At 44.4% G+C, this 1,076,619-nt stretch overlaps 1 protein-coding gene and 2 long non-coding RNA genes across 4 annotated transcripts; 2 read left to right on the forward strand and 1 right to left on the reverse strand.

Moving 5' to 3' along the window:
- Positions 1-219,092: 219,092 nt before the first annotated feature.
- Positions 219,093-223,364, reverse strand: LOC130685074 (uncharacterized). The gene is made up of 3 exons (XR_008999509.1): positions 223,205-223,364; positions 219,958-220,431; positions 219,093-219,259 (listed from the first exon to the last, which is right to left on the reverse strand). It is a non-coding gene; the product is annotated as an uncharacterized LOC130685074 (long non-coding RNA).
- A 220,660-nt stretch (positions 223,365-444,024) lies between these two features.
- Positions 444,025-974,086, forward strand: LARGE1 (LARGE xylosyl- and glucuronyltransferase 1). 2 transcript variants are annotated; one of them, XM_036902848.2, is made up of 15 exons: positions 444,025-445,037; positions 581,906-582,093; positions 693,419-693,720; positions 711,038-711,120; positions 737,513-737,636; positions 766,591-766,762; positions 871,160-871,264; positions 900,276-900,388; positions 902,223-902,348; positions 924,611-924,766; positions 940,967-941,130; positions 950,875-951,153; positions 964,837-964,983; positions 970,026-970,221; positions 972,606-974,086. In XM_036902848.2, the coding sequence occupies exons 2-15, from the start codon at positions 581,988-581,990 to the stop codon at positions 972,801-972,803; spliced, it is 2,271 nt and encodes a 756-aa protein (XP_036758743.1). In that variant the 5' UTR covers positions 444,025-445,037; positions 581,906-581,987; the 3' UTR covers positions 972,804-974,086. The 2 variants fall into 2 exon arrangements, with proteins under 2 accessions (XP_036758743.1, XP_036758744.1); XM_036902849.2 differs by lacking the exon at positions 444,025-445,037 and adding an exon at positions 493,651-493,807.
- Positions 902,940-920,322, forward strand: LOC130678944 (uncharacterized). The gene is made up of 2 exons (XR_008991913.1): positions 902,940-906,550; positions 906,591-920,322. It is a non-coding gene; the product is annotated as an uncharacterized LOC130678944 (long non-coding RNA).
- Positions 974,087-1,076,619: the final 102,533 nt, after the last annotated feature.

Below are 1,076,619 nucleotides of genomic sequence, written 5' to 3' on the forward strand. Positions count from 1 at the left end.
GTAAATCACTGGCCATTGGCTGAGTCACCCTCCAGCCCTCACCCTCGGGTGGGGTCCAAAAATCTCTCATTAACATAATAAGACACCTGTTTCACCTTTATGGCTCTGAAGCATTTTCAGAAACTGTGGATGAAGATCAAATACACCTGAGAAATGTATTTTGGCCATTGAATGATCAAATATGTATTTCTTATAACTCACTATATTGTATCACCTTGAAAAAAAATGAAAGGAAGAAAAAGCATCACAAAATTCAACATTCATTCCTGATAAAAACTCTCGACAAACTAGGAATAAAAAGAAACTTCCTTAACCTGATAACAGGTATCTACGGAAAACTACAATAAACATTTAATAGTGAAAAACAAAATGATTTTCCCTTAAGATCAAAAACAAGATAAAGCTGCCCACTGTCAACACTTCTACTCAATATTGTACTGAAAATTCTAGCCAGTGTAAGGTGAGAAAAAAAAATATATAAGGAATCCCAGTCAGATTCTTGGCTGTATCCTTAACATGTAAAGAACTACTACAAAGTACTAAGAAAAGGATAAATAGCACAATTTTTTAAATGGGCAAGATATTTTAAGTCACTTCACAGAAGAGGATATACAAATAACATTAAACTATGAATGATAAGATGTGCAATCTTGTTAGCAATTAAGCCAATATAAATCAAAACACAGGAAAATATCACTACTTACCCACCAGAATGCTTAAAATTAAAAAAAATCTGACAATATCAAATGTTGACAAGGAACTTGAACTCTCATACACAGCTGGAAGAAATGTAAATAGTACAACAGCTTTAGAAAACTCTTTGGAAATAACGACCAAAACTGAATATAGACATTCCCTATGAATCAACAATTCTACTCAATAGAAATGCATATATAAACAAAACAAAAAAAAACTGGAAAGAACCCAAATATCCATCAATAGTAAATTGGATAAATCAATTGCGATATATCTACACAATGATATAAAGTCACAAGAAAGAACAAACAAACTGACTGCATGCAGCAATGTGGCTGAATCTCACCAACATAATGTTAAGAAGAATAAAATGCAGACACTGCGGTGTATATTCTGAACAATTCAATTTAGCTAAAATAAAGACAAAATCCATCTATGGTCACATAAGCCAGACTGTGATTACCTTGGCTGGGGACAACTTGTGAGAGGTTGTGGCACAGTCTGGCTTCTTGGGCGATGGTGAAGTTTTATTTTTTAATCTGGATAGAGCTACAAGTGTGTATTTGCATTGTGAAAATTCACTCCATTTATGAAGTGTACACTTTTCTATGTGTCTGTTATTCTCCAGCATAACTTAATATCAAAAGAATAAGGAATTTGTTAATATGACAGATGACAAATATTTCCAAGCTGTTTTACATAAAATTAATGCTATAAAAGAATTCCATAAAAACAGAAAGGCAATATGTGTCTGTTCACTTATAAATGAATACAAATTCTGAGAAAGAATAAACCAGGAAAGCCTGTGAGGGTGGGGGAAGGAATGAGAACTGAATGGGAATAGATGAGACAAAGTTGGGAGAGACAATCTTCAAGGTTTTGAAAAACTGAAAATATATCTGAAACCGACAAAAAGCAAATATAAATGGAAGAAAGGAAGAAAGAAAAGGAGGGAGGTGGGGGTAAGGAACCAAAACCGGAACCAGTGGAAAGATGGTTGTCTATCCTGAAGATCAAACACAGACTGTGTGCCTGCTGGGGAGGATGCCAAGGAGGGGATTTAAACATTACGAGAAGAACGGAGAGTCGTGCTGGGGATGAAACTGAGTACGTTCGTGGGTACCGAGGGCCTTTGTGCCAGGCAGGAACTCCTGAGTTATATATTGTTTATACTTTCAGAAGTTAGTTTTTTTCACAACCAAGAAATCTAGAGTAGATGGATGCCGGTATAGGGCCAACGATTCAAGGATGTCCAGATGGTGTCTCTGGATTCTCTTGTCTTTCCGCATTTGCTTATTGTCTCATGGTCTCAAGGTGGCTGCAGTACATTAGGGTTTCATGTCTGACATCCGGGGAGGAAGAAGGGAGAAAGACAAAGGGTCTAATGTCTATATGTTGGCCAAGTTTGTCCTTTCTAAATGTCTTTCTAGGGCTTCTCTCATGACCTGAGTGTGTAGCTCTTTGGCCTGAGCTCTGTCACGTGGCCACACCAAGCTTAATGGTAACCAAGGAGATGGGGATTCTGGGTAGCACTGTGTTAACTAGCAGTCTGCCACTGCACTAAATGCAAGATCTCATCAGTGACCTTAATCTCTTCTGGTCTTTTTGGACTGGAATGCATGCTTGCTTAAAGCTTTCTATGGTCCCATAGCCTTAAAATAAAATTAATCTCCTAAGTATGACATCAAAGGCTTTCATGATCTGGATTCTGTCTAGTTTTTTGTCCTCACTCTAATATGCTCTGATTGGCACATAGAACCCCTCTCTTGAACAATCTGCTATTTCCTCTGCTTGCTAGGCGATTTCACATCCTGTGTGCCTTCTCACTTGTAGTTCCATCTACATTCCTACCTACTGTGCACATCTGGATTCCTACCTACTGTGCATACTTCCTTTCAGAGCAGCAACCACTCTTTATTTATCTATTTATTTATGCACTCATTTGTTTGTTTGTTTGCTTGTTTATTTATTTATAAGTCTGCTTAATTGCTCTATAACCCTTATTAGGTTGGGAGTCTTAGTGGCAGAAACTACACTGCTTATCTTTGCAATCAGTCCCTGAGATAGGGGTTGCTAAATTAATGTTCATAGAATTAATAAAAGAAAAGAGGAAGGGAAAGAATACACCAGCTCTATAATTTTACCAAGCATAAACCTCAAAACACTTGGAGGAGGCATTCCTTTCCCACAAGATAAAGCAATATCTGCCAGGCATCTGCCAAGTCCCCTTCTGCTGAGAAGCTTCTGGGAAATCAGAAATGCATGTAATAACAGGTCTGGGCTTTTTTCTTCCATAGCGTGTTCCCTGAGTCCCATGGAGAGCTACGGGGAGGGGCTGAGGATAGCAGCCAAGCAGAACCTGATTATAGATCAGCTGTCAGGTTGCAAAAGAAATCTTTCTCCTGCTGGACAGATTGCTTGCTGAGGATCATTAACCATTTAGGACACATGACATTTTTTTCCTTTTTAAATTGCTTTCCAACCTAGCAATATGAAAATGGAACCTCATTATGACAAAATCATCTTTCATTCATTGTCAGAATCTCATCCTTCCAGTGTGATTAGGAGGACATGAAGTTGTCTCTCACTCCTTGAATTAGCCCAGAATAAAAAGGAGATTCTCTTTGAGAGGGAGTGAAGATTATGTGTAGAAGAGGTGGCCTCTGTCTAACTTATATATACTGTGCCCCTGAATGTGCAAAAAACTTTACAAATGTTATTACATTTATTCTTAACATGCTGAGGTCATTGCTATTGTAATGAGAAAAATGAGTCTCAAAGGTGTAAATAAATGGTGCAAACTCACACGCAGTGTCAGAGCTAGGATCTGACATTAATTTATTCATCCAATAAGTCAGTAATTATTGACTACTTACTATAAGTTTATCCCAGGGCTACGGCAGTGAGAAAAACAGTCACAAGCCGAAGGACCACACAACCCCCATCTCCAAAAAAAGATAGTCCGTAAAGCATTTGTTATAATATGGCAACACAAAGCCAAGAACTCTTACAGCTGCCTTGTGTAAGCCCTGGGCAGAGGCTGGGCACCGTGCTGACCCCGTGGGAAGCTGTCGAGGAGTTTCAGTCGAGAGTACAGCCTGGATAGTATCTAAGGACAATGCCCTGTGGCCGGTGCACCAGGCACCTTCCAAGCAGTATGCAGTTTAGTTGGAGTTGCTGCTGTACAAGCCTGGCTGTTGGCTTTTCTCTTTGTAATGCAAGTGCCTGACCTAAACTTTGGTTGCCAAGGCATCCACATTAGAGAGGGCCATCTGAATAACCACACTGCCAGCCAGGCAACTAGATAACAGCACACCAGGCTGCCACCCCCAGCTGACACTCCTTTGCTTACACATCTGGGTTAATTTCATAAATGAAATTTGGGCTGTTTTTTTTCTCTTCCTGTCAAATTCCCACTGTTACGTTTTAAATTCACCAATAAAGAGTGAACCTGAGAAGTCTTGGACCCCCATAAAGTTTGAAGCCCAGGCCCGTGCAGGTTTGTTCTCTCTGTGACCTTGCTGTGTGGCCCCAGGTGTGCCATGTGATTTCCAGGACTTGTAAGTAATAAAGGTCCCCCCTCCACACTCAGAGTTCCCTGATGGCTCCTGCTGAGGGCACCTTACAATCATAACAAGAACCCTAAGGGCTGGTCCAGCCACAGCACTGGTCATGGACAGGCTAGGATTGGCACAAAAGAGTATCCTCATGATGTATCAGACAAACCAGGACACCTGAGAGTGAAATGGGATTATTAATAACCAGGCTGGAAACACAGGCAAAATTGTTCCAAGCCATTCAGAGAATCTGGTCACCTTACACTGACTCCCCTGACAAACCCAGGCAGTAGGCACCATTATTATGTCCATCTTGCAGACAAGGAAACTGTGGAGTCCAGAGGCCAAGCAACTTAACCAAAGGCACAAAAGCCTCTCCGATAAGTGACATTTCCGATTCACCTCTTTTGAAAGGGTTTTTTCATTGATGCCCCAAATACTGATTGTTTTTCTATTTTGTGCCAGATACTTGGGACAGAGCGGTGAACAAGAGGGGCGTAACGTCTACCTGTACGGGGCTGCATTCTAGTGGAATGGAGATAATGGAATCACAGAACTTATGCGTCTACAGACAGACCAAGTAAACAAACATGAAACACAGAAGTCATGCAGTGATCACTGCTAAGCAGGGTCAGAGACCTAGCAGCTGTCACCAACCAGAACTGATGCTGCTCCCTGCAGGGAACATCTGGCAGTATCTGAAGACATTTGTAGTTGCGATGACTGAGGGGGGTGGCACTGGCATCTAGTGAGTAGAGGGCAGAGATGCTTCTCAACACCCTACAGGGCACAGGACAGGCTGCCTCCCCAACGAAGAATTACCAGGTTCCAAATGTTGACAGGGCTGAGGCCGAGAGACCCTGATCACACACACACCCTTCACCAGCACTGCCACCATCGCCATCACCGCCGACCCTCCCTCTCACCCACCGCTTTATAAATACTTCAGAGCTGAAGAATGTTTACTCAAAGGTCAGAAAATCCAATGTTATTGGAACCATCCAGATTATGGCACTGCATAGATGCATGTTATGACAGAAGAAGCAAATCAAGAGTAGATAAAAGCTGAGATTTATAAGATTGAATTGGTTTTATTAATTTGACCTGCTAAAGATACTCTAAGCAATTCCTCATGCCTTTAGTAATGACATTACATAGTTGAAGGCTGCAATGTAGGAAGTGAGTAACTTAGTGGTAGGGTCTTAAGCTTCTCTGAGATGATTTGGTTTGAAATGAGGAACCCAAATGTTCCCTACGGAAATCCCAGAAGATACCAAGACATTCTTATTTATGGGAATAGGGAGCAAAACTCCTTTGCTTATTTTGTAATAAATAATGACAACAGCAAGAACACAATCTGACCTTACTCCCTCATCCTAAAACCTGAGGATGTCCCATAAGAGAAAGAAAATACAAAGAGAACCCAAAGAACCTGGGAAAAAAATCATAGATACTGAAACAATTAAAAACTGAGGGTTTCCAAAAATCCAAAGAGATGCACTCATGACATGCATGCATAATGATTATACGTAAGCAGCCTCATCAAAGATCACCCCAAACTCTCCATTCCCTCCTTCTGTGCCTGATGCACTTTCTAGGAGATGAGACAGGAAGGAATTAAAAAAGACTTCTGGAACGAAGAAGGAATCTTAGACCAAAGTCCTTGAGGTTACATTCCCACTCCTTGCACAAAAATGCAGGATAGTGGCAGAGAATAAAGGCCTTGGAGTTACACAGCCCAGGGTCAGATCTTAGCTCAACCACTTAGTAACTGTGTGACCTTGGACTAGTCACTAGCCTGTGTGTGCCTCACTGTCCACCTCTGTAAATGGAGTAAGAAGAGAATCCGCCTCAGACTTTTAAATAGTTAATGTAAGTAAAGCACCTAGAAGAGTGCTTAGCTCATACTGGAAGCTACATAAATATCAGGGGCTGTTCTGTTGTTGTTAGAGATAGCATTATTATTTTCAAGAGCTGGGATCATTATGAAGAGGTGGAGGGCAAAGCAAAGGATCAGGATTGTGTAAGACTGAAGACCCATTTGAATTCGTCGCATTCGATCGGACCCATTCACCTTCACAAATTAGTGGTCACTTCACCTTCATTTTTGTAGATGCAAAAGCCTAACGAGTGTCTGTAAGCTGTATGTCTCTCCCCTGCCTCTTAATGAGACTCTGTTTTCACACTTGACACTCAGTCCCAGTTTCTACACTGAAGCAACAGGGATCCTTTCTAAGGAGATGTTAGACTGTGTCACTCCTTGGCTTAAGACCCCACAGAGCGTCCTCATTTCTGCAGAGTGACAGCCAACATCCTTATGATGACCCTCTAGGTACTCCATGGTCCAGTACTTCTCACTTCTCTGCCCCCCCCTTACTGTCCCCTCTGCTGGCCCGCTCCAGCCCCTCAGGCCATCTTGCTGCTTCTCAAACACACTGACATGCTCCTGCAGCAGGACCTTTGCCTCAGCTCTTCTCTCTGCCTAGGGTGCTCTTCCCATATTCACCCGCTTACCTAACTCTTTACCTACTTCACATCTTTGCTCAAGTCCCTTCTCAAGGCAGCCTATGCCAGCCACCCTATTTAAAAAAGCTACCTGCCTCCCCCACTCCAACCCCTTGGCCCTCCTGACCCTGCTTCCCCTGCCTTCCTGTTACCACCATTACCATTCTCCTGCATCACCCCACAGCATCCTAACAGGGTGCTGTTTGCCACCTAGTCTATTCCCTGCAGCAGCCATGGTGTGTGTGTATATTTGTGCAATAATAAATGTATGTGTATGTGTGCATCTGGGGGTGTGGTGTGTGTAGATGGGTCTGAGTGCATGTACCTGGGTATGCACCAGCACATAGCAGGTGGCCTCAAAGTCCTTATGCACTCCAGTTAACAGTATCTGTATCTTCCCTTTCATTCTCCATATAGATTTCAAAAGCTACTAGGCCCATCTTCTTCTAGGTCAACAGTCCCTGAGAGCTGGTCTTAGGTTTCTCCTGGTGTTAGGGGGAGTCACATGCACAGGGACTTTGTAAATGTGTACATATACATGTGTAAATATAAGAGTGAGAAAGAGCAAGTATACATCAGGGGGTATGTGAGATCGTGGTGTGTGTCTGTGTTTGCATCTGCATGTAAGTGGTCTGTGAGGGCTGACATCGCTTCTTTCAGGAAGTGTTTATAGAGCAAATTCTATGTGTCAAGCTTCACTCCAGATAGTGGAAAACAAGAGTAAACAGAAAAGCCAGTTGCTGCTCTCCTAAAGCCTACCTCCTAGTGAGGTGTGACAGCCCATACATTAATAAGCTGCTATGTAACACGTCAATGGTGAGAGGTACTAAGAAGACAAAGAAAGCAGATAAGGGGGATGGACAGTGGCAAAAGGGACTCTTTTATGTAAGATGGTCCAGGAAGTCCTCTCTGGGAGGCCACATCTGAGCAGAGGCTGGTCTGGGGTGATGATGATGAAGCAAAGCAGGAAGCAGCTGGGGAAAGCGTTCCTAACAAAGGGGGGACAGGAGCCCCGAGGGACGAGGGCAGGTGGTGTGTTCAGGAGGAGGCCAGGGTGGCTGGAGCTGTGTGCGCAGGGAGAGTGGGGGAGAAGGAGTGAGGGATGGGCCAGATGTCACGGGGTGATGGCTTTCGAAGCCACTGCCAGGACACGGGACCTAATTCACTATGGGATGTCAGGGGGAAGTTTTATTAGAGAAGTGCCATGAACCAACAAAAATTTTAAAAGACTGCTCCATCTGCTGCGTAGAGCTGAGACTCGAAGAAAGCAAGAATAGAAGCAGAGAGACCGCTCAGGAGGAGGCCATAGCCTGCGTCCAGAGGGAGTGGAGAGGGTGGGAGGTGGTCGGATGACGGACACAGTTGGAAGGTAGAGCAGACAGGACTTGAGATGCAGTGGAGTGCAGTGTGAGCAAAAAAAGCAGTCAGTGGGACCCCCAGGTTTCTGGCGTACGCGACTGGAAAGAGGAAGGCATCATGCACAAAGACAGGGAACAACACAGAAATGTAGGATTAGGGATGGAATCAAGACTAGGCTACTGGGCGTGCTGATTTGAGACGCCTGTTAGATTTCCGAGAGGACATTCAAGTAAACATTGCCCATGTGCAACAGCAGTTTGGAAAAATGATGGTACAAGAGAGAGAACAAGAAAGTGAAGAGGAAGCCTTCAGCCTCCAGACAATACTGGAAGCTGGGAGAGAGCAGCTAGAATGGAGGCTGGAGTCAGGGAGGCACCCCAACCCATAGGGCTCAAGAAGTGGCCAAAGGACACTGAGAAGATGCATTTTGAACAGTCGCAGGAGAACCATTTGATTCTGCTGTCCTAGGGCCCAAGTAAAGAGAATATCTCAGTGCAGAGTGAGTCATCATTTGTGTCAAATGCTGCTGATAAACAGTTTAGATGAAGACTGAGCACCGGCCACTGGATTTGGCCACGTGGAAGTTATTAGTGACTTGGATTTGATCAGCTCTGGGCAGAGGTGGGGACAGGAGCCTGGCTGGAGGCTTCCATATCCAGCAAAGAAGGCAGTCACGGCTGAAGGGTGCAGAGTGCTGGTGCTGGGCTTTGGGACAGACTCCTCCCAGCCCGTTAAAACAAGAGCCCTAAGGGGCCAAGAGCAGGAAAGCTGTCCTTCAGTCACTCTACAAAATGCAAGTCTGATCATGTCACTCCCTTAAAATCCATCAGTGAAGGATGCTCACTGTCTCTGAGAAAGAATCCAAAGTCCTCAACACCACATACAAAAGTACAGTATGTCGACCTCAAGTTCACCTCTGGGGTCTCATTTCTTTCCTTACCTGTTGCCTCTTCGCTTCCCCCAAATGCATCTCTCCCAGGAGCAGAAAAGGAGACTCAGTTTTCTCTTCCATTTCAGTTCATTAACTGAATCTCATTTCTTCCCCAATGCCTTGCTTTGCAGGTGTTGAATAAGTGACTGAACTTTAAAATAGATGACTAGGGCCAGAAGGGGAGTGAGCCAGAAGATGCCCTGGGTTCTGCGATACGTGACCCCTTCTTGATGGAACTCAAGCCCCGCGGTTCATCTGGAGCGTGGATTTGGCTTGAAACCCCCGCAGCCTGCTCGAGTTCCTTTTGACTTTCTGATGTTCATTTCTATGTCCCAGCTCCTCAGTACTGTCACCCCCTCCCTCTGACACTCCCACACGGCCCCAGTCAGTTGGGTGTGACACCAGCAGGGGATTGTCCCAGTGCAAACCGGACGAGGACCTCTTCAGCTCAGGCTGCTCTGTCTTCCTTCCTGCAGCTCCCCGGCTGGAGCTGTGAGCAGTGGTCAGAGGGACCTTAGGACCCCATGGTCAAGGGTTTGACACCCCAGGGAAGCTAGGGAAACAGGCCAAATTCATGGCGGGCACCCTTTACATAAGGGGAGCTCTGGAAACTGAGTCTGAAGAAAGGAAACCCTATTTTCTGTCCAGCTGTCTGGAATGTCTGGGGAAGTTTATTTCCATTCATTATTAACCTTCTATTTAGGTTTATGTTGAAGAGTAAAATCCATCTCAGGGAGTCGTTGAAAAGATTAGATGTGAGAGTGCATGGACAGCACCAAGACTTCACACCTGCCCTGGGGTGGGTGTGCAGCAGGGTCCAGCTGAATCTGAACCCCTAGAGGCAGATTATGTCTCTGCTATCTTCTGAGAGGGGTTGACCATGGGCAGCGTTTGGAGAGGAAGTAGCAATTTCAAAAACCAATGGCCCTGATTGCCTTCCTTGCTGGATATGAAGTATTTTCCTTGAAGAGTAAAGTAATGAATCTGGCACACGATTGTCTCCTTACGGTTCCTGTGAGAAGGAGGACAATGGGAGGTCAGGAGCAGGGTGACCTCCAGAGCTGAGAATGCCCTTGAGAGGACAGCCCCCTTGTGTCCACCCCCCACACTTCCATTTCTTTTTTCCTTCCCACCTGTCCCTTCAAGGTGGATTATGTCTCCCTTGACAGGTTCTGGAGATAAATTTTTCTCGGAACTGGGGAAGCGTATCTATTAGAGAGCAGCAGCTGCTCGTCTCAGCCTGGGCACCACCGCGTCTCACCACGCTTCTTGCCCCCTTGTCACTCCCGGGCTCTTCCAGGTCCCCAACTCATCACATTTGTCTTAATTTCTTTCTTCTTCTTCTCCCTCCTCTCTCTTTTTTTTTTCTTCTCCACCCTGACTTCTAGGGATTGCTTTGCAAGATTAAAAGGGAGTGAATTTCCTGCCTTAAGCCTGAATCCGGCATTTGGGTCTCCTCTTTCTTTTCAAGGAAGTGAGCTCTTTCCTGCTGTCTTCCAACCATGATGGCAGCTTCAGATGCCAGGGATGGACAGTTCTATATTCTACCCACTGCAAAAGTGGTGCGTTTTTGGACAAGTCAAACTACCACACCTCTTGGAAGCCTCTCTGGGACATCCCTTCTTCCAGGGGAAATTAAGTCAGGAGATACACTTGAGGGACGTAGCACAACTCCGGGAGTGGACCAGCCATTCAATCGATGTTTCTTCTCGTCTTTGTCTTCCTTTAGTTTTCTTCCCTCCACTCCTAACTCTTCCATGACTACAAAGGCTGTAGAGCTTCCCCACTGAAAGTTCAAGTCCCAGCAACTCACCACTAGGACTAGGAAAAGAGATGAATGTCGAGGCAAATAACTCGAGGTTATTGAATATCTCTCATGGGCCAGGTCATTTTTTTTATACCATTTTCAAATTTATGAAGACACTTAAAATCTTCCCAGGAGTCCTGGAAATCAGGTACCTCATCACTGGCTTGATGTTGCAGACCTTGCCCGAAGTCACGCTGATAAAAAAGGCAGAAGTTGCACCTGATCCCCAGTATCTTTTGTGACTAAGGGGAATATACTTCCCACAGTCTCGTGCTGCCTTTTTCATTCTGGGGGGAGGTAACGCATCAGTCTGGCTTTGTCAGGATCCCGGGTACTTAAAGCACAGGAAGTTTAATACAGGGAATTGGTTACAGAGGTGACAGAAGAGCTGACAGACCAGTCAGGGTCCAACGGTAAAAAGCTGCAGGCAACTCAGAGGTTACAGCAGTGAAAAGCTGCCACCCTCCTTAGGGTTTTAGCGTCACGGGGAAATGATGGTGCTACCGGAGCCCCAAGGTGGAGAACCGCACGTACGATACTCCAGTGGGAACCATACTGAGAACTGCCCTGCAGGAACGGAATCCATGGAGAGATGGTGCTGGAGCTGGAGGTGCTTCCAGAAGCTCAGAGAAAGAGGGACAGAAATACCCAGCTTCTCTCCTCTCCAGTCTTCTGCCAGTGAATCCCGTTGGCAGAGATCACTTGGAAGCCAAAGAGCAAAGGATCCTGGGGGATGTAGTTCCCTGCAGTGATCAGCACAATAGATGACATTGGAGTGGACATCTGAGGACAGACAAGCAAAAGGTCCACTAAGGTAGCAGTGAGGGAACAGAAAGGGCGTTTAAAAGAGGGACAAATTGACATGATACATGTGCACTTAGAGAGAGGTATGAAGCAAAGGTGTTTGATAAACGAAGAACTCCATCTGAGCTGATACTCAGCCCGTCGGGTTTGACCGAGAGCCTAGGATTAGCAGTGTCTTTCCAGGGAGGTGGGGAGAAAGCACACCTCCGGGGAAGAAAACAGCCCAAAGAAAACTGTCATAGGAAAACACCTGCACCTGCAGGTAAACTGTACCCAGGGCATGGGTATTTGAAGAGAGGTTTGTTAACAGGTGATGGTTGCCTCTGTAGGATGTTGAGGAAGGGAGGGCTGCCAGCGCTGTGAAGAAGACCAGTTTCAGGACTGCAGTTGGGGGTGGTATGGTCTGGATCCTCTTATGTTCACTGTAGCTTGGAATGGAAAGGGCTTGCCAAACCTTAACAAGACCTTGCCAGGTTCCAGAACATCCAGAGGGAAGGGCATGCTGTGCAGACCCTGCCCCCTTCTTCCCTCCAGGAATTGGATATCTGCAACCTACTTACAGAAGCTCTCCTGGACAGCCTGAGGGCTTCAGGTCCATCCAGTGGGAGTCGGGCTATAGACAACAACTTCCCTGTTTGCCTTCAAAGCCAGGGAGGCAATGTTGATTCTGTGCTAGAGATGAAATATGTATTTGTTTGCTGCTGACAGCACAGGAGGGGGAGAAACACCCATTGCGTTCTTCCCTGTTTCCTTTGGTTGCTATTTGTCCCTCTAGGTCTGACACCTGCCTTTTGCTGCCTACCAGGGTGACCGTATCCTTGGGCAACCTTCTATTCTGGCTCCTCACTGGGTTCAGCCAATGGGAGGTTCAGCACCAGGTGGAGTCTGGGAGTAGAGGAGAGAGACCTGCAGGCATTTATTCCCCACTCCTTCCCTGCCAGCCTCGGGTGGCTCCCTACCTGAGGGGAAGGCAGTCGCTGCCCACAGGTGCTCGTCTCTGGCTGCTTCACCATGCCTACCAGTCCTCCCAGCTCCACCCAAGCCTCTGTAGCCAATGCTTTCAGTCAACTTTCTCAGCAAACCCTTGGAGTGGGCCATTCATTTCCTGCCAGGACCATGACAGATCCAGCATCCTGAGGATGCCTGCAGTGACAAAATCTCTACCAACTGGAGATGATAGAAAACCTACATGTTGTCAGCAATGAGGACCTTGGATATCGTTAGGTCTAACTTCATCATTTTGTAGGTGAGGGAACTGAAGCCCACATAGCAGCTGAGCTGTGGCTAGATGAGAACAGACTCTCAAACCCTAGTATTTTCTACAACGTTACACCAATTTTTTGCCTTAAGTCAAAATACCTTTTTTCCATATCCAGTTACCTCTTGCAAAACAAACAAAAAAAACCTGTTTCATGATAGCAGCACTAGCTTACATGACACAGAGATTCAATAAACTATATTAAGCATAATATGCATTGCAGATAACAGTAATTTACATTACACATATCGCCTTGTTTATGCTGACACAGAATCAAACATTCCCTTTCTATATCCCACATCTGTGGAGTCAACCCTTCTTGTCAGCGAAATTTAAAAGAGCATCTAGTATTATAAATTGCAACCATCTGCTGGGGACACAAAATGGTGAGATCTTGACCAGACCCGGCACCTGCCAGCCATCAGCAGCCTGGTTCTTGCAGTAGTGAAGTCTAGAGATTTCTTTCCCATCTTTATCAAAATGAACATCTGTGATGAACTAGGTCTGCCTGGTTCCTAAGAGCTCCCTAAACTATCCTCTCACCCCAGGGATGGTCTCCAGGAAGTTATAAAGTGATCGTGTGTCTTTGGCCATCAATGATTAGATCAAGAGATAGGAGGTACCTGCCTCAAGTCAGCCAACCAGATTCTCTTCCGTGGGATTTGGACATAGTAGAGAAAGACTGCAAAGGGTACAAAACCATGTGGCCAGAACACTCCAGAGCCGTGGGTGGCTGTTTTACCTCAGGTATTCAGGAGAATGGATAAATCAGACTCACAAGACCAGAGTGGTAACCTGGTCACTGTTAGAAAGGACTTGACCTCCTTTCTGCCCAGGGATCATGGTCCACATCCTGTAGCAGAATACTTTCTACTTTTATTTTGCTTGAAGCATAAATTAGTTCCTGCTATATATTTAAAAAATGCCCTTTTCTCACACACTCCAAAGAATTTCTAGTCATCTATGACAAGAAAGAGCTTCCTTGGGAGACAAACTCACTTTAGGGCTGAAATCAGAGTCAGAATCTGTCGTGTGGGTTGGAGCACCACTGATGTGCCGGGTTCCTTAGGCCTGACCTTCATGAGTTGGCTCAGAAAAATCCCGTGTCACCCAGATAAAGGGAGAGTTTCCTTCAAAAAAATTTCACATTTTGCCATAAGGATGGAGATGCAGATTGCTTGAGGAGCCGCTTATCCAGGGCCTACTGCATGCCAGCTACTTCTGGCAAGGTGCATCACTCAATTCCCAGAAAATTTAGGAGGTTGATGCCTTTGCTTGCTACCACCCCTTGCAGATGAGAAAATGAGAGTGAGACGTTAAGAAGTCTGAAGCAAGATAAAATACAAGCGTGTGCTGGAGGCAGAACGCTCTACACACAGGGTGCTGATCCATTGACAAGCCTCCTCCCTTGAGGAACTGCCCCGATCATTCCCTTAGTTTCAGCCTCACCCACTTCTCTGGGGCTGACATCAGACCTACCAGAATTTCTGCTAGATGCAGAGTCCTTAGCACTCGGCCGGCCCAGTGGTTCTCCAGTCTTACTGTGGTCAGAACCTCCTGAAGAGCTTATCAAAGCCCAGATTATTGGACTCCATTTTCAAGGCATCTGATTCACTAGGCCTGGGGTGGGGCCTGATGTTAGCATTTCTAATAAGTTCTGTGTGATGTTGATGCTTCCCGGGGACAACAGTTATAGAAACTGGTCCAACTCTTTCATTTGACAGGTGAAGACACTGGGGTTCAAGAGGGGCAAGCACCTTCCCAAGGCCTCGCAGCAAATAATGGAATCTTACAGCTCCTGTGCCATCCTTAATTTTTCATCCTGCTCATGTACCTTTCAGGGTGGCCATAAAGGTAAAGCTAAGTATAGCGGGTGATTTTTCCAGTTCCTCTAGGAAAGAAGGATTTAGGATGCAGTTTAGAGGTTGTAAGATAAATTTTAGCCAAAATAAGTAGGTGAAGAGAGGCAACAAAGGGCCAGGTAGTTTATTTGAGTGCCACTCCTGGGTGATGTGCCGCAGTCTGGGTATCACAGGCCGGGGAGTCACACCCAGTCAGGGAGGTGGGGGCTTTTAAGGGTTTAGGAGGGGGAGGAGTGGGCAAGCTATCCTAGGGGGCGTGGAGGGGCATGATTGGCTAAAGGTGACATAATAGACAACTAGAAACTTTTTTCCTTCCAAGAGGGAGGAGGCTGACATCTGGGTCTTAGTTGGCACATCAGAGGGATGGATATTCAGGAAGAGCTGTCCCCTATCCATATAAGGCACTGACCTTGGGGTCTGTTCTGTTCTCCCCCTATGGCATCTCTCTGTTCTGTTTGCATGTCCTTATTTTTCCTTCCTCCAGCCTAACAGAAGTAAAGGCTAGAAGTTTGGTTTTCTAACTCTTGGGATTATGTTCGCTTTCTTGGTGTCATGATGAGAGTCCTGAGCTGTGTCAGGGACTCTTCTTGGAGTAGTAGGACAGGCATCTCCTTCCACAAGACCATTCTTCATCTAAATTAGGAAGTTCTGCCGATTACCAGCCATGAGTGATGAGGCCAATTTATTCATCTCCACGACCTTCTCCATCTTTCTGTGAGAAAGGAGGACTCATAACTCCCTCAGACTGGTAGTGAGCACAAATGATGCTACACAGAGTAGCCACTAGAGCCCTTGAGAGGTCCTCTAGGCTGTTAGTCCCCCCTTACCTCTCCTTCAATAACAGAATAAAAATAGCTGCAAACTCCTGTAAGAACCATAGACGAGAGTAATAATAGATGTAAGACCTTAGAGACCATGTCGTTTAAAGTAGAATTTGGTAAACAGAGAGACCAAACTGTGAATAGTGCAAGTTGGGTAGAACAGAGAACTTCAAGGATCAGGTTGCACAATCTCCTCTACAGTTTTTTTTTTCTTTCTAGTGTATCGTGTAGTTACACATGCCATGGTCCTGCCTAAAAGCTGAAAATTAGATCAAATGAATCCTGGGTGTCATTAGACAATATTTTAAAAAAACCTTGTAAACTGAAAAATTAAAGAAGATAACTTACATTTCTGAGCACCCTTTACATGTCAAGCGCTATATTCCCTTCACTTGTTTTATCCTAACAACAACCCTGTGGGAAGGACATTACTTCTCTGGTTTGCAATTATGGGGGGAAAATGAGGCCCAGGGGATAGAGTTCTGGGCCTAAGGGCATAAGAGATAAGTGGTAGCAGCAGGATGTGAACCAGATCTGTCTGGTTCCACTGTTCTTAATCTTGTATGTTGACCACTCTATCTCTCCTTCTCAGATGAGTATAAAATCTTCTTACTCGCCGTGATATAAAAAGCACTGTCTTTGTGTGTATACATTGATCGCCCCAGATATACCAAGGACCAGTTGACTATCTGGCACCTAAACAAGGGTGCCATTTGCATGAAAACTTCACATTCAGTGAATCTTAGGATCATTGGGTATCAAAGTCATGTCTCCTTTAAGGCCCTGAGAATGGGGTATTTCGTTACAAGTGAGATGGAGATTTCCAGGGGCCATGGCTTTCATCCACAGTCATAACCTGTACCCTAGGTGTTACACTCCATTTGGCTGTGTACACAGAGGGGATCTCAGATCAGCAGATCCACAGTGGCTTGTCTGCACTGAGCACTGAGCAGAAAAGTCAATTACAGAGAAACAGCTAACACATGGGAGTATCTCCTTCCCGCAGGTTATCAGACCTTGACATAACTAGAGGGAATTATACTCAAGTTGAAGAGCTGATACACTAAAAAGAAATAGGCTTGTTAAATTTGTTCCATGTTGGCCCTGAGGGATAGAAATAAGGCCATAAGACTGAAATTGTTGGGGGTCAGACTTGGCTTGACACACAAAGAAACTGTTTATTCATCAGAAGTGTGTAAAGATGGAAAGAGTGGCTTTGTAATGTAAAGAGGTCCCTGTCATTGAAAGTGTATAAACACAGCATGCAGGAATGTTTTCAGGAGATGTTGATGACAACAATCAAGCAATAGATAAATGGTTGTAAAATAGAAATTCTTTCCTTAAAGTGGGACAAGGTTCTGATAGAATTTTAGCCGAGAGAGCTGGGAATACCCAAACAATAGCCTCTTCCTAGTGACCCCTTGTGTATTTCTTGAGGAAAATGGACTTACAAGGAACAGTGGCAAGTGAAAAACAAAATGACTTATTGGATCAGTGTGTTTTATCCCAAAGAAAAAATATGGTGTCTCTATGGTAGCAAAATCCTCACCTATATACCTATTTGGATTTCCATCTTTCTTTAAACTCCAGCAAATCTTAAAATCACGAGTTCTCTGACTTGCTGTGCTCATCTTGGAAATGAAATGATGGCATGCTTGTCATATAGTCAGATATATATGCAAGGATAAAAGGAGAGGAGATCACAATAGCTGGACTTTAGGTGGGCTGTATCTCAGCTTGCAATCCAGCTGAATGGTGGAGGCATGTAGGGAAGACCCATGTGCATTTATGTAATGTTTTTATGTTCAGTGATACTGGACATTAGCATTTGTGGTATGATGTGTACTCTAGATTTTGACCCATCTGATTGGTAACTCCTCTGTCCTTCTGGAGGACTGGCAGGGTCAAGGGAGAGGAAATTCCTTCTACCTAAACCTTCTCCATGTGCCACTTAATGAATATATTAGACTATGGAAAGGTCAATCAGTAGAAGCTGCAGTGAGTTATATTTCTGAATCAATTTTAGGAAGGAGTTTCTAATGGAGCCACTCCAAAATGAATAGGCAATTAAAGCACAATTTTCTTAGAGCTCAGACACTTTCTTTCTTATCTCTATTTCCTCCAGAATATCTAGCACAGGGATTGTTGTGGAGAAACAAACAAAAAAAATATGTTGTTGGGGGAATTGTTCATTGAATTTGAGCTGAGTACAACACCACAAAGGCCAGAAGGCTCAGGGGAGCTTTGCACATGAAATTGGTCAATAGATTAAAACAGAATAAAATAAACCAGTTAAGAAATGGGCAAGAGGCTTGAACATACATATCTCCAAAGAAGACATACAAAAGGCCATCAGGTATATGAAAAGATGTTCAACATCCTAATGATCAAGGAAATGTAATCAAAACCACAATGAGTTATTATCTTGCATCTGTTAGGATAGTTACTATAAAAAAGAATAAAGAAAATAGGTGTTGGTGAGCATGTGGAGAAATTGCAACACAGGTTCTAAATCACCCATATTGAAAAGTCAGTGGCTCAAACTTTGGTGTTTATTTGTGCATTTCAAACGAGGTCAGGAATATTGTGAGCCCTGGGAAGAGTTAAACCATAAAATTGATATTTTTTAAGGCACAGATACAGTTTTTATTGGTGGGGGATGTTGAAGTTATCTGGAGTGGTAGAAAGAGTTTGGATTGGGAATCAGAGAGACCTTGGTTGTGGTAATGATTAGATGAGATAATACAAGGTGATAGATTGTAATGGAAACTTGCACAGGTTGGTGTGTTACACAGGCATGGGTCTGAAGACTAGCCACAGGAGAAGTAGATTCCAGAGTCACAACTTTGGAATTCCCAAGTGATAACTTCCTTCTCTTTAATGGATGAGCAGCCATAGAGGTAGCTTTTAAAAATTATATCTAGACTGCTTTGGGCAGTGTGAACATTTAATACTAGTAAGTCTTCTGATCTATAAACATGGGATGTCTTTCCATTTACTTGTGTCTATCTTTAATTTCTTTCCTCAATGTTAAGTAGTTTTCAGTGTTCACCTCCTTAGTTATATTTATTCCTAAGTAATTTATTATTTTTGATGCTTTTGTAAAATGGGACTGTTTTCTTTATTTCCTTTTCAGATGGTTTGTTGTTAGTATATAGAAATGCAGCTGATTTATTATGTTGATTTTGCATCTTACTACTTTACTGAATTTGTTTTTAGTTCTATCAGTGGTGTGTGTGTGTGTGTGTGTGTGTGTATGTGTGTCTGTGTCATCTTTAGGGTTTTCTATACATATGATCATGTCATCTGCAAACAGAGACATTTTTACTTCTTCATTTTTGATTTGGGTGCCTTTTATTTCTTTTTCTTATCTAATTGCTCTGGCTAGGACTTCTAGTACTATGTTGAATAGAAGTGAGGAGAGTGGGCATCCATTTTGCTCCTCATCTTAGAAGAAAACCTTTTAATTTTTCACTATTAATTATGATGTTAGCCATGGCCTTGTTATTTATGGTCTTTAATATGGTGAGGTACATTCCTTCTTTACCTACTTAGTTGAGGGTTTTGTCATTAAAGAGTGCTGAAGTTTGTCCAATGCTTTTTTTGTATCTATTTAAGTGAGCACGTAGTATTTATCCTTCATTCTGTTAATGTGATGGATTTATTGATTCGTGTATATTAAACCATCCTTGCATTCCATGGAAAAATCCCATTTGATCATGGTGTATCATCCTTTTAATGTGTTGTTAAATTTGGCGAGCCTAGTATTTTTTTGAGGGCTCTTGCACCTGTGTTGATCAGGGATATTGGCATGTAATTTTCTACTCTGGTAGTATCTTTGCCTGGCTGTGGTATCAGGGTACTGCTGGCCTCATAAAATGAGTCCCAGTGACTTTTTTAAGGAATTAGAAAATAATCCTAAAATTCAAAAAAAGGCTCAGAATAGGAAAAGTGATCTTGAGAAAGAAGAACAAAGATGGCGGCATCAAACTTCCTGATTTCAAAATATATTTCAAAGCTACAGTAACTAAAACAATATGGTACTGGTATAAGGACAGACATATAGACCAATGTAACAGAATGCAGAGCCCAGAAATAAACCCCACATATAAGGTCACCTGATCTTTGAAAAAGATTCCAAGAATACACAATGGGAAATGGATAGTATCTTCAACCAATGGTGCTGTGAAAACTGGAAATCAGTGTGCCTAAAAAAAAAGAGAGAGAGATTGGACCCCTATTTTACAGTATACACAAAAATCAACTCAAAGTGATTACAAACCTAAGTGTAAGACCTGAAACTGTAAAACTCCTGGAAGAAAACATAAGAGAAAACCTTGACATTTGGGCTTGGCAATGATTTCTTGGCTATGACACCAAAAGCACAGGCAACAAAAGCAAAAATAGACAAGTAGATCTACATCAAACTGAAAAGCTTCTGCACAGAAAAAGAAACAATCAGCAGAATGAAAAGACGACATATAGAATGGGAAGAAATATGTAAACAATATACCTGGTAAAGAATTAGTGTCCAAAATTTATAAGAAACTCCTGAAACTGAATAGCAATAGAATAAAATAACCCAGTTAAGAAAAGGGCAAGAGGCTTGAACAGACATCTCTCCAAAGAAGACATACAAAAGGCCAACAGGTATATGAAAAGATGTTCAACATCCTAATGATCGAGGAAATGCAATCAAAACCACAGTGAATTATCATCTTGCATCTGTTAGGGTAGTTACTATAAAAAAACAATAAAAGAAAATCAGTGTTGGTGAGCATGTGGAGAAATAGCAACACTTGTACATTGTTGATGGGGATGTCAAATAGTGCAGCAGCAAGAGAAAAAAGTATGGAAGTGCCTCAAAAAACTAAAAATAGCACTACCATATGATCCAGTAAACCCAATTCTGGGTATATTTCCAAAAGAATTGAAATCAGGACCTCGAAGAGGTGTCTGCACTCTGGGATTCCTTGAAGCATTACTCAAAGTAGCCAAGAGAAGGGAACAACCCAAGTGTACACTGACAGAAGAATAGATAAAGAAAATGAAATATATATATTATCTGTAATGGTATATTATTCAGCCTATAAAAAGAATGAAATCCTGCCATTTGTGACTACATGAATGAACCTAGAGGACATGATGCCAGTGAAGTGATCCAGTCACAGAAGGATAAATACTACATGATTCCACTATATGAAGTACCCCAAATAGTCAAACTCATGGACATAGAGAATACAGTAGTTGTTAGCAGAGGCTAGGAGCTGGGGAAATGGGGAGTTATCACTCAATGATGTAAAATTTCAGTTATGCTAGATGAATAAGTTCTAAGGATGTGCGGCACAATATAGAGCTTACAGTTAACAATATGGAATAGTGTACTTTAAAATCTGTTAAAGGGGTGGATGTCAATTCAAGTGTTCTTGCCACAAAACAAAAATAAAGGGACACAAGGGAACTTTCAGAGGTGTTGGATACCTCTATTTCCTTAATCATGGTGATGGTATCACGGGCGTTTGCATATGTCTAACTCATCAAACTGTATGCATTAACTATGTGCAGTTCCTTGTACATCAATTACACCTTGACAAAACTGTTCTGTATATTTCCTTTTTCCCCCACACTTCTCTGTATTTTCCATTCTTTCCACACTGAGCATGACTGACTCCCAAATTTATATCACCAGTCCATACTTCTTCTGTGAACTTCAGACTCACATATCCAACTGCATCCTTGACATGTGCACTTGGATGTTTAATGAGTAATGGCACTCTTCCCCTCAAAACTTTCCAATGGCTTCTCTTCTCATGCTAAGGTTGACATTCTTATGCAATTGCTCACAAGGCCCTACAGGGCTTTGTAAGGTCCCTTTCCTCCACTTCCATGCCTAGTACCACTATCTTTCGACCTCATAACATTCTCCTCTTCCCTCATCCACTACAGTCACACCTGTAGTGCTGGCTGCTGTTCCCCAAAAATGCTAAGTACGATCATGCCTCTTGATCTTTGCACTTGCTGCTCCACTGCCTAGTTGCTGTTCCCTCAGAATCCCCAGGTCTCTATCACTTCCTTCTGATTAGTGCAGAGTTACTATAGCCCATGATTTACCTTCAACACTCCATTTCTTGCTACTATCCTTTATTTTTCCCCAAATGTATATCATCATCTCATACACCATACATTTATACTCACTGTCCATCTCTCCCATCTAAAATGAAAGCTTCAAGAGGGCAGGAACTTTGTTTTGTTACAAGCTATATTCCCCAGTGCCTTGACTTATGCCCAGCATGTGAATCAAGAAATGCTTACTGAGTGAATGAACTATTTTATAACCAAAAAGAGTAAATAAAAACAAAAAAGTGGTAGAGAAGAAAGTGTTCTTTTGAAAAAGCAACTTAGCAGGTGTGGAGATAGAATCTTGCATACAGGCATGTCACAAATTTCAGGACTATATTAATGAATGCTGCGATTTGAGTGGCATCTCTGGTCTCCTAGGCTTCTCACTGTGAATTCAATGGGAACCCTCTGTAGTTGGCACCGATTTACTTGTTTCTCACTTAAAAGTAAAATTTAAAAAACTGTCCCTGTTTTGCTGATAACAGCAATAAAAAATCAACTAAGAAAAAGCTGAAGTACAAAATTACCATATTTTATATTTTGGTACAACTTTATGGTTTTCAAATATTGTTTACATTCTTTGATCTTAGCAATCATATCAGGGGGCCTTGTTCTTCCCCGTTTTATAGATGGGGAAACAAAGGCTCATAACAGTGAAGTGACTTCCCCAAAGTCATAGCAGAATAGAAGTAGCCATGCCAAGGCCCCCTGATGCCAGGGCTGGTGATTGTTTTCTGACTCTCCAAGCTATCGCATTCTATATCAGGTACCATGTGAAATGAAATCACATGAATGAAAATCTTTTGCAAATAGCAAAGCATCTGACATAGGTTTTTATTATATTATTACTAAGACTACACCATTCACATAACTTATCTTGAAAACTGACCTCATCTGGAAGTGATGTGTTTGGACAAAAGCATCTCCCAGGGTCTTTTTCAGCCTCAGTGGTCAATGACTTATTTCCCTGCAAGACCCTCTGGCATTACTAAATGGGGGTCTCGGCAAGTCCTTCCAGAAAAGATCAAAGAAAACGATGTCAGGGAGGAGAGACAAAGCTGAGAGAGTCCAGCGCCTCAAAAAAAGGAATTATTTCAGAGCAGGAGAAGCCAGCCAAACAAAAACCCCACACTTGAGGGTTTCAAATCAAAGTGTCTTTTCAACCATAGCTTTACTGGAAACCACTAATGAATCAGGGCACCCGGTAAGGAATAAATAACAGCCTTAAAGGGGTGAAGGATTGTAGAGGCTGATCTACGAGAGTTAAACAGGACATGGAAGGTTGGCTTTATGGTGCTGGAAGGCAGTAGTATCAGGTGTGTTCATTATTCATTGATTCATTTCAGCAAATGCTTATTGAATGCCTACTGTGTGCTAGGCATTGCTCTAAGAGGTAATTCACTTTATAGTTGTGATAAAAATTAAGGGAGCAAACAGAAAACAGTGAAGAGTGTGTGAGATCTCAGTGACATCAACATTCAGCTTCTCTCTTAAATATCAAAGACTTGGAAGGAGCTCTGTAAGCAGCTCAACATCTGGGTAAACTGAAAAAGTACATCTGTCAGTGGGGATATTCCCTGTATTAGTTTGCTAGCGCTGCTGTTACAAAGTACCACAATCTGGGTGCTTAAACAACAGAAATTTACTGCCCCACAGTTTGGAGGCTAGAAGTCCAAGATCAAGGTTGATTTCTTCTGAAGCTGAGAGAAGGATCTGTTCCAGGCCTCCGTCCTTGGCTGATGCACGGACATCTTCTTTTTGGGTCACTTCACATTGTCTTCCCTCCCTCTATCTCTCTGTGTCCAAATTCTCCCTTTTTCTGAGGACACTAATCATATTAGATTAGGGTCCACCCTGACGACTTCATTTTAACTTGATTATTTTGATAAAGACCCTATTACCAGGTAAAGTCACTTTCTGAGGGGTTAGGTCTTCAATATATGAATTTGGTGGGGGGCATAATTCGATCCTTAACACACCCCTTCTCAGGGACAGCCACTGATTGGGGGTGGACAATGCAGTAGTTCAGTTCAATTCAACTAAAATTCAGTGAAAGTCTAGCAAACCGTCAGGCACTAGGTATATTCAGAGATGAGTGGGACATACCCTGAGCAGAAATTGTGTTCATGTCATAATCTTGCTCAGTGAGTTTTCTACTAGAGGCCAGAATCACTGCTAGGCACTAGGCATATAAATATGAATAAGAAGCTTTACCCTAATTCTCCAGAAATATAGAGAAACAATTGTTACGTAATGAGAAAATGCATCTAACCCAAGGTTGAGACACCAGAGAAACACCATTTTGGAGGCGACCCCTGGAGGTGACTAAATCGTGAAGGAGCAATGTGAGTTATCCAAATGGGACTGAGATGTCTATTCCCCTCTACATTAGTCAGGGTTCCCCAGAGAAACAGAACCAGTAGAATGTGCTTGTATGTATGTGGATGGATCTACCTATATCCATCTATTTACCTACCTATCTATCTAGAGATTTGTTAGAGCAGGAAGTTGGACATAAGCAGGAGAAAGGAGCCAGCCCATTACCAAGACCCTGCCCTGACCAACCCCTAGTCTTCTTAGTTCCCAGTTTGACAGTCAAGGACATCTAGCTTTTCAGGAGGTCCAGGACCACAGGGGCTTTCCTAATAACAGAGCATGAGCAAAGTCCAAAGACCTTCTCCAAAAGTAACCCTACCTCACCTAAATTTAATTAGCATTGTGGTTTTGGACCCCAGTGGGCTTTGCTTATGTACTTATGGGTAAAATGCCTGCACACTGATAAAAAGGTTATATAACCTAGAGCTGTCAACCTGTCAATCAAAGGATGTGAGATGCAGGGCAGGACTTTCTACCATCTTAGGAAAAAATAAAAGCTAACCTAACCCTAACAGCAGGGCTGCTTCTGGTTTCCAGATAGTCTGCTCTCCTGTCTTGAGAGTATACTTTTTGCTTTAACCCAATACATTCCTCACTGCTTTTTCTTGCTATCTGGCCTCTTGAATGAATTCTTTCCTCTGAGAAGACAAGAACTGGGGAAACACAATGCATTCAACTGGTAACAGATTGATTTATTTTAAGGAATTGGCTCACACAATTGTGGAGGCTGGAAAGTCCAAAATCTGCAAAGTGGGCTAGCAGGCTGGAAACCCAGAAAGAGTTGATGTTGCAGCTTGAGTCCAACTGCAGATTACAAGGGAAACCCTGCGCATCCCACTTGGCATCTGGTGGCCCTCTAGAATCGCTTGCCAACGATCTGGGTGTCACTGGGAGGCATCGTCAAGTAGAAGCTGGTCACCTGGTATGTATAGGTTTTTAGCACATGCAGTGACGTAGTTGACAGACAAGGTCCCAGAACCCAGGGAGAGGCTCCCTGTCCTGTGATCACCAGGTGCTCCATGTGCGAGATCTGAGAGCAAAGGGTGCTACTGCTCTGGGGGATGAGACTAGCCTAGAGAGACATCCCTTGGGCTATACCGCAGGGGTGGTTTTCCCATCTTGGACAGCTCCTGGATAGTCCCATGCTGCCGCTCACAGTGGACCTGTCCCCCCACTGGCCTAGCACTTTCTTTATCCCTACCAATATTAGGACCAGTCCCAGGAAACAAATCCCACATCCAATTTGTCCAATTTCTTTGCAGCAGACAACACTATCGGGCATTAAAGTAGTGCATTTCTGTATCTGCTTCACTAGAATATAAGGACCCCAAAGGCACACCTTTAATTGTTTTGTTTTGTTCACTGTAATTTCCATGGTATCTAGAAGAGTGTGTGACACGTGGAAGGCACTCAATAAATAATTATTGAAGGAAAGGAAGAAGTAAGAAAAGGAGGAAGATAAGAAGGGAAGGCCGGAAAGTCCTTTGTCCCTTTCTCCCTGACTCTTTCCTTCCCAGTATTTTCCTTAGGGCACTGTTGGGAAGGAAAACTTTCTGCTACCCTTCAATGTTCTTCTAGTTGATCTACGCATTAAAATGGCATGAGACAGATTAATAGGAGAAAATTAAATTAAGTACATATGGTGAATCCACACAGACAGGAGATTCCAAAGACTGGCAAAATGATGTATTTGTGTCATTCTGAGCTAAGAAGGGAACAGGAAGATGAAAAAGCGTAAATGCTGAGCAAACAATTATTTGCTGGGTCATCTGAAAACGATGGGACACAAAGGAATTTTAACAGACTTTGCTAAATCCCTCCCTGTCTATCATCATGGACCTTAGTAATAGTAATCACAATACTTTTCAGTATCATCTTTACAAAGAAACTTAGGCACAGGGAGATGATGAAACTTGCAGAGTTTGCAGGACTAATATGTGGGGTAAAGCTTGGATTTCAGTTTAGCAGACTGGATGTCTGTTATTTTAACCACTGCATTATTTACACACACACACACACACACACACACTATAAAATCACTTGTTTTCTCTTCCCTTGCAGGTAAAGCAGGTAGCTTTGTAGAAATATGCTTCTATGCTGAGTTACCCCAACTCCAAAAAGGTTGACACAAGGACTTGCTGCAGCTCTTAATATCTACAAAGTGATTTCTCACTGGGGCACTGGGTCACACCTCCCTCTGTGTTCTCTGGGCAATCTGCCTTACCTAGTCAACCACTATTGGAAACACCAGCCAATACACATAATTATGTTATAAATTGTACTGACATTGTGGAAGGAGGTTAGGACTCCCAGTTCTTTTATTCTTGTACAGTTGAGTCACATATGCTGGTCTTATCTCCCAATAAAATTTATTTTTGTTAAAGTATCATCATTCCTACCCTGGAGCCTATATTTGGCAAGCTGCAAATGTACATAATAGAAACATTAAAAAAAATTTTTCTCATATTACTCATCATGGCTAAAATCAGGCTAAATAAAGTAATAAATAATTGTCCTGTGACTCATTAGGGTAATTCTATCAACTCAGCTCATCAGGCTTTTGGAAGCTAAGTGTGTTTATGTTGAATCGTTGAATCATCTAACCCAGTTCCTGCACTATGCTGCCACTGGAATTAGCCAACATTTCCCATTTCCTTCAGAAATCAAACTATACATTCCTCAACACAACATTCAAATACTCTCCCAGTCTGGCCCATCCTACTTTTCCAGCCATATATATATATTTTACTAGTTTTGGGATAGAGCTGGGACATGGAACAAGGGTCATGCCATTGTAAAATCTACTTAGCTGGAGAAAAAGGCCCAGTTTATTCTTTAACTTAATCTATGTGCTGTTCTTCTTCTTCCAGTGCCTTGATTCAGTAACTCTGTAACCAGGAGGAGGGACAGACCTCTGGCGTGTAGACAAATCAACTTGCATAAAGAACAGGGAGATCCTGTTCAACACAGTCACCGGAATAGTCCTTTTTAAGACAAAACGGCAAAGGAATTATTAACCACATGTAGACATCATGCCTTTTACTTACGCCTACCCAAAAGGCCCTATAAAACCCCAAACCCCAAACCCCAAACCCCTGAGCACACCTTCTCTCTGAGGTCGTCTGCACTCCCGTCTGAGTGTGTATTTGTCCCTTGAAAGAAACTTTCTGTTTTGTGGCAGACACGAACTCTCTGCCCTCCACCTCTGGCGGTGTCTTTGTCTCTCCACTAGTTCATTCCGCTTTCTAGTTTTTACGCACCATCTTTTCCTCTCTCTCCGTTCTATTTCCGCCAAGTAGAGAAGCAGCTGAGGGAACCTCCGAGGAGGGAGGGGCTTGCACATTCCTGTCGCCTGGGAGACCACGACGAACTGAAACTACGGCAGGTGGATCACCTTCTTTAGCCTGAAAGCTTTCATCACATAAACGCACCTCATCCAGTGCTCCAAGGTTCCCCCAGATTCTGCGATGGCAGGGATGTAGGCCCCTTGCTCTGCAGATCCAGAGGACACTGGATGCCAGGTGACCCTGGCTTTAGGAGCTGGCAGGGGACTTGCCCGACACCGAGCAGCAGGTCATTGAACTTTCCTTTTCTCCCTTGCTTTCTGCCACCTGTATGGCTGGGCATACAAAAGGGTCACTTTTCCTGGCACCATGCACCTCTGACATTCCTCCTACTCTCGCTTTAAAGAATTCCCTTCATACACTCTTCTCATGCTTTCTTCAACTCATTCAACCTGTTCAGGAATTCTTTCCTGGCAAGGTAAAGGGTCCCTCCTTCCCCATCACGGCTGAGTTTTCACCGAGCTGGCATGAGGGAGCTGCCGGGCAACCGTTGTACATACTGTCTTAATGCATCACGTATCTTCACAACTCTGTACTTTTGCTTATATAACTGCCTCTTCTTAGAGTGACCACCTCCCATTTTTCTCAGTCTAGTTAACTCCTATTTATCCTTCAAAACCCAGTTCAATGATTTCATCCCTACAATAGTTATTGCATTGCCAACCCTAGAGTTGGTTATTTCACCCTGTACTCCCATAACTCTTGGTATTGTCAATGAAACATTCATTAAAATCACCTTGAAATAAAACCAGAGTTTTATTTGAGCCAAACTGGGAACTTATAAGCTGCGGAAGATGTAACTCCTATAGGGTGGTTGGAGATATTTTCCAAAGGGCCCAAGTCATACGGACGTTTTCTATTGAGGAGACAGGCAAGAGTGACAGAGCTTTAAAGGGGTCATTTCATTTACATTAGATATACCGAGCAAAGAGCTGGGGGCTGATGTACATCCTGGTGCCCAGAGAAATTAAGAGCAAGGGCAAACTGTCTTGTTTATCTTTTAGGAGGACTGCAGAGGTCAGCTGTTCAGCTTTTAACTTAGTAGATGGTATTACAGAATTAGAAAGTTAACTTCGGTAGCCGTCTTGAGACTCCCAGAGCTAATAAAACCTTCAATATTTAGGCCCTAGACATTTTTGGGTGGTTCCTAGTGAGGTGGGCAGCTCTTTTTTTTTTTAGTTCACACTACATAAGGTAATGACACCACATAATGTAATACACTGTAATTTTTAAAAAGAGACATTCATCCCTGTCTCCTAAGGCAGTACCTGGCATGAGCTATGTATTCATGAAATCTTTTTAAAATAATTGCACTGTTTGCATTTCCTTTCAAAAACATCAAGCTGGTAAAAAATGGCACATAGGAAATCCTAATAGTGATGAGAACGTTCTGGTGCTTTGGATAAGTAGCCGTTCCATACCATGAGCTACAAACTGCCAAGCCAGCACAAAACACCTGACATACTGAGCAGACATTGAATCCAAGCAACAGGACAAGAATTGCTCATAACACCCTAAAAGCTCTACTGAGTTGGATTGTAAGACCCAAAAATGTGCTTTACTGGCAACCTAAAAAAAAACACGAATAATGGACAGTATCATTTTTAAATAATTGTTTTTCTTGATAATATAAATACTTCTCACCATGTGCACAAAACTTGAAAAAATATAATAATGTATGAAGAAAAAATAACAATAAAACATACAGCCCTACATTCCCCAAAATAGCCATTGTGATGTATTTTATTCTAGTCTTTTTCCTAGTAGTGTTTTAGAAATTAGTGAAAAAAGTCCATGGAAGTGCGTGTTATTCTATTCTTTTCACTTAATATATTTTGATCTATTTTCCATGCTGTTAAGTTTTATTTGAAAACATGATTTTTATGGCAGAATACCATTCACTGACATTTATTGAGCTGTTCTCCTTGTTGCACATTAAGATCATTCCTTTGTTATTTTGCTTCTCTGAGCAATGCTGTGCAGTGCACCCTGGAACATAGTTTTCTCCAGTACTAGCTTGCATGAGTAGCCTGATAATGTTTTAAGGTTATTACTCTCATGTTCAGAGACCCTGTGGGTATAAACGTATAGACCGTGCTTACTGTCCAGACCTGTTTGGAAGAGTGTGGACCTGGGAACAAGGATGAGACTGGTCACCGGCCATTTCCTGACCTGGGTGAAAAACCCCACAGGGGATGGGGTTGTATGAGTGGATATGTGGGGGTGGGGGGGCTTGATCATGAAAGGAGGAGCTCTGGTCCTAGAAGAATATCACATAGTGTCCCCAAGGAGAAAATGCCATGGGGTCACACAGGCATTTTAACCTCCTCCTGGACGAGTGGAACCCCACTGACTGCCCATTCAGGAGAATGGAGAATGCAGGGGCTAAACCTTTTCCCTGTTGAACAAGGAACAGGGGAATCCCTCCAAGGCAGTTTAGCTTAAGACTCCATAGCCACGAGGAGTGCCAGCTCAAGCCCAAAGAAAGATGGAGTTCGCATCCCAAAGGGCAGCCCCAAGGAAGGCCAGTGCAATGAGCAGGGTGCCTCTGGCTTTGAATTCTCCTATGCATCCAGGTTCTCATCCTGGCTTTGCCTCTTGCTAGCTCTTTGATCTTGGGTGGGCAGATAAAGGACTCAAAGGCTCAGTCTCCTTGTTTTAAGACAGTAATACCGGCCTTGAGTTACAGCTGTAAGGCCCGTATGTAAGACACAGTGCATAGTCTGCAACAGCAAGGAGAGGAGGGAGGAAAGGGGGAAAGAGGAAGCCGTGATGTAGCAACAGGGGACTTGCCCCCAAGGGGATGCCAAAGCTGAGGTGGCCTTTTAGAGTGTCTTGGATGTGGCCAAGGAGCCAGGCCCTGCTCTGGAACGATGACTAATCATCAAAGGCAGCCTGGCCCCTGAGAGATGAGACCTTGGGTGAGGCTGCCCCCCTCTGCTGACGTGCCCACCCTCTGGGGGAATGAGTGTGCCTGCCCAAGGACGGAGAGGGGATCTAGATGGTAAACCACTGCATCCATTGCATGGAGAAAATGTGTCAATCACTGAATGCTTCCACTGTGTTCCAGACACCTCATCACAATGAAATCAAATACTTGCAGTATTTACTCTGTCCCAGGCACAGTTCCAACTTTTAAATATTAACTCATTTATTTCTTAAAATAGTCTGGTAGGAAGTTTTATTGATGAGGACACTCAGAATGATTAAAAGATTGACCCACCCAGGGGAACACATCAGAGGCAGGATGTGAACCCAGGAGGTCCAGCTTTGGAATCTGTGCCCTTAGTTTCATGGATGATAAAATACAACTGTCTGTTCTGGAGGAAATCACTGTCTCATCAGATGTGAGACAAATTCTTGTTAAAGCAGGGATTAGTTTTCTATTGCTGCCCTAACAAATGAGCAGGTTTAGCAGTTGAAAACAACACCCCCTTATCATCTCACAGTCCTGCGGGTCAAAGCGCTGGTGCCACGTGGCTCCACTGGGTGTTCTGCTTAGTCTCACGAGGATGAAATCACAGTGTCAGCAAGGCTGGCTCCTTTCTGGAGGCTCTGGGGACCCATCTGCCTCCCAGCTCACCCAGGTTGCTGGCCAAACTCAGTTCCTTCTGTTGAAGACTGAGTCCTGTTTCCCAGCTGGCTGTCATCCGGGCCAAGCCTTGGACCTAGAGGCTGTCCCTGGCTGTCACCAGGCTTTCCCATTGTCCTTCCTCCACTAACAGCATGTTGAGCCCCTCCTACTTCAAATTTCCCCGACTCCTTCTGCCACCAGTGTCCTGCTCCAGCTCTTTCTCTGCTTTTAAGGGCTCATGTGATTAGGTAGGGTCCACCCAATATCTGGGATAATCTCCCTTTGGTAAGGACCATAAACTTAATTACAACTGCCAAGTCCCTTTTGTCATGTAACATCCTTACTTGGAGGCTCCAAAGATTAGGGCACGGATCTCTTTGGGGAGCCATTCTGCCTTCCACAGGAAGTTTAGGGGAACAGAACCTGCAGCCCATCATCACACTATTGACCATGCCCTTTACCTCTCTATCAGGCAGACCTGCCGCTTATCCATGCAACTGGACCCAGAGAAGATGAGGGTGGGGCTCCACAATTCAACCACTGCTATGATTTTAGATCTTTCCCCTTTAATATTTGCTCCCCACTTCATTCTTGAATTTGCCTGGATTTTGGTCTTCTTGATTTTATCTTCCCCTTCTAATTCCATCCTTGTGTCTGGTTTTCACCATGTCACCTGCCAGAACGAGGCTCCTTTCTGTGCTTGGCCAGGCCAGCAAGCCTCTCCACCTGCCAGATGCCTTCTTGTCCTTCTCCAAGACCTCCACTGCCCAGCCTCTGCCTCCCTGCATTTCCCTCTGCCCCTAACCCCCCGGGAGGGAGGGACAGTGTCTTACTCATACCAGTAGTCACAGCTTCCAGAAGAGTGGCTGGCATCAGGTAAGCAATCAATATAAGCTTGTTAAATTTTGAACAGAAGGCAAGTGGGTGAATGAATTAAATGAATAAAAGAACTCAATTAATTATGGAACAAGAAGCATTGTCTTTTCCTAAGTGTGACAATTCATGAGTTAGGCCAGCAGAGTGAAGCCCAAATGTATTTTCCTTTATAGTTTATTTGTTAAACAAATATTTACTGAGTGCCTACTATAAATTGGATTCTATAATAGGTTCGGTTGGCGATGAATGCGACGTGCTCCTTGACCTGAGAGTTTACTTTCCATCAGGGAGTGCGGCTGTGTTCAAGTTGGTTTCTGCTTCTCTCCCTCGGTTGTCTTCTTACCCATTTCTTCCTCATCAGTGACTCTGCCATTCTGCCTCCCCCCCACCCCAAATCACTCCCAACCCCCTGACCCGTGCCAGACGTTCTTTAAAGAAATTCCTCATCCTAGGTTAAGCTTGCAAACTTAAGTACAAGGAAGCCTTCAGGAGCTGGTAAATGTCTTTAGCAGCAAGAAAGAGAATAAAAGAGAATTTCAAATAATTTTGTTATCTGTGTTGTTTCATAGTCACTCTTGAAGTGATTTTGCATTTGATTTCCATTCCTGCTGGTGCAGAGAGACTCATTTCGGTGCTGGTCCCGTGATGAGGGAAGCACCACGGCCACAGCAACACGGGTGGGCTGCCGGCTCTGTGACCAGGCTGGCTGGGGTCGTCTTCTTCTCTTTGCATCTTATTGAGGTGAAATCCACATGACCTAAGATTACCCATTTTAAAGTGAATGGTTCAGTGATATTTAGTATATTCACAATACCGTGCAACCACCAACTCTCTCTAGTGCCCAAACATTTTCATCCTCTACAAGGAAACCCCATACCCATCAAACACGTCTTCCCCATTCTCCTTCCCCATGGCCCCCGGGGAGTCCCCATTCTGCTCGGCCTCTGTTTCTATGGATCTCGCTTCTCTGGATATTTCACATAAATGGAATCATGTAGTCTGGGACAGTGTTTCTGAGGTTCATACACACACACTGTAGCATGTATCAGCGCTTCATTGCTTTTTATGATTGAATAATAATTATGTGTATATTATACCATAATTTGTGTATCCATTCACCCACTGAGGGGTGTTAGGCTTCTTCCTACCTTTTGGGTACTGTGAGTTACGCCGCTATGACCAGGCACGTACATGTACTTGTTTGAGTATCTGTTATCCATTCTCTTGGGTACATTACTGGGCCACAAGGCAACTCTGCGTTTAGTTTTTTGAGGAACTGCCAAACAGCTCTCCACAGTGGCTGTACCATTTCATGTTCACGCCAGCAAGGTACCGGATGTATGTGTGTATGTGGCAGTGGGTGGGGGTTCCAGTTTCTGCACATCCCTGCCAACACTAATTCTCTTTATGTTTTAATATTAGCACTATGCTTGTGGGTGTGAAGAGCATCTCCCCCCTTCCCCACTGTTCTCCTACACCTTCCTTCTCACCTTCCCTCCGGCTGGAAAGGGTTAACTCCTCAGAGTAGTTGCTTCTTTCCTGCCCACCTGGGCCTTGTCATCCCCAGGAGGCCCTGCAGCCCCGACACACTGCAGACGAAGCCCTTTTATTTTCCAGGGGTATCTTGTGGGTTCGTATGAGGCGTGAGCAGATCCGCGGTCCAGCCTCTGCCTGCAGCATACGCCCTGGGTGATCTGGAAGCTGTGGCTCACCTGGCAGAGCCTCGGTTCCTCATTTGTTTAATACATGATGATTAACCAACCTTGACAGGGTTGATGTGGGACTCAAGTAGGCCTGTGTGTTGTAAGTGTTTGGTTGTGTTGCTGTTATTGATCAGAAGGACTGTGTCAATTTTGTGTTTCCCCTGCACGGTATCTGGCCAACAATAGAGGATCCGTGATGAATGAATGGATGCCCATGTTCACCATTATGATTTCCCTGGGGGAATGCTATGGAGATGGAGAAGCTGTTCCTGTGTTTCATGCAACAGAGAGGCCTAGTAGAGTGAGGAATGTGCAAGCTGGAAAGTGCATAAATCAGGTCTTGCAAGTGGATGCCTCCTTCCTGTATCATACAATCCTAGGTGCCCTTGCAAAACAAGGTCCAGGCTCGAAAGGAGACACACTTTCCATCGGCTGCATCTTGCAGGCATGATCCTGGCCACGGTGTGGGGAGCAGAGCTATGGTCCGCTCCGTTCAGGAGATGCACTTGGTCCCCATTGCCATCTGGGGAAAGGGTCCCCAACCCCAGCAACCTGTACCTGATCCAAACTCCCACCGTTCATGATAGGTTAGCTTCAGGCTTACGACTCTGTTTCTCCATTACGTGTTTTTTTTTTCTCCCTATGCTTTGGAACACAGCCATGTTTTTCTTATTATTACATAAAATATGTTATTTATAATTTCTATGCAGTTGGATCAGAGAGAAGTTTCATGGAAGCCTCCCCTCTCCGTATTGTCCTGATCTTCCCACCTCTTACCCAGTTCCATTAATCAGTCCTGTCTGGTTCACACCACACTTCCTCCACTTACAAATGAATAAAAAAGTATCAGAGAGTAAGTTATATAAGGCTTAGCATGCTTGGTATTCCTACCAACCCTGCGTGGCATCTTCATTTTACCATGGAGGCACTGATTTGATGTGTTTAGGACACCCTCATGAAATCACATCCTGTTCTACTCTGACTTTCACTACCATTAACTGTGGTGTCTATGCACTGCATCAGTGTGAGGAAGAGAAAATGCACACAACCATGCACACACATGTTCATGCACACACGTACACATATGAGTATATATACATGTTATAGATACATTTTTTGGTCAATGCTGTTAATCAAATGTTGAAAGGACCTTTGCTTAGAGCTTGTCAACACTATCATTTACTTTTCAGCTATTTAAATAGCAACAGAATTGTTCACTTGGATTGATAGGAGAAATCAAGGTCTTTTCAGTGCACCCAGCCTGTTAGCAGGCTACAGAAGTGGGTGTCATTTGTCCCTTTCCACCCCTTTCTTCAGAAGCCCAGGGATGTGAAGAGACAGGAGCCCTGGATCCGACAGTAATGGACTATAATTGAGTTCTCAGTTTATTTTAACTGCTCGGGTGTGATTGCCTGTGAAAATGGGTTTGATTTTATGCTCTTTGGGAAGCGGCGTCAAGCCCCATTTGAAATAACAAGGGCCTTCCTTTCTCTTGCTTCTGCTCAGGGTGACGATGAGTGGAATGGGGAGGAGAAGGGAGGGTAGGCCTCCGGGAGACCTTGTGGGGAAGAACACTGTGTGGTCAGGTGCAGAAGTGAATGGGCAGACCCAGGAAGCAGGACTGTAAACGTGCCCTCAGGCAACTGGCAGCCGTGGCAGATAGCAGGGGGAATACTACCTGGTACCTTCTCAACTTCCCCTCCCATCAGCAGCTGTTCTGTGAGGCCTGGCCAGGCAGGCACTTGATGAGATGTGCTCCATTTCCACGTACAATCCAGGAGAAGGCGAGGTCAGAGGTCAGACATATAACCAGGGCCCAGAGAACCCCTGGGGAAGTCCACACTGCCTTGTGCTGGCTGTTCCTCACAGAGCCGGAGCTGTGCTGTCCAGTGTTTAGACACTATCCACCTGTAGCTACTGAGCACTTGGAACATAGCTGAACCAATAAGTGTTGCAAAAGTAAACTACACAATGTGATAAAAGAATGTAAAATTCCTCATTAATGATACTTTATGCTGATTCCCTGCCAAAATGATAATATTTTGGATCTACTGGGTGAAATAATATATATTATTAAAATGAATGTTTCCTGTTTGTGTTTTATTAATGGGGCTATGGGAAAATGAGAAATGTATGGGTCATATAATATTTCTATAGGAAAGTGCTGGTCCAAAGACTTTTCCAAATCCAGCATCCTCCTTTAGGCTGCAGTACAGACCGAATGGCTGGAGATTAGGCACGGTGTCACCGACTGGCACCACCCTGCCCAAGGAAGCATCTTGGAATGTGAAGGTAGTGAGCCCTACATTATCATAGACGTTACACTGAAATGAGCCTAATGTTTCAGAAAAGTGACTCATTTGACACTGTCATATTTGTGTTGTTTTAATTAAGAGTGATTTCCTTATGTGACACAGGGATCAGTGAGGCCTCCCCCTAGCTGTTGAGACTTAATTTTGCCTTCATGACTTCCAGCCCCATGGTCTTCAGAAGTGCCCGATTCCTGCTAACAGGGCAGGTGATCCAGGGAGGAGCTTTGTTCTTTGGGTCCCTGTGCCTGCCGGGCCCTGGTGTCCTCATCTTTTTAACACCAACCAGCATGTGGAATGTCCCCATTGGGGTTTCCTCCACAAGGCACCCCCATGCCACGTGCTCACAACTTTAGCCTGTTGTGGAGGTCGGGGCAGAGGGGCTTCCTGGGGAAAAGTCGCACAAAGCTGTGCAGAGCCTTCTGCCATTTGGCTGGTGTGCTGATCAGGATTTGCTAGGCCATCTTGGGACCCCTAAGGTCTTGGAGGCCTGCGAGAGTGAAGGCTTCTCTCACTAGTGCTTCAGGGCTCTGGGATAGGTTGCAGGTAGAATGTGGCTCTGCTTTCATTCTAGTTCAGGCTAAAGGAACGCCTCTAAGTGGGATGTGCCATTATCCTTGCAGAGGGAAGAGACAGAGGACCCGACAACATAAAGGCTTCCTGCCTGAATGTGCCACGCTGATCTCTTCTGCTCACATTCCACTGGCCGAGGCTTCTCTGGGGTGCAGAAAGGAACTTCTCTAGATGGAGGTACTGCAAGTCACACAGCAGGTCACATAGCCTAGAGTCACATTTGCTCACAGTCCATCAGCCACCACTAGTCACATATAGGGGAGCACATGGCCTTTGGTGAAAGCTGTCTCTGCCATAGTCTTCAGCTTATTCTCTCTCTGGTGGCATCCCACAGCAGAACCCTGTGACCAGGGCCGACTCAGGTGGTCATTCCAAGACCTGAGCAGAGGTTTCCAAAATATCGCATGGTGGTCTGGCTTACATTTCTGGCTAAAAATATCACACTATTAAGCTTTAAGAGTTGCTTAGAAAGGACACTGAATTCCCAGGACTTCTATCATATGCTCTCCATCCTCAGGTTATCTGCTGTACCTCATAAATGTGTCCTGACAGCAGCTGGGACTGTTGCCTTAGAGATTACCCAATTTCATCTCCCACCCACGAAGAACCTACAATGGATGGTTGACTGGGGTCAGCCTGTCTACCTACCGAGGGTGGGCAGCCACAGGGACAATAGCAGGCGTGAACATGCCTGGAGGGTGTACCTGCTCCGCCACTTAGATCCTGAGTAATCCAAGAGAAGTCCCTTCTCCTCGCCGTGCCTTAGTTTCCTTGTCTGTAATATGGTGACATCAGGCTTTGCCAGGTCAGCCTCCTCAAGGTGTTGGGAGGTGTGTGTAAGGAACGTAGAAGCTGTAAAAGCCGTACAAACCTAAGGTGGTAGCACAGGATTGGCTGGGGAGAGAAGGGTTATGTTTCTAAGCTGTGATGGAAGCTCTCAAGTGCCCAGAATATGCCAGAAATGCATTAGAAACTGTGATGAGATACCAATTTGCAAGGTACCTAACCTTGCACTTGAGAAGCCTGAAAACTAACAGGGATGTGGTATTTCATCACCACCGAATGGCCATTAGGCATAATCAGGCTACAGAGGGAAAGCTGTCTTGGGAGCATCAGATCTGGGCTGTTGAGTTAGAAGGCTCACGGTCTTCTAACAAGATCTAGAATTTTTAGATGAAGAAATGAGGAAGAGGAGGAGGAGGGGGGAGGGGAAAGACAGAGGCTGGAACTGTGCAAGCTCGCAGCTCATGACTAGCAGTATGTAAACTTAAACCTTGTGACTCTCCAAAACATGTCGGGCATAAACTGGCATATTGTAGGTGTTTTAATTAGTCAGGATATTTTACACTAGTTGCTGTAACAACAAACCCCAAAATAAATCTCAGTGGCTCCACACAACAGAAGTCTATTTCTCACTCCTCCACAGTCCCGTAAATGTCAAACAGATCAAGTGGGTAGCTCTTCAGGAATTCACTTGGGAGTCAGGCCTCCTGGCACTGCATGGCGCTGCTATCTCAGAATTCTTCCCTAGCTCCATGTGGACACGGGAGACAGAATGATGCTTAAAGCAAAGGACCACGTGTCTTCCCACTTCCTGTCTTTCTTTTCCTTTGTCCCTCCTTTCTCCCTCCCACCCTCCTTCCTTTCTCCCCTACTTCCGTCCTCCCTCCCGCCCTCCTATCTAGCAAACAGGTCCTGAATATCCTAGCAGACATAATGCCTTATGAGTACATGATAAGAGGGAAGGACAATAGCCTCAGTGAGGGATGAACATGGACCTAGCCCAGCACAAGAGTCTCCTTGGGGTGCTGGTATCAGAGTGGGGTGGGGAGAAGCCAGCATACGAAGGGGAGTGGAGGGGTCCCTAGGCTTCGGTTGACTTTAGAGATGAGGTCACACAATGTTAGAACAGAAATGAATGTTTTATGTGAGTAGATGTTGTGAGTCAGAGAAATAAAGCCGTCCCTGACGGAGCTGATGAGGCCAGAACCAGACCTCCCGGCACAGTGCGGAGCTCCACGCCAGCCCCTGCCTGCCGGTATCCCTTCTGGGTCCGCACTGCCCCCAGCCCAGTTGGAGAGAGTTACGGCCACAGCACATTCCTCACATCTGCTGCCTTCAGTGTCCCCTTTCCAGTGGTCGCACTGAGTTCCCCACATGGCCTTCTCACTTTGGCAACCCCAAATGTAGCTCAATTCATTATACGCTTGTATGTATGGCTTCATGAGCCCTAAATTGCTGCAGTCCAGGCTAAAAATGTTTAGTATTCCAAATCTGAGCATAGTCAGAGCAGCAGGAAATCATGTGGGCAGGAAAGGGGAAAACACTTAAGACAATAAATGCAGAGGCACCATCCCCGGGAAGGCGTTTGCCACCTTTTGCCATCCGCACTGTCCCCTTCTTTTTCTTCCCACCCTTTATATATCACCCCCTTTCTTGCTTTGCTTTTTTTTCCTTGTTTTCCTCAATGCTGGAGGATCAAAGCTCATATTGACTGAGTAGCTACCATGCACCAGGTACATGCTATGATCACCACATTCCTGTGAGGTGGGTACTGTTGCCTCTACTTGCAAAATGAGGAAACTAAGGCTCGGAGCTGAGGGCAATGGCCTGAGGTCACTTGGTCAGCAAGCAGCAAAACTGGACCCAAAGTCCAGGCAGGTCTGACTCCAGTGCCAGTGCTAATTCTATTGCTCAACTGCCACTCTAGCTCCCATTTTGCTAAACCCAATCTCTGGCTGTTACTTTCCATTCCCTCACCCCCACTTAGTCCATGAAGCCCTGGGCTTCATGCTTCACAGAAAGCAGAAGTACAGGACCAGGAGGGAGGCAGGTTCGTCTTACCTTCCATAACAGATATACTGTTTTGACTTCTTTTTTTGATTAGTTGGTTTTCCACCTTCCTACTAAGGATCTTGTCTACTGTGCAGAACAATCTGTGAAACATATAAGCGGAAGCAAGGGGCTCCTGCAGCCTGGATGCCCACCTCCAACCTCACTGGCTTGCTCACCCTTCGTCCTGTGCATTGTATTCTTGCAGGTGTGACCCGTCACTTTCTGTCCCAAAGCCTGGAAAGCCCAGTGCCACCTCACTTCATCTCTGAGACCCAATTTAAATGCACCCTGCTGTTGGAAGCGCTCCCTGATCCTGCTTACCCAGACATGAGCTCCCCCTGTACCTATCCTCTGTCGTCCAGTTGGCCCTTTCCAACCTTGTTTTGCAGTGATAAGGCATGCTGCTTGTCTCTCCCACAAGGTTTTGAAGGAGAAACAGGCTTTGTGGTAATTACATGGACTGGGGAGGCAGAGAGCCTTGGGTTCATATGCTGGTTCTGCCACTTCCTAGCTCTGTGACCCTAGGGAAGTTATGGACATTCTCCAACTCTCAGCTTCGCCATGTCCCACATGGGTACTAACATCCACGTCACAGATGTTGTGGGCACTAAAATAAGGTGTGGAAAACCTTCAGTGCAGTGTCTGGCACACTACAGGCTAGTAAATACCAAGTATTATTACCTTTGTAATTAAATAAGCATGGATTTGAATCCTGCCTCCTCCTCTTACTAATCACTGGATTTTATGTATCTCCTGGAGCCTCAGTTTCTTTATCCGGAGAATAGAGATAATAACGCTTCTCTGATAGGGTTTGAGATTAAAAGATATCATTTGTAAAATGTACAGCACAGTAAAATAGGACCCATAGTAGGTATTCATGAAATGTTTATGAATGAATGAATTAATTAATAAATGGACATAATAGTGCAAAGGCCAGGGGTACACCACAGATGGAATCAGAGTTAATTTTGGCTTATTAAAAGGCTACATGACCACTTACTGAAGATCTAACATAAATGTTAAAGGATAATAATAAGAACCATTTAGTATCTTCTATTTAACAGCAGCATCTGATAACTTTATGAGACAATAATTATTACCTTAACAAAATTCTGATTCAGAATTCAAGCTCCTAACTGCTATGTGAGATGCCCCTCATCAGATGGGGGAATCCAGGTTTTTTTTTTTTGAGAGTCAAGACACCGTTAGCCCAAGTGATAGGAAGGCAGCTCCAAAGAGCTGAAGCCAAAGGGGGACTGATGGTTCACATAGCTGGGAAGGGTACCGGCTCTCTCTGAGAACTGAGAGAACTCGCGGAACCCTGGGTTCTCCAAGAGCCGAACTCTACTCACCTAATTTCCACCTGTTAAAATTTGCATATTATCAAGTGCTATTTGTCTTCATGATTTTCCCCCTTCTCTTCCTCATGAAACACTGCTGCTCCATTCTTAGATTCCCCTGAATACTTGGTTCACGTGAAAGTACTTGCCACGTTTGGCCTTATACTGCAGTAGCCCTTATTGTTATATTCACATACAGACCAATTCAGCATCTTGTACATATCGGGTGCTCCAAAATATTTTTGAATAGATTGATGGATGCATCCGGAGATAGACTGATAGGTGCATGGATAAATGGGCACAAGTAAGGTAAAAATACAGATGAATGGATAGGTGGGTAAAAAAATGGGTGGATGGAAAAATTTATGGACAGATGGAAATCGTGGTTGGATGAATGGACTGAAGGATAGATGGATACAAATAAGTGAATGGAGGATGAAAATTGTATGGATGATAGACTGATGGATAGATGGTTTACTGAACTGGTGGACATACAGGTGAATGAGTTAATGGGCAATGAGAGAGATAGATGTATGACTCAATCTATGCATTTGAGGGGCACCGTTCCCTTCCAGGTATGTATAGAACTTTAGTTCCACCCTGTGTAAATAAAATAGGCAGCTAGGACAATTTTCCTTAGTTTTATTTTTCCATGGTAATCCTCTTAGAAGACATCAGGAGAAAGTTGGTGCCTACTTTAGATGGAGTCTGAAGAAATGCAAGTAAAAGGTTTTTATATTATACATCATAACGTGTCTGAGTATCTCACTGAACTGGAAAAGAAAAATCCCGACTTTATATAAATAGGTGACAGTCCATTAATCTTGACTGTCTTCCTCTTGGGTTTTGATGCCACCCACACTGACTAGGGAGGGAAGAAAGAGGCTGGAGACGAATGGAGCAGGAAGATGAACTAGTTAATCACTTACCACTCATGGGTTAAAACACACTCAGAGGAGCAAATCCTGCTTGCTCCCTTTAACCCAACCCCCCCCCCCCCTTGCTCTCCTGTCACCAGGCTCAGCTGCTTTCTCTGCTTTGGAATGAACAGCAACAAGGTTGTATTCTGGTACTAAGTCATGAAGAAAAGCCATCTAAGTTCTTAGAATTAAATGTAGCGCTGATGTTACAATTTTGTTTGATGTCCAACAAAATTGGAATAGAGTGGAACCTAACTCCCCTGGCATTAGATGGAATATGGTTCAGAAGCTACACAATGGAATTATTATGGGTCCTTGGAGACAGGCAGGTTTGGGTTTTGTTCAAATTCTTTCTCTTAAGGAGTGAGAGTTTCCTGTTTCTAGCACTGTGGTAAACCAGATGTCTCTTACCAACAGCTTTCCAACCTTCCTGCTGAGAACCACTGTCAATGTTGGATAAAACATTTGTATATCTTTTTGAATGCTCCTTTGAACTGGCAAGAAGTTAGCTGATGTTCATGATAAGGACCTAGGCCACCTTGTGCCTGGAGGGCATTTTCTGATCTTAGTGAAATTTACATTTAAGTTTTTGCAGCCTTACGGGGCTTAGAGGTCGAAAACAAATCCCCGAGTTCACTCAAGACAAGGGGATGCCTAACATAGCATCTCCCCAATAAAGCCAGGCTCTATGGAGCTTTAGTACACTTTAGTGCACAGAAGAATTAGAAATACGCATCCTAGAGGAATGCAAAATAAACTTGTGATAAAAGTTTGCCCAAGAAACCTTAGCAATGAAGGGAGAGGAAACACCTCCCATGAGAAGTTGTAAACACATACCAGTCAGCATACAGGTTGCATTCAGGATTCACTCTATCTGTTGAATGTCTGGTTAAGAATTTAGTTTAAAATGGTCCTATCTCAGAGACCCAGTCCCCTGGCAGTTGACAGAAACCTAGACAACCCTTCTCTGCAATAACCCATCTCAACTTATCTCCAGAAGTAAAGTTTCAAGGAAAATGTACATGTATCAGTAAAATAAAACACTGATTTTATATAGCTTTTTATAAGCTAGATCAACCCTATAGTTGTCACCTTTCAAAATGGCAAGCTCTTGTTTGAGTCTTAGATAATACAGCTTTCTTTAAAAGAAGAAAATAGAATGGAGGATAAAATAAGTGTAAGGAGGAGGAGAAAGATGAAAATGTACAGGAAGAAACATAATTCACATACATGACTGTATTGCTGGACAGACAGACTCGGACCAATTTCAATTCACAAAAAAAATGCTGAAAGAGTATCTTTGCACTCAAATACTTGACTAGATTTTTATTTACTTGGAATAATTTCTTGAAAGTACAATTACTAAATTGAAGCAAATGAACCTTTTTACGTCTTCTAATTCCCAATAGGGTAATTTATCCAATTTATTTTAGAATAATAAAATATAATCTTTAAACTATTTTTATATAATTTATTTTTTACCTCACTTATGAACCTCAGTGAGGTAAAAAATAAGGGACTTAACACTATTTTTATGAAAAAGTAGGGATGAATGAAGAGTTAAAAGACACTGCATTTAATGTGCGTAATTCACCAAATATCTCTTAAGCTCATGCTTTTTATAAAGGAAATCCTAGGTGCTGGGGATACAACCACGCCCCCTGGGAAACTAAGTAAATAAAAGGAGATGGATAATAAATTGTACATGTATACTTGGAATTATGCCATCACATAACAGATGTTCAATTACTATTTGCTGAATTAAATAAACAGGTAGTTAGAGTGTAATGGTGCCAAAATAAGGATGTAGGAGGCATTTTTCAGTTGAGCCTAAGCAGTCACCGGATGTGGGTTTGATAGAGAATTTAATCAGCCTTAATAATAAGGCAGTTTCCTGAAACAAGATGTGAAAGGTGAAATTCTAACTTCTACTGGGAGCTTTCTTGCAGAGATGTGAAAAGTGAATGCCAGCAGGCTGGAGAGGTGGCAGAAAGCGGATGCTCATGGCATGAGTTTAAGTCCCACAGACAAATCCTCAAGATGCAAGCCCAAGTTCTGAGTTACTAAACACTGCTTGTTTCAGGAACTTGGAATTTGGTGCTTTCCATGCCTGGCCCACTCTTCTCCAAGATAGTCTCATGGCTCACTCCCATCCTTCATGTGGATCAAATGTCACCTTCTCAGAGACAATTTTCATGATCTTCTTTGTACTCCATACCACCCTTTTCCTGCCTTAATGATCTCTATTTCACTACCAGCTGACTACTAGTCTGATTTGTTAGATGTCAACTCCCTACACTAAAAGGTAAAAGAGAAGCATCTTTGTCTTTTGTTCATACTGTAACCACAGCGTTCAGAACAGGTGCACCGCAGAAGCTCTGCATAGTGTCTGTGGTTAATGGTACTCGCGTTAAATGTTTAGTGTTCTGACCACACACACCCACAAAAGGGACTCAAGGTCTCTTTGGAAGTAATGAATATGTCTAACACCTTGACCGTGGTGATGGTTGCATGAGTGTATACACATGTCCATATCATCAAATTATATACCTTAACTATGTACAGTTTTTGCATATGGATTATACCTCCATCAAGCTGGTAAAAAAGAAGCTCAATTAAGATTTCTCGAGTGAACAAGCAAATAAAAGCTATTTTGCTTGGAAAATCATCTTCATTACCTACTTAAGTTCTTGTAATAACTGTCATTCACTGAGTGCTTATGATTTTCAGGTACCATGTTGACTTTTCTTTGTACTTTATCTCACTTAACCACCCAAGAAACTTATGCAATGGGTCCTACTTATGTTATAGATGCAGAGATTTTATAAGATGGAGAGGTTATAAAATGGCATAGTGGCTTTCATTTATTGTTTTTTCTGTGTTTTTTTTTTTTGCTTTATTTGACATCGAAAGTGCTTTGTGTGTCATCTTAATTATATCATGTAAGAACTAACATAGCAATAGCAGAGTGAGGCCATGGAAGGAATGTGGAATTTGGAATCAGGTGACCTGAATTTTAGCCCGAGCTCCACTCTGTGAACTACGTGACTTAGGTGGGGCCCTGCTTTCCCCATCCATAAAAGGGAAACGCCTCCCTGTTTCCCCTACTTCCCAGTGTTCCTGTGAGCATAATGCAAATAAATAAATGTGAAGGTTCTTAGCAAGCTATAATTTGTTATACAAATCTGGCTATATTTTTACAGTCAAATCCTCATGGAACTAAGTCTGAAAGACCTGATGTCTCTAAGCTTCCAAGTTTATCTTCCTTTGCATATTTCATTTGCCTGACTTTGGTGGATGGGATCATTAATATTAATGTTCAGGCTTCATGAATTATGTACCTGAACCAAGAAATTTTTCTTCTACCTTTCTCATCTTTTACTTCATCTCACGGGCCCAGGTGCGCTTTAGCCAGTAACAAAGACCCCACAGAAAATGAAGACAAGACGTGTCCTTGGGACAGGAGAACATGAGGCCATCCCCAAACCAGGCACCATTGGCTGCCAGCAGAAAGTTGAGGCTCATGCGTATGCCAGCATGTGCTTAAATTTCCAAGTTTTGACCTCAGTCTTCATAAAAGCCCCATTGATTCATTTGCCACCTATTGACTCAGAACCCGTGGCTGGAAACACCTGTAGTGGAAGCCTGCTAACACAGGCAGGGAATGTGTGACTTTCAAGGGAGAGAGGGAAGAGCATAGATATTTGGTAAATAATGTTACCACAACATTTCCACATCAACAAGGTGCCAAGGGAGGTAGAGGCAAGGGGCCTGTGGTAGGTGGAATGATGCCCTCCACCCCAAACACGTCCACATCCTAATACCCTGCAAATGCATTGCCATACGGGGCAAAGAACTAAAGTTGCAGGTAGAATTAAGGTTGCTGATCAGCTGATTTTGAGATTATCCTGGATTATCCAGGGGAACCTAAAGTCATCACATGAGTTTTTAAATGGAGAAGAGGTAGGCAGAAGAAAGAGCATGTCAGGGTGGTGCAGTGTAAGAAAGACTGAGCTCCCCGTGTTGGCTTTTGATGGAAGGGTGCCAAGAGCCAAGGAATGTGCGCAGCCTTTAGAAACTGGAGAAAGAGGAAATAAAATTTCCCCTAGAGCCTACAGAAACGAATTCAGCTCTGCTAACACCTTGATTTTTTTAGACCAATGTGACTTATTTCGGACTTCTAACCTCCAGAACTATAATATAATAAATTTGTGCTATTTTAAACCACTGAGTTGGTGGTTATTTGTTACAGGATCAATAGGAAAATAATAGGGTGACAACACTGAATATCACCCAGAAGTTTCTGATCAGAGATTCTGGCTCATTGCCCTGGAAGCTAGATTTTAACAATGCTCAGATGCTGAATCAATCTGGGAGTTACAAGACCAAAGATATTATCCCTACAATAAAACCAGTGAGCTAAAGGATTTACTTCTTCTTCTCTCCACTTACTCATCTCTGAGAGGGCTGGACATTGGTCTCAAGGGTTCTTCTAGATCTGTAACCAAAGGCTTGAGGAATGTTTTGTTTCTGTGGGTGGTGACTACTATCCTGATAGGAACAGACCCTCTCATGTGGCTGCAGAAGACTGATGTACAAACACCAAGACTCTTTTTAGAGACAATTCACAAACACATGAGACATTGCATAATGTTGCTGTACTAGGTATTCATGGATGCACAAAAATTTGCCCCAACACTTGCAGCTTAGGACAAGAAACATTTGTTATTTCACATTTGCTGTGGGTGAGGTCTGTGGGCACACCTTAGCCAGGTGCCTCTGCCTTGGTGGTCACAGGGCCACAGTCCAGGTGTTAGCCAGGACCACACTCAAGAGTTCACTGGAGGAGGATATGCTTCCAAGCTCACTCATGTACTCCTGCGGCTGCTGGTGGATTCTGCCTGGAGGTGTTTGTTCCATGCCACGTGCTCTTCCACGGAACAGCTCACAACAGGGCGGCCGGCTTCCCTCAGAGCGAGCAAGCCACATCTTTATGGGATCTAGTATCTGAAGTGACACATGATCCTTCTCCTGTATTCTGTTCATTAGAAGAGAATGAACAGGTCTGGCTCACACTTAGTTGTGGTGGGGGGATGACACAATGGCATGAATCCCCAAAGGCGTGGCTCACTGGGGCCATCTTAGAGACCACATCCCTCAGATGCCCTCTATTATATGTGGAATAATGAATTGGTGAATATCCCCAAATAATACAAAGGATAATGAATTTGATTCTTGCATGAGGGAAAACATCATATTTTACTATGGCTGGTTTGACGAAAAGTTGGGAGATTGATCTAATGAGCCCGTCACATCTTCAGACCTCTTCTGGGCCTACCACCTTCAGCCTGCTCTGAACCTGCTGAGGATGAAGGATGGGAACATTTCTGGGGCACCTTCAGTACAAGCTGTCATCATTTCATACTTAGATGATTGCAATAGGCCCTTAATGGTCTCTGCCTTTTAATCTTGCTGCTCTTGATGCATTTTCTACAAAGTAGCAAGAATATCTTTAAAATAAATTATGCTACTCCTCTGCTTAAGATCTTTCCATGGTTCTCCTTTGTTTAGGATAAAGCCTGAAATTGTTCCCAGCCTACAAGACCAGCCTAATCTGGCAGCTGCCTCTCTCCGGTCTCGTCTCGTGCTTCTGTTCCCCCTTGCTCACTGCTTTCTAACCACCATAGCCTTCTTTTAGCCCACAAGCCTATCAAGTTGTTTCTTGCCCCAGAGCCTTTACACATGCTGTTGCTTCTGTGTGGTACATGCTTCTCTGAATTCTACCCAGCTTATTTCTATTTGGTTTAAATGTCTTATCTTCAAGTGATGGAATTTGTCATTATACACATGGTTTTCTTATTTAAGGCCCATCTCCTTCGTTTGACTCTAAGTTTCAGGGGAGAAAAACCATACCTCATATGTTCACCACTATATATCAGCATCTTTAACAATTGCCTAGCACATAGGAGCTGGATAAATAGTTACTGAGTAAATGAAGGGAGCCCAGGAATATTCAAAGCCTAGCTTGGACCAGTATATGTCCTTCCTATAGATGTGAACAACTGTTATTGGAATAAAACGGTTCCTGTGTATGTGAAAAACAGAGGAACTATCTCAGGCAGTTGATTTTTTCCTTTTAGATAGCACTTCATAAAGTCTGAAAAGTGATTTTACATTTATGATCTTATTTGATCCCTTAGCCCTTCACCAACATTGGTTGGAATACAGGACTTTAATCCTATTTGAAAGATGAAGCAACAGACTTAGGTCAATTTTACACATGTGAAAACATTGCCTGCATGAAAATATTTTGAGGTAGCTCTTTTTAAGGTTTATGATTTTCTTGGAAATAACCCTTATCAAAGTATCAGAGGATCTGGCATTTTTATTAATTTATGCACATATTTGTGAAAACACTGTTTGGCTGTTAAAAATAAATTTTTTCCTGAAACATTTCTCCATTCTTCTTCATCCCCTCTTCTTCCTCGCCCCCCTCCCTTTGCTTCCTCTTTCTTTGCTGAATAATTCAGTGCTTAGTCTGTTAGGTGGGACAGAAGAGGGTGGGCATCTTCACTCACAGGGGAGGGAGCCACAGTGACTCAAAAGGTGGGGGGAAGCAAACCCAGGGAGCGTGGGGGGCCACAGCTGAGAGCTCTCCTGAGCAGAGTGCCTTGGGCCTGCATGCAAAGGGCAGCCTGATGTGAAGTGTCAGGGTGTAAGGGCCTAGAGCATCTGGGGAGGTTGTCCAGGAGCGTGTAAGGAGGGCATCCACAAAGAGGGGCAGCCTTCAGGGCCCAACTAGGGTGAGTGGTGTCTATTCAGGTGGGAGGAGCACTTGCCCAGCCTGTGAAGACAGCACCTGAGCAGGACAAAGAGCATGTCCCCAGGAAGGGCAGTCTGTAGGTGGTGACATGTGGGGTGGGATGGGGGCATTGGCTTAGAGTGGAGAGTCTGAGCATGGCTAAGGTGAGGAGGGATGCCTAGCAGGAGGTGCCAAACCCCGAGCATGACCCTCAACAGTACACCTATGTGGGGGGCAGCCCAGGGCAACGGTATCCAAGACCCAGCAGGGTTAAGAGGATCTCCACATTGTGTGGTGGTCCCCATGGGATGTTGGAATTCAAATAGAGCGAGGGGCAACCTGCTCTGGGCAGTTAGTGGCAGCAGAGATGGGAGATTAGTTGCTTATTGGAGATTGATCATATAAGTAAATAAACCAGAAGAGTGGAAACCATTTGGAGAAGGGAGATACAAATATGGAAAGGCAGAAAATTATAATGAAAATTGCAGTGTTGCATCACAATTGGAGCCAATTCCTGTTTTTTAATACAGATAGGCAGAAATAAGTGTAAACATGTGCATGTATGTACATACATTCCACGGTTCTATCCACTGAGAAGATCTGAGAACAGCAGCACAGCACCCCGCTAGCAATGCACACCTCTAGAACTCATATTTTGGTTTGTTTGTTTTTTTTTTATAGATAATAATTTTTTTATTGAAGGGTAGTTGACACACAGTATTACATTACATTAGTTTCAGGTGTACAACATAGTGATTCAACATTTATATACATGACAATTCTAGGTACCAGCTATCACCATACCAAGCTGTTACAATATCTTGACTATATTCATTACATCCCGGTTACTTATTATTTTACCATTGGAAGTGTGTACTTTTTTTATTTTTTTGGTGAGGGCATCTCTCATATTTATTGATCAAATGGTTGTTAACAACAATAAAATTCTGTATAGGGGAGTCAATGCTCAATGCACAATCATTAATCCACCCCAAGCCTAATTTTCGTCAGTCTCCAATCTTCTGAGGCATAACAAACAAGTTCTTACATGGAGAACAAATTCTTACATAGTGAATAAGTTCTTACATGGTGAACAGTACAAGGGCAGCCATCACAGAAACCTTAGGTTTTGCTCATGCATTATGAACTCTAAACAGTCAGTTCAAATATGAATACTCATTTGGTTTTTATACTTGATTTATATGTGGATACCACATTTCTCTCTTTATTATTATTATTTTTAATAAAATGCCGAAGTGGTAGGTAGATGCAAGATAAAGGTAGAAAACATAGTTTAGTGTTGTAAGAGAGCAAATGTAGATGATCAGGTGTGTGCCTGTAGACTATGTGTTAATCCAAGCTAGACAAGGGCAATAAAACATCCACGTATGCAGAAGATTTCTCTCAGAATGGGGGGGTGAGGTTCTAAGCCTCACCTCTGTTGATCCCCAATTTCTCACCTGATGACCCCCCTGCGACTGTGCCTGTCTTAGGTTGTTCCTCCCTTGAGGAATCTTACCCGTCTCTGGCTAACCAGTCATCTTCCGGGGCCATACAGGGAAATGTAAAGTTGGTAAGTGAGAGAGAAGCCTTATTGTTTGAAAAGGTTAGCTTTTTACTTCTTTGCATATTTATGCCCTGTGGCTTCTATGCCCAGCATTTGTCTTGAGGTATCTTTACCACTTGGAAGAATTATGATACTCGGTAAATTTGATATGAGGCACGAATTCTATTTAAGGGTTGTAATTAGGAAGGAAGAAGAAAAGCTATAGAAGTAGCAGGTGGCAGAAAACATGGGAAGATTGATTATTTCTTTGACATATCTTCTTGTAGAGTAACTTCAGCATGTATAGGTTTTAAGCTACTACTTAAATTGCGCACACACATTAACATAATAGGAGTATAGTTACATAACCAAAGCATACCTGTAAGTACCAGCCATCTCCAGTGAAACCAAGAAAACCAGTTAGGCACCTTAGGCATTTGTGAAAACTTATCTATGATATGGTGGATATTGTCCAACTGAACTTGAACAGTCTGAGAGAAATCAGACAAATTAAAACAACCCATTCCTGGGGAATGTTCACATCCCTTATGTTCTTTTAACAGTAAATAGTCTGTAGTTGTAAGATTTTGGAGCGCTACAATTTGCACTTCTCCTAATTTTTGATTGAGTTCCAACAGTATAGATCCAGTCAAATTTGTTGTTTTACTGTATGCACAGGTCAGCTTAGATATCTCCTTCCTCATTCCCATGGCAAGTCCAGGAACTGGTGGGATGAGTGCATCTACAGCTGTAGCAGTGCGTGGATCTTTGTTGGGGTTTTTTGACGATCATCTTCTGGCATGAGTCTTCCAGAGAGTGCTGATGTTGGAAGTTCTTTTTCATATCGTATCTTAGTTCATTTTCGGGGTAGCCCAATTAGGCTTTGATCCTCTGTATAAACACAAACAGACCCTTTGCCTACACTTTTATATGCCCTTCATACTCTTGTGTAGAACTCATTGGAGGTTACCACACAGGAACTGCCCTTTTTTTTTTTTTTGGTATCACTAATCTACACTTAAATGACGAATATTATGTTTACTAGGCTCTCCCCTATACCAGGTCTCCCCTATAAACCCCTTTACAGTCACTGTCCATCAGCATAGCAAAATGTTGTACAATCCCTACTTGCCTTCTCTGTGTTGTACAGCCCTCACTTTTCTCCTACCCCCCATGCATGCTAATCTTAATACCCCAATTCTTCTTCTCCCCCCTTATCCCTCCCTACCCACCCATCCTCCCCAGTCCCTTTACCTTTGGTACCTGTTAGTCCATTCTTGAGTTCTGTGATTCTGCTGCTGTTTTGTTCCTTCAGTTTTTCCTTTGTTCTTATATTCCACAGATAAGTGAAATCATTTGGTATTTCTCTTTCTCCGCTTGGCTTGTTTCACTGAGCATAATACCCTCCAGCTCCATCCATGTTGCTGCAAATGGTTGGATTTGCCCTTTTCTTATGGCTGAGTAGTATCCCATTGTTTATATGTACCACATCTTCTTTATCCATTCATCTATCGATGGACATTTAGGTTGCTTCAAATTCTTGGCTATTGTAAATAGTGCTGCGATAAACATAGGGGTGCACTAATCTTTCTCATACTTGATTGCTGCATTCTTAGGATAAATTCCTAGGAGTGCAATTCCTGGGTCAAATGGTAGGTCTGTTTTGAGCATTTTGAGGAACCTCCATACTGCTTTCCACAATGGTTGAACTAACTTACATTCCCACCAGCAGTGTAGGAGGGTTCCCCTTTCTCCTCCACAGCCTCGCCAACATTTGTTGTTGTTTGTCTTTTGGATGGCAGCCATCCTTACTGGTGTGAGGTGATACCTCATTGTAGTTTTAATTTGCATTTCTCTGATAATTAGCGATGTGGAGCATCTTTTCATGTGTCTGTTGGCCATCTGTATTTCTTTTTTGGAGAACTGTCTGTTCAGTTCCTCTGCCCATTTTTTAATTGGGTTATTTGTTTTTTGCTTGTTGAGGCGTGTGAGCTCTTTACATATTCTGGACGTCAAGCCTTTATCGGATGTGTCATTTTCAAATATATTCTCCCATACTGTAGGGATCCTTTTTGTTCTATTGATGGTGTCTTTTGCTGTACAGAAGCTTTTCAGCTTAATATAGTCCCACTTATTCATTTTTGCTGTTGTTTTCCTTGCCCAGGGAGATATGTTCAAGAAGAGGTCACTCATGTTTATGTCTAAGAGGTTTTTGCCTATGTTTTCTTCCAAGAGTTTAATGGTTTCATGACTTACATTCAGGTCTTTGATCCATTTTGAGTTTACTTTTGTATATGGGGTTAGACAATGGTCCAGTTTCATTCTCCTACATGTAGCTGTCCAGTTTTGCCAGCACCACCTGTTGAAGAGACTGTCATTTCGCCATTGTATGTCCATGGCTCCTTTATCAAATATTAATTGACCATATATGTCTGGGTTAATGTCTGGATTGTCTAGTCTGTTCCATTGGTCTGTGGCTCTGCTCTTGTGCCAGTACCAAATTGTCTTGATTACTATGGCTTTGTAGTAGAGCTTGAAGTTGGGAAGTGAGATCCCCCCTACTTTATTCTTCTTTCTCAGGATTGCTTTGGCTATTCGGGGTCTTTGGTGTTTCCATATGAATTTTTGAATTAATTGTTCCAGTTCATTGAAGAATGTTGCTGGTAGTTTCATGGGGATTGCATTAAATCTGTATATTGCTTTGGGCAGGATGGCCATTTTGATGATATTAATTCTTCCTAGCCACGAGCATGGGATGAGTTTCCATCTGTTAGTGTCCCCTTTAATTTCTCTTAAGAGTGACTTGTAGTTTTCAGAGTATAAGTCTTTCACTTCCTTGGTTAGGTTTATTCCTAGGTATTTTATTTTTTTTGATGCAATTGTGAATGGAGTTGTTTTCCTGATTTCTCTTTCTGTTGGTTCATTGTTAATGTTTAGGAAAGCCACAGATTTTTGTGTGTAGATTTTGTATCCTACAACTTTGCTGTATTCCGATATCAGTTCTAGTAGTTTTGGGGTGGAGTCTTTAGGGTTTTTTATGTACAGTATCATGTCATTTGCAGATAGTGACAGTTTAACTTCTTCTTTACCAATCTGGATTCCTTGTATTTCTTTGTTTTGTCTGATTGCCGTGGCTAGGACCTCCAGTACTATGTTAAATTACAGTGGGGAGAGTGGGCATCCCTGTCTAGTTCCCGATCTCAGAGGAAATGCTTTCAGCTTCTCGCTGTTCAATATAATGTTGGCTGTGGGTTTATCATAGATGACCTTTATTATGTTGAGGTACTTGCCCTCTATTCCCATTTGGCTGAGAGTTTTTATCATGAATGGATGTTGAACTTTGTCAAATGCTTTTTCAGCATCTATGGAGATGATCATGTGGTTTTTGTCTTTCTTTTTGTTGATGTGGTGGATGATGTTGATGGACTTTCGAATGTTGTACCATCCTTGCATCCCTGGGATGAATCCCACTTGGTCATGGTGTATGATCCTTTTGATGTATTTTTGAATTCGGTTTGCTAATATTTTATTGAGTATTTTTGCATCTACATTCATCAGGGATATTGGTCTGTAGTTTTCTTTTTTGGTGGGGTCTTTGCCTGGTTTTGGTATTAGGGTGATGTTAGCTTCATAGAATGAGTTTGGGAGTATCCCCTCCTCCTCTATTTTTTGGAAAACTCTAAGGAGAATGGGTATTATGTCTTCCCTGTATGTGTGATAAAACTCCGAGGTAAATCCATCTGGCCCGGGGGTTTTGTTCTTTGGTAGTTTTTTGATTACCGCTTCAATTTCGTTGCTGGTAATTGGTCTGTTTAGATTTTCTGTTTCTTTCTGGGTCAATTGTGGAAGGTTGTATTTTTGTAGGAAGTTGTCCATTTCTCCTAGGTTTCCCAGCTTGTTAGCATATAGGTTTTCATAGTATTCTCTAATAATTCTTTGTATTTCTGTAGGGTCCGTCGTGATTTTTCCTTTCTCGTTTCTGATAGTGTTGATTTGTGTTGACTCTCTTTTCTTCTTAATAAGTCTGGCTAGAGGCTTATCTATTTTGTTTATTTTCTCGAAGAACCAGCTCTTGGTTTCATTGATTTTTGCTATTGTTTTATTCTTCTCAATTTCATTTATTTCTTCTCTGACCTTTATTATGTCCCTCCTTCTGCTGACCTTAGGCCTCATTTGTTCTTCTTTTTCCAATTTTGATAATTGTGACATTAGATCATTCATTTGAGATTGTTCTTCCTTTTTTAAATATGCTTGGATTGCTATATACTTTCCTCTTAAGACTGCTTTTGCTGCGTCCCACATAAGTTGGGGCTTAGTGTTGTTGTTGTCATTTGTTTCCATATATTGCTGGATCTCCATTTTGATTTGGTCATTGATCCATTGATTATTTAGGAGCGTGTTGTTAAGCCTCCATGTGTTTGTGAGCCTCTTTGCTTTCTTTGTACAGTTTATTTCTAGTTTTATGCCTTTGTGGTCTGAAAAGTTGGTTGGTAGGATTTCAATCTTTTGGAATTTTCTGAGGCTCTTTTTGTGGCCTAGTATGTGGTCTATTCTGGAGAATGTTCCATGTGCACTTGAGAAGAATGTATATCCTGTTGCTTTTGGATGTAGAGTTCTATAGATGTCTATTAGGTCCATCTCCTCTACTGTGTTGTTCAGTGCTTCCGTGTCCTTACTTATTTTCTGCCCAGTGGATCTATCCTTTGGAGTGAGTGGTGTGTTGAAGTCTCCTAGAATGAATGCATTGCAGTCTATTTCCTCCTTTAGTTCTGTTAGTATTTGTTTCACATATGCTGGGGCTCCTGTGTTGGGTGCATATATATTTAGAATGGTTATATCCTCTTGTTGGACTGAGCCCTTTATCATTATGTAGTGTCCTTCTTCATCTCTTGTTACTTTCTTTGTTTTGAAGTCTATTTTGTCTGATATTAGTACTGCAACCCCTGCTTTCTTCTCGCTGTTGTTTACTTGAAATATGTTTTTCCATCCCTTGACTTTTAGTCTCTACATGTCTTTGGGTTTGAGGTGAGTTTCTTGTAAGCACCATATAGATGGATCTTGCTTTTTTATCCATTCTGTTACTCTATGTCTTTTGATTGGTGCATTCAGCCCATTAACATTTAGGGTGACTATTGAAAGATATGTACTTATTGCCATTGCAGGCTTTAAATTTGTGGTTACCAAAGGTTCAAGGTTAGCCTCTTTAGTATCTTACTGCCTAACTTGGCTCGCTTATTGAGCTTTTATATACACTGTCTGGAGATTCTTTTCTTCTCTCCCTTCTTATTATTCCTCCTCGATTCTTCATATGTTGGGTGTTTTGTGCTGTGCTCTTTCTAGGAGTGCTCCCATCTAGAGCAGTTCCTGTAAGATGTTCTGTGGAGGTGGTTTGTGGGAAGCAAATTCCCTCAGGTTTTTTTTGTCTGGGAATTGTTTAATCCCACCGTCATATTTGAATTATAGTCGTGTTGGATACAGTATCCTTGGTTCAAGGCCCTTCTGTTTCATTGTATTAAATATATCATGCCATTCTCTTCTGGCCTGTAGGGTTTCTGTCGAGAAGTCTGATGTTAGCCTGATGGGTTTTCCTTTATAGGTGACCTTTTTCTCTCTAGCTGCCTTTAAAACTCTTTCCTTGTCCTTGATCTTTGCCATTTTAATTATTATGTGTCTTGGTGTTTCCTCCTTGGATCCTTTCTGTTGGGGGTTCTATGTATTTCCGTGGTCTGTTCGATTATTTCCTCCCCCAGTTTGGGGAAGTTTTCAGCAATTATTTCTTCCAAGATACTTTCCATCCCTTTTCCTCTCTCTTCTTCTTCTGGTACCCCTATAATACAGATATTGTTCCTTTTGGATTGGTCACACATTTCTCTTAACATTGTTTCAGTCGTGGAGATCGTTTTATCTCTCTCTATGTCAGCTTCTATGCGTTCCTGTTCTCTGGTTTCAATTCCATCAATGGCCTCTTGCATTCTATCCATTCTGCTTATAAACCCTTCCAGACTTTGTTTCATTTCTGCGATCTCCTTTCTGGCATCTGTGATCTCCCTCCGGACTTCATCCAATTTCTCTTGCGTATTTCTCTGCATCTCTGTCAGCATGTTTATGATTCTTATTTTGAATTCTTTGTCAGGAAGACTGGTTAGGTCTGTCTCCTTCTCTGGTGTTGTCTCTGTGATCTTTGTCTGCCTGTAGCTTTGCCTTTTCATGGTGATAGGAATAGTTTGCAGAGCTGGGACGAGTGACGGCTGGAGGAACTTCCCTTCTTGTTGGTTTGTGGCCCTCCTCTCCTGGGAGAACAGCGGCCTCTAGTGGCTTGTGCTGCGCAGCTGCGCGCAGACAGGGTTTCTGCTTCCTGCCCGGCTGCTATGGAGTTAATCTCCGCTGTTGCTGTGGGCGTGGCCTGGTTTGGGACTCTGCTCCAAAGTGGTGGAGTGGCGGTGGAGCGGCCTGGAAGCTTTTTATCTCTATAAGGGGCCTTCCTGCTCCCTGCAGCCCAGGGGATTAGGGTGCCCAGTGATCCCCGGATTCCCTACCTCGGGATTAAGTGTCCCACCCTGCCCCTTTAAGACTTCCAAAAAGCCCTCGCCAAAACAAAACAACGACCACAAAAAAAAAAAAAATGGTCACGCGCTTTTTTTATGTCCTCCAGCACCCGGCCTCCGGTGCCCGCTCACTGTTCTTGCTGCCCTGTTTCCCTAGTATCCAGGGCCCCCTGGGCACGTACTGTGTCTGCGCTCTGGCCCGGATGGCTGGGGCTGGGTGTTCGGCAGCCCTGGGCTCCGTCTCCCTCCCGCTCTGCCTGCTCTTCTCCCGCCGGGAGCTGGGGGGAGGGGAGCTCGGCTCCCGCCGGGCTGGGACTTGTATCTTACCCCCTTTGCGAGGCACTGGGTTCTCTCAGGTGTGGATGTGGTCTGGATATTGTCCTGTGTCCTCTGGTATTTATTCTAGGATGGGTTGTCTTTGTTATATTTTCATAGATATATGTGGTTTTGGGAGGAGATTTCCGCTGCTCTAATCACGCCACCATCTTCCGCCCCTCCCCATATTTTGGTTTCTAAATACCACTCTCCCTAAAAGAAACAAGAACTCCTTGGAAAATAGCTAATGGGTAGGAGGCAGGAAAAATATAAGATGAGACTGAAACATCTTGTGAGAGAGAAATAATAGGAACATGATAAAAGGTCACAAAACCCAGCTTGAATGGAACCCCACTGGCCAAATTGGGGACAGTATTAGTAACCAAATAAGTAATGACAGCAATAAATTATAACACACAGAGCAAAACAGGAAACCACAAATCCATACTGAGAAACATAACTTAAAAGTTTGATGACCATGGCATATTTACACAGGATTAAACTACTTTGTCATAAAATACTTGTTATAAAAGGAAGGGGAATGACTTTACAGTGGGGAAGCCTGACAAACACCACTTTAATCAAGGGATCAAAGTAAACAAATGGGATCATCCACCACTCACTGGGATGCAATGAGAAGAACACGGCACTGCTTCTGTGATATTTCTGCCAAGGATGGGTAACCGAATCTGATCATAAGGAAACAATATAAAACCATTCAAGAGGCATTCTACAAAATAAATGACCTGTACACTTTAAAAGTGTCAAGGTCAAAAAGTCAAAGAAGGATTGAGAAATGACTGAAGGAGACAAAAATTACACAAAATTAGGTGCAATGTGTGATGAATAACTGGGTCCTCTAGCTACAAGGGACATTTGGGGAACAACTGGGGAAACTTGAATGGGTCTTGGATGGAGATGATGTATTAATGCTGATTTCCTGATCTGATGTGTTGTGGTATGTAGGAGAATATCACTGTATGTAGGAAATAAAAACTAAAGTATTCTGGGGTAAGTGGACATCAGATTGCCACCTTACTCCCAAATGGTCTAGGAAAAATAGTTTCTGTACTGTTTTTTTTTTCTTTAAATATGTCTGGATTGCTATATACTTTCCTCTTAAGACTGCTTTTGCTGTATCCCACAGTAGTTGGGGCTTTGTGTTGTTGTTGTCATTTGTTTCCATATATTGCTGGATCTCCATTTTGATTTGGTCATTGATCCATTGATTATTTAGGAGTGTGTTGTTAAGCCTCCATGTGTTTGTGAGCCTCTTTGCTTTCTTTGTACAGTTTATTTCTAGTTTTATGCCTTTGTGGTCTGAAAAGTTGGTTGGTAGGATTTCAATCTTTTGGAATTTACTGAGACTCTTTTTGTGGCCTAGTATGTAGTCTATTCTGGAGAATGTTCCATGTGCACTTGAGAAGAATGTGTATCCTGTTGCTTTTGGATGTAGAGTTCCATACATGTCTATTAGGTCCATCTGTTCTAGTGTGTTGTTCAGTGCCTCTGTGTCCTTACTTATTTTCTGTCTGGTGGATCTGTCCTTTGGAGTGAGTGGTGTGTTGAAGTCTCCCAAAATGAATGCACTGCATTCTATTTCCTCCTTTAATTCTGTTAGTATTTGTTTCACATATGTAGGTGCCCCTGTATTGGGTACATATACTTATAATGGTTATATCCTCTTGTTGGACTGAGCCCTTTATCATTATGTAGTGTCCTTCTTTATCTCTTGTTACTTTCTTTATTTTGAAGTCTATTTTGTCTGATACTAGTACTGCAACACCTGCTTTTTTCTCCCTATTGTTTGCATGAAATATCTTTTTCCATCCCTTGACTTTTAGTCTGTGCACGTCTTTGGGTTTTAGGTGAGTCTCTTGTAAGCAGCATATAGATGGGTCTTGTTTTTTTATCCATTCAGTGACTCTATGTCTTTTGATTGGTGCATTCAGTCCATATACATTTAGGGTGATTATCGATAGGTATGTACTTATTGCCATTTCAGGCTTTAGATTCGTGGTTACCAAAGGTTCCAGGTTACTTTCCTTACTATCTAAGAGTCTAACTTAACACACTTAGTATGCTGTTACAAACACAATCTAAAGGTTCTTTTCTATTTATCCTCCTTTTTCTTCCTCCTTCATTCTTTATATATTGGGTATCAGTTTCTATACTTTTTCTCTATCTCTTGATTGGCTTTGGGGATAGTCAATTTAATTTTGCATTTGCCTCACAATCAGTGCTCCACCCTCCCTACCATGATTTTACTACCTCTGGTGACAGCTATCCAACCCTAGGAACACTTCCATGTATAGCAGTCCCTCCAAAATAGACTGCAGAGATTGTTTGTGGGAGGTAAAGTCTCTCAGCTTTTGCTTATCTGGAAATTATTTAATCCCCCCTTCAAATTTAAATGATAATCTCGCTAGATAAAGTAATCTTGGTTCCAGGCCCTTCTGCTTCATGGCATTAAATACATCATGCCACTCCCTTCTGGCCTGTAAGGTTTCTGCTGAGAAGTCTGATGTTAGCCTGATGGGCTTTCCTTTGTATGTGATCTTATTTCTGCCTCTGGCTGCTTTTAACAGTCTGTCCTTATCGTTGATCTTTCCCATTTATTTACTATGTGTCTTGGTGTTGTCTTCCTTGGGTCCCTTGTGTAGGGGGATCTGTGGATCTCCATGGCCTGAGAGACTATCTCCTTCTCCATATTGGGGAAGTTTTCAGCAACTATCTCCTCAAAGACACTTTCTATCCCTTTTTCTCTCTCTTCTTCTTCTTCTGGTATCCGTATAATGTGAATATTGTTCTGCTTGGATTGGTCACACAGTTCTCTCAATATTCTTTCATTTTTAGAGATCCTTTTTTCTCTCTGTGCCTCAGCTTCTTTGTAGTCCTCTTCTCTAGTTTTCTATTTCATTTATTGTCTCCTCCACCGTATCCAACCTGCTTTTAATATCCTCCATTGTGTTCTTTAATGATTGGATCTCTGACCTGAATTCATTCCTGAGTTCTTGGATGTCTTTCCGTACCTCCATTAGGATGTTGATTATTTTTATTTGAACTCCCTTTCAGGAAGAGTCACGAGGTCCATATCATTTGAACTTTTCTTGGGAGTTGTATTAACAATTTTACTCTGGACCAGGTTCCTTTGGCGTTTCATGTTTGTATATGGCGCCCTCTAGTGTCCAGAAGCTCTATTCTGGAGCTGCCCAGTCCCTGAAGCAATGTCAGGGGTCGCAGGGGAGAGGTACTGGTGCCTGGGGGGAGGAAAGAGCTGTTCCCGGCCTCCTGGCTGCTGTGCCTGTGTCCACTGCCTGAGCCAGTGGGCCGGTCACACAGGTATAAGTTTTTGTCCCAGAGCAGCCGGATATGGATCCCTGCTTTCCACAAGCAGCCAGAATCCCAGTCTCCCCAGGAACTCTGCCTGTATTAACTTTCCAACCCAGTAGTCATGCGAGTCTCATGAAAGCACCATGAAATGTAGGTTTGTGCTCCCAGCGCAGATCTCTGGAGCTAGGTATTCAGCAGTCCCAGGCCTTCCACTCCCTCCCTGCTCCATTTCTCTTCCTTCTGCCAGTGAGCTGCAGTGGGGAAAGGGCTCAGGTCCCGTGGAGCCACAGCTCTGGTACGTTACCCCGTTCGCTGAGGTCTGCTCTTTTCTCCAGGTGTGTGCAGTCTGACGCGTCCTCTTTCCTGTTGCTCTCTCAACATTAGTTGCACCAATTAAATTTTCTAATTGTATCCAGTTTTAGGAGGAAGCCTCTGTCTCTCCTCTCATGCCACCATCTTTCAGTTTCTGTACTGTTTTTGTAAATGTTTTGTAAGCTTAAGGTCATTTCAAAAATTTCAAAAAAGTAACTGGAGACATAATGCTTCACTGGTTCACAAAAATGCCACAGTCTTTGCTTTGACAGAAATTAGTCTAATAACACTGCTGGGGTAGTATTCCCCACCTTCTAACCAGAAGTCCTAATTTGCAGTCATGAATGTCTTTGACCCATTTTAATGAAAGGGTGGGAAGGGGAAGAAATTAGCATTCCTTACATGATTTGAATAGATCACATTTTCTGATCTATGGAATTTCTGGGGAGAAAGCCTCCAGAGAGGGCCTTGGTAACAATAGTAACAGTTAACAATTCCTGAGTCTTCAAGTTTTAGGTGTCATTTCCATATGTTTTACATTTATTAACTCAGGTTAAAAGTTTCTACAACTCTGTGAGACAGGCTTTATTAATGCCACATTTTATGGACAAGGCTACATAGCTGGTAAGTAGTAGACTTAGGATTCACACCCAAATAGTCTGACTCTTGGGCCCACAGTTACTGTGTTGGTAATAACAGCTACTTTGGTGATAACAGTTAACATATATTAAGCATTTAATATGACCAAGGCACAGCTCTGATAACTTACCTTGTTTAATGTTCACATAAACCCTATAAACCAGGGATTCTAGATGAGGAAAATTTGACCAATGACACCCAGTTAGTAAGTGGGGAGCAGAAATTCAAACTGGGGTTTGTTTGACCCCAAAACTGGGGCCCTCAACAATAATACTACATTGCCTATCTGCTGGTAGAAAAGCCAGGAATCCTAGAACTTTACGGTGCCCTTCACTGTTCCTCATGAGGCCTGATTCTTTGTGCAATATCACTACAAAAAAAAAAAAACAGTTGTGAGGTTCGATCTTTGTCAAACTCTAAGCAGCTGCCATGTTTTGAGGATCTGGTCCTGTGAGTGGTCGGTCAGTTAGTCAATATGTTTTTAAGTAACCTTTCTTATCAGAAAACTGACTTTGAAGGTCTCCCTCTCAGCAGTGATCACACACTGCTTGTATAATCCATCTTTTTCAAAGGCCAAGCTGATCAAAACCTAACAGGCAGCCTAGTTGTTCCCTGAGTCTTCATCTAATGGACTCAGAAGCAGCTGTACTTATACACATGCCTGGACATGCCTGGACTGTGCTGTCATTTCTGAGCTACAATGACTGGGAAGGCGGGACTTGATCAACAACTGGATGTAAACGTCCCAGGTCACTCTCCCTGTTGTCTCATGGTTTCACCAGAGGTTGAAGCTTAAAAACAAAGCTAAAAGAGCCTAAGAAAGCAAAGCCTAAAGAGAGATGAAAGCCTAGAATGGATAATAGGTGACGGGTGCCCCCATATCCTAAAATGAGATACCAGATATCTGATAGGGCACATGGAAAGGACATGATAAAACTGGTTCTGCCAGCAAGATCACTTACCTCCAGCCTGTAAGAATGTTGGGTTGGGGATACTTGGAGACTAGAGCCCTTTGGAGAGGGCTGGTGGGGGGGCTGTAAGGGCCTCTCTTTCCCCACGACGGAGAGGGAAGGGGCTGTACCTCTTGGTTAATGGTACCATATGGAGAACCTGGCCTGGTGTCCCTCAAGATTGAGTGAGTATTAGAGTTTGCAAGAGAGTCTGTGGGTGGACTACGAGTGAGTTGTACTGAGTGGAAGCTATTCTTTTGCTATTGATGGGGCGGAGGTGTGCATTATCTTGGATCAGATATCAGTCACAACTAACGGAGCTTGCCTGGAGCATCTCGGGATTCTAACCATGAGGATGCCTGGAGGCACCTGTCGGAGGATGGACTACCAGCAGACCAAGGGCTGATGGGAAACACAAGGCTGTCCCCGAGAGATTGCATTGATTTCAGCAAAGGAATTGCCCTCCTGGAAGATCCCAAGGAAAATTCCCAAAAGTAGTCCAAGAAAGGAAAGTCAGTTTTCTGTTAACAGTCAGTTAACTGTCCACCAAGCCTAGACTCCCAACACCAGCTTCCTACGGTGTCAGCCACATAAAACTATTCCCCTTCCTCCTAAACCCCTGACCCTACAGGTGACAGAAGCAGTAAGCTGCCAGTGGAGTAGAGGTAATCAAGAGAAAGACAAGAAGTCAACCACGCCCTTATCTCCACTGGGGGGTCAGTTTCTAAGCAGAGAAAGGGGATGTGTTAAAATCTGAATTATGTTTGACTTTTCACTAGGTAGTTTGAACTGTATGACATTGTGGCATTTACATAAATCAAAATGATCAAATATTGGTAATTTCTCATGGTTCAACCTAAAACACTAGTTGGATTAGATAGTTTAATTGCCAAAATAATTACTCTCGAGAACGAAAGGAACTCGAAGAGCTATGGAACCTGTATGAGATTCCCTCCAGGGTCAGGGTGAGAACAAACCCACAGGGGAGGCTTGGAGACCAGTGGGAAAAAGAATTAAGCTCTATTGCTGTTGCTCCGATCAAGTCCTGCTCCTCTCATATCATGGGAACAGGTGTGATATACTTTTAGGTTGGAAAGAAAATAACTGTTAGGTTCTTGAGTTAATGTGCTTGGCAAAGGGTAATTCTTTAATAAATTGATTTATTAAGTAAATGCTTATTGAGATATTAGCACTGTTAAGGTTCTAAGAATACATAATGAGGTGAGCAAGAGATGGGATCCTTGCCCTTAAGGAGCGTATGCTCTCTGGGAGGGTTAGAGGGCTAGTTACTGCTGCGAAGCAAAAAATAGACACGCATCTTTCCAAAGCCGTCCAGTAAGTGTAACAAAGCAAACAGCATGTGACCAAGATTATCTGGGGATCAGGCAAGGTCTGTCTAGCAGATGACCTGTGAACTGAGGTTTGAAGGAAAAGGGAGTCAGCCACTCAAAGAGCAAAATGATTATTCCAGACAGACGGAAGAGCAAATGCAAAGGCACCAGATGAGAAGGACAGAAAGGAGGCCAACATCAAGGTGACAATCATACTCTTCCCTGGGCCAACGTGATGGCTGAACCATGTACCCTTCATGTCAATTTCTCCTGTGCCCAGCATGGCACAGAACTGGTGCATGATTCAAATTTCCTGTATGACTCTTACTTGTTCTGTTTGAGGGGACTCTGCCTGGGCTTCAAGTATAAACCAACTTCTAAGCAAATTTGCTGTTGGATGTGAGTTTGTCTAGAAAGAAGGTACAAGGCCCAGCTCCTTACTCAAAGCCCTGGTTCTTCTGGCTGTGAGTGAGTGGGTGACCTTTGGGCAGAAAGGAAAGTGGCACACAGAGTGTGTGGAGAAAGATGAAGGGACATTTTCAGTAGGAAACACATGACATTTGGCCTTTCACTTTCGTATGGCCCTTCTGATTTCATCACTCAGAACTGCTACTGAAAGTAGATGCTGTCACTCTTTATCATAAGGGAACTGAGGTTCAAAGAAGGCAGCTCCTTGCATAGCATTCTACAGCTAAAAATTGGCAAAGCCAGAATTTGAAACCAAAGCCAGAGGACTTCAAATCTGGTGCCCCTTTTACTAAATGTATTCCTCTAAGGTGCGTGGAAAAGTGAGCTCTAGATAAAATAGACTGGCATATGTTGTCCACCCACTAGACACCTGCTGTTTTGTATCATTTAACTCCCTTTCAAAACTCACTGAGTTGGCATTATGATACTTTGTCAGTTAGATTTCCCTGGGAAGCAGTAGCCAAGATAGAATTAGAAGCGCAAGACATTCGCTGGGGTAAGTGTCTATGGAGGTAAAAAGGGAGAGAGCAGAGAAGATGAGAATTTCAGATCAAGTGGCTGGTCTAACACCAGTGAAGAGAGGGAGGAGAGTTGCAGGACTGGAAGAGCATCAGGCCGAGGTGCAGCTACGACGGCCTGGTAGAGGGGTGCCAGCTATGGTGCCCCCATGTGCAGGGACAGTGACCTCAACATATATTCTGCCATGAGTCCTGAAGATGTGACCGTGGGGGACTGCCAACTCTACCCCATAGCAGGTTCTTCCTGAAGGGAGAGCTGAGTGGGACAGTCCCAGTGCCCAGCGCTGTATACAGAAAGCTCTTTTACCCACGGGGTAGTTGAGGTCTGGGAAAACTGAGGACCCTGCCAGAAGTCACTCAGTCACTGAGGGCTTTGATGTTCTCACCCAAGGCCAGCCAAAGCCAATGTGTTTTCCGCCACAACAGAAAGACACACAGAAAGCAATGTGAATGAAAGAAAGGGGGCCCCTGACGTTCACTGCTTCCCTCAAAGTTTTCACCCCCTGATCTTTACCTTCATGGCCCACCCGGCCTTCTCTTCCTACCTGTTCTTTCTGTCACACAGAGCTCCAGCCATACAAAATCCCAGACGTGAGCACCCTAAGCTGTGTCCTGTCTCCATGGCATCACATATGCTAACCCCCCATCTGAAAAATACCCTCTGCTCTTGCCCTCAACTGGCATTTGTGGCTGTTTATTTTCATTATCCATTGATGTCTCTGCCTTCTGCACTTGACCAACGTCCTGAAGTTCCATACCCATGTCTGACTCAACTCTGTTTCTTTGTTCCCTGTTCAGGGCCAGTCTCACAGCAAGGGCTCAGAGAGTATTTTTAGAATGAATGAATGAATACATGAATGAGTGGCTGTTCCCTCTCCCAAGAATCACTCCTGGGCCTTTGGCTTCCCTTCTTATCTGCCTTCTGTGCAACCAGGTGAAGATGAAGACGCCCTGCAAGCAGTCCCACTAGGTCATGGCACTAGGCATTTCTACTGCTTACTAATACTCGATTCATCACCACTTTTGGGACACAGGGGGATGATTGGCCTTTTTGTCCCCTCTATGTTAGGACCAGCCCCTAGGGCTTACTTTAAATAGTGTGATATAAGCAGAAGCAGGGTGGTGTCACTCTGGAGTGGAAGCAGTCCATTGCCAGGGCCCTCCTTCTTGGCCAGGGGGCACCACAGAAGCACATGCCGCCATGATGGTGCCACAGGTCAATGCAGCCTGAGCTCAGGGCTACCATACAGGGGACAGCTGCTCTGGGGAGGCACCCACACTGACAACAGACATTATAGGAGTGGAAAGTCCTGTAAAGTCATGCAACAAAATTTGGGATTTGTTTGTGACTGCTCTTATCTGCCACACCTGACTACCATGGGCACGGCCTGGTAGAATGTAAGAGCTGCAGAACCAGCAGTCTGCACGTTTTCCCGTGTGTCAGACGTGAGTGTGCTCAACGCCAGATACCCAGATCCCTCCACAGAGACCTGGGATGCTCTGGGCTTGGATTAAGGTTTAGGAATCTGTTCTCCTCAAGTTTCTGGTGGTGAGTCAGATGTGTGGAAATGTTTGGGAATAACTACATCACAGAATATTAAATATAAAGTTCTTTTTCATATCAAAGGTTTTGCTATTTGGTAGACAGAATTTGCTCAAGGATACGCCATCAGTTTGGGCAGAGTTCTGGGCTAATATCACGGTGTCCTGCCTCTTCCCACGCTGCCACACTGCTTTGAGCCCAGGCTGCATTGCACATCAACTGTGCGGCCTTGGACAAATCACTTCACCTCTCTTGCTGCTCCTGTGCACAGGAAATGGATAATAAACCTTTCTCTGTTGGATTGTTAGACGAATTAGGATGGGCCTGAATTAAATGCATGAAATACGTCCGATAAATGGTGCTTATTACAGTGATCTAGAGAATCACATGAACTCACCCAGGATCACACAGCAAGTTTATGGCAGAGGAAGGAAGAGACTGCAGGATTACCTCTGCCTCCCCAACTGCCCCTCTGTGTAACTGAGCCAGGGGGAGAACCTTCAGGTAGGAAAAGGACCTGAGCAGGGTCAGGGCGAACAGCAGGCCAGCTCTGCTCCGTGGGGCACAGGGACACGCTGGCTGCCTGCCTGGCACGTCAGTTCCCAGGTACCTGGTGCTAAGTGAGAGCCTGCAGCCAGGCAGCGGGAGCGCAATCTCTCTGCAATTAAAAAGTGAACAGCTTTTAAATGGAGCTGCTTCTTAAACTGGCAGAAGCCAAGTTGCCTCCAGGTTGTAGTAGAAGATGGAGAGAGAAGGTGGAGCTTTTAAGCCCAATCCAAGAGCATTCATTTTAAACTACCCTGACTCTTCCTTTCTTCCAGCGCACAGATAATGTGTTCCCCGAAGGGTGGATTAGCAGTGCTGTGGGTGGGGAACACAGACCACAGGCCACCAGGATTTGGATCAGTTTAGCTATTGTCCTTCCAGACCCAGCCAGTATTTCTGGAGCCTCCGGCTGGAGTCAGAAGTCAGCCCGTTTCTTGACAAACACATAGGGAGCTGTCAGTCAAGGGCTGGGCTGGGGTCTGTGGGGAGACCAAGAAGGGGCTGGATGTTGTCAACAAAGCGCTGGCTGGGACACACATTCTGGTCCCAGCTCTATCACTAGCTAGCTGTGCAACCTTAGAAAGGTCACTTCCCCTCTCTGTGCCTCTTCATCTATCAAACTGTAGAGACTTCGTACTTAGCACTTCTCAGGCATTGTTCTAAAGGCCTTCCACTTGTGAACTTCTTTAGTTCTGGCAACAAGCCTATTTCATCATTCCCATTTTCCAGATGAGTAACCTGAAGCCAGGAAATTTACCCAACTCAGTGCTTGCCATCTCAGTGCTTGCGGTCTGGCTTTGGGAATGCGCTCTTCAGCGCTGCACTGGTCTGGCTCTCTAGACTGCCTCATTCTGACCAGGTTACGGTTCCAAAGAGAACAACTGGACCTCCCGCCCTCAGAGTGTCCTTCCTTAGAGAAATAAAACCACCACCAGAAAAAGTCACATTGGGCCTCATGGTCTGGAACAGACTGAGGGGTTAGGGAGGAGAGAGGATGGGTCCTAGTGGCCTGGGAAGGCTTCACAGCAAAGCTGAGATTAGATATAGTCCCTGCAGGGTAGGCAGGACTTGGGGGGACATGGAAGGGAAGAGGAGGCAGACATTTCTAGCACTAGAAACGCATCAGCAAAGGCCTGGAGGTTAGAACGTGGGTGACGTCTAAGCCAGAGGGCATGGCTGAGGACACCGTCCTTTCTGTCACCACATCTCTTCTGGGACTGCGCCTGCAACTCACCTCCAAGGCTGAGCTCTAAGAGTGCCTTTCCTCAACCCTTTCATGACCATCTTCACCCAAAGAGGTCTGGCTGCTGTCATGGCTACCACATCCTGCCTCCCCACTGGGCGGTGAGCTCCTTGAGGCCAGAGACAGAGCTCCGTACCTCTTTCCCACCTCTGTTTCCCAGTTTGCAGAGCCTGGCACGGCGTGGTACCCACTAGATGATGAACTCATACTGGGGATAATCACACCCCCTCCAGGCACAAATGAGGCCACGGTGAGCCCTGACTGGCTATCAGGAGGCTCGGCTTTGATCTCAGTTTACTCTGGGAGTTGAATGATGCTGGGCAGAGGTGCGGCCCCGTAAAATCTGCATTCTGTGAGACCCACATTGGATGGGCCAAGCCTTAGGGTGGGCCAGTCATCTGTTCCCTTTCTATATGGATTTAAGATCTGAAGGAGAGACCAGTGGCCCACATTCTGTGAACTTCATGGGTCAGGTCAGGAGGAGGCTGACGGCCATGGCGATGCTGATGGTGGCCGCGGCCCAGCTGTGTCCTCTGGGTGCTGCCCTTTCATGGATATTTTTTATTCATTTCTCTCGAATTTCTCTCTACCACCTCTCCTTCCACTTTCAGGTTCTCAGACAATGCCTTTGAAATGACAGGTTAAAAAGTTGAGGACAGGGAAGATGCCTTTTACAGTGCCTGGCACTTCAGGAAATGTAGATTTCCAGGAAAATATATTTTTTTCTTCAAATTCCTCATGTAGCCTATTCCAGCGTCATGCTACCCTTGAAACTTGGTGGTTCTTTGTCGTTAATCAGTGGCCCTCCGGCTGCTTCAGAGACACAGGAGGAGGAAAAAGGAAAATGGCTCCCAAACCTAGAAGCTCAGAAATGCCCCCAGCACTTTTTTTCTGAAAATGGGAAATAGGTGGAACTCAAGAACGATGGGATGGAGGCTTTGAGGTCATTCAGACAAGGAGGAAGGGGCCCCAAGCAGCTCTGACGTCAGAGCTCGGCAAGTGAATCGGTGGACACTTAGCAAAACTGGAAAAGATGAGCAAGAGAGTAATTCCTCAGAAGTAACTGGAAGAAAGGTGAGTCTCTCTGGTTGAGGAAACAAGGGACTGAGCTTACAGGGACACTGAAGCCTTCAGAGTATGATTGGTCCCATCTTAGTGTCTCTAGGACCCGAGAGCTAAAGCCTTGGCTCTTTGAAAGAACACACATACATGCACACACAAGCACACACGTGCATGCACACACACACACATGCACACACACAGACACACATGCACACACACATACATGTACACGTGCAGTCATAGCCACAGCACACGATTCCTGCAAATAAATGGAGCCAACTGGACTTCAGGCTGTCAGGTTTTATGGCCACACCTTACAGGTATCCAAGAAGACCTGCCTCTCATCTGAGGAACCATTTAGGATGAGAGAATTCTATCCTCCCTTAACCTGTCTGTGTCTTACTGGGCAGCTGTGGTCCTGAGACCCAGCTGTCAAGACAGGCCTCCTCACTAGGAAGACACAATACAGCTTCAGGTGCCTGGAACCTGGGGGACTCGGCGCTGGGCAAGATCCACCCCAGTGAGTCAACGCAGATCACACTGACATCCACTCCAACCTAAATACATCCTCCCCTCCACCCACCTCCCTCCACATCACCACCAACCACGTGCCCTTCAAATGCCTCACCACACACTCACGTGCACACAGTACACAATCACACATAAAGTCTGCCACCTCCACCCAAGCTATTGTCACCTCGTCACTAATTCTCAGATAAGGAGCTCCCTGATTTCATCCCCACTACCACTTCGCCATCACTGACCATCACCATCTTCCCCACGCCTGAATGCACAGACACCCCACGCTCACGTCAGCCCCCATGCCCATGTGTTCATTCATACGCCATGGGCTCTTCTAAAACGTGATGTTCCATCAGAAAATATGATAGGCATGGGCTCTGCTCTCATGGAGCTTACATCCCAGGGAACAGATAAACAAATAATGTAAATAAAATAGATTTAGACAGCCCCAAGTGCAGAGAGGAAGTTTAAACAAGGTCATGTCCTAGAGACAGAGAATCAGAGTGTCAGAGCAGGATCCAGGAGCTCACACCCCTGCCACTCCCACGCATCACACTCAGACCCCTCTATTGCGAACAGTCCCACAAACACAGCCTACACACTAGCTCACGGATACATTTCCTCTGCCACTCCTTGTCACCACCCTCGCACTCCCACACCCCTCACTCCTGCAGACAAATAGCCACACACATGGCCCTTCACTACAATGAGCTACCACACAGCAGCCTCGCACACACTTACCGGCTCATGTACAGACATACAAGTCACAGGCTCACACACACCTCTCCCTCCTTCACCACACACCACACACTCTTACACAGGGATACGCCCATGTGTAACTCCCCACAACCACAATTTAACTTCACCGACATGAAACGTGATTCCATCGGTACCACACATCACACCACTCTGGTACCCACAGATCAAACATCCTGTCTCCACACAGACACATGCTTCATTTACACACACAACAGGTCTTGGGTGTAGCCTCACTCTGCTGCACAGGGGAGCGCACGTGGTCTTGTTTCCAACAACTTACTTTAAGAAATGCCACAGTTTCTATTATTCCTCCCACCAGCCCCAAGGATCATGCCATCTCTTGTTCTGTTAGAATGGACAGAGCCCACTCTGATCTCAGACTAGGAGATATCTGTAAACAACACACCCAATTAGTTAGACACAAGAGAGCTTCAGGTCCCTGGAGCCCAGGGGTGTCAGCACCTGACAAGATAGGGAACCGTGATCGGAGAAAAGAAGCAACAACTTCATTTGGTTGAGACCCAGCCAGGCACTTGTTTGCCATTTCTCCTGAAGTCAAAGCGACACGGACCCTGCCTCTTCCTTCCGTCAGCCTCTGCTTCTGCAGCGTAGCTGACACTGGCTGCATTTTGTTGGAAACAAAGGTTGCTCCGAACAGAGATTCTATGAGAGCCAACAGCATGGGAACGTGGCTGATGCCACAATGAAGGAAATATTCACTGGCACCTCTGCCCACCAAGCTGGAGGGATGCAGGGCTGAGGGGGGATGGTGGCACCTATTGGCTTTCTATTGTTTAGTGGTTTCAAACAGCATCCGTTTGGCATCTCACAGACCTGCAGGTCAGAGGCCTTGGCGTGGTTCTGTGATTAGGGTCTTGAAGGCTGAAATCAGGGTACCGGCCAAGCGGAGCTCACATCTGGAGGCTCTGTGGAAGAATCCTTTTCCCAGCTTATCAGGGCTTGGAATCCAGTTCCTTGCAGTTATGGGACAGAGGCTGCCATTTCTTGGTTGGCTGTCAGCCAGGAGCTGCTCCTGGAAGCCCCACACTCCATGCCACCTGAGCTCTTCCATCCATCCCTCTCATGTCTCTCTCTCTCACACGTGGTATCTCTAACCTCCAGGCCCAGATGTGAAAGGCTCAGGTGATGAGGTCTGGCCCACCAGGGTACTCTCTCTATCCCAAGGTTATCTGATTTGGGACCTTAACTACGTCTGCAGAATCTCTCCCTGGAATACCTAGTGCCTGAATAGTGGGAGACGGTGTGTGTGCCCATGGGCTGGGAATCTTGGGGCCGCCATGGAGGTCTGCCTGCAACACCAGGCAGCTGGTATCTGGCCTGTACAAACAGCTCCCTTCTCTGGGGTTTCCCCTGGCCCTTACTTAGCCAAGCATTTCCATTTCTCCTTTGATGTTAGCTCCTGGCTTTATTCCATTCTTAGCTAATCACTGTGCTGAGCCCCAAAAGTGCATTCTCCATTATACATCCAGCCTTCAGACAGTGGCCAACAATCAGGCACCCCTCTCCGTCATCATTTTGTGTCAGCGCACAAAATCAGGGCCTTTCATTTTTCCCCATAAGACACTCTTAACAGTCTTCCTTCTCCCACCCCTGGTCCGCATGCTCTAAGAACCATGAAATGTCGTCCCTGAAATGGCTTTAAAAGTCACAAAGTCCAAGTCTCTCATCCTGCTGTTAGGGGAGCTCAGGTTCTTTCTCGGAGAGACGGCCCAAAGTCACACATCAAGGAGGTGCTGGAACATGGCACCCTTAGCTACTTCTGACCCATGTGCCCCGGTGGGGAGACATCAACCTTCCCACCCAGCAGGCCAGAGCAATTCTAGTGCCAGGGACAGGAAGGGAGAAGGAAACCAATACTTGCCACTCCAGGTGCCAGATACCAGTCTGGGCATTTAACATACCACCTCGTAACTTCTCAAAATAACTCTTTGAGGCAGTGCTTCTCAACGGGGACAGCTGTGGCCCCTGAGGACAGCTGGCAGTGTCTGGAGCGATTTCTGGTAGTCACAACTAGGGGAGCAGGGTGGGGTGTGGAGGTAGGTGCTACTGGCACCTAGTAGGTAGAGGCCCGGGGTGCTTTGAACATCCTACAGTGTACATGATACCCCCCGTGACAAAGAATTATCTGGCTCCAAATGCCAATAGGGTCAAGGTGGAGAAACCCTGCTTTGAATGAAAGGTGACTAGCCCATTTGTATGTCCCCACAATTCCCAGATGGCACCAGACTGTCAGGCCAGCCGATTAGAACAGTAAGCATCTCTGTTGTGCTGGCTGTCACCCACCCTTTCCCCAGGCTGAAGAGACTCAGAACTGCCCTCCACATTATCTCCTGTGCACTCATGAAGCTTTCTCTGCATCTCAATGCACCTGCCAAGCTCTCCTTCTACTTCAGATCTCCCAGGAATGTCTCCTGGCCAGGACAGCAAATACCTTGTGTTGCTCATTGCAGGTGCCTCATCCCTGCCTTTGATGCTCACTGCCAAGCTCCCCTCTGCTGGGCGATGCCCCGCGACCCTTCCAGTTCCAAAACGGTGCTGCTTCTTAGGAGCTCACCCAGGGCTGCACTGGGAGGTGCTCCCTACAGGAAAGCGACCCTCTCCTCTCCCCAGGCTGGCCCCTCACTTGGTCCTCCCAGTCCCCAACAGGGCTGCCTGAGCACCACTGTCTCCAGGAGATTGTTAGATGACAACGGCAGAAAAATTGTCTTCAGTTTCTGTCCGCCTCGTTTCTTTTACTAGGATCTGGATGCTGGGTTGGGCATCTGGATCAAAGGATGAAATCTGTGAGCTAAACAGCTTACTTCTCCGAACTCTCTCTTCCCCTCTGCTTGGGCCCTAATTGTGTTCCTTCCACCAAACCCCTCGAGCAAGTTGACCTGTGAAAATTGCATCCTGGGTATCTATCCTGTAGTCCTTGATAACGGTCCACACTAGACACACTCGAGACAAATCTGGGACATCTGCTATGTACCAGAGAAGATCCTGAGACTCAGAAAGATCAAGAAATGTGCCTAAAAGTATACAACAGTTAAATATTGGAGCCAAGAGTCTTTTGGGCTTCAAAAACCTGTCTTGGGGTGCCTACATTTTTCTGCAGAGATGGAATCCACTGGCTGCCTTCGCCCTGAATGTGAGAGAATAGCATGCCCGTATCTCCCTCATCAGCCCCGACTCAGCCCCCTCAGGCCGTGTTCTGTCAAACAGCTAAGACAATTCTCGCCTCTCCTTCTCTATGTCTTTTAATTAACATTTCTTCCTATCACTTATACTAAAGTGTGACTCACCTAAAAAGGTCATTCGGCTTCAGTGTGACCAGTGACAGGGCAAGCCCACGTCCGCACGTGTATTAATTAGCCCGGGACGTTCCAGCCGACTTTTCTCAAGTTCATTCATGTTGTTTGTTCCCAGAATTTGGGGTCAGTTTCCTCCCTCAGAAGAGCTGTGGTTCTCATGTAGCTGGAGCCCACGCAGCCCCTCCTTCTCTGGAGGTTCAAACCGCCACTGCACTGTCTCCCCGGCCTCCTGGTTGAGGCAAGCCTGGCTACTCCTTCCTCCCAAGGTTCTCTGGGCTTCTGCTCTCTGTTCAGAGAAACCTTCCTGGCCCAGTTCCCATGGGAACAGAGGTTCACCCTGCTGAGGCCTCATGTGGCCAGAGCATCAAGATTCCTCTGTGAGAACACAGTGGGCTCGGTCCCAGTGCCCTGGCCTCCTCCGTCTTGCTCTAACTCTGTGCCTGCTGAGCCTGGCTGTGCTCTGGAAGCACCTAAAGGGAATCAGGTTCAGTGGGTCTGGAGTGGGACCTGGGAACTGGCATTCCTAGTGATTTTAATTATCCAGGTGAGCCTGGTGTTCAGTCATGTTCGGGAACAACTATTCTAACCAATTAGCAAGCCTGCCAAGATATCTCTGGACCCAAGAGGTTCTTGATTTCATTTTGCAACCAAAGCCTCCGAATAACGAGTACTGGGGCCAAGCAGAATGGGGCCACTGGCAAATCCAGTATCTTGCTCTTTTCAATCATTTATCCAATCACAGGTGATTATTAAGGACCTGTCACAAGCCAGACGCTCCTCTGAAGTTGACACGGTCCTCATTAAGGAAGCCCCTTTGAGAGCTCGCTGCACCTGTGCCCACTCACTCTGGGTGGTACAGCCCTGCCCCCCTGGCTCTCGTGCTCGGGCTAGGTCTGCCCACCAAGGTATCAAAAGGCAAAAGCACAGAGGGGGTTTGGATTTTCAATGGTGTGTGTGTGTGGTGAGGAGAGGGTACAGTCAGTCAGGACACAGGAGCAGCCCGTGTGTAGATGAAAATTAGAGCCTTAAATATAGTGTTCAAGTGGAGGCTCAGGCGTAGTTACACTGAGGAAAAGGTAGACCCCGAGCCACGCACAGACCAGTGACGTTGCTGCATTGCGCCCAAAAGATGACGATTCCTCTGATTCTGATCAACTATGGTATCAGGGAGAAACAATCGTAACTCTTCTGACAATTACAAAGGGTCTGTTGGGAATCACTAGATTCACACTTTAGGATGAGAACAAAATGCAGTTTATCCTATAACCTTGTATATTATAAACCACAAAGGTCAGGTGGTGGTGTGTCTAAAGTCCTCTTCTTAAGAGTCCTTACATTTTTTATTAGTATCACATATTTTTAGTAGTGAGTTTGTCCCACAAATGATTGTATAAAATATAGAAAAAGCAGAAGGCAAAAAGAGGAATATTAAAATGAGCTTTGATGCTGCTATCTAGCTATAATCTTGTCAAAATTTTGGTGTGTATATTTTCCTCTCTCTCTCCATCTCTTTCTCTCTGTCCAGATAGAAAAATAGAGTTATATATAAATAAACCTGTATCTATATATGTATGTATGTGTATGTGTGAAGATTTTATGGATTCTGTTTTCTCACTTAACATTCTATTGTGAGTTGTTTCTCCAACCATTAAATACCTTTGAAATCACCTGCGTATGTATTTTATTTTTGAGTGCCAGTTTTGTGCCAGGCTTTGTTCTTTAGATCTGAAGGTGACAAACACAGATAGCTCTTGTTCTTCTGGAACTTACAATCCAGTAGGAAATAATCACACAATCACATGGATAAATGTAAAGTGGCAACTCTCATAAAAGCTAGGAAGCCAAAATGCATGGTCCCAGCAGAGCACATCTCAAGAGGGTAAGATCCGTGGGTGTACTTGGAGGAATGGTGGGTGGGGCTGGAAGGCGGGGCATCATGGACAGTGTAGTGGGCTGAACTGAGTCCCCCCCCCCCCACCAAAAGATGTGTCCAAGTCCTAACCCCAGTACCTGTGAATATGACTTTATGGGGAAATAAGGTCTCTGCAGATATAATTAAGTCAAGGACCTTGAGGTGAGATCATCCTGGATTTAGGGTGAGCCCTACATCTAATGACTGGTGCTCTTATAAAAGAAAGGAGAAGAGATTTAAAACATAGGCACAGAGAATAGAACCATGTAAAGATGCAAACCTAGATTGGAATTAGGGAGCCCCAAGCCAAGGAATGTCGAGAATTGCCTGCAGCCACCAAAAGCTGGAAGAGAGGCATGCGTGGATTCTCCCTGAGAGCCCCTAGAGGAAACCAGCCCTACTGTGCCTTGATTTTGGACTTCTGGTCTCCAAAACTGGGCAAGAAGAAATTCTGTTTCTTCTAAGCCACCAGGCCTGGGGTGGTTTGCCATGGTGGTTCCAGAAGTCAAAGTCAGGGGCTTTCGGGAGGAAATGACCTAGAAGCAGGCATCTGAAAAAAGGGAAGGAGTTATTGAGGTATTCCAGCAAAGGAACTAGTTTGCTCAAGGATGGTGAAGGGGACGGTGGGTGTGTGGATGTGAGTAGCTCAGAGAAATCCAGTGTGGCCGAAGAACAGCGTGTGAGAGACCAGACAGGAGTCTGACCACCCCTAGATACGTCTCCTGCCCTCATTAAGGGCCGTGGTGTATATGCAAAGAGCCATAAGTAGTGCCTGGAAAGTTTTAGCAGGGCAGCCAGTGGGGAGGCTGGAGTATGGAGAACAAATGGTGGGTCAGAGTGCATGCACAATGCCAATCAGGAGGCAGAGCCCAGGGAAGAGAGGAGGGCATGGCTGTCGGGGCAGGTCACTCCGCTCTGAACAGGTTACATATATTAATCCTCACAACAACCTTAAGCAGCAGGTACCCTTATTGTCCTCATTTTACACCTGGGAAAATGAAGATGCCAAGATATGCACTGCTTTTCAAAATGTCATGATGACAGTAGAGCTGAAGTTTGAACACATGGTGTCTGACCCCAGAGCTCACCTCCTTAAGCATTAGCACAAGTAAGATGACTGGAAAGATGAGGATGAGTGGCCAGAATGCAGAAAGGCTGCTCTGAAGGGTTGGAATATAAAACTATGAAGCCAAAGTGCATGGCGCCAGCAGAGCACATCTCAAGAGGGTAAGATCCGTGGGTGTATTTGGAGGAATGGTGGGTGGGGCTGGAAGGCGGGGCATCATGGACAGTGTAATGGGCTGAACTGAGTCCCCCCCCCCACCAAAAGATGTGTCCAAGTCCTAACCCCAGTACCTGTGAATATGACTTTATGGGGAAATAAGGTCTCTGCAGATATAATTAAGTCAAGGACCTTGAGGTGAGATCATCCTGGATTTAGGGTGAGCCCTACATCTAATGACTGGTGCTCTTATAAAAGAAAGGAGATGGAATTTGGTGGGAGGAGAACCTATGGGAGAACATTCCAGGGGGCAGAAAGAACATGTGTATAAAAAGGAGAGGTATGGCATAGTCATGCCACGATGAGGCCACTTTGCCTGGATCAGAGACCGGGAGCCAGTCATATCACTAAAAAAAAGTTAGTTGCAAAGAGTCTCTCTGGGAGAGCTCACTAGGCTTTACACTCTGGATGATTCCATGGAGCATTTGAGGCCAGTGCAGGATGCAAACAGAAGGAAAATGAGAGTGAACTGAGATGCAGAAGAGGAAGACAGGGCGATGGTTACACCCTCCTCTTCTCCCACGCCAGCTCTCTCTTCTCCATTTCTTTCTTTATTCTGTGTCATTTAAGAAAAGAGCCAGGAGATTTATGCAGCTGCAGAGGTGGAGTCAGGAAAGCCCTTTTACCCAGCAGAAGCCCTTTAACTCCCAGTAAATCACAAAGCTCCAGTTGGTCCGCTGGAAGTCTTCCACCAGGGTCTGCCCAGGGCATGTTTGTGCTCATGTGTCAGCCACTTTCCAAGGTTTATTCAGAGCCTCGTCCCCTGAAAGTCTTCCCCTTGTGGTCCTGGGACAGCTTGTTCAGTGGGTGCTTCAGTCAGGGAGAGGAGGGTGGTGGAATGAAAGCACTGATCAGGCTCCAGGATGTGCAACGGACGGGTCTCCTGAAGGGCAACTCTTAGAGCCAAAGGGCTGGAAGGGACTCCCAGGTCCTGTGCTCCCAACCCTCTGTGAACAGATGCGGGAGCTGAGGCTTAGTGGAAAGAGATTCTCCTATGACCTTTCCATGGATGGAAGGAGTGATTTGCTCAAGGTCACCTAGCAAGACAGCGTGAGAGCGAAGGCTAATCTTGACCAGATTCCTTTGAGTTCTACTAGAGAGTATGTATACGTGAAGCGGTGATGTTTACCTATGTTGTACAATTATAAATTATATGACTTCCTGTTAATATGAGAATTTCTGGAGGTCAGAGGCTTCCTTTCAATCCCCATATCTTAATACCTGGCATGGAATGGGGACTATGTGAGCAATAAATGAGTGGATGGATGGATGGATGGATGGATGGATGGATGGATGGATGGATGGATGGATGGATGGATGGACTCAGGCAGAAGCTTTCCCCATCTTAGCTCTTTCTTGAAATTGACTTCCCATTGGGATTACTCTAGTGTTTCCAGAGGTGCTCAGTCGTCCCTAGGGCTGAACTAAGGAAACTTGTAAAATTGAATGAATTTCTTTTGACAACCTTTTCCCTGGTGAGCTGGTGTCTCTCATAGAACTTACATCCCTCCTACCTGTAGAGACGTTAAGAAACTTCTCACAAGGCTGCATCCCCTGGGCCTCTTCTCCTCATCTGTTGCCTATGTTCTGCATCTTTGAACATCTGTTTTTCATCAAAACTTACCTTTCCTGTCTCCCACTCCCTCATCTCTTCATTAATTCCACCTCCACAAAAAGAGACTTGATAATCATCAATACCTTTCTCCTCTCCACTGTCTAGATGCAAAATCTTAGGGTCACCTTTGACTCTTAAATTCAACAGCCATGTTGTCATTAAATCCACCTGCTCCTCCCTCCATGGCATCTCTATTCATTTGCTGCCTCCTGTCCCTGGTATCCTGAGCCCAGTTCAGACCCTCGCCCCCTTTCTCCTTGCCCACTACCACCACAGCCCACTGCCATCGCCCTCTCGCACTGGTTTGCGTGGTTGAGAACTGAGGTGGTTGTTTTCTGGCCCTACCACTCACACTGTCACAACTCACACACACCCTCTCACACACTCACATTCATGCTCACACATGCTCTCACACATGTTCACACACACACACTCACATAGGTGCTCATGCACAAATTTCTTCCCCTAGCCTCTTTTCACCATTTGGGAAACAGGGTCCATGCTGTTTCTCATGATTTGAGTGCCATTGAAATGAGAACACAGTAACAGCACTGCCATCGATCAGGGACCTGAGGTGAGTGAGGCTCTGCACCATGCTATTGGCAGTATTAGCCCATCGATTTCTCATGACTATCCTAGACGACAGGTATTGTTCACCTTCATTTCATAAATGAGGACCCAGAGGCTTACGGCAGTTAGATAAGTTGCCCAAGTTCAAGTAATACATTCTGAATCGAAACCCAAGCAGCCTCTCCTGAGAGCCATTGCACTCAACCACTGAAGAATGCCCGCTCACATTTTATATAAAGTGCCTAGCAAACTGCCTGACCACATTAGGTGCTCATTTAATGCTTTCACTTCTATCCCCCACAGGAACACTGATAGCACTGAAGTGGACACTTAATATGTTGGATTAATGCAATTGAAGCTGGAACTCCCTATTTTATCTAAGTTGGTGCAGCTTGTATCAGACCAATCCTCTTGCTAAGAACAACTATAGAAGCTGAATCAACAATGACAACAACAACTAGAGAAACAACTGTTTTGAGGGCACTGGAGAGACCGAGGTGGCCCGGCAGGAGAGAAGGAGCTTGTGATTTGTTTGCCATAGTGTGTGTGTGCATGTGTGTGTTTGTGTGCACAAGTACATTGGGGTGGGGGCAGCAATAGGCTAAGCTTTGAGCAGTCTAAGGGGACTGGGGTGACAGACATTGGTGTTCACGACTGCTAAATCAGCCAGGACTTGAGAGGCCAATATTCTCTGACCATTCTTATCTCAAGGAGTTTGTTGAATTTGGACCCTTTGCTTCCAGTTCAGGGCTGACTTGTCACTGATAAAAGCAACCTGGGGGAGAGGTTTTCCTCCCGTCCCCTCCGAGTCCTCGGCTTCTGCCCCTTCAGCAGCTGTCTAACCCTCCCTTCTCTTCCACCCCCCAGAGCCAAGGTCACGCTGCTGGAATTGCTCAGTCCTCATCAGCCCCTCTCCTGGATTATCAAGCCAGCTCCCTGCCCCCAGCCCTCCCTGCTCTCATCTGTTCTTGGCGCAGATGCTAAGCCCATCTTCCTAAAGCACATACCCTATCAACCAACTGCTTGATTGAAAATGCCACAGATCCCCACTGCTGTCAGAAAAGAAAGAAATCCCAATCTTCTTAGCATGATCCAGAACCCTATTTATGCCCCGGCCCCTGCAACCCTCTCTGAGGCTTCCTTCTCGTTTCCTCCCCTCACCTTCTGATCTGTCACCGCAACTTACTGCAGAGCTCCAAACCCAGCCCCACATTTTCATAGATTATCCCCAGTTCAAGAAAGGGTCTCACCCTTTGCCTTATGCCTTCACCTGGCTAGTGGCTATTAGCGTCAGATGTGGCACACAGAGTTCCAGCAGGAGACCTTCCCTAGGTGGCCCCTCCCTCCCACCCTTGGGGCCGGAGTTCATGACCTTTCCTGTTCTGTCACAGCACTTCATGTATCCCAGCACCACAGTGTTTACCGTGCCAGAGAGAACTGGCTAGCTGCTCACTTCTTGCCACCCTTCATCGTGAATTCACCAAGGGTGGAGGCCACAGGGTTTGTCTTTACGTCTGAAATGCACCGGGCAGCTCTTGCCCACCACAGCCAATATGTTTTGAATGAATAAAAAGAAAAGGGGAATGGAAAGAAATGATGCATATGATGCCAACTTCATTCAAACTAAGCTAGACTGGGCTTACACCAGAAGCAACCCAACAGGTAAGACCTTTCCCACAGCTCAGGGGAGATGGTTTACCATGGAAGAAGGTTTCACTCAGGACCATTTGGTTGCAAGTGACAGAGGCCCACCTCAAAATAGCCTAGGCAAATACAGGGCATTACTGACTCACACACCAGGTCCACAGCAAGGTCAGGGGAGGCTGGCAGCAAGGGCTCTAAGCTCACCCACAGGGTCACCATCTTGTGAGTCAGCTTCTGTCTTCCAGCTTCATTCATTCTCCTAGATCAGCCTCCCCACTTGACAAGGGAGTTAGGCAGAGATGTCAGGCTGACATCTTTGCAGTCCTTTTTCTAGTTTTGGAAAGAAGCTTCTCTTGCTCAGCTTCAGTTCTCTGGTTGGGAAGTTCCACGCAGCACACGGATGGCCCTGTTTGGTTCACATGCCCTGCCCACACTGGACTCATTACTGTTGTTTGGGAGTAAGGCATTCTGATTTTGTCTAAATGGGGCCATTTGCTCTTCTCTGACCCAGGAAGAAGGTGGGGTCACTAAGAGGATGGTAGCTCTCCCTTTGGACCATGTGGCTCATGAAAGAGTAGGAGGAGGAGCAGGTCCCCTGACCGCCACAGCCATGGTTGCTGGGGGCATCACTGGAGCTAGAAAGGCAGGCCACTTTGTGGCAATGAGAGATGGTTCTAGAGAAGAACTGGGAGGTATATCAATTTAGCTATTGCTACAGAAAAACACCCCCCAAACTTAGTCAGCTCACAGTTCTAAAGGTTGACAGCTGGTCTTGGCTCAGCTGTATGGTTATCCTGGTTGGGGCACATTCCTGAATCGACAGTCAGCTGCTAGTCAATGAGTGGCTTGCCTTTGCAGGTTGACTGGCTCAGCTAGGGTGCCATCGGTGGTAGGACTGGGCATCCCTCCTCATCCAGCCGGAAAGCCCGGGGTTGCTGACATAGTGGCTCGGCATGGCTGCAAGAGGATGGACAGACATGCACAAGGCCTCCCCCGTCCTTGGCTTGGAATAGCACAAGGTCACTTTTGCTATATTCTATTCATCAGAGAAAGTCCCAGGACAGCCCAGAATCAAGGGGAGGGGAAACAGAGTCTTCTTTTCAGTAGGAGGAATTGGAAAGTACAGGGAGAAGTGAGGAGTTGCAGCCATTTTTGCCAACAATCTGTCATAGGAGGAGAGAAGTGGGAGAGCAAGAGGAAGCAGAGTGAGTGAAGGCTCGGCAGCAGGGAACATACAGGGGGCGGAGCGATGAGCAGGGTCCTGGGATGCCAGGGAGTCCAGCCTGCAGGGATCAGAGGGCCACAGAGTCAGGCTCAGGGTGGTCATCGTCGAGGGAACTTGATGGGAGAGGCGGGAGGACAGATGGGTCGGGTCGTAGTTTCACGGGACCAGCTCCAGCACTGCATCTGTGACTTTCCATCAAGTCTGCATTTTAATTGGCTATCTTGAGTACAACAGTGAGACGCTGCCTTGGCCAGGACTTGCCAGGGACAAGAACAAGCAGCGAGGACCGCAAGGCATTTCTAAGGCAGATCTAAGTTTGGTTCTCCCCTGTTGTTGATGCCTTTTGCTTTATAAAAATTAAAAAGATAAAAGGGAGGCAGCCCCTGTGTTCCACTAAACTGGTGGTTAGGGGACTCCAGAGGCGAGTTAGCAATTGTGTGTTATGATGATAGCATCTAGTTAAGCTGGCAAAATGGCTCCTCTGACTCCATCAGAGGAACTGGTGGGTGGGAACTCACAGTATCTGAGAAAGCCAAGCCTTTGTTCCTACCGGGCAAGTTAGAAGCTGCAGCCGAGAGAAGCTCCTTACTCAGGAGTTTCTGCCTGGGGCAGATGTTCCAGGAACTGCCAAAGGAGGTGGGTGGGCAGGGGGAAGACTGAGGACAGAGCCCTGGAAAGAGCTCATGGTTTGGCAGCAGAAAAGCTGCATTTGTGAAAAAGTCCTTTCAAGCTGGGTGATCCTGTGCAAGTCCATCTCTGAACCACTGTCTCCACATCTGCCTGCTAAAATAATAACAACACCGGCCTCAATGGAAAATGTTAATGAGTCAGTGATATAAGCTGTCGTAATGCAAAGGGTCTAAACACCACGCACAGTTCTTGCTATTCTGAGGAAGCTGAGTTCTGCTAGTCAGAGGCAAGATGCAGAATGAATGATAACATTTCTTCCCTGAGCTGGAAAAGTCCCCCTTCCCCTTTCAGAGTTGCAGATACATGGAACCTCTCTAACCCACAACTTAAAGGAAAAGAGCTCACCTATAAATGTTACCCTGGATCAGTAATTCCAGAGCCATTTCCCCCCCCCACATAATTATTCAACATGTGTGGCAACATGCATTGGGCTTGGGTTGAACTGGGACCCCTGGACCCACGACGAGTAGAGACCACTACCCAGGCTCGGGTCTCCAGAGCTCCCTCCCCATCACTGAGTCCCTGGAAAAGATTCCTTGGCTGGAGGGATCATGCATTAAGGGTGGGCATACACATCTGCATGAAAACCGCTATGATAAATATAAAAATAAATATCATCCACATTTGAAATATGCATCTTTTAAAAATATGACATCAGGAAATACAACCAGTGCAGCTGTACCAAAGAGCTGCTTACTGTTTCTTTGTCAGCAAAGTCAGGGTGTTTGCTTGACTAAAACATGTCAGTAAGCATGGCATTGCACACATTGCACCATTTGACTATAATACACATGCATTCTTGAGCAAATTTCATGTGCATTGAAGCTTACAAATGCTGGATAGAGAGAGGTATGAGGAACTGGAGGGGAAGGCAGTGAAACAGTACCAAATAGCTTGGCACAGAGGGGGGTGAGAGAGAGAAAGGATGCAAGGAGGCCAAAGTGCCCATAAGGTGGGGCTGTGGAAATGGTACATTCCAGGGAGGACTGGGTATTTTCCTTTGTTTCTTTTTTGCCTTCTCATCACTTCCTGAGGGCCTTACCAAACGTAGGCACATAATATGTTCTCAATAAATATTTTCGGAAGGAATGAATTAAAAGTAAATGAAGAGCAGACTGCAAATCAAGTGGCATCCCAACCATGGCAGAATATGAATTAAAACAATACTCTTTGAAAGGCTGGGTTTTTTTTCTCCTAGGCCTAATCTGTAAACCCTCTAGATGCAAACAGACAACCTTTCCTTCAAGGAGGAAGGCTTTCTCCTCTCTTCCTGGGGATGTGTATCTCTCACACTCATCTGGGACTGTATCATACGCCATGTGTCTGAAATTCCACGTGCCGCTCGCCTGTCAGCATCCAGGAGCCTACATCTGTGACTGTGGGAGCAGCAGCCTCCTGGGTCTGAGTTCAGAAGCAGCACAAGGGCTGGTTGGGCTGCTCAGCCTGCTGAGTGCGTTCAGTGCAGGGCAGCATCCCCATGAGTGAGCAACATGAGTAAGCTGCTCAGAAGGTCTATCTATTTATTTCTGTCGTTTTCTTCTGCACTTAAACTGAGGCATATGACAAAGGAGGTGAGCCACATTTATTTAACAAGTATTTATCAAGCTCCTACTGTTTTCCAGGATCAGTTCTAGGCTCTGAGGATATAGAATAACATTACCAAAACAGAGAAAAAATCATATACTGATGCAGAGGCCCACTGGAGAATGAAAAATAAGAAATAAATATGTAAAAAGTTATGTAATGAGTGCTCTGGAGAAAAATCAAGCCAGATAAGGGAGTGGGGACATGCTCTAAGAAGAGGGTGTCCAGGGAAAGGTTGCTATGCTGAGGACTCCAGCTTGGGGAGAACAGAGAACACACACACCTGGGATGATCATCTCCTTTCAAGAAGGAGAAAGGGGAAAGGACTGAGCTAATTGTGCACAGTTTCTCCTTCCCAAGTCACCAAAGGGAAAAATGCAACATCTGCAGAAACAAAAATAAGAGGTGAGGGGTCACACTGACCTCTGTTCCTCCATGGGGAAGGGAACAGCAGAGCAGAAAGGACATGTTCTGTCCTCACAAATAATCGAGAGGTCCCACGGAAAACACACAGCAGTGTTTGACCCACGGCAGACACTCAGAAATAGTAACAGCAAAATTAATAGCAATGATCATCATGACCATTCCTGAGTGGGTGGCACATGCCGGACAGGAGGCTAGGCATTCCCTGAGTGCATTCCCACTTCCTCCTCTGGTCAGCTCCAGGAGGCAGGCAAGATTATTAGGTTGAGCCAAATTAAATTGCCCGTATTTTACTGTTCAATGTACTATGGAAGATAGTAGATTGGAAGATAGCAGATTGGAAGATAATTTTTGGTTCTTGTTACCACTGTGGTTGCTGTTAACGTATGCTGTCAATTTTTGAACTCATGGAAACCCATAGAAAACAGAATGCAGTGTAGGACAGGCGCAGTGGTTTTCCTTCAACCGGGCTGAACCTGCAATAAGTTATAAGGTAATTGTTACACCAGTAATAATTACCAACTGTGACAAGTGCTCTGACATAGGATGAACTAGAGCAGAGGTAGGTGGAAAGGGGCTCATCAGAGGTTTGTGGTTGGTGAAGGATGTGCACCATAAGGAGGCAGTCATGAGAAACTGCGGGAGTGGGCAGAGCATTCCCAGCCGAGGCAATACCTTGTACCAGATTCCCGAGCTCAGAAGGGCCTTGGTGAGTTGTAGGAATTAGAAGCCAGAGGGTCGGGAGTGGAAGGATGGAGAAGAGGAGAGTGGCAGGATGTAAGATGTAAGCGGGGTCCAGACTGCACAGGACCTCGGTAAGGAAGTGGGCTTTATTTCTTGTGATTAAATACTAATCCTCTCAGGCTTAAAAATTACCTGCTCCAATACAGGGAGGGAGTGAGGGGGCACTGGGAGAGTCTGTGAACTGGCTTAAGGGCTTAATGACCCCACTGTGCCACGAGTCGGCACAGCAACAGCAGGACGTGCACCTGGAGAGCGAAGGCAGACCGGCACTGTATTCACAGAGCGGTGGTGCTCCTCACAAAGGAGGCGAGCAGCCCGATCCCTCGGGGGTACTCAGTACGGCTTCGGCCCCATCTGCAGACCTGAGCACTGCACTTGCCAGACAGTATCAACCCATGAAGCACATCGAGAAGACGGAAAGCAAACTCCTGCAGGGTCTGCAAATCACGTCATTTGCACAGCCACTGAGGAAAACGTGGCTTCCTAGACGGAAGGAAAGGAGGTTTGGGATGACCCAGGAACCATGTACTTTAAAGTCATTGTCTTACAGAATCCGTCCAATGAGCCCAGGAAAGCTCGCAGCTTTGTCCCTACTTTTACTTTCCACGTGAGGAAACTGGAACAGAGGAAGATCCCTTACCTAGGATTCCTAGTTAGTGATGAGGGGGGACTTGAACTCAGGACCAAGCTGGTGTTCTTTCTATTACATCCCACTGCCCTCGAGAGAATGATTCATCATTTAGTCTTCATGAGCCCAAAGAAGAGAGAAAGGGAGAAGTTACACAGAGGCAGAGCTGGTCTCCAGAGGAGGAGGAACTTCCTAGGATCACGTGGGCTGCGTAACAGTGGAGTCACACAGCAGCATCACGGGAGGTATTTGACCCCAGGCTGGGGAACTTTGTGTAGGAAGCTGTGGTGGGAACCCACACGTGTGGGGAGAATGAACTTGAGTCTGAAGGCCCAGCATTCACAAGAGTCTCTGGTTATGTCTCTGGGACAGTTTCCATCTATGCAGAACTAGTATGCTCAAAATACTAAGGGAGGCATATAGACCAATGGAATAGAATTGAGAATCCAGAAATAAACCTATATATCTATGGTCTGCTGGTTTTTGACAAGGGTGCCAAAGAAAGAGGATGTATGATAAGCTCCCTCCCTTCTCCTTGGCCAGCTTGTCGAGATGAGCCCCCTGCTGCCTCATCCCTGATTGTTCTGCTCAAGGCCATCGAAGGCTGAGTAGAACGAGTCCCTGGACTCTGATTTGACTCCTGGCTCTGTTCCCATCTTGGATAAAGGGTCCTAGCTCAGGAAGCTGGCTCAGGGATACCGCATAAACCTGTCTTCAGACAGGACTCAAATCCATTTCATGGACCCATGTAGCCCAGACGAAAGGCTGAACTCACTCTAGACCTAAGTTCCTCAAAAAAAGGGAGGCCAAGAGAGTGGCCTTTTTTCCTGAAGAAGTAAGTATCTAAAACTAGAAGGTAAATCCCTATGCTTAGATTGATAAAAGCGTGACCACACTTCATGCAGAAACACTGTTTATCATTCTTGTTAAATGAGCAAGAACTGACACCCCCCACACAAGGACACACAGACACAAAACCACAGCATGTGACAGTCATCTCATATACATGGATGCACACCTTCCTACATCCCTGAAAGCCCCGATCTCCTTCACAATCACATATATTTTGATGTATGTGCACTTTCAAATTCCCTCCCACAGAAATGCATAAAAGTGCATGCACACACATGATACAGTTGTAGTCATAAGTGTGCAGACACACCTGAAACTATCCTTAGCCTGCCTGATTTTTCTTCAGATTCCAAGTCAGACCTTGTCCCTCCTCCCTAGCATCTTATACTTGGGAGCAGATGGGAAAAATGCCTGTGTCTGTCTGAGGAAACACACTCCCTGTGTTCATACAGCCCCTTCTATAAATAAAGGTAACACTGGACCCCTGGGACTGGGGATTAGTTAGGAGCAAGGGTTGGTAATCTCTAGACAAACAAGCACTCACATCCCTCAAATTGGAAAGTGGGTGATCTCGGCCAGCTGGAAAAGCATGAAAAGGCCTCCCCCCCTTTGTCTTGAACAAAACGAACTCTCTTCAAATACCCTTTAGCAGAAAAGCAGGAGATAAGAAGCAAATGAAAGCCTACTAATCTCTCTTTTCTTTCATAAGAACAATGTCTTTTTTTTTTTTTTTTTTAGTTTTGTCATTCCACAGAAAGTGCCAATGGAATTGTAAACGAGTCTAAAACTTCATGGAAATGGAGAGAAATCAAGCTGTAGGCAGAGATTCCAGCCTTACAGCACAGTCTCCTCTTCCCCCATCTCAGTTTCCCCATCAATGGAAGGAACTGGACTCATATGAGAAGTCTCTTGGCTGTATGCCATGTCTAATGTCCTATGCAAGCTAGTTTCATTTCAAAATGAATGTCAACCTGACCTGGATTCAAATTCAACTATGCTGCTGACTGAGACTTCAAATAAACCAGTCAGTTTCATTAAACTTCAGATATCTCTTCTGCAAAACAGGGAACTAATGCCCACCTTACAGCATTACTGGAGAATTCAATGAAATGGTGATCGTGAAAATGCTGTGTCAAACATAATGAATGTAGGAGCATCAGTTATTCATTGACTTGAGGAAGCCATCTCAGTAACTCATTTTCCACATTTGTAAAAATTGAAAATCGTAGAGAATAAATGTATGCCAAGGGCAGTATGTGGCACAGAAGATAAAAAGGGCCAAATTGTATGAATTTCTTCTATTACAGTAAGATTAGGGTATTATTATAGAGCTAATATCACACACATAGGATTTTTATGGTCTCATCATCTTTTGTAGGGCCTTCATCCTACATCTACATGTATGTTATAAGCTCTCCAAGGACCTTGGGCAGCAAATGCTACACACTGTCTTGAAAGTTAGTGCAATATGCTGAACCCAGGGAACATGAGGTCAGAGATATAGTCTTGGATTGGCACCTACATGCTACATAGTTCCCAGGAATCATCATTAGGGCTGCCAGGTTCTCATTTTTCTCATTTATACAGTAAGGGTGCTATTGATCTATTACTGCTCCGCATAATATGGCTGTTATGAGAATCAAAATGGTGACCAATGTGAAAGAACTCCAAAAAGTATTTGGTTATTAATCAGATCCTTGTCTGCATCATCAGATACTGCCTAAGTAGATTCTCAGCCAAAGGGCTTGGCTAGTCCTTCAAATCTCTCAGCCGTGACCTCTTGGTCAGTGGACCATCCAGACCCAGGTTGGCAAGTTTTTCCATACAGGGCCAGATAACAAATATTTTATGTTCACTCACCTCAGTCTCCATGAAAAGGGGGAAGATGTCACAATTACTCAGCTCTGCTGTGGTGGCCCAAAGGGAGCCGTAGACAATATATAAAATGAATGGAAGTGGCTATGTTTCAATGTAACATTATTTACAAAGACAGAAGGTAGAACTTTTGGTCCAGATGAGATGACATTGGCCTGATTTTCCCGACTCCTCCCATTAAATACAAGTGTAAACAACTAGACAATGAGAAGCAAAGGAGAACCCTGGCATGTAGTGAGGAAAACACAGCAGGTTTGGGACCCCAGGACTGGAGGAAGAGGACAGTGGCTGGGCATCTTGTACCTCCTCTCACCCAGAGCTAATGTTTTTTGCTCTGTGACCTAATAACAGAAGGCATCTCACGTAGATTCATTCCTCTGCAGTATCAAACAGGAGACCCTCTGACAACATCAGGCAAGACCTGTATCACCAGGGGTGAAATACTCTCCTTTTTCACTGGGCCAGAGACTCCTGTGTTCTGCTGAGTGAGAGCAGGGTGGACAGGCAGAACTGGCAGGGGAGACTTAGCTACAGCAGGGGCCTGGTCCAGAGAGCCTCTTGGTACCCATGAGCTTGCAGCTCTGCTCCCTGCCCAGAGACACCAGAGCAACTGAGGGGCATCTGCAGGAGGTGTCATCTCAGCTCTCCCCGCAAAGAGAGCCCAGCAACACCCTTCCCCATCCTGCATAAATGCCTCTTGGCCCCTCAGGCAGCCCAGCAGGGACTCAGTGGGAACCCTGACAGCACCAGATAAACCAAGCGGTCCAAAAATAACACTGCAAAGCCTCTGAGAATCAAACTGCCTTCAGAGCCATAATCCACAAAAGAAGGCCAAGACCTCCATGCAAAGCCAAAATGAGGTGACTGTCTGCTAAAATCAAAGATTAAAGAAAACTATTGTCTCCCAAAATAATAGATACAAGGGATATAATTTTAAAAAATCACCCATCTTACCAAGAACCAAGAAAGTCACAACTTGAAGAGAAGACAATTAACTGATGCCAACACTGATTTGAATCCAAAAGTGGCCTCATCTGACATGGATTTTTAAAGGAGTGGTTATAAAAGTATTTCAATAATCAGTTACAAATTATCCTGAAACAAATTTTTAAAAATTTCAGCACAGAAAGAGAAGTTATTAAAAAAAAGAACCACACAGAGATTATATAACTGAAAAATTCAATAATAGAAATTTAAAAAAATCTTCACAGGATGGGCTCAATAATAGAGCGGAGATGACAGAGGATAGAATCAATGAACTGAAGGATAGAACAATAGAATTCACCCAATCTGAACAACATATACACTCAAAAACACTGTAAATAAATTAAGATGTAATCCTAAAACATGTCAAATAACCCTCAAGAAGATAAGAACAGAGAAACAGAGGAAATGAATAGAAAACAAATAATTAAAATGACAGACTTAAGCACCAAGATATCAATGACTACCTTAAGTGTAAATGATCTAAATATACCAGTTAAAACACAAATTGGCAATGTGGATAAAAAAATAACACCCAGCTATATATTGCTTACAAGAAACACTTCAAATTCAATAATGTAGGTAGGCTGAAAATGAAAGAACAGAAAACATGCACCATACAAAGATCAAAAAAAGAAATCAAGAGTAGACATATTAGGATCTGTTTAAGTAGGTTTCAGAGAAAAGAAAATTACTAGAGAGCAAGAGGGATATTATATCATAATGATAAAAGTATAAGTTTACTGGAAAGATATAATGATCCTAACTATGTATACATCAAGCATCAGAGCCCCAAAATACATGAAACAAAAATTGATAGCTGAAAAGAGAAACAGTCAAATCCAGTTGAAACTGGAGACTCCAGCATCCCTTTCTCAGCAACTAAAAGAACTACTAGATTGGAAATCAGTTAAGTATATAGAAGATTTGAACAATGTAATCAAACTGCAGGATCTGACATATACAGAACACTTCACCCAACCATAGCAGGATACATATTTTTTTCAAGTAGCCATGGAACTTTCATGAAGATGTCATGACTAAATCATAAGACAAATCTTAACAAGTTTAGAAGAACTTAAACCATACAAAGTGTATTCTCTGGCCATGATGCAACTTGCCTAGAAATCAATAGCAGAAGTCAATGGAAAATTTTCTAAATGTGGAAATTAAACAACATACATCTAAATAATCTATGGGCAAGGGAGGAAGTCTCAAAATAAATCTTAAAAATATAAAGAACTGCATTCAAATGAAAATGTAGTATATCTGTATATGTGGAATGCAGCTAAAGTGTTCTGAGAGGGAAATTAATAGCACTAAATGCTTACATTAGAAATTACATTAGAAATTAGAAATCAAATCAATAACCTAAATTCCTAACTCAAAAAACTACAAAAAGGAAGAGTAAAATAAGCCCAAAGCAAGCAAAAGGGAAGAAATAATAAAGATGAAAGTAGAATTCAATAAAATTAAAAAATAGGAAAATAATAGAAATGAATGACACAAAAAGTTGTTTATTTGAAAAAGAAATCAATAGAATTCATAAACCTCTGGAAAAACTGACAAAAACAAAAAGAGAGAAGACACAAATGACCAATATCAGGAAAAAAATGGAACATTACTGCAGGTCCTGAAGCTATTAAAAGGATAATAAAAGAATATTACAAAAAACTTTATGCTCATGAATTTGACAACTTAGAATAAAGGGACCAATTCCTCAGAAACCACAAACTACTAAAACACATAAAAGATGAAACTGACAATCTGAGTAGTCTTAAAACCATTAAAGAAATTGAATTTGTAATTAAAAGCTTCCAAAAAACAAATACATAGGACCAGATAGTTCATCAGAGAATCCTACCAAACTTTTAAATATGAGTTAATAATTTTATGAAATGTCTTCCCAAAAAATATAAGAAAAAGGAATACTTACAAACTCATTTTATGAGGCCAATATTACCCTGATACCAAAACCACACAAAAACAGTTCAGGAAAAGTACAATCACTATCTCTCATGAATGTGAACACAAACATCTTCAACATAATATCAGTAAACTGAATGCAACAATGTATAAAAATAATTTAATTCACCATAAAGAAGGGATATTTATTCCAGCAGGGCTGGTCTGAAAATTAATCCAATGGAACCTACCATATCAACAAACGAAAGAAGAAAAATCACATGATCATTTCAATTTTTGCAGAAAAAAACATTTGACAAAATCCAACAGACTTTCGTGATAAAAAACCCTCAGCAAATTAAGAATTGAGGCAAGTAACTTCAACTCAATAAACAGTACCTACAAAAGTTCAACATCTAATATCATATTTAATGGTGAAAGACTGAATGTTCTCCATCAAAGATCAGGAACAAGGCAAGAAAGCTCTCATACCATCTTCCTGCGGGTCCACCCCAAACCCCATTACACAGGGTTTATATAACAGGTAGCTACTGAGTGTCTGGCAGAGAGCTTAGAATATAAAATATAGATCATAAAATTTTAAATTTGTTGAATTATAGAACATAGAACATTAAATTAAAAATTTTTTAATGGCGTCAAGGCACCTGTTAGAACCCTAATCCTGCTACTCATCCTTGAGTCTTGGTTTAAACATTGCCTTCAGGAAGCCTTTCCTGAGGTGCACAGATGAGGTATGATGCCCTCAGCTATTCACCCAATAGCACCATACTTTTTCTACTATAGTACTCACCACATTTTCTTTTCAATGATTTAACTGTCTGTGTTTCCTACAGGCTATAAACTCCATGAGATAGAGTTCTGGATCTTTGTAGCTCACTGCTTTAGATCTAGTGCCTAGAACGGAGTAGATGCTCAATAAACAGTGGTTTCATGAATGAATGAATGGATGAGCTTTGTCTAGTGATCTCTCTTAGTACATGAATAATCTCTCTTCTTTGCTTCTTGTAGAACTACAGCTTCACTGTCCCAACATCATTTCTTAGCAATGGGATATACTATCTCCAAGCCAAACTGATGAGACATCTGTACTCCCCTGACTTGGGAATGTCTTTGCTGCCCAAGTGGTGCAGAGGTGACAACACATGACCAATCTGCTTTGTCAGGTCTTGGATGTGACATCACTCTGCCTGCTGAGCCTACAATAGTCAACAATTCCAATGGGCTTTAGGACCTGTTTACACTAATTACAGAACATCCTTTTGTATAGGGAACAGTAAGATTTGAACTGAATATGAGGGATCCCAGGAGGGCAGGCAGCTTTGAAAAATGTGATGTTATCAGCTGTGCTATGCAAATTGAGTTTGGGTTGAAATATGAGTTCTGTTTGCCTAACTCAAAAGCGCCTGGTGATAACATTAGTGTTACTGTAAAATATGGTGACACGCTGGAGCTCACACATTATGCCGAGAGGCCTCCGATAAGATGATTCAGCACAAGCAGTTCTCCTTTATTCTTTTATTCAGTGTTTGAGGGAGTTGCTGATCTAATAATAAATGTTTTTCTTGGGATGAGGGCACCACATGAGTACAAAACGGCATTTTTGATTTAAAAGAAAAGCACACATGTTGCGGGAGGAAATCACTTTGCATTTTTCAGCTTCTTCTATAGAAGGAGGTGGTGCTGGAAAAACACACACTCATTTATTGTCCCAGCAGCAGAGCAGCAGGGATTCCACCCTGTCAGTTTTTGTAAGGAAGGAAAATGGAGCCACAGGAGAGTTTCTGAGAACTAATAGCAAGATGGAACAGGGACTGGAATGTAAAAATGGGTCTGTCTGGGAACAGTAAGTTTCTAGGAGACAACATCATCTGAAAAGACAGGAGTGTCCAGTCTGATGGCTAAGACATATGCTGGGTTTGTATAGTATAGGATGAACTTCATCATGATACATAGAAAGCCTACATGAATGTCTTCTAAATTTTTAAAATTACTCCATAAATTAAAAAAATTGTTGGGCATGCATCACCAATATATTTGTTCTTGTCCCTCCCTCAGTTTCCACAAGGAATAAGCTCCATGAGGACAAAGATTTTGTCTTATTCAACACTGCATCTGAAGCCTAGAGCAGTGCCTGGGGCATAGTGAGTGGTCAATATTTGTTGAATGAAATAAACACATGAATAAACGCATGTATATTTATGTATGAATTATAGTCACACACTGAAACAAACTAATATATATTCATGTAGTGAAATATTTGGCAAATTTTAATGCACACCAGAGAAGGGAAAAATGTTAAGAAAAGAGACATAAATAAATATGCATATAGTAGTTCTAGTGATTTTTTTTTTTACCCATCTCCCCCCAGATCTATCTACTCCACTTTGGATTGGATATAAAATTATTGTTAAACTTCAGGGTGAATATGAATCACCCAGGAAACTTTTCAAAAAGGAACATTTTTATCCAACCTCGCCTTTTTCATCTCCCCCAAACTTTGCCTTAGATTCTTATTTAATAGGTCTGGTTAGGCAAGACTTGGAAATTGCACTTTTACAAGTCCTGGGAAATTATGTTGTAGATATGCTTGGAACTCCACTTTGTGAAGCCTGTTGTGAAGAAAGTGTTGACTACATGGGGCTTAAACAAATAGGAACACACACACACACACAATGTACTGCGCACAGTGCTTGGTACCTTAAGGGTCATATCCAATTTATAACCAACATGGGGTGGAATCTAAGATGACCTACAGAAATGGCCAGGTTGCTCACGAGAGACATCCCAGAACCATGGACAGCTCCTGGGAACCTACCAGCTGCCCAACTTGTAGGAGCCTCCTATACATCATTCTTAGTTGTCTGCTGCCCCCTACCTGGAGAGTGCAGAGCAGTACACATGCCCGTAAGAAGCTGGAGCTGGGCCTCTGCTCCCTAAGCGCCCGCCAGTAACTGTACTGTGCCTGGACACCGCAGTGGCCTCTCAATCCCCATACACACCTGTTTCTTCTCTAGTGCTTCCTCTTCCAGAGGCTCATGGCTCTCACCAGGAGTTCACATCAACATCAAATAATTCATGACCGCATATGACGTTATAAAATAAACCAGGAAGTGTGGGGATGAGAGAACAGCACCCCATGTGGGGGAAACTGATTGATCAAGGATATGGTGGCAAAACAATTCTACAAGCGTATATTAAATTTCTACTGTTTGCCAGGCATTATAAAGGAAGTAACCAGATTAAGAATGTTTATTCCCCCTTCTTTTAAACTTTATATTAAAAAAAAATAATTTTAGACTTAACAGAAAAGGTACAAAATAGCACAGGGTGCTTACATTTCTCATGTTAAAAGCTTACTTAACCACACTTCTTCAATGATCAAAATTGGGAAGTTAATACCATAGACTATTCAAGTCTGACCACCTTTTCTCTAATGCCCTTCTCCTGTTCCAGAGTCTAACCTAAAATCCCACACTGCACATATGAAGTATTAGCCATATTTTCTTAGTATCATCAAATCTGTGACAGTTCCTCATTCTTTCCTTGTTTTTCGTGACTGATATTCTTGGTGGGTACTGATCAGTTATTTTATAGAATGTCTCTCAATATGGGTTTGTCTGATGCCTCTCATGATTAGTTTGAGGTCAAGGACATTGCTTATGTTATCTCAGGGGCCAGAGCTAGAAGATATATACATATATACATATATATCTTATTTACTTCTCTATGCATCTATCTGCATGCACTTCAGAGCCATAAGTTCTTACTGATACCTCCAATTCCAATCCAATGCCACTAAGTTCATTCTAGCTTTTCTCCCTTTCTTATTTGGAACTTCTTTCTCTGACAAACTATCTGGCTCTCATTATCTATAATTTATTCACTTGTTTGTGCAACAAATATTCACATGCAATAACAGAACTGTAGTGCATACCCTCTGAGAAAATGGTATTTGTGCACAGTCCCTTTGGTTTTAACCTTAACCATCCTGCAAAAAGGAAACAAACCTCCTTTCCATATGTTGAATATCTTTGATATCAATTCACGGTGTGCATTTGTATGTTTGTGAGTGTATATATTTTATTCAGTACTTTCCATGATTTAAGTGCTTCTACTAGCCACATGTCTCAAATGTAAACTGAAATTAAGCCAGTAGAGACAGCTGCTAATATACCAGATGACTACAGTAGGTGAGGGAACAATGTAAGTCTTACAGAAGGTGTTCTCGCTCAGATATTAGCTCCTCCCTGCTCTAACTGCCTTGATGTGTATCCAGACCTGCTCCACAAAGCTTAGGATTAATCACTGGTCAGAGTTCTACACAAGCAACAGCCAAACCTTCCCTGACCACCATTTTCCAAAGTCTGTGCTTCCACAGACACCTACGCTTGCTTCTGCCATAGCATTTATTGTCCTCCATTATAAACTACGTTTTTATTATTCTTCCCCCATACCTCCCCTACCCCTGACTCCAAGTCTTTGAGAATATTGGTTTTGCCTTACTTACATCTCTGCCTTCATTGCCTTCTCTTGGTGCCCAGGGCGGAACTGGCTCTCTATCAATGTTTCTTGAATGACTGAATGAAGGTGAGTCTGGTTGTAGTAACTTTGTTTAAACTGTGTCCTTAGGTTGCTGTAGAAGATCACCTAAAAATGTCAACTCAGGGCCCTTCCCAGAAGTCCTAAGTTTCAGTAGATGTTGGTGGGGGGGGAGGGGGCACTTCCCAAGAATGCATTTTTGCAAGATGCCTGGGAAGTCTTACTCACTTGTAGTTTGCTAACACATGCACGCTGGCTAATGCAATATTGACAAGAAGAGTCTGATGGAATGGAGTTATCAGGGGAGGCTTCTGAAAGAGGACTTACTGTTTGATGTTTTAAAGATGCATCTGACCGTGCTGAAGAAAGGCCAACATGTCCGGATAATGAGGGCTGACAGAAGCTATTTCATTTCCCCTTCAGTGGTCCAGGAGAGTGAAGAAGCCTTTAGAAATTTTTCTCAGAAACCCCAATCTTTCCCTACAGAATGGCTACATTTTAAAAGAAAATGCAGAAGACATGCTCTGAGACCAGCTCTGCCACTAAGTCTCTGAATGACTTTAGGAAATACAATAATAATAATTACTACTATAGTAATATTATTATCATTATTACTTACCAAACTTACGGAATATTTGAAATATTCCATATACTGTGCTAAGCATTCCCCTGTATATTGTGCATTATCTCAGTATATGCACATTAGACCTAATTATATTATAATTTGTATATTTCATGAGGATGTATAGATTCAGATAGGTTCAGCAACCTTCCCAAATTTTCTCAATGACCACTTTCCTCATCTGTAAAATGTGAATAATATCACCTTCCTCACAGAGCTGTGCTGAGTTTACATTATAAGAGTGGCTGGGAAGTTTTCCTGATGAAATGCGAAAAACTGTCGACAGTGCCAACTCTGAGGAAAAAGACTGGGAGTTGTGATGAGAGGGAGATTAGCATTCCTTGAGAATTATTCAGTACTTTGTGAAATCTGTGTGAGCTTTCATTATGATAAATACATGAAGTAAAAATTAAAAAAAATAGGAGATAGTAAGACAAAGTAGAAATTGGAAAAAAGCAGAAAGCCGCTACCAGCTCTGGGCTGGAGGGACAAACGGGCGGGGCAGCATTACAGGGCATGAGGGTCAGAGACATCATCAGAAGCTGGAACCCAAACATGCCTGTCTGGGGAAGCTGGAGTCATTAAGGAGATGCAGCCACACGCAGAGACAAGGCAGAGAGTAAAGGAAGAAACACTCCAGTGTGACAGATCACTTAATAACCAAAGAAAGTCCCTGTCCCTACCACCATGTGAAAAAGTAAACTTTTCCACTCTACTGCCGTTGGGGCTGACCATGTAACTTGATCTGGCCAAGAGATATTAGCAGACATGACAGAAGCAGAGGCTTCAAATGTGCATGCCTAGTCAGACTTGCTCACTGGCACTTTTGTTACTGCCAAAGAACATGGCCTGGGTAGCCAACCAGTCCTTGCAGAATAAGAGACACGTGGAGTAGAGGTGCCCCGAATAATGTGTAGAGTTGAAGCATGAAGCACATGCCTTTCAACCACTACGACTCAAAGCAGAGCTACCCTAACCGATCCACTGGCACGGGACCCGAAGTAAATGCTTACCCGAATGTGCCACTGAATTTTGCTATCACAAAGCAATAGCTGATGGAGGCACCGGCTTCTGCCTTCCTCCTGCCCTCCAGGTTCGCATCCCTGCCTCCCATTGGCTACACCCAGCCAGAAGCCAGTTGATGCAGGATCTTGGGAAATACAACCTCCTTGTGAGGGATTTTGAGCAAAGGATGGATTAGGGAATGGGGGAGCAGAAACAGACGCAGATCTGTTACAGTGCCTGACATAAAATAGGTTGCTCAATAAATGAAAATCATTGCTATGTGGGGGTGGGAGGAACTCCCTGGGAAGAGTAAGGCCCACCCTTGGGCTCATGCTCACCTTCCAGGACATGTGGCCCAGGCTTCTAGCTGAAGAAGTTCTCCTGAGAAGCGGACATACTCGGAAACGAGGTGTAATAATGTGATGACAGTGATGATAAGGATGTGATAAAACAATAAACACTTATTGAGCATTTAATATGCTATAGGCATATGTTTTCAAGTTCTTTACATGTGGTAATTCAATCCTCAGAACAACCCTATGGGATTGGTATTAACATACAGATGGTCCCCAACTCATGATGTTTTAACTTACGATTTTTCAACTTGACAATAGTGCAAAAGTGATACACATTCAGTGGAAACAGCACTTCAAATTTTGAATTTGGACTGTTTCCTGGGGTAGTGAAATTCAGTAGGACATTCTCCCACTGTGCTGGGCAGGGCAGCGAGCTGCAGTTTCCAGCCAGCCCCCACCAGCACGAGGGTCGACAACGGATTCCCTGACAACCACTCTGTACCCAGACAACCATTTTATTTCCCACTTTCAGCACAGTATCCAATAACTTATATGAGACATTCAGCATGTAATTATAAAATAGGCTTTGTGTCAGGTGTTTTGCCATACTGTAGGCTAATGTGAGTGTTCTGAGCATACCGAAGGTAGGCTAGGTTAGCTGTGTTAAATGCATTTTAAACTTTTGGTATTTTCAAATTATGATGGGTTTATGGGGATATAACCCCACTGTAAGAGGAGGAAGATCTCTCTATATATTTTGCCAGTAAGAAAAATTAAAGCATAGAAAGGGGACCAAAGATCACATTGCTAGTAAACTTTAGGGACAGTATTTGATCCCAGATAGTCTAGCTACTGACTCCATAGCTTTGGTGAGAAAAACTGTGTGTTTACATAGCTGTCATTAGGAAATAAGAGTATGGGTGCCTGTGAGAGTGTGTGCATGTGTGTGCATGTGTGTGTGAGAGAGAGAGAGAGAGAGAGAGATGTTGAAGGGACTGGCTCCTAAAGCTTAATATTAAGCAGTGTGAATTTACAAGCTTCGTTCACCTTGACGAAGATGAATGGGGAAGACATGGTCGCGTGGAGCACTGCACCTTGGAGCCGGCTTGATGAAGCAGACGCTGTAAATCCTCCTTCTGGGAACGAACCCTCCTTCTTGGGAGATTGCAGCTGAGAGCAGGAGAGAGGGCCTGTCACCTGGACCGTGGACGTGACTGACGGGCCTTCTCTGGGAGCCCAGGCAGCTCAGGGACACAGCAATGTCTGTGTGACAAGAGGGGCCCAGGTGGAAGAGGAACCACCCAGGGATGGCTCTAGAAGCTCCCTGGGTAATGGGCCTTGGAATTAGGGAAACCTTGGTCTCAGTCTGGCTTCTTCCTCTTACCAGCTACATGACCCTGAGGAGGTCATTTAATGCCTTTCAGCCTACCCACTGACAGGGGCTATTCCCCACGTGAAAACTGGATGACAATTTCTCCCTCAGAAGGTTGTCAAGGATATTCAGTAAAATAATGTTTAATAAAATACTAGCTTGATGCCTGGCATCTCGTAGCATCCAGTGCTTGTTGGAGACAATGCCTTTCCCTTCTTAACTGATGGTAACAAGTCTACAAATGGTAGCAAATGACGAACCTACATTGGGCCCCAAGTGTCATGGCAGCACTCTGCAAGAAACAAAAGGAAAGGCCTCCCCTGGGGTTAGGACGCTGTAGCCACGGGACTCTGTGCATGGGCTTTGGCATAAATTATCTGGATTCTGAGTCAACCAATCATTGACTTGCGTAGGGCTTTGCAGCAAGTTAGTTAATGTCTTGAAGGCTTAGTTTCCTCATCTGTGAAATAGGTGATAATAAATGTCTCTACCCATTGGGGGGTTATGAGAGCTCCCTGAGCTAATGCACTTCACACACTTGACTGAGTCCCTGGTACACAGTAAACTCCTGGTGCACGCCACTTGTAATTATGGTGCATGTAGATAAGATGCACTGTTCAAGGGTATGGGGTCTAGAACCAAAGTTAATTAACTCAAAACCTGTCACTACTGGATTGTAAGCAACCTTGGGCAATAGCTCAGTTTTCCTGTGTCCCAACTTGGCCACCTGAGATATGGTGATAATAATCTTCTTCATGGAGGTTGCTGTGAAGATCAATTGAGTGAGTACATGCAAAATGCTCAAGATAATATCTCACCTCAATAAGGATCCAGTAACTATTACATTGTCTTTATTTCTAAAAGTATCTACTTCTTTTGTGCAAAGGGCATTTTATCAGGTCATCAGATCGCTGCATATATCAAAACTCATTCCACTGGGGACATGACACAGAGATGAGCAAATTGATGCCAGTGAATTTCCTAGGTAAAAGGGGTCAAAAACAGGCAAGGGTTATTGATTGGGCAGGAAATGAAGTTAGCCCATGGTTTAAACTCTGTTAATTGGAGAAATCACACAATTGTGTCTATAATACAGAAGAGGTCCTTACAATGTTTATAGGTACATAATTTGCATTTTTTATATTTATATATTTTACATGTGTGTGTGTACACACACACACACACACACACACACACACACATAATGGAATATATAAATATAAAAATGTGGCAAGAAGATAAAGGATTCCCTCTGCATACTATCTGGGAAAATTAACCTGGGCTAGAGTTATGGGAAGCAGGGTGGTCTATGACAGATGTTCAGTGATGTTGCACTGAATGAATGAATGAGTATGGGAGGTATACTCAAAATTATTAATTGATAGTATGCATGATCAGGAGAGCATGGAGACCACTGGTCTGCAGGCTATTTTCCAATCCTGGCTCAGGAATCCACACTCCTCCCATCCTAACCCCTCCTCCTTGTCCTTTCTCTTGGTCCTCCATCCATCCCCCATCTTCTTGCAATTGCTTCTCATCCCCCAAACACGAGCTGCCTTGCTCTCCTCTTCCTTCTGCTTGAGATGTTCCTCCTTTTCTCTTGATTAATCTTTAGCTCATTCTTTCAAACCCTGTTAATATGCCGCATCCCACGTGAAATCTGTCCTAACTCTCCAACTGCCTCTTTTCTCCTTGCTTCCATATCATCTCGTACAAATGCCTATTACAGCTCTAATCACAATGTGTTTTGATAATCCATTTTTGAGTCCGTTTTCCCCTTTCCCTGCCAGGCACAGAGTGGATGCTTAATTTTTATTTGTGAACAGACAGATGGATGGATGAATGACTGAATGTGTGAATATTTTCAATTCTTGGATAGACTCTTCCCCTCTCCTTCCTTGCCCTTCCTGCAGAGACGTCCCTCTCCTCTGACTGTCCCTGGAGGACTGAGTGTGTCATTCTCTTTCCCTTCTTAATCATCTGTCCTTGCACACCTTGTCTCCTCTTAACCTAATTTCTTACATCTCTCTTGCTACCCCAGCCCTTCCCCCACTGCCCTCCATCCCTAATTTTCTGACCTTCGTGTTGTTCCCCAAATGCCTTTTTTGCATCCAAGTCTCTGACTGGTCCCTATGATCTCAAAAGTCTTCTAAACCATCTTCTTGGCTCCTTCCTACTCAACATTCAGAATTCTAGTCTGGCATCACCACTGCCTCCAGCAAGTCTTCTTATACAAGCAACCCAGACTCTTTAAACGAGCTATTCAGGATTCAAGCCGAGCCGTACTAGGACTCCCAAACCGGGAGGGACCACCCTCGTCCTCCCCATCCTTGCGGAACATCCACTTCCGCTTGATGCACTTGCAATGTGCCTGGAAATCTGCCCGCTGTTCTGGCTCAGCTTCCAGCCTGCCTGCTGCGACACAGGGAGTGCTGTGTCAAACTTGCAATTAACTAACTACTGTACTTAAGCTAATCTCAGCCTAATTAATGGCTGCTCGAGCCATGGGTGCTGATAAAGCAGGACTGTTCCTGCTCAGCGAGCTTTGCTTCCTCTAGACTCAACCGTGTCAGAACAAGAATGTGGCACCCATCCAGCCTCCTTCAGAGCCAGGGATTTCTTAGCTCAACCACAGGGGGACTGAGCCTGGAGATGAATTTGCATTTTCTAGCTTTCTAGGATGCTTGGGAGGTGCTGAGCAGCAGTCACAGTGAGCTATTTGCCAGACAGATTTGCTTACACTTAGTCAAACAAACACTTTGCTGGCAAAAACTTTTCCAAATTTTCTATTCATTTCCTTTAAGGATTCAGGTGATACAATCACACAATTTTTTAAAGTATGCAAAATTAAAATTTCCTCATTAATAAAATATTACATGCTGATCACAGAAGATTTAGCAAATACAGAAAGGTGAAAAGAAATTCTTGCTTCTAAAGGCAACCTCTTAAATAATTTTGATAGATTTCCCTTCAGTCTTTTTCTATTTTCATTCTCAATGTTTGCATAGTTTCGATCATTGCATGGATGCAATTTTAAACCTTGATTTTTTAATTAATATTTCCTAAGACCCTCCTTTACCTGTTGCAGATGTCAATATGCATCTTGAATATAATAAAATAGTAAGAGCTCAGATGGAACATTTGTTTACTATAGTCTGTGTCCATATTCCTATGTCATATGTATTTTTCAAACTTGAATTCGTATACCAATCCTATGAGGAAGACACTATTATACCCATTTACCCACTCATACACTGAGGCTCAGAGAAATGAAATAACTACCTAAGTTCACAGGGCTTGGAAACAGCACAGGTGCAGTTTAAATTCAGATCTTCTTAGATCCTAAAGCCTGTTCTCCTAACCACCAGGCCTACTGCAGCCTAAAAGCACTTTGACCAGTTCTCTCTACACAAGAGGATTTTTCACATATTCATGCACATGTGAGAGAAAAATTAACAGATTTTAATAGATAAATATCTACTTAGAGTTCAAGCATTTTGGGGGATTCATTTTTACTTCTCAGTAGGTGGTTTCCAGTCAATTTCTTTATGGGATGGATAAGGCAGAAGCAAAATAAAATGGGAGAGTAGGGATGACTGCCATCAATTTAAAACCTCACCTTCACATTCACATTATCCTTTCTCTGATTTTATGATGATGATAATATAATCCTTAATGGCTATCGATAGAACAAGGGCTTGGGAAACACAGACTTAATTTGAGTCTTAACTGCCACTGGCTGTTCCATCAGTCTTGACCAAGTTCCATACACTCTTAGTTTCCTCATCCACAAAATAGGAATAATCATGCCCATCCTACAGAGATAATTGCTTTAAGTCTTAAATGAACTTAAATGGGTCAATAGATGTCAAGTGTTTCAGACTGTCATAATTAGCAGAGTGCTGTAAATGGTAGGTATTTCTTTATGTAAGACTCTGTACATTTGGGGTCTTAGCTTTTCTACCATTCGTTCAGTTAAAACTTTCTGTTTTTACTAAGTACCTATTCTGAGCCTGTCTTTGAGCTAAGTTAGAGAGTTGTGAAGATGAGAAGTTTTGACTCAACTTTGTAGTTCTCTCCCTTCTGAGAGGTCCAGATACTGCGAGAAAAAATAAGCCCCAGGCCACAGCAAGTGCTCCCGTCCCAAGTAACTTCATGGACCGTGAGAAGGAGTTCCTCCAGCCTAACGTTCCTGCATGCAGCCGTGGTGCTGGGTGAAGCATTTGGGGCTTGAGAACTCCCCAAACATTTATTTCCTTATTTGCACTAATTACAACTATAGCCAGCAGTTTACCCAAGAAGAGTCTGAAACCATTGGCCCCATGTAACTCCCTTTACACTTAGCTCAAGTTCTTATCAGCCCTTCTCTGTGCATAAATCCTTGCTGAAAACCTCCCTGGACCTGCTTCCAAAACAGAACTAGGCAGAACGTTGGCTGCTTGTATTTGGTACTGATTTATTTCATTACTGTGTGGATGGGCTCCTTATTTCAATATTGTTATCATGGGGTGGTTCCAACACCAGGAAACAGCTGCCTTATACCTACCTTCTGATTCCTCCAGACGAACTGCACACAAGTATGGCTGATCTCACTTTGTGATCACAAGGGCATAAACATACAGCAGTTCCCCTTCCTTATTTTCTCATGTTCTGTCTATCTATATACTGTTTTTCTACATTCATTCATGTATCTTATTCTACTTCCATTAGCCAATATTGATCATTTTCCCTCATTGATATAAAGCATTTCCATGGTGATATAACTGCCTATTCAGCAGAGTTCACCATGTAATAGGGCAGACAGGCATAAAATCAAATACAGAAAACATCAGTAGGTAAAACAGTCTTATATATGACCAGTATGCCCTCAGCAGAATAGTGACATGGAGAGTAATAGTTAATTCTGCTTGGAGCAATCAGGAAAGGCTTTTGGGGGAGGTAAAATTTGAATAGTTCTTTATGATACAGTATGAGACTTCCCATCACCCCTACAAACAACGGAAAACAAAACAAAACAGGTCTGCAAGAAGGTTAGCCCAAGGCCAAAACATGTGCAGAGACGTGGAGAGCTGAACCATCATGGTGGACCAAGTGACTACTAGGCCCTTCGGTATGGTTAGAACAGGAGGGGTGGGGCTGATGGATGGAAGATGGGAGAGAAACACAGGTTTGAAGCCAGATCACAAAAGGCTGTGGGACTTTCTAAAGCCTCAAACTATAGGTGATTAGGGCCCTTAAATAAGAAACTAGCAAAACAAAAATCTGTAATTAAGACAGCAATCACTTACTGAACCCAAACTAATGTGCCAGGCTCTGTGCCACGTGCTCTACCTACATTTCATGTAATTTCACTGTTGGAGATTAAAGGGAATTGTTGGGGGATACCATACGGGATTACAGTTAGGGGCCCAGGAATGCCTGGAGCATCCCAAGGAAATCTCCCCACCCTACTGAGACCTCCTAATATATATGATGCACACTCCAAATTCTATACTCTCCTCCACATTTTAGAAGGATTGCTGGTGACTAGGTATGGACAAGCTTGGAGGAGGTAGAAAGGGAAGCAGAATACTTTTGCATGAGTCAGGGTAAGAAGCACCTGGATGAGAGAAGTGACCATGGAAGGAAGGGAAGGAAACAGACTGGTCAGATATTTAGGAGACGTCATGCAAGACATTTATGAATCCAAAGTGAATAGTGGGCAAGAGGGAAAAGAAGCCTGGGCTGCTGACTGAGCTCCCAGGGCAACGGGACAGCTCTGAGAACTCTGAAGCTCTCTTTCAGAGAACCTCCAGAAGCCCGGCTTATCTCAGCTCGCCCCTCTTTGAAAGCTTCCTCCAAATGCCAGGACCCACACTGCGCCCTCAGCCCTCCCCCGTAACTCCCGCCAACCCCGAGGCGATGAAGCTGCTCTCTCACAAGCTTCTCGTCACCTTTGATTTCCCAGCCAACTCCTTGTCCTCCACTAATCATTCTTCTAGACGCAGCTCAAGCTCTGCCATTTGTAGCCTAGCCAGCTGCAGCCCAACCCAGAGCCGATGCCTCCTGAACTCCTGTGGCACCATTTGTAGAATGAAGGTGGGTTGATTTTTACTTTACTTTCGAATCTCTGGTGCCTGGTACAGTATGTGATACATAGAAGGCAAACGAATGAATGAACCTTGTATTTAAGTTTTCCTGCACTTAAGTTTCCTCGCATGTGAACAGATGATGGGAAGTCCTATATTGGTGCCTGGTTTTGATGATATGATGTGATTTTTTAAGAAAAGGTTGAAGTGTCTTGCAGGTCACATTGTGCAATGTGCACAGAAAGGAGTATTTCTGGCCTCATCACCATACACATGCACATGGCTAATTTTATGTGTGAGCTCAGTTGGGTCATGGGGTGTCCAGACACTTAGTCAAACATTACTCTGGGTGTGTCTGTGAGGGTGTTTCTGGATGAGGTTCACATTTGAATCAGCAGGCTGAATAAAGCAGATGGGCCTCCCCGGTGCAGGTGGGCCCCATTGCATCAACTGAAGGCCTGAGGAGAACAGAGGGCTGACCCTCCCCTGGATAAGAGGGAAGTCCTGCCTGAGTGCCTGTAAGCTGGGGCTTTGGTTCTTTTCTTGCCTTCAGACTTGACCTGAAAAACCAGCCCTTCTTGGGTCTGGAACCTGCAGCTTTCAGATCGGAACTTTGGCCTCAGAATGGAACTACACCGCTGGCTCCCCTGGGTCCCCCTTGCTAAATGCAGATCTTGGGACTTCTCAGTCTCCATGATCATATGACCCAATTCCTTATAATCTCTCTCATATATGTATACACACACTTACACACATACAAACACATACATGCATACATGCATACATCCCTATTTCTTTGGAGAACCCTGGACCAATACGTGGCTATTCCTAAAGCAAATATTCAGCAATTCTTCCCCAGTCGGAAGCTCATGCTGAGAACCAAGCCATGGTGAACAAAATAAACACTATTCTGGGGAACTTGGCCTAAAACAGGGAACAGGGATTGCCATGGACCGGGCATGGCAGGGCTGGGCAGGGAGAACACCAAGACCAGAAGCACAACCCGAATTTCTACCAAGGGAAAAAACTCAGAACTGTCCTCAAAACCAAGCCAGCAGCAACCACTGGAACAGCAACCACGGAAATGAGATATCGGCAACTGTGCGAAGACAAACCACAGGGCCACAGCTGAGGGCTCTAGCTTGTCACTCTGTGGCGCATTTTATCAGGATGCTCTCAGATTCTTACATCATAGCATGAGAGGTGGACACTAAAAAGGCTGGCAAGCAGCACAGTGATGGGCATCTGTCAGATACCAGGGAAATCAGGAAAAGGTTCCAAGATGTAGGGCGAGTTTTGGCAAGTGGCTCACTGCTAGAGCAGTAAGAACAGTCAGGGTGTCTGGAGCCAATTTTTAACTGCTAGCTCCTACATGGTGAAACAGCAGGAGGGACATAATGTCTTATAGAAGTCAGAGAAACTAAGGACTCTGAAGGAAGGTCTGATTTTTATCTCCATTTAAAAAAACATTTGAGCCTATACACCCACTTTCCAAAATAGTTTTTCTCTAGAAACCTGTGCAAGAATAGCCGTGGACTTGATATGGAAGTGGGTGCTCCCAACACAGCTTCAGACGTATTTGTCAGCCCACAGCCTGCCCCGAAACAAAATACCTGTGAAGCCGTGAAACCACCCATCCCTTGGCCTACAAGGGCCCGGGGAGTCATGTCCACAGACGGCAGATGTGCAGGGGAAACGGGAGCAGACTGCCTGACCTGAGGGGAGGCTCTGAGCAATGGGCCCTTGCACACGCAGGAAGGACCACGTATACACAGTATCAGCCTTGCTGTGAAAGGGTGTGCAGAGCTGACAGAACAGCTGCCTGACCTTGAACCAATCATAAAAGGCACGGATATGACCAAGGACAGGCTAGGGGACCAATGTTGGGTCTGGGCCAAACCGCCTGGTGGAGCCAGATGAGAATTACTCAGTTTCAAGGTCACCTGTCTGTCAAGAAAGGTTACACATAATACATTAGGCAAAGTGCGTAGTTCAGTGCTCTGCGTTGACCTTCATGAATATATCTTCTTGCTGGGGTACCTGTGCTTTAGCAGAAGGAGATACTATCTTCTAAAAGAAGAATTTTTTGCAGCATCATGTATACCACTGTCAGCTATGAAATCTTTACAGATTTATATAACCTCTCTGATTTCTGTGAAGTAGAAATTAAAGTACTTTGGGAATTGGTGAGAAAAATCCCAATTTAATCAAGATTAAGGAAAAAGGAATGTGTTGATTCATTAATTTATATCATTAAAAAGGCCAGAAAAATATAAAAGTCAGGCAAGGCCAGATCCTAGGGCTCAGTCAAAATAGGTAAGATTCTGTTGTTCTTTTCAGTTCTCAGCGTTTTTCCATGTGAAGAAAAGACCCCACATCCATAGTTTATTTCCAATGAGAAATAAGTCTTTCCAAAAATTCCTGCAGAAGCTTCCAGGGAAGACAGACTGGTCTGGTGTAGACCGTACTTCTATATCCCTAAACAAATCCCGTTGGCAAGGAGCGCAGGATATTCTTATGAAAAGAGAGATAGAAGAAGAGGAGGGCAGTGCAGAATGGGTGCCATGCAGAGAAAAGGGACAGATGCTTTCTTTTCTCTGTTTTCAGGACCAGATGAAATAACGACTTGAAAATTGAGTTGCAAAGTGAAAATTCTTATAAAAATTCAGAGACATCTAGCACTTCACTTAGTGTAGTAAATGTTAATGTTTTATTTGCCAGTGTCCACAAATAGCTAAGAGATGAATGTGGCATCTCTTCTTGAATTTTCTCCCCACGTTGAATAATTGAAAGATACAACTTCTGGAATAATGAGGTCTGAGCTCAAACAGGAGCTTCGCTCTGTTAGCAGATACACCATCTAGGGCATGATATACTAGTTCACAGGACTACAAGGGGGATTAGAAAAACACAGTATGTGGAAGCACTTTGTAGCCAGAGAGCTGTATGCAAACATAAGAGGAAATAATAAGAGTTATGAAGCCAGGCTGCTGGAGAAATGGGCAAAGAGCAAACATCTAGGATCTGAAACTTCCCCCCAAAAAACCTGCAAGGCAGCTTCAAGGCCTGAGGTGGAAAGATCGGTGGGTCAGTGAGACAGAACTCTCCAGAGTGGTCAGTCCCAGAGGCAGGGGCAACCAGGGCAGTCACGGGTGCCAGGGTCTGCAGTAGAGACTCTTGAAGCAGAGAGAAGACCAGGCTTGAGAATTCTCAGCCTTGCCAGCTTCTCTCCATCCTCCTCCATCACTCTGGCCCTACAGCCCCCACTTGGCTTCCTTTGGGGAAAGTTCGGGAATGAAAGGGCTCCAACAAAACAAGGGCTTTCTGGAAAGCAGAGCATATTGTTAGCACCTCAATACCCAAGAGCCCCAGAAGGGATTCTGGGTAGTCCTGCTCCATCCAGACCTGCCTTTAGGGCAGCTGGGAAGGCCAGAAGGAGAGAGATTCAGGGGGGCAGGGGCAGAGCTGAGTGAACTGGCTACATCAGACTTGGATTAATCTTACCTGCTGGATAGAAAGAAAGAGAAGCCCTATTTCTGGCCACACGTCACTTAATTCACTGATTCAATTGAAATATTGCATTCTTACACTCTAAACATTCCATTGTGTTGCTCAGTGCTGTTCTGTTAAAATACATTGGGTCCCTACTCTGTGCCAGGTCCTGTGCAAGGACTGGCACTGCAGCCTGTCTGGTGGCACGTTCCAGATGCCTCCTGAAGGAGGTAGTCACTATGCAGAGTCGCATTATCCAAAGGATGTGGGAAGGCCATCTTGTGGTAAAGAAATATGACCAGCAGAGCACCATGTGTAGAGATAGCTTAGCAGTTAAAAGCATGGAGCCAGATTGCTTAGGTGTGAATCCTGGCTTCTCCCCTGACTAGTCATGGGACCTAAAATGTGGGTGCGTTTTATGTCTCAGTTTCCTCTTCTGTAAAATGGGGGATAATATAATTGCCTACCTTAAAGTGTTGTTGAATTAAAGGAATATACTATGTATCATTATTTATCTTTATTTTAGCAATTAGATTATAGCCTTAAAGGTACTATCCTATATCCAAGGGATTTCTCAAGCGCTGGAGGATTTTGTCTAGTGTTAATCAAGGAGATCTAAATGTGTAGATTCAAATCCCAGTTCTGGCCCTCAGCGTCCATTTCATCTTCAGCAAACAGCAATACTCTGTTAGCCTCAATCTTTCTCATTTATAATATAAGGGTGATGATATGCACCTCTGAGGGTCCTTGTGAGGGCTTAACACAATAATGCTTGGAAACAGTCCATCACACAAAAGAGAGGCAATAATTTCCTTTTCTTTCCATAAGGAATCAGCCAACACTGATTCTTCCCTATGTCCTGAATAAGGATGTGAACCCAACAAGAAAGAGCCAGAGAGTATTTGTCAAATAGGTTCCTGAGACAAAACCTGAAATAAGAACTGACGTTGAATTTGTCATGAAAGCCCAGTGAATAGATTTGTCATGATTTATCCAGACACTGATTTGCCTGGGCCGATCTGAAAATGGTGAAAATCGTCTTCTTCCACATTGACCATACACTTAAGTCACTGGCACAACCAACACAGGTCCCTTTTGTGTAGATATCTGGTGCTGAAGTTGCTCCAACTGTGGTCACTCACCTCGAGCACAGCCTTGGGATCCCTGTACCAGCTGCAAGAAGTCCCAGGGTGTGTATCTCTCTGCCCAAAGAGGTGTCAGTTTGAAGATGACTTTGAATTAGTCTAGCCTCTCTGCAGAGATACTCAAACATCCCCCCAGTTGTAGACTCACCTGAAGCAAACATCCATTTACAAACAATTTACCCAATTGGACAGCCAATTTCTCACTTGTAAAATGCAGAGTTTAGACTATCAGAGATTCTTAATGAAAATATACATGGGATAGAAGGAGGATTTGGGAGCCGTCAGTATTTTCAGGGAGGGCAAGCCTCCTGGGGATTCTGTTAGCTGCTTTCCTACAGGAAGGAAAGAAGAGGAACATGGTGTGACTCTCCCTCCCCCGTTTCAGTCACAGAGAAGCACATGTAATGAGAGCTGTTTTTTATAGGAATATGAATAGCATGGGGGAGGAGGAAATGTTGAGAATTATTGGATCACAGTATTTCTGAGAGCTTTGGCAAGATCCCAGAAGTGAGTCAATTGAAAGGATGCGAGTTCAGATGCTGGGGAGCTGACACTCAAATATTCATTATATCCTTTACAGTAAGAGTGAAAGGTTGGTCAAGTTGGCATAGCCTCGATTTCTCCATCTGTAAAATGGGAATTATGATAACTATCTCAAAGAAGAGACGGATAACTATCTCACAATTTACTGAGTTGTGTCTATAAATCACAAGTTTTTGTATTAACAAAGATTAAGTGCTCATGAATGTTAGATTTCTTTTCCCTAACATCCCAGATTTGTGATTCAGTGAGTGAGGTTACAGGCATGCATATTTTCCCTCCATATTAGGAAGGACTTTCTAGTATTCAGGGTCTCCCAGCAATGGACTAGACTGCTTCACAGGAGGCTGAGAACCCCAAACCCTGTTGTCTCCTGTCATTGCTGGAAATATTCAGACATGACTCATACTCTACTTTTATGGCTGTTTTAAAAGATGATGAGATACGAATTTGGATTAAATGCCATTTAAACTCAAAGACTCTAAGATTCTTTGAAAGTCTCCTAATTTTCAAAATTTCCTAACAGATAAATTAGTTGCTTCTGAAGCTTTCACAGGAGTCCATAGTGAGACACCCCTGTGACCCAGACAAAGAAGAAGACCCTCAAATATGAGCATGATCATGGCAAAGAGGTTCTACTGACATTATTTAACCTCAAGGGCATCCATCCCCTGGAGGCACCATTGAATTAATTTCTTTAGTGTGTAAAAATGGAGATTACACAGTGTCATGACTGTCAGCTGAAAAAAATTAACAGAAAAAAGTATTCAATGAAACGGTTGCTCATTTACATGACCCCAAAACAACCAGTTTGACCTCTGGTTCTCTGTGAATTGACTAAAACACACTTCAGTATTCATAAGAGTGAGGGAAAATAATCCAAGGAGTCTCTGAGGTCGATGTTGTCTCTTTTACTCTGAAGGAAAGAAGGCTTCATAATGAAGTCCCAGCCTTCAGCCCCATCCCCGCCCCCTCACACCTGTATGTCCTTTGGTTAGTCATGTCCTAGAATTTCAATTTCCTCATCTCTAAAAGAAAGACAGACTTTTAAACACCTTGTAGAGCTGTTGCATTCCTTGCAAAATGGTACAGCCACTTGGGAAGAGTGTTTGCAAGTTTCTTACAAAACTAAACATTCTTATCAGATAATCCAGCAATTGTACGGGCCTGGTATTAACCCAAAGTTGTAGAAAACTTATGTCCACATAAAAGTCTGCACAGGGATGTTTATAGCAGGATGTTTATTCATAATTGCCAAAACTTGGAAGCAACCAAGGTGGTGAATGGAAAAATAAGTGGTGGTAAATTCATCTACTGGAGTATTACTGGTGCTAAAGAGAAATGAGCTATCAAGTCTTGAAGACATAGAAGCACATTAGTAAGTAAAAGAGGCCACACTAAAGATGCTACATACTGTATGATTCCAACTATATGACATTCTAGAAGAGGTAAAACTATAGAGACAGTAAAAAGATCAGTGATTGCCAGGCATTGGTTGTAGGGGGAGAGGGAATGAGTTGATGAAGCACAGAGGATTTTTAAGGCCCTGAAATTACTCTGTATGATTACAATGACGGATCCATATCATTATGCATTTGTCCAAGCCCATAGAATGTACAACACCAAGAGTGAACTCCAAGGACTCTGGGTGATTTGATGTGTCAATGTAGGTTCAACAATCATAACAAATGTCCCAATGTGGTAGGAGATTATGATAATAGGGGAGGCTGTGCATGTGTGGGGGCAGTAGCATGGGAAAGATTTGCACCTTCCTCTTATTTTGCTGTGAACCTGAAACTGCTATAAAAATAAGTGTCTCTTGAGTCCCTACAGTTCTACCAAGGAAGGGAGCTCAAAGAAGCCGAGCAGCAGACATCTGGGACTTCTCACTCTGCAATGTCCAAAGCAGCTCCACATTGGTTTGGGATTCCTTTTCAAGAAAGGGCCCCAAGATTTCAAAAGTTGGAAACCTTTAAACTCTTTTATTTATCTATTCCAGGTATTCACAAAGTTTATTCTATCTTGATAAATGACAGGCACTGATTTAGACCCTGAGGATATACCAGTGACCAAGACAGACAAAGTCCTGGCCTTCACGGGGTGACGTTCTAATGGATAATGCTGACAGGACTGTGGAGGAAATAGAAGGGACAATGCTCATTATGTTATTAGAGGATTAGCTCCAAGAAACCAGTAAGTGGGGTTGCCATTGGGAGAACATGTGAAATCTGAGGAGAAGCCAAATCTCTTTGTCAGGTTTCTCAGGAACGTGTGCCCATCTGGCCAAAAACGCTTTTGCTTTGGGGAAAGAGAGTCGCCACATGGCCCGGTGGGCTCCAGTGGGCCAGTCCAGGAGTCCCTGCCCAGGCTGGGACAAGAGTCCCACCGCCCAGTTACTTGCCAAACATCCTCTGTAATATGCAAAATTCACTCTTGATTCTCTCAGTGTTTAATCTGCAAACAAAGCCTGTCCAAGAATTGCCTTGAGGCAGTTTTTCCTATGTTTGGGGCACTTCCATTCCATGCCCAAGATTATTTTTTCTCCTTTTTGCCATACCCGTATTCTTTTGTCATTATTTACTCACTATCTAGGTTTAAATCTACTCACATTTTACTCAAATTAATTTACTTGGACAGGACTCTCTAGTAAATACAAAACCAGAACCACTTTCCACAAACCAGAAGGCAGGCATAGGGAATAAATACTACACAGAGAGAATAATGTTATTAAACTCTCAAGTGCTGCCTGCTAAAGATTCTGAACCTGAGGCCACCTTGCTGTTTGTTAAAATGTGTGAAGGCAAAGGTTCAAATGCTGCTAAAGCTATGCGGACACTAACCCAGGGCCTTCTGCTTACCTTAGTCAGAAATACAGAAATTGAAAAAGGATGGTCTGTCTCCGGATGTTCCTCGATGGCATCTAATTCCATGGCTGTCTCCACCTAAACTCACCTCCAGTCCCACCAGCGCTGGGTGCCCCCCTCCTGGACAACCATTTCCAGGGAGCTTGCCTTTTGTAGACCTTAACATGAGGCTCTGTCTGTGAATGTTAGATCCTTAGATCCAGGAGACAAGCCCTGTTTAGGCTCCCACACATCATCCAGCCGGGAGCCAGGGATGAAGTCCCCGTGTCTCAGCTCCAACCCACGCTTCCCATGCTTCTGCGCTTGGCTTCTGATGTTGAGGCCTGGGCTCTGCAAACCACACGGCTCCCTTACCAGAAGGGTTCTTCTTAGGTCAGGCATTTGGGGGATCCTGCTTGGAAGGAGGAGGGAGAAGGGACCACTCCTGCTCACCTGCAGTTTTTGTCAGTTGTGCCCAGCAAAGGCCTCTTCCCTGCAGGGCCTTAGTTCTGCTCTCCAGCTTTTTTATGCATGTCCGGGATCAGCCTCATCCCCGACCTCAGGGACGCCCTGGGCAGCCAGTCCGTGCCCTCCCCTTGGGCCATATGCATATCTGCACCCCACCTTTCTGGGGATCTTCAACTTCTGATGGGCCATCATCGACTGGGCAGCACTCTCTCTCCTCTGAAGGCTGAGTCCCTGCTGCTCACAGGCCCTCCTCCAATTTCTTCGGTTCTGGTGACCCCAGCGTCAGCAACTGCTTCCTACGGTTACTATCTCTGTAACACTTCGGTGCTCCTGTCAGGCTTTGTCATTTCTCCAACATCTGTGTAACCAATTCCTTTGACCAAATTCTCCTGGTTGAGATACCTAGTCATTTCTGTTTCCTGACTGGACCCTGACAGACAGGCTTTTATTTATGTCCTTTTCACCAGCAGGAGCGCAGCAAGGACAGAGACCATTGTTAGGCACTCAACTGACGTCTTCTGAGAGTTTCCTTTGTAGAAGGAATCAATTCTGCCCATTCATTACCAGTGCTGATCACCCCTTCCTAACTCCACCCCCCTGAAGGCAGAGAGCTGTCAGCCTGATTGACGGGCAGCCCAGACGCTGCGTCTGCATCCTTCTCTAGTGGTCAGGGTACCAGGAGCTACGCCCTCTTCCGCATCCCCACCTCCAGCAGTGTTGAATCAGGATCTAGCCATCGTTCTTCCTCCCCCACAGACAACTGCAAACATGTGGCTCCTACAATTTTGATTCAGAGGAAAACAGGAGCCTCACTTGGACCTCCAGGGCTCAGCTGGAGAGCTTAATACAACATTTATCGTGAATCCACACATTGGGGTTTACCAGGGGCTCTATCTGCTGACGATCGAGTGGAGCTGTGACATATCCTCCTATTGGTTTTTACATGTTTTGCTTCCTTAGGAACCTGATGAAAATGGGAATTGTGCTATTTTCTATTACTGCATGACAAACCACCCCAAAACCTAGTAGCTTGAAACAACCACTTATTTGCTCACTGCTCTGTGGGCTGGCAATTTGGACAGGGCTCAGCTGGGATGGCTCATTTCTATGCCACATGGGGTCAGCTGGGCTCATTCATGTGTCTGTGTTCAGTTGGCTGGGGTGATGGGGGCCTCCAGCTAGTTAGTCTGAACATCTTCATATGGTGGCCCAATCCCAGAAGCACCAAGAGAAAGAGAGCAAGCCCTAATATGAAAGCAATTTTCATGCCTTGGCTACCACTCCATCGGCCCAAGCAAACCAAGTCACATGGCCCAGCCCCGAGCCAGTGTGCGAAAGGACATAGGTGGTAAGGCCTTGTGTGACTTGGGCCATGCTTCTCTCCCTGGTTTTATCACTAACTAGCCTCCCTAAGCCCAACCAAATCTCCTCCCTCCTGCCTCCTACCTGCCACACTCCAATCCTATCTTAAAATCTAGGCTTGTGGAACTCACTGCTTTCCCTGTCTTCTCCATGTTTATTTATACCTCCAGGTCTTTTCCCCCACCTCGGGGTCCCATTTTTCACTACCACCCACCTCTCCTCTGCTTCCTGTGACTTACTGCTGGTCATCTTTCAGCATTAAATGGAACTTCCTGCTGGAGCTTTCTGCCAATCCCACGGGACCATGCAAACTCTTCCTAAAATGTGTTCCAATGGCACCAGCTCCTGTCCCATATGCAATGTGGAACTTGTTGGTCTGCTTATCTGTATCTCCCCCAGACTATAAGCTTTATATGGATTGAAATCATGCACATTGGATAAGGAGAGGGCTCCTTTTCTGTGAACAAAGCCCACCAAATTTATTCTCCCTAAACTTCCTGAGTAAAGAGTCCCCTAGAATAAAAGAAACTAGTCTGTTTCTCCCTTGCATTAAGATGGGGTGAGAGATGGGCAAGCCCAAGAAATTGAGATGTGGCACTTTTCCATCCTCTCTGAGCTCATGTTTGGTTAGTGAATGCGCCCTGCAACTTGTTTCCTGAATTTCAACTGTTCTCTTTAGAAAGCAGTTTACCTGCCATAAACAATTACTCTAATATGCTCCCTGAGGGTGTAACTAGCATGGAGAGAAGAACATTTAACTGCTAAGATATTAATATTTTTTCCCACCTTGCAATGATCTTATACTTATAGACATAAATGGGGAAAAATTGGTCCACATGGTACAGTAGTAGGAAGATAACTCAGACATGAAGACTAGAATTTAACAGCTCAAGAGTCATACGCAACAGAATCCTCAGTATTTCCACTTACAGGACACATGCTGTGGGGCAAATCCAGGAGAACTTTAGTGGATAACCGTTGTCTGACCTTCAAGAGTTGGGAGAACATCTTGCTTTTGATCATCAGGAGCCCCTCACACGCTGTCCCACCACCCCAAACACAGAGTGGAAACAATAGAAAAATTGTTAAATAATTAGGTAATCTAAAATAAGATTAAAGATAAGCAATCTAAAAAGGGACACCTACAAATCCATCCCCTCCACACCAAGTGGCTATTAAATTTGGGTGCCATATCTTGCTTACAATGTACACATGTGACCTTGTGCATAAAAGATACTTAATGTATACGTGATGAATAAACCACTGATGTTGGCCAGCAGTAACACGGAGTCCATATTCAAGCCTGTGTCTAGTGTGTAAAATTACAGACATGAGGCATATCTTGTGGAAGGTGCTTACCAAATATTTGTTGAATGAATGAAAGCATCTTAGGCCCTAGGGAAGGCAGTAACTTCCAATAAAGTCAGTTAGCCCAGGGGTCAGCCTCTTCCTCTTGACATTTTCTCCAAAGCCAAAGTCAATTATCCTTGAAACCTGACCCAACACTGTGCCTCTGATGATCCCTAAATATATTAACAAAGGAAAAAAATAAGAAGGTCACCCAGGGAAATAAATCTTATGATGGTATGTTTTGAGACAGAGATTTGATTCAATCTGGCACGTCCAAGATAGAAACTTAATACACAGCAATGGAAAACCAGGGGAAATGCCTCTGGGCAGTGACATGAGTCCTGCCTACTGCTTCTCACTCCAAACCCCCAACCTGGGAAGATACGAGGTCATTAGAACATCAAGGCTGGATCTGAATAGAGAACAACTAGGCTTTGCCTCTTCTACTGCATTAAACCACAAATTCAACTCAAGATGGTTAGGGTGGGCAGCCCATGGCACAAAGCAAAGAAGTCCTGTGCTATAGGTTGATAAGCCTGGGTTCAAATTCAGGCTCTCCAGATTACAAACTCTAGGAACTGCATAAAATTATTTCCCCTTTCCAGGCTTTTGTGTCCACATCTGTAGAGAGCTACAATAATGCCTAAGGTTGTGGTAAATAGTGAAAGAGAAACCGGTTTCTAAGGAGCAGTGCCTCAGGGGGCAAGCTGCAATTATCGTTACTATGAAGACAGAGCTCTCAACTGTAGGAAGTCAAGATCTAATCAGAGAGACAGACCCATTTTTAAGCTGTAATTCCTGGAAATCTATATTTCTAATCCATCTGTCCCTTGAGTGATTTTCTACTGTTATTTGTTCATTGGACAAATATTTCTTGAGTACCTACAATTGGTCAGATAATGTGCTAGGCCTTGAGGGGTTGTGGGAGGCAGAAGGAAGACCATCACCCTCCTCGTGGTCCTTCTAACTGGCCGGGCACTGACCTGCAGACTCACACGCACTGGATGTCGAGAGCTTTTGGAAACAAATCCCATTTGACCACCACCTATTTCTTTCTCGAGTCTTAGGATCACTCTGGTTATCTTAACTGACTCATCTTTGAAGGCATAGAGTTGGCAACACCTGGGCAAACTCTTTGACTTTTCTTGTACTGCAGAGGTTATATGAGCCAAGGGGAAGATGAAAACACACCTGACCGTGGGCTACGGAGAGGCTGGGCTCTGGAAGGACAAAAAGCCTCAATGATACGGGGTATTCTTAGTCTGAAAGTTTTAAGAGGCATTAAAAATCCAGTTTAGATGAAGGAGCTCCCATCTTTAACCTGGACTGGGTCATTAGACTGAGGTTTTAGGAAGAAGACCTTGGTAGAGGAAGGCGTGGGTCAATGTGGCCCCCCCTTCTCTAAAGTCAAGACTGAAAGGAAAGAGAATTGGTGACCTCTTGGCTCAGAAATATAGGCAAAGAGCTGAAATCATCATCTCAGCAAGAAAGTCACAAACAACTCTGGGAAACAGAAACGTGGGAGAGGTGAAATTCTGACTTTTTTTTTCCATTGGCTTTTTCATACAGATCAGCAGTGGAAAACTTTAAAAACAAACAGAAAAGAAGAGACCACTTCCTTGGGAGAATCTGAGAAAAGAGAGTATGAGTACATGGTGTTTGACTTTGCAGCCAGAGCAGATACCAGGCAGAAGCCCGGCAGCGCTGCTGGGAGGAGGGGAGGACTCGCGCCCTGGGGGCTGGCCTGGCCCAGCAGACACCCTGGGCGGAGCCTCGGGACGACCCCGAAGGCTCTCACGCCAAACCAGCAAAAGCCATCGAGGGCTGCACCCGCGCTCCACAGAGGACGCTGAAACCCAGCAGTCAGAGCTGCTGTCCACTGACAAACACTGTCTCCTGGACCCAACTTCCAGGCTCCTATGAGCCCCCTTCCTGAATAACTTCGAAAGTGGTACCCATCCTCTCTTAAAACAGGCCTGCAGAGCCCACTTTTAGCCAGAATCCCAAGTCAGTGTGGCAAGAATCCTCTAACTGTGATGCTCTGATCACTTGCCATATCCTATCAAATTTTTCATCCCTGGCCTTTGACAATCCTTGGCTGCTTCCAGCAAGAATCCTGTAAAGTTGGTTTAGCAAGAATCTCCCTACGTTTGATGTCCAGCCACCGATCCCCCTACTCTGCTCATTGGCCATAAATCCCCAGGGTCTTTCTTGTACTTGAAATTGAGCCAGATCCCTCTCCCCTATTGTGAGAGTCTTGGCATCTATCACAACAGTTCAGAATGAAATCTTCCTGAATGTTTTACAAGTGTCAGAATAAAATTTTTCTTTGACACAAACTCTAGTGACCCTGCAGGATAAGAACCAGAGCCTGGGACTCTTCCACCCAAACACTCAGGTTCACAGGTTGGTTACACCATTCTGCCCACTGTCTGATACGGGTGCTGTCTTGTGGCTCCCAGATGAGCCTTCTGGCGGGCATCCCTACCTGAACGTTCCCCCATTGCAATCCACCGTCCACAGTGCAGTCCATGCGGTGTCCCTAGAGCATCCATGACAGGGTACACTGAGGTTCCAAGAACAGGCTCTGGAAGGCTGAGCTAACTCAGCTCACATCCTGGAGGGCCACATGCAACCAGACGCAGCTTGCAGATGTGCTTGTTTGGCCCACAAAGATTAAGTTAACGGGCAACATTAACAGGGAGAATCCACTTGGAGAGGTAGCTAAAGTCTACATTTCTTCCATGGGGAGAAAAGTGGAACATCTGGCAATCGTGGGCCAGCATTTCCAAAAGTAACAGTCCAGTGTAGCACAGTAGCTCTCCTAGATGACGCATGTGCTCCCCAGTTTGTCCCAGTCCCTGCCATTCCCTATTGTTTCACACCCACCCCACTCTACTGGGTTATTGTAACTGACTAAATGGTGAAGGCATGTGAGTTGACAACAGCTGGGAGAATTGGCCCTTTCTGCACTGTGTGGGGTATGCAAGTTAGAGGGAAGAGTCGAAATGCACCCAGCAATGGAAGAGAGGTGAAAAGCTTGGGTCAAGAAGAAAGAAGCTGGTTCTGTACAGCAAAAGACACCATCAATAGAACAAAAAGGAACCCAACAGTATGGGAGAATATATTTGAAAATGACACATCCGATAAAGGCTTGACGTCCAGAATATGTAAAGAGCTCACATGCCTCAACAAACAAAAAACAAATAACCCAATTATAAAATGGGCAGAGGAACTGAACAGACAGTTCTCCAAAAAAGAAATACAGATGGCCAACAGACACATGAAAAGATGCTCCACATCGCTGATTATCAGAGAAATGCAAATTAAAACTACAATGAGGTATCACCTCACACCAGTAAGGATGGCTGCCAACCAAAAGACAGAGAACAACAAATGTTGGCGAGGCTGTGGAGAAAGGGGAACCCTCCTACACTGCTGGTGGGAATGTAAGTTAGTTCAACCATTGTGGAAAGCAGTATGGAGGTACATCAAAATGCTCAAAACAGACCTACCATTTGACCCAGGAATTGCACTCCTAGGAATTTACCCTAAGAATGCGGCAATCAAGTATGAGAAAGATCAGTGCACCCCTATGTTTATCGCAGCACTATTTACAATAGCCAAGAATTGGAAGCAACCTAAATGTCCATCGATAGATGAATGGATAAAGAAGAAGTGGTACATATACACAATGGAATACTACTCAGCCATAAGAAAAGGGCAAATCCAACCATTTGCAGCAACATGGATGGAGCTGGAGGGTATTATGCTCAGTGAAACAAGCCAAGAGGAGAAAGAGAAATACCAAATGACTTCACTTACCTGTGGAATATAAGAACAAAGGAAAAACTGAAGGAACAAAACAGCAGCAGAATCACAGAACTCAAGAATGGACTAACAGGTACCAAAGGGAAAGGGACTGGGGAGGATGGGTGGGTAGGGAGGGATAAGGGGGGCGGAGAAGTAGGGGGGTATTAAGATTAGCATGCATGGGGGGGTAGGAGAAAAGGGAGGGCTGTACAACACAGAGAAGGCAAGTAGTGATTCTACAACATTTGCTATGCTGATGGACAGTGACTGTAAAGGGGTTTATAGGGGGGACCTGGTATAGAGGAGAGCCTAGTAAACATAATATTTGTCATGTAAGTGTAGATTAGTGATACCAAAAAAAAAAAAAAAGGGCAGTTCCTGTGTGGTAACCTCCAACGAGTTCTACACAAGGGTATAAAGGGCATATAAAAGTGTAGGCAAAGGGTCTGTTTGTGTTTATACAGAGGATCAAAGCCTAATTGGGCTACCCCGAAAATGAACTAAGATACGATATGAAAAAGAACTTCCAACATCAGCACTCTCTGGAAGACTCATGCCAGAAGATGATCATCAAAAAACCCCAACAAAGATCCACGCACTGCTACAGCTGTAGATGCACTCATCCCACCAGCTCCTGGACTTGCCATGGGAATGAGGAAGGAGATATCTAAGCTGGCCTGTGCATACAGTAAAACAACAAATTTGACTGGATCTATACTGTTGGAACTCAACCAAGAATTAGGAGAAGTGCAAATTGTAGCGCTCCAAAATCTTACAACTACAGACTATTTACTGTTAAAAGAACATAAGGGATGTGAACATTCCCCAGGAATGGGTTGTTTTAATATGTCTGATTTCTCTCAGACTGTTCAAGTTCAGTTGGACAATATCCACCATATCATTGATAAGTTTTCACAAATGCCTAAGGTGCCTAACTGGTTTTCTTGGTTTCACTGGAGATGGCTGGTAATTACAGGTATGCTTTGGTTATGTAACTATACTCCTATTATGTTAATGTGTGTGCGCAATTTAAGTAGTAGCTTAAAACCTATACATGCTGAAGTTACTCTACAAGAAGATATGTCAAAGAAATAATCAATCTTCCCATGTTTTCTTCCGCCTGCTACTTCTATAGCTTTTCTTCTTCCTTCCTAATTACAACCCTTAAATAGAATTCGTGCCTCATATCAAATTTACCGAGTATCATAATTCTTCCAAGTGGTAAAGATACCTCAAGACAAATGCTGGGCATAGAAGCCACAGGGCATAAATATGCAAAGAAGTAAAAAGCTAACCTTTTCAAACAATAAGGCTTCCCTCTCACTTACCAACTTCACATTTCCCTGTATGGCCCCGGAAGATGACTGGTTAGCCAGAGACGGGTAAGATTCCTCAAGGGAGGAACAACCTAAGACAGGCACAGTCACAGGGGGGCCATCAGGTGAGAAATTGGGGATCAACAGAGGTGAGGCTTAGAACCTCACCCCCCCTGTTCTGAGAGAAATCTTCTGCATACGTGGATGTTTTATTGCCCTGGTCTAGCTTGGATTAACACATAGTCTACAGGCACACACCTGATCATCTACATTTGCTCTCTTACAACACTAAACTATGTTTTCTACCTTTATCTTGTATCTACCTACCACTTCAACATTTTATTACAAATAATAATAATAAAGAGAGAAATGTGGTATCCACATATAAATCAAGTATAAAAATCAAATGAGTATTCATATTTGAACTGACTGTTTATAGTTCATAATGCATGAGCAAAACCTAAGGTTTCTGTGATGACTGCCCTTGTACTGTTCACCATGTAAGAACTTATTCACTATGTAAGAATTTGTTCTCCATGTAAGAACTTGTTTGTTATGCCTCAGAAGATTGGAGACTGACGAAAATTAGGCTTGGCGTGGATTAATGATTGTGCATTGAGCATTGACTCCCCTATACAGAATTTTATTGTCGTTAACAACCATTTGTTCAATAAATATGAGAGATGCCCTCAAAAAAAAAAAAAAAAGTATACACTTCCAATGGTAAAATAATAAGTAACCGGGATGTAATGTATAGCATAAGGAATATAGTCAAGATATTGTAACAGCTTGGTATGGTGATAGCTGGTACCTAGAATTGTCATGTATATAAATGTTGAATCACTATGTTGTACACCTGAAACTAATGCAATGTAATACCGTGTGTCAACTACCCTCAATGAAAAAATAATTATCTACAAAAAATAAATAAATAAATAAATAAATAAATAAATAAATTGTTAAAAAAAGAAGAAAGAAGCTGGGAAAAAGTATCAGAAATGGCTAATGGAAAAGTCTGAGGAAGCTTTTCATGCCAGGTGCAGCTCCTAACACCTTCCCTAAAATCTCTACTTTTGAAGGCTTTTGCCATTTGACTTGAGAGTTATAGAAAAGCAGTGAGAGTCAGGCTAAAGATGGGCACAGCTCAAGAGCAGAGATGGCCTGTGGGGTTGGCCCAGCAACACATGGCCTGTGGGTCTTCCTGGTCACATCACTTTCCTGCATAGAATCTGTGTCCCTCTCCTGCTCAGCTGTGGGCCTCTCAGCAGCAGGGACCATTCTATTTTCTTTGCATCCTTCGTATCTTTCGATCACATTCCTGATTAAATCCAAGTTCCTCAAACTAGAACACAGGGCCCCCAAGATTTTATTTCTAATTCTTTTTTCTCTCTATTTCCCCCAAAGCATTGTAAATTCCATCATTACCAAAATGTTTACAGTTTCTTCAGATACCTTACTCTTTATACCATGTCACACTCGATGTTTCTGCTGCCTACCATGTCAAATTCATCAAACAAATGTAAAGGTTTCCTTCAAGCCTGAGCTTAAGTACCTCCTTATCTTTGAATTAATCCCAAATTCTCATTTTTCCACAAGCAAAATGAGTCATTCCATCTCCTTTGTACATTGTACATGGATGCACTATAACATCCATCACTGTGGGGTATAGTTACCTCTTTACAAGATTAGCATCCCAAAAATATTCGGAGCAAAAGACAGTAACATATTATTCCCTCATCTGCTAATGTTCTACAGACAGACCACTGTCCCCATCTATGTACCTCTCTCTGACCTTCTCCCAGTACACTCCCTACTGAATGGATGAATGTAAATGGGTGATTGTGTACATGGCTTAAGAATGGAACAATGACTCCTCAGGCACCCCAAAGAAGACTGCTCCCCTCTATGCCCATGTTCTCTTGGCTCTCGTACACTGAGGCTGAATCCCCCCACGCCCAAACTACCTGCAGACTTACCAACCTTACCACTGCCTGATGGAGCCTAGAAGCAGCGGTGTTGAAGATGCCACTGCTGGGCCTCCATAGACTCTAAGTCTCTGTCTCTGGGCCCCAGAACCCCAAGGAAGAGGCCAAATTAAGCCTCAGGCATGATTCTTCAAAAATGCTCCTTGACTGGAACCAAGATGTTCTTTAGCACTGGCCTATGATTTCTTCTCACAGTGTGGGAAAGCCTTCCAAAAGGGACAGTTGTCATTTCTCAGATGCTTGCACCATCTCTGGATGATTTTTCCTAGCTCCATGGAGCAAATTCCACACCTTCTACAGGGGAAGGCACCCCTCCCGAGAGCTCGCCCCAACCTCCACACCCCTCCTTAGCTTTCTGCTTCCTCCTCCCATTTCTGGTCATTTCTCCTTCAGCAGGTGGGGCTTAACCCTTGTGGTTCTCTAGGGTGATCTTGCCACACACGGAGGTCTACTCCTTTCACTAGGCAGGGGCTTCTCAAGAGTAGGGACCATCTTTTCTCATTTTTATGGGACCCAGCACAGTCCTGGCAAAAAGCAGTTGCTCAAAAATTATTTTTTAATAACTGTCTTAAAACCTGGCATTCAGTCATAATAACTACAATATTAATGATACTTACAATTTATCGAGCATGGACATACGTGAATTATGTCATTTAATTCTGTCCCAAATCCTGAGTGGTCATATTATTTCTTTCTGTTTTCCAAACCAAGGCTCTGAAAGGGTATGTGACTTGCCCACAGTCACACACTTTAAAAGTGGTATCCGGTTAAGATTCAAATGAAAACCTGACTCCAAAACACAGCCACAGAATGAAAGCAAGAGTAAATATGTGTATGTTTGCCTTCAGAAGTAAATAAACAAATAAGTGGAGCCTGCATGTGCAGTGCAGATGTGATTGTGTCGTGCCCACAAATGCCACAAGACTGCAGAGCCCTTGGGAGCTTCAGGGCCCTGGGGTCTGAGAAGCAAGAAGCTCAGGTGCCCTTCAGTCTCTAAATTGTTCCCTGGCTGATGAAAAAGACTGAGGAATTGGGGTGGGGGAGGAGGAAAGAGGGAAGGAGGGGGAAGCTGACAGTCTTGCTCTGTGCTGTTCATCCTTTCTTTGTCTCAACACGTATTTTTTTCCAATTCAGAAAGAAAACAGAGACCTCTTTGGTCTCCCCTGCTCTTCTGAAACCCTTAAGCTCTTTCCCACAGGTCCACGAAACCATCAAGTGTCCACTGAGGTGGAAAAAACAAGAGGTTCTCTGTACTTCAACTCACAACCTTGGGAGCTGCTCTGGGGACGGCTCTTTCAAAGAGAAGACGGGATCTGTCACCTCAGTGATGACACTGTCATCCGCAAGTGTCTCTGGAGCCTCCAGCAGACCTCACTGTCCCTGGAAGAGGCGATGGGGGCCTGGGAGAGCGCCATCTTATTGATGCAGGTGAGGGGGACCCAGTGCCCTCTCCTTGGACTGGATTTTGCTTATAGGATCAAGACTAGGGCTGAGAGGGGTGTGGTGCCTTCTTACTGAGCACACCGTGGGGTTCTCCCAAAGAGCCGGTGTCAGGCGCCTGGAGGCAGCTGGGCAGAGTGCAGTGGGCAGCAGGGCCCCGAGCCTCGTGGACTCCCCCCAGGGGCTCAGACGTGCTGGGCTGTCTGGTCTCAGGAGCTTTCATACCTTCTGCTCTCTCATCTCAAAATGCGCTCCTCTGGTCTCTTCACCTAAGTAAGCCATTCCACCCAACACTTGTGGTCACAGCCAAAATATCATCTCCTCCAGGAAGTCTCCCCTGCCCCTCAGATCTTGTCAGACTAATGGACTGGTTAAGAGTGTGGGCTGGAATCCCGAGGCCTGGGGTGATCCCCAGAGCCACCACTTACTAGCTGTGGTCTTTGACTGAGTGATTTCACCCATCTGTGTTTCAATGCCCCCTTTCAGTATTAAATTAGGAGGCTAATGTTGTAAGCATGAACTCAGTTCGAGCATATAAATCACACAGCACAGTCCCTGCCATATCATAAGAATTCTACAACTGTCAGTTATTGTCATTACTGTAATGATTTTCCTTTATTACACTCTGAACGCTTGGAGCTATTTGTTCAATATCAGCATTTGCCACTAGACTTCAAGAACCATGAGGTTCAGTGTATCTGTCTTGTTTACTGCTAAATTATGACTGCTGAGCATAGCACATCAAAGACAGAACAGATTTTGAATAATGAGCGAAATCCATTGATGAATTGAAAATCTTCAACAGAAGTGACACCAGACCCCTCCAAGAATATCTGTCATGTTTTCTTTTAAATCCTCAGGGCCGAGCACAATTTCAGGATTCTAATAGACAGGAAATAAATATATTTTGGATGAACAAATGACGCCTTTTTGGGGGAGATGGATGAATAGCAGAGATAGGAATGAGATTGCCAAATATGTGCAAAAATGCCAGGAAATGTTTGCAATGAAAAACATTTAACATTCAGTGGAAATCATCTATGATAAAGGATCTTGCCATGTAGCTACCTATGGAAAACATAGAAAAGAAATACAGTATGGCTACCAAGCGATACGTTCCAGACAGGTTAGGCCAGGTCGTGATGTGGGGGAGAGAGCAAAAATAAACACCACACTGCTTAAATCAATGAAGTTTTGTTTCTGCTCCTGCTATCTGTGCAGTGCTGGTCTGTGGGGAGTCTCTGCTCCCTGAAATCCCCCAGGCACCAGCTAATAGAGGCTCTCTCATCTTACACTATTGCCATCTCAACATACGGCTGCAGGATTTGCAGCAGCAGTGAGAGGAGCATGGGGAATCACACACCCAGCAGTTCAGGCAAAAAAAATAGAGCCCTGGGTTATTTGGGCTCTGATTTTGAGTCAGCGCCACTGGATCCCAATCTTTTGTGCAATTCCTAGCAGACAAAGTCTTTGGAAGTAGACTGGGAGTGAAAATGCATTATTTTAACAGCTGGTACCAGAATTTTTCTTGTGCAGGAAATTGTCTTTTTTTTATTTTTAAGGGAAATACCTTAGTAGGTTGCTTGAGGTAAAAGGTGGGACTCTGAAAGCATGAATGTTGGCAGGAGCTCTGGCAACAAAGAAAAAAAATCAGCCATTCTCCATGAGATAATAGAGAAGAATATAAAGGACAGTACATCTCTCTTGTTCCTGTGAAGGGCAAGGTGGTTAGGAGAGTGAAGCAATGTGCTTGAGATATAAACTGTGCCCCAACTTCCTTCTCTAACATACACATCTTCAGTAAAGTCAACCAGCACAAAGATGGCTTACTCTGAGCCGATTGCGTGTGAGCGTGTGGGTAGGAGGCTGAGTTCCTATTGGGGCTGAGCATGTATGTGACAGAGACACCATGCAGGAGAGGCTGAGATACCCTGTAATGTAAGGAAGCCAAAGACTGTGCCAAAGGCAGTGATGGGAAATGTTAAGCCCTTGGGAATTGTTAGAAATCCTGAAGAATACTTTGAATTTCTGGACACTAGGATAGAGGCCAAAACCCACCCCAGGTAGATCACAGAGGTGGGATGACTTTGGCTGGAACACTTCTAAGTTAAACACTCATAAAGACATTCCTGCTATAAAGCCTTGTGCTCATCGGAACTGCACATTAAAAATAAAAATGTTCATGGGAAAGAATGGGTTGGGGAAGACCGTCCAAAACTGCTTGTAATCAGAGCTCTCAGAAAACAGTCACAGTACAAACGCTAACAGAGTTAACTTAGCACCAGCTCATGAACCTAGAACACAGTCTGCCCTCAGGAGCTTCACACCGCGGGCCTTTTGTCTCCTCTGACTAACCATTTCAACAAAATTAAAAATAAGACCTTCTTTCCGAATCCACCACTTAAATGTGGGGGAAATGTCTTTCCAGATGCTTTAAAAGCTTAGCAGAAAGCATAGGAGTTTTGAAGCCTTCAAACCATCCATTCCATGTACTGAAGAAAGAGTTTGTCATCTGTTGCAAGATCTTCTTTCATTAGTGGAAAACTTGTTCCTGATCACATCAAAGCATTAATATACCAGGAAAAACTATCAATAAGCTAACATGACTTCTGCCTTACACAGACATCGTCCCTCTTCATCAGTCACATATGAGATGATTCATTCAATGAAACATACTGTGGCAAAGCAGACCCCACTGACCACCTGCTTTTCCCCCATCCCTAATTTGGCTTTTTGCAGGGCAAGGTGGAGACTTTAGGGCATCTTGGAAACCAATGAATCACCCATCCAGACCTACTTTACTCCAGGGAGCACCCTTGGCAACAGAGCTGCAGTGATCTTGGGCAGAAAGCCAGAGAAAAGTCATGAAAACCGTGAAAAGACTCTTATCAGAGCTCCTGGCTCTTATTCTGTGACTCTTTCAAGATTGAGTTTTGTCACAGAAATTTAATTATATCTTCAGAAACTTTCCGTTGTTATATATTCATTTTTATAGCTTTCATTTATTCACTTTTTCATTAAATATATATTAAGTGGCTGCTGTGTTTAAGTGTGTAGGATACAAGACAAGAATATATATGAAAATACATTTGTTTTCTAGGCTATCCCCATCTCTAGATGTTGAAGTCATTTAAATCAAATGTTCATCTCCCATTCCTTATGGTCTAAATCATAGCCTGGCATAAAACAGGTCTTCATAAATCCTGCTGAATGAATGAATGAATGAATGAAACTATAACTTACTCATCAGTTAAAAGCACAGGCTCTGCATCTAGAGAAGCCAAATTTGATTCCCTGTTCTACTACACAGCTCTAACATTAGACATTTTACTTAACCCTACTAGCTCCAGTTTTTTAATATGTGCAATGGGAACAATGATAGTTATTATGACATATAGTTATTAAATATATCTATTTAATTATAAATCTTATAGTTATTAAATGAGATAATGTGTGTTAAATATTGAGCACAGTGATACAATTCATGTGCTTGATAAATGTTAGTTATTATTACTATTACTATTTTTAAAATATATGAATAAGACATGCATCTTGCCCTCAGTTTATATATTGAGAGATCTAAATGATTCTGGATATTATTTAGTGATCATTGTACAGATGGTGAGACTGACTCCGAGATTTACAGTGATTTGAAGGCGGATTTAATAAACTCAGTGAAATAAATGACAGCACCATGACTAGATGAGTGTTCTGAATCCTAGACTGTTTATTGCTCAGTCCTTTTCTGAATCTATCTTTGCCCCCTTCACTCCCACCCAAGGTCTGGAGAAAAGAAATAGATGCTACACTTAATCAAAGGCGTGCAATTTCCCACTTTCTTCCATGTGTGTTATTGGTGTTACTTTGGAGCCTCACAGTGCCCCATGAAAAAGATATGACAAATATTATTCTCTCCATCAAGCAGTAAGGATTCTTTAAATTGGCAAGGAATAGAAGACAATATAAACTAGAATAAACAGTAGAGGTGACTGTTGGCTCATATGAAAGGAAAGAGTGATACATGTCAGGTTTCAGTGTGGGCTCAGCCAGTGGCTCGATGATATAACATCAAAGATCTTGTTTGGTTCTGCCATTGCTCTGCTCTCCGGTGTCAGCTGCATCCCAGCGCAGGGCCCCAGCATGGTCACGGAATGGTGACAAGCAGCAGTCTTGTGTCCAGTGGAAAGCAGAGAGCTCCTTCTCGCAAGCATCAATACCTTGAATCTGTGATGAGTGGGCAAACTCTGATAGTCCAGATGAGCAGGGAAATTCCATGTGCCAATTGGCTTCAACCTATGATATTCTCAAGAAATCACTGCAGAAAGCAAGGTGGAATTAACCTGACTGGCTTGGACCAATCAGAGCCGGCATCCCGTAGCTGTGTGTGTGGACAAAGCCTCCCAAAACAGATGTCTATTGCACAATGGGAAAGAGAATGAAGAGCTGATGAGCTACCCCTTGGTTACCAATGAGGACGACTAAAACAGAAGCCCGTCAGAGCTGTATGTAAAATAGGGCTTTCCCAAAGACCTGGTGCTGTCCAGCTGCTGACCCTCCTTTTGTCCAGTCCTAAAGCCCATCCTGTTACCATCACTGAAGGGCTCCAACCTGGTCAGAGTTCGCATGTTCTGAGTCCTGGGGGATGGCTCAGGACATCTCATCACCCAGGCTGCAAGAATGACAGCACTTCCAGGACCCCGTGTTTCTGAAAATTTGTCCCAGAGAATATGAATGGAGCCCACAACTGGCAGAGCGCTGAGCACTGACTCAGGGATAATTTTGCCTTTTAAACTTGGAAGTCATAGGGGAGGAAGCCTCATAAAATAGAAAGAGTCCTAGACTTTGAATAGAAAGTCCTGTTTTGAAAGTTTGCTTTGCCACGTGAGATTTGCTTTGCCTAAGCTCCTGCCCAGCATATTCATCCGGCCTATTGCCAAACTTCCATTTTAAAAACACAAACCTTTTCTTAATTCCATACCATTCTCACCCTACCCCACTAATCTCTCCTTCCCTCCTTATCCAAAATTTCCAAAAAAGTTAACTACATTTCTCTGCTTCCTCAACTGTATTAAATCTTTACTGAAATAGTTTTATTGAGATATAATTCATATATTATTCATCATCCACTTAAAGCCTCCTACTCAATGGCTTAGTATATTCAGTTATGCCAATATCCCTATAATGACTTAAGAACATTTTCACCACCCCTAAAATAACCCTGCACCCCTTAACCATTCCTCTATGTCTTCATTAACTCTTCTCAAAATTTGTTATTGAGAAAAATGCCATAGAGGCAGAGGAGTTATTTAATATATACGTAAAGTTTAAACAAGAAAAAGAAAACAAATGAAAAATAAGCATTTTTTTGAATATAGAACTAATGAGCAGAAGACAATGTTAAAAAGTGAAAAGAAAACAAATCTCATGTACTCACTCCCCAAATTGAAAAATAAAATTTTGCTAATACTTCCGATGCTCCCAATGCTCTTCAGTGATTTTCATCACCTTGCTTCTCCTCTTAGAGGCACCCAATGCCCTGAATTCTTAAAAATCAAGTTGATTGCTTTTCTTGATAATTTTACTAGAAAAGTATGTGTTCCTAAATTATGGATTATTGAGTCTTAGCTGTTTTTGAAGTTGAATAAACTACATCGAATCGAACATATTCTTCTGCAAGTTGCTTGTTTCCCCCTCAATGCTGTGGTTTTTGAGATTTATCTACGGTGATGCTCCTAGCCATAGTTATTTTCACTACTTGAATGAGAGAAGCATAATTTATTTATCCATTTCATAGCAGACATTTTAGCCATTGTTTTTGCAATTGTAAAAGCAATGCAGCAATGAGCCTTCTTTACATGCTTCTTTGTCTTCATAAATAGGCATTTGTAAAGAGTATACACCTAGTTGTGGAATGCTGGGACATTCTACATGGCTCGCCCATGCCTGGCTTTACTAAGTATCGCCAAGTTGTTTATCAAAATAGTTGTTCCAATTTCCACTCCCTCTGTGAACAAATGAGGATTCTGATTGTTTCCCACCTTCGGTATTGTTAGGCTTTTAATTAATCTTTTTATTTTTAATATGTTTATTTTGCCTCCCCCAATTAATAATGAGGTTAAGAACTTTCTGTCATATTTATGGACCGACCATAGTTCCCATTTTGGGCAATGCCTGATTTTGTCTTTCGTGTATTCCCTATCTTACAGTTTGTCTTTTCATATTGTTTCATAGACATGCATATACATTTGGGATATGAATCCTTCCTTGGTCATGTATATGGACCAATTTTTTTTTTTTTTTTTTTTTTTTGTGTGTGTGTGTGTGTGTGTGTGTGTGTGGCCTGTTTCTGTGGTGTCACTTGATGAGTAAAAATTCTTAAATTTAATGTAGTCAAAATTATCAAACTTTTCCTTATAGGTTGTACTTTTTTGTATCTTGTTAAAAAATATCCTACCCTTTCTGAGATCAACGTTCTCTGACATTGTCTTCTAAGAATTCTGAGTTTTCTTTTACATTTAAATCTTAGTTTAGGTCCATCTGGAAGTGATATTTATGTGTCGTGTGCAGAAAAGATCCATTATCATTTTTCCATATGAATAACCACCTATCAACATATATTGAAAATAGGCCATCATGTCCACTGATGTGACACATTAGCCTCATCACAGATCATGAGCCCATGTAGGGGCGGGTATGTCTGTGGCACTTCATTGTGTTCTCTTGCTGTGTTTGAATCTTTTGGAACCAGTATGACAGATTACTTCTGGTCATACAGGAATTAATTATAATTACAGATTATACTGGGTCTTGATATCTGCCAGGGTGTCTCTTTGCCTGGAGTGCCTTGACTATTCATTGGCTCCTGGTTCTCCTTTAGAATTAGTTTATCAAATTCCATAAAAATTCTTCTTAGGATATTGATTAGAATTTTGGTGAATTTAGAGATGAATTTGGAAGGAATTGGCATACTCATGACATAGAGTGTCCCTGTCCATGAGCAGAGTATCTCTTTCCTAGTATTTGGATCTTCTTTAATGACTTTCATATAACATTTTATACTCTTCACCATAAAAGCCTTGAGGATTTTGCAAATGTATAGAAATGCAATTGAGTTTTGTATATTGATCTTTTATCTGAAAAATCTGCTAAATTTGCTAATGCACTATGCTAATTTACTGTATTTTTGAAATTTTTTGTATAGTAAATTTCATCTTCAAGTAATGACACTTTGATTCTTGGTTTTCAGTGCATTTATCTTTTCTTTCCTTTTCTTGCTTTATTTTGCTGACTAGAAATTTCCAATAAAATACTGAAAAAAACTGATGAAATAAAGGGTATGCATGAAATATTTTATGTCTGAGTATGATGTTCGCTTCAGGGTTTTGGGTATATGTAGGAATAACATGTTTTCAATTCCAAGTCAGAAGAATTTTAATGTCATCGTGAATGGGTGTGAAATTTTGCTAAATTCATTTTTGTATCTATTCAGGTGATTATTTATTAATAATTTCTCTTGAACTTGGAATGTAGTAGTTATGATAATGAATTATCTAATTTTGAGCCAATCAAGAATTCTTGGAAGAAACTCAACTTATCTTATGTATTGTTAGATTTGGAGCATAATGTGTATATTCAGGAGTGAGATTGCACTATAATTTTCTGTTGTTATTATAATATCATGATACAGGTTTGCTATCTAGGTTATAGAAGTTTTGAAGAATGAATTGTGAAAGTTTCCATCATTTAATTTACTTGTAAAAAAATTTTTAAATTTACATGTAATAAAATTCATTCTTTTTTATGCACATTGGTATGGTCTATTTTTTGTGTTTCAGCTGCCATATGAATAAGTATACAGTGGTTTCTCAAATTTAACTAAAGAAGCTACAAATAGAATAAGTGCAAAAACCCAAAGCAAAAAGAAGGAAGGAAATAATAACGAAGAGAACAGGAAGAGATGAAATGGAATGCGAATGTACAAAAAAGAAAATAAAGTGACTAGTGGTACTGAATATCTTTCCATATGCCATCCATGTATCTTCTTTGGTGAAGTGTCTGTTCAGATCTTTCGGTCATTTAAAAAAATTGTGTTATTTGTTGTCTTTTTATTGAATTTTAAAAACTCTTTATATATTCCTGACACAAGTGCTTTCTCAGATACATGATTTACAAATATATTCTCACTTTGCAGTCCTGGTCATTCTTGATGTTTGATTTACACCTCAACCGTCCTGTTATTAATTATTTTTCAGACTCCTCAGGCAGTTGATTTTTTTGGTCTAGAGTGTTTAGTTGTGATCAGTGGGAAGGATAGCCTATGAAGAATTAATTCCATTTCAGCTTGCACCAAAATTCAGTCACTTTTTATTCTCAAAAGGTTTTTTTGAAAGATTGGGATAAACAGTCCCTTTATGTTCTGTAGAATTCCACACAAGAGCATTTGAGCCTCTATGGGTAAATGTGAACTACCTACAGGTTTTGGAATGGTCATAAGATTGATTTTTCTAGGGGGTTTGGTAATATACTTTTTTGGGGAGAATTTGTGATTGCACCCGTTTTAAAATTTATCAACATGAAGTTATTCATAACATTATTTTTTAACTCATTGTTTTATTTCCAGTCGTAGCCCTCCTTTGTTACAGTACAGTCAGTTTATCTCTGCTCCTCTCTTTTGGGAGGGCCGTATCAACCTTGCCAGAGGACTACAATTACTTTATTGTTTACAGAGCATGACTTTCTTTTCTTTTTCATACATTTGCATTCCATTTCATCTCTTCCTGTTCTCTTCTTTATTATTTTCTTTCTCCCTCTTTCTTTGGGCTTTTGTACTTATTCTATTTTAGCTTTTTTAGTTGGTTGCTTGTTTCATTTATTTCCATTGATTCTGGGCTATAAGCATTAAAAGCTATGCTTTTTGTTGCAATGCATAGTTTTATTCCACATGAGTGTAGGTTTGTGGTTGAAAATTCTTAGGATAGCTTCTTGTGCTTCTGTGAGTTGTCTATTTCTAATACTCTCTCCTGTGGGGAAACTTAGCCTTTCTTGTGAGGGTTCCCCCTTTGCAGTCCATTGCACCAGCTCTGCCCACCGAGAACATGCTCTGTTGGTCTCTTCCCCAGGGGAGCCCATCTGTGTATGCCCTGACTGATTCTCAGCTGTAGCTAGAGTGTCCAAAACAGTAGGTAGTAGATAGTAGAGTGTTCAAAATTGAACTCACACACTGTCTCCCATACTGGCTTGATCCTCTCATGTTCCTGCCTCGGTTGATGGCACCCCCATCTCTCCAGTTATCCACACTGTTTCCATACGCACTTTTCACAACACATGGTTCTAATGTGAATTGCTACCTATTTGCCATATATTTGTAAACACAAAGACTGGTTAGTGGGAAAAAACTTGACTCAGGATGAACCAGTCACAATGCTCCCCTGGGAATTTCATGTCTAGACATGGAACAAGAGGACTTTTCCCATATGGACAGACAATTGCCTGTAGCTATTTGAGACCAAGGTTCCAGGCTCATGGGGAAGGAAGAACTGAGAAAGTAATATTGACATGAAGAGAGTAGCAAAGATGACAGCCAGAGGCCAAATCCTATTGGCATGTGTGTTCATTGTTCAAGCCATTCATGATCTTCCCTAGGCTGGGAAATCACCATAGTCTCAGCTGGTACAAGTTAGGTTTCTGTCATATACAACCAACTGAGTCTAAGAAATGATTCAACAAATCATTAACTTCAGAGGAGGGTGTGAAGCTAATAGCGAAGGGGGTTAAAAGGGAGAATATCCTCAGAAGCATGTTAAATGTGGCAGAGAAGGAAGACCTACAGCAAAGATGATCATTCTGTGAATCTACCAACAGTAAGTACCGCCTGTGCCAGAAAGGGGAGACATCATTCTGCCTGGGGTCATCTATGGAGGCATCACGGGAGGCGGAAAGAAACAATATCCTGGGAGGCAACAAAGGACAGAAACAACGATCGCTCACGTTAACTGAGTACTCACGATATGTCCGGCTCTGTTCTTAGTGTCCTGCATGAATCAACCATTTAAATCTTTACAGTAACATTATGAGGCGGGCGTTATTATTCTCCCCATTACACAGATGAGAAACCGAGGCACAAAGGAACTTAAGCAATGGCCAAGATGGCACTGGTAATCAGTGCCAGCTCTTAGTCCCTAAATTCTCTTAGCTGCTACGCTAACCTGCCCCCTGACGGTCAGTCAGGCATTGCGGCTGAGGCACATCACATGCAGCATGATCACATGCAATTCATGTTAACAAGAATTCTCATCTGTGTGGAGTAAACGTTCCTATGGAAAAGAAGTGGGAGATAAGGCTGGAAGAACTAGCTTGTAGGTCACATCCTAAGAGCCTTTCAATGCCACGGGAGTCTAGACTCATTTCTATTTTCCTGCTATCAATGCAGCTATACCATGATCAGACCACAATGCAGAGATTAGTCTTCAGAGTCACCAGGCACAACTGCTGAAGGTGTGCACTGCACACGGGCACCAGGCTGCAGGGCACGGTGGGCGCTGAGATCCAGCCTGCGCATCTCTCCAAGCCAGTGACCCTGGCCCCAGGGGAACCCCTTGGAGGTAGCCCCTTTCGTACTTTGCACAAAGTACTGTATTCGCTGGCAGCATTCTGCCCATCTTTGCTGCCAGGTTGTTTGCCATTAAGAAACTGAGAGACCTTTTGCAGGGGCCACTGTTGAGAGCATCCCAGTGCCAGGCAATGAACTGTATGCTTAAATAACTCTGTCTCTTCTAATCCTTACACAATCCAGCACTGCAGGTTATAACGTTCCATTACCGAGAAGAAGACTTGAATTCATATATTCAACTGCCCTGAGACCCATCAACCTGAATGGGGAAAGAGAAGGCACATCACTGGATCAAGGCAGTAGAGCCAACCTTGAAATCCAGGTCCGACTCCAAACATCAGTGTGACCTTTCCCCTTCCATCCCACCTCAACATCCAAAATGGCACAAAATGCCTACCTTCTGACTCCATGCCACTAACATGCCAGTGCCAGGGGGAAGCTAGCCAGCTGGTTCCTGCTCAGCCACACCTAAGACCAAAGACAGCCGTGAAACAACATCCCAGCAGACAACAAGGGGTTAAGGAAGTCAGCCGCTGAGATGGAGAAGCAGTTGCACACAGAGTGGACTGCCGAGTGCTATGAATCCCACGAGGAAATACAGCTCGGAAGGCAGGTGAGCCGTGTTCCTGGCGGCAGACGGGAGTGAAAATGAAATCTATTCTAAGCTGCCACCTCACACTTCTTCTTCAGTTTAACAAGTGTATTACTGTCGAATTTGCAGCTTTGGACCTGCCAGTTACGGTTCAAAACCCTTTCTGTTTTAGCCCCAACTCAGTCAGTCAGAATTGGCAGAGAAGGATTTTTTTTTTAAAGATACTTTTCAGCCATTGTTCTCCAAAGTGAATCTTAAATTACTGAGACTTGTGTGAGGATGGTGAGGGAAGTCCCCAGAGGTTTTTCTCAGGTCAGTGAGGAGGGCGTTTTGCCCCACTCCTTCCCCCTGATATTTTAACTGGTATTGTTTTCAAGCAGAAATTTTCCCCCCAGAATTGTTTAAAATTTCAAACATTAAAAACAGCCTTCAGGGTATCCTGGTTGAGAGCATAGGATCCTGGCTGAGCCAAAGGATAAAAAGAAGTGATTTTGAATTTTTACAAGCAGTGATTTACAATTTTATAAGGCACAGGCAACATGCTACAGTGCACATGGGGAGAAGCTGGAGCAGGTGGGAAATTAGGGGTCACTTCACGGGGTGTGTAAATTTGGGCAGGGTCTTGAGATGCTACATGGCGACCTGCAGATGGCTAAGGGGTCAGAGAACCAAGAGATTGATTTTAAGAAATAAGACCAGAAAGGGTGCTCTGCCTTCCCTGCATGCTATGTGCCAGGTGCTGCACTAAGAAATTTACACTTACTAATTCATTAAGACATCACAGCAACCCGATTGGTCAAATACCATGATTTTCATCCCGGTTTACAGATGAGGAAATGGAGTCACTGAAAAGGGTTAAATAAATCACCCAACGTCAAATACATTGGTAGGACTCTGGTGAGCCCAGGCGGTCTGGACCATGAGGCTGTGCTCACACCCACAGCACCCTTCAGCTTCTTGGTTCAGGCTCTGTTTCAAGGAATATTGGGGAAGACAATTCTCACACAGATGAATGAAGGAGAATTTTACAAGGCACAAGCAATGTGCTACAGTGCACATGGGGAGAAGCTGAACCAGGTGGGAAATTCGGGGTCACTTCACAGAGTGGGTCAATTTGGGCAGGGTCTTGAGACCCAGGTAGGATTTTGAAGGGTTACAAATAAGAGGGGAGAGGCTTCCAGATGGTTCTTCTCTTTTGAGCTCAGGTACTCAACTTCCCGTCAAGCCCTCCAACTTGGCCATCCACTGTGATTTCAACTCAACATACCTAAAACTGAACTCACATCATCCCCCTCAAACCTGCTTTCCTTGGACTCTGTCTGCCTTAAAAGGTGGCTCCTCCATTCACCCAACCACCCAACTTAGAAATCAACTTTGATTTCAACAACCCCCCACCCAACCCCACCTCATCAAAGATTAGGCTGTTCCTCGTGATCTTAGCTTGAGAAGAAACCCAATGTCATAGGCAGGCTTGGCCTAAGGGACACACAGGAGAGACTCTGAGAAGGTTTCCAGGGGGAAATACTCCAAAGTCAGTCCATGAAAAGCACCTGTAGGAACAATTCTAGAAAGTTGATTTCTTAGAATTGACAGAAAGTTGATGGACTAAATTATTTCTAAGTTCCCTGTGAGCACAAACATTCTCTCATTCTTTGCTGGACGTCACTTCCAGGCTTAAGAATCAGCAATAGACCCCATCTGTGCTGCATCAAGTTTTATTTAATCCTCTCCTCATTCTTCATAAATTCTGAAGCCAGACAGAAGTTAACGTTCCTGTGAACTCTGTTTCCTATGAGGTCAGAAGGCCCCAGGAATCTACCTCACTGAGGGGTTCAGGTCTCCATCCTAGTTACCAGGTTAGCCCATCAGCCCCTCTGAGACCAGAGGGCAGGTCTAAAGGGCCTGAACAGAGCCTCCTCTTTTATCAGTCACGCTCTGTTCCTGCATGGGCCCCTCAAGAAGAGGCATCCGTTGTCCCATCTTATCAAGCCAGCCACGTGGGAAGGAAAAAAAGAGGGAAGTTCAAGAGAGAGACAGGAAAGGGCAAAGAGCCCCATGAACCCCTTAAATTTGAAAGGAGAAATCCCCCAGTGGAAAGATCCCCCAACACACTAAGAAGTTGATTTTTCCATCCAAAGTTTTCACCTACACCCCAAGATTACAGCTTAAGACTGTGTGTTTAGAGTCAAGACCAGGTCTTCAGCTCCCTTAGAAGTCGAATCGTGTCACTATTGCACAGTCTTCCAGATGAACAGTAGGTGCACAATTGAGATCTGTCGAGTGAAGAATGCCTGCATTAACATCCTAATGTCTTTTCAACAATATTCTCAATAACAAAATCCAATTCAGGCCATCGTAACTACTTGATTAAATGAAGCAAGATTTCTCTTCTTCTTCTTTTTTTTTTTTAAATTACTTGGCCTTGGGGCCTCTGTTAATTTTGTTTAAGAAATGTCTCAATTTCAAATATACTATTATCATTACATTCATTTCATCGATGAGGAAACAGGTTCCTAGACAGTCTAGGTGCTGACTGCCAAGTAACCATCAGTTGGGAGGAGCCCCAGGATTCAAACCCAGTTCTCCCTCACTTCCCAGCTTCCGGGCACTGACAGGGAGAAGTGTGAGTGAAATCCAAGACAAAAAGGTACAAGTTTTATCACCTCCCTATCCTCTAGCTTCCTGAAAAAGGCAGAACTTGGCTTTGCTGCTTGCCTCTTCAATACGTGCCTCTTAGAAGCATGTCAAGCAGGGGATCATGTTTCTTTAAGGGGTGTTCCTTTTCCATTTCTAGAAATGATGATTTTACCACAAGGCTAACATTGCATTACTATGGATTTTTTTATACTTAATTGAAATTAATGAGTTTTTCAGCTGGACTCCCTCTTCCTAAGACTGCCTTAAATGCTGGGAGCATTACCAGGTGTAGTTGGTTATTCCTTTTCATTCCAAAGAATACGGACAAAACAGCCTTGCCCTTCTTTGTGGGGCATGAGATGATGGAGGGGAGGGGACAGTGCCCTCCTTGTGCCCTGCTCATCTCTGTCACTATAACCCAATACACCCCACTTGTACTTTAACTGATTTTTCACACCCTTGTTGATTTTTATGGCTTCCACTGGTCTCTCTGCAAAAGATCCGTGCCGACAATACAAAAGCCAAGGTCAGACTCTTAGAGACATCAACAGGAGCAGGCTTATCTACATATTAGTTCAACTGAATGTGGGCTGATGCTAAACCTTGAAGAAAAAATAAAGAGGGAATGATTATATACTCCAAAGGCTTTGGTCTTCCAAAGGACATGTCTACATGCTTGTAGTTTTAAGAGTTTTGGTTCTTTCAGGATAATTTTTTTGATAGTTCAATTTCTGTGTCTTCTCAAAGTAAAATGTTAATGAAAATCCTGCTTGGATAGTGCCAGTATCGGTATTGATAGAATTAGTATTGATGGAGGTGCCCATTCACGTCGTGTACCTGTGTGCAAGCGCGTACAACTCTTGCTCCTGTGACCCCATGTTTCCTTGCATGGGAATTCCTGCCCACTGGCATGATGTCCCTGCCTCACTGGGGCAGCTGACGTCTCACTCGCTCCTCCTCCAGGTCTGGGCGGTGCTCGCTCTGAAGGTGAGTTTGAGAAGAAGAACCAGGTGTGCGTAGATCAACCTCTTCTAGTCCTGCTACCTTTGGGACTGACCTGCCCTCAACCTCGTGCTAAGTGCATCTGTGAAGTCCCCTGTCCCGTTGGCGGAACCTTTCCCAACGCTGCCTGTGTCTTAGGTGGATGATAAATCTGTGTCCCTCTGAAGGTCAGCGTCAGGAAGCCGACAACGGCAACGTCAGAGCCACGGGACTGGTGGAGCCTGACAGTGGTGACGCCTCGCTCACCGTTCGCTGGACTCCTTTTTCTCTCTCGGTCGGCGCAGAGCACAGGCAGGGGAAAGGGAAATACGTGTGGATTTACACCGATCCTCGGCAATTACAACTATTTCTATTTTCTGGCTGTGAGCAGACGCGGCTAAAGGAAGGCATCAAATACAGGCAACCATGATAGATCACAAAGGACACCCCTAGGAACCAGCTATCAGAGAAACATCCCTTCCTTTTAATGTCGGGGGTAGGAAGGGAATCCTGGCTTCCTCTCGGGACTTGGCCATGAACCCGGCGCGATTCCATTACCGCCAACCAGGCATGAAGACCTTTCCACACCCGCTCACGCGCACAGCCACTCGGGCTGAGCCACCTCCAGGTTAGATGCCTCCATGGCTGCACGCCTCTTCTGTGCAGCAGGGTAGCAGGAGATGGTCTTGCCCACCTCATGGGCTCACTGGAGGATAAAATGAGATAATAGCTTCTGGCCCTCGAAAGGGCTCGGTAAAGTTTCCCAAAATTTGTTATTTCTTTCCTTCTGTTTGTATCTCATGTTATCTTTGCTTCTGTGATAATGACAGTGAGGCCTCGTGCGGTGACATCTGTGCAAACACTCGTTTCATAACTGGGCATCAGTTTAGCTTGACAGCCTGCCCACCTTTCATCTGGTCGTTGGTATAACGTCAAACTAGCCTAAGTGGACAGGTCTCCCTTTATGTGAGTGTCGTTTGAGTCCTAATCATTTTTTCAAAGCGATCACCTTTAATCAAGAGAGGACCTCCGGGTGCCAAGAGCCCTTGCTCAGCCCTGCACTGACTGGTGAGGGTAGTTGTGGCACCTGCCTGCAATTAATCACGAGCCTCAAAGGTCAGCGTTTCCATTATTTCAGCCCCGTCACTATTGCATCGAGGGGGGAAGGGTGCAAGGAAGGGCCCACCATGCCCTTCAAGGCAGTTACCCTGCTGTGAGGCCACGGGGGCCTCGTGTGCGGGAAGAGTGGATCAGGTCAGGCAGAAGCAGCGATTTTAAGAGAATGCATGCCAGTTCAGAGAGCTGGCTACTCTGGTGGAAAGGGGATTAATTGGTCTCTAAGTCAGGAGTTCTGGGTTCAAGTCACCTATCTGCGGGTAAATCCTGACCACAGAAGGGAACTAACACTGTGGGATGTTTATCCTGCCAGACCCCAAAGTATCTGATTCTCATTCACCTCTTTAATGTCACCATGAAGGAGATGTTACTCCCCTCCAATTTATAAGGAGTAAAAATTAAGCTCACACCACTGAACGCTCCCTTGAGGGCACACAGCTAGGACATTACAAATCCGGGCTTTAAGCCTTGGAGACTGGCTTGTTGCACTGTATCCTTCTGTCTCCAAGATACCTTGCTTCTGAACCGCAAGGGGAGCTCCAGGCACAGTCTGTTCACATCCTGCTCATCAACCCAGGGCAGCCCTGTGCTGCCTCCTTCATAATACCACAGCTAGCGGTGACCTCTCTTTACCCTTTACATGCCAGGGTTACGGTCAGTTAGAGGAATCTTGTCATTCCCCTACTTCAGATATACTAGCTCTTTTTAAGGCATTTTGTTCATGCCTATAATGGACACTTGGTCTTTCCTGAATTCCTCCCTTTCACTGGGAGCAGCCCCTTCTTTTCCTGGAGGTTCTCTCCTCCTGCAGTTCCAGCCATTATGTTCAAAAGGGTGCTGCTACCTTCCTACAAACCTTATCTCCCTGACGACACCAGGTTCAAGCCAGCCAATCACGATACCACATCTCCCTTCCTTTCTCCACTCTCAGTTGATTGGCCCAGGAGTGAAACAAGCAAGAGATACTGTGAAAGTGGGAGCAACAAGATTCAAAATGCAGAACCCACTGGTGGCTGTGTCCCGTGCCACATGGAGGAAGCAGTGTGGGCTGCAACAGACTAAAGCAGAGACTAGAGACTAAGGCAGAGCGAACGCTCGCGGTGCTCAAATCCTCCACGTTCAGTTTAGCTGCACTTACACTGCCTGCCATGCTGTAGTGCCGCTGATACTAGGGAAGCCTTGCAGCAAATTCTACTTTTTGCCTTCCTAAGTTCAGTTACTGGTAACTGGACTATCCTAGTACAAAATCTATCCATCCACTTTGTGACATATGTGTGTGTGTGTGTGTGTGTGTGTGTGGGTATGTATATTCAAATCTCATTATCCACAGATCCCATATTTGCAAATTTGCCTATTTGTTGAAGCTTATTTGTAATCCAAAATCAATACTCCAAACCCCTGCACAGTCATTGGCAGATGTGCACAGATGAAAAATTTGTCTCCTGATGTGTGTGTTTCCAGCTGAGGTCAACCAAGACAACACTCTGCTTTTCACAGTCTATTTAGTGCTACGTTTTTCACACTTTCACATGTATTGTTGTTAATTGTGCTGTTTAAAGTGGCCCCACAAGTAGTGCTGAAGTGCCATCCAGTGTCCTAAGCACAAGAAAGCAGTGACGTGCCTTGAGGAGAAAATAGATATGTTAGATAAGCTTTGTTCAGGCATGAGTAATCACTGCTGGTCGGGAGTTCAATATTAATGAATTAACAATATATATTAAATAAGGAGTCTTTAATCAGGAACACACACAAAAAATAGGATGATCTATTGATCAGTTGATGAAAAAGTTGTGACCAGAGGCTTGCAGGAAACTAACCCTGTATTTCCTCTAGGAGCAATGGTTGGACTAATTTTGCTAATTGGGTGTTTGCAGTGATTTTATAGAACATGGTTGCAAATAACAAGAATCAACTGTGGAGATATACATATGCATATATATATATATATATATATATATATATATATATAAATAAAATAGCATATATAGTATATATTATCACATGTAGTATATATCATATGTGTATATGTATATATGTATGTATGTGTATATGTATATATAACTACTGTGAATAATGAGAATCGACTGTGCATAAATACATATGCATCAATTTTCATTCCATGTCACATACATATACATAAATGTGTATGTGTAAGTATGTATATACAGAGAACATAACTATTAGTATGTATTTATATACACATACTTATATTTACACATACACATATACATATAGAGTGTGTGTGTGTGTCTGTGTGTGTCTGTGTGTATAAGAGAGAGACAGAGACAGAGATTTACCATATTTCCCAACAATCCTTTGGAGGGCAGAGGCAATTTCTCACACCTCTTGACTTCTTTCCTCAGTACTCTGCTTTACTCTTAATATTGAGTAAATAAATGTTTGCTGAGTGAAAAGATGATCATCTCATCTACCTGATCAGATGCTGATTATCAAGCACCTGTTCTATCACTGAAGAACATGTCTTATAGTTCATCTGCTCATCAATCCTGCACAGGGGCTAATACTCACTCCTCCGGGAAAGAGAGCTGCTTATCCTAGGTTTGCCTATAGTTAGGGGCACCCTGACTGAGGGTGTGTGGACCCCAATCTCTACACCAAATCATAGGCCTGGAGAGTAACCTCAGTAAGAGGAAGATGAGAAGTAGAGAATATAGGGATTGGGAGCCTAAATACCTAGTTCACTTCTCGGCCACACACCCGTCAGCTATCAGCCTTTGGTTAGGCACTGAATATTCACTCCACAAAATGTTCTTCTCACTATGAGAAGGCTTTTCAGATTCGCTGTTGCCCAGAAACACTCTTCTATGTGCCAGTGGGATGTTTTTGTAGTCACTCTGAGGATGGGGTGGTTCTAGTGAAAAACACACTCTCAGTGCCTCCTCTGATATCTAGTAAGATGAGAGTCTTCTGTGTAAGGCAACCCTGTGCAGCCACACAAAATGGCTTGGAGAGGACTTGAGCCTACAGCTGGGTGCTCAAACCAGTGGAAATAAGCAGCCAGACACAATGTTAAAGATGCTGGTGGGATGAGAGGAGGCTGAGGAATTAGAAACCCCAGTGAGGATTCTGTGATAAGGAGAAAGGTGAATTGTGGCAAGGGTGGGCAAAAGCTATCCTAAGGCTACTTTCAAATTAGAAGAACAGACAAGCCCCTGGGGAACCTTCAGGGATCTGGAGAGCCAGGCATCCTAGCCAAGCCTGCATGTATGCATGCAAGCTGCTGACTAGTCAAATTCATTGCATAAAAGGGAATAACTGCTTACACATGGCCTGAACACTTATTAGTTGTCAAAGCACTTTCCTTATATTGTCACGCACGATTCTCTCAAATACCCTAGAAAGTAAGTAGTTGGGATTTTACCGAAAAGGAAATAAAGCACAAAAGTTAGGTAAACTGCAGGAGGTCACATTGGCAGTGCAAGGCTGGGACTAGAATTCAGGTCATCCGATTCTCAACCCAGAGCCCTTTCTGCCCACCATCACTGTCCCTACTAGACTTAAGGACACTGAGGACTCTTGGGAGAATGTTCGGGCTCCTTCATAGGAGACAAGCCATGATAAGCCTAACTGCCTATACAGAGAGCAAAGAAACTGGACACCTACGAAGGTACCAGTATCAAGCTGGACTGAGACATCTCATGGAATAGTGGAACGTGCTTTTAAATATTTCCCAGGCAATTCCGATGTGCAGCCGAGGTTGAGAACCACTGCATTAGAATAGTGTTTCTCAAACGTTGGCATGCAGCAGACTCACTTGAAGTATTTGTTAAAATACAGATTGCTGGGCACAACCCCCCAGGTTTCTGCTTCAATAGGTCTGAACGGGGCCCACTAATTCTTACTCTTAATAATAATTCTTGTTGATACAGTTGGTCCAGGGACCACACTTTTAGAACCACTAGGTTAGAGCACGTGGGCTCAGTCTTGCCCTGCTCCCCTTTTCAGAACAGGTCGCAGAGACATTTTCTAGTCAGCTCCCCTTCTCAGTGGTAAGCTCTGTGGGACAGACTCCAACTCCTCTGTGGGTATGCAATTCTTTCAGGGGACCCCAAAAAAGCCTAGATTAAAGCCATATTTTCCAATCCAGCTGTGCTTGAAATGAAGCTAGTATTTCTGATTCCTTGCATACTTTTTCAATTGATTCTGCACTCAGAAGAGAAAGACAAAGGTGTTATTAGGGGCACTCTTCAAGTTCCAATAATACAGAACACAATTTTCTGAACTTTGAACCGGATGCCAGATTGGAATGAAACTCCGGAAGTCTCGGGGTGAGAGTGAGTGTATTTTGCCCGTGTGAACAAGAAGACCGGCTGTGATAGGTGGAAACAGCAGCTCAAACGCCTCGCTACCCTGCGGGAGGGATGCATCCACATTTTTGCCAAGGCATCCAGGTGGATGGGTGGTGCTTCCCTATGCCTTGACTTGACTTTGTTCAGTGGGATACTAATGCATGTGACATGGCCAAGATTTAAAATATGCTGGCCTCTTCGAATTTTCCCTCTTGTTCTCCTGAACCCCATCACTATAAACAGCACATGTCTTAGGAAGCCCAGGCCCCTCTGACCTAAGCCCTAAAAAGGGAAATGTTGATCTGACCGACACTCAGACCCGAAGTCCCGAGCAGAACTAGCCCGGCTGATTTGTGGGAACTTGAGTGAGAAACACATGCTTATTATTAAATGCCACTGCATTTGGGGTGGACTATTACAGCATTAATACAATAATCATTGACTAGTACAAGAGGGAAAATAGACATCCCAGAATGTGATGAAGAAAGAAATAGCAGAATGGGATACTTGGAGAAATTGTGAGTGTATTAGTTAAGGTTTTCCAGAGAAAGAGAAACAATAGGAGATATGTGTACTTCTAAAATATATAGCACAGTGGTCGAACTCAAGCCCCCTTTTGACTCTAGTCGGAGTCAAATCCAGCTGGACCGATTACTAGCAACGTATCATTAGACCAGCTACTTGACTTGTCTGTGTCTCAGTTACCTTTTTGATAAAAAAGGCTAATAATAATAATACCCACTTTATGAATGTCTTAATGAGCAGTGAATTTGATTAATATACGTTGAATGCCTAGAATAATACAGGGCACAGAGGACGTGATATGTACTTATTGCTGTTACATATATCAGAATTCTTACATTTGCACCAGGGACTAGAAAATAATGACATAATATTTTTAAGTGTTCTATGATGAGATTTTGAACTTATATTTTATATTCCATAAAACTATAATTTTAAATAACAGAAAATATCTTCTTGGATGTTTGAGGTATTACAATGTTTACCTTTAAAAGGTCCTTTATGAAATACTCATGGAAAGGAACCAGAGAAACATGAGACTAATGGCTGGCACTAATTGTTAGCAAGTCAATAATAGTTGATGTTGTTTAAATAAACAGTAATGAAGAAATACAAGGAAAGCGAAGGGCTTATCTGTGACAGCACAGAGTGAAACTTCTTGACTAAAACAATATAATAGGGGTGCATGGCTGGATCAGTATAGGCTATGAAAAATGAAATCATATTTTCATGCAGAAATCTGTATACAAATGTTCATAGCAGCATAGTCAAAAAGCAGAAACTCAAATGTCCATTTACCAATGAATGGATAAGTAAAATATGGTATCTATATAGTGGAATATTATTCAGCAATAAAAAGTAATGAATGCTGATACATTCTATAGCATGGATGAACCTTGAAAATATTGTGTGAAATAAAAGAAGTCAGTCACAAAAGACCACATATTGTACAACTCAGTTTATATGATATGTTCAGAATGAGCAAATTGACAGAGACAGAGAGTAGATAAGTGATTATCTGGGCTTAGGTGGAGCGTGGAGAAAGATATGAGAGAAACTGCTAGTGGGTGTGGCGCTTCTTTTTTGGGTTAATGAACAAATTCTAAAATAGATTACAGTAATGGTTATACAATTCTGTGAATATGCTGAAACTACTGAATTGTACACTTTAGGTAAATTAAATGGTATATAAATTATGTCTCAAAAAGATGAAAGTTTGAACAAATTTAAACAAATATGCTTCAAGAATAATAATATTAGAAAAATAATTCAAGGCAAAAATCATTTCCAAAAAGCCATTTTAAGTTGATAAAATATTAATAGCAGAGTTAAAAGAGTCACACATTTTAAAGGTTTAAAATAAGACAAAAATATGACACAACTTTCATATATTATATGAAAATTAATAAACACTATTCTTGTGAAAGACTTGAATACACTTTTTTCCAGCTCTTGACAGAATAGGATGTGAAAAGAATGACAGAAGATACAATAATGTAAACAGTATGATGAAATTAATAAAATATATGTACAATTATATTAACATCAAACAGAAAATACACTTTGTAAGCATTCATGTGATGTTTACAGAATTTAATTATATAGTTGAAATTGTAAAGGCCATATTCTCTGGCAGCACTGCATTAAAGCTAGAAATTAGGCACAAAGTGTAATCAAAACACATGAGGAAAACACTTGAAATTAAACAACAGTCTATTAAATAAGGATTGGTTTAAAGAAGAAATAAAAATTATAATTACATGTTTAGAAAATAGCAAAAATGAGAACAATATTTATCAAAACCAATAAGAAAAGGTTACCCTTTACCTAAAGTCAAATCCCTTAAAAGCTTTCATTATTAAATAGAAAATAATGTTATTACAGTAACTAAACATTTAATTTTTAAAAATGAACTAAAATAACCCCATGACATCACTAAAGGAGGAAATGATCATGTTGAAATCAGATATTTGTGAATTACAAATAAATAATAGAGAATTCTTAATTCAACTCTGGAAATAATTCCTGGACTTATGATAGTGAGACTATGACAACACTAGAAGTCCAGAGTAACATAAAATTCTGGATAAAGTATGGAGCATGAATTTTTAAGTGCATGATTCAGCTGGCTTGGAAGCAACACAAGTCTTAAAAGTCCAAAAACAAAGGAAAGAATAAATGCAGAGAGATAAGTGAGCCTTTCAGCACCATTTGCCCTCAGGAATCATACCATCCCTAGTGGCCTAGAGAGAGTTTTAAAGGATCCCATGTATTATGGGGATAAGACATATAATCAGCAGACAAAATTTGGAACACACAGATGGGAAGCAGGGCCTTGCTTAAAGCCAAACTTCTCTAAGGGCCCCACCATCCTTGGTGAACTAAAATTACACACACTCACCCTCAGAGATAGGCAATATGGATTCTGGTCTCTCTTGGACTTGGCTCAGGCTTATGTGAAAAATAATAATAAAAACAAAGCAAAAGGCAAAAGATTTCACCCAGGGAATCCTTAATAACAAGTTTACACCTGCATGAGGTTAACTATCTTGACCATTGCCCTCAAAAAATAAAATAATAAAATAAAAAATACAGCTTCAAGTTTCCTGAATGATAATCCTCCCTGAGACACTAGCAGTGGAAAATGTATTCCTCTTTGAGAAAATGCACCTTAAATTCACACCTCAAAAGTTCCCACAGATACTGTTTCACAAAACATCATCTCATGATTATACATCACAGGACATATGTGAGGAATTAAACAACCATAATATACAATGCAGAAAAAAATAATCATACCCACAATGACTGTAGATACAGAGCTTATCAGATAGATAATATATAATTGGCATATAATTTACCTGAAATAAAAGGAAGCAAAGTGATCTACAGTTCAATGCAATCCTTGTCAAAATTCCAATTACTTTTTTTTCAAAACTAGAAAAATCCTTCCTGAAATTTGTCTGGAATCTCAAGGGACCCTGACTAACCAAAACAATCTTGAACAGGGAAAACAAAGTTGTAGGATGTATACTTCCTGATTTCAAAACATAATGCAAATCTATAGTAATCAAAAAAGTGGTACTGGCATAAAGGCAGACATATAGATCAATGGAATAGAATAGAGAGTCCATAAACAAATTCTTGTATATCTGGTCAAATGATTTTCAACAAGGGTATCAAGACTGTTCAGTGGGGAATTACAGTACTTTCAACAAATGGTGCTGGGAAAATTGTATATCCACCTGCAAAATAAGTATTTGGAGCTTTATCTTACACCATATGCAAAAATTAACCAAAATAGATCAAAGATTTAAATACAAAAGCTAAAACTCTAAACCTTGTAGGAGAAAACATAAGGGGAAAGCTTCATAAAACTGCATTGGGCAATGACATAAAAAATTTGATAAACCAGACTTTATCAAAATTTAAAACTCTTGTACATTAAAGGACATTATCAACAGAGTGAAAAAAGCAATCCACAGTATGAAAGAAAATATTTGCAAATCAAATATCTGATAAGGGATTAATATTCAGAATATATAAAGAACTCCTACAACTCAACAACAACAAGAAACAATTAAAAGATTGGCAAAGGATTTAAATAGGCATTTCTCCAAATAAGATATATGGATAGTCAATAAACACATAAAAAGGTGCTCAACATCAGTTCTTCATTAAGAAAATGCAAATCAAAACCATGATGATGAAATTATCAATTCACATGCATTAGTGCAGCTATTAAACAAATAAAAAAACAGAAAATAGCAAATGTCAAGAAAGGAAGAGAAATTGGAGCCATTGTGCATTGCTGGTGGGAATGAAAAATGGTATAGTGGCTACAGAAAACAATACAGTGATTCCTCAAATAATTAAACATAGAATTACCATGTGATCCCACAATTCTACTTTTCAGTATTATATCCAAAAGAACTGAAAGCAGGGACTTGAACAATATATTTTTAGGGACTTGAACAATATATATATATATATATATATATTTTTTTTTTTTTTAAATTAAGGCATCATTGATATACACTCTTATGAAGGTTTCACAAGAAAAACAATGTGATTACTACATTCACCCTTATTATCAAGTCCCCCCCATACCCCATTGCAGTTACTGTCCATCAGTGTAGTAAGATGCCACAGAGTCCCTACTTGTCTTCTCTGTGCTACACTGTCTTCCCCATGACCCCCCACACACCATGTGCACTAATCATCATACCCCACAATCCCCTTCTCCCTTCCTCCCCACCCACCCTCCTCTACGTCTTCCCTTTGGTAACTGCTAGTCCCTTCTTGGACTCTGTGAGTCTACTGCTGTTTAGTTCCTTCAGTTTTGCTTCATTGTTATATTCTACAAATGAGGGATATCATTTGGTATTTGTCTTTCTCTGCCTGACTTATTTCACTGAGCATAATACCCTCTAGCTCCATCCATGTTGTTGCAAATGGTAGGAGTTCTTTCTTTCTTATGGTTGAATTGATCAATGTATTTTTATACCAATGTTCAGAGCAGCCTAATTCACAATAGTCACATGTGGAACACTACACAAATGTCCATCAAATGGAATTATAATGATAATGACATATGAATGATAAATGGGACAAATGCATGCTACACATGCATGGACCTTGAAGACATTAAGCTAAATTAAATAAGCCAGACACAAAAGGGCAAATATTGTATGATTCCATTTATATGAGGTACCTAGAGTGGTCAAATTCATAGAGACAGAGAAAAGTGGTGATTGTCAAGGGCTGCAGGGAGGGAAAAATGGAGAGTTTAATTGGTAGAGAGCTTCAGTTTGGGTTGATTAAAACATTCTGGAGATGAATGGTAGTGATGGTTGCACAATAATGTTAATGTACTTAATGCCACTTAAATACTTACATAATGGCAAATTTTATGCTGTATTTTACCACCATAAAAATATTGATTAAATATACACATATTTTGTCCCATTTTTAGTACTAATTAGAAACGTTATGAATACTGAAAAAAAAAACTCACTTAACTGAATGTATGATACAGGAAAATAAGACCACTGTCACTAATAACCAAGTGAATCTGAAAAAGAACCAAAAAGAGCTTCTAGAAAACAAAAGTCTATGTAATCATAAAAAGTAGAAACTCAGACACCTTAAAGAGCAGATCAACACGTCTGAACAGATGGTTAGTAAATAAAGATAGAACTCAAGAAATTATGTAAAATTATGTAAAATGTAGCACAGAGAGACAAAAAGACAAAAAAAATGTGAAAAAGACATTATGAGGCTAGAGGAACGAATGAGAATGTTTATTACATGTCTCATCAGAGTTCACAGGAAGTTAATAAAGACAGTGGGGAAGATAACAGTATTTATAGAGGTAATAGCTGAATCAAATAAATGTAAAACCCTAATGCTCAGATTTAGAAAGCCCAGTGAAACATGAGCAGGATCAATAAAATGAAACACCTAAACTGGTCTTAATCAAAGTGCACAACACCATAGAAGGAAAATATCTCAAATACCAAAAGAGAGAGAAAACAAATTGCACGGAAAATAACAACTAGGGTGACAGCTGATGTCTCCCAGTAAAAGTGGAAGTCATGAGACTGTGGAAGAGCATGTTCAAATCTCTGACAGCGAAGTAATGACAACTTAGGACAGGTACCCAGGAAAACTATCACTTCAGCACTCTGGCAAAATTGAGACATTTTCACGGAAACATATTTTTTTACACATAGACTCTGGTTGCAATTTTTAAAGGATTATTTTCAGGAAGAAGTAAAATATCTCACAACACACCTACATCCAAACAACCGCTGGTTAAACAAAAATAATGTCTACATTTTAGACTTTAAGGGCACAAATAAGTATCGGGAGAAGCGTTCAGGGTTAAAAGGCATCATTCACAAGGAAAGTAATGATACTGATTAACTTCTGATTTTGTTGTAAATACTTCCATTAGAAGTTTAGAGTAATCACGAAAAGAAGAGAAAACAGAATACAGAATTTGCAAATTATTAGAAGGAAAAAATGGAATGGTGACGAGTATAATGAATCTAAAGGCTGGCAAGCAAGGTTAGGCCATGGTACATAGAAAACATATGATAGAAATAAATCAAAGTGTAGTAATCTCCACATACAAAAACCAACCCTCACAATACAGGAGCTGTTAGACTGAATTATAAAGACACACCCTAGAGGCTTTTGGTGCGACCAGAACATATGCCATTGGGCCTTGAACTTTGCTGTCTGAGTCAAAGTCACATAAACTGTGACCTTGCAGTTTATAGAGGCTGGTATGGGGCCAGCTTCTGACTGCTAAGGCCTGGGCCTTCAAGCCTCAGAGCACATGGTGTCTGATGCTGGTTAGTAAATTTGATGAGGAAATATACAGAAAGTTCTCAAATCCCTCCCGCCCCTCCAGGTTTGGTAGGAAGCCAGGAAAGCTAAGAAAGTCAAGGAAACAAAGTTTCTCTTATGGCTTCCAGAAATAGAGAGGAATCACAAGGTGCTTGGGTGCTTGGTTTTGGAACATGTAACAATGTATTCCCCCCAACCAGGACTCAGTGGTATGGAACAGCTTGTTAATCATAGTCATGGAAGCCCATTAGTTTATAATATGGTATCCAGGTAACCTTTATAGAAATGGATTAAAATATAACTAGCGTCCTGAATACACCTACAGTGACCTAATAGCTCCCACTGCAGTGGTTCCTGGGTGCTGACTCCCCCCTTAGCTTTGTAGTAAATGTATAAAAGGCATGGCCCCGCTGTACTCAGGGCTCAGACCTTTGGAGATCACTCTCCTCTGAGCCCACTGGCATAAAATAAACCTCCACCCTCCAAGAACTCTGAGTGCCGCTTGGTTCTTCCATCAGTGATCCAGTCCAGGTTTTCTAGTTTTCTGTAACAAATTCAGTTTAGGGCAGCTTTCTCCATAGGCAAGTGGCTCTTTCTATAGAGGCAACACTACTTGCCTTGGGCCGTAAGCAAAGGTCAAGGGGCCACCCAGACCTCATAAAGGATAATGTGACAGTGACTTCAGTAAACATCTACTGTGCAGGCAGGCTGGCAAACGAAGTCATTGGTTTTATGTTCTCAGCATGTGCAGGGTCTACAGTACTGTCTTCCATAGAGTGGTGGCCAGACCAGCCTGGAAATCTATTATCAGTGCAAATTCTTGGGCCCCACCCTCGATCTCCTGACTCAGAATCTCTGGGAGTAGGGCCAGCAATCTGGGTTTCAACAAGCCCTCCAGGGGATTCAGATGCTCGCTGAAGTCTGACAACCACTGGCCCACCGCAAGCTTCTGGACTGCACGAGCTGCTAGCGGTACGGTGGATCCCGGATGCAAGCTGCTCCAGTTTATGCCACAGCACAGCTTTTCCTAGGCATCTGTGGCTGTGAAAAATAGTCCATGATAGAGTCAACAGCATCTTTATCAAACTTGGAGGCATTTGGAAGAGGAACTAGTATTTGCTGGATTTAAACTGGACAGCTTTGTTCTATGTGTGCCTCTGAATCCTGTTGGAATTTCTCACTTTAAATGACTGGAATCAAACCTAGGTATAAAGAGCTGGGCAACGTCCCAATTTTCATTTGATATTCTTACTCTCAAAGTGGACTGGGAGTTTAAATTTTGGAAAGGGTAAACAGAGGTGTTTAAACTGACAAAAGTTGGAAAGAAGACAAGTGTGCTCATAATCACCACGACTACTCAACATTGCATTGAAGATGTTGGATGCCACAGTTTAACAAAAAGAAATGGAAATGGGAGAAAGTAAAATAATCATTATTTTTAGATTATATTATTGCAATCAAGAAAAAATCAAGCAGAAACTACTAAAAATAAGGAATTGCAAGAAGGTAGCTTGGTACAGTGGTCACGAAAATGTGCCTCTCCGATCTCTGACTGTATCATTGACTCTAATAAATGGCCTATGGTCCCAGCTGCTGTGCTCTGAAATTCGTCGCCTTATTTATATAAAGATGCTGAGGCCACGCTTTCCAGAAAATAGCTTAGTGTGGCAGAAATATTAAGACAGGCCCATTCCCAGGAGATGGAGCCCTCTGGAATATCGGATCCACAGGAAAGGAATCCCACACAAAATAGCACCTGGCCAGGGTGCCCACCTCAAAGGGAAGGAGGCCCACAAGCCTGGGCTCCATTGCTGGTATCCTGTTCTGAACCATCTAGGGGGTCTGCCTCGCAGAACGCTGCAAAGGCCTTCGAAAGCTCAGTTCAAACACCAGCTTGAAGGTAACACTGTGAAGGGGATGGGGTGCCATTTTCAGGGTGCAATATATGCATTAAAACTGAGAACTCTGCAGCACTGTACCCCAGAATAGAAGAGGCGGCGTGGCATGGAAGAAGAGGTGGAAGCATGGCTGCCCTTGGTGTCACTCACTCCTGACATCCCTCAGTTCTGGACCCTGGAGGGTTGGGAGGCCTGGTCTCCAGGAGAGGTGCCTCCTTGCCAGGGGATGCGGCAAGAGTGCCATGGAGCTACAAGCTATGGCTACCACCATTGTTTGGACCCCTTGTGAGCAGGGACCAGGGGCAGGGGAGTTATCACTGGCAGGGTATTTGGCCCGTGAGCCTGAGGAGGTGGGGGGCTTTTACCCAAGGAGGACAGGGAGGAATAGTGGGGAACTAGGCCCGTCCTGAGATGCCCTTGCCTCACCAAAACTCACCAAGATGGATATGATTACCAAGAGTTCACAAGCTCATCACTGAAGGCTGGGGCCACACTACTAGCCAAGCAGCCGTGACTTGCCAAGAGGAGTGTAGGGAACATAGAATGGAGGCACAAGGAGGCAGCCCTGGGATTAATGGCTGGGACAAGCCCCACTCACCTCTGCCTTCCATGTTCCCCTCAGGAAGAAGGTGCACAGGCGCCAGGGAGGAGCCCCTCCCAACCCCACATGGACAAGGAGCTCTATGCCGTGCAAGTGGTGGACTGTGGTGGACAAATGGACATGCCCCTGGACCTCAGGGTGCCTATGAAATTCATCCTAACAGGCTGGCAGAGACCACACTTCCCACAGGCTGCTCCTACCAAGCACTGGGTGCATCAGGTAACTTGGAGCACAGGTCTGATGGGCACTTTAGGACCCCCAGTGGTCTTGCTGAACTTGCCTTAGATCTGCACTGCTGGTAACTGTGTTTCAACCCCAGCCTTCCTCTGCTTGGTGTCATACCTGCATCTCCCAGCCTCCCTTGCTCCCACCTTATCTTATCCCAAGCATTTCTACTAATCCATCCCTGGCATCTACTTCTTGGAGGGCCTAAACTAAGATACTTAATGGAAAGTTAACATATCTGTCCTATACTCCTAAAACAAAGTCTTTGTATGTTTCAGCATCAGCAGTTAAGACCACATTTACAGTCATCATATAAGAAAAAGCAAAAATAGGAAATAGAATAACAAAAATTATTCAAAATGTACATTTAAAAAGACTTATAGAAATTGAATTATTGTGTTTTTGGTATTTAAATTCATATCCTAAAGATTTCAATTCTTCTTGCATAGTTTAGAACCTTACCATAATCAATAGAAAGAATGGCTCTTTTTTTTTTTTAAGTGGACTTACTGATTGTAAAGTTTAGATGGAAAATTTCAAATGCCAGCAGTCCCAACTTGGTAAAATGACCTCTAAATATAGTAGGTTATTGTAGCATTGTTTATAATAGCTAAAGACTGGAAACAGTGAAACATCTCTCACTCGTGGGCTGGGTAAGTAGAATATGGTGAATCCATACAGTGGAATTGACTACACTGCTCAAAAAAAAGGAAAAAGAAAAGAAAAAGAATAAAGAAGTTATCTACAAACTGGTTTGCAAAGGTCTCCCAGTACATAGTTCAGGGAAGAAAGCAAAGCAGGGATCAGAGTACATAATATGTTGTATTTCATGTATAAGAGAAAAATAAAAATACATAATCATATCTTTCTGCATTTGAATACAGAAGGTCTGGAAGTTATGGAAACTAACAAAAAACTACCAAGAAACAAAAAGTTATGGAAAAACTCCTGTGCCAGATAGTTTTTAGACTTAGTCCTTCCAGACTTTCAAGGGACTAACATCTCTATGCTCTTAAGACTATTCTAGGCTTAGAAAAATATGAATACATGCTTCATTTTGCAAAGCCAACATAAGCTGATTCCTAAAAAACTATAGAAACACTAAAGAGAATTCGTATTAAAACTAGAGACAAAAGCAAGGAAACAAGATGCTCACTGTCATTATTATATTTTGTACTGTTCTGAAAATTCTCAGCAAGGCAATTAGCATGAATCAAAAAGAAGACATAAGATTATTGAAAAGATGACAAAATTATCACTTGGCACATTAATGCAACTGTGAACTTATAAAATTCCAGAGAATCAATTTTTAAACCTTGCCTTTTAAGTTTTGCAAAGTAACTTCGTAGAAGGTATTTTTAATTTGTATATTTCATATAGATCAATAATAACCCAAGAGACTGGCAAAAAAGATGTTTTACAATGGTAACCAAAACATAAAATTCTGACGTGAAAGAACTTTTTGAGGAATATGTAGGATCTATGGGGTAGGGTATACCCAAAAGTTTGTTGAAAAGTAACAGTAAACATTTTTAATATAAGGGCAGAAAACATTCACATATGAGATATCTATACATTAATTCATCTGAAATTAATTTATGGGCTTAATAAAATCCCAGTTACATTCCTAATGGAAATTAATGATTACATTCTTAAATTCACTTGGGGGGAAAGTGACACTACAAGCAAAATAGATTAATGAGAAATAGGCTGAGAACTTTTTTAAAGACAGAGATTGAGAGAATTTTCCTGCAAAAAACGAAAGACTCAAAACATATAATCATCGAAATTGTGTGATAAAAGCAAAGGTAGGAAAGTCATTGGAACGGGGTGGTTGGGAAATAGGACAGGTTCCTAGCTAGGATGCAAAACCTCCCAAATCAGTAAGGAAGTGAGAGATTAGTCGGGATATTTTAATGGAGATATTCACTCTTGGGTGTGGAGAATAAAATCGTAGCCTCAACTGAACCATTCAAAACAAACTCTGTGCTGATGAAGGGCAAAAAGTGAAAATAAACAAATGTACAAGCCTAGAAATCAGAAATCTAGGGGGAAGCATACGGGAGTCCGCAGCCGTCATCCGTGGGCGGGGACTTCCTCACCAAGCCCCGCCCCCCGGCTCACCCCCCGCCCCATATCCAGCCCATCATCCAATCCCATGGAACCAAGCGCTAAAGCCTGCCTCCAGCGCCTCCCATCCTCAGCCCCTTCCCTCCTCTCTCCACACCGTTTCAGACCACTTACACTTGAAGATGCTTTCTAGTGAGCAAGCCTGTAAACTAGATTTTGGGCTTTTTACATCAACAACTGCCTGATTAGAGGCACAATTTGCAGTCCAGTGATGTGTCCACCGGCCTAATGTGCCTCGTGGAGCTGTGCTTCTGCCAGAAATTACCTCTAACTTCCAGTTAATAGAAGGACAAGAACACCTGCACCAAGGGTGATGAGAAAGCCTGGCCCGGGGTCCTCTGAGCTGGGACAGAAAGCAGGGGGCCAGCAAGAACGCTGATTAGCAGGGCTGTCTTTTCCTTACTCTCTGACAGCAGCTCAGCTCCTCCTGACGCCTGCCTCTCTTGCCCAAGGGAGATGACCTGGTGTGTGCTTCTGCAGCTAAGTCTTTGTCCAGTGTTTATTATTTAAATGGGAGAACAGGGAAAAAGTGCCACACGGAGCAGATTCTTAAACATAGGCATGTTGACCCTGAGGTATGCTGCAAAGTTCGTTGGTTCCTAATCATGAAAGGACCAAGTGACTCCCTTTGCCAACAGAAAGAAGACGCAAGTCTTTCCCAACAATAACAGTCTGCTCATTTGCTGTTCAATGACATGCATTTAGCTCTCTCTTCAGCACCTACTGTATGCCAGGCAGTGGGGATTCACTATGTGCTAATCAAGTAATCATTCAAATCTTTAGTAACTGTTTCATGTTAGGAAGGAACATAGAGAGGATGAAGGAGCCACTGGAGCTTATTACAAGGGTCTTGAAGGCAGTGGGCAGGTATGTGAGCAGAATATCAGAGGTAGGTGCAGGTTTATACCAGTTTCATTTATTGGGGCAGAAAAAAAAAGAGAAATGCAGCCTAGCAGCTACTGTTTTTTGAGTGTTTATTATATCCCAGGCACTAAAGAAAGGTATCTTCTCATTTAATCCTCACACTCATCTTCTGAGGTTGGCCCTCCTATCATCCCTATTGTGCAGAGGTGGAAACTGAGGCATAGAGTGTCCAGCGAACTTCACAAGGTAACTGTAAAGTGTTAAAAAAACAAAATTCAACTGAGTCCATTTTTAAGGATCTTATTGGCTTTATTCAATGATTCATGAATCAGGCAGCATCCCAGGAGAGCAGGCAGAAAGGAGCTCCAAATGCTAAACAAAATGAAAGACTTTTATAGGCAGACTTGGGTGGGACAAGGAAGTTACTAGCCAAGAGTGGATTGTTGCAGACAAGGTCACCTTCCTTTGGGGTACAGCAAGGGTCCATCAGGCAGATCACCCGCTAGTGCTGACCAGGTAATTCCAGATTGACTGGCTTAAGATCCCACTCTTGGAGGGGCGGAAGATGGCGGTGTGAGCAGAGGAGCGGAAATCTCCTCCCAAAACCACATATATCTATGAAAATATAACAAAGACAACCCTTCCTAGAAAAAAGACCAGAGGACACAGGACAATATCCAGACCACATCGGCACCTGAGAGAACCCAGCGCCTCGCGAAGGGGGTAAGATACAAGCCCTGGCCCCGCGGAAGCCGAGCGCCCCTCCCCCCAGCTCCCGGCGGGAGAAGAATAGGCAGAGCGGGAGGGAGACGGAGCACAGGGCTGCCGAGCACCCAGCCCCCGCCATCTGGGCCAGAGCGCAGACACAGTACGTGCCCAGGGGGCCCTGGATGCTAGGGAAACAGGGCAGCAAGAACAGTGAGCAGGCACTGGAGGCCTGGCGCCGGAGGACATAAGAAAAGCGCGCGACCAATTTTTTTTTCTTTTTTGCTGTTTTGTTTTGGCGAGCGCTTTTTGGAAGTCTTAAAAGGATAGGGACCCCAATACTAGGGAAACAGGGCAGAAAGACCGGTGAGCAGAGGCCTGAGGCTGGCACCGGAGAATAAAGAAAAACGAGCGACCACCTTTTTTTTTTAATTAAAAAAAAATTTTTTTTCTTTTTTTTTTTTTTTGGTGGTTGTTGTTTTGTTTTGGCGGGTGCTTTTTGGAAGTCTTAAAGGGGCAGGGCGGGTCACTTAATCCAGCGGCAGGGAATCCGGGATCTCTGGGCACCCTAACCCCTGGGCTGCAGGGAGCAGGGAGGCCCCTTACGGAGATAAATAGCCTCCCAGCAGCTCCTGCTCCAACGCGACTCCACCACTTTGGAGTAGCTGCCCGAGCCAGGCCACGCCCACAGCAACAGCGGAGATTAACTCCATAGCAGCCGGGCAGGAAGCAGAAACCCTGTCTGCGCACAGCTGCGCAGCACAAGCCACTAGAGGCCGCTGTTCTCCCAGGAGAGGAGGGCCACAAACCAACAAGAAAGGAAGTCCTTCCAGCCGTCACTCGTCCCAGTTCTGCAGACTATTCCTATCACCATGAAAAGGCAAAGCTACAGGCAGACAAAGATCACAGAGACAACACCAGAGAAGGAGACAGACCTAACCAGTCTCCCTGAAAAAGAATTCAAAATAAGAATCATAAACATGCTGACAGAGATGCAGAGAAATACGCAAGAGAAATGGGATGAAGTGCGGAGGGAGATCACAGATGCCAGAAAGGAGATTGCAGAAATGAAACAAACTCTGGAAGGGTTTATAAGCAGAATGGATAGAATGCAAGAGGCCATTATGGAATTGAAATCAGAGAACAGGAATGCATGGAAGCTGACATAGAGAGAGACAAAAGGATCTCCAGGAATGAAACAATATTAAGAGAACTGTGTGACCAATCCAAAAGGAACAATATCCGTATTATAGGGGTCCCAGAAGAAGAAGAGAGAGGAAAAGAGATGGAAAGTATCTTAGAAGAAATAATTGCTGAAAACTTCCCCAAACTGGGGGAGGTAATAATCGAACAGACCACGGAAATACACAGAACCCCCAACAGAAAGGATCCAAGAAGGACAACACCAAGACACATAATAATTAAAATGGCAAAGATCAAGGACAAGGAAAGAGTGTTAAAGGCAGCTAGAGAGAAAAAGGTCACCTATAAAGGGAAACCCATCAGGCTAACATCAGATTTCTCAACAGAAACCCTACAGGCAAGAAGAGAATGGCATGATATATTTAATACAATGAAACAGAAGGGCCTTGAACCAAGGATACTGTATCCAGCACGACTATCATTCAAATATGATGGTGGGATTAAACAATTCCCAGACAAGCAAAAGCTGAGGGAATTTGCTTTCCACAAACCACCTCTACAGAACATCTTACAGGGACTGCTCTAGATGGGAGCACTCCTAGAAAGAGCACAGCACAAAACACCCAACATATGAAGAACTGAGGAGGAGGAACAAGAAGGGAGAGAAGAAAAGAATCTCCAGACAGTGGATATAATAGCTCAATAAGCGAGCTAAGTTAGGCAGTAAGATACTAAAGAGGCTAACCTTGAACCTTTGGTAACCACGAATTTAAAGCCTGCAATGGCAATAAGTACATATCTTTCAATAGTCACCCTAAATATTAATGGGTTGAATGCACCAATCAACAGACACAGACTAACAGAATGGATAAAAAAGCAAGACCCATCTATATGCTGCTTACAAGAAACTCACCTCAAACCCAAAGACATGTATAGACTAAAAGTCAAGGGATGGAAAAACATATTTCAAGCAAACAACAGTGAGAAGAAAGCAGGGGTTGCAGTACTAATATCAGACAAAATAGACTTCAAAACAAACAAAGTAACAAGAGATAAAGAAGGACACTACATAATGATAAAGGGCTCAGTCAAACAAGAGGATATAACCATTCTAAATATATATGCACCGAACACAGGAGCACCAGCATATGTGAAACAAATACTAACAGAACTAAAGGGGGATATAGACTGCAATGCATTCATTCTAGGAGACTTCAACACAACACTCACCCCAAAGGATAGATCCACTGGGCAGAAAATAAGTAAGGACACGGAAGCACTGAACAACACAGTAGAGCAGATGGACCTAATAGACATCTATAGAACTCTACATCCAAAAGCAGCGGGATATACATTCTTCTCAAGTGCACATGGAACATTCTCCAGAATAGACCACATACTAGGCCACAAAAAGAGCCTGAGAAAATTCCAAAAGATTGAAATCCTACCAACCAACTTTTCAGACCACAAAGGCATAAAACTAGAAATAAACTGTACAAAGAAAGCAAAGAGGCGCACAAACACATGGAGGCATAACAACACGCTCCTAAATAATCAATGGATCAATGACCAAATCAAAATGGAGATCCAGCAATATATGGAAACAAATGACAACAACAACACTAAGCCCCAACTTCTGTGGGACACAGCAAAAGCAGTCTTAAGAGGAAAGTATATAGCAATCGAAGCATATTTAAAAAAGGAAGAACAATCCCAAATGAATCGTCTAATGTCACAATTATCGAAATTGGAAAAAGAAGAACAGATGAGGCCTAAGGTCAGCAGAAGGAGGGACATAATAAAGATCAGAGAAGAAATAAATAAAATTGAGAAGAATAAAACAATAGCAAAAATCAATGAAGCCAGGAGCTGGTTCTTCGAGAAAATAAACAAAATAGATAAGCCTCTAGCCAGACTTATTAAGAAGAAAAGAGAGTCAACACAAATTAACAGTATCAGAAACGAGAAAGGAAAAATCACGACGGACCCCACGGAAATGCAAAGAATTACTGGAGAATACTATGAAAACCTATATGCTAACAAGCTGGGAAACCTAGGAGTAATGGACAACTTCCTAGAAAAATACAACCTTCCAAAACTGACCCAGGAAGAAACAGAAAATCTAAACAGACCAATTACCAGCAACGAAATTGAAGCGGTAATCAAAAAACTACCAAAGAACAAAACCCCCGGGCCAGATGGATTTACCTCGGAATTTTATCAGACATACAGGGAAGACATAATACCCATTCTCCTTAAAGTTTTCCAAAAAATAGAGGAGGAGGGGATACTCCCAAACTCATTCTATGAAGCTAACATCACCCTAATACCAAAACCAGGCAAAGACCCCACCAAAAAAGAAAACTACAGACCAATATCCCTGATGAACGTAGATGCAAAAATACTCAACAAAATATTAGCAAACCGAATTCAAAAATACATCAAAAGGATCATACACCATGACCAAGTGGGATTCATCCCAGGGATGCAAGGATGGTACAACATTCGAAAGTCCATCAACATCATCCACCACATCAACAAAAAGAAAGACAAAAACCACATGATCATCTCCATAGATGCTGAAAAAGCATTTGACAAAGTTCAACATCCATTCATGTTAAAAACTCTCAGCAAAATGGGAATAGAGGGCAAGTACCTCAACATAATAAAGGCCATCTATGATAAACCGACAGCCAACATTATATTGAACAGCGAGAAGCTGAAAGCTTTTCCTCTGAGATCGGGAACTAGACAGTGATGCCCACTCTCTCCACTGTTATTTAACATAGTACTGGAGGTCCTAGCCACGGCAATCAGACAAAATAAATACAAGGAATCCAGATTGGTAAAGAAGAAGTTAAACTGTCACTATTTGCAGATGACATGATACTGTACATAAAAAACCCTAAAGACTCCACCCCAAAACTACTAGAACTGATATCGGAATACAGCAAAGTTGCAGGATACAAAATCAACACACAGAAATCTGTGGCTTTCCTATATACTAACAATGAACCAACAGAAAGAGAAATCAGGAAAACAACTCCATTCACAATTGCATCAAAAAAAAAAAAAATACCTAGGAATAAACCTAACCAAAGAAGTGAAAGACTTATACTCTGAGAACTACAAATCACTCTTAAGAGAAATTAAAGGGGACACTAACAGATGGAAACTCATCCCATGCTCGTGGCTAGGAAGAATTAGTATCGTCAAAATGGCCATCCTGCCCAAAGCAATATACAGATTTGATGCAATCCCTATGAGACTACCAGCAACATTCTTCAATGAACTGGAACAAATAATTCAAAAATTCATATGGAAACACCAAAGACCCCGAATAGCCAAAGCAATCCTGAGAAAGAAGAATAAAGTAGGGGGGATCTCACTCCCCAACTTCAAGCTCTACTATAAAGCCATAGTAATCAAGACACTTTGGTACTGGCACAAGAGCAGAGCCACAGACCAATGGAACAGACTAGAGAATCCAGACATTAACCCAGACATATATGGTCAATTAATATTTGATAAAGGAGCCATGGACATACAATGGCGAAATGACAGTCTCTTCAACAGATGGTGCTGGCAAAACTGGACAGCTACATGTAGGAGAATGAAACTGGACCATTGTCTAATCCCATATACAAAAGTAAACTCAAAATGGATCAAAGACCTGAATGTAAGCCATGAAACCATTAAACTCTTGGAAGAAAACATAGGCAAAAACCTCTTAGACATAAACATGAGTGACCTCTTCTTGAACATATCTCCCCGGGCAAGGAAAACAACAGCAAAAATGAGTAAGTGGGACTATATTAAGCTGAAAAGCTTCTGTACAGCAAAAGACACCATCAATAGAACAAGAAGGATCCCTACAGTATGGGAGAATATATTTGAAAATGACACATCCGATAAAGGCTTGACGTCCAGAATATATAAAGAGCTCACATGCCTCAACAAACAGAAAACAAATAACCCAATTAAAAAATGGGCAGAGGAACTGAACAGACGGTTCTCCAAAAAAGAAATACAGATGGCCAACAGACACATGAAAAGATGCTCCACATCGCTAATTATCAGAGAAATGCAAATTAAAACTACAATGAGGTATCACCTCACACCAGTAAGGATGGCTGCCATCCAAAAGACAAACAACAACAAATGTTGGCGAGGCTGTGGAGAAAAGGGAACCCTCCTACACTGCTGGTGGGAATGTAAGTTAGTTCAACCATTGTGGAAAGCAGTATGGAGGTACATCAAAATGCTCAAAACAGACTTACCATTTGACCCAGGAATTGCACTACTAGGAATTTACCCTAAGAATGCAGCAATCAAGTATTAGAAAGATCAGTGCACCCCTATGTTTATCACAGCACTATTTACGATAGCCAAGAATTGGAAGCAACCTAAATGTCCATCGATAGATGAATGGATAAAGAAGATGTGGTACATATACACAATGAGATACTACTCAGCCATAAGAAAAGGGCAAATCCAATCATTTGCAGCAACATGGATGGAGCTGGAGGGTATTATGCTCAGTGAAACAAGCCAAGCGGAGAAAGAGAAATACCAAATGATTTCACTTATCTGTGGAATATAAGAACAAAGGAAAAACTGAAGGAACAAAACAGCACCAGAATCACAGAACTCAAGAATGGACTAACAGGCACCAAAGGGAAAGGGACTGGGGAGGATGGGTGGGTAGGGAGGGATAAAGGGGGGGAGAAGTAGGGAGGTATTAAGATTAACATGCATGGGAGGGTAGGAGAAAAGGGAGGGCTGTGCAACAGAGAGAAGGCAAATAGTGATTCTACAACATTTTGCTATACTGATGGACAGTGACTGTAAAGGGGTTTATAGGGGAGACCTGGTATAGGGGAGAGCCTAGTAAACATAATATTCGTCATGTAAGTGTAGATTAGTGATACCAAAAACAAAACAAAACAAACAAAAAAAAAAGTGCAGTTCCTGTGTGGTAACTTCCAATGAGTTCTACACAAGGGTATAAAGGGCATATAAAAGTGTAGGCAAAGGGTCTGTTTGCATTTATACAGAAGATCAAAGCCTAACTGGGCTACCCCGAAAATGAACTAAGATACGATATGAAAGAGAACTTCCAACATCAGCACTCTCTGGAAGACTCATGCCAGAAGATGATCATCAAAAAACCCCAACAAAGATCCACGCACTGCTACAGCAGTAGATGCACTCATCCCACCAGCTCCTGGACTTGCCATGGGAATGAAGGAGATATCTAAGCTGGCCTGTGCATACAGTAAAACAACAAATTTGACTGGATCTATACTGTTGGAACTCAACCAAGAATTAGGAGAAGTGCAAATTGTAGCGCTCCAAAATCTTACAACTACAGACTATTTACTGTTAAAAGAACATAAGGGATGTGAACAGTCCCCAGGAATGGGTTGTTTTAATTTGTCTTATTTCTCTCAGACTGTTCAAGTTCAGTTGGACAATATCCACCATATCATAGATAAGTTTTCACAAATGCCTAAGGTGCCTAACTGGTTTTCTTGGTTTCACTGGAGATGGCTGGTAATTACAGGTATGCTTTGGTTATGTAACTATACTCCTATTATGTTAATGTGTGTGCGCAATTTAAGTAGTAGCTTAAAACCTATACATGCTGAAGTTACTCTACAAGAAGATATGTCAAGGAAATAATCAATCTTCCCATGTTTTCTGCCACCTGCTACTTCTATAGCTTTTCTTCTTCCTTCCTAATTACAACCCTTAAATAGAATTCGTGCCTCATATCAAATTTACCGAGTATCATAATTCTTCCAAGTGGTAAAGATACCTCAAGACAAATGCTGGGCATAGAAGCCACAGGGCATAAATATGCAAAGAAATAAAAAGCTAACCATTTCAAACAATGAGGCTTCTCTCTCACTTACCAACTTTACATTTCCCTGTATGGCCCCGGAAGATCACTGGTTAGCCAGAGACGGGTAAGATTCCTCAAGGGAGGAACAACCTAAGACAGGCACAGTCGCAGGGGGGCCATCAGGTGAGAAATTGGGGATCAACAGAGGTGAGGCTTAGAACCTCAACCCCTGTTCTGAGAGAAATCTTCTGCATACGTGGATGTTTTATTGCCCTTGTCTAGCTTGGATTAACACATAGTCTACAGGCACACACCTGATCACCTACATTTGCTCTCTTACAACACTAAACTATGTTTTCTACCTTTATCTTGTATCTACCTACCACTTCAGCATTTTATTAAAAATAATAATAGAGAAATGTGGTATCCACATATAAATCAAGTATAAAAACCAAATGAGTATTCATATTTGAACTGACTGTTTATAGTTCATAATGCATGAGCAAAACCGAAGGTTTCTGTGATGGCTGCCCTTGTACTGTTCACTATGTAACTTATTCATTATGTAAGAATTTGTTCTCCATGTAAGAACTTGTTTGTTATGCCTCAGAAGATTGGAGACTGACGAAAATTAGGCTTGGGGTGGATTAATGATTGTGCATTGAGCATTGACTCCCCTATACAGAATTTTATTGTCGTTAACAACCATTTGATCAATAAATATGAGAGATGCCCTCCAAAAAAAAAAAGGACAGACTTCCAATGGTAAAATAAATAAGTAACCAGGGTGTAATGTATAGCATAAGGAATTTAGTCAAGATATTGTAACAGCTTGGTAGGGTGATAGCTGGAACCTAGCATTATGTATATAATTGTTTTATCACTGTGTTGTACACTTGAAAGTAATGTAATGTAATACTGTGCGTCAACTACCCTTCAATAAAAAATAATTATCTAAAAAAAAAAAAAAAAAAAAAAGATCCCACTCTTGGGAGAGGTTGAAACCAAAATTAACTTAGGTATTAAGTCTTGGTTTGGCAACATGGAGCTTAGCACAAGGGACTCCATTCCAGGCCTGTTGTCTCTTGCTAACAGAACCAAATATACAGAGGATTCCTGAGTTTAGCAGGAGCCATCTTCAGTCTTTGGCCTTCTGTCCAGCAGCAAATCTACTGTTAGGTCAGAGGATTATCATCAGAACTTAGTGTAGCCGTGGGACTTTCGAGACATGTCCACCCTAGGAATCCGGAGAAGCCCAGGAATGGTGTGAGGAAGCATGCACTGGTGCACGTCAGGGAGACCAGCACAGCATGGCCCTGACTGTTTACCACGAGGCCACCCAGCACGAGCATTCAGCGCAGCGAGCATGAATGAACCCCATACACGTCAGGTTAAAAAATACTTCAGAATGCATTCTTATTCTGAGCCAAAGGGAATCTGGCCTCTAAGGCCAGTGGTGGGTACACTGTTCTCTTCCTAAGGTAACCTGAGAACTCAGAGTGACAGAATCAGTCCAGAAAATGCTACAGTAGTGCTGTTCGTTCCTCCCTCCAGGCCCATTCTTCTCAGCTCCCTTTACCCGGCTTGGACCTCTCTGCTTCCCAGGACTTCCAGCCCTAAAGCCCACCCTTGGGGGAAAAAGTGTTTATCATTCCCTGTTGGGCTAAGTGCAGTTCAGCCCTCCCTTTGCTAGGAGGCAGAAGGAAAATAGCACACCATGTGGCATTTCCTAAAGAGCCTAGGGGAAAGTCAAGTTATCCTGTGTGTGTGTGTGTGTGTGTGTGTGTGTGTGTGTGTGAGAGAGAGAGAGAGAGAGAGAGACAGAGACAGAGACAGAGACAGAGACAGAGACAGAGAGAGGAGAGGGGGACAAAAACATAACTTGAAAATACTTCAAATATGAATAACAATAACCTCAGCATATCAGCATTTGGAATGATTTTTATTTCTTCCTTTATACTTTTCCCTATTTTCTAAATTTTCTGAAACTGAATTTTATTACAGCCACGATCAAAAAGGGAACAGTGGAAGTCTTTTCTTCCTGTGCCCTCCCTCCTTCTCTCTCTTTCTCTCTCTCTCTGGCTCTTGCTTTTATTTGGTCTGGATAATTGCAGGACGCCGTCACTGTACCAGCTCCTGGAATTCCACGGCACTCCCGCTGCAGTTTTCTTTCTTCTGTGTAACTGCCCTGAGCAGCCACTATTACTATCACCAGCTTTCCTGCTGCCTCCCCATCCAGAGAAACAAGAGCTCAGAAGCCTAACCGTGGATAAAATGAAGGTTCCTGTGGCCAGGATTCTCACCTGGCCCTGGTTGGCTAGCTCACTACACACATGTGGGCAATACGTTGCTATTGACTCTATAGAAAGAGCTCCACCCAGTGCTCTGGGCGACACAGTGGAACAGCTGCAAGGCTGGAGGAGAGCAGAGCAAAGGCTGGAGAGGTGGCAGCACTGAGGACAGAGGCCCAGAGGATGGCTGTGCAGGCAGAGAGGCCCAGAGTCCCAGAGAGGCCCAGAGGCAGAGACCAGCTTGCTGAGTGCAGACTCGCTCTGAGTGGAGGAGATTTTAGTGACTGACCTGCCACCATGGAAATAAAGTTGGGTATAACCCTTTCACCCCAAGAACGTTCTGCTGTCATTTCTTTGGTCACACTGAATCCATAGCGAACTTGCTGAAACCCATTGGCAAGGCACCAACCTTCTCATCTTGCATCTGCAAATTAGGGCTAAGGCTGTGGTGATGGTGACCTATGCCTGGAGTCCAGAATCGAGAGGGAATTTCTCGAGGCCACACAGGTCTCAGTTAGGCCAGGAGGAGAGAGAGGACTGTGACAAAGGAATCTGAGATGCCGCAGTGCTGGTTCTGCAGTTTTGTGTGTTTTGACAAGAGTAATTTAGCTCTAATTACTGACTAATTATTTCCCAGCCCACAGTGGGAAGCTGTCAGGCTTGCAGCTATGGTGGATTTCAAGGGTCTCTATTGGGGCTGGGCCTCTGTTGTGAAGCAGACCCTGTGGGCTCTTGGGTGAGAAAGGCTGAGCCTAGAGACGGAGGGAGAGAAAGGGAGGAAGAATTCCAAGCAGGGGGGAAAGAGCCGAAGGAGACCAGGCTGGGGGCCAGAGCACTAGTCCGCGGAAAGAACACGGGCCAGGGAGCCAAGACACCCAGCTCAGCAGCGGACTTGCCTGGCAAACAGGGACCTCTTTAAGTCCTTGCTGTGCAAGTGCAAATCTTGTTAGGCTTTGGTGTTCTCATCTGTCAAATGGCAATAACATCGTGCGCCTTGTTGTGAAGACTGAACAGAAAGTTCTAAAACAGACGGCCTTTGTTGGATTTTGGCCTCCTGGCACTCCTCCTCCTTCCTCGAGTAACTACACGCCCCCCTCCCCACTCTGTTCACATGCTACAGTGGGCACCCCTCACCTGGCTCCACAGGCCCCCAGCCAGTCAGTGTGCACAGCCCCAAGACTTCAGCTTCTCACAGGACGAAAGTGTGTGTGCACAGTTACCAAGGCCAAATGGAAATGTGAAGACACTCGAGCAAACTCCAGTGTCAAGTTTTCTTTTCTTTTCTAAACTTAAGACTCAAATGATATTCATTCAATGTAGGAAAACTGATTATTCATGCCTGTCAGAAGGTCTTTTTGTGGAATGCCTTTGGTTTTAAAAAGCATGGGTACAAATTAATTATTGCTTAACAGATGCACTCTTTCAGACATAGCCCTCTAAAACATTAGATCCTGGGGGGAAAATAGCTACCGGGCTGCTTGGGTGTTAAAAATGATGAGATCCTAATGAATTCCCTTCTGGCTCTAACAATCTATGGGCAACGTGTGGAAATTGTAACCCTCCTGACAGGCAGGGGGAGTATTTTAAGATCTGGAGGGCAGAGCATGCCAAATCTGGAACCACCCTGTATCGTCGGGCAAAGGGAGGGATAACCAAGCCGAGGTGGCACTTTACTGGGCTCTTCCCATGAGTTTTCTCACGGAGATCTCACAAAAGCCTGAGAGGTAGGATTAGTACCCACATTTTACAGGTGGGGAAACTGAGGCTTGGAGAGGCAAAGTAACTTCCACAAGGTCACCGTAAGAGCAGTGCAGTCAAGACCGGAGGGCAGGACGTCAGAACCTTTAAGGCACGCGTGCGCAGCACCGGGCAGAGCTCCTCTGAGCAGGCTCAGAGGCGGCAGCTGCTGCAGCCAGTCCCTGACCCCTGTTGCTGGAGCCGGTAATTCCAGTGTTGGAACTTCCCGATGCCCAGAATTCTTGATAGTGGCAAAGGAAGGGCTCCAAGGGTGGGTTGGTTCAGCAGTGTTATTCTGCAGCATTCTAGGAGCCCCAGGCTGACGGCTACTACTCCCAAACACCCACAGATTTTGAAAGATCCACTGCTCTGTGCAGAAAACGTCCTGCTGAAATTATCCGCCATAGTCTCTGTTACCTGCAACCAATTCCTGGTCAACCCCCAACCTCATTCCATAAACACCATAACTGTTCTTCACTCACTCAGCAACAGGAGGAAAGGAAAGAGCCAGAGTGGGTATTTGCACACAAAGATAGATCTTCCATGAGGTGTATTTTCATCTCTTTTCTGAGTGGTTCTATTTTCTTAGCCTGCAACAGCTATGACTGGAATGAGTTTGGGGCTATTGATTCCATGTTGTTCTGTTTCCTGTGTGCTGCAGCTAGGCTCACAGGACACATTTATCGAAGGAGCAGTGATAAATCTTCTTAGATGCCCTCCAATTATCAATCAGCATTTAGGAAGCCCTTGCACATGTCCAGAGAGTTTAGCAAAAATGTTTCATTAGCTACCCCTTCTGCTGATAGAGCACCCCAGACTCTGCAATAGGGCCTCAGAACTCATGTTGGGGGAGGCTGAAAATTTGTGTGACTGGAGTGAGAATGATCATATCCTGGGAATCTAGTGGTACTTACAGCCCTACTTCCATCTTCCCACTTGAAGGCAGCATGGTCCCCCGAAGCCCCCGGGGCCTAGTGTAAATATTTCGTATTTATCCTGTTTTACCATAATACTTGCAACTGTGAACATCTTTTTTCCATTTGGCATTGTTGCCTTAACTATAAGATTAGGATTTAAACAGTCTGTACTCCATAAGATTGTTGTAAGAATTAAATGAAATAGTGTGTATATTTCACTTAGAACAGGTCCAAGCAAAAATAAGTTCTCTACAAGCATTTACTATTATTGTTGTTTGTGTAATTTACGAGGTGGGCATTATTTCCCCATTTCACATTTGAGGAATGAGGCTCAGAGAAGCGAAGTAACTTACCTTAAGTTTCTCTGCCTCTTTCTTTCTGTCTGACAAAAGGTCATCCTGCCTCCTGGCCCAGCTCACATGTCCCCTTCTCCGTGAAGCTCTCTCACTCATGCATACTTGTACACACACATGTTCCAGGTTAGATGTAATATTTGCTTTCACTATATTTTATACTTCTCATAAGCCTTCACACATTTTGCCATACAGTTAACAGGGCCACTAATATTATCCCCTATTATAAATGGTAAAACTACAAGACAGAGGTTCTATATTCTAGTATCTGAATTCTCCCCAGTGGCTAGCACAGAGCCTTCCACCTAATTTATACTAGTTATCACATGTGTAGTAACCATGACATGTGTATATGGATTTTCAGTTTATGACAGCCTTTCATTTACAACCCATCATTCAGATCTCATTCTCCCCCTATGGACTAGGTATTGCTCTGTATACTTTACAACAGAGAAACACAAGCCGAGAGATTTAACACCACACGCTCCTAAGAGGTCAAGCTGGGGTTTGAGCCTAAGTCTGACATCAAAGCCCATGGTCTTTCTCATGCAGTACTGTTACTTCAGTATGAAGTTGGGTCTGGAACGGTGTGGAAGGGGGTGCATTGGAGTGGAGTAGCATGGAACAGGACGGCCTAGAGTGGACCGGAGGGATGAAACAGAGCGACAGTGTGCAGGCAGAGCAGCGTGCATCAGCAGACTCGGCGTGCATCAGCAGACTCGGCGTGCAGAGAGGCGCAGTGCAGCTTGACCGCACACCACATTTCCACTACAAAACCACCGTCCCTTCCTTTTTTTCAGGGCATTTGTGAGAATGACATAAAGAAAAAAGTAAAACAAAACAAAAAACCAGAGCTGTTGAGCTAAGAACAGTGCTCCCCAGAAACATAAAGGATTGTGGATGTTACCCCAGTGACAAGGCAGATGACAAGGACTCCAGGTGCCTCCTGGTCAGAACACCCTGGCCTGGGGATGCTGACATCAAGGCCATTGTGCTCCCTCTCCTCTTAGCGAGCGCAGTCTCTGTTCCTCCTTCACTCCATGGAGGCTGAGATGTGTCAGAACAGAAGATGAGGACTAAACATACCAGGCTCAGGCGGGCCTGAAAGGAAGCAGGTCCCCAAGATGAGCCTGGGTCAGGCTTCCGGCAGGTCAGCAAGTGGCAGGAGGCCCCATGGAGATGGCACTGGGGTTCAGGGGACCCAGTGCAGCCACTCAGGCCCCTAGGTTAGGGTCAGCATCTAGCCACCCTGAGCAAAGGCAGCAAGGACCCACTTCCCAAGAACAGGTTTTATAATCAGAATTCCATTTTTTTTGGTAAGTTCGGTGCACAAAAAATGATGGGCATCCTTTCCACAGGTAAAGTACTTGCCTCAACTCCAGTGGAGACCAGGGCCTGAGCAAGGCTTGGAGCAAAATTTCTCCAGTGCAGAGTCACTGGGACTCCTCACTCGCTGTTATTTGTACAGGCACTCAGGGTTGACCAGGCTGCTTCTCCAGGTCAAGAGTTTCCATCTTCAGTACTTTTATTTTCTGGATCCTATGCCTGCTTCTGCCCCCACAAAAAAGACAGAGACCTGGCACCATCTGAATTCAAAACAAGTTATATCCCTGCTTGAATAACTGATGGGTTGTATGCATGCTGTGGGATGGAATTTTGGAACCAAGCCTGAGCTATGCACTCACTGCATATTCAGACATTTTCAGACTCTGAGAGTCTACCATACGAGTGTCTGAGCAGCTCATGGGAAGACCAGTGATTAAACACTGGGTGTGATCAGGGACCGAGGTCACATATCAATTCATTAAAAAATTTTTTCATTTATCAAACATGACAAATAAAAGATCGTCCCTGACTTTAAGGAGTGTGCATGAGCCAGACATGTAAATAAATTATTATGTTCTTCAAACAGAGAACCACACTACAGGAAAGCATGTTATTGTGAGGGTTCCAAGGAGCAGAATGCTAATCAGACTTGGAGGGAGTTAGGCAAAGGCTCCCAGGAAGAGATGAGGCTTAGCTTGAATAGTGGGATAAAAAGGGGTCCCCTGGATGATTAAGAGGGAGAAGAACATCTGGGAAAATGTTTAGTTACTCAACATGTATTTGCTGAGACTATATGATGTGCCAGGTCCTCTGCGAGGCATTAATCATATAGCAGAGAATGAAATGAATATAGTTCCCGGCTTCATGGAAATTGCATCTAAGGCCTTCCCATAGATACCATATCAACTCCCGGTTGGCATCCTTGATAGGAAAAGAAATTTGAGAGAGATTTCATAGAAGCTGGTAGAAAGGAATGAATAGAAGCCCAAGGAAAGGTGGAATCAAGCCACATGTGAATATAATTGGTGACTTCTAGCCTAGGACTTGAACCAAAATCCTAGGGAACAGAGTGGTATGGTGGGGTGGCAGGCTGATGCGACACTAAGATGAAATAGCTATCATCTCTGAGTCTTTTGGTAGGAACCAAAGCTTTATAATACAGGGGGAAGAGGCAATATGGGTAAAATGGAAGGTGAATCCCCAGGTATTCAGTTACAATTTTTGGAGCAGAAGGAATTTGTTCAGCTGTCGAGGAGGCAGAGCATTGTGTCTCCTGGGTAACCCTGGGGCAGAGAGAGGATGACCCTGCAGCGAAAGGCTCTCTCTGCAGTCTGCGTCAGGAAGGAAGAACAAGCAGGTGCCCCGGAGTGGAAGGAAATGATGGTGGGGCTGTTGATGTGCCATTGGCACCCTCACGGACTCCTGAAGAGAAGGATAGAAGAACCTAGATGGGGTTGGGTCCTGAGGATTCCATGTGGGAATTGACCCCGAGGGACAGTTTTGGGGTAGCCCCAGGGAAGTCATGATACCCCGACTCGAAGGCCACCACCAAGACTCCCCTTGGGATCAGAGCACCAGACCTCAGGCCAAGGTCCCTGGGAAGTTGGAACGGCCGAGAGAGTAAAGCGAGCCTGACTGGCCAGCACACGCATAGGCAGTAGCGTCTCCCTTTTGAAATGGAGGGAACGAAGTAGGAGGGGACCTGCGGCCTGTGCTGGGGCGAGCAGGGAACTCTGTCAGACTTGCAGAGATAGTGGGCAAGAGGCTAACAGCCCCTCCTGTCTGCAAGGACCCCTTCCCCTCTGACCTCCACTTTCTCCTGCCCTTCTCTTTCAAAACATCTACCTCTCCTTACTACGTGTGGCCCTTCCTTATCTTACCTAACCTCACCCCCAACTGCTCACATGGTGTTAAGCTGGGCTGACCCCAAAAGAAACCCTAAACTGCTCACTGCCTTCTGCTCTGTGTCCTCTTTTCCAGGGGCACAGGCCTTGATTTCCCAGAAAGGAGCCAGGATATGCAAGGAGAGGTCTGGGAGAGGTGCTTAGGTGCTTCACATTCTGGTGTCATCTTATAAGATAGTATTTCCTGAAGACAACGTTTACCTGGAAGGGAAGACAATGGAGAAAGACCCCAAGGGCAGCCTGGGTGGGAGAAAGTGCATGAGGGCCAAAAGGAACATTCAGCCTCATTTTGCAGGTGAGGAGAACGCGGGCCTCGGAGAGGCTCAGTGACTCCGCAAGTACCGCACAGCTCAGAGGGGCAGAACTAAGCTGTGACCTCAGGTTAAATTAGAATTCCAACTCCAAGTTAGAAATCACATCATGTCCACAGTAATAATCCCAGTTAACATTTGTTGACTGTTGGCCATGTGCCATACCCTGCTCTCAGCACATTTTACAACAGACAACTCACCTAATCCTCACAACAAGCCATGAGAAAGCTAATAGTCTATAAAGTAGGTACTCATGCTACACCCATTTTACAGCTGGGTAAAGTGAGTGACAGCATCAGGATTCAAATCTAGACAGTCCAGCTCTAGAACTCACGTCTTGACCTCTGTGTCATACTAACTTTCTAATTTTTGCTCAGGACCAGTGACCACTTCGCTAAGCCCTTGATAGAGAAATATGCACAGGATAATCCCCAGCTAATATGAAGCAAAGTAAACCTGGGATTTGGGCCGAAAATCCCACACATAGACCTCTGGCAAGATGGACCCAGCAAAGCACAGCACCCACCCCCCTAAAACAAGCTGACTTTTAACCCCAATGAGACTCAAAGCCTGCTCTATTTGAACACTGAAGCTGTATGCATCTCTTACCAGCATGAAGTAAGGTCATGGAATGGGTAGAGTCCTTAATCTGCATTCCAGATTGCAGGAGGTAGAACTGAGAGCTTGCAGAGGGATTTGAATTTGGCCAAGGACAAGTTTGGATTCAGGTGAAGAAACATGAGTAAGGAAGGTCAAAATTCGTTGCTTAAGGACCCCATCCCAGAATTGCTAAGATCATATTATGACAACTGCTCAAGGAACCCCATTCTCCAGACAAAGCTAGAAGCCAGTGTCCTGAGACTTGGACTCTGTGCTCATACATGAGAAGGGGGAAGACCTGGTGCTGACTATTGCAGTCAAGCTTGAGGTTGGAGGGGCCCAGCTGTAGGGAACAGAGAGTGGGGAGAACATATTAAAGACATCCTTGGCATACGGTGGTCCAGGAATCGTGCTTAACATCAAATGGGACCATTTTGGAATGACCTGTGTGGTCCCTAAGGAAGGAGAGAAGTGACGTTATTGGCCAGTTTCACTTGTGCGGATGGATTCCTGCTGCTGTCAGGATACTCAGAGGGAGTGTGCCTTTATTCTTCTATTTTAATCATTTCACAGGATGTGAAATCATTTGAATGGGGCGCTGAGTGCCTGGCAGTGAAATGCCCCTTTCTTCCTCTCCACATCCATAGTGTAGAAACGCTTAGGTTCAAGGTCTGCCTTTGCCCTTCTGAGCTGTGCAACATCAGGCATGTTACTTAACCTCTCTGAGCCTCGGAGTTCCATCTGTAAACCTATGAAACATGACAGTGATGGTACCTATTCGCTGGGTAATTACGAGAATTGAATGAAAGGAGGAGGATAAAAGGCTTAGCATCATGCTTGGCACATTGTAAGACCTCAGTGGATGTTTGCTAATGCATTTTTTTCTAGCTTTATTGAGATACAATTGACAAATGAAAATTGTGTATGAGTAAGGTGTGCAATGTGTTGTTTTGATATAAATATACATCGTGAAATGATTGGTCAAGTGATTAACATATCTGTTATTTCCAAGGTGGGAGAGGACCACTGAAACAAATTCCAACTGGCCTCAGCTCAGGGATTTTCATCAGCCCTGTTAGCCAGCAAGGAAGCCCCACAGCCTTCCACTCCAGTGGCTGCCAAGCAGTCAGCTCCCCATCGCGCTGCTACCATGTTCCACAGCAGTGGGGGGCGCATATCGAACGGGCAGAAGCCTGTGGTGCAGAGGGAGGACAGGCACGGGGACCGGTAGAGGCATGGGGACAGGAAGTCAGACCCCAGGATTCTGGGAACAGTGCATGTTGCCATGCTCACTCTGTCCTGGCGAGTTCCAGGACTCGTCTTCCCAGAACGAGAGACAGAGTGCGTGCAAGCATTATTGTAGTGACTTTAAAAGCACTGACCTTTTCATCTGTCCTTGCCAAGAGAAAATGGCTTGTGCTTCACAATTTCTTTGGGGTCAATAATCCCGAATACATCCACTGAAACAGACTCTCTCATACATTTACACACGGGCAAGTTAAAAAGGTAATGATGCACTCTGATTCTGAGAACCAGTAGTCCTCGACAATTAAGACCCCAAATGCATTCACCTCAAACTCTTCTCTTTTTGAATCTAAAGACCTTTCCTCCCTCAATCACTTTCAATAATTCAATCAAAACGATATTACCTGGGCATCATTTTCTTGTCTGCCTCTAAGAAAGCCCTGCAGAGAATACAAAATGAAGAAGAGAATGGGGTCCCTAGTCCCAAAGAACTGGGACCAGGGGCCAGGCCAATTCAACCACTTACCCCACCCACCTATTGTCAGCTGCTAGAGATGTAACAGTGACCCAGACAGACCCAATCCTTAACGATACAGAGGTTAAAATTGAAAAAGCTACTGAAAATAGGAAACGAGTAAACTCAAAGTTAACTCGGGGGCTCAGACAATCAGCGAGGACCGGAAAGGAGCTGAAAGCATTTGCTGAGTGAGTGCCTGCCATGTGGCAACACTGTACCACTGGCTTACACATACTGCATTTGCCCGGACTACATCGCTGAATTCCACAAGAAGCGGGTACAGATCGTGCCACTTGGTAAGGAAATTAACCGACCTGCCCCAGATCACCGAGTGTGATGACAGAACTGACATTTGAACCCAGGGCTCACTGCAAGTATGCATGCTCTTCCAGCCACAGTAGAAACACTCCAGTATGATGACGTGCTGGCTGCTGAAGCCGGAGTACTGACTGGCTCCCCAACTCGCAGTGCACACGACAGCAAATCCCTCATCTGATACACAGGTTCCCTGAAATGAACACAACTGCTCACCGATGGGACGTATGTGCCGCTCTTCCCTTGCCTCAGGCCGAAGCCTCTTGCTCTGGACAGTTCCTGCTCCCAGCTCCCCGTGGAGTGGGTGGGAAGATGCCCCCATGTGTTCCTGGGAAGAGCCAGTTTTCATTTCCTAGGGCTGCCGTAACAAATTACCACAAACCTGGTAGCTTTAAACAACAGAAATGTACTGCCTCCCAGTTTTGGAGGCTAAAAGCCCCAAATCAATGTGTCAGCTGGGCCATGGCCCCTCTGAAGTCTGTAAAGCAGCTTGTTTTCCTCGCCTCTTCCAGCTTATAGTGACTCTTGGCATTCCTTAGTTTGTGGCAGCATAAATCCCATCCTCTGCCTTCACAGGGCCTTCCTCCCTGGGACTCTGGATCCTCTCTTGTTTTTATAGGGCAACACTCATTGGCTGGAGGGCCACCCTATGCCCAGATGATCTCATCTGGATACCTTTGACTAAATATATCTGCAGAGAACCTGTTTCCAAGTAAGGTCATATTCCGAGTGTCTGGATGAACATGGAATTTGGGGGAGATTCTATTCAACCCACTACTGGACTCTTTCATCTAGTTTTTGTTAAAGACAGCTAGAAGTTGGTCAACTCAAAATGATCTTTCTTAAGCTCTCTGAGGGTAGGAGGACAAAGTGGACAGAACATGGTCTACATTGACCTGAAAAGTTTTTATGATGTGTGAGCTGTACTAAAAATACGGAATATGAGCTGTGAGACACTGCTTTTAGTGCCAATTTTTACCAACTGTATGACCTTAGGAAATTTATTTAACCTCTCGAGGAGCTCCATTTCTCAGATGAGGAAATGGAAGCTCAGAGAGGTTTAGAAAGAGCTGATCATCTCCCAAAGATTTTTGTGATCTCTCCAATAATAGCGGTAATAGCTGGAAAGTAGCCACGTAGCCAAAGATTTCATTTCAAGTTCCCCTTTCATAAGCTGGGGCCCTGGGACAAGCTCCTGTGGATGGAATGAGTGTCACTTTCAGGCTGAGCTGGTTACTAAGTGGTTGCACCTTCTCTGTCCTCTATTTCCCTATACGCAGACTGAATGAGGGGGACTCCGAGGGCCTAGGAGAGGGTGTGGCCCCAAGTTGAACAGAGTCTGAGTCCCTGAATCACCACATGGAAGGCTACCCAATAGCAAGGAACACAAAAGTCAGGCTGTTAGGTGATCAGGAAATAAACAACTGTTACATTGTTACTTAGGTCTGGGGCCTTGTCTGTTACAGCAGGTAATGTCCCTCTATGTGCCTCTGTGCCAATACCCTACCCAAAGTCATGGAATGGGAGTGTTGAAATACAGCTAAAATCTTCCTTCATGCCCCATATTCTTCCCACCACGCTTTTCGGTTCCAAAACATGAAAGGGAGTGGGACCTGGGCTCAGGCATCTCCATCCCAGAATCAAGATGAGCATTTGGCTGGAACAAAGCTTATCCCAAATCTCTTAGGTGGATGCGGTACAGAAAAGCAAGCACTAAGGGGGTCACGGAGTAATCCTGCAAAGGTAGACCAAGCCTATCAACACAAAGATGGAGCTGAGGACCAGATCTGGGGGGGACGTCTCCACATGGAAGGGCAATTCCTCAGTGTCTGGAAAGGGAAGCATCTGAGATGCAGAATAATCTCTTTCAGATGTAATGCTTCCTCACTTTCCGTATGAACAACCCAACACAGAACAGCTTCTCAAAGATGTTTTATTGTTCTTTTAATAAACCTAATCTCTCTCTTCTCTCTCCTGCCACAGAAATGTATGGGCTTAATGTAAAGAAATCCCTAACTACAAATTCAAACATCGGATATTAAAAGTCAACTGTTGAAGTTATAAAAAATAAAATAAAAAGAACCCTTCTTGTGTAGTATATTCCTTTGAAAAGCCTTTGTACTTCCCATTACTGAAGTGATGGCATTTTATTCAACCAAACATAAGAAATTTGAAACCATTGTAGAACATCCAGAGGAAGTTTGCAGATGGAATTTTCTGTCTGAGATTAAAGGCATGTTTGAGCAAATGCTTAGCATTTTATTGTGCATAAGAGATCCCATCAGAGCTGAGGCTTTGTTAGGTGGTAGAAAGGCCTTTATTGCTGTATTTAATGCCTTGTGTTATGCTTAGTTTTGTTCATTCAGAGCACTGGATTTGAAGCCTGCAGACGTGATGCTCAGGAATTCATCATACATAAGATTTTGGTCTTTGGAACCCAAAATAATACACATATCCAGCCATCCTGGCTTCACCTCAAGGGAGAAACACTCATAAGGGACAATGACAAGTGGAAAAACTTAGTATAATTTTATTATTAGTTGGGCTTGTGCCCAAAGCCATGCTCGCTGGCAAATTTAACTCAAAAATTTTCACCTGAAGCCTGCAAGGGAAGGATCTACTTCAACTCCATAAGCCAAAATTCCACATTTATCAGGTGACAACATTCAGGTGAGGGAGGAGGACACAGAGAGAGAGACAGAGAAGCAGGGAAGCTATTACCCTGGAGTTTCTTTTGGATGTAGGGCGCCCTGCCCACTATTTTACCAAGCCTTTTCAGGCTCCCCGAATTCGCTTATCAGATGAGGAACTCCCAAGCCAAGAGAGGAAAGGAAAACAGAGTCGGGATGGGGGGCAAACTATCTAGCTGCATCTCACACCCTAAATATCTGCCCTCCCTCAAAGCACAGTCCTCTCTTACCACCTGTGTGCCCTTGGGAAAGTCGTTGGCCCTTCCGCCTGCACGTTCCTCAGGTGGCTGAAGGGGGCAGGGCAAGGAGTGAAAAGCAGGAAGGTCATAAAGCAATGCCTGGGCTCTACGGAGGTGGTACCTTGCCTACTGCAGATCAAAATAGGTCCCAGAGATTAAGGGCGGTGTCTGAGCTGAAGGTGGAGGTCGGTGGCCTCAGCTGGAGAATGGAGGATGGCCAAGTGGGAAGGTGCTACCCGAGAGAGAGTCAGGGGTAGAGTAAGACAAGAACTGGGATTCCTGGGTCAGAAGAAACGAGAGCCTGCTTCCCTCAGGCTGGGGCACACGTCATGATGAGATCCTCAGCCAGGCTACCCATCCAGGAAGGTTTTTTCTCTCTGATTAAGAAGTTGGTTAGTTCCAGAGCCCGAGGCAAGTCAGGCCTGCTCTGGGGACTAAATGGCCTGGGCTGCAGGGGATCAGAGAAACGTGGGGCAGGAAGCTAGGCAGGTTATTATGGATTCCAGGTGCCAACCTACAAAGGAAGTGGAGTCTGGCGGTCACAGGGCAAAGAACTGCCAACACTCCTGACAACTGTCATTTGATTTAATTGTTCAGAGGCGGCACTGCTCAGCAGTAAATATGCTTAGGAAGTTCGAGAGAACTAGGATATTCTGGCAGCCACTGTGGCGTGATGAACAACTGAATAAACTCTATCAAAAGGAGGTAGGCCAGGGCAGCTGTGAAGGGAAATCTGCTGCCCTGTGCTTCTGGCAGGAAAATGTCCAGGACCCGTTGCTCAGCAGTTTCCTCCCCTGGGCCCTGGGCCCTGATCTAGAAGTTTATTCAAGGTTTTTTTTGTTCAGCGCTCTCTGCCCTATGAGGGAGGCCAGGGAGAGCTGGGCATTTGCAAGTCTTCCAAAAACTGCACATGTGCAAGGGGTTTTTCTTAAACAGACCTGTTAAATAAAAGTTATCTAAAGTAATAACAATTACCTAAGGTACTGAACATCACTTACAATTTTCAAAGCTTTGCCTCTGTGTTTTTTCTAGGAATTATCTAATTTAATCCTTTAAATAACCCCATGAATTCAGAACAACTTTGTTTTGATGTGAAAACGAAGGCTCATGTATGTTAAACAGCTTTGTCCAAGAACTCACAGCTGGTCAGCAGCCCAGGAACTCACACCAACGCCCCCACCCCCGACTGCACTGCCATACGGCCAGGAACCTAAGAGCCCATGAGAGTGTAGATCTGTAGGATGCATTGGCTTCAAGTGATAAATTGTCTGACTGAGAGGAGCTGACAGCATAGGAATAGTTCCTATTGCTGAATAAAGTCAGCACGTCATCCGTGTGAGGTCACCTGCCAAAATCTCAGAAGTTTTCTTGACCTTTCCGTCATGGTCGAAAGATACTGCCACAGCTGCAACGATTACATCCTCCCGCAGAGCGATTGCCCCATTTCTCTGCTCCCCTTTACAGTAAGACCTTCAAAGTAAATTTCCATGCTCTCTTTTTCTCCCTCATCAACTTCTGCTCTCTCTGGAACCCAATCCAATCAGGCCAAGTTTTGCACCAGACACACCGAACCGCTCCTGTGAAGGTCACCAATGACCTTCACTATGCCTAATCCAGCAGTCGCTCCTCAGTCCTGACTCACTGAATCTGTCCATGGCATTTAATAACCATGACAAGTCCCTCCTTGGGGAAACACTGTTGTACTCTGCTTCCAGGACACCCCTCGCTTCTTGTCCCCTTCACTTTTCTGGTCACTCCATCTCAGTCCCCGCTGCTGGTTTCTCCTCATCCTTTCCAGCTTCCAAATGTTAGTGTGCCTCAGGGCTCAGGAATTAGACCTCATTTTTCTGTACCTCCCAACAATCCCTAGGTAATATCATACAGGAGGGTTCTAAACATCATTTATAAACTTATCACTCAAAATTTGTGTCTCCAGCACTAAATTCCAGACATAAATATAAAACTAACTTTTTGACATCTCTCTCCACTTAAGATGTCTCCACAGTTTACATGCCCCAAACTGAACTTTTGATTTCACTCCCTTTCTCAAACCTAGTTCTTTCTCAGTCAACCCTTCTCAAATCTATTCTAGCTGCTCAGACCCAACCCATTGGAATCATCCTTGACTTTGACCTTTCTTTATCACCCTATAACCAATCCATTAGAAAAGTCTGGTCTACCTTTGAGATAACTCTGTAATCAGACTACATCTCACCCCTATTCTACCACCTTTCTGGTCCAAGCCACCACCATCTCTTACTGGGCTAGCGTAACAGCCTCTACGCTTTCACCTTTGTCTCACTGTATTACAGTCTCCAAAGTGCAGCCAGAGCAATGTTTTAAAAACATAAGGCATTCTTTAATTCCAAATGTTCCAATAGCCTTCCTACTCACTCAGCCACCTTCTAGAAGCTAAAAACCCCATCCTCTGTCCCCAGCTATCTTAATGTCTATCACTTTGATCTTAATTTCTATCACTCTCATCCTCTCTTAGTATACCTGTAGGTTTTGACCTACTAGTAGGTTATCTGTTTAGTAGGTAATCTAATCTGTTTAGACAGTCATGACCAGAATTGTTTAATAAAATAGAATAGACAATATCAGAGTGCATTGCACATAGTAAAAATGTGCATTCTTTTGTGAAACGCTGAATTCAGTATGTGTGTGCATGTGCAAGTGTACATATGTGGTGTGTGTGTATGTGTGTGTATGTGTGTGTGTGTGTGTGTGTGTACTTGGTCCCAATATAAAGTTTATGTCTCACTGCAGGTCACAGTTCACTCCATTCCAATCACTGATAACTTATTAATTTCTCCAACCTGCCAATCATACTATCACCTGAAGGACTTTGCCCTCTGCCTGGAATTCTCCTGCACCAGGCATTCTTTGAGGTTCACCTGAGGGGTCACGAGTTCATCTGATACTGTACAAAATAGTATCCCATCTCTATCTGCCCTATCTTGCTTAATTTTTTTCATATTGCTTCTCACCACTTGACATACTACAGATGAATTATTTTAGCTAGGTTATTGTCTGCCTTCCTCCACTCTAAGTTCCATCAGGATAGGGATTTATTGTTGTGCTCACTCCTATTTCTTTCGTTTAGTTTAGCCTCCTGTTAGTTTAGTTCCTGGCACAGAGTGGGGACTCAGTAAATATTTTTCAAATGAATGAATGACACAACCCAAGCAGGAAGCAGGGAGGGTAGCGGCAGAAAAGATCCGCTACCCATCACATGTTGTCTGTTATCAGGGGAGTAGTCAGCGAATTTCCTCTTTCATCTCATTGCTCCAAAAAGGGCCCTAGGATCACTTCCAGAGCAATCTTGGTCAAAGAGGTGGAATAGACCAATCACGATTCATTCCAAGGATGGGAGGAAAGAGCTTTGTACCTGATGCCTGAACAAAATTGGGTTGTGTTAGCCAGGAAGAACTGTGGGTGCAAAGGGGATGGCTGTGACTAGGTAACTGGTGGGACCTGCCACAAAGACCTCTTATTAATCAGACATGCCCCAAGGGAGGTGTGGGGCTTTGCTCCTAAGGAGCACGCACAGTGGAGGCAGAGGCGGCGCAGTACCACACAGCCAGCAGGTGGTGAAGCTTTCTTTCTACTTCACGTTGCTCTGGTCCAACGTCCACCCTTCTAAATTCTAGGACCTGGATCTCTTTGTGTCTATGAGTTTCAACTTCCTCAACCTGTAAAAAGGGGGATGTTACTGGCTATTCAGAATAATATAAGGACTTTATAGCAGAAAGAACTCGGGTACAACGTGCGAATCTTAGAATTACTCTGTGATTCTGATTTTTGGAGGCTGAATTTTGTTAGGTAGGTAGGGCTTTCTTGTCTTGAGGTGGAGAAACTATCCTCCACCTGAACCATTTGTCTTTCTTGAAAATCTATGAAGTATATAAAAATATAATATTCCTGGACTTGAAGTGTAGACATTTTAGTTTGAATCTCCGCTCCAGTTGGGTAGCTTTGCGTAAATCACTTAAACCCTCTGAACCTAAGAGTATTTGGCTGTAAAATGGCAATATCTATATTACATCTAGACATTGGTGTGATTGCTAAATGAGAAACATATGTGTGTATATGATTTGGTGTAAAATAGATGAGTAAAAATAATGATGATAATTCAATTAATCTTCAATGCCCACAATAGCCCACCATATAATAACACTTTTGGGAAGAAAAGAGGTTAGTTAACTTCCAGTCTCTCTTTACCACTTCCATGTTATATTCTCTGCCCTAAGGAGTCAAATCTCACCAAATATTATCCTTTCTAGAGCCAGCAATAAGGCATTTCCCCAGGATGTCTGACCCCTTTCTAAGAAGAGGTGGGAGAAGCCTCCTTTCAAATGCTGCATATATTCCAACTTGGAAAGCAGCAGCTAGACACCAGGGGGAAATCATGAGCTGAAGGCTTACAGCTTCTGTAAAATGGGCACAGTTCCTTAGCCACTGCCCCTGAATCCACACTGGGTGCTGGGTCTGGGTTCCCAGATAGGAAGTCTTCTTATCTGCCTTCACCAGTTCCTGGTTCAGACGCACGACAGGCTCTAGCTCCATTTTAAACAGCAATGAGAGTTTAGTTGGTCCATCTCAGGGGATAGCAACCAATTCACATCCCCAAAGGTTTAATGAACATTTTTGTGGGAGGCATGGCTCTAAGTTCTGGGGGTAAAGCTGTGACAGAGTCCCTGTTTTGATGAAGCTTGTGTGGTAATAGATTTTAAAACAATTCAACTAATAAAGCAACTTCAGCTTGATGGAAGTGCTACGGAGAAAATTAAACAGGTTAACGTGATGGGGTAACAAAGGACTGGGGGAGACACGACAACACTAAATAAGGCAGTTTAGGGAAAACTGTTTTAAGAAGGCACATTTAAGCAGAGATAGGAAAAAATAAGTGGTAGGTTGTATTACTGTTCTTCCAAATAAAGGCAGACCTTGTGCATGGCAGTGCAGGATCATAAAATGACCATGCAAGCTGAATAAAGCAGTTTTAACCATGGGGAAAATTATGATTGGTCCATGACCTTGAAAACTGTTTCTCAAAACATTACTCTTATGGTCATTTGTGAATCTATAGAGAAATGAAAAATAAATCTAATACAATACCCTTCCTATATATCCCCTCTTTGTGACAGGATTACATGTTTCTGCCCCAGTCCCTTGAGATGTGCTGAGGACAATGGAAGGTGGATATACGTGATCATGTAACCTCAGAGCAAAGTTTTAAGAGCCAGCTTTTGGTTCACCATGTCTCTCTTTTCGACCCTGGTAAGGGCTGCTCTATATGCTGGCAAAGTAATATGATGTGGAGCAGAGCCACAGACAACCCCCGGTGCTCCTGTAAGGTGAACAAGAAACAAATCTTTATTGTTTTGAACCAACGGTTCTTAAACTTTAATGTGCACCAAAAACACCCAGAGGGCTTGGTAAAGCAAAGGTTGATAGGTTCCATCCTTAGAGCTTCCCATTCAGTACTTCTAGGGCAGAGACCATGTATCTGCATTTCTAACAAGTTTCCAGGTAATACTGATGCCACCGGTCCAGGGACCACACTTTGAGAATCACTGTTGTAAGCCACTAGGATGTGGGAGCACAGATGTTACTGTGGCATGACTTAGCCTATGCTGACTGGTACAGAGCTGAACAAACCAGTTACATACATGTACAGGAAAAGAACAATTCAGGCCCTTTCAGGGCTTTGCAATCAGACAGATCATGATTAAAATCCCCCCAACTACTTATCACGTATCAGACATTGTGCCAAAGTTCATGAAGATGAGCAAGAGTTTCTGCTCTCAAGAAGTGTACACACTTGGGAATGCTTAGATTTTTTTGAAATGGCTCACTAATTACTTCCAGGACCCAGCAGAGTGACACTTAGACCTCCTCTAAGCAACTTCACACTGAATCAAGATGAGCCTGTTGGAGCATTTCTCCCAGGAACTTAAACTTTGGTTGAAGGTATTCTAGTTATTTATTTAATTATTTGCTTTATTTAGTTGTTGATAAAGTGACAAAAGAGCCCAAGGAAAAGAGAGAAATTAGGCATCGAGAGTACTTTGGTCCCATATCAAATAGAACGTGGTCTCAGTTTCCATCTTCTCGAACATCCATGGAGGCTGCTGCCCAAGATCTCTGGGGAGCAGAGAAGCCCAGATCCTCAGTGGCCTTCCTGCAGCCCATTTTTGTTAGGGTAGCAGTTAGAGAGACATGAGCAGGAGGGGACAAAGGACATGAAAGGCCATCGAGTCTGCACCCAGAGAACTCCCTGTCACCCCTGGGTCACTCCTTTTGGGGCTCAGCACAAACTGATAAGCAAAAATACGGCTCACTGGGACCCTTTCAATTCCAGAACCTTTGCTCTTAAGGAAGACCTTGTCACTGGTGTCCCTGAGGCCACCATGATAACATTACATCATTTACATTACGGTTGGGGCCCCACCGTGAGTTTCTCTTAGATGCTCATGAGAAAAATGAGGAGCACAAATTTGCACAAACAAGCTAAAGGGAGGAAACAAGACCATCAAAAGGTAGTGTGAGAATGACAAATAGAAGGGAGGAGCCTAAATAAACCCCCATAAAAGACACAGTGTAAAACCCAGTCAGTGGCTACCCACCCTCAGGGTCAGCCCACTCCTCCGTCTCTGGCGTGCACTCCCCTTTCCCTTTGCTAAATAAAACCCCCCTGCGACAATAACTCTGTGTGGGGGTCTCTGGACTGAATTCTTCCCTTCAGAAGACAGGAACTGAGGGATTCCGCAATCCACCGTGGTAACACTTTGACCCTCTCCCACCTCACGGTTTCTCTTCCCTTCTGTTTGACGCCTTCTCAGCCCTCCGCCACCCCGTACGCATTACTCCGTCCCCATTGTCTCAGGGCTGGCTCTGGAGGTCACAATCTCTGATCTCCGGTGACTTAGGTGATAATAAAGTTAGGCGTCCTGACTGTCAATGACTGCTTGTCACAGTGCTCAGCCTGTACTAACCCTCTTTAACTGTTGGATGGATGTTTGGACGGATGGACGGTAGAATAGTATAATGCTTAAATTTATGAGCTTTAGAATGAGGCAGAACTTATTTGGAATCCAGGCCCGTCACTCACAATCTCAGTGATCATTGGCAGATGATAGATTTTTCTACACCACAGTCCTCTCATCTGTAAGACAGGACCTACTTCATTTGCTGGATGACAGCTAGGGGCTAGGCATGGGGCTGAGAACACTTCACCACATCACCTTATTCAATTTTCACGAAAACACTATCTTAAAAAAGGGCAACAGGACAAGAGAGATTAAATAACTTGCTCACAGCCAGTAAAACTTAGTTCTGTCTGATTTCAGAGCCCTTGCTCCTTCCAAGTAAAAAAGTAAAAGCTGTTCACATCCAGATGTCCAAAGCCAGTGCTCAAACCTGCTCCTTCTCACCTGCGTCTGTGCCGGAGCTCTGTGGCCCACCCGCTGGCTTTGAATGGGGGTTCAATGGAGGGAGACGGGAGCCTCTGGCCTGGGGCCAGCCACTCTGGCTTCAAGGGGATTTACTTTGAGAAAGGGGTTTGAAGTTAACAATGAAAATAACTCCCCCCACCAAGGGAGCTGAAACAGCAGATCTTGAAAGGCTGCCAAGTGAAGACTAGTTTAAGGGAAAGAGAAAAAGAAAAATTCAAAGTGAGTCGTGCCACAACCCACCCCTCCCGAAAAAGGGGACGGAATTCAAGACCCAGTGAACTGTCTGAACTCAATAGTCAGATAAGACCACCAACCCTTTGTTTCAGCTTTACTGAGATATTATTGACACGTAACATGTCCGTTTAAATTGTATACTGTGCTAATTCAATACACCCATATATCGGGAAACGATTATCATAACAAGATGTTGATGCTTCCATTGCCTCACATAATTACCTTGGTGGGGAGCCAATAGCCAATAGCATTTAAGACTTGCTCTCTTACAGCTTTCAAGTATTTAGTACAGTACTAATAATCACAGCTATCGCACTGTGTATTAGGCCCCAGAACTCATCATCTTACAGCTGGGAGTTTGTAGCCTTTGACCAGCATCTCCCCATGTCCCCCAGCCCCAGCGACCATCTGTCTAGTCTCTCTGAGTTTGGCTTTTTCAGATTCCACACAGAAATGGGAGCATACAGTATTTGCCTTTCTGTCACTTGCTTTCCTTAGCGTAATGCCCACAGGTCTGTCCATCCAGATATCTCTCTGAGACAGCAGTTTCGTTTCCTCTGGCTGTATTCCCAGAAGGGAGATTACTGGATCACGGAATAGTTCTAATTTTAATTTTGGGGGGATCCTCCCTACTGTTTCCCAAAGTGGCTACACCAATTCACACTCCCACCAACAGTGCACAAGGGTGGCCTTTTTGCCACATCATCACCAACACTTGTTATTTCTTGCCTTTTGATGATAGATATTCTAACAAGTGTGAGGTAATACCTCACTTTGGTTTTAATTTGCTTTTCCCTGATGATCAGTGATGTGGAACATCTTGTCATGTGCTTATTGGCTATTTGTATTTCTTCTTTGGTAAAATGTCTATTCAAGTAATTTGCCCATTTTTTCATTGGGTTGTATGTTCTTTTGCTATTGAGTGGTATGAATTCCTTATCTGTTTGATATATGTCTAATAGACTTTTTAGCAGGAGCTGCAGCTATTTAGGTTCATCTGTGTATGGGTACCTCTAAGGGGAAAGTAGCAACGAGCTGTGGTTAGTCAAGTTCATGTTAGTATGAATGGGTTTACTACCTTTTTCCTGAGACCTTTCTGAATACAGAAGATAAAATCATCCACTGATGACCAGGGTAAGAAGGAAAAGGGACCACTCTGCTCGCTTTCTATTGCTATTGATTTCTCTTACCGCAGAGCAAAGTATGACAAACACAGTGGCCTGAAACAGCACACCTTTATTCTCTCACAGTGTCCGCACTCTCCTCTAGGGCCGCAAGCTGCAATCAAGGTGTGGGTCGGAGCTGGGTCCTCACTAAGGCTAGAGTTTTTTGCAGCTCATGCAGATTGCTGGTGGCATCCTGCTCCTTGCAGCTGCAAGATTCAGGGTGGCTGGCTTCTTCAAAGCCAGACGCAGAGAGGTGGGAAAGAGAGAAAGGAAGAAAGAGACAGAGTACGAGCAAGTCGGCCAGCACCACAAGCCTTAGCTACCATAATGACATAGGGAGGCGGCAGGGACTACTAACTCCTGACCGGTTAGAGGACAGTGTGGGCCCTGGGAAAGGACAAACTCTCTGAGGCTTCAGGAATGTAGAGAAAAAAACAGGGTGCTTGAGGTTGAAACAATGTAACAATGTACCCCCCACCGGGACCCAGTGATATGGAGCAGCTTGCTGACCATAGTTACTTCGGCCCATTAGTTTACAATTGAGATCGGTTAAAACGTAACTAGCATTCTGGCTGAAACTATAGGAAACTAACAGCTCCCGCTGTAACAGGCATAAAACCCTAGACACGAGCCCCCAAGCGCAGCCTTGCCCCTCCCTGCAACTGCGGGCAGTTCCATACTTTCTCTTACCCTGAAGAAAACCTTCTCTGTCAATCTCCTACCTTGCTCAAGTCCGCGAACAAGAAATCCGCCCCCCGACCCCCACCCCGCGCCTGCATCAGTAATGTTATCAGAGGAGTGGTTAACACTGACATATTTATTGGTTAAAATCAGCTTGACGTATCACCTTGATATATTTATTGATTAAAAGCACGTGAAGGGGCTCATCCACACTGAAGGGGGCATCGCACAGGGTCCAAACACCCAGAGGCGAGGCTCCCAGGGGCTGCCCTAGTCTGGCTGCCTCACCACGGAGGAGTGACAGACGCTGAGAGACCCGCTCCTGCTTTCTGTCTCCCTGTCTTGCCCCTTCACGCCCGCCCTTCTCTCAACTCGACCCCCAGCAACCTTATGGACCTCGCAGCAGCCTCTGCTCTCCTCTCCGAGTCCCGTTTGCCTGGAAACAACAGCGGAAGGTCTTGCTGCTCAGGGCCCTCCTGGCAGGCCCAGGAGCAGAAAAGAAGGCCTTTGAGGGCTCGGTGTGCGCCAGCAGGTGCACCCCAAGGCCCCCACACTAGGGCACATCGGGGGAATGGGGAGGTGGGATTAGCAGGTGATGAGGAGAGGCATTTACTGTGTTTAAACCTTCTCTGCATAATCTCCTATTGACTGAGAGACATCACAAGGCTGTGTCTGGGAGGAATTAACACTAATCCCTTCCCAGATCTTCAGTGGCTTGGCTCACCAACCCCCCTCCTGGTGGACACTCCCCTGGGAGCACGTCAGTCACAGAGCATCCTGGGTAATCAGTGAGGAGGCCAACACGCCACCTTAGAAATGCATCAGCCCTGGTCCCACCAATACATTCTTAAGTAAATCACAAAAGGAGATTGGAGCATCACAAATGAATTAAACGAATGAGGGGAAAGTGGACTAAAACACAGGCATGGCACGGAGTTTCATTTAAATAAGAGAGGAGAGGAGATAAAAGGCAAGGAAAACGAAGGGAACAGAGAGAAGAGGAAAGAACAGAACTGATCATGATCATTTTTCTTTTAAAAGTTTATTCACGTAGTAAACTGGGTCAGGCGAGGCTCCCAGGAGCCTGCTCAGAGTGCAGAGTTAGGCCTGCTAAAAGGTTAGTGAAAATGTAACAAGAGCCCAGTAGTTTGCCATCAAGGTCCTGCTGATTAGAAAAGAACTCTGTCTTTGTCTCTTGGGTCCATATTGCCCAGCACACAGCCTGATACAGAGGAAGTATTCTGGCAGTGTTTGTTACATGAATCTGTCTTTTGTTTTCTGCACCAATGTTTAATCACAGCCTTCCCCTCCAAAGCTCTGGACCCCCCACTTTCATTCACACACCTACTCGAATTATCCATTTGTCAGATATTTTTTTGAGTGCTGCCCAATCTGTTCAAGGCACTGTGATAATAAATGATGATCTAACAGTGAATCAGAGGACGCTGTCACTTTCCCCACACTCGCCTGCTATTGGGCAGAAATGTATAAAAGCTAGTGATCAGTATTAAGTTAGTAGCTATGGGAAAGGCACTTAGCACCAATTTTATGTGATATGGAAGACATCTGGAGCCAATTATATCTTAGGACTAATAGATGCAAGTATGAAAGAGATGGTGAGACAGGGGTCTGCCGTGTAAGAGGAGAACGTGGGCCAAGCCCTGATGTCAGGGCAGCACATCAGAGGAAACCAACGTGGTTCAGAATGACAGGAGAGGGACCAGGTACAAGTTACCAAGTACAGGAAGTGCAAGGGGGTCTAAGTAAGCCTGGAGGCATAAGCATGGTCAGTTTATGTTTGGAATTTTATTCTGAGACAGTGGAGACCTTCTGGAAGGTTTTAGTGGGGAAAATGGCATCATCCAATTTATGTTTAAAAAGTTCTATCCCTAGCACGGGGAACAGGTTAAAGGAAGTAAAACTGAAGGTAATGAAACTAGTTAGGAGGGAGGCTGAGACAGTAGACCAGGTAAGAGATAGAGGTGTTTGAAGGCGGCCAGTATTGGAGGTGATGGGAAGAAATGAAGAGATTTGGGGGAAAAACCTGATGGCACTTCATAACCATTTGGACCTGGAACTGGAATAGCCAGGAATAATTTCCCTCCTGGTATCTCTCTTGCCCAACTGGGTAGTTGGCAGTGCCATTTACTGGACAAGAAGAAGGGAGTTTGATGGGAAGACAGATGACGGGTTTCCTCACAGAGGGGCTCAGTTACCCACGGGGCAGCCAAGCAGAGAGGGATGTCTGGTAGGTTTCGCGACAAGAAGTCTGGGCCAGAGGCTTTGCTATACGGGTGCTAATCAAGGTCCTGCGACCAGATGAGTTCATGCAGGGAGACCCACGTCCGCCCCAGCATCAGACCCTTGACTCCCAGCCCGCACCAGAGGTGTGAACACAGCTGGGCTCCAGCGAAATGAACTTTGTAGCAGCTTCTTGGGGGGAAGAAGACAGCTTCCTCAGCACTAGGTCTGAGCAGCAAGCTTTGTGCTCTTTCCACTGTGAATCTAAGCCTGAGATGTGTATCTGGGAAGTTGGCTATTTTTATACTGCCTGTATTTGCCACAGTTACTTCCTTTCAGTTTCCCTTAGTGTTCAGCCAAAATCTTTCTGAAAATACCAGCCTGTTTCAGTTATGTTGAAGGGATGGAGAAAAAGGGGGTGTATCAAGGTTGAGCTCAACAGTTGAAAGGGCAGCTGTGGCCCTTGGGGGCTTGGCATGGTGCCACAGGAGGAACCAGCCAGAAAGAACCCGGATGGCAGGGAGAACTCTCGGGAATGGAGTTGGGGGCCATTTGTCCATCACTTGCTGTGTGAGATATAGTGGATATTGTGAAAGAAAAAGGGCACTAGAATCAGAAATGACTTTGATCCCTAACACTGCCACTTAACAAACTGAGAGACCTTGGGCAAGTCTCTTAAACATCTTGAGCCTGGGTTTCCTCATACGTCAAACGGAAATAATAACAACAACCAGCCTTGCCATTTTGTTAGACTAGGGTCTGTAAAACCCAACACACAGAGTAAGAAATCAATAAATGGGGACTATTGTCATTGTTATCCCTGTGGGTAGCTCTAAGTAGTGAAAACATCTGAGGATCAGAATTCAGAAACCAAGGATGAGCCTCAAGGAGCTAAATCAAGGTGATCTAAAGGCAAAATCAGATCAGATCAACGTTGGGGTCAATGTCAGGCAATGGTTTCAAACCCAGTAACTGATCAGAAAGAGGGGGCCTGTAGGAAGCAGGAGCGCAGAACAGAGAGGAGAGGCCCCAGCCTTTAAAAGAGACCAGCTTGAGACTAAGTCACACCCCAGCCTTTACTTGCCTGCATTTTCCCCACTGGGATGGAAGCCCACCCCTTGGTTCAGGTCCCCGTGATCTGAGGCTGGCCCAGGGGCCAGCGGGAGCAGGGGGCTGCCGCAGAAGTGGAGGGCGGGCTTCTCCTGTGGGGCTGCAGTGCTCTCTGGGCCAATTCTGAGTCCCTGCTGCATGTCAGTGACCCTGCGCTACCTTCACTGGACCTCAGCCCCCAAGAAACCAAGCAGGGTAAGACCTCAGCTGCATCCCCAGCTACACCTTTTCAAGACTGGGTGAGTGACTACAGACAGAGCCTCCAGCCCATTCCCTCCCACTCGCCGGTGGTCTCCACTCCTCTCCCCGCCTCTCATGGGAGAAGGTGGATGGATCACAGTCACCCCCCAGGAACTACACCTGCAAAGATGACAAGATGGCTCCAGACAACAGGAAGTAGCTGTATCTTGCACAGATTCACCTTTTACCTTTCTTTGTAGGTAGTTATGATGCCAGAGCTGAAAGGGCTCGTTAATCACAAAATCCAGGAGTTGCAGACTCAAACTGCAGTCATCTCAATCCACATTCCCTTGTTCCTGGGCCAGAGCAGCACCTTCTCCGAGGCCTGCGCCAACCAGCCCAGGGCATTCCCTCGAGGGCACAGGACCTATGTCGTCCAAAGTGCATGCGGTTCAAGATTTTTATTCAGCAGCTGGTGGATGAAAAGTCATCTCCCTGCTGCCAGATACCCGCGATGAACCGAGGAGCCCCAGGATCTGTCAGCATCTGTGTCGTTAACATGAGAAGTCAGTCTGAGATCAAAGCCAAACTACAAGGCAGAGCTGATTCAAGAGAGCTGGGGGGAGGGAAATGGCGCTGTGGCCCCCCATCCACTGTGAGCCCCTCCCTGAAGCGAACCCTGAAACACGCTTTATCTGGTTTTCCCGATGAGTGCCAGCAAGCCAGCTTGAGTCAGATTCTCCATTATTTGAAACATCACTGCTTTTTCCTGATTCACTACTTATAGATTTACTATGACTCTTCCCTCCTGCTTTGGATCAAGATGGGCCCCAAACAAGGAAGCCCGTGTCGCCACATTTCTCTCTCCAGCTGCGTGGAGTGCTGACTACCTTTTGACCTAGAAAATTTCTTAACCTCTTTATCTCTGGTTCGTTATCAGTAAAGTGGGATAAACATAGACCCACCACATAAAATGTGCTTAGGCTAGCCCATGAGCGCTCAGTATCCACTGGCAGTGGCCGTAGTACTGTCAGTATTGGTGTTATCACCCTCAACTCTAATTCCAGGCAAATTCTTCCTTCCCCTCCTTGCTCTGTGGCCAGGGGTAAGTCACTGGGGTAAGGTCAGTTAACTTTATATTTAATATCCCCTAAGTCTGTGAAAGAAGAGCCTGGGGCCTAAGAGGGGCCCAGGAGAAGAGACCTAGGCAGGTGGCAGTCAAGTAGAATGTGCTGGGTGACAAGGAATGACAGCCAGACAGAGGTGTCTTATCAGAGGAACTGGGAGAGAAAAACAGCTGAATTGGCAAGTTCAAAGTAAAGCCCTTCCTGCTCATGGTTAGCCAGTCCAAGCAAGCTGACATCAATCAACAGGTGTAAAGATAAGGGGCTGGGTCAAAACTCAGGTACAAATTAGAATAGACCTGGAGCAGGGCAGGAGGGAAGAAAGATTCTAGGGCGATCTTTGGTGAGGTGGACTGCTCCCTCTAGACACTACTGTTACCAAGGGAGATGGCTCGTGTTCTTAGCTCCACCTTATGGGTTGTGTGAGTAAGAGGATGAGGGTGGGGAGACCAGATTAAAGTATCAGGGTCAAGGCGGACTAGAGCTGCTGAGGATTCAATGTCAGTAGTGTGAAACCTCCATAGGTCATGGGATTCTGTGAACCCCTAAAAAATAGGGGCAATCATTTCTGGTATCTATTTTGTGCAATCACCAACCTCAAGTGCCACCCTGAAGTTTTTGTAGGAGGAAGTAGTTACCAGCCTGCCTGGCACCTCCCTGATCAGCCCCTCCTCCTGCTACCAAGCCACGCCAGGTGGACAAAACAGTTTTCCAGGGAAACTGAGACAGATCGCTTTTCTTCCTCCCTAATACAATTTGTCTCTGATAATCCACTTGTCCTATCTGACTGTCCCCCTTCCTGCCAGTGGTGACAGGGGCCCCTCTAGTCACATGGCTTCCAGGCTTGCTCCAGCCTGGCCTGCTGCAGAACTAACTTGTGAGGTCTGCCCCACCATGGGGACCTGTTGGGTGTCAGATCCTCAAGCAGCTGAAACGCTGGAGGGGAAGACGGGCTGCCTGCGTCATTTCCCATCTGCAGCCCCACGGCCCGCTAGTTAAGGAGCGCTGTGGACAGATCTTTGTACAGGGAGGATGGGGTCTTGCTTTTGAACTTGAAGCCATAAGGACACCTGTTTGTAGGTCGTTCCACACCTTCCAAAACTCTTTCTCACATTCTCACATGTGAAGCTGCCCATGGGGAGGTACATATTTCTCCTTCTGCAGAGTGAGTTACCAGGCCGTGGAATAATCTCAGGACTGCGTCAGAAGACCCATTTAAATGACGTCTCTGCTAGTAACCAATCTGTGAATCTGGGCACAGTCACTTAATTTTTTCAATCCTGTTTTCTCAGCTCCAAAATCAAGGTAATAACACCAATACTAAGACGACTTGAGCAGGTGAACATAATTTTAAAGTGCTTTAAAAAAATCAAAGGCCTGTACCATCAACCCATTGTAATGATTCTCTCATGAAACAGCAGCTCAGCCTGAAATGGTGACATGTCAGTGAAGGCAGGAGGGGCAGCAGGGACCCTGGGGCCGGACTCCCCGGGTTCTGCTCTCTACTCCTCCTCTTTCTCACTCTGTGGCCTGGGGTAAGCTGCTCAGCTTCCTTGTGGGTCCATGATTGCAGCTATCCCATGGAAATAGTAAAAGCAACTCTGAGGCTCCTTTTGAAGATTCAGTGTAGGCAAAGTACATAACACAGAGGTTGGAACATCACAAATGTCCAATGACTAGCTGGTATCACCATCATCATTACTAACTTCTAGTTATTAAATTTCAGGATCAGAATCTAGAATCCATGGTCTCTGGTCCAGTGCTGCAAAGCCCCTTGTCAGTTTGATGACCCTAATGACCCTGACCTCAGACCACACAAGGTTAGAGCCGGGGCACTGGCAGCCACAGCCTACCTCTTCGTTATGGCAGACAAGAGACCCAGGATTCAGAGGGGGAACTGAATTGCCCCAGGTCATAGGTGGAGTTAAGGAAAGAGCCCAGACTTCAGTCCAGAGAGCCTCGCACCGCCCTGCTGAGCCAAAAACTCACTGATCGCAGAACTGCAGAGATCGTGAGACGGTGTAGCTCACTCCATCACTCGTGAGGACGCAGGCACCGTGCCAGAAAACAACCCTGCTGCTCTGGGGTCCTCACTCACCTCAAGTCTTAGAAACTTCACACTAAACATCAGTGTTGAAGTGAAAATCTACAAATTCCAAACAAAAAGGAGAAATTGCCTCCAGAGAAACAAAAATGAGAAAGACAACTCACTTATCAACAGATACGAGGAATGCCAGAAAACAAAAGCATGGCCCCTTGAAAGCTCTGAAGGAAACAATGGCCAGAGTAGCACCCCACTCAGAAAAGTCGCCCTTGGAAAATGAAGGGCAATTTAAACACACTGCCAGACAAACACACACTGAGAAAAATCTATGACCAGCAGATTCACACTCCAAAAATACGAAGCTTTTTGGAAGGAAGGAAAATTACCCCAGACGATTGCATGAAAGTTCATGCAGGAATGAACAGAATTGGAGAAGGTAAGTATATAGGTCAATTTAAGAAATATATTGATGGTTTAAAGCAACAGTAATAACAATGCCTTCTGAAAAGTGCAACATATGTGGAGGAAAATATATGACAATAATAGCCAAAAAAAACCCCCAAAAAACAGGGAAGAGGTAAGTGGAGTGTAACTATGGTAAAGATGTAGCAATGATCTGGATGTGATAAAATTATTAATTTTAGGTAGACTACAACAAGCTTAGAATGCATTTTATAATTTCTGGGATAACCACAAAAAATGACATTGAAAGATAGGACAAAAAAATTGAAGGAGATAAAATGGACTAATGGACATACATGATAAATATCAAAGGTAGCAAACAGGGAATAATAGAACAAAGAACAGAAAGGACACATAAAAAAATGGCAAGATGGCAAATTTGATAAACTTATGCTCAATTACATCAGTAGCTACTGATGTAATTGAAGTTAAAAGATTTCAGACTAGAGTAAAAAAAAAAAGAAAGAAAAGAAACCTGCCTATATGCTGACTACAAGAAATGCATTTTAAACATAAAGGACAGGTTGAAAGTGAAAGGATAGAAAATAAATGTCATACAATACACAAACACTAAGCAAAAGAATGAAGATGTGGCTATGTATATATCAAAGAAAGGTCACTTTAAGGAAAGAGTTACTGTGCATGAAAAAGAGGAACATATAATAATGAGGGTCAATTCAACTGGAATATACAGCTATCTTCAAGTTGAAAGTACTTAATAATATACCTTTAATATATATAAACTTAAAGTAGAAAAAGCCAATGGGAGAGAGAGACAAATAGACAATAAAGATTGGAAATTTAAATACACATATCTCAGTAAACCATAGAACGATCAGAAAAAAATAGTGTGGCTATAGATGATCGGAACAATATGACCAAATCTGACCAATCTGGCCAAACTGAATAATCCAATGATGACAAATGTGTATCTGCTCAAAGTACATGTGTAACATTTACCAAAACAGGCTATACTCTGGACTATATATCAAGTCTCAAAAAATCTTCCAAGGAAGGAAATAATGTAATGGGCATACTCTGACAACTGTAGAATTAAATTAAAACTCAATAACAGAAAGATAGCCAGAAAATCCCCAAATGATTGAAAATTCGATAACACACCTCTAAATAAGCTATGTGCAGAATAGAAATCAAAATGGAATTTAGAAGATTGCTTTATCTGAATACTAAATATCTTAATGCCAATATCCAAATTTGAGAAATGAAGTTAAAGCAGGACTTGAAGTGAAAGTATATATTTCTGTGCATATGTGAAATAAAGAAAAGTTGAAAATAAATTATCTAAGCTTCTCGTGCAATAAAGTTGAAAAAAAAAACACTACCAAATTAAACCCAAAGAAAGTTAAAAGAAACAGAACTAGAAGGAGAAAAAAACTGCAAGAGGATAGAGAAATAGAGAATTAACACAGCCAAAATTTGATTCATAAATAGAAGTGTAACAAGACAAAGAGCAAATATAAACTACAAATACTAGGAATAAAAAAGTACATCATTATAGAATTTGCTGAATTTAAAGGTAAGTATACTAGACCAACTTTATGCCAATTAGTTTTTTAAATAGATGAAATGGATAAGTTTCTTAAAAATCAAAATTTACAAGAACTCTTAGTAGAAGAAATAGAAAATGTGAACAAACCTATAATGGAATGGCTTCCCTGTCAGACAGTTTGGAAATAAACAGTACAAATATTTTTGAAATTCTTCCAGAGAACAGTATCTAATTTCCATTATGAATTCAGTATAATCTTGTCCTAAAACCTGACAATAATGTTATTAAGAAACAAAGCTTAGGTCAATATCCTTCATGAACACAGAAGCAACAATCCAAAATAGATTATTAGCAAACAATTTAGCGGCTATTTTGATTTACTCCATGAGCACAATAAAGAAATAAACATTGTAAGAAACATTATAAAAAATTGCATGTCCATCTTTCTGAACACATTTTTATCATGCATAGCAATAACAAAAAATAATAATTTAAAAGAACAAGAAAATCATGCTGTAGGATTTATGCCAGAAAGGCAAAGTTGATTTTATACTTGAAAATCAGTCATATAACTCATCATAATCAGAAAAAAGACAAAACTTAGATGATTATCTCAGAAGGTGAAGAAAAACATTTGATAAAATTCAATATCAATTCATGGTCTTTTCTAATTTTCCTTAAAATAAGGAAAAACTCAGTAACTAGGAATTGCAAAAATGTTTTTTAATATAACAAAAGATACTTAAAAAAATACCTACTGCCAACATACTCAATGGTAAAAAGTGACACTAGGAACAAGACAAAGATTCCCTCTATCATTACCTTTATTCAAATGCATTGAAAGCCTTAGCCAGAGCAATAGGGCAAGAAAATATAAATAAAAGGCAAAAGATTGGAAAAGAAGAAGTAAAATGATCTCTATTCACAGAAAATTATTCACACAATTGCATAGGTAGAAAATCCAAAAGATCTTACAAGGACATTATTAGAATTAAGTGAATTTGATAAAGTCAATGAGTACAAGATCAGTGTATGAGAATCAAGAGTATTTCTAGATTCCACAGCAAACAGTTAAAAAATGAAAATGTTTACAATAGCATTAAAACATCAAATCCTAGAAATGTAACACTTCCATACTGAAACTACAAAACATTTCTGAAATTGGAGTATTTAAATAAATAGTCCATATTTATAATTTAGAAAACTTACTATAATAAAGGTATTAATTTCCCTCAAATTGATCTATAGATCACTGTAATACCCACTAAAATACTAGAAGGGGTGTGTGCGGGTGTACATGTATGTGTAAAGTGACAAGCTAATTCTAAAATTTATATGAAAGTGGAAGAACGTATTGTAGTCAAGAAAATCTTGAAGAACAAATGTTTGGAGAACTTCAACTATGACATTTCTATACTTCCTATTAAGTTACATTAATTACAACTATATGGTATTGACTCAGTGATAGATAAATAAAACAATGGAAGTCAATAGAAATTCAGAAATAAATCTTCACATACATTGAAGCTTAATTTAAGGCATGAGACCCAGTGCAACCCAATGGGGGAAGGATGATCTTTTTAATACATGTTCTGAAGCAACTGGATATTCATTTGAAAAAAAAAAGACCTTGACTCCTATCTCACATCAAAAATTAATTTGAGGTGGTTCATGCTCTAAATGTGAAAGGCAAAAGCATAAAGTTTCTAGACAAAAACATAGGAGAACATTTTTATGACATTGGGGAATGTAAAATTTTCTTAATCAGGACACAGAAAATACTAACTATAAATGAAAAATATAGACAATTTATACCTCTTTTAAATTAAAAACTTCTATTTGTCAAAAGACATGATCAAGAAAGTAAATAGGCAAGGTGTAGACTAGAAGACATTCTCAATATGACAAGGACTCATATCCAGAAAATAAATTTTTTGAAAACTTAAAAGAATCCAAAAATTTGAATAGGCACTTCACAAATGAGGCTATCCAAATGGCCAATAAGCCCATGTAAAGTTGTTCAATATCAGGGAAAGACATATTAAAATTGCAATGGGACGCTAGCCAACACCAGCCAGAATAGCTAAAACCAAAAAGATAATTCCAGATTTTAGCAAGAGTGTAGAGCTTCTGGGTTGTGAGTAACCAAGAAATTCCACTCCCATGTATGTGTGTAAGAAATGAGTGCAGCTGTCCACCATGTACAAATTTTTATAAAAATGTATTCATAATATCCACATCCTAGAAACGATCACAATGTCCAACAATAGGAAAAGTGATAATATTTGGTGTATTTAGCATGAAATACTGCACAGCAATAAAAAAAGGAACAAACTATCCAAACATACAGCAACATGAATGAATCTCACAGGTTTTAGATCAAGCCAAAGAACCCAGTAGTTCTCATCTTCTGGTTGGACCCTATGGATATAGGTACATACTGTATGATCCCATTCATAGATTTTCAAGGACAGACCAAAGTAATCTATGGCAATAGAAGTCAGGAAAAAAGTTACCTCTGGGGTGAAGATATTGACTAGGAAAAGGTAGGAAGGAATCTTCTGAGGTGTTGGAGGTCTCCTATAGTTTAATCAGTATGGCAGCTACACACATGTATACATATGTAAACATTCACTGAATTTTTCACTGTATGTAAGGCAGACTTCAATAAGAGAGAAAAGTATTGAACTGCCCTTTCAAAGCCATTTTCCTATTATATTATCTTTTTTCTTATCAAATTGTAAGCACATTTTTGTTTTATAGATATCACATCTTGATCTATTAGCAATATTAAATGTTTCAGATCTCTTATTTATTGATTCTGTCCATTGATTTTATTTATGGTACCTTTTATCATACTGAATTTAAAATTTTTATATAGACAAATGTGTCTATGTTTTAAGGCTTCTGGGCCTTATCACTATGGTTAGCAAGTTCTCAAGGTCTCAGATTGGACATGTAGTTTCCTGGACATTTTGTATGGCTTTCATTCACTTTTTATATATATGTATATTTAAATCTTTACTCTATGTGGAATTTATTTGTCCATACAGTGTGTTGTATGGACTGAACTGTGTCCTTTCCAAATTCATATGCTGAAGCCCTAATACCCAATATGACTATATTTGTAAACAGGGCCTATATGTAAGTAGTTAAGGTTATATAAGATCATAAGAGTGGGGCCCTGACTCCATAGGATTGGTGCCCTTATAAGAAGCGACACAAGAGACATGATCACTCTCTCTCCACCATGTGGGGGGACAGTGAGAAAGTGGTCATCTATAAGCCAGAAAGAGAATCCCCAGCAGAAACCAAACCTTCCCAGAACCTTGGTCTTGGACATTTTTGGACTCCAGAACTTTAGAAAACAAATTTCTGTCGTTTAAGCCTCCTAGGACATGGTGTTTTGTTATGGTGGCCCAGGGAAACTAAGATAGTCTGTTATGGGCGTCCATTATTTTCTTCCCAGGTACATAACCAATCCCATTTAAATAACCTTTCTTTATTTCACTGATTGAACTCAAATATTTTGGGATTGATGTCTGGATTCTTTATTCTATTACCTTGATAAGTTTGCCATCTCTACAAATTTCAATACTGTATGAAAGAATAAATGCCCAGAAAAAGCCATAAAAATAAGAGGAAGAAAAGGGAGGGGGAAGAGGCAACTAAATATTAGACTGTACTATAAGGTTCCTGACATCAAATTAATGTAGTGTTGCCAGTGGGAATAAACTGAGAAGTATATTTTCATGTATCGCTGGTGGAAATGTGAAGGCTTAGTGTTTGTGTAAAATAATATCCAACATCAACTAAATTTAATAATACATATCCTTCAACCCAGCCATTTCAATTCAGGGCATAAACCTACAGACATAAAATCATAAGTACTTAGAACATGAAACAAGGGCATTTGTTTACTTCAGTATTGTTCTAAGTACAATGTACTGGAAATAAAAGTAAATATCCATCAATAGAGAAATGGCTGAATAAACAAACCGTGGTACATTCACACCATGGAATATTATGTAGTCCATTACAGAAATAAGTTAAAGCTGTCTGAGGACTTGAAAAGATTTCAAAAATGCATCATTGAATGAGAATAGCAAGAAAATGTAGCATTCAGCTACCCAACTAAATGACGACCTTTCTTAACTTTCCATTTTCCTGCCTGGCCACGTGACTAAGTTCTATCTGGTGAACATGAAAGAGGGCAGTTGGCAACTACGTCTTGAAAGTAAGAGGATATGTCTGTCTTTTATCTCCTTTTCCTCCACCCTACTTCCTGAAACATGGATGTGACGGCCGGAATTCAATCAACCATCCTAAATTGAGGATTAGCCCCAAGCATTGTGTCCTAAGACTGGCGTTCACAAAGCTGACGTAATGACCATCAGCAGTGGTCCTCGACATGGCTGCACATTAGAATCACCTGGCAGCGTTAAACTCCCCATGCCCCAAATAATTAAATTAGAACCTCTGTGGGCATCTGTATGTTTTAAAGCCAGGGTTATACTGCATGGCCATATTTTAAGTTCTCTTCAATGCTTCCCAACAATGTCCAGTACGTGACGAGAGTCATTACGCCCGTCCGTGCCCACCCAGTGGGATTTCTAATTCAGTAGGTTTAGGTTGGGGGTTAGGGATTTGGTTTTGTTTTCACCAAACGCTCCAGATGAGGCTTACCTACAGACAGGCTTGGGAAACACGTTTAGGTCTGTGCATTGAAGTCACTGCATCTAAGTTATAATGAGAATCAGAATCACCAGGAGAGCTTGTTTGAGGTTTTTTTTAAACAGCCTTATTGAGGTATATTTTACATATCACAAAAATTCACCCACTTCAAGTATATAATTCAATGATTTTTAGTAACTTCACTGAATGGCAGCATGAATCAGTTTTAGAATATTTTCATCCCCTTAGTAAGCATCCTCATGCCTGTTGACAATTAATTCCCATTCCCACCCCAGCCCCCACTTAACCACAAGTCTACTTTCTGTCTATAAATTTGCCTTTTCTGGACATTGCATATAAATGGAATCACACAACATGTGGTGTCTTGAGTCTGGCTTCTTTCACTTAGCGTCATGTTTTTGCACTTCATCCATGACACAGCATGTTTCTTTCTTTTCTTTTCTGCTGAGTTTCTGGGAGATTCTTATTCTACAGGGTTTGCATTTTTAACATGTTCTCAGGTGGTGCTGAGACCCCCATCTGAGTAGCTACGGTCCAGAAAACACTAAGCTATGACTGCCTCCATTAACACCCATGTCTAGTGAACACCATTCCCCAGCAAGTGACAGAATATCATTATGAAGGTGCTCTGGGCACCTGGGTTCATCCTGAGGGCGCTGTCACCAGAAGTTGCCTTCTATGTCTACTTTGTCATCTACTGTCATCTACTGACATCCACTGCATCACTGCACACAGGTCCCTGCCAAAAGCTCAGAAGCTATTGAGAAAAACAAAAATCAGGTCACTGATGGGCACTACATTTGCCCAATGACTGGAAAGAAAATGTTTAACTTCACTAATAATTCAAAGGGCAAAACTTCAGATCATATTAACCTATTAAATTGTGGATGACATGTTTAAATATCAGGTATGCAATACTGATGAGGGCATAATAAAATAAGTGGTGCCATTTATGGCTGATAGAAGAGTGGCAAAACCATTTTGGAGGGTAACAAAGCAATCTGTCTACATAAGATCTTTAAAGGTTCATGCTCCTTTCTTGTCTTAATTTTATTTTTCCAACTTAATCCTCATAAAACAAATAGAAACACACACCCATCTACAATGCTGTTTGAGACCATGTTATTCTTCATGTTGAAATGCTAATTTCATGCTCATCGTAGGAGGAAGGGGCTAACACGTATTTTAATGCATTCAGCATGGTACAGAGGCCAACAGCAGGAAATGCTGGTCTAACTTAGATGAGTTCAAATCCCAGCTGTGCCAATTTCTGGCCACATGACCATGCGTATACCACTTAAATGTCCTCCCTCAGTTTCCTCAAGGGTAAAATGGATATAATATTACCTTCCTCAAAACATGATGGGTAATTTTATATTGTCAACTTGATTGGGCCACAGGGTGCACCAACATTTGGTCCAACATCATTCTAAGTCTTTCTGTGAGGGTGTTTTTGGGTGAGGTTAGACTTCCTAATGTGCACCTCATCCAATCAATGGAAGGCATGACTAGAACAAAAAAGGCTGACGATGTTACTTATAGATAAGAGAGAATTCCTCTTACCTGACTGCCTGGGTATTAGGTTTTACCTGCCTTCAGATTAAACCAAAATACTGGCTCTCCTAAGTCTCCAGCTTGCTGACTGTATCTCTGGGGACTTGTCAGCCACTGTAATTGTGTGAGCCAGTTCCTTATAATAAATCTCTTTCTTTCTGTCTCCTGGGAGATAGATACACACATAGATAGACAGGAAGGTAAAGTAGGAGGAAGTGGGTAGGTAAGTACATAGGTAAATAGATCCATCTCCTATGGAGTCTGTTTCTCTGGAGAACTCTAATAATACAAAATGACAATATGCCCAATAACTGGGAAGAATGGATTAAAAAGAAATTTTAAAATTATTTTAAAAATCAAAAATAGAAATTACCGTATGATCCTGTAACCCCACAACTGGGTAGACAGCATAAAGATTGAAAGCAGGCTCAGATATCTGCACATCCATGTCTATGGTGGCGTCATGCACCACAGCCAAAAGGCGGAAACAACTCAAGTGCCCATTGATGGGTGAACTGATAAACAAAATGTTATATGTACATAAATGGAATTTTATTCAGTCTTCAAAAGGAAGGAAATTCTGACACATGCTACAGCATGGATGAACCTTGAGGACATTCTGCTGAGGGAAATAGGCCCATTACAAAAGAGCAGATACTGAATGATTCCCCCTCTATGAGGCACCTAGAGGAGTTAAATTCATAGAGACAGAAAGTAGAAGGGGGGGCGGTACCAGGGCCGCAGGGAGAGGAGAACAGAGAGTCAGTGTTCAATAAGTACAGAGCCTTAGTCTGGGGAGGTAAGATGTCTGGAGAAGGACTGTGGCAATGGCTGCATTACACTGTGAATGCCCTTCACGTCACTGAACTGCATGCTTACAGGTGTTTACGATGGTAAATAGTATGTTATGCAGATTCCACGTAATAAAAAAAATGGGGGCGGGTACCTACTTCAGAGTATCTGTGAGAAAGAAATCCATTAATATATGTAAAACAGCACACAATAAGCGTACTTTGGTATTTGTTTTGCAAATAAAGATTCCACGTATTTTCAAAGTATGTTAACATGTAAAAGGACTCATGAGAGAAGGTAAAATGACAATGCAGAATACAAAGCCATGCATTACCAGTATAATTCCAATTTTGCTTGAAATATTTTTAAGATCTATTATATCTATGCATAGAAAAGAAGGAATGTGATCAAGAGCAATAAAATGTTAACCTGATTCATTCTGGGGCATGATATTATACTTGTCTCATGATGCTTGTCTCAGTATTTTCTGATTTCCCCAATTTTGACAAAGGATGTGTATTATTTTTTATAAGCTTCACTCTTAATTGGTGACTTGAGGTGTTTAAGGTGAGCTTAGCTGTAGCCAGTACCCTGTTTGCACTTCCTGCTTAACTTGAAGGGGCCATTCCCGTTCCAGGAGGAGGGGCATGCAATCTCTGTGCATTGTTTATATGTACCAGAAACTTCATCTGTGTGTCCAAGAAGGGTCAAGGGTCCCTTAGAGTGCTTTTTCATATCCTACATTCAGCCAAGACCTGGAGGCTGGAAGTTCAAGGAAATAGGTGTCAGGCAAGAAAGTTGGCTCCTCTCAGATCAGGACGCACTCAGCACTCCTGTGCAGGAACAATCAGTTTCAGCAGTGTCAGGGAACCCCCCTCCCCCACATCCTGGGCACTCAGGGCTCGTTTAGACATTTCCGAGACTGGACTCATCTCTGGGTGCTTTGCTATCAGTCACACCCTCTCTTGCCTTCAGTGTAATTAGAGGGTTTCAGAAGAAAAGCAAAACACCCGAGAATGTCACCCCAGGTCCTTCAAAATTCTACCTCATCTCACTAGCCTGTTCCAGGTATCCTCTATCTATACCATTATCAGGTCACAGCTTTCCCCAGCCCTCGCGGTGAACGTTCACACCATGCCTGTGCCCTTATCTCTGCCTAGACATATTCTTCCTGGCCTTCTGCCCTTGTTAAAATACCCCACTTTTCAAGGCCCAAGGGTTTGGTTTGTCATCGTTGTGCAGCCTTCCCCGATTCTCCGCAGAGCAGAGCCCCCATCCTCTGAGTCACCAGGGCATTTGGCAGCTACCTACCTGATAATCTCATGATGTATCTCCCTAGACAACTAGAATATGAGCTTCCCAAGGGCAAGGAGGGTACTAACTCAGCTCTGTAGCAGGGGCTCAATTAATATGGACCAGATATTAAAATATTTTGTTCAGTTTCACCTTGGCTGTGATAACCCTAATGGAATCCACAACCTCAGTTGTTAAATGCAGAAATGAGACCGTTCTTGTCCACATTGCAAGGCTGGCCAGAGAATGTGAAGATCCAATAGGCTATTTTGGTGCCTGGAGAGGATGAGGTACTGGGGGAGACAACAAAATCTCTTATTCAGAAAGTTTCAAAATCATCCTAAGGGATTGATAATAATCACGAACTTGCCTGACTCTAACTAAGCAAGTTGGGCCCAAAACATTGCCCTGATCACAGCTTTGCTTTTATGGCCAGAAATGGAACTTTTCAGCTGCATTCACCTGAATAATTGAATGGCTCGTTGCATGGGAGAGGAACAATTGAGTATTCAACTGTTGGGAGAGGAACAATTGAGTGCATGCCATTGTTTGGGAGAGGACTGATTGAATGGTTCACTGCCTGAGAGGAGCAATTGCACATGAAACTATTTGGAAGAGAAATAATTAGGCATTCCATTGTTTAAGAGAGGAACAATTTAATATCCCATTCCTTGGGAAAAGAACATGTAAGGACAGACGTTCACTATTTTAGGACCCTGTTCTACCCAAAAGTTAGTTTCTAAGTCATTTATTTATTTGGAACAGAGACACGATATTTATAATGATTTGTAGATTTGTAGGTTTCCAGAGTAGTCCCTTCACCCAATCAGCATCTACCAACTTTCCATTATATTTGAAGTAGAGCACTGGCTTTGATTTCATTGATACCACACCGCCACTTTGGATACTGCATCGGTAAGGAAACACCCCCCCCAATCCAGCTCTGCATGCCAAGAGGTTGCATTACTTGCCTTCACTGCAAACACGTGACCTCTTCCTCCACTGTCCCTGTCACCTGCAGTCCTTCCCAGGTAGACAGGATGGACACTCCAGCCAGGTCGCTGTAACTCTCAATCCCTCTGCTTAAACTGAAATCAGCTCTGTGTCTTTGCATAAGAGAAAATAATTCTCTAGGCCAGTCACTCCCAGGGTGTCCTGAATGGAGCACTGACTCAAATACGTGGCAGCCAAAGGCTGGTGTCAAGTCTCAGGTTACTAGCATTCCATTGCTTTATATATCTAGTCTTCCAAGCGACAGTGAATGGTACCATCAGCTAAGCCATGGGGACAAGATTTCAAAGCATTCAACTCTCTTAAACTGGTTGTCCCCATATAGGTACTGATAAATCTCTGACAGTGACAATACCCGTTAGGTAGGATTTTAAACAAATCCTTTCTTCTTTCCTCCTCTCCATTTTTATATTTATGTCAGACTTTTGCAAAACTGGCTGCCATAGTTACCTTGCCAGAAACCACACCCTTGGGTAGTCCTCTCCAGTGCCAACGAGGGTTTGGCCATATAACTTGGTTGGTTGATCAGCAGGACAACATCAAATGCAATGCAAGCAGATGCTGACACTTGAAATGTACTTATGTATTGGAGGTTGCTCTGTTTTCTTAAAACTTTACTATCATATGAGGAAGCCTGGTCTGGTTTGTCGGATGATGAACGACACATGACCAAGTCACCCCCGTTGCCCCACCTGACAGTCTGCCAACTTCCAAGTGTATGAGTGAGGTCACATACTACTCACTCTGCCACCAGTCTGCCAGTTGATGAGAGGCTCAAGGGTAAGCCCAGCAGAGATCAGCCAGGCTGGCTCAAACCGGAACTGGCTGATCCTTAGAGTCAGAAGTTGACCAAATGGTTGTTTTAAGCCAGTAAATATTAGAGTGGATTATTACACAGCAAAAGGTGGTACAAAAATGGATAACTAAACCTTGGGTGCTGCTGTATCTAAAATCTAATACATGTGGCATTGGCTTTGGGACCAATGCATGGAGCTTAGAGAAGAAGAAAGGAAAATGTTAATGAGGAGTAGGGCAATGGCGAGCAAGCTGTTAGTGGAATCTGGAAAATTAGTGAGGAAACTGCAATAGAAATATGAAAAAATGTTGACCTTGGATAGATAGTGGTGGAACAATTAGCGACTCTGTCATTTGTGCAACATGATAGCAAATGTACTTCAACTTTTGGATCTTGGCAAAATTATTTCCAGGCATAATGTTAGAGTCAGCTGGCTTATTTAGTTGCCTGGGATAAGATACAGGAAAACAGAGGGTAGTTAAAAGAAAAATTGTTCAGATTGCAAGCAGAATTTAGAAGGCCTACCTAGCAGGGTCATGATTTGCTGGATTACCACATAAACCTGTTTCTCAGTCCTAGTCTCTTGAGCCACCAGAAGATTCTCAAAGTAAGTAATTGCCTCAAGGTAAAGATAAACAAAGGAAATAGTTCTAAGAAACTTTGTAAATACCTCTGGAAGATTTAATGAGCTGCCTGTCAGACATTCTCAGCTAGAGAGAATGGCTTTTAAGGATCTTAAAACAATTGTCCCAGAGTAGAGACAGGCTTTTATTAAATAGAGTGAATTTACAATTTGATACATAGATAACCCACAAAATGTTAAGGGACTTGTATCAGTAAAAGGACCATTAGCTTTAGCTGGATAAGACTAATGATGCTCAACTTGCAAAAAGACCGCTAGACATCCAACTTTAAGTGGACATTAAACAAATGGAAAAACCTAATCAGCTGCCAACACAGATCATTTATTATGGAAAAAGAAGTTTGTCTCAAAAGGTAGGGTTGAGAGCCAAAATAATGGTCCCTGGAAAAACAACATACATGGTGTTCCTCTCAAGGAGTTAAACTGGGTCCTGATCAAGGAGCATTTCCTGTCTTCACAGGAGGTGGACAGGGCAACATCTGCCTGGAAGAAATCCAGATTGCTCTGAATCATGATTGCTATGTTCCTCCCATTATTTTCACTTTTATGGTTGTACTTCCCTGTATTGCTATGGTATTTTAGAGATATAAGGGTCAGATATCTCTTTCCTAGTTCAAGGTCTCTAGATCAAGAGGACTCACATTCAAAGAACCATACTCAAAGAAGTCTCATCTTTATCAGGACCTATTATAGATCAGGAGATTCTATATTTTAATCCTGAAATAAATGGAAGATATTTTAGAGGATCCAGAGATGGGACTAGCATATTTTGCATGTGGGTGGAATGTAAGCAATCTTGCAGACGGCGGACTAGTACACTGGAAAGTAGTCACAAATCCTTAAAAGGCTTGCACAGTGAGGTTTCCTTCTCTTGTTTCTCTTAAAACCTGCCATCATTTGAATAAGGCTGGGCTAGTGTGCCATGGGAAAAATCCTGAGCTAGCCTGCTGGATGAGGATGGATATGTGGAGCAGTTGCTACTGCTATTCCTAGCCAGCAAACCACCAAATAACTGAGTGAAACCAACTGGAGCCAGCTAACCTCCAGCTAACCTGCTAGTACCAAACAACCTTCCAAATGAATAACAGAACATGAGCTTGCTGGGATTCACTGAGTCCAGCCAATTCACAAGATGCCACACACCAGAAATGTGAGCAAAAGATGACACACCCTAAATACTCATGAACAATTATTAACCACACTGTCAGAATGGTACCATAATAACTACTGGAATAAATTATACATATTTGAATTTGGAAACCTTAAGACTAGTTAGTTACATATTCCATTCATACTATATACTTACCACTCCCACTCCTCCATTCAAAATAATGTTTGCTCAAATATTTATATACAATGGATAAAAGTCTCCCTTCTCCCCTAATTGGACTGTGAACAACTTTAAGAGGGATAGCGTTTAATACCATAGACTTTGGTGTCAGACGACCTGGGTTCAACTCCCAACTTCACAACTACTTTGAGTCAGTCACATAACCTCACTGTGCTCAGTTTCCTTAGTCCTACAATAGGGATAATAATGGTAATCACTTCAGAGATGTGGGAGAATTACATGAATCAACATGGGTTTTCTGCTTACAACAGTGCCTGACATATACTAATACCAAGTGACATATGTTTCCATTATCTGAGGTCCAAGATGAGTCTTAAGCAATGCTGGATATTCCTCACTTCCTGGTGCTTTGAGTGGTAAATTATAAATAAGCAATCATTTATCAAATATGGGGGGAATTCCAGGGCATTAATTAGCTTACGAGGCAGTGAAGCAGATGTAATATATTCATTACATTACCAGTCTAAAGTATTTGGGCAACACTTCTACTGAGGATCTGGGAGTGTTCCTCAGCCATTACCTCAACCAGCCCCACCACCTGCACTGCTAAGTTCTAAGCTTAAACACTGGCAGATGATTTGTGCACATTGGCTTTTTGCTTTATTATTAGAATCTACCTTTCTGTGCAAAGAAAACAAGAGAACATCTGTTGTATCACCTCAATGGCTGGCCAAGGCTGAGAAGAGCAGCTCCCAGGTTCCCACATCCCACTGTCTTTATAGAATCTGCTGTGTTCTGTGGGCTCTGCTTTTCATGAGACCTTTATACCTTTGAAGCACAGTATCTTTGAAGGCAGAACTACACCACTGATGCATGAGATAAAACCTGAGAATAAGTCCTCTATAAGCCAGCACCAGTGGAATTTCCCTAAAGGAGGAGGAGGAAATGATGAATTAATAATTCCCCAATGAGAGGAAGTGGTCTCGAGGAAAGGAGTCTCCCTCATCTCTTCAGACATGAGGTTTGTCAGCCTCGAGTCTGTCGCTGTCCCACTGAACAAGTCAGGCATGGTTCATTAGCATCAACAAACACCTACACTGATTTCACCTTTCCCTCTTGCATCCTAGGTATTTGCACACTATGGTCTTGACTCTGCATCAGCATCCCCCAGAAGTCAGCTAAAAGTTCTACAACCGAGTGTCAACCCAGACCTATCAGGTCAATGCTGCTTAGGTGGGTGGGGCCTGGGAAGCACCACTCTGCAATCCCCCAAAGGCACTTTGTGCTCACCAGTGTGGAGGTCAGGTGCTGACCTGCACTGTAATAACAGCAAGCACCATTAAGAGAGTTAAAAAGTGAGGTATCAGATATCCATTCTTAGCGGGTTCCTCCAGTGATTCAGGAGAGAGAAAGAAAAAGAAAGAGAGAGAAAGGATGAAGGAGGAGGAGGGAGAGAAGGAGAATGAATGTATAAAACATTTCCTACATCAAGACCTGACACACATATAGCCATAAATTCACATGCTTAACTGAAACAAAAATTTCAGGGAACAATGCTTACTGAAACTTCCTGACACAATTGAAATGTCTTCTATCCTTTTTATTATGTCTTTTAAGAATCCTGGTCATATTTTGCTACCCACTGGTGGGCTGCAAAAGGCATTGGTATAGAGGAACTGGGGGCGGGGGTGGCAGTGGAAATGAAGGTAGACAAGAATTTTTGAAACTTGGGCATTTTCTCTTTGCAATGACAGCCAGTGACCTTTATAGATTAGAAAGAAGACATAATGAGATGCCTTTCCTCCTCCTGTCTCAGCAATGACCATCCTGTCCTTTTCATGAAATGGAAGTCATAAATCCCCTAAGATAACTACAAATCGTGGGGAAGGTGATTGAGAACAAGAATGGTAGTTAGGCAGGAACCAAGGCACACTGACCTGGGAGAAGAGTGTAGAATAAAATGATTTTTGCTATTTGTGGAATCTCTTAGCTTTATGCCAAACAAAGTTGTTTCTCATATAGGAAAAACTGGGCTTAGGTTAATATGAATCTGCAAAGAGTCAGGAGGAATTAAGATGTGCAACCATAAGCAAAACACATAACTTTCTACAACATTCTTTTGTTTATTCAGCATACATGTATTGAGTCCCTAGTAGAACTGGGGAAGGAGCAGTGAACAAAAGAGACAAAACTCCCTGCCTTCACGGAGCTCACATTCCAGTAGAAGAGGGCAGGAAAACTGTATTAATGTTAGACGGAGTGATGGATTGCCAAGAATTGCCAACAACCATGAGAAACTAGGAAGAGGCAAGGAAGAGTCCCCCCCTAGAGCCTGTGGCTAGAGAACAGCCCTTCTGACAATTGCCTTTCATATTTCTAGGCTGCAGAACTGTGAAAGGACAAATTTCTGTCGTTGAAGGCCACTCCGTTTGTTAGGCTTTGTTAAAACAGCCCTAGGAAATGAATACGAAGACATTTGGGGATATTTCTGGAAGCAGTGAGAGAGTGTCCCATGTGGATCTCTGGAGTGAAGAGCATTCCAGGCACAGGGAACAGCCAGTGCAAAGTGTCTGGGAATGGGAGTGCACCTAGGATGCTCAGTGATGAGCAATAGACCAGTGTGGCTGGAACAAAGTGAGCAAGGCAAGTGACAGAAGATGAGTTCAGAGAATCAGTGGGGGCCAGGTCACACAGCACCTTGTTGTTTTATAAAACATTTGGCTTTTACTTTGAGTGAAAAGGAAAGCCACTGCAGAGTTTCAAAAGAGGACTTACTCTGACCTCCATTTAATAGGCTCTCTGTATCTTCTGCATAGAATAAGCTAAAGTAGAGTCAGGGTAGAAAGAGTGAAACAGTTAGAAAGCTATGCAAACAATCCAGAAGGGAGATAATGATGGCTTGGATCAGGATGTAGCAGGGCTGGTTGTGAGAAGGGGCTAGGTCCTGAATATATGTTAAGGTATTGCCAACAGGATTTATCGTCAACTGACCCCAATGCTGTCCCCAACCATCACGAGCAGGCTTTCTATCTCCATAAAGTTTGCATCTAATTCCATTTAAGATAAATGGAATCATATATAGCATGAGCTCTTTCACATCTGGTGTCTTTTGCTCAGCATAAGGTTTTTGAAATTCATCCATGCTGGTGCATGTGTCAGTAGCTATATTATTGCTTAATAGCACCACTGTATGAATATAGGATAATTTATATATCTAGTCATCAGTTGATGAACAGTTGGGTTGTTTCTGGTGTTGAGCTATTATGAATAAAGCTTCCAGGAAAATTCATTTACAAGTCTTTGGGTGGGTATATGTTTTCATTTCTCTTGGAAAAACATCTAGGAATGCTTATGGCTGGGTGAGGTATGTAAATGTATCCTTAATTTTTTTAAGGAACCACCAAACGATTTTCCAAAATGATTGTACCATTTTATAGTCTCACCATCAGTGTATGGTTTCCAGTTGATTCACATCCCTGCCAACACATGGTATGGTCAATGTCTCTGACTTCATGCATTCTGCTAGGTATGTGATAGTGGGTCATTATGATTTTAATTTTTCCGTTCCTCATCACTAATATTGTTGAATGTCTTTTCATGTGACTACTGGCCATTCATTCATCTTCCTTTGAGGAGTATGTGTTTTATTTATAATTTTATAAGCAAAAATCTATGGTTTTATTTAGGTATAAATGTATAATAAAAGGCACATGCTGAAATGTGTAATTTGGTAACACCTAACATATCTATACCTGTGAAATCATCTGTAACCTTCCTTCAAAAAGTGTTGGGATTTTTCCAGCAAGCATTTAAGTTACTGGATGGTCACTCATCCTTTTGAGGTTTATTTTGAAACTTTGCTAGGTTGCTTTTACAGTAGCTTTTCATCTGGGCTAATTTATCCTTATTATAAAGGAAGACTCATCTGGGGTCTCTTCCGAATGCCCAGTGTTCAACAAGACTCCCCACTCAAAGCTGTTCAGAACTCTAATGTCTCCTGCTCTGTGTGGGATCTGGGAATGATTGAATTTACAGCTCCTGAGTGTTCTTCACTCAATCTTGCAGTTGCAACCTGTGCCTTTGTATAAGGTATCAGGGCTTTAGTATTCAGACTCAAGAAAACCTGTGTTCAGATGTCTTGGGCTTTCTCCCTCCCTCCTGGTTCTCTACCCTGCAAATTCCAGCCAATCCCAACTGTTCAAATTCTGAGCTCTGTCTTCTCAACTTGGCAGGACCACCATGCCCTGCTCGAGGTCCTGTCGCCGTGCCAGGGTCTACAGCGTGCCTCCACGAAGGGATCCAGGACACTCACCATCTCCCAGGAATCACTCTGTCTGTCTCTTGTCCAATGTCTGAAAACTGTTTTTGCCCATGTACATTGTCCAGCTTTCTCTGTTTACAGCAGGAGAGCTAGTCTAGTAACAGTTATACCACCATAAACAGAAATAAAAATCTTGTTTGCCTTTAAGTATCTTTATGAATACAGATTTAAATCAAATTTAAATAAAATGTTAGTTATTTTCTTTTCCCTAGTAGGTTTCTCATAAAGGTGGCTTCCAAGTCTTTTGGACACATTCCCGTTAAGTTATAATAGCTTCTTGGGTTCTGGGAAGATGGTTCCAGGCTCATTTTTTAAATTTGGTTTGTCCCACATCCAGAATCAGACATTTCTACAACAGCGCTGGATTATTCTACTGAGAAGTGGTATTTGGAGGTCACTCCGGGCCCTGGGGGTGCTCTCTGCTGCAGAGTTGGCCACTGTATCTAGGCCTTTGCAGCGGGCCAGGCTAGCAAATAAGGCTTTTATTTTCATTTTTTCATAGGAGGAATTGTATGATGAGTCATACTCAAACTTTCAAATCGAATTTGAGGAACTAAGGAATTTTTACTTAATCTCTTCACCCTGACACCATAATTTCTTTTCCTCCACACTAATAATTCTGGTTCTCAGCGACATCAATATGAGTACTCGCTTAATTTATCCCACAGTGTACACACAGAAGTCTCAAAATAACCATATCAACTCTATGTCAACATTATGATTGCTGCAGATGCTCAAGTTTATTGTATAGATATTTTTATCCATACAGTATATGCCACCAGAGAGGTAGTCAGAAATTATTGTTTTAAAGTCAGTTGAAATAATTCTTCTCTATTTGGTTACTTAACACACAGTTAATTTCTCTCACTTAGCTTCTGATATTTAGAGACTGCTATTTTCTAAATTTGATTTTGCTTTGTAATTTGTAAAACATCCTCCTCATTCCAGACTGAGTCTATAAAGCAAGGTATATTTAGAGCTATTTAGCTCACCACCTCCCCTTCATCTTGATTCTTACTCCCCTTCCAGGTATGTGTAACCTTTTGCATTTGTGTTTCTAGTTTATCTTGCCATCATTATTTTAAATATACATATACATATTTAATTTATATCCCCATTTTCCTAAATTATACATGTTTTTCTCCACTTTGCTTAATTTACTTGCGTTAGCCCAAATTATATTCCAGAGATCACGCCATTGCTGTTGATAAACATGTTCCTTGTCACGGCTGTGTGGATAGCAAAGGGTGGTCACCGAGTGCCCTGTTGGTGTACATCTAGGTGTTTCTACTCTTTTGTGCACCTTTCTTTTGGCCCAAGAGTATTTTTAGACCTCCTGTAAATTTTATACAAACATGGGCTATGGGCTATAGAGAACAGGAATCTCCAAAGACCAATTTGGAGGTAACAGATGGAGAGAAATACACACTGTTTATGTCTTATTTCAACTTAACAAGTGTTATTGATCCTACGCTATGCTGAAAGCACTTGGTGTCATGGGGGACGACAAGATAAAGAGGGCCATCCTGCTCTAAAAGGCCCCAACTGAGTAAAAAAAACCCAAAAAACAGTGGACTATTAATTGTGTCATAAAAGGCAGAATAAGATCTGTGTTACAAGAGAATTATAAATGAGAGGATGAGGAAAAACATGAGATGACTTATAGCTAGGATGCATCAGATATGACCTCATGATAGAAGAATATTTGGATTCATTAAAAAAAACTACAAAAATGTTGAATAACATAGGTAGAGAACGATGGGCATGCTAGGAAGAATTTAAAGCATGAACACAGTATGCTCAAGAGATGTGCAAGAGGAAGCCTGCCGTGTTCAAAGGGAAGTTCAAAGGATAGCACAATGGCTAAGGCTTGGGCGTCAGACACCAGAGTCCAAATCTTGGGTATTCACTTACACTTTGGTCTTCAGCAAGCTCACTGAACATGTATGTATTCTTACATGGACCAGGCATTGTGAGCCATCCCATGTCCCACTGAGTCTAAAACAAAACTCCACAGTGCCTGCCATTGCTGATGACCTCCTGTTTAAAACTCTTCACCGTGGACTTGTGAGATGACCTCTGACTTTCTGAGAGAAGCTCCCTATTCTCCTCCCTGCTCACGGGCACCCTTCCTCCCAGGAACACAGGCCGAAGCCACTGCTGCAGAGGAAAGCTGGCCTTTGTTCTTAGCACAGAGCCCTTCTCCCCCAGGTAGCTGCCTCCTCACACAGGGGACTGTGTTGGCTTCCATGGCAACCATCTCTGCACCACACACATCTCCTCCCCCAGGCACCTCAAGAGAACTTTCCCAAGTTGGGATCCTCGTTTGCATCTGCGGCCTCTCAGACATCCTGTGATTTCATCAGTCAGAGGATTTTCCCCAACTTGTCTTTCCCTGTTTCAGCACATTCCTCTTATTGCCTTATCAAACTCTGTCAGACAATGTGATGTAAAATTACCCTTCATCTCTCCTCAGTAATATTAATAATGATAGTTTGCTAGCTGACATTTTAACACACATTCAACAAATGTTTATTGATAGGTAATTTTGTGTCAGGCAGTGTCCTGGGCACTGAGGATTAAAGGCATGAACAAAACACCCAGAGGAGACTGTTACAGAGCATGCGATATATGCTGGGAATTTTGCTAAATATTTTATGTCAATCAGATGGTTGAATCCTTGTAACAAATCTCTGAGATCAATATTTTTGTTAAGTCTATTACATAGTTAAACAAAATGAGTGTTGGTTAACTAACTTGATACCTGAGCTTGTAGCCTACTCTTCTTCTGACTAGTTGTCTAACTTCAGGCAAGTTTCCTATAACTGGTCTCTGCCTCAAGTTCCCTATCTGGGAAATGGGGATTATAATCATAATACTTTATAAGAAATAAATGAGCTCTTACCTGGAAAGAAAGCAGAACAGTGCCTGGCACACTGAAATTATTCGTAAATGCTAGCAATTATTATTATGTTTCCAGTCTTCCATAACATTCAGTGTTTAAGCCATTTGTCCCATTAGACTGTGAGATTCTAAGGATCTCAATTCTGTTTTTTATCTCAAAATCCTCATGTGTAAAATAGGCCTAATAATACTTACCTTGCAGCTGCGTTGCAAGATTAGAGAGAATGTTCTGTGTATATAAATAAAGTACTTAGCCCAGTTCCCAGCCTATAAAAGGTGCTTGATGTATTTCTATTATTACGATTGCTACTATTAGTAATTCTCTAATGATTAACACCGTTCTAGAAATACAGTGTTCAAAATGCATCTTGTGACTCAAATGGAAACAAATGGGGTAGAACTGATTCAGCAGCGCCCCCAACCGCCATGGGGCCTAAGGGATTACCATTGCCTCCCTCCGTTCGTTTCCTGAGTGGTGACTCATCCCTGGCCTTGTTTAACACTGAGAGGTGAGGGCTCACCCCTGCTAACTACTTAAAAACTAATATTGGATTTGCAAAAACTACTTTTTAATGATCTTTAACGCCTTCCAGAAAACCTCATTAGCAGGCACCGGATCACTCAGGGCTGTGCAGGGGAAGGTTTGTGTGCATAGCCAGAGGTCGTTAGCTTCCATTTGTCTCTGAAGGCAGTGCACATGCCTGTACATGCTCTACAAGGGTCCTTCCACCAGGTCTCAGAGTCACCTCTTCCTCCTTTTGTCCACTATGTCTGGGGCCTTGGGCCTTCCAGAAAGACCACTGCTCTCACCTGCCAGCGGGCCCACGGGACTCCAGTCTATTCCTGCACAGATCCCCCCCAGTTTTAATAGGCAGGCATCACTCCTCTGCTCAAATGCCCAGCATAACTCCCTATTGCTTCTCTCACCAACTCAGCTCTTCACCAGGGGCCCCTTGCCCCCTGCCCCTCTTGCTCCTATGACTCCCCCACATCGAGACTGTCCAAACCAAGTGAGTCTGGATATTCTGTCCCAGACTAAAGGTTTGTGTTCTGTTTTCTAAGCTTTTGTACATACTGGTCCCACCATCTGGATTGCTAATGCTCAATCCACATGGGACAATGTGTGGGAGGAGACAGAACTCAGGGTATGGACTCCACAGAGACGGGTTTTTAGTACCTTTGACCCTAAATAATTCTTTGGTTGAAGGCAAATACATCAGCACTCTAGGGTCCACCTGTTCTGCCTCATTATTTAAAACATTACAATAGCGTTTCTAAACCTTGGCACTCCGGACATTTAGGGCAAGAGAATTCTTTGTTGTTGGAGTGGAGGGGCTGCCCTGTGCATTGTGAAATATTTGGGAGCAACCCCGGCCTCGCCCATCTCGGTGCCAGGCGCTCTCCCCTTTCCCGCAGTGATGGCAATCACAAATGTATCTGGGCATTTTCCAGTGCCCCCTGGAGAGCAAAGCCGCTCGCAGTTAAGGAGCACCGACTACACTGTGAGAACCTTCACAATGGTCTACCTAGAGCACAGTAATTGGCCTTTTCACATGTCTATGTCTCTTTTTAACTGAAACAACAATAGCTAATATTTATGTAGCACCCATTATATGCCTAGCATTGTCCTTAAGAGATTCACTTATGTTAGCTGATTTATCATCACCTACCCCATGAACTAAGTATTTTTATTGTCACCAATTTACATATGTGGAAAACGAGACACAGAGAAGTTAAATTACTTACCAGAGTCTCATGGTCAGAATTCACTTCCAGGAAGTGTTATCTCTGGATTTCCTCTTCTGAATCCATAATGCCTCTTGGAATAAGCAGGTACTTTGGAATAAGAAAGACCTAAGTTTATATTCCAGCTCTGACACTTAGGAGTTCCAAAGCTTTGGGAAAGGTGGATCCCCAATTTCTTTAGCAAAATGGAGATGATAATGCCTATACTGCAGGACTGTTTAAGTTTAAAAATAATACATATTTAAAGCTTCTAGAATAGGATCTGACCTATAGAAGATGCTTAATGAAGAGGGCTGGTGGTGTTAGTGATGGAGATAAAACAGAAGGAGCTAAAGAAGTAGGAGAGGAGAAACTTTAAAATCTTAGGAAAAAAAGGGTCAGTGGCTTTCCTTTTCTATGTACTACGAGGATCCAGACATACAGCAGAGAGTAGATGCTCCATCGCTGTCTTTCCGGGACCCTAGAGCATGAGTTGGCAAACTGCACCCCACAGGCTAACTTGGCCCACCATGTATTTTTGTTAACAAAGTTTTATTGAAACGCATCCATGCACATTCACGTAGGCACGGTCTATGGCTGTTTTCACACTACAGTAGCAGAACTGAGTAGTTGCAACATAGACTGATGGCCCACAGCCAAAAAATTTGATATTGGGTCTTTTACAGAAAAGGTCTGCCTACCTCTAATGTATAATTTGAACTAGAAAACACTAAATGTGAAGATCTCTAAGACCCTTTCTTAGTTTGAATGCATTCTGTGATTTTCTGAATTCCCAGCTCCAAACTCACCTCCTCCCTGTTACCTTCTGTCATCGACTCCATCCATCTCAGGCTTTGTTGATTACTCCCACTCACACCATCGGATGAAGGCACTGGGCTATTAATTTTCAGTATCTCTCATGTTGTCAACTTGCAGGTGCCCCAGAATTACTTCCAGCATGTGCTTCTGCAGACAAAGTCCCCAGTGCTTGTTCTGTGTTGCTGCCAAGAGCTGCCCTCTGAAGATTTTTGACAGCCCAACGGCCAGTCTCCAGAGCAGAGAAATGATGCCAGCCTCTCATTCAAAAGGAATAGGGGGAAAGACTCAGGCAGGCCCACAGCTGGGCCCAACACTTTCCATCTTGATCTCTCCTCCATCCTTCCTGGTAGCTCCAGACTTGTTCTCCTTTAGGTGCTACCAGGCCACGCACCAACTGCCAAAGTTCCTCTCTATCTTGGCCAGTTACGGTAGGACAAAGGTCTCTCTTAAGAAGAATTCAGAAACTAGAGTGGGGAATAAAACAAACATAAAAGTATAAAGAAAAAGAAGCTGTGAGTTGATTTTTCTTCCTAGAAACTAATGCTTAATTTCTAAGTTAGCCTCCAACTTAGAAGAAGCTGAGGTACACAGCTCCTCATTATTCCCCGAAGCCATGTCATGATATTAACAGGTGGGTGTTTACCAAGAGATGGGCCACTTACAAGCTGAGTGACACAGTAGCGTCTTTCTCCTTTGGTGAAGAAAATTCTCCCCAGAAACACTCTAAGAGAGGTTTCTAGGCTCTTGACATAGCTGCAAGGGAGCCTATCATATTCAGCTTCTATTATGAAAAGTGGTCTTTTTCAGAAGGAAGAAAAGGGAGACAAATGGCGATTGAGCAGGTGTTTCCTTTAGTGAGTTATTATTGTTACTATTTAAAAATACGTAATTAAAGCATCCTATTCCTATATACAACAATGTATATTGTTGTTTGCAAATGTCAGCTATTCAGAAGACCCACACTGTAAGCCTGTTTTCATTTTTGTTCTCAAAAGGGCAGGGGTCTATTTTTTCTAAAAGGCTTTTTTCCCTTCAAAAAGCTTTAACTTTCTAACAAATTCCTTGGGTCACTTTCCCAGAACTGGTGAGACTGGCACATTGGAGCTGAGAGAGGTGGATAAGAAAGGAGGGTACTGCACATTGACAGTTCTCATATAGCAGGCACTCTGCTCATCCCTTTCTATCCACGATTTTACTTACTTCTCATTGCAACCCTCTGAGGTAGCTGTGATCATCACCAGGGCCCGGGGACTAGGGTGAGGAAGTGGGGTGCCTAGAGCCCAAAATCTACGGAAGCAGTCATTCTCAGGGCTGAGCCAGAAGCATCCCTGCACTGACATAACCTGGAGAGTGAGTGCCTCCTTTAACTTGGCACCCTAGGTGTTTCACTCATCTCAGCCTCATCCTGGCCATGATTATCACTGTACAGATGAGACATCAGGGAGTCTGAAAATCGACAGAGCTCTAATTTAACCCCCACCTGCCTGACTCCAGAGGACTCAACCTTAAACACTGGGTGATGCTATGCTGACTGAGTGATACAGGTGCCATGGAAACAGGATGGAGAGCTGGTAGAAGGGTTGGGCCAACTGGTAGACCTTTGAAGAAACAAGACTCCATTGAGTGCTCATCCATTAAGGGTCACATGTTGACCACCGCTGCCTCACTTCCCTGCCCTGCTGTGCTGTCATTCCCACCCCTGGCTCCAGCCCCTTTTGTTCCACTCCTCCTGTGTGGCACTTGCCATCCCTCCTGGTGGAACACACCTGCAAGTTCCTAGAGTACCCCTGAATCCCACTTCCAGATAATCAACTTAAAATCTAAAATAGAGCATTGTGCAATGCCTCCCTGGTGTCCCTCAGTGAGAGATCATCTGCTGACTGGGTACCTGCTTGTTGGTCACGTCTTACTTTATTTACATTTCCTACAAAGCGAGCATTGAGGAAGCCGAGTGGCAGAGTGTTTGTCCATCCCCAGACAGATTTCACAAGATAGGTTATCTAACTTTGCCCGAGTTCTAGCTGATCACGAGAACATGAGTATAGAAAAAAAATCCTTCTGGTCTCTGGAAAAGAGAAGGTTCAAATGGTATTGAATATTTGATTGGCAACTATTCACTGAGCTGTTATATCAAGTGAAGACCTGACACTGTTTAAGTCTTGGCCAAGGACCCAAGGCCACATGGGCTGTGCTGCTGAGATTCTGCCCTAAGCAATGGGTTCGCACTGAGTAATCAAAACTCCAACCCTGTGCCATGAAGCGTGGAGTCCAAAGTAACATTGTCCACACAGTTAAGGGACCCCAAACTGGGAAATGTGAAAAAACACTGGTCAAGAGGAGCTAAATTCTGGTGGTCCTCTGCAGAGGCAAATGCTAAACTACTCAGTGGGATGTCTTCACACATCAGGACATAAAACACGATTCTCAAAGGAAACTAGCTGCCACTAAACACGAGCTGGTAGTAAAAAAGTACAAAATACATAGGAATAAACATCAGTAGAACTAGCAGAGGTAGCCAATGTCAAACTCACACCCCAAAGACCACAGACAATAATTTAAATAATAATAATAGCACTCTTCTCCAGACATGGAACTCAGTTTTAGTGAAGTTTAGTGGTCTTTCTAACATTCACTATGTTACATTTTACCCAGCACTCTGACATTTTGGTGCTCAGGCCAGACTGGGGATGGGGTTTTTAAGTTAAGTATATTTAAAATATTCAAAGAGAGGAAAGAAGAGAGTCAGTAATATAATAACTATGAAAAAATTACCAATAGATGTGAAAAAGAATCAAATTCAAATTGTGGAAATGGAAAATACAGCAATAGGAAATAAATAAATAAATAAATAAAATAACCTATCCACCAGAGTGGATAGGTTAAATGATAAATCTATAATTGAATTCAATTCTATCACCTACTGATGAACTGTGGTTAGGCAAGTTGTTTTATTTCTCTGAGCCTTAGTTTCCACATTCATAAAATGGTCTATTAATAGCTAACTCATAAAGTTATTATGATATTTAAGTGAATAATATAAATAAAACCTGGCATCTGGTTAAATCTCAACCCGTTCCCTTTTCATCTGTCTGCCTAATTTTTTACCTAGTTATTTTTATACTTGACTTTCTACCACTAGATGGTAAGTTCTTCACAAGCAAGACCAAATGCAAAGTTTGCATAGAGAGGATTCTGGCTGAATAAAAATGTATATAACATACATAATATAAAACCTACCCAACATAAGGAAAGTAAAAATACATTTGAAAATGAAAGTAAAGAGAAAACCAAGGGTCAGTCCAAACACATGAAAAAATTCTGGATGATTGTCCCAAATTTGGATTTCTGGTTCCTGGCATTCATCCACACTTATTAAGGCAGCTCAGAAGTCAGCAAACTTCTTCTGCGAAAGACCAGAGAGTATATATTTTAGGCTTTGCAGATCATGTGGTCTCTGTTACAACAGTCCACTCTGCCACTGTAGTGTAAAAGCAGCCATAGGCAATCTGGAAATAAATGAGCGTGGCTGTGCTCCAAGGAGATTTTATTTATAAACACAGGGAGCAGGCTGGATTTGGCCATAGGTCATAGTTTGTCAAACTCTGAGGGAGGCTACTTTTTTCTATGCCCTTTTCCCACTTGGTTCCTGCCTTTTCTAGCCTTTATCACAATATATGGACATTGTAAGTATATGCATCTGCCTCCACAACTAGACCACGAACTCCTCCAGGTTAGGAGCATGAGCAATTCAGTTTTGCAACCTCCAGGAGTAGCTAGCAAAGGCTTGGTACAAAGCTCTATAAATAATTGTTAGGGAAATGAATGAGAGGCGGGGTCTAATTCCCCTTCCCTTGAATTCATACAGGTCTTGGGAACTCGCTTGACAGACAGAATGTGGCAGACATGACACGGGGGACTTCTGAGGCTACAACATAAGAAGTCTTACAGCTTCAGCATGGGTGTCTTGGAACATTGGTTACACGGCCCTGAGCAGCTACGTAAATGTCAGGCTGCTCTGCAAGACAGGATATTCAGAGAGGCAGGTGCTGAGACGACACAGAAGAGGAGGGTGACCTGGTGCAGACCAGCTTTCCAGCCACCCCGTCGGGACAGCAGGCATGTGAGCGAGCCACACTGGACCCTGCAGCCCTGCCCGGCTGCCAGCTGAACACCTGGCAGGACTCTGGCTGATGCCCTGTGGAGCAGAGGAGTCACCCAACTGAGCCCCGTCTGACTTCCTGACAAAGTCACGAGATACCAAAAAAAGGTGGTTCTTTGGCCACTCCATGTTGGGGTAGTTTCTCATACAGCATCACATCACTGGGCCACTTGGGATGTAATCCGTGAAGTGAGCTCCAATCAGGTCTCTGGGTGTCACTAAGAAGCAATCTCTCCCCAGATGGTCTTAGGATTTTCCTGTCCTGTCCTTTACTTTCCCAGAGGGCTTTCCTGGCTCCCAGTGACCTCTGAAAATTCTGCCTTTAGGACCTAAACCAGGTCTTCCCACCCACTAACACCAAAGAAAGGTCTTTCTCAACTCCTCCAGGCCATGGGCAACACAGCCTTGGGTACTTATCAATAGGGCATATTTCCTGCATTATCCTTTGGAAATTTTTCCTTTACTATTGCCTGAAATTGTCGTGTAAATTTTACCTACGTTTTTACTTTTTCTGTTCCTGTATTTGCGGGGGATTGGGCTGTATGACCTCTGAGTTCTCTTCCAGCTCAGCAATTTCAAGGCTACATCTAAGGTATCTGAGCACTTACTCTAGTGAGGCCTAACTTCCCTTCAGAGATACCTAGCAATAGGGAGGGCCAGGGGCAAACTCCAGGGGCTCGCTTGATGCAGAGGCAGAGGACAGCAGATGTGTCCTCTCCTGTAATCTTTGCATCCTATAGGAAGATATGCTTAGGTCTGGCCACAGCTGGACAACCTGCGGATCTGGGCTCCAGGGAGGGGACCCCACCTGCTCTGCTTTTTTATGGGACGAGCGTGAAAGCATCCTTAAAAAAGGAAATAAACATTTTAGGCTAGAAGACTGAACATCGAGCAGACTGAGCCTAAGGGTTAGATACTTAGAGGAGCCCTGGGGAGGCGCAGGTGCCCAGCCTGTGGAAACCTTGTGAAGTGGGTCTCAGGCATCTCCCCTCCCACTAGGGGGCGGGGCTTAGGCCCAGTTTACTGATTGTCTGGCAACTTGAAGGGAGCTGGAGGGGTCATGCGGCCCTTCCCCTTTCGTTTAACGTCGTCCACCCAACCATGATCTCTCCTGTTTTGCCTCACTGGCCAAAACAATCCCAAACCCCGGCCTTTGGGTGAGCAGGTCCATCCTCTGCGTGGTGCAGTGGAGAACAAACGTCCTCTGTGCCTCTCCCACGCTGTCAAGAATTTCTTTCTCACATTCTGCATCCTTGAGCAGTCCTTCATGAATCCACAGCAGCTGTTTCCTAGTCCTTTCATTTTCTTTTTTCAGAGGAATTGTAATGGGCTGCGCTTTAATTAGGATCTCCCTCAGGAGAGCCAGGCTTTCTTCCACTCCCGGGGGTTTGCAGATTCCCTCTTAGTGCGGCAGGCTGATTAGATTTCTTAATTCCCTAAAATTCGCTGTCTCGAAGCCTAATACCCTTGTTGTGATGAGGTCTGGTTCTCTCCCTCTCCTCTCCTTAGTGTACTAAATCCGGCACCAGTCACCGGTACGGGGCTTATGCTAGACCTTCGTTTGGGTGCCTTTCTGGGATGGGTAAACTGGCCCTGCAGGTGGAGCCTCCCCTGGATGAACGGCTTTGCTGAAGCTGAAAGGCCCCCTCTGTGCAGTGGGTTGCCACTCGCCCCACTGGGGTGGGTCTAACATGGAGTGACCAGAAAAAGCCCCAGCCCCAGGTTTCCTCTTGCTTCTCACTCACTCATACTCCCTTCTTGCGTGAATTTTTATCAGGCTCCTTCTATGTGCAATAGAGACAAAATGATAAACACAGTTCTTAATTTCTCAGAAATTACTATCTAATGGCCGGTAACTGAAAAGGTCATTAAATACTCTGCAATGCTGTGAGGGGGGCTTTGAGCAAAGCAGGACACCTAAGGCTGGCATTTAACCAGCCTTTGGGGGACAGAGAAGGATTTCTGGGCAAACCATCCTCGCAACTGAGACTTGAAGGATAAGTCAGAGTTTCAGGCCACGGAGACTGGGGCTGAGATGAGAAGCGTGGTAGAGAAGAGGAGAGTGTTCTAGGCAAAAGAAGACCCTAGGAGGCAGGGAGGTCTGCCTGGGGGCTGCACGTACAGCAACATGCTGTGGCTGGAAGGCAGTGGGCAGAGTACGGGGGCGCAAGGGGGTTTTGAGGAGTCTTGAGAGCTAGAGATGGGACAGCAGGCAGACGACAGGACGTGCGAGAACTAGTGAGCTGTGTTGAGCCATATGCCCTGCATCTGGTCGGGCTCCCCCCTTTATCTCATCTGCAGTGCAGAGTTCAGGGCCCCGCACATTGTGCTCCCAGGACTTGAGAGAGTCCCTAACTACTCAGGTTCTAGTTCAGGCTGGTCCTGGAAGCAGGTACCACCAGAACCTAAAACACACACCGTTTCTGCTCGCGGAAGCCTGCAAGCCTTCTGGCAAAGGAAGCAGCCCGGAAAGACAAAACAGGTCCAGCAGAGAAGAAGATGGAAAATCCCATCAGCCGCAGTGCCTCAGGGGCTGGGTGTTCTAGGCTGTTGAGGAGGCAGGCAGGGCGATGGGGCAGAAGCTGCTTTCAACTTCTAGTGTCCAGAACCCCCTCACTGCCTCCGAGCACGACCAGTAGCCACTCCAGGGGAGCCCTCTTTTGTTAACGCTTGTCACAGACCTGTGGGTTATCTTTTTTTTTTTTTTTTTAAGTTTTTAAGTTTCAGAGTTTGCCTCCAAAAGTTCTTGTTGGTCTAGAGGGCAGGAGAATGGGGCAGAGAGGGCAGTTGTGTGTATGTTATTTTTTTGGCCCAGATTCAGGACAAAGCAGAGGAATAGAACTCTCCAGGAGGCCCCAAAGGCAGGAGAAATAGGAATTGGTGGAGATCAGAGATCAGAGCAGGCCTGGAGTTGGGGACTAAGATAGGAAAACCCAGATTAAAGAGAAGGAAGACAACAGAAATTGAAGTTGGCTAAAAGACAAGACCACAAAGCCTCAGTAACAGAGTAGACCAACGTATCGGTCATTGACCACTAGTCAGTTAATCAATCAGTAGGTAACACCACTAGCAATGTTAGCTGAGAACAGTGATTATCATTGTAAATAATTGCTATTATCAATTGATTACATCATCAGTGATCACCACTGATCATGAAAACAACATGCAATTATCAGACACTTATTGTCTGCCAGGCACAACCTTTTTTGGAAGATGGATAGATACTTAGATACATACATACAGTTAGACAGCTAGGTAGGGAAGGAGACAGATAGCAGGACCGCCTGTCTTCTCATTCCCTCTGATGAGGAAGTAAAACCTAATGACTTCAAGGACATAATTGGGCAAAGTTCTTCCCAGTTTAATAGAAGAGGTCTATGCAAGAGAGAGACACAGGTACTTTTGTCTGATTAGAAAGTATGCCAGTATGAAAAATGGGATCCTATGCGTAGTCTGGGTGAGGATGATAGGCACGATATTAACCCTTCCAGGATGAGGTATCGTATCTGATTTCTTTGTTTTTACTACTCCAGAGTGCTGAAGAAACAAACACAGGGAGTAAAAAGTCAAGAAAGCCAGAGCAGAGGGCCCTGCCTCACCTCCGTGGTTTTCACGGCAGCAGAAACAGAGGCAAGAATCCGAGATGCCAGAGGAGGTGGAAACTTGGTAATCGCTGAGGACAATGACAGTCTGGGAAAGGAGACGAGGGAGGAAGAGGGGGAGGGGCTTTGCGAGAAAGGCAGGAGGCGGTAGACATTCTTCAGTGGCTGGGAGATGTCTGCAAGGGGCCTGGAGACTGGCAGCTGGTACTCTGGGCCTGTTACCCAGAATGATTAGGACCAGCTTGTTGAAAAGACAGTGAAAGAAGAGAAATCTTTAAAAATGAAAGATGTATACCCTAAAGATTTTGTTTCAACCTAAAACATATTAATGCACATTTGATTGCCTTTTGCCACAGGGCCCAACTCTTTCTTTCGATATGAGTTTACAAGTTGGATATCCCAATCTTCTTGTATAAATGTCCTTTATATTTCAGTTTCTAGTTTCAAATCCTTTAAAATGGGATGAGAATGTAGAGACCCACATGAAGCAATCTGAGCAATGAATCATCCTCCATTTCTACTATTGTTTTCCGACCACTTAACTCTCACCTCATAGATACCTGAACAGCATTTCTAAGTGACTTGGCTTTTCAAGTGTTTTTCAACTAATTTAACATAGCTTTTATGGAAGTATTGCTCTACTTCCTTTCACATGCACATTTTTCAACTTATGTAATTTCTAATTAGGTTAAAGTAATAAGAGCAGCTGGCTATCAAATAGAACTTTATTTTGACCCAGAATTATCTACCAAGACCCAAAGAAAATGGCAAAGTAGCACCCAGTAGCCCACATTCTAAAGGGAACTGAGAATATCGGGAGGCCAGCCCCCTCGGGGTTTCAAGGGGAGGCTCAACCCACAACCTCTCTTCTAGGTAAGCAATGGCTAATGGAGGAGATGGGACTCCAGGACATCAGGAGAATCCTCATGGGGGCATATATGATTTTGCCCCTCCTCCCACTTGGGGGAAGGGAGGGTCACTCCTCTCACCAAGACATGAAAGGGGGTTTCTAAGGGCATCACCAGCAAAGACCTGCGCATGCAAGAAAAAGGGTCTAGCATTTCCTTCTTTGGTGGGATGTTGGTTATGCATCATATTTCTTGATATCTCCCTGTCTCATGCCTATCTGAGCAGAGGGAGATGAGAACTGGAGAGAAATACCAGGGCAAAGAAGGGGCATCAGTAGAAAAGGCTCCCCTCCCACAGCTGTGGCAAGGACAAAGGGTCCTGGCGAGTTGGTGGGCACTGCATAATGCAGCCATGACCTGGGACCAGAGAGCTGGCCACTGGTGAGGGGGCTGCTTTAGCACAGACCCTTAGTGGGAACACAGGGCCTGAGCTGAGGGTAGGTGCTACACCACTGCAGTATGCAGTAGGGGGTCCCTCCAGAGGGCCCACACATATGGCCCCAGAGACAGCATGGAAGTGTCACCATGCAAAGGGCACCTTTGGGACTCAGTGCCAGACACAGTGGGCTTGAGGCAGGATTCACTTCTCCCCATTGCCGGCCTGTGTCCCAGGAGTTAGGAGAGATGTTAGTGATCATTGTAGAGAGAAGAGGAAATACTTTCAGAAACTGTGTCTGTATATGCATCTTAATATACAGATGCCTAAACAATAAAAAAGTTAGCCAATCTTTATAGGCACCAACTAGATAATATGCACTACTCTAAACACTACCTATAACTACTTCATTTCTAAATGTTCATTTTTATATTTATATATAAGAATATACACAATGTAAAAAAAAAATAATATACACAATGTACGTATTTTATCCCATAAAAGTGGAATGGATTTATTCAGAAATAGGAACCTGCAGCAGGTTCTGTTAGTTGTTTACCCAGCCATCCCTCTCCCTTCTTCCTTTCTAACAGAACCCGATTTTATTCTGGGCAGAACATCCCCAAGTGGTGAACTATGATTGTTCTTAGCCTTTTGTCCTTGCTACATGTCTCTATTTCTTCCAGAGGGGTTAAAAAGAAAGCCTGCCAGTAACTTTTCAGGTTTCACTTTTCTGATTAAAGGGACACGTTGCTGAAGTTACTTCTTTCCCCTCCTTACTCCTTGGATGTACATATGATATCTGGAGCTGTGGCAATCATTTTGCATTTATTAGGTAATACATCTGATAATGAAAAGCCAACCTGCTAAGGGTAGTGGAGCAGGAGGATAAAGATTCGTAGTCTTTGATGGCATTACTCGGCAGCTGAACCGGTAACAGCAAACTCGCTAATGGGAGGAAGGTGGGTGTGGTTTAACTGTGGATTAGGTTTTATATCAAGATCTATCCCCAAATAGACTTATACCCAAACTACTACATGTCTATTTTAAAAATCCCTTCTATTTTGTTCAGTTGCATGTTTACGTATATTACATCCTTAATACAAAGTAATATAACTGACTTGAAGTGAGTTCTTAAGAAGAGCAATATATAAATTACTCTATGTATGTAAAGTAACTTCTATATAATTTATCAACCTCAAATAAGAAGGGATTAAATAACTTAAAAACATGGTTCTGATGGGAAAAAGACAGACCATGACAGGGTGTTATCAGACCAAGTGAAGCTATGGCCTCATTACCTTTCTGGACATGTTCTGTTCTGATTCTAAGAGGATACAATGAAAACACGAGAGAGAAGCCGTGTACACCAATAGCAGGGTTCCTGGGCCAGAGAGAAGATGCTGGGGGTGTGGGACGGTTGGTAAGTAAGAAAGCTGCTGCAATACTAATTAGGAATAAGTAATGAAAAAGACATAAAAACTGCATATTGATCCTCACCGACTTTATTGCCCCCAGCTGTGAGGCCAAGCTGCCCAGGGCGGCACAAGGGAACCCGCACTGTGATCCATCAGGCGCCCTGGGTGTTCCTCCCCCATTTGCTGCAGATGTGCATCCAGATGCAGCTGGAAGGGGCCCCAAGTGAATATCAACCACTTGGCCTTCGTGGGCTCCTGAACGGACCACTCCTGACGCAGGTAAATCTGCTCTCAAGAGGGGATTAATAGGACCTTCAGGTGGGACGGGGGCGGAAGATGGCGGCGTGAGTAGAGCAGCGGAAATCTCCTCCCAAAACAACATATATCTATGAAAATATAACAAAGACAACCCTTCCTAGAATAAAGACCAGAGGACACAGGACAATATCCAGACCACATCCACACCTGAGAGAACCCAGCGCCTCGCGAAGGGGGTAAGATACAAGCCCCGGCCCCGCGGGAGCCGAGCGCCCCTCCCCCCAGCTCCCGGCGGGAGAAGAGCAGGCAGAGCGGGAGGGAGACGGAGCCCAGGGCTGCCGAACACCCAGCCCCAGCCATCCGGGCCAGAGTGTAGGGCCCTCGATACTGGGAAAACAGGGCAGTAAGAACAGTGAGCAGGCACTGGAGGCTGGGAGACAGAGGACATAAGAAAAGCGCGCGACCAATTTTTTTTTTTTGGCTTTTTTGTTGCTTTGTTTTGGCGAGCGCTGTTTGGAAGCCTTAAAGGGACAGGGACCCCAATATTAGGGAAACAGGGCAGAAAGACCGGTGAGCAGAGGCCTGAGGCTGGCACCGGAGAATAAAGAAAAACGAACGACCACCTTTTTTTTTTTTTAAATAAAAATTTTTTTTTTTTTTTTTAATTAAAAAAAATTTTTTTTTTTCTTGTTTTTTTTTCTGTGGTCGTTGTTTTGTTTTGGCGGGTGCTTTTTGGAAGTCTTAAAGGGGCAGGGCAGGCCACTTAATCCAGAGGTAGGGAATCCGGGACCTCTGGGCACCCTAACCCCTGGGCTGCAGGGAGCAGGGAGGCCCCTTACGGAGATAAATAGCCTCCCAGCAGCTCCTGCTCCAACGCGACTCCACCATTTTGGAGTAGCTGCCCGAGCCAGGCCACGCCCACAGCAACAGCGGAGATTAACTCCATAGCAGCCGGGCAGGAAGCAGAAACCCTGTCTGCGCGCAGCTGCGCAGCACAAGCCACTAGAGGCCGCTGTTCTCCCAGGAGAGGAGGGCTACAAACCAACAAGAAAGGAAGTCCTTCCAGCCGTCACTCGTCCCAGTTCTGCAGACTATTCCTATCACCATGAAAAGGCAAAGCTACAGGCAGACAAAGATCACAGAGACAACACCAGAGAAGGAGACAGACCTAACCAGTCTTCCTGACAAAGAATTCAAAATAAGAATCATAAACATGCTGACAGAGATGCAGAGAAATACGCAAGAAAAATGGGATGAAGTCCGGAAAGAGATCACAGATGCCAGAAAGGAGATCGCAGAAATGAAACAAACTCTGGAAGGGTTTATAAGCAGAATGGATAGAATGCAAGAGGCCATTGATGGAATTGAAATCAGAGAACAGGAACGCATGGAAGCTGACATAGAGAGAGACAAAAGGATCTCCAGGAATGAAACAATATTAAGAGAACTGTGTGACCAATCTAAAAGGAGCAATATCCGTATTATAGGGGTCCCAGAAGAAGAAGAGAGAGGCAAAGAGATGGAAAGTATCTTAGAAGAAATAATTGCTGAAAACTTCCCCACACTGGGGGAGGAAGTAATCAAACAGACCACGGAAATACACAGAACCCCCAACAGAAAGGATCCAAGAAGGGCAACACCAAGACACATAATAATTAAAATGGCAAAGATCAAGGACAAGGAAAGAGTGTTAAAGGCAGCTAGAGAGAAAAAGGTCACCTATAAAGGGAAACCCATCAGGCTAACGTCAGATTTCTCAACAGAAACCCTACAGGCCAGAAGAGAATGGCATGATATATTTAATACAATGAAACAGAAGGGCCTTGAACCAAGGATACTGTATCCAGCACGACTATCATTCAAATATGACGGTGGGATTAAACAATTCCCAGACAAACAAAAGCTGAGGGAATTTGCTTTCCACAAACCACCTCTACAGAACATCTTACAGGGACTGCTCTAGATGGGAGCACTCCTAGAAAGAGCATAGCACAAAACACCCAACATATGAAGAATCGAGGAGGAGGAACAAGAAGGGAGAGAAGAAAAGAATCTCCAGACAGTGTATATAACAGCTCAATAAGCGAGCTAAGTTAGGCAGTAAGATACTAAAGAGGCTAACCTTGAACCTTTGGTAACCACGAATTTAAAGCCTGCAATGGCAATAAGTACATATCTTTCAATAGTCACCCTAAATGTTAATGGGTTGAATGCACCAATCAAAAGACACAGAGTAACAGAATGGATAAAAAAGCAAGACCCATCTATATGCTGCTTACAAGAAACTCACCTCAAACCCAAAGACATGTACAGACTAAAAGTCAAGGGATGGAAAAACATACTTCAAGCAAACAACAGTGAGAAGAAAGCAGGGGTTGCAGTACTAATATCAGACAAAATAGACTTCAAAACAAAGAAAGTAACAAGAGATAAAGAAGGACACTACATAATGATAAAGGGCTCAGTCAAACAAGAGGATATAACCATTCTAAATATATATGCACCCAACACAGGAGCACCAGCATATGTGAAACAAATACTAACAGAACTAAAGGGGGATATAGACTGCAATGCATTCATTCTAGGAGACTTCAACACACCACTCACCCCAAAGGATAGATCCACTGGGCAGAAAATAAGTAAGGACACGGAAGCACTGAACAACACAGTAGAGCAGATGGACCTAATAGACATCTATAGAACTCTACATCCAAAAGCAGCGGGATATACATTCTTCTCAAGTGCACATGGAACATTCTCCAGAATAGACCACATACTAGGCCACAAAAAGAGCCTCAGAAAATTCCAAAAGATTGAAATCCTACCAACCAACTTTTCAGACCACAAAGGCATAAAACTAGAAATAAACTGTACAAAGAAAGCAAAGAGGCTCACGAACACATGGAGGCTTAACAACACGCTCCTAAATAATCAATGGATCAATGACCAAATCAAAATGGAGATCCAGCAATATATGGAAACAAATGACAACAACAACACTAAGCCCCAACTTCTGTGGGACACAGCAAAAGCAGTCTTAAGAGGAAAGTATATAGCAATCCAAGCATATTTAAAAAAGGAAGAGCAATCCCAAATGAATGGTCTAATGTCACAATTATCAAAATTGGAAAAAGAAGAACAGATGAGGCCTAAGGTCAGCAGAAGGAGGGACATAATAAAGATCAGAGAAGAAATAAATAAAATTGAGAAGAATAAAACAATTGCAAAAATCAATGAAACCAAGAGCTGGTTCTTCGAGAAAATAAACAAAATAGATAAGCCTCTAGCCAGACTTATTAAGAAGAAAAGAGAGTCAACACAAATCAACAGTATCAGAAACGAGAAAGGAAAAATCACGACGGACCCCACGGAAATGCAAAGAATTATTGGAGAATACTATGAAAACCTATATGCTAACAAGCTGGGAAACCTAGGAGAAATGGACAACTTCCTAGAAAAATATAACCTTCCAAGATTGACCCAGGAAGAAACAGAAAATCTAAACAGACCAATTACCAGCAACGAAATTGAAGAGGTAATCAAAAAACTACCAAAGAACAAAACCCCCGGGCCAGATGGATTTACCTCGGAATTTTATCAGACATACAGGGAAGACATAATACCCATTCTCCTTAAAGTCTTCCAAAAAATAGAGGAGGAGGGGATACTCCCAAACTCATTCTATGAAGCTAACATCACCCTAATACCAAAACCAGGCAAAGACCCCACCAAAAAAGAAAACTACAGACCAATATCCCTGATGAACGTAGATGCAAAAATACTCAACAAAATATTAGCAAACCGAATTCAAAAATACATCAAAAGGATCATACACCATGACCAAGTGGGATTCATCCCAGGGATGCAAGGATGGTACAACATTCGAAAGTCCATCAACATCATCCACCACATCAACAAAAAGAAAGACAAAAACCACATGATCATCTCAATAGATGCTGAAAAAGCATTTGATAAAGTTCAACATCCATTCATGTTAAAAACTCTCAGCAAAATGGGAATAGAGGGCAAGTACCTCAACATAATAAAGGCCATCTATGATAAACCCACAGCCAACATTATATTGAACAGCGAGAAGCTGAAAGCATTTCCTCTGAGATCGGGAACTAGACAGGGATGCCCACTCTCTCCACTGTTATTTAACATAGTACTGGAGGTCCTAGCCACGGCAATCAGACAAAATAAAGAAATACAAGGAATCCAGATTGGTAAAGAAGAAGTTAAACTGTCACTATTTGCAGATGACATGATACTGTACATAAAAAACCCTAAAGACTCCACCCCAAAACTACTAGAACTGATATCGGAATACAGCAAAGTTGCAGGATACAAAATCAACACACAGAAATCTGTGGCTTTCCTATATACTAACAATGAACCAACAGAGAGAGAAATCAGGAAAACAACTCCATTCACAATTGCATCAAAAAAAATAAAATACCTAGGAATAAACCTAACCAAAGAAGTGAAAGACTTATACTCTGAAAACTACAAGTCACTCTTAAGAGAAATTAAAGGGGACACTAACAGATGGAAACTCATCCCATGCTCGTGGCTAGGAAGAATTAATATCGTTAAAATGGCCATCCTGCCCAAAGCAATATACAGATTTGATGCAATCCCTATGAAACTACCAGCAACATTCTTCAATGAACTGGAACAAATAATTCAAAAATTCATATGGAAACACCAAAGACCCCGAATAGCCAAAGCAATCCTGAGAAAGAAGAATAAAGTAGGGGGGATCTCACTCCCCAACTTCAAGCTCTACTATAAAGCCATAGTAATCAAGACAATTTGGTACTGGCACAAGAGCAGAGCCACAGACCAATGGAACAGACTAGAGAATCCAGACATTAACCCAGACATATATGGTCAATTAATATTTGATAAAGGAGCCATGGACATACAATGGCGAAATGACAGTCTCTTCAACAGGTGGTGCTGGCAAAACTGGACAGCTACATGTAGGAGAATGAAACTGGACCATTGTCTAACCCCATATACAAAAGTAAACTCAAAATGGATCAAAGACCTGAATGTAAGCCATGAAACCATTAAACTCTTGGAAGAAAACATAGGCGAAAACCTCTTAGACATAAACATGAGTGACCTCTTCTTGAACATATCTCCCCGGGCAAGGAAAACAACAGCAAAAATGAGTAAGTGGGACTATATTAAGCTGAAAAGCTTCTGTACAGCAAAAGACACCATCAATAGAACAAGAAGGATCCCTACAGTATGGGAGAATATATTTGAAAATGACACATCCGATAAAGGCTTGACGTCCAGAATATATAAGGAGCTCTCACGCCTCAACAAACAAAAAACAAATAACCCAATTAAAAAATGGGCAGAGGAACTGAACAGACAGTTCTCCAAAAAAGAAATACAGATGGCCAACAGACACATGAAAAGATGCTCCACATCGCTAATTATCAGAGAAATGCAAATTAAAACTACAATGAGGTATCACCTCACACCAGTAAGGATGGCTGCCATCCAAAAGACAAACAACAACAAATGTTGGCGAGGCTGTGGAGAAAGGGGAACCCTCCTACACTGCTGGTGGGAATGTAAGTTAGTTCAACCATTGTGGAAAGCAGTATGGAGGTACATCAAAATGCTCAAAACAGACTTACCATTTGACCCAGGAATTCCACTCCTAGGAATTTACCCTAAGAATGCAGCAATCAAGTTTGAGAAAGACAGATGCACCCCTATGTTTATTGCAGCACTATTTACAATAGCCAAGAATTGGAAGCAACCTAAATGTCCATCAATAGATGAATGGATAAAGAAGATGTGGTACATATACACAATGGAATACTACTCAGCTATAAGAAAAGGGCAAATCCAATCATTTGCAGCAACATGGATGGAGCTGGAGGGTATTATGCTCAGTGAAACAAGCCAAGCGGAGAAAGAGAAATACCAAATGATTTCACTTATCTGTGGAATATAAGAACAAAGGAAAAACTGAAGGAACAAAACAGCAGCAGAATCACAGAACTCAAGAATGGACTAACAGGTACCAAAGGGAAAGGGACTGGGGAGGATGGGTGGGTAGGGAGGGATAAGGGTGGGAGAAGTAGGGGGTTATTAAGATTAACATGCATGGGGGGGTAGGAGAAAAGGGAGGGCTGTACAACACAGAGAAGGCAAGTAGTGATTCTACAACTTTTTGCTATGCTGATGGACAGTGACTGTAAAGGGGTTTATAGGGGAGACCTGGTATAGAGGAGAGCCTAGTAAACATAATATTCGTCATGTAAGTGTAGATTAGTGATAGCAAAAAAAAAAAAAAAAAAAAAAAAAAAAAAAAAAAAAGGGCAGTTCCTGTGTGGTAACCTCCAACGAGTTCTACACAAGGGTATAAAGGGCATATAAAAGTGTAGGCAAAGGGTCTGTTTGTGTTTATACAGAGGATCAAAGCCTAATTGGGCTACCCCGAAAATGAACTAAGATACGATATGAAAAAGAACTTCCAACATCTGCACCCTCTGGAAGACTCATGCCAGAAGATGATCATCAAAAAACCCCAACAAAGATCCACGCACTGCTACAGCTGTAGATGCACTCATCCCACCAGTTCCTGGACCTGCCATGGGAATGAGGAAGGAGATATCTAAGCTGGCCTGTGCATACAGTAAAACAACAAAATTGGACTGGATCTATACTGTTGGAACTCAACCAAGAATTTGGAGAAGTGCAAATTGTAGCGCTCCAAAGTCTTACAACTACAAACTATTTATTGTTAAAAGAACATATGGCATGTGAACAGTCCCCAGGAATGGGTTGTTTTAATTTGTCTGATTTCTCTCAGACTGTTCAAGTTCATTTGGACAATATCCACCATATCATAGATAAGTTTTCACAAATGCCTAAGGTGCCTAACTGGTTTTCTTGGTTTCACTGCAGATGGCTGGTAATTACAGATATGCTTTGGTTATGTAACTATACTCCTATTATGTTAATGTGTGTGTGCAATTTAAGTAGTAGCTTAAAACCTATACATGCTGAAGTTACTCTACAAGAAGATATATCAAAGAAATAATCAATCTTCCCATGTTTTCTTCCGCCTGCTACTTCTATAGCTTTTCTTCTTCCTTCCTAATTACAACCCTTAAATAGAATTCGTGCCTCATATCAAATTTACCGAGTATCATAATTCTTCCAAGTGGTAAAGATACCTCAAGACAAATGCTGGGCATAGAAGCCACAGGGCATTAATATGCAAAGAAGTAAAAAGCTAACCTTTTCAAACAATAAGGCTTCTCTCTCACTTACCAACTTCACATTTCCCTGTATGGCCCCGGAAGATGACTGGTTAGCCAGAGACGGGTAAGATTCCTCAAGGGAGGAACAACCTAAGACAGGCACAGTCGCAGGGGGGCCATCAGGTGAGAAATTGGGGATCAACAGAGGTGAGGCTTAGAACCTCACCCCCCCGTTCTGAGAGAAATCTTCTGCATACGTGGATGTTTTATTGCCCTGGTCTAGCTTGGATTAACACATAGTCTACAGGCACACACCTGATCATCTACATGTGCTCTCTTACAACACTAAACTATGTTTTCTACCTTTATCTTGTATCTACCTACCACTTCAGCATTTTATTAAAAATAATAATAATAAAGAGAGAAATGTGGTATCCACATATAAATCAAGTATAAAAACCAAATGAGTACTCATATTTGAACTGACTGTTTATAGTTCATAATGCATGAGCAAAACCGAAAGTTTATGTGATGACTGCCCTTGTACTGTTCACTATGTAACTTATTCATTATGTAAGAATTTGTTCTACATGTAAAAACTTGTTTGTTATGCTTCAGAAGATTGGAGACTGACAAAAATTAGGCTTGGGGTGGAATAATGATTGTGCATTGAGCATTGACTCCCCCATACAGAATTTTATTGTCGTTAACAACCATTTGATCAATAAATATGAGAGATGCCCTCACAAAAAAAAAAAAAAAAAAAAAAAAAAAAAAAAAAAAGGACAGACTTCCAATGGTAAAATAAATTGGTAACCGGGATGTAATGTATAGCATAAGGAATATAGTCAAGATATTGTAACAGCCTGGTAGGGTGATAGCTGGAACCTAGAATTATGTATATAAATGTTCTACCACTGTGTTGTACACTTGAAACTCATGTAATGTAATACTGTGTGTCAACTACCCTTCAATAAAAAATAATTATTAAAAAAAAAAAAAAAAAAAAAAAAAAAAAAATAGGACCTTCAATTTTTGAAATGCAGAGGCCATAAAAGTATCTTGGTCAAATTTCTTCTGGTTGCAAATGACAGAAATCCAACTCAAACCACCTTTTAAAAGGGAGGGCAGCTGTGTCTGGCTCATTGACAGGAAAAGTTGGGTATTCTAGCTTTAAGCAAGGCTAGATCCAGCTGGTCAGTGTTGACAGAACTCAGTCTCTCCCTGTTCCTCAACTCTGCTTTCAATCATATAGGCTTAATTTTAAGCCAAGCCTTCTCCTTCCTGGCAGAAGGGGTGAGGATGGAAGGCAGATGCTTGTATGAACTCCATGCTATCTTCAAACCAAATGGAAAGACAGCATCTCCTTTCCAGAAGCCACAGCAAAAGTTCTATAATTGCATCTCCTTGATGCCCAGATTGGGCCACATGCCCATTGCCTTGGTCTGCTCAGATGGCTGTAACAAATATAGACGGGGTGGCTTAAACAACAGGCACTTATTTGTCACTGGTAATGATTTATTTCCAGTCCTGGAGGCTGAAAGTTCAAGATGAAGATGCCAGCATGACAGTGTTCTGGGGAGAGCCATCTCCCTGGCCTGCAGACAGCCACCCTTGTCACCGTGTCCTCCTGTGGTGGAGAGAGCTCTGGTGGCCTCTTTTTCTTATAAGGACACTCATCCCATCGTAGGGTCCCCATCCTCATGACCTCATCGAAACCCAATTACCTCCAAAGGCCCTCCCTACAAATACCATCCACACTGGGGGCTTAGGGCTTCAGCATATGAGCTGGGGGTGTGGGACACAAACCTTCAGTCCATTACCCCATCCTGACCCAACTGCTATCGTGAAAGGGGGGCTACGTAGGAACGACCAAGCTCACAAGAGTTACATCCCCTCCCCTGGGGCTGGGGGCCCCGTCAGCTCTGCCTGAAACACACACACAGTGGCCGAGCAGTGCCGCTGCAGTAAGGAGAAGGGGGATGAATCCCTGGTAGGAAAAAGAAAACAGGTTTCTTCCACAGATAAGGAAGGCTACTGAAGGACCATTCATTGAGCATGTATTGTATGCAGAGAAAGTTACATGCACTCTGCCACTTCCTTTGACACAACTGCTTCCAGAGGGAGATACAATCACCCCTACTTTAGAATACAAGAAACCAAGACCTGGAGCCTTTAGGAGACTTTTCCCAGCATCACTACCAGTAAGGAGAGTTGCAGGGACCCTAACATGAACACATCTCATCCCACAGCATCCGCTGCCCGGGGTCCTACCTTCCACCGTGTCATTTATCAACCCACCGACAGGGCAGGCAAGTTTCTGCTCACCCTCAGTGGGGTAAGGTCTGTGCTTATTTTCTACATGCTTGGGAGCAGCAGGTAACTTCAAAGATGAACAGAGAACGGAATGGGACCTTGAGGTGGAGGCAGAGGTTGTTAATTGTGAAGAAAAGACACAGTCAAAACTGTAAAGACTGAATGTTTCACTGAAAACGTAGCAAAGAAAAAGAAAAGACAACCAGAGTCATACATCCAAAAAGGTTGCAAATAAGGAGATGCTTCAGGCAGGAAAGACTTAAGAAATCATTGTCTTCTTTATACTTTTCTGATCTTTCCAAATTTACTACCATGAGTATGATATATTTTTAATCAGGGAGAAATCTATTTTAAACCACTCCAGAACTATAGGGGGAGAAAAGGTAAAAGACCTCTAAAATATTTGAATCAGGTTGATAAGCTAGAAAAAGCTGTAAAAATCTTGTCAGGTTTCTGTGAATGCATTTTTTAAAACAATGAAGCATTGGCGTTAATAGCAAATTCTCTGCATGAACAGAAGTTAATATTTTCATGTCCCCTGGCATTTGAAGGCCAGCCACGTACAATGCAGGTATATATGGGTTATATATTAACAACCTGGACGTGGGTACAAATGGCAAGGTTGGAAAACTTGCCGACTCAGCCAAGCTCCCAGAGTAAAGCAAGGACAAACCCTGAGAAGCCCTCCTAGAAGATGGGGGGTTTCTAGGACCACAGACAGAAGGAAAGGTGAGCAATGGACCTGGAGGAAGGGAGTAACATTAGCCCTGGAGTGCAGGGCCCCTTCAGTTCTCAGTGGGGGCCCCCTCCTGGTCGCTCCCAACTTTGGGAAAGATTGGCAGACTCCTCAATAGCAATGACTTCTGTGACCTGTTCAGGGTCTCAGAGGATTGTCATTACCACCCTCCCATGGATTAAGTTTCAAAGCCCCCAAGTCAGAGTGGGGGCTACTGCTTATTGCTCAAGCTAACCCAAGGTCTATTTAGAAGAACAGATATCATTTCTGCTTTGAAGATGAGAAAAGCCCAGAGATATTAAAAGCTTTCCCAAAGACACACAGAACCATAGACCTGAAAACTACACATTTTATATTCTCATCATATATTTTACCTAAATCACTTCCAGAACTTGGGATTTCCACATGTATTTCCATCTTTTATGTCCTTGTTCATTAGATGGAAACATTTTGTGGACAATATCTTTGTAGATTCAGGTTTGAATCTACCCCAGTCCTAGAATACCAGTTATGTAGTTAGTGCACAATAAATGTCTGTTGAGGAGATAGGACTGAGCTTGGTAATTATTTAGCCCCATGGTTCTGAAGGTTAAAAAATCCAAATGCCCAGGACCCATCTTAGACTAACTCCAAACACCCAAGGCAGGGACAGGTTCTGTGTTTCTTTAAAGGTCTCCAAGTGGGTCTAACATGCAGCCAGGACTGAAAACACAGATCTAACCAAAATCTCTCACTTTTCAGATGCACAACTACAGAATGTGGAGAGAGGAAGTGAATTTCTTAAAGGTCTTTAAATTATAATAGTACACAGACTAGGATGCCTGTTTCCTGGCTCTCTGCTCTGTGTATTGCCATTCATAGGCTTCTTCTTAATTTAGTCAGATTGTGCAGAATGGAACGAGATGAAATTAAATGGGGTGGAATAGAATGAGAGAAGATGGAGAAAAGAGGTACAAGATGGCACAGTATGGGAAGGGATGACACAGAAAGAGCTGAGATGCAGTGTGATACACTGCAGGGAGATGTGATAGGTATAAAATGGGAAAGATGCTGCCAAGCAGAAAACAGAATGTAGACGAGAGCTCCTAACATTCATGGCATGCAACGACCTTGCACCTGGAGAGTGTTCTCCGCACTCAAAACTCTGGGTGATTTAGTTCCATGTTCTTCTCAGCTGCAGAGAGAAATCTGTAATACAAGCATTGACTTTCCTGTCAGGAAGATCTGGAATATTTTATCCTGGTTCTACCTCTCACCAGCTGGGAAACTACTGGAAAATCCTCCACCTCTAAATCTCAAGCCCTTTGATGGGGAAAACATGCCCGTGTCACAGGGCTTTAGTGAGAAAACAGAAGATATGTGACAAACATCAGAGAGAAGAAAGCTTGGCATGCAGCGGTATGAGATGCTTTTTACTCTGATTTTGTCCATTTTTGCTTTCTCGGCACTTGGCTGCCACCTACACAGTGTCCCAGAGGGACTGCGCTGGGCTGGGCTGCTGGCCCTCCCTCCTGGCAGGTCCTCATTTCACTATGCCTGACATGAGTTTGGGAACTCGTGAACCAACCACCAGGGTTCTTTCCAGAACCTCATCCTCGTACACACCAAGTAAGCATTGGAAGCATCTCTATCCAAAACGGATGAGAAGAACATTAGCGAACTTAATGGAAAATATAATGACATGAATCACTTTATTTCTTAACAAAGCCACAGAAATAAGGTTCCATTATTAATAATGGAAAGTGATACTTCATTGCATGTGGCACAATTTGTGATTTTATGTGTATGCATTTTTTATTTTTACAGAAACTGTAAAACTGTCCCCTGTAGACTAAGCACCAGAGGCCAGGAGCTAAGTCTTGCTCATCATTATCTCCATAGTGCCCCACACAGTATAGAGCACATAGCAAGTGTGAAATAAATGTGTGTTGAATGCATGAATGATGGAAGAATGAATGCCTGGGATTTCCTAGGTCTGCAGGGGCTTCTCAGCAATCACGTGGAACACCCTATGACTTTTGTCTGGCTTACATCCACCTAGCTTCCAATGGCCTATTCAATTCTAAAAATTATCCATGGAGACTTGGAATACGGAATTATTCCATATTCTAGTCTTGCCCAACCTCAGTTCACTGGGACTCATCTTGAGGGCTTTGCCTCCAACCCCCTGGGTACAACTATAATGCAAGACATTCCCTGTATCCTGATTCTCAAAAGAACTGAAGATGAGGCTCCAGGGGCTTGGAGCTGCAGCTGTATCCTGGAGTGACTGTTCACCTGCAGATGCAGAATCAGCTCAGCTTCTAACTACAGGCTAAAGTGGACCAGTAGTAGGCGACTCCAGAAACCAACGGAGACCTGAGGAGGGATGGCCAAAAGTCGAAGCCCATCTGGACAAGAGTCAAGAATGAGTTTCTGCCTCCTGACTACCTGGGTCTGAATCCCAGGTCTGCCCGGTGAGTGCTCTGCGACCTTGGGGAAGTCCCATCAATCACGAGTGCCTAATAGAATATATTTCATAGGCTTCGTGAGCCATAAACATGGTAATACAAGGAAAGAAATTAGAACAGAGCCAGGCACATCGTAAGCTCTCAGGCTTTGCTTGTTTCCATGGTTATCGAGGCTGAAGAATGAGCAGGTGCCCATAAGAGACCAAACAAGAACCTTGAAGAGGAGACATGGGAATTGAGACTTCGCTTCATTGGGCAGAGTGTGGCTGGGACAGTGTGCCCCAAAAGACAGGGATAAAGCCCTCCGGACCATGCCACTGCCATCTGATAGCTTCCAGAAACATCCAACAAAGACCACCGCTGCACGGCGCACAAAAAGCATGGCTGATGGGGGAATGTGTTACTGTACCTCTGCCTGAATTCAGTTTGCTCCATCCTGTCACATCACAGGCTCCTGAAAAGACCAACTTGAAACTCATATCAACATTTAAATTGTCAGGGTATGATTAAGCCTTGAAAATATTAATTACCGACTTTCTTATGCAGCAACCCCCCCCTTCCCAACTCAAGGTCTCTACCCCCACCTAAGCCTCGGAAAGAATCTAACATCGCAAACAAAGATCTAATTAGCAACTTGAATTCAGGCTTGAGATGCTCTGTGAAGGTTTGGTCACAGATGCTGCTTTAATCTCTGAGGACCCCTCTCCAGTATCCACGGAGACTTCAGTTCCTTTCCCGGGCCTGTGAGGAATTTTATCTCGTTTGAGTACTGCTGCCAGCTCCAGGGACCTGCTGAGGAGTGGACCCAAGATTAGCCCGTGCCAGGCTAAAAAGAACTCTCTTTGGTATTAGAGTTTCTTCCCATTCCATTTACATCTTCAGAGGTAAGTCGAGTTTCTCTCAGCTGGGGTGACAAGGCAGATAGGCATCTTCAAATTCTGGCTTCAAGTGGGAACGATACAGCAGAGCTCTGGTTTGCTTGCCAAGCCAAAGCAGCAATTTAGCCCTGGCAGTAGAGGGACTCAGCATCGCCTCCGGGGCTCAGGCTTCTTCCTGCTCCGCCTTCCTGGGGGTCACCAGCGCCTCTCGCCGGGACCGCAGTCTGTCACCACTCCACTCCCTCACTGTCTTCACTCCACAGAGCTTTCACACGAAAGCCAGGTTCATGATCCTCAAAACCTGGAGCGGCTCACAGCTGCCCAGTGACCAAAGGCCAGAGTCCTTGCTCTGGGATTCGAGAGCCTCTCTGCGACCGACCCCAACCACCAGGTCCACCCATCTGCTTCACCCACACTTCCACATCTCTGGTCTACAGTTCAAGCTGCAGGTGATAGCTCATTAAGGAGGTCCTGAAATCAATTCCAGGTATTGTGACAGCATTCTTAATGAGGTTCGTAGCCAAGATAGCTTTTACTATACAGCAGGCTCTGTTCTAAATACTTTACATAGACCCACAGACTTCACACTGACCCCAAGACATAGGCACTGTTGCCATCCATGTTTTGCAGATGCAGACACTGGGGCCCAGTAAGGTCAAATTGCCCGAGGTAGTTAGTTAAGCCAGGCTTGAACCCAGGCAGCCTGGAGTCAATAGCCGTGCTCTTAACCCTAGGCTATCCTGCCTCCATGTCCCTCAGAACTGGCTGGTGTAGAAGGGACAGTTCAGGGTGCAGCTTACACCCGGGGTAACTTCCACTAAGGTCTGTTGCAGGTAAATACAAATGTAGAAAAACTCAAGCATAATAGAAAACCTGCATCATACCATGTGCACAGTGTAAAAAATGTATGAAAGGTGCTGTTGTGTTCAGGCCAAACTGAAGGGCCTCCAGCACCCTTCACAGCTGGTCTGCCTCCACGCCTTCCCCACTCTGATCCTAGTGCCTGGAGTGTCTCTCCCCATCTTTCCACCTGTACCTCTTCAGTCCATGCGTCATCTCCACAGAGCCTTACCGGTTCTTCTCTCCACTCTGCCTTCTCTGTTACAAGCTTCCCCGGGGCTTGGACACGTTAACGGCCCCTTGGGACTCGCTTCCTGACCGAGTCGGCTCATCTCCAGGAGGCTGCCACCCCCGCTCTCCATCGGTTGGACGTTTTTCCAGTATTCACCTTAGTCCTGTGTTGGTTCAGGGCAGCGGGAAGCATGGTCCCCAGACCAGCAGTGCCAGCACCACCTGGGAACTTGGTAGAGGTGCCCATTCTCAGCCCCACCCAAGACCTACTGAATCAGGAACTCTGAGGGGGAGCAACCACAGCCCGTGCCACAACAAGCCCTCCAGGGGACTCCGATGTTTGCTCGCGTTTGAGAACCTCTGGGTGGGTGAAGGAAACTCTTCAATATCAGGGAAGAGTTTTCACCCTGAACCTGGGCCCTCTGATATAATGTGATGCTCAGGAGAACAAGGTCATGAGTTCGACCTCATGCGTCCAGGTCAGTGATATTTCTTATCCATGTGCCAGATCCCTCAGCCCTCGTTTCTGTGCAGATGTAGGCTATTGAGTCCTAAGAGAAACTGAGGAGGTCTCAGGGTAAGTCTGCTTCCTACTCAAGGCTACGCGCAGCTCTAAATCACCACTGTGCAGTCCTGGCTCATTCAGGACACGGGGCTTGGGGCCATGAGCTGTCTGCACCCAGATGGAGGCAGTAAAAGCGAAACCAGCTGTGGATCGGGACACTGTCAGAGGCCAAGAGGACTTGGGCAGAACGACAGTTCTGTAATGCAATAGAAGTCCATGACGGTTTAGAATGGGAGTAAAACTTGACACACTCCAAGGTCACAGAAATAAACCAGGAAGGCTTGGGAACTAGCTATTGGATTCAAAAGCATGTCCATAGACATTTTATATTTGAAGAAACTCCAATTTGCATTCTAACAATGGGAGATAGGATCACACAGCGAGGAAGCGGGAGAGCTAGAATGCAAAGCCGGCAATGGCTGCCCCCAGCCTCCCTGCCTTTAGGGAGCTGCCTCGTCATCTGAGAGCACCCCTCTCCTCTTCTCCTCCTCTCTGCTCTGCCGCCTGGCCCTGAAGTGCCACCGTGCCCAGTCCCAGGACTCGGACTTTCTGTTCCTTCTCCTTGAACTCTTCTTCCCCTGTTAGGTGTTCCCACGCACCACCCCCAGGTCCCGCACCACCCTTCAGGTCTCAGTTCCAGCGCCACTTCCTCTGAGCAGCCTTCCCTGACCACTCACCCCACCTTCTGCCCTGTATCAGTGCCCTGGGGCTGCCAAAATCAGTGACCACAACTGGGTAACATAAAACAACATAAATGCATTCTCTCACAGATCTGAATGCTACAAGTCTCAAATATTTCCAAATCAGCTCACATTTATAGGTACTGGGGGTTAGGACTTCACATCCCTTTTGGTGGGGGTCCTATAGTTCAACCCACAACAGCGCCAGACAGTTCCCACCACAGTACCCTACTTTATCTTCTTCATAGCATTTATCAGTACATGAAAGTATCCTATTTATTTGCAAGTGCGCATATTCATTGCCGGCTCATTCCCACTATCAACTAGAAGGTAAGCTCCTTATAGCCAGGCTGCTGCTGTCTTGTTCACAGATGAATCTCCAGTGCCTGGAATGGAGTCTGGCACAAAGTGGTGTTTAGCAAATATTTATGGGCTGACTAAACTAAGTCTCCCCACTGGAGTCTTTAATTACATGGACCCAACTCACCAGCCACCGGGATGAGTAAATGACTAGAACCGTTTTAAGGATAGACTGAGAGAGCCACGCTCTTTCTTCTGAAGTTACTGGCTATGAGGATGATTCCTTAGGGTTGCCAGATAAAATACAGAATGCCTAATACATTTTGAAGTATAAATATATCCCGACAATTACATGAGCTATACTAAACGTTCTGGTTGTTTAACTGAAATTCAAATCTAACTGGGCCTTCTGTATTTTTAATCTGATAAATCCGACAACTTTGTGATGTCTGCCTCAAACTACCAGCAGCCGTGTGGTCCACCCTGTGAAGAAAGCCTGCCTGAGGAAGAGAACTTTCTAGAAGAAAGCAGAGCCAAGAGACAAAGACTGACTCCTGGACATATTTTCCAAGTGCCTGGATTCAGTCAGGCCTTGGAGCTTCCTTCACCATGGGGACTTTGAAGTAATCAGGTCAATACAGTCCTGTTTTTCATTTCCCTGAACGTTTTTGTTAAGATTTTGCCACTTGCAATTGAAGGAGCTCTGGTGAATGCAGGTCACCTTCCGATGGGTGCCAATTCTCAACTTCATGGACACGTGCAAGTCCACCATCTCCCATCTCCCTGCTCATTTTTCTACCATTTCCCCAAGGGTCCCTATTTCACTCTGATGTGGCCCTTTGTGTTCATGTGAGATGGCTCAGCTGTCACCATGGATCTGGTTCACCAAGTCCCATCAAAGTGGAGAACAAGCAGCGATAAGAAAAAAACCTTCTCATTCTTCTGTTGATCACGTGACAGAGCATACACTCAAGATATCACATTGGGAAAATATGGAAAGGGTCTCCTCTCAATCAGGAGCAAAGAATAAGATGGACAAAACATGTGGAGAAGAAGGCAGGACACCTCATCCTGCTGCAGCAGAAACTTCAACGGAGCCCCTGAACAGCCAGACCCCATCACCAGGCCTGGGCGCTGCAGCTCTGGAGCGGCTGAAGCCCAGCCTTCCACTCCCTTCTCCAACTTCACTGCAGAGGTTCAAGGGAAGGTACAAGAGTGAGAGCAGAGGGCAAAGTGCACAGAGGCAGGAGAGCCCCCCACCCCCGTGATGGTACTGCCCACAGGTGATAGGGCCGTATTCCCTGCTGTAAGACATAATAAATCTTTAGTCTACATCATAAATCTTATTGAAGTGACAGACTGCTGGAATTGCACATTTGGTTCTGGCAGATACTGACTTGATAAAGATCGACTCTTTCATCCCAGGCAGGAGAGAAGGAAGAGACCAAATACAAAGGGGCCAGTCCCTTAGCAACTGGGCAGGCAAAAACTCATGGCCTTACCAAGAGAGCATTCGAGTGGCCATTGGCAGGGACATTGACCTCCATCCAAATTAAACATTCAGCCAAGCATCCACTTTGTAAATCAAGACATCATTTGTCCCGCCAGCAAATACATATTAAGATCCAGCAATATACAGACACTGGGGCACTGGGGAACCGACAGTGCACACATATAAATATAACATGTTCCCTTCACGCCTGCCGCCTCCCTAGCTGGGAACATGGGGCATTGACTGACTGAATACTTAGGTAAATGGAAACTGAAGAGAGAAACACGTAACATGAGAACAAACAGGGAGGCTCAACAGTCTTCATTCAATGTTCATCAAACACATGTTGCGCCCCTGCTACGTGTCAGACGCTGTTGTAGGTGGTGAGCTACAACCATACTTTATTCATCAAAGGTTTGGATCTGTTTATTATCTGGAACTATTTACCCCCAGTGGAGAAGGGCAACTCAGTCCCAGCTTGCGGAATGAATGTCCCCTCCATCCCACTGCCAGGGCCCTGGTCACCTCCTTCCCAGCGTACACATTTGGTGGACGCATAAGTGTAAAACATAGAAGTCCAGGGTCTACAATCAGTCACCTGAGCTCTTGGAAAAGCAGGGTACAGGCAAATGAGAACCTGAATCAGAACAGAGCAGGTTATTTTGTTTTTGAGCTCCATCTGTGTGACTGGTAAAATTTAGAGAATTACAGAGTAGAATTACACTAGTGCCCAATCGGTTAGCATTCAGGAGCTCTACACTGTGCTGATGATTCACGCAGTGGGAAATTTGGGATTTTTAACTGCTAAGTATTGGCCTTCGCATATTTTAAAAATAATCCTGGCTGCCCGATGCTTCTGCAGGCCTGGTGGTCCCTGTGACAGTCGGACTGCAGACCCACCCACTACAGTTAGGTACGGAGAGCCCGGCGGCTGTTACCTCACCATGAACATGCCTTGCTCTTCCCACAGAGTATTCTGGATGTTTGCCCAGGCTCAAAATTCTCAAAAATTTTGTAAACTTGCAAAGCATCCTCCAGCTGCTCAGGACCTCAGCTTCTCATGTGTTAGACAAGAATCTTTTGAGTGAAGGTAAGAACAATCCACTTCAAAAGAACTTAAGCAGGAAAAGTAAAAGATAGGGGGATCTGTTCAGAGGATAGATGGATGACACACAGGGCCCAAGGGAACAGAACTCTGCTGGACCCCACAACGGACTGGAACCAGAAACTGGGAAGCTGACAGGAAGCAAGACAGCCATTAATCAGTTTCCTTTCTGCCCTCAAGGCCTCTCATCTCTGCTGACCTCTGAGTTATCTGGGTCATTCAGCTTCTTTGCAGAAGTGCTGTCTCTGTGCACAGATGGGAGGATGACCACTCTGTGGTTCCTGTATTTCCATGTCCTTGCTTTCTGCCACACCAGCAACTAACCAGCTGTCATTTCCTCTGAAGTCCTAAGCTTCAGCCACTTACTCATTTACCTGCACTTCTGATATACCGACCATGTGCCAGACACCATTCCAAGTGCTCTACAAATACTCACCGAGTTGGGCCCCTCCAAATCCCCAAATCATCATTGCTAGGGTCTTTTGTGAGGATCTAATAAATGGCATCCCCTTGCATGGAAGTGTACACAACAATTTGAGAGCAAGAATATCAAGCCAAAATATCATTTTTATTATAATAAGACTAGGATTGTTGAGTTCTGTTTGTAGATTCTCTAAAGCTGAACCCCAGAATTTTAACAGATTTACTGTCTCAAAGGCAAACCTGCCAGAACAGGTCTGGAGCCCTATGCAGAGATAAGATTCACCACTCCGAGGAACAGCTGAGGATTCATGGACCCCAAAGGCAGCTCACTCCTGGGGGGTAAGCAGGAAGAGCTGAGACATGTGCGATGCGTTACTTCCAAATTTGCCATATAGATAAATCACTTCGCCTCCCCTAGGGCAGAGAGTCAGTCCACAGAAGCAGAGAGAGGTCAGGAGTAGTGGGAGAGACTCTCCGCATGGAAAGACACATTAGGAACAGGAAAAGCACTCTCCATCCCCAAACAATCATATTTAATTATTCTTTGTCATATCGCTTTAGTTTTTAATACAATCTTTCATTAAAGAGTCTGATTTTCTTTGTTAAAAAAAAAACGTGTGGGTATGTTTTTCTGCTGATATTTTGGAAAGTTTGGATTTTTTTCTTGTTATCCTAGTGGTTGTCTTTATAACTATAACTATTTACGATACTTGATTCTCTATTCTTTAGCCAGCCTCTGTCAACCCCTAAGACAAACTATGACAAAAGTATATTTTCTCTTCCTCCTACATCCTCTTCTTTTTCAATGCCACCCAATTTTAGTTGATAATTATGTTTTAAATATATTTCTGTTACATGATTTATCAGCTTTGAATCATATATCTTGACCTCTGGCTATGAAAGATTAGGAAGGCAGCATATAATACATCACCTTCCATGACTTTTCCCTCTTTTTCTTCCAACTTTTCCTAATTAAATCATTTCTACACTGTGAAAGCTTATAAAATTTTATACTGCAATCCTAATCCCTGCATTTATTTTAGTCTTAGTTCCATAGAGAAATGGATGCTCACAATGAGGCCTGTTTCTGTGATTCTTCCTATCATCTTGAAGTTCATCCTCTAGTGGCTTCTTCAAGCAGGACCCTTGGGAAATGCATTCTCAGTTTTTACATGCTCAAGAATATCCGTCTTCTACCTCTATATACAAACAATAATTCAGCTATATGAAAAGAATACATTTTATCAAAATTGTGTTCTTAAGGATTTTGTAAATATCACTTTGCTGCTTTCTAGCTCTGAAAATTGCCAAGGAGAAGATTGATACCTTCCAACTGACTTGACACTTTCCCTAGTTGCCTTACGTATTGGTTTTAAACCTCTAAAGTCTGGTGGCCTAATATGACATGTCTCAGCTTTGCTCATTCTGAGCCAGTGTCTCCAGAATGTGTTTGCTGTCTCTTTTAAAGTGTGTGTGTGTGTGTAAAGTTTCTGAAAACTTTCCATGAATTATGTCTTGATTATTTTTCTCTACTACTATCTAAAAACACATTTACCACTGTTGAAACTAAAAAAAAGTAGACCATTCATTATGTGTATGTTGTATCTCCTTTGCCATTCTCCATTGCTATCATGTCATTTCTAGTCCATTTTCATCTTCTGTCCATGACCACTTTATTTAACTCACTTTTCTTAATCTCTCCTCCACATTTATTGCCTCTTCCAATAGAAAACCTTCATTCCTTTGATGGTTTTATTTTTATCTTTCTCTTTCTTTCCTGAGCTCTGCCAGCTCCCATTTAAAATGTTTTCTTTTACCATATTTCCCCTGACCTATTATGTGTCCATTTTAGACTAATTTTATGGAGCTGTTTTTTTTTGACATAGGGATAAAATATGTCTTTTCAAAAATCTGCTTTGCAATAATGCATTATAGAAAGAATGATGAAACCCCAGGACTTATCTTGATCATAAAATTCATCCAATCCTTTAACCAACCCCCACTCACACACAAAGATACAACTTTACTACCATGAACCGCACTGGAAATGCTCAAGACTAACCTCACCATGCCTATATTCCTGTTTGTCAGAACCATCAGAATTCAAAGACTTTCTGGATATTACTTATCATTTGGACTCTCATTCCCCCATGGCAAAATACATTCTTTAACCACTCACCTGCCTTGCATCATTTCTGGAAAGCTTTCTTCTCTGCCCACTGGAGCATCCCTTCGTCTTCCTCCTCTGGGTGAAGCCTAACTGAGCCCAGTTATCTCCCACAGGGCCTTTCAGAGCTGCGTGATTTCCTCCACATTCCCCTGCACCGTTCGGCATGGAGATGTGGTATTTGCCCCTTTTATTCATCATTGCTTTTTTTCAGACAACATTTGCTTCTTTCTCCTTGAAAAACTTTGGCTTTGAAGCTTATACTATCATATTACATTGATCTTACCTCTCCTTCTTTTAACTGTCCACGGAGACCTGGAACAATCCCCTTCATCCCTCCCAGATTTTAGCCCTGGGGTCACTGCAATTTCCTCTAATACTAGTCTGAACTATTTCAAGATCTTTATATAGGATCCTTCCAATATCATGTTATCTGAGTTTGTCTTCTCTATTTCAATGATCTCATTCTCCACCTACCTTGGTCTCTAATTCTTATAATCACAAGTAGCTCTTATCATTATTACTAACTAACTCCCTCCTAAACCGTTTCAGGCATCCTAAGCTTTACTTCCTTCAAACTATCCTGCTCATTCTTGCTTTTTTCCTAACACCAATAATTATCTCATCTGTTGAGGACCTTCAGCATTACTGATTCTACCACCAACGTACTGTCCCTAACTTCATACCCTTACCTCCCTGCACATCTAGCTGAGATTTCATGTTCCCTTACATACAGCTCCAAATGACTTGCCTTTTTCTCTCTTTAATATGTTGGCCTGGAAAAAAAATGTAATCTAGGTCAAGTCCTTCTTATGCCAACAAGTGAACATGTTCAGAAAACACACACACACACACACACACACACACACACACACACACACACACACACACACACTCACATTTTGCCTGGGCTTACTTTAAACCTATGACCACTAAATTCACACAAGCTCTTTAGGAACACTCAATGACCATACTTTTCCCTAGCTCTCTCATTCTCCCTCTCTCCCAGACAATAATTTTGCATTTTCTCCTTTCTTTTCAAATATCCAACATCTCCTTCCTCACTTTTTACTCTCTGCTGATAATAGTGCTTCTGTTACTTTGAAAAACTTTGAAGCAATGATAAGAGAAGGCCAGTGTGTTCCTCCACCACATACATGAACCTGCCAGATTTGTTCCCATACAGTGTGATCCCTTCTGCAATCAAGCATGAACCACACATGCTCCTATGAATAGTCTAATACTTCTCCTATGCAATGAATCCCATCCTTTCTTTCCTCCACAAGAACATTGCTCTCACATTTGCCTCCCCTTTCTCCTGCCTTATCACTCTCTCTCTTCTAGCATGTTTATCTTCCTTGTATTAGTTAGAGAACTCCAGAGAAGTAGAATCAATCAATCTATCTATTTATTTATTGAGAGATTTATTTTGAAGAATTGGCTCATGCAATTATGGAGACTGAGAAGTCTCACCATCTGCTATTTGCAAGCTGGTAACCCTGCAAGCAGAGTAAGCCAGTGGTCTAGTTCCAGTACAAGTCCAAAGTCCTGAGAACCAAGAGAATCAATGGTGTGAGCTCTAGTCCAAGTTTGAAGGTCTAAGAACAGGGAACACTGATGATGCAAGTACCAGACCAAAAGCAGAAGAAAACTCATGTCTCAGTTCAGTCAGACTGAGAGAACAAATTCTCCCTTCCTCCAGCCTTTTGTTCTATTCAGGCTCTGCACAGGTTAGATGATAGCCACCCACACTGAGGAGGGCAGTCTGCTCTACTCAATGAAGCCAAATACTAGTGTCATCAGGAAACACACCCACAAACCCAGAAATAATGTTTAACCAAATATCTGGGTACCTCATGACCTACTCAAGTTGACATGTAAAATTAACCATCACAGCCCTCAAAATCCAGTAGCTACTACCCCATGACTCTGCTCCCCTTCCTAGCAAGGTTCATGCTGCCCTGCCTTACCTCCCACTCTCTCTTGACCTTATTCACTGGGATTCCAGCTCTGCCACTCCACGTCCCAGTAAAGTCACTCCACTCATCCACTTGCTCAGGCAAAAAACCCTGGGCTGGGCTTTCCCTATTCTACCTTGCCTACAGACTGCTCCCTGGATTTATGATTTGTCTTTGTGAATTTCTCATCCAGTCCTGCCTTCTCTTCTCTTACAGGCCAAACTGGGCCCAGGCAAGCTCCTAACACCCATCCATACACCTGTACCCATTGCTCCAAATAAGGGGGCTGGCTTAGTTTGCCCTCTGCATGTGCTGTGTACTTTGGAGAAATGCATTTGGGCATATTCTCCTGAGATCTGCAATTTCCTATGCATCTTTCCTCACCTTATTTGATCTTTACTGCAATTGGCAGCTCTTCTCTATGTATTGTGTCTTAGGGTTACAGCTGTCTCCTGGTTGCCTCAGAGATGGAACTTTTCCTTTCTCTCCACATAATCTTTCTTGCTTTGAGGGTGATCTCCATGGGGAGAAAGAAGAATCAATATCTCCAGCATTTTAAAACTGGAAATCACAAGGTATGTGATTAGTACTCTGCTTTTAAGAAGATAAATCTGATCACAGCATTTAAGTTGGCCTGAGAATAGGAAATCAACAGGTAGAGACACTATCTGGGAATGGCAAATGCTCCAAAGAGAGATGTCTGGGAGGCTTTGGGAAGTTAGAGCCCAGAAATGTCAGAGAAGGATCGAACAAACGGGAGCCTTCGGTGCCTTTAGGGATGCAGCCACCCCAGTGTGCCAGTCTGGGCTCAACTACAGATAACAAAAAGTAATGCCATTTTAGGTTTTTTAATTTGAGGCAGGGAACCAAATGCTTATAAAATCGTTAGGTGGCCTGGAGAAGTAGGTTCTGGAGAAGTGGAGGATGACTGGGCATGACTCTAGGAAACCCCCTAGGGCAGGTACATCAAGGAAATCTGTGCAACAAAAAGGCTCTTAGGGAGTCAGAAAGCCAGTGTTCTAACTACTGCTTCTGGGCTCACACCACGGTAGCCACAATCCAGCCTCAGGGGCCCAAGGACACAACTGCTGGATCCAGGGACAATTCACCTGGAGAGCACGTGGGGATCAGGAGGCCGCCCTCCCAGTGCTGCCCTCTCTGGAGCCAGAGTGGGTTCTGAATCCAAGTGTCTGGCTGGCATAATCTTACCTCCAAAACTGTACCTTCGACTGAAAATGTTTTTAGATTCGCAAATTGTCCAAGATAGAAAAGCCCGTAAGAAAAAAATTGGAGCAGATGATGAACACAACCACCAACTTTTCCTGCTTCCTCTGAGTTGACTTCAGTTCAACTCCTCAGCTGCTATGAGCGCTCATTCCCTCAACTCCTTTTCTTTAATTCACAGCCATCCCTGTGTCATGCTGTACCACATATTATCGTATCTGCTTATTATGACAGCTCTAGGTATTAATAATCCCCATTTTACAGACAAGGACACTGAGGCTCATGAACGAATGTAGCCAAAGTCACCCAATCAATATTTCTTTAATTCCATTCAATCAAATGATGGAACTGGGACTTGGCCTCATGATCTAAGTCTAAATCCCTTTGTCTTTCCTCTGCCTACTAAGTCCATGAACTTCCTTGACAATGTCTCCTTCAGAACTGAGAAGGGCATCAGGCCCTTCTGAGCAAGTGAAATAAATAGATTTCTTCATCACTGTTTCTGTTTAGCCTGTACGCCTCCCTGCTGCGCGTCCAGATGGTTCAGGCTGAGGGATACACATAACATTACTCTGCCCTTTAGGGGCTACTCTCTTACTGGTTGTTCTATTTTGCCTGTGTGGATCATCAATCAAGTTTTCCCTCATTGGCAAGAGTTACTGAACATCTAAAAGGAACCCTCTGGGCTCTCCAAGTCACAGGCTTGCTCAGTCCATAAACTGATGGGGGCCCTCACTGATCCCAACTTTCCCTGGTAATGATAACTTCCCTCCACAAACCTAGCCAAGTGAAACTTGCCTTTATTCCCGGTCCTGCCTCTGCTTTCATGCTTTTGCTGATATGATTGTCTCTGCCTAGATGTTCCTTCTCTTTTCCAGTGCCTGGGTATCCAACTCTCAGTCATTCTTGCAAGATTTATCTCAATCACTTCCATTCCCACAATAGTTCTCTTGAATCTTTGCCCAGTTCTAAGTGAGTTCTTCTACTTTTGAGCTCTTTTGACATTTTTATCTTTCCTATCAGATCCCTAACTGTGGTATGAAATAAACATGATGTAGGTTGAATTACTGGCTCTAAACTTTGTGTTCCCCTGGTAATATTATATATGTGCACTCCTGGCCTGGCCAGGAGTTATTGGCTTTAGGCTTTGACACGTGACTTGCTTTGGCCAATAGGATTGTTGGAGAATGTGGTACAAGGAGAGGCTTGAAATGAACTTGCACACCTGGACCTGGGTTCTATACTTTCTGCCTTGTACTGGGAGAACATCCTGAGGGTAGATGTTTGTCCAAGGAGGATTAGATGCACATGGAGCAGATTTTCACCCAAACTGTAGCTTGAAACCAAGATCAGCCAAATCAAAACCAATCCAACATCTATGTGAGTGAAAAATGCATGCTTATTTTGCATGCCACTGTAATTTCACTGAAGCTTTTATGTAGCAGTAACAGACTAAAACACCCATCAATGCAATTTCATCTCCTTTCCTAAGTCATGTACTCTGAGAAGGCAAGCTTTCTATCTTACCCTTTGTATAGCTTTGTGACGACATCTAAGCATTATGGGATACTCACCATGTACCCTTGCCGAGGCCCAGCAAGGTTTAATACTTTATCTAAAGTTACATGATGAGGGAGTAGAGTGGAGATGGGGTTTAAGTTCAGGCAGTTTGGCTCTACAGGCTTGATGCAATACATCCATCTACATGAAAGATGTTTAAAAAAAATATTTGTGGATAGAAAGGAGAAAGGAAGAGAGAAGGAGAGCTCTGTGATTTTTGTTGCATTTTTTAAAAAAAATTCTACATTTAAAAATTGTAAAGTATATGAACACACACAGACACACACACACACATATATATACTTTACAATGTATATTTATATTTTAAAGCTTAGTTGTGATGTACACCCTTTAAGAGGATGTTTATCATTTTAACTGTTCAGGAGTCATTCCTTTCCTAAGAGCACCTACTTTTTACCACCTTTTAGGGAACAACTGTACCCACATGTCTATGTGAAATATACATCCTAGCAAAACCCTCTCACTACAGAACGTCCTGCACCTACAGGACCTCCCTCTCCCTGCCACAGAACAGCCAAGGCTTGTGACTCAAGCTGACTCATCTGGCTGCTCCCTCCAGGACTCTGGTGAGTGATCTAAAGAGGACCAGTGGTCATAGGAATGTGTGCACACCAGACCTCCTGGTCAGGTACTGTGGCTGAGGTTCCTACCATGAGTTCTCCTGATCTCTTGACTCCTTCCCATTTCCCTGCCAGTAGCAGCCTCCCTTAGGTCTGTGAGTTCCCTATATTCATCCAATCAATCTCCTTGCACCTAAGAAATCCAGTGCTGGTTTCTGTTGCTTGCAACCAACAACGCTGATTGATTCTATTCTTTTTCCCAAAACAATCCCCATAGTTATGAAACAGTACGCTCCGTCAGCCTGAAGTAATGAATGTTCTAGGTTTTGAAAGAAGTAAGTTCAAGGCCAGTTGCCGCTGATTCCTCTTTTGCCAGCTGTGGTCTGCATGAGAACATCTCTGGGCTCAGTAGACTGTGGTTTGAATACGTCTACTGCCAGGCGAGGAAAATAAACAATGATCTGCTTAATGGCTTCTGTCACCAAATTGCATAAAATTAAAACTACACAGAATTTTAAAGAACATCTAGGCCAATTCCCTCGTGGAAGGAATGAAAATAAATGAGGCCCTGCAAGGGAAGGTGACTTGTCCACAGTTGTACGATTTAATGGCAGTGCTGAGACAAGAATAAGGGTCGCCTGATTCCCACCCAGGGCTCTCTCCCCTTCATCACCTGCTGTCTGTCTGCCAGAATGTTTTGTTCTCTTTTAAGAACTACACAAGTAGCATAGTGGTTAAGGGCACAGTTTGGGGGTACAGAGCACAGGGCTCATGTCTTAGCTAAGCCATTTATCAACTCTCTGACCTTGGGAGAGTCCCTTACTTCTGCATTTCAGTTTACTAATCTGAAAAGTGGGGATAATTAGAGGATCTACCCCCACAAGACTGTTATGAGGAACAAATACCATAAATATATTAGCCTAGCATCGGGCAAATTGGAAGCACTTGATGAATATTAGAAATCGTTATAATTATTCATAAAGGAAGTGACCTTGAGTTTCAATTATTCCTCATTTTAGCATTTTAGCAGAAATAAAGGGACCTGACCAAGATCATGCATCTTGAAAATGGCATGCTATTCCCACACACTACACAGCCTCATCTAAGCCCAGGCCATTTTCGATAGCAATTGACAGGAAACCATTTTTGATAGCAATTGACAAGCAACCTAGTGGGAACTTACTGACTCATGTAACTGAAAAAGTTTGCTGCCATCTGTCGTGTTGGGTCCATCTGCTTACATACTGGAGATCTCAGTCTCTTTCTTTCTCTCTCCCCTCTACCCAACTCCCCCACCACTTGACCTGGCTTCCCAATGGGTTGGCTTCTTCCCTATGTATGCTTTGCTTACCTGGAGATTCTTGCATCTCCAAACTTAAATTATTTATACAGATACTAATCCCTATGAAAAGAAGAACTATTATTTCCCAATTATTCCTGCCAAAGTTCTGGAATTCATACTGATGGGGTCTACTGAAATCAGGAGTTCAAGCCTGAATCAATCACTTTGGCCAGGGGCACTTCAGCGAGCAGCCAGGCTTGACTCACGCTTGCAGGGCTGGATCTAGCAGGAGAGCTTTGCCCCCACTGAGATTGCGTGGATACAGTGTAGGAAGGGGAGCCCACACCAGATGTGAGAACAGGGACAGGCAGGCCATCGCAACCAGAACCAGGGGCCCTGCCCATCCACCTTCTCCTTTACGGAGAGACCCCCAAAGGCCCCCATAGCCCATCACTGCTCTCCCCCTCTGGCCTTTCCCATTCTGTCCATCTCTTTGTTTTGCTTCCATCTCTTAAAAATCTGACTTTAGATTTAAAAACTCTAAACCCTAACTCTTGTGTGTAGACTCCTCAAAGATCTCCAGTCCCAAATCTGAGCTCCGGCCACTAAGTACAACTCCCTGTACCAAGCACAGAAATGTGGGAACCTGTAAGCACAGTTACCTTTGAAGCAGATCTGGGGACTCAGCCAAGACAGTGACCTACTTCTCTTTTCTTTAGCACCTCAGACCCCTCCTGGGTCAGGGACTCATCCCTAAGCAGCAGGGATCCTCTAAAGAAGGAACAGTGGGGGCTCGGACTTGCTGAGGGCCAGCATGGCTTTGAACCCTGCAGGGGAAGTCAGAGTCATCCTCTCCTACTGATCATAGCATTTCAGTCACAGCCGGGCTGCCTACTTGCTTACTCAGAGGCCTTGGCACCATAGAAAAGGACATATGATTCGGAGGTATTGGTTCTACTAACAGACTTGGTGGTCAGCAGTCAATGACCTTGGGTGGACACTTAGCCACGAGAAGTCTCAGTATTCTAAGCTGTAAAATAGGAGCATTAACATTGCTGGGATGGTGAATTAAATGAGATAATGCATGTGCTGGCTTTTAGGGGTTCTCAACACTTTTTGGTCCCCACCCTCCTTGGCCCTTTCGTTCCCCCTCTTTCAGGATGAGTCAGGATCTAGGATGAGTAAGTCCACCTCCTTTAACAGAAGTATGTCAAGCGGGCGAACTTGATTCCAGACACAAATTGAACAACACATTCTAAGGGGTGCACTGTCAAATGGGCAAATGCGGCAGTGTGCAGGCACCATGCTGCTGCTCCTTTTCCTCCACTTCTTTAGGGTGAGCACTGTGGCTGCCTCTGAATGTGCAGGGAACCAGTTCTTTCTGTCTGTCTCTCTGCCTCTCTCCTCACTGATGGCTTCTGGTCCAGATTAAGAAAGACCAGGCCAGGCAGTCCCAGGCTTTGGGGACCATGCTCTTTCCCTCTGTCATCCCAGCTCCATATCCTCCAGCACCCGAGGGGAGCTTCATCTCCCTGCAGTGGCTTGTACCTGTGTGACACTGGGCAAGAAATTTAGACTTTCTTGTCCTCGGTGTTCCCTTCCATAAAACACATATAAATAAAATGGACTTTCAGGTCATTGTGAAGATGACGTCAGTTACAGAAGCAATACAACTAGCACAGTGCTTGGAATATCGTAGGTACTAATTATAAGCCATTCACGCTTTGCTCGCATTCCCCTTCTTGTAAGTATGATGATATCTATCTTTTGCAGCACAGGCTCCTTAGCCCGGTTTCAGGAGGTAGCCTCTGATAAACATGTCCTGCCCAGACAGTGCCCAGGTCCCAGAACTTCCCTCCTGCTCCACAGTTTTGCTTTGTTTTTTTACATTATCCTTACTGGGACATATCTGAACATCGGGTACATCTGGTGTTAGCAAAAAGCATTTGTACATTTGACATTGGTCAAAAGACATGTGACTGATGTCCTGTCTACTCAGAGCTCTCTCCCCTCACACCAGCCAATACATGCTCTGAGAGACTTTCCTTAGATCTCTTTTGTGGCATCCGTCTCATCTTGCTTTGTGGTTACGGAAGGAGTCCTAGACTTGTAGTCACCCTGTGTTTGAGTCTTGGCTCTCCTAAGTACCTGCTTTGTGACTTTGGGCATGTCACTGCCCCTCTGTGCACCTGTTTCCTTCTGTGAGATGAGGGTGGTAATACTTTCCTCACTGGTGTTGTAAGGGATGGATGGTTATGGCACGGTTTAGATGCTCACTGAATACAAGAATGAATTCACACACTGAGGATTTCCAGGCTTCAGGGACCCTTTGGGAGCCTGAAGTAAGGAAAAGAATTCAGACCACAATCTGGCTTGCAGAATCTTACGAGGCTTTACTGGCACCATTCTTTTCAGGGTCTCATGGAAACAGAGCCATGAGATCTCCAGCCTGGCTTACTAGGCAAATTTTAACTGAGGTTTATATAAGCCACAAAGAAAGTTTGCTCCTTCTCTGATGCCTCCTGGATCCCCTACTGTTTTAACTTCACACCCCTCACCCCCATAAGCCGTATCCCATGACAATCAACAGGCCTATCAGACAGAGAGAGAAGAACCAGCCAGGCCAGGCAACTCTGTCCCCATTTCAGAAGGCTTGTCATCAGAGGTCATATCCTAACTGGGTTACTCTCTGCATCTGATTTTCTTTCCCAGGAGTTCTGAAAGGGTTCCACATGGAATCAGATATCAGTCAAAATCTTAGTACCAAATACATGACCTAGAAACTTCTCCCATGCCTCAGAGTATTTTTTCATCAAACTTCCTCCTGGGGCCATATCAACTGGAAGGTCTCTCAGTGGACTGACGCACACCCATAGTGCATCATGGATACCTACCCTGTAGCCATTTGTCCATTTCCGCCCCCTGCTTCCTTCTCCACAAGACGTTAGCCTCAGGAAACCCAGTCCCCTGAGGTCAAGAATAGATCCTCACTGGGATCTATTTCCCTGCCCAGCGACTGATTCAGAAATGAGCAGTACACAGTTCAGGACAACAAAACGTGAGGGGCATTTTGCAGGTGGGCTAGCAAGAACTCAACCAAAGAGAGACAGAGGGAGCGGGGAAGAGGAAGGAGGATGAGAGAAAGAGAGCCATCTTTCTTCTCTGGACACTATTGGGTCTGGATATGACACCTTCAGTCTAAGGATGAAGACAACACCCAGGAGAGTAGAGGAGAGACTGAGAACCAACATGAATCCCTGATAAAAATACTGAACTCTAAAATCAACCAATTCAGAAGCCTGCCATGCTCTTTGGATGTTTCCTGTTATGTGAACTTACAAGTTTTCTTTATTATTTAAGCCAGTCTGAGTTAGTGTCTGATCCTAGCAAAACAACAGCATTTCAACAAACAGGATACCATATATTTTTAAAACAAAATGACAGTACTGAAAATAAAATTCATGTTGCTTTTTCACATATCAGGAGATTTTCCTATGTCAATAGATATTCTTTACAAATTTAATTCCTAGGGACATTATTCTGTTTTGAAAATCTATCACAACTTAGTTAACTATTCATATATATATATAATTTCCATTTTTCACTATTATAAATAACATTGAGGTCAACGTCTATAAACAACCATATTTAGTTCCTTAAGATAGAGGAGAATTTCTTGTTTAAAAAGAAAACTCTGAAGGTTTCTGATATTGCCAAATTGTTTTCTAGAAATACTAAATAAATTTATACTCCCATTAGTGTGGTATAAGAAAACCATTCTTACCACAACATAAATCATAGGAAATTTATTAAGATTAGAGAAGAGTTTTCTCATTTTAATTTAAATATTTTTATTACCACTGATGCTATTTTTCCCTTTGTTTACTGATCACATATATTTTTCCTCAACAAATTACCCATTCATGTCCTTCCTAATTTTTTAATTGAGGTTTTATAGTTGCAGACTTGGAAGAGCCCTCAGACTAATATGTGCAATAAACTTTAAATTCATAATTTATTTTAATCGTCAAAATAATTTTGTTAGGAAGGTTTGATTAAAGCTGTCTTACAGAGGAGAAGATGTAGACTCAAAGAAGTTAAACAACCGTGTAATAGTCATCCAGGTGTGTGTCAAGTGTGAGCACAGGTGTGCACGCACAAATGCCAGCTTGACATTTACCACTGGACGTGAGTCAGCTCTCACTTTATATCTGGGTAATTGTCTGGTTCACCCGGCAAGAGATACTGGTTATTTATTTTAGAAAAATATAAGGATATATTTTTTTCACCAGGTTTGTTTCCTGTTCTTTTGGTGATACATCTACCTTCCACTCCCTGAGGGTGACGTATTTCCCACCATTAGATGCCCCCCAATGTGGCAATGGCACCAGTAAGCACAGATGTTCCTAGTGCATGAAATCCGGCCAATAACAGACTGCACCACCTGCTTCTAGCTTGTTAGCAACTGTAGGGATAATGGAATTGCGAGCTTCAACTGACACGATACAAGTGGTAACGGGACACTGGGAGCTCCCATCTGGGAAGAAATTATAAATGTGATCCAGAGGAGGGAACTGATGGGGTTTATCAGGGGTGGGAACTGCATCTGAGAAGCCCCCGGGACTTTAAAAACCCCTTCGCACACACACTTGAGGCTACACTCCATACCAAGTGAATCAGTGTCTCTAGGAGCGCAACCAAGATATCCGTGTTTTTTAAACTCCCCGGGTGATTTCCAATGTGCAGCCAAGTCTGAGCACAAGAACTATAGAATCACACCTCTGATTTCCTGTCTTGAAAAGAACTTGCACCCAGAGGTCCAAGAGAGAAAAGAAGCAAGGAGGGCGCTCTCAGGGAGAGCCTGGGGCTGGCAGAACCAGCAGGACCGCCCTGGGATGGCACCTTTCTTCCCTGCACGCCTCGACCGGAAGAAGTCCTTGGTTTAAAGGTAAGATATCGCTGCTGGTTTAGGGGACAGATGTTGAGATTCTCCCATCCGCCTTTAAGTAAACTCACCCACCGGAAGGGTAAGCTTGGTTTCTGAAGGGAACGGCATGGGGCAAAGACTGAGGCAGGTCCTAGGCTTAGAGAGAAAGTAACAGGAGCTGAAGCTTATCCGTTTTTAATAGCGATCTCTCTTAAGCCCGTGAAATAGTAGCACACTTGGAGGTGGACGTGGTCTAGGAACCCTCCTCGTGGAGCAGGGCGATGCTAGAGTGCTCCCCAGACTCCAGGCTCCTGCCCCGTCCTTCTGAGGAAGGCAGTCTAGGGAGGATATCCCCCTTCCCACACCAAACACACCAACATAAACAGGCAAACACAGTGAACCCCAGGTCGTCCTTGCCCCTCTGGTTCTTCTGTCTACCTCCACAGCGGCTCTCTCCTGAGGCTAATTAAATGATGGTTATTTATGCACAAATGTACGTCCACATTTCTGTGGTCCTAGAAAAATCTCTCTCTTGCAGGATCACAATTCAAATTATTTTATCTTTCCCTATGGTTATGTGCCTCTTCTGCTCCTCTTTCCATCTGCTCTTCTTACCGTGAGCAACTGTGCTTTAAAATTCTGCCGGTGCAGAGCAGGCACTGTAATTCCCAATTGACATAGGAAGAGGTCAAGAGCACTCTGAGGGCCCCAAGCTACTCAGCAGAAAAGCTGAGAAGCGTTGAGACAGAGATGTGACTAGACGGGAGCTCAAAGATGATCAGAAAGCAGATAGATGCTCAGAGGTTCAAAGGAAGAGAAAGACACGGGAATTCTAGGGAACACAGAGACATAGGGGGAAAAAGATTCAGAGTCAGGAGTAGACAGGACCTACTTCCACTGACCTAGGAGAAAGGAACCTGGGGGCAGTTATTAGCAGCAAAACCTACTAATAGGTGGTGTTGGGTCATTTTCAGTGCTCTGTTTCCCACATGCAATGCCTAGGACTAGATCAGGGATGATGAAGGGGTTTCATTTTGCATGGCAACTTCAGTCAATGGGCAGCCACTTAGGTGCTGTATTGACAAAGATTTGAAGCTACACCTGAGCTCATAGAAGAAGACACAGTGATGGATTAGCCATGTCTGCCATGGCTGGGGGTGGGGGTGAATTAGCAATGTCTGCCATGGGTGTGGGTGAGAAGAATTTTTGCACACAGGCCCGGTGTTCTCCACCTCTGAAGTGGATTTGTTTCTAAATTCAAATTTCAGGTCTAACATCCTATGGTTCAATGCAACTATGGCAAAAAATAATGCAAGATCTGTTCACTAGACCACATTTTTCTCTAAAATTGCTACTATTACCTGCCATCATTGAGTATCAGGGGAAAAAATATGATGCAAGGAATACTTAAAGAGGGAATGTGTGTGGCTTTTTTTCTTTACTCCCAGAGCTTCTAGAAATATGAACATTTTAGAGTGCTAGAGGCTGCTTTTGGCATCCCTTGGAGAGAAGGAAGAAGCAAGACAGCTGGAAAAATTTAGGGCAGTTCTAAATTATTTAAGACCCCTTGCTTTCCTTGTACTTTCCAAAATAACACTGGCATCAAGGTTTCAGCCAAACGCACCCTGCTCACTCAGTAAGAAATATGGGAGCTTAGGCTGCAAAAATGAAATAACCCCAGCGTGTGCTCAGAAACATCTGAAAGCTGGAGTTTAGTGATTTGTGTTTTACAGTGCAGATAATCTGTCCTCCAGGACCTGAAATCTGTAAAGGGGTAGGGATGGTTGGCAAGGAGTCCAGATCCACGGTGCTCAGACGGTGATCTTGGGAAACAGAAGTCTTTGGCTTTGGGTCAAGTACAAGGTTGCCCTCCTTGGGGGGAGTCTATAGCCTTCCACTGGCCTCACAGCAGAGGCCGCTTTATTATGGCATGAGACATCTAGAAACCGATTTTAGATTCTAAGTATTTCAGAAATCCGGTCTCTTTTGACTCCTGCACTGCTGCCCTGGATGAGGTTCTCACCATCTTCCACCTAGACTCCTGTAAGGTCTTTTATTTCCCCTCGATCTCTCATCTTGACCTGCTGTCTATGCTCAACACTGCAGCTAGACTGATCTTTTCAAATGTAAATTTGACCGTATGGCTCCTGTTTAAAACCCTTCCATGAGGCCTTTTAACTTTGGCTAAAACCCAGGTCCTGAAAATGTCCTAAGAGATCTAGGCCCTACAATGACTTGTGATCCCCATTTATAAATATGCCGCTAACGTCACGATTGGGTTTCCCTCGCATCTTGGGCTCTCTTACCTTTTGTCCTTTGCTCGTGTCACTCCATGTGGAGTGGTGAACCCATAGCTGTCTGCCTGGCTAACTCTTTACCCTCCATTTGTCCTCTTCTGCGTATCATGACATTTACCATCTTTTGCTATAATAAATCCATTTGTTTTTCTCCTCTTCCAAACAAGAGAGCTGTGAGAATAAGAAACTCACCAAAGCCCCTACACCTCTCTAGTTCTTGCCATCTGGATATGTGCCAAGCACATACAAATCTTTGTTGAATACAATGAGTTAATGAATACAAAGACAGAAGACTCAGTCCTGTTCTAAATCCTGGATAAAGCAGATTAACCCAAAGGAAATTATAGTGCATCTTTAAAGGATTAAATTAAAGTCAACTTGACATTTAAAATGAGTTATATCAATAGTCTACCTACCCCTTTTCTAATAAAATTTCCCATTTTGACCACCTTCTCAGTGAAACCTTACTAAGCTTCCCATCTCTTCCTGATTGTGTAGAATTATTGTTCCTGTTCCTGATTCCCTGAACACTTAACTTCACATCTTCATTTTGGCACAAAATTAAATTTAATTTTATATATTAATATAAACATCAGTCTCCATGACTAGAATATGAACTCCTCGAAGGCAGGAATCATGGTCAACTTGCCTTTGGAGTTAAAAAAAAAAATCACAGTAGAGATCATCATTATTTGACACTTTTTAAAGTAAGCAAATTATTTAGTTATTATTATAATGCCTTATATTTATTAAGTACATATTAAATTCTCACAAGGACTCTTTGAGGTAGGTACCATTGTTATCCCTATTCTGCAGATGAATAAATTTAGTCTTTTAGATGGTAGGTGATTTATCCAACGTTGGCTCCCAAATAGCTGAGCCAAAACTTGAAGCTAGACCTTCCCTCTATGTGGTGCCTCAGTAGACGGATGGATGGATAGATGGGTTGATGGGTGGATGGATGAATCAATGAATGGGTTTATGGATGGTAGATGGATGGATGGATGGACTGATGGGTACATGGATGAATTGATGGTAGGTTGATGGATAGAGGGATGGTGGGTGGATGGATGAAAGAATGATGGAAAAACTACCTGGGTCCCCAAATCATAAGAAGACATTTGACATTCTTCACCACCATCAGCCCCTGATGTCTTGGTAAGACTAGTAATTCTAGTACTTCTTTACGATAATGATTTTTGCAGGAAGGAAGGGAGAAAATCTGGGATGAGAAGCCTAGACTGATTCACCAAGAGGTGATAGTTCCTTAGTACCTGCGTCCTGTTGGCAAATTTATTTTAAGTTAAAGGATCTAAGTCTTTGTCCAGATTTCTTCATTCTTTTTACTCCTTGAATATTGCTTAACTTGAGTGACTGTTAGAGATGAGAGTCTTTTTCCCTTCTCACAAAGGAAATATTGACATTTCACTTTGTAAAAGAAATGATATGATTGCACTAAAAAGATAAACAGATTTATCCAGTTATTTCCCCCTGATTCTTGACATTTCCAAGAGGAATTCCCACTTGGTGTAATCAGGCTCCCTCTTTCCCTCACTGGGTCTCCATCACTCATTAGTTTCCAGCTGGGTGATGCATTGCAAGGAGTTTTCTAATTACCTTTATTTTGTAGGCATCCTTACCCGCAGGTGGCCAATGAATGCTTGCCTAAACCAGATTGCTCATCTCCACTGACCACTGACCGAACACCTACAGTCTGCTTGTTCTCTCTCTTACCCTATTAGGTAATCAAGAACAGAGCCCCACACTCTACAGTATAAAAAATATCACCAAATATAGGTTACTTAAAGGATCACTGTACTCAAGGAGAAGTAGGGATTCACTTTCAAATTTACCCTTTTCAAAGCCTACAATTTATTTAGCATAAGATTTCTCAGTCAGAACATCCTGGTCTAAAAGCAGCTCTCTATGCTCTTCTGTATGAAACACCTAGCTGGCTGCTACCAACCGCCACTCTCTTGAACACAGCGGCAGTTCACAGAAATTTTCAATAGGGTGACTGTATAATTCATCATCCAAATTAGGGCATTCTTGGAATTCAAAGCGGACACTATCGTAATGACACTAGGAAAACAAATGCAAACTAGGATTGTCCCAATCAATAACCCTACCAGTAACTGACTTAAGTATTTTTATATTCCTCCCCTTAACCTCTGTCCATGGTTTTCAAGTCCATTAGGTTTGGTGATCAAGCCTCTGAGCTATGACTCAGTTCTCAGTATGGCTGTCACCATCTGCTTCCGCCAACTCCTTATAGCCCAGAGATTTCCTTTATCATGATGGTTTGTGTCACTGTGTTCCCTCATAGCCTATGTGCTAGATAATGGCAGGAATGGGTCTCCCTTGTATCCCTAGCTCTTAGCAGTCCCTAGCATTCAGTAGCTCCCTAATAAATACTTGTTTTGTACTTGAATGAAGAGCACCTACCATTTAACTTGGTTCACTTGTCATCCAATAAAGACCTTTGGATCACGGTGATAAAGATGATGCCAGTTCACCCATTCATTCATTTTTCCATCAATTTGAATGAATATTTACTGAGCACCTATTATATACCAACCATCATACTCTCATTTGTGGGCAAAGTAAGGGTATTTGGTATCTATAACTTTGTTTGACATTCTCCTCTGAAGTGAATCAGTTGATGTCATGTAGATCCTATGCCTTTTAATCCTTACATTTTCATTTTCCCTTGGTTGTTTCTGCTGTCTAAACCACTATGCCTAATTCCCAGCTAAGGTGGTATTTTTTTAAAACTGGGCTGGCAGATTTGATCCCGATATACCACAATCGAATAATATGATAGATTAAGCCTAGACAGCCACAATTAATTCCTAAACAGACTTAATTTAATTTCCCTTCTCCAATAAACCCAATTTACCTCAGTGGAGGTGTGACACGTCTGATTAGACACAGCGATGCTGAGAGCAGCCAGCCTTACAGAGAAAGGGTTGTGTGCGCAGAGCGATAAGAGATCAAAGCTGAAAAGGGTTCCTCAGCAGTGTGATTAGTTGTAATTGAGCAGAACCTCCGGTCCCTCCGTTGCTCTTTAATTGCAGAGAGAATTATGCAGGGAGGGGATGGGGAAGGGAGCCCGGTCAACCCTCACTTTAGCATTGGAATTACAGAGAGAGAAGAGCCTAGTTCAAGGAAATAATTTTATAATTTTTAACCCTAACTCAAAGTCAGACTTCAGCACCATGGAGTCCTACTGAGAAGAGAATGGGGTTAATTCCAGGACTTCGGAAACAGCCATTTTTCAAAAGAGTATTCGCAGACGTTCTTTTTAAGTCAACATGCAAAGTATTTTTTTAATTGCACAGGCATTGTTTAGGTACCTAGGAATGCTTGGGGCCTAAACTTTTGGACCACACCGTTTTGACTTCCTCTGGGTATTGAGGGTAATGAAATTAGTAAGACGCATCAATTCTTTCACTGCTCTCAAACACTGTAGAGATAGAGGGTTGCAAACTGGACTTCATCCAGTCATCACTGGTAATTGCTCCTGAAAGCCTTCGGATATTTGAGAACTCATCCCCTCTAAGGGCAGGTTTACCAACCTACCTCTCACTCCTTCAATATTCTTCTCATGACACGATAAAGACAGCTGGCCCTGTGTTTTCAATTCTGGCTCCTGCCATGACAAGCTGTGCAGCCTTAGCCAAGCTCCCTAACCTCTCGGAGCCTCAGTTCCTTCTCAGGATCCATGAGGAGAACATAACCTGCCAAATGGACATCAAATACTAACAGAAAGTACCACTTAATACTTCTCAATAGAACGCAGCGCCTTTCTTCTCTAGGAGCTGCTACAACGACACACTTCCTGGGGAAATATATCAGACAAAGGAGGTATCACTTCAGGGGCCCTAAAATGGTAGCAGGAGAAAGGAAGACAAAACACCGCTTAATTGTGACTCTGTTGAACAGACTGAATTTTAATTAAGCAACTAGATGGGAGACACCATGCATTTCCAGGCAATTTTGGAGCACCGTGGGGGGTGTTGTAAAGTCGGAGGCTGCAGGCTGAGTGACTTTGGAAGTTCACCAGAGAGCCCTCAATGTCTTGTTGCCAATGGGGAGCAGTGTTTAGCAATGAAAATAAGAGAGAACTCTGGTGGCGAGACCAAGAGGGTCATGGGGGGGAGCGGCTGGATTCTTTGGTTGGAACAGCAGGATCCCGAGCTCTTTCTGTCTAGTGCTGAGCACTGAATAAATTCCTGATGGACAGATTTAATATCTTATCCAGAGTCAGCTCCACTCCCATCAGCATGAGCACAGTGAAAGCAGGCCAGGGCACAAGCAAGGAGAGAGGCGAGGCCTGGGAAGCTAAGGCTGTCTGGGAGGCTGTGTATCAGCAGAGGATTTAAAAAAAGAAAAATCAGCATGAGTGAGATAATCCCAAGCAAATCTGGAAGCTGGTGAAGGAAGCCAAGTTAGGAACCCTGCACAAGACCTCAAGTAGGAATACAGATTATATTTCAGTGCTCATCCACTTCTTCAGAGTGATGCCAAGTGCTTTATATAAATAGTGAAGTATTGTTTATTATACCCATTTAATAGAAAAGGAAACTGAGGCTCAGAGAGATTTAATATGCACGTTTGGGAATTTCCCTAAAGTTACATAGCTAGGAGGTCACGACTGAGAATTTCAATCCAAGTGTTTGATTCAAAACCCAGACCCCGGATCGCTATGCACACACGAAATTGAATCAGTGCATTCAACCAGACTCCAAATTCAAGGACACAGTTTCCAAAGGCAGGCAAGCGGAGGTCACGGTGTGTATACTACGAAATGAGTGAAGCTACAACGTAGGTTAGAGTCCCAAAAGATCGGCTAAAATTTGAAGGATCAAATCCCTAAGTAAGGCCAGAGCAGGCAGACGGTCTCGAATGCACAAACATAGTCTGAGTAGCAGGGGTCAAGGTCAGGGCAAGGAGATGAAGCAGCCAGAAGAACTTCAGACTGGGTCGGCCCTCTTGGGAGGGCTTCTGCATACTCCCTGCTGAGAAGGGTCTTATCCTCCCGCTTTTAAATGACTCCCTAGTGTGCTTCTCTGCTTTGTTTACCGGAGAATTTTTATTCACTGATTCAAAGGAAGAGGTTGAAAATGGACAACCCAGAGCTTCTTGTGGATGGGTTTATTTCACAAGCACAATTACAGCTCTTTACAAGGTTAAATCCAAATGCTTTTGGAGAGGACAGGTGTTCTCCACTCACATGATGCCACTCCCCTCCCTACTCTTCTATACCTAATCCCTTTAAGTACTTATTTTATCTCCTTGGTCCCTGGACACACCTGAGTTTGCCAGCCCACGTTAAGGAATCACCTCCTCCATGAAGGTGCCCCTGATTGACCCGCTCAGAACCTCCTCTCTGATCTGGTGGCACCTTGCATCCACTCCGTCACTGAGTTTATCACACGGCCTTAATGCTTGCTTGTTTTTCTCCCATCGTACGCTGGAAGTCCCTGCCAGTTGAGCTCCCAGCCTTGTTCATTTCCCCAGGATTCAGCGTACCGTGAGAACACAGAAGGAAGTTAGTAAATTGTTTAAGTGGATGAGCGGATATCGCGGCCTTGGAGGACTTCCCTGCCCGAGTCCAAAATGTGCAGCCCAGGGACAGGATCACGGATGAGATGGCAACTCACTGGCTGTCCTCATAGAAATCGATACTGCCAGTGCCATTTACAACACAAGAGACTGGGTTTGGGCCTCAGATGGTTGTCCTCCTGCCCTAAACATACTAATGAGTGAAGAGAGGTCCTCACCTGTGGCCGAACTGCTGACAGCGGGAGCCATTGACAGCAGCATGCCAGCTGGTGGCAGCCACCCTTCTCTACTCCCAGCTCCCTCTCTCAGAGTGGGTATGGTTAGTGCTGCTCAATTTACATGATCCTGAGATGAGTACCTCATCACACCACACACACACGTGTACATACACACATTGCACATCACTCCAGAGTCATCAAAAAGTCATCCAAGTTACACCAATACAGAAACGGTGGAAGATAGACATAGTGGCAAGTGGCACAGCCCCAAGGCAGGAAGATGCAGCATAAGGAATGCTGGGCCACCACGGAGGCTTGGAACTGAGCCCAGCTGTGTCACAAATAACTGTGAACATGGGCATGTCAATCATCCTGTGCAGGGTACACTACATGGTAGGGTGGCGGGCACAGCTGCTGGAAATGGGAAATCCAACTTACCCTGGCTTAAATTAAAAAGGGATATTGTTGACCCTTATCAGGAAAAAAACAGGAATGAACTGAGCTTCGTGCATGGCTGGATCCATGTCTTTGGTGATGTGATTGGATTGTTTCTCTCCATCCACTGGCTCTGCTTTCCCTTGTTGGCTGTGATCTCAGATGGGTTCTCTTCAACTGGTGGCCCTCAGATCCCAGGCTTCATGTCCCTGGGCTCAGATTCCAGCCCACAAGAGAACATGTTCCTTCTAATAAGCTCAGAAGTGATGAGATTGGCTCTGATGAATGTTTCAGCTACATGATTCCACCTGGAGCTGCAGGTCAAATCAGCTGACCTTCAACTTCATGGAGGACCTCTGGGCTTTGTCCTTGGTCCCCTTTCTTCTGTCTAAAATTTAACTGATTTCATCTAGTCCCATAGTTTTATATCAGCTCTATGCTGAAGATTCCTGATATATGCCTGTAACTCCTATCTCTCTCCAGAACTCCAGACTCACGTATCCAACTGCCTCCTTCATAGATCTCTACTTAAAACTCTGTTATTCATCTCAAACTTTAGTTTTCAAAATAAAATTGTTCATTTTCTACCCCAAGCCCACTCTTCCCTATTTGTCCCCATTTCATTGAATGGCACTACCACCTACCATGTTGCTCAAGACAGAAAGTCAGGGATCATCCTCGATTCCTCTCTACCTCCACGCTCCACATCCAGTCATCAGCAAGTCCTTCTAGCTCCTCCTTCAAAATACATCCCCTATCTAACCAAGGCCCACATTTTTAGTATCTTCCTAACAGAACTCTTGGCTTCCTCTTTTGCTTCCTACAGTTTATTTTCCACATAGCAGGTCAAGTCATCTTTAAGAGGTATGAATCCCTCTCATACTCAAAACTCTACAGTGGCATGCGTACATTCACTCAGAATAACATCAAAATTCTTTTCTATGACCGACAAGATCCTACATGATACAGTCCCCACCTTCACCCTCAGCTTTCATACCATTCTACTCACCCTTGCTCACTCTACTTGCTGATGTCCCAGGCTGATCTTCTTGCTGTTTCCTGAAAGCACCAAGCTAGTTGCCACCACAGGCCCTTTGCACCTGCTTCTCCCTCTGCCTGGGACACATGCTCCCAAGAACTATCACATGGCTTGCTCCCTCACTTTATTTGGTATTCTACTTCAGTGAACGCCCTCAAAGAAAATTTCCCTGCCATGTATTCTTCTTTTCCCATCTTTCTCAAATTCTATACCCTACCTAATTTTTTTTTCTTGATAACATTTATCTCTTCCATAAATTATATATTTGCTTATTTCCTGCTTTCTCTACTGGAATATAGACACTTTGGGGGCAGGAATCTCATCCATCTGGCTCACTACTATATCCCTAATACTCATAATAATACAAGCATATGGGAAGATATTCAATATTGTTAAAGGAAAGAATGAACTAAGAGTGGAGGGTAGGTAACTATCTAGAAAAAATCAGGGTGAATTCATTGAAATAAGAAGTCAATGTCGGACAGGTACCGATCACAATATATCCCTATATAAAAATACTTGATAAACAGATCAACTCATTTTCTCAGAACTCCCAGTAACTAAGAGGTAGCACACATTGTCACACACATAGGAGGCTCACTTTTTTCTAACTCATCCAAAATACTAGATTCATTAAATACTTTATATTCAAGAAAGACTTTGATATGAGGCAAAGGTTCATGGCCGTACAGACTCTTGGTTAAGAAGTTCAAAAGTGAACAAGGCATTTGTGGAGAAGCAGGCAAGAGCTGCAATAAGTCAAGTTGCACTGTGCCAGCCTGGGCATTGACGTATTTATTCTAGCATCAAAACATGTTGAGTGAAATACACCATTGTGTATTTATTTTCGCATCAAAACATGTTGAGTGAATATTTTCATTTTCCTTTTTATGCAAGAACTATTAAGGATGGGTATTTAAGAAGGTAAAAACAAAGATTCCATCATCCTGAATGGGGCTGATTTGATTTCATACATAAAAGTTGAACTACTTAGAATGCATGAACTAGATCATTCTCTTCCTATAAATACAACAGGGCAGCCTAACCTATTTTCAGATTATATGACACCTCTTTTTTTTCCCTCCGGAACCTTGTATTAAGAGTCTGATTTTAAGAGCAGGTGATCACCAATGTGGCCTCATTTGCCCTGATGAAAGGCTGAAATTGTTTTCTCCCTGTTTTCTTTACTCTCTTTCAATCAATTGCCTTGAGATTTTAGAGATAGCTTCATTGATTCCCCAAATCTCCCCATCCACCCTTCTATCAATACTGAGTTCAAGGTTACAGGAGGTACCATTTGTCTTATTGATGTAATTCCTCATTCTATTTCCACTGGCCTAGCCTGGATCAATTTTATTAATAATACAATTGGTATCTTTCCACACCCTCCCCCTTCAATCCCCAAATACATTTCCACTTTAACTTACCTTACCCTTAAGAGCATTCAGTCTCCCTCAGAACATTCTGAAAAACTGTACTCTCAAGAACGAACCCTCCCTTGCTAATCTCTGAGCTGAGGGTATTCAACTTCCAATGAATGTTTTAAAAACTGCATGGTGTATTTAAGAAGGTACAAGCTTAGGGAGTCTTTATTTCCAATGTTTACATGTTCTTTTCATTGCATAGTGTTCTAAAGTCCAATTTCACTTAATTTATCTTTGCACTATAAGCAATTGTTATTTTTACACATTTCAAACCCCTTTTCCTATTGTAGGCTTCTTGAAGTTAGATATTGTAACCTCCCCTAGGGTTTAGCAAAGAGTTTGGCATATAGGAGGCACTCAGTAAGTATTTGGAGAATGTATAAGTAGGTGAACTATTAAGGTTTCCACAGGGGTGTATATGTTATTCTTTCACAGAGTTTCTAGAAAATAATCTCAAAATGAGTAAACTAACTCCAGTGGGCCAAGCCTCTAAGACCCAGGTGACCCTTATCTCTGTATCCCCAGGAAGAAGCCAGCACAGCTCGGGACACAGAGGAGTAAAGATTTGTTAAATGAAAGAATAGCAATACTTTAAAATGTATGTTTTCTAAAGTGAAAAGTTGTCTAAAAAGCTCCTTGGAGTCCACAGAATGCTTGACTCCTGTTGGGAAGAGAAACTTGGTGAAGGGCACTTTACCAGTTGAATGGTGCCCCCAATTCCCCAGAATATAAGTCCAAGTCCAAATCCATGGAACCTGTTGGTGGGACCTTATTTAGCAAAAGAGTTTTTGAAGATGCAATTAAGGGTCTTGAGATGAGATCATCCTGGATTACGTGGTTGTCCCTAAATCCATTCTCAGGTGTCCTTAAAAGAGACAGAAGAGGAGAATACAGAACAAGCAGAAGAAGGCAATGCGAAGACAGATGCAGAGACTGGAGTGATGGGCCGCAAAGCAAGGAAAGCCCCAGGCCCCACCGGCTCGAAGAGCCAAAGGACCCGCCCCAAGAAAACGCAGCACGCCTGGCTTCCCGCGGTGTGAGAGAACAAATTTCTATCATTTCCAGCCACCAGGTTTGTGGCAGTTTGTTTCAGCAGCCTCCGGAGACCAATCCAGGCCCTTGCACTGAGTTTCAGCCCACCTACTCCTCTCAACTCTCAGTATTTTCATTTTTACCGATGAGGAAGACAGAGCAATAGAAGTGAAGTGACATGGGTCTCAGAGCCAGTCAGGGGCAGAACTGAGATTTAAAACAAGAGTCCAGCAGACCTTCATTGAGACCAGGCTTTTGCTCCCAGCCAGGGTGAGGCTTTGGGTAAATAAGGTGTGAGATCTACCCTGAGGAGCTTTCAGGGAACATACTAGCTTAAGCCAAAGCCCACGTTCTTCCCTCTGTATGTGTTGTGAAAACAGACTTAGAAGTTCAACCATACATACTAGTCTGTTATTTCTTCTACCCTTCACCTTCCAACCTAGAGATCCTGCATGCCATCAAACCATCTAAAATTGTCTAGGGACGATCCTAGATTCAGAGAAGGAAAGCAGGAAGGCAGAGAGAGAAAGCCAATCTACACGGAAGGAGGAACCAGGGACTTGTTCAGTGATTAGAGGACATCAGCTCACCTGATACACACCTGGCTGCCAGTTCAGCTCTCTGGAGTGACAGAGGTTTCCAGAAAGCTCACTCTGTCTTCTCAGGGAATTCCTCCAGATAGTTAAAAATCACCTTACACAATCCTACTTACACATATTCTTTTTCAAGATAAATTTAGCACGTGCCTACTGCTCCAAGAGTTGGTAAAACTCTGCCGCCATGTAGTTCCATGATCAGTCCATCCAACAATCTAATGAGGTAGGAATATTTTTCTTGCTTTTGCAGGAGAAGAAATAGTTTCATGGATGTTAAGTGATTTTTCCAGGACAGATATAGGATCTAAACCCAAGAATTCTGAATATATATTCCCTTACATCTGCACATGAAAAATTAGGGGTATAGACCCTTTGTAACAGGAATGCTAGTCCCCCAGTATCCATTCTTCCTTTAAATTTAAGCTAGGCAAGTGGCCAACCAAAATAAAAACATTTCCTACTCTCCCTGGCAGCTAATTAGGACATGTGACCAAGTTCTAACAAAGAAACACAGGCAGGAAGTTGTGTCCAATTTCTAGAATAAATCTATACATGGAAGAAATGTATTCTTTTCTTTTGTCTTCCCTACTCCTAGCTGGAATGCCGATGTGTTGGCAACACCTGAGCAGCCATTATGGACTATGAGGTGAATGCTGTTTTGAAATGGTGGATTAGCACCTGGAAAGGATCTGGGACCCAGTGATCAAGGAACTGCCCTGTCCACCTTGGATTACCTATATTTACCTATATTTACATCTGGGAGAAATGAATTTCTACCCATTTTGTTTAACTCATTATTATTTTGAGGTTTCTGTTATTTTCACCCAAGCCTAATTTTTAACTGATATGGTTTCTAAACTTAGCATGGGGCCAAATGGTTTGAAATCTCTTGGTTTTAAAGGTTTATGTGACTTGCCAGCCGTGTAAGTTTCCTAAAACTGCTTTCATTGCCTGAAAACTGTGCAAATGGAGGAAAGGTAAAATCAGAATTGTACTAAGCTATGCAATAGCGACGAGGAATTGTTATTTTGTTAAGAGAGAATTCCATCAATGTCAAGGTATTCTATTTCTTCTAAGTCTTGCTACAGATTGAATGATCGACTATTCTAGAGATTGGTTACATAATTGGGTTCCATGCAGTCAACTTGCTTCATCCTTCTTTGTACCAGCTTCATCTGAGACACCGCTCACACACCGTTCCACTCACCCATTTAAAGTGTGTAGTTCATGGCTGTTACATTCACAGAGCTGTTGCAACCATTGCTACCATTGATGACAGCACATTTTTATCATCCCTAAAACCCATGTCCTTTAGCAGCCACACCCCACTCCCCCATCCCTCCTCAGTCTTAAGCAGTCACCAATCCACTTTCTATCTCTCAATGGATTTGCCTATGCTGGATGTTTAATATGAATGGAATCATGCAATGTGAACTTCAATGCCTAGCTTCTTTCACTGAGCATAATGCTTTCGAGATTCATCCGTGTTGTAGCATGTTTAAGTGCTTCCTTTTATTTCCAAATCATATTCCACTGTATGGATATACCACATTTTATGTAGCCAGTCATGGGTTGATGAGCATTGGGTTGATTCCGATTTAGGGCTCTGATGAGCAGTGCTACCATGAACATACCTGCGTTATTTCATCTTTGAAGAGTTCTTACAGTAAACCACATTATAGCACTTCCTAAATGACAACTGTTGGTCTTAATTTCATTCCTCCATAATTATTTTAGGGGACAAACTATGTTCTTATTGGTAAACTTCAGATGCCGTCATAGTGTCAGGGGCCCTAGGGTCAGAGATCAACAACAGCAACAGAGACATCAATAATAATAGCAGCTACCAATCAGTGAGAGTCTCCTATATGTTTATCACTTTCCACTCATTCAGCTGATGCACCTTAATTTATTTAATAATTCTCCTTTTGTTGGTGGATTTGAGTCATTCCCATTTTATAACAAGAAGGTTAATACTTCAACAATCATTCTGTGCAAATTTTTTTTTTCTTTTCTCTAGAACTATTTTCTCAGGATAAATTCATAATACTGGCTAAAAAGGACAAGCCCTCTTATGGTCTTTGTGTTTCATTGCCATATTGATTTATACAGGCAAATAATAAATACTAATTTAAGCACACTTCACCAGCTGTGGGGGCTAACTTTCAAATTTTTTACAAATTTTATCAGCGAAAAACACAAACTCCTCATAATTCCTTAATTTGCATATCTCTGATTACTTCTTTATTGTTTTTTTGAAGACTAGAGCTGGGTTACCTCTTGGAGTCTTTGTGGAAAATTGAATTTAAATGAACACAGACTTTAACCCAATATCCTCATGAAAAGCTGACCAAAGGGATGGTACGTGTTTGAATTAAAGAAGATTACCTGGAACAAGAGCGAGCCTCGGTGGAATTTCCCAGAAATGGCTGCAAAATTCAATTCCATTGAATGTTTTATCTTCATTAATGATTTGGAAGAAAAGAGTAAACAGCACTGAAATTAACTTCACAGATGGGCTCTAAATTGAGAGTACTGTAAATAGCAATGAATAATGAGAAATTATACGGAGCCAGAAAGGTAAGAACTAGCAATATACAAAAACCAATTCATCCTGGAAGCAGGTTTGCCTGGATAGGGAAATGGAGGCTTACATCCAATGCAAAAATAAGGAGGTGCCACATGCGCACATCCACCAGACACCCACCTGGCACATGGCGAGGACCAGGCTGCCCATATCCGCCAAGCAACACACTGTCTCATTGCCCTAACCACTCAGATGTGCTGCTCCTTTTGCTTGAGTATCTTGTTCTCCCTTGTTTACCCAAATGACTCCCTCTGGGGCTCAGTTCAGACAGAAGTCACCTCCTGTAGCCAACTTCCAAACCACTTTCTTCTGCACTTCAGAAGCATCCTGTGCCTACAGCCGTTTTAGCACTTTTAAAACCGTATTTTGGAGTAATGGAAAGAGGGCTCCTGTGGTTTTTAATCCTTTCCTATAGAAACATACAGAGCAATTAGGATAGCAAAATTAAAGTTCCACAGACAACATTTACCACCCAACCAGGTAACAAGATCCCCTCATGAGCACCCTAATAAGACCCAGTGAAGACGAATGATTGCTATTCATACTTCATGGCATCAGCATCTGTGTATAAGTGGGAGAGGGAAACAGGGGAGCATCTGACAGAGACCAGAAGAACCCCCAAAATAGCATCACATGTTCATTAAGTTCAGTAAGTCAACTTGAGAATAACAAGTGACACTCAGAGAAGTTTCCCCAATAATTTATGAGCAAATGCCGGGGCAGGCACACAAATCTGGGAGGGGCTGGAGCAGTCCATACCTTACAAACACTCAAAATCAACTGATCAACCTAGCATACCCTTTCAAAACAAAGTTTCATGCTGAAAAGAACTGCTATGAATAGAGCTGAAACTGAGCAGGACAGAAATAACAGACCCAAAAGACACAAAGTTCCAGATAAAAGTGGAGCAAAGAAAAGGAGCTAGAAGATTTCAGAATTCATAAAGCCTTGAATTTTTACCACCATAAAAATATTAAAAAGAAACAGAAAAGATAATTCTAGAGTTCTAAAGCTTGAAAATCTATTCTGCCTCAGCCCTCTGTCTAAAGGGGACAAGAAAATAAATTTCATGTAAAAATGAGCATCATAAAAAGGTTATATTTAAATCCCATACAAAATTTCTAAGGAAACAGCAAAGAGCAGAATAATCTCCTTACATATGACAAAAGAATGACCAAAAAAAGTTTTAAAGAAGAGATAAAACTGCTCACAACCTAATATTTCCAAATGATCTAAAATAAATTAAAGCAAAAATAGAAGGTATAAACTAATGAATCAGGATAATACTAAAAAATGGCATGATTAAACTCATGAAAGAATTAGAAACAAAAGAAAAGCAGCAATTTAGAAATGAAGACTAAAACAGAAAAACAGAGGAGTAAAGAAACAACAGAAAATCCCTTAAAAGAAATAGAAGATGTAAAGAGGAATTTTTAAATAAAAAGAATTCAAAAGAGAAAGTGACAAATACAGAAGATAGTCAAAGTGATCCAACACATGTATAGAGTACCTGGGAAAAGAAAATCCAAAGAAAAAATAACAGAAAAAATCCTAAAGCTATACAAAAAGGCTATCTTAAAACATTAAAAAATTTTTTTCAAAATGTTAACTGCATTTAAAATGCCACATTATATATCTAGGTATGATCAACTCAGGCTAACCATTATAGAGATGTATTCTAATAAACTGTTTGACTTTAAAGAAAAAAGTCTTAGGGCACCCAAACACCCAAACATAAAAACTAAGTTACTAAAAAGGAAAGAATATCAGATTGCCATCAAATGGTTTGAGAGCAGTACAATATGCCAGTCCCAAAATACATTTGTATGATTCCATTTATAAGAAATGTTTAGAATAAGCAAATCTACAGAGACAAAAGGCAGATTAGCAGTTGCCTGGGGCTGGAGGGACTAGGGAAATAGGGAGTAACTGCTCATGGGTCAGGGTTTCTTTGGGGGATGATGGGAATGTTCTTGAATTAAGACAGCGGTGATGGTTTCACAACCTGGTGAATATACTAAAAGCCAGGGAATCATACAATTCAAAAGGGAAAATGTTTCAATATGTGAATCATAGCTCAATAAAGTGGTTAAATGAAAAAATAAAAGGACAATGTGAACCAGCAATTTTATATCTAGCCAAGGTGACCTTCAGGTATAAAAAGCTCACACACAAAAAAAAAAGCTCACAAATGATTCTTATCAAGAAAATACTCAGATAATATTATTCCCATAAGGCTGGAGTATCCACTTGAGTGTGAGCTGCAGTTAGCCAAAATCAATGGTACATTAAATATATATAAATACACATAATTATATAAATACTTGTATAAATATGAATGTACTTGCAGAGCTGGGACTATTTTAAAGGAGAGTATATGGTGCAATGACTGTATGTTATGACAACTTCCATACAGCATAGCTATCAAAAATGGGTGGGAGATGGGGAGAGTGTGTAAGAATTAAACTAAGCTCGCTGCCTTACAATTATTTACTGGGAATTTGAAAGTATTGTTTCAAAGTGGGTGGGGAGGTGGGAGTGTGAGATGAGTAAAGGAAGAAGAGATTATTCATTAATTTCAATATTGCTAAAAAGCAGAGAACCAAGAGACCATAACCAAAAATGCAGAAATTGAGGGTATTATGTCACACTATTACAATACATCTGGAAAGAAATAAATGAAGCATATTTCTATATACTACTGTGGAATGAGTGCCAAATAAATGTTTACAGATAAAATAAGAAAAAATGGAGACATACATATAGTATGCTCCTGTTAATTAAGAAAGGGATTGTACATATCTATTTCAACTTAAAAAATCAATGAAAGATAAACCATAGATTGTTGAATGATCTATAGAGGAGGAAGGGAGCAAAGTGAAAGGTACAGAGATAAAAGCTAGACTTATATGAATATATGTTGTTAGTAGATTTGATTTAGAATCATTAATTGATTTACAGAATTATAAAATAAAATAAAAAGCAATGACTAAACATTAAAAATTAATAAATTTAACAACAAAATCGCTACAAGTGTGTCCAGTTGGTGGCAGAGCCACACAGAGAGTAATTATTTCAACTAACCTTATAAGACAGTAATTTTAACTATAAATCTTTACTGGCCTAGACACCAAGGGTTTCTTAAAATACAAAATAAAATTTAACTGTTACCAGCCATCACAGTGTGGGAGGTAGTGTCATTTTCCTGTTGTGTGTGTAATGATAAAGCAAATTTTTAATGATATTTTACTTCTATTACTGCCAGTTTTCAGGAGATCAATATGTCTGAACAGAAGAAAGGAGATACAGATGGAATACAGAAGAGATTAAGTGAATACTCTATAATCCTGACATTTCATTGTAAATATCAGCATAAATTGATGACGTATTTTATCTCTTAATATTTCTTAGCCTTATTTATTGAAAAGATCTAAATCAATGAAAACCCCAATAACAATGAACATCCCAAAGCACAGATGATAGTCTTGAAATTTCATTTCCCAGTAGAAGACATCAGAGCTTCTTGGAGAAATGATTGATTCCATATCTGGAGCAGGAAGTGTACAAGGCGAGCCTAAAACACTGCTGTAACAGATTCCTGGTAAACTATCGAACACTATCACTGTAATGTCAGAAAGAACCAGGAATCAATAAGAGACTCCCACTGGCCAAAAATAGGATACTTTGAGCACCAATGGAAAATAACGTCAAAGGGTTAAAATACATCAAATTTATTTACACCCATGAGTGCATAATGATGCTTAAAATAGTTAAACTACTTGGTCACTATTAGAACTATTAGAGAATTCAGTTGACTATTTTCGAGTACCTAACTTCCCTTACTTTTGGGCAACCAAATAGTAGAGGAAAGAAGTTGATTTTTCTATAATCAATAATTCTACATTAAATAAATAACAAATCAAAAGGAGCCATAAAATTAAAATGTCTCCATTGTGTAATCCCTAATTAATTAACAAAATGTAACCATTGACAATCATCACCAGTGTCACAAAGAGAGACACCATGTGCCTCCTGATGGGGGAGTCTTGCCTAAAATCAAAAAAACTGAACCTGAATCTGATGAAGACTTGATATCCAATCGCCAATTTATAGGAAATAGGACAGGGAAACATTAAAAAAAAAAGGGGGAACAGGTGGGTGTAATCATTCAAATCCAGACTACAGGAATCTATAAAGGACAAGAAATACAGTTCTAAGGGAGAAAAAAGAGAGAGATGAAGAAAGGTTGTATACATGAGGTTTGAAAAGTCTTAAAATACATGAGAAACAATCACAAGGTGTGGACCTTATTCAAACATAGTATTAAAAAGTGACAATGAAAAATGGAAATTTGAATAGTATCTTATCATGGGATGGTATTAAAGAATTGTTAGCTTTTTAAGATGTGATAATGACCTTGTGTCATTTTTTAAAGCATCCTTATGTCGCAAAGATATCTAACTAACATTTGTGGAGGCAGTTGTGTGTCTGGGATTTGCTCAAAATAATATGGATGAAACACACATACACACAAATGAATACAAGAATACAGGCAAAACAGGTGAAGTTTCAATCAGATCGGCAGATTGTATTACTGTCAGCATTCTGGTTGTGACATTGTCCTATAGTTTTGCAAGATGTTACTGTTAGGGGAAGTGTACACAGATCTCTGTCATTCCTTACAACTTCTCAATAGGAAGTCCAATAAGAAAGATAATAAGGACGATATTGGCAGAGGTATAGACAAAACAAGTTTGGTGATATTGACAATACTATTGTATTTATACTTGATATGTTCGTGATTTTCTATAATGTAGTTGTTAATGCATTTAATTTTCATGTCTCACCATCTGTGAAATTTCTGAAGACAAGATTTGTGTGTTATGTATCCCTAATTATTTGCACAGGATTTGGATAATAATATGTTGGTTGGTTAATCTCATGGATAAGTGGATGGAAAAATAGTTGTGAATGAGTGCATAAATAAATGGAGAAATATATCGCACAGGGGAAGGTTTTAATCCCAGATCTGATGCCAAAGCTGAGTTCTTATCAATTAATGCCAAGCTCAGAACTGGATAACAGGAGTCTGGTAGACTATCTAACTGCTTACCAACATCTGATTCCCTACCCTGGCATTGGATGATAATTCCATTGAAATCAAGTTTGTCATATGACTTGCTTTGGCCAATTTTAAAAAGTCATCTGTGTCACTTACAGGACAATTTTTAGGAGATAACTCCCCATGTTCCCTCTGTGTCTTGGACAGGAAGACCCCCAGAAAGTGGCTGCTCTACTCCAGTGTGTGGGTCCTGAGTACTGTGGAGCAGTTGATAAGTATGTAGTGTGTGTAAGAAATAAACCTTTGCTGTTGACCACCCCCGAGATCTTGAAATTGTTTATTACACCATGAATAGTTTATTACACCGTAGTAATGTGGCCTAACCTGATAGAGGGATCTACTGGGTTCTGCTTTGTTTTATTTTAGCAGAAGCAAGAGCAGTGAGAGCTGGGCTCACAGTAGCCCAGGAAAGAGTTGATGAGAGCGTCAGCCAGAACAGAGGCCATGGGGAGTGATGGAGCTGAGCAGTGTTGTAGGGGCAGAATCCATGGGAGGGGGAAAGGGAATAGAGGGCATGAGGGACAGAAGGGTGTCTGTGTGATGGTAGTACCCAGAAAGGGACCTTGGAGATGAGGAGAAGGCTGTTAGTGAAGGGGAAGGGGACGATCACTTTGGTTTTAATTTAAAAGGGGTTGAGCAAGACTAAAAATATACTTACACAGTTAGCTGCACAGTAAGCAACACAGACTACAGACACCAGAAGAGTGGTGATGTGAGCAAAGGCCCCTCCCTGGCCTCCCAGCTGGGCTGGGCTTGCAAAATCCCTGACAGATGGGCACAATCCTGCTTCTCAACCATTGCCAGGAAAGGCGATTTCCCTGACTTCCCCAGGACCCCATGGTGTCTGACAAGGCCAGTGGTCAGCAGGTTTTCCCCTTAGTAAGCAGCAGCATTTGCCCCTGGGGTAGGCAAACCACAGAGCATTAATCAATACTCACTATTATCAGAGCTTTCAAGAATTGGCTTTGGAGGTGGGGTTCCAGGATTTTTGGAGTCTTTATGAGCTTCAACCTTGAAAAGACCTCTTTCCAGAAGTCTCTTTTCTTGTCAAAGGTAAAATAAGCCATGAGAGATCCAGCTAATACATCTTTATTTGGTAATGTCCTATAGTAGTGATCTCTTGCTGGTAATAGTAATAATAAAAATGACAACAATAAAAATTATAATTTATGTAGCACTTTTTATATGCCAGACTCTGTGCAAAGAGCTTTATATCCACTACCTCATTCATTCCTGTAGTCCTTACATCAACTGTGTGAAATTATAAAAATAATATGGGAGACAACACAGGCATTACTTACTGAGAAAGGTAAATTCTGGTGACTTCAGGGTGTTCTGTTTGCTGAGCGAGGTGACAGTTGAGGGAATGTAGGCTTGGAAGAATCAGAGGTAAATTATTCTGCATAATGAGAGAAGAGGTGTAATGAAAAGAGAGGGAGGAAGAAGATCTAGGACAGGAGCTGGAAAGCAACTCCTAGAAGTTGGAGGCTAGAGTGAGAGAAAAGAGAAAGAGAAACACACACAGAATCGGTGCAGCATCTGGAAATAATGGGGCAGTTGGTGTTTGTTGCAGAGCATTGCATATAAAACCTTTCTGGACACCCTCGACAAAATCTTAAATAAGATAAACATTGCTCACTAATGCTTTGAATAGAGGATTATATGGGGGGAGGTAGGTTATAAAGTTATGTGAGTCTTGCTTGAATGTTAGGGCAAGGAAAAACCAAGGGTGCTCAAGGCATTAAGCTAAGTGAAAAAACTCACACTTTCCCTTTCCCCCCCAAAACAAGTTGAACTCATAAAAATGAAGAGAAGAATGGTGGTTGCCAGGGGCTGGGGTGGGAGTGGTGTGGGAAAAATGAGGAGATGTGGGTCAAAGGATATAATCTTTTAATTATAAGTTGAATTAACTTCTGGGGATCTAATATATACAGTATGGTGATTATAGTTAATCATACTGTATTTCATACTTGAAAGTTGCAAAGAAAGTAAATCTTAAGCATTCTCACAGCAAATAGAAGGGTAACTATAAGAGGTGATGGATATGTTCATTAGCTTATGTAATTGGGTATATATTCACACATTAATTGTGTATACATTCACAGTGTACATGTATATCAGATCATCACATTGCATGCTTTAAATATATATTTATTGGCTAATGATAAAGCTGTAGGAGAAAAAGGATGCTTTTGAGGTCTTTACAATAATAATGACAACAATATTTTTAAAATCTAAAGCTCTACATAGATCAATAAATGCTGGTGCATCCCTACAATGGAATACTACTCAGCAATAAACAAGAAAAAACTATTGATCTGACAGCAACATAGATGCATCTTAAATATATTTTGCTAAGTGAGAGAAGTCTAGACCCCAAAAACTTCATAATATGATTACATTTAAATGAGGTAATGGAAAAGGCCAAACTATAGGAACAGAAAACAGGTGGCTCATTGCCTAAACCTGGGAGAAGAGGAGGGGCTGTCTATAGGAGAGCATGGGGAATTTTTAAGGCAATAGAACTGATCTGTGTGATTCTGAGGTGGTGGATACATGGCTCTACATTTGTCAAAATGCTTACAGAGTGAACGTTACTACATACAAAATTTTTAAAAAGCAACCAGGTTGTCCAGGGAGGCCAGGTTGCAATACAAGCCATGAGAAATGAAGCTCTCTCTCTGTATTAAAAATACATCACAGTCTCACTGATGGGAGTCAAGAAAAAAAAGGCTTGATCTAGGCAACCCATTGCTTATGGCATTTTGACCACTTACTAAAACAAATAATAAATGGCAAAAAGAGGGAACTAGATTTCTTACTGTCCAAGAATGAAAATAAAACTCAGCAAAGAGGGAAAGCTGGAATAAAGCCTTGAGTGGGGGCTGGACTTGGTGACTCACTTCCAAAGAATAAATAATGAAAAGGGGGAAATATTACCCTCAAAATGGAGAGCCTGGCAGACCCCACAGTTACCAAACAACCAAGGTTATATCCAATAGTAAGTCACAAGGATGTCATGTACCCCCTGATAGGAAGGAAGAAAGACCCCTTACAGCTCAGTAGTAGTCTTCCCCAAAGTCCATCATCCCAGTCTAAAAAATTCAGGAAAACTAAAACCAAGGGACATTTGATAAAATATCTAAACCGTTCTCTTTAAAACTTCCAAGATCATGAACAGCAAGGGAAGAATGAAAAACTATCATAGACCAGAGGAGACTACGGAGACATGATAATTAAATGCCATGTGGAATTCTGGAACATGAAAATGGATATTAGCAGAAAAACAGATGCAATCTGAATGATGTCTACCATTAAGAGTAATGTACTTAATGTCTTAGTTTTGACCATGTGCCACAATTAGGGAAGATGTTTATAGGACTCTGCACTGTCTTTGCAACCTGTCTGTAGTCTAAAATTATTTCAAAATAATTAGCATAGCCTGGGAGTAGATTATATCACATATTATTGGCTAGGACCCAATCACATGTCCCAAACCAACCTGTTAACCTATAATCTGCCTGCAAGCACAGGAAGGGGAAAATGGAACAAGATTTTTGTGAACACCTTGCATCATCTCTACCACTCTAAAGGCACAAGCCAGAGACCATAAGCAAGAAGTTCACCACCCCAAACTTAGCAGCATTTTTGCCCAAATGAAATGTTCTGGGCTCTAGCCTTTAACCACCGACAGAACAGCCAGAAATGTTTTGGGAATAGTCAGGATTTAGACACAGCTGTGGTGTGAGGAGAGTGTGTGTGCAGAGGTGTGAGAAGTGACGCACCAAACTGAATGCCTCTATGCTTCAGATGTATTGCTCCATTTGATCCTTACAACCACGGGCCTGGGTTAAGATGAGGAAACTGAGAGGTTTGGGGGTTCTCACCATACAGACTTACCAAAGGTCCACTTAGTGAAGGTCTAACCGGATGTCTGATGAGCCCATATGGTTAAAAAGCAAAAACAACACAAAACAAAAACCTGCTGGGCCTCTGTTAGGGCCTAAATGGTGTCCCCCTGCCCCAAATTTATATGTTGAAATCCTTATTGCTAGGACCTCAGAATGTGAGTGACTATATTTGGAGATAGGGGCTTTAAAGATATGATTAAGTTAAAATGAAGGCTTTTGGTTTTTTTAGGGTGGTTCCTAATCCAGCGTAAGTAGTGACCTTACAAGCAGAGGAAGTTTGGACACACGTGTACACAGAGAGGTACACATGTGAAGACTGTCTGCGGGCCAGGATGAGACCCGGAGGAAACCAACCCAGCCGGCACCTTGATCTTGGACTTCCAGCCTCCAGAGCTGCGTTTAAGCCGCCCAGGCCGTGGCCCTCAGCGAACTAACACAGTTGCCCTACAGCTTTCCCCAGGCCACTGAGCCTGGCAGGAAGGAGTGGGAAGGGAGCCTTTCTGTTCTCGGCCAGCCTTTTCCAGAGAATCCAAGCTCAGCGAAGCAAGGCGCTATCCCCTCCACAGGGCAGTCCCACGGTGGAGCGGGAGTTTCACCCTGCCCGTCTCCACTTCTACCCCCATCACCTTACCAGAGGCAGGTAGTCTTGTGTGAAAAGCTGAGGCCTTTGCATTTACCAGCTGGGTCACCTTAAGAGACTTAATCTCCCAGAGTCCCACCTGCCCCACCAATTAAATGAGGAAAATGGTCAGTGATTGTTCAACAAGGTGCTCATCAGGCTAACCTGGCCCAGTGTTTGTGGAAGCATTACATTCCAGGCCTGGGACACAATCAGTCACCACGGGCAATAGCATCCCCGCCATCACAACTAGGTGGCGCTTGGGGCTTCCCCGTGAGTCAAGGCCGAGAGTCAGGGCTTGGGAATAAATACCGTGGGGCGCACACCCCTCGATCATCACGAGGTGACTGCAGTGAAGTCAGCTCTCTGAACTCTGCTCATCTGGAAAACGGGAACAATACCAGTGCTTCCCTCCCTGGACTCTTCCCAGCTCCCGAGGAGGTCATACCTGGGAAGCTCAGCACAGGCGCCGGCCATCGTCATGTCCATCCACAAGGTTATCAGAATGGCTGGTTTGATGTGGTTTTCAAATGTCTCTTCTCCCATGCCCCTGTAATATGCCTGCACGAGCACAGCTCACTTGAAGCCACCTGGGAGTCCCGTGTTTAATCACCAGTAGGGCTGGTCTGCGGGCGGGCAGGCTTGGAGCCTCACCGTGTTGTGACAACTCTTAGGGAACATGATGCGGTCCTGGATTGGGTTTTTAAAGCAGCCTTTAACTGGCTTCTGGGGAATGGATACCTCCTCAAAGATCGTTATTTCAGAGATGTCTCTACTTAGAAGGGCAAAAAATGTTCAAGGGAGGAGGATTATGCCCTTGTTCTCAGACACTGTTCTGGAAAAGGAACAGAAAGTGCTCCCAACAGGTCAGCAGCCATACAATTCTATATTTAATAGTGTGGTTTGCTTTTGTGAATTCTTTATTCGCTGGTCATTAAGAGCATAATAGCTGATTGGAATCGGCGCACTGGGAGGGATTTTCTTGCTGCCTGCTTTTGAATCTTAATTGTAAGGCAGATGGAATGAGTTTGCGTACTGACCAGGGAGTGCGCCTGAAGACGTCTTTTTGGAGGAGTCAGAAACAAACAAACCGGCCTGCAAGCAGCCTGGCCCAGAATGCAAACCACCTGGAAGGGCGCAGGGAAGGAGAACGGGACAAATCCCACCTTGGACTGAACTCTGGCTCCAGCACAAAGGGATCTGAAGTTTGGATTGACCCCTGGAGGGACAGAGGCTGCTCAGATAGATGCAAGCTCGCCCGGAGCCCCTGGTAAGCACCCAGCCCTAGATGCTTCACTGCCTACCAACGACACAAGCTGGGAAAGCTCCTTTTACTTCCTGCTGTTCCCTCAGCTGTACACTGGCAATAATGATGCCTGCTTAATAAAGCTGCTGCGAGATTGAGTGAACTCCCAGTTTGGTAAAGGTAACTGTTGAGTATGACTGAAAATAACTGCAGATAATATTAAGTGTTCACTATGTGCCAAGTGCTTCATATGGGCCATCTCACTTAAAACACACACTCCTATAAAGAGTGGTTGTTATTTTTAAAGAAAAGAAAATTTAGACTTATGGAAGTCAAGTAGCTTCCCTTAGTCTCAGGGCCAGCAAGGGTAGGCTAGAACCAGGCTTTAAATTCAGGTTATTTGATCACAGAGTCTCAAGTCTTAATTACCACCATCTCGTGGTCAGTGGCAGAAGCAGGAACATCTGGATCCATCGACCACGAAACTACAATTCTGGTCCCCAAACAGCTTGCAGACTGATGGGAGAGTCAGACATTGCGAACAGATACGCGACTAAACCCTTCATTAAGCAGTGGAATAGAGTCACAGACAAAATGCTGTGAATATATCAAGGAGAAAGGAGCTTATCAGCCTGGTGGTATTAGGAGGAGGAGGTAATAGTGAACCTGGGGGCTCACCAGGCAGCGAAAAAAGGGAGATGTAGGGGACGAGACAAGGAAATGGTACAGCTGGTGCAAATTTGTAAGATTGTGAAAGGTCGTGTTTTGTCCAGGCCACGATGAAGAGTCCAGAGCACCTTTACTGGGTGGAGCAGAGTGGGAGACCAGTAGGAGCTGTGCCTGGAGAAAGGTTCCCTGAGGCCCAATTATAAAGGGCCTTATGTAAGGTAAGTCAGGAGGTTTACGCTGTAGAGATCAAGCCGTGACTGGCAGTTTAAGCAGGGCAAAAACATATCAAATTGTGTTACTTAGGAAAACTCTTCTAGTAGCAATTTGGGGGTGGTGGAGACAGTCCTTGAAAATGTGAAATAGGGTTTGAGAATTAGCTCAAGAACTGATGAGTGACAGACACATTGGGACTGTGACAGCAAACTATAGCTTACGAACTAGGCAGGACAGGCTCTCTGGTCCAAGAATGAAATATACGTTCCGAAGACAGGGAATTGTGTCTGCTTAGAGGTCAGACACAGTGTGGAGGATGCAGATAAAACCCTTTGCCTGGGGAAAATAAGCATACATTCAGACTTCTAGCCAATCTAAGCACTTTTTGAATCACAGGTACTGGGGGCACAAAGGGGAGCAGATCAGCATAGGTCCTGACCTCAAGGAGCGCAGTCAATGCAAAGGACAGGAGCGCAGGTTCCCAGGGGTCACCTGGGAAAGTCCTTGGAGAGCCCATCCAGGGAGTTCCACCTGCCTGTAGAGCAAGCATGGACGGTAAGCAACTTGACCTAGGGGTCATCACCCAGAAGGCGCAGCAATCTGGTAAAATGGGCTTCGATAAAGGATGCCTGCAACACACGAAAATATTCTTTTTCCTTCCAAAATAAGAAGAATGTTTATTGCACTGGCCAAAAACTGGTGACCTAAGTGGCAATGGGGTAGGTCCTCTTATCAGCGTTAAAATAAGACAGCACAGGGTGGCATCATTTTAGGGATGTAGGATTTGGAGTTCTGCCAACCTAGCTTCCATCTCAGGCTCTCCTGTTGACGAGCTGACTGATCTGATTGGTCACGTCCTCTTTCTCCTGCTTCATCTGAAGAGTGTGGACAATTGCACCCTCTGCCTAGGTTTGTGGTGAGGAATACACAAACTAACGGGGGGGATATTATAAAATGCCTATCGAAGGGACTGGACTACAATAGGTGACAGCCAGTCTCTGAGGCATACCCAGTGCATACATCTCTCCTCCCTGCCCAGATTGCTAAACAAGGAGAGAAAAAAAACACAAGAGTAAACACAGAGGTTGGACACCAACTTTACTACTGATTATATACTGCTGCATGACAAGCCACCTTAAAATTTGGTGGCTTAAAAATAATATTTGTTTTGCTCATAAAGCTGCCGTTTGGACAGCCCGTACATTTGCCCAGGCCACTGTCTCCTCCTGGTCACATGGAAGAGGAAGGCAAAGGGGCCCAAGTCAGTCCAGAAGAAAATGTAGATGGATCACCAACCAGAAAAGTAGCTCCACCACTGGAGATAAGGGAAGGGAAGTTCCTATCAAGAAAATGGAGAGATTCCCCCTAACGGGGTTCAAATCACCCTCTTCCTTTGTCTACCTGCCCCCTACCTTCCCCTGTATGAGCGAGTATAAGACAGATTTTTGTTTATATTAAGCAAGCACCATAATCCATCAATTTCGGGCACATCAAACAGACCAGTTTAAAACAAAAGACTTTTCATCGGATTTCTGCATCTCCCATGTACACAAATAATACAAGAGGAGACAAGCGATGCCTGAGCATCTCAATCTTACTCCTTCAATATGCTAACAGAACCTGACATTCTTCAGGGCAACTTTTCAAATAAACAGCCAGGGATGGACAGGAAGCAAATGCTTTGTGCAAACACCAATAATTCTCATTCTATCCTCTTACATATTGACATGTTCTAGTTGTAATCTTTCTTTTTAACCTGTTTTCCTTTGGGAGAAAGTGAAGAGGCTCAGAAGGCAATTTCAATGACAAGAGAGGGACCAAGAGAAAGAAGGCCGGTGTGGGGGATGTAGGCTTGGTGGTGGCCTCCTCAAGGGCCCCACCCCAGACCTCCCAGGCCTGGCTGACCACCTGTGCCTTTCACTCCCCCCACACCGTGAATCATCTGTGGCATTTCTTTCTGCCTGCCTTCTACCTTAAGGGTTGGGGCACCTTCTTACAGGTAGAAGCTATGTCTTCCCACATTTACATAGCTCAGTCCCTGGCTCATTAAACATGCAGTATTTAATAGCATGGAAGAGGGTAGACTTAAGCCCTGAAGGTCATTGTAACACTCTTGCCCTTCTCCAGTGACACCTGCTCGGTGGATGAGACACGTAATATGGCTGTGTAAACCATCATGCCGGCAGTATACTGCACCCAGCTCCATGGTCAGACTAGGACAGATTATTTCAAATCCCAGAAACACGCTATAGTGGTTAAAACCAAGACAGCCTCAGCTCAAATCCCAGCTCAACCTATGACTAGCTGTGTGATTCTGATCTAGTCACGTACCTTCTCTTGCCTTGGTCTCCTCATCTGTAAAATCAGGAGCATAATGGAATCTACTTCTTAGAGTGGCTTGAGAATCCAATGAATCAATATATAAAACTCCAGCCACTGTATCTCTAATGGGTAAGTGGCTGACCACAGAGGGGTTTAACATTTTTCAAGTATCTACTATGCACCGGAACAAGGGCTGAAGTATATCAAACATTTGTCTCAATAAAATTCAGTGAGCTACATGTTACTACTCCCATTTTATAGATGGGGAATTGAAGTTCTAACGAAAGCTGCCTGCCACACAGCCAGGAAGTGGTGGCTTTTGGGTTCCAACTGAGATCTCCATACCCTCAACCATGAATTAGCACTTGGTTAGCTACAGTCTTACTCTGCATTCCAAACATTTGGTGTGAGCTAGCCTTCTCTCTCCAGCCAGACTTCCAGCACCTGCCATTTCCTCCTGCTCAAGCCCCTCCACCCACTCTCGTTTAATAAGTGTAAAAATACTTCCACTGCTACATTTATTCATAATTTCCTGAACACCCACCATGTGCCAGTCACTAGCAATGTGTGTTGTGGGTACAAAGATGAACAGTCCACATTCCTGATCACGGAGCCTACAGGAGTCTAGGGAACCCTGTTTCTAGTTCCAGGTAAATGTCAATTAGGCCATGTGATTAATTGAGACAGAAGAAGAGACAGCTGGCCACAGCAAATGTCTCAGCCTGAGATCTCCTGGAAAGCAGAACCCGAATCAAGGGCTTACATGCAGCTCATCTGGTTTGGAAAGTGAATTTGGACTAGGAGTAGGAGACTGGATAGTGAGACATGGAAAGAGGAGAAGCCATTTCACAGGTCTGATGCATACATAATATTGAGTTGGTCACTACAGGGGGCATCTGGGGCACAATTCCCCTGGGACCTTCTAGAATGCATCTCAGAATTAACTTCCAACATTTAGCTACCAGCTCATGTCTCCTGTGGCTCAAGAATTCACCATGAGGTGTTAACTTTCTTGCACTTCCAGACAGCACATGCTCAAGAGCCCAGCAGTTTCCCTGCCAGCATCCACTGCAGAAAATCCAGAGGTGCCCCAGGGTAGGAAACACTGCAAGTACATCCTCCTGGGCAGAGGAGGTTACAAGGAACACCAGCGACGGGAGCATCAGTACTTCATCGTCGGCACGCATCCCCATGCCCGACCCCAGACCTCCTGAGCCAGACCCTCTGGGAGTGGGCCCTGCAGTCTGTGGTCTACCAAGCCCTGCAGGGGACTCCGAGGCAAACACAGTTTGAGAACCACTGGTCTATAGCCTTGTGAAGAGGATACAAGACGTGTCTAATACAGTTCATATGTTTATCCAGAATTATAACAACTGAAAGGTCCACCAACTTCAGCCTCCAAAGTAGAAATCTATGCGTCACCTTCAACTCTTCCCTTTTCTTCAACTGCCAGGTCCAACACATCCCCACCCATCACAGTGCCTATTGTCTATGGCTACTTTCACACAAAAAAGATGACTTGGCCCAGAAGCTTAAAATTTTTACTATTTAGCCCTTTAAGAAAAGTTTTGCCAGCTTCTAAATTACAGAGTACAGATGTTTACCCACACAAATATGGTCACAACTGATCTTTGACAAAGTTGCAAAGGCAATTAAGTCTGTTTAGTACAATGGTGTTAGAATAACTGGGTATTCATATGAAAGAAAATTAACCTCAACCAATATCTTGCACCTTATACAAAACAACATAGGTAACAAACATAAATGGAAAACAGAATCCTATAAAACTCTTAGAAGAAAATATCAGAGAAAACCACGGTGGCCCTTGGTTAGACAATAAGTTCTTAGACATAGCAAAAGCTTGATCCATAAAAGAATGAATTTGATAAATTATACTTCTTTAAAAACTTTTCATTTGTAGAAAGCAATGTTAAGAGAATAAAAGGCCAAGCTGTAGGCTGGAAGAAAATATTTGCAAATCACGTATCCAACAAAAAATCTGTATTTAGAACTTGAATTTAGAATATTTAGCATGTCAAAAATACAACAACAAGAAAACAAACAACCCAACTTTTAAAATAGGTGAAAGATTTGAATAGATATGGCACCACACAAGATATCTGGATGGCAAATAAGAACACAAAAAGATGTCCAACCTCATAAGTCATTAGGAAAATGCAAATTAAATCATGAGATATCCCTACACACCTATCAGAATCATTAAAATAACTTTTTTTAAATCTGACACTACCAACTGCTGGCAAGGATGAAGAACAACTGTAACTTTTGTGCATTACTACTAGGAATGTAAAATGATATAGCCAATCTAGAAAATATTTTGGCAGTTTCTTCAAAGGTCTTAAGCATATATTGCATAACCAAGAAATCAAACTCTTTATATATATCCCAGAGGAATAAAGATATGTTCATTCAAAATGTTTATAGCAACTCTATTCAAAATCAGCCCCCAAAAACTGGAAATAACAAAAACATCCGTCAGCAGGTGAATGGATAAATAAACTGGGCTACATTCATACAAGGGAAGACTACTCATCAATAAAAGGAATCAACTATTAATAGAGAACTTGGATGAATTTCAAAGGCATTATGCTGAGTGAAGCAAGCCAATCCCCAAAGATTATATACTATATGACACTATCTGATATTCTAGAAAAGACCAAACTGTAGTAGTTGCCAAGGGTCAGGGTACAGGGATGTGAGACTACAGAGAAACAGCATGAGGGAGATGTTCGAAATGGTGGGACTCTTCTTTGTCATGATTATGAAGGTGGTTACAAAACTCTACACGTTTTAAAATTCACAGAATTGGACACCACAAGAAAATGAGTGTTATTGTATATAAATTAAAAACCTACAACCAAAAAAGCAGAAGGTCAGCTCTGGGGTCATTTGTTCTACTTGGCTCTCAGCTGCAGCTCTGCCTGGCTGTGTGACTTCCACTGAGTCACAGAACTGCTCTTCGTCTCCATTTCCCAGTTTGTAAAATGGAGATATTTTCTACCTCATGAAGTTTTGTGAAGATTGAGAAAATCATATAAAGTACCCAGACAGAGCTTGGCGTATAAAATAAATGTAAGAATAGTAAATATTTACTGTCATTGAATTTAGTCCAGTGAGTACATTGAATGACTTTTATATTGTTATGCAAAGGTTGTTCTCTTCATGGAGTTGGTACAGTAATTCTCACCAAATTCAGAATATCCTATTCCTCATAGCGACTTTTTCATCTGTACCCAATTCAGAAGGATTTTATGAATTTTGCAGTTTAGCCTTGTAAGACCATGAGATCGTGCCTACATATCAAACTGTCTGTCTCCCAGGCCTCTAGACTTTTCAAATCAGACAGTTTAAAATAGTTCCTGGGCAGAAGACAGGATGCAAGACTGGAGTCCAGAAATGGTGTCATCTGTTCTACAACTGCATAGTTCGAATTCTTCTCATCTAGTCTTGCATACCATCACTTTGATGTAGTGAATTGTGATTCTTGACACATAACAACAAATGACTCACACCCTATTCCTCAACCATTGGAATTTTCTCAGTTATTCTTTTATTTCCTATCCTGTGGTTCTTGAAATAATCCCGCTTTTGTATTAGGTCCATCCCCCTGCCCACAGCCTCCCACCACCCCTAACACTTGAAAGTAAGATGATGACGGCCTTTGATACGCCATTTCCATTTTCAAAGGACTGAGTTTCTCTATTCCCCTTCACAAATCATTGTTAGCTTTCTTTAGCACACTTTCCACTGGAGATAATTGTTGTGACATGTCCTCAATTTCTTCCTAATGAAAGTAGAGTGTAACTCAAGGCTTTGCAAAATTTGAACAAAAGAGTTTCATCGCAGTCATAGCTAGCTGTCAGCTCAATAGCTTAACAAATGTATATTGGATATCATTTGTTCCATGCATGATAGGAACATGACTAAGAATGGCCTCATGGAACCACAGGGATTCTCATATACTGCTGGTGAGGGTGTGAACTGGAACAACACTTGAGAAAACAGAATGCCATTATTCTTAAAGCTGTAGATATACTCTAGGACCCAGCAATTCCACTGCTAGGTATGTAATGACCCAGAGAAACCCATGTACCTGTGCTCCAAGAGAAATGTATTAAAATGTCTCAGAGCAACGTGCATAACTGCCCCCAAATTACAAGCAGCCCAAGTGCTCATCAGCATTTGAAGGACAAACATGTTGCTGTATTTATACAGTGAAATACAAAAATGAAAATGAATGACAGCTATGCCCAAGGATGAATCTCTCCAACAATGTTGAACAAAGGGAAGTCAGACATAAAAAAATACATAAAGTACTGTTCGATTTATATGAAGTTCAAAAAGCAACAACTAAATCATACTGTGGTATAGATGGCAAACAAAAGGTATGTTTGGAAATGGTTACCGTAAAGTCAGGAGATAATGATTACTTCTAGCAGGAGAAGGAGTGAGTCGTCACTGATGCTTTTGGGACAGTGATAATGTTTGATTCCTAAATCTGGGTGGTTGCTTCCTAAGGGTCCATTTATATTCATTTAACTATATATATATGTATATATATATATATATATACATCTTATGCACTTTCCTTATATATATACATTGCATAATAAAATGGTTTAAAATGGTAAAACTGAAAGAAAAAATGATGGAGAAAGCAGACTCCGCCCTCTTTCTCTCACTGAATGCAGAATGCATGGAGCAGCTATTCAAGGACCCTGAAAAGAAAACAGCAGCAGGTGGATTAGGAAAGATGAGAACTTGAACCACCAAATGGGAGGTGAGTCTACCACTGGTTTTTCTCCAGTTTTGCCCAGCCCCAATGAAACGGGTATTGAGCATCAACTGGAACAGAATGCTCCAGAAGAAGCTTTCAGCTGTGGCTCCACGCACAGGACAGAACACTGCTCACACTCAGAGGGCATGTGGAAACCCCCATTTTCCCCTTCTCTCTGTTCTCTGTGATCCAGGCCCCCGGCTATCCTGTGATGTCAGTGCAGAGGAGGCCCTACAGGAGGCCACAGGGTCTAAAGCTCTCTGGCTCTCTGCTCAGTGCAGCTGGGATGCCATGAAGGTGAGGCAAGTATGGATAGATTTTTTAAATATACTTTTGCATTTTAGATTAGTTTTAAATTTACAGAGAAGTTGTGAAGAGAGCACACAGAATTCCCATATGCCCCACACGTGGTTTCTCCTGTTGTCGGCATCTTATGTCAGTCTCTCTCTGCCCTCCTGTAGCGTGGCCCTGTAAACAGGCACAGCTAAGTGCTTGGCACAGCCAGGTAACTAAAGCCCCAACTTACCAGCCAAAGGAAGAAGGGGAGCCTCAGGCAAATGTAAAATGCCAGAAATGTAGTGAGAGTTACTCAGGGAAGTGACCACAGAAAGTGTTCTATGAATTCTGTGCTCACACCAAGCTGTGCCTGCAGGGGTCTGATCCTAATCAGTGAAGCGAACTCTCAGAACTGGACCAACTGGGGCACCACCACCTATGTCCTTAGACTGACCACTGGGTGGCGCAGACGCAGGGCCTAGCTAAATAGCTGTACTTGGGTTTGGAAACTGAACTGATAATGGAACCAGAGTCCATAGAAGGAGAAATAGATGAACTGCAATTTAACACTCCTCTTTCAGTAATAGCCAGCTGTAATACACAATAAATTAGGAAGGATTATCAAAGAACTGAACAATACATCAGCCAACCAGACCTAATTGATATGGATAGAACATTCCACCAACATCAGAGAACACATTCTCTTTAAGTGCATATGGAATATTTCCCAAAACAGACCGTGTTCTAAGCCATAAGACAAACCTTAACAAGCTTAAATGAATTGAAATCATTCAGTTAACTTGACTAATATGTTACTTGACTAATGGAATTAAATAATAACAGTCTGGAAAATCCCAATGCACTTGTGTATTAACAATATACTCCTAAATAATCAGTGGGCCAAAGAGGAAGTCTAAAGGGAAAAATATATTGAACTGAATAAATATGTAACATATGAAATTTGTCAGCTGCAGCTAACATAGTACACAGAGGAAAAATTATAGTATTAAGTGCTTATTTTATAAAAGAAGAAAGTTTTCAAAATCAAGAACCTAAGCTTCCCCCTTAAAAAAAACTAGATAAAAATAAAAAGTGCAAAATAAACTCAAAGAGGGAAAAAAATAAAGAGCAGAAATTAATAAAATTGGAAGATCAATGAAACCTCTAGTGAGACTGATCATAATAAAGGTACAAATTTACCAATATCAGATATAAAAGAGGGTCATTACAGACATGAAATGGGAGAAAAAAAGAATATTTCATGAATAGCTCTACAACACAAACTTGACAAGTTAGAAGAAATGGACCAGTTCTCTGGAAAACAACACAAACAATAAAACTCATCCAAGCTGAATCAGATAACCTGGATAGACTTTTACCTTTTAGGGGAAATTGTATTCAGAGTTTAAAGCCTTCTGAAAAAGAAATTTCCCAAATGGTTCCACTGGAAAATTCTCCCAAACATTTAAGAAATAAGTAACACCAATTCTATATAATCTCTTACAGAAAATATATATAAGCAGAAGAAGCACTTCCCAACTCACTGTAGGAGACCAATATTACGCTAACACCAGGGGGAGGTCAGGACTGGCGGCAGAGGTTAGGGAGTCAGCAGCACGACAGCAAATAGCAGTGCAGGTAAAATCCATGCAATGAGCTGAAACTGCGTAAAGAGAAATGTCCAGTAGGAGGAACTGGGGGCCAGTGAGAAAAGGCTGGGAAATGATAATGGGCTGCCAGCACTTAGGGGACCAGTGCAAGAGACCAAGAAGTGATCAGAGCTGAAATCGAGAAAAACAACAGTTTCCAAAAGCAGCAAGGGGTCAGTGGTATCTCAGGAAGCGGTACCATTCAAGGCAAGAACGGTGCCTGTGATTATTGCCAAGTAAGAGTAGAGTCTCCCTACAAGGAAACCACTGTGTACTGTGGGCGGGATTGTAAACTGGTGCAGCCACTATGGACAACAGTATGTAGGTTTCTCAAAAAAAATCAAGAGTCATCATATGATACAGCAATTCCATTTCTGGATATATATCCAAAGGAAATGAAAACAGGTTGTCAAAGATACCTATGCATTCCCAGATTTATTGCAGTATTGTTGACAACAGCCAAGATATGAAAACAATCTATGTGACTGTCAAGGAATGCTGGATAAAGGTTTGGTGTATATACACAACGAAATACCATTGAGCCATGAGAAAAAGAAATCCTGCCATTTTCGACGACATGGATGGACCTTTATGGCATTATATTAAGTGAGATAAGTCAGGGAAAGACAAATATTGTACAATACCCCTTTTATCTGGAATCTAAAAAGAACTGAATTTGAAGAAAACAGGGAGTGAAATGGTGGTTACCAGGGGCTGTGGGGAGATATTGAATAGGAGAGATGTTTAAGGGTGCATAGTATATACTTGAGCTAGTAAATAAGTCCTGGAGATGTAATATACAGTACAGCTATTATAGACAAAACTGTTACAAAAATTAACTTGCTAAAAGAATAGATCTTAATTGTTCCCATCACTAGAAGAAATAATTGTGTGAAGCAAAGGTGTTAGCTCACACAACAATGACAGTCATATTGCAATATAAATGTATCCATATGCTGTACCCCTTAAACTTGTAGTGTTATATGTCAATTACATCAAAATAAAAAAAAAAACCCCTACAGACTCCCAAGTCCATCTCCCTGGGCTCAAATCCTGGCATGACTATCCACCTCAGACAAGTTACTTAACCACCCCTTGTGCTTCAGTGTTTTTGTCTATAAAATGGGCTGATAACAGTCCCTGTTCAAAGGTTGCTGTGAAAGAAAAATAAGCCAATGGGAATAAAGTATTTGGCCTATTTGCCTGGCATATAGAAAGTGCTTAACAAATATTAGCTGCTAATACTTCAGTGCCCTTCCTGCCAACTTTCTTGGCAGGAATCAGACCTCACATATACAGAGGCAAAATGAAGCAAGCCACCAATCCCTCACCTCAGCTGATCTCACTGCCTACACATCACGCTTGCCCTCACAGTGAACTCTGGCGTCAATAAAGCCCCAGTTCTTCTCTGCAAATGCTCAGAGTGCCCAGCGAATACCCGGTAATCATGGGTGTGATCTTATTTTCTGATTGTTCCAGGTGAAGAAGCCTCATCTTCTACAGATAATACAAAGCAGCATGGCATTTATATAGAAACAGTAGAGCAGTTCTCCAAAGACAACGGTCCTAAGCCCTCGGTTCTGCCTTCAGTGGACTTGTGTGAATCTGGGCAAGTCCGTCGACTTCTCTGCGCCTCGCTCCCCCAACAACACAGACGCTTCATCTCTCCCATCTCCTAATGGCTGTAAGGGCTTAAGCAGTAACTGAGAGCAGACCCTTCCCCTTCCTGGACAATCCTGAGGCACAAAGATGTGGCTGTGTCTTCAGTCGCCAGCCTGAGACTTACCTCGGAGATTCTGAAGATCAGCAGGCTACGAAGATGGCTGACGGGGCAGCCACGCTGCTCCACAGAATTTCAAATTCCTTCCAAGAGCGAAGAGGCTAAGCTCAGTTTCATCCTGCTAGTGATAGAGGTTATCACTGTTCACCAACACGAAACCCCAAGAGCCTGCTCTGCATTTGAACAGCTGTCACCATCCACGAGTCCCCTTTAGGATGGGGAAGTAGATTCCCCAACCGGGGAGCCAGGAGACCTGGGTGCCGCCCAAGTCCTGACCCCAGTTAATTATGGGATCTTAACATATTTCCTCTGTGGGTTTTCTCATCTGTAAACTGAGAATGCTGGCCTGGCTTCTACCAAGTTCACTGCTGGTTCTAAGATCCTTCATCCTAAAGCGAGAGGTTACAGAGAAACTTTCCTGAACTTCAGGGACAGAAACGTGATGGATGAATCACCTAAGAATGAAAACAGCTGCAGTGTTAACCACCAAGTTCCCAGTCTGTGGGAACCACCCACAAGCAAGCCAGCTGCCAACCAAAATACTCTGCTGCTTTTTAACAGGGAAGTTTTGCCGCCTCCTCTCCATCTCATCCTTAGGGTGGAATTGAATGCCCATAGAAACGTAGGTTTTTAGAGGTATGGTGGCACAAAAGCAAGATGAATGTGAGGAGGGGAACTTACTCTCATCATTGCTTGTGGTTCAGGGCACAGGAGACCAAGCCACCCTCATTTCCCAAGTATTTCTGCTCCTGAAGCTCATTAAGGCTTTCTCAATTCATAATCGATACATTAAAGTCCCTCTATCTTATAAAACAGTTCATCAATATTTTATGGTTTTAATAATTTATGTTTTATTACTGAAGCAGATGGAACCCTACAGCACACACATGTTCTCTAGAGACGACACAGGAGAAAGAAAAAACCTGAGTTGCAGATTCTGGATTAAATCATCAGCCCTTCTGCGCCCCTGCCTCCAATGTGGAATTCTTGGAGTTGCGATGGTGGCTGGGGGCTGACCCACCTGACTACTGACTTCATGAAGGAAGGGCCCCGTCCCAATTATCCCTTGACCATCCACCATGTGTCAGTACTATGCTGAGTACTCAAGAGGCACTACCTCATCCACTCCCCCCAATATCCACAGGAGAGAAGTATTATTGTCCCCACAGCACAGAAGAAGAAACTGAGGCTCAGGGTTCACAAGGAACTTAGCTAAGGCTGCACAGCCAGGAAATGGCAGCACCAGGACGGAAGTGACTCCAGCATCTCCACGTGGTTAACATCTCTGCCATACAGTGGCCAACATTCCTTCGTTTGGGAATGGGAAAGGTGAAAGAAAAATGTAGTCACTTATGTCCAGGGATGTTTTTAAGGAAGCTGGGGGGGCATTAAGGAGATGGGTCTTACGCATATGTCCTTACTGGTGGGACCATGAACTTTTGAACTGGGTCAAAGGGCAAATAATCCAAGCACTCAGCCTGAGCACCTGCACCTTGCTACAGTAAATGCCTTTGCTTACTGACAGCCTTAGCAACCGATGATACTCAGTCAAGATTAGTTTCCTGCTTCCAATGCCAATCAAAATTCTCTGTAAACAATGTATGCAGACATTCCATTTGTCTTTTAAAACCCCTAACTTTTGTGCTTTACTGAGACAGGATTTGGGTTGCTTCTGGAATCTGTGCTCCCCTAATTGTGATTCTGAGACCCCAGATAAATGCTTTTGTTTTATTTCAGTTCTTCCTTTTTTCTCAGTTGACATAAATACTTATTTACTGAGCATCGACTTTCCAAAGCCTTGGGGATACTGAAATGAAGCCCATGGACAAGGACCTGGACCCATGGAGATAATAGCTCGGTGGGATTAGACATATCTCAGTAAAGGTTTTTTTTTTTACTAAGGTATCATTGATATACAGTCTTATGAAGGTTTCACAAGAAAAACATGGTTATTACATTCACCCTTATTATCAAGTCTCCTCCCCTCCATGCCCCACTGCAGTCACTGTCCATCAGTGTAAGATGCCGCAGAGTCTCTATTTGTCTTTTCTGAGCTACACTGTCTTCCCCATGATCCCACACACACTATGTGCACTTATCATGATACCCCACAATCTCCTTCTCCCTCCCTCCCCATCCACCCTCCCCCACACTTCCCCTTTGGTAACTGCTAGTCCCTTCTTGGGAGTCTGTGAGTCTGCTGCTATTTTGTTCCTTCAGTTTTGCTTTTTTGTTATATTCCAGAAATAAGGAAAATTATTTCGTATTTGTCTTTCTCTGCCTGACTTATTTCACTGAGCATAATACCCTCTAGCTCTACCAATGTTGTTGCAAATGGTAGGATTTGTTTCTTTCTTATGGCTGAATAGTATTCCATTGTGTACATGTACCACATCTTCTTTATCCATTCATCTACTGATGGACACTTAGGTTGCTTCCCTATCTTGGCTATTGTAAATAGTACTGTGATAAACATAGGGGTGTATATGTCTTTTTGAATCTGAGAAGTTGTTCTCTTTGGGTAAATGCCTAGGAGTGGAATTCCCAGGTCAAATGGTATTTCTATTTTTAGTTTTTTGAGGAACCTCCACATTGCTTTACACAGTGGTTGAACCAGCTTACATTCCCAACAGCAGTGTTAGGAGGGTTCCCCTTTCTCCGCATCCTTGCCAGCATTTGTTGTTCTTAGTCTTTTCTATGTTGGCCATCCTAACTGGTATGAGGTGATATCTCATTGCGGTTTTAATTTGCATTTCCCTGGTAATTAGGGATGTGGAGCATCTTTTCATGTGCCTGTTGGCCATCTAAATTTCTTCTTTGGAGAAGTATCTGTTCAGATCCTCTGCCCATTTTTTAATAGGGTTATTTGCTTTTTGGGTGTTGAGGCATGTGAGTTATTTATATATTTTGGATGTTAACCCCTTGTCAGATATGTCATTTACAAATGTATTTCCCATACTGTAGGATGCCTTTTTGTTCTGTTGATGGTGTCCTTTGCTGTACAGAAGCTTTTTAGCTTGATGTAGTCCCATTTGTTCATTTTTTATTTTGTTTCCCTTGCCCAAGGAGGTGCATTCAGGAAAAAGTTGCTCATGTTTATATTCAATAGATTTTTGCCTGTGTTTTCTTCTAAGAGTTTTATGGTTTCATGACTTACATTCAGGTCTTTAATCCATTTTGAGTTTACTTTTGTGTATGGGGTTAGACAATAATCAGTAAAGGTTTTTAAAACTCAAAAGAACTCAGAGCTCCCACCAGATCCCATTTAATCCCCCCTTGCAGCCGGGCACCTGCAACAGACTACATTAAGGCGGGTCTTGGTATGGCCTGGCCTGGCCATCTCAGCTGGGCTCACGTGGTCAAGAATGGACAGGGGAGAGCGGCCTCCACACCAGGCTAAATTTCAGATAAGTGGCCCCCAAAGTACATGAGCTGTCTGCTGGGAATGGGGTTCCCAATGCACTTATGAGTGTTCTGTGTGTTAATGTTTTTTCCCACTGGCTGTTAATCCCAAGGGGCCTGTAGTTTCCTGAAGGCCAGGATAATAGCTTCTTTCCTAATCATACAAGAAACTTCTGGCTGGTGGAAACATTTTGCTTACTTTCCAAGGTGGAACAAATGTAGTTTCACAATAATTTCATGTCTGTCTCCCATGTTAGTTTCTTAAAACCTGGGGTTATGTATCATTCAGTGTTAGACCCCATTGCCTAACAGCGCATATTGGTGCTCAATAAATAAATGAAAGAATCATTGCTTGAGTTCAAAGCTGGGGGCTGTCATTTACTTCCTGTGCAACCTTGAGCAAGTTACGTAAAGCTCTGTGCCTCAGTTTCCCATATGGAACGTAGGGCGTAGAATAGCACCTATCTCGCAGAGCTTTTATGAGGAATGAGTGAGTGAATAGACATGAAGCCATTAAAAGAATGCATGACACATGATGGACACAAAATAAATGGTAGTTTCCTACTTTTCACAGTACATATAGCGTCAAAAGCCACTTTCCTGACAAATATAATTTTCTCAGTTAGTATTTATCAAATTGAGGATGTGTGTCCATAACTATTTTTAATACGAGGTGTGAATTTTTTGTCCAGTAGATTCTTTTCCTTGTGCATATTATTTGAGTGGTCATTTCTCCTAGTAAAAATTTTCCTGGTAGGCATTTTTCCTGGAAAGGCTGTTTCTCCAGAGGTTGTCTTTGTTTTGCAATGACTTTTCCAATGGATACCTTTCCTAGTGAATATTTTCATGGTGAGCATTTTCATAATGAACAGTTTCCCCAGAGGATATTTTTCCTAGGGAGCATTTTTAGTGCAACTCCTTCCTGGTGGGTACTTTTGCTAAATAGTGTATGTTTCCCATGAGATAGTTTGCAGAATGAAGTGTATCTTCTGTAGTTATTTTTCAAAACAGGCACTTTTCTCTACAACTTACATGTTTGTCTTGGGTGTTCCCTCCAACAAGTATGATCCCCATTATGGACTGAGTGGTGTACCCCCAAATTCACATATTGAAGTCCTTACCCCCAGTGTGACGGTATTTGCAGAGGGCGTCTTTAAGGAAGTAAACAAGGTTAAATGAGGTCATAAGAGTGGGGACCTGACCCAATAGGATTAGTATCCTTATCAGAAGAGAAACAGACACCAGGAGTTTATGTGCACCAAGGAGAGGCCAGATGAGGACACAGAGAGAAGGTGCAAGCCATGGAGAAAGGTCTCAGAAGAAACCAACCCTTTGATACCTTGATCTGAGACTTCCACTTCCGGAACTGTGAGAAAATAAATTTCTGTTTTTTAAGCCACCAGTATCTTGTTACGTAGCCCAAGCAAAAAAGTACAGTCCCCAGGACTTTATTTTTTTTCTGGCTGAAGCTGAAACAGCGATAACTTCTCTCTTTTAGACCACTTTCTGCTGGTCCTTCAAAGGCATCGCTTGCTCACCCCACACTGAACACTGAGGTCTGACTCAACAGAAGCAGGAAGTCTATACTGGCCAATGACTCCGTTTTGTGCTGGTGAAAAAACATACACTGTCCTTAATCTGATTTATTTCCCAGCCTGCAGTTCTCTCTAACTCTAGCCCTACAAAACCAGCCCAGGATGAGGGCCTTGTTCCCATCGGTGCAGCCCTGAGGTTGCACACAAAGCCCCACAGACACGTACAGATCTGAAGAGAGCACGGAGGTAACTGGAGTCTCTTTCCTGGGAAACCGTATGAGAGGGACAACCCAGGGCCCATCTTTTCCAACCTGAATATGGTTCCATAGACATCGATATGTGTTTGGAGCTGTTTAGACCCTCTTCACTGGAGGGCTTTCAATGGAGAAGCTGAGAAGATCCATCTTTTAAATCTAAATTTAGGCTTTGGACAAACACATATTAATTTCCACGCATATAGGGATAAATGCTGGGCATAACAGACCGGGCCAAACCGGCAGCCAGGTTGGTGAGTAAAGATAATATTTGAAAAAGATCTTTCACCTTCCTCCTCTGAGCATCCCATTTTAGCTAAGTTCCTTTTCTTGAGCTTCTGATCCTACCCAAGCCCAACCCCCCCACACTGCCTGATAGATCCCATCCCCTCCACACAACCGCACACTGCAAGTCCTTTTTCCCCCTTCTTATCTCCATTCAATTTTTTTCAACAACAAAAATAATCAAAAACTGATTTATGCTGAAGTCCAAACAACTGAGAGCAACTAATAAGGTCCCTCCTTGTCTCCCCGCTCCCCATTTCTTTTTCTCACACATTCTTTCAAAAGAATCAAGTCCTTAAATTAAAGGAATAAAGATCTACCCTATAGAATTTTGCTAGATCAGCTATTTGGGGGAGGGATGATTGGCAGATAAAGACACATGTGCTATAGACCTTGCTCTACCCTCCTGCACCTGGGTGGAAGTTCAAGCAACAAAGTCATCTGCAGGGCATTCAGGGCGCCCAGTAGAGACGCTGCAGGTCAAAACAAAGCACAGCTGGATACTCTTCCCCCTCCCCAAGTCAGCACGAGGCATTTCAGAGGGTGAAGACTGCATGAAAAACAGATCCACCATGCACAGTAGAAAGAATAATGTCCTGTCCCCCCGCAAAGATGTTCAAATCCTAATCCCCAGAACCTATAAATACATCACCTTACAAAGCAAAGGGAACTTGGCAGAAATTAGATTAGCCTTAATGATCTGTTCACACACAGCATAGTCAGGAGGGTCCATATAAGAGGGAGGCAAGAGGGTCAGAGTCAAGGAGAGAATTGTAATGCTGCACTGCTGGCTTTGAAGAAGGAATCACAAACCAAAACATTGAGGTGGCTTCTAGGAGCTGGAAAAAGCAAGGAAGTAGGTTCTCTTCTCGAGCTTCCAGAAGGAACACAGCCTTTCTGACACCTTGATTTTTAACCCAGGGAAACCCACTTCAGACTTCTGACCCCAAGAATTGAAAGATAATATATTTGTATTGCTCAAGCCATTAACTTTGCATTGTTACATAAACAGTAGGAAACTAATACACCATGGCCCAAGCCCCTGCCCTGTGAATGCAGAATTTTTCAGTTGGCCCAGAGCTAACCTTCAGATATCCCATTATAGTAAAGGCAAAGATTATCCATTAAGTTGGTGATTGCAGTGGGTTGCATGGTGCTCCCCAAAAGGATATGTTTAAGTCCTAACCTCTGATATCTGGAAATGTGACCTTACATGGAATTAGGGTCTTTGCAGTTATAATTACATTAAGGATCTTGAGATGCTATCATCCTGGATTTAGGGCGGATTTCCTTATAAGCATAAGGAAAAAGACTTATGAAGCAGAGACACAGAGGGGAAAAGGCCATATGAAGGTGTAGTCAGAAATCGGAATTATGCTTTCCCATGCCAGGGCACACCTGGAGCCTCCAGAAGCCGGCCAAGGCAAGAAGAATTCTCCACCATATTGGAGGTCTCAGCTTGGCCAATACCTTGATTTTGGTCTTCTGGCCTCTCCAACGATTAGATCATACATTTCCGTGTGTTAAGCCACCATGTTTGTAGCCTTCTCCACATGACCAGGAGGAAGTTTGCTCCCCCTGCTCTGAGCATCTCTGGCTCCTCTTGAGAAAAGAAGAGGATAGCAGGTATGGAGCAATAACATTTCACAGCAGCCTCTTCAGAAATGCTCATTCTATCCCACCACTGTCCCCTGAAGCGTCTCATTGTCCCCTAGAGCCCTAGAGAGGCTAAGTAGGTCAATGTTGAACAGCCTGCAGGGGGCCCATGGCACTCTCTGAATCCAACCCGGTTGGGTCTTGCTCCTCACCTCACACTTCCCACACTCTCTGCACTGCTCTTGCAGCATTTAGCACTTCTGCCTCGGTTCTAAGGCTTCTGTCTATGTCTCCTCTTGAAGCCAGACCAGAAGGTCCTTCGGGGTCCATGCTAGTTTGGGCTTGACTCTCCCCACACTTCTGGCATCTAGTAGATACTCACCAGGTATCTGTGAAAGAGCAAGTTTCCCAGTGTGGCCATAAAATTGATCCCCAGCCAATGGAATGTAAGCAGATGCCTTTTCCAAATCTAGCCCATAAAAACCTCCTCCGCATGATTCTCATACTCTTTCTCCAGGTGAAAGGAAACAGCTCTGTGGGCTTGTAGCAGGGAGGAGCCACAGGATGGGAGGAACCTGGGATCCCGAGAGACTACATGGAACAGCACCCCCGCTTGCCCATTCTGGACTGTGACGTGGATAAGAATTAAATCTTTACTGCAGTAAGCTAATACAATTTGGGGAGTCTTCACCACAGTAATTAGCCCACCTGGGGCCATTTACTGACCCCTCTCTTAGCCTCAGTTTCCAGATTTGTAAAATAAGGTGATCACATGATATCTAAGCTGATGTGTCATTATAAACTCTGTAAGTCCCTGACTTTCTCCAGAATTTAGTCTTAGGTCTCTGGTGATAAAAAAATAAGTGCATTCATCCACCAGGTGGGCTGTTAGTGTTATGTATGTTACACTCTAAACAGATCCATTTCTTTTAATAATAGAGCAGCAGATCCATTCGTAACTGGCTCATTCCTGAAACATGATTTCGATTGACTGAGCCTCGGAGCGTCTGAATCCCATAACATAAAATCAGTCAGCAATTGACTGACTTTAACTAATTTCAATTTGTGGAGTAGCGCCTGATTTAAACACCCTTTCTAATTTTTTTCCTATCATCCAGCTCCTTGCCAGCTGAGTCTTGCAGAAGAATAATTATTCTACATCTTCCAGCTGAGAGGGCTCTCCGGGAGACTGTCCACCTTGGTGCAGCAAACATGTATCTTGATTTCCTCTGTTGGGAAATCTGGGGCATAAACAGAAGGATGGCAGCTCTCTCTCCGTGGTAACTGTGTCACTGACAGCAGTGAAGTCTTTCCAAGTTCCCATGCTGTTGGCTGTGGACAAGGTGATCCTCCAGGGCAGGTGAGAGAATAAAGGGAAGTTTCATTTGTTTCATGATGATGATTGGTCTTCCTAATGGTTCCACTGACCCCCGGCTTGCCCCCCAAGAATTCACACTCAACACAGCAGCCAATGCAATCGTATTAAAGCCCGACTTGAATCATGTTGCTCCTCTGGGCCCAGTATTCCAAAATAAAAGCCAAAGTCCTTACAAAGGCCTGCAAGGCTCCACATTTCTGGTTTGACTACATTTCCTTCTCATCTTTCATTGCTCCCTCTATCTCAGCCATATATACCTACTTGCTGCAACTCAAACATCCTGAGCAGACTCCTACCTCAGGGCCTTTGCACTTGCTGCTTTCGATTCCTGGAATACTCCTCCCAAGATAACTTTATGTCCTCCCACACTTCCTTCAACTCTGTTTTCCAACGGAGAGCTCCTCCCTGAAAATCCTATTTATAATGGCAATTCTCCTCATCAAGGGCACTGCCCATCTCCCTTCTCTGATCTAATCTTTCTCTGTAGTCCTTTTCTCCTTCTAGCAGACTCTAGCCAGCACACTTAGTTTTATTTTATTGCCTCCCCATCCCTTCCTGAAGAGCCCCAATGGGACGTGTCCTGGTGTTTTGCTGCCATTCCCCTACCACCTGGAAGATCAACCAGCACCTAGTGGGTGCTCGGTAAGTATTTGTTGACTAGAACTGAAATTCTGTTCAGCCCTTGCATTTATCAAATGATAGCAGAGGCCCCTCAAATTTAACATACTTCACTATGTGTCCCAAACAGGTATCAACTGTTTTTACTGTTATTCCTCTGTAATTCCAATTTTGTCACCCAAACTTAGAAAGTGGAAGTTCATTGCCCCATCTGAAAAGCCGGCCTGGGGAGCAAGAAGGCAGCAATGGGAGACGCTGAATTACTGGGGCCTGCCTCGCTCAGGGTTGGGGGTGCCTGAGCTACAGCAGAGGTTTCGAACCCAGGTTGAACGGTTCCACATGTGTCAGAAGTCCTATAAATGCCCTGAAACCACAGGCAAACACGTGAGTGTGTGTGAGTTCACGTGTGTGCGTGTGTGTGTGAAACAGATGTACACTTATTCAGTCTTTTCACAATAGCTGCAAGTGCCAACATGTCCTGGGCTCTAGGGTCACAAAAGCACAAGTTCCTGCTCTTGTGCAGCTTACATTCTAACGAGAGAAGTAACACTAAACAATACATACTTCTGTAAGTAACAAGCTAAGAGCCAGAGAGTGACCAGCCTGGCAGGTGGCCTCTCCAGGATAACATAAGCCAGAAGCTCTCTTTGGGAAAGTGAAGCTTGAGCACAGATCTGGGCAGAGTAAGGGCATCGGCTGTGCAGCCCGAGGACAGCCAGCCCGGCAGAGGGAACGGCAAGCGCAAGGGCCTGAGATGAGAAAGGCTTGGCATGTTCAGGAGATGGGAGGGCCAGAGGGGCTGGCGTGCGGTGCACAGCGGGGAGAGTGGCAGGACAGGAGGACAGGGAGACTGAGGCGGCAGACAGGCTGTATCTTCCAGAGGAATGTGTGGGCTTTACATTTTATTGAGCCGTGAAGATAACGGGATTCCAGCGAAGGGCTGTGAGCAAAGACCTGACATGACGTGCCCTGGGCTTTTAGTCTTTTAAACTGCTGTGTGCAGAACAGACCGAAGGGGCCAGTGTGGAGCAGGGAAGTCCCTGCAGAAGCGAATGCAGTGAGGCACCTGAGTGATGGCTGGGACCAAGCCAGTGGCGAGGGAGGAGGTGAGAGGGGGGCGTGCCAGCTGACCACGTGTGGGTGCACCGGTATAATTCCGGACACATGGTCATTACCAACCACCTCTATCTCCCAGCAGCCCAGCATGAGTTCCTGCCTCTTCTGTCAAAGTATCTCCACTGATGTTTGGTCAACTACCCTGTCTCAATGGACGCAGTAGGCATGGAACTGCCCTTCAGAGTTCCCAAGTGCCCCTGGCCCAGGGGCTGGCCCTGGACCTCCGCTGGGCAAACAAGGCCCTCTTTCCAGGAAAGGATGACATATGTCTGAGATTGGAACACACTCACTCTGACCATGCTCCCCTGCAGGGGCTGCCTGCAAGCTCTGCTCGGGCTGCTTTGGTCCCCTCCTTTCCCAGTGATGGGGGTTCCTACTGTCCCTCTGCACTATCCTGACGATCATATATATTCATGTACATGTGTGAACATATGCATACTACACACATGCGTATATGTATATAAATTCATATGTAGACCATGATACACTATTATATATAATTGATTATATTATGCTACGTAGTCTTATGCTATGTTATGCTATATATTAGTCAAAGTTTCTGTCACCAACCAAATAACCTTCAGCAACCCAGAGTCCACAGCTGTCATGAGGGTCTCAAAGTGGTCCAGTACCTCCAACATTTAAGCACAGTGCTTTAGAGCCTTGCTAATCGGAATGTGGTTTTTGGACCAGCATCAGCATCATGCAGGCACTTAACAGACAGGCAGAATTTTGCATCCCACGCCAGACCCACCCACTCAGACTGTGCCCATTCACAGACTCCCTGGGTGACCCCTGTGCCCACTAAAGCTGAGCAGTACGTGATGTTGCCAGGAATCTCCCTTTCTAATCCTCTGAGTTTAATTTTCTCACCTCTTCCAAAAAATAGGCAAAGTGGATGTGTGACTGGATGTTTGCTCCCGACACACTGCGCACACCCATATTCCATCATTTGGCACTGAATATTATAACTGGTTAAATGTCTGTATCCCCCATTGGCCATAGGAGTGGGCAGCTTTCTTCATTCCCTGAGAAATATTTGTGGAGTCCCTTCTGTGTGACAGGCACTTCTGGGATGATTAACCTGTGTCTGCCTCAGCTCAGTACTCGTGCTCAGTAAATATTTTTAAACAAATGGTTTAATTAAAGGATGCCTTTAGAAATAAATGAATGCACTGAATTGACAGTGTACAGTGGTTTTTAATTATTACTATTATGAGGAGTTTCTCTTTTGAGGTCCCTCTCCAGTTCCAACAGCCTATGGATCTATGGAATGAGTCACTTATCAGTTGAAGGTTAGCAAAGATGGACTGTATCTTCTCGAAGTCCCATACCCTGACCTGATGCTCCTCTGGAAAAGAGGCCATCATCAGGTTACTCTGACCCACTCATAGAGACCTTAGAATACACTAGTAGATAATTCACCTGCCTGGAAAAAATAGGTGCTAACTTCTATTTTATGGAGAAGCTCTATTTGTGTATGTGTCGGGGGGTTGGGATGGGGGGGGGATAAAAAGAACCATTTCCATAGCAACAGAAATGCACAATTTAAAGAACGTCGTGTCTTGCTTAAATCTATTTATAAAGAATGTGTAGGAAATACAATTAAGGAAACTAACAGCAGATGAAATACTCAGGCTCTGGCTTAGTTGTCCATTTCCCATCATTTAGAAAAATGGGCTATGAAAGGGTCAAGGGGCCAGTGACCATGGAGGGTGCGCCCCAAGGACCATGTGACTTTGCTGCACTGATGCAGCGAGCCAAAGCCCTGGCATTCCCAGCCTCAAGGCAGGAGCTCCCACTGCCCCGGCCTAGCTCTGCTCTTGTGGTTTTTAGGGCTGGACAGATATGTGGTTAGAAAGTCGTCACCTTAAGGGCCTGATTTAATTGCCCTCATGGGTTACTAGACTGCAAAAAGCCTATAGTGACCTGAAATTCCCATCGTGAGATTCCCCAGACTGCATTTAGGTCCTATGCCTCCTTTTCCAAAACTCATAGTGCTTCCTGGGTGCTTCAGTGGGGCCCCTAACTCAACATTTCCAAAACAGCTCCTGCTCCTGACTGCTGGCTTCTGTCCCATTGCTCCCTCTGGCAACCAGGATGGACACCTCCCACATGCCTAAGTCTTGCCCACTTTTTCTTCTCATTGTCTCTTGTACCCTGTGCATCATTGTGATCCAACACTGCACAAAACGCAGCAGAGCAGAGCTAGAGGCAGATCTTCTGAGGACAGTTCTGGGCTCTTTCCCTGGCCACATCACCTCTCCCACCACGCGTGCAGCCTGGCCTGGGGCTCTGCACCCTGGGAGTACCCAACTGTCCAAATCCAGTGTGTTGGGCAAAACCTTGACCACACACCTCCTGAACCTGCTCACCAACCCCCCGAGGTTCAGATGCTGGAGCAGCCACGTGTCGATGTTCCCTGGACAGTGCACAGAGCGGGTTTCCGCTTTGGCCCATTCTGCTGGGACCATGCATCTGTGCCCTGGGTCCCCCCACCAACACACACACCTCCATTTTGGGCAGGGCCATACAGGTTGTGCCCCATTGTCAGTGGTGACGGCTCACCTCTCTCTCATGCGCCACAACAACCACACACATTTGTTCACCCTGGAGAGAGGAGAAGACACTCCCCTCTCCTGACATGCATGATTCTCGTTCACTAATGAGGCAAAACTTCTAGGGCCATATGCTATCAGCAGGACTCCTAGGCAGACCAAAATATGCCTCTCCTTGTCACATGAGTTGATAAAAACTCAACATTTCAAAAGAAAGAGAAAATCATAGGTAAAAGCGTAAGAATTCACAGTGTTTTGCTTGTTGAGTGAACTTTCCCGGCCCATTTATCCAGCACCCTCCTTCCTCCCCAAAACAAAACAACTACAGTCTTTTTCTGAATGATTAGAGCTCTGTGACCACAGGTGCACCTGGGGTAACTCACCCTCGGGCCATCTTCCTCCAGCCAGGTCCAGCTCTTTCCCCAGCTCCACTCCTTCCCAGGAGGAGCCAGGCACAGTCCCCTGGGACACCCTCTCCCTGAAACCCTCTCTCCCAAACCATTGTTTGTTTGGCCCCTTCTTAACCCTTCTGTTCTCAGCCAGAGGCCTTCCTGGACCACCCTGTCTGAGGCAGCCTCTCCCAAAGTCATCCTCTGTTAGTCCTATTTCTTCCACGGCAGTCTTCACTGCCTGCAATTATTGTGTTCACTTATGGCTCCACTTACTTATTTTCAATTTCTTCCACTGGAACTGTTTGTTGAAGCTGACACCCTGTCTGTGTTCTATCTGCAGGCTTGCTGTGTGCTCAGGGTCTGGCACATAGTAGGAAGCCAACAACGGAAGTCACAGCCAAGAGGCACCCAAGGAGATGTGAGGAGCTGATGTAATGTGGTGTCCTGGATGGGATCCTGGAACAGAAACAGGACACCAGGGGAAAACGGAGGAAATCTGAAAAAGTATGGACTTATTTAATAATAATGTACCAATAGAGGTTCTTTAATGATAACAAATGTACCATCTAATGTAAGATGTTAATAATAAAGGAAACTGAGGGAGCAGAATATGGGAACTTTCTGTCATATCTTAGCAATAATTCTATAAATCAAAAACTGTTCTAAAATAAAAAATTTATTAAAAACACAAAACAGATGGCATCAGATAATACTCCAGGGCTCTGCATGTCTGTGGAAATATTCTGACCCAAGGCTGAGCAACAATTACTGGTAAGAATCCCAAGGATCTGAGATGAATTCAAAAACCCTGTCTCTTCCTACCACCTCCTCAAGGTCACCCAAGACACCCTCTCCCCTTCACTCAGATTCCAACTTCCAGGGAAACAGGAGAAGGACAGCACTGAAAATCAATTAATTACAAAGGCTAAAAAAAACAAGCTTCCAACCCTGGACTTTGATGACTGGGCTGGACCCAGTGGACTCAGTGGGGTAAGACTCCCACGGATGGTCAGCACTGTCCTGGGGAAATAAAGAAACTCCGTTTACATTGCACAACTGAATGTAGTATGAATAAATGTGCAACTCCTTTATCTATGGGGCATGTCCAGGATCCTTCAGAATCTGTGTGAAGCATGCACCTGCCCCCCACAGGCTGATTACAACTCCCCAGACCAGAAATAGTGTCAGGTCATCCTAAGGATGCCAAAATACAAGTGATGTGAGAAGCCCCGGGCAAGTAAATCTACAGAGGAAAAGGAGGGCATGGGGAGGAAGGTTCCCCTGCTTGGCAGAGCTCCTTGTCGTGCATGGGCTCTACCACTCCGGTTCCCTCCACTCTGGAAGGGCACCTATACTTCAGCCAGCTGGAGGGAAGAAATCCGTACCTGCTGTGAGCCACCTCTCAGCGGACCTCCGATTAGAGAGATTCAGCCCATGCCAGCTGTTCTCGGGGTCACTTTCCTCAGAGCAGAAGAAACTGGAGGGGGTCAGCACTGGGCATTCCTAGTGCATCCTCTAATGCCCTCAGGAATGATGCCATTGGGTTCTCTCTTTACTTTTCCATGTTCAGACGAGAAATTTGACCTTGTTCTGTGCTTTGGGAGATGGTGTTGGGGGTGCCAAGGAGGTGGTAAGAACCCACAGAGCATTACTTAATACGCAGCTAATTTTAGAAAAAGGTTAGCAGGTCCAAACCAACGAATGTTGTGTGGATACAGAGACTCGAATAAGCAAACGCGCAGTACGAGGCTGAGGGGGCAGGGTCTGCAAGGAGGGGATGGGCCACCCGAGAGGCAAAACGCTTCCAGGTCTGAAAGAAATGGTTCAGCTCCCTGAAGCCCTGAAGCTCATCCCCACCCCATTTGGTGTGGGCTAAAGGGGATTTCTAGACAAATGCAAAATCCTGTCAAAGAAGAAACGCAGGGAGAATATGTTTCACCATCCATCCACTCAATAAATATTTAGTGAGTAGCTACTATATGTCAGCATAAAGCAGTGAGAAGGGCACAGGCACGCATTCTGGTGCCCCTCTTTCCCATCTTAGTGATTGTGAGCTCACTCCCTGCTTGTCAGAAGCATCCACATTGCCTAAAGATGGAAGATTGTTCGAGAAAGAAGGAAAAGGACAAAGGTTGTAACCTGTGGGTGGGGGGGATTCAGAACAAAGCCTTCCCCCAGCCTACCCAGTCAGGGTCACTCTGGAAGATTCTGCTCCCAGGCTCTGTCCCCCTGGGTTCACAGATAAGCTTTTACTTAAACTGGTGGATTTAATCAGGGGGCAGGAATCAGACAAGGACTGAGATGGACATACTGGCTGAAAAGTCTGGGTCCCACTGAACAGATGTGAGAGCTTGTTTCCTTCCCCTCCTCTACTCAGGAGGCCAGCCAGCAAGCACGCCCTAACATAAACTGTTCTCGTGGTGCTGGGACTGTGAGCTGCCTTTCAGAACACCCACTTCAGGAGTGGACAACAGTCTCATCTTTATGCATTTCTTCTAAAAGTAGTTGCTTTTCTCCTATGCGCCTGAAATCATGTACTGAACATTTACTACATACTCTGATGTACACTGGGAATAGAGACAAAGGACAAGCCCCTGCCCTTGGCGGCTCACGGTCCAATGAGGAAGAAAGACAAATAAATGGTCTGTGGCAGGACATGTTCATGTGGGCTGTGATAACAGGTATTTGTAGAGAGGGACCTCAGCCCATGCTCAGAGAGCTGGGAGCTTTGTGGAGAAACTGACGTGTGAACCAAGATTTGAAGGACAAGAACAAGTTGGTCTATGTGATGGACAGAATGCGTTCCCCCCAAATTCCCTTGGTGAAGCCCTACCCTTGAATGCGGTGGTCTGTGGAGATGGGGCCTTTGGGAGGTCATGAGGGTTAAATGAGGTCATGAACGAGGGGCCCTCATGACAGGATTAGTGGCTTTATAAACAAGGGGAAGAAAGAGAGATGGCTCTCTCTCCACCATGGGAAGACAGTGAGGAAGCAGCCAGCGCCACGCCGGGGAAGACGGTTCTCACCAGGGAATGAGTGGGCTGGCACTTTGATCTTGGACTTCCCAGCCCCCAGAACTGTGAGAAAACAATGTGTGTTGTTTAAGCCCCCGTTCTATGGTACTTTGTTATAGCAGCCTGAGCAGACTAATACAGACTGATGACAAAGGCATGGGCATTCCCCATAGCAGGAGCAGCATACATAGAGTCCCAGAGGGATGAGGGAGCCACCCGTGTTCTGGGAGCGATTAGCACTTCTGGGTGCATGAAGCACAGATTTCCCATATTGCTGGAGCATCAAGGGAGGTAACAATGACAATAACAATTAGAGAGAAGTTCAAGATAACAGCTCTCCGAGAGCAAACTGCACACTACGAGCTCTAATTAGCATGTGCATTCAAGGAGGGGCTGAGGCAGGGGGCGTAAGGAATTCTTGAAGGGGGTACAGCACCAGCCCAACACCCAGACGGACTCCAATACGTTCCCATTTTGCATTCACTTATAAAATGAGCATGGCCCGCCTCTCTCTTCTCGTCTCCTTTGCAGAAGTTTGCTTCCTGCAGGAAACTGTTTAGAGACGTGTATTTCCTTGAGGCAGCCTGGAGAGGCCTTGGTGGTGGGAAATGGGGGTGGCATTCATTCAAATTAGATGGGTTCGAGCATAGTTTGGCCAAAGGATTCTCATAAGCCTTTGCCAGCCTGGTTACGCAGAGGCAGCTCTGCTGATCACCTCCCTTCCACGGGCTGGGCTGTCATCTACGGCAACGTCTTATGGTACTCAACCAGCAAAATATTAAATGCTGCATTGAGGTAGAGGCGTGATGTGCCAAGAGACAACACTTCTGTGTTCAACCACTTAGCACCACCATCCGCAGCCACTTGGGGCCGGAAAAGATGGTGTGTTTGAAGGGTGGTGTTTAAAAAAAACTCGTTCCAACCACATACAGAAATAGTTTTTTTTCTAACAATTAAGAAACATTTTCAGATACTCTGCTCTGGTGGGGTATTTCAGAAACGTTTGTGTCTTTAAATGCCAGATTCTTCAGACTGGTTATTGCAGAAGTATGAAAAAAAAAAAACGATTCTATTTGAAGAAATTTGTTTCAGAATGCACTCAGAAGTAGCGGTTCAGCATGGGAAATTTTTCATTCTTTTTCAGTCTTTTGAAGGTATCCAGGAGTGCCCTGTGACCTTAAGTGACCTGAGTGACTGGCCCCTTACTTAACTCTATATCCTCTTCTCTTGAAACTCTTCAGTTGACCTACTTTAAAATACTGTTTAAAATGTCAGTAATTAACTGTCCATTTTACACTGGGCACCTTTGTTTCCACGCTGATCCCTCTGCTTAGAATGAATTTTCACCACTGTTTGCCTGGTGAACATCTTCCTATATCCTTTGAAATGGAGACATGACTTTCCTCAGACACCCCAAGATTTTTTAAACAGTTGCTCATTTTCTGTTTTCTGCAACCTTTGAGTCTAGTCCCTACTCCTGGCCATCTGAGCAGGAGAGATGAGCTTCTGCCCCTCTGCTCCCTACCTTCTGAAGATGGAGTCAGAACATGACCCTGTGTTCTTCATCTTCCCAGACACACATCTCCCACAGCTCTGCCCCCGAGGTCTCTCAAGTGTAAGTGCGCATGTTCCTTATGCGGTAAGCATTGGTTCTAGGCATGTGCTCTTGATGGACACCTGGGCACACAGATGCACACAGAATCGTATCTGACCGTTACACAGTGCTTGGCGCCATGAACTTTTCTAGGTACTTCCCATATCTTAATACAGGTTTTTCTTACTCTCAGTCTTTACAGGCCTTAGGAGGACAGAGTGGACAGAGTGAACCTGAGGTTCAGCCTCATATTGGCCAACTGGCCAAGAACGAGGACTGAACTCCAGGCATGCTGATGAGCACTTAACAGAGTTTGCCACCAAGTGCTGTGGGAACACGAGGATGCAGCTGCAGATTGTGCCTGAGGAACAAAGAGGGCTTCACAAAGGAGGTGCCCTGTGCAGTCATCACGTCTATGCCAACACCAGACAGCAATATGGGCCTTATTTGTGATGTTTGTTTTTTTTCATGTGTTCATTTAAAGACAATAAATAGCATAGGTGCAATGTGGATTTGGCAAAAATTCAGTGACCCATGTTTATTACATACTATTCTATTTGCTTAATTAATATACCCTTCTGCCTTTATTGTGAGAGGCTCATAACTTAAGTTTTCAAATATTAATTCATTTGATTCTCATAACAATTCTTTGAAATAGGTACTATGACATTTTTAGGTCCGTAGGACAGAGGACACTAAAACACAGAAACATTAAATAATTTACCCAAGGTCACCGAACTAGCCAGGGGGAGGGTTTGAACCCAGGCAGGATGGAGTGACAACCTGTGCACTTAGATGCTATAGCATGCTATGCAGACAAGTGTGGGAAAACCAGAAGCTCAAGGAGGCTACTGTCCACATCTCTGGGTTTTTTTTGTCACTATGTGATGTGCTTAGCTTGCAGCATGGCACATAATAGGAGCTAAGTATGAAATACTTTTGAAAAAATGGATGGTAGAAATAACAAAAAGAACCCTTCTTGGATTCCAGTAACCAGACAATTGCATATATCTGCTTACATATGTACCTTCCCTTCAGACTGTGAGATTCTCAAAGACAAGCATTGAATCTTATTCATCTCAGGATCTTCCCATGTCCAGCACATTCCTGTGTTTGCTTAGTGAATTCATTCATTCAAAAGGCATTTACTCAGCGCTTCAAAACTAGGCAGCACATAATAGAGGAAGAACCAGAAGTGGTGCTATAATTACGCTGTAAACATTTGGGGGAGAATTCTTTTTAACGAAAGATGATTAGCACATTAATCATAAGTCTATACCTGTGTACACTCAGCATCTTATCAGCAGTTAACTCCCTTTTAGAAAGCCAGATTTTCACAACAGAGAGTTTGACTGAGCAGCCATGTGACATGGGTTATGAAAGGATACAGTAGAATCCCTCCTTTTATTGATTCCCCTGAAATGTACTTCGAAGTTATCCTATTTTCAAAGCTTTAACTTATACTCCCTTTTTCAAAGACAGCTCAGAGATCTAAAGTGAGTGCACCCATAAATCAATCCACCTTCTTAGGCACCTCTATCTCACAGTGATGCCCCTAAGGAAGGGCACGGAGCATCTCATCAGACAGTTCACAATTCTTGGCTACCCTTCCAGTTAGAATCAGGGACGTTAGCCAACAGAGTATGGTACAGAAAAGTGGAGAAGAAATAACATCAGAGTTAGACCCACATGGGTTCAAATTCCTGTTGACCACCTTGAGTTGTAGGCCCTGGAACACGTGACCCTGAGAAAAGGCAGAAATGATAATGTGCATGTGCGTGGGGTGTTGTGAGATAACACATGCCAAGGGCCATATACACAACAGCTCTAAAATAAAAATCGTTTCTCTTCTTTCCCATCACCGTCTGTATTCATAAAAAATTATCATCTCCCTATTATTAATGAGAAATACCTAAGCTGGGAGAAACATGACTTGCCAATGTCTTGACCCTTTGGGTCAACCCCAAGAGAAGTCTGGTTATCCAGGGAACTAAGAGGAAATAGCAACCGAAACGGACAATGAGGAGGGACTGCTCCAAACACTGGGCTTTCACGGGGCTTCTTAGGGAGTTCTTTGAAAACCCAATGAGGGGATTTCCCATTTCACTGTTGCCTAGAGTACATGATGCATACTCCAGAAAATTATATATAAAATATGCATTTATGTACATACTCGGCACGATGGTATAGTTTTCAAGAAAGTGCATCCTAGAGCCAGACTGCTTAAATCAACACTGACATTTCAGCATGTGTTAGTTGTATGACCTTAGGAAATGAACCTAATGTCTTTATGCCTCAACTTTGTCATTCATAAAATGGAGATAAGAATAATACCTACTTCCTAGACTTCTTTGGAGGATTGAATGTAATGGTGCATGTAGAGCACTTAAAAAAGCGTCTGTCATATTGGAAGTGCCCAAGAAATTGTACACGTCCAAGTGTTAGTAGGGCTGTCTGGGTGGTGGATGACTGTCGATTCTCACTGCTTTATATTACGATGTATTTTGCAAATCTCCTACAATATTAGTAATTTATGCTCCTACACACACCCAAAACATTAATGTCTTTTCAGGTGGAGAGACTTTTTTTAATGAGCAGCCTTCAATTCAAAAGCTGGGAGAGAGTTGGAGACGTAGAGAGCCAGTGGGTGAAATCCAGGAACCAATAATTGAAGATCGGGAGATGCCACCTAGAGCGATTCTTAGGGGAAAAGTATCTGTAAGAGCTGTTTAATAGATGGCCTGAAACTGCAGGCCAAGGGGATGAAAAAACTCTTTAAAGTAGGGTCCAAATTCAAATACCTGCAGGGGTTCTTTTAGACCCGTGAATGAGTGAAGGTGAGCAGGTGTAATCCATCGAGAGTGGTGGGAACCCAGGACAATACACACCTCATCTAAAAAGGACGCCCATTACCAGCTCATGCTTGTTGTGGCCATGCATTGTTCCCAGAGCTTGCAATTTTTGAAGAGAACTTCAAAATCCCGAAACTGATGTAAAGTACCCTGAGTTTTGAGTGTTGGAAACAAATTTCAGTTTTTTAAGGTATAGAAAGCTAAACAGACATGCCACGAAACCATCAGTTTACAACCAATGCATTAAATGCTCATCTCCCTCATAAAATATCTGTAGAGGAAGCAGAGAACATTCACTTAAAAACCCACAGGAGGCATGAGCGAATGCGCCCAGTAGATGGCAAAACAGGAGGAGCAGAGAGACCCGCGTTCTTGATGCCATTGTTGAGACAAAAAACCATCCCTGAAACTACCTACCTCCTGTCTTATTAAAAAAACAGTAAGTGTTTAATAGTTGCACCCACCATTGGCCAGATCTTCTTTTACTTGCAGCCAAATGCATCCTTACATATATGCAAAGCAAGAGAAGATTAGGAACAATCTGGGGAGAAAGATGATGTTGGGGACAGGCAATTGCCTCAAAAAAAATCTATTTGCTCACTCAGTCATTTTACAAATATTCACTGGGTAACCACACTGTGCCAAGCACCAGGCCAGATGCTGGGGGTTTCAAGGATACATCAGATTCAACCTCCTGGAGCTCCCAATCCAGGTGGCATTTGTGAGTCACCTTCATGGACCAAAAAGAGAAAAAGAACTGTTTTAAAAGCCCAGGCCATGTGAATGGGCTGCTTACAGGTGCAATCAAGAGGACAGTTTCATGCTAGGCAGGGTGAAGAAATAAATGTGTAGACTGGCCTTTGGCTGGCTGCCAAGAACATGGAGCCCGTGAGCACATGTCAAGGACAGAGTGTTCAGACGGTGGCCCCCATGCCTTGTTTATGACCCATTTTCATCTGGCTGCTGTCTGGGAAGGCCTGGCTCTCATCTCCTTGCCACCTTCTTGTACTGTCCAATTTGATAGTGTAATTTACAGTTCTCCCTTTTTAGATACTCCCTGGGCCCGAGGACAAGCAGATAAGCAGAGTAGGTGGCTCGGGAGAGGACTTAGGAGGCTGGGGCATCTGGGAGGAAGACACTCTGCTTTGCAGAGATGGGCAGGAGGCGGCGGTGCCCTCGGTGCTCTGTCTGGCCTCCTCCCTCGGGCCGCCCCCACCATGCTCTCCCTATGTCGACACAAATGCCAGCTGGGAGGAAAGGCCGAAGCTGCTTCAACAGTCTCAGAAAGCCAAGCACATGGAAAGACGAGGGCTAGTTGTGTCCAGCTGGAAAGAACCTCCTCTCCTGTTTCTAAACCCTTATGCTCAGGAGTGGAAGGTGAACAGGTGGCAAAAGGCAGAAAAGAGAATTTCTTCCTTCAGTGGCCCTCTCCAATTAACCTAAAGGAAGAGATTTTTCTTGCTTTCTTCCTTGACCAGGATTTGCCTGATAGAGTTGTGTCTGCTCAGCATTTAATTAATATAAGCACAGAGAATACCACTGTTAGGCGCCCTTATAAATTTCAAGACTCATCAAGTTTCAGAACTGGAAGTGACTGTAAACACCATCCAGTCCGCCCCTCTGCCAAATCATCCTTTCACTCAACAAACACTTCTTGGATACCTACTGTGTGCTAAACACTGAGAATAGCACAGTGAACAAAACAAGCAAAGACCATTACCCTCACAGAGCTCACACAGATGCCAGTGACTGTCCTGGCTTGGAGCGTGTAAAGAGATCCTGTGACCTCTGGAGCCAGAACATTCTTTCCTGGGACAGACCTGACTTCTACAAAGTTCTTCTCTCCACTGAACCAAAATATCCATCTCAGTCTTTCTCCTCCTTGAACACCTACACTGCTCCAGGGGACTCAACTGGAAACTTTCATCTACTCGGCACTTTATATACCTCATAAGCACTCTATAGGGAAAACGTTTATCATCATCTTACAGATGGGGAGCTGAGTCCTAGAGAGACCATGTGCCTGTCAAATGGCAATGGAAGAGCAGGAACAGGAATACAGACCAACTCCCCGCCCCCACCTGAGATCAGACTCACTGGTCAAAGGCAGCCCAGGACATCCCTGCTGGGTCCTGTCTAGACAAGAGAATAACAACCCTCCTCCCTGGGATGGATTCTTGGGACGAAAGAGGGCTGACCCCGGCTGACTGCAATTAATACACGAAGGGGCAAAGCGCACTTCTCCCTTCGGTAGCCCTGCTTATAACAGAGCCTACAAAGAGCAAAGTCCCGCACTTCATCTTCCTGCTTTGCTCAAAGCTTGCAGAAGCCTGCAGTCTGAAGCCCGCAGACCCACACTTTGCCAGGAAGCCCTGCAGTCATCAGGAATGGTTCTTAACCAAGAACGCCGGAGGGTTGCGGTGGTGAGGGGAAGCTGCTACCCAGGGACGAGCAAGGAATACAAAGGCCCAAAGGCGACTGTGAAGACTCCCGGCAAAGTGCTCAGGCTCGCAGGGCGGGACCAGAGGGCCTTCTCGCTGATGCTCATTTCGTTCCAACAGCCTGTACATCAACACGGGGACTCAGATCTCCCAGCACTCTGGTCCAGACCCCTCATTTTACAGACAGGGAAACTGAGGCTCAGAAGAGTGCAAACTGCAGGCCTAAGGTAATAGCCAGAAGGTGGAAGAGGCAGGAGTTTGTGAAGACAGTCTCAGCATGCTTGGTCTGACGTCGCATCAACTGGGCGTTAACCAGATGCCCAGACGTGACCCCAGGGAGCAGCAGGGTCTTTGTGGCTGTCAAGGAGGGAGGCACTGACAAGAATGCTTTGGGGTGACCTACACCAAGCTGTGTGACCTTCAGAAATTTACTTAACCCCTTTGTTCAGCATCCCTATCTGTAAAACATGGATAATAATGATGGTAATATTACCTGTCATTGAGTTGTGTGGATTAACTGGGATACTCCGAGCAAAGCACTTCACACACAGCAGGGCCCATAGAGAGGGCTCAACAAAGAGAGGCTGGGATGGTGGTAATCGCTGGCACGTACTGAGTAGCTGCAATCCACCAGACAGCGCTAAGCATTTTACATGCATTGTTTCCATTCATCTTATCCATTCATTTTAAACCCTATTCACTACATGACAGAAAACAGGCTACCTTCAGGCATCGGAGGCCAGATGTGAACCCAGGTCTGGTTGGATTACAGAACCTGTGCATTTAACCACCACACCACACGTGGTAGTGCAGAGACAATGCAATTTCCTATGTCAAACACTGCCCAGATGGACCACACCCATCCTCCTGTCCACAAATCCGCCCTCCATGGACTCTCAACTCCCTGAGAGCAGGGATTTACCCATTATGCTCCTTACTCATCCCTAGCACCTAATTCATTCGGGTGCTCAGTGTTTGTTGAGTAACTAATTAAAAGAAACAACGCGTAATGGAGGAAGCTCGGAGGAAGAGAATGAAGGTGAGGGATGGCCATTCATACCTGTTCCTCCTCCTGTCTTCCATGTGACTTCTCTCTCCCTTCTTCTCCTTCCTTGTCCTTACCAAGATCACACAGCCAATGCCTTATGGAACTCATCTCTCCTCCTTAATCTTCCTATGTTATTTCTGCTTCAGGCAAATTGATTTTTGACTAGGTGTCTTATCTCTTCCACACCCCACTCTATAGCTAACAAACTCCTAGTCATCCTTCAATCCCCAACTGAAATGCTACCTGCTCTGTGGAGTCTTCTCCACTCCAGCAGGGAATATCAGTACCCACTCCCCATGCTCCTGAAGGACTTGCGCTATTGTTCACAGCCCTGCTTTTGCACCTACCAGGTTCAGAAACCTCTGCCTGCCAGTAGTGCTATATCTGCCCTTCTCCCCCTAGTAAAAGTTACCCAGGCAAGGCCTGGGTCTTCCTATCTCTATTCATCAAGCACAGAGGTGGGCAGCTAGTGGATGCTCAGGAAATTGATTGATTGAATGAATAAATGACCAGACTGTGCCCAACTGTTTAATAGAAGATTTATCATTATAAGGCAAGCAGCATTCAGGCATTCAAAAGCTATTTGTTAAGTGCCTACTCTACTAGGTATAGTTCGAGGCCCTGGAGTTTAAGTATTGAACACAGCAAGAGAGTTAAGAAGTAAGTGCAGAAGTAAAGAAACAAGATATTTTAGATAGTGATAAGTGTTATAAAGGAAATCATTCAGGAGATGTAAAGCAGAGTCACTGGGGTTTCTAACAGGCAAGGGTTCAGGGTGGCCTTTCTGAAGAGTTGACCTGAATGACCATAGAGCTGGCAAGAAAGATCAGTGGGTAAAGCCATGCCAGGCAGAGTGGGCATTCAGTGGAAGGGCTCTCAGGGAGGACAGGCTTATGGTGCTGGAGGTAAGAGGACCAGGATATCCAGAAGGGAGTGTGGAGGAGGTGAGCTTGGGTACTAGGCAATTGTCAGATTATTCGGGCCTCAGGAGTCATGGTAAGGACATCAGAGGGTTTTAAACAGAACAGTGATGTGATCTGCTTATGTTTTCATGAGATCACTCTGGGGTGGGAAAAGTGGGTTTTGGAAGCTGTATCAGGAGTAGACACAAGAAAATCACTTAGGAGGCCACTGAGTGAGGAGTATAAGTGTGAGTTGATGACAGCTGGTCCAGGAGGTGCTAGTGAGGGTGGAGAGGGGAGACGAGATGCAGCAGCTATTTCAGAAGTGAACCTACAGAACTTGCTGGCATCCTAGGTACAAAAGATGAGCCCAAGATTGGAGTGAAGGGTGGTGGTTGTTTGCATAAGTGTATTTCTAGACGAATACATTTCCATTACTTTGATACCTAGAGAGGAACCTCTCTGCATTTCGCCCCTCCACATCCAGCAGAAGGTGCCCGAGTGTGAAATCTACCCGCACACCCGGCTGCCTCCTTCCAATTGCCCAAGCCGCCTTCGCTTGTCCTACATCTTTCCCTCTTCAAAAGCCCTGCCTGAGCCTACAAGTCATTGCTATTGATTTTTCCAGCAAAATGTAATTTGGGAAAAGCTGGTATACTTTTTCTTTGAAGATTGTTTGTACACAGGAAAGCTCTACAAGGGGAATGGTGGCTTCCCGGGAAAGAGTCCCTTCCTTCTCTGGCAAGGGAAAGCGCTGTGCGGTCACCAGTGCAGGGGAGTGTTGGGGATTGGAGCACTTTAATGAAGTGCTGATTTCAGAGGGCATTTCATGTCTCGGAGGAAACTGGCCTGAGCCAATTGCACGCCTCTTTGCCTTGGGGTTGCCAGAGCCCTTTGAGGAGGTTGAGAATCTCATGACTGCAAGAGCCTATTGTAGACCACATGCCATTGAATCCTAGGCCAGGCTATACAGTTGATTTCTTGAACTTTATTTTCAACAGTTCAAATAACAGATGAGGAGCTGATGGCAGCAGGTTGACCAAAAAGGATGGAAATGCGCTTTTCCTCCTGGCCACCCATTCTTCCTCCCCCTGACCCACTAGTACATATTTGGTGGGCTGAGCCCCACCCCAGACTTTCAGACTGATTTTGCGCTCAGCATACACCTAGCATTCAAACAAAATGCATTTACTGAATGCCTCCAAATGCTCTGGGGTCACAGCCATAAGGAAGATAGAGGCAAAGTCTCTGTTCACATGGCATTTACATCCTAGTAGGGAAGAAGAGACTGAAATAACAAGTAAAATGATTTCATAGAGTAGTGTAATAAGGAAACTAGAACTCATTGCTGTAGAGCGACTTTAGGGCAGGGTCTGGCAAACACTTTCTGTAAAGAGCCAGAGAGTAAATATTTTTGGTTTTGTGGGGTCATGTGGTCTCTGTCATTGCTGCTCAATTCACCTGTTACAGAACAAAAGCAGCTACAGACAACATGCAGAGGAATGAGGAATAAAAGTTCATTCACAGAAACACGTGGCTGGCCTGTGGACTATAGCTTGCCACCCGCTGCTCTAAGGGAAGGTAGGAGGAATATTGAATAGAGTAGACTGAAATAGGTTGACATTTAAACTGAGGTCTGAATAATGAGAAAGAACCCGCCCCCTAAAGATTAAAAGGGAAGGCATTCCAGACAAGGGAACAGCCTGTGAAAAGCTCTGAGTTATGAATATTTCAGGAAGAGAATAGCCCACCCATATGGTGGGGCAGAAGGAGAAAGAAGAGAGAAGGGTGTACATTCAGGTCGAGAGGCAGGCAGGGATCAGGTTGTCATGGGCCTCCTTGTCCATGAGGAGGCCTGGTGCACAGAAGGTATTCAATTCATTAACTATGGCTCTGTTGAAGGAGTGTTACCCAAATAATTTAGATGAAGTTCCATGATCCTTGTTCAACTCCACGTGTACCACTTCTAGCCACAAGAATCTTACTGTTGCTGTGATCTAACTGCCACCTGGAACTTGAGCTCCATGAATTATATTTCAGCCTCATCTACTATTAACCTGCGTCTAAACCCTGCCTCCATAGCCTAGCTTGTGACCCCAGATGTTCCAAAACCAGGCCCTTGTCGACTTAAATCTAAGGGATTCTTGCCTCTGATCCCTTAGAAAGGAGAGCCCTGCTGTGCATTAGCTATGGATGGAAAAAAACGGTTATGGTGGCCATCATGTATATCCACAAATAGTCTAATTCTCCTCCTTCTGGGTTCTTCCTTATCCCCTGAAAGTTTATGTAATCAGTGACTTGCTTTAGCCAATGACTGCAAACACATTTGACACATGTCACTTGCAGGTAGAAGCTTTAAGAGCCAAAGTACAAATCGCCAGGTCTCTCTCTCTGCCACCATGAACGTGGAAGCCCTTGTCAAGTGAGAGCCTCCTTCTCGCCTCTGCGGACATACAGAATCAGCAGAAATACACTTGCGTTGAGGCACTAAGATTTTGTGGTTGTGAATGTAGTGAAACCTACTCCATCCTGACTTATACAGAAGTTAGTACTTAAAAGCAAGGGTCTACCATAACAAAAAATCTAAAATATCCTACACTGACCTAGAAGTTGGACAGTGGGTGACTCGGGACATCCAAAATTAAGGGAGCAAGAGAAGACACCATAGAAACACAGCAAATCTAGGAAACAGGACTACTAGAGCTGCAGACTCTTGGTTCATAGGAGCTACTAGAGGTTCATTCTGGCCTCTGGAGGGCAAAGCCAAGTAAACAGGTAAATACAATACACTGTATGACAAGTGCCCTGGTGCAATTGTGAACAAAGTCATAGGAGTCAAAGAAAGTGACATGGTATTAACAGTACGACTGATTGTACAGTAACGTTAACTGGCCAGACTAAGTTTGGTAGATTATGTAGGCTCTACGAAGGTAGGGATTTGTCTGTCTCCTTCTCTGCCCTCTCCTTAGGCCCCTGATAGGGACTGCTGAGTAGGTGTTCTGATAGATTTCTGCTAAATGAATGAATTTTGAGTTCTGGAAATATGGTGGTGAAAGTCTTTCAGGCAGAGGCAAGAGCATGAGCCAAAGTGTGGAACCTAACTTTATAATCTAAGGATTGCCACTTGCCTGGATGATATGACACACTCAGGATAAGAAGGAAGTGAGAGAGACAAGAGGAAAGGGGTCGGGAGGATCCTGGAGAAGTAACCTGGGACTCTGATTTGTAGATATTTGCATACCACACTGTGTGTGGCTATTAGGTTAGAGACCAGGCTACAGAAGGTTAAATGCCTACAGGGATAAGGGAAAAAAATCTGACTATGGGAAACCATAGGTTGTTAAGACATGTGCTGTAGAAATCTGGCCCACTTGATGAACTGCTGGTGCATGTTCCTCCTAAAGGCTTTCAATTTGGGGTATTGTGGGGGCCAGACACAACATGTCTGCAGGCCATAGGCCAACTGCAAGGCACCAGTTTTCAAATCCTGTTAAAAGAGAATCAGAAGCCAACAGAAGTTTCAAGAAAAAGAGTACAAGTCCACAATCCATAATCCATAATCTTAACATTCTAAAAACTGACAACTCAAGGCTTTCTTAAGTTTGGCACAACCTCATTTGGCAGCAAACACTGAACTTGCACGAGGCTATTCATAGTCTTTATTTGTCCCCCTCATGTAAATATTCACACATTTCACTCTTATGTGCTTGACTATGGGGTGCTGGCCCAGGGTACACTGCCAGGCCTACATAATATACTGTATCTTGTTCTCTTAAATTTCAAAGATCTTGAATTTCTGGAAGACTCAAAATTTAAGCTGAAGGATTATGGACCTCTGACATGACCAGATTTATAATCTTTAGGTAGAAAACTGGCATCAGTGTTAACTATAAACTGGAGGAAGGAGAATAAGAGCTGGCTAAGGAGCTGTGGGAAAACCAGGGGTGAAAAATAGTGAGAGCTGCACCAAGATGGAAATTCTGGATTTGGAGGGGTTTCAGGATATTTCCCAGCCTGATCAACACAACTTGGTGCCTGATTGGAGGTGGGAGGTAAGGGAGGAATCTAGGGTGAGTCTTATGCTTCTAGCTTGTAAGAGTGGGCAGATGGTGAAAGTCAAGAATGCTTAGAATTAAGGAGAAGAGCTATAAATGTCAGTTTGGACATGTACAGTTGAGGCCCTTCTACACCCTGGATTTGGAAATGCAGGGTAGGGAGTGGGAAATGTAGATCTGGAGCCCAGGAGGGAAGGGGGTGACAGAGTACAAATTTGGGAGGGATAGTGGTTTGAATAGGGTCCCCACAATAGATAGTCCAGTTTCTAACCCCCAGTAATGGAGAATGTGAATTTATTTGTACATAGGGTCTTTGCAGATGTAATTAATTCAAGGATCTTGAAATGACATCATCCTGGCTTGGAGTGGACTCTAAATTCAATGACTGTTGTCCAAATAAGAGAAAGGAGAGGGAGATTTGAGACACGGAGAAAACCCAGAGAGAAAGGCGGGTGGAGACGGAGGCAGAGATTAAAGATGATCAGTCTGTAAGTCAAGGATCGTCAGAGCTGTCAGAAGCTGGGAGAGTCAGGCTCTCCCTCAGAACCTCCCGAAGGAGCCCACTGCACTGTCACCTTGATTTTGTACTTCTGGCCTTCAGACCTGTGAGAGAATGCATTTCTGTTCTTTTAAGCTCCCCAGATTGTGGCAATTTGTTATGGCAGTCCTAGGAAATTAATACAGAAGGCTTCAGCCCTGCAAGGCATTTTCAGACCCAGAAGATGGTTAAGGAAGGAGGTGGGCCCAAACCACAAGTCAGGTAACATCAACACCGAACCAAAACCTGAATGGTGACCAAGGAAGGGCAAGGTAAGTAGAGGTAAGATGAGAACTGGGCAAGTGGAAGCCCAGGAAGGCATGAGCTCTGGGCAGGCAGATATGTTCCACAGGGTCAAATTTTGCAGAATTAAGGCTGAGGAATACCAGATTTAGCAATCAAGTCATGGATGACTTTGAGTTGGAGCAGTTTCAGTAACCTAAGCAATAAGTCATTTGTGAGAAAAGTGAAATCAGAAAAGAATTCTTTCAAGAAGTTTGGCAATTGTCCAAGAAGGTGGCCATGTCCATAGCTTGAAAGGGTTGAACATCAACAAAAAGGGTTTGTAGGCTTGGAAGCATGAGAATGTCTACAGGCTGTTTGTGGGAACTAGTGCTGGGCAAGGCAGTCAGGCTAGGAGAGAGCAGAGAAAACAAGAGAGAGGACCATCTGACAGAGACAGTTAAGTACCCATCAATATTCAGGATATGGAGGACAGGGTATTTCTCAGTACAGAACTGTCACTGGGAAGCAGGTACCCAGTGAGAGGTGGCATTTCCCAGCCAGATGGGGACATGTGATCAGTTCTTACCAATGGGATGGAGTGGATATGGTGAGAGACTCTGAGCCAACGTGAGAAGTGAATATGCTTCCTCTACTGTTTTACTTCCCAACTCCAACTGGATGCAGAGGACTTCACAGCCTTTAGAGATGGCAGCTCCACAAGACCAAAAGGGTCTGGGTTCCTGAGTCACCACCTGGAGGAAAGCCTCCCATTCACAGGGAAATCCTCACGAGACTGTTGTATGAGGCAGAAATAAAGATTGCCTTAAGTCACTGAAATATGGAAGTTAATTTCTTTTAGCAGCTAGTCTGGCTCTAACACAGCCTGCATATTATATGTGCCCAGATCTCATACTGCTGGATTCCTGCCGCCTGCCCGAGAGCTCAACTCCTACAAGACTAACCCACTAAAGATCATATGCTGGCAGCACCTGGCACCTGGCCCCTCCGATCTAAGAGCTTTCAACACAAATTTGGTCATCTCCCACTACACAGTACAGTGGGCAGGAGACAGGGATTCGGCCGTACATGTGATGAGTCTCTGCCTCAGGCAGCTTATATTCTCGTGATACACACAGAAACTGAACAGACACATAAACATATAATGAAATGTCAGGTAGGAATATGTGATGTGCTACAAGACATACACAAGGAAGAATAAAGGGGTAGAAAATGATGGGTAGGGTGGGGTGCAATTTTAAATGGGCTAGTCCATTTAAAAGGCAGCCACTGTGGGGATGTAACATTGATGGGGAGACTTCTGTGACGTGACCAAGCAAGCAAGGAAAGAGCTGGAGGAAAGGTAAGTGGACAGAGGAAGCAGCTCATGCAAATGTCCAGAGGAGAGATCAGGCTTGGCATTTTGGGAGCTCAGAAAGGTGGCCAGCATGGCAGGAGCAGAGTGAGCAAGGCAGATGGGGAGCAACAGAGGTAAGGCGCACTGTCAGTAGGGGTCAGACAGTGTGGGGCCACGGTGAGAGCTTTGAGTCCTATTTTACAACCCGCCTAGGCTCCCAGGCCCCGGGACTTCTCCCCCGTCTCCCCCTCAGCCTGCTCCTTGCTTGCAGATCTGTCTAGCTCCCCGGGCCCAGCTGCTGCTCATCTGTTCCCCACCCGGTTAACTTGCTCTGAGGTGCCCTGGGCACGGAGCAGCCAGCCTGCAGGGTGCATTTGCCAAGGATAAGCAAGGAAGTGCAAGTGGCTTTTTCCATGGAGGGACGACTCTGCAAAGAAAATAAAGTTCATGAGCTCACCAGGGGAGAAGCAGCACCCACGAGGCGGTGAGCACTAAGTCTATATTTGAGCTGAAAAACATGCAGACAGGCGGGCGGGAGCCCAAACACAACTGTTTATGCCTTATGCAATCGCAGATGAGTGATTTTGCCTCCTGGAATTTCATGAAGCCCCTGCAGCTCTGAAATGGAGCCATCCCTCAAACTAGAAGGCGGCAAAGATGCACGCAAGGGCTTCTGGGATCTCTGCAGATGGAAACACTTCCAACGGTCCCAATAACTGGCATTTGCCAACTGCACTTCACTCATTCCATGTATATGGCCCCCTGTCCTGGCAACAGTCTATGAGGGGCTTAGCCAATTGCATTTTACAAATGAGGATATTCTGGCCCTGAACGGTAAATTGGCATGCCTACGGTGACATAGCCAGTGGTGGGGTTATTCTTGTGAACCGCATTTGAAAGTAATCGTTGTCCACTGCACGAAATCGTCTGGAAAATCAAATCCTTGCCATGTCCTACAAGATCTTACTCCAGGCATCAGCAAACTGCAGCCAACCACCTGCTTTTGTAAATAAAATTTTGCTGGGGCATGGCCATGTCTGCTCATTTGCATACTGTCTGTGACTACTTTTGCACCGCAATGGGAAAGTTGAGACAGTGCTTAAGAGACTGGTCTGCAAAGCGGAAAATATTCACCATCTGGCCCCTTAGATCAAGTTTGCTGACTGTGCTCTTCATGATCATTCAGGCCTACCTTTCCTCTCTCACCTCTTCTGCTCTCCCTTCTACACATTCTTTTCCAGGCGCATTGGTTTTCCTTCTCTTCCCCAACAAGCCTAGCTTTTCCTGCCTCAGGACCTTTGCACTTGCCATTCTCTCTGTCCAAAACACTTTTCCTCATGATTTTCACATGTGGGCTTCCTTTTGCACTTCAGGTCTCAGATCAAATGCTAATTCCTTAGGAAGGTCTTCTACAATCTCCTTCTCCAAAAGGGCCCCAATCCTACCTCCAATTCACTCCTCTACTTTTTTTTTTTTTGGCATATGTAACCTTCTAAATTATCTTATTTTTGTGCTTATTGTCAGAGTCTCCCACTGGACGAATAGCTCCAGGGGAACAGGAACCCCTCAGGTCTTGGTCATAATTAAATCCCTGATATATAGGTGGTGACTCTCAGGTACTGAATGCCTCCTATCAAGTGCTCAATAACAGAATGAATCAAAAAAAATAATGAGTGAATCATGACTATTCTCAGTCTACATCAGGGTTTCTCAGCCTTGGCCCTACTGACATTTGGGGCTGGGTAATTCTTTGCTGCAGCAGCTGTCCTGTGGTTGTAGAACATCGAGCCACACACACCAGATGCCCCACAGCAACCCCGCCCCTACACCACCACCATCGAACTGTGACAGCTAAAAATGTCTTCGGATGTTGCTAAATGTCCCTTTGAGGGAGAGGCATTCACTCCCAGCTGAGAACCACTAGGCTACACGGCTTAAAGCTGCCCTTGGAGCTTAAAATACCCAGCGAGCTTTTGCACAAGACCACCACACCCTTCCAATTTCTTGTTATTTGTAGCTGTACCTACCAGTGACCTCTATGCTGGGGCCAGCTTCTTGATAAGTTGATGAAATTGCTCCTTGAAGGAAGTATCAGCATTGTTTTGGAAACAAAAGTCCCAAGTCAGAAACCACTTTACTGTTTTCAGTAGGGAATGATTAATAACTGGGGAGCCAGAATGTATAGAGCAACAAGTTATTAGCACATTCCTGACTGGCAGAAACATAAAGAGCTATGTTACAGTGAGGGTGGCAGTGGGGAGGCAATGTGGGGAGGCAGGCCAAGGGGCTCTCTTGGGGATTTGGCCATTTACAGGGAATCAGAATTATTAATGTGAGTGTTTTGTTAAGTCTTTTTCCATGACAAGAAGAAAAATGGATGAGAACAGGGATGGAACAAATGCACCGGCTGGCAAGGGCTGCCAGTGGTCTCTGGGGTACGCAGAAGAAGGGAGGATGTGGAAAGTCATTTCCTGATTTTGTTTTCCACAAGGAAAATGCTGAGTGCAGGGAGCCTGCTATTGCTGCAGTCGTCGGGCTGCCGCTGCCTTTGATGTAAAGGCCGGTCAATGTATTTTGCTCAGTTCCTGGGGGAGGGAGTCTATTTTAACAGCTCTGCAACCCCTGAGGCTTAGCTTAATGTGCCACCCAATGGATACAGCCCTGCCTCACCAGAAGGATGGTTGTCCTCTAGCAGATGACTCGTGGGCACCATGGTGTCAGCAAAGAGGAGGGACTCGGGCCAGGCCAGGCTGCCCTGACCTGCAACCTGCATTTTCTGATGAGAGTGGGAATTGGAGGGCAGAATTTGGGCAACACAGTCAGCATCCAGAAACTGTGCATTTGAGGTAAGTAAATTTCTCTCCAGCTGACTTCCCATGGGTCCTGTTCCCCTTCTGACAGCCTCCAGGGGCTACTCCCCCTTCCCATTTCTCCAGGCTGCCAGAACTGCCTCTATTTCTCAGATTTTGTCTCCCACCAAAGACTGGTTTCAAATTAGGATGCAGTCCTGGCTCCCAGATTTCACTGTGGAAACCAAGAACAGTTTTTTTCTTCCTGGGGTGAATGAAAGTTGCACAAAAAAGGAAAATGAATATAATGGAATCTGCTGTTTTTATTTATTAAGCATCCATTCCCCCTTCTGATGAAAGCACTCACATTTTCTAGGGTGGGGATCCGCCAAGCCCGATTCAGTTCTTGGGATTTGAGTTATGGTTTGACTCAGCCACGCCAGATTCAGGGGTAAGCAGATGACCCCGTCCTGTGCCAATCATGGTATTCATGTAAAGTCTTACAGTAGGAGAAGTGATTCAGGTCAGTCCAATCATATTAAGTCAAAGGCTTATGCTAAAGAGTTTAGGGAAGAGAAATGGTCCTCCTGCCTGGAATGAGGAGGGAGCAAGCATGAAGACCAGGAGCGGCTGGAAGTCATTTCTCCCCCACTGGTAGGGACCCTGCCACTGGGGCCAACAGTGAAAGCAGCACCGTGAGATGGGGACGGCATGACTGCATCCTGACGACCATTTGATACAGCCACGCCTGAAACTGGCCCTATTCAGAACTCATCAATTACAGAAGATATATATTATATAAAATATTCCTTTTGGTTTTTTGCTCAAGTATGTTTCCATTGGGTGTTGTATTTCTTGCAACAAAAGAATCTTTTATTTTAACTGAAGAGTTCCCAGATTCTCACAGATTTCTGAGCCATGGTGTTTGATCAATATTAGTTTCCATTTTTCCCTATAATTCCCAAGCCCCTTTCTTAAACAGTGCATGGGCACGTCCTCTCCTAAGAGTAAAGACTACTCTTTCTTTAATCCCAATGTTGGAAGCTGCTCTGTAAATATTTATTGAGGTCCTGATACGTTCAAGGCACCATGTTTGGTTCTTTACCTAGGTTTTTTTTTTTTCCCCATTAACTGTGGTTGTAGGAATATGTGACAGTCTTACCCCCAACTTAAAATGAACAAGATAGGATGCAGAAAGCAAGGTAAGAGCTGAAAGTTGTACAGACAATAAATGGCAGAGTGAATATCCACACCCAATACACCTTTCCTTCTTATATAAGCTCTTCTTCCATTGAAACCCAAATTACAGTTAGGCAGAATACTTACACTTGGCCATCGGGATTCATAATACAATTTGCCATCCGAGTACTCACTGGAAGCTCCAGCCCTGGGCTAAGTACATTGTCTGTAATATTTCTAAGACACAACACTGAACCATAGGGATTATTTCCTTATCATCACCTCTATTTTATGAATGAAGATACTGAAGCTCAGAAAACATAAAAACACTTCCCCAAGGTTATATAAAGAAGAGATAAGAGTACAAAACCACATAGACTACACAGAAACTCTTTCCAGTGGCCCAATTTCCTCCCAAGTCTCAAGTGAGAAATTAACATTTTAAGAGCTTTGCTTTCTCCCACCCCCATGTATCCCTGATGCATAAAAGAAAGCTCTTCTTAGGATAGTTCGTCAGATGCCATCCACTTAAAGACTTCCTGAAGGAAAAGCTTGACTCTCCAGTTAAAATAAGATACTTAGAGGCTGGGTCCATGACTTACACATCTATACACCCAGAGGCATAGCAGGTGCGTCATACTTCCTGAAGAAATGAGGCAGTCTTACACTGTTCCCACACCTTTAAGGCCTCCATCTGGACCTTTTTGCCAAGTGCAGTCTATGGAGATGTCCCTGGGAATCCTGCTAAAAAGGCAGATACCCAGATCTGAGCCCAGGCCTACTGAATCAGAATGTATGGGATGAATGGATAAAGAAAATGTGGTATATTGGAATTAATTTACATATATATACGTATAATTTAAGAAAAAGTATATAAAATAATAGAATATTATTAAGCTATTAAGCCTTAAAAAGAAGGAAATCCTGTCATGTGTGACAACCTTGAGGACATTATGCTAAGTGAAATGAATCAGTCACAAAAAAGATAAACATTGCATGATCTCACTTATATGAAGAATCTAAAATAGTCAAATTCATAGAAGCAGAGAGAAGAACAGTGGTGCCAGGAACATGGGGGAGAAGGAAATAGTCAAAAGGGTATAAAGTTTCAGTCATGCTAGATGAATAAATTCTAGAGATCTGCTGTACAACATCGTGCCAGTAGTTAACAATAATGTATTGTACACTTAAAATTCTATTACTTCAGCATGCACAGCAATCATTGAAATAACCCCAAGATATTACCAAAAAACACCAAAACTTTCATTAAAAAAAAAATCTGTTAAGAGAATTAATCTCAGGTTAAGTGTTCTTACTATAACAAGATATAAATTTTAATTAAACAAAGAGAATATATGGGGACAAAGCAAAGCAATTCTACATATTAACAAGCACCCAGGTGTGCATCAGAGTGTCTGCTAAATAGCAGCCAACTTGAGGGACACTCCTATACTTCATTCCTTCTTTCAACACAATTCCCAAGTGTCTCCTGTACAAAATGCACCTTCCTAACCATTGGGAATAAACAGTAAGCAAGGTCCCTTTCCTCAAGGGACTGAGCAGAGGAAAGAGATGGTTACAAGTAATTACAAAAGCCATGGTTTACTTACAAGTATGGCAAGTTTTGTTGGACTATCTAAGGGGAGGACTTGATGCGGTCAGTTGTGTGTACATGCTTGTGCGTATGTGCGTGTGTACACAAGGGGAGGGATTATCATGCACTTTGTAAACCAAGTAACATTCTTGCAGGGATCTGAAGGTTGGGTAAGAAATAATCGAGTAAATGGGCAAAATGTCTCAAGCAGAAGAAACAGCATGTGCAAAGACCTTGAGATGGAATGGTGGAAAGAAGATTCTAGAAACTGAAGGAAAAGGGGGAGGCCTATAGCTTTGAGAGAGAGTGTGGGAGTGCTGCCCTGAGGCTGGAGCAGCTCTTCATGGAGAGGTGTGGACACCCAGTCAGATGTGCATTGGTGAAATATCAGCCCAGCTGCTAGAGAAGAGATGGGAAGAAGAGAAAGACAGAAGCAGGAAAAACAATGGGGACATGATTGCTATCCAGACAAGAAAGGAAGATGATGTGTGCTGGGGTCATTGTGGACAGTGGACAGCACGAAATGTATTTGGGAAATAGAAACAGCAGATCTCAGTGATTGATCAGATACAAGAGTAAAGGAGAAGAAAGAGTTGTAAATGAGTAGATGGGGTATCCAGGAGAGAACCAGAGTTCTGTCAGGGAATATGACGAGCTTAGTTTTGCAAATGTTGAATTTCAGTGTCTATCAGTCAAGGCTCAATTACACGCAATGAAATCCACTGTAGCTATTTTAAGCAATAATGGATTTAATTCCCAGAATTAGATGTTCTTCCCATTATCTCTTACTGTGTAACAAACCACTCCAAACTTTGTGGCTTATAACAAGAGCCATTGGCTTAGCTTATGGTTCTGTGGGCTGTTATTTGGGTTGGGCTTAGCTAGGTGGTTCTTCTGGTCTTGGCTGGGCTCACTCTTGTCTGTGGTCAGTTGCCAATCAGTTAGGCAGCTCTGCATCTGGCAGTGGCTGGCTGTTGGCTAAGCATGATGAGGGCCGCTGGGCCATATATTTGTCATCATTTAGCTACCTTGAGCTTTTCACATGGCTGCTAGGAAGACTGTGAAAGAGGAAACACATACAAGGTCTCTCAAGATATAGGCTTAGAGTGGGTACAATGTCACTTTGCCTTATTCTGTTGGTTAAAGCAAGTTACAAATCCAGCTCAAATTCTAGGGTTGGGGAAATAGACCCATCTCTTGGGATGCGGTGCAAAGTCTCATTGCAAAGAGGCCTGGATATTGGAAGGCATAAGGGATTATGGCCATTTTTGCAAGTAATCTACCTCAGGTATTTAGTCATTGAAAGGACTGGAGGAACATGCTCCATGCTCAGCCTCCAAGAATGAGTCTGGGAACTTGCTTCTGCCCCTAAACAGAGCTTGTGTCTCTGCCGCAATCAGGAAGGCCATACCAGACCATTGATTTCAAGAACAGACCACGATCATTGTGGTACAATGATCAGGAAGTCACTCTCGTTGCTGTTTCAGAAGCAACTGCCTTTCCGCATGCAGGAAGGCAGTGACCGGAGCCTAGGGCCTGCTACAGAAGAATCTGACATCCAGCTACTGCAATGGGAAGATGGCCTCCACCCTCAATTTCACGCCAGTGTGTAAAACTGGTAGAACTTGGTTTTCCTCTAGAACTCCAGCTGCAAGGGAGTCTGGGAAATATATCTGCTAGCTTTCCAGCCTCAATAAAGTACTTTAGAAGGATTTGTAAATAAAGGAAATTACTTTAAAATAAAGGAAAGTACTTTAGAAGGATTTGGAATGGATTCTGGGTGCCAGGCTGTGATGTACGTCGCAAAGTGACTGTGAACAAGCCAAGGAGACATCATAAGGAGGCCACTGCAGAGATGCAACTGTGGCTCAGCTAGGGAGCCTGGGCTCATCTGAGATTGGAGCAAAGCTCTTCAGCTTGCATTCTAGAGAGAGAAAGTGAATAGAGTACAAGCCTGTAAACGAACAACATACCTCTAGGGAGCATTAAACGCTGTGAAAAAACCAAATCAGGACAGTGGCAAGTCCAGTGATGGAGACAGTCTGCCCAGTCAAATGACTGACACAGCCGCTCAGGGGCGTCACTGAGAAACCAGCTTAGGTGCTGAGTGCTGAGTGGTGAGAAGCATCATGAGGCAAAACTGTGAGAGCGTCAGTCTCCAGGAAGGTAGCGGAGCAAGTGCAAAGGCCCTGAGTGAGTGACAAGTCTGGGGCATTGAGGGACAGAGAGGTGGCCAGTGTGGCTAAATTCAGTGAGTGAAGTGGACGCCGGTAAGCACTGAGGCCTGGGAGGTCTGCAGGACTTGATGTAGAATTGTATCGGCCACCCAAGGAGTGGGACTTTTATTCTAAGAGCAGAGGGAAGGGATTGGAGGGTTTTCAGCTAGGGAATGGCATAAGCTAATTTAAAAGATCACTGGCTGCTATATAAAGAGTAGGTATGGGGCCAAGAGGAGTAGGAGGGGAATCGATTAAGATTGCTACTGCAGCAGCAGTCTAGGTGGGAGGGGATATGAGGGGGCCCCCACAGTTAGTGGTGGTGGATATGGCTGAGCAGTGCTCAGACTGAAGACAGAGGGTTAGCCCACAGGACTCACTGTTGAAGGGAGTTAAACAAGGAAACCGAGAATGGCTTCTAGTTGTTTTGCTTGAGCTACTGGGTGGATTGCGTGGACATTCACTGAGATTTGGAGAATGAAAGTGGGAAAACCACCCCTGTGAGAGATGAGATGTCCATAAGATGCTGAACTGGACATGGAAAGAGATAATGGGTGTAGGAATCTGGAGCAGAGGAAGGTCAGGACCAGAGGTACTGCCTTCAGCATTATCACCAAGTACGTGGTTTATGAAGGCGTGGGCTGGATGAGGTGGCTCCAGAGGAGACCACACGTGAGAACAGGAAGCAGGAGAGGGTGGGGTCCCGAAACCAAGAGAAAAGCCCAGCACCTGGACAGACAAGAAGGGGAAAGTCCAAATCAATCATTCCTTCTGGAAGGGCAGGCAATCAGTGATGTCATCTCCACAGCAAAGCACTTACCCAGGAAATGATATTGGATAAATAATTATATGATCATCAATAACCACATCAAGCAGAAAAACTATTGGGTTCAAACAGTAATTATAAGCTAAAATCACAGCTCATGATTTGAATTAATTTTGAGGGCTCAGTTTGGAAAGCCCAATCTCAATAATAGGTAGAGACCAACTGGACAGGAAGTCTCCAAAGTGCTCCCTTGCCCCCAAGAAACAAGGTCTCGATATTTTAAGTTGTTTAACTTATAATTGCTTTGCAGTGCTCTTGACTGCAGATAATCAGTTGTAGTTGCAAACTGGAATGAGACGCTTCTGCTACAGGAAGCAGAAGAGCACTGAAGAAGAGAGGATTGAGTCAGATTGTTCTAGATGCTGTGGTTCTTAACCTGGACTCCCTGGGGTGCTGTGCACAGCACACAGGGGTCTATAATTGGGTGGCAAAAAAGAATTAATCTTTATGTTCACTAACCTCTGATTGTTGGTATTTCTTTCAGTACTTAAGAGAATAAACACACTTCTATATCATATTGCAGTTGTTTCTGATATCTTAAAATATTGATTATCCTTCTCTACCACTTCAAAGGAGACTTGCCTCTCGATCCTATTATTTTATGTGTTAATAAAGATGTATATTCATTACTCTATTATAGTTCTTCTTTATTTTGTTTTGCTAATATTTTGATGGCTGAATTTCAGTATAATTCCTTCATATTCATTTGTGTTTTATTTTATGCATTTAAAAGCAGTACTCTGAGAAGGAGTCGATAGGCTTCACCAGACTGCCAAAGGAATCCAAGATAAAAAGAAAAAGACAAAGAGCCTGTGTCTAGAAGAAAGTCTGGCCCCGCTGGAGGAGAATTGCTTCAGGGAAAGTGAAGAACACGGTGACCCCAGCAGGAAACCTGATTTGGAAGAGCAGGTACTCAGGAGGTGAGGTACCACACATGAGAAGAAAGAGCTAAGTGGAAAGTGCTCCTCAGAAAATAAAGAAAACATCAAGTAGTGTGACTCAAACTACTGTAACTCTTAGTGCCCAGGAGCAGCAAAGAAGAAAGCACCCACTTTGAGAACAATCTGAGGCAGAAAAGCCCAAATTTCATAGAAAGCAGCAGTTTCATGGTAAAGGTTAAAGAAGACAATAGTGCAGGTGATAGATTATTACATTAATGGTTTCAAATATAGGGATGCCACATTCTACAAATAAAAATATTGGATGACAGGTTAAATTTGAATTTCAGATAATGAAAAAAATAATTTTTCAGTATAAATATGTTCCAAATAAGGCACAGGACATACTTATATTAAAAAAATTAACAAAGAATAATTTTTAGCCTAAGTATTTCCCAAATATTACATAAGACATTCTTAGACTAAAAAAAATTCCCTACTTATCTGAAATTCAAATGCAACTGGTTGTCCTGTATTTTATCTTGCAATCTTAATAAACCATGCCCCCCAGCAGCCACACTTTTGCATGGTCCAGCCCATATGGATTCTGGCCATGTGACCTGCTTTGGCCAATGAGATGTCAGCAAATGTAACATGTATAGAGACTTAGTAAATGCTGGAGCAAAGAGGTTAATCTTCTCTGAAAGGGGCTGCCACCATATGAGGAAGCCTGGTTTAGCCTCTTTGAGGACGAAAGATGCCAAGGGGAGGAAAGCCCCAGCTGACCCTCGAGCTGAATGCATCTCCACGAGGGACCCAGCTGAGCCCAGAAAAACCACTCAGACTGTGAACGCACAGAGTTATGACAAATAACAAATCATTGCTGTTTCAAGGTGGTTTGTTACAACAACAGATAACTGACATAATACATCTTACTACAATTCACTTAATGAAGATTTCTGGAGCACCTACTATATGTAAGACACCAAATTAAGTCGATAGGCTATGATTCCCTGAGTGCTGTAATCCACCTATGTTAGAGGCACACAGTTTATTTGTTAAAAATCCATATTCATGGGCCAGTCCTAGTGAATCAGAATCTATAGAGGTAGGTGTATGGAAAATGGAAGTTCCATGGCCAGGGTCCTCACCTGACCCTAGCCTACTTGCCCACCGCACACGTGCAGTGTTTGCAGGCACCTGCTTGCACACGTGTTGGCAATGAGCTATTACCCACTCTACATAAAGAGCTCCGTCCAGTGCTCTTTGGCTGTGAGGTGGAGTGCCCCTGGACACCACAGAGATGGTTTGCAGACTTGCCAGAGGCAGATGTGATTCCAGCACTCCAGTACTCCTCCTGCCTGTGACGATAAAGCTTGGTATAAACCCTTTAACCCCCAACATTCTGTTGTTGTTATTCAGTCTCACCAAATCCCGAGTGAACTTGCCAGGGGCAATCACCCTCAGGCGAGACAACAGGACCAGAAATGTCTGCATTTCTGACAAGCTTCCCTGGTGATTTTCCATCCTCTTTAGAGTTTGAAAATTACTGCACTGAAGAGCAAAAAACCAGTAGACACCACTTGGTCCTCAAGCTATACAACCTAGGAGGGGAGACAGAAGGTACACGGGTACCTATAACACAAGGCAGAAGAAATGACTGCCCCAAAAGAGGAAAAAATCCTATGAGGCACAAAGAACAGATTAACCCTGAGGAGGTGGGGGGGACAGAAATCTTCGCAGGAAAGGAGGCTTTAGAGCTGGGCCTTACAGAGTATGGGGCAGCCCCAGGTAATGGAAAAGTGCTGGACTAAGTAAGCATGTGGGTTCCTGGGTTTGGGTCTCAGCTAATAATAGACACCATTTTTTGGGCACTTACTTTTATAAGGGAATGAGTTAGGCTCTCTACTCTTTTGAATCTTCACCACAACTCTGTGAGACAGGTATTATAATCCCATTTTTAAATGAGGTAAGAGGTTCAGAAAGAAGATGTAACTTGCCTGGGGACACACAGCTGAGAGTTGGCAGAGCAAGGATTTAATAGCTGTTTGCCTGACTCAGAACTAGGTACCCTTCACTATGTCCCACTGCCACCCTTAGACCTCCTGTAACCCTAATACCCTCCCCCCCAAAGGCTCCACCTCTTAATACCATTACATTGTGGGGTATGGTTTCAGCATATCGATTTGGGGAGCATGAACAGTCAGCCAATAATTGTACCTACCCCAGAAATGCCAGTCATAAACCATCTGCCTGTCACTTGCAATAAGTATTGCTCTAAAGACTCTGCTTGCTTCTTGTGGGAAATGAGGGATTATCAGACTGGAGGCAGGAAACCAGTTGGGGTATGATCGCTGATCGGGGAAGGGAGAGGCTGCGCTGAACTGGGGCGGAGCTGGGGGCTGCGGAAGCAGCAGTGGTGATGCCGGTAAGAGTAGATGCGAAAGACATTCAAGAGGTGAAAACTGTAGCACAGAACCTGGTGATTGGCTGGCTGTTGAAGGAGAGGATATTCAGGACATGGATGGATGGATGGATGGATGGATGGATGGATGGATGGATGGATGGATGGATGGATTAGGATATAAAGCAGGTCAGCTCTGCTTTAGACAAACCAGAACTCATGTATTTTTTCTTCATGTTCCATGGAGATGCATTATGTCGGCTCCTCAGTGTTCCCCCAAGTAAATGATCCCAGATTTATATCCAGGACATGTGTAATATGCACATTCTAAAATATTTTCTGCTTCAGGTTTACATCTAAATTATTTTCTATGTCGGCCTCTGGAAATACCGATGGGTTATATTATGAGTAGAGGAAGGCCCACTACACTGGGAGATGGGAAACCCCCATCCCCACATCTTACTAACCTGGAAGGGGTGGTCTTGGGTAGATAATGTTTCCTCTCTGCCTCCCCACTTTCTGTTTGTTTTTAAACTACAAAATGAAGTGCCTGAGTCAGATGCTCTGTGAATTTCTGTTTGGAAGTAAATGCCTCCATGATATTATCTGGAACACCAGAAAGTGTGTTTTAGTAAAGGAATTTATAGTAATGAATATATGTTCACCATTTACCTACGTATGTTATCTAATTAGGGTAACTTGCCTCCTAATTTCAACACCTTATTTCAGTTCCTAGATGGCCTGAATTCGAACCCAGCCCTGTCAACTACTAGCTATAGGTCTTTGTTAGTCATGTAGCCTCTCACCATGAAATCTTACTTTTCAGAACAAATTGGAGAGAATAAACAAATGTGTCTCTATTAAAGGTGATAAAACAGGAAATGGTTACTGGGTTGGATTATAGTTCTTCTCAACCCTTTTCTCAACCTGTTCTCTGCTCCTGGAGCTGGGAAAATGGGGGATTTTGACTACATTTTACGCTGGTCTTCAGTTACGTTACTGGAACAAGATAAAAAGAATGTCTTCATTTTCTTACCACTAACATTCCACTTGGAAACCTGGGGTTGGTTCAGTAGCTAGCCAAGACTGGGCAGGCGTTTTCCTTTCACACCTCACTCTGCCCACAACTGGACTCCAGAAACCCTGGCACATTAACCTACCATAAGCTGAAACCATGGTCACTACTGATTCTACAAACATCATATTTACATGTTCAACTTTGATTCATTAAAACAAGTTTCAGTCACTATAGATGGCAGAGCCCGTTCTTCAACTGTTTTTTTTCCCCTTTCACTGCAAATCAAGTCACTGTAATATCTTTTTCCTGACCTGTCATACCAGCTGGAAGTCCACTATAAACATCTTTCTAGTCAAGTCCTACTATAAAGTTAAAGCCTTAAGTTTTTACCAGCTAAAGCCGGAGCGCTTTCTAAATCCACAAGAATGACGGACAAAAGAATGAATGGATGAAGTACAGGACAGAGAGAGACAATAAAAGATCATTCCCACTACAGCAAATTTTCTTTCCAGGGGCTCAGACCAGGTTAAGTAGTACAGAGAATTAGGGGTTCTGCTCTTCAGAATTTATATGAATGCAGAAAGACAATACCAAATGAGCTCAATAATTAATGTAAAAAGGCTCAAGAAAAAGAGTATGAAATCAACCACGTGAATCGAAATCCCTCTTTGGTTTGTTACCTTACAGTTTCTAAACAATTTCCAGTGCAATAGCAATTGAAAAATTACAGCATATATAATGCTGGATGTTACATACCTCTACGAGTATTAAACATATGTTCCAAATGCACTGAGCCAGAGCAGTGAATAGAACCTCTCCCTCCTCACCTTCTCCAAACTTAAAGTTCAACAGACCACACAAGAAAGATCATTTTCCTATTTAAAATCCACATAGGCTGTGTCATCAACTCTTTGTGCTCTGGAAGCTAGACAGAGACATAGCAGTCTTTCAAAGCACAGGGAGGGTCGGTTGGCTGGGAACACTAGCTTGGCTGGGGTTAATCTTCAACATGAGAAATGATATTTCTCTCCCAGCGTGGGGCAAACTCAATTTGAGATGGCTCTTCAGGGCCTCCTCTCTTCAAAAAGCCCCAACATATATGTTCAATGAAAAGGAATGTTCTGCCTCAAACCTTGAAGAATGCCGAGTTTAATCTGAGTGGTTTACCACTTTAGAGTTTGGGGGTGAGAAGGGTTTGAAAGACATAGGACTCTGATTTATCAAGAGTTGATTCTGTTAGTGGGGAATTTTGACATCTCTATGACTGCAACCTGGTGAGTCATTCCATGATGTTTTCCTCTGACTCAGACATTTCCTCAACGTCCACATCCTTCTCTCCAAGCCTGAGACCCAACAGCAGGTCCACTAGGAGCTGCTGCGGGAGAGGCGATGAAAATGCATAGCCCAGTAGCATAAACTGGAACTTAAAAGGAAAATCACGTAGTCATTAAAAGTGCCTGTTCTGGGGTTACAGTAGCAATATGACCTTGGCCAGATTACTTGCCCTTGCGGAAACTTGTTCTCATTTGTAGAATGGAAATCAGAATATTAACTCTGAAGAGCAAATGCAAATCTCAAATGATACTGCGGAACACTTAGCATGGTGCCTGGCATGTGATCAGTGGATGGAAGGTACAATTGTTAGTGCACAACAAGGAAAAGAAATAGAAGAAAGGAGTACTCAGGAAATGGGCACACCAGCCCTGTCCCAAGCCTAGCGCTGTGAAACCTGAAAATGAGAGTGTCTTGCTCCTGGAACGTCTGTGAGCTTGAGAACAAAGAGCCCGGCCTCCTTATCTCTGTACGCTTTATGCCTAGTAGCACGGGGCTTGGCAAATGGAAAATGCTCAATGAATATTTGAATGAATCAGTCCAAAATCAATGAAGTTAAAACCATAACAATAATATCAAACACTTTTGGAGTGTTTACTTAATGCTAACTGTACATAGCAGACACTTTAAAAAGATTAAATCATTTACCCCTCACATTAACTCTGTGCGAAATGTCTACTATTATTTCACTTCTCCTAGAGATGATGACACTGAGACACAGAAGATGGCATTAATTTTCCCAGTGTCACACAGCTAATAAGTAGCAGAGCCAGAATGTAAATCCAGGCAGCTGGGCTTTGATTCTGTGCACTTAAATCTAAATGTATTCCATGCCTCAAAATAAGAAATGTACTAATTAGAAAAAGAAAAAGTTCATGCTTACTTTGGAAAAAGTGGAATGTACAGGATATTAATCTTTTGGGTTACTTCCTTCTAGTTTTTTTCCTATCCTTATTTAAGTAGGGTTATAACTAAAGTTTACATACAAATGTATGGCCTTTTACAAAGACTGGATACATATTTAACTGCTACAAATTTCCATGCAAAGAATTTTTGCAAAGTAAAAATAAGAAAACCTTTTTATTACTTGTTAATAATGGTGCCCAAACGAAAACTTGGGGTCCTTCCCAGCCCTTTGGCCACAGGGACTCTGACGGAGCTTTCTTCCCAGAATTTGAATGTGGAATGTGGAAGCTAATGATATTTAACTGCCACCTATACCCTGAATTTATGTGCTCGGGAACACTCCACTGCTCACTATCTCCAGCATTACTGTTTCCTCCCCAGTCTAATCAATACCTTCTTCCCCCCCGTCCCCCATCCACATTTCCCAGTTAAGAGTCTATGTGGGCAACTTCTACTGAACTTAACAGGGTCAGGAAGTACTTGCTTTTTTGTTTGAGTTCTTGTTAGTTTATTCCTCTGGGGCCTGTGAGTTACAATCTGCAGAAAGGAGAGCCTGCGCTTCTCAGGAGCAGTTAATAAAGTGCTAGAGCTGAACTCTGCACAGCCTCTGCCCATTGCTGCTATCCAAGCACACTATTTTTTAAGCCCTCGTACCTGCTGAATAGAATATACCAGGGTGCAACAGCGGGAACGCCTCATTTTCCCAATACTGAACTGTGATTTCCAAGTAAATCCCCTGTTTCTCAACATTACTTCATTTAGGAATATCTGGGCCAAGGCAGTGATTTCAAATTTGGGTGATTGGTGGTATCACCTGGGTACTTTGGTTTAAATACAAATTCTTGAACTTTCCCCATTCCTACTAGATTGGAAAGTCCAAGGTTAGGACCCAAGATGTCCTATTTTTAAAAGGCTTCCCCAAATATACCTGATGGTCAGTCATATTGGGAATCACCAAACTGTGGAAGGTATAGTCAAACATGCTGGGAAACTGCATTCCAACTGAAATTTTAGCTTTTCACACAGTAAATATTAATCAAGGTACAACTCAATAATAAAAAGACAGATAATCCAATTAAAAACGGGCAAAGGATCTGAATAGGCATTTCTCCAAAGAAGATATACAAATGGACACAATAAACACATGAAAAGGCCTCAGTATCATTAGCGATCAGGGAATTATAAATCAAAACCACAATAAGATACCACTTTGTACCCATTAAGGTGACTGTAATGAAGAAGACATTTAATAATGTGTGTTCGCAAAGATGCAGAGAAATTAGAGCCCTCAGACACTGCTGAAGGAAATGAAGAATGGGGCAGCCACAGCAGAAAGGGGTCTGGCAGTTTGTCAACAGATTAAACAGACTTATATTATGACCAAACAATTCCACTCCTATGCATACACACAGGAGAAATGAAAGCACATGTCCATACAAAAATTTGTACATAAATGGTCATAGCAGCATTCATCATAACAGCCAAAAAGTGGAAACAGCCCAATATCCATCAACTGATGAATGGCCAAATAAAATGTGGTATGTCCATATAATATTATTTGGTAATAAAAAGAAATGAAGTATTGATAGATGGGACAACATGGATAAACCTTGAAGTGAAAGAAGTCAGTCACAAAACAGGACATATTGTATGAGTCCATTTATATGATATTTCCATAACAGGCAAATCTCTATACAGATAGAAAGTAGATTAGAGGTTGTCTAGGACTGGGGGAGGGAGCAATAGGAAGTAAGGAATGACTGATAATGGATACAGGGTTTCCTTGAGGGGCTATAAAAATATTCTAAAATTGTTTGTGGTGATGGTTACAACTCTGAATATGCTAAAAACCATTGCATTACCCAGTAGTCCCCCCTTAGCTGTGGTTTTGCTTTCTGCAGTTTCAGTAACCCACAGGCAAGCTCGGTCTGGGAGCTGATGACCCTCCTTCTAGGGTATGGTCAGAGGGTCAGTAGTTTCTTAACACTCCATCACGGTGTCTACATCATTCACCTAACTTCATCTCATCACGTAGGCATTTTATCATCTCACATCATCAGCAGAAGGAAGGTGAGTACAGTACAATAAGATATGTTGAAAGAGAGAGAGAGAGAGAGACCATATTTACATAACTTTTATTTCAGTATGCTATATAATTTCTCTATTTTATTTTTAGTTGTTGTTGATCTCTTACTGTGCCTAACTGATAAATGTTATCATAGACATATATATATATATATATGAAAAAGCATAGTATATACATTTAGCCCTTGAACAAAATGGGGTTTGGGGGCACCAACCCCCACACCATTGAAAACCTGCATGTAACTTTTGAATCCCCAAAATGTAACTACTCCTAGCCTACTACTGACCAGAAGCCTTACTGATAACATAAACAGTTGATTAATACATATTTTGTAGGTTATATGTATTATATACTGTGTTCTTATGACAAAGTAGGCTAGAGAAAAGAAACTGTTTTTCCAAATTGTCACAAATCTCTAAAAATATTTTATAATATATTTACTGAAATAAATCAATGTATAGTGGACCCATGTTATTTATGGACTGACTATATAGGGTTTAGTACTCTCTGGTTCCAGGTATCCACTGGGCGTCTTGAAATGTATCCCCTTGGATATGGGGAGACTACAGCACACTTTAAATGGATGAATTGTACAGCATGTGAATTACATCTCAACAAGCTATTTTTTAAAAAACCCATCAAAGCAATCAACTAGCTCAGACAATTGCCATTTCATTATCAAGATTGTCAGTCACACTAATCAGACATTTTTGACCCAGTATTTTTCTTTGTTTAGCTACTCTAAGCATTACAAAACATAGTGTCTTATAATGGCAAGCATTTGTTTAGCCCGCAGATCTGTGGGTCTCCTGGGTGGTGTCAATGAGCTGAGCTGAGCTGTACTTGGTTGATCTTGCCTGGGCTTGTTTCTATGTTGCAGTCAGCTGGTCTTTTGGCAAGGGGTTGGCTAGTCTAGGATGGTCTCAACTGGAGTGGTTCATCTCTGCCTCACATGACCTCTCCTTCTCCAATGGGCTAGCCCAGCTTTGTTCACATGGATAGTGGGGTTCTAAGAGAATAAAAGGAAGCCTGCCAGACCCCTTGAGCCCTAGTCTGAAAATGGAAAATGGCACACAGTCACTTCCACACACTCAGATGATCAAAGCAGGCCATACAGCCAGCGGAGAGTCAAGGTGTGTGTGCGGAGCAGGGTAGGAGGTCACTGAAAAATCACACTGCTGAGGGCATGGGTACAGGAAGTGGTAACGAATTAACAGCAATTTTTATAATCAATCTATCCCCGAGTCTTTAGGGCAATAAGTCTAGCTTTTAATTTCATATTAACCACTCATCTTGCAGGTAGCTTTGGACACATTTATTGCTTCTTCTTGCAAAAGAGACAAGACACACTTGACCTTCAATCAGATTTCTTAGTTGAAATTAGATTTAAAACTTCTTTAAGCTACTTATTTCAAAGAAATTTTAAGGTTAAATACAAAGAGAGTTTCTATACTTATTAGCAGCAAGTCTCTTATCATCCATGGATATAAATAAGGCATGGTTCAAACTACTACATCCTAGTGAGACCTGAGATTTCTGAGAATTAAGAACCTATTTAAGTATCTTCCTTGTAATGAAAGCAGAGGAAGAAAATTCTTACATATCCAGTGTGATTCCCCCAGTCTAATCCATTCAATTTATTATGACCCTGTGTAAGACAACAGGGATACAAGAATGAATTAAAACCCTACCCATTCCTTCTAGGAGCAGGTTGAGATAAGGATAGAAGAGAAGCTGTATCCTAGAATCCAGAGTATGAGAGAATTTCAAAAAGGATAGATAGTCAGCAGCAGCAAATGCAGCTGAGAAGACCATTAGAGTGACAACGAGAAGAAGAATCCATTTGATTTGGCAGAGCTCATTCATTCTATAAATGTTAGTTGAGAAGTTACAACATGCAAAGTCCTCTGTTGAATGCTAATCTTCCTGATCTCAAAGAAGAGCCTAGTGGGAGAAAACAGCCATCAAAAATAACGATGCAGTGTGAAAAAAAACGTTTTGATGGAAGTTATTGGGAGTTACTGGACTTATTGGTCTAAAATATGCCTTCAGAGGAAAGAGAAGGCAAAAGCAAGACTGGGCGCTGGATGATGAGTGAAAAATGCAGGCGAATAACAGTAATCGAAGGGAGGAAATCACAGCAGCTTGAGGGAAAGGGTGGATTTGGGAAATTTTTGGTTTGTTTTTATTTTTGTATGGAGACCACCAAAGTATGTTGGAAGGCTACTGGAACAAACCAGTGGAAAAGAACTTGAAAACAGAGGGAGGAAAAAGCAATGGCATTACCTCCTGAAAATACTCTGGATCCCAATCACAGGAGGATTATTTATTTTGGAAGAGTGGGGAACCATCTTCCTCTGAACAGGAAGGGAAACAGTAAATTTGGGTAACTTCCCATCTTTTTTAACCAAATATCTGAACACATTGTCATTAGTGTTACCTATGGTCAAAGAGGGGTAATCCAGGTAGATTCACTTTGGGTCAAAAAAATATTGGCATTTCCAGGTATTTCTAATGTTTACTGGGAAAACAAGACAAACTGAAATTGGGAGCTTCCAGAAAAGCTATGGCATGTGTTTGCTTAGATATCTTTTGTGGAGATAGATTTGAGGGAAGCCAAGAGAAATCACAGCAACAGGCCTTGTTTTCTTGGTGGAGTTGGAATAAGGTTATCTGTTGAGAGTAGCAGGGTAGCATGGAACATGTTTAAGGGGAGAGGAAATGGCTTGGAACAACTGATAGGAAAGGGAGCCAACTGGGAGTCATCTTCCAAATTAGTGGGAACTACTGCAGAGGGATTTATATATTCTGGGCGAAATGCTGAAGGGGTCATGCTGGTTTATGGGAAGCCTAATTAGGAAAGTTAATCAGATGCAAAATTATCCCAATGAATTCCATGCCTTCCAAAGTTAAAGAGTTATGATTTGAGGATTGCCTGCTGTTTTGGATCTTGTATGCTGCCAACTCTCCTCTATTACTGCAGATAATTGTGTTAGCTCCATAGAGTGTCTCTATATATAAATGTGCAAGGCGTGTCACACTTATCTTGGGTGCAACTTGTCTCTAGACCAGCTTGTTGCCTTTAACACTAGTACTTGTGGTTCTGTCTGGAAGAGGGACAGTGCAGCCAGACATGAATTCTGCAAAGCCTTCGACAGTGAGTGATATCTGTGCCATCCTAATTCCTGAAAATACGCACTCTCTATCCCCAAAGCATCAACTCCAATTCCTCTTATTAAAACGCACTTTCTTATTTGCTAGGAGCACAAATGGTTGAGGGAGATAGTTGACACTTCTGTATTTCTCTTTCTTAACAGTAAAAATTTAACTACATTGAAAAAGAATTGCTGACTACTTTTTTTTTTTTGAGAGGTTATCTCTCTCTTTATTGATCAAATGGTTGTTAACAACAATAAAATTCTGTATAGGGGACTCAATGCACAATCATTAATCAACCCCAAGCCTAATTCTCAACAGTCTCCAATCTTCTGAAGCATAACGAACAAGTTCTTACATGGTGAACAAGTTCTTACATAGTGAAATCATAATCCTGATGTGGTAAAAAAAAAAAATCCTAGCACAGGTTTTGTAGTCAGACAGTTCTAGACTTAGAAAATCAGCTCTGTATCTGAAGACTGTTAAGTTCTTTTAGCCTATATTTTGCTCTCTGTATTATTGGGCTAACTATATGCACACAAATTTGTAGATAGAAAATAGAAAGATATGACTGACAGAGGTAGGCAGACAGATAAATAATAGAGATGACGGTGACAATGATGATGATGATGTAGATAAATGATAAATGGATAGAAATAATGACTTTTAGATAGATAGATAGATAATAGTGAAGGAGAGAGAGAAGGAAAATGCACATGTTATTCAAGGTATACTAGTTAATAGCACAGGCTCAGGAGCCAGACTACCTAAATTAAACCCAAGAAGTTGCAGTTACTAGCTATGGGAACTTGGGCAAGGTCTGCTTCATAGGATGGTTGTGGGGATTAAACTCAATAATCCTATAAAATCCCTGGCACACAGCCATATTACTAACCAATAGTTACTGCCCACCCATTGTCAGCTACCAAGCTAAGCAATTTATGCCCACTAACCTACTTAGCTCTCTTGACATTGCATTGAGGAAGATACTGCCCCCACTTTAAGATGAGAGGAGAAGAGTCGAGGTCACCATGTATAGCCAGGAGGTCTATGCACTGCCTAACCCTGGGGCTGCCATCCACAAGAACTGTATGGGGCTGGAGCTTTACAGAAATTAAGGGATTTGTCCAGGGTTGTATGAGAAGCAAAGAGTAGATCAATGACTTAAGTCCAGGCATGTCTGATGTCTAATATGTGCTTTCAACCTCTAAGCCCATTCTATGATAAGTTATTATTATTAGGTTACCCAAATGGGGCTGGTTGAAAATCAATTTAGTGTTCAGGTAGGTAGAGAAGGAAAAAACTGTTGAAAAGATGGTCTTGGCCATCACTTCAGGGCAGGCAGAGGGCAGGCCTGGCCACAATGATTCCAGCAGAAGCACTGCTGCATGGCCCACCAAGGGTTTCTGTTGACAGAAATCAGCAACTTCTGGCAAACAGGCAGAAAGGCAGCTCTGCCCTCAGCTCACCAACAGCAACTGTGGCTCTACTGCAAAGGAGAACTGGGCACAGATGAACAGAGAGTCTTGAGCTTCTAGGCACCCCAGGTTGCCTTCTTCATAAAGCCATTACTCTCTAGACCAAGAGGCATAGCTGATCTATCTAATAAAGAGGAAGAAACACAGAAATGCGGGCAAAGTGAGGAGGCAGAGGAATATGTTCTGAACAAAAGAACAGGAAGACACTAAGAAAGAGGGCTGAATGAAATGGAGATCACCAATCTTTGTAATAAAGATTTCAAAGTAATGGTCATAAATATTCTTCCTGATCTACAGAAAAGTCCTGACGATCTCAAGGAGGACTTCAACAAAGAGACAGAAGAGTTGAAAAAGAGTCACTCAGAGCTGAAGAATACAGTAACTGAAATGAGATATACAATAGAGGGGATGAATAATAGATTGCTGCAAGTAGAGGAGGCAATCAATGAGATGAAAATTAGAGAACAGGAAAACAATGAAGCTGAGGAACAAAGGGAAAAAGAATCTCTAGAATTGAGAGGATGCTAAGAGAGCTATGTGACAAGTCCAAATGAAACAATATTTGAAAAAGAGGGGTACCAGAAGGAGAAGAGAGACAAAGGAGTAGAAAGTCTCTTTGAAGAAATAATTGCTGAAAACTTCCCCAATCTGGGGAAGGATATAGACACCCAGGTCCTGGAAGCACAGATAGCCCCTAACAAAAGGAACCCCAGAGAGGCAACACCAAGAGATATAATAATTAAAATGACAAAGATTAAGGATAAAGAGAGGATATTGAAAGCAGCTAGAAACAGGTAAAAATTTACTGATAAGGGCAACCTCATAAGGCTATCAGCAGATTTCTCTACAGAAGCTTAGCAGGCCAGAAGGAAGTGGCATGAAATACTTAATGTATTGAAACAGAAGGACCATTAACCAAGAATCCTTTACCCAGCAAGGTTATCATTCAGAATTAAAGAAGAGATTAAAAGTTTCCCAGATAAGTGAATTAAAAGAATTCACCACCACTAAAATGGCCTTACAGGATATGTTAAAGAAACTTCTATAGATGGACATGTTCTTAAGCCTAAATATTTTCCATTAGTGAAAATAAACCTACAGTAAAGGTAGTAGACCAATTATTTTCTAAGCAAGTATGAAGTTAAAAAAAAAGTAAAATCAACTACACACAAAATCATTTAAGGGATACACAAAAAAATGCAGATTATGACATCTAATACATAAAGTGTGACGGAAGAAGAATAAGAAAAATGTACTTTTAGACTGTGTTCAAAATAGAGTGACCAAATATAAACTGTTATATATTTAGGAAACTATCTATGAACCTTATGATAGCCACAAGCCTAAAGCCCTTAACAGATACACAAAAAATTTAAAAAGAAATCCAATCACAACACAAAAGAAAACTATCAAATAACAAGAGAAGAGTATAAGAGAGAAAGAAAGGATCAGAGAGACGCTACAAAAACAACCAGAAAACAATTAATACAATGGCAATAAGTACATATTTATCAATAATCACCTTAAGTGGCAATGAACTGAATGCACCAATCAAAAGACATAGGGTGGCAAAATGGATAAAGAAATAAGACACATCTATATGCCACCTACAAGAGACTTATTTCAGACCTAAAGACATACACAGACTAAAAGTGAAGGGATGGAAAAGATATTTCATGAAAATAATAGAAAAATGTAGGAGTAGCAGTACTTAGACAAAATCGACTTCAAATCAAAGAAAGTCACAAGAGACAAAGAAGGACATTATATAATGATAAAGGGGTCAATCCAACAAGAGGATATAATCATCATAAACATCTATGCACCCAATATAGGACCACCTAAATATGTAAAACAAATACTAACAGAATTAAAGGGAGAAATAGACTGCAACTCAATCATATTTGGGGACTTTAACACACTACTTACCTCAATGGGCAGATCAATAAAAAAATGGCAAGGCAGAAAATAAATAAGGAACAGAAGCACTGAACAACACACTAGATCAGATGGATTTAACAGATATAATCAGAACATCCACCCAAAAGCAGCAGGATACATATTTATCTAAAGTACACATGGAATGTTCTCCAGAATAGGTGACATATTAGGATACAGAAAAGAGCCTCAATAAATTAAAAAAGATTGAAATTGTACCAAACATCTTTTCGGATCACAGTGGTATGATGCTAGAAATAAGTTACACAAAGAAAATAAATAAACCTACAAATACCTGGAGGCTAAACAACATGCTTCTAAAAAATGGATCAATGAAGTAATCAAGTAATACATGGGGAAAAACAAAAATACAACAGTCCAAAATTTGTGGGGTGCTGTAAAAGCTGTCCTAAGAGGGAAGTACATAGCAATACAGGCCTACCTCAAGAAACAAGAACAATCCCAAATAAACAGTCTAAACTCAACAATTAAAGAAACTAGAAAAAGAAGAATAAATGAAACCCAAAGTCAGTAAAAGGAGGGACATAACAAAGATCAGAGCAAAAGTAAATAAAATAGAGAAAAATATAGCAACACAAAAAAAAATCAATGAAACCAAGAGCTGGTTCTTCAAGAAGGTAAATAAAATAGACAAACTCCTAGCCAGACTTATCAAGAAAAAGAGAGGACACAAATGAACAAAATCAGAAATGAAAAAGGAATACATACAACTGACACCACAGAAATGCAAAGAATTATTAGAGGACTTCATGAAAAATTACATACCAATACATTGGACAACCTAGAAGGAAAAAAAAGATTATCTTGATATGTCTCCATTTCTTTCCTGTCCCTCTGTCTTGAGCACTGCACAAATTCCATCAGCAAGTGCACAAAGTCAACTTACACTGGATTTAAAATCCTTTTGCCTTTAAACTCTGGTTATTCCCTACCCTTGATTAACTGGGTGTGGCTTGTCTTTTCTTAATCCCTCTGCAAATGCCCCTTATTTCCCAACCATTAGCTACGGGCCACTCTTGCCCCTCTGTCCTAGTGTCTGCTGAGGAAACAAAAGCCAATTTAAACCCTAGCTGTAGGAAATCTTAATTAGGAAGTCAGTGCTCTGTTCTCTTCCTCCCTGCTCTGACACACTCCTCCGCGGCAGGCCCAGCCTCAGCAGAGTCAGAAGAGTGGAGCTGCTCACCAGCATTTCAATGACCCAGGCTGGAATAGACACTGGAGCCTCGAGGACGCAGATTCCATCTCGCTCAAGAGGTGTCAGCATCTGGCCTAGACTGCTCTTCCATCAGTGACTGCAGCCCACTTCTCTTTTCCTTAGTGTCACCACCCCCAGGCCTGGCTCAACTCCAGGGTTTAAGACCAGCAAGATGAAAATATTTGAGGAACCCTCCTGTCCATGGTTCTAAAAAGTAATGCCTTGGAAGCATCCTTCTTCCTTTGTGTTCATACCACTGACGTCTGTCCAATCTCTGTGAGGCATGCAGAGCCCTGTGTTCTGCTTTGCCTGTCTTATAAACATCCCGATGGGGGCAAAGCTTAGCATTAGAAATGCAGTATTTTGACCCGTGCCTGACAATATTTACATAAGAAGGTAAAATATCTGCTTATTTAAAAGTAAATTCTTTTTCATCTCAAGGGATACATTTAAATCACAATGTGGTAATTTTATTTTGAAATGTCAATATTTACGATGCTCTGAAAATTACATCCTTGGGGATTACTTGAACTTCAGATGGAAATTTCCACAGCAATTCAAAAACTTTTGAGGGAGCACATTATTTTCCAAAATTATTATCAGAGATAATCAGCGAAAACATTTGGAGACTGCCGTTAATCCAAAGAAGAGCCTGGCTGAGGGCTGACGGAGCAAGGATGGTTGTCAGCTACGGTGACGAGGATTCCTGGACCATGTATCTCTCGTCATCCAGCATGTGAACCTGGATTGGTTCTCGGGGGTGAGGCCAGTTTCCAAGAGAGCAAATGGAAGGATGCAAGGCCACTTGAGATCTATTCTCTGAACTGGAACAGTATCATCTCTTCTGTATTCTATTAGCCAAAGCAAGTCACAAAACCAGCCCAAATTTGAGAGTTGAGGAAATAGAAGTGAAAGATGCTACAAGGTCACACTGTCGAAGGCATAGCTATAGGGAGGGATGCAGAATGAGGGGGTGTCTCTGCAATCACTGCACCATGGGGAATTTTCAGACACAGCTTTGGCTGGGGCAAAATAATTCCTTTCCCAGCAGTGGCCAAGAGAGAAATTTGCTTGACAATTATGGGGGGCAGCAGGGAGGGGATGATAAAGATAATACTATTGCAAGTTTATCACGACAAATCTATGAGGTAGATACTGCTGTAATCCCCATTTTACAGATATGGAAATTAGTCCTCCAGTAGGGAAGTATCCTACAAAAGTTATCTAGCTACTAAGGGCATAGGTAGCCATCCTAGTCACACACATACAGAGGCACCCTATGGAAGGCTGGGCAGCTGGCGTGGACTCTATCAACAGGAAACATTTGCCAGAGGTTTCCCTCCTCGGCCGGGAGCTGCAGGAGGCTTGTCTTTACATCTAGGTCTCTTTTTCCTATTGTGTCTTTTCTCTTTTCATCCCTCCTGATTATCCCTGTTCCTGTTAAGCCTGCTTTTCAGATTTAGTTCATAATGTTTTATAATAAAAGACTTTTTCGCACTGCTTTATAGAGACATGGAGAGGATTAACGGTTAATTTAATGTTTGCAAAATGCCTTGAGCACCTTGGAATTAAATGTATCGTGTGCAAATAAATAAATACAAGCTTTAAAGTATAGGGACGTTGGTCTTCTGTCAATTACATGCTCAGAGTGTCTAAATGCATGCAGGCACACAGCCAGCTGAAAAGCTGATTCTGCTGGACAAAGACCTGGTGACCCTAGAATTTGCTCTTTCACACGTGGTATTAGAAGGAAGAGGTGCAAGCCAAAATTCTATCACCCACCGCATTTTCTATTTCTATATGGAAGAGAAGAAAAATCCATAAAAATGCTGTTCTTAATGTTTGATAATCCAAGTACACTCACACACACACACACACACACACACACACACACACACACACACACACACACACGCCTTTTTCTATCCTTTCCATCCCCTCCTCTTCTTGTACCTACCCACCCCCCAAATTTCCTCTACTCTTCCAGGATCCAACCAGCTGGCAGGTGACTCAGCAATGAGCAGGAAGGGGAGGGTCTGCTGTAAATAGAGGCAGCAAGCAGCCTGAAAGTAACATGGAGGCAATATCTAGTTTATTAACATGTTTTTATGCTGGTAACCAGTTTACTGGCACTCCCTCTCTGGCTGCTGCAGACGGGCCCTCTACCCATGCTTCCCAAGCCTAGCTTCTTGAATCCCTGCCCAGTCTCCCCCTGAGACTCAGTGCTCACGGAAGCCTGGAGGTCAGGGAACCTCTGGAACTCATAATTTGGCTGAAATTACATGTGGATTTAATATGCCTTTGTGGGTTGCCCTGAAGCCATTTAAAACATCTCTTTGGAAAAGCCATTTCAAGTCCTAAACAACTGACGTGTGAACCGATGTTTAGAGTAACACATACACATTTCAAGTGTGTACATTGATAAGGAGATAAAGTGGATCAGACAAGAAAGTCTCCAATTTCTAGGGCCACCCCTGCAGCTTTCTGGTACATTTTTTAATAGACTTTTTTTTTTTAAGAGCAGTTTCAACAGCAAAATTAAGAGACAAGTACAGAGATTTCCTATGTACTCTCTGTCCCAACCCATGCACAGCCTCCCCCAATAGCCACGTTACTCACCAAAATGGTACATGTTTTACAAGCAGTGAACCTATACTGATATGTTATCCCCCAAAGCCCATAGCTCTCATTGGGGTTCACTCTTGGTGGTGTACATTCTGTGGGGATTGGAAAATTTATAATCACATATATCCATCATTATAGTATCACACACAGTAGTGCTCTAAACCATGGTGCATTTCCGTGAATTGTTTTCCCTTCAAAGCTGTTCTTCCTTTTCACTTTGACCAAATTAAAGGAATGAGTGGGAAACACGTCCTGCGAGAGGCCCTAACCTCTAAACGATGTCACAAGAAACAAGGGATGGAAAGTGGACAAAGAAACAAACACGTACTGAGCATCTCTAGATACTGGTTGGATTTGGTTTTCTGCATTATCTCATTTAATCCCCCATATCCTTCAGCGGCAGATGTTTTTACCTACATTTATGAAATCAACAAGGTTAATACCTTGCCATAGTCCCCTATGCAGCTTTTAAATGGACAGTAAACTCCTGGAGGAGAGGGCAGTACCTAACTCATCTTTTTATCTCCTGGTACCCAGCACAGGACTTGGCAGAAAATAAGCCTTGAGAACGTATCTACTAAAGGCAAACTGAGGAAATGGCAGAGGTGGGATTGAATCTATTCCTGTCAATCTCCATAATCTGTGCCTGTTTACATGTGTAGGAACATGGCAAAAAAAAGTGCCCAAACATGAAAATCTATAAAACCATTTATCTGTTCCTCCCTTCCTTCCTGAAGATGAACTGTCATTGGAATGTATCGTCCTTAATAGTACAGGTGTTTTTTATTCCTCTGTACATTCACTTGTAGTCTCACTGCCTATTCTTACTTGCAGAGATGGGCCCTGAGCTGAGAAACTCCCAGTAGATCCATTCATGTCTCCTATGGAAAGATATTTGAATAAAACCCTTGAATTCTTGGCAAACTACCTATTTAGGTTTGAGAACTATCTGCAGATAAGGAGTTCTTGTTTTATTACCACTTAGGGCTTTGGAGCCAAATCTACACATCTCAGTGTGATATCGCCCCTGGACAGTGCTCAGCCTTATTTCCCACCCTCTCTTCCTTCCCCTTTCTGGGCACCTGCCATGATGGCTCCCTGCTGTTCCTCAGACAAACCCGCACTATGCTTACTGCAGGGCCTTAGCACTTGCTATTTCCTCTGGCTGGACCTCTTTTTCTGTAGAAACTCTTTCTCTCGCTTCCTTCAGGTCACTGCTTAAATATCCCCTTTTCAAAATGCCCTTCCTGACCACATTATCACCAATACCCTCTTCCACCCATCACTCTCTGTGCCCTTTACCTACGTGATCTCTTCACAGTCTCTACACCACCCGATGTATTACAGGAGGACTTGTTTATTGACTCTCTCCCACTAGAATGTAAATGCTTTCCTTGCTCACAGCTCTATCTTCCGTGTCTAAACAATGCCTGAAACTCAATACTTGTGCATGAATGAATGGAATCCCCACATCACAGATGACAAACACTCTTCTCTTTGTGCCCATTTCAGACCTCACTGATTATATAATCATTCATTTTAAACCAAACTAGGGCCTTGGGATCCTTTCTGCATAGCACTCTAGGCAGCAGCTGCTGACCCACTGAAGTCAGCAGTTTCATAGAACCTCATGTGCCCTTCTGAGGCCAGTGCGGTACCCTGGCGAAATGAGCTGGGCCACGCATCAGGCAGGGGGACCCTCATTTGTCCTCTGGCTTCAGACCAAAACCAGACCTAGCCAAGTGGCTCATTCTTTTGCATCTTTATTTACACTGGGCCCATGACCTGGCCCTGTGACTTGACCCAGAGATATACTGGACCTGGCTTGGATGGCTCACAAGAGTAAACTGGGCATATCTCTTCCCAAGTCTGTATTCAGTGACCTCATTTGGAAGCTTAAAATCAGGCACGGTGGAAATATTTACACCCCGGAAATCAGCAAGTCTTGAGTGGGACAGAATGACTTGTTGCGAGTTACAAATTAGGACTTTTTTTTTTTGGTGGGGGTTGACTGTTAAATCAGCAGACCAACTTGCTGGGCCCCCTAAGTTCCAGTAAATAGAGGAAATGTGGGAAACCAGTCTGAAGGGAATGCGTCCTCCCTTACCTACAGCAGAAGGTCTAAGCCACTCATGGGAGGCTTCCATCCCCTGCCCCCACTCTGGGTCCTATTTGACCTTGGGAAAGAGCTAGAGGTACCGGAAGGAGAGCCCCCCAGGCAGGAAGCAGTCTGGGTTACTTACAGGAGAGACAGAGCAGACAGCAGCTTGCCACGTGGAAAAAAGAGGCTTTGTTCCTTCTGCAGAAAACTCCATCCTCATCAGGGGCTGCGGAGGTTATGTGCGCCCCTCCTTCCAAGTGGGGAAGTGAGGTTTGGTGGGTGAAGGGACCTGGGAGACTGAAGAGCAGCCTTGATCTAAGTGTGGCTTCTATACTACCTGCATGGAGTCCCCAGAGATGCTTGTTAAAATTTGCATTCCTATGGCACTACCTTGCATATGCTGGTCTAACTCAGAAAATGGGATTTAGAAAGTACATTTCAATGAGCACAACAAAATGACTCTTATGAGCACAAATGATAATTAGGCTTGCCAGAGTGAATCAGACTCACTCAGGGAGGTCGTTTCAAGTGTCCGTCTGGACCTCACGTCAGGAGATTCTCGTTCCGTAGTCCTAGGGTAGAGTCCTAAAATCTTTCTATGGTTTGATAAAGCTTTCAAGGTGATTTTGATGCTAGTCCAAGTTAGACTTTGCAATAAATACAGATTGTCCCCTTCCTTTTCCTACCAGATGAGCTTTTTAAAGTTTCTTGCTTCTTTGCCAGAAAGCGTTGGGTACTTCCATCAAATAAACACTAAACACATCTTGAACACTTAAGATGAACAATAGTATGCTGAGCCTTTTGCATGGATTGTTTTATTTAATCCACAGGATGAACCCATGAGGTGGACTTTCACTGCAGAGGTAGATGCTATTGTTATCCCCATTTCACAGCTGAGCAAACTGAGGCTTGGGGAAGTGAAGCCATTTGCGCAAGGCCAAAAAGCCGCAAGGGCAAAGGCAGGATTTACGCTCAAGCAATTTGATTCTGGAAGCTACACCTGTGATCATTAGCTGAGTGCCTCCGAAAGACTTCCAGAAATAAAAAGATAAACTGTTTAATCGAAAAACCTCATTGACTGAGTGAAAAGATTTTTAACAAAACTACTCCTGAGCATTTCACCAAAACGTCAAATTCCATTTTCCGGATTTTCCTCCTATAGAAAGTCTGAACCAATTAAAATAGATTTATATGGAAGGAAAGCAATCAGAATAATTGGTGCGAGTGGAGCAAAGTAACCAATAAATTAGCTTGAACATGACCTTTCACAGGTGGCCTTCTATTTTGTTCCTATTCTCTGGCCCTGAATCGTCGCTGCTTAATTGGTAGTTTGTTCTGTAGTCAGCCAGCCTGTTTCTAACACTGGGTAATGCATTATGAGATAATCTACTTTCTGTGACTTCACACAGTTCCCATGGCAACCGTCAATGCCATTTCTCTGCAGAGCGGCTGCTTCATTTTGTTCCAAATGTGTTGCAGGAATGTAAACATCTTCAATAAAAATGTCCAGTAAATTGACAGTCCAAGCAAAGAATGACACATATAATTACAGAAGGGAAACAATCTATAATTACCCCAACTTCCTTCTCTAGATTAAAAAAGGGAGGTGAATGGTGAGTTTCTTTGGTTATTATTTTCTTTAGCTTTTTGGTTTGGGGGAAGAAATAAGGAAAAGGTTTGCTTAACAGGACTTAATTGAAGAGACACAACATTTCTGTGGAAAGACCTTGTTCACTAAAGCTTGAGTTCATTACATCCAAGGTGGAAACACATCCACAAGGAAACAACCATATCCTTCAACCCAAACACCACAAATACAAGGCAAATGCTTGCCCGGAGTATGACCTCAGGTGACCTGCACGTCCTGACATTCAAAACTAATAATCTAAGATGCTCTTGGTCAATAGAGAGTGTTCTTTATTTTTAATTCTTGCTGGCTAGCTTTCTGCATCCTCAAAGTGAGCTCCTCAAGAAATTTCTCTAATCAAAACTTCAAGATGTAACCCCAAAGTAAAGGAAGTCAGCAACTGGAATTTTTTTTGTTGTTTTAAATTTATTGAGGTGTAATTGATATACAAAAATCTGTATGTATTTAATGTATATAATTTCGTGAGTCTGGACATAGCATCTGGACCTTGATGGCATCTATACAACAATCTTTCTTATACATATTGTTCCTTCTGCCTTGTATACTCTCCCTACCTTCTAGATCAGTTCATTCCACTTGACCTTTGGACTAAACTTCAAGGGTCACCTACTCTAGCAAGGTGTAATAGGCAGAATTTTAAGGTGGCCCCAAGATTCCCACCCCAAGTGTATAATCTCCTGTCCTTCAGTGCAGGTGCTACCTATCAATACATGGAATTTGTCTCCCAGGATTAGGTTAATCAAAAAGGGCTTTGTACTGAGGGAGTCTGACCATCAGATGAGCTCTTAAAAGAAGTTAATACAGGGCTATCAGTTTCAACCTGGACACCCAAAGAGCTTGGACATTGTCATTCTCATCCTCCCACCAAGAAAAACTTGGACAACCTTGAAAATCAATGACAAAACTGAAGATGTAAGGCAAAACTGCCACCCTGCCATCTAAAGATACAATGTTGTCCAGAGAGAGACACAGCTAAGATCTGCTTACCAGGAGCAGAAATCTCTGGGATCATAAGCTAGTAGGAAGACTCAAACGGTTAACTGACAAACTGCTGGGCTCAGTGTGGACCAACCAGCATGGCAGTGATGAATTCCGGAAGCCACAGTCCTAGGAGGACGCCCACACTCTTATGAGGTTTACCTCCAAGACTACTACCAGGTTTACATGGAAAAGATCCAAGAAAGACCCCTTCGTGACTGGCTTCAGGAGGGTATGAGCAATCATTTGGAAATATACCAAGAGCCTTCTCTATTACAAAGACCTACTCCTCAGAAGAACTTTTTCAGAGGTACCCAGCCTGAGAGAAGGGAATTCTCCCTATTCCAGCCCACTTCAACATTCCTAGCTCCTAAAGAGAGGAAAAACATGGTCAACATGGATAAGAGCTCAAGGAAATAGATAGGAAACACCATAGCCGTGGAAGGGAGTAGAAGACAGGAAGCAAAAAACTATACTACTGGAGAAAATACCTGTAAAGGTCACAACCCCAAGACAACCCCAGCAAAAGACTGAGATTTCATTGGAAGGTTATAGAAAGTTCCCCATTCCTCATACATACCATCACCCCAACAGGGCTGCAGTTAAATAACAGTGGATCACAGCTGGAAGAGCAGCAAGAGAAAGACTGCCTCTGAGGAAGAGTACCAAAGGAAGCCCAAAGCCAAGAAGAGAGACATGAACAAGGACATAGAACCTGAAGCTTCCGACACCAATAGCTACAACAAGCATTAGCACAGCACGACTTCTAGACAGACTAACCTAAATCCTTATCCCAAAGGCCTGCCTATTTGCCCCAGCTCCTGTGACCTGCTACAACATGCCTGGCTTTCAACAAAAAGTTACCAAGTGAACCAAAAGCAAGCCAAAAGGCAAAACACAACAAAAGAAACAAACCCTCCCACACACAGTGTGAAGACACAAAGCGATCATCACAACTGGACTCATATGTGACAGAGATGTCAGAATTACCTGACAGGGAATTTAAAATAGCTATAATTAATAGGTTAAGAGATCTAAAGGAAAAAGTAGATAACATTCAAGAACAGATGGGTAATGTAAGCAGAGAGCTGGAAGCTCTAAGGAACAGTCAAATGAATGCTCAAAATCAAAACACAGTAACAGAAATTCCAATATTCATACAGTAAGGAAGACCATCGAAGAAGAAATCAATGAAGGTAAAATACAGTCTTTTCTTTTTCTAATTCTTAATATAAAATATAACTAATTTTTTGAAGCAATAATAGTACCAATGTAGTATGTGATTATATCATATAGATAAGTGAACAAATAAAAGTAATATCACAAGGGAGGCATTAGGAATACTCTGTAATGAGATACACACATAACCTGTGAGGTGGCATAGTATTATTTAAAACCAGACTTAGAATATTTGTAAATGTATATTGCAAACTATAAATGGAATGTGGTATCCTGAAAGAGATCTTGGAACAGATAAGGATATTATCACAAACATGAAGAAATATGAATAAAATATGGATTTTGTTTAATAATAATGTATCATTATTGGTTCACTTATTGTGATAAATATGATACCAAGGTTAAATGTTAATAACAAGAGAAAGTAGGTATGAAATATATGGGAACTATCTGTGCTATATTATGATGTTTTCATATATCTGTAACTATTCTAAAGTTAAAGGGAAAACATGTGATACTTAGAGAGATTATCCTGCTAATGTCAAGGAAAGAAACAAACAAAGCTGCCTCTGGAGAAGGGCAGCGTCTAGGAGCTGAGGGCCTCTGTCCTACAGCCACAAGTAACTGAATTCTGCCAACAACCATCGTGAGCTTGGAAGAGGACCCTAAGCCCTAGCTGAGCACAACAGTGTAGCCAACATTTTGATTATGGCCTGGTGAGACTTGAGCCGCTCAGGAATCTGAGCTGTGTCTGCATTCCTGACCCACAAAAACTTAGATAATATATTTATATTGTTTTAATCTGCTGTGTTTGTGGTAATTTGTCGTGTGTAAAGCGATAGCTAATGCACAAGCCTTCCGTAACTATTCTAACCCAGGTGTATGTATTTCCCCTCTAGCTACTCATCCCATGTATTCATTCATTCAACTTATATACATATTAAGACCTGCTATGTGTCATGTACTGTGAGAGATGGTATGTAGAGAGCAGTAAGTGAAATATAATCCTTGCTTTCTTGGAGCTTCAAGTGTAATGAAAGACACAAATACCATGCTAATACTTAAATTATGAACTACAGGGAGTTCTGTACAGGGAAAAAATAGGGTGTGGTGGGAGAAGAAATTTTAAATAATATAGGATCAGAGAAGACTTCTCTGAGGAAATTGCAATTAAGCTGAGGCCTGAAAGATATATGTGCATTGGTCAGACAGCAACTGTGAACAGAGAAGATAGCACATGCTAAGGTCCTGAGAAAGTTATGAGCTGGAGGCTTTGAGGACTTGAAAACTACCAGCATGATGGAAAACCAAAGACAAAGATAAAACAGTGAAGGAAGCCAGAGAAAATGGCCAGCATGGATGTTGCCGGTGATGGAGAGGAGAGAGGCAGGAGGTGAACATGGACAGGTAGGCTGAGGCTGTCTGTGCAGGGTCTCCAAGGCTGCAGTGCAGATATCACTTTGTGTTGAGTATTTTAGGAAGCCCTTGAAAGGTTTGAGCAGGAGGGTGCTCAAATTGCTGCATTAGGAAGTTCATCCTGGCTGATGAAGAACAGATGAGATGGGGCAAGAATGGGCTTGAGTGGCACATGGAGGAGGTGATTCCAGAAGTCCAGGTAGGAGCCTAGCTGGCAAGAATTGTCATCATCGAAGTGGAAAGAAAGAGAAGTCTTGGGAACAACTCTGGGGCTGGGGTAGCTGGCATAAGATGGGTTGATTAGAACATGAAGAAAACAGCAATGCCAAGGAGGTCTCTGAGGTTTCCAGCATCCTGGACTAAAAGCACCATTTCCCCAAATGAGGAAGACAGGGGAGGTGCCTGCTCTTCTCTTTCAGGGCTGCACCTTTTCATTACTAGTCCCTCTGCCTCACGTGCCCTTCCCAGCCAGCAGCCTAGCCACCTCCTACTCTACCTTCAGTACCCAGCTCAGGTGTCCTTCTTCTAGGAAGTGTTCCCTGACCATTCCTGGTGCTCTTCCTCCTGTCCCCAAACACCTGGGCACCACTCTCTCGGCACAGAGTACTGTGTGGCATAAGGGTCCAGGAACCCCCTTGCCCCACAAAAGCAGGAGCTCCCTGGGTGGGAAATGGTACTTCAAAATTCTCTCTTTCTAACTAGAATGTACTTGGCACACAATGAAGGTTTGCTGTGTGGCAAATGGAGTAAAAATATGAGAATGACAGAAACCACTACTCCACAGCACACAGCCCAAATAAGAGGGATCAACAAAGTCCTCGAAACCATAGAAGCAAATGCCTTTAACAGCAGGTCGTGAAGTTCATGCTTTCTACTCCAAGGAGGGACACCCTCACCCACACTGAGGGCCAGTTCACAATTTTAAGGAATTTGACTGTTCTGGTTTCTTGGTCCAGAACAGGGCAGATGAAATTCATGGGTATTGGCACCCTGACAATGAGCACAGAGCAGGAAAATAAAATGCCCTTGACTGTTGAATCTGGGGCATCTTGATGCAAAAATGCAGCAAGTGGGTGTCTAATCTCCATTCCTTAGCAACATGATGATTGCAGATTTAAAAACAAGGCAATTGTATTAATGGACATCTATGTCCCACTGTCGACATACAAGGCTCCTTCAATCTTCTTAGCAACTGTTTGAGGAATTAAGAAGCTTGCTTGCAAGGGATAATATATTTTAAACTTAGGAAGTAACAGGGAAGGAGGGTGGCACAGAGGGAGAGGGAAAAGGAGATGGGCTAGAAGGGGATTCACAGGGGTCTTCAGAGGTACTGGTGATGGTCTGCGGGGAGAAGCACAAGAGGGTTTGCTTGTGATCCCTTACACTCTGTAACTCTATTCTGCATTTTTATTTGCATGTAAGAATTTATAATATCAAAATCTTAAGACACGGCTTGTTTGCCTGGGGTTACAAAATCAGTCTGTGGTAGAGCTGCTGCTTCGATTCAGACATTGTGGTTCTGTATCTGGTGCCACTCCCTCTAGTTTTTGGTGTCACTGTTGCATAGCAAGTATTACCACGAGCTCTGTCGCAAGGCACCCAAACCAGCCTCTGTGTGCGATGGGGGTATCCAGGGAGAAAACGGACGCATCTTCCTTGGTTAATACTACAGAAGTCCAAAAATAATGATGCCATTGTTATTATTACTCTTACAGTCTCTGCAATACATGGATGTGTATTGCTCTGTGATACGTCTGATTTTGTATAAAGAAAATCACTCCGTCACAGCACAACTGCCCTGCAAGACAAGTAGTATTGTTCCCACTAGACAGAAAAGTCAGGTTACGTAGCTCCCATAGTAGATGGGACTGAATCCATTTCTGCCTGATTCCAAAATGTCATTCTGTCCATTAGTCTCTTCTCAAAAGGAGGTATCTACTCTCAATCTCTTAATCATGTTTCTAAGCATAAAGGACGAGGCATGCTGGATGGCTCAGACCCTGACTGGCAACCACCCCTCGTTGCTCACGCTGGGGCCAACCACAGAATGGCCATCAAGGCTTCACTTCAGCCAGAGCTCCCGGGGAGCCTAGCCCATCACTGTGGGGTTCAGTAGATGCTAGCAGGTGGCTGGGAAATGAGGCCTAAGTTTCCTACTGCTTTCTGACCCTGGAGGTGAACACAGTCATGCAGGCACGCAGCAAGAGAGAGAGAGAGAGAGAGACACTGACTCCTCAAGAAGGCCCCTGAGCCAAGAGCCCCCACAGCCACCTGGCTAAGGGGGCAGGGATGTTGGGGTTCATGTCTGTGTACTTACAGTGACCCTGCTTTTCTAGAAAAGCACAACCCAGGATGTCATGGACCTCAAATGATCTGATGAGTAACTCCAGATCCTTTTTCCTTCTTTAAGGCAATTCAGCACCTGAAATATGCTACTGGAAATCGAGAACGTGTTGATCCAAGACTCCAATGGTGCTTTCTGTCTTGCTTCCAACAGGAGCCATAATAAGCCCAGACATCACACTGGCTTTCCTCTCCTCCTCAATGCAAGCTGATTTCCTCATGCAACTGTTCTGTTTGAGATCCAGGCCCGGGTCATCAATGAAAGGGAGAAACCGCTCCTCCCCTCCTTCCATGCGGGTCACGCAGGCTGGCGCCCTCCTGGCATCATACTAGACACCATCTCCTGTGAGTGCCACACTTACACCCTCTCACCTGGACCCCCACAACCTCCCTGAGGGACCCGCTAGCCTTGCCACGTCGTTAGCTGGAATGGCGTAGGGTCATCAGCATCATTAGAGAGACGCCACTGTGAAGAGCATGCGTAGAGTCCTTAACAGCCCGAGATCGCTCACCAATCCTGCTCTTTCAGTGTCTCCCTCAAGAGAAGGGTAACTGCCCTCAGCTTCTGAACACGGAGCTGGTTTCCTAGAGAAGAGCCTTTCTTAGCCATCCTGTGAGTAACTTTGGAACTACATATGCTTTCATATGGAACGAATGTCAGCACTCAGCTCTGCTGCATTTTCCTTCATAGCTCCGGTCCTCCTTTTACCTGTTCTATTAGTTACTCACATGTTTTGTTGACGGTTGTCTTTCCTCTCCCTGCACTAAAATGTGAGTTCCATGCAGCCAGAGCTTTTGGTCTGGTACCACAGTGCTCTATCTCCTGTCCCCACAGACAAGTGTATATCTTGGTAAATATGTGCTGAACAACTGAATGAATTTAGAAGGGGATTTTATTTTAAGTTTCCAGATAGGCCTGGTAACAAGGCCACTTTTTTTCACCCCCTAAAAAAACTATGCCTAAGAAAATAGTCATCTCATATTTAAGTCCTCCCAAAATCTCTGTATTAGGCTGTTCAGTTTTTCCTGAGGTTATTACTTCACATTTGCAAATGTTAGATGCAAGATGTTAAATGTCAAATGTCACACAAGGTCTGAAGCTGGAGTGACCCTTGAACCTCCATTTTGCCCGAGGCCACCGAGTTCAGGCTGCGTCACTCGCACCCAAGATGGCTGACCAGCAGGGTGGAGGCGGAGCAGCTGACCCTGCTCAGCAAAGACTCCTCCTGAAAAACGGCTAAATAATACAGACTAATGTTTAAAAGAGCATGGCTGTGGGCCCACATTGCTCTTCTGTCTGCTTTATGTATATGTCATTTAATTCTCACAACAAACCTGTGACTAGTATTCTGCCCATTTCATAAATGAGAACATTGGGACCCAGCAAGGTGAGTGACCTGCCCAAGACACACAGCTAGCAAGGGGCAGAACTGGGGTGTGAACATTAACAGGCCACATGGTTTATTGCTCTCAGCAATTAAAGTCCATGTGAGGAGATCAGTAGATGGCTTTAATAGAAAAGCCATCCAGAGAAAAGGACTGTCCCCTTTTTGTGCCCTTGGAGACAACTGGAGACACACAGACTGACTGTCTCTAGGGCGATAATACCTGAGGATGCCAGCTCGACAGGCAGGTGGTCCAGACACACACACTGACCAGCTACTGTGCAGGTGAGGGCAGTTTAGCACACGCGTGGCCGGCCGGCTGGACTTCTCACAGTGGCCCCTGCCCGCTATTCCCCACGGCCACACTAGCAGCTTTGACTTCAATCACAAAACCTTTTCCTAATTGAGATGATGGCCTTTTTGGCAACTCTCCGAAGGAAAAGGATTACTGCTTGACCAAAGAAGAGTTCTTACTGGCATGGAGTGTAGGAGCTTGGACTTGGCAGCAAGCACAGTATGGGTGATACGTGGGGAGGGTTGGGCCCCTGACACTCACCTCCCTCTCACCCCAGGGAGCACAGTTGGGGGTAAAAACCAGCAGAATCTGATTAACTGTCAAGAAAGGAAAAGCATAACTGTATTAATTCCCAGCCTTATAGTAGAGGAAGGATAAGAGTTCCGGAGTCCGAACTGAGCATGAGCCAAAAGCAGGCGCAGTGAGTCACCCGGCCTCAGCATGGGTTTTAGGTTGTTCACACCTAATTCAGATGTAAGAGCCAACACAAGCTGCGTGACATTAAGCAAGTTACTTAACTACTCAGAGCTGCTGTGAGATCAGCTCCCACTGTGCTTGGCCAGGCGGTCCACAGACAGTCCCTTTTTTTTAAAAGAGACAGTGGAAGAGAAAGAAACCAATCCGGCAGGGTCTATTTCTAACTGTGACACCACCAATATGCAGCCTTATGTAAATCACTCAACATGCTTGGGCCTCAGTTCTCTTGCCTGTAAAATGACAGCAAAGGAACCAATCTGTTTCATAATATAAATATTGAAAGCTATAAATTTCCCTCTGAGTATAGTTTTAGCTGCATCACACAGATTGCTAGGTTTTCTTTTTCATTTAACTCAAGACAGTTTCTAGTTTTTCTTAGGATTTCTTCTTTGACCCATGGGTTATTTAACAGCATGCTTTGCACTTTCCAAATACTTGGGACTATCACAGAATTGAGTTCTCATTTCACTCCAAAAACATACTGAGACTTGATCCATGCCTCTCTTGGTGAACGTTCCAAGTGCACTTGAAAAGACTGTGCGCTTTGCTACTGACAGATGGAATACTCTATAAATACCAATGATGTCAGGATGACAGAGTTGCTCAGGTTCTTTATATCCTTACTGATTTTCCACTTGTTGTAACAACTACTGAGAGAGGGGTGTTGAATTCTCTAACTATAAAATTATAATTATATAAGATTATATTGTGAATTTGTCTATTTCTCTTTTCAGTTTCATTCAGGTTTTGCTTTGTGTATTTTAAACTGTGCTATTAGATATATAAATAATAAGGATTTTTATGTCTTCTTGATGAATTGACCCTTTTGCCATTATGAAATGTGCCTCTATATTCTTTTACCCCCCAGCGTTATTGGGGTATAACTGACAATCTAAAATTGTATATATTTAAAATGTCCCTGATGATCTATATACATATACATTGTAAAATATTCACCACAACCAAGTCAACCAGCACATCCATCACCTTATAACCTAACCATTTTGCTTTTTTGTGGTGAGAACACTCAAGATCCACCTTTCCTGGAGAACTGGTACCCAGGAAAGTGACTCTAGTTACAAAATATTGTACCTTGTGCCTCACACAGTGAATGCATTCTTCATAACATTCTTCCTTCTAATGTCTGCTTAGCCTGATGTTAATACAGCCACTCCAGCTTTCTAATACTTAGTTATATGGCACACGATTTATCTTCATTTTACTTTTAACATACCTCTGAATTTATAAAGTGAATTTCTTTAAGACAGTATAGAGTTGGATCTTGCTCTTTTTTATCCACTTCGACAATTTCTGCCTTTTGATTGACTATTTATATGTAAAGAAGTTATCAATGAGGCTGATTTTTTATTCATTGTTTTGTTATTTGTTTCCTGCTGTCCCATCTGTCCTTTGCTCATATATTTTTTTCTCCCTTCTTTTTGATTATTTACTAGTATTCCATTTTATCATCACTGTTGGCTTATTGGACAGTTTCTTTGTTTTATTTTTGCAATGGTTTTTGTAGGCTTTATAATGTAAATGCTTAATCTACTACAATCTATCTTCAAATGTTATTATAGTATTACACACATAAGAACCTCATCTTTCCATTTTGTCCATTCTCTGTGCTGCTGTCAAATATTTTTTTCTACATATATTATAAACCCCAGAAAGAATATACTGTTACTAAGTTTTGTTTAAAGTAGTCAAATCTCTCAAAGACAATTTTTAAGAGAAAAGGGAACTCTTATATTTAATCATGTAATTATAATTTCTGGAACTTTTGTGTAGATTTCATCTGCAGTTATTTCTCTTCAGTTATTTCTCCTCAGTTTAAAATAAAATAATAAATCCTGTAGTACAGATTTACTAATGATAAATTCTCTCAGCTTTTGTTTGTCTAAAAATGTCTTTTTTTCCCCCTGTATGAAGGGTATTTTCACCAAGTCCATAATTCTATATTGGCACTTTCTGAGTTTTGGAAGGCATATTAGTCTGCTTGGGCTCCCATAACAAAATGCCATAGACTGGTGGTTTAAAGAACACAAATTGATTTTCTCAGCTCTTGAAGCTAGAAGTCCCAGATCATGGCACAGAAAGTTCAGTTTCTGGTGGGGGCTGTTGCTTATCTTGCACAGAGCCACCATCTTCCTGTGTCCTCACGTAGTGGAGAGAGAGAGAGAGCCCTGCGGTGGCTCTTCTCATAAGGACACATATCCTAATGGATCAGAGCCCCATCCTCACGACCTCATTTAACCTTAATTACTTCCTTACTCAAAGCCACACTGCTGGGGGTTAAGGCTTCAACATATGGACTTGTAGGGAGACACATACATTCACTCCATAACAGTGGAGTTTTTGTGTTCAGCACATTAGAAATGCAATTCCATTATCTCCTGTTTGCCCAGGTGTCACTAAGTCTACAGTCATTCTTATCTTTATTCCTCTGTGCACATGTCCTTTTTCCTGGATGCTTGGGATTTGTTGAGCTTTTTGGACCTGTGAGTTTATACCTTTCAACAACATGTATATTTTCCAATCATTATTTCAACAAATATTTTCTCTATCCTTGCTCCTGTCTGCTGGGGCTCCACTTATACCAATGGTATACCACATGTTGTCTCACAATGTTAAGAGCCACATGTCACCAAAGCTCTGTTCATTCTTCTTCTGTTTTTTGAAATTTCTTTTGATTCAGTGTAGATCATGTCTACTGCTACATCTTCAAGTTCATCTGATTTTTTTTGCAGTGCCTACTCGGTTATATTTCATCTCAGTGGATTTTTCATTTCAGATATTGCATATTTCATTTCCAGAAGTTTCATTTGGTTCATTTGTATGTCTTACTCTACTTATTATGTTCATATTTTCCTATAAATCCATGAGCACAGTTTAAGTAGCTTTTTTCAGGCTCTTGGCAGATGATTCAATCATCTCTGTCTTTTCTAGATCTCTTTAGATTGCCTGATTTTTCTCCTGGCCACATTTCTTCTGTTTCTTTGTATGTGAATTTTTTTTTTTTAACTGGATTAGATTGCATTGCCTTCTCTTAAGAAAGTTGGGTGTTTTCTGCCTAGTAGGCATATTACTTGCAGTTTAGCATCATTCTCTCAAGGCTTATTTTAAGCTGCGTCAGTGCAGATGAGACCTTCCTTCTAGGTCAACACTAGCCTCAGTACTAAGGCATGACCCTTGTGGGTCTCCACAAAGTACGCTGGGTGTTCAAAGAGCACTTCCATTCTGCAGTCAAATGCTCTACGCTTGAACTATATTCCCAAGAGCTCCTCCATTTTGGTCACAATTTGTATGTCCCTAGCCCTGAACTCTAGGAATTCTTAAACTATTATAGTTCACTAGTTGTTTTTTGCCTAGTGTCATGGCATCTCACCCTTCTCACATGGCTTAGTATTCAGCAACTGACTCAAATGGATCCCTGTGTAGATTTCTAGAGCACACCTTCCCCCTTCTTTCTGCACATCCCCTCATCTCTTGCTCTACACACTGTACACATCTCCCACTACAGCCTCCCTGAACTCCAATCCCTGTGTCTTCATCTCAGCAAGGCCACCATGCAACACAGTCAGGAGAGTGCCTCCAAAGAGAAAGCCAGGACAATGAAATAGAGGACATAGTCATGCATAGCCTACTGACCAATGTCAGAAAAGTTTTGTATATTTATCCCGTTTTCCAGTAGTTTATAGTGGGAGGGTAAGTCCAGTTCCAGTTACTCTATCATGACTAGAAACAGGAATTTGGCCTTCTTTAATTTTTTTTCAGCCACAAAATTCCCTTTTGGAATGAAACCTGTCATATAAACACCATGTAACAGAAGGATAAATGTGAGAAATTTGGGCTCTCCCGGAATTCAAATCCACATTGTTGGACACAATGCTTTCATTATTTATGGAACCCTTTATAGCTTCTCTATGGGTATTAAGTTTGATGATAATTATCTAGATTAGTCTCCAAATCTCTGGACCAAAGAAAGGTCAAAATGACTCTTAAGGATGTTGGAAAAAATACTAGAGTTTACCTCTATTTTCAAATCAATTTTGAATGTCTATTTTGAGTAACTGTTTTATGATAAATATATTAGAATGGTAGTACATCTAAATACTTTATAAATTAGCAAATATACATATGTAGATCAGAGGATATATTTTGTTTTGTTTTTAAACTAATAGGAATATATGAGCGAAAGAGCTTGAAGGCCTCTGGACTAGATCAGGGTCAGTAAACTTTTCCTGTAAAGAGCCATATAATAAAATATTTTAGGTTTTAGAGGCCATACAGTATCTGTCAAAACTACCAGACTCTGCTTTAGCAGGAAAGCAGTCATAGGCTATATGTAAACAAATGAGCCTGGATATGTTTCAACAAAATTGTATTTGCAAAAACAAGTGGTAGTCTGGATTTGGTCTGCAAGCCATAGTTTGTTGACCCTTAGTCTGGGTGACTTCTGAAGATCCTTTCTGCAGGAAGTCTTTCAGCTTAATCTCAATCTAAAAACTCTAGTGGGTCACAGTAGAGCATCTCTGTTATCTCTAGCTCCTACATATTCTTAAAGGGTTCACATACTTTATACCACCTAATTCTAACCTTCCCCATACCCACACAACCTTTTCTTTAACCGCATTGAAATACCTAACAAAACCTCTCTAAAACTTAGAGTGGTTAAAACTCAGGCACTGGAATAAGAAGTTAAATTTCAAACTCCACTGGGTAGAGCTAGGCTTGGTTTAATTACTTCTGTGTCCTTCCATCCCCATCACATGTAAAATCAGAACTCTTAACAGCTACCTAGCAGGACTGCTGCACAGATTGAAAGAAATAATATATTTGAAAGTGCCCAGTACAGAACCTGACACATAGTAGGTACTAAAATAAATCCTAGATTCCTCCCCTAGTCTTTACTCTGGAACCATTTTTGCCCTCCAAAGCATAAAATGGAAAGAGAAAAAAATAGAGTAAGAGAAAAAGGGAAAAAGAACAAGAAACAGCTAAAGAAAAAAGAGAGCACAGAGTGTTTTGTTCTCCTTTGCTCCTTCTCCCAAAGGTTTTGCTTCTTGTGCTGGGAGAGATACAGGACTCTCATGTTTCTGTCCCACACCAAGGCACCTCCCTAAGGAGAAGGGGTAGGAACAGGAAGACAGGCGATAGCCAGCTGAATTGGCAATACATCATTTTGGTTAGTGGTCTCCAAAAGGACATGGCTACACCACGGTTTTTATAAAACGATCCATTGAAGCACAAGGAGAAAATGTTAGAACTTCAATTCATATTTACTTTTCATTTCAGAAATTTTTTTTATTTCTAGTTTTGATATGTTTCCTTAAGTATTTAATAAATAACACTATGGCATGTGCATGTAATTTATCAATAATTGTATCTATATATGTTAAAGAATAGGCTCAGAGTGTCCATCAGTAGATGAATGGATAAAGAAGATGTGGTACAAATATATAATGGAATATTATTCAGCCATAAAAAGAACAGAAATCCTGCCATTTGCAGCAACATGGATGGATGTAGAGGGTATTATGCTCAGTGAAATAAGCCAGATGGGAAAAGACTAATACCACATGATTTCACTTATTTGTAGAACATAAAAATAAAGCAAAACAGAAGGAACAAAACAGCAGTAGACTCATAGACACTGAGAAGTGACTAGTGGTTACCAGGGGGCAGGGGCTGAAGGAGGGAGAGGTGGGTAAAGGGGCACAATAATCCACAATCACAATATAAGTTGATCACTGGGACTATTGAACCACCATGATATACATTTGAAAGCAACATGAGATTGTATATTAACGATACCTTAATAAATAAAAATGCATATGTAAAAAAAAGAATAGGCTCAAAATATTTCATCATTAAGGCAATAAAAAGTTGGAGAGACCTCTGTTCTGGGGCTTGACAGGAATATTTAAACACATTGATATGTCAGAAGATATACAAGAATCAGTAGGATAAATTTGGTGCATCTTCTTGGAGTAGCCACGTTGTTCAAAGATTTTTTTCCATTACCATTAAAAGAAACACATATTTTGGAGTTGAATACTAACTCTACATGATTTTTTTTAAGTTTAAAGTTCAACATAAGACTTCAAAGGAATTTTGAAGGAGTGACTGCTTCTTTCAGATATATCCCGGACCACTGTAGAGTATGTGCTATACAATTCGGTCTGGATATTAGAGAACGTTTGAGACACAGTGCTACCGCCAAAGGACCTACTTGAATGAAGTTGCTCATGGCTCTCTGAATCCAACTAGTCCCAAAGTACAGAGCATATCCTGGAGGCTCACATTAGACTCCTACAACGATAAAAGCAGCAGCTTACATTTATTGAGCACTTCTTCCGCGGCAGGCATTTAATCTGTATCATAGCATATAATCCTCATAACAATATTATAAGGTAGATTGTATTGTTACTCTCCTTCTACAGCTATAGAACTATGGTGGGGAGAATTCTCAAATGACCCTCAGTGACCCATGCTTTTGTATAATCCTTCTCCAGGGGTGTGGGTAAGACCAATGGACATGATAGGATGTCATACCTGTGATTATGTTACTATATAGCAAAACAGTTTTTTCACACACGATTAAGCTTCCCAATCAGTTGAATTCATCAAAGGGGGGAGCATCCTAGATGGACCTGACCTTATCAGGTATGCTATCCATAGGGGGTCCAGTAGTCACGAACTAAAAAAAGTCAAAGAGGCCCTCCTGTTGGCCTAGAAGAAAGCAAGAAGTTGTGTCATGAGCTGCATGTATAAGTTGTGCATTAAGAAGCTGCAGACAGTCTCTAGGAGCTAAGAGCATTCCATGGCTAACAGCTAAGAGAAAAACAGGAAACTCAGTCCTACAGCCTCAAGGAAATGATTCCTGCCAATAATTCATAAGCTTGGAAGAGAACCTCAAACCTCAGCTGAGAATTGCACTCATCCAACACCTTGATTTCAGCCTAGGGAGACTCTGAGTGGAGGACCCAGCTAAGGTATCCAAATTCTTAGGCCACAGAAGAGAATACATTTATGTTATTTTAAGCCACTACGTTTGTGGCAATGTGTGATACAGCATGGAAAGCTAATACAGGAAATTGGGAAACTCATTTGAGCTTCCAGCTAATAGAAAGAAGGTGGTGCCAGCATTCAAACCCAAGCAATCTTGTTTTATTAATTCACCCATTCATTCATTCATTCATTCATCCATTCAACACTGCTGGTTCTAGAAATACAATAGTGAATAATAGGTCTTCCTGCTCTCATAGAAATTACACTCCAGTGTCTCTACAACCCCTGTTTTTATACTATGCTACACTGCCTCCCTTAAGCCAAAGAGTCTGTAAGACAAATCTAGTACCCCCAAGTAAGAGAGGGGATTTTAGCTCCTTGTCTGCAACTTTTCAGGCAAGGGTGGTTTTCCCAAATAAAGCAAGTCAAGATGAGATTTCCACACCCAGTAGAATTCCCACATATTCTCCTCTGCTTTGGCTTTCCTTTGGGACTCAGGGGGTCTATTCCACATAGACGAAAGAAATCTGGGGAGGGGGGAGCTTCTGCTCCAATGTGGTTAATGATTGATCTTATTTAATCTGGTTTGTTTCCATGGGTATTTTTTCCTAATCTGATTATGATTTTTTTTAAAGATACTCAAAATAATTTGTATGTCTCCCAATATGATTTTATTTATTTACTTATTTTTAGATTCACTACTTTGATGCCAATGTCTAGAAAGAAAGGCCTGAAAAGTTGATACTAGTCAGGGAGGACTTCAGTTAAGCCACCTCTAGGTATTTATTGCATGTTTCCCACACACCAGTGCCCAGCAATACAGTAAATCAGCAAATGTGAAAGAAGACTATTGCATGGCCATGTCCTCAGAGAAACTGGACAGAAAACACGTACAGATGAAAACCCAACAACATAAACCTTCATGGATGCGGACACCAAGGCACACCAGGAAAGCCCAGGGCTTTGGAATCACACAGGCGTAGGCTCTGTCCCTCTTTACTTTAGATTTCCAGAGTAGTAATAATAATGGCAATAGCCATAATTAGGTGCATACTATGTGCCAGACACAATGCAGAGCCCTATATATATTACATAATAGCAATAGCTGATTCTCATGAATCAGGAAAGATGGTATGGTCTTCACTTTTAGATAAAGCCATAAAGCTCAGAACAGTTAAGCAATCTGTTCCACATAACCCAACTAAATAATCTGATCCTCTCTGAAATGAATTGAGAGATCTTTTTCATTATAGAGTTGATGCTGGCTTGTGGCTCTTGCACGTTAGTGTAAGCAGGATTCACCTGCTGGGGGGTGGGGGGAGGGTAAAATTTCACTCCAGGTCTGTTTGACTCTCAACCTGAACTCTGAGCTTCAATTTCCTCACTTATAAAATGAATTTTATCATCTCCACTTCACCAGGTAGCATGGAGAAATGAATGAGATAACGTCTATAATGTGCCTGGCCAAAGGCGGTTGCTCAGGGTGATAGAATCCGGACAGGAGTACCGCCTTTTTGAATAAGCTTACCCGCCATCTCAGAGAGACCTAGGTTTCATCTTTCTTAGGCTACAAGCATTCTCCTGAAGACACGTCAGCAAGCCACAAGCCCACCTTTCCCCCGACTCCTCCCCTTAAAAAGCCCGCCAAAAAACCTGGCCATAAAAAGACTCTTAGCCTGTAAGAGAAACCTTCTTTGTTCTGCTGGCAATAAGCCAGTTTGGACTGTTGAAGCCACCTCCAGTTCGTCTCTGTAGTCAGGCTGCTGGGTACCATGTAAAAGAAAGAGAAAGGTGTGCCTACTTAGTAATAGCAATGGATTCTCTTTCTTCTCCAGGTAATTGAAATGGGTGAAGGCATCTGTGATTCTGCTCTTGGTGCAAAATGGTCAGGGCTGGGCACCCACCAGGATGCCCAACTCATCCCCTTTTCCTTTCACAGAGCATGTTAGTTTCCCTGCGAAAGCAACTAGTGGGCTGCAGAAATCCCCACAGGCTTCCTGGAGGAGGTGTGGCCTGGAAAGGGTGGATTCAATGCGGAGACTACTTTGAGTTCAAAGTCTTTAGAGCTACTCCAGTTTGTCTCTGGTCAGGCTGCTGGGTACCATGTAAAAGAAAGAGAAAGGTGTGCCTACTTAATAGTAGCAATGGATTCTCTTTCTTCTCCAGGTAATTGAAATGGGTGAAGGCATCTGTGATTCTGCTCTTGGTGCAAAATGGTCAGCGCTGGGCACCCACCAGGATGCCCAACTCATCTGCTTTACAGATGAAGGGAAACAGAATATGTGACCCCCAAATATTTGGCATGTGTATTGTTTTGAACTGAAGGCAGTCGAGACCCAGAAGACTTAAGAAAGACTTTTACCTTTCCCTTAAACTTCCTAAAAGAGTTTAGATAGGGGGCCCAAGCCCAGAAAGGGAGCTATTACCATAGATCACTTCTCATCTGAATGACCTCTCTGTATGGCAGGGCAAACATCTAATTACCAAACATCTGCTCTTCTTATCATCCTGTGAATTATTCTCCTCCCCTTTTGGAGCCCCAGGCCCCACGCTGTTCCTCACCTCAGGACAGTATTTAAGCCTCATTTGCCCCACTTGTCGTTGGGTCTCATATTTTTTTTACAGGGCCCCCATATGTATGTAATTAAATTTGTTTTTCTCCTGCTAATCTGTTTTATGTCCATGTGATTATTGGGCCAGCCAATGATAAAGAGAAGATGGAAACTTTTCCTTCCTTTCACAGAACAGGTTATAAAGAGACAAGGGTGCCCTTCTTGGGAAGCTGTAAGCTCTTTTCCATTTGAATCGACAGAGAAATATTTATCCAGGGTTGCAAAAATCCTCCAGGAGAGCATAACGGGAAAAAAAGACAAGAAACGAGAGAGAAGAAAGAATGAAATTTCTTGCTGTATTAGGGAAGAGCGCTTCCCTTTTGACATTTCATAAGGCATAAATTTGATAGTAACAGAAGCCCCAGAGACACCCTGTTAGCTGAACTGCAGGTGAAGGCATATTGCGGAGGAGCTGGGGGAGCATCATGTCCTTGTCTTTGATATCCTGAGCACACTCGTGTCTGCAGTATCTCTGGAATACATCTTCCTTCCCAAGGAGAACTCACCAGGAATGCCAGCTTCTAGTTCACCTTCTTAAAAAGGCTTCTTCTAATCCATGCCCCCAGCTCCTTTGCAGAACCCATCCTGACAGGTGACAACTCCAGGGTCTGATTTTCAGAAATTTGGCAGAGCTCACTGAGGCCTTCCAAGGGCAGGTTCTCACTGTTTCTGACGGCTTTTTAAGGTCACCCTCTTGCGCTTTGGTGAGGAGTGAAAGTGACTGCCATCCCGGTGGTAACATAGGACCAAGGGGAGGTTTTAGACAAGGGCCTGCCATTTACTCAGTGCACCAGCAACTCATGGTAGGTCTCAGTGAGGCATTTGCTGCAACAGCCTAAAAATAAAAAAATTTTTAAGTAAGAGTTGAGAGGGGTTCAGAATCTGATCCTCTCTGAAATGAATTTAGAGACTTCCTTCATTACAGAAATGATGTTGGCTTGTTGTGGCTCTTGAACGTTAGTGCATGTAGGATTCACCTGCAGGTTTTATGGAAAATGTAGATTCCTGGCCCCCACTCCAGAGTTACTAGGGTAAAACCCTTGACTCTGTGATTCACAAGCCTTTGGTATGATTTTAATGCAAGTGGCTAAAGGAGTCACCTTCTGGGAACTTTGATTCGATGAAGAAAGAAGAAGGGACTCTGGAGTCAGAAAGCAGCATCTGGCTCTGATTCAAATTTCATAGGTCACTTACTTGCTGTGTGACTTTGGGCATGTGAGTTAACCTCTCTGTTCCTTGGTCTCCTCACCTGAAAATAAGCTTCTGTCTCAGCTGGCCTGTAAGGATTTGAATCCTAATCTATTGAGTCTTTGGCTGGATGAGGAAAGAACTACGTTTGCTTGAGCCCCTGCATCATGCCAGGCTTGTGATTGCACCCCCTCCTGAACTATCTCAGCTAAGTATTTCTCCTTTCTAAGTCAAAAAGCCTATGCTAATCTGTTTGGGCTTCTGAAAAATGCCTTCAGGGCAGTGCTTTCTGACCTACATTCTAACAGGAAAGTGTGTGGTGGGTTAATTTGGCTCAACACACCTTGGTTGTTTGTAAAAGGAAAGTCACTTTGCATGGGTTATTTAATGCAATTGAATTCATTCATTCAGCAAGCATCAAGTGAGCTCCTACTGTGTTCCAGAGCCTGTGTCAGAAGCTGGGCATCCCACAGGAAGCAGGCACCAGGCTGCCTTCAAGGCCATAGGCAAACTGGCATTCCTTGCTGGCCAACAAGGTGAGCTGATTAGAACCAGCTGGAGCAGACACAGCCACTCAGCCTGGGTTAGACACAACCAGGGAGGGCCAGGCCAAGCTGAGTCTGAGCTTGGCTGCTCTAAAAGGAAAGAGGCTCAGGCCAGGTGAATTCAAAACACCTGCCTGAGATAAATAGCAAAATAATGATAATGTGATATTTAAACTGGCATCCAGACTTCTTATCAGCTGTGCAGGCTTGTAAGGAGAAGGCCCAGACAATGGAAAGGCCACACACAGCCTCAGACAGGAATACTGGGACACAAACAAGCAGGTTTTCTCCGCATGTGGTCCCCAGGTCACTGGCTACACAACCATCTGGAGAGCTTACTTAAAGTTCAAATTCCTGTCTCCCTTGCAGATGTATTATTCAGAACGCTGAAGGGGAGGCTTGCAAGCTACCTGTATGACAAGCAGCCTCCTCAACCCCAAAAACTAATCTGAGAATTGCTGGTATCTTGCCACATCTAATCTGCATAGCTTTTGTAGGAGATGTGTCTCCCTCCTTTTCAGCATTAGTGGTGATAAAAGTAACAATTGGTAATGTTTACTGAGCACTTTCTATCTGCCACTTTACATATAATTCATTTTATCCTATTGTTAACTCCATTTTATTCGGGGTGGTGCGAATACAAAGGAGTTTCATTTTTGCCTATGTGCCCTCCCTAATCTTTTCTACGATAAGCAGGTACTTATTTTTCGTATGAAAATAGACCTGGGCTCGTATTTGTTATTTTGCATTTATTTGCTCTACAAATTCAGGTAAATATCTTAATCTCATTGAAATTCAAGGTTCTCATCTGTTAAATGGATATAATATTTGTTATTATTGGATTGATCTAAGATATTTTATATTAAACAGCTAGCTCATTGCAGATACATCCCTGGTGCCAAAACATATAGATCTCTTTCCTTTCCTCTACTACTCTCTGCCCCCCAAATGACATCGTTTGACTTGTCAGTAGTGACAGGAGCTGAAGTTGCTGTCTGAACTCCAGAGCCTTCCTGCCCCACGTGTGGTCCTAGACCAACAGCATCCGCACCCCGGGGAAGCGTGTAGACTCTTGGGCCCTCACCCAAGACCTAGCGAATCAGAACAGGCATTTTTATGATCACACGTGATTCTCATGGAAGCATGGGCTAGGAGAGTGTTCTCCAAAAGAAGTGTCTAGGGAATAAAAACAATGATTTACTGGAGGACAGCAAGAAAACACAAAACCTTCTACTTACGTTGGTTTTTAATCTCCTTTTTTAACGTCCAATATTTGTGTATGTTGTAGGATGTACTTAGTTAGAAGTGAGCACATACATATATACAAGTTTATCAGTACACACTGCCATGAATGAAAGGAACTCGGAGTTCTCCACACTCAGATAACATCAGCCCTCTGCGCTGACAACATCCCCCACAACGCCCAGAAAGCTGGTTGGGAAGGCGGATGCCCGCCCCTGCTGCTTCCTTACCTTGAGCAAAGGACTCTCCATGTTGGTAATTCTTCCAACGTCTATTCTCCCTGGGAAGAGAGGAGTGATTTAACCACTTAGTAAATTGGTGGCCCACCCCCTTTCTCTTCCATTTCCACGGGGAGAACACATTTCCCTCTGTCTTCCCGTGATGTGCATGTTAAAGGACCTACTCGCTCCCTATGGGGTACCCCCGTCCATTACCATAGTCATATGCACGCACATTTCATGAAGTCTCTCACCTGCCCTTTCCCCATTTAATGTACCTTGTGAAATCCAATTTCTGATTAACGCCAACACTCAGCCCGCTCAACACCTGCCCCAGGAAGTTGGATACGGTTGGGAGAAACACACTCCCAAGCTGACAGCACTCTCCTGAAACTCAGGTCCATGAAAGTCAGATGAAGCTATGCAAATTAATTAAGGGACACCTCACTGACATGGCCCCCCAGGGAGGCCAAGCAGGGGGAGCAGTGGTGTCCCACCAGCTCAGCAACTGCAGGACCCAACAGAGGAAGCCCACTTTGCTACCCAGCAGAAGAAGGAAGGTTTCCACCTACCCCACTGGCAATAGCTCAGCCAATGAGGGACGGTCACACTCAGCCAATGGGAAGCCACATGGAACTTCTGATTTACTCCAAGGGACTTTTTGCTTAGCGCAGCCCTTCTGACTCCAGTCTTTCCTTGTTCTCTGGAAATACTGTGGTTTTGCAGTAACTTGTCTGTCCAAAGTTACTATTCTCAAATAAACCCATTTTTTGCTGGTAAAAATAACTTATTTTTAAGGTTAACAGACCCTTAGTTCTGCCTGCCCCCTTCCGAGTTTTCCCTCCTCAATTACTCTCTTTATTCCCCAAACCTCCAAAATCTCCAGCCCCTTCCCACCCTCAGCTCAGGACCTTTATCCTATGCTTCAGATTTTGAAAAGCTGCCTGTCCTTTTGCCAGGGGGTGTCTCTCCTGGATTTTGTATTTAGGTATTTCAGTCCTCCGGAATGAAACCAGATCATCTCTAATTTTGTGTTCCTTCCAGCGTACAGCACTGTGGCTCCCTATCAGTGTTGAATCTAAACCCCACGGTTTTAGAAGCTGCCCTTTTTCCAAGCACCTTATTAATCCTCAAAGCATTTGTGAGCTTTAAAAAAGTGTGCTAGCCCGTGTGACGTGGGCGACAGGCCAAGGCCTCCACTCCCCATTTTCCAGATCAGGAAAACTGGAACACCAGGCTAAGTTTCTGTTCTACCACCGTATGGTGAGTCACGGCAGAGTTGGAGGGTTTTATCCCCTTCCTAAAACCCACTGCTGCTTTGGGACTATATTCTAACAAAGGGGAATCAAAAAATAACAAAACACTCAGCCTTCTCCCCTACCCCACAAGTGACTTTGAATAATGCAGTAGGGAAGATATCCACAAATATAGGCTAGTTTCAAGGTCCAGAATCCAGATGGGAGCTGGGGGACTGAGGAGAGGTCAGCGTTTTTATCCAATGAGACCTTTTAAAATAGTAGCACTGACCCCAGTCTGGGCTGGCTGCAGAGAGCTTTCTGTTAAGTGGTTCTCAAATGCCAGGCAGGCTGAGAATGAACTTTGAAGAATCACTTAAGCCTATTAAAAATACACATTTCTAGGCCCTCACCTACACTTACAGAATCAGAATCTCGAGGGCTGGATCAGAAACTTTTCATTTTTAACACACTCCTCAGCTGCTCCTGATGCACAGCCAGGTTTAGGGATCCTTGAGTCCTTGTGACAATGGATCTGTTTATACCCTAAAACACAAAGCTGGAAGGAGCTTAGAGGTAATTTAGTCCAACCCTTCATTTTACAGATAAGAAAGCTAAGTCTCAGAGAGATGTGGCCTGTCCAAGTTCCAAGACCCAGCTGAGTTAACTGTGGCCAATTTAACTTTTGAGTTACAGTCCAAGATCTAATTTCTGGATCAAATTGGCACCACTGAAATACACATGAGTATTAGCTTTTTTAATGGCTAAAAAGCAGAGCCAGGTTTCTCATTTAGATTCTTCTATCCAAAAAAAGTAGGTAATTTAACTCATAAGAACAGGCATCCTCACACCCCGTAAGACTCAATAAAATGATTTCCGTCTTGAATGGGGAGAAGAAAGTGCATCCTGTGAAGCTTTTAATTTTTCTGCATTGGTCTCCAAGTATTGAGCAGAGCTGGCCCTGAAATCAGGTCTCTGGCTCCTGATTCAACCCCAGGAACATTTTTGCTCACTTTCTCTCATCGTCCGACCATGATGGTTGGAGGCCTGCAGCTGGTGGGCTTGAGGCTGTCCAACCCCGAATGATCAGGTGACCTCCTTAGGCAGGCCCTTTGAAAGCCACTCACCTGCGACGAACAAAATGCAAATGCATTCTGCCTGTGCTTCCTTTCTAGGGCAGGGTTTTAGTGGGTGTGAGAACTGGGAGGGCGGCTGTAGCTCTTACTCTCCAAAGTCTCTATCAGAGTCTTTCCCTCCGGGATTTGTCCCTATAGCCTTTGCTTGAGCTGTTGAGCTCAGGACTGTTTATCTTCTGCTAGCAAGCTGGCTGCTTTCCTGGACACCTGCCTCCTTATCCTGACCACACCGGCTGGGAGCCTTGAGCCCAGCATGGTGCCAGGCCCTTGGTGGGCACTCACACAAATATTTGTTGATTCTTTGAACTGGACTTACTCTCTCTGATAGCCATATGGGTCTTGGGCCACTTCCAATCTACTAGCTAATGCCAGAGTGAATTCAGTTGTATTTTCATCCAACAAGCATTGAGTGCCTGCTGTTTTCTGTAGCTGTATTAAGATCAGTGAAATAGATGCCCTCCTCACCAAGAGGCTGAACCAGGGGGAAACGAGACACACATTCACGTCATCCTTACATAAGGCAGCCTGTGATAAGCGCACCTCAAAGAAACGCCAAGAGGCGGGCAGCACAGTGGGAAGAGTCCTGCCTGACTTTCTCTTTTTTTTGTATATATTTTTAACAGCTTTATTGAGATATCACTGACATAAAAAATTGTATGTATTTGAGGTGTGCAATTTGATGTTTTCCTATACAAATAGATTGTAAAACGATTGTCAGTCAAGCTAATTAACCTATCATCCCCTTTACAGAGCTGCCATTTCTGCGTGTGTTGCAAAGATTTAAGATTTACCCTCTCAGCAAACTGCAAGGATATAATACAGTATTTTAACTATCATTACCATGCTGTACATTTGACCTCCAGAACTTATTCATCTTGCATAATTGAAACTTTGACCAATATCACCCGATTTTCCCATCCTCCCAAGCCCCTGGCAACTGCCATTCTTCTCTTTGCTTCGGTGAGATTGACTATTTTAGATTCCACAGGTAAGTGAGATCATGCAGTGTTTCTCTTTCTGTGTCTGGCTTAGTTCACGTGACATAATGCCCTCAAGGGTCATCCATGTTGTTACAAATGGTAGGATTTCCTTCTTTGTTAAGGATAAGTAATATTCCATTGTATGTGCATGTACGGCATCTTCTCTATCCATTCAGAGGCAGACACATAGGCACATGTTTCCATGTCTTGTCACTGTGAATAATGCTGCAATGAACACTGAAATGCAGATGACCTCCCGACCCACTGCAGCTTGTTTACAGCCTGTTGCCTCCTCTCCAGATATAAACTCCTCAAGGGTGAGCATCTTTGCTTTCTGTCCACCCATCTTGCCAAGCAAATGGCTGGCACATAGTAGGTGATTCACAAATATTTCTGAGTGATTTGATTCAGATGGGCTCTGGACTCCAGGCCTCTTGCTGCTGGTGACCAGCTATGGCACCCAGGGCAACTCTTCTTTCAGCTTCAGTTTCCTTGTCAATGAATCTGGACTAATAACAGTTGAGAGAAGCAAAATTAATAAAACATGTAGTTTTCAACCGATGGCATTAATGTTACCATGATCATCATATTGTTTTATTGGTGTTAATATTTTTATTTTAATATTTAATCATATTAGTGTTAATATTTTTTAAAGACACAACACCTTGGGAGAGAAGGTGATGAATTTTAACTGGCACACTGATTCTATCTTTTTAAGTATCCATTAGGTTGCTTTCAGCCACAAGTCACAGAAAACCAATGCAGTGCCTTAAACAAATAGGGATTCATTGTCCCTCATATAACAAGATGTCTGCAAGTGGATCCGCAATGTCAGGGCTGACGACTCTGCAGCTGTCTTCACCAGGGGTTGGCAAACTATGGCCTACTGGCCAAACTTGTCCGCTGCTTTGCAAATGACGTTTTATTGGACCATAGCTATGTTCCCTTGTGACATATTATCTGTGGCTGCTTTTGCACCACAATAGCAGAGCTGAGTGTGACAAAGATCATATGGCTCACAGAGCCTGTAATACTCACTATTTGTCCTTTACAGAGAAAACTTTCCAATCCCTGCTCTATACCGATTCCTAATGGTCACATCTCTGACCATCATGGAACTTAAAAATCTTCCTGGAAAAGTAGTGATGGACCCGGGCCTTGCAGAATAGCATGGACTATGACAGGCAGTGTAGGGTGAGATGAACCGGAGGGCATTCCGGACTGAGGGACGAGAAAGGGAAGGCTTTGGTGGGCTGAGGGTGGCACGATAAGGAAGAAGGTTTCTCTCCTGGCCCTTTTGCCCTCCTCTCTCTGCCACTTCCTACTCCAGGCACCCTCATCTCTCCATTTCCCAAACATGCTGTGTGCATTTCAATCTTGGAGACTTGGCTGACTTCACCGCCCGTCCTGAGGTGTCCTTCTTCATCTGCCTCCCTCATTGTTGGCTCAGTGAAATGCTTTTATATTTGGACGTTCAGCTCATGCACCTCCTCATCCAGGAAGCCTTCCTTGACTCCTGATCCCAGAAAGCTAAGCTCCACTTCCTTTGTGCTCTCATTTAAATAATAGTAATATTGAAGTAATAATAATGAACACCTATTGAGCATTTATTACATATCTAGCACCATGTTAAATAATATATCTGAATTCGACTGCTTGAGTTTCATGACAGCTCATTAAGTAGAATTTGTAGCCCATTTTACAGATGAAAAGAAGGAAGATAGAAAGATTAATGGTTCCATTTTGTGTGACCTGAGCTAAGACTTTAAATGCTAAAAAAAAAAAAAAAGAGTAGCATGCTTCTAGGTGGATTAAGGGCAGAGAGACATTTTAGAAAGAAGGAACAGAGAGATCATGGTATTTGCCAAAGCATGTGCTTCTCAAACAAGAAAGGCAGGTGGGACGGGGGTGCAAGACAGGAAAAGAGGCGGAGGGAGAGGTAAGCAAAGATCAGTTGGGGAAGAACTGGAGCACCACACACAGATGTGCAGATTTTACTCTGCAGATAATTCGGAGCCACAGAAGAAATCTACACAGAGAAAAAGGACATCACCCAGTTTGCATTTTAGAGATAGAAGAACATTTAGGAGGGACCCCATCCATCCAGATGGTAAGCTGTTCAAAAGGATGGTGGCCGCAGTAGCAGAGATTTGGGAGAGCTTCAGGAGGTGTGCTTGACGGTCCTGATGAGTAATTTGCGCGCTGGAATGAGAAGATAAGGCTCACACCCCAGCTTCTGCCATGGCTGTATCTCTCAGTCATTTAACCCCACATCACCTTTTGAATTAGGTGCCAACATTCTTGTTTTTCAGATGAGGACACTGTGGCCCAGAGAAGATAAGTGGCTTTTTCGAGGTCATACCAAGTGTACGATAAAGGCCGAAAGTCTGTCCTTTTCCAAAGCCCAGGATCTTGCTGCGACCCTACATGGCCTCTGACCCTAGGCTAGGGAATGTTTCTCTATCCTCAGCTCTACTTGTTTGTCAGACATTAAATATGGGATGACTTACTCATATATAAAATATTTAAGTTACTCCCTAATCTGCAGAGCATTTTGTAATCTGGATTCTTCGCTAGACTCTCACATTGTTCCCTTTTGGGTAATCCCATGTTGCAGATGGATCCCAGGATTCCAGTCTATGAACACTCATGCCTTTAATGCTAAGGAATTAAGGGCCAGAGAATTCAGTAAGTTGTTCAAGACGCTACTGTCAATAACAAGCAGAACTTAGGTTTGAACTCAGGTCTGTCTGACTCCACGTTCTTGCTCTTAATTGCTGTGCTCCCCAACTTGCCAGATTATGAGATTGGGTCCCGCCTGCAGTGGGGAGAACCAGGGGAAGACACGACAAGGGAGCCATTACTTTTTTTAATTCCCCATTCCCCTTTACACCTCCCCATCTTAATTATTCAATTGCAAAATACAAAGGAGAATAGACCGTGATTCGCAGGGACATTGTAAATGTTAAATGAGGTAATCCATGCGATCATCTCATGTACACAGTAGGTGTTTGATGAAAGGAGACACTACCTTTTATAACTCAAGTACTATCTGTCCCTTAGACTGTACAGGCTGGCTTTGCTCTGGCTTTGGGCCAACCTTCCTGCCAAGGTCGACCCTTCACTCACTCCCATACCAAATTCAATTGTACTGTCTTTTTTGCTGTTTTGGTAAATTGTTTTGTGAGGAGATAGTAAAAAGAGGGTACAATATGCCTGGCAACCAGCTTAGAGTCTCCCATGGACATATCTAAGAAGCAGCCTGACTGGGATGGGCCAAGAATCTATGTCTGCTCACAAATGAAGGTGGAATATTACCCAGCTTTAAAATAGAAGGAAATCCTGTCACATGCTACACCTTAGAGAACCTTCAGGACATTATGATCATTAAAATGAGCTGGTCATGGAAAGGCAAATGCTACTACCTGATTCCACTTAGAGGAGGTATCTAAAGTAGTCAGTCATAGAAGCAGAAAGTAGAATGATGGTTGGAGCCGGGGGTGGGGTGGGGAGGGCAAGGGGAAATGGTTCAGTGTGTACAGTTTCCATCATGCAAGACGAGAAAGTTCTATAGGTCTGCTGTACAACAATGTGCATGCAGTTAATGATACTGTGCTGTGCCCTTAAACATTTGCTAAGAGAGTAGAGCTTGGGTTTTGTGTTTTTCACCACTACAGAATGGAGGGAAGGAGTAGGAGGAGGAATAAAGGAAGGAAGGAGGGAAAGCAGAGAGGATTCTTCCCCAGGGCTTTCAGAAGGAACATCCCTGCTAACACCTTGACTTCAGACTTCCAGACTTCCAACAACATATGTGGCCATTTGTTACAGCAGTCCTAGGAAACTACATAAGACAGAAACTCCAAGCTCAGCAATTAGAAAAACTAATGCCCAAGGACTTACAAAGGCCAAAATATGATAATACTAAAAAGGGAAAAGACTTTTAAAGAAAGAAAAGTAGTTGCCTTCCTAAGGACAAGGGTAGATATCCATAGAATAAGAATAGGCTCTTAGGAAGTAAGGCCAACTGGCCAACAGGATGGACACCCATAGAGAGACGCGTTCCACGCTGGTAGACTGAGCCTGGGAATTGTTCCAGAAGGCCGGGCAAAAGAATAAAGAGGTAGAAATTAAGGTATAGAAATAACTTGAAAAGCACAAAATCTGCAAATAGGAATTCTAGGAGAGCGAATGGAGAAAATAATAAAATGAGTGAGAAGGCATTTCCCAGAGTTAAAGAAAGATTCAAGAGTCAGCCTCAAAGGGCACAAGAATGCTGAGCAGTAAGCATGAAAAAGGAAATATTTTGATGTTACAAGTTGGAGCACCTGGCCCACAAGGTGTTCAGAGGGAGTAGTGGGGCTCCCCACTTTTACCCTAACATTTATACGAAGCTGTCACTATACAGAGGCGGTCAGTCTCCGTGCTCTCCCTTCTCCAATGGAACACCTCCGTTATCTGAAATGCAATAAAGGTATCAGCTCAGAATTCATCCTTGATGCTGGGCCAGTATTTGTGGTGTATGGAATTGAAAGTGCCCATTTCAGAAAAGGCCTGCAGTGTAATTAGAGTTTGTTAGTCTCAGGAGTGTGTGTTCATCCAAAGTTCATCCAGTTTGACACAGTCTTGGCCTGTGACAGGCTGAAGCTTTAATCCCTGCCAAATTAGAGGGGAAATCAAGATAAGGAACCATCTCTGAGATCCTTTATTGCATATAAAATGTGCAAAATGCTGAAAAAAAAATGTCATGTAACAATCTTCTAGGATAATATTTGAATGTGTTTATTGGAGACATTGACATTTAAGAGAGGAGATTATTGTTCATAAAGTAAAGTGGACTGGGGATTATGAGAATCTGGAACCAGAGAGCAAAAATAAAGAGCTACATAAACCAGTCAATTTTTAAAATTAAAACAACATTAATTCGGGATGCGAGATATCCATTTTGTAAGCATGGTCAGAGCTGGTACTTTGTGAAGTTCAGTGTCTCTTGAGGAATCAAGAGTTCACAGGGTTATTTTGTTAATCAACTCTTAGGAGGCAAAATTGGATGAAAACATTTTGCTAGTAAATGAAACATATTTAATTTGGTGTCTCACTCTGTGTCGTTCTGTCATTAGAGGAACCCGTATCAGAACTTACAACAGTAGTTTTCCATCAATACTTGTTTGACAGTTACTATTCTCCTGGGTGTACCTATAAAATGTATAATTAGGAAGACTTGAAAGATGGACATACTGATCAATAACACAGTCGGTTTTCTATTACGGAAATAAATTGATATTTGCACTATCAATTTCCAGTGAATAAAAATATTTCTTTCAGTACCTCCAAACAACACTATTTATTTCCAACAAGAAGGTAACTAAGAGGAAGTACAAAATGTTAGACAAATTATAGAAGGCGTTCACCACTCCTTTCAACTATCCTCCATTTTTAACATCCCTAGATGTCAGGTTTGCTTAGCAACTTCCTAGCCAGAGATTTGTTTTCAGATTTCTGCCTTATGTCAGGAGAACTGGATCCAATGCTTACCTTACTGTTCATCCAACCATGGTCCGTGTTATTGGAGATGGAGTTGGCAGTGGTGCAAAGTGTGATACAGAGAAAAACACATATGGAACACAGATGTGGGACTCAGACAGATCTGCATATAAATTTTAGCCCTGAACTTGAACACATGGCTGACTTTCTCTGAACCTTATATTCACTTATAAATTGGGATCAGCTAGATCTAAATTCAAGTCCTTTTCCTTCTGCTTGCTCACTAGCTGGGTCACTTGAACTGGACTTCTCTTGGTCTTGCTTCCCTCAGTGAACAATCATGAGAGGGAAATGAGGTGAAGGAATACATATCACAGCACCAAGGGCACACTTCACAAGTTTTAGCTCCTTTCCTCTCCCCTATGGTATGTTATATGGACAATGTCCAAGCAAGGCACCAGGGTACAGAAGTTTGAGGCCTGGATATGCAAATGATTCAGTCCTTTTAAATGTCATTTCTTCTAAGCAGATAAATTTACACCCGAATATGAAATCACATTGTTATACCAGCTTGCCTTCTCAATTGCTTAGGGCATCTACTGGGTGAAGTCAATCTCAGATATTTGTTAAGAAGCAATAGACAAGACTTGAGAGTCAATGGTGAAAAGACCATGGCATGATTTCCAGCATCAAGAGGGTTCAATCTGATGGGAAGTCCCCACTCAGAATGAGAACCCTTGGCCTTGACAATAATTCTAATGGCTCCTAGGGTTAAGGGGAGCCCAGACCGTCAGGATCTCAGGAGTTCTCACCACTACCAAATTTCTGATCTAGTCTATCAGAGGAACATTCTATCGGAGTGCTCTATTTCCTGCAGTCTCCCTTTCCCACTAGGCATCTAGCCAGCCCCAGGAGGGAGTGGTAAGCCCTGTTTTGATTACTGATAGTCTCATCACCTCCACCGTCCACCTCAAGGTGAGATATTGTGTGCTCTCTCCAATTGCAGCCATTTGATATTGAAGAATGTTCAGAATCAGAATAAAGTTTGGCCACGTCCTTGGGCCTTGGTTCTCAGAAATCACCTCAAGATGGTCAAGGATGGTACAAGGAAGGCCAGGAAAAGAAAAGGTTTGCTTGTTTGAGAGGAGTGGAAGAAGGGGGGATCAAGAGTTCTGTTTGGCATACATTAAGTTTCATCCCTATTCAACATTCAGGTGTTGATGTTGAGTCGAATTTTGCATACAAATCAGGAACTCAGCGGAGATGTCTGAAATAGTAAACTGATGTTATAAACTGGGAAATCGTTATTATATGCAAGTAAGTAGAGTTATGGAACTACTACAGATTTCTCAGAGCAAGAGTGTAGAGACAAAAAAGTAACAAACCCAGGCGAAGGCCTTTTAGAGAGGGAGGGTTAAAGAATCAACAGAACCTTCATGGATACAGAAGGAGAAATGCCTCCAGGTAGGTTCAAGAGTGCCAACAAAAATACTGCAGGGCAAATTACGGAGTCTTGTCTGTGTGGTGGCTAGTGAAGATGCTACTGACTGAGTACTCAGTTTCCCCTGGGACCCCTGGTGTCCCCAGACCCTTTGAGGGCTCTGCTTGGGGTCCAAAGGAAGCCCAGGCATGTGTGTCTCTAATCCCCCATCGCTGTTTCAATCATAACAGCTCCTTTCCAGTCTCTTTTTATTTTTAATGTAATATTTGCTATAAAGACAGAAGATCAATGGTTTTTAAAGATGCTGATTTCATGGAAGGATCACAGGTCCTAGAATCTCAAGAAATGTCTTATAATCCCTATTCTGGCCCTTACATACTTTGTGACCTCGATCAAGCTTCTTTTGCTATAGAAAGAGGCTAATGCACTTCCAACTTGGTGAATTTGTTGGGAGAATTAAGTAAGAAAATATACATAAAGTACCTAACGGAACATCTAACACCTAGTAGGTCCTCCATTGGTTTCCTTCCTTTCTTGAGGGAGGGCTGACCTGGGAGAATTCATTCCAGACACAGCATTCTCCAGTATTCTCTGGCAGGGCTAGGCTGTCTCAGACACATTTTCATCTCTTTGAGAGTGTCTCTTCTCCTAACCCCACCTTGGACAACCCTGCACATGCAAACATATCCATACACGTGTGAACACGCACATATTCACAATTGCTTTTCCTTTAATTTCTCAGCAATTTTAGATCTTTGCTTTATTCAAGCCTCAACTACTCAGGCTTTGTCCCACTCCTGCAAATTCCCATGCCAGCTGTGCTGGATCGAGGCTTCCCTAGGGTCCAGTGGGATCCCTGGTGCCCTATAAAGCCACCTGGGTCCTCTCTGGAAACCTGCCTCTCTTAGGAGCCAGGCTCAAATGAGAGGCTTCCAGAGTTCGTGAGCCCACTTCACTCCACTGAGGACCAGAAGTGGTGATGCCCAGAAAGGAAGCTAGGGGTCTAGACAAGGGGAAAGGGAGACATTTTAAAGGCTCAGTAGAAAAGCTATAAATTGCTGCTTCCTTCCTGGGGTAGAATCTAATTTCCAAAGACAGTGGTAACATTCTTTCCCATCCCACACGCTCTCCACAATGTGACCTTGACCTCCTCCCCGAGATGTGGGATAGCACTGTCATTTCCTTGAAATCTGAGCAGATCTCATGACTTGCTTGTAACCAGTAGAATGCAGCAGAAATGACTTTGGTAACTTCTAAGATGAGGTCAGCCCAACCAGCTCCCACCTGGCTTTCACAGAGTGCTCGCTGTGGGCATACTCCCTCTGTGAAATCAGTCACCATGCCACATGGAGAGGCCACATGGAGATGCTCTGAATGAGTCATCCCAGCCCCAGCACCAGGTGAAACCTCCAGATGATCCCTGCTCCCAGGTGTCCAAGTCGCCACCAGTCATTTGTTTCCCCAGGTGAATCCCCAGACATTGCAGAACAGACAAAAGCCATCCCTTTTGCTTCCTGTCTGAATTCTGGACCTACATCATCTGTGAATTGAGCAAAATGGCCATCATTTTACATCACTCGGTGTGGGGTTGTTTGTCACGTAGGATTAATGACAGGAATGCTCCCCAAAGCATATAGCAAGTAAGTGTGCACACATCTCACCCATGGTGGGAAATGGGGTGAAAGTTAAAGAGGAAAGATTGACTTGACTCACTAACTTGTTCTATGCCCCAGTTTCCCCATCTATCGAGTGATAGGAAGGTGAGACTGTGCTCCCGAAGGCTCGTCCTGCACTAACATTGTGCTTCTGCCGTCTTCCCTTTGTTCCCTTCTGTGAAAGCCTCCTCTGAAATCCTTAAGTTCCTCTGAGGTGCATGTGACTGACAACTCACCAGCAGCCGTTGCATTTTAGACAGCATCAAAGCCTAAAGGGAAAGGAAGAGAGCTTCAGTGGAGGAATTTCAGAGCCATTGGTTATTCTTTTTAGGGGATGGAGGAAAAGTGGTTATCCTGAGTCTTGACATTTTAACAGTACAGTTGACCCTTGAATAAATACCACAGGGGCTAAGGGCACCAACCCCACGGGCAGTTAAAAATCATCATATAAACTTTGACTCCCCCCAAACTTAACTCCTAATAGTCTACTGTTAGCTGAAATCCTGACTGATAACATAAACAGTTAAGCAGGTGATTAACACAGATTTTGTATGTTATACACTGTATTCTCACAATAAAGTAAGCTTGAGAAAAGAAACCATTTTCAAATTGTTGCTAATCTTCAAAACATGTTCCAATATAGTTATTGAAAAAAATTCGCAGATAGGTTCAAACCCATGCTGTTCAAGGGCCAACTGTATTTGTGTATCATTACATTCTTGCCAGTGGTTGTTGTTAATACATCACGGCTACCACGTGTTGCTGCTCATTCTTTGCTGAGATAATGAGTTAATTCTTCTAGACACTGAACGTTCATTACCCTGTTTAACCCTCCCAGCAGGAACCCCCACTGCCACCCCATAAACAGCCGTACCTGCCCTGAGGTCACCTTAGAGAACACAGTATACCTGTCATGAGCATACCTGAGAATTCTACACTAAATGTTGACCTGTCCAGCCTGAGGTTTTCAGACTTCACTTTAGTGAAACACTTAGGTTTGATTCTCTGAATCAAAGTGCTCCTATAATAACATTGAATAATGTTCATTTCTTCATTTGCAAGGGAAATACACGAATGATGAGAATTTTCAATTTTCCTTCCACAATTTGTTTTTAAACCTTTGGTGTTCACCACCACTTGCTTACTAGGAAAATCGCTCCTGGCTCAAAGAAGAGGAAAATACTGGAGCAATTATGAGAATGGGCTCTCAAATTAGACCTGGGTTCAAATAATGAACAAAATGAATCAGCCACTTACTGCTGTGACCTTGGGCAGTCACAGTTCTAAGGCTTAATCCTGTCACCTATAACACAGAGGTAACTCAACTCCTCCCCCGTAGGGTTGCATTGGGATTAAACAAGATTATGCGTTAGGTAAAGTGGCTAGCACATGTAAATAGTTAATAAAAGTTTGCTTCTCTTAATAAAACAGTCTTATGTTATTGCAGGCAAATTCAAGAGAGAAGGCAATTTTCAAGGTGATTTTGGTTTGCTAGAGAAAGTCTTAGAGAAAAGAGAAGGTGTGTGTGCACGTGCATGCACATCTGAGCTTTGCAAATTAGATAAATTCTTACAATAAAATTCCCAGATTAGTTGTTTGATCTTCCACTCTTCTTTTCTGGCATAAAAATGCCCTAGAGAAAAATAATGTACTGAGGCAGAAAAACACAGCCTTTGGGGTAGAACAAAAATGAATTCTAATCCTCAATTAGTTATCTGTCTGAACCCTAGTGCAGACATGTATTAAATCCTCAGTAAATATTTGTGGAACAAAACTCTAAAAATTATCATACTAATATCTACCTTTCCCTTTTTAAAGATTAAATGAGGTATAATGTGAAAATGCCTAGCTCACAGTTGCTAGTTGGTAAATGTTCGTTTTCTTTATCTGTACACTTTTTTAAGTGTCTGGCATTTTTTATGAGGAAACTCTAAATTTGATTAGTTCTTTCCATTCTGATGTACTTTAATTCTTCTGTCCATCATGCAGATAATAGTATTTCAGCTACGGAGCTGGTTTTACAGAATATAGGCACTCTGTTCTATTCTAGACATTCTCTAACAACATGCTGTGTGGATAAAGTAGTGGTGATTCTCCAAGGAACTCAAGAAGCTGCACACGGATTAATCCTCATCCTTGGGGAGATAGTGGGAAACATAATTTTTCATTTAACTTCAGAGCTGAGTTAGCTTTTATCATGGATACACACACCACACACCACACACACACACACACACACACTGAATACAGTGTGTCCTACTAACCATGAAGTCTGAGATAGTCATGGAATCATTCGACAACCTTCCTCTGGAGATAAATTTGATCTTCGTAACTTCCTGAAAGAAGATCATTTGTTTCATCTTTAAAATTAAGGAGCAGGGGAAGTTTCTGGTGATTCTTTTTTAATGCTCAGCAATTTCTACTCTTCCACTTAGAAGCAACTAAATTCACATCACATGACTCACCTTCCTGCCATAAATCTGGGGATCAATCTAAAAGCCCCATTCTGCCAGCCATTTCCTAGGTAACCAGCCCCAAGTGACTTTAATGGACAGCCCATAATAGTCAGAAAGCAGTAAGAGAAAGGAAAAACCTGTCATTTCGTACTTTTTTCTCAATATGTTTAAATAATTAAAAACACCATCGAGAAACATCCATAGATGAAATATGCAAAATCTGATGGCCTAGTGCTTTCTCTACTTTCATTGATTCACTCGGGAAAGGAAAGAACCATTTACTCAAGGCTTTACTTGTCCTAAAGAAATTTCTTCCAACCTTTGAAATGAAGTTAGAGATATCAGGTCAGATTTTGTTGAGTGGATGAGTCACAAATAGGTGGGAGCTAAATATTGGCAGCAGTCATCACCTCTAAGCTTCCTTTTAATCTGGAAATATCATAAACTGACTCTTTTTGGAATATACCTTGGATTAAATTTAGTAAATCAAAAGCAGATCCTTGCATCTTACCCAAGCCTTCAGATGACTTCGACATCTTCACTGTAATACCACGAGATACTTTGTAATATCAGCGGCACCAACTAAGCCATTCCTGGGAGTTCCTAACCCCCAGCACCTGAGATGAGAAATTTGTTGCTGTAAACTACTAAATTTTAGGGTAATTTGTTACACAGCAATAGACATATTCCTAAGTGAAAATCAAGTGGCACAACATTATGCCGACTATGATTCCTTCTTTTGTTTCAAAGATATCTATGCAAATGTAGAAAAAAAATCACAGATACTGCTATCTTTAGGTGGAAAAATTATTCGCATTTTTTTCCTTTTAACTTCTCTTTATTATTCCACTTTTCTACAATGAATTTCTTGTTTCTGTAATAAAAAAATGAAAATTAAAAAAGCGTAGTAATTCAAGGGAACTTAAAGGTTAAAGCATCCATGTGGGAGTCAGTCCTCAGTGAATCCTTGATCCTACATATATCAGAGCTTGACCTTTAGAAAGGATACATAATCTTTCTGAGCCCCTCCTGTTTTTTTTTTCATTTGTAAAATGGGGGTCATGAAAATAAGCTGTATCTCATTGGGTCACTGGGATGCTTAAATCAGATAATGAAGGGAAAGCCCCTAGCACAAAGCTGGTCACATAATAAGCACTTAATAAAGGTTATAAATAAATAACCAAAAAATCACCTTCTAGTGCCTAATAAGAATATGACACCTTCTGAGTGTCAGGCACCAGGTTAATGTATTTATACACATGAAAATACCAGAGCAATAAAGAATTAAGTGGTTCTTGAGTTGAAAGAAAGAAAACCATTAACTCTGGGATATCATAAACATCATAAAATACAGCATCATAAAGAGCAGACACATTGAGCACCCTCTATGTGCAAAACAATAGTAGGTGGAGAGCGCCTGAGTTTCAGAATCAGATAAAAGTATGTGCAAATCCTGTTTCTCCCTTAGCTGTGTGACCATGGGAAAACAACTGACTCTGTCATCTTCAAAATGGGTTAAGTCCATCAGGGCCACGGCTGCAATCCACATAAGCAGACTCAGCAACCTTAATCAAAAAAGCAATTCATTGAAAGTACTTGGGACCCTTATGGAGTCAGTGAGACTAAAAGACCAGGGTGGAAAACTGATACAGGTCTGGGAAGGTTCCAGACAGCTGGGCAGAGGAAATCATGGAAAGAGCATGCAGCAGCAATGGTCTGGTTAGAGGCCATCAATGCTGTTGTTATGAATTGGACCTCTAGCTGGCCCCATGTTCTTAGGTCACTGGCTCAAGATGCAAAGTCCTCAGTGGTGACCATTACATCACTCACATGTTGCTACTGGCTCTGTCAGTAAAAAAGAAGCCTTCCCAGCCTCCAGCTTTGGAGGGGTGCTGTCTCTACAATAACCATGCATATCAAGCTATTACGGAAAAGGGCAACTGGGCAGCAAAATGGCAAACGTCCACCCTTATAGAGCTAAGGATATGAAATAGAACAACCGGGTTGTGAAGGCGAAAGAACTAAACTTTCTGAAGTGCATATCATGATGCCTGGCACACGATTGGCACTCAAAAACTGGAAGCTATTATTAGATGTCCAAAATATAGCCTCTGGAACAGAGCATACTTTAATTGACCATATATTCCATGCCTGGCCCTGTGCGAGGCTGAGGACAGACTTGGGGTAATACAGCTTAATATAGCGTTACATCTGCTTATAATGAGATTACAGTGTAACGGGGAAGGCAGAGAAGTCAAAAATAATAATAGTAATTTGAAATAGCCATGATGAGGGCCATATGCTCTGGGTAGGAGTAAAGTACTCTGGATTCTCAGAGGAGGGAATTATTCATTCTGTCTTGGGTGGCTGGAGAAAGTGGAAAGAAAAAGGAATTTCTCACTGAAATGGTGGCAACTGAGCCTGGAAGGTGTTCTTTCCATCTATTCTGATTCTGCACATTCTTTAAGTGGTTGCTTCTAATGAAACAGCCTTGTTACTTAATCCAAAATGCAGATGGAAGGATTCCAATAAGGAAAGTTCTGGATGGAATTTCAAAGTGGGCAAGTAGATGCCAAAGTCATTCTTACATTCATTCTTATTCTTCATTATTTGCCATTGTGATCCCTACATCATGCCTAGGAGAACAGCTTTCTTCCTTGATTAATGGTCTGACACAAAGGAAAGGTTCTCTCATTTACTCATTATTTCAATAGACAGCCAACACTTACTGAGCAGGTGACCCAGGCAATACTTTTCCGTGGTTAAACACTTGGCTTACGGAATCAAGCAGATCTGGTATACATCGTATGTTTGATTTACTCTCCAGGTAAACTTGGCCAACTCCGTGAAGCCGTGTGCAAACCAGGGATGAACCAGGTAACGCAATTCTCATAGTATGATGCAGATATTGCAGGATAACAGATGTCCAATAAATGTTAGCTGTATAATTAGTGTAAGTGGAGGGTGTGTTAGCTATTAGAGTACTCTATATGGAACGTGCATCATTACCAAAGAGAAGACAGCTTGGAATTTTCAAAAGCTTCTGTTAAATATTAGTAGAGCAAGTAAGAAAATAAAGAAAATTCAAGAAATATCAGCGTTTGAACATAAACAAGAGCAAATTTCTGGTTCTTCCATCACTAGCTTACACCATTCCACTGTTTTCAGGACCTATAGTAGTGGCTGGCACCAGGAAAGTGCTCTGTACCTATTTAATAAGTTTTTAAATTAATAACAGCAAAGTTTAGCCCAAGACCATCACCTTGTGCAACTGCAGGACGTACCATTTACATATGACAGAGTTGACAACATCATGCTTCCTAGATCAGTGGTTCTCAAACCTAGCTGGACTTCGGAGTCACCTGGCAACATTTCAAAACAATTCAAGTGCCTGGGTCCCACCCCAAGAGATTCTAATTTAAGTGGTATGGGTTGTGGTCTGGGCATCAGAAATTTCTAAAGTTCCCAGGATGGGTAATGTGCAGTGTAACTTGCAGTCCTCCAGGGGCCACTGTCCTCTATGTGAGTTTGGACCCTTGAATTGTGCAGTAGGGTCGACCTGTTATTAACAGCTCAAGTCACGTGTTCTCTAAGATGTGAGAGGGGAAAATGCAGTGGTAATTCACTGCGGTGAGAAAGTAGAGAATGAGGTCAGGTAGACCCAGGTGTGTAACCTTGGGCAATTTACCTTGGGGGCCTCAAAATTCAAAGAGCAGTGATACATCATGTCTGGAGGGAGGACCAGCCCTGAATAACAGGTGGCTATAACTAAGGCTTTCTTGACTGTCCAACAGTGATCACTTCTTCGGCAGCCTTCTCTCATGTTCAGTTTAAATGAGGAGTTAGCAAAGTACAAAAACAGTAGGCCACCTGTGTTTATAAATAAAGTTTTATTGGAACATAGCCATGCTCATTCTTTTACTTTGTCATCTATGGCTGCTTTCACACTACAACAGCTGAGTTGAGTAGCTATAACAGAGACCTTCTAACAAAGCCTAAGATAGTTACTAAATGGATCTCCACAGAAAGTTTGCCTTTCCCTAATCTATCACCAATTAAATACATTTCTGTGCTGTTCATGATGATGAGGATCTATTGTTATTTGAAAAACCCCTCCCCCACATTAAATTTGAATTATTTGAAGCTGGAACATCTCATTTTTTGTCTCGTAGTTTTGGTCTAATAATATTATTTCACATTCAATTCATGCTTGCCAAAGAACTTTGATGTGCAAGCTATCATTTCCCACAGAGTCTAGAATAAGTGTTGAGCAAACAGAAGACACTTGAAAAATATTTGACTGATTGATTGCCTTTCTCTGATTTATTTCAAGCTCTAAGCAATTGGGCCAATGGTTATTTTTGTCACTGACGTGATAGGTCATGAAGACCATCACAAATTCCTATATCAAATGGGGATGGAATGTTTCAAACCATTGTATGAAATGGCTTTTTTGTAACATTTCTGGTTGTCACTAGTTTCCATCCATTCCTTTATAAGCATTATGTGATTCTTCCCACAAGAGACAGTACTGTTTCTGTAGAAAAGAACAATGTTTAGAGTCAGACTTAAGCTAAAATTCTAGCTTGGCTGCTTCCTAGCTTTGAGGCCTTGACCATATGGCTCATGTTTCAAGATCATTTAGAATCCAGACAGGTCAGAAACATGTTCTACCTTTCACTCATAAGTCTTAAGTCTTACTTGTCTATCTGCTATCAGCTCAGTAGAAACAGTGGTTTAAAACTTGCCAGTTCCTGGGAAGTCATATTGGTGAAGAGTCTTTTACAATTATAGACAAGGGCACAGACCAACTAAAGTCAGGTAAATACACTAAGAAAAAGTGATGATGAGAAGCAAATGTTCAAGGCAAAAGACAAGAGATGTTGTGAGATACTCATGTCTAACTGTGAAGCCCTGGAGTAGTGTGACATTTCTTATCATTGATTTGACCTACTTACAGTTCTCCTGTGTAATAAGTAACAAAGCACTCAATATTATTAAATATTCTACTTGTGCACAATGTATAATTTTTATGATGCTTTCTAGTCATTTTGTGCTTTTTATCTTATAAATAAGGAGGACCTCTTTACTTTTCATAATTGAATTGACCAGAGAGATTTCAGTATAAAAACAAACTGAACATGGTCCAACTACTTAGTATTGTAGCTAAATGTAAACCTGATGTTGAAGTTTTAAACAGGAGATTTATGTAATTATTTTGAGTTCATTCTGTCTTTATCCCAGGTATTGGATGTTTCTTTGTTGGAATTTTGTATTTATCGGATGCTTTTGTGTTGGATAATTTATAAAAAGCCTCTGGAAGGGATTATGTAGCTGGAAAACAAGGCCAAGTGTGGAAGAGATGTTTTTCACCTACATAGAAAGAAGGCATAGTCACTAGCAGCTCTGCTCATTACAGGTAACCAACAGCATGAATGGTCTTCCCTGCAATAACATATTTGGCAGCAAAATGGGTTTTTATATTTATATTTTAATATAGAAGGATCCTATATTATGGGAATTCATTTCAAATTAAATAATGAACCATAAAGACTTAAACTTGAGCACTCTTCAGAATTTTAGTGATGATAAGTCTTGGCTAACATATAACCGTAATCTCTCCATGGCACTTCTCTCATTTGGTCATCGCAGTGATTCTGCAAGATAGACATGGCAAGTATTAAAATTCCTACTGTATAGAGAAGGAAAGTGAGCCTCAGTGAAGGCAAGAGCCTTCCCCATGCATACAAATGGGCTTTCAACCCATATCTGACTTCAAATCCTTTGGGGTTTCCAATCCTCCATAGATGAGCCATGCTCTGCTCCCCAGGAGAGGGACAAGACTGGTTTTCACAATTGTCCTGTGTTCTCCCTACTTCCAGAGTCTATCCAGCTTCTGACTTTTTCTTTGGTTTTTTGTTTCTCAGTTCTGATCCACATATAATTACTTCCCTCTTTGTGGCCAGATTTCTGGCTCCTTAATTGTTTTAGGGTAACTTTCCAGCCCAACCCAACTCTGTTGCAAGACCCCGATCTATTCTTCTCTGTCCTTGCCTCCTCTAATAAGGTATTTTGATTGGCAAAGAGCCTCTGCATTCCATTTATTCCAGGATATTCTGTTCAGAGACTAGTGGTGGACACTAGAGTTCTGTCTGGGGACTAGAGACAAAGAGGAGGTGAAGACTGTGATGGGGTATTCTGCATCTGGCAGGCCACTGGAGCCAGTTTTAGTCCCTATGCCTAGAGGGATGAGACAGACAGAACCGTTTCTTGTGAGGAACTTTGTGAGACTCTGAGCAAAATCAAAACTGCTTTGGAGCCTAGTATAGTCATTCATTCAACAAATACTTGATGAGCAACTACTGTGTGCCAGATACTGTTAATAGACACTGAAGATACATCAGGGAATGAAACAGGAAAAAATTCCTGCTCTCAAAATTTTTATTCTAGTGGGAGATGCAGGCAATAAACATATAAACAAAAATATATATGTTTTAGCCTTCCAGGGCTTGATCATGGAATATATTTCTATTTATTTAGTTATTTCTCTCAGCAATGTTTTGTAATTTTTAGTGTACAGATCTTGACTTTGTTATATTAAGCTCTAAACATTTTGTTTTTTACAGCTGTTGTATACAGAATATTTTTGTTTCATTTTCCCATTATTTCTTGGCAACATATACAACACAGTTGATTTTTTTATATTAACCTTGCACTACACAACCTTTTTAAATTCACTTAATATTTCCAGTAGCTGTTTTGTAGATTCCTTAGACTTTTCTATGTAAATAATTGTGACATCTGCAATTATTTACATAGAAAAGTTTTAATTTTTCCTTTCTGATCCTTATATCTTCTATTTTTTTTATCTTACCTTATTTCAAAAGCTAAGATGCCCAGTAAAATACTAAATAGAGTGGTGACAGTGAACATTCTTGCCTATTCTTGATCTTGACAGAAGAATTCAGTATTTCATTATTAATAATGATGTAAATTTTTTATAGAGATCCTTTAACAAATTGTGCAAGTTTCCCTTCTATTCCCAGTTTGCAGAGCAATTTTATCATGATAGGTGTTGACTTTGGTCAAATGTGCTTTTGCATCTATTGAAATATTCATATGGCTTTTCTTCTTTATTCTGTTAATACTATAAATTATACTGAATTTTTAAGCACAGATATATAAAAACATTGCAGAAGAAATACTGCTTAGAAGAATAAACAAGATAAAGGGAATAGCAGCAATGGAAAGCAGTGTTTCAAACAATGGGCAAGGAAGACCTGTCTAGGGAGATAACATTTGAGCCAAGATTTAGATGAGGTGAAGGAGAGAGCAACACAGAAGTATGAGAAAATACCATTCCAGGCACCAAAAGGTAGAAGATGATTATGGAGAGAAAACCAGGGCTGATCATAAAAACCCACGGAGGCCACTATAAGAAGTTTGGCATTTTATGCTGAGTACCCTGGGCAATCATGAATAGGTTTTTAGAAAAAGATAATTCCAGCTGTTGTGTGGAGAACTGAGTGTGCGTGGCAGGAGTGGAATGGGGACCTCAATCAGGAGATTGTTTCACTATGCCACAAAAAATGATCCTGGGTTGGTATGGTAACAGGTGAAGTCAGGAAAAATCACCTATTTTGCATTTGCTATCAGATTGGATCTGGGGCCAAGGGAAAGCAAGGGTTCACAAACTCCTAGCGTTTGGAGCCTGGGAAACTGAGTACATACTGGTGCCACTTAACTGGCAAGAGAAAAGAGGATTTGGCACCTAGAATCAAGAGATCTGCTTTTGCCATTAGACATTCTCTTCTTCAGGTGAATCCAAAATAGACAGTTGGGTGTACGATTCTGGGGCTCAGAGAGGAGGTGAGAATGGAGAAAAATATTGGAAGTCTTAAGAATATAGATGATATTTCATCCCATGGGGCTAGGTGAATTCACAGAGGACACGAGAGTAAATGGAACTGTGTACTGGGACATTGCAACTCGCACAGAGTCATGAAGAGGAGGAAAATCAGTGAAGATGTTGAGAAAGAGCAGCCAGTGGGGTCAAAGGAAAACAGGAGTGGGTGTCTCAGAAGCCAAGCAAAGAAAGAGTTTCGAGAAGGAGGGAGTGATCAACCATGTCCAAATGCTCCTGAAAGGCCAGGTGAGATAAAGGTCAACAATTGACCATGGAATTTGTCGGGACATCACCGGTAACCTTGACAAGAACAGTTTCAGGGCAGTGAGGTAGGGCAGATGGGGGAGAACCTAAATGGAATAAGTTGAATAAGAGAGAGATTTAAATGCAGATAAGTGTGGACAAAGATTTCATAGGTTTTGCTTTCAAGGAGGACAAAGAAATGCCTTAGGCCTGAGATGGAATGTCAAGTCTAAGGAGAGCTTGTCTAGTTTTGTGTAAGTATCATAGGCATTTCCCATGTGTTTAGAAACGTATGAGAGCGATAGGGGTGGTAGGCAAGTGAGCTGGAAGAACAGAAAGTGGTTATCAAAGGGCAGGCTGCTTAAAGCAGGATTTGAAGATGGTTCAGCTATTGCCAATGACAAGATTTAAAATATAGTTGTGTGATGCTTGAGATTCAGTGGGGAGAATAAATTGCTTGAGTTGAGAAGGGTATGGAAGTGAAGGATGGAGGCCGGCATGTTGGATGCATCTGCTTCCTAGATGTTGTGCTGGGAGTCTTTGCACAAGGTTCCTCTCCCAGACACCCGCTGGGTTCACTGCCTATCACAGCAGCTTCCTCTTACGGACCTGCCATCACCATTTCTCCCCCTTCCCCTGCTATGTTTTTCTATTGTATTTACCATCCACCAACATGTTATGTAAGTATTTGTTATTTGTTGCCCCCGCCTCTTCACCAAGGCGAGGACTTGAACTGCTTTGGATAAGGACTTTATCTTCTGAAGATGTAGCTTTGCGACAGAGGGGCAGTGGATCTGGAAGAGACGGTGAGAAGCCCTCACGACACATATGTAGCCTCCTGGCCTGGTGCTCCTTGGGTGGCAGGATGCCAACCGGGACTTGAGTGGGCTGCCAGGGAGGTGGAGCTCCCAGAAGTGTCACACACATGGCTGAGGCCAGAGTACACCAACAGTTCCAAAATCTAGCCTCTTTGCTAAACCTTTCCCCATACAAACTCACTTCTTGCCTTCTCTTTTTAAAAAAAATGTATAAATTGCCTTATTTTAAAGCTTCCCTATAGCAGGGGTGGTTCTTAACCATGTAGGTTTCAAAGGATATCTCTGTTTGCACACCAGGATCCCAAACAGGAGCACCATTTACTCATTTGAACAAAGGTGCCATATGGGGCAAATGGCAGTCCTGGGTCAATAAATGGAAGCAAAACCAGAGCATATACCCGAGAGCGACGGTGTACTCTTCCACTACACGCAGTGGGGAGACGTGGACCTCATTTATGGTAAGAGATCCAGTGGAACCATAAAGAGACCCATGTATTTGGGTTGTTCTAAGGGGTCTTTGAGAACAAACTTTTTAGCAAGTCTTCCCCCAAAAAGGCGACTTACAGTATTTCATCTTCAATTTTGTGTGGAGTGGGTTGGGGGAGTCTCTCGGCATCTTTTCTATCTCTAGTGACATATATGCTTTTGTGTTTTCCCCTCTCTCTGTGAGGGTTAGGATACAGGACTTGGTCAAAAGTAGACACTCAAAAGTAAGTTTGTTGAGCAAAACTGTACAACATGCTGTATTTCTACTGCAAAGCTTCAGTTTTAAGACAGTTCTGAGCTCAGAATTTTAATACTACAAAATCAGAATGGATTCTAAAAATAGCTACTCTATTAAGAGTGCTATATGAATCATTTTATCCTTATAGCATAGTCTATAAGGTATAAGGTATAGCATAGATATAAGGTAATGTTATTACCTCCCTTTTTCAAACGGCAATAATAATAAATACATACAAAGTGTTTAATATGTGACAGGCACGATTCTAAGCACTTTTACTTATATTAACTAATGAAATCGTCATAACAAAGCTTTGTGGTGGGTACTATCATTACCCTCATGTTACTGATAGCAAAACTAAGTTAACAGTAATGCATTTAACAAGTAGGAGAGCTTGAAATCTCTCGGGTGCCAGGGTTCCTGTGGTTAACCAGTAAGTTATATTGCCTCTCAAATGCCCTGACCAAAATCATAAACACCCCAAGATCTTCCAAAAATGTCTGTATTGATCTCATCCAAAAACCAATAACATTCTGAACTCTGAATCCCAAAGATTCTGTGTTCTTAGGAGAGGGGAGAGCAACAGGGAAAGTGAGTCTTTGAATGCATTTAATCCCAATGAAGCAATAATGGGAGAAGAAAAAAAAATCAAGAGTTTAGAAATGTTATTTCCATGCGTGACAGCGCCCTTTGAACAATCCATGTGCCACCCTCACAGTAAGCGGTTAAAGCATAGATTTCCCATTTGGTCATTAACACCCATTATCTCACTCCCCCCACAGACTTGCCAAATTTACTTTTAACTGCTCTCAGCACTGAGACAGAAGGGGGGCAGGATAATGAGTCTCTGCAATGTATAATTATTATAAGTGAGCAGAGATAAACTACACCTGTCAAAATAAATGATCAGCATCCTAAATCGCTGGTTTCTGCATTTACTGTTTTGTAAACTAACGTTATTCACCCTACCTAATTTCTCCCACTGCTATTCCTGATATTTTTTTTCTTCCTGATTTGAGCCCCTAGAGTTAGCTCAGAAGGTGTTTGTCGCCCCCAGATTCTTCCGAGGATAAGAGAAAAGCTTAAAGTAAATTGTGCCTGCAGGAAATGAATTACTATATAACTAGAGTTCCCTGAAAGGATGTCAGACATGGGCTGGCTCATTGTGACTCTGTCTATCAACATTCAGCCTTTCAATAATACCCAGTTTTTGTTCTTTTCCTAAGGTTCTGCTGAAGTGACAAAAAGACAATGGGAACACAGCATAGAAGTCAAACTAATTTGGGTTGTGACTATATTTAAGGAATGTTCAGCCGACAGTATTTTGGATGCAGAAACGCTTATTCCCATAGTCTCCAAAACTCAAATCCAACTCACAGAACTCTGGACTTGTTCCAGGTCTCTGTGTCTATACCAGTGTAAAATAATCGTCTGTGTGGTTTTTAATGAGAGTACATTTATGTCTTTTTCCTGCATATTGTTTTCTTACTATCTGGGTCTGGGTCAGGATTCTCAGGGTGTGAGCAACAGAAATAAGGAAGAGCTGTATGAGGAGGGCAGTGAGGTCCCTCAGCAAATCAGAAGTAGAACTGAACAATCAGACAGGAAGCAGGGCAACTCTAAGCATGTTGGGAAGAGGGATGCAGCACTTCCTGGGGCATGAAATCAGATAAATTTTAGCACAACCCATTCCTTTGAGAGATGATCTGATTGACCTTGAGAGAGCCATGTGCCCAACTGCAAGGGTGGGTGAGCAGCACACTGTGAAAATGAGCCTATAACCGGAGGAAAGGAAACAAAATAAAAATGCAGTTCCCACCCTGTGTTTGGTCTGTTGCTCCATACAAAAAAAACCCTCGACTTTCCAGAATTTAGTCCCTGATTCAACACACACTCTGGCCCAAGACACATATATGTTTTTCTTGGAGTTCTTGGGTGACAGGCAGCTCTCAGGAAAGGACAAGGGGTGGCTCGGTACATGAGGCGGTTCAGACAATGCTGAGTCCAGGGGTTTGCCCCTGGTTGGACTGGTCTGGAGATTCAGGGTGCCAGCAGGATGAAGACTGGGGAGCTGGCATTTTACCAGCCATCTCTCACACACCCTCATCTGATGGTGATCTTGTGGTTGGCTTTATCTTTCCAAGGATGTTACTCGAACCCTGTAACAACCTATGTGGCACACCCCTCCTTTCTCCCAGAACAGATCCAGACCTGCTGTGCCAGGGATTACCCCTCTAATTGCTGGATCGTGGGAAGTCCAAAAGCTGCAGGGAAGGAGCTGGGGTGGCCAGGATATTGGCAGGGGCGCTCAGGGGTCTCAGCACAGCAGCTGTTTACTGACTAGTGCAGAACATTTCCGTATTTCAACCATCTGTAGGGCTGTGCTGGTATATTTCTGATATCAGCCCTGAATATACAGTCTTGGAAAACTTCAGCCTATGGGTCTTTGGGTTCTTTGGGCAGAAAAACAAAATCTAAGAGCAGTCTTAGTGACCGGAAATTTTGATTGAGAGAAAAATAGAGACAAAGAAAAGGAGTTGTGAAAGAGAGAGAGACAGATACATCCCAGCACCAACCAGAAACTTTCTCCCCACCCCTGGTGAGGGTCTCCTTTGCCTCAGGGTCCCTGCCATTTTTCCAATAGCTGCAGCCTCATGACACCCACCTGTCGCCTGGCTGGAGGACCCCGGGAGCTCTGGGACTTGGCATTGAGCCCTTAGGCTGCACATTTGAATCTGTTGAGTTCCTCCTGCTGGGTGTCTGGGCTCCATCTCTTCTTGAGCTGTGGTCCCCACAGAGTGTCCCAATATTGAGGCATTAAAATGCCACCCTTTGTCCCCTGTAACCAGCTTCTGTTCCAGTGATATGTCTAGCATCTCATTCCCAACCTATGATGGAGGCATGGCCTGCTATGTACCATTTCCGCTGCCCTTCATCCAGTTCATTCACAAATACTCCCTAGAGATTCTGAGATTGATCACACATAATCCTTGAGCCCCATCTTGTATACGGGCTGACTACCTGCTCACGGACGGCTTAGAAAGCAACGACCTACTTGGATATCTTGGTATGACCATGCCTAAAATTGCCAAAGCTCACTCCATTCATTTTTTGGGGGAACATGAATACTGGGGTGGTCACTGCAGACGGAAGAGCTTGTATATTAGGACTCATCCTTCCTGCAGTGCTAGCAGAATGCTCCATCCCTCCCAGATGACGTCAGTTTAGCTCTCTTAACTGTCTCTCACCTTACCGGACCTCATTAAGTGACCGGGCACACCTAGCCACAACCTCACATACAGCACCCTTAAACTCCCAAGTTCCTGCTTCATCATCATCATACGGACTCGTGTTTCCCCTGTTCCTTGGGAACTTCAAGGCCAAGGGCTGTATTAGTCTGTATAAAATGTGAATGTTCAGCTTTCCCCAGAGATTCTGCTTTAATATAAAAAGTATGTTATTAGCCTAGAGATGTCACCATAAAAAAATCATCACCAAAAATAGGCTATTACTTCAGAATATGACTGATTTTTGAGATGTCCTACTTTGTTACCCTAAATTTCAGAACTATCTTAATCCATATCTGGCTACTATAGGGCTATCATAGTGTTTACAGAACACAGGAAACTGGAAAAAATGGTCAAAATGTGTTTGATGGAATATTTGTCCTTCAGAGAGAAAGTAACCCCAAAAAAGGCAAAATGTCACTTGTGAGTATTAGGCAAGTTTTTGTTTTAATTCCAGAGGCCACCAGGACTCACAAGGGGTGCAAACGGAGCAGGCACCAGATTGTCTTCCTCCACTGGTTCTGTAGTGGAGTGACTCCTGCGGCGGTGAGTGGGCGATGTCACGGTGGCTGCGTCTTGTCCATGCATCTTGCCAGTGTCCCAAGATGTGAAGAAGGAATATTTCTAGGAGCAAATGCCCGTGGCATTCAGCCCTGCCAGAGCTTGTATCCCTGGTTCATCAACCTGGACCTCAAATACCCAGAGTCAGCTGGTTCTGACCCTCTTCCCCAGGCCCACTCAGCACATTGCATCCCACCTGGTCCCAATCCTCCAAGCTTTTAACCTATCGCTCTTTTTCCTGTTGATGGCTGTGGTTCATCTTTAAGGCCTAACGTTCAGGTCCTCTTTCCAAGCTATGGCCTTGACTGATATTCAGAAGCCATCTCCAGCTACTTTGCCTCGGGACGCTCTGGGTAAATACCTTTCCCAATTCTTTGACACACTGGGCACTAGGACGGTGCCTCCATAAAAAGAGGATAGATAGCCAAGCATAGTCATTCTCTAGAATAAACTAATGTTTGTCTTTCCCATAAAGACTAGCAATGGCATGAGGCCATCTCCTTTAAAAGAAGCTGTGAATTCTATTGCCTTTGTTTCTTTCTGAGGTTTCATGAGGTTTTGTGCAAAAAAAATCAAATCAAAGCAAAACAAAAAATTGATTTGCTGCCTAAGTAGTGAATTTGTAAGTTATATGGACACTGTAGCTTACCTTTGGTTAGACCTGCAGGACCTTCAAACTGTATTTGCCCTTAATCTTGGCTAGTAAAGCCATCACGACAAAAGACACTCATCACTTTTGGCTATTTGGTGCATTATAAGAATTAGTTGGCAGTTTGTGTGATTGATAACAGAGCTTTTAAAACAGATTTTTTTCCCCCTGTTCCCTTGTCAAAAATTCAGGGCTCATTGTTCTTCCCAAGCATTATTGGGAGAGTCTGGGGAGGGTGTGGAATTCAGAACAAAACTGATGCCTGGGAAAGAAATTTTCTGAAAACATTCCATCATGCATCTGTTTGCTGGGCGATGATATTTGTTGGAAAGAATGTTTGAAAAGAGAAAGTGACTCATAGATGCAATGTGCTCCTGGATTTAGCTGTTTATAAAGGCAAGAAGCCAAAGTGGGTTTTGGTTCCATTCTTTAGAAAATGTAAAAATAATATAGCGCAGTCTCACCATCTAAAGCTCTATCAGGTTATGTATTAGTAACAAGAACTCTGGATTCTGAATTCTAGATTGGACTTTGCCCCTCAACATATCATGTGACATAGAATACATATTCATTCACTCATTCACAAATATTTATTGAGCACCTACTATATACTAGACACTCCACCAAGCATGAAGAATACTTAAGCAAGTACAGTAGACACCATCCCTACTGCTAAGAGGTCACATAAAATAAGAATCGGACCTAGTAAGATGGAGATCAATGGCAACCTTAGCAAGAGGCATTTTCCATGAAGTAAGGCCACCAGAAGCTTCCCTGGGGAGGGTTGAAGACTGACTGGTGGGAGAGGAATTGGAGATGGCAAGAGCCAACAAGCATTGCTAAACCTTTCAAGAAAGCAAACATATCTGATTTCCTACTCTTAGAGAAGAGAGATTAAATATAGGTCAATCCACCTCTGTCAGATAGAGCAAATGGATAATGTCAAAATTAACCACTTAATGGGAGATTTCTCCCAATGGAGTTTAAACTGAGAATGATTTGGATTCTATTCTCCTGGAACAGAATGTTGGTGATCTAAGCAAGTCTTAACCAAAGAAGATTTTCCCTTTTGTCTCTACACTTGTGCCCTCAGATACCACAGAGGCTCTGCAATGGCCTTTGGCAAATACAACATGAATTCAGACTAAGGGCTGAGCTCTTATAAAATGATTTCACTTGGAGTAGGTGCTCCATGGGCTGAAGATTAACATGCTTTAAAATTGTATGGATGCTGGGTTAGTGCTGGGAAAATCTTGTGAGCACAGTCAATGAAATCCTCTCATGGCCCTCAGGCTACTGCTCTGTTTATCTCTTTTGCAACAGCAAAACTCAGAACATATGATATAAAGCACCTAGAACAGTACCTGGAACATAACAGGCACATATATGTATTTGTTGCTATTGTTGTTAGTATTATTATTACTTTCAGGACTTAACCTCCTCTGCACCTTTAGTTAGGACTACGATGATGGATGTCCACATATCCCTGGTAATTTCGAGTGCTAGGGAGGGGATCACAGACAGCTACCAAACAGAAACAAGCAGTTTTATGAATAGTAGAGTTTGAATAACTATGAAATGGATCATTACAGCTCAACCTGGGTGGTTGGAGGAGCCTGGGTGAATGGCTCTTGAGGTAAACATGTCAGATGCATTTGGCTGCAAGTAATAGACAACATTGACTCAACCAATCTCAACAGTAAGGAGACTTAAAAATTACAAATTGCATGCAACCTAAGGTAAGATGGCTTCAGAGTTGAAGGATTAAAGTTTCAGTGACATTATTAAGGACCCATATTTCTTGTAATTTTCAACTGCCCCGTGGTGTCATCATATTGAAGTCATGGTCACAGGATGGCTGCTGCCATTCCAAGCATGACATGCAAGCTCTGCAATGTCCAAAGGAAGGAAAAGGACCATTTTTCCTCCATGTCCCCTTTCGTCAGTAACAAAACCCATCCAGCAAAGCTTCAGCATATTTCTTGCAACTCACTGGCCAGATCTGCATGAAGTCATATCTCTAAACCAATTTCTGGCAAGGAGAATGTACCTCAATGATAAGTTTAGACTCAGGATTTCCCTCTGGAGCCGGGGATTCTGCCAGCAGGGATGAAGGGAGAATGGCTTTGGCAGGAGGCATCGAACACCGTCTTGGAATTACTGCACCACCAGCATGTGAGCAGTTTGCAGACTGGTTGCTTTGCAGTGTCCTGGAAGCACTTTCAGCGGAAGGGAACACCGAATAGCCTAGGAGTGTTTTATAGATAAATATTTAACAAAAAGCTGGTGTTCTATGCTCACGGTGATAAGGTAACAGTCTTGGAAATACTGCCTTGGGCTATTTCCTGCTGGTCATGTATTTTGGGCCACTGACCAAAAACTTGCCATGGACAACAGATACTCCAAACTTCCCACAAGACCCTCTGGTTGGAAGAGTCAATTACGCAAATTGAATAGTGCAAAATACTTAGTAATGTAAAGTAGTTGGACAGTGTGCTATTGTGATTTATAAAATGAAAAATATATTTGCTGAAGAGCTCCTAAAACCTTTATAATTTCCCAAGTGATGAGAGAGATAAAGACTGTCTATTGTGATGTTAATGACATACTTTTACACCCCACCTAAGGATGAGGGCTGGTTGCCTAGAGAGCCAACCAAGTGATTAGGGGGTTGGGATTTTCAATCCCTCTCCTTGACCCTCAGGGAGGGGAGATGGGCTGGAGGTTGAATCTACAGCCAATGGTCAATGATTTTAATCAGTCATTCCTATGTAAGGCAACCTCCCTAAAACCCCAAGAGGATGGGTTGAGAGAGCTTCCAGGTTGGAGAACACTTGGAGGTGCCGGGGGAGTGGTGCCCCTGGGGAGGGGAAAGTTCTGGCCTTTCCCCCTTTCCCTGTGCTTCTCTTTCATCTGGCTGTTCTTGAAATACATCCTCTTCTAGGAAACCAGTAATCAAGTAAGTAAAATGTTTCTCTGAAACTCTAGAACTGCTCTAGAAAGTTAGTGGAACCCAAGGAGGAGGTTGTTGGAACCTCCAATCTATTGCCAGTTGGTTAGAAGCACAGATAAAACCCTACACTTGCGGGTGCCACCTGACGGGGGGGGGGCTGCAGTTTTGTAGGACTGACCCCCTAACTTGTGGGATCTGATGCCCTCTTGGGTAGTGTCAGAACTGAGTTGAACTGAATTCTTGGACCTCACCTCACCCCCTCCCCTAGAATTAAAATCAGGTCCAGGAACCCAAAAGATACAGTAAAACATTTAAGTCTTTCATGAAAATAAACCAACAAATGAAATAACCACAGTTGTAAGAGCCCGCTTTTCTTCTCCCTAATTGATTCCCTAGGAAATGTAGTAAGAAGGGGTTATGAGGAAAAGGAGACAGGATAAATAAACAAGTTATTCCTGAGATGCAGGAAGGACCAGAAGAGAGAACTGTAGAGTGAGACTCACAACAGAAAATCTGCATTATGGCTTTTAAAAACCCAAGACAGAATGCTCAATGGCTTTTCTGCATCCATCTTGGGTAGTGTCAGAACTGAGTTGAACTGAATTCTTGGACCTCAAGAATTTCTTGCTCATGGCAACTCTGCACTGTACAATGGCATGCCTCTTGGCAGCTAGACTACAGATTTTTTAAGGTGCTTATCACCAGGTTAAACACTTGGTTTAACAGTGATTTTTCTATGATAATCACTAAAGTTTTTAAGTTGGGTTCTTGTTCAGATAATTCAAGTAATATCTCCCCCTTAAATAATGATTTCTTTTATACCTTTAGACCATTCACAACTTTTCTGACTTAGCTTTCATAAATTAATTAATAACTAAGCATACATCCTTAACATAGAAAATAAAATGTAATGTGATTTTTAAAAAATATTATTACTCTATAAAGTCTTAAAATGATTTTAAAAATTTTAAGTAGAATTTATGGATGTTAGAGCTAAGGGTGGATCATTTTACACAAACCGGCCAAAAACCTGCAGCCAAAATGTGAATGATATTAATAGCTATTTCTGGATAGGCCTGAAACCTCAGGTTTCACTAGAAAGAATTGTTACCAGAGACAGGTCCTTGGTCTCATTGCTACAAAGAATTCAAGAATGGATGCAGAAAAGCCGTTGAGCATTAAGAGTTTATTTGGAGATTTAGAGGTCAGAAAAATATAAGAGTACACTCCTGAGAGTTGGGGCACAGGCAGACGCAGAGGGGGTTTCACAGAGAACAATAGGGAGCCTTTTTATATGAAGGAAGAATATTTTATATGAATACTCACTAAGTGGGGTTAGGTTTAAAAGAAACAGGTATTTTATTTTGGGGTTCAGGCTTGCTTCACCCTTATGTCAGTTGGAGGGATTTTTGACTGGTCTCCATCAGGACTGTCATGGTGCAGGAGGTGTGATTGGTACTGTGCTAATGACAGAGTGTCATGATTTTTATTATACTATGGATTTTGGGGTGAAGTTTGAGTCAATTTCTCCTCCATGTTGGAACCAGCTTGTTTGAGCCAGTCTGTTATCTGTATTCTCATTCCACATCCACCGGAACAGCTTGCACAGAATGTGTAGAATGTAAGCAAGCATCCGACCAAAGTCACCCTCCTCTTCCCTGTTCCTGTCTGGCTATCTATCTAGGCCAACAGAATGACCATTCAATTTTGTTAATATCACAAAATGACAAAGGAGCAAGAACACTTCTAGAGGGAGACAACTGGAATGATTAAGTAGACGTACAGACTATACATAATAATTGTACTTGATACTTATGTTAGGCAGAAAAATGGACACAGAGCAGAATGGAGAGAGAATAAAGCCAGTAAAGCTCCTTAAAAGGGACTCAAAGAGTTAACCAGATAAAACCAGAGAGCCAGAAAGGACTCACAGAGTTGAGTTAATTAGTTGAAGTTCCAAAGGCCAGGAGCAACTTGGAATGTCCAGATATTCCCCAGATGAAAAAAGTATCCGAGCACAGCCTATGTCTTCATCGTACTCATTAGCTCATGCCATTGTAAAATCTACTTAGCCTGCAAAAAGGCCCAGCTTATTCTTTAACTTAACCTATATGCTGTTTTCTCCTCTTCTGCCAGCCCCTTAGTCAAGTAACTTTGTAACCAGGGCAATAGACAGCCCTCCAAAGTGTAAATAAATTTATGTGGACAAAGAATGCTGAAGTCCAAACTCAGCGCAGTCCCCTAAATAACCCTGTTCTTAGGGCAAAACTTCAAAGGAATTATGAATCACCTATATACATCATGCCTTAGGCTGACTCCTACCCAAAAAGCCCTATAAAACCCCAGCCCCTAAGCCCCTAAGTGCGCCTCCTCTCGGAGGTTGCCTAAACTCCCCTTTCTTTGAGTGTGTCACTCTCTCTGTTCTATTCCAGAAGAGTAGGGAGGGGCTGCTCAGAGCTCGGATTGGGCTTGCAAGTTCCCGTCACTTGGGTGGCCCCGAGGGAACTGCAACTGTACCATCATGCTCTTTGGTAGCCTGTCTGAAAATCTCCTTTCTTTGCCTTTGGTAAATTCTGGAAACATAATCTCACTCCATCCAGTGCTCTGCAGCTCCCCAAATTTTGGGGTGGTAGGGATTTAGTTCCCACACTGTGCAGATTCAAGCTGACACTGGCCGCCAGGTGACCTTTTGACCTTTTGGCTTTAGGAGTTGGCCAGGGATTTGCTTAATGCTGAGCATGTGTTCAATAAGCTTCCCTTTTCTCACTCTGTTGTTCCTTCCTCTCTGCTTTATTCAAGTAAACCTGCCTTTGTCTAGCTTGACTCTGGCTTGCTCGTCCTTTGGAGTGTATTCAAATACAACTTTTACTCTGCTTTATTATTGTGTCTCTGCCCTCCAGTTCTTTGTTGCAGCGGGAACGAGAACCGAGGAGAATAAACACAACCCCCAACACTCAGACTACTTTGGATCTCAGCTAATAAAATCGTAAATGCTGTTAAGTAAAATAACAGTCACTACCATTTATTGGTTGTTTCTTCTGTGCCAAGCGCTGCACAAGTATATGCACCAGGCAAGGTTTGGGTTGTAAACAACAAACCATTTTGGTGACAATGAAGAGAAAAAGATATTCTGAGAAGGAGATACAGTGGTGGAGAATGCTGGTGAACTTCAAACTAAAAACTGGTAGGGAATAAAGGGTCTAGGAAGCCGGGACCGTGGGCAAGGACATATTTCAGAGTAAGTCTGATTAGAACAATTGAACTTCTGAGCAATTGTATCTGCCTCCCTTGGATTCTGCAGCTTCTACTTGGCCAACCTGGATGAAGTAGCCTTGTCTTAGCTGCCAGAGAGAGGTAACATCTACTCCTATCAGTTTCTTTATTGGGTGTGGGGCTGTATCTCACCAAGGGCCTTATAATGGGGAATTTCACCATAATAGGAAAGGTAGTCAGGTCCTGGGTAGCCAATAAAATAAAATAAAAGTTCCCTGAAGTCTACCCCTTTCAGCTTTATGGGTAACATTACAATATTTCCAGAATCTCTCTCTTGGCCTTAGTGCATCTCCGTATCAATAGGTGTTGCCAAGGGGTGGAGAGTAGCCCATCTCCATATCAATAGGTGATTACAAGGGTGAGCAGGGACTAATCTGGACCTGAGAGGTTGGGTGGCACTTCTTCACCTGCAGCCAGGTCACGAGGAGAGACACAGAAGAGCAGATGTGGGTGACTGCTTGTAAGAAATAAACGGGTTTCTCCCACTTTATTTCTCCCTTTGCCTGATTTTGGTTTCAAAGGTATTTTGCCCTGGAATTTTCCCCCTGGAGTTATAAGCGTCCAATAGCCTCATAATTTTTTTCCCTATATTAAAAATGAAAAAAAGAAGAAGAAAAGATGGATCCCCACTAACATAGTACCAATTCAACTATGCCTTATACAACTGAGAATGGTCTATGCATGTTCTGCTCAAAGCCCTGACCGCAGTAGGACTGCCCTCCACTGTCCTACAGACCATCCATGAGTACCACCTCAGTGGTATGTTTAAAGCAGAATGGAGTCATTTGCCCCCCACAGCCAACCTTTTTATAAATCTGTTAAAAGACTTAATTACAGTTTCAACCTGACTGAGGAACATGACCTGTCAATCTAAAATTTCCTGATCAGCCCTAGTAAGGTAATCTGCATGATAAAAGTCCTGCTGTTCCCCTCCCCCCAAAAGATATCCTGGCCCAAAGCCATCATTTATTTATTTATTTTTTTAATTATTATTTTTTATTTTGCTATCATTAATCTACAATTACATGAAGAACATTATGTTTACTAGGCTCTCCCCTTCACCAAGTCCCCCCGCCACATAACCCTTCACAGACACTGTCCATCAGCATAGTAAGATGCTGTAAAATCACTACTTGTCTTCTCTGTGTTGTAGAGCACCCCCATACCCCCCCAACACACTATACATGCTAATCATAATGCCCCCTTTCTTTTTCCCGCCCTTATCCCTCCCTTCCCACCCATCCTCCCCAGTCCCTTTCCCTTTGGTAACTGTTAGTCCATTCTTGGGTTCTGTGATTCTGCTGCTGTTTTGTTCCTTCAGTTTTTCTTTGCTCTTATACTCCACAGATGAGTGAAATCATTTGGTACTTGTCTCTCTCCGCCTGGCTTATTTCACTGAGCGTAATACCCTCTAGCTCCATCCATGTTGTTGCAAATGGTAGGATTTGTTTTCTTCTTATGGCTGAATAATACTCCATTGTGTATATGTACCACATCTTCTTTATCCATTCATCTACTGATGGACACTTAGGTTGCTTCCATTTCTTGGCTATTGTAAATAGTGCTGCGATAAACATAGGGGTGCATCTGTCTTTTTCAAACTGGGCTGCTGTATTCTTAGAGTAAATTCCTAGAAGTGGAATTCCTGGGTCAAACGGTAAGTCTATTTTGAGCATTTTGAGGAACCTCCATACTGCTTTCCACAGTGGTTGACTAATTTACATTCCCACCAACAGTGTAGGAGGGTTCCCCTTTCTGCACAACCTCGCCAACATTTGTTGTTGTTTGTCTTTTGGATGGTGGTGATCCTTACTGATGTGAGGTGATATCTCATTGTGGTTTCAATTTGCATTTCTCTGATGACAAGCAATGTGGAGCATCTTTTCATCTGTTGGTCATCTGAATTTCTACTTTAGAGAACTGTCTATTCAGCTCCTCTGCCCATTTTTTAATTGGATTATTTGCTTTTTGTTTGTTGAGGTGTGTGAGCTCTTTATATATTTTGGATGTTAACCCTTTATTGGATATGTTATGAATATATTCTCCCAGAAAGCCATCCTTTTATATTTTCTTTTTTGCTAATAACTTTTTGCCCCAACCTGCCTCCTATAAAAACCATCTATTCTGTACAAGGAAGACTGAATCACCTCTCTTCTTGCTGGATAGAGGCCACCAGATTCATGAACTGCTAAATAAAGCCAATTACCTCTTCAGATTTGCTCAGTTTAATTGTTTTTTTTTTTTTAACAGGTACAATCCTGGATTATGCATGCTGTGCAGACCCACAATACACTAAACTCAAATTGTTCCTCCTCCATCACTGGAAAATCCCACTGGTTTCATAAGATGTGGAAGGAGAGAAGAGCCAAGTAAAAAGGAGTAAGTATACTTGGAATTCGGGCAAAGTGTTCATAGAATTTATGTGTGCCTTCAGGACCGTTTGGGGACCAGTCTTTGTTTATATGTGTGTGTGTATGTGTGTATGTGTGTGTGTGTGTGTACATTTCAGGCAACTGACCGACCAAGCCATCCATTAGAACTAATCCCAGTCATCTAAGCTAACACTCAATTCAGCATCTCAAGCATGTAAACCCATATCAAAATTATTTTGAGACTGATCCTTTTGCAGCAAGGCTTAGGTTTAAAATTGGACTCCCAGCTTAGCTCAGGTAATACTGGGATATGAGCCTATATATAGATATGGAGTGTCCGCCTAGAACTAGCTTCTTCAAAGATAATGCCCTTGGACAAGAGAGTTACCTTCAAGCCAGAGAAACACAGCCTCACCCTTCTTGCAGACAAAAGGCTGCCCTTCCTCAGGTTCAATGGGAGAATAAAATGGGTTCCCAGCATTCCAATTACTCCCACATCCACAGTCCTAGCTCTTAAGGGTCCACTATTTTCTTAACAATGATCCAGTTTATACAAAACACATTTGGCAATGCTGTGAATTCAACAGACATTGCTTTGGCAATGCACAGAATCCATTTGCTTTTGCTTTTTAACTTCAATAGATAAGAGATTATTTAACTGCAGTCATTGAAAGCCACTGATTTCTGAGTTTTGAGCCAAAATTTTATAGCTTTGAGGATGTCATTCTATGTCTTTACATTAGTACCCAGAGCCCATGAATTCCTCACGCTCTTGTAAATAAAAAATTTGGCATATTCATACAATAATTGTTAAAATCTTCTTTCTGGCCTTTTCCTTTTCCATATTGTAAATGTTAAGCTTCTCAGCCTATTTTTCCCCCTTCACTGCTAACTGATGTGATTTCATTGCTTAGCTTGAAGCTGCAGGCCCTTCTAACCTCTCATGAAAGAAATTGCAAGAAAAGTAAGGAGATAAATGTTCAGTCTTTTTGCTCCAGCTCTAGAAAAGCAGATATGATTTTGTGCAATAATGCTATATGTGCAAATAAATATATTTTCTTCAACAAAGGTGTCTTTAAAACACTCAGACTCAAGAAGGTTTCAGCACCTTGGTTAAGTTACCTTTCAACTCTAAGGAAGGTGTACTTTTTTCAGTCATTTTAATTATTTGCTCCCTGAATATTATACACAGAGTGGCATCCTCACTTTTTTGTAAAGGCTATGAGGAATAATTGTTAACCTTCTTTGATAAACCAGAAGACTTAGTGGCATGTCCCTTTTTATCCTACGTGCACAGAGTGCCAAATAAATAAATAAATAAATAAAACTTTGGACTCCTTCGGAGTTCTTATTTAAACAAAGTATCTCAGACTATTTCAAAAATAGTCTGTCATACAAATTCTCAGAAGGATTAAAGATGGCGGCGTGAGAGGAGAGACAGAGGCTTCCTCCTAAAACTGGATACAATTAGAAAATTTAATTGGCACAACTAATCCTGAGAGAGCAACAGGAAAGACGACGGCGTCAGACTGCACACACCTGGAGTAAAGAGCAGATCTCAGCGAACGGGGTAACGTACCGGAGCTGTGGCTCCGCGGGACCCGAGCCCCTCCCCCACCCCAGCTCACCGGCGGGAGGAAGACAAACGGAGCAGGGAGGGAGTGGAAGGCCTGGGACTGCTGAATACCTAGCTCGGGAGATATGCGCTGGGAGGACAAACCTACATTTCATGGTGCTTGCATGAGACTCGCATGACTACTGGGATGGAAAGTTAATACAGGCAGAGTTCCTGGGGAGACTGGGATTCCGGCTGCTTGTGCTTGTGGAAAGCAGGGATCCATATCCGGCTGCTCTGGGACAAAAACTTATACCTGTGTGACCGGCCCACTGGCTCAGGCACAGCAGCCAGGAGGCTGGGAACAGCTCTTTCCTACCCCCAGGCACCAGTACCTCTCCCCTGCGACCCCCGACATTGCTTCAGGGGCTCAGCAGCTCCAGAACAGAGCTTCTGGACACTAGAGGGCGCCATATACAAACATGAAACGCCAAAGGAACCTGGTCCAGAGTAAAATTACTAATACAACTCCCCAGAAAGATTTAAATGATATGGACCTCGTGACTCTTCCTGAAAGGGAGTTCAAAATAAAAATAATCAACATCTTAATGGAGGTACGGAAAGACATCCAAGAACTCAGGGATGAATTCAGGTCAGAGATCCAATCATTAAAGAACACGATGGAGGGTATTAAAAGCAGGTTGGATACGGTGGAGGAGACGGTAAATGAAATAGAAACTAGAGAAGAGGAATACAAAGAAGCTGAGGCACAGAGAGAAAAAAGGATCTCTAAAAATGAAAGAATATTGAGAGGACTGTGTGACCAGTCCAAGCGGAACAATATCCGCATTATAGGGAGACCAGAAGAAGAGAGAGAGAAAGGGATAGAAAGTGTCTTTGAGGAGGTAGTTGCTGAAAACTTCCCCAATCTGGGGAAGGAGATAGTCTCTCAGGCCATGGAGATCCACAGATCCCCCAACACAAGGGACCCAAGGAAGACAAAACCAAGACACATAGTAATTAAAATGGGAAAGATCAACGATAAGGACAGACTGTTAAAAGCAGCCAGAGGTAGAAATAAGATCACATACAAAGGAAAGCCCATCAGGCTAACATCAGACTTCTCAGCAGAAACCTTACAGGCCAGAAGGGAGTGGCATGATGTATTAAATGCCATGAAGCAGAAGGGCCTGGAACCAAGATTAGTTGATCTGGCAAGATTATCATTTAAATATGAAGAAGGGATTAAACAATTTCCAGATAAGCAAAAGCTGAGAGAGTTTACCTCCCACAAACCATCTCTGCAGTCTATTTTGGAGGGACTGCTATAGATGGAACTGTTCCTAGGGTTGGATAGCTGTCACCAGAGGTAGTAAAATCATGGTAGGGAGGGTGGAGCAGCTGATTGTGAGGCAAATGCAAAATTAAATTGACTATCCCCAAAGTCAATCAAGGGATAGACAAAAAGTACAGAATTTGATACCTAATATAAAAAGAATGAAGGAGGAAGAAAAAGGAGGAGAAATAGAAAAGAACCTTTAGATTGTGTTTGTAACAGCATACTAAGTGAGTTAAGTTAGACTCTTAGATAGTAAGGAAAGTAACCTGGAACCTTTAGTAACCACGAATCTAAAGCCTGAAATGGCAATAAGTACATACCTATCAATAATCACCCTAAATGTAAATGGACTGAATGCACCAATCAAAAGACATAGAGTTACTGAATGGATAAAAAAACAAGACCCATCTATATGCTGCTTACAAGAGACTCACCTCAAACCCAAAGATGTGCACAGACTAAAAGTCAAGGGATGGAAAAAAATATTTCATGCAAACAATAGGGAGAAAAAAGCAGGTGTTGCAGTACTAGTATCAGACAAAATAGACTTCAAAACAAAGAAAGTAACAAGAGATAAAGAAGGACATTACATAATGATAAAGGGCTCAGTCCAACAAGAGGATATAACCATTCTAAATATATATGCACCCAACACAGGAGCACCAGCATATGTGAAACAAATACTAACAGAACTAAAGGAGGAAACAGAATGCAATGCATTCATTTTAGGAGACTTCAACTCACCATTCACTCCAAAGGACAGATCCACGAGACAGAAAATAAGTAAGGACACAGAGGCACTGAACAACACGCTAGAACAGATGGACCTAATAGACATCTATAGAACTCTACACCCAAAAGCAACAGGATACACATTCTTCTCAAGTGCACATGGAACATTCTCCAGAATAGACCACATACTAGGCCACAAAAAGAGCCTCAGTAAATTCAAAAAGATTGAAATCCTACCAACCAACTTTTCAGACCACAAAGGCATAAAACTAGAAATAAATTGTACCAAGAAAGCAAAAAGGCTCACAAACACATGGAGGCTTAACAACATGCTTCTAAATAGTCAATGGATCAATGACCAAATTAAAATGGAGATCCAGCAATATATGGAAATAAATGACAACAACAACACAAAGCCCCAACTTCTGTGGGACACAGCAAAAGCAGTCTTAAAAGGAAAGTATATAGCAATCCAGGCATATTTAAAGAAGGAAGAACAATCCCAAATGAATAGTCTAACATCACAGTTATCAAAATTGGAAAAAGAAGAACAAATGAGGCCTAAAGTCAGCAGAAGGAGGGACATAATAAAGATCAGAGAAGAAATAAACAAAATTGAGAAGAATAAAACAATAGAAAAAGTCTATGAAACCAAGAGCTGTTTCTTTGAGAAAATAAACAAAATAGATAAGCCTCTAGCCAGACTTATTAAGAGAAAAAGAGAATCAACACACATCAACAGAATCAGAAATGAGAAAGGAAACATCATGACGGACCCCACAGAAATACAAAGAATTATTAGAGACAACTATGAAAACCTATATGCTAAGAAGCTGGAAAACCTAGAAGAAATGGAAAACTTCCTAGAAAAATACAACCTTCCAAAACTGACCAAGGAAGAAACACAAAATCTAAACAAACCAATTACCAGCAAAGAAATTGAAGCAGTAATCAAAAAACTACCCAGGAAAAAAAAACCCGGGCCAGATGGATTTACCTCAGAATTTTATCAGATATACAGAGAAGATATAATACCCATTCTCCTTAAAGTTTTCCAAAAAATAGAAGAGGAGGGAATACTCCCAAACTCATTCTATGAAGCCAACATCACCCTAATACCAAAACCAGGCAAAGACCCCACCGAAAAAGAAAATTACAGACCAGTATCCCTGATGAACATAGATGCAAAAATACTCAATAAAATATTAGCAAACAGAATTCAAAAATATATCAAAAGGATTATACACCACGACCAAGTGGGATTCATCCCAGGGATGCAAGGATGGTACAACATTCGAAGATCCATCAACATCATCCACCACATCAACAAAAAGAAAGACAAAAACCACATGATCATCTCCATAGATGTTGAAAAAGCATTTCACAAAATTCAACATCCGTTCATGATAAAAACTCTCAGCAAAATGTGTATAGAGGGCAAGTACCTCAACATAATAAAGGCCATATACGATAAATCCACAGCCAACATCATATTGAACAGCGAGAAGCTGAAAGCTTTTCCTCTGAGATCGGGAACAAGACAGGGATGCCCACTCTCCCCACTGTTATTTAACGTAGTACTGGAGGTCCTAGCCATGGCAATCAGACAAAACAAAGAAATATAAGGAATCCAGATTGGTAAAGAAGAAGTTAAACTGTCACTATTTGCCGATGACATGATATTGTACATAAAAAACCCTAAAAACTGCACTCCAAAACTACTAGAGCTGATATCAGAATACAGCAAAGTTGCAAGATTCAAAATTAACACACAGAAATCTGTAGCTTTCCTATACACTAACAATGAGCCAATAGAAAGAGAAATCAGGAAAACAATTCCATTCACAATTGCATCAAAAAGAATAAAATACCTAGGAATAAACCTAACCAAGGAAGTGAAAGACCTATACCCTGAAAACTATTAGACACTCTTAAGAGAAATTAAAGAGGACACTAACAAATGGAAACTCATCCCATCCTCTTGGCTAGGAAGAATTAACATTGTCAAAATGGCCATCCTGCCCAAAGCAATATTCAGATTTGATGCAATCCCTATCAAATTACCAACAACATTCTTCAACGAACTGGAACAAATAGTTCAAAAATTCATATGGAACCACCAATGACCCCGAATAGCCAAAGAAATCCTGGGAAAGAAGAATAAAGTGGCGGGGATCTCACTCCCCAACTTCAAGCTCTACTACAAAGCCATAGTAATCAAGACAATTTGGTACTGGCACAAGAACAGAGCCACAGACCAGTGGAAAAGATTAGAGACTCCAGACATTAACCCAAACATTAATTAATTATTTGATAAAGGAGCCATGGACATACAATGGGGAAATGACAGTCTCTTCAACAGTTGGTGCTGGCAAAACTAGACAGCTATATGTAAGAGAATGAAATTGGATCACTGTCTGACCCCATACACAAAAGTAAATTCAAAATGGATCAAAGACCTGAATGTAAGTCATGAAACCATAAAACTCTTAGAAAAAAACATAGGCAAAAATCTCTTGGACATAAACATTAGCAACTTCTTCATGAACATATCTCCCCAGGCAAGGAAAACAAAAGCAAAAATGAAGAAGTGGGACTATATCAAGCTGAAAAGCTTCTGTACAGCAAAGGACACCATCAAAAGAACAAAAAGGTACCCTACAGTATGGGAGAATATATTCATAAATGACAGATCCGATAAAGGGTTGACATGCAAAATATATAAAGAACTCATGCACCTCAACAAACAAAAAGCAAATAATCCAATTAAAAATGGGCAGAGGAGCTGAACAGACAGTTCTCCAAAGAAGAAATTCAGATGGCCAACAGACACATGAAAAGATGCTCCACATTGCTAGTTATCAGAGAAATGCAAATTAAAACCACAATGAGATATCACCTCCCACCAGTAAGGATGGCTACCATCCAAAAGACAAACAACAACAAATGTTGGCAAGTTTGTGGAGAAAGGGGAACCTTCCTACACTGCTGGTGGGAATGTAAATTAGTTCAACCATTGTGGAAAGCAATATGGAGGTTCCGCAAAATGCTCAAAATAGACTTACCGTTTGACCCAGGAATTCCACTTCTAGGAATTTACCCTAAGGATGCAGCACTCCAGTTTGAAAAAGACAGATGCACCCCTATGTTTATCGCAGCACTATTTACAATAGCCAAGAAATGGAAGCAACCTAAGTGTCCATCAGTAGATGAAAGGATAAAGAAGAGGTGATACATATACACAATGGAGTAGTATTCAGCCATAAGAAGGAAACAAATCCTACCATTTGCAACAACATGGATGGAGCTAGAGGGTATTATGCTCAGTGAAATAAGCCAAGTGGAGAAAGACAAATACCAAATGATATCACTCATCTGTGGAGTATAAGAACAAAGGAAAAACTGAAGGAACAAAACAGCAGCAGAATCACAGAACCCAAGAATGGACTAACAGTTACCAAAGGGAAAGAGACTGGGGAGAATGGGAGCGTAGGGAGGGATAAGGGCAGGGAAGAAGAAAGGGGGTATTATGATTAGCATTTATAATGTGGGGGGTGGGGGAAAGGGGCTGGCTTTGCAACACAGAAGACAAGTAGTGATTCTACAACATCTTACTATGCTGATGGACAGTGACTGTAATGGGGTTTGGGGGGGGGGACTTGGGGTAGGGGAGAGCCCAGTAAACACAGTGTTCTTCATGTAATTGTAGATTAATGATAACAAAAAAAAAAAGCTTTGTACATTATGCTACTGATTAAAGTGAAGGTAATTTACAAAAAAAAAATAGTCTGTTATTGACTGTTCAATGCCAGTGAACACTCACTAGGTCTTCAATGGACACTGCATTTGCGGTGATCCCATGTATTGATTTAATTAATGTATGGTTATCTGTGATATTATGATTTATAATATAAAACATACATTTTGTCTTCGTCCCTTTCCGACATAGAGCTAATATCCTGGGAATTTCCAGTGAGTGATCAAGATGTCTTTGGTTATGTTAATGAGGTGACCTTTGGACCCCATCTGAGGATGGGAGCTAGTTGTCAAGTGGTTAGGGGTTGAAACTTTCAGTCCCACCCCTTGACCTCTGGGAGGGGATAGTAGAGCGTGAATCGGTGCCCAAATGGCTTAATCAATCATGTCTGTGTAGTGAAGCCTCTATAAAAACCCAAAGGATGGGTGTGGGGAGCATTCAGGTGGGTAGACACTTGGACGTGCTGGGACAGTGGGTGCCCCCGTGGGGGACAGGGAAGCTCCGCCCTTCCCCCATGCCTTGTGCTAGGCACTTCTTGCATCTGGCTGTTCCTGAGTTACATCCTTTTGTAATAAATTGGTAATGGATCTAGTAAAAATGTCTCCTGAGTTGTGTGATCTGCTCTAACCAATTAATCCAAACCAAGTAAGACGGGGGTGGTGGGATCCTCTGATTTATAGCCAGTTGGCAGAAGTACAGGTGATAACCTAGATTTGCTGCTGGCACCTAGAGTCTAAGGAGGACACAGGAACCTTCAACCTGCAGCTGGTCAGTCAAAAGCACTGAGCTTGTGACTGGCATCTGAAGCGGGAGGAAGGCAGTCCTGTAGGGCTGAACTTAAAAACTCCTAACCTGTGAGATCTGATGCTACCGCCAGGTAGAGCATGTCAGAATTGAGTTGAATTGACATCACCCAGCTGATGTCAGGAGACTTGCTTGGTGGTAATGGGGAAAGCCCCCCATGTGTAGGAATTGGGTCCAGGAACCTAAAAGACTACCATATACCTTGATCTGCTAGATTCTCACAGTCCCACTTAGTCCAGAAAAAATTACAGATTATTCCTTTTTCCCTGGTAGTCTACTATTGCCCAAAGCTACTCGATTTCTATACCAATGAGTGTTGAAAACATCAGATTAACATTATTTTATTGGAAGGCGATAGCATAACTCACAGAAGTAATGGGAAGGATGTTAAAGCAGGCTCAGAACACAGGCAGACATTACAGGAAGAAGAAGGCAGAACCATAATCAAGGCCCTGCCTTAGGAAGAGTCTGGTGAGGATGCCACTGTGGGTACTGTCGTCCCTGGAAAGCCACTGCTGCTACCGCAGATCTTCAAGCCTACCACGGACACCAGGAACAATCTCCTGGTGCATTTACCTGGATGACCTGGGTGCATGCTTTGCTCTCTGAGATATCAATCCTTGACGGGGACATTTGATTGGCTCAGTCTAGGTCACATGCTCATGCCTTGGCTGCCAGAGAGTGGGGAGGAAGAGCACCTGCCCTGTGATAGATATCTGGATATTTGCCCAGTTTCCTGACTGCCTGGTACCTTTAGATGTCCTTGTAATCTGGGTACTCCAGTCACTTGCCCACAGGTCCCATCTTCCTGAGGAAGAAATTTGAAAAATCATTGCTCCAGCTGCCTTAGCATCCTTGGCCCAGACATATGACCTCAGCTCCACTTATGTCAGGGACAAAATGAGGAAATAGGCTCTGTGTGGAGAGTCCATTCTGTGGACTTGCTAGTTGCAAGCTCCCCATGCAGAAGTGGCATCTGGGCTGTGGCAAATAGTTGAACTCCTAATGGGTGCTAGCTTTAGTATCTAATGTTTCCCTGGCAACACAGCAGTTTTCTCACTGGGCCAGCTCCCCAGCACGCCTTTGGGCATTGCTCCTAATCTCTTGAGCCCATTTCTGCAGCCCCCCCACCCAAAGATATGCAATTATCTCTCTTCTGCTGAGTCATCCAGAGTCACTTTGTATTGACCACAGTCAAGATGTCTGGATGATAATATATCCCTTTTCAATTTCCACATCAGGAATTGGAACTCTAGGTCTTACCAAGATCAAAATAATGAGGATTCCCCCTAAAGAGGAGTTATATTCTGACTTTGGGGAGCAAAAGAAGAAGGACAATACTTCAACAGTACTCACCTTAACTTTAACACTCACAAAGACTCCTAAATTTGCTGTTATCTCCCCTTTTTAGAAATGAAATAAATCAAGGCTCAAGGGATAAAAGAGACTTGGGTGAAATCACACAAGCAAGTATGTGGCAGGTGGGCATTGAAACCCATCAGGTACTGATTCCCAGCCAGCATTCTAAGCCAGATCTAACCCCTAATTCACCTATTTTCCACTATGAACCACCTTTTTGTTCACAGTAAAAACACAAATGCCATCATCAACAATAAACTTCTCCTCCAGAGGAAGCACATTATTCCTCGAAGTAAATTTTGAGAGACTTCTCTGCAAAGGGGCATTAGATAAGAAGATCCCATAGGGTAACAGCCAATGTTCTCACCCAGCGTTTTGCAGCAAACACAGGGGGCTTCATTCAGATTGCTCTTGAGGCAGTACCGCATCGCATCTACAAGCACCGGGTCAGAAGCCACACAAACCTGACTTTGCACTTGAGCTGTGGCATCCTGGACAAGTCCCATAACCTCTCTGAGCTTCATTTAGTCATCTGAGCAATGGGGATGATAATGGAACCATCATCCCCTTTATCATGAAGGTTGAAAGATAACATGCCTCTAAAGCACTCAGGGGGCACGGTGTCCCACAGGCATTAAATGCTCCGTGATGGTTGCTTGTTATTATACTTGGTGATATTCGATAAAAGGCGACAGCTTTTCACAGAGGAGCAAGTCTGCTAAGGGTTCTGAGGAAGCCTATGGGGACGTGGGGGAAGCCTCTTGTGTATCCAGCTTGCTCCTGAGAGTCTACCAGAGCGAGCCAAGGCTGAGTTTCCTTTGATTTTTTTTCCCCAGAGATATAATATCCATCCTCCCTAATTCACAGAGTCATTAAGCAGATACCATAAGATAATGTGTGCGCAAGAAAAGCACTGGGAAAAAAGTTAAGTGCCATAAAGTTGCAAGGTACTGTTGTCCTAGTGGCTGTTATTGTTTTGGAAAGCTTTTACCCTAGTAAATAATAAGACTTACCCTTGAAAACCCTTTAAGTATATAAGGTCTACATATGTGACCCCTCCCCCTTGGAAAAAAAGTTTAAGGCATTTAAATTACTCTGGCAAAAGGAAGGCTGAACAGGGTGATTTAATTATGTTTTTGTAACTTGAATATTGCCTCTCCAGGGAGGATTGTGACCAAATTGTCTGGTTTCTACCAAGGTCTAAACAATAGGAAATTTGTTTTAAGGGCAACTGGAAAAAAGTAGGTTAAGTCTAAGAAATACCTCTAGAGATTTTCTTAGGATGGAAGATGTCATATGTAAATGACACTGTGTAACAGCTGGGGCTTTGCAGAGTGAGGAGCCCAGGTGGATGCTATGGTTTATAATATAATATTATGGCTTTTATTCTAAAGGCAAAGTGGGACGGGCCTGAGTTTGTCAGAATGGAAGCTCACAGCCAAGCAGCTGATTGGAGGGGGTCCCGGCAAAGCCAGAATTACGGAGAGACCATTCCACTGTCACTGGGAGGGTGTGGGATGAGAGAGAATATCGGAACCAGCTAGATTTGGAGTCCAAGCATTGACAGTTTCCAAATAATCCCCTTGCTTAGGACAGGGTGTTGCCAGAACATGCTTTCAGAAGAGGCCACACGGGGGTCAAGTAGGTCTTCCAGCACAGATTAGAGAAATACAGAGGTAAGGGGACCAGGCAGACTCTCCCGAAGGATAACGCTGAGTCACCCCGCATCTCCTTGTCCTCACTCTTTGCCTGCATTTCTCCTACGTCAGATCCCAGCCTAAACGTCCCTTCCTTGGAAAGACCAACCCGAACGCTCACTTTGGTCCTTGTCCCATCGTACATCCTCTGTTTCTCTGTAGTATTTCCCCAGTTGACAATTATGGTTAAATGGTGTTTGATTAATGTTTGTCTCTCCAACTAAATCATACCCCTCGTGGGAGAAGGAACATATCTGTTCTGTTCACTTTGGGCACCAGACTAGAAAAGAGTAGGCCCTCAGAAAAATCCTGGTTGAATACACGAATGTTAGGATAAACTCTAATGTCTCCATTGGAGATATTTTCCACTAGCTTTCAGTATGTTCTTTACTTATATGTTGGGCAGGGAAGAGTTAACTCACTACCACATTAATCTCAATGTGCAGGTGAACCCAAAGCAATAATTTGGTTGGGTTAATGTGGCTGGCTTTGCTTTGGCCAATCTGAGCACCAAATATGTCTTCTTATGCTCGGACGGAGCAGACCACTACTCCAAGAGGAGCAGAAATATCTAAATTCCCCACTTTCATTCAAGCACAGCCGGCCTCCCCTGAGAAGTTGGAATTTTCACTAATATTATAGCATCAAGCTAGTCCTTCAGAAGATAATAATCATAAACAAAGGCTCTAGAACCAGACACAAGGAGATAATAAACTGATCCTCTCCCTCATGAGCATGAAATAGCTTTGGCCAATCACACATTGCCTTTTGCAATGTAGAACATGATAACATGGAAAAGTTGGGCTATCAATTGAGTTATTATTTCTACCAATGACAAGGCTGCTGGTGGGGACGGAGAGGCTCACAGTCATGGGCCCCCCCTTATGGGACCAACAGAAGCAGCAGGAGTTTGAAATTCATAGAAAGACTCTTCACTGTAATGGCCACTACTTGCCTTCTGTCTGAGACTCTGGGTCTGGATAACCTTGTCTGAAAGGTGTAGGAGTAAGAGTTAAAGCACAGTAAAGTCCAGTGAGAGGAAGAACTGGGAATTGTAGTTTCGCACACTTCACTTGTTCAGAGTCTCAGAGAGCTAGGTGGCAGGGAAAGAGAAGATTCATTCTCAATCCAGCAAGCCATGTAAGAAACAGGTCAACCAGCGAGGGGACGGTGGACCAAGAGCTATTTGTGCATATCAGTTTCTGTCTAGCTGCAAAACAGTTTGAAATTACTACTCTGAGATTGACCTATGGGAAACCAATCACTAGTGTATTGGTAAACACTGGGTGTCAGTGGATTTGTTCTTATCTGGGAATAAGTGAGCAGGAAACGACAACTATATGAAGCCAATGAAGATCACAGCAGACTAAGGGACAGGGAAGACCATCCTAAACTCTTAAGGAATGAGGGATTCTCTGAGGAAGATTTATTATAGGAAAAAAAGTAATGCTTTAGAATCAGCTTAACATCATTAAATCTGCAGCAGGAAGGCCAAGATGTCAAGACAAGGGAAATGAAATTGAAAGAGAGACCGGTGATATAAATAAGAATTGTAAGGAGAATGAGAAATGAAATACAAATAGAAAAATTGAAATCTACAATGAAGCCATAAAGAGCAGAATTGAACGTATGGAAATGTGGATCAAGGCTAAGGAGGACGAACCAGGGTAGCCCTATCAGAAAGCACATGTAAATGATGAGCGGTTAAAAACAATGAAATGGTAGATGACATCTGTGCTAGATGACACATATAGACAAAAAAAACTATGGGAAGCTAACTTGCATCTTTATCCTTTCCCTCCACAGCTATTATTTAAGGTTCTGAGCAGCTCTGTTCAAGCTCAGAGATGTATCTTCATATTCATCTCAGACTTTGTGGTGATCTTAATTTGTTCTCATGCTCACACTTTACAGAAGTAATATGCATGGTGCTTAAGAGCCAGACCGTAGAGATAAACTGCCTGTGTTTAGAATCTAGTCCTACTATTACTATATCTGACTTTATGCCCTTGTTATCTCACCTGCAAAATGGCCATGATGATGATAATAATAGTAACTACCTCATAGGGCTTAGTATAACTAAATGAGCTAATGGGTGAAGTGTTTTGAACAGTGTTTAGTGGACTGCAAACCCATGGTAAGGGATTACTCAGATCTTTTGCATTGCCTCTGGTTTCTGCCTCTCTACTGGAACCTGACTGATAACTTCAGGACAGATACTTCACCTGAAGCTTTCAACGGAAGCTCTGAACTTTGGGTTTTCCCTTAGCTCTACTCTCTGGGGCCTGGGGAGCTCCTGGATACTCCCTAAACCCCAGTCTGGGTCTCGTATCCCTGATCTTCCAATAGGGGAGTCAAACCCAAATTAAATTTTTAGACAGGAACTAGAATAAATAAGACAGAAGTAAACACAAATTAGTTAGAGATATGCTCAGGTTTACTTTATGGAGGTAATTTGGTTATCTGTGGGCATACAGAAAGTCTAGTATAAGCTGAAGATAGTCGGGTTTTGCAATATTCCAGGTGAGAGAGAAAGAGTTGAGCTAAGGTAGTAACAGTTCCAATGAAGCAGGAATGGATTTGAAGTATATTTTGAGGGTAGGATGAACTAGGATTGGTGACTGAGGAAAAATGTGGTGAAGTCAATGAAAAGTTAAGAATTTAACCCATCACTTTTTAAGATATATTTTTTTCTCCTTTATCCACTAGCTTTGAACCACTAAAAGAACAAGAACTGCCTCTATGTTAATGAAAATCCTCAATGGTCATAGTAACTGACACCCAGCAGGGATTCAGAAACTATTTGTCAAATAATTCTAGACCCAAATTAGCTTTCCAGTCTCCAATCCCTTAAATAAATATGTTACCTCAACCAATCACACCTTTTTAACATCTCTGCTGTTTCTCAAAGCTTGCAACTCGTTTCCTTTACATATGGTCAAATCTTGCCAAGTCTTCAATGTCCAGCAAGAACCTCCTGTTTTTAGAAGTCTTCCAAAGACTGGATGACCCATGGTAATCTCTCTCTGCCAGATTCACCACACTCTTGCCCTTAATGCATTTTAAAAGAATAAAGGACAACTCCTTGTATTTATCTAATTTTTGCAAAGTCATTTAACTCTTTAAAGTCAATGCTTTGTCTCCTGAACTGGATTTGGAGATTCTCAAGTGTAGGAACCACACCCATGGTCCCTCAGTTCACTGCTCCCACTCAGAGAACACACAACACAGTAACAATGTGTGAAGAGTAGTTACACAGTAACCCATGGGCCACATAATTCTACACACTCAGGTTACATGTTTTATCTTCTTGAGCCAGCAATTTTTTTACATTTTTTTATTAAGGCATCACTGATACACACTCTTAAGAAGGTTTCACATGAAAACATTGTGGTTACAACATTCACCCATATTATCAAGTCCCCCCCATACCCCACTGAAGTCACTGTCTATCACCATAGTAAGATGCCACAGAGTCACTACTTGTCTTCTCTGTGCTACACTGTCTTTCCTGTGACTACCCCACACACCTTGAGCAAGCAATTTTTAAAAATTGTTTAAGATGAGGAGTCCCTAACTTTCTAGCAGGACTGGATAAAACACTGTCAGAAACAGCCCTTCCCTGGTTTCTAGGCGTGCCCTGACTCACCCATGAAAGAAGAGACCCATCTGAGGCTTAGGTTTGGGAGTTTAACTGGGATATAGCCACTCGCCCTGTCCACACAGAGGTCATCAATTCAAATCCTCTACTTTTGTGACCTCAGCATCCTCAGGTTCAAACACACAGAAATAACAGACAAAGGTGCAGTTGCCATGTGGAGAAAAGAACTGGTATGGGAACTCTGAGTCATCAGGGTTCTTAGGTCAGGTTCTTGCTGCATCAATCTGCAAAGATCAAAGCAAAGGTTCTGGAGGCAGGAACCAGCTCCCACGATAGAAATACTGGCAGAAATTATGGGGCAGGGTTAAGGATAGTGAAAGAACCATCCAAATGGGCCAGGTCTCACAATTTGACTCCAGACCCAGCAGGGGACTGGAATGATTGATAGATCCTCAGGCAAAGGAAACTTGTAGTTGGGCAGACCAACTGCATGTGATTATGTGATGGATGTCGGGCAGAGTATGGCAACTGCAGTCGATGCTCCTGGGGCACCTAGGTTTCTGTTTACACCAATCATAAAATAGCAAATAATTTCCTAATCGAATTCCACTCTCTGGAGGAGAGCGAGTGCCTTCCAGGGTCAGCTGTCATGGCATGTAGGAACAGAGAGAATGAGAAGTGCTAAGTCTGAGTCTTGGGTAGTAGGGCTTTTTACTATATTGGTTAGGATGTTTTTGGATACAAGTAAGAGAAACCCCAACTAAAACTTACACAATAGATGGATTTATTGACTCCTGTAAATGAGCAATGCATAGGATGAATTTCAGGGTTGGTCTTATTCAGTGACCCATAGGTGTCCTCAAGGGTCCTAGAGAAGGCACTGTTATTTGGTACCCAAAAGGCACTCCCCATCCTTATTTGTTGACAAAACCCAACAATGTTCCATCTCCAGAAGGTAAATCATGACTAACCTTAGTTTATCCTAAGGGGGAAATCTAATAGAAGAGAAAGTGCTTTCTGTTTACCTTTTTTTTTTCTGTTTTGGGTGCTGGTTTGAGAATATGATGTTTGGAGCTACCACAGCCATCTTGAGACCATGAGGCAACATGTAAAGTCAGTACGTGGAGGATGGCAGAGGGCGGACTAGGTGGAAAGATCTTGGGTCCTTGATGAAACCATGGAGCTACTATACCAAACCTGGACTTGTCTACTTCGAGATTGCTCATTATGGGAGATTATTATTTAAGGTTCTATTACCTGGGTATTCTGTTACTTGCAGCTCAGAATTATCCTCATTATTATGGATTGAGTTTTTCTGTCTCTCTGTGTCCTGCGGTTCTCAGTGTCAGTTTTATCCTTAGTGGAAGCAAAATGGCTGCAATGGTACTAAGTTTAGTATCCATAGACCACAATCCAGATGTGAGAGAAGTCTTAACAGTCCAGCATTCCAAATAAGAGTCCTGAGTCACCTTATCTGGCCCAGTGTAGGGTATCTACTCAGCCCTGAACCACTGATGGTGGCCAGGGATATGGAATGCATTGATTAGCTTATGCTATTCAGGTTCTGCTCCTGGAACTGGCGATAGGTCAGGTTCCATATTAAATGTGGATTCTTTCATCCAATGATGTCAGAACCTTGTTCATGTCCCCTAGACCCACCTGGGTGGTGATCACCCCCACCTTTGACAGTTTTCACATGCCCTGAAGTTTCCTATTTTAAGCACCTATACTTCTCCACTGTGGGTATTCTCTGGCCACAGGAACATGGTAAAAGTGATAGGAACTGGCCAGTTTCTAGGACAACCCTCAATGAATGAAGGTGTTTAGGGGATAAATTCTTCTTTATGATCACTGAACCCTAGTGGGACAATTCTGAGTTATGTTCTTCATCTGCACTGTCCACACAGTAGCGAACAGCCATTGTGTGACTGTTTATGTTTAAACCAATGAACATTAGATTAAATTAAAAATTCTGTTTCAAAGTCACACTAGCCTCATGTCAACATAACAGTCACATGTGGCTGGTGGCTACAGACTGGACAGCATAAACACGTTTCCATCACACAGAGGTTATTTTGGACAATGCTATTTCTACAGTCTCTCAGAGGGTCCTTATCAGAACTGAGCACCCACTGACCCCTTAGTAATTCACCCCTTTTTGGCCTTCCTCCTCTTCCTATTCCATTTCATCACATTCTCCCTGTGTTTCCTGGAGTCAACTCCCAAATAAGTTTCTTGCCCCAGATCCTTGTCCTAGGGCTTACTTTTTGGAGAGCTCTACTAACACCATCCTCTTAGGAACAGGAAAGGCAGGGCGGGAAGTTGCTGACTACTGACAAATGTCTTCTATATCCTGGCTACTCAAAGTGGGATTCATGCACAGGAATTCATCAGAAAGGCAGAATCTCAGGCACCACCCCAGGTCTACTGAATCAATATCTGCCTTTTAACAGGATTCCCAGGCAGTTTGTATTACATTGAAGCTGAGATGTCCTGGGTCCTTTAGACAGGGAGAAAAAGCAGGAACTGGTAAAATATACTCACACAACTATGACTGCCATTTAAACAGGTTTTGTTTTTGTTTTTGCCTAAAAGCTTGGAAAGACATATTCCATCATCTTTAATTTCGAGACTTTGATGCCTTTACCAATGCTTGAATATTTTTTGCCTTCTTGTCTTGGTCTTGCATTGCACTAGCTGAAGGTCCCCTTTTCTTCCCGGGAGCCAGGACCTCAGGAGAAAAGCTCGTCTGACCTGTGAAGCAACCTGTCAGCACTGACTTTCCCTTCCTGTCTCCAGAGGGCTTCTGGGTTCCCAGTTAAGCATTTTATAAGGTAATCAGGGAGCTATATGCCCGACAAGGTTTGACTCTGACAGACTTTCATAGTGAGTGAGGGAATAAACCCTCTGTCCTAAAGACAATGAGATTCTCCATCTAGAGCCAGATTTGTTCTAATTAGCCAGCTCTGAGGTTTGTGTTGGCAAGTCTTCCGGAAGTTAATAGTGCTATTTTGAGAATACCTGTATCTCGCCTGCTTAATGAACATGACGGGAACAGAAACTATTTTTCATTCCACCTAGAAAGACTTTATCCCCATCTCATACCTGTTGTCTCAATTCGAGGCTTGCTTTGTTTTTAGTTAAATTATGCTCAAATCACACTTTCATCAGTGTTCATTTCGTAGTTTTTGCAATGTTCTTTAATTCTTCAGCTAGCACGTGGCTTGTTTCTTGCTGAGACTTGATGGAGGCATTTTGTTTTGCTCAGAAACGTCTTTTGATTCCGGGTCTGCATGAAAGAGGAATGTTTTATGCCTGACACTTACATTTTCCCCTAAAATGTGTCTGGATAGAATTCTTTTGCAGATACTTCCCCAGCATTGGTTGGAGGAGAATTAGATTTCTCTGGCATTGTGCAGCCTAAGCACTGTTTGATTCTTGACCCTTGTGAAGAACATTTTAACCTTAACCTTATTTACATTTAAGGTATGAGAAAGATACCATGTGACTTTGAATGATTCTAAAGCCTTGAAAAAATTTGATTGCTAGGTATTGAAGTCTACAAAAAAACTACAGGCAGCTTCATATATAATCAGGGCTGATATTCAGTTGTTTGGACAAATATAACATTTCTTGTTAAAATGTTGGAATCCTTTCCTATGTGTCGGTTAAGTGTCCCCTGCAGTAGCGGCCCTCCTTCCTCCACCACTCCAACTACACCCAGTCTCACCACCCACCCCAGTGGCCACTGCCTTCCCCAAAGTACCCTCCTTTCCTCCCCCGACAGCCTCCACTGCCATTTCACCAGAACCCAGCACTACAGAATTAATACATGGCCCACCCAGGGTCTCCAGGACTCTGCTCTAGTGCTCATGTTCCCATGTCTGGCTCAACTGCCCAAAAGTTGGCTGGTGGGCACCCTGCTGTACAGGTTGTTGCAAATTTTTCATATTATCCAGTGAGTAGTCATTCATCTAACACTTGAACAACATGAGGTTCTACAAAGAAGAGAAAAATTATTGGGTTGACTTTAGGGTGGTAAGAATATCAGGCCACCCATCTTGATGGGTGCAATATTTCCTTTTTGTTGTAATTTTGGAAGTGATGAAAATAGGACTCTGTTCTTTTAAAACATAAAGGCTGATTTGCTTCCCGACTTTGCACCATGCTCTGAACTTGTTTCTAGATTCCAATTCCAGGAGGTATGCGAGAAAATGAGACCAGGAAAAGTGGAGGTGAAAGCAGGTTTTCTAGCTTCCTCTTTGAGATGCCTTTAGGGCCCCCTAGTGGCCATTTTAAGACAGTTTTAGGATTAGGTCTCCTTGACCCTGATTTAAATGAGACCTTTTTGAATCACTGTGACAGGTGCAGTAACTGTGTGGAGATAACAGTTAGTTAAGAGGGCTCAATATTTTTTCACTTCTCAGTTCTTAGCAAAAGCAGTGCAGATTCTTTAGAAATAGCAGATACATCACCTTAGATATTTTATTCTGCATTCCTCATACTACATTATGTCATAGCTGAAATCCTTTTCAGACATTTATATCCTGGTTTATGTCAAAGGGCTATAATTCATAGACAAGTACAACTCACCTTAGGGTTTTTGTATATGTGTATGCACCCATATCCATATATCCATCCCACTGGTGAGGCAAAGGGTTCTTTAAATATGGGGCTTGACTTGGTGTTAACTAACAGAAGGGCTCAGTTTATGGACTATTTCATACTGAAAACATTCCTGTCATTAGGACATTACCCTGCAACGCTGACTGGATAGAGCAAAACTTCTACACATTTAAGGTAAATGTGCAGTAAGCTTATTGACTGATGCAAGCGATTTTTCTGAAATTCTCTAATAATGAAATATGTCTTCAATGTATTTAACTAACCAGGGTGAATAGTGTCCCCTTCCCGACTGTAGTCTTGTTTCTTTCTAAAATGCAATCTAGACAACGCACTACACTTGGGTAATTATAATGGATGTTTCTTTCCTACATGCTTATTGTTCTTTTAATTTCTGATGTTATTCCATCACTTCGCCTTCGTTTGCAAATCTCAGGCCTCCCTTCCCTTCCTCAGTCACGTTACCCTTATTAATATGTCAATACATTGTAATAATGCATTTTACACCACTAATGAAGTGAAGCCAAGCTATGAATAAAAAGAAAGCCCCAATTCTTGCTTCAACTTTACTCGGTTCCGGGACGGGGGTTGCAGTAGGGGTGGAGGAAGGACAGGCGGCCCGCAAAAAATAAAAATGATCCCCTTGTTTGCAGCGCGTTCTAGAACAGAGCTGCACGTCAGAGGAAAAACGGAGCAGCATTCGAGCTAAAAGGATTGGCATTAAACTTTGACACTTTAATGGTATCCAGGATATTAGATAATATTTTATCATATAATGTTCTCCAACACGGCACTGGCATCAAAACCAGATACGATCTCCTGACCCTGCAGACGTGCAGGGTGAGACTCATCCCCGCAGCGACTAAGACAGCAGGACCCCAGCTTCGCCGTTAACTTGTCTCGAAGCTCCAAAGCAAACGTTTTTTACTTCTTCGCCGGGGACGCTGCTGGGCAACTGCTACCTGCTCTTTGCATTCTCCTCGGCTCGATCGACCACCGAGATGAGGTAAACAGCGCTCCAGCGCTGGGGAAGAGCCGGTGGTGGCGGTGGAAAACGGGGGAGGGTCGTTGCTTAGGGAGGCTGGAGGCGAGGGCGGGGATGGGGGAAGAGCCCCGGCTGGGCCGTGTCAAAGGCTGAGAGCCCGGTTACCTAGGCGGGAGCCAGGTCCCGAGCGGAGCAAAGGGGCCAAACCTCCAAATTCCTTGTACCCCCCAGCCTGACCTCTGGGGAGTGTGGTCAGCGCGGCAGCCCGAGCTCGGCGTCCTTGTCTTATGCACCCCTTCTCCTCCCCACCCATGCACTTTATCTCTGCTTTTCCATCTTCCTCCGGCCCCTTACAAGAACTAGGGTGGGCTTCCCGCTGCCACATCCGAATTCCAGGGCCGAAAGGGAGGTGCGCGGAGGCGAGGCAGAGTCCCAGCGGCCAGCCAGGCTCGGCAGAGGTGGGGACCCGGGGGGAAGGGGACCCCAGAAGCCCTGGGACCGAGCTGAGGAAAAACCCGGGAGCTGGATCGCGCACCCGAGCTCAGGTCTCCCAGCCAGAGCTGTCCGTCCCTCCGCGCCCTCTTTCTCCCCTGCCTCTGTTTTCTCTTCCTCTGGGTTTTTTCTCCAGGTCTCCTTCTGCCATCCAGTCTCGCACCCCCGCCCCCTTTGCCCAGCCAATTTCACCCACTCCGTTCTTAGCTTCGGAGGACGCTCGGCGCCCCGCTCTTGTCTTTAGGACTGGGAGGCTAGGAAATCCATTCAGGGATGGGATGTTGCACGCAAGGATTTTGTGCGAGGAAGGAAAGAGCAAGAATGAAGTCGGAACGGGAGGAGCGCGTTGTGCGTGCATGGGGTGTGTGTGTAGTGCAAAGAAATTCAGTGTTCCCGAAAGAACAGGGAGTTTTGGACCAGATTCTTGGATACAGAGCCTAACACGATGCCTTTCAAAGCCTTTCGCCGTGGCTCCTCGCGGCTTCGGGCTGCTCCAAACCCTGACCACCTTCGAGACAAGCCGTGACTTGGAGCAGAAGTGGTGGCGGGGAAACTTCCTACTTCCCACGACCGCTGTTTTATGCATGGGGGAGTGCACAGGCTGCACGGCCCTGAAAGCCTGCAGACATGTCTACGGCGGCAGCTGCACACCCCTCCTGCTTCCCTTCCCCCTCTTTCCGCGAGGCTCGCCAAGCCCAAGGCGGCCGGGAGCGGCCCGGGTGGGGGAGCAGGGCGGGGAGCTCCCAGCTTGCACCCTTTCTTCCCGACCCGGGCCGCGTTCCCGGCTCCGGGTGTTGCTTCAGCCTGCGTGCTGGCAAGCTGGAGAACTAGAAGGGAGGAGCCTCGCTGGGGGGGCGGAGCCTAGGCGGAGGCGGCCCCACAGTCCTCGCGGCTGTCATTGGCCAGCCGCGCCGTCACGGGGTGGGGGCGGGCACAGAGGTGGGCGCTGGCCCCGCCCCCGCTGGGAGCCCGGCCGGGGCGCGCGGTGCCCCCCCCCCAGCTGCACAGACATGACACAGACACACAGTCACTGCAGCTGCTGAGGAAGCCCAGCGATCTGGGCACGCGGCGGCGGGGCCAGCCGGAGCCCGGACCCCAGCGCCTGCCCGTCCCCCGCCGGCCCCCGCGCGGCGGGCCCCACCTGGCCAAGCGCGGGAGGCGGGGATCGCGCGCAGGCTCCGGCCAGCGGCGCCGGGCTGCCGGCGGCGGCTGCAGCGGCCGCCCAGCTCCGAGCGCCCAGCGCTCGGGGAAGCCGGAGCGTCTCCGAGGCGGCGGCGAAGAGGCCGGCAAGGGCTCCAGGCGGCAGCGGGGCCGCCCGCCTCGGTTCCCCGCACCCACCGCGCTGCGCCCCGCCTCCGCTCCGGTGACCTTCCCGGGGCGCCTCCCCCGGCCCCGCGCCCCCGGCCCCGAGTCCCAGGCCGGGGCGAGGCCCTCTTCAGCGCCTTCTTCCCGCGGAGCCGCGGGCGGGCAGCGCAGGCCCGGGGGGAGGGGGTGCCGCGGCTGGCTGCAGCCTCCCCGCCGCCGTGCTCGGCGCCCGGCCCGGCCGGACCGCCGCTGCCCCGCCGCCTCGAGGGAGCCGGGGAGCCCGAAGCCGGGGGCGCGGCCGCGCTCGCCTCGCCGGGCCGGGAGCGGACAGGCCCTGCCCTGAAGGGGCGAAGCGGCGGGGAGCGCGGGAGGTGGAGCCGGCTCGGGCGGCCGCCCCGCGTCTCTCCCGAGCGCCTCCTCGCCAAGGCGGACCCAGGCCCCTGCCCATGCCGGGCGCCCCGGCTCGGAAGAGTCCCTGGGGCAGGCATCCGCTCCAGGCGGCGGCGCCGGAGGGAGAGGAAGAAAGGACAGTGCTCAGCTTGCGCGGCCCGGACCCTCCTCCCTGCAGCGTTTGGAGCTGGGGGCCGCCCCGAAGTCTGCGATTGGCCCGCAGCTGGGACTAGGGCAGCACCTGCCGGGACCCCGACCCGGACCCCCTGCGCCGCGGAGGCGACGGTGCCGCCGCGCCCCCCAGCCCTTCCGCGATTTCCCTCTGTGTGGAGGCAGTCACGGCCAAGGTAAGAGCCCGGCAGCACGAGAGAGCCGCCGCGGAGACGCCCTGGTGAGCGGCACCGGACAAGTTCTCCGAACCTGTAGCTGGTACCCCCTGTACTCAAGATTCCGGTGGAGAAGGAGGCGGAGGGCACAGCCTCTGCTACCTGGGCCGGCCGCCCTGGAGAGGCTGGAGGGGCAAGACCCCCAGCCTCTGATGTCCCGAAACCCTTCCCAGGGCCCGCCCCGCTTCTAGGCACATGCGCTGCTAACAGGAAGCAAGCTAGGAGTTGTTCCCGGTGACACCGGGAGGTGATGTGCCCGCGCATTCACCCCCCCAGCCCCCTGCAGCTTGCTAGCGCTGAGCTCCTGTGCTCCTGGAGCTGCCCCTGTGTTTGGAGCTGCCCCTCTTGGGCGATCCTCTACCTGCCTTTCCTGGTGTGATGCTGTGAAGAACTTTTCTTTGCTCCTTGTTGCAGAGGCCGGTTTGGGGTGAGCAGCCGCAGCTTGCGAGTCATCTGTAGGACGGAGTGGTTGGGTAGCAGCGCTGTCTGTAGAGAGGAAGCCTAGCCAGCGTCAGTCCTGTTGGACAAAGCTGCTTGTAAGGAGTGATCAGTGTGCAGAGATCCACCCGTGTGAATGCTGCTGTTTCTGAAGGGTTGGAGGGACTGACTGTAAAGTTTGTGCATCCTTAAGTATTTGTGTACATTGCCTTCTAACCGTCTTTTGAATTTTGCTCTTAAGGAACCTCAGCCCTACAAGCTCGTCTTTGCCTGTTTGAAATTTATTAAACCTTTGAGCTTTCCTTGAAACAATCAGATTTTAAATGGGTCACTTCGGAGGGAACAGATTGTCTCTCCGACATTGAATCCATCCCCCCGTTGACCCTGTTTAATGGGGATGGATCTTTTTTTTCCCGTCCCTGAGCTGAGGTACCTGGGTTGAGCAGGTTTCTGCTGAATTAGGAATCCGTGAAAAATTTGTCATTCAGTCCGTTAAAATGGTCTCCTGAGGGAGTGAAATAGCAGCTTACATGAAGTTTTATAGGGTCTTATGTAAGCTCCCTAGGAGACCTCAGGCTCCCTCTTCCTTCTTGGGCAGATTGGGGAAGGGGTGGCAGGTGGGGTACACCTCACCTAAACACAGATGCTGGCTCTCTGTGAGGCAGGTGGAAACTGGGAGTGTTTATTCACTTATTGGAGTCACCTCTGGTTAATTTTTCTCCTCACCTGTTCCAGTTCTTCCCACCTCAGGAGTTAGCTTTGATAGACTTAAGATAAGGGAAGGTTCTATATTAGGAAAGGAGTAAGTGGTGATTTTTTTCCCTCATCTCTCCCAAGTGGATGTCATGAATGAATTACTCACGGGCATGCATCCTCACGGGGGATTAAAAAAAAAAAAAAGACTGGCTTTAAGGTTTCACACATCTTTTCGTGTACCTTTCTTTTTCAAGAGTGTTTTACTTTAGTGAAAATTGCTTGAGGAGAACACACATTTATCAAGCCTGGCCCTGTTAATTCCATACCAGGAAGAAAACTAACTGGAACAGAGAGGTGAAAGTCATCTCAGCTGAGATCATAGTGGATTTTCCAGAGTGGCGGGGAAAGGAAGCACATTCCCCCAGGAGGATACAAAGGTTTTTAAAGAAAAGATCGCATCATTCTGGAGGAGGCAGCTGTCACCAACAAGCGTGGGCCCTCTTACTTCACTTCAAGAAGTGTGCTGGGGTGTGGGTTAGCTTTTTGGTGTGAAATAATGCAGATTCCTTTGGCTTCAAAGCCATACCTAGAAAGTCCTTGGAAATGAATTGAAGGGTTTTTCCATCTCACCGCAGGTCTTGGGGGTGCTTCCATCTCTTGGGAAGCATGTGAAGGTTTCCTTGGGTTCTGGGTTCCTGAGCTATGCTTTAAAGTGGGTGTGGAATGCAGAGTGTCTCCATCCTTCAGCCACCTACAGTGACAGGACACTAGGGGGGACTAGTTTTCTGTTCCACCACCGATGAAGAAAACACAAGGGCCCATGTTACAAAGGCTATGATTTAACTTTAGGGATCATGAACCTAACTTTTTGGTACCTAGTGTGTGCTTGCATGAATGGGTGGATTCCAAATGCTTAAGTGATGGGCCTGATTACATCTGAAGTCATTTGGACAACTCAGAACTGTTTAACCACCCAGTGTTATGTGAGGCTCTGAAAAGACTCAGTTACAGTCTCTAAGTATTGGAGGGCAATAAATTTTGGGGAGACAGAACCCCCCAGTAAACTCTGCCCTTTGGGAATTGAACCGTGCCAACTTTGAGTTCTCTAAGGGTTTGTAATTGGAAGTCCCTGTTTTGGTGTTTGGACTGCATATCCCCTGCAGTCATCATCAAATCACACTGCTGGTGCTGTAGGTGGGGCCAGAACGTACTCCATCGAACTTATAGTTTCTCATTATCATCCCCTTAAAGTATATACCTTATATTTATGCAGATGTAACATAGCTTGGCAATGTAGTAGCACTTTCGTCTCAGAGGCTCTCTGCACTTTTAGTGGTATTAAATCATTAGTTTAGGTTTCTTCCAGCAGAACTGAAAGATGATTCTGTTTTGCTGAAGAAGAAAGCTCCCTTGTCCTGGCTTACCTTACCCACAGAGGCCAGTTCTTTTCAGAGCTGACTCCAGAGGTGGGCAGACAGGAGAGGTGAGAGGTCAAGTCCGAGAAGAGACTACCCAGTTCAGAATACTGGCACACAAGCAAACGTGGCTAAGATTAGGTCTTACTGGATTCTAAAAGCCCCAACTCAGCATGTAGAATTAGACTCAGTGTTTGGAACCTGTGAACCGGTATGAGTTCTTCTATTTTCCTGAACTCTGGGGTCTGGTAAGCTGCATTCATGGTTTTTTACCCATATGTATAGTGCATGTTCAGGTAGTTTGAAGGGAGCTATTGTGGTCTGGGGAAAATGGTCAGCATAAAGCTTTATTTCTGCTATTAAGCCTTTATAGATTGTTTCTCATAGGTGCACTATAGCCAAGGGGTAAGAGATTGGAACAGGAAAATAATTTGCCATTGAGCATCAACTAGTAAACACTGGTCCAGGGGAAGCTAAGACTGTGGTGCTAAAGCACGAATGAAATTTTGTGAATTTCAGGGAAGTCAGGTGGCAGAGGTGGAGTAAGAGTGAGGCAGGATCTTGGCTTTCCTTCGGGTCTGGGAATCAAGTGAAGGCATCTTTGTAGCCAGAGGTCCTCAGAGAGCAGGGATTACACAGGGTCAGGGGTGTAACACCCTGAGGACTGACTGAAACCGCAGGCATGCTGCCATTGACACACCTTTGAAATGCAGCCACCTCACAGCGTCCGTGAGCTTTGAGTGGCTACTGCTCTACCCCAGAGCATTTGACATCGACAGGTACTCAGGGGCTCAGTTCCTCTCTCGCCACATGGACATTTGGAGAGCAGTAGGCAACAGCCAGTAAAGTTAGGGCTTAATAAATGTGCTTTAGAAGAGTTTTCTCCTTGCACCTCAACAAGTTATAATTGAACATCTTTTATGTGGCAGACGCCATGCTCTGTGCAGAGGCTACAGAGGTTCCACATTTAGTTTATAGTCTTTTAGGGGAGGCAAACCTTGAACCATTACTGAGAGCTAAGTACTGTGGTATAGGTCTGTTCCAAGGATGAATTTGAATTTGCCAGGATAGTAGAAAGGATCAGGGGAAACCTTAAAGTATGTACTGTGTATGGAGAACATTCATCAGTGTGGCTGGAAGCTGGGTTATTCTGGAAGAGGGAAACCTGGTGTCAGAAGGGAAATAGTTGAAATAAGATTCCATGCTGGGGACTGTCCCCTAGCTTCATGCTTTATATTCAAATGATGGCAAGAATGGTTGCTGCATAAGTTCCAAGCATCCTACTTGATTATCCCACATTACTATTAAAAACAGAAAAATAAGTTTTCTTTTTTTTGGTCCTTTATCCTTGTACATTTAGCATTTGGCCTGTTCTTTAAGAAACTATTAGCAATGCAAATAAAGAAACGGTCCCTTATCAACCATGAGTCTGCCCTCTTGTGTACATGAGTGACATCTGGGGCTTTCATTATGTGATTATGCAGCAGTGGGAGAAATGACAACGTTACTTGACAAATGATATGGTATAGGGGAAAAATTCCCTGTGAGAATAAATTCCATTTTGTCAGCCTTGCTTCTGGGTAGACTTACAGTTGTGTTTAACAATTGCACAAGATTTTTGTGTTTGAACCATTTCAGTTCTGGCCTAAACTTTTTTTGCTGTTGGAAGAGTTTTATAATACTGAGAATGGGTGTGTGCTGTGCATGCGTGCATATGTGTGTGTTTTGTGGGCTGAGGCAACTATATAGTGAGGCAGAAAAGGAAGGACGTGACTAGTGGAGTCTATTAGAGAAAGTGGAAAATCAAAATTGCAGCAGCCATCCCAAGAGCCAGATATATTTCGTTCTTCAGAAGCAGGAGCCAGAAGGTCAATAGAGGTAAAAGAAATGTGTGTGTGTGTGTGTGGTCGTCTCTATCACCTTTCCCTCTGTTCAGTGGGAGGCAGGGTAGGTTAAGTAAAATCCGGAGATCTAGAGTCTTGCATCATCCTATGCTAACTTGCTGTGTGACCTTAGAATATTCTTGACCTCTCTGTGCTTCAGGCACTGTCTGTACATAAGTGAGTTCTTTGCCTGGTAACTAGGGATGTAGAGGCCCAGAGAGGGAAAGGTCTTGCCCTAAGTTAGTGGCAAAGCTCAGACTAAGGTTTTCTAGCTTTCTAGCTCTGAAATGGGAAGAGGCCTGACCAGTTCAGAGGTGTACTCTTTCTTGAAATATACAACCCTGCAAGTATGCAATACCGAAGAAAATAATCACAGTGTCTTTGCTGTGTTGGTTCTAGATTCTGTATAATTGCAGATGGCATTAGAACTTCTCTGGTGTTATCAGGCCATTTATACAATAAGCAGCGAGACTTGCCTGCTAACTTCTTACATAGTATAGAAACCACTTGGTTTTGGAATGTTAGCTGTTTTTCAGAACTTTTTGAGAATTAAGTACTTTGTGATAAAGAGCAACGCTGAAAATTTAATTATTTCCAAATTAAGTAGATAAAGGCTGAATTGACTCTTTGGGATTTTGCAAAGCCTGAACGCTAATGTGTAACAGGGAACCCTTTCTTTTGGCCAGGGAGAATTTTACGTTGTAGGGGAGCTGTTGCATGAGTAGGAAAGGAGGGATGTTTGGAAGGAAAATAGATGCAGAAAAGCAATTGTGCACAAGTCAGGAAAAATGCAAACTGACTTAATTTTATGCTTCCAAATTTGTGTTGTTAGAAAGCAGGCTCCTCCCCACTATGGCATTGCTCTCCTGAATTTAGAGGGCAGTGCTTATCAGAAAGAGGACATTTGAAGGAAGTGCAGTGTAAATATAAGGTTTGTTACATTATTATTTCCACATTAAAGCTATGATAGGAGTGCCCTATTTTAGAATTTGGCTTATAAAATCTGATTTTAAGAGCAAATAAGATAAGTAACTGGGGACAGAAAAGGATTTTTATTTTACAAGCGAGTTTCATAAGCAAGCCTCTTTTTTTTTATTTTTATACTTGCTTTATATGTGGATACCACATTTCTCCCTTTATTATTATTATTATTTTTTTAATAAAATGCTGAAGTGGTAGGTAGATGCAAGATAAAGGTAGAAAACATAGTTTAGTGTTGTAAGAGAGCAAATGTAGATGATCAGGTGTGTGCCTGTAGACTATGTGTTAATCCAAGCTAGACAAGGGCAATAACACATCCATGGATGCAGAAGATTTCTCTCAAAACAGGGGGGGTGAGGTTCTAAGCATCACCTCTGTTGATCCCCAATTTCTCACCTGATGGCCCCCCTGTGACTGTGCCTATCTTAGGTTGTTCCTCCCTTGAGGAATCTTACCCGTCTCTGGCTAACCAGTCATCTTCCGGGGCCATACAGGGAAATGTAAAGTTGGTAAGTGAGAGAGAAGCCATATTGTTTGAAAAGGTTAGCTTTTTACTTCTTTGCAGATTTATGTCCTGTGGCTTCTATGCCCAGCATTTGTCTTGAGGTATCTTTACCACTTGGAGGAATTATGATACTCGGTAAATTCGATATGAGGCATGAATTCTATTTAAGGGTTGTAATTAGGAAGGAAGAAGAAAAGCTATAGAAGTAGCAGGCGGAAGAAAACACGGGAAGATTGATTATTTCTTTGACTTATCTTCTTGTAGAGTAACTTAAGCATGTATAGGTTTTAAACTACTAATTAAATTGCGCACATACATTAACATAATAGGAATACAGTTACATAACCAAAGCAGACCTACAATTACCAGCCCTCTCCAGTGAAACCAAGAAAACCAGTTAGGTACCCTAGACATTTGTGAAAATTTATCTATGATATGATGGATATTGTCCAACTGTACTTGAACAGTCTGAGAGAAATCAGACAAAACAACCCATTCCTGGGAACTGTTCACATCCCATCTGTTCTTTTAACAGTAGATAGTCTGTAGTTGTAAGATTTTGGAGCGCTACAACTTGCACTTCTCCTAATTCTTGGTTGAGTTCCAACAGTATAGATCCAGTCAAATTTGTTGTTTTACTGTATGCACAGGCCAGCTTAGATATCTCCTTCTTCATTCCCATGGCAAGTCCAGGAACTGGTGGGATGAGTGCATCTACACCTGTAGTAGCACATAGATCTTTGTTGAGGTTTTTTGATGATCAACTTCTGGTATGAGTCTTCCAGAGAGTAGCAAGCCTCTTTTTAATAGCTAGTTCCTTTATTGTATTTCAGATTGACTAACACAACCATGGTGAACACTTTTGGAAATCTCACCAGTACATAAAACCAAGAATTTTTCAGATATAAACTTTTCAAGTGTTTTAATGGATAACTCTTGCTAAGGAGCCTGACATTGAAGCATGTTACTGAAAGCAGTTCAGGTGTTACATCAATTTTCATAAGCATTAACCTACCCCATAGTGTTTCTTTGGTTACTTATTTACTTGTGGGCAGATTGCTTACTTAGCTGCTGTTCTTTCCGGAGTAGCAATCATAACTACCCACCTGCATGAGCTCTTTAACTTCTCTCACATTCTACCTCTAAGACTATATCAAGAACATAAGTGGTTTAAAATAAATTAGATAAGGGTTTCCATTAGTTTTCATAATTGCAGAGACATGGAATTAATTCCATTCTGCCTGAGTATACAGTAGAGGCAGTAGGCATGAGGCACTTACACACAAAATCGAAATCATGTTTGTCTCCCGGCTTTTCCTTCGCTGCAGCTGAAATATCTTGGGTTTTTGGTTTTTTTGTTCCTTTATCTCTTATGAAAGTTTCCAGAAAAGAACTTGTTTTAGGAATGAAATACAGGTAAGGTATTTAAAGCTCCAGAGGTAATTTTGGGCAACCTGGAGTTGTAGGTACTCACAGGCAGGGACTAGAATGGAAAGTGCAGTCTCCTCCCTAATTTTAGCCTCTCTTGTCACCTTATGGGGTTGCACTTTGGGCCAGCAGCAAACGCAGGTGGAGATGAAGCCCTGGCCACTCGGGGAGGTTTGCTTTTATCACAGGCAGTCCTTTTTTTGAAGTTCCATGGCCAATTGGGAAGAAAGGGCTGGCTGGTTTTTCCGTGGTAGCATTGAAATTTAGGAGGATTTATAGCAGAATATGCACATGTGGAAATTTCCTTCTTCTTCTTTTTTTTCTTCTTTAATTTAAATTTGGGGGATCATGGGCTCTTTATGGTTATTCTGTGGTTAGGGATGACCTGGGACACATTAAGCACGTATTTGTTATTAGGGAGTAAGGTTAAGCTTTCTGTGGCTAACTGGGAACCATCCCCTCTCCACTGTTGTTTCCAGACTGTTGTGCAGGTCCTTAAGAATGCCAGCACTGTTTGTGTACCAGCCTTCTGGACTGATGGCAGCTGTCATCTGGGACTGGCATTTAGTGGTTGCTTCAGGAGCCAAGGAGGTGCAGGCAGAGTGCTAAGCCGGGTGGGGCTCTTCCCACCTTCCAGGCCTGGTGCCTAGCGCTTAGTGGGTCTGCATGAATTAAGGAGTGTCCATGCGGAATGATTTGGTTTTGTGAATGAATAAATGGTGGTGTTTTCAGTTTCATCAGGGGTGACAGGAGGAGAGGTGTGTGAACCCCTGTGCACTTCAGACTTGAACTCCTTGTGGCCTCTCCAGGAAGCTCTTACTTTAAAAATGCAAAGGACATTTCAGGTCAGCAGAATGAATGCTCTTAGGGGTCATTGGTGTGGTTCAAACATTGATGGCTTTGTAAAAAGTACCGGATGTGTTGTGTGCTTTGTTTACTCTGAATTTGTAGGGATTTTGGTTTATCTGGCATGAGAGGAGTGGGTAAGCTCTCAAGTTTGGTCAGATGTACATGCTGGGTTCCCTGAAAATGGCTTCAGAAGCATTTGAAATACAGCAAAGCTCACCATGGGTTGTTGGTAATATTTGCAGTGCTGGTGAGGACGACTATGAAATGACTTAGGTGTGGCTGCCAAGTTAGGACGGTGCAGTGGGCTTGAGAAATAGGTGGGGAACCATGGTGCTCATCTCTGGTGGAAAGGCCTCTCCCCTGCCATCCTGGTGTCTTTTCCTCCTCTCTGCTTACATGAATCATTCCCACCTGGGCTGTTCAGTATCCTCAGTACTCGTTGATGCCTTCTCTGAGTAAGGCAGAGCTGCTGTGCTGAGACACCACCAGGCCTGTCAGAGACTAGGCCCCACTGGGCCAGCTCCTTCATTGCCCGGCTGTGGACGCTGAGGCCAGGGAGGAAAGAGAGCAACCTAGAGAGGGAAGGCAGGACCAGAGCCCTGCTTCCTGGCTGCCCTGTGCAGCCCACGGCTGTGCCTTCTCACTCCAGCTGCCAGTGTCTGTCCTCATCCCCCATCCCTTCCCTCTGATACACTCCAATCTGCCCCACATTCAAAAGCATGTTCCTTTTGGCCATTTTGTGTCATTTCATCCTTATAGCACTCCGACGGGGTGGGTGGTCTTCCTCTTGCGCTTCCCAGATGGGGAAGCTGAGGCTCGCCCAGGTCACATGGTCCTGAGCACGGAGCAGGGACTTGACTCTTAGTGTTCAGACTGCCAGTCTGTGGCCTCGGTGCTGACCTCGTTCCTGGCTTCCGCCCCCGCCAGCACTCACTGCATGTCCCATGACTCTGAGGACTCCTAGTCTGAGCCTCTTGGCTGTCGCCTAAAAATGTCCCTTATTCCTTCTTGGGTTTGTTACTTCTTCTCCTTTGTGCATTACACCTGTCCTCTCTCCTTTCTCTGCTTGGAAGTTCTCCTGCCCCCAGGCCCTGTGCACTTGTCTCCTTAATGCCATTTCTGTCCCTCGTTCACTGTCCACTAAGCCAGAGTTCATCGGCCAAGAATCACTAACCTTCCGCAATGTGAGGGTCTCAGCTTGACGTCAGGAGCACGGAGGTGAGGTGGTCACCGGCCATCCCTCATCCAGTAGCTTGTCTGGGTCAGGGAGGTAAATGCTCATAAAGGCATGAACAAAGTGCAGTGGGCCCACTGTGTTGGGTACCATTACGCTTGAAGGCATCAGGGAGCAAAAGAATGTTAGGTCTGGGTCTCAGTGACTAGGAGATGAAGGGTGGAGTGAGGAGAGACATTACCCAGGAAAACCCCAAAGGCTGTGCTTGTCTTCTTCTGCTCGGCATTGCCAAAAATATCTATATTCTTTCCTTATTTCCTCACTTATGTGTCAGCTCCTTAAGCGTTGTGTCCGGGCTATGCCCATCTGTGTATCTACGGGCACGTCCTAGCACTTAGGAATCCTTCAATAACCTGTATTAAATTAAGTTGAAAGCCTTCTGTCCTCACCCTCAAGGGACATAGTTGGAAAGATTGGGAAAAAATGTGTGATAAGTTAAGCGATAACAGAAGAGTCAAATGAACAGTTCAGAGCAACAGTATTAACAGCGTGGCGGGGCAGTTAATGGGTGTGGATTATTGAGGCCGGAAGTTGATGGGAAATCAGAGATGGGTACTTTACAGCTGCTTTAATGCAATGGGGGTGGAATTTGAGTTGGGTCTTGGATCACAGGATAATCAAAATCTAATGGAAGAATTGAAGGGAGGTTCAGGGGTCAGGTGAGGTTGGTCAATGCACAGATACATGTCTTTGGGTTACACGGTGAGCCGGTTTGGGATTCTGTTAGCCAGGATTTGGAGATGAAGTTGGCACGCTCGGATGGGGCTCTGCGCTTTTGGAAGGTAGGGTGGCTTTTGATCAGGAGGATGGTGGAGCGAAAGCTCTGTTTTAGGAGAATGAACTTAGTAACTGTTTTGGGCTCAGATTGGAGTGGAGGAGATGGAAGCTGGGAGGTCATTGAACAGGCTTTTGTACTAGTTCAAATATGAAGTTCTGAAGGCCACTGGGCTAGAACTGATACAATAGGATGGAGGTCAGGGAAAAGCTTCTGAACTTTTCTCCAGCCCCAATTATTGGTACTGAAGTCTGAGATGGTTTTCATTGCCTACCCGGAAGCAGCCTCATTGGAACAAAGTCCACTTGTCATACCAGCAGCAATTCTTAAAATAACACTTTCTCCCTTGGCCATGGGGAGGGAGTTTGGGTGAAAATGCACATCCCCTGCACAGCTTCTGTCATTGAAGATATGTTCAGATGAGCCCAGGGTTCAAGAACAACTTTTTTTTTCTAGCCTTGGATGACACCCAGGAAGGGGTGGAATAGAGAAAATTCTTCTTTTCCTCATGAGTGGTTCCTGAGCAGCTGCAGAGAGCTAGGAGCAACATGACTGGAGTTGTGACATCTGGGCTCCGGATCCACCTTAAAGGGAATCTGTGCTGGGCTTACCGTGACTGGTGGTGTTCCTGTGCCTGAGGAGGGCTTGCTGAGAGATTACAGTTCCAGCTTTTCAGAATTCTAGAGTAAGCCATCTGGGTAACAGAATTTTTCAAATAGGCATGTCCAGCTCCTTACAGATAGAGCATTTTTATTTTTAGTCTTTAAACAAGAGGGTTTTTCTTGAATGTTCTGCTCATTTACACTCACTGGCTCACTCTCAGCCTCTGAAAAACACCCACCTTACTTATCAGGGCACACAAAACTTGTTAGGAACTGGCCCCTGCCCCCCCTTTTCATGCATCACCAATCCCTAACATTATTTTTCTTCTTTACTGGTTATTTTCCCCCAAACCTGCCAAGCTGGGTACCTACCTCTCCTTCTGCCTGATAAGCTCTTTCTCTCTTTGTCTCCTGGGACGCTTCTATTTTTCCTTCAAAACTGGCTCAGACAGATGATCCTCCAAACTTTTCTTGATACTAAGCACGGAACTGCATCTGGACCTTGCTGTTGTGCTTCCCGGACCATATCCCTGGTCCCTCCGGTGGGCTGTCCCACCAGAGTAGACAGTCCTCCAGTAAGGACGGTGGCTCAGGACTCTGGGGAACTTCAGTTCAGTGCTTTCCTGTCTGCCTGGAATGTGCTGCCTGCCCAGTATGTGGTGGTGGTCATGGTGGTGGAGCTGGAGGTGATGATGGGGATGGAGGAGATGGAGGTGGTGCAGGTGGAGAAGGGGACCTTGCCCTCTCTCCAGACTAAGAAGTGTCTTCACACAGGTCCTTGAGGCTAAATACTGAAGTTTGCGGAGGGGAGAGCTTAAGGCCTTTGCATCCCCTGCTGCTCGCCCTCCCCCTGGTCTGTGTAATCTCCACTAATGTGTTGATACCGCCCCCCACTTCCCCACCCCCTTCCCCTCCTCACATATTTCTTCTGTTTCCTGCCTTAACCTTCTGCTTTTCTCTGCTTTTTCCATTTCCTTAGCTCTTTAGCCTTCTCTTTTCCCTCTTAGGCTATTTAAACCCTGATGGAGAATACCAGGCCTTTTCTTCCTGTCCCACAGGCCTTACCCCCAAGGGTTTGATTCTCTCTGGCCACACAGTTGGTCCCTAGATGCTGATGGGGCCTCCGACCATGGTGTCTGTTTACTGGGCTTAAAACCCTTTCACCTCAGTTCTCTTTAGAAACCCAGTTGCAGAATGGCAGTCGTCATTGATTGAGACGTTAGACTGATGAGGTGTGGCTAGGGAGGACTAGATAAATTTGTGCAGAGGTTCATCACCATTGCCTCAAAACTTCTTCTTGTTAACCATGGGTGTATGTTGGAATATTTAGTCTTGTCTCTGGTATTTGTGAGGCCCATTTGGCTTTTTATTATACTTCCCTTGCAAGCCAGGCATTGGTGCTGCATGAATAGGTTTGCTTAGCGAATCACAGGAGGGGTAGATGAACTCTGGGCTTATCAAACGGTCCAGTGACCAGGGCACCGCAAGGTTTTATGGACCTGGCCCTTTGCGTGGGAGTTGGTTACATGATTCTTGACACCCTGCTGCTTTGCCAGAGGCGATCTAACTTAATACACAGCCACGGTTGCTTTCTCCAGCTCTTACTTTTTGACATTTCCCTTTTTCTTCTGCTTGGGTTTATCTATAACTCCTGTTGAAAAAGCATTTTTGAGCTCATTAAATCTGTTAATGTCTGTGTAATGCTTAGGACAGTGCGGGTGCACAGAGCACATTCGGCATTAGCTGTTGTCATTGTCATTATTGAACATTTCTCCCCTCTCCTCGTTACTTGCTCTTCATGTCCCTTCTGTTGTGCTTGGTGAATTGGCTCCCAGGGATGAGGCGGTGGGCCACAGGCTTTCCCTTTCAGGCCTGTCCAGAGACCTCAGGAGGTGTGCGGAGGAGCTGAAGGTAAAGGTACACATGTGCCCACCAATCACCTGAGGCCATTTTTCAGGAATTTCTCTGTCCACCTTCCTCCTTTTTCTCATTGAAATTTGAGCTCTGACAGGTAGGGGAGATGAGAGTCAATGAATAGTTCAGGAAAGCATTCTTAGCAAGTTGTGATTAACAGTGTTTAAAATAAGAGTCACAGTAATAACGGTGGTAACAGTTTTAGCCACCATTTACTGAACACTTATTATGTGCTTATAAAGTGTGCTTTCCATGCCTGATACCTTTTGATCCTTACTACAACCCTCTGAAGCTGTGTAGTTTCATTTAACAGGTGAGGAAGCTGAGGTGTATAGAGGTCATTATTGCCCAAGTGATAAAGCCACAGACTGGGACCCAGTTTTCTCTCTAGAATATTTCCTCTTAATCTCTGTCCCAGAATTCACTAGCCCAGCTATCTTGACCCTGGAGTATATGTACCCCTGAGGATATATGAAGACTTTCTGTGGAGTATGCATAGTTTTAAGGCTATCAGTTTCTAGGTTTTCAACTTCATATATGGACCTTTCCCTGAAATTCACTAGACTGAGACCACCCTTCCAGGTCCACCCTTCCTACCACTTCCCTTTTCCCAGCCACCCTGCATTTCATGAAGGCACATCTCTGACCCAACACCAGTCTTGAACTCTGGTGCATTGCTCTGAGTATAAACCTCAAGGAGCAGTTAGCAAAGGAATTGTTAGGAATTGGTATGTGGGAACCGTCTTACAATGAAGGCATTCCTGCGTGGCTGCCTCTTACCACCACACTCTTGTACCTGTTTAAACTTGGTGCTAGAAACAGGACATTTGGGCCCCTGCCTCATGCTAAGGAATCATATACAATTTTCAGAGCTGAAAAAATAATTTGCTCTTGAATTTTTACAGTGCATGATGGGTTCTAATGTTAGATTCTGTTTAAAAATGTGATGTGAAAGTTTTGTTTGAAAACGTGAATGCTTACAGTGTGCTGGAAATTCTGTCCTTAGAGATTATTTAGTTCATGGTGAAAACTTTAGAAGGCAGCCTAAAAATTGGCAAGGCGGTACAAGTTTTCCAAGTTTCAGAATTCAGCAAAAGCTTGAAGATCGTTGTCTTGTATTTGCCCCTAAGATACTGAAGTTTGGAGTGGGCAGTTCTTAAGTTGTTTTCCACTAATTTTTTTTTTTAACCATAGAATTTTAAGGGCATCAGTGTCTCCTAAGGCTCAAGTACTGCTCTCCTGGTTAAGCACCCTGGAAATTTATATGGGGTTTCAGTAAAATGTAAGCACACTTCAAGTTTTCATGAACTGTTAGAACATGGAGCCTATGCACATGATCGTGTATACCAGAGTATCTCAGTGGCTCCTTGAGGACTGTTGCAGACATCAATGATGAAAACCCAATTCACACTGATGTCAAGGGAAAAAAAGGGCTTCATCTGCTCAGGTAACTAAAACACAGGGGGAAGAGTCAGGCAGTGCTCGATCTGGTTCTCCAATGTCATTAAGAAACTGTTGCTCCATCTCTTGGCTCTGCTTTTTTGCATGTTGGCTTCATTCTCAGGCAGAGTGTTCCTGTGGGATGGCAGAGATGGTCTTCAGAAGCCACAGACTTACACCCTGCCCATTTCACCATTACAGCTGAAGGAAAGCATCTTTTCTCCATAGATCTGATAAAAATTGTGGTCATGATTTGCTTAGAAGGGCTGAGGTCACATCCCTGGGGCTGAAATGGGAGAAGGGTCAGTCCTATTTGAATTGCTTGGAGAGTGGGGAAGGGGCGAGTCCCAAAGAGAAGCTGGGCAAACAAAACCCCCCAAATACTCAGTAGGAAGATTGATCTGAAGATCTTGAAGTCATATGAAACAACTTCAGGGCTTCTCTCCAAAACCCTTTTATTCTCCTGGGTGTGCTTCCTTCACATACACCACCAGTCAACACTTGCTGGTCTGATGCCCATCTGCCCACTGACACAATGATATTAGTGACATTGTCTGTTTCCTGCTTTGGTGATTTCCAGACTTTTAAGGAAATGCTAGAAAGTCCCTGACTTACTGTATTTGGTGATTTTTTTATTTAACACCATTATGTGATTAAACAAGAAATTAAAAATCATGGAACGTCATCTGAGTTATCTGCTAGGGCTGCCTTAACGAAATACTGCAGACTTGGTGGCTTAACAACAGAAGATTATTGTCTTTCAATTCTAGAGGCCAGAAGTCCACAATCAAGGTGTCAGCAGGGTTATTTCTTCTGAGGCCTCTCTTCTTGGCTTGCAGAAGGCCCTTTTCTCCCTGTGTCTTCACACTGTCTTCCCTCTGTGTGCGTCCTAATCTCCTCTTTTAGTAAGAACACCAGTCATACTTGATTAGGACCCAGCCCTGACGACCTCATTTAACCTTCATCATCTATTTAAAGACCCCATCTCCAAGTACCTTCACATTCTGAGGTGCTGGGGGCTAAGGTTTCAACATAAAGATCTGGGACTGGGGTGGGGGGACACAATTCAGCCCATAACCCCATCTGTTGTTTTAACTCTGTGAATGGGCTATATTTTGAAAAATAATACACACACACTTTGTTTAAAACACACATTAGCAACAGGTTCACCTGTGCAAATGCAGAAGGACCATTTTAGGGATGGTAAGCTTGATGTAGTTTGTCCCTTGGGTACGCCGTGCCCCCTTAGGAGGCATAGGGAGAAGACCAAGTGTAGAGATAAGAACTGGTCGCGAGTTTGCCAAAAATGCTTGGGATCAGAAAGTAGGAATCTGGACCTTTCTCCTCCCTCAGCTCAGTGCGGCATGGTCGATGCAGTAACACCATCCCTGAAATATCCTGAGGGTGGGCTTTGGCTGTGAAACAAGTTTTAGGACTCATTTAGGAGTGGGGCCGGAGTCTCCCCTTGAGGCCCATGGCTCCCACTAGAGCCTGTCTTCACTCTTTCCACTGGAGCTGTGGATTATCTGGCCATGAGGTCTGCTGGGCTCCCCTTGTGCCAGGGCTGGTGTGTGAAGGAGCATCTTGTCTTCCTGCTTTTTGTGTCTTAGGGAACAAAGTTTGGAAGTGAGGGTTTTATGAGTCAGTTTGACCCAGGTTCCTAAAGGGCTGCTGTTGGGTCAGAAATCGCTTTCCATTCACACCCAGAGCTCAGCTTTAAACTCCACAGGTGACAAACCCCTCTGTTAATCTGCTTTGCCAAGCAGTTGTCGTTGTTTTGTCATTGTTCTTGTCCCTGTGTTAACTATTGTTTTACTATGGCTTGTGTGTTCCTTGTCTGACCTTCGATGTTTGTAATGGAACATCGCGGCTGGAAGATGTTGGGGAGTAGGTAGTTGCTTGTCAGTAGTCTTTTCATGTCAAAACCCCCAAATTCCCCACCCAAATTTTGCTTATTTATGCTTCAGAAATTTAATACTTAATGCTTTGGAAAGCTGTTTGCTGCAGGACATGGTTACAGTGCACATATGTTACCTGGGAAGATGAAGTTTTGAAAAATCCATCCACCCATCATCACGCCTTCATATGCCAATGTGGGCTGTGTTCACTGATTGGGAGATTGTCTTCACCGAAAGCAGGTCGCAGTCTCATAGAACTGGAACCAGGAGGTAGAAGTTTTGACAGAACATTTTTTGTGTGATTTGCGTGTTTTTGCCAGCTCACCTTGGGTAAGGTGCATGCCTTCTCTGTATTAGTACTTCCAAATATGGTCACATTCTGAGGTACTGGGGGTTGGCATTTCAACGTACCTTACTCGGGGCATACAGCTCAGCCTGTCACGCTGAGCCTTATTTTTCCTCCTCACAGTGTCCATCACCTGTACCCACCTTCCCCATAAGGAGCAAAGACAATCACTGGAGAAAGCACTGGGTGGTGGCAGCAGGCCTCAGGGGGTGTTAGCTGTTTCTTATTCCTCCTTTGTGGTATCTAATGAGCATTTGCACCTGACGGATGACATGTTCTATGTGGTTTTTCAATTTAAAGTTCTTTGGGACGTGTGCATGTTTGACCTGAACTGTATGTTTGCTGGAAACCCTTGGCAAGTTGGCAGCAGACTTGCAAGGAGAGCAGCACCCCTCTGGGAGAGCTGTGCCCCTTTGGAGTCTGAGATTGCTGTGTTGCCTGCCTCGTGCTGACCTGCTGGCCGCTCACAGCTGCCCTGCGGTGCAGTTTGGATGTAAATCCTGAGCAATCCATCCCAAGCGTTGAATCTTTCATGGAGAGCACCGGAATGGGTGCTCCTTGCATTGGTTTGCTTTCATGAGTTGTGTTTTGATATTCAAGAGCTGTTCACTGGGGCAGAGGCTACGAGTGTTTTCAGAATGGGTTTCTCTTTTGCCTTCTAATAATTTGCAGCATAAAAGAAGAACAGCTATAAAACAAATAAACCAAAAACAACCCTCAAAACCCTCATGCTGACATTTAAAGGATTTGTGTCTTTAACTTCCTTCTACGTACAACAGAATATATGTTGCTGTCTGAATATATGTGCATCTGAATGTGTTCTTTGAGATGCTCAAAGCTCTGTGGAAATCTCACTTTTTTGTTAAATAGGTGTTAGCATTGTTTCTATTAGCTGGACCAGTTTCCAGGGGCTGCAGGCCATTAATGTTCTGCTGTGTTCCCTGACTTTATTCACTCATTCAGTGAATAGGCATCTTCTGCTTTGTGCCAGGCACTGTGCTGGGCACTGGGGTGAGAACAAAATGACTTATTCTGGGTGGCCTGCTTCATTGTGACTGGGATCGGTTATCTCTGTCCTGGATGCAGGCAAAGATGCTGCCTTTGCCACTTACCACCCACATTCTGGGTTAAAAGCTACCACATTTCTGATACCACTTGGTATTTATTGGGTTGTTAGACCAGATTTTGCAAAGACAGAAACATCACTCGGTTAGAAGGAATCTTCTTTATTACATTCCCAAGAGACTGTTCAGCGGGCTTTGATGATCCATAAAACTCTGCTCTATTTCTGACACGAGAGAGCTTGTAACTTTTGTGCCTTTTCTGAACTTGAGCCCTTTATAGAGTATTTTGAGAGTTGGGCACTGTCAGGCGGGTTTTATATCCATGCCTCTTGGATGGGTGAAGTTCTGGGATCCATCTTGTTATATGGCTGCCTTGTGCAATGCCATTCTTGGAAGCATTACATCGCAAGAAGTGTTCTTTTCATGGTGAAATTTAGCTGTGGAAGTTGAAATGGGAATGCCTGAAAGAACTGTTGGTGTCACCACGCTGCAGGCAGGAGTCGACGGCCATCTTGCAGAAGAGCAAAGGGGACTCGCTGCCTTGTTCGCTTCTGATGGTGCAGAGCTGTGGCGGTCTGGCTGAGCGGATCCTGTCCTTACATACTTACCATTCCATCTACCTCTTGGTGGATCATATTGGGAGAGGACTTGTTACAATATTTATAATGAGCTGTCTTGCAAAACAGCTTGGGAACGAGGGGGCGGGCAGGAAGGTGTTTACATGGCTGGGAGAAGGAACTGGTGGAGGACGCCTTGGACAGTTGCATAACAGATTGGTTTTAACATAAAATGAAGCTTGCAGTGATCTTGTTGGGAGAGAGAAGGAAATACAAGTTTTATTATCTGGCTTAAAGCTCTTGTTTCTGCATCTTACATAGATGCAGAACCTTCAGGACTCCAAGGAGGCATGTGGACACTGGTTTGTTTGGCAGGTGAGGACATTTTAGCTCAGGAGGTCAAAGGGCCTCAGATCACACCAACTTAATGGTAAAACCCAGGTGCCCTGACTTCCAGCCTCTTGCAGTCTTTTTCCAGCCCTGCTACCTTGCACGTGCTTCAGTGGTTCTTTAAGCCTGACTGAACTGCTAACTGGGCACGTGGGCCCCCCAAAGACATGGCATGGCTCTGCTGGTAATGGTTGGGTACCTTTTGGGTTTCTATAGCCATGGCCACATTGATTTTGGAAGGAATGACAGGGCTGGATGTTGTTTTTTAAGCTGGGTCTCATTGCTACGATTATTGAATGTATCTTTTAAAGATGAATATAAAACAGCTACCCTCCCAAGCACATCATAAAACAAATTATGCCCTTGCCACCCAGAAGTACAGAGAAACAGCAGGCTCTTCGTGGCACTGAGAGTAATGGCTGCAATATTAAAACAATGTTGGGAAAACCAGGATCCAGTAGCTGAGAGGCAGGGAGGAAAACAGTCCCGTAATCCCCCAGGGATAATGGGTCTCAACGACAGGTCTCTGTGATTTATTACGCTTAATGTACTTGTTTTATTTGTCCCCTTCAACACGGAGCTTTGTCACTGAAGGGATTTGATAATGGCCTGTTTGCAGTCACTTAGACTCCATAATAAAGCGCCTCACTTTTGGCTGTCTGGAGAGTCTTGACCTCATTGGCATTCCCCCTCCTGTTTCACCTTCACTGGATGAGATGGGATGGATGGAGATAAGATCTTCTTTGCTGCCCCGCGTATGTCCATCACGCCATCTGACCCAACCCCTGCCACAGTACCAGGCTGACTCGGTGGCTGTCCAGACCCCACTTGCCTCCCTCTTTGATCTTGTGCTGCTTTGGGACAGCACAGGAAGGAACCCCTTATTCTGGCCATAATAATAGATCCCCAGAATTTTGGGTTCCTGAATTGCCAATGGTAGTTTAGTGCTTGCGGCTTTTTGGGTAAACAAAATTCAAGCAGAGAAGGTGGTGTGAGAGGCTTTGCAAAAGAACGGACTTGATTTAAAGCCTGTAGTTCTGATCGTGGTCGCCTGCTGCTTTGCAAAGAAGGGTGTGTCTCATTGAGTAGTTGTGAGTGAATCACCCAGAGGTTTCTTTCCAACTTCTCCTGAGTTTTTCAGGAGGGGAGCTGCTCAAGGGATTGGCCTGTTTCCTGGAAAACTGCCCCTTAAACTGCTACGGTTTGGGTGGAGAATTCCCAAAGCAACACACAGGGGGAAATGGCTAGAAAAGAGGCTCCAAATCTCTTCTAACTCTAAGTGTCCTGTCTTTGAGGACCTCTCCTGGTGCTCTGTTATCCCGTGTGGCCCGTGGGGAAGGTGCTCTCTGGGTTGCATCTGTACTCAGCCTCCTCTGGCAGTGCAGGGGAACACGACTGCTTTCACTGGGAGATTTTCTGAATACCAAGAGAGAACAAGTACCTAATTACAGAAAGGTCGACCAGCATAACAGGAACACCCTTAAACGCTGAATGGTCAGCATGAGGGTGGGTATGGGGTTAGTGTTCCAGGGCCCCTGCAGATGGAGCACTGCAGGCACTGTTATGTTTGCGCATTCTAGCATCCTTGCTGGAGAGGTGGGGCTGGCAGTGTTAAATTGCTCTTGGGTACTCGGCACCCTTTCCTCTCCCTTGGTCCCTGTCCAGAGTCTTAGCAGGCTCCAAAGCCTCTCTGTGCCAGGATAGGTCCATGTTGGCCTCAGCACTGCCCTTGGCACCATAGGATTCAGCATTTCCACTTCCGGGTACATACCCAAAAGAGACAAAAGCAGTGATGTGAACAGATATTTGTGCACCCAGGTTATAGCAGGGTTCTTCACAAAAGGAGGAAGGAACCCAAGTGTCCATCGATGGGTGAATGGATAAACAGTACGTGGCATATCCATACAAGGGAATATTATTCAGCCTTAAAAAGACAGAAATTCTGACACATGCTACGGCAAAGACGAACCTTGAAGACATTGTGGTAAGTGAAATGAGCTGGTCATAAAAGGACAAATATTCATGATTCCACTTGTACAAGGTACCTAGAATAAATTCACAGGGACAGGAAGGATGGTTGTTGCTGGGGCCCTTGGAAGCAGGGCCTGAGAATGGGGAGTTAGCATTTAACGGGTGCAGAGTTTCAGTTAGGGAGATGAAAAGGTTCTAGAGATGGATGGTTGTGAGGGTCGCACAACAGTGTGAATGTTCTTAATTTCACAGAACTGTACACTTAAAAATGGTTAAAGTGCAACCATTGTGGAAAGCAATATGGAGGTTCCTCGAAAAACTAAAAATAGAAATACCATTTGACCCCAGGAATTCCACTCCTAGTAATTTACCTGAGGAGAACAAGATCCCTGATTTGAAAAGACATATGCACCCTTATGTTTATTGCAGCACTATTTACAATAGCCAAGATATAGAAGCAACCTAAGTGTCCATCAGTAGATGAATGGGTAAAGAAGATGTGGTACATATACACAGTGGAGAATTATTCAGCCTTAAGAAGAAAACAAATCCTGCCATTTGGAGCAACATGGACGGATCTAGAGGGTATTATATGCTCAGTGAAATAAGCCAAGCAGAAAAAGATAAGTACCAAATGACTTTACTCAATTGTGGAGTATAACAACAAAGCAAAACAGAGGAACAAAATTGAAGTAAACTCATAGACTCTGAGAAGAGACTAGTAGTTACCAAAGGGGAGGGCTTGGGGAGGGTGGGTGGGGAGGGAGAATGGGATGAAAGGGCACTACAATTCACAATCACAATATAGGTAGGTCACAGGGACAGCAGCACAGCACAGAGAATACAATTAATGTCTCTGTAACGTCTTACTACATTGATAGACAGTGACCGCAGTGGGGGGGTGGTGAGGACTTGATAATGTGGGAGAATGCTGAACCACTGTATTGTGTATGTGAAACCATCATAAGATTGTATATCAATGATACCTAAATAAAAAGTTCAAAAAAATGGTTAAAATGATAACATTTTCATGTGTATTTTATCACATCGAAAGAGAAAAGTGGTTCTCTGTGACCCCCACCCTCTGATGATCGTGCACTTGTGTAATCCCTTCCACTTGGTGTGAGTGGGACTTGTGACTTGCTCTAACCGATAGGGTATATAGCAGAGGCGACAGAAAGTCACTTTTGTGATTACGTTTGCTGGCTGACTTGCTATAGGAGCTCTCTGTGCGGCTTGAGGAAGTCGGGGTGCTGGGGCAGCCCACAGGGCAAGGAGCTGTGGGTGACCCCCCCGCCGCCCGCCAGCAGGGAAGCAGGCGCTCTGTCCTTCAGCACAAGGGAGTGAATTTTCTGCCAGTACCATGGCGAGCTTGCAGGTGGGTTCACCCCCAGAGCCTCCACCTGGGGACACCGTGATTGCACGCCTTGGGAGACTACACTGAGGAACCAGCTAAGCCATAGCCAGACTCCGGAGCTGCAGAAGCTGTGAGGCAATAAATGTGTGCTGTTTCAAGCTGCCGCCTCGGTGGCACTTTGTCACAGAGCCATAGATAAGTAACACAGAGCCTCACAGGAGACTTGTCGGAATCTAATCCATTCTGGTTTTCCACCCTGGTCCTCCATCTTCCCTTCGCATCCACGGGGAGTGGGCAGGTGGCCTGCTTTTCTGTTTTCTATTTGTGCTTAGGTATGTTCATTATTAGAGGCACTTCACCCTTCTGGTTCCTTCCCCGTCTCTGGTTTGTGGTTTGAGGGGTGTGTCCCATCCCCCACTGGTGGAAGGAACAGTAGTTTTTAGCCCAATGACTAAAGTTGCCAGGGGCTCAGGTCCCAAGTCCGCCCACCTCTGTGTATGTGAGGCTCCTTCATGGCCTCACTTTCTGACCTGCTGGCAGAGGCTAAACCCTGTATCTTGCCTCGGTTACAGTGCTCACTCTGCAAAATGTAGGCAATTAGATTTTCTAGGGTGGCTCTGATTTCAAATGTTCTGCCCCATTTGTCATCCCCATAAACCATGAAATTGTCCCATATATTCTGTTTTGGTATATAAGCTCTTTTTGGACTGGCTCCCTTGCAGTAAATTAATAAGAGTTGCTGCCATTTTTTGAGTCCCTGTGGAATGGCAAACACTTGATTAATGATTCTTGTTGCATCTTCCCGTCAGCCCCAGTGAGGTGCAGATCATGGTGCCTAACTTATGGAGGACCAGCAGGATTTATATTCTGTCGAAGGTCACATGGAACTTGTGTGTGTCCAAACCAGGATTAGAACTCCAAAACTGTCCTCTAACTTGCCTGGGTTTACTGCCTCGGAAGAGTACAGGGATGTTTCTGCCAGATCCTGTGTCCCAGTTTTGCTTGGAAAGTAATAGAGTTGCTGCACATAGGCTTACTTCCTACTCAACCACAGTGAAAGGGATAGAGGGGCAGGATACACACCCGGAAAGGTTAATTATAGTCAGCTCTTTGTGTCTGCGTGGACTGCCTTTTGTCATTGCTTAGAGTTCATGGTTAAATCTGGAGTTTGCAGTTTTCCCACATCACTTGAGTGCCCCTTGATGGGAGGTACTAGATTGCAGACGTCTTGTGGGTAAGGACCCCATGTTTGTGTCTGTTAGAGTGAATATATGACAGTTTACCTGTCACAGTGCTTTGTATGACTTTATTTGGTCCTTGATTTAAAAGCTTTTGAAGGCGGAGGCACAGAGAGCCTGTTGCAGGAGGTCCTCAGAAACGTGACTGCTGCTTGACGATGAGCAGGACCCCAGCACTCTGAGTCTCCCCACTGCTTTCCTGCCCTTCGAATGCTCCTCCACTTGCCCTTTTCCTGGCTCCCAGAAGCTGCCCCAAGGACGCAGCCTTGGGATGGTGATGTGGTGCTGAGACCTTCAGGACAGTGTATGGACTGAACCAAGATAAGGCCTCTATATAAACATGTAACATTAAGTGGCCGAGTGTGGAGATCTGCTTGTCCCACAGCCCCGCCCAGACAAGCCTCATAAGTAAGTTCCTTTGCCTAGTAAACCTGCCACCTACCAAGCTGGAGTGGCCTGCCACACCCCGTTCTTTGGTCTCTCCCTGCCCTCCTCTATGGGACCAGTTTCAGATGACACCCGGGAAGCTTCCCAGGTGCTCTTGAACCAACAGAACCTGAGGTCATCAGGGAAGTGAAAACCTTGGTGATTTTTTTCCTGTCTAAATTTGTAACTCTGTTAACTCCACCTGCTGCTTTCCCCCAGCTCTTTTTTTTTTTTTTTTTAATAATTATTTTTTATTGAAGGGTAGTTGATGCACAGTATTACATTACATTAGTTTCAAGTGTACAACACAGTGGTAGAACATTTATATACATAATTCTAGGTTCCAGCTATCACCCTACCAAGCTATTACAATATCTTGACTATATTCCTTATGCTATACAGTACATCCCGGTTACTTATTTATTTTACCATTGGAAGTCTGTCCTTTTTTTTTTTTTTTTTTTTTTTTTTGTGAGGGCATCTCTCATATTTATTGATCAAATGGTTGTTAACGACAATAAAATTCTGTATAGGGTAGTCAATGCTCAATGCACAATCATTAATCCACCCCAAGCCTAATTTTCGTCAGTCTCCAATTTTCTGAGGCATAACAAACAAGTTCTTACATGTAGAACAAACTCTTACATAATGAATAAGTTACATGGTGAACGGTACAAGGGCAGTCATCACAGAAACTTTTGGTTTTGCTCATGCATTATGAACTCTAAACAGTCAGTTCAAATATGAAAACTCATTTGGTTTTTATACTTGATTTATATGTGGATACCACATTTCTCTCTTTATTATTATTATTTTTAATAAAATGCTGAAGTGGTAGGTAGATACAAGATAAAGGTAGAAAACATAGTTTAGTGTTGTAAGAGAGCAAATGTAGATGATCAGGTGTGTGCCTGTAGACTATGTGTTAATCCAAGCTAGACCAGGGCAATAAAACATCCACGTATGCAGAAGATTTCTCTCAGAACAGGGGGGGTGAGGTTCTAAGCCTCACCTCTGTTGATCCCCAATTTCTCACCTGATGGCCCCCCTGCGACTGTGCCTGTCTTAGGTTGTTCCTCCCTTGAGGAATCTTACCCGTCTCTGGCTAACCAGTCATCTTCCGAGGCCATACAGGGAAATGTGAAGTTGGTAAGTGAGAGGGAAGCCTTATTGTTTGAAAAGGTTAGCTTTTTACTTCTTTGCATATTTATGCCCTGTGGCTTCTATGCCCAGCATTTGTCTTGAGGTATCTTTACCACTTGGAGGAGTTATGATACTCGGTAAATTTGATATGAGGCACGAATTCTATTTAAGGGTTGTAATTAGGAAGGAAGAAGAAAAGCTATAGAAGTAGCAGGCGGAAGAAAACATGGGAAGATTGATTATTTCTTTGACATATCTTCTTGTAGAGTAACTTCAGCGTATATAGGTTTTAAGCTACTACTTAAATTGCGCACACACATTAACATAATAGGAGTATAGTTACATAACCAAAGCATATCTGTAATTACCAGCCATCTCCAGTGAAACCAAGAAAACCATTAAGGCACCTTAGGCATTTGTGAAAACTTATCTATGATATGGTGGATATTGTCCAACTGAACTTGAACAGTCTGAGAGAAATCAGACAAATTAAAACAACCCATTCCTGGGGACTGTTCACATGCCATATGTTCTTTTAACAGTAAATAGTCTGTAGTTGTAAGAGTTTGGAGCACTACAATTTGCACTTCTCCAAATTCTTGGTTGAGTTCCAACAGTATAGATCCAGTCAAATTTGTTGTTTCACTGTATGCACAGGCCAGCTTAGATATCTCCTTCCTCATTCCCATGGCAAGTCCAGGAACTGGTGGGATGAGTGCATCTACTGCTGTAGCAGTGCGTGGATCTTTGCTGGGGTTTTTTGATGATCATCTTCTGGCATGAGTCTTCCAGAGAGTGCAGATGTTGGAAGTTCTTTTTCATATCGTATCTTAGTTCATTTTCGGGGTAGCCCAATTAGGCTTTGATCCTCTGTATAAACACAAACAGACCCTTTGCCTACACTTTTATATGCCCTTTATACCCTTGTGTAGAACTCGTTGGAGGTTACCACACAGGAACTGCCCTTTTTTTTTTTTTTTTTGCTTTGTTTTTGGTATCACTAATCTATACTTACATGACGAATATTATGCTTACTAGGCTCTCCCCTATACCAGGTCTCCCCTATAAACCCCTTTACAGTCACTGTCCATCAGCATAGCAAAATGTTGTAGAATCACTACTTGCCTTCTCTGTGTTGTACAGCCCTCCCTTTTCTCCTACCCCCCCATGTATGTTAATCTTAATACCCCCCTACTTCTCCCCCCCTTATCCCTCCCTACCCACCCATCCTCCCCAGTCCCTTTACCTTTGGTACCTGTTAGTCCATTCTTGAGTTCTGTGATTCTGCTGCTGTTTTGTTCCTTCAGTTTTTCCTTTGTTCTTATATTCCACAGATAAGTGAAATCATTTGGTATTTCTCTTTCTCCGCTTGGCTTGTTACACTGAGCATAATACCCTCCAGCTCCATCCATGTTGCTGCAAATGATTGGATTTGCCCTTTTCTTATGGCTGAGTAGTATTCCATTGTGTATATGTACCACATCTTCTTTATCCATTCATCTATTGATGGACATTTAGGTTGCTTCCAATTCTTGGCTATTGTAAATAGTGCTGCAATAAACATAGGGGTGCATCTGTCTTTCTCAAACTTGATTGCTGCGTTCTTAGGGTAAATTCCTAGGAGTGCAATTCCTGGGTCAAATGGTAAGTCTGTTTTGAGCATTTTGATATACCTCCATACTGCTTTCCACAATGGTTGAACTAACTTACATTCCCACCAGCAGTGTAGGAGGGTTCCCCTTTCTCCACAGCCTCGCCAACATTTGTTGTTGTTTGTCTTTTGGATGGCAGCCATCCTTACTGGTGTGAGGTGATACCTCATTGTAGTTTTAATTTGCATTTCTCTGATAATTAGCGATGTGGAGCATCTTTTCATGTGTCTGTTGGCCATCTGTATTTCTTTTTTGGAGAACTGTCTGTTCAGTTCCTCTGCCCATTTTTTAATTGGGTTATTTGTTTTTTGTTTGTTGAGGCATGTGAGCTCTTTATATATTCTGGACGTCAAGCCTTTATCGGATGTGTCATTTTCAAATATATTCTCCCATACTGTAGGGATCCTTCTTGTTCTATTGATGGTGTCTTTTGCTGTACAGAAGCTTTTCAGCTTAATATAGTCCCACTTACTCATTTTTGCTGTTGTTTTCCTTGCCCGGGGAGATATGTTCAAGAAGAGGTCACTCATGTTTATGTCTAAGAGGTTTTCGCCTATGTTTTCTTCCAAGAGTTTAATGGTTTCATGGCTTACATTCAGGTCTTTGATCCATTTTGAGTTTACTTTTGTATATGGGGTTAGACAATGGTCCAGTTTCATTCTCCTACATGTAGCTGTCCAGTTTTGCCAGCACCACCTGTTGAAGAGACTGTCATTTCGCCATTATATGTCCATGGCTCCTTTATCAAATATTAATTGACCATATATGTCTGGGTTAATGTCTGGATTCTCTAGTCTGTTCCATTGGTCTGTGGCTCTGCTCTTGTGCCAGTACCAAATTGTCTTGATTACTATGGCTTTATAGTAGAGCTTGAAGTTGGGGAGTGAGATCCCCCCTACTTTATTCTTCTTTCTCAGGATTGCTTTGGCTATTCGGGGTCTTTGGTGTTTCCATATGAATTTTTGAATTAATTGTTCCAGTTCATTGAAGAATGTTGCTGGTAGTTTCATAGGGATTGCATCAAATCTGTATATTGCTTTGGGCAGTATGGCCATTTTGACGATATTAATTCTTCCTAGCCATGAGCATGGGGTGAGTTTCCATCTGTTAGTGTCCCCTTTAATTTCTCTTAAGAGTGACTTGTAGTTTTCAGAGTATAAGTCTTTCACTTCTTTGGTTAGGTTTATTCCTAGGTATTTAATTTTTTTGGATGCAATTGTGAATGGAGTTGTTTTCCTGATTTCTCTTTCTGTTGGTTCGTTGTTAGTATATAGGAAAGCCACAGATTTCTGTGTGTTGATTTTGTATCCTGCAACTTTGCTGTATTCCGATATCAGTTCTAGTAGTTTTGGGGTGGAGTCTTTAGGGTTTTTTATGTACAGTATCATGTCATCTGCAAATAGTGACAGTTTAACTTCTTCTTTACCAATCTGGATTCCTTGTATTTCTTTATTTTGTCTGATTGCCGTGGCTAGGACCTCCAGTACTATGTTAAATAACAGTGGAGAGAGTGGGCATCCCTGTCTAGTTCCTGATCTCAGCGGAAATGCTTTCAGCTTCTTGCTGTTCAATATAATGTTGGCTGTGGGTTTATCATAGATGGCCTTTATTATGTTGAGGTACTTGCCCTCTATTCCCATTTTGCTGAGAGTTTTTAACATGAATGGATGTTGAACTTTGTCAAATGCTTTTTCAGCATCTATGGAGATGATCATGTGGTTTTTGTCTTTTTTTTTGTTGATGTGGTGGATGATGTTGATGGACTTTCGAATGTTGTACCATCCTTGCATCCCTGGGATGAATCCCACTTGGTCATGGTGTATGATCCTTTTGATGTATTTTTGAATTCGGTTTGCTAATATTTTGTTGAGTATTTTTGCATCTACGTTCATCAGGGATATTGGTCTGTAGTTTTCTTTTTTGGTGGGGTCTTTGCCTGGTTTTGGTATTAGGGTGATGTTAGCTTCATAGAATAAGTTTGGGAGTATCCCCTCCTCTATTTTTTGGAAAACTTTAAGGAGAATGGGTATTATGTCTTCCCTGTATGTCTGATAAAATTCTGAGGTAAATCCATCTGGCCCGGGGGTTTTGTTCTTTGGTAGTTTTTTGATTACCTCTTCAATTTCGTTGCTGGTAATTGGTCTGTTTAGATTTTCTGTTTCTTCCTGGGTCAATCTTGGAAGGTTATATTTTTCTAGGAAGTTGTCCATTTCTCCTAGGTTTCCCAGCTTGTTAGCATATAGGTTTTCATAGTATTCTCCAATAATTCTTTGCATTTCCGTGGGGTCCGTCGTGATTTTTCCTTTCTCGTTTCTGATACTGTTGATTTGTGTTGACTCTCTTTTCTTCTTAATAAGTCTGGCTAGAGGCTTATCGATTTTGTTTATTTTCTTGAAGAACCAGCTCTTGGTTTCATTGATTTTTGCTATTGTTTTATTCTTCTCAATTTTATTTATTTCTTCTCTGATCTTTATTATGTCCCTCCTTCTGCTGACCTTAGGCCTCATCTGTTCTTCTTTTTCCAATTTCGATAATTGTGACATTAGACCATTCATTTGGGATTGCTCTTCCTTTTTTAAATATGCTTGGATTGCTATATACTTTCCTCTTAAGACTGCTTTTGCTGTGTCCCACAGAAGTTGGGGCTTAGTGTTGTTGTTGTCATTTGTTTCCATATATTGCTGGATCTCCATTTTGATTTGGTCATTGATCCATTGATTATTTAGGAGCGTGTTGTTAAGCCTCCATGTGTTTGTGAGCCTCTTTGCTTTCTTTGTACAGTTTATTTCTAGTTTTATGCCTTTGTGGTCTGAAAAGTTGGTTGGTAGGATTTCAATCTTTTGGAATTTTCTGAGGCTCTTTTTGTGGCCTAGTATGTGGTCTATTCTGGAGAATGTTCCATGTGCACTTGAGAAGAATGTATATCCCGCTGCTTTTGGATGTAGAGTTCTATAGATGTCTATTAGGTCCATCTGCTCTACTGTGTTGTTCAGTGCTTCCGTGTCCTTACTTATTTTCTGCCCAGTGGATCTATCCTTTGGGGTGAGTGGTGTGTTGAAGTCTCCTAGAATGAATGCATTGCAGTCTATATCCCCCTTTAGTTCTGTTAGTATTTGTTTCACATATGCTGGTGCTCCTGTGTTGGGTGCATATATATTTAGAATGGTTATATCCTCTTGTTTGACTGAGCCCTTTATCATTATGTAGTGTCCTTCTTTATCTCTTGTTACTTTCTTTGTTTTGAAGTCTATTTTGTCTGATATTAGTACTGCGACCCCTGCTTTCTTCTCACTGTTGTTTGCTTGAAATATGTTTTTCCATCCCTTGACTTTTAGTCTGTACATGTCTTTGGGTTTGAGGTGAGTTTCTTGTAAGCAGCATATAGATGGGTCTTGCTTTTTTATCCATTCTGTTACTCTGTGTCTTTTGATTGGTGCATTCAACCCATTAACATTTAGGGTGACTATTGAAAGATATGTACTTATTGCCATTGCAGGCTTTAAATTCGTGGTTACCAAAGGTTCAAGGTTAGCCTCTTTAGTATCTTACTGCCTAACTTAGCTCGCTTATTGAGCTGTTATATACACTATCTGGAGATTCTTTTCTTCTCTCCCTTCTTGTTCCTCCTCCTCGATTCTTCATATGTTGGGTGTTTTGTGCTGTGCTCTTTCTAGGAGTGCTCCCATCTAGAGCAGTCCCTGTAAGATGTTCTGTAGAGGTGGTTTGTGGAAAGCAAATTCCCTCAGCTTTTGTTTGTCTGGAAATTGTTTAATCCCACCATCATATTTGAATGATAGTCGTGCTGGATACAGTATCCTTGGTTCAAGGCCCTTCTGTTTCATTGTATTAAATATATCATGCCATTCTCTTCTGGCCTGTAGGGTTTCTGTTGAGAGATCTGACGTTAGCCTGATGGGTTTCCCTTTATAGGTGACCTTTTTCTCTCTAGCTGCCTTTAACACTCTTTCCTTGTCCTTGATCTTTGCCATTTTAATTATTATGTGTCTTGGTGTTGCCCTTCTTGGATCCTTTCTGTTGGGGGTTCTGTGTATTTCCGTGGTCTGTTCGATTACTTCCTCCCCCAGTGTGGGGAAGTTTTCAGCAATTATTTCTTCTAAGATACTTTCCATCTCTTTTCCTCTCTCTTCTTCTTCTGGGACCCCTATAATACGGATATTGTTCCTTTTGGATTGGTCACACAGTTCTCTTAATATTGTTTCATTCCTGGAGATCCTTTTGTCTCTCTCTATGTCAGCTTCTATGCGTTCCTGTTCTCTGATTTCAATTCCATCAATGGCCTCTTGCATTCTATCCATTCTGCTTATAAACCCTTCCAGAGTTTGTTTCATTTCTGCGATCTCCTTTCTGGCATCTGTGATCTCCTTCCGGACTTCATCCCATTGCTCTTGCATATTTCTCTGCATCTCCGTCAGCATGTTTATGATTTTTATTTTGAATTCTTTTTCAGGAAGACTGGTTAGGTCTGTCTCCTTCTCTGGTGTTGTCTCTGTGATCTTTGTCTGCCTGTAGCTTTGCCTTTTCATGGTGATAGGAATAGTCTGCAGAACTGGGACGAGTGACGGCTGGAAGGACTTCCTTTCTTGTTGGTTTGTGGCCCTCCTCTCCTGGGAGAACAGCGGCCTCTAGTGGCTTGTGCTGCGCAGCTGCGCGCAGACAGGGTTCCTGCTTCCTGCCCGGCTGCTATGGAGTTAATCTCCGCTGTTGCTGTGGGCGTGGCCTGGCTCGGGCAGCTACTCCAAAATGGTGGAGTCGCGTTGGAGCAGGAGCTGCTGGGAGGCTATTTATCTCCGTAAGGGGCCTCCCTGCTCCCTGCATCCCAGGGGTTAGGGTGCCCAGAGATCCCGGATTCCCTACCTCTGGATTAAGTGACCCGCCCTGCCCCTTTAAGACTTCCAAAAAGCACCCACCAAAACAAAACAACGCCCACCAAAAAAAAAAGAAAAAAAAATTTTTTTAATTAAAAAAAAAAAAAAAAAAAAGTGGTCGTTCGTTTTTCTTTATTCTGCGGTGCCAGCCTCAGGCCTCTGCTCACCGGTCTTTCTGCCCTGTTTCCCTAGTATTGGGGTCCCTATCCCTTTAAGACTTCCAAAAAGCGCTCGCCAAAACAAAGCAAAAAAGCAAAAAAAAAATGGTCGCGCGCTTTTCTTATGCCCTCTGTCGCCCAGCCTCCAGTGCCTGCTCACTGTTCTTGCTGCCCTGTTTTCCTAGTATTGAGCGCCCTGCACTCTGGCCCGGATGGCTGGGGCTGGGTGTTCGGCAGTCCTGGGCTCCGTCTCCCTCCCGCTCTGCCTGCTCTTCTCCCGCCGGGAGCTGGGGGGAGGGGCGCTCGGCTCCCGCGGGGCCGGGGCTTGTATCTTACCCCCTTCGCGAGGCGCTGGGTTCTCTCAGGTGCGGATGTGGTCTGGATATTGTCCTGTGTCCTCTGGTCTTTATTCTAGGAAGGGTTGTCTTTGTTATATTTTCATAGACATATGTTGTTTTGGGAGGAGATTTCCGTTGCTCTACTCACGCCGCCATCTTCTGCCCCTCTCCTCCCCCAGCTCTTTTTTATTTCCCTCTGTAAAGCATCACCGTTTGTTAATGTGCTACGTGATGCACTTGAAAGTAAGCTGATGATGGCAGGCGTTTCTGTCTCCTTATTTCTTGCACATAGAAGGCTCTCAATAAATATTTGCTGAGTAAGTGAACAAATGTGGCTTAGAGCTCGTGTCAGTGGGGTTTAGAGGGGGAAACAGACTAAGTAAGACTCCTTTTGGTTGAGCTCTGGGAGGAACTGCAGGCTTTACCAGGGGAGGAGGAATGACCAGCTATGGGTTAATTTTACTTTACCTACCCTCCTGGAGAGGGTGTCTTCTTTCTCAATTAAAATGTATATATTTTAGCAGTTGCCTTATAATGGAAAACGACCCTTCTGCAGGCTTTAGTCTTTTATGTCTTCTAAAACTGAGCCCTTTCCCCTGCTGTGGCTTCAATAATGCATCATTTCATGAGTTTGCAGACTTTAATGTGCTTCTGCTGAACCTCTAGTCTCAGCTGGGTAGTTAAATGAGAATTAACCACTGTAAGTTTGATTGAAAGTTACCTCTTCACCTCTTCACCTCTGCCCTTTTCCTTCTCTCCCTCATCCCCCATATGCAAAACTGTGTCACATTTTTATTCTTTTAGTGAGAGGGCCACGATGTGTGTGTCCACAGGGCTTCCCATGTGTGAATGGATGTATTGATTTATTTCATAATCAGAGATCCATGAAAAAACAATGTATGCATGCAAGTTTTTGAAATTCTGCCTCTCTAGCTAAAGTACAGTGGAGCCTAGGGATCTGTAGCAAACTAATATTTAATGAGAGTGTTACTGATGTACCAGATTCAGGATTCAGAGCAGCTGCTGACAAATTGTCCTGTGTTTTGACAAGGCTTTGATAATTATTCAGTATTCATTCATTCATTCATTCGTTATTCAGCCCTAAGATTATCTTACATGTAAGAGGCACCTGGGTAGTGGAGGTGATATTCTGTTTGCATTAATGGCCCCACTTTTTCATACCTTTCTGAATTCCTACTCATAGGTCATAGTATATTTCTGCAGTTTCTGAGTTTGGGCTCAACAGTATGACTTAGTGTGACCTGAGGGATGAGGCGGAGGTGATGGTGTGCTAGATCAGATGCTGGGTCTTAGAAGACCTCGAGTGGTGCTGCTTCTTTCCTCCTTCTTGGCCTTTGCCACAAGACCAGCATGCCCTGGCAGCCTGCTGTTCTGAGGAGGAGTAGGATGAGAGACACTAGCAGCAGAGCCACCCAGCCAACCTGCCCACTTCAGTGAGAAGCCCAACCTGCCCTCAAACCGCCACATCTCAGCTGGCCTACAGATGCATGAGTGAAAATAAATAAATGATGGTTGCCTCGAGACACTGCTCTTTGGGATAGCTTATTACACAGCATTATTATGCAACAGATAGCTGATACAGTGCGATATTAATATGACTCTGATGTGGATCCTGTTTGAAAGAAGTCCTGGAGTCTGGTGATGGTGATGGGAGGATCGGGACGAGATCACTAACTCATACAGGGTAGAGGCAGTGGTAAGTGCCCTGAGAAAGGACTCCATAAAGGGAGGTAAAGAGGGGGAAAGTCTGCTGGGTAAGTGATCAGAGAAGGCCTCATGGAGGAGGTGGCCTTTTGAAAAGGTTTTTAGACTATGTTATCAAAGTTCAGAATAGAGGAGCATTGACTAGGTTTCTGAATTTAAAATATGTGAGGTTTCAAAATTGATTTCTCATCAAAGCCAACTGCATTGATGCCAGTTTCTCATTAAATATCTAAAGACTTTGTTTTCACTGGACCAAAAGAAGACTCCTAAGACTTAAATCTATGCTGGTGTTAGCAACATCCCCCTTTAATAATAGCCTGTATTTACAATGCTTATCACAAACAGTTGCCCAGTGTATATTTGGCATACCTACTGAGTGCCAGAGATGTGATTGCCCAGCATTTTATAGGCATGATCTCATGCAATCCTCATCATCACCATTAAGAGATAGTAATAGATACTAATGTTACTTCCATTTTCCATATGAATTAACCAAGCCTGAGGGGTAGGTTAATTACTTGCTAAGGCCATGTAGTAACATTAGAGAGCCTGTGTGTCCTGTTAGGTTGACATTCCATCCATTCATTTGTTATCACTAGCACATAGGATGATGCTTTGCACATAGTAGGTGCTCAAAAGATGTCTGTCTGAGGAAAGAAATCAATACATCTATTAAAAAAGAAGAGTGATGTCATCCATTGTAAGGAGACAGTTTCCCAGCCTGCTCCTTATGGAACAATGGGGCCAGGTACCGGCAGAGATATTGGAGATCCTGACGGGTATTTGGGAGAGCACAGGGGAGGTGCCTCTCACACTTGGCCTGCAAAGGTAACACCACCTGGAAGTGCTGAACTCTGAACTGAATCTCAAATAAGGAATCTGAATTCGGCAAGGGAGAAGCAAGGGGCTTGCCTGGAGAGCAGATGTGGGTTTACGGAGTCAGCACACAGGTCCCCGAGGGCCCAGCATAGCTCCAGGAACCCAGTGGGTGCTCACTTATGTTTGTTGTTCTGAGCTGTTGGGTGAGGGAGGTGCTGGCAGTGCACCTTCTGAGCTTCTATGACCAATAAAGCTACAAAAACTTGAGTCTCCACAATCCCATAACCTCTTGGGTTTCCAGCTTCCCTAATGCTTGTCACTTGAGGGAAACTGAGGCAACACACAAAAGGAATTGTGACCCACTTTGTCCTAAACAGCTTGCCTACTAAGGCTGACTTATTGCCAAGTTAGTGATCTTCTTGAATAGACCTAGGACTTCTGCAGATATAAAATAAATTTGAAATAGCGCCTGGTGACCCAGACCTCAATGGAATCACACTCAGTGACTCTCGGGTTCTGAAATTACTTACTGATGGCTCTTAACCCGACCCGGATCTCAGCTCTGGCATTTACCTGTGAGGTTTTGGTGAAGTTTCCTAACAGCTTTCCGAGCCTGTTTCTTTGGCTATGAAATAGGGATAAAATCCACATCTTAGAATTCAACAGATTAATTTAAAAAAATGAAAGATAGCTTGGGTTTTTTTGTTTTGTTGTTTTTAGTGCACCAATTATGTGCCAGGCGCTCTTTTTAATCTCTGTGTGAGTGGAATTCATTTGGCATTTTGAATCCTCACAAAAGGCCCTGCAATAGAATATACACGGTGATGGTCCCCATTTCACAAATGGAGTTCGAGAACTTGCCCATGGCTACCAGGCTAGTTAGGGTTTGAACCCCCAGGGTCAGGCTCTTAGGCCCCAGCAGGCTGTACTAACTGTCCCTAGAACCTAGCAGGCAACCATGGATCCTTAGTCTCTCTTCCTGTTCTCTTTGCAGACCCACCACCACTGCTGTCTCCATCTTGAGGAACCAGTGGGCCTGCCAGGCAGGGAAGGCTTGGCAGGCACCAGCCTGGCTCCCAGACACCTGCCGGCTTCTCTTTCAGCACTGACATAGCTGGTAGTTTGTGTTTGCCTATGAGTTTATCACCTGTTTATCCAGCGAGATTGCATACCGTGTGGCAGGAACAGGAACTGTGTGTGTGTTCCTGGACAACACTGTATTTAGTACCTTTTCCACATTGAGCAGTCAGTAAATAGTGCATGAATGAATAGATTTTTGTGTGCTTGTCTCCTCCTCTGTCTTTGAGTCACTTGAGACCACTCTGCTTTTAAGACCCAGTTCAAATGATCCCATCTTCTTACAATAAAACTAGCCACTTGAGCCTGTACATTAGGCTGGCATTTCATGTAGGTGCCTCTGTGAGCCTTGGTGAAGTCTCCTTTCCTCCTTGCTGGTGAGTCCCTGGGGTCACCCAGCAAACACCAGACTCAGAGCCCACCTCCCTGTGTCAAGTGATCTTAGTAAGTGGGGTTGATACGAGTTGATTGAACACAGGACCTGTTGAGAGGAGCCTTACTTTCAGAAGGGACCAAAGGAAAAAAGGTTATTTAAGGAAACTATTTTGCATGACTTCCAAATATGTATTATTCCAGCTCCAAAATCTCAAACTTATGAAAACATGGACTCCTGAGGATTTGTTTTCTTTGCTGCCATTGAAAAAGAGTCACAAGTGGTGCTAAGAAATGCTGGTTGGTACACAAACGTTGGCTTGGCCCAGGAGGGAATTAAATTCCTGAACCTTTGCCATGAAAATGTCAGACAGCTCCACTTGCAAACCTGATGATTAGAATGAGGAGTTGATACCATTGAATAAGAATCTTTTTCATTTATAATGAATGAGGGGGCTTGAGGAAAAGTTCATGTAATTTAAAAAGAGAACCATGGCATTCTGGAGGGACCTCAGTGAGAATTTTAGAGGCAGATGGCACCTGTTGTTTACTGTGCCCATTTCTAGTTCAAAGAATAGGGTTTTCTTTGGGAGAATGAGGGAGGGTCCTACAGGAAACTCAAGCTTTAGAGTCAGGTAGACTTGATTTAAAAGAGGTGCTTGGCTAAGTGTGTGGCCAACTGTAGGGAGGCTCCCTCAGATGGGCGAGATGGTGTAGGAGACTGACACGGGTACCGTGTGAGGGCATAGATGAGGTGCTCAATAAGTGGTACCCCTATCTGTGATTTAAGTATTATAAATCACAAGCATCATTACTATATTCATCCACTATACACACATTATTTCTTGGGTTGGAATGGAGCTTCAACAGGAGGGATAGTTTTGAAGTTATAGAAGATTTTTACAAAATGGAAGGAAAGAAGCCATTCACTAAGAGTTTGTTTCTCACATAGTGTTCCTTCATGGGCTTGTAGGTGTACTCAGATGTTTTTTACATTAATATTTCTTTTCATTAATTTTTTTAAAAATTGACACTTTGATGTCATCTAAAATTAAGGTAAATATCTTCTGGGTTGTCTGCATAACTGAATCTTGGCCTTGACTTTGTACCCATGAAGTCATTGCTTTGGCACCAAATGATGCCTCTTCAATTGAGGAAAGCTAAAGAACAAAGGACAAAGGGGGCTTACTGTGTGCAGGGGGCATCCGGGTGGTGCCACCATGTTTCTGGCATCAATGAGGCATGACGCTGGGGCACCAATGTCAAAAGAACCTGGTGGGTCTGAGCAGAGTGGACCACACTCCCTTGGGCAAGTGGTGGCTTAGGTTCAATGTGGGCATCACAGTAAGTTAATTTAAACTTGTATTGGTATTGAACTTATTTTTTTTTTAAAAGGTACCTTTTAAGTTGGTTCTGCTTGGAAGGTGGTTTCAGAGGCCAGGTCCTGGTCATGTGACTCTCATCTGCTGTCATGCGTCTGTTCATCGCCAGGCGTTCTGTTCTGCACCTTCCCACCAACCTCTCCATTCACTACCACTACCTCAGCCTTCTCTCCCCACCTTGCCCAGCCCTGCACTTTCCTTCTGTGAGTTTACAAGGCCTTGCAGGTAGTTTTCCCAGTTGATTGTTGCAGCTGTGGGATGTTTTGGGTCATTTCTTTCTTTGGTTGACTGTTGGACGGGAAGCTTCAGGAGGGCAGGGGGTGTCTTTGTTATTCCTGCTGCTGTATTCTGCAGTGCCTGGTAGACATAGCACTCAATAAGGATTTAAATGATTTTTAAATTGTTAATGCTCCAGTAACAGCAGAATAAAAACTTATTTAAGCCCAAACTAGGATTCCCTGCCAACTAGTGGTCCCCTGGTCACTCACGTTCAGGAACATTGTGGAAGGGCGATTGCCTAAGGTGAGGTGAAGGGAGGTGGGAAGGACGAGTGTACTGGGTCCACGTGTCCTTGCTGAGCACTAGGGGGCCGGACTGCCCTGGGCCAGGGACCAGTGGATCTGAGAAGAGGGATGCAGCCTGCAGTTTACCTTGGCTACTTACCCGAGATGCTGATGGGGGGAGTTGGTAATTCAGGGCACCCCTTTCTGGGTTTGAGGTCTCCTGGAAGGCTAGTATTAGGGCTGCATTCACGTCTTTTATGATGTCTGGAGAGACTCGTGCTTGAGCGGAAGGTGAGTAGGACGTTGTAGCCCTGGTGCACGCACTCCCACCGCTGGAGGATCGCTGAGCTGCGAGTGCCTGAAGCTCAGCCTCTTAACGGGCATCACTCTTGAGATTTCATCATAATTATAGCTTTGTTTGAAGAGTTGCTATTCCTGTTCCCCTAAGGTTCTTGCCTGCCCTCTTTTACTGGTAAGAGAGTACATCAACAAGCCTTTTATTGCTCTATTAACAAATATCACAAGGTCCTTCACAACTGTGGGATATTAGTATGGGATAAATGTTCCCATTTCACAGACGAACAGACTGAGGCTTAGAGGGATTGATTTGAACTTGTGGCTTAGGACTTCAGGGTCCCCACCTCTACTGTGTGTCATTTGGCCATCTCAAGGAAGCATGTGTTGCCTCCCACTATTCTCCTGGGCTCACATCTAGGGTTTCAGCTGCACCCCTCTCTGCTGAGGGTCACCTAGGACACCAGCTTGTCATGAAGTGGCTCAGTAGCAATGTAATTGTATTTTGTTGGCCCTAAAAGGGATAGATTCTGTTTGGTTTTATGGAAGGCGGTGTTGCTTGTGAGATGCACACCGCGGTGCCATGCAGACTGGGTTTGAAGGCAAACTCTGTCACTTTGTGGCTTGAGTGAACTACTTTATCGTCTGAGCCTCCGTTTCTGCACCAGTAGAGTGGGGATGCCACCATTTAATCAGGGCATTAGGAGGAAAGGAGTTATCCTTGGAAAACTGCCCAGCTCAGTACTCACACACATTCCACGTCCTCTTCCTATTCCCCTAAGGTCCTTACCTGCCCTCTTACTAAATTTTCTGTTGGAAAGCCTCCCAAATGCATGTGCTGTTGCACATCAGGGGGACGCTGCCTTTGTGTTTGGCAGGCATCTAGAAGCCACAGGGAGCTTGGGCTTCAGGGAACAGGAAGGAGCTGATTTGAGCAGTCAGGGAACCTAGAGGCACCCCTGTCATTGTCCCGCGGAGACAAGGGTTAGCTTTCAGAGTCAGTGTGTGTGAGCCACTTAGTCGGGGATTTGTAGGAGGTGGGAGGCCACCCTTCTCTGAGCAGGCGGATTAAAGGCTGGGTTGCCAAGCCTTAGCAGTGTACATGGTGACTCCAAGAATCCAGCAGCTCTGCGGGTTGGTGGCATCTGGCCTTTCAGGGCCTCCCCCAGCTGGCGTTGCTGGTCTCACTGATTGATTCTTTGTGCCATTGTGACATCCCAGCCAAACTCCAGTCACTCGGATTTGGCACGTGCCTTCTCATGTCGGACATTTAGCTTGGGCTGGCATGGTGTTAGGGCCTCAGGAAAACATGGGGTTGATAAGTGGGCAGCTTCTCCTGGGCTGACTCACCCCCAACTATGGCTGTGTGTGAAGGGCACGTCCTAATACCATCAAAGGACAGCGGTTCCATGTACGGTGACCCAGGGCCATGTCCTTTCCCAATATTCCAGTCGCTTAGTGATATATTCCCAGCAGCTAAGAGGGTTGGCTCGGTAATGGGGTAAATGGAGGAAACCAGTGTTAATGAGACCCATTGTGTGGGTTCAGTTCCTGCCTTCACGCAGCTTACACTCCAGTCCAGGAGGAGAGAGGTGGCGTACTGAGCAGAGACCAGGTGACAGACCCGAGTTCAGATCTTAGTGAGCATTGGATTTATCCCAGAGTTGTTTATTGAGCACCATGGTGTGTGTGAAGCCCACTGGGTCTGAGTAAGCTGAGTGATAAAAGTCCCAGTCCGTGGGCACTTACATTCTCCTTGGGAGACAGGCTACCAAACAAAAGGAGCACAACATCATGTCTTCTGTGCTGATAGAAGGAGAAAGTGCTGGTGGGTGAGAGGGTGGGTCGGTGTGTCTAGAGTGTGCATGTGTACGTTGGCGAGGGAGGGATTTTCAGAGGAGGTGGGGTGGGCAAACATCTGAAAAGGTGCAGGAATTAATCTTGGGGTGTTTGGAAAAAGTGCTGGTGTAAGTACAAAGGACCTAAGGCTATTTCCAAGCTGCTAACTGAGAGACCACCAGGAGGTCAGGTGGCTGGGAGGGTAGGAACATGAGGTTAGAGAGGAATGGAGGCCCAGTCAGGGACTGGTGGGCTGGGGCCACTGGAGGAGTGACATGAGCCACTTACATACCAGGTCCCTCCACGTTGAGGACTGCCCAGAGGGAGTGAAATTGCAAGCAGGGAGATCACAGCAGAGCTGTTTGGTCTGATTCAGGCAAAGATGAGGGTGACACAGGCCGGGGTGGCAGTAAAGGAAGGCATTGAGAAACAGGTGATCCTGGGTGTCTGTTGTCTGAGGTCTCTGGTCCTGACAGTGTTGCTTACTCTCATTAAATTAAAAATTTTTTTTGAGATTTACAACACAGATCATAAAACCTACTTTCCAGGGTAGTTGCAAGGTGGTAGCCGAGCATAGGCCTGGTTCCCGAGGGACACTTCCTACCTGCCGCACCCCAGGCAGTGTTGGAGATGAGCACAGGGCCCTTTCCGTCATATCACATGGAAAGGGTCTTCAGCTGCCGAGGCTGAAACAAAGATAACAGCAGGTTCCCTCTGCGCGGCTCCCTGTCCCGGAGATCTTTAGAGATGGTCTAACCCAACCTTCTTGTGCAGTGGATTTGGAGGCTGGGCCCAAAGGGACCATCTTTCCCATCTTCAACGTAATTCATCCAGCTCTGTGTCATGTCTCGTGGCCCCTGTGGATTTGTGAAGAGGCCAGCGCAATTTGTGGTCCAGCGTGAGGAAAATTGGATTATGGAGCAATAAATTAAAAGAGTGCTCAATTAGTCTTTTGAAATCCCATAATTTGGGGCTCTTGGAGTTCAAGGTAATCCTAGCAAAGAAAGTGGGAGAACAAGGGAAGAAAATCAAAATTTCTTCTCCGTTACGTAAGCAGGGAATGCACATCTGTTGTCATAAGATCAAATGTCAGGAGTTTAGTAGAAATGCTGTGGGAAGGTAATTCAGTGCATTTTATTGCTCTGTGAGATGCATGGAACTTTTATTTGCAAAGTGCATCATTTAATGCCGTAGTTACTTTATATGACAACGGTCAGCATTGCTGTTCTGTTTTACTGAAGAGCAAGCAAGCCCTTGCTTTCCTAGCTGACTTTCATGGACGGTGTTTTTCCTAAAATTTAACGATGTCCCCTGCTGGGAAATCTCCTGGCCCGCCTGTGCTTCCCTCACAGCCCCTTTATGACTGCTGGGGCAGACGTGGTAGCCGCTTGGCAAGCTCTGGATAACAGTTACACCAAGTTAGACCAGAGCATTTCATTTGCATTGGGTCACTGGCCTTTTTATTAAGCAGACAAGGAGTATTGAAGGGCAGAGGTGGTTTTTACTGGTGTGGAAAGGGTGTTAGCACCTACTTTATGAAGGTGGTGGGAGATTTTTCTCCCGTGTTGCCTGTCCACCCTGGTTGTTACTGCCCCAAGGGCTTTTGCAGTGTCAGCCTCTGGTGGAGAGCAAGCCCCAGTTGTCAGTGTTAAGGGTCCCTACTCAGGAGAGGTGTTGCCCCACTTTGGCAGTCGCTATTACAGTAACTGCTCCCTGTAACTTGTTCCCCTAATTCTCAAGGCTCTATCTTGGCGAAACAGACTCCGTAGATAGCTCTTTCTCAAAAATCAGATCTGTAGGTCTTTATTCTCTCTGTTCTGGATGAGGTGCTGCTAATTCAATCAAACTTTTTAAATGGGGGAGTTACATTTTGTTGATAAACTAAAAATAAAACTGCCATGATTCTTGGCTGTGATCTTGTGTATTGAAATGCATTTTCAAAAAATAAGACCTGTGCCTTTTAACCAGTTTCCTCTGTCCCTTTGAAAGGGATCAGCTGAGTACCCATGTTTGAGAAACTTGGTTATAATTCGAATTGCTTTACCTTCTGCTTTGCAGATTCTTCTCTAGATGGCGAGGCTCAGATCGGCCTTCCCACACCGATGCTGACTTTCCCTTCGAGCTCTCCATCTGCTCATATGGGGAGTAGGAGGTGGCTTCTCCTGGTGACTTAGCACAGGGACCTCCAGGGGCTTGTGGGCCTGCTGCAGGCTTTGAACAGTTTGCTTGTTAAGCGGGACGTTAAGCCTGGCAGCATGTCTTGTACATGGAACCCCTTTTCCGGCCCCAGAGGTACTAGTAACCGTGCTTTTAGAAACCTGGTACATGGGAAGGCGTCTGGAATTTTAGACTTTCCATATGGAAGCCTGTCTGGGAATGTCACTATGAGCCAACCTGGTAGCCTTTGTGACATCTTTATTGACTATTAAAAAAAAGCTACTTATAAAATATAAGGGGAAAATTTGGAAGGATAGTGTTATTCTTTGCATTCAGAAGCCTAAAAAGCACATTAACATGTACAATGTATCTTTCCCTCTGCTTCTCTGTTTACTACCCACAAAACGGTGCATAGGTGGACGCATGAGAGGGAAAAGAATGTACTTCCATCAATGACTATGTTATCAAGAAGAGAAGCAGAAAGAACAAAAATGTCCAGATGAAAGTTTTCCCAGAATTTGAAGGCAAGATCTAGCTGAAGGCTCGAAAGAAAGCATCTTCACTTGTTACATCTGGGGGACATTTGGCAAAACTTACCCAGCAGAAAGAAAGTTTCATCACATGGGGCTACCCTACTTCGATGAAGTGACCAGAGTGAGACATGGTCAGTCTGGGGTGTGGGCCAGGCCACAAGGATGAGGCAGGATTGTGACCCTTAGATCCTGGATGGTGGGGACTAGGTGTGGCTTGTGCAGTGACGGGCAGGTCTGCACCTTAGCTTTATCTCTTCTAGAGCTCAGTGACCCTGGGCAAATAGGTGTACTTTTCTCAGCTGAGCCTCAGTTTCCTTATTGAAAGGTGGGTATGATAGCAGCAATCTCGCAGGATCATGGGGGGTGCTCAAAGAAAAAGCACATCAGTGTTCTCTCTGACACCTGCCCGCAGTGTGGAGGCCGTGCATGGCTGAGGCTTGGGCCAAGACTTTTCCATCTGATCTGACTTGGACCCAGATATTCTGAAAAATATGGCAGCTGTCCGGAGTCCAAAAAGCTGTGAGGCTCCGTTTTTGCTTCAGCTTAAACCTGTTCTCTTGGTGATCCAGAAATGCTTTCGTGGTAGCGTGGGTGGGCACAATTTGGAGTGCTTGATTAACCCAGCAATTAATAAAAGCAGAGAGGCGACAATTGGTGTTACCAAGCTGCAGTCGAAGGCAATGCACTTGGCCTCTCTCCATGCAAACAGATGGGTGGAGAAGCCACCCATGGGGAGGAACATCAGAATGCAGAACAAAAACCAAGGTATCAAGATGGGTTGGTCGGTCGATGTTTTCTTTCAGTCAACAGCTATTCATTGAGTAATTCCTACGTGCCTGATTCAGTGCGTGGGACTTCTCCTATGAAGAAGCTCTGACTGCTGGTAGACGTAATAGATGCATAAAGTAAGGAATTCTAACACTGTGTGGTAGCTAAAGGATAGATGGTGTTTAAAGTTAATGGGTGCTCCGAGGAAGGAGTGGTCGCTTTTATGAAAAGAGGGAGGGCAGTATTAATTGAGTAGCCCTTTCTGGTGGAGAAGGGCATTCCAGCACATTCCAGTCCTTACTGAGGGAGCAGAGGCTGGGAGGCATGAAGTAAGGGTGGATTCATAGTTGGTGGGCAGGGACTGGTTTGGATTCCAGCTCTGCCACTTACCAGCTGGGTGACTGGGGAGATCACTGACCCTTCCTGTGAATTGCTTTCCTCATCTGTAAAACGGACATAAAGAACCCGTGTCTCATGGGGCGTTGGGAGGATTTGTTCTTAGTTCATGAAAGGCACAGCCTGCCTGGCCAATAGAGATGCCTCCTGTAGCAGTCAGAACCCCATGGTAGGCTGGGTTTCTTGAAAGTGCCCTGCATTAGGAGCTAAGACTGGAAATGTCACTTAGTCCCAAGTTTTAAAGGTATCAGAATATCACACATTGTGATTTTTATCTCTGTAGACATCTGCCCACACACTGTTTAAACCGTGTAACCTCTTGAGGTATCAAACAATCTCACCCTTTGAAACACAGCCACCTATTGGTGATCCTGGGGGCAGGTGATTGGATGTTAGTTCTTCATTCTTTCTTAGGAGGATGGTGTGGAAAGGCACTGTTTTAAGGAGCAGAAGTAGAGACATAGGTGAACGAGTGTGGAGGATTGGGAAGTGCTTAGCTCTGTATCTGGTTGGAACTGGGGTCCGATTTGGCTTCAGTAATTGCAATGTGACCTTAACACAAGCCACATTGTTAGTCCCAGGTTTTAGTCTCTATCTCTATGGCATTTTGTCTAAAATGCATTTATGTATGAAGATGAAACATTTAAGAACTGGGGTGAAAACCCCTTTGAAGGAGGAAACTGCCTTTGTTTAGGAAAAGACCTTGATAATCTACAACAATAAACTATGTTGTCTAATAGAAATATAATACAAGCCACATTTGTCAAATTTTCCAGTAACCACATTAAAAAGTTAGTAAATAAATAAAAAGAAACAGGTGAAATTAATTTTAGTAATTATATATAATATTAATTACACATAAGAGTTGTATGTAGGTCAGTCCACCCAAAATATATTAAAAAATCTATTGCAATATTTCACATTCTTTATTTCACACAGTCTTTGAAATCTGGTATATAGTTCACTTGTATGGCAGAACTCAGTTCACACTAGTTACGTAACAGTGTGGGTGGCCACATGTGGTTATGGCTACCGTCACGGACAGCGTAGATCTTGGTAGGCACCAGAGCCACAAAGGAAGTGGTTCTCCAGGAAAGTGAGTGTTCTTCCTCCCTCCCCTCCGTGCTTCTCCTCCTTCCCTCCATCTGTCTCCATCTCCGTCTTAGTCTCTTTATTTGGTTCCCCTTCCTGACAAGGCTGAGAAGATGAATGACCAATGGAGGTCACAGTGGATGCTTTGTGTTACTGGCATTTTGTGGAAAATGAAGGTTAGGATAAGTTCCTTGAAAGGACTGAGAGGGAGAGGCTGCTCACTAGGAAGGTGCCCAAATCATGAAAACAGCACCAGCTAAGGTGCATGGAGTGCCTACTGTGTGCCGGGCACCATTCCAAGCATCTTACTGGGTTCTCTCATTTAAACCTTACAGAACCCTAAGAGGTAATCACTTTTTCCTATTTTGAAAATGGGGAAACTGAGGCTCAGAAAGGTTAAGAAACACATCCAAAGTCACGCAGCTAAGGTTTGGGCCTAGGTCATCTTGTCTCCAAAGCACTGCAATGCTAGTTACATCACAAAATCTTGGAGGAAAATGAGTCTTAGAGAAGGCTTTGGGCTCCATTTGGTAGGGACTGGGTCTTCGCACCAGGGGTTTAGGGGCAGGAAGGCCCCAGCGATCATCTGGACAAGACTGGACCTTGCAAGATTGCTAAGATCACATTATATGGCTAATCACTGACCCACACACCATTACACAAAGCAGGGTCTTAAAAAATGATGACAAATGATGCTTCTTCCCTTCTCCTCTTTGGCCATAAAATAAGCCTTTTCTATGGGCTTTCTTAGTTTTGCTTACATCTATATCCAGGCCTGATACATAATAGCTGCTCAATAAAAATCTGTGGCTCTCAGGGGGATGTGCTGTTAACATTGGACCTGATGGCTCGTAGTCCACTGGGGGGCTTGCAACATGGTGCTGCTGATATGGGGTGGCCTTACAGCCCTGGGTGAAGGGGGTGCTTACCTGAGGAAGTGACTGGGGTGTTCTGATCCAGAGTTCTTGCACTGAGCTGAGGACAGGCCAGTGTATATGTCCCATGGCAAAGCTTTGTTTTGTTTGTTTTCTACTCAGTTTTAGAAATTGAAATGGAGCATATTATACAAGGAGCAAAGTGTAGGAAATGTAAGTGTGCAGCTTGTATTTTCACAAAGGGAGTCCACCAAATAAGCAGCTCCTAGATCAAGAACTGAACACTACCAGGATGCCTGAGTGCCCCCCACCTTTTCCCAAGGGTACCTGCAGTCCTAACTTAGACTCCATAGACCACCTTCATGTGCCTACACTTCCCAGAAAATCCTAATGATTGGAGCTGTGGGGGACCAGTTTGTTTCAGTCCTGCATCCCTGATATCTTCCAGGGTTGGGGTTCTAGTGTGGTTCTTGTGTCCATTGCACAGATGAGAAACTGAGGCTCTCAGAGGTTGTGCAAGAGTCCAAGCCTCACAGCCTGAGAACTGATCAGGAATTCAACCAGAGCTGTCATGCTCCCAAGCCCCTATTCTTGACCATCACCCCACATGTTGTCTTCTGTGACATTTTGTCTAGAATCCCAGAGTTGGGATGTTCACACCGTGCTTGCTGTTCTGGGTGGTATCTGGGGGTGGCTGCTTTGCGGATGCAGAGGAGGGACCAGCCACCCGACCTCGGAGCCCAGGGTGCTGGATTGGTCCCGAGGGCATGCTCCCGGGCCCAGGAGGACCGAAGGCCGCACCTCACCTGCCGGAATGACAGAGCCCATTCTGGGTGAGGTGCTGGTCCTCACTGCCCCGGGTTTCCCACTTCTGCTTGCTGCTAACAAGTGGCTCTGGCTCTGGTGAGCAAAACTTTCAATTAAACACAGCCAAAGAGCTCTCTCCCACCTAAGCGAACGTGCTCTGGGCCGCCAAGTGCAAGCTGAATTCCCTGGTCTCCTGCTCCGGGGGCATGGCTGCGTGAGTGGGTCTGCTGCCTGGTGACGGCGCTCAGAGGGTAGAGCCAGAGCAGCCTCTGCCCGGCCTGGAGGCCCCTTGGGATGGCTGGAGGTGGGCCTGTGCACTTCAGGCTGAGGAGCTTTGCGCTCTCTGTGGCATGGCCCCCTGCCCTTACCATTCTCCATCGAGAGGGACAGGTGGTGATGGTCATTCTGTAGTTGGCCCTGGCCACAGAGAGATTTGCCAACAATTCTGGAATGGACACAACCCCCAGCCTCTTTGGCCCAGAGAATGCAGCTTGACCCATTAAGCTGCAAGCAGGCAGTTCCCAGCCTGGCTTTCTCTCCAATATGATGGGAGTGGAGATATGAGCTATTACAATAGGCTCAGGGCCCTTAGGACTGAAATTTAATTCAAAAAGGCAAAATAAAATCACCTCTCTGGAGGCAATGGTTCTTATAAAAATAAAGCCAATATTATTATTATAATCCTAGCAAGTGAGTTACAGACCAATTTACTCTTTGCTGGCCACTGGGCTAAATGTCAGAGATTGAATGGTGTAGCTCTTCAGCCAGACCATCTAAGGGTGAATCCTGCATCCTTTGCTTAGCTGCGTGACCCTTGGGCAAGTTACTTGACCTCTCTGTCCATCTGTAAAATAGGGATTACAACAGTGCCACTCTGTAAAGTTGTGTTAATAAATGTAAAGCACCTAGTCTGACATGTTGAAGGTGCAATAAACTTTGAAATGATGATGATGAAGATGTGCATGAAGTTAGTTATAGTGTCTGAGCAATCCAGATTATTAAGTATTCATAGTTTACAAAGAAACAGAGGCTCAGCTAGGGGGCAGTTCTGACCCAAGCTTTCATAGCCAATAAATAGCCGAGGTGGGATTTGAACCCAGAGCTGCCTCTTGTAGGCTTGCCAGTGAATGATGGATAAAACTGTTACTGGCATTATACCCAGAATTTATCGCCTAAGGATTAAATTTATTTCAGGAACACCCCCGACCCCACGCCCCAGAAAAACATAGTTCCAGTCACAACAGGACAGGTTCTATTTATTTTATGATCCATTTAAAATAGTAAACGTAGCTAATGTTTGCTGAATTGCCCCATCAGCTGCTGCATTTCCACTGCTGTAGTGTTTGGGTTTCTGTCCTGAGTCCTTTGTGAGAAAGTGTTGAGGTCAGATCAGACTGGACACTCATCTTTCCTTGGGGCAGCTGACAGGCCTTGATGTGTGAGGAGAGGTGTAGGAATGAAGACACGCTCTGTCTTCCGTGTGCCTGTGCCGAGTGTCCCTAACTGAGGTGTGCCTGCCCCCCACCCCCACCCCCATGGCGCTCCTTATGTCCAGTCCTCGGGATACACACAGCCTCTAACAAAGGACCACATCCACCAGGAGGGATGGTGGCAAAGGACGGCAGAGTGCGGCCTGTGGAAATAATGTGTCGTTTCTCATTTCAGTTCCCTGCATGGAGGCAGGAAAATAGAGGCCTAGAGGAGAGGCTTAAAGAGGGAGGGAGAGAGAAGAAAATACCCTAGGGTGGGAAAGAGGGAAGGGCGGAGGCGGAGTCTGAGGTGAGGAGAGGGGAGGTTCCTGACTTGGATTTAGGTTTTGGTGATGGGAGGTGGCCGGGCACGACAGGGGAGGTGGATACAAGGCCCGGTGGGAGATGCAGGCAGCAGGCGGTGGGAGGGTGAATGGCACAGCAGTGCGAGGAGGGCCCTCCAAGCTTCAGTGCGGGCTTGGCTACCGGCCACCTGTTGGAGTGCCACTGGCACTGGCTTTGGCCCACTGTTGGCCACACCGCTGCTCAGAGGCAGAGCTTCCAGACTCCCACTCCAGTGCTCCTTGTTGTGGGGGTGGGAGCTGGTGCAGGGGGCCGGAGCTGGCTGAGCTGACCTGCTCGGTGCTCTGGTTGCCCTGGGACTACGGAGCTTCCGGGTAGGGCTGCACTGAGGGCATGCGCGGTGAGGGCACCAGTTGCCACTGTTCAGACAGGGCCACGCAAATAAATTCCACAGCGTGTTTCATTAGTCCAGGAACAGCTTGAGCTAATCGAGGCATGTCTCTGTTGTGCGCTGCTCATGCCAGGGGGTTAAAAAAAGAAATAGTCATGCTGATCCAAGGGCTTTCTGTGGGCAGTGCAGAAATAATAAACCCAAACCCAGAGTCAGGCCATTTCAGGAGCGAGGTCGTGTGCCCAAACGGAGCCAGATTCTACCAGCTCGAGGAGGTAATCGAGGCTGTCAGACAGGCAATTCCATGCCCTCCACAGGGACCAGCCTCCCTGTTGCAGGGCAGAGGTAAGTGGGCATGTTTTCTGTTTAAAGGGTCTGATTTCAATGTGGAGGGCTTGTTTGTTTTCCCAGCTCGGTCATTTCCATGGCACTGTACCAGGGCCCCAAATTCACTCGGTTCCGGCTTTTCCTGCCAGTGTGTTCTGGGAAGACCAGCTCCCAGGGCGAGCCCAGGCCCAGCCTCTCTGTGACCCATGCTCAATGTCTGGTCCTTGCATTCCTGGAGAACTTGTTTCCTAGACCCACTTGCTCAAGGCTGGTGTACAGTGTTGGTACTGGGGACAGTGATGATAATGATGGTAATGATGAAGGATAGCAGCTGTTTGTTTGCCCAAGCAGTGTGTTAAATGCTTTGGTGGTGAAGACTGTTAACAGTAATGGCTCACATTTAGTGTGTATCTACTCTGTGCTGTGCAAGGTTTTGAGCATCTCTGGGAATGACTGGGTAAGGCAGATGCTGTGTGCTCCTTTTCCAGAGGCAGGGTCCTGTCAGAGCCTGCATTCCTTCCTCTGGTTTTAACTGCTAAATTGAACTAATTTGAGTTTAATTTGAACGCATGGGATATGGACAAGCCACTGCCTATTTAATTAATTTGTTTATGTCATCAAATAAGAGCTTTAAGGGCCACTAAATGCAAAGCATTCCATTTGGCAGGTGCAATACAAAGTTGAGAGAAGAGCCAAGGATATGGGCTTTGAAACCAGAACACCTGAGTTTGAGTCCAAATTAGATGCTCTCTTCTGGCTCGAAGTGACTAGAGTGGGTAAGAGCACAGATTCTGGGTCTGAGTTTGAAAACCGATTCCACAACAATGAGCTGTGGGACCTCCAGCAAATTCCTTAACCTTTCTGTTCCTTGCTTTCCTCTTCTTTAAAATGGGATCATTGTGGGGTTGTTGTGGGGTAAGGGTCTTTATGGGGATTTAATGAGTTTATATATATATATATGCACTGAGTACCATGTTGGTATTTGTTACTGGTATTTGCTGGTAATAAAGTTTCAGTGTTCTCACATGTAAAACCTGACCGTCTTAGTACTGAAGTTCTTCACAGAATTGTGATAAGGATTGTATAAGTTTCCTGTGGCTACTGTAGGAAAATGCCATGAATGGATGGCTCAAAACCACATAAATTTGTCTCCCAGCTCTGGAGGCCAGAAGTCTGAAGTCAAAGTGTGTCAGCAGGGCCCTGCTCCGTCTGCAACCTGCAGGGCCCTCCTTCTTTCCTCTTCCCAGCTTCCCCTGGTTTACCAGCTGTCACTGGTGTTCCTCGGCTTGTAGATGCAGCCCTCCAGTCCTCTGTCATCATATGGCATTCTCTGTGTGTCTGTCTTCACAAGGCCATCTTCTTATAAAGACATCAGTCCTATTGGATGAAAGGCCCACCCTACTCCAGTGTGACCTCATCTTCATTGCCTCTGCAGTGACTCTGTTTCCAAATAAGGTCACATTCTGCACTGATTAGGGGTTAGGACTTCAACATAACTTTTAGGAGGACATGATTCAACCCCTAACAGGGACGAAATGGGAGAAGCATTGAGCATAGAACCTTTAACAAAACCATGCCAGTACTATTAGCTGTACCTGTTATTACTGTTACCCTGTCACCCTTATCACAGTGACTGCCCCTTGCTGGGTGGCCACGGGCAGTTCTCTGAACATCTTTGAACCCCATGTTTTAACTGGAAACGTAAGGTTTCCCATGTGTGAGCTGTGAGTGGTGAGGCCCATCTTACAGGATGAGCCAGTTTGTTAACATCCCTCGTCTGCATTGCGGGCTCTCTGAGATGGGGGGATGTAGGGCCACCTCCCAGGAGGGACCCCCTTCCAGGATGAAGCGGGGATGCATGCGTGCTGGTGCCCATCCCCCTTCACTGCCGGCGCTTTATTGCTCAGTGAGGAGAAGCCTCCTGTGGGTGCCTCTGCACTGACAGAGAAGGCTCCTTGCCCTTCCCGTGGAGTCAGCAAGGCTCAGAGGCGTGTCCAGATGGGAGCTGGCTTGGATTTTCCACATCCCCAGTTGCTTTGCAGTCAGAATGGAAAAAAATACGTATTTTTTCACTTGGGAGCTGAACAGATTAGCTGCCGAGAAGTCTAGATATCTATGGAAACACTCCTAATTTTAGCCATGCTACACTTAATGCCAACTCTTTCGAGTGCTGCACTGGGTCAGGGCCCAGGGACTTGGGAAGGTGAGCAGGCCCGAAGGGTTCAGGACGAGCACAGAGTAGCCAGTTGACAAGCCAAAAAGGGGAGGATGCTGCCTAACTCTGGCACCGTCCCAAAGGGACTGGCTCCATGGAGAAAGTGGGCCTGAAAAGGGGGGCCTGGAGAGAGGACCATGAATCAAAAATTAGTATTTTGAATGGAAGGATCTCCCTCATCTCTCCCTCCTGCTTTCCCTGTCTAAATTCTGCTCATTTTCAGCCCATTTCCACTTCCCCATCTTTAGAATCGGCCCTCCTGCCCTGAATTCCGACCACCTTTCATAATTCTGTTGAAGCACTTCTGTCAGCCCAGTTAGTTTTAAAGTTAATCCATGTACCTTACAGTCCCCCATCTATTTTTGAGTCCCTCACAGTCAGCCATGGCCATTGTCATGCCTTTGTGCTGAGCCTGCCATGGAACAGACATGCAGAAAATCATATCGAGCATATGAGATGTGACTGTTGATTTCTGGTTGACCAAACAAGGGGCTGGGCAGCCACTCAAAAGGGATGTGAAATAAGTGAGAACAGGAGCGTGTACAGCTCTTTGGATGGGAAGAATCCACTTGGATGGGAGTGGAAATTGCCTGTAATTTTATTAAGGACATGCTGGGGAGGGTCACAGGCAAGAGGAGGCCATGAGGCCATGCATGAGATGGTGGGTGTTGGGCGTAATGGGGTGAGGGCAGAAATGGATGGAGATCATTACAGGCCGTGTAAGGAGCGTCACTTCTGTCGTGCCAGCCCTGTCCTTCCAGCCAGGTCAGTCCCTAGCAAAAATCACTAAAGAATATGAAACCCACAAAGGCCCTTAGACCACAGCCAGTTCTGCGTGTTTGGAAGTGTGATCTTAATGGCAAGCATTTTTACATTAATACTTAGTGATTTATTTTAAAGGGCATATGTAAACCAGAATATAACTAGCTTCCTAAACTTGTCATCTCTTGGTATTACTGCTTAAGGTGAGGCAGGTCATGAGAGCTGCCTTCTGCAGACCCCACGGGTTCCATGGGGGGGCATTCTGCATGTGTATGGATGTGTGAGACCTATAATAAGAAACATCCTGTGGGAAATTTGGAAGGAAGGCTTACGAAGATGGAAGAGGATTCTGGGATGAATTCTTTGTATTGAATCTCTATATACCTGTGTTCTTTTCAGCAGAAAGTAAAGCTGGATGGTTGTGTTAAAAATGGGAAGGTGGTGTGCAAGAGGTTGTAAGATGGGCGGCACGGAGCCCCCTTTGAACGAAGGAGGTGGTGAAGCATAGGTAGACCGGATGGCCCAGGCCATTAGTGTCAGCACATGGGGCTTGAACCAGATTTTTTCCCTTTGTCTACCCATCTTGACATACTAGACAGAATGTAAACTAGTTTCTACCAAATACTTGGGCACATTATTGAAGTTATTTAATCCCACTAGCAATGTTGTGCAGCAAACACTGTTTCTCCTTTACTCCGCAGCCAAGGGGACCCTGAGGCTTATGGGCTTGACATGACTAGCTGAGGCCTGCCCTGCTGGTAAGACAGAGGCCAAGTGATTCAGCGCAGCCTCCTCCCAGGACATTCTGCTGTGTCAGGGAGCTGCAAACCTACCAGAAGGAGCTTTTACATTTTGGAAATAGAGACCTGCACAGAGGTGTGGTGCCATGTGGCTCCTTCAGGAAAGCTCTGCCCAAGCGAGTGATGGAACCAGGACCGGAATGCAGGCTGCTCAGGCCGGTGGGCAAATCGGAGGGCTGGGTGGGCATTTCCTAGGCGGTGGGTTGGGTGCTTACCTCTTGGGTGACTCTGTTTATCTAGGGCCAGCAAAGGCTGCCTGCCCGGTGGGGTGGGGGAGGTGCGGGCTCCTCCCTTTGGTTTAGTTCCCCTCTAGGTCATAAAGAGTGAGTTGCCCCAGCCAACTCGGTGAGTCAGAGCAGAGCCCAGAACAGGAGCCGGCGGGTGTGTCTGTGAGGGCCGTCTCATCCCAGTCATTTTAAGAGTGTTGAAGATGATTAAGCTTTTATACGTAACACTGTTTGCAGACTTCTTTAGGATCATCTATTAGCGTCCCCTGGCAACAGCTTTTCTAGTTAGCCGCACCCACCTTACAGTAATTAACTGGACTGCGGTGGCCCAGCTCACTATTTATGCATTATCCAGCATCCTGCCAACTCCCTCATTGACCGCCCGACTGATTCATTCACTCACGAGAGCGCTTTTATTAGGCACCTGTTTTGCGGTAGCTTTGTGTTCAGCAGCACTCTCTTCTCATTGCGGGGAGGTTTGATATGTGATAAGAATGGAATGTCAGTGTTCCTGTTGGCATCAGTATAAGAGGCCCCATTTATTTATTTATTTATTTATTGAGACTGTAAGTTCCATGAGGGTCAGGCCCTTAGCTCATTTCTATGTCTCCAGTGCCTAGAAGAATGCCCAGCACGTAGTAGGTGCTCTGTGAACATTGGTTGAAAAAAAAAGAGTAAATGAAGTGAGTGTGTGCTTTGTGTTTGGCTCCATGGGAGGTGCTTTACACAAACATCTTTCCAATCCTCCCAAGAACCCCATCTTTCACTGTATCTGTGTCTATCCCCCTATTTTAGGGTACCAGCTGGTGGGCATTTGCCATTATTGTAAGCACATTATAAGAACTTGCATAGCTGATAATTTCCATCATGACTGAATAACGTATCCAGTATTATCCCCATTTTACAGATGAGGAAATGCAGCACAGAGAGGTTAAGTAACTTGCCTAAGGTCACACAGACCCTCTAGCTTCAAGCCATTTCTCTTCCATACCAGTGTTGTCCAGCATTGTGGGTGATGGAAATGGGCTCTCTCTGCACAGTAGCCACTAGTCACAGGTATTTATTGAGCACTTGAAAGGTGGCTAGTGTGACTGAGGAAATAATTTTTAATTTATTTCAAGTTGAATAACTACATATGGCTAGTGCCTGCCATTTAAAGCAGCAAAATTCCCCACTTACGCTATCTTTGAATAATAACAACAACTCACATCAACTGAGTGAGTTTTCAAATGCGGTATACTGGTAAGTGATTCAAGGTAGTTCTCACAACCACAAATAAACTAACGAGGCTAAGTACTTCTTTCCACCTCCAAGATTTTACAGCAAGAAGATGGTGTGGCTGGATTCTGCCCCAGGGAGAACTCTGTGTGACCCCGGAGTTTTAAGTGACCTCCTGCTTTTCTCCCTATTTTCCTTGTGTACAGCAGTGGATATTGTCATGAAAAACAAGATTTTTTGTTTTAAGTGTTGTTAGCCCCAAACACAGTGCTCTCACCGCGCCTCTTGGTAAAGGAGACAGCCCATCGGCAGGCTTGCGAACTTACCGTTCCCACCAAGGAAGTGGCTCATTGAGGTTGGAAACGTTTATTTACTCTAAGTGGGGTTGTGTCAGTGTCACTCTGAAAAAAAAAAAAAACCCCAAAAGTAAAAAACAAGATGCCAGTATTCCTTACCAGGATATTTTTTAATGAAAAAAAACCCATTTCTTAGTATGATGGTGGCAGTCTTTCGAGGTCAGCAGGGGAAGGAGAGGAAGGCTGAGCCGAGCCCACCTGCAGCCGCGCTGGGTGAAAGTGGCTGCAGCCTGTGGGCACGGGGACTAGATTCTACTGCTTGCAGCTGTACCTTCCCTTCTCGAGGATGGGTGAGAGGGGGCTGTGTGACAACGACAGGGTGACAGAAGAGAAAGCAGTGGTCGCTGAATTGTTTTCCATGCTTGAGGTCAGCCCTACTTTGTGATAAAACTTCATCTGAATGTGTCTGCATGCTGGGCCTGGGCTGTCACCCGTGCCTGTGGCCTTGTCCAGAAACTGTAAACCAACTTAGAGGCAGGGCCTGGAATGCAGGCTAGGAGCAGAACTGGGGTAAAGGTGACCAGGAGAGACACAGAAAGAGAGTGAGGGAGATGGGCCTGAGGGGTGAGACCTCATCAGGGGCCCCGTCCAAGTACAGGCAGTGATTGTGACATCCGGGGAGGGACCACATGCCAGGAGCACTTGGGGTTCTGAGACCTAGGAACAGGAGAAAGGTGATCCCGGGGCTCTGGAGGAAGCCTGTTCTGGGGGCTCTGATTGACCAGTCAAATCCATATTCTTCCTGTTGCTGAAGTCTTACAGCAGTCATGCAGCTTCCCAAACCAGCCCCATCTATCTGTCAGTCCACCCACCCATCTAACCATCCACCACCCATCTATCCACCCATCCACCCACCACCCACCCATCTATCCATCAACCTATCCATCCATGCATCCACCCACCCACCCATCTGTCCATCCATTCATCCATCCATCCATCCACCCACCCACCCACCCACCCACCCATCCATCCATCCATCCATCCACCCACCCACCCACCCACCCATCCATCCATCCATCCACCCACCCACCCACCCATCCATCCATCCATCCATCCATCCATCCATCCATCCATCCATCCATCCATCCATCCACACACCCATCCACCCATCCCTCCTTCCACCCACCCACCTTTCTACCTATGCATCCATCCTTCCATTCACCCCTCCATCCATCTGTTCATTCACCCTCCAATCTGTCCATCTTCCCATCCATCTATCCAGCCAGCCAGCATTTGAGTCTCATCTCTGGTACAGGGAATGGGGTGGTGAGCAAGGCCCCACCTCAGGGAGTTCACGGTTTTGTTTGGAGACAGATGTGTGGGCATGTGTTTCTAAAGCAAGTAAAGGAAGGCTTGGGTGCTCTGCATCCCAAGGCCCTCTGCTCCTTGCCCATGTAGCTTCTCCAGTAACATGAGGCTGGCGCTGCTTTCCCTACTTATCACACATGTACTTATTATTATTATATATGTCATGCTTTGGGGCATTTATAGGTAGTGGAGCACTTCACTGCATCCCTCCTGAAGAGGCACCTCTGTGTCGTTCCTGAACCTGGCTCAGTTGAGGCACCGGCGAGGACTCCAGGATTATTGAGGTTAATTGGAACCTCTTACACTCAGAAGGGTCCTTAGTAGTCAAAGGTCACTCCAGCTTTCTCCTCTGTGCCCCTCTCAGGTAAAGCTCCTCAGGGTAGGTTCTCTCCTGAGCCGTTTCAAGTTAGTGGAGAAGAAAGAGAGGCCTCACCCCTCACTGAAGCCCATGGCTCCTCGACACGCTTCACAGTCTCCAGGAAACATAGGGGATTAGTTCTGCTGCATTAATGAAGGTGAATGTCACCGGCTTGCTTCGCATTCAGGTTTAACTGCAGTCAGATGTGAGCATGCCTGACAGTTTGTCCGGGTACACAGAAACCACAGCTTGCTTTTGGTGTCTTCAGGTTAAGAAACCACCATTTATAGTCTTACGAAAATAAAGGCAATTCCTATCCCCTCTTTAATTTCTAATAAAGTTCACCCAAGCCCAGAATGGATCCAGGGCCTGGCCCAGGATCCTAGAAGTGGGACTTGCACTGTGAGGTGTGCTATCCCTGCCTCCCCATCAGGAGCCAGGAGGCCCTTGAGCAAGCTGAGGGGGCAGGGATCCCCTCCACTGCCCGGAGAAGTCAGGACACCAGTCTAGTGGGAGTTCACTTTGTGTCGGGGACTAAACTCGTGTTGCTTTATTTGAATTGTCTCGGTTACCCAGTGAGGCTGCATTAAACTCCAATATAGGAAGGAGGGAACTCTAAGCCCAGTGAAACCCGTTATGAACTTACAACCTTCAGGACTGTAAGACAATAAATTTGTCTTAAGCCCCCCCCAACCCCCCAAAAAATAAGGCTTACAGAGACATGTCCAAGGTCAAATCCAACAGTTATTGAGTGGCAGATTCAGACTCGCCCCCTAATCTGTTGGCTCCTGTGTTCCCATCTGCCCCACGCAGAGTGGAGAGGTGGGAGCAGTGAGTCCCTGCTTCCCTGCTGAGGCCCAGGATGGAGGGAAGTCACCTTCTGGGTCATGTTCATATGATCTCAGGTAACTCAGTTGGCTTCTGTGCCTCAGTTTTCTCTCAGACCCATCTATAAAATGGGTCAATAATAAGAGGAATATCTTGTAGGAATAATAAGGATTGAGCATTCAGTACATGTTAGTTCTCAGATAAATAGTTTTAGGGGGAACGTTAATGATCATAGTTTTGGCAGTTTTTCCTTCTGGTAACAATTTTAACCATCGTGTGACTAGACTGCCCTTTCTCTCTTAATAGTGTTGTTTTATTAATGAAGACCCAGCCCTCATAAAAAGAATTTATATTATATTTTGCAACATCCTGGTAGCTGCCTCCGCCCCCCAGGACACATAGCAGTGCTGGGACTTGAACCCAGACCTGTCTTGCCTCCATGTCCCCACACCATCTCTCCTGGGGCTCCCATTGTCCTGGCTGGTTCTCACTTTCCTCTCCCACAATCCTGGTGACTCTGCTGGCAGCCGTTATGTCAGGCAGGCCTGCCCTGGGTGTGTTTTATAATCTAGGTGTGGGGTGTCCAATCTAACACTGGAGACCTGGAAAGACAATACAAGGTTGCAGCGTTGCTCAAGGCTGGGCTGGAGTAACTGCTCAGTGATTGCTCTCACTGAAGCCCCCTTCCCTCGTGAAGTCCTGTGTGTTCGTGGCACAGTTCAGATGTCACCACCCCAGGAAGCCTTCCCTGATAACATGCACTCTCTGCTGCAGGCCCCCAGGTGGAGTGATTGGAGTTTTCCTTTGTTCCCATAGCAACTTTGTGAACTTCTGTTGTAGCCTTTCCATTGTGCTCACCCCATTTTCTTAGGGTTTTGTGTGTCTGATCTCCACTAGTGGAGAGCTCTTGAGGATAGGGGATGTGTCTGTGTTGGAAATTTCTGCTTCTTACCCAAATCCAGTCCTCTTCCCTGCCTCTCTCTGTGAGGCCGTGCAGCTGCCTGATGAAGGGTGGTGAGCAGAAGTGACCCGTGTAGCTCCAGCTCCAGCATTTATTTGCTCGGGAGCCATCATGGCTGGAGCAGGTGGTGGGAGCAGGTTGGGGAGTGCAGCGAATACAAGGTAGACGAGACTGAACCCATGGATCGCTGGTCCTCAGAGCAGCACCGAGGGGCCAGGCACAGCACGGTAGTGTGTTCATTATGCACGTGAGTCACCTGTCCGAGGTCCCAAGTCCAGGGCTGGCTCCCCCTAGGGCTGTATGCTGCCATAAGGTGTGCCTGGTTTCTTGTGTTATGAGATCAGGAGGGCTGATAGGGTGTGTGTGTGGTGTGAGTGGGTGTGTGGAATGTCTATCAAACTGCAGGCCGTGGCTCCTTTCATGGAGTGGGTGACAGTGAAGGCTGGCATCCTTCACCCACCAGGTTAACTGAGGAGAGAGCAGGTTCACTGTTACATCTGCACAGACACCAGCTTCCCTTGATGTGAGCTTTGGTGAGAACAGCAGAATGGGGCTAGGCTTGCTGCTTTCCTTACCATGCTGTGAACCCAGGAATAGGGAGGGTGGGAGGCACAGGAGGGTACAGGACAGGAGGCCAAGGTAGAGGCTGCCTGGGGCTATGCCACCTCCCTACACTCAGCGGAGGAAGGAGGCTTTCAGAAGAGCCTGCGCACCGCGGGATTCTGGGGTACAAAGGAATCTCAGATTCTGTGCCAGTTGTGTGGCAGAGTGGTGGGCTGGCCCAGGGAGGTCAGGGCAGTGACTTGGCAATCCAGCCATGATGGTTTTGTCCCCACTTTGTCCTGGTGATTCCAGTGAAGCTCACGTTCACGAGCACATAGTGTATGCCCTGCACTTTCCATGAATTTATATTCTTGGGCCAGTCCCCTCTGAGCTCTGAATGGTCGTGCTTCCCGCTTCACAGGCAAGGATCAGGAAGGTAACTCCTTAGGCCACACCTGCTGTTGAGCAGAGGAACCAGTTTTGCACCAGGACATCTGATTGCAAAGTTCCTACCTGCTGCAGTTTCTCTTCCAGGCACTTGTCTAGGTCACGGTTTTTTTTTTTTTTTGGAAGTGAAGACAGGGGGCCACAAACATTTATTTGTACACCTATTGTCTACCAGGGCCTATATTTAGATTGTGAACACTACTTAACCTAAATCTTGTTTCAAGCCCTGGGCTTAGATATCATTTTTTTTATTTTAAAAATTATTTAAAACAAATTTTAATTGCGGTACAATACACCTAACATAAAATTGGCCATCCTAACCATTTAAAATGCATGGTTCAGTAATGTGAAGTATATTCACACTGCCATGTTACCAGTTTCCAGAAGTCTTTTCATCTTGGAAATGAGAGACTCTATATCCATTAAGCAAAACTCCCCTTTCTCCCCTCTCCCGATCCCTTACAATCACCATTCCTACTTTTTGTCTCTGTGAATTTGACCACTCTGGGGTCCTCATAAGTGGAGTCATACAGTATTGGTCCTTATGTGACTGGCTTATTTCACTTAGGATATAGTTCACCTCGGTTGTAGCATGTGTCAGAACTTCCTTCCTTTTTAAGACCGAATGAGAGAGAGTCCATTTTATGTTTATGCTACATTGTGTTTTCCGTTCACCTGTCCCTGGGCACTTGGATTGCTTTGACCTTCTGGCTACATTTTGTTGATTTTATTAATCGGTTGAGGTTACACAGCTGGGTTTAAACCCAGGTCTCTATTTGATACTCAACTTCTGACTTCTTTTTACTTCTAAAGTTCATCTAGCTCTAGGAGTTAAGAAGAATTTCGATATATTTTGTGAAGGGAATGATATTTTTTGTGAAGGGGCCAATGTGGAAAGTTCCAGAAATGTTGGCTGAGGGTCTTCAAGGTACCTCCTGGAACCTGGCTACCACAGTGCTGCTTCTTTTCTGCCTGAGCTTCTGCAGTGGCTTGGCAGGTGGTTCTGAGCAGTCCCTGAAAGCATAAGGGGGAACGTGGAGCAGAAAGAGCAGAGGATGCCTGGTTTCTGGCCATGGCCATGGCTCTGCCTCGCCGGAAGAGCCTGGGTCGTCCCTCCACTGCCCTGGGCTCAGTCTGTCATCTGCGGATGACCTCAATCTCTAACAGCTAGAGGTTTCAGATGCCTTTAAAGGCTGGTCTTGTCTGTGCTGCTGTTATGCAAGTATGTTCACTTAGTTCTTATTCGGCCAGAGGTGACCTTGGACCCATAGAGATGGTGTTGGACCTTTGTTTCTGAGTCCCTGCTCAGAGAGCTCTTCTCCAGGAAGCCTTGTTGGAACCCAATTTATATCACCAGAGGCCAGAGGGAGGCTTTTCATTTATATTCTGTTGATGCCCATTATTTCCCCAAAGTATACTTTATGTCCTGACTTTACTCTTGGCTTACTGGGTTTGTGTAAAGCTCTTGTCTTTGTTTTCATATTTAAGACTATCTTGAGATGTCATTCTGAAATTAGCAGGTGTGGTAGTAATAACATCATCGTCCTGGTACTGCCAGTTCCTTTCTCAAGCCCAGGCCCTGGTGGATGTGTGGCACTATCTTGGGGTTTATCACACAGTCAAGATCTCCTGTGGGATAAGCCAGAGTTTCTGTCCAATCTAGTCTGTCTTAATTTTCTATTCAAAATAAGCATTTTGTTTTAATAAGACAGCCTTAATTACCAATAGCTAGCATTTATGTATTAACAACTCTAAGAAAGATTTAAGTGTTTGCCTAGTTCTACCCGAGGAAACTAACTGCTGTTGAGCACTTATTACCTTCCTCGGACTGCGTTGTTTAGAGTTGTGTGTCCATCGGGAATATTCGTTGCTTGCATGTATTGAACTCCAGCATTTTGGGGTTTCCTTGTTGTTTGAGTATCAAAAGGTCATAATGGATTTTTTCCTGCCCTAGAGGAGAGTCTATTTCCTTTGGCTCCCAGCTTAGAACAAAGGATGCATGTGGGCAGGGAGATGCACCCCCCACCCAGAGGTGGTGGGCTCCCAGAGGTCACCAAGCTCTGTCTAATCCAGGAACCTTGATTTATGATGCTATTTTAGCCTTTTCTACTTGCTCTTGGCGAAATAAAAGTTGGAAGAAAAAGAAAGGTAATGACGGACAGGTCCATCTGACAGATAACCTTTGAGGGACCCTGTCTGTCTCTCAGAACCTACATTTAGAAACAAATTCATATGCTTCAGCCATTTGTAGAGCACCTGTTGTGTGTACCAAGTAAGACAGGTAAGATGTTTTCAAAGCTGTTTTATTAAATCCTCACAGAAACCTTTTAAGTCACTATTTTTCGACAGTGTGAACTGTGCTTAAGTGACTCTCCAGGGCCGGTCCTAGGCTCAGTGCTGACCTCCTCCAAGGTCAGGACTCAGTGCTCCCATCACGGAAGACACAGTGGCTTCCTCACACGGACTTGGAAATGATTCTGAGTCCCAGTTCCACTGGGATCCTCCCTCTGTGTCCTCTTCTCGTTGCTGATTGCTGGTAGATTTCTTTCTTTGTCACTCCTAGGAGCTGCAGACCCCCAGAGGCTTTGTTTCAGCCTCTTAAGTGGTCTTTACTGAGGCCCTGGGAGGAAGGTGGCTGCCTAGACCCTCTGCACACCTCTGCACAGCTGGTTCCGTCAGGAACAGTTCCTGGCCCCCTTCTTTGGAAGGGAGTGTGGCTGTCTGGATGGAGAACATTTCCAGAGGAGCACAGCTACTCCAAGAGCTACCAGAGCCACAATTTAGCACTCAACTTTTGTTGGACTCCACATATGGAACATTCTGGAATCTCCTCAGTGGAAGTCTGGCATGGAGCTCTCTTGCATTGCTCCCCCAACCTAGGTGCTCTCCCAGATTTTTAGAAACAGAGTCCCTTGTGCACACACATCACCCAGAGGCTGGGTCTGCAGAGGCCTTCAGTAAGCAGCCCTGAGGTGAAGGGTGCTTCTCAGGAGGCTAAGGATGAATCCCGACTCCATCATTTATTATTTGTGTTGTCTTAACCTTTTATGCCTCAGCTCCCTCGTCTTAAGAGAAGAAAGGGACGGGGTGTGTGAGGGTAATACCGTATGGTGTTGTTGCAAGGGCTTAGCAAAGAAGTTTAGTGAGGGCAGGTATTTTTGTTCTGTTTACTATTGTATTGCCAGGTGGGTGCCAATAGCCAATAAATGTTCATTGAATGAATGAGTGAATAAGGAATCCCCTCCCTAAGCCTCCCTTTCCCTACTTTGAAAAATGAGTTAATGATGTTGATCAGTGTTTCTTAAGGGGAGCTGCTTATCCGAAATTCCCTGGAGGTCTTTCCCATAAGCTCATGACCAAGCCCCACTCCTCAAATATGACCCATTACGCCTTGGCTGGGGCTTGACGCACATTTTGGAAACAAGTGTTCCAGTTGATGCTCATTTGCAGCCCTGGGCTTGCTGGCCTCTGAGGTCTCTTGGCTGATTCTGTGTTGGGCAGGTAGGGGGCATAGGGGGCACATAGAGTGGCCAGCAAATGGTCAAGTTCTTCCCCGTGCTCACTCTACCCCTCACCCTCCTACCCAGTCTTCAAGATCCAGCTTAAATGTCATCTCCAGAAAGACTGCCCTGTCCTCCTGGGATGGAAAGGCCCCTCTCTGTTGAATGCCCCACGGTCCTGCTCCTTGTCTTCCCTCCTGGCCATCAGCTGATGTGAGGCAGTGTCTTCTTTCTCAGGCCATAGGCTGGTTGAGACAGAGTCTCCCCTGATTCAATGGGGTGCCCCCCTCTGCAGCACCTTCCCCACCTCTTATGCCTGGTTGGCACATCATGTATATTTAAATATGGCACCAGTCAATATGTGAATGACTATTTCAAAAGCTAACTAATTCAGTTTTGTATGTATAAGGCACAGCTGTCTCCCCCCAGATTCCTTCTGTTCTTATTCAGGCCAGTAACAGAGGACATCTTTGTTAGATGGGTCTCTTTTAAATAAACTAGAGACATTGAGGGGGAAAGAATCATTTATTCTTCCTTTGTAATGAGCCTTGATGATTAGACTATCATTCCCATTATGTTTTATTTTTACTTTCCTGGAATTTATCAGCTGGCCTCTTTTCTGTGAAGGTTACCCATCTGATGAGTAAGGGAGCTTGATTAGAGTGTTTGGGGGATTCACGCTGTTTTTTTAAAAACAAGGAGCAGGAGGGAGAGCCCTGGTGTGAGCAGATGGGTGAAAGGTCAGCCCTGAGCTATGAAAAGGGGCTTCACACTAGAAACTGAAACTGATAGTCTGAGGACAAGATTTTTTTTTGCTGGCGACTGCTAAAGTAATTAATAGTCACTTTATTTTCAAATTTGCTTTATGTTTGACAGAGCATCCTGACCAGTCTCTTGTGGCTTGTCTTCTATGCCCAGGGCAAGTTCCTCATTTCTACACATTAGTAACTGCATTCTTCAACTCTGACTTTTTATTAGCTATTTGAGTGTGATGTTAGTTTCATTTTAGTTTTTGGATACAAATAGATTTCAATTCTAGAGTGCTTAGTGGACTACTTAATCCCCAAGAGGCAACTTAATCTTTGATCAGCATCCAAAAGGCGGCTGTCCTGCCTGCCTGGGTGGGACTCCACTGGGGATATGCTGAGGGCAGTTTCACTTTTACACTCGCTGCTTCTTGTCCACAGCTGAACCAAGAGGTGCTCTTGAGGTGGGCATCCCTAGGTGTTAAGAGCAAAGAGCAGAAGGAAGTTTGCTTTCATCCGTCCATCCCTTCACCCATTCACCTATCCACCCATCTGCCCATCTGCCCATCTGTCCACCATCTGTCCAAACATCCATCCATCCATTCACCCATCCACCCATCCACCCATCCATCCATATATCCATCCACCCATCCATCTGTCCGTCCGTCCGTCCGTCCATCCGTCCATCTGTCCATCCATCCATCCATCCATCCATCCATCCATCCATCCATCCATCCATCCATCCATCCATCCCTTCACCCATTCACCTATCCACCTATCCACCCATCTGCCCATCTGCCCATCTGTCCACCATCTGTCCAAACATCCATCCATCCATTCACCCATCCACCCATCCACCCATCCATCCATCTATCCATTCACCTGTCCACCCATCTGTCCGTCTATCCATCCATCCATCCATCCATCCATCCATCCATCCATCCATCCATCCATCCATCCATCCATCCATCCATCCATCCATCCATCCATCCATCCATCCATCCATCCATCCATCCATCCATCCATCCATCCATCCATCCATCCATCCATCCATCCATCCATCCATCCATCCATCCATCCATCCATTCACCCATCCACCCATCCATCCATATATCCATCCACCCATCCACCCACCCATCCGTCCGTCCGTCTCTCTGTCCATCCGTCCATCCGTCCATCCATCCATCCATTCATCCATCCATCCACCCACCGAGCCAGGCAGCCAGCCAGCCATCGACAATGTAGTGTCTTCCCCAGGGCAGGTTCTGAGGATACTGAAGACAAAAAATAAAGTTCTGTCCTTGTGAACATGCTCTGGCACCAAGGTCTTCCCAGCTCAGCCTGTGTGGGAAGGGAGGCATCCTTGCCACCTTCGGCATACTTATTTAGGCCTCATATCTGTCTGTGAGGTAGATGTTTAGGGACTGTATGTACACTCACGGGTATCTATAAATGTAATACTGGTATGTGGTGTTTGGCAAAACAATTACAGCTATGGAATTGTGCAGTCTGGGTTTGAAAAATGAATTCTGCCTCTTAGCAGCTGTTTGATACTGAACTAGGGACTTCCACATTCAGCAGCTCACATCCTCTTTTGTTGAATGAGGCTGACGGTTGGACGTACAGCTCAGGGTCACTGAGATAATGGGGGAAGGGCTCAGCAGATGGCCTGGCTGCACACGGGAAGTGCTAAGTAGGTTGGAACCATAACTGGGGAGGAAAATATTTCCTCTACGCTCTTAGATTCTGGGCCTGTAAAATAAGACGACAAAAGACAGATTAACAGGAGAAAAGTATACAAATTTAATTGGAGGTTAAAACTTTTACATGCCATGGGGGCAGGCTTCATAGAAAGAAGAGAAAACCCCCAAAGAGGCAGCTATGATGGGAGGCTTTTAGACTATTCTGACAAAGGATGATATGTTTGTAGAAAAGTGACAAGATGTAGGAAAAGGATGTCTGGACTTTTTAGGGGTGCTAATTTGTGGGAGGTAAATGTATGGGGGACACTAATGGTAGAAAAGGGCTATGGGGCCAGGTTCGTTAATCTAGATTTTTCTCAGGGTCATCTCCATCCCTGATGACAGGTTGTTCTCCCACCCTTGGTGTGAGAGGACAGGATGTATGCCCTGCTCTCAGGCAGTGGGGAGAGGGCAAAGAGGTCATCCTGTGTGTGCTTTTCCTCCATGCCTGCTGCTCAAAGTGAGCCTTATGCCAGAGTGGCATGTTTTGGAGTGCATATTCTGATCCCGCACAGTGTGGACATGCAGGCGTGTTGTGGGAGTGAGATAGCAGTGGCTCTTTCCGGGTTCAGTGGTCACGGTTTCTCTCCACACTCGAGCCATCCCCGGATCCAGGCCTGCACTTGGCTGGCTGCAGGAAAAGGCGGCCTGGGGCAGGGATGGAGACCACCGGGTGCTCCCCGGCTCCGCCACGTAGGTCGTGCAGTCTCGGACATGTCCCTGGCCTCTCCAGGTCTCACTTTTCTCGTGTCTGAACTGGGATAAGGATGCTGATTTTTACGGTCATCTCCTTCACTTCCTTCAAGTCTCTGTTACCTGTCATTTGGAGGAGGCCTTCTCTGGCCACCCTGGCCTGGTGGTCCCAGTCCTCTTTGCTCTATGCTTTTCCTTCCTTCTAACATACTGCAGCATTTATTTTTTTTACATGTATTATGTTTATTTTCCATTATCTCTCTTCCCCATTGGAATGTAACCTCATTAAGGGTCAGGATCTCTGCTTACTTTGCACTTGGAATTGCCTGACACAAACAGGTATTGTGAATAGTTGAACAAATTATCGAGAAAAGGAGAAAAGCCAGCACCTCTGGCCCTTGGCAGCTAGGGGCTGACCAGGCTCTGATAGGTGGGCCCTGGCACTCTGTCGGACATGGAGACGTTCACGGCACATGGGCCTGTGACAGCACTGCCCTGGGCTGGTGACAGCACAGGATAAAGAGAAGGATGCCCCATGAGTGAGACAGAGCTCAGTACAAACAAGAACACCATGCTGTCCACAAAACTGGCCAAGCACCTCCGCCCCCCACTCAGGTCATATGAATGACTGCTGTTTCTTTATCAGTTTCTGGTCTGTCCTTCCTGCCTCCTGCGGAAATGGTTTAAGGACCCCTGGCCATCCTGGGCATAGAAGTCCTGCTTGAGGACCACACCCGCCAGCTCAAAACCCCACTTCCTTCTCGAACCCTCCCCAAGTCACTGAACAAGCCCATGTCATAGTAACGGACACCTCCTGGCATTCTCGCACTGAGACACTGCTCGTTCTCCCTGGCATGGCTGTGAACCCAACTTTGTTTGACTTCAGGCGTGTTCCTGATGGTCTGTGGCTGGAGGCTTCAGCATTGTGTCTCATGCACTAAAACTTCATAAGCAGGCATCACTCTACCACTGTGTAGGTTATTACCGCTTGCTGAATGATTTTGAGCAGATGCCTTATTTGTTGGGCCTGGATTTTCTAACCTGCAAAATGAGAGGGTTGACCAGATGACTCACTAGGGTTCTTGCTGGTTGGCACATTCTGGGAATTCCTGTGTATTACTAAGTACTTACATTATGGAGACTAAAATAAGTAGAAGGAGGAGGTGACTTCTTAGAATTCCCTCTGGGCTGCAGCACTTACTTGCCCTGAGCAAGATACAGAGCCCTGAATTTTGGTTTTATTAACTGTAAAATTGTGATGATGTTGATTAGCAATAATACTGATAAATAATATTAATGATAATAATAGCATACGGTTTTCAAGGGCTTGTTGTTTGTTACCTGAATCTAGTTCCTGTTAATTCTCACAATAACCTTTTGAGGTAAGTACTGTTACTCTATTAAGCAGTGGAGGGAATGAAGTCAGAGAAAAGTTAAGTAACTTTCTTAAGATCACACAGCCAGAGAGTGTCACAGCTGGGATTCAAACCTGGGTCTTTGTCGTATGATCACATCGCGACTTCCAAGCTCAAACTCCTAATCTCAGCACTTCAGTGAACTGATGAAATTGCTGTGTAAAAGATGTCCAGTAGTATTTAGTGCAAACCTTGCAGTGAAGAGCACACAGTTTAGCCAGAGGGCTCAGTCATTGCTACCCTTGGTACTTGTTGAAACACACCAGGATGTTACAGAGAACAAAAATGCAAGGTTGAGGTATACTGCCTCAAGGCATGGAAGGTGCGAGAACGGGAAAGCGCAGTGGACCGGCTGATGAAGAGGAGGTTCAGTTCCCAGAGACAGTGCAGGCCTAGAGAAGGACGTTGGTGTGTAAGTCAAGAGACCTAAGGTCTTACTCTTAGTTCACTACACATGAGCTCTTCACAGCACCAGTGGTTAGATTTTCTAATTTGTAAAAGTAGGGTGAGTCATCTCTCTGTATCTCACATAGTAGGTAACACCTGTGAAGGCACTTTATAAATGGTCACATGCTGTAAAAGTGTAAGGCCGCTCTAATTGTAGTGGAAGAAAAAGAATGTTTTCAAGACATTTCACAAAATAAAAGCCAGGTGCTAAGTGATCCCTCTGTCTCCTGCTACCCAAACTTTAGAAAGGAGGGTTGCCATGGGAACCTTGTCATTATTATTCAGCAGATGTAGACTTGGTAGGGCGGAGCACTTTTTAAAGACCCTGTGGTTTGCCCTTAGGGTCTTGGGGAGTGTGTTGGGAGGCGTGTGCTGGAGGTGGGGCATAATTAGCCAAGAAGGCCACTCCTTCCAACAGGTAGGGGGTCCCCCCGGATCCAGCTGCAGCCTTTAAACCACCACCCTATCCCCTCCACTCTGAGTCAGCCGTAACAGGTCAGGGATTTAAATGGGAAAATGTGTTAGCTAGATTATTCTTTCGACCAAAATTATAAAGTCTAACTTATAGGAAAGAGAGGAAGAGTTCCTTGTGTGGCATTTTAGATGATGATGTTGATAACGTGCAAATCCCGCCATCTATTATTTACGGGGTCTTATGTGCCTGAGCCCACATTTAGCATTTGTGTGGCTTGCCTCATTGAGCACTTCCAACAAACTCCTTATGTCCTTTTGCAAATGTCAGCTGAGGCGAGGAGAGAGTAAATGACCCTCCCACAGTCACCAGCCAATGGGTCTCTTAGCCTAGATTTGAACGAGGTCCTTCTGACCCCAAGTCCCAAAGCCTTGAGGCTCTGTTCCCTGGTGTCTTTAGGTTGTCCTGGGATCTGTCAGTGGTTTCTAGGAGCATCGTCTTTCAGATGGGAAACAGGTTGGGAGAGGTGAGGTCCCTGTTCAAAGGCCGTGGTGCTGGTGGTGGGGACTGGGGGGCAGGCGCTGGATGAAACCTTCATCTTCTCATCCTCATCCCAGGGAGTTCATGTGTCTTTTCTTCTGATGGAGTTAAATGTGTGTGGTTGTGGCCAGTGTGGTTTCTCAGACAGAGTATGGGTCCCCTTTAATTTTTCAGCTGGGAAAGACCTGAGGTTACGGAGCCAGACCATCCATCCCACGTCCACCCTGACCAGCTGTGTGACCTGGGGCTTGTTATTTCACTTGTTATGCCTTTATGTTTCCTTATGTGCACATTAAGATAACAGCCGTACCTCACCAGAGCTTTGTGATAAGGGAGCTAAAGGAATCAATGTATTTGAAGCTCTTAGGCCAGTGCCTAGTACACAGTGAGCTCTCAGTAGGTGCTTCCTGTGAATCGATTCCAGTGCTCATTTGGATGAAGGCTGTAGTCGTTATTTGGATGAGTCTCTTCCAGGATGTTGGAGTTCCTGTCCCTGCTCCTCAGGACCTATATACCCCTGGAAATATGGATGCTATTGATGATAATGGTGGAGTAGGTGGGGTGCTAGGTGATAAGTGGAGAAGCACTGGTTCAAGAAAAAACATTTTTTTACTGAGCCCATGCAGGTGATCGGAGAGTTCTTTGAGGCAGGCATGCATGTGTGTGCTGGACCTGGCATTTAGGAGACAGGTGTATTCTGGAGCAGCATGCCATCCTGGGGTGCCCAGGCAGGCACAGGTTGCTTGGGGAGTGAGACAGCTGACACACTGTTGCCCCTAGGCCCGAAATGGCACAAGGGCACAGAGGTTATATCCTGCTCATCTCTCTGTGCTTGGTCCCTATGACAGAGCAGGTGCTTGCTGGATGAACTGCCCTCTGATTCGTGCAGACCAAGTGATGGGGTAAGCCGATGAAGAACACAGAAGCAGAGTGAGTGTAAACGGGTGGGGTGGAGAAGAAAGGATGCAATTTATCATGCAATTAGTCCTTTTAATCCTTTTACAAACCCTGGAAGGTAGTGAATGTGGCCCTCCAATATGGAATCAGAAGAGGTGTCTCAGGGATGGATCTAGGACCTGAACCTAGGTTCTTCTGTCCCAGAGTCCCTCTGGGATGGACACCAGGGGATTTTCCTTGTAGTTGAATACCAGTTTATTCAGAAGGAGAGATCCTTAATTGCAGGTGGGCATGGCTTCAATGAAACACAGGCTTTAAGGGTCCCATGCCTTGCATTGTGCAAGGAGTGTGGGGCACCCTTGGGCCCATGTGGCTTCAGGAGTAACTCCTCCCTCTCTGGCCAAGGCAGAGCCTGGGTCAGGCTGAGAGAGGCTCCTGGCATGGGGAGTGGGTCATATTGTGCCCCTTGTTCCTTGTCCTCATTAATTCTGGAGGGAAGGGACTGTGGGAGATTCAGTGGACTTTGGGGTGTGGGGGAAAGGAATAGAGTGGCTGGCCGAAAACTTGTAATGTCTGCCCTTTCATACTCTCCTGTGTCCTTGGGCCTGTGAGCCTGGTTTCCAAGGCACTTAGTTGTCATCTTGTTTCCATCTGTGTTCACTGCCTACTTTGGTTGTAAATGCATTTGTACTGAACAGCACAGTGATGGCTGGATTAGACTGGGTGGGAGACTTCTGATTAGTCTTTGCCTGATAAGCACCCACTTGTTTATACTCTGAGCTTTCACAGCAGACACTAGCAATAGTATCATTCTAGTAAAAAAAAAATCCTACAGAAGACTTAAAAAAAGCTGTTGCCTGATTTAGTTTTGATTACTCATGTCTCTAGTTCCTTTCATGGGACTATTGATTGACTATAGGGACTGGCTGCTTTTTGCCCCAAGTTCCTAGTCATGAAGTAGGACAGTGACACTGATTGTTTTGGGGTCCTTAAAACTGCTACACAGAAACAGGCTGTTAATTTTGTAACCACCAGTTGGTGTTAGTTGGGGGTGGCAGGAATTACTGACTTGATTATTGATCAGGGACTATGGCTTATACTTAGGCCATTTTGGGGAGGAGAAAACAGATGAATGAGTGCTTAAAATGAGTCATTAAAAATGGGGTCTTGCTGGGGATTTTTGGTGGTCGCTTAAAAAAAAAAAGGGACAAAATGTGAGCTGGTGAGAAACAGAGTTGACTTGGGTTTTCCTAGTTTATCAGCTGGGAAGATGATTGGGAATGTACATCTGGGGGAGCCCTGGTGCATGTCATGGGGTTGTGTGCCATCACATCTTAGAAGACTACTGCATTTAGCAGTATTGCATGTTTATTCAGTAACTTTATAGGCCACCTGCTGCGAACAAATGCCAGAATTTAAACTATAAATTATTATAATTTAATTATCAATATTATTAACTTGTTAAGTGTATCTTACTGGATTCTCATTTTTAAAAAAATTAATAATCTCATGTTATATGAGAAGTTTCAGATGAATAGTAGGGTTTTAATACAGTTTGGATAAAAATAAAAAGATACAACTTCATGTGTTTGCACATGCATGAAGCATTTTGGGAGATAGATAGTAGGTGAAAAATAATCTGATATAGAAGGTGGTGGTAACAACAACACAAAAAGAGAAGCAACCAGATGTTATGCGCCTCCTGATGGAACTTGAATCTGGCTAAGACCACTGATATAGCAATGAATCACTGGAAATATGCAGGGCAGAGGTACATGTGAAGTGATAGAGATGCAGTCATGAAAATCCAGGCAGTGGGAAACTGTAGAAAAAACAACTTGGTGCTTCATCAGATTAATCATAAGGGGGAGAAAATGATGGAGCAGTGACTTGGATGTTAGGCAATGCTAAGGAATTAATTTTTTTTTTCTTAGTGTGGTAATGAAACCTAGGTCTAGTTTTTCCAAAACCTTAATGTTTTAGACAAATACATTGAAATATTTTTGACTGGATGATAATATATTGGAGATTTGCTCAAAATAATGTCAGGGATGTGGGAATGGCTAGAGTAGAGATAGAGTGAGACTCCAGAACTTGATAGCTGTGGACACCTGGGTCACAGATATGTAAAGGTTCTCTTGGTTTGAATGTTTAACATTTTCATAATAACATTTTTAAGTGAAATCATAATCTAGTCTATTTCTCATCAACTCTCTAGATAGGCATAAGGTTGCTTGTAAGTAGTATGCTGAAATGTTCCCACTCGATGCGCTCTTAGGAAGGCGATCTAGTTTCCCAGCACTGTTCCCGGGTTTCTAGGCTTCTGGGTTTCCTAGGGGCGGAGGTAGGGAGAGAGACTCACGGAGGTGGCGCTTCACAAATCTGCCCAATGAACTTTGATCACAGCTGCCCCACTGTAGATTTATATCTTGGACTTTCCCCCTGAAGAGTTCATTTGGGACAAAAAAGGCATTTTTTCTGCTTTTAAAAGAAATTGGAACCCACCCCCTGATTTTATGAATAAGGAAACTGAAGCCCATAGAGAGAAGGTGATGTACCCAAGTCCTCAGAGCCCGCAGATTGGCACAGCCGCAGAGCTCTCGTTAGATGTTCCTGTGCTACTCAGACATGCCTCTGGTTACTCTGCACACCTCTTGCTCAGGGTCCCCTAGGACCTGATAGATCATCTGCATTCTGTTTCTAGTGCTGCTTTACCCCAAATGGAAGCTGGGCTGAAGTCCTTCTCTGCGTGCAGAGCGCTTACTGTGTGCTTCAGGCACGATGAATTGCTCTTTTACTAAACAACTGGCTGAGCGCCTGTGCCAGGGAGCCTTGTAGCAGGAAGAAGACATTGAATTCGGGAAATGAACAGCCTCATTGGGACTGTACATGGGCTGGAAAGCCTGTATATTGAACACTTAAAACATTTTTAATGCTTGTTTCACCTGCTGCTCATCTTTACTTGCCCTCAGTGAATCCTGGGAGCCTTGTAGGGACTCAGAGAGGACCCAGCCTTCAGTCCTAGGTACACAGGTGGAACACAACTAGAATGCAGGCTTGTAGGTCTGTTTCTGTATCTAGAAGGGTTGTCTTCCTCCCTTATCCAGATACCCACCTCAGAAAAGAGGGGAATGGGTAAACTAGAAGTGTGAGAGACAGTGGTAGGAACAGATTGTTGGAGCTTAGAGTGGCTTGTAGGTATCTCTTATGTTAACTGTTTGACAAGTGGCCCTTAAGCTTTGTTACTGCCCCCAAAACCTACAGGATGAAGTTTAGGGACATTCTGGTAGAGATTTGGCCAGACTGGGGATGGGGAGAGGGTCTGTGGTAGTGGTGGGAACATCTGGACCATTGTGGTGGTAGAGAGTTCAGTGCTGTGTGAATAAACCCCCATAAAACTATTAGTTCTGCCTGTGACCCCACCCCTCTGCCGCTGCTTAGACTGTGTTGAGATCTCCAGTTTATCCTCTCACTTTGACATTTAGAAAAGGCTGTTCAGCTTGATTGATGTTTACTTAGAACTTAATAATTTCAGTCTTTAATGAGTGCCTGCTGAATGCTCTGACTCTGGGTTATAGGGATGATTAAGACCCAGTGCATACCCAAAGATGCATAATCTAATACTTTAATAAAAAGCCATGTGAACAAGCTTAATTTTACTAAGTCTTGGCTCCGTGCCAGGCACTATGATGTTTCATCTGCATTCAGCCCTTGCAATAATGATAAAGGAGATTTACCACGAATAACCCCATTTTACAGGTGGGGCATCCAGCTCAGAGTGGTCCTGTAACCTGCCTGAGGTCATAGAGCTAATGATAAGCACTAGAGGCAGGATTTGACATGAGGCAGCTGTGTCTAGAGTGCTCACTCTTACTGCCATGTTTTACTGCCCTTGCCCGTGGAGGGGACAGGCTTGCGACCCATTGCATATGATAAACACAGCCACAGAAGTGTGCGTAAGCACAGAGCTCGGGGAGAGGCAGAGTTGGCCCTCATGAGTGGGGAGGAGAGAAGGGAAAATCAGGGAAGGCTTCAGGGAAGAGATGAAACCTGGGCTGGGTTTTGGGGATGAAAAGGAGTCTATGGGTGGGCTAGGAGTGGAACTTCCTGAGCACTGGAGCAGCCCCTTCAGAAGCCCAGGGGCACAAGCAAAGGTGGTTGGTTTGTGCTGGGATAGAAAACGCAAGTAGGAGAAGCAGTAGGCGACACACTGGAGAAATTCTCAAGGGCAACATTTGTGCTGCCCTCCAATTCAGTAGCCACTAGCCGCATGTGGCAACTTTAATTAAAGTAAAAGTTCCCCACTGCTCAGTCTCAGTAGCCCCATGCTGTTAGGGGCTGCCATGTCCCACAGCACAGGTGTAGGACATTTACATCCCCGCCGAATGTTCTGTTGGGAAGTGCTGGGCTAATTTTCTTCTGTGATGCACACCTGTCAGGCCCCACCTGGTGTGTCACCTGTCTGTGTCAGCTTTCAGAGGGTTTGTTTTGCTTTGGTGGAAGAGCCTGTGTCGGCTGCCTAGGCCTGCTGTGCAGGGGTGGGAGGGAATGTGTGCAGTTGGAGGAGAGGCAGCACATAATTTCTCAAGATCAAAATATCGGTAACTTTTTTTTTTTAAAGCGCTACTCAGATCGATATGTAAAAATTCCTAAGAAATATGTCATTTCCTCTCTAAGCCAGCAGAGCTACTGGTTTCATTAAAAAGGCAATGGCAAATCTATTGTTAATTTTATTTTTTATTAAAAAACACCATACTGCTTGAAATTCTAATTCCTATCTGAATAATAGATGTCATTTTAGAGTTGCAAATAGCCACGCAATGGCATGCATTGAGGGCACTTAACAAATAGGATTGGGTGCTTTACATTAGCGTAGGGACAAAAATAGGTCACAACGCTTTTCATTTTTCCTTTTGAGTGCAGTGTTCTGACTTTCCAGATGGTGAGGAACCATTTAGAGCTATAAAGGGATTTTGATTTAGATAATGGTAACCTTGTTTAATTTCACAAAATTTATATTTTGTAGAGGGAACTTGGCTTTCTTTGTAGTTCTGAAGGCAGTCGATCGATATTTTAGAGTGTTATTTGTGACCAAGACGTTCCATTTTAGGAGGGCTTTTTGTGATTTTGCTCCCTGTGTTTTAAGACAATTTGCCACTATTTTTGGAGTACTTACTTTCAGAAGATTTGTTCTTGAGTCCTGATCTTCTGTCTCTTAGTACCTGTATGATTTTGGACGAGTCATATAGTCTGTAGTGGGTACCTGTGGTTCCAACTGAGCATTTATTTGCCCTGTTGAGTTTTTCTCTGGAAATTCACCCTTCAGCCCATGAGCTTTGGAGAAGATACTATGCCTTGCCTCAGGGTGAGACATGTGACTCAGATTATCCCTGCCTACAATGGTTTGGGTGGACACATGGCCTAGGCAGAGCCGGTAAGATGTGATGGGACTTTTGTAGAGCCTGTTAAAAGAGATATGTGTATTCTTTTCCCCTGGCCTGGAACCTTAGAGGATGGAGCTGTGCACATCCTGGCTACATCCTACCTATTCGCTGTTTCTCCAAAGCTTGGCATCTGGGGATGAAATCAGTGTGGGTAAGAGCAGAGCTGAGTACTGGAGAGAGATCTGGTCATCTGTCAGACCTAGATCAGACCTTGTCTGAGTTCAGCACTACCTGTGGACTTTGTAAATCGTAAGCCACTAAATTCTCTGCTTTGTTCAATTAGTTTTCTATCACTTGCCACTGGAAAAGCCCCCTTACAATCTTTGTGAGACTTTTTACACAGTTGTAAAAGGAAAAAACTAAGTATGAGGGTTCTTGCCCATTACCTTGGGTTGTTATAAACATGAGTGAAGATAATAGATCCCAAAACATTTCTAAAGCTGCAAATCCTGCTCAGATATTAGATATTTGCAAGGAGAAAAAGATTCTTGAATCTTTCAAACCAAATTTTGACTTAGTTCTTGTTAGATGGGGAGCAAAAACTTGGTTTCACGGATTGAAGCTAGTAGAAGAGGTTAGGTTATCTTCTAACACAGTCAGTATTTTACCAAAGTGAGTTGGCCTCCAAAAATAATTTAAAATGATTATGTGTAAAAGCAGTTCTTAAGGACTGGGAGTAATACTGTGAAAGGACTTCTTAATTTTAGGACCAATTTGTTTTCTTGAAATAGATCCTTTTTTTTATTGTATGTGGCCTCTGGTAATGTTCCTAGATTTTTAAGTGGGGGCTGCCTGTTTGGTGCTGTGCTAGCTGTTTTGCATATGGTATCATGAAATTGAATCATTTTTATGTTAAAAGTGTGAAGTAGAGTAGAATCCCACACAGTCCCATCCATACCCAGTCAGCATGGATGTGTGTTTCCCACATTTTGTGCATTATGCTGCTTTGTGTAGTCTTTTAGGTTCTGCAATTCAGAGGCATTTTAGAGGGATGTTCCCTAATGATATGGTTTGTGGGTCATTTCATGATGATATCATAATTCATAAATGGCTGGAACGGGCAGGGTTTTATATCACAAAGGGCAGAAAATGTGTGGGTTTTAAGGCTGGGGCTTTGAAACCTGGAGCAGAGCCCACACTCATAGGTCTGGGTGACCTTGTCTGAAAAAATTAAGGCTCATGGTTCCCTACAGTGGGTTTGTGGTGAGGATTAAATGAGGAGATGCGTGTGAAAGCTCCTCACACCTAGTAGGTAGCCAGTAATCATTTTTCTTATTTTTTTTTATTCATGTAAATGAGGTATTTTCAGGCAGTAAGTCTGGCTCTAGGGAAATTAAGAATTTTATTTAAGAACCAGTTGCTCCCTGTAGCGTTCATCTTTTAATTCCTTAGGCTACTAAATCTTATTCTCACCAGATGTTCTGTTTTTGTGATTTGGACAAGTTTTGGTAGGATAAGAATGTTTTCTGTTCAGCCATGCTAAAATGTGTGTATTTGTTCATTTGTTCATTCAACAAATTATAATGGGGATGTTCATTGCCAGGTGTTGAGGAAACGTCTTTTACCTTTCATAAGATATTGACTTCCTGGAGGGTCTATGGACTGAATGATTTCTGAAACTGATGTTTAGGTAAAAGAGTTTTCCCCCAAAAATGTCATGTTTCCTCCCTCCCTTGGGATGGATTCTTTTTGTCATGGGAGCAGGCCATTCCTTCAATGGTTTTCCTCTCCTGATGCAAATAAAAATGTAAAGAGCGATAAAGGGAGGGACGGACTGGATAAATTCTACAAACAAACACCACTGGGGAGACCCAGGAGCTCCTGGGAGATGGAAGGGAGACAAAGAGCTGCCCAAGGCAGAACTTTTAGCAACTGGAACTGCCCACCAGCAGGATGGGCTGTTCCGGAATGCAGCTGAGATCTACTGCCTAAGGTGTTTCATCAGAGGCCAAATGACAATTTTAAAAACGAATTTTTGAGCTCCAGGTGGTTCTATGAGTCACTGAAGATTGAGTCGAGGAGATACCAGAAGCCATAGCCCCAGCATAGAATATCTGGAGAACCTTGACGTTTAGACCGGGTGATAAGAGATAGTGATGGGGAATGGTCTAGGGCAGGGAACCGTACACTGCAGCCTGCTACCTGCTTTCGTAAAGCCTGAGAGCTAAGAATGACTTTTACATTTTGCAATGGCCCAACCGAAAAAGAACAAATACTATTTCATGATGTGAAAACTACATGAAATTTAAATGTCAGTGTCCACAAGTAAAGTTTTGGCACCCAACCATACCTGTTCATTTACTGATGTCCGCGGCTGTTGGTGCTGCAAGGGCAGAGCGGAGTAGTGGCAGCAGAGACCTGTATAGCCCAAAAGCTTAAAATATTTATTTTTACTGTCTGACTTTTTACATAAAAAATGTGCTGATCCTTGTTATGAGGTAGAGCTTCGGATTCTTCCCACCCAGAAGCTTCCTAGAAAATAACATTTGCAAAGCATGCAGGGATGGATGGAAAAAGCCTCGTGGCCCAGGTGGGGGGAGCTGTCCCTCTGCACACCTGGAGGCCTCGCTCAGAGATCCCTGTGGCCAGAGGCTTCACTCCCACCTGTGGCTGTGTAATATGGACGCTCTCACCTGTGTCAGCTCCTCTCCTGCGGGTTCTTGGAGATGCCTCAAGACTCAAATGTTCACAGTCATCTACATAACTTCTCACAAAGCTCTTTAGAGTTTACAAATACGTTTCGCTTATGCTGCTGTCTTCTCCTCCGCGTTCTTCTCTGTGTTTTGTCTTTCACAGCCCATTTGGTCCTGCCCCTTCTCACCATCCCATTTGACTTAGCCTCTCTTGATGGTGTTAAGGGCAGGTGTAGAAGTGTTTGTTACAAAATTCAAAATGTTGTTGGGGAAACATGACTTACATGGACTGTATGGAATAGGGGTTGTTATAAAGACTATATACCTTCGCCACATCCCCCACACTGCCGATGGAAATGACCTCAGCCTTGTTGATGGGGCTGTCCTAGGAATCTGTGCTCACTGGCTTAAGGGTAGGCAACTAACACGCTGTGGCCCTTCCAGAGTGGCAGCATCCTCTGGCGGGCTAGCATAAAAAGCTGTATCTTGATGTGATAACAGCGATTAGTTGATGTGCATCTCTTGAGAATCTTGACTAGAAATAGAGAGAACCAGCCATTTGGTAACTGGAAAAGAAGCAGAGAGAATTTCACTCATGTGACAAATAGTTAAGTGTTCCTGTTGTGGATGAGGTGTTCTTTTAGGGGCATGAGGAAGGAAAGTGCCTGCCTTCTTGTTATATTCCAGGGTAAGGGAATATAGGAACATTTTTTTTTTTTTTAAAAGATAAGTGCTGTAAAGGAAATAACTCAAACTGATGGGCCTGAGAGTGGATGGTGGAGGGTAAGGGTTAGGTGTTAGGGAAGGAGAAGGACTCTCAGGGAGGCAACAGCTGAAGGCTATAATGCAGCTGCTATACAAAGGCAGGGCAGTAGAAGATTCCAGAAAGAGGGAATAGCAAGTGCAAAGGTCCTGAGGTACAAGTAGACTGGGCTTGTTTGAAGGACAGAGGAAAGCCATTGTAGCTAAGATGTAGCAGTGGCGTGTGAGGTTGGGGAGGACAGGATCTTATGGATTAGTGGATTCTGCTGGGGCAGAGCCCACATTCTCCCACCTGAGGCTCCTTGTGCCACCTGGGTCCTAGCTGCCGGCTCTGGATGGCTGGTTGTACTATAGTTGCAGCCTGGGGTTCGTGGCAGGGCACATCTCCCTCTTTGTTGTCTGAGTGTTCGTGGTAAACTGCCGCTGTCTGAGCTGGCCTTATTGAGTGTCTGTTTTCTACAGTCAGATCCTAGTCACAGTCAGTGCTTACAGTGCGGCAGGCCTGTCCTCACACTTCACAAGCATTAACACATTTTCTTCCAACATGGTGGGTAACTATGATCTTGCCTATTTTACAGATTAAGAACTTGAGTCCTGGTGGAGAGGCTAAGTTGCTGATCCCAAGGCACCAGCTAGAAAGTGGGAGGACTAGGTATGAACCGGATGGCTTGATTATGAAGCTTGCACTCATTGTCACTGTGCAGCTGAGACACCTTGCTGCAGAGCTGGGCTGGAGCAGAACTTGGTGGCAGCGGGGAGAGCCTTGAGAGGTGTGGCAGGTGAGACTGGGCTGAGCCTGGTGCAGGAAGAACAGAGGTGGCAGGGGCTCACAGAGGGCATGACGCAGCAAACAGAAGGAAAGACAAGACAAGGCTTGTATGCAGTTCTGTTGGCCAAGGGGAACCTTCCATTTTCCCAGCAGGGACTGAATGGGGAGGCTGACCCTTAGTCAGCACCCCTGTATGCTGGATTCTTGTTACTGCGTTGAACCTTCCCTACACCATTGCAAGGACCCTGTTTTACTGGCGAGCACTGTGCTTAGGTAGAGAGCTCTGCCACAGTCACCTGTCGAGTAGGGCCCAGATCCAGGATTTGAGCTTTTGAATGGTCTGCCTCCATTGTCTTTCCATTCTATCACATCACCTCCGTCCAGCCTGCAGGAGGCAGGCTGAACAAGAAGAGTAAACTGGACTCCACAGTGATCATTGTCCATCGTGAGCCTTCCCTGGCTGTGGATCCCTTAAGAAGGCTGTTAAAATGTAACCTCTTCCCCAAATTGTTGAAGGGGAAGGACTTTCCTGACTCTCTTCTGTGAGTCTAGAACCCTGTTCCTGATCTTGCAAAATCAATCTGGAGCAGGGCTGACACAGTTGGGAGGAAGAGGAACAGAGCAATTCCTGACGCTGGCCTCACCCTGATCTTTCTCTCCAATAAGCTGTGACCTCGTTCATGTAAATTGCATAACTTGAGTGCTTAGTATATGTGTTGGGTCTGGGGCCAAGAGCTTACCTGCTGGATTTCAGTTCAATGTCGCTATAAGCCTGTGTTGTGAGTATTGCAATTTTCTCTATTTTAAAGACAGTAGAATAAAGCTTGGAGATTGAGGGATTTATCCATGCCACATGAGCCACAGAACCTGAATTCTAATTTATCTGTTAGTTAGCTATCCTGACTTCAAAACAGGCTGCAGTTAGTGTCAGCATGTTCTTAGAATGAATAAGTGAGTCTTGTAGTTACTGCCCAGTCCTCAAATGTCACTTCTCACTTGCCTCTGTTAGGCAGCTCAGATCCACGAGCCTGGGGAGTGCTATTGAGTTTCTGGTTCTGTCTTGAATGCCATCCAATGTATTAATTAATGTGACTGTGAAAGCCCCTCCCACTCCTGGAGGGTTGTAGGAATGTGAAGTCCCTGCAGACTCTATCACAGGCGACATTGCAGTCAGTCCCTGCTGAGACAGTTCCAAGCCTGCCAAGGGGTTGACAACATCTCAGGGGTTTGCACAGACTTGCCTGCCACCCCAAAGTGCAGAACTATAAATGAAAAAACACTTAAAGATGCCACATATTGTGTAAATGCTTCTCTAGCCGTGAAATATTATACCAACATAAAACCCTTATAAACATGCAATAATAATTTACATATAAGCATCAGCTATAAAGTGAAATTCAGCTCAATCCAGTTTTGCAAGAGTTTTCCCTGGTGGAGTGCGCTAGCCATTGTGTGAATTCTCATCTGGGTGAAGAAAAACAAAATCCATTTCCCTGAGCACGGTTTTTCTTTGAAACAGCTTTGGCCTCGAATTTTAGAGGGAGAAATTAGCCTGCATAGGAAATGCTAACTATATATATATATATAATTTCCGAAATGGTAGCTTTGTTACTGTGGCATATTAACAGGAGAGAAACTTTTACTCAGGGCTTACGACTTGCCCCTGCCTAATTTTTTCAGTTTCTTAAAAAGCAGTGAAATGGATGTGTAATACTCTTTTCCCCTTAGCACTTTACTTTTGAATATTCACTGTGTGGTGTAGCATTTTAAAGAGGAAACTCTAATTATGTGACTTAAATATTCATAGTAGACAGGATAGACCAGAATGAGAAAAACAAATTGCTCCTATTCTCAACACTCGCCAGTTATTTCTAAAGGTAGAAGTTTAATATTTGTTTGATTGTGGTTATCATTTATCTCCCCCTTTGGTCATAAGCTCCATGAGAGAAGGGACTTTTTGGACACTGTAGCATCCTTAGCATCATAAAACGATTGTAGTGTATAGTAGATGCTCAATAAACGTTTTTTGAGGCTCAGATCCTTAGGAAGTGATGGGAGAGCCAGCTTCATTATCTTGACTCCTGCTTAGTGGCTGAGTGGACAGGGCAAGTCCGAAAACAGTAAAATGACAGTCCTCACACACCAAGACCTCATGGGGTGTATTAGGGGTACCTTTACAAAATGCTACAGGCTAGGGGGCTTAAACACCAGAAATTTATTGTCTCAGTTCTGGACACAGGACATCCAAGATTAAAGTGTCAGCACAGTTGTTTCTTCTGAGACCTTCACTTGGGGGCACTGTCTTCTCTCTGTGTCTCCATGTGGTCTTTCCTCTCTGTGTGTCCATATCTCCTCTGCCTGTGAGGACACTAATCACATTGGATTGGGGTCCACACCAAAGACCTCATTCATCACCTTCTTTAAAGACCCCACCTCCAAATGCAGTCACTTTCCAAGGTACTGGGAGTTAGGACTTCAGTATATGAATCTGCAGGAGGAAGGGGAGGGGCACAATTCAGCCTGTACCATGTGGGTTACTGATTTGATTAGACTTTGTAATTGGTGAAGTGCTATTTAGATGTTTAGGTGTTACTAAGGAGTTTAAAATCTAATGGAGGAGATAATATAATTAACAACATAAGTGTCAACTCGTTCTACACACTGATATAGTCTGAGCTTCTCGGCAAGCCTGATGCTTTTGGGGTTCTGGAGGAAACTTCATCCCATCCCTGCAGTGGGACATGGGGGGTCTTCTGGAATGTGTTTTCCAGTTGAAGGCACATGTGTGTCTGAGACACTGTGACTGTGTCACTGTGTTTACCCACCTGAGGGCAGGGTCACACCTTGGACAGGTGCCTGACAGGCCTTGTCTGGCCCAGTCCAAAAAAGCATTTATTAAGCACTTTCTGTATACCGAGTACAGACCCAGGTGGGTCCCTCTCTAGGGTAAACTCCCCCAGGATCACATAGCATGTGCTGGAATTTGAATTCAAACCCCTGCTCCAGGCTCTGGGGTCCCAACTGCTGAGCTCCACCAGGTCCCAGGGAGGGTGGCCTCCTGGATTTTCAGCCATGCTGGCCCGGGCCACGGGTCAGTATGTGCCGAGCTTTGTGGTGGCTGAAAAACCCCCAAGAGCACTTTGGGGCTGCAGCTCACCTAGTCTGTGACCTCTGGGTGGAGCCTGTCTGTTCCAAGCCCTTTGGGGTTGTCTCAGCTTGAAAGCCCTTTCTGACTTCTGTTCTGCTGAGTTCTAAAACTGAGGGTCCAACCACAGCTCCCAGGAGGCTTGGAGGCTGTGGCCTCTGGCTTCCTTGGCCACCACCCCCACTTTGGTTAAGGCTTGAGTTGGTCATGGTCCCTCTGATTGTGTTTTTGACACTGGGTCCCTTTCCGCCTTCCAGTTCGGTTCCTGATCTATTTTGTCTCTTAGGTGGGAGCTCTCGGTATGTATGGGTCTTCGGCTTTGCTGTCTGCACGTAGCTCGGATGCATGTGTGAGAGTAGAAGATAGCTGGGTGCCTCCAGCGCCTCTAGAGCCAGGGATCTGTGAGCTCCAGCTGTGCAGACCCCCTGGGGGGGGGTCTGGCCATGATGGCAGGTGCGGAGCCTCATGGTGATCAGGTAGGGCAGGCATGGTGTTAGGGGCCCCGGGAAAAGGGGCCACTGAGCAGAGGCTCCTAGGGGAGGTGTTTGATTCTAGAATCCTGAAAACTGAGTTGGAGTTGGCCGGATAGAAGAAAGGAGGCAGGTCCTGCTGGTAGCGCTGTTCTGATCCTGGCACTCTTCTAACCCCGTCACCACCATGGCCCGGAAGCCTGAAATTTGGAAAGTGAAGAAGCAGTTGCCTGGGGATTCTGCCTGGGCCAGGCTGGGAGGGGCTTTGTGCAGGCCGGTAGCTTTTGAATGTTCTCTCCTTTGGGGGCTGAAGTCTGTGTGCGTGTGGGTGAGGTGTGTGTACGTGTGTTGTGTGTGTGTGCTTTGCGAGGGCTTCGTCCTATAGATTCCACTTTCCCCCACTGGTGGGGCCTTGCCTGGGAGGGGAAGGGGTCTGTGGACTTGACTGAGAGGCTGACAGGCTGGGTGTGAAGCCGCTAAGAGGAGAGAGACCTACCATGTGAGTCCTTGTTCAGTGACCTTTTTTTGAAATTTAAAAATACTTCTTCAACAGCTGGTTTGGGGGCCATTGTCAGCCCTGAGAGTCGTCCAGGTGGGCCCAGGGCCCACCTGAGGCTGTGGGCAGGCGCTGGGTCCTGGAGCGGCAAGGGGAAAGCTTCCAGCGGCTGCTCAGCTGCCGACCCGCCCTCTCCGCAGCCTGTCCCGCTCTTGTTCAGTGTCCTTTCACCTCTGCGGACCTGTCTCCTCAGCTGCAGGTGTGTTACAGGGGGAACAGGACAGGAGAAGCCGAGGATCTGGGCTCAGATATACCCAGGTACAAGATAAAATACTGCATTTTTATGTAACTTATCTTTGAATGAATTTTTTGTCACTCCTTTGCCCTGGTCACCCCAGAATCTCTGCCAACACATGAACAATATCTCTATCACCACCTGTCACCACCACCACCACCACCGTCACCACCACCACCACTGTCGCCACCACCATCACCACCACCACTGTCACCACCATCACCATTGTCACCACCACCACTGTCACCACCATCACCACCACCACTGTTACCACCACTGTCATCACTACCATCACCACCACCACTGTTACCACCACCACTGCTACCGCCACTGTCACCACCACCACCATCACTATCACCACTACCACCACTGTCACCACCACTACTACCATCACTGTCACCACCAGCACCACCACCACCGTCACCACCACTGTCACCACCACCACCACCCCTGTCACCACCATTGTCACTGCCACTGTCACCACCACCACTGTCACCACCACCACTGCTACCGCCACTGTCACCACCACCACCATCACTATCACCACTACCACCACTGTCACCACCACCACTACCATCACTGTCACCACCAGCACCACCACCACCGTCACCACCACTGTCACCACCACCACCACCCCTGTCACCACCATTGTCACTGCCACTGTCACCACCACCACTGTCACCACCACATCCATTCATCGTCATCATCTTCTCCGCCCCCAGAACGCTTGTTCTTCATGCTTGACATAGTAAACTCATTCGATTCTCATAACAACCCTAGGAGTTAGCTACTTGTTGTGATCTTCATTTTATCTTAGAGAAAACGGAGGCATGGAGAGGCTGAATCACGTATCCAGGATCATAGATCTGGTCAGTGGCGGAGGTAGAATTCAAAACCAGTGTGAGCTCTCCCTGCCTCTCATGGCAGAGCCCGCCCCTGGTAGTCTTCCGCCCACACCCTGTGCCTTGGCACCTGCACGCTGCTGGCTTCCTCCTCTGCTTGGAGCTCGTCTACACCTTACACTCTAATCAGGTGTGGTCTGCGCTTGCTCATGTAGATTGATTAGGCTGGACAACCTCTTTCTGTAAACTTCGGAGGTGGAGTGTCTGTTGAAAGTGCTCATGGCTCTCAAGCCTCGAATCTCAGACCTTGAGGGCGGGAGCACATACCACCACTTTAATAAATGAGCTGAAAGCAGAGCTGGCTCCCAGCCAGAAGGACTTTGTTGACTGACGGGCAAATGGTATGTCGCATCTGTCAGGCAGTGGCATTCCTCACCTCCCCATGGCCGTTATCTCGCCAAAGCACTTCTGCACACATTTTTCCATCTCATCCCTTCTTGGGACAGGTCGTCTGTAATCTCCCAAGCAGAGACCTTGCCTGCCTCCAGCCTTTACCCTCAGGGAAGGGTGGTTTCTTCGCAGGATGGCTGGAAGCTCCCTGGCTCAGGAGGAGTCAAGTCCAGCCAGGCTGCCTCCTGAGAACCTGTCCCCCTGGATCACGGTTGGTTTTCATCTTCATTATCTCACATGACAATGCTGTCAGCACCTGGGAGGGGCCCTTGAACAGCCAGATGGTGGCTGGATTTTTCTGCCAGTCATCAGTTTTCATCTGATTGCAGCACAGGTGCAAGGAGGAGCTGTTTCTCAGCATTCTTTGAGCTGCCAGTGTTCTAGTAGATTCCTCCAGGAACCTTAAAGGGATTATTAAGACTGGGAGAATTCCAGAGAGGCAGAGTGGTGGAGTTATTTCTTTAAAAAACTATCTATTGAGCACCTACTGTGTACCAGGAACTGTGCTAGTCACTGGGGAAATAGGAACGAGCATAGTAGAGCCGTTGCTCTTATATCTTAGTAAACAAACAATTGTGGGACATGTACGTCAAATTTCTCAAGTTCTGAGAAGGGAATATGCAGCAGGGTAAGAGTGCAAGGGGCCAGAGGGTGACCGGGCTGTGGGGTAAGGGGTGGGTTGTTGTTTTAGAAAAATAGATGACTAAAAGCCTCTTGGAGAATGTAGCAAATAATCCTAGCACCAAGTGCAGTGAGGAATCAAGTCACCTAGATAAGCAGGGAAGAGCATTTCAGAGCAGGGGAACAGCAAGTACGGGGCCTTGACTGAGGAGTGTGGAGGCTCTGGTGGCTGAGGGAAAAGGTGGGGAGGTTACATACCAATTAGGTGCAAGGAATTCCTTCTTTCCTTTCTTTTTTTCAGTGAATTCTTAAACTTTTGAAGTGTAGCCAAATGAGTATTTTGAGCCTTATCAATCTGGTTAGCAATTCCTCTTTCCTTGGGGCAAAGAAGACAGATTGGCATAAGGCGGGTTGAGTTGCAGATGTGTTTTCTTTCCTATCTGGATTACATTTAAAAAGAGATGTTTTTCAAGTGGTCATGCTGGAGCTCAATTTAAGCAACAGAAGATAGGGGATATTTTGGACTGCTTTGGTCTATGTTCTGTTGCCTTTTGTCTTTATGCATTGTTTTTATGTGATTTTGATATGCACCCTTTCCTAAAGAAATCTTTTCTTTCTCTCATTCCAGCATTACTACATTTGCCCATTCCTTCATTTACTCATTCAGGGATCCTTTACTGAGGATGACATTGGTGTCAGGCACTACTTTAAACTGGGAACTTAGAAGCAAGTGTGCTTTTTGGGAACCCCCTGGGATATGGCAATAAAGGCACCCCCAAAGTTGTCATTAATTCATTTTAACTGATTCCTGGCCCCTCGGGCCATCCCAGGTCACTTGGCTTGCTTACATCCCGTATCTCTCTCCTTAGATGGCTCTTGTACTTCCAAAGAGAGTGGTCCCTCATTGAGAAGATATAAAATCTTTTCTTTTTCAACCTGGCTTTCTTCTCCATCCTCCTTCATCACCAAGCTTTAAAGAAGAGCCTGTGGCTGAGGCTTTTGCATTCTCAGGTTAGCCATCAGAATCTGGCTTCTGTCCCTAAGCTGCTGTCTGAGCTGTGCGCGACCCGGCCGTCTGGTCTGGACTCCTCTCTTCCATCCTCGCCCTTCCGGAACTCCCCAGCAGAAAGTGTCCCGTGCGCCACCTCCTCCTGCAGAAGCCTCCCTCCCTGTGCTCCTGGAGGAGGGCTCCCAGGAGTCACCTAGCCCTTCAGAAGCAGGACACCTCCACGGTCTATGGCTTCTCATTCTTGAACTTGCCCCCTTGATGTGTGGATATATATTTTCCCACCAGTGCTCTTGGCAACTTCAAACTTTGAATGTCAACTCCAGAATTCTTCATCAGCCTCCCCCTTTATGCTCCCTCGTTCAGGGAATGGCACCTTTGTCTCTGTCACCTGATTTCTTCTCATCTAGCAAAATCTGAGGAACTCTCCAGGACCATCTCTGATGTCTACCCCTTTGTCCCTTTTCTGCGTCTCTCCACTCTCCCCGTCCGGGTCTTCCAGAGAACAGTGGCTGTCAGTATTGTCCTCAGACCAGCAGTTGTGCCAGCACCTGGGAACTTGGCTAGAAATGCAGTTCTTGGGCCCCACCCCAGGGCTATAGGAACTGCAATCTGGCAGTAGGGTCCAGAAATCTGTGTTTTTGCAGTATCTGCCCACATGATTTCAGAAGCTTCCCAAAGTGTGAGAACCATGGAGGCAGGTGACTGAATTAGCCTCCGTGCCCGTCCCTGTGACTCATTTCTCTCGGCTCCGGTCAGCCACACACCAGGCGGCAGCTTTATCTTTGAGAGCAGCTCTGATCGCATCCCTCCGGTGGCCCCTGCATAGGCCGCGGCGTGACAGCTCCAAGTTCACACCGACCAGATGTGAACCTAGACCAGAACTTTCAGACTTATTTCTGATCTGCTGGGTTAACTCAGAAGTTGCTTTTTCTGTAAATCCTATCCCTTTGTAGCAATGTGGTTCAATATATGCAGTAGACATGCCAAAAATTTGTATGTGGTGGACTGTGGAAGAAGGGGGAGGAGAGTAACAGAATATTCTTTCAGTGAACTCACTTAAATGCCCCGGGGGAAGCCATGGATGGACGTAGCTCTTGTGCGCTGTTCTGGGTTTTCTGGGTAATCCCAGGCAGGCCATTTTCACCCCTGGCCTCCTGTTTTCAGTTAAGAGGAGGCTGAAATGAGCTGATTTCCAAGGCTGCTTCCTGCTTGTATATTCCAAGCCTGTGACTCTTCCTCATCTGTTTTGACAGGTTAAATATTTCTTGATTTTCTTAAAATTCAGTTCCCTTTGGAAGGGAACTATAGTAGAATAATGTCCCCCGAAAGATATCAAGTATTCATCCCTGGAACCTGTAAATGGTTTGAAACTAGGGAAAGACCCTTTACAGATGTGATGAGTTTATAATTTGGAGATAAAGAGTAATCATGGATCACCAGGGTGAGCCGTGTAATGCAATCTTACATCCGTATAAATAGGAGGCAGAGGGAGAGTCTCTGCCCATAGGAGGAGGAGGCAGAAGGTTGGAGTCATGAGGCCACAAGCCAGGGAGTGCTGGCCACCCCCAGAAGCCAGAAGGGCCAGGGAGCAGATTCTCCCCCTCAAGTCCCTACAGGGAGCAGGACACTGGAATTTTGGGATTCTGGCCCCCGAAGCTCTGAGAGAATAAGTTTCTGTTGTTTTAAGCCATCAAGTTTGTGCTACAGCAGACACAGGGGATTTTACCATTATAAAAAAAAAGAAAAGTGCAAAAAAAGAGAAAAGACTGTGTGTGTTTCAGATGCGTCCTGGATGGCAGGTGTGTCTGTCCCTGGCATCAAGGTTTTAGGTGTGGGACTGCTGGGGTTTGTTTCCTCAGCACTGTCCCTCCCCAGCTCTGTTCTGATGATGTCCTAACCCCCCGCTCTGCTTCCTGCTCCCAAGTGGCTGCTTCTGTCTCACTCCCCCAGCCGCATCCTCCCTCCCTCGCAGCCCTGATTCTCTCCCCCATCCACACCTGCTGTTTTGTTCTCACAGATTGCAGTGGGGAGCTTAGCAGCTTCTAGTTTCTGTTGACCTCGGATTAATGGGTGGTGGGAAAAACCAGGTGGGCTTTGTCCCTCCTCTCTCTGTCACCGTCTCATACTTCAGGGTGTGATAAATCTTCCTATTCTGAAATGAACAGACTGGCTGCTGGAATGTTCCATTCTGAAGTTTTTCACTTGGGGCCCCTCCATGGTTTTCTGTGCTAAAGGCTAGGTGGACTTGGGGAGTTGTCTGGGAGGCTTAGTCATTAAGTTGCTCATTTATTGATCAATTAATAGAATCACTGGTCAGAGAATTTAAAACTGGTTCCTCATCTTGCATATAAGAAAACAAAGGCCCAAAGTGAGCCTTGTCTCTGGGGTGAGTGACAGTACAATATAACATTAGACAGTCCTTGTAGCCCACCTGCCTCTGTCTCTCTCCTCCCTCCCCTCACCATCACCCTGTGCTAAAATGTGCTGCTGGACAATAGCTGTCATTCTGTTGGATTTTATCAACAGCTAACATTCACCAAAGCCATACTATGTGCCAGGCACTGCAATACTTCTCCTGTATTAATCCATTTAATTCTTGTAATAACCCTACGAGGTAGGTGCTATTAGTAGAAAGTGTTTATTAGGCTTTATAATTGTCAAACCCTGAAATTCTGGCGACATCATTTGCTAGTTACATTTAAATTTCATGTGTAAAATGGAGATCATAGTGCCTCAGGCCCTCAATAAATGTTTATAGGTGAAAGGAATAAGTAGATGAACAGATAAATCATGGACTCAGAGAAATACATGTAATTAAGAAGAAGTACCAGTCAGTAAAATGTTAACAAAATCCAGGGGCCTCTGTGTTTAATTTGGGCATGTGGCACAAACCTTTCGGCTCAATCATTTTCTTACTTGTAAAGCGAGGATAATAATAGTTACCTTAGAGGATTTGTTCTAAGGATTAGATGGGTTAATAATATAAGCAGGGTGCCCAGTGCACAACACGATGGCATGAAGTTAGTGAACTAATGACAGTGGTTTCTGTCAGCTGTTCGGGTCCTTAACAGGGCACATCATGAATACACTTTCATTGGACTATCTCTATGGGGGGTTCTGGGCTAGGGGGCCTTCTAATTGTTAAGTCCTGTCCCAAGATCTGAATTTAGACAGGACAGGTGGCATGGGGTACAAATGACTCACTTAGAATAAGGAAATCTTGACCTCAGAGGGTAGCAGAAAGAGCTGTCCACAAATGGGCCTGGCCTGAAAATTCCTCAGCGTCTAACAGATAGGCACAGTGGGCAGAAGGGGCTGTTGGCTGTGCGAGCTGCTTCTGTCCACAGCTGCACTGTCTCTGGGCATGAGTCACTGGCAAGGATGGCGACACATCATGTCCTTGGAGCTATCTGAGCGGGTGGCTGGAATTCTGTTTTGGAGGCATGGCTGGACCTAGTGCCTTTTCCAGTTACGTCTCTATGAACTTGGGCAAGCTCTTGCAATTATTTTTTCCTTTCTCATATACAGCAAGGGAGTTAACGTAGATGCAATAGGTATTGACCTCTACTCTGTACCAGGCACTGTCTGAGGTTCTGGGAAGACAGGAAGGAAAGCACAGGCTGTGCCCTGGGGCAGTTTACAGCTCCTAGTAGACAGAGGCAGGGAGACAATAACAGATGCGCTCCGGTACTGTGGATGCATTTATACACACACGTTTGCGCAGCCTTTGAGTGGCCAGTGTGTGTGTCATCATCTGAGTATAAGCTCTTGAGTTTTTCTCATCAGAAGGTCTCTTGACAGATGACTCATGAGACTGTTACTCTTTTTTAATTTACCATTTGTATCCATCTGGATGGATTAGTTGTGTTATTTATATGACTGATCCCCAAATCTCTGTGGTTTAAAAAACAAATATTTATTTTTTACTCATGTAACACATTCATCTGCCGTTGGTTTGTATGTGGAGGGATTCTGCCCCATCTTAAACTCAGGGACCCAGGCCGGTCCCCCTACCTGGAATGCCACAGATGGCAGTGGCTAGAGGAAGTTGTAACCTGGGGAATCATGTTCTGACCCTTACGGGCTTCTGCTCACAGTTTGTTGGCCAAAGGTAGTCAGGCGGTCACTGTTCACTTCCAGGAGCTGGGAGAGTTCAGGTCTGCCTGTGACTGGGAGCAGAGGACCCACATGATCCTGACAGCCTTCAGGACTTCCACGTTATTCTGACCAGCTTCATACAGGAACTCCTAAGCTGGAGGATGTGGCAAAACAGTGCATTTGAAAGAGGAGCTTGAGAAGCTGGCCAGATACATAAATGGAAAGTGACAGTCTGACCTCCAGGAGAAGAGTAGGAAGCCGTTTCCACCGGCCATGGGGTCAGTCGGATCCATGGCTCAGGATGATTGCCTGGGCACTGCTGTAGCAACCAAAGGCACAGGCTTAGGGCACTGAGTGCCACACAGGGCCTTTGCCAGGTGCTGTGCCAAGGTCATGATGCATAATTAACTGGGATCATTAGGAAAAACTCACAATATACTTATTACATTGATTATAAGATCAGGGGAGTGTCTTTACACTTAGTTAAAACTAAATGTTTTAGCAATAAACATTGGTATCTGTAAAAGTCACTTCAGTGAAAACCTGGGTAATTGGGGCATTTCTGTATCTAGGTTTCCATTTGCTTCATGTGCAGTTTGGAAGTGCCTGATCATTTGGGCCGACTTTGGTCTGACTCCCTTGTTCTTATTTTCTTTTTCTTGCTCATCAAGCTCATGATGAGAATTGTCACTAATGTACTGAAAATTGAGCTACTTTGATGTGAGTATATATGTGCGTACACACACCCTCCCCATCTTTCTGCTAGGAGTAATATGGGCGTCAGCAGGCAGGTTACTGTCGGGGTCCATGCCATCCTTCTGCAGCAGTCTTACCTGGTACCTCTGCTCTGTTCTTCTCAGCATGCCCTTTGATGTCCTTTATGCAGACGGCTGGGAAGAAAACTTTTTAAATATCTTCAGCTCACTTTCCTGGAGATCTTCACTACCTAATCAGTCAAACAAACATTTCTCAGACATGGTTTATAACCACAGTGCATGATGGGGAAAGAAAGAAGTGTAAGGTGTGGCCCCCAGATTCTAAGAGTTTACAGTTTCAGGATGGGGAGATAAAGTAGTATTTGCCTACTCCATGCCAGGCACTATTCCAAGCCTTTTCTGGTTGAACCATCTCAGTTAACCCTACAATAGCCCTCAGTAGCTGGCAGGTTTTCCCTGTTTATGATGAAGAGATTAAGACTCAGAGAATATAGCTAACTTGAAAGTAAGTGGCTGCATTTGTATGGGAAGCCGGGATTCTGTTTGAACTCCACTCTGCCCTGGGCCACAGCATCTACCAGCGACATGAAGCAGAGAGACCCAAAGCAGAGAGAGCGGTGAGGTGTCAGGAGGGCAGAGATTTTGTTTATTCTCTCCACCATTATATTCCCAGTGACTAAGTGCGAGCCTGGCAGTAGATACAGTAGTGACAAAGAAATACTCCTTCCCTCAAGGAGCATTCAGTCTAGGTCTGTGAAACTGACCAGTTTTTGGTGTCAGTGCAAAGTGTCAGTTACCATGGACAGCAGCCCAGAAGACCACCGCGAGAAGCACTGAAGGTTTCTGTGGGCTGTGACAGCCTATGGGCTTTTTGATAGTGTATGTCTCTGAGCAGCAGCTTGGCGGACTGGAAGGGGATAAGTCTGGAGGTGAGGTAGCAAGCCCTGTCAAGACGCCATAGCAATGAGGAGGGAAGGGTCCAGACTCACACGATAGCCGTGGAGTGAAGAGAAGTGCTTGGTATTCCGGGCGTTAAGCCTGGGGCTTAGGGAGAGTGGGGAGTCAGGGAGCATCTGCAGGTTCCTGCCTTGGGCAACTAGGGGAGTGGTGGTGGACCGGGAGGGAGGACCAAGTTTGCCAGAAAAGATAATCCTGTCCTGGACAGGACGAAACCATCAGCTTTGGATCAAGCCCTGGTTCTACATTAGCTTTTTGATCTCGAGCAGAATACTTAATGCCATCTGAGGCTTTGATTCCTATAATATGGGAATACTAACTGTACCTATCTCACAGGGTTTTTGTAAGGATGAAGTGAAATTGTGCATATAAAGTGCTTAAAGATGGACACGTAAATTCTGGCTGTTGATAATTATTAATAACTAATAATTAATAGCTAATGATGAATATGCACATACTATAGCTTACTGCAGGGAGAGAAGCTAATATCTGGTCACCTCTATTCTCATTTTAAAGAGTAGGGGCAAAATGCCTTAGGAGAACATAATGGGAAGAAGAAAAAATTAATCAAATGCGTGTTATATTGCCAGGCTCTATGCCAGGTCCTACATTTGGTGGTTTGCACATTTTTATTATTTACTTAGCATACCCATCCTGTTACGCAGGGAGAGTGGTACATTATTTAGAGCAGGCTGAATAGACCCAATAATGTATGATGATTCAAGATGTTTATTTCTCACTCTGAAGGATGATGTTGGGGAGACTACAAGGGAGTGGGTGTGTGTGCCCCACCCAGTGACTGGCTGAGGGAACTGCCCTCGCCCACGTGTGGTCTCAGCTCTGGCACTGATGTCCAGCCGGGGGCAAGAGCCTGAGCAACGAGGGGGGCCCCCTCGCTGCCGCTCACTTCTCACCAGCCAGAACCTGGTCGCAGGGGCACTGCTTACTGCACGGAGGCTGGGAAGTGTCTCGCCCCATACCCGGCATTTTGTGGCACCCGTTCCTAGCATGGCGCTGGGAATAGCAGTGAGGTCTGACCCACAGCCTTGGCTGGAGTCTGGCTGTGGAGAGGGTTCACACACCTCGGGGGTGCTCGGGGGGTGGATAACCGTTCAGCCATCCGAGGGGAGATGGCGGCCGTAGTGCCAAGGCCCCAGAAGGTGGGGCGACCTAGATTCTCGTCTGCTGAGTTTTGTGAGCCTTTGAAAAGACACCGGGCTTGCCAGTCCTTAAAAATAAGCCAGAAGTCATGGGCAAGGCTTCCTTGTTTTCATTATTTAATATGTGTTTGCTGTGTACCATCTGTTGGGGCCCAGAAGGGTTGGACACCAAGCTGCTGCCCTCAGGAAGCGGAAGGAACAAGATTAATACATGCCAGGGGGAAGGTGGGCAAATATTTATGAGGTCTTCTCTTGTCTAAGGCTCTTCTCTCGGGGCCTCAACCATAGGCAGCCGGCCTACCTACTCCCGGCTCTCAATTCCCTGAGGGCTCTCCTCCCTTCCTGCTTTTCCCTCCCATCCTTCCCTCCCTCATTCTTCTTCCCTGTTCCTCTCCTTTATGCATTCAGAAAATATTTATGGAGCACAGTTAATCAGGCCCAGAAGAGTCAACCACGAATGAGTGGAGAGGGTCCCCATCCCCACAGAGCGGACATTCCCTTTGGAGGGGCAGACGAGAAACAAACAAGCAAAGGAGGCAGTCCCAGGTCTTTGTAGGTAGCCCGAGTACACCCAAAGCAGCCATGTGATTGAGAGTGACCCGTGGCAGGCATGCTGCATGGTCAGGTCTGTGCAGACCTCTCTGAGGGTTGGTGGCAAGCCGAGTCCTAAGGAGGCAGAACGAGCCGCCCTGGCACTGGGGGCCCAGCATCTAACATGAGGCTTGGGCTGTGGGGAGCAGGAACAGAACGAGGCCACTGCAGGTAGATGTCTCAAAACTCAGTAAGATGACATGTGTCGAATGTGTGGATATTGAAGGACACGTAAGAAACATTAGACCCCCTCCCTTTACCAGGACCTAGCACATAAGAGGTGCTCAGTAAATATTTGCAAGTGAGAGCATGCACCCAAATACACCACCTGTTTGAACCCCTTCTTCACCCAGTTGACACCTCTAACCTTTTCTCCTACATCCCTCCAAGGAAAAACTTTTAATTAAAAGACCTCCAACTTTTCTCACTAAAGTGCTCTGGCTACGTAAGAACTATTAGTCCACACACATGAGCAAACCCAAGCTGGCACTCCGACTCTGCACCCTGCATTGATGGGTGAGCCCTGGGAGCCCCCAGGTTAGAACCCGGAGCCCTCGCTCCCTCAGGCTGCGACCACAAGCAGGAAGGGGAATGGCGTGCTTTCAGCTATTACGAGCTGGCCATTATGTCATAGGGAGATTTCAGTATTTGTGCTCGTATGAATAAGTAGAGTAACACCCCTATTTTGATAGGTGAGATACCAAGGCACGGAGCTGTCCAAGGTCGAATCAGTTGTGGGGTTAGAATCGGAATCTGTGTCCTCATCCTGTAACAGCCTCCCACTGGCCCCCTCTGCCACGCTGCCCTGTGCTTCTTTCTCCCTCCCTCCTTCCCTCCCTCCTTCACCTGCCCCATCAGTCAGATGTGGATAATGATTTTGTCCTACCTCACCGCTGACCCCCTTGATAATATCGACGTAGCAGGAAGTTTAAGGCATAACTAATAAAAATGACAGTGGAGCGTTTTGCCAATAGAAGATGTGCTCCTGAATGCTGATTCATGGGGGAGCCTGTCTGTGATGGGAGGGCAGGTTTGTTAGGTAGCTGTTCAGCAGAGGGAGTCTCCCTGCCCCCAGCTCAACTTGGAAGCTGCATCCAACTCCATCCCCTCTATTTTTGCTCTGTTACCCTTTGTGATCTCTCCCTATGTGTAGTTGGTGACCCTGTGACAACTCGAAAGCTCTTTTGCACAGTGAATTGAGTTTGACAATCACAAGAACAGTGGGTGTCCAGCCACAAAAGCTGTGGGTGTACGCCCCAAGGGTCACCAGGTCTAGAGAGAGAAGGGAGACCCATGCCCAAGTGCAGTGAGGAGTAGTAAGGCCTGAGAAAGACACCCCGACTCAGAGGGGTGTGGGAGCTCCTGAGCTTGGGTCAAAGGAGAGGCAGGAGGCGATCAGTGAGCCTTCGCCTGCAGGCTGAGACATGGTCCAGTGCAGGGGTCAAGAGCTTGATCTGTGGAGCCCACCAGCTGGCAGACCTTGGGCAAGGTATTTAATAACTCGATTGCTTTAAAATGGAGATGGCAAAACTGTCTTCCTTTTAGGGCCATTTGAGCAGTACATGAATTACTATGTGCAAAGGGCTTAGCACGGTATCTGATTCGTAAGTGCTCTGAATGTGAGTGTTTGTGCACACATGTATTCCAAGCGGCAGGATCAGCGCCTGTGGTGGGTGTGCACTGGCAAAGGCTGAGGTGGGAGATGAGGCTGTACGCAGGCACCAGATGGTCACAACACCGGTATGCCTGGCAAAAGAGAAACTATGTGAAAATCACTGAGCCTCAAATGTAAACATTTGACACTCTGTGTGTGTGTATACACATTTATGCATATGTACACATGTGTGTGTGGATATGTGTGAGTGTATACACACACATACATGCTGCACACATATGACACCCACCCAGTGTGTTAGCTGTAGCAACAGGCTGTGGTGGGTGAGGTCAGGTCAAGGAGAGTCACTTGAGTGACAGAGACACTCAGAGGAGGGGGACATTCTGTCAGACTGGCCTTCCCATGAGTGCATTCTGGTTTGAGATGATCCAGTGATAGTAAACACTATATTGTGGAGAAGATAATAATTTTGGAGGTCCGATGAATCTGACTTAGAGTCTTAGCCCTCAACATATCTATCTATTTAGTCTATCTATATCTGTCTATCTCTCCATCTATCTCTCCATCATCTCTAGCTATCAGTCATCTCTCTCTCTAGTTATTTATGTCTATGTACGTACATCTGTATCTATCTGTGAGGGCCAGACCACCTCTGGAGGACTCCGCCAGGCCTGAGAATCCAGATGCTGCCCTGCCCTGTGCACACACTTTTCACTCCCCCTTTCCCTCCTACACAGGCCACAGGGGGCACGTGCTGAGTCAGGCCTTGAGTTTCCACCCTTAGACCCTTTCTATTTGTGGAAACTGTGCAGGCATCCAAATGCCAGGCCATGTCTTTGTGGGCTCATTTAATGAGAAAATTGAACACAAACGAGGAAGAGTTTGCAGATAATTGAACTCAGGAGGGTTGCTTGGATATTTGGAGGCGATGAACAGTTGATAATTTTATAACAAGTACTTATGATGATCTACAAATTGTTCAGAAGCTGAATTCCATACTTCTGAAGTGCCTTCCCTTACAGTTTTCCTCATGAGGCAAGTTCTCCTTGTGCCTGTAGATGCATGAGGCTGAACACTTGTAGGCCACCTGTGTGGTTGTGAACGTATACATGCCTTCCAGGGATGTCGCTTGTGGGAAAGACAGAGACAGAGCTCCGATGCTTGCTGCAGCTCTGTTTGGAAACTTCATTCCTCCCTGAAGTTGCAGGCCCAAGAGTGGAGTCCCTGGGCTGGGCTGACAGGTGCCTGCATGTACTTGCACACTGTTAAATCACCAAGAAGAGTTTTGGATGAAGAGTTCTTTCTGTTGTTGTTTTGGAAGCCACTGTCAAAAGCCGAATCATCCACTCATCATGGAACAGACAAAGGCAACAAGGTGCTTTTCCTCCAATGGCAGATTGTCCAGCACGCGGAAAGGAACGTAATTGGAAAATAGGCAATATTCACAGAGTGATTACTGTGCCTGTTAATGAGGTTTACACGAAGGCTTCCAGGGAATTAATGAAGAACAGTGATTTGGGCACTCAAGCTGAGCAGCTGGGCAGCTTGATAAGGGAGCAGACCAGGAGGGCCCGGGGCTTGACGGGGACCCAGGGAAGCTCCGGCCTCAGCCAGCTGCCTCCTCAGTTCCTGCCTGGTGTCACTTCTGCCTTGGAGAGTGGACATGCTTGTTGCTGTGTGTCCCCTGCCAAGGGGCAGCGGCGCCAGTTTGGCTGGGATGTGGGTGCCATCTTCCTTAGGCTGTGCTTAAAAGGCAGCCATTTACATTGTTAAATCTCCTCTTTCCACAGATATTCTCATTAGGGATTTGGTGACTCTCGGGGGATAGTGTGTCTTGGACAAAAGCAGCATATACCCTTGTGAGTATAAAGCTGAATCTAAACCATGGCCCTGTCATTTAATGTCTGTGTGTTCCTTGGACGCATTACTTAGCTGCAGGGAGCTACAGTTTCCTCATCTACAGAAAAGACAGATTCACCCTGGTGAACTGTTGTGGGATCAGATAGGATCCTCCACACAGCATTACACACTATGCATATGTCGGTCATTGTATCGGTCAAGGTTCTCCAGAGCCACAGAACCAGTAGGACATAAAGATATGGATGTAGATATGCATAGATCTAGAGGCTTTATTTTAAGAAATCGGCTCACGATTGTAGGGGCTGGCAAGTCTGAAGTCCCCGCAAGCTGGCGGGCTGGAACCACAGACTGAACTTAGTGCTGCAGTCGAGGTGGAATTTCTTCTCCCCTGGGAAACCTCAGGTTTTGCTCTTACAGCCTTCAACTGGTTGGTTGAGGTGCACTCACATTATAGAGGGTAATCTCCTTCCCTTGAGGTCAACTCACTGTAGATGTTCACCACATCTACCAAGTACCTTCACAGCAACACAGACTAGTGTTTGATTAAGTAACTGGAGACGAGCCAAGTCGACATGTAAAACTAACCATCACAGTCCATGTCATCGTTAATGCTTTGGCGAGGACCAGGACTGTATCTGGCCCTACTGGGGACTACTGGAAAAGCATCATTGGCTGGCCCAACATATACTCGGAGTGTCAGCTCTAGGGACAGATGGTGTTAGGGGAGGTCAGCTCGAGGAGAGCCATTCAGTGCTAGAGGTACTCAGAGGAGCGGCACAGTCCATCAGACTGGCCCTTCGGGGGTGCATCCTGGGGTTTGAGGTGCTGGAATGAGAGCAAGCATCATGTTGTGGAGAGGATGTTAATTTTGGAAGCTCGGTGGGTCTGACTTAAAGTTTTGGCCTCAGCAGCTCTCCTTCCTCATCCCATATTGTGATGAGTAATTTAACCTCATGATCATCTTTTTCATTTGTACCTTTAAAATGAGAAAAATCAAAGTTAGCTTCTAGGCTTGTTGTAAGGGTGTGGAGTGCATCTGGCGTGATTTAAAAAACCAGTAAATAATTGTTTCCCCCCCTGTATAGTTGTAGAGTGTTCATTGAGTTGTTATACTGTGACATTTGTTTTAATCTAAACATTTTTCCAGAAGAGGTTTGCAGTTGGGAACATTGTAGGATGCCAGAGAGTTAAGGAGAGCAGAAAATAATCTGTCAAGATGGGGAAGAGTGTGGTGTTCAGGGGGGCCTGGGCTTCCTTTCTGTGTTCACAGTGAAAATTCATTTTACTATGAGATCTTTGATGAGCAGAAAAGATGGAACAATCTAAATGAGTGCTTTGTTCTCAGAGCTGAGAGCCATGGTTGAGCAGAAATGGAGTGTGGCTTCCCAGTGGCTGTGTCTAAATGGGAATGATAACATACCGCTGTTTCTCAAGATGAGCCTCCACCACCGTCAATCCTGTTTCATATATTCCCCTGGTTGGGCAGAGGGGATCCTAAATCCAGACACACCTGTCTTCCACCAAGACGTTTGTGTATGGCAGTATCGGCACCCTGTTCTGTTTCTGGTCCTGGGGTACATGACTGTCAGAGATGAACAAGACAATCTCTGATACCGACACATTCCCGGAAGCTTGACATCCTTCTCTGGGAAAGTGTGTTGCTTCGTGGTATGGCACTTCTTAATGCAGTAGAGGTATTGAGTAATCCCACTGCAATAGACTGAGTGTTTGTGTTCTCCCCCTTGCCTCCCCTGGCCCCCACCCATATGTGGAAATCCTAAGCCCTGATGTGATGGTATTAGGATGGGGGGCCTTTAGAAGGTAAGTATGATTAAATGAGGTTGTGAGGGTGCAGCCCCTATGAATGGGATTGGGTCCCGGTGAGAAGTCAGCAGTCTGCAGCCTGAAATGGGGCTCTTGCTAGAACCTGACCCTGCTGGCACTGTGATTTCAGACTTCCAGCCTCCAGAACTGTGAGAAGTAAGTTTCTCTTGTTTATAAGCCCCACCCCCACTTCTATGGTGCTTGGTTGAAGCAGCCCAAAGTGACTAAAACAACCAATGTGAAATGAGTAATCTGTAGTCATATCCTAATCTGGTACACCTCATAGAAAAAAACAGAAAGCAAGCAGAACCAGTTGCATTAAATATATCTGTATTTATTTATAAGCTCTCTGTCTTTGTCTCCTTGAGGCGGCTGTGAACTTGGAAGGATGGGTGCTTTGTGTCCATCTCTGCTCTGTAGTCTAGCGCAGGGCCAGGCATGTTGTCGGGGTGTAGGATGCCTGCTTTTTGGATGAGCAGACACATTGAGGGGCTTCTCGGTCCATGTTGTGCTGTTGGCCTGCACAGCTGTTGAGGCCTGACTCTGCTTACGGGATGAAATACTCCACACAAAGGGAAACTCGGTGATGGACCAGAATCCCAAGAGGAACGTCATCTCAGAGGGACTGATGGACAGAAGGGACAGGAGTCCTGCACCATCTGTGCCTCCGACCGGAGGTGGACGTGGGATTCAGTGAGGCCCCTCCCATGACAGCCCACCCTGGCGGGACAGTGCTCACTGGGAGGCTCGGGTTTGAATCTCAATTTTCCTTGGAGACTTGAATGGATAGAGGGGGCGTTGTGGTTGCGGCGGGAGAGCCATCACTCGTGTGCACAACTAGGGAAGTAATGACTGGGAGAAGATGAGACCTGCCAAAAAGCCTTGTCTAAAACGAGCATGCTGGTCACAGGCTACAGGCAGGTGAGCTGCTCTGTTGGAACCATAGGAAGGCAGAGGGGGGTGGGCACTATTCTCAGTGTGTTTCAGAGCCTGTCGGAGTTTTGCATGGCCTCATCATCAAGCCCTCTGGGGCCTTTACTTTCGGAGTTTTGGATACTAAGTGCCCTTGAGTGAACAGAGAAATTAGTTTTTAATGTCCATATTTACATGTGTCAATGGTTTTCTGTGTTTGCCCACCCAGATTAAACCTATCAAAATAATTTCTAAAGGTCTCTCTTAATGACATCACCTTGTCCCCAAGGTTGACATTTCAGAGTCATCCTTAGAAATTTCCTCCTGCCATCTGATCTCCCCTTTCTCTGTCCCTCCTTGCTTAGGTTAACTGATTGAGTGTAGAGCCCCAGCAGGGCTATTTCCTCCTGTACCTCATCTGCAGGGGCCCCAGGCCTGGGTGGGGTTTCCATCACCTCTGGCCTGGAGTACTGCCGTAGCTGCAGCCTGGACCCCTCCTTCCTATGTCTCCTCATCCATCATTCTCATGCTGCCAGAGTGGTTTTGTCTAAAGCTCAGAGCAGCTCATGGCTGTCCCTGGGTGAGCCCCTTTGTCTATTCCTATTTGCCTCTAGAAAAAGTTCAAAACTTAACATGTCATGCAAAGCTGTTCTCGGTGGGGCTCCATCCTTCCTGGCCTTGGGCCTTCCCTCTATACATCAAATTTCTACTTTACCACTCTCTAAATCTAACACACTCTTCTATGTTTCCAAGATTTGGGAATTCCTTTTCTCCTTGGAAAGCCAATTAATTTTTTCTGCCTGTGAGACTCCCACTTAATCCTTCAAGACTCAGGTTTATTTCGTGGAACTGAGTTGCCTGCAAACGATTACAAAGGAAGTGCTGCAAAGGGCAGACTTCTCCGGAGTGCACTGCTTTCGTCTACTGGAAAGGAAATTCTTCAGCTGAAGCCATGGGCGCCCCACAAGGGAGACTAGTTGGTTCGTGTCTTTACTTGCTCTGCTAAATTGTGTTTTATTAATGTGTGTGATGGTCCTGATGCTCGGGCTACTGTGCTAATCACTGATAATTGCCTTAATGAGCTATTTGTAAGAAATAAAGTAATACCAGTAGGAATGAAAGCAGACCCACCACCGCTGGCTGTGTCCTAGCCCTTTGACTGACTTTGGGGGGGAACAGGCTGTGGGATGCTGGCAGTTAAAATAAGGAAGAGCTCTGAGTTACCCACTCTTCTTTGAATACCAAATCAACCCATCTTCCACTTGCAAGTTAACCATGTTCATATCAGTCAGGAAGCTGGTATGCTGGCCATAGATCTCAGTGTCATACAAAATAAGTTTTGCCCCCAAACTGCATGGTCACTGGAGGTCCCCTGTGGCACTCCTCTGTGCCTCCTTCAACTCTGGGATGCAGGATGGTGAGGCGACCTCCATCAGGACCATTGCTGTTCTTCATGGCAGAGAGAGGAGGGCACGCACTGGTTCCTGGAGCTGCCTCTTCTTTGCTTATGTGCTATGTCACTGGCCAGAGTAAATCACCTGCCCATGCCTGGGAAGAGTAGTCTTACCTTGATGTGCTCAGAGCTCAAAAACTGGTATTTGTGAACAGCCCGAGGTCCACCATATCACAGTACAGCGGCACATTCCTGTACCCTATATAGTTTAGTTCCAGAGAGTCAATAGAGATTTCATTAAAGTACTGTGAAGAACACAGGCGTGGGAGTCAGCCAGTCCATGGTTCACATCCTGACCACCACTTACTGCCTGTGTGACCTTGGTCAATGGACCTAACCTCTCTCAACCTTAGTTTATCTGTAACATGAAAACAGTAATACCTATCTTATTTATAAGGTGGTTACGGATTAAGTTTGATAATGGATTAGAAAGCATCTATAATTTTGAGACAATAAGTTCTCACTCCATTCCCCCTTATGCACGGTCTCATTCACAGAGAAGAATCCCGTGTCTGCTGTATGCACACTATTGTGCCTGATATCTGTGCCCTCCCACCCGGTTCCACACTCCTGTGTTGAAATGTGGCTCGTGTAGGTGAGGAAATGAATTTCAGTTGTATTTAATCTTTATGATCTAAATTTTAAAACTGAAGCAGTGTAAATTATTTTTTCTTTGAACATCAGTTTATTGCTCTCAAAATAATTCTCCTTTATAAACCCAAGGTTATTTGTTTGGAGGGACTTTATTTTATATTAATCATTGGAAATTTAAGCCTCCTAATTGAGATGCACTGTAAATGCAAAATTTCGAATATTTAGTATAGAAACAATGTAAAATAGCTCATTGGTTATTTTTACATTGACTACATGTTGAAATGATAACATTTGGGATATATTGGGTTAAATAAAATATGTCATTAAAATGAATTTCATCTGTTTGTTTTTACTTTTTTTAATGTGGCAACTAGAAAATTTAAACTTATATATGGTGCTAACATTGTGTCTCTATTGGGCAATGCTGGTTTATAGAGTCAGAGAATGAGGTCCGTGCCTTACTAGGCTTTCAGTCTGACCGTGTGTCTGTCTAGTCTGTCCTGACAACCTCCTCTGTGTCCAGCACTGTGCTACGCTCTTGCGAATCAGTACTGATCAAAACACACATGCTTTCTGAGCTCACTGCTCCATTGAGGGATGGGGGCTAATGCTATAATTGCGTATGTCCATCAGTATAAACTGTGGTGCACCATGTCAGTGCAAGTGGCTGGGAAAGCATGTGACTTAGGACCTGCTCTTTTTGGGAGGGTGAGTGGGGTTAGGGAAGTGTTTGCTGAGATCCTAAATCAGGAGGAGGAGATAGGATGCAGGTGGGGCTGGCATTTGGAGAGGAGTGTGTGTGCTAGGCAAAAAGTGAGCGCTTAGGTCCTAGGGCTGAGAAGGAGACGGGCTGTGGCCACCACCACCCCTATCTTCATCTCGTGCTTTTCAACTTTACAAATAGTTCATTTTTCATGGGAAAATGCGGAAAGGATGGTTTCCTGAAGCATGTGAACAGGGAATGCTTTTGCTACATCTCAAAGAAGTGTGGCTCCAGGGCCAGCTTACCTCCAGGAAGTGATCTGCCTCCCACATGGGACTGCGAGCACCCTTACCGTGGGGGAGTTCCGTGTCTCACTCATGTTGTGATCCCAGGGTTGTGCAAAGTGCCTCAGACTTTGAAAACACTGCACTCCTTTTGATTGCTTGGAATTCTGCATTACTGGAGAGGGCTCGTTAATCTGGTTGCCTCCCATTTACTTGTGTCTTTGTGGTGGGGGGGCCTGCCAGGGGGTGTGTATCTTCCCTTGCTGCCTCCTCCCAGCACTCTGGCCAGGCTCCGTCCTTTTTTTTTCTTGGTAAGGAGATGGAGGAACTTAAAAAGTGAAGAACTGGTTATGAAAACAAATGCATATTGCGCACTTATTACATGCTGGTCCCTATTCTAAGCATTGCATAGGGATTGACTCATTTGATCCCCAGCCGTCCTATGAAGCAGATACCATGGCTGCCATCTTGATTTTTGCAGATGATGAAACTGAGCACAGAGAAGCTGAGAAATTTGCCCAGGGTCACACAGTTTGGAAGTGGCAGAGCTGGGATTTGGGTCCAGGGCAAGCTGTTTCCAAGGCTTGCTTCTATGAGTGGAGATTATATATATATATATATCTTTGCTACCCCAGACTGCCTATCAAGCTATGATTCTGGAAGTCTCATGGTTTAAAAGTGCAAGAAAGAGGATTTGAGACCAGCTCTGAGTCTTATTGTCTCCCTCTGAGCAGTGTAGCTGGCATCACGAGAACCTCCTAAGGTCTGAATACTGCTCCTGGGTCCAGAGTTCAGAGATGAATAAGCTACCTTCCCATTTTCAAGGAGCTTGTAGTCGGAGAGATGTCATATTACAGTTGATTTTGGTATAATGATAACAGCTATGTTCCTGGAAAGTGTTCAAGGAGTTATTTGTTCTCTTCCAGTATGTGATTATGTTAAGAGGTATTTCTATGAAGGTCTTGTAAGCATTTCATCTAAAAAATGTGCCAGGTTCATTTATAAGGCTCTAGACAGTCCCAGAGGCCAAACTGACAGACTGCACCATTCTAAGGGGTGTCTCTAGTTGAGACACATTAAATTTGCTGCAGCCGTTCCTCATTTTGGTTTTACAGTCATGACTGATCCTCCCAACTCTTCCAGAAAACCTTGCATGAGTCCGCTTTGCTTCTCTTATCTTCTTCCTTCCAGATGATGTAGCCTGCTTGCTCACTCATTCATTCATCTACCTGTGCATTCGTTCATTTCATTCATTCATTCCACAAGCACTTTTGCCTACTGTATTTTGGGGTTCTTTTTTTGGGGGGGGTGTTAGGCAGTATTCACAGTGGTGAACAGAACAAAGACTGTGGCCATAAGCTTAAATTCTAGTGAGGGGCAGTGAAAGACAACAGAGACTAAAGATTGCAGGATTCCTTTTACATTAAGTACCCAGAACAGGTGAGGTGCAGAGACAGAGGCAGATTGGCCATTAGCAGGACCGGAGGGGAAGACTTCCCAGTGGGTAGGGGGTCTTGCTGTGGAGGAATGGAAATGTTTTGAAACTAGATAGAGGTGTCAGAACCACACAGATATACAGCATTGTGAACACACTGAATTGGCAGTGGGTTGCTCACTTTAAAATTGCTAACTTTATGTGATGTGGCACTTCAGTTTAATACATTTTTAAAAATAGTAAAAAATTCTAGTGAGGTGAGGTAAGCCCTAAACAAAGAAACTTCTAGTGATAGTGAAAATTTTAGAAATGGAAGAAAAGAAAAGAAAGGGGAACAGGGCATGCTGAGTGGAATGATGGGTTTTCATTGCAGACACAGTTGTATTTGGAGAGGCTTGAGAGAGGCTATGGGAGGTGAGGGCGAGGATGTCCCATGCAGAGGGCTGAATGAGAGTGTGTCCTCTGTGCTCCAGGAGCAGGCTGGGTGAGGACCAGAGCTAGCCCCCATCGCCTGTGTGCAAAGTAGAAAGACACCCCCACAGTGCAGGGCTCCCCAGAGGGGTGCACTGATTTCAACCCTCTCTGTCCAGCCACCTTGTTCAGGTGTAATGTGCATGTGTCACATGGTGGCCCTGCTAAGAGCTGAGGTCAAACCAGGAAAATTGCACATTAGGGTCTTTACTCTGAATGAAATGGGGAGCCACTGGAGGATGCCCAGCACAGGAGAGACATGACCTGGCTTGCATTTCAAAAGGATCCTTCCAGCCAGTGAGTCAAGAAGATGCTAGGGACAAGGTAGGCTGGGAAATTGAATAGGAAACTAAGATAGTAATTTAGGGAAGTGATGCTGCTGGCTTGGACCAGCATTGCCGTAGCGGTGGTGGGCAGTACTCTGAATCCGAAATGTGTTTTTAAGGTGAGTTCAGCAGGTTTTGCTGCCACATTGGATACGGAGACTGAAGAAAGGAAGGAATTGCTGGTAAATCTGGTTTCTTCCTTGAGCAGCTAGATGGAAGTAAAGAGGGCTTCCATTTACCCTAACTGGGACGATTACAAGAGGAACCAGTTTGGGAGGGGATATTGTTTGGTTTTAGTCTCACTAAATTAGTGTGCTTTTTAGATATTCTACTGAAGACACTGGGCTGGGCAGTTGGACACGAGCCTGGGCTTCTGAAACAAGGTTGGGATAAGGAGATTTAGACAGGGAGTTGCCAGCATTTAGGTGACATTTAAGGCCAGGGGCCTGAGGTCAGCTAGGAAATAGTAGAGGTGAAGCAGAGGAGAGGGAACTTGGCCACATTCTGTCCATGCTCTGGGAAAATTAAATCTGGGCTGCGCTGGGGACACTGGGAACTAGTTCAGTCATTTTTAAAAAGACAGATGTTTCGTTACAGCAAAGAGTTGCAGTCTTATTCCCAGGGGAAGATAAAAGTAGGTTGCTCAAGGTGTCAGAACCACACAGATATACAGCTGGCAGTCTGCAAAGTGTTCATGCAAAGTGATGACCAGGTGTGTGTGGTAGGTGTTTATTTGGACTGAACAGCAGTGGGCTGGCCTGTGATTCTCTCACAGGCCTGTTTTTCATGCCTGCATCCCCAGGAACTAAGAAATTATCTGGTCCTAGGAGGTGCCAAATACGTGTTTGAGGAATGAATGGATGGATAGATTGTCCTTGTCCTCTGTGCCTGAAGACCAAGATGGCAAGATCCAGTTTCACTATTTTGTTAACTCGTGGTTTGAACCAAAGAGGCTGGTGTATGCCTTGGTTATTGGAGATAAAGCCCACCTTCAGAGGATGAAGATTCATCACAGTTTGCATATAGGGCTCTGGAGGCAGTTCCCCAAAAGAAATTCGAAACTGCTCTGAACAAAAGCAGCGTTGTTCGAATAGCAAATGACTTCCCAAGAAGACTGCTCCGGCCAAAATTCATCTGGGTGTGTCCCCGTGTGCAGAAGAGAGCCGACTCCCCAGGCTGGACTGCTCTCCACAGGCAGGCTGCTTCCTAGGGAAGCCCTTGGCTGGCATCCGAGAACTGGATTTTGGAATGGTTCCCACCTCAAGGTGAGGCTCACTGTGCCTCAACTATTTAGCAAAAAATACATAGTTTATGCTGAACACTGTTTTCCTTCTGGGAGTCTAGAATTTGGGTACATGGTAGGCAAAGGATACCTACCTGCTTGACCAACACCAATCAAAACCCCGGGCACTGAGTCTCTAAGGAGCATCCCTGGTCAACACATTTCACACGTTGTCACAACTCATTGCTGGGTGGATTTAAGCACATCCTTGGGTGACTCCACTGGGGGAAGGCTCTGGAAGCTGGTGCCTGGTTCCCTCCAGACGTTGGCCCATATGCACCTTTATGCTTTGCTGGTGTTGTTTGGTGTCCTTTTGCTCTAATAAGTCATGGCCAGGAGTACATATGTGGGGCCCTGTGAGCCCTCCAGGAGAGCCATGGAGCCTAGGCCTGGCTTAGAGAAACTGACACTCTTCTCTTTTTGGTTGTTTGCTTTATCAGTCATATCACTTATGGGCCATTGAATGCCATTAGCATTTACTGGGTCCCAACCGTATACATCCCACATCTGTAAAATGTCCAGCTCTCCAGGCTGGTTTGTCTCTAGAAACCGACCCACTGCGGCGTACTGCCATGGGTGACTTGTTCCCAAGGCATTTCCATATACAGGGCACTGTATAGGCTCAGAGATGGTCAGGGCATCGACAAATAAAATCTCAATTTAAGAGAGAAAATTTGAGTTCTGTGAAAGCAGAGCCCTAGAGACTTGGGGAAATAAAGCACTCTGCCACTTGCGTGACGTCACAGTAGCTTTTCTCAAGGAGGCTTATGACCCTTGTCTTCAGGGAGTCACAGAGGTGGCTGTAAGGCAGCAGCAGAAGGTAGTGGTTAGGAATAGGAATACTTGGCTGCTCCCTGGTATGCCTCAGTCTTCTTTAGTTTTTGTCATTCTGTCCTTCCATGCCCCCATCTGCTCATCCATCCAGTTGTCCATCTGTCTACTCATCCACCACCCACCCATCCATTGTCTGTTGCCAGGCAGCCCGTTCCCTCACTGAGGATTGGTGTATGCCAGGCAATGTGCTGGGCACTGGGGTGCAGGAATGAATTGATTAGTGCCTCTGCCCTCCTGGAATATGGTCTGGGGGAGGGAGACAGGCATGGGAGCCCTGCTTCAGGTGGGAAGTGATGTGCACAAGTCTCTCTCTGGGATCACAGGAGCATGTGCCTAATCCATCCTGGTGGGGGGAGATGGGGCGACCAATGAGGCTGTCACCCTACCATGTGTCCAAGGAGATTATCGAATCAGGGGGACCAGGGTGGGGAGTGTTTCTGGTCCCTGTCTTCATGGCCATTTGAGCAAAGGAGAGAGGAAAAAACCTCCTCCCACGGGAGTTCCCCAAAGGTTCATTTAAAATATTCTTTTCATTTGGCGTTAAGATGACTCAGAGCACCTTTAGTATGCAGTAGGGACATAGCCATTCCCAAAGGCAGTGGCAGTTACCCTCCTTCCCCTGCCCATGGTAACCAGAGGAAGACACCCAAAGTGAGTGGCCTGGACCACCCAGCAGGCCCAGGAGCTCTTCTCTGGATGCTGCGGCGTGGAGGCCCCACCCCTGGTGCCCTCCGTGCCATTCTGGCTGTGGGGCCAGCACTCGGAGTTGAAGATGTCAAATTATAGCTTTTATTTTTGACTTTGCCTGGGGTCAGAATTCCTCTTACTTCTGATTTATCTTTTGTTTGAGAAACTTGGCCTGGTTTCTGTGTTCAGAGCTTTCTCTAGTCACCTCTGCCTCCACCACATCTTCCCTTTGCACAGATGCTTGCTGACCCTGTAATTTTTCCAAGTTAACGGCCACACATTTCTTTTCAGGACTCTCACAGGTGGTCTGAGCAAACGAAGGTTATTATTTTCACATGCAAGCAAAACTGACAGCAAATGCTGCATGCGCGGCACTGTTGTTAAGTGCTGTGTGTGGTTTGTTCCTTATTTTCGTGGGCTGCTTGCCCTCATTTACATATGAGGATACTGAGTCATAGGACGGTTTAGGGATTTGCTCAGCTAATCTTTGATTTAAGGAAAAAAAGTGAGACACTCAAAGCAGAAATCATGCAACGCACAAAAATGGATAAGTTGGACTTGAAATTTGAAGTGCTGCTTTGGCAGAGGAGTCTGTTAAGAGGAGGCTAAAACCATGTAACTGCTGACTGGGAGAAGAGTGCACGTCACGCATCTGGCAGAAGGCTTGTCTCCATAATGTATGCAACTCTCTCCAAACCCAACAGGAAGAAACCAAACAGCAACCTTAGAAAACAGGCAAAAGACTTGGACACGTCACCAAAGGAAACATATGGATGGCAAATAAGCAGATGAGAAAATGCCCCACAGGATCGGAGAAATACGAATTGAAACCGCATGCTTATTAGAATGACTACAGTGAAAAAATACTGGCAGTGCCAAATGTTGGCGAGGATATGAAAAAACGGTATCTTTTGTGGAAGTGTGCAATGGTGCAACCATTCTCGAAATCTTTTTGACAGTTCTTTAACAATTAAATATTAGATACCATACAGTCCATCAGTCATACTCCTGGGCATTTCATTTATCCTAGAGAAATAAAAAAACTTGTGTTTTCATCAATACTGATAGGAGCTTTATTTGTAATAGTTCAAAACTGGAAACTCCCTGAATGCCCTTCAACAGCTGAATTATTATTATTATAAACTAGGATTTTTTTTAAATATAAGAAATACGAATTTTTTGGGGCAGCTTTATTGAAGTAGAACTAACATAAAAATAACATGTTTCATATATACAGCTTGAGTCTTTGGATGTAAACATACCCCTGTGATACCATCACCATGAAGTAATAAACATATTCATCATCAGCAGGTGAATTATTAAATAAAATGTGGGACAGCCACACAGTGGAATACTGCTCAGCAAGGAAAAGGTGTGAACTTCATGTGTGTAACCACCAACACGGATCTTCAGGGCAATATGCTTAGTGGGAAAAGCCGATCCCCAAAGGTTACGCATGTGTGATTTCCATAACATACTCTAAATGACAGAATTATGGAACCTGGGAACAGAGGAATGGGTGCCAGTGCCTGGAGTGGGGATGGGGTACGATGAGGGAGTTTCTGTGGGTGTTAAAGTGGTTCTGTATCCTGATTGCGGTGGTGGTTACACACTGTCATCTGTACGTGTGATAACATTTTTTGAACTGTATCCAAAGACAAATACTAGTGTATCCTAACACGACTGAAATCTGAAGAAGGCTGGTATCTAAGTAATTGTGTTGTGCCGAGGTGAATTTCTTGGTCTTGATAAGTACTGTAGTTACAGATGATGTCACCATTGGGGGAAACTGGGTGAAGGGTACACAGGACTCCTCTGCAGTTTTTTGTGAATCTATAGTTATTTCAAAATAAAAATAAAGTTTTAAAAAAGGAAATATTTAGTAGTCAGAGCATTGGATACAGTCCTTGCTTGTCCGAGGCTTACTGTGTGATTGACAGCGGTTTGGTATTCCTACACTAGACTTTTCAAAAAGAATGGGTCAGGGCGTAACAAAAAGTTTTGCTGCATAGAATCAGGTGTCTTAGTAATTAAGACAGACAGAAAGTGTATGGGGCAGCTCACATATTCTTTCTCCCTGCTTCTGGCTGAATATAGCAGGCACACATGCATGAGCACACACACTCAGCCAACTCAAGTTCATAGTTCAAATCCCAGTCCCAGTGTAGCCTCATCTGTGGAGGTCGTCTGTTTTCCTTTTCTGCACACCAAATATGTCTCAATACAAGCACATGAAATATTCTTTCTCCAAAGCACCAAATTTCCCACTTTTAGCCAGTGACTCTTGCTGTTATGTATCAGAATGTTGGTATCTATATCTTTACAAAAACAGGCACCCCTTTTTGTTAGAGTTAGTGGTCTATTTATGTGTCTCCATTGCATGAATTATGTGTTTCTTTTCACAGTAGCCAGGCCATATTGTTGCTCTAGAGATGCTTCTCGAATGAACACACAGCAGATAGGAGCTTGCCCTCCTCTAGACTAACTTACCACGAGTAGTCTTGTATCCTGCCCATGGGATTACAAGTGTAGTATTCTACTACTGACAACATTTTGCAAGGGGCCACGCGTATCTCCGGCTCACCATCCAGGTGTGGATCAAGTTGCTATCAGTTATTTCTTGGAGAAAAAGAAAACTAGGAATTTGGAGGAAGAGCACTGCATAATGGTGTCCAAACCAACCGGGCACACCTGAAGCCAGAGTTCAGCACTGTGGCGCCCAGGGTCGCCAGTGGTGGTGCTGTTAATTGAATGTAGTCGTGTTGGGTGGGAAGTTGAAACTCCTGACTTTGAAAGGTCCTTCTGCCTCAGAGTCTCTTTGGCCGCCCTTGAGAGCAGTATGGGAAGCCCTTGTGGAGAATCATTTCTCACGAAGGATTTAGGGAGGGTGTCATGGCGCCTGCATTTGTTACCTGCCTATGGCCCAAAAGAAGCTGGCCTGGAGCCTGTTTGCCTTTGCTCATACCCTTCTGGAGCCTAGAAGAGCTTGCGGGGGGCAGGGGCCTGGAGAAGGCATCAAAATTCTTCCTTGGCTGTTTGGAGCCACAGGGACCAGGGTGGAACATTCCTGATGCAAAAGAAGCCACGTATGTGTCTTGGTAAAGCCTGGGGAAGAGGAAAGGGGTGTCATCTGCCTAGCACTTACCGGGGCTGCTCTTTCTATCAGGTCTCCTGCTCAAGCCCTCGGGATGCCTATGTGGTGTCGCTCTTCTTTTCTGGAGGCTTCACTGTGCTCCTTCTCCCGGATACCTTGTAGGGTACAGTATACACGTTCATTTGTAAAGATAAGTGCAGGTTGTGTGTGTGTGTGTGTGTGTGTGTGTGTGTGTGTGTGTGTGTGTGTGTAACACCCACATGCACTGTTCCAGGTATTGCTGGGTACGTGGCATTTAGTGCCATCTGTAAGGCACCCACCAGCCCTGCACATTTTGTAGATGGGCAGAATATTATTATTATTAGGGCGGGGTGGGGAGGGATGGTTAGGTAACTTCCTAAGAGGCACAGAATAAATGGTAAAACTGGGATAAGGCTCCGATCAGGTTATCTTCAGAACCGTTGTCTTCAGTTTGCAGTTTATCTCCAGAACATTTTACAAATAAAGGAGAATCCCAGAACTCAGTCACTGTGTCCATCAGGATGACTTGGTTGTGTGCACAGAATCTATGAACCAGATTACCCCAGTCTGGGGAATATGCTGGAAGCCTCCCATCATCGGGAACTCCAGGGTTAGGGCGGGTGAGACTGTGTCTCCCACAGTTTTCTACTCCGTGTCATCTTCTCTGTTCCCTTTCCACAATCCGCATTGGTACTATAGCCACAGGAGCCCCTCAGACCCACATCTGCCCTGAGTCAATCACCGTGCTGTGGGGGCTCTGATCACACTGATTGTATGAGATGGTGGGAAACAACCGTGAAACTTGAGGTGATGGAACTCCTTCTCAAACCCAAACAACCGGCTGATACACGTACTCCTGTTAATTGAATGTAGTCGTGTTGGGTGGGAAGTTGAAACTCCTGACTTTGAAAGGTCCTTCTGCCTCAGAGTCTCTTTGGCCGCCCTTGAGAGCAGTATGGGAAGCCCTTGTGGAGAATCATTTCTCACGAAGGATTTAGGGAGGGTGTCATGGCGCCTGCATTTGTTACCTGCCTATGGCCCAAAAGAAGCTGGCCTGGAGCCTGTTTGCCTTTGCTCATACCCTTCTGGAGCCTAGAAGAGCTTGCGGGGGGCAGGGGCCTGGAGAAGGCATCAAAATTCTTCCTTGGCTGTTTGGAGCCACAGGGACCAGGGTGGAACATTCCTGTCCCCTACAGCCAGGCAGATGTGGAGCAGTCGGGGTCTTCTTTCCTCTGCCTGCTTCTGAATTTTCTGGAAATCTAGCCGCCCACGAATCCACCCCTCCCCATCTGTTTCTAATATTCTTTGTAGGTTCTCACTTGAAAGAACACATTGCCACATGCTTTTAGAAGAACCTATCTTAACCATGTCACCTTTAAGGTAGAAATGTCCTTTCCTCTTCCACCCATCTGTTTCTTTACATTTTCCCAGGTTCTCCACAAAAGAGACATGGCTGTTTTCTTCCTCTTAGGTTTTTGTGTTGTGTTCTTCTCTGCCATGATAAACGTACGAGCAAAACACTGCTCCTGACACCACTCTTCCTTTGATTGATTATTTTAAAGGTTCATTTTGCTTTTCTTATTAGAGTTTTGGGTTGTGTTGGATGTTTTCTCTCCTCTCCGATACCCGAGTTGTCTTAAAGGCCACGGCTTCCTCCAGGTCCCTCCCTTCTAACGTTTCAGTCTCAGCTGTTTGTTCTTTATTCGTTGACAGTGGCTCTTAGAAGAGCTTCCCATAATCGATTAGATTAAATTAGATAATGCAGACATTTATGATTCAATGACCTGTTACTATTTGAGCACTTCCTGTGTTTTAAGCATTATGTATGTATTAACTCACTTAAACATCACAGAAACCCTCTGACATAGGTACAGTCTTTATCACATTTTACAGATGAAGAAACTGAGGTCCAGATGACCACCTGACTTGCACAAAGTCACATGGCCTGTGTAAAGGTGGCCAACACAGGATAGTTTGCACCTCTGCCTCTGCAGTCTGGCTCCAAAGGTTACATTCTTAATCATTATGTCTGCATGTTTACACACACACACACACACACACACACACACTTGTAAAACCCATATACATGTATTCATTAATTATATGTACTCTTGATTGCTGTGAGAATCAAATTGGTTACATCTATGTAAACATAAATGTAAGCAAGTAGTAGTGATGCCTATTATGGCCGAGAATTGATCAAACACGTACCGTAGGCCAGTCATTGTGCTAATTGCTTAATTGGATTACTCCACCCTGAGTTTTCAACAGCCCTACAACTTAACCATATTATTATTTCACTTTTTAGATGAGGACACTGAGATGGAGAGATTCAGTAATTTCAACCAGATGACAGAGTTCACAAAGGTGGAGCCAGGATTTAAACCTCTCTGAAGATCGATTCTCTTAAAATAGAATGAGCAGCAACTATTACCATTCGTTGAATCCTAGTCCATAACAGAGACGGAGCAAACAGTCCTTACATTGTCCTACTACAGCCGTCCTCTGGTACGGCGGCCTCATTTTACACGACCAGTGTTTGTTCCCTCTCACTCTTGAACATTCCGCTTTGGGCTGTTGTGTCTGTGGCTACTGGACAGATGAGGAAACTGAGTTTAGAGAATTTACGTGACTCACCGAAGGCCACACGGCAGTAAGAGGGCGGGTTCGGTTTGAACTCTGATCTGTCTGCCCAAAGAGTCCTGGCAACCACCTGTCAGAACCACCTGGTTCCTCTGAGACTCACCGCCTCTGAGCTTCTCCCGAGAGCACTTTCGGCTGCAAAGACTGTCTGTGGGTGTGTCTGTGGGTGGAGATGCTCTGTGCTGCAGCCCTCAAGGCCCGGCTGGGCCTGCTGGTGCCAGGACAATGCCAGGGCTTTTGACCCTTCCCTCCCTCTGCCTTGCCCCCCACCCAAAAAGAATCAAACGGAGACACTATCTTTTGTGGTCCAGTATCTGGGAAGAGACAGCTGCAGTCTCCTTCATCTGCAAATTATTCACAGGCCGTCTGCACAGACCTGTGGGCCCAAACACATACTTCATGGACCTGAATGTGGGTCCTGGGAAACTCCTGCATATGTGAGTTTAGGAGGGTGGGCGTCGCATCAGCATGAACTTGCCATCTTCATGCTTTCAGCCTTGTGATATCTGAGCCCAGCTTTCCCCTTCACATTAATAAACTTCTTTATTTTCCCTGTAGTTGTAGGAGAGACCTTACAGAAAACTTGAAAACCAAAATATATTCTTTTGCAAAAAACCCCAAACCAAAAGACAAACCAGAATCTACCTCCATCAATTCTGTCTCTATTTGCTTTTATTTATTTTTAGATCTGTTTGCCTGGAAGCAAGAGACTCACACCACCTCTTCTTTTATGATTATGACAGAAGTAATAAGAGGACAGATTCTTAAGGGAAAAGGGGGCTTGCCTTATTTAAATACAAGATCTGGAGTGATGAAAAAATAATGCAGACATGCTGTGCAGTTAGGAGATGAGTTGAAAGAAGTTCTATTTAAGAAGAAGGATTTTCCCCAGTGTTCTTGAGGGAGGCAGGAGGGACTCTGAGAGTGACATTAGCCATCCGTCTTCTGGAATAAAAGCAGTTCTCCTGAAAGAGGAAGCGGCGGTCTTCACGTCACCCAGCCTGTGCGGGGTTCAGCTCTTCAAGTGGGAATTGGGTGGTTGAGATTTTTATTTCCTACAGTGGAATTGGAATAAAGCTAAATTCAAGTCCTAATTTCAGTTAATATGGGAAAGCTCTCAGAGCCCCTGCTCCCTTGTTTGGAGGAATTTTCTACTCAGGTGCGGAGGACGTTACCTAGGCCCGGCGGGCTGAGACTTCCTTTGCCATCCTCATTTCACCTTGAAAAGTCCAGTATCCTTTATCAGATGGGGGGTGGTTGGCGGGTTCCTTCTCCCCCAGCTCTTCTTAAAATCGACAGTCCTGTAGCACTCCAGGGTGATGTGAGAGAGAGATGGAAATTTTAAACTTTCAGAACATGTTTCCCAGCTCTTCCTTGGATCACTAATGGGAATAATAATGTCCTTTGAGCACCGATCTCCGAGATGCCTTAAGAGTGTGGTAAACAGCTCATAAATCTTCATGGCCGAGCTTGCGAGAGCTCGGCCAGTCAGGGAACAACCAACCTCCTCTGGACGCACGCAGGGTTCTTTGTTCTTACTGTGAAAAGCTGTTCACGGATATTAAAACAGAGAGTACTCAGCAGAAAAGATGTTCAAGATTAGTCTCTTTGGCCCCTTCCCCAGGCCCACCTTTTCCTTTCTTTTTTTCCTGGGTGGGGTTGTGGGGACACGCTTCACATAGCAGGCCGAGAAATCTGTTCTTCTGGGAAGATGGAAAAGGTTGGATAGGGAAGCAGGGAGAGGTGTTGGACGGTGGGGGCCGGGGGCTTGGCAACAGCTGTATTTCCTGTGGAGAAAAAGCCTCCAAAACGTGTTGTGTTTCATTGGTGTACTTTGTTTTCATCTTTAAACTGTACCAGTCTGGTTGGTAATGCTGTTCTGAGGGCGCGAAAAGTGCCTCTCATTCCTTCTTGTTCCCCCAACATCCTGCCCTCTTTGGGGAAGATGTTCCCTAACAGCAGGTTCCCCTGGTCACACCTTTGCCCTCCTAACACTTCTAATCCCAGGATGCCAGCAGCCAGAGCACGTTCTGTCACAGAGAATGAAAATAACGCTGGCCTTGGGGTTGAGGCCTCTGACTGTAAACACTGGCCCGCTGCTGGCTTGTAGGGGCACCTTAGCACCCCACTTAGCCTCTCTGGCATCACACTCCTCAGACAGAAAAGGAGTCAAATGATAGTAAAGTTACCCATTAAGGCTGCTGCGAGGGTTGAATGAGACCATGTCATCCAGTGCCTGTCCTAGTATGTAGTAGGCGTGTACCATAATGATTTCTTGTCCCCTTAGACACAAATAAGACTAGAGTATTTTTCCTAGAAAAATGGTGGTAGTTATAGTAGTACTAGTAATAGTAGCTAATACTTATAGTACTAGTGTGGGTATTAATAGTAGTCATAAGCTTTCGTTCAGCTTCCATATGAAAGACCACAGTGATTTTGATGTAATCATCTGTCCGATTATTACATAGATAAATAATATGCTGCTAGTCTTATGCCACTAACCCTAACAATGTTAAATAATAATATATTAATTATTGATAATAGTAATATATTGTTAATATTATGAGCTCATAATATCATGCTAATCATATCATATCATGCTCATAATAATATGATAATAATAATGCTACTTAGCAGCATTATTTCTACAGAAGTGTATCCATAAAACGCCCGGTAGCCTAATGACAAGGCATTGTTCACAATAAAATGTTCCACACAGGTGAATTTCCAGATGAAAGGGCACTTTTCCCTTTAAGCAGCCAGATTTCCAAAAACAAAAATAAAAGCAAAAACACACAATGATGTGATGGACTATGTTCTAAACTCCTATTTCTCTCCCTGTTTAGAGCGAAAGGACTGAATAGTACTTAGACTTTTCATGTGACTCATTTCATCTTGATGTCATACTGGCATCCATGGGAGTCACTGAGGTGTGAAGCACAGAGGGCCCCAACAGGAAACGGCCCCAGACTAGGGTGCTTTGGTCGTTTCTGTGGCTGCTTTCTATTGTTGTTCTTCCCTGAGCCCCGCTGTCAGCTGTCAGAGTGCTGTCAGATGGTCCTTGCCACGCCTACGTTGCTCAGTGAAGGTTTGAGGATGGCTTCATCTTTCTCGGTGTAAAGCACATAGACTTTATAATTTGAACTCTTTATCTCATTACTCATGGGCTTTTTCATTAACTTCTAGAAAAGTGGGTTCTTCATCGAAAAGTCTTGTCTTCATAGCTAATGCAAGTTACAAAACAGAGCTCTTCATGTTCTGTTAAGGAAATTTTGTTTGTGGTGTCAAAATAGAAAAGTTACTGCCATTGTTTTCCATAGAATTTTTACCTGATGTTCACTTTCAAAGGGCATGTGCCTGTGGGTATTTTAAAGTAAAAAAGTGAGGATTGAAACTCGTGAAGTAATCTAAATATTCTGGAAACATATTGCTATGAAAAAAAAATATTCAGAACTGCTTTTGGAAATCCCTGTCAATTACATTTTGCTGAATTTAGGAAGTTGGTGTGTGAGATTAGCAGATCCTCTGGATGTGGAGTTTTCCAATCTTTGTGACAGGCAGGATAAACTTCAACGTTGGTCAGCTTTCACAGAGACGTAGCGTGGGCTTTCATCCTATTTTTGAAGACAAAAAGATAGGTGGAAATTTCTGGGTGGTATGAGTTGTATTTCTGTTGAGTTATAAACACCTCGAGGAAAAGAACCACCTTAGTTTTCTTTTTATTCACTGGCTTTTGACGCAGATTGCTATGGAGTTCTGAACTTGAAAATGTTTTGGACTCAGCATAAGAAGATGTTGTTTAAATTCCTGCTGTGTCTTGGACAATCCCACTTACGTTCCTGGATCTCTTTCCCTCAAACAGTCATGGAGTGGTGGCTGCATTTATGCGCTATGCCAAGTGCCTGGATATGCCGAGAGCCAGCAGGACCCTCAGTCCCTGCCCCATGGAGTTTACAGTTGTGTGAGGCTTCATAAAAAACTCTGTTATTCCCATCTTCCTGTTTGGTGTTTGGCCACACTGTCTTATGACCTTATTATTTAGGTAAATACATTTATGGCGATAAGAGATTTATACTACCCTCCCTAAGGTAACCGAATAAGAGGAGTCATGCTGTGTGAGTCTGGCCCGATGCTGTCTGAACGGGAGTTCTCAGTGTCTTTTGTCAAGTGTTGTCAGGCTGTAAAGATTTACTAGCACCATATTGAGGGGTGAGAAGGAAGGAAGGAACTTTCTCGCTAAGTCCTTTTGAACTAAGTGATAGAGATTTTCAAAGACTGAATTCAAGACTTTATTTTCTCACCCCGTTGGAGCTGAGCTCTGCCTAATGGGGAAGGCTTCGTGGAAAAGGTGGCCTTTATGTGGGGTCTGCAAGGACAATGAGAAGTTGACTTGGCAGATATTTGGGGGAAGGGCATTCCAAAAGGCTGGTCATCAAATGGTTTTATTTGATTTTGAAATGCACGTTATTTTATATCTAGTACCAAATGTGGATGTCGGAACTCTAGAAATTTAAAAGACATTTCAAAAGAATATTGAGACTTCATGAAGACCTGTTTTTAGGAAGATCATAGAAGAAAATGCACTGATCAGTCTCTGCCTGCCTTCACTTCTTGCTAAGGATGAACAATATCACCTGTTGGAGTAAGGTTACCAGCCTACCTAGTGACCTTTGTCCCCTGAAACTTGCCTCTCTGGCACTTTTCCAGCGGTTTGGGTTCACCAGTAACTGAGGGGGGCCAAAGAGCTTCTCTAGTTCCTGTTTAAAATTGGGTTAAAAAATAATACTAGCCATTAGTTAAAAGTCAAGTGTGTTACTTATTTAGAAAGAAGCCAGCCCCTGTGCTCACGGACCTCACCCTCTAGAGGGGAAGAAGGGCAATAATGAAATAATCCTGCAAGTAAGTGTAAGTTGTAAAGATGGTAAATGCTAGGAAGTAGAGATTCCCTGAGCATGTGAGAACTGAGATCTGAAGGGGAGTTCAGGGGATAAAGGGGAGAAGGGTCTGAAAGGAGGAAAATGCTCAGAGGCCCTCTGGAGGGAGTGGATGGAAGGCCTCCGATCTCCCTCCATGGTACCTCTTCATAAGGTCAGAGTATTTCATACCATTTCCCAAAGCCGATCTCACATGGATAGCTCATGGTGGGGCAGTTTGGAGAGAGATATATTGTGGGTGCTTTATTATTCCGATTATACCCTTGAATAAGAACCTGGGTGTTCAGTTTGCATTACAGAATGGATGTAATAGTAAAAAGATTTGCTTCCTAACAAGGGCCTTACTAGAACTTGGAAAGCCACCCTCTCCGTGTTCCCAGCATCTGAATAGTGTGCCCTACTTTCACCTGAGATGACAGGTTTTTTGAAGACTTCCTCATTTCCTAATGATCCTGAGTTTTTATAATTTAAAAATATGTTTTGCTGCTTATGGGATTAAAAAAATAAATAAAAGATAGCCTGTCAGAGTTTGGCCTCCGGGCACTTTAATGCTGCCTGTGGCTCCCAGCATGGCATAGTTTAAACGTTCCCCGCCGTTCTGCTTTTCTCTTCTTTCCTTCCCCATCCTGTCCTGGTTGTGGTGACTTTATACCCCGTGTCTGTAAATATTTACTCCTTGTTTGCATGGAAATCGTGCACAAATTGGATCCAATAGCATTTCCTTTCTTTCTTGACACAGCTTGGATTTTCTTTTTTTTAAGTGGGTTTGACAAGAGTCAGGGCCAAATTATTAAATCCCAGGGTGACCCTTTCTGTTCATCCGCCACTAATGAACTTAGAAAATTGGTATCTCATCTGGCAGACAAACTCATTTTGTTTGACAAACAGCTCAAAAGTATTTGTAAACAAGAACAAATTTTTTTTCTCCTTCAACTGGCTCTGTGATCAGTACCCATGGGTGTTAGAGTTTTTCTTCTTTCAAAACTTCTCAGAGGTTTGTAGAAACAAACACTGGCTTTCTTCATGTCTGGTTACTTTCACTGTGTTGGTTGTTAGGCTGGTAGGCCTCACACACAGCAGCCGTTCTAGAAGTAACCGGCAGAAAGAGTGCTAGAAGGTGTGCGTGTGAGATACAGTTCGACTGGTTACCAAGTGACTCGGTCAGGTTGTTTAACATCACTGTACCTGCTGTGCAGTTTCCTGATTCATAAAATGGATAGTAATGTGATATATATATATATATATATATAGTGTGCGTGTCTGTCTGCTCTCTATATGTGTTATATATAGTATTGTTCCACATATATATATACTACTAATAGTATAACTTCTAAGTGTAATTATAAACTATATATGCATATATATCTGTATGATTGTGTTTGTATCTGTGCGTGTGTGTGTGTGTGCATATAAAATAAAAATTCACTTTGTGTTCATTAGTACCTGCAACTATCTCCTAAAGGCAGAAGGACAGACTTCTCTGAGGGCAGAATGTCACTTACATGGTAACTTTTCAACCAATTTATAAATCTTGCATTGGCATCCCTCAGCTCTGAAGTAGTTTAAAGAGCAAATTAGGACGTTAGAAATCTTCCTCTTCAATTTTTGCTCCCTCAAATTTAGAAGAAAATTGAGAAATTCTTTTGTTCACTGCCAGGGGCCCTGCGCTCTGAACAGGCAGTGTGGTGGGAAGCAGCCATTCTGGAGTCAGGTGGCTGAGTCTTCATTCTGCTCCGTCACTTAATGGCTGTGTGGTCATTAGGCAAACTGCTTAGTTTCCTCTTGTGTATGATGGGGATCTAGTACCTACTTCACAGTGTTAGATTTCAGTAGGACACCAAATGTAAAGCACTTGAAATACAGAGCTTGTACTGGTACAAAGATACTGCTGAGTATATGATGGAAAATACGACTACTACTAAGCATATTATCATTTATTTGTTCCTAAAGTAATTGTTGCAATCGTTTAACAAAGCAAAGCAGAGAAAGGATTCTAGTTAAACAGAGTATTAGGGGGAGCTCCGAGGAGGCTGGTCCCTCAAGGATGGGTTGGAGGGTATCATGACTCGTCATGCACACAGGAGAAAAAGGAAGAAGAAAGTGAAAGATTGTCTTAGTGGTTCACTATTGATTGGTTTTGCTGGCTCCGGAGTTCCTTTTGAGTATGTAGGTCCACTTTATCAACCATTGATGATGGAAGGTTCTCTCTCATCCCCTTCCAGGGCTCCTTCTTGCCCATGACTTCCAGCAGAGCCCCGGTGATTAGTAGCCACAGGGGGATTTGAAGCCATTTCTTGAGATCATTCGGTGGTACTAATGCTGCTGTTGTCTTGTTTTGCAACATTCCCCATCCCCAGCTAGACTGTAAATGCTGTTTCTCATGTGCAGAAGTCTGCGGGGAGAAATTTGATCAAATTAGCACAGAGCCCTTGGGCCTGGAGCAGCTCCAGTCGACACCTCTTCTTGGAGGTTCATGGAAACTCCCATTTCCTGGCCTTCTTTCTCTTTTCCCACCCCCTGGCGCCAGTCTGCCTTCCAGTAAATCTCAGACTGCTCTTCCAAAATTATTATTTCCCTGAAACAAAAAAAACAAAAAAACCACAATCTCTGCTTAAAGGGACTCACTCTCTGATGAGAAAGATCCAGACCCAACTAACTAAACTTTTGTTTGCTAAGGGCACTGATAGGAGACCCAGAAGACAGCTGTGTGACCCCTTATATGATCTTGAGGGAATCTCCTAACCTTTAGGAGACTTAGTTTTTTATCTGGAAATTGGGGACGATAGCATTTGTATCACCGGAGTATTGTGAAGATTAAAGCAGGCAAAGAACTGTGGTGTGGAGCCGGCAGTGTTATGTCTGGAAGTTGCTCAGGATAAATGAGGGTCACCAGTAGACTTTTTTTTAATTGATTCTTCATTTTGGTAGGGTCTAATCTGTGTTATTGAACCCTGGCTTCCCATGTCACTGATTACTTTTACATCCAATAAATTTCACCCCTCAAAAGTGCTCAATTAACTGGTTTTTAGTATATTCCTAAGATGTCGTCACTGTCAGTGCTGCTTAATTCTGGGGCATTTTCATTACCCCAAGAGAAACTCCAGTTCTCATTAGCAGTCAGTTCCCGCCTTCCTCTTCTCTGAGTCCCGGTAAACACTTTCTGTTTCCGTGGATTTGGACTGGGAGATTCTTGTAGGGTCTCTCTCTCTCTCTCTCTTCCATCTTGAATGCTTCCAACTCATGAATCTTTCCATATCAAGGCCCTTTAAGCATTTTTAAAAATATGTGTTGATTTGATGATGATAAATATAAAACAGAAGCAGCAGGCTGAAGAAGATAATAACTCAGATTCTGGACTTCATTCTGCCCTCTGCTTCTTGGATGATTGAGGGCACGGCATCCCCTTGTCTGAACCTCAGTTTCTTCATTCAGATCATTTGTGTTGGATTCGAGAGCTGCTCCCTCCTCATCCTCTCTTTGAGGCTTAAGCTCAGTGATTTGGAGTCTGTGTGTATATATTCTTGCTGCTTTCTCCACAAAGCTGGCGTTGCTTTCTTTTTTTAGTCTCGGTGTTCCATATAAATATAAAAATAAGTATGTAGGTATGTTTATTTGTGTGTGTATGTATAAAACAGTGTCATTTTTCCAGGCAGCCGCCTTGTGAAGACTAATGGGATGATTCATGTAAATTACTTAGCACAGGGTTTGGTCCTTACTAAGTGCCCGATCAAAATTCTTTGCTTGGTCGATGATGGGTCACCCTAGGTAGACCAGTTGACATTTGCTCATGCGCAATTTGTTAAACTAATTGTCCCAAATGACCCCAGTCATTTGGAACCCAAAAGAAGCTTCCTTGCCTTTGAGATGGGGCCTCTGGTAATCTGCTTTCTTTTCTTCTCTGCCTTCACTGTTCTGTGGAGCAAGCACATCAGTGTGAAATTATAGATTTGGAAAAACAAATGCCATGAGAGGAGCAATTTACCTTACCCTGTTCTCTTCAAGTGTCATGGGAGATGAAAAACGTCCAACTAAGACAAATTTATTGGGTACCAAAACCACCAGGCTATTGATTCTTAAAGCCAGACAGCACGGTTATGAATTGGGTGATAAAAATGGAAAGCATTTAGCTTGACTTCCAAGACGGGGACTGCTTTGTGTGTTATTGCAGCTGTTGGGTTCTCCTGACAGCCCCACAACTAATGAACTAGCACTTATTAACTAGACTGTTTACACGCTGCCTCTGTCCAGTGGTGTGTGAGTGAGATATATCTGAACAATTTGAATTTTTTTTTTTTTTAATAAGAAAGCTGGATGCCTGAAATTCAATCTCTTAACTTGGAAGGTGGCAGGAACATCAGCTAGAAGTTCTTACCTAGAGCTGGAAAACAGAAAAGTAAGAGATGGTTAGAAGCCATGACTAGTTCTACACCCCTGTAGGGGAGGGATTTCTGTCCCCTGGTGGATTTTGGAACTGACACGCAGGTGCTGTTTGGGGAGTTAGAGATCAGTTAGGGGCCCGCATCTAGTTTCACTGGATGCAGAGGCCCAGAGGTGAGTGACCAGTCCGGTCACACAGTAAGTTGCTGGCTCAGCAGGACTAGAACCGATTCCCTGAAGCTTAGTTTCATGTTCTTTCTTTGACGTCATTTGGAATGTTGTGACCTGTGGTGGCTTGTAGGCCATCCTGTCCATCCTCCAGCTGCCTTGAGTCAGTCCTGCTGCTGTTTGACAGGTGTCCTCTCGGGACTGGGTATCCCTGACCCCATGGAACCGAAATGCCTCTTCCTGTCTCTTTGCCTTATGGTGGTTTCTCTTCTTGACCTTGTGTGATGGTGAAGGTCACTGTTAATGGGAAAAATTGTGTCCTGTCCCCCCCACCCCACATTCATATGCAGACACCCGAACCCCCAGGACCTCAGGATGTGTCCTTATTTGGAAACAGGCTCCTTGCAAATGTAATCGGCTAGGATGAGCTCATCCTGGATTGGGTTGGGCCCTAATCCAGTAGGACTGGTGTCCTTATAAAAGGGGAAATCTGGACCCAGACCACACGCAGGGAGCAGGCCATGTGAGGACCGGAGCTGTACTGCCACGAGCCAGGGGCTACCAGAAGCCCAGAGAGAGGCTGTGGGCAGGTCCTTCCTGATCGCCTTCAGAGGGCACAGGCCCTGCTTGTACCACGACCTTGGACTTCTGCCCTCCAGCTGTGAGGGAGTACATCCTGCTGTCCTCGCGTCCCCAGCGTGTGGCCTTTGGCACAGCCGTCCTTGGACACAGATACAGTAGCCCGCCCAGTGTTCTAGGCCGTGAAAGCACAATTAGTTACAAGAGGAGAAAAGGAAAGAGTGGGCAGGGCCTTCTTACCCACCTCTAGTTCTTTTGTTTTATAATGACCAAACCCTCATTAAGTACTTGATAAATGAATTAGTATTCATTTTGTAGCTGCTGTGGGCCAGATAACATACTGGGCACTTTTCCACCATGTTTAATCCTGGCTCTACCCCATACTATGCGTGTAACGTGGGGCATGTTATTTAACCCACTCTGAGCCGTGGTTTTCCCATCTGTATATTGGAATAATGATACACAGATACTCGGAGTTTTGAGAGGATTAAATGAGATGTAAGTGTTGTCAAGTGCCCAGCATAGAGCCAGATGCATAGTAGATGCTAAATAGCTACTGTTCCTTGAGCTCACTGTGCGCCAGATGGTAGGAATTAATCATTAATGATAATAAAGGTACTTCTTTATGTGCATAGAACAAAGAGATCTAGGTAATCTTAAGAAAAGCCATTCTTCTTAAGATTGTTCACTGGAGTTCATAGTACCACTATTCACAGTAGCCAAAAGATGCAAATAACCCAGATGTCCACTAACCGATGACTAGGTCAACACTTGCATATCCATCAATGGAATTTTCTCAGCCATTAAAAGGAATGACATTACTCATAGTTGCTGGGAGCTGGTTGAACATCATGTTAAGTGAAAAGCTGGACACAAAAGGCTGTATATTATATGATTCCACCTAAAAAATATCCAGAATTGGTGAATCCATAGAGACAGAAAGCAAATTGGTGGTTGCTAGGTGCTTGGGGAGGGGAAAATGGGGAGTGACAGCTTTATGATGGGATTTCCTTTTGGAGTGATAACCACTTTTTGGAATTAGATAAAGGTGGTGGCTGCAGAACGCTCTGAAGGCGGTGGATGTCACTGAGTTGTCATGTTGAAAGGATTAATTTTATGTTATGTGAAGTTCCTCTGAACAAAAAGAGAAGGCTGTTCTTTAATCTCAAGGAAATGTATGTGGCCCAAATCAGCGGAATTTTTGGACGCCTTCATGAAGTAGAGTTTAAATATTGGGAAGTCAAGAGGCTCCTCAGCGTATCCTCTACTGTCTGCTTAGGGAGAGACTTTTCTTACACTCAGATGCTGTAATTTCTGTCTGTCTAAAAGAGGAATTTTCTTTGTGACACCCTCCCTCCTCCTTCCATTGCAGCTCGTGGTCAGGACTGGGTCACAGGCCATCCCCAAACCAACCCCTGGCAAAGAGCAGGGTTGTTCTAACACCCCGACAACCAACGGTGGTGAATCCCTGCAGCCAGAGGTCCCTGTCCGAGCCCATTAGGGCTTCTGTAACAGTACCACACACTGGGTTGCTTATAAATAACAAGTTTATTTCCCACAGTTCTGGAAGTCGGAAGTCTGAGACCAGGGTGTCTGCATGGCTGGGCTCTGGTGAGAGCCCTCTTCCAGGCTGCAGACTGCCAACTTCTCTTTGTACCCTCCATGGTGGAAAGAGTCACTTCTGTAAGGACACGGATCCCATCATGTGGGGTCCACCTCGTGACCTAATGACCTCCCAAAGACCCCACCTCATAATACCATCATATTGGGGATTAGAATTTCAACATGTAGATTTTGGGGGACATAAACATCCACTGCATTATCCCCACATACCAAATCAGCTTTGTGTTACCAGAAATGTTCCCAAAACACGGAATGGCCACCAGCTAGATCTGCCACCAGAAGCCTTCAGGCTGGCCTCTGGGCTGCACTTCCTCCTCACCTAACCCAGGTCTTGTGCTGCTCATGGAGCCGCCAGTTTCTTACACTCAGTTGCTGTAAGTCCTGCTCAGAAGTCTCTAGTACCTCTGCAAGGGATAGAGGATGGAGTTTAGGTTCCCCACCCACTTAGCGTTCAGAGCCATCCCAGTCTCCGTTCCCTCCACCCATCAGCCTCCTCATCTGCATCCAGAAGGAGTGGCAGGCTGCCACCCCCTGCTCCAGGCATGCCCTTGCACATTCCGAATGCTTCCATCTGCCAGGGGTGACTTCTTCCTTGCCAGCCTTTTAAAATTCTGCTGCCCTCTTTGGCCCAGCTCAGGTGTTTTCTCCTGAGAATCATATTTCCCATGATCTGTCTTGTGTTCACGTTCATGGTGTCTGTCTGTCCTTTACATACTCACAAGTCTCCTTGAGGGTAGGGACCATCATATCCATCTCTGCAGCCTCGGCTCCAAGTTCCATGCCTGCAATAGAGTATCTGCCCAGTAAACACATGCTGGGTAGAATGCGATGAATGGCAAGGAATAGAGAAGAGGTGAAAAATAGCTGTCTTTCTTTTATCTTTGGCCACAAGAAGTATTTGCATAAAATCTCCATAGGCCTTGGAACACAGAGGAAAAATAGACTCTGCAAGTTAGACACGTAATCTCCCAACAGTCAAGAAGACTGAAGTGCATTTTGCAGTGTCCGTCCTTGTTAAATGCTTATGAGTGTTTGCTTAAGCAGAATGAAAATGTGAGGCATGCCTGCTTAAATCATCCCTTCCCAGAATGAAAATGGGAAGAATGAAGACCAAAACACTCCTATGGGTACCTTCACGGGTAGCCTCATGGATATGATTAAGAGATGATTTAACATTCAGAAGAAAAACATGAAAATCAGCCTTCCCTGAGCTGTAGTCTGACCCCAGGAAAAGCATATATCTTCAGGAAAGATTGATTTGCATTAAAGATCTGTTTGGTAATACATTGTTGAAAGAGGTTAATTTTGTAAGTGGAAACTTATAATTGCTTCTCAATTCTCCCCCCTCTTTTTGCTTCTCCACCTGTGTCACCCCAGAGAGAGCTCTGTGTATGCTGAAAGTGATATTCATATGGCCCACCTACTGACATCTCTATTAAACTGAGCTCTTAAAAAGCAGAAACCAGGCTGTACAGTGTAATATAAGGGGTGGAAATTAAGAAAAGTGCCTGGGATGCATATCAGTGCACTCCATTTACCCCAGCCAGGGGAGATGGCTTTGGAAGAAAAGATGACCACAGTAAGCTTGTAGTATTTCCTGGTTATGTGCTCTGCTGAAACATGCTCTGAACCCTTTTATGAAAGAAGCATCTTCCCTGAAGAAGTGGTACCTTAGACCAGGGTTTCTCAGCCTCACCTCTGTTGTCATTTTCAACTCGGTAATTGTTGTGGGGGGTGTCCTGTGCCTTGTACCATGCTTATCAGCATCCCTGACCTCTTTCCATTAGATGCCAGGAGCACCCCCTTCTCACCTGTCTTGACTACCAAAAAATGTCTTTAGACAGTGTCAGATGCTCTGGGGTAGGGGACAAGATTAACCCACTCAGAAACCACTGTGTTGGAGGCTTACCACATAGGTAAGTAGGAGGTGGTCCAATAAGGAGAAGAGGTAGCAGGTGGAAAGGCAGGGAGGTGTGAAGGATGTGGCACCCTTCATTCAGGTGGTGGTCCTGCATGGAAGGTGGGGCTTGTGTGGGCTGGAAACATGAGGTTGGCAGGAGTCAGGTCCTCGAGGCCTCTAATCCCACGCTGAGGAAAGCACATTGGATTTGAAGTCAGAAGACTTAGGGTGAACTCCAGTGCCCCTCTTCCCAGCTCTGTGACCTGCCACTTAACCATTTGAGTCTTGATGCCCTCATCTGTAAAGTGAAGGTGCACGGGTTGCTTGTAAAGACTGAGTAAATGAAGACCGTGTAGAAGTGTCCATCTGTACCTGGCATCCCAGCTGCCCAGTAAATGTCGTCTTTGCTGAGAGCCCTCACATCCAGTCAAACCCAGATCTCTCTAGTTCTGCTGCCATCAACCCAGGCTGCTATTTCTCCAGCCAGCGCTCATGCAAAACCTCCTGGGTTCCGTGTTTCAACTCCATTCTCATGCCTGTAGCCAAACTTACTTTGCTGAACAGGGATGTGAAGGCTTAGAAGATACTGGCACCTGTGTTATTCAGCACTGTGGCTCCTGAGCACTGGACACATGGCCCATTCAAACTGAGAGGCAGTGTCAATACAAGGGGCACTCCGCATTTCAGAGACTTACTGTGAGAAAAAGAGTGTAAAATATCTCAATATTTTATATCGATTACATGTTAAAATGCTAATATTTAGGCATACTAGGTTAACTAAAATATTACTAAAGTTAACTTCCTTCTTTCCACCTTTTTAAAGGCGACTATGGAAAAACAGAATGAGTTTTTTAAGAGTAGCTGTTGTTTTGTCCAAGGAAGGATGTTGGTTCTTCAGAAGAGAATCATTTCCTGGTACTGAATTTTGAGAGAGAATTTGTTTGATGGCTGTTTTAAAGAATGGAAGTCGTCCCTTTATAAACAGCAGTAACATATTGAATGGTGTATTCAACACAGGTTACTGTTTCCCCTGAAAGAGGTGACAGTGTTCTTCCCTGTTCCCTGGGACTCCTTTTACCAGTAGGCACGCCCATCCAAGGCAGGACTGGGCACAGTTGTGTTTGTTAGCTCCCCCTTCCCCTTTGTTAGGGACTGAATGTTTGTGTCTTCCTAAGATCCTATGTCGGCTCTGAACCCCCAGTGTGATCATATTAGGAGGTGGGACCCTGGAGAGGGATTTGGGTCATCAGGGTGGAACCCACATGAATGGGATTAGTGCCCTTATAAAAGAGGCCCTGGAGGCTCCCTCCCCTTTCCTGTCCTCTGAGGTCACTGGAAGAAGATGGCTATCTGCGTAGGAGGAAGTGGGCCCTCACTGGACACTGAATCTTGATCTTCCCCCAGCCTCCAGAACTGGGAGAAATAAACATCTGTTGTTAAAGCTCCCCCCTACCTGCCACCCCACCAAGTCTATGGCATTTTTTGTTCTACCAGCCCCCAGGGACCAAGACACCTTTCTTCCTTCTTTGTGGATGTCACAGCAAGGAGGCAGTTGTGCATGTGCTATCCTTAGAATCTGATTGGTCAAGCAGCTACAATTCAGCTAATTCATTTCGATGTTATTAATTCTACTATAGCGTCTCACATTGTTGTGTAATCATATTTTGGATTTCATTTGATCCCTGTGGATCCTTGCAACAACCTCAGTGCTTGATACTGCCATGGGCTTTCATGAAAGAAGATGGGAGGTCCCGGGACACCAAATGACTTCAGGATCCTGTAGCCAAGGTGCAGAGCGGATACTTGAACCCAGCTCCTGACTCCCAGTCCTCTGCAGATGCTGCAGGTGCAGGTGTAATGAACACTGTGCCTTGATGCTTGCTAAAGGTAACAGAGACAAGACAGGCAAAGCTCTCTCGGGCTGCAGGCAGCATGTCCTAACTGCAGAGTTGTGTGAAATGGGTGGTTGAAGACTGGAGACCCTAGTGAGCCCTGTGCCTTTGATCTGGGACATCATAGTGGTTCTGAGGGAAGAAGGGCATGTTCCCCTGCAGTGAGAGACGTGACTCCACCGCAAGATCGAGATGAACTAAGTTGGTGAGGATGGGCCCTCAGAGTCCTTAAAACACACTGAACTCCAGGGTTTCAATGTTTGTTCCAAAGCGTATTGCATGTGGCTTTTACTCTTACAGTTCACATGATCAATTTTTAAAACAGTGCCTCTGAGGCCAAATGCCATTCTCTAAATGAAAAAAGAAATCAGGGGGCTAGTTTGACAAGCTGAACCTGATGTGCAGAAAGAGAGGGAGGGAGGCCGTGACGGTGGGGTGGCCTCCTGGAGGGATGCTCCAGACCAGAGGCAGAGGCCCAACACCTCTTGTGTGTTCTTCCTTGTGGAACAGAGAAAGAAAGTCACCAAAATGAACTCTGCAAGTGCCCCCGATATACAAAGGGTGTCTGTGGTGTTCACCATTGCCACAGGGACTTACTGGACACGCTGTACGGATTTTGTCTCTCATACTGCAGATGTTCTTTGGTCAGACAGCTGGTTGGCTGGCTTTTGTTTAAACAGGGTTTACTGAAACAGTGCTGGAGTGAGTGGGACATAGCCATGGCTGGCTCTCCGGCACATTCACTCATTTGTTCCTGAGTGAGCCCCTCCTGTGTTCCCAGGTGCACATTGACTATAAAGCAGCCATGGCTTTTGCCTAAGTGGAGATGAAAATCTAGTGGGTGAGGCAACCATGAAAGAAGTAATCAATCAAATACTTGTATCATTCCAAAATTTGATGAGTTCGGTGAAGGAAACAGAGCACAGTGATAAAGTGAAGCGGGTTGGAGGAGTCGGGGAGGATATTTAGGCATCGGACTGCCTGAGAAGGCCTCTCTGAGTTGACCACATTCAAGATCTAGACATGAAGAGTGAGAAGGACTCAGTTAAGCCAAGAGCTGAGCAGGAAGCGTATCAGGCAGAGGGAGCACACGTGCTAAGGCCCTGAGGCATATTCCAGAAGAGTCTGGAGTGGAGCAGAGTTAAATGGAGAGTGGCCTGAGATGAGGCCCGACAGATAGACAGAGGTCAAGCCACGTGGATCCTTATAGACGTGACAAAATGTTTGGGATTATTTTAGGGGGCGGGAGGGCCTTGAATGATTTCCAGGGTGATCTGAGTTAGGAGGCTGCTATAGTAGGTACAATGGTAGCTTGGATTCCTATAGTGGCAGTAGAACTGGGGAGAAGTAGACATATTATTGGAAAGAATACATGTTTTATAGGTAAAAATGGCAGGATTTGAGGATGGCCAGCTTTAACAAGATGAGAGGGTGAATGAGGAAGGGAGAATGCCTCCCGGGTGTCTGGCTTGAGCAGTAGAGTAGGTGACAGTGCCCTTTCAGGGCAGGGAAAAGATCTGGAGAGGAGTGGGCTTGGAGGGGGAAATCAGAGCTGAGGTCTGACACCCACTAGTAGAAGAAGATTGTTGTGCATATGCCTGGAGGTCACAGGAGAGGACAGAGCTGGAGATGCACACGAGGGACTCATCAGCCTGGGGACTGTCTCATGAGACATTGGAATGGGCATCTCACCTGGGAGAGGAAAAACGGGGGTCCCTCACTGAATCCTAGAACACCCCTGGAATTTACCATTCAGGAAAGAGGAGGTTTGAGGAGAAAAGGAATGTAGGCAATCAATACCCGAGAGAATAGGAAAGTGTTTGCTCGGGAAAGGCGGCAGTGCCTCTCAGCAGTGGACCGCCCGTTTGGGGTCGGACGTGACTGCAGGCAGCAGGTCTGCCTGCCTGACGGTGCAGTGCCCACCTCTGGCATGCGGCTTCCCAAGTGAAGCTGTGCAGGGCAAGGATGGTTGCGTCCAGCTGCATCACTGGACTTTCCCCGGCTTGTTCAATTGGAAACAAGGAGGGCGATTAGTAAGAGAGGTGTGCCCGCTTGCAGAGGGAGGTCATGGCATGAACCATGGCATCTATGCTGAGTAGGAGAAGATAGAAATAAAATCTGGACCTGGATGGTAGTGGTGAAGCCCATGGATGGGGTTCATGATGACAGTGAACAGGGGGTGGTGGCGGCCTGGGAAGGCTAACGGGGCTGGGTGGGGCCGGAGTGGACCCTGGAGGCTACGGAGGTGGTACTGCTGCTGGAGACACCAAGTTCTAGAATGTGAACCTGGGCCTGCACAGTGGCAAAGGTTTCACATCAGCCATTTTGGTCATGGAACTGAGGTGGAGAGGTAGAAAAGAATCTGTGGTGGGAACTACAATCTTCAAAGAACGAGAGGAAGGACCAGTGACAAGGGCAGAGAGAATGCAGATGAGCCACGGAGGAACAGGGTCTTCAGAGGAGAGGCAGTGAGATGTAGAGACAGTGGAAGCCAGGAGGGTGAGACCCACTTCCGGGCCCTTAGGTACGTGCCCTGCGAGAGTAGGGGAAGGCTCCTCCTTTGCGGAGGTCAGTGATCCAGGGCACAGCTGTACTTTCACAGACAGCAGGGACTGGAATATGGCCAGAGGAAGCCGAGGGTGAAGAGGAATTTGCTGATCGCATGGTGGAAGTTCCACGGGATTCCATGTGGATTTGGGAGGAAGGAGTAGGTTGGAGCTTGTAGGACAGGTGTTTGTATGATAATAAATATCCAGGGAGGCTGCTGGCTGCCTGTGACCTGAGATACTCAGTCATGGATCCATTCAGTAAGTATTTCTTGATCACCTGCTATGTGCCAGATAATGTGCTAGCAGCACACAGCAATGGCCTTATGCCCTGTATGGGGAGGTACAGACTGGCCGTCAGTTGCGCACCCTGGAGCAAGGAGCTGACGTTCTGTTTCTCCAGGAAACACTGTAATTTGAGCTCCAGCGTTTCCAACACCTAAATCAGTGTCCTTAGCCTCTCTGGTCTCAGTTTTCCCTTTTGCAGGGTAGGTATGGTGATGGATGGTATTGGTGCTGTTCAGTCATTATTCATATACAGGAGAAGTATTTTTGATAGGAGATCAGGGAGGGTGGGTCATCAGAGCCACCTCCAGTGTACAAGATGCTTTTGTTTAATTAGAAAAAGGTGCTTCTAGAAGCCCTGCTTCCATCTGTCAGAAAATTTTGATAAACATGCAATCAGGGATGTCCAGGATGTGCGTGGTTCTCCCTGGTGCCCTGACCAGACCTTAAGGGGTAAGGGTGAGAGGGCCAGCTTTGATTGTTAACCAGGTGTTTGCTAAGTGGTTTAGTACAGGCCTCTCAATCAGTAATGTGAACTCGGATCACTTATGAGCTTGTTAAAAATGCACACTCTGATTCAGTGTGGCTGGGTTGGGGCCTGAGATTCTGCATTTCTCCCAAGCTCTCAGCTGGTTCAGGAACCACACTTTGGACCAAGAAGGCTAAATGTGTACTTTTGTCTTAGACACAACATTAGAAGACCTGGGTTCTTTGCCCTTAAGGAGTTGTCGTTTAATGAAGAGAGACTGATGCACAGGAAATGACTAGAAGACAATTCAGTGATGTGAAGTGTGCTACTGGCCTTTAGAAAGGAGCAGAAGGGGCACCTCCAGGTCTGGACTTGCTGGAGAAGCTCCCCAGAAGCAGTAAGGACTTGAAATTTCTCTGGAGGTCCAGCAGCAACATTGCAGGATAGTCGGGGTGTCTGTGAGGATGGCTTGGGTAAAGGCATGAGATGGGGATATAATCCTAACAATAATAGAAATAATAATAACAAAGCCAGCACCTGTTGAGGCTCTGTTGGCTGTAGGACCTGTATTATAAGCTCTTTGCTCCCTTAGGTTCTGGGACAGCACCTTGCAAGAATGGCTTAGTGGAGACTGGGCAACAATGTGCAAGTGGCAGGGTTCAGCCAGTCTTCCAGTTAGAATGTTACGTGTTCTAACTCTTGTATGTCTGTAAGATCAGCTTGCGATCCTGAGTGGTGCTGAAGGGCTCTGGCTGTTGGGTTCCTTGGACGCTTTCTGGGGGGAAGGTTCCTTAGTAAAATTATTCTCTCTTCATGTGCAGTGTTTTGAGACAATCCACACAGCTTGAACACCCATGAAAAATAATTTCTTATGTCCATGATGCTGATTAAAAGCCAGCCTTGGGGGTTGATCAGAGATGGCTGGAGCATGCGTTTAGAATGTAGGATTCTGACTAGTCTTTTGAATGATAACCAGCCACCCCTAGAGGGCATATTGCCAATTAGAATCCTACAGATGTTAACTCACTGCACCCAGCATCTAAAGCAAAGTAAAATATACATACGGTCCTATCTGTGCTGAGATATTTTGAATTGCAAGCAGCATCACAATATAGGGCGATTCAAGCTTTTAAATATTTTCAAATTATAAAAGCAATGTGTACTCCTTGTAAGAAAAAATTTAGGAAAAAAATACATTTGTATATATTGAAAGTACCCATATCCTATACTCAGTGATAACTCTTATACTTTTTTTCTTATCTGTAGTCATGTCGGCATTTACACATGCATATGCAATTTATTACATTGCACTGAAGGATACCTGTAGTCATGTTTCATGCTTAGTTTTAAATCTGCTTTTGTCATTTAACAGATCACGGTAATTTTTCTGACTCATGCAATGTTCTTCATAAATGTGGATTTCGTTGGTTAAGACAGATGGGAGAAGACAGATGGAGTAGATGCTTAGGAAGAGAAAGCCTGGCCCAGAATTTGGATGCTGGATTTGAGGGAGAGGCGTTTGGGGATGAGTCCTAGACACCCACAGGTGGGGCAGTCTCCCTTTCACCAAGCGCAAGATGAGAGACTGGTTTTCCTAGTTAGGCAACAAAGTTTGCACATATTAGGGGTGTAATTTCCAACCCACCTCCAGTTTCTTCTTCCCTTTCTTCATCTTGTGTTGTTGATTCCTGTATTGGCTTCCTGGAGTAACTTCTGATGTAAATTGAGATTTTTCCTTAAAATGTGTTTTTAGTCCACAGAGGTGCCATTTAAAAGTCAAATCTATGAAGGACTATTTTTTATCTGCTGGGTTTAGTTTCAGATGCCAGTGTTATCATGAAATGCAAACACCCCCAGACTCTGTTTTAAAACTTTGTACAAATTGTGCCAGTTGAAATTAACTTCTGCAGATGGAGAGAGGGAAGGAAGGAAATAAGTGTTTTTAAATGTCTTAAAAATGTTATTTAAATATTAATGCCCATGAGTTCAGCTCCATATATATTCCTACTTTCCTCTAATGTCTAAATTCATCTACAGCTTTCTAATTACATATATTTATATGTATATATTTTGGAATGGGAGCAAGTAGTGCTGATATATTTGACCTTGGGGTAGAAAATAATAAGATTCAATATGAAAAATTTAGGTTAGATCAGAATGAAAATGCTCTCTGGCTAAGGTTGTTAGAATCAATTACTCAGGGAGAGGAGAGCCTGAGGTCTTTGCTATAGGTGTGTGTAACCTTTGGCCAGTTCATCTTTCTAGGCCTTAGTTTTCTCATCCAAAAGAGGGAAATGTAAAACCAGTATCTACCTCATAGGTTATTTGGGGAATTAAACAAGTGAAAAACAGAGAAGTGCTTGACACATAGTAAGTGCTAATTGCTGCTGCTTGTCTGCACTGTCAGTACCACAGATGAACTGTACAAAAAGCGATTTTCATGGTGTGGTGCCTCCTGAAGGAGAATTGAATAGGTAAGGCACTTCACATTTAAGTCATCCCATTTGTTGGGATGTATTTTCTACCAAATCCTATGGGGGAACAAGGGGTGTGGGGAGAGGTACAAACCTCAGCAAAGCTGCTCTCTGGCTCTCAGGAAGAGGGGGTACCCCTGCCATGGGTGCCATCAATCTTTGCTAGCCACGTATTCGAGGACTCTCTCATTGACACCTTGCAACGACCCTTGCAGAGTAAAACAAATAATAAAAATAAAACAAAACAAAAAGTAGGGGAACAAAAGAGAGCTTCCCAGGCGGTAGGGGACTCACCAAGGTCACTGGTAGTGGAGTATGACACCTGGACTTGAATCCAGATCTGTCTGACTGTGTAACCCTGTGCCCCGAACCTCTTCCTAAGAGATCCCGAGTCTCGGTGATTCTCACCCTTGGCGACGGCGCTTCGTATGTAGCGCTGGCTTCCTATGCTTCAGAGTGAAAAACTTCCCCAGGGGGACTTTTCTCATGTCAACATTCTTAGTTTAAAGGGAATTTGCTTTTTCAGCTTTACTTTCTAGTCCACACCCTACAGCCCTGTGGTCTTTTATCTGTTTCCAAAGAGGGTCATTTAGAAAATCGTGTCAGCGCGGTTGCAGAAGACAGCCTGGCGTTGACAGTTGAGATCGGCTCTATTAGGTGTTTATTGCCAGCATCTTGCTGAACACAAACTCCTGAAGCTTGAGAAGGTCACCTCTGGTTGGAATATGATTCCATTTATTCATTCAGCAGGCAGTTATCAGGCACCTTTGGGTGATGGGCAGCATGCTTAGTCATAGGGAATGTGAGCTGAATCCGACAGGGTGCCTGGCTTCTGGAAACCCTGAGGCTGGTAGGCAAGAGAGACAGTTCAACCAGACCATCATCCTATGGAGTTTAAGGTTTCAGTAGAGGCGAGGACACACTGTGGGAACACCCATGGCAATACCCAACCAGCTATTTCATGGACATCCATTCGTCAGGAATCTGGAGCTGTTAGCTGTCTGCTCTGCAGTGGGAGGCCCTGCTCTTCTTGGGAGGCGCCACATGGATTTCCCCTCCAGCTGAGCCAGTGTGGCACCTCTTAGGAGGTGAGTGGAGGTGAGATTGCATGGTCTGTTGGGATTTTCATTCCTTTCAAAGTCACTTGACTTCCTGGTCCAGTACTCAGGTGAGCGATCATGGACCCTCTCCTCCTTCTGTTTTGACCTTTCCCCACTTCTTTTACTGTATCTCAGCCAGTTTCTGTGTGGCTCTGTCGCTTTGCACGCTGGCCATAGGTTATCTCTATTCTGTGCATCCTGGGACGTTTTGACGTTTCTGTGCTTTGCTGGACACCTTCTTCCAAATGAAGGTAGAAGCTCTTGAGACAGTCCTGGGTGAACTTTTAGGTCTGCGGCAGTGGCTGAGAGGTAGTCTCCTGCCCAGGCGGTTGTGGCCTGTCTGCTTCCTCCCTTTGCGTGTGGTCAGTCCATGCACCTGCGGCTGTCTTCACTGCCTGGACCACGGGAACTGTTCTGCCTCCCTGAGCACATACGAATCGGTCAGCAACTTCACGTGTTCTTCCACAAAGGGCCGTGCAAACCCCAGTCATCATTTTTGGAGTTCCCATGGATGTTTGATGTTGGTCCCTCCTAACCATTATTCTCGTTGTTTAGTGCTTGGGACATACAAGGTGCTAACTATGCACTCCTTTAATAAGTGTGTTAGTTCGGGCTAACAGGTGCACGCATCGGAGGGAGAGAAGGAGAGAGATGGTTTTTTATCATTCTTTGTTTTTTTAAAGAGCAGTCTCGGTTTTGATGGACTGCAAGACTGCAGCAGCATCTCTTGGGAGACAAGGTTAGCAGGAGATCGGCCATGAGTCACATGTTTCAGCATCTACAGGATATTTCTCTTCTGCAATTTGCATCCTCTACGGTGCTAAGAACTCAGCCCTTCCTCTTTGCTCTTCCTTTCAGAAAGTATTATGAGGGAGGCTGAGGACTCCATGCTCCTGGCAGAAAAACGGCGCTGGGATTAGGGATTGCCACTTCGGAGAGGATGCTGGGAATCTGCAGAGGGAGACGGAAATTCCTGGCTGCCTCACTGACGCTTCTGTGCATTCCTGCCATCACCTGGCTTTACCTGTTTGCTGGGAGCTTTGAAGGTAAGAAGGCAGCTTTCCTAGCATGAGAGGGAAGGAGGGAAGAAAGAGATCAGTCCAAGGAGGACCCTCGAAGTCACTCAATCCCACCTTGTCATTATTTTGGACAATAGAATATTGGTGTCCGGTCACAGGAAGAGACTTGCCTAGGCTTTACCCAGGTAGCTGGAGGGAGTGAGTAATGTGAGGAGCAGAAAGATAAAAACAAGAGCAGTGGCAGGAGTGGGTGGGCACTGTCACACAAATGTCAAATGCCAGCTATGCGAATCAGTCACTGTGTCCATGATGGGGAATCGGTTGGGACCTGGAGGGATTACTTAGCTATTCATGGTGCCAGGTGTTCCCTTCATTCTTCCACCTATTCGTCCCTTTATTCATCCAGTCAGCATTTCATTGTTATTGTTGCTGCTTCTGTTAACATCTATGCTAAGCCAGGTGCTGGGAGCACAGTGATAACAGATCTGGACCTTCTCAGTATAGTGGAGGAGACAGACAGATTACACACGATGGCTGCACGTGGTGGTGTGTGTTCTGAGGAGGCAAGTCCCGGTGCTGTGGGAGGCTTGGAGTTACCTGGCTGGGCTCAGAGTGAAAGATGATCAGTCACAGCGATGGGCCCAGGACAGGAATGCAAACAAGGAACCGCCCTCCCCAAACAAATAAAGCAAACGCCAATCCCTGCCATTTCCAGAAATCAGTAGAAAAGATGAGACCCGTCATTCTTCCAGCCAGCAATTTCAAATGCAGTGTGATGTTCTGTGTATCAAAGATGGTTTTCTAGGCTTCAGAGAGGAAGGATTGGCAGCGTTGAGAGCACACTCTCATATACTCCCGTACATGAGTTAAAAAAAATTACTTCAAATGAAAATCTGTTTCAAGGAAGTCACTACTGTGTTTTGAAACATTTCCTTTGCGCATAATTTCATGGACAGCTTAAGGCTACCTTTTAATTAGGAGTTCCACTTCACTTTCTGAGATTTGCCCTGAGCTAGCTAGACTGAATATAAATGAGGTGGCACTGTGTACCAGAATAGCGGGGAAGGGGCCAGTGTCACACACTTGTCACTTCCCTGCCCCATGCATCCCTGGAGGAGAGGGGCTTTCATCTAAACAGCTAGACGGGTGAATTATTCCATGGCTGTAGAGGGCTAATTTTTGGCAAAGGGATCCTAGAGAACAAAGTGAGCTGGAGTTGATCCTAGAAGGGAGACAAGGAAACATTCTCTGAGGGATGATGGAAGAGCCCTTACGAAAGAAGTCCCGAGGGCACCTGGTGCTCGTACAGGTCTAACACATTAAACATTGACTCTGATGGTATAACCAGACAGTAATGATAATCTTAGTATAACAATAAAGACAGTAATGATGATGGCAATGTACACTACTGTATTTTGAGCACTTCGGTGTGACAGGCATTGTTGTAAAGACTTTACATGTGTTAACTCTTTCTCCTTAATAATCCTTTGCAGATGAGGACAGGGAGACAGGTAGCTTCAGTGATCTGTCCATGGCCCCACAGCAGTCAAGGTGGGGCCTGGATGACTGGACTCCAGAACTGAGTTCTTAACTATAGTGCTGTGATTGGGGTTCATTGAGGTAGTAGACTTTGGCAAGGGGTTTGATAAGATGTCACATGGCCTTTCTGGGTGTGAGGGAAGTTGTGGAATTTTGCTTTGTGCTCACTGATAGAAAACAGCTGGTTTTGGTAAAAAGGAACTTTGGGGGTTAGTGAAACAAGTAAGTTAAGCTGTCGGATAGGCTTCAGGCAGGGCTGCATCCAGGGGCTCAAACGCTGTTTTTGTAGCTCAGTCTCTGTACTTCCCTTTGCTCTACTTTGCTCTGCCGTGGTTTCTTTACTTCTTTTTCTCCCATAGGAAGCTTTAGCTTTCAGTTTGTCCTCGCCAGTCCCTGTAGAAAGGGGAGTTCTTCCTCCCCAGTTCCCAGTATTTCCTCTGATTGGATTGCCTCTGGTCACTCGAGGTCTGGAGACCAAGGGCTTGTTTGGGCGAGGCTGGCAAGGGAAGCTCTGAGCCCTGTGCCCATTTCTGGTCATAAGGTAGAGAAGAGTTCCCTGAGACACATGGAGTGAGAGTGGGGGTAAATGGTGCCATTTCCCAAAGAGGAGAGACTGAAGTTGACCTGTGTTATGGAGAATTCATAACTGGCTGTGCTTAATGGTGGGTTAATGTCAACTGGAAGGTGCCTTCCAGAGTCCTGTTACCTGGCCCAGCCCTGGCCAACTGAGTCAATATGCTCTTTGGCTTTGAATGGTTCTCTTAGGCTGGGAACTGGGAGGATTGAGAAAACACTACTCTGAGGTGACCTGCACAGACTGGAGGTGGTGATGCTTGACAATCACATCGACCCTTGGGACCAAGTCACAGCCTGCATTAAATAGGGGCTGGGTGATGTGGGCATATTAACAGGAGTATTCTAGCTCGAATGATAAAGGGGGCAGATATCTTATACTGGGTATCAATTAGTCCACAGCAGGGCCGCTGCCTTTACTTCTGGGCGTTACAGTTTGAGAACAATCTAGACAAGTCAGCACATTTAGGAAAATCTAGGTGAATGACAGTGCCAATTAAAACCTTGTTACATATGAAATAGTGGAAAGAATTGAGGCCGTTTCCCTGGAGAGGCAGAGGCTCCAGGTTTACATGATCTGCTTCAGTAAACAGGCAAAGGGCTGTCTCCTGAAAGAAACTGATATTACTCTGATGGCCACTGCATCTTTGGAGGGATGTGGCAGGGAGCCAGATATCAAGCTTGTCACCATAAGGATCACTCTGTCCAGGACTGGAATGAGCTACCCCCAGAGGCAGTGAAATACCTGCCATTAGAGGTGTGCAAATCGTGCAGTGTGGTGGGGGAAGTCGGGCCTCAGGAGCAGTTGGACAAGATGATCTGCCTGACCTGTCCTCACCCAGAGATCCTGAGACTGTAGAAAAGGCTAAGGATTTATCAGGAGACAAACACTACCTCCTTGCAGCTCCTGCCACTTGTTGCAGACATTACAAGCACTTCCACAAGGGCCTTGGACACATTTTTTCTTTGTAGTTAAACGTAACAACCTTGCAATCCATTTATTGACCCCCTCGAGTTTTCTGTTTCTAGGCAGGTGGAGCCATAAATAAGACACAGAGTTGCTGCCTGCATTCCTGGAAGTGCTGTACACACTTTGTGTGGGTTTATTTATCTTTCAACTGTTTAATTACAGATTTTCCTGAATGCGGAGCCTAGAACTCTCTCTCAAAAGCAGATGCTCTTAAAGTAAGGTTCTGGAGTTAAATTACACATAGCACAGTCTATTGAGAGAGCGTTGGGTGGCAGTGGGGGGTCTCAGGTCTAAAGTCAGCTCAGCCAGAGTTGCTGGGGGATGTGGGACCATCACTCCTTGTTCTAGACCTTCAGCTCCTCCTTTTTGAAGTGACACTGTGAAAATGAGGCTCACCTATTGGGGTTCTAAGCATCTAGTGTGAATGAACTGGAAATGACCAAATTCGTCTCCAATTAGTGAAAATATGATGGGAAGAGGGAATAAGAGGCTTATTGTGATTGGCTCCTGTGTGTGGATCTGGGATCAATGCATCAGTGCTGCAGGGCAGCGGACGTTTTCCCAGCGTGAGAAGAACGCCTGTTCTGCAGTTAGATCTGCTGGGAACTGGAGACCCCCCTGGGGGAGTCATGAGGCCCCCATTCCCTGAGCTGTTTGTCAAAGGCCATGAGACCGTGGATAAGGGTGCTAATCAGGGCATGTGTCCGCTGAACTTTAACCCCCAAGTTCCTATCCTCCTTGCTTCGTTTCTTCCCTCGTCCACCCTTCTCCAGTCTCAGCTTTCCCAGCTGCCATCCTTCGGGCTCTGAGCTTTGGCGTCTTCATTCCATCCGTGGCTTGGTTGCCACCTCCCGTTGACTCTGATCCTGGCCTCTTGCAGCTGCGTCTTGTCCACACCCCCTACCCCACCCCCACCCCCGCTGGCCTGGCCAGCCCTTCCTGCTCATCCTTTGTGACCAGGACAGATGCATGCACAGCCTGTGCCCTCGCACGTCTCCACCTGCTGGAGCTACACTGGGTCACGGCACCTCTGCCCCATCACCCACCAGCCGTCTGGTCTCAGCCATGCTGACTTCCTTCAGAGGCTGGTCTTCTTACTCGCCGCTCCTTCTCCCTGGGGCGCTGTTGCCCGTTCGTCCTTCCCTCCCTCCTTTGCTGGGCTGGCTTAGGTCCCCCAGCCTGAGCTCACCCTTAGGGAGGCTGACTTCCCCTGCTACCTGCCCCCAGCTCCTTGTACTTTCCCCTTCTTCATACTCGTGACACTGTTGTTTTGCTTTTATAATTGCCTGCCTTAAACACAGATAACAAGCACTAGGAAGGAAGGGAGTGGTTCTCTTCTCTTCATCCTTCCATCTCTAGCACCTACTACTGTGCCAGGAGAACTGTTTGTTGAATGAATGAATGAGCGAAGAAATGTGCCCTCTGGCTCTGAGCGCTGACAGCTGTCCCCATGGCCTCCTGGATTAGCTTCAGACTCCTCAGCATGGCTCTGGGGTCTAAGGCTTCTCCCCTTAGCTTACAATTTCTGTCTCCACTAAGGTGAGTGCCTCATTGAACACCCTGAGAAAACTTCTGTTCCTGCTTCTTGATTTTTGCTTTGTTCCTTCTGCACACTCTACAGTTTTCTTCCTCCATGACCCTTCTTCCTCCCAGCCAGCACCTTCAATGCCCATATTCAGTGTCATTCTCCATGTCCGGTCCCATGTGGGAACTCCTGTGACAGCACTATTTGTTTGTTTAGGTGTCTTTCTAACCACTTGCCTGTGAGTTCCTTGACACAAGGGACTGTTGTATTCATCTTTACATATGCAGAGTTTGAGCATCGCTCCTCATGGGGGGGTCCTTTGTATAATGCTGACTGGAAAGGATGCTGGATACTGAGGGAGGCTGGAGCCATGGTGGGTCCGTGCTCCTCCCGGTACTCTGAGCAGCTGTGGTTTTGAGACCTCAGGACGTGGCTGCAGAAGCCTCAGCTTCCCTCTGATTGTGATGTTAATTCTGGGACTTCAGTAATTCTGCTTAAGCAGGCTTCCATTTGAATTTAGACCATGCCTGTGATTTTCCATCAGAATCACCTCTTCTCATGCGCGTTGGAGGTTTGTGGATTTGGTTCTTTTTTTTTCCCATCAAGGAGATGCTGTTCAGCTGTCATTGAAGTATCGGCGTGTGGTGAAAGCGTGCTTTTCAGCCATTCAGAAAATTGTTCACACATGCTGCCCTGTGATAATTTATAACCGGCTCCGTGCAGCAGCTCCGTGCAGCAGCTCCGTGCAGCAGCTCCCTGTTGCCGGGGAGGCAGGCCAGAGGGGGCGCGGGTGTGATTGAGAAGCAGATGTCTTCAGAGGATGCAGAGTCCTGAATGTTTAAAACTGGTGTCTCGAACAGGCAAAGCACAGGATATTAATTTATGAACTGATTTCAGCCCGCACCCACGTTTTGTCATTCTTGAGGCCTCAGTTCACTGTTCGTACTGTTCTTATCAATGCAAACGCCTCCTGAAATGAACAGTTTAAGAGTTGTCACCGTAAATTTCAACATAAGAAATGGGGTCCTGACATTTGGTCATTTTGAAGAGTCAAGGTGAGAAACCACAGAGCCACAGAGCTGTAAGTTGAAGCATTTCCTTTGCTTTATTGTCATGGGGGAGCACGGTGCCCATGAGCAGTAGGGAAATGGGGCCGTTTATCCAAGTACAGTTTGTTCAAACACAACTGGCTTCCCAGCCTTGTATCCACTCCCCCACCCTGCCCTCAGCCCAGAGACCATGCTGGCAGGTTTGTGAATTCAGGCTGTGCAAGGTGCTAGTGAATAATTTGCTTAAGATTCCAGTAACCCCTGCAGCTAGGCTGCGTGGCAACTTTGATGGCAGCCGAGCCATTTTGCCTTCCTGCCAATGGCCCAAATGTATCACTTAATGAAGGTATTATGGGGTATAAGAACACTGGATGCTGAATGCAAAGTGAAATGGAAGGTGTAATATAGAAGTTTTCTTGTCTTTTAAAAAAAAATCAGAAACAAAGGGCTTTCCTAGCTGGTGCTTAACAGCTGTTAGTGCTGAGCTGAAGCAGAAGCCTACCAGGGATGAGAATGTGGGAGTGAGTGGCTGTGTGTGGTGCCCAAGCCACAGGGCACAGTGGGGCTGCATTTCTGTGGCTCTCCCCTTGGACCAAAAAGCGTCCCTTCAGGTCCTGGAATCTGAGAGGGCAGGTGAAAGCTGTCATAATTTTATTTGGTTGTGAGATGGCTGCAAAGGTGACCTTTACTTTTCTTTATATCCAGCTTTCAAACTTAAAATAATGTGCGTAGTCCTGCTGGGGTAAAGAAAATGACTCTGATGAATCATTTGGCTGCATCTCCTGGAAGAGCTCATGGCAGGAGCCTTGGACTCCAGGACTATCAGGAAACCTGGCTTCTAGTAATCCCAGCAGCACTTGCATTAGTTTCCCATGGCTGCTTAACAAATTACCACAAACTGTTCTGGAGGTCAGGGATTTAAAATTGGTCTCACTGGACTAAAGCCAAGATCTTGGCAGGGCTGGCTACTGGGGGCTTTTTTTAGCGTCTAGAAGCTGCCTGCTTTCCTTGGCTTATGTCTCCTTCTCCATCTCCAAGGCTAGACGTGTAGCAAATAGATCTCTGCTTCTTCTGTTGTTACAGCACCTTCTCTGACTGTGACCCTCCTGCCTCCCTCTTACAAGGACCCTGTGATTCCCTGAGCCCACCTGGATAATCCAGAATAACCATCCCATCTCAAAACCTTTAACTTAATCACACCTGCAAAGTCCTCTTTGCCATGTAAGGTCACATAGGCACAGGTTGTAGGAATTAGGATGTGGACACATTCAGAGGATGTTATTCGGTCCTCCAAACTCCCGGCCCCCTTCTCCCACATCCCCTCCATCCTGTTATTCTTTAGAGACAAAGCACAGGTGTGTTGTGCCATCTGCTTCCTTATGTGGACATCTTACCCTGCTGTAGGAGTTTTGGGGTCTGTAATTTTAATTTGATATGTAAATATCCAGCAGGACTATTCAGGTGGTAGTGGAGGTTTTTTAGACCCATAATACTTCCTCTATACTAAGTGTTCAGGCCATAATCGATGATAGGTTTTCTGAAAAAGTCCTCAAACTTCTTCTCTTTGGGATTCTTGGTCTGAAAGTGATGTTAGTTATTTTTTGAGATACCAGTTTAGTAAAAGGAGGGGGGATATCATTCAGAGACCCGATGGTTAAGTAGGTCTATTAATTTTAAGTAAAAGCTATTTGCATAGCTACTTTAGAATACTGTTTGGTTAACACCCAAACCAGGGCAGCCCCTGTGGCCCAGCAGTTCTGTCCCTAGTCATATACCAGGGAGAAGTGTGCACACATATGCACAAAGAATGTGTACAAGAATGTTCACATCAGCATTATTTGTAATAGTGTCAAACAGGAAACTGCAGAAATGTCCATACAGTAAAATAAACACACAGAGTGTAGCTTCTTTATATGGGGATGTACTACAGAGCAGTGAAAATGAATACACTCATAGACTGTACTGCCCAAAAGAAGGCAGACATACAAGAACACATACTAAATGATTCCAATTACATAAATACAAAGACAAGCACAAATGACTGTGGGACAGAAATGAGACTGGAACAGAGCCAGAGGCGGACTGGCGTGCTCAGGACCATTTCTTCTCCTTTTTAACCCATGTGGTGATTATACAAGTGTCATCACTTGGTGGCAATTCATCAAATTCTTCAGTTATGATTTCTTCACTGTTCTGTATGTGTTATTTTAAAAATCTGTGCAGATCTTGTTAAGTACCTGAATTTGAAGAGATTTTGTGAGCTTGCATTCTTTTTAATGAGAAGAATTTTATTAACCTTTGGGATTTCTGAATCTATGTCAGTGTTTAATTTTGAAATTCAAATGCTTTTTAAGCATGAAACTTGTCTTTTGGGATAGATGTTTAACACCTCTATTTAACCACACTTCCTTTTTTCCTTCCCCATATGCCTCACCATTTGGACACGTATTCCCCCTGTGAGTGACTTCAAGGTCAGAAATTTGCTCGTAAAACCGTAATTGTGAAAGAATCTTCTTATCAATATGAAACAAGACCAGTATTCCTACCAGAATGGTGGTGACACAGCTCCAAATAATACTAAAGTGATGTTATTTCTTAATATGGTCACTAAACCACATTGGATTAATATTCCCATTGGCGTTAGTCAACAAACATGCATCTTCATAAAATCCTCGTCCCTGGAAAAGAAAGAAAACTTTTATTGCAGGAACCAAAAGGGCATGTCCTATTTAAAGTGAAATCATAATGAGAGTGTTAGCCATAGCTTCCATTTATCACTTGTTAAACAGAAATTGGCTGCAATTAAAGGGCATCTGGCCCATAGTTGGGTTGGATTTAGTCTGCCCACTGCTTTTACCATTTTTGAAGTGATTATTAACAGTTAAAAATTCGGTGTTTGCCTGTAAAAGTCATGATTTCTGGCTTTCCTTAACACAGTGGCGAGGTCTAGAAACTGGACCATCATTTCCTCCTGGCAGCCACTGGCTGGACCCAAACGGGAGCTGTCCCTTGCACAGTGCATGAATGCTCCGGTTTGTCACAGCCCCCACCCTTTCTTGTCGACCCCTGTGTCATTCGTGCACTGTTGGCTCTGCTCAGAGCCGGATGGAGAAGGAAGGGCTTCTGGTGTTGGCTTATGTCCCTTATTGTCCCCACCTACCTCAGGGATACATGAGTTTGAGCTTTTAAGCTTACTCTCTGCTATGTGCCAGGCTGGGGGTTTTTACATACATTACCTCATTGGTTCTTCCAGATAACTTCACACTTGTCCCATTTTATAGATGAGGAGACAGGGCCTCAGGGATGTTGAACTCACTCGACCAGTGAGTAAGGGAGCCAGCCGCATGCAGACCCAGGCCTTGCCCCGTGCACCGCTCTCTCCCAACAACTTACAGATAAAACAACTGCTAGATGACATTTGAAAGTCAGTATGCTCAAATTTTAGACAAGGACAAGACAAACTCTGAGATAAGGGAAAAGCGGCCCCTTGGATGAGAAAGCAAACTGTATCCTATGGCTAGCAGGATTATTATAAGCCTATAGAAGCAGAAAATTCGATTAGTACCATAATGCAATTTGCATTTTGGTTCTGCCAGACTCATACAATTAAGAGCAGGAGTGGACATTAGGAATCATCTAGGCAGGCTTACCATCTAAACAAATAAAATCTTTGAATACTATACAGGACTTTTTCTAGGACAGGGGCTGATGGTGGGGAGAACATGTCCCTAAATGACAGGTGACACTATTGAAATCAGAGCGACAGAGGACAAGTTACATCACTGAAGGACAGTTTCTTCTCCATGACAAGGGGAACATGATATGTAAGCTCATTCATGTGTCATACAGACTAAATAAAGTACCTGCTATTCAGTGGCAGTTGTACAATACATGATCATTTCTTCCCCTTCCAAAAGTGTTGAAAGGTCGTCCTGGAAGAGATGCCGAAGATTACTCAGCTGGTGTAAATAAGGCCCACTGAGGATACTGGTCTAGAAGCATGGGACTAATCTAAGCTCACAGCCTCAGTCAGTGCTGTCCTTGGAGCCACCACCCAGACTGTCTGTGTCACCACTTGATTTGCTTGTTACCGTTTCCTCATTATCATTTTTAGTAAAGACGAAACAAAAGATGACGGTCCCGGTTGCTCTTCTCTCTCCTCTGTTTGAAGCACTCCCTTTAGGACTGAGACACCCCGTAGCTATGGTCACAGTGCACCTGCAGCTGATTGTGGACCAGGGGCCGTGCTTGGTGGAATTTCTTCCCATAGGTGACATGTGGGGAGAAGATAAGGAGACGCGAACAGGAAAGGCCGTGCGCGGCTGTAGCTGACTCACTTCTGTAAGAAGATTCGTCTGATGGGGCTGTGGCTGAATTGGCACACTTTGTAACACCAACCCTCCCTGTAAATGCTGAGAAATTTAACCTTTCTGAGCCCAGATTGCCTTCTTCCAAATTGGGGGCTGCTGCTCTCAAGTGAACAGGGCTTTTGTGCAGATGAGAGGGAGTCCATTGCACCTGGCATAGAGCAGACTCAGGGTCATTTTGTGTTTAGCTGTGTTTTACATGCTGAGTGCTCTCGGAAGCAGAAACTTGCTTAAGGAGTTGGATGTCTAACAACATTGATAGGAAGAACCCGAGATGCAAGATCCCTTCTCTTTCTTGGGTGGGACCTTTAGGTAATGGATATTTGTCACTTTTGCTCCAGCAGAGGGCACTCCATGCCCCATCACCTACCAGTCCCTGAATTCTGATGGAGTTGAAGCTGGGAAGTTGAAGTTGGCTGGGAGTTGAAGCTTGCAGCAATGTCCCAGGCAGGAAGCTGCCCATTGCACCAGTAGATAGCAATTATAATTACATAGCATGGTGCTGTTGAACAGGAGCTTTTTCATATTCATTTAAATAATCCCCATAACTCCTTAAGGAGGAGGTGTGTTTTATTTCAGAGATGAGGTAACTGAGCTTCAGAGCCATTAGGTGGATCCTCCAAGGTCATTCATTCACTCAACAAACACAGGCACTGTTCTAGGACACCGAGGCTAGAGCTTTGCATCATATGATCATGTTCCCTCTTCTCATGAAGCTCACTTGCTGGTGGTGGGAGAGCGATGATGTCTTAACTAAGGGTTTCAGCCCCAGGCAAGTTCACTATGGATTCAGTGAGACTGAGAAATGACAACGGAATATTCCTGGGGTAAAAGGATTTATACTTAACTTTATTCTCACGGTGGCAGGTCAAGCAAGCACTAGGATCAGTCTGCATCCAGCAGTCTGCAGGTCTGTAATCCACCTCTGTCTCTGTCTCAACCCAGAGCACTGGGCAGAGATCTTTATATAGTAACTTAGTCAGTGACAGCTCATTGCCTACAATGTGGAAACATTAGTAGTAGGCCAGTTACATCATCAAGTAGTGTAGGGTCAGGTGAGGATCCTGGCCATAGGAACTTCTATTTTCCCTACCGACAGTTAACAGTTACACCCATACTCTGCTGAGTGTGATAGATGTCACCAGAAAAGTTATGGTGACGTGACAGTGTAGGGGGCAGGGGGCGGGGCTGGGTGGGGAGTGGGGAGGAGAAAGCGCCCTTTCAGTAAGGTAGTCTGGACAGGCCTCTCTGATCAGTGAAGGGCCAGGTGCAGCTTGGGAGGAAAAGCATTTCAGGCAGAGGGAAGAGTAGGAAGTGGAGAGCGTGTGGTTCCTTTGTAGAACAGCAAGGAGAATTGGGGAGGGTGGAGAGGAAAGGAGGAGAGAGTGTGGTGGATGGAGTCAGGGGCCACCACACAGGCCTTGAGGAGTGAGTCTTGGTACCTGTGCTCTGACTTCTGCTTCTGCACCTTCCTCTCCTCCTGGGGAAGCTTATTCCTCACGATCTGGACTTGCCTTTTGCTGCTAACCTAAAAGGAAACAGAGTTCCTTCTCCTGCCTATAAGGAGGTCACCTAGATCTCCAGTTCCAGAATTGTGGATGATAAGAACCACCTGAGCATTTGTTGAACATTTAGACTCCCAGCCCACCCTGGGACATTTAGGAAAAATACATTTCCAGGGCCTTGGCCCAGATCTGCTAAATGGGATTCTGCAGGGAGATGCCCTGGTGTCTGTATTTTTAGTAAGTGCCTCCTTATCTTCTGGCAAATTTGGGAAGGTAACTGAATTTGTGATCCTTGTCTTCTGGCAGATTTGGGGGGTTTGACCTGGATAAGGTGAAGCCTGCCTCTCAGCTCCCCTCCTCAGCTCCTGGGCTCCAGGACTTGGATTTAATAATGGTCTTGTTGGTTATGACAGCATTGATTGAGTGCCTGCTGTTTGTGCTACACAACAGCCTGGCTATTATACTTTATGTCTTTGACATTTAAACCTTAGTCCTCATACCAGGTTCCTGAAGGAGACGTTATCTTCCACTAGTATATTGTTTGTGCTTCTGTTAATCACTTCTGATGTGAAATTGTACCTTACTTACATAACTTACCTCTCTTACAGAGTTGGTGCCCAGGCTAAAATAATGGTGTGCATTGCTTAGAACAGTGCCTGGGACAGAATGAGTGCTGGATAAATTGTCATTGTTATAATGAATATTCACCCTAATTTCTACACCCTTCAGATCGGGAGCCCTTGTCTTTCTGCAGTTGTCTCTGAATCCTTAGTCTTGGACATAATACCTGGAATAGAGTAGATGCTCAATAAGTGTTGGAGGTGCTAGAGATAACAGCTGCTCTTTATGGAGCATTTAAGTCCTTGACTTGTAATAATTCATTTGTCTCTCAGAACTGCCCCATAAAGTAGATACTGGCATTCCCATTTTACAGATGAGGAAACTGAGGCACAGTGAAGTTCAGAATTTGCATGAGCTTTCAAAGCTAACAAGTAGTAGAGCTCAGATTTAGCTCAGGTGGTAGGTTAAGCCAAGAACTCTCAGAGGATCTGTTCACCTCTGAAACTGACATGATTCTAGATCTTTCACTTTCTATGTAAGGCCTCTCCCCCGTTTTGTTTTCTGTGGAGATTAGGAAAGTTTGGCCATTTCCTGTGTGAATAACTTCACATAAACTTGGAAAATGTACTCCATCAAAACTTCCCCGGGCTAAGGGGCAGGGGAGTCAGTTGTGTTAAACTTCTTACTTTTCAAACCGTGGGTTTTCCTAGCTTGCCTCCTGGGCCTGTCTGCGGGTTGTCTCTGCTCTGTTGGTGGCTGGATCCAGCCGTAGGGACAGATAAGGGTTAGCCCTTTCGAAGCAGGACAGATAACTGGGCCCTCACCTTCCCCCTCCCAGAAGCCACACCTGAGATGCTTGCTTCCCAGCGCCTGTGCCTGGTTCGCTACAGAGAGACTTGAGGCAGTTTGGGCTCTGGAACTCTTCACATCAGCCTTGGGAAGTGCAGGTAGGCCCCTCTTTGTGCCGCACAGGGAGCCTGTTTTGAGGGGCAGTGAGTGAGGCAGGTCGGGAGAGAGAAGAGCCTCTCACCCACAGCTTAATTTCATGGTTTGAGTAAATACTCCAAGGGGAGTGGTGTGAAAGGGGGGGTAAGTGAGGATCTCTGAGGGCAAGTATTTACACAATTTCTGTATTTCACTCTTACCAGTCTCTTAATGGAGAGTCCTGCCCAGATGGCTCTCTGATCAACAGAAAGGAGTTTGCTTTTCCATTTGGTCCACCCCTCTGCCACAGATAATCGCTGTGTCACTTCCCAGTTGCTTTGATGACAGGTTGTAATCAGAGACCCTTGAATTGCCCATTTTCTCCACTTCTTCACTTGTTCGGTTCCTGGGTGAAATTGCTGGGCTCCTTCAGGCTTTGAGGCAGTTCCTTCCATCTGCTGCCCTTACTGTAGGAGAATGAAACTTACTGTGGGCTAGCACTGGCCTTGTGGACTGTCCGAAGCGCTTGCATTGATTTTGCACAGTGTGGTTTTTAGGTAGTCCTGTCATTGTTGCCTTTCATAGACCAAGTGGCACAGAAATGCTGAGTCAGACTGGCCTGCTGGTGCTCTGAGAACACAGTGCAGAACGCACGGCAGGCCCCGCATGGACTGGAGGTCAGGAAAGGGCTTTGTGGGGAAGGTGGTCCTGGAGCTAAGTTCTGAAAGGCTAGGGAGCATGTCCTGGGGACCCAGGAGAGAGCATTTTGTCATCTGGGAGGACATAGAGGAGTGAGTCAGCCTGGGCAAGAGGGAAATTGGAAGACCCCATGTGCGCTGCCAGCGCCTGTCAGGAGCACCTGCTCAGAGTGAGGACAGCAGGTCGGAGTGGAAGGGACATGGGCTTTGCAGTCACGAAGATCTGGGTTTGAAACCTGTCTGCTACGTAGCAGATACGTGACCATGGACATGCCTCTTATCTGTCCTAAGCCTCCTTTTCCTCACCTACAAATGGGAACAATAGTCTCTTTAGTACAGATTTATTCAGAGGTCTGATTGTGATGACTTATGTGGGCAACCGACACATACTGGGCTCTCAGTAAATTGCAGCTCTGTGTTTTATTTCATTTCTGATGAGGTCTTTATCAATAAACTTCAGATCTGTACTTGCAAATAAAATAATAGTATTAAAAATCCTCTTGGTGCATAATTGCTGCCCACTACATATAAAACCAAGTGATAATTTACATGCAGTTGGTCTGGACTTGTGGCCTGTGCTGCCTAATGGAAAATTCAAAACAAGAACAAGGAAGTACACTGGTGGGTTGCTCAGGGTCACTCGGCTGGTAAGCGGTGAGCGCACTTTCTCCCTGCATCTCTACAACAGCTCTGTGAGTCAAGCTTGGCCAGACTTATGTTTCTCTTAGAGAAAAGTAAGACCCCAGGGAAGCTGAATATCTTGTCTAAGTCGTTCAAGTCATCAATGCCTAGAATGGACCTGATCACCTAATAGCCGTGTGGCACACCGAGGACTCTGTGTCCTCACCTGGAGAACGGGAGTGATCACATCGGCCCTGACCACCTCGGAGAGGTGTGACAGAGATGAGATGAAATAGCCATGAGGAAAACCATGAGGTGTGTAAAGGGCAGTCGGCTTGGCCAAGGACAGGCAGGATTTTACTACCAGTTTATAATATTCATATTCATAATATCGAGTCCATTCCATTTTCTAGAAGTAGAGAAGATGTTTGGAAACAAACTACTTTTGGTCCACAGAAGAATCTAGAAGCAAGATAAAATGCCTCCTCCCCCTGAGTACAGCTGAGCTCTGTAAGGTAGAAGGCGAAGGCACCTGCCCTATGGAAGAGTATTTCGCGCCCCGCTGCATGGTTCAGAGCAGTTTCTGAGCGTGAGCACGTGCCTCCGCTCTCCCAGCACCTCCCTGGAAGCCTTTCCTCCCAGCCTTCCATGCCGTCTCCTTCCCTGTGTGATCCATCTGCCTTGGCCAGGCATTTAAAACCAGGATCCGCAGTCCTGATAGGCTTCCCTGCTGCCTTGTCCACTTACTCATCGAGGAGAAAATCACTGAGGACCTACATCCCAGGCACAGGAGTGGGGGCTCTGGAAACACCCAGTCCTCACGGAGCTCCCAGCCTACAGGGGAACAGAGGAAGAAGTGAGTTTACAGATACGAAAATGAAAGTGGCGGTGTGCTGATGGCAACTAGGACGTGCCCTTTTGGGTGGGGTGGTTGGGAGGGACTTGGATGAGTGACCTGTGTGGGGAGAACATCCCAGGAAAGAGAACAAGGGTTGCAGGTTGAGCTGGAGAGGGCTTGGTGTTTGGGAAAAACTGGTGGAGGTCAAGGTATCAGAGTGGGATGAGCAAGAGATTGCATGGCCCGAGTTGGAGTTGGGGCTTGGGGCAGACGCAGCATGCGCAGGCCACTGGAAGTTTGGATTCTTTTCAGAAGGAGGGAGAAGACCTCGGAAGTTTGGAGTTTCAGCATGGCTGGGTGTATTAATTTCCTCTTGCTGCTGTAACATGGCCACAGCCATACTGGCTTTAAACGACACAGATGTATTCCCCAAAATCAGCCCTACTGGGTTAAAGTCAAGGTGTCAGCAGGGCTGGTTCCTTCTGGAGGCTCTGGGGGCATCTGTCTCCTTCCTTTTCCAGGTTCTAGAGGCTGCCTGCATTCCTTAGCTCTTGGCCCCTTTTTCCATCTTCAAAGCCAGCCATCCCCTCATTCCAACCTCTGTGTCCATCTTTATTTCTCTCCTTTCTGACTCTGACCTTCCTTCTTTCCTCCCATAAGAACTTTCGTGATTACATTGTACCCACCTGGATAATTATCGCAAAGTCTTTAATTTAATCACATCTGTAAACTCCCTTAAGGCAACATAGTTATAGGTTCCAGGGATTTGGACATGGACGTTTTAGGGGGTGGGGGGCATCATTCACCAAGCACACCGAGTTTGCATTTCAGGACAGTTACCCTGGCCTCTGTAGAGAGAGTGATGTAAGGGGGACAGAGTTCAGGCCAGGCCTCCAGCTAGGTGACCAGTGTAGTCCAGGTGAGCTGGCAGGGGACCTGGACTTGGACAGTGGCAGAAGGGGCTGGTGGGAGCTTTCTCCAGGTGGGGCCCACAGGTGCCCGTGATGTTTGGTTCATGCAGGTGAGAGGAGGTGAGAGTCCTGGGGAGGAGTGGCTCTGGAGCAGGCGGCTGAGGGCTGCTTTGGGACACTGAGCGCAGAATGAAGATCTGACAGTGAGTGTCCCAAGCCTGCCCACATCTGGGTGTTGGGATCCTTGAACCAGTGGTTCCCAGAAGAGAAGTAAACTAGGAAGCCAATGTCAGCTATTTTGGCTTGGAAAAAAGGTGTATGGAAAGAATGATGGGGGGTGTCTTTTTTCATCTCCATTGTGAAGTAGACACTGTACTTTTGTTTTTATCGTGAAGTAAAGTGTGGTTGAAGTAAAGCTGTGGTGGCTTTATTAGGTGGCGCTGTCACTGCGTGCTCAGGTGGCACGTGCACAGTTCTTGTACTGGAAGACCTGGGTTCTGAGTCAGAATCTACTGCTCCCCAGCTGCACAGCCTCATCAGTTTCTGTAGAACAGCAAAGCCTTGCACAGGGGGGGCCAGGAATGCAGGGGCTGTTCAGCCAGCCTCCTTTAAGGGAGATGGGATCTGCAAACACCTGCAACCATATTAACTAACATTTCTTGAACGCTCACTGTGTGCGGGGCACTGGTCTCTGAATCGCGTAGACTAACTCAGTCAGTCCTCACGCCCACCCTGTGAAGTGGGTCCTGCTATTACCCCCACTGTAGGGGAGGAAAGGGAGGCACAGAGAGGTCAGCTGCCTGCCCAAGGTCGCTGTGCGTGGAGGTAGCGGGTGTGGAGCCCTGGAGCCTGCCCTCCGGCCCAGGCCGTGCGCCTGACCACCGTGCTGCGCTGCCTCCGCGCGTGGGGCGGCGCCTTGGCACCCCATCTTCCCAGTGAGGAAACCAAGGTGCCGGCAGGTGAAACACTCACAGACGGGCGGTGGGTCCGTGTGGGTGGGCACGGCGCTCGTTTGTGTGCGGCTGAAAGCTGACGCTGGGTCCGCGGGGACTCCCAGCCGAGGAGGAGCTCATTGTCCTGAACGGGCTCTGCGCGAGGGCCTCAGACGCTCCTTTCCTGGCAGCCGCTTCTGGCCCTGGGCTTTGGGATGCTTGACCTTCCCCAGGATTGTCGTAGGAGGGCCGGCTGCTCCTCCTCCCTTCCAGATGCCGCTCCAGGCGCTCTGGCTGGGCTCCCGGGGGCCCCTGCCCCCTCCCCTGCCCGTGGCGCAGTGACAGATCACACATCATGGGTGTAGGGGGGGCCGGTGCTTCAGCCAGAGCTGCAGCTTCTCTGAGGACTCCAGGCCTGGCAGGTGTGGGAGCTGGTCGCGGGCTCAGCATTTCTGCATGTGGCTCAGCACGTGCACATTTAGGAAAGGCTCAATTCCTCTAGAGATGTTTGCAGCCAACCCGAGGGGACTAACAGTGGATCTTTTGGTTGCTAGGTTTTTTGTAGATATTATACAAACTGGCTTTTGGGCCTCTTCAAACCCCCTTCTGTGTGTTACACAGAATGGGAGCAATTCAGTAGTTGGGATGGTGGTCCTATGTCAGCCACCTTTTCGGTTTCTTCTTCAAGCTACCGAGGGAGGAAGGTTTCCGCGTGATACAGCGACTTGGTTCCTGGGGTAGAGGTGAGCCATGGCACTGTCAAGGCTGCAGGCTAATTAAAAGCTCCGGCACAGAGGCCTCAGTGCTGGTACGGCTGCAGCACTTATTACATACGTGTGCACCGTGTGGCCTGCGTGCTGGTCTCATGCACACAGCACGTCTCTGGGCTCCTCAGACACAGCTTCATGGTGAGTGGTCGTCTTGTATGAACCCCAAGCTAACACACTAGGAGGTTTTCATCTGCTTAATGAAATGCTTCCAGTTCCTTCTGTGAAACACGGGGTAGACATTGTTCTGCATGAGGCCTGCCCTTCTGGAGTCATCCTGGGCCAGTTCCACATTTCCCAAACCCTTAAGCCCACATCTTGGAGGGTGTGGGATTTGGGGAATTGGAAATCCTGAGCTTATTTGAGACAAAAATTCATTTCACCCAAGGTTTGAGTGCCTGAAGATTAGTAGGGAGTCATGGGGGGAGGAAATGCCCCCTTCTGCTGTACCCCTTTTTTAAATGACCCTCTTCCCACACCCCCACCCCTTTCAGAAAGGTCCCCATACTCTGAGCAGGTAAGACTGTGTCACCCTTGATGCATTTGTACATTTCTGCGTGGATGCTGGGGTTCCCTTCGGACAGCCTGCTCATTTTGAAGCCTCTATTTCCAACTCCGCTGCTTTCTTGTTGGATGGTAGGGCAAATATTAAGTACTTAGGGTATGTTTGATACTGGACTAGAGTCTGAGAAAGACACAAAGAAGGGTAAGCCGTGGCCCCTCCTCTCGAGAAAACCTCTCTTGGTCTGAGTGGTGATGACCTGTTCACGTGGTCATTCCCTGAGGATAAGGGGTCTTTGGAGGAAACCGGGAGATGAGGTGATGGGGACAGTGTTTTAGGGTGAGGGATGTTACAGGTGTGGGAGACAGTGTCTCTTTGGGGGTGCTGACTAGCATTTGTAATCCAAAATAGTTCATGTAGTAGAAGAATGCATGCCTCTCTTCGTTCTGCGTCCTCCCTTCTGGACCCACAAACTGGGGACATCCAGGGAAGCCTCATGAAGAAGGTACCCCTTGGGCTGAGTCGTAAAGCATGAGGCCGTGGGAAGTGGTGCTGGAAAGCCACACCTGAGCTGTTGTTGGTGGGTATCGTGAGCCTGCGTGGAGGTGACAGTGCGTCTCTCTGCTGAGATCATGAGCGATACCAGAGGTGGTCTTGGAGAGCAGCATGTGTGCCCAGATCGGTCCAGTGGTCTTAGGAAAAGCAGAGAGTACGCTTCACACTGGTGGCATGCCCTGCCTCGGCCAGCACGTTTCTGTGTTAACTATTGAGCCTTGCAGCCTTCATGAATTTGGGGTGCCTCTCTGCTTCTGTGGGTATCTGAGGCATTCTCATCTCATCCCCCGACTCCCTCCATGCCCCTATCTTTGGCCCTTCGTGATTCTGTATTAATAGCACCGATTAAGCCTCCTCATCTCGTCAGGGAGGAGATATTAATCTTCATGAGGCCCAGGGAGGGGCTGAATGTTTTTCCTGCTCTTCCCTCCCCTCCGCCTGCTCTCCCCATTGAGCTCACTGTCTGCTCTGTAATCTGCTTCTGCAGATGCATTTCATGGGGTCATTTCTCTGCCTCCCTCCCTCCGCCTTCCTGCATCCGAGCATCACACACTGTAATTGAAGACCACTGTCAGGAGGTGGAGGGAAGGGAAAAAATGTTCCCTCAGATGGAAACTCTCAGCTTCATTCTCCTTGCTGATGCTGAGTAAATTAGAACAGGGCAGTGCCCCAGCTCGAAACTGTAGACTTTCTGGTTCTGAAATCCTATTCTGCCCTTGGAAAAGTATATCAGCACCCAGGGCCATTTTCATGCTATGTTCCTGTTATTAGCGGTGACCCGGTGCTGGAGGCCACAGCCACAGGCAGGAGGCAGGGAGGCTGACTATCAGTCAGAGAATCAGGCTGGGAGGGAGAGATTTCCCAAAGATCAGAGTTTCAGGTTGTTTCTGTTTCTGTGCGCCAGCTACCAAAAATAACTGATCATGCATGAAAATTCTGTTACGTGCCTGGCACTGTGCCAGCGCAGTAAATTATGCACCTTGTCTCATTTCATCTTCACAGGCTTGCCAGATGTGTATGATTATTCCATTTTCCAGATGAGAAAACCGAGGCTTAGGAGGGTGAGTCCCTCTGTTGAGGCAGTGAGGTGAGCAGGGAGGAACCAAATTCCATCCTAGGTTTCTTGACTCCTGATTTGCTCTACCCACCTAGGATGACCACACAATTTAGGGTCCAAACGGGAACACTTTAGAGTGAAAGATGATGCTATAAATAGGCTGGGACAGCTGGCATAAACAGGGACTGGCCCAGGGTAACTGAGAGGCAGGGCCTCTTGCCTTTACTACTTCTGGAGGTGGAGGGATGCTCCGTGTTCGTGCGGAAGTAGAGATGGTGAGAGGGACCTTGTCCTCCTCGTTTCCCCTCCCACCTCTCCTCCCCTGGGAGTCACGACAGGCCTGTGGAAGTCTTGCTCGATTGCCACGTGCCTGGCACAGGAGGACCTGATGAGTTTTTTCCACAGTGAAAAATCTCAAATAACTCCTGTCTCTTCTGCTCAGCATGCAGCCTTCATACCCAAACCCCCTCCGAGGATCTATTTCACTCCCTCCACGGGGTAGGATTGGCCTTCTCTCAGCCTTTGAGCACACCTGGGTTGGGGAAATGGTTCTTTTCCCCAGAATGGGCTCAATTTGCATTCTACCAGCAATCTTCCTCCTCAGAAGGATTCCTGGGACATTAAATTAGCAGAAAATGACATTAGTGCCCAGAACTAAACTAGATTACCTGAAATACGAGTATTTAGTGTAAGGAATAAAGCCACCTCATCTCTACCTCCCCCCCTAGATCCATTCTGCCCTCACACTGAGTGGTATTAAGGCCAGTTTCCCTTTAGTGGCTGGCGGTTTGGGGAGTGAGGGAGATTGTCTCAGAGGCACAGGCTACGTGGTAATATCACACGTCCCATGAGTGTGTAATGGGCTGCTCCCTAGGCCGTGGCCCACGAGTATGAATACTGGCAGAGGCTGCGCCCTTTCCCTTTGCACAGCCCTGCCTCCCTCGAGTCTAGCTGCGTCACTCTGTTCACTGTTTCTCGAACCTGACAGGTACTTTCATGCCTTTATTTTTGCCCCTGTCTGCTTTCTGCCTGAGGACAATTCTGCTTGTCCAGGCTCAACCCCAGATCCCCTCATACGTGAAGCCATCCCCAGCTCACCACCTTCTGCTCCTGCAGTTCTGACATGGCTGCTGTTGCAGTGCTTTGGGCTTAATATGTGCTGTACGTAGGGTAGTGAAACTGGTGCCTTGGCCAGTTCTTAAGGGTTGCTAACACGCTAGAACACAAAGGGCAGAGCCAGGCACGCAGTAATTATTATTACACTTTCATTCATTATTATTAAGCTGTGGAAAGAAGATGAAGTGCTGGGACTCGACTGTGGGCCTCCCCTGCTGAAGGGACACTCCTATGGGGTGGGGCCATAGCATCTTACTGTACCCCCCCCAGGGCCAAATAAAGGGTGCCTGGTAAGCATGCAATCAGTTCAATTGAGCAAACAAGAGAAAATGAAAGCCCACAGGGGAAGGGAGGTTTTGAGAAAGACCACTCGTGATACCTGAGGGCCAGCTTGCGGGTGGGGTACAGGGCCTGAAGCTAATTAGAACTAGATGACCTGCGGGGAAGTCTGCAAAGCACCTGGGGTCACTTCAGGCTGCTGCAGCTCTGAACCTGAGTGTTTACCTGGGGTTCCACAGCCTTCTGTGAACAGCAGAGGAGGGTCCCTTCTGACCTCCCCAGTTTCAGGAACGTGGATGCATTTGGAGAGGTTGGGCCCATACAGTGTTTGTGGGGAGCCAGAATCATCTGTGGCTGTGGAGGCCTGAACCTGAGCCCAGCCATCCTGAAACTCACTGTGTGGCCGTGAGCACATTACTCCTCTTTCCTGGAATCTGTAAAAAAGGTGGCTTGGCGTTGGGAGAGTTTAAACAAATTTATGTGGATTGCCATCCTCTCGGTAGGATAAAAATGAAAATCGGCTCAAAGTGGATCATAGACCTAAAATAAATGCAAGAGCTAAAGCTACAAGACTCTTAGAAGGAAACATAGGAGAAAATCTTTGTGGCCTTGGGTTAGGCCACTGTTTTTAGATATGCCACTGAAAGTACCAGTGGAAAAAGAGAAAGAAATTGGACTTCATCAGAATTACAATCTTTTGGGTCACAGGATGCCATTAAGAAAGTGAAAAGACAACCTAAAACGTAGGAGAAAACATTTGTAATCCATAGCTGGTAAGAACTCCTATATCCAGGATAAAGAACTCTTCTATCTCAACAGTGAAAAAGCAACCCAATTAAAAAATGGGCCAAGGACTTGAGTAGCCATTTCTCCAAAGAAGAAATACAAATGGTCAGTAAACACATGACAAGGTGTTTATCATTATTAGTCATTGGGAAACGCAAATCAAAACCACCACGGTGCCACCTCATACCCAGTCCAGTGACTATGATGAAAAAGATAGAAAATAACAAGTGTTGGAGAGGATGTGGAGAAATTGGAGCCCTTATACGTTGCTGGGGGCAGGGGGAATATAAACGGTACAGCAACTTTGGAAAACAGTTAGGCAGCTCCTCAGAAAGTCAAAGAGACTTATCGTATGACCCCACAGAGCTACTCCTAGGTATATGCCCAAGAGGAAGGAACACAGGCTCAACGAAAACTTGTACGTGAGTGTTTATAGCAGCGTTATACATAGTCATCAAAAAGTATAGCTACCTAAACGTCTATGAATGGATGAATGGATAAGCAGAATGTGGCATAGCCGTACAATGAAATGTATGAATGGCATGAAAGGAATGGTGCAAACGAACCTTGAAAACATTAAGTGAAAGAAGTCAGACACAAAGGCCACATAATGTATGCTTCCATGCACAGGAATGTCAGGGTAGGACAGTCCACAGAGATGGTGAGTGGATTTGAGGGTCCAAGGGTTGGGGGAAGATAAAATGGGGAGGGACTGGAAATGGGTACAGGAGCTCTCTGGGGGGAGGGGTATGAAGTGGTTTTGGAGTTAGACAGTGGGGGTTGCACAACTCTGTGCCTATACTAAAACCCACTGAATTGTATACTCCTAAAGGGTGAATTTTAGGGTATGTGATTTACAGCTCAATAAAGGTGTGAAACCAAACAAAAAGATGGAGCTGCTCAAGGCCAGGCAGGGCCAACAGGCTTGGACTCCCTTGTCTGTTTTTGCTCCTGACCCCACCTATACTATAGGTGTTCTCTAAGATGCCCTCATAGTTCCGGGGGGACACGGTCTGGGGGGCCTATGTGGGCCTTCTGGCTTGGATGTCATCTATTTCTAGAAAACTGATGTTAAGATCCCACAGTAGCAGGAGGGAGCCTGGGGGATGCTTCCTCTTCCATCTGTGACCATCAGCCTACCTCCCAGTCTAAACAGAAGCGGGTCAATGTCCTTGTGATGATTTGCCACTTAGTTTACAGCTCTGTGCTGTGCCAGAGCTGAGGCAAGGTTATTAGGAGCGAGAAACAGAAACACATTGAACTGTGCAAGTTCAGTGGGTCCCTGCCAGTTCTCTGGACAAAGGGAAACAAAAGGACAAAATATAAAGTGTCTTGAAGGTGCCCAGAGTCTAAGCACAAGACTGTTGTTGTAGTTCCTTGTTTAAAACCCTGCAGTGGTTTCTCCTTACCAGTGGGATGAAATCCAGTGTCAAGGCTGCTGTGACCTGGGCCGGCTTCCCGCCCCAGGCTCTGGCTCCCCCAGCCTGCCCCCCCCAGGCACGTGGCCTCCTGGCCCCCCAGCCTCCATTCCCATGACCCTGGTGGGGCGCCCTCCTGTCCCATGGGCGAGCTCGTGGTTGGCTTTCAAGATTGAGCTTTTCACCATGGTGTGGGATGGATTCTGTCTCTCATCAAAAGATGTTGAAATCCTAAGCCCTGGTGCCTGTGAATTTGACCTTATTTGGAAATAGGGATTTTACAGATGAACAAGTTAAGATGAAGTAATTAGACTGGGTCCTAGTCCAGTTTGGCTGCTGACCTTTATAAAAAGGGGGAAGTTTGGAAACAGACACAGGCAGAGGGAAGGCAGTGTGAAGACAGGGAGGAGACCGCCTATAAGCCAAGGACACCTGAGGCTTCCAAAACCTAGGAGAGAGGCCCAGAGCAGATTCCCCAGCATGGCCCTCAGACAGAACCAGCCCTGCTGACACCTCGATCTTGGACCTGGACTGCAGAACAGTGAGAGCATACATTTCTGTTGTTTAAGCCACCCAGTTTACGGCACTTTGTTACGACAGCCCCAGAAAACTGATAGATGCTGTCTTCGTGAATACGGTGGCCTCTCTACTTTTCACCACTAAATCATTCACTTCATCTGCATCCCCTAGCACTCTGTCATTTGATTACTGTATTTACTGTGTTACACTGTATTCACTTCTGTTTGTCTCCCAGTGGTGATGGTGGGGGTTATCCCTTTGCATTGCTAAGCGCTACTGATGTATATGTCCTATAGGAAGAATGGATGGATGGGTGGATGGATGATAGATGGACAGGCCAAAAAACCAGTTCATCTCTTGGTTTCCTGATTCCAAAAGAGAAAAGCAAACTTCTTTGTATCAAAGCTCAAAGTTTAAATTGCAAATTAGCATTTGAAAAGTATATGTGTCACCTCTACTTGAGACTCTGGTGAGCAGTCTTCAGGCTGCCTTTCCCAGTGTAAATAACCTGTTACAAAGTTCACTAGTGTTTAAGTTCATTAACTTAATGTTGTCACTTGTAGCTGCTGAGTGTTGTGGGTTGTAAACTGCGAATCGCATTCCTGTCATTCTGCTCGTGTCTGCCTCTCAAGGCTGTGCAGATTTTACTTGTTCAGCTGTTCAAGCCTGCAACTAAAATCAGAGCGCCAACTTTCTGCCTGAATTCTTAAGTATTAGGGGTAGAGAAGTAAAAGCAGTAAGCTGCCCTCAAGGGGCTTACAGTCTGGGTAGTGTGCAAGGGAAGAGTGAAGCAAAATTCGGGTATGAAATCGTGATACCATGGTAGTTAGGGTGGGGTGCTGTGGGGCAGAGAATAGGGTGCAAAATCTCCAGTGGTGGTTGTCAGTAAAGGCTTACACAGGGGGGGGTTTCCTGGCCACAGGACAGGGCATGGGTGGTGTCAGGCATGCGGAAAAGCACATGCAAAGGCACCAAGCCCCGCTCAAAGCCCCCCAGTAGGCCAAGGTGGAAGCCAGCAGCAGCATGTGAGTGAGTGGCCTCTGCAGATTCCTGAATACTCTGGAGGTGACAGCAATTGCTGGGATACAGAGGTTCCAGGGCACTCCTGCAAAATCCAGTCACATTCATTCTTTCTCATTTGCAGCAGATTTGCCTACTTGGCTTTTCATCCCTTACCTGCCTGCTCAGCTGTGTCATCCAGCAGGTGTACTGCTGTGCACACACCTTGTGCCAGGGCCTGTGCTGGGCACGTGGCAGGAACTCCAACAGGCCTCCTGGGGCTTCTGTCTGCCAAGGAGACCTCCTAGGCCCCCTCTGCCAACCCTGTTCCCTGTTCTCTGGGAGCCCTGGCCATGTCCCTGCAGTGTGGTGGGAGAACAGGGCCTGAGATGCTCAGATCTGAATGCAGGCTCTTTTTCTTACTTTACTTGGTTTAGCAAATACTTAACTTCTCGGGCCTGGTTTCCTCACTGCAGTATATATGGGCTGATATCTACCATCTCATTTAATGTGGAGATTGAATCAGATGGTGAATAGGGCACCCCTCGTTCAGTGCCGAACCCAGATGGGTACTAATTAAATGGCTTAATCAAAGCAGCCCAAGCTGTGTTATTTGATGTAATCCCCCAGAGCAGCTGACCTCTCTCCATTCTTGTTAACAATCACACAACAAAGTTGTCCTAAGCAGCAGAAAACATCTTTCTCTTTGGGGGCACTGATTTCGGGTACTCTTGTTTGTGAAGCCCTCTTTCTTTCCATCCTTAACCACCTTCCAGCTCCTCGTGGCTGCCCTGTGTCACCCTGACCTTCAGGAAGCCTTGGTTCTTCTGCCAGCATTTGCCTGTCCCTGATTGTATGACACCTGGTCCTCCCTACATAGCTTTTCCAAAGCCACTCAATCTCATCCCAAAACCTCTTCGCGAATTTCTTATTTCTCTGCCATGAAGTATGTATTGACATTATTAAGATGAGCATCAGGATTTATTGAGTGGAGAGGCGAATCCTGCCTGAGGCAGGGAGGTGGGGGATCCTGCGCTGGCCTCCTCCTGCTTGCTGCTCAGAGTCGTCATGCAGAGTCCCATGTGGCAGCCCAGTCTGCTGCAGCAGGGGAATTGCTCACTTTGGGCCCGGGCAGGTAATAAACACTTTACAAATGGACCAGGTTAAGAGGAACCTCATGCATCTCGTATTAGAACATTCCCGGTCCTGGCATCCAGCTTTGCATAGGTGGATATCAACAGATATTTTTGGAAGGAAGAAAGGAGGGAGGAGTATTATCTAGTCGCGCATTCGGCAGGTAAAGGGGAGGAATTGAGGATTTGTGCGATGAATGTGGCCATGAGTTTGTAAGTACTTATACAAAGCTCATGTTTCTGCCGCAGAGAAGAGGTAGTCCCAAAAATGCTGAAGCTGGAGTGAGCGGTCTTCTCCGCCTCCTGAAATTCTACGGTTGTGGGCACTAGTTTAAGAGCAGGGAGGAACCAGTTGCCAATTCTTGGCGGAGCGTGGCATACAGATACTTTTGGTCCATTCTCTGATCTTTTCCATATTTCCTGATTTTTTTTCCATTTTTGTCTCAGTCTGTTTGCCCATCTGTTGCACTGTCTCTGTTTACCTGTGTGATAATGAGAAATACATATTTGGTCTTTGCTCTGGTTCCTGACCCAGAGCTTCTAAAACTTGGAATTTTCTGAGTGATGGGGTTTTGTGATTCATAAGCCGATTTCATACAAACCTGAGTTTATGCTAATGAGGTGACAGTTGGGAGGCTCCAAAATAGCTTCAGGACTGAGGGGCCGGTTGCCAGAGGAAGGACATGTGCAGAGAGAGCAGGGGCTGGAGATTGAGCCGATCACCCCTGGCCAGTGACTCAATCAGTCATGAAACCACTGAGGGGGATGAGGAGCTTCTGCTGGTGAACACTTGGGGTGCCAGGTGGGTGGGTGACACGCCCTGGGACCTCCACACCTCTGCCCATACCTTGCAGGTGGAGGTATTTGGCTGTTTCTGTGTTCCATCCCTTATAATGAACCAGTAATTGTGAGCAAAGTGCTTTCTGGGTGCGAGCCAGTCTAGCAAATTATTGAACCCCAGGAAGGCTCTTGGGAACACCCTGACTTCATAGCCAGTCAGTCAGAAGTGCACTAAACTCATGACTGGCGTCTGAAGTGCAGGCACTCTTGTGGGACAGCCTTCACTTGTGGCGTCTGTGCCAACTCTGGGTGTTGTCAGAATTGAATTGGATTGAAGGATATTTGTGTGAGGGAGAAAAAACCCACATTTGGTGTCAAAGTGTTGAGTGGCAGCAGCTCAGCCTGTCAGTGGGCTCCACTCACGCCTTTGCTCTCTGCAGTTTGGAGGTTCTCGCTATGCCCACCTGCGCAGGCCCAGGCTCCTTAGCCAGGAACAGTAACGGGCAGGTTAAACAAGCAGGGCTTCCCACCAGTGGCACTGGATGCTGGAAAATTCTTTGTTGTGGGGCCGTCTTGCATGCTGTTGGATGTGCAGAGGTTTTCCTGGCTGCCACCTGCTGCCCCCACCCCCACACACACGACAGCAAAAATGTCTCCAGCCACTGCCAAATGTCCCCTGGGGGCAAGATCACCCTCAGCTGAGAACTACTGGCATAGAGTAAAACTCCAGGTGCTGTTAAGAGCATCAGCCTTCTGGTGGTGGCATGGGTGCTGCATTGACCCAGCAGGTACTTACTGCGCCCACTGCCCTGAGCTCTGAGAGGCAAGGGAGAAATGTCCACCTGTTCTTCTCACCTTGTGCAAGATCACGATGGTTCCAGAGGCCCACACCTGAGCGCACGCCTCTGAGATGGCCTTAAACACCTTGTTCTGAGCTGAATAGAGCAGGACAGTGGGGAGGCCGACCTGAGAGGAAGGCCACCCACTTCAGGCCTTCGTCCTGGATGGACTGATGCTCCTCTGATTCCCGGGGAACATGGCACTGGGGAGGGGACGGCCTTTTTGGGTATCCCCTGGTTCCTGATGAACCCTGGACTAGGAGAGGCTTTCCCTGAATCAGAGCAGTTGCTCTTAGACATGACAGACACTGTCACATGGTTGGCACTGTTATACTGGGCGTTCAGAGTCCTGCCAGCATCTGGGGGCAGGTCACTGCCCCCTCTCCCCTGTGCCTGCCCCGTAGCGGCTGAGGAGGCCTCTCCGCATACAGCCACACTGCACAGCACCTCTACTCAGAACTGCCAGACCTGACCTGTGGTCTTCTAGGGTCTTCTGAGCTGTTCACCTGTTCTCCCTCTTAGTCACCCTCCCCCTCCCCTCCCCCACCTCTCCTCGCCCCTTCCGCCTGCTCTGCTCACACCACAGCTGCTGCCCTTGCTGTACCGACTGCCCTGGCTGGTTGCGGTGCTGTCCCCCAGGTCCGCCTCAGCTCACTTCTTCCCTGTGGTCCCTTCACATGTCATCTGGTAGGAGAAACCTTAGGCCCCTTGTGAAAATGCACCCCCATCTCGTCGCTTTATTTGCCTCACACCTGTGATCGCTGCCCGGCCGTCCCGCTGTCCTGTCCTTGCTGAGGCTGCTGCCTGGCTGTGTTCTCCTGCTGGGATGTGAAGTCCTGAATGCAGCGGGCGATGTATGGGTCATGTTCTGTGTCCAGCAGAAGGCCTGGTGCACCCTGGGCACTCAGTGACCAGTGAGTGGGTGGGTGGATGGATTCTCTCTTGAGGAAGGATGTGTTAAGATTCTGTGTTGATGCTAAGTTGCCAAGAACATGCAGGACCTTTGCTCACCGTGCCCTGGGAGGGATGGGCCTCCAGGACCACCACCTGGGTACCGGTGGACCTGCACCTGTTGAAGGCTCTGAGTGCTGTCAGGTCTGTGTTAGGTCAGCCCTTCCCTTCTCTATCTTGAGCTAATTCTCTCCTGGCTGAGGAGCCCACCTGGGCATTCACAGGAGGGCATGAAGGGGACACTTGTAGAACTCTGGCTGACGGCCCTGAGTTTGCACCTCTGACCCCATGGCAGCGTGAGCTTCGTCAAGACAGACCCACCGTCTTTGGGTCCTGGGTCTCCCACTGCTCCCTCTGCTTTGCTCATCTGCACCCCACCAGCCTTTCATCCTTCCACTCGAGAGCACGTGGGCTTTTCAGAAGGAAAGAAAGCCTTGCACGGCATCATTGTCACACCTCTAACTGATTGCCTTCTAGTCGGTGTTGTGTGCCGACTCTGCCTGTCACTCTGGCACACTCTGTCACGCACAAGCCTCTTGCTCTCCACCCTTTTTTTTTTGCACACTTCCATTCTGCTGCCCTCTGTCCCTCGCTTGCCTCTGCCTGCCTCCCCCTGCCACGCTGTCCCTAGTGGCACTTGTCCACACTCTGCTCCCCCTGAGGCTTCCTGTGACCCTCCCTCTCAGACTGTGCAGCCTTCTTCGGCTGATGATGGTGTCGCTCCATTTTCAGAGCAGGGAATGGGTGTAGTCAGTGCTGGGTGGCCTCACTCTCTTCCCTCTCCCCTGTGCCTGCCCCAGGTCACTGCCCCCTCTCCCCTGTGCCTGCCCCAGAGCAGCATAGTTTGCTGCCTCCCAGAGCTGGGCTCATGGTGATTCCAGTTGCACTAGCAGCTGGGCAGGGCCCTGCTTGGGCTGAAGGTGATGTTGGGAGCTGTGGGTATGGGTAAGGTCCCCCGGAGACACCATACTGCATGAGGAGTGGGGAAAAGGGGGCTCAGGATGGCTGTATGGATGTCAGGGTACAGGAGGACAGGGTTTTGTAGGTCTAGCACAAGCACCATCTTCCAACAGTTTTAATTCATCTCTGAATTCCATGCTCCCTTTTCCCTTTTACCATGATTCCTTGGTTAAACTTCGTATACCCTTTATCCAACTCTGCCTCATATCCCAGCTCCTTCTGTCTGCCTATGATATCCTGGGAGTCAACAGCTGTCTTTTGCATTCTTGTCTCCACCCCTGCACTGTACAGAACATCACCAGTAGGAGGGCTTGTGGAAGTTTCTGTAGAAATGAGCTTGCTGGCAGAAGGAAGGGAGCATGGGGCTGGGGTCTCTAGATTCCTTCTGCATCACCCACGTGCTGAAGCTACTGCTTGACAGATGCAGAGATGGCACAGCCCCCTTCTCCCTGGACATGGATGATCTGCTGCTTTCGCCATGAACCCAACTCTGGGCTGGCTTTGCAGCTGGGCTGGAAATTAATTAATGCATTTCCCCTTTTATAAGAGCTTCCTGAAGTTTTAAAATGAAACTTTTCTTTCTTGTCATTGCCCCTAATAGCTGTCTTGTTTGAAAAAACCTTTATTAGCTTTGTGCGACCCCTCTTCCTTGGCCTGCTGTTCCCCCAGTTTTCCCTAGAGATTCCAGGGGCATCTTCCTCTGAGGCTGTGCCACTCCCTGCTCCCAAAGCTTCTGTGTGGTTCCTTGTCGCCTGGAGGACAGACGAGACTAAGGCCAGATATTGTTAGTGCCACATTTTCTGCCTTCTGGCATTTTGCTCTGACTTGCCTTTCCAACTCTTTCAAAGCAGTTTGCTCCCCATCCCCCACCCCACTTCCCACTCATGACCCCTACCCTCAGCACACCTGCGCCTCAGCCCCCCAGTGTCAGTGCCCCCAGCATGGGGTCCCTTCTGTCTCCGTGCCATTGCTCACGCAGCGCCCGCCTCCTCCTTCCTAAGCCAACACCATATTTTCTGTAGAGTCTCTCTCAACTGTTTCTTCTGCCAACACGGTTCCCTGTTTTGTCTTGTCAGAATTATTTTTTCCCCTTCTCATTATTGCCATCATACCCCCTCCACTGTGGGAGTTACTGTTGCGTGCCTTCTGCTATGACTCTATTGTATGATTTTGTCCACCCAGGCCCAAGGGCAGGAAGGGTGCATCCCCATAACATCCAGCTTAGTTCCGTGCATATCCTGGGTCTCAACATATTTTCATTCAGTCGAAGAACTTTTAAAGTTGTCTTCGTCACATCTGGTGTCTTCGTTATTTTTCTCACCATCCCATCAGTCATTAATAGCTTTGTGGTGACTTGGAACTGACAACGTAATTTCCTGTCCATACTCTGTGCTGTACTTCTGACTGCTGTGTCTAAAACGGTATGCCAGAAGACAAGGATTAAAAAATACCAACAGTGTCAGGGTGGCACACGAAATTCTGTGGTCCCATTTAGCACCAAGCAGACACCGCTCAGACAAGATCAGTTACTTTGTGTGCAGAGGGGGTGTGAAGCCCAGTTTGCTCGTCTTTATGTATCTCTTATTAGAGTTTTCCGTCACACCTTTAACCTGCACTGACCAAGAAGCGTAGAAGGAGCACCACATGTTTATTCTGTGGCTGCCCTGGTCTGCTGTCTCTCAAGTTTGAATGCTCTTCTTCCATTGGGAGCCTGGGTTGATTTAAAAGATGTCCCTTTGCGACACTATGTGGAAACGTTCATGAGTGCATTTCCTCTTGGTGGTTATTCTTGTTCTTTGCCCCAATTCATCCAGACTTTTAAGGTAAGTGGAGAATTTCTGAGTCATATGAATGGATAACAATCCTACATAATTGTCAGATATTGTACTCATGAGACTTGCATATTCACATTCTCCCATAGTCTTCATAATAAACCTGAGAAAACAGGTATTTTTGTCCACATTCTACAAATGAGACAATCGAAATTCGGAAGGAATAAATGGTTTGCTATGGTTAAGTGATTTGCCCAAGGTCACAGCTGGAGAGCTGAGACTTCAAGCTGGGTCTTCTCTCCCCAACACAACATCTGATTCCAAAGTCACTTTTACTTAGATCATCTTACTTAATCATGCCAGCGGTTGCAAATGACAAAGTCCAGTTAACATTGTGTAGTTGACACCAGGCTGCTGAATCCCATTCTCTTCTGCCTCTGTGTTCTGCTTTGTTTTGCTAAGAAGATTCAATTTGCCTTTAATGCTTGAATTGCTGGTTCCCTTTCACTCCCCCAGGAATCCCATAGGCACCCAGGACCCGGGAATTGCCCTTGCAGAGCAGGCGCTAGTGCTCTGCGTGGGGATGGCATTCGTGGAGGACTGGGCTTCAATTGCTCCAACTTTTATGAACAACCATCTTCCGTGCAGCCAGATCACTCTGACCAACCATTTCACTCCTTCACTTAAACCATACCTCCTACCCCCACCCCCTGTGGCTTAGGACTGTCTGAACTTTTCATGGACCTGTTCAGTGTGACCACCTTAGCGCCTTATCTCTGGCCAGTTCCTTCTGTGACCTACATTCCTTCTAGATCTTGGACATCCAGGGGCACACTGGTATACCAGTTCTCAGAAAACAAAGAATTTTAAAAGGCCCTCATAGGTAGCATTTGCCCATTTCTATGGTGTAAATTCTCCTCCCAGCAGGAGCCAGGCTGCCTGGATGCCCTTCTCTCTCTCTCTCCACCCAGCTGGCCCTTGGTTGTTTGGGACTTAGGTCAGACATTGCTTCTGTGAGGTTGATTTCTTGACCAGCACCCACCCGTCCCCTGCCCGCAGAAGCTCTGTGTTTTCACATACCCCCTTGCTAACGCTAGTTAGAAATAACACGTACTAGACTATTGTCATTGTGTGTGTTTGAACGTGTCCTTTCTATTTCCTGCACTCTGTGGGTGAGTACCAGCTGTGTCTGGATTCATCTCTCTAACCCAGCACTAAGTACAAAGTCAAAGATATAGAAGAAGTTCAACAATGTTTTTGTAAAGAAGGCATATTTTGATCTTAAAGGGACAGTAATCTTTGTACTTAGCTCAAGAAGAGTGTTTGATGTTGATGCAGGTTCTAACCCTGCATATTTTAGTTGCAGGATATCTGCTCAAGTTTGAAAAGGGGGATGGTGGCATTATTTCTGAGACATAGGTACGCGTGCGAAAACCTAGTATAACTGAACCCCCAAATCCAGATTCGTGTGCCTGATGGATGGTAAGCCAATCTCTAGGTCACCAGGTTTAAAGCAAAGAAAGCTTTATTAGAGGGGCAGCCCAAGGAGAAGGCAGGGGTGCATTCCCAAATCTGCCTTGTCTGGTTGAGCTTAGGGATGGTTCATATGTGATTAGCAAGGAATGTGGGGGTTAGGCTTGAACCTGGGGGGCCTTGAAACATCTCAAAGGTATGTACTGATTTTGCCTGCCTGACATGATCTGGAAGTCCTGTTGTGTTTTACGCTGACCCTGGAAACTTTCATGTTGAACTCAAATCTGGGGTCAGTTCTGCAACCTAGAGTTTGTCAGCCAGCATTACCCCCGTTTACGGTAGTCAGCTTCAGGGAAGAGGGCGAAGGACAAGTTCTTGGAAGTTACTGCGGAGGGACAGCCTAGTAAAGATTTAAGCAAATTAAGAAATGTCCAGGCTCACTAGGAACAACTGAGCTCAGTTTTTACCTAAGAATTTAGGACTTGAGGCCTTTATTTCCACTATGTAGGATTCTGTCTCTACATCTTCCCCTCCAGCTTTCCGTTTGTCTGTCTCCCCCACACCACACCTCCCCTTCTCTGCCTCTCTTCATTCATCAGCTCTGTTCTCTTCCTCCTCCCATCTAGTGCCTTCTGCTCTTTTGTAGAACTCAGTACAATCTGCCAGCCCAATACTGTTGGACTGTTAGCTTAAGCATCTTCTACCAATGAGAACTTATTTGTATGCCCTAAAATTTCCAGGAGAATGAATGAGTGGCTCAGCCTAGCTGATTCAAGCCCCCAGCTGCCATCGTGGGTCAGGAAACCCAGATTGGTGTCATCAGAGGGAAGGGCAGGGCCAGGGAGGGAGCACACAATGACGGGCTGGTCTGGAGCATTCAGAAATAAGGTGGTGCCCTCCAAATGTGGCAGCCCGGGCTAAGTTAAGCTAAAGATGATGGTGGAGTACGGGGTGTGGCTGCACTTCACTTTCAGTGAAATAATTGTGGATCAGGATGGAAGGAGCTCAGCCATGTGACCACGTGGCCAGCTCTTTGTTGGCCCAGGTTGTTTCCACCCAATAAGAACCCAAGACTATTAAGAATATCATGGCTTCAGCTTTTGTGATTGCTTCTGGGAGTCCAGTCAACACATTAATTATCCTTGGTGTGAACGGATTTCCTCTAAAAAGCCTCCAGTCTGTTTATTTCCTTAGCCTCATTCTGCTCCTTACAATGTGTCCAGCCTCATTCCCCTCATAAATTGGTCAGTGTCATAGACTTCTCCTCAGCATCTGGTTTTCAGCTCTGTGCTGCTGTCTGCTGGTGAGCCAGCCATGCTTCTGATGGACCCCCCTTTGCCAGGATCCGCAGAGCAGGAGAGAGGGTCTCTGCTTTGGTCTGACTCTAGGATCAGTACCTCAAAGTATGGACATCCTTGGAGCGTTTGGTCTCTGAGCATAGGTAGTCAGTGAGCTACGAAGGGACTGTGAGCTGACAATAAATAAATAGCACACTTAGCTTGATGGAAGGGAATGTATAGATAGTACCTAGAACTGTCTGCAGTGAGACAGAAAAGGTGGTCTCTTCTGCAGTGTGGTAACTCAGTATCTAAGTGGCTTACCTCAAAATACCACAGCAACCTAGAGATTAGAAAGGGCGCAGTTTAGAGTTGAGATGGAAGGAATGAAAGCAGAGGGACAATGATCACTTACAGGTAGAAACGAATGGTGGACAGTACGGGAAGACTGGCAGAGAACAGCTGGGACGGGCATGGACAGCCTGGCTCTTTGAGACAAAGTGGCTTTGGAGGCATATGTCTGAAATGGCATTTCAGAACATGATGGGCGCAGTGGTTCCACACATGGTTTTGGTAATCCTCGTCCTTCGTGCCTTAAGTTCCCCTTTGCATTTGCTGAACCATAGAGAGAAAGAAGGGCCAGCTGGCTTGATAAGCACTGCCATTAGTGTTTGGGATTGTTCACAAAAGAAGCCTCTGTTGGGTGCACAGCCTTCCAGGTAACCTGCGGCTAATAGCACTCCTGTGCCATATAGGTGCTGGGTGTCCCGGCCTGGGTGTATTTGTCCTCAAGGGCTCCTCTTTGGTGTTTTTGTATTTCTACAGGGTTGTAATCTGACCCCGAGGAAGTACTGAGTAGGTAAGAACTGGGTCAGAGGAGAGTCTCGGGCCATATCAATACTGGAAGGAAAAATAAGCCCTTCTTCTGTGGTGGCAGCTGGGAGCAGATTGACAAAGACCTCCCCAGAGAGGCCCGGATGGAAAACACTGGCGGTGGGCTCTGGAGAGTCACTCGGAGGCACAAAGAGGGGGTTGACTCCCTGCAGCCCGAGAGCACTGTGCCACAGCATGCTACAACAGAATAAATAAATGAATGGTACACCGGGAGTGCTGGGTGGGTGGACGAGGAAGTAGGAGGAGGGGTGGGGGACCCACCAGCCTGCCCCCAAACTGAAGCTGTGTTTGGTCTCCTTGGAATGGTGCAATATACGCAGCTAAGGGAGTGTCTTTTGTGTATCACTTGGAAATCATTTGGGTACTAGTAATAGAAAAACCAACTAGAAGATTGATGTAGACAAATATTTGTCTTCCCATCAGGACCTCAGAGGTACGGGTTCCACGGCTCAGGGCTGGGGATGACGCCTCTGTAGGCCTCTTGGTCCCCTCATACGTGGAAGATGGTAGCAGGGACTCCAGGCATTTACAAACGCTAAAAATCCCCTCCCCAACAGCCAGTTTGTAAACACTTGCCGTACCCCCCAGCTGTATGTCTTGTATTTGTAGTAAGTAAAACACAGTAGAGGCTCAGTATATATTTTTTGAATGAGTGCACAGGTATAGTAACATTGCCAGATAAAATACAAGATTCTCTTTTATATTTAAATTTCAGGCATCTAACAATGTTTAGAGTGTATCCCAGCTATTGCATGTGCTATGCTTATAGTAAAAAAATATATTAGTTGTGTGTATGAAATTCACATCTAACTGTGTACAGTATTTTTATTTCCCAAATCCAGCAACCGTAGGACATGGGAGTGACTTTATGGAAATCAATTTTGAAGGTTGCCTCTGCTTCATAAAGTGAGGGCTACCTGTTTTAATCACACTTAAGCATATAGAGTGAAGTGGGAATTTGTAGATTGTGCAGAGAGTTGGAACAATTTATCTGGAGGGAAACATGAAATTGGAATTAGTAGTTAGTGATGGAGAATTAACTCAAAATTAAATTGTGGATGGTTGGTAACTCCGTAGAGAGATTTTTGAGTATTGGTTTCAGAACAAGGAAAAGAAAGCACACTGCCAGCTGGGAACCACAGCATGCCCATGTGGATCCTTTTCTTGGTGACATCTGTCTGCGATCACACGGGGGTGCTGAGCTGTGTCTGAAAGAGGAGCAACGTCAGCTCAGTATGTCTGATGCCACTGGAGTTGCAGGGGAGGGTCTGATTTGTGACCCTTGAGCTAGGTTGCTGGATAGGGAACTTTGGGAGAGATTTTCTGAACCGGGAAGTTGTTTTGAAATACAAATGTCTGGGTTCTACCGCAGGCGTATTAGAGCAGATGCCTTGGAGGTGTGGGGCCCAGTGTTTTTACGTCGAAACCAGCCCTCAAGGTGGATCTGATGCCCACATAAGTTCGGGAGCCATTGTCGTATACAGAGGAAGAGCTAAGGAAGAATGTTTGTTTTGCGGCTCAGAAAGAGGGCTGTCTAGGGTGTGGGGGACATGCGCACGGCTGGTCTGAGGAAGCCACTGGACACTAGCTAATGGCCTGGGTGTCGCCCCAGTATCTGGTTACCAATCTGTTCTTAGGAACATTGACTTAAACAAGCAGAATGGTAGGCAACTGCTGTACCTACAAGGAACAGTGGGAGGGCTCAGCGGGCCTAGAACATGATGGCCTGCTAGTGGTGAAACATCTCACATGTGTTGACATCAAGACCTGGGAAAAGCCCTGGGTGGTAGGTAGGTCCCCTGAGTTCTAGTCCCAACCTGGCCAGTCACTTGCTGAGTGACCTCATTCAACCACTTGCTCTTCAATTTCTGATTGTATAAAATGAGGATTTTGGAGGGACAGCCCTAATTCTGATTCTTTCTAGCCCAAACTTATAGTGGCCAATTTTAGTAAGAAGGCGGGAGCCAGGGGTTAGTTGCCTGGTCAGTGTGCAAGACGATCTGCTTCATCCTTACTGGCTGGTGGGGGCTCATTTTTCAATGCTGAGTACCAAAGAGGAAGAGCAAACAAAAATATAGGTTACCATATGTTTATGACTTAAGACATTTTTACCTGGGGGAAAAATGTCTAAAACAAAACTGCCACCTAGGTAATTAAGGAACTGTCAGATTAGCGTGTCAGTGTGGTCTGCGTGCCCGGCCATGTGTACTGGCTGGTGTGTCTAAAAATAAGCCACAAAAATGAGTGAACCCCAGACTCTGATCAACATGCTTCCAGCAGCCAGAGGTGGTGCCCCGCATTCATACACGAGAGGCAAAGCACGTGTGGGGAGATTCTGCTTGGGGATTCATTTTAATGGTTCCAGAAGGGAGTGGAAATATCCCTTTCCGTTTTCTTTATCCGATTCAGGGAAGGCAGGGGAAGCTGGTACCTCTCTGAAAAGTGACTTCATCCATTTCTTTAATGATCATTGCAACAGCTAAATGTCCTGGGATTGTTATGTATAATCGTTCTCTAAGCTGTGTCCATTTTTCCTGGTCTGGTGATATATCTGTCCCCCTCTTCCTTTTTAAACAAAACTGATTCATTGTAAGAAAATAGATACCAAATGAAGCTCTGAGCTTCTTAGCAAGTCTCACCCTCAAGTGATGTGATTCTGCTGTCAAGATGGAAAGGTTCATAAAGGGGAGCAATTTTGAGGACAAACAAAAAACAAATTAGCCATGGGGTTAGGCAGTTTAGGTGGCTGTAAATGAGTAGCTGTCAATGATGTCACCATCAACAACTATTTATGATACACCTTCTGTGGGTACAGTTGCAGGGCCAGGCAAATTCATGAAGGCAGTAGAGTCTGTGCCATGGGAATATAATTTAAACTCGACTCTGAGGCTGTTGAGGAAGGCCAGGGTCCAAGGTTACTGATTTTTCTTCCCCCATGTTGCATCTACTTCCTTTTTTAAAGGATAAGTATGTTATAGCTTTTCTTGCTGGCCTCAGTAGGATGCATGATACCCACTTGCGTGCACACATACACGCTGTCTCTCTCTCTCTTCCCCTCCCCTTCTTCCCCCCTCCATCCTCTCTCTCAGTTTCCTCCAGTGTTCCCCCTGTTCCTTCCTGTGTCTTGACCACCCTTGGAGCCCAGTCGAGATTTCCTGATGACTCTCCATCGGTGTTGGAGAGGAGTGTGTGGTCCACCTAGTTAACCAGTGTCTAAACTGTTTCTTCTGTGCCCCGTTGTTAGTGGCACCCTGGCCTCAGTGAACACTCTCACTTTGAGCTCTTTTCCTCTTGAAGACTTCTGGTTGTGTGGCCCATCTGATTCTGCCTCTCAAGATTGCTTGGATGCTTAGGGAAGGACCATTTCTCCAACTGACGCTGGCATCCATACAGTCAGAGCCATTCCTGTCTGGTGTCAGGCCTGCATCCAGGTTCCTTGGCTTTCCTACCAAGGTAGTGCATGCCATCTTGTTCTTCACCCCATGAGGTGGTTGAATAGGGTCGCGGGAGTGGTTAAAATGCCTCAGAGCTCAGCTACCTGGGGATGAATCTTGGCATTAGCTTCTACTAGTTGGGCAGTTTCCCCCTTTTCGGAAAGTCCATTTCTGCATCTATAAACGGCATAGCACTAAATGTGCAGCAAGCATGAGCTCTTTCCTTTATTTTACTTCTATTTAAAGCCCCCATTTCTGCTTTCCTTCCCCTGCTCTGTGCTCTTTTCTCTCTGTCTGGTCTGAGGGGTTTCTCAACACACATGAATACAACTTGTATTATACTATTCTTCATTCTCGGATATTTTGATCTCCTTGAATTATTTGTAAACACCTTGTTGTTGTGAGCTGCTATCCCCTGCTTCTTTGGGAACTGCACATGGATGTGCTTTGCTTATAGAGCCCCTCAGACAGACACTTGTGAATGAAGATAGCATTTTCCAGATAGGAAACCGGAATAGTGGAGTTAGATGGTGACAGTGAAGTTTTCCTTGATTTTTTTTTCCTCCATCTAGCAAGGGTCTGGCCAGAGAGGAAAATCAATCAGAAGAGTGCTGGGATTGATTCTAAGGGAGAGTTTAACTGGTTTCAGGGTTTTTCATCATTCCACATCTGGGCAAAGGCCATTTAATGTTTCCCAAGGGCAACTTCTTCTCACCGTATTGTTGCACTGGGTGGTGCTCCCCTGACTTGCTGGTGGGATGGGAGGAAGATGGACAGCAGAACAGAAAGGTACAGGTTTGGGTCCAATGTGATCCTCAGCCATTAAGCCACAGTCCCAGCATGTTATAGCCTAGAGCAGAATCATGGACCTTAAACCTGGGAAGGGTTTTTTTGAAGTTACCTTGATCACTCCATCTGTTCACATGCACTTTCATGCGTTCAGCAAATATTTATCAGGAAACCACTGTGTGGGAGGTTTTTACATGAGGCACCATCAAGAGGCTCTTTGGAAGCGTGAAATGCAGCTTGGAGAGCAGGCATCAATCAAATGGGGGCTCACTGAAGGTTGTTGTGATCCTGCAGTTGAATGGCTTGTAATGAAGGTTTTTAAAAATCAGTGCATTGCAATGGCGAGTGGGTAGCTCTGTGCAGCCGTGGTGTCTGGACAGCCCGGAGAATGAGTCATGATGATAGGCAGTTACCGGCTCAACAAAAAGCAGTTTTACTCGTAAGTGTTGACAGGCTCAAGGTGAACAAACGTGAGATAAACTTAGACACTGAGTACAAGTCCCAGGTCTGTGACCCTCTTGTAAGCTACTTAACCGTCTGTGTGTCTCATGTTCCTCGGTGGTGCAAAGGTGGTAATGATGCTTATGGATGGAATGGCCTAACACCTAGTCCCTCAAATGTGACTGTATTTGAAAATAGGATCTTTAAAGCGGTAACTAAGGTAAAATGAGATCACAGGGGTGGGCCCTAACCCAATGACTGGTGTCCTTAGAAGAAAAGATTAGACAGAGATATAGATACAGAAGGATGATTGTATGAGGACACTGGGAGAAAATGGCCTTCTGTAAGCCGAGGAGAGAGGCCTCAGGAGAAACCAGCTCTGCTGACACCCTGATGTAGGACTTCCAGCCTCCAGAACTGTGAGAACATACCTTTCTGTTGTGTAAGCCACCCGGTCCACAGTACTTTGTTACTGCAGCCTCAGCAGCCTGATGCAGTGATGGTCACCCGAGACGGTGCACTGACTCCCGGAGGCATGTGCGTCTCGGTCACAGGGTGGCGGGAATCCTGGCAAGGCCAAGTGAATAGTTGCAGGCTGGAGTCTCCGTCAGGCCGCTGTGGACACATTCCCCACCACAACCATCTTCCTGTGGTACCTCAGTGCCTGGTGCCCAGTCAGGGTGATTATACTGTCTCTGAAGTAGCCTTCCACTGAGTGTCCCCAGCTTCTCAGTCTGTGTTGGCTGGCTGTACACAGGTAAAAAAGCACCTTTTCTCCCCCAGGCCATGTGGCTGATTAGTGCTGAGCCCTTCGTCCTAGGAGGTGGCCAAAGCAGTTTTCCTAAGGGTCCAGTGGGGTGATACTTGGGGTTGTGTCATTCTCAGCACCTCAACTTCATCATCCTGGGCGAGTGTCCCTGCCTCGCTAGGGGCTGGCTCGGTCCAGCTGGCTGTGTGCACACATGTCCATCTGTGGTCTCTGCTGGGTGATCCTGTGGACAGTTCCAGGGCCAGGTACACATTGATTCCCCCGTCTCCAACTCTGTGGCTTCTCAGATGTGTTCACTATTGTTTTTTACGGGGTGTTCTTCCCCAAGGGCTCCCACCATGCTACTAACATCACAGTAGTGACATCAGCCACTTGGCTGTGTGGGTGGCCAGTGGCAGGCTGCTCCATCTGGAAACTAAAATGGGAGACAAAATTCTCTTTTACTTCCCTTGGACTTTCCCATGTCTTTGCAGGTAGACAGGGCCAAGTAGAGAATTTACAAATTGACACTTTTTTTTTCCCCCAAAGCAACTTGACTTTTTAGAAAGTGTCATTGATTCTAAAGAACTGGGGGCAGGAGTTAGGTTGGCTAGGAAGCCAGAACAATTGGAGAAAAATGAGGGGAATGATACCCATGTGCCTGGGGTCCTTTGTGCTTGGAGTATCTCTGCTGTGCACTGCTAAATGTAGTCATAAACCCTAGCCAGAGGAACCTTTTAACCATTTCCTGCTGTTAACACCTGGAGACTTTCTAAGTTACAGTAAAAAGAGTATCTCTGGCAAGCCAAACCTGACTATGAATTTGTTATCTGTAGCTTGAATGCTTTTCCTTCTCATGGGGGCATTCCCTGTACTTTCCCGAGGGGCGCACAGTGAAATGATCAGGCTGCCTGTGTCTGAGGGCAGGTGTGGTCCTGGGAGGTCTCCCTTTAGCACTTGGCAGAAGGATGATGATGAGAAAGGCACATCTAAGTAGTGTTAGGACAGCAACGAAGGGAAACCAGAGTGGCTCCCCCCCACCCCCGCCGACTCCCTCCCATTTCTTTATTAGTCATAACATTACTCAGCTGGGATTGGTCTCCTGCGCCAATCCTGAATCTCCTGGAGATGACAGCATTCTTCCTTGATGATGGAAGTAATGGTTTCTTTTTCAGACTGTTTTCAACCTGGAGTATTACCAAGATACAAGCTGGTATGGGGTTTAAAAGAATCTATGATGGTAGCTGCCTTAGGCCAGAAAAGGGCCAATTCACAGGGTTATATCTGTGCATTTTTTGAGGAAAAGAACTTCTAAGAGTGTAGGTTAGTTGTGAGAGTGATCTAGGACCCAGGTATCTTGATCTGCCCAATCATTTCCTTTTTTGAAAGCTATTCAGTTTTTACTAGCATCTCCCCCCTGCTCCCCTCCAAAGGGGAGTCTAAAATCACATCGTATTATTTGTTTAATAATTTATCAGTCTTCCTGAGGCCAATACTGACTTGCCCCAGGTCACATGTTGGGTTATTGGAAGAGCCAGAACTTGAACCTGTGGCTTCTTTCTCAGTCTGATGTTCTGCCCCTTATATGAGCTGCTTCTGCTGCTGTATAGGAGCTCACCTTTCTGCTGCTGCCCGTGTACTGCAGAAGGTGCCCTGAGAGAGTCTTCATGCGCTCTCCAGGGTTCTGATGAGAGGACCTCTCTTACCCATTGTAGGCAACCCACTGGGGGCCTGTGCTGGGGTGTGGGCTGATCCTCGATGCCCTTGTTCACTATAATGGGAAGCAGCCCCCTCAGAAGTGAAAGACATGCATTTGTACGCATCCAGTCTGATGGCACTGAAACAAACACCACGCTGATCAGCTACACACAGCCAGCACATTGCAGGGAAGACGAGTCAGAACTGAATGCTGATCTCACCACCTTCTTTAGAGATCTTTTTCTTTGCTGCCCACCTGATGTTGATAACTGTTAGGGGCAGTCTAGCATTGCGAATAAACGCTTGGGTTTTGGAGACATCCCTGTGTTCAGATCTATTTATTGATGGGTGTGTTTTCCATTTATAATCTGTGTAACTCAAGGGAAGTCCCTTTTCTGAGCTTCATTCCTTTCATCTACAAGCTGAACATATTAATGCCTAGCTCATAGGTTTTAGGGTGAAAATAATATGTGAGTGTGAAGCACTTGGCACAGTGCCTCCTCGTATGTATTCAGCATCATCGCAGGTGGGCGCTCAGCACAGCCCCTGGCATCATTATGATTTTGCCTCATCATCTCAGACGGACGGGGCAGTGCCCAAGGTTGAGAACCTGGCCAGTGGTTATCTTTAATAAATTAAAGCTGTTGTAGTAGTGTGGGGTAATGCAAAGGTCTGAATAATTCAGCAGGTCCGACAGAACTGGAAGATTCTGGGCCTTAGATTCTTCTCCCAGCCCAGTCTCCAAATAACTGTGACCTCACTTTCCTCATCAGTCAAATGGGACAAACAGCATCATGTGACCTTGACAGGGGGTCGTGGAAGGGAGGAGCCTAGCTCAGAGCTGGAGTGAAGTCAGGGCTTAACTCGTGGCTGTTGGATCTTAATCGTTGGCAGCACCACCATTGCTCTTTCTGGAGAGTAAACCACCATGCCAGTTCATCACAAGAACCAGAAACTGTGCTCACCCTTTAATGCATTCTATTTTTAGGAGCGTACTGTCCCCCAATATAGGTTCTGAAAGAAAAGGTAGAGCAACGCAGAGTGGAGTCCGCCAGGGTGGTTCATAGCAGGGCTGTTTAAAATACCTCAAAATTGAAAACTGCACGTGCCCAGAGTTGTTGGGTATTTTGGGTGTTTTCCTGCCCCAGAGACCTCTGCAGCCCTGGGATTATCAGGAAGGGGTAGAGTGCACAGGGCTTTCAGTTTGTGGGTATCTCACAGGGGAGGGAGTCAAGCCGTGGGTCAGACAACAACTCCCTGTTCTAATTGAGGCCCAGAGATGGCTGGGGATTTTTGAAATCACTTCTTTAGTCTGTTGAGCACCCCTCGCTGTGGGTCCCTGCTTTGGCCATAGCCAAGGCACCACCTTGGAACCTTTGCGGTGCCTGGCCGGTGGCCTCGGGTCTGGTGACAGTGCCAGAGCAAACCCTGCTTGTTCAGGTCTGGGGCTGTTTGGATGCCACCTAGCAATCCAGTATGACATTCAGCAGAGAGCAGAGTGCAGATGTCTGGATGGTGTGTGCTGGGGAGGGTGGGAGGTACACAGCCCCTGGAGACCGGCTGGAATTTCACAGTTAAAGGCCTTTCTGCATGTAGACAGAGACTGGGCAGCTTGTGTGATGTGGAGGAGATGAGTTTCCCCCTCTGCCTGGGGGTCTCTGATGGACCCTGTGCCCTGCTGCAGCAGTGCTCAGGGAGTGGGACTCACTCAGCTAGGACTCGGCACCCCACCCCACCCCCACCCCTGGTGCCTAGATTGCTTCCTGGAAGGAAGATAAAGTGTCCTTCCTTGGATCATCAGGGTTCCATCAAGGGAATGTCCACAAAGCTTTTGGCCCCAAGTGGTCACTCAGTACCTGTGGGTTGCCCTGACCTCTTCCTGGAAGGGAGGCAGAGCGAGGTGCGCATTTATTTGAGCGTGACCCTTTTTAGGTCTATAGCAGCCACGTCTGTGGCCAGGATTTGGGGGAAGGCTCCCAATTTCCAGTCAGTCCCGCTGTGTGAGTCTGTCCCACCTGCGTACAGCTGTGCAAGCACAGGGCAGCCTCTTTTAACGTCAGCATGGAATTTGGAGGGCTGGAAATAGAGTCCCATATTCCAATAGGTTATTCCTTCTCAAGGTTGTTAAAGTCTATGAAAAAAGAAATGAGAGCCTGTAAAATGGGGAATTAGATGTGTGATAATTTCTAAGATTTAAGATCTAAAAATGTGCCCGTTCAGAGCTTTAGCGTGGCAGCCCTGTTATATCATCCCCCTCTGCTTCGTGTCCTTTAGCAGCAGCTCCACGTCGAGGATAAAATGGAATCTCAGCCTGGTGCACAAATCCTTTCAGGGTTTGGCCTGTGGCTGGCTCCTCAGTTAGTTTCATTTTTCTACATTTTTCTTTAACATTCCTGAAGGTGCACCTCAAATAATGGAAGTGTATTAGATTCCTATTGCTGCTATAACAAATTATCATAAACTTACCCATCTAGAATAATACACGTGTATTCTTTTGTACTCCTAGGGGTTGGAAGTCCAGTATCACTCTCTCTGGGCTGAAGTCAGGGTGTCAGCAGGGCTGGTTCCTTCTGGGAGCCCAGAGGGGAGGACATTTCCTTCTTTTCAGTGTCAGATGATTGCCTGCAGCCCTTGGCTTGAGGCCCCTCCTTCCATCTAGCAAGTGCATCGCTCCAATCTCTGCTTCTGTCAGCACACTGACTTCGCCTCTGATGCTGACTCTTGCATCTCTCTTAAGGACTTTGTGATTACAGTTGGCCCACCCAGATACTCCAGGATAATCTCCCCTTCTCAAGATATTTATCATACCTACAAAGTCCCTTTTGCCTTATAATGTAACCTTCACACCATCCAGGAATTGGCATTTGGGCCTCTTTGGGGGGCCATTACTGCACCTGCCCCAGTGTGGCTCCCAGTCACTGTTCCCACTCTCCTCACTGCCCGAGCCACCATTTCTTGCTTTCTTTGCAAGGGGAATCTATTTGCCCTTCAGAAGCCAGCTTCAGGGGCTGCTCTGTAAGAAGACTTCACTGGGCCCCTCTGTCACCTGCCCCATTGAGCCGGCAATGTGCCGCTCCTACTTGGTACCTGATACCTCGAGCCCACACCATTAGTAGCATTATGGCTGGCATGCTGTATTGCAATTGTTTTTTGGCTTTTTTTTTGGTTTGCCTGTCCCAGTAGTCCTTGAGGACAGGGGCAGCACTGCTATTGCCTTACTATCCCTACCGTGTAGACGCATGGTTGTACTTCATACACACTGGTTGATGGATCCCCAGAAAGTGGGGACCAGGTCAGGGACCACGCCTTGTACCATGGGACATCCCAAGGAGAGAAGCCCTTTGTCCTAATTTCCATGCAGCCTTATTGGCCTGAAGTTCCATTTCCTCCTGGGAACTGAAGTGTGTCAAGGTCCCATGCTTCCCTGTTCCTTCAGCTGTCAAATTCCCTCTTTGTTGGGCTACAGCAGATTAGCCTCAGTAAGAGCGAATAGACAATTTCCTATTAACATTTATATTGCTTTTCTTTTCTATTTCTTCACGAGGCTCTGAGGACTAGGATGGCTGCAGAAAATGTTCTCTCATCTAAATAACATCCCTGTTGGGGGCTTGATTCCGGCTTTATGCTGGGCTGTGGAGAAGAGTGGGTGTGGAGACTTGTGAGTCCAGGAAAAATTAAGGCACAGAAGTCAGTCTAGAAACTACAGGTTAGGTTTAGTAAATGTATATTCAGTGCCCACTGTGTGTTTGCCCCCATGCTAGGTCTTGGTGTAAATTAATATCTAGCATTTATTAAGTGGCTGTCACGTGCCAGGCATTGTTCCAAATACCTTAATTTTATTACCTCCTTGACTTCTTAGAGCCGCCCTGTGAAATATAAGTCCTGTTACTATTTGAGTTTTACAGATGAGGCAGAGGTTGCCTTACATGTTCAAGGCTACACTCTAGAAAGTGGCGTGGACTCCAGAGCCCACTGCTGTCTGCCTTGCTGATGGGGAAGGTCCCATCCCTTTCCCCAAAATGCTCACGATCCAGAGGTGGCCTCAGAACTGGCAGTACACCGAAGGGTGAGTGGGGGATACACAGGTAGTCTAGGGTTTTGAAGGGCTTTCCAGGCTGAGGGAATGATAAAAACCAAAGCAGGGGAGTGCGAAAGTAATTATCGGGCTTGGGAAGAGTAAGCGCAAGTCAGGGTAGTCGGTAGATTGCTTTTAAAGTTGCAGGAAAAGTTAGCAGAACGTGAGGGATCTGGAGGGATAGCTGGGTGTATCCAGAACATGGATTTCCCGATCTCTGGTCTGGAGGGGGCAGCTGGAGGTGAGGAGGAGGCTGTTGACAATAGTGTCTCTCCAACTGTAATGGGCATACAAATTTCCTGGGGTTTTCTTAACATGTGGACTCTGATTCATAAGCCTGGCCTGGCCTGGGTGGGGTGGACAAGCTCACAGGCGATGCTGATGTGGGCAGTGCCTCCATCCCATTTTGCACAGCAAGAGCGTAGCTGGGCGTGTGGGTGAAGGTGCTTGGATGCCCATACTTTGCTCTGAGCTGAAAGGGTTTATGAGTCTGTGGTAACATTCTCAGGAAGAATGGCGCTAGATGGAGAGGAAAATGGGGAGTTGTGGGGCAAATGTGTTCAGAGCTGGAGAAAGAACCCGGAGTTGTGCAGATCAAAAGGAGGCCAGTGGAAACAGACAGGCTCAACAGCCTATGACACTGTCCCCAGGAACAGTGGCTTAGACCAGAGGGAAGTTCATGCCTCTTGCACGTCCAAGAAGTCGGGATGTGGGCAGGGCAGGGTGGTGTGGTGGCTGGGTGATGTCGACAGGTTCCCAGAATACTCTCGTTCAGCTTCGCCATCCTCAGCTGCTGGTCTGTGTCCAGTATGGTGCTTGAGCACCCATGTTCTTGCTGTAGGCCAGCAGCCAAGGTAAAGCAGGGAAGAAGCCAGAATGGGCACACGTCCGTGGGCAGACTGCCTCTACCAGCCTTACCGATGTCCCAGAGCCGTGTTTAGAGGCCGTGATACATAGTTTTTTCTCTGGCTGCTTTGTTCCCCTGAATGTGAGCAGGGTTCTGTTCCTAAGCAGAAAAGGGAGAAATGGATATGGGTGACATCTTGGCACTCCTTGCACAAGTGGATCTATGGTGAGAACTTCAAAGAAGGGCCTGTTGAATCAGGTTCTTAGTGTGTCTGGACCTGCTTCTTGTGCCTTTGTGTGTCCTTCTTCCTTAGTGTGAGCCTCTCCTCTGTCATAGAAAACCTGTGCAAAACCTTCTCACCCTACAAGACCTAGCATCTCTGCCACCTCCTCTGAGGAGCCCACCAGGACTCTTGAATCAAAATCCATCCTCCATCCTCTCAACAGAGTGTGGTATCTGTCATCCCTCAGTTCATTCTGATTTGTATTTTTATATTGTCATTAGTACATGTACTTCCTTAGATTATGAGGTGTACCATGCATGTCCCAGGACATTAAACCTGAGTAAATCAGGCCGAAGGTGCTTCTCCAACTCTGGTGCTCGTTAAAACAACTCTCCCTTCCCCAGTTTCTGATCTAGGAGGTACATTCTGATTTAGAATGTGCATTTCTAACGAGTTTTCCCAGGTGATACTGACACATAGGGTCCTGGGAGGAACCCTTCGAGAATCACTATCCTCCAGAAACACACAGATTTTTTGCTTTCCCCCCAGGGGACCTGCAGTGTAGTCAGGACTAAAATAGACATAGGAATTGAATACAGGGAAATTAAGTCAGTGGATAAACCAATAGAGAAATATTTGGGGTCAGGAAGTTTGGAGTCTTGTCCCCAATTTTTTTTCAAACAAATTCTGTTTCATCTAATCTTAGATGCTGCCAATTGTCAGATGCCTTATTTTATATTAAGCTGAGACATTGAAAAAGGCTTTTAAATAAACTGCAACACAATGCTTTTTTATCCTGTTGAATCTTTCTTTTTTTACTTGTTGAAAGAGCCCTTTTAGACCTAATTAGATGTGCTTTATCATTTTTACTGCTATGCCTACATATAAAAAGAAATCGGCAAATATATCAGTTCTGTTATTTCTAAAACTGTTTAAAATCCACTCTCCCACTTTGGAATCCTTTCTCAGTCCAGTGTCATCGCCATCTGTGTTTTTCTACATTGTTCTGTCCTTTGCACCATTGTGAGCATCAGATTTCTTAGGAGACTCTTGCAAAGAAGGCACTTGAGCCCCTCTCCATGGCTCTGAGGAGCTAGCCTACTCCCAGCTCCTCTTTCAAGAGTGTCACTAGCACATCTGATTTTCCCCCCTCCTTCTGCGCCTCCCCACAAGCAGTCACTTCGGAGGGTTAGAAGAGTGACCCCTTTATTGTGTTCAGGATTTTTATTGGCGCCCCCGGAACCGTTGTGCCAGTTCCCTGAGTGTGTTAGCACTGCAGCTCTGCTTCCTCTGCTGTGTGGTCCCCAGTTACTGCCGGAGGCTTTTCCATTTCAGAGATGCTAGAATGTGAAGAACAGTTGGTCTTAGAATCGGTACATGTTTTTAAAATGTCCACCTTGGGCTAGGCACATGTTTTCATTGTCACGACTTTTCATATAAACAGTTTCAGTTAATATTGACAGTGGTTGTCCAAGGTCAGCACTGTGACTTCTGTTTTATAGTTGAGGACCTTGAGGCCCCATTAAAATGCAGGCAAGCATTCTTTCACTCCTCAAGTACTTACTGAGCTGCTACTATGTGTCCGTCGCCATTATAGGCACTTGAGATACTGAAGTGGAAAATTTCCTGGGGGGATAGTCAGTGAAGAAATAGGACACAAGAAGAAAAGTTGAGTCAGGATATGCCATCTGTTACACTAGAGTGAAGTGAGTGTCCACACCAGACACACATCAAAAAGATACACTTTCCAGCCAGAGGGAATTGCAAGTATAAAGGTCCTGTGGCAGGACTCTGCTTGTCTTATTTGAGGAACAGCAACTCTGCGTGGTTTTACCTCCACCTCTGACACCAAGTGTGTTGGTTTTTTTCCTTCCCATTCCAATTCCTCATTTCTCCAGACAACACTTGGGTATCTTACAATTCAACTCTGACACTAATTATCAAGAGTCAGTAAACCCCGTAGGTTAAGGGCTTATTCCCACAAGACTGTTCCCACTTCAGACTCCAGACACAAGTCCCAGGTTGTCCCCTTTGCTTCTGACCAACTGGCGGGACATTCAGGGGGTCCCAAAACCCCCTCCTCTAGAACTCAGGAAGGTGCTTTTCTTATTGGCTGCTGTTTCATTAAAGAATATGACGTGGGAAGAGCCAATGAAAGGGATACACAAAGCAAAGGAGGGAGGGCAGGGATTACACATGCGCCCTCTCTAGACATGCTGTCCACCCAGGCCCGTGGTGTGCTCACCAACCTCAAAGCTATTTTTTACTTGTTGAAAGAGCCCTAAGCCCTGCCACTTAGGGGGTCTTATTATGTAGGTATGATTAAATCATTGACCCTTGGTGCCGGGGATCTGAGGTGGGGTGGGGTCAAAGTTCTCGCCCTCTAATCATGCCTTGGTCTGTCTGGGGACTGGCAGCTTTCCTAAAGCTATCTAGGAGTCCCCAATCTAGCCACCAGTCATCTCATTAGCATGCATGAGACCATCTTATCATTCCAGAGATTCCAGGGGGTTTTAGGAGCCATGTGCCAGGAATTAGGGGCAAAGACCAAATATGTGTATGTCACAGTGAGGAAGCCAGTTGGGCCAGAGCAGTGGAAGCTCAGAAGAGGTTTGATAAAGTCCCAAGTTGGAATGTAGCTGAGCTGATGTTTCCAGATCTTCTGAGTTCAAAGTCCAAGGTCTGTCCATGTGCAGGTAAGTGTGAGAAGCCACTACAGGTCCCATCTTTCTCTGTTAACTGGAGTGAGTTTAATCTTTGAGGAAATAAATGTCTTGGTTAACTCAGCTCCAGTAGGAAGTAGCAACTGCACAGCAGAAAAATATGCTCAGTGCTGTGCCCTTCGTGCTGCCCGGGAGGTGCCCACAGTGTCTGAGTCCTGAGCGGTGGTTAGCCAGCCCAGGTAAAGAGACCTGCATGCGTGGAAAAGTGGGTGAAGGAAAGGATGACAAAGAAATACAAACACTTCATTCCCGGTACATATTCTCAAAATAGAATGTGGGACTTTCAACTCCTTCCTCTTTGAAGAACACAGTGCCAGAGAGAGACTCTGGCAGTGCACTGTAGAAGAAAGAACAGAGATCAGGGTTTTGATCCCAGCTCTGCCAGTAATTAGCCATGGGACTACATCCATTAGAGTTCAGTTACAGACAAGAAGAATGCATGAGTTTAAACAGAAAAGGATTTATTGCCACTGTTAGGTACCTTGCAGAATTCTCGGAGAAGCTAGAGGCACAGCCTATAACTGAGCTGAAGGGAGCTGTCCTCCAAACCAGACCAGACACGGAACCAGACCACAGGGAAACCGTGGTTAGGAAGCCACTGAGGAAACTCCTTCCATAAAGACCACACACTGTCTGCCAGGCTCTGTGTCGGAAATGGCCTCAGAACTAATGATCTGTGGATTTCATTATATGTACCTTTTTCCTCAAAAGAAAAAAAATGTAAACACTGAACCCTAGCTAATGCTGTTCATACTGAAGTGCCTATGGAATGTGCTGATGACTAACTTACTGTTTTGAAATGTATTTTAAAAAAAAGATTGGCAGATGGGTAGAAGGATGCATAGGTAAAGTAAGTATAAGATATTAATGGTAGAATGTAGGTGTGGGCATATACATGCTCACTGTAAAATTATTTTACTGTATTTGAAAGTTTTCATAAAATTTAGGAAAAAAATTAAAAACATAAGATATGTGGTCTCTTCCTCTCAACTGCTTCAGGTGGTTGTTAAGAAAGTCACTCCAGCTGTCTGGGATTTCTTTATGGGACAAGAGGATTTTTGCTGAACTGGATAGAGAGCATGAAGGACTCAAAAACCTAGGTGATGAAATAGTTGAAATTGAGGACATAGTCTGGATAATAGTACCCATTCACATGCCCAATAAGTGCTTAATCTATTAATCTTACTCTCATGATAGTCCCAAACTCTGATTTCTTTGTCCCCATTCCTGCCCTGCACCCCCTACATCTCAAAGTTAGTGCCAGCATGCAAAGACAACTAGCATTTCTGAGATAAGGTTAAGTGTAACTTTTTATAGTAGGGACCCCAAGGGATTACCTAATCTTATTATTTTTTATGAATTTACCTAAATCAATTTGGTCATGCAAAAAAGCTGCTCTGGTGGGTAACAGCAGTGGCCAGAAAGTTTGATGTGGGCAGGGGTTGGCTTCCCACCACAACCTCACTACATTCATCAGTCAGTAGGCACCGAATGATTCGGCCAACCTTAAAAATATCAACAGTGTCTCTGCCCTCTGTCCTTTCAGATGCTCTGACCACCGTTTTGCAGAGAAGATTGTAAGAGGCAGGCATGGCAGTATTTGCAGAGGCCACTGCTATTGACCTAGAAGTTGGCATCAAACAGAAGTCTTTCCAAACAGTGGCTGGAAAAAGACTACTTAAGGATAACCCTTAGGATGCCATTGCTAAGATGCTGATTCCAATCTCTATTTTCTGTCTGTTTATGAAAAGATAGGGAGAATCTTTACAATACTTTAGCCAATCCACATTTCTGGAAAGCCTTATGCCACCAATGAGCCTCTTTTTAACATTCCACATCCATTTAAGAAGCTATTATGTCACTGAGAAAACCCCGTTCCAAATTCACTAGGTCCAGATACTGAACCATGCCCTACAGCATGTTTCTGGATTGAGGTTTTCCAACCGGACTGGCAAGTTGCAAAATATACATGACATAAAATTTACCACTTTAACCATTTTTAAGAGTACACTTCTTTGGCATTAAGTACGTTTGCCGTGTGTGTAACCATCACCACCATCCATTTCCAGATCTCTTTCATCACCTCCAATAAAAGGTCTGTATCCGTTAACCAGTAACACCTCACTTCAGTTCCTTGGTAACCTTAATTCTACTTTGCTTCTAAGAATCTGCATATTCTAGGTGCCTGGTACATGGATCATCATACAATATTTGTCCTTTTTGAGTCCAGCTTATTTTACTTGGCATAATGTCTTAAGGTTCCTCCACACTGTAGCATGTGTCACAATTTCCTTCCTTTTAAGTCTTATTAATATTCCATTGTTTGTATGCACTGCATTTTATTTACCCATTCATCGGTGGATGAACGTTTGTTTTTTTCCACTTTTTGGTGATTGTGGGTAATAGTGCTGCTTCTTGTTTTTATCCTAATATACCAAAACTTCTTAGAATATACGTATCTCATCTCCACATTTTGGGGGTGATGGTTACATAGGGAAAATTTACATTTACATTGCAAACTTCAATGTAATACTTTTAACAAATTAATGTATTGTGATAAGTATTAAGCTATAGCCCAGATACAACTGGTAGAAAATTGGAATCACGTATGGAGATTTTCAGAAGCCCCCAGCCCTCAACAAGGCAAAGGCATCGGTCTAGGATGTCGCTGGTGCAGAGAAAGGCCACTCTGCTACACGCACAGCAACTGTTTACTACAACTCCATGCATAGTATTCCAATCAGGGAGCAATGTTTCCGGTATTGCATATCCTAACGATATTTTGTCATTTCTATACAGGCGTTTTATGTTTATGATGCCTTCACTTCGTTTTAGGAATTTTGATTGAGAGGAGGGAGTTGGCTTGACAGACAATGCATTATAACTTTTAATTATAACTATAATTTTAATTATAACTTTTCCCATTTACAAACATGGAAAATTGGTTTCATGTTAGCTTTTTGTCACAAAACATTTTACTTTCAAGAATGAATTGTTGAAATAATGAGGGAGATGCTTGCCTTTTAGGGTGTATTTCAGGTACTGTAACACTCATTTTGAAGGGGAGAAATGTGGGTGCAGAGGGAGGAGGAGACCTGTGCCTCTGGGTCTCCTTCTGAGCTGCCTTGAGAAAGTAGGGGCCCCCGTCCCAGGCTGTGTCCCCTCCTGGGTCCTTCAGGTCTCCTCTTGTCTCCATGTCAGGACCATTGAAGGGGACTAGCCCGAAAATAGGAGGTGGCTGACTGTTGAGAGGAGTCGTGGCCTTTGCACATGCTTGTTAGAAATCTGTGATGGACCAGGACACGCTGAGAATCTTAGGAGCAATTAATGGGGCTTAGCCAGTGTTTGTGTCTGAGTCTGTATGGAGATGTATGGATGTGAGCCGAGAGGCATGTATTTTGCTCGCTTGATGACTTGCCTCCTGGTATGTGAAGGAGACCTGATCTTACCAGCTTCCTTACTGCACAGTCAATATTTGCTGGCAAGAAATGAGTCCTCCTGTACTGCTGCGTCCAGTATTCAGCCATGCTGATTCCCTCTGTGATCAATGTCATGTGCATGGCTTGTAGTATTAGGGTGACAACAAATCTATTTTTAATTCCTTTCTCCCAACTTCTAGGAAAGGGTGAAACTACTCTCCCTGACCAGCAACCTGTCTTCCTCCTCCTCCCTTCCTCCCTCCCTCAAAATGTCAATTGGATTAACATTTTGCAGTTGTGGCAGCCTCCACATCTGCTTACAGCATGTGGCGGGGCTTTGGAAAGCGATTGCATGGAGCCTGTGTGGGGTTTTCTGTATTTATTTTCTTTCAGTAATGCCCATAGCAAATTTCCTCCACTCCCAAGCCAGAGGATGGTGCGTGCAATGGCTAGGGCTGCACACTTAACCTGGGGCCTTACTGGGGTGTGGGCTGCTGGGCCTGCTGCCTCCCTGGCTATAACACAGTTTCTGGGACTAGGAAGGAACCGTCATTCTTGGAAGGGTTGTGAACTCACAGGCTCTGCCTGTGCTCTTCTTTATGCGGCAGCAGTCGCGTTGCGGTACCAGAGGTTCCAGCCCAGGACAGGCTTGCATGGATGCACATGGTGTGGGCGTAGCAGCCCAGATGGGGCTGTGGGAGGTGGGAATGTAGCACCCCTCCTGGTGCTCGCCTCGCTGGGGAGAGACCCACTGTGCCAGGCGGAGATGGTCCAAGAGCTGACCCTTAGGTTGGTTGCCTTAGTTGAGATTGTCTCAGGATCTCTCCTCTCTCTCTTTTCCTTTCCTCTCCCTTCTCTTTTTTTTTTCCTTTTTTTCTTTTTCTTTTGAGAGGGCATCTCTCATATTTATTGATCAAATGGTTGTTAACAGTTAACAACAATAAAATTCTGTACAGGGGACTCAATGCACAATCATTAATCCACCCCAAGCCTAATTCTCATCAGTCTCCGATCTTCTGAAGCACAACGAAGAAGTTCTTACATGGTGAACAAATTCTTACATAGTAAGTTCTTACATGGTGAACAGTACAGGGGCAGTCATCACAGAAACTTTCGGTTTTGATCACACATTATGAACTATAAACCATCAGGTCAAATATGAATATTCGTTTGATTTTTATACTTGATTTATATGTGAATCCCACATTTCTCCCTTATTGTTATTATTATTATTATTATTTTAATAAAATGCTGAACTGGTAGGTAGATGCAAGATAAAGGTAGAAAACATAGTTTAGTGCTGTAAGAGGGCAAATGTAGATGATCAGGTGTGTGCCTATAGGATAAGTATTAATCCAAGCTAGACAAGGGCAACAAAACATCCACAGATGCAGATTTCTCTCAAAACGGGGGGGGTGAGGTTCTAAGCCTCACCTCTGTTGATCCCCAATTTCTCACCTCATGGCCCCCCTGCGACTGTGCCTGTCTTAGGTTGTTCCTCCCTTGAGGAATCTTACCCGTCTCTGGCTAACCAGTTATCTTCCGGGGCCATACAGGGAAATGTAAAGTTGGTAAGTGAGGGAGAAGCCATATTGTTTGAAAAGGTTAGCTTTTTACTTCTATGCAGATTTATGCCCTGTGGGTTTTATGCCCAGCATTTGTCTTGAGGTATCTTTACCACTTGGAAGAATTATGATACTCGGTAAATTCGATATGAGGCACGAATTCTATTTAAGGGTTGTAATTAGGAAGGAAGAAGAAAAGCTATAGAAGTAGCAGGCGGAAGAAAACATGGGAAGATTGGTTATTTCTTTGACATATCTTCTTGTAGAGTAACTTAAGCATGTATAGGTTTTAAACTACTAATTAAATTGCGCACACACATTAACATAATAGGAATACAGTTACATAACCAAAGCAGACCTATAATTACCAGCCATCTCCAGTGAAACCAAGAAAACCAGTTAGGCACCCTAAGCATTTGTGAAAACTTATCTATGATATGATGGATATGGTCTAACTGAATTTGAATAGTTTGAGAAAAACCAGACAATTTAAAACAACACATTCCTGGGAACTGTTCACATCCCATATGTTCTTTCAACAGTAGATAGTCTGTAGTCTCAAGATTTTGGAGCGCTGCAACTTGCACTTCTCCTAATTCTTGGTTGAGTTCCAACAGTATAGATCCAGTCAAATTTGTTGTTTTACTGTATGCACAGGCCAGCTTAGATATCTCCTTCTTCATTCCAATGGCAAGTCCAGGAACTGGTGAGATGAATGCAGCTAAACTGCAACAGCACCAGGATCTTTGTTGAAGTTTTTTGATGATCATCTTCTGGAATGACTCTTCCAGAGAATGTTGATGTTGGAAGTTCTTCTTCATATCGTATCTTAATTCTTTTTCTGGGTAGCCAAATTGGGCGTTGATCCTCTGTATAAACACAAACAGACCCTTTGCCTACACTTTGATATGCCCTTTATACCACTGTGAAGAACTTATTGGAGGTCACCACACAGGAACTGCTTTTTTTTTTTTTAAGAGAAAGGAATATTATCAGAAAAATGTACTTCCATAGCTGATCATCTGACACCCTTTAAATGATCAAAATTAAGGATATTTAAAGCATGCATTAATCATTGATTTACAGTTAGTTTTACCCTATCAGGGAGTAAACCCCTTTCTTTTTTTTTTTGTTATCATTAGTCTACAATTACATGAAGAATATTATGTTTACTAGGCTCTCCCCTATACCAGGTCCCCCCTATAAACCCCTTTACAGTCACTGTCCATCAGCATAGCAAAATGCTGTAGAATCACTACTTGTCTTCTCTGTGTTGTACAGCCCTCCCCTTTTTCCCACCCCCCACTTTATGCATGCTAATCTTAATACCCCCCTTCGTCTTCCCTCCCCCTTATCCTTCCCTACCCACCCATCCTCCCCAGTCCCTTTCCCTTTGGTACCTGTTAGTCCATTCTTGGGTTCTGTGATTCTGCTGCTGTTTTCTTCTTTCAGTTTTTCCTTTGTTCTTATACTCCACAGATGAGTGAAATCATTTAGTATTTCTCTTTCTCCGCTTTGCTTATTTCACTGAGCATAATACCCTCTAGCTCCATCCATGTTGCTGCAAATGGTAGGATTTGTTTCCTTCTTATGGCTAAGTAATATTCCATTGTGTATATATACCACATTTTCTTTATCCAATCATCTACTGATGGACACTTAGGTTGCTTCCAATTCTTGGCTATTGTAAATAGTGCTGTGATAAACATAGGGGTGCATCTGTCTTTTTCAAACTTGAGTGCTGCGTTCTTAGGGTAAATTCCTAGGAGTGGAATTCCTGGGTCAAATGGTAAGTTTATTTTGAGCATTTTGAGGAACCTCCATACTGCTTTCCATAATGGTTGAACTAACTTACATTTCCCACCAGCAGTGTAGGAGGGTTCCCCTTTCTCCACAGCCTCGCCAACATTTGTTGTTGTTTGTCTTTTGGATGGTGGCCATCCTTACTGGTGTGAGGTGATATCTCATTGTAGTTTTAATTTGCATTTCTCTGATAATTAGCGATGTTGAACATCTTTTCATGTGTCTGTTGGCCATCTGTATTTCTTTTTTGGAGAACTGTCTGTTCAGTTCCTCTGCCCATTTTTTAAGTGGATTGTTTGTTTTTGTTTGTTGAGGTGGGTGAGCTCTTTATATATTCTGGACGTCAAGCCTTTATCGGATGTGTCATTTTCAAAGATATTCTCCCATACTGTAGGGTTCCTTTTTGTTCTATTGATGGTGTCTTTTGCTGTACAGAAGCTTTTCAGCTTAATATAGTCCCACTTGTTCATTTTTGCTGTTGTTTTCCTTGCCCGGGGAGATATGTTCAAAAAGAGGTCACTCATGTTTATGTCTAAGAGGTTTTTGCCTATGCTTTTTTCCACGAGTTTAATGGTTTCATGGATTACATTCAGGTCTTTGATCCATTTTGAGTTTACTTTTGTATATGGGGTTAGACAATGATCCAGTTTCATTCTCCTACATGTAGCTGTCCAGTTTTGCCAGCACCATCTGTTGAAGAGACTGTCATTTCGCCATTGTATGTCCATGGCTCCTTTATCAAATATTAATTGACCATATATGTTTGGGTTAATGTCTGGAGTCTTTAGTCTGTTCCACTGGTCTGTGGCTCTGTTCTTGTGCCAGTACCAAATTGTCTTGATTACTATGGCTTTGTAGTAGAGCTTGAAGTTGGAGAGTGAGATCCCCTCTACTTTGTTCTTCTTTCTCAGGATTGCTTCGGCTATTCAGGGTCTTTGGTGTTTCTATATGAATTTTTGAATTATTTGTTCCAGTTCATTGAAGAATGTTGCTGGTACTTTGATAGGGATTGCATCAAATCTGTATATTGCTTTGGGCAGGATGGCCATTTTGACGGTATTAACTCTTCCTAGCCATGTGCATGGGATGAGTTTCCATCTGTTAGTGTCCCCTTTAATTTCTCTTAAGAGTGACTTGTAGTTTTCAGTGTATAGGTCTTTCACTTCTTTGGTTAGGTTTATTCCTAGGTATTTTATTCCTTTTGTTGCAATTGTGAATGAAATTGTTTTCCTGATTTCTCTTTCTGTTGGCTCATTGTTAGTGTATAGGAAAGCCACAGATTTCTGTGTGTTAATTTTGTATCCTGCAATTTTGCTGTATTTCGATATCAGTTCTAGTAGTTTTGGAGTGGAGTCTTTAGGGTTTTTTATGTACAGTATCATGTCATCTGCAAATAGTGACAGTTTAACTTCTTCTTTACCAATCTGGATTCCTTGTATTTCTTTGTTTTGTCTGATTGCCGTGGCTAGGACCTCCAGTACTATGTTAAATAACAGTGGGGAGAGTGGGCATCCCTGTCTAGTTCCCTATCTCAGAGGAAAAGCTTTCAGCTTCTCGCTGTTCAGTATAATGTTGGCTGTGGGTTTATCATAGATGACCTTTATTATGTTGAGGTACCTGCCCTCTATTCCCATTTTGCTGAGAGTTTTTATCATGAATGGATGTTGAACTCTGTCAAATGCTTTTTCAGCATCTATGGAGATGATCATGTGGTTTTTGTCTTTCTTTTTGTTGATGTGGTGGATGATGTTGATGGATTTTCGAATGTTGTACCATCCTTGCATTCCTGGGATGAATCCCACTTGGTCATGGTGTATGATCCTTTTGATATACCTTTGAATTCGGTTTGCTAATATTTTATTGAGTATCTTTGCGTCTACATTCATCAGGGATATTAGTCTGTAATTTTCTTTTTTGGCGGGGTCATTGCCTGGTTTTGGTATTAGGGTGATGTTGGCTTCATAGAATAAGTTTGGGAGTATTCCCTCCTCTTCTATTTTTTGGAAAACTTTAAGGAGAATGGGTATTATGTCTTCTCTGTGTGTCTGATAAAATTCCGAGGTAAATCCTTCTGGCCCGGCGGTTTTGTTCTTGGGTAGTTTTTTGATTACCGTTTCAATTTCTTTGCTCATAATTGGTTTGTTTAACTTTTGTGTTTCTTCCTTGGTCAGTCTTGGAAGTTTCTATTTTTCTAGGAAGTTGTCCATTTCTTCTAGGTTTTCCAGCTTCTTGGCATATAGGTTTTCATAGTAGTCTTTAATAATTCTTCGTATTTCTGTGGAGTCTGTCATGATTTTTCCGTTCTCATTTGTGATTCTGTTGATTTGTGTTGATTCTCTTTTTCTCTTAATAAGTTTGGCTAGATGCTTATCTATTTTGTTTATTTTCTCAAAGAACCAGCTCTTGGTTTCACTGATTTTTGCTATTGTTTTGTTCTTCTCAATTTTGTTTATTTCTTCTCTGATCTTTATTATGTCCCTCCTTCTGCTGAATTTAGGCCTCAATTGTTCTTCTTTTTCCAGTTACGATAATTGTGATGTTAGACAAATATGTTAAACAAAATACCAAATCCATTTGGGATTGTTCTTCCTTCTTCAAGTGTGCATGGATCGCTATATACTTTCCTCTTAAGACTGCTTTCGCTGCGTCCCACAGAAGTTGGGGCTTTGTGTTGTTGTTGTCATTTGTTTCTATATATTCCTTGATCTCTATTTTGATTTGTTCGTTGATCCATTGATTATTTAGAAGCATGTTGTTAAGCCTCCATGTGTTTGTGAGCCTTTTTGTTTTCTCTGTAGAATTTATTTCTAATTTTATACCTTTGTGGTCTGAAAAATTGGTTGGTAGAATTTCAGTATTTTGGAGTTTACTGAGGCTCTTTTTGTGAGCTAGTATGTGATCTATTCTGGAGAATGTTCCATGTGCACTTGAGAAGAATGTATATCCTGTTGCTTTTGGTTGTAGAGTTCTATAGATGTCTATTAGGGCCATCTGTTCTACTATGTTGTTCAGTGCCACTGTGTCCATACTTATTTTCTGCCCGGTGGATCTATCCTTTGGGGTGAGTGGTGTGTTGAAGTCTCCTAGAATGAATGTATTGCAGTCTATTTCCCCCTTTAGTTCTGTTAGTATTTGTTTCACATATGCTGGTGCTCCTGTGTTGGGTGCATATATATTTAGAATGGTCATATCCTCTTGTTGGACTGAGCCCTTTACCATTATGTAGTGTCCTTCTTTATCTCTTGTTGCTTTCTTTGTTTTGAAGTCTATTTTGTCTGCTATTAGTACTGCAACCCCTGCTTTCTTCTCGCTGTTGTTTGCCTGAAATATGTTTTTTCATCACTTGACTTTTAATCTGTGCATGTCTTTGAGTTTGAGGTGAGTTTCTTGTAAGCAGCATATAGATGGGTCTTGCTTTTTTATCCATTCTATTACTCTGTGTCTTTTGATTGGTGCATTAAGTCCATTTACATTTAGGGTGACTATTGAAAGATATATACTTATTGCCATTGCAGGCTTTAAATTCGTGGTTACCAAAGGTTCAAGGTTAGCCTCTTTAGTATCTTACTGCCTAACTTAGCTCGCTTATTGAGCTGTTATATATACTGTCTGGAGGTTCTTTACTTCTCTCCCTTCTTATTCCTCCTCCTCCTTTCTTCATATGTTGGGTGTTTTGTGCTGTGCTCCTTCTAGGAGTGCTCCCATCTAGAGCAGTCCATGTAAGATGTTCTGTAGAGGTGGTTTGTGGAAAGCAAATTCCCTCAGCTTTTGTTTGTCTGGGAATTGTTTAATCCCACCGTCATATTTGAATGATAGTCGTGCTGGATACAGTATCCTTGGTTCAAGGCCCTTCTGTTTCATTGCATTTAATATATCATGCCATTCTCTTCTGGCCTGGAGGGTTTCTGTTGAGAAGTCTGATGTTAGCCTGATGAGTTTTCCTTTATAGGTGACCTTTTTCTCTCTAGCTGCCTTTAAAACTCTTTCCTTGTCCTTGATCTTTGCCATTTTAATTATTGTGTGTCTGGGTGTTGTCCTCCTTGGATCTTTTCTTTTGGGGGTTCTGTGTATTTCCGTGGTCTGTTTGATTATTTCCTCCCCCAGTTTGGGGAAGTTTTCAGCAATTATTTCTTCTAAGACACTTTCTATCCCTTTTCCTCTCTCTTCTTCTTCTGGTACCCCTATAATACGGATATTATTCCTTTTGGATTGGTCACACAGTTCTCTTAGTATTGTTTCGTTCCTGGAAATCCTTTTATCTCTCTCTATGTCAGCTTCTATGTGTTCCTGTTCTCTGGTTTCTATTCCTTCAATGGCCTCTTGCATCTTATCCATTCTACTTATAAATCCTTCCAGGGTTTGTTTCACTTCTGTAATCTCTTTCCTGGCTTCTGTGATCTCCCTCCGGACTTCCTCCCATTGCTCTTGCATTTTTATCTGCATCTCCGTCAGCATGTTTATGATTCTTATTTTGAATTCTTTGTCAGGAAGACTGGTTAGGTCTGTCTCCTTCTCAGGTGTTGACTCTGTGGTCTTGGTTTGCCTGTAATTTTGCCTTTTCATGGTGACAGAAATAGTTTGCAGAGCTGGGGCGAGTGACGGCTGGAAGGACTTCCCTTCTTGTTGGTTTGTGGCCCTCCTCTCCTGGGAGAACAGCGGCCTCTAGTGGCTTGTGCTGGGCAGCTGCGTCCAGACAGGGTTTCTGCTTCCTGCCCGGCTGCTATGGAGTTAATCTCCGCTGTTGCTGTGGGCGTGGCCTGGCTCGGGCAGCTACTCCAAAGTGGTGGAGTCGCGTTGGAGCAGGAGCTGCTGGGAGGCTATTTATCTCCGTAAGGGGCCTCCCTGCTCCCTGCAGCCCAGGGGTTAGGGTGCCCAGAGATCCCCGGATTCCCTGCCTCTGGACTAAGTGCCCCGCCCTCCCCCTTTAAGGCTTCCAAGAAGCCCTAATTAATTAATTAATTAAAAAAAAAAACCGCTCGATTTTCTTTCTCCTCAGTCACCGGCCTCAGGCACCCACTCACCGGTCTTGCTGCCCTGTTTCCCTAGTATTGGGGTCCCTGTCCCTTTAAGACTTCCAAAAAGCACTCGCCAAAAAAAAAATATGGCCGCTCGCTTTTGTTTGTTCTCCAGCGGCAGGCCTCCAGTTCCCTCTCACCGTTCTTGCTGCCATATTTCCCTAGCATCCAGGGCTCCGCACATGCACTGTGTCTGCACTCTGGTCCGGATGGCGGGGGCTGGGTGCTCGGCAGTCCTGGGCTCCGTCTCCCTCCCGCTCTGCCTGTTCTTCTCCCGCCGGGAGCTGGGGGGAGGGGCGCTCGGCTCCTGCGGGGCCGAGGCTTGTATCTTACCCCCTTCGCGAGGCGCTGGGTTCTCTCAGGTGCGGATGTGGTCTGGATACTGTCCTGTGTCCTCTGGTCTTTATTCTAGGAAGGGTTGTCTTTGTTATATTTTCATAGATATATGTGGTTTTGGGAGGAGATTTCCGCTGCTCTACTCACACCGCCATCTTGGCTCTGCCCCCCTATTTGTGGTCCTCTCCCTTCTCTTGCTCTCTCCCCTCCTCACTGCCTTCCCTCCCTCCCAAGGGGGAAATGGTGCTCCTCCGTCCTTTCTCCCCTCTTTTCCCTGCTCTCTCCCATGTCTCTAGGAGGAGCATGGAGTGTGTTTGAATTCTGCCTCCTGTTGATTATTGGGTGTGAATTTGGGTACCAGTGTCTGCAAGGGTGAGAGGGGATGGAGACGCCATCTCCGGGTGTTGGGAGGACTGGATGAGAACGGTGATCACTGAACCGTGCGTGGCTCTCACGGTTCATAGCACTTACGGCTCTGCCTGTGCGCAGTCCCACCTCAGGACCACCCACAGGGCAGGGCTGTCCTCCCCAGATTACAGATGAGGACACTGAGGCCCGGAGAGATGGGCCAACCTGCCAAAGGTCACCCAGCTTTGATACGGTGAAGCCCTGCTGGGCTCAACCCTTCACACTGATAGGATTGCCCCGGAAGCATCTCACCCATGGGGCAACGAGGGACCAACATATACAGAACATCTGTTGGGGGAAGTTCTTTAGCAGACATTGTGACAGATGCACCCTGTAAGTATTTAAAACATTGTTTATTCATATCGTTTTTCTCTCGATTTTAATTTTTCTTTTCCTTTTCCTTTTCCTTTTCTTTTCACTCAGTCCCTTTCCCTTGGGGATTTGACCACCTTTTCCTTTCTTTCTTTTGGTCTTTTCTAGTTTTTGGACTTGCTAATGTTTCCCTTTCTGTACACCCATTTCCTTTTCTCTCCTTGTCCTGTTTGGCTTCCTAAATCTCTCTTCCCAACCCTCTGCTCCATGCGTGTTTTTTTTCTTCCTTCTTTGTTCCCCTGCCTCTGTCTCATCTCTCTCTGCTTTTATCTACTGTGATATTTGCCAAACCAAATTCCAAAACCCCAGGAGGGGTCGAAGGCAGTCCCCCAACACACAGCATGGTGTGAGCCCCAGGAATCTGCTAGCCTGGGCCTCCTGGTGGGGGTGCCCAGGATCAGAGGATGGGGTGCGTTTCCTTGGGCATTCTCAGGGTGTGCTCTGTGCCTTTTCCTACTGGAGGACATATACTTCGTGCTGGGAGGGGTGGCGGAGGAGGTTGTGGCTGCAGGACTGTGGCTGAGAATTGACTCTCCCCAAAGTCAGAAAAGTTCCGAGATCGAATTTTTTCATTCCTCATAACTTAGTCAGATACACACACACGCATGCACCTATTAAGCCAGTAAACTTGTCAGCCCATACAGTAATGCACAGTTCTAAATATGGGCATGGTAGGAAGAGAGATGGTTACTGTGGGAACTGTCATTTTTAATTTACTGACTTGGTGCTCTAAACCAGGACTTGGTGCTTAATGTAGTGTTTTTACATTTGGATGTGTGCTCAGGAAAGGCATAAAATCTTGCAAAGCCAGGGCTGGTGTTGGCGGAGAGGGAGTCCCTGGAGAAGGTTCCATGGGGAGGGGCCTAAAACTGGGGAGGTGGAACTGGGCCAATTCAATTCATAGGCTCCTAACAATCAGAAGGGAAATAGATCCTGGGGAGGCCAGCTCATCAGTGTGGGAGGCCCAGTGACCAGCAAGGCCATTCCATCAGCTTGCAGGTGAGCAGACCAATGTCCACAGAGAAAGAGGGATGTGGCCAGAGAAGGAAGCCAAAGGAGCACAGCTTTTGGAGCCAGAGGTCTGGGTTTAAAACTATGCAATATGCAAAGGATTTGGACTCTAGAAATCATAGCCTACAGGACCCATGAGCGCTGAAGTACCGCCTCCTACATGCCAGGCCCTATTCTCAACAAGTCAGAACTCGATCCCTCAACCTCCGCATCTCTAGAGGCCAGTACTCTTCTTATAGTTACTTCATGGATAGACTTCCCAGTAGAGAGGGCCTCCCGCAGGGCTAGGATTTTACCCCAAGAAGTCTGCCTGGAGAGTCCCTTTACTTCATTTGCTACATTTCAATGCAGTGAAATCCTGACTTTGTTACTTACTAGGTGTGTTATCTTGGGGAAGTTACTTCACTATTCTGAGCCTTGATTTCCTCCCCAGTAAAATGAGGACAATAATACCTTCCACTGTGGTTGTGCTCTTAGGAGAGAAAACGAGCATATGGAAGTTCTCTGCAGGCGTGACGTTTCACTGTTTACTGGGAGAAGCTGAGTGAGGGCCCTTGCTGCAGGAAGAATAGGATCAGAAATAGTATTGGGGTATTTTTACATTTTAGGTGGGCAGCACCCATGTTGGCATTGCGCCTACCTGGCAAACAGATCCTCTTCCTACCTCCCACTTCCTCCGGGGCAGAGGGAGCATTAACCCCAAGGGCTCCTCTTCGCCCCATCCCACACACTTTCCCCAGCACGCTGTGTAACTGAGCCGCCAACACCACCTGCTGGTGGTTGGGGCCAGTGTGGTATCTGGCTGGGCTCTCTAGATGGGAGTGGATTGGGATGCCTCCTCTAGCATTCATCCATTCAACACGCCTTCTGTGTGTACCCATTGCTCTCAGATCTGGGGATACATTCCTGACGAAGACAGATGGCCTTTGAGCTTGTAAAACTTACCTTCCGGACAATGGATAAGAAATCCTGTCCACTAGCAATTAATACTATTTAAAAAAATAAGCCCAGCAGAAAGACAGGGCTTTGGGGTCTAGATAGAGAGTGAGTTTTAGGTCAAGGAAGACCACTTTGAAGAGGTCATCTTGGGGCAGACACCTGAATGCATCTAGAGGATGCCAGGTCAAGGTCTGAGGGGAGAGTGGACCAGATGGAGGGAACAGATGTAGCTCTTTTGAGGCTGAACAAGACTGATGTTTTCACAGGACAACAAGGAGGAAGAGAGGAGCACAGGCCTAGGCCGATGGTGTGGGGCTCACAGACGCTGTTACAGAGATTGGTTTTCATTCCAAGTACCATAAGAAGCCATTGATAAAAGTCTGCCAGATAAAATACGCTGGCCAGTTACATTTGGACTGCAGATAAACCACAGATAATTTTATTTACTTTGAACGTAAGTGGGCATCCTATATTTTCATTTGCTAAATCTAGCGACCCTACATCGATGGGCTTGGGGGCCCACTCCGTAGAGAGAGTGTTGGCTAGAAGAAACTTTTGCAGCCAGGGGACCAAGAAGGGGGCCACTGTCCCTAGGACAGAGGTGGGGCTGCTTCCGGGCCATAGCGGTCCTCACGGACATGCTGAGAGATGTTCAGATTTGGGGTCACTTGTGATACCCATGGGACTTGGCAATGGAGAGAATATCGGTAATGGAGTGGACATGCCAGGGGAAGAGGGGAGCCGGGCAGAGTCAGTCCTATGCTCTAGTTCAGGAGGGGAAGCAGCAGTGAGTCTCAGGGCCCAGTAGTTGCAGAACAAGATGCTGCCATACACCTGAGCTCTTCAGGGGTTAAAATTTGAGATGCCCACAGAAAGGAGAGTGGTTTTCCCTGTTTTACTGCATGTGTTTTTACACTCAGTAGATTTATATGCATTCTGTATAGATAGTTGGGTCGATAGGTACCATCCTAGATGAATACATCATCTTTTGAGCACTTATCCTGGACCAGGCCCTCTGCTAATTGCTCCTCATGTCTGCCGCCTCCTGTTTGATCCGTATGCAACCAGGTGAGGTTGTGCTGGGATCGTCCACATTTTCATCATTGAGGCTCGTGGGAACGTGATGTGCATGCTGCTTACTTTATTGGCATCAGAGTGATGTCGCCCTTCCCTAAGTATTGTGGGCATGTGAGTACCAGGTGCACATTCAGCCCTCAGCAGAGACATTGTTTAGATGAGGAACATCTTCCAAAGCTGTCCTAATCCTCAGTGTCAAAATTAGAACCCAGTTCTGCTTCCCTATCTTTATACAGCAGTGTTCTCTGTCTCTAATGGGAATAAAAAACCACCTGGGGTGGCAGGGGGGATTGTTAAAAATGCACATTCCTGAGGCCCTTGCCTGGGGTTCTGGTTCAGCTGCACTGGGGGTGTGGCCCATGAAAGTGTATTTGGACAAACCTCACAATTAACGCTGATGCTGTGATCCTGTATGTGCTATGAGAAATGTAGTGTGACTTTGCTTTAATTATGCCAAACATAGAAAACCCCTGTTCCCCTAAATGCCCCTGTGGGGCATGCTTGGCTTCTATAATATTGGATATTAGGGATGAAATTTTGAATGTGGTTTGATAGCATATGTACTCATGTTTATATTTTCAGGAATTTCCACATGCTTTAAGGTCTCTGGGAGGATCTGCTCGCAGCGTGTCAGGCAGAATCGCTTTGGGTTTCTTCTGCATATTAGTGCCCCCTCACATTTGCTCCCCAGCACCGAAGGCTCCCAGGTCCCGATCATGCTGCCTTCGCCCCTCTTCTCCTCTTCAGGACCCAGGCCAGCTGCCCCCACACACTTTCTCGAGCCAGATGCCCTGTCGCCGCTCTCCCCCACACGCAGGTTTTAAGTAGGGATTTGGAGGGGCCATGCTTTGGTACATGCTCACCCCAAGGGGAATCTCTGCTATTAGGAGCTTGGAGAAGCGTGGCAGCCACTCTGGGTTCCTGGAAGTCCTCGAAACAAAGGGGATGTGGAGTCTGAGCAGACATCAAGCGGCCCCTTAAAGAAGTAAGAAGTTCAGAGGCTTGGCTGAAAAAGTGGGAGGGGTGGGGTGAGATGGGGGAGAACCGAGCAGTGGGAGAGCACATGGGATTGGAGCCGCGTCCAGAGTGGGAGCATGTAGGGGGTGCAGGGAAAAGGAGGTAGCATCATAGAACACGTTCTCTGCTTCCTAGCTGCCCTTCAGCGGGGTTGGCAACATGCTGCTTCATTCCTCGGTGTCCTTAAAAGGACCTTATCCATATATCCGGTGATCCCCCAGTGAGCAGGGCCCTGAAATTCCACAGTTCCTCCTGGGATTCTGTGCGGCCATGAACTTCCCTGAATGGACCATCCCTTTTACTACTAGGCAGTGCTGCTCAGAAAGCCAGGAAAATACCAGATTAGTCCTCAAAGAGAAAAGGTTCTTTAGGGGTTCCCTATGGGTTTTTCTCCCATATCTGTCATGTTCCTTGAGGGTAGGTCATGCCCTGTGGGTGTCGGGGCAGGAAGGATGTCAGGCACATGGATGGCCCTGGGCCAGCCCCTAGGACCTTGTGCTCTTGTTGGCCTTCATAATTGTATCATGGTTCTCTCATGTTCCCTGTGGGTTTGTTGTCAAGGTGCTGGTGGTGGGGACCTTGGGCAGAGAAAGGGCAGATGCCAGAGAGAAAGAATTCCAGACAGAGGCGTCATACAACACCCCATCCAGGAATGTGTTCTGCGTGCACAGGGTGCACGGCCCGTGATGCTTTCTGATGCTGCTGACCTAAGGGGGAGCACGTTTGGTACTAAATCTTATTGAAGAGTTTCTCATATAAAACTGTTACATTAGCAGCTCAGGAGCCCCTCTCCACCCTCCTGACGTCCATGACAAAGGACAGCCTCCAGGCGAGCACCCCTTTGGGGCTGTTATGACACAGAGATGGCTGCCAGGTACCAGACTCTGTTGGCGCTGTATGCACAGTAAACCCTCTGTTCTCTTCTAGTCCTCGTGGACCCAGGTTCAGGCTGTTCATCAGAGGCTGTGGAGAGGGCCCCCCACTATCCTGGTGGTGTAGTCAGCCTGCCGGGAAGAGAGGCAGGCATGGTAGACGGTTCGAATACCATCGTGCCATTCGGTAGCTGTTTGACGTGGTGCCTTGTGTAATCACTCTGCTCCTTGGTTTCCTCGCCTTTAAAAAAATGAAGATCAACAGTCTGTGTCTTATGATGTGATAAGGATAAAATAAATAAAAAATGCGAAGTGCCTAGCACAGTACATGTTACATAGGCGGTCATGGCACGTCAGCTTTATCTCAATCATCCTCTTCCTTACCTTGTGGGCTGCAGCTAGGAAAGCTGACATTGAACTTCAGCTGTGCTTCCTGCCAAAGATTTCCCTTTGGGCTAAGGACTGGCCTCCTGGGTCCCACTGAAACCCAGTCACACATCTCTGCCGTTCCTTTGGGTTCAGATTACATGGTGGCAAGCAGGCAGCGGGATAATAATGCTCACCAGCATGTTTTCACCGAGCTTCTGCCATGTGCCAGGCTGTGTTGGTTGCTAGAGATCCAGCGATTCACAGACGCATGGTCTCCAGTTTCAAGCAGCCTGCTGCTCCCCGAGAACATGGGGGTGACCAGAGAGGTGTGATACAGAGACCTGGCTGCTGAAATGGAAGACTGCATGAAGGGCACAGAACCAGTCAGAGAAGTGTTAACTTCTGCCTAAAAGAGATGTCTCATGGATGGGTGCAGACGGGGACTTGAGTAAGAATTTCTCATTTGAGGGAAATAGCAGAGGCCTGGGAATAGCATGGGGAGCTCTGGTGGGGACGGGGGAGAGGCCAGGGCCAGATCGCAGGCCGTTTGTTTCGTATACACATCTCAGGGCTGCGTTTCTTCAATGTCAAGTGTCTTGTGACGTCTTTCCCAAGGAACACAATTTTCACAGACCCCGGTGTTGCCGTAAATAATCCTCAATATGTTATTACTCGTGCAATTTGGTGCAACCTCTGTATAGACACAGCTTGAATGAGCTATAATAAGAGTACAACAGATACATATAGTATTTCTAACAAAACTGCAAAATTTCCAGGAAGTTCAAATTATCAGCTTGATTTTAGTATGTTGGGTGATGCCATGTTGCTGTCCTAACATGAATACGGAATATGGATCTCTGTGGCATAAAAGTCAAAATGCCCGCCTACCACATATAGGGCTTGTTTTTCCTTGTTACTTTCCTCTGTTCCCACCAGAGAGCCCCAAAACACTTCGCGCCAGATTCTTGGCCTTTGGTGTAACTGCATTGTTTGCACATTTCGTCTGTCTTCTCTTCTCCTTCACCAGGACTTGAGGTGGGGGGTACCACCTGGAGCTGGCATAAACAAAGATGCACAGGGAGGCAGGGGCACCAGACTGTGCTCTAAGATGACTGCCCAGATAACCCCAAGGTGCTTCTGTACATTTTTTAAAGATTATTAGCCAAATGAAAATTCCAAATTAACACACACTTTCAGAGAACACACAGAAGTCCACCCACCATTATGTGGGAGAACTAGAAATGCCAACGGGAGTATTGGGTGGAAATCCAGTTGCCAGAATCACTCTAGAGTGAAGAAATAGTAATTATTGTTAGTGTACAAATGGTGACAGTTTTAATATTTTAGGAAATTACAGCAAATGTTGAAAATTATGCTTACTAATGCCAGGTACCATTCTGGGAGCTTCATATGTGTTACCTGAATCTTCACCACTTACTGTTGAGGTGGATTTAGTATTCCTATTTAACAGAAGAGGAAGAACGAGGCACAGAATGTCTGACTCATGGGCCTAAGGACACCAGGCTAATAAACAACAGACCTGGGATTTGAACCCCAGGCAGTCTGGCCGTGGACCCCCTCCTCCTCACAACGACAGATATGAATTGACCTTTCAACTCCTCTTTCAATAGTTACCTACTCAAATAACTAATGACCCATTCCCATTATTCTCTGCATGTATTTCAGGGTTGACAACCTGTTAAAATTTAATATTCAGAGCAATGCTGCCACAGCTATTTGACAATTTCAGATATAAATCTACCTTAAAGATGTACAAGTACAAATTCTGCAATTTGATTTTTAAGTGCTTTTCTACAAATATAAATAATGAAGTGTGTTGGAACTGGCAGGTATAGTACATTAAATTGAGTGCAATTAAAACACTGTGATATTTTTAAATCAACAAGGAAAAAATAAGTGGCAAAATTAAGAAACCTGAATCTGTCTTTGCAGCCTCCTCCAGCTGAGAACTGGGTGGATGATCGCAGAGGGTATTAGCAACATTTATGCTCTGGATTTCAAGCGCGATGATAGTCACATTTAACACAAAGAGCACTTTGATTTTGCTACTGCATAACAGGCAGATGACATTTCCAACCACAGTGTCTTTTCAGTTTTTTTTTTTGAAAGCAGATGACAAGGGGGTATTCTGAGAAGACATCTGAGTTGAAATAATGACTTGCCTTCTGGGTAATGTCTCAGGGAGGCATCTGAAAGTCAGGCTTCTCATTGCTCAGACACGAGAGGGATCTGAATCTTTCACACTCAGGCGCTTTGCCCTTTCCAGAAGCTGAAGAGTCTCTGCGTTGGGAACCAGGAGGATGGTGTAGCTGTTGAGATTGTTTTCCATGTCCCTCCCAAAGGGTCCGTGTGGCCTGGGGGAGAGCTGCTCGGCCAGTAGGTATGAGAGGCCTGATCAGTACGTGTGTCCTTATCAAAGATCTCCTTTGGCCTTCCCTCCGTTCTGGAGTTTGAAAGGTGAAGGCGAGACACCACTAATGGATTTTTATTGTCAACATACCTGCACCTCTGAATTCATCTGAGTGTGTTTCCCTAGAAGTGGTCATCTCACTCACCTCTCCACTTACTCCCAGGACTCAACTACCTTCTACCAGTGTTCACAGACTCCATGAAATCCCCGTTATTTAAAAAGAAAAAAAAAAAAAACTGGATGCATGGTCTGCAGCACATTGCTTTGGGCCCAAATAGGGACTGTGAACAGCCTAAGACTGGCTTGTAACCTGCTCATTTTGCAGCCCCTGTGTATTAGTTTGCTAGGGCTGCCATAATAAAGTACCATAGACCAAGTACCTAAGCAACAAAAACTTACTGTTTTACCATTTCTGGAGGCCAGAAAAGTCCAGCATCAAGGTGATGGCAGGGCTGTGACCCCTCGGAAGGTGCTAGGGGAGGAGCTGTTCCAGGCCTTTCTCCCAGCGTCTGGTGGTTGCTTGTGACAGGCAAGGGCATTCTCATGTGTGTATGTCTCTTCCTACATTTCCCACTTTATAAGGACACCAGTTAATGACTTAAGGACCCACTCTACTCCAGTGTGACCTCATCTTAACTAATTATGTCTGCAACTACTAAATAAGGTCACATTCTGAGGCATTAAAGATTAGTGCTTAACATAAAAATTAGGGGATACAGTTCAACCTGTAACAGCCTATAGCCAGCAAAGTGGCTGGTACATAGATCAATTCACATGTTCGTTGTTCATTCAGTGAATCTTGGAGTACTTCATATTAGGCACTGGTCTAGACACTGGAGATAAAATAGCAAAACAGACTCCTTGACCTTAGGCAGCTTATATCTTAATATGGAAGATACATATTAAATAAAAAAATATAAATAATGCCAAATACTGGTATATGCTGTAAAGAAAAAGGGGAAAACATAACTGGAAGTATGTGGCTGCTTGAGAAAGAGTCGTCAAGACAGGTGTCTCAGAGCTGGTGGCCTCTGGGCCCAAACATCATGGAATTGAGGAGTAAGCCGTGAAGAGATGTGAACAAAGTGTTCTAGACAGAGGTGAAAGCTCAGCTGTGCATTAGTTAAATACAGTATGTTTACATAGAGTGTTCAAGAATGTGTTTGGAGAGAAGGTTTATTTTTAAAACTCCCTGGGAGTATTTGGGAGTGAATTCTGATAAATAAGAGATGGGAAAGCACGTTAGGGGAAGGCAGATTAAATGCATGGTTGAACTCCCAGAATCTTCTGTCACATTTGATCTGAACGTTGGCCTGGAAAACTATTTCAGAGACCTCAGGGCTTTCTATCCCTGTTTGAATCTTAGATTCATAGGGTTTCAAAGAAACTCCCAGGTCCATTGAGACCTTCCTCCAGCCTAAGGCGGGAATGAACCTCCCTGTCAATCACCTCTAGTGGGTCTCTGCATTCAAGAGCCCCTGCTTGGATACGTAACTCAGTTGATCTCGTTAAGATACCCATTCCGTTGCTGGGCAAGTAGCCCCAGGCCTCACTCACTGGCCCATGGGGACCCTTCCCTCCTCTGCTTTTCCCCTTGCTCAGAGTGTCCATGTCTCCTTGTTTAAGTGTTCCATACCCTAGGCCAGTGGTTCTCAAGGCTGACTACATGGTGGGGCCATCTGGAGGGTTCTTCAACAGGCTGATTCCCGGATCCCAACGCATAGCTGCGAAATTGGAATTTTGTGGGTAGGAACCTAGAGCAGTGATATGCCTTCCCCAGTGGTCAACTTTTGTATTAGAACAACCGGAAAAGGGATTAGATGGGACTGTCGCTTCTGTTCCACCATGATGTCTTGGCCACCATCAGGCAAAACTGTCTCCAATTGGCCTCTTCCTCATGGTAATTATGAAGGATTCTGTTGTGCAGTGTGCGCTCTGCTCTGACTTGTGGATGATATATCACATAGTAACTGCTCAACTCAGATCGCAGCATGTCATTAGGAAGCGTGGGACATCTAAGTCAGCTTAGAGCAGGGGAAAGAGGGCATGAGCTGGGTCTGCTGCTGGCACTGAAAGCAGAACCTGAGCCGAAATTTATCTTCTCATCTCTTAAGGCTGTTTGGACAGAAATCAAAGAAAATAATCAGGTTTCCTTGCCTAGCATCTCTGTATTGAGATTTTTGTCAAGCGAAGGATTCTTTGCAATGTCAGTCAATGCTGCTGTCTCCAGTCACCTCCTGGTGACAGCCTATACTGAGTGACTTCTATTCATTCAGATACTTTGTGGGGTACACATTAGCAGCTCCTCTAGAATTTACTGTCCACTTGAAGTCACACAGGAGGGCCCTACTTCACTTCTTGTTCTCTTCTTTCTGCCCTTTATGGAGATAAAAAGCAACTTTCCCCAACTGTTGAATAGTATCTCTTCACGTAAAATAGGAATAGCCATCCCCCCAATTGTTGTTTATAGTTTTGCATATTGGATTTTTCATCTATGTGATTATTGTCATTGCTCTTATTTGGCTTCTCTCTAAGGCCTCCAGATTCCTCCTGAATTGAGTAAACATATCCCACTTTTCTAAGCAATATTGTTAACCCAGCTTGGCCTTGTGCTTCTGCAGCCCATGTGCTGCTTCTCTCAGATTATAGATCCCTGTCATCCTTTCTCTCCTTTCTGATGTTGGACCTGTTGAGGGGTATGCCTGCCTCTCAAAGAACTGGCTTTAAGCATGGCTCCGGCATTCCTAAATGAACTCAGCACTGCAGGCCCGCTTCATGGCCGTGGTAGGCTGGACTAAGAATGCTGCGGTCCCCCATTAATCTACTGTGCTTGCTTGTGACCTGCTGAATGCGCCATCCCAAGCATTTGGGCGGAGATACTGAGCATGAGCTGTGGGTCTAGAGCAGAGGGAGAGGGTGGTGTCAGGGCAGCGGTACCACTCTGGCAGGCGTGCTTGCTCACTGGTCATGTGGAGATGTAGAGGGGCACACCTGTGCACCGGCTGGGGACGTCAGCAGACAGAACGGGGAGAATGGCACAGACACCCTGAGGAAAGCACAATGGAGAGACTCAGCCTTCTGAGAGATGGAGAGAGAGATGGAGAGAGAGGAGGGAAAGATGAGAGAAGCAATGGAGGGAAGGAGGGAAGAAGGAAGAGGCGGAGGGAGATGGCCATAGATGTGGAGAGAGCACTGCACTGATTCCCAGTTCCTACAAGGCTCAGAGTACTTTATTTCTGTACGATTTCTGTGGGTTTATGTAAACTGTCCTTTTTCTAATTGTGCCACATTGAGTGAGTTTCTGCTCCTTGTCCCTAAAAGATTGCAGACTGAACCCCATTCGGGCCATGACATTTTGAGGACCATTCCCTTGTCATTCCCATCCTTAGGCAATCAGCTCCATTTGCATGACGGCGAGCACCTGAACCCCAAAGGCCCAGCACACCCAGATTCTACCGGCTGTGCTGTCTGCAGGCTGGGTGGCCTTGTGCATGTGCAAACTGCTTAAGCTTTCTGAGCCTCAGTTCCTTCTTTTGTTACATGGGGATTGAGTGGTATTTGCTTCAGAGAGTAGGGTTTTATGAGATTGAAGTAAAACTTTGGGGAGCATTTTAATTTTCCTTCTTGTGTGGTACCCAAGCTCTGTGCTGTTGCTTTGAGGGCTGTGAGAAGACTTGTTGGCCTTCAAGGACAGGTTGTCAGATTATGGTCTGCTGGTCAAACCTGGCTCACTCTATTTCTGTAAATAAAGTTTTATTGGAACACAGCTTTATTTATGTACTGTCTGTGGCTATTCTTGAGCTAAAATGGCACAATTGAGTAGTTGCAACAGGGAAAATGTGGCCCAGAAAATCTAAAATATTTAGTACCTGGACCTTTATAAGAAAAGCTTTCCAACCTCTCTTCAAGGATCTTAGAATCTTTATGGGAATTAATAAAATACCCCTCTAATGTTTGTGTTGTATATTATTGTAGACTTTTTTTTATTCTATAGCTCTATTGGTCTTTGATGTATATTTTGGCTTTTCACTTGTCTAGTAATTTTATGCTATCCTCAGTTCTCTTTCACTGTCTTTATAAACCACTTTTAGCTAGCTAGGTATTTTTTTTTCCTTGCCTTTGAATCTGTAATGATATGACATGTAGGTTTAACCCCCTGGACATAGTCTTATATGCAAAGGACTGCATGTGGGCAGTGACACCTCAGAGGAGTGTCCCACCTGTAACTGACTGGCTCTTGCTTCTCTGGATTCATCGCCAGGATCTGGCTGCTTTAGGGGAACCTCAAGCTACGACCTGAGTCCCTCAGCAAGTACAGTGAGCAACGAATCTGCATGAGCCGCTTTTTGATGTTTTGTGCAAAAATATCCTTTGTTACCAAAATATCATCCTACATCTTACACTGTTGGTGTCTTTAGTGCATAAACACATATAACTGTCTTTTGGAACAAGAATGTAAGCATTAAAAACTCAGAAGACTCCAGGCTTTATAAGAGCCATGGTTTAGTGAAAATATCATGGATGTTGAACACAGATCTTTGTCCACACCTCAGGCCCTTTCACTGACCAGCTGAATGACCTCGGGCCAGTTGCTTAACTTGTCTTTGCTTCTGCTTTCTGCAGAAAAAAACAAATTTTGTACGATTCCATTTGCATGAGATAGCTAGAGGAGTCAAGTACATAGAGATGGAAAGCGGTAGTTACCAGGGGCTGGGGGAAGGGTAGTGATGGGGAGTCATAATTAATGGGGACAGAGTTTCAGTTTTGCAAGTTGAAAAGAGTTCTGGGGGTGATGGAGGTGCTGGTAACACAACAGTGTAAATGTGCTTAGTGGCTCCGAACCGTGCAATTAAAAATGGTAAAGATGGTAAATTGTATGTTTTAACATAATTTTAGCACAATTAAAAATAGCTTAGAGAAGATGGCTCCACGTTGGTCCACTGGAAGGCTGTTGTGCAGCAACTGGGGACAGACCAGCCAGGAGTTTGGCACATGGAGTTGCTGATAGGAGGGATGGAGAGAATCTGATTCACCTGAGAGATGAAAAGGGAGGCAAAATAGATAGGACGTGATGATGGATTCGCTCTGGTGCGATTTGGGACTGAGAGACGTTCCTGAGTCTCAGTCTTGGCCTTGATAACAATCTCTCACAGCAGTTTGTACTTATCACACTTATAACTAAACAATTAACTGGGCAGTTGGTTGTCCTTCAGATGAAATGTAAGTAGCACCCAAGTAGAGACCATACTGGCTTTCTTTGCCAGGTGTCCCTGGCACCAAGCCTAGCTCAATGTCTTGCACATAAAAGGTGCTCCATATTTTGCTTGCGGTCTATCAGATCTACCTTTCCACCAATTGATTTAGTTCTTAGGTTTATTTCTAGTGTTACAGTTTTAGGGATCAGTAAATTATATCCATCTCTTCTGTGTCTGAGGTAAGAACATGTTGAGAGACAGAAAGAGAGAGAGAGACAGATGCAGGACCAGGCACAAGTCAAAATAACACATTTTGTTAAGCCATTTAGAGAATGAATGGGTCTCAACCAGGTAGCCCTATCCTCACCTAAATTAGTCTTAGCAGCATAGCTAACATCAGGTCCTCCCCTGGGGACATATGGCCCGTGCCCTCCACAGACAGACAGACCCTGAAAGGACAGGGAAGCGGGGCTGGGCTGAGCCTGAGCAGGTCCTGCACACAGGCCTGATAGTCACGGGGGCCCCACTTTCCTGGGAAGGACCGAGGGGCAGGCGCAATGAGACACTGGGCTGGCTTGCTCTGCACAGCTCCCTTCTGGAGCCCTGGCTGTGAGGTGGCGGGGTTACTAAATAAAGGATAGCTTTGCTTGCTGCAGTTTTCAGAGCTAGTTGGTTTTTCTGGGGAGATCTTGGGTCTGGCCATAGTCCCTGGTCCCCTGACCGTTTCTTGTCCTGTGCGAGAGAGTGAGCATGAGATGTCACTGGGTCCCTGGCTCCTCTGCCGTATGCTCATTCTGGTCTTCACATCTCTTCTTCATGTCTTCTAAGATGCGGAGTGGATAGGTCATTCTCAATTCCTAATACCCAGCTGTTTTCTAACTTTTGGAACTGCCAGAGAAGTTGGGTGAGACAGCCAGTTTACTGTAGATTGATAAAACCTTTGCCATGCCTGGTAAGAAATATGTCTTACACATAACATTTTCAAGGAAAATATCTTCATCTGAAATGTTTTAGGAAATATGTTTTCAACATTCTTTGCTTCATTATAAAATATATTCCACATGCAGAAAAGAAGAGTCTGCATTCTTAAGAATCTTAGAGTAGGAGATTGGGAGCCAAGATGGCGGCGGCGTGAGTAGAGCAGCAGAGATCTCCTCCCAAAACCACATATATCTATGAAAATATAACAAAGACAACTCTTCCCAGAATAAAGACCAGAGGACACACGACAACATGCAGACCACACCCGCACCTGAGAGAACCCAGTGCCTAGTAAAGGGGCAGCCCGAGCCAGGCCACGCCCACAGCAACAGCGGAGATTAACTCCATAGCAGCCGGGCAGGAAGCAGAAACACTGTCTGCGCGCAGCTGCGCAGCACAAGCCACTAGAGGCCGCTGTTCTCCCAGGAGAGGAGGGCCACAAACCAACAAGAAAGGAAGTCCTTCCAGCCGTCACTCGTCCCAGCTCTGCAGACTATTCCTATCACCATGAAAAGGCAAAGCTACAGGCAGACAAAGATCACAGAGACAACACCAGAGAAGGAGACAGACCTAACCAGTCTCCCTGAAAAAGAATTCAAAATAAGAATCATAAACATGCTGACAGAGATGCAGAGAAATACGCAAGAGAAATGGGATGAAGTCCGGAGGGAGCTCACAGATGCCAGAAAGGAGATCGCAGAAATGAAACAAACTCTGGAAGGGTTTATAAGCAGAATGTATAGGATGCAAGAGGCCATTGATGGAATTGAAACCGGAGAACAGGAACGCATAGAAGCTGACATAGAGAGAGAGAAAAGGATCTACAGGAATGAAACAATGTTAAGAGAACTGTGTGACCAATCCAAAAGGAACAATATCCATAATATAGGGGTTCCAGAAGAAGAAGAGAGAGGAAAAGAGATGGAAAGTGTCTTGGAAGAAATAATTGCTGAAAACTTCCCCAAACTGGGGGAGGAAATAATCGAACAGACCACGGAAATACACAGAACCCCCAACAGAAAGGATCCAAGGAGGACAACACCCAGACACATAATAATTAAAATGGCAAAGATCAAGGACAAGGAAAGAGTTTTAAAGGCAGCTAGAGAGAAAAAGGTCACCTATAAAGGAAAACCCATCAGGCTATCATCAGACTTCTCGACAGAAACCCTACAGGCCAGAAGAGAATGGCATGATATATTTAATACAATGAAACAGAAGGGCCTTGAACCAAGGATACTGTATCCAGCACGACTATCATTCAAATATGATGGTGGGATTAAACAATTCCCAGACAAGCAAAAGCTGAGGGAATTTGCTTCCCACAAACCACCTCTACAGGACATCTTACAGGGACTGCTCTAGATGGGAGCACTCCTAGAAAGAGCACAGCACAAAACACCCAACATATGAAGAATCGAGGAGGAGGAACAAGAAGGGAGAGAAGAAAAGAATCTCCAGACAGTGTATATAACAGCTCAATAAGCGAGCTAACTTGGGCAGTAGGATACTAAAGAGGCTAACCTTGAACCTTTGGTAACCACGAATTTAAAGCCTGCAATGGCAATAAGTACATATCTTTCAATAGTCACCCTAAATGTTAATGGACTGAATGCACCAATCAAAAGACACAGAGTAACAGAATGGATAAAAAAGCAAGGCCCATCTATACGCTGCTTACAAGAAACTCACCTCAAACCCAAAGACATGTACAGACTAAAAGTCAAGGGATGGAAAAACATATTTCAGGCAAACAACAGCGAGAAGAAAGCAGGGGTTGCAGTACTAATATCAGACAAAATAGACTTCAAAACAAAGAAAGTAACAAGAGATTAAGAAGGACGCTACATAATGATAAAGGCCTCAGTCCAATAAGAGGATATAACCATTCTAAATATATATGCACCCAACACAGGACCACCAGCATATGTGAAACAAATACTAACAGAACTAAAGGGGGAAATAGACTGCAATGGATTCATTCTAGGAGACTTCAACACACCACTCACGCCAAAGGATAGTTCCACTGGGCAGAAAATAAGTATGGACACAGAGGCACTGAACAACATAGTACAACAGATGGACCTAACAGACATCTATAGAACTCTACATCCAAAAGCAACAGAATATACATTCTTCTCAAGTGCACATGGAACGTTCTCTAGAATAGACCACATACTAGGCCACAAAAACAGCCTCACTAAATTCCAAAAGATTGAAATCCTACCAACCAACGTTACAGACCACAAAGGCATAAAACTAGAAATAAACTGTACAAAGAAAGCAAAAAGGCTCACAAACACATGGAGGCTTAACAACACGCGCCTAAATAATAAATGGATCAATGACCAAATCAAAATGGAGATCCAGCAATATATGGAAACAAATGACAACAATAACACTAAGCCCCACCTTCTGTGGGACACAGCAAAAGCAGTCTTAAGAGGAAAGTATATAGCAATCCAAGCATATTTAAAAAAGGAAGAGCAATCCCAAATGAATGGTCTAATGTCACAATTATCAAAATTGGAAAAAGAAGAACAAATGAGCCCTAAGGTCAGCAGAAAGAGGGACATAATAAAGATCAGAGAAGAAATAAAATTGAGAAGAATAAAACAATAGCAAAAATCAATGAAACCAAGAGCTGGTTCTTCAAGAAAATAAACAAAATAGATAAGCCTCTAGCCAGACTTATTAAGAGGAAAAGAGAGTCAACACAAATCAACAGTATCAGAAACGAGAAAGAAAAAATTACGACGGACCCCACAGAAATACAAAGAATTATTAGAGAATACTATGAAAACCTATATGCTAACAAGCTGGGAAACCTAGGAGAAATGGACAACTTCCTAGAAAAATACAACCTTCCAAGAGTGACCCAGAAAGAAACAGAAAATCTAAACAGACAAATTACCAGCAACAAAATTGAAGCGGTAATTCAAAAAACTAACAAAGAACAAAACCCCCAGGCCAGATGGATTTACCTCGGAATTTTATCGGACATACAGGGAAGATAATACCCATTCTCCTTAAAGTTTTCCAAAAGATAGAGGAGGAGGGGATACTCCCAAACTCATTCTATGAAGCTAACATCACCCTAATACCAAAACCAGGGAAAGACCCCACCAAAAAAGAAAACTACAGACCAATATCCCTGATGAACGTAGATGCAAAAATACTCAACAAAATTTTAGCAAACCGAATTCAAAAATACATCAAAAGGATCATACACCATGACCAAGTGGGATTCATCTCAGGGATGCAAGGATGGTACAACATTCGAAAGTCCATCAACATCATCCACCACATCAACAAAAAGAGAGACAAAAACCACATGATCATCTCCATAGATGATGAAAAAGCATTTGACAGAGTTCAACATCCATTCATGATAAAAACTCTCAGCCAAATGGGAATAGAGGGCACGTACCTCAACATAATAAAGGCCATCTATGATAAACCCACAGCCAACATTATATTGAACAGCGAGAAGCTGAAAGCATTTCCTCTGAGATCGGGAACTAGACAGGAATGCCCACTCTCCCCACTGTTATTTAACATAGTACTGGAGGTCCTAGCCATGGCAATCAGACAAAACAAAGAAATACAAGGAATCCAGATTGGTAAAGAAGAAGTTAAACTGTCACTATTTGCAGATGACATGATACTGTACATAAAAAACCCTAAAGACTCCACCCCAAAACTACTAGAACTGATATCGGAATACAGCAAAGTTGCAGGATACAAAATCAACACACAGAAATCTGTGGCTTTCCTATACACTAACAATGAACCAACAGAAAGAGAAATCAGGAAAACAACTCCGTTCACAATTGCATCAAAAAAATAAAATATCTAGGAATAAACGTAACCAAAGAAGTGAAAGACTCATACTCTGAAAACTACAAGTCACTCTTAAGAGAAATTAAAGGGGACACTAACAGATGGAAACTCATCCCATGCTCGTGGCTAGGAAGAATTAATATCGTCAAAATGGCCATCCTGCCCAAAGCAATATACAGATTTGATGCAGTCCCTATGAAACTACCAGCAACATTCTTCAATTAACTGGAACAAATAATTCAAAAATTCATATGGAAACACCAAAAACCCCGAATAGCCAAAGAAATCCTGAGAAAGAAGAATAACGTAGGGGGGAATCTCACCCCCCAACTTCAAACTCTACTATAAAGCCATAGTAATCAAGACAATTTGGTACTGGCACAAGAGCAGAGCCACAGACCAATGGAACAGACTAGAGAATCCAGACATTAATCCAGACATATATGGTCGATTAATATTTGATAAAGGAGCCATGGACATACAATGGTGAAATGACAGTCTCTTCAACAGATGGTGCTGGCAAAACTGGACAGCTACATGTAGGAGAATGAAAGTGGACCATTGTCTAACCCCATATACAAAAGTAAACTCAAAATGGATCAAAGACCTGAATGTAAGTCATGAAACCATTAAACTCTTGGAAGAAAACATAGGCAAAAACCTCTTAGACATAAACATGAGTGACCTCTTCTTGAACATATCTCCCCGGGCAAGGAAAACAACAGCAAAAATGAACAAGTGGGACTATATTAAGCTGAAAAGCTTCTGTACGGCAAAAGACACCATCAATAGAACAAAAAGGATCCCTACAGTATGGGAGAATATATTTGAAAATGACACATCCGATAAAGGCTTGACGTCCAGAATATGTAAAGAGCTCACACGCCTCAACAAACAAAAAACAAATAAACCAATTAAAAAAAGGGCAGAGGAACTGAACAGACAGTTCTCCAAAACAGAAATACAGTTGGCCAACAGACACATGAAAAGATGCTCCACATCGCTAATTATCAGAGAAATGCAAATTAAAACTACAATTAGGTATCACCTCACACGAGTAAGGATGGCTGCCATCCAAAAGACAAACAACAACAAATGTTGGTGAGGCTGTGGAGAAAGGGCAACCCTCCTACACTTGCTGGTGGGAATGTAAGTTAGTTCAACCATTGTGGAAAGCCGTATGGAGGTACATCAAAATGCTCAAAACAGACTTACCAATTGACCCAGGAATTGCACTCCTAGGAATTTACCCTAAGAATGCAGCAATCAAGTATGAGAAAGATCAGTGCGCCCCTATGTTTATCGCAGCACTATTTACAATAGCCAAGAATTGGAAACAACCTAAATGTGCATCGATAGATGAATGGATAAAGAAGATGTGGTACATATACACAATGGAATACTACTCAGCCATAAGAAAAGGGCAAATCCAACCATTTGCAGCAACATGGATGTAGCTAGAGGGTATTTTGCTCAGTGAAATAAGCCAAGTGGAGAAAGAGACATACCAAATGATTTCACTCATCTGCGGAATATAAGAACAAAGGAAAAACTGAAGGAACAAAACAGCAGCAGAATCACAGAACCCAAAAAAGGACTAACAGGTACCAAAAGGAAAGGGACTGGGGAGGATGGGTGGGTAGGGAGGGATAAGGGGGGGAGAAGTAGGGGGGTATTAAGATTAACATACATGGGGGGGTAGGAGAAAAGGGAGGGCTGTACAACACAGAGAAGGCAAGTAGTGATTCTACAACATTTGCTATGCTCATGTACAGTGACTGTAAAGGGGTTTATAGGGGGGACATGGTATAGGGGAGAGCCTAGTAAATATAATATTCGTCATGTAAGTGTAGATTAATGATACCAAAAAACAAAAGGCAGTTCCTGTGTGGAGACCTCCAGTGAGTCCTACACGAGGGTATAAAGGGCATATAAAAGTGTAGGCAAATGGTCTCTTTGTGTTTATACAGAAGATCAAAGCCTAATTGGGCTACCCCGAAAATGAACTAAGATACGATATGAAAAAGAACTTCCAACATCAGCACTCTCTGGAAGGCTCCTGCCAGAAGATGATCATCAAAAAACCCCAACAAAGATCCATGCGCTGCTACAGCTGTATATGCACTCATCCCCCCAGCTCCTGGACTTGCCATGGGAATGAAGGAGATATCTAAGCTGGCCTGTGCATACAGTAAAACAACAAATTTGACTGGATCTATACTGTTGGAACTCAACCAAGAATTAGGAGAAGTGCAAATTGTATCGCTCCAAAATCTTACAACTACAGACTATTTACTGTTAAAAGAACATATGGGATGTGAACAGTCCCCAGGAATGGGTTGTTTTAATTTGTCTGATTTCTCTCAGACTGTTCAAGCTCAGTTGGACAGTATCCACCATATCATAGATAAGTTTTCACAAATGCCTAAGGTGCCTATCTGGTTTTCTTGGTTTCACTGGAGATGGCTGGTAATTACAAGTTGCTTTGGTTATGTAACTATACTCCTATTATGTTAATGTGTTTGCGCAATTTAATTAGTAGTTTAAAACCTATACATGCTGAAGTTACTCTACAAGAAGATATGTCAAAGAAATAATCAATCTTCCCATGTTTTCTTCCGCCTGCTACTTCTATAGCTTTTCTTCTTCCTTCCTAATTACAACCCTTAAATAGAATTCGTGCCTCATATCAAATTTACCGAGTATCATAATTCTTCCAAGTGGTAAAGATACCTCAAGACAAATGCTGGGCATAGAAGCCACAGGGCATAAATATGCAAAGAAGTAAAAAGCTAACCTTTTCAAACAATAAGGCTTCTCTCTCACTTACCAACTTTACATTTCCCTGTATGGCCCCAGAAGATGACTGGTTAGCCAGAGACGGGTAAGATTCCTCAAGGGAGGAACAACCTAAGACAGGCACAGTCGCAGGGGGGTCATCAGGTGAGAAATTAGGGATCAACAGAGGTGATGCTTAGAACCTCACCCCCCCTGTTCTGAGAGAAATCTTCTGCATATGTGGATGTTTTATTGCCCTTGACTAGCTTGGATTAACACATCATCTACAGGCACACACCTGATCATCTACATGTGCTCTCTTACAACACTAAACTATGTTTTCTACCTTTATCTTGTATCTACCTACCACTTCAGCATTTCATTAAATATAATAATAATAAAGAGAAATGTGGTATCCACATATAAATCAAGTGTAAATATCAAATGAGTATTCATATTTCAACTGACTGTTTATAATTCATAATGCATGAGCAAAACCAAAACTTTCTGTGATGACTGCCCTTGTACTGTTCACCATGTTACTTATTCACTATGTAATAATTTGTTCTCCATGTAAGAACTTGTTCATTATGCTTCAGAAGATTGGAGACTGGCGAAAATTAGGCTTGGGGTGGATTAATGATTGTACATTGAGCATTGACTCCCCTATACAGAATTTTATTGTTGTTAACAACCATTTGATCAATAAATATGAGAGATGCCCTCACAACAATTAAAAAAAAAAAAGTACCCACTTCCAATTGTAAAATAAATACGTAACCAGGAGTAATATATAGCATAAGCAATGTAGTCAAAATATTGTAACAAATTGGTATGGTGATAGCTGGTACCTAGAATTATCATGTATATAAAGGTTGAATCACTGTGTTGTACACCTGAAACTAATGTAATGTAATACTGTGTGTCAACTACCCTTCAATAAAAAATAATTATCTACCAAAAAAAAAAGAATCTTAGAGGAGATTCAGAGAAATGACAAAATACATTGTGTCAGTATGCTGGACATATCAAACACTTCTTGAAGTTAAGAAGTTAAGAAGTTCAGACTTCATATAGCTCTTCCTCTTTGTATCCCAACGTTTTAGGAATTGGAGGAATAACCAACCGAAAGTCAGGCGATAATATAAACTAAGGAAAGGAGATGTTGACAACCTGCCATGCCAGAGACAGGGTAGGACTTCAGTTTACTGTAGGTCAACTAATACAGAATATGGAGCACACATACATAAATGGTGGATGATGATAACTTTTGTTTTTAAAGCCCTTTTTACTTTACACTGTGCTTTTACTGCAGTGAATAAGGAGAAATGGACAGTTATGCTGCAGAAAACTCATAATGCTTTTGTCTGACCTGGCCTGGTTCTCACCACTGGTCTGTCTCTCAGTGTGGATGCAACCACGTGGTACCCACATAGCAGGTTGTGAGATACAGCTTTCCAACAACTGGGAAAGTCCTGGAAAACTGGGTGTTACTGCATTTTGTGCAACAAAGAAATTTATAACTTGCTTTTGCTGTCCGCTGGCCTCAGAATAAAGGCCAAGCTCTCTGATGTGCTTGTAAGGCCCTCAGATCTGTTCCACCTATCTCTCCAGCATCTTCTCATGGACCCTCAATGCCTCAGCCATGTGAAAGTACTGTGTCCACTGTAGGCACTAGTACCCCCAGCTCTGAAGCACACAGGTACCCACGTTATCTCATTTCTGGGAGCCCTTAGGGTCTTAGTCATTTTTCGCCCTGCCCATAGGCCAATTGAAATACTAACTATTCCATTTAGTGTTTGTCTTAAAAATTTAGTAGTTGTTTGGGAAAAGAACACAAAGGGAAAAGTATTTTTATTTCACTCTTAAATACCACAAGTAGTATGCTTATGGGATGTGTTTACCTGTTGGACACTATGCCACTTCTCAAACCTTGCTATCAGACTGGACATCATTGCACATTAATCTTCATGAAGTTTTTCTTTTTTTTTTCTAAAAACCCAGCTTTGCAAAAAAAAAATGGAATGTAGTATGATCTAATATTGAGACTGTGAACTGCTTTGAACTAGTAGTTCAGGCAGTACCTGGCAGATACTGAGAATTGCTGTGTTTCTCTGGAAATCTTAAAATATCCTGTGGTACCTCCATGGGTCTATGATGGCACCCTGGGGTACCTTGGCACACAGTTTGGGAACTGTGGTTATTAGCCTTTGAACAAGATGTTTCCTCTGTTTGAACTCTTCTTCTCTCAATCCAGTTTCTCGGTGCCCATCCTTCTGCTGTCAACATGGTGTCCTGAGTCCTGGAAGTTTTCCCTAAATGTTCAAGACTGCACTGGGATGTTTCTGCATACTTCCCAAGAACACCATTCTTAATCCTACTCCTTAAGCTCTTTCCACTGTAATGTTATTTTTACCTATCTTTTTTTTTTTTTTTTAGATAATTATTTTTTATTGAAGGGTAGTTGACGCACAGTATTACATTACATTAGTTTCAAGTGTACAACACAGTGATAAAACATTTATATACATAATTCTAGGTTCCAGCTATCACCCTACCAAGCTGTTACAATATCTTGACTATATTCCTTATGCTATACATTACATCCCGGTTACTTATTTATTTTACCATTGGAAGTCTGTCCTTTTTTTTTTTTTTTTGTGAGGGCATCTCTCATATTTTTTGATCAAATGGTTGTTAACGACAATAAAATTCTGTATAGGGGAGTCAATGCTCAATGCACAATCATTAATCCACCCCAAGCCTGATTTTCGTCGGTCTCCAATCTTCTGAGGCATAACAAACAAGTTCTTACATGGAAAACAAATTCTTACATAATGAATAAGTTACATGGTGAACAGTACAAGGGCAGTCATCACAGACACTTTCGGTTTTGCTCATGCATTATGAACTATAAATGGTCAGTTCAAATATGAATACTCATTTGGTTTTTATACTGGATTTATATGTGGATACCACATTTCTCTTTATTATTATTATTTTTAATAAAATGCTGAAGTGGTAGGTAGATACAAGATAAAGGTAGAAAACAGAGTTTAGTATTGTAAGAGAGCAAATGTAGGTGATCAGGTGTGTGCCTGTAGACTATGTGTTAATCCAAGCTAGTCAAGGGCAATAAAAGATCCACAGATGCAGAAGATTTCTCTCAGAACAGGGGGGGTGAGGTTCTAAGCCTCACCTCTGTTGATCCCCAATTTCTCACCTGATGGCCCCCCTGCGACTGTGCCTGTCTTAGGTTGTTCCTCCCCTGAGGAATCTTACCCGTCTCTGGCTAACCAGTCATCTTCCGAGGCCATACAGGGAAATGTGAAGTTGGTAAGTGAGAGGGAAGCCTTATTGTTTGAAAAGGTTAGCTTTTTACTTCTTTGCATATTTATGCCCTGTGGCTTCTATGCCCAGCATTTGTCTTGAGGTATCTTTACCACTTGGAAGAATTATGATACTCGGTAAATTTGATATGAGGCACGAATTCTATTTAAGGGTTGTAATTAGGAAGGAAGAAGAAAAGCTATAGAAGTAGCAGGCAGAAGAAAACATGGGAAGATTGATTATTTCTTTGACATATCTTCTTGTAGAGTAACTTCAGCATGTATAGGTTTTAAGCTACTACTTAAATTGCGCACACACATTAACATAATAGGAGTATAGTTACATAACCAAAGTATACCTGTAATTACCAGCCATCTCCAGTGAAACCAAGAAAACCAGTTAGGCACCTTAGGCATTTGTGAAAACTTATCTATGATATGGTGGATATTGTCCAACTGAACTTGAACAGTCTGAGAGAAATCAGACAAATTAAAACAACCCATTCCTGGGGAATGTTCACATCCCATATGTTCTTTTAACAGTAAATAGTCTGTAGTTGTAAGATTTTGGAGCGATACAATTTGCACTTCTCCTAATTCTTGGTTGAGTTCCAACAGTATAGATCCAGTCAAATTTGTTGTTTTACTGTATGCACAGGCCAGCTTAGATATCTCCTTCATTCCCATGGCAAGTCCAGGAGCTGGTGGGATGAGTGCATCTACAGCTGTAGCAGCGCATGGATTTTTGTTGGGGTTTTTTGATGATCATCTTCTGGCAGGAGCCTTCCAGAGAGTGCTGATGTTGGAAGTTCTCTTTCATATCGTATCTTAGTTCATTTTCGGGGTAGCCCAATTAGGCTTTGATCCTCTGTATAAACACAAACAGACCCTTTGCCTACACTTTTATATGCCCTTTATACCCTTGTGTAGAACTCGTTGGAGGTTACCACACAGGAACTGCCCTTTTTTTTTTTTTTTTTTTTTTTTTTTTTGCTATCACTAATCTACACTTACATGACGAATATTATGTTTACTAGGCTCTCCCCTGTACCAGGTCTCCCCTATAAACCCCTTTACAGTCACTGTCCATCAGCATAGCAAAATGTTGTAGAATCACTACTTGCCTTCTCTGTGTTGTACAGCCCTCCCTTTTCTCCTACCCCCCATGCATGTTAATCTTAATACCCCCCTACTTCTACCCCCTTATCCCTCCCTACCCTCCCATCCTCCCCAGTCCCTTTCCCTTTGGTACCTGTTAGTCCATTCTTGAGTTCTGTGATTCTGCTGCTGTTTTGTTCCTTCAGTTTTTCCTTTGTTCTTATATTCCACAGATGAGTGAAATCATTTGGTATTTCTCTTTCTCCGCTTGGCTTGTTTCACTGAGCATAATACCCTCCAGCTCCATCCATGTTGCTGCAAATGATTGGATTTTCCCTTTTCTTATGGCTGAGTGGTATTCCATTGTGTATATGTACCACATCTTCTTTATCCATTCATCTATCGATGGACATTTAGGTTACTTACAATTCTTGGCTATTGTAAATAGTGCTGCGATAAACATAGGGGCGCACTGATCTTTCTCATACTTGATTGCTGCATTCTTAGGGTAAATTCCTAGGAATGCAATTCCTGGGTCAAATGGTAAGTCTGTTTTGAGCATTTTGATGTACCTCCATACGGCTTTCCACAATGGTTGAACTAACTTACATTCCCACCAGCAAGTGTAGGAGGGTTCCCCTTTCTCCACAGCCTCGCCAACATTTGTTGTTGTTTGTCTTTTGGATGGCAGCCATCCTTACTGGTGTGAGGTGATACCTCACTGTAGTTTTAATTTGCATTTCTCTGATAATTAGCGATGTGGAGCATCTTTTCATGTGTCTGTTGGCCATCTGTATTTCTTTTTTGGAGAACTGTCTGTTCAGTTCCTCTGCCCATTTTTTAATTGGGTTATTTGTTTTTTGTTTGTTGAGGCGTGTGAGCTCTTTATATATTCTGGACATCAAGCCTTTATCGGATGTGTCATTTTCAAATATATTCTCCCATACTGTAGGGATCCTTTTTGTTCTATTGATGGTGTCTTTTGCTGTACAGAAGCTTTTCAGCTTAATATAGTCCCACTTGTTCATTTTTGCTGTTGTTTTCCTTGCCCGGGGAGATATGTTCAAGAAGAGGTCACTCATGTTTATGTCTAAGAGGTTTTTGCCTATGTTTTCTTCCAAGAGTTTAATGGTTTCATGACTTACATTCAGGTCTTTGATCCATTTTGAGTTTACTTTTGTATATGGGGTTAGACAGTGATCCAGTTTCATTCTCCTACATGTAGCTGTCCAGTTTTGCCAGCACCACCTGTTGAAGAGACTGTCATTTCGTCATTGCATGTCCATGGCTCCTTTATCAAATATTAATTGACCATATATGTCTGGGTTAATGTCTGGATTCTCTAGTCTGTTCCATTGGTCTGTGGCTCTGCTCTTGTGCCAGTACCAAATTGTCTTGATTACTATGGCTTTATAGTAGAGCTTGAAGTTGGGGAGTGAGATGCCCCCTACTTTATTCTTCTTTCTCAGGATTGCTTTGGCTATTCGGGGTCTTTGGTGTTTCCATATGAATTTTTGAATTATTTGTTCCAGTTCATTGAAGAATGTTGCTGGTAGTTTCATAGGGATTGCATCAAATCTGTATATTGCTTTGGGCAGGATGGCCATTTTGACGATATTAATTCTTCCTAGCCACGAGCATGGGATGAGTTTCCATCTGTTAGTGTCCCCTTTAATTTCTCTTAAGAGTGACTTGTAGTTTTCAGAGTATAAGTCTTTCACTTCTTTGGTTAGGTTTATTCCTAGGTATTTTATTTTTTTTGATGCAATTGTGAATGGAGTTGTTTTCCTGATTTCTCTTTCTGTTGGTTCATTGTTAGTATATAGGAAAGCCACAGATTTCTGTGTGTTGATTTTGTATCCTGCAACTTTGCTGTATTCCGATATCAGTTCTAGTAGTTTTGGGGTGGAGTCTTTAGGGTTTTTTATGTACAGTATCATGTCATCTGCAAATAGTGACAGTTTAACTTCTTCTTTACCAATCTGGATTCCTTGTATTTCTTTGTTTTATCTGATTGCCGTGGCTAGGACCTCCAGTACTATGTTAAATAACAGTGGGGAGTGTGGGCATTCCTGTCTAATTCCCGATCTCAGAGGAAATGCTTTCAGCTTCTCGCTGTTCAATATAATGTTGGCTGTGGGTTTATCATAGATGGCCTTTATTATGTTGAGGTACGTGCCCTCTATTCCCATTTGGCTGAGAGTTTTTATCATGAATGGATATTGAACTTTGTCAAATGCTTTTTCAGCATCTATGGAGATGATCATGTGGTTTTTGTCTTTCCTTTTGTTGATGTGGTGGATGATGTTGATGGACTTTCGAATGTTGTACCATCCTTGCATCCCTGGGATGAATCCCACTTGGTCATGGTGCACGATCCTTTTGATGTATTTTTGAATTCGGTTTGCTAATATTTTGTTGAGTATTTTTGCATCTACGTTCATCAGGGATATTGGTCTGTAGTTTTCTTTTTTGGTGGGGTCTTTCCCTGGTTTTGGTATTAGGGTGATGTTAGCTTCATAGAATGAGTTTGGGAGTATCCCCTCCTCCTCTATTTTTTGGAAATCTTTAAGGAGAATGGGTATTATGTCTTCCCTGTATGTCTGATAAAATTCCAAGGTAAGTCCATCTGGCCCGGGGGTTTTGTTCTTTGGTAGTTTTTTGATTACCACTTCAATTTCGTTGCTCGTAATTGGTCTGTTTAGATTTTCTGTTTCTTCCTGGGTCAATCTTGGAAGGTTATATTTTTCTAGGAAGTTGTCCATTTCTCCTAGCTTTCCCAGCTTGTTAGCATATAGGTTTTCATGGTATTCTCTAATAATTCTTTGTATTTCTGTGGGTTCCGTCATAATTTTTCCTTTCTCGTTTCTGATACTGTTGATTTGTGTTGACTCTCTTTTCCTCTTAATAAGTCTGGCTAGAGGCTTATCTATTTTGTTTATTTTCTTGAAGAACCAGCTCTTGGTTTCATTGATTTTTGCTGTTGTTTTATTCTTTTCAATTTTCTTTATTTCTTCTCTGATCTTTATTGTGTCCCTCCTTCTGTTGACCTTAGGCTTAATCTGTTCTTCTTTTTCCAATTTTGATAATTGTGACATTAGACCATTCATTTGGGATTGCTCTTCCTTTTTTAAATATGCTTGGATTGCTATATACTTTCCTCTTAAGACTGCTTTTGCTGTGTCCCACAGAAGTTGGGGCTTAGTGTTGTTGTTGTCATTTGTTTCCATATATTGCTGGATCTCCATTTTGATTTGGTCATTGATCCATTGATTATTTAGGAGCGTGTTGTTAAGCCTCCATGTGTTTGTGCGCCTCTTTGCTTTCTTTGTACAGTTTATTTCTAGTTTTATGCCTTTGTGGTCTGAATAGTTGGTTGGTAGGATTTCAACCTTTTGGAATTTCCTGAGGCTCTTTTTGTGGCCTAGTATGTGGTCTATTCTGGAGAATGTTCCATGTGCACTTGAGAAGAATGTGTATCCTGCTGCTTTTGGATGTAGAGTTCTATAGATGTCTGTTAGGTCCATCTGCTCTACTGTGTTGTTCAGTGCCTCTGTGTCCATACTTATTTTCTGCCTGGTGGATCTATCCTTTGGAGTGAGTGGTGTGTTGAAATCTCCTAGAATGAATGCGTTGCAGTCTATATCCCCCTTTAGTTCTGTTAGTATTTGTTTCACATATGCTGGTGCTCCTGTGTTGGGTGCATATATATTTAGAATGGTTATGTCCTCTTGTTTGACTGAGCCCTTTATCATTATGTAGTGTCCTTCTCTATCTCTTGTTCCTTTCTTTGTTTTGAAGTCTATTTTGTCTGATATTAGTACTGCAACCCCTGCTTTCTTCTCACTGTTATTTGCCTGAAATATGTTTTTCCATCCCTTGACTTTTAGTCTGTACATGTCTTTGGGTTTGAGGTGAGTTTCTTGTAAGCAGCGTATAGATGGGTCTTGCTTTTTTATCCATTCTGTTACTCTGTGTCTTTTGATTGGTGCATTCAACCCATTAACATTTAGGGTGACTATTGAAAGATATGTACTTATTGCCATTGCAGGCTTTAAATTCGTGGTTACCAAAGGTTCAAGGTTAGCCTCTTTAGTATCTTACTGCCTAACTTAGCTCGCTTATTGAGCTGTTATATACACTGTCTGGAGATTCTTTTCTTCTCTCCCTTCTTGTTCTTCCTCCTCGATTCTTCATATGTTGGGTGTTTTGTGCTGTGCTCTTTCTAGGAGTGCTCCCATCTAGAGCAGTCCCTGTAAGATGTCCTGTAGAGGTGGTTTGTGGGAAGCAAATTCCCTCAGCTTTTGCTTGTCTGGGAATTGTTTAATCCCACCGTCATATTTGAATGATAGTCGTGCTGGATACAGTATCCTTGGTTCAAGGCCCTTCTGTTTCATTGTATTAAATATATCATGCCATTCTCTTCTGGCCTGTAGGGTTTCTGTTGAGAAATCTGATGTTAGCCTGATGGGTTTCCCTTCATAGGTGACCTTTTTCTCTCTAGCTGCCTTTAAAACTCTTTCCTTGTCCTTGATCTTTGCCATTTTAATTATTATGTGTCTGGGTGTTGTCCTCCTTGGATCCTTTCTGTTGGGGGTTCTGTGTATTTCCGTGGTCTGTTCGATTATTTCCTCCCCCAGTTTGGGGAAGTTTTCAGCAATTATTTCTTCTAAGATACTTTCCATCTCTTTTCCTCTCTCTTCTTCTTCTGGGACCCCTATAATACGGATATTATTCCTTTTGGATTGGTCACACAGTTCTCTTAATATTGTTTCATTCCTGGAGATCCTTTTGTCTCTCTCTATGTCAGCTTCTATGCGTTCCTGTTCTCTGATTTCAATTCCATCAATGGCCTCTTGCATTCTATCCATTCTGCTTACAAACCCTTCCAGAGTTTGTTTCATTTCTGCGATCTCCTTTCTGGCATCTGTGATCTTCCTCCGGACTTCATCCCATTTCTCTTGCGTATTTCTCTGCATCTCTGTCAGCATGTTTATGATTCTTATTTTGAATTCTTTGTCAGGAAGACTGGTTAGGTCTGTCTCCTTCTCTGGTGTTGTCTCTGTGATCTTTGTCTGCCTGTAGTTTTGCCTTTTCACGGTGATAGGAATAGTCTGCAGAGCTGGGACGAGTGACGGCTGTAAGAACTTCCCTTCTTGTTGGTTTGTGGCCCTCCTCTCCTGGGAGAACAGCGGCCTCTAGTGGCTTGTGCTGCGCAGCTGCGCGCAGACAGGGCTTCTGCTTCCTGCCCTGCTGCTATGGAGTTAATCTCCGCTGTTGCTGTGGGCGTGGCCTGGCTCGGGCAGCTACTCCAAAATGGTGGAGTCGCGTTGGAGCAGGAGCTGCTGGGAGGCTATTTATCTCCGTAAGGGGCCTCCCTGCTCCCTGCAGCCCAGGGGTTAGGGTGCCCAGAGATCCCGGATTCCCTGCCTCCTGATTAAGTTTCCCACCCTGCCCCTTTAAGACTTCCAAAAAGCACCCACCATAACAAAAGAACGACCACTGAAAAATTAAAAAAAGAAAAAAATTTAAAAAAAAAAAAATTTTTTTTTTAATTAAAAAAAAAAGTGGTCGCTCGTTTTTCTTTATTCTCCGGTGCCAGCCTCAGGCCTCTGCTCACCGGTCTTTCTGCCCTGTTTCCCTAGTATTGGGGTCCCTATCCCTTTAAGACTTCCAAAAAGCGCTTGCCAAAACAAAACAGCAAAAAGGAAAAAAAAAAAAAATGATCGCGCGCTTTTCTTATGTCCTCCGGCGCCCGGCCTCCAGTGCCCGCTCACTGTTCTTGCTGCCCTGTTTCCCTAGCATCCAGGGCCCCCCGCGCACGCACTGTGTCTGCGCTCTGGCCCGGATGGCTGGGGCTGGGTGTTCGGCAGTCCTGGGCTCCGTCTCCCTCCCGCTCTGCCTGCTCTTCTCCCGCCGGGAGCTGGGGGGAGGGGCGCTCGGCTCCCGCGGGGCCGGGGCTTGTATCTTACCCCCTTCGCGAGGCACTGGGTTCTCTCAGGTGCGGATGTGGTCTGGATATTGTCCTGTGTCCTCTGGTCTTTATTCTAGGAAGCGTTGTCTTTCTTATATTTTCATAGATATATGTGGTTTTGGGAGGAGATTTCCGCTGCTCTACTCACGCCACCATCTTCCGCCCCTCCCATCTTTACCTATCTTTACCCACTCACTGGGCTCTAAGTTTGTTCAGGGAAAGGAACTGTACAGTGGATATAATACTGCCTATGATTCATAAATGTGTGAATTGGGTATGTGAATGAATAACGTAGTGGATCTTGTTCAAAATGAGCTTGTAAACTGGAGGAAATCAAAATACCAGTTCCAAACAGGTTGACAAGTACAAGCCCTTTCCATGCGTATGAGGGTGTCATTTATAAAAGCCTGACCTCAGTGACACGCAGTATCTCTTACGTCCCATGACCTCATCTGCTCCTTGGCTGCATCCTGCAGAACTCCCTGGTACAAGCTCACGGCCACATGAATGATAAGACAAATCACAGGGGGGGTCATTTTCCATCCTTTTGCATTTATTCATGTTGTGAGACATTGACCCATAGGCACATCTCTTTGGTTCAGAAATTGTAGTATAACTCGTTTTAAGTGTGTTTGCTCTTTCCTTTATTATATTAAGTTGCCTGATGGCTCAAACTACTGGTGCACTGTAGCGTTATAGAAAATACAGTTGTGCAGCCATTTAATCTAGAGATGATGGAGGCTCGGGGGCTGTAACACAGCTCCTATCAGAAGTAGTAGAACATGGGTTTTACACCAGAGCTGGGTGGGAAAGGCCTCTCCAGGCCCCAGCGATGAGATGGTGGTTGCCCAGGGGCCTACACACTGGTCCTGTATATTTCTGATGTTCGTTCCTGGAACTAATATAACATGCAGGAATCTTCTGAATATCAAGGAAGAAGGGTGACCATTTTCTCCACCAGGCTATAATAACAAGTAGCTTTTGAGAGCTCTGTGGACATTGTTTTTCTTCATTTCTGTCTTATCCTCATAGTACGAGGATGATAATGGTATAATCTAAGACATATGGTATAATCTACCTCAGTTCTTACTACTAAGTTAAATAACATGGTGCATAAACATTAGCTAATAACAGCAATAGTCACCACAGCCAAGTCCTGTGTATTTGCACATAAGAACATCAAGTCCTCATCCCATAAGCTTCCGTGCCTTACCTAGGCCTTTCCCATAGGCTTTTTTTTTTCAAATGTATTTTCAAAATAGCCCTATAAGGTAGACAGAGAAGGAACAAACTGTTAATTGAGGCTCAGAGGGGTTATATTTCTTGCCCAAGGTCAGCATCGCTGATAACCCTTCTGTTCCCTCCTCTGTTATGGCCCACTTGCTGCAAGGGGAGTGTAGGTAAAGTGAAGGTTCCTATGGCCAGGAAAAAAAAAGTGTGTGTTTAACTGGTTGGCCAGCTCACTACACACGTGTGGGCAATATGTTGTTATTGACTCTATATAAAGAGCTCTGCCCAGTGCTCTCGGTGACACAGCTGCATGGCTGCACAGCTGCAGGAGAGCAGAGGCTGGAGTGGTGGCAGCACCAAGGACAGAGACTGAGATGGCTGCCGGGGCCAGAGAGGCCCAGAAGACAGAGACCGGCTTGCTGTACGCAGACTCGCTCTGAGTGGACAGGATTCTAGTGACTGACCTGCCGCCGTGGGAATACAGTTGGGTATAAACCCTTTCACCCCAAGAACGTTCCATTGTCGTTCCTAGGTCACATTGAATCCATAGTGAACTTGCCCGGGGCTGAAGCCCATTGGCAAGACAGGGAGACGCTTCTCTCTTCTACTACAGCCGCGGAGGCCTTGAGGATCTGAGAACACAGCCTGAGGCTTCAGGATTCAAGGTGTGCGGAAATGTTTCATGTGGAAGGACAAGGTCAGCTGCAGGGTTGGTACTCTGTCATGATGCTTCTTTATAGAAGGGAAGATGTGTTCCCCTGCCCCTTTTCAGTCCATTAAAGACTTACACTACTCTCAAGGTTGCGTCAATGATAAGCAGCAGAATATACAGGAGAAGCAATCTCACGGAAGGTGAAAGAGCACGAGGGAATTCCATCTGCCTTCCGGTTCTGCTCCCGACTGTCCAGAGGTGTTAGGCGAGGGCCCGCAGGTCTGTGGATCTCCCTTGCCTCGTGTAAGTTGGGCACGGTCACAAGCCCTTCGCTACCTGCTTCAGTTCACGTGAAAGAGCAATGGACTAGCTACATCCACTCGTGCTCCAAAACTGGCCTCATAGTGCTCCGCCAGTGTGAAGGAGTGTTATTTTTATCAGAAGCACATGGGTGGTTATGTCAAAGCCAGCAACCATGGTTCACAGCAAAAATGACTTGACCAATATAATAAGGTAAATATAATAACTTTTACCAAGCCCTTCTCTCCCCATTCCTAGCATGAGGAGCTAAATGCTCATATGCATTATCCTATTTATTCTTCCAAACAATAGCTCAAGATAAGTGCCCAGTGGGAGGTTCTCAACGCTGCACTTGAGAACACATCCAGTAAACAAACATGCCTCCAATCCCTTTGTCAGGGTACTGTTCAGGGCCCCCCATGTGTGCAGTCTCCAGGCCACTGGCCTACCTTCTAGAACTGTTGGGTGCCGTTAATCTCACCAGTTGAATTGTGTGCTTAACAAGTCATTTTAATATATTACTGTCTTGCCAATGGATTTCAGCCCCAGGCAAGTTCACTATGGGTTCAGTGAGACCAAAAAAATGACAATGGAATGTTCTTGGGGTGAAAGCGTTTATAACCAACTTTATTCCCATGGTGGCAGGTCAGTTGCTAGAATCCAGTCCGCTCAGGGTGAGTCTGCATGCAGCAAGTCGGTCTCTGCTTCTGGCCTCTCTGCCCCTTGCAGCCATCTCCGTCTCTGTCCTCCGTACTGTCACCACTCCAGCCTCTGCTCTCCTGCAGCTGTGCAGCCATGCAGCTGTGTCACGGAGAGCACTGGGCAGAGCTCTTTATATAGAGTCAATAACAACATATTGCCCACACGTGTGTAGTGAGCTGGCCAACCAGGGCCAGGGGAGAATCCTGGCCATTGGAACCTTCACTTTCTCCATGATTACCAAGTCTATTATGGTATATCTTTTCTGTACAATTATATAATTTAATTATATAAAGCAGTAAAATGAGTGCAGGAGGAAGCATTTCTATAAACAAAACTAATTTGTGTATTTTGGAACAGTGACCTAAAGGCAAATTGTCATGAAAACAGCTGTCAGATATAAGCAAAACCCTAAAATTGGGGAAATGATAAAAAATATGGAAGCAATTCTGTACTCCCTTTACTTCACAAATGACCCTTGAGTTTCCCCTATAAAGATATCCAAGTTGAAAGTGTTGACAGTTTCTGTGTGGTTCAATTAATAAAGGCATTGTAGATTTTCACACAGTGGGCATGTTCTCACAGAAAAGCCTCAGCCCAAATCAAAATGTTGTCAAATTAATGACTGTTTACAGGTTATACATTAAAGTGTTTGTAGTGTGTACATACCCCTGTGGTGCTGCATAAGGGGGTTCCTGCAGAATCTTAACTCCCATTTTACAGATAAGGGCATGAAGGACCAAGAGGATCATGGACTTGATCCTGGATGAAGAGACCCAGAGTTAATAGCTTATGCTGTTTTTATCCTGTTGTCTGCTTCTGAATTTAGAATGTCATGGGCGTAATTTTAGACACCTTGTAAATTCAGCCCTGGCAGCATCCTTATTACAATCAGGTTATAGTGCCTGCAAATAACAGTATTTTGAAGTCCCTGATTTTTCAAGCTATGCCAAGGACTGTGTCCTCGCTGTACTCCTGGGACTGATGGCTTTTCTCTGTATGGTATCCTTTCCTATGGAAGGAGGGATGTGTTCAGTACCTTTCCTTCTCACAAGCCAAGATAAATGTCATAACAAAAGGTAAGCCATCAGATACTGGAATTCAATGTTTGCATTTCCTTCTCTCTTTGGGGCTGAATTCTTCATGGACAGGTGCAAAGATTGAAAAGTGTCGGGAACAAGAGGAGAGAAGCCCTCCTTTTGGAGAAACTCATAGCAGCCCCATTATCCAATAAAACAACCCAGGTGTGTGTGTGCGCCCCTGTGTGCCAGACTGGGTCATCACCTACCTCGCGGATACATACTGTGGTAGAACACATCCTTCTCACATGGGGAGAAAGGTTCCCTTATTTGAGCTCTGGATTTTGGCGCTTGGCGTATTTTGGGATGCGGGGTTTATTTCTGCTGAATATCTGTCTTGATTAGTGTGGAGAAGCCCATGCAAAGCAGGCTGGAGCCCCACCCCACACAAGCCTCCCCAGAGCTGCACAATCAGGAAGTGCATTCTCCCTCCCATTGTGGCTTAGGAGGGACGTGTCTTTTACATATGCAAATGCAAGCCTCAAGTTTTCACTTAATAATTATCAGCTGGAGATTCTATTGATGAGCAGCTGAAGCTACTCATCAGGAGAGAAACTGAGTTAACCATTTCCAGCCCCCGCTGGATCGTCTGTTTCAGACCAGCCTCTGAATACCCCGGTGATTGCAGACAAAGCTTTCTGATTCCCGCCATTCTTCACTTCTGTCTGCCTGGAGTCTGGCAGCTGTGTTCTCCTGACCCCTTTTATTCTGTGTGCCTCTTTCCCCTGCTTCCTCCTCCTTTCTGGTTTACAGGCTACAGAAGGTGGAATAGGTCCATCTCTATTTGCAACAGTGGGGTTGCTTACAGTTCTAGAAATAATGGCCTCCTGTACACCCTTTAGTCGTTCTCCTCCTTCAACAGTCACCAGCATCCTTTTAAAATGACTCAGGACAACTCCTTTTAAAAGGATGCAGGATGCCTAGATTAGGAATTCTCCGCCTTTTTGCTTCTCCTTTTCTTTCCTCTGTACACATGCCTGCCCTCCGGGATGTCTGATGGTAGGTTCGGGAGACTTTACCAGCTTCCCTGTTCTCCCTGTGCAGTGGCAGTTCTGTGGGCTGTTAGAAACAGATTTACTTGGATTCCATTAGTGGTGTTCTTTGTATAGGAAGTTCCTCACTTTCTTGATTCTCATTGAAACTGTCCTGCTTGTCTCTCATGTGTGTCCCCTGCTGGTCACATCAGAATGCAACCTTTCTTTCCTTGAGAGGCAGAAGACAGAACAGAAACAGTTTTGTGGGGGGTGTTTTGTTTTGTCTTTTTGAGGGGTGTCAATTAGACCTTTGTTCAACCTGGCCCTTCTACTTTTTTTGCAGTAAGTCTTGGCAAGTTGTTTAAGCTGAAAGAGCCTCTGTTTCTTCTTCCTTGAAATGGGGCAATAAAACCTACCTCAGAGAACTGGGACTTAAGAAGGTGTATGAGACTCACTCAGCCACAGTGGGTGATCCGGAAGGGAGTTACAATTACCCTCTGCCGAAACCCAGTTCCCATCACTGAACTGTTCCAGTAATTGAATAATTCATCAGTTTAGTCATTCAAGACATTAAGTGCCTGTCCTGTGCTTGGCTGTAGGCTCTGGAGTCATAATGGTGGATGAGACAGAGCCATGTAAGACCTTTCCACCACTAGACTTGTGTTCTGGGGGCAGTCAGGTAAATAAGAAGGAAGCAGGAACATTGACACCTGGGGGAGTTCTGTGATGCTTGCAGTGGAGAGAAATGACCAGGGGTAGGAGAGGCTGGGGCTGAAGGCTGGGTAGGAATGGGGAGGTAGAGGCTCGTTTGCAGACTGTGCTGGAAGAGTGCTGTCTTAAGCAGATTTCCTAATGAAGATGGTGAAAGCCAACAGCAAGGGCAGAGGCCCTGAGGTGGGAGAGTGCATAGTATTTTGAGAAGCTTCTGGAAGATCAATGTGGTGAGCACAGAGGGAACGGAAGAGTGCATTAAGGTCAGAAAGGTGACTGTGATCAGGATCCTATAGAGCCTTGTAATCCACTGCAAGGTATTTGGGTTTTGAGTTTGATGGGAAGGCCCAGTAAGAGGGGCTGTTTGAGAAGGATGGGATCTGATGACAGGTGTAAGATATCTGGCTGCTGAGTGGCAACTAGACTGAAGCAGAGAGCTGGTTAGGTGACTGTTCTTCAAGTCCAGGGGAGAAATGGTGGGACCTGGGACCAGGGTGCTGGAAAGAGTTAGCATTCAGGGCATACTTTGAAGGTAAAGCCTGCATTCAGATAGCATTGCTAAAGCAGTGTATATGAGGCATGAGGGAAGAAAGTCAACAACGAGGCTTCATTTCTGGCCTGTGTAGTGGGGCTAATAGTGATGCCATTTGCTGAAGGAGACAGCAGAAGCTTTTGGAGGCGGGAAGCCAGGCTCTCGTTGGGATGTGGGGACATCAAGTGACTCCTGGCGTGGCCGACTCACTCTGGGCAAATTGGAGTAGGGTCCTTAGAGGGATTTTTCAGCCAGATAAGGGTGAGTCCTTGGTAACTCACCAGGAGACATGGCCTGCGGATGCAGCAGCCCAATTACCTGACTCTTAATCCACACGCCAGCCATGCCACCCAGGAACTGAGCATTCTGCACATTTAGCAGCTTTGGGAACACTCATTGGCGAGGGTTACTGGTTTTCTGAGGTGCTTTTCAGGGCCGGAAGATGGAGTCTAAGGAACAGGGGATTTCATGAAGAGCAACCATTCCAGAATGTCCAGAAAGGCTTGAACCAGGGTTTCTTCCATCATCCCCTTCCTGGCCCAGCCTCTGAGGCTGGTCCCATTAGGAAAGACTTGGGTGGGCCTCAGGCCTGCAGGGGGCTCTTTTCCTAGGGACCAGGAATTGGGAGCTGGTCCCAGAGACTCCACCATGAGGGTATCGCTCGGGTCTTCTGTGTCATTAGCGCTTCTACATCCAAGCCCACTGAGCTTGCTGAGGAGAATCCTGGCTTTACTTCATAATGTGTTGAGGGCCCTTAGCTTTTATTCTTGCTTGTAAAATATTGTTGGAAGTAGCTTATAAAAAATCACCATTCCACGGGCAAGACTTAGGAGAAAATAACAATCCGTCAAAGGCAGAGATGGCAGATTTTGCATAATAGATATTAGCACATTATTTTACCCAAATGTCTATGTTGCTCTTGGTAATGTCTTATCTTTGCCAAGTGCCCATCCTGAGAACGTGTTGTTTCTGTCAAGCTGAGCTCTGATAAAATCTCCTATCCCCCGTCTCTCCCAGTCTATCCTGATAAAAGCCTCATTCCTCATTTCTGATTTCCTCCTAAGGGATGGTTTGGATATGTCAGGAAAGGGGGTGAAAGGGATGATAAGGGTGTTTCTTTCTTTCCTTTTTTTTTTTTTTTTGTTTCAGTATAGAGACTCATGGGAACTAGAATATAACTTAAACTAAGTCAAACTGATAAAGAGGGGGTATTGGAGACTGTGAAGAAGGAAAACGAAGATAGAGAAAGGAGGGCAATCATTTATAGGCAAGGAGGTGTTTCAGGCAGGATTTTGCTTGTTTTCTCTTGTTTTTAATTTACAGTTGAACTGACGATGATAACATTGATTTCAGTGATATGGCAGTTTGCAGGAAAGGGATGTTATTGAAGAAACCAGCCACATTCACAAAAAATACTTCTTTTTGAAATGTGCTAGAATATTCCTTATGGCAGCCACTCATGCTGCTGGTAGACTCTGTAACCATTGCTAACTGCAACCAATGCAAATAAAGAGCCCTACTTCTCCTTGATAGCTGAATCTTTGTACTCATCTCCCTTCCAACCCCTTCCTTTCAATATCTCCTCGGGTCTAACTGTATCATGAACACCACAGGCCAGAGGTGGGTTTTCCTGATGCAGGACACCCTGCATACATGGCATCCATACAGGTTTGAGGGAGGAGTGGGAGGTTTGCGTGAAGGGGGGTGGCTTTGTCTTAAAGCCAGTTGACTGTGGAGGAGATGAGGCATGTCAGAGGGCTCAGAAAACATGATGCAAAGCAAGCCAGTCCTCACTGACACTAGACTTCCTGAAACACCAGAGATGGGAGCAAGGGATTTTTCCCTATGGTTGTCCTCACGTATGAGCAATACAGAGGAAGAGCACTTCTGCTCAGATTTGGGACGTGGCTGATTTCAGATGCCGTAGTTAGATGAGCAGACTGACTGCCATCACCACCATCATAGAGCACGAAGAGCACGCTGTGGACTTGAAGGCATGTTTTGTGTTCAGTTTTCTTCTTACAGTCTCAGGGCATTTGTGAGTATTCTGTCCTCCAAGCGCAGCAGAGAATAGGGAAAGTCTGAGTCTATTCTTCAGTAGTCCTGCGCCCTCCCAGCAGAGCAAAGCATCATAGTTGGAGTCTGATGCTGTCCAGCTAATGGCATACTCAGGATGTAAGACAATAGTTCTTTTGGGTCCTTTTTATAAGACTCCCTGACTCGTTTCCATAGATCTGCATTTCACTCTGATATTCCACCCCGAAATGAGGTGACCCAGCAGCACCAAGGAGGGTAAAGGAGCAGGAAGGGATAGAGCCAGGGCCTTGCTGATTTGTCTGAAGTCTTGAAACAGCAGCTGCCTGCCACTGATGCCTTCCACTGCTCTGGAATCTGACCCAGACATTATTGTCCACACTCCCCACTTAAGAAGAAAAAAAGTGACAAAAATCTCTTTTGCTAAATGCATATGGCCACCAAGGATGACAGTTTGAGTTTTACGGTGAGTACAGATACACAGAGTTATGAAGAATCGTTTTCAATATCTTTAGCATGACAAACGCAAGGTAAAAATTTAAAGCCTTGCTAGAGAATGATCCCATGTGCCTTTCTTGATTTGAACAAGATTTTAGTTAAAAAAAAAATCAGAGAGCTCATTAAAAATTTTTACTGTAAAATACGATTCTCCCAAGCACATATGATTTGCTGTTCTTGGAACATGTTAGTGGGATTTTATAAGGGCTATGAATATTTCATATAAAATAGCACATTTATTGCTAGGATTAAAAAAAATCAGATCAGTGGAAACATACTTCAGAAATCGTTCATGTTGAGTGCTGACAAAGAGAAAATGAGAAATTCTAGAGTATTTCTGGGTCTGACTCCACAGTCAAGAGCTATGCTAATAACTTGGGTAAGGTTCGTGCTCTGCAAAGGGTAGAGTCATCAAGCTTACTTTCTTGTAGTTTTGATAACTTTACCAACAAGGGATTATGTCCAGTTGTTTGCAGGTGTATGAAATATGGCTCAAGATATTATGGAAGGGGAAATGCTCCTTTCTCAAGCTCAGCTGTTGGAGCCCAGCACTAAAGCATCCTGAGGCTTTGTAAGAAGTGATGGAAGTGAACAGCTAAAGGAGGCAGAGGGTGATCAAGGATGATTGGAATGTGAATTTCTTAGGCTCTCACATAATGGTTGATTCCCCACATTCAGAGGGAACATCTACTCACATTTCCTGGGATAACTGTGTAGTCACCCTCCAATAGCTGTTTTCTAAACCACTTGCTGATCGAAGAGAAGAACTCAACTCTACTCTCAGGTTGTTGAGTTACATAAAAAAAATAGATCGCTACACACGTTATCCTTTTCCTTGTTTGATGATTGGAATGCTCTTTGGACATCAAGGAGAAATATATTGAGTAGATTTAGAAGTGGAAAGACTCAGTGACTCTGCTATGAGAACAGTAGTTCAAAGACCAACTGCCTCAAACTTTCAGAACTTAGGATATTTGGGGAAAACATTTCAAGCTTTGAAAGCATTGAACCTGAAGTTTCAAGGGGCAATACATCGACATCATTGCTCATTAGGCCATACTTCAAGCACTTAGAGCCAAAGCCCAGCTATGGAAACTGCAAATTGGTGCTCAAAATGTCTTCATTTTTTTGACTTAATGAAGCTCTTTACACCAAGGTCCTGGACGATGATTTCACGGAGAAAAATAGTCAAATTGCATGTAGTCTCTTATGGTGAAACAAATCTAGGTTTCTTTCCCTGGCTTTGTGGTGGCAAATTCTTTTTAGAAGCTTGTGAGGAACTCTTTTCTTACTGTTGTTCAGTCGTTGCCAGAATCCAAGCTTGCTTCGGTTGCCAAGATAACTTCCAAGATAAAACCACTTTGGGAGATTTTTGGGTAAAACATTCCCTGTTCACTCTACAACAAGTGAGCAGCCTTGAGTAATCATCACAGTCATTATCCTCCCCACAGCAAATCTGGTTCCACAATTCTGCAACTTAGGAAAACGGCTCAGCCGAGACCTGTGTCTTGCTCTCACTTGTAAACTGCCTAGAATTAGCTTGTGACAGCATCAGCAGACTCATCTGCCACGTGGGCATCCAGTGATCAAAAATTTAAAAACATTTTAAATGTGAGATTTTAAAGATCAAACTGGGTTTTGTAAATTTTTCTAAAATGACTGGTGACAATATTTGTTTTGCAACTTCAAAATGTATTGAAGGAGGATGTGGAATTTTTTATGTTAATTAGAAGAGCATTGTGCTAAGAAAATTACAAAATGCCTACTTAACAAACAGAGCCTTATGTGTGGAAGGTAAGAAATTAGTGCATTGGAATGAAGTGACCTATTGGTCAAGAGAGGGGCAGCCTGGAATTGGGAAGCGCGAAGGTCTGCCAGCTGGAGTGGTAGGTCCCTGCTTTGGAAAGAGCTGTCATTCCAGAAGAAGGGGGAGTGACAGGATCAAAACAGCCCCGAGCTTGGAGGAGCTAGAATTCTAGGCAATTATAGGAAATCAGGAGGGTCCTGGGTTACATGGTAGGAGCTGTTCTAGGAATACAGTGGAGACTTGGGCAAGGAAGTCAGGCCCAAGGTCAAAGTAGTACTGGAATTAAGTGTAAAGTGCTAAGACCTCCTTGGCATCTAACCCAGTTCCTTAAATTCACCCTAAGGAGCCAGTAGGTATGCCTTCAAATGTGGTTTATGGTGTCATACAGAGGATTGGGGGAAATGCCTAAGCCAGTGATTCTCCTCCTTGACTCCACATGGGAATCCCATGAGGGTGGCTGTTCTAAAACTGCTGATAACTAGCCCTCCACCTCCCAAGATTCTGAACAAATTAATCTGGAATGGGGCCTATAAACAGAGATCGTTTTTAAAAGTTTTGCTGGAGATTGTAATGGTAGCCAGGATTGAGAGACACTAGCCTCAGAAACCAGGGGATAAACTAGGAGCAGCAAATTAGATTGGACTTGTTTGGAGAGGGGCAAATAGGAGATATTCTGGTTTGGAACAAAAATGGAAATTGATTTGGCATCAGTGAACCTGTTTTAAGACTGTCCCTCTGCAATTTGCCGCTGGGATGACACTGAGCAAATTCACTCCTGTGTCTGTCTCCTTTTACTTCCACTGTCAAACGGGTCATGAGAGCACTCACTTCATGACAGTGTTGCTAAGTTAAAATGAGATGATACACGTGGTTTCCAAGCACTGGGCATGTACCCAGTAGTTGCTCACTGACTGTTGAATTTGATAATGACCTTGACATAGATGGAGTTTCTAATGTACATTTGTCACCCTGCAATGTATGGTGGGAATAGAATTGAAGAATATGATCCTTGCATCTGTGAGCGGGGTTGGCGGATACAGGGGAGATTAGAAGCCAGTGTTCTAGGACAGGGACCCATAAACCAGGCCAAATCTGGCCCACCACTTGCTTTTGAAAATAAAGTTTTATTGGACCAGAGCAATGCCCATGTGTTACATAGCATGTGGCTGCTCTTGGGCTATGATGGCAGAGTTGAGTCTTTGCAGCAGAGACTGCATGGGTGCAGAATAAAACATACTCTTTGGGCCTTTACAAAAAAGATTTGACCTCTGTTTTAGGATAAGATTAAAAGGCTTGGTTTGGGTGGAACGTTTGAAATAGAATGAGAGAAGCAAGTACTTCAAACATCAGGAAGGAAGAATTGGCAGGCCCTGGTGACAGATGGTACGTAGGGGGATTCTGCCATATAAAGGTTAGGGATGCAGCGTCTTTATCACAAGTAGAATGATTCAGGGGGTGGCCTTCCTGAAGTCTGGGTACGAGTGCAGGACTGTGGTGTCCTTGACTAGGGAGATCTAGGTCTGTCAGCACTGGAAGGGGCTGGCAGGAGCCCCCTCTGGGATGGCCTCAGGGTTGAGAGGCACACCCAGCTCTTGGGCCTGGGCCTGCCTCCGTTGCTGAGCCCACAGTTTTATCCACTTGTAAGCAGTGGATATCACACACAGTGCTCAAAGCTAGCCCTCCGGAGAGCTCCAGAGATACTCAGTGCACATAAATTGATTCAGATCATCACTTGGGACGTTTTGGATGGCAAGTCCCTCATGTCTGTTACTACACTGCATGGAGGTTGATTTTCAATTTACCTTTTTTGTTTCCAGTCTTAGATGTTTTGATTCTTAATTCCGAGCATTCATCTCAAATGGATTCAGAGCTTCAGATCTGATGATAAATTCATGTTTGTTGAGAATTTGGGGAGGGAGGAGGAAGATGTTGTCAGCTAAGGTTTTGAATAATGTCTCTTTTGACATTTTAAACTCGAAGTGGGCTGAACCTCAGATCAACACGCATAGGCATTATGTGGCAGAGAGCCACACACGTGTACAAATCAACTGTGTCTACCTAAAAAATTGAACCTAGAAGTAAAGGTAATAGAGAAGCAAAGGTACAGGGGCTCAGAAATGAGGAGCCGTATCCTCTGTTGTCTTTATGTGTCTTGCCTGCAGGTTGGGTGGAATGGGTGGGTGGCAGAGGGGAAATTTGAGGATCGACTCTAATTTAGCCTGATGCTAGGTAATATTCTCTGTTGCTATTCTCTTTCCCCCATCACTCCCATGTTCCGCATTTTACGTAAGGGGATACTGAGTCACAAAGAAGTCAAGTACTTTACCTAAGGTTATTTATTAGTAAGTGACAGAACCATAATTCAAGCACAGCTCTTTTTTATTCCTAACCCTGAACTCTTACAACTCTACTGGATTAGTTTGCTTTTCTCCTCTCTTCCTCTTCCCCCAGCATGTAATATTATAACGAGGTCACTTTTTAAGTGATTGGTAGTGTAAGGTTGGCTAGACCTATTTTTTTCATGCCATTTTTTGCCGGCGAGGGGGAGGGGGATTGTTCTAGACACCAGTCGTTCCCCTTCCCTTCATCCTTCCTCCAAATGCTTGTTAAGTACAGACAGTGCGTCAGGCGGTGGGGATAAAAGGACTGGCTGTTGGGCAGTGCCACTCAAAGTGTGATATGCAGAATCTTGTTGGTCCCAGTATAGGGTTCTCCAGAGGAACAGACCAATAGGATGTGTGGGTACATAAAGAGACTTCTTATAAATCATTGGCTCATGTGCTTAAGGAGCTGGTCGAGTCCTGAGATCTGCAGGGTGCACTGGCAAGTTGGAGATATATGGCTAGCCAGTGGTGCAGTTCCAGTCTGAAGGCTGGCAGGCTCTAAACCCAAGAAGAGTCCCCATTTGAAGGTCATCACGCAGGAGGAAGTCTCTCTTATTCTGAGGAGTGTCGGCCTTCTTGTTCTGTCCATGCCTTTGACTGCTTGGACGCGGCCCACCCACAGGTGCAGGTTCAGTCTGCTCCATTCAGTGTACTGAGTTGAATGTTCATCTCTTCCCACAACGCTCAGAAAAATGTTTCATCAAATACCTGGGCACCCTATGGTCCAGTCAAGTTGACGCATAAGACAAACTGTCAGTCTGTAGACGTACTGTTCTGTGACAAGATCAGTATGGAAGTTAAGAGTAGGCATTTGTAAACTTCTAGAGCAATTGGATTTTGTGGCAGCATCAAGCATGTGATTGGTGGAATTTTCTTGATGAACAGGGTATAGACCATTTGAAATCAAGATCAAGTGATGAATTGCACGTGGGGCAAGCTATGTAGTAGGCTTTGTGTATTTAGGGCCATATTTTTATCCAGGATAGATTGTCGGGGGAACTGGTTCTTCTAGGTTGGGAAATGCACACAGTAGTTTACAGAGGCCCCAAAATCCCACATGATGGGCTTTGTAGTGATGACCTGTACACAAAGCTAGGAGGGGAGTGTTTCTGGGAGAGACCGGAGCCTGTAAGATGCAGCACAGAAGTGCAGGCCATTTCTCAACGGGCCAGGCTTTTGCTGTCCTAGCCCTCCCCTCCCACCCCACAGAGGGTCAGGAAAAGCCAGAATGAAGAGAGCGGGAGCCAGAGACATGAGTGTTCCAGGAACAGATGCAGGAGGCAGGATGAGTAAAGCCAGAGTGAGCCATGGCCGTGGATGGCCGGACAGCGAGCCCACTGGATCAGGGCCTGGCCATCAACGTTGGGACCAGTCGGCCAAGTCAGATACACAGGGTCCATCTGCTCAACAAAGCTGTGGGAATAGAACCAGGAGGGGAGTGTGGCACATTTCCCTTTCAGAAGCAGAAGCTGGCTGAGGAAGAGGAAGAGGAAGAGGAAGGGGGCTAGCTCAAGATAGCGTGCCTATAAAACTATAAAACAAACCAGAAATTGTGTATTTTTTCCATTTATTGAGCAGTTCTTCTGTGCCAGGCACTGGGCACAGCATGAACATTGTCTTTTCTAACATCAGCCCCCCCTTGTTGAGGCCTGGCATTTGTTATTTTGTGTCTTCACTGGTGACAAATCTGTAGTTTTAAAGTGGAGAAAACACCTCTCTTTGAGGACAAAGTTTGGTTAAAACCATTTGGAGGGGAAATAAATGGACACAGGATGTTGACTGCATTTCTTTCCTCACTTCCCTGGAATCATAATTGCTCGGGGATTATGTAATTAGGCCTTTATTTATAAGCACGCAATCAAAGAATCATAAACGTGTAATATGTGGGGCTTTTGGGAGGAAAGCTAGAAGTGATCAGGCCACCACGGGAAGCCTGCCTGCCCCTCCAGTTTGCCTCTCGATGAACTCTGACTTGCCTAAGGCTGAAGGGAAAAAAGTTCAGAGATGCTACACATCAAAGAGAGTCACAGACTGGTGCTGCTTGCTCCCCTGTACCACTCAGAGAACAGCCCTGTGTTCAGAAAATTCACAGCTTCTAATACCTTAATTTTCATCATCAACTCATCTTACCCATAATATCACCTACTGCTCCCTGCGGCCCCCACCACCCCAAAAAGGGGTCTCAGGAACTAATTTATGCCAAGTGCCTCCCAGTGAGAAGCCAAGTGCTTGGTGTTTTGTATTTCAGTATCTTCCTTAAGATTCCCATCACCCTTGCAAAGTTAATATTTTTGCTCCCATTGCAGAGATGGGAAAATCAAAGCTCAGGATATTTGAGTAATCCCTCCAAAGAACAAATGTATAATGCCTTTTGTTGTAAATTCTCTGGAGCTTCTGGGACCCTGGTGGGCTTCCATGGCTTTCTGAGTTCCTACCCAAACATCCCAAGACCTTTCATAAGAAGGAAGACCCCTTGGGCCCCAGAGCATCTGCCCCTCTAAGTCGTTGCATCAATTCAGGAGCTTGGCCGCAGGCAGTCGCAGAGACCTTATTTCCAGCCAGGCTTCACCACGATGGGAACACTGCTGAAGCTCTTGAGAGTCTCGGTTTCCCTATCCGTAGTGGGGACACCGATTGCCCCCTGCTTGTGTTGTGATAACCTAAGGCATTAGCAGCATGAACTGCCTGGCGCTGCACAGGGACATAGCAGGCAGTACACAAAGCGTAACTGCGCACTGCCAGGAGCCAGATGCTTATCTTCTCCCACCCCTGCTCCAAGGGCCGCTGTCTGTTGAGAAAACATGATAGCTGTTAGCTGCCTGTTCTTTCTCATTCTCAGTGGAACTAATTTGGTTTTACCAAACAGGGAGACAGGTTTCAAACACCTGGGTCAGAGCTTGTAATTGGCCAGCGTGGTGACAAGGCAACCCTAATCAACCTGCGATTTCAGGTGCCCACACACTGGCCCCGGCCTTTGATCTGTGGTCCACGGCCGGTGAGTCATATTTGCCACATTGATAGGAGAGGAACGGGAGCTCAGGCTTTTAACCCTGAGGTGGTTAAGAGGGGGAAAAAAGGGCTCTGTTTGTGAAAGTGCAGAGACACATCAAAAAGTCCTGGGCAGAGGTGGATGCGGTATTTGCAGCCCAGGTAAAACCCACAGGGCGTAATTCATCACATTCTTTGATCCTCAAGTTTTGTGAGTCACAGAGACTCTCTGGGACAGTTTTGGAAGCTCGGTACAGTCTGGGCAGGAAGGAGAAAAACTCGGAGTATAGAAAAAGAAGAGCGTTTTCTTTGGGCATGCAGCTGAGAGGGTCATTTTCTAAAGCCATGATTTTTGCTGGGTCGTCTCTGAGGCAGCCGTGTTGTAGCTGGATCCCAGGATCTCTGCAGCATGGGGACAGAGAGGAGTGACAGCACTGGGTGTGTCTTATGTCACTGTGGCTCCTCAACGGTAAGCATGTATTGAGCACCTACTGTATACAAGGCAGTATGCTAAGGATCCTTGAGAAATGGGCTTTTTATGTTAATAAAATCCTTTTAAAAATTGTGGCTCTCTACATGACCTATTGCAAAACTGCATTTAAGCAGAGTGGCTAGGCTCAAGCATAAGAGAGGCCTGGGTTTGAATTCTGACACCACTGTGTTCTGGTTGTGTGACTTTAAGAGACCCACTTATCCTGCCTGTGTGTGGTTGGTAAATGGAGTGTTGCTGGCACTTAGTGTAATGGTAACTGTTTTTCTGGGGAAACATTGGGATTGATTGCACTCCTGTTTTTTTCTTTCCTGTTGCCCTTAATTATTGTTTTACTCTTGGCATGGATGCAAGCATCCTGCCTTCCAGCATTTACCAAATATTATGATATGTTATCAGAAAATAAGACCTGGTTTTGTCCTCACCGGACTGCCAATCTTCATAGGAAACATTTGTTAAAACAATTTACCAAAGACAGTATGACAGGTATATTTTTCATAATGCTATGGACAAAATATTGTTGGAATATGTGTAAAGATATTTTGCCTGCAAAGTGAAAAAGTCTTCCCCTGGAAGGTGATGTTCCTGAAACAGGGTTTTTACAGATGAATAGGAGTTCACATAGGAGACCATAAATAAACTTAGTCATTACAGTTTCTTCATTTTACAGCTCCTCTTCCTTTTTAGTCTTTTCCACTTCCTTCTACTCCTCCCCTCCCTTCCCTCCATTCTTCTTCTCTCTCTTTCTGCTATTCCTCATGTTCCCTTTTTATTGATAACAAGAATGTCTACCTAGAAATATGCCAAGTAGGGAAAAGAAGCCAGTGCATTTAATTAGGAAAAATCACATCATGGTTGTCTTCTCTAAATAGCATGTTAGTTTTTATCACCATAGCGAGTCATTCTGTTCTCAGCTCTGTTCCCAGTTCAGTTTGGAGACATTTATTTGCAACTCACTCTTCCCTTTACTTTCCTTATAAATGAGATGATGAAAGGAGCCTCCTCTGGGGTTTGTGGAGGGGCGCACGGGGTGTGTCCTTGCACGCTAACTCTCCCCTGGTCTGCTCCCTGCAGATGGGAAGCCCGTGTCTCTGTCTCCGCTGGAGTCTCAGGCGCACAGCCCGCAGTACACCGCGTCCAGCCAGCGGGAGCGGGAGAGCCTGGAGGTGCGCATGCGTGAGGTGGAGGAGGAGAACCGCGCGCTCCGCCGGCAGCTCAGCCTGGCGCAGGGCCGGGCCCCAGCGCACCGCCGCGGCAACCACTCCAAGACCTACTCCATGGAGGAGGGGACGGGGGACAGCGAGAACCTTCGCGCCGGCATTGTGGCGGGCAACAGCTCCGAGTGTGGGCAGCAGCCGGTCGTGGAGAAGTGCGAGGTACAGAGCACCCTGGAGCCTTGAGGGGCAGCCTCCCAGATTCAGTCCCCATGCCATCAGATGCCACCGGAAGCCCGGCCAGGTGCCAGGGAAGAGCTGGCATTCCTGACTCAGGCCTCAGTGTGCATCAGGCTCAACCTAACTTTGCAGTAGCCTGGTGGGTCATTTAGCCTCTCTGAGCCTCAGTTTCACCATCTGAAAAATGGGGATGGGGATAAGAAGACCTACACCATAGAGATGTTAGGAGTAACCTGATGGAACCTACTGCTTGTTCTTTGTTAATTTTGACATGCTCAGGGTTTCTGCACCCAGTTGTCACCCTGGGCACCCTGATACAGTGTGAATGGCATACCAGAGGTTGCAGCCCTATTGGGCAGTTCCGTGGGCCTCTTTTTCGTGTTATGAACAGTTCCTGCAATTCAGAACCAGAGATTTGTTGCTTATCTAAGGCAGTGATTTGAACCTATAAAGCTTAATATCATTTCCCCCTTTTTAGAGTATTCTTTCTTCCTTAGTAACTCTTGAGAAATTTGAAAAACTTAGCCACTTCCTCTCCTGACCACCCCTTACCACCTTATTTGTGTATCCAGGTTTGTGGGTGCACTGAATACACACACCACACACATGTGCTCATTTTCTGCTTCTCCCAGTTCCTGTGGACAGGAATTGGAACATCCCTGTTAAGAGCAAGGCCTCCTGAGACAAGACAAGCTTAAGTTCGTATCCCAGCTCTGGTGGTTTCTGCTGTGAGGGCTTGAGCAAGTTACCTAACCTTTCTGAACTTGAGGTGTGTCATCAATAAGGTTGAGAAAATAAGGTTGAGGATTAAATGGGATGGTCCTATAAAGCCGCAAATAATGCTTGGTGCATAGTATGTTTTTATTATTGGTAATCTTTATTATTTTTAATTAGAGACAACTATTGCCTGCTGTTTTCTTTATTTCACTTCCTGGCCACATTCTCAGAATGTTAGACTTCAACTTTCCTAAGAGAAAACAGTTTGCAAGGCTGTAATACTCTGTTCGCACAAATGAGGTTATTAACTAATATTGATGATTCAATACAGTCTGTCATAAGGGAATGTAGGACTTATTGAGTGAGGTGGACTTAGTTCTATGAAAGGTTAGTGGTAAGTGAGGATAACTTAGGCTAGAATGGTAAGCAAGAGCCTTGGGATGGTAGGATTTCTTTCAGTTTCTCAAGCCCAGTTGACATGTGGAATAGTGGAGGGTTGGAGAAAGACTGATGGAGGATATCCAGTGGGGAATATTATATGTGAGAAGGAAGTATGTAATAAGTGCTACAAATTTCACTGTCAGATCCTCTCAGAACACATTGACAGAACTCTGCTGTGGAGCTCTGTTTAGCTGTCACCTAGCTGCAAGGGAGCCTGGAAAAGATACATTTTATTCAAGGAAGTCATGTTCTCTAATATTTTAGAGTTTTGCCACTTAGAGAAAACAGATGTGACAGTTACAGTCAACATTCTCTGTCACATGGGTGTTTCCAAACTTGGTTGGGCATTAGGATTGCATATCAAAAATGCATATTCAGGAGACCCACCCTACACCTACTAATTGAGAATCTCTGGGAGGAGGCCCCAGGAATATGAGTATTAAAAAGTCTATCCCAGGTGATTCTGAAATGTTGGGAACTGTTCGGAAACCAGTGCTTTCAGGCACAGTATAAATCAGCGGTGGGTTCTCTCTATCCCTGTGCTCTTTGAGGGATAAAGTAACATTGTAGGAATTCAGGACTTGAGCTTGTTGATTCTCACTATAACTTACTTTTTAATCTTCTTAACTTACACCTGAGAATTAGGCTTTAATCAATTTGCTTTTCTGCTCTTTGTGTCTTGATGATGCTACTTCTTAGACCCTTAAAAGTTATCTTTAGCAGAATTTGTCTGTGAGGAACCCCTGATCCTGTTCAAAGCTTCCATAGATGAATTTGAAAGTCTTGACCTGCTGGCCTGCTCTGGGTGTACATTTTACCTTGAGATGGCTGGCTTCATACCCATTAACAGTTTATTTCCTCTGTCTCCAGCACTTGGTGTCTTGAAAGAGTTCAGTGAAAAAGACAAGAAATGTCAGTCAGTGGAGCCAAAACAGGAGCCTCTCCTCATGGTGACACTCTGTGGTCACAAGTGGTAAAGCTGATCCTGACGCCCTGTCAGAGGACAGAGCCTTGTAACCAAGGACATTGCCACCATCTCATTGTGCTAGAACTTCTTGGGGTATGACAAGTTCTGTAATGATACCCAGGCTGTCAGCTGAGATAATCTGGTGATAGAAGCAATAGGCCCACATCAGCCTGGTCCCTCTTATCATCTTCTAATTATGTGGCCTTCAGATAGCTGCCTATTTTATTCTTGCCTATCTCTGTTGTCAGGGCAATGCTGCGTCATAGAGAGACTGGTTTCTGTGTGCCTCGGAACTTGGAGCAGAATGATCCTCTTTGATCTTCCCTGTACGGCTATGTGTATTTTTCTTGCATTTTCTGGTTCTGGTCTATTCCAGGAGGCAGAATACCATCTCATGGTACAGCAGAAAAATCACCACACCTGGAGTCCGAGGTCCTAACCAGGAAGGTCTTCTCACTAGTCACTGCTAGTCATGTGACCTACCTGTTCAGTTACCCTCTTCTAATCAATTTCATCACTGCAAATTGAGAAGATGAATATGTTCTTTCCAGTGCATGTATGAGGATAAAATCACATAGTGAATGGGAACCTAACTTTGTATGAGAGTCACATATACTTACTATGGATATTCCTGTTGCTGTCTAACAAATCACCTAAAATGTGATGCCATGAAACAATACCAACCACGTATTAGCTCTCCAGGTTTCTGTGGCTCAGGGATTTGGGAAGGGCTTAGCTGAGTGGTTTTGGTTTGGGGACCCTCAGAGAGTTGTCAGTTTGTGACTGGGAAAATGGGAGCTGGCCCAGTATCTCTCTCTCTTGTTGTAGACTCTGGGACTCTCCATGTCTGTCTCTGGGGCCAGTTTGGGCTCCCCCACAGCACAGGGGCTCCAAGGCAGTCAGTTGCTTCCATGGCAGCTGAAGGCTCTAAGTACCAGTGTTCCAGTGAGCAGGGAAGAATGGAAACACTTTTTGTGACCTGGCCACAGAGTCCACATAGTGTCACTTCTGGTGATAGTCTGGTCTTCTAGTTGAAAAAGTCACAAAAAGCCCACCAGTTTTCAGGGGGAAGGAGCACACCCCTCCTCTTTCAATGGGACAAATGTCCAAGTAGTTGTGGGTATACTTTAAAATGGCAACAATTAATAGGGTTATTTTGGAAAGTTGGGTAAATGGGACTCTGATGTCAGAACACCCTTAAGGAAATATCTCTCTCCTTCTATTCCTTGCTCTGAACTTCATTTCTTAGTAGTAAGATAATAGTAATGAAAGTTAACATTTACTCAGCCTTTAAAGTACACTAGGCACTATGCTAAAATTTATATTAAATATCTCATTTAATCCACAAACATACTTTCTTCATTTTGCAGATTAGAAAACTACTTCTAAGAAAGGTTAAATAATTATTTTAAAGTCACATTGCCAGAAAGAGGTAGAGCTTATATTTAAGCTAAGTAATTTGCTTCTAGAATCTGTGCTTTGAACTGGCTGCCCTAAATCCTCCTTAGTTAGAGATATTGGAACCCACATTTCCATCAGCTCAGAGCCCCAATCTTCATTCTGCACCTGGCAGGTGCCTCACTCCAGAAGGTTTCAGGGTGACCCATTGTCTTGACTGAGGGTTCCAGCTCCAGGCAAATTCACTATGGATTTAGTGAGACTGAAAAAAGACAGTGGAATGTTCTTGCGGTAAAAAGGTTTATACCCAGCTTTAGTCTCATGGCAGTAGGTTGAGCAGTAGAATCATGTCCGCATGTCTGTAATTCACCTCCATCTCTGCCTCCACCCAGAGCACTGGGCAGAGCTGTTTATATAGTGATTCAGTCAATAATGCCTTCTTGCCAACAAATGTGGGAGCATTAGCCTAGCCATAGGCCAATTACATCATCAAGTAGTTTAGGGTCAGATGAGGATCCTGGCCAGAGGAACTTTCATTTTCCCTACACTCAAACTCCTCCAGGATTCTTGCCTCACAATCTACACACCTTCAGTCTTCTGCTATGGTCCCTGTGCAAGAAAGCTGGAGCATTGTAACCAGATTCCACAACAGCAACAGAGGATAACAACGTAGAGATAATAACAAAAATTATGATATAGGTAACAAAAATTATAATAATCCTCATGCCTGAGGAGACAATTGCCACCAAATGATCATTCCAGCTGCATACAAACTTATTCTACTTAGATGAGTTCATGATTCACACTTTCTATGGGGGAAGTAAATCTTCAGTGTTCCCTGTGCGAGAAAGCTGGAACCTGCTAACAACAAAAATAACAGTAATAATAGTCGTCCTCAAGCCTCACAATATTGATTGCCACCAAGAGGTCATCCCAGCTGTATTCAAACCAGTCTTAGTTTATGATTAGCACACTTCATGGGAGGCCAGTAGTGGTACTAATAGGAAGCTCCATGCATACCCAGCAAGTAGCAGTTTTTGCCAGGGTATGTGCTCAATCCACAAAGACGTTAGAGGAGATTAACCTTAAGGGCGATAAGACACATGTTTTAATGACACTAACATAGGTACATCTTGTCCATAAGGTAGGATGCATGCAAGAGAGTTGTCCTGTGTTAGGACTGTGGCAGGAAGGGAGTCTCATCTGGGTCTAGTATACCATATCTTTATCCCTCTCCCTGTGGGGGTTACTGAGGTGTCTATATATAGTGCACATGCATTGGCCATGAAGATAAAACAAACTCTCTAGTAAGGTGCTCCTACCTTCAGGCTGTTTAGTATGTACTACTGTGATCTTTGGGGGCCACTCTGCTATTACTCTATGAATACACAGGAGGCCAGCTTCCAGGCCTTGTCCCCAAGGTGCCACGAGGGCCAGCCATCACTGGTCCTTGTGTCAAAATGTCCAAGGCCACATCCACTCAATGGAGTCTCCAGAGTTTATTGTAGTTGGTGCTAGAAGCAAATTATTCTGGTGACCTAACCTGGACTCCAATGACTGCTCCTTGGTTTGTACTTGTAGTTATATAGGGGAGGCAGCAATGTGTGTTAGCATGTCTGCGGGGCTTCTCATTCAAACACCTTAGCACTGTCTATAAGCAGACTGACCATCCCTGTAGGCTATTTGTGTTTGATTTCAGGCCACAAACCACTGTACCTCTGTGTCATGCCTGCCCCAGTAGGACTACGTGGTACGTGAAACTTCCATTTTATCCCTAATTGCTACACCCATTCTTGTAGTGCATGTCCAGTAAAGTGGGTGCCTTAATCACTCCCAATTACCTGTGATTGGCCACAGGCTGCAGAGAGATGCTCCAGGCCTCTTTTGGTTATCTGCTGGTTTGTACAACATGCAGGAAAAGCAACCAGAAGTCCAGTCATTGTGTCCACATGAGTCATGGCATATGGTACCCTTCTGACATGGGCAGAGGCCCAGTGTAGTCTATCTGCCACTTGATGAGGGGCATTGGCCCCTTAGCTGTTGTCCCATGTTGCTGTAGGATTCAGTATAAGTCCCTTTTAGTGCGCAAGTGCACTCTTGCTGGGCTCTGCTGACTTGCTCAAAGGTCAGTGGCAAGCCCACCTATGGGTTACAGCCCACATTGTCTTCTGCCCCACATGCAACAAATGATGTAACCATTGGGCCACATCAGAGGCAGGCTTTCCTTCTAGCCAGTGCACCTGCGCCAATTCATCTGCTTCATCATTTCCTGGGGATGCCAGTGGCAAATGGCCTGTTACATGATAGGCTGTAACTGTCTTAGTCTGACCAGAGGCCCATAGGTCTCGCCACAACTCTTGCCCCCAGAAGGGTTGGTTATCAACCAATCAGTTGGCACAGTACCATGTCAGTAGCCACAGGGTCAAGCCTCAACAGGCGGCCCAGATGTCAGTGCTGACCATTGGGGAGGGCTCCTGGCTGATCGTGAGCCAAGCTCCCTGAAACTCTGCCCATTGACTGCTCTTCCCCTCACCATCTTCCATCCATACTGTCTCAGTCTTAGGATGGAAGGCTATAGCCCTCCATCTCAGGGACTGCCCATGGCAGAAACCATGGGTTGGCTGTTTCTCACAGTATTATAAAAGGCTGCAGATGAGAGGGATGTGCTCCTGTGAGAGTCATGAGATGTAGCAGCATGAGAATGTGAGCTGCAAAGTGCCATGGATTTAGTGAAGAATGAAATGACGTTGCCACAAGAGGAGGCAGCATGAGAATGCCAGCTGTGAGGAGCTATGGAGGAGGAAAAAGATCTGTTGGAGAATGAGAAGGTGTCACAGCAAAACACTGTAGAAAAGGTAAAGTGTGTGGCAGAGGCAGAGACCAGCTTGCTGCATGCAGACTCGCCCTGAAGTGGATGGGATTCTAGGTGACCTGCCACCATGGGAATAAAGCCGGGTATAAACCCTTTCACCCCAAGAGCCTTCCCTTGTCATTTTTCAGTCTCACAGAATCCAGAGTGAATCTCCCTGGGGCTGAAACCCTCAGGTAGACACTCATCATGGTAAGGGGGGGTCATCTTTCACCCTGGGGGTCAGAGCAACCCCATGAGGGTAATCATTTCTTAGTAGGTCTAAGCAAGGTTGTGTCTGTTCTTTTAAAGGAGTTGTTTTGTCTTAAATTGCCTTCAAGATCTCGGCTGTTCTTGTTAGCTCAGTGGGGATTTACCATTTTGCTTTGGGTGTTTGTAAAACTTGACACCTCTCACCTGCATTTTCTGACCTGTCAACTAACTTCACGGTGTTTTGATTTGTTTGGTCTATTCCTTGTTTTTACTTCATCTTCAAGCATTTTGCATATGACCTCAGCAGTGGAGGGGTTTGCCTGCCGTCTTCCCAAAGAGCACATTGCCCCTGGGAAACATGGTAGCTTTTGGACTCACATTTCTTTAGCTTCATATGTCATCTTCAGAGCGCCTTCAAGGACATAAATCTGCTAAAATAACTTCTCTAAATGTCACGCCCTGTATTAGGGAATGTTACAGATGGAAAGGCATGTAGTTGGGCTTTCTCATACAGTGATATTCAGGGAGCCCTCGCTTCTATGGTGCATCTTTGGTGTCCTCCCTGAGTCTGTTAGTTATTGATGGCTTCATAGCAGGGTGTCCCCAGAACAACAGCTTAAAACAACAAGCATTTCCTATATTATCTCATGCAGCTTTGGAGAATCAGGAATCTGGGAGCAGCTTAGCAGGGGGTTGTGTCCCTAGGTCTCCGTGAGGCTGTAGCTAAGTTGTCTGCCGGGGCTGCAGCCCTCTGTGGGTTCGGTTGGGACCAGAGGATCTACCTCGAAGGTGGCACACTGATGCAGCCAGGGCCACAGGGCTGCTTGGGTGTCCTCACTGAGGGGCAGCCAGCTTTCCGCAGAGTAGGGCATCCAGTAGAACAAGGCAGAAACCACAGTTTGTTTTTTTTTTATGACCTAGTCTTGGGTGTCATATACCATTACCTCTGCCACATCCTATTATTGGTCATGCAGATGGACTGTGATACAACATAGGAGAGGCTGCACAAGCTGGCAGGGGTCTTAGGGGACAGTCTTGGGGGCTGGCTACCACACCATGGCCACGGCAAGGGGCCCTGTCTCTGGCAGCCTCCTGTCGGTGCCTACCCCAGAACAGGCCTACCTTGATCTGCTTTTCATATGGTGCTGTCTTGAAACATTTATTTTTGAAAATGTGCTATTAAGAAGAACAGCAGCAAAGAAAGGTGCAACTCTCATTTTAAAGATGATGAAACTAGAGCAGAGAAAAGTAAAGGCTCCGTTGTTACATCACACCGTTGCTACAGGGCCCGGATGATGAATGATTCTCGTGGTTCGTCTCATTCCTGTGGCTTCTGCCCCCTTGTATGGAAGAGGCAGAGCAGCATTTGACAGGCAGACAGATTGGGCAGCTCTGCCAGCCCACCTTTCAACAAGGGGTCCCAGAACCCCTGTCCTTACCCGAAGGGGCGGGTGGGCATGAGGGCAGAAGGGAAGACCCTGATTCCTGACATTTGAGAATATTTAAGACTTGAAGTCTTGAATGTAGAGCCTTCAGAATACTATAAGCTCTCTTATGATAATAATTAATAATGATGACTGCTGATATCTACTGCCTGCAGGACGTCAGGCTCCAAGCCCTTTGTGTGAGTCATCTTGGTTAATCTGTCCAACGGCCCTGTAAGTTGACATATTTATTGCCTTTTTTTTATAGAGGAGGAAACTGAGGTCCCAGTAGGTGGTAGTGTATCTTGAAATGAGTTTGATAGGTGGGGTCAAGCACCAGGGCATCTTAAACAAAGGGCACATTATGGAAGCAGGGAAGCTTAGTACGTCATCCAGCTTGATCAGCCTGGGCACCATGGAAGGAGGCAGGGCTGTTGATCATAATGATGCTAATCATAGCTGCTTCCATTTGCTCTGCAAGCATGAGGTGCCAGACGCTGCCCTTTACATATGTGAGCTCATGAAATCATTTTAATCATCCTAATTTTTTAGATGGGGAAGCTTGGGCTTGGTGAGGCCACATCGCTAAAAACGTGCAGATTCACATTATAAATCTTTTTTTGTTTTTAATTATGGTAAGACAACCACATAGCATGAAATTTCCCCTCTTAATCATTCTGAAGTGTACAGTTCAGTAGTGTTGAGCGTAGTCGCATTGTTGCACAACTGGTTTCTAGAAATTTTGCATCTTGCAAAACTGAAACTCTACCCATTAAACAGCTTCTCCATTTCCCCCTCTCCCCTGCCCCTGGCAACCGCCATTCGACTTTCGATTTCTGTGCACTTGGCTACTTGAGATACTTCATGTAACTGGGATTCTGCAGTAGTTGGCCTGTGACTGACTGACTTCACTTAGCAGAATGTCCTCACAGTTTGTCTGTGTCGTAGCATATGACAGGATTTCCTTCCTTTTTAAGGCTGAATGATATTGATATTCCATTGTATGTATAGACCACATTTCATTTATCCATTCGTGTGACAAGGGACACTTGGGTTGCTTCCATCTCTTGGCGATTGTGAATAATGCTGCTGGGAACGCGGGTATGCAGATTCTCTTTGAGACCCTGCTTTCAATTCTTTTGGAGATATGCCTAGAAGTGGGATTGCTGAATCATGGTAATTCTATTTTTGATTATTCCAGAAACCACTGTACTTTTGTTAGAGTGGCTATTTTATACTGCCATCAACAGTCCACAAGGGCTCCAGTTTCTCTACATACTTGGCTCAGGTTGTAAATCTGAATACATTCAGTGTTCTGCCTCCCCTGGAGAAGCCGACTGCAGAAGGACTGATGACACAGGACTTTGAACCAATGCATCATCTGACCGTTTCTCACCCCCACCAACTCCGTCCCTGTCCCATGTCACCACTGGATGACTGTGTCAGCCCTTAGATGAAGTTTCACATGTGGATGTGTTTGAAGGTGTGTCCGTGGGTCCCCTCAGGATGCTGTGGGTTTACTGGGAGTGGCCACCCTGCAAACGGTGGCTCTTTGCAGCCAAATTCCTAGTGACTGGGACAACACGTACTTCATTGAGGGCACATTTCAGCAGGACATCACAGCGTCCCCCACACTTGGGGTACTGCAATGGCTTCCTGACTGTCCTCTCGGCTTTCGGCTTCCTTGCTTGCCCCTTCATCCCTCCTCCCCAACCATGCACGTGCACACAGAGGTAATCTGTTCTGAACCGGCAGCTTGGGCGAGCCTTTTATAACACAAGTCAGATCGTGCCATTTCTGAGCTCTGAACCCTCCAGCGGCTTCGCTCCTCACACACAGGAGAAGCCGAGTTCTTACAAATGCCTGCGAGCTCCAGGAGGTCTGCCTCCTGGCCCTCTCCAGCCTCCCCTTCAGCTTTCCTGCTGGCTGCCTCATTCCCCGGCAGCCTGGTCTCCCTGCTCCTAAAGCACATGGGCTCCTTGCGTCTCAGTGTTCGTTCTGCTTCCAGGTGTGCTGGGCTGGGATACCTAAAAGGCTCATTCCCTCACCTACTCCAGATTTTTGCTCCAAAGTCACCTTAGTGGTAGCTGCCCAGATATCCCCACTCTGAAGTCTTAGCCCTACTCCCCACCTACCCAGTGCACCCCTCTTCTTCCCCTGCTTATTTGTCCTCCTAGACTTACCACCCAGCATTCCATATATTGTAATTAAATACACATTTGTTTATTTTCTGTCCCCCAACTGCATGTCAGCTCCCATGAGAGGGACAGGGATTCGTCTCTTTTGCTCCTTTCTCAATCCCCAGTACCTGCAGTGGAGTCTGGCGCATAGAAGATGCCTGATCCATATTGCAGAATGGTTGACTGTTTGGTGAGTGCATGTCCACCTTCTGGGTCAGGCAGGTCATCAGAGGCCCTGTGGCCATGAGCGTAGCCCGTACCAGCTGTGGTGGATCAGTACTGGGCTGTATCTAGGCCTCCCACCTACCCCTAGCACACACGGGTCACACCCTGTCAGGTAAACTTCTGTTGTCCCACCCTAAAATCAGTCCCACCCTTTAATGTCTTTTCCACTTAATATCTGGGTTTCTGATTCCTTACGGTACTATGTTCTTTGTAACACAAGAAAATCAATCCTAAAGCAGGCCAGGAGTATGCAGGATGGAGGATGGTTCATTCGTTAGGTGTCTGTGTATTAGGCCTCGCCTCTCCAGGAGGGACGGGGGGTCAGTCCAGCAGGTTCAGCCCTCCCCATCCTCATTCTGGGCCCTGTAGCCCCTGGGGCCCCACCTGCCCCTTACCTAGACGCTGACAGCTTGGCTCCCATTACCGTCGGGTGTGCCTGCTTTATTTTCCATAGGGTTGTCTTTACGGTCTGTGGTTCAGTGTGTATAGCAAACAGAATTTGACCAGTGGTTTCCCAAAGTAGTAGAGGAGCCCTGGGGCTTTGTAAGATGACTTTAGATGGCATATTAGCAATACGTTTTTATTTTCATTGTAATGGTTTTAATGTGGGCTTTATTGAGGCAGGGCAGTGTGGGCTTAGCAGCAGGACTCAGAACTCAACGCCTTGCTTTGCCACCGACTGGCTGAGCCATGGGACCTTAACCGCTCTGTGTCTCACTTTCTTCCTCTTGAATTTTGGGAGACTGTGGATGTTAGGAAAGCTCCAACAGTCTTACCCCTCATCCGGGGTTTCACCTTTCATGGTTTCAAGCTACCCATGGCCAGCCTTGGTCAGAAGAGAGTAATTCTCCTTGTGAAGTACCAGCAGAAAGTCAGTAGTAGCCCAGCGCTGGTCACCATGCCTACGTCACTCACCTCCCGTCACGTCACCACGTAGGCATTTTACTATCTCACCTCAGTACAAGAAGGGTGAGTACAGCATAATAAGACACTTTAAGAGAGAGAGACTGGATTCATATCACTTTTATTACAGTATGTTCCTATCATTGTTATATTTTAGTTATTGTTGTTTGCCTCTTACTGTGCCTAATTTATAAATTAAACTTTATCACAGTTAGTTGTGTACAGGAAAAAAAAGTACATACAGGGCTCAGTATTACCCACCACTTCAGGCATCCCCTCGGGGTCTAGGAAGAATCTCCTGCAGGAAAGGGGGATGGCTGTATTGGAATTCTAGCCCTTGCTATTATAGAGGAATCACTGAGGACCAGAGACCTTAAATAACCCTTCTGGGGTCACTCAGCTGGCCAAAGCAGAGCTGGGGCCACCATGCAGCTCTCTTGATTCCCAGGGCTTGGTTTTTTGCACAGTGGACGCCTGCCCCGTGTTCTCCCTTCGCCTTTTCCTCTGCCTGGAAGGCTCCCAGGTGCCGCAGCTTGGGAGGGAGACAGTACCTGGGGGGTGAGTACTGCCTTAAGTTGATTTGAGTGAAAGGGGCTGTGCTGTCCACTGGGAACTGGAAACAGGTCAGGCATATGCCCCTCAGGCTCAGTGTGAGCACAGCTACCTTCTGCCGACTGTGACCAGAGGCGCTCTCCACAGGGCTGAGATGCGGCGGGGGTTCTCCACCTGCGGTCCCTGGACCAGCACATCAGCCTCCCCCAGACACCGGTGCTCCTCCGCCCCAAACCCCCTGAGTCAGGAACGCTGGGGGAGGGCCTGGCATGCTGAACAAGTCCCCTGGGGGTTCTGATACCGCTTACTCCTCTGTCCCCATTTTACAGACAAGGAAGTTAGGGCTGGAAGCTGCTGCCCGGCTCTCCTGCTGCTATTCCTGCGCTCAGTGAGTGTCAGCGTATTAGCCGCACCTCACACTCATTTTTCTGATCCTTGCTGCAGCTCGGGGCTGCCCATTCTGCCTCTGTTTTATAGACGAGCCTGTGAGATTCAGAGACGTTAACTGATTGCTCTGAGGTCACACAGTGACTTAGGTTTGAAGCTGTGGCTCAAACCGAGGTCTCTTCACTCTTGCTGGGTTTTTCCCACTAACCCGCCCAGCGTCTGTCCCCAGCTGTGTGCTCCTGGGCAGCTGCCATGGCGGCATCTGTCCTCTGGGAGGCCTGCCCTTGCCCCCAACATGGGAGTCTGTAGCTGCAGAGAGGCTCTGGGCTGCGCCTGATTTTATAGCATAGCAGATGCTGGTGTCAAAATCAGTTTCCCCTCACTCCAAAGTCTGCCTGGTTTGAGATGCTTTTGCTCAATTGTGCGCCCAGCAGAATGCCCTGAAGGGTGCACCAGGCCTCGTGGGTCACTGCTCCGGGTGCTACTTGGAGAGCAGGGCTGGGAGGGGTGTTGCTTACATCTGTCAGGGCCACAGCTTGCCTGCCATTCCTTTGTTTGGTCTGAATTTCTTCTGGAATAATAACTTTTTCCTTGCATCCATATATGAGAAAACAACCCTATGGTGATCTTTCTTAGGTTCTCATAAAGGCTGAGAACCAAAGTCACAAATCCCAGCTGGCCTTGAGCTTCAGGAGTGGCGATTGCCCTGGTGTAGTCACTGGCAGGCCTCCTCCTCCATGAAGCTCCCTGCGTCCTCTTGCCTAGGCGATGCTCTGCAGGGAAACCGGGCTTGCCATCCGAGGAGCCTTCCAGATGGGACTGGCTGGTTAGCTGTCTTTCTTTCTCTTCACTTGACCCTGGAGGATGAGGGCTGACTTCCCTTTCCTTCCTCTGAGCCCCAGTACAGTGACTGGCACAGCACAGTCCCCAAAATTCATGTCATGGCTGACTCCTTCCTGCAGGTCCTAAATGTAAAGGTCACCCACTTGATCCCAGTGCCATGGGAAGGAGCCCCTGTTCACAGCTGTGGCAATCTCTTACTTGTATCTTCAGGTGTAGCCTGCAGGTGTGCAAGGCATGCTCAGTACCACAGTCAGGATTAAAGGGAATGAGTGGGAAACTATCGGTTTCAGTAGAAAGATGCTTGTGGTCCGTGTGCCTGAGAACTTTGTCAGGTGCTGTAAAATTGCTAAGTACAAATGTATACATTTTCACATTACATGGATGCCCTCCTGCTGGCTTCATTTAGGGATCAGCCATGTATATATGGGTGCTTCAGAGTCCTCTGTGCTTCCTTGCCAGACCCCAGGACAATCCTAAGGGATGCTGAGGAAGGGTCACCAGAATTGGTAGGTCCTCGCAGGAAGCAGATGGTGTACTCAGAAGAGGTGGAAAGGGCTTAATGGAGCCCCAAGGTGTAGGCAGGGTTAAGGGGAACCAGTGAGGGTGGGTGCACCTCCCTGTAGGGAGTTACCACAACCCTTGGGCCAGAGGGGTGGGAGGCAGGAGGACTTATGAAGCCCAGCAAGAACTGGAACTCTGGGGGAGGGCCTCTGACAGGAGCAAGGGGTGTCTGATCCCTCTTTCCTGCCGCCCTCGGGACGCCTGCTGGGGCCTCCCATCCACCAAACTCAGCCAGAAACCAGAGGCAGTGGGAGCCCAGCTAATTCTGTCTCTAGAAGTCAGGCACACATGGCACAGAGCAAATTGGAGAAAGGGTAGCAAGTGGGTCTGGAGGAGCAAGTGAGAATATCACCTTCCTCCATGCCAGCTTGGCAAGCAATAAAGGCAAGCATGGCATCTCTGACTTATCGGGAGGAAGGCTTGACAAGCAGCCAGTGGTTAGAGTGATATTCAAACCCTGCCCTTTGATGGGAGGAATGTCCAAGTAATTATGACCATCGTGAAGCCAGCACACTGAGAACCTTGAAGCCTTGACTTTCTAGCTTCAAAACTAAAGTCATCATAGTGAGACCGTATCTGTGACGCTGCTCTTCCTGGTTCATCCCTGCCCCCTATGCTCTCAACTCTGGCCTCCCAGCCCCTGACCCACTCCTGTGATTCCCTTATGTACCCACATATTTTGGACCACCCCGAATGTCTCTAAGAGCATGACAGTCCAATTTTCTGCTTTCCTGGCTAGGAGGGCCCTGCTGCTGTGGCTCTACATGATGCATTTATTCATGATGGCAGGTGTATTGGATGAAACCAAAGAGATTGGAAAATTATGTAAAATATTTGAGAATGTGCGCACTTGTGCTTACATTTAATGGGCCCATTTAAAAAAGTCCCTGAACCCTGAAGTCAAGACAGAGTTTGATATCTTGGCGGCTGCGTGTTTAAATATTTGCGGTTCCAGAGAGCCTGATTCAGCATGTTTTTGCCCATTCTTGTCCCCTTCCTGGTTGTCTCCTGTGTGCAGGCGGTTTCCTATTCATTTCCTTCGTGACTTAAATGGTGACGGTTGCATCCACATTACAGTCTTTCATCCTGAGGCTTTGGAGATACTATCCTGAGATGCATGATGGTGTCCTTCGTTTACAGGTGGAGAAATTACGATATGCACAAATTAGAGAAGAGGTAGCATCGGTACCCTGTGGACCTGAGCTTACCCTCCACTCCCCTTTCTTCTTCTGAAAAACAGAGCTGCTCACAGCAGCGCTCTTGACCTTTTGAGCGTGGTTACAAGGGCTGTCCTTGGCTTTGTGGATGTTTATTAGCAGCATCCTTGGCCTCCAGCCAGTACATGCCTGTAGCCCTGCATGCCCCCAGGGATGACACCCAAAAATGACTCCAGACATTGTCAAATGTTCTGGGCAGGTGTCTTGCCGATGGGTTTCAGCCCCAGGCAAGTTCACTATGGATTCAGTGAGATTCCACTCATTGAATGTTCTTAGGGTAAAAGGGTTTATATCCAACTTTATTCCCACAGTGGCAGGTCAATCCCTAGAATCCTGTCCACTCAGAGCGAGTCTGCATGCAGCAAGCTGGTATCTGCCTCTGGGCGTCTCTGCCCCACAGCTGTCTCAGTCTCTGTCCTTGGGGCTGCCACCACTCCAGCCTCTGCTCTCCTGCAGCTGTGCAGCCATAGGGCCATGCCGCCGTGTCGTCCAGAGTACTGGGCGGAGCTCTTTATATAGAGTCAGTCACAACATATTGCCCACACAAGTGTACTGAGCTAGCCGACCAGGGCCAGGGGAGAATAGAAAGCTTTACTTTATCCACAGCAGGGCTGGGAGTGAATTATGCCACGTCGAGAACCATTGCTTTCCAGCAGGGTATGTTAAGGTCCTGGGCATCAGAGATTGTGTATTAATTGGTCTGAGGTGGGGCTGTGACATAGGGTATTTTTTTAAAAAATATTTTGAGTATTTCTGATGTTCCACCAGGGTTATGAATCTCTGTTCCAGAATTTGAATCCCATCTCTCTAAGCCTTAGCCTGATATCTAGTTCTGAAATAGTAACACTGTACCTGCCTCGTACAACCACGGTACCTTAATCTAACAATGTTTATAAAGTGGTGAGCCCAGTACTGGAGTGTAGTAATTTGCTCAGTAAATATTAGCTCTCATTATCCCTCCCTTTCATCTCCTTTCACCTTCTTGACCCCCCAGGTCCAAGCAGGATGGGGGGACATCGTAGCCCTGGTCCAACCCTGGGGGGTTGCATATTGTATATGGGAGCTTAGAGTAGAGTGAAATGATCTTCTTTTTATTTTGCAGTAACTATGGGCTCACAGGAGACTGCAAAAGTGGTACAGAGTCAACAGAGGTACACGTGGACGTGGTTGATCAGGATAATGGGGAGTCTGGAAGCCAGGCCCGGGAGGAAGGGCTGGGCGTAGTTCTGAAAACAAAGAGGTTTCCCTTTAATTTAAATGTATTGCATTCTGGAGGGTCTGTGCTTGTTTTGCAGAACTCCTGGGACGGAACAAGGTGGGGTGGGTGCTGGCAGGTGGGTTTTGATTCAAGGAAGCCTGTGCTGTAGGTAAAGACACAGCAGTGCAAGGTGGGAACCCTCCATTCTTCCAGCTGTTCTGAGAGGCTGGATGGCTTCTTGCATGAGATGCCCGAGAGCAGTGTTTTCCGATCTTTGCCAGCTGGTTTCCAGTCTTTGCCCACAGAGAATAATTGTAAGGCACCAGGAGGTCCTCAGGCAGAGTTGCTGGCAGCAGAGGGTAGCCACGCCTGAGGGCACTAGCCCTGTCTGGCAGCCTTGAGATCTCACTGGAAGAGATGAGTATCTTCACCTGCAGTTTATTCACAACACACCAAGGCACCCCTTCTGGGAAGCGCAGCACTCAGGCCATTTTTTGCTATGACTGGAAGGCAGCGTGCTGAGGAGCACATCTGCTCTCGGCATCCTGCCCTCCTGTTCTCAATGACGTCCTGCAGGTGTCACGTGTCGTGATTCTTATGTTACAGTGAGTCACCCTGCAACTTCCCCACGGCCGCCCTGGGTTACAGGCAGAGCCAGGGTTCATGTCTGGGGCCCATGTTCTTGCCTACTTAGATGAAGGGATCCAAAGTTTCAATCAGCTGAATGATCCCCCAGCCGGGGCCCCAAGGTTTTCACTGGTCTCTATGCCCTGCTGTCAGGTGGCCCCCAGCCAAGCCCATGACCTCTGGCGAGAACATTTCCCAAACTCCAAGCCCTTACTTATCAGTCTGAGATCCCTGATTGTAAGTTTGTCCTTTTAGGGCATATGTTCTTCTCTCTTTACCAGTTGTCATTGTCTCCCACCCAGGGCCTGGGGGCAGGGGACTCACTGTTTGCCTATTTGAGCCAATCGCCATTCTTCTTGTCCCCAAAATGTAATTGAAAAGAGCTTTAATGGTTTGCAGATGATGATAGCTCCATAAACCGATTAAAAAGGCCTTAATAAAACTGTCTTGAGTTATTTTCCACAGCTGCAGACTGTGCCCTTTGTTTTCTAATGATCCCAACAAGAAATAATGGGCAAGTGTTCCTTGGCATGTGCTGTGAAGCACCAGGAAGGTCCTCTTCCAACTAACTGCTCGCCTTGTTTTCTTTGCTTCCCAGACAATCCACGTGGCTATCGTCTGTGCCGGATATAATGCCAGCCGGGATGTCGTCACCTTGGTCAAGTCTGTCCTGTTCCACAGGTAAGCTTGGTGGTTGGGCTGCCCGCCTGCACACTTCCTCGCGGAAGCCTTCAGTACGAGTGGCGTTTCTCATCACTCAGTAAGCTGCCATGAAAATGTAATTTTTCTCTGAAACTCTGGGGAGAGTATCGTGTTAATAATGTTTACCAGTCACAATGAAGTGCAGCCTTATGGTGTTTAGAATTGTAGCTCTTAGAACTCAAGGGACCTTTCTTCAAGAACACCCCAAATTTGATGCTTCAGTTTCTTCATTGCATTCTCTTGCCTCTGTTTCCACATTCCTGTTGACAGGTTGGTTATGGACTGAACTGCATCCCCCTGTAGTTTATCTGTTGGAATTCCGGCACCCAGGACCTCAGAATGTGACTGTATTTGGAGATGGCACCTTTAAGGAGGTGATTCAATTAATTTGAGGTTATATGGGCCCTAATTCAGCATGACTGGTATCCTTATACAAAGAGGAGACTAGGACACAGGTGCACGTCCTGCAGGGAAAACCACATGAGGACTCAGGGAGACATGGCCATCTGCTAGCCCAGGAAAGAGGCCTCAGCAGAAATCAACCCTGTTGACACCTTAAGCTCGGACATCCAGCCTGCAGAACTGGGGAGAAATAAATTTCTATTGTTTAAGCTCCCCAGTCTGTTGTATTCTGTTACGGCAGCCCTAGCAAAATAATAAAAGGTGCTTTCTCTAGTCCAGTGTGGCCTGTCCCACCTCTGGGCATTTCTAATCATTAGAAAGTCCTGCTTTATACTGAAATCTTCCAACCAATAAATGATGACACCTGTGACCCTAGGGGACATCCCCCTCACCCCACCCCACCCCCACCCCATGAAACAAGTCCTACAAAGGACAGATTCCTTTTCCACCTGGAAGTGATTCTGCCTCTCCTGAGTCATCTCTTCTCCAAGTCAGGCTCCTGCTGTGTGCTTCTACTTTTTCACAGGATTTTCTTATAGACAGATAACATATTCAGGGTTTATTTGGAATGGAGTCCACAGTTCCACCCCATGCTCTCGGCTGTGTTGTAACATTCTTACCAAGAGTTTGGGTGAAGCTTTATCTGTAGCCAATGGTATGGAAATGCATCAGACCGCTGAGTCAGGGTCCAAGAGGTTCTCAACAGTAGGAGCCATCATGACAAGCTCTCAGAGTTCAGTTGAACAAAGATCAGTATAAAGTTTTATGCCCAAATGCAGCTGTGTGTGGCATCAGCAGAGATGGGAGAAATGGTGGACCCCTGCCTGCCAATTCTGTAAGAATTGGCATTCGTCTTCAGTTCCACTTTCTCTCTCAGTCCCCAACCAGCCCATCTTTTATCAACGTGTTGAGGTTCTCCTTATATATTTTTCAGCTGCACCAGGTGTAATTCAGGTGTGCATAGTCTCTCCCCTATACTTGTCATTCCTGAGCCCCCCTAGATCCAGCCTCTCTAATGCCAGAATGATATTTCAAAAAGGCCAGTCTGATTTCTTAAAACCTTTTGTTGGCTTTTCCTTGTTGAGAACAGAGAATTGAGCCTCTTCGCCATGTGGACAGACATTCTAGGGTCTGAGGTCATTCTGAGAAGTGTTTGCTCTCTCACCTCCTTCAAGCTCCAGCAACATTGACCTGCTTAGAGCTCTACCCCCTCTCCAAGGAGTGCCCTGCCTGTTGTTTTTGTCTTTGAAATGTCTGCCCATTTCTGCCCTCCTTCCTCTTCTCTCCCCATCATCTGGCAAATTCTTCTTGTCCTTTAAGACTTTGTGTAGGCATCATTTCTAACAGGAATCCTAACTGTACTGGTCAGTCTGGTTTGGGACTGCCCTTCTACCAGCCCATAATACCTTATTCATCTTTCTACTGTTATATTGATTACATTGCACTTTATTTATTGATACAATACTCTTCTGTAGTAGAGTATGAGATTTCTGGGGAGAGAAACCATGCCTTATTTTTCTATATTCCCAGTATCTTAACAAAGCACTCAACTTGTATTATATGCTCAATAAACGTTTATTGTTTAACAAGCAAATCTGGGAGACTTCGCTAACAACCTCAAGATATATTTATCCAATCAGTTGACTTAATATATCCATTTCAGACCTACTCAGTTTCACAGTCATGTCACTATATAACTGAATGATTTACAGCAAGTCATTTTTACTCTCTAGACTTCAGTTCTTTTATCAGTTAGCTTTTGCTGCGAATCAGTTCACCCCAAAACTTGTTGGTTGAAAACAACGCTTATTTTTTAAGCTCAGCCATTTATACTGAACTCACCTGGGAGGTTCTTTTGCTAGAAGCCATCATGTGCCTGCGGTCAACTAGTGGGTTAGCAAACCATCTAAGTCCCTGTCCCCTCCCTGGAGTGGGGAAGATAGGGTGGGAGAAATGAGCAGCTGACAGATACCGAACATTCTCAGCGATCAAGGCTCTCAGGACCACCTCACAGTTCTGTCCAGGTGGCAATATGATTGCAGGTGCACATCTCAGGAGGAGATGGGAATGCCAGTAAACAATAACCACGCGGGACTCAACCCCACATCTTCTGACTGAGGCGAGGTGGCCTTTCTACTCCCCCACAGCTCCTGTGCAGTTTTTGAGCCTCCTTGTGCTTCTGCAGCCTTCCTCTGCTGCTTGAAACAGGTATTCTGAGGACTGAGCATTGAATTAGGTGAAGTGGTTCTCCACTTTTAATGTATTTATTCCTTGTCACCACTAAAGAACATGAGTCCCTCCCCGATTGAAAAACAGCACCTTTTTTACAAAAGAGTATTTTCTTGGTTATGGATAGTCATGCTGGTTCTCACTTATGGCAAATTTTACGGTCATAAAAATTTCTGGTGGTGGTGTTGGGTGTAAATATTGCTGTTGCTTTGGCTCCAAATCAAATCATTCCAATAGTTGTTGAAATCATAAGAATCCTGTTGAGTATAAACTTTTACTCCTGCAGTAACTGTATAACACAAAGATGTCACATTTAAAAATAGCAGTAGTTTTATTCTTAGCTGCTGATGGCATGCCATCCTTTCATGGACACATGAGGACTTGAGAAAAAGCAAACTGTTAGTATGTGTTGTGAAATTTCTGAACCCCATGTCAGTCCCTGCTTGATCTTCTTGGACCCTGTGACCATTTAAGTCCCTCCCTCTCAGCCCTGAAATTCTAAAAATGAGAACAATTCTGTGAATTGATGTGCTGGTGATAATAAGTTGAGATATTAAGACAAAAGGACTTTTGAAAGACTTTGAACACAGTAAGTCCAGCTAGAAATAGCTTCATTGCTTCCAAAGCATGTTACGGGGATTAACTAATACACGATTATGAAACACTTTGACAAATGAAGTACCTTCCTGATGTTAGTAATAATATAATGATAGTGGTGCAGGAGGCTTCTTTTGGCTTTCACTGTTAATTACAGCAATTAGATTTATTTTCCAGACAAGATTTTCAGCAAATTTTCATGTAAGGCTTGCTTTGTTACATCAAATCAGTTTTACTTCTGCAGTATGCCTGGTGACGGTGGGCACACTATATTTTAGATAGGAAAAGAGTGATATAGGCACTCTTATACTCTGAGGCTGGAACTGAAAATTCCTGTAATGTTTTGGAAAGGAATTTTATAGTATTGTGCTTGAGACCTTCACGTTATATGCCCACTTTAAGGACTCTGTCTTAAAAGGGTAATCCTAACTACAGGGAAAGCTTGTATGAAATACTGCTTATAATCATAAGTTTTTTAAAATAATAAAAAATGGAACAGCACCTAAAAATAGTAGAACTAAATAAGAAACCTCCTTTTATAGTAAACTATGTTCACAGCTGGTTTTAAAAAGTATGTCATAACATGGACAAATTTAATGACATAAAATAAGTGAGCACACAATTCAAAAACGGTTGCATGATTTTTGTATAAGATGTGTGCATATACACATATACATGGTCGAAGTATGGGGGGATGAAACACTAGCAGAAAATACGTTAAAAATGGAAATGTTCATGTTATGATGGGAGTGGTAGAAAAAAGGGATCTTGTTTTTGTTTTCTCTTTATATGTATTTATATTTTGGTCATCTCATGATGCAGTCTCTGTGCTGAAGAAAAGTGAATGCAAAGAAAATAAGTACAAAATATATATGAGTGAAGGTTTCCATGGTAGAAAACAGCTCAATACATGTCTGTGTCATCTAGATGGAAGGGTATTTAAACAAAAACTTGGAGACTGCCTGTACCTCCAATCCCAGTTACAGATAAACCGGGGGGTATAGTTGCTCTTCAAGGAAACCTAGCTTTTTAGTGAGCAGGGACAAAAAATATTTACATAGTTACTAAGTGTTTACCTCCTGGGCAGGAAGGTGGCCCAGCTTGTAAAATTTTAATATTTGTTTGCTAGAATGATCTACTTAACTCTTAGAGTGTGCAGCCTGTTGGCAGGGCAGAACTGGGTATCTTCTTTACTTTGCATATCAAGCAGCTGGGGTTTTGTTGTTTTTATGCTTTTCTTTTTTTTAGAAATGTGTTTTCCTGAAGAACACGGTGGATAAAACAGCATATTTGGGACCAGCGTTTGCCTCTGATTGTTTTCTTATTGCTTATTCAACCTTCAGCTTCCTATAGAAGCAGTTTCCAGGTTGTGAAGGGAAGAACCTAGGATTTGAATCCAACTAAGAAACAGAAGTGGGTCTTGCCTCCGGTCTTGCCACCTGTGAGCTGGAGGCCCGGAGGCATGTCACTGTACTTCTGGGAGATTTGGCTTGTTCCCTGACCTCTCAGTGGAGCCCTGTTTTGAATATCAAAAGATAACTCGTGTGAACCATTTCTGTATTTTGTTACTTAACAAATACGAATGTAGTTCTCCCTCTGTATGAGGCCCTGCTCTAAGTATTTCTCAGATATTAGTACTTCACTGCTCAGGTAACACCATGAGGGTGGTACTGGTATTATTCCCACTTTATGGATGATGAAACTGAGAATTGAATGTTAAGTAGTGGCTGTGGGTCACAGAAAGGGTGGTCAGGGCTGGGTTGGAGGCCAGTCAGTCAAGCTTCAGAGTCAGAATTGTTCACCAGGAAGAATATAATTTTGAATGTCATTATTATTTTTATTTAGCATTATGAGTGGGTGGCCAGTAGACATGATCATCTCATTACCATGGTTCCCATAATCCTCTCGATCCCCTCAGGATCTATGTTTGAGGTACTGAATGTAAACTAAACAGTCTTTAAATGCCGGGACATTAGTGTTGTAGTAAGACTTAAGGAAATAAATAGCATACGGAAAAGAAAAGGAAAAATAATGATGTGAGGTGGTAGATATGTTAATTAGCTTCATTGTGGTGATTAACTCACCATGTTTACATATATAAAAATATCACCCTAAATGTTTAATGTGCATCTTAAATATATGCAATTTTTGTCAATTATATCTCAGTAATGATGGAGAGGAAATAGCATGCACATGTAATATCTTTGGAAACATAAGAGATTCATGCTGTTTGTATCCAGGCACATATATATAAAACCAAAAGGAACTAATTCATATAGTTCAGATGCCAAGCATCACATAAGCCATTGTATTTGACCTTTGTCGCAACCTGGTCCAGTAGAGGCCATTATCTCCATAAATGGATGTGGAAACCGAAGCTCAGAGACATTAAGTAGCTTGTTCAAGGTCACAAATGAGTAAGTACTATTCCTGGGATTCCACCCTGGGCTCTGCCAAACCCTGGAATCCACACTACACCATAAGACTTTTGATTTTTTCTGTAAAGTTGCTCTGTTCTTCTCCCCTAGAGAGCTTTTCTGACAGGATACTGTCTTGTCTTTGAATCTTCCCACATTATCAAGGCCACTTGTCCTCCCTCAAACCAAAAAAGTCACCCTGAAAAAGCCTCATCCTGGCTGCAGTGTTTCACTGCGGTGAGTTCTATTAAAGCTCTAAGTCTAACAGGTTCAGTGAGCATTCGAGCTGCTGTCACAGGCTCTTTTTCTAAAATTGCAATTCCATCATGAACTTAATGATTAAGGATTCTTTCAGCTCAGCTGTCCCTGTATATTTTAATATAAACAAGCCATGGATTGCCTTGTAGAGGCTGTGGCACATTCCTGACAAAATAAGAAAGGAAAAGCAGGGAGAAAACTGGGGATTAATCATCTTTTCCTCTTTCTATTACCATATTTATTGCATCCCAACCTGGAACAGGGGAGTAGTTAAGGAAACCAGAGGCAGCAGGAGCCTGGCTCGTTAGGAGCAAAGTGTGCAGGCTCCGCTGAAGGGGAAGCATGCACTGGCTTCCTCTTTGTTGCAAAAGTGTGATCTGGTCTGAATATAGAACAGACCTAATGCCTGTGTTGTTTGAACGTAGGCAAACTATGGGAGACCTGTTATATATTAAGATGTGGACACAGGCTGGCCTGGTGAGGTGGGAACCTTTCTCTCATGTGCTTAAAGCAGTGTTCCCAAAATACATATATAACTGGTGACTGGTATTAAAGACTATTTTAGATGTTGTACAGATATAAACTTAACTGACATTGAATCATATTTTAAGGAACTTATTCCTCCATGGATATACAATGGGGAAATGACAACCTCTTCAACAACTTGTGTTGGCAAAACTGGACAGCTACATGTAAGAGAAGGAAACTGGATTGTTGTCTATCTCAATACACAAAAGTAAACTCGAAGAGTAACCTGAGTATAAGTCATGAAACCATAAAACTCTTTCTTAGAAGAAAACACAGGCAAAAATCTCTTGAATATAAACATGAGCAACTTTTTCCTGAACACATCTCCTTGGGCAAGGGGAACAAAAGCAAAAATGAACAAATGGGACTACATGAAACTAAAAAGCTTCTGTACAGCAAAGGACACCATCAGCAGAACAAAAAGGCATCCTACAGTATGGGGGAATATATTCGTAAATGACAGATCTGATAAGACGTTAACATCCAAAATACATAAAGAACTCACATGCCTAAACACCCAAAAATCAAATAATCCAATTAAAAAATGGGCAGAGGATCTGAACAGACACTTCTCCAAAGAAGAAATTCAGATGGCCAACAGGCACATGAAGGGATGCTCCACATCGCTAATCATCAGGGAAATGCAAATTAAAACCACAATGAGATATCACCTCACACCAGTTAGGATGGCCACCATCTAAAAGACAAGGGACAACAAATGCTGGTGAGGATGTTGAGAAAGGGGAACCCTCCTACACTGCTGGTGGGAATGTAAATTAGTTCAACCATTGTGGAAAGCAATATGGAGGTTCCTAAAAATAGAAATACCATTTGACCCAGGAATTCCACTCCTAGGAATTTACCATATGAATGTAGGATCCCAGTTTCAAAAAGACATATGCATCCCTATGTTTATTGCAGCACTATTTACAGTAGCCAAGATATGGAAGCAACCTAAGTGTCCATCAGTAGATGAATGGATAAAGAAGATGTGGTACATATACACAATGGAAGGAAACAGCCATAAGAAGAAAACAAATCCTACCATTTGCAACAATATGGATGGAGCTGGAGTGTATTATACTCTTAAAATAAGCCAGGTGGAGAAAGACAAGTACCAAATGATTTCACTCATTTGTGGAGTATAACAACAAAGCAAAACTGAAGGAACAAAACAGCAGCAGACTCACAGACTCCAAGAAGTGACTAGCAGTTACCAAAGGGAAGGGGGTGGGGAGGGAGGGAGAAAGGGATTAAGGGGCATTATGATTAACAGACATGTACGGGGGTCACGGGGAAGGCAGTATAGCACAGAGAAGACAAGTAGTGACTCTATAGCATCTTACTATGCTGATGGTCGGTGACTGCAGTGGGGTGTGTGTGGGGGACTCGATAATATGGGTGAATGTAGCAACCACAATGTTGTTCATGTGAAGTTTTATAAGATTATATATCAGTGATATCTTAATTTAAAAAAGTAAACATAAGGTTATCACTACTGAGCTACTCAACAAGTCCATTCCCAGTTATATACACAAAGCACATGTCCAAAGAAAAGCTTGTACGCAAACCTCATAGTAGAATTATTCTATAGTAAGAAGTGGAAACAACACCAACAGCCACCAATTGATGATGGGTAAACAAAATGTAGTGTAGCCATACAATACTGAGCAACGAAAAGAGTAAAGAACTGGCCCAACACAAATGAACCTTCAAAACATCATGCTGAGTAAAAGATGCCAGACACAAAAAAGATAACACATTACATGACTCCATTTGTATGAAATGTCCAGAATAAACAAATCCATAGAAACTGAAAGCAGAGTAGTGATTTCCAGGAGATGGAAGAAGTGGGAAGTGGGGAGTGACTGCTAATGGGCGTGGGGGTTTCTTTCTGAGGTGACTACTATCGCTTTAGATAGTAGCGATAATCGGGCAACCTGGTGAAAATACTACAAACTAACAACTCTATGCATTTAAAGAGTCACTCGTATATGAATTACATCCAGTACTCAGTCATTTGCCTGAGACGGGAAGTGACCTGTGAGTTTGGAAGTGGTAATTGGCTCAGCTATTTCTGGGCTTCTTTCCCTGGGAGCTGTGTGGCACAGTCAATGTTTGCCCATGTGGAGAAGGTCTGCGACTGTCCAGGTTAGTCTGACTGGAATGTAAACCCAATTCTTGGGAACAGAAGACAGCCCAATTGTGTCCACAGTAGAAAGAATAGCCTGCAGTTCAAGACTAAGAGCAATAAAGGTGATATTTCGTTGTCCATGTGTGATGTCTTGAGTCTTATTATACATTTGGTTTCTAACTCTGGAAGGTAAAAGAGTTTTAATGACAGATCCCTGAAAATTCCAAAATCAACCATTGGAATGAGCCTCCATTCGGTTCTCTTTTGTTCAGAGGGAGATTAGCAAGAGTTAACATTAAGGACATACATATTTACACTAAAGTGAATTTTTTCTCCCTATTATTTGCATGAAATATCTTTTTCCATCCCTTCACTTTTATTCTGTGTATGTCTTTGAGTTTGAAGTGAGTCCCTTGTAGGCAGCATATAGATGGGTCTTGTTTTTTTATCCATTCTGTAACTCTTTGTCTTTTGATTGGTACATTCACTCCATTTTCATTTAATGTGATTATTGATAGATAGGTACTTATTGCCATTGCAGGCTTTAGATTCGTGGTTACCAAAGGTTCAAGGGCAGCTTCTCTACTAACAGTCTAACTTAACTCACTTAGTACACTATTTCAAACACCATCTAAAGGTTTTATTTCCTAACCTTCTTGTTTTCCTCCTCCCCTCTTTGTATATTAGAGGTCATATTCTGTACTCTCTGTGTATCCCTTGACTGACATTGGGCATAGTTGATTTAATTTTGCATTTGCTTAGTAATTAATTGGTCTATTTCCTTTACTGTGGTTTTATTTTCCCTGGTGACATTTGTTTAGCCTTCGGAGCACTTTCATCTGTTGCAGTCCCTCCAAAATATACTGTAGAGATGGTTTATGGGAGGGAAGTTCCCTTAACTTTTGCTTATCTGGGAATTTTTTCATCCTGCTTCAAATTTAAATGATAATCTTGATGGGCAAAGTATTCTTGGTTAGAAGGCCTTCTGTTTCATTGCATTAAATATACCATGCCACTCCCTTCTGGCCTTTCTCCTGAGACGTCTGATAATAGTCTGATGGGTTTTTGTTTGTATGAGATCTTTTTTCTCTCTCTGGCGGCTTTTCATACTCTGTCCTTGTCCTTGACTTTGCTTTCCCCAGACTGGGGAAGTTTTCAGCAATTACCTCCAAATAGTCTTTCTATCCCTTTTCTCTCTCTTTTCTTCTTCTGGTATCCCCATAATGCGAGTATTTTTCGTGCTCACACAGTTCTCTTATTATTCTTTCATTCTTAGAGATCCTTTTTACTCTTTGTGCCTCAGCTTCTTTGTATTCCTGTTCTCTTATTTCTATTTCATTTACTGTCTCCTCTACCTCATCTAATCTGCTTTTAAATCCCTCCATTATATGTTTCATTTCAGATACTGTACTTCTCAAAGTTTCTATCTATTTCTTGATGTCCTCCCAGAGGTCTTGAATATTTTTCTTTAGCTCCACGAGCATGTTTATGATTTTTATTTTGAAATCTTTATCCAGAAGATTGGTGATTTCAGTTTCACTTAGCCCTCTTTCTGGTATTTGAGGGATTTTGGTTTGTACCAGATTCTTTTACTGTGTCATATTTCCAGTGGTTACTGTGGAATAAGAACTTTGTGATGTGGCCCCTCTAGTGCCCTGATGCTGTGCTCTCTGGAAATTCCCAGCCCCTGGAGTGATCGTAGGGTTTGCAGACTTGCGGTGCCAGTGCCTGCCAGGAGGAAAGAGCTCTTTCCTGCTTCCTGGCCACTGTGCCTGCCTCCACTGCCAGGGCCAGTGGGCCAAGCATGCAGTGTAGAGACTTTGCCTGTGCCTGCCATAGGTGGGGCCGCCTTCTGGCTAGCCTGGTGCAATGGCGGGGGCAGAAGGTTTGTGAACCGGTGCTGGTGGGAGGAAGGAGCAGCAGGCTTCATATCGCAGTAGGGGCCTTGGCGCTGCATTTCCAGCCAGGGAGATGGAATGTGAAGCTCCTGAAAATCCCGTATCTGCTAGGCTCAATTATTTTGTCCACCTAGCCTCTCTCCTGAGCAGCTAGTTCAGTGTAATCCTTGCCCTTTTAGCAACCCTCTCAATATTGGGAGGTTTTTCAAAGTGCCCGCCTTTCTCTTGTCCCAAAGCAGCTGATAGTGGGTACCTGTTCTCCAAAGCGGCTGCAGTCTCACTCTCTGACTATTCCATCTGTCTTTGCTTTCCAACCCCTGTTATTTTCAGAGCACCATGTAATGCTCATTTGTGCTGCCAGAGTAGATCTCCAGGGGTGGGTTTTTAGCAATCCCAGGCTTCTGCTCCCTCCCCACTCTGTTTTTCTTCCTCCTGCCACTGAGCTGGGGTGTGGGGAAGGCTTCTGTCCCACTGGATCGCAGCTCTGCTACTTTACCCTTTTCCACAAGGTCTTCTCTTTACCCCAGATATAGGCTGTCTGTTGCAGTCTTATTCTTTCCAGCTGTTCTTCAGAATTAGTTGTATTTGCTTTATTTTTAGGAGGAGATTTCTGCATCACTTCTCTTGCTTCCATCTTTTTAAATCCTGTCCTTATGCTTATTTTTTCAAGGAACCACTGAACCATTTTCCAAAGCAGCTAGATCATTTTTCAGTTCCACAAGTTACAAATGAGGGTTCTAGTATCTCCACATGATCACAAAAACTTGTTTTTTCTCATCTTTTTAAAATTTTAGCCATTGCAGTGGACGTGAAGTGGTGTCTCTGTGCTTTAATAGGTACAGCATTTCCTAATGACCAGTGATGTTGAGTATCTTTTCTTGTCTTTATTGGCCATTTGTATACATTCTTTGAGAAGTGGGTGTTCAAATCTTTTGCTCTGTTTTTAATTGGTTTACTTGTCTTTGTTTTGTTTGACTTGTAAAAGACCTTTATATATAGTGACTACAAATCCCTTATCAGATATATGCTTTGCAAATACTTCCTCCCATTCTGAAGTTACCTTTTTTACTTTCTTGATGGTGTCATTTGAAGCACAAAAGGTTTTAATTTTGATATGGACTAGTTTATTTTGTTGCTGCTTATAGATTAGATGTCATACCAAAGAAACTATTGTCTAACCCAAGGTTTAAAGATTTAGTCCATTTTTTTTCCAAGTGCTACACCTGACTTTCAGCTAGATTATGTCAGACTGTGAGTGCATTTGGATCTCTTTGGTAATTATTAATTTGCCCATTTATTTATGCTTTCAATAGACAATTACTGGATGTTTTATATATCTCCAAGGAACTGTTATAAATTGGGGATAAGATCATTAATAAAATATAGCTCCCTGTGCCAAGTCTCTAGCACAGAGTAGAGAATTGCATAGTCAATAGATTATTGCAAACACCTATGTTTTTTTTTTTTGAGAGGGCATATCTTATATTTATTGATCAAATGGTTGTTAACAACAATAAAATTCTGTATAGGGGACTCAATGCACAATCATTAATCAACCCCAAGCCTAATTCTCAACAGTCTCCAATCCCCTAAAGTATAATGAACAAGTTCTTACATGGTGAACAAATTCTTACATAGTAAATAAGTTCTTACATGGTGAACAGTGCAAGGGCAGTCATCACAGAAACTTTCAGTTTTGATCACGCATTATGAACCATAAACAATCAGGTCAAATATGAATATTCGTTTGGTTTTTATACTTGATTTATATGTGGATCCCACATTTCTCCCTTTATTATTATTATTATTATTTTTAATAAAATGCTGAAGTGGTAGGTAGATGTAAGATAAAGGAAGAAAACTTAGTTTAGTGTTGTAAGAGAGCAAATGTAGATGATCAGGTGTGTGCCTGTAGACTATGTGTTAATCCAAGGTAGACAAGGGCAATAAAACATCCACAGATGCAGAAGATTTCTCTCAAAACAGGGGGGGAGAGGTTCTAAGCCTCACCTCTGTTGATCCCCAATTTCTCACCTGATGGCCCCCCTGCGACTGTGCCTGTCTTAGGTTGTTCCTCCCTTGAGGAATCTTACCCGTCTCTGGCTAACCAGTCATCTTCCGGGGCCATACAGGGAGATCTACAGTTGGTAAGTGAGAGAGAAGCCATATTGTTTGAAAAGCTTAGCTTTTTACTTCTATGCAGATTTATGCCCTGTGGCTTCTATGCCCAGCATTTGTCTTGAGGTATCTTTAGCACTTGGAGGAATTATGATACTCGGTAAATTTGATATGAGGCACGAATTCTATTTAAGGGTTGTAATTAGGAAGGAAGAAGAAAAGCTATAGAGGTAGCAGATGGAAGAAAACATGGGGAGATTGATTATTTCTTTGACATATCTTCTTGTAGAGTAATTTAAGCATGTATAGGTTTTAAACTACTAAATAAATTGCACACACACATTAACATAATAGGAATACAGTTACATAACCAAAGCAGATCTATAATTACCAGCCATCTCCAGTGAGGCCAAGAAAACCAGTTAGGCACCATAGGCATTTGTGAAAATTTGTCTATGATATGATGGATATTGTCCAACAGTACTTGAACAGTCTGAGAGAAATCAGACAAATTAAAACAGCCCCTTCCTGGGAACTGTTCACATCCCATATGTTCTTTTAGCAGTAGATAGTCTGTAGTTGTAAGATTTTGGAGCGGTACAACGTGCACTTCTAATTCTTGGTTGAGTTCCAACAGTGTAGACCAGTCAAATTTGTTGTTTTACTGTATGCACAGGCCAGCTTAGATATCTCCTTCTTCATTCCAATGGCAAGTCCAGGAACCAGTGGGATGAATGCAGTGACAACTGCAGCATTGTCTGGATCTTTGTTGAGGTTTTTTGATGATCATCTTCTGGTATATCTATTCCAGAGAGTGCTGATGTTGGAAGTTCTTCTTCATATCATATCTTAGTTCATTTTCTGGGTAGCCAAATTAGGCTTAGATCCTCTGTATAAATAAAAACAGACCCTTTGCCCACACTTTGATCTACCCTTTATACCATTGTGTAGAACTCATTGGAGGTCACCACACAGGAACTGCTTTTTTTTTTAAGAGAAAAGAATATTATCAGAAAAGTGTACCTCCATAGCCGATCATCTGACACCCTTTAAGTGATCAAAGTTAAGGATATTTAAAGCATGCATTAATCATTGATTTATAGTTAGTTTTATCCTATCATGGAGTAATCCCCCTTTTCTTTCTTTTTCTTTTGTTATCTTTAATCTACACTTACATGAAGAATATTATGTTTACTAGGCTCTCCCCTATACCAGGTCCCTACTATAAACCCCTTTACAGTCACTGTCTATCAGCATAGCTAAATGTTGTAGAATCACTACTTGTCTTCTCTGTGTTGTACAGCCCTCCCCTTTCTCCCACCCCTCCTATGCATGCTGATCTTAATAACCCCCTTCTTCCTCCCTCCCCCTTATCCCTCCCTACCCACCCATCCTCCCCAGTCCCTTTCCCTTTGGTACCTGTTAGTCCTTTCTTGGGTTCTGTGATTCTGCTGCTGTTTTGTTCCTTCAGTTTTTCCTTTGTTCTTATATTCCGCAGATGAGTGAAATCATTTGGTATGTCTCTTTCTCCACTTGGCTTATTTCACTGAGCAAAATACCCTCTAGCTACATCCATGTTGCTGCAAATGGTTGGATTTGCCCTTTTCTTATGGCTGAGTAGTATTCCATTGTGTATATGTACCACATCTTCTTTATCCATTCATCTACCAATGGACATTTAGGTTGTTTCCAATTCTTGGCTATTGTAAATAGTGCTGCGATAAACATAGGGGTGCATTGGTCTTTCTCAAACTTGATTGCTGTGTTCTTAGGTTAAATTCCTAGGAGTGGAATTCCTGGGTCAAATGGTAAGTCTGTTTTGAGCATTTTGATGAACCTACATACTGCTTTCCACAATGGTTGAACTAACTTACATTCCCACCAGCAGTGTAGGAGGGTTCCCCTTTCTCCACAGCCTCGCCAACATTTGTTGTTGTTTGTCTTTTGGATGGCGGCCATCCTTACTGGTGTGAGGTGATACCTCATTGTAGTTTTAATTTGCATTTCTCTGATAATTAGTGATGTGGAGCATCTTTTCATGTGTCTGTTGGCCATCTGTATTTCTTTTTTGGAGAACTGTCTGTTCAGTTCCTCTGCCCATTTTTTAATTGGATTATTTGATTTTTGTTTGTTGAGGTGTGTGAGCTCTTTATATATTTTGGACATCAAGTCTTTATCGGATGTGTCATTTACAAATATATTCTCCCATACTGTAGGGTTCCTTTTTGTTCTATTGATGGTGTCTTTTGCTGTACAGAAGCTTTTCAGCTTAATATAGTCCCACTTGTTCATTTTTGCTGTTGTTTTCCTTGCCCGGGGAGATATGTTCAAGAAGAGGTCACTTATGTTTATGTCTAAGAGGTTTTTGCCTATGCTTTTTTCCACGAGTTTAATGGTTTCATGGATTACATTCAGGTCTTTGATCCATTTTGAGTTTACTTTTGTATATGGGGTTAGACAATGATCCAGTTTCATTCTCCTACATGTAGCTGTCCAGTTTTGCCAGCACCACCTGTTGAAGAGACTGTCATTTCACCATTGTATGTCCATGGCTCCTTTATCAAATATTAATTGACCATATATGTTTGGGTTAATGTCTGGAGTCTCTAGTCTGTTCCACTGGTCTGTGGCTCTGTTCTTGTGCCAGTACCAAATTGTCTTGATTACTATGGCTTTATAGTAGAGCTTGAAATTGGGGAGTGAGATCCCCCCTACTTTATTCTTCTTTCTCAGGATTGCTTTGGCTATTCGGGGTCTTTGGTGTTTCCATATGAATTTTTGAATTATTTGTTCCAGTTCATTGAAGAATGTTGCTGGTAATTTGATAGGGATTGCATCAAATCTGTATATTGCTTTGGGCAGGATGGCCATTTTGACGATATTAATTCTTCCTAGCCACGGGCATGGTATGTGTTTCCATTTGTTAGTGTCCCTTTTAATTTGTCTTAAGAGTGACTTGTAGTTTTCAGAGTATAGGTCATTTACTTCTTTGGTTGGATTTATTCCTAGGTATTTTATTCTTTTTGATCCAATTGTGAATGGAATTCTTTTCCTGATTTCTCTTTCTATTGGTTCATTGTTAGTGTATAGGAAAGCTACAGATTTCTGTCTTGTTAATTTTGTATCCTGCAACTTTGCTGTTTATCCGATATCAGTTCTAGTAGTTTTGGAGTGGAGTCTTTACGGTTTTTTATGTACAATATCATGTCATCTGCAAATAGTGACAGTTTAACTTCTTCTTTACCAATCTGGATTCCTTGTATTTCTTTGTTTTGTCTGATTGCCATGGCTGGGACCTCCAATACTATGTTAAATAACAGTGGAGAGAGTGGGCATCCCTGTCTAGTTCCCGATCTCAGAGGAAAAACTTTCAGCTTCTCGCTGTTCGGTGTAATGTTGGCTGTGGGTTTATGATATATGGCCTTTATTATGTTGAGGTACCTGCCCTCTATTCCCATTTTGCTGAGAGTTTTTATCATGAATGGATGCTGAATTTTGTCAAATGCTTTTTCAGCATCTATGGAGATGATCATGTGGTTTTTGTCTTTCTTTTTGTTGATGTGGTGGATGATGTTGATGGATTTTCGAATGTTGTACCATCCTTGCATCCCTGGGATGAATCCCACTTGGTCATGGTGTATGATCCTTTTGATAAACTTTTTTATTCGGTTTGCTAATATTTTATTAAGTATTTTTGCATCTACATTCATCAGGAATATTGGTCTGTAATTTTTTTTTTGGCGGTGTCTTTGCCTGGTTTTGGTATTAGGGTGATGTTGGCTTCATAGAATTAGTTTGGGAGTATTCCCTCCTCTTCTATTTTTTGGAAAACTTTAAGGAGAATTGGTGTTATGTCTTCTCTGTGTGTCTGATAAAATTCCGAAGTAAATCCATCCGGCCCGTGTGTTTTGTTCTTGGGTAGTTTTTTTATTACTGCTTCAATTTCTTTGCTTGTAATTGGTTTGTTTAACTTTTGTGTTTCTTCCTTGGTCAGTCTTGGAAGGTTGTATTTTTCTAGGAAGTTGTCCATTTCTTCTAGGTTTTCCAGCTTGTTGGCATGTAGATTTTCATAGTAGTCTTTAATAATTCTTTGTATTTCTGTGGAGTCTGTCGTGATTTTTCCGTTCTCATTTGTGATTCTGTTTATTTGTGTTGATTCTCTTTTTCTCTTAATAAGTTTGGCTAGAGGCTTATCTATTTTGTTTATTTTCTCAAAGAACCAGCTCTTGGTTTCACTGATTTTTGCTATTGTTTTGTTCTTCTCAATTTTGTTGATTTCTTCTCTGATCTTTATTATGTCCCTCCTTCTGCTGACTTTAGGCCTCATTTGTTCTTCTTTTTCCAGTTACGATAATTGTGATGTTAGACTATTCATTTGGGATTGTTCTTCCTTCTTCAAGTGTGCCTGGATCGCTATATACTTTCCTCTTAAGACTGCTTTCGCTGCATCCCGCAGAAGTTGGGGCTTTGTGTTATTGTTGTCATTTGTTTCTATATATTCCTTGATCTCTATTTTAATTTGTTCATTGATCCATTGATTATTTAGGAGCATGTTTTTGAGCCTCCATGTGTTTGTGAGCCTTTTTGTTTTCTTTGTAGAATTTATTTCTAGTTTTATACCTTTGTGGTCTGAGAAGTTGGTTGGAAGAATTAAAATATTTTGGATTTTGCTGAGGCTCTTTCTGTGGGCTAGTATGTGGTCTATTCTGGAGAATGTTCCATGTGCACTTGGGAAGAATGTGTATCCTGTTGCTTTTGGATGTAGAGTTCTGTAGATGTCCATTAGGTCCATGTGCTCTACTGTGTTGTTCAGTGCTTCTGTGTCCTTACTTATTTTCTGCCTGTGGATCTATCCTTTGGGGTGAGTGGTGTGTTGAAGTCTCCTAGAATGAATGCATTGCAGTCTATTTCCCCCTTTAGATCTGTTAGTATTTGTTTCACATATGCTGGTGCTCCTGTGTTGGGTGCATATATATTTAGAATGCTTATATCCTCTTGTTTGACTGAGCCCTTTATCATTATGTAGTGTCCTTCTTTATATCTTGTTACTTTCTTTGTTTTGAAGTCTATTTTGTCTGATATTAGTACTGCAACCCCTGCTTTATTCTCGCTGTTGTTTGCCTGAAATATGTTTTTCCATCCCTTGACTTTTAGTCTGTACATGTCTTTGGGTTTGAGGTGAGTGTTTTGTAAGCAGCATATAGATGGGTCTTGCTTTTTTATCCATTCTATTATTCTGTGTCTTTTGATTGGTGCATTCAGTCCATTAACATTTAGGGTGACTATTGAAAGATATGTACTTATTGCCATTGCAGGCTTTAAATTTGTGGTTACCAAAGATTCAAGTTTAGCCTCTTTAGTATCTTACTGCCTAACTAACCTTGCTTATTGAGCTGTTATATACACTGTCTGGAGATTCTTTTCTTCTCTTCCTTCTTATTCCTCCTCCTCCATTCTTCCTGTGTTGGGTGTTTTGTTCTGTGCTCTTTCTAGGAGTGCTCCCATCTAGAGCAGTCCCTGTAAGATGTCCTGTAGAGGTGGTGTGTGGGAGGCAAATTCCCTCAGCTTTTGTTTGTCTGGGAATTGTTTAATCCCACCATCATATTTAAATGATGGTTGTGCTGGATACAGTATCCTTGGTTCAAGACCCTTCTGTTTCATTGCATTTAATATATCATGCCATTCTCTTCTGGCCTGTAGGGTTTCTGTTGAGAAATATGACGTTAGCCTGATGGGTTTCCCTTTATAGGTGACCTTTTTCTCTCTAGCTGCCTTTAAAACTCTTTCCTTGTCCTTGATCTTTGCCATTTTAATTATTAAGTTTCTTGGTGTTGTCCTCCTTGGATCCTTTCTGTTGGGGGTTCTGTGTATTTCCGTGGTCTGTTCGATTATTTCCTCCCCCAGTTTGGGGAAGTTTTCAGCAATTACTTCTTCCAAGATACTTTCCATCTCTTTTCCTCTCTCTTCTTCTTCTGGAACCCCTATAATACGGATATTGTTCCTTTTGGATTGGTCACACAGTTCTCTTAATATTGTTTCATTCCTGGAGATCCTTTTATCTCTCTCTATGTCAGCTTCTATGCATTCCTGTTCTCTGTTTCAATTCCATCAATGGCCTCTTGCATCCTATCCATTCTGCTTATAAACCCTTCCAGAGTTTGTTTCATTTCTGCGATCTCCTTTCTGGCATCTGTGATCTCCTTCCGGACTTCATCCCATTTCTCTTGCGTATTTCTCTGCATCTCTGTCAGCATGTTTATGATTCTTATTTTGAATTCTTTTTCAGGAAGACTGGTTAGGTCTGTCTCCTTCTCTGGTGTTGTCTCTGTGATCTTTGTCTGCCTGTAGCTTTGTCTTTTCATGGTGATAGGAATAGTCTGCAGAACTGGGACGAGTGACGGCTGGAAGGACTTCCCTTCTTGTTGGTTTGTGGCCCTCCTCTCCTGGGAGAACAGCGACCTCTAGTGGCTTGTGCTGCGCAGCTTCACGCAGACAGGGTTTTTGCTTCCTGCCCAGTTGCTATGGAGTTAATCTCCGCTGTTGCTGTGGGCGTGGCCTGGCTCGGGCAGCTACTCCAAAATGGTGGAGTCGCGTTGGAGCAGGAGCTGCTGGGAGGCTATTTATCTCCGTAAGGGGCCTCCCTGCTCCCTGCATCCCAGGGGTTAGGGTGCCCAGAGATCCCGGATTCCCTACCTCTGGATTAAGTGTCCCGCCCTGCCCCTTTAAGACTTCCAAACAGCACCCGCCAAAACAAAACAACGCCCACAAAAAAAAAAAAAAAATTTTTTTATTAAAATAAATAAATAAATAAATAAATGGCCGCTAGTTTTTCTTTATTCTCCAGTGCCAGCCTCAGGCATCTGCTCAACAGTCTTGCTGCCCTGTTTCCCTAGTATTGGGGTCCCTATCCCTTTAAGACTTCCAAAAAGTGCTCGCCAAAACAAAACAGCAAAAAAAAAAAAAAAGTGGCTGCTTGGTTTTCTTATGTCCTCCGGCGCCAGGCCCCCGGTACCCACTCACCGGTCCTGCTGCCCTGTTTCCCTAGTATCCAGGGCCCCGTGCATGCACTGTGTCTGCCCTCTGGTCTGGATGGCTGGGGCTGGGTGTTCGGCAGCCCTGGGCTCCGTCTCCCTCCCGCTCTGACTCCTCTCCTCCCACCGGGAGCTGGGGGGAGGGGCGCTCGGGTCGCTCGGGGCCGGGGCTTGTATCTTACCCCCTTCTCGAGGCTCTGGGTTCTCGCAGGTGTGGATGTGGTCTAGATGTTGTCCCGTGTCCTCTGGTCTCTATTCTAGGAAGAGTTGTGTTTGTTATATTTTCATAGATATATGTGGTTTTGGGAGGAGATTTCCGCTGCTCTACTCACACTGCCATCTTGGCTCCACCCCAAACACCTATGTTTTGAGCCCTGAATTCAATGAGAGGCCCTAAGAAAGGCATCTGACCAAATGAATGGCTTCCTCAGGGACATGGTGTTTATATTGTGATGGGCAAGCCAGATGCAGTTGGTGAGGCAGCACATGGTCAAGTAAGAGGTGAGAGCATAGGCACAAGGCTGCCAGAGAAGATGGCTAAACCCTGGAACTGCACCTATGTTTGGGCCCTTGCTAAGCACTGAGATTTTGGGAATGGGAAATAGGAAAGTACATACTTTGTGAAACTTGAGAAACTTACCCTGCACAGCTCATATTCTAGGGGAAAATGGGAAGAGATAGATATGCAGACGAATATAGAGATTTCTAATACTGATGAATGCCAGGAGGAAACCAAACAGGGGCGGGGAGGGCACTCCAGATGGAGCCGCCTCCCTGAGGAGGTGATACTTCAGTTTATTCCTGAAGGAGTTCTGGGATCTGGGGAGAATGACTGGAGTGCAGGGTTTGAGGAGGGAATAGGAAGGCTTGAGTTTGGAGAGGTGGACAGTGTGAGAGCATTGAAGGTCCCCTTAGCTCCATGTGGGAGGCTAGACTTATTTATACATTGTACGGTGAGCAGGGGATTGTGTGGTCGCTGGAGAGAGTTCAGGGCTTACAGGATGGAGGGTCTGTTGGCGGGAGCAAGCTCAGAGGCGGGGAGGAAAAGGGTGAATATATGCACAAGATACCACTGAAGGTCAGGTAAGGTAATACAGCTAATACAGTTTTTAAGTTCTTACTGCTTGTGAGTCACTGTTCTAAGTACTTCATATGTTTTAATTCAATCTAACAATAATTATGAGGTAGGAGTCATTACTATTAACCCCATTTTACAGATTCACAAACTGAGACTCAGATTAGGAAGCTTGCCCCGGGTCGTATCATTTGCTTGTGATGGACCACGCTAAGAAGCCAGACAGCTTGGCTTCAGAGACCTGCTCATAGCCCACAGGCTAAGCAGCCCCTGAGGATGTGAAATTGATTGGGTGTGTGGGACATGGGCAGGGAGGGAGCCCAGATGATGCTCCCACTTCTAGCTTGTGAGGCTGGATGAATGGTGCACCTTTAACCCAGGCAGGGAGTGCAGGAGGATGGACATGTGCCATGGGGCCAAGAGAGGACAAAGTGAGTTACTATATAATATTCCAGGCATTGCTTGGGTTGGGGGGGTAGACACTAGGGTCCACCAATGAATGACATTCCACTGTCTGTCCCCATAGAGTTTACATTCTTGACTAGAGACAGAAGCTAAACACTCCATGAATAATTAGTAGTCCAGTATGTTAGGAGGATGTAACCAGAGGCATCTTGATTCTGAGGGGGCTTTGAGATGGGAAGGTAGGATCATCAAGTTGGTAGCTGGGTTTCTAAATTAGAGGTCAAGGGAACCATTTTGGTTTACGTGGAGACTCCAAGTGGTCTGGGCAGTGTTTTCCGGTGCTTCCCATGACCACTGAGAAGAGCAGGGGGCAGGACCCGCGTTCCCATGACATGACTGCAGGCGGAGCAGGAGCAGAGCTTCTCCGGGCATCCCACCTGACGAGCAGGAGACAGCTGCGGCTGCTCGCATTCATGGCTCAGGCAGCGTCAGCCGACTGCCAGGCCTCCGCGGTCCCCTGGGCTGTGTGCTCTGACTGAGCATTCTCATAGACTTTCACACAGGAAGCAGTGAGGTACACTGACCCCTGATAGTGCAAACACCTAGTTTTGCCTTGAAGACAAGCTAAGTGTCTTTCTGGATTTACTCTCCCTTCTGGAGAGATACTGGGACCAGAGCAAGAAACATAAGGGGAGAGCTGTTATGTGGATGCCTGCACCCTCCTCCTCTGAGAGCTTTTCCTCCCACCCATGCCAGTCCGTCTTCTGCTCTGTAACCAGACCGACTCCCCAGGGCACTTTGGTCTGCCCCCGGCCGAGCCCCCATGCCTTGTTGGTCCTCTTGATCTTAGAGAATGAAATTCCCAGTTCTTAGGAAGTCAGCATGCTCTGGGCCAGCCTGCCATTAAGCCTCTCTCTTTCTTCTCATCTTCTCTCGTCCTGGCATACAGTAGGTGTCCAGTACATGGTGTATGATCCACCCACGTAAGACTCTTGCTCTTTCACAGACTGGCTGTATACTTTTCTACCTCTCCTTCTCGTTCTGTTACATCCTACAGGATGCCTTCCAACATTTTTTGCCATCCCAACGTCCCCTTCGGTTGCCACGCAGGCCCTGTAAACTTCCTAGATTCCTCCACCCTCACAGCCCTCTGGCTATTGTGCTCCTCCCTGCAGAGCCATCCTGTCCGGTCATTCACGTTGTTCACCATCCAGGTCTAGGGGAACCCCTCACGTTCTGTGCCAGTCTACGGAAGTGGCCCCCTGGTGGGTGTGCCATTGGCACACTCCTGTTCTCACATTGATGTAGTTCCTTGTGTTCTCTCTGTCTCTGCCAGATTGACAGCTGCCTGGACAGAGGACTCTGGGCTCCTCTGTTGCTTCAGTCCCTGTGTGCCTTGCACGTACTTGCAGCTCGACAGCTTTCTGTAGGGCGTTTCTTCACGCAGCTCATGTTTTGCCCGTGGATGGAGGACCTAACTGCCAAGTGCTTCATTTGAAAAGTGATGCCAAAAACATTAGAGAAAATAACAGTCTCATAAGTGAATGCTGATAATAGTTGTCCTAGTCTGTTTGGGAAGTTATAACAAAATGCAGAGACTGGTTAACTCCTGAACAGCAGATATCTATTTCTCACAGTTCTAGAGGCCGATGCATCCAGGATTGTGGCATCCATGGGGTCTGGTTCTGGTGGCTGACAGGGTCTGCTTCTTGGTTGCAGACTGCCGACTTCTCTGTGTCCTCACATGCTGGAGGGAGTAGAGCATCTCTTTGGAACCTCTTTTCTAAGGTCACTCACTAATCCTTTTTCAGGAGGACTCTGCCCATACAAGCTGATCGCCTCCCTAAGGTACCACCTCCTGCCTGATACCATCACCCTGGGGGCTAGGATTCGATGTATGAATTTGGGGGAGGGGCACCAACATTCAGACCACCCGTAGTTAACATATATTAATCTCTTACCATGTGCTAGGCACTTCATATTATGTCACTTAATCCTCGTATTTGCCAATGTAGTATTGCTTACTTACCATTATTGTTCCTGTTTTGAAGATGAAGAAGTTGAAGAAATAACCTGGCTTATGGTCACTCAGTCAGTATTGGCTGCAACCAGAGTTCCAACGTAGGCATGCTGGGGGCGGGGGGCCCAGCTCCAAACCACTGATGTGGAGTGTGCAGTGGCCGTTGTTACCGTCTTGTGGTAATGTTGATGGTGACATAAAAGGAGGGGCATTGCCTATTGCTTCCTGTTGTACGAGTGTTTGTCACGCACCCATTATGTGCCAGCCTCCTGGGCCCTGGGGATGGAGATGAGAAGATGGTTTCTGTCCTCGGGCCTCACAGTACCAGCAAGGAGCGAGGTGTTTGAATATGGTTTCCAAAGCTGGGCTATAAAGGTTAGATTCGCTCTTGGGATGACGTGCCGAGTTAGCAGGGACAGCGACAAGGAAGGCTCACAGAAGGTTTCCAGGAGGACGAAAGTCACTAAGGGAAATGTGGAGGATGTGGAGTATTCCATAAACAGCACAAGCAAAGTTACAGACATGGGGAAAGCATGATTTTTTGAAGCAAATATGACCTGTGGGTCTTGTCACCCCATGTCTAAAATTATGCCATGTCACCAGTGTGGATAAAAATGCAAGGTGGCAGTTGTCCAGGCCCACCTTTACCCATTCTTGATGCATGCGATGCTGCTGGCCAACTGGACCACCCGTCTTCCCAGTAATGAATAGCTGCCTCTGACGAGCCTTTGGGTAAGTCACTGGCCATTAAAAAAAACACACCATCGCCCCTTCAGGCCACCAGGTATCACTCAGTCCTACTGGCAGCTTCTCACAGGGAAGCTTCTTAGAAGGCTTTCAAGGAAACTATAGGGCCAGCATGTCCCTTCTCCCTGGTGTAGACAGTTTAATGGGCTAATTTGCAGTGTTCAGGCCATGGATCCCCAGGGAAATTCTGCAGTACTGATTGCTGCTTTGATCCTTTCTCCAGTTTATCACCCTTGAGCACCTGTTACATGTATGGCAGGTGAGCCTTGGGTAATGACTTTCTTCAGGTCTAGGCTCATCCATCCAGCCCCACCTGGCTTTGCCCCCCCACACTTTAAGTTTGGTGGGTCCAATCCCAAATGCGTCCTCTTCCTGCAGCATGCCTTTCTTCTTGTATCCCCCTGTCCTGGCGACGTCACTGCCAACCCGGGAGCCTCAGTGTCCCATTCTGCTTCATCCTCTCCGTTTTCCCCCATATCAAAGACGTCTTCTCCTGAAATCCCTCTATCTCCAGCCTCCTTGTTGCTCTTCCCCAGATGCTTAGTCAGTCTCGTTTCACATTCACCAGTCTCATCCCCTAAATGATGTTTCTGCCTCTGTTCCCCTTATCTCTCTGGTATGTGTCACCCCTTGTTCATGTAGGAACCATTCCAGTCCTTAGGTCCTGGGGCTGTCCATCTGAACATAACTGGCATAATCCTTGTCCTCCCTAAGCTCACTGTCAAGAGGGCATGTAGACAAGCAAGCAGGTGATTGCAACCTCAGGATGGATATGTGGTGCTGAGATGACTTTCCATTAGAGAGGCCCCCTGATGTAGTCATGGGTGGTCAGGGAAGGATTCTAGGAGCAAATGATGGCAGACATCAGAAGTGAGGGCTGGGTAAGAGATAAGTAAATGCTGAAAGGGGAATGGGATGGGGGCAGGGAGGTAGGAAGGAGAGGGTAAGACTCTCCTTGAGATTCATGAGAGTTGGGATGGTGTGTCTTAACAGCATGTCCCCAGCATCCTGCTCCTCGTTTGGCATGTAGTAGGTGCTCAGTAAGTACTTACTGAATGACAAAATGCAAGAGGGTTTTCTGCAGAGCAAGCCAAACATGTAAAGGCCCAGGTGGATGGAGCATGTTGGCATAAGAAATGAAGAGATAGTCGGTATGTCTGGAACTTAGGACAGGGCTAGTGAGTGACCACACAGGAGGCTGGGAGCTGGGAGGAAGGTTGTTAGCCCCATTGCCTAGCTGGTGAAGTCCAGACTGCTGAACTGGGTGTTCATTTCTCCCCTTCTCTGCTCTAACCCTAGAGTCCCTGCTAACTGCTTCCTCTCCCCACCTCATTCCCAGCACAGCCTGTGCTTACCAGAGTCTCTTATTCTCCTTGGATGGCATCTCTCTCCCTTTGTCTCCTGTTAAAGTCATTCTTCCCTGAGGGCCCTGCTTCCCCCAGCTCTTACACATCCTTCTGACCCAGACAGAATTGGCCCTTCTCTTTCTTTCCCCCCATAGAGCTTGGCATGCTCTTCTGGTTGTTGGCACATTATCACCTTCCACCTCATGTATATTTAATCATGGGTCACCTCTCTCTAAATAATAAGAGCTCCTTGAGGTCAGGGGAGCAGGTCATTATTGTCTTTCAATTTCCCAAAAGTGCTCACTCATGGCATTACAACTTATGTTGGTATTTTTACTAGCAAGGTAGTATTCCTGACAGTCGTTCTTCCAGAATGAGCTATTGTTTTGTGCCTGGCATTCCCTCAAGAAGGCATACCTGCTGTTTATTATTATCCTGTCTCTGGTTATTATTGATATGCATTATATATTGTGCTGCTTCTTATCTGACTGATAAAGACACAGTAGCCCAACAAGGAGGTTTTTCTCAACATATTTTGGGATGAAGAATTAACAGTGAGAAGGTATAAGTAACATGCTCAGAGTCCCCACAAGTAGACGCCAGCACTGGGATTCGAACCCATTTCCATTTGGCCTCAGAAGCTCTGTTCTGGTATAATGCTACTTTGTATTTTGGGAGCTGCCTCAAGAAAATCAGGTTGGAATGAATAAAAACTGTATGTATGTTAAAAAGTGAAGGAAAGCTGATGATCTTGGATGCCTGGGTTTCTTTTGGAGAAGCAGCAGAAAACAGAATTTGGTGCTATCATACCCACTCCATACAGAAGGCTTTGTCCTCTGTCCGTGTTCTGCATTAGCGCTGGTATGTCTATGGGGTAGAAATAAAGGGTCATGTGTGCTCTACTCAAGATTTTGGAAACACAAATGCCCTAATAACAGGTATGGTGGTCGGCTTGAGTTGAGTGTCGCAAGTGATTTGACCCTCTCTGGTCCTTGGTAGTCACCTGTGTGCGATCCTGAGGTCGGGTGACATGTCTGCTCTCCGTTTTAGCTCTGACATCCTCCAGTGAGCCCTGGTTTGGTAACATGCCAAGTTGAGGAGTGCGTTTATGGCTGGAATTCAAAGGCCTTCGCTCTCCTGACCCTTCTTTCTTTTGTTTCCCACAGGCGGAACCCTCTGCACTTCCACCTCATTGCTGACTCCATCGCAGAGCAGATCCTGGCCACGCTCTTCCAGACCTGGATGGTGCCTGCCGTGCGTGTGGACTTCTACAATGCAGATGAGCTCAAGGTACAAGTGGGAGGGAGAGATGCCTCCCTGGCCCGCTCACCTGGAAGCTTTTCTTCTTTGCAATTTAGTACAGTTTTAGCTCTCAGCTGGAAATGGTCCAGGATATAACTATAGAAGTTATTTCCCACCTGAACCTAATTTATCAAAAGCATTAAAGTGACCACTTCACTGCCACACAATGCATATACGTCTGTGCAGTGCTGGCCACCAAGGGTTTCTGTAGAGGCTGGGAGCCACTCTGGAAGTGGTCTATGGTGGCTGTTATCCAGAGAATTCTGTTACCCAGTGAGGTCAGTGTTGAACTCAGAGCTCAAAGGCCATGGTTTGAATTTGTGTATTGTCGTTTACTGGTCCTAAGACACAAAGTAAATAAACTTACACCTTTTCTGGGTCTGTTTTGTCATCAGTAGAAAGGTGATTATAAAACCAACTTGATGGGGTAAGTAAGAGGTTCAGTGAGAGGATGTATATGAATGTGCTTTAAAAGACTGTGCTGAATAAATATTAATGATTATGTTACGCTGGAGGGTTTCAACCAAATGAGACCCATTTGGTCATGTCATTCCCTTGCTTAAAACCCTTCTGTAGTGCCACGTTGCCTGCATCGGGATTGAGAGTCACAGTCTGATTAAGATGCACTGTATATTCTGGCTCTTGTCTTCCTGAAAATTTACCCCATTACTTAGCTCTAAGAAGCTACCTCTGGCCTTCCTGACCCCTCCCCTATATTTGAGCTTTGCTTATGCTGTTCCTTCTATCTGACATGCCCTTCCACAGACCTTGTCAAAACTCCTACTCCTCCTTCAGGGCTCAGCTGCATCGCCACTTCCTCTGAGAACCTTCCTTCCCTGACTTATCCCGGAAAGAGGAAGATGTTCTCAACTCCTGTGTCTGTCTACTGATGTTTAGAACCTTCTTAATTGGGGAAGGAGCAGGGGGCATGTCTTGCTCTTTTCTGTATTTCTGCTGCATAGTTAGTACCCTGTAATGCTTGTGGATTTAACGAATTGCTGTTATTAGAGGACCATGTAACTTTTCAGAAACACTCTGATGCTCTATCTCCAATCACCTTGGGAAGGACTAAACACCTAGGCATGAGGCTGATTCTAGCAAATTGCTTGTTCCAAACTGCATAAAGCCATTATCTTTTCATTTTAGAGCCATAACATTTTAAATAGATCACAGAGATGCCAGGCTGAGTTTCTGATTTTCCCATTTTTCAGGCTCTGAAGTTGATCAAGATGTTCAGAATTTAGCATTTGGGGATTGTTGTGGTAATTTGTGTGCCATTCCAATCTATTCTGAGCTAAAATTGATTAACACTCTTAAAAAGGGAAAAACAAAATTTAGCAAATTGCTGCACTAATTAAGGTGAAGGCAAAGCCACTCTGTCTCCCAGGGTCTTAGCGCCAACACTGTGGGGAAAAGCAACGGGAGGGGAGGAGTAGCACCTGGCACAGAAGGAGGCTTGTGCCTCCTCTTTCACTAGTTGGCCTTTTTTGGCAGTCCTGTGCCATGTCCCTTGCAAGCCTATACCCTCTACTTAAAAAAAAAACAGACACAAGGTGGTTATAAAAACTCCAGGTTCATACCCTGGCTTGCAGCTGAAGCATCTAATTTGGGTTCTGAGCCCTGACTCGATCAGGTGTCAAATGGGTGGCATAGTGAAGCTGCCTGGGAAGGGATTAAGTAAGATAACCCGTGTGAAGACCCGGAGGGGCCTGGAATGCTGCAGGTTCTCGAAAATACCCTACTGTCCTTCGCAGCCCAGGCAACACAGAATTAAAATGCTCTTGATCGAATGGCTTATTAGGAAAGCCGGGGACAGCTGGGAGGCTGAGGGAGTTAAGGTATCAAGGGTGTAATTGGCTCCTGGGAACGCAGGGCTTCTCTGGGTCTTGGATGAAAGGGAAGGGGCAGGGAGAAGCCTGGTGCTCCGACTCTCTCATGCTCCCTTTCATCCAGGTAAACCTGCTGTTCATTCTTTTACATATCGTATTTTTATCCATTTGAATTGAAGGCTCCATGTCTCCAAATATAAGAACTAAAAAAGAATAAACTTAAGGATATTATCTCCACTGTCCTGTCCCCTACCCTGACTTTTGCTGCTGACTACCCCATGCAGGGTCCCTAATACCTACAGTTTTTTTCTACCAATTAAACACTTGTCTCCCACAGTCCCATATCCCATGAAACTTTTATCAGAATCCCATAAAAACAATAGTAGAAAAGCATTTTGCAAAACGTAATTTTCACATAATTAATAATGATAACGGTAGTAAAAATGTATGTGTAATCCAACTCTAGAGACCCCCCAAACCATGACGTGCCCACTCCCTGCAATCTCGGCCTCTCCTGGTTGGCAGCACCACCATCTGTCTACTTAGTTGCTCACCCAGAGCCGAGAGTCTGTCTTTGGCAGGTCCCTCCCCCTTCCCCTGCACCTGACCACTCCACATTCTAGCTGTTCTCCTTTGCGCTGGCTACCTTCTCATTCTAAGCTTTGTGACCTTTACCCAGCATAACAGCAATTTCTTTCCAGACCAATCTCTTCCCTTCTGCTCTGTCACCTTTCCTCCCCCAGGTCCTGTTCTCCATCGGTCACATGAGTCAGCTTTCCCACAAGCAAACCCAACCGCACCATCCCCCTTTCTCTGGATAAACCCTTCAGTGGTTGTCCATGTAACTGAGTCTCATGTCCCTGCACAGTGTGGCCCCTGCCTCCTTCAATGTCATCTTGTACCACCAGCACCATTGCCCACTCACTTCAGATTCACTCTATTCCTTCCCTCCCACCGGGAATAATTTTTTTCTATTAGATTCTGTTCCCTGCCCTGTTGCTAATTAATTATGTGTTCTTTTGCTTAAGCTATGTTTACTCACAGAAACATTTGGCGTCATCATCTGGCAGGAGTTCCTTTGTTATATGTTCCCGTAGGATCACATACATTTCTTCAGTAAACTCACTGCGGAGTATAACCTTTCATGCCTTTGTGTGATGAGCTGCTAAATGCCTGTCTCTCCCCCAGATAGTAGGCCCCAAAAGGGCTGGGATCATGTCTGGTTTTTAACACCCCTGTATCTTTGATGCCTAGTGTTAATGCCTGGCCTATGAAAACATTTGCTAAAGGACTAACACACAGTAAACTCAGCACTGGATCCATAAGAGGTACAAAGCCATTAGGGATTTCTTTGCCACTGTTGGGGCTCAGCTCATTCCTGAGGCCTGTTGGGCCTCACGGCATGGGCAGACAGCCAGGTATCCACCTACCAGTGACCCTGCAGTGGCATAAATAAGGCAGCCCCATCTGTACTACCCTGTGTCAATCCCAAGAGCAGCCCTGGGACAGGCGAGTATCCTTCCATGAGCACATTAAAACACCATCCACTCGATGACATTAGAGGAGGGGGAAGATCAGGAGAGGAATGGACTCGTACTATGTTCTGCTGTTGCATTCTGGAAGTGTGCCAGGCGGTACCCTCAGCCCACACACATGGCGGTCTCCCCCACACAGCTCTGAGAAATCGCTTTGTATAGCTGTTGGATATGACATTTCTCAGAAATACTCCTGTGCGCCCCTTATTCTATCTGTTAGTGCTGGAGAATGAAGTAACAGGGAGGAGGGAGTTTATGAGGGATTGGTGCATGATTAAAAATGAACTGTGGGAAATTTGCAGTGGACTGGTACGGCTCTCTCTGTAATGACCAATTAGTGTGGGTTTGCAAATAGTGATCGCTCAGCCTGCTTGTCTCTGTGGCCTCTGAAACGCTCATTGGTCTTCCTGATGTTTACAGGGCCCGTTCCTTCCTCCATATCAACAGGCTACCAGGACTGAGTGTGTCTTTGTGCTCCAAACTCCACTCAAGCCTTGGGCTCCTGTAAGAAGAGGAGGAGGGAACTCAGTTTTCCGTAGAGCTTTGTAGATGGCGGCATGCTGGCACTCCTCACAACAACCCTGTGGGCTGGAGAGAGAAGTTTTATTACCTCCATCTCACAGATAATTTATAAATTGGAGCACAGAGTTGAAGCGTATTTGCCTGAGCTCAGGCAGCTAATAAATGCCACGGCTGAAGTTTAACTTTTCCATTTTCAAACGAAATGCTATGAGATACGGGATTGTGTAGACACAGATGTGGAGTGGATCCACAGGAGAGGAGGGAGACTGGGCTGCAGCCACTGGGGCATCAAGTTGGCACCGTTGAGTTGCACATGAACTCAGGATTCCTGTTTTCAGTGACTCTGGGCCCTGTAGGCTGCCGAGTGACATGTTTCCCATTTTATATCGTTCTCTTGTGCAATGCTTACAGCAGCTCTGTGGAGCAGGTCTTGTGATCCCCATATACAGAGAAGGAAATAGAGACTTAGGGAGGCTAACTGACCCCAGATACATTAGCAAGGACATGGCAGAGCCAGGATTAAAACCCAGAACTGACTCCACGGTCCATGCTCGTTCTCCTGTGTTATAGTTCCTTCTTTGTGGCCTGCCTTTAGCTCAGATACTGTAGTTGTGTCTACACCAGGGTCCTCTCAGCTCTCGGTGGTGGTCATTTTCTGGTTGTTCCTGAAGAACAAATGGGGAAAGCACGACCCCCCCATTGAAGGCAGACCTGCAGGAAATGGGTCAAAGTGCACTGTGTGAACGATGCTGTGGAGGTTCGGGGCAGCCCTGGGCCTGCCAGCCAAGCATCATTTTCTCAGCTGAACAGTCAGTTATTACTCCATACAGTTTGCCTTTAACCAGCAACACATACCTCACCGGTTTTCAGAGGAGACCCTGCATGCCTCCCAGCCTCTGATCTGACCCCAGTTGGCCCAGAAAGTCACCCCCATGCCAGCACTGGGGCGAGGATGGCCCCAGGCTCATGAAGGGAAGCAGCCAGGGCTGGGGCTGGTTCATGATTCACCTGTCTGACTGGGAGCCCTAATTTATCTCCTTTCCTCTTAGACTGGATGCCTGCTCATTACCAAGGTCAGAAAGATGATGAAGTGAGATTCAGGACTATGGTTACAGAAAATACTGATGGTTAACTCTAATAATGGGCTTTGCACTCGTACTCCATTGCCTTTATACTGGTCTCTGTGGAGGATTGCAGAGGCTTTCTCTAGATTCCTGCCATCTTTCAGTGCCCTGCTGTCCTTTGGGAGACAAACTTCTATTGTTCCTCTCACTGGGGAGTGGGTGAACTGCTGTCCTATCTGTTTCCTAGAGAGATACACTTGTTGAGTGATGGACATTTTCAGTTAGGAGGACTGATGACATCAGAAGCACCGGGACTCAGGGTCACAAGGAATCCCAGTACTCCGAGCTGGCTTTGGACTAAGCAGGCTTGGGGGAGTTAAGCCAGTTGCCCAAGATCTCCCATGTGATTCTTTCCAACACAGTCCTCTTCCCAGAACTGGGTCTGTGTTTTATGATGGCCAGGCCTGGGCTCTAGTTCAAAGGAGCCACACTTGGCAATGGTTGATCTCCAAGTGGAGCAACCAAATGCCCACTGGGGCTGGAGCAGTTCCAGTTAGACTTGGCCTGCAGAGGAAAAGGCATGTCTCGTGGAGGACATGATCCACTGTAAGACACCCTGTGGAAGACTAAGAGGTGAAGCAAGGTTTGTGTGACCTTCAGAATTACCTTGTACGCTCGCACTAGTAACACGGTGCTCTGGACAATAATGCACCTAAGGCTCAAAATTGGTAGCTCTAGCTTCTCTTTATTGGTGAATCTCAAGCGCAGTAAACGCAGTCTTGTAATGGAAAGCACAGTGCGTGACACATAGTAGGCACTCAGAAAAGTCTATCCTTGCCTTCCCCTTTTGTATATTTGAAGACAGCTGTGATTCACCTCTTGATTCTTCCCTTTCCATACCCACCATGTCAACACACCTTCTCTTCCCCCACAACACAGGAGCAAATGGCTGCTGCCCTCTCATCAGAGGGTATCCGGTTTGGGTTGTTTTCCTAGAACAGTTTATGGATTTACACTGTTGTTCCTTCTCTCCTCTTGGGTCTCATGTTATGCAGGAGGGCTGACTGAGAATAAATATTAGGTCCAGGCTTGGAAAAGTTATTGTTCTCCCAGTGTCTTTATTGCTTTTACTGGTTCCTGAATTATCCATGTGGCATGTGAATGGGAGGGCTGGTTCCGCAAGGCCAGCAATGTGCCTCGGGCCTCTGTGATAGGCTTTCCTTACTCAAATAGCCAGGGCAAGATCACAGGGTAGACATCGGTGAGTGAATGCATTTGAAAGCATATCTTCCTGTGTTTGAAAGACTGGTCTTTGGCTTTTAAATATTAGACATGGAAAATTGTAGTCAACCAACAGAAATTGTAATCTGCATTAGAAAAGAATCTTTCTGTGTCAGTTGTACAATTCACTTTATACACAGGCAAATGTCTCTTTATATAATGGAGTGTCCTAATGAATGGGCCCTGTTCCCCTTTTGAGAATCATACGGTCTTAATTAGGAAGGAACTTGGCATTCATCTGGCAATACCTTCCACTTCCTTCTCTAATATTCTATGTAAATGGTCATTAATCTTCTGCTTTTGAGTACTTCCAGAGATAAGAGATTACCTCCCACAGAACCTCATTCCATATTTAGAAACCCGATTAGAAATATTCCCCTTGTGCTGTACTGAAATCTTTATCTTTTTGATTCCCTAGAGAGGTCCTGAGCATTAATAATGACCAAAGCAAGTGTATATATCATTGTCTGTTAACTCATCTGCCTTCCCCACTGGACTGTGACAACCAAGAGGGTAAGGCCTATAGCTTTTATCTCTATGCCCAGCTCTTAGGATAAAACCTGGCCAACAGCGGCTTCAGTACACGCATGGTTTAAATGCTATGGGGTTGCAGAGTGAGTCAGCCTGGCATGTCTACTGAGCCCTCTCCTCTCTGTCCCCATCCCTTCAACCATATTCTGAATAGCAGTGCTCAGAGCCTAGTTGGTGCTTAAATAGACTTCTGACATGTTTGTGTAATGCATGGTTTCAAGTGGTTGGCTTCCTTGAATGTGTTCACTTTTGTCTCGATCTCATGTATCTACCATTCTCTGTGGTTCCTCAAAATACAACAGTTGTTCCAGATCTTTGTGCCTGACATGCCCCACAAGGAGCTGTGATTGGTCTGAGCTCAGAGTCTTAAACTCCTTTGAAGCAGTTAAGTGGCCCCTGACCCACCTTTTCTCCATCCGGAGCCTTGACGCCTCCCCATTTCCACTGCTGCGTCTTCTCCATCGTGGTTCGTTCTCCTTGTTAAGGAAGGAAATCCTTTCCTGTACCTTATTTCAGTGTGTCCTGTGCGGAAGCCCATGTATAGGAACAGTGTGAGTTTTCTTTTGTTGATGAGTAATTGCCGAAGGAATCAGCGGTGTGCAGCTAGACAGAGGTAGAACTGATGCTGAAATCTAGTTCTTCTGGCCTTGGATGCAGTGCTGTACTCCTGTACCACAAATCTTATCATCTAGAACTTGAGTTAAAAAACAATTTTCAGTGGTCCAAGAGTATGGTTGTTATAATGATGGAATTTGAAATATAAGCTGGACCCAAAAAAGGAAAGGAAGACAGGATAGAGGTGTTCGATAGGTGGGGAGAAAGTGATGGACAGGAAGTGAGAAAGGTGAACTGGAAATGATGAGTTCAGGTGAGAAATGTTTGCAATGAGAAAAGGGGTCTTTGTTCAGATGTTTTGAAAGAATAAATGGCTGGATTGGGGAGTGAAATATTGAAATCTTGGTGTTCTAAGTGAGGTATGTTTTTTGGCATGTTTCCCAGGGATCGGGTGGCTGAGGTGTTGTGGTGAAAAGTTAATGAAAATTTGGGGCTCCACAGCCAGGGTGTTGGAAGGTCCATCCATAGGACAATGAGGTCCAGGAAAAATTCTCAAGAGGTAAAAAGAATTCTATGCATGCAGATTAAAAGGGGCCCCTACAATCTGGGTAAAATCTGAGATAAGTTGCCCACAACAGGCTACACCCTAGAAAAATATTTGAATTGTAAGGGTTAAAAGAAAACCCTTCCTTTATGAATAATAATAACTCATTAATAAGAATTGATTATGTGCTAACATAATAGCTTTACATGTATAATACTATTTTATCCCTACAATAAGTCTTGGGGTGAGTATAATTATTTTCACCCATTTCCAGGTGAGGACATGCGTGCTTATAAAAGAGACTTGTTGAAATTACTCAGCATTATGAAATCACACTACGAATCTGAGTAGTCTGGCTGTTGAGCAGTACCTAGAAACATAATGATGAGTCATGTGTATTTAAAATTTTCCAATAGCCACAATTTACAAAAGGAAAATGAAACAAGTAAAATGAATTTTAATAATCCATTTTGTTTAGCCCTGTATATGCAAAATACCGTTTCAACCATGTTATCAGTATTTTAAAAGTCACTAATGAGCTATTTTATGTAGTTTTTTCATACCAAGTCTTCCAAATCCACTGTATGTTTTACACATCTCAGCGTGGGCATGATATATTGCAGGTGTTCAATAGCCACATAGGCCTGCTGGCTGTGGAAGGGGCGATGGAGGTTGGTTTCTAAGGCTACACTGTAATGCAAGAACAAGGGGTGGAGAGGAACATAGTATCTCTATGGAATAAAAATTCTACGTCAGCCTTTTCATGATAATAAAAAAAGGTCCTAATGTCTAGAGAGTTGTGAGCACAAAAGACAGAGATCCCAGAATACCAGCCAAGTTCTCTCCCATATAAAGACAACAGAAAATGATGTTCTGTGCAAGAGTTCACAAAATAAACACCAGGGAAGAAAGTGTCATAGGTCATTTGCCAGCCAAGCAAAGAAGTAATCAAAATGAATATTCAAGAATGAAGAAGTCTTGTTCTGAATGGGCAGGCAGTATGTATTGAAAGAAGTTATGCACAGATGTTCTGTAAATAATTATTTTACGTCAGTTGCAAAGCTGAATGCAAATGCCAAAAGTTGTGCTTAAAAACATACACAGATAACTAGTGGGTCACAGGGTTTTTTTTTGTTTTTGACCACTTGCACTCATTTTGCTAACCCCACCCACTGCCCCCTCCTCTGGCCACCACGAATCTCTTTATCTATGAACTTGGTTTGTTCTTTTTGTCTTTTGTTTTGTTTTTGTTTTTTAGATTCCACATAGGTGAGATCAAGCAGCATTTTCTTTCTCTGACATATTTCCCTTAAAGTCTATCCATGTTGTTGAAAATGTAAGATTTCCTTTTTTTTTAATGACTGAATATTATTCCCTTTATCCATCCATCCACGGATGGACACTTAGGTTGTTTCTATTGCTTAGCTACTATACATATGCTACAATGAGCCTGGGGGGTGCTGATTAAGGTCATTTTAAAACAAGTTGGGTTTAAAAGCTGCCAAGTTACTTGTATTTTATGGAGTAACTCAGGTGGTATTTTTTAACCCTTCACTCTGATCACCAGGGAAAGAAAGGCAAGATGTTCCTGCAAAGCTCAAAGGTGACCACTGGTAAAGTCACAAATATAATTAAAACGAAGTTATTGGATATGGTTATTGCAAATGAAAACAAGTCATGTAAAGCAGGTAAGAAGCACAGAAAATGAGAAAGAAAAAATTGCTAGAACATATGGGGGGAAATGAAACTTGACCCTCACTTTATATCTTATACAAAAACTAACTTGAAAAATGAATCTTACACCTAAGTGTAAAAGGTAAAACTATAGAATTGGTAGAAAACAGAGGAGAGAATCTTAGAGATTTTAGGTTAGGCAAAGATTTCTTAAATAGACACAAACTAAACATTTGATAAATTGGACTTCAACTAGACTGATAGTTTTTGTTCTTCCAAATACATCAATAAGAAAATAAAATGACAAGCCACAGACTTGGAGCTAATATTTGCAAAGCACGTGTCTGATGAAATATTTGTATCTGGAATGTACAGAGAACTCTTACAACAATAACAAGAAGACAAACGATCCCACTTAAAAATTGGCAACATATTTTAAGACATACATCAACAAAGGAGACACAGTTATAGCCAGTAAAAACCCTGAAAAATGCTAAACCTCACTAGGCTTCCGGGAAATGCAAATCAAAATCATCATGAGATACTACAAGGGCTGAGATGAGGAAGACTGACAGTGCAGATTGTTGGAGAGAATGTGGAACAACCAGAACCCTTGTCCGTCGTTGGTAGCAATGTAAAGTGCTCCAACCACTTTGGAAACTGGTTTCAATTTCTTAATAAGTTTACACATATACTCACAGTATGGCCTGGTAGTTCCACTCCCAGGTATTCATCAAAGAGGAAAACATATTTGTACACAAAAATTTGTATACAAATATTCATAGCATTTGTATCCATAGAACTCAAATGTCCATGAACTAGAGATAGAGAAAACGATGTGGTCTACCCATTTAATGGAATGTCATTCAGCACAGTGAAGAAGATGATGTATACAACACTATGAATGAATCTCAAAAGTTGTATGCTAAGTGAGAAAAGCCAGGCACGAAAGACTGCAGGTTGTATATACTGCTGATTCCGTGTACGTAAAATTCTTGAAAACAGAACAGAAGTTACTAGGGCCCAAAGGGTGGTGTGGGGAATTGCTTTAAAAAGGGACTGAGGGAAATTTGGGGAGGTAATGGAGTTTTTCTACGAGGTTCTATATTGGTTGCAGACTGTATGCATTTGTTGAGTTTGTACATTTAACAGAGGTGATTGCAAAGTATGTAAATTCTTCCTTAAAGCTGAAAAATCATGCATAAAAATACTATCACAGAAGCAAAACCAACATCACTTATTTTAATAAGTATAAATGCTTCAAACTCTTCTATTGGACAAAAACTTTGATACTTGATTAAATAGCAATGTCTTAACTAAGTGCCTACTGTTGTCAAGAAATAAACCTAAAATTAATTGTAAAGTTTAAAAATAAAATTTAGGATGTCTCAGACATGGGAAGACAAATATGGTACTTATTTGTTAATTTTAAACTCAAATAAAATATATTTAATTTAGACAAATTAGTAACTTTAAATTGACGGGTGTGATATGCATAAGAGGATAGAATAGCCAAGCTATTTGTCAAGTAGAAAGCTTTCAAATATATGAAGCAAAAACTAATAGAAACATGGGATATATTGAGGGAGTTTCAGCCACCAAAAACGTAAATCATGTTGCTAATGACAAAGTCAGTTTAAAAAATATGATCAATATCAGCAGATACCAACATTCATACCTATAAATGGAATGAAAGTGGGTTTTCAAATGTTCATGAAAAAAATTTCATCAATTAAGGGCACAAGAAAACCTCATTAAATTCCAAACCATGAAAATTATATAGGCCCCACTCTTGGCCACAATGCAGGCAAACTACATGTCAGAAATGAGCTTTTAAATGAGAGGTTCAGAATAGTTGGAAATGAGGGGAGTGTGAAGAATATTCCTAAATGCTTATTTAATCCAAAAAGAAAGAAAAACTAAAATTATAGCCTATTTGGAAAACAGCAAAAGAGGAACATTGCACAGTAAAGTTTATGGAATGTGCCCAAAGCTGTCACTGGAGAGGTTTTAATAGCATTTACTGCTTTCATTATTCAAAAACCAAAATGATGATAAACGAATCTCACATTCCACTTGGTAATTTGAATGAGAACAATGGTGTGGACTTAAGGAAAGCAGAAGGGAAATAATGGTAATAGCAGAAGTCTATGAAATAAGAAAAATAAAAAACAGAAAACTGAAATGGAACTTTTGAAACCCGGTTCTATGTGTAAGAAAAGGGCAAATGTAATAATGACCAGTGGAGATAATATCAATCAGCTAAACAATAAATGAGATGGTATACAACAATATATATACAACATGGCAATAAACTACCAATAACTAACATTTATTTGGTACTTGTCATATACCAGATACAGTACTAAGCATTTAATGTGGATTATCTCATTTTATTATCACAATGACCCTTTCAAATGAGTTCTTTTATGAGCAGATGATGATCTTGAGACTAGAGACAATTTGGCTGAGACATCTTAGCCAGAAAGGAGTGGACACAGGAGCAGAGCCCTTATGCCTGGCCTTGGGTCCAGGTTTTAACCCCTACAACATGACACTATATAAAATTCCATCTCTTGCATATATTTATATGTATATTATACATTTTAATATATACTGTATATACATACATAATGTATATTATATATAATGTATATATGTGTGTGTGTGTGTATTATACATCCAGATCTGTTACAGACAGACATTTCACTGAGAGGGGTTTTGGGTTATCGAGTTCACCATGTGACCTGAAACAGAAGTCTTTCCTCCTCTCCTGTCAATTAGAGCTCCATTCAAATTTCAAGGAAACAGTTCTCAGCCCACCGTTCTGTGAATGTTGGGTCCCCCTGCTCCAGGCTGTTGTGGCACTGCGCTTCCTTCTGCCTAACACTTGTCATGTTGTAATTATTTGTTAAACACCTTCGATGCCCGAGCGCTGGTTATAAGTCCGACTCATCCGCTACCATGTGAAGTCCACATGGACGGACCCCCGTCTGCTCTGACCCGCCCCGTCTATCCCTATTGTTAGCACTGTGCTTGCACATAATTGACTCTAAGTAAATGTTTGAATGAAGAAGACTTAATAAGGAAGGATGCTGAGGCTCTTCTTCCAACTCAGCAGGAAAGCGTCCCTGGAGCAGATGCTTCTATCAGCTGTGAGTGTGTCAAGGAAAGAATATCTTAGTTCTGGGTATTGATCAACCCTTGCTCAAGGAAGAATTTCCTACCTGCAGAGAAAGAATGGATTGCACACTGAAAGGCACTGTGGTGAAGACTGAGTTTTTGGGAAAAGATGAAACAGGATACTACCAGATAAAAAAAAAATAGAGTTGGGGTTGATTAAAGATTTAAATTTAAAACAAGAGACATTAAACAGAACCAGAAAAATATATGAAAATTTTCATCTAAGGATGAGGAAAATTTGTGTATGCCCAAGAGAAGTAGAAAAAAATAATCACCAAAGGAAAACTCTAGTAGATTTGATTAAGGGGAGTGGAAAGAAAACAAGGCGAAAACTTTTGAGTGTCCATCAGCAGCTGAAAATAATTAAATGGCAAGTGATAAATTGGAAAAGTTATACTTGAAATAGACATAGCATAGAACCTAGAGAGAGCCCTTAGAAATCAATAGGAAAAAGAAACAGACCGATGGACAAATACATAAAGGATAAAAATAAAGGAATTCACACAATAAAAGAAAAAAACATTATGTATGTAATACAGCAATATCACTAAGTATTCAAAGAAATAAGGCTTTTCTATCTAAATGATAAAGGTTTTAAAAAAATGTATTACCCCATATTAGCAAGTGACCTTTGGGACCAACTCTCACGAAAGCATCTGTTAAAAACAGACATCAGAATAACCTTTCTTTTTAGGAGTTTGGCAGGACTTAGCAAGATTCTTTACAAGTACATACAAGCTGTATGATGCAGAAATTCTTTGTCCTGGGGAAATACACATGGGGTAAAAGGATGTCATGATGGTACTGGATACTGTAGTAAAAATCAGACACAACTTAGTTCCCAACAGTGGTGAAAGGGTGGGGAGATTATGGTGTATCCTCACAATGGGATATTTGAAGCTTTTCAGAATCACTTTTTGAATAAGATTATTATTGATTTAATAACAAAGTTGAATGTTGCTTGGATAAACAGAGAAATTTACTTGTAATATTAATTCTTAACCCACAAACCTACGTCCGCTCAATTTGAAGTCATCTATATAGTTAATTATTGAAAATGAATGAACATATGGTAACACTTAATAGCTTCCCTGTGGATAGAGGGATTCTAGTTCTTTCATTTCCTTTTGTTGCATTTTTAACAAAATTTCCATAGTAGCACAGTTTTTAGAAAATATGTTTCCTTCTGTAAGAATGGGAGGGAGGGGAAAAAAGGAGGGAGAAAATATTGACTTCAAACATACAGGTAACCAGAAGGGAGCCTCGTTCTCCAGGGTGGTGGGTAGCACTGTGTGTTTGTAGGGATAAGAGCAACACATACTGTGGGGTCCAGCCCATTGTATGTAAATCATGGCTGCTAAGAGGACCACCATTCCTGTAAGAGGGGCTTGCAAATAAGAATCTGGTTGGAAGAGCAGCAAAGAAATAGGGAATAGTACATACCGATCAGTCACCACCTGCGTAGTGGGGGATGGCTTCCCAGAAGAAACGGGACTTGGAGCTGGGCCCTGGGGGGAGGAGCTATTTCCAGAAGTGAAGGGGAAGGAGGTGGTGGGGGTCGGTTCCCACACTAGGTGCGTCATTATCAAGAACACAGAGGGTTGGAGGAGGAGGGTGGAGAGAAGAAGGCTCTAAGAGCTTTTTATCTTGCTGTGAATTAATGACAGGCTTTCATTGCCCAGAGAAGAGGATACCTTCACCCAAACAGAACTCGTCTGCCTGCTTATTATCTGCTGAGCTTACCTATAAAACTTCATACCCTCATCCTTGCACTTTTCTGTCAGAAAAGAAAGAAATCCATTTCTTTTATCTGCCTGGCACTTCTGTTTTTCCTCCTTTGAAGGCTACATCTTTTGATAGTAGAAGAAACTAATAAAACAGGTCACTAGAACTCTGGGCCAGGATGCCTAGAGGGGGAAAAATGATTATTTTCACCTTCTGGTTTGTAGTATCCATATAGTCAGTATGTCCACATTTGAATTAAAAGCAAATAAACAATTTGACTGTCTTCTATATGCAAAGGTGTCTTAGAAAAAAAGCGCTATAGGAGTTTCTGAGGTAAAAATAGGGATTCCACCACAAAGGATGCTCGTACACGGGAGATACCCATGTACCGGAGTGAGTTACCCAGAGTACAAGGCAGAGAAGCATGCTCAGTGGTGGGTGAGTGTGGACCTAACTGACCTTCTATTTGGGAAACTGAACTTTGATTTTGCAGTGTGCAGATTCCATTTTAATACCAATGTCTCTGATCTATTCAGTGGGTTTGAGAGCAGAGGGGGGAACCGGATGGGATAAACATTGTTAAACTCCTTCCAGAGCTTGTTTCTCTTATTAATTAGGTAACTTGCAACAGAATGCCAAGGATACACCCTGTGGGGCATTGACAAAATGAACAAATAAGTCCAAGATGTTCTCTTACGGTCTTCAGGCGTGGTGACTTAGTGACAGTATGGATCTGGGGGGCAGTAGCAAAATCAGGAGAGAATAGAATTGGTTCATCTACTCCAGACTTACCGTGTTATATTATGACAGTTCCCAGAGAGAATGGAAGTGTTTTGGTTAAAAGATGCCTCTGTAGCCAGCCCTCTTCCTCTCTAGATGACTACCTTGAAAGTCAGATTGATTTTAACAGCTGACTTGACAGAGTTTGAATCTGTTGGATATGCTGGTAGAGAGAGAGAGGAATTCAATTTGGCTCCTCAAATTCTGGAACATGCTGGTGGGTGCATGGTGGTGTCATCTAAATTGGGGGAACTCAGGAAGGAGCAGGCTTTAGCGGGAAGAGCAAGAGTTCTGCTTGTCATCTAGACATCCACTTAGGGGTGGCAGGTGGGGACTGTAACCTTCCTGGCTGGGAGCTGTCTGAAATGAGAAGCACTCATATGTCACGTGATTTTTCCCCCCTCCCTAACTGCATGATGCAGAATCAGCCGGTGCATCTTCTAGGCGTCCTGCTAAGAGGTGAGCCCGGGCTGGGACACAGATAGGTATATCCTGGGGCTGGGATCCAGCTGAAGGAATCCGCTCTCTATTTTGTGCAGGGCAAGCATGAGAGTGGACTTGACTGAGGGAAGTTAACATTTGAGGCTCCGGTACCTGGAAGCCTGAGCGTAGGTGGAAGTGTTGAGGAAAATGCTGAGCAATGACAGCTGCCTGGCACCTGCAGCTTGGAGTCCTTGGTTCCCTGGGAGGTTTAGTTTAGGATGCATCTTACCTGCTGGGCGGCGGGGTGCCTTCGGCTAGTGAAAAGGTGGAATCCCTCTTGCTGGGAAAAAGGCAGCCATGAGTCTGGCTATCTCATTGCCACTGGCCAAGAAAGACCTCCTTGAATCAGCCACTGGGTCAGCCTTGCTTGTCTACACTGAGTATGCTTTCCTTGATAACCCTCATTTACTGCTCTTTTTTATTCGTGGGGGTTCTGGGATTGCCTCTTTTCCTTTTAAGTCATGATGCTGAGAACTTGAAATTCTTGCCTCTCTCCTCCTCCACCGTAGTTTCTAAAGTCTGGATAATGTGGTATTTTTCAGGAGGCCAAAACTGTGAGGCAAGCTTGTACTCTCACACCAGGATAAAATCGAGCTTCCACTTGTTCATCCCTACACATTTTTCTGGGTTTTCTTTAAAACTTAGGTGCCTGAACCTTATATCGAAGGTTTGGCCCTGGGTAATTCTTTGTTGTGGGGGCTGCATCCTTTCTGTCCACTAGATCCACCCTCCTCCTAAGTTGTAGCAACCAAAACTGTCTCCAGGCATTAACAAATGCCCCAGTCTTAGGGGCAGAGTCACCCCTGGTTGAGAACCAGGTCATGAAAATCTGACACTCTGAGAAGTGGCTGCACTGTTTAATCAAGCTCTGACTTTGACACTTTTGATGGCAATGGGAAGGGAAATTCGAGGCACTCAGTCAGAGACCAGCCAAATGGATGGATGTCTGTTTATTACCAGCCACATGAAACATAAGCAACACCCAGATGTTGCCTGTACTGGACACAATTGCCTCCAGATCCCATGGTGATTTCCATTCATCACTGTCTCACTTCATTTGGGACACCAAGGGACCAGATTCTCCTTGTTTTCTAATTGAAATATGGAAAACAAGCCAGAATTATTTCTACACAAAGGTAACTTGGAATGGGAAACTTGGGAGCATTTCAAGATTTCATCCCTTGTGGCACCGTATCAAACTTGGTTTGGGGAAGAGGTGCACATAGGTGTCAGAATGTGAGTTTTCTTGCTGAAGAACAATAAACAACACTTTACAGTCTGTGAATTCCATCTGTTTCACATGATAAAGCCAGAGCATTACATGGGGGCACCGAAAGGCCCTGGGTCTCGGAAAAGTGGTTTTCGTGAAAGTCAGAAGAGGTGAGTTTCAACCTTGCCATTTACTAAACGTGTAACTTTAGACAAGGGTGTTTTAAAGTATTAGTTCCCTATATGTAAAATGAAGGTGTGCCTTCCTTCCTTGCTTACTAATTGACAGAACCATTGCAAGAATCAAATGAAATAATAGGTTTGAAAGTACCCCGTAAAGTAGAAAATGCTGCTTATACGTTATTATCATCGTCGTCGTCATTCCTATTACATTTGAAAGATGGATGTCTTCACAAACTGACCTGTTAAATATCCTTTTATATGCAGAACTCCCTTGGCTAAAAACTCATCTAACTAGGATATTTTCATTGGATTTAACCACCCAGCCAGGCTGAATTCAAGAACCCCAATGGGGTTTAAGTCTGCTCACTACTCGCTAAATAATATGTTTGAAGAGAAAATAGCAAGTGATGATCAACATCTCATTTGCAGGCATAATAGCACCGCTGAAACTCCCCTTTCTCTTCCCCTGTTATTACTAATATGGTGTCATTACTTACCGTACATTGTGTTCCGGTGTGCTTGCTGCCTTCGCATTGAATATACATAATATGTAAGCCCTACCCACCAAAAGCAGCCGTGAAGACAGAAGTGGGGCGTGAAGACAGATGCGGTGAGGCGCTAGCCTTCCATACTTGCTCCCTGTGGTCAAGGGTCCACTTGGCCCGTAATGAAACACGCCTTATTTCTACGTTCAGGTTAACCAGCAGCTCGGGAGTGCGGGTTCTGTGGGGCCCTCTGCTGGGTACTTCCGCCTACACCATCTTGTTTTCAGTCTCCCAGGACAAGTAAGTGGCTTTGTCTCTTTTTCAGGCGTGGAATCTGAGAGCCAAAGAAGGGCACTGACAAGACCCCAACTTGGGAGTTCAGACTCTGAGTACAGGCCTCCTTTCCTGAGTCCACGTTGCTTGCAGCTCAGGAATGCTTACATATTCCCACACCAGGGAATTAAAAGAAACCGTATATGTGTAGAAACTGAACAATATCTGTGCAAACAACGAAAAAGAACTAAGGTCACAGAGCTGTGTCATTAATTGTGTGCATTGTAATTGTGTGAATTGAAAGATAATGTTTATACATTGCTTATAGTGTTAAATAGTGAGTATTCAGCACATGTGCTGTCACTATCATAAATATAATAATACTCTTTCCCTTTTACTTGCAATCTCCTAAGAAACAGGGAATGCCACATCTGCCCTTTCCTGAGCATCTAGTAGACAGTTGGACACACATTGTTTTTATAAATGAGTCACTTTTAGAATTCAGTGTCTTTTTTTTTTGAAGGGGGTTTTGTTTTTGAAGGGGGATTTAGAAGCCAAATCCCCAAATGGAAGTAAAGGTTTGATAGAACTGCCTGGAAGCACACACCATCTTCTTTAGTGCTTTCCAACAGTGACATTCGTTTCCCTTCTGCACTCTCCTGTATGATAAATTCTAAATCTGGACAAGTTAGACAGCTATCCTCAACACCTGGTTTCCCTGACAACCCTTCATATAAATAGTAAGGGCCTATTACAGGGGGTGAATATCAATGTAATCACAGTCCAACTTATCTGAAACAAGCTTCAAGGTCAAGGTTAAAATATTTGAAATTACAATGAGACCTTTGGTTAATGTTTGTTAGATGTCTTACAAGAGCTGAGTAAAAGGCATTGTCTTTTCAGGGGTGACCAGTGAAAAAGGATCATTTTGGCTGTTAGCCGGGAGAAATTCTTAACTGTCACTGACAAGGTTCTCCTTTGCATCTCTTCACTACACCAGGAGAGTGTCCCCTTCCATGTTTTGTGGAAGAGAACAGTTTTTAAATGAACCAGAAATCAATGAAGTAGCCCCTCTGGTCTTCCTCTTCACCCATTTAGGATTGCCCTCCCATGTGCTTAGGGTTCAGCTGGCCTGCAGGGTGGCTCTCTGAAGCTGGGAATAAAGAATGTCACAGGCTAGCTTGTCACCTCCAAAGAATTACAAAGCCCTCTGAAAATGAAAAACACCTCATTAATGCAGAGCAGCGTGGTGCCTCGTTAATTGCAACCTGTGAGGCTGCCCTTTAGAGGGCTTCCTGGGATGCAAGGAAGGTGAGAGTGGAAAAGAAGGCATGGGGGTGAGAGCCAGAGAATGGGCAGAGCAGAAGGGTCCCCACATCTCCAGAGGAACTTGAAAACACATGACTGTAACTTTTTGTGGTTAAACTGCCTTCTCAGTAGATTCAGGAAGAGCTGCTAGATTCAGTAGATGATGCTATCTGGATTCGGGTTTCTCATTCTTCTGTGTGGCTTTGCACACTTCTCTGTTTTGTGGCATTTGACCTTCGCATCCTCTCATCCTATAGAGCACAGTTTCTCAACCTGTTAAAGGTTTATTATCACCCTCTCCCCAGGAGCCTTTTTAGGTATATTTTCCCTCATTGCACCCTGCCGCCATACACACAAGATTTTCATAACAAATCATAGTCATATCCAAGATCTTTTTGCCCCATAAGAAGCAATTTTTGCCTCATTAAGAATGCATGCTGAAGAGTAAATTTATAGCACCAGGGAAACAAGTTTTGTTTCTTTCCCCCCCTTGTGTTTACTAGCAGATTGATCATCTCTACTCCTAACATTCTGAATAGCAGTTGAGCGTGTGTGTGTGTGTGTGTGTGTTACTTTTAGCTGGTAAGCAGGGTCCCGCTAACTCCAAGGCTCATGTTCCATCTAGGTCACATCCTTGCCCCTGGGTCACCCGGGACATATTTCTGTACACACAGATGCACACACACATTTGAAGACTGCAGGTAAGTAGGTGATGACATACACTGACGAAACACCACACTGTCTCACTTCAGACAAGAACAATACCACCAGAAGCACCCGGATGTCTGCCCCATTCTGTCACCCTTCCACCTGTGACCCCAGCGAGGTAAACTGCTACCCGGAACACTGTAACAATGCTTCTGGAAATGATCTGCGTTTTTGTCTCCTTTGACGGTTGTCTGATTCTCTCCAAGCAGTCATCTGGTGTTTGAATGAATTAATAAATGAATGAAGACTGAATGCAGCTGGCTCCCCATATATCCCCATCCCAGAGAACGGTTCCCAGGAAGCGTTGCTCGCACATGTGTATTGTTTTAGTTTTTCAAAACTGTTCATTGCATGCCTCTCTGTGTCAGACACTGTGCTAAGTATACATACATAAACATGTACTGCACACTGGAATAAAAAGAATTGCAGCTTCTAAAAATATGAAGTCCAGACTTCCCAGGAGCTAATGCGGTTTTCTCTTTGGTGCATTGAAAAATCTATTAGTTAAGGAGGCAGCTATATTTCAGGAAATTAAGCCACTGTAACAGTCCACTTCACAAATCAGAACTCCCTGTGCTCGGAAATGCTTCATTTCATAATGTGAAGTACTGAAGGATGTCCAGGCAGCCCATCAATGCTCCAGTGACAAATTCCCCCCAAGCTACATGAAGCTAAGTAGATGATGCCACTTGCCAGGCATGAGAGAGGAAGGGGTTTTGTTGACACGGATAGAGGAATGTGTTTATAGATCTGTGATCACATTTCTCTTAATTCGCTCCACCTCTGTCATCATTTTAGATTTATGTTTGTGGAAGGTGGTTTCTCGGTAGATTTCTGAGGAATGAGTATTGTGCATGGAAGCCTGCTAACTTACTTTAGGCTGGGTTGTAGGTTCTGAATTAATGTTCACTGATGCTTAGTGCAGATTGCTGTCACCTATAAAGACCAGCTTGGGGGTCTTACTAGGCTTCCTTCCAGGTTTCCATTGTGGGAAGAAGTGGCATATGTAGGTCCACCCTCCTGTAGATCCTGGTTCCTTACATTTTCACAGTAGCTGATTTAGAGCATTGCTTTGACTGAAATGGGCATATTTTAAGTTTAAAAAGGATGGTCAGGAAACCTTAGCTGCACAGCCATACACTATCCATGAGGGTTATCTAAAGAATTCCTGGTTTTCCAGCAACACTGTCTTTGATTAATTTTTGAGAAAGGTCACCTCTCCCTATATACCCACTCGTGTCAAGCTCAGGTGGGACACTTAACGTTTGGAGCTACCTTATGTCTTGTTTCTGAGCCGCACAGTGCTTGGTGACCCAGTGTATGTGATTCAGCCGAGAAGACCGTGAGAGATACAGTGCTTACTGCACTCTGACTTAGTGTCCCTAGGGTGGAGTCTAGGGACACCTGCTGTGGGATCACGTGAGGCTCTGGTTACTAGTACACAGTACTGGGCCCTGCCCCAGACCCGATGAATCATTACCTCTGGGCATGGTCCTGGGAATCTGCATTTTCTGTAGACATCCTTGAAGGTTCTGATCCCTTGCAGCTGCCTCCTATTATCTTTTCCCTCCGTGGGTCACTAGAGTATATTCTAAAAGTACAGTGGAGATGAGGTCTCTGCTCTTGGCCTTTCCCACCGTCTCTAAGATACCGTCCAGTGCTCTTTGGTATGGCATACAGTATTCCCCAACATCTGACTCTTTCCTGCCTCCCCAGATCCTTCTCCATCACTTCCAACTGCACTGTCTCCCTGGGTATATAGACTAGGTCATGCACTGTGGAGTTATTTTACACTGCACACACTCAGTCATTTATTTATATCTGTGTGCCTTTACTGATTCTAATACCTCTCCTGTCCTGCTTTTCTTCCAGTATTTGAGAAACTCAATTTTCAGCTCATTTTTTTCAGGAGCCAATTCAAGGCTCATCTCTTCATATCTCCAACTGATCACCCTCCCTCCCTTCCTAACACCCCTCTTTAATTGTCCTACTAGACTGCTGTGGTACACATACTTGGAAGTTATTGTTGCCCCATTTAGACCAGTCTGTAATTACAGATGCCCCCCAAATACTGCCATCCACTAGTATCTAGTCTCTTCCCATGCTGCTTAAGGCTGACCTGCATAACCGATATGACATGGCAGAAATGACACCATGTCATTTCTGAGGCCAAACCATAAACGACCTCCCAGCTTCTCTCGCTCTCTCTTGGATGACTCACTCTGAGAGAAGCCAGCTGCCCTGTTGTAAAGACATTCAGGAAGCCCATGAGGTGGGCTAGTGGCGAGGAACTGAGGCCTCCTGTTGACAGCCAGCACCAGCTGCCAGGCACATTGAGTGAGCCATCCTGGAAGCAGATCGCAGGCATGCAGATGTCTGCAGGCTGGACTGACATCTTGGATGGCAACCTCATGAGAAATCCTGAGCTAGAATCCCCCAGCCAACATGTTCCCAAATTCCTGACACCGAAACTACGTGAGTTAATAACTATTGCCGGTTTCAGCTGCTATGTTCGGCGGTAACTTGTTATGCAGTGGTGGGTAATGAGTATCTGCTAGACCATAGACTCCTCAGGAGCATCAGCCATGTTTATTTCTGTTCATCACGGACTCTGGTCCCTAGCCCCTCCTTAGAACCTGGCCCACAGAAATGCTTATTTAAGTAATCCCAACTGAGCTAAACTGGGGTTTTTCTTTGCTGGCAACGGTAAACACAAATACAAATGGCTTTAGGTGATGTGAATCTCATGTTTTCTCTTGCTTTAAATGTCACTAGTAATAATTGTTGTTAACAGTTAGCAACAATAGCCGAGACTTGTGTATAGCTGCAGAATTCTCACAATCCTATGGAGTGTGTGCTATAAGGGTGCCCATTTTACAGATGGAAAATGTGAGGCACAAAGTGGTTTCATTACTTGCCCCCGGTGACCCAACTAGTGAGTGATGGGGCCAAGGATTCAGGCAGACTCCAGACTTCACGCTGTGAACCAGTTTAAAAGCTTGAATTTAAAATACTGAGCCCTCACCATGCAGCATGTGCTGTACCAGGCATCTTAGTTCTCCCGCCTCCTATAGGGCTTTCCCAGATGGCGTGTGATGCGTATTTTATTTTCTCTGTATTATGGGGGAGGAGATTGAGGCTGAGAGAGATGAGCTTGCCACCCTCACAGTGGTGGAGTCGGGCCTTGGAATCTGCACTCCTCTCCTGCACCTCCTCCAGGCTGTCTCCCAGAGTCCCACGCCGCTCCCAGCCTCTCGCCCTCCGCTTCTCAACAGTTATGTTCTGAACATCCAGGTTGGTTGCCAAGACAACTACTCAGAAACAATGTGTAAAGCAAATGGCTTTTCAAACATTCTGCAGCTAGGATGGCTTCTTTTTTAATTTTTAAAAATGTGTCAGGGTGATTTGTAATCCACAGGAAAACGTTGATCTGGGTAAGAAATGTCTTTTGAGCCATAAATATTTCCAGGCGGATGGAGGAAAGCTTATGACTATAAATAACTCCCTAGGAAGGGAGCAGGATATGCTACTATTCTCCCTGTTATACAAATGAGAATATTGAGGCCTGGAGAGACTTAGAAGCTAAGAATATTCAACTCCAAGGCCTGTGGACCTCATTGCCATGAAAAACTGCTTCCTGAATGAAGATTGGCTGGGTGGAAACAGGGGCTCGGCTAGGGTGATACGGTGTCCAGAGGGGTGAGGGGTGTATCTGAGTAGGCCAGGGGCAGGGGCACGAGGAGAGAGAGGCACTTGCATCATCACGTAGTAGAATGTCTAGGCAGGACTGAAAGGTGGGGTAAAGGAAAGGACTCGGTACTCTCCAGTACTGGCCTATAGGCTTGTTGGGAGAGTTTAAGTAACACCTAGAAAGCTCTTCATGCAGTGCTGGACACCCATCTCTTCTGCACAATCGCTCAGTAAATGCTAAGTGATTCTTTCTGTTCTCATCATTCCCGGGCATTCCAATGCCTCCTGAAAAATCAATACCTTCAAGGAGTGGGCACCATTCCCTACTGAAACCAGCCCCTTGAGCTTGCCTGTCAAAGGTCAGGAACCTGGCAATGCCATGGCGACCTCACTTTCCTCACACCCTGTGTTTGAAGCAGTCACCTTTGGGTTTGTTTCTTCCGTCTAACCCTGTGCTTCCATGCTCAGGCCACCACCCTGATGAGGTTTTCCAAGTAACTTTTCTGCGGGCCAGCCAGCAGCAGATGAACCATAGAATCACCTACAGTGCTCCATGGGATGTCCCCTCGGGGTCTGTCTTCCAGGGAGCTGGTGGCTTTGGGAAAGTGAATTCTCCACTTGAGTGCATCCCCCACCCCCACTTGACAGAAACCATTAGCCCCTGAGATTGCTTATGCTCCTTTCTGTAAGCACATCAGCTGGTGTTCTTGAGCACACATGCATTTTTGTTAATTAAATCTTAGAACATGCCATTTAGAATTATTAACAGCCATTGCACGGATAATAATCCATCCATTAAAATAAGCCTAACTTTCATTTTACTTTCATTTTAATTACATGAACCCTTTGGCGTGTTTATAATGATGAACACGCTAGGCTGGTGCTCTGCCTGGTGGTGGTGTCTCTGCGGGATTCTCTGGGGTCAGTCTGCATGATGCCCCCCAGGTTCAGCTTGTCTCTGAAGATGGTCTATTGGCCCCGTGCCTTACTGTCCCATGTGGGACTAAGGTGCATTGCAGGGTGAGCATGAGGTCAGTGCCAGAGTGAGACTGTCCCGGAGGTGGCACGGGTGGCCACTTGCACCCACCTTGCTTTCTCCTAAAACCAAGGACACATTATCCAGTTTACAGAACTAACAGAGGAGGCTTGGAGTTTCCAACTAGGTCTCAGTTTTGTGCTTTCATTAATCATTTATGCAGAAATACAGGGAAAGGTGGAGTGACTTACTTCCTCCGACGAAACCATCTCCATTCCCTGCTTCCCCTTTTCTGTCGAAGATACCATAACATCTTCCTTTTGTCAAGCTCAGTATCCTGAATCATCTGAGTCTGCATGGTGCTGGCAGATGTTCACTGGGAGAAGAGAAGTAGACTGGTGCCCAGCACAGGCTGGCCTCTTTGCAGTGCTCCCACTGATACTGGGAAGTGAGTGCTGTAAATCCCCATTTTACAGATGAGAAAAATAAGGCTCACAGGGGTAAAATGACTTGCCTGAGGTCACACAGCATATTAGAAGTGGACCTGGTGCTAAAGCCCAGGTTTGGGGTCTCAACAAGTCGTGCCTCTTCCTTGGCACTGTGCTGGCTCTGGACTTCAGTGATTACGGTGTATGCTTCTGCTCCTCGTTGAGGAACGGGTCAGTGATAGGATTTGAACCCAGGCCTGGCTAGTTCTGGGGTCGTGCACCTTCATCAGACTTCTTTTGAGTAATGACCACAGTAAAATTGTCACAGTAAAAATGATGTCGTCCCTGCTTCAAAGTGTTCCAGCCCACAGCAGGAGAGAGATACGGAAAATCAGACCCAGTGTGATGGTGCGCTGTGCTGGAGGGAGGGGGGCAGCTCTGGGAGCCTTCTTCCAACCTGGGGCAGCCCAGAGGTAACGCAGGGGGGCGGTGCCTTCTGTGTTGAGTCTTGAAGGAAGAGCAGGATTTAGATGAGGGGTGGGGGGTGGTTATACGCTACTTCTAAGAGAATGAGCCATTTATAATGAATGTCTCTTCTTACCGCACGTTCTTTCCCCCTATAGATTCCTTGGTTTTCTTTCTGAATATAAACTCATCTGAATGCTTCCTTTACCTCTAATTGAACACTCTGACTTAATTGATTATGTATTAAGTTGGGGACTTGGGGCGACATTCATGCCTGGGCTCATGTTGAGATTAATTTATTCCTGTAGTCCTACTGTTCTGCGGTGCATCTGAGTGCCTCGCATGTGTGTAAAAAACAAAGCCGGGAGTTGAAGCGATCTAATTAGACGGCTTAACCCAACACTGTGGTGTTCAGCCTTCACCAAGCTCTCCTGCTTTGATGGTAACCAAAATAGATGGATAAGTTAATCAGAGGTCTGATTAAATTGCGCGGCTCTGCAGCCTGGGCCGCGGATTGCCAAGCTTCAGTTTGGGGGAATTCTCTGGGGAGGATGAAACTGAGCTGAGTTCTACAGGCTGGGCTTTCCCAGGGAAGAGTTTTATAAAACCCAATGGAGAGAATTACCCCCAAAGTCCTCGGGCCTCTCTGATCTTAAGATGATGGCTAGCCAAGAAGCCAACTCCCAAGGAAGGACGTGTGGTTTGGGGAAAGAACGCAAACCTTCCCCTGGCAGATTCGCACTCTAGCTCTGTATCTTGCTTGCTGTGGGCTTGTACACAAGTCACTCACCTTCTGTGTCACCCGTCCTTCTTTTTGTCCATCCATCCTTTCATCCACTGCCACCCCCCCACCCAAGATGTGCAGTTTGCATCTACGGTGTATATCATTGTGCTTTGATCTTGCCATTACTCATTGAACTTAATGATGGTGCTGGTGCTGTGAGGTTTGTCCTTCCAGATCTTCTCCTGCCCTTCACTTTGTGCCTGTGGGGCTGATGCATAGGGCTTGCTTTCCCTCTGGCTTCCATTTGGGTTAGTCCACAGGGGCTCCCTAGCAGGAGATCAGAGGGTGGGAGGGGACGGGGCTGAGATCTCTCACCCTGTTCCATCCTGTGGGCTTGCCACGGGTAGGCCATGTCCCTCTACTGAAGGGCACTGCTCCTTCCAGGTGGCTTATTCATGAGGCCACCCTCTCTGGATTCCAGCAGCTGCTGCCATTGGTCCTTCAGGCCTTTAGGGGTAATGGCCCCCACTCCGGGGTGCTGCACAATTCCTTGTTAGCCCCTAAATTCTGCATACACTTGGGTTAAACAGTCCTTTTGTTATTACATTTTCTTTAGACTACTCAGGTTGAGAGTGCTGTTTCCACCCACATGCTGAACTGCCCTTTATAAAGGGCAGAAGCTCAAAAAGGCTGAGCGAGCTTGTCCAAGCTGATGTGTGGATTACGTGACGCCAGAGTCGAGGTTTGATGCTGCCCTGGAGACCCCCACCTCCAGTAGGAAGCAGTGACATAGCAAAGCTGTCTAAATACTTGAGATGAGGGGGGCAAATCAGGAAGAAGAATGGGAGCTTGTATTTGCTAAGGGTCTTTGACTTACGAAGCACTTGAGTCCTTTTAATCTCCTTTAACTTTTACATCAATCGTGCGATGCCAGCAGCATCTCCATCTTAACAGTTAAAGAAACTGAGGTTTAGAGAAATCAAAACCTTGTATGGGACTGGAGTCCAGATTTTAACTTTGTCTCTTCGTCCCCCACTCGATGCTGTCCAGGTGACAGGGGACAACAGACACAGGGCTGAAGGTTTTGTTCCTTGAGGCTGACACCTGGTGAATAATGCAGTCTGTTTATGTGGTTTTTTTCTTTTCTGGTCAGAATCGCACTCACACAAAAGAGTATGGCAAAATTGATGATAAGGGGTAGCTAAAAGGATATTTTCAGATGAAATGGAGATGAAAGCATAACAGGGCAAGGGTTTGAGAGAGGGAATAGGTCATAGCAGTTGTCACAGACAGTTCTTTCTCTAGCTTTCCTGACACAACTTCTGTGTTCCCGTTCCTGCCATTGCCAGGTCTTTATATGGTTAAAAAGAATGTAATGCTTTGATTTTTCTTTATGATATTAGTAGTTGCTCATTTTAAAAAGTTGAAAAGAATAGTTAAATATACATATATATATATATATATATGTTAGTAATTTGATGCCATGCTTCAGTTTTTTCTTTGTCTGCATAAATCAGGATGGTGTATTTTCCTGTTGTTAGATTATGCATAGTGGTTATTAAACAAAAGCCATTTTAAAACTTGCTTGTTTTTTTTTCTTTTGGTATCATATGCAAGTTTCTTTTTCGTATGTCTTAATCTAGATTGTTCTTAGCCATTATATAGAATGCTACTAAATTTTTTTTTTAATGTTTTAATTAACTGTTCAACTTTGGGGCATTTGGATGGTTTCTGTTTCTTTTGATAACGTGGATATGAACATCTTTGGGTGTCACACTCTGTTTTCTCATTTTTAAATATGACTAAATTTTTTTTAAAGAACGTTGTACTCAAAATGAAATGATGAGGGCAAAAGGGAGGAATGTTTTTTGGAATCTTGATAAGGCACAACATTTTCCATTGACGAGGTCCATTGCGAGTGTGAACTTCCTGAAAATAAGTGAGCTTTGACTCTCATGGAGATGCTCCACAGCAGCTAGGACAGGGCCCAACCCAGAGTGACCTTCCTCATATATGATCTATGCCTTTGAAAGCCTTCATCACACTCGTGTTATGTAGTAGTTTCAGCCTTGCCTTTGGGTGCCACGTGGTACCGAGATGTGTGACTTGTTCTGTTCTGTTATGGGAGAGCTTCAGAGATAGCCCTGCCTGGGTTGTTCATTGCTACCCATGATGTGTGTTCTCCTGCTCACCAGGGGAGGGGGTTGCATAGATTATGACCAGGTCTTTCTTGTGTGTTTATCTGAGAACCAGGAAAAGGTAGGAACACTGACTGGTTCAATTACAGCTTGAAAAAATAGATAAGGGTAGGCTTTAACAGTACTAGTAAGTAGTAATCTTCAGTGACACAGAAGTAAAATATGATTTAAAGAAATACGACTACCTACGAACCGTAAGGTTCTATTTGCAAAAAGTACATAAGTATGATAAAATTTTGGTACTTTTGTGCATATTCTTATTCTTATTTTCTCCAATGAGCCTATATAGCTTCTATACCACCAAAAATCTTACTTTAAAGAAATCTGAGCATAGAGTTTGCATGTAACAGTTACTTCACAACATTGCTTTCCCTCTCCCTTGATTGAGATACTTTTTCTTCCAAAAAAACTTGACAATGCCAAACTGTGAATTACATGGACATATTTTTAAGAAAATACTTATTCACTTACTCAATAATTTTTTAAAGATACTTTTATGTAGCAGGCATTATTTAGAATGTTTTTGCAAAAAAAATTAAATGTAGTGATGGTTGTTTTTCTCCCTTCTCTTACTCCCTGCCTTGTCTAGTCTGAAGTTTCCTGGATCCCCAACAAACATTACTCTGGGATTTATGGTCTGATGAAGCTCGTCCTGACCAAGACTCTTCCTGCCAACCTGGAGAGGGTCATTGTCCTTGACACAGACATCACCTTTGCGACTGACATTGCAGAGCTGTGGGCTGTGTTCCACAAGTTCAAAGGTAATTGTAGCCTGCTTTTTCCTGTTACCTTTGAAGGGGTTGGCATGCTGAAAACAATGCTTGTATTTTTTTTTTATGTGAGGTCAGCTCTTAATGAGGTCATGCTAATGAAATGAATAAGGAATTGCACATATACTTGAGTATCAGCTCCACTGGCATTTGAAACATGTTCGAGTAAAGCTGGGATTTTGCATTTCTTTAGTAAATGAAGAGTCTGTGTTCACGGGAAGAACCCAACTTGGGGTGCTTTGTAAGAGATAAGTATCAAAAGGGTACGTTTTGCATGCAGGTAATTGAATGTTGACTTACCTGAGCAGAGACATGCATTTGCATTTATTGGTTTTTCTCTTTGATCGGATGATACACTGATGGCTGAGAAAGCCTGTGAGGTGCTGGCAATGGGTATTGATTGTGGAGTGCTGGAAAATGGCCTCATGGCTCTTGCTTTCATTAAGTTGTGGTTTATCATTTTAAGGAGGTGTATAAGTTTGGCTTTATAGATGTTCCTTCTGAGCTATTATTGTAGCTCTGGTCAATGTGAGAGTAGCTGGTGGGGAAATTGTGAGCCCAATAGGTAGACTTAACTCCGGAGTGGATACATGAGACACACGACAGGTTAGCACAAGTCTTGCTCTATTGTTTTAATCCCCGTCTCCATGATGTCTTCCTTAAAATTGCATGATCTTTAAAATTCTTCTCTATATTAGACAAATACAATGAGAGAGAAAGTTAGTGAGATTTTTTTTCTTTAATTCTTAGCTTGCTTTTTTCCATTGCATTCTGGCTTCTGTGTTATAAATACATTCTGTATTTAAAACCTCTCTTGCCTCTTCTGTATAGCTCCTTATCCTAGAAAGGTGAGATACTACTTAAGTGATTTTAAATCACAGCATTTTCATAAATCAGGATACTCCAGTTGGTTTCTATTCCCATTCCTGGACAGAACAGTCAGTCCCTCGCTGTCTTGCCAATGGGTTTCAGCCCTGGGCAAGTGCACTATGGATTCAGTGAGACCAAAGAAATGACAATGGAATGTTCTTGGGCTGGAAGGGTTTACACCTTCACTAGAATCCCATCCACTCAGAGCGAGTCTGCGTGCAGCAAGCCCGTCTCTGCCTCCGGGCCTCTCTGGCCCAGGCAGCCGTCTGAGTCTCTGTCCTTGGTGCTGCCACCGCTCCAGTCTCTTCTCTGCTCTCCAGCCTTGCAGCTGTGCCACTGTGTTGCCCAGAGCACCGGGCGGAGCTCTTTATATAGGGTCAATAACATATTGCCCACATGTGTGTAGTGACCAGGGCCAGGTGAGAATTCTGGCCTTAGGAACCTTCACTTTATCTACACTCACCCACTCCAGTCTGCCAGCTTCTTTCTGGTGGCCTCTTAGCTCTGGGCTGATTGAAAAAAGTCCTCAACATATCATGGAGGAGATACTCTGGCCCTCAGATTCTTTCCTTTGTTAGGACCAAACTTACATTACATCCCCGTGTCAATAGTGGCACTGATAAAGACATTTAGCAGAACTGTTGAAACTGAGTCTGTCCCAGCTGTCTAATCCCTCCTTCATAGAATGCTTGGATTTGGATCTGTCCTTTTATTTCACACACAAAAAACCTGAAGCCTGACAGGATGCAGGGTTTGGCCCAGAGTTAAGACTCGAATACACATGTGTGCTGACTTTCATGTGAGTCTCTTTTCAAGTCCCCCCTTGTCATTTCTATTTGTTTTTCTGACCACATTGAACTCAGGAGAAGTTTTTTAATGATCACATGGTATTATATTCATATTTTTGTGCAGATGTCCAGTATTCAGTGATACATCTATTGCATCCCTACTGTGCATCAGGTGGTGCACTGGGCTCTGGGAATATGGAAATGAGCCATGAAGGGGAGTGAGTATCACCTCTCCTGAAGGGGGTCAGAGAAGACCTCAGGGCCAGCATCACACGGGGCTGATCCCCGTGCCCTGTCCAGCCAGACAGGAGTGGTGGTGCGCACATGGATATTCCTTTGGGCATAAGGGGCTTCTCGTCAGCGGCTGGGAGCTCTGCCTGCAGGTGATCCTCAGCTCTTGGGCCTCCAGCCACACCCCCTTCCTGGAGCACTCCACATCACGGAGTGACTGATGGACGTGGTATCTTGCAAGATCAGTTGGAGTGCTCCCTGCAGACTGCCTCACAGCTAGGTTTCTCCCTCTGCCCAGTCCTGCTTTTCCTTCTCTTTGCTTTCACAGATGCTATTCCCAAAAGCTCTTCCTAAATTAGCCTCCTGCTCGCTACCTTCCATACCAGGGTCTTCTTCCTCGGAAACTCAGCCTGCAGTATGCATTAGAGCTGCAAGTCTCCCTGGAATAAGTGTAGCTCAGCAACATCCCTGGAACAGGTGGTCACTAATTGTAGCATCGTGGCTAGGAAATCGCACTGCGTCTGTCCCAGATGGGACCAGCCATGGTGCTAGTGGGGTTCTGTAGACAATAACAGTGGAGTGTAATCATGCTGCTGAATCCCCAGTACCACCGGTGGAAGGGGAAGTTTCCAAGGCTCTGGCCATTTCCACAGCTGGCCCAAGATTTGCATTTGGAGAATGCTGAGATTCAAGGCAGTTCCTGGGGCAGAGCAGAGAGTATGGGCCAAGGTCAGGGCAGGGAGAATGTGACTGCAAGGGCTGAGTTAATAGGCTGCATTTTTTCTGTTCATTCATTTATTGGTTTATTTCTAGCATTTGTTAGGCCCCTGCTGTGCAGAGGAATATATTAGAGGCTGCTGTAATCTAAACCTGTCGAGAACATGGCACCTACCTTCAAGGAGCTCACAAACAAGACAGATTGCATTATATTTTTTTCTCTCACCAGTAAAAGAGTATAAAAATACCTGAGGTTTTTCCATGCCTGCCCTAACTTTTCTGGGAAAATACAGAAGGTGAAAGAAAAAAAGTAAGCTCTTCGCTTCTCCATATGGTACTCTTTTTGTATAGGTTCTTTTTTTGTTTTTTGGTTTTTGTCGGATGGGGGTAATTTTTTTTTTCTAAACTGGAATGATTAGGAGCCAGGTCATGGAATAGGAGGAAAGCCTCCTAGAACACACCCACAACCATGGAATGCTTAATCCAGAGGGAGAGTCCCCTCTCGTAAAAGGGATTGCAGTTGACACCATTCAGTTCGACATTTGTGGGCCCTTGATGCCATTTGGCCTTGTTAATTTTTCTGTTTTAGAGCAGCTAGTTCTCTGGGCTGTGGTGGCTCTAGTGTTCAGATCACACATACACTTGACTCCTTAATGGTGTCTCAAAATCCCCCTTTCTAAAGTTCACTACAGGAAGAACCTAGTAAGAAACCTTTTCATAAGGGTTTAGCCCCATCTCTGCCCCCGCCAGGAGCAGCTTTGTGTGCCTCTTGGGGGTGTCCACGTGCTCCCTGAGGTTCCACGTCACCTACGGGGCCAGTGCCTCTTCCCACACTGGCAGTGTGTACCCTTATCAAGCCTGCTCCAACTGCCGGAGGATTTTCAGAGCAACTAATTCTTAGCAGAAAGAATCAGGTGTGCCATTCAAGGCATCACCCATTCGCTCATATTGACTGAGCTTGCTAATTGACAGTAGTTTCCTGACTGTTGGGAATGTTCTAAGAACAAAAGAAAACCAATCCCTATGCATATGAGTGTGTATTTGAGTGACAGGAGACAATAAACAAGTGAAATACATAGTATAGTAGCTGGTAATTAGTGTTTCCAGAAGAAATTAGAGAAAAGAGACAAGAAATACCTGTGTGTGTGCACATGCACATTGTTTTAATATTCAAGTATGGTGGTGATGGAAGGTCTTACAAGAAAGGTGAATGCTTAAGTGTAACCTGAAGCATTCCAGCTATCTAGGGGAAGAGTGGAACAGTGCTTAGGCATAAGGAACAGTATGTGTGAAGTTTCAGAAGTGATGTGGCCTGGCTTGTTTGAGGAATAGGTGGAGTGGGAGCAGAATGAACCCAGGAGAGGGGTGGGTGCTGGTGAGGTCAGATCCCTGGGGCCTCATTTGTAGGGCAGTAGGGGCTGTGGCCTTCCCTTCACTGATATGGGAAGCCACTGTCCATCTTCTGTGTTTTTAATGCGTCATCCTAACCGCCCTTTTGAGAATAAGAGGAAGCAAGGGAACCATTTAGGAGACTGTTGGAATCACCCAGGGGAGACACGTTGGCTCAGACCCGAGTGGAAGTGAAAGACTTTGTGGTAGGGGTACATGTTGAAGGTCAGGCTGCCAGGGTGTTCTGCTGATTGGATGTGGGGTGTGAGAGAGGTCAGAGCGGAGGACATCCCGGGCTGCTGGAGGGCTGACATGAAAGAAGAGCAGGTTCTGGGGAAGACCAGGAGTTTGGTTGGGGGCCTTTTAAATTTGAAATGCCTCACTGGACATCCACATGGAGCTGGTGAGGAGGAGGCAGATGAATGGGTGTTTATAAAGTAAAGGGAAATACTATTTCTTAAGTACTACGGTTCTGGGCACTGAGTTAGAAGCTTTGCATATTTGTAAAACAAAATAACTGAGCCCAAGAGAGGTCAATTAACTTTCCATGCTCACAGAGCCGCTGCGCAGCAGAGCTGAGCCCCAGACCATGTGGCTTTGGAGTCTTTGCTCTTCCTGCTGTCCCGGCCTCCTCTCCAGGCTTCCTCATGGGGTCAAGCGGGGATGCCCACCGACCTGGGAGGTGGGATCTGCCTCTCAGTTCAGAGGTCATCACTGATCACTAGTCACCCACAACCCCCGATTGCCATAATAAGGCACAGGAATTTGGAAATAACATCTGATTTTAGCGATAGGGGGAAACTGTTATAAAGGCACCAAAATAAATGCACACCCATAGTTGAAGCCCTTAGAAGAAAGCCATGGTGAACATTCAGGATAGAATTTTTATTCTTCAGATCAAATGGCTTCCCATGAAGAAGACTGTACTGCCATAGTGTCAAGTTCTTGCCCCAAAACAGGTATGGCCAAACTGTCAAGGACCGGTGGGCATTATTGCCCTGCTCACCCCCATAGCACCATGGTACGGGCAGGTGTGTCAGCCCGGTGGGTATTTTTAAAGAGCCTAACAGACTGTGTGGACTGATGACAACTGTCATTTTTAAGCACTACTCTGTGCCAGCCCTCTGGTAGCTCTTTGTGCTTAACCTCATTCAATCCTCACAACACTCCCATGGAAGTAGTTACTGTTCATGTTCCTATTTCACAGATTTAGGAACTGATGCTTAAAGGGGCAAAGTAGCTTCCCAGAGCCTCAACTCTTCATGTTGTAGAACCGGGATCTGAACTCAGATAGCCCAACCCTAAATCCAATACTCTTTTTATTTTTTTTTAACTGTTATGTTGGTTTCAAATGTACAACATAGTGGTTCAACACTTACCCATATTATTAAATACCCCCTCTCGTGTGGTTACTATGTATCAATATAGAAAGATGTTACAGAATCATTGACTATATTTTCCATGCTGCACTACCATCCCTGTGACCAACTTATATTGTGATTGGGAATTACTGTGCCCCTTTATCCCCTTCCCCCTCTCCCCTTACCCCAACCCCTCTCTCGGTAACCACTAGTCATTTCTCAGTGTCTACTGCTGTTTTGCTTTGTTTTTATATTCCACAAATAAGTGAAATCATATGGTATTTGTCTTTCTCTGCCTGGTTTATTTTACTGAACATAATATTCTCTAGATCCACCCATGTTGTTTCAAATGGCAGGATTTCGTTTCCTTTTATGGCTGAATAATATTCCATTGTGCATATGTCCCACCTCTTCTTTATCCATTCATCTGTTGATGGATACTTAGGTTGCTTCCATATCTTGGCTGTTGCAAATAGTAAGGTGATAAACATAGGGGGACAAATATCTTTTCTAATTGGATTTCGTTTTCTTTGGGTAAATTGCTAAAGGTGGAATTACTGGATCAAATGGTAATTCTATTTTTAGTTTTTTGAGGAATTTCCATGCTGCTTTTTACAGCAGTTGCACCAATGTACATTCCCGCCAACAGTGTAGGAGGGTTCCCATTTCTCCACATCCTCACCACCATTTGTTACTTCTTGTCTTTTTAAATCCAATTCTCTTTACCCTGCACTCCACATTCATAGAGGAGGAGGTGGTGGAACTTGAATCTCCTTGGAGAGACCTGCATTAAATATGTGACATTACTCTAGGTGACCCTATGAAGCAGTTGTAGAGGGCAGGCCAAGGTGATATGGGCGTTCAGAGAACAGAGGCATGGAGGCCACAGAATCAGAGGCATAGGAAAGTATAGTTTTCCCAGGATTTGAGAAATAAAACCTTGGCCTCTAGAATTCTGGCCCACCTTGTGACTCCCCTGAACACTATCTTTACAGTAGCTGTGAGCCCCAGTGACTCTGTGACTAAGGGCAGGTTACCTGACTTCTCTGGGCCCAAGTGAACTAGGAACAATGCCAACGAGGTGGTTGTGAGAAATGGACCAGATAAACATGCGTTATTCTCCCCATATTCCATTTTCTCTAAGGACTCCCGCCAGAGCTCCACTACCTTGCGACTTTGTTACAAAGCCATCAGGCCTGGGCTGGCTGTAAGTATATAGGAATGTAGAAAAAGCTGAATATGAAGAACATGGAAAATAATGCTTTTGAAAAGGCATGTGTAGACCTTCTGTGATTATCCTGACTTTTGCCTTGAAATCGCTTTCAAACACTCCCGCATTTCTTCAGGTCTCGTCTTTCTTACCCACGGCCTGCCCCTCCCCTTTCCTCCTCTCCTCTTCTCTCCATCTCTCTCTCTCAATGAACTGGTGGAGTTGGAAAAGTCTTGCAAAGTAAGACACCAAGTTTGCCAAGTTTCAAATCCCTGCTGGTCCACTCATCAGCGGGATGGTCGTGGGATGTTCATTTGACCTCTTCACCTCACTCCTGTACCTATAGAATGCAGACACTGACATCTCACGGTGGTGTGAGGTTTGGGGAGGTGACTCGCTGATCTGGGCACCCAGCAGATGCTCAGGCCCTGGAGTTCTCTCCTCCTTTCCTTCCTCTTTGCTGTGTCTAAGTGTGTTCCTCTCTCATTTGCCCCTTTTCATTTGGGGTGACCACATAACCCGGGAGCCCCCAAAACTCAGGACGATCACATAACCTTGGCCACTCAGGTGTCCCTGATTAAAGCCTGCCCACCTCCGCCAGCCTGGTGCGGGCCTCTCCCACGGTGTGCTGTGGACAGTTAGTTACTCAACTTATACCTGTTCCTGTCACTTCCTAAACTGGAAGAGAAGAAAAACAGAAATTGTGAAAGATACAGTCTCAAAGTGCTTTACTATGTCTCCAACAGGCAGTATCTGTGTGTGTAATTCACTGTTGTTCAGAAGGTGCTGGAATTCTGCTGGGAGAGACCGAGGCTGGGTCTGTGGTCTTTGTCATTAATCACATGGTTCTGCTCAAAGGCTGGGGCATTTCCTTCTCATTTATACCACTGGTTTTACGTTCTACTCACTCCTGGTTTTCATAGCATTCCTTCTTGGCCACTGATTTTTATTGTTTTTATAACTTTTAGTTCCTTGTTAATTTTCCACATGGAAAATTCCTGTGGCCTCTGACATTCCTTCCCCCTCCCTCCGCTCCTGTGTGCTGCCAGCACATGCTGACATCTGTTGTCCACACCGGCTTCCACTCAGAATCCAGGAACTCTCACTCCGAATCTCTCCTTAGATGCTCCTGGTGCTTAAGCACCACTTGATAAGCTGAGATGCTCACCATCCAAGGCACATCAGAACTTCATTCCTGAAAAAAATTAGGGAAGTGGTTTTAATTAGTTTTCAGGTTAACTTTGAGGTGGATCTGCCTTCTCTAACCAGACCAGAAAAAATTCTTTAATTTCCCTGAGCCTCTTTCGTGGTGTTCCATGAAAGTGGGGAAATGGTCCAGTAATACAGTCCTAGACCTTACCTTGGTGGTGAGGTCAGGACGTGGCTCTGCCTTGCATGGTATTTAATAAATGATAATTCCCTTCCTTTCCTTCTGCATCTTTGGTTTCTCCTGTTCTTCAACCTGAAATTCCTGGAAGTTAGGGGAGCAGAAGCCTGCCTGCCTTCCTAGGCCTCCTGCACCCCCTGCCACCTCTGCCTTCAGCACCCATTCGTTCAGTTGCTCATTCTTTCTTGAGTTTGTTATGTTTTGAGCCCCTCAGCCTGTCCTAGGCCTCAGAGATAAAATCACAAATAAGACAGACCCAGTCTGTTAAATGCTTTCCATGTGGCAGTTACCAAGCTACCTCATTATCCCTCATAAAAGTCTAAGTGTCTTGCCTGAGATCATATAGTGAGTCACTAGCAGAGCCTGGATGGAAGCCAGGCTGACCCCAGAGCCCACGTTCACAACCACTAGATTCTAGAGGCAACTGAACACACAGTTACATGAAAGTGTAGGAAGTACCTTGAAAGACAGGATTCAGGGTGCAGTAGAATCACATTGTAGGGAAAGCAGTCCTGGTCAGGCAGGTGGGAGGGTCAGGAAGGCTTCTGAAGCGAGGCGGCATGGAAGCATTAGCCACGTGGCCTCTTGAAGGGAATGCCAACTGGTTTTGGGTCCAGGTAAAGGCCTGAGGTTCAGGGAAGGAGTGGTGCAGACGCACACACTGAGAGGGACTTTGCATCTTCTCAAACAGACCTGCCGGGCTCCTGCGTTTGGTCCTTTGCTCTAATGTCCCTCTGCCAGGAATGCTTGACCCCCAGATCTCTCCCTGTCTTGCAGCCATAACTCCCCAAAAGTCTTTGCTCACATCTCAGCTTCTCGGTGGGATTTTCCTGCAACCTGAGATCCTACCCCATCCCTCTCACCCTGCTCTTTTCCTGTGTTTTATAGCACCCATCAGCTTTTAATTTTGTTTGTAGCTACTTGTCAAGGTGGTTGCTCTGTACCCCCTACACATACACACAAGCACAGATTTGGGTACCCAGGATGCCCCTGGCTTTACCTGGCTATTGTATCTTTCCTGCTAATACATAAAGACAAAGGGCAGAGGACTTTGTCTTATTCCTGATGCATTCCTAGCACTTGAAACAGACAGCAGGTGCTCAGTAAATACTTGTTGAATAAGTGAATAAATAAAGCCTAAGGTTCTAGGTGTTTTGTGGGATGGGAAATAAGGCAAGAAAAGTATGAAGAGTCTTATAAATGACAGCTTTTTGTCTGAAAGTAACTGAAAGGTGGTTCTGAGTTTTGGGTACAGACACATATGTTCAAGATTTTCAGATTTGGAAAGATCCCTTTGGCTACTGTGTCATCTGAAGGATGAGGCGGGAAAGCAGTACCTTGAAAGAAAGTTGTGGCAGCAGGTAGCAGGTTGGCTACTGTTGAGGTCCAAGCAAGATGTGACAGTAGCCTATAGTGGAATGTTGTCCTTGGAGGCAAGTGAAGGTCACAGATTAGAGATGAGCCAGAAGAGTGGAGTGGAAAGCCCTGGGTGATGAGATTCCAGTTTGGGATGGGCAGAGATAGGATGAGCAGGTCTGGCTCGCATAGGAAAAGGCCCCAGCTTAAGATATCTTTAGATGTTTTCTTTATGGAGCGAAAACAGAGCTTTCTGTTGTTAAAATAGACAGTCTCACCCGGTTATTACAGTTTCCTTTCTGGAATCACAGGTATGCCCCAGTGTAGAATCCAGGGGCGCTAATCTGTGGCTCCTGGTCCTGAAGGGAGAGCAGCTGGATTTGCTGTGTCTAACGGAAGGCTAACTGGGGGTTGGCGCACTGCAGTCAACAAGCAGAGGCTGGGTGAGTGCGTCGGCAAGCTGTGATTAGCAAGGAGGAGGAGCAGAACAAATGCTGAGCAGAATTCCTCAGAGGAGGGATCACTGAACTCACCCTAAAGGTGTCAGGAGGCCCTGTTTGTGCCCAGTTGATGTCACCTCCTGCCTCAAACTGCCAGTGCGTTGCAGCCACGTCCTGGGACTGCTCATGGGGTAGGCCGAGCAGCCATGCTAGTACAGCCCCAGGATCCTGCCTGGACAGTCAGGACTTCTGTCAACCATGTGGCTTTCCTAAATGCACAGGGATCCAGGCTCTCTGCAAAGTGAAGGGGGAAAACTCTTTGAGGCTCAGAAGGAAGAGGAGGAAAGCTAGATTCCTATAAGTGACTATGAAGTATTTCTTTCCTCTCTTCCTTACCCAGCTCAAGTATCCACTCCCAGGCCCTGGGGGTCAGGGGACAGCAAAGGCCAGGGCCTTTCCTTTCGGTTGTTCCCCATCCTGTTACCATCTTCATGACCCTGGTGCTACAAATCTGTAAACCTGTTTCCTACTGGCAAAATGGGGGCAATGCTCACAGCATTATCGTATACTGAGATCATGCATATAAAGGTCTAGTTCAGAGCCTGACGCCGAGTTAGTACTATCAGCATTTAGCTACTGCTGCTAATATTAGAGTCATTTTACTGTCATCACAATGTGGCAGCTGTCTACAGTGGTAAAAGATCCAGGCTGGGAGGGGGGCTCTTCACACTAGAGGGGACAGTATTAGTCTTCCATGAATAAGGAAAGTTCCCCAAACATCCTTGATTGAGATGGAGAAGGGAGTCTGGGGGGAAGGTCATGTAAGAAAGAGTCAGGATGACACCCTAATTAGAAAGAGTCAAGTCGGGCTGCATGTCTCAGTGGGGTAAACAGGCTTTGGAGTGCGACAGCCCTGCACCTGCCGTTTGAGGCCGGGCTCCTTCCTGCAATTTACACTTCAGTTTCTCAGGCTCAATTGAAATAATACTTCAGAAGCAAAATGAATAATTCACCTAGTACTTTGCCAGGTATTTGTTATGTTATCTCAGTTCTTCAATGGCAGGGTTTTTCACATTTTACCATTTCTGAAACTGAGATCTGACATACAAAAGCAACTTGACAGACAGTCTTTTTCTCCTGGAAAATGTTTTATATATATCCTACAATCAGTGGCCTCTTAAAACCCAGAAAATACGGTGTTATTATTTTTATTAGTAGTATTTCTCTAGCTTTTCCTTTTATGCAGGAGTGGTAGAGAGATGGGAGATGGGTAGCACTCTGGCCTAGACGAGAGTGAGCTGAATAAGGAGACTGATTAGAATCAGTACAAGAGAAGGATTTCAGGGTCTTAGCAGGCCGCTCTCTGATTGCCTTTCATTGTATGACCACAGAATCCTGATTCATCTGTGCTGTTGAATTTTTGGTAACTGCCTCACTCGTGTCTCACACGTTGCCGTCTCCTGGGGCACTCCCATCACGGACACCGAGGGCCAGTTTCCTGGAAGCGAATCTTTACAAACGTTGTGGATATAGAGGCCAGGGAAACCGAGGGACATTGAGTCATGGAACAGAAACATTTTATAATTTTGGAAAATTTCAGGAAAAGATATTGACAAACTTAAGGATTAAACCTGAAACTATAGGAAACTTCCCTGCCCAGAAGTCTTTTCCACTTATTCAGACATTCAGTAAATATTTAGTGAGCATCTGCTTGGTACTAGACACACAAGCCATACTCTCTGATGCTTGGTCCACTAGAAATTGATTAATCCTTCTTTGGAAATCTCAGATACTTCTGGGAAGATGTTAGCAGTTGCCCTACCATCAATGCGAATTCTTTGGCTGGCGTGTTTTTCTAACATTTCATTGATATCAGCTGTCCAAGTCAAAGAGATTTTGTTTGTGAAGGTAGCATTGTGGATGCAGAGAGGGGATAGCACTGTCTTGGGTCGTTCTGAAAGAAGGAAGAGAGTGCAGGAGGGGTTGGGACCAAATAAAGCCATGAGGGACTCGGTGGGGGTGGCAGTGAGAGACGGTGCTGAACAGATAGTGAAAAGAGGCAAGAAGCAAATACCTGTTGAATGAATTTATAGGACAAGGACAAAACCCGTCTTCAGAGTCAGGTGTTTAGAAAAGAAGCCAGTTTTTTTTTTCCTCATTTGTTCTACAGGTATCTTGGCCAGAGGAGCTTTGCATGTTAGCTTTGTAGGTTAGCTCTAGGGTGCAGGGGGCTTTTGGTCTCAGAGTCCCTGAGGGTCTTTCCGAATTGCACAAGCCCAAGGCCCGCTCCCATCCCCCAGCAACAGCCCAGGCACCATCAGTGATTCGAGAACCATTGCTCTCATGCAGGGGTTCTCCGCCTTGGTTCTCTTGCCATTTGCAGCCAGATGATTCTCCATTGTGGGGGGCTGTCCTGTACTTTGTAGGTTGTCTAGCACCATCCCTAGCCTCTGCCCACCAGATGCCAGTGGCATCCACCTCCCCAGTTAGGACAGCCCAAAAAGTTCTCCAGGTGTCACCAAATGTCCCTTGAGAGGCCAAATCTTTCTCTGTTGGGAACCACTTCCTTACTGGCCCACCACTACTCGTGAAAATGTGTGGGACCAGTCAGGTGGTAGTGGTGGTGGTGGTTTTAAGTGGTTGATGATGACTAGCCCAAAAGAAGAAATACAATCTGAACTTTTTATAGCTTGTTTCTCAGCGTCTACCTCGAAGACCCCCAATCCTATGCCCTTTGAGTAACTTTCTGAAGCAACCCTGTGCTCCTGTTGTGTGTAGTTCAGACTTCCTCTCCTTTCTTGCTTGGACTCAATCCTAGCCTCAGAGATGCTTGAATTATGAGTTTCCTCTTCTAGGGCTGCAGATGTGGTTGAACAGCCAGTAGTGAGTTTCCTCTTTCAGAAGATAAATAAATGCCCTAATTCCCCATTCCTGGAAGGATATGTGACACCAGGGAAAGGGTGACTGACTACCTAGGCTCAAATGCATTCATATCCATAGAAGGCCACGGATTCCGTTAGACCCCACTGGAGTCTATGATCTTCCCTTGAAATTATAAGAGGGACCAACTTACTGCTCCTCTGCTTACTCATGAAGAGAGGAAATTGGTGCTTGTCATTTTGTGACTACCACAAGGACACAACTGTTTTTCTCCTCAATGCATAGATTATTATGCAATAGATTATTAGCAGCATCTAATATATGACAAGGACGGACGTGGCCTGTCAAGGAAGACAGATAGCCGCTCTCTTCTCCGTGCAGTGCGCCAGGCTTGCCCATCTGGAAGGGTGCAGTGGGCAGAGCTGTGTGTGCTGTCCCCTTATTGAGATGGATGGAGGGGCTGTTTAAGGGAAGCTGTCAGCCAGCATAAGACCAGGTGAAACCACCAGCTTCTTTAGAAGCAAAAGGGTATTTTTTCCATTAACAACTACCCCATTTGAAAAGGAGCCCTGGTTTCCGTTTCCTTGCTTGCCTTTGGGTGGGCCTCAGGGACAAAGAAGGCCTGACAATTTAGGGCTTCTGTTTTACTGCTTAGATGTCAGAAGAGACACCCAGTTGCACCCCATGATAGCAAAAATTCTTATAGGATTAAAAAGATTTCCCAAATCCAGCCAGTAATCCTCTTTTTATTTTTGAAACAATGTGATAGTAGACTGTTTAGAAATAAAAGGCAGCCCTTGGAGGGAACTAGTTTTTATAAGATGCCTGGCACAGTCCAGACCATGCATGTCATCTAGATATTCTATGGACATTAGCTGCTTTCCTTCTCACAACAGTCCTGACATACGGATAGTCCAATCACTTTACGACAGTGAGCACCCAATGCTTATGAAGGGTAAATGACATACCCAGGTCATCTAACTAGTGAGTGGCAGAGCCAGGATCACAGCCATCTTTCCTAGGTCAGTTTGATTCACAGGTGTTTAAGCCTGACTCCTGTCAGTCCCCAAGTTGGTACTGAACTTTAAGGATGGATAAGATAGTACACCTACCTTCATGGAGAGGACTCTCTAACTGAGAATTCAGAAGGGTGAACAAATGCTAGGAAAGGACTCTGGTAAGAGTGGAGGGGACATGTACGAGGCACACTGTTGCTACTGTGGAGAGAGCAATTAACTTTCAAGACTGGCAGTCATCATCCACAACATATGATAAATTGGTCTTGTGAACTGACTGGCAATCCCCATGTGGGAAAAGGAGAATGGGCCATTTCAGGCAGGAAAACACCATGAGCCAACATCCTGAAGACAAAAAAACAGCATGGCATATTTCCTGAATGTCAGGGGGTTCTGAGTGACCGGAATATTTCAGTTAAGTATGGGAGGATGGATTGGGAGGGTGGTGGAAGATTGGACAGTAGGCAGGAGCTAGAGCAGAGGGCAGGTGTGGTGTGGCATGCCGTGCTGAGGAGCTGGGCTTCTCTGGGAGACAGAATCCACTGACTGTCTCTGTGGAGGAGAGCGATCTGGTCAGACCAGTCCTCAGTGTGGAAAGGGGATACGCGGCAGCAGGGGGATGAGCTGGACAGTGCAAGACCAGAAACAGTGCAGTGAGGAGGCCGTGTCAGTAATCCGAGGACAAAACGATCATTGCCTGAACAGAGGTGGAGATAGGATGCAGCAACCATCAGTTTGAAGTGGATGTTCAGATAAGGTGGGGTCCAAGAGAGAAGAGATCTCTCTTAGGTGAGAGATCTCCAAGATGTCCCTTGTGTCCCAGTTTAGCAGATTAGGTGGGGAAATCAAGAGGAAGCATTTAGATTTAGAGCCAGAAAGTGAGTTCAGCTCCTCTTCCCCTGTGATGTTGTGGGTGTTGATGTTTATAGCACATGTACCTCATAATACATGGCATTTGTGCTTCCCCATGGTGGGGGTGCTGATTTGCCAGCTCAGGGTCCATGTCCCCCATCCACAAGCATCGGCAGAACATCTCATTTTCTTTTAGAAACCATACCTGTCTTTGTCTCACTTGGTTTCCAGTGTGTGTAAGGGACGGTGCAGGGATAAGGGCATGACCTGGTCCTGGCCAGCAGAGGACCACAGCCACCTGCCAGGCAATGATGGTTCGGAATGGTCATGTGCCCCAAACCAAGCCCATCAGCAGTAGTGGTTTGCCAAGAGGGCTCACAGGACTCGGCATGAGTCATACTGATAGCTGTGACCTACGCCAGCAAAACAGACATGAAGCAAAACCAGCAAAGGAGAACAGTGCACGGGGTGCGATCCAGAGGTGACGAGGCTCAGGCGTCCGGAGTCCTCTCCCACTGGGCTCACATGGGACATGCTTAATTCCTCCTGCAGCGGGTTGTAGTAACATGGCTGAAATGCTGTCCACCAGGGAAGCTTGTTAGAAACTTAGCACCCATGATCTTTGCTGCAAGCGACTCACCTAGGCACCCTCTGCCTGGCTCCCACCAAAACCCCAGACTCCCAGAAAGGAAGCAGGTGCTCATCACAAACCTTAATCTTTGCATAGACACTTTAGACACAGTGAGCCATTCTTACCCAAGAAGAGTGGGAATCTGCCTGGAACCCAAGTTTGCACATGCCACATAGGACCAACTTTGCAAGCAGTCCTTTCTAAGGACGGCAGTCTCAGGCCGGCTGTGTGTCCTGCTCACACACTGTGTCTGAGAGCAAAAGCAGATCTGAGAACCTGAGAGGAGAGACAGAGTCCAGATTATATTGTATTGTAGTCTCTGGTTCCAATCACGCCTGAAGCAAAATTTCCTGTTTTAAAATTTAAGTCCGTTAAAATTTCTGTCACTGGCAACCTTAAGAAGCCTGCTGGCTAGTAGAACCCATTCTAAATAAAGCGTCCTCTTTAGACTTCTTTCCCAAACATCTCCATTGCTGTTTCCCATCTCACACAAACGGGATCCTCCTCAATGACCAGGGCTAGTCTGTAACAGACATTCTTAAATTTTTGATACGTGAACAAATTATCTTTAGCACTTTAGAGGATTTTTCTGTCTAGATGGAAAAGGTAGATCTGGGAGCCTATTTATACATGCATGTAACCTAAATTAAAAGTGTGACCTGGCTGAATATCTCCTTGGTCTCCCTTTTGCAAATTTCTGTTCCCTGAGAAATTGGCCACCGCTCGTAGTAAGTAGTGTCTCCAGCACGGGCCCTGTTCTCAGCACTCTTCCTCATTTGGCCTAATTAACTGGGTCATCATTCAAGCAGATTAGGTGTGTGCCTTCCTGGAACAGCAATTAAAAAATAAATCAGTGTTTGTCAAAGTGGAAAGTTGACATGTTGAAAAGATAAATTTGCCTTCTAGTCTTGTATGGAAGCAGTAGGAAAGAAAGGAAGTTCAGGAGCAGCCTCACTGACATGCACACATGTAGAAAATACGAACTGGAAGCGATCTTAGAGACAGGGAAGTTGTTCAATACTTTTGGTTGCAAAGGTAAAGAAAGGCCCAGAAGGTCTTGAATTTGTGTGATGGAGTTGCCAGAGGACTTAACTGAGAGGCAGGTCTCTGTTTTATCATTACTAGTCTTAGGCAAGTCACTCTACCTTTCTGATCCAAAGACATCTGTTCAATGAGTGTTTATTGAACGACTAGTGAAGGAATGGCTGAATCTGTAAAGTAAGTGGATTTGACTAGGTGATTTCAATGGTCCTCTCAGGCCTGTGGATCTTAGACAAATTCACTGTCATAGGCACAGCCAGGACCATAAAAAGTAAGAGTCCCTTCAATGCCTCTCTTGCCCTCCCCCCATGCATTTATCTGCCAGTGAATCCTGCCAGCTCTCCCTTCAAGGCACATGCCAATCAAAGTCCCGTGGATGCAAAAAAATTAGTTACTGAATAAACAAAATTATGTCTTTACCCTCTGTGGCTCTTTGGATTCTATGTTATTCTCTTTTCCCTTTCCGTTGCTATAAAGTAGCAAATCACAGATGCCCTGGCGTCACCAAGGTGCTGTGAACCAGAGGTCATATCCAGGCATGGAGCCCCACCTAGGGCAGGAATGGAGACACAGAGTGAAGGGGAATGATGATGTCACCAAAGTCGGGTCCCCGCAAGGCTTTTAGGGCTGCTCGGAGGGAAAACAGCCCACTGGCTCAGCCCGGCAAGGATCTTATAACATTTGCCTTCCAAAGCCCCGCTAGGTTCTTGCCTCTGTCTCTGGAGAGACGCATGAAGCAGGGACACGGGATGTGGGCTTTTGGATATTTGTAGATACATTTTCTTAACAGCACACTGTAGATATTCATCCCCAGGTGTTTGATTCTCTGACTTAGGATCTTAGAGATACACTGATACCCATGATATCACCTTGCTAAGTATTTTTTTATTTTAAGGAAGAAAATGTTTTCTTCAACAGTAAGAAGAGAATTCCAGTCAGGACAGGGGGCAGGCAGCGTACTGAGGCCCTCTGGGAATTATCGTAATGGTGAAAGAGCCTCATCTCCAGAGGCAAAAACAAGAACTTACTAGACCCTTTCAAGAGTAGACTTCTCTGCCAGGGGCATCATTAAGGTTCACTAGACGGATCCACTTCATAGGTATGTGTCATGAATAAAACAATGCTTGTGCATAGCAGCACAAAGGAGAAAATAAAACTCCTGTATTTCTGCTACCTACAATTGAGTGTTGCTAACATTTTAGTGTATTTCCTTTCAGACTCTTTTCTGTGCATATACAACTGGTTATTTTATAAAACTGGGATTGTATGATAATACTGTTTGCATACTGTTTTTTTTCTTCTTAACTACATATTCCAACCACTTTCCTGTGGTATACACTGTGTTATTATGCTTCCTGATATCCCATGGTATGGCTGTATTATTATTTGTCTATTCAGGCCTTCTGTCTGGGATTCTTGGAGTGTTTCCAGCTGTTTCTGGCATTCTAAAGAAGAGCAAAATGCTAGCCCTCTCTTTTGAACATTGTAAAGATATGGCCCTGAAGCTGCTCGCATACAGATGCCTATAGGTTCTCTGAGCTCCACAGTACATCATGGCTACGAAAAGAGCCAGATAGCCTTGTGTTTAAGACCTAGCCCTGGCTGTGTGATCTTGGATGAGCCTGTTAGCCTCTCCCTGCTGTACATTCCTAATATGAAAACGATGCATCTTCTTGACCTGTGCGCAGAGGTTGGCCTGAGGCCTGGACCAGCAATTACCTCTGATCCCTTCGCTCTTGCCAAATGCAGTTGTCTTCAATACTGGTTTCCAGTCAGCAGTATCTGGGTGCTCTTTAAGAAGCGGGATGCCCAGGCCTATTTCATAACCAACCAAAGCAGACTCCAGTCCAGGCACTGGATATCCATATTTTTTACAAGCTTCTTACCTGATGCTAAAGTACAGCCAGGGTTGAGACTGAATGTCTGAAAGTTACTGACCTGGGATCTGCTGGCTATTGCAACAAAAGAGACATTGTGTCTTGGCTGTTTTGTTGGGGTGGGGAGGGGGTGGATGGACAGGGCAGTACTTGGGATAACATTTGGAGACAGGATTAAAATCCTGGCACTTGTGCCTCCCAGGGAAAAGTGCCAACCTGTTTATTTTGTGTCAAGAGCTCAAACAGTGATCAAAATCCAATCCGACATCATAAATACCAGAAAAGGTCAGGATGGAGCTGGTGATGGGATTGCACACACACAGCCCAACTGAGATTGGCACTTGCTCAATTCCAAACTTCCGGCTGGCATACAGCACAAGGGGGCGCTTAGCAGGACTCAGGCACACGGCACCCCAGCCACAGAGTGGAGGGTTACGTGGCCTGGTTGCTTTCACTGAAGGAAGAGAAATGCCACTTTCTCAATGGGTGTTTTCCTTGACTCAGTAGTGTAGCTGGCCTGTGGTTATTCAGTGTCTCTGCAAATACTCTTAGAAAGGAAAGGGAGTTGAAAGGCAGGAGGTGTTAATGTTTACTGAGCTTGTGTCTCGTGTAGACCTTCCCAGGACTGAAGGGGTGTCCCCTCCACCTGGCCCACTCACTGCCCGTAGCAGAGGGGCCTTGAAGTCGCACAGCCGGCAACTGCCAGGGATAGAAATTTTATGCGAGGTCAGCAGAAGTTCAGAGCCTACACTTTTTCCTCAAGACTGCAAGTTCTTAATGTTCCCGGGGATTGAATTAGATCATTTCTGGGAAATCAGATCTCTACTGTGACAGTCAGAAGGCAATCCCAACATAGGCTATTTAAGGGCTTTCTATAAGTTTGTCAGGTCACCCCAGGTAACAGAAAAAGATATACTTGAGCAGGCCACTTTTCCCATGGGCTCACATAGGCAACCCACTGGCTCCTTTAGTAAAAGAACATCCTAAACCTTAGGGATGACAAAGGAGTGCAGATGTCCAGGGCTTTGGGAGTTCACTTGCCAGGCCTATTATTGAAAGAGCTGGCAGGAGTCCATTCTAGGCCTGCTTTCTCTTTGTGTAAGTGCAGATGGAGGGCCATCCATACTTTTCATACCTTTATGATTGTATCCCACAGTAAGAAATACATTTTACATCACAGTCCAAAAAAAATGTGCATATGTGTGTGTATGTGCACATCTATACATCTACATATATATATATATACACATATGTACATAGACACATTATGTAGATGTGCCACTAAAACAATATTGTCATAACACAATACTCAGCCTTCCTGTGTTCAGTGAATTTTCATATTCCTCTTCTAACCTATTTGACATATTTTAGTTTTTAAAATGCTTGTCACAACCCACAAAATTATTTTCACAACCCCCTAATGTGTTGCAAACTCTTAGTTTCAAGAGCATTGGACTGGAAATTCTCTTAAGATGCCTTTTAACTCTGTATTAAGCATTCTGAAATTCAGCAAAGCTGCCAGTACTCAGAAAGGAGATCATAAACTCATTTTCTAGAATCCATGTGCGAGCAGGGGCAATGCGGATCTCATTTAGGCTGCTGTCCTCTGGTCTGGCAGACCTGCACTTAAATGAGCTAACTTGCATGGCAGGGTCATGCGTAGTAGCTGGCACATTGTAAGGGCTCCATACATCTCATTTTCCTTTCTTCCCAGGCAGGTGTTGTGTTTTATTCATCTCTATTCCTAGAAGCTAGTGTAGCATTCAGCAGTGGGCTCAGCAAATTGATAGGGTAAAAAATGAAACAAAAATACGGCTCAATTCTTTTTTTGTTTTGTTTTGTTTTATTAACCTTTGGGGAAGATTACACCATCTGCCTTGGTAATGTAATTCATTTGTTTTTTAACTAGCTTCAGTTCAGGAACGTGTATTGAATGCCTAGTATGTGCCGGGTAATCTTGGACATGGAGGATACTAAACAATGCACAAGAAAGGAAAGAGAAGTCTTGTTCTTAAGGAACTCCTATATAAATGGAGAAGGGGCAGGAAGAAGCAGAAACAACTGCAAAGGTATGAGGCCACTGGCTTGTGCAGAAACAGTTCTGCTCAGGGGTGGCAGGAAAAGAAGATAGACAGGAAGCACTTGAGCAGGGCTTTGAAGGTTAAGTAGGAGTTGGTGAGGAGGCCAAGTAGAAGGGAATTCCAGGCAAAAGGAATACCTTGGAAAAGGGATGGAGGAATGATCCTGCAGGACAGATTTGGCTGTGATCAAGAATGTGGCTAAAGCTCAGAATTGATGGGGTGCAGGCAGGTGGGGGTGGCTCTGGGGCACAAGATTCAGGGCTGAATCCCAGGTCCTCCTCTTGCTACTTGAAGTAGGCTGAGGAATGCCCCCCCACCCCTAAAGATAACCTTCTCTTAATCCCAAGGACCTGTGGAAGTTAACCTGTATTGCAAAAGAGACTTCAGATTTGATTAAGTTAAGGATCTTGAGATGGAGAGATTATCCCACACGGCATGAGTGAGTCCAAAGTGTGATGAGCATCTGTGATATAATAAATATGCATTTGGTCTTTGTCTCCAGTTCCTGACACAGGGCTCCTTGGAATTTCCTGGGTAGCAAGGGTGTCTTTTATTCTAATGAGGCCACTCTTGGTGGACCCGTAGGAAGCTTTAGGGTACAGCTGTTTGTAAGAAAGACTAAGTCATGATAAAGGATTGAAACCTTCAGCATTGCCCCCACCTCCTTCATCCAGGAAAGGGAGAGGGGCTGGCAGTTGAGTTGATCACAAACAGCCAATTTAATCATTCATGTCTATGTAATGAAACCTCCATAAAAACCCTAAGTGAGAGGATTCCGTGAACACCCAGGTTGGTGAACACATGGAGGTACAGAGATTCCGTGCCACTTCCCACGACCTTGTCCTGTACGCACACCTCTTGCATTGGGTTGGTCGTGAGTTGCACCTTTTATAGTAAACTGGTGATGGTAAGTAAAATGCTTTCCTGAGTTCTGTGTGTCAGTCTAGCAGATTATCAAACCTGAAGGTAAGGGTGGTGGGAACCCCCAACTTTGTAGCCAAGTTAGACAGAAGTGTGGGTAATCTGGGAACCTAGTCCTTGTGACTCGTGTCTGTGGTGATAGCAGTGTTCTGGGACTGAGCCCTCAAACCTGTGTGGGGTCTGCTCACTCTGGGTAGGTAGTGTTGGAATTGAATTGGAAGGTAGGACTTGCGGTGGTGTCAAAGAATTGAAGAGTTGGCTGGTGTGAGGAAAAATGCTACACATTGTTGTCAGAGGTGCTGTGAGTTACAGCAGTTAAGGGTGTCCTTACGGAGGGAGATTGACTGCAGAGAAGTGCTATGACATGGGAAGGGGACCCTGGAGCCATGTGCTCCAAAGATAGAGGATATGGCCACGAGCCGGCAATGCAGGCAGCCTCTGGAAGCTGCAAAGGGTGAGGGATCAGATTCTGTCCACCAAACCTCCGGAAGAGCCCAGCCCTCCAGCACCTTGACAATAATAGTAAGGTTTCATGCTGACCTCCAGAACTGCAAGGTCATAAATGTGTGTGGTGTTAAGTTACTGAGTTTATGGTAATTGTCGGGCAAATGGGAAACTAATACACCTAAATGTCCTTTGAAATTTATTTCACTTCTTTAAGCCATGTGTAAAATGGGGATAAATGGGAATAATCATACCAGAGGTAGCAACCTAAATGAGGATTGTGTATGTATACTTTAACCTGGGTTTAGTCAACTCTGTGGCACATAGTACGAGAAGACTGATTTGTGCAAGTAGGTGAAGGTACGAAGTAATCATAGATCAAACTTATGTTTTGCTGAAAATCCTTGTTGACTTATCTTTGTTTCCAGTTAAGCTCTAAGCTCTGAGGGGAAGGGACCTTAACTGCCCAGGCTGTCACTCTCTGCCCAGTTCACAGCTCACGCTTCAGCTTGGTGAGCATTCTATAATTAATTGATAAATGAGTGCATGCATGCTCTGTTGTATTTAGAGGTTCTAGATCAGGGAGGTGAGATGAACACTACAGAAGTCCGTTTATGGAGGGAGAGAGTGCTTACAGGCAAGGAGCTGAGTTATCCTTGTGGTTGGTGCCACAGTGACCCAGCAGAGAGATGACTTCATATCCAGTTAAAATCCCTCATGTTGTACTTTTACCCTCCTGCCCTTTAATTCTGTTCTCAGTGCAGCAGAACAGCTGCACACTGTCCTCACATGGTCTCTTCTCTGCCATTAATTTGTTCTTCAGCCTTTGCTTTCCTAGCAAAATGACCCAAATTATCCTGGCTTTCTGTAGAGTGCAGTGTTGTAACACTGTGCAGATGTTGCAGATGAGGGGCCGAGGACAGATTTGGCTAGCACGTGTGTTTCATTCTTTTAAAACAATTGAATTATAAAACCATGGCAGAGTGCATCCATGACCTTACTTTCACACCCTCCCAAAACCCACTAAAATGGAAAGAAAGGAAAAATTAAATGTCTTAAGTTGACAAGGACAATGGTAATAGAAGAGGAGAATAGCCAACTAGGGACGTCAAGGTTGGGGCAGTAGAGTGCAGATGGAGGGCAGTGCACCCACATGGCTCTGGACGTAGGTCCTCATGCGCTGGGAGGGTTGGTGCAGGCGCTGGAGTGGGAGAAATGGGAGACTTCCCTGCCCCCCTCCACCACCCTGAGCTCAGAATTCTTGAGGCTGGTTCCATATCCTGTAGACAAGAAATTGCAGGATGTCGCTGGGGAGACAGCCCAGCCCAAAGTCGGGTACTGACTCTGGGGATTCCCAGCTGGGCTCACATAAGGTAATTGTAAGTTACTACTCTCATCTTCAAACCCACTGTCTGGACTCCACTCAGAGGTATGGAGGCTGGGACTCTGATAACATTTCAGTATTGCCAGTGGCTCCTGTGAGGGTCCAGATAGAGACACTGGAGGGAAACCCCTTTCCCATACCCACATTGTTGTGCCCACTTCTCAGAGGCCTGGGTCCCAGGTCTGGGGACCCTCCTTCCAAGCTCCTAAAATCCAACAATTCTAGTTTATTTTATTTGTTGTCCCAGCTCTAGAAATGGCAGTTGTCACTGACAGGTGCTGTTCATGTTCCCCACAACTGGCTAGCAATGCTGTATTAAGGCCCCTCTGGGTGGGTTGCTATTTCTTGATTGGACCCTGATAGATGGACCCAGAAAAGGCCATGTCTTGCCTCATCGCCCTCCAGTGAAGGCCAGCAGCCAAGAAACTCACCCACATGCCATATTGGTCAAAGGGTACAAACTTCCAGTTACAAGATTAACAAGTTTGAGGATCCAGTGCACAGCTTGGTGATTTTAACTAATAGCAATATGTCCTATACTTGAATATTGCCAAGAGAGTAGATCTTAAATATATTCTCACCACAAAAAAAAAAATGGTGGCTCTGAGACCAGATTGAGGTGTTAGCTAATGTTATGGTGGTGATCATTTTGCAATTTATCAATGTATCAGGTACACCCTAAACTTACACAATGTCATGTGTCCCTTGGATCTCAAAAGGCTGGATTAAAAAAAAGAAAAGAGAGAGAAATCCACCCACAAACCCAAATCTGAGAGCCCTTTTAGTGCCTTGCTCCTAGGTACTGGGAAGAGTCAGTAGATGTTGGGAGAAAGACTAATAGAAAAGTCAGAGGTCAGTTTTGACCAACTGAAAAAAAGGAATGGTAAGAAAAAGAGAAAACTTTAAAAAGCTGAAATTACTGTCTTCGAAGAGATAGAACAGCTATTTCTGTCATAAAACATGAACAAAATGGTATAAAAAAGACCATTCAAGAAACCAGGAAGAGCTCTAGGAAATTAAAAATACTAAACCTGACATTAAAAAAAAAAAATGGTCAGAAGTTAGAAGACAAGGTTGAACAGTTCTCCTTGAAGTAGCAGAAAAAGATCTAGAAAGTAGGAGATGAAGATAGAGGATCAATTAGGGGTTCCCACATCTGGTTAATAGGAGATAAGGTTATCTTTTTTTTAAGTGTGCTTTTTTAGATTGAATGGGCTCCCCAAAGGCACAATAAATAATTTAAAGACACCAAAGCATATCCTTGTTGGGAAATTCAGACCCTGACCCATAACTAACTTTTGATCTTAAGAAAGTTACCTGAATAGTTCTGGGCCTTTGTTTTCTTGTAAATAAAATGGGGATGACAATACTTAGTCCCTCAGAATTGTTGTGTCAATCCTATAATATACACAAGCATCTAGCACAAACGGTAGTTCTTGATGCAGTATTACATGAATGTTTTGTTAATAACAATAAACAGCGTTGTTGCTCAGAAGACTTCCGTTTCCCATCAGTTTCACAGGGAGCCTCACCATCCAGGTTCTTTCAAATGGCTTTAAGCTCATGGGAAAGAAATACAAATGTTTGTTGATCCCCAAGTACCAGTCGGGGCTGACTTTTCTCCACTTTATATAATTATCGTACTTATTTCTGATAAAAATCCGCAAAGTCTGGGCCTTACACCCATGGTCTTACAAAACTGAGGCTCCGAGAGCACTACCTGATTTCAGTTAAGCCCCTGCCTCTGAGAAAAGGAATTCCGCGGGCAGGGGCAGCCTGCCGCCAACTGCTAGTTGGTAACGGAGGGGCCGTATGGGCAGGCGGCCTCTGCATTGTCTAGCGAATGTTAAAATAGGAAGGTGTTCTCAATAGAACTCAGCTGATGTGAATAGTGCCAAGTGAGGACATGTTCTTTCAGGCATGGACAGGACCACCCGGCAGCTGACGACTTTAATAAAATTGTCAGGCAGCTATTAGAATAACTTAAAATTATCCAAATTTTTATGGGTACCTAAAAAGGCTGATCAGTTCTTGTCTTTGTTCATAAAATGAACATCTGTTAGCTCCTGAAAGACTGTCTGTGCTTCGTGGCTGACCCCCAGCCCTGCACTCCCCTAAGGATGCTCAATTATGAATCGGGTTTTTAGCCCCTTCTCTAAAATGGTCTCTCTAGTAAATGTATCTCTTGGCGTTTCTTTGTTCTAAACATTTTTGCCCTTTTTTTTATTGCCCCCACTGAAAGACCTTGAAATCAAACACATCTTGAGTTCAACAGGCACATCTTGAGCTGTAAGCTATGGCATGCCTTGCTCTGTGCTGGCCCTTTGGTGTACTAGTTCAAACTCTCTGAGGCCATTTCTAGTGAATTAATAACTGGACATTATCTGGCAACTGTTTCCAGGCCAATTATGGCTAATACTTTGCTTGGCACTCAGAGGAATAGGCACATACTGTACATACAAGGGGAAATGGTCTTAGGCTGGAATTATTTCTTTCATTCTGATAAATCAATACAGGCTGAATGTAATATCTTAGAAATATCAGGAGGACCCAAGCAATCAGGAGGACCGAGAGTTGCTTAGAACTGAAGCAACTATTAATAATGATAACTATTAATAATAATGCAAACCAGGACTATGCCATCTACTAGCTGTCTACTCTTGAGTCATTGACAGCCACTCTTAGCCGCAGTTTTTTTTTAATTAAGGTATCACTGATATACAATCTTTTGCTCAGGTTTCACATGAGCAACATTGTGGTTACTGCATTCCCCCTATTATCAAGTGCCCCCGATATACCCCATTACAGTCACTGTCCATCAGCATAGTAAGATGCTACAGAGTCACTACTTGTTTTCTCTGTCCTATACTGCCTTCCCTGTGACCCCCCTACATTATGTCTGCTAATCGTAGTGCCCCTTAATCCCTTTATCCCTCCCTTTCCACCCACCCTCCCCAGTCCCTTTCCCTTTGGTAACTGTTAGTCCATTCTTGGGTTCTGTGAGTCTGCTGCTGCTTTGTTCCTTCAGTTTTTGCTTTGTTCTTATGCTCCACAGATGAGTGAAATCATTTGGTACTTGTCTTTCTCCGCCTGGCTTATTTCACTGAGCATAATACCCTCCTCTAGCTCCATCCGTGTTGTTGCAAATGGTAGGATTTGTTTTCTTATGGTCTCAGCCTCAGTTTTTATAACTGCAAGTTGGGGGTGAGAAATCTCTGCCTTAGACTGTTGGTATCTGGATTCTTTGAGATAATCCATATGAAATACACAGATTCTGGCAGAAGAGTAGGGCCTCAGTAAATGGGAGTTCTCTAGTCTCCCCCTTTTCAGGACTTGTGCATCTCTGTATTTACCTGTTATATGCACAAACCCATCCTAGAACCTGTGGGGACAGGGATAAGTGCAACATGTTCTAGATGGGGAAAAAAATGGGCCATCAAGAGATTAACAAGTCCATGGCTCTCACTGCGCAAGAGAAGAAAGACTGCTAGGTTAATACAGATAGCACAGAATGGAGAGAAAACAAGGGATGTATCTGGTCATCCTCATTTCTGTTATATTCATTCAGTAATTTAGCAAATGTGAATTAAATGCCTGCTTTGCACAAAGCATATCAGAGTTGTGTACCGCTGCTGCATCTAAGTTCATTGCAAAACTGTTGAAACAACTTTCTGGATCATCCTGTAGCTCCTGAGGCTTCAGGCCCTTGCATGTAACACCTGCCTTGCAGACATGCAGCCCCTGTTGCATGCATCCATTGGAAGAAGACTCACCTAGCCAGACAGTCTTCTTTCTTTCTGGCCATCTTGAGCAAACCTTGTCTAAGTCTAAACTAATGTCTAGCTTCCTCGCCTGGTTTGAATTCCATCCTTGAGGCCTCGTAGCTGAGACTGACTGATTCTCCTATGACCGTCCATCCCTTAGGTAATAGAAGGCTGCTTTCACAGCTGCCTGAGAGGCATCTCTCCTCCAGGCCCGTCTGCATTCCTCCAAGGAAAAAGGATTCCAGGTTCAGCAGTTTCTGTATGGGGGCAGCAGCACATGAACACATCATAGGAACATAATCACGTTCCCCTCTGCCATTTTCTAGCTGGGTAACCTTGAGTCAGTGAATTAATCTCCTTTAGGCCCCTCAAAAGAAAGTGGAAGTCATGGCGTGTGACCCTGGGTAGTCATAGGATTAATAGATGTAATTTTACATAAGAGTGCTATACGTGGATTCGGGGTGGGGGGGTCCCACTTACCCCCAAGGGTAGAATACTGGCTCGATGTAGTCAGGTCTCAGCTTGTACATGAGGCTGGCATTCAATCTGTGCAAATACGTCTCCCAGCGTGACACATATGTTAGTGAGATTAGGAGTGAGACCAGATATCAGTGCCCTGTCCCCTCTGAAGGACTGGGTAGGCGGTCGACCAAGATGCTGCCATCCCATACAGAGAAAAAGGCCAGAAAACCAATCATTGCATCAGAATCCTGAATCCATCATGTAGGCTGGGATTTCTCAAGTTTAAATGTGCATCAAAGTCTGTTCCCTAGGGAGCTTTCAGAGCATGGTCCCAATCCTTAAACATTTGGATTCTGCAGGTACTGGATGGGGACCTGTACTCTTGTGACACTGACGCGGTTGTCTTCAGGGGCCGCGAGAAGGCAAGTATGTCTAGCTTCTCAATGCCTGAGTGAGCTGAATTGTGTAAGGCCAGAGAAGACAGACTCTCTGGAAAAGCAGGAAATTTTCCACCTTATTGTTTTGTTTTCATTTTTAGTTTAGTGGGAAAATATAAATAGTGTCATGAGGATGGTTTATCTGATAGCTTAAAAAAAAGTCTTTCCCAGTAGGAAATGAGCATGTTTGGTTTGCCAAGTTCTGGACCAGATGCTATTTACATCATTTCAGTTACATTGAAGTAACAATGCTTTAATCCATAAAGTAGTAGGGAGTCCACAGCTTGTATAGCAGCTCAATACTGTCATCAAGACCCCAGATTCTTTCCATTTTTTTTCTATTCTTAGTGTGCTGTGTTTTTGTCTTCATACTTAATTGCCTCATGGTTGCAAAATGACTGCCATAGTCCCTGCCATCTTATCTTTACTAAGGGGAAGAAGCAAGGCCACAATTCTTTCTCCTCTGGAGGCCCTACCTCTTTATTCAGGATAAGAACTCCACAGCCAGCTTCCCTTTACCTCTCATGGTCTAGCAGTCGATCACAAGCGGAGTCATAGACCCCACCACTGATAGTAGGAAAGGGGATTACCATGACCCGTTTATACAGATTAATAGTCATCTCTTGGAGAGAAGGAGAGGCCTACCTTCCTTGAAATCAGAACTCTCCACCTGCTGCCTAATGTCCTGAGGTTTGATTGTGCTAGCAGGAGAGAAGAAGGAAACTTTTGGGGTAGATGATAGTATCTCCCATGAAACTCAGAAAGGATAAGTAACCTTCCCAAGGTCACACAGACAACAAAAAAGAGTCAATGATCAGCTCTAGGTTTGACTTTGAAGGCTGCATGCTTCCTGTTTTGCCATTCTGCATCTCATACCGCAGTCTTCTAGTAAATCAGAGATGCCTTCACTCCAGCAAACCTTAGAAATTACCTAATCCCCTGCACACATTTCACAGATGTGAAAATTAAGGCCAACATCAGGGAAGCAATTTACCTAAATAAGTTCCTTTTTGGCACTTAGTACTTTCTCCCCTGCCAACATATACACATTGGGGCCACCTTTTGTCTTGTGTCTACTTCATTGCCCACTGTCATTTTTGGTACCAGATGTGCACTTGGTAAATGCTTTCTGCTAGATTCCCGGGAGGTAGTGAGGTATCTGCAGTGAATTAGGAAGGTAATTTTAACTTTGCATTTTGAGAGTGGTGAGTTGTGGTGGAGTTGTGATTGTCCTTTGCTGGTTCAGCCTAAGGGATGCATAAGCAGTGGGAAGGTTGGAGAGAAAAGGGCCCCAGTGGCCCAAGCAAGAGGTTCCGTGGCTGCGAGCCAGAGATCAGAGAGGGATTGCCATTTCCTCTCCTGAAAAATGTGCAAGATCGCCTTTGAAGTTCCTCTAGATCTTTGGAGAGTTCTTTTTTGGCTGGTAGGAAGGATACTGGGGAAGAAAAAAGAGAGAATAATTAAAGAGAAAATTGCCATTCTGTATTTAGGGAGTTGGGTAAGGAAAGTAGAACATCACAACTTGTCTGTGGTGGTGTATGATTGATATGGTTGATGAGTTTCTCCACCTTAAAACATGGGGGTGATAGCAGTAACTGCCTCTCAGGATTATTCTAAAGACTAAATGACTCCACATGTACAAAATGCTTAGAACAATGCCTGTCGTTTAGTAGAACTCATTCAATCATCTACTATTGTCAGTAATAGTGGAAATTGTGAGATTTGACCCTCTGGAACCTATAGTTTAAAGGAGAAGAAAGTGAGTTTGTTACTTCGTGCACAGGTCTGTTCATGGGACTCTTTTTCATATTTTATCCTTCCAACAGCCTGAGAGATCGACATTAATGTTCTGATTTTACAAAGCAGAGAATTTGGGGGACCCAGAAAGATTAAGCTACTTATTCAAGTCCAGAAAGTCATTTGTTTATTGTTTCCCTTTACTCTTAGGAAACTAGAACTTTTCATTTCCTGAACTTCCTTCTGTTCTCTTTGTGTACTAATTAATCAAATCTTCAATTAACTCAGCATTCAATTAAAAAAAGTACACCAGGTGAAGGGCTGGAAATAGATAGAGGTGCAAAGAAGAGTCACAGACGTGCTCCCACATACCTGTTTGAGTCCAGAAATATGTTGATACCAAAGCTGCTGTTCGTCCTGCTTTTCCATATAGGAAAGCTATCTGTGCCTACAACTGGCCAGGTCCTTGGCAGTGGGTGTGATCCGTCAGGTAGAAGTCCCAGGACTCCTCTCTCCTCTTATTTCCTTTTTGCTGTTGTAGTTCTTTGGGCCAAGTGGCCAGACATCCCTTTCTCTTTGTGCTGTCACCTTCCTTTAGACGGATCAGCACTTGAGCAGATGACTGTCCCTTCCTCAAGGGAGCCAGGGAACCTCAGACTCTGGCGTCAGAGTCTGGGTCAGAAGGGGTCACATCTGTTGCCGGAGCATATTAAGTCATCTTGGTGGAGAAAGACAGCAGTCGTGGTTAAAAGAGGGAGTCTCTGAACTGATCCCCATCCCAGTACCATCCCATAACCAGCCACCAAGAAAGAGCCATCCCAGGATTGGTCTCCCCTGGAAAGATACATCTCGTCTACCCTTTCTCTGTGCTCCCACTCTGCCACCTACCTGGCCCTTTGAAACCCCTGCTGCATGACAGTATCGTCGTCACAGTGCCAGTGTTTTTCAGTGTGCATTCTGAGGACCGTGGGCCCCAGAGCATAGGGGCATCCTTAGAAAAAGCCAATTTCCAGGTGTAGCTTCCCAGACCTACTGGGATTTGTTCTTGGGATCCAATTTTTAACCAACTCCCTTTGTGGTGTGCTTGTGGTCTTTGGGCCATGCTTTGAGAAATGCTACACTCAACCGTGAGCTGCATGGGAGCAAGCCTGTGACGCCCTCTTTGCATTCCCAGCACCTCGCCTGGTGTATTTTTTTAATTGAATGGTGGGTTAATTGGGTTTTTGATTAATTAGTAAACAAAGAGAACAGGAGGCAGTCCAGGAAATGGAAAGTTCTAGTTTCCTAAGAGTAAAGGAAACCAGAATAAATCAAACTTCCTCTGAAAGATCAGAATGGCCTTTGTGATTTAAGGACCTGTGTCTGGTGTTCTCTGCGTGAGCTCTTTCCAGGGCATCCAGTGCAGGCACTCTCCTGAGTCGTGTGCTGTGACTGCATTCTCTGCAGAATTTTAATCTAAGCCAACCCTGAGTCAGGGAGCCTAAGCAAAATATGAACAGATGCCTGTGCTAGGTTTACATACCTGGTAAACTCTTTTAAAGGCCCGGAGTCCAGTTTGAGCGCCACCTCCTCTCCGAAGTGCATTCTCCTTCCCCCAAGCTGAGCAGGGCCCATCTCTATTTAAGTGCCATCTGTTTCTAGAACAGACTTCTTTAACAGCTTTGTGTTGTAGTTATTTTAAATGTGCACATGTATATCTCCCTCATGAGACCAGAAGACAGACCTTCACATGCTGTGTACATAGTAGAAATATAAATCTTTCTGGAATAAATGGTTAATGGACTGATCAGGTTCCGATCTACTTCTTAGGAACTGTCTGACTTCATTTCCCTCCACCTGATTTTCCTAAATATCAGAATATGAATAATTAATAGTGGATCATATATGAATGGAGAAGATACTAAAAGGTAGGGTGAAGACTCTTTGTTATCATTTGTGACATAGTCTAGATAGAATTACTTCAGCTCATCTTCCAAAGTTGTAAAGGTATTAGTTCACTGGCTTTGATTTTTTTTCTCCTATTAGTAAGTTTTTAGCAGGCATTGATTTCCTGGGTCTGTCTCCAAATATTTGAGCAAGCCTGTATCTTCTACTTTTTTTTTTTAGCAGCATTACTAAGATATAATTCATATAACATAAAATTTACCCATTTAAAGGGATGATTTTTTTAATAAATTCAAATATTCAAAGAGTTATAAACCACTTTTTAATTTTAGAACATACTGATATCCCAAAATAGATACCTCTTACCCATTAGCACTCACTCCCCACCATTCCTCTTCCTGCCAGCCCATGGCAACCACTGATCTACTTTCTGTCTCTAGAAATTGCCTCTTTTGGATATTTCATATAAATAGAATCATATAATACGTGATCTTTTGTGTCTTCTTTTACCCAACCTAATGTTTTCAAGGTTCATCCATGTTGCACATGTTATCTATACTTCATTCCCTTTTTTTTTGTCAGGTCATATTCCATTTTATGGATAGATCTCATTTTTTAATGCCTTTGTGAGTGGATAGACATTTAGGTTGTTTCCACTCTGGGGCTATTATGAATAATGCTGCTATGAATATTTGCACACATAGTTTTTGTACAGATGTACATTTCAGTTCTCTAGGGAATATGCATAGAGGAGGAATTGCTAAGTCATATAGTGACTCCCTATTTAACATTTTGAGGAACCGCCAAACTCTTTTCCAAAATGACTGCACTATTTGCAAGCCTGTGTCTTAGACTTAGCTGTTCGTGTGCTAAGAATACCAATACCCTGTGTCTTCTCTGAAAGCCAGCTAATCGGACAGATGAACCACAGGTGATGCATGTGGAGCCGAGAAGTGCAGATCTTCCTATTGCTGCAGCCACCCCGGGCATCAATTCAAACATAATGCGTGGGTCCAAAGTACTGGCTAGAGACTCACAGGATCCAGGGCTTAGGGGTCACGTAGGATCACATGAAGCTATTATACTAAAGACAGGGTGGTATTTAATAGGTAAGTTTCCATGTCTGGGGCCTGCATCCGAATCATATCACTTCCATTTGTTTTTACTTTCAATGACATGCAACAGAATAATTTGAGAGGCCACTTCCTGCAGTTTCCAGCCTGCCTCAGTCTCTGTTTCCACTTTGTACAGTAGTCATAATCAAGGTTCTTAATACCTCCGATCTTGATGGAGGTCATACCTTCCATGCTGCAAATAGTGCTGATACCTTGGCCCTGGGGTGGCAGTGGAATTTGCATAGGAGACAGTTTCATTGAAAACATGTTTCCTCTGGGCCACTACCTTAAGGGATCCAGCTGAGCATATTATTGCCCGAAGGTCAAGGGCCGCGCACTCTGTTCTTGACGGCAGAGTCTGTAATGAGACCTTGGGCAGAATTGGGTCAGGTTTGACTCTTGTCCTCCTATCTCCCTGCCCCAATTATTATTTGTCTCAACTGAGATTTGACTCTCGCCTTTATAACAATACCACAATGCTCAATAGAAAGATTCTAAGCAAAAGGTTAATAAACACTTAGATCCTCCCTAAACCAGAAGACCTATGTACCAAGTTAATAAATGCTGAACCACCTCAATGGTAGCAACCTTCCTGCATTTCAGACAGAATTCCCTGGAGTCCCTGTTGCCATGTGTCTTTACGACAACAAATTGCTTCTGCCAACTAGAGATAAATTCAGCAGATACACTTGGAGAGGGAGGGCTCCCAGCATTGTGCCTTCTCCCCAGTGGGCGAGCTTTACTTTACTTACAGCTTCTGTTTGACCTGAGGGTTTGTTTGTTTTTTTTAAGCACTGCCTTGCAAGTTTTGGTAGACCAGTGACTCCAGCCAAACAGGGAGAGGGAAGGAAGTGCCTCTCCCAGACCTCCAGGTGTCACACCCATTTCAATTTTCTCACATTCATATGGCATGAGAAGAGAGATGGGCTGACCACAAGACTTTTGGGATGGAAGACGGTTGTCTAGCACCTGAGGTGGGTTGGAGAGAATGGGGCATGGGAAAGTGATGATGGGTGAGATGCTGTGTGGCCCCAGGATTGAGTCGGAAGTTTTCCCCATTTAAATAAATTTTACATCTGGTCCAAGTACTTGGAGCTTTAGAGAAGATTTCATGAGATGGTAAGAGTGTGAAGGAAAAATGATTAGGTTAGAAAGGAAATCGAGATTGCCAGGAGTTGGGGCTGATAGGGGTGGAGGAGGGCAGGGACATAGCTATGATTTTTAAAGGAGCAGCATTAGGAAGACCTGTGCAGTGATGGAATCGTTATCTATCTTGATTGCTGCTGTCGCGGTTATATGTCGCTATGTGATAAAGTGGTATAGAATCATACATGCATTTTACCAACATCAGTTTCCTGGTTTGGTTATTGTACCATAGTTATTTAAGATGTCACTGTGGAGGGCAGCTGGGAAGGGTACACAGGATCTCTCTGTGCTATTTTGCAACTTCCTGTGCGTCCATAATTATCTCACAATAAAGTTTTTAACTTCGGAAAAAAAGAAATAGTAATGCAAACAAAAAAAAATAGTAAATGATACAATGGACAGTGCAAATAATGGCATAGCATCTAAGTAGGTGTAATCTCTGTTAAGCTTCTGACAAATAGCGTCATTTAAAACAGGAGGGCAGCCACACTGTGGCTAATGTAGTGGTCATCATTAAGATTTCCCAAGATGAAAATATATGGGACTCATGTCCCAGACAATAGGATAATCTCAAATGATATACAAAGAACACCTAGAAATAAATATAAGACCAATAACCATGGTCAAAGACTAAGAATATGTAGTTCACAAAGGAGGAAATACAAATGGTTCTTAAACATGAGACTCAGTTTCCCCCCTCTCAAAAACTGAAAAGCAGTAATGCAAATAAAACTATACTGAGATACCACTTTTTAACTCTCAGGTGAAAATCTATCATCAGGCTTCGCTGGTGGGAACACAAGTGGGTAGAGCCCCTGTAGACTGTGACTTGGCAGTATTGACAAAATTCCTGAAACAGATGGCTAACTGTTCACCAAAATTCGCTTTTCCCTTTCCACAGTAATACCATGATAGCTGGGATGCGGCTCAGCAGCTACAGGTGACACATCCTGGGCACTTCCAGACAGGTTGCTAATATTCTCGAGTAGGATGTGAGTCAGAAAAAACATGTCTGCGCATGCGTGCTGATGTGTGTATTTGCATAAATGGCCATAAATTCTTCCCCTCCCACATTCATGCCCTGCACCATGACTTGGCAGCCCTTTCCATCAAGAGGAGTCAGTCTTAACTACTTGAATCTCTGCTACCCTTTGTCACTTGTTTTGGCCCAATGTAGCAAACATGACCCAAGCAGAGACCCAAAACTCCTGAACCACTGGGGGTCCCCTTCTGCTGCTCCCAGAAGCGTTCTGCCATCTGAACAAGCCTGGGGTTTACCTTCCAGAGGAGGAGAGACCATACAGAAGGAAGCTTCTGTCAAAGAAGCTGTTGTGTGAGGGCTGTCAAGGCCATCACAGAGCAGCCATCCCCAGCCGACTCGCCAGCTGACTAAGGTACTAAGCAAGCCCAGCCAAGAGATCAGCTGCTCCCAGCCAGTTCCAGAACAGCCCAGCTGCGTAGGGCAAATTGCCCACCTGCACTTTGAAGCCAGTCGGTTTGGGGTGAATTGTTGTTACACAGCAATACTAACTGATACAGGACACTGTTTCCTGGGCAAGGTTTCTGAGAACCACACAAACCCCCTCCATGCTCTCTCCCCACCATTCCATAGTCATTCCTGAGGTAACTCAGTTCAAAGCCAGTGGAATATCTCATTCTTCAGTCAGGCAAGCAGTGCCACCAAATACTTACCAAGACTCCCCTTTGCCAAGTGCTGGGAATAGAAAGCCAGATGCCCTGACCTCGAGGAGCTTGCCCTCCAGCAAAAGGGGGAACACATGAACAGCACAAGAGATAAAGAGAAGCATTTATTTTGGGCCCTGATATGTACAGTGATGAGAATAAAGTGGGAAGGATAGTATGCCTTCTCTAAGTGACCAGGCAGCATGCAGCACTTCCCTTTTACAAACGAGGGAAGAGAGGCCCAACCAGAGCGAGTCACGAGGCGGCGGCTCGTGTTCTGCCAAGTGATCCCGTGGATTTCTGCCAGGCCGTGTCTCACAGAGCATTACAGAAACCAGGACAGGAAGATACAGAAAACTTGAGGGAATCACGGCACAACCAGGACTAGAATTCAGATGCGGACTGGAGATGCCGTCAGGGAACTAGCATTTAGCCTGATGTCCTAGGGCGGAACAGCTGGGTCCCGTGTCCAGGGCCGCGAGTCAGAGGTAATGCAGCTCAGCACTCTGTGCTCTGCACAGGGAGGTCTGAGTCACCTACGGTGCCTGTTAGAAAGGCAGACGTCTGGACGCTCCGCCCCACACCACTGTGAGATCCAGGCAGGGAACTACGTTTCATCAGCTCCACGCGAGCATCTCAGGCACACAGCAGTTTAAGAACCTCTGGAAGAGATGGACAAACAGATGGTTCTTTCAGCCTCTCTCCAAGAGAAAGCCAGCCAGTGCCCATTTTTAACCCTAAGGAAAAGAAATTGCTCCTAAGCTTGTAACAGGAAGAAGCAAGTCCCCCTATCCTTAAGAACACAACTTGGCAATGTTCTCTTTTATGCCCAACATAAAAAAATAGAATGTGGCAAGTGCATATAGCCATCCAGCTCAGGCCTCTAAAACAATGAGTTGGGTTTGTTTTTGTTTTTGTTTTGCCTTATTATTCTAAAATACTGAGTTTCTTCTTTTGGCTAAATGACAGGATTAAGTAGAAGATGTAAAAATCGCAGTGATTTAGAAGAAACCTGGGCAGGAATCATCAGGGTTTTTTTTACCTTAGGAAGTAAAGTACTCAGGGGTGGGAGATGGGGGGCCCAGGGTCTGGTAAGACCCGCCTGCGGTTCCTGCAGGGTCTGGTGCTGGATTTTGTCGGCTGAGGTCCAGGGGCCTCAAGATCTGTAGCCTGAGGTGAGTTTCAGAGGTAACAGTGCCCCCTTCTGGCCCTAGTGGTTTTTTAAGTACAACTTGCAGACGCTGAGCTTGAGTGGAGCTTTTTCCTCTCTGTGGGTGGACTCCGTGCCTAAGCCAGTCTCCCCCACCCCCAAGCCTCCTGGTCTCCTTTGGGATGAGCCCCTCGCTGGGGTCCCGACATGGGGGCAGCTCAGGTGCCTGCTGGTTTTGCAGAGACTGCTGTGCTGAGGCGTTGCTCAGTGTGGGCTTTCCATTCCCTGTCTTCAGCATCTGTGGGATTTCTTTATTCCTGTGGAAAACCAGTTTCCTTTGACCATGGCATCAGGCTGCAGCAAGTGAAACATTTTATTTCTCAACGATTTGACTAGCGGAACTTTCTGTTTGTGTGTCTGTGTGTTTTTTGCTAGGTGTATCAGAACGTGAACCTGTGCCAGTGACCATTGCCACGTCCCTTTCTCTGTACCAGTCCCCAGCCGCCACCAGCACCCCCGAGGATATACTGGCTCTCTCTTGACTGCAGATCATAGGCCCCCTTTCTCCCAAATCAGCTCCTATCCTAGTGAACTGCCCGGGACTGCTGACCTAGGAGGCGCCTTTGGGTACACAGTGTACGGGATACTGTAATAGTCCCCAATAATGGAAGAACCTGTCTGCCTGGGTTCAAATCCTGAGTCTGCCCCTTACCGGCTGTGACTTTGGGCAGATGGTTTAACCTATGTGGGCCTCAGTTTGCCCATAAGTACAATGGGGGTGACAGTAACAAACTCAAAGGTTAGTGTCAGAACCCAGTGGGTTCTTACATGGTGTGTGTTTAGGACAATGATGAGCCTAAAATGCTCAGTACATGCTCACCACAATTCCAGCTCCTTAGCTTAAGGCTTAAAGTTATCCTGTGTTATTCTCGGCTGCACTTCAAGTCCCATCCTCGAGCCCACTGCCTTGGAAAGAAGGAGCCCCAGATGGCACAAGTCTGTAGGGGTTGGTGTTATACAAAAACAGTGAAGAAAGGGAACTTTTGGTTTTGTCTTATTTCATTTATAATCCCCAGGTTCTAATTGCTGGGGTCCAACCATGTGGCCTAATTTTTCCATAGGAAGCTACTCTTCTTGACCCTAATGTGTCCCTTCCTCCTCGGGTGTATATATGTATCAAATGCCTTCATAGGGCAGGGACTGGGCCAATTCCTTGCCTGGCACCCCCATTCCTAAGTCAGGGGTTCTTCCCTGGGGTCCACAGATTATAGCAGTCCTCAGAAGTTGGGTGCAGAATTCTTTTGTGTATTAGGTGCACTTTTTGATGGAACTACTCCAGCCACATCGGTCGTCATTTTCTCCAAACCTCCTAGAGGTGAGATCATGCCCCTAATACTTGATGGGGATGATGGGGGATGGGGAGCTGCCGGTGAGGAAATAACCTTGTAGCCACTTTTCAATTTTTCATCCTAAGGTATCTTTTTTAAGTAATCTAGAGTTAGCTTTCCTGTGGCCTCAGGGGTATGACCTCAGGATTATCAGCCAGTACTTAATCACAATTAAGGGGAATATGTAGGAAAAAAGAGCCACGTGCTGCTTTCCAGAGCTGGGGATTTTCATCAGCTCTCCTGAATCAGGCACACTCCCCCGTTCCTTTATGAATGTAGATAATAAGGAGTTGGTGGCATTTGGAGGCCCAGACTCCCAACACTGGAGTGTTTTCTTTTTACGGCCCCAGTCAACATTTAGAAAGAAAGTGATAGCAGCTGCCCTGGGCACTTCTGTGGGAGGGGGTCTTGTCGCCACATTCTGGTAAATGGGGACAATGGGGCTTGAATAAGAGGAAGTGGGGAGTGCTCCCCCCCAGTGATAAGGCATCATTCTTGGGCGCAGTCTTGGCCAGTCCTCTGTAAATAGCATGGCAAGGAGCAGGGCCGACTGTGGAATTGTGGGGGTCCTGTGCAAAATTAAATGTGGGGGCCCCTTTTCCAAAACTGTTTTGAATTTCAAAAGGGTGGATACAGAACTTAACGTTCTCAAGCTCAGGGTCCTTCTCAGCAGGGCCCCGTGTGACTGCACAGGTCGCAGGACCATGAAGCCGTCCTGGCGAGGGACATGGGGCGTCTCCCCCCACCCCATCTTCACCGTGCTTTAGCCCACCGGGCACCTGCCTGTGCCTGTGTCACCCCGGCACACACCTGCCTTGTGTCCTCATACTTGCTGTCCCTGTGCCTGGAAGTCTGTCCCCAGATCAGCCTGTAGCCCTCTCTCTCGTCTCCATTAGGCTTCTGCTGAGATGTCGCCCGAGCAAGAGAGCCTCCCCGACCCCCTCGCTGCACTCTCTGCAGCGGGGACATGACTCACGGTGCATTTACCCCTTTGCCAGTTATTGCTGCTCTCACCCTAGTGCGATGTGAGGGCTGGGAGGGTTGGCGTCGCTTGCTGCCTTGCTCTGTGGGGCTAGCCCAGTGCCGGCTCTTGGTGTTGCTCGGTATTTGTGGAGCCCACAGGTGGGAGCACTCTTGGCCGCCTGGCAAAGGTGAGCCCAGGAAGGGAGCTCAAGGGAAGGCTGGGGGCTTGCTTGGGACGCCGCCTGCTTGGCACCGATGTTCTCAGGCAGAAGCATTTTCTTCCTTCTGGTCTCCATCATTCTGGGTGCCATTTGTAAGAGTCAGGACCCTGACCAGGAAACAGAGAAAGGGTCTTGGTGTGAACGAGGCTAAATTCATGGCTGATTTTTGAGAATATGCTGAAACACTCAGCTTTGCAAAGCATGTGAACTGCTGCTGTGGAGGCTAAGCAAGGCGAGCCGATCCTTGACTTGAGCATTCCCAGAGCCTTTTGTGTGCTGGCACGCGCTGAGCCTCACAGAGTGACAGGCCGCAGCCACCTGTAATTCACCGAACATCTCAGGACACCATTCACCTGTGAGGGAGACCGTGGGACACCCCAGTGTTTGGCAGATGCACTGACCTGTACTGCAGGAACCTGAGTCCCGTCCTGGCCTCAGCTCTACCTTCAAGGCAGATTAACTCAAGGGACTTCCATACCCTCTCCCTGGGTTCATCGGTCTATAAAACAAGGACAGCTTTTCTAATAGTGGGATGTGTGTTGGGTGACCTCAGAGTTCTTGTCCAATGCCAACATTCTGGAAAAGACAATCCTGGTTATTTTCTGATCCCCATCAAAACTAATTCATTTATTCGACAAATGTGTGTTGAGTGTCACATGCCAAGAACTCCTCTAGCCTCTCACAAAGCAGCAGCGAAAGCAAACGTGTCTCTGTCCCCTGGAGCTCACCTGTTCATAGATGTCTAGGATGAACAGCGTGGCGTGGGTGGGTTTGCTGCCTGTCAAGGTCTAGATGTACCACTTAGCACCAGAGAAGCCACTTGTGGCAGTGTAAAAGGACGAGCATTTTGACCTAAAGTCTGGAAACCTGGATTAATGTCCAGGCCTCTCCGCCACCAAGAGTGGCTTTGAGGTCAAGAGCCTGGGCTCTTAAGTGGCACCACACAGTTCCAGGGTCTGATCTGGGCTCTACTGTTTGCTGAGACCTTGAGCAAATAACTTCTCGATTATCTGTTTTTTTATCTGAAGGTAGGGATAGGAATGCAACCTGCCTCCAAGGAGATATGGTGCAGAAAGTACTTAACCCAGCACCTGCTCATGCTGTTGTTCACTGAATGCTCCCTTTTATTCATGTTATTTGCACCCTCCATGGACTTAGGCAAGTCACTTGCTATGGACCTTGGCCGTCCCTTCCTAGAAAATAAAGTGCTTATTCTAGCTTTGTATAGGTCTGTGTCTCAGACTCAGTTTAAATGTATTGGAGCTTAGATGATTGTCTCTCCTCTGCATATAGACTGGCCATCTGAAATATGTGTTGTCTGTATGTCTCTACATATATATATCATAAATGTATACATCAGTCTACACATATATGAATATGCATCATCCTTACTGTGTGTATGTATATGAACATCAACTTTTAAGTCCCCAGAACTTTCTGCATCTGTCACTGCAATCTCTCAGCCTGCATTCCAGCCCCTGAGACATGCTGCTTTTTCATATATGTGGAAGTGCTCCAGGGTCATAAAAATCAATTCCTCCTCTTTCTAATGCAAGGATTCTATCACTCCCATTGCAATCCAGGGAGATTTTACTTAATTTCTGCCTTTCCACATGTTTATTTCATTTCTGTTTGACTGTTGCCTCTTCCTTCCTTCCTCCCTCCCCTTGGACCTACCATCAACCTGCTTAACCCTCACTGATTTCCTTGGACAGCAGCATTCTTTGGCTGCTGGTCTCCATCACCTGCATTCCATTTGTAAGGTTCGGGATCCTGGCCATATAACACTCTGGAACAGGAACCAAAGAGCGCTTGAATCGCTCCATGCTCAATAATACTCTGATTTCACAAAAGTTAGCCCATTGAGCACAAAAAGAAATCTCAGCCAAAATTTAGACATGGGTAGCTTTTCTTATTACCTTGAAATTAGGCTCGATTACCCTTAAATTATTAAAGATTGACCGCCATGCAAAGTGCTTTCTCCTTTCATTAATCTTAGTAACTGGCTGCATTTGTTACAAATCTTTTTTTTCCTAGCCAGCACATGATTCCTTCTCAGCAAAAAGGCTCTTCTCCTGCAGGGCCTTTCTTTTACATCCCTTATTTTTATTTGAGCATTTGATTAATAGTCACACAAGAACACATCCTGACAGCCATGCTTCTACCTGTGTTTAACCAGCAAAACCATCTGGATGCCGTGTTTGCAAGTTTGCAGATCCTTGGGTATTAGGCACCTCCTTTTGCAGAAACCTTGGTCAGGGTGATATAACACATCTGGCTCTGGCATTTAAAAAATAATATAAAAAAGTCACAGTGAAGGTGCTTCCTCATGATAGAATAAATTATGTGCCTCACAGAATATGTTAGACACTAGAGAAAATCAGGAGAGAGGAGACAGGAATCATACATCTCCTACAACCTTAGAGATCACCACTATTTGATTAGCTACTTCCAACTTATTTTTCTATATACTTTTAAAGACAGTTATCTTCCTTCAGTATGCAGTTCTGATGCCTGCTTTTTGTTTTCATCTTACATTATTGATCTTCATAACTGTTACCTTCCCTGACTGGGTAATGTTCCACCTAGTGATGTATCACCATTGATGTTTTAAGGCATCCTCCTATTTTGGACCAGTTAGGATGTTTCTGATTTTTTAAGGATTTAATTAAGGCACTGTTGAATTTCTTTGGCATGTAGCATTCAGATTCACCTTTTAGTATAAATCATCAGGGAGGGATCTCTGGGTCAGAGGGTTTGAATTTTCCTAAGGTTCTTAATCTACACTGTCAGTTTCCTTCTAACAAGCATGTGCAACTATATAGTACAACCAGTGATGTGGGGGTCCAGGCCAAGGTAAAGTTAATGTTTTAGCTCATAATGAAGTTTTACCCATGACTTTGATTTCTCTTTCGTGGGACATTTTTGATAAAAAAGAAAAGGATTGGCTTATTTTTTAAAAACTTGGTTTAACTGTATGACCCTGCCCAGCAGTCCTTCCCTGGGCCTCAGTTTCCTACCCGTAAAATAAAGAGCTCAGACAAGGTGTTAATACCGGTCCCGTCCATGTGTGTGCATGGCCATTACAGTTGGACAGCTTGACAAAAGCTTCCTTTCTGGTGAGTCGAAGGAGGAAAGGCCGGTCCCTAAGTAGAAAAATGACATTCCGCTTCACGGGGAAGGAGGGACCCGGCCGTCTCTCAAGTCCGACTTACCAAGATGGACTGTGCGGAACTGCCCCGCGAGAGATACCCTCAGAGGCCAGAGGACGCAGCTCCTGTAAACGTGTCCCTTCTACCAATTCCTTTTCTAAGGCGAAGCATTCCATCTCTTCCACAGGGGCCTGCAGACATCCCCGCTTTCAGGGAGAATGAGTGCGGCCATTCTCCGGGCAGGAGTCATCCTGTCTTTATGGGATTAATCTCAGTGGTGAAACTGCTTAGTTCACCTTAATCCTTAGAATATTTAGGAACGATGATAACAGAGTCAGAAATGCTCTGGGGTTTATGATGCAAAGCTGACTTCGACTTTGCTCTCATAGTGGCAACATGGATAACATGTAAAAACCCCTTTAAATGCCAGGGAAATACCCCCCATGTTGTCTGTGTTAAAGACTTCAAGTCTCCTGAGCAGTTTAAAGGATGCACAATAAAAATTACAGCACAGGGTAGTAAGTTTCCAGATCACATAAAGACGGGAGGAAGCGCATATGCAGGTATACAACTTGCGTGGGTGTCACAGGCAACATAATGAAGAAGTAGCAATAAAAGCTGCGTTTGAAGATACCCGAGTGCAGCTGCCACATGTGGAAACATCTGTCCCCATGGGAGCAGAGTCTGGTTGCCCCAGATGGGTCTCATTTAGCCATTTCATAGCCCATCAGCACAGAAGACGCTCGCTTTGTGTGTGATGGATCGCTTGATTTGCTCGCACTGCCCTGGCACCCACCACCTGGAGTTGTGTCTGTTCCTCTGTGTGCCTGTCCTCTCAGGAACACGGACCCCCTGCCAATCATCGGAGAGCCCGGGGCATGTAGCGCCGACTTCGGAATCAAAAGCTCGTTGGTTTGCAACCTCTGTGGGCTTCGCTTTTCTTGTCTGTGAAACCTGGGTGATGTCACCCACCGGCAGAGGCAATGAAATAGAGCGTAGTCATTAGTACATCCCCTGGATGCCAGCCATGTGGGGGCAAAGTTTACCTCCACCTTTTATTACCAGAGCAGCATCGGCCAAGCTATTTAACCTCTCTGTGGCTCAGCTCCTGCATCTGTGAAGTTCCTAACTCCTGGGCTGTTATGGTGTTAAGTAGGTGCCAAGTGCTTCCTGGAAACGTGGGCATAGCCAGCCCTGGATGAGCATTTGATGATGTCACCTCCACTGCCATATCCTTCCAAGGGACTTCAGGGTAGATGACTAATAGCTTATGCCACTTGGGGCTGGTGGGGCTTAACAAGCGGCAGTTGAACTGTTACCCTGGTTGCCCCTAACTCCCAGCCCCTTGCCTGCATGTGGTCGCTGTGGGATGGGGGAATGAACTCATTCCTCGGTTCATCCTCTCATCTGTTAGGTAGGGGCTGGAATCCTTATTTTACTACTGTGCTCACCCATTCTAGGCCTTCAGGTCTAAAATGTGTGTGAAGGGCAAGGTCGGAGGGGAGTCCTACCAGGGAAGCCCAGGACGTTTCTCTCATTGCCATGTTGTCACATGTGGAGATGAAGTAGTAAATAAGCATTGCTCACATTTCCTTTACTCTCTGATTCATTCTGTCCAAATGAAAGGCAGAACACAGAGAGTATAAAATGCCCAGTTAGGTTTGAGAGAAACAGTTCATTTCTAAGACCCCTATCTTTCAGCAGATGTCCTGCAGTTAAACATGGCGCCGTCCCTGTGCCATGCGATACATTTGCTGCCTGCAGGGCACTTGCTCTTGTTGCGCTGCCTCCCTTTTGCTGATGGGCCGCCTCTGTGGGAGAGGCAGACCCGCTTTGGCTGAGTTTAGGGGAGAATTGGTGAGGCTGGTGGTTCTCAACAGGTGCCCCCTGGGATCAACAGCATCAGAATTGCTTGGGAACTTTTTAGCTATTCAAATTCTTGGGCTCCCGCCAAGACCTACCAAACCAGAATTCTGTGGGTGGGGCCCAGCAGTCTGTGCTTGTGTAACTCTCCAGGTGACTGAGGCGTGGGGAAGTTGGAGACCCACTGAATTAAGCTGAGCATGTCAGGCAGGTGATGCCTTTTGTAAGGACAGCATAAGGCCTGATATACCTGCTCCTTTTCCTCACTCCCCAGGCAAATATATACCTGTGACCACACAATCAGAGTGGTAAATTGAAGCCAATTAGCAGCTCCATAACTGCCAGCACTTGCCACCAGGGTAGTTGTTAGTAATTAGCACTAATGACTCTAGAGAGGAAAACAGTTATGGTTCAAAGACATCCCCATCATTTGAATTCACTCTTGAGTTTTTTCAACATTTTCCTGCCATGTTAGTCTTTTACATGCAAACACCATCGCGGTTGAGTGGATGCGCCTCTTGAGACAAGATCACAAGAGGTAGTAGTAGGTGGTGGTGTTTTAATGCTTGCAGGATGAGCTGATTCAGATGGGGTGTAGTCAAAGTGAATCAACCTTTTGGATGCACCTGCATGATGCCTATAGCCATGTCGCCATGTACATGTAACTCTCTCTAGGAAGCATAAAGTGATTTATAGGACTGACAGAAACGGTTGCATGGGCTCACCAAATGACAGTTCTCTCTGCCTTTTGTGACAATAGAACCCCAGAGAAACCAGTAAAAGATACTTTTCAAACAGCAAGTTGACTTTGTAAACTTATGCAAGCCTCAGTGTTGAGTTACCAAGGTAGGTTTCAGAAAACTCTCAAGGATAGGATTAACACGATCCTCCCACCGGTCGTGAATGCAATGTGTGTGGGGAGAGGGGGAGGGCTACTTTTGGAACCCACGATGCTCCATCAAGTTGGCAGCAGGTGCATCTTACTCATTCCCGAGGCTCTGCAACGCCAGCCGCTTTTTGCCCGGGGTTGACTCTCCCAGCAGGATTCAACTGGTTGGATTGAGTTGCGTGGCGCTGGACTGACATCTGGTTTTGTCTGTGTGGGATTCTCTCATTCAGTACAGATACTGTGCACTCCACTGTGATCAAAGCTCATCACTGCGAAAGTTTTTGAAGTTGGCAGACGTTTGGTTGTGTGGGGTCTTGCTAATTAGGAGAGGGAGCGGGTTCTCAGAGGGAAGCCTGGGTGTTTCAGTGCTGTTTCCTTTCTTCCTTCAAACCAAAAGATAAAACCAGGGAAGTTGGTTAAGAACTCGAGAAGGAGGAGGAAAGTGTGTGATTTAAAGGTTCACCTCTTTCGGGAGGCAACGGCTATTTAAAACCACTAGATTATTTGTAAAAAGGGAGTCTGGGGTGGTTCCCAAGAGTGTAGGATTCCTGTACCACGTCAGTGCAGAATTCCTGATCGTCCGTAGATTAGAGAAAATGGTACTGAACATGTCGATCAGAACACCTTGCTTTCTGGGCATTTAAAAAAAAAAAATTATCATGGCAACTTAGACATAACAAATATCAATATTTCCACCATTTTTAAGAGTACCTTTCAGTGGCATTCAGTACATTCACACCGTTGGGCAACCATCGCCACCATCCATCTAGTTGCAGTTTAGTAAACCAAATGGTTCACAAGCCCTTGGGTCTCTATGCCTTTGCAGAAGTTAACCCCTGTGTCTGGGATAGCTGTTATATCAGCCAGCTAAATTCCAACTCATTGTTAAGATTTCCCTCAAGTGTCACCATGGGCTGGCTACTCAGAGCCCACTGTATTCATATGGCGTGTGACTCTATTTAATCCTCAGTTCCTTATCCGTTCATGACTTCTTGCTCTTTGTCCCTGTAGCCTGCGAGTGCCCTGAGAGCAGCTCTCATGTCTCTCAAATACCCGGCATGAAGCCCTAGTGCACGGTCCCTGCTTAGGAACCTCCATCGAGCAGCTTGCTAAATAGAGACCAGAAAACACAGAAATTCTGCTAGAACTTTTACTAACAAAGGAGATGCACTTGAGACCACACAGATCCTTCATCAAGCTCCTTTACTATTTTAGCTCCTCCCTGAGTGGAATTCTGCAAGTTGAGTTTGGCCTAGGCAAAGAGGAAAGGTCTCTGTAGGACACATCAGCAGGTGTCTGTTTCTGATTCAGAATCCCTGCTCTGGGGTGCTTGATCTCTGGCCCCAGGAGCTGGTGGTTTCTATGCCTGGCTCAGAGTCATTATTGCTGGGTTTAAAAGGGAAAATTGTTCCAGAAGCAGTGGCTACCTCCCCAGCCCTGAGTAAAAAGAATATGTCTTCCTCTGATATGAAAAAAATATTTTATAGAACACATACGCTATGTTCAAGGTATCCTGTGAGGTAAAGAGGTTTGAAATGAGACCCCATTCCTCCCGTCAAGGAAGACTGACTCTCAGAGGGGAGACAGGCCAGTGTCCAGGAGAAGGCATTGCAGAGAGTCTTACAGCCGAGTGAGTGTAGTTGCTAATGGTCAGGCACAGGGAATGCCGCTGCCTGGACCCGCACGTCCAGCGCCTAAGATGCTTCAGGGCCCTGGGGGTCTGGCATGACTAGAGCCGTCCCTGGCAAGGAGGATAGCTCATGATCATATCCGGTGTAGGATGACCAGGGCTTGGTAGAGCAGAGGGCAGGTTGCCCCGGGAGTAAAGTTGTCAGATCATCATTTCTAAAGCTTTGGCAGGTGAGTGAAGAGAAGGAAGATAGATTCCAAATGACAGGAACCAAGAGAGGATGCCTCAAATGACACAATCTCAGCTTAAGAAGAAATCCCGAGGCCTAGGCTGCCTGCTCACCTCACTCACGTCATCAGTCAGCCTCTGCACAGCCCCCTGCAGTGACGGGGACCTCACTACCTGTCACACCTCCAGAGAGTGCTGGCCTTCAAAAGTTCTCATATTCAGCCCAACATCTTCTCCCTTTGTTCTGGGTTTCACCCCTCGCCTTGCAGAATAACTCCCTTTTTCCCAGCATTACCCTTCAGCTGTCCAGCGCACATACAGTGGACCTCTGCTTCTTCCAGAGAAACCTTCTCAGTCCCTGAAGCCCTCATGTGCAAACTGAAGCTCAGAGAGAAATTCATCTGCCCTGTTTCCCATGCCTTAGTGATTAGTAGAGCTCAAATTCACAGTCCCCTCTGCTGGATTCTGATACTTAAACTCGTAGTCACTACTTTTTTTCAGGTACCATGAAATTCACCCATTTGTAGAGTACAGCTCGGTGCTCCTTAATATATTAAGGTGCTGTGACCATCACCACATCTGATTTTAGAACTTTTACAACACTCCAAAAAGAAACCTGTAGCCATTAGCAGTTACTCTCCTACTTTCAGCATAGGTAACTACTTATCCACTTTTTGTCTCTATGGATTTGCTTATTCTAAACATGTCCTGTAAATGGAATTACACAATATTCTGGCCTTTCTGCCTGGCTTCTGACTTAGTGTAATGTTTTCAAGGTTTATTCCCATTACAGCATGTAGCCAATGCCATTCCTTTTTATGGCTGCATAATGTTCCTTTGTATGGATATGCCACAGTTGGTTTATCCATTCAACAGCTGATGGACATTTAGGTTGCTACCACTTTTTCACTATTATGAATAATGCTGTGAACATTTGTGTACAGGTTTCTGCATGGACAACGTGTTTTCATTTCCCTTGGTATGGAGCTGGAAGTGAAGTTTCTGGGTTCCCTAATAACTCCATGTGTAGCATTTTGAGGCACTGCCAAACAGTTTTCCATGGTGGTTGCACCATTTCTTAGTCACTGTTCTTGACTGCTTTTTTGAGTGTGGGAATCATGTCAGGCATTCTGGACAAACCCTTCCCACCTCATTGTTCTAGTTCAGTAACTCCCCTGGTGATTTTTTTTATGCCTTTGCACACAGCAGCCTGGCTGTAGAGTCTGAAAGATTCCTGATCGAGATCTTATTTTCAGAGCATTCCACTTCTGTAACTTTCCATTTATAAGGTATTCTTCCTGTGTCAGTAAATGAATTGATTCAGTGAAGGGAAGGGAAGGATTCAGTGAGATACAGGATATAAAAAAATCCTGGCACAGGGCCTAGAGCGCCATAGGAATTTTTTCATTTATTCAGCATTCATACTTGAACTCCTACTATGAGCAATAAAAGCAGGTAGCAGGAGCTTAAGGGGTAAGTAGTGAACAATACAGACAAAAGTCCATGCCTGCCTGCCTGTTCAGCTCCATCGCTCCATACAAACTCCCTCTCCTCAGTTCAATCTAGAAAGGTTGGTGTTCTGTGTTTCTGCCATGGCTCATGCTCTCTCTCACCACAGGGCCTTTACACGTGCTCTTCCCTGTTTTCCTCAGCCAACCCCCTCCCTTTGGTTGATCCTACGTGTTCTGCCAACTGCAGCCCTGTCATCACTGCTTCAGGAGAGCCGTGGCTCTTCAGATCAGTTCCTGCTTAAACCTGCACAGGCACCACGTGTTTCCCCTTCATAGCACTTAGCCGTGCTGTCATTTTACACATATTTGCATTTGCCTGATTCCCTAGTTAATGTCCACTAGACTGAAAGCTCCAGGAGGGCAGGGCCTGGGATGCCACTGTTCACCAACCTGTGTCTGTATCTGGCACTAGTAAGCACTCAACAAATACCTGATGGAATGGATATATGTTCCTGATCCTGTAATTTCAGACTATCTCCAAAGTGACTTTTTTGAGCTGGAAGGAAGGCATCACCTACATCCGGCCTGGGTGAATGAAGAGTCACTGTGCAAGTTGTCTGCCACCCTGTCTGGACCACCTTGTTCAGTTAGATATAAGTAGTAGATGGTCAGCCAGATGTTACACAGGTTGAGATTAAGAGAGACTTGGAGCCCTTCCTGCCAGTTCCAGGAAAGAAACCCAGAGCATGTGAAATCGGAACTGAGAGCTGCCAGTGGGCAGTTCCAGGGAAACCAGCCCATGTCCTCTGCCATAATAAAGTTAATTAATCCTCCCTCTCATCCATCTTTCACCCTGTGACCACCCCAGCGACTGATCCTCACAGGTGCGTGCATCCAGATTAATGCCCCTTGGGCTTGGCTCTTCTGCAGCAGTGATGCAGGGGTGACCTCCCACCCTCTCCCCAAGTCAGCATCTTCTGTGTCCTGTTCCTATTCTTGTGAGAAAAGCACCTCTCCCCAGCCCCTCTGCTGCTCACTGCCTTTGAAGTAAAAGTAATAAACTTTCACAGATGGTGACCAAAAAAAAGCCTCATTAGCTTCGTCCCTGACTGGGAGAGGGCGCAAATCTACGGCGCCTTCTTGAGTCCCGGCTCTTTAATGTATCATTTGCAATCCTGAACCTCCCAGTCTAGGCCCAGGGATCCTTTGAAGTATCACAGCCCCCACCCCCACCCCTGACTCACTTGGTTCCTCCTGGTGTTCCAGGCCTATTTGTGGAGGGCGCTGGGCTGGCCTGGAAGCCTCCATCTGTTCACTGGTCAACAGTGACGGTCCGCTCCTCTGCACTGAGCTCACACCGGCCGGGGGGCAGATGTTCCTCCTCCATGCCTGTGGAGATTGCGACTCTTGCCTTAGTTTGTGATTTTCCATTAGGCCCCTCACTTGCTTGGATCAGCTTCTGTGTTAGCAAGTGCTAAAGTGAGAACACTGATAGTAAAAACACTAGTAATAATACATCCCATGTATTGATCGTGCCAGTCATTAGAGTAACGGCTTCATGCATATTGACTTACTTCATCTCCCGATCCCGTAAGGCAAGGTGCTTTTGTGATTCCCATCTTATGGCTGAGGACACAAAGACTAAGGTTGAGTAGCTTGCCCAAAGTTACATGGTCGGCAAGGAGAGGTTCTGCAGCGAGAACGGGAGCGAGTGCTGTAGCCCCACGCCCTTGGCCACCTTGGAAACCAGGGAGCTATGAGACTCATTCTTCTTTAACAGAAACACACTAGAATGTTTATATCCAGATGGTCTCCCATGGGAGGGTCTGCACCTGCCGATGTTTTCCCCTCACTTTGTCAGTATCAGGTCCTCCAAGGGCATTTGTATCTGTAATTGGACAGGTAAGATGAGAGGTTTTGGAAGATGGAGATGAAGTGAGTACCTTGTGAATTCTTTTGCTGCCTCAGGATGTTCCAAAGCTTAAATTTAGTGGTCTTTGGAGAGAAGCCTGTCCCACTTAGCACCTAACTATTAGCAAAGCTGTGTGCTGAGCACTTGGGGATTCAGAGGTGATTTAGACCCACTTTCTCCTTTGACAAGCTCATCTGTAGAAGGAGAGAGACACGTATAAGCAGATTTATGTATTATCTTACATATACACACTATGTATTCGAACATATATTTATATTACAAAATCATGTATTACGTGTTTACACATCTAACACCTGTGATAAGGCATGACAGGGCACTATTAGAACAGAGGGACATCGTGCTCTAGTAAAGAACACCCATGCCAACGGGCTTAAATAATGACTGTATTTCTTTATGTATCTGCTGAATGGGCTTTGAGTCATTTCTCAAAGATTCTTCCTCTTTGTCCTCAGGCCGCCTCTCCTTTTACTACCAACATGATTCCATCTACCCCTTGGCTGCAGGTATCCCCATTCACCTCTGGGGAACAAAGAGCCCTATGCTTTATTCCTGTTGTGCTATCTCAAGTCACATGCCCACTCCTTGTCCAGTCATTATAGCCAACTGAGTGGATTATGCTGATTGCCTAATCAGACATGGCCCACACTTTGAGCAGGGGTGGAGTCAATCCCACCTAAACTGCATGGCTGCCACAAAAATGGGAAAAGAAAGGAGATAAGAGGAAGCTACAAGCACAAGCCTGCTGCACAGCATGTGCCTTGGGTTCCCTCACCACAATCAGGGCAGAAAGCCCTGGGCTTGGGGTCCTCTGTGACCCCGGAGCCCATCCTGCTTTTCCAAGTACTAACCTAATTCTATGGAACACAGCAGGCAAAATGGCACATCAAAGAGGCTACTCTGAATGTTCATCATTCCCAAAGTCATATACAAAATTACCCTTAAAACCACACGAGCCTGTTTTGTAGTTGGCTTTATTTATTAAAAAGAACAAACCTTTATTACCTTCCTCTACCATTCATCTTACTTACAATATTTAGAGGTACATGGGACTTTTGGCTTTTTATGAAAATTAAATCAACTGTCAAATGGAAAGATTTGCCAACCCACTGGTGTTCAGAAAATGCTTTAGGATCTGAGGGTAGTTCTAAAACACTGGTTTACTGCAACAGTAATTTTAACAACAGTAGCATGCATCATTAATATACATATCCAGCCTCCCAGATGACTATTCTCAAGAAGAAAATATCCTAATCACAGCTCATTTTCTCCTACCAAGTCATCGTAAGGAGTTCTAGAAATTATTTTGAGAGAACAGTTCTGCCTGATGGACTATTACCTCTACTTGAGGTTACAGGAAATGGAATTAGCAAAAAAGTTAAATCCGACCTCTCATGCTACAGGGCCAGGCACAAGCTGCAATTCCATTTCTAACCCTCCGCTTTTTCCAGTCTCTAAAATGAGTGCCAAGTGAGCCTTGCTTTGTACAGTGTAGATTAACTGAAATCAAGTATGTAATACTAAGTTGGTTATCATTCCTGTTAACTTATATTGAGTTATTTAGCAAACCATTAGGAAAAAGTTGAAACGAATTTGTGGATAAAGTGAAGGTTCCCGTGGCCAGGATTCTCACCTGGCCCTGGTCAGCTTACTCACTACGCACATATGGGCAATACGTCATTATTGACTCTATATAAAGAACTCCACCTAGTGCTCTGGGTGACACCGTGGCATGGCTACAAGGCTGCAGGAGAGCAGAGATGAGGCTGGAGTGGTGGCAGTGCTGAGGACAGAGACTGAGACGGCTGGCTACAGGGGTAGAGAGGCCCAGAGGCAGAGACCAGCTTGCTGCATGCAGACTCACTCTAAGTGAACTGGATTCTAGTGATTGACTTGCCACCGTGGAAATAAAGTTGGGTATAACCCTTTCACCCCAAGAACATTCTACTGTCATTTCTTTGGTCACATTAAATCCATAGTGAACTTGTCCAGGGCTGAAACACATTGGCAAGACAGAATTAATAATATATTGTATTGCTATCCATGACTTGTTCTAGAAGAAGAGTTCCTCTAATTTATTCAATATGTACTAGACACTTTCTGCGTTTTATCACATTGAAAACCTGACAAGAATATAGCCCTAGGCTTCTGGCAATGATCTTATAACCATCCTCTCTACTGAAACACAAGACTTTCTATTGAGACACTGTACAGAGTAATTATGAAGCTGGCACCTGCATAGCCCTTGCTCCAGGCCAGTCACTAGGAGGTAGGCATTATTATTGGCCTCAGTTTGTAGTGAGGAAACCGAGCCACAGAGTGGCCACTTCATTTGCTTAAGAAAAATAACAGAACTAGGGCCTGAACTTGGCAGTCCTGCTCCTGGGTCTGGGTTTGGTCTCCCTGTGTACTGCTACCCCAGGTATCTCAGAATGCTTCAGAAAGAGCCTTTTTCCCTGACAAGGGCAGAAAACATAAAAACAGCAACAAAACAAAAACAAAAACACAACAAAGTCGAATGTATTATTATTTCCTTGCCAGGCAAGGAAATGCTCTCCAATGAAAAATATGTACTGAATAGATGGCAGAAAACGTCAGAGTTTTCAAGTACAAACAGGGAGCGTAGAGTAGGAGATGAAGTTTGGAAACTGTGTTCTGGGTAGGATGGAATGAGTTCCTAAGTTTGTACAAAGTTGTCAAAAACAGGAAACATAGTGCACCGACTAGGAAAGAAGAAAGAGCGTCCATTCGGGTCCAGTTAGAGCCTGCCATGATCATGATCTCTTAACAGCTTCCGCTGTCTCAACCCAGTTGTGCTGAAATACAGACTTCAGTTTTAATCTCTGCTAGGCAGGTGCTGCTCAGTGGGGATTTTTCTTTTTATGCTGTATAACATGTACTTCGTAAAATGACCGAGACAGCCAAGGGGCTTGCCCTCATGGAGCTTAGATTTCCAGCTGGGGGAGCGGTGGTGGGTGGGGGAACAAACCATAAATAAACAAGAGAGTTCAGATGGTGATCGGTGTGATGAAGACATAGGACAACGTAGAGAGTGATGGGGTGGGGGCAGGAGGGTGCTGCAGAAAGTCACAAAAGGTGGATGAGACGGTTCAGCCAGGAGGAGACACCAACACTTCCAAAGGAAGAGTATTGTGAGCAAAAGGAACAGCAATGGTAAAAAGCAGGAGTTTGTGATGTTTGATGAAGAAAAAGGAAGCCAGTGTCGCAGCAGTGCAGCAAGGTGGGGAGGAGGAGTTAGGAGGTAGAGTCCCAGGCTAGTTCGTGGAGGACTTTGTAATGCAGAGAGATGAAGAAATCAGCAGCTGTTCCTTGACTTGAGCTTGAGTAGCTTTCCTGAGTAGAGATTGGCTCTCCCCTTGAACCCCAGGGGTTGCCTGAAGGCAGCATGGACGAAGGATGGAGCCTGGAGGGGCAGTGTGCCACCTCTGGTGGACTTGCTGTGAGATCCTGGAGAAGCTGATTATCTTTCTTTACTGTGATTTTGCAGAACCTGCAGGTGTCTTCAAAGCAGCAGAGGCAGGGGAAAAGGGAGAATTGGATCTCTGGTCTTAACTGTAGCAGTCATACCAACTAAACCAGTGTTTAGTTGGTAAATTCCTTAATCTCTCAGAACCTCACATTTCTCATCTGCAAAATGGGCATAATATTACTTGAGCTACCCACCTGCTAGGGGAGTTGTGATTATCAGTTGAAAATCCTGGTGGGAATGCAGTTTGCAACAGTTTAAAAGATACACATTTGCAAGATCTTGATGTTATCGATCTGACCAATTAAAAATACAATATGGCAACTTAGCATTTAATATTTTGATGCGACTATCATCATGGCCATCTACATTTACTGAATCCTCACTGAATGTGACTTTCTGCAGCACCCTCCTGCCCCCACCCCATCACTCTCTACGTTGTCCTATGTCTTCATCACACCAATCACCATCTGAACTCTCTTGTTTATTTATGGTTTGTTCCCCCACCCACCACCGCTCCCCCAGCTGGAAATCTAAGCTCCATGAGGGCAAGCCCCTTGGCTGTCTCGGTCATCTTACGAAGTACATGTTATACAGCATAAAAAGAAAAATCCCCACTGAGCAGCACCTGCCTAGCAGAGTGTTAGGCACTATGCTGAACACTGTCATGTATGTTAATCCGTGTCATATTTTAGTGGCAGCTCAGCCATTTTAACCATTTACACATGCCATGGAGCAGCATTGTCTTGAGGGAATCTTGTCTGATTAATCTTCACAGGGACAAGGGGCCAGCATTGCTCTCCCCATTTTGCAGGTGGGGGGAACTGAGATGTACCAGCTCTTTCAGTGCTCAAAACAATGTTAACACCTATAAGCGGAAAAATTCCAGATCTGCATTCAGGGCTCTTTGGCTTCAAAGTTGACCATCTAACCACAAGACAACATGACCTTCTCTCAGTAAAGTTTTATACCCCCGTGGGCATGTTGCACTGGGGTAAGCATTGTCGTGCCCAGAGTAACATCCTTTAGATGAGGACCTTTGACAAGGATTGAGCTGCTGCAGTTCAGTTGCAGAGAGAAAGTGCCTCGTGACTACTACCCATCCGGGAGATGGAGGTCCCTAATCAGCAAATGGTTAGGAGAGCTTCTTAATTCTGTTAAAAGAATGGGCACCCTGATAGTTGACTAGCTTTGTGCAATGCAGATGTGGATCCAGGCTACTGGAAGCCCTACTGAAAATAAAGGCTCTTGAGACTAATAATATGACAAGAATCCCAGCCCCCAAATGTCCTAGGTTGGATCACCTTGGGTGGGTGGTTCAACCTCTCTGTCCCCAGTTTCTTCATCTGCCAAATGGATGTGATAGTCCTGCTGGCTTCATAGAGTTGTTGGGAGGGGTTAATTGGGGGCCACCCATGTAAAGTCCTTTGGCCAGCACCCAGATCAGCACCCTGAGTCACCTGTCATCATCATTAGGCCGAGAAGTCACGTCACCTCAACAGATGACACAGAAAACACCTTGCCCCCAGGGATGTCCATTTGGACAGAGATGATTTTTACCAGGAAGGTAGCACAGACAGGTTGCTCCTCGACTGAGAGAGTACATGCAGGTTACTTGCTAGAGAACTACTCCTCTCCTCCCTTACCTGGACATTAAACGTAATTTTGACTTTAATGGACTACTTTGCTATGCAAATGAAATGGTTGAGGAGAGGCAGCATAGTGGAACACACTGCCTCTCAAGATGGGGTACACGTCACCCACCTACTGGCGTCCCCTCCTCACCTTGGGTACTTGCCATTATGCCAGATACTGTTCCAAGCCCTCAGGACCAGACAATATGTCCTTCCATAGAGTAAGCAATTTAAAACATTGTTTTTCAGTTATAACACAAACACGTAGGAGATAAAATTTAAAACATACACAAATGATCAAGAGAAAAAAGTTGAATCTTCAAGGAAATCACTTGCTGATTGGCTAATCTGGGCTCTCCAGTCATTCTGTTAGGCATTGCATTAGGGAAAGATGGCAGAGCTCTGGGGATGCACAGCCCGTGCCTCGGGCAGACCAGCTCCAAGCCCCTGCTCTGCTTCCTGCCTGCTGTGTTACCAGAGTAGGCTGTGCAGAGACTCAGTTTCCTCTGCTGTCAAATCAAGGTGACATTGCTTTCTACCTCAGTGGACTTAGGGGAGAATCAAAGGACATCACATACAAGAAGGAAGAGCACAGCACCCAGCGATTAGTTTACACCCCTTCTTCTCTCCCACTTTGCTTTGGCTTCACTTGGCATTCGGCAACCAGGGTGGGGTGCTCGTTGCCTGGAGCTTGGAACCAAGCAGCCCAAGCTCCTGGCTCTTTATGCCTCTCAGCTAAGGAGGCTGCATCTCGGGCTGCGGAGGATGTCGGCGCCTTTCCCTCCAGTCCCCCTCAGTGGTGCGTTGGCTCGTCTGTCACCTGCCGTGGCTGACCAGTCCCCACCAGTCTTCCTCTTGCCTGTCCATCTGCCAGCTTTTCTCTTTTCTGACATCACCTATTTAGTATTTCAGCACTTCTGTGGCATCCCCTCTGTGTAGAGCTCAGCATCTTCTGCCTCTGCGTAGTTTTTGAATATTTCATGAAAGTATTCTTGCCACTTATTGAGCCCTACAGCCCCATCAGTGGGTCAGCCCCCCTCTCAGCAGAACTTTGCCTTGGGGCTGGCTCTGGAACGGGGTTCCTTTGCCCCTGACCTTCATTGCATAGAAACTCAGCCACACCCTGAATTCCTTTTCTGTGTCAGTTTGATGATTTTGCTTAGTTTCAGCTACACAGGCAGCACGAACCAAAAAGACAGAAGAATTCATGCTGTTCAGAAGCTTTTCAAACCTACCCAATGCTGGGCACCAAAATGGGACCATAAAACTTGTGATTGAGTTCCAATTTCAGATTAAGTGGTTTATGGTGTAGACAAAGCCCCATGCAGTTTCCCTGTTATAGGCAAAGAGCTAAGCTCAGGGGAAATGCAGCCAACCAACACTTTAATTAAAAGGTTTTGAGAAGATTCTTTCATCTAAAGAATTTTCTTTCATCTTGAAATGAGTATCCAGCATTGTCTTTTAAATTGTTGAGTCCTGGTTGGCTGGGATAGCTCAATTGAGAATATGCTTTCACCTTTTTAACCTACCCTTGTCAGAGGTCTGTCTGCCCCTCCACGGATGCAGGGCTAATGACCTTGGTCTCTCGCTATCTGCATGCGGCTGTACATAAAAACAGGGCTCCTGCTCATGCCTGGTTAATAAGTCTTGTCTGTGTCTTACATAACTATATGTAGTAGATGGCCAGCCATTCAGTAAAGAGCAGTTTCATGTCCTCAAGCTTCTGGAACATTCCAAAACTAGGACAGAGACATAGAACCACCAAAGCACTAATAACAATTCTAGAAACTGTGTGCCAGCAATGTTGCATTAAGATGTGTACATCCTCTCAGCTGCCTTGAAAGCTGGTATTGTGTCCTCTTTATAGGAGGACCTTCCCAGACCCAGAGATGTATCTATGCAGGGTGGTCTCAGAGCCATTTAAGTGGGAGATGTGGGCGCAAGACACAGTTTTATGTGGTTGAGCTGCTGAGGTTCTTTTCATGTTCTCACAAACAGGATGCAGGCAACATAAAAGACAAGAAGCATGGGACTAAGAGGGAAGGGTATTCAGGGAGTTAATGGTAGTGGTTTGAAGAAGTGAGCAGCAGAGGAGGCTCAAGGTTGGGCGTCAAAGAGCCACCAGAATGTCAGTCGTGTGGGCTTTGAAAACAAAGAGTGAAACCACCATCGTTGAGTTTTGAGAGTGTTGGAAGTAACACAGTGGGTCAATGACCACCTCCTAGGGAGCACAGTGCCTTCAAATATGAGCTCTGTCTTCAGTGGCCAGGCAAACTGCAACATTCCCAGGTACATAGCACTGCTGTCAGATTTCCTCAACAGGGTATGCGAGGGGCCCTCTTAACCCTAGTCAGGGACTGAAGTCAGGAGCATTGCATAGCATACTGGGTAACAGTACATGCATTATAGTGAGCATACAAAAAAATTCATGTAGATTAGCAATAACAATGAGAGCAACAACTCATGTTTATTGAGCAGTTCCCATGTTCCTGGTGCTAGTCTAAATACTTTTGCATGCATTATTTCGCTTAAATGGCACATTAGTTGTTGTAGATGTATGAGGTAGAAAGAAAAGCAGGTCTTTTTCAAATAAGGATAAAATGGCAAGTGTTCTTCCTTTTTTCTCCATGTTCGGGAAGCTGGGCAGGCTTCATAGCTGGTGTTTCATGAAAGCTTCTGGACTGAATAAATGAAGATGGATAAGACAGCCTCTGCCCTTCAGGAATTTGAACCCAGTGAGATGAATGTATGTCTAAATATCTAAATTTAATGTACGACTCTGTGACTTTGATAGATCAGGATATTTGCAAGGTGCAGGCAAGACCCAGAAGAGAAGAATCAGGAAAGCTCCAGCAAGTACCATGGCAGTCGGGGCTGGAGGAGGCAGAAGATGAGGAAGCAGCCACGTGTGCACGGTGGGGGAAGTGTGCTCAGGCCACAGTAACAAATGCCTGTCGAGCCTGCATGTCCAGGTGCGGTGACCTTCCGTCCAGATGGATACACCACCCAGCCAGCCCCAGCTGTGCACTCCCATCTCCCCTCACCTGCCCGCTCCTCCCCGGCACTCACCTTCGCTGTCCCTCTTGTTTATCATCTCTCTCTGCCACTACCGTGTCAGCCCCATCAGAAGGGGCTCCTGTCTCTTCTGTTCCTGGCTCTAGCCCCAGGGCTCAGAACACCTCCCCACAGCTGGTAAATGTTCAGTAAAATTCACTGAATGAATAAATGACAATTGCAAAGGATCTGAGAAAGTAATGTGTAAATATAAGGAAAGTACTCCTCCACCACCACCATTTTTTGGTCTCTGGCACCTGTTGCCATTTGGCTTTCTATATCCTAATGTAGTATTTATTCGTCTCTTACCCATCTTGTACCACAGTGTAAGCTCCGTGCGGGAAGGGATCTACTCTGGTTTTCTGTCTCCTCCACTGGTCTATCTCACGTACCTAGAATATTTGCAGGTAGCCGGGCTTGATAAAGGAGCCAATGAGGTTGCCGCTGGGCGTGTGAATGGAGGAGGCTGTTAGGGCATTGGGGTGGGGAAGTGATGGTGGTGGTGGGCAGACCATAGGTAGGCTGCGAAGGGGATCCTATCCCAAGCCAAGAGCTTTGGTGGGAACTCTAGGGAATGGAGTGCTTTGTGAAAATTGTAAAGCTAGGCAAAGTGGCCAGATTTGCATTTTACCAGGAGAATTGGGTGTGGCCTGAGGGAGGCTGGGAGCATGTTACAGCATGAGTATAGACTGGATTATACTTAGACTGATGGCTCCTTGCATCCAGGAATATTGCAGAAAGATCCCTAGGTCATGATGGTTAGCACACGATTTATTTTTGGGAAACGGCTCCTTAGTGTTAGGTTATCAGAATTAACATCATCAGGACAGATGATAGGGGAGCCATTTGGCTTAGAGGAGAGGATTCTCTGTGACTTTAAAAAAATTTCTGTATTTTATCTTGGTTAATCAGCAAAGATCTGAAAAATTTAATACCTTTGAATGGTGCTGAACTGCTGGTAACCATAAAGCTGTCCTACAAAGCCATCCAGATGTCCTGAAAGTGCTTTGGGAGGGCAGCCCACGAATGAGAGCAGCCTCACTCTATTAGCACTGACGGATTATTCAAAACATGCCAGAATGTGACCCTTGTGCCCTTGGGTTGACTTTTCTCTTCCCTCCCCTAGACTTTCGTTCCATCTCCCAGCTCTGTTTAAAGAAACTTCTGCAATGATGGAAGTATTTCATATCTGCAATGTTCAGTAGGTAGTTACTGGCCCACATTGTTCGTTAAGCATTTGAGATGGGGCCATTGCAACTAAGGAACTGATTTTTAATCTAATTTACTTTTGATTAACTTAAATTTAAGTAGCCATATGTGGCTGGTGGCTACCATATTCGAGAGTATGACTCTAGACATTTTGGATCAACGCTCTCTGAGATTTCACCAAATCAATCTCTTGTGCACCATCAAAGTATTTAAGCCCAGAACTGTACTAGTTACTCCAGAAAAAACCCTCTTCCTGGGAAATCAAATTGGCAAAATGGCAAAATCCTTCACCAGTGCCTCGATCTGAGGCTAATGTGAGTGAGGATGACTGGATTAAATAAGATTCTATCTGTAAAAGTGCTTCACACATTGCCTGAAACCCAGAATTTTAAATCAAGTGCCCAAGAGGGTCTTGCAACCAGTGAGTGGCAGAGCAGGTGCCATACCCAGGTCTGTGCTTCTCTCTGCTCTAGGCCAAAAAGCCAACTTCCTTTCCAGACTGGAATGAGTTTTATCCCCTTACTGTGCTCCATGAAGTCACCTCTTACCAGCACCAACACAAACCCCTCACCCTTTGCAGAATGGCCTCCCATCTTCCACTGTTTGGTGCATAGACTGATCTTGCCAGATGGATAGGTGCGCTCTCTGATTACACAGTTTGGCAGCCGGGGGGAGAGGCCTTTAAAATCCAAATGCTCTCCAAAGGTCCTGACCTGAGTAACTCATGAGCCAAAAATCAGCTGAAGGAGTGTGTACTGGGAGGCAAGACTTGGAAGAGAAAAGGAGGAAACAGATTCGATAGGAATTTAGGTATATTCTCTTGCTGCTGCCAAGAAACCCATCCGACCGATGTACATCAGAGCAAGAGGAGTCAAAGGTCTCCGTCCTCCGTGCGGAGTGGGCACCAGGGAATTGAGCAGACCTGCAATGAGGATGGGAGGAGGCACTCCAGCTCCTGGAGCCAGGGACTTGCATCCTTCTCCGCAGTCCGAATGAGCTGCTTTACCCTGTTGCCCAGATCCATGTCTTGCTCATAGGAGATAATCAATGATTATCGGTCAGATGGATGAACCGGTGAATGAATGATCTGATGAGCATAAGTTTACTTTTGCCCAAAAGCGCTCCTTTAAAAAAAAAAAGGAAAGGTGTTTCTCCTGCAAGCTTACCGCCATCTACCAGGACTGGAGAATAAACTCAGGCTGTACTCACTCACCTGGGGAGGAGAGGAATGTTTGCCTCCGCAGTTCAGATCTAGCCTTTCGGTGAAAGTCACAGATACAGTAAGAGCACAGTTCTAGAACCCAGGAAACAGATTCGATAGGAATTTAGGTATATTCTCCTAAATGAGTTATGGACATTTTAGCAGCAGCTTTCTGTGGGTCTTGCAACCCTCCAGCCAAGTTTGGGGAGTGGGAGCTACGGAAACCCACCTGGTTTCATGCTGTCCATCAGAGGGGTGGAGGACGAAGCACCAGTAAGTAAATGCAGTTAGACTGGCTTCAGGTGTGAGTAATCCCCAGGGATTGGTGGAGGGTGACAGTTGCCTAAGGCATACTTAAGTAAGATTTGGGTGAATTTTGTGAAAATTAGCTCCCCTGACTTCTGGTGTTCTTTTCCTCCCTCTGAAGTTACAGTTAATAGCATTGGTGAAGTTTCTCAGTCTTTCTCTGACTGTCTCTTCTGTTTAGTGCTGCCGACTCTGTCATGGCATCTTGGGTGTACTCCATGGCTGTTTTGATGCTCTGAGATTGTGGGGCTGACTAGCCAATAGACAAAATTAACGAGATAATCTAAATTGAAGGCACTTTGCAAACTGTCAAGTGCTGTGCCAGTGGAAGGAGGTGTAATCATGTGGGGGCGGGGGTAGTAGTTCATGATATTTTTTCCATATGGTTCAGATAATATCAAAGAACAAAGAGATGGAAGAGGTTTGGGGCATCGTATCCATCCAGCCTCCTCATGTACATAAGTGAGGAAACTGAGGCTCAGAGTAAGCAAGCCACAGCTCAAGTTCAGCCAGACGTCTGCAGCCAAGTCTCCTGTTCTCCCCCGTGGCCTCCCCCCATGTCCCTCTGCTGGCAGAAATGCCAAATAGCAAATCTTGATGATAGGAAGGCCATCACCTGGAGTGGCTTTGTACCTAACAGTTCTTTACGTTTTTCTCTAGAAAGTTCTTGAGATAATTAGGGCGTATCCTTCACTGGTCCGTGGCCAGTCTTGATAGAGCAGCAAACTAGACAGACAGCATCCCTGCCCCACGGAGCTCCTCTCTCTCCCCACAGGAAAACACATGAATATACAATTAGATGGTGGCAAGTGCCTTGGTGAAAACTAAAACCAGGTTGGCGTCAGGAGCACCAGGGTGCCAAGTTAGAGGAGCGGCTACCAGAAATGGGTGGTGTGGGTCGAAGAGTCCTCACTGATAATGTGGTGTTTGAGCTGATGTTTAATATGAGTGTTGGGCCAACTTAAAACCATATTCAAACTAATAATTTGGTGGAAATCAGGACAAGCTTTTTTTTTTCAATGAGCGCCTAAGAGACAGAAAGTCTATGTATATCCACTAAAATGTTAACAAGGCCAATCTCTAACTCACAGATGACAGTTATTTCTGTTTTCTGTATTTTTATTTCCTAAATCTCCTGTGAGGAATATGTAATACTTTTATAATAATTTTTAAAAGATCCATTGTTATAATTCAGGAGGGGATTTCATTGTACTGAGGTGACCACAGACTGGGTGGGTGGGGAGAGAGAGATTGACAGGGGTCATCAGGTGGGGTGTGGCTTTTATCCCTGGTGCAGCATCTACTGACAGTTTAACCTAAAGAATTTGGGAGAAGGAAAGTAAGAGTAACTGTTAATTTTTCTCTGAACTTAAAATCAGCAAGAGAGTAGGACCTGAGCCTTATCCCACAGTTCCGTTCTCTCGCCCAGAGGTCCCCAGGGCCTTCCTGCCTGCTCCCTCCCCACTTTAGGATGAAAGGGTCCTCAGTCCTTTTACATTGCTCCCACCTTAAGATGCAGAAACTCTGAGACGATGAGAAAAGAGGAATTTATCATCCTTTAACATTTGTTTTGCAGAAACATCATTCCCTCTCCAAGTATGATTCACAATAAGATTTATTGAGTAAGTCCTGTTCCTGCATTTAAATCACAGTGACACTGGCTTTAGAAATAGAAGATTCTTAAATAGTCATTAAGTTGAAACTCCTCAAGGTTAGGGACCACTGATCATTTTTCCTTGTATCACCCACAGCACCTAGGCCCATAAATATTTATTGATTTTATTAGAAAACGCTGTTTGCTAAAGTGAGAGGAGCAGTGGAAATATCGCTGGGTTTTTTAATCCAGGGACATCAGAATCCACAAGCGGTCCATTGTCCCGGTTTCTTTGTGTATTTGGTGAGGAGCACCTTTGGAAGATGTCACACTGACAGTCCAGAGAGAGAGATGTATTTCTGGGAATGAGGCCGTGGTCATCGGCCCAGACCACCGCCTTCTGCTGCTCACAGCCACTGTCTCCTCAGACATGCTCAAGGATTCCAGAAAGTCTACCTCTGCGACCACGTCCATTGTGGGTCTCACTGTGGCAGGACCGCCAGGCCTTGCGCAGCAGCAGTCTGAAAGCCCCAGGAATGGGGTGTGATGCACGACAGGATTTTCCCTTCCTGCGTGTGACCCCTCCAGATCTCCCGCCCTCTGGTGTGTCATTCCTGTTTCTGAAGAGGATTCTAAAAGCCAGTGGCCCACTGTCCAGCTCCCATCAGTTTAACAGAGTGGGGATAATTTAATCGTTCTTTAACAAGGCAGGATCTTCAGTGCCTCCTGGTTATAATTAAGAGCCTCAGCGATCATTGTAAGCATCCATTATCCTGCTGCCGGCCCCTCCTTTGGTTCCCTGTGGCTGCTTCCCTGCTACACTCACCTACCTCCATCTGTCTTTCCACGCCTAGAGCTTCCATCTTAGTTTCTAACCTGTCTCTTCACTGCCCTTCCTCTACCTCCCTAGCCGTCCACCACAGCCCCCCAGGCCTCTGGACCCAAGAACTCTGTGGCCACTCTAGTGCCCTCCCAGCCCCTCTATAAATGTATTCCCAGCCTTTGCTGAACTTCTGATGGTGCAGGGAGGCATTTCCATTAATAAGATGAAATCTTAGATCACCAGAGTCGCTGGGGAGTAAAAATACCTTCCTGAGACTGTCTGCCCGGATTTGCCCTTCCGCGGTGGGGTCCCTCTCTCCCTTCTCACCGCAGCCATGGCACTGGCCCTCGGGGTGATGCTCCTTTGCCTGCCCAACGCTCTGGTTCAGGTGCAAACCAAACCTGTTGCAGACCTGCCAGGACTCTCAGAGAGAGTGGAGTTTTGTAATTGGAAAGCGGTGGGGAAACAACATTTAAAAAGAAAACAAGAGACATAGCAGCCTAAAGCAGACAGAAGGTGGAGGTTTCTCATGCTGCCTGGCTGGCTTGCTGCAGGGCCTGGGAAGTCCTGTCCTGTCACACATGCAGACTCTGCTTTGCTAATTTCTCTGCACCACATAGAGAGGGCTCCATGCCTACCCCCACCATCCAGGATCTACCCCAGTGCTCAGCCTCATTGCCAGGGACCTGGGGCCAGCTTTCCATTTTGCTTCCCTGCTCCCAAATAGGTACAGGGGCCTTTTAGCTCTTTCTCTAAAGAAAGAAGTTTCCTTTAGAGGACCTGACCAATTAATTAACATCTCCCCATATATATGTAACATACCCCCCTTTAACATGCAAGAAGTGGCCTTACTGATCCAGAAACTTAGGGTCCCTTGAAGGACTCCAAATTCTTGACATTCTCTTTGACCTCCATGTCACTCAAGATTTTATTATGCTAAATGAGGCTGTCTGTGCCTGACTTACTGATGTGAGCCTCTAGTATGGAGTTGCTTATGTCAGGTTTGCCTGCTTTTCTCCTCCAACTGCTCATCTGTTTGCTTGCCCTGGACTCCGTTCGGGTTAAAGAAAAAATGAAAAATGGAACCCGAACCCTGCTAACTATGCCAGATGACGTGAGTGGGTCAGGAAGTATGGATACGCAGGGCAGTGGAGTAATGAACTTAACACCCTTAATGTTGCACGAATCACATGGTTTATTTTACACTTTCCTTTCACACAACACTTCAAAGAGGGGATCACACATATCATGGATCAGTACATCTCATACCAGCCACAGCAGATGGTTCAAATCCGGGCTGTCCCAAGGGGTGTCGTACAAGCTGCACCTTGGGGGAAGGCGATGCAGCAGAGACAGATCAGCGGAGGGATGAATCCGTACGGAGGAGCAGTGCGGGCGGATGAGCAGGAGCGAGCCTCGGAGCACACGCTTGTCGTCCAGCGTTGGGGACCTCTGGAACGAGCTCGCTGCAGGCACTCTGTGTCCAGTGCCTTATATATCCAGTTCGTCCATCCGGGGGTCAGAGATAAGGGGACAGTCCACATCTGGTTCCGGCATTCGCCGGCACGTCCTGTAAGGTGGGTTATGTCTACAGAGGCAGTCGGCACGAAAGCCGGCAAACCTGACATGAGCAGCTCCATATTGGATGCTCGCATCACTTAATGCTAAGATAACTGGTGTGGTGTGGTGTGGTTTCTCTAGGGCTAACTTCTGCATTGACTGCCAGCATCTGCCTGGGCTGGTGGATGCTCTGAGGGGTGAGGTTTACCACCTGGAAGAGAATTCCTTTGATCACCTAATAAACTAATCGTACAGCTGTAGTGACTGGGGGTGGTTTCTTCTGCCTGAGCGTAGTTTACTAACAACTGTTTGACAAGCAAGGAGACAAGAGAAAGTACAAATGAAAAACTGGGAGGGTGGATGAGGGGAGGAAACAAAACACCACTAGAAAAATATCAAGACAAACTACTCTAGGGAAAGTGTACATCATAGATGAAACATAATGGATCAGTGTTTCAATATGTAAAATGATCCTATAAATCAGTAAGAAAAAATGAGAGAATGGGCAAAAACAATGATGTTATTTGCTGAAAAAGAAAACAGGTCAATTAACACATGAAAAAGTTTACTTCACAAGTAATCAATAAGTGAAAACTAAGACAGAAATTACACTTGGGCACTTCTATCTATATGTATGTGTCTCTATAGTAACAATGACAGGACAAAGATAAGAAAAATGTAACACTTCTCGCTGGAGGGAGTGTGAATCAAAAAAGCACATTTGCAGGACAATTTGACAAGATGTATCTGATTTTTTAAAATATGCTGCTATGTGACGTAGCAATTTCATTTCTAGGAAATTATAGGCGATGGGAACAAGTAAATTTTATCATTACTTAGGATAAGAAAACTTTTAAAACAAATCTGACTTCCCAAATCAAGGACTTATTAAATAGAACAGAATAATATGAAACTAGGAAATAAAATGTAGCATATTGACATGAGTAAATGTTGATGACATGTTTATAAATCAGCTATACAAGTAGGTTGCATAATAATTCTATTAAACCTATTTTTATATACCTGTGTAGCTAAGCATAGGGGAAAAAAAGTCTTAAGATTATATTCTAAAATTACCTCTGGCTGGTAGGTTTGCAAGTAGGTTTTATTTTCTTGTGTGAACCTTTTTCTGTCTTGCACATTTCACGCTAGGAATACCTTTTGGTTTATCATCAGAAATAAAGACAATATGCATCTAAAGTTGTCAGAAACATGAGACTGGATTTACATGTAGGCTTTGGAGGATGTTTCTGTTGTTTAAAGCAAGGCCCAGCTCTCTGCAACTGGAATATGGCTTATTTCTAGAAAATACTCCCAGGGAGGATAGGAACCCCTACCAAGTGGGCTGTGGGGTGCCGCTAGGCTTGCCTTGTCCCCCCTGGGCAGAGAACCAGATAAATGAGCCGGAGATTTATACCCACTTGACTTCTCATTCTTATCCTTTTTGATTAAAAAATACATCAAGACATGAGACGGATGGAAAAAACCCATAAAAATTATTTTATTGCATCATAAAAGGCTTAAAATTTCTGACATTAGGATCGTGAAGGGATTCATTGTCACTGTCACTCTGCCTTTCTGTCAGAGCACGCTCAGCAGGGAGAGCGCCGCCCTGCACCGTGCAGCCACACGGGGTGCCTGTTCCTTCTCTGCCTGCGGCCGTCACCCCACTGTTCAGTTGAGGCAGCCTTCTAGGCCTTTGTAGCTCCTGGAGGGAAGGGACAGTGTCTTGTATTCCCTGAACTTTCCATGTTGCTTGGCCCATAGGAGACATTTATTTTTGTTACTATTCCTTACCACTCATTTTGAATTACGTGAACATTAAAATATCCTAATGATTTGGGGGAATAACACAAATCAGGAAGAAAACTGAGGGCAGTTTGATTTGTCAAAAGTGGGTTGTGATCGCTTATAGTCAAATTTCCAAATGATAGCTTGGCTTAGTTTATTCATTCATCTGTTCATTCAAAAAGGTATTTGTTTCTCTTAGTGCCAGACGCTGTTCTATCACAGTGAATGCAGCAGAGGCTAACAAGAGACAAAGGCACTGCCTTATTCCAGTAGAATTAAGATGGGTTTATTCCTTCCTTCCTTCCTCCTTTTCTTCTTTTCTTGCTCCTGTCCCTCCTTCCTGCCTTCTTTTGTCCATCTGCCCATCCATCATCCACCCATCATTTACTCACCATCATCCTCATCAGGTGTCAGGTTCATGCTGGCCTTTGGAGGACACCAGTAAACAAGACCCCCCTTCCTGTTCTGAAAGCCTCTAGGGTCTAGTGAGGAAATGAGGCATGGTCAGGACTGGTCCAGTAAGTGCTAAGCCAGGTGTAACTCCAGGGTGCTGAGGGGAGGCACGTGGGACACCCCGACCCCCAGCTGCAGGTCACCTCTTTCCTGGTCACAGAGATACTTGTCATTAACTAGTTCCTGCTTCTGCAGCTCCCTTGTCCTGGGAGGACAGGTGGCCTCAGATACCAGGTATAAAGAAGTCAAGAGATGCAACCTCATTACCAGGAACATGCCTGTGAATTTCTTTGAGGGAAATAGCTGCTGTATTGTTAGAATCCTTGATGCCAACCCAGTAGTGAACCACCTGCTCCATTCTGGGAGTTAAATGGAAGGTGTGAGTCTCGGATGCCCCAAGGTCCAAGCCCTGAGGAGCGTCCCCAGGAGCAGAGAGCTGGCAACACCAAACACCTTCTGGTGCCGAGGCAGTGTTTGGACTGTGAACTGTTCCAAGAATTCCATGAACTAAGAGGGGGGAAAAAAACAAATGCTTCCTGAGCACCTATTAGATTCCTTCCAGGCATTGTGCCAGATGCTTGCTATCTCATTTAATTTTCACAGACATCCTGTGACAGTTTGTTACGTTTGCACAGATGAAGAAATTATGGTTCAGAGAGGTTAATTGACTTGGCCAAGGTCACGGGTATCAAACGATAACAGTGAATTCCCAAACAGAACTGTCTGCTCTCTTCATCCTTTTACAGTTAGGAGAGCAGCATGAAGAAGGATTTACCCTTTGGTACTTTATCTGAAGTTCTCTCCTGGCAATTATTTCATCCTACTTTGTAATACAGCCCTGTTTCCCAGACCATTTTATCGAACACAAAATGTTAGTAGGTGTTCTTGCTAGCAGATGCCTCCATGGTGAAATACATTGGGGAAATGCCAGTTTAAACAGGTTTAAGGAGGGAGCTCCTCCGGGCCTTCAGTATACTTCCATGGATTGTGAAGCTCAAGGAGGGCAGTGATGGCGGGCATAGACACGCGATGCCTCACGGCACTAGTGTCCTCTGGAAGCCGTTTGGAAATACTGTTCATTTAACAAGCATCCACTGAGCTTCTACTCTGAGAACAGCACCTGTGGTCCGTGCTCTTGCCTCTCTCTGGATGGTGAGCAGAGGCTACGTCATTTCCCTCCCTTCTCCCCAGTGCCTGCTGACCTCATCATACTTGACAACTTACTCAGTATCTGAGTGGGTGTGTAAGAGGGCCTTGACCTTGACCCTGAAGACGGGAGAAAAAATAGTCGTGGACTGAGTGGAGGGCTTCCACAATAAGGAAGTCATACAACCTGTGATGCACAAGTGGAGATGCTACACGCCAGCAGGGGACATGTATAGAGAGGTTTGGATGAAGCAGAAAGGGGAGGAGTTTAGACTTCAGAAATCTGAGGTCTTTCCCTGGGCATTTGGGCTATTCTCACTGCAATGACATGGACTTCGCAAGACCTTAAAAGACAAATGGTGGCCAAAAGCTTTTATTGTCCATTTATTACTAATTCACTGAAATTCTTAGTATCACCTAGGTCTTAGCCATACTGCTTCTAGCCCATTGCTTGAAGGTAGAATTATTCAGCTTCAGCCGAGAACTGCAGGAGCTTGCTGACATTTTGAGAGTGGCGGTGGTGACATATACCCATGACTAGGGGAGTTGTGCATGCCATGGACAAGCTTCTGGGGATACCTCTGAACCCTTTCATGGTTTTATGGGCCATGAAATTAAGGTCTCATGAGGACAAGAGGCTTTCTTTTAGCTGAGTCAGAATACTGATAGACAACATTTTCCTGAATCTTCTGTTGCACCCAGAAAAGCAAGTCTGCACGGTTTCTAAACAAAGAGGGACTTTGGGCAAAGAATCTTTAGACAGCATAATTATCAGGTAGAAACTTTCAACAAACGGCCCTTTAAAGATTGCAGAATTCCCCTTTCCTGACAAATGGCAAGCAAATGCTTCCTTGGGAGGGAGCTCAGCCTTGCCTTACTTTGGCTTCAGTATCATAATTGCAGTCTGTTGATCCCCTCCTGATTCATAGAAGAAGGAAGAATGTATACATGCCAGTGTCAGGGTCTGTCAAGCCCCAGGGGGGCTTTTTCTAAGAATATTCCTTACAGAATCCCCTTGTCACCAATCTGTAAGTGAAAACTGTAATTCACAGCTCTGTTCTTTTTTTCATCTGTTTGAAAACTATCCAGTGATTTCTACATGACCTGAGAAGACATTAAGGCAGCCCCTCTAAGACATTGTTTGTTCATGTCCTGGGCAGTCCTGCGCTCCCCAGGGCCCTTCATTGCAAACAGCCAAGCTGAGGAATAACAGGTGCATTAGTCTGGTTGGGCTGCTGTAACAAAATACCGTAAACCCGGTGGCTGAAACATTTATTTTCTCACTGTTCTGGAGACTGGAAGGTCCCGGATAAAGGTACCATTTAAGTTTCATGGTAAGTTTCATCCAGAGGCCTTTTCTCTTGGCTTATCGGTTACTGCCATTCTGCTGTGTGCTCATGTGACCACCTCTCTATGTGGAAAAGAGGAAGACACAAGCTCTCTGATGTCTTATCTTGGAAAATTCTCATAAGGACATTTACTAATCCATGGGACCTGGGACTGCCCTCATAACCTCATCAAACCCTAATTGCCTTTCCAAGGCCCCAGCTCCAAATACCATCACCTTAGGGGTAGGGTTCAACATACGAATTTTGGGAGGATGCAAACATTTAGTCCATAATAGCAGGGGAGCATGTCATAATACATTTACAACTAACGTCACTAAAGCTTGATGTCAGCTTTGATGAAGGAAAGCCCGTTACCCACACCCTGACACTGACCATGTCATGAATCTGGGGATTGCTTAAACAATACCCATTTTTTTCCCTGGGGTGGCAGGAGGGGACAGAATGGTAATGAAATGTTACCTTGTCTAAGTCATATATTCTAATTGCTACCTATCCAAACTATGGGTCTGGATTGTGTATGGACAGGAGAAATGTGGTTAAAAGGTAATGGCTAATTGTTTGGTATGTTAATCATATCTTAATAAAGCTTTAAAAGATAAATAACAATGAACCAGAATGGACCGGGAACTGGACTAAACCTTTCCTCTGCGTTACCCCTCTCAAGTTGTGTCCAAACAATCACTATAATGTAAATTCTACTGTTACCACCTTACCTGATAAGTGAGGACACCAACTCAGAGATACTCCGCTTGGCCTTGACGGATAAGGTGATGCGAGTAGGAAGAGCTGAAACAGGGACTGGAACCCTCGTGGCCCAGAACCCGCCTGATCTACTGGATGAGGCAACGTTTCCGAGAAAACTTGTGAGCATACTGCTTTACACCCCAAAGCTCTGCTCCAGTGAGTAAACTCTACTATCCCCTCCCCCCAAATTCTTGTCTTCTCCCCCCACCCCTGGCCACCCCCTTTGTGGTCCCCAAAGATGGGGGTTGCTGAGAGTGCAGTTTGCTGGAAGGAGGCACTGGTTCTCAGTAAGTCCTCAGATTACCTCCAGAAACAGGTGTCACTAGCTTCTTCTGTTCATCCCTCTTCTTTCTCAACCCATCCTCCCTTGAACAAAATTGCTTCAAGATTGCAGGCGAGCAGCTGTGTTTGGGGTGCATCGGCTTCCGCATCTTGCCAACAGCTGTGTTTTCTCTGGGGACATCAGCAAACCCCCAACACCCTGCTCTTTTTATGCGGTCCTTATTTTCCTGTAAGTTTTGCTTGGTTTCCTCCTGTGACCACAACTTAATTCTGACAGAGAACAGCTTCCCAGTTACTGTTTATTATCTCCAAGCAGATGTTCAAGGTGAGGCTCAGGATATCACTTATCAAGAATATAGGAGAAATTTCTGTCTCAAAGGCATAGAGCAAGCTCTCACACTCATATGTATGCAGGCAGAAGGCAGGTAACATCAATACACAAAGCTTTCCAAATATATGATGGTAGGTTTTGTTTTGTGTCTTGGGAATTGTAACTAAGCGTGTCACCTGTCGAGTTCCATTGCCTTTTAAAAGACAGGCTAAACATGATGGCCAAGAATACATGTCTGAGATGCTTTAGGTAAAAAAAAAAAAAGATGATTCAGATTTAATGACCTTGAAGTCCTTGAAAGTCTGTGATTCTGTGATATTACGATTCTTTTGTGCAAGACAGGCCAACCTACTTTTCCCTCCCTCCAAAGAAGTCCCGGGGACCTACTTTGCAGAAAGCTGTTAAGAACATGATGTGTTTTTAAATTGTGGAGTGGAGGGACAGTGAGCCCTTGATATTAGCCATGCATTTCTATAAGAAATATGGCATGAATATGGAGGAGAATTGATTTTTTACCTGAGAACGTGGCCTTCTCTTTTCTTTTTTTTTCCTCCTTCTCCTCCCATCATGCAGCAGTATTTTTCCAGCACTTTCCCTGTGCCAGGCACTCTGTGTACATAGGGGTGTAAAGAAGATGAGGTGGTATGATTTTCAAAGTGCAGTATATTTTAATATGTTCTTGTTCAATGGGTCCAACTTATCTAAGTGTGCCTGAAACTTGCCTGATTTAGCCTTAAAGGTCCTACATCAAGGCCCTCAGTCACCCTACTGCTCAGAAATGATGACTCTAGAAGACACTGTAAGCTAATCATGTGCACATTCCTGTGCATGGGGCAGCTGCAAACACAGGAGGAGGGCGGGTTGTATTTGTGACCCAGACGCTCTACCCAGCCTTGCTCTCGGTATCATTATTTTGCAGCATGATGAACTCTTGGTAAAATTCCAAATGGAACAAAGTCCAGTCTTCCCTCAACGTGCACAGTAGTTGCACTGCTAGAAAGTTCAGCATGTATTAACATGTGCAGAAATACTTACAAGAGTTTAAATGTAAAATATGATTTTGATTTGATACACAGGTGATGACTGACAGCTTTTCCACTCACATGAGAATCTAGGATGATATTTGAAAATCATGAGAGGTGAGGGACCATTCTCGGTGGTTCAGAATTGTCCTGTGCACCGCAGGATACTGATTATCTATTGACCCCACCTTCTGAATTTAGGCTATAGCATCCTCTGGTCTTAGCAATCATGACCACCACCTGCACACATTTCCGAACTACCCCTAGGAGGCAGCTCTGTCCTCTTTGGAAATCACCATGCTAGAGGTTTGAGAAAAAATAGTTAAGAAGAGAGAAGGTACTGCTGGGTCCTTCTGACAGCCTCCTTTTTTTCTTCTCTTTGTTCTCTCTTTTGTTTTCCTCCATCACCAGCTACAAACTATTGACATTTTCTCTGGGTACAACATCCTGCAAAGTGCTTGGGAAAGTCTACAGATAACCACCATCATTGTCTTCAAACAGCATAAAGTATGCTTAGGCGTATTCCACCAACCAAAGGACCAGCTCTAAAATGACCCCTGGCCTGGCACTGACTCAGGAATGTCTGCTCCCTTCCAGCTGTGCCTGAATTGGTGGGGCGGTCTTCCCCTCACTTCCCCTGGCTCTCAGCTGAGGTCCCACTTCTTACCTGCTATTGATCATAAAACCAGCTCAGTGTTTTCAGCCTCTCTTTGTCCTCTGGCTTGGAGGGGGAGAGAGGAAAGGAGCTAAGGTCCACACCTCCTTGAGTGGAAGAGTTTCTTGGGCAGTCCTGTGTTGGGTCTTGGCCAGGTATGCAATGTGGAACATACTGGCATTCTTTTAGATGAGGCCCAGTGGAGGGAAGCGAGTGATGGATAAGACACAAGAGATTAGTGACTAGAGAAGAGATAGAATAATAAGAAACTATTAAAGAGACACTTGAGCAGATGCTTTGTACATAGAAGCAACAGTTATAATTATTACTATTAATTATTAATAAGGTTATTATGGTTGTGATAGTAATAATTATAATTATTGTTATTATTGTTTTTACACTTTATGGGGTTGTTTTTGGACTTCCCAGAATCCATGTCTCATTGCTGGAAGAAGGAATCTTAGTCACACTTTTAAGTCACTTTTCGGAGCATTACTTTATGCAGTCCTCACAGCAATCTGCTTAATATTCTTATTTTAAAGAAGTATAACCTGAGGCTCGGTGAGATTGGGTGAGTTGGCTAAGGTCCCACAGCCAGAAAATAACTGCCTCAGATCCACTGGCAGTGTTCCTGCAAAACAGCGCTGCTGCTTACTCTTGGGGTGTTTGTGGAATGAGTCCACGTTAAGCACTAGGTGTGATCGCTTGACCAGACACAGGACAGGAGGGCATTCAGAGAAGGGAGCGCTCACCCTGTGAGCAGCGGAGCGAGCCCCAGGAGTCCAGAGAAGGTTGGTAGAGAGCGGTGAGGGGCTCCTCCTGGGAGGTGAGGGAGAGCTGTGCCCATCGGGGAGCAGGAATGCTAACCAGTGAGACCAGGCTTATTGGGCTGTAGGCACCTGTGGGTTTTGACAGAGAGGGGAACTTGGAACAAAAGGAACAGATTCTGAGGTTTCTCAGGGCGAAGACCGTCTATTCACATGTATATTCATGTGCATATTCCCAGGATGTGGGACACAGATGCCTGAAACAGCTTAGGAGCCTAATAACTGATCACCAGAAGGTTCCTTGGTCAGGTGGAAGCCAAGCCAAGGAGTTTAGACCTGAAGCTGCCGGTCGGCAAGAGAGCTGTCTTCCTTTTTGAACCCGTTAATGATACTGTGGTTTCTATTTAGTGAAGCTCCCAGCCCCTGGGAAGCAGTGAACAGCGAGTGTGGTATCATAGGAGGACCGAGCTGCCTGGGGTATAAGTTGGACAAAGGGTATGAGTCGGAGGCAGGTCCTTGTGCAGGTTCAGCTCACAAGAAGTCACTGGAAAAGAGGACAGGGAATGAGACTCCATGACACTGTTTGGGAGGCAGCTCTGGGTGATGGAGAGAACCAGGCTGTCTCATCACTGAAGCCTGGGTTTGAATCCTGCCTCTGCCACTATCCCCCTGAGGGCTCCCAGATAAGCGGCTTCCACTCTCCACTTCCATTTCCTCATCTGTGAGAAGTAGGGGTGGAGACATGCATCTCAGACAGGACCTGGGAAAAGCAAAATAATCATATGCCAAGCACCTGTTCCCAAGAGACAGCCAGGAAATGCTGTGGATTTTTGTTCTTTTGTTTCCCCAAAGGAATTTTTGATCAGAATTTGGTGACTGGTTGAATTCAAGGTCCCACACGTGTTGCCTAAAAATGGTTAGAAAAATTAGGAGTTTTGGGGTTTTGATGTGTTGGATTTGAGTGACAGGCAAGTTGAAATGTCTGGTGGAGAGGTGGTGACATGGGACTGAAACTCAGATGCAATTTGATAGGCAAGCATAGCGTCAGAGACATTGATGTGGAGAGTCTTCAGCAAAGAAAAAGCTTTCTGGGGAAAGAGTGACAAGATGGAAACAGCGACAGGCTCTCTGTGGGCAATGCTCTCGTCAGCACGCCACATTTTAGGAAAGGGGATGTTTAATTCTATTTGATGGGACACTTCCAGATGTTACTGTCAAGTTTTGAGCTCCTTCAGATTCCTCATCTTCTGCCACAGCTAGCAGGATGGGCTGCCCCTGTGGGTCACCTGTCAGAGCCTCAGAGTGACAGGAGAGAAGCTGGAACCAGACGCTTCATTAATTCCAAGGTAGACTGAGTTATGCCGATTTCCATAGACATGTGGGATCGAAGAGGAAGGCTTTTGGTAGTTTGAAACTCCACCAAAGCAATTCCAGCTGTTGGAAACAGAGCACCCTTCACTTCTGTTGCTTTCCACCCCTGTAGCATTAAAATTATCCAGAGAGTAAATGCCCAGTAATGAAGTCTGGGTCTCTCCCGTCTGTCTCAGTAAATGCCATTTGGAACCAGCACCTTTTCATTTGACAATAAAATCAATGAATGAAATATCGCAGGGTTGAAAGCAGTGCTGTACAGAATTCATTACGGGTGATGCTGTGCTTCCATGGATGGCAAGGCTTGGCCCTCTGTACTTGACTTTCCGGTAACATCAGCACATCTACTTAATGAAATTTGAACCTTCTGTTAATCCTTCACCTATGTGCTTTTAAACTTGGATCCTTTGAACAAAACTCAGAAGGCCTTCTCTTTGGATTCTGCATCTTTATGAATGTGCTATAATAAAAAAAAATTGAAATATGCTTCCATTAAAGAAAAAAGGGCCTAGTTAATTAGGAAAACGGTTCATGAGATTAGGGGACTTTTTATAATCATCACCGGGCCCCCTGTGAGCCACACCATTTCCTTTGAATTGTACTTTCATTTTGAGAATCACCTCAATACGGAGCACGCTGAGCTGTGTGTCACCGTTTGTACAGGTTCAAAGACAGCCTTAGGGTGAGTGAGCAAAGCAGAGTGGCCGGGGGATGAAGGGGGTCTCCGGTCTTGTCCTTGGATCTGCACCTACCCCTCGGAGAGCGTAAGAGACCATTGAAACAGTGCCATCCCTTTAGAAGTGACGAAAAACAGAATCAGCATGAGAGAGCTACTTCTTAAGGTGTATATGTGCCGCAGAATGAGGCAAACAAGGAAAAATCAGGTGAGTGAGGCGAGGGCTGGTTTTTCTGCTGCCCACTGCCACAAGAATGTGTCCTTTCCATGAGAAAGTGGGTGTTCAAGTGAGGAGATCAGGAAAGGAGGAGAAACATCTGGCGTCAAGGTGAGGTTCTCAGTTCATCCAAGGAGTATGTTCACTTCTAATCCAAGTGTCTTTGTTTCTTTTTCCTTCAACAAGAATTTCTTAAGCAGTTATTATGTTCCGGACACTACTGGGCTCTAGGCTTAGAACGCATGGCCTCCCCTCGGAAGCTGTTTTCAGTGTGGACAAAGAGACAAGAGAACAAGCACCAGAAAAACATCAACGTGATGGCTGCAGCGGGGGAAACAGAGGGAAGGAGCAGGGGAGCTACTTTGGAGAGAGAGACATGAAGGAGGGCATCTCTGCAGAGGGAAAACATAAGCTGAAGGAGTGCACAGGAGCTGACCATGGGAAGGGGAGGGCGGGGGCGAGGGTGGGGGTGGGGGGACCTTCCAGCAGTGCGGAGCCCCGAGGTGGGAGGAGCTGGGAGCCCTGGAGGAACAGGAAATCCCGTGTGGCTGGAGTGTAATGAGGGACACACAGTGTCAGGAGCAGAAGAAGGACATGGGCGGGGGCTTGTTCATATAGGGACCTGGAGGCAACAGTAATGAGCTTCCCTTTTGTGTGTGAATAGTTTTGCAGTAGGATACTGGTGACGTCTAGTCTGCATTCTGAGAACATAACCTGTTTGCAGTGTGGTGAATGGATGGGAGGAGGCAAGCCTGGGAGCAGGGTGACTGGCTGGGGCCGGTTGGCATGAAAGCACTTGCAGAGAGCGAGGCTAGGTCTCCGATATATTCTGGATGAGCCATTTAGGGTGCCAGGATGTGGTTGGTGAGGGAGAGGAAGGAACCAGGGCTGACTCCCAGCTTTGTGGCTTGAGCAAGCGAGGAGGATGTTATCACCGTTAGTCATTCTTTGAACATATGTTCGTGGCACATCAGTAGTCCCCTCAGCTCTGTGGCAGGGTGAGGGACATGGACGTGTCCTTGCCCTCAACGGGCTCACAGTTGGAACAGGAAGACAGGTGTGTCAATGAACACTTAGTAGAACAAGACCTACTGCACACCTGGAGGTGTTTGGCAGAACCCCCCTGGGAAATTTATTCTCCACATCTTCCTCCCCAACCAGTTTTATTTGTTTTGTTGCAATTGTCATTTCTGTTTTTGCTTATTTTTCAAAATATGTGACGCATTTTCAACATGGATAAGAATGTACATAAGGTTTACAGTCTCTTTAAAGAATAATAAGCCCAATGTCCATGAACCCACCATCTAAAGAAATATACATTCATCCACACCCTTTGAAGCCCTACGTATTCTTTACCCCAGAGTTAAATGTTATACTGGATTTTGGATTTATCACCTTCATGCCTTCTTTGTAGTTTAATACCCACTTGCCCAAATGGCATGTTCTTTATTTTGCCTCTTTTAACTTCATATAAAATGGGAGCATTCTGCACACATACTTCTGTGACTTCCCTTTTTTGCTCACATTCTGTGAGTGGGATGTCTTGGTGTTGTAACATGTAAATCGGGTTCATTCATTATCACTGCTGTGGATGAATAAGTCACAGTATATCCATTCTTTTGTCACAGGTCACCTGGGTGTGTACCGTTTTTGGCTATTTCCAACAATACACGTATGAATGTTACTTATACATTCCTGGGATTTTCCTCAGGGGTCACACACAGAATTGGGTAATGGAATATATATTTGCTCATCTTTATTAGTGATTACCACCAATTTTCCAAAATAATTTTTACAGTTCACACTCCCACTCAAGTGATTAACAGTTCCCATGACTGCCCATGTTCACCACTATTTACACATTGTTTTACTTTCTAAAAGCTTTGCCAATCTAATGGGTGAAGAGTGATATGCCACCGGTGTATTAATTTGCATTTTTCTGTTACTAATGGGATCACACGTTTTTAATGTGTTTATTGGCTGGCTGCATTTTCTCTTCTAGAAATATTCGTATCTTTTACCCATTTGTCCATTGAGTTGCTCAACTTCCCTTACTGATTTGTAACCACTCGATTTTTGTTCTGGATACTAAGCCTTTGCCAGTTTTATATGCTGCAAATATCATTTATCAGTTTATTTCTTGCCTTTCCAATTTTTTTATGGTATCAATTGATACACTGAAGTTCTTAATTGTTGTATAGTTTTATTTGTCTGGCATTTCCTTTATGGTTTGCTGGTTTTTTAATTTAGTTTAAGAAAAAAAAACATGCCCTGGAATCATAAAAATATTCTCCATATTCTAAAATTTTTAGAGTTTTTTAGAAGTTTTTCTTTTTAGAGTTTTTCACACTTTTTCTAAAAGTTTTTCTTTTAGAGTCATTCATATGGGATTGATTTATATTAAGTGTGGATAAAGTTTATTTTGGGTATGGTAACCATTTATTATTCCAAGATAATTTTTCAAATCACCTTTCCCTCACTTATCTTTCATAGATGAAGTTGATACAGTTCGTAACTATGTTCCATTGGTCTGTTTATGAATCCCTATGTCAGTGTCACATTACCTTTACATTATTATACTGTGTAATAGGTCTTGATAGCTGGTAGTGTTAGTCACCTCACCTGTTCTCTTCTCTTTTAAAAAACTTTATAAAATTGAACTATAACAAAAATACAGTGCATGTCAGCATGGAGATTATAGTCAATAATTCTGTAACATCTTACTATGTTGATAGATAGTAGGTGCACTAGAAGGGGAGAGGATTTAATAATATGGGTAACTGTTGAACTACTGTGTTGTATATTTGAAACCAACATAAGATTGTATAGCAGCGATACTTCAATTTAAAAAAATACAGTACATATAAGTGTATACCTAAGTAAATTGTCACAGTTTTGACTGGTCTTGAGTATATGTCTTTTAGAATAAGTTTGTCAAGTTCTATGCATGTACACATAAGCACAGACACACACATTGAGATTTTTACAGGAAGTTTATTGACTCTGTATCCATAAATCAATTTGATGGGAATTATCTTTATGATAATGAGTCTTGTTATCTATAAACATGATTTGTTATTCTTTTGGTTTGTTCTTCTATAAAATCTTCCAATCACATTTTACAGTGTTCCCCATAAAAGTATTGCACATATTTTGTTATATATATTCCTGGGTACCTAATATATTACAAATATATAATTTGCAAATATATAAATTGCAAATAATATTTTAGTGTTTTTTTTTTTTACCTATTGCTGTTACATGGAAAGGAACTGATTTTTGTATGTCAATATGACATGCAGAAATCTATGAAACTCTCTTTTCAATTCTAATAACTTAGCAGTAGACCTCAATTTTTGTAATGTAGAGACTACCTTAATAATGTTTAAACCTGGAGTCTTTTTTCATCTATTATTAATAGACATATTTCATATTTACCCTTTAAATCTATTTCCATCTCTTTGTTTTCAAACTCTTTTAAATGACTTGCTGGATTTTAAAAATGACCATATTAAAAAAATCTTTCACCCAAAAAGTATATTTATCAAGATTGCTATAATCAATATAGTTGTTGTCATTTCTACCATTGCTTTGTCCTTCCTGTTTGTCCCATTTTTAGGTCTCCTCATTTCTCTTTCCTTACTTCCTTTGGATTGATTATAGATTTTTATTCTCTTCTCAGTTTTAACCTATACTAGATTAAAAGTTACATACTAGGAATCTTAACATGAATATTTAACTTTAAGTCTGAAATTAATATCTTGCCTCTCCTAAACAACGTGAGAACATTTAGAACACTTCTTCCATAATTATATAGACCTCCTCTTGAATTATATACCTGTTATTCACACTTGTTTATTTGTCTTTGTTCTAATTTCATTAAATAGATAGCATTGTCGATTTTCAGTGGGTGGGTTTTAAAATTTGTATCTATAAATCTGCTATTCTCTTTTCTCACTGTTCTTTCTCACATTTCAGACTTTCCTTCTGGGATCATTGTCTCTCTCCTGAAACCTCAAAATGTCCTTAAAATGTCCTTTACTGAGTGCTTCTGTAAAATCTATTTTTGATTTTCTGAAAAAATGTCTTTATTTTGCCATCTTAAAGGATGTTTTCACTGGATCTGTGGTTCTAGGATGACAGTCGTCTCCTCCTGGCACACTGAAGATGGTATTCCACTCTCTGAAGGCCTCCCTTGTTTCTGTTGATAAGTCATCTGTCGGTCATTTGTACCTCTTTTACTTGTTTCCTTTATAAATGTGCCTGGTCATTTTTAACAGTTTGCTCTTCTTTTATCTTACTTTTTTGGAGTCTTATATTTATCTTTTCATGCACAACAAATTATAATAAAACTTAGTGACCTAAAACAAGTAATTTATTATATCTCATGATTTCTGTTAGATACTCAGGAAGGGCTCAGCTAGGCACTTCACATTTGGGAGGTTGCATACAGTTGCAGTCATATGTCAGCTTGGACTGGATAATTGATTTTGTGTTGTTTGAAAACATACCGAATGATTTTTTTTGTGTGTGTAATGGTGTTGGTATTTTATTTTTTGTTTGGATTTTTTTCAACTTTATTGACTTAGTAAGGTATCCAACATGTAGACCTGATTTGATATATATTGCAAGATGATTAGCATTATAGTGTTAACTAACACCTCCCATATCGTGTCCATTCTTACCATTTCTTTTTCATGATGAGAACATGTAAGAACCACTCTCAGCAATTTGCAAATATAAAATACAGTATCATTAACTGTAGTCACTATATTGTAATTAGATCCCAAGGATTATTCATCTCATAACTAGAAGTTTATACAGTTTGACCAATATCTCCCCATTTCCTATACCACCCCAGCCTCAGGAACCACCATTCTCCTCTCTATTTCTATGAGTTTGGCTTTTTCAGATTCCACATGTAAGTGACATCCCCTAGTATTTATTCGTCTTTGACTTATTTCATTCAGAGTAACGCCCTCCAAGTTCATCCATGTTGTTGCAAATGTTACATCTCCCTCTTTTTTATGGCTGAGTAGTATCACATTGAATGTGCACCATACATTCTTTATTCATTCATCCATTAATGGAGATTCAGATTGTTTACATATCTTAGCTATTGTGAATAATGCTGCAGTGAACATGGAAGCACAGGTATCTCTTTGAGATGCTATTTTCATTTCCTTTGGATATATACCTAGAAGTAGAATTGCTGGATTATACAGTATCTCTAATTTTTTTGGGGGGGGGATCCATAGTTTTCCATAGTGGCTGTACCCATTTACATTCCCACTGGCAGTGCACAGGGTTTCTCCTTTTCTCCACAACCTTGCCAACACTTATTAATATCTTGTCATTGTGGTTTTGATTTGCATTCCCCTGATGATTAGTGAGGTAGAGCACCTTTCCCTGTATCTGTTGGCTACTTGTATGTCTTCTCTGGAAAAAAAAGTCTATTCAGTTTCTCTGCCCATTGTTTAATAGGATTTTTTTTTTGTTGCTGAGTTGTATGACATATTTTTGTATATTAACCCCTTATCAGACACATGATTTACAAATATTTTCTCCCATTCTGTAGGTTGCCTGTTCATTTTGTTGACTGTTTCTTTTGCTTTACAGAAGCTGTTTGATACAGTCCTACTCATTAATTTTTGCCTTTGCTCTTTGTGTTTTTGGTGTCATACCCAAAAATCTTTGCCAAGACTGATGTCAAAGAGCTTTTTCCCAGTGTTTATTTTTGGGAGTTAAAAATTTTCAGTTTTTATATTTTAAGTCCTTAATCCATTTTGAGTTCATTTTTGTGAGTGCTATAAGATAAGGATCTGATTTCATTCTTCTGCATGTGGTTATTCAATTTTCCCATCACCATTTATTGAAGATACTGGTTAATTGACTTTTAAAATAATTGACTTTTAAGGTATACTCACATAGCTGGCAAGCTGGTGTCTGCTGCAGGCTCAGGGCTCCATTTTCCCTTTATGGAGGGCCTCTCCACAATGCATTCTGAGTGTTCCACATGACGTGGAGACCGGCGTCTCAAAGTGATGAGACACGAGGTGAGGGTCACTGAAATGAATCATACAATGAGAAGTAGACTACACTCTACCTTTTTACAGAAAGACAATGGGAGAATTTGGGGATACATTTTAAAACCACCGCCTAGTTCCTGTTATTTGTTTAAATAGATCTGCTTATAATAATTCCAAGAATCAGTCTTTTGGGGTCCAATTCATTGTTACTTCTGCAGGGTTTCTTTCCTGATAGATGCTGTGACTGTGTGTGTATACGTGCATGCACACCCCTGTTCCTTAGAAACTCATCTTTGGGAAGTCTTTAATGCCAGGTCTTAAAATATAGTCATCCAGAGAGGATTTGTATTTGTTTCTGCCAAGCAGCAAGTCTCACGATAGTTTTCAGACCAAAAAGATGGCTGTGAATTCTGGCTTGAGGATGGGCCTACAATTAAGAATTCTCAATACAAGCCTCTTTACAATCCAAAGCGAAGATAGATGAATTTTCTTATCTTCTTCTACAGAGCTGGCTTTTTACTACTTCACCCACCTCTAGAGGTATGACTTTTAGAGGGATCTTGGCTTTATGCTTTGTTCTCCAGGCTGCTTTTGCATACCTCTGGCTTGTCTCCTTTTCCTGTGTTTGGCTCATGAAGAACAGTGTTTAATGATGCTGCTGATAGGCAGGTTCCCTAGCTCAGGTACTGCCTTCAGCTTGCTTACCTCCCTGGATGTATGCTTTCTTGCCAATTTTCTTTACCCACTCTGAGGATTTGCCTTATGCTCTGGCCTGCTCATCTTCCTACTTTTGCACACACACATGTATATATACAGTTGACTCTTGAACAACATGTGTGTGAACTATGCAGGTCCACTTATACATGGGCTTTTTTTTCAAAAAAATTGGAAGATCTTTTGGACATGTGCAACAATTTGAAAAAAAATTTCTTTTCTCTAGCTTACTTTAATGTAAGAATACAGTATATAATACATATAATATACAAAATATGTGTTAATTGATCTGTTTATGTTAACAGTCAACAATAGGCTGTTAGTTAAGTTTCGGGGGTATCAAAAGTAACATGTACATTTTAGACTGTGCAGGGGTTTGGCACCCCTAATCCTTATGTTGTTCAAGGATCAATTGCTCATACTTTTTTTTTTTAATCCAGCATTTTTAAGTGTTTTCTACCAAGGTATTGTTTTGTTTTCCAGGATATGTTAGCAACCATTATGTAGATACTGATGTCCCTAGAGAACTATTTAACAATACAAACTCCTTGGCCCAACCCAGACTTAGCAGATTAGAACCTCCTGAAATGAGGTCCAAATACATGTACTTTTTAAAAACTTCCCCCAGAGGATCCAGATCCAACTGCTGCTAAGAGAGAATTATTATAATGAAGACATGATCCAGAAACAAGGGACAGGAGAGCTAAATTTGGTCCATGAAGTTGAAGAAGGCTTTATTGAGGAGGAAACTGCCCTTTACCCTTTTTATATATTCCCTCTCATCCTCTTACTGCTGCAGTTAGCTTTATGGTATGTAAGCACCCAAAATCAGCATCATTCCATGTATCTGAAGGCCCCTGGGGAATGTGCAAAGCCGTCTTCTTACTGCGTGTGTATGAAGATCTTGTGACTTGACCTGCCTTGCGGTATAAGGTCGCCCAGCACTTGCTAAATACCTGTCCACACACCTGCCCAACGCATGGGCTCAGAGCCACCAGTAGTCCACCTGCAACGTTCTCAGGTTATGTTGAGGGTGTGGAGTGTGTTGTCTGAGCCCAACAGGTACAGCATGAAAGTCACAATGTCAGCTATACCAGCTGGGCAAGGAGGACTCTGTACAGGAAACAACTCTTAGGTCAGATCTCATTCTTGCTTATTCTTGAGCTGTACCAAACCTGGTGCTGTTGAGTTTTGTTTGACTCTACCCTTTGCCAGCCTGTAAAAGCTTTCACTGTGGACCACTTCCCAAGAACTACATTGAGAGTAGATGCCAAACAGTTCACTAGGGATGCATATCTGGAGTCAGGAAGACCTAGGTTTGAATCCCAGCTCTATAGCTTATTAGTAGCAGACCAGACACAAGGGATTTCCATTTCTCTAAGCCTCAGTTTCCATTTCTGTGAAATGGGGGGGTAATACTATTTGTCTCCTAATGTTATTGGAAAACTTAAATGAACTTTAGGTGCCCTTGTACAATGTCTGTGGGACATGTCTGTTTGCTATTTTTGATGCTGTTGTTATGGTTCTCAAAACCCTTAAAGGATAAATAGGGCAAGGATTATTTTCATTTTCTTCTTCTGTGTAGCAAACTTGATGCCCACTCACTTCTGTGTACAAGTCAAGACCAGACTTCTGTACTACACTGACCCCAGTCTGCCTTTCCAGATTTAGTACCTAATAATAACAAAAAGATCACAGATCATGTATTGAATGGTTCTAAGTACCATCCACCAACCTAGGTAGGTTACATATGCTATCTCTAGCCCTTACAATAGCCTGCAAGTTACGTTTTATTGACTCATGACGAAGAGCAAACTGAAGCTCAGAGGGTGAAGGGTAAAGGAAGGACATCGCAAGGTTACATGGGCAGCCAGTGGCTCATCTGGGACGTGAAACCAGGATTGTGCTATTTTCAGTATGCGTACAGCCTCCCCTTCACCATACATGTCTCTGTGAGATTGCTGTGTTCAAGGTCTTTCCTCAGCCAGGGATGGCCTTCTGCCTCCTACCCTGCCCACCAAAGCTATATTCATTCAGTTATTTATTCCTTCAACTCAGCCAGTTTGAGAGCCAGGGCCTTCCTCTGGCACCCTCAGTTGCAAAGAATCACTCTCCTGCAATATTTTCATGGGATTTTACTTAGGTTCTGTTCTAGGGACATTTGATACTGTCTTGTGTCTCTTATGCACATAAATGTTTCCTGAACTTACTTGTAATGTGTTTGAAGTCAGCAAGTGTATCTTACTCACTTTTTTATTTAACAGGAACCATCCATTACATTTCCTAGATGTTCTAGAAATGTTTATTGAGTTAAAGAGTAAAAATCCTGTCTAGAAAGATTGTTATTAGGGACCTTCTTTGGTATGTCTGTCCTTAAATCTTCAGTGAGGCTTTACAAGGGATTGTTAGTGGAGGACGGAGTCGGCACACTTCTGCCTAGTGCTTAGCTCGGTTGATAGCTACGCAGGCTCCCAAATCACAAGTAAAGGAGTTTCTGTCTACTCAAGCTTTGTGAGTCTCAGAAGTTTATCTGACTTGGTCAGATGGCCTGTTCCCAGTCTAGAGCTTTCTCTCTCTCCCCCTTGGGCTTCTTCATTCTCACCTGGCCTATTATTCCAAATCTATAAAAGGTGACTGGACAGCAGGTTGAGCTGTATTAGCTTACAGCTGCAGGTGCTCCCACATACAAGCTCTTAAAATGATATATCACAAGGAGCATCAGTCACTATCAGTAAAAACTTGCATAAGGAGAGTGGAGTTAGAATTTCCCAGGGGCTGAAAGGTTGCATTTGTAACCTGTTCTTCCATTTCTCTGATGCCTTTCATTCAAAGACACTTTAGCAAAAAGTGAATTGACATGGAAAACATCAAGTACAGAAGCAGAAAGCCAACTTTATAACATGTTTGGGATCATGCCACACTTTGATCGGACATGGACTGAGAAGTCACAGGCAAACCCATAACTATGAAACTCTTATGACAATAATAAGTCCAAAATCTTCCTGTCTCTAAGGAAGATTAAATGTACCCCAAGTGGGGAGTATCAGTTCAACTAAGAAGGTATGTCTGAGCCCGTAGGTCATACAAGAGATTTTTTGATGTAGATGGATTGGTGATTGTGTCTAGGTCTTTAGCAGCAATGAAGTAATTGACAGCTATCAATTCCTAGATTGTCAGAATTTAAGGGGACCTTTGGGATTATTTTGTGAAAATATCTCATAAAAGTGGAGTTGCAGGTCTCAGAACCATTGGGCCTGGCCTGGAACTAAGGTCTCTTGTCGCTTGTCTCTAATTCTGTCTGTAGTAATTATTGATGCTGTCACAGAGATGGCCGTAACATAGGGAGAAAGTCAGTCCTAGAAATGGAGGTGTTTTAGAGCCACAGCCTGTCCTTTGAGTTGGAGTCCACTGATTAGTGTTATGTGGCATTTTTCTTACCTAGCCTCCACCCATAATGTTATTCCCCCAGTTATTTAAAGCAGTTAGTATTTAAAGATATTCTTCAAGCACAGGAATGAAGAATGCAACTAGATTTTTATTACTTTTCTGAGCTGCCTAATAACAATGGCCCTTTTTTAGCAACTCACCATTATCAAATCTTCCTCACGATTTCCATTTATTTTTCAGAGAAACAAGTCTCTTTTCACACTCATAATTAATCAATTTACATAATATTTACTTAGCATACCTAATTACAGCAGCAAGAATGGGCATAAACAGGTTTTGGAGTAACCACAAGCCATTCCTGGTAAACACACAGCCCAATGGTGAAAAGACGGAGTGTGTAGACACTGTAGAACTGGTCCTAGGGGACTTTGTTCTGCGTGCCTGGGGCATCAGTCAATATAGATATACTCCTGGAAAAGGAAGGAATGATGGGCAGGAGGCCCTCAGGTCATTGCAATCCATTCCCTTCTTGTGTAGTCTCAGGAAAGAAAGAAAGGTGGCCTGGTCAAGTCTTACAAACATGCTCGTACAGATCTTCTATCAAACACACACACAGCACTTACTGGGAGTGCGCTCTTGCTTGGGATAGCGTTTAGCAGGCTCTACCTGCTCTGTCTAGGGTGGGTGCGACATCTTCGTCCATTCAGGCTGCTAGAACAATATCACAGACTGGATGGCTTCTAAACAACACATTTATTTTTCACACATTTGGAGGCTGGGAAATCCAAGATCAAGGCATCTCTAGATTTAGTGTCTGGTGAGGGCCTTCTTTTCTAGTTCATTGAGGGCTATCTCCTTTCTATGTCATCCCATGGCAGAAGGGCCATGGGATCTTTCTGGGGTGTCTTTTATAAGAACACTACTCCCATTCATGGGGGTCTCCACCCTCCTAAAGGCCCCTCCTTCAGATACCATCCCACTGGTGATCAGGCTTCAACATACGAATTTTGGGGGAACATAAATACTCAGCCTATAGCATATGGCAGACTAACCCGTGAACTTCTGAGTCATGGCTCCTTGGACAAAAGCACGTAAACTGTGTAACTGTTGGAGTATAAATTACATGAAGATGCTTCGTGGATGACATAGCTCCCTTTAGTGTGAGGGATGCAGGGTACGTAGCTGAAGACCTCCTCTTTTCGGTCTGGGCCAGAGCCCTTTTCCCTGTGGCAAGGCACTGGGCAGTGATGCCGACAGCCCTGGCTGCTCTCTGCCCTGCCTGTACCCCGGGGTTACCTGACGTTAGACAGGAGCTCTGATTCTTGCGGGGTTGGTCCTTTGTGTCATCTCGGTTGCTTATTAATCCAGCGCACTGAGTAAGTGTAGTTCAGCAAAGTGAGTCTCTGATATATGTTCAACGTGCAGTAGGAAAAGGATAAAATGGGTGATTTTTCCATTTCTTAGGTTTCTGAGAATACTTTGAGAAAACTCAGACTGGTGGAAGGTACAGGAAGTGAAAGGGTAGTAGGAACTGGAGGGCAGAATGCCTGCGTGACTTTAGCCACAACCAATGAAAAAAGCAGGATCCAGGAGAAGGAGAGACGCCCAGAATGCAGGTGGACAGGCCGCCGTCTGCTGGTCAGCTGTGCTGCGGGTCAGGTTCATGTGCAGGACCTGGCCCCTCGGTGATGTGGGTGAACCCTTCTCTCCTTGGCTATGATTGACTCTCTCTAAATGCTAGCCCCCAGGGGTGGGGTAGTTTTTCTTACACTCTGGGAGACTTAGACGTAACCATATATAGCTGTTCAAGGGAGGAAGTCAATGAAAGGACATCTAAAGTGTTCGCTCTCAGAGAGCTCAAGCCTTTATATAATAACGATGAAGTCAGCTTGTCCCTAGACCACTATGAGAAAATGGAAATTGGCAAACAATTTTCAAAAACTCATGTATAATAAGTCAGAGACCATGGAAGAAGTTCAGACAAACAGAAACCTAATAGGCCCTATGTTTGCACACTCTGTATTTATTATTCATTTATAGCCTACTTTATCCCACAAAGGGTTTTGGGCAACTTTTAAGAAAAGATACAATAATTTATGCACAAGAATCTTTGTATCCTGTACTTTCTTCAGAGTTCAGCTTTGAGCTTCCTGGCAGCCAAAGTAAAAAATCTACTCAGAGGATTCTTGCTTCAAAAAATATATATGTGTGTGTGTGTGTGTCTGTGTGTGTGTGTGTGTGTGTATCATTTATTTCCAGTGGACTCATGTGAATCCCGTTGTTTAGTTTAGAAGGGAATTTCTCACGAGGAATGCTGACTTGGTCCTGTGGGGGACGGTGTCCTCAGCAATGTCCCTGCAATAAATGCAGTGGAGCACTTTGTAAAGCTCTTCTGTTCAGTGTCCTTCAAGGAAAGCTGGAGGCTGGACATGGGACTTCAACACAGGCCCCGGCGGTGTGGCGCCATCACGTGGCATTCTGCGGTTCTCCTGCTGGCCTTCAACCAATCGCCTATCGCTATGATGTCTGGCTGTTGGGTCTTGGGCAAGGCTTAAATAGCAGCAGCCCAGATTGTTCAGGGTTAATTTCTTATAGGAAAAGAAAGGAACGTTTTGTAAGCTCTAATATAAATTCATTGAAATGGTCCTAATTTTGACTAAGAAAAGAGGATGAGAAAACCATAGCCGTCTTCAAGGGAGTCCGACTTAAACCGCTGAACCTCCGGGCTTACGGAGTGTGTCGTTTTTTATTCCGTCCTCTTTGTCTACCCAAGGTGGGCATTGTTTCCTCCTTTGATGTCTCTGAAATGTTATTCTGACAAACACGCAGCAGAGATGCCTTCCTGACCTATTCATTCTCAAGCAGCCTTGAGTCCTAAATAAGGAACAAATGTCATCCCAGGCAGATTTCTGCCCACCCCTTGCTACTAAATCAGTGACCTTTTCCAGACTGAGTCTGTGACAAAAGCTTTTTGATGCAGCCGGTTCAGCTGGGACTGGCATGCTGGAACTGTCACCAGGCCCCGTCCTGGGGGCCTCAGCCCTGCAGCCTCTGTATCTGCAGCTCTTCCCTCTTTTCTTGGCACTCCTCTGAGCAAGGGCGAGTTTCCTTTCTCCTCAAATGTCACTCAGCTCTGCTCACCCAGCCCCCATCTTTTCCAGTAGGCTACCTGTCCCCAACATGCTCGATCCCTTTACTTTACCTTCATGGTGTCTCTTAGCACCTGGCATTTTATTATATGCCTATTTGTTGTCTTCATTCTAGTGTGCCCACTAGAATGAAGGCACCATGAGACAGGCGTTAGTTTCGTGGCTTTGTTGTTGTGAATGACTCAGAGCCCAGAACAGTGCCTGGCACATAATCGGCACTCAGTACATTAACTGTTGGATGGGTGAATGAATGGATGAATGAATGGATGGTGGATGGATGGGTATCAGAGGGATGCATGCATGAATGAGCGAATTTAGATTGGAATGAAGTCTCTGGCTCCTTGTTAAGAATTATTTGCTTAGTGATTATTTACACGCGCATGCCTTCCCTCTCTGGTGCTCTCCCACCACTGCCCAATTACCAGACGAAATTATTTTCTACCTTGAACTTGGAAGCCTCCATTTAGTCTTCATCAGAAAGGATATCAAAGCCATTTAAAGGTCTTGTGCTTGTTATTGTTGGTGATTTAATACCGTGCCAAGAGAGGACCATTAGCTGAGCATTAGAGGTGTGTTGTCCTTGGCTGGCTTCGAAAGGACTCTCTCCAGGGGGACAGCCATGAGCAGGCTTACAGAGCGGCTTCGTGAGCAGAGCTGTCGTCAGCTTTTCCTCAGAGGTTTATGTGGCATGTTTGCTGGTCAGCATTTGGAGATGCTGGTGAGAAGAGTCTGTGTAAGGGCCTGAAGGAAGCCAGGGACCACCCATAACCCCCATTCTAGCTGTTCATTTCTGCAGCCTTCACTTCCAAGTTGATGTTGAGCAGCCAAGAGGCACAATTTTGTTAAGAAACAAGGATTCTGGTCTCAGCTATGTGATCTTGAGCATATTATTTCCCCTCACTGCAACTCAGTTTCATCATCATACCATGAAAAGGTTGGCCTCGCTGATTACTAAGGTTTTTTTCCAGATGTAGTATCTGTAATCATTAAAACTTTGCATTTGTATGGTACTCCAACTTCCTTTTGAAGGCTGCTGTTTAGCATGCCTCTGTTACAGCACACGTTTCAGCCTATCTATTTTTGTTCATATGCTGTGTCTCCTTGATGAAACTTCAGCCTTTCTGGGACCTGTCTTGTCTCATACTCTGTTTGTCACCCAGAGTCCAACACGATGCCCAGTCTTGGTGCTTTCTATAAAAATACGACCCAGCTCCCTTCCTGCACTTGGTTACCTGTGGATCGAGTTGTACATGTGCAGTGAATTGCCCCAAAGCCAGGAAATTTGTGCCAAATTCATACATCATCCACACATAAGTTCTTGGAATCTGATCACTCCTGCACACCATCTCTAACACCACTTTGATATATACAGTTTCCTTTAATCACCTCTTTTTCTCCTTCTTCTTTTATCTTCATCCCAGAAAAACAACACCTAGGCTTTAGGGTCACATGCAGATAGATCCCAGCTCCACCAGTTACTACTTCACTGTGCGAAACGGGGCTAGTTACATTGCATGCACATCCCTAACAGGGACTAAAGAAAGATTAGTGGTTGCCTACTGGGCTCAGTTCAAGACACCCCATTCCCTCAGCGTTCTCTGGGATGATACTTGATGACTGTTCTTTAGGATATGATGCCTCTCAAGTATGATGCCTCTGTTGATGTTTATCTTGGAACGTCTGTACTTACTCTTGCAAAATGGTATATATGCATGTTAGAAGTCTGAGAGCACCATGGTGCTTACTAAAGTGTCTACTAACCTCCTTTCTTAACAGTGTCCTGAAAACATTAGGTGCTCAATTCATGTTAAGGGCTGATGAAGGAGAGAGTGTGAAGGAAAAGAGCACCTGTACCATGTGGCCTTGGTCAGGTCACAGGCCCTCTTCCCGCTTCCAGTTTCTAAGCATTCAAATGAGAAGTTTGGACCAAAATATTCTCCAGGCCCTTGCAGATTTGGTGTCCTGGGCTGGGTTGCTACACCAGTTTTTTTCTTTGAAGTCATCTTTAATGCAGGAGTTTCCCTAGACATGGAGGGAATGTATGTGACATAGCGATCTTGTGTGAGCAGTTGCCCTCAGGTCATGGACAAAGGAAGATGGTTTGGGGCTCAGCTTTCCCTCAGAAGTGGGCTGGCTTGGCCTGCATATGTTTCAGGAGAAAAGCTGGGAAATTGATTTCTCTCCTGGAAGAATGTGCATCATGCTGCACGTATACTAGGCATTCCATCCAGAGTTGGTGAAAGTCATACGAGACCTTGGTTTTTCATTGATGATGCTAGGGTAGCCAATTATGAATCTCACCCTGGATACAGCATCTTGTGAATGAAAGGTGGTGGCAGTTGTAGTGAAGTAGTAAATATGGGCTTTGGAGTCAAGACTGCTTAATGGCAAAGTTTAGGTCAAGGAAGATCTAGTGCATTGACAGTCTAGAATCTCTGCCTTGAGATGCTACGTCAGCTCTCCTTTACCCAATGTCACATGGTAGCCTTCTTCTGTCATACAGGGGAGGCCAGCCATACACATCCTCATTTAGGAGAATTCCTTTTCTGGCTTCTCTTCCGCCTTTGCTCAACAGCCACACATTGGAGCCATATTCCACCTTGGTCTTCTCCATCAGCCTCTCCTTTCAATGAGCTCGTCTTCTTAAATGCCATTCCTGTTCCAGTGATACCGAAATCTACAGCTTGGATCTCAGGATTAACTTAGGAAAAGTAGAACTCTTGATTCCACCCCATTGTGGTATATCCATACTTTGGAGTACCACTCAGCAATAGAGAGGAATATAATATTAATACATATAACAACTTGGGTAAATTTCAAAACTATTTTGCCAAGTACAGGAAGTCAAACATGAAAAACTTCATGCTATAGGATTGTGATTCTATGGACTCGCAATCCTAGAAAAGGCTAAACTATAGTGACAGAAAGAAAATCCATGTTTGCATGGAGCTGGGATCCAGGGAAGCAGATTGGCAGCAAAAGGGCCACCAGGAACCTCTAAGGTGTTAGAATGGCTCTATATCTTGATGGTGATGCTGATTATATGACTCACACACTTAGCAAATTTTGTGCCTCTTCTGCATCCCGATGGCCCACACCACAGTGATTTGATAAAGTCGCCTTTACCACTGGAGGCTCACTGGCTCCAAACACAGGCTGCACTGTCATTCGGGCAGTACCATTCAGCGAGCAGGAAGGGCTTAGATGCTGTCCCACACCGCGCTGAGCCTGGGAGATTGGGGTCACGAGGGGAGGCAGAGACCACACCCTCCCGCATATGGCCCATCTCCTTACTAGACTGCAGCCGAGGCACCCACTCTCACCTCCGCCTCCTGGGATAGCCCTCGGCCTGAGCATGTCACCTGCACACAAACCCCTCGGAAGATGTTTGTTGACTGTGATGTATACCCACAACCCTTACTTTTCTCCTTATCTCGAGGTTTGCATATCTAACATGAAATTTCTGAAGGAAAGAAAGGAAAATAAAATCCTTGAGTGTTAATCCCTCAGACCCTCCAGTGAACCATTCCATTCACAGCAGCAAGAAGGATCTTTCCAGAACAGAATTCTGATCACATCGGCCACTTACTCTAACGGAGGCTGTGGAGCACTCCGACGTTGCACTGTCCACAGTGTCTTCTTCTCAAATAGTGCCACCGTGTTGTGTCGCTGCCTGCCTAAGACCCTTTAGTTGTCCATCCTGCTTGTCCAGCATGGAGAACCCAGGAGGCCGCATGGTCTGCCTGGCCAGCTGCAGTGTCCTCTTCCCACCGTCCTCTGCTTGGTCTGGGTCTCAGCCTTGCTGGCCTGTAGTCCCTTGAGAGGCATTTTTAACTTTGACACCAACCAGTTCTCCAGGCCTCTGAGGGCACCAAGTAGGTATCCTACAACTCAGTTCTGACGCAGTTACCCAGAGTTAGCAGCAGGTACTGCAGATGTAAGGGCTCAGTCCCACAAGACTGTGTCCTTCAGATGCCAGTCACAAATAACAGGTCTCCAGGTTACCCACAAAGCTGGGGGTTTCTACAATCCCCCTCTGCACATAAGTTCACTGATTTGCTACAATGCCTCCCAGAACCCAGGAAATCACGTTAGTGACTGTTACTGGTTTATTATAAAGGGTGTAACTCAGGAACAGCCAAATGGCAGAGATACACAGGACAAGGTGTGGAGAAAGGGCGTGGAGCTTCCCTGCCCTCTCTGAGCCCACCACCCTCCTGGCACATCAAGGTCTTCACCAACCTGGAAGCCCTCTGAACCTGTCACTTAGGGCTTTTATGGAGGTTTCATTGTGTACACATAACTGATTAAATCACGGACATTTGGTGCTTAACTCCATGATCAGCCCCTCCCCCCTCCCTGGAGGTTGAGTTGGGGGTGAAAATTCCAAGCTTCTAATCAAGGCTTTGGATCTAGTCACCCACCGAGAGTCACTTCATGAGAATCAAAGAGGCTCCAGCCACCCTCATCACTTGGAAAACTGCAAGGGTTTTAGGAACTCTGTGCCAGGAACCAGGGACAAAGAGCAAATACCTTTCTGTGATGACACCGTCCTTGTCGAGCTCCCACTGCAAAGTCATAACACACTTGCCCCCCGCCGGGAGCTCTTCCCATCTTCCTCTGGATCTTGATTTAATCATTTTCCTCAGATACCCTCCTCGGCCGACTCCCCGTCTTACGGACCCTGGCAGCACTCTGGACCTCTCCCTCCCAGCCCTTTCAGAGCCATAGCTCTGCATTTTATTGGTGTGATCATTTAGCAACCTCATCCTATGTTATGGACTGACTTATGTCCCCTAAAATTCATATGTTGAACAGTCTAACACCCCCAGTACCTCAGAATGTGACTGTATTTGGAGATTAGATCTTTGGAGAGGTAATTAAGGTAAAATGAGATCATTAGGATGGGCCTTAATGTGAGGTCACTGGTGTTCTTATAAGAAGAGGAAATTAGGACACAGGCACAGAGGGCTCACTTGAAGACCCAGGGGAAGGTGGCCATCTGCTAACCAAGGATAGAGGCCTCAGAAGAAGCAACCCTGCTGACACCTTGATCTTGGACTCCTCACTTCCAGAACTGTGAGAAAATTAATTTCTGCTGTCTCAGCCACCCTGTCTCTGATACTTGTTGCAGCAGCCCTAGCTCACTCATGCACCCTACAAGCTGTAAACTCCACCCCTCCTGCACCCCCACAGCCCAGCATGGTGCTTGACCCTGGTATGTGTTCACGAAGTATTTGTTGAAGAGGTGAATGACTTATCTGTTGGTGAAGATGGAGATCTTTGAACTATGGAAGTTTCATTAACCCTGCACTGAGTGGTTCCAGGCCAAGGATCTTTTATCATGTTAGTATCTGTTTTGAATTTCCTCCTAATCCTTCTTTATTGAGCAAGCATTACTACACCTCTATAATCTGCCTGAGGACCAGCCATAAGAATACAGAGGTGTTTTGTGCTTAAGCTTCCTGACCGCTTCTCAGCCACACAGGGACCTCTTCTGGTAACTTCCACCTTCCAGGCTGTGTTTCAGAGGATAAACTTTGCTTAGTGTCTGGCCTCTGCACTTGTGGAGTTTCAGTGAGTAATAATGTTGCAATCTCAGAAATACTGTAAGGGGGGGGCAGGAAATTAAGTGATAGCTACAAAAGACTCAGAAATGTACGGTAATAATGATTGTAAAGTTGAAAAAGTGTTTTACAGTTCACACCATTTCACTTCACTCTTAAAACAACCTTATGATGGAAATTGGGTGAATTGTATCATTGCCCATTTTAAAGAAATAAACATTCAAGCTCAAAAATCAACTTGTTTTGGCCTAAAACATGTAAGTAATAATTAGGAAAAAACCTACACGATGACCACAGACTCCTGTAAACAAGCGTGTTTTCTGCAGCCCCAGTAGGGAAAGTCAGACATTTGCTCCTGCGCACTGTTATCCGTGAGTCAAAGGAGTGTCTTTGAAGAAAGTATCCGAAAGATGCCAGCAAATTGTGTTTTTAAAAAGAGATCCGAGAAGTCCACGGATGGAAGCCGTAGCCGGATCCAGGCCGGTCTGCTCCCCCGGCGGAGGCCTCGTCTGAGAGGTGACAGCAGCCGCGTGTCCTGGGAGGCAGCATGATAAAAGCAGCCCTGGAAGGGAGCCCAGCGGCTGGCCCCACATTCCTTTTTAGTTTTTCCCATTTCCAAAGACCAAAGATCATGGAAGGAAGACGAGAGAAATCATTATTGGAGACTGAGCAGGAGCTTTTAAAGCATAAATTAAGTTAATGTGGGTTCACTTGGGGCTGACTTGGGGGCAGAGACTCGCTCTTGCCTCTTGGCAGGTGGAATCATTACCTGGACCTTTATGGGACTGCAGGCGCTGTCTGAGTCTGAGGCCTTCCTTTTCCATCCCCCCTAGGTGCCCCAGTAGGATGTGCTTTCAGCCCAGCACCCTGGGATTAGTGCTGAGGAGATGAGACTCAGAGGACTCCCTAGTGTCCTGGACGCCTGCCTGCAGCCCCAGGTGGCTGGTCAAATACACCGCGACCAGCCTTTCTACAACCATCCTCTCATGTCCTTTGGGGCCTCGCTCTTAGTGGTACCAGCGGCAGCCCTTGGCCTGGGGAGAGCAATGCCTTACAGATTGTACCCACCGTGAGTCTGCGTATACAACAGGCTTTTGCGACAGAGAGACCTGAACACAAGCCCAGGCTCTATGGTCCCTAGCCATTTGTCCTTGGCAACGGACTTTTCCTCTCTAAACCTCAGTGTCCCTTGGGAAAGAGATGAGCACAGCGTCCACCCCAGGGGGGTTGTTGTAAGGTACCTCGGGAGAGTGCAGGCAAAGCACATATCCCAGAGCCCGCGAAAGTGCCCCCAAAGAGGGGGCTGCCCTGGGGAAAACAGACTCCGTCACTGGGCAGCTGTACACACACACACGGCAAGAGCGGGAGACTGTGTCTGGGGACAGCTCCGCGTGAAGATGTTGAGAAAGCTCTCTCCTGGCTTACCGTAAAGAGATCTCTCATGAGGTTGGAAGGCAGCTCATCAAATCTAGTTCGAGGTCAACAAATCTGGTCTTCACTCAGGGCAGAAATTCCCCTCCCACAGCACGCCCACTAGGTGGCCTCCCACTCCTAAAGGTCCCCAGACCTGCCGTGCATCACAACTAATGGGCTGTCCCTTGCAGTGACATCTCCAGGCCTCACTCCCAGGGAGAAACTGCTCTAGTGAGGCTCACGAAGGGGCCTGTGTTGGTTTTTAAGCTCCTCAGGAGGTTCCACGTGAAATCTGAAAGTGGCCGCCATCCGTGGAGGGCGGGCTGAGACTGCAGGAAGGGGCAGGCCACTCCAGGTTGGTAGGTGGCACATTTACTAAGCAAGGGAACTTATATACAGACTTGTCTTTGGTGGGGATGCAGGACCAGCAGATCTCAGCACCCGGCCACCAAATCTTAAAAGCTTTATAGAGGCCTTATCAAGCCTTAGTCACATATATGTCCACATGGTCTCAGCACCACATCACTGTCTCAAGGCTGGGTCCTCAGGGCAGCTTCTGGGAGTGGGAAGGCAAGTAGAAGAGCATTCCAAAGGTAGGGGAGGTGTGGGGAGCCTCCAGTTGCTGGGATCTAGCTCACAGTCAGCAGGCGGTCATGTCTTCTTGAGGATGGTGCCCAGTAGGCTGGCAGACTGTAGCCAAACCATTTGGTAAGTTCTTTGTAGAGATCCTAAGACCTAGAAGGCAGGACTGAGTCCATTTGCTTCACTCCTGGTCTCAGCAGTTGGCACCAAGCCCAGTGCATGGCAGGGACTCAGTGAGATGGCGAGGCAAGGGCCAAATCATGCAGCCTCTTCCAGAACCTTCCAGTGCTTGGTGTCCGTTTTGCTAAACTCTAATGGTTACTTACAGTCTTGCTTATAATAAGCAAAATCTGTCTTCCTTTAGTCTTCACGCATTCGGCCTAATTCTACCTTGTAGAGTGACAAAGATTCTAATTCCTCTTACAAAGTGTTACCCCTCAGCTATAAGAGGTCCGTAAGGGAGAGGGGTGTTTACCTCCAAATGAAATCAGGGTTGGCTGACCAATGAATGAATAAATGTGAGCGGGATGCGAGGGCACTTCATTAAGGGGAAAAAAAAGTGATTCATGAAAGGACTTTTTTAACTGGGGCCCCTGAAGTCCAGCTCAAGGACACGCAATGTAAAGTTGGACCCAGAGCCTGTCAAGAGTCCCAGTAAAGCCTCATGGAATAGATACCTTTGCCATTTTACAGAGAAGAAAACCTAGGAGCTAAGAATTTACCCAGGGTTACCATTCCAGTGTAGAAGAGCTCGAATCTGAACCACGTGAGAATTATGTTAAGTCTCAAGGTCAGGTGTGAAAAAAGAGGTTAAGTTGGAGAAGCTGATTCACAGAAAACACGCCAAGCACAGAGTCACCGTGGAGTCCTGGCTTTTGCCTTGTCGGTGTGTTTATAAGCTCTTCACTGCCCTTCTCTGGGCTCCATCTGTAAAAGTAGGCAGTTCCCCAGTAATTACTGTGATCTTCGCAGCTCGTGTGAATTTCTGTGATCCCAGGGTGCACTTAGCCGGAGCTGAACCAAGGAAGCAGGCGCTGTGAAACGTGCAAGCTCAGGAGCAGGCCTTTTCAACCCCTTCAGGGCGGTTTAAATACCTTTTGTGTTGCTTCTTCTCAGGAGATGCTTCATTATTCTACCCCCACTAGCCAGGGGCACCTAGGGCTGCAGATCAGTTCTTTCAGGGTGTTTACTAAACGATAGTGTAATGCTATCTGTTTTCCTTATTATAGACATCCTACACTCAGACACGTATTGCATGGTACTATTAAAAGCTTTTCTATTTTAAAATACCTCATTAGAATAAATATGAGGTTGGGAAGGCATTGTTGCTCTCTCTGCTGATACTCAGGACAGCTCCTGGTTATAACATTTTAATATTCACCTGCTGGCATAATAAGCACAGCTGGTTTGATACTCCGCTGTGATTGGCAAACACCCTCTGTGCACCCAGGAGCTTTTCTGGAGGTGGGGAAAAGGAGACAGTAGTGGAAGGATCTGTGATCAGAGCTGGACCTTCCTGCCCCTGGTGTTTACCTGGAGAGGCTAATGAGTAGGTATCCACTTCCTCACCATTCAGATAGACTTTACCCATTCCAGAGGGGCTGGGATGATGAGTTACAGGTCATACTTATTTTTCATTCATTTATCCATCCCTCTGTACTATATTGGGCCCTGGAGCGTTAAACTTTCTAATCAGGGAAGCAAATTCATCAAATTTGCACTTTCAAAATATTTCTATGGCTTGATAAGGAGAATGGAATAGCAAGGCGCCTGAAGGAAAGGCGATCAGGTATGAATCTGCTGTGGTGAGCCTGGGAAGAGATGTGGTAACCTAGGTAAGGAGGGCATAGCAGAGCCTGAGAGGGGATGAGTCTGAGAAACGGTAGATAAAAATCTGGTTATGGATTTGGTTACAGCAAGGATGGGAGGGACGAGGAGAAGGAGGCGTCAAGATTGATTCAAGGTTTCTAGCTTCAATGACAAGTTAGATTTTGATGCTACCAACTAACCAAATAGGCAAGAGCCACATCATTCTTTAGGGGAAGAAGATTGTGGATTTGGTGTTGGGTGATGTGCATGGACGGTTGCTGTGTAACTGCCAAATGAAGATGGTGAGCAGATAGTTGGATTTCAGAGTAAGAAGCTCTGGAAAGTGTCCTGAGCTGGGATGGAGGCAGGTGAATGTCTTCCTATCAGTGGCATTTGAAGCCACTGGAGTACATTTCATCAGCCAGGGATAAAATGTAGAGCAAGAAGAAAAGGACGGGAGTTGGGGAACACCAGCATTGAAGGAGGGGCTGGGAGAGAGGAGCCCCGTGAAGGAGGCAGGGAGAGAATGTTAGGGGGAGGAGAACAGCTGAGACATTCTCGTCACAGAAGCTAAAGGCTTCAGTGAAGTGCACTGGGGTGGGGACAGACAAGGGCCAGCTGGACAAGGATGGAGCAGTAGGTCCAAATTTTGCAGCATCCAGTCTGTGCAGTGAGTGTCAGTACCTGAATAGGAAAATTTAGACATCACAGACAGTGACCATCCCTAACAGAAACAAGAGATGCATTTCCTCCAGCATCTACCATGAGGCAGGCGCTTGACATATATTATTCCATCTGCACGTCTGTTCTTGGGGACAGGAGGTAGATTCTGTTCTTGCCCTTGTACAGTAAGGAACCTGAGGCTCAGAGAAGTCACACCTTGGCCAAGCCATACAGAACTGGGGCTAGAACCCTTTTCTGTCTGGATTAAAACCCTCTGTCTTTCTGACTCACCACGCTGCCTGCCCTCATATCGGGAGGGCAGATGCCCAGCCTGCCGTTGCTGTGCCCCGTGTGCCGTGGGGAAACCTGGCCATAACCTGCTCCAGGGGCCTCCCTCCTGGGCAGCAGGAGCCCTGCGTGGAGCCCAAAGCTGCCAAAGGCGGGAGCAGGGGAGTTCCCCGCCTGGAGCCATCCGTCTGCTGGCTGGTGACACCGGCACCAGGGCCCCAGCAGAATAGCAAGCTTGTTCGCTCTTGTCTGGCTGTTAGCGGTGATGTATGAATAAGCAAAGAAGACAGCTTCATTTTCATAAGTTAACTTGTGCCGAGAGTAAGGAGACGGGGAGCAGTGCACTTCATCATAACCACAGGGCCAGCGCAGAAAACAATGACAAAGCCTTTTCTGTTAGTCACGGTGTTTTACTGTAATAACTCCTAAGAAGATGGGACGGCCGGTGGCAAGTGCTGGGGGAGGAAGCATGCCGGCCACCCGTGTCCTCGCCGCCAGAGGAAGGCCCTGGGATTCTGCTTCCTAATGGGATGGCAAGCCGGGATATGTTTGCAACATCAAGGTTTCAGCTTTAGACTTTGACCTCTGGGGACCAGGGTGTAGATGCTACCTGGCTGGTGACCTCGGACTGGCAAAGCTGTAAGAGACAGCCTGCCCCCTGTGAGCTGTCACCAGCTCATATGTGCCACCACCAGGGAGCAGAAGGGACTCTGCCTAGAAGGGTGTTAGGAGATGAGCCCTATTTTCAGAAGGCTTTGGGGGAGGCACAGGAGTTCGGAGGTGTGTGTGGAAGGGGCAGGTGTGGCCTAAACTGCAGGAGAGGGTGTAGTGGGTGGTCTGGGGGGGACGCCACCGGAGCACCACCCACATTCCCCCACGGAATCAGTCGCTCCCTCCCTCCATTCCTCCAGCTCACCCATGTTTCTGTCACTGCATGGGCCACACTCCTTCATAATTGTTTATCTGTCTCATCTAGCTTCATCTAGGGTAAGGACTTTTGTCTTTAATTCCATAGTATTTTGTGTGGTATCTTGACACAAAGCAGACCTCAGTCGATAACTAAACAGAACCAATAGATGGAATAAGGATCCTGCTGGCTGAGGAAGGGAGGAGATGGCTGAGAAAGCAGATGCCTGAACCCAGGCAAATGAGGCAGAATTCAGGGCCAGGGAATTCTGGCTGTAATGCTAAGAGCCAACACTCACTGAACATTTTACTATTTTACAGGTACTGTTAGTAGTAATGTTTGGATAAGCAAAGAATACAACTAGATTTTCACAGATAACTTAGGCTTAAAAAAGAAAATCAATTCCAAGGTATGTACTATTTATTAGTTCTATTTTATAAATGAATGAAGAAACAGGCATGGAGAGGTTAAGTAACTTGCCCAAGGTCACACAGCTGGTAAGTGGAGGAGCCAGGATTTGAACCCTGACAGTCTGGCTCTGCCATTCACTTCCTTTACTACCTCACTGTACTCAAGAAGTGTGGCACTGGAGGCCGCCCCTGAGTTCCGCTGATTTATGAGCCATGTGAACTGGTTTAAATGCCATGTGAGTTTACCTCACCCCTGACTGAAGCAGGGGCAGAGGTTCTGGACTCTGATGAGTAGTTGTCAAACTTTAATGTGCATCCAAACCACCTGTTTTTTAAAAAATGCAGTTGACTCAGGGGCCAGAATTCTTACTTAGAAGGGTTGAGGTCTGAGGCAATGAGTGTGATATTGCCCCCACATGGAGCCCCTTTAGAGGTAAGGGAAAGGAATGAACACGATCTCACCTTATTTTACGGATAAGAACTTGGCTTGGAGGTGCATCTACAGTGGATGTTCCTCATACCTAGATCCACAGTTGGAATTGCCCGGTCATGGGGAGTACGAGAGGGAGGCCTGCTTATAAAACTGACAGCGCACAGAGACAGGTGAAAGGTGGGCTCTCTGTCTTTCCACTGGCTCCTGGGAGGAGGGATGGAGGGGGCTAAGCTGCAGGAACACAGATTTGGTTCTCTCTGAAACTGTCAGCCACAACTCCTCCCATGTCCACGGGGGAGAGAAACAGTTGGGGCAAGACGCCAGGAAATCCCTCCTTCTAGAACCAGAGAGCTAGGAGGAAGCAACTTCCTGGCCACAATTAACTTCTGGGTTGAAGCCCGGGAATCTGCAGGTGTAACGAGAACCCCAGGAGTTTCTGCAGCAGACGGTCCTCAGACCACATTTAAGAAACCAGGTTCTAGAAGGACTTAACTGTGGTGCCGGATGACCTCCAAAGAAAACCACTTGGATGGGCTCGCCCTCTTTCAGAAGCTTCCGTGTAAGCTTGGATGATGATATTTAAAAATAGCTTATCTCTTATGTAGAGATATGTTCCAGCCATAAGAGTTAGATGAGAGAGGTTAGGTAATTTTCTCAAAGCTAACACAGCTGGAAAGTGGCAGGGCCAGGAATGGGGAACCAAGCAATCTGATTCCAGTCTGCACTCTTCACCTCTGGGGACACCGCTGCTCCCGGGTCCCCGTCCATGGATGCAGACCCCTCAGGGTGGGACGCGCAGAACGGGGCATTAACAAGCAGGCCTGCAAAACCCAGCTACCGTTTTAGTCATCAGAGCAGCTAATGAATCCATCTAAAAGAGCAAGATGATGTCTTAGTAGCTGTTTATCATTTTCCTTTTTCTCAACCAATAGATATTAACTTTGCAGCTATCATGTTGCTAATTAAGGATTTTTGTTTTTCACCGTAAAGAGCACTGGCATGTTTGAAAGGGTTGTATGCCACCTTCCTAAGAAATGCAGGCCAGGTGCAAATTGAGAGAAGGGAAATGTGGATGCTATTCTTTTTGGATTAACATGATTTAAGATTAGCCATGCATAGTGCTACTTCCCTGGAGATTAAGACCTTGAGTTCAAGCTTCAGTAGAGCAGCTGATACAAAAGATGCTGTAGGTGATACCGCCCCATCTTCGTGGTTTCCATGCTGGTGAGGAAGATGCCAGAGTTCCCAGGCTGAGTTGGACAACGTGTTGATGTTGGGAATGGGCAGGGGGCAGAATGCTTCTCAGCCTCGGAAACGTGGGGGCCCTCATACGCTAACATTACGGTGTCCCAGTCGGGAGAGGTTTACCCACCAAACACTGCTTACTTGGCAGACATTATGAGCTCCTCCTAGTAGGTTAGATACTCCTGCAGTCCTTGCCTTTGGGCTAGTGCAGAGGCCAATATTTACAAACAAAGTGTGTTTGTGCCTGGATTCATGTGAAGAAGTAGGTTGAGGCAGAATACGATGCATGGAATGCCAGAATATAGACTTCGGAATTTCAGAAAGCTGAAGATTACTCTACCTGGAATTCAGATGGTCACCCTAAAGCTGGTGAAATATCATCCCCTTTTTGTCTGTTCTGAGCACATGACACCCTTCATCGTACCAAAAAATACTACTGTGGCTCCAATGTGGAGTCATTTGTAGTTATGAATTCTCCCAGAGACCCCACATCCTTTCAGCGTGAAGTTATTAAATGGGTGCCCCCCACACCCCCCACACCCCCACCCCAACACACACACACACTGCAGCCACAGCATCAGGGCTTAGCACACAGCTTTTTCAACTGAGGGCACCCCCTTTCCGGTCTAACTGTTTTGTACAAACTTCCCATGCTTGTTGTGTGTGGAATTGATTGGCTCTTGCACTTCCTGAATTGGTGATATGTTTTTCTGAGGAATTCTACAAGTTTGGGACGTGATCATATACAATGACAAAGTGCGTGGCAGTATTTTTCCCATGCCTCTAATGTATGTATTCGTGCTGGGGTGATGATTTAGATAGGAGCTCGATAAATTGATCAAATAAATTACATGAAACCCACACAGCATCATTTCAGGGAGCTGTCATCGCACCAAGGAGGTTCTATATCACCCAGCACGGTGTTCCAGGAGAACCGCTGTGGTTTTTTAACATGCCACTGGGCTTTCATTTAGTCAGGAAGGTCTTTATTTCTCAGATTGGCCAACAGTTTAAGGATTTTAGCTCCAGAAGGCATCGGTTTGCTGCGGAAGCTAGTGATTATTAGTTGAATAACCTTTAGCAAGTTACTTAAATGTTCTGAGCCTCTGTTTCTTTTCCGGTAAAATATGGATTTATAATTCCTACCTCAAATGTCTGTTGTAAAGGTAAGCAGTAATGCACTGAGGTGGTGGAAGGAATGTGGGCATCCGACAAATATTGAAGTATAGGTCGGCTCCATCTCTAGTTGTGCAAATCATGGTCCTTTGTGAGCTTCCGTTTCCTCGTCTGTAAAACTGTGTTGATAGTAATTCCAAAGAGAGTATCTTCTGCACGTAGTGTAATAGGGTTGTTGATGGAAGGTAGTTGGATCTGATGCCTGGACATTTACTGTTGCCTGAACCCCAGGAACATTAATGCTCTAAGCAATTGAGATGAGTGACTGACTCACCTAAAAGGTTGAGAAATAGGCTGAGACAGGACTCACCTTTGATTTGGTCCCAGTACACCAGAAACTGAGGCCAATATCAAAGCTGAGCTATGGGGACAGAGAAGCAATTGTTCCTCTAGAAAACACCCCTGCACTGATAATGATGCTGGTTGACACAAAATAAAGTAGATGTGAGAGTAAAAGCACAATGAGAAGTTGGCCCAAAGGTGGTCCTCTCTGTAGGCTCCCATCTCATTGGCCAAGGGTCATTTCTTCTTCCACTCACACCCAGAAAGCCAGTAAATTAATGCACAATGGGAAATATTAGAACTGGAACATGCCAAGAGTAATATGTCAGTACGTAAGTGCTTGTTACGTGAGTTTAAGGGATGGAAGGATGAACGGATGGTTGGTTGGTTGGTTAGCTGGTTTGGGATTCTGCCTTTATCACAAATTAACTGGGTGACCTTGGGCAAGTTCATTAACTACTCTGGGTAGCTACCATTTCTTCTCTATAAAATGGGAATGACAGAAATGGCTGAGCTGCCTAAGTTTGAGAATTAAATATGTTAATACAAGTTGAGTACTTAGGTCAGGGCCTGGAACTCCCAGTAAGGAAGGCTGCTGTGGCAATGACTTGGCCTCACTGTGTCTCCTGTTTGGTACTCGCCGTTCTGCGTGGCTGGGCTTCCTTTAAGACCATTGCACTCTGTACTTTACAGGTCAGCAGGTCCTGGGCTTGGTCGAGAACCAGAGTGACTGGTACCTTGGAAACCTGTGGAAAAATCACCGCCCTTGGCCTGCCCTTGGCAGGGGCTACAACACAGGTAAGTCACAGGGATGGTCGGCATGGGGAGGGGTTTACAAAGGGCAGTGTGACGACTCTGTGCCCTTCCCATGGGGGGGACCAGCCAAAGCACAGGTGACTACCTGGTTACTGAATTCTCCAGTGGACAGTACCTAGGCAGTTGACCTTCTAGCTCTTTCTCAGGGCGGAAGCTACAGGCACAGTACCTTTCAGACCTTGGCAGTCTATGGCAATCGCACCAAAAAGCCCTTCTTCCGATCTTCAGACCTAGATCCTGCTGGGGCATCTATATGAGTAGGACCTGTAGGTTCCTTGGCTCCATTAATATAGCCTGGAAATCATTCTGCAGCTACAAAGAACTCTAGCATTTCCCTTGCTTAACAGACATTTATTTTCCTCATTGCCCATGCCCGTTGTAGGTCTCCTGGGGTCTGTGCTCGTGGAATGCAATTAGGATTCATCTGGCTTCATACTTCCTTGTATGAGGGTAAAGCAGAAGATATCCTATTGATTCTGAAAATTGTCAGAAGAGACGTCATTTCTGCTAATACTTAACTGGCTGACGCATGTCATGGGGCCATGCCTACCTTCAAAGGGTGTGGTTCAGTGTGCCTCCTCCATGTGCCCAGAAGGAGAAAAGGCAGAAATACTTGGTGACTGGTACTCAGGAGTACACAATCCTTAAAATGCCATGTGTCTACAATCACATCTGTTATTCAAACCTTCTTGCTTGCCCCAAACTTGTATCTCCTTTTCTCTTTCTGTCTCTGTTAGTAGTAGTATTATTCATTCATTCATTCTTTGTTCATCAGCTGTCTGTTGAGTGCTTACTGCGTGCTAGGCCCAATGCCAGGTGGTCCAGACACAGCCCATGACCTCATGGAGTGTATAAACAAGAAACTAGCGCCACCTCTCTGTCCTTAAGCTCAGGTCCTGCCAATGTCAGTCTGTGAAATGCCTCTGATCCTTCTGCCCTTTCTCCTCCTTCTTACCCCTGCTTCGGCACCCTGTTCTCAAAGGATGTAGACCCGTGATCTGTCAGGACTAGAACTTGGAGCTCAGGGAGCAGTAGGTTTGGTCAGGCCATAAAGGGCATCTGAGACCAGCTATGCCAGGTTGTGTGGGTGTCTGGGGATGGCGCCCCCTGCAGGTGCTCGGGAAAGCCTGTCCTAGAGGCGAAGACCAGGCTGTAGTGGGAAGAACCAAAAGAAAGTCAATTCTGGTAGCGGAAGGTCAAATTCCAGAGAGGTCAGATGCAAACAGGGTCCCTCAGAGGCCAAGGGAAAGAGGATGCGAGTCAAGCTTTCAGAGGTGGAGTCAGAGGGGGGAGTCATAGCTGGAGGAGAATAAGAAAGGAAAGGTCTGGAGTCAGTGACCTGAGCGGCCAGAGGGGGCAGTTAGGGAGCCCTGTACCAAAGGCCATCTTTTGAGATGGGGGACATTCCTTAGCTGACATTTCCAGCTTATCGAGGCATGTCTCACTCTACGTAAGGTTTACAGCCTGCAAAGGTTGGTGTCCAAGAACTTCAACCACCAGCCCTACATACAACGGGGGGCTCCCCTGCTGTGCTGACATTAACCCTGCAGTGGCTGTGATGTGGGGCAGTCTAAGGAGGCCCTGAGAGGGGCCAGGTAGGGGACTCAGAGCAGCAGCTGTCTATAAGCTGGGCTGGAAGTGTCCTAAGGATGGGTGGGGTGCACCTCCGCATACCAGCCAGGGACTGGCCAGGTGCCGTGCCAGAAGCTTTCTAGGTGTCACCTCATCTGATCTTCACACGAACCCCGTGAGGCATGTGCTCTCCCCTATCCCTATTTCACGCACAGCAAACTCAAGCTTAGAGAGTTTAAGGCTGTAGTCTGATACCTGAGGAGGCTGCTGAGTTAACTTCTCACCTTCCCAGCTTGAACTTCTGTGGCTTCAAGATCAAGAATACTTTCTTGAAATGTAGAGTCCTGGACTCTGCCCTTGAAGGGTCTGCAGAGAGGCCCAGGATTCTGCCCTATACGAATCCTCCAGGATGTTTCTGGAGCAGAAGGTCCGAGGGTCTGCTCTGAAAGGTGGCCCCCTTTTCCTTTCTAAACGAGACTCCCCAAAGGCTGTTTTCTTGGTGCATTTGAGGCGGGGCCCTTTAGGAACCCACAGTGGGCCAATGCAAGGGCTCCCCAGGCTTGCCTTTGATAAGCAGATCGCCCCATGTTGATCTGTGCCTGGATCCCAGCGCATGCACTCCTGGCTTCCCTAAAGCCTGTACTGGTTGTGGGGAAGACTGGAAATCTCAGGTAACCCCTGCATGTATTTAGTTTCTGTCTTCCACAACACAGAATAATAGTGTCACCCAGAGATACACAGCTTCATACTTGAGGTCTTGAGGTCATAGCATCGGGGACATGGTTATCTGTGTAAAACAAAAACCACTGGTCGTCAATCCAGGTTTGCAGGGAGAAGAAAAATGTCACACACTGGGGAATTTATTATGTCAAAAATGATAGATTCCCTCTAGCCCCTCCCAGTTTGCCTCGAAATGTGAGGTCAGGAGACATCCTTGTGTCTAAACCACCTCCAGCTCCTGTTTGATTTGCCAAGGCAGTGAGTTACTTCCCTTCTTGCTGCAACTAAAAAGACAGAGCAGACAGGAGAGAGTCCTGTTAGAAGTGATGTGTCCATTTAAATAAGCCGGTGACACCAAGTGATCATTCCAGAAGGATTTATGCACCATCCAAATGCATTGGCTTTCCTGATGCCGATTTGTTGTTTTAAGACTAAGATGGTACCACCCATCAGTGGATGAGTCATCCAAACATTTAGGTTCCCATGGAAATTGAGGATTCCGCTAGGAGGGAACCGGTCACCCTGAATCTTAAGCACATCTCAAGCTTCCAAAAGGGGTACTTCCAGCAAAGCCTGATTGAGTCTTCAGCTTGGCGTCGGCAAACTCAGGCAGATCCAGGTTAGAATCGCATGTCAGCCATTTATTCTCTGTGAGGGTGGTGGCCACGTCGATACACCAACTTGACCCTTAGGTCTTTCCCTTGGAGAACAGGATAATCATAGCACCTAGCGTGCGAGGATTAACAAGGTAACTTGTTTAACAGGCCTGAACTGCTATCTGGCACAACATCTTAGTCTGTGTACTCTTGCCTTTTTCTGCCGCTTATTCTGTCAGGGAATGGAATCCACCTGCTTGAAAAATACTGCTTATATGAGGTTTGCTAAAATCTCCAAAGTCCCCAGTTCAAAGAAAACCAAGAAGTGTTTTGCTTTCCCCGGAAACATAAGGCAGCTGCCCGGCAGTTTCTATCCTCCCTCTCCCCTGTCTGGCGAAGTTTACCTTTTCATATTATTTTAGAAAAAAAAAAAATGATGACTTTATATCTCAGCTTCCTTTGTTCTACTTTGAAATTCTCGAGAAAAAGCAGGAGGTGCTTCATTTGGAGGATCTGCCTTCAAGACCTAACCTTGTCGCCTTTCAGCTTTGCTCCCTGTGGAGCTCTGAGCCTTGGGCTTCTCACCTGTTCCCGGAGAGCGAGGCTGCCATCGCAGAGCCGCCGGGGGGCTCCACTGTGGCGGGGCAGCCACAGGGGCCCGGTGAACCCGAGTGCATTCGAAGCTAGTTGGCTGAAGTAACTGCATTCAAGAAGTTTAGATTCTGCCCCATTTATCAACGTCAGCCGCATTCACCAGGCGTCAGACCAGACACCTTACCATGCATAATCTTCATTAATTGCAAGAATCACTTTGTAAGGTAGACTTCCCTTTCAGAGAGCCAGCCAGCATTCCCTTCCTCTTTTTGACTTTCCTTCCTAGTCTGCTTACACAAAGCCCACGGGGCCCTAAAAAATTCGGGAAGATCTGCCCACCATCTCCATGCCCTCCCTCCCTTCTTTCGGGAGCCATTTATAACTTAATTCCATCTTCACGGAGCTAGATAGCTACAGCAGCTGCAGATGACCAGGCAGACCCTGGCACCGGGCCTTTGCCATAACCACTCAGTTGGAATATAAAGGGCAACTCCCACATCCTTGCACAGAGATGGGTTCGGTCCCAACCATTCTGTCCATTCGTCGTCTCCTATGTGCAAAGAAGCTGTCATTCACCCAGCATTCAGCTGTCTGCAGGACTTTAAAAAAAAAGAGAGAAAACAGGATTATGACAGGTTCATTAAGATTCAGTCGACCTCAGTGCATATGCAGATGGTGAGTATCTTAAAAACAAACATCAGCAAAGAAGAGACAGGGAAGAAGAGCTACAAATAGCAGGTGACTGGAGGATGTGGCAAAGGCAGGCAGGCCAGTCAAAAGAAGATGTCAGGTTTCCCAAGGGGTCTGTTTGCCAGCATCCCAGAGGTTACTCAAGGAGAAGGTGTGTCCTCTCCACAATAAAGGGCATAATATTAACCAGAGGATATGTTTAAGAAACGATTTGAAAATAAAATGTATCCTGTTCCCCACATTAGGCCAGAGACAGGCAGATGGAGACCTGGCTCTCTAGGGAGGGAGGAAGGATTTCTCTAGGAATTCTTATCCACAGAACAACAAAGCTGGGACATTCAAGGACTGGCTCACCTCTGAGGTCGGAGCAAACTGGGGGCTCTGAAGAAATGGGAAATGATGCATGATAGTCAGACCCCACTGTGAACTCCATGGCAGGGATTCCAGAGGAGCACACTGGAGACAGCCTGCCACAGAACTGTTAAGCAAATAGTCTTCGTGGAGTAAATGCAAGTGTAGGATGTAGGCTGACCCTGTGCATTGCCTCTGACATCCAGCATTTGCAGCCGTAGGCAAATCCCTGCTTTTCTCTGAGTCCTCCTTGTCTTTTGGGTCAAAAACTAAGATCTGTTCGTTGTGATTGGACAGTTTCAGTCTGTGATAATTATATCCAGACAAATTAGATTTAAATGCAGTTCCTTCATTCAGCACATGCTACTGAATGCCTGTTACTCTGGATAGAAAAAGATTATTATTTAACAATGAATGATACCAAGAGCCTTCCTTCAAGATCTTAATCTGGTAAAGAAGAGTCGGCATATCCACAAATAATTTGGAATGGCTTGAACCCCTAGCATGTTTGAAAGTCAGAGTTGACTGTCAGCCCTAAATAACCCAAGACCAGCATCTTCTAGGCTAATTCCAGAAGACAGTGCAGAAGATATTAATATGTGTTTAGACACTGTGGATAGGTAAGGTTGAGAAATCTGCATACTCTATTCTTCCCTTGGAAATTCAAATTGCATGTTGGTGTATTAGAGATCCTAAAAAATCCAAAAGTTAAAAAGCAGTTAAAATAAAACAAAACTATGAAAAAAGAGTGAATAAGTAAATGAAATATTACAAAAAAAAAAAAGAAAGCAAGCAGGTTAAACCCAGCAGTATATCCCACTGTTACTTGATCCTAGAGCTATGAAAACAAGTTTAGCAAAAACTATGCCTGTACGAACTCCTGGGATAAGAGTTATCTATGAGCTCTTTATCCCAAGCTCTTGGCACAAAAGCATGTAAAATTTGTGTCATAATCCCATTAAAAGGTGCTTGCCAGTCTAGGAATGGTTCATCTCACCACACTCAATGTAAATGTCTACTCTAATTTGCGCTGCAGGTTCTCTTTCTACTATAAAGATATGGACACCATATAATTGCACTTTCTCAATCAATATCCTGTGTATCACTGCATATCTGGAGCCAGTCACCAGCCAGCAGCCCTCCAGAACCTTCTTTCCCCATGGAGTTCCATGTGAAATAGCTTCTAGACCTTTCACCATCCTTATTAGTTGGCCATCTCTAGAGAGCTCCAATTTCTTTCTTTGGAAGTGGCACTCTGACCAGAATGGTACATTCTAGACATTATCAAACTCACAGGTTCATGTCCCTACCTGGACTCTTCAGCCCACTCTCCTGAGTCGTTTAGAATGTCTGTTTAAGGTGTCAGCTTTCAGGCCTTCATCCAGAGACAATGCAGCCGAGTCTCTAGGGATGAGGCCAGGTAACCTTTATTTTCAAAATGCTCCCTTTGTGATTCTGAGGCTCACTGGTTTGAGAACGGCCTCCTAGCACAGACTTTTATGGCCATTTGCTCATTAAGCTCAAATTGAACTTGAGTTCAACTGAAAAACTCCATGAATGAATTCAGCAAAAGGTTCCCCATTCTGTACCATAGTAATGTTCGGGCCTAAAGCATAGGCTTTATATTTATCTCTGGTGAGTTTTATCTGATTTAGGCCAATCTTTGTGTCATTTTATTTGACTTCATTTTAGCTCTCAATTTAGGTTCATCCCCCCAAAGGTAATGAAAATGGCTTCTCCTCATTTAGCCAGTGGCCTTGCCGCATTTTTCTAACAAATGTTTTGAATGTCTCTTTTATAATCCTAGAATAAATTTCAAAGATTACCTATATTACATGGTCTACAAATACAATTTCAAAATAAAAATCAATATAGTGCCCTGGCTATAATATAAAGAAGACATAAAAGGAAATTAATTTGCTATAATGAAATATTGACTTCACATGTAATTGCTCAGGCTTGGCGACAGCAGACCTAATGAGGTAATCAGATGCTTCTATGCCTGTGTTTAGGATAGAACCGTCTTCATTGTGGACTGCTACAAATGGTACTGATTGGGTCCTGGCAATCCCCATTCTACAGGTGGTGTTTGCCATCTGTGTGAAGTGTTTCCGAAGTAGTGAAGAGCTCTTGGTAAATTATCAAGTAAAAGGGAGCACCATCTTCCCTTGATTTATACTCCAAGTTCTGTGTCTGTGAAAATCATGTCATAAACAAGCACTTTGTTTTTTTTTTCTGTAAGTACTGTTAGTTTCAGGATCAGATAGTTATAACAATAATATGCAGCTATAAACATGAATATTCAGCGGGGCCCACATGTGCTAGTCTGCCCTGGGTCGGGTTCTGCCCTTTGGACAGCCATGAGCCCAGGGTGTTGCAGACGTTCAGCAGGCTAACTCCATGCAAGGCCCTGATAGGCTCAAGATCCCCCTCAAGATTGGCATGGACGAGTAAGATGATGCTTCCTGCTCAGAAGAGGCAGTTCTGCCATCCAGCTAACTCTGAGGTTCAGTAATGCTATACCCAAAGCTTGTCTACTCCACAAGCTGAACCAGAATCTCCTTTGGCCTTAGTTCTGCCTTCCAGGTTCGACCAGAGATCTGTTCCCTCTTCCTCCTGAAAACCCCTTAGGCAGCTAAGTGAAAGGAAGTGGACAGGGCATCCTCCACTTCTCTTCTTTGGCTTGTACACCTGGTTCCCACACTATATGGATTCTCTGAGCCTGAACTAAATCAGATATGAGATGGGGACAGTCGTGGTAGCTGCCTCACAAAGGCCTGCTGCGAGAAGTACCTGGGATGATGCGGCACACTCACTGTAAGAGGGGGCTTGGCATGCGGTCAGCGCTCAGTGAATGATGTAGTAGCTCTCCGTTCTCGCTATTTCAAAGGTAGACTAAGGGACTGAGGAGTTCCAACCTCTCATACAGTCGCCCTGAGCTCTTGGAGCTTCTATTTCGTTTTTCCTATAAAAGAAGGTGTTACTTATGCTACAGAGATAAACAGTCCTGGGTTTAAGTTCCTGCTCCCTCTGGTACTAGTTCCATGATTCCAGGCAACTAACAATCTTCTCTTTATCGTCTCAGGATAAGAAAAGTTCCCACCTCCTTGAGTTACTTTCAGGGAAAAAGAGAGAAAGTGCTTGGAACAATCTCTGGATCAATAAATGTCAGCTATTCATACTCTCTCTTTCCTTTTACATTAGAGTTTCCCAAACAGGGACACACCTGTGGTTCTCCCACATCTGTGAATAGTAACTCCATCTCTTGTCCACTGAAGAGATCTGGGGTGCACTCCCTCCCTGGCACTGCTGTCTGTTTGTTCATTCATTCACCAGACATGTATTCACCATGCATCCAGCATGTGCGACTTGCTGGGCACCTTTCTAGACCCTGGGATGGCACTGACCAAGACATAAAAAGGAGCCCTGCATACGGGAGGCCACTTGCTACTGGGGGTGAAGCGGTCAGTGCTCTCCCGCCCTCGGATGCACCCTGGACCGGGGCCTCCTGCCCTCAGTCAGCCTCAGCCTCCCCCCTTCCCTGCTGTTCCTTGAAGACACCTGCTTAAACTTGTGAGCTCCTCCATCTCCAAACCACAGCACCGCCTCACCCACCACGCTCTTCTCCTTAGTGTTCCTTGCCATCAGACATGCAACAATTTCCCTCATTCTCTTTTTAATTCTCTCTGTTTCCATGAGGATAAAAGTTCCTCAAGGGTAATAATTTCTGTCTATTAATTTTCCTGCTTTATCTCTTATACCTAGAGCCATGCCTGGCATATATTAGGCAACGAGTATTTATTGTTGAATAAAATAATTTTGGGACATGGTAAGCATTTGAAGAGACTAACATGGAATAGTGGGTATCAACAGGAGTTGGTGGGAATTTTGGCACCCAAGGGCCACTGGCAATGTACAGATTCTTTTGGTAGTCACAACTAAGGGGGTGCTGCTGGCGTGTAGTGGGTAGAGGCCAGGGATGCTGCCCAACAGCATACAGTGTGTAAGCGTCTTCAATGACAGAAATGTCAACACTTCTGAGTTTGAGAAACCCTGACACAATGTGATGCTCTGGGAGGCATAGAGGGAATTGGATTCTTCTAGAAAGAGCCATTTCCTTAGGAGAGGGTTCTCCTAGAGGGTGACATTTGAGCTAAAGACCTGCAAGAAGGGAGGTTGGCAGCCACGCTGAGATCCGGAGGAAAATAGCCTTCCAGACAGACAGCAAGTGCAAAGGCCCCTGAGCAAGAGGGGCCCTGGCTGTGTCCCTCTCACTTGGCCATGCCTCCCCTCCCTGTGGTCAGAGACGTCAAACACGTTCATCGTCTGAGGCTTACTGAAGGTCTATCTGTGGGTCATTCCTGACCCTGCAGAGTCTGACCCCTCCTTGCCCGCAGTCTAGTCATGTTCAAATTAGATTCTCCAAGTGTTCACATTCAGAATGCCGTCGGATTCTTCCCTCCATGCCCTTTGAGCTCCATGACTCACACTGGCGTGCTTTAGAGCCACGCGTCAGGTCCCGTTCTCCTGCGTTAGTTCCAGGGTTTGTAAAGATCGCCACCAGCCCAGAGAGAATCCTGGCCAAGTGCGTCATCTTTGCAAAGGAGTTGGCCTGGGCTGGCCTTAGCTAACTCGGCAGGCCCCCGGCCCCCTACTCTTCTCCGTGCTCCTGTTCAGCCATGCTGGCCTCCCGCCTGTTGGCCTAATGCACTCTCCCCCCTGGGCCTGAGCTCTCTGTCTGGGCTGCTCTTCTACCAGCTGCCCCTGCTGCTCCTTCTGATACTTCCCTCAGTACTTGGCTCAGACGTTCTTGCCTCTCAGTAGGCTTCCCCAACCATCTTAATCCAAAGTACTACCCTCCATGCTGTCACATCAATTTATTTTTCTTCATTGCACTTTCCATCAATGTTATAAAATATACACTTTAGATTATTCAACTGCTGCCTATTGTGGTAGGCAGAAGGATCCCCCCAAGGTGTCCATGCTCTAATCCCTGGAACGTGAGATCATGTTACATGGCAAAAGAGACCTTACAGCTATAATTACAGACCTTAAAAATAGGGAGATTATCCTGGATAATGGCCCCAAGTAGTCACAGGAGCCCTTAAAAGCAGAGAACTTCTTTTGCCCAGAAGTGGAATAGATATTACAGAAGAGAAGTCAGAGAGGTTGAAGCAGGAGGGAGAGTCATTATGCCGTTGCTGGTTTAAAGACAGGACAAAGTGACGAAGGATGCAGGTGGCCTTTGGGAGCTGAGGGCCTCCCAGCTGACAGCCCGCAAGGAAGAGGGGAGCTCAGTCCTACAACTGCAGGGATATGAATTCTGCCCACAACCTGATGAGCTTGGAAGTAGATTCTCCCGGAGAACTTCCAGATAAGATCCCAGACTAGTTGACACCTGGATTTTGGCCTTGAGACACTCAGCAGAGAACCACCCCCTAGATTTCTGACCTGTATAACTGTAAAATAAAAAATTTAAATGTTTTTAGCTGCCAAGGTAATTTGTTAGGGCAGCAATAAGAAATTCATACTCCTGTCTTTCCCTACCAGAATATAAGCTCCTTGAGGGCAGGTACCTTTTGTTGACTTGTGTATCCCCATCCTGAACATGGAAAGCTCTCAATAAATAGTCCTTGAATGAATAAATGAGTTCCAGCGTCCATCACTCCTATCTTTTTGGGTATGGAAGAGAACTGGAAAAGTCCACATACCCCCGTTTAGTGTTGCCCGTTCAATAGGCAGGCACGCAGCAGGTACCAGGTGCCTAGTTTGGGGCCCTGCACTATGAAAAGAAATTAAAAATAAGGTGTCTCATTACCATTGCCCCCTCCCCCAGGTGGTCCATGTAGACTTAAAGATCTGACGGTGAAAGACAATTAAATGTGGGAGGGGTTTGTTGACAACCCTGAGAGACAGAGTTGGCAGCCTGCTCGGATGCACTAAGGTGTCAGAGCCAGGACTGGGGAAGGGGAGGAACAGGGGACGTTCCAGACCAATGGAGCAGCGAGCCCCCAGGCGCAGGCTGGGAGATGTGGACATTCTCAGCACAAGCAGAGAACGGCACACAGTGTGGGTTTTCCATTTAATCAAAGGTGCGACTGGTAGAGTGTATGCCTAATGTGCAGGGAGCGGTGAAGAGCTCCCGACCTGGCTCTATCCATTCCAGGAACAGCGGCCTTGGGCAAAGCCCTTCACTTTCGGGTGTTTTTTTTTTTTGGCCTGACTTTCTTCACTTGTAAAATGGGAGTGTCAGTACAAATTCACAGGATTGCTAGAAAGACCAAGTGAATGGAAAATGCTTTGCAAACAGTAAGCACTCAATAAATGGCAGCCAAGGCTTCTGGCATAGTCGCAGAGAATGCAGGACTGGAGAAGCAGGCAGGGTTTCGGCGGTGAGTCTGGAACTAGGTGGATGCCAGGTTGCGATGCAAAAGAGGCGGTTCAGCTTTATCCGGCAGACTGGGGGGATTTCAAACAAGCCACAGCCTCACTCCGAGCCCTACGAGAAACCAGCCTCCCCGACACCCTCCTCCCTCTTTATCATCTCTGTTTCTGTCTCATCTCTGAGCTCAGTTTGCATGGTGATGCTGCGGCTGCAGCTGCTCAAACTCTGTGAGAGAGCCTCCGCCGGCAGGCCCAGAACACGCCACCCACCGCTCCGCCCTCAGCACACCGGGTTCTTTGAAGTCCCTGAGCAGGACAGCCAGGCAAGAATCCCCCACTTATCAAGCTTGGTGGGAGGCCTCCAATTAAACTGAGCCACTGAAGAGTTTTCCCAGCTACATCCTGAAAAGATGGCAAGATTGCTCATCACCTGCCCTCCTGAGCAAAGGGCACTGTTCTAGAAGAGGAACTCTGGCTTTGCTTCTTTCCTTCCCCAGGCACAGCCTCGCGGGAGAGAGTGTGTATTTAACTTCAGAATCGGACCTTAAGTGCAAGAAGACTGCTCCCCCACTTCTCCCAGAGACCTTTTTGCCTGAGCTGTTTTCTTTATAGGTGATTTTATTTCCTGGGTAGCTCTGACAACAGTCCCATGGTTTTGCTCCCTCCTTGCTAAGTAAGTCACCAAAAGAAAACAAAGGCAAAACATTGCCGCTGACCTGGGCCTTGCCTGCGGTTGTCCCGGTGAACTAGAATGGCCGCTTCTGTCTCTTGTCTTTCCAAAACTGCATTAGAAAGACACCTGTTGGCGCTTTAATTCTTTGTATCTTCTTTCCCTCTTTTTATTCCCTATGCCCTGTTTTCCTAACTGTCACCAGACTCTGAGACTCCACAGTTTGTTTGAATTTCTGTACATTCATTCAGTAAAGATGTCTTGAGTATTAGCTGTGCATAATATCAGGCCCTGTGCTAGGCTCTGGGGATGCTTGACGGAATCCTGGCCTCAGCCTGCAGACTGTCAGGAAGACCAGGATAATGTCCTTTAGGTCCATCCATATGGTCACAGATGGCAAGATTTCTGCCTTCTTTTAATCACTGAGCAATAGTCCATCATATATGTGTATACACCACACATTTTCTTTATCCATTCACCTTTGAAGGACACCCGGGTTGTTTCCCTCACTCGGTTGATGGTGGTGCTGTGGTGAACATTGGTGTGCAGATACGTATCTGACACCCTGAATCCAGTTCCTTTACAGAGTTACCTGTGGTACCTGTAATGTGGGGTAATGCCTGTATTAATTACCTGGGTCCTGGTCACCCTGCCACGGCATATATATCAAATCATCGCATTGTGCGCTTTAAACATACACATTTATATGGGGCAGTTCTCAATAGAGTTAAAACAAACCTAAAAACAAAAAGACTTAGGAACAATTAGAAGAGATTAGAATACGTAAGTGGCAGATGGAGAAAGCCCTTGGGCTATAGGGAAGAGGGGTGCAGATATGACCATCCAGTGGTTTATTTGCCTGGATTATGACCCATTAGCCTATACTTTCCCTGGGACTGACAGGACCTAGCAAAAAATGCCAGCAACATCAGAGAGAGCGCGAGTCACCAGCCTCCCAGTCTGTCTCCTTGAGAGAGCCATTCCTGTCATCCACCTTTATGCTTAAACAACTCCCCACCATGAGCCCTTAATTGCCAGATGTCCTTTTAGACCATATTTGACATTTCCTCACAGCAAGCCAGATATATTTGAATCAGAGTGGCGCGGGGGATCCTGAATGTGTTAGCAGAGCCCTGTGGACCGCTACAAGTCGAGGGAATCTCAGCTCAGACAATTACCCAAGAGACATCGCCCCTCTCTCAGCCCATGCCGCCCTTCCACCAAGGCCAGCCTGGCTTATTGGGCCCACGTGTAGTCAGCACAGACTGCATGCCCAGCATGGGGCCAGCAGGCTCTCCAGCTGTGCTCAGTGGAAGCACCCAGGGAAGTAGAAAACATGGTCCTTATCTTCAGCAGGCCTAGGATCAAGTTGGAGCGGCCAGGCAAATACACTCAGGGAATATTTCTTTCTTAATCTTATTCCTAGGCTATTTAGTATCTAACTAATGAATGTGTTGAACTGTTTACAGCAGGGCTTGACACATAACACATCTGGCCACTGCCTGTTTTGGTTTGTCTCGAGCTAGGAATAGTTTTTATATTCTTAAATAATTGAGAAAAAAATTAAAAGGTAAGTATGTTATGTGGCACATGTAAATGATATGAAATTCAAACATCGGTATCCATTCCTAAAGCACAGCTCGGGACGGCCACAGGCCCTTAAAAACCAATATGTGGAGATGAGCAGTCTCCTTCATTTTCTGATCCCCACCCTCCTGACATGGAGTTCAGCCATGTGGGATCCTATTTGGTTATCATGATGTCTTGCCAATGGGTTTCAGCCCCGGGCAAGTTCGCTATGGATTCAATGTGACCAAAGAAATGACAGTAGAATGTTCTTGGGGTGAAAGGGTTATACCCAACTGTATTTCCACGGTGGCAGGTCAGTCACTAGAATCCCATTCATTCAGAGCAAGTCTGCACGCAGCAAGCCAGTCTCTGCCTCTGGTCCTCTCTGCCTGCACAGCCGTCCTCTGGGCCTTTCTACCCGCACGGCCGTCCTAGTCTGTGTCCTCTGCTCTGCTCTCCTGCGGCCTTGCAGCGCTGCCACCGTGTTGCCCAGAGCACTGGTGGAGCTCTTTATGTAGAGTCAATAGCCCACACATGTGTAGTGAGCTAGCCAACCAGGGCCAGGTGAGAATCCTGGCCACAGGAACTTTCATTTTATCCACACATGATTACCTGGAATCACTCTGGATATTTGCTCGCAAGTACCATGCTTTCTCTCCACTCACTTCACAGAAGCAAAATTCATTCCTGGGAAGAAATTTCACCCTGTGTCACACAGATCCATAAAAGGATACTGTAGTTGGGCTCTACCTTCCCTGCCGCCCACCTCCCTTCTGTCTGGGTTACTGAGTGCTAGAAACGTCATCAGGGAAAGGACATTTCTCATTCCTGCCTGAGAGCTTGGACCACGGTAATTTTGCACTTTCTTTATAAATGATTGACACCACTACAAAAGGGATTTGGTTCTCCCCAGCCTTCAGTGTGCACCCCGCTAATCCAATTTATAGGAAATCCTCTCCCGTGAACAGGACAGCCTGCAGGTTTGCCCAGATCAGGCTGACAGAGAGCAGATGGGCTCACTCATTAGTACAGGTTCAGACCCTAAAGGGTTATCGGGGCCTTCTGCCTGCTGGAGTCCCTTCCCAGTAGGTGAGGCCTGTGTGCCCCTGGGAAAAATGTTAATGGCCCTGGTTGACATTTATTGAGCGCTTGTTAGGAATGGATGCATCCGATGGATTATCACCTTGTTTAACTTCCACAGCCGCCGGAGAGGCAGGCCATGCAGCCTGTCGGCACTCAGGGCTTTGCCCTGTGACTGATTCTGAGTTCCTCCCCCAGTCAGCATTGCCTGCTCCCTCGCCTCCAAGGTCTCCGTTTCACCTTCTCAGAGAAGTATTTGCTGACCACCCATTTACAATCTCAGCAGGTCCATCACCTGAGCACCCCTTACCCCGCTTCCCTGCTTTATCATCACATAACTTACTATGCATTTAACTGGCTTTGTTTGTTATCTTCCCTCTTCTGTTGGCCTGTAGGCTCCCTGAGGTCAGGGATTCTATTTTCAGAATGGGTTCTGGTGCAGGAGACTCTTGACAGATATCAACTGAATGAAAAAATTAATGTGATCCCACCATAGCCATTTTACAGACCAGGAGAGAGAAGTGTACAGAGATTAGCTGGCAAGCCCCAGGTGATGTGGAAAACAAGTAACAGCTACAGAATTAACCTCTCGAGCCTCCAAAGGCTCCCCTGCCAGTGCCTGGCCATATGCAAAGCCTTCTCTAGAAATGTGATTGTGCTAGGAAATAAGGGCACACACCTGCCAGCTCATCCTATTAAAGTGTTCCCTTGAAGCTGGCTTCCATGCAAGAGGGATTCACACTGCTAGCCAGGCCACCTGTGGTGCCATCTCTGCAATAGGCCCTGTGCTGGGGGCACTCAGCTCCCCAGAGCTCACTCTGGGTCAGCAGCAGTGCAGGGCACTATATTTGTCTGGAGCAGACCCGCTGTGAGTCACAGTATTAGAAGCTGTGGGTACAGTCAGTGAGGCCCACAGCCGCCCACCAGGAGCTCACCGTTTGGTGACACAAAGGATATAGGGTACCTGGCTTAAAGTCTCATATATAGACTGGGTTGCTCATGCTTTCTACAGCCAGTTTCCTATACTAGCCATGCTTTACTTCATCTCATGGACAACGGTATTGGGAAATGCATGGGCTTGAGAGCTATGAAACTGGGTCTGAATCTGGGTTCTCTTTAGTAATGTCCCCAGCTTTGCTGGGATGTTGCAAGGCGCAGAGGTAATGGGCATGCCCAGCACAAACCGGGGGTCTGGGAGGTGTCTCACAGTGGACTGCCACCATCATTTTCCATTATCAGTGTCATCATTTATTATTATCATTCAGCTTCTGAGCAGTGAATTCAATGCCTACAGGTCAATAGGGAGAACTTAGTTCAGGTTTAAAAATCTACCACAGGTAATAGCAATAACTCATTATTTAAGACTGGTCACTGTGCTATTTTATCTTATTTAGTCTTCACAATAGTCCTGTGAGTCATCACTAATGACTCCATTTTACAGAAGAGTACACTGACGCACAGAGCAGTAACTAACAGTCAGGTGCCCCAGGTCACATGCCTAGCAAGCATGGTGCTGACGTGGACGGATGCTAGGATGCTTACTCTTGCTCCCCAGGTAATCCAGGGGTGGACCTTGAGAGGTGACTCACTTCTTGCCATCGGTCTCAAACCAGTCAGGGAAGCAGCCCAGAGCTGGAACCTGGAGACTTGTAGTCAAGTCCTGTTTCTGCCACAGCATTGGTTTCCTGACCTTAGGCCCTGGAGCCCACTTCTCTGCTGCTTTCCTCATCTATACAGTGAAGAGGTTTCCCTAGGTGATGTTCAGGGGTCTTCCACTGGTTCTGTGAGGTGGCTCCTCCACTCGGCCTGCTGCAGGGCTACAGCGTCAGCACACGGTGCCACTGGAGTCCGTGGGAATCCCAGCTCTGCCCGTCACTACCTGCATGGCCTCTCTGAGTCCATTTCCTTACTTGTAAAATGAACATACTCATCCCAATTTCTCAAGGAATTAAGAGATACCGTAAGAGTCAGGATCCCGTCATCCCATCAGATGAGTCAAAGTATTTCAATGAAGGGGCTGTTTGTATGGTGAACGGGTGGCGCTGAAGGCGGCAGAGGGCTGCTAGGCACCAGAGGCGAGAAGCAGCGAGCTGTTACCACCTCTGGGCCGAGAGGGTGCATTCGTTTCGTAGGGCAGCCGTAACAAAGGACCACAGCCTGCGTGCCTTAGACAGCAGAATTTTGTTTTCTTACAATTCTAGAGGCTAGAAGTCCAGGATCAAGGTTCACAGGGTTGGTTTCTTCTGAAGCCTCTCCGCGTGGCTTGCAGATGGTCATCTTCTCCCTGTGTTTTGGTCGCCCCTCTGTACTTGTCTGACAAGTTTCCTCCTCTTGTAAGGACACCAGTCACCCTGGATTAGGGCCCATCCTAATCATCTCATTTTCACTTACCACCTCTCTAAAGACCCCCATCGTCACAACCTCAGCGTCTGGTGGTGGGGGCGGGGGAGGGACACAGTTCAGCCCATAACAAACGCAAAGAGAAATGTTTATGCTATCAGGAACCAGGAGAGCTAGGCCAGTGGCTGCCCAGCAGAAGCTGAAGCAGGACAGGACCCCGGCGCTGTCGGCATGGGGGAGGGGTATGCCCTCTTTCCCCCCAGCCTCCAGCCTGTGGCCGGTGCTCAACCAGCAAACAGCCCCCAGGGCTCCAGGTGATCTGCAGGGATGAGTCTCCCAGGGCACAGACAAGGCGGAGAAGGACAGAGCAGGCCCTGAGGGGACACATGGAGGACTCACGGCCCAGCATGGAAGAGGCACCCAGTTCCTTTCCCCTTAATAACGGGAGGGAGAAAAGCCAAGGACGCTGTGAGCTGCACCTGCCTCACGGCTGTTCTGCTGCTCATGCATTTCCTGTGAGCGCGTGAGCGGGGCAGAGTGCGCCCTTGCGTGTGGACTCGCTCTTTAAGTTTGAAATTGCAGAAGCGTCCTGCCCTTCCTGCAGTGCGTCAGCTCAGCAATCAGTCGGGCTCTAGTGCACGTTCAACGGGGTCAGAATTGCTCAGCCGTCCACACCGTCTTGCCTTTCATGGTAAGCAAATGAGACATCATCTTGTGGAGTGGGGCATCTAGTCTGACTGGTAGGGAGAGGCAGGCTCATTATTTGTAAAAAATTAAAATCTCCATGCCAACAGGCTGCTCAGCAGATCTGACTTCTATTCGGAGAGTAGGTATTTTTCAGCCCTGAGAGAAAGTCTGGGAGGCTCTGGGCCCCCAGGACAGGCTCTGCAATGCTGTCTGGGCTCTTGCATCTACTTCCGACTTTTCTAAGCGTTGTAATACCCTCCGTTTTGGTTTTTGGTAATCATTAAGACCCAAATCTTGGACTCTGTGGGTTTCCTCTGCTCCAGCAAATACTTTCTTCTCACTGGCAAAGACAGGTTGGACAGTCTTCAATCACTCCCTTAACTGGAGTGGTCTGGGCATGGCCACAATGTCTGTTGCGTATCCGTCATCTCCGCTTTCTGATGGACTGGCCATGAGAGGCTGTTTTGTCTCAGAGCTGGTCCTGTAAGAGGCTTGATCCCCTGGTGGGTTTTCTGGGTAGGATGAGAGACCAGACCAGACCAGTGAGCATGTCTGTGCCTTGGGTCTCTCTACCACTTGCTGTCTAAGATGGGCAGAATCACTTACCTTCTACAACTTCGTGATTATCTGTGGAAATCTGTCCAGAACTGGAAAATGGCAAAAGTAAGTTTGGATAAGACAATAGCCTGGGGTGCTTGGGAAATCAAGTTTCTCTGGTGTGTTTCTTGGAGAAAAAAGTGCATTTGGGGCTTGGGGACTTTTGTCAGTCTCTGAGGACTTCATAACAAAGTACTGCAAACTGGATGGCATCAACAGAAATCTAGTCTTTTGCAGTTCTGGAGACAACAAAGCCAAATCAGGGTGTCGGCCAGACCCTGCTCCCTTGAGAGCCTCTTGGACCCTCCTTGCCTCTTCTGGCTCCGAGTGGCCCCAGGCGCTCCTAGGCTCTGGCTGCATCACTCCCGGGTCTGCGTACATCTTCACGCGGCCTTCTTCTGCGTCTCTCTGTCTCTTCTCTTCTAAGGACCCCAGTCATCACATTAGAGGCCACCCTAATTTAGTACAGCTCATCTTAACATGGTTACATCTGCAAAGACCCTACTTCCAAAGAATGTGCCGTTTACAGCTGTTGGGGGTAGGCCTTGAACATACCTTTTGGGGTACCCAGTTCAACCACAGGAGCACTTTTCCTCAATTTGTCCCTTGCTAAGCGCTCTCCAGGTCAGAGGAACATTTTGTAGAATCTCCTCAGGCCTGTGGAGGCAACCAGGAATTAGCCCCCTCGTTTGGCAAATGAGCCTAGAAAGAGTAAGCAAAATGGAGATGAGTTCAAGCAGATGGAGTAGTGAGAAGCAGAGGTTAGAGGAGGAAGAGAAAGTGCCAGGGAAAGGGGGAGTCCTCGGGTCCTTGAGCTGCTTTTACTTCATGCCAGCTGGTTTACTTTGAACCAGCCACGTCGCCTCTCTGAGCCTCAGTTTCTTCAGGGACACAAGGATGAGCATGAGACATGGATTTGCTAACCTTCTGAGGTTTCTTCTAGCATAAAATTCTTTGATTCCATGAAAGAACTAGTGAAGTGGGTAGCAAGTATCGCCCCCCCCCCCCACCCAAGGAAGTCCAGCCCACTTCAAGCAGTGGGTCTGTGTCAGTGCACAGCTGGGCATACAGAACCAGAAAGTCACTTGTCTTCAGTCAGCTTTAGGACCCACAGTCCTTGCCTTAAAAGTAGAGAGAGGAATAAAGAAATGGTAATTTTATGTGATACAATACAAGTGTTAGCTGGCAACTGCTGTAGTAATCATACTGCGAACCAACACGTGTACACCTCACACACAATGTATATGTCAGTTTTGTCTCAGGTAAAGGGGGAGCAGAGGCATAAAGAACTAATGCACATCAGCAAGAGAAAGGCAGATAACCCAACAGAAAAATGAGCAGAAGACTTGAACAGGTACTTCTCAAAAGAGGGTACCCAGATGGGCAGGTAACATCTGAAAAGGTACTGAGCTGCATTAATCAAAAAATGCAAATCATAATTCATAATGTGATACCACTGCATACCTACCAGAAGATCTAAAATGCAGAGACACACAATGACACTCATTAATAGGGCCATGGATCAGTTGGAACTCACACTAGTAGTGGGAGTATAATAGGAAGAACTCAGCAATATCTATTGACGCTGAACACTACCACGCCATGTGATATGCAAATCCCACTCCTAGGTTTGCACCCAACAGAAATGCCTGCATATGACACTAAAAGATAGATTCAAAAATGGTTTTAACAGGTTTCAAAACAGGAAACAACTCCAATGTCCATCAGCAATGTATGGATAAGTAGGATGAGATGCACTCATGTTGTTGATTATTATATAGCATTAAATGAACAGACTGCAGCTACATGCAGTAATGGAATGGATTCATAGACATAGCGAGGAGCCCAGAGGCCAGTCACATAAGTGGTGCATACTGTATGATTGACTTTATAAGAAAGTCAGAACCTGATTAGACTATGGTGTCAGAATTTGGGATAATGGCAAGATAATGGGTTTGTGTGTGATGGTAAGGGGACTCTCGGGACATTCTAGTCTATTAGTGAGGTTCTGTTTCTTGGTGTGGGCTTTGGTTACACCAGTGAGTTTGCTTTGTGAAAATTCATAGAGCCGAATACTTATGATCTCTTCGCTTTTTCCAAATGTGTGTTAAACTTCAGTGAAAAGTTTGCTTATAAGAGCAGAAAAAGTAAAGTACTCTGCGAGTCTTGGTGAAAAAGTATTTGCCAACCATTAAACCCTTCATGTTCTCAGCCCTGTCATAACCTTGACCAAATATATTCTATCCAGTGAGAAGAGGAAGGATGAAATTTGGTCTCTTAAAGGACCCCTTCCCATGACATAAGATGTGACCCCACCCCTCCTTCTGAGCCAACCCTGCCTGCCCAGAACACACCTCTCTCTATTTGAGTGCCTATAAGCACCTCCAAATTCTTAAGTGCAGGGACCACTGTTTCCCACTTCTATGTATGTGGTGCCTGGCACATAGAAATTACTCAATAAATATTAATTGGATGAATGAATGAGTGAGTGAAATGACCACCAGCCTTTCATAAGGTCTGAAAATCCCTTTATACTCCATCCATCCCCACTTTCAAAAATCTTCACAAAGTCAGGCTGCAGGAGGAAGGATTTCTATTTTTTGCCCCCTCTCTCTGCCACAGAACTTTTGGGAAGGAAAAAAACTTAAAAAGCAAAAGGTAGAATCTTTTAATTTATGTGATCAAAAGTGAGTCCCAGGTACAACCAGCAGGGGATTTTAAATTAAGTGGTTTTTAATAAACTCACCTTCTGTTGGGTCACACATGAGAAGAGAACTCTAGTGCTTCAAAGCAGAAGAGAGGAAAGTCGAGATTTTGAGGGTCATTTTCATGAACATTTCTGGGATGAGAGCCCGCATGTTCCCTACAGCCTCCGCACAGCACTGACTCAAGGTTTTATTTCTCTGGTTCAGACCCGCAAAGCCACAGGAAATGCTTAAGGACTAAGGAGTCTTCATGTACTGGCCTTTGCAGTGCAGGTGGAGATCTGAGAAAGTTGCAGACAGAAGCAGTGAAGACTCAGAGAGAAGGGGACCACAATATCCTACCAGATTCCTGGGCAAAAGGGAAAACGGGGTCCTGGAGAATGAATCTGGAAGATGCTGGATATGTCAGCCCCCCTCTGAGATCCACCATGCAGCTAACACTGGTTAACTTAATTCAACCCTCTGCCTCCTAACTTAATTAAGTTAGCCCTGCTTCCCACAACACCTATTAGCATCCTGCTAGATGCCATGGAACACACTGTGGGAAGCGTTAAGATTACCAGTAAAAGGTTTAATTTGAAGTGGTGTGAGGGAGGCACATGGCCACTTTGGACCTCCGTTTCTCCTGAATTAAGGAAGCATATGGTTTGAATCAACCAAGCCAATTTTAGCCGTGTTCCTTAGCGTGGATAAAGAGTGCAAGTGGGCTGCATGACAAAAAAGAGAGAGGGAGGGAGAGAGAGAGAAAAACAAGCAAAGAAGAAAAGGGAAGAAGAAAGGAAGGAAGCAAATAATGGCAGAATCTCTTCTTGAACAGGTTTTCATCATGCAGGGATGAGAGACGCCCTGGATTAATGTTAAGGGGCTCTCCTTGCCTGGAGAGGTGGTATGCCATGTGCTGAGAAGTTATTTCAGTGGCTCAGATGCAGAAGAGGATCTCTGTGCTCTGTACAAGGGAAAGCTGACAGAGGTTGCTAGGGAACAGTGTGCCAGTTGCAATCTTTCCTGGCCCCATCCAGGTACCCATGCTCCCTTATGCTGGGTCAGGCCCCACCCCATGCACACAGCATCCTTTTCACACAGGGCTGTCCTTGGGGAAGCCCTCCCTTCCCCGGCCTTATGTGATGCTTGGTCTCTCCCTAGGTCTTTACACAAGCGATCTGGTTTTGGCTTATGGTCTTCACCCAGTCCTTCCAACATTTACTTACCATTCCTCCAGAAGCTACCTGGCTGGTTTGGGCTTTAGGCCATTGGCTCGACTAGGCCTTGCCAGTGATCAGTTATGAGCATGTACACACACACATAGCCCAGGAGGCAATGTGGCATGGTTGCAAGGCCACAGGTCAAAGAGTGAGACTAGTTTTGCCACTCACTAGCTGTATCTGAGCTTTAGTTTCTTCCTCTGTACTATGGGTATGATTCCATTTACCTCGAGGTTGGTCATAGGAATTAGGGGCCATCTAAGTAAAGCACCTTGTCTCTAGTATACAGAGGCTGGTAGATCATTGTAGGACCATCAGTATGGTCACTATTTTCAGTCTGTTGTCCCTTTTGCAGTTGCATTTGTAAAAGTATCTTGCTCATAAAAAAACACTATTTCTCTCTACTTTCTACAAAGGCATCACCTTTCTTGCCCTGCTGTTTGGCAACCAAGCCATTGCTACATACTCAGTTTGGAAGAAAACCAGTGCCCCCTGATCCACAGATGCAACCCTAGCACTGGACCAGATGTTCACAGAAGAAGCCTTTGATTTTTAATTTATGTATTCATTTATTATTTAGTGTTGGTCTCTTATGCTCCCAGCACAACAGCTGAAGGTAGAGCCCCGCATGCTCCGGGCATCCCAGCCAGCTCCATGGGGAGGCCCTGTCACAGGCTGTCCCTGTGCAGAGTGCTGGTCCCCAGGGATGAAGGGCTCGCTCTGCACTCCCTGACCCTGACAGCAAGGATGCAGAGGGGCCGATCCTGCAGCAGCAAAGGCCAAAATCAAGCTTTTTGGCACCACTGTCCCCCGGACTGCAGGAAAGCAGGTTTGGCTTAGGGCGCACGTTCCAAAGCCCGATCGGTGCTGTTTCAGCTTGAAAGGGTCCAGTTTCAGAAGGAGCCACTCTCATCATTTTACCAGTGTTCACTTAAAAAAGCCTGTTCCCACAGTACATGCTTGAGCATAATTTGTATTAATTCTAGTGGGAATTATGCACGTTCAGTGAGTGATAATTAGGCACCTTAACGAGGAAATGTATAGTTTCCGTAACTGATATTTATAAGCTTTTATGTACCACTTCATATTTTCAAAGGCCTTTACAATCATTAATTAGGATGTCTCCCCGGCACCGTAGGAGTGAGGTCAATAAATAGTTAGAGTTATATTTCTCCTGGAAACGTTGTTTTCAGCTCTCATGCAATCTGAGTTCAAGCTCCTAACCTTTGAAGAGACAGGCAGATTCTCTTCGAAGTGTGTATCTGTGTGATTATATTTAACAGCCTAAACAGACTCCGTAGCTGCTTAAGAACATAATTTATGCACATAATTTTACTGTGGTGATTTGCCTTCCTTCATTATTTTTTCTTCCTATGGGTTGTATCTCTTAGCTGCCACTTGCAATTACCCCAAGGGACCTTCTAATCAGGCTCGTTGCGACACCATTGACAGAAGACTCAGAAGGAATATGGGTCTGGAAAGATTTCAGAAATTTTAAGCGTCCGGGGCATTCCACACACAAGGGAATTTTAAAGATTTTTACAAAGACAAGTGAATTCAGGCTAGTACCTGAATTACTAGGTATGCACACTTACTATCAATTAATATTTCTCAATTTAGCAACAGAGTCCTGTTCCTACCATACTAGATACTTTTTAATGTCATGGGATTTTTGTTTCAAGGTAGGAAATAATAGGTCATGGCACATATCAGATATTTTTAAAAGATACAATTTTTTAGTCCTCATAATCATGTTGGTGTTTATGTGTCATTGTCCCCATGTTATAAGGAACTGGGCCTGGAATCCCAGTGATTTTGTTCTAAGAGAGAATGCTCGCGGACGATCATATCAGGACTCGCCCCAGGGCACATGCTCCCAAGTCCTTGCATTCGTCTGGTTACATACAGCCTCCCCCTCTGTGATCGCCACGAGCATGCCTGTATTCCCAGGCTTTGTTCTACGGCTTCCACGTGAGGATGCGGGGATATTTATTATATGATTAACCTGAGGTCAATTATAGATTTATGAGCAAAGACAAATGTTTTCACCCATGTTATACAACTTCACGCAGCCTCTTTGTAATTTTCTTTTTTGGAAGAAGAGGGGGAAATGAATCATTACCTTTTCAGGCCTGCCGTTCATGCAGTAGAAATATTTGCTGCTGATAGGCATCCACCGCCCCACAGGGAGAAGCCTGCCTGGCTCTGCCTTCCTGTAGGTAATCCTCTGCATCTGTTAGGTTTCAGTTTAGACATCATTAATTTCAGAAAGCCTTTCCCTAATATTTCCCCCAACACCCAAATCATAGTTTCCCCATATTGGTCCCCATGTTCTTACCACATCTTGTATCTGTCAGTGCTTTGAATTTTCTTGGTTACCCATCTCCCTTCCCTGAGAACAACTGCTGTATTTTACAAATCACTAAGTCCCAGATAAACCCAGTGAATAGAACCATAGGAGGTGCTCAAAACACACCGCTAAAATGAATTGCAGAAGAAATCATTTCTGAATGAGAGACCCCTGATTAAAGGCCAGACAGGGTCCCCAGGGGCTTGTTTGCCATGTCAGGGCAGCTGACATATGGCCAAGCGGTGGGTTCTGGGAGCCCTGATTGCCCTGAGCTCTTGTTGGCCTGTGTTGGCCAAGTACGCACTTAGCGTTCATATTTAGCATGAAGCCGTCTTTCAAAACATTGGAAATTCATCGCATAGGCCCTGCTGGCAGGGGAGGCGCACAGTCTTCACAGCTCTAATGCTGTTGCAGGATGAGACCGTTTTCTGGACAGGGTAGTTACTTGTCAGCACCGTGACACTGGAAAGCCACCTTACTTCTTAGCACCTCCCTTCTCACAGCCATCCGTGGGCTGTAATAGTGACTAGCCTGCCTCCTCCCTAAGGTGGTTGTCCCATCAGAAGAGAGAACAAAGCTCTTGAAGGCAGAGGCTGAGAGTGACGTTCCTAAGCTTCGTAACATGTGTGCGTGTGAATTTTTGTATTTGTTTCAGATTCTGATTCTTGGTTGAGTAGGGGAATGGGAAGTCATATATTTAGTAAACATTCTGGAATTTTGAAGAGGAAACCAAGCTGAGTACTGGCTTGTCAAGTTGGCAAGGAAAAAGGTGGTTAAGTGATAAAGTGCCATTGTGCCAGGTTTGCTAGGAGGAATGGTCCAGTGAAAGGAAAAAAATAAACTGTGGCAAGACTCAGATGGGCCTGGCATGGCAGGCTAAGGAATTTTGGCTTGTTCTTTAGACCATCCAAGACTCTAGGGGCCTTTGAGCCAGTTACATGACCTGGTAAAGCAACATTTTAGGCTGGCTTTTCTGCAACAGATTCAGTCATGGTCACTCCCTCCCTCAACCCATTACCTCCCACTTGTCCTGAGCAGCCCTTTCCAACCAGGGTGGCACACGTGGGTGACAGATGTGCCAAAACAGTGATCCCTTCAGCCCTGGGGTCACCTGAGTGGGGCCTGGGGTGGCCAGAATCCCTGGTCCAGCCACAAGCAGCCTCCTTCATACCCCCAGTGGCTTATAAAGATACCATTTTCTGTATAAGAAGTTGTGTGAAATGGTTGGAAAGCACCTCTTTCATAGATACAGGTCCCTCCTGATCCATGCCCTGCTTGTCTTTCAGGCTCACACCCTGGCATCTGCCCCATTTAAATCATCCAGCCATCACTCACTCCAGGTCCTGCGTAGCCAAGCCCGGCCATGCTGCCTTCATCTGTATTGCTTCCTTAGACATCTCTACCTTGTCTGCCCAGCCAAACCCTAGCCCAGGCTGACTAGCCACCCTCCCATGTTCCCTTAATAAGCAATGCAGACTCCGTGTTTGCACGCACTAGGCTGAACCCCACAGTGGTTTGTGTGCCTTCCACGAAAGGGCCCGGCACCCACTGGATGTTATATATCCAGTGAGGATATGCTGAATTAAGAGTTTGAGTAAAACCCATGGCATGAGGAAAAGTAGGGAAGGAAAGCAAGCACACGTCTGTTTCAGTTAGTTCCCACATAGAAGCTGCTGAGTAAGTAGCTGTTGAATGAATGAGTGAAAGAAGAAATACAAAAGCCATTTTAAATGTGGAGTCCATGAGACTCAGTGCTGGCCTGAATGCGAGAGAAGGAAGGGGGAATAGTTCAGGCATATTTCAAGACCACTAGCACCATCAACACAGCACCCCAGCTTTGGAGGCTGGACCCCAGCTAAGCTCCATCATGTGCCTGACAAGACGTGCACCCAGTGAGTTGGCATTAGGGTGTTTATTGCAGCATCATTGATAATATAGGCAGAAACATAAGAAACTGCCAAAATGTCCTTCAGTAGAGGAATAAATAAATTGTGATATGTTTATACAATGACTACAGTGATTATAATGAATGAACAAGAAACTTCACCATGGTTAAATCTTAAAGACATAACAGTGGGTGGAAAGATAAGCTAAAGCAGAAAATATGATGAAACATTCTAAAACACCCTCTACTGTCTATTAATATATGCATAGAGAATAAAAATATAAAAACGTGCATGGAAATGAAACTCAACCACCCCAGGTTACTGGTTCCCCTGGAGTAAGGGAGGGCTCAAAGGAGGTGGAGAAGCTTTTGATTTATCTGTGGTATTTTATTATCAACAGCAAATGGGGTGGTATATTAGCATTTATTAAGTCAGGGTGGTGGGTCTTTGTTATTAGTTTCTAGACTTTTCTGTTGGTTCAAAACGGTTCATGCTTTAAAAATTACATAAAATTCACACAGGAGAAAGGCTGGGTAACTGGGAGAAAGAGCCCACGTTTGTGCATTTAGTCGTATGTTCTAGACACCCCCTTCCTTTCAACCAGCCTGGCAGATAGGGTGGAATCATCTCTGCCACATAGGACTCACCAAGTCTTAACACTATTTAAAACCATTAATTCTTAGTTTGGTCTCCAGAGACTGCTAGGCCTACCACTGACATCTCTAGAGGCTTCCAAATATACATCAATATCTTTCATCATTGTCTATAGCCTCCCCTCCATTTTTTCTCCATATGGGAGCATCTGTCCAACCTGATGAGAATTAGTTTCTGCAAATAAAACTTCATGAAATTCTCTTCCACTGGAATCTATTCTCTTGAACCCCTCACTTAGTCTCTTGGGCTGTAACTTTGCAAATTTTTCTCTCCTTTGTTCCAGAAAGAAGCAGTCAAATAATACAGTTGTGGCAAACTTTACTATTTCTAAACTTGCTTCTGTGTTTGGGGAACAATTTCAGTGGCGTGCTAAAGCGAGCTCACACGGACTCAGGGGGGCCAGTTGTGTGCAGTTCCCCCCAACTAGGTGTTCAGGGAGAGCACGCTGGTAGCTTGAAATGGGCCACAAATGGGGGTATTGACACCACGGGAATCCGCAAATGCTACAAATCAAGGCGCTCCCTCGCCCGCCACCCCGCAACCTGGGAAACTGGTGGTTAAACATTCACCTGCCTACCACTAGGGGGCGTAGTAGCTTTCTGAGTTGGGCAGGGCAAGTAGCGTTTTCCTCATTTAAACATGTAGAAACCAAAAAAGGAGAGTCTTGGCCTGAGTCACAGGGCTCCAAAGAGGCATTGCCGGGCCCTGGTCTGTGTGGTGTGGGAGAAGACGCACTGGCTTTGGAGTCGGGCAGACCTGAGTTTGAATCAGGTGTAGACACTCTGGTTTCGTGGCTTGTTCAAGCGTCTGACTGAGCCCCTCGGCTCCCCTACCTGTAAAACAAGGATGACAATATCTAGCTTGTAGCGATCTTGTGACATTAAGTGAAATGTGTGCATAAAGACCTAACAGCACAAAGGAGATACGGAACTGATGCAATTTGCCCTTTTAACTCACAAGGTCAGATCCGTGCTTTATTCCATTATTCCCATAGCCATTATATAGAGATGCATATTTTTTTCAAATATCAGTTCTACCTGACCAAAAACCTTTTCACGAAATGGCGAATAACTTTTCTTCCAAATATGTGCCACTGGAAAAAGCAAAAAATCTCAAGAGCTGACATATATGTGGGATTTGAGGCATCAGTTTCTTTCCAGCAATCTTAGAAACGTATGTACTAGGTACCAACTAAGATCATTTTTCAGCCGCCTGGAGTTTTCTCCACTCGCCATTCTGCTGGGTTAAGCATCCTGAGGAGGACTGATGTGGAGGCCCATGGGTGCTGCACTTCCGTCCACCAATCTGTGTTCATCCATTAGCTGCAGTGACCTGCGGGGAGATTCTCTTGCTCTCTGTGTTCCGCGCTCTCTCACTGACCTGGTAGCAGACAACTGCTTCTAAGTCATTCAGCTAAGCCAAAACGCACTTTTATTTTTAGACTCTTATTAGTTAATTTATTGTTGCCTGAGTTACACATTAAGTTGCTGTCACATTTTTAAAAATCCAAAAGGGTATACAGGGGCAATTTCTCTAGCTACACAATCCACCGTTCACCCAGCTCCCTTCCCATAAAAACTGACAGCAGAAAAATGAAGGTGAAGAGAAAGAAGCAACTTATTATTATTAGTTTCTTAAGAACCCAAGGACTTTTGGAGCTCCTCTTAATGACCCAGCATCAACCCCACCTTCCCTGTAGTTTACGTATGTTTTGATCGTCATGGGCCAGAGAAGACTGCTGAAACTAGGAACCCTGAAACGAGCATTATGGCTTATCCGTAAACATAAAGTAGATTGGCAAGACTTACCCAGACTAAAATCATAGAGGGGCTATTTTGTTGTCTATAAAGATAAGCAGCATCTATTGTACAAACATTGTCCATCAGCTAAACTTAGGCAAGTAGTCATATCCCTGGGGGAAAAACACAGGCGAGAACCGAATGCTTATAGGGACTGCGCTGCATATCAGGTGCACACTGGCCTCTTTTGAAAATTACTGTGGGTAAAACACATAATATAAATACACCGTTTTAGCCATCTGTAAGTGTCCAAGTCAGTGGCATTCAGCACATTCACATGGTTGTGCCACTATCGCTGCCATCTATCTCCAGGAGGCACAGGGCTCTTCTGCCCATGTCACTTCCTTCTTGCAGCTGCCTTGAGGTCTGTGCTAATGTTCCCTTGCATGACAAGCATGTTTCACAGAGATTGTTTAACGTCTCCTATGGAGTAACTGGCAAAGGATGGGGTTGAACCCAGGTGTGTTCATCCCAAAGCACATGCACAAGTGTCTTTGACTCTGTCTTAACTGCTGTCTTTCCCTCCTGCATCTGCCCTGTTGCCCAGGAGTGATCCTGCTGCTTCTGGATAAGCTGCGGAAGATGAAATGGGAGCAGATGTGGCGGCTGACTGCAGAGAGAGAGCTGATGGGCATGCTCTCCACATCCTTAGCTGACCAGGTGAGTGGCCAGGTTGGAAGGTACTGTTACTCCTAGGCACCCAGCTGCTGTTCCTCAAAAAAACTTGAAAGGAGATGGGTCGGAATTATTTTTCTACCTATTGGGTGACCATATACTTGGCTAGAACTGCCTTCCACTTGCCAGTCTAAGACAACTAACTGCTCAGCTCATTAGTTCATTCCCTTTATTCATTCATTTGTTCACTCAGAGGACTTTCATCACACCCTGTGTATGCCAGGGGCCGTGTTCAGGAGGAGGATTACACAGATGAATGAAGGATGCAGCCCTGGGCCTCAGAGAGTTTAGTTTATCGAAGCCAACTCCTACGTAAATGTTGGGTGTGTTAAGAGGAGGTCGCTGCCTCCTTCTCAGTGTGGAAGGCACAGTGTTGCCCCTTGAGTTTCCAGAATATTTCCCAGACAAGATTTCATTTGCCTTCCTGGCAAACAATCTAACTTTTAAAGCAAAGCCTTTTGTTTAGATCTTACAATGGCCTTATTATCCTCAAGGGAAATGCATGTAAGTAGAAAGGACACACCTCTGTCTAAAGAAACCAGCTTTTAATCCAGGCAATCTGAAAAAGTCCACAAACTACACCAAACTACTAACATAAATTTAAGAAAACCCAATCTCTCATTTTTTGCTGGGAAAGACAGGGCCTTGCCCTTTGTCTTTGGATCTACGAGGGTCACACATTTAGATTTGGGGTCTTCTTTGGTATAGACGGCCACTTTGAAATGTAAAGATGATGTCTCTGGGTTCTCTGCATCTTATCAGTTCCTGGGCATCAAAAAAGCAAGCTCACTTGCCATGGTTTCGCTCAATGTTCAGTTGCCTGATTCACTGATTTCCTGCAAAGTTTTCTAATACAGAGGAGCCAAGAACCTCTGTAGGGTTACTTTACTTTTTTTTTTTTTTTTAGCATTGTTATTATTCGGTATTTCCCAAGCAGCCAGAAACTAATTTCCTTTTTCAAACATGAGATACAGTATAATGAATGAGTTAAAAATCATCCAGGTAGATGTTTAAAACCTGAGGGGAAAGTCATCCTCCATCATCATATTTTAAGTCAGGCCACAATGACTCAAGTGTGTCCCCAAAAGCAAGCCAATTGCATGTCCATGTCCAGTGAGGGTAGTTTATCCAGCCATCTCCTTCTGCAAAGGCCCATAATTCACCTCCCAGCACCACCTGTCAGCAGCTAGTTAATAAGTATGGCCTGTTATGAGCGCTTGGAAAAGAGCCCAAAAGAGATAGAGCCTCCCTAGAACAGTCAGAGTGGATTTGGAAATGGGGAGTGTGTACTCGGGCACCATGACCTGCAGAAATCCAAGGCGCACATCCATCATTGAGTCTGCCTAAAGCCCCAGAAAGAGCTGCAGAAACAGGATCTAATATTTGTCTGTGCCCCTGAGTGAACGGAACAACTTATCATCCAGCAGTTTCCTCTCCAGGAAGCTCAGGATGGATAGCATAGGGTCCCCGATGAGGTGGAAAGAAGGGCAGAAAAGTGCGTTTATTTGATATATTCTAGCTCTGATTAGAAAGACGTTGCCATTTGCCCCGACGTATGTTTGCTGGATGGCACATTATGAAACTAGCAGGACCCATGAGCTTCAAGTCTGCACAGGCCCATTTCCCCATCTCTATCCAAATGTCATTACTTGGTTCCTAACGATAAGAGGCAAGGGAAATGCCCCGCAGGGCAGGCCAGCCTGTGTTCAGAGCAAGAGGCTCAAGAGAGGCACTTGTACAACAGATGCAGTGCCTGGAGAGCCGCCATCTTCAACAGAGCCCACCTGACTGTTCTGTGTCTCTGGCTTTTATCCCCCAGGATATTTTCAACGCTGTCATTAAACAGAACCCCTTCCTCGTGTATCAGCTCCCCTGCTTCTGGAACGTGCAGCTGTCGGACCATACCCGCTCCGAGCAGTGCTACAGAGATGTGTCTGATCTAAAGGTAGAGTAAAGACCGGCCATGCTGGGTGTCAGGACATACACGTAGAGGTAGTGTGAGGTGCCCTGCAGCGGCAGAGCGAAGCTGGCTCTGGGAGGACTGCAGGGAAATGAATGGCTCTGAGCTTGGTGTGCAGTGTGGTGAGAGAGATAAGGGCACAAAAGAGCAGGAAAAAAAAATGTGCTTTCTTTCTTTTTTTTTTTTTCTTCTCCCCCTCTTGCTTGGGCTTTCTGGAAAGCATAGGGTCACCTAGTATAAGAACCAGCTTGGGTGGATATTCTTCTTGCCACCAGCTGTTAACTGTTTGGGTTCATGTCAGCAACCAAAATCCAGTCATTCAATTCAAACAAAAACATTTATTGAGAGGCTGCCCTCTGCCATGTGCCGCAGATATGGGTATGAATAACTTCCTACTTCCAAGTCATTCATGGCTAGAGGAGAGAAAAATGTAAGGAAATAAATGTAAAAAAATGACAGGTGCTGGGATAGTGGGTAGGGGAAGAAGCAGGCATAAGTGTCTCATTCTCCCTCAGGGAGAAGGAACGGTGACAGAAAAGCCTTCATCATTGGCAAACACAGTGGTAGGATCTAGTAGTAGAAAGGTGAAGAAGACAGGGTGCATCAGCTATCTACTGCTACAGATAATGCTGCATAACAAACTTTTCTAATAGTGCTTTAAATCAACAACTTATTTAGTGGATGAATCTGCAGGTTGGCTGGATGTTTGCCTGAATTTCACTGGCTTAACCAAGTGGCTCCAGATCAGATGGCCAGTGGCTGGGGCCCCTTGGCCCTTCTCTAGTGTTTCATGAACAGGCCAGTCTGGCTCATGCTCATGGCAAAAGAGAAGTGGAAGAGGAAGTCCTGGTGCACACGAGGAAACCTTGAGTCCTTGTTGTTAATATCCAATTGGCAACAGCAGCTGTGTGGCTGAGCCCAGAGTTAAGGGATATGTTAAAATTTTTTACCTACAATGGGAGGACTGAAGAACTGAACTCCTCAGCTGTTAAATGACAGCAAGGAAATGAACCCAGGCCTGTTGACACCAAGCATGTTTGCCTCTCCGGCTGTATCAAAGAGGAAGTAGATTCATGCAACCATAAAGAGTTTATTTCATTTAAAATTTATATCCATTGCCCAAGTAACACTACACTAACATTAATTGCACACTTTAAAAAGGAAAAAGGAACTGAAATCTTGGCTTTCCTAATAAGTCCATCTTTTCTGATTGGCTTTCGCCCATGCCCACATATGCATTTATATCTTATTTAGGGTCACGATGCACATAGAATTTTGTGCTCTTCCATTACTTAGCCCTTCCTGTGACCTTAGTTGTTTTCATATTTTCACAATATAAAGCATGTTGTAATGAACAGCTTAAAGTTCACACCTTCCCAGGAGTGAAATCACAGAGTCAAAAGGAACCTTTTTTTTATTGCACTTGCAGTTCATTGCAGGATATTAGAAAGTATCTAAAAAAGAAATACCTGCATTACTGATTCTTTCAATTAACATTTATGCAGTTTCTTCAATATGTCATATATTTGATAGACATGAGGAAAATAGATGCAATATGCAGGAATATGAGCTTGAAGTTCAAAGGGGAGGCAAATAAATGAATCCTATAAGGAAATCTAAAAATGGTGGGTAAAAATACCTTTTAATGTTTTGAAAGCATAGCTGATCAGTCCATAAAGTAAATGAAGTGAGCAGAGGCTAGGAACAGTGATAAAGTGTGAAAAAGGATAAACAAAAGTAACCGGATCTGACATTTGCTGGGCAATTGCTGATCTTTGTGGCTAGAAGCCTGGTTTAAAGGGGGGGTAACTGCATAACTTATTGTTAAAACAAGGGAATGCTGTTTAGAGCTACACTGGGACAACAGGCCTAAATCAAAGTCAGGCAAACCATATATATAACTCATTCTGTTGAAAAGCTATGCATGGAACTTAGAGTCCAACAGCAAGAAAGGCAATTAAAAGACACATGTCCATGAAAAGTGATATCCTCAATGGATAAACAGTTTAAAAATCTCCATAGAAGGAGATGATAGAGATTGTTGCCTGTTTTATCCTTAGCTTTAGATGAACTAAGTAATGTTTCCCTAGAGAATACCTCATTTAAAGCCTGTGCTCATATTATTTGGGGGCCTGAAAATATATGTGTCTGGCAGAAATAGAAAAAAAATGAAAGTTTTCTAGGCACCTGGCAGAAACAAACAAATCTGATCTGAAGGAATACTCTCAAATGAGAATTCAGAATTCTTTAGGCAAACTCTCAAGAAAAATGAGTTCTCAATCAATAATCACTAAACACACAGGGGAATAAGTCACCATGAGAAAGAGCAGAAACTGCAGGTTATACAATTAAAACTCAAAGACTGCAAATATTAAAATCATCAAGTATAAAACATTTTCATAGTGTAAGAAAAAAATATATTGGAAATAGGATGGCGGAACAAGATATTCCCGAAGATGTATAGACCTATTTGTATCAAATAGTACTTTATATAATTATTGAAATTACAAATTAAATGAATATCTTAAGCACTAAATTAGACCTAGCTGAAGAAAGAATTCATGAATTGGAAGAGATAATATGACTAAATTACCCAAAACAGAGCACACAGAGAAAAAGAGATAGAAGTATTGAAAGAGGTTAAGATAATTATGATATGTCTAATTAGACTGTCTGAAGGAAATAGAGAAAATCGGAAGTGAGGCATCATTGGATGAGACAGTAAATGGGAATTTTCCAGAACTGTTAAAAGGTATCTGTAGCTATAAGGAAAGTGTTTACCAACCAGCTTAAATAAAGAGAAAACCATACTTAGACCTACAGTCATGAAATTGCAGTGCCCTAAGGAAAAGTGATTTTTAAAATAACCAGAGAGGGAGAAGACAGATTCTCTACAAAGAAGTTGCATGTGTATAATGAGAGTTCTTAGCAGCAGCAATGGAAGCCAGAAAAGAGTGAAAAATAGTATCTTCAAGTGCTGGGAGGCAATAATAACCAATTATATCCCTAGAAAATTATCTTTATTTAATAATGATGATGATATATAATTTGTGCATTTAAAAAGTTATACCACAGGTATCTGACAATAACATATGAAAGTCAGGAGGGAAATAACTGGAATTATAGTATTCTGAGATCATTATTTTGTGGAGGAAGGGGATGAGATATTAAATTTAGCCACTAAGTTAAGTATGCATACTAACATTTCAAGGTTAAGCTCTGAAAGAACTGAAAAAAAAATAGGACGTAACTTATAAATCCTTGGTGGATGGGGTAGTGAATGGAATAAGAAAAACTAAAATATCTCAATCATTGTAAAAAGAATGCAAGAAAAGGGGAAAAAAGTGAAGACATAGAAAAAGTAGGGAAATACAGAAATTAAGAAATCAAGTGATAGAAATAAGTCCAAATATATCAATAACCAAATAAACTAATTTTGGGATTGAAAAGACAAATTGTCAAATTGAATAGGAACAATATCCAACATATGTTATTTACAAGAGACATACCTAACCCCATAACTACCTGAAAAGATTGTAATATTATGGGAAAAGGCTAACAGGCAAATAACACCCAAAAGAAAACTAGGGTAAATATCTTGATATCAGACAAAGCATTGGTAGATACAAAGATGGTCACAATTTAAAAATAAAAAGTTCAGCAGGAAGATAAAGAATTTTTTTTTCTCTTTCAGTAAGATAAAGAATTTTAAACTAGTATACATCTCATGCTATAGCATGAGAGAAATTACCAATCTACTACCATAGTAGAATATTTTAATGTATCCTTTTCAAATACTGAAAGTCAGACCAAAAAAATAGACTTAAAAAAATAGGGAAGATTTGAACTACACAATTAAAAAGCTTCATTTATAAGGTAAGTAAGGAATCTTGTACCCAATAAAGAATATACATCCTGAAAACTGAATAAAAATGTCAAAATAAGTTGGAACAAAAGAAGTATGTAGGGAAATGTATAGCCTTAAATTCTGTATTGCAAAGAAGCTAGAAATTAATAAGCCAAGTTTATAACTTAAGATGATATATAAAGAACATTAGAATAAGTTCAAAGAAAATAAAAGACAAGACATAATAAGAGCAGATATTGATCAACAAATTGCTCAACAGTCAAAAGTTGGTTCTTTGAAACGAACCAATAAAATAGACAAAGCCATGGTAGGATTCATTGTTAGGCAGCAAGAGAACTCACTAATAAATAAATAGGGAGGCATAAATGCAGATTCATTTATTCATTCTCTAAATGTGTTTGAGCCAGGAGCTCTGAGTTCTAGGAATACAGCAAAGATTAAAGCAAACAAGTCTCTTACCTTGTGAACTTTTTGATCCAGTAGATGAAGTAGAATTACAGGAGATACTAAGAGATGCTATGAACAAAATCATGTTAATAAATTTAAAAACTTTTGTGACATGGACAAATTCCTAGAAATGTATAATTTGTCAAAACTGACTTAAGGAAAAAATATAAATCCTAGATTATCTTCTAGCCTTTAAACCTTCTTTAAAAGTAAACAGCATCCCAAATGGTGAGGAGGTAAGTTCTACCAATTTTTTTTTTAATGAAAAGATGTTTCCAATTTTAAATAAACTTTTCCAGAGAACAGAAAAAGAGGAACACTTTCTAACCCATTCACTGAGGTCAGGATATCCTTGATGCCAAAACCAGACAAGGAGTATATAAGAAAGGAAAATTGCAGGCCTTTTTTACTTAATGAATATATAGATGCAAAAATCTTAAGCAAAATATTGGCAAAACTAAATCCAACCATGTATAAAATGGATAATATATCACTTGCCAACTTGGGTTTATTCCAGGAAAGACAAAAGTGCTTAACATTGAAATATCCACAAGTGTCATTCAGCATGTTAATAGAGTAAAGGAGGAACACCATATAATTATGTAAATAGATGCAGGAAAGTTACTTGACAAATATTCATTTGTGATAAAAACTCTCATACACAGTATCTACTGGAAACCTACTGAGCTGAACATTTGCTTAAGGATGTGCTAATTAATTACTAGAAAAGAACAGAGAGCCCAAGAACACCCACACATTTGTAGAAGTTTGATATATGTCCAGCCATTGGAAAAAAATATAATTGTCCACAAATGACACTAAAACCCCTGATTATCCATGTGGGAAAAATGAAGATGGATCCCTACCTCACACCTTGCACAAAATTAATTCTAATGGATTAGAGACCTGAAAGTGAAAGGCCAAATTAAACTTATTTTTTTGAATTGGAACATTAGCCTATAACCTTGGAATAGGGAAGAATTTGTTCAACAAGACACAGAAATCAAATATCATAAATGAAAGGATCAATACATTCAACCGCACTGAAATTAATAACTCCATCAAAGTGGCATCAAAAAGAGAAAAAGAAACAATAGTTTCAACACATATAACTGACAAAGGACTAGGAAACAAAATAACACAAAGAAGTCTTATTAAGGAAATTGTGCCAATGATATAAACAACCATTGCACCAAATTTTAAAGAAAATGGCCAATAAGCACTTGGAAAGATGTACAACCTCTTTGTTAACCAGGGAAATGAAAACTAAGGCCGCAAGGGATTCTACACCCACCAAATTGCAAGGTGGTACGATCAAGTCCATTTGAAAAGTAGAAAGTCTCCCATGCTATTGATAAGAGTATAAATGGATACAACCAAATTGGAAAAACACTTTGGCATTATATTATAAAATTGAAGCAGTACCTATTTTACAGTCTAGGACCTGGATATAACTGGTCAAAAATTGAGAAGTAGATGATTTTCTGGAGAAAACACTCCAGGTTCAGCTGTCAGGGAACAAATGACAACAAACTGAAGTGATGCCTATGTCCACATAATAAGTGACGTTTCTTAACCAGGCAGGAGCACAGGACACTTTTAAACTCAAGTATTATTTTCATATAAAAAAATAAAAATAAATTTCCACAAAAATCTGTACCACTAAAAATCTCTGGCAGACCTTAAAAAAGGAAGGAAATTCTAACATATGCTGCAATGTTGATAATTCATGAAGACATGCTAAGTGAAATAACATAGAAGGACATGTGTATGATTCCAGTGATATGAGGTACCTAAAATAGTCAAATGCATAGAGACAGAAAGGAGAACAATGATGACTGGGGGCTGGGGGCAACATGGCATTTGTAGGTACAGTCTTCAGTACGGAGTGATGAAAACATTCTGGTGACGGATAGTAGTGAGGGCTGCGCGACAACATGAATGTACTTAATATTGAACTCTCCACTTACAAATGGTTAAAGATGATCAATTCTATGTATATTTCACCACAACAAAAAATAACCTGGGGTGTGGAAGACCTTGGCAGGTGTCTTGTGCAATTGATTGTTCTTAGCAGGATTAGTATGATTTTTCATTAAAGAAACCGGACAGGTATTCATAAGCCAGTATGTTTGGCATGGTATCTGAGAGCCTCTGAATTGGCAGCTGCATAAAGGAAAAATAAAGATGGCATAAATCATTTGTGAACTTCATTTGTGAACTTGCAACCTAGACATGTTATAGATATATAGATTTCCACTTAGATTATGGAGGGAGAGAAAAGTGCACGAATGGTTGTGACTCAAGAGAAAGCCAGTGAGTGAGTGCCCTGTCTGAGGGTCTGGTGTGTCTGCACATGGCATCAGGTTCTGGACACCAGCATTTTATAGATGCCAGCAAAGCTGGCTTGGTCTCCAGGTGAAAGTGTGCCTTGCCTGCCCATCCCAAACATTACCATTGCATTCATGGTTCATATTTATTGAGTGGCTACTATATGCCAGGCACTGTGATAGGCCCTACTGATGCTGTGGGGGCAAAAAGATAAAGCCATCGGTCATGTGGAGTTTATATGTTGGTATTAACAGATGGCCATGCCACTTCAGCATTGCTCAGCGGTTACTTGATTGTTAACACTTTCAACCTGTCAGACAGGAGTTGGTGAGTTCTCTTTGGCAGCCTATTCTGTATGTAAGTAGAGGAGTTTCTGTCAAACGGCAAACTCATAAAGGTAAAGTAAAACCAAGTTTCATTCATAATCTTTTTGGTCAAACCTGAAAAAGAATCCGGAAGTCATTTTACTCACTGATATCTTACTTACCTAAGAAAATCTTACACAGAACCCTAAAATATAGCCAGTATATAAAAGGGGAGGTGTGTAGGTGGGGAGAGGGTTAGGGGAGGAGGAAGAGAGGTTGGCCTTTGAGCCGTAGCAGGGCGGGACGTTGCCAGGAAGCCAAAGGCCTGGCCCAGGAACACAGCGTGTCTGTAGGTCCCTTCAGGCCAGCCTGCACCTCAAATTCCAGGGAAAGGTGCATCTTTCTCATTTTCTATCCTCATATCTTTCTTCTCTTCTTCCTCTTATTTGCTGGTCATGTTCCTTCCTGGGGATTGTACGTATGTACCCCGAAATCCGCTCTCCGGACTCCAGAGGGCAGCCAAGCTGTGAAGCCTGCCTGTGGGACACACGGGGACCTGTGCTGGGTTAGCTGGGGCAAAATGTCAGTTCAAACAAGAATCCTAAAAATACATTAACCTTGCGTTGCCCATCTGTCATCCAGGGCCAGGTCTTTCTGCCTGCACACTGTGCTGTGCTATCTCACATAAACACTTATTATACTTCCTCTTTAGTTCTCAGGATCTTTCTTTAAAGTGGAACAAGGACTTAAGGACTCCCACAAAGCAAGTGAAGGACAGTCCTAGATTTTGGCATTTTCCCCTCTTCCTGGTCCTCTCACCCACACCTAATCCGACAGCCACTTTGTGTTGGGACTTATTTATAGAATCATTCCAAAGCATTGAGCTTGCCTTTCATGGAAATAGCAACTCTCTGTCTGCATTCACCCAATTCAGAGAATATTTAATGACATTTCCAATTACACGTGGTGTAAAAATACGTTTTGGTAATAAACACACTTAACTCCTGGTAAGCATAGAACTTGATGTATAGGAGCAGATCTGCCCCCACATCCATGCTAGAGAAGAGGTTACTAGCCTTAGACTAGTTACGAGCCTGGGTGTCAGCGGCGAGCGTTGTGCTAAGTAAAGTTTGGTTAAGAGAACTTCTCTGGGAAGAAATGGTTTCACTGAGGAAGCAGGAGCATGGTGGCTTTTGGAGCCAAGCAATCCAGTGAATTCTAATGAATTCACAGCTCTTACCAGCTGAAGGACTTGAGTAGATCACTTAACCTCTCCCAGGCTCAGTTACTTCTCCATCAAACGGAGGCCATTATTCTTGGCCCCCTTCTCAGCCAGGCCCCTTGAGGGCTCCGTGGAAATGCACTTGACTCTACCTCCGTCTTTTGTGTTTCAGAGACCTTCATTTTTATCTCTTCAGCCTTAGAGCTTGATGACTCAGCTGTCCCTGGCTAGATCTTAAATAAGAAGGAAAGGACCCCCAAGGAGCATCTTTTTATCCCTGCACCAGGAACACAGACTCAGGAGATGAGCAAAGTGACTGTATGTTGGTTGAGAGAGAGGAGCGTGGAGGAGATGCCCAGAAACTGGGTTCTCGTCTAGTCCTTGAGTTTTCAGTGGACTCAGAGCGAAGGAAGCCTGGCTAGGAAGTGGCAAGCGGAAGGGTCCAGGCCTCGGGTCTCTAAGAGTTCCCGGAGCCCCAGGGCGTGATATGCCTTGATTCTGCCCTCAGGAAGGCCACTGTCTAGTGAGAAGTGACCAGTAAGTAAACAAAATTCCAAGCCAGCATGCTGAGTACTGTGCTCTAAAGAAGTAACAGGGCCTACAGGAGCAGGAAGACGGACCCCACCTGGTCAGGAACATGACACTGTCGGCATCTTAGAGGGGTTTCTGTAGTAAGTCTGAGCTAAACTTGCTATCCAAACTTGGCGCCCTCTTTGTCTCCTGCCTTCACATCATTCCTCAGCCTCCCAGCAACCTTACCACCCCTTTCCCCAGTCCTGTCGAAACCACTGTTCTACCCCTGAAGACTAGGAAGGAGGCACACAGCCACATGCAACTTAGGAGCAGTGAACCAGGTGCTGGGTAGGCAAGCGACAAGGGACCATCCGCCCGGAAGGCACCGATCCCTTTCTGGGATTGACAGGAAGTACATCTCAGAAAGTAGCTGCAACCAGGACCTCACAGGATGCAATGGAGTTTCCAGGTAGATTGCATGGGAATGGTGTTCTAGGCATGACATCTCTTAATCTTTACAAAAGTCTCACAAGGTGACTATTACACAGTCTGCTTTATACATCAGGAATTTAAGGATCGTACAGATTGTCACTCGCTTGCTCAGAATCACACAGCTAAATATGGCAGAGCTGAGGTTTGAACTCATGTCTGTCTGACAATAAGTCCAGAGTGCTTTTCTGCTGACACAGGGCTGAGTTCCCACTGAATGTATTTTCCCAGAAAAGCATTTTACATGAGTTAACAATTCTATAGGATTATTCTGTGTGAGCCCCCTTTGGATTAAACAGGCTTTTGAGGGCTAATCCTAGAACAGGGACCCTTAATATAACATTGTCTGCTGGAAAGAACATCTGAATTTTAAGCAGCAGACTCAGAGGCTGACCTTTTTAACTGCCATCTATTCATAAATTGGGAACTGAGTACACTTAAAAGAAAAACTCCTAAAGGAGAAGAGAAAACAAGGCAGCCATATGGGGAAATGATCTATAATCCTCAAGGCAATCTGTAGCATTTACATAACAGGAGTAGCACAAAACTCAAGTTTTAAAACACTCTATAGTACTTAGGTGTCAGTTTTCACATCTCGTGGGGAAATGAGGGACCCCACACATTCGCATAGCAAGCATGCCAGAGCTGAGCAGACTACAGTGAGAAGTGAGGCAGGGGAAACCCGAGAAAGGGTAATAACGATGATGAATGGGAAGGTTGATTTTCGGGAATTAGGATGGATTGAGGAGCAAAAACCAGTTGCTTTGGGAGAGAAGATCTAAAATCTAGAATTACCACCCCCCAAACAGACCCCTTTCTACTTTGGGCCATGCCGGTTAAATGTCATCGCACGATCGCAGTCCATGGACTCTTACGTGTTTTCCTGTCTCTGAGCACTACTCAGGCTAGTGAACTGGAGGTTTAAATAGGAGGCAGCAGCCCCTGGTCAGTTCTCCTGCCCTTTGGCCCTGTCTCTGCGGCTCATGCCATGGAATCGTTTGCTGACCCAGCGAACACAGCAGAGCACCCGCTGTAGGCCAGGCTGTCCGGCTGACCTCGGGTTCCTTCACCTCTCTCCAGCCAGTGCCCTCACCTGAGAAAATAGGGAAGCAATCAACACTGTGCAGAGAAGGTGTAAAGATTAAAAGGGGTGACACTTACCGCAGTTAGTTACTGGGCTGTGGGACAGGTAATAAGCCTGGTATTCTCATTACTGATAATACATCAGTATTGTCCCCACTCTCCCGGAGTAGTTTCCAGTGGGCTGGCAGGCACCGCATCTAAGCAAGGGGTCCTCCTCATGCCATCCAGTGCTCTCATTTCACAGACAGGAAGTAGGGACCCAAGAGGGGATGCGGCTTCCCTGAGGTTAAGACCTAGATTGCCGCACATCACCTTGTGCCCTGAGACTGTGCCGGAGAAGCCGAGGGGATTTTGGATCATATAAGCTCTAGTCTTTCATCTTCCCTAATGCTCACCCGCTCTTTGCTTATTTGGTAATTTTCAGAACTTAGTTCCTTCGGGTGATACGGATTTAAGTTATCCATCACTGGCTTTGTTACAAGTAGATGGTGAAACGAAGATGCAGTTATTCCTGGAAGCATCATCAAAATTCCCAGAGCCGTGTGATGCCTCTGGAAAGTTTGCCCTACAACAGCACTTTTTGGAGTATGTCTCCACACAGTTCTAAGAACTGTTAGTAGGATTTCTTTAAAGTAGAGGAGAGTTGTGGGCGGGGAGTTCTGTGCATACACCAAAAAGCCTATCATGAAATCCAGCCGCAAAGAAACCTGATCGATGTTGTTGACCCCCAGCGCTCCCACACATATTCTGTGTCAACACACACAGCAGACCCTTTTGACCATGAAATACCTTGTGGGATACGTTCCTTAGAAGCCCCCTGGAAGAAGCACCTCCTGGATGTTCTGGGCTCTTTTAAGAAGAAAAGGATTTTGAGAGAGGGAAACATCAAGCAGTATTTGGTCATTGTGGATACAGAACCACCGAAGTTTCTATGTAGAAATGAGGGTGTTGATAGGTAATAACATCATTTTTACCCCCAAATCCCATACTGATGGGAAATGTTTCCAATAGTTATTTTTGAAATGCTCTGTGTATATCACAGATTCTCAAAATAGGTACTTTCCCAGTCATCACCTTTGCATTGAAGGGTCCTGTTAAAGGTGTGTTTTTTTCTCAAAAGTGTGAGATAGCATACCGACAACTGGTGAAGTCCTTTGCCGACACAGCCAAGCTCTGTGTGGTCCAAAGATTTTCAGTCATTCCTCATTAGAAAGTGTGGCGAAAGTTCTGTGATCTGGCCAGTCTTGCCTTTATAAAATTAACCAAATCAGTGACATCTGATGGTACTTGTGCACCCTGGCTTCAGTGTTTGGTTGCAAACCTGTCTATCAGAGATGCAATAAAGAAATTCAGTACAGGTGCTCCTTCTATAAACATACTGGGAATCCTTTTGATACTCCAATTAAGGCAACTGCCCCTTCAGCAATTTCATATAGGCACTTTCCATAAAACATGATCATCATTAAAGCAGGACTTTCCTGTTCAGACTATAAATTCTCCAGGACATCTTTCCTTCTGTGCTCACTGAAAAGTTGTTCCTTGTGTATTTCATTATCTAAACAGAATCTTGCAAATATAAGCTGACACACATCAGAATCCTCTGTGCTTTGATTTAACTCCATAGCAAATCTCTCATGTAATTTGTTCCAATACTAGTTTCTTCAGGCCCTCAGCATCTGTTTTCTATGACACGTCCCCCAATATTTGCTGACAAAGGAATTTACTTTGTTTTGGTACCGTAATATCTTTTGTGTGTTTCTTCAGCCATTTTTGCCACAGCAGGAAAAACAAGTGTTTCCCCTTATTGGATTTCAGTATCTTTCATTTTGATGTATGAAACCTCCAAAGAGACCACTAAACTCTTTTCATGGGATTTAGTGAAACATTGTAAAGTTCTAAGCTGACTTTCACAAGACTTAAAACATCATCAAAAATTTTACAGAGGCTGGTTTCCCTATTCCGGATGCTTTGTGTTTAAATGTCTTGCTAATCATGCATCTGTGTACTAACATTAAGTAATATCTCAAGGCATAATACACACTTGGGGTGAAGCTCTTCCTTAACAATGGTGGTTGTAAATCCATATTTGAGATAGTCTGGAGAATTTAAAGTTTGGCTTTGTCTTCTCCCAACTTCTCGTCAGATCTAATTAGGTAAGCATTTCTGTACTTGGGAGGGTAGCTAAGGAAGAGGTCCTATTGGGAGCAGACGCAGTAGCTCGGTGGTTGTCTTGCTGCCTGCAGGAGCTTGTCTTCCTGGTGTTTTCAATCTGTCGCTGCATTGTAGGACTCTGATTTTAAGGCACACTTTTATTTGGAAGAGTTTTAGACTTACAGAAGTAGTTCTGGGAGTCCCGAATCCCCTTCATCCAGTCTCAGTTTCCCCTAAGGCTAACATTTTGCGTTAACAACCGTGAACTTGTCAAAACTGACCAGCCAACATCAGTGTGTTACTGTTAACCCAGACTCGAGGCTTCAGGCTCACTGCCTGGTTTTTCCACTAACCTCCTATGTCCTTAGTCTTGTCTCCCCTGTGACACGTTCTCCATCTTCCCTTGTTTTCCATGGCTGACCTCGATGGTTGTAAGGCGGGCTGGCCCGATAGTTTATAAAACATCCCTCAAAAATGGTTCATCCACTATATTTTTTCCCGATTAGACTGAGTTATGGGTTTTTGGAAAGAATTATCACAGAGGGAAAGGGCGCTCCTCATCCCATCCTAGCACAAGGGACCTGACTTCCAAACACGACATCACTAGAGATGCTGACCATCCGTCCTCGGTTAAGGCAGTGTGTGCCAGTTTACTTTTTTTTGCTGCCATACTTCAGTTTTTGGGAGTGAGTTACTATATCCACCCCACACTGGAAAGAGGGAGATTAAATTCTATCTCCAAGGGAGAGGGCAGAATCTACATATGACATCAGGGTTCTACTGTAAGGAGGTTTCTCTTTCCCCCTTCATATTTATTAAAACATTTCTTTATATCCATGCAGACTCACATAGATGTATTTGATACCTTGGGTTATAATGCAGAACTCTTCTTAAGATATTTATTCATTTTGTGAGCATTATTTTAGTTGTGTGGTATTGTTATGATTAAATAATATTACTGAGTGCACTGAAGATGGATATCAGTATGGTTGGTAGGACACTTACCCAGGCGCAGGACCCAGAACCTCTCAGTACATCGGGCTCCAGCCCTGCCCTCTGCACTGGCAGTTAGATATGAGGGCTCCAGTGGCCCTGTGGCTTGCTCGCTTCCCTTCTCTGTCTCTCCACTTCTGCTTTTCTGTTACTGCCAGCAGGGTGGCTTCTGGAAGCTTCCCAGCCAATATGTGGAGTTTAGTCTTGCAACAGATCTGTGTCGCTCGCTTGCTATGAGCCGGCACTGTTTTGAGCACTGGGTACACAGGAGTGAATGGGATGGTGTCGGCCATGCTCTCCAGGAGCAGATAGTCTAGCAGAATGTGGATATCAAACAAGAAAACATGGTTGAGTTGGTCATTTCATGGGGTAAAACATGCTGTGAAGTCAAAACATGCTGTGAAGTCATGAGCCCAGACCAAAGAGAGAGAGACCCTCTTCCAATGAGTCTCAGAAAATGACTGTTGACCCTTTGCAGGACTCATGCCCACACTTGAACCCATCCCAGGTCTTAGGAACAGTCACCAATCACTCACTGGCCAGCCTGAGTCACATGCCAGTGCTTCTAGCAGGTCAAGCATGACCTGTAGTCCCTTTAGACTCATAGGAAGGAGGTAGGGTCTGGTTCTGTGACAGAATGAAGCAAGACACACAGAAAAGCAATCATGGGCCACTCCAAAAGGTGCCCGCTGAGAACCAGCTCCCTTTCCCAGAGTTTCCGAGCAGTGATTTATATGGCAACCACCCCCGAGGGCATTACTAACATCCCACCAAACTGGCAGAAGTTCCACCAGACCCCAAACCCAGTGACTCCTCAGCCAGCCTTGGTAGAATCCCCCAGCTAAGGACCGCATGCCTGTCTTCTAGAGGCAGAATCTGTCCCTCTCTCCTTCCTGTCCCCAGGACAGCAGACTCCCTCCTCAGGAGGACACCTCGGGGGTTTCTGTGAAGTCTCAATAAAGTCTTACTAAGTAATTCCTAGAGAGAGGGGGAACACAGGGCCGGCGGTCATCCACAGGTCTTACGTGGGTTGTCTGTAGAGAAGCCACATGAAGGCAACATTCATTGAAGATTCTTGTCCTATTTGCATCGGTTTTCCATTCCTGCTATCCATGGTGCATCAGGAATTCTTCACACATTCCAAAATCCAGTTCCATCAGTTGTTACCCCATCGTATAGAAGAAAAAAAAATCATTGGCCATGATGCACATCAGAGAATACACTAGATCTTCTCGTGGATGCATGACCCTCCCAGCCCTCAATGTTACCAAAGGTCTCCATTTTCCTGTTGTCATTTTTCTCTCTCCCTAGCCTCTACCTCCTCCTCAGCAGGGAAAAATAAGTAATGTTACAGAGGACAGAGCAAGAAAGGATAGGGGATAGGACAGGGCCTCGGATTCAGGTACTGGCCTAAGTGTCTACATTTTCCAGATGAGGGGACTAAATAATCACTGAGTTTGATCTGTTCTCTTCATCTTTCCAAGGTAATGATGCATTTTTGTCTGGGAAGAATTTTTTTTTTTTCTGGAACATGTAAAAACCAAGAAGCAACAGGAACCTATGTAAAAGGAGGCAAAAAGTCACAGAGCATTTGTGCCTCGACCTGTGGGTGTCAAGGACACTCTTCTTATTTAATAGCCACTAACCTGGTAATTGTCAGGAATGGGAAGAGGGAAGAGAGAGGGAATAGCATCTTCAGCCATTGGTGGGGGGCGTAAAACCTGGAGTGGATTCCATGGCAGCAGGCAAACCCTAACCATGCCTGTCATGGGCATGCAAAGTTAGACAGAACGGAGTATATGTGTTCCGGAGACCCTCGGGGATGGAGCCCCATTACCTGTGCTCCAGGCTCCATGGTGGACACCTTTGAATCTCTTGTCCACTTAATCCTCTGAAGCAGGTGTTATTATTTCCTTTTAACAGATGGAAAAATAGAGTGTCAAAGACCTTCAGGTGTTTGGGTGACAGAGTTGGGAAGAAGAGGGGGTAAAATGGGCCTCACTCCCCTGCTGGTTAGCATTCTCTGAGCTCGGCCCAGTATGTGAAACCCACCGTAAAGAGGCCTTCCTGAATAGCCCCCCTTCACTCACCTCCTTGAGGTCTAGCCAGAGGAGACGGCTCCTGGCATAGCTCCTTCTCTGGGCTGTATTTTCTGTACCCAACCTGCCTACAGACACCCCCGCCAACCCATTTTAAATCTTTTTTCTTATTCCTCCTTCCCACATAAAGACCCTGTGGGTCATCCAGTCTTCTTAGTTGGTAAGGTGGCTGTCTTGAAGTTAAAACATAGGTTTCTTCAGTAACTTAATGAGCACATGCTTTGCACCTTCATGTCCATCAGTCCATCCATCTTGGTCATGACCACAGACTGCAGGGGGCACTGTCCCCACCCTGCTAGGCAACTTAGTGGAGGCCACTGAGCTGGTGAGAGCTAGAGCTGGACCGCTGTGTCCATCTGCTTGTCAGTTCCCACCATGCATCACAATCCTCACCATGACAAGGAAAGGGATTTGTGACACTGTTGTCCTTTTGAAATACCCAACAAGGAAAGAACAGAGGAATCTAAAACTCCTTCAAGAGAAAATGACAAGCTGTTTGGCCCTTAGACAAAGCAAAGGGGAAATACATGACTCCATCCTAAAGCCCATATTAATAGGGCTTTTATAAACAATTTGCTGTAGACAGAATGGGAGGATTATTGAGAATGGCATCATCGTGGTTTCCATTCTTGAACCACAGGGCAGCTGTTGAACACTAACTGCCTGCCTGGCACTGTGGCACTCCAAAAGAAGAGTAAGTCATGCTCCCAGGCAGCCCAGAAATTCACATTCCAGTGCTGCCAGGTGTAATTATTTATGTGAGTAAATAATTACAAGAGTATGCGATGAGTTCTCCAAGAGAGATGAGTGCAAGAGTCTATGGAGCACTGTGGAAGGACCAGTAACTGCCTTGGGAATGCTTACAAAAGGAATCAGAAAAACCAATTTTCAGAGGCTTAAAATAAAATAGGGGATTTGAATTTCTAAGCTAAGAATTGTGGAGTAGGTAGCAGTAGATGTTGGTCTCAGAGAGCAGTGTGTTGACCCCTCCCTCAGAGTCACAGGGTGGCTGTCACGGTTCCAGTCATGCTTCTCTGTACACAGCAGTGGGGTGGGAGGAGGGCTGCACTTTATCTGAACCTTATGATTAGGACATCAGATATATGCTTCCCCGTGTATCTTTTTGGGGCAGTCCTAGGTCACATGGCCACCCCCAAGTTGCAAAGTTGTCTGAGAAATCGGAGAAGGGATCACCATGATTAGCTTAGATTTTAAAGGGCTCGTCCATGCTCAGGATTGCAGCTACACACAAAGTTGGTGTTCTGTTAGGAATGAAGGTTGCAATGGAGAGACATATAGGAGGCAACCTTCTGCCACATGTGGTTGGGGAAAGATTCATTGAAGAGAGGTGCATTTGAGATCCGCCATGAAGAACAAGCAGGCAGTCACATGATAGAGAAGAAATTGGGGCATAGGCCTAGGGAGGGAGGAAAAGCATATGCAGAAGCACCAAGTTGTGAAAGACAAGTTCAGGAAATATCAGGGAATTCTTTCAGCCTGGAGATAGAGCTGGAATTTTAAGTGGGAACCAGTTCTCGAGAGGCTTAACTGCCAGGCGAGGAGATAGATGTCATTCTGTGGGCCATAGAAAATCAGTAGAGGTCTTCAGACAGAGACCAATTTTCCAAACACCCTTTTATCCCAGTAACTTGGAAGATGTAAGGCCCATGTTCTTATTCACCTGGCATTTGCATACAGCCTCTGATTCTTAGCATTTTTGCAGCATGAATTATTTTTATGAATCCCCTGGGTTCTAAGTACTTCAGAAGCCAGAGTTTTGGCTGAACTCTTTCCCCAGCCTTGTCCTTGTACTGAGGTCTTGTTTCTGCCTTTGAAACGTTTTTCCCTGTGTCCTTGATGGGTGATAGAGTTTCTTTTTTTTTCCTTTAATCACATTGACTTCTGCTGTCTTCCCAGATGATGTTTAAGTTTCCTGGACAGTAATCAATTTCTGTCAATTTCTCTGTCTCACTGCAGGCTGACTCCTAGTCTGCACATGTACTCAACCTTTACAGACATTTCAGATCCAATCAGATCACACCCATGGGGTCCCTAATGCCTGGCAGCTTCTGCAGCCCACCTGGCATGCAACCTGGATACCTCCCTCTCTGCTTCCTGCCACGCTAGAGATTCAGCGCATGTATCTGGGATGCCCACCCTGCAGCCTTAGTTATTACAGGAATGGGTGGGGTCCCTGTAGTTGGGATGGAAAGGTAGGTTTTATTTCTGATCCTGTAATTTTTCTATAAATTTCACATTCATTTCTGTAAACAGAGTCATTTAATGATTACAGATATGGGAGAAATAAGGGAGATAGTCTTAATGTCTGTCTCATTGGGTTCGAATCCTGACTGTCCTGCTTTCTAGCTGTGTAACTTCAATTTGCTGAACTTTCCTCACCTGTAAGCGGGGATAATGAGAATCACTTATCGTGCTGAATAAAGAGTAAATGAGCTATACAAGGGATGTGTTCAGAGCAGTGCTTGGCACGTAGCAAACATCCACTGTAAGTTAGCCGCTAATAATAATTATTACTATGCTAATGTGCCTCAGCAAGTGGGGTAGGTTATGAGAGGTTTCATCACAAGCCTCAGAGACTCATGTGCACTTACCAGTTCCTCGCAAATATCTGTTTTGGGCACATTCTCCAGTGTCACTTTGTCTCGTGGATAAAAGCTTATCGGTAAATGTCATCTACATCACCATGAGTGATTTTGTCCCTCGAGGAACCAGGAAATGACATTTCTCAGTAGTCAGACAAGTGCTGATGAAAATGACCAGCAATGCCAATCCTGAGTTGGATTTCCAGAGTCAGGCATGTCGTTTAATGCAAGGAGCAGTGACCCAGGAGATGAAGCTGGTACACACAACTTCTCCCTCTGCTGTGTGACTCTGGGCAAGTCGCTTTCTTTCTCTGGGCCTTGGTTTCTTTACACTTGAAGTGGAACAATATTAACAACCTCTCTTTAGCTTCGATTTAAAGACAGAGATTATGTTTACAACTTAAAATGGATGGATATTTAATATCTGCCTTTCCCTCCCAGTTGTAAGTTTCATAAAGAGTTATGATCTCTTGTGTTCCTCTTGGCATTTACGGCCCCTATCACAGCACACAGATGATGCTCATTTTAATACCTGTTGAATGAATGAATGATGTGGTAGAAAGAAAAAGATTTGGAAGCAAGCCAGATGCAATTTTGTGTTACGATTGACTATTTATTAGCTGAAGGACCCTGTGCTAGTCTGAGTCTCAGGATTATTGTCTGTAAAATGGGGATAATAATAGAAACAACCTTACCAGGTTATTTCCAGGACTGAATGTGAGAAAACACACACTCAAAAACAACCTTGGCCTAATGTCTACATATAATGGGAATTAGATAAACAATAGCTATTTTTTTACTTCTCTGGAGCCTAGCAGAGGAGAAAGAAGTATTTGGTATTCTGAGGCTTAAAAACTATGGTAAAAAAGACAAATCTGAATATATATATTAATAGACTTGGAGCAAGCTTACCTATCACCGGGCAGCCAGTGGCAAAGGGTTTTCCAAAACCCCCTTGGCCTGATGGTGACCCCACCACCTTCTTCCCCACCTCCTTTAACTCTGCTGCTTTTTTTATAATACCAGTATTTGCCTGTAGGCAATACCCCAACCCAGATCCTTGAGCAGATACAGAACAAAATGAGGTATAACGGGTTAAGAGATTGCCTAGAGTAGGAGGATGCCACGAGACCAAGGTCCCCGTCCTAACTCTGACCTGATCCAAACTCACTGTGTGATCTTGAGCAAGTCACCTGTCCTCCAGAAACCTCCCTTTCCTCACCTGTAAAGGGGTCATCCCATTGACAGTAGTTAGGAACTTGGGGTTTGGGGTTTAGAACCGACTTCATATCTCAGCTCTGCAGCTTTCTGTCTGTGAGATACTTGCAAATCAAGTACCATCCCCATAAAATGGACAGTGGGACTCAACTGGGCTTATTTGGAGGATTTAATGACACGGTGTCTCCCAAGTGCCTGGCAGATTTGTGCGTGATGAGCTAAGATTTGTTTGTCCGGGCACCCCAGCCCTTTTTTACACTTTGTTCAAGTTTCTCCCTGCTGAGGAAGCCCAGGTTCCCTGAGTCAGATGCACATCCATCAGCCTTCCTGCCGGCTCGGCTCTTGGCAAGCCACAACCTTCTGCAGCAAAGACACAATCCCCACTGGGTGTGAGGGACACTGGCTCGTGTGCAATTATTTTAATGCATGGCTCAGGCCCTCCTCACGCGGGGCCTTCTCTCACCCTGGTTGGGTGTCTTCTCAGGGGAGAGTCCTCCCTCCCTCATCCTCCAAAAGCCCAGGAGGCGAATCATATATTGCACAGTCATCCTTTCCTGAAATGCAAGCGCCCTGGCTGGCCCTTTCCGGGCTGTCCTGAAGGCTACCTGCCGCTCCCTTACTGACTGCTCCAGTGGGCTTCATGCTGGCCAGAGGGGAAGCCCCATCTCTGAGGAAGAAGAGAACCCACATGGAGCCCCCCTAGCACACAGGCACTGTACTGGGCATTAGTGTAACCCTCTTAATTACTTTGAAAAGGCAGGTTTACCATTCCCCACCTTGTACATGAGGAAACCGGCCCCAAGAAATGAAACGAGTTGTCCAAGGACACAGTGAAGTGAGGTGCTGGGATTCGAACCTAGGCTGATCTGACATTCCTGGTTCTTACACTGCTGTGTATATGGTATAACACTGCTGCTCGTGGGAGGCATGGGGTGTGATTTGGACCGAATAGGTTTCCTGACACTCACTGTACCATAAGAGGGACTTGGTCTGCAGAGCGGTATTTACCCAGCCAAACTGAAGGGCTGTCGCTGCCATACATCCATGGGACCCCGAGAGAGAGAGGGCAGAGGGAGATGGACCTTCCCGACGTCTCTCTAGATGGCAGCCCCGCTCAGGCGCTCACAGACAGCGCGGCCCAAGGAGGGAGCCAGGGAGCGACAGAGCTCGGGATGCCCCTTCCCACCCGGGTCTCAGATCAGCTGAGCTGCTCCTCCCACAGGGGGAGGAACATGGTGGGGGCCAGTGGGGACAGGTGAGAGCTAGTTTGTTTTCTCTGGAATGTGACAAACCCTGAAAAGAGAGGTTTTTAAAACCTGGCTTCTCCTCCACAGTGTATAGGAAAGGACAGGGACTCCAATTTGGAATCAGATTGATTCAAACTTATCCCAGTGCCAGCATTTACCAACTTTGTGGCCTGGGGCAAGTGGCCAGTTTCTTCATCTTCCAGTTGCCATCTGCATCCAGGTCGGTGTGAGGATTAAAAGAAGACGAGGACTGTAAAGCCGATGGCGCAGCGCTCGGCTCACCCACAGGCCTCCTCCCCAGCCAAGGGGGTACAGTGCGGGCGGGAAGTCACTTCTCAGAATTGACACAGAACCAGAGCCCCAGCTCTGCATGGCCCCCTCCCGCCACTCACATCCTCTCCATGACAATCAGGGTAATCTTCCCAAAAGCCAGAGCCAGTTATGCGCCCCCCCCCGCCCCCCATACAACAGTCCAGTGATGCAGCCTGAGTCCTGAGCATGGTCGCCCCAGAGCCAGGATCTACCCCACTTACCTCTGCAGCCACATCTCCCAACCCACCCACCCCAGCCCTGTGCTCCAGCCACAACACATGACTTCTCATTTCCAAATGAGCCTGGCTTGTGTTACCACCTTGTGCTGTCTCCCCGGGAAATTCTTGCTCTTCCTTCAAGGTCCAGCATAGCATCTCCTTCTGTGATGCTTCTCTGAGCATTCTGGAGCCACCATTTCTCCCTGATCCTCCCTCCGTGATTATATTCTAGGACCCGTGTGTGGACCCGTGTCCCCAGCAGCCCATGAGCGGACCAAGGGCAGAGCCCAGCCCAGCACACCGTAGGCTCTTAGCAGAGCCAGCCTTTCCTGAACACTCACCCTCTGCCAGACGCTACTTACAAGCCTTCCATCTATTAGTGAGTTGATTTTTCACAGCAGCTCTATGAGACAGCGCATCCATCAGTCCTGGCTGGAGGCAGAAACCATACCAATTATTTGAACAGAGAATTTAATCTTTAAAAATGGCAACTAGAAATAAAGTGTTGACGTGATAACTAAAAAAAAAACAAACCAAAAACATAAATAGAGAATTATAGGCAACAGCACCCCTGGAGCTGAAGGAACAGAGGGAGGGATGGGAACTTTAAAACTCATGCTGGAGCCTGGACCTGGGGTGGGGGCAGCAGGCAGCTCGGGAGGCAGCAGTGCTGGGCAGAGACGGGGACAAGCAGCTGGTGCTGCATTTTGGGGAAACTGCTGCTAATAGAAGGAAGGGCCACTGGCTGTGTGATGACCGGAACAAACGGGGAACGAGTTCCTCGCCCCCCTCAGATTTCATGTCCCCCTCGTGTGGGCAGCGATGAGGTTTGCAGAGTCCCAAAGCAAGTTTGGAGCTGAGGAGTGACAGCTTGCACATTGGTACAGGCGGGAGCTGCTACTGTCCCCATTTCACTTATGGGTAAACTGAGGCACAGAGATTAAGTAATGTGCCCAAGATTACATGACTCCCTAGAGCAGAGACAGAGTTTGAAGCCCCTAGTGTGGCCCCAGCACCTTTGCTGTCAGCCACTCTACCATAAACGTGAGTGAGCAAGCGAGCCGAGTGACCCTTAGCGCTTGCCCAGCCAAGCCTTCCTGCAGTCGCGGGGTCCTGCCTGCCTGACCGCCCCCCTGTCGTCCTGCCAGGTCATTCACTGGAACTCCCCCAAGAAGCTGCGGGTGAAGAACAAGCACGTGGAGTTTTTCCGCAACCTCTACCTGACCTTCCTGGAGTATGACGGGAACCTCCTGAGGCGGGAGCTCTTTGGCTGCCCCAGCGAGGCTGATGTCAACAGTGAGAACGTAAGTGGCTCCCAGGTCTCGACAGGGGCGGCCTCTGTGCCGTCTGCCCAGGATCTCCGGGGTGCCAGGCTCAGGGTGTGCAAACATGAACAAGACCCCACCCCTCCCCGGGAGCCCACCGTCTGCAGGGGGACAGGCGCATCCATGCTGGCCTCTGTGGACGAGAATGGGAGCTTGGCCTAGACTAGGCAAAGTCAGAAGTGAGTTTCCACGCAGAGAAATAGGAATGGGCAAAGGCGCCACTGAAACCACAGATAAAGTGTCTCTCCACAGCTAGGACGCTCTGAGGTCCTTGCGGCCGTGGCACCCACGCAGGAGGCCCAGAGTCCAGCATGGTCAGTGCCTGGGGTGACCCCAGAGATTTTCATGGTAACTGGCTCCCTCTGGGGTTAGCATGGGTGGAAAAAGCACTGGGTTAGTAGTGACAGGCATAGCTAACATTACCATATTTTCCTATTCCTCGGCTGTTTATAATATTTTCATGTTATATCGCATTTGACACCACTATGTTACCTCTCATTGACTCTCTATTTTCCCCAATTAGAGTTGCACAGAGAGATTAAGCAGATTGCCTGACTGTTTGAAGTTTAGAGGACGAGGATGTGGGGATGTAGCACCCTGTAGCAGAAAAAACAGGGCATGTTGGGTCAGGCTGACCTAGGTTTGGCTTTAATACCTTCCAGCTAACCACCTGGGTGACCTCAGGCAAGTTACTCGACCTCCCTGTGCTTCAGATCCTCAGATGTCAAAAGGAAATGAAAACCTGTATAGGAATGTTTTGAGTCTGAAAAATTGCATGTAAAGCACCTAAGCTCAGCATCGGACGTATGTTTGATGCTCAAAAAATAGTCGTTCCCTGCCCTTCCCTTGACCCTTAGTATTACACACAGAAGTCAGTTGGTTCATTCAGTCAATCATCAAAGATTTACTGAGGGACCTCTAGTTCTGAGCACTGAGCATTCCTAGGTGACAATGGACAACGGTCCCTGCTCTCGTAGTGCTGATACTCTAGTGAGGGGACACAGTACACAAACAGTCAGGAAAAATGATGAGCCAGGGCCAAGTGCTACATAATGACATTATCAAGCAGCTGGGCAGTTCCATTGGCTTGGACAATCAGAGAGGACTTCTCTGAGGAAGTGATGTTTATTCTGAGACCTGAATGACAAGTAAGAGCCAGCCTTAGAAGAGCAAGGAGTCAGCACAAACCAGGAAAATGTCTCTTCACACCTGTTAGGATGGCTGTTATATAAGAAATACAAAAGATAGCAAGTGTTGGCAGAGATGTGGAGAAACTGGAACTTTGTGCATTGCTGGCAGAATGTAAAATGGTGCAGCTACTGTGGGAACCAGGATGGAGGTTCCGCAATAAATGAAAAACAGAAGAACTGTTATGTAATCCAACAATCCCACTTCTGGTATATATGCAAAAGAATTGAAATCAGGATCTCAAAGCAGTATCTGCACCCCCACCTTCACTGTGACAGTCTTAACAGCCAAGATATGGCAACAGCCTAAGTATCCACTGACAGATGAATGGATAAAATGCAGTGTGTGTGTGTGTGTGTGTGTGTGTGAGAGTGAGAGTGATGGAATACTGTTCAGCCTTAAAAAATATATAAGGAAATCTTACCATTGTGACAACATGGATAGACTGAGAAGACATCATGCCAAGTGCCATGAGCCACAGAAGACAAATACTGCATGATTCCTCATCTGCATGGCATCCGAAAGAGTCAGACAGCCAGAAGTGGACCACAGAGTGGTGGTTACCAGGGGGATGGGGAGTTGTTCGGGGGGAAAAGTTAGTTTACAAGAGGAGTAAGTTCCAGAAGTCTGCTCTGCAACATAATGCTTACAGTTAACAGGATATTGTGCACTTAGAAGTGTCTAAGAGGGTAGATCTCATGGAAAGTGTTCTTACAACATACACACACAAAAACCATAAGAAGCTGTTGGAGGTGATATGTTTATTACCTTGATTGTGGTGATAGTAATACAAGTATATACATAGGGGCAAACTCACCAAACTGTTTTTATTATGTGTAACATTTTATATACCAATTATGCCTCAAAATGCTAAGCCAGAAAAAAAAAAAAGAGTAAAGAAAGTACATTCCAGGTAGAGGCAGTTGCTCGTGCAAAGGCCCTGAGGCAGAGCAGGTTTGACCTGAGAAACTGAAGGTTGGCCAGTGTGCCCAGGGTTAGAGCAGGAGGAGGAGAGAACAGGAGAAGCTGAGCAGCAGGTGGGCAGGAGGCAGACTGGGAGGATATTATAAGTGGAATTTTGCTATAGCTGGAATTTTTGTTTTATTGCTCTTTGTTTATTACTATAATTGTTACTGCTCATATTCTTATCTTGGATGTCATGAGAATTCATTTAGGCTCCAAAGGCAGGGAGGGCGTCTGTGGGAGGTCTGCAGGTGTGCACTCCCCTGGCCCTTTATCAGGGCGACTGGTCACAAGACCACCCCTGCTCTGGTATTTGCCCCCAGGTCACACTGGACTTACCTCCAGCCTCTGTCCTTCTCCACATCACCCTCCGTGCCTTCCTCAGTGTCTGCCCTTCCTACCACTGGCAACTGGGGAAAGAAAACCATTAAGCACTTGGACTCCATCTCAGAGTCTGGGAAGCACTGAGAGGTTTGGACAAGCACTGGGTTCTGATTTTTCCTTCCGATCTCTTTATTCAAATCAGTATTTGTCACCAGCATCAAAGTTTGAGTGCCCATTTGGCACTTTTTTGTAAATACTAAAGGAAAACCGTTCTCTTGCCTCTTTTTGTTCCCTGCATGAAAGAGGCTCAAATGAAAAGCCTTGCAGAGCAAAGCCATTGGCTAATCACCCACATCGTGAGTTCCCAGGGTACACTGCTCAGTCTTACAAAGTGGGGCTTGGGCTCCCTTTCTAATGACTCACCAGCTTTTCCTACCATCAGCTTCCCCTGGTGGGTCATCAGGGTGGAAAACTCATCAGTGACCCTTCTGGGAATCTGTGATTGCATTTGTTTGCTCAGAAAGCATGCATGAACACCGGCCATCTGGCAGGCGCTGCGCAGGGCTCTGGGGTTGAAATTCGAGTCTGACCCAGTCTCTGCGTAAGCTGTTTGCTGCACAACAGGTGTTGAGCCTCTGTGTAAGGTGTTTGCTGCACAACCATGGGGAGCCTTCTGTGGGCACCCATCACAGCTGTCGCCCCAGTGCTCCCCCTGACACTGCTCAGTCGCACCCACTGCCTTTCTGTTCCTTCCACACTCCAGGCTCACCCCCACAGGGGGCCTTTGGGCTGGCTCTCCCTCTGCCTGGAGCACCCTACCCCTCTGGGGTTAAAGGTCTCAGATGTGGCATCTTCAGAATTTTCTCTGACCTGCCCCTCACCTCGAGTAACCCTTTAAGTCCCTCTCTGTGATGTGCCCCATTTTCTTGCCATCAGAGCATTCGCTGCTCTCCACAGTTACTTGGTTCATGTAATCTTTTTCTAGTTTCTTCCCAAATATATGACCAGATCATAAGATGGTTAGATTAGAGGCTGTGTCTGTACTGTTCACCCCTGGTGAATAGTAAATTGTAACTCAGTTTACAATTTTCCCTAGCATAGAAGGAAGCACCTAATAAATATTTATTGAATGAATTGGACAAATAAGAGAGAAGAATGCAGGACCAGGTAAAGGGCAGAGCAGACGAAGGCGCAGACTGTTCATAGAGAACATGCTGGCAGTTCGTGTATGGGAGCAGAGGCACCCTGGGAGAGGGCAAAGAGTGAAGCTGACCGGAAGGCCTTAGGGGTTTAGACCTCATCCTGACAGCAGTGCGGAGCTGCCAGAGGGCTCTCATCACATCAGATTTACACTGGAGAAGAAGCACTCTGTGCAGAGTACAGTGAAAGGGCCAGGTTGGAGGCCGGGGAACCACTTAGAAACCGTTGCCCCATCCTAAATGAACAGACTGCCCAGGGGCTTGACCTAGGGCAGCAGCAGTGTGGGTGGAGAGAACAGGTGGTTGGCTTTGTGGGCACCAAGAACAGGGCAGCAGGGGCAACCTGCACTCATAAACCAGGAAAGCAGGTCCCTGCGCCCTGCTCCCGCCGGGGTCTCTGGCTGAGCTGGCCCACAGGGGCAGTAGCTAGGGCAGGGGGAAAGTCTGTCACATCAGCACCCCTGGAGCCACATCCCTGCAGGGAGTTCCACCCGCTGGTCTTTGCAAGCGTGTCAGTATATCTACAGACACAGCCAGAGGGAAAGGGTGAGATCTTGGATCTGGTCCCAAGCCGTGTGCTCCCAGCCCTGTGATAAGAGGTCATTACAGAGGTAACAAATGTGCAGATGGTGGTGTTTTCAAGAAATGGAGTCAGGAACCTGTTCACTGGGCTGTGGATACCAGGTGGGAAAGGGCTCCAAGGGCAGTGTCTAAGTCTCAGGACTCATTCATTCCCTCGGCAGATAGTCATCAAACGGTTGCCAGCCACGGGGCTACTGACCCAGGGGGAATGTTGCAAATCAAAGCCCAGCTCTCATAGTGCTTGTCTGGTAAGGGACACAGACAAGCAGGGGATGGTTATCCAGTGTGAGACGTGCTGGGATGGCCGTGTGCTTTGATAGCACTCAAGGAGGGCATGTTAAACACTAAGGTAGAGAAGATGAATCAGGGAAGCCTTCCTGGAGGAGGTGAGATTTGAAGGATGAATAAGGAGGAGTGAGGGGTATGGGGAGTGGACTCACTGGTAGGGAGGGAGTAGCACATGCAGTGGAGACCAGAGGCAGACAGGAGCATGGCACCTTCAGATTCGAATGGCCGCAGTGTGAGGACAGAAGGGCTACCCAGGTTCACTTCTGCACCATCATTATTATTTCATTGTAGGGGTGGGGCGGGGAATGATGATAAGACTGTGAGCTCCCTGGTCATCCCAGGTCACTCACTTAATAGATACGTAACCCCAGGGAAGGTCATGTGAGCGCACTAGGCCTGGAATTCCCCGTCCTGTAAATGGGGGCAGTGGTGCCGCTCTCAGGGCTTCATGGGTGATTTATGTCAGGTCACCAATTACAGGACTCAGCCGCAGGAACACCGTGTGCACCGGGATGCATTTTCTCCCAAACCACAGTGCCAGCCTATCTGGTATTAGGTCCAAATCTGTTTCACAAAAGGTTTTCAGGCTTTATTAATATATTTTTTGTTTTTTTAGGAAAGCCTGGCAGGGGAACTGGGAGAGTTGTTCAGGACTTTGTCTATAAAGCATGTGAGTGGCTGTCCCACCAATTCAGAGACTCCAGATACAAGGAGAGGTCCTTAGGCAGGCCTTGCTGCTAAAAAGAATACAGATGTAAATGCAGGAAGGCAGGGGAGTCATCTCTTCTGTGGGAAGCTAAGGTGCAAGGAGCAGGCCCCCATTTTAGAGTCTGGGTTTGGGGTCCTGCTCTAGGACAAGACGGAAACACAGGCTCTGACGTTGGTGTAGAATGACAGTGGCTGATGGGACATAGCCACTCCTGTCCCATAGCATTTCTCCCCAAAAACCAGTAAGTGACTTTGTGTAATTCAATAGGCATGCAGTAGGCCCTAGTTATTATTACCTGATTAAGTAGCAATGGAGGCCAGATTTCTATACATTAGCATTTCTTTACCTTTTCCTCAGCAACCCAGCCCCTCAAGCATATCCAAGAAACCCTGGGACTCCACAGAACACAGTTGGATAATCATGAATATTCTCATCCCCTAATCCATGCAAAAGTTCTTTTGCAGCATCCCAAACAGGCATGCATCTGGCTTTTTCCAGAATCTTCCCAAAGACAGGGAGCTCACCACCTCCAACAGCTTCTCCACTGTTGGTATGCTCCAGGTGCTAATCCATTCCTCACGTTGAGCTGAAATCTCCCCTTCTGTAAGGAATCCACTAATCTGAGTCCTGTCTTCCAGAGCAGTGAAAAATAAAGACACCCCCTATTGTCCCTGACAGCCTGGCTGGTGGTAGAGCTTGTTTCCATACTGTTGTTAGTCAGAAACATGCATCCCTCCCCAAGCATGGTATTTATAGAGTGAGGCTTTATCAAGAGTGCCTGCTGCACTTCAGGGAATTTTCCAGATAAAGAAAGCTCCTCTTTAAAAAATGAAAAGCCATTAAAATATATATGCTGTAACCAATTTGGATGAGAATCTTGCTAAAGTACATGGGCTTCCTTTAGTAATTAATCAAAGTGCACTAAACTCAATTTAAAATTTTCAGTGATTAAGGTTGCCCTGAGTAGGCTGTGGGGGTGGGAGCTGACCAGAGGAGGAGGGGAGATGCTGTTTATCCTGGCAGGAAATGGCCTCGGACAATTTGCTGCCTATTCTGCAGATTTCTTTCTGACAGCTGTCACTTTTGGTTCATCAGCTCCAGAACCACCCTTTCCGGGCTCACCTCCCTGGGCATCCTTCCCCTGGCAGCCAAAGAAAGAAAAACCAATGATATTTAAGTCCAAAACACCAATAGGAAAATAATTATCCATTGTTGTGTTGGAAGTTAAATTGTGAAACAGAGCAAATATCCAGAACGTGCAAAAAAGAAAGAAACAACAAAAGACTGGACACAGTGAGTTTTCACATTTACATAGGATTGTAAATCAGTAGATGGTGTTGGCAGAATTAGAGCTTCCTTATCCGGTATCCACAGCAGACATGACTAATTGATGGCCCGCCCTTTCCACCTGGGCTCAGCTCTAACCCCAGTGTCTATGCCAACACAGCCCTCCAGGGAACCAGCCCAGTCCCCAAGCGATGACACAGGACATGCGATGCCTGTGGCTCATCCCTGCCCTAGATGAGGCACTCTGGTGTCTCCTGCATTGGGACAGCTCTCTGTGCTGTCTTTAGACCTTGCTCTGTTTCCTCCTAGCCTTTGACAATTGGAGATTTACTGCAGGGAAAGGCAACAAATCCTCACCACCCTGGAGGCAGGGAGGCAGTATAAGTCACATTTCACAGATAAGGAAACCCAAATACCCACGAGTTACTTGCTGCAAGTCAAACAAAGCGGTGGGGCCAAGATTGCAAACCAGTTCTCCCCAACTCTGGAGGGATGAACTGGGCCATGCTTCCCAGGTGGGTGTGGCTTCATATTTAAAATGAACATAATAATAACTCCAAGGCATTCGGCTGTCCTCCAAGTTGTCTTTACTTGTATAGTCGTTCTTACTCTTTTAGCAAACCCTGCAAAGTAGTTATCATGTCCGTTTTCTGGAGGAGGGCATGGAGGCTCAGAGAAATGACATCATGGGGTGTCTTGGTGGCAGTGCTGGGACCAGTATCAAGCTTGACCCAGAGCTGAGTGGTCTTTCTACAAGTATTTAAAATGCCCCCTGATGTAAAATTGCCCTAGCTGCTCCCTAGCCCAGCACCCAACCTATCTCCCAGGGGGCCTCCCTTTATTGTTCTCCCTGGCTCTTAGCACCTATCAGTACATTGCATTCTCAACTTCTTTATTTTGTTGATTCTGTCTCCCTGTCACTAGAACGGAAGCTGGGATCGCAGGGTTTTTATCCATTTCATTCATAAGTATATCTCTGTGCCTATAAACTACTGCCTGGAACCTGGTCTGTGCTCAGTAAACTTTTTGAATGAATGGAGTATTATATCCTTTTCTTGAAGCATTTGTGACAGGCTGGAAAGATCCTTGTCCTTGAAATCAGAAAACCTGGCCCCAAAACTCGATCTGTGACACTGAACATAACTCTCCCCTTCCACAAGACTCGGTTTCCTCACTTGTAAAATGGTCAGTAAATAAGCCCAGCCCAGGCTGTTCTGAGGGCGGCAGGGGTTACGTTGTACAAAGTGCTGTACAGCCTCCAGGCCTGGCTCTGAACCTTGGCCTGAAGGCTCGTCCTGACACCTTCTCTTCCAGCTGCTCTGAGAGTCCTGCCTTACTTCTGAAAGGAAGGCTTCCAGCCCAACTCCCTGGTGCTGTCAGGGTGGTGGGCCACCTGCGGGGACACGTTCCCTGAGAGTAAGCCCACCAAGAAGAAGAAAAGACCACAGCATCACCGTGGCTCCGTTAGAAGTTAAAAATAAGACATGTGCATATACACAGATACTGGAAACGCTTTCCGGCATCACTGTGCATGGCAGTGCCAGGGAAGAGATGGCTCTGAGGAAGCAACTGTAGCCCAGAGAAAAACCAGAATGTGTTATTGCTGTCACGTGCGAGTGGCACGTCACCAGCTCTTGAATCACGCTGTGTGTGTGTGTGGCAGCAGAGCCCAGGTGGACAGCACCCAGAGCCCTCAGACAGGCTGCCCGAGGCCAGCTCCAGTGCACGTTAGGTTCCAGAGCCTGAAAGATCATAGTGTTTGCCTGGGAGGCCAGGAGAGAGCATAAAGGCTGCAGCCACAGGGTCAAGATGCTCAGTGGGCCTGTCGGAGCCACAGGCATGTCGCAGCCATCTGTCTGTTTTGTTCCTGTCCAGCTCCAGCTTGCACACGTCCCTCGTCCACTCTGGATGTAATCTGTCCAAACACGCCAGGTGCTCTACCCTCCTGTGCCTTCCCTGCCCTCTTCTCCTTTTGGCCAACTCTTCCTCCACCAACTGGCTCCCTGTGTGTTGTTTAAAAGGGCAGCTCTGGAGCAAGACTGCCTCGTGGGGAATCTTAAGGAATACAAACCGGGATTTTAGGCCATTTACATAAACCCTCTGTGCCGCAGTTTTCCCATCTGCAAAATGGGAATCATGATTACTCCTACCTGACAGGCTTCACAAGGGCTAAATAAGGTAAGACAGGTCAGGAGCTTCGCACATACACATAGCACATGCCCTCCCCAAATTAAATTTTGTTTATATTGAATACACAGCATTATCATTGTGAGCTTGCTTTTTGGTTCCCCCCGCCCAGACTCTGTGAGTGATTTAAGTGTAGAAACTGGGGTTCATTCCCCATTCCTAGCACAGAGCTGGGCATAACAGAACGGCCTGGCGGTTGTGTGTGATATATGAATACTGACGCACAGGAGGGAGGACACCAGGCGTTTTTCACCTTTATTTCCTCAGAGGCTAGGACAGTGCTGGGTAGACTCTCTATGAGCCTTCGTGGAATGGGCCTGAGTCGTGCCTCTTCCCCCCACGAAAGAATGGAAGTGACCTCTGGTTTGGTTTCCTTGGTAAAAAGTGCTTTGGGTTCCTGGAACTCCAGTGATTAATATACACAGTAGGCAGCTGAGGAGCTAGTATCTCTCTCTGCCTGTCTGTGTGGTTTGAGAAAGCGTAACTGTTTCCTGGAAGCCACAGGGAAGGGTCCCGAAGCAGGCTTCAGGAGACGTGTGTTAGAGTTCCCACCTTTCTGAGCAAATCCCTGGCACCCCGGTTTCCTCACCTGTCAGCTGAGGGCAGCATGAGCCCAACCTGCCTCATACAGAAGCTGGGGGATACAAATGAAGTGAGGGCTAGCAAGCCTAATGAAAAGTGGGAGCAAGCTAGAAGGATAAAGCAGCATTCCTGGGTTATTTTATAGTATCAGTTATTAGCACTTGATGTTTCTACTCATTGTGCCAAGGGATCCGAAGGAGAGGTGTCACAAGAAGAAGTGGGTGGCTTCAGGGTCCTTAGTTGGTCTGGCATACTCTGTCTTTATCACTTAATGACTAGGAGAGTTCAAGCCAGCATTTAGTTAAGGTAACAAAAGCAATGGTAAAATGGCCCAGCATGCTCGAAGGTTATTACATAGAGCCCAAGTGAATGTTCCTGATTGGCAGGTGGCTTCTCTCCAGGTTCAGAGGCCCAGACTTCTTCCCTCTTGTGGCTGTGCCATCCACAGAGCCTTGGACTGGATGCGCCTACTCGGGCTGACGGGACTGTGCATGAGCCAGTCTTGACAGTGGTGCCCACGGTAGAATCTGCCCACAACGTTCTGCTGACTAGAACCTGGCCACACAGTTACCCTTAAGCGCGGGAAGGCTGGGGATACAGCCCAGCTGTGCACTCAGGTAGAGATGAGAATGTAAACGTTGGGGAATGCAGAAGGTCTCTGCCACTGTGGGAAACACATGCGTTCAGTCCTCCAGTCACAGAACCATGTAACATCAACTAGGAAGAGCCTCCGAGGCTGATTAACAAGGTACTATAGTGACTTGATCACATGTAAGAACTCCTGGAAATTCACTTGGAGGAAATACCTCAGCTGCTGTGTTCACTCACTGAGTGACGTTGAACAAGTGGCTAAACCTTTCAGATGATGAACACCTTCACCAATAATGTGAGGCTGATAAGAGGTCCCTAGCCCACAGGGTTGGTGTGAGTGTTGGAGAAAGTGCTTGCAAAGCTCTCCACACATTAGCTGGCCTAGTGAGCGTGTGATCCTGGAGAGTTATTTTATGAAGCCCAAACTCCTTGTCTTGCTGTTGGGAGAAATGACTTGCTCAAGGTCACAGAAAATAAGTGTCAGAGGGAGCAGGTCTCAGTTTCTGGTGATCTCTCTCTGTAGTTTTCCCTGACTTTGAACACAAAGTCCATTAGGCCATAGCCCAGGGACACACTCCCAACCCGTCTGGATCCTCAGGCCCGACCAGCCATCATCGCTGACAGCTCAGAGGTCAGTCTAGGCCACTGTCCTTAAGGATGGGAAGAAATAAATGCAAACTGCTAAAGGGCCATTTTCCCTTGAGTCCAAATCACCCTATGCCTCAGCTGGCTGCCCAAAGAAGCAATTTAGCAAATGCATTTTGTCCCAGAAGAAATCTGTCTTTTGTTTCTGTGACTTGCTTGTCGGGAGCGCCTTACCCTCGGGGCCGGCCAGAGTGTGTATGGTGGCTAATGAAAGCCCTCCCTCCAGCTCAGCAGCTCCCTGGAGAAATTGCCTTCCCTAGGTGAGGAGGCTGTTTTTAAGCAGTTCTAGTCTTCCTCTTGAGACACTATCAGCTGTGCATCAGCAATAAGCAGTCCTAGATTAGAATATGAAAAGGTGCTAATGCAATCATGATAACATTGCTTATGTTCGTGGAGCCCTTTACAGTTTACAAAGCCCTTTTACATGCATTAGTTCATTTGAGAAAATTGCAGGGAATTAGTTAAGTACCGAAAAGTATAAAGAAGCCAATACAATTTGTGATTTCCCTACTCAGAGAAAAGCTCTGTTAACGTTGAAATGTGTTCCCTTTATCTTCTGTGTGGCATGTGTTTGTCTGTTTGCCTTTTTGCTAAAGTGATACCATAACTGCACATGCACTTTTATGGCCGGCTTGTTTGCTGAGCATTGCACCTTCTGCCTCCTCATGTGATCCTCACATCCATCCCCTGGGAGAGAAACAACTGTGTTGTGAAAATGTCCCTGGTGTGAGGTCAGAAGACTGGATTCTCAATCCAGATGGCTTCTCTGTAGCAACGTAACAGGCAGATTACTGAAACCTTCTGAGCCTCCATTTCCTCCCGTAAAACAGGTGTGTGCTGAAGGATTCCGTTATCACACCATCCACCTGAAAACATCGGCTCTACACCTGGCACACAGTACATGCTTACTGCATATGAGCTGAGCCAGGGTGCAGCCCACCATGTGGCTAATTAGTGTGAAACCTCAAGGAAGGCATCTGGTTGGTCCAGAGTCCCATAGATTCTGACGTCATATGCCTGATGTAAGACCCGAGGTGCTTTCCACAGTACGCAGGCTCAGTATCAGACAGTAGTATCCCCTCGGCCCTGCCCGTGAAGCACTCTGATGGCCACAGGTGACCTTGGAAGGTGGATGCCCCTGAGCCATTTATTAGTATGTTGAAATTCACAGATGGAGGCTGCTCATCCCCCGGGACTGCTGGCAGACCCCCCCCAAGCAGAGCAGGCCTTGGGAGTCCCGGGAGCACTCTCACCGATCACCTGAGGACACCCAGCAGGGGCTTGCTGGGCAGGCAAGGTGCTCTCGGTGTTCTAGGTACAGGGAGGAGTGGGACACAGCTCCTACTTATGGGGCCCACTCTGGGGGGCTTTTCACCAAAAGACTCCTAGAGCTGTTTACCATGGGATGGCGTTTTCCCCTAACTCAAGGGTACATGCCTGTGTGTATAGAGAGAGACCCCCAAACACGCATGGATTTCTCATGGTCTGGTCACTCATTTTCTTTTTTTTCTTTCTTTTTTTTTTTTTTAATTTTGTTATCATTACTCTACAATTACATGAAGAACATTATGTTTGCTAGGCTCCCCCCTTCACCAAGTCCCCCCCACAATCCCTATTACAGTCACTGTCCATCAGCATAGTAAGATGCTGTAGAGTCACTACTTGTCTTCTCTGTGTTGCACAGCCCTCCCCATGCCCCCCCACATTATACATGCTAATCGTAATGCCCCCTTTCTTCTTCCCCCCTTATCCCTCCCTTCCCACCCATCCTCCCCAGTCCCTTTCGCTTTGGTGACTGGTAGTCCATTCTTGGGTTCTGTGAGTCTGCTGCTGTTTTGTTCCTTCAGTTTTTTCTTTGTTCTTATACTCCACAGATAAGTGAAATCACTTGATACTTGTCTTTCTCCTCCTGGCTTAGTTCACTGAGCGTAATACCCTCTAGCTCCATCCATGTTGTTGCAAATCGTAGGATTTGTTTTCTTCTTATGGCTGAATAATATTCCATTGTGAGGATAACCTTCTCCTTTGCAGGCTCATCAAAGAAAGACCCTTTTCTCCACTCACACATGCCTGTCCCCCCTTCCCCCCATCACACACACACACAGACGCACACACATATCCTATTCTCTCTTTGCTGATGTGGAAGCCATGCACTAATGTCAACACATTACAAACAACACACCACCACCAACACCCCCAGCAGCCCTGCTCCTGCAGAGAACTTTGCAGCTGTGTGTTCTCTACAGGAGAATAATGGCTTGGGTGCTTCTGCAGTGCAGGTGACAACAGAACGGGGATATCAGTTGGTTAAGTTTCCTCCTGGGAGACACTGTTATGGTTTCCAGGCGTGTGTGGGTACCTCAAGGAGAAAGACCTGGGGACTATCTGACAATCAAGAAACAGCCCTCGGCTCACCTTCCCTGTCCTCTGGCCTTTGCCATGACGTCTCCTTTGGATAATGTTTGAAGACAGAAATCATCCACTTGGCTGTCTTCAGGGGCCCAGGAGGTTCCTGTTCGTTTATTATAACTGTGCTAATAACAACCATGATGATAGATGATGTCTGTTGAGTCTATACTTCATGCCGATACTGTACACGTCAAATGCAGAATCTCTTGGAAACCTCCAACCCCCACACCTGCCCACCTTCAGTAGATACTGTTATTATCCCCATTTTACAGTTGAGGAAACTAAAGCTCAGAAGGGTTAAGTAACTCAGCCACTCTACCAGGATTGTCCACCTGGAGTGGGATGGACCGGTGACCTCAGCCTCTGCTGTGTCTGCTTCTTGACCAGAGCCTGAGAAAGCATCCTTCCCGGAGAGGCAGCGTGAGGGTGGAGGGACACAGACGCAGATGTGACCTCCTTGAGCAACCTCAAGATCTTGAAACTGCTTTTCCAACTATCAAATGAGGCTGCACATGCCGCATCAGAGGGCTCTAAGGGAAGGGAACCTTTGCACCCAGCACCCGGCACAGAGCCTGGTATGTGCTTATTTGCTGTCCAAAGCCTTTTCACCCATCACAGACCCTGAAACTGCAAGTACAGGAGCAAATAATGAATGGGCTTAGGAGCAAACACCTTCTGTGCATGACATTAGAGGGTACAGAAGGAAAATTAAGAGGATGGGCCTGACCCTCACACGGATTATAGCCCTCTTCCATGCTGAAGATGTTTCCTTGTTGAGCACCTGTCATGCAACGGGCACAGTGCTAAGGGCAAACTGAAGTGTCAACAGTCTTCACCAAGGAAGTTGCCTGTCAACAAATTCATTTCGAACTGATGGGTGCTTTAGTAAATTTATGACTAGAGTGTTCTTGGAGCACAGAGCAGGGCCAGCAAAGGTCTCACAGAGAAGGTGCCATGTAAGCTGAATCTTGGAAGGTAAAGAGAAGGTCCCCTGGTGGAGAAGAGTGGCCGAGGTGAGGCAGAATATGGTAGAGGGGGAGGATCTTGTGCAGAGTCACAGAGGTGTGGAGGGAAAGGCGGGTTTGGGGAGCAGAAGATCACTGGTGCCAGTAAAGAGTACATTGGGAGCAAAGGGTCAGAGAGGAGGTGAATGATTGTCCACGAGGATCTGGGTTCAGCCCTGCAGAAGGGTCACTTGGCTCATAGGATCTTGGAATGAGAATCCCAGTTTCCTGTCCTTACATTACTTATACTCTTGGCATAGTGGAACTCTTCAAAAAGGCAAGGACATCAAATTAGACTTGGAAAGCTAAAGAATATCCCTAATTACATCCTTTTTAACATCTGAAATTTTGAAAGTTAGCTGGGAATATCTCATAGATCAGTGGAACCCAGCTGATTGCCCAAGTGGCATTCGGAAATACATGAGTGCATTTGGAGTTCCACAAGGCTGTCTGCAGAATGTTACAAGCATTTAGAGGGCAGGAGCCCAGGAGGCTCACCGTCCTGTGACTGTGGAACGGGCTCACACAGTGAAACAGCAGCCCACACAAAATGCCAACGACACCCTATCGGTTATATTGCTCCAAACCTGTACAGCCTCAGCAGCATACAGTGAGAGTTGTGTATTGAGGCAGTTCTGCTGATCTTGGGCTTCCTCCCATGACGAGGGCAGTCGGGAAGACTGCCCTGCCCCAGGTGTCTCTCATCCTCCAGCAGCTGAGCCCAGGCATTTTCTCATGGCAGCAGTGGATGCCCAAGAAACATACACCTCCTCTTGAGGCCCAGTCTCAGGATCGGGGCAACATTGCTTCCCCACCATTCTATCAGCCAAAGCGAGTCATGGTCCAGGGTTAGGGAAACAGGCCCAGTAAAAGGTAGTGAAACAGGCCCAGTAAAAGGTCCTGAAAGTCATATAACAAAGTGTCCAGATATGGGGAGGAGAGGAGAATTGGAGCAATTAATGCTATCACATGCCATACCACTCATCTTGAGAAATGATGCCATAGCTTCATCTATCAAGACAAAGGTCTTAACTGATGTTACACAGGAAGTGGTTTAATGTATTTCTTGATTACTACATATTGGCTTGGAGACTTTTAAGATAAATACACCTTCTTGGAAAAATGTTCTATTACATTCAGCTACGTTAGCAACTCCAGCCACTGTAAACTTTAATCTATATTCAACTCTGTGGAGTTGTGTGATAAATGGGGCAGATGTAACAAAAGATATTGGAACCAGCCATGGGACCCTTGGCAAATTATTTTTTTAAATCTATTGTATTGAAATGCACTTTGCATATGATGAATCCACCCATCCTGAGTGTACAAATGTGTACACCCATGTAACCATTGCTCTAGAACATTTCCATCACCCAGAAAGCTCTCCCTCCTTTTCCACCACCACACATGCACTGATCTAATTTCCATCACTGTCAAGGTTCTTTTATTTTTTCATTGCAGAGTTTTTCCTCTGCAAAGAGGCACAGTGACACCTGCGTGGGGGCATGGGGTGAGGTTTACACGAGGCGGTTGCCTGTCGGGCAGCTGCGTATCTGCAGGTCTGGGTGTCTGTGTGTGTGCACCAGCCCATGTCCAGTGCTAAGTCCCTACCTTCTAGCAGATCAGCGTGCTCTTTGCTCTTTCACTCGTTGAGATGCAGGGAGTGTTGAGCTGGTGAGGAACTTCTACCAGCAAGACTTCCATGGAGTTTGAAGAGAAAGAAAAGAGTGGGTACCAAGACTCTGATTAAACCTGGAGGAAATTAAAGGAAAAGGTTTTGTGGTTTCTTCTGGGCTTCTTTTGGTTTTCCCTCCAGGGCCTTGTAGAAATTGAAGTCTGGGGGAGCAAAGCCTCGGGCCATGCAGAGGGACTGTGCTGTCCGGTTTGCAACACTCTCGTCTTAGCTGGTTTCCCCCACTTTTGATACTGTTGGGCTGGGTCACCTAGGAAAATGATTTTTGTCTGCTTAGGAGGAGACTGGGCTGGTGAAACATCTGTCACTTGTCTCCACCTCAGCTCAGAGGGGACTCGTTTCTGAGATGGTGAGGGCAGCTGCTCATCATCACAGCCTTTCTGAAATTAAACTGGAAAGGAAAACCGGCGATCCCGTCCTGCTCTGTTTGGCCCATCCTCCATCCAGCGGGTAGCAGACTCGGTGGACAGCCTCCCGGGTCCCTCGGGACTGTCCTTCTTGACCCCATGCCTCTCTCCTGCCTCTCAGCTCCAGAAGCAGCTCTCCGAGCTGGATGAGGACGACCTGTGTTACGAGTTCCGGCGAGAGCGGTTCACCGTCCACCGAACCCACCTGTACTTCCTGCACTACGAGTACGAGCCCGCTTCAGACAACACAGACGTCACCCTGGTCGCCCAGCTGTCCATGGACAGGTATGGCAGCCGGGCCCCGCCCCCACAGGTCCTCTCCCTGCTGCCCTTTGCCCGCTCAAACGGAGAAGGGAGAGGGGGCCTCACAGGCCTAGGATATTGAAGCCTGACAAGGTGGGACTATGTCTCATCACCTCTCTGTCACTGAAAACCAAGGGCTCTTGTCTTGGTGGTGGTGGTGGTGGTTTTGAGGATAGAGGAAGAATTGATTCTGAAAAATAGAACTCTATTCACATTATCTCAAGGGAAAGAGGGTGCATTATAGGGAAACATCGACTGAATTGAAATCACTGCTTCTTTTCCTTATAAGCATATTAATGCAACAAACATTCATTGAGCCTTTATAGGAAGAACCCATGTGAGTCCCACTCTTCTGTGGCTTACCGTCTGTGCACTGTTCTCAGCTGTGGCTGGGGACAAATTGAATCACCTGAGGAGCTTTTCAAACAAATTGATGTTCGAGTTCTGTTCCCGACCAGTTAAGTAAGAACTTCTGTGGCATGAAGACCTTGCATCGTTTTAAGTTGGCAGTGTGCAGCCAGGGTTGAGAATATGGGACTCAGGGTAAGAAAGCAATAAGTAATTAAGTAAAATGATTGGAATTGTGGTAAGTGCTTTGAAGGAACTGAGATAGATAACAACAAGGTCAAGTGAGTGACCTTCTTTAGGTGGTGTGGTCAGGAGAAGTCTCTAAGGAGGGGACATTTCTGCAGAGACCTGAAGGATGAGAAAAGGAGTCAGGCATGAGAGTTGCTGAGAAAAAGAGTTTCCAGGCAGATGAAATAGCAAGTGCAGAGGTAGAAAGGCCTTGCATATTCAAAAACCTGATAGAAGACGAGGGTGGCTAAAGCCTAACAGGGGATCAAGAGGAAGGTGGCATGAGATTAAGGTTATAGAGCTTAGAAACTCATAAAATATTTAGATTTTATTCTAAGTGTGGTGGGAAATTATTGAAGAAATTCACAGAAGTTACACAAGTCTAATTTATGTTTTTGAAAACATCTCGCTGGCTTCCAGGAGATGAATGGATTCAAAGCCCAAAGGTCACTCACTCAGGGCTACACTTATTTATACCTCACTGTCCTGTGCATTCCCCTCCCACCTCAGCTGATTGGCTTCCTCGTTGTTTTACATGTGGCCCAAAGTGGCTGCCTTTGCCCCAGTGGCCTTCATGTCATTCCCCCTAATCTCCCACAATTAGGAAGGGAGTTTAATTGGCCCATTAGAGATTCCATGGGATTATTTTCAGGGTTAAATGAGTTCATGCCTCTAAAGTGCTGAGAACAGTACCTGTCACACTTATCAAGGGTTCAATAAATGTCAGTTGTTATTGTTGTGAATGATTGAAGAATGAGCGACCGAATGAAAGAACAAGCACTTGGACAGGAAAAGGTTCACATGTAGTAAGTAGTCTGAGGGTTCAGACTAGTGAGTGACGGCTTGCATCCTGAGGCACCCAGGAACCATTCTTGTTGATTGGTTGAGTATGGCCTGCAGAAGAAAGTCCTTGCTCTGACACTCCCACACCCAGCTTGTAAGCAAATGATTGTTTACATCACTAAATGGCATCATTGACTGGTAGTTTCCTGAAGATTCATGGTCCCCCAGGACTCCTGTGCAGAAACCCAGAGAACCTGCAGACCTTAATAGATCAAAAGGCAAGAGCACAGAGATTCTCGCACCAGCTCTAACTTTGATTTGCTGTGTGCTCTCAGGCAAGATCTTTCCCTTCTCAGTTTTCTCATCTCCAAAATTCATGTGGCTCGCTCCACAGATAATATGTAAACCTCAAGTTCTATCTGTGCATGGCTGTTGTAGGACTGGGAGGATGTCTCAGAAGACACCCTGTGCCTGCCTTCCATCAGGGCACAGTGTATACAGGGCTCAGTGTATTGGCTTTCTGTTGTATGACAGATTGCCACGGACTTAGCAGCTTGAAAAACACACATGTATTACTTATGGTTTTGTGAGTTAGGAATCGATACGTGTTAGCAGGGTCCTCTGCTCAGGGTCTCAGGACTGAATCGAGATGTTGGTTGGGGCTATGAGCTCATCTGAGAGGCAGAGTCCACTTCTAAGATCATTCAGGTTTTGGCAGAATTCAGTTCTAGGACTCAGGCCCTGTTTTGTTGCTGGATGTTGGCTGGGGTTCTGAGCTCCCAGAGGCCACCCTCAGGTCTTAGCCTTGTGGCCCTCTCACTGCATGGCAGCTACTACTTCAAAGCCAGCAGGAGAGTCTCTCTAATCTGTCATCTCCTGTATTCACAGGAGTAATATCTTGTCACATTCCCAGGTTTTGTCACCCTCAAGGGAGGTGTGCACCACGTGCATGCACCAGGGGCCAGGAGTCTAGGGGGCAGGTTAGAATTCTCCCTGACACAGACAGGTAACAGGTTCTTACAATAGAGAGATGCTTTGGGAACCCACGGGAGGAGCCCCCATCCCAGCCAGGGATGGAGGAAGGAAGAGACAGGGAATGTGTCCAAATTTGGGGGAAGGAGAGCACCTGCATTTCATCAGAGGCTGGATAGAAAGCACAGAGGAGAGGGGGCTTCCCACGGGGGAGCGTGCAGCATATTCGAGGGTCAGAGTGGACACCAGGCCTGCTGGGAACACAAGGTTGAGTGTGGCTAGAGCTTCGGGTGTAGATGAGGGAGAGGAGAGCAGGTGAACTTGGCCAGTAAGGCAGGGCCTGGATTCCAGAGGACCTTGGGGGAGTCAGGGCAGGTGGCCAGCAATTCCAGCTCAAAGCTTTTGGGCTCCCAGAGAGGCTTTAAAAGGGGGCTGACCTACACCAGCATCCCAGAGCCACCCCAAAACTTCTGTGTCCCTCTGGCTTCTCACCCTGCTTCTGGGTTGGGCGCCCAGACTCTGCCCTTCTAAGCAGTGCAGTATGGGTCAGCTGGCCAGAACAGTCCTCTCTTCACATTTCTTTTTCCTTCTCCTCTGTGCTATTGAAAGTGCAAATAAAATCTAATCCTTGATATTCATGCTGAATAAGGACCTAGATTGGTCGTCTGTTCTCCAGGCAGCAGGAATGCCCCTCATGCCCTTCAGATAAGGGCCCTGCAGCTCAGATACCCCAGTCTGCCCAGGGGAGTAAGTTCCAGGTAACCCCAGGTTCCCACCTTTCAGAGCATCCAGGTTTTCCTTGGTCATTTCCATGCCCCCTGTTAATGCATTCAGTTTATCAACGAAATAGAGGCAGACAACCTCCCAACTCAGTGGCTACCTCCAAACTCAGGAGAAAATGAAGTTTGACCCGTGGACGAGTCACTCTCTAAGCCTCAGTTTCCTCACCTGTATTCTGGGAGTGATAATTACAGTCGCTCCCCACTGAGGTTGTTGTGAAGATCAGATGAGGTCACCAGGCCCAGGCCTTGGCCCAGGCATGCAGTCAGTGATGTTGGTACCCAGTATAATGTCAGCACTAGGGAGCAACATCTTGGTATCTGGGGTCCTGCACAAAAGGACATGAGACTTATGGGCAAGGAGCTCTGGGTTCAAATCCCACCAGCTCCTTCACTCCTCAGCTGGTGATCTTGGGCAAGTCACTTAATCCCTTAGGGTCACTCCTTCTATAAAGGGGCTTAAAAATATTTGCCTTATAGGGTCTGGTTAGTATTAAATGAGAGGCTCTGAAAGCCATTGGCGCATATTTGCATTCAATGAATATTTGCTAGACCTGAACACCGTGACCACCCTGACCACGGCCTCTGCACATGGTAGGTAGTTAGAGAGGTTAGGAGATGTAGGAAAAAAGATAAGGACCTGGACTCAAAATCCAGTTGCACCACGTTTTAACTGTAGGAACTGGGGCAAGTTCTTAGGCTTTCTGAGCCTCCCTTTACTTATCTGTGAAATGGCAGTACTACTGGCAAGTTCACAGATTGTTGTCTGGATTTTATAAAATGAGAGCCTGTAAAGTACCTAGTAAGTAGTAGGTATGCAAAAAATATTAGTTTCCCTTCCCATATTGTTTTTTACCTCTACGCTGGCTATGGAATTTGCTCTCTGTAATTTATAAAAAATGAGAAAATTTTAGACAATTTTTTTTTTTAATTATTAACCCAAACCCATTCTTCTGTATACATTTGCTATCAACAAAAGAACACAGGCAAAGCAAAGCACCTCCTTCTATTGCCATTTGGAAATATCCTCCCAGCATGGGCTGCGGGAGACCGGGAGGAACGTGCCCTCACACAGCCCGTTTAAAGGAAAGCCCCTGCACCTCTCACATCTGCTGCAGACATCTGCAGAAGCCTTCCCTTCAAAGCACACACATCCCCCGACATGGCAGGCATGTGATGCCCCCTAACACACTGTGACAAGAATTGCCATCGGACAATACCAGAGAGCGCAAGGAATTCCCCACCCTAGCGAGAGACGCTTAGCGGAACATAATCAAAAATTACAAAGTAGTACTACAGGCAGATGAAGCCTGTAGAAACCCCTCCTTCCAGTGCCCCCTACACATTCAGTTATGATACAGCAGGCTGACTGGTGCCTGTTGGATTGATTTTTAATTGGAGAAGCATTTCGAGTATGTTTGTAAACCTTTGAATCAGAAGTAGGCCCTACGCGAACGCCACAGTGAATCAGGGGTGCTGGCGTGTGGGCTCCCTCTAGAATTCCGTTCAGAAAGAATGAACGTCGCCTGTGACAGCTATGGAAGCAGCAAGCCTGCTCATCTCCCCGCCACTCAGGAGCCTTCCCTCCCGTCCCAGCAGCAGGTGACGCCGGCTGAAAGCACGCAGCAGGCCGGCTAAGGAGGGTAGTGCCCACAGCATCCTTGCTGCCTTGCCGGGAGACACTTGCTCTTTGTGTTCCTTTGACAAAGTTGTTGAAGTACCAAGTACAGTTCCAGGGAAACATGTGGCCGATGGGTCTTCTCTCTGTTTTCTGTGAGTGGAAAGGAGGATGGGAGCTGAGCTAGCAGGGTTCCATCCCTTAGAGCCCTGCTGCTCCATCTGGCCACACGGTGTCACCTGGGAGGTGTTAGAAATACAGAAGCTTGGGCCCCGCCCCTGACCTACCGAACAGGAATCTCTGGGGGCGGGGGTCCCCCAGGTCTCTGGGTTGTCATAAACCTCCCTGGTGATCCTGAGCATGCTTAGGTTTTAAAAGCAGTATTCTAGAGAATGAAAGGTAATGCTTTTTCCATGTAACGCCCCGTGATCTTTAAAAAATATACAGATCTTCCTCCATTGACAGCGGGGTTACATCCCGATAAACCCATCATAAATTGAAAATAAATGTAATATGCTTAACTTACCAAACATAGCCTAGCCTGCCTGAAATGTGCTCAGCCTACAGTTGGCCAGAACCATCTGACACAAAGCCTATTTTATAATAAGGCGCTGAATATCTCATGTAATTTGTTGAACACCGCACTGAAAGTGGGAAACAGAAGGGCTGTCAGTGTGTCAGGTGCTGCCTCCCCGCGAGGGCACAGCCGCCCGGGAGCTGCGGCCACTGCCCTGCCCAACATCCCAAGAGAGGCCCAGCTTGCATGTCACTAGTCTGGAAGAAGATCCAAATGCAAAACCCGAAGTACGGTTTCTGATGAAGGCATAGCACCTTCACACTGTTGTAATGTCAAAAAAATCTTCTATCGGACCATAGTTAAGTTGGGAACCATCTGTGGATCAGGTCATATCAATAAAACTTTCTTAGATTTCTCATTGCATGTAGCATAGCGTGACAGCTGCCCACGTGACCTCCACATGAGCCGACACCTGCTAACCCCTTGACACCCCCTCTCCTTCTGCCCCTCACTCGCCCGTGTTCCATCCACACAGGTCCTGTTCCTTCTCACTTGAACACGCTAAACTCAGGTTCATCCCAAGGGCTCTTCCGTCTTCTTGGAAAGCTTCTCAAGGTCAGACCCTCCTTCCTCATCATGCAGGCCTCACATTTCACGTTCCCAGCAGGGCCTTCCCTGGCCAGCCCTCGCAGCCTCCCGGCCCTGTGCCCTGTTCTGTCGCCTCTCTAGCCCACTGTTCACCTGTATTTATCACAGTTTGTTTATTGCCTTCTCCCTGCCATTAGAAATAAGCTCCAGAAGTAAGGAACTGTGTCTTTCTCATTCATTCTGGGGCCCAGCACTATACTTGCACATTGTAGATACTCAGTAAATATGCAGGTATCTCATGTAATACTCAAATCCACTTGGATATAGTATGTTATCTAGCAGTGCTTAATAAACTGCCTGAGTCTTGGCAGCTTTAGTACAACAGCCACAATGAGCTCACGACTCTGTGGGTTGGTGGTGTGAGCTGGGCTCCCCCGGGCAGTTCTGCCGGCCTCAGCTGGGCTCATTCATGTCAGCAAGGCAGCTCTTTTTTGGGGGGGTTGTCTGGCTGTTGGTCAGTGGAAACACCTGAGCCAGGTAGCTCATCACCCAGCAGGGAGCATAGGCTTGTTCACCTGGTGGCAGCCACAAGGTTCCCAGAGCAGGGAACCTTGGGCCAAGGCCCGCCACACAAGCATTTCTTTATGCCTCTGCTTGTGTTGTGTCTGCTGTTGCCTCATAGACCACAGCAGCTCCCAAGGCCAGCCCAGAATCAGTGTAGGAGGGTACTGACAAAGCACATAGGGAGAGGGAGAGGAATAATTCGCAGCTGTTTTGTAATCCACAAAGGCATTATTATTATCCCCAATATGTGTATGTGGAAAAGGAGACTCACAGAACCCTCATCACCTGCTCAGGAATGATGACACAGCTCAGCATTCAAACTCAAGCTGCCCTCCTCTCTGCACCCTGCAGCCTGCCTTGCTCCGGTGAGCCAGCGGGGATCGGCTGCCTCCTTGGGGGTGGGGAGTTCCCCATCCCAGCAGAGGCTTAGTGGCCACCTGCCTGGACTGCTTGGGCTGACAGACATTGTAGAATTCCTTCCACTTTGAGGTTTCTGACTCAGCCATCTCCCTGCTTGCTCCCTGACACCCACACAATGGCAGGAGGCTTCCCGGCTCAGGCTACGGGCATAGCCCCTGCCTGTATCTTCTCTTGCAGACATCTCTCTGGCCGCTTCTGACCTTTGCCAGCATGAGGCAGTGGGCGGCCCTGGGGAAATGGAGAACGTGGCCCAGGGAGCCAGGACATGGGTCCTGGGGTTTGCCCTCCTGCAACATGTGCACAGTGCGCTCTTCAGCAAGTCAAGCCCCTCTCTGAGGCAACCTCCTTCTTCCTAAAGATGGTCCGATCAGACTGAAAAATCTCTAAGGTTCCTTCCAAATGGAAAATTCTGTAGTTTTGGAATTAATCCTTGTCTCTTGAAACACTCTCTGTTGGCCCTGGTCCTTGCTGTGCCAGGCACTCTCTCTTCCTGTGTAGGAGTCCTAAGAGGGACTTGGCACAGAAGTTTGTGTCAACAAGAGCTGCACAGGGATGAATCTTGGGACAGCAATTGCGAGAGACAACAGAAGGGTCCAGAGAATGGCGGATCTTTGAGGCACAGACCCCAAGAGAGACTGATGGGAGGATGAAGGACTAGAGAGAAGCCAGCCAAGGCAGGAACACCTTGTTTGGGGAAACAGGCAATGAGGAACTGCCCTTTAGGGTCATTTTTCCCAACCTGACACTGGTCCATATTGAGGAGTGCTCTGGGTCCTGGGCACTGGGGTCAGACAGACCTGAGTGTGAATCCAGCTCCTCTTCTTCAGAGCTCCATGACCTGAAAGAAGACGCCTCACCTCCTTACACTTCCTCTCCTGCAACACAGTGACGAGAATCGCCACTTAATGGAGCTAGTGCAAGTGATGACAGCGAAAAGGTGGCTAGCACACTGTAGGCAACAGACGAATGGTGGAGATTTATTGCATCGTTAGCACATTTTATATATTATCATCATGATGATCAGCCGTGGTTTGTCACTGTTCAGATCCTGGCAAAGAGCTTAGTTTTAAGGGAGAAAAGGTTGGTGAGGTCGGGGCTGATGGCAGAGAAACAGAAGTGGGCTGTGTCGTCATTAGCTGAGGTTCCAGAGGACATCTGTCACAGTCTCCTGTACAGTCTACAAAGATGTGATGCTCGTCTCCTGAGAACCTTAAGTCTTTTGTGTCTGTTCTTCCTCTAACCTCTTCTAAGAGCTTGAAAGTCAGGCTGCACAGGCAGCGCTTGGCTCCCTGCTTGGGAAATCCAGACACGGAGTCAAAATCCAAGTCAGTGGGAGAATGCTCAGCAGAAGCTGGCCTCTCTTCGCCCCGAACAGCCTTCTCCACCCCCACTCCCTCTGGCAGCTCTAAGATGCAAACATCAGGTATTATTCTTGCCCTTTACTCCCCAAATCTCTCAAAAGATTTATACCAACAGTATAGAGTCCTCGCATTTCACAGCCAGTGAAAATGAGGTGTAGGTGGAATGATTCAACATCCTAGATTATCAAAGCCCAGCAGACACTAGGGTCTGTATGCAAATTTCAGCAAAATTAGGCATTGTGGAGAAGATAGTGCCTCTTAAAAATCCAGCTCTGGTCAATTTGATTAGTGTTATAAGTAGGAACAGAGGGCATTTTTCCCCAATCAATATCTTAATCCTCCACCTTAGAAGAGGGAGCAATCCCAACAATACCAATTCCCAGAATTACTGAGAGGAAACTCTCAAAGTCCATCCAGAAAGCCATTGACCCAAGATAGGTGTGCCATTTTCCTTTGTTTAGGGGCCTGGAAATGCATGGAATCTATTTCCTGGTAATTGTCTGAATCAAGTGGACCTTCTGACCAGGAGACTGCTGATTACCTCTTGCTGGGTAGGGAAAAAAAATTGAAATAGGCTTTTGCTGTTTCTTAACCATAGATTTTATCTACCAGGCACTTCTAAATGCCTTTGGGGAAAAAAAGCATCTTTATAGATTCTTTTCAAACATTTTTGAAGAAGCCTCTCTGTCGGAAGCACCTTTTGTTTTTGTTCGATTCTGTTCTTTCCCTGCGGCCCTTGGCTCTGTGACTCCCAGGCAGCCTTGCAAAATTGGCTGGGGCTCTCGGGCAATACAGGCTCTGAAAAATCGAGACGGTAGGACCCAGGCACACTTCGGTCTCCAGCATTCGCATGTATTTCCATTCCCTTTGGTAAAAACCCAGTATTAGTTTCTTGCCATCTCCAGGGCCCCCGTCCACCTCCACCCCTACATGTCTGGTGCAGGTCCAAGAATCAACACTGGAGAATGTTGAATCATCTGGAGCCTCAATTCCCTTGTCAGGAAAATGGGGAAAAGACGGCTGGAGCATGCAGTTGTTGGGAGAATTCTGGAAAGTGTGTGGTGCATAGAAATGAGTCAGGTCAGAAGTCATAGTTATTGTTACTCTTGCTTGTGCTTATCTTAACGCTTCTTGTAACTCACGGCCTCAGTTTGACCAAATCTTTCACAGCTGTCACTGGTTTAGGAGAGAAGTAGAGCTGTTGGGACTCCTTGAGCTGGAAGGGGATCTTTACATCATTTAATATAATATTCCCACCCCAACCTCGGTGGAAAGAGGAGTCTTAGGGTAGGATGTGACTCTCTTCACATCGTCCCTTCAGTTGGAAACAAAGACAAGAAGCAGCAAAGTAGCATTTTTATGCCCTTCTTACAGATAAAAGAACTGAGGTCTGCCCGCTCCGTGTGGTGATTCATGTTTAGAGCAGGGACTTGGATCTGAGTTGGTTGACCAGGTGCCCGTTAGGGGGAATTCTGCCCCCAGGAGGCTGGGTGGAGGGTGCGTGGATGGGGCCAGGTGTCCGTGGCTCACCTTCTCTGTCGCTCCCAGGCTCCAGATGCTCGAGGCCATCTGCAAGCACTGGGAGGGGCCTGTCAGCCTGGCCCTCTACCTGTCCGATGCCGAGGCCCAGCAGTTCCTCCGCTACGCACAGGGCTCCGAGGTGCTCATGAGCCGCCACAACGTAGCCTACCACATTGTGTACAAGGAGGGCCAGTTCTACCCCGTGAACCTGCTGCGCAACGTGGCCATGAAGCATGCCGGGACCCCCTACGCCTTCCTGTCCGACATCGACTTCCTGCCCATGTATGGGCTCTACGAGTACCTCAGGTGAGGACGCCCTTGGACAGAGGCTTGGGCAGTGCCAGGACCAGACACCCCCTAGGACCTTAGTCTTGTCCAACACTTTCCTCTTACAGATGGGGCAGCTGAGGCCCAGAAAGGGGGTGGAGCCTGCCAAGTCCACCCAGAGACAGAACTCATGACTGGAGTGGGGGCCTGGGGGTGGGCGGCAACCCCCTGTCTTCACTGTCCCAATGAACAGACTGGAACCCCACTCTGTGTACCAAAGTGCTAGCGGCAGACCTGGGTCTCAGAAGCATCTCTTCTGTCTCCCAAGGTGATGCTCTTGCTACAGCTTGTATGAAAATGAATCCTCCCTCTTTCTTTCTGGGATCAGACAACCTTCATCTAACCATTCTAGAAAGATCACTGCCTCTTCCGTAAAACAAATCACAGTGACGGGTAGCATTTATGGAAGTGCTTGCCTAGTGCCAGGCACTGTTCTGAGTGCATGGCGAGTAGGATTCATTTCCTCCCCCGTCAGTCCCTGACATGGGCAGTGTTATTATCTTTATTTTCCAGGTGGAAGGCTGTGGGAATGAGATCGTAAGCTGTTGGCCCAAGGTCACACACCTGCCAAAGTGGGAGCTGAGGTCAGCCAGTCTGACTCTGGAGCCGTGTGCTTCATTGCCACCATGGCTGCCTCTGTGACTTTTCGATGACCCTTTCCACCTCTCCCCACATGGAGGGACTAGAGAAGGCACTTGGCTCAGGGGGGATTTAGACGTCTGTTTAAGGAGTGACACTTAATATGGAATAACAACCTGAACTGAAAGGGGCTGTGGAATTCATACAGCCCAAACATCCCCATGTGAGAAAATGAAAGTCACAAGATGTAAATGGTCAGACTTTTAAAAAAAATCCTTTGGCCCTGTCATTGGTCGGCCTGAATCATGTCTCTGCTACCAAGTGAGTGCTTACCTGGATCCAGGTACCATGAGAGGTGGTTTGCACAGATCATGACCGTGCTGGATTCATGCAGCAAGCCCTAAAAGGCAGGCCTGGCTTCCCACTGTTATTGTGGGGACCGGTGAAGCCCAGAGAGCAAAGTCCTGCTCACGTCCTTGCTCCAGGATTTGAGCCACCATCTGTCGGACCCAAAGTCTGCAGGCTGCTCTGCTTCACACCCAACTGGCTGCTCTGGGGCTTCTGACTGTCCCAAACAGGGCAGCAGGGCAGGGTCTGAATTCCTTCTCTCCTTCTCCCTTGTCCTCTCTCCGTGCGTGCGTGTATGTGTGTGTGTGTGTGTGTGTGTGTGTGTGTGTGTGTGTGTGTGTGTGTGTGTCTTTCCGTCTTTGTCTTACTGTCTCTCGCTCTCTCTTAAAAGAGTTTCTAAAAGGTTCTTTGTTCTTAAGCCCAGGCACAGGTGTGCTATGAGCTTACCCTGCTCTCTAGAGCAAGGGATGGCAGCCCACGTTCTCTGCCCACTTTCTGCACTGGGTTTCTTTCTAGGGTTATCTAGGGATATCAGAGCATCAGTCCCTCCGCTGTGAGCAGGAGGAGGCCCTCCCAGCCTCTCTCTGTCAAGAACAGCAGGGTGAACCACCCCAGGGAGGATGGCAGACATCTTCCCAAAGAGCATCTGCTGTCCTAGGAGCACTGTGAACCTCCTCCCCCGACCCCGAAGGGCTCCAGGCATGGCCGAGTCCTCCAGCTCCACTCCAGCTGGGCCCTGGAAACCTAGTGTGTGGAGTGAGGGCGCCCCCGTGTGGCCAGACATCACTTCCGGCCCGGGGTTCCTGTAGATGCTGAAGCCTCGCAGCTTGCAGGGTGACGGGCTCTGGGTGCCAGGCAGGGCTTCCAAAGGAACAGATGGGGGATGTGAGGGCGTTGACCAAGAAGAGGGAGGCTTCGGGACTGGGCCCTGGCCCGTCCTCCACCCCCCTGGGACTCCCACAGGAGCACCCGAGAGGCCTTCATTCCGACTAATTGAAAGTGAACCAGCCCCATCTGAAAGGTCTGTGGTCTCTACGCCCCCCGTCCAAGCACTGTTTTATTATTTTGCCTCACGGGCATCATGTTTTTAAAAACATTACACATGAACAGACTGTGTTTTTATATTGTCTGCCTGTGTGTTCTTGATCAGAGACATCGCTAACTGCTAATCAAGCCCTTGCTCAATGTGAGGTGCCTGATGTTGCCCATTAAGTAGCATTTTCTTTATGCAGAGTCACCTGAAGTCTGAGCTGGCCTTTGCCACCTAGTCACAGGAAGGTGGATGGTTCCCTTCAGGGGCTTTGAAATATTGCACATTGCTCCAAAAACCCCGCTACTTTCTTCATAGGCCCAATAGAAGCACAGAGACCCCGCGTTGAGAATAAATGACGTTCTCCAGTCTTAGTATACACATGGGAACTGGGACCAGAGAAGCAAAGTGACTTGCCTGTCTAGAGTGAGAAGATAATGTGACTTCTTGATTTTTCTTCTCTTCCATCCTTAGTGTGTATTTCATGTTTTCATTTAGGGGATAAGCATGGATAAGGCACCTACTATGTGCCCCTGTATCTGTGAACCACACAGGTAGGATCTGTGAATCCCAGAGCTCACAGACCAATAGGAATGATGGTTAATTGAAGACACAGATTGCTTAGGTACTGCGAGGGGGGTGTCCCGTCCTGGTGGTACCAGCCTAATCTAGGGGTGGAGGGAGCTTAGGAAAGGATGTCCTGAGGAAGCTGAAGAAGCTAAGTGGAGGCCCGCAGGCTCCGTTGGAAGTGGCCAGTAGAGGTGGCGATATCCCAGGTAGAGGGAGCTGTCCATTCCTGAGGTGGAGGGTGGCCACAGGCTTGATGGGAAAACAGCAAGAGATGATGTGGCCAGAAATGTATGCCAGGGTGTGTCCCCCAGGACTTTTCATAAACTGTGCCGAGAGGTGTGACCTTTATGAGGCAGGGAGGGGGCGGTTGCAATGGAAAATCATTGAGAATGGTGTGATTAGATATGTATTTAAGGAAGATCTTGGTGGTTGCATCATGCAGGATCATGATCAGCAGGGTCAGAGGAAGGGAGACGGGTTAGGGGCCTGTTGTGTTAATCCCGGCGGGAGATGTTGGAAGCTGGAGTAGCCGCAGAGACAGGTAGATGGACCAGACGGAGATTCTGCAGCTACAATCAGTAACTGCCCACAAGGGAATCTGGGCACCTCTTTCAGATGTTGCCACTTGAGGTCTCCTTTGCAAAGCCTGTCCCCAGAAGTCCTACCTATGTGGCTGCTGGCTCCTGCTGGCCTCCTCTTGGCCCGCTGTGCCCACGTCCTTCCTGGACTGACTCTGAGGTCAGGCTGTGGTCAGGGCACTGGCTGAGGCCAGGAAGCCTTAGTCCAGCCATACTGTATGCCTTCAAGCAATTCTGGGGTGTTTTTCCATTGGAAAATTTTCATTTTCCAAATGAAGGAATGGATTTGTTCAGGACTCAAAAACACACATGCCCACAGGGGCCACCGTCTCGGCCTAAAGGAGCCCAGGATGCCGAGTGCGGTCCACGGGGAGACCTTGGCCGCGTGTCAGGCGGCTGGCAGCCGTCCCCTCCGGCTGCAGAGCCACCGCTCTGGGTGGAGGAGGCAGGGAGGCAGGGCGAAGGGCTCCATGTTTTTCAAGAGGAGTTGAAAATCTGGATTTTCATGTTTTTGTTTTTAATGTTCTCAATGTTGGCTTCTCTCTAATATTTTAGAAACATCCACACTGTTGAGCCACACCAAACATGGCTTCAGGCTAAATAGAATCCCCACCACCCCCGGTGTGTGGCCTTTGACCTAGATAGTTCCTAGGCACCGGAATTTTGAGAATTGGTCAGGAATGTGATGCCGTCAGAAGTCCCACAGAGGCAGGTACTGTCCTTTTCATAGGAAAATAACCCTATTGGTGTAAGGAAAAATTTTTCCCAGTGAGTGGGATGGATGTGTTTCTGATCCAAACACTTAAAGTGGCTGTGCTTCGTGACCGGACTTATGTCATTGGTTTGGGATAAAGTTAAGGGAACCATTTGCCCCAGTAGCAAGGCCAGGGGACCCTTCTAGAGACTGACTTCTTCAGCATAGATATCCAAAAAAGTGCTCTACCCAAACTCTATTAAAATACTATTAAAATGAGGATAGTTGCAATGTTCTCAGCCCATAGCACGTTCCAGCAGCCCTGCCAGCTGCTTTGCATATATTCCCTTTACTCTTCACACTTCTCTGTAAGGCAAGTGTTACTGTAGGTGACCAGACAGGCCCAGAGAGGTTAAGTACTGGCATCGGAGGAGGAAGGGGGCTTCCCTCTAACAGCCCGCACGCCTGCGGAAGGAGCCAGAGCGCCCTCAAACCAGCATGCCAGAGCAGGCTGATCGGCAGCCCTTTCCTGGGGTACCCAAATACTTCATTATATCACCCTTTTTGAGGGGCCTACTTGATTACCAGAACAATTTCAGTATCATAGCTTCTGGAACAGCTTCTTAGCAACCAGCTAATGTTACAACAAAACAAACAGATCAACTGGAAAATAATGAAATCAGTTGTATGTCTGGACATAGGTGCTGAGTTTCACTAACATATCTCTCCCAAGCATGTAGATGGCAGCTTTCACTCTGAACTTCAGAAATGTCAAGTAGAATTCAGCAGGGCATGGGAGACCTGCCTTTGAATCCAGGTCCTGGCACCCTGATCTTATGGGACTTGGGGCAGCTTACTTAGTCCCAGTCCTCTTCCATTTCTTCCATTTCTTAAGTTTCTTCCATTAATAAAGGGGCTAAGAATAGCCTCCTTCAGGGATATGGTAGGTACTCAACAGGATTTAACTTTCTGCCCTTCGGCCTGTTCACAGCATTCAGTATTAAATTTCTTTGCCAGGCCCCCACCCCAACTTCATATAAACATGGTAACAAGGGTAACTTCATACACCCATCTCACCTTTTTGACTTATAAAATGAAAAACTCTACTCATTCATCCAAAGAAGTATTTAGTGAACACCTACTATGTGCTAGGCAGTGTGCCACACTATGACAGTGCTGTCCCTGGAGTCATACAGATCTGCATTTCAACCCTGAGTACTCCTTACTCAGCATTAACTTGACTTTGGGAAATTTACTTAATTTCTCTAACTTTCTTTATCTGTGAACTGGGGATCATATTTCTTTTCTCCTAACATCCTACCTAGAAAGATTAAATGGATAGTGTTTGGAAAGCACATAGCACAATGCCTGGAACATTCTTCACTCCACAAAGAGACACTGTGTGTCTGCCATGGCGGGGGGCGCTGCTCCCGGGGCAGATCACAGTGAGCAGAAGAGGCCAGGTGCCGGCCCTGTGGGGGTTGCCTTCCAGGAGGCCCCCCCATGTCTTGGTACCACTGCTGTATTGTCCATACAGGTACAGAGATAAAGGTTCAGGTGCTCAAACTCACAGGCAGGTGACCCAATGTGGGTGGGCAGGGAAGGCCCTGAAGAAAGCAGGTAGCTGAGTTTAGGCTTGAAGAACTAACAGGTGTGGAAGCATGACGTATCATGGCATGTCAAGGAATGTTCCAGGACAGCAGAGGGGCCAAAGGTGGGAGGCCCCTCCGCTGGGACTTTGCACATCCCAGAGGCTGAGGCAGATCTCTCGTCTCTCACTAGCCCTGCAGAATCCATCTTTGTTCAGGGCCTGAAGCTTAAACCATCTCTGCTTTGCTTTGCAAATGGTGCCTTGCAATCTGACAAAAAACATGCCACCCTGGGTGGAGACTGTATTCTGACAGTGCACAGGAATGGCAACTTCTACTTTTATTCTGGTCTCCCCAGGATGATGGCTACCCCTCCCTTTCCTCGGTCACATTTGTCTGGCACACAACAGCTGCTCTATAAATACTTGTTGAATCAGTGCAGAAATTTGAACAAGTCCAGGTAGAGGTGACCCCAAGCAAGGCCAAATGGCTGCCTGCCAAGGGACATTACTGGGTGGCATGCCCTTGGGTTAATTCATCATTTTAATTCTGCTCTAGCGATAACGTTTAATACTTATTGAGCACTTACTACATGCCAAGATCTGTTACCAGCACCATCACATGTATTTGTCACTTAGCCTCACCACGATTCACTTTACAGATGAGGATGTTTAGGGTAGTTACATGCTCGCCCACACGGTGCCATTGCACCGACTTACCCTGGGTTTAACCAGAGGCCTTCTGTGCTTAACCTGTTCATTGGTCCAGTTGCCTGATGGGCCCACCTCCACCATCCTTGTGGTGGCCATGACATCATCACAGGCTGTCCTTATCAAGGGCATCCTGTGCCCTGGAGAGCTGTCTTGACCTCTACTTAGAAAATCCATTTACCCCTCACAAAACCCCACAGCCCAGGTACTAGCACTATCCCCAACTCACAGAGAAGGAAACTGTGGCACAAAGATGTAACAAGAGTAGAAGCTGGTGAGTGTCCAGGCAGGATCTGAATCCAGGCCATCTGCCCCAGAGCTGCCCTCCTAACCACAGAGCTACACACTGTCCCTCCCGGGACCCGCAGCCCATATATGACGTGGTGCCAGCACATAGAAAGTTCTCTAGTGTTCAGCCATGATTGCTAATGGTAAACATCGGGCCATGGGGTAATGAAATAGGGGTGAGTAGGGATGTTGAGATCACAGGAGCAGGGGACTAGAGAGTCCCTAGCACAGAGCATGGTACTACAGCTACAGCCAAGTTTGTTTTGGGTTTTGTTCTCGTTTTTTGCCCCCATCTCTTGACTGGCAGGTCTCCTTCTGGTTATGTTAATGCAACTAGTCGAGGAGCCAGCCAGTCTTTCTGGGGCCTGGGACCCCCTCCTCGTTCTCCATGTGACTCTGCCCATCTCTGACCACAGCTATAATGTGTCTATTTCACGGTTACACTCTCTGGGGGCAGTCTTCATCTCTCTCATTTGCAAGTCTTTGCTGTTGTCACCACATATCCTGGAAGCTCATCTGATGGGAACTCATTTCCTAGGCAACTGTAATCAAATCGGAGCAAACTCTATTACCTGGCCTCCATGCGCTGGGATGCAGGGAGAGGCCTGCGTCCACACTTGTCAGCCCGGATAACAAGCACAGCTGAGCTCTGTGCCTGCCTCCCTCTCTGCCCCCAGGGAGCCTGCTAAGTCCCCCGAGGGGTTAGATGATCCCCATTGCTCTGGTTGACAGCCGTGCTGTTCCTCACCAGCTCACGCCCATGTCAGTGGGCACCATGCACACCCTAGTTCCCAGAATCAGCGGAATCAGAGAATGGGTGCATCTCAGACTGGTGCCTCAGCTTGCTCTCCAAACGGGGGTCACCCCAGCTGTGTCCAGGCACTCTGCATGGGCATCACAGGAGGACACGAACACGCGGTCATCTGCAAGAACAAGCAAGCGAAACACACATTTACGTGGATCCTCCATGTGCTAGGTGCCGTGCTAAGCTCTTGACAGATATTATTTTTTCTATGACAACCCAGTCAACGATTAAGTGTTTTTATTCCCATTATACAAATGAGATTAAAATGCAGAAGATAAGTTTGCCCAAAGGTCATATGTGTTTAAGGGGCAGGACTACAATGGCAGCCCAGCTCTGTCGATTTCAAAGGGCCCTGTGCACATTACCATCCTCTCTCTCACATATGACAACTACAGATTGAGTCCTTCATTCCCTGTACATTTATTGTGTGCCTGCTGTGTTCCTGGCACTGTGCCAGAGCTGGGAACATAACTAAAAATGAGGCTTGTCCCTGGCCTCTGGCCTCGCAGAGCTGATAGGTACGCAAACGGGCAATCTGCGTGTTATTACCACTGCCACCACCTGCTGTCACCAGGGAGTGAAACAGTCTGGAATGAACTAGTCCCAAAGAAGATGCAGGCGCATCATCCCCTGGGGAAGCATCAAGGCCAGCAGAGGTAGGCAGGGAGGTGTGGGGAGGCAGGCTGCACGCCAAGCCTTCGGGGAATGAGTCCTGCTGTCCTGGGGTTTCTGAAACAGATGCGCTCTCCCGCACAAGGTTCTTTCCCTCCTCCCATCCCCTTTTAATAGAACTTTCGTGTAAGTCCCTGGGAACTTGTATGAGAATGCCTTGGATTCCTTACAACTCGGGTTCCATGAAACAAGGAGCTGTCTGATGTTAGATGCTGTGGAAACCCGAGGTTCTGAGAGTTAAGTCTCATTCTCTCCTGGCCCAGGGTTCCAGCCCCAAGGGCCCCAGCAGTTTGTCACTTGTCAATACCGCCACAAAGAAATCAGCCAATTCTGTCATGGGAGCGGAAGTTCGCATGGGCAGAGGTTGAGGGTCCCCAGCCCCTACCCAAGGAGTAGAGGCAACAAGAGGTACCCAAGTGGTAACCAGCATCATGGGAGTGGATGCATGGTGCAATCACCCGACCAAAGCCAGAGCAAGGGCGAAGATGCTCTCAGGAATCCTGGGGTGGAGTTCTCGAGCTAAGGACAGAGGGAGTGGTCTTTAGCACCAATGAGAGGAGTCAAGAATGATGACAACGGACAAGGCTGTTCGATTTGACAATGAGGGACATTCCTGACCTTGGCCAGTGGCAGACTATAGTACAGTGAGAAGTCACCAGCAGTGAAGAAAGGAAATCGCCAGTGCGAGGGACTCAGTAAGCGCATAGGTCAGTGCACGTGTCTCTACATCTCCAAACCCTGGCCATGCACTGGCCTCTGCCCCACTTAGTGGCTACGAGGTAGGATCTGCCATGGCGATGGGATTGCCCTGTAAGGAGCCTAAGTACGCAGGCTCGAGCCTCCCACCATCTCCCTCCCTTCCGTTCCTCACCACTCCCACCAGCTACTTTGATCCATGAGCTCCAAGAATTTCATTTCTCTAGTCTGCAAAGTTGCCATGTTCACAGACTTGGCCCAGAGAGACCCCGTGATCATTGATCTTTCCAGATTATTTCTAAGCTGGTGCAGCCTTAACTAATGCAGCGATGATTTTCCTCATCATCAATCATGATGATGATGGTGATGGTGATGGTTACTAAATGTGTTACAGGGCATATTAACCTCGCAGAGTTTTAATGTCTCCATCAGTAACCCGGGACTACTAGTACCTATGTCACAGGTCGCAGTGCTTAAAGAACTCATGCATAAAGTGCTTAGTACACACAGTGCTTGCCACTGAATACATGTTATACGTGAGCACTCTTTAGTACCATTCATTGCCCACCCACGATGTACCAGGCATGTTCTGAGAAATTTGGTTCCCCCTAATACAGAGCTTTGCAAATACTTAGAAACACCCTCTTGACTGGCTAACTTCCTTTCTAAGTCAAAACGCAGTATTGGGAAGCTCTGCAAGGACAGAAGCTGTATCTGCTCATTCATCTCTGTGTCCAGTATCTAAGTCTGGCTTCATAAATATTCATTAATTAATGAGTGTATTATCTTAGTTCTCTTAATAACCAAATCTGTAAGGTATTTATTATTATCCAGATAAGGAAACAGAAGCCCAGAGAGTTAAGAAAATTGCCCGTGATTATACAATTAGTGAAGTGGTGGACTTAAGATAGCATCTAATCATCTGCTCTAAAAGGTTATGTTCTTTTCTTCACTGTTCAGCCTCCCTGCAAAGTGACATCCCCCGAGAGATACCCAGCAGATAGTTTTAGTTGGCTGGAATATGAGGCCACGTGGACAGCGCAGTCCCGTGTGGCAGTCACACAACTGGAGTTGAAGAGCAGAAGGGTGCACACCGTGGGCTCCCTGGTTCATCCTGTCTGCTGCCCTTCTCCTCCCTTTGTCTCCCCAACACTGAATTGCAGGGTCCACTGCCATCAACCATCCTGCCTACCCTTCCCCCACCAGGCCATGCCAGTCACTGACGCTCTCGGCCCGGCCCCCACAGCAGAGAAGGCCCAACCAGGAGGGAATTCCAAAAACACTTCTTCCCATTTAAATGCAACTGTGCTTTCTCGTTTTTCTTTATATCAGAGGTAGACGAATCTTCTAATTTTGCTTTCCTAAAGATGGCATCTGATTGGGTTGGTAATACCTAAGCCCACACCATTGAGAAAGGAAGCATTTGTTACAGGGAATTAGAGTACAAGGCACTGGAGTGGAGTGCCCACTACAGTCTATTATCTATCTGCACGGCAGCCAGAAGGATTTTTTCATTATACAGAGCAGGTCATCTCACTCCTTAGCTCAGAGTTCCTCCCCATGTCTCCCCATCTCACTGAGAGGAAAATGCCAAGACCTTTGAATTCATTACTACGGCTGCTGTGACAAAGTACCACAAATGTGGTGCCTTAAAACAGCACACATGGATTATCTTACAGTTCTGGAGGACGACGCTGGAAAGGGCCTTACAGGGCTGAAATCAGGGTGTCAGTGGGGCTGCATTCTTTGTGGAGGCTCTTGGGGAGGATGGTTTCCTGGCCCTTCCAGAGGCCACCCACATTCTTTGGTTGGTGGCCACATCACCCTGACCTCTGCTTCCATCATCTCATCATCTTCTCCAATTCTGACCCGCCTGCCTCCCTCTTAAAAGGACCTGTGTGATTACATTGTACCCAGGGTAATCTTCCCATCTCAATATCCTTAATCACATCTGCAGAGTCCCTTTGCCAGGTAAGGCTACGTATCTGCAGGCTTCTGGTAGGATGTGGGCGTCTTTGGTGGGGTGGAGGCGGCATTCCGTTGCCCACCGTTACCTTCGGTGATCCCGAGACATCTGTGATCTGCAGCACTCCCAACCCCACTGGCTCTCTGGCCCATTTTTAGGGACTCTCTGTGTTCCTTATTGTGCTCTTGTCATTAGAACCTTCGTCCTGGCCGTTTCCTTAACCCAGAGAGCTCTTGCCCAGACCACCACATGAATGCTCCTCACCTACTCTGGGTATTTGCTTCAACATTCCCTTCTCCACAAGGCCTGCTAGGACCACCCTATTTAAAGCTGCAACCCATTCCCCACCCCTGGCATTCTAGCTCCATTCTCCCTCCCAGCAATTCTCTTCCCAACATACTGCCGGATTCACATACTGTTCTTATCACCTGTCTCCCCACTAAAATATCAGCTCCGCAAGGGCAGGAAATGTCTGCCTGTCTAGTGACCCATGGATCCCAGGTGCTTTCACTGCGCCTGCTATGTAGTGGAATGAGTGAGGAAATGACCAAGTCAAAGAACCGAGTGTGGAGTCAGACCTCGGGCAGTGGGGAAAGACCAGCCTTTGTGACGACCATCAAGCTGCCTTGAGAAGGTGGGCAGGCAGCCATAATAATGGCCAAGGTGCATGGAGAGTCTCTTCCCTGCCAGCACTTTGCACCTTGGAACTCATTTGGTCCTCACAAATGCCTTCTGAGGTTGTCACTGCTATCCCCATCCCCATCTTCACAGATACGGAAACCGTGGAACAAAGAGGGTAAGGAACCAGCCAGGATGCAAACCTAGGCAGCCTGGCCCCAGAGCCCTCGTCCCCACCCTGATGGGGGGCACTCGTAAGAGCTGTGCAGTGCGCCGTTGTTCTCATTTCTCCAAGACACTTTCCTGTGATCTCATGCCAGGCACCTGGGCTGTTCCCCTGGAAGCAGAGACCTGCCTCTAGGGCAAAGGATGAGGTTAGAGAGAGAGAGGAAGGTAGAGGTGCGTGTGCATGCACATCGTCAGCTACCAGGGTGTCTTAGGGTTTGGTGATGTTAAACACTAGGAAACCTCTCTACCTATCAGCCTATGCTTTCGTGCTTTTTCTAGACTCAATGCTGAGCCCCATGACAGCCTACAGGCCCTGCCCACCTCCACCCCTTGGTTGGCATAGGAAACATTGCTGCTCACTCACAGCCTCTGCCCTGCTCGCCAGTTCTCCCCAGTGGGAGCACAATAGGCTGAACCATTTGCATCCTTGAATAAGTTGAAGGGAGAGGCTGAGGGAAGATGGTACCCAGGAACGGGGCCTGGGAGACTCCAAGTTTCCCCCCTCTGGGCCAAATCGCTAGACTGGAAGGGGTGGATTTACTCCATTTGGAACACCTGAACTGTTTTTGACATGAAGGACTCAGAGCTGGCTGGAGGCCAAGATCTAATAAACTCTTATTTCCGTCGACAAGCAGGCTGGCAAGCCCAAAATCTGCCCTGGTTGTGAGCAGTCTGTTGCCTTTTCTGAATCCTCTGCACTCGCCAGTTCTCTTGCAACAGGTCCCCCATAAGCTGAGCCAGAAAGAGGTAGGAGCCCTTTTGTTAATCAGTTATTCTAAGTCAGGCCCTAGAGTGATTATTCCATTTCATCCATACCACAACTCTGATTGATCGAAGATGTTAACACTCATCTCTTAGATTTCTGTTTCAGTCTTGAGGCAGAATTCCTTCATTTCCAGAAAAGCTCAGTTTTTGCTCTTAAGGCCTTCAACTGATTGGATGAGGCCCACCCACATTATCAAGGGTAAGGGCTGTTATTTTAAGTCAGCTGATTGTAAATGTTAATCACATCCACAAAAGATCTTCACAGCAACATCTGGACAAGTGTTTGACCAAGCAGCTGGGTGTACCATAGCCTAGCCCAGTTGACACATAAAATCCCCATCGTAGGCAGCAACTATCTTATAGTCGGTACTTAACGAGTGCCCAGTGTCACACTGAGCACTTCTACGTGCACTTGCGATTTTCCTCCTCAAGGTGTTTAACAAAGCATTAACTCTGAGACTGCAAATGGTTAGACTGATTTGCCCAGGAGGAGTGGAGTCAGACCTAGAAACCAGGTTTGTCTGATGACTGCAAACCAGACTGCCTTCCAAAATCATCCGGTTTAATCATCTAGATTTAGCAATCTGGGGGGAATGAAAGAAGTGTGCCACAGTCACTCAGCTTGTCAGAGCTGGCTCCAGAACCCAGGTCTCAGCTCCCTCTCCAAACATCTCACCTCGCCATCCTGCCCCTCTGTGCCCAGAAGAGTCTGCATTTGAAACACTCCTTCCCCTACAGGACTCACTTCCTGGGACAGTGGTGGCAGCAACTCTAGGTGGTACACAAGCCCCAGGCGGGGTAGGATATACTAACAGGACACCGTGCAGAAGGGCCCAGGCTATCACTGCTATCTCAGGAACCAGGCGAAATCAGTCAGTACCCCAAAACCACTTTATTGCTGAAAGAACTTCGCAATGAGACCCACTCAGAATATCAGCATTGAAAGCTCCTTGAACTGAGTCTGAAAAAGGCCAATCTCATGACAAACCCATCTTAATGACAGTTTGTGTTTCAGTGTGATGAAAGGGAGTGTGTAGAAAGCACTGCAGAATCGGACACTCTCTGTGCAGAGGCAAAGAAGGCTTTCTAGGACCCCCGTTTCCCGAGTCATGCTGGTTACTGGGTCTCCTTCCTTCCTCTGGGCCTTGCAATCTATCAGTCACGGTTATTTGATTGCAAGCAACAGAAACCAATGGTAGATAGCTTAAAAAATGAGAAGAAACCGAAAGAAAACAAGACAAAAAATAGTTGAGTGGTATTTCTTATGGAATCTTAGTAAGACTTGGAAAACCAATACTTGAGACTGTAATTAACCCAGGCAGTGCTGGGCCCTTCTGCAGCAGAAGCCCAGAAGCCTCCGGAGTGCTGCATGACTACAAGTCAGCTGTTTGGCCTCCAAGCTCTGCATCTCTGTTCACATTTCCATAAGTGAGAAACTGATTTGTTCGGCTTGGATCAAGCATCTGCCCCTGGACCGGGCCCAGGTAGTGCCCGGTGCCATCCGCCTCCCTGCCCTCTCTTTCCAGGAAGTCCGTCGTCCAGCTCGACCTCGCCAACACCAAGAAGGCAATGATCATCCCCGCCTTCGAAACGCTGCGCTACCGGCTCTCTTTCCCCAAGTCGAAAGCGGAGCTGCTGTCGATGCTGGACATGGGGACCCTCTTCACGTTCAGGTGAGCAGCCCCCTGCAGCCCCGAGTGCCCGAAGGCCTCGCTCCGGGAAAGCCACACCCTGCAGCTGCTCGCCCCAAGCTGTGTCCTTGGAACTTTCTCTGTCCACATGCCGTGCACTTTGATTGGTACCTGGGTGACAGCATGCTGTGTGCAGATGTCAAGACTGGGAGGTCGAGCAGGACACTCAGCGTTTCCTTTCATTTTTTTTTTAATTGAAGTGTGGTTGATACACGATCTTATATTAGTTTTGAGTATATAACATATTGGTTCAACAGTTACCCATATTATTTAATCCTCCCCCCACTAGTACAGCTACTGTCTGTCAGTGTAGGAAGATGTTTCCTTTTAATACTTCTCTTGGTTAGGTTCCTGATCCTGTCTCCTGCCCTTGAGTGCTCACTTTTATTTGCTTGGCCATTCATTCATTTGGTAAGTGGGGTTCATCCTATGAGTACCATGGTCGCTGTTTCCCCTTTTCTCTTCTCATGAGCGGTCTGTTCTCCAAGGTCCTCAGGCCGGGGGTGGGTGGCAGTAGCTTCAGTATCTCACGTCATCAAGGTGACTCTAAGGTTGGACACATTAGATGTGACCGCCGACTTCCCTGTTGCCCAAGTGACTGTTTCAAACAAACCCCCCATTTTCCTGATTATCCAGGCCCCTAAGTCCTGCAGGAACATCGCAGGGGAGCTCCCTGCCTCCTGTCCAAGATGCCCAGGGAGTTTGTACACCTGCACGAGTGCAAAGGGATTCCTGTGTCCCGGGGACCAGCCGTGGCACTGAGCGTAGCACCCCTGGGGAGGTCGGGGTCCTCCTGGTCTCTTGACAGAATGCCCTAAAGAGAGAGCCATCGCCTGTCTGCCCCTAGTTTAAAGAAAAACCTTCATTTTGCAAAATGTAAGAATGGCCAATACCTCCTTTGAGTACAAAAACACATTTCTAGACAATCTGAATTTTATTGAAAAGATTGCGATACTAACTTAGGTTTTCATACCACTATTAAGTTACTAGAATTTTCTAGAAGGTTTTCGCAAGCTCTGTTTTGTGAAAATAACTTCATGAGACAGGTTATTCATTCAACAATTCAGAGATCATCCTTTTACACATTTATACAGATAAAGAAACAGAGGAGTGGAGGGGTCCCGATGGAGTCAGGGCTCAAACTCAGCCATCTTCCTCTACTCCAAATTCTGGAAAGTAACCTGAAAGAGTTTAATACCCTCCAAAACCAAGCCTTCTTTCTTTTCAAAAAAGAGTAATAACAACTGCCATTGCACATACTCCATGCCAGGCACTGTGAGCAGTTCGTTTAATCCTCACAACAAATCTATGAGGCAGATACTGTTATCCCACTTTACAGATAAAGAAACTGAGGCCCAAGAGGCTAAATACCAAGGACACATCACCTGTACTTGGCAGAGCCTGGATTTAGCCCAGGTCTGGAACTACAGAGCCAGTGCTCTGAACCATGTGCCATCAGCCCACTGATGAAGTCCTGAACGTTCTTACCAATCACTGCTTGAAGATGCAGGTAAAAATTGAGACCCTGAGACCAAACCTTAGTCTGAGTTTCCCACAGATGCTGTAGCCTATTGTCTTAACACCTGGAAAATTTCCCTGGCATCCTTCCGTCCATCTCCATCCCCAGGGGATTTTAGAAATCATTTCAAGGCCCAGTGTCTGGGCATGAAACCTGGGGGTATGGCCTGCTGTGTCCATGACTGCTGCCCTGGCCAACAGCTTGCAAGCCTCATGTCAAGGGCTCGGGATCAGACCTTCCCTCTGAGATCTTGCTTCTGTCACATCTCTCCAAATGGTAAACTCTTAGCTGAAACCTACTCCCCACTGCTCCTGGAATGAGGAGTCACCTGTACTAGTCCTTCAGGCAGTGGTTCTCAGAGTGTGGTCCCTGGACCAGCAGCCTTGGCATCTACTGCAGACTTGTAGAAATACAGTCTCCAGCCCCATTCCAGACCTGAGGTCAGAAACTCAGGGTGGAACCCAGCAATCTGACTGATAAAAAAATAGTCTTCCAGGTGATTCTGATAACACAGGTTTGGGAACCACTTACTCAAAGCCGAATGCACCAAATCTCTTAAACATCCTACAAAATGTACCCAGGAGACCTCTCACTTCACTAATTTTTTTTGGAGGCGACCTGGTGTTGATGGTCTCAGAAAGCCAGCCTGCAGTTCAGTGTCTCCTAACAGGTTCCTCAAGGCATTTTCAGGCTGTGGTTTGCTTTAATGGCAGTTTAAGTGCACCTTGACCGTATTCTGTGCTGACCAGCCACCCGGCATGCTGTCAGCTTCCCAGGCTGAGCTAATGGAAGATACCTCCCCACCCAGGGGGCAGGACCGACAGAGCTGTCCCTGCCATTGCCCTCTCTTGTTTACATTATGATAGGCCAAAAGTTTATATTCTCAATAAGATGGCTGATACATGGATACCACTGAGAGGAAGACCACCGTGAATTATCCTATCTAGGAGCAAACAAAAGGAAATAATAAGAGAATATCTTCATATTTTGAGGAATTGCTATGTGTAAGACACTACTCTTGGTGTTTCATGTGCATTAATTTACATAATTGTCATAAATCCATGAAGCAGGCTTTGTTATTATTTCTGTTTTACCAAGAGAAGGGAACGAAGTTACAGAGGGATTAAGTCGCTTTTCTGCAGCTGTTGAGTTGACAGAATTCAACCCCAGACAGGCTGGCTCCCGGACCACGGTTTTCATCCACCTTGTTAAACTGCCTGCCAAGGAAGTAGCATTTATTGAGTACCTCCTGTATGCCAGCACTGTGCCACACTCTTTACACTTCTCATGGAGCTCCCCAGCAATTCAACAAGATAGGTTTTCTTTCTCCCAGGAGATGCAAGAGGAAAGTAAAGCCTAGTTTAAATGCTTTGTTGTACAAGATCCACAGCTCCTGAGTGGCCACAGAGGTGACATTTGAACCCTGGAGCAGGGGCTCCACTGTGACGTGCTTTGAACCTAATGCAAGTTCACAGCCGTCAGCTGCACGGGGCCAGTTCTGTCAAAGGCGTCAGATGTCAAGCCTGCCTTTGCAGCTAGTTCACAAATGGAAAATCGACTCCTTCCCAGCCTGATTTTTGGATTAGTTCCGACATCTCCCAATCTCTCTCCTTTTCACACTCCATTAAAGTGGAGTTCATCAGCCTTTCATTTTTCTTCCACTCAAGTGACCTTGGTTTTAGTGGAAATTGCTGAATTGGCAGACTTGGGGATTTGAGTCCCTGCCTTCCCCTGACCCGTCCATCTCACCCAGCAACACCGCCTACTGACAGTCCATTTACGGTGCCCATTCACCCACACTGGACGGTTCCCGGGGGTCGGGGAAGTCCAGATTCATGGTGGAGGAGTAAAATAAAGAAATAGCTGCCTTCTCTAACCCCTTTCTCTTGGGCCCTGTCTACTGCTTTGCTAGGCTCCCAGCCTCCTGCCCTCTCTTTGTAGCGTCTAGAGACATACCCTTACCCCACTAACTGGCTTCTGTCTTAGGTACCTCTCGAGTTCTTAGATTATTCATTCATCAATTGATTCAACTCAGTGTACAGTCATTGACTGCTTGCTCCCTCTACAGGCCAGAGTGTGGGTAACAGAGACATATTAGAGGAGTAACCCAGTGTAGCGGTTAAGGGTCCCGGCTCCTTGAGCCAGGCTGCTTAGGTTTGAATCCCAACTCCATCTCTTACTATTTATAACTTGATATTGGATAAGCTATAAGAACTTTTCTACATAGCACATTTACAATGCAATATAACCAGGATATGGTAAGTGCTTAATTAGTTTATTATCATTGCAGTTTTGTAGTTGTATTCATTTCCTATTGCTGTATAACAAATTGCCACAAATCAGAAGCTTTAAACAATATAAATATATTATCTCACAGTCTCTGAGGGTTGGAGGACCAGGGAGGGAATGGCTGGATTCTGTGCTCTGGGTCTCACAAGGCTGCAGTTCTCTAGAGTGTTTGTCCTCCTCTGGGCTTGCTGGTTGTTTGCAGAATTCCTTCCTTGCGATAGTAGGACTGAGGTCACCAGTTCCCTGCTGGCTCTTTGCCATGTGGCCTCCATAGGCAGCTCACACATGGCTCTTTGCTTTCTTCTAGACCCAGACCTAAAAGTTCCACATGATTAGGTCAGGCTTGCCCCAATCATCTTCCTTTTAATTATTCCAAAGTCAACTGATTAGTAACCTTAATTACATCTACAAAGATCCCCTTTTTTTTTTTTTTGGAGCATAACCTAAGAGTGATATATTCACAGGTTTTGCCTCAAGGCGAAAAACATTATACAAGGGCAGGTCCCCTGCAGGTCATCTTAGACCTCTGCCTTCCACAGTGTTCTCTGGTAGGAATAACACTAGTACAGACTAACTAGACGTTAGTCCCAAGAAATGGAGTCCCAGAGCACTCCCGGAGTTCACCTACCCTTTGTAGTGAGAGTCTCCTCATTAGTGAAGGATGTAGACAATGGACTGGATTAGTTTCCTAGGGTTGCCATAACAAAACAGTACAAACTGGGTGGCTTAAAACAACAAAAATTAATTTTCTTACAGTTCTGGAAGCCAGAAATCCAGAATCAAGGTGTTGGCAGGTCCTTGCTTCCTCCAAAGGCTATAGGGAAAAATCCTTCCTTGTTCTTTCTAGCTTCTGATAGTGGCTGGCAATCCTTGGCTTTCCTTGTCTCATGAGTGCATCACTGCATTCTCTGCCTTGGTCTTCACATGGTATTTTCCATGTGTATGAACTTTTCCTCTTCTTATAATGACATCAGTCATTAGATTAGAGTCCACCCTGATCCACTATGGCCTCGTCTTGATCACATCTGCAAAAGCCTCCTTTCCAAAAAGGTCACATTCCTAGATGCCAGGATGAGGACTCAAACATTTCTTTTTTGGGGCCACAGCGCAGTCCACAGCAAGGCCCCCATCGGCAGTGTTTTCTTCCTCCAGATCAGCAACGTTTGGGAAAGCTCAGCCTTCCTTCCACTCAGTGGCTTTTTTCCTTGTGTCCCAGGTACCACGTCTGGACGAAGGGCCATGCGCCCACAAACTTCGCCAAGTGGCGGACTGCCACCACACCTTACCGGGTTGAGTGGGAGGCTGATTTCGAGCCCTATGTTGTTGTGAGGCGGGACTGCCCTGAGTATGACCGGAGGTTTGTGGGCTTTGGTTGGAACAAGGTGGCTCATATCATGGAACTGGATGCGCAGGTGAGCAGGATGGGAGGTCATGGACCTGGTGCTGTAGGGGGAGGAGAAGCCCAGATCTAAGAGCTGAAAGGGGACCTTTGAGGGAAGACAGCAGAGCCCTGAGAGGGGGCATGATGTGTTCAGTGGCCTAGAGTGAGAACGTGGCAGTCCTAATTCTCAGGGCCTTGGATTCCCAAGCCATTCATTTTCCCTCTACCCTTGGGTGAGAGTTGGATTCCTAGCAAGGACCCAGACAAATGTGAGTGTCCTGTGACAAACCACTTCACCCCCTCATCCTCACTCAGACAGTGATGAAGTCGAGCAAATGATGACTATTCATCACTCAGCCTGTGAGTTATGTAAGTACACAAAGCATTCTAGGAGTTCCACATAAATGACACAAAGCATACGGCTAAGATGCAGTTAATCATTCCACCCTGTAGCCAACAGTGATGAATCTTAGGCTGTATTTAGTCATGAAACACTTCATTCATTCAACTACTGCTTACTGAACACCTATTTCAAAAGAAATCTCCTGCAGAATTCTAACAGGTTACACCAGGGGGCTGCCAGCTTTTTCTGCAAAGGACCAGATAGCAAATTTGAGGGGGTTCTGTGGAGCCCACAGGTCTGCTTTGAACTATTCGATTCTGTCATTGCAGTTCAGTTACAGACAGTATTTGAACACATGGGCATGGCTGTGTTCCAGTGAAACTTTATTTATACAAAATGCAGTGGATCAGACAGACAGGCTGGTTTGTCAACCCCGATATTAAGTAAAAGCAAAACTTAACTAATCTGGATAAGTTAGGAGAAGGATGCCTGGGTCCCTCAACCCCATCCTTTTTTCTCTGTATGCTGTTCTCTAAGGACCTCATGGAGCACAGTGCAAATATTTCTCAACAAGAACACCCCAAATTCAGAAAGAGCAAGGTTAGATGCTCAGTGCTGGCCCCCCTGAGAATCACCTGGAGAACTTTCCAGCAATTCCAACATGTTTGAGGGCAGTCCCAGCTGATTTTAATCAACATCCAGGGTTGCAAACGACTGATAGAGAAAATAGGTTGTAGAATAGTGTCTACATTTAACAACACAAAGCATGATCTTTAGTATCTATTCTTTCAATAATACTTGGAGGTGCTCCAGTGCTGCTCAGACAGAAATGTTTAGTCTGCCTCAGCTTCTGCCTGAAAGAAAAGAAGTTTCAGAGTATTTGTGCATCCGGCAGCATGGGGAAGTAAACTGGTTCAAATAAAGTTAAATTTTTCCAGCATTGAGACCTGGGCTTTGTTTGTTTAGGCAACTTTGCCAGAAATCTTGAAAATATCTTATTTTCCTTTCTTTGCCAAAAGCATGTGCTAAAAATACTTTTACCCTTTTCAGGGATTTAAGGACACAGAGTCCCCATCTGACAAGCAATCCACCCGCACCCGCAGGTGCTAGTAGGGTCGGTAGGGCTCTCTGTCCACACAGGAAATGTCCCAGACAGAAGTTCTTGCATTTTCTTTTGGTGGCTTTTCTCCCCCTTTCCTCACCATCAGATGTCATTTCCTGCTGCTGTTAGTATTCCTCTGTCGGTATCGGCCACCTTTCCCCATCCTGATTTTCCCTTTCCGAGTTTATTCTGATCCGTTGCATTGGGAAACCAGACCAAACCTCATCAGATATTACGTCCAAAATCAGAGTACCTAGAGTCTGACTGAAGGTGTGCTGGGTTCTCCTCTGAGTTACATGTCCTAAATTTGTGTCACCTCTTTTGGCTATTTGGACGCTTTTTACCTTTGATCTGAGGTTCTATCTATATTCTGCAAGGGGAGGAAGCCATATATATATGGTGGTGTGACTTGCAGTAAGGATGTGCAGTAAGGATGGGAGTTTTCCTGTGGATGAGCATCAATCCAGTGGAACCTTCTATTTTTTTCCTTTATTCCTTTTTGGTCCCCATTTCTGAACTAATCCGTGGAGGCTGTCAAATCTCCTCAAGCCCTATGAGAAATCACATAAAACAGATGTCATTTAATTGAGCAAGAGAATCTCTCACGACTTGCTTCATGCTAGAGCAACCACATGGGTGTTGCTCACGTACATCAAGAACACTGTTACAGGCCATGAGCTCTGCCCAGCATTATCCATATGTCACTGCTCATCTTTCAAAGGACATGTTAGGACTTGAACTTTAGAGGCGAGAAAACTAAGGTTCAGAGAAGCCAAGTAATTTGCCCAAGGCCATGGGAACAGCCCTGCACTGCCCCTGCCCGGCGCGGTGGTCCCGTCCATCGTTCTGCCCCCCTGGTTGATGTCATGCCCAGCTCCATTCACTCGTTCGTCATCCGGCCACGTGCTTGGGCGTGTGCAGTCCGTTGCTGAGCATGCTTGCAGGTGCTCACACTGCTCTTGTCTTCCAGGAATACGAATTCACTGTGCTGCCCAATGCCTACATGATCCACATGCCTCACGCCCCCAGCTTCGACATCACCAAGTTCCGGTCCAACAAGCAATACCGCATCTGTCTCAAAACCCTGAAGGAGGAGTTTCAGCAGGACATGTCCCGCCGCTATGGCTTTGCCGCCCTCAAATATCTCACGGCCGAGAACAACAGCTAGCACCGAGAAGCCCACCCCTGGGAAAGGCGTCCTGCAGGCGGAGAGCCACATGCTGTTTGGGGCCCAGCCTTCAAACTCAAAATTGAGCGATGCTTTTTTGGTTTGTATTCATTTGTCTCTTTGGCCCCACAAAGCTGCCCACACCGTGGGGACCTGGAATGAGGATCCGGCCGGCCTCCCTCTGCCCCGAGACCCGCGCTCCCCGAGTGTGGCATCTATGCAGTCTCTTCGAGAACAGGGCACAGAGAAGGGAGAGGGAGCAAAGGGCTCATCCTACCACAAAGCCACAGACCCCATAGGTCTTTAGGGTGTCCCCGTGTTTTGTAAGACAGGGAAGGCAGGGTGCTGCCGGTTAGCCGTCCCAGGAAACGAAAGCAATCACGCGTCTTCATTCGGAGGAATCTTTGTTCTTGCCTGTAATCCAGCTGGGTGCCCCAGGGGAGGGCGCACCGATGTTCTGAGCCAGCCATCTGGAGAAAACCCAGTGGGGGACATTTTACCTGGCAGGACCTGCAGTGGGGTTCGTTGGTCCTTTCTCCTCAAAGTCACTCTTGTTTTATTTAGATTTATTTTTGTTTGGGGGGATTTTGTTGGTTTGTTTTGGTCCCGGAATCCAAAAGAGAACATCTGGTCTTTTAAGGCTCTGAAGGAAAATGAGCTGCCTCACCTACCATCCCTTTATCAGCAGTGGCCCAGCAAGGAGGGCGAGAGTTTTCAGCCAGTACTTACACAGGGCAGCCTTCTTCAGGATTACCACTGAGGCCCCCATGACCTCAACTTCCCTGCTGTCCCGAATCCAGGGGCCAAGACGGGGATGCAGAAATACCAAGACAACTGAATAGCCGGTCACATTTCCCTGGTGGTGACTGAGGCGTGGGGAGAGGGCGTGGAAGAGACTGTTTGACGGCACACGAAGGGTACGAACCTCTTGGGCCTTTGCAAGAACTTGAATCATTCATGCAAGCCTGGCTCTGAAGAGCCACGTGCCCATTTGGAGCCCTTTGGGAAGAATGCGTTGGTTCCTGCCCACTTCACTGTGGTGGGGATGGGGTCCTGACTCCAGGCTCCCTCCGAGACCTGTCCAGAGGGTAGGCGAGTACCTTCACGGCAACACAGATTGAGGAGACACTGGACTTTTGACCCATTTTCTGGAATCTCCAATATTAATGTTGTGTTTACACGGATGAGAGCAAGAGTCAGTGCCCTGCGGTCTGCTGGGCTGTTTGTATTGAGTTGCAATGTGACCAGCGAACGCTGCATTCAATAAACGAAAGTGCGGACTATTTCTGCCCCACTCCCTTCCCGCTCTCGTAAGAAGCACCAAGGCATCTCAGTGCAGAGCAACATCGATACATGGAGCCTTACACTTTCGGTTCCCCCGTCTTAGTTTTCTCATCATTTGAACTTTAACTTTTGTTCTCCTTGCCTAGGGTTAGTTCTCACCTTCTCTAATCCACAAAGCATTTGCCGATTTTCCTTTTAGCTTCCATCTCAACCCTAAAGCCAGGTGTTTTATATCCCAGATGTGGGCTAGCAAGGTAAATTGTGGCAATGAATAATAAAGTGAGCCCCCCATGCCTTGGTCCTGGTAGTCATGGGAAACCCCCCCAGCAGTCTGATTCCTGAGACCCCTCTAGGTGTTACATGCTCAAGGGGATATTTCACTAAGGTTTATAAAAAAATCTAGGGAAAAAACTATTAGGACTAATTCTCACACAGATTGTATGTGTGTACACACATGTGTATACATATATATCATGCACATATATTACATATGTATATAATACAGAATTAACACATGAATACTATATAAAGTAAAACATTACAAAAGTATTCAGAGTACACGTTAAAGCCCCTTTCTCCACTGGTGTGTGGGAGTTGACTCCTACCAGCTCACAAGAATTTGCCATGTGCGTCTCTTTCCTACGCTGTTTAATGACATCACATTTGCAGTCTGAAATTGGCCATGGTGGGAGTATTTACATTATGAAAATCAGAAAACACATCAGCCGGGCTACTGCCACCCTAAGAGGCAGTCATTTAACATTTACCAGCACACCAGTGCCTATTTCTCTTCCCTGTGCACACACACACACACACACACACACAGACACAAATACTCAAAATTCTCTTCCTTCTCACAGTTTTTAAATTAATCACTACCAGCTACTTGAGCCAAGGGAAAATACGCTGGTAACACTGATTCCTCAATGTTAAAAATCAGTTTTAAATTCCCTAAAGCCTTTTATTTTTTAATTTATCATGTCACCTGGATCATGCCCAGCCACCACGCTTTCACTTGCATTTCTATGGGAATAGTAGTGACCACGTAATTTATCATGCAAACTGGGTCACCTCTGAGAATGAAAGAAAGTGCTAATTACTTTGAGACAATAGGTATGAATTGGAGGATGATGTAGCCTCATGTACACTGAAGTTATAAAAGCCAGGAAGTGACCCTCCATACCAACAGGACAAAATCCTGTTTCCCCAAAGACAGGTATCCGATGCTCTAAAGCCAATCTCACTTAAGTCTGGAACTCAGATGTTGACTGATTTCCAAGTTTCAGCACAGAGGCTGCCAACCCAGCAAAGGCTGAGGTCTGCAGAGCCAGCAGCATGAGTTCCCAGAACTTACACTGGGAGCAGCAGCTCACACCAGCCCCAGCTCGTGGGGGCTGCAGCCATGTGGGCAGACACCATTGCCATAGATGTGGATTCCTTCATATCAGTTGCCTAGGGTAAAACAAGCTTATCAAGGGGTCACACTGGTGTTCTCATACTTAAATAAGCCACGTACCATCTTGGCTTTCAGCTGTGAGGAAGGAAAGGATTCTCTGATTTTGCTCCAATAATATTTGGCATCAAGGAAAGCTAAGATTGCTTGAACAACCACTATGTGGTTGCATGCAATAGCTTGTTGAACCCGTGCAGCAAAACTGCGCAGTGGATATTAGTATTTATAGATGAGGAAACTGAGTCAGCTCCAGGAAATTAAGTAACTTACTTAAATTCACATTGTCAATATACAGCAGAACCAGAATTTAAACCCATGCCTACTTGTTCGAATCCAAAAGCACATTATGTGCAATGCATCTTCCTTCCCTAAAAAGAGGGAAACAGATTAATACCTTGTATCAGCAGACAGGAGGATTTGAACCTCCGGAGGAAAATGATTACAGTTCTAGTCTTCCTCCTTCCGCATCCATTCAGGAACATGCACAGCCTAGACTGCAGCCTCTCCTAGTTGCTCCAAATCTTGCTATGCTCATGGACTTTCTAAAAATTCATGTGAAATAGACCTGAACAGTCTGTAATCATTTAGACAGCTGGGATCAACTCTGCAGCTAGGGGCAGTAATTGATTCCCCGAATGCTTCTGGGTTATTTACTAGATGACAGCGTACAAGTAGAGACATTTTTAAGCTCCCCCTTGGACCTCTGGAAGATGCTGCCTCCAAGTCATCTCCCTGAGTGCGTTGAGCTGATTTACAGAGCACATACTTGCTGAGTTGACTAATAGCTTCTTTGTACCCCATCGTGCATGGACAGATCCTACTTTAACTCTGTTCTTTTCAAAAACTCTACTGCCTGAGTTAAGCCTTCATTAGTGGTCATCAGGCCTTTAAGAAGCTCCTTTAAAACTCCCTCTCAGACATGGCTCCTGCCCACCCTTAAAGGTAAGAGCTGCCATGTGCTGAACTAAGACTTCTGTGGTCATTGGTACTGGTGAGTCCTCGCAGCAACATTATAGTAGAGGAAAGGTACTGTCATCCCTATTATTTAGCTAATGGAACCAGCCATAACCAGAGAAATTATGTGACTTGCCCAAAACCACACGTTCATGGAATTTGAACCAAAATCTGGCTGATTTCTAAAACCCACGTCTCTCCAATATGCTGCTGTCTCCTCATTTGATACTGGATTCAGCTTGGCTGCTGGGCCTCTGCAGTCACATCTTCATGTGGCTCATGGTGATGGCATTTTTTCCCCTTCCCTTCTTATCCTAAAGGTTTATTCCAATTTACTGCTGTTCAGGTTTGTGGAATGTCAGTTGTCTGCTAAATGCATTCTAAGACATTTCAGATCCATGGAATCTAAAGTCAGAGATACCATGGTCTTTGTTTTCATTCATTTAACAAAAACGTAGTCAGTGCCCTCCAATGTCAAGATGTCAAGGAATTATTGGTGATACCAGAAAGGAGATAATGGGGGCACCGCAAAAATGTAGGGTTTCCCATGGTGAGTACTTGATGGGTTGGTTAGTGGTTTGTTCCAACACATTCAGCAAGTCTTGAGAAACTGTCTTCTGGAATGAAAATGTCAATCTGGGAAATGTTCCCCGAAGTTTGGTGCCAAGAGCATCTGATCCATGAGACGAGGATGATGTCATGAAATAATTGACATAATTGCAAGGATAATACAAAGAACTTCAGTATTCCCTACATTTAGATTCACAAAATCTGTCTAAATTTAGCCAGGTATCTGTCTAATTTTTTAAAAACAAGGACTTTCTTTTATATTACCACAATGCAATGATCAAATTTAAGAAATTTAACATTGAAACAATACTTTCATCTAATATAAAATCCACACTCATAGTTTGCCATTTGTTCTAATAATATCTTTGTAGCAGTGACCACCCCCACCCCAAACCCCATCTGTACCCTCTATTCCAGAATCCAATCCAAAACTACATTAAGTTGCCTTTAGCCTAATCAGGAACAATTCCTTGGTCCTTTGCACCTTATGACAGTGACATTTTTTAAGAGTACAGGCAGTTGTCTTGCTAGTTCACTCATTTGAATGAGAAATATGTGTCCATGTTTAAGGCACATCATAAAATAGGTATACGTGTATATGTGACTTTTAGTTTTTGTTAATATTACATAGTATTTTTTGTAACAAAATTTTATGGCAGATAGTGTTAAAGAAGCCAGGACTCAGTACGTTTACCTCAGTGTGTATGCACATACATTGGTGAGATGGTCCAACAGGCGGGACCCTGTGGCGGTACATACTGTCATAGGGCACATTACTACCCCCACGTATTTGCTTTATCACCAGACAATGAAAGTGATCACTCTCTACCTGCTTGAAAATGTAGCAATTCTCAAGATATATTCACTCATTGAAATGCTTTGTGTGTTAGGATGGATGATATTATATCAGGATATAAATGTGAATACTTACTTTTTTCAGTTTCCCAGATCTGACAAGGAAAATGATAAACAGCAATGTGAGAATTCTTACCTTCCCCTCGATTTCATTATGCATGGACCCACATTAGCTAGTCCATTCATATTTCCACCCTCCCCAGAGGTTATTTAATAGTTAGGTGGAAATGAGCAACTGGGTTTCCTTCCCCAGGAGTATTAAAATCAGCATTCAGTATTCAGACCTGTAGAAGATCAGAAACGTCTTCTAACTGGGTCTCACCACACTGATACCAGCACCTCTGATGTGGAAGGACAACAAACGCTCTTTGTGTACACTGGCTTGGCAATCTGGTCTCAAAACAACAAGCTCCACTCACAAGTCCCTCAGCAATGCCTCTTCTTGCTGGTCCCTGGTCACTGTCATACCAGGTCAGTCACTCTCAGATTCCAGAACCCCAGGAATGCCTGCATAAGTCATGCACTCTGAATTCTAGTGTGTCTTGCATATATTCCTAAACAGATGATAATTCTGAGCTTGGGCATGTCATCAACTCTGGGTTATTTGAGTATAAAAGCCTGTGTCTAAGCCAGCAGGAAAGACTGATGGAAGAACCCTATTTAATCAGCTGCTCTGATAACACACCTGCTTCAAACATTCTCATATTGTTCAGAGCTCCCTCTTAACAATCACAGCTACCATGTACGGGCACTTATGTGCTGCTGTGCTAAATCTTGCTTCCATTACCTATAGGAATCCCAGGAGAGGAGGGATTATTAATTTCTAAATGAGGAAACCAAGGCTCAGTGAGGTGAAGTGATTGGTGGGGCTGCAAACCAAACACTACTTTTCTGACTCTCCAAGTTTGGCGGATGGAAGCAAAGTGAGTATGGGATCTGGGCACAATGAGCATGGGGCCAAACCCATCACAGGCCGAGCCGGACCACACAGGCTCCCTCCCTGAGAGTCTAAGCCCTTTCATACTGCTGCTCGGCACTTGTGAACCATTCTGAATAATGCAGGCAATGATCAGTCCAAAGATGGGAAGGAGCAAAATAGAACAAACATTTACTGACCGGTATACAATGCTATTTAACCAGCAACAGACAATATGATGTAGGTATCATCTCCATCTTTAAGGTAAGGAAACAAGCTCAGAGAAGTTAAGAGCGAGCCCTAAAAATCAAACGCAGCTCCCTGTGCTCCAAAGCTCATGGCGTTTCCAATTGTCTGCATAGTTTCTTAGGGATCCAGGTAAACCCGAGCTTATAAATTTGCTTCTGAAAGGACCTTAATAGTAAGAACAAGCCTAGTCGTTGGTGATATACCCTCTCTTTGGCCTACACCAGCGCTTCTCAATCTTGAATATGCACAGGAATCACTTGTGAGGATCTCATTAAAATCTGATTCAGTACGTGCAGCCTGAGATTCTGCATTTCTAACAAACCCCCGTGTGGTGCAGAGGCTGCTGGTTCACACATATAATATGGTCTCTTCATATCTTGAAGAATCAATCAGCTTATTTCCAAATATCGTGGAGCCCTGACAGCATGTTTAGCAGTCACCACGAGATACTGCAGAAAACTGCTGCATAGGCAATTATCAATTCATTTTTTTTTAAACAGTTACTGGGGTGCCAGGTGGTCATAATTCAAAGATGAATTAGACATAGTCTTTGACCTCATAGAATCCCATGTCAGTGGGCAAGTGGGTGTGTGAATAGTAACACTCAGGGAGATAATGGGAGAGGCTGCCCAGGGTGTGATGGGAGCTTGGCAGAAGGGTGCTTGCTCCAGGCTGGGAGCATGGAAGGCCTCCAAGACAGATGACACCTGTTAAACAGTATTGATTAACACTTGGAAAAATGGGAAGGATGACTTTATTCAGCACTATTTATTGCCATAGGTTTTAAGATTAATGCAACAGGGGAGAGAAATTGGACTCGACTCTGAATATAGGGGAGATTTATAGATAGTGAGCAGAGTTGGGGGATCAGTGGGTGGAAAATCACTAAGAGGAGACATCAAGGGTGAGGGGATTGTTGCTACACTGACCTCACAGGATTCTTGCTGAAGGCAGGTCAAGGATTTAAACATCAAAAGTGGGGGATTCTCACTAAACTGACTTAACAGGATTCTTTGCTCTGACTGGGCTGGGCTGGCCAAAGACAGGACGGGGGGCCAAGTCGAAAAGAGGGCTCAGAGGAGCCTGTATAAAGTTTGGTCAAGGAAAGAGTCTGTTGCACCTGACGAAGGACAGTCATTGGCCTGAACACTAGGAAGCAAACCTGATTTAAGTGGCCCCCCTGCCTGGAGAGGCCCGAGACGGCCTCATTTTTGTTGACTCTGACTTGGGCTGATCTTCCATGAATGGGTTAGAATATGACTTTGATCCTGTGGACTCCAAGAGCCTTTGTTAAATGTAGTTAGTGAATTTAGAACTATCCCTCTGACCTTGAACAGACACGTCATCTCTCTGGAGCTCAGTTTGTCTATAATATGAACCAGTTGATCTTCTGTATTTCTAAACCCAAATTCTGATTTGCTAATGATTTGAGGAAGCATTTGGGAAGTCCTTGCTATGCATCAGTCACAGTTCTAAATGTTTTACATTTAGTAAGTTCAATAGAAATTAGTTTAAGTAGCAATGGAAGGTATGTACTAGTACTAGACACATCTTACAGATGTGTAGGGGCACAGAGAGGTTAAGTAATTTGCCCAGTCACACAGTAAGTAGCAGAGCTGAGATTTGAACCCACATAGGTTGTCCCCAGAGTTCCCATTCTTAGCCATTACATGTTGCTGCCTCCCTGCAGGGGGAATGAAATGGCCTACGATTACAACAGATCCCTCATTGTGCATTTAATCTCTGCAAGGTGTAACAGTTTTGTCTATTGCTGTGTAACAAAATACCACAAATTAGGTGGCTTAAAACAACAAAACTTCATTATCTCATTATTTCTGAGGGTCCGGCCCAATACGGGTTGTCCGGGTCCTCTTCTCAGGGTCTTGCCAGGATACAGTCAAGGTGTGATCTATGCTGTTGTTCTCATCTTGGAGCTCAGGGTCCTCCTCCATGTTCACTATTTGTAGGAAGAATTCAGTTCCTTGTGGTTGTAGGACTGTGGGCCCCACTTTCTTGCTGGCTGTTGGTCTAGGCCATTCTCAACAACTAGACAACACACATCATTCTATAGCCTGGTTGTTTATTTCTTCCAGCAGGAGGACCCCTCCCTTCCCTACAGCCTGCTAGGACAGAGCCTGGTAGGAGGTAACGTAATCATAGGAGTGACCACCCTGCATATTCCCAGGTCCTGCCCACACTCAAGGGGAGGGACTTTACAGGGTAGGCTTACCAGGAGGCAGTAAAATGCAGGGTCCCCTAGAATTCTGCTTGCAGGGTGTGTGTGTGTGTGTGTGTGTGTTGGGGGAGGGGGTGGGGAAGAGATTCTCATATGAATCTGTGGTCAAAAAGGATTTCTGCAGAATAAGCTCTCTACCCTTGAGAGAAAAGGAAATAGCTGTCCTATAACTGAAAGGCACAAAGTGTTGAGGGAAAGGGAGCTGGGCCTCTGTTCAGGCTTCGTAAGGAGGCAACACTCAACTTTAACGTTGAGAGGTAGGTGGGTAGGACCAAAGGCCTTCCTGCAGAGGAGCCAGTCCGTGGGGGACACGAGGGCATGAGCAGTGTCCGGTGTGCTCAGGAAGAGCCATGGTCTGGGGCCCCGAGGTGCTGTTGGCGCTCCCTCCAGCTGGTGTGACCTGATGGCAGAGGACCATGGGTGACACCAGCAGTGACGGTAGGCCTTACACAGAAAGGAGCATGACTTCCCTGGCCACTCGCTGTGCCCCAGGAAGAGTTTGACAGAAAGCAAAGGAAGAGGGAGCATTTGCAGAAGCCCTTTTAGGATGTCCTGAGCTGGAGGCTGTGTGGCCTGGTCGTAAGAGCCCTGCACGTGAGGTCAGACCACCTGAGCTCCCGTCTCCACCGGACCACTTCACAGCCAAGTGGAGTGAAGCCACTTAGCATCTCTGCCCTGGGTTCGTTCAACTGTTAAAATTCCTGCCTGTCTCTTGAGGTGTTTGTGAAGAGCAAAGAAGTTAACACAAGTGGATATACTGTCCTTTGTCAATGGAAAGCACCCCATCTGTCCAAAGCGTTGTTTGCTAGAGAACTCCTCATGCGCTTTCATTTCCTGTCCGGCATTTGTGCTCCACTGAGTGGGAAAGGAGAGCCGAGAGGTCAGTTGCTGTGAACATCCCTGAAGCCGATTCCTCTGGGCATCCATCTGAGGAGCCGGGAGCCAGCGCCACAGTCGGCATGGTGGCTGGTCGCAGCGGTTTGACTCTCTCCTCCAGGGAGCGGAGAAATCATTCTAGAGATGAGGAAACAGGCTAAATGAGAACTAATTCCCAAACTCATGGCAGGGCATTCATAGTCTTCTGATTCCAGGACTCGATTCTGTCACACCTCCACCCACAGACAGGTTGTGGAGGTCTAGATACCTCCCTGAAATTCTAGAATCCACTACAGGGTACAGGGTTCGGCTTTTGCTTCAGGTTGGGTTGATTTTTTTCTTTCATTTTATTTTGTGTTATGTCTTGGCTTTGACTCGTTTATTCTTTTTCTTACTTTCTATAAAAGAAACAACTTTTTCACACACACCCGCCTCTGAGAGCCACTTTTGTGTCACAATTTGAATCTGGGGCACAGAAAAATGATCCCAGTGTCCTCGGTCAGCAGTAGCATGAGGTCATCTGGCTTCAGCCCTGCAGGCATTGAAGAGGCCGTGGAGAAGCAGCTCACAGCTTAGTGCAGAAGCGGAGCACAGAGCAAGCCTCAGAGTCAGGTTTGAAGACAGAAATGAACCCCAGGAGTACTGGGTCCATGGGAGGAGTTTCCTGCCTATGGTTGGCTGAGTGGGAACATTTCCACTAAGGGTGGAAATTGTCTTCTTTCAGGAAGAAACTATATCCCCTGAACTTAGCCTTGTGACCGGCACACAGTAGATGCTCAATAAATATTCATTGGCTGGAGAGCAAGATATCATAGTAGTCAAGAGCTCTGAGGCAGAAAAGTCCTCATTTTGAATCCAGGATGGGCCCCTTTCCAGCTAGTTATTGGCCCTCTCTGAGGCTCCATGTCTTCGTTTGTAAAGCGATGACATCCTTTCAGGGCTAAGAGGTTTCTGTGGGGTAGCACCTGAGACACAGTGAGTGCACACCCCACACAGACTGACCCTTTCCTTCCGTTTACCTTCCCTGCTGGTTTCTCTGTCCCTTTCACAGAGGTTTCCTCTACCTGTCCCGGGAAGAAGGGGGAAGGGAAGGTCTTTCAGGCCGGACTCCGAGCCACCAGGGGCTTAGGGATGGGAGGAAGGGTAGGGTTGGCCAATGAGAGGCCTGGGGTGGTAGGGGCAGGACAGAGGGACCCCAGGAGGTACAGAGGGAAGTACAAAATATGCAGACAAGGAAAAGCAGAGCCAACCCCAAAGCCTCCAGTGTATTTCATACTCATTCCTCCCAGCGCTACGTCACTTTACACTTTACACCTCTCGTCCCATCAGCCTCACAAAACAGCCCTGAGATATAGGCAGCTGGTACATTTTTATCCTGACTTTACAGATGAGGAGGTGAAAGCTTAGAGGGTTAGCCAGTGGGCCCAGGCCATGCATAAGAAGCGGAGCTGGAGCCAGAACTCAGGCCTGACTCCCAAGTCCTGGGCTCTTGGGAGCCCTCCTGGATGGACTGTCAGCAGGAGAGAGCCGCTGGGGTGCATGCTGGGTCCGAGCAGCTCATCAAAAACACACTCAGAATCTGGCAGAATCGGCAGGGGGCTTATAGAGGGGAAAATAAAAGGCTCTGGTTGGCTGGAGATGAATAAATAAAGGAAGCAAAGGTGGAAAAGCTTGCAATAAATCACCCACGGATTTTCTTCAAGATTCCTGGTTGACTGAACAATAAAACTGGCAGGCGGAGAGCAGACAGCGAAGGAGGCTCTCAGATCCCTGAACGGAGGAGGGAACTGAGGGGCATTCAGCAGTGCCCCCCACCCCACCCCGAGAACTCGGAGCTGAGCCAGGATGTGTGACCTGCACGATGTCAATGTCATTCACTCCTCAGCCTATCCGGTGAGACGGCTGCTGGGACCCTCACTGCCCCACGTGGGGAGCAGGGGGCAGGGGCGCAGGGAGGGGCTCATGGCCGTACCGCTGGGAAGGGGGCAGCGGGGCTCCCCAGGCCAGCCTCTGAAATCCATGCCTTCCCACGAGCACGTGCGCCCCAGGGAGACCTGAAGGATTTCACGTGGGATTTCTCAGGAGGGAATGGAAGAAGAGAATCAGAGGAAGATGTTTCAAAATACAGGTTTTATTATTATTCGGGGATGATGAGGCGGACCAATCAGAAGAATATTGTCTTTGAAAGATAGTTTGTTACCCCCAGTCCCCAAGAGCACTTTGGTGCGGCCCCACATAGCCCCCCACGGTAGGGGGACCACACCAAAGTCAGGAGGCAGAGGGAGTGGGAGGGAAATGCAGCCCAAGCTGCCATTGTGGTCCCCACAGGAGGGACCGGGTGAGGCAGGGTGAGCAGGCCTGGGATTGACTAGTTGGCCCATCAGAGGGCTCGGGCGCTAAGGCCGTCTCTAGCTTCTGGCACACTGCCCCGGGGTGACTGGAGCAGGGGACTGCCCTGTAAGGAGGCTAGCCCTAGGAAGGGCAGGCCCTCCCAGGTCAAAAAGGCCCCAGATGTCAGAAACCTCTTTTCAGGAGAACACAGGAAAGCAGCCTTTAGCCAGGCAAACAGGTGGCATCACACACCTTCCAAGGGGCTGGCGCTGGTGCCCCTGGGTCTTGTCTGTGCTCTGCAACCAGAGCGTGGCGCTTCCTAGCACCGGCAGAGACCTCTCAACCAAATAGCCTCATCTGGAGGACTCAGGATGGGCACTGTGTTCAGCACCCTGACAGCAAGTAATTGAGATCAAAAGACCCAAGTGGATAAGCTAATTGGAATTAAGTGAGATTAATCGGAATAAGCTCTATTATTTCTGTGTCAAGACACTGTTTGTGAGAATGAAGAAATGCACGTAAAGGGTGTGTGTGTGTGTATACACACTGAACACGCAAATCAGGCTTGCAGAGAAACAGAAGGCCCGTGACTGCCTAGGTGGCTGGGGACGTGTGACGTGGCAAGGAACGGAAGGAATGTTTTCCCAAGCTTATTTTTTGCCCTTTGGATGACTCGTGGATATAAATAGAAATCTGCCTCCTCTGTTACTTATCCTTAACATAATTTGTCAGTGCGACTGAAGGTAAGGAATGGAAATAGGAATCAGATAAACCTTTCAGCATTTCTTAGGGTAAAGATCAAATTCCTTATCATGGTTTATAGGGTGCTGCAGACGAACCTCTATGTCCATTTCTCACCACACTCTACCCCACCACCCAAAATGCCCTGCGCTCCTTCATCCAGCTACCTGCCAATCATTCTGCAATCTGCTCGAGCTCCATTGCATCAAGAAAACGTGCGCTGATCTCCCTTTCCAGGTCAGCACTACCGATCTACGCTCTCATAGCACCAACTGCCGCTCCTTCACAACACCTGTCACAGTGTAGGTAATGATTTGTTCAGTGGCTCCCTCTCAGGAAAGGCTGTAGATCCCAGAGGTAGGCAAGAATCGAAACTGTTTTTATTCACCAGGGTTGCCTAGGTTCCTAACATGTCATAGGTCCTAATATTTGTTAGATGAATAATGAAATGGATAATCTTGGATTCTCTTCCCAGACCCATCTCTGGACAGCTTCTTCTTGAACACATCATTTTCCCTCTCTGAGACTTCCTCTCTTCAACTGTTAAAATGGAAGAATTGATTTTGATGATTTCAAAAGACTTTTCTGTTTCCAGGCTGTTAAGGGCTGCTTAAAGGTTTTCTGTGTCCTGAGGGGAGAAGTGTTATGTTTCCTAGTATAGTCTATTTTCTCCTCACGGCAAGGAGAAAGGGCTTCTTTAAGATATGGGAATGCTGTGGGGAGCAAGGGAACTTGCAGTGTTAAAGGGTGGTTGGGGCAGGGCTCACTGCATAAGTTCAGAAACTTGAAGGAAGTCCAAGAGTGAGATGTGGCTATCTGGGAAAAAGCAGTCAGGTGAAACAAAACAGCTGATGCAAAGACCCTGTGGCAGGAGAATCCTTGGCAGGCCAGAGGATTAGCAAGAAATCAAGGATGGTTGGAGAGCGGCTAGGATAAGAATTCCATCTTATATACTATATACAGGAGACAGATGAGCAATGAGAACCCAGAAAGAAAGAAGGATGGGAGGGGACAGAACACATAGGGCCTGGTAGGCCATTGTAAGACTCTGGCTTCACACAGAGCAGGATGAGACACAGCTGGAAAGCTTTGAACAGAGGAGTAATTGACTGGGTTTCTGGACAGCAGTGAAGAGATGAGCTATTGCAAATTGAGTTTATATTCCCTACTTAGGTGTCAATTCTCTCGTGGTCCATTTCCACAAATTCAAAATAAGCCATAAAGTTACTGCATTACTGAAGAAAAGAAACACACACATATGCTTAGAAAAAAGATAGCCTTGGAATTCCTATTACTGGTTTCCTTGTTCCCTTTCCAATGGCCTCTGTGTGCACAGCATGTGCAAACATGCCCCAGCTTTGCAGTAAACCTAGAGCTTGAATTTTGTCTCTGAAAGTTATCAGCTATGAAGCTTTGGGCAAATAATCATTTAAATTCTCAGAACTTTGTCTGCAAAATGAACACAGAAATGTATGTTAACATAACGCTGCATTGGGCTAGTGGGAAGGTTAAATGGAAATATCCAGCCCCTAGAACTCGGTGCATACACCTGGTGATTCATTAGGGGCTAGTTTCTTTTCCTCTCCCTCCTTGTGCATGGCTGGAATGATCATTAATCCGGGGTTGGGAGGATAGGATTTATTTGGCACATTAACATCACGACAAGACAGAATGTTTGCACAGAACTTAGTTATGTTCCCAAACACTGTACAAGACAATGTTGTGAGCTATCCAGAAGATAAAAAATTATCCCCATTTTATATGTGGAAAGAGTAAAACTCAGCAAGTTGCAGTGGCTCATACAGAATCGCAGAGTGAATTAGGACAAAGCAGGGATTTGGGGCTTCATGCTCCCATGCCTATTTCCTTGTGTTCTTTCCAGCTTCTTCTCTCCAGCGTTTGGCTTCAGTTTTAACAGTGAACCGATCTGAAAAAATAAAACACTGGGATGTGTGAGTGGCTTAAATAACAAAGGCAGTCCCCATAGGTGCTATCCACACCACACCTAAGAATCTCTTCTGTTGTCCTTCAGAGGCATAAAAACCACATTTGAAAGATTCCACGAGCTCCTCATCTTTAGGGAGATTGATTTTGCTGGAAGAATTACGACTGATAAATTCGTGGCTTGCCTCGCTGACAGTTCCCTGCGTGGCTGGCAGAGGAGGCAGCAAGAACTGCCGTTCTGGGCCTGATGCAGATCAACGAGGAACAACTGACTGCTTGTCTGGAAATGACAATGAAAGGAAAGGAAACTGGTCAGCATGTGGGGAAGGGGAGAAGCCCCCCCCATCTCCCCTGGCTCTAAATGTTGATGATGCAGGTGTCGAAGGTGAGGCAAAAAATAGCCAGGATCTCAGGACTGACTCTTCAAAAAAGCAAACCAAGTAACACAGGACTCTAAACAAGAAATCTGACTATAGAATTTAAAATCCTCCTAGCCAGAGAGGAAAGAAGAGACACCTTAAGAAATTTAATTTGCACAGGTAGTATCTGCAAGTTTAATAGGGTCCTTTTAGTGCAAGTAACAAATCACTTTGAATTAACTTGGAAAAGTCAAATGAAGAGGAATATATTAAAAGGATTCCAGGAAAAATCACAAAACCCAAGGGCAGCTATGCCTCTTTAGTGACTGTGAGTCTCAAACAATAAACTCAGATATGCGAGGAGTATTAGATCGATTTACACCTGGTTTGGATTCCCCCTTTTGCCAGGTTGGCGGGATATAAAATCTTGGCTATTTGGGGGACATCTTTACCCATCTTTGTCCAAAGAGGCCTCTCAGGACATTGGTCAGAAGTCCTCAGAATTTCCACCCGTTGTTCCATTTTTCCTGTTTTTCCCAAGCCTTCTTCAGGTCGGAAAGCTCTGTTACTGCTGAATCAGGGTTCAACTCATATATAAAGAAAAAATATCCAGCCACTTTTGCATGTTGCAGCTAAAATTTGGCATTTACTAGAAGCAGCTAGCAGTGTGTCATCCTGCCACCCTCTGGTCATGGGGACCTCTGGTGATGCCTGAGAGTGGGGTCCTGCTCCCCCAGACTCAAGAGGCAGCCCTCCCCCTGAGTGTCAGCCTATCGTCAGACGCTGCTGCAGCACCGTGCATGAATGGGGGGGCTCTTCCAGGCCATTCTACCCCCTATGCTTTCCCGGGCCAGCTCCCTCCCGGCACACTCCATGTCCTTAGAGGTGCTCTTCTCTCTCTCATTTCACCCTCTGGGACATGTACTACTTTCTGGGTTTGGGAATGATCTAAAATAATAAAAAATAACCTGCACTTATTAGTTATGACATGATGGTATTTGTTCAAAGGACATCACATTTTTAGTTAATTTAATTGTCACCATAACCCTATGAGGCAGGCAGCATTATCCCTATTTTACAGGTGGGACAAGTGGGTGATTAAGTCACTTGCCCAGGTCCTCCTGGCTAGAAAGTGGTACAGATTCTTCTCAGCCAGATGGCCGGGCTTGAGGACTCTTGCTGTTACCCAAGAGTCCCTTGGGACTATCGTTCTATTAAATCTTGCTGCTTCTCTTTGGGGCCTTGAAGCATCTTTTGCTTTCAACCCTGGAACATGGACGTTAGAGGCCATAGCGATCATCTAACTACCACCTCATAACGGGAGCAGGGAGGAGCAAGAATGCAAATCAAAATTTCAAAAAAATTGTCTTGCCATGATTTGCTAGGATCTGGAAAATCGTCAGGAGCTCATCTCCCTGGCTCATATCTCTGCATCGTTCCCCACATCCGCCACTTCATTGTGTGCAGTCCGATGATATCCCACTCCACAGCCTCCGAGGTCCTAACCTCTCCAGTCAAGTGGCCAGCCTATACTAAAATACCAATTCAGTCTCAGCTCCCAGCTGCTAGGAGGGAGCCTGATCTCCCTGGTGTCCATCCTTTGCGCAGTCAACTGTGGTCAAGGAGGACGACGACCTCATCCTAACCCCAAATCTGGCTGTGGGCTCTCAGAGAAAGGGAGTGACGTCAGAAAGTGTCTCCTAGGCTCTGTTTTTTTAAATAGGAGCATATGTATCAAGTACTGAAGGAGGGAATCATAGACAAACAGCAACAACCCTTTATTGACCCCAAAACCATATTGCCAGGAAGAGCAGAGGCTGGCAAAGTTGTAAATAATACTACACAGGAAAAAAAAAAAGGTAGACATTCATTTCCTAGGGCAGCTGTTAGAATGTTAACACATGAAAAGAGAAAAAAGTAAATGATTCAATTCCTACTTTGCTTCCCTGCCAAGGGGAATAATTCTAACAATAAATGGTAGAAAGCTATCTTTAAGAAGACACTTCCCAGAAGATAAAAGATAATAATAAGAGAGCATTTAATATGCTCTAAATGCCTTCAACTTCTGAGAACCAGAATAATTACATCTCAGGGCACAGAATGTATTAATAAAATGTGTCTAGGTTGATGGGGTCAACATTTCTGCTCTTTAAGAAATGATGGAGAAGAGTTAGGCTGGAAGACTGGGGAAGGTAAACCTTATTCTGTTAGAGGGAGATTCCTCCTTGTATATATAATTACATATATCGATGCATTTGAAATCAGAACAAGAAAAAACTGAAGGAATTATCATTAAAAAGATGTTTGTAAACTTATCTAAAAAGGTAAATATTAAGAGTTAGCAAAGGTTTATTTGATTAACTAATTTACTCATTTATCAAAGCATTTCTTGAGCATGTAACACATGCCAGGCACAGGGGTTAGATTTAGCTTTGCAACCTAGTCTAGTAGCATTTACTAATAAAAATTCAGAACAAACTAGCTTCACTTTCTTTTTCGTAGTTTTTACCAGTCTAGCAGAACATAGGGATGCATTCAGCTTTCAGCAGAGCCTTGGAAATGGACTGAGACAGCCTGTGGACAAGTTGTAGATAGGTGGACTGGCTGGTACTTGTTAAATGTTTTCATGACCGGTTAAATCATCAAAGACAGAGGCTGCGGCCTGCCTGTCAGTCTTATCGTAGTTGGAGCTTCTTTGAGACGCAGGCCTACTGTTTCCCAGCTGGAGGGGAGGAGGAATGAGCCGAAAGACTGTGCAGGGGTTCTGTCCCCGAGGCGGGGCAGCAGTGGAGGAAATGGATCTGACAATGGAGGCCAGTATTGGAATTTGAACAAAGCTACGTAATAACCCCTCGTTTTCTAACCCCTTGAGTTGGGTGGAAATGGTGAAAATAATAGGCCAAGGAGGAACCAAAGTGCCACTTTAAATACCAAGAAAACCTGATACTGGTCAATGTGACATGTCTGCAGGCCAGCGGAATCTCTAATCCTGAAGCCAAGAATAGACGGAGGCACCCAGCTCGTCCCAGGTTGCGCTGGACACTGGCCGGACGGCCTGTGTGAGAGCAGCCCCGGGGCCATGTTTGGCACGGTCCTAAGAGGGCACAGGGGAGGAAAGCATTGGGTAACTCATGCCCAGTTTATTTCTTCTTCAAAAACCACAAATCTGATCAACAAGAATGGTTAAGGCCAAGTGCGTTTCCCTGGTTGAGCCACCTCCACATAGAAGGACCCATCAGGAGTAAGAAAGGTGCACGTCTTCCTTAAGAAGCTCCAGAAGGAGCCCAGGAGTGGTCCATATTCAGATGAACACAGTCTATCGTACTGCCAAAGCCGGAGCAGGTGGCTCTAAGATATTCAGTGTGGTAGGTGAAGTAGGTTCTCAAAGGTCCTGGCAGCGAGCAACAGTAAGCAATCAATCAGATTGAGTCATGGGTCAAAAGTCAGTGATGAGATACCAATCTGAGAGCACGGTGTTTCTCAATGTCTTAGCGTTTGCAGACCACTTCACAAGCATTTGTTGCATGCAAGACACTGATTTTAGTTTATCTCTATCCAGCTGGATAATGAGTAGCTTGAGAAATGTCCAGTTTCTACAAGGATTGTACTTCCTTACTCTTTATTGCTTCTAAATCGGAAGATTCCAACTCATAATTCTAAGGATATTTTGATACTTCTGGATATTCAAATACAACATTGACTCAGAAAGAATAGATTTACCACTGAAGACTGCTTTCCACGTTCCATTGGACATAAACACAGCAGAGGCAAAGTTTTAACCTTCAACAAATCTTTCAACTTGAAAGATGAATACTGATTCATTCTTTGGTTGAATGGAAAACAGTAACTACATGGTTTGTGGCAGCCTATGAATGTGATTTTTCAAACATCATCAATAATATATCATCAGCTTCTTTCTCTGACAGTGGAAGAAAATTTTTAGCCATAATGATTGAAGAATTTCTTTACAGTTTGTTCTTCTTAAGAAATTCTTATGTCTTTCCCTGAACATTAGAAATTATAGTCATTTAGCTCTGAAATGATAGATTCAGTTTATTCAAGATAATGACTCTACTTTTGAAATATTATCAGTCCATTCCAAGTAATTGAAGTGATCAAGTCACACTGAAATGTTTTCCTTTTATCCCTAACTTAAAGAGAAAATAATATCTTGTTTTTTATCAACCACTATATGTCAGTATGGTAGGAATAGAGTTTGTATTCACCGACCATTTTCAACCTATCGCACTGAAAAGATGTACATATACTGTCTAAGATTCAATCATAGTAAAAATTTCTACAGTTTTTTTCAACCTTGGATCAAGATTGGGAGGCATATTTTGGCTACTGATTAGTCTCTGTGATTAAAATATTCAAGAAAAAATGTGTGCGCTGTTGGTATGGATCCCAGTGCATTTATACTGACTCTCAAAATCATTTTAATTTAAATGAAAAAAGTCTTCTTAGGGTGCAGGCTTCCAATGACAAAAGTTGTTGAGCACTTCTCTGTCCTATATGCACTACATACAGTCAAGGAGTTGATTTGTACTGTGCAAAAACGGGGTTTGATCTACTTATAAAACAAGTATCTGCTAGAACTTCACGCTTAGTAATTTCTCTTCACATGTTTTACCACTGATAGTCTGTAGTCCAAAAGTATTAATTTGATTAAAGAATTTTGCACAAATGTCTTTAGGTTTTTGACCAGTTCAACGGGCTTTTTAGCAATGGTTTTGGTTTGTAGATATTTTGAATAATGCCTCTGGAGTTTTGGATTCTTTCCTATGTGGGTATACAATTCACTTAAGTTATACTAGCAAGCATTATTTGGTGCAAGGACTGGGGGAAAATGACTGGATTTCCAAAGGGGTCACAGTTCCTTTTGAAAATGGTACATTTCTATGGCTGGCTGTCGGTATTTGCTAGGATTCAAAACTGACACTTCCCTGATGAGCCAGGTGAGAACAACAGAAGGAAATGAATTGTTAAGTTCAATAAAATATATTTTCAGATGCTTATTATTATTATACTTTACAGTCACCTTTTTTGGCTGAAGATTTACTCCTTACTCTATGTTGTATAGAGGCCTTTCCATAATTTATATTTACAATATTATTTTTAATTTCTCTTTACTCTCAATGATATGGGGATCATGCCAAAATTCACATTTATAATATCATTACTATTTTCATGACCTTTATGTTTAACAGAACTACTTTTTAAAGTCAGTGGTACCTTTTTAAAAGAACATTTTGGAACATACTATAACACAGTAATGACACTGAAAAATGAAAATTTAATAAGTGAAAACAGTCACACCAGCAATGTAAATGGTGTAAAATATACAATGGCCATGTGTGGTATGCATAAATCTTTTAAAGAATGTAATGATTTTAAGAAACAATGAGATTTCTATAAAAGCATAATTATAATTGATTTTAAATATATGGACAAAATTATTTCCTTGCATTTATCTCTGCTACTACCTAACCATCTGCAAACCACTGACTATTGTGGGTAGAGGATACGTACTTAACACACAGGTAGGGACGTGATGGGGGAGAGAATAGGGTGGTCAGGACATGGAACAGAACGTGCTAGGGCAGGAGTGAGTCGGCATGTCATCTTAAGGATTCCTTCCTAATCAGGGGCAGCAGGAAGGAGACCCAAAAGTGATGACTGGGTCACTAAATCCGAGATTCTGAGAGCGAGATTTCATAGTAAGCCCCATCAGTGAGAAGGGATGGGGTAAGGTTTGTGAGCCTTACTTCAGCCTTTATCTTTCAGCAGTTTGAGGCAGGTGAAAGCAAAGAAAGTAAAATAGGGTTTATTCTACTTGCTGAATCTCAGATCTCAGAATGGACGCTTGTCAGATCTTCTGGGAAGGAGCAAATGTGAATGACCAAAGCAAGACTCACAAATATCTTGCCAGACTAGACTGACACATTGGAATCCACAAAGTCCTTTTTTTGTAGGGCCACACGAAATGTGTGCATCTAATTTCTAAAAATAAGTTGCATCTGTGCAGATCAGAAGACCAAACTGATGGAATTCCTATAAGAACGAAAGGGAAGATATTTTGTAGGACCACACATTTGATTGCACCGATTCAGCATCTAGATTACTAATGAAACCGCAGGCTATATTAATCATCGTGCCCACACATCAGTATATCATAAAGTAATGGCAAAAATAGTGGCTTATAATCTCACAATGTACTGTTAGCAAAAAAGTGTATTTTCACCCTCTTCATGGTTTCCCATTGCACTTTGCATAATTTTGTCCAAAATGCGATGGTTCTTGTTGTCATTTTTTAAAATGTGATGGCACTTTAAGAGCTGTCTTCACGAGGCTGTTATAAAGACATTAGGTAAGATGTGGGAAGCCAGCACAGAGCCTGGCACACAGCAGTGCCATAAATGATAGTAGTGTCTAAAAGAGCTGAATCCATAGGGGTGGACGGGCCCACAAGGGTAACATTTACCTGAATTATTTTATCCAATTTAATCTTCCTGATAATTGCATAAGCTTAGTTATACATTCTCTTCGCCTGGCTAACTGCTATGTACCCTTAAAGGCTTACTTTAAATGCCACTTTTCAGGAGAAGTCTCCACAGCTCACCAGCGCTGCCCTACAAGGTTAGATAATTTTCTTCTATACTCCCTTTCAATTCTGTCATTTCCACCTCATGACACTTATTTCAATTTCTTGTAAATGCTTGTTTAATTATTTTTACTCCCCACTGGATTACATGCCTTATGAAGGTAATGACTAGGTCTGTTTTCTTTGATGTTACATCCCTAGTACCTTAGACGGTGCTTGGTTAGAAAATACAGAGCTGAATAAAGATTGGTTAAATGAATGAATGAAGAAAACTAAGGCTCAGAGTGTTAGATGCTGAAAAATCTCCTAGTGTGCAAGTGGGAGGTACCTATATCTATGCCCACATTATCTTCCTCCAAATGGCTTGGAAATTATGTCCTGTAGGGAAGGTCTAAATTTCTTCAAATCCTTGGAAGTCTGTCATGTACAAGGCGTCAGCTTATTCTATGTTACTTCCATGAACAAAACTATAATGACATATGAGGTAGGTAATTCCAGCTCCAAATAGGAATGCTTTTTTTGCAACCAAATAGAAATGTCTGCTATGGCATGTAGTACCTCTGCAGCTTCTTGTCATTCGGTGTTTCAGAGCAGAAGAGAGTAACCACCAGTTGGAGATGCTGGAAGAAAATTCCTGAAGTTGGTGGGAGTAGGAATCCAATTAAATTTTTTAATTGTGGTGAAATACACATAACATAAAATTTACCATCTTAACCATTTTAAACATACAGTAGTGTTAAGCATACTCACATCATTGTGCAACAGATCCGCAGAACCTTTTCATCTTGCAAAACTGAAACTCGGTATTCATTAAACAACTCATTTTCCCCTTCCCCCCAAACTCCTGGCAACCACCTTTCTCCCTTCTGTTTCTATGAGTTTGACTACTCCAGATACCTCATATAAATGGCATCGTACGTATTTGGCCTTTCTTTGGTGACTAGCTTAGTTCGCATAGCATCCTGTCCACAAGGTTCATCCATGTTGTGGCATGTGTCAGACTTCCCTTCCTTTTTAAGGCTGAATAATGTTCCATTGTATGTAGGGCCCACATTCTGTTCCTCCATTCATCCATCAGTGGATATTTGGGTTGCTTCTACCTTTTGGTTATTGTGAATAATGTTGCTATGAACTTGGATATACAAATACGTCCTTGAGACCCTACTTTCAATTCCTTTGGATATTTTCACCAAAGGGGAATTACAGGATCATGTGGTAATCCTATTTTTAATTTTCAAAAAACAGAAGCTATACTGTTTTCCATGGCAGCTCTACCATTTTACATTCCCACCAGTAGTGCACAGGGGTTCCATTTACTCCACATCCTCACCAACACTTGTTATTTTCTGTTTTTTTTATTTTTTGTAATAACCATCATGATGGGTGGGGGGTGATAGCTCATTATAGTTTTAATTTGCATGTCCCTAATGATTAGTGATGGTGCAGGGCACCCACTTACTGTCCTCTCTAATTCTGAGTCTATGGTAGGGGATTCTTTGATGATCACATATCATGTCAGGGCTACCCAAGCTTTTCCTAACTGAGGTTCAAGTGCATCATTATAATAAGAAGTGAATGTTGAATGTGTAAGTCATTGACAAGAATTGAGAGATTTAATTTACTTATTTTAATTTTTTCACTTACCAAAAAAAAAAAATGTATTGGCCCTACTATGTACAGATCATGCTGCTAAGTCTTAGGAAAATAAAACATGAGTAAGATAGAGTTCTTGACTAGAAGTTAATGCCAATCAAGAATTTCATTGAGGTGAACCAGTAGATCATAGAGTTTCCCACAGGCTAGGTATTGTGCCAAACTCTCTAGTATGTTAACACATATAATCCTTTGAACCTAGTTGAAAGTCAAGATATTTGTGGTAGGCAGAATAATGGCCCCCTAAAAATGTCCAAATCCTAATCTCTGGGATCTGTGAATGTGTTATGTTACATGGCAAGGTGGAACTGAAATTGCCAATGAAATTAAGATTGCCAGTCAGCTGACTTTGAGGTGGAGAGATTTTCCTGGATGATGTGGCTGCAACCAGTGTAACCCCAGGGTCCTTGTAAGTGAAAGGGGGAGACAGAAGAGAGAGTGTGTCAGAGTGACAGAGTGTGAGAAAACCTAGATGGCCCTTGCTGACTTTAAAGATGGAAGGGGACTTCAGGTCAAGAAATGTGGGTGGCCTCTGAAAGCTGGAAAAGGCAAGTAGGTCATCTCCTCGAGCCTCCAGAAAGGACTGCGGTCTTGCTGACTTCAGGACAGGGAGACCCATTGTGGACTTCTGACTTTCAAAACGGAAAGGCAGTTGGTTGGTTCACAGATTAGCCCGCATACAAGGAGGGCAAGGAGAGACCAAAGAAAGGGGGAGGCCACTCCAGATTGGAGTGGCAGGTTCAATAAGCAAGCGACCTTACCTATGAAGCTTGTTTTAGATGGCTGCAAGATAAGTAAATCCCCACAGCCCCTGGCCAGAATCTTACAAGTTTGTATACAGGCCCTAAAGGGGTCAGTCACCTATTCAGTCCAGATGGCCTCTCTTACACCTTATTCTCGCAAGGCTGTATCTTTGAAAACAGCTCCAAGTGTGAGATTGGTGGGCCGAACATACATTCCAAGGACAGTGGAGTAGGTGAGGGGCCTCCAACTGCCTGGATCCAGCTCGAGGGTCAACTGGTGGCCACATCTTCCAATGACCTCTTCCAGCAGTAATAAATTTGTGTTATTTTAAGTTCCTCAATTGGTGGTTAATTTGTTACAGCAGTAATAGGAAATGAATAGAGTATTGTTATACTATTTTAGATAGAGGCAAACTAAAGCTTTGGGAGGTTAAAGAAATTCACCAAGATGACGCAGCTCTGAGTGATGGAGTTAGGATTCCAACCCAGTTCACTCAATGCCAAAGACTTTGTGTTCTTCCAACTCCCTCATCAGCTGAGTGAGCATTTGATCCTCTGTACAAACAGTACAGCCTCCCAGGTATATTGACAGGCCTGGTCATAATGATGTCATCCAATCTGCAAAATAGGAACTATGAGGTTTTGTGGGGTTTTTTGAGGGGAGCTGTTTTTATCACTGTTGTGGTGGGAGTTGTTGACCCCTTCTTTGCCTCCCCACCCATCACTCCATGATGGGAAACATCTTGGTAGTCGCTGGGAACTCCACCTCTTCTACATCCTTTCTCCAGCCATTTAGCTACTGGCTCTTCGTGTAAGCCCAGGCCACCACAATGGTCCAGGCTTTCAGCAAAAGATCGTCAACTATGGCAGGTCAGGGATGGGACAGTTTGCTTATTGTTTTCTAACTGCCTAGGGAGACTACTGTGCAGCTGTCCCTTGGGACCCTAAGGAAGGACTGGGTGCTCGTGTTCTGAGGGGCTTACATTGTCCTGGAAAGTGCCTCCTTCAGTGACTCCCTGCCACTTGGATCCAAACAAAGCTGGATTGGGATAAAAATGGCATTAAAAGACGGAGCTGAGAGAGGGCAGTATGAAGAGTCAGAAGGCCTGGGTTCACATTCCAGTTCTCTCCTGCATAGCCACGTAGCCTCCTTGAGACTCAGTTTCCTCATCTGTAAATTGGGGGTGATCATCTTTGCCTCAGCTTAGAATTTGTGACAAGAGAAGAATTAGATAATGAGTCAGGAGGGTTTAAAACCTGTAAGCCCTAGTCAAATTAAAACTAGTATAACTATTTGATATTGGAATGTGACACCTACACTTCCACTTGGAGTGGGTGCCAGGATTCTTCTCAAACAGGGGCAAATCATCCTGGTGAAGGGCCTGGTGAATTGTGCTGCTTACAGAATCAAGAAAAGTGGACTCAAAACTGATTTGGGATGACCCAACACTTCCATTCTTACATATTCACCTAACACAAATGAAAACATGCCACCACAGGAAAGACTAGTACAACAATGCTCACAAGCAATTTTATTCAAGAAAGCCCAAAACTGGAAACTACTCAGCTGTCCATCAACAAATGCATGAAGAAATTTTGATGAACCACGTGAGAGACTACTCAACAACAGAAGGGAAAAACTGATACACACCAAACAGCAGAATCTTGCAGATACTGTCTAGGAGAAAAAATTTAACACTAAAGACTACAGACATTGTGATTCCAATGATATGAAGTTTTAGAATAAGCAAAACTAATCCTTGGGGACAGAAATCAAGTCAGTGATTTCCAGAGCAGTGGTTGGGGTGGGGATATTAACTAAAAAGAGGGCCAAAGGGACATTCCGGGGTGATAGAAGTGTTATATTTTGACAGTGGTGGTAGTTACATGGATGAGCACATTCATCACGACTCATCAAACTGTACACTGAAATGTATATAAATTATACCTAAATTAGGTTTATTGAAAGGTTCTATTTTGATATAAAGCCCCTTTGAGGTTTTCCATGGTTAGTATTCACTCCTTGTTATGAGTTGCTTTGTGTCCCCCCAGATTCACCCATTAGAGCCCCAATTTCCAGTATCTCAGAATGTGACTGTTTAGAAATAGAGTCATTGCGGGCATTACTAGGTAAGTTTCCATGAGGTCACATTGCAGTAAGGTGGGTCCTACTCCAGTGTGACTGGTGTCCTTATAAAAAGGGGAAATTTGGACACAGAGATGCTCACAAGGAGAGCACCATGTGAAGATGAAGGCAGAGATCAGCGTGATGGTTGTGCAAGCCAAGGAAAGGCGAAGACTGCCAGCAGACCACCAGAAGCCGGGACAGAGGCAGGGACAGATCCTTCCTCACAGCCTCAGAAGGAAGCCAGTCTGCCAGCATCTCAGGCTCCTGACCTCCAGCACCGGGAGACAATAGATTGCTGTTGATAAGCCACCCAGTTTTCAGTGCTTTGTTACTACAGCCCTAGCACCTAGAATATATCCTGGAGTTAGTTTTTAGCCTTGCTAATTGTTAAAGTCAACTTATGCTATCCAAGAGAATCGCATGATCTATACTATTTTAGGCCCTGTGGGGGAAACACAAGAAAAAGAACTTCCCTCCTTGGGGAGCATGTATTTGAAAAAAGGGGAAAGAAAAACTTAGTTCTTTCAGTTCTCAGCAGAGGTTCTGAGATTGTATCCCTGTATCAAAATTGCATAAGATTGCTTTAAAAAGTAAAGAGCCAAAATACTTATTTCCAGTGCGCAGTCTATCTACTAATAGGCTCAAAATACATCAGCCAGCCAACACATTTCTGTTCCAATTTAAGAAATCTGTTTGGGAAGTACACTAAGATTAGAAGATTGATCAGTGCACAGAAAATGAATTTGGATAGGGGATATTTTTAACAACTGCTGGGAGCCGAATGAGTCACCCATCTCCACCACGGGTACATAACTGCCATGTCTCTAGTGAGTCAGGTTTCCCATCCCCAGGAGTAGTTCATGGACATATTGACAGTGTCAGCTTCTTATTAATTCTTTCATTTATCCATACATTTAATGAATATTGATGGAGAGCTTTGTAAGTGCAAGGCACTGTGCTAAATGTTGGAAATCCAACAGTGAGAAAGACCCAGTCCCTGTGTTTAAAGGGTATAGTGTGATAAGTGTTGCTACAAAGAATTGCAAGCTCTTGTTATGAGAGCTCAGAAAAGGGACATCTGAACCAGCCTTGATGAATCAGGGAAGATTTCTGAGCTAACAGGATGGGGAATGATTATGTGGAGAGGAGGACATATTGTTTCAAGTGGCAGTCATAGGATATGCAAAGGTCCAGCTGTGAGAGAGATCTGTGTTCTAGAAACTCCTAGTGGCTCATTATGGCTGGAACAAGAGTGTAAGATAGTGAATGTAAGTGATGAAGCTAGAGAGGTAAGAAGGACCTTGATCATGGAGACCTGGCAAGGTGACTGTTCCCAGAAGTACAAGGCGACCCTGGAAGCTGGAAATGAGAGTGCTGTGTTGCCAAGCACAGAGGTCATAATACTGAGTGCCATTCACCCAGAAAGAAGTCAAGCTGCAAACTTGGAGATGAGTCATGGATTGGTAATGAGAGGAGAGGCAAGAGTTATCAAAAGCAAGAGATAGTACTGGTACAAACCTGAGTTTAATTAGATGACAAAGTGAAGAGCACAGGCAGTTCAAACATGAAGCAAGCAGAAAATTAGAGCCTAGACATAGGGTGGGTTAGTAATGGATAAGAAAGGGCTCATTACAGTTGATGGCTTTATGATGAATATATAAGAATGTTCCTTCTCCCCAAATTGACCTGCAAGTTCAATGAATGCAACACCAAACAAAACTCAATTGACAAGTTTATTCCAAAATTTTTATGGAAATATTAGGAATTTTGAAGAGCTAAAGCAATGTTGAAAACTAAGGAAAAAGTTAGAGAAACTTAACCTGATTTCAAGCTGTACAGGAACAAGACACTGTGTTACTGACATGAGAAGAGGAGGAGAGACAAATAATCCAGAGATACACACACACACACACACACACACACACACACACACACACAATCACATGGTCAATTGGATTTTGGACAAGGCACAAAGTCAGTTCAAAGGAAGATGGGAGGTCTTCTTAACAAATGGTGCAAGAACAACTGAATATTATGTTGGAAAAAAACAACAAAGGTTTCATACCCAAATATACGAATATAAAGAAGTCCTTCACATCAATAATAAAAAGGCAAACATCCAATAAAAATGGGAAAAGTCTTGAAATCACTTTTTAAAATAATTTATAAATGAGTATATTCAAATGTTATTAGTCATCAGGAAATTATCAAACCACAAAGATAATATTTCACTTCTTCTAGAATGGTTGAAGTAAAAAGGAGAGACAAAATCAAAGGCTGTGAGGCTGTCAGGTAGGGGAACTCTCAGACATGACTGTTGGGAGTGTAAAATGATACAACCATTTGGAGAACTGTTTGGCAATTTCTTACAAAGTTGAATGCATTTCTGTTTTACGATCCAGCCCTTCCACTCCTAAGCATCCATTCTCTAGAAATGAATACATATGTTCCCCAAATGGCTTGCAAACATATTTTCTCCCATATCAGGAGAAATTTGCTATGTATTTAACTGACATAAGATTGGTACCTAGAATTTATAATGAACCTCTACAAATGTAAAAGAAAAATATAAACCATACCACAGGAAAATGTGCAAAAATATAAAAGGGCAATTCACAGAAGAGAATATGTAGAAATATCATCCACTTACTATTAACCAGGAAAGAGCAAACTAAACCCAGCATGATACACACTTCACACTTATCCAATTGCCCCCCCCCTAAAAAAAACCCAAAAACAGAAAGTAAAACCAAAAAAAACCTGTTGATACTAAAGGTTGGCAAGGCTATAAATAAGAAGTACTATAATGCTCTGCTCTCAGGAATGTCAATTAATCTACTCTGGAAAGCCAGGTGGCAGCATGTACTTAAGTAGAAGACACATGTGCCCTTTGACCCAGCAATTTCACTAGATTTATGCCCCTCCCCTAAATACCAGTGTAAATAAAACAGTAAGACTGTTCAGTACAGCACAGAGTTCTCTTACGTTTTAAAAAATAAGATCTGCCCTTTCTTTTCATTCTTAATAAGGTTAATGTTTTTCTTTTCATTCTTAATAAGGTTAATTTTTGCTCTCTCTCTCTTTTTGATTGATTTTTGTTTAATGTATTAATCTTTCGAAGATAACTTTAATGTGGTTGATCTCATTCTTTGTTTTCTATTTCATTAATTTTGACTCATTTCTTCCGTCCTATTTCCTTTTGGGATTTTCTATTGTTTTCCTTTCAGTTTCCTGATTGGAAAGAATTATTATTGTAATTCTTGTTTCTCATCATACGAATTTAAAGTTATAAATTCCCCACAAAACAATGTTAGCAGTGTCATAAAGGCTGCTGTATATGCTGGTTTCATTGTTGTATGATTCTAAATATTTTCTAATTCCCATCGTAATTTCCTCCTCAAACTATTCATTACAAAGTTGGGTATTTTCAGTTACCACTGTGGCCATAGCAGATTGTATTATTGTTACTGATTTCTAGTTTTATGGCTCTGCAGAGTATTTATTCTCTGGCACTTGCTAAGATTTTATTTAAGGGCAATTTTGTGGTCAGATGTTGCAGTGGTTTCCCAGGAGCTGGAAAACAACTGTTTGGTGGTAAATTTCTCTCTTTGTCCATTAGCTCAGGTTGGTTTATTCGATTGTCTCAATGTGCTAAATTCTACAAATCTCTCTTCAATCTGTCAGCTTTCAAAAAGTATCTTAAAATCTCTGTGATTATGGATTTGTCAATTTTCTTTGGAATTATGTCCATTTTTGCCTTACATATTTGAGGGTCCTTGGTTAGCCACTAACAGGTTCCAGATAGATTTTGAACCTCTCCTTCTGTCCTCAATGTCTCTAACTGACATTTCTTTTTTTCCCATTTACTCTTTTGCCCTTTAGCTGTATCTAATCTGATTTTACCCTAACCCCACAGTGTCCAATTTCAATGGCTGTATTTTCTTTTCTTGAAGTTGTATTTGTTTCTATTTTTAAAAACTCTACAGTAGCTGTTCTTTTTTCAGTCTCCCATTTATTAGTATTTTTATTTCATATTACTTTATTCATTTAAAATATACTTACAGCTTAAGACTTATTAGTTTCAGTTTTTCGGGGGAGGGCTGGATACTATTCCTAATGCCACGCATTCTCATGGTAGTTCATTTGCTCATGTAGTTCGTGATTTTTTTCTCTGGTAAACTCAACTTTAGCAGGATTTGTTCATATTTCCTTTTTGTTTCAGGTTGGGAAGAAAAAACTATGACCACTGAATTGTGAAAATGTTCCTTCAGGGTAGTTTTGTGTTTATTTCTGCTTGAACCCTGCAGTTTCCATCATCATGGGCTAATTTTATTTTTGGAGTCTCAACTTGGGCTTCTCAATGTGCAGGTAGTACATTTAATTCTGACATCCATGCATGACAAAGGCATGGGATTTTGTTATCTCACGGGTGACTCTCTCCCCACCTCCTCTGCCTGCCACTAAATTGTCTGGGCAGGTCATTGGGCCTCCGCACTGATGGCCAGAATCATAGGTTTTATGGTAGCGAGTTCTGGGTTAGTGGAGGGATCGGGCAGAAGGATTTGTCAAGAGTTGGACGAGAAGGCCCTCAGGATCCAGCCCTAACTATCCATGATAATCTCTGTTGTCTTTTATTACTTTCAAAGCTTGTCCACATCCACTGGCTCACTTGACAATGATATGGTTTGATAGTCATAAGCTTCAAGCCTTAAATCTCAGACCCCTGGCCAACAGCAGGAGAACAGCTCCTGAACATGTTCAGAAGGCACAGGAGACTTGTAGAAGTCTCTTTTTCCGGTTCTGGAGACACACCCCATCTTTCCAGCCCACTGGGGAAGCTGTCACATATGCCCAATTCCTGTTGTCTTTCTCTAGCTCTGGGCTGGGCTGGCCCTGGAGCCTGTGGGGAGGCGTTGGAGCAGCAGCCACAAGCACCTGGGTGAGTAATTATGGTTTCCTGATCTCAGCCACAGTGGGAGCTCAGAAATTGTCAAAGCTTTAACTCAGTCTTTACATCCTGCTGTGAAAGAAGTTTGAAATGCAGCCTGGCAGAAAGAACAGTGAAACTTCTAAGTTGAGGTGTAAAGCTGCAGCCCTAAGCCAGGGGGTGGAAATAATGTTGGCTTGTTCACACCCCAACAGTTTCCAAAGAAGATGCTGGGAAACATACAGCAAATGTACAGCAAGGACTACACACACACACACACACACACACACACACACACTGTAGCTCATAAATAGAATTAGAACATATGAATTACCAAGCTGATAGCTACTGAGGCTATTACAATTTGGGGAGATGAACAGTAGCAGCAGATTGTATTTTCCAAAAATGGGAGATGGCCCCAACAGTATCTCCCATCATTATTCTTCTCTTCTGCAAAGCAACCTGAACATACCCTCAATCAGGCGGTAGAGCTTACTTCTCCACCCACATACTCGTTTTCTAGGGCTGTTATAACAAATGACCACAAATCGGGAGGCTCAAAACAGCAGACATTTATTTTCTCACCGTTCTGGAGGGCAGAGGTCCCAAGTCGAGGTGACAGTGGGGTTGGTTCCTTCCGGGGCGCTGAGGGGGGAATTTCCCTGCCTCTCTCCCGGCTGCTGGTCGCTGACAGTCCTGGGAGCCCTTGGCCTGCCTCTGCATCACTCTCGTTTCTGTCTCCATCACATGAAGTTTCTTTCCTGGATCTCTCTGTCCCTGTGTCTCTCCTCTTATCAAGATGCCAGTCATTGGATGGAGGGCCCATGCTCAAGAACCCACCTTAGCTAATTCCATCATAAAATAGGGTCACATTCTGGGATTCTGGGTGGACACGAATTTTGGGGAACATTATTCAACCCAGTACATCATCCCAGGACACCTCTGAATCTGGCCAGACCCTGTCATTGCTTCAACCTCTAGAATATTGTGTGTGTTTCTGTACTAATTTCAAGCTAGTTTCTGCCTTCTGCTCCTTGGCGTGAGTGGTGGCGGACATCCGCTTGGAGCCCCGCCGGCATGCTGTGAGAAGGTCACGTCCCTGGAGAGGTCGCATGTCGAGTGGAGGGGCTCCGGTGGGGCCCCAGTTGAGCTCCTGAACAGCTGCCGTTGCCTGCCAGCCACAGGAGTGAGCCACTGGGTATCCAGTCCAGCAGAACCTCCATTTGATTGTGGCCCCTTCATCTAACTGCAACTACATGAAAGAACTTTTCATTTCTTAAGTGTGCCAAGCTTATTCTGACCTGGAGGCCTTGCAACTAACTGTACTTTTTGCCCACATTACTTTTCACTCGAGGGTTCATATGGGTGGTTGCTTCTTGTCCTTCAAGTCTGAGCCCGAATATCACCTCCTCAAAGTAGCTACTCTATCATATAACCCATTTATCTTTTCAGCACAGTATTATTGTTACCTGGTATTTTCTTGCTTACATATTTGTTTACTTGGATTTATTTTCAGTCTCCATCCCTGCCCCTGAAATTTAAGCTCCATGCAGGAGAGACCTGTCTATCTGGTTCACCGCTGTATTCCCAACTCCATAACAGTGCCTTATGCACAGTTGGCTCTCAATAGATAACTGTTGAACAAATGCATAAACAAATGACAGCATGTGTTTTAAAGATGGAAGGATTTTAGAGTAAAAAAGACAGGGGTTCAGATCTCAGTTGTAGGGCAGATGAGTGCCCTCTGCAAGTTACTTACTTTTTCTGAGCTCAGTGTCTTTGTCTATCAAACAGAAATAAAAACATTCATCTTGAAGTGTTTTTATAATTGTTTGATGAAATAGTTTATGTCTAACATGTACAAATCTCAGTTGGGAAACTCTAGTGTTGTTTTTTTGGTACTACAATTACTTCATGTTATTGGAACCTTTTTATGATAAGCCCCATGGGTCAGAAACAAAATATCAGATCACTTGGAGTCCCAGCTTCCTTTGTGTCATCCCGCAGGGCTGGGCATGTGTGGTACTCACTCCTGCTCTTTGCCAAACATTTCTACTTTCTTCTTTCATACACCTGGTGGGACTGGCCCCCTTTGAAGATAGGCATGACCATGTGACCCTCATTGCCCAGTGACATGTAAGTGGACATGGCTTGTGTCACTTCCCAGCAGAAGCTTCAACAGTGTTTGATACACTACAGTCCCATTTCCCTTGGTAATTGTGCAAGCACACATTAGGACGGGGGCTTCATTGTCTGAACCCCTGAGCAACTACAATGAGCAGACTCCTTGCTGACACCTGCTGGACTTGTAGCACAAACAAGACTTACGTAGATGAATCCACCGCACTCAGAGACCATTACCTCACCCATCCTGAATGATGCAGTGTGTTTCTTAGTGCCAAGGCATTAGTGGGGACATTCTGGTTCATGAGAGGCAATCCAATGCAGGGGTGTAAGGCAGGAATAATGTTCAAAATAGTTAACAGCTACTATGGCACAGGTGTTCACTAATCTGAGTGGTGGGATCTATAGAGCTGAAGCAGGCCTGGAGCACCCTGGAGTTAATCCTTTAGTCTTTGGTTTGGGGTGCAGGGGCCCTCGGGGTGGGACCTTCCTGGACAGGCAACAAGAGGTTATTCGGAAATCTTGATGCCAACAGGTATAGAAGCATTTTGATATCTCTATAATTAGTGTGGACACACTGTTGGGTATTGATTACTATCAGCTTGTTAAGAGCTTGGTGATGGTTTGAATCCTAGCTCTGCCACTTTCTTGCCTATTACCTGGGTCAAGTCCTCTCTGTGACTCAGTTTTCTCATCTGTGAAATGGGGGTAATAATAATAATAGCTATTCTGTGGGGATGATAGAATTTAATGATCTAATTCAAATGAAGCACCTGTAACAGTACCTGGCACATAGTCAGTGTTACATAAAAATTGGGCCATCTTGGCTATAACATCTCTCTGTGTCCAGGTTCTCTGGGATGTCCTTGCTCGTGTCTGAGCTTAGGTAGTGTATCATTGTTTCTTTTTCCCTTTTTCCTGATGACACAGTTTTGGAGGTCCTCCCACTAACTGCTGTGTCTGACCTGCTCTTAGGCACACAGGTCTTGGCCCCTCTGGATTTGCCAGACTTTCTGAGGTGAGCTCCTGCTTACCTGCAATGATACAGCAAATAGAGCCCTTCCCACCCTGGGGTCTGTGGCTAGGCCAGTTAGGAAGGAGGGTCAAACAGATCCCCTGTGCTTTCCCTTCTACTCAAACTGCTTGTGGTTTTGTTGTGTTCCTTATCCATTGAGCCATTGTTATGGGCTGAATTGTGTCCTCCAAAGTTCATATCTTCAAGTACTAAACCCCAATACCTTAGAATGTGACTGTATTGGGAGAAGGCGTTTTAAAAGAGGAAATTAAGTTCAAATGCAGTCCTTAGGATAGACTCTAATCCAGTAGTCCTGGTATCGCTATGAGAAGAGAAAATAAGGACACAGACACCAACCCAAAGGGACCATCTGAAGATATGGGGAGAAGATGGCTAGTTACAAGCCAAGGAGAAAGGTTCCAGAAGAAACCTACCCTACCAGCATGTTGATCTTGACCTTCTAACCTCAAGAATCCTGAGACAATAAATTTCTGTCATTTAAGCCACCCATTCCATGGTATTTTATTGTGGCTGCCCTGGAAAACTGATGCAACCATCTCTGAGGGTGTCCAGCTACCAGGCTTTTCTTAGAGACCCCCAGCAATACCCAGGCTGTGTGTCCCCTCTGATACTCATCCTCGCCCTAGTCTGGGAACTGTTCTCACCTGCAGCCGTACCTCCAGCTCAGGAAACCTGATCATGCATTCTCCATGGTCTGAACCCTCCACCACCTACACTTTTCAATTCTGAGGCCAAAACATAAAAAGGGGTGGTGGACTGAAAACAGGAGATGTGGAATGGAGGCCGGAGGGGGGACAGGGGGAAGAAGAAAACATATGACACCTGGCACAGATGGCAGTTCTTAGCAGAGGCTTGGCACAGAGCGGAGCTGCTGTCATTGTACCGTCGGCGTTGGCATCGTCACCGTGACAGAGGCTGCTAACAGCTTGACTTAGGCATGCCCTCTCTCTGAAGTTTACCACTCCTGCACCCTCATTCTGAGCCTCTCAGAATTCCCCCTCTCTCCTTGGGATACTCAGGTATCTGGACTTGCCTTAGAAAACCAGCTCCTGGTGCCAGCAACCCTTGGAAAAATGAGAATTTAAGTGAGTTACAGTAACTCAGAATTCAGAGCCCATTCTACCTTTGAAGCTCTGTAGATGTTTGCAAGGCGTGTGCATCCCCCAGCCTGGAAGAGCAATCAATGTGCACAGAAACACTGTATGAGGTCTAAGCATGAGCTCCTGCTTCCTGCTCTCAGAAGGGTGGGTTATATGTGGTGTGCAGCCACTTTCTCATGTTTCTCCATCATTTTAAAGCACGACCACCAGGTTCTAAAAGTTGTAAGTCCATGAGTCAAGCACCTTGCAAAATGGCTACCATCGCTCTCCCATTGTTCACCCTGCCTTGCGAAGAGGCCCCGTTTATCTGCAGCTTCCATGCTGCACAGCTTTCTTCTCCCCTTTCCTGCTTTGTGTTTCTATCCACTGGGCTCCAGTGAGGCCACCTCCCAGGGATGCACTTCGTGAAAGTAATCGTGCCAAGGGCTGGAATGCGGGAGCCTAAGTGGGAGAGCGGAAGTGTCAAGGCTTTCCGAAGACCAAAAGGAGACGGGACGTCCCTTACACTCATCTTCAGGCCGTCGCCTGCCGGATGCCCGGGCTCATGGTGGTTTTGTCCCACACATTGGTTTTGTTCCCTTACTCCCAGCAGCTGTGCCCTTCGGTCCCCAGATGACATCCGCGGGCTTGCCATTTACAAGAAACATTGCGAGTCAGTGGGTGCGCTCGGCTTTGAAGATGCTACACAGTTCTTGGAACAGAGGCATCTGCTGGGTGTAGAAAAAGCCATCGGCCTGTGCTTTTTCTAAATCATTAAAATACCACTGGCATTTTGACAGATTGGCACTGATTGTCAGGCTCAGCAACTGGGAGCAATCTGTTTTGCAGGCTGAGAGAAACAGCTGTAAAACTCTGGTAAAAATTTGTTCCGTTGTGTTCAAATACGTTTTACGTAGCAAGGTAGATTGGCAAAGTAGAAAAGGCATGGTCTTGGGAGACAGAGGGCTCGAGGTTTGAATCCTGGCCCTCTGCTCATTGGCTGTGAGTGGCGAGCAAGCTATTTTCCCCATCTGTATAACGCAGAGATAAATGCAGTTCTCGCAGAGTTGCTGTAATTAAAAGAGATGATGCTTTTTTTTAAGTATCTGGCACTAGATTGCTGCATAACAAATGGTTTCCAGTAGTGAGGTAGTGAGGATAATACAACCAGCAGTATTAGTTAGGGTTGTAGCAATAGCAGCAATAATAGCATTTATAGTGTAAGTATTAATAGTAGCAGTTGTTGTAATAATAAAGCGATGAAAGTGCTGGCTTATGAGCCAGAAAACTTGGATTATACCTGTGATGGAGTTAATAGAACAGGTGGTAGATTGAGAATCAACAGACCTGATGTCTAGTGTTGGTAGTTCCTCGATATTTTGTGAGGCACTGTAGAATTCTAGAAAATTGGAAGATTTTATGGTCCTCTCCAAATCTTCACTTAAATGCCCTTCTCTTACCTGCAATAACATATACATTGAATAGCAGATGTTTCTTCCTTGTTCCACGCAATTTAAGTGTTAATAAAAATAGATAGCAATCTCTGAAAACTTATTCTGAGTATGTGCCATGGATTAGGCCCATTTCAATTTTACACATATTGCTTCATTAAATTCTGGCAAGTTCTTTATGAGCTGTGTGTCAATTTTATTCCTATAGTTTGGTATTGAGGCACAAAGAAACTAAAGATCTGACCCAAGAACACAGAGCTAGTGGCAGAAATCAGAATCAGATCTCAGGAAGCCTGGCTCTAAAACCTGCATCTAAATTGCTGCACTACATTATGCTGCTTCAGTGTAAGTTGTCACAACCTGGATGCTTGTTCCAGCCATATGACATGTACGATAGAGATTTCTCTTTCCACACACAGTCTGTGTTATAATCTATCAGTGGTGGGTTAGTGCAGCTGAGATGCCAAGACCTAAGGAGATATGAATTGCTTTTGTTTATTCCTGTTGACTAACCAATGGACAAACAATATTTATTTAATATGTAGTTCTTAAAACGTAAGTTGTTTTTGAGGGTTGGTAAACAGTCCAACCAATTTGAGAGAAATATTAGTTTGGGAAGTTTATTTTGGAGAAGTTATGATAGGATATGCTAGTGAAAGACCTGGAATGTCTAGCTGAGTCTGAACTTTAGATGAAGAGGAGTTGAACACATCCTCTCTGGGTGGCCATAGCATTCTCCTTTCCTCCTTTAAAACATGACACTCTTTCTCACTATTATAAACTTACCTATTTCACTCAGTATCGTGTACGCTCTTTGAGATCTGTGACAATTTCAAAGTTCTGACTAGTCCAGATAACCAAATGTGTCTTCTACCAGGGCCTCTCAGGACAGTTTAGTCACCTGCCCATAATATGAGCCCAGGATATCTCTGATAAAGGATTTTATCTCAGAGGTTGGAGTAGGTTAAGAACCCCAAATCAGCCCAAATGTATCTTACATGGGTTTCATTCCTTTTTCTAAAAGAAGAAGATGCTTCTGGGTTTTTTGCGGGGGAGGAAGAATTCTAGGTCCATGAATACTGGTTTACACTCTGATTTCTAGGGTCTTTTAATCTGCTGCTCCATGTGGGCAAGACTTGGACTTAATCACTCTAGGATGCTCACCAGTGTAGTGTTTTACTACGTTCTCTACATAATATATTTAGTAAAACGCATAATAGTATTTTACTATATTTACTACATAATCTGCTCTTTCATCTGGGAACTGGCATTGAATTCCAGAATAGCAGTTATTCTACTTCAGGACTTTGAAGGTATCTTTCTATAATTCTTTGGTCTCTACTGTTATTTATAAGTTATTCTACTTCAGGACTTTGAAGGTATCTTTCTATAATTCTTTGGTCTCTACTGTTATTTATAAGTTATTCTACTTCAGGACTTTGAAGGTATCTTTCTATAATTCTTTGGTCTCTACTGTTATTTATAAGAACTCTGCAGTTGATCTAATCACAGTTCTTTTGTAGGGAACTTTCTCTCTCACTGCTTATAAGGTTTTCTTTTTGTTTTTGATATTCAGAAGTTTTATTGTGGTGTGTCAGGTATTGGTTGGTTTGTATTTATTCTTCTCAGGACTCACTGTGCCTTTGCAAGCTCTCTTTATTCATTTCAGAAAAATTCATAGTCATTATCGCCTCAAGTATGGCCTCTCCTCCAACCTTTTTATTCTCTCCTTCCCTAATCTTTATATTCCATCTTTCTAAAATGTCTAATATATATATATATATATATATCTTTGTACCTTCTCTCTCTCTATATATATATATATACCTTCCTATGTCCTCATTTAAAATTATTTCATAATTTTATTTCTCTGTGACATAATCTACTTTATTTCCTAAGGGTTATCTTCTAGGTTACTAATTCTCTTTTCAGCTATATCTAATCTTCCATTTAAATCTACCATGCTATTTTCAATTTCGAGGACTATATATTTTCATTTTTCAGAGTTTTACTTGGTTATTTTTTAAACACAAATATTCTTTTGTTTAGGCTCCTTGAATTTTTGTGTTTGTTTTTGGTGACATCTGTTTTATTGCCTTATCTCTAATTACTTTACATATTGTTTTAGATTTTTTTCAGATTGTTTTCTCCATATTGCTGGGTGTTAATTTTCCTTTTTATTACCTGCTGAACTTCCCTCTGATAATTTTGTTATTTTATTTATTTAAATTGGAACTCATGTTCAGAGACTTTTTCCTTTGGGAGGCCCATGTGTCCTGGATGGATCCTTACAGAGAGATTTTGAATTTCTGGCTGCCAAGATCCTTGTGGTCACACTAATTCCAAAAGAAATTTTGTCTCTACTTCCTATTTGGAATTTTATGAATTATGGTAATAATGTGAATTCAGATCACCTACTATGCATGCTTCAGACTCGACATTTCTATTTTTTATGGTGACTTTGTTTTCTCACCCACAGTTATATATAAACTTCCTTGAGCTGGTAAATGAAGTTTTCTTCCTTTTTATGGGTCCTTTTATGGTCCTTTTAAGAAACAGCATTCAAGATTCCCACTCTTATGCAAGGATCTACATTACAGTTCAATATCCTCTCTCTCCTCAAAACCAAGTCTCTTGCTCTTGTGTGGTTGTAAAATCCCAGCCACTAGCTCATGTGACCTATACTTAATACACAAGACCAGTAACCCCATGGACCAGTGCAGCCTCATATCTTACACAACACTCTTGCTTCCATTTCTTATTTTGTTTGTAGCATTTAGGTACTTCTTTTTATTCCTTTTGAGCTCAACCTAGAAACAGACACATGACTGGTATGACAGAAAAAGTGTATATTTAAAAGACCATGTATTAAACTTTTTTCTAGTTTTAAGTTAACCATTATTTGTGGCACAAAGGAAGCCCTGTCACATGACCTCAGTCTGACATATTGTGAGAAGTTGCCCTCACCCAACATCATTGATACTTAACTTTCAAACAGAGCCAAGGTTGAAAAAATATGCACTTTTAACTTCAGAGTTGTTTCCATAGCGTCACTCCAATTTTGAGGCATAGTTACAGAACAGAACAATTGTGCTGGGAAAACTTTTACTCCCATATGATGTTTGCCTAACAATGTAGAAGTCTTGGTAAGGAGGCATTTCCACCTCAGTTATAATGATTTGAGTTGCAACCTCAAGTTGAGTTGCAATGGGACCACTGCAGGGAAATACATTTATATTTTATCTGTGTTGCTGGGACCTATTGTTACGGTTGGTAAATGATAATAACTATAACAACTAACATTCATTGAGCTCCTACCCATGTTCCAGGCCCTGCTCTAAATACTTCACATATATAATTCCATTTTATCTCTATAGCAAAGAACTGAGGCACAGAAGCTAAACAGCTTGCTAGTGATCACATGGCTAATAAGCAGTGGGGTCTGTATGCAAATCCAGGCAGCCTGATAGATGGGCACCTCTAGTGAACACCTAAATAAATATCCACTGAATGAATAGGAATATGCCATTACTGTCATCATCATTGTGGAGAAGTAGAATGCATTTGAGAGAGACAGCAAATGGACAGTTGATGGGCAGGAGAACCTACCTGAAGGCAGGATGCATATTAGGGAAGCTGTGCGGGAATGTGCCCACCCCAAAGGTTTAATGCCAATTAGAGCTGTGGCAAATTGCTCTTTTCTTTCACACATGGCCCAGACCACACTACTTATGCTACTGGTCATTACAGGAAGCTTTTCTTGGAAACCGAACTTTTCTCCTTCTAAACTCTTCAGGCCTTAGAACTGCAAGTAAAAGGCTTAAAATGGAGCAAATTAACAAATTATGTTTGGAAGGACATGTAGATACAGTACTCTGGACAGTGGAAAGAGTTTTTTAAAAACAGGAAATTCCAGAGAGAACCAAGATGGCAGCATAAGTAGAGCAGCGGAAATCTCCTTCCAAAACCACATACATTTTTGAAAATACAACAAATACAACTCTCCCTAAAAGAGAAACCAGAAGACACAAGACAACAGCCAGACTACATCCACACCTGCGAGAACCCAGCATCTCGCGAAGGGGGTAAGATACAAGCCGCAACCTGGTGGGACCTGAGGCCCCTCACCCCAGCTCCAGGCGGGAGGAGAGGAGTCAGAGTGGGAGGGAGACGGAGCCCAGGACTGCTAAACACCCAGCCCTAGCCATCCGCACCAGAGCGCAGACACAGTGCATGCGTAGCATGCTGGAAACTAGGGAAACAGGACAGTAAGACCTGTGAGCGGGTCCCTGCAGCCCGTGCACCCAGGACAAAGAAAAGCAAGTGCTTTTTGAAAGTCTTAAAGGGACAGGGACCCCACAGCTGGATGGAAGCGCCCTGGGACACCTAGCCCAGCAGCTGGGAATCCTGGGGAACTCTGGGCACCCGAACCCCCACAGCACAGCTCGGAGGCCCCTCACCGTGATAAACAGCCTCCTGCCTGTTCCCCCTGTGACGCAGCTCTGCCATATTGGATCAGCAGCCTGAGGCAGGCCACGCCCACAGCAACTGCAGAGCTAAATAAACTCCATAGTGGCTGGGCAAGATCAGAAGCCCCATCTGCATGCAGCTGCCCAGCACAAGTCGCTAGAGGCTGCTGTTCTCCCACGAGAGGAAGGCCACAAACTGGCAAGACAGGACTTTCTCTTACCCAACACATGCGCCAGCTACCCACAAATATATCTATCACCATGAAAAGGCAGAAGAAAATGATACAGACCAAGATCACAGAGGCAAACCCTGAAAAGGAGATAGACCTAACCAGTCTTCCTGAAAAAAAATTAAAAATAAAGCTCATAACCATGCTGATGGAGCTGCAGAGAAATACGCAAGAGCTAAGGGATGAAGTACAGAGGGAGATTACAGATGCCAGAAAGGAGATTACAGAAATGAAACAAACTCTGGAAGGGTTTATAAGCAGAATGGATAGGATGCAAGAGGCCATTGATGGAATAGAAACCAGAGAACAGGAACGCATAGAAGCTGACATAGAGAGAGATAAAAGGATCTCCAGGAATGAAATAATATTTAGAGAACTGTGTGACCAATCCAAAAGGAACAATATCTGCATTATAGGGGTACCAGAAGAAGGAGAGAGAGAAAGGGATAGAAAGTGTATTTGAAGAAATAATTGCTGAAAACTTCCCCAAACTGGAGGAGGAAATAATCGAACAGACCATGGAAGTGTACAGAACTCCCAACAGAAAGGACCCAAGAAGGACAACACCAAGACACATAGTAATTAAAATGGCAAAGGTCAAGGACAAGGACAGAGTTTTAAAGGCAGCTAGAGGGAGGAAAAAGGTCACCTACAAAGGAAAACCCATCAGGCTATCATCAGACTTCTCAACAGAAACCTTACAGGCCAGAAGAGAATGGCATGATATATTTAATGCAATGAAAGAGAATAGCCTTGAACCAAGAATACTGTATCCAGCACGATTATCATTTAAATATGAAGGAGGGATTAAACAATTCCCAGACAAGCAAAAGTTGAGGGAATTTGCCTCCCACAAACCACCTCTACAGGGTATTTTAGAGGGACTGCTCTAGATGGGAGCACTCCTAAGACTAAATAGAGGTCACCAGAGAAAATAAAATCACAGCAAAGAAAGCAGACCAACCAAATACTAACTAAAGGCAAAAAATAAAATCAACTACCCACAAAAGCAGTTAAAGGACGCACAAAAGAGCACAGAATAAAACAACCAACATATAAAGAACAGAGGAGGAGGAATAAGAAGGGAGAAAAATAAAGAATGACCAGACAGTGTTTAAAATAGCTCAATAAGCCAGTTAAGTTAGACAGTAAGATACTAAAGAAGCTAACCTTGAACCTTTGGCAACCACGAATCTAAAGCCTGCAATGGCAATAAGTACATATATTTCAATAATCACCCTAAATGTAAATGGACTGAATGCACCAATCAAAAGACACAGAATAATAGAATGGATAAAAAAGAAAGACCCATCTCTGTGCTGCTTATAAGAGACTCACTTCAAACCCAAAGACTATAGGAACAAAGAAAGACTGAAGGAACAAAACAGCAGCAGAATCATAGAACCCAAGAATGGACTAACAGTTACCAAAGGGAAAGGGACTGGGGAGAAAGGGAGGGAAGGGAGGGATAAGGGTGCAGAAAAAGAAAGGGGACATTATGATTAGCATGCATAATGTAGAGGGGGGGGCATGGGGAGGGCTGTGCAACACAGAGAAGACAAGTAGTGATTCTACAGCATCTTACTACGCTGATGGACAGTGACTGTAATGGGGCTTGTGGGGGGGATTTGGTGAAGAGGGGACCCTAGTAAACATAATATTCTTCATGTAATTGCAGATTAATGACAACAAAATTAATTAATTAAAAATAATAATAAAACCAAGAAAAAAGGAAAAAAAAAACAGGAAATTCCTCTGAAAGTCAGACAGATTTGGGGTCAAATCCAAGCTCCCCCACTTACTGTACCTCAGTTTTCCCAATTGTAAAATGGAAAGAACACATAACCAGCAGGTAATCATGACCCACTTAGCTGCTGTAACTGGGGAGGGGCTCCCATCTCCAGATGGTGCTATTTCCCACCACTTGATGGTGGGGAGGGGGTACACACCCAAGAGCATTTCTTCTCTAAGGCCTCCCTGTGTGTTAGTTTGGGCTTGCCCTTGGGACTGGGTCTCTCTCTGCACAGAATGGGACCACTGTAGGGAAATACAGTCCAGTAGTTAAGAGCACTGAGTGTAGAGCCAAAGGACCAGAGACCAGTCCTGCTCTGCTACTTGCTGGCTGTGTGACATCAGGCAGGTTACCAGGCTCTCTGTGCCTCAGCACCCTCATCTGTCAAATGGAGATAAACGTAGATGCTACCTCCTATGGTTATTATAAGGATTAAATGAGCTAATGTTTGGACAGCATGGAGCCTGCCCTTCAGTACGTGTTATGCAGATCTGCAAATGAAGAAACCAATACGTAACTAAATAAATAAGTCACTCAGAGGGAAAGACACATGGCAAGTTTCAAGTGCCTATTCCTGTAGACTGGACAAACTTTCTGTTTAGCAATCACAAGGCTGAATTCATCACAGATGGCATATCCCCAGTGAGTAGTTTTTACTTTTTATTTATTTATTTTTTTTGCTCCTGCTTGTGAGGCCCTGAAAAAGAGGAGGAAGAGGAAGGGGCTGGAATTGTAATGATAGGACTTTAAAAACAAAACTGAAAAAGAGATTTAATAAGGTTGATAAATGAGCCCACACATCACAGCCTGAGGTCAGCAGCTATGGGTCATGTGACAGAAGCCTCCTGGGATGTGCTGACAACAAAGACGCAGTTGTGCTGTAGCATCTGCATCTTATTCTTAAATATTAGATGCATCCCGCATGGTGACCTTGCATTCACTGTGCATAAGGACCTCAAGAGGGTTCTGCCCCCACTCTAGTGGTGGGCTCCAGGTGGTAATGAGCAAAGAGGCTCTGAGAGGCTGGTGGTGCCTTGGAGGCATGATTTGGGGCAACCAACATGAACAGACTTAAGTTCAGAAAGCAGCGCAGAGGGAGAGTAACAATCTGCAAATGGGTTTTCTGGAACACAAAGCAGTCTTTGGGAACTCTCAGAAATACCTGGGAAATGCCCTGGCCTTTGAGCAAGCTTGCAGGATGAGGGCTTATATTATTTGGTTATTTTTAAATAAAGGCTTACTCTAAAATTCTGTAAAAGATGGACATAGTGTCTGCCCTTAAAGCAGCCAGTGCAGTGCCTGGCACATTGTAGATTCCCAATCGTCGGTCATTTCCTTCCCCTTATTTTTTTTGATCCTTTGTGAACTAAGGTACTCCCCAGGCACCCCAGAATTAGGACCAAGAGGGTGGCAGCTTCCTCCAGCCGTGCTCCTGGGCCCAGAGTGGCCTCGGTGGCTTTGCTAAGCTAGTCACTCTCAGCTGCCTGTCCTGGCTGGTCTCTCTCCTGCACAGGGCTATGCCAAGCAGGGACACCTGTTCCCTGACAGCCAAGCAGATGTAGGAAAGCAGTGCCTTCTGCCAGGATGCTCAGCGACGCTTTCTTAATGAGCCACTTGATAGCCTTGACATCTGACGCCAAGGGGACTTCATCGGGAAGTGTGGGGAATGGAATGATTCGGGTTACCAGCCAGCGACTTGGCGGGCACTTGCCCACCCGCTGGGGTCCACGCTCACCTAAACATTTCCTGCAAAAGAAGAAAAAAATCTCTTCCTTCCTCTGGCTGGTAGGCCTGGCTCTGTCCTCCTCTGACGGGCTGACAGCCTGTGAGCATATGGCCTGCCTCTCCTGTCCTGTGGTGAATGAATGTCACAGTCTGTACTGCCTTCAACAAGGCCTGCAGGTTGGGCTCGGATGCATGATTCAGCTGGTGCCAGGGGCATTGCTGGATCTCGATTCAAGATCTGAGGCAATGCTTCCTGAAGTGTGATATTTGCCCGACAGTTAAATCGTCATGACATGGATTTGGGTGGTGTGGGGTTTGACCATTTTACTGTGGTACCAAGATACTGAGATGCTGCTTTTCATTCAATTAGAATTTTTACTCCAAACATTTAGAGAAAAATGTGAGTCAATTTAAAGAATCCCACCAATAGAATATTACTGGAAGAACATGGGAATTGAAAAAGTCACAAAGGTAATATATGAATGAATACATTTTAGGCAAATTTGACTCAGGGAGGAAGCTGTCCCATACGCACACATGGGGAATTTATTTGTCTATTCATTCAACAGCTTTTTGAGCACCCACCACACCAAGACTGTTGCAGAGATGTGTGTTGAAGGGGTGACAGTACAGAGATGCTGACCCCGGCTGGCCCGTGTGAGTGTCAGTGAGTTAGTTGGTGAATTTGGGGATTGGGTGACTGGTGTTCAGCAATAACGAGCTCCATGGTCAGGTGCTTGGTAGTTCTGAGAAGGATCTAGTACCAGAGACCTAAAACTGGGTCATATTAAAGGGTGGTCCGTGAAGAGCTTGGATGTCTTCAGGTAGATAGAGTAGGTATGGTTCATTAGACCAAACTGCATCACAGACAGGGCAAGTCCAACCTGGTAGGTGGCCTTTGAAGGAGTGATACACAAGAAGCCTGCTTCTACTGAATGAGGAAAGAAAGAGCATGATATGTGGATGTGCCCCACATACACACACAATATGGTGTGGGACCCCAACAGGAACCAGCTTCGATGGTAAGACAGATTGGCTCAACCCTGGAGGGCATCATTAGACATGCCCATTGGCACCTGAATTGTGGCAATTTCCAAGCAGATGATGGTAAACTGTCTTGTTCTATCCAAATCCACAAAATTTGACTATTTTCCAGTAGATGGAAGTAAGAACTTGGGGAAGGGATGCCTTTGGCAAATGCCCAGGCAGATTCACACTGAGCACCACATTCCTTTCAATCTGATCTTGGTCCATTTTCTCATGGCTCTGCCTTGCCCCTTTGGCATTGATGATTACAAGGTTTTTAGGAAGTGAATAACTAACAGTGTACTTTCCCCACCTAAGAGATGGTCAAAAAGTCAGGCAGATAGAGATCAAAATATCACCCTTATTACTGATGAAACTAGAGTAAAATGAATCAGGCCACTATGAAATGGCCTTGCCAATTAACCCTGAGTAAGACATACTTATTCATCCTGACACTGACACAACTTGTTCACACTCACAGGCCTCTGCCTATGGGCCAAGGGCAGATATAAGAAGGTGTGTAGGTGAGCAGATCCCATACAGAGGAGATAGGGAGGGTTTGAAAACTCTGTAATAAGTCATTTTGCCTCCTGTGGGGAAAAAGACCAGGAATGTCACTCAAATGTCCCTACTATTCAAAGTGAAGCACAGAGTCAATGTAATCTGTATCAAATTCCAATCGCATTTTTCACAGAAATAGAAAACACAATCCTAAAATTCGTATGACACCGCAGAAGACCCTGAATGACCAAAGCAATCTTGAGAAAGAAGAGCAAAGCTAGAGTCATCACACTTCTTGATTTCAAAATGTATTGCAAAGCTATAGTAATCAATTGGCATAAAGTATGATCAATTGGCATAAAATCAGTATGGCAATTGGCATAAAGACATATAGATCAATGGAACAGAACAGAGAGCCCAGAAATAGATCCATGCATACATATATAGTCAATTAATTTACTACAGAGTCACCAAGGATACCTAACTGGGGAAATTGTGTATAGCCTTCTCTTCAATAACTGGTGTTGGGAAAATTAGACAATTGCATGCAAAAGAATTAAACTGGACCACTATTTTACACCATGTACAAAAAGAAATTCAAAACAGATTAAAGACTTGAATGTAAGACCTGAAACCATAAAACTTCTAGAAGAAAACATAACATTGCTCTTGGCAATGATTTTTTGGATTTAACACCAAAAGCAAGCAAACAGAAAAAAGTAGGATGACATCAAACGATATTCATTTTTTATAATTAGCATTTTTAATACAAAGAAGAAGCAAAATTTTGACTTCAAAACTACATCCTGACCTTCCTTTGGCAGGTAACTCCCTGCAGAGGAATATTAAGGCTGGTGGGGGAGAGAGAGTGAAGATCTAGGAAGAGAAGACCCAGCATTTCCCCTGGGGGGTCTATACTTGAACTTGTTGGAGATGTAAGCAACATAATATTTGTAACCAGAACTATATGTCATAAAATCCTTTTCAATTAATTCCTTTTTTGCTCTTCCCTATATTTTTAATAAGAGGAAAGCATTGAGCAGAAGAGAGATGTGCCTTATAATTTTAATACGTTCTTAATGGTAGGAGGATGTGCTATACTTCTGTTTCTAGGTGTGTGTGGGAGTGGGAACCTAGTGTTCCTGTGGGAAGTCCTCCCTGACTTTGGTTTTTCAGGGTCTCCCTCCCATGGAGTGGGAGAGAGAAGAATCGGGCAGCTCAGAGCCTAAAATCCTGTTCTACCCATGTAAGGCTGCTTCTCTGTCTCCTAAATAACAGAGGATTACATGCAGTTGTATTTCTAAGAGTGCGAGCGTGAAGGATCCATCTGGAAGCTTTCCTAGGAGTGGGCGGGAGAGGGAGGGGGCACCCAGTGGGGGCCGTTAGAAGGTACAAGACCCAGAGGTTGATTCTTTTTTCTGTGGCTGCATCCTCTGCTTAACAGTGCCCAACTCACAGTACGCAATGGACAGTCTCAGCGCCGTGCTCAGGCAATTTAAAACTTTCTAAGATTATCCTTCAATCCCTGTTTCAGGCTCAGAGGAAAGAAAAAGCAGGGTCACTGATAATTGTGGGGAGGTGGTGGTCAGAAAGTGACAATCATAGGCCCATGCTCTGTTCAAATGAAAAAGGAGGGAGGCAAGACCTGAATTTCCTTCCTCATTCACGATTCCAAGTTCTTGTACCTGCCTCTGTATCTATTCTGCTCTTTTCTCTGCTGACTCTCCACTTTCCTCCTTTTATTTCCTAAGTCTTTTTCTTTGGTGGTTTTCTCTTCCTTGATTTTTTTTCCATTTTAAACAACTGTGAAAACAAAACAAAATAAAGTGGACAAAACAACAGATACCATTTTATTACCTAACCTCTGAGCTTCTGACAGTATGAGCATAACATCGCTCCCCAGAGAGACAGTTATTTTGAGGAAATGACTTGAGCTGGCAGCCAACGCAATAAATTCCATGCTGCCTGGGCTGTGCATGACCTCACAAATCCAAAGATGGCCTTTCTTTGCCCCCTTCCATTAAGAGAGGTCAGCCGTTCTCCCCAGAGCCCACAGCAGTGGAATTCAGGATTGAATCAAATTTACCATCAATGAGATGATCCTAGCAGTTGTCAGCCCTGGTAGAATGCTACCACAAGAATCAAGGTCACAGCAGACTTTTATTAGAAAGGCATCTCAAAATTGTTTTCCTCCTCTTAGGACCGAGGCTATTTGAGAGGGTGGATTCCAGATTCTTTATGAAAGATGCTACTGGGGGCAAACCATCCCTGGTGACAGTAGGGGAGTTTGACCTTAACTGCCACTCGAAGCTTCAGACTCAGTACCTGCTCCGCGGGCAGGCTGCACAGCAAGTCTGAGTTCTGGCTGCTTGAAAGAGAGCCACTGGGATCCAGAACAACAGAGGGCCATTTCTGACAATGGTTTAATATGTTCCTAATGTAACAGGAATCTTAAGAGTTTGCTGTCCAGTGAGGTTTAGGGAAACAACACTTGGATTTGGAATCCAGAAGATACGGGAGGTCTGTGGGGTTCCTCTCCAAATAAATGCCCCCATTGGCTCATACTTTTGTTCACAGGCTTTTGGATCCCTACTCTGTGCAAAGCAATAATCTAACTACTTGGAAGCAGACAGTATAGCTTCAAAAGAGTTTCTCAACATTTAGCACACACCAACTCCTCCTGGGGAGATTGTTAATGATACAGATTTCTTGTCACAAATACAAGAGATGTTGGGAGAAGGGTGAGGTCCTACATCTACACTGAGCACAAGCACTTCAGATTATCTTTGTGTAAGGGGCTTTTTGCCAACGTTATGAGACACACTGGCTTTTAGCGGTTCAAAGTGCAGGCTTTGGATCTTACAGACATACGTTCATACCTTTACATTATTCCTTTAACAAAATCATAGCCTCTAAGATTGGCTTTCCTGGGTTTGAACCTGAGCCCACCTCTCATTGCCTGTTTGAATTTGTAATGATAATGCTAGCTGTTGAATAATTCCCCAAATTTCAGTGTTTAAATACATTTTCCCTGCTTATATAGTAGTTCGGCATGGACAGTCCTCGTTGGTGCGTGCAGTGAGAGAGAGCCTTCCGTTTTCTGGGACCTTTTCAGAATCTTCTGCATCTGGACAGCAGACACGGGCAGAGTGGGTGGGAGGCACAGCTGCTGCGTGAATACCTTTGCCTGGAAGTACACACGCCACCTCCCCTTGGATTCTGTTGGCCCCACTTGGATGCAAGGGAGTCTGGGAAGTAGTCATGGGCTGGGAACCCCTTTGCAAAAAGCCTCTCTATATTATGGCGGGGGAAACATGAATTTTGGCAGACAGTAGCTATCTCTGCCACGTTGTATAACCTTGACCAAGATTTTTAATGATTCTAAAACTCACTGTCCTCATCTATAAAATGTTCTTAATAGCACTTCCCTCATCAGGTTAGTAAAAGGATCATATGAGCAAATGAATATACCCTTATACGTACCATGCCTGGCACACAGGGGGTATCCAGTACATTATGGCTATTATTTCGAATGAACCCTGTTCCCAGGGAGCTCGTGGCATGTATAAACAACAAGGGAGTGAGATACCAGAGCCCTGAGAGAGGAGATGACAGAGTGTTAGGGACATTTGGAAGAGAGGAGAGATTACTTACAAACACTGGGATCAGGGAAGACTTCAGAGGATTGGCCTGGGAACTGGGTCTTGGAGAATGGGTAGGATTTGTGCCTGCAGGGGCACAAGGGAAGGGCATTCCAAGCATTCCAGTATTAGTGGAGGCACAGCAGAGGAAAAGGGCAGAGAATGTGCAGCAGACAATTAATGTCATTGGAGTGTGCCAGTGACAGTGCCTTGAATTTTGGACAAATGAAGAAATATTCAAGAAGTTACTCAAGAAGTTTTGGTTACAGGAGAGCTTTTAGGAATGCTTTGGTTTGGGAATATTAACCTAGCAGGAGATGAACTTGGAAGAAAGGCACTGCTCTCTTTTCCAGATCCTCTGTATGTGAACAGGTGTAATAAGATGGCAAAAGGACTTGCTGTTGAGACTGAATGTTGTTAAACAATCTACAGGTTCAGGGCAATCCCTGTCAAAACCTCAACAGTGCTATTTTTGCAGAAAAAAAACCATCCTAAAATTCTTTTGAAATCTCAAAGGCTTCCAGAATAGTCAAAGCAATCTTGAAAAGGAAGAACAAAGTTGGAGGCCTCATATTTCTTAATTTTTCAAGACATACTAAAAAGCTACAGTGATCAAAACAGTGTAGTACTGATATAAAAATGGATAATGTAGATCCTGCACTGATAATACCTCATTTTGTTAATTACTATAGATTTTTAATAAATTTTGCTGTTCTCTAGACTTATCTCATCCCAACTCACCTTCTAGACATTGTTAGCAATTTACCTAAAAAGTGAATCTCCTGCTGCCCCTCTTCTTGTTTAGAACCCTTCTCTGGCTCCTCACTCCCCTTCCATATGATAATTCCAAGCTCTTACCAGGGTGTGCACAACCCTTTACAGTGCAGCCCGTGCTTTCCAGCTCAGTTCCCTGCCACTTGCTGCTTTGTCCTTTATATCCTCATCACCACAGTTGTGACTGTGGTTCCTGCCCGTGGCCTGAGCTCTAGCATCATTCCTTTGCTCACACTGTCCCCTCTGCCCAGAACTTTCCTCCTTCCTGTCTCTCCATTGGCTTTGCCCTATTTATTTTCCAGGATTCACTTCTAGGAAGTTTTCTCTGAGTCCATGGATTTCATTCAAATTGGATCAAAAACAGCCTTATAAGTTATCCCTTTCACAAGTCTTATTATTTTGACTTTTAAAGAATCTATAAGAATCTATAAATGATTTCCCATTACACTGAAATCGGGTTTTTACCTATGCCTCTTCTAAGGCACCATATAATCTATCACAAGTACCAGGTCTCGTTTGTGTTTGTCGTTCTGTGTGGTCTTGTATTTAATAGGTACCAAAGTTGGCTGCACGGAACTGACCTTACAAAACAGAGTGGGAACAAACCGCAGCACTGGTGCCAGGAAACGTCTCATTGTGCCCCAGCTTGATGAAACTAGAGGATTTCATGCAAAGACTGGGGTCACGAGCTAGAGAACCTGAAGCAAAGTCTTCCATATAAGCACTCCACTGGGGAGCACCATCTCAGGGAAGCAAAGGGACTGTGTGGCAATGATGGGGGACAGTGGACAGAACAGAGTGCATTACCGAGCTGGCCAAGGGGCCAAGGGTTACTTGGTCCCCAAGGTCGTCGTCAGAGAGGCTGCATGAAATGAGGGTGTCTGAGTTGTCAAGGGGAGAATTTACCTACTGGATCCCATCTCTCATCCTGGCCAAATGGGCCTGTCACGGGCTGAGTTGTGTCCCTTCCTCAAAGTCACCTGTTGAAGCCCAACTACCTCAGAATGTGACTATATTTGGAAATTGGGCTTTTAAAGAGGTGATTAATTTAAAATGAGGTCATTAGGGTGAGCTGGGCCCTAATCGAGTATGACTGGTCTCCTTAAAAGAGGAAATGAGGACAGGGACACACAGTGGGAAGGCCCTATAATGACACAGGGAGGAGGCAGCCACCTGCAAGCCCAGGGGCAAAGACACAATAAAAACAACCCCTCCAGCACCTTGATCTTGGACTTCCAGCCTCCAGGACTATGAGAAAATACATTTCTGTTGTTTAATAAACACTCCACCCAGTCTGTGTTCCTTTGTTATGGCTGCCCAGGCAGGCTAGATAATTCAGGGCCCATGGGCACCGACTCCCCACATTTTGGGGGAGCAGCAGAGGCATCAGCGAGGAGGGCCTGTGGGCAGCCGAGGATCGGAGAACACCCCTCTTGTTTGCCGGTGACCTGAGGATGCCTGGCCAGGTGGGCCAGTGTGCCTGCAAGCACCCAAGTCTTCTCCGTGGCAATAGGGGCTGGAACAAGGGAGCCCGCGTGGTGTGAGCACCAGGCTGAGGCAAACAGCTGTCAGGCCAGGCCTGTGGGTGATGCAAGGGCTGGGACCCGGTAAGGGTGAAGACTGGGCTCACCAAACACCTAAACACCCCCTCTGTGGTGTCCAGCTCAGCCCAGTGATCTTCCTGGAGCGTCACCAGTTACATGGGAGAAAAGCCACAGCTTAGTCAGTGCACAGATGCACGTGGACAGCATTCCACAGGCGACTTTCTCTTGTAATTGTTCAGGGCATGGGACAGTGGAAAAATGAACTCATTTTCACCGCTAGATGTCACTCTCGCGCCACCCAGGCTTCCGGCTTCATGCAGTAGGGCTGTGCTCCGCAGAGGGGCGGAGGGGCGGCACTACTCCCCAAAGGCCTGTGGAGTTTGGGAAGGGGAAGGTCAGGGACCCTTGCAAGGGTAACTGTTGAGAAGCACTTAACAGGAAAGCTAGAGACTCCTGGATTTGGAGCACGTAGCTCTGGATTACTTTGCAACAGCGTTTCTCAACTTTGGCTGCATATCAGAAACTTTTGGAAAGCTTTAAAAAAACCCTGATGCCTGAGCTTCACCGTCAAGATCACCTATGTGCGTTGGACAGGTGTGGCAGAGGCACTGGGAGCTTTGAAAGCCCCCCAGGTATTTTTAATGTAGAGCCAAGGTAAGATCGAGAGCCACACTATAAACAATTATTGTGAACCCAGATGTTGTGTATAAAGCAAATATTCATCAATTGAATCATAGTTGAAATGTACTCTGGGAAAATATGAACAAATCAGAATAAAGGGTCTCTACTGAGTACCCGTTTTATGTCCCATCCTGTGTGAATTACAAAATACACTTTGGTTCTGAAGTGTGCCCATGGCGGAGGGAAGTTACTATTGATTCCACCTGCTGCTTATGTAGTTGTCAATTCTGGAGGGCCGAGGTGGTGGAAAAGAACTATAGAAAGGCATTTAGAAAAGAGAAACTGTAAAGAAAAGAGGTGGCTAGGTACGCAGTGGTCTTGTCTTTTCAGGCACAGATTCTCTTGCCATGAATTTTCCAGAAGGGTTCTCATGGACTTCCAACGGCCACCACACTGGGAAAGCTTGGAATGTAGTCACTATAAAGAGTAGCGATGTTTCAGCTTGGTGACCTGGTTGCCATGCACTCCTCCTACTGCCTGTTAAAGGACTCGAGCAGCTTTGAAGACTTGGAGCGCTTGGAACTGAAACCATCCACGCAAGGTGACATATGCTTATTTTCCTGGAGGAAACCATAGAGGGAGATCTTCCAGCCTATTATTCTACATGGTTTGTAAAATTTCTATGTGTCTTATTTTCTTGGTCTTCCATTTCTAATATCCTCACCCTTAATTGTTCTCTTTTTAGGATCGCCTGCATCTAAACAGGTGTAATAAGATGGCAAAAGGACTCACGGCTGGGGCTAAAAGCAAAGCCCTAAAATGGAGCACAAGGCACAGTGGGAATTCTATTTTGCAGAGCATGGCATTACTCTCTGGGCTTTTTACAAGGCTGAGCCAGTCCTAGGAACAATACCCATCCATGCATCCATGCTCCCTCTGGCCTATATAAAGAAAAGGCTAGAAATTTGATAATGATTGGCTCTACTAGGTGGAATTTTAGACTATGGAGTCATTGCCTCTGGTGGAGAAGGCTGTATTTTCCCCTCTCCCCTCCTCTCTTTATGGTGCTCATGTCCCAGCCAAGTTGGAGGAGGGGCTATGTGGACGAAACAAAGGTTCCTGTGGTCAGGATTCTCACCTGGCCCTGGTTGGCTAGCTCACACGTGTGGGCAATGAGTTGTTATTGACTCTATATAAAGAGCTCTGCCCAGTGCTCTGGGCGACACGGTGGCATGGCTGCAAGGCTGTGGGAGAGCAGAGGCTGGAGTGCTGGCAGTGCCAAGAACAGAGGCCCAGAAGACGGTTGTGCAGGACAACTGTGCAGAGAGGCCCAGAGGCAGAGACCAGCTTGCTGCATACAGACTTGCTCTGAGTGAACGGGATTCTAGGGATTGACCTGCCACCATGGGAATAAAGTTGGGTATAACCCTTTCACCCCAAGAACATGCTACTGTCATTTCTTTGGTCACATTGAATCCATAGCAAACTTGCCCAGGGCTGAAACCCATTGGCAAGACCAGGTGCTCGCTCTGAAGCCACCACTTGTAGAGACTGCATGTGCCTGAACGTTGGAAGCCTGGCCTCCCTTCGCCCTGTGATACCTGCTGGACAGTGGATTTGCCAATCTTCCCTCCGGGTATGGTTCTTTTTTTTTTAATTCCACTTTAATGAGGTATAGTTGACAAATAGGAATTGTATATACTTAAGGTGTACAACTGGATATTTTGATATTTGTATACATTGTGAAATGCTGACCACAATCTACCTTGCTACTATATCCATCACCTCACATAGTTACCATTTTCTTTCTCTCTTGCCTGCCCTCCTTCCTTCCTTCCTTTCTCCTCTGCTCTGGTTACGTGTGTAGGGAGAAGCTTTAATATCTACTCTATTATTAGCAACTTTCATGTATAAAATACAGTCCTGTTAATTATGGTCACCATGCTGTACATGAGGTCTCCAGGAGTCCTTCATCGTACAGGCCTGAAATGTCCTACTCTTTGACCAACATCTCCCCAGTCTCCCTCCTCTGTGTATAGGTGAGTAAAGGAAAAAGAAAAATAAAGTCAGGCATGATAGGGTGAAGAGAGGAGCCGGGAGCCAAGCAGCCTGCATTCTCACTAGCTGGTGTGGCAAGAATTGTGAATTTGCCGTGGGTCACGTGCAAATCAAGGATACAGTGGTGACCTTGTGATGTCTGAGACCCTCCTTCCCACCTGTGAAGACCTGACCAGCAGGTGGGCAGTATTGTAACGATAAGCTATCCTGGTGTGTATCACCTGGAGCAGGTGGGAGGGGGCTGTTCCAGGAGATTAAGTCAAAAGATTGTCCCATATAAGGGGACTGCTTAGTGGGGCGGTCCCAGGGACCTCTGGAGGCTCTGAAATACATACTGCATTTGGAAGTCCACCATTCCCAGGGAAGAGCCATCAACTATACTTGCTAAGAAAAAATGCTTTTGCAAATTTCCTCAAATCTCTCTGAGATTAAAGATCCTGATCTTGGAGAAGTTCAAAGCATTAGGAGGAAGGGTGGGGATGGAGACATTAAGGAGAAACACAGTGGCCCACTCCTCACTGGGCAAAGCAGGTCTGGGCTGGTGGAGAGAGGAAAGGCTTTGAATTGGATAGAAGAGTAAAATTTCAAACTGGGCTGGCTGGGCAATTTAACATCAGCAAATGTCTGGAAAGCTGTGTGATCCGCCCAATAGGCCATGAAGAAGCAGGAAAGCAAGAGCCAATGGCACTTGTTTGGTGGGTGAGAAATTAGATCATTTTGTCTTATGACCCATCAAGTCCAGTTACTCCAATAAACTATGAGAGTTTCCACACTAGGCGCAGAATCCACTTAACACAAGAAGAATTATCATGGAGAAGGGGGGACCCGTTTGACTGAGCTGTTTTCCACCTGATTTCTTTTTGGCCCTAGGCGTGTGGCTCTGCACAGGCGTCTTTGGGTGGCTAGTAATATGCTCTGGATCCTCAGTAAGTGATCTGTCCCAAAGGAGTTGGTGACCGAAAGCTGTAGGCCCGATGCAGAAAGTCACTGAAAGCACAAACTCCTTTTTAAAAATCTGAATCTATAGAAATGTAAGGTGGTAGGGAAGAGAACACTTGCATAGAAAAACTGAAATAAAGTCATAGAATGTAATTAGATTTTAAGACTGTTTTCTCCTCTCTTGGAGCTGGTACTGTTTCAATGACCTTTGGTCCACGTAATAGGCAAGAAGCGGTGTTTCCAATTTTTTGATCGTGCGTCCTAATTTTGGGGTTGGATGCCACAGAAATAGGTTTTGCTGAGGCCATGTTGACAGTGTGGTTCTGGAATCGGAAATAGCAGAACAGCACATATGAGGCAGTTTTTCAGTGTGGCTCTGTGAGATTCTCTATGAAGCCTGGCCAGAGCCTGTTTCTTTAGGCTTTCCAGTGAGTTTTTGGATTAAAATTGCTATATAAATCCCCCTTTTGTGAAGCTGAATTCTTCTGGCTGCCAATGAGAATCCTGAAGGACGCACTATTGCATTGCTCAGTTTTATTGTCCTTAAAGCATAGACACTCTTTATTTGTTTATATATTTATTATTTATCTTCGTCCACTAACATATAAGCTGCAAATGAACAGAGACCTATTTCGTTCAACTATGTGTGCCCAGCATCTAGAACTGTTCCTGGCACATAGTGGTCCCTTGATTTTTTTTTTTTAATGAAAACTTTCTCATTAATGATAATAACTGATGAGTGCCACGCAAGCATTGCCGAGAAGCAAAAGGCTGCAGGCTGATTAATCATGGACAGAAGCTTGGAAAGGTGGCATTTGAGCTCGATCTTAAAGAATGAGCCCTGTTTTGGTTGGAAATAATGGGTAAAGGCGGGGAGTTGTGTGGGGAAAGCGACTGGCACATACTGGTTGTGACCATGATCTGCAGCGACTAGTAAAGCTTTTTTCTCCCCCGTAGTATTTCCTTCGTGCTTGTCCATTCATTTGTTTTCAATTATTGATTCATTCATTTGAAACGTGTTTTGAGCATTTACTGTATTCCTTCTCTGTACCGGCCACGAATAAAGGAAAGATACAAAAGCTTTATACACCCCTTAAATTGCACTCAGCCAGTGGGGAGTCAACCAAGACACTTTCAGCAGAACCTAATCATTTCTGCATCAGAGGCTTGACAGAATACAGGAATCAGGGCACGAGCAATGTGTAGCAGCGACACATTTGTGAAGGGGCCACCTCTGTTCTGTGAAGTTGGGAAAGTCTCTTCCCAGAGCTGGGTCTCAAAGGAAGACCTCAATTTAACCTTCGTTCAAAAGGGATTCAAGGATATTCCTGGCAGATGGAACGGCAGGTTCAAACGGCTGAAAGTGGAGGTTGGAAAGGGCATGCGTGGTCCTGGGAGCCCTTGAACTGAGGATGACATCCAGCATTGCAGAAAGTGGGGGACTGTGGGGAGGGGGAGGGAGGGGAGGGAGGCTAAGATGTAGGCAAAGAGAAGAGGTGAGTACCCTTTGTGCCACATGGAGGATTTCAGCTTAATCTTTTAGGCAACTGAGACTATTCACCCGGGGAGTGCCGCAGTAACCACTCTGTTTTAGAAAGAGCACTCCGGCAGGACCCTGGAATGGGTGATGGATTGGGAAGGGGAAACTTGTGCTAGGTTGGTTAGGGGATTGTTAAACTCATCTCAGTGAGAAGGAGGGATTAGCCAGTTGCCAGCAGTGTGCATGGACAGGAGCCGCTAGATTAGGAGACATTTCTGGGGTAACAGCACTTGTCCTTGATGACAGCGTGGGTGTGGGGAATTAGAGAAAGGGGGGTATTGAAGATGCCTTGAAGGTTTCCAGCTTGCGAGGCTGGTCAGTCCATTAAATGAGACATTTCCAAATGAGTCTTACATTTTAGTGTGAGACATTTCCAAGCAAGAAGTCTTAACATTTTAGTATAAAGTTAGAATCCTCTCTAATGGTTTTGGTTGTCTTCTGAATTGCAGGCCTTTAATCCCAGCAGAAGCAATTCTGTGGCTCTCTTGTGTTTCTGAAATAATGAGGAGAATGATCGTTATTATATTAATTTTAGTATTACACGAATAGCTCTTTCTCTGACACTTTCCTACGATGAAATGAGTCACTTTCCTGCAGCTCACTACTCCTTCCTGGGAGCTATCATCTCTCTCTCTCCAGTCCCATAGTGCCCTTATTTCATCTTTCTTTCCTAATGCCATTGATTTTGCTCTGCTAAAGGTTTTTTCCTCTGATTTTTCAAAATGATACGTGCATACTTTTCATTTGTTCATTTATTCTTTCATTCATTCAATATAAATGGCAAGGTCACCTGCTAAACCTTGGGGATTTAAAGAATAGTAAGACTATGGTCCATCACATTTCCAGGACCTAAAGTTTATGCAAGACAAATATGAAAGCCGAGACAAACATTCAAGTGGTAAAGGAAGAAGGGCAGAAACGGGGCAGAAAAAAATAGTTGATTCTACCAGAGAAAGGCAGGAGGTGGTGATCAGGCAAGGAAGGCTTCATAGAGGAGGTGATGCTTCAACTCAACCACCCGAGGAGTAGGCACTGGTAAGTCAGAAGGGGTGGGGTGGAGAAAAGTACCCTGGAGAAAAAAAAAATCAACATGGGCAAAGTCACAGAAACCCAAAATGCTTGAGATGCTGGGGAAAATAATGAGCAATTCTGTGTGGGTCTCCCCTTACTTAGCATGCATTTCATCACCTTGCTGGCCTTTCCAGCTTCATTCATGCTGCTTACCCCTTGCAGTTTATACCCCAGGTAAAAGCAAGGACAATGGTGGAGGCCTTCACAACCACAGCCAATTAATGTGGACACTGTTGGCACACCTGGAATTGATGGAGCAATAGGCTTGTCAGAGATCATGGTTCAGCCATTCCCATTTTGAACACTGGGTGGCGCTGTCCACCCACCAAGGGGGAAAGACTAAATATAAAGCCAGTTATTTTCAGTAGTTATTGTCTTGGGAGACAAAAGCGAGTCTAGGCATCCCACCTGAGGACCATGCAAGACAGTTTTTCAGCCTGTTCTGAATCTTAACGAGGGGGTAGGAAAGGAGATGTGCTTGAAGTGGGACAAATGAAAAATCTGACTTTGGGAAGAAGGAAAGAACCTTTCTGAATTAGGATCTCAAATCGCTAGGTCTCATTCTCTCTCTCTCTCTCTCTCTGTCTCACATGCACACACACACACACACAAACACACAGTCTAGAATCTGTTTTTCTAAGTTCTGTCTTGTCTGTTAAACTCTTCAGAGGACTTTTTAAGACTCCAATTTATTTTTAGGAAGCCTTGATGTATGGCTATCCCCCAACAGTGAACTAGCATCAGGCAAGAGAGGACAAGAACTTGGCATTCCTGTCAATTCCTTGCTTTCCAGAGCTCTTCCCATCCACACTGCCCTTCTAAGTGCCACCTTTCCATCCCACAATGCCTGGTGGCTCTTCCAGAGCAGCCGTTTTCCAGGGAAGTTGCGCAACACGGGCCATCAGTGTCTAAGCCACCGGATTTGAGGTCCTGATGTAAGCACTGTGGAACTCCGTGGGGCTTCTAGTTATCGGTCACATTCTCTGAAGATCAAGGCTTCAGAGGAAAGTGAGACAAAGGAGAAAGGGATGAGAAGAATGGCACCACTGTTTATTAAGCAGCTCCCGTGGTGTTAACATCCAGTCTCTGTGAAATTTCATATACTACATTTTTGCTCTTGGCTGCTGGTTTGGTGTCCCCTTCAAGCTATCAGCCCTAAAAGGCGTCAGGTCTCCAGGAACTTCTAAGTCCTGTGAACAAGGATCCCCAGGTCCTGCAGATCCACCTGGCCAGGAAGGTAAGAAACAGTTACATCTGCTCTGTTTCTCTTGTCTTGTTTCTATGTGATTGAACTGTTCACAGACCTTTGCAATAGTCCAGGTGACCCTGATGCCCAGTGATCTGTGGAGCAAGTCATTTCACAACAATAATGGGCATAGATTCTGTTTCTCAAGGCACCTGGGAGCTTTTAAATCAGATGCCAAGAACTCATCCCACATTTCCTAAATCAAAACTGTAGGAGGGGCCCAATTAGCTCTCTAGATGATTTCAAAGTGCAGGTAGGCCAATAATTCCAGCTCTGGTAGGTTTACAACTTGGTTTGTAAGGGTCAGGAATACACACACACACACACACACACACACACATGTCACACGGTATCAATGTAAAGTAAGGTTTATGGGGGGACTACTTTAGACAGATGCATCAGCCAGGTACCTTGTTCCCTGTATCCTCGTGCCATTCAGTTTAGTATGTCAGCAGCCTTGGCCACCCTGGAAGCACCAAGAAAATGCTTCCATAAAGGACCTCACACCCATAACTGGAAAATCACAGGGAATTTCAGAAAGGAAGAGGAAACACCCAGTCGCCTATGTAATAAACTCCTTGACTAAAGAAATAACCTTATTCGTCGAGAGCTTAATGAGGAGAATTTCCATTCCAAGGCTGTTCCTATCAGTTAGAGAACCTGTTGTGTCTCCAGGGAGCAGATTCAGTTGTGCTGAGCCAGTTCCTTGCCAAATCACCAAACATGGAAAAAGAAACAGCCCCCAAAACCATCCCCTGGGACATCCAAGACATGGAAATATTTTGTTCAAGAATATTTTGAAAACTGTCTCAAGTAGCTATGCGTGCATTCTGAGAAGCAATGAGGAAGAAGACAGAACTTGTAGTCCAGTACCATGGACTTTGAACCAAGAAGTTTATTTTGATAATCACAGTCCATCATGGTCAACTTTGACCTTTCGATGACTCTAGGAACAGTTTTATAAAATAATAAGAAAGAAGCAGTGACGAAAGACATTTTTCTCTAGACAGGTCAAAAACCCATAGAACCTGGGGCATCTGGAGGACTTGAACTTCACAAAGTCCAGGATTTTCTTGACCCCCAGAGTACACAACAGCCGCTAGCAGGGCCAAACTCCGGACACCTGCTTCCGAGAGATGGATGTGTAGTTAGTGCAGGCATTCATCCATGCCAGGAACCCCCAAAGATGCCAAAGAATGCATCAAACTTGGTATATAAGTCCACAAAAAAGCAGCTGGCTACGTGATGAACATCAGCCTTATAAGGTCAGGTGACATGCAAAAGTCATGAAAATATCCAGTGATGTTTTCACCCAAATGCTTTCATGTTATGGGCCCAGTATAAGAAGGCTTATTCTACATCACTTCTTAATTGCTTATCAGGAGTTACAATTTGGCAATATCCCCTCTGAATACATAATGCAGGCATTTGTCTAAAAAACAAAGAATAAATTAAATAGAGAATCAAAATTAATTATAAGAAGTCCACGATTCTGCTTCTGGTAGAGAAGCTGCCACCATTGACATTCAGAGCATTCTTGGGTTTTCCTAGTGGAGGTCCTCAGGAGAAGTGTATTTCTTAATTAACTACAAGGCTGATTCATTAGTTTCTCTGAAAGCTTTTTGCTTAAGGACAATGGGATCACATGCAATGAGGAAATGCCAGTTAGAGACAGAGCTTTAATTTTTTTCTATTTTTTTAAGGTGAAGAATGGCCCATTAAATGTAGCCATCCCTTCTCATTATACGGAGATAGAGAATCAGTGCCCATTTAGGAAAAGTAATTTTATTCTGGCAAGGACACTTGAGTTGTGCCTTGTGAATAACTAGATATGACAATTACTGGCATTTAATACTAAGGGAAAAAATATAACAATATATTGTGGGGGTGGAAAGGGTCTTATAATATAGATACTGTTGATGAGAAAAATTGCATATTGCCCAGGGACCCTGTCTCCTTAATCCTTCATCAGTCTTGGTTTTCTCTTTTTCTTCTCCAACCAAGCCTTGTATTTAAGCAGAGCATAAGCACAGCCTTGGCTGGTTAGATTCCTGCTGGTTAGATCCCTTCCCTCAGAGCATTATGCCCAGAAGTTAAGAGGGCATCATAGTTATAGGAAGTTTTCCATTTCTGATTAGGAGTGCCTACCAATCCTCTCCCAAATGCTCAGCATCCTCCCACAGCTGGGTCAGGCCCATACCAGGCATTATGAGCCTTTAACCTTCAGCTGTTGTCCTTCTAAGTCTTTGCTCTCTGCGAGGTGCCCTGCTCTCAGTGTAGAGATTTTCAGATGTGCAAATTGCCAGACCTAAGACCCGGGCACTGTCACTGGTCCATCCTAGCAAGAAATTATTAAATGTTAGAAAACCTCTTCACATATTTACCTTCAGTCCAAATGCACACATTAAGGAGATTAAGATCCAACCACTAGCTGGATTTAGGTTATTCCCTCTGGATGGCTCTGGACCACTAGAGTGGAAAGACTGTGGCTTTAGCTGATGCCTCAAAGATGTGCCACCAGAAAAGTCTGTTATGAGAGCAGCTTATACAGTACAGAAAACCAAACCTCAACAAGGCAGCCTTTCTTGACGTTGTCTCATTTCTAAGGCTTTAATCCTTCAGTGTAACCCAAGATCACTCAAATCATTTTCCCAGGCAAGAATTTTGTCACAAATAGAACAGTCCTGGGGTTGTCGGGCAGGTGTGTCTGGGGAGGTTCTTTCCTGTGCACTCGATGAAACCTCCACTGGGCTGGGGAGGGTTCCAACCTGCAGGACAAAGGGACCGAAGCTTCACCCCCAAATCCATGGGCATAGTAAAAATCACATCCCTCCATCATTAGCATAGTAAAAAAAATCACACCTCGCTGTACCGTGACTGTGGGGATCAAATGTAGTAAAAAATCTCTTCGCCTGACATGAGGGTGGAGAAAGCCCAAGCCATGAAAACACTCCCCCTGTTCCCTTTGAAACCTAACCCCATTTAGTGAATATTCATCTCCCTTCATATAAAAAAGGCTCATTGTTCTCTGTGCAACCCTCTCTGGGTCTGCCCTCGCCCAGCACTTGGGCGTGCACTTTTGTCTTTCTCTAAAATCTCATTTTTCAGCACACCCTTACTGCTCAACTGCTTTTCAATCCGTTTCTGAATTTTTTTCTTGTAATGAGACCAAGGACGCATCTCCAGTAACAGTGCTACTTTCTTAACCTTTTTATTATGAAATGAAACACAGCTACAAAAACATGCATGCATACTCAATACATTATTATTAAAGGAAACACACCCATTAGTTATGCTCCGAGTAAGAAATAGTACTTTGCCAGCTGCCTCACAGCCCCTGCATTTGCCCCTCTTCGTCCCCATCTCTTTCCCTCCTCCTGCAACAAAAGTAACCGTGGAAGTGATTTTAATAATAATCACTTTCTTAGATGATTTGTGGTTTGATCATCCATGTGTGCATTCCTGGGCATTACTGTTTTATTTTGTTGGTATTCGTTTTAGTTTTTGCTATGTCTTTTACGTCCCTCTTAAGCAAAAGGTTCCCCATTCCATGTCTTTCTTTTGCTTTTGGTGCATCAGTTGAAGATCTCAGGCTATTCTATCTGTAAAATTTTCCGCTGTCTGGCTTTTGTTGGTGACAGTCCAACATATTCCTCTGGCCTCTGTATCACAACAAAGTGAAAGCTGAATCCAGAAACGCCATCAGACTGAGTGACAGAGGAGGGTTTAGGTGCTGGTGAGGTTTTTCATCAGGGACACATAATGTCTGATTTTTCTCTTTATATCATCTTGATTTCTAAATCAATTGGGTTATTGGGGATTGAAAAATAATGCTCTAATTATATTCCATTTATTTGGAATAATTCTATAAATATATCTTCCTCTTATGTATTATTTGGATAAAACATTGCAAAGCTCATATAGAAGTTAAGATAAATGCTTGTTTTCCTTTATTTAACAGTTTTTGAGATAATGAATCGGCTTCCTGTCATTCTCAAAATGTGATTAATTAGTATTGTTTCATTTTATTTTTTGGTTAGTATTATGAATTATGGGTTTAAATATATCTGAGAATTTTCAGTTCATTGAAATCATTATCCCTGCTGAAGCTTAAATTAGTTCATCTTTGACCAGTGTCTCCATTTTGTATTTTTTACTTATGGTTTTCTCTGGTGGATTCCTACCCACCAGATATGATAAAATATTCTAGACTAGGCTTATTATCTTGTGAGTCTCCAGCCACCAAATTGGAATCAGCCATTTCTCCAAGAAGGTGTGGTTTCTTTTCCTAGAAAATGGTGTTTCAAGAGCACAACCTGGGCACCAGAGATGCTCACTGTTATTATAATTATGTGTATTGGTACCTTTTATTTCTCCGTATGGATTTAAGTTACCATCAAGTGTCCTTTTCTTTCAGCCTGAAGATTTCCTCTAGAATATCTTGCATGACCATTCTCTGATTAGTGAATGCATCAGTCTTTATCTGGAAATGTATTCCACTTTAATTTTTTAATATTTTTTATTGAAGTATAGTTGATATACAACATAGTGACTCAACAGTTTTATATGTTATTAAATCCTCACCCCAAGTAGTGTAGTTACTATCAACATAGAAAGATGTTACAGAACTATTGATAATATTCTCTATGCTATGCTTTCATTCCCATCACTAATTTACATTGAGATTTTGTGCCTCTTTATCCTTTTCACCTTCCACTTTAATTTTTGAATGACAATTTTATTGACTGCATATAGAATTCCTGTTTTATAGGTTTTTGGGGAAGTTTTTTTGCAGCACTTTGAATATGTTAGGTAGAAAATAGGTATGAGCGGGTGTTGGGAGAATAGGCCAGCAAAGCCCACTAAAAGGGACTCAACTGGTTAACCAGATCAAACTAGAGAGCCAGAAAAGACTCTCTGAGTTAAAGAGTTAATTAGTTGAAGTTCCAAAGGCCAGGAGCAACTTGGAATGTCCGGATATTCCCCAGAAAAAGAAAAGCATCTGAGCGCAGCCCATGTCTTCATTGTAACAATAAGATCATGCCATTGTAAGATTTACTTCAGCCTGCTGAGAGGCCCAGCTTATTCTTTAACTTCACCTATATGCTGTTTTGTCCTCTGCCTCCAGCCCCTAATCAAGTAACTTTGTAACCAGGGCAGGAGACAGACTTCAGAAGTGTAAATAAACCTGTGTGGACAAAGAATGCTGAAGTCCCAACCCAACACAGTCCCCTAAATAACCCTGTTCCTAAGACAGAACTCCAAAGGAATTGTGAATCACCTGTATACGTCATGCCTTATGTTGACCCTTACCAAAAAAAGCCTTGTAAAACCCTAGACCCCAAACCCTTAAGTGCACCTCCTCTCTGAGTCGGCCTACACTTGACATCCTTTCAGTGTGTCACTCTCCCTGTCCAACTTCAGTGGAGTAGGGAGGGCCTGCTGAGAGCTCTGATTGGGCTTGCAAGTTCCTCTCGCCTGGGAAGCCCTGAGGGCACTGCAGCTGTACAGTCACGCTCTTTAGTAGCCTTCCTGAAAATCTCCTTTCTTTGCCTTTGGGAAATTCTTAGAACATAATCGCATTCCATCCAGTGCTCTGCAGCTCCCCAAAATCCTGGGGTGGTAGGGACTTAGCTCCCATGCTGTGCAGATCCAAGCAGACACTGGACGCCAGGTGACACTGGCTTTAGGAGTTGGCAAGGGATCTGCCCTGTGCTGAGCAGGAGTTCAATAAGCTTCCCTTTCCTCTCTCTGTTTTTCCTTCTTCTCTGCTTTATTCAAGTAAACCTGCCTTTGACTAGCTTGACTCTGGCTTGCTCCTCCCTTGGAGTGTATTCAAATAAAACTTTTACTCTGTTTCACTACTGTGTCTCTGTTCTTCAATTCCTTCTTGCACTGGAAATAAGAACCAAGGAGAACGAACTCAACCCCCTGCCCTAACAAATACATCAGCACATCATGTTCTGACTCCATTGTCTCTGATGAGAAGTTGAACGTCAATCTTACTGAAGTTCCTTAGTACATGGTGAGTAGTTTTCTTATTACTTACAAGGTTTTCTCCTTGTCTTTAACTTTTGACATTTTGACTAGGATGTGTCTAGGTGTGGATCTCTCTGAGCTTATCCCACTTAGAATTCACAGATATAGAATTCACACAAATATAGGACATTTTGGCCATTATTTCTTTAAATATATTTTCTGCCTCTTATTAGTTCTCCTCTCTTTCTAGGATTCCCCTTACACATGTATTAGTTTGCTTGGTGTTGACTCACAAGTCTCTGAGGTTCTGTTCATTTCCTTTTATTATTTTTCTTTCTACTTCAGATAAGATCATCTCTTGTTACCTAATTTCAAGTTCACTGATTATTTTTTCTACCTACTCAAATCTATTGAGCCCCTCTAGTGAATATTTGACTTTGGTGATTGTATTTTTCAGTTCCAGATTTTATATTTGTTTTTTTTTTCATATATATAATCACTAGCTTTTAATTCACATTTTCTATTTGGTGAGTCACTGTTGTACTTTCATTTAATTTCCTTTAGATATTTGAACATATTCATAATAGATGCTTAAAGACTTTGTCTATTAAGCCCAACATCTGGGCCCCTGAGAGACAGAATCTATGGACTGCTTTATTCCCTGTGTATAGGCTATATTTTCCCCTTTCTTTTCAGGTTTTGTTTTTATTTTGAAAACTAGACATTATAGCAATACATTTTAGTACTGCTATATTCTGATTCCCTCTAGGCATTTTTGTCTGTCAGTCTATTTGTATAGTGACTTTCCTGGACCTCTTCTATAGAATCTGTCTCCTAAAAGTGTGCAGCTGATATCTCTGCTCAGGTTTATTTTTAAATCTTGTTTTATTTTTAAGCCTGGATTCCTAAGACTTCCTATCTTAACAGCCTGTTACGGATTGAACTTTTTCCCCCAATCATGTAATTTAATTTCTTAACCCTATAACTAAGAGTTGTTTAATATCCATATCTCATAATCCTAACATTTGTATTTCCCATATGTGTATTTTTTTTTTCTCACAATTTTCAGTTGATTCTCATCTTCTCAGTGCGTGGTATTTTTACTTTAATGTCAATGTTGTAACTTAAAAATCATGAATAATCTGAAGATCTACAGCAGTAGTTCTCACTCACTGGTGGTTTTGTCCTTCAGGGCACATTTGGTGATACTGTCAGAGCTGAAGGGGGTCTGCTACTGGCATCTAGTGGGTAGAGGCCAGGAGTCTTGCTAAGCATCCAACTATGTGCAGAATAGCCCCCCAGCAAAGAATTATCTGACCCAACATGTCAACAATGTCAAGATTGAGAAATCCTGCTCTAGATACTTTCTTCCTCCACAATGGATTCACTTTTGCTTGAGCAAGGAGTTGGAGAAAGATTGTCTTAATCCAGTAATTTATTGAACTTTTTCAAAGCTGGCTTTAGTGTTTAAGAGAGTTGGTCTCTTTTTTGCTCGCCTTGAGTTCTAGCATGTAAACATTTAGAAGTCCCAATTGAAAGCCTGGCATATTTACCAGAATTCTCCACCTTAAATCCAACTTTCTGGGCTTCTCTTTTTATGATATTGACTACTTGGGTCCCCACTACCTTAAGACTCTCTCAAATCCTCAAGCCAATTTCATACATATGTACATACTTACATATATACATTATGCATATATAGTGCCCCCAGGTTTTCTAACTATTCTCAGCAGAAGGGTCAGTTTGAAACAAACTAGTCTGAAGCTCCTGCTCTCATTATGATTTGTTTTTTTTTTTTTAAGATCTAATTGGCATAAACATTGTTTAAGGTGTACGGTGTGTTGATTTGGTATATTTATATATTGCAATGTGATATCACTGTAGCATCAACTAACACTCCCATTGTCTTACATAATTACCATTTCATTTTGTGGTGAGAACATTGAAGACCTAGTCTCTCAGCAACTTCAAATATAATACAGTATTGTTGATGATAATCACAAGGCTGTGCATTAGAACCTCCAGAACTAATTTATCTTCTAACTGCAAATTTGTAACTTTTTGACCAACATCTGCCCAATTCCACTATCCCTCAGCCCTTGGTAACCACTGCTCTATTCTCTGTTTCTACAAATTCAGCTTTTTCAGATTCCACATATAAATGATATCATACAGTATCTGTCTTTGTCTGGCTTATCTCACTTGGCATAATGCCCTCAAAGCCCATCCATGCTTTTGCAAATGGTAAGATTTCCTTCTCTCTCATGGCTAAAAAATACTATGTTTTTATTAGCATCATCTCTTGCCCTTTCCATTAGTTCTTCCTCTGTAGAAATCATCTATTCAAACGGATCTCCTTTCCTCAATACTGAGCTCCCCCTTTGAGAGCGTGGATTAAGTTATCCACCTCTTACGATCACCTGCCATGCCTAATACAGTGTATGTTCGATCCATCATAGTGAGTAAAGGGAAGTGGTATGAGTCAGAAAGAAATGAGTGCAAATTCTGACTATGTCTCTTACCACTGGTGACCACTGGATCTCAGTTTCCTTTTTTATAAAGTGCAGATAATAAAACAGACCTTTCAAAATTATTGTGAAACTCGTATGAGAACAGGGTAAGGCACTCTTAACACAGATCCCAGCAAATTCTAATTGTCTAGTAAGTCGATGTAAAATATAGGCATCTCTCTTGACCCTGCATGTCAGAAGTTCTAATACCATCTCCTAATATCTGTCTCATGCTATGACTTTAGGAGATTTATGTCATCATTTTCTTTCAGAAAGGAATAGACATGTTCTGATTTCTCAGTTAGTCGGTCAATAGTTTTGCTAAAATTACCCCGGGTGTAAAAATCCTGAGGTGAGTCCTATCATGCCCTCCTCGTTATTACCTACCCTGATCCCCTTTCTCCCCTGCTTCCACCCCTCATTATCTCCCCCTCTATATTCATAACAGAAAAGTAGTTGTTTTTATTTGTTTAGGGACAGGAATGATGTGGACTTTAAAAGGAGTATGAGAAAAGACTGGAGATATATTTCATAATTACTATTGCTTTCTGCGGTTCATTGTACTCGAATAAGGTCCTCCTTTCCTAAATCTGGGGTCTGAGCAGGACATGTTGCCTGGATTGTCAGAGGAGGGCATTCAGATTCCCCAGGGTTTGGATATATAGAGAGAGCAGCCAGAGACGTGCATTGGGAGAGAGGCGTGTGTCAGGAAAAGCTGGGTCCCCCGTGCTTGCACCCTCCTACCTCCACCTCTCAGGTGCGGCTGGCACATTTCACTTGCACCAGCAATGGTAGAATGAGAAGAATCTATCTTCTCTCAAGTGAGACAGATCCCTCTACTGCCTTCAGAGGGTGCTTAGAATCCACTGATCTAGACACAAGCTGCTTCAGAACCTGAAGTGAACAGAGGAGGAATAATGCAAAGAAGGAGCGCAGAGAGCTCCGAAAGGACCAGACCCGGAGCAGAATCCCACCCCCATCGGGGAAAGGGTCAGCGCCCACTGACCTCTGACTTCCTGGGCCACAGTATTTCAATGGGCTTTGGCCTTCACTCAACAAGTATCTATGGAGACAGAACTGACACCCACACCCTACAGTGCCAGGCGCTAAGGAGCAGCATGTAAGAGTGGAGTGAGTATAACTACCATTAAGTATACCTCCTTTTCATTGTTACTCTGTTCTAAATGCTTTACCCACACACTGTATCTCATCCTCACAGCAACACCACCAGGTGAGTTTTATTGCATACATGTTACAGATGTGGAAAAATTGCAAAGCGGGTAAGTTAACCTGCCTAAAGGAACACAGGTTTTTGGCTTTGGAAAATATTTCAAATCCATGACTTCTCCAATACACCATCCAGCTTTTCTCACAGGCTCTCAGGAAGTCCACATTTGAGTTACCTAAGCAATGATTTACACTCCTAAAGCAAAACAGCAAGGAATGATAAAAAATTTTTAAATGCAACATATGGAAATTCATACAAGTAAGACTACAGGGCCACTGACCTCAGAGGCCATCCGGTCCAAAACACAGCTTAATGAGTCCATCCTCATCACATGTTGAAAAGGGCCTCTCCAGCTTCTGCCTGAATGACTCCAGTGAGAAGGAATCCCCTACTTCACAAACATATCCGTGCACTGGTGAGCGGCTCTGTCAGGAGGATTTTCCTTGTGTCATCCCAGATCTGCTGCCCTGACACTTCCAGCCGTATCCTAAAGCCTTCTTTGCAGCCACACAATACCAGGCCGTTGTTCATTTTGTATAACAGCATTTCACAGATTGCATGCCCCGTAAGCCAGGCTTTCTCATCTTCAGGTTAAAAAAGAAATTCAAGTTCCTCCTCTATTACCTTAGATGATACAGGTCAGAGGTTTACCCACAATTCTAGTTGCCTTACTCAGGACACAGTCATAAAGGTGGGTCCTAAGAATAAGAAAATATCTATTCATTACCCACAAAACAACCTACTTGTGTCCCATCTACTGCAACTCTTTTCCAGACACCTGTGTATAATGAATTAGTTGTGAACTTCTCAGAGACGCTCCTCATTCTAGAGCTATAATGGCATGTGACATTTCTGGATCATGATTATATGTTCATACCTATTTCTGTAACAAGAATTTGAAGGCAGGAGCTATATTCATTTTTACAGCCTCAACACAATATCTGGTATGTATTAGATGCTCAATGCATGTTTCCTCCATTCGCCCATGGCAAAGATTTTGTCTATTTTGTTCACTAATGAGTACCCAACACCTAATTGGAGCCTGGCACTAGTTCTCAAAAAAAAATTTGCTGAATGGATGCATGAATAACTTAATATAATGTTCTGGGAAAAATATTAAATGATGCATTATTTTAAATAGTATCCCTTGAGCATATACTATGTGCAATGGTATTATTCAAAGCAGTTCTATAAATGCAAACCAAAGTGTAATTTCATTATTTTGGCAGCTCAGTAGGACCCAACAGTCTAAGGCTGTTTACAGACAGACCTTAGTCTTTTTTCCAAGAGTTTGCTAAAGCCATCCCTCTCACCTACCATCACAACTGTGTTTGGAGGTCTCCAGGCAGTGTTTTAGATTTATTTCTAGCACAATTCAACTTGTGCTTTTCTTCCCTTCATGCCAGGCTATTGATAGTTTTGTGAATCCTGATTCTATTATGTAATCCATTTGCTCTTCCTCTCAGCCTTGGTGCATCCTCAGATTTGATTAGAGGGCCATCAGTGCTCTCATATGGAACACTGATAAAAATGCTGAAGCAGACAAGACCAAGCCCACACAGAACTCCTTAACAGAGACCAATTTTCCAGGCTGACTTTAACCCCATAGTCAGCAACCTCAGGACACAGACATTCAGTTATGATTCCACAGCAATGCCATTGATATTTTGTCATTTGTCCACAAAGACATAATGAGATTTTGGTAAATGCCACACTAAAATCCCTATGCCCTATGTCTCTAGTAGTCTCCTCAGTAATTAATTTATAAGCAAACAAATAAGGTGAGTTTGGCATGATTTGTTGTCCGTAAACCACTGATGCTTCTTTGTAATCACTGTTTCATTTTCCGAGTCTTCATGTGCTGTCCCCTTGATATCCCTGTCTAGAGATTCTCCCAGCATTTTCATCAAGCTTATCAATGACAGGTCATGATCTCCATTTTCCTCTTGTATCGGAAAATGGAAACATGTTTTTGTATCCCCAGGAACCCAGTCTCTACACTTCTGAGATTCCTAGTTCAAATTAAACTCCCCTTGAATCCTTACATGTTTAAAACCGAAAAAAGGGATAATCTGAGAAGTGCATCTACAGTCTCTACAACCAATGATACTCTTTGTGTCCTTTGTCCAACATCCCTTGCTCTGGGGCTCTGCACCAGACTATCTGTTGGTAACTCAATGCCCTCCTGCCCTTCTATGCTCTTCTCTGTGTCATAGGGGCCAGAAAACTGTGAATGCGACTAGTTCCAGAGTCCCCGCAACTGGTTTGCCAGTGTGAGGAATTTTTGCAAGTTTTGGAAGATTGGAATAGATGGATAATAGATGGTATTATAGAGAGATAGATATTCACTGTGCCTTTAGAAATAGATAAAGAAGATAAGAGGATTGCAGCAGATGGGAGATTTTGAGTAGCTCTAGGGATTTTCTTGCGAATCACCCACCGTAGTACTGAAGATGTCTGTAGTCACTGCCAGAAGTTCCCTGAGGTCCTTTCCCTTCCTGTTTGCTTGAAAACTAGCAGCCCAACTGAAAACTAGCTGTACCTTCCTTGATTTTTTTCTGCCTCTGGCCCTTACTGTAGTTTTATAAGCACCTAATTCCCTCTACAAAATCCCTTACTGCTTCTGAAGTATGGAGTGTTTTCTGTTTCCTAGCCAAACTCTGGTGGAGGAAGCAATCTACTCTCACTCCATGTGAACCTCATGGGACTGACAATCATGGTGTCTGTTTTCTATCCCAAGAGCAGGCATGCACCTCAGACGGCCAGTGTACCCCGTTCTCTAGTACAGCGACTGGTTTAGGAATAAGTAGATAAGCCAAGCAGAGAGAATCAAAAGAGTATGTTGATGTTAGGCCACTGGAAAATATCAGTGTTCCCCTCCTCTGCATAATGGACTGTAAGGATGTCAGGCTGGGAGGGCCACCCTTAAAATCCTCTAAAATCTGACCTGCTAACAAACAGAGATCCTAAAGACCACAGAAGAGAAAGGTGATCTAAATTATGGACAGGAAGTGTCCTGACAGTGTGTGAGCCCCGAGGTACAGGTGGGCTTGAAGCCAGATGCGACCTTGGACTTCCAGTTTGTATTCTCAGTGTCTTCCAAACAAAGACTGCCAGGGACACACCTGTAGCTGAGCAGGTCAGGGTAACTGATCTCTCTGCAGGGAGAAAGGAGGGACACTGGAGACTGTGGGTCATCTCAGAGGAAGGGTGAGTGGACTTACAGGGTCTGGCTTTGGGTGGGAGATTGGGGAAGGCTATTAGGAGGGGGGGCTTTGCTCTGGATTGGAGGTTGTCAGGAAGCAGGGGTTTTTTAGTGCTCGGATATCCTAATAAATCTTATCTCTAGAGAGGGAAGACCAGAGCAATGCTGAAGGAGTAACTGGACAGGAACCCGCATTCACTCGTATCAGGATGTTTGGTTGCTTTTGGGGTCTTGTTTTTTTCATGTTCCAGGACAGTTACCAAGTGACTGTGCCTCTCCTGTTGGCATTTCTATGAAATGATTTGGGTGCAACAGGCCAAGCTGTGAGTGCCAAGCTGGCTCATAGCAACACGAGACCTCCCCGAGAGCACCAGGCCAGCTCTTGGATGTCAGGGACTGCTTTTCTCTTTCCCAAGTGTTTATTGAACGCCAACTATGTCCTAGTGCTTCTGGAGATGGGCATTCTCTGGGAGAGACATAGAATAAGTAAACAAATATCATGGAAAAGACGATTGCAGATTCAGTTAAGTTCTTACAGGAAGGAATTAAACAGCATGACTCACTAGAAGGTGACTTCCGGTGGCCACTTTAAGTAACATGGTTAGGGAAAGAGCTCATTGGGAAGGTGGCCTACAGACTGAAAGAGAGAAGAGAATGAGGGAGATGTTTCAGGCCAGAGGGCAGGGCAAGTGCAAAGGCCCTGGAGAGGGCAAAGGGCTTGAAAGAACTCAGGAGCAGAAAGGAGGTCTGTGTGGCCAGGGGAAGGTAGGCAAGGAGGAGCAGGGGCTGGGATGGAGGCAGAGAAAGGGTCCAGAGGCCGATCGGGTCAGACATTGTAGTTTTCAGTACGGAAATTCATCTCCCTGCTCTTCATGCCTGCACGTAATGAGACTGAGATTGGAGTCATTTTTCTGGGCTCTCTCTGTCCCTCATCCACTCACTCTTCCTTAGGAGGAGGAATGACTTCTAGAAAATTAACCCTGCCTTTCCTTTCTCCTCTTTAGCATCCATGGTACCTGCAGACAGCACATATTCTCTGCTCCTTCTCTGCCCTTGGGGGGAGGCCTGAGGCTGTCTGCCTCTGCTTATAAACCTGTAAAACAGATCATGACTCGAGTGTTGCCTTAACAAGCCTCCTGTATCCATTTGCTAGGGTCGCCATAGCAACATACCACAGACACGGTGGCTTAAACAAGTTCTGAGGCTGGAAGTCCGGACCAGGGGCCCACATGGTTGGGCTCTGGTGAACCCTTGGCTGGCAGATGTTCCCCTTCTCCCTGTGTCTTCACATGGCCTTTCCTCTATGCAAACTTATGTCACTGCCGTCTCTTCTCCTTTTTTTAAAAGGACACTAGTCCTGCTGTATTAGGGCCCCACCTGTATGACCTTATTTAACCTTACCTACCTCCCTATCAGCCCCATATCCAAACACAGTCACCCTGAAAGGCAGGGCTTCAACATATGAATCAGGCAGGAGGGAACAATTCAGTCCATAATTCCCCAAGATTTAAATTTATTTTTCCACAGATTTAAGCCATATACTCCAAACAAATGTATGACGGATACTTTTCTATAGCTTCCTCGGTCCTGAACTCAGGTGAGGGAATGGTAGCAACATTTTCCTGGCCACCAAAAAACTCACATAGACCAAGGTAAGGTGTAAGAACTCCAGATTTACTGGAAATATCTCAGAGTTTAAATCAGAAAGCAACAGAATCTGATTTATAAGGATTACTCTGGCTATTGTGTGGAATGTATATTTTAAACCACTATGTCTTTTTCAAACCTGTGTGCCCAGGTTCGGTTATCAGTGCCTTCAATTGTATTTTGTCCTCACCACTCCTCCATGAGATAGATCTTATTATCCCCATTTTGCAGATGAAGAAACTAAGACTGAGGCATGTTAAGCAGACTTTCCAAGGTCATATAGTTACTAAATGCCAAAGCCAGAATTCATTCGTTTAGCTGATAATAAGATCTAAACATGGACATAAGCACTATTTTCCAGGGACTGTGCTGAGAATTTCACAGGTGTTGGTTCCTCTAACACTCAGAATAGGTCAGCCTGCCCATAAGAAACCCATTCTTTTCCCTCTAATGAACCCTGCCAGGATAACTGACGTTGTCCTAGCAAAAGAGCTTAGCAACACTACTGCTGCCAGAACTATTAATGTCATCTAACCATCGCTACATACCAGGTCTGTATGTATGTAAACCTTGAACACGCATTAGCTAATTGGAGTCTCTCAATAGCCTGCAGGTACTATTCATATCCCCATTTTACAGAAGAGGTCCTGGGGCATAAGGTGATGTGTGATTTTTTCCGAAAACGTGAAGTGAGGAAGTGGAGCACCAGAGTATGGGTCTGGGGTCCGAGTGCACAGTCTGGCTATTATCCTGCCTAAACAACTGAGAGAAGCCAAGACTTAGGAGATGAAGTAACTTTCTTGAACAAGTCATAGAAATAGCTATGAGACTCTGGCCAAGTCATTTATCCTTTCTTGATCTCAGTTTCATCAGCTGTAAAATGTGTAAATAATACTACCTACGAGGCAAGTTGGGGTGATAATTAAATGGCATGAATATACATAATGCTCTACACCAAGTTCCTGCCATAACGTTTATGCTCAAAATAGTCCCTACGCTAGTTTGAGACTTTTATAACGAGCATACATTCCTTTAACATCAGCTAAAATAAAAAATTCCTGCTTTTGAAATGCATGTCTAAGCAGTGAGACTTGGATGCATTTACAGAGCAGAACACTGTCTCCCCATCTTCCCATCTCTCTTGGATTTCTATTGTTTCATTTCCTCCAAGCAAGTTTCGCTCCCCTCGTCCTGACTCACTGATTAATTTTCCCGGCAGGGAGGATAGAGGCAAGGAGGGCTCGGGTTACAAGTTATACTTCTGTAGGCTGCTTGTACCAAATTAGAAATAGCCTTTCTACTAATCTGGGCAGTTTTTTAGGCTTTCTTTCCTGACCCCCTGCAAAAGCGTTCCAGCCTGCCCACCCCGGGGGAGCCCCCTTTCGGACACGTGCTCTCTGTGTCCTGAACTCTCAGCAGAGCTCAGCAAGCAGGCGCATTGACCTCCTTAGGCACTAATTCTCCCAGCTCTCTTCTTCCTCACGGGGACCTTTTAACCAGGATTTCATTTTTGAAAAGGGTCTCTTCTTGTGCTCACTGTCCATTGTTTGTTTCATCTGTCACAGGAGCATTCCCTGAGGGCACCCTGTCATGTTTCCAGGGCCATGGCTGCCACCGACAATGGTAGTAACAATCGCTCCCACCTTATTCAGGGCTCAGTACATAACAGACTCTGCTGCACACTCAGCAAGCATGATCTTATTTCATCCACTAACAACTCTGGAACAAGGAGACTATTATTATCCTCCAGAAGTGACTGAAAAGCACTGAGGCCTAGAGAGGTGAAGTAGTATACCAAAAGCCAGAGAATGAGCAAGTGGCACAGTCACCCACTTTTCTCTACACGCCCCTCTGTGTCCCTAGGTTGAGCCTGCCACTCCGTCCCCTGGATGGGTTCACCAGCCTCCTAATGGGGCTGCCTGTCTCCAGCCTTGATTGACCCTCTGCAATCCATTCTCTACCCCAATAAAATGAAATTATAGAAACATAAGCAAATAAAATACCTAGGAATAAACCTAACCAAGGAAGTGGAAGACATATTCCCTGGAAACTACAAGACACTCTTAAGAGAAATTAAAGAGGACACTAATAAATGGAAATTCATCCCATGCTCCTGTCTTGAATTAATATTGTCAAAATGGCCATCCTGGCTAAAGCGATCTACAGATTCAATGCAATCCCTATCAAAATACCAACAGCATTCTTCAACAAACTGAAACAAATAGTTCTAAAATTCATATGGAACCACAAAAAACCCTGAATAGCCAAAGCAATCCTGAGAAGGAAGAATAAAGCAGTGGTGATCTCACTTCCCAACTTCAAGCTCTACTACAAAGCCACAGTAACCAAGACAATTTGGTCCTGGCACAAGAACAGACCCACAGACCAGTGAAACAGAATAGAGAGTCCAGATATTAATCCAAACATACATGGTCAATTAATATACGATAAAGGAGCCATGGATATACAAGAGGAAAATGACAGCCTCTTCAACAGCTGGTGTTGGCAAAACTGGACAGCTACATGTAAGAGAATGAAACTAGATCATTGTTTAATCCCATACACAAAAGTAAATTTGAAATGGATCAAAGACCTGAATGTAAGTCATGAAACCATAAAACTCTTAGAAAAAAACATGGGCAAAAATCTCTTGGACATAAACATGAGCAACTTCACGGGCAAGGGAAACAAAAGCAAAAATGAACAAGAGGGACTATATCAAACTAAAAAGCAAAGGACATCATCAATAGAACAAAAAGGCATCCTACAGTATGGGAGAATAAATTCATAAATAACATGTCCGATATAGGCTTGACATCCAAAATATATAAAGAGCTCACGCACCTCAACAAACAAAAAGCAAATAATCCAATTAAAAAATGGGCAGAGGAGCTGAAGAGACAGTTCTCCAAAAAAGAAATACAGATGGCCAACAGACACATGAAAAGATGCTCCACATCGCTAATCATCAGGGAAATGCAAAAAAAAACCCCAATGAGATATCACCTCACACCAGTAAGGATGGCCACCATCCAAATACAACAATAAATGTTGACGAGGATGTGGAGAAAGGGGAACCCTCCTACACTGCTGGTGGGAATGTAAATTAGTTCAACCATTGTGGAAAGCTGTATGGAGGTTCCTCAAAAAACTCAAAATAGAAATACCATTTGACCCAGGAATTCCACTCTTAGGAATTTACCCTAAGAATGCAGCAGCCCAGTTAGAAAAAGACAGATGCACCCCTATGTTTATCGCAGCACTATTTACAATAGCCAAGGATTGGAAGCAACCTAAGTGTCCATCAGTAGATGAATGGATAAAGAAGATGTGGTACATATACACAATGGAATATTATTCAGCCATAAGAAGAAAACAAATCCTACTATTTGCAACAACATGGATGGAACTAGAGGGTATTATGCTCAGTGAAATAAGCCAGGCGGAGAAGGACAAGTAGCAAATGATTTCACTCATCTGTGGAGTATAAGAACAAAGAAAAAACTGAAGGAACAAAACAGGAGCAGACTCACAGAACCCAAGAATGGACTAACAGTTACCAAAGGGAAAGGGACTGGGGAGGATGGGTGGGAAGGGAGGGAGAAAGGGGAACAGGGGGCATTACGATTAGCAGACATAATGTAGGGGGTGGGTGGCACGTGGAGGACTGTACAACACGGAGAAGAAGTAGTGATTCTATAAAATCTTACTACGCTGATGGACAGTGACTGTAATGGGGTATGTGGGGGGGAATTGATGATGGGGGGAGTCTAGTAAACATAATGTTGCTCATGGAATTGTAGATTAATGATACCAAAAAAAAAAAAAGCAGATCATGTTAATTCCTTGTTTAAAACCCATCAGTGGCTCCTCACTTCTCTTGTGATCATGTGTGAAGTTCTTGTATGGCTTTGACGTATTGGATTCGCCTGAGCTCTCCAGTCTTAATTTACTTCCCCGAATCCCTGCCCCATAGTCTATGACCCAGCTGTATTGGATTTCATGTGTTCTAGGCCTATGCACTGAGGATCACTGTCTATGCCCTCAGCTCGAACTCTGTTCCTTGCCTCCTACCCTCATCCCTGGGAGAAAAATAAAGGCATCTCTCTTGCTTCTTTGCCCCCTGCTTCGACCAGAAGCACTTGAATTCCCACATAATTTAATGTATTTATCAGGTTTCTATTGCATCATTTAATTCACCCCCAGCCCTCTACAGATGAGGAAGCTGACCTCAAGTGACCTGCTCAAAATCAGAGTTGTAGCACACAGCAGAGCTGGGATGCGAGCTGTTATCTGTCTGCCTCTAGACACTGATCTTTCCTCTGAGCTTTGTTGCTGTGGCATTAAAAACAACAACAGGTAAATGAGGCTGGAGGGAGGCATTATCTCAGAGGCTGAAATTAATCCAATAAATGGGGAGAGAAGGAATCTTAGCCTATGTACTTGGATGTGGGAAGGTCAGGAATTAGGCTCCAGTTGGAGAGTGGGTTTCTGCTTTTCAAATCAGAGTTATTTCCTTGCCTACCAGTGTGTGGTTACAAATACAGGATCTGTTTGATGAATGGCCTTGGCAAACCCCAGCAAGATGCTCTGTCCTTAGCAATAAAGGGGTAGCTGAGGTGGTGCTAGGGAGCCAGAGGCTCAGCAGGGCACTCGTAGGAGAGCCAAAAGGAGATTTTCTAAGGAGGCAAGGGGTCTCCAGAAACCAGGTTTCCAGAAATGGCTTCCAAAGGGTCCTTCCTACCTCTCTCTCACCCCTCCCCTACCCAGCACTCACCCATGCACTTGAGAGCTCTCTAGGAAAAAGTGGGTCCTTGTTATCTGAGAAACTCTGTTTTTGTTTAATCAGTATCATTGGTATACACTCTTATATTGGTTTAAAATACACAACACAGAAGTCCAACAGTTAACCATATTATTAAATCCTCACCCCCTCTAGTGCAGTTACTATCTATCAACATAGAAAGATGTTGCAGAATCATTGACTATATTCTCCATGCCGTACTACCGTCCCGTGACCGACTTATATTGTAATTGTGAATTATTGTGCCCCTTTATCCTCCTCACTGTCTCCTCCTACCCACCCTAGTCCCTCCCCCGTGGTAACCACTAGTCACTTCTCAGTGTCTATGAGTCTACTGCTGTTTTGTTCATTCTGTTTTGCTTTGTTTTTATATTCCACAAATAAGTGAAATCATATGGTATCTGTCTTTCTCTACTTGCCTTATTTCATTGAGCATAATACCCTCTAGATCCATCCATTTTGTTGCAAATGGCAGAGTTTCTTTACTTTTTATAACTGAATAACATTCCACTATGCATATGTACCGCATCTTCTTTATCCATTCATCTATTGATGGACACTTAGGTTGCTTCCATATGTTGGCTATTGTAAACAGTGTGGTGATAAACACAGGGGTGCATATAACTTTTCAAATCAGGGATTTTGTTTTCTTCAGGTAGATTCCTAGAAGTGGAATTACTGGGTTGAATGGTATTTCCTTTTTTAGTTTTTTGAGGATTCTCCATCCTGATTTCCACACCAGTTGCACGAATTGACATTCCCACCAACAGTGTGGGAGTGTTCCCTTTTCTCCACATCCTCACCAACACTTGTAATTTCTTGTCTTTTGGGTATTGGCCATTCTAACTGGTGTGAGTGATAATCTCACTATGGTTTTGATTTGCATTTCCCTGATGATTAGTGATGTGGAGCATCTTTTCATGTGCCTGTTGGCCATCTGTGTTTCTTTTTTGGAGAAGTCTTTTCAGGTCCTCTGCCCATTTTCTAACTGGGCTATTTGTTTCTTTGGGTTTTGGGGTGTTTCAGTTCTTTATATATTTTGGATGTTAATCCCATATCAGGTGAGTCATTTACGAATATATTCTCCCATACTGTAGGATGCCTTTTTGTACAGAAGCTTTTTAGTTTGATGTAGTTCCACTTCATTTTTGACACTGTTTCCCTTGTCTGAGGAGAGGTGTCCAGGAAAAAATTGCTCATACTTATGTTCAAGAGGTTTTAGCCCATATTTTCTTCTAAGAGTTTTATGGTTTCATGACTTATATTCAGGCCTTTGATCCATTTTCAGTTTACTTTTGTTTAAGGAGTTATGCAATAATCCAGTTTCATTCTCTTACATGTAGCTGTCCAGTTTTCCCAACACCAGTTATTGAAGCGGCTGTCTTTTCCACACTGTATCTTCATTGCTCCTTTATCATGTATTAATTGACCATATATGCATGTGTTTATATCTGGGCTCTCTATTCTGTTTCATTCATCTATGGGCCTGTTCTTGTGCCAGTACCCTACTGTTTTGATTACTATAGCTTTGTAGTAGAGCTTGAAGGATATCTGACAAACTCAGAATTCCTGCTCTGCTGTGCAATTTTCTCTGCATATTATTCAGCTCCAGTTTACTCATCTGTAAAATACAAGTTCTACCTCCTGATACAGAGTTGTTTGATTTCATTGAAATCATTATATGTAAAAGGGGCTATCACAGTGCCTGGCACATAGTTTTTTCTTTTTAAGTTGCCACTACCCAATACCTAGAAAAATGTAATTAAGAATATGCATGATATTCTTGTGTAGAATGGACTCGTCCTGTCCAGAGTTTTGGTCTAAACCTCCACCTTGATTTACCTGAAAGACCAGCCCTGACCTGAGTCCACCCTCTTCTATGTGAGCATCAATCTACTGACAGCCACTGAGTGCCCACTGTTTGTTCTGCACTGAAAAATAAGAGGTGAATGTATCTGCTCTTTGCCCAGCAGCCCAGCAGATAGACAACTGTCCTTCTCACCTGCAAAGGCTGTTTCATTCATTAGGCTCCATGTTGACAGTATCAGGGACCTACAAGTTTTCCAAAGATGGTAGAAGATCTCTAAGATCTCAAATATAAAATTATTGGCAGTGAAATATGAAAGCATTACAATTTAATACATGCTTCACTTCGTGTGCCTACAAAATGCATCATATCAACTTGTATAACTTTAAAAAACTTTTATAGTTGTATGATTCATTATATATTCTATTCAACATGAGATGTGGGAGCATATTAATATGTTTGAGGTGAGGAACCAAAGCCAGGAAGCCTACAGTTAATAAAGGCCTGAAAACAGCCTGCATTAGCACCCCACCACAAAAAATCTCCATCTGCTTCCCCATAAACCTCCTCTCATCCAGGGAAACAAGTCCTGCCCCCTTTGCAGCTGGTGCTGATTGGTGCCTGGGGAGGGCCCTCTACTACCTAAGAATTCTGTCCTCTCTGTGGTTTCAACAGCCCCCTGTTGCTCTCTGTCTCTATGGTACAACCTCATAAACCTTGAGCCTGCCTTGAGGGGCCCTCCAGTGTGGGGAGAGGGGCTCTGTCCTTGGAGATCTCACAGCTGCACAGAGGAGGCTGACAATCCACATAAAAACACGGCATTCAACCAACTTCCTGATGGATGGCAGGTCTTTCTGGAGTTTAGTCTTGAGAATTACATGACTTTGTAGGACCTCTCTTATTAAGGTTCTAGAACCTCTCTTAGCAGGACCCATTGCCCTCAGAAGCTGTCATGATAAGGACATTTCTATGTAAGTTCCTCTACTGATGGAGAGAAATCAGAGACGTTTGGTAATAGCTACAACCAGCTCCTCCTAATTAATAATCAGTTCTCAAAGGGAACTGGTGCCTAGTGTGTGCTAAAAGACTCTTCCCCTTGCTTTGTCTGTGGCCCAATCCAACTGTGCATTTTTAGAAACATGCCAAACGCATATCACACAGCTCTGTATATATAAGCCTTCCTTTCAGTAGGGCTTTGTTGTTTACCTCTGGAATGGAATTTTCCCCTTTGTGTTTATTATATAAGCAATGCACATTTATTGTGGAAGAATTAGACCAGCAGATAAGCAGTGACTCAAACCACCATCACTTTGGCATTGTGACTGATGATCAAATCTGCCCCTAGAGCAGAATGCCAAAAGCCTCCTACCAGGTGGTAGACAACTTGGGTAGAAGTGCCACGTCTGCAGCCTGGCAGGCACTGTCGGGAGGCATGGAATGGGGAGTTTTCCAGGTTTGGGCTGGAACTTGGAGGCCAGTCTTGCTGGCTGTGCAGAAATCCTTACTCAGACTGCAGGGAAACAGTAAGGACATCCATCCACATAGCTGGAGGCTTCAAGATGGGCTTCATCCATTGATCTCTGATATTCCTGGCCATGCACACTTCCTGCCTCAGGCTGACAGTAAGAAGGTCCCAGCATCCCTGTATGTCAGAGAGGTGACTGTCCCTGCTGAGGCTTTCTCTAAAGAGTGAGGATAATATTTCCAGAAGCTGCAGAAAATTTTCCTTTGAGACTTTTTTGCTTATAAAGTGGGAAGAGTCATACCCATTTTGGTATGAAAGAGAGCACCTGAGATAATTGATGTGAAATGACAAATCACTGGGCTAGACATTTAGTAGAGGCTTAACAAGTGAATAAATGAGGAATTAATTAATTAATTAATCAGGTTCCTGTAGAGCGCAATGACCAAATAGGTTAATATTCCCTCATCCTTCTCTGGCTGTATATTTTAGGGCAGTTGACTTAAGAAAGTCCTTGAAACAGCATTAAGCAGGTCAAAAATTTACTCACACTTGAGCAAGCAAACCTAGCTGGTAGGTGATGAGAGCTTGGGCTCTGTGATTAGACTTCCTGGTTTTGAACCCAGAATTTATGATTTCCTGGCTTTGTGACTTTGGAAACATGACCTTCTCTCCTAAGCCTCAACTTCCTTCTCCATGAAATGGGTCAATAAGAGGCAACACCCATTAGGCACTGTATTGGACAGGTATAGTTCTAAATGTACAGATAGTATCTCATTGAATCCTTTCCCCAATTCCATCATTTTGGCACTTACATTACCCCATAGAAAAAGAAAAAACTGAGGTATGGAAAGGTTAAGTGACTCGCCTAAAATACACATTTAGTAAATGTGGAGCCAGGATTTTAACACAAATTGCTTAACTTCAAAGCATGCCTTCACAATAATTAAATTCTACTGCCTCTCAGTAATGATAGGACACACCAGTGGGGATTTCTGTGGTGGTTAAATGATATAATGCATGTACAGTGTTCAGCATGCTCCATAAATATTATGAATTATTGTTTGCCATATGTGATGAAAGATATTTCTACTTATACCCAAAACATCCACCCAACTGTGAGGTAAATCGTCTCCCTACATTTGATGCATTTATGTGACTCTGTTTGTTCTCCTGTTCCCCAGGGAAAGAGCCTGGGTCCTTCATGGATTCTCCCCCAGCCTCTCATGCTGCCCTCCCCACAGTGCACTGTGACAAGAGCCCTCACCTGGGCCTCCGTGCTCCACCTGTGTTGTTTCCTGTACATGCTGACAAACTGCTCCTTCTTTAGATGAATCACTATTTCCTCTATGCCCCAGAACCTTGAGGCAGAGCTCTCCATTAGCATAGATGGTAGCCAATTTCAGTTTCACCTATTTGCATGTCCTTCTCCCTCTCAGTCCTTGTATGGGACACCAAGAAGACCTTGCCAGCTTACTTTCTCTACTGCTTGATACGGATTTGGCATGACACAAACTCGTAGGTGTTTGCTGAATGAATCACTGAGTCACAGATAGGATGTATACCTATTGATAACTCACTGGGTGCCAGGTACCACCCTAGGAGCTTCATGTGCTATTTTATAGCTATGGTTACAAATGTCAAAAAGACAATTCAGATGAGCTTAGATGAAAAAGGGGTATCTGTAGACCCTTATAACCTGACTGTGGTTAAATAGTGTTTGCTTTATAATTATATGTAAAATATATAATATATAGTTATATATATATATATGTTTAATTCAGTCTTCTACATGTATGATATATTTTACTCACTTTCTGTATATATGATATCTCAGATTTTACTTGTTTTATATTTAAAGCATCAAAAAAAAGTTGAAGACAAAAAAAAAAATCTCAGTAAGGAAAATCACAAAATTAAATGAGGCCTCATGGTATTTGGGAATATTAAAATATGTGATGAAATTTTATGATTTGTTTTAAATTAATTTAAAATACAATGTCATAAATAAATGCTGTAAGATAATCGAAAGTCATATTGGAAGTGCTCACTGTGGTAAATAAATTAGAAGATGAGCATAATAGGACTAGAATCATAATTCGTAGGAAGTAGTCAGGCTCTTCCTCTTGGTATTAGAAGTTTTCTTGGTTCAGTGGCCCCCAGCACTGTGTGTGAATTATTTTTCTCTCAATTGTGGGGAGACTCTGGGATGATAACCAATTCTGAGTTAATCTTGCTGTCTGGAGAAAACTACATGGATATTAAAATGTTGGATCTTCTGAAGACAATGAATTTTGACCTCCCTGGTCTTTTCATACTGACCTCTTTCTCATTAACACTTGCAGCTCTGGAGGTGGGGGTGGGGAGCAGTGCAGAGGGGAAGTGTGTTCCTGGCCCAGGGCAAGTTCCCTATGAACACGACAAAACCAAAGGAGGACAAGGGGAAGGGCAGGTTGGGAAAAAGAGTTTTTATTGCTCACATCATGCTAGCCAGGCTCAGCTGTCCATCCCCTTTGACAGCAGCACACTCCCTAAGTCCTTTCTCCCCAGGACCCACTAGCAAAGCCCACTCCATGCTCCAGTTCCCAGCAACCCAGGCATGTTTTCCTTTCCCTGCCCTTCCCTTCCAGGATGAACTTCATGGGTGGGTCCTTGGTAACTGGCCAACACTAAACCAGTTAAGTACTAGGAACGAAGGAGAGTAGAGCATAGCCATTTCTCTCCACCCCTTGCCCCTGGATCAGCAAGGGGCTCTGCTGCAATAAACAGCCATTAGTATTTAAATGGACTAAGGTGAGGTGGGAAATTCTAGGTGAGAACTTCCATTTACCCTACAATACTTTTCACCAAGGTGGGGATAGCTAGATACAGAACTGAATTCCCAGCTGAAGCCCCCTTCCACTTGGACCTTTGGGGACTATTCTCATTCTGAGCTAGTTGTATGTATCTTTCAATCAGGACTTGGCACGGATGTTTGTGTTGCTGGTCATCTTCTTGTTGTCCACATCTCTGTCCACATCCTTTTCCGCTGGGCCGTGAGTTCTTGAAGGGACCTGGTCTCTCCCCTCTGTATCCCCAGCCATCTCCCATTAGAGTGCCCATGTGGCAGGTGCCCCTTGAGCCTGGTTCATGTGGGCAACTGCTGCCCCAGGCCGTGGCAGCATTCCTTTCTCTGGTTTTAATACCCCATGCTGTCAGGTGAACTTGGACAGCTGGCATGAAGGCAGCTACTCAGATAAACCGAAAGAAGGCCTAAACCAGAAGGAAAGTTGGAAGCCGTCTGGCCTTATGTTTTTGTTTTGCAGCTGAGGAAAGGGGGCCCCAGAGCAGGGAAGGGCTACCTGACCCGACCTACCTGGTGAACAGTGAAGCTGGGGCTGGGCCTCCTGTCACCCGGCTTCCAGCCCAGGCGCCTCCTCCTTTTTCGCCAGGCTTCCCGAACTCAGAGGGATGTGAATCCCTCCCTCTACACTGGCTCAGGGAGTTTCCCCTCTTTGAAGCAGCATGCCACCTCTAGGAAGGGAGCCTGCTGCCAGCCTGTCTTAGGAGAGCTCGTTGTTCAGGCTTACAGCTCTTGGCATAAACAACTTGTGTCAAGGGGGATGTTTCTTACAGGGAGCAGACGGGCAGCGATTGCTCCACTCTGAGAGCTCTGACTCACCTTCTCAGCCTCTGGGCTTATTTTAGCCCCACGTTTCTGGGGGAGGAAATGAGAGCATAATCGGGGATCCTGGGGGAAGAGCCCTGGGGCCCTCCATTTCTCATTGGGGGCCTCAGGCAGCAGCTCATAACTCTGGCTGCTTTAGAAATCCACAGCCAAGGGCTCCTACAGGATTAGGGCTGCCAGCCTGGCCGAGTAACCACGTGCCGTGTTTTAAGAAAACCCACCATCTGAAAATGAGACAAAAGGATTGAATTTGGGGCCGATTATTGATCCAGCGAATAGTCTTGTCTTTCTTCCGTGAATGTGGCCTAGGGGCATGAGCAAGGCTGCTGGAGTCCCATTTTTCACCTATGAGCTTTAAAACCTTGGGTCTGGGATTAAGCTTTCTGAGGCTGGAAAGCTGTGGGGTGCCTAAGAGAGAAGAAGCATTGCACTGGGTCTTGAAAGATAAGAGGGGAAGGGGAAAGGGAGTTACAGACAGAGCAAGGGGACCCATGCAAATTCCTGGAGGTATGAAAGAGCATAACTGTACAGGGGAGTAGTTTGGACTGGCTGTGGCAAAGGATGGGGGAGACGGATAGGGTCCAGAACAGCCTCCTCACTTCCCTAACACATCATGCAGATTCCTGCCCGCATACTTTTCCTTAAATCAATCCCCTTACCTGAAGGCTTTCCCTGTTCTCTCCAGCTACCAAATCCCACCATCCATCATCGCATGTGTTTCACCCCTCTTAGGGGGCATTTTACTTACTGCCCCTGACCCAGGTCCCCTCTCTGGTCTGGCCTCTGTCAGCACTTACCGTCAATGCCCCCGTTCAGCCCTTAGCTTTTGCTCTGTGTGACCAGTAATATTTCTATCTAGAACAGAAACAAAAATTATTTATGTATGAGCTTTCCTATCTGAACTGCCCTCACTTTCCATGTTAGTTTTCTAAGTTACTTGCTAGGCAACAAATTACCCCAGAGGGTTAAAACAACACCCACTTACTAGCTCACAGTTCTCTAGGTCAGTTGGCTTGTGGTGGGTGTCCCTTGTCAAGGTTTCAAAGTCTGAAATCAAGCTATCAGCTAGGCTGTGTTCCTTTTTGGATTCTCTGGGGAAAGAATCCACTTTCAAATTCATTTGAAGTTGTTGGTCAAAATCAGCTCCTTGTGGTTGTAGGACTGAGGTCTCCATCTCCTTGTCAAGGGCTCCTTTTAGCTCCTAGAAGTCACTCACATTCCTTGCCATGTGGCTGCACGGGCGGTCCACAACCTGATTCTGCAATGATGGAAAAGTCCTATCCAGTACAGTAAGCACCAGCCAACTGTGGACATTAAGCACATGTGGCTAGATTGAAGAAGCAGACTTTTTATTTAAGTAATTTTAATAAATTTAGATTTAAATAGCCACATATGCCTAGTGGCTACCTTAATGAACAGCATAGATTCTGAACTTGTTCCCATGTTTTTTTTTCCGTGATCCAATAACAATTTTAAGTCTCATTAAAAGAGTCTTGTCTTAAAACAGCCATTTAGGGAATGCAGTGGAGGGCTTGGTGTCTCCTCCTCGCTTGGATCAGAACATTAAAGGAGGCAAGGAGTCATAGCACTAAAGGCATTTCATGATCGGACTGATCTTTTTGCCTGGCTTACATACCTATGTACTTCTTCCGTGGTCTGTGCATTCTCCTTTGCTCACATATATAGTATCATCTTCTAATTACCCAACTGTATTCACTGCCAATTCCAATCCCAGACTACATTTATAATAATAAACAGATCTTATTAACATGGGCAGTGTGCATACATGTGGAAGAAACCCAGTGAAGAGCAACTCTAAAGGGTGATTAGAATTTGGGCTAATATGGCATCTTAACAAAGGAGAATAAACAAACAGAGAAGTAATAAGAAAAGAAAAGGGTTTTAGGTTTCCAAGGGTGCAAACTGTGGGAAGGCAAACAAATGGAGGAAACTAAAAGCAGAGGATTTGTTTGCACGGGTCCATCTCACAGCCGAGTTTCTGTCTTCTTCATGACCATGAAACTTGCCTGGGAGAGGGGATTTATGGCAGGCCTCATTTCTCAGAAGCTTCTACTTTTAGTCACATCGGGGAAGTTCCTGGATTCTTTTTGAATCTGTTGACTCTCATTTGCCTCCAGCTCAAAATAATCCTTATACCAAAGTGGCATATTTTGATTCCCTACACTTATTATATATTTTATATGCCTACTTGGGTATGGTCTCACTTCAACAAAAGCTTTGTGAAGGCAACTGCTAAGTGCTAGGGATAGAAAAATGAAAAATACATTCCCAGGGCTTGATGTATTTAGGTATCGAATAATAGCTGCCATATAATTAAGTTTGCCACTATATGCCAGGACTTTCTGAAGCATTGACAAACATTGCGTCATTTAATTTTTACAGTAACCCTGAGGGAGGAGTGTATTATACCCATTATTTTAAATGAAGAAGAGGACAATCAGAATAAGTGCACCCACCTTCCTCTTACTTGACTGAAACTCTTAATTCTTGTGTTAACTATAGCCGTATTAGAAATGATTGGGATGACCAAAGATCTCCTTGTAGGAGGCCCTGGAGCTCCTAATGCTAAAATCCAGAGAAAATAAGGTAATTCTCTTGGATAGAGTTGCCTTCACGGGCTATTAAGATACAGCACTCTGTCCTGATTTATGCTTTTCTTGAGGAAAAGAAAACTGAATTAAACATGACTGTCTCTTCTGCGGCCCCTGTCCTCCATATTAATAGCTTAATCTGCAGGAGAGGTGTTGCATGTGCACCTTGGGGCTGTTTACAGCAACTGATGAAGTGCTTAACATTCTAAAGAAATTAACTATCTGGTGAAAAGGACTCCAGAGACGGAAAAGCAAGGAATAGGTAGGATGTCTGGTAATTGTGATCTTCTGCAAGGAAGAAAAAGGAAGTCTCTTTCTCCTGGTTCTTCTTCCAACTCGCTGACTTCTCTTATTTTGTTGTGCTGTTCCTTCTCTCTTTGCTGACCCCTTAAGTGTGAATGCCCTGAGGTTTATCTCCAGCCATCCCTTCCTCTGCTGCTGCATTCTCCCTGTGGGCTCTCTCATCCGTCTGGTGTCTCAGGAGATGAGGGGAGGGGGTCGAGGGGAGGTGCATAAAGAACCCAAGACACCCAAGACACCCAAGGGCAGCATTCAAACATATAATCCTTTTTTCTTTTTTGTGGGAAACACAGGAATTCCAGCACATTAACCTCAGGAGAGTTCTTTGGGGTACCCAAGCCTTACCCAGAGTAGAACTAGAATCAAATGGCTTCAGAAAAAGAACTATCATTTGAATATGGCCACTGAATGGACTCAGGTACTTTCAAAGCCCTGCAGATCTTCCAGAAGACTCCAAACCCAATCAGTCCACAGGAGAGTTCCTCGAGGATATGCCCTGACTTTGCCCAGCATAGGTCTTGATACTAAGTACTCTGAGTCTGGGTGGACTGATAAAATATAACCTATGAGTGAGAGAATGACAGCATGTCAGCACCATCTAGGAAAAAACCTTGCCTGGCATGAAGCCAACCAAGGGAAACAGAGCAAAAAGAGTGAGATAATATCACTGGGACCCTTGAATCCAGCTCTGCCTGAAGCAAGGCTATTCTAGGATACTTTCCAGTGATATTGTTATTAGAATTCAAACCCTCATCCTTTTGACTGCTTTGTTTTAAGGTAGCTTGAATTGGACTTTCTATTGATTACCATCAAGCAAATGCTAATAAATTCTCCATCTATAGGCAGATGACCTCCAGCTGGATATCTCCTACCCATATCTCTTCTCTGAGCTTCAGACTTGGATATCCAGTGACCTACTTATCTGAATATTTCTCTGGAGATACTTGCAAGTCCCTCAACTGCACATGACACCAACTGAGCGTGCCGTCCATTCTCCCCTGCCCTTTCCCACTGGTGTCCCTCACTCCCTGTGACCTGCTTATTTGTTGGCCTACCTTGTCCCAACCCCTGCTTACCAAGTTGCCAAATCAGGAACCTTGGAGTCCCCACCCCTCTTTTTCATCTCCCACACCCAACTATTCATTAAGCTGTCCTCCAAAACGGTTTTAGAATTCGTCTTCTCCTCTCCAGTTCTACTTGTAGTTCCTTGATTTGGTGTGTCAATCTTATCTTACGTGACAGTGGCCTCCTAATCGGCCTCCATCCTCTGGTTTTTCCTTCCTAAATGTAGCCTGCACTCATTCTATTCTACAGATATAAAATTATGTCTTTCTTCTCCCCAACCTACCACTTCAAAAGTCTACCATGTCATCCCATAACTCTCAGGATGAATTTCAAATCCTTTAACATGTTATTTAAAGCTATTTACAACATTTCCAGTCTCCATCTCTGGCCAGTGTTCCCCATACCTACCCTCCATGCTCCATGGTCCTGCTGTTTCCAGAATACTCCATGTGAATGAACATCTGTATGCCTTTGTACAGGTAAAACTTCATCTGCTACTAGCACCTTCTTTCTGCAGCCATCGCTGACCATACCTCTGAGACAGAATTAATTGTTCCTTGTCTGCCCCCCAAACACTGTATATGAAACATCTTTTATAGAACTTTTCTCACTGCATTATTGTTTCTGTCCTGTTTGTCTTTCACTAGACTTCTGAGAGATCCTTGAGCAACTGGACCAGGAGTTATTCACTTTGTATTCAAGAACTTAGCACAGGGCCAGGCATATAGTAGATGCTCAATAGCAACTTAGTGACTTAAATTGAGATAGATGAGCCATTGACACCATCTCTCAGCTTTCATCTCTCATGTTTCCTATTCACAACCAGCCCTCATTTATTTGCCTGTGAATTATGACATACATCTGTTTGTAAAATTGTAATGTGTTATCCACATAAGGAAGAATCATAATTATAACTAATTAAGCAAAAGAGGAAAAAGACATTGATCAGCTGACCATTAGTTGAGCCCATTCTTAGATCCCTACCTAAACAGGAGCACTGAATGATATTTAGCTCCTGTTCCATATTTACTACTTAATAATACTATTGTAAAAATAAACTAGAAATCTTCCTATCCTTGTATTCTTGTCACTTTGTAAGGTGACCTTGAAGCTCCTCCCATCAAAAGGTGATTGCATTTTTCTGCTCCTTGAATATAACCTTGTCCGTGTGATATACATTGACAATGAAAGAGTAGTATTTAACAAACAGGTTGAAAAACACTTAACATTAGTATTTGTCCTTGTGTCTCTTGGAAATTCTGTGACAACTGCCATATGAATCATCTCAGGTTATGCTCCTGGAGACAGGCGGCCCAATCATCTCCATCATCCCAGCTAATAGCACCGACTGTCAGGCATATAAATGCGACTATCCTAAAACAGCCAGTTCTCAGCTGACTGCCTCTGCATGAATGAGCTCAAACACCACCAGCAGAAGAACTGGCCAAGGAATCTCAAGTTAGGTTGACAACCCACAGGAACATGAACTAATAACTGACTGTGGTCTTAAACTACAAATTATTGGGATGGTTGCTATGCAGCAAAGACTAACAGATATGGTAGCTATGTGCCCTTGAGGAAGTCATGTTACTTCTCTAGGCCCAAGATACTTTACAAATAAGGGAATAAGATCCTATCCTGGCTCACGGAACTATTGTGAGGGTCCATTGAAATATGATTTTTAAATCCTTTCTACAACAAAATCAACTTATAAGCATGGCCTTTATTGTGCTATGTTTAATTAATATATATATTCAGCACTGTTTCAGGTTGTCTTTGCAGACTATGCAAAATGCACCTGGTCTTAGACTGAGTATTCTCAGACACCATGGCCAGGTTTTTATTTGCTCAGTAATGCACACACTTATTTAATAAGTGAAAATGGCACTAATGATGAGGTTCGGTGTCCCTGAGGTTTTTGGAATCCAAGGGCACGTCTGAAATCTGGAGACTGTCCAGAAGGGAGGTGGGGTCTATGATCTTTCAGAGTCTGAAGAAATTTCTTTTTAAAGATAACCAATAGCCACAAGAGCAAATGCCAGTATCCAAGTGCTTTTCAACCCGTGCTTTCATCATATTTGCTACTGTCTCAATGATCAGTGCAAATCACTTGGGCAAGGTGATATTCAAGGAACAAATAAATAATCTCTACCTCTTGATGGGAGGAACTGAAAGGTCACCTTGCAAAGGAGTAAAAACACAGGGAGAGGAAGAAACTGAGTCAAAATACAATTTGAATATTAAATTACTAATACATTTCTTAATAAGTTATTTGCACATCCACTCTCATGGTGACTTCAGGATTGGATATTATTCTTATTTTACAAGTGAGGGAATAAAATTCAGAGCAGAATAGGGGAGGGGATGTGGGGATGTGCTTGAAAGAGCCTACAGATTTATTCTGTGTCTGGACACAGAGAGTAAAACCCCCACAGCTGTTGAGTGAGAACAGGACCCAGTATCTTCAGGGAATGGGGTTCCCCCAGCTGGACACCCACAGCCCTGACCTCGCTGCCAGAAAGGTCCTGAATTAGTCGTGAGCACTCTGGCATCAGACACACTGGTAGGTCTATTTAAAGCTAACCGACTCAGGGTGAGCTGACGACTGCAACAGATCCGTGGCTGGGAAGCTCAGGCATTTCATGGGAGGAAATGATGGCTGAAGCCACATCTTCTCCTCTGTAACCTCAGCACCAGGCATGGAGCCTCATGCAGATGGTGATGCACAGAAGTGTGTGTTAGGATACATTCTTCCTTTCGCTCATCATTGCTGTCTTCATTATTTAATGAGCATTTTTAGTCACCTCTTATATGCTTCACTGCCAGGTGGTGACAACTCACAAACATACAAAACCTCGTGGTGTAGGTTGAATTGTGTTTCCCAAAAAGATATTTTGAAGTCCTAACCCTCTTCTAACCTGCAAATGTGACATTATTGGGAAATAGAGTCTTTGCAGATGTGATTCAGTTTAAATGAGGTCATATGGTAGTACGATGGGCCAACCAGGACTGGTGTCTTTAAGAGGAAAAGGAGAGGAAGGTTTGGACACAGAGACGTAGGGCAGACGCCGAGATTGGAATGATGGAGCACATGCAGGCAGGGGACTCCAAGGACTGCCGGCAATCACCAGGAGCTGGGAGAGACAAAGAAGCATCCTTCTCTAGAGTCTCCACAGGGAGCACGGCCCTGCAGACACCTTGATTTCAGACTTTTGGCCTCCAGAACCACGAAGGAGTACATTTCTTTTGTTCTAAGCCACTTTGTGGCACTTGTTGTGGTGGCCCTAGGAAAGTAATCCACTTTGTCCTTCCATTCACACTCTAGTGAAGGAGACAGATGTGTTAACAGATCATCGTGATACAACACACACACACCGATTGTAATACCGTGGAGGAATGTGTGAAGTGTTGTGAACGCACGGGGAAGGGGGTCATCAACTCTTCCTGTAGGAACCAGGAAAGTCCTCATAAATGAAGTGGTATTTAAGTAGGATCTTGAAGAATGGATGAAAGCTCATTAAGCCAAAATTAGGGCATTTCAGGCAGGGTTGGTAGCACATGCAAGAGATTGGAGGCGTGGACTTGCAAGGTGTTTTAGGGGATGGCAATTCATTTTGAAACTACAGCTAAGAGTGGGCTGGACGTGATGTGACGAAGTTCTTCTGGGACCAGAGTGTGGAGTGTGTAGGAGCCGGATTGCCAGGCGAGGTGTTGAGGGCAATGTCACAGTCAGACCATAGAGAGAACTAGAGTCGGGCCTGGAGGCAGGGCCCTGGGAAGGAGACGGCTTATGCAATACTCTGCGCAAGGGATGAGAAGCCGCTCAGCCAGGGGGATGGAGACGGGAGCTCGATTTGCCCAAATAGTGTCCATATTGACCCAGGTGTACTGTGGCCTTCCTCAGCTCCCCAGCTCCCACACCTGCATGGCTACCAGCATTCAGGGAGTGTCTGCCCTTATCCTGCAGCTCCGATGAGCAGCAAAGTCCTATTCATTGCAGAGCTGAGTCTATTGCAGAGCTTTGAGATAGTTAGAAAGTTCTAGTTCCATCTTTGTACCATATTACAAAGAAAGAGCCTACTGTCCTGAATTTAGAACAAATACACACTTGATTTGTTATAAGGTTAGGCAGCCAGAATGTAGATAGATTACTCCATTCCCTCCTCCCCATGGTAATTGACCAACTACAAGGACTCCCAAAACCACTGAGGAGTAGACCTTGGGCCAGTGAAACTTCTCTGCTGTATTTTTTTGTTAAAGTAAATAGAGAGGGGGAAAAAAAGCATTAGTTTCTACATATCTCTTAGTAAGGAATTCGAAGAGCATGTAGAATTTTTCTGCTAGGGACTCGAGGCTGGATTTGTAAAATTTGGCTCTGGGAGTGAAATGCTACTGTGGTTGGGGGAAGAAAATGTTGTCAAAGTCACAGAAGAGAGTTTTCTTTTTTATACTCTAGGTTCCTTTTTACATATTCTTTTTTTTAAATTAAAGCATCATTGATATACAATCTTACAAATGTTTCACATAAACAACATGTGGTTTCAACATTCACCCATGTTATCAAGTCCTCACCCTCTCCCATTGCAGTCACTGTCTATCAGCTTAGTAAGACGCTATAGAGTCATTCCTTGTATAGAAGAGATTTTTAAAAATCAACTTTGAACTTTTATGTGGTACCAGGTAATCGTTAACTCATCAAAGCACTAGATTCTCACAACAGATCTCCTTGGTTGGTATTTGCCATTTCACTCCACAGAAACAGAAACAAAGGTTCAGAGACTAAGCCATTTCCCAGAGCCATATCACACTGAAGGGGGAGAGCTGGGATTTGCATCCGTGCCTGTAGATTCTGAAGTCCTTCCCTTTCACTGCATGGGCACCTGGAAGCTGGCCCAGGCCAAGGACAGGAGGGCTCTGGACTGGTCTTCTCCAGTCAGGCACATCTGGGTCCCTTCTGGCCATCAAGTAAGTAGACCTGGAGCAAAGTCAGAGAAGAAAGAGAGGAAGTTGGGTAAATCTGTCATATGAGAAATGACAGCAGGAACTGGAGCCTACTGGCTTAGGAAAGTGGCAGCCCTCTTCCAATATGTGAAGGGCTATCATAGGAAGAAGGATTAGATTTATTCTGACAGGCCCCCAGAGGGTGGTGGATGGCAATGACAGGCAGATATCAGCTCAAGGAAAGAGACTTTTCCAGGCACATCTAGAAGGATGGGCTGCCTTGGGAAGAAGAAGGCCTCTGTCACCTGGGTGTCTAGGAACAGGCACGTTGACTCACTGGTGGCAATGCCCTGGAGGCAATTTCCAGATGAGCAAGAGAACTCAGTTCCCTTAAAGGCCTCCAATGGTTCAGAGAATACAATTTTGTGCTCTAGCATACTCTCACTGCTCGAATCTGACTTGAAACAATCATGCCAATTAGTAACGCTAGCCCACAGTCTTTACAATGTCCAATGAGCCCACCTGCTATGGCCCTGCTTCCGTCACTCCACACCAGACCCACGGGTCTCCTTACTGTGCTCTGAATGGCTAGGTGCACCCCCACCTCAGGACCTTTCCAGTGGGGTGGCTGTTCCCTCTCTAAGCACACTCTTTGCCCCAAAAACCCCTGTGGTTATTTCCCTGGCCTCCTTCAAGTGTTTGCCCAAAAGCCCTATTCACAATGAGACGTCCCTGAGAATTCTGTTTAAAATTGTTTCCCATCCCATCCCACACCTCCAACTCCCCTTAGTCTGCTCAATTTCTTTTTCACAGTGTTTGGGATTTTCTAAAATGCTGAATATTTGGATTATTATGTTATTATTTATTGCCCATCTCCCCTCATGAGGATGCAAGCCCCCTGAGGTAGGATTTTCTTTTCCATTTTATTCACAGTGGTCTCCCAAGCAGGTAAACAGTGTCTGACACAACTAAGTACTCAATAAATATTTTTGGAATGAATGAATACATGAGATTTCCTTTTATTCTCATTATCATTCTTGGGAAGAGGTTCTTTGGTAAAGGCGAAATAAAGAGGAAAAAATACCTAGCTGTGAAATGTGCTCAGGAAACAAGAGTTGCTCTGACAGATTCTCCATTCTGCAGAAAATGAAAGAGTTACTGTCTTTTCCAGTGATGAGCTGAGTCTTAAGGATGTTGTAATTTTTTAAGTTAGAGCCAAGATAGTGTGTGAAGGACAGAGGGATTAGTGAGGGAGTAGATGGAAAGAAATCATAAAAAGAAGAAAATTCCTAGATGCTCAGCCACAGTGCACTTGGCGTGGATGGTAACAGTCATTAACCACTTACTGAGAACTTAATATGTGCCAAAGGCTCTTTTAAACATTTCATAAGGGTTATCTCATTCCTTAATTAACTCTATGAGAGAGGTCCTATTATTATTCCCATTTTATAGACAAGAAAGTGAGGCATGGCAAGTTAATATGCCCCAAATAATACAGCCGCTAAATCCTAAATATTAAATCCCCCAGCAGCTGGGGATTCAAAGCTAGGTCGTATGGTTCAGGAGCCTACAGTCTTATCTATTAAGTTCCACTGCCTGAAAAAAATAAACAATTAAGCACTAGCCTCTGAAGTGTGCGTGTAACTGTGAATGGCTAATAGTAAGACATCTCTGAGGTATCCACTGTGCCTACACATACTCTGCCAGCAACATGGGCTGCCCGAGCTACTTAACAAAGCCATGCTGCTTTCTAGGGCATGGATACTTTCTGAATGGTGTGGCATTCAGCCTGAGACAGATTTCCCATTGGCACAGACAAGACAAAAACACTAACATGTGCCTAGTGTTTTAAAACTTATAAACGGAAATATTTTTATTTGATCCTCACAGCAAATATGTGAAATATTCTAAGCAGTCTCTTTTAAAGAGGAAAAATCTGACACACATAGCTGATGAGCTATGGAGTGGGGAACCCAACCCCAGTCATTTGGCCGAAGGTCCAGTGCTTTTCTCTGTTATACCATGTTGCCTTCAACCACACAATTATCTATGCTCCAACCCCTAGAATCCCCACTATTCTATTAAAAAAACTGAATATTGTCTCTGTACCATTGGTCTTAGATTAGAGGGGAGTTGAGTATGATGCAAATCTGTTTAGGTCTTAATTTCCAGGGTTCAAGTGTATATATACATTCAGTTCAAGTGTATATATGAATCAAAAGACATAGGTATGTGGGTCTATTTACTCAAAGGACATTTGTTGACTGTTAGGTATGTCCAATACAGTAGCCACTGACCACATGTGGTTTTTGAGCAGTTGATGTAGGATGTCACTGAGGAACTGAATTTTTTATTTTATTTAACTTTTCTTCAAGTTTAAAACAAAATGGAAACAATGTGAAATGTTTTTCTATTAAATGCAGCTTTATTGTTTTGGTAGAAGTACATTTCACTTTAGCTTTTGCATTGCATTAAGAGAATATTGCTGTAAAGTAATGAACTTAACAGTTGCATGTATTGCTTCCACTAATACATATAAACATATCAGTGATGTAGTTGAGTGGATCTAGTTGAGTAGATGGATTTAGTTTGAATGACTTTTTCTATGCATGCAACATTACAATGTGTTTCTTGGAATATTTTATGCCAATAGTTCCAGTAACTGTGATAATTATGTAAATCTTAATTGATAATGAAATGGAAATACAGTTGCCCCTTGAATGATGCAGAGATTAAGGGTGTGACCCCCAGCACAAAAATCCACGTATAACTTTTGACTCCTCCAAAACTTAACTACCAATAGCTTACTGTTGACTGGAAGCCTTTTCAATAATATGAATAGTCAATTAATACATATTTATGTTACATATATTATATACTGTATTCTCATAATAAAGTTAGAGAAAAGAAAAATGTTACTAAGAAAGTCATACATTTATAGTACTATACTGTATTGATTGAAAGAAACTGCGTATAAGTGGACCAGTGAAGTCAAACCTGTATTGTTCAAGGATCAACTCTACTTGCTGTTATTTTAATTATAATACAATTATTTTTTAGTATAAAAAATAAATATAGACAAATTTTTAAAATCTGAAACAAAGGCACACTACTGATACAGAAGTGAGGGGAGTTGCAGAGGCTAATACTGTGATTAAAACAGAAAAGAAAATAAGAAACTGAAAGAAAATATATTGTACTCTTTATAATGAATAGCAAATTACAGTTTACAGCAGCAGACTAAAAGAAACTGTTTTCGTTTTAAAAAGATGATATATAATATTAGAGACTTTTATAGCAAATATGGTGAATTTGAAAAAGAAATTCCCCCTTAACAAACAGTAATTTACTAAATTAGTCACCTAATGTCAGAATTACACCTCAATCAAGGAAACTGTAATGATTTTTAACAGAATCTGCATTTGTAGTTTCAGCCAGCTATAAGATGACTTAAATTCTTACACATACATACACAGAACAATTTTCTGATAGATGGTAAAATGAATTATTATTTCACTTATGGAGATTTTTTAGAAAGTTATGAGGAAAATACTAAAAGTGATATTTTTTTCAAAAGTAGAAGGCCTTCAATTAAGCCACCAAACAACTACCCACAGACTATAACACATTTCTAACAATGTCAAAGATCAATTAATCCAAATTTGAAAAATTGCAAGTATTTTTTTTTCAGCTTTCAATGAGTTGAGAAATATAAGAGACTGCTCAATTAATACTCTGGGTGTATGTTGCAAATTTACAATTGTCAATCTATGGCCTACAGTATGGAACTTCTGGCATAGATATTTTTAAATCTTTTATATCTGTCAAAAAGAATTTCACTTAGATATAAAACAAAAAGTTCCTATTAGATGGATGATCTACTATTTTAAATTTTATAAAATTCTATGTTTAAAATCTTAAACAGACTGATACTCTGTTGTTCCTTTCATTGTATGATACATATTGAAAATGTCTGGAGTAAGTTTCTGAAGCATACTGTGAAGTCACATTTGCAGTTGTTGAAATCTTTAGTATATGTATATATATAAATGTTGTGAATCTTTGACAGTTTGCAGATCTATTAACAAAACAGGAGGCAAGGAAGTCAATGATCTTGTGGGGTTTTTTTGGCCAGTGCTTATCAGCTGAATTGTTTCATAAAAATTTCTTGCATTATTAACTCTGACTCAAGATTTTCTTGAAACAAAATTCAGTACATCAAAGATAAAAAATGTCAGTGTCTTTTACCTCTTGTAGTCAATATCACACTACAGATGAAAAGGAAAGGCTTGTTTATAGCCCAGAGAGACCTGTTTGAGAATTTGCAAAAATTGAAAATTCTATTATACAGACTCATAACAAATTTACACATTTTTCTAATGAGAATCAATATGCAGAGGACTGTAATCACAAATGATGAAATTATGTAGTTTGCAAAATTCACAAGAAAATTTTGAAGAACTTTTTTTGTTATTGGTAAATTTAGAGCTTTCGATGTTAATATTGACACAAGAGTTAGTGAATCTATTATGGACATAGCTTTGAAATGGATATGTTTCAAAGTCAAATTAATCATTCTAAAAATGAGGGGCCAATTTTGTCAATGTGGATTTGGATACTAAAGTAGAATGATACTTTTGATATTTAATTCAGTTTTTAGAAAACTTTTAAGTATTTTTGAAACCGTTTGAGCATATAATTATACTTTTTTTGAGAATACATTTTGTAAAATCCAAACACAGATCAAGTATTTTTGATGAAAATTTAGCTTCCGAATTGAGATGCACTGTAAATATACCCACCAGATTCTGAAGGTTGTAATAAAAAGAATGTAACATATCTCACTGATCATTTTCTATACCAATTACATGTTTAAATGGATATACTGGGTTATGTAAAATACATAATGATAATGAATTTTGTCTGCCTCTTTTTAACTTTTAATATGGCTACTAGAAAATTTAAAATTACATACATGGCTTGGATTACATTTCCACTGAACAGCATTGAGTTACTTAGGTGAACTGGATATAGAAGTAAATAAGACTGTTTCCTTCCATCAAGAAGAAAACTAAGCACAGAGAACATCCCACTGTAAAACAGTACAGAATCCAGAAGATGTGGAAGTATCCAGGAGAGTACTTAGCTCAGATTGGGAAAAAAAGGAAGACTTCTTGGAGGGGGTAATAACTAGATATGACCTTAAGAGAGGAGTAGGGATTGTATAATAGAGAAAAAAGAGAAAATGACTTTCCAATTGAGTGGTTATTATCAGTAAAGGCCTGAAGGGGTGAAACAGCATACTCTTGTGGGAAATGGAAAGCAGGTCAAGTTTACTAGAGTGTAAAGTGTGAGGAGGGTGTGGTCAGAGATCAGGCTAGGGAGGTCAGTTGGATCATGATGGGCCTAGTAGACGGTGCTAGAATGGAGACTTCCTCTGTAGGTGATGGTAAAGGGCTGTAAATTGAATAGTCAGGCAGTAATCTCTATAAACTCTAGTCCCAAGAGGTTTTTTTTCCCTGATCTGTTTCACTGGGGGAGTGGAGGCACTGATCATTTTCACTGGTTGAACTGTCAGTTGCAAGGATCTGTCTTGAGAGATGAACTCTCATGTTGTATGGCAGCTAGTTTCATGTCACTAGATTCAGGCCTTCCTTATATAATATATTTCAAACTCATGCAGTTGATAAATTTCAGAGCCTGAAACCTTAAATTCCAACATTTGTTTATTCCATTGATCACTCTCTGGTTCAGATTTCCTCGCTAGAATATAAGTTGCATGAAGCAGAGACTCTGCATTGCTCATGACTGTATCCTTAGCACCTACAATAGAGCCTTTCATATAGTAGGTGCTCAGTAAATAGTTTTGAATAGCCCATTAAGATGGTGACACCTATTGGCAGTATGTAGTATTGCAACTTCTCTCAGTCTGTAGATAACCTGAACTAGATGCCTGACGAAAGTAAATGAGGGCCCAACACTGCGGCATCATTTCTGAATGGTGCTGACTTAAGTGGCTCCAGTAGTTACAGAGTGGCAAGTCAAAGGAGGAAATGCATATCCAGAAAGATGAGGCAGCCTAACATAGTGGAAGAAGAGACTTAGAAAGACAGCTTTCAACTCTTCAGCTCAAGCTTTTACTCACTGTGTGACACTGTGCAAAGTAACTCATATCTCTGAGCCTCAATTTCTTCATCCTTAAAGAGGGGCAATAAAAGCAACAGTGTTTTCAATGGAATACTATTCATCCAGAAGAAAAACAAATCCTACCATTTGCAACAACATGGATGGAGCTAGAGGATATCATGCTCAGTGAAATAAGTCAGGCAGAGAAAGACAAATAAATGATTTCTCTCATTTGTGGAGTATATCAATGAAGCAAAACTGAAGGAACAAAATAGCAGCAGACTCACAGACTCCGAAAAGGGATTAGTGGTTACCAAAGGGGAGGAGTAGGGGAGGGTGGGCGGGGGCGGGGGTGGGGGAGGGAGGGAGAAGGGGATTGTGGGGTATCATGATTGGTGCACATGGTGTGTGTGGGGTCACAGGGAAGACAGTACAGCTCAGAGAAGACAAATAGGAACTCTGTGGCATCTTACTACACTGATGGACAGTGACTGCAATGGAGTATGGGGGGACTCAATAATAAGGGTGAATGTAATAACCACATTGTTTTTCTTGTGAAATCTTCATAAGAGTGTATATCAATGATACCTTAATAAAAAATAAGCAACAGTGTTTTGACATTAGAAATTATATTTTTAGAGTATTCTAGAAAGGATAGCTAGTATTAGCTTCTACATAAGGCTACAAAAAATAAGAAAATGGTGAGTGGTTTCCTTTTCTGTTGCTAACTATTCCTCCTTCATTTTGGTCTAGGAGGGGCTTTCCAATCATTCTCATGCATGGTTTATTTTTTTCAGAAAAGGTAGTTCCTTTGCTCATTGCATTACAGGCCATTTCCTGGCCTTGTATGGTGAGTGAATAAGGAAATACATAGGGGCTGCTGAGATCAGAAACTTCTCTCAGGAAGTTTTCCAGGCACTAGGAAATCAATACCCATTGGAATGCAGCATCAAAGCTGATCACCTTAAAATGAACGGTGATGCCTTCCTTTTTTTTTCATTAAGGTATCACTGATATACACTGTTATGAAGGTTTCACATGAAAAAAATGTGGTTACTACATTCACCCATATTCTCAAGGTGCCCCCCATACCCGATTGCAGTCACTGGCCATGAGTGTAGTGAGATGCCAGAGTCCCTATTTCATGCCTCCTTCGCTTGCGCCAAGGGATCAGCTGCAATATATTAGGTCCCTAATTAAGAAGGACGACGTTCAGAAAATGACTCCTTTGAGCAGAATACTAAACTCTTGGAGCAGGTCTTCTGGCATCTACACAGAGGGAGCATATGTGGATAAAGTTGATGCGCCTTAATTGGTAGTGGTGTAGGGATTATATTTCACTGCTCTGCTGGGAGTAATAAAGGCTGACATTGTAATCAGTGTAGCTGTAAAGAAATGGAAACTCAGAATCTAAGCTGATCTGCTATTCAACTAGAACCAGTAGAAAGGAAATGGATACTGCCTCAGCTGGTTGAAAATACAGACCCTGCACTTCATAATAAAAATACCCGTGGCAAAATGAAACTAGACCCTACCCTATTATTATCTAATAATAATAATATCTCTGGCATGAAGCCAACCTCAATATAAATTCTTTGGCTGTCATTTACTACCTGTTTAGCCTGAAGCATATTGCTTAGCCTCCCTGATACTTGGTTTCATCATTTATCAAATGGGATTGTGAAAAATGTTAAATAATACATTATAACTGCCAGTTTCCAGCACAGATAAGCTTATAAACAATATCAGTTTCTTTCTTCCTTCTCTTTCTCTACGGACTGTTCAAAATGTCTTTGTATTTTTCAGAAGTTCCCAACCTGAGGTCTTGAATGGACATGAAAGTCAGGGGCTGTTAAGCTCCTCCTAATTTGATATGTAAAATGTTGTATGTGTGTGGTCTTTTCTGGTGAGCATGTCCGTATTTTCCAGCAGATTCCCAAAGAGGTTGTTACCCCCAACAAAAAAAAAGGTTGACATGTAACTTATTCACTATGAAAGAATTTGTTCTCCATGTAAGAACTTGTTCATTATGCTTCAGAAGATTGGAGACTGACGAAAATTAGGCTTGGGGTGGACTAATGATTGTGCATTGAGCATTGAGTCCCCTATACAGAATTTTATTGTTGTTAACCATTTGATCAATAAATATGAGAGATGCCCTCACAAATATATATATATATATATATATATGTATATATATATATACACACACTTCCAATTGTAAAATAAATAAGTAACCAGGATGTAATGTATAGCATAAGGAATATAGGCAAAATATTGTAACAACTTGGTATGGTGATAGCTGGTACCTAGAATTATCATGTATATAAATGTTGAATCACTGTGTTGTACACCTGAAACTAATGTAATACTGTGTGTCAACTACTCTTCAATAAAAAATAATTATCTAAAAATAAAAAAATAAAGGTTGAAAAGTCACTGGTTTCTATCTTTCTCTTATGGTCTGGTTCCTGATAGCCTCTCAACTTCATTACCTACCATTTCCTCATTTGTTACACTTCCTCTACACTAACCCTCTGTTTCTCAAATATGCCATGCTCATTCTTGCCTAAGCCTTTTGGTTATAATTCTCTCTGCTCCCTAGATCTTCATATAATAAACTCAGCTCAAATGTCAGTTCTTGAGATGGTCTTTTCCTGATCCCCCAATCTAGAGAGCCTCCCCCAGTCACTTCCTTTCATATGTGTAGCTGCTGTATTCAGGCTGTATAACTGCTGCATAGATTGGGTGCTTAAACAACAGGCACTTATTT

The sequence above is a fragment of the Manis pentadactyla genome, chromosome 10, assembly GCF_030020395.1.
Source record: "Manis pentadactyla isolate mManPen7 chromosome 10, mManPen7.hap1, whole genome shotgun sequence".
Lineage (NCBI taxonomy): Eukaryota > Metazoa > Chordata > Mammalia > Pholidota > Manidae > Manis > Manis pentadactyla.

What these genes read in the sequence shown, in the direction of transcription:
- LARGE1 (XM_036902848.2), top strand. Translation starts at nt 581,988, where the DNA reads ATGCTGGGAATCTGCAGAGGGAGACGGAAATTCCTGGCTGCCTCACTG. An exon ending in CCACATCCTTAGCTGACCAG is followed by an intron (nt 900,389 to 902,222) that starts GTGAGTGGCCAG and finishes TTTATCCCCCAG; the next exon opens with GATATTTTCAACGCTGTCAT. An exon ending in CTGATGTCAACAGTGAGAAC is followed by an intron (nt 924,767 to 940,966) that starts GTAAGTGGCTCC and finishes CCTGCCTCTCAG; the next exon opens with CTCCAGAAGCAGCTCTCCGA.